Raw genomic sequence first — 1,080,339 nt, 5'->3', positions numbered from 1 at the left:
ATAATTAGTACATCAAATTGTCATATAACGCAATAAGTATATATACATAAGAAAGCACATTCATATGTTCTTGCTTTTGCTTCCAGGCCCATGTGGTGGGTCAGGATGACAGCATGCATTTAAGAAAGAGGAGAGGTTTAAATGCCCCAGTGGTACAGCCAGAATGTGAGAGGCTCCAGATGGAACCTGTTGGACAGCTGAAGTCTAAATGAAGAAGCCCTAATATAAAAGTAATAAAATATAAGCTAAATTGTGTATAGATCTAAAGGAAAAAGATCATAAACAAAGAAAAAAGAGAGTTATACACATATGTGTACGTATGTATATATGCACACATATAATACAGTGGGGATAGAAAGTTTGGGCACCCCAGGTAAAAATTTGTATCAATGTGCATAAAGAAGCCAAGGAAATATGGAAAAATCTCCAAAAGGCATCAAATTACAGATTAGACATTCTTATAATATGTCAACAAAAGTTAGATTTTATTTCCATCATTGACACTTTCAAAATTATAGAAAACAAAAAAAATGGCGTCTGCAAAAGTTTGGGCATCCTGCAGAATTTATAGCATGCACTGCAAGGCTGAGACCTGCCAGTGTCATGGATTGTTCTCAATCATCGTCTGGGAAAACCAGGTGATGTCAATCTCAAAGGTTTTAAATGCCCAGACTCGTCTGACCTTGCCCCAACAATCAGCACCATGGGATCTTCTAAGCAGTTGTCTAGAAAACTGAAACTGAAAATAGTTGACGCTCACAAAGCTGGAGAAGGCTATAAGAAGATAGCAAAGCGTTTTCAAATGTCAATATCCTCTGTTCGGAATGTAATTAAGAAATGGCAGTCATCAGGAACAGTGGAAGTTAAAGTAAGATCTGGAAGACCAAGAAAAATATCAGACAGAACAGCTCGCAGGATTGTGAGAAAAACAATTCAAAACCTACGTTTGACTGCATGATGACTCCAGAAAGATCTGGCAGACACTGGAGTTGTGGTACACTATTCCACTATAAAGAGATACTTGTACAAATATGGTCTTCATGGAAGAGTCATCAGAAGAAAACCTCTTCTACGTCCTCACCACAAAAATCAGCGTTTGAACTTTGCAAATGAACATATAGACAAGCCTGATGCATTTTGGAAACAAGTTCTGTGGACCAATGAGGTTGAAATTGAACTTTTGGGCCGGAATGAGCAAAAGGTACGTTTGGAGAAGAAGGGGCTCTGTTCAACTGTTAAGCATGGGGGTGGATCAATCATGCTTTGGGGTTGTATTGCAGCCTGTGGCACAGGGAACATCTCACGAGTAGAAGGAAAAATGGATTCAATAAAATTTCAGCAAATTTTGGATGGTAACTTGATGCCATCTTTGAAAAAGCTGAAGTTAAAGAGAGGATGGCTTCTACAAATGGATAATGAACCTAAACACACCTCGAAATCCACAGGGGATTACATTAAGAGGCGTAAACTGAAGGTTTTGCCATGGCCTTCACAATCTCCTGACCTCAACATAATTGAAAATCTATGGATAGACCTTAAAAGAGCAGTGCTTGACTGACAGACCAGAAATCTCAAAGAACTGGAAGACTTTTGTAAGGAAGAATGGGCAAAGATACCTCAAACAAGAATTGAAAGACTCTTGGCTGGCTACAAAAAGCGTTTACAAGCTGTGATACTTGCCAAAGTAGGCAGTACAAGATATTAACTCTGCAGGGTGCCCAAACTTTTGCAGACACCATTTTTTTGTTTTTCTGTTATTTTGAAAGTGTAAATGATGAAAATAAAATCAAACTTTTGTTGACATATTATAAGAATGTATAATCTGTAATTTGATGCCTTTTGGAGATTTTTCCATCTTTCCTTGGCTTCTTTATGCATATTAATACAAATTTTTACCTGGGGTGCCCAAACGTTCGATCCCCACTATATATAGTATAGATATCAAAATATAATAATGAAAAAATAAAAAATAGTATGCCAGAAAATGCCAAAAAGGGGAATATATCCTGGCAAGCAAAAGACATAGATAAATATATATATATATATATATATATATATATATATATAATGTATATTGATTTATGACAAGGGGGGCGGGGGTTATTGTTGGTAGCTAGAATTCAATATAGCACCAATTGCTAAAAGTAAGGAAATTTGTAGCACAATGTAAAAAAGTATATATAAAAAAAAATTGTGTAAAGGAGAAAAAAGAGGAAGGGGAAGAGGGGGGTGCAAAATATGTAAAAAATATAGAGATTCTTTCCAATTCAAGGTTAATAAACCTATTATAGGACAGTAGAGATAAGGAGATCAGTAGAGTAAATCAAATATGCCGTTTTACCTTTTGGCTGTTACAGACACCTTTCCAGCATGACCGCAGCTCACAAGAAGCAGTAAGCTAATGATAATTATGTGTATTTAAAGTGTTGTTTGAAAGGTAATAATGATATTCAGCTTATCTCCTTGATAATCGCTGACAATCAAGTCAGCTAGGCTCCGAGTAGGGCTTCCTGAGACGCAGGGGCTCGGCGCCACCCCTGCCATCCGCGCATGCATCAATGGAGGATGACGCGGTGGGGCGGCGACCAGCCTCTGCGTCCCACCGACAAGGAAGCTCTCCTGCCGCGCGTGTCACAGCGGAGAGAGGTAATGGAGCATGCGCAGGGTGCCGAAGCACTCAATGATGTTGTGAGATGCTCCTGTGCCAGGCTGGCCAAACAAGAGGAGCATCAGGAGCGAAACCATCACTAGGCTGAAATCCACTGGGGCAAGAACAATTTTAAAGTATAAAAGTATACAAAAAACGAAAGTTAATTAGGAATAATATACTGCATATGTGGTGTTATTCATAGCATGTATTATAATATGCATCCTGAACCATCACTATTAGGGAAATTACAGCTCAGCAATATGACAATATAAGGTGGGCGATAAGAAGTAGCAACATAAACAGACACTGAAATAATTGTATATATACTTGTTGTCTTATATGACACTTTGATGTACTAATTATCTATCTATTGTTAGGAAGAGGAAGAAGTTATTTACTTCGAAACGCGTTGGGTTCCTTTCTACCACAGTACTCATGTCATCTGCATATTCTGTATTGCTACCACTGTTTGCCTTTCTCTTTTAAAAACTATATATTTTGTTTAAAAAAATTACTTTTCTATTACTACTTTTGTAAATTCATTGGAGTGCCTGTAAAGTCCCACCAATAGGGGAACCCCTCTTTCTTGTTATAGTACATAGAAGCAAGATAAACAAGTGCAAATATATAGACATGGCATCAATTTAATTAAAGTAGTATTCTGCGGTCATCGAGAGTTCAGTCATAAAAAGTAAAAGAAAAATCACAAATTGCACGGTAAAGTATATGAAAGAACCCAACATTTATGTCGAACCTCATACACAATTCCCAGGAACATGCAATCATGTCATAAAAGGACTAAGTTAAAATTTTAAATTATAGCCTCAGAACTCTGAGGAACAAGCAAGTAACCATAGTGGGAAGAAAAATAAATGAGATAGCAAAGACAAAAAGAAAAGAAAAGGGAAGAGAAAAGGAATGAAAAAAAAGAGTACAGCCTGCTGTTGATACAGTATATAGTACTAGCAATCACCTGGGCAGTCCATGTCACCCCACGAGACTCCCCACCTCCCCCCAACTCTGTCCCTAATATCAGCAGATGGGTAGTTTTAACTAGCCCTGTAGGAGCCTATCTTTTTAACTGGTGAGGCACTAGACCTGGAGTGTCTAACCACAGTTACCACAAAGAATAAAATTTATTCGGAGAGCCTCTATGGAGGTAGGTATGTTTCTCACGAATTAGACACTGTTTACGCGATCCACCCACAATCTCAGTGTGGGTATCCGCGAAGACATCCACAATTGAGCAATCAGCTTGCGAGCAATAGGGAGTCAATCTCCAAGGCACCTAGTAAACATTTAGAAGGTTCTTTCAAAACTTTAAAATCAAATACCCGGGAGATCATCCCAGTAGCATGTAAGTTTTGGACATCTCCAAAGCATGTGAATAAGGTCGCCATGATCTTTCGCATCTTGGACATATAGGTGTGTCTCGCCTTCCTCATTTATATAACTGAACGGGGGTCCTATAGGCCCTGTGTAGTAGGTACATGTGGGATAGCTTGTGAGAAGAGAAAACAGATATGAATGGGATGGAAGAGAGAGACATTTCCCACGTCTCGTTATCAATGGCGCCAATATCACGTTCCTAACCCCGCCTACAAGGCAAGGATTCAGGGTCCTGAATGGCCTGGATGAGGAGGGCATAGATTCTAGCTATCATCCCCTTTTTATCTTTCCCTAGAAAGACATCCCTTATCAGGACATGGTCGGTCAGACACAAATGAGCACATCACGACTGTGTCTGAAGGGCATGTCGCAGTTGTAGGTATTGATAAAATTGGTTATGCGGCAAATTAAACTCAGACTGCAATTCTTGAAATGATTTAAGAGTTGTCCCTTTTTATAACTGAGAGAAAAAATGAATACACTGTTGTTTCCATTCAACTTGAATACCTCAGCATAGTTTGGGGTTACACCATAAGGGAGTCATAGAAAGAAACCCATTTATTCTCAGTAGTTGCTTTACATATTTCCATAGGGTATTGAGTAGGAACACCTTCGGGGACCTAGAATCCAAATGACAGAACCCTGCCTCCAAACTCATCAACGCAGGCTCTACATGACCAGGAGGAGTGAGGAGAGAGGAAACAGGGTCACAAGGATCCCAGGCACCCCACCCACCCATATGTTGAACCTGGGATGCTATATAATAGGATCTAGGGTGTGGAACTGACATGCCACCCTGATCCTTCCCATATTGGAGCGTAGACAGACTAATACGTGCAGATTTCTTTTGCCATATTAATTCTCAAAAATGGGAATCAATACGGGCAAGCCATCTCCTCGGAATCCACACTGGTGAATTGTGGAAGATATATAGAAGCTGAGACGCCCAGACCATTTTGATAAGGTTAATTCTACCAAACACTGATCGCGGCAGTTTTGACCATACAGTGCATTTATCACAAAATTTACGGAGGAACGGGGATTAAATTAAAATCCAGACAATTGGAAGGGTAAGAAGGGATTTATATACCTAGGTATTTAAAGGACGCGACTACCTGTATAGATTGAGCACAGAGAGGCAGGGGGTTGGGTAAAACATCTAATGGGAGAAGGACAGATTTGTTCCAATTAATGGAGAACCCAAATAGGGTACTAAATTTGCCAATAAGGGACATAACTGCCTCCAATATATTCGGTGTGTCCCCCAGATATAAAAGGGTATCGTCTGCATACAATGAGACAATGTCTGTGCACCTCCGCCTCTGGAAGCCAGTGATGATCGCAGAGGAGTGTAGCTTCGTGGCCAAGGGTTACATTGCAAGGGCAAACAGCAGGGGGGGATAAAGGGCACCCCTGCTGCGTGCCCATAAACAAGGGAAAAGATTCTGAGTTAACTGATGTTTAGAGATGAGGCAAAAAATGGAGGACCAGAAAGTTGTGAGAATTGTACCTTGTACCTTTGTATTTGTTTACCTGGCTTTGGTATAGTTACTACCAATGCCAATAGCATTTCGCTTGGGAAAGATGAAGCAGCACAGTTGTAGAGAGAACACAAGTGAGGTGAAAGTTTGTTTTGGAATTGTTTATAATATTTACCAGTAAGGCCATCAGGGCCATGGAATTTATTATTGGGCATCTCTGATATTACTTTAGAAATTTCTGCAACTGTAAATGGTGCATTCAGATGTGTCAAACATTAGGTTGTCAAGGTAGGAAGATTAATGTGGGAAAGGAACTCATCGTCTATTTAATTTGTAGTGGGTTGGTGTGTTTTGGCGTCATTTTTGATGTTGTAAAGATTACTATAATATAGGCTAAATGCATCAGCTATAGATTGGGGGTTTAAAAGTTTTGCCTTGGTGTGTGGGTGGTAAAAGAAGGCTATTTTGGATTTAGAGCGCCTGCCTTTAATGCGGAAAGCCATCACTTTCCCTGCTTTGCTATTAGTGGTATAGGTGGTGGCCTTAACCTTGCGTTGCATTTTTTCAAAGGATTATAAAAGGAGAGACCTAAGCTCTAGGTGTAGTGTGAATAATTTGTTTTTGAGGATCTGGGAAGGGTGTAGTTTGTTTTGGCATTCAACATCAGTAATGGCTTTTGACAGGGCTTCCAATTGCGGCGTCCTCTTTTTCTTAGACCTGGAACCCATTTGGATAAACAAACCTCCGATTACTGCTTTGTGCATGTTCCAGACTATTGCCTGGTCAGACACTGAGCCTGAATTAGTAGAAAATAATTCTTCTAAATGTTTTCCAAGTTCATTTGCATACAAGGGATTTTGTATCAGGAATGTATTGGCCCTCAGCAGGTAGGTGTGCGGGTGAGATATAGTATCAGCTAAGGGTAATGTTAAAGGCGCGTGGTCCGACCAAGTCGTAGTGTGGATGCATGAAGATTGTATTCTCTGAAGCAACCATTTATCTGTCAGGAAGAGGTCTATGCGAGAGTAAGTATTGTGGCGTGGAGACAGGTATGTGTAGTTCTTCTCGTCTGCATGATAACATCTCCACACATCATAGAGGTTGTTGTTGTGGATACATTTGTTCAAGGGAGATTCAAAACGTTTGGGGCTTGAAGTGGAGTCCCTATGGTGGTCACGGACCAGGTTGAAATCGCTGCATATAAGTAAGTGTCCTTTCTGTATTTGTTTAGCCTTTTTGAGAGTGGCATTGAAAAAGTGGATTTGCCGCTGGTTAGGGTCAATTATGTTTAGGATCGTATATTGGGTGTTTTTAAGGGTGCATATCAAGATGATGTAGCGACAGTTTGTGTCACAAATACTGCGCTGGAGGTGAAAAGTTACTGAATATTTAATGGCAATGAGTACTCCGCAATTTTTCTGTGGGCAGCAGAATATGAAAATGTAAGGGAAATGTTTATTTTGACATAGGGATTGTGCATTCCTAGCAAAATGTGTCTCTTGGATGCACAGAACATCACATTTGTGGTCCGAGGCAGTTTTCCAAAATGAGGCACGCTTGGCAGAATGGTTAAGGCCTCTGCCGTTAAAGGAAATTATTGCGATAGTCATTGTAGGAAAAATAAATGAGTGGTGTTGGCATGTAGTCACTACTCACTGCCAGAGGGAGGTTGAGGATGACCTGCGGTAGATCCGGAAGCGTGGAGGTGAGCAGTGTCTTACTCGGGTTTCACTGGAGCTGATGTGACAATCTGCGTTTAACTCGAACGTTGTACTAAGAAGTTTTAGGTAAAAGAGAAAAAAAAGTCAACAAGAGTGATGCAATTTTAAACAGACAATAAGTGATTTATGAACAATAAACAAGCAGCTTATAGAAATGGTTAAGTCCCGGTTCACACTTGTGCGATGCGGGAAGGCTGCGAATTTGCAGCCTGTTACCGCATCCCAAAAACGCACATCTGGCAGTTCACATTGCCATATGCGATACGCAGGGGGTGTCAATTAAATGTTAACGACACCCCCAGTTTGATCGCATATCGCAGTGCGATCTGACAGTTCGCACAGGATCGGATCGCACAAGTGTGAACCACTGTGCGATCTGATCCTGATGCGGCTGGAAAAAAGGGTCCTGTGCGTCTTTTGGCGGGTGCAGTGCGAATTTCAGCCATACAAAGTGTATGGCTGAATTCGCATCCGCACATCCGATCGCATGTAATGATGGAGCAGTGCGCTCCGAATTACATGCGATCGCCGCACTCGCAAAAGTGTGAACCGGCCCTAAAGCTGCTAAGTATTCCAGGGTTTAAACAGTTCACTCAGTAAAGAAGTAGATTTGGAAGTTGAAGACCAAACCGGAGAAAGATTTGAAGATCTGCATGTGCATTGTTGGACCTTTTACTTACATCTAGACCCTTAGTTGTTCTGAGGAGGTCTAAGACCTTGCCGATTGAGTCCAGGTTCCAGATATAATGCCCCAGGTTTGTAGAAGTTCCATGCCGCCTACTACAGAAAGGATGGGTCGTGCTTTTGTGAGTGATCAGTAAAGTGGCGGGGTAGCGCCATTTGTATGCGATGTGGTTGGTGAGGGCTTTAGTAATTTTATTTAGTTGTCTACGCGTTTGCAAGGTGTACTTTGATAGGTCTGCAAAGAACTGAACTTCTGCATAGGGTTGCGGTAGTGTGTTGAGTGCCCTTGCTTTGGCAAGCAGTTGTTCCTTGACTGGATAAAAATGAATGCGCATAAGCACATCTCTGGGAATCGCATCGGCTAAGTGTTGGGGTTTGGGGATCCTGTGGATGCAATCTATTGTCAGTTCCAATGGTGACAGATCTGGGAGTAAAATGGATATCATATCTCTAGCGTATTTCTGCAGGTCCTGAGAGGGGACCGACTCGGGCACCCCACGCAATTTTACATTATTGCATAGAGCAGGCCTCAAGGTCCTTTGTTTTCCTCATATGCATCCTTTACTGTAGTAGTGCAAACTTGCATTTTGTGTTCTATGTACTGCATTCTATCCCCCATAATTTGCATGTCAGAGGCAAATTTATGAACCAGTGATGAGAGGTTAGTTAGGAGGGAGGTTTGAAGTGACATGAGCATGTCCTTCATTGTGGTGTCCAGGACTGGTTGTCCTGAGGTGGGGAATGCAGCAATGGAGGACTGTAGTGAAGTATCTTAAAATACTGGAGTGGGAGTTTCACTCATCCCTATGTCAGATGTATGAGGAGAGTCCATTTTTATTTGTGCCTTGGCTGGGCTCCCTGAGATAGAGCTGAGATAGAGCTGTGAGCAGCTGAGTGGGGGGAAGAGAGAAGATCTGTCCAATTGTAGGTATCTGCTACATCGGTATCCGGCAGGTCTGTGTAAGCAGAGGCTGGCCGCGAGGTCTGAGCAGAGGCGCCATCTTGCCTCTTCCTGTTGGTCGGTGCCAGCTTCAGAAAGAAGCTGTGAGCTTCTGTGGCCGTCTATTGTATTTTCTTTTGCGGGACATAGTGCCCACGGTCTCCTGAGAGGTAGAGACACTGGTTGGTGGCTGTGGGAGGGCAAGGTTCCATGCTGTGTGATGCAGTATCTCCGGGTTGGTCCGCGGTGTTGTTTGCTTGTCGTTAATATGCTATGTATTTTTGCTCCCTTGTCAAATACTGTACTAGACTTTGGATTGTATTCAGTTATGCTGTATTGTTTGTCTGGAGAAAAGCACTTCTGTTTAATTAAAAAAAAAAAAAAACTTAATTAAACAAGCTGAAGTTAGAAGCTGATTGGCTACCATGCACAGCTACACCAGATTTTGCACTCTCCAGTTTTAGTAAATTAACCCTATTGCATAGCATGAGATACTGTAAAGCCAATATCCTATGGCTCCCTGGTGAGCCCACTAAAAAGATTACCAGCTTTTACAAACTGAGGGAGAAGCCAGAAGCGCATTCCTTACACCATCTAATTTGCAATGAGAAATAAATGCCACCATTATGCTCTGCTTTCCATCCTACTATACAGCCCCAAAGCTACCCTAAGTCATATTGCTCATGGATTGGGTGGGGGTTGTTTACAGCTAATTGTGGTAGGATGGTGTGCGCCTAATTGCTGATGCTCATTTACCTACACTCTCACTATTAATCCACTTTTTCTTCCCTTTGGATGGCATGTGGAGGGTGAAAATAGTATTATTTTTAAACTACACATACACCCATATTTTTAGTCCATTGTCTTGAGCCCCACCATTACACAGAGTCGTAACTACAACCTTCAGGGCCCAGGTGCAAGAAACCATGAAGGGCCCCCCTGACTCCATCCCCCTTGCCCTTTCTCATGTTCTGCAGCAGGCCACCTCCTGCTGTCTCGAGGCCCCCACATGGTGGTGGAACACCTGGGCCCAGTCGCAGGTGCGACCTTTGAGACCCTGGTATTTCTGCCACTGACCTTACTATTACTAGGGGGAATTTTGGAGGATGCAAGAGAGCACTCTGGAAGATATAAGGGGGAACACTGAAGGTACTAAAACAGTACCTCCAGAGTGCCCCCTTAAATCCACATGAGTGCCCCCTTGGGATCAGTGGCAGTAGTGGTGGTCATGGTGGGAGGGGGTGGGATTCGTGGTTGTTACGAACCTCAGCGTAAAAAGGAATGAAACCGCCGTTTAGTGGATGTACCACCTTTGCAGCATGTACGAATTACCCCTGTAGCACACCAGCATACGAATAATCATCAAAAGAGAGCCCCAAACAATCGAACGGCTTTCTGTATAATAAATTCCCCTCCAAAAACGAGACAAAGCTCCGAGTTGAGGATAAAACAGGAACTGTTTATTACATTCCAAGGCATACAGTTACACACAGCTAAGGGGCACTCCCCTTAGGGGCACTCCCCTATCTTGCAGGGGGGGGGGGGGAATGAGACAAGGACCAACCAATGAGAACTGAACATTTGTACATTTGAAACAGGCAGTCTTAATACACACCCCCTGCGGAGAGATGTCTAAAGATGTCTAAAGTCCAGCTCAGGCTATTGTCTGTATCATGAATCCACACACTTAGACACAGGAACAGGAGGAGGGGGGGGGATGGGCTGTAACATTACATTACATTAACTCAATGCCATGAGTCCTGCCATCTTCCTTTGTTCAGAGGATGAATAAAGAGGAAATAAAATGCAATAAAAGTGCAATGTCCCAAACTCATAGGAAAATGACACAAAGGGGTTTACAATCCAGGGACAGGGTGATCCGTCACACATAGTGACGGTTAGTACCGTCACATCTCTTCCCCCCAAAGGTAGACTAATTCCAGGTACCAGACCTCCAACTGGTCTGTGCCTGAATTAGTCGGGTAACAAGTCCCAAAGAGTCAATCCAGGGAGTTCCAAGTAAATCTGCCATGGCCCTCCCCTCCCAAACCAAAACCTATCCCATATGACCGCACTCCATCCAAACATTTAAGCATCTGGACCTCAGAATGTAAGTAGGTCTCCGTGATGTGGGCCCGGGATCTGGACCGGCAGGAACGCTGAGGTCAAGTGGCCTAGGTCGTTCCCCAGTAAGACATCGGTGGGGAGCTCCTGTATCAACCCCACATCAATCAGACCTGACCCAGCACCCCAATTCAAGTGGACCCTCGCAGTGGGTATCTGGTGCACCCCTCCCCCTGCTACCCGTACCACTACTGAACCTCCAGTTCGGGCGGCATCTGGGACTAAATGTCGCTTGACCAAAGTGAGAGTGGCTCCCGTTTCTCTGAGGCCTCGCACAGGCTTTTCATTTAACTGGACAGATTGGCAATGGTGCTGGCGGTTCTCTGTAGCGGCTTTCACTGGGTCAGCTTCGTGAAGGGTACCCAATTGCACCTCGGTGGGTTTGAATATTGGTATGACTGGGGGAGCCTCTGCGTGATAGTAGGGGACCGTTGTCTTTACTGAAGGGGGTGACCCTGGTCGGATCCATGCAGCTTGGTCCCTGCTCTGGGTACAGTCTCGTTGGTAGTGCCCAACCTGCTTGCACCTGTAGCACTGTACCCCACTGCGGGATTGGTATCTGCGTGCCTGCGAGTTGGAGGAGTCCCCCCTTCTCTGTGGTAGGGGTGGTCCAAGATTGGTAATCCGGGGCTTGAGCATTGGTCTGAGGCTAGGTTGTTGCTGCCTGTGGCCATGGTAGTAGTGGACGGCTTGGACCGGGTCTGCTTCATGGAGGACGCCCCAACATTCCTCCTGCTCAATGCAGTGAGCAGCAGGCTGGGAGTTGCATGGATTTCCGCCGGCTGGCCATCTCCATGACTGCGCCTGGTTGGCTGTGTTCAACGGGCACTCCGGCCTTTTGTGCCCAAGCTGTTTGCATCCAAAGCACCGGATGGGTTGCGAATAATCCCTGGAGTTAAAACGGGGTGGCTGGGCATAGCTGTTGGTTGCAGGCAAAGCCGGGGTGCGGTGTGCTGGAGCCTGGTAAATAGTAGTATTGGTGGGTGCTGCTTGTCGGTATTCCACCCTGGCAGGAGCTTTGGGCACATTATCATCCAGCTTACGAGCGTCTGTATATTCATCTGCCAATCGAGCGGCTTCCGGGAAAGTGGAGGGTTTACGGTCCCGGACCCATTCTCTGACCCCGGCAGGTAACTTGTTGAAGCAATATTCCAACATAAACACTTGTAAGATCTCCTCCCCAGATACAGCTTGGCATCCTGCCATCCAGTGGGTTGCTGCACGGTGTACTCTGCATGCCCACTCCATATAGGAGTCACTCGCTTGCTTGGGGGTCTCTCTGAACCTCCGCCGGTATACTTCTGGCGTTACTGCATACCTGGCCAACAGGGCATCTTTAACGGCCTGGTAATCTATAATTTCCTCCTCTGGGATGGCCCGAAAAGCATCGCTGGCCCGGTCGGACAATTTCCCAGAGAGGATGGTGACCCATTTGTCTGTGGGCACCCTGTGTAAGGTACACTGCCTTTCAAAGTCTGCCAAAAATCCATCAATCTCCCCCTCAGATTCCACAAAAGTTTTAAACGCAGCAAAAGGTGCCTTCTTTCTTCCCACATTATTATGGGGTGCCTCCGCTGCTGCAGCTCCTCTTCCTTGCAGTTGGGCTGTTACCGCTGCTTGCACTCGTTCCACAATGTCAGCTGCAGGGTTGGGGCCAAAATGTGCCAGCCTTATTTGCACTGCCCGGTTAAATTGTATTTCCTCGGGTGTTAAATCCAAGATGCCGGTCACATTAGCTCTCTCCCTTTCTTGTGCTGCATCCATCTCCAACAATTGAGTAATAATCTCTCGTTTCTTTAATTTACCTGCTGGTCGTCCTCTACGTTGCAATAACTTTTTGAGGGTAATCCGTTTCAGCTCCTCATACTGCATCGGTAGCTGTTCTGGGCGGTGGGACTCATCCCGTCGCTTGCCACCAATTGTTACGAACCTCAGCGTAAAAAGGAATGAAACCGCCGTTTAGTGGATGTACCACCTTTGCATCATGTACGAATTACCCCTGTAGCACACCAGCATACGAATAATCATCCAAAGAGAGCCCCAAACAATCGAACGGCTTTCTGTATAATAAATTCCCCTCCAAAAACGAGACAAAGCTCCGAGTTGAGGATAAAACAGGAACTGTTTATTACATTCCAAGACATACAGTTACACACAGCTAAGGGGCACTCCCCTTAGCATAGCAGGGGGGGGGGGATGAGACAAGGACCAACCAATGAGAACTGAACATTTGTACATTTGAAACAGGCAGTCTTAATACACACCCCCTGCGGAGAGATGTCTAAAGCCCAGCTCAGGCTATTGTCTGTATCATGAATCCACACACTTAGACACAGGAACAGGAGGAGGGGGGGGGATGGGCTGTAACATTACATTACATTAACTCAATGCCATGAGTCCTGCCATCTTCCTTTGTTCAGTGGATGAATAAAGAGGAAATAAAATGCAATAAAAGTGCAATGTCCCAAACTCATAGGAAAATGACACAAAGGGGTTTACAATCCAGGGACAGGGTGATCCGTCACACATAGTGACGGTTAGTACCGTCACAGTGGTGGTGAAGGGGGTGGGATACATAGTGGTGGTGGTGGTGAGGGGGGTAGGATCAGTGGCGGTGGTGGTGGTGAGGGGGGTAGGATCAGTGGCAGCAGTGGTGGTGAGGGGGGTGGGATCAGTGGCAACAGTGGTGGTGGTGAGTGGGGTGGGATCAGTGGCAGCGGTGGTGGTGAGGGGGTGGGATCTGTGACAGCGGTGGTGGTGGTGAGGGGGTGGGATCTGTGGCAGTGGTGGTGAGGGGGATGGGATCAGTGTCAGCCCTGGTGGGGAGGGGGAGGGCATCAGTGGCAGTGGTGGTGAGGGGGGGTGTCATCAGTGGCAGCGTTGGTGGTGGTGAGGGGGATGAGATCAGTGGCAGCAGTGGTGAGGGGGATGAGATCAGTAGCAGCGGTGGTGAGGGGAATGGGATCAGTGGCAGCGGTGGTGAGGGGGATGGGATCAGGGGCAGCACAGGTAGTGAAGAGTGGAATATGTGGCAGCAGTGGTAGTGGTGAGGGGGTGGGATCTGTGGCAGTGGTGATGGTGGAGGGGTTGAGACCAGTGGCAGCGGTGGTGGTGAGGGGGGGTTGGATCCGTGGCAGCGGTGGTGGTGAGGGGGGTTGGGATCCGTGGCAGCGGTGGTGGTGGTGAGGGGGATGGGATCAGTGGCAGTGGTGGTGGTGAGTGGGGTGTGATCAGTGGCAACAGTGGTGGTGGTGAGGGGGATGGGATCAGTGGCAGTGGTGGTGGTGAGTGGGGTGGGATCAGTGGCAGTGGTGGTGGTGAGGGGGTGGTTTCTGTGACAGCGGTGGTGGTGGTGGTGGTGGTGGTGAGGGGGTGGGATCTGTGGCAGTGGTGGTAGTGGTGGGATCTGTGGTGGTGGTGGTGGTGAGGGGGTGGGATCCGTGGCAGTGGTGATGGTGGGGGGTTGAGACCAGTGGCAGAGGTGGTGGTGAGGGGGGGTTGGATCCATGGCAGCGGTGGTGGTGAGGGGGGTTGGGATCCGTAGCAGCGGTGTTGGTGAGGGGGGTGGGATTTGTGGCAGCGGTGGTGGTGAAGGGGGTTGAATCCATGGCAGCGGTGGTGGTGAGGGGGGGTAGGATCTGTGGCAGCGGTGGTGCCATCCTCCCCCACCACCACTGCTGCCTCTTACTGATCGCACCCCGCCGCCACCACAGATCTCATCCCTTTACCCATCCCATCACCTTTGCTACCGAGGTGATGGGGGGGATAGGGATGAGATACGTGGTGGTGGGTGGGGGAGGTGGGACTGGTATGAGGCAGCGGTGGTGGAAGAGGGGATCACTTGCACTGACATCTTGCAATTATTTAACTTAGTCAGTCGCATGACTCGAGGGACGCCTCTGTGTCATGGGGTCGCCTTGCAGAAGGGAGAGATCCTCCCCTTCACTCTATTGGTTGTCAGATGCTCAGCTACATTTCTTCTCTCAGGAGAGGATAGGCGGGGCAAGTGTGACTACTGCGACCCTGGGAGTTCCACCACTGCTTACATCCTATCCCATATTCTGTTAACGGCAAATGCAAGAATAAGTCAAAGAGAGATCCTAACATAAACAGTCTCACCTCCAATAATAAAATAAAGGGAATAAAAAATAAAATAAGTCTTTCACTGTATAAAAAAAATGTATTGTACATGCAAAATCCCATGCCTGCCATGCCCCCTTCTTGTTTCCATGCACTGGAAATTATGTATGCGCCCACTTGGAAATAATATACAACCTACTTGGCAGGAGCAGATACTTGTAGACGTGGTTATGTTACTGGAGTTTGGAGAATAGGGCGCTCTGGATAACAAGGAGAGTTTAACAAACAGTACATGACTGTCTCTTAAAAGATGATTAATGCACCAAACCAGCACTTCAGAAGAGGGAAGCACACTCTAAGTGCAGTAAGCAAACAATTTAATGACAAGGAAGGGTTAAAAACACTTACAAGACACTAGTGAAAAACAGGCATATTAATGAATCCATAATGTCCAGCGAGATGCCTCCATGGAGTAAAGACAGCTGCAGGTGGAAATTGCAGCTGACCAGCAATGGGAAACACTGTGTCTCTGATCCAGGAAGGAGAGCTGTGCTGGTTTCAAGAAGGAGCGACTGGGCCTGCTCCGAAACTAGATGCCCCCTCCACTCTAATGCCACTTCCGGTTGCCTGTGTTCCATGCTGGCCTTGACAGCATGGCTCTCATTCTTCCACCCACCGTTTGGCTGGAATTTCCACTTGCGGCTGTCTTTACTCCCTGGAGGCATCCTGCTGGATGTTATGGATTCATTGATATGCCTGTTTTTAACTTCCATCTTGTGAGGGTTTTTAACCCTTCCTTGTCATTAAAGTGTTTTTTTTTTTTTACTAACAGCGGGGGCGTGTCCAGATGTAGAGCGAGCTAGATGTGCCTTTCAGGAGCTCCGGTGAATCCTGTGCCATCCTTTGCTTTCATCCTGTTCCCAGCGGTGATTTTCACTTACCTGCAGTGTGCTGCCTTCCCGGTCTACCTGGGGAGTAATTGGTAATGCCTTCAAAGTCGAAATCCTCCGCGGTGGCACTGATAAAGAAACCGGATCCCCCGCAGGCCTCGTGTCCCGACGCCATCTTGGAATGGCTCCGCATGCTGCTTGATACAATGGAGATGTTTGCGGCTCCGTCTGTCTCCTCATCACCGGCTCCAGCGGCGCAGGCCAGCGACACTGCGACGATCCTCACGGCCATCGAACATAGTAAGACCTCCCTTTTGGCTCACATAGATCACCTTGCTGAAGAATGTAATTTCATCCGGGCTGACCTTGATAAGATTAGGGGCAGGCTGGCCGAGACTGAGACCAGGATCTCGGCCACGGAGGATACATCTACCCAGCATGAACAATCACTGCATTTCCTGCAGCCGACTGTTGCCATGCTGCTGGCAAAGGCAGATGACGCTGACAACCGCCCGAGGAGGAATAATGTTCGGGTGCTGGGACTGCCAGAGGGGGCTGAGGGGGATCGCCTTGCGGAAATTGCTGAGACCTTTTTCAAGTCCCTGCTAGCCATTACCCTACCTATGTGGTGGAAATGGCCCACCAGGTCCCCACAGGTTGGGGAGTACCCGGCGCTCCTCCCAGGCCGTTCCTAGTGAGGTTTCTCAATTACAGGGACCGGGACCCTATCCTAAGTGAGGCCAGGAAACATCCCACTCTCCCTTTTGAAAACTCTGTGGTTTACCTATACCCGGAGCTGCAGAGGAAGAGGAGAACATTTACAGATGTCTGCCGCAGACTCCGAGAGCGAGAAATCAAATACTCCATGCTTTATCCCAGCCGTCTCAGAGTGCAGCACCAGGGCTCTGTGAAGTTCTTTGATACCCCTGAGGATGCGGATGCTTTGATCATGGCATGGCCCTAATACTTTGTGGCTGAGTGTTCCTGCAATGATGTTGGATCTCCTTCCAGATTGGGTTACATTGGTGCCCTCTGCCCAGTCTCCCTCCCCCCCCCCCTGGATTTTTGGGGACGGGTGTTGCTGTCGGTCCGCTCACTAGTGTTGTGCCCACCGGGCTGTTTACTGGATGGGGAGGCTGTGCTGTATCCTTTCCCCCTGGAGCTGGACGCTGGAACCTTTCTTCTGTCACGCATTTCTCCCCCCCCCCCCCTTCAGGATTTTCTTCACGCTTTCTTTTCCCTTCCTACGTTTTGTTTGCATACCACCGCCAGAATACCATCTGATTCATCGGAGCCCTTGAGGATCACCCCCCTTCTTGGGTTGTTTTTGGGTTTTTGGGTTGCTGCTGAGTTGAGTCCACTGCCCAGATACGGACGCACCTCGGGGCTCCCCTGAGAACTCTGTAGTTCAGTTTACTACTGTTGCCTTGTTTGGGGTCTAAACTGTCTAGCTAGTTGTTGGGGTAATGCTAGTCAGTCGGGAGTTTACTGTTGTGCACGTCCCTGTGACGGGTTTTTTCTTTTTTTTGTTTTTTAGTCTGCTCAGTCCCTGTTTTTTTCGACTTCTACTTCCATTGGTTGGTCGTGGGACCTCCGGGGGGTGCAATCCCACTCGTCTGAATGGGTAATTCTTCTGTGCTCTCTTTTTTATCCTGTTATGTTATTGTATAGGTTGCTGGTGTATAATGGGTTCTAAAATTAAACTTATTTTGTGGAATGTGCAGGGGTTAAATGACAGAGTCAAACAGTCCTTGATGTTTACATATTTGACAGCACATAAGCCCACGGTTTTGTTCCTACAGGAAACTCATTTGACGGGTGCTAAGGTGCTGGCTCTCAAACGAGCCTGTGTGAAGCAAGGGTTTCATGCCACTTATTCCTCCTATTCCAGGGGGTGTCAATACTGCTCCACAAAGCTCTGTCGTATGTTGTGGAACAGGTTATTACTGATCCTGGGGGCAGATTTATTATCTTAATATTGCAGTTATATGCAACCCGCTGGGCCTTTGTCAATATCTATGCTCCTCCACCGTTTGACTCTGGCATTCTGTATACTGTTTTCCCCAAAATCGCCCCTCTCCAGGTGCAACATCTCCTGGTGGGCAGGGATTTCAACGCCATTCTGGACGGGACCTTGGATGCTTCCAACCCCTTGCAGGGGGCGCATCTGGATCTGGTCGCCTGGGCAGACACCTTTGGTCTCCATGAGCTTTGGCATTGGCGCAATCCCAGTGAAAGGGCTTTTTCTCATGTGTCATCCACTCATAAATCTGGGTCCCGTATTGATTTATTATTTGGCTCTGCCGGGGTTTTTCCCTTGGTGAGAGCGGCTTCCTATCTCCCGGCCGGTCTCTCGGACCACTCTCCATTGTAGGTTTGTGTGGCCTTGGAGGCTGGTCGCGAGCCAGGTTGCTGGCGGCTGGCAGCTCATTGGGTACATAATCCTAAGGTCCAGGAGCGGGTGTCACCCAAATTGTCAGAATATTGGACTATTAATGATCAGTCAGCCCTGGCTGATGTGGTGTGGGAGGCATGCAAGGCGGTTACGCGTGGTGAATATGTCTCCTCTATCAAGGCAGTTTGGGTGAAGATGGCTTCCCGCACGACTCAGCTGGGGCAAGAGGAGGTGGCAGCCGCGGCACATTTTGCTGCACAGCCTAGTGACACGTCCTATGCTGCCCTGGCATCTATAAGACGGGAGCTACGGTTACAATATACCTCCCTGGTGCACTTGGATCATGCGCAGTTCCGGGTGCGGCTGTTCGAAGCAGGGGATAAGAATGGCAAATTGCTGGCGAATTTGGTTGCGGACACACGGTCCCAGACGGTGATCCCTGAGATCAGGACACGGGAGGGGAACATGGTCACTGACCAGGCGGACATTTTGTCCGAGTTCCACTCCTTTTACAGTGCTCTTTATAGTGAGCCGGCTCCGGCACTCAGGGATTTCCGTCTGGACGACTTGGGGGAGTTAGATCTTCCTGTACTCTCGGAGGCAGCTCGTGCGGAGCTGGATCAGCCACTTCAATTGCAAGAGATTACAGCCGCCATCACTTCTTTCCCCTGTGGAAAATATCCAGGCCCGGACGGCTTGCCTGGAGATTGGTATAAGGTATATTCCGAGGTGTTGGTCCCCAGACTGCACCAGGTGTTCTGGAAAACAGGGAAAGTCGGGACTTTAAATGAGGTTACAAAAAACTTTTGTATCTCCATCCCTAAAATCATGTGAGACAAGGGGGGGGGGTTTTGGTGGGACTTTGAATGAGGCGTGTGATTGTCTGGCCATAAACTATACAAAAATGTGTTGTGAGGTATCTATGTGTGCATACCATCAAAACAAAAACATGAGTAATTACACATGTAACTTGATTTATTATGGATGCACATGTAGTAACAAAATGGGGACAATAGATGACATACAATGGTCCCAATAACAGAGCATATAAAAAGTACATATTCAAATGGAGTATAAAAACAACATGAAATGATTTGTAACAAAATAGTACATAGTCCACAGAGATTGCATCATGATTGCTCTACGCGTTTCGTGTTAAACAACACTTCCTCAGGAGCTGGTGCAAAATGATTAACTATAAAAAAGAAAATATCATGAAGTAATACATATAGTGGTATACATGTCCATTGAGAAGAGTATTAGTTATATAGGGTTGCTTACAATAAGATGAAGCTGTTGCCTCAAAGGACCCACCAGGGGAGGACCCCTGTGTACCATCTGACCCGGGAGCTGAGGGAGACATGTCAGGCAAGTGTGGGGGGCAACAATAGAAGTACAGTGACTGAATCTTGATAGTAGAGAGAATGGTAATTGTCTCAATAGACATTCGATATAATATCTAAAATTAAATTATATATATAATGTAGTATGAGCAGAGTAGTAATAGCAATCTATTGTCCCCATGTTGTTACTACATGTGCATCCATAATAAATCAAGTTACATGTGTAATTACTCATGTTTTTGTTTTGATGGTATGCACACATAGATACCTCACAACACATTTTTGTATAGTTTATGGCCAGACAATCACACGCCTCATTCAAAGTCCCACCAAAAACACCCCCCCTTGTCGCACCAGGTGTTCTCGGCGTGCCTGGAATCTGATCGGCTCCCGGACAGTATGTACCAGGCACATATAGTACTTTTGCCCAAACCGGGCAAAGATTTAACTTGCTGCTCGTCCTACCGGCCCATCTCCTTGTTGAATTATGACCTGAAGATACTTACCAAGGTGCTAGCCTCTAGGTTGATGAGGGTCCTGCCGATGCTGATACACACTGACCAGACAGGGTTTATGCCAGGCAAATCTACGGATATCAATATCCGAAGGGTTCTCACACATCTTCAGCTGCCCCAGATGGCGGGGGCGTCGAGGGTTTTGGCATTGTTCGACATTGAAAAGGTCTTTGACACGGTCCGATGGCGCTATCTTATGCAGGTCCTGGAGACCTTTGGTTTTGGCCCGGTATTCTGTCGCTGGATTGGCTTGTTATACTGTGTACCCATGGCTCGTATCAAATTAAGTGGGAAGCTCTCGCCTCCCTTCGCTATTCAGGGGGGGACGAGACAGGGTTGCCCACTGTCCCCGGCCCTTTTTGCCCTCGCAATGGAGCCATTGGCTGAGGCCTTGCGGAGGGCACGGGGATTTGTGGTGGCCCGTGGTAGAAAAATTGGCTCTGTATGCAGATGACCTCATTCTTTTCCTGGGGGATCCTGGACCTTCGCTCACTGAAGCTATATGCATTATGGCTTTATTTGCTGACATTTCTGGTCTGCGCACTAATTGGGATAAGTCCCTGGTCTTACCCATTGATGAGGGAGCTGCGGCCTCTTGGGACTCTGCGTCCCCGCTGTGGCTGACCTGCACTATCAAATATTTGGGTATTCACATTTCTTCTGACACCAGGGACTTTCTCAAACTCAATGTGCAGCCCAAAATACTGTGGTGTAAGCACCGCTTGAAGGCTTGGTCCCAGTTCCCCTTATCCCTTATTGGCAGGATTAATTTTCTGAAAATGAAAGTTCTTCCAGTCCTTCTTTATACTCTTCAGCATTCCCCTGTGTGGATCCCGAAGTCATACTTTGCCCAATTAGATTCCGTGGTTTCAACTTTCCTGTCCCTCCTCCTCCACTGTTTAGTAAACGGATACTCCATAGGCCCAAAACGCAGGGGGGGCTTGCCTGCCCGGACTTTTACTCTTACTACCTGGCAGCTATGCTAAGTCATGCTTTTGTCGGACGATACCAACCCCTCGGTTATCCTTGAGGCGGCACATGCCGGTTCCTATGAGACCCTTCGTAACGCCCTCTACCGGGGCCTGAGAGTTTCGTATCCCCCCTTGACTCCGGCTATGCGGGTGGTGGTGAGGGTATGGACGCAACTGGTGGTTGCACCTGAGCGGAGGCTGGCCCAGTGGTCCCCGGACATGCCGCTCTGGTTCAACCCCCACTTGGCGGAATTCCTGTCCATCCCAGACCCAGCCCTGTGGGCCGCTAAGGGTGTCAAAACTCTGGCGGACATCAGCGTTGGCAGTGCCCTGTCTACATTTGAGGACCTTAAGGCTAAATCTCAGCTTCCTAATTCCTTCTTTTTAAGGTTCCTCCAACTCCGCTACGCCTACCGCGTGCAGTTCGCCACTCCTGTGGCTAGCCTGGATCGCAGCAATTTTGAATCCCAACTATGGGATCCAGGTCTGCGCAAGCCACTCTCCACCATTTACAGGGCCTTATTGCCCTCTGTTCATGCTGGGCTGACAGGACTGCGGGCGGCGTGGGGTGCGGAGGAGGAGGGCTTGGATGATGAGGACTGGGAGGACATCTGGGACGATTCATTCCGGCCACTCATAGCGATCAGGGATGTGTTGATTCAATTTAAAATTCTGCACAGAATATATTATACTCCTCACAAGCTGCATCATATTTATCCTAGTGTCTCGGCTTCTTGTTGGAGATGTTCTTGTGCCTCTGCGGGCTTTTCTCACATTTTTTGGGAATGTCCGCAGATTGCTTCTTATTGGTCTATTGGTCGGAGGTGACTCAATTAATATCCTGTCTGACTTCTATTTCGATTCCTTTAACGGTGGGGGTCTGTCTCCTTGGCCTGGTAGACCAGTTGGCAATGGCCAGGGCGACATGTACTGTACCCTTATCGGTATCCTACTGTTCTATGCCAGGGAGGCAATAGTTCTTGAATGGAAATCTCATTACCCTCCAACCTTGGGCTTCTGGAAGGGGCTGGTTAATGTGGTAGTTCCACTGTACAAGGCGACATATATCTCCAGGAACTGCCCTAAGAAATATGAAAAAGTTTGGCAGGTCTGGGTTGCTTCCAGATCTACGGTAGATGAGCGGACCCCAGAGTCCGACACAGCCTGAGCTCATGGGGGTGGACCATGGGGAGAGAGGACGGAGATCAGTGTCTTTGACTTGGGCTTGTATTACTTTTTTTCATCAAATCAGTCTCTTAAGGATACTGAGCAGTTCAGTTGGGGAGGTTTAGGGCGGGTGTTTTTCTGTTTTTCTGTTTTTTCTTTTTATGTTTCTTGTCTGTTGGCCAGGCTATGCCCCCTAAGGCCTTGTTTTACTTGTACTAAACTTAAAAAAAAGAAATTAAAAAAAAAAAAAGTGTTTTTTTACTGCACTGAGAAGCGCCTTCTTCTCTGCTTTGTGGTTATGTTGCTATACAATGCTGTTTCTGATGCAAAAAGCACAAATAGAGCTTTATTTTGGTGGTATTTGATCACCTATTAAATTTTTATTTTTTACGCTATAAACAAAAAAAAGCAACAATTCTGAGAAAAAAATAAATATTTTTCACTTTCTGCTATATAACATTTCCAATAAAAAAACATTTAAAAATCCATTTTTTTCATCATTTTAGGCCAATATGTATTCTGCTACATATTTTTGGTAAAAAAAAAATCCAAACTAGGGGAAAGATTTATGTCATTTTATTTATTTATTTTTACTAGTAATGGTGGCGATCAGCGATTTTTTTCAAATTCAATGTTTATTGAGGAGAGAAAGGTATACAAATCAACAAAGGCAGTGAATTGAAATACAGCCGAACATCAAGAAAACAGCGTAACATGAGGCGTAAACAGTGGTGGGATTCAGCCGGTTCGCACCGGTTCCATAGAACCGGTTGCTAACTTTCTGCAAGTTCGCAGAACCGGCTGAATCCCTCTGCGCGTCTGAGGACGCGCAGGACAATTGAATGTCCCGCGCTCGGGCAGACGTGGCGCCACGGCCCGCCCATTCTGTGACAATAGCGAATGAGAATTCGCTATTGTCACATGATCCTCCTCCTGGCCAATCAGGTCTCGCGGGGGGGGGGGGGATCGCTGGCACTCTGCAATTGGGGGCAATGTTGTGGCTGGCGCTCTGCAATTGGGGGCAATGTTGTGGCTGGCGCTCTGCAATTGGGGGCAATGTTGTGGCTGGCACTCTGCAATTGGGGGCAATGTTGTGGCTGGCACTCTGCAATTGGGGGCAATGTTGTGGCTGGCGCTCTGCATTTGGGGGCAATGTTGTGGCTGGCACTCTGCAATTGGGGGCAATGTTGTGGCTGGCACTCTGCAATTGGGGGCAATGTTGTGGCTGGCACTCTGCAATTGGGGGCAATGTTGTGGCTGGCACTATGCAATTGGGGGCAATGTTGTGGCTGGCACTCTGCAATTGGGGGCAATGTTGTGGCTGGCAATCTGCAATTGGGGGCAATGCTGTGGCTGGCACTCTGCAATTGGGGGCAATGTTGTGGCTGGCACTCTGCAATCATTGGGGGCAATGCTGTGGCTGGCACTCTGCAATCATTGGGGGCAATGCTGTGGTCACTGTGCATTGAAAGGGGGGCACGCTGGTCTCTCTGCATTGAAAGGGGGGCACGCTGGTCACTGTGCATTGAAAGGGGGGCACGCAGCGCTGGTCACTGTGCATTGAAAGGGGGCACGCTGGTCTCTCTGCATTGAAAGGGGGGCACGCTGGTCACTGTGCATTGAAAGGGGGCACGCTGGTCTCTCTGCATTGAAAGGGGGGCACGCTGGTCACTGTGCATTAAAGGGGGCATGTACACTGGTCACTGTGCGTTGAAAGGGGGCACGCTGGTCACTGTGCGTTGAAAGGGGGCACGCTGGTCACTGTGCATTGAAAGGGGGCACGCTGGTCAATGTGCATTGAAAGGCGGCACGCTGGTCTCTCTGCATTGAAAGGGGGAACGCTGGTCACTGTGCATTGAAAGGGGGCACGCTGGTCACTGTGCATTGAAAGGGGGAACGCTGGTCACTGTGCATTGAAAGGGGGCACGCTGGTCATTCTGCTGGGAAAGTCGGAACTGGTTACTAAAATTTTTGAATCCCACCACTGGGCGTAAATCATATAAACATAGCCGTATGCGAGAAATGATAATACACAGTGCATCAGAGTATGTCTCAGGATGGCAGGCTCCCAGAGAGAACCACACCCCTACCGGCATCTGTCACATGGCCGGCATACAGGAGTGAGGAGGGCATCTCACGGGGTCGCCAATCCGATAAACCACAAAAAGGCATTAGTGTCATGTATACCTTACGGGAACGGGAGGAATTTTCAGAGAGAACAGGTATAGGAAGGATAGCTCAAAGATCAGGAAGTGCCACGTAGAAAGAAAGGGAAGATAGGGAGGGGAGGACAGGACAGGACAAACAAAACAAAAAACGAAGAAGGGGGTAGAAGGGACAGGGGGGGGATGGGGAGGGGGGGGATGAGGGGAGAAGGCCATCCAGTGTGAGCGAGTCAGCTATGCGACAAGGTCTTGGTATTCTGCGGTCGAACTGAACTCATGCCAGTAGAACCATCGCTTGAGGAACCCATCTCTAGTGCCCCGCTCGGCCGCCAGCAAGTCCTCCATCTCATTAAAAAACGCTACTTTGCGCAACCACATTGCCACAGTAGGAGGACGGGATTGCTTCCATAGGAGAGGAATACAGCTCTTGGCTGCTGTTAGCAGTAGCAGCAAGATCGACTTCCGATAGGACGCCCTCGGGAAGCTGTGATGATGCAGGAGGAAGAGGGCTGGTTGCAGGGTAAGGGTGTGATCTGTGAATTTTTGGATAATAAGGAGGACCTCTGACCAGAAAAAATGTAATTTTTTGCAAGACCAAAAAATGTGGTGAAGGGATCCCACCTCCTCGCCACATCGCCAGCAAAGATCCGAACAGGAGGGGAACATCCTGCGAAGTTTGACCGGGGTATAGTACCACCTAGTCAAGAGCTTATAACCCATCTCCTGGTATTTAGAGCACGTGGAGGTTTTGTAGGTGAAGAAGAGGATGCGCTCCACTTGATGATCCGAAAGGGAAACACCCAAATCTCGCTCCCAGAGAGATATATACGGTACGATAAAGCAGGGAGATAGCATGTCGCACTGGAGTATCCGATGCGCACAACTCCTCAAACAGCGTGAGGCGTCTGGAAAAAGAGGTCGCCGGTGGTAACGATTGTAGAAAATGGGCAAGTTGTACCTTCTGCCAGAATGACAGGACGGCAAACATGCTGCTCGACAACAGAGTCTGACGAGACATCCAACAGCCCCTGCTGATAAAATGTCTGGCCTGGTGTATACCCTTGGCCTTCAATGTAAGGAAGGCCGGGTCCTGTAGGCCAGGTGCAAAGTCCGGGTTCCCCACTATCGGGAACAGAGGTGAAGGCAAAGACGTGAGAAGGCCGTCTCTACACAGCCTGCGGACCAGTAACATAGCCCCAACAGTCGGGTGATCCAAGACTCCCCTTGGCAGGGGAGATGACCCCCACAGTAGAGATTCCGGGGGAGAGTCCCCACTAAGCTGTTCGATCCGCACCCATTGTTTCAATGGGCTATGCAGATGCCAATCCAGAATCCTGGCCAGGTGGCATGCAGCAGAGTACATGGTGGCATCTGGGAAGGTCATTCCTCCGCTAAGCTTGGGCATGCAAAGAAGTTTCAACGCCAAACGGGGGGGGGGGGCCTCGAATCCACAGGAATTTACGAAATGCTCCGTTCACCATACGGAGGAAGGTCAATGGGATAACTATCGGAAGGGCCTGAAGCACATAAAGCAAGCGGGGCATGACAGTCATTTTAATAATATTACAGCGCCCAAACCAGGAAAACATGCCTTTCTGCCATCCCTCCAGTTCCCTCCGGATGCGGGCAAGAAGAGGAGGAAAATTGCATTCAAAGATGCGTTTGGGGCAGCTGGGGAGGGATATGCCCAGGTATGTGATATGTGAGGAGTTCCACTTGAATGGAAAGTCACTTTTGAGAAGATGTGACATAGCGGGTGGCATCGCGACCGGGAGGGCCTCCGATTTTTGAAAGTTGATTTTGTACGAGGACAAGGCTTCGAATACTCTAAACTCCCGCATAAGATTCGGTAAGGAGATCAGCGGCTTAGTAAGGAAGAAGAGGAGATCATCCGCGTAGGCCGCCACCTTAGGAGCGAGCGACGTTGGAAGTGGTAGGCCCGTTACATCGGGACTAGCCCTGATGGAACGCAGAAAAGGCTCAAGGGTCAGCACAAAAATCAGGGGATAGAGAGGGCAACCCTGTCTCGTACCGTTCCTGATCTCTAACGGGTCAGAGAGGAAACCATTAACCTTGACACAAGCAGACGGTCGCGAATAAATGGCCCGGATCCATGCCATCATACGCTGTCCTAGGCCTATATGGTCCAGGGTTTCTAGGAAGCGCCAGTTCACTCGACGTCCGTCGAGAGAAGCAGCATAGGGGTCCCCCGTGAACAAGCCAGATGGAGAAGATCAATCGCCTTCGTGGTATTATCGCGGGCTTTCCGAGAGGGTATGAAACCCACCTGATCGTCATGTACTAACTGTGGGAGAAAGGGGGCCAAACGTGATGCTAAAATTTATGTAAAAAGCTTCAAATCTATATTAAGGAGCGAGATAGGACGGTAGTTCTGGCACAGAAGAGGGTCCTTGCCTTCCTTCGCTATCACTGTGATATGTGCCCGAAGAGAGTCCAGTGGAAAATCTGCACCCATACCCGCCGCATTATAGGCAGCCAGGAAGTGAGGGGAGAGGATATCCTCGAAGCACTTATAATAGGAAAGCGAATAGCCATCAGGACCCGGGGCTTTGCCCCTCTGAGTCCCTGCCAAGGCACAGGAAAGCTCGGCCGGCCGAAGCGGTTCGCCCAGTTGCTCCAAAGCATCCGATGGGAGACTCGGAAGGCCCGATGTACGTATATACTCCTGAATGCGTGTCCGAAGAGCACCCTGAGCAGAGCCTGAATAATCTGAGGATAGGTTGTACAGGGAGGAATAGTAACGGCGAAACACCTCCGCTATACGCTCCGTAGCCTGGACCTTTCGTTGGGAGGGGGAAAGCACAGCAGGGACAAATGTCTGCCCTCTCTGTTGACGGAGAGCGTGCGCCAAGATCTTGCCACATTTGTCCCCATGCTCGTAGAAGATACGTTTGCATTTAGTGAGGGAGGCTTTTGCTTTAAAGAGGGTCAGAGAGAGCAGTTGCTCATGGAGGACCGTCAGCTCCTGGAGGACGGCTCGAGCCAGAGACCTCTTATGAGCCGCTTCCAGCTTACCGATGCGTAAAAGAAGATCCTGCATTTGGTGGATCCTTTCTTTTTTACGGCGCGAGCCGATCTTAATCAGAATTCCCCGCATGTAGCTTTTATGGGCCTCCCACACCATCAAGGGGGGACTATCCGGGAGGGCGTTAGAGGCAAAGAACCGATATAGTTCTAAGCGTAATTCAGACAGGATGGAAGGGTCCTGCAAAAGACTGTCATTGAGCCGCCATTGCCATTGGTGCTGCTCGGGGGTCCTCAAGTCCAGCTCGAGGACCACCGGAGCGTGGTCCGAGACTGTGATGTTGCCTATGGAAGCCGACACCACCCTGCTCAGCAAGGCCTGAGGTAACATGAAATAGTCGATGCGTGAGTAGGAGTCATGAAAAATGAAATAGAAAGTGTAATCTCTGTCTGCCAGATGCAGGGCCCGCCACACATCCACTAGTCGAAAAGCATGAAAGGTTTTCTTAATGCGTCGCAACGCTGCATAGGAAATGTGGGAGGCACCTCGGGAGGCATCTAGGTCTGGATCCAGGGCTAGGTTAAAGTCGCCGCCCAGCAGGACCTGCCTCTCCATAAAGTCATGTAATTTAGAGGACATCAGTTCGAGGGACGACACTTGGTCAGAGTTAGGTAAGTATAAGTTCGCCATAGTGACAAGCACGGAGCCTAGACGGCCCTTGACAAAGAGAGCTCGACCCGTGTCATCGCTCCATGAGTCCAAAAAAGACCACGGAGTCCGGTTCCCAATCAATATACTGATGCCTCTGGACCTAGAGTCAGAGAAGCAACCATGATAAACCTTGGGGAATCGTCTATTACCCAGCTTAGGAATCTTGGTAGATTTGAAATGAGTTTCCTGCAGGAAGCCGACGTGGGCTCGAAGGCGATAGAGTTCGGTCAATATGATGGAGAGTTTTTCCGGGGTATTGAGCCCCTTGACATTCAGCGTGAGCAAGCGAATGGGGTCGGCTCGGGGGATGGCCATCTCTCCACAAGGATCGCGAGGACACAGACAGTCAACAATTAAAACACACAAAAAAAAAAAGGGGGGGGGAAGGGAGGGGGGGAGGGAAGAGTGGCGGGAAAAATAGAGAGGAAAAGCCGAAGCTAAGGAGCCAAAGGCAGTAGAATGGAGAAAACGTCAGCAGAAAGCGGAAAAGTAAGGGCAAGGGCGGGAACAGGAGGAAGTTCAGGAGGAAGAGCAGGAGTAGAGAGATCAGAGAGAGAAAATAGAGCAGGAAGGCACGAAGCCCATGCGAACAGAAAGAGAGGGGGGAGAACTACTGGGCGAGAGGCGCACAGGAGAACAAATCACTGTTCTCCTAGAGCCCCAGACCCACCACCATCAGGGTGGAGCGAAAGGAACTCCGCGGAAAACAAACCCTATGTGGGGTACGGGGAAGGTCACTACAGGTAGAGGAGGGTGACCGCTCTCCACCAAACCCACCACGGCCTACATAGAGCAAAGCATGTGACATATGAGCGTCTAACATCATGCGTAATCACTATACATCATAAAAGGGAGGGAGAAGCCAGAGGATGATATGGAGAGATCCAAGACATTCGACCCTTCCGGAAGAAATGTCCGACAGTCCCACCCCTACAGGGCCTCAGAGCCGTGCGCCCCAGGCGGCCTCCGGCCCCCAGGTACCCGGCCCCGAAGGACCCCCCTGGGGACCCAAATCAACCCAGTCCAGAGGAGGCCCCGACCCGGAAAGGATAAAAGGGGAATGGGGGGGAGGGGGGGCAGGTTGAGAGGGAAAGAAAGGAAATGAGGGACAGGAAGGGACAGGAAGGAAGGCCAAGGGGAGATAAAAGTGGGTGAAGGAGAGGGAAGGGAGAAAGGGAGGGGGGAGAGGGAGGGGGGAGAGGGGGGGAGGGAGGGGGGGAGAGGAAGGGGGGAAAGGGAGGGGTGAAAGGGAGGGGGGGGGAGAGGGAGGGGGGAAAGGGAGGGGGAGGAAGAGAGGAAAGAGGGGGGATGGAAAGGCAAAGGGAAAATGCACCCCTTAAAATGCAATACAGGTAATACATGCAGTAGGCATCTTAACATTGAAACTTTCTGCTGCAGTGCGATGCATGTGCGAGCAAAGCCCACGGCCCAACGAGGGGGAACCTCCGACATAAGTTCAGAAACTAAATGGAGGGCCGTGCCATGCCACCCACGCACCGCAATCAACACCAGTCACCCCAGTGGAAGCCACCAAGTGCAACACGTCCTGGGCAACCAGGCTGCGCCCACTTGCATCACCGAGGACGAGCCACACCCGACCACCCATGCAGGGATCAAGTTACCCCCCCCTCCCTCATATCCACCCCACGAGGGACCAGCCTTAGAAGCAGGAGGAGCCCCGCCAGGTGGGGAACAGCCCATACCCCCCACCACACGCCAAGAAAGAGAGAGACCCAGCATGAGCCAAGACAGAAAACCAGGGCGGAAGAGGTAGGGAGAGGCAAAAAGCAGGTAGTGGGAAATAAGACAGGAAAGGGCAGAGGCACAAGGCTTCCAGCGGAGCCCCCCCCCCCCCTCCCCTGCCACAGTAAAACAAAAGGCGGGCCCTTACCGCAGTACCCCGCAGCCGTCAGACCCACGGCCCGCAGGCCCCCACAACAGCTCTCAGATATACATTCTGTGAGGAGGTCGGCCCGCATGGGCTGACCCCCGTTATCGCCCGGGACAATCCCTGCAGAATAAGCAAGAGGCTAAGTCCATAGCAATGAGTAATGTAGGAAACACTGACTGGCACACGGGCAAGCATGTAGCAGGGGTAATACAGGCACAGTCCGATATAGCTATCCACGCTAAGGGAAAAAGGGGGGGGCATCTACTGGCAGTCCCTCACACTGCCCCAGAGCACCCCCCTCACAATCCACATGGTCGGGGGCCATAGCATTGGGGGGGACCCACAGGCAGGGGGCAAGACAGAAGCAGGCAGGAGCACTTGCAAGCAGGAGTCACACGCGAGCAATCCAGCAGGGCAGTCCATAAACAGTCAAATGCAGCATGGCAGCAAGTGTACCGGCTCCCAGGTGGGTGAGTAGAGCACGGGGGGGCATCACAGGGCAGTCATCAGAATCAGGGTGCGGGGTCAAGCAGCGAAGTCCGGGATAAGAGAGCCAAGTCAAAGCAGCCAGCAGGAAGCATCTGGGGCGGGAGAAGGAGAACAAGGGCAAGAGGTAGGGACGGGGCCATACTCACGGACCGCATCAACCGCAGGCTCAGGTCTCAGGAGCCGCGATCGCCGAACCCCGAAAGTCCTGTTGCGACCTCCGGTTCCGCTGGCGCTGGCGCTGTCTCTGAGGCAGAGCAGGGACGGAGCCCCTGGGACCTTGGCGGGGATCGCGGTCAGGGAGCAAGCCATCCAATCCGGGAGAGCAACCGGGGTCAGATCCAGGAACTCGAACAGGGCCGGAAAGTCAGAGTGTTTTCGCAGGGTGAAGGAGGATCCATTCTTACGCACTGTAAGTTGCAGGGGAAACCCCCAGCGATAGGTGATCTCCGGGGTTCGGAGCCGTTCCAGCAGGGGCTTCAACATAGCCCTGCTCTGTAAGGTTCCACGGGCCACATCAGGGAAAATGTGAACATTGGCGCCATCAAACTCCACAGGGCCCTTAGACCAGGCTTCCCGCAGAACCAGCTCCTTAGTGGTAAATCAGTGGAGACGGCATATCACGTCCCTAGGCCTGGCGGGGTCAGTCGATCGGGCGCCCAGGGCACAATGAATTCTGTCAAAGTCCAGGGTTACCGGCGGCTCTGGTGGCAGGATGCGAGAAAGGATAGCCCGCACTGTCTCCGCAAGGTCTTCGGTCCCCGTCGCCTCTGGGATACCCCGGAGCCGCAAGTTATTACGGAGGTTCCGGTTCTCCAGGTCCTCCATACGGAGCTGGTGAGCAGCAAGGGCCTCCCCGTGTGATGTCTGGGTCTGCTCCAGGGCCGTCACTCTGGACTGAAGATCGCTCACCGCCGATTCTCCCGCCGCCAGACGTCTGTCCAATTGGGCCACCTCGCTGCCCAGTTGTTGGAAATCCCGCCGATGCTGTTCCGCAACCTGGGCCACGATGGACTCCATGTCCGCTCTGGTGGGTAAGGCCCGGAGAAGAGTCCACAATTCAGTGTTGTCTCCAATCTGTACCGCCGACAGGGGCTGGGAAGCAGGCACCGGGGTAGAGGCGGCCATAGTACTGGGGGTGAGCAGAGGCGAGGAACTTTGTCCTGGGGAGGAGGCGGCCGCTGCTCCTAGGCCACCACGCGGCGTCAGCTGCAAGGCCCTCGGCGGAGGACTGGCAGAGTCCGGGAAAAAAGCACAGATGGGGGTAGCTGAAACAGTCCGTGAGGATGTGGTAGAAGCAGGCTTAGTCTTCCGCTTCTTATGGACGCTCATAGTAGCGATAGGCAGTAGCTAAAGGCCGAGAAGGGAGGCTGGAGAGCGGGAGCACCAAGAGAAAGCGTCCTCACACCGCCATGTCTAAGCCACGCCCCTGCGATCAGCGATTTTTAGCGAGACTGCAACATTGCAGCAGACAGGTTGGACACCTGACATTTTTGACACTTTTGGGGGGACCAGTGACAATACTACACAGGTTGAACTGGATGGACTATTGTCTTTATTCAACCTCGCCTACTATGTAACTATGTAACTATGTAACTACAATAATCAGTGCTAAATACATGCACTGTTACTGTACTAATGACACTGGCAGGGAAGGGGTTAACACCAAGGGCGATCAAAGGGTTAAACGTGTCCCTAAGGGGTGCTTTCTAACTGTGCCGGTGTAATGCTCCTGCGTTTTTATAGTAAGCTGGATTTGCAGCTGCAGAATCTCCACTCAGTAGTCATGTAGAGATGTGTTGAAACACCAGATCCAACTCTCCAGACTCATCACTGTGGGCCTGTCTGCTTCAACATACAGATATACACACACTCAATAAGATGTTCCTGGAGTGATGGGATGTATATGACAGTATGGAGGTGATGTGCTGAAGGGACAGGTGTGAGCAGTGACAGCAATGATAAGCACTTGATAGAAATGTTCAGGAGAGTAGTAGATGGTAATAGGTAGAATGCAGATAGGTTAGTGATCATGTATGGTAACAGGTGGTGAGGACAGCAGATGATATATACAGGATAGACTAACCCAGTGCAAGGATAGATGGTAGTAGACTCAAGAGCTAGCAATCTATGTAACAGTGCAGATGATAGAATTAGAATGCATAGATAGTAACAGTCCTTAATGTGCAGAGGTAGATAGTGTAAGTTAGTTATGGAGGAATCCCCTGTGGGGTACTTATCACTAGTAAGGTTAGTAAGTAGAGGGGTCTGGTAGTGAGGGAGTGATCCGGTAGCGAGATACGGGATCAGTAGCGAGGTTCCGGTCTGTTCCAGGTAAAGAGAATAGCTGGAGGCTCCGGCAGCATAAGACAAGGCTTGTGAGCATGCGGTAACATTGAACGAACAATGTGAGAGAGAAAGCCGGCGATTGAAATAGCCGCTCAGAGCGGCGCTTAGCGATGATGTCATTCGGCTTAAAGGTATATGCGTTCCACCTAACTAGAAAGGTGGGACGCAATATAAAAAGGAAAATGGGCAATAAGGGTACCAAAGGTACCAGAATCTTACAGTACCCCCCCTTAAGGCCGGCTCCGGAAGGCCTATAGTACTGGTTTCTCCGGGTATTTAGAGTGAAACCTTCGTATAAGCCTAGGTGCGTGAACATCAGAAGTATCCAACCAGGTGTCGTCTTGGGGTCCATAGTTCTTCCATCTTATGAGATATTGGAGTCTTCCTCTGTGGATACGAGAATCCAAAATCTCCTTAATCTCATATTCTTCTCCGCCTTCAACTTGTATTGGAGGTGGAGGCAAGATGGTAGGCCTTATTCCTTGGTTAGGAACATGTGGTTTCAGTAGCGACACATGAAAGATGGGATGTATTCTGAGATCTGCCGGTAAGGTGAGTTGCACTGCAGCTTTACCAATGAGTTTCTTAATTGGGAAGGGTCCCAGAAATAAAGGTCAAAGCTTTTTGCTAGGGATCTTTAACCTTAAATTTTTTGTCGATAGCCAAACGAGGTCCCCAATAGCATATTGCGGAGAAGGTCTTCTACGAAGGTCGTAGTACTTTTTTTGTTGACTATGAGCGTGTGAGATGGTGGTATTAAGTAAACCCAGATAGTCTTTTATTTGGGTAAGATAATCCGAGGCTACTGGGTTACTTGATGGTAGGATGCGTGGTGGAAGAAGTGTGGGATGAAACCTAGTTCAAGTAGAACGGACTTTGCTTAGTAGTACTGTGGGTTGCGTTGTTATAAGCAAATTCCGCCAGAGGGAGGAGGTCCACCCAATCATCCTGTAGGTATGATGTGTAGCAACGCAGATATTGTTCTATACACTGGTTGACTCTTTCAGTCTGTCCGTTGGTCTGAGGGTGGTAAGGAGAAGTGAGCTTTCGCTCAATCCGTAGTATTTGACATAGAGCTTGCCAAAACTTGGAGATAAACTGTGAACCACGGTCGGATAAAAGAGTCTTTGGAATTCCATGTAACTTGAACACATGTTTCATTAGTAGTTCCGCTGTTTGTTTAGATGAAGGTAGTCTGCGAATAGCAGTGAAATGTGCCATCTTTGTCAGATGGTCCACTGACACTAGAATGGTATTAAATCCTTTGGAAGGTGGTAGTTCTACTATAAAGTCTAAGGACACAACTTCCCATGGAACCTGGGGTATTGGTAGACTGCAGAGGAGACCAGATGGTTTTGTAGTGTCAATTTTGGACCTTGCACAGATGTCACATGAAGAAACAAATTTTTGTACAGACGTCTTCATATCAGGCCACCAAAACTGCCTGGTAAGCAAATTAAGGGTTTAAGTCATACCCATATGTCCTGCCATAGGCACATCATGTGATAATTCCAAGATCTTGGTGCGCATAGTAGGGGGTATGTAGAGTTTGTCGTTGTAATAGAGGAAGCCTTCTGCATCAGTACTTAGTTGTGGTGGAGGTGAATCCAAGCCTATACTGTGCAAAATCTCTTCCTTCAGGGAACGAACAACACCAATAATACGTTCATAGGGTATTATAGGAATAGAAGGGATTTCGGCGCAGTTATCTTCGGTTAATCGTGATAGCGCATCCGCTTTTTTATTTTTGTCTGCAGGCGTGTAGGTCACTAGGAAGTTGAATCTTAGGAAGAATAATGACCATCGTACCTGCCGGTGGGAAAGAGTTTTGTTAGTCTGGAGGTATTGAAGGTTTTTATGATCTGTATATATGAGTATTGGTAATCGGGTACCTTCAAGTAGATGTCGCCAATTCTCCAGTGCCAGTTTTATGGCAAGCAACTCCTTTTCACCCACTGGGTAATTCACCTCTGGGCTGCTTAGTGATTTAGAGAAGAAAGCAACTGGGTGGAGTGGTGAAGTATTTGTTGGTCGTTGGGAGAGAACTGCTCCTACTGCCATGTTTGACGCATCTACCTCCAGAATATATTGGAGGGATGGGTCTGGATGGCGTAGTATGGGAGCAGAAGTAAAGCTTGATTTTAACAAGCGGAAAGCACCATTTGCTTCTTCTGACCATTTGAATGGTTTCTTTATACTTGTAAGTTGTGTGAGAGGTCTCACAATAGCAGAGAAGTTCTTGATGAACTTCCTATAGAAGTTTGAAAATCCAAGGAATCGCTGTAATGCCTTACGAGTTGTTGGTATAGGCCAATCCAGAATACAGGATATCTTGCTCATATCCATCTTGATTCCGGTTTTGGATACGATGTATCCTAGGAATAATATTTCTTCTTTATGAAATAGGCATTTTTTTAATTTCACGTATAGATTGTGTGCGAGTAATCTGGATAACACAAGTCTTACATGTTTTATATGTTCAGACAAAGATCGAGAATAGATAAGTATATTGTCCAGATATACCACAACACAGACATCAAGTAAGTCTCTAAAGATGTCGTTTATGAACCGTTGAAAAGCTGCGGGAGCATTACACAACCCGAATGGCATCACAAGATATTCGAATAATCCGTATCTGGTTCTGAATGCTGTCTTCCACTCATCTCCGTCACGGATTCGGATTAGGTTGTATGCCCCTTTTAGGTCCTATTTAGAGAAGTAGGTAGCCCCACGCACTTGTTCAATGAGTTCAGGGATGAGCAGTAAAGGATAGCGATCCTTTATCGTAATGGTATTTAATTGCCTATAATCGATAATAGGCCTAAGACTTGAATCCTTATTGCGGACAAAGAAAAGTCCTGCAGCTGTGGAAGAAGTAGAGGGTCTGATGAACCCTTTTGTCAAATTCTCATCCAAGTATTCCTTGAGATGAGAGAGTTCATCCTGTGAAAGAGAATAAACATGACCGAAAGGCAATTTGCTGTTAGGGAGTAGATCAATTGTGCAATCATAATCCCTATGGGGAGGCAACACTTGAGCATTTTTCTCAAGGAAAACTTCGGACAGATCTTGATAGCATAGTGGTGCAATCTCATCTGACACCACAGACAGGATCTTTCCATACGATATGAGGTTACACGTAATCTCGCAATAGTGAGAAGGGAAAATTAGAGTCTGTGTTTTCCAATCTATGGTTGGTTGATGTGTGTGTAACCAGGGAAGTCCCAAAATAATGGGAAAATGGGGTGAAGATAGTACATCAAAAGTGGTAGTCTCCGTATGAGACTCGTTAGCAGTGACAAGGAGTGCTTGTGTCTGATTGGTGATTGGACCAGAAGATAACGGAATACCGTTAATGAAACTAACAGAGACAGGTTTAGGTTTTGAAATAATAGGTATTTTATTTAAAGTAACAAAACGTGTATCGATATAGTTCCCACAAGATCCTGTGTCGATCATAGCCTTGGTGGTAATCCTAGTCTGGTCCCACTGTAATGTTAAATGAACAAAGAGATAGGGATTAGAAAAGGAAGTCGTTAATCCCCCTAGCAAGACATGTGAACACTCACCCTCTTTTTTGCGGACAAGGGGACAGACGCTTATCAAATGATCCGGGGATGCGCAGTACATGCAGAGGTTTCTGGATCTTCTCCTGGCTCGTTCAGTAGTTGATAAAGGTGGGCGTATGGTTCCTACCTCCATAGGAGTAGGGTCAACGGCCGAAATCCGAGAAGGACTAGACAATGGTATTCCCATTTTCTCAGCCTTTCTTTCTCGCAGTCGCCTGTCAATGTTGATACTGAGTTGTATTAAGGCATCCAAAGTGCCAGGTAAATCCGCTCGGGCGAGCTCGTCTTTAACGGCTTCTGACAACCCGAGTCTGAACTGAGTTCGCAGAGATGTATCATTCCACCCTGAATCAAGGGTCCATCTTTTGAACTCTGCTACAAAGTCTTTAACAGGTCTCCTTCCTTGTTTTAAAGCCCTCAATTGGATATCAGCAGTACTCTGCCTATTAGGGTCTTCATATAAGCTAGCGAGTTCCGCTAGGAATAAAGGATAGGAGTTGAGAAGATGATCATCTTTCTCAAAGAGAGAGTCTGCCCAGGCTCGTGGATCACCCGTTAAGTATGAAATAACGGTACAAACTTTAATTTGATCAGTAGGGTAAGTACGAGGTTTTAGCAAAAAAAGCAATTGACATGCGTTTTTGAATTCACTAAATTTTTTCCGATCACCTGTAAACACTAGAGGAGGGTTTATTTTAGGTTCAGGGGGCTGAGCAGCAGTAAGCTGTGAGAGACGGGTTACCTGCTGTCTCAGAGTCTGGTTTTCATCGTTTACTTCAGTAAGAGCAAGTATTAATGCATTTACTTGTTGTGTTATTTGTGTTACTTGAGTGGGTAATTCTGCTGAATCCATTTTTTAGGTTCGTTCAATCTGTAACGCTCCTGCGTTTTTATAGTAAGCTGGATTTGCAGCTGCAGAATCTCCACTCAGTAGTCATGTAGAGATGTGTTGAAACACCAGATCCAACTCTCCAGACTCATCACTGTGGGCCTGTCTGCTTCAACATACAGATATACACACACTCAATAAGATGTTCCTGTAGTGATGGGATGTATATGACAGTATGGAGGTGATGTGCTGAAGGGACAGGTGTGAGCAGTGACAGCAATGATAAGCACTTGATAGAAATGTTCAGGAGAATAGTAGATGGTAATAGGTAGAATGCAGATAGGTTAGTGATCATGTATGGTAACAGGTGGTGAGGACAGCAGATGATATATACAGGATAGACTAACCCAGTGCAAGGATAGATGGTAGTAGACTCAAGAGCTAGCAATCTATGTAACAGTGCAGATGATAGAATTAGTATGCATAGATAGTAACAGTCCTTATTGTGCAGAGGTAGATAGTGTAAGTTAGTTATGGAGGAATCCCCTGTGGGGTACTTATCACTAGTAAGGTTAGTAAGTAGAGGGGTCCGGTAGTGAGGGAGTGATCCGGTAGCGAGATACAGGATCAGTAGCGAGGTTCCGGTCTGTTCCAGGTAAAGAGAATAGCTGAAGGCTCCGGCAGCATAAGACAAGGCTTGTGAGCATGCGGTAACATTGAACGAACAATGTGAGAGAGAAAGCCGGCGATTGAAATAGCCGCTCAGAGCGGCGCTCAGCGATGATGTCATCCGGCTTGAAGGTATATGCGTTCCACCTAACTAGAAAGGTGGGACGCAATATAAAAAGGAAAATGGGCAATAAGGGTACCAAAGGTACCAGAATCTTACAGCCGGGGGATGGACGTATGGAAGGAACACAGGGACCGGTGTTCCTAAATAGGAGGAACACAGGAGCCCTGTGTTCATTGCTGACAGAACAGCAATCTTCTGTGTTTACAATGGCAGACCGCCGTTCTTCCTCCACGGGGGGGCTCTGTGGGGGTCTCTGATGTAAGGGGGGCTCTGTGGGGGTCTCTGATGTAAGGGGGGACTCTGTGGGGGTCTCTGATGTAAGGGGGACTCTGTGGGGGGGTCTTTGATGTAAGGGGGGCTCTGTGGGGGTCCCTGATGTGGGGGGGCTCTGATGTAAGAGGGCGCTCTGTGGGGGGTCTCTGAGAGGGTCTCTTATGTAAGGGGGGCTCTGTGGGGGGTTTCTGATGTAAGGGGGGCTCTGTGGGAGGGCTCTGATGTAAGGGGGACTCTTTGGGGGTCTATGATGTAAGTGGGACTCTGTGAAGGTCTCTGATGTAAGGGGGGCTCTGTGGGGGGTCTCTGATGTAAGTGGGGCTCTGTGGGGGGGTCTCTGATGTAAGAGGGGGCTCTGTGGGGGGGCTCTGTGAGGGTCTCTGATGTAAGCAGGGGCTCTGTGGGGGGTCTCTGATGTAAGGGGGGGCTCTGTGAGGGGTCTTCGTGGGGGGGGTCTCTAATGTAAGGGGGGGCTAAGTTATTAGTGAACATAAAAAAGTTCCAAGAAAAGTCCAATGAAGTGCAAAAAGGTGCAAGAAAATGTGTAAAAAGGTGCAAATAAATATTTATGGTGACAAATCTTCAACGGAAGGTATGCGCCAAAAAAGCACCCTATGTGCTGCTTTCACCAATCACCCCAAACTGACTCACCAGACTTAAAGCCGATGTATTTTATGGAATCACGCTATGTTGATTCATTTTTTGCACATTGTAGAGGTTATGAATATTTAGTTGTTATTTATTTAGTAGTGGTATATGTGGTATATAATATGTATACTGTAGTAGCCATGCAGATTTAATTAATCATTTTGCACTGTGCACTTTTAACAACAGAAACAGATTTGGGTGACATATTTATATATCACTTTATGGTAAATACTATTTTTGCGCTGATTCTTTCCCTGTTTTTATCTTGCTGCTGCACCCACTTGCAGTCAGTTAGCAGCAATTATACTCTTAAATAGTTTTTCAATAGATACAGCCATGTTTAGGGGGGCGAGAGGTGAGGATGGTGGGGGGCACCACAGGATTAGCTCACACAGGGTGCCTGAACACCTAAGGCCGGCCCTGATGGTCAAGCAGGGGTAACGTGTTGGGTCAAGTCTAATCATTGAAGGACAGGCAGGTTGTTCTCCCATCACAGCCAGAAAACTGGACACACTGAGATAGATGTGCATCTATGCCTATCATGATCAGTTTGAAATAGGAAGGCAAGGGGACTGGAAGGATCACCAGGTATTTCACACAAAGGAAGTAATAGAAAGAGAGTAAAAACATTTTTAACACAAGTACATGGGACAACAGACACATCTCAAGAATATGAAATGTTGGGGTAACATAATCTTTGAGGCCCCATTGGTACCTGAGCATTTTGTAGTTTGAAGCTCAAAGCTCCAAAATACTTAACACATACAATTCCATGTAATTAAATGGTGGATGCTCACATATGCACATTCAGGTGCCTGTAGCCTAACTCCTGAAGCAACATGAGCTAATTTTCAGGCAAATTTGGGTGTTTTTATCCCCAAAGACTTCAATGGAAACTCCTGCAAGTGCTCAAATCGAGCATTTTTTCAGGCGTATTTTAGACGTTTAGCAAAGATAAAATGGGGCAGATTTATTGCTAAAGATGAGACATATTTCCACTCTAAACAGACTTATAATTAAGAAGTTTTCAGGGGTCATTCAGTCACAGTGTAACCATAGAGCAGGCAAAGGAGGAATCTTTGTATCAGATTGTAACCTTGTCTCACGATGCATCTCAACTGTTCCTGTTTAGCATTGCTTTGCTTTACATAGTTAGTTAGTGAGTTAGTCAGGTTGAAAAAAGACACAAGTCCATCTAGCTCAACCAATAAAACAAAAAAGAAAACCCAACCATACAAACCCATATACACAATCCTATACCCACAGTTAATCCAGAGGAAGGTGAAAAACCCCAGCAAAGCATGATCCAATTTGCTACAGCAGTGGTAAAAAATTCCTTCCCGATCCCCCGAGAGGCAATCTGATATTCCCTGGATAAACTTTACCTATAAATATTAGTACTCAGTTATATTATGTACACCTAGGAAAGAATCCAGGCCTTTTTTAAGGCAATCTACTGGGCTGGCCAGAACCACCTCTGGAGAGAGTCTATTCCACATTTTCACAGCTCTTACTGTGAAGAAACCTTTCCGTATTTGGAGATTAAATCTGTTTTCCTCTAGAGTGCCCTCTTGTCTTCTGTGATGACCCTAAAGTGAATAACTCAACACCAAGTTCACTATATGGACCTTTATGTATTTATACATATTGATCATATCCCCCTTTAATCTCCTCTTCTCAATAAAGAATAAATTCAGTTCCTCCAATCTTTTCTCATAGCTGAGCTCCTCCATGCCTCTTATCAGTTTGGTTGACCTTCTCTGAACTTTCTCCAGTTCTCTCATTTTCTAGAACTATTGCCCAAAACTGAACTGCATATTCCAGATGAGGTCTTACTAATGATTTGTACAGGTGCAAAATGATATCTCTCTCTCTGGAGTCCATGCCTCTCTTAATACAAGAAAGGACTTTGCTTGCTTTGGAAAATGCAGCTTGCAACAAAAGTGATAAATGTCCCTAACATATTGGCAAAAATCCCAGTACTTCCAGGAATGGAGTCTGCATGCACACCCCCAATGTAATTAGTTACCTTGCCCAGTAATATTGGAGTACTTATATGTTTTATACATTATTGCAATGGTATTACTCTATGGGATTTTACTCTACTACAGACATACAAGATCACAACTCTGCAGCAACTTACAGAAGAAGCCAAATGACACTGTTTTTGTTGTAAAAGGAAAACTGGAGCACTAAGAAGAAAATCACAGAAACAAATTATTAGGCATGATAGTGTCCTCAGTGGGCATTGAACTCGGCCCTGCAAGGCAACAGCTTAGCCTCTAAAGACTTGAGGTATTCTAAGAACACGTGCTTTAATATATATTACAAATGGGGAAAAAAAATAATAACATCTTTATAACTATGAGGGATATCTTTAGGGTTGATTTACTAAAGACAAGTAGACTGTTCATTTTGCAAGGGAATTTGCACTTTGCAAGTCAATTTGCCACAGACCTTATTTAATCAGGTGAGGCTCTGCTGACTTCCATCAACTGATCATGTGCAAGCAAAAATGCTGTTTTTTTTTTTACCACTTGCCGACCGCTCACATTGAGGGTACTGCGGCAAAGTGGCTCGTCATCGTCCAGCGACGTAGACCTACGCTGCTGGATCCTGCCCCCTCTCGGCGTCGCGCGCGCGCCACCAGGGGCTCGCTCCCACTGTATTCAGACACAGCGGGAGTCTGGCCAGGGGAGGAGAGGCGGTGATCACCACCGCTCTTCCCCGATCTTCGGGGATCGAGTGAGGAAATCCACCCACTTGTGTAAACAAAGCGGGCAGATCTCCTATGTGACAGACAGTGACAGATTACAGGATTCAGCATAGCTGAGCCTGCGATCTGTGTCACACAATCCCCCCCCCCACACACGTCAGTAAGCATGATGCATACATTTAACCCCTTGATCATCAATAAAGTTAACCCCTTCCCTGCCAGTGTCATTATTACAGTAACAGTGCATATTTATAGCACTGATTACTGTAGTAATGTCACTGGTACCCCCAAAAGTGTCAAAAATGTCAGTTAGGGGTCCGATCTGTCCGCCGCAATGTCGCAGGCCCGCAAATAAAATCACAGATCGCCGCCATTACTAGTAAAAAAAAATAAACAATAAAAATTACATAAATCTTTCCCGTAGTTAGTAAACGCGATAACTTTTGCGCAAACCAATCAAAATACACTTATTGTGATTTTTTTTACCAAAAATATGTAGCAGAAAACAAATTAGCCTAAAATGTTAAAAAAAAATTGTTTTTTACATTTTTTTTGGGAATGTTATATATCAGAATGTAAAAAATATTGTTTTTTTTTTTCAAAATTGTCGCTCTTTTAAAAAAAAAAATTAAAATCGCACAGGTGATCAAATACCACCAAGAGAAAGCTCTATTTGTGGGGAAAAAAAGGACATAAATTTAATTTGGGTACAGCGTCGCACGTTAAAATAGCGCGGTGCCGAATCGCAAAATATAGCCTGGTCAGCAATGGGGTAAAATCTTCTGGTCTTAACCTTCCTAGTGGTATTACAGAGTGTGGCTCGGGATTAAATTTCAGTGCCAAAAGCGGTAACCCTGAGCCACACTCGGGGTACCGCTCGGAAGATCGCTGGATCCTGGTAGAGGGGTTACTTACCTTGTCACTGGGATCCAGCGATGTATCCCGGTGGTGTGCAGCGGCGGATCTTCCTCCTGATGCTCTGTGTGCCCCGGCTTCCGTCTCCTGGGACGTGACGTTCCCAGGAGGGTGGAAACGGCGACAAATTCAAAAGTAAAACACACCAAACACACTGATACAATGCAAAATAAAATAAATCCACATTAGTTTGCCCCCCAGTGCAGTTTCCTGCAGTTTTACTGTACTTTTTATGTATATATATATGTATATATATATATATATATATATACATATATATATATACATACTGCATTCACTAAGCTCTGGGAAGGATTCCCTTGCAATCGGCCCATTTGCTTTTAGTAAATCAAGCTCTTAGTATCCACTGGGGAGTTACTTCTCATATGTTAGTTACAATTTGTCATAAAAGAGAATGGCATTTTCTCTAAATTTGAAAAGGATGAATGTTATGTGGGTCAGTTAGGATTCAGTTCTTACAGAGTTCATTATTGAGTTGGAAATAAATTGGAGAGGTTGGATAAGGTCATTTTTTTCCATGCATGTTACCACAGCACACTCTAGTGGAAAAATAGTAGAACTGCATGCCATTTTCTGAACAGAGGTACTGTTAAAAAGTTATGTTCTTCATGCCTCTCTGATATGCCAATGTGAAATTTATATTGTCTTCCTTTCTAGGCATAATACTGTATGCTGCCCTATCCTCATCCCAGTATACTGGTTCGCCTTAGCATCACACTAACAAAAACAGAAAGCATAGCCATCAGCCATGTAGGGCGAATAGATTCACTTTAATGCCTGGCCCTCCTCCAGCATAAACTCTCCTTCCATTTCTTTAACCATTGCTGGGAGCTAAAGCTAAACTCCAATTATTCATGTATTTATTTGTTGGCAGACAGCATCAGTCACATAATTTACCACCCTTAAAGCATATCCTACATTCTGCTGGCCACCGACCGAACTCCTAGTATTCTTTTCTCAGAATGCAAGGTGTTCTGTGAATGGGCAGGGGAGATCCTGTCATTCATCTGCCCTTCCTATATTCACAGAAAGTTTTGCATTCTGTAAAAAAGAATACTGCTGTAAATGGACAAGGAGACAAAAAGGGTGGTGAGGGGTGCTAACCATCACAGTGACCGCTGCTTCTCTTAAATCAGTATTAATCCCAAAAAAGTAAACATTTATTTTATTGCTGCTTACCATTTCTTAGATGTGATGGCTGCATTCATTTTCTTTTTTAAGTTATCTTGCTTCTATTTTCATCTGGTGAACCAGCCAGTAAGTCTGTTATTTTTTAAAAGAATAAGCTCTCTTGCAGATCTAGCAATTACCGGGTTTTTTTGTATTTACATTTTTTATTATTAAACTTCATCAAATAAACTTACAAAACATTTCAGAAAAGCATAACCATTTTTTTTAACAGATTTGCAAAATATTGCCTTATAGTAAATTTTTCCCCTTTTCTATCTTCCCTCTCCCTCTCCCCTCCTCCCTGTCTCTCTTCCATATCCATCCTTAACTTACTCTATTACCACCTCTGTTATTATTTCTTTCATAGTATTTAAGTATTAATTTCTACATATTTGCTTGATTTTTTTTTTTTTACATTTATTGGGGTTTCCTCCTGGCTACTACTAATATATTCCATATTAAAGACATAGTTTATCCTATAACACCATTCTTTTAACTCTGGGGCATCTGCTTGGCACCACTTCTTCGGTATTGTTCCCTTTACTGCATTTAGCAGGGTTGGGACCAGAGTTGTTTTATATTGTTTTAATGATATTGTCGTTTTATGAAATAGACAGACCCATGGGTCATTTGGGATCATTGTTTCAGTAATTTCACCAATAATTTGTCACACCTTTGTCCAAAATTCTCTGATTTTAGGGTATTCCCACAATATGTGGTACATCGTTCCAATACCTCCACATTCCCGCCAGCATTTGTCAGTTTTATCTGATTTATATTTGTGTACTAATTCCGGAGTGATGTACCATCTTAACAAACATTTAGAATTTAGTTCTATAGTTCCTACATCTATGGCTACATCAATGCTGTATCTTGGCCTAGGCCAACAAGCCCAGGCCTAGGGCGGCACTTTGCAGGGGGGCGTCAAAAAAGCTGCCCTTGCATGAAAAAAACAGCCTCCTTCTGGCTCCTGCATGAAAAGAGTCCCCACCACTTGCCAGTCTTATGGGCCGGACTGGGCTGGGTGGTAGGGCCTAGGAGGCAAATCGGTCTGGCGCCTGTCATGGTCTTACCTTCTTGCTGTTCTCCTTCGTTTGACATGTGCTGGCGGCCATCTTGGTTTCTGGGTTTCTTGTAGCCTCCCACCCTGCGGCTCCTCCTTCCCACTGGGAGGAGCTGGATGCCTAGCTCATATATATAGGAGGTCTGTGGCTTCAGTTCCTTGCTTGGTCCTCCTGTGTTCACATGCTTCTAAGACTGCTGCTGCTTCTGGTCCCTGATCCTGGCTTCGTCTGACTACCCTGCTGGTTCCTGATCCTGGCTTCGTCTGACTACCCTGCTGGTTCCTGATCCTGGCTTCGTCTGACTACCCTGCTGGTTCCTGATTCCGGCTTCGTCTGACTACCCTCCTGGTTCCTGACCTCTGGCTTCGCAAGGACTTTGCCTCGGTTTCGCCATCCGTTTGGACTTTTGCTTTACAGCTTGATTTTCAATAAAGCCTTCTTATTTTCACTTATCTGTTGTTGTACGTCTGGTTCATGGTTCCGTGACATTAGGACCAAGCCATGAATTCTGACGGTACAGGGCCATCCTCGCTACCCACGCTGGTTGCCAGACTTGATCAGCAGGATCACCTGTTGGGTCGGTTCGCCGTGGCGTTGCAAACCCTGCTTGAACGCACGGCTCATTTCGCTCCCGTTGCCGATGGGTCGGTTGTCACTCCTGGGCCCGCTCCTACTGCCGCTCCGGTTGTTGCGCCAGAGTCTACCCCGACACCTGTTGTTGCGCCTGCGGTGTTTCGGGGTATGACCGGTTCTGCCCCCCTTCCACAGCGCTTTGGGGGAGAGCCAACTCAGTGCCGAGGTTTCCTTAACCAGGTGGGCATTTATTTCGAGTTGCTGCCACATGCCTTTCCTACTGAGAGATCAAAGGTGGGCTTCTTAATTTCGCTGCTCTCGGACAAGGCCTTGGCCTGGGCCAGCCCTTTATGGGAGAACAACAATCCGGTGGTTGCCGAGTTTTCCGGTTTTGTTGCTTCTCTTCAGAGGGTATTCGATGTGCCGGCTCGTGCTGCCTCTGCTGCGAAGCTCCTTATGTCCATCAGACAGGGTTCACGATCCGTAGCTGAATACGCCATTGAGTTTCGTACCCTGGCAGCAGAGGTGGGCTGGAATAATGAGGCTCTGGTCGCTGCTTTCTCTCATGGTCTCTCGGATGCCTTGAAGGATGAGGTTGCAGCTAAGGACCTACCAGTGGAGCTCGAGTCTCTTATTTCTTTCTTGATTTTGATTGACACCAGACTCAGGAAGAGACCTTCCTTTAAGGAGAGTCTGCGGAGACCTCCTAACAGATTGGTGCCTACCTTTGCTGTCCCACCCGTGCCTCCCTCTCCTCCCACGCCTCCTGGGGATGACTTGGCTGGGGGTGAACCCATGCAGCTGGGCTTTGCTCGCCTGTCCGAGGGGGAGAGGGTACTCCGGAGACGCGAGGGTCGATGCATGTACTGTGGTCTCGGTGGGCATTTTCGGTTGGCATGTCCGAACCGTCCTGGAAACGCTCGCACCTGAGATCCTGTCGGGGGCAAGATCTTGGGTGGAGTCTCCTCGTCCCCGGTTTCCCGTGTTGACAAACCACTGATCACTGTTGTCCTCTCCTGGGTCGGGGGCTCAGTGACGACCCAGGCGTTGGTGGACTCTGGTGCTGGTGGTTTGTTCATTGATAGTGTGTTCGCTGCCGCCAATTCCATTCCTCTGCAGGCCCGAGGTTCTCCACTGGCTCTTGAGGCGATAGACGGCAGACCCCTTCTGCCGCCACACGTGACTCATGAGACCCTTCCAGTGGGGATAGCCATTGGTGCCGTTCACAGAGAGTCGGTCTGCTTCCAGGTTATTTCGTCTCCACACTACTCGGTGGTCTTGGGGTATCCCTGGCTCCAGAAGCATAATCCGACTTTCGATTGGAGATCGGCCGAGATCCTCTCGTGGTCACCGCAGTGTGGGGCTAGTTGCATCCATGGGCCTGTCAAGTTGCTGTGTACTTCCTCGGACTCTCTGTTGCCTCCTGAATACGAGGAGTACCGGGATGTATTCGATAAGGTGCGCGCGGTTGCCCTACCTCCGCACCGCCCATACGATTGTGCCTGAGGAGTTGCGCACTCGGTTGTTGCAAACCTACCATAACTCCAAGACCGCGGGGCATCCTGGAAAGAATCAGCTGTCCAGGGCTGTTTCACGTCTGTTCTGGTGGCCTTCCCTACGTTCCGACATCGCCGCATATGTAGCGGCATGCTCCTTTTGTGCCCAGTGTAAGTCCCCTCGGCACCTTCCGTTGGGCCTTCTGCAACCCATAGCCACCGGGGAGCGCCCATGGTCACACCTGGGGATGGATTTCATTGTGGACCTCCCTGCATCCCGAGGCCATACGGTCATTCTCATGATTGTGGATCGATTTTCCAAAATGTGCCACTGTGTTCCTCTCAAGAAGTTACCCTCTGCACAGGAGTTGGCCACGATTTTTGCCAGGGAGGTCTTCCGGTTGCACGGTCTGCCCAAGGAGATTGTGTCGGATCGGGGGAGTCAGTTTGTGTCCAGGTTCTGGCGCGCCTTTTGCTCCCAGTTGGGGATTCATCTCTCCTTCTCCTCGGCCTACCACCCTCAGTCCAATGGGGCCGCAGAACGATCCAATCAGGCCTTGGAGCAATTCCTTCATTGCTATGTCTCCGATCACCAAGACAATTGGGTTGACCTCCTGCCTTGGGCTGAGTTTGCCAGGAACACGGCGGTGAACTCTTCCTCTGGGACGTCTCCCTTCATGGCCAATTATGGGTTCCAACCTGCCGTGTTACCGGAGGTATTCTCTCCCCAGGATATTCCGGCTGTGGAGGATCACCTTTCCGTCCTACGTGCTTCTTGGGTACAGATCCAGAAGTCCCTTGAGGTCTCTGCGCAGCGCCAGAGACTCCAGGCTGATCGCAGACGAGCGCCTGCTCCTTCCTACCAGGCCAGAGACCGTGTATGGTTGTCCACCCGCAACCTCAACCTTCGAGTGCCCACTCCCAAGCTGGCGCCTCGCTTTGTTGGTCCCTTCCGAGTGCTTCGCAGGGTAAACCCGGTAGCCTATGCCCTTGCGCTTCCTCCTGGCATGCGGATCTCCAACGTGTTTCATGTCTCCCTGTTGAAGCCACTGGTGTGTAATCGTTTCACTTCCTCGGTTCCTCGGCCCCGTTCGGTCCAAGTGGGCAATCATGAGGAGTATGAGGTGAGCAATATCCTGGACTCACGCCTGGTCCGCGGTCGGGTGCAGTTTTTGGTTCATTGGCGTGGTTATGGTCCAGAGGAGCGTTCCTGGGTTCCCTCCGCAGATGTCCATGCTCCTGCCTTGCTCCGAGCCTTCCACGCACGCTTCCCTCAGAAACCGTTCTTTACCCCGCGGAGGAGGGGCCCTTGAGGGGGAGGTACTGTCATGGTCTTACCTTCTTGCTGTTCTCCTTCGTTTGACATGTGCTGGCGGCCATCTTGGTTTCTGGGTTTCTTGTAGCCTCCCACCCTGCGGCTCCTCCTTCCCACTGGGAGGAGCTGGATGCCTAGCTCATATATATAGGAGGTCTGTGGCTTCAGTTCCTTGCTTGGTCCTCCTGTGTTCACATGCTTCTAAGACTGCTGCTGCTTCTGGTCCCTGATCCTGGCTTCGTCTGACTACCCTGCTGGTTCCTGATCCTGGCTTCGTCTGACTACCCTGCTGGTTCCTGATCCTGGCTTCGTCTGACTACCCTGCTGGTTCCTGATTCCGGCTTCGTCTGACTACCCTCCTGGTTCCTGACCTCTGGCTTCGCAAGGACTTTGCCTCGGTTTCGCCATCCGTTTGGACTTTTGCTTTACAGCTTGATTTTCAATAAAGCCTTCTTATTTTCACTTATCTGTTGTTGTACGTCTGGTTCATGGTTCCGTGACAGCGCCCCCATAAAGCGGCCGCTCTGCTGCCATTATGATAATACTGGCCAGTGGCTGATAACTGGCAGCCGCACTTAATAAAACTGGGGCCCCAAATACTAGTAAGTGTGGCACTGGCAGCAGATCTTAGCAGCCTAATGCTCCGCCTACCCTCCTCTGCGGCATACCTGGCTTTTGTAGTCTTCGGCTGCTCTCTCCTTGCCTGTTAAGCTGGATCATATACTTTTTTTGCTCATGGTTTTTGCAACCTGCTGATTTGTCTTAGGTTTTTCTCTATAGGAACATCTTAATGCCAGTTTATCCTGTTTTATTTAGCAAAATGTATTGTAATTAAACACTATACACAGGTAAAAGATCTTTCAGTCTGTGTGTTGACATATTTTGGGGTAATTTTTGGCCTGATTGAGTCTCAATGCTTTGACTATTAAAGCGGTAGTATCCCGCTTTTGGACACTTTTACCTACAGGTAAGCCTATAATAAGGCTTACCTGTAGGTACAAATAATATCTCCTAAACCGGCACGGCATACTAGCCCATTATGCCTTTGTCTTGCAGGTTTTTTTTTTTTTATTTTTTTTTATAGGGTTTACAACCGCTTTAAACTGGTTTGTGAATGTCACATGACCACCTTCAAATGGAACTTTAGTTGGGCAGGTCCCCATCCCCAGTGTTCCTCCTGGGATAAGTGGCACTGACAGCCAAGAGTGGTACCTGTGTTGTCAGATCAGCATTGTATGTCCAATAATCCACAAATATGGATTTAGCCCAACCCTATCTGCTGGCCCAATGTTATGTCATTTATGGGTATTTTAGCAGGTGAATATGAGCACTTCCACCACATAAAAGTGCTTTTGTTATCTCTTAGCACTGGCATTTGTTCTGACATCAGTTCCAGATGTTTCAGTGATCATTTAGAATTCCTTGACAGGTGCACTTGACCTCCTTCTGACCTGCATTTACCTGTCCTTAAATGCAGGTTTTGCATTCCAATAGACTTGCATAGGTATTGAAAACCTACTTGAAGCAAGCAAAAGCCTCTCAACACAGCTTAGGGTCCATTCACACCAGTCACTGCGTTGGTGAAGCCTAAAGAGGAAGGGGTGTGGTTTGCAGATGACAGGGGGGGGTCTTAAACAGGAAGGGGTGTTGCCATGGCAGGAAGGGGTGGGTCATATTTAAATTAGGGGGTGCACGAGTTTAGTTGGGCCTAGGGCAGCACAAAAGCTAAATACACCACTGGGCTACATATCCAGCCGCCTTCAGTACTACATCTGATTCTTGTTTTGATAATTGTATCCCAATTTCTTTTTCCCATTTTGCCATGAATGGTGGTCTCTCCAGACAGTGGCACTCCGTCAACATCTTGTATACTTGAGATGTTCCATGTTTTAAAGTTGATGTATCACATAGTTTTTCAATAGTATTTAATGTTTTCTCTGATCTAATCGGCTGTGGTAATGAGTTCACAAAGTGGCTCAACTGGAGATATCTCCACTCATCCAATTTCATACCTTTATCATTCAACTTTAAATCTTGAAGTGTTTTAATACAACCCTTGTATATTATATATATATATATATATATATATATATATATATATATATATATATATATATATATATATAACTATATATTTTAATTGAGTGTTTACTATTCAGTTTCCAAATTTTCTTTCATTCCCTGGTGGAAAATATTTTGTGCCCATAAGTGATATCATTGGGGAGTTATATTCCCATTTTATTTGTTTATTAACCCCATCCTATATTTTATATACCACCCTTGTTTATTCATGTACCCCGCGTGATTCCCTATATTTTGGTGGGATCCATATTGTCTTGTGTAAGTGAGTGTTATTTTGTGCACATTCTGTTTTAACCCATCTTTTCCCTGTTATTACTTTTGTCCATTCAATCATTCGTGTGATAATTACTGCCCTATAATAACTCTCTATATCTGATGTCGCTAACCCTCCCCGTGTTTTTCTTCTTGTGAGAATCGCATATTGCACTCTGGGTTTTTTCCGTTGCCATATGTATTTTGTTATCATGGTTTTCATTGCTCTGAAAAAAGCTGGGGGAATGTCCACTGGTAATAAGGAGAACTTATACAAGATTTTGGGTAGCAAAAACATCTTGACGACATTTATTCTCCCGACCCAGGAGATTTGATTATTAGACCTCCTCCCTATGTCAGTTTTTATTTCATTTAATAGAGGTACAAAATTAGATTGATAGAGTTTTTCAATTTCTGCTGTTATATATATCCCTAGGTATTTTAATTTGGTTTTTGCCCAGGTGTATGGAAAATATGTTTCTAGGGCCTGTTCTTCTCTGATGTTTAAACTAATATTAAGGATTTCAGATTTTACTGGATTTATTTTAAAGTTGGATAATTTTCCATATTCTTTTAATTCTTTTTGGATATTTGGAAGGGTAATCCTAGGGCTCGTGATGTATAACAGTAGATCGTCTACAGCTGCAATTTTATGATCTTCTTGTTCAACCTTCACTCCACTTATATCTCCATTTTGTCTTATCTTTGCCATTGATGATTCTAAAGCTAAGATGAACGATAGGTTGAGAAAGGGGGCACCCTTGTCTCATCCCATTGCCCATCCTAAAGCTTTCTGATAGTCCCCCGTTTATCTTGAACTTTGCTGTCGGGTTTTTATATAGTACTTCTATCCATTGCCTCATCCTTAATCCAATCCCTACATTTAATTGTCTCCTTCATGAAGTCCCAGTCCACCCTGTCAAAGGCCTTTTCGCAATTGAGATAAAACAATTACAACTGACAGGAGTAATTACAATGATCAGCTTTTATTTATGTATGTAAAACCTTCATCCAAAAAGGATAAAAAAAATGTTGCAGTAATTACTTATAAACTGTGAGCTGGAGTTGGGCTTAAATATGTTAATGTACATAATGTGCTAGTGCATCTAACACTCCCCTCTCCCTTGAATGACAATGCTGCTCTCCGAAGGTGCCTCATGTGCCCCTTCATCCAGAGTGGTGGCACTCTAATACAGGAGATGTGTTACTGGTCAGAACACCAGGTAAAAACAGAGGGAAATAAAAACTAAAAAATAAAGCTAATGCAGCCACCAGTCAGCCACAATCTAATGATTGTAGGCTTCAATACAGCTGCAAGAAAAAGTATGTGAACCCTTTGGAATGATATGGATTTCTGCACAAATTGGTCATAAAATGTGATCTGATCATCATCTAAGTCACCACAATAGACAATCACAGTCTGCTTAAACTAATATCACACAAAGAATGAAACGTTGCCATGTTTTTATTGAACACACCATGTAAACATTCACAGTGCAGGTGGAAAAAGTATGTGAACCCTTGGATTTAATAACTGGTTGAACCTCCTTTGGCAGCAATAACTTCAACCAAACGTTTCCTGTAGTTGCAGATCAGATGTGCACAACGGTCAGGAGTAATTCTTGACCATTCCTCTTTACAGAACTGTTTCAGTTCAGCAATATTCTTGGGATGTCTGGTGTGAATCGCTTTCTTGATGTCATGCCACAGCATCTCAATCAGGTCGAGGTCAGGACTCTTCAGAAGGTGTATTTTCTTCTGTTTAAGCCATTCTGTTGTTGATTTACTTCTATGCTTTGGGTCATTGTCCTGTTGCAACATCCATCTTCTGTTGAGTTTCAGCTGGTAGACAGATGGCCTTAAGTTCTCCTGCAAAATGTCTTGATAAACTTGGGAATTAATTTTTCCTTCGATAAAAGCAATCCGTCCGGGCCCTGACGCAGCAAAGCAGCCCCAAACCATGATGCCCCCACCACCATACTTCACAGTTGGGATGAGGTTTTGATGTTGGTGTGCTCTGCCTCTTTTTTGCCACACATAGTGTTGTGTGTTTCTTCCAAACAACTCAACTTTGGTTTCCTCTGTCCACAGAATATTTTGCAAGTACTGCTGTGGAACATCCAGGTGCTCTTGTGCAAACTGTAAATTTGCAGCAATGTTTTGTTTGGACAGCAGTGGCTTTCTCTGTGGTATCCTCCCATGAAATCCATTCTTGTTTAGTGTTTTACATATTGTAGATTCGCTAACAGGGATGTTAGCCTTTGCCAGTGACTTTTGTAAGTCTTTAGCTGACACTCTAGGATTCTTCTTCACCTCATTGAGCAGTCTGCGCGGTGCTCTTGCAGTCATCTTTACAGGACGGCCACTCCTAGGGAGAGTAGCAGCAGTGCTGAACCTTCTCCATTCATAGACAATTTGTCTTACCATGGACTGATGAACAGCAAGGCTTTTGGAGATAATTGTATAACCCTTTCCAGCTTTATGCAAGTCAACAATTCTTAATCGTAGGTCTTCTGAGAGCTCTTTTGTGCGAGGCATCATTCACATCAGGCAATGCTTCTTGTGAAAAGCAAACCCAGAACTGGTGTGTGTTTTTTATAGGACAGAGCAGCTGTAACCAACACCTCCAATCTCATCTCATTGATTGGACTCCAGTTGGCTGACATCTCACTCCAATTACCTCTTGGAGATGTCATTAGTCTAGGGGTTCACATACTTTTTCCACCTGCACTGTGAATGTTTACATGGTGTGTTCAATAAAAACATGCCAACATTTCATTCTTTGTGTGTTATTAGTTTAACCACTTGCCGACCACCGCACGCCGATCTACGTCGGCGGTCAGCCCCTCACAGGCAAAGTGACGTAGGGCTACGTCACTAGCTTGTGAGGGTCTAGGGAGCGAGCGCGCGCCGCCGGAGGCGCGCTCCCGCGTGGTCAAGGACCCCCCCGCGCGTGTGACCGGCGGACCCGATGTCCGCCGGCCACTCTGCGATCGGCGGGGGAGAGGGAGAAAGTCAGGCAGCTTGTGTAAACAAGCTGCCTGTCATTCTCCCCTCTGTATGAGAGCTGATCATATGGATCTACTATGTAGATCCGTTGATCACTCTGCATACAGCTGAAGCCACAGCCAATCACAGTTAGAATCACGCCCCTAGGGACACACACAGCCCCTCCCTCTCAAATAAAGTTAGCCCCTTCACTACCAGTGTATTTTTACAGTAACAGTGCATATATATAGCACTGATTACTGTAGAAATGTCACTGGTAACCCCAAAAGTGTCAAAAATGTCAGTCAAGGGTCCGATCTGTCCGCCGCAATGTCGCAGTACAGCAAAAAAAATCGCAGATCGCCGCCATTACGCGTTAAAAAAAAAAACAACAAAAATGACAAAAATCTTTCCCTTAGTCAGTAAACGCAATAACTTTTGCGCAAACCAATCAAAATACGCTTTTTGCGATTTTTTTTTACCAAACATAGGTAGCATAAAACAAATTGGCCGAAAATGTTAAAAATTTTTGATTTTTACATTTTTTTGGGGGGGAATTTCATATAAAAAAAAGGGAAAAATATTGCTATTTTTGCAAAATTGACGCTCTTTTTTTGTTTATAGCGCGTGATCAAAAAATCGCACAGGTGATCAAATACCGCCAAAAGAAAGCTCTGTTTGTGGGAAAAAAAGGACGCCAAATTCGTTTAGGTACAGCGTCGCACGACCGCGCAATTGTCCGTTAAAGTCACGCAGTGCCGAATCGCAAAATAACCCCTGGTCGTTTAGCAGCCAAATCCTCCGGGGCTTAAGTGGTTAAGCAGACTGTGATTGTCTATTGTTGTTACTTAGATGATGATCAGATCACATTTTATGACCAATTTGTGCAGAAATTCACATCATTCCAAAGGGTTCACATACTTTTTCTTGCAGCTGTATATTACCTTTTTGTATTGGGGTTTAATAACGTTTTCTTTCCTACTATTCTGAAATATCACCATTGTGGGGAGTATCCAGTGTCACTGTAGGGAGGATTTTTACACTAACCAGCAGAACATGGGACATGCTTTATTAGAAGTAAATTATGTGACTGCTGCTCCATGTCAATTATAATAATAATTTTTTTCCTCGAGTTAAGCTTTAAAGTGTAACTTTACTTTTATCAGGAAAAAATAAATACCCCCCCAGGTAATCAATTTACATTGCAATGACTTTAACTAAATCATTTTTACTGTTTTCTATTCTGAAAAAAAAGCTTGCTTTCCCCAAGTCGTCACTAGACTGTTTCCTGAATAGGAGGGTCTGTGTGCAGTATAATCACTTGATTTACGCTCAGTATTTTCAATGATGAAAGCCAGTGTCTACATCCCTTTAGAACTGATTAGCCCTTAGGGAATATCTCACCAAAAACTAAACTAAACCTAACAAAAAATAAAATTCCTTTTGCAGTGGATGCCTAAAATGTTATTTGTATCTTAGTGTCAACATCTAAAAAAATCAGTGAGTCAAACACAGAAGCAGGAAATTTTAGAGACTTGGTGAATTACATTCTCCAGATTATCAAAGAAGAACAATAAATCTGAGAGCGTCAGTTATAACTGTTCTAAGATAGAAAGCCCTTGTCCAGTTTTCAATAGTCCAGCACAGTGTTTCTCAACCTTTTTTCAGTCAAGGCACCCTTTAAAAATTATGGACAGTCTTGAGGCACCCCAGTCTAAAATGTAAAAACTATTCAAATTGTTTTACATATTGCAGCAACATCCACATGTAGGGCACCCAACAATAGAGGTGATTTATGCTTCCAAAGCAAATACAGTTTTGCAAACAGGTACTGACTAGTATTCCAGTGTTTCTCTTCTCCCTCAGTTTTTCTCCATCATTCAGCTAATGTGACCCCAACGCTGATGGAGAGGGGCAGGGGAGGCCCAAACAAGGATGCTATGCAGGCAGGTTCTGCCTGTCTGCCTCCCGAACGATTGGTGGGTCCCGGCAGACATCGCGTCCACCGGACCTGCTGATTTGCTCCCGCTGTGTCCAATCACCCAGAAGTATCAGATCACCTACTATGCACATACAGAGCGGCCGCTATGCCACACTGTATGTGCATGGAGAGGTCGGCAAGCGGTTAAGTTTATTGAGAACTGAAATGGCAGGATCCACTACTGCAACAGAACATTTTAACTCAAATTATTTTACATTGAATACGTTTCAGCAAAAAGCTTGGGAGGATTGAATACCCTTTCAAGATTGTGCCAGCTTTCTCATTGTGCACAATGAGTGTGTCCACAATAGAGAATATTTGCTGTAAAGCCGTATTTTTTTTAACTCTTAAAATGCAGGAGAAGGAACATTCTCAATGCTCTCCACTACACATCAGCGTCCATAATACTTTCCTCCATCATTTCTTCAAGTAAAGTAAGTTAAACCTTTGAACTCTGACAAGGGTCAGGGGGAATAGAGGATATGTAGCATTTTTGGCCTCTGAAAACTGAAAGTTCTAGAAGTGCCAAGAGTTTTCCAAAGAGTTCAGTCTTAGTGGCAGAAAAATCTTTTTTTGTCATACAGGCCACACGGTGCATGCCTGAGAGGGAACTAGATAGAGGGAGCAGTGGCATAATAGGACATTGCCCCAGGACAAGAGAACAGAAAACTCTCTGAGTACTGGCTTGAGACTCCTGCAGTCTTCTGCAGAATGCAGGCTATTCATCCTTTTTGTCCCAGCTCCTATGTGCCTGTTATCCGCTATTATTAACTGAAGGGATCCCCAGTGCAGTTCTTACACAACAGAGGTTGACATGGATTATGTTTTGCATGTCCAGATACAGGAGCTGCTATTAACCAGGCACTGACCATGTACCTATGGCTGTGGCTGTGTAGATGATGGCAGCAGGAGTGTAATGGCAGAAATGCCTTAACTGGGAATGGCCTACTAATAGTCCAGGCTTTATCCCTCATGGTGGGCATACCGCTAAAGTGGTCTTCAAGGTATGGGAACTGTAGAAATAGACCACAGCGCTGCATCTGTATAGCATTGCACTGCATGTCAAAATTAGCTTCTAATACAGAGTGCAGTGCTGGAAGCAATCATAACAGACCAGCTCAACATAGAGGAGTACAGGTACGGTCCCCAAGGTTCAACCCAAGGGTAATCAATCCAGGAACTGCTGAATAGTCCAGGGCAGCAAGCAGTCAGATCTTGATTGCTGCTTCAGAAAAAAAACAATAGCTTAAGGTGATTGTATAGTCTTGTCTTTCTTTTTTTAAAACAAACATATTATACTTACCTGCTCTGTGCAGTTTGGTCCTCCTCTTCTCAGGTCCCTCTTCGCTGCTCCTAGCCACTCCCTCCTTTTGAGTGCCCCCACAGCATACAGCTTGCTATGGGGGCACCCGAGCCAAGCTGCAGCTCTGTGTGTCCATTCAGACACAAATTTGTGGTTTGGTCCCCATCCTCTCTCTCCTGATTGACTGACTTTGATTGACAGCCGCAGGAGCCAATGTCGTCATTGCTGTGTCTTAGCCAATCAGGAGGGAAAGATTGAAATTGTTGGCCTGAATGGCGAGCGTAATGTGACCGTACAGTGAGCATGGTGGTGGCAGCATCATGCTGTGGGGATGTTTTTCAGCAACAGGAACTAGGAGACTATTCAGGATCGAGGGAATGATAAATGCAGCAATGTACAGAGACATCCTTGAGGAAAACCCGCTCCAGAGCGCTCTGGACCTCAGACTGGACTGAAGGTTTATTTTCCAACAGGACAACGACCCTAGGGACATTGCCTAGATATCAAAGGAGTGGCTACGGAACAACTGTGTGAGTGTCCTTGAGTCGCCCAGCCAGAGCCCAGACTTGAACCCAACTGACCATCTCTGGAGAGATGTGAAAATAGCTGTGCACCGACGCTCCCCATCCAACCTGATGGAGCTTAAAAGGTCCTGCAAAGAAGAATGGGAGAAACTTCCTAAAAATAGATGTGCAAGCTTGTAGCATCATACTCAAAAATACTTGAGACTGTAATTGATGCTAAAGGTGCTTCAACAAAGTATGGAACAAAGGCTGTAAATACTTATGTACATATGATTTTTTTAATTTTTAATACATTTGCAAAGATTTCAAACAAACTTCTTTCAAGTTGTCACTATTGTGGATTGTTTGTAGAATTTTGAGGAAAATAATGAATTTAATCAATTTTGGCTGTAACATAACAAAATGTGGAAAAAGTGAAGCCCTGTGAATACTTTCCGGATGCCCTGTAAAAGTGAATAATATGCTGAAGATTGTTGGAAGGTTCAGTCATTAAAAAAGGTTGATATAGTGGGGACAGTGGTCATATTTTTCCAGTTTTCTAAGGGTTTTATAGTTTTTGTCTTTGCAACTTGAATGCCCTGATATAGCATTAAAGGAAACCTGTAATGAGAAAATACGCAGGCTGCTGAACTTTCTTGTTGCCTGGCTGTTATGCTAACCCCCTGGAATTTTTAGAGTTATTGACCTCGAACTGTTATGTTATAGATCACCTGACTTTTCTGTAAATACACTAGCTGCATGCTTATTCTATGTCATTCATATCATAGACAGCCAGGCAACTACCATTTTTAGAAGGAGGTCAGCAATAGCAGCCTCTATACATTTATCTGCATAGGTTTCCCTTCAAATATTACTAAATTGTAAAAATGTATCGTTATTCAAAATTATAATAGTTATGTTGATCATAGTTCAGCGGGCGCTTCTGAGGATGGAATGCTATGGCTGGCAATACATATGGCTGGCAGACATTTAAAGCTAAACTCCAACTTTCTTTTCACTAGACCTGAATAGACTGATCAGTCCCAGCATAGATCACACCTCTGTGCCATGTTGTCTGCAGATCCCCTGATATTGTGGGTTTAGTTGTGGCTTTGTACCATGTAGACTGAGGGCCTTCCAGCCACTTCCTGCTTCATCTCTAGCCTAGAACACACCCCTCTGTAGTCTTTGACTCTGCATATGATGTAACTTCCTTCACAGCTCTGATGTTGGGTGGGATGAAATACATCCTAATTAGCATTCAGTCCCGCCCAGTCACACCTACAGGTAGAGAGGAGGAGGCCTCCATAACAGCCTTGCTGTCGGGTCCTCTTAAGTAGACTGATTGCTGCCTCAGGTGATAGAAGTGACTTCAGGCCATCATCTACATAAACGTCTTTCTCAATGAACTGTCTTACATCTTGCCCATAGTCCTTTTCACCTTCTTGGGCAGAGAGCTCAAGTCCATAGATAGCAACAGCTAGGGATGGGCTGTTGCAAACAACGTGCACTTTCATGCAGTATTCTATAATGTCTTAAGTGGGGTCATTATCCCTAAATCAGAAGAATCTCAAAAAGTTCCTGTGTTCTTCTTTGACTTGAAAAGTGTGAAACATTTGTTGTATGTCAGCAACTATGGCAATGGCTTCCTAGCAGAATCTGATAAGAATTGCCAAGAAGTGTGTTGTTGAGATCTGGTTCTTTTGAAAGGACATCGTTGAGAGAGATTCCTTCGTACTTGGAGATGGAGTCAAATACTACTCCCATTTTCCCTGGCTTCTTGGGGTGGTAAAGAACAGGATAGATAGGTACCAGCACTCTACATTCTCTTTCAGGGGTGGGGCCACCTCTGCATGGCTGTCTTCAAACAACTTACTCATAAATGAGAAGAAATGCTCTTTCATTTCTGTTTTTCTTTGAAAATTGCATCTGAGAGAAGAAAAGTGTTTTAGATCCTGTAGTCTGTTAGGAAGACAGGGGTGCTACCCAGCTGTTAGCATAATTTTTGTAGAATCACTGTGTATTTATCTTCAAGAAGATATGATCTTCAATTGATAGGGAAATTGTGTGGTCATATTTTGTCGTTTGGAAAACTGAGCATCCCAACTGATCGTTGTCTTCTTCACAGGGAAAATTGCAAAATTGTAAAGGTTGGAATGTATGACACTAGCAGGTTTCTCTTTTATGAGGAATCTGTTGGGGCAAAGTTGGCCACATCCTAGGTCCAGCTTCTGAGTGTAAGGGGAGTTGTGGGGGCCATTGATTTGTTTTCTCACCTTGTGAACCCTGATATCTCTCCCAAGCAGGAGCACTATTTAAGCCTGGGGGTCAAGCATAGGGGGTGAGATGTGCTATGCTCTTCAGATGTCTGTGATGAAATGCCACTTCTGGAGTAGTGATCTCCCCTCTGTCAGTTGGGAACTGATTGCAATCCATTAAGGTTGGCAAAGGCAGGGATGTTTGGCCATCAAAAGATTTGATTTGGTAACCAATGGCCCTTCTCCCAGTTTCCTCACTAATGCCTGTACAAGTTTTTAGTGAACATAAAGAGCTGGCTCCCTTGATTTTAAAGGTGTTAAACAAGGCTGAGCTAGCAAGTGATCTGTTGCTTTGATCGTCCAAGATTGGTTACAGCTTTACTGCTTTTTGTCTGTGACCTATGGGGTAAACTATGACAAGACAAATCTTGGAGCAGGATTTGCCAATGAGACCTTCTCGGCAGACTTGGGTGCACTGGGGTGCCACTACAGAAGGTACTGTGGCTCGCTGCTCTTCAGCCTGGTTTGAGGGGGTAAGGGTCCTTGGCTCTGGCCCTGGATGTAGAGCCGTTATGTGCTCTGTGCTGTCACACTCTGTTTATGCCCACTTTGCAGTTCTTTGCAAGGTGTGAAGTTGATGCACTTGTAGCAAATTCCGTTATCTTTGAGGAAGGTTTTCCGATCTTAGAGAGTTTTTTCTCTGAAACCTCTGAACTTTAGGCGGGTGGGGCTTCTTGTGAAGGGGACATTCTCTGCTTGGGTTCTCTGTTGGTGATACGCTTTTTTTGTGTACTGCAACAGATATGTCTTTGAATTTGCGAGTTGAAGTAGGCTTACCTGTTCTAGGGTAAGCAGTGTCAGATGATGGAGAAGTCAAAACTGGATCATTTTTAGTCTGCTTGTTGGCGAACAAAGTCCACAAAGAAAGAGAATAGTGGGAAAGGCACGTCATGCTTTTGCTTTTAGTTGGAGCCTCGTGGAACCCACATTTCTTGAATGCTGTAAAGCAGTTTTTGCACTATGGGGTTAACACCACGAGCAGTATCTAAAAAGTAAGGCCTGGCAAATCTCCTTCTGCCTTGGCTACTTGGAGCTCAGTCACCAGGTCGCTTAACTCTCTCAGCTTCTAGAAGCCTTTGTGAGGAATCTTAGGGAAGTCCTCTATTCTTTTAAAAGTGAATTTTCTATGGCTTCTGGGGAACAGTAACACTCCTCAATTCTCTCCTTTATCATGCTCAGCCCTCTGCTTAGATAGTTAACATTGAAGTCTCTGATTCTTCTTGCAGGCTCTGCTGACTCATTACCCAGCCATTTGAAGAGATCATCCTCCTCACTTACAGATAGATCTAGATCTTTTATTGCATTTCTAAAGGACGATTGCCATGCTCTATAGCCTTCAGGTTGGTCGTTAAACCTTGGGAGTCCTTTTTTCAACAGCTCACGCCGTGCAAAGAACTTGAGGAAATTCAACATATCTTTGTCTTTGTATGAGTAGTCTGGAGGTGTTCTGTTGTGCGGGGGACGTGGGTAATTGTGTTCATCAGAAATGCAGTCGCTGTGATTTCTACCTTGCGACCCTTCCTTTCTGAAGTGGGTGACTGTATCATAGGGGTTTGATAGCTTGGATGCAGGTTGCATTGAAGGCTCACTGAGTATGGGATTATTTTCTTGTTTCATGTAGGGTGTGTGGACTGCAGGAGTCGACTCTGCTCTTGGAGCTGAATGCAGGCAGTCATCTGGCTTGGCATGTTGAAGCACATAATCTGTAGTACACCGTAAATTGTCATGATGATCAGCTTTAATCTCAAGTATGTTTCTCTCACTGGTGGGGTTGGCAAGTTCCTCTAAGGTCTCTGCCTCAGCTACTGCTGCCGCCGGTTCCTTCTGTGCAGCCAATTTCACTAACACAGCTTCTATGCATAGCTTTTCTAATTTCATTTGCATCTCTTTTTCAGCAAAGGCGGCCTTTACTTTTGCAGCTTCTGCTTTTGTGCGGGCAATAGCGAACATATCGCTGCCAGTGCTCAGTGACCTCTTTGAGCTCCTGGAGCTATTTAAGACTTGGAACCTCATCTCTAATGGCTCTGACTTTTTCTCTGACATGATGTCTTGCAATGTGAAAGCCTGGTAAAGGCTGCTGTTTCACTGCCCTTCTGTGTGCAAGCCTGTTTGGAGCTGCAGTTTTACTGTTTTTCCCTCACTACACGTGGCATAATTAGACAGCCAGCTAATTCTCCTCCCTTAACTCATTGAGGCAAGCGCTAGGTCTTTTTTTCCACTTTTATTGCAGGAAAGTTAGAGTAAAACTACAAACAAAACATTCAATCAGTATATACAATATACAACATATACAGTCCTGACAAACTAGTCTAACTAGGGAAAGGGGTTATAAACATACCGGCGATGTTTCCGTTAGGCTGACAATAGAATTGCAGCTGAGTAGATGTGGGGTCCTCTGGAAAAGATGCATCAATGGAGATGGAGAAAAACAAGATGGCTACTGGGGGCTTTCTCTCAGACCTCATAGTTTAGTCTACTAGAGTGATGGGAAGCTACAATTGCTTTCAAGCAACAATCCGTCTACCTACAGTAATTAATCTATAGAATTATAAGTATACTAAAGAGAGCCACTAGATGGCGATATTACAATTTACTTTACATACCATTAGCTAGCACATTGAACAATTAACAAAAGAACATAGGAAGAATTTGCTGAAAGGCATGATAGACACACTGCCCCACATGTTATACTTCTGCTCCTGGGGCTCATGCCTCTTCTGCCCAACCCTTCCCCTCCTTGTCCCAGGCCTGATTATATGATATACACCAGTTAAAAAAATTAAAGGAACACTTTGAAAACACATCAGATCTCAATGGGGAAAAATATAATGCTGTATATTTATACTGATATGGACTGGATAATTACATAGTTACATAGTTACATAGTAGGTGAGGTTGAATAAAGACAATAGTCCATCCAGTTCAACCTGTGTAGGTGTGTGTGGCTGTAATCATCTCACATACCCCTGAATGTTCTGATCCTTGAGATGCACGTCCAATAGTCTTTTGAAAGCCACCATACTACCCGCAGAAACCACCTCTTGTGGTAGAGAATTCCACAATCTTGTAGCCCTAACAGTAAAGAACCCCCAACGTTGCCTGAGGTTAAAACGCTTCTCCTCTAATCGCATTGTATGCCCTTGAGTCCTCATGCAATCCCTTCGACTGAACAGCTTTTTTTCTAAGCTGAGATCCCCATTGAGATATTTAAAAATTGCTATCATGTCCCCCCTCAGGCGTCTCTTCTCCAGGGAGAATAAATCAAGCGATTGCAGACGCTCTTCATAATCAAGGTCCTCCAATCCCCTAATTAGTTTAGTTGCCCTTCTCTGGACTTTCTCCAGCTCCAACACATCCCTTCTGAGGACTGGCGACCAGAACTGGACAGAATACTCCAGATGCGGTCGGACCAGAGTTTTATAGAGTGGAAGGATTATAGACTTATCTCTGGAATACATCCCTTTCTTTATGCATGCTAATATTCTGCTAGCTTTGGCAGCTTCCACTTGACATTGCATGCTGTTGCCTAGCCTATCATCAACCAAGACTCCCAGATCCTTCTCCATTTTTTATTCCCCCAAGGGTTCCCCTCCTAACGTGTATTGTGCTTTTATGTTTCTAGTCCCCAAGTGCAAAACCTTACACTTCTCTACGTTAAACCTCATTTGCCAAGTCGTTGCCCACTCCGTTATTTTGTCCAGGTCATCCTGTAGGATATCTGCTTCATGCTGTGCAGTTATTGCCCTGCCCAATTTTGTGTCATCTGCAAAAACTGCTATTGAACTACTGACCCCGACCTCAATGCTGTTTATGAATAAATTGAACAAGGTTGGTCCCAGGACTGAGCCTTGGGGGACCCCGCTTACTACCTCAGACCAGTCTGAGTATGCGCTGTTTATTCCCACCCTTTGGACACGCCCTTTTAGCCAGTTCCGTATCCAAAAGCAAACCCTGCTGTCGATACCTGCAGACCTTATTTTATAAATTAAGCGCTTATGGGGAACTGTATCAAACGCCTTAACGAAATCAAGGTACACCACATCCACTGGTCTGCCCCTATCTAGCTCACAGCTCACCTCCTCGTAGAATGCTAATAGATTGGTTTGACAAGAACGCCCAAATGTGTTAGGGCGTTAATGTGTTAGGAACGAAAGGATGCCACATCTTTAGATGGAAATTAAATGTATCAACCTACAGAGGGCTGAATTCAAAGACACCCCTAAATTCAAAGTGAAAAAATGATGCAGCAGGCTACTCTATTTTGCATAAATTTCATTTCAGCAACTCAAAATGGTAGTTTCTATGGCCCCCACGTGCTTGTATGCATGCCTGACAATGTCGGGGCATGCTCCTAATGAGACGCGGATGGTGTGCTGGGGTATTTCCTCCCAGATCTGGACCAGGGCATCACTGAGCTCCGAAACAGGTGCAACCTGGCAGCGTAGGATGGACCGAAACATAATGTCCCAGAGGTGTTCTATTGGATTTAGCTAAGGCGAGCGTGGGGGCCATTCATTGGTATCTATTTCTTCATCCTCGAGGAACTGGCTGCATGTTCTCGCCACATGAGGCTGGGCATTGTCGTACACCAGGAGGAACACAGGACCCACTGCACCAGCGTAGGGTCTGACAATGGGTTCAAGGATTTCATCTTTACCTAATGGCAGTCAGGGTGCCATTGCCTAGCTTGTAGAGGTCTGTGCGTCCCTCCCCAGACCATCACAGATCCACCTCCAAACTGGTAGTGCTGAATGATGTTACAGGTAGCATAACATTCTCCACGGCTTCTCCAGACCCTTTTCACATCTGTCACATAGTTACATAGTTACATAGTTAGTGAGGTTGAAAAAAGACACAAGTCCATCCAGTTCAACCCATGATGCGTGTGTGTTTGCTTTTAACCGTACATTGTATACCCCTGTATGTTGTGGTCTTTAAGGTGTACATCTAATAGTTTTTTGAAACTATCTATGCTCCCCGCTGATACGACTGCTTGTGGAAGAGAATTCCACATCCTTACCGCTCTTACAGTGAAGAACCCCTTACGCACTTTAAGGTTAAACCGCCTTTCCTCAAGTTTTAGTGAGTGGCCACGTGTCTTATTGTATCTCCTTTCTCTGAATAGTTTGTTCCTTATGCTAGGGTCGCCAGTACAGTATTTGTACATTGATATCATATCCCCCCTCAATCGTCTCTTCTCCAGAGAGAATAGGTTCAGTGCTTGTAGTCTTTCCTCATAGCCGATGTCCTCCATTCCCCTAATTATTTTTGTTGCCCTCCTCTGGACTTTCTCCAGTTCCAGCACATCCTTCCTGCGGACCGGTGCCCAGAACTGGACAGCATACTCCAGATGTGGCCGGACCAGAGTCTTGTAGAGCGGGAGAATAATCTCTTTATTTCTGGAGTGAATCCCCCTTTTTATACATCCCAGTATTCTGTTGGCTTTGCTTGCGGCGGCTTGGCATTGCATGCCACTGCCAAGCCTGTTGTCTACCAGTACCCCCAAGTCCTTTTCCATCCTAGACTCACCCAGAGGTTCACCCCCTAGTGAATAGCTTGCTTTCTGGTTTCTGGCACCCAAGTGCATTACTTTACATTTTTCTACATTAAACCTCATCTGCCATGTGGTTGCCCACCCCGTTATTTTGTTCAGGTCTGCTTGCAAGATTTCCACATCCTGCATAGAAGATATTGGCAAGCCAAGTTTAGTATCATCTGCAAATACTGAGATTGTACTAGATATCCCCTCCTCTAAATCATTTATGAATAAATTAAACAGGATTGGTCCCAGGACAGAACCCTGGGGGACCCCACTTTCCACACCCGCCCAATCCGAGTACTCCCCATTAATCACCACCCTCTGGACTCTCCCCTGGAGCCAGGTCTCTATCCAGGTACTCACCTTATGATCCATACCTACCTTCCTTAGTTTGTACAGTAAGCGTTTGTGAGGAACGGTGTCAAAGGCCTTTGCGAAGTCCAGATACACCACATCCACAGGCTTACCTTTATCTAGGTGGCAGCTCACTTCATCGTAGAAGGTTAACAGATTGGTTTGGCACGCACGATTTTTCATGAATCCATGCTGATTTCTACTTATAATACCATTTTCATTACTAAAGTCTTGTATGTGGTCCCTTATCATCCCCTCCAAAATTTTGCAGACTACTGATGTTAGGCTGACCGGCCTATAGTTACCCGGGATATATCTCGGCCCCTTTTTAAATATTGGTACCACGTTGGCTTTTTTCCAATCAGCTGGCACCATACCCGTCTGTAAACTATCCTTAAAGATCAAGAATAATGGTCTGGCAATCACCTGGCTGAGCTCATTAAGAACCCTCGGGTGCAAGCCATCCGGTCCCGGGGATTTATTTATGTTAAGTTTCTCTAGTTTAGCTCTAAGTCTATCCTCTGTTAGCCATGGCGGCACTTCCTGAGGTGTATTATTTAGTTCGGCCTTACAAGCGGGTTTCGTGTAGCCCCCCGATTCCTTTGTGAAGACTGAAGAAAAGAAATTATTTAACACTTCCGCCTTTTCTCTGTCCTCAGTGGCCATTTTTCCTTTATCATCTTTTATGGGGCCAATGTGCTCTGGCCTGGCTTTCTTACTGTTTATATACTTAAAGAACTTCTTGGGGTTCTTTTTGCTCTCCTCCGCTATATGTCTCTCGTGTTCTATTTTAGCCGCCCTGATTTCATCTTTACATTTCTTATTACACTCTTTGTAGTGCTTAAATGCTGCCAATGACCCCTCAGTCTTGTATTTTTTGAAGGCCTTTTCTTTAGCTCTAATATACATTTTAATGTTGGAGTTTAGCCACCCAGGGTTTAGTTTTGCTCTTTTAAATTTATTTCCCTGTGGAATGCACTGGTCAATCCCTTTGTTAAGTATGCTCTTGAAGCACTCCCATTTTTCCTCCGTGTTCTTTGTTCCCAGGGTTCTATCCCATTTGATATTTTCTAGCAGCGAGCGCAGTTTAGGGAAATTGGCTCTTGTGAAATTCAGCGTCCTTATATTACCCTTGTGTTTCCTATTACTGTAATTAATACTGAAACCAATTGACCTATGGTCACTGTTCCCTAAGTTGTCCCGTATTTCTATATCCGTGATCAGGTCTGTATTGTTGGTAATCAGTAGGTCAAGTACCGCATTGCTTCTTGTCGGTGCATTCACCATCTGACCCATGAAATTGTCCTGCAAAACATTTAGGAACTGCCGAGCCTTGGCTGAGTGTGCGGTTCCTTCTGCCCAGTCTATATCTGGATAATTAAAGTCCCCCATTATAATGACATTTCCCATCCTTGCTGCCAATCCTATCTGTAACATGAGGTCCGCCTCACCCTCCTCCCTCTGGTTGGGGGGCCTATAGCATACGCCCAATATTACCTTCCCCGCCGTGCCTTCCCTTTGAAGCTCTACCCATAGGGATTCTGCCTCGTCCATAGCTCCATTATTAATATCATCCCTCATATTTACCTGTATACTGTTCTTAATATACAAACATACCCCTCCCCCTTTTTTACTTTCTCTATCTCTGCGATAAAGGGAATACCCCTGAATGGACGCCATCCAGTCATGAGAGCTGTCAAACCAAGTCTCAGTTATCCCCACAAAATCTAAGTCCTCCTCAAATATCAGCAGCTCCAGCTCTCCCATCTTGTTGGCCAGGCTTCTGGCATTGGTATACAAACCTCGTAATTTTGATCGGTTATATTTATCCTCTTTTGATGTTTTTAGGCTGCTCTCTTGATTTTTCCCCGTACCCACCCTGGGTATAGGAGCTCCGCACACCCTATCGCTAATGCCCCCATTTCTGCCCTCTGAAACTTGCTTTCCACTGGGTAATTCTACATCTGTACCCTCCCCCCCATTCCCTAGTTTAAAAGCCCCTCTAACTTTTCGGCCATCCTCGCACCCAGTACGGCTGCACCCACCCCATTTAGGTGCAATCCGTCCCTACCAAAGAGCCGGTGACCGAGAAGTCGGCCCAGTTCTCCAGGAACCCGAAACCCTCCTTACTACACCAGCTCCTCAGCCACTCGTTAACTTCCCTAATCTCCCGCTGCCTCTCTGGTGTGGCTCGAGGTACAGGTAGTATTTCGGAAAATATTACCTTGGAGGTCCTAGTCCTCAACTTAGCGCCTAAGTCCCTGAAATCGTTTAGGACTCTCCGTCTTCCTCTGCCTATGTCATTGGTACCCACGTGTACCATGACAGCTGGGTCTTCCCCAGCCCCACCCAATAATCTGTCCACCCGATCCGCTATGTGCCGAACCCGAGCGCCCGGCAAACAACAGACTGTTCGGCGCACACGGTCTTGGTCACAGATTACACTGTCTGCCCTTCTAATAATTGAGTCCCCTACCACCAGCACCTGTCTTTCCTTTCCCTTTCTCCCAGCCTCACTGGAGGAGTTCTTCCCCTGGCAGCTAGGGGCGTCGCTCTGCTCCAGCAATGCTGGTCCCTGACTGGTTTCCCCAACATCACACAACGGGGCGTATCTATTGGGGTGCTCCAGCCCAGGATCAGCCTCCTTGCCTTTTTCCCTTCTACCCCTCCTAACTGTCACCCCTCTACTCTGCTCTGATGCCTGCACCTCCGATACTCCGCCCACCTCTGTGCAGACCCCTGCCTGCACCTGATTGGTACAATCCTGGCTCTCCTCCGGCATGGACATTCGTCTCAGTGTTGCCAGCTGCTTCCCTAGATTCAGGACCTGAGCTTCCAGGGAAGCAACGTGCTCACATTTTGCACATTTGTATTCGCCTTCGATCGCATGACCGAGGAACGCATACATATCACAAGATGTACACCGAGTCGCATCTCCACACCCGCCGGGCATTGTACCTACTATCTAATCTAATGGGGATTCAGTAATTTAAGCCTATCCTATGTGGCTATTTCCTGGCTTCCTAACGCTACCTTCTCACCCTCTGGTATTCCGCTCCACTCACTTGACACTCAGTTGCACAACACTCACAATCTCACAGCCAGGTCAGACGCACAACACTGAGTCGCACCGCCCGGTCAGACGCACAACCCTCAGTCGCACAGCCCGGTCAGACGCACAACACTAAGTCGCACAGCCCGGTCAGACGCACAACACTAAGTCGCACAGCCCGGTCAGACGCACAACACTAAGTCGCACAGCCCGGTCAGACGCACAACACCGAGTCGCACAGCCCGGTCAGATGCACAACACCGAGTCGCACAGCCCAGTCAGATGCACAACGCTGAGTCGCACAGCCCGGTCAGACGCACAACGCTGAGTCGCACAGCCTGGTCAGACGCACAACACTGAGTCGCACAGCCCGGTCAGACGCACCACGCTGAATCGCACAGCCCGGTCAGACGCACAATGCTGAGTCGCACAGCCCGGTCAGACGCACAACACTAAGTCGCACAGCCCGGTCAGACGCACAACACCGAGTCTCACAGCCCGGTCAGACGCACAACACTGAGTCGCACAGCCCGGTCAGACGCACAACCCCGATCGCACAGCCCGGTCAGACGCACAACCCCGAGTCGCACAGCCCGGTCAGACGCACAAACCCGAGTCGCACAGCCCGGTCAGACGGACAACGCTCAGGTAGTAACAGGTACTCCCAGATACTCAGGTACTCACAGATACTCAGGTACTCACAGGTACTCACAGATACTCAGGTACTCACAGATACTCCCAGATACTCAGGTACTCACAGGTACTCCCAGATACTCAGGTACTCAGATACTCACAGATACTCAGGTACTCACAGATACTCACAGATACTCAGGTACTCACAGATACTCACAGATACTCAGGTACTCACAGATACTCAGGTACTCACAGATACTCAGGTACTCACAGGTACTCACAGATTCTCAGGTACTCACAGGTACTCACAGATACTCAGGTACTCACAGATACTCACAGATACTCAGGTACTCACAGATATTCAGGTACTCACAGGTACTCAGGTACTCACAGATACTCCCAGATACTCAGGTACTCACAGATACTCCCAGATACTCAGGTACTCACAGGTACTCAGGTACTCACAGATACTCACGTACTCACAGGTACTCACAGGTACTCACAGATACTCGCAGATACTCAGGTAGTAACAGGTACTCACAGGTACTCAGGTACTACACTACACCCTCAGTCAGTGTACAATCTCAGTCACCAGTCTTACTTACCTAGTGTATGTCCCTTTAAGTCTGACTCTAGCAGTTCCTGGCTTTTTTTTTTTTTTTTCCCTCAGACGGTCAGTCTCCGCTCTGCACCCGCCTCCCTCTGTCACTTCCCGGTCAGCCTTTGCTCCGCTAGTCTCCTCTGCTCCCTCTCTGTCAGGGGGTGGGGGGGGGGGGTCCGCACCACTCGCCGCCCGCCGCAAAAAAAAAAAAAAAAAAAAAAGGGGGGGGGGGGTTTACTGTACCGCTCGCCACCCGCGATAAGAGAGGGGGGGGTCCCGACCCGCTTGCCGCTCGCTTCTGGGGGGGGGGGGTTCGAGCGCCGCTCCCCGCCGCTGCTCTCCTGGGGGGGGGGGGGTTACTCACACGCGGTCGGCCGGTCGGTCGGTCGGTCGGTCGGTCGGTCACGCACAACACACTCCTCTCTCCTGCACGCCCTGACAGCCTCTGATCCCGCGCTCTGCTCCTCTGCTCCACACATGTGCTAAGGGTGAACCTGCTCTCATCTGTGAAAAGCACAGGGTGACAGTGGCAGACCTGCCAATTCTGTTGTTCAATGGCAAATGCCACTTGAGCTCCACTGTGCCAGGCAGTGAGCACAGGGCCCACTAGAGCAGTGGTCCTCAACCCTGGTCCTCAGGGCCCACTAACAGGCCAGGTTTGCAAGATAACTGAAATACAACCCAGGTGATATAATTTGCTGCTCAGTGATTGCAGTATTCAAGTCTGCATCTCCCCAAGGTAATACTTAAAATCTGGCCTGTTAGTTGGCCCTGAGGACCGGAGTTGAGGATCACTGCACTAAAGGATGTCCGGCCCTCAGGTCACCCTCATGAAGTATTTTTCGTATTGTTTGGTCAGAGACATTCACACCAGTGGCTTGCTGGAGGTCTTTTTGTAGGGCTCTGGCAGTGCTCATCCTGTTCCTCCTTGCACAAAGGAGCAGATACCAGTCCTGCTGATGGGTTAAGGACCTTCTACAGCCCTGTCCAGCTCTCTTACAGTAACTGTCTGTCTCCTGGAATATCCTCCATGCTCTTGAGATTGTGCTGGGAGACACAGAAAACCTTCTGGCAATAACACATATTGAACTTGATAAACATAATAAGATAAATTGGACAAAGTGCAAACAAAGTGAACCCACAATTCATATGTGCTGAAAAAGTCCAAAGTAAATGTCCATCATAATATACAACAGCAACGTGAAAAATGAAAATAATATTCCTCGTGAAACTTCTGTTATAATTTAAAGGTGCTGGAAATGCAACTCAAACAGTGTGACATCCACGTGTAAAGATCCCCACCACCAGCAGGCTGATCTTACCAGATTTATAAATGTAAATATCGTGAATATTCCACACTACCAATATGTGCAAGTTTTCTCATGCACCCTGCGTGAAATCACACTCATGAGCCTCTTACCAGATGTAAGATAAGTTAGGCATTGGGAATACACTCTCCGCAATCCAGAGCGCAGCTGGTAGCTGAATATGGATATCTGGTTTCCACGGACAGAGTAATGTTCTCTCTTCTTATTGTCTCCGCAGACCGCAACTCAAGGCTCAGCACTGCTCCAATCCCCACCGCTCTGCTCGCTGCTTCTGCTTCTGCCGCTGCTCTCAGCGCAATACCATCCCTACAGTGAAACATGATGGTGGCAGCATCATGCTGTGGGGATGTTTTTCAGCGGCAGGAACTGGGAGACTAGTCAGGATTGAGGGAAAGATAAATGCAGCAATGTACAGAGACATCCTTGCTGAAAACCTGCTCCAGAGGGCTCTGGACCTCAGACTGGGCCAAAGGTTTATCATCCAACAGGAAAACGACCCTAAGCACACAGCCAAGATAACAAAGGCATGGCTACGGGACTACTCCGTGAATGTCCTTGAATGGCACAGCCAGAGCCCAAACTTGAACCCGATTTAAAATCTCTGGAGAGATCTGAAAATGGCTGTGCACCGATGCTCCCCATCCAACCTGGTGGAGCTTGAGAGGTCCTGCAAAGAAGAATGAGAGGAACTACCCAAAAATAGTTGTGCCAAGCTTGTAGCATCATACTCAAAAAGACTTTAGGCTGTAATTGGTGCCAAAGGTGCTTCAACAAAGCATTGAGTAAAGGCTGTGAATACCTATGTACACTGGACTTTTTTCATTTTTTATTTTTAATACATTTGTAAAGATTTCAAACAAACTTCTTTCACGTTGTCATTATGGGGTATTGCTTGTAGACTTTTGAGGAAAATAATTAATTTAATCCATTTTGGAATAGGGCTGCAACATAACAAAATGTGGAAAAAGTGAAGCGCTGTGAATACTTTCCGGATGCACTGTATAAGGCAATCTTTAGATGGACAAACAAAATAAGAGAGAAGGTAGAAACAGCAGAGACTGAGTATAATGAGTAAAGGTAATTTGGGAGAATGCAGTGTGTTTGATGACTGCACGTACACTTTAGAACAATCAAAGATTTGGGTGTGACTCCACACTTGTGCGATCACAGACATCGCATGTGATTCGCATTGCTGTCTGTGGGATGCAAATTCAGCCATACAAACTCTATGGCTGAATTCACATTGCATTCACACCAAAAAGGTGCAGGACCCTTTTTTTTGTCCGCACTGGAATCGGATCGTATGGGTGTTCAAACCTATGCGATCAGATTCTCGTACCATACAGTTCGCACTGCAATCTGCGAACCAATCTGGGGGTGTTAATGTAAAGTTAATGACACCCCGCAGATGTCAGTGTGAACCAGTGTGAGATTCAAGTGCAATGCAGGAATTGCCACTGAATTGCAGGGTTTCCGCATCACACCAGTTCACACCAGTGTGAACCGGGACTAAATTGAGTTTTATGTGTGTGTTGTGTGTGCAAACACTATATACACATTACAAATCATGCCTTTAACAAAGACAATATGCTGTTTTTTTTATTAAAAAGAATGAGATCAGTAGAAAAAAATTATCATGTGATCAGTCTTATATTTGTGTGCTATTTTTAGCATGTTTCCTGTCAAAGAAAAGGTTAAGTAAGGTTACACTTCCTGCTTGTTTCCAACCTGCTGTACAGCACTGCACTGTTCACTACAGAATTCCTATAGTCCCCGTTTCACCACCCACATGAAGGCCCAGAAACACCCACAGTAACCTTAGGACCCACCCACATGAACTCCCAGAACTGCTACATGTGAATACCATAGCCTGCCCTGAAACTACAGGGGCTAAAAGCATGATGGGACATGTAGTGTTAGGACTGGTAAAGGAAGGAAACAGGAAGCCAGAGAAATTTAAAGATTCCACCAGGAGGAGGAGTGACATCACAGACACACAAACTTGCATTCTTTTTTTTTCTTATAATTGTAGCAGGTTTTCCAGGCATTGGGCCTGATGTGGGTCTGCCATTGTTACCGGTGACACCTTCAAACCATTTAAGCTTAATACCCAAGTGTGAGATTGGAGACAATAACCATTCCGGCATCTTTGGTTTGTTTTGTTTATTTGATAATGGGGATGGGAAAAGGGAATGAGTGGGATACTCCTCTGGCTCAACTAGGTACAACAACTGGGACACTTGCTGAATGCCAACCAACATTTGATGGTGCTTGAAAAATACTGACTTGCTGAACTTTTGCTTGAACTTGACTTTTGACACTCTGGTTAGCTCAAAAAGTCATGTACTATACTGAGATTGACTCTTAACACTCTGGTTAGCTCAAAAGTCCTGTAAACACCTCCCCCAGCCTTTTACTGACTGAGGTATCTCTTTGCGACTGCTTGTGCTGCTGCAACTGTACACTGCACGCTGTACACTTTAACTCTTCAGGGCCCAACCACTGGCGCCCCCTTTACACTTCAGGGTCCTCTCACTAGGCACCCCCTCTGAACTTCAGAGTCCTCTCACTAGGCACCCCCTCTACACTTTAGGGTCCTCTCACTAGGCACCCCCTCTACACTCCATGGTCAACACTGGCACCCCCTCTTCAGCTAGCTGGCTCCTGGATCCTTTGGACCTTCACCGGAGTGGTCCCCTCTGCTAGGCAGACCCCCAGGGGCAGTTTACACTACTCACGAACTGGGAATGCTTTCCTGAAACTGGACCCCCTCTGCTCCGCTGGTCCTCGGCACACCGGATCCTCTCTGCAGCTCAGCTCCTTCCGTCCCCTCAGGCAAGCCGCACGGGACACCCGATCCTGCTGACAGGAGAAGAGACAGTCGTACTCTCCCTCCTGGGACTCTGCTTCCCGCCAAAGACGCTGCGTTATGCGCTCCCCTCAAACTTATACCCACTCCCAGAATCCTGTGCGGCAGAATCTGCCATTTTTGGGGTAGATACAGGCCTGAGTGTGCCATTGGCTGGGTTTCCTCCACTGCCCAATGAGAACCCTCTCATGGAGCACAGTGGGGAAACCCCAGTCTCAACAGCTACACCTGGGAGACATGACAGCCTAGCTGAAAATCATGGCTCTGCTGTTAGGCAGCTAAGGCCCACTATACTTTGCCTAGCACCTACCTTGTAGGGTGCTACATCCACCCCACGCCAAACTGGTCAGGTCCCCATGACTCCGAGGCAGCCACCTTCTATCAAAAACTCTGGCCAAAAATTCAGGAGTATCCCACAAACCTGGAAAGGGGGAAAAGGGAAAAAAACAAATGTACAAATAAGTTACGGTGGAAAAATATAGCTATACATACTCTGCTGTACAAATTTACAAACACTTTAAAGTGCATGGAAACAATGCACCCCCCCCCCCCCCCACCAAACTAACTCGCTTGGTGGGGATTCCAAAGCAAACAAATTCCCTAACTGACTGTCTCTAAGATGAGCCCACCTGTAGAGAACTGGAAGGAAAAGTTAGTCAACTGAATACATTATAGAAAATACAAGACTAACTGTCTAGACAGTTGAGTGGGAAGACCCTCCTTTTAGGGCGACCTTTCCACTCCCTTCCCTGACTACCTCTGCTGGCCAGTGTCTTGACTCGCCGGGTCCACACCTTGGCGGTGAGAAATCTGTACCCTAACACTGGCTAACTATGCAGAGTCTTTGGATAAAGTGACACACAGCGCCCTCTCGCTGCCTCTTAAAGTACTTCTTGAAGGAGACAGGGCAAGTCACTGTGCTGAGTGACCTGCAATCCTGCTGAGTCAGGGAAGTAGCAACAGGGGTCCTTCAGGGCACCCCCCACCAAAAGTTCCTGGATACACTTGAAGCTGTAGCAAATTGTATCTTCACTTTCACTTGAACTGAGGAAGGTTTCCTACACAGTTATTTGTAATCCACAAAGGTCCTGGCCCGGTGGCCCAAGGGATCTGCACTAAAACATGAACACTTTCAACAGAAACTGGTAAATTCAGCATTACATTTCTTTTCTCTCAGCAGTTCCTTGATCAGTTGTAATGGCCAGCCGGCCAGATATGCACAGTTTTGAAATTAACCACTTGCCCTTTTTTAGATATAATAGTCAGGGTGTGGAGCCCGGACATAAGTGCCTTGCTCATCCTTGACTGACCTGACCCATCTGGGCGACGGACCTCCACTCTGTCAATGTAAATGGAGCGCCCAAAGTTCCACTGAGCTTTTACAGCATTGAACCTCTCTTCTAACTTTTCTTCTGGTGAGTCTCTGTATGGTTTGGGAATAAACAAGAAATTCCATATGATCTCGGCACACCATAAATCCCTGTGTTTCTCTACAAGTAACATCACTTCTATGGTAGCATATGGGTAATCGTAACAAGTGCCACCTTTTTCTGTAGCCACCTCTGCATCCGGGACAGCCGGGGAAGAGTTCTCCTGTTACCCCTCCCAGGTGGAGAAAATGGGGTGTATCATATTTTCATACGCTGCATTTTGATCTCTCGCAATGTTTCCTGGAGGGGTGAGATCTGGGATCCTCTCAACATAAGCGTTGCAGAATCCCAACTTTTGTGCTAGATCCCTCCTCTCTATAGCTTCCTTGGCCTCCTTGTCAATAGTTAGTCACTGCCACTTCAGGACCTGGGGAGCTGCTCCCGGCTTCTGACCCCCAGTCCCACTCGGTTTCGTCAGCTGACCCCCAATCATCGATCCCCTCTTCTTAAGAACCATACTTATTTTGGAAGGATGGGGATCCGATCGGCGCAAGGCCTGCTTCTTCCTCACCACTAGTACTGGTGGGTGAGGCTTGGATTACTGCAGGCTTTACAGGCTGCTGAATACTAATAGGAGCGGATCCTGCCACTACTGCTGTGGTAGATGCATCCTCCGGCCACCGGTGCTGGCATGCATCCTCTCCCTAGGGAGCTCTGCGATTGAGTCCCCCTTACAACCAATGAAGGCCCACTGACTGCTGGCATGGCCTCCAGTTGCATCATCAATCGCAACATGCCCCGTCCGCCTCCGCGGAGGAACTTGGATTCAGTCCCGGTCACCTCCTGAATGAGGCCTGACTCCCAAGCAACATACAACTTTTTGGGTCGGCCCTCGCTCTTCTCTGCCAGGAGCAGCAGATAGCCACACTGCCCACACTAGACCCACGCATGCACCTTTAACGTTACAGTGGCACACTGAGGACATCCGCTCCTAGGAACTCCCGGCCACCTCCCGTGCACAGCGCGAGTCCGCCTTCAGATTTCCCAAAATTAATTTTAAAGTTGGATAAAAGGCAGAATTTTTGGATTTCCAACATCAGGGTGGGTAAGGATACCTAGGGGGTGGAAAGATAAAATAATAAATCGTCCACATAAGCAGAAAGCTTGTGTTCTGCAGAACCAATATGAACTCCTGAGACATCCGTATTTCTCCTGATTGTACGAAGAAAGGGTTCCAATACCAGTGCAAACAACAATGGGGAAAGGGGGCAACCCTACCTGGTTCCATTGCGTATATTAAAATAATCTGAAAGTGTGCCATTAACCTTAACTCTGGCTCTGGGGTTTGTATACAGCGCTGAAACCCAGCCTATCATACGGTCACCTAGGCCTAGTTTTCGTAATACTTCTGTCATAAAGACCGAATTCACCCGATGGAATGCCTTTTCGGCATCAATTGACAGGACCACCCGTGGAGTGCGATCAGGTCCATTTTGTGCCCAATGAAGGATGTGAAGGTCCCTGACAGTATCAGCTCTTGCCCCCAAACTGACCATGAATCCCGTCTGGTCGCGGTGGACCAGCCTCGCCACGTGGTCCTGTAATTTAAACATCTTAGCTAGAAGTTTAGTATCGGAATTTAGAAGGGAGATAGATCTATAGTTTGCGCCAAATTGGGGGTCCTTGCCAGGTTTCAGTTCAGTAGAAGCTTCGGGGGGAAGGGGGGGTAAAAGCAGTGATGGAGTTAAAGTAACTACAGAGGGGCGGCGCTAGGGTGGAGAAGAACTTTTTGTAATAAGCGTTTGTAAGGCCATCCGGCCCTGGACTTTTGCCTGGTGGCAGGGCATTAACTGCTGAACTCAATTCCTCAGTAGTAAATGGGCGTTCTAACTCTTCAACAGAAGGAGTCAGGGCAGACAAGGCAGATTCCTCCAGGTAAATCCGAATCTTATTTACCTGGTGCCCACTCTTACCGGTTGGAGAGGATGGGGGAATATTATGCAAGGACTTATAGAAGCGGTGGAACTCTGCAGCTATGGACTGAATATCCACTATCTGTTTGTTGTGGGTAGTCAGGGAGTGGACCTGACAGGAATCCTGCTGTTTCTTTTATTGTTTAGCTAACAACCTGTGGGTAGCCTCCTCACATACAGTGAACTGTGACAGGACAGTCTTGCTGGCTAAGAGAAGTGGGACTACAATTGTATTATACTCACTTTCTCATGCAGAAATGTCATGTTATATGCAGGTTTCAATGTTTGTGTTTTCCTGCTGTGTTGTAAAATCCTGTTGAGGCTGTTGCTGTTCTCTGAACTTGTCTCCAGCAGCCATCTTTGGGAAGCCTCTTGTTCTGATTGGGAACAAGTTCTCTTGAGATTTTGTCCATCATTTTTTGTTAGCTCTGAAATAAAATACAGAGCCCAGCCACCATTTTGAGGAGACATGTTTTGAATTAGCGAGGGACAGATACCCTGCTTGTGAGGGAAAGCTAGGCCTTACTCAGGGAGAGTGTTCCAGCCTACAGGGACAGAATAGGGATCCTCAGGATTCCTGCCTATCAGCACTGCTCTTGTGTTTGTGATAGAAGATCACCAGAGACAGTGTATCTTCCTGTTAAATCACCTCTGCTGCATCGGTTGAACCTGCTTATGGACACCAGCCTTTGGCAAGTAACCAATATGTGAAGTAAGAAGGAATGACCGCACTTCCGATAAAGTTCAAAAATGGAGTGCATTTATTCCACATCAAACAAATGGCAAAATATAATACATACACACACTGTGAGTGCAGGACAAAACGGTAGACGCGTTTCACGACTAGATGTGTCGCTTACTCATTAATGGGTAATGAGTAAGCGACACATCTAGTCGTGAAACGCGTCTACCGTTTTGTCCTGCACTCACAGTGTGTATGTATTATATTTTGCCATTCGTTTGATGTGGAATAAATACACTCCATTTTTGAACTTTATCGGAAGTGCGGTCATTCCTTCTTACTTCATGTGATTTTGGATTACGGATCCGACCGGCACCTGATCCCTGTCTCACCTGGAGCGGTCTCCCCAGTTTGGACTCTTTGTCTATTTCCAAGTAACCAATATGTGCCTTGTACACCAATGATCAGGGGCGGACTGATAACCCTCAGGGCCATGCGGGCAAAATAAATCAAGGGCCCCCTTCCAGGCCCCACCCATGTTCCGCGTCCAGCCACACCCTTGTCCCGCCTCCAGCCACACCCTGCCTCCAGCAACACCCTACACATTCTTTAGACACAAGGAACAAAAGTGCAATAATTTATAAACAAGTGCAATATAAATAACGAATGAAAAAACCAAACTGTACAAAATAAATCACAAACCAAGACATGTGCATTACCAATAATCAGACTTGTATAAAGTACTCAAAATTTCTACTTGAGTAAAAGTACAAGTACTCGATCAAAAAGTTACTTAAGTAGAAGTGGAAGTGCTCACAGAAAAAGTTACTTAAGTGGAAGTACAAAAGTATTCAACATTTTTTTTACTTAAGTATTGCAAGTAGTTTTTTTTCAAAAAAATTGCTACTTAAGTAGTAAAAGTAAAAAGTACCAGTAGTTTTGAAAAAAAATTCTACTCAAGTACTGAAAGTAGAAGTACTGTGTTATGTAGTTATTAAAGAAAGAAGTCAAAAGTTTGAACATAATATTTGTTTTTATTACTTCAAATGATTTATTCAAATGATTAACCTAAAGGACAATCACAATTCCTTAGGCTGTAACTTTTTATAAACAAAAACAGATAAAGTCCCTCCCTTCCCCTTTTAAAGCATCCCTCCTTCTCTTCCCTGCCTGTTTTTTTTTTCTCCACAGCTTATTGGTGCACAAAATCATATATAAACCAATGTGATATACAACAATATATTCCAATAATGAAATAAAGGAAGAGTGTATGAAATCTAAGTCAATAAAAAGTTCAAAATATTGTGAATCTTCAAATATATATATATCATATTCATATGTGACAAAAGATGAATATAATTTCATATCTGCTGTTAATGGGAAAGAAAGAAGTGAACCTCCCAACCAGGGCCGGCCTTAGGTGTTCAAGCGGCCTGTGCGAGCTGATCCTGTGGCGCCCCCACCAGCGCCCTGCACATTTTTTCTTGCACTTCATTTGACTTTTCTTTTTTATGATCACTACAAACTTGGCCCCCCTTACATTAGAGACCCCCCTTACATCAGAGACCCCCCAACGGAGCCCCCCTTACAACAGAAACCCCCCAACGGAGCCCCCTTACAACAGAGAGTTCAGAAACCCCCCATAGAGGCCCCACTTACATCAGAGACCCCCCACACAGATCACCCTTACAGCAGAGACCCCCCAGCCCACACAAAGAGCCCCCTTTACATCAGAGACCCCAACACAGAGCCCCCTTACATCAGAGACCATCCCCACACAAAGCCCCTTACTTTAGAGACCCCTCACACAAAGCCCCCCTTACATCAGAGACCCCAATACAGAACCCCCTTACATCAGAGACCATCCCCACAGAGCCACCCTTACATCAGAGCCCCCCATAGAGCCCCCCACAGAGCTCCCCTTACATCAGAGCCCCTCCACACAGAGCTCCCCTTACATCAGAGCCCCCCACATCAGAGCCCTCCCACACAGAGTCCCCCTTACATCAGAGACCCTCCACACAGAGCCCCCTTACAGAGACCCCCACACATCAGGGACCCCAACACAGAGCCCCCTTACATCAGAGACCATGCCCACACAAAGCCCCCTTACTTTAGAGACCCCTCACACAAAGCCCCCCTTACATCAGAGACCCCAATACAGAGCCCCCTTACATCAGAGACCATCCCCACAGAGCCACCCTTACATCAGAGCCCCCCATAGAGCCCCCCACAGAGCTCCCCTTACATCAGAGCCCCTCCACACAGAGCTCCCCTTACATCAGAGCCCCCCACATCAGAGCCCTCCCACACAGAGTCCCCCTTACATCAGAGACCCTCCACACAGAGCCCCCTTACAGAGACCCCCACACATCAGGGACCCCAACACAGAGCCCCCTTACATCAGAGACCATGCCCACACAAAGCCCCCTTACTTTAGAGACCCCTCACATAAAGCCCCCCTTACATCAGAGACCCCAATACAGAGCCCCCTTACATCAGAGACCATCCCCACAGAGCCACCCTTACATCAGAGCCCCCCACAGAGCTCCCCTTACATCAGAGCCCCCCACATCAGAGCTCTACCACACAGAGTCCCCCTTACATCAGAGACCCCCCACACAGAGCCCCCTTACATCAGAGACCCCCACACATCAGAGACCCCCACACAGAGCCTCCTTACATCAGAGACCCCCACACAGAGCCCCCTTACACCAGAGACCCCAGGCCCCCACACAGAGCCCCCTTACATCAAAGACCCCCCACACAGCGCCCCTTTACATCAGAGACCCCCCACACAAAGCCCCCTTTACATCAGAGACCCCCCACATCAGAGACCCACCACACAGAGCCCCCTTACATCAGAGACCCCCACACATCAGAGACCCCCCACACAAAGCCCCCTTTACATCAGAGACCCCCCACACAGAGCCCCCCTTACATCAGAGACCCCCCACACAGAGCCCCCTTACATCAGAGACCCCCCACACCAAAGACCCCCCCACACAAAGCCCCCTTTACATCCGAGACCCCCACACAGAGCCCCCCCTTACATTTGATGCAGGAGAGAGTTTACTTACCTTAGTATGGAGGCTTACCACGAGAAGGGGCGGGAGGAGGAGGAGGAGAAGGGGCGGGAGGAGGGGGAGCCGACGATCTCTCCTCTGGCGTCCCTGGCCTGGAGAGGAGGGGATCTGTCAGTGGCGGGCACTCAGCCCTGCAGCTATAGAAGACACAGGCACAGCCGCACAGTGGAAGGTAAGCGGCGGTCGTGGCCTGTGTTAACTCTCTCCATGCCGCGGTCGCCGCTTACCTCCCACTGTGCTGCCTGATCATGTACGAGCTGCGATGGCCGCACGGCGCCCCTTTTGCCCATGGCGCCCTGTGCGGCCGCACAGCTCGCACACCCCAAAGGCCGGCCCTGCTCCCAACCAAGGAGAGTCACAAGCGTACATAGACATTTTTTCTGGTAAGAGGCTGATTTTGTTTTTTTCACTGAAAGTTAAGAGCACAGGTTTTGCAATTTTGTTTCACTGGATCTATTTTGGATATTATTTTGCACTTACCTTCATCTGCCGGGTAAGGGGGAAATCCACAAGGTGGTGGGAGTCTGCACCTATTTGGAATAGGTCCTGTTTGATTCCTGCACCTTTGAAAATATATTCATCTTGTTTTGTCACATATTTCAAGATTCACAATATTTTGGACTTTCATTTCATACACTGTTCCATTATTGGAATATATTGTATATTGCTTTATATACGATTTAGTGCACCATATATTTAATTTATCACAGATTCATTTATTTTTGTCCTGGTTGCAGCTTTTTTACATATCAGCATCAGCAGCCAGCAGCGCACCCTTAATATTCACATTTATTTCTCCACAGCTTATTCCCTGCAGTGTGCATAAAGCAGTCATTTTTGGAAGTTACGCATTTTCTTTTCATCCTCAACTTGTTAGGGCAACTAAAAGATCTCAAAGGCCAGTAGGCCACATTCAAGTATTTCTTATGCAACAACAAAAGTGATTAGAGCAAAACATTGAGCTTAAACAAAAGCAGATCAAATATGCCCCTTTAAAGCATCCCTACCCTCTCTTCCCTGCTTGTGTTTTTTTTCTCCACAGCTTATTCCCTTCTTAAATATATTTATATGACTGCTTAATGCATACCAGTTTAAGTTAGAAATCTTTGGTTTATCCTCAAAAGTAGTTGGTTTTCAAAATTGGAACTAGTCAGTCTCGCTCTTCTAGGGCTAAACACTAATCCTGCAATACTAAAAAGCCTCTCGCAGGCTGCTGATGCTGGAAGAGGTGTGTTTAACTTAACAGACAACTTGCACACAGCTGGAAAAGACTTGAGCAAGTCCATGTTATCTGCTGAACATGACAAGTACGCATCTAGCTGTTTGGCACTGTCTTGTGCCTTCGAACCCTGCATGCCAGAAAAGAAGTCGTCTTCATCAGATGAGCTGGACCTGTTGACCTCTGTACAGTGCAACGAGGGGTCTTCAATACTTCGTTTGATATATTCCATTCCTGAAATATAAGAGTGTGTTAGCTTAGCTAGCTGTTCATTTTATTCAATTGTATATGGTAGAAAATTAGACTATTAGTCAAAATAATGAAATCAAAATGCTGACAACAAAGCATCTCAACTTGTCTGCATCAAGTGGTCTACTCTTCGCGCACTCCTCCTCATGAATGAGATGCATGGTTGGTTGTATGAAGTTAGGCCTAAGGGGTTTTGCAAGTAATTGCAGAGAAGTACTAAAGCAGAATACATGAAGGATCTTTGGTTATGGGGTTTCTTGCTTAAGTTTGATTTATATAGAATTATTGTGGAACTTATACAATAATAAGAGTTTCAACCCATGAAAGTAAACACAGATTTGACATGATGACATTGTCGGTAGATGATTTTAATGGAAATAATAGTGGCGACTTTATAATTCAAATAATTCCCTTAAACAAAAAGCCTTTTGCAGCATTTACAGCCTGGTGGCAGACCTTAGACAGGAAGGCTTGGCTGCCAGTGCCATGATACTGCTATGCTAAAGAGGAAGTCTCCCATACTACCACATCATTTCTCACTCTAACATCATAATGCCCTGGTATGTTTGCAATATCTTCTATGCAGGACAAGCTCATGTGTGTTTGTTTTCATATAAAAAAAAAAAAATTAAAAGTAATCCCGCAATATTTGAGCTGTACTGCTGTATGGTATGTGAATTTGTGATTGCACAAAAAATACACAATAATTCACCCATACTACACTATATATCTTACCCATTTTGATAGTCTCATCCTCCTGTGTCCAATTTGTCCTGAATTTTGGAAGCAGAATAGCAGCGGCCACCAGCTCTGGGTCTTCCATCATAGGGCCAAAGCGATTCTGAATGCCCACCTGCAAGGCATCCACAAGCGGCTTGCAATACTTCAGAGGCATCTTGATCCTGTTCAGCTTGATTTTCAGGAGCTTGACGGTTGGGAGCAGCCACCCCATCTGGACATTGGTTTCAGCTTGCAAAATGTTAGTTGCTTGGGCGACTGGAGACATGACAGCAGAATACTCAGACAAGAATGCGAGTTCAGCTGGATTAAACCTATGAAGAAGACAAGAACATATAAACAATAAGAAACAAAAAACAGCATTGCTACATGATTGGATGTGGTGATTATCATGCAATGAATTTGGTACATCGTTCAATGTTAACCATTCAATTAAATGTTGTACAAGTAGACAATATGGACCAGAATTGAGTTTGAACAGAAAGAGTACCATAAACCATTTTTAAACTTACATTGGAACCTTCAAATCTGTGCAGAAAACTCTCATTGTTGCCTCTCCCTTTTCTTTCACTATCCTGAGCAGTCTCTCCACAGCCATGAAGACAGAGTTCCACCTTATTGCATTTGGTCGCACGAGCTGGAGGGAGCAAGCATCTTCCACAATTTCAGCTGCTGTTGAGGATCTTGAACACTTATTCCAAAGTGCATTGCACTTGGCAAATGTTGAGTAGTATAATTTCTTGTACGCCTCATTGGACACTGCTTTGCTGGCATCGGCAGTGGCTATTAGGTTAAGAATGTGGCATGCACACCGCTGGTGCTTCGGGAGCTGGAACTCAAAACCATCATCCTCATCCAAAAGTGAAGATACATCGACAAACTCGACCTCCTCCTCCTCATCTTTGTCTGCTTCTTCCTCCTCCTCCTCCTCCACCTCAACTAGAGCACCAGCATTTCCATCTTCACCGAAGAGTTTGAAGGCTTTAATGAAGTTGGAGCCATTGTCCGTGGTTGTTCTGACTATCTTCCCTCGAATGTCATACTCAGCATGGATATCATTAAGTGCATTTGCCAGAAGGTCGAAAGTGTGAGAGCCTCTTAATCTTTTACAGGCCAGGGCCACTGAGCACCTTTTTAAACTTTCCGGGTCCAGCCAGTGAGCTGTGACCCCAATGAAACTACGCCGCCTGGCTGACCAGCAGTCAGTGGTTGTCGCGATGTGGTCAACAGTTTGCATGGCCTCAATAATCTTGATCTTCATCTGTTTGGCAGCATCATCAATCATAGATGTGAGTGTGATTCTTGTCATTATTTTGGTATTTGGTACCAGGTCTAACACAAAATCGCGGAAAGCTGCTTGCTCTACAATGTTGAAAGGCTGAAGTCCTCGGACAACATACTTCATGATTGCCTTGTCAATGGATCTCTGAGGCATTGTGCTCCAGCTACCCATTAATGTCGGCTGCTTGATGGAAGGGGAGGGAATCACAGTCTTCTTCTTTCGCTTTGCAGATGTGAGTTCCTCGTATCTATTCAAGTGGCAGTCATGCTTGCTCTGAAAAGAGACCAAAAAATATATTGTTTTACCTTCACAGAATTATAAAGTTTTACGTGACTGAGCAACATAGCTAGGTGAGTGTATAACCCACACTATTAATAAAAAGCAAAAATAATTCAATTAAAGTCAGTTATACTTATCCACCATAATTCTATATACAAAAAACTAAGCAAGAAACCCCCATAAGCAAAGATCCTTCATGGATTCTGCTTTAGTACTTCTCTGCATTCTTGCTGCAAAACCCTGTAGGCCTAACACTTGATACAACAAGCATGGTTCATGATGAGAAACATGAGTGCGCGAAGAAGACCACTTGAGATGCATGCAGAGCAGACAATTTGAGATGCTTTGTTTGTTGTCAGTCAGCACTCAGCACTTTGATTTCATCACCAAAAGTTTATTTTGACTAATAGTCTAATTTTCTACCATATAATTGAATAAAATGAACAGCTAGCCAACTTACTTTGCACTTTTTTTCCTGTTTTCACCTCACTCCAGTCTAAACTAGGCTAAAATATTTTTTAGGGAATTTTTCTACACATTGTCATATATAATTTTATATATAATTTTATAAATAACCTGAAATTACTGCAGTACACCAAGTTAAATCCTAGTACTAATTGGGGTGTCATAATGACAAATACCCAATAAAGAAGTACCTAGGTCCTAAAATCAATTGTAGAAAGGAAAAGGGAGGAGGAGGCATGAGGACTTTCTGGGTACACTAAGGCTACATTATGTTAAAAAATCATATAAGTTTATTTGGTCACTCTCACTCACAACAATATATTAAGAAAGTTCAGAAAGAGTAAGTAAGACACAAACAAGGTGTCTAAAAACAACACATATGAAGGAATACTCTCATGATACCACAAGGACACAGTGCCTAATGTGTAGATTTCTTGCCCAACATGTTTTGCGGTATCTTGTCCACTTCGTATAGGGGTCTTATGTTAACAGAGAGTTCCTAAACATCTAAAGAGAGAGCTAGTTGCATAATGCATTCAAATAAATCTATCAAAGAAATAGATAAGTTAGAGAAAAATAATATAACAACAATATATCAAAAAGCCACTCACCAAAAGAAGGTCAGGCATCAAGCATGCATAGCACTGCTATGCTTGACGCCTTTACATTACCTCTCTGACCTTCTTTTGGTCAGTGGCTTTTTGATTTGTTCTTATATTATTTTTCTAACTTATCTATTTCTTTGATAGATAGATTTATTTATAGCAGCAATAACATGACATCATTTATACATACATAGCTGGTGATGACATTCCTGCGAAGGAAGGTGGCCCCACGACGACGACTTAGCCAAGAAGATGGTCCAGGCCGGGAAGGAGGGGGAGGCAACCACCAAAACTGAGCGGAAACGCCTCCTAGACGGACATGGGAGTCCTATGTTGGAGTAAGAAATGGACAAATGGCAGTCAGAAAGTAACTAAGCATATTGGAAAAGTGTTACTAAATATGCATTTAATCGATTCAAAACATATATATTAAAATGTGCAGTGCTGCACAGTCTGCACTCTGCAGACATCAAACAATTGTAAAATTAAAAGGGAATAAGGGATATAAGGACCAGGACCAGGAGAGAGAGAACTTTCCTCCATATTGTAAAAATAAATAGAAAGATATGTTCATCATGATCATTATGTTTGCCTTGCATCCCTTGCTAAACAAAAGCAGGTGCAAGCAGAAAAATATATGTATATATATATTATTTTTACACACACAGTAAAAAAGTACTGTTATATAATAATATCAGCAGACAGTCCAGTCAGCAGCACTCAGTCAGACTCAGGCTCAGCACACTGCAGACAAAGACTCACCAGGGCAGGGAAGGAAGGAGGGATGGTAAAGAGAGCCAAAGAGAGGTGCCTCAAAAAAAAACTGGTCAATTAGAAAAGGAAGACCAGCAGCAGGTCACAAACAGAAAAACACACACTGTGGAAGCCACGGACGGCCCGGACGGGACCACATGGTCAGACTACCATGCTGAGCTCACTGCAAAGAAAAGAGAGTCATATAAAAGTTAATTAAATGAGCCACAAGAAAGAGAGTGCCTGACATCATGATAGATAGGATAGCAAGAGTGTGGACCCCGTCACCCCGAATGCATTTTTTACCAAGTAGTTTAACCTCCTCAGTCCCGTCCTGGGCCGTCCGTGGAGCCTGCTGTGCTAATGTCTGTGTAGTCGTGGCCGAGGCTGGCTGACAGGCATCTGCCGACATTTTATAGGACTCCGAGTCCTGTCCGGCCGCTCACGCCCATCGGCGTGTGACGCGGCCGGACCCGGACCCATAATGCGCATGCGCAGATGGCTAGCGCAGCTGACTGTCTGTACGACGGCAGGCGGGGAGGCAGATGATGGACATCTCCACACCCCCCGCCCAGCCAATCAGCACCCGGAAATTCGGAATGGAGAGCCATTCCGGCCGGGTTATTATGGTTATGGGCGCATCTGACCAGTCACACTCACCAGCGCTGCGTAACGTAACCATATAGCAGCCATGATGGAAAGGAGAAACAAGACACAAGACAGTACTTAACTTAATAACTAGTTACTTAACATATATTTTTCTGCTTGCACCTGTTTTGTTTAACAAGGGATGATCAACTGCAAATAGAGGCAAATGAATTGAATATGAATATATATCATGAACATATCTTTCTATTTTGGAGGAAAGTTCTCTTTCTCTCCTGGTCCTGGACTGGTCCTATGATCCCTTAACATTACAAGTTTGATACACTTTAATATAGGTGTTTTAATTATTAAATCATTAAATGCAACACATTTCCAATATTATGCTTTAGTTACTGTACCGTCCATTTCAGTCCAACATACATAGGACCATCAAGCTATAATGATGACAGTATAAATAAAATAAATGATGTTATGCTATGCTTTACTTTACATTACCAGGCTGAACGGCTCTGACCTTCTTTTTGGTCAGTGGCTTTTTTGATATATTGCTCTCTTATATTATTTTTCTAACTTATCTATATTCCTTTGATAGATCTTTGCTTTGAATGCAAGCTCTCTGTTTAGATGTTTAGGAAGGACGTAGGAGGAAAAAGTCTCTGTTAACATGATAAGACCCCTTGGCCCTTACGAAGCGGAAGCGGAGAAGATACCGCGAAACATGTTGGGCAATGCCAATGCCAATAGGCAGCAACAGGGCAAGAAATCTACACATAGGCACTCCACTGTGTGTCCCTTTGTGGTAGTCATGATGAAAGTATTCCATTCCTTCATTTATCTGTGTTGTTTTTAGACGCCTTGTTGTTTGTGTCTTTATATATGAACTTTTTTAATGTGACCAAAAAACTTGTATGATTTTTTTAACATAATGTAAGATTAAATCTTACTGGATGGGTCAAAAACACGATTCAACGCTGCGTCATAGCCTTTATGAAATTTATGACAGCTAGTTAACGCGTTAACGTTAAGCATGTCGCTAACTCGCTAATCGCTACGCTAAAGGGCTTACAGTTACAGCTGATAGCTCAAGCTGGTGTGATTTTGATATTTGTAAAAAATTGTAACTTACCTTGATATGTTTCTTCAAATTCGACGGTGAATATTTGAAGGCCAGTATTTCACAACCTTTCGGGCGGCAGAGTAAGCACCTCATTCTATATGACTTGTCTTTCACACCGACATATGAGAACATCGACTCTAAGTAGGGCCAGGGGTGGTCTCCTTCATGAGCTTCCTCACTCTCACAGCCAGGCAGATCACTTGAAGTTGAAGGGCCAGGGGTGGAAGGTGGTGTTTTTGGTTCGTCCATCTTTTCAGCTGAGGCAGAATGAGCATGCGCAGTCTAATCACGGAATCCGCGGATTGATTTGATTCGCTTGATGATTGATGATGATGTGCCAGGCCAGCTTCACAATCACAAACCTTAACCTACAACGCTTAAAAAGTGAAAAATGCATCAAAAACTACTAACAAAGTGGCTGTGCTAAAAATGCTAATAAAGTACCTGCAAATGCAATTATATAATAATAATATATATTCTTCTTGTATTCAAAATCAGATTAATCGTCCACAGTATCAAAAATAAAGTGACATGTCTGTGCTAAATGCAGTGCAAATTATTCCCACAATGTAAATTTAATTCATATAAAATATATTATATGACAATACCACAATAAAATAAGTTGTGATTGTGAATAAGTTAGGTGCAAGATTAAGTGTGTAAACTAAACTTTATAACGAAAAGTCCATAACTGAATTCCAGTGTGCAATCTAAGAAGTGCTTGTCACTTGCTGTCAGATGCTTCCACCTTTCTTCTGTGATCTGCTCAAGTAAAGTGGTGGACTGGATAGCCTCTCTCAGTCTCACCTTAGGAGCAGCACTGGCACTGCACTGGTTCAAAAACCTGTCTATATATATTATTTTCATTATAAGAACTTGTCAGAACATGCTTCCACCACCTGTCCTGAGTCCTGACTCCTTCACACTAGTGCTCATTTGCTTTGCTCAAGTCAAGTGCCTGTGCCACTGCCAGTGGCCACTGCAGTGCGGGCACAGCCGCACAGGCAGAGGCAGGCCGCAGGAAGCACAGGCACCAGTCCACCTCACCCACACACACAACAACACTTATGGTCCAGGTGAGTCCATGGACCATGGATGATCGGATAAATAATCATCATAGCCATCACCGTCATCTTGGTTCAAAAAAGCCACCCAGCCGCCCATGACCCGGGCCGGCCCAGGCCGTGCCCGTGTGTGTGTGTATATTACATAGTTACATAGTTACATAGTAGGTGAGGTTGAATAAAGACAATAGTCCATCCAGTTCAACCTGTGTAGGTGTGTGTGACTGTAATCATCTAACATAGCCCTCAATCTCCTGATCCTTGAGATGTAAGTCTAAGAGTCTTTTGAAAGTCACCATACTACCCGCAGAAACCACCTCTTGTGGTAGACAATTCCACAATCTTGTAGCCCTAACAGTAAAGAACCCCCCACGTTGCCTGAGGTTAAAACGCTTCTCCTCTAATCGCATTGTATGTCCTCGAGTCCTCATGCAATTCCTTCGAATGAACAGCTTTTCTTCTAAGCTGAGATCCCCATTAAGATATTTATAAATTGCTATCATGTCCCCTCTCAGACGTCTTTTCTCCAGGGAAAATAAATCGAGCGATTGCAGCCGCTCTTCATAGGTAAGGTCCTCCAACCCCCTAATCAGTTTAGTTGCCCTTCTCTGGACTTTCTCCAGCTCCAACACATCCCTCCTGAGGACTGGCGACCAGAACTGGACAGAATACTCCAGATGCGGTCGGACCAGAGTTTTATAAAGTGGAAGGATTATAGTCTTATCTCTGGAATACATCCCTTTCTTTATGCATGCTAATATTCTGTTGGCTTTGGAAGCTGCCGCTTGGCATTGCATGCTGTTGCCTAATCTATCATCAACTAAGACTCCCAGATCCTTCTCCATTTTTGATTCCCCCAAGGGTTCCCCTCCTAACGTGTATTGTGTTTTTATGTTTTTGGTCCCCAAGTGCAAAACCTTACACTTCTCCACATTAAACCTCATTTGCCATGTCGTTGCCCACTCGGTAATTTTGTCCAGGTCATTCTGTAGGATATCTGCTTCATGCTGTGCAGTTATTGCCCTGGCCAATTTTGTGTCATCTGCAAAAACTGATAACGAACTACTGATCCCGTCCTCAATGCTGTTTATGAATAAATTGAACAAGGTTGGTCCCAGGACTGAGCCCTGGGGCACCCCGCTTACTACCTCAGACCAGTCTGAGTATGCGCTGTTTATTACTACCCTTTGGACACGGCCTTTTAGCCAATTCCGTATCCAAGAGCAAACCCTGCTGTCGATACCTGCAGACCTTATTTTATAAATTAAGCGCTTGTGGGGAACTGTATCAAACGCCTTAGCGAAATCCAAGTACACCACATCCACTGGTCTCCCCCTATCTAGCTCACAGCTTACCTCCTCGTAGAATGCTAAGAGATTGGTTTGACAAGATCGCCCATTTGTAAACCCGTGCTGGTTACTACTGATGATGTTTTTGTCTTTAGCATACTCTACGATATAGTCCCTTATCATCCCCTCCAAAAGTTTACATATTATTGATGTCAGACTGACAGGCCTATAATTTCCCGGGATATGTCTCTGGCCCTTTTTGAATATCGGAATCACGTTAGCCTTCCTCCAATCCCCTGGTACATCTCCTGTCCTAATACTGTCAGCAAAGATCAGGAACAGTGGTCTAGATATAACCATACTGAGTTCCTTGAGCACTCTCGGATGTACGCCATCCGGGCCTGGTGATTTGTTTGTGTTAAGTTTATCCAGTCTTTCCCTGATTTCCCCCTCTGTTAGCCATAGTGGCAAGTCCTGTGTATTACTACTAACCATACAGTCATGGTCAGTGTACCCTTCCTTTTCCTGCGTAAAGACTGACGAGAAAAAAGAATTCAGCACGGTTGCTTTTTCAGTGTCCTCTGTAACCATCCTCCCATCATCGCTAATTATGTGTGCAATATGCTCTGCCCTAGTTTTTTTGCTGTTGATATATTTAAAGAATTTCTTTGGGTTTTTTTTACTATCCTCCGCTATTTGTCTCTCAAAGTTGATTTTAGCCATCTTGATTTCGTGTTTACACTTCTTATTTTCCTCCTTGTATTGCTGGAAGGCCGATACGGTGCCCTCTGATTTATATTTCTTGAAGGCCAATTTTTTTCCCCTAATAAGTTTTTTAACGCTACGGTTTAGCCAGCCAGGTTTGGCTTTGTCTCTTCTAAATTTATTCCCCATAGGAATGCACTGCAAGATGCCTTTGCTTAATATTGTTCTAAAGCATTCCCATTTTTCCTCTGTGGTCAGTGATCCCAGGGTTTGGTCCCAGTTTACCCTTTCCATCAATGAGTACAATTTTGGAAAGTCTGCCCTTCTGAAGTTTAGGGTTCTTATGTTCCCCACTTGCCTTTTTATATTGTTATTTATACTAAATGTGATCATCCTGTGATCGCTAGAGCCCAGGTTGTCCTGGACTCCTACCTCCGAGATTATGTCTGGGTCATTAGTGATCAATAGATCCAGGATAGCATTCTCTCTAGTAGGGGAATCCACCAACTGCGACATGTAGTTATCCTGTAAGGTTTCCGTGAATAGCCGGGCCTTATGCGAGTGTGCAGTCCCCTCTTCCCAGTCAATGTCGGGATAATTGAAGTCCCCCAATATGATGACTGATCCTAGTTTTGCCGCTTTACCTATTAGTGCTAAAAATTCCAGCTCTACCTCCTCCCCTTGGTTAGGTGGCCTATAGCAAACCCCCACAACTACTTTTCCCTTATCTTCTTCCCTATCGAGTTCAACCCACACAGATTCTAAATCCATGCTCATCCCATCCGTAATGTCACTCCTTTCTAGCACCTTTATATTGTTCTTGACATAGAGACATACCCCTCCCCCTCTTTTACCAACCCTGTCCTTCCGGTACACCGAATACCCTTGGATATTGGCCAGCCAGTCATGTGAGGGGTCGAACCAAGTCTCCGTTATTCCCACAAGGTCTATGTCCTCCTCATGTACTAACATGTCCAACTCATCCATCTTATTAGCTAGGCTCCTGGCATTAGCATATACCCCTCTTAGTTTTACGGAAGTTAAACGTGATTGGCGGTTTTGTTTATTTCTGTTTGGTCTGCTGTTCTCCCGCACAGACCCGCCAATTGATGTTGTTGACCTACTGTCGCTATTGACCCTACAACTGCCTTCAGTCCTCTGCTCCCTCCTGACTGATTCTATTTCTGAGCCCTCCCCCCCGTCTCCTAGTTTAAAAGCCCCTCCAACTCGGTGGCCATCTTTCTCCCCAAAAGAGCTGTACCGTCCCCATTAAGGTGCAGCCCATCCTTACTAAAGAGCCGGTAGCCGACTGAGAAGTCAGCCCAGTTCTCCAGGAACCCAAACCCCTCCTTCCTACACCAATTCCTCAGCCACTTGTTAACTTCCCTAAGCTCCTTCTGCCTCTCCTGTGTGGCTCGAGGTACAGGCAGTATTTCAGAGAAAACCACCTTGGAGGTCCTTTTCCTCAATCTATTACCTAAGTCCCTGAAATCGTTCTTAAGGATCCTCCACCTACCTTTAACTTTGTCATTAGTGCCCACATGCACCATGACCGCTGGGTCATCCCCAGCCCCGCCCAACAATCTGTCTGCCAGATCTGCGATGTGCCGAACTCGGGCGCCCGGTAAACAACAAACTGTTCGGTTCACGCGATCTTTTTTACAGATTTCCCTCTCTGTCCTCTTGATAATTGAGTCCCCAACTACCACAACCTTTCTAACCTTTCCTGAGTTACGGCCCCCCTTCTTCCTAATATAATATATATTTTTATATTGATTTGATTCTCAAATGGCACATTGCCATGGTGGCAGATGGCAAGGATTAGGCCCTCTCAGTCTCTCCACGGTCCACCTCACTCACCTCACCTCATAGAAGAAGAAGATGAGAGAGATGCCAAAGAAAATGCTCCGAGTCCTGCTCCCGCGTCACAACTCCTCTCAGACTCAGTAAGGGCCCTAAGGGGTGGAGTCTGAGTGACACATCACGTTTAGAGGCGGAGAGACCTCAAGCGGGAAGTGGCAGCACGGCTCCTCCAGTGCGGCTCCTCCAGTGCGGTCTCTTAACTTGATGATCATGATGACGACAGTGATTCCGCGGGCCGCGGCGCGAGCGAAGCTGTGGGATTGATTGAATTGAGTTGTGCTGCCTGCTACACGCTACTACCTACTACTACTACTACTAAATTGTAAGTCAGTATGTATATTTATTTCATTTTTATATATAAAAGCGGACCGGTATTGTTGAGCTGAGCACTACACTAGATCTCCTGGCTGTCACTTTGTCACATGTTGGGAAATCACAGTGGCTCGGCTCCAGAAATGGCGGGTGTCCCCGTCATCCTGCCAGGGCCGCCAAGAAGTTCATCACCTAAAGCAATCTTATCTTACACACTTCAACTTGTTGCACGCACCTGACCTGACCCTAAGTCACCTAACTTATTATTTCATAACTTATTTTATTGTGATTTTATTTTCATATTTTATTTTTATATGAATTGAATTTACTGTTACTACATTGTGGGAATAATTATTTTCAATGCATTTAGGCTTTAGCAATTAGCACTGTTGTTTTTTTGATACTGTGTGGACTCGAAGTGTGGGCAGGGCACACTGGGGGCAACGATGATATTATATCGATTGCACAGGCACTTTATACGCACAGCCAAGTTGTGTTTGTTAGTAGTTTGTTTCTTGATGCACTTTAAGCGCTGCCGCTGTAGCACCTTTGTTTGTTTCATATTTTCTTTTTATTGGAAAGATTTGGTATAGCAGCTTTTATTATACACTGCCTTTATTTTCGTATGTGCTGATTTACAAATGAATGACATTATACACATTTTTTGGAGCTTTATGCAACCTGCCATCTACTGTTCTGGCAGTGGTAATTTTTTTAAAAGTAACGAGTAACGATGCAGCACAAAAAAAAAATATCGGAGTAGAAGTATCGAAATCATCGGAAAAATGTAGTGAAGTAAAAGTAGAAGTAGGAGAAAAAAATTCTACTTTAGGAAAGTACAGATACCGCATTTCGGTACTTAAGTACAGTACTTAAGTAGTTCTACTTCGTTACTATACATCTCTGCCAATAATAAACAGACAAACCCAGTGCAATTCAAATCATAAACAGACCAGAGCATTACAATGGTAAATTGCCAGGTCTAGCTGGACTAGGGTTGCCACCTCATCCCTTTAATCCAGGACACATAGGAATTACACAGGTTCTGAGGCTTATAGAATGCACATAAGGCACCAAGTGAGTTTAATTACCACCTTAATCCGCCACAGAACCTGTTTAATTAATATGTGTCCTGGTTTAACCGCTTGCCGACTGCCCGCCAAAGATGTACTGTGGCAGGCAGCCACGCCCAGGCAAATCGCTCGCTCTGGGGAGTCTAAGGGGTGAGCACGCGTGCCGGCGGCACACTCCCGCCCCCACTCGGAAGCCAGCGCGTGTGTTAGGCAGCTCCGATTGCCGCCTGACAACCGCAATCTTTCCCCGCTGAGAGAAAAGGGCGGTCGCCTGTTGTAAACACAGCTGATCGTCCTTCTCCCTGCAATGATCACAGAGACCATGTTATCCTTCTATATAGGATCACAGGTCTCTGTGATCATTTCACAAGCCCCTCCCCTATACAGTTAGTATTAACCCCTTCCCTGCCAGTGTCATTATTACTGTAACAGGGCATATTTTTAGCACTGATTACTGTAGTAATGTCACTGGTCCCCCCCAAAGGTGTCAAAAATGTCAGTTAGGGGTCCGATTTGTCCGCCGCAATGTCGCAGTCCTGCAAAAAAATCACAGATCGCTGCCATTACTAGTAAAAAAAGAAAGCTCTATTTGTGGGGAAAAAAGGACGTAAATTTATTTTTGGTACAGCGTCGCACCACTGCGCAATTGTCAAGTAACGATTAAAGTAACGCAGTGCCGAATTGCAAAATAGGGCCTGGTCAGGAAGGGGGAAAAATATTCCGGGGCTGAAGTGGTTAAAGGGATGAGGTGGCAACCTTAAAGGGAGGGGGGTAATTAAATAGTGGCAATGGGGGTAAGGTGCAATAGTGAATTGTTAGGTCAGGGGGAGAATCACATTGTAGCAGTGGGGGGGGGGGGGTTCAGGCAGTGGAGAATTACCAGGTCTGGGGGGGTCAGGTCACATATGCAGTTTTCTGATGCAGTTTTCTGCAGACACCTATAAGTGGTATGACAGATGGTGTTGCATTTAAAGGGACTGGTGGAATAGGATGTTATGGATACACCAATATAAAGTCAGATAGTATCAGTGGAGGTTGGGAATTGGGTGGCAGTGAATTGGCAGGGAAAGGGGGGTTAAAGGTAGTAGTGAATGATCAGGTCTGAAGGGGATCACATATTGGGGGCGGGGTAGTAGTGAATGATCAGGAGGTCTAGGGGGGGGGGGGTCACAGTGTGGTGCTGAATTTGGGGGGAGATCATATATTGGTGGGGGGGGGGGGCAGTGCTGAATCGTCAGCCCAGAGTGTCAGTTATGAATTGTGTGGTAGGGAATGAGAGCGGTGGTGAATTTGGGGGAAATCACATATTGGTGAGGTGTCGGTAGTGAATTGAGTGGTGTACAGGGGAGGAGGGTGACACAGCAGTGGTGAATTTGGTGGGGAGATCACATATTAGAGTGGGGGGTGTCAATGGTGAATTGTGTGGTTTGGCAAGGGGGGCCCTACACCACCACTGTATTTATCATACCCCCCACACAATTCACTGCTGATCTCCTCACCAAATTCATCACTGCTGTGTCATTCCCCCCGAATGACACAGCAGTGGTGATTTTAGTGAGATCAGCGGTGAATTGTGTGTGGGGGGTGGTATGATACAGTAGTGGTGAATTTGGTGGGAAGATCACATGTTGGGGTGGGGGGGGGGGGGTGACAGTCGTGAAATGTGTGGGGTGGTGGGGGATGACACAGCAGTGGTGAATTTGGTGAGATCACATATTGGTGGAGGTGTCATTGGTGATGTGTGGTGTGGGGAGGGTTATGACACAGTGGTGGTGAATTTAGGAGAGATCACATATTGGTGGGGGTGTCAGTGGTGATGTTTAGTGTGGGGGGGGGGTTATGACACAGCGGTGGTGAATTTGGTGGGGAGATCACATATTGGTGGGGGTGTCAGTGGTGGTGTGGGGCTATAACAGCGGTGGTGACACCGCCCACACCACACAATTCACCACTGAACCCCCACCAATATGTGATCTCCCCCTGCTGTGTCATAACCCCCCCCCCTTCACCACACATCACCACTGACACCCCCACCAATATGTGATCTCTCCTAAATTCACCACCGCTGTGTCATAACCCCCCTCCCTCACATCACCACTGACACCCCCACCAATATGCGATCTCCCCCAAATTCACCACTGCTGTACCATGGTAAATTTGGGGGAGATCACATATTGGTGGGGGTGTCCGTGGATCTGGCATTTAGTTGGGCTTGCCTTGAACAAAACCTGTGCTGTACCATCATTCTTAGACCGTTATCTACTTAGAGAGATTACCTACCTGTGGACATTGTGACATCGACGTCAACGTGCCCGCGCTCACTGAGGACACTATGGAAACCCCAGCCGGCCTCTCCTCCCACGGAAGCAGCGCCAGCCGCAGGGCCCCTCCCCTCCTCCCACTTCCATAGCGCCGGATGCCGGGCCCCTCCCCTCCTCTCACTTCCATAGCGACAGCTGCCTGCAGGGCCCCTCCTCTCCTCAAACTTCCAGAGCGCTGACTGCTGGGCCCCGATAGCCCGATGTTGTCTCTGAGACAACATCGGGTGAATTAATGCTGTAGTGGGTGGCAGGTCCCCTTCCTGACCGGGCCCCCCTTGCCGGCCGTGCCCTCGGACCACACCCGAAGTGCCCGACCGCTCAGTCCACCCCTGCCAATGATGTTCCTGAAAAGAGGAATAATAACTACAGTTCCAGTTTACTAAGTTACATTCTGTATCTTTGGTGAAGGTACTGGTAATCTGTGCCTTATATGCTAACAAGAGAACGGTTTACTCCACTTTTTTAAATATAATTTTCCACTGCTGCTTATCCGGCAAATAAAGTTACTTCATTTACAGTACCACGCAGCTTGATTCCCTCTATAATACAGCCACACTAATTCCACCGCTTACAAACTGGCCGCATTTATTTCCCTGCTCATAGAAACGGTGGGCAAAATACTTGTGTTTATCTTTGGCCTTGTGGTCCAAACACTGGCAGAGGCTGAGTCGCAGCATCTCAAATTGTTGAGCATCAGCGGGGGTCAAAGCTCGCCTTGTGTTTGATCTCGAGAGCGTGTATTCTGTCTAGGAGATCAGTCAGTTCCCATTGCTTTTCCCTTTTGACACGGGAGCCATGAGCAATTAATTCCCCTCTGATTACTGCTTTAAGGGCCTCCCAGACCACCTGACTGAACCCCCCCCCCCCCAGGGGAATTGGTTTCAAAGTATGATGTCAATGTGCGGGAAAGGGTCTCTAAAATACATTTATTATCTAAAAGGGACTCATTCAGTCACCAGGTCCACTCTGTATGGTAAGCAGAAACTGGACGAAGAGTCTGAGTTATGGGAGAATGATCTAAGATGGTGATAGATTCAACTGATCCACTAATAATAAATCAAGGCGGGAGTATGTGTTATACGTTTTAGAGTAGTAGCTATAATCTTTATCTCTAGCATGTGACACACGCCAACAATCCACCAAATGAAGAGAGCGTAAAAGTTGTTTAACATGTTTGAGGGGTCTAAAAGACAGTGGAGTTTTACCTGATGAGGTGTCCAGGCAGGGGTCCTGTGACTGAAATCCCCTCCCAGAATCAAAAAACCTTCCCTAAAGCCCTCCAGCTTCAGTAGGGAGAGAGAGGAAGTCAACCATATGTGTATTAGAGGCATAAATGGTGGCAAACGTATATCTATGGCCATATATCGTGCCTTTAATAAAAAGAAAACGGCCCCGGGATCAGCTTGCAGGGAAGTGAGAGAGAACGAGCAGGATTTCCTAATGGCTATCATTATCTCCCTAGCTTTGGGGATTGGGGATGGAGCATGAAACCACTGAGCAAAAGAGGTGAGAGGCATACGAGGGGTGGACCCTGCCGTGAAATGCGTCTCCCAAAAAAAAACAACATCTGCAGCCAGGTGACGCATTTCATGCCAGAGAAGGCCCCTTTTGTGTGGTGAACAAAGACCTATCACATCGTAGGGCACAAATTTCAAAGTATCAACCATTGTATAAGTCTAGGTAGCACCAGTAATAGTATGAACCATAACCACATCTTCCACAAGGATAGGCAAGGGCCATCCTGGGAAGAGGCCCTTTGTTAGTTAAATCTAAGACCCTAAGTGCACCTTGAAGGAAGGGAGAAAAGTACAAGTAAGCAACAAACAATAAAAATTGGAAAAAAGGATAACACAACATCCCGTAACAAACGCATGCACCTGCTAAAGGTGGGAGGGATCCAGAGATGAGAGAAATTCCCCTGTCCGGGGCTCTCTGCCCATCTGCAACTTGGCAGAATATAGAGTCCCGTAGTGAGGGACCCACCTAATGGGGGGGGGGAGATGACTGGGGGCATACATGGAGTCCCCAGTGCTCCCCGGGGAAACAGGAAAAATAGCATAAAGGTGACATCAATCTAGCAGCCAGGAAATTGGTGGAAAGGAGGAAAAATAACAGTTATCCGTCATATGAGTCCACATGATGTAATAAGTAGTCCAGGTAGACAGCGAGGAGGCCAGGGCACTCAATGAGAAGAAAAAGGGAGAGAAAAATACTAATGAATAACAAGATCACGTTCAGAGAGTACACCTTGTACACATCTCAACCGTCAACTCAACTCATGTGACAGCACTGAAGAAATTACACTTTGCTACAATGTAAAGTAGTGAGTGTACAGCTTGTATAACAGTGTAAATTTGCTGTTCCCTCAATATACAGTGGGGATCGAAAGTTTGGGCACCCCAGGTAAAAATTTGTATTAATGCGCATAAAGAAGCCAAGGGAAGATGGAAAAATCTCCAAGAGGCATCAAATTACAGATTAGACATTCTTATAATATGTCAACAAAAGTTAGATTTTATTTCCATCATTGACACTTTCAAAATGACAGAAAACAAAAAATAGTGTCTGCAAATGTTTGGGCACCCTTCAGAATTTATAGCATGCACTGCCCCCTTTGCAAGGCTGAGACCTGCCAGTGTCATGGATTGTTCTAAATCATCATCTGGGAAGACCAGGTGATGTCAATCTCAAAGGTTTTAAATGCCCAGACTCATCTGACCTTGCCCCAACAATCAGCATCATGGGATCTTCTAAGCAGTTGTATAGAAAACTGAAACTGAAAATAGTTGACGCTCACAAAGCTGGAGAAGGCTATAAGACGATAGCAAAGTGTTTTCAGAAGTCAATATCCTATGTTTGGAATGTAATTAAGAAATGGCAGTCATCAGGAACAGTGGAAGTTAAAGCAAGATCTATATATGCCTGTTCAAATTTTGTAGTTAGGTCACTGGGTTTGTAATGTGAAACCCCCCCCCCCTATTCAGGTCCATTGGGTTACCCTTGCGTATTGATGGGTTGGTCAAAGACAACTGACGTCTCTTCAATTCTACAAGTACTCTCTTTAGAATTGAAAGGATAAATGGACTTTATGGTGAAAATACCCTTGGGTAATGAATAGGATGATTGTTCAACTAATTGCTCCTCAGATAAATCATCAGGTATCCAAGTCCAATCACCTGGTTGGTGAATCCAAATGTGTAATACCCCATCTCTAGCACAAGGCAGATAAGTGTTTCCTTGGGTAGGATGATGTCCTGATTTGAGGGGTGTATATGTAAATGAATATAGGGGACTGATGTGTGTTACCCAGAGGGGTGTGTGTAAATTTTCATTCCTTCCCCCTACATCCTCGGGGACAGGCATACTAACACTTCTGATCACTTCAGTTTTTGTCCTTTTCTTACATTTATGGGGAGTGGGAAATTATTGATGCACTTGGGAATGATAATTTCTCGGGCTACTTGGACCTCAATAGCGTAAGGCACCTGTTGTTGGAATTTATATCTTGATACCCTTTGGGGTCCCCCTTTAGTTGACTCCATAAACAGTTATTAATTAAGTCAATTTGATTGGCAAAATAATATAATAAGTTGTTGCCAATGTAAATTTGAGTTTGGAGATTATCCAAGACTATTAACACATGGGTGGTTGTCTTAATACCTATAGCGATTGAATTATAGTCCACAGAATGACCAATGGAATCTGAAATCCAAGGATGGAATCTGAAATCCAAGGACACTGAGGTGTGGAGAAATGGATAATTTCCATTTCATTTAAAAGTTTTATAAGCCCATGGCTAACAAAGCTATGCTCCTGTTTTAAATCAAGTTTGGCACATTTTGACCTATTAAGACCATTTATCTGGATAGGGATAAATAGATCACTGTTAACCCTTTCAACCCTCAATAATTGTGCATGACTTCCCCCTGTTCTAAGTTTATCCTTCTAATGAAAAGATATGGTAAGTATATAATCGTGGAGGGAGATATCTTTTATTTTATTTCGGGGAATTTTCAAAGTATGGTCATTGTTTCCCACTTCAAGACTATGATCGTCAGGTTGTATAACCGTGACATCGGGGAACTGACTATTCCTGAAATAGATTTCTAGGGAAACAGGCCTTTCTTTCACCGGGTGGCAGTGTTGCTGTGAATGGGGAGTTTTAAGCTTCTCATTTTTATTAGGGCTAGTAACTTGTGACCACATTACTTGGTTCACACAATCAACTATCATGTTGAGTCTTTTAAGTATACACTATAACCCAATTATCATGTGATGGTGTTTGACAGACTTCTGCACGGGTTCTTGCACAGATGTCTATTGAAATCCTCTTCCCAAAGCTGACAAAAGTAGTACAGAAACTACTTTTGGGAATCAGTGAGGTGCCGGCAATTAGCTCCGAGTTGACATGTCAAATTGCATGTCAAATCGGACCAACGCGAACATGGGCTCATGCTCTCCTTGCCCAGCCTATCTGCTTAGGTGGACGGCCATATCTTGGTAGGTTTACAGTTGTGCCATACTCTTTCCATTTTCGAATGATGGATTGAACAGTGATCCGTGAGATGTTCAAAGCTTGGGATATTTTTTTATAACCTAACCCTGCTTTAAACTCCTCCACAACATTATCCCTAACTTGTCTGGTGTGTTCCTTGGCCTTCATGATGCTGTTTGTTCACTAAAGTTCTCTAACAAACCTCTACCGCTTTACAACAAATGCACGCCACACTTTTCAGATATTTATTTGTAAAAAAATTTAAATACCATTTATCATTTTCCTTGCATTTCACAATTATGTGCTACTTTGTGTTGGCCTATCACGTAAAATCCCAATAAAAGTTATTTAGGTTTTTGGTTGTAACATGACAAAATGTGGAAAATTTCAAGGGGTATAAATACTTCTTCAAGGCACTGTATCTCCCATCAGATTTAGTCAGATGGGACAGGTTATTAAAAAATCGTGTCATTTGTTTGAACATTTTTTTGCCTGGGTTTCAACTTGTTCAATTTACTGGTCGAGGGAGTCTTGGTTATTGACTGTTTCTGTGGGTTCTGTTCCGTTCAGGATGGGACTGGTTAGAGTTATCGGAATCAGAACTACTGGTCCGGTCCTGACGCTGTGGCTTTACTCATTGAGAATCCTGTGTTTCCCTATGGTTTGGGGGAACCTGGGGAGCTGCACTCACCTTGTGTGTCCTTGTGTTTTCCTGATTTTGAGGGAACCTAGGACCATTGTGGTTCTCATTACAATTAGGGTTTCTACTGAAATTGGAGTTCCTATTAAAGTTGGGGAACCTACTTAAGTTAGGGTTTCTGTTAAAATTGGGGTGTTGATTCTGTCAGTATCCTGGGACCTCTGGGTATATTCCCTCTGGTCATTTATGTATATTTGACCCCTTTCCCTCCCACTACTGTAATTATGTGGCCCTCTGTCTGTCCCTCATCATGGGAGGTCTAATTGACCTATCTCAGACTACCTCTTGATTAGACCTCCTCTCCATCAGTAAACCAAGAGGTTGAGGGGGAACGGTAGTGGCTGCCACTATTTTAGGGATAGGCTTGGCTTCTCTTTTTACCCCGCTCTCACTAAATTGTTGGATTGAGAATAGGTGGTCACTCTGACTGGATACGTGCGGGACGCCGCGATTGGATCCCCAGCCACCATTTTCTATGTGCTTGCCTGTACTACACCATTGTGAGTAGTTCTTTTTAATAAACTTCATTTATGGTATTTATGGGATTACACTATGGTCTTCTGTACATTCTTTTTTATACATCCATCTGACCATCACGGAGCTACCTTGAGGAATTAACCATTCCACGGCGCTACCCATGGTTTCTTGAAGTTCCTGAGATCTATGCGATATGTTTCACTTGGCGAGGCTCTCTCATTAATTTGAGTAGCCACGGCGCTCTGGTAAGCTGATTCCTACACTAGTGCACTGTGGTGTCCCCACTCTACACATTCCCTGGGTGTCACAGGAAGGAAGGATTGATATCACCACCATTCCCTTGAATTTAGCCTTTTTGGACTTCTATTATTCTTTGGGACTTTAGTCACTTTTTACACATTTACCTCTTATTACTTTTTTTCATTCTGTTGGATGGAATTTTTTTGTCATCGCACTCATTATTATATTTAGCGCTGCATTTTTTTGTATTATTGTACCTTTGATCACTGTCTGTGGATCTTGTGCTAGCTGCTTTTTACTTATTTTCACTCATTTTCGTCATGTTTGTTATCAATTTTTAGCGCAGAAATACCCACCCCCCTTTTATTCCCACTCTCCTTTACTAGCCAAGCAAGGGAGCGTCCTTCTTTAAAATATTTTGCAAGTCCCAATTTTATATAGGCAGGTAATGCTTCATACAAAAAGGTCTTGAATTTGGACTGATCTGGATTTGGGATCCTTTTCAGCCAGAAAATAGCAACTTTTCAATACGGCTAGAAATTCTGAGGGACTTTGGTTATGAACGCATTGTAAATTACAGGCCACAGCCTTGGCAGAGGTAATGGTTCTTTAGGGTGCAAACTTCATGTGACACCTAAGTTTGACCTCTCTTCATGACTTACCATACAGAGCTGCAAAGAAAAAAAAAAAAACAGGCTATATTTATCTTCAAATAACAATGGTAAATCAATTTTTGTACGATCAACCTTTATTGTTCTTTGCGTTAGTGAATGCCATTACAAGTTAACAGACCCGGCCATCTTGAATAAACTGGTCCTCACTCAATATCTGGGCCTGCCTCTTTTCTTCTGTGACAAACACCTCTAAACTATTTTCTATATCTAATTTCTTACGGATATGTTTATCTACACCATATTCTGCAAATATTCGTAATGTTTCCTGCTGTCTTCCAGACTCCTCAAGGATTCTACAGCCTAAACGAATTCCCTTTCCTGGCTGTGTCTGGAAGAGGTAGACGCACTGTTACACTGCCATGTTAACACTCAATATATGTGTAAAAAAGTGTAGTGCGCTAAATCCAAATAATCTTGTTCAGGTGAATATAAACAAAACAATAGTAATCATAAAGTCCCAAAGTCCAAAGAAATAAAATCCTTCAGTCGACAATATGATAACGTGAGAGCAGATGTGAAATTCAAATGATATTCAATGATAGTGATGAAATCCCTCCACCTGGTGAATTTCCTCCTTACCCGGCGGACGATAGATAAGTGCAAAATATAATACTCCAAACTAACTCTTCATGTGACCACACCAAAATGACTGTGCTCTTCACCACTAGTGCAAGAACCAAAATAGCCCCTTACCAGAACGATATCTATAACACGCTCTGTGATATCCTTGGTGCTATTAATCTGCTTCTCTCCCTTCAAACAGGCACAGCAGGCTCTCCAAGGTTCATCAAAGGCTTAAATTGATCCTCTCCAGTAGAGACATGCAAAGCAATAATGGCTGATAGTGCATTACCCTTTATCAAAGTAAATGTTGCACTTACATGACAGCAGTAAATTTGCGCTTGGAAAGATTATGTAGAGCAGTGAGGAGATTCTAGGATACTCGTGTCTGGCTGCAGCGCGGACTCTGAGTGACGTAGTGACGGCACGCCTCCTTGCTGACGCGTTTCCTCCAATAGGACTTCTACAGAGATAGGAGGTGTTCGCGCGCCGTCACGTCCGCCCTTTTATGTTGAGAGGAAACCACTGCACTTCCGGTGTCTGCAAGAAAAAGTCTCGGAAGCTGCCTAATGGATCCTTCTTAGGAATGTGCAATTTCATTCAGATTTTATTGGATTATATATATAAAAACAAAGATATATTGCACAAGAGATCGGATTAATGCATGGATCTAATGTAATGGGGCTAAAAAATCCCAAATCTCTTTAATCCATGCCGATTCCGAACATGGTTTTTAAAAGTATAAAATATGGAATAAAAACATGAGGATATATGGAGGCATGCACATATTCCTCTTACGGAAGTATATGTAAAAGTCATCATTAAAAGTTTAAAAACTCTTTAAGAACGTTAATTAAAATGGGTTAAAAAAACTTCCTTGACCTTAAGTGCCACCGGAAGTAGTCATTTCCTGATATCCCATGTTGGTGCCACAAGGAGCACACATGGGATATGTTAGTTATGCATGAATATTATCCCATATACATGATTATCATACATCTCAATCACTCTAAAGGTCAATAGAATTTTATACAAATGCAAATAACATATTATATATACTCTCTCTAAAATGCAAGTTTTTTAAATAAATAAATCCAGGTGTTAGCTATTGTTGATGTGTGAATTAATGTCCCATTCTATGTTGTGGCCCTTGGGTCTAGAACATTTTATTCATAAATGCAGAAAGTTTCCCTTCTGGAAATGGACCTTTTAAGGTCACTTCCTCTCCAATGGGGATATGTTTTTCTATGGCAATAATTTTCAGTTTTTTTTTTATTTTTTTGATGGTATTGTGCGTAATGTTGGGACACGCTATGCCCTGGAAAACCTTTGTGGATATTTGTCAAGTGCTCTCCTATGCGTATGCATGCAGTACGTATAGTTCTTCCCACATACTGTAAATTGCATTCGCATTGTAGGAGGTATACCACACCTTTTGTGTGACATGAGATGAACTCTTTGATGGGGTATTCCTTCCCTGTTACAGTAGAGACAAATTTGTTCGTCCTAACAGTATTAGCTTCTTTGCATATTCAACATGTTTTGCATGGGTAAAAACCCTTCATGTCTGGGAAGATTCTTGTCATAGTTGGTTTCTCTACAGGATTTCTGGCTACTAAATCTTTAAGATTTGTCGCTTTCTTAACCACTTCCATACCGAGTCATGTAAAATGACGTCGGCAAAGTGGTTGTCTAGATCCGGGCCGCCGTCATATGACGTCGGCCCGTTCTAGCTGCTACTGCGCGCCCCCGGCGGCGCGCAGCGGCGCGATCAGGGATGAGGCTCGTCCCTCGGACATAGCCCATCACTGATCAAGGTAAACAGCCAATAGAAATTGGCTGTTTACCACGTGATCGGCTGTGTCAATCACAGCCGATCACATGAGCGGCTCCAGCACGAGCCGCTCGTTCTCTCTGCAATGCGCGCCCCCGGGGGCGCGCAGAGCAGCGATCGGGGACGAGGCTCGTCCCTCGGACAGAGTCGATCCCCGATCTAGGTAAAGAGCCAATGAAATTGGCTCTTTACCACGTGACCGGCTGTGTCCAATCACAGCCGGTCACAAATGTCAACAGAGAACACGGTAACTAGCTGTCACCGTGTTCTCCTCCTCACACACTGATCCTGTGTGAGGAGGAGATTGTGGTAACAGCTAGTTACCAACTACAGTGCACCCTAAACACTGATTGCCCCCCCCCAATAAAGAGCACCTGTCACTAGCCCATCAAAGTACCCGAGTACCTGTCATCAGGTACTCAGATGACAGGTACTCGGGTACTCTGATGGGCTGGTGACAGGTATTCGGGTACTCTGATGACAGGTACTCAGGTACTCTGATGACGGATACTCTGATGACAGGTACTCAGGTACTCTGATGACGGATACTCTGATGACAGGTACTCGGGTACTCTGATGGGTACTCAGGTACTCTGATGACGGGTACTCGGGTACTCTGATGACAGGTACTCGGGTACTCTGATGACAGGTATTCGGGTACTCTGATGACAGGTACTCGGGTACTCTGATGACGGGTACTCGGGTACTCTGATGACGGGTACTCGAGTACTCGGATGACGGGTACTCGGGTACTCTGATGACAGGTACTCGGGTACTCTGATGACAGGTACTCTGGTACTTTGAGTACCTGTCAACGGAGTACCCGTCATCAGAGTACCTGAGTACCTGTCACCTACCCATCAGAGTACCCGAGTACCTTCCACCTGCTCATCAGAGTACCTGACGCCTGAAGTACCCAAGTACTTGCCGCCTGCTCATCAGTACCCATCACTACTCATCAGTACTCATCAGTACCTATCACGTATCAGTACTGATCATCAGTACCCATCAGTACAGTATCACCTATCACCTATCAGTCAGTGAGTACTACTCATCAGTACCTATCACCTGCCTGTCACCTGCCCATCAGAGTACCCGAGTACCTGTCACCTGCCTATCGGAGTACCCGAGTACCTGCCACCTGCTCATCAGTACCAGAGTACCTGTCACCTGCCCAACAAAGTACCCGAGAACCTGTCACCCTTCATACAGCCACCATGTCCAAGTCCAAAAAGGTTTATATACGTCGTCCGTTTAAACCTAAATACCGGTGTTATGGCAGCAGATAGCTGCCATAACCCTGGTATTTTTTTAAACGGTGGACGGTTGGCTTTCCGATAAGGGTGGTCCCAGCGGCGGATTCGCCGTGGGATCACCCTTCGGGGTGGCGGAAGAGGCGCCCCCCCCCTCCCGACGCGTTCCGGTCCTTTTCCCCGCTTACCGGACCCGCCGGCAGCGGGGAAAACAATCCGGTCCCGAATCCTCACAGACAGGATGTCGAGTGAGGGCAAGCTTGCCCTCACTTGACTCTATGGTCTTGGAGGACCGGAGCTACGGAAAATGTTGTTGCCTAGCAACTGGTTTAAAGGTCCTTTTTTTTTTTTTTTCATTTTATATTATAATTATTTTATTTATTTTTTTTTTTCTATCTTTTAGTGTACTTGTGAGATCTGAGGACTTTTTGACCCCAGATCTCACAAAAAAGAGGTCCTGTCGTGCCTATTTCTATTAGGAGGAATATTTACATTTCTTTTAATAGAAATAAAAATGATCAATTTTTTTTTTTTTTAAACGGTGTAAAAATAAAAAATAATAAATAAAATAAATAGTAAAAAAAAAAAAAAAAAAAAAATTAAAGCGCCCTGTCCCCGTTAGCTCGCGCGCAGAAGCGAATGCATACAGAAACCCCGCCCACATATGTAAACGGTGTTCAAACCACACATGTGAGGTATCGCCTCGATCGTTAGAGCAAGGGGAATAATTTGAGCCCTAGACCTCCTCTGTAACTCAAAGATGGCAACCTGTAGAAATTTTTAAATTGTCGCCTATGGGGATTTTTAAGTACCAAAGTTTGTCACCATTCCGTGAGCGTGCGCAATTTTGAAACATGACATGTTGGGTATCTATTTACTCGGCGTATTATTATCTTTCACATTATGGAAAAAAATTGGGCTAACTTTACTGGTTTCTTATTTTTTAATTAAAAAAAGTGAATTTTTTCCAAAAAAATTGCGTTTGGAAGACCGCTACGCAAATACGGTGTGATAAAAAATATTGCAATAATCTCCATTTTATTCTCTAGGGTCTCTGCTAAAAAAAAATATATAATGTTTGGGGGTTCTAAGCAGTTTTCTAGCAAAACAACTGATTTTAGCTTGTAAACACCAAATGTCAAAAATAGGCCTAGGCAAGTGGCTAGGATGCATGATGATGCTCCTTGGATGTTCGGCCCCTCTATATGGCTAGGCTGTGAAAAAGTCTCACACATGTGGTATTGCCATACTCAGGAGGAGTGGCAGAATGTATTTTGGGGTGTCATTTTTGCTGTGTACATGCTATGTGTTAGGAATATCCTATAAATTGACAACTTTGTGTAAAAAAAAAAAGTTTTCATTTTTTTCCCACATTTTCCAAAAACCTGTGGAAAAAAATGATATGTTCAAACGACCCATAATGCCTCATAGAATATACGTTGGAGTGTTTGCTTTCCAAAATGGGGTCATTTTGTGGACTTTTCCATTGTATTGGTGCTCTAGGGCCTTGAAAAGTGTGATAGGTAGTAAGAAAGTTTTATGTGTATTTATGCTCCTAGAACGCCTGAATGTGCTTCTTGGACGTGGAGTCTCTTTTTGTGGCCAGGCTGTGTAAAAGTCTCACACATGTGGTATCGCCATACTCGGAAGGAGTAGCAGAATATATTTTTGGGTGTAATTTTTGCTGTGTACATGCTATGTGTTAGAAATAGCTTATAAATTGACAACTTTGTGGGAAAAAAAAGAAAATTGTGGGAAAAAATTACAACTTCAAAAAACTCACCATGCCTCTTACTAAATACCTTGGACTGTCTACTTTACAAAAAGGGGTCATTTGGTCGGTATTTGTACTGTCCTGACATTTCAGGGCCTCAAGAAAGGAGATAGGCAGTCAGTACATCTGGTGTGATCAATTTTCAGTAATTGGTACCATAGCTTCTAGACTCAATAACTTTCACACAGACTAAATAATATACACTAATTTGGGTTAATTTTACCAGAGACATGTAGCAGTATACATTTTGGCCCAAATGTATGAAGAAAAATTTATTTTTTGCAAAATTTCATAATTGAAACTAAAAAAAAGTGTTTTTTTTTCAAAATTTTTGCTCTTTTTTTGCATATATCACGAAAAAAAAAAACCCCAGTTGTGATCAAATACCACCAAAAGAAAGCTCTATTTGTGTGAAAAAAATGATAAAAATTTTGTTTGGTTATAGTGTAGCATGACTGAGCAATTGTCATTCAAAGTGTGAGAGTGCTGAAAGCTGAAAATTGGTCTGGGCAGGAAGGGTGTCTAACTGCTCTGTATGGAAGCGGTTAAAGATGATTTTGGGTTGATTTGGTAGTGCCGGCCCAAGGATTCTGTCTTTTTGTAATACTCCCCAGTATTTTCTGAAAATGTGATTTAACCATTTATAATTACTGGAGAATTTGGTGGTAAATGCATACTCAAAATGGGGTGATTTATCCTCAGCATTTGTCACTACGTCACTCGGAGTCCGTGCTGCAGCCGGACACGAGTATCCTAGAATCTCCTCACTGCTCTACATAATCTTTCCAAGCGCAAATTTACTGCTGTCATGTAAGTGCAACATTTACTTTAATAAAAGCTTTGATAAAAGGTAATGCACTATCAGCCATTATTGCTTTGCATGTCTCTACTGGAGAGGATCAATTTAAGCCTTTGATGAACCTTGGAGAGCCTGCTGTGCCTGTTTGAAGGGAGAGAAGCAGATTAACAGCACCAAGGATATCACAGAGCGTGTTATAGATATTGTTCTGGTAAGGGGCTATTTTGGTTCTTGCACTAGTGGTGAAGAGTACAGTCATTTTGTTGTGGTCACATGAAGAGTTCGCTTGGAGTATTATATTTTGCACTTATCTATCGTCCGCCGGGTAAGGAGGAAATTCACCAGGTGGAGGGATTTCATCACTATCATTGAATATCATTTGAATTTCACATCTGCTCTCACGTTATCATATTGTCGACTGAAGGATTTTATTTCTTTGGACTTTGGGACTTTAGGATTACTATTGTTTTGTTTATATTCACCTGAACAAGGTTATTTGGATTTAGCGCACTACACTTTTTTACACATTTATTATCATTTTCTGGTAGCAGCTTGATCACGGATCAGCGCACCTTTCTTTACACACATAACACTCAATATATATATATTTGACAATGTAAATGAAAATACAATCACCAGTATGTTTTGTATTATGGTAAGATTTTGTTATAGCTTGTTATAGCTTTTGTTACAGTTTGGAGTGCCTCAAAATAAAATGTTGTAATGGTGTTGTGTTACACGTGAAAAACAATTTAATGAATTCTAATCGACTGGCTTGTGAATTATAAATCATTCATAAAAGGGGCGGTGCCTGAATTATAAATGGAATTTAGATACAGTGCCTCTGGCCATTATGGCAAAAATAAAATAACTGAATAAACAATATTCATTTAGTTCAAACACTGGAGGAAATATACCACAATACAACATTCCTGAATTCTTTTAGCTAAGGTGATTTCTTACCAAGTATACAAATATCTCCAACTTTGATTAATGAATAAAGATAATTTATTTATATACAAGACACACATATATATATATATATATATATATATATATATATATATATATATATATATAATGTTACAAAATAAATTTACTGGTGATTTGTACTTCATACACATGATCGAAGAAAATGATTAATCAGATACAATTACGTTAAACGTCAAGCACAAGAGAAACATATGACCATAAAATGTGATAAGCCGTGATTTACCAAAGGATAGCAAAATACCCTAATTACTTTTGAAAGCAGTTTCCCACCGTCCACGGCCAAAGGAGGGGAGGATAGTACTTTATATAGTAATAACAATAACTTCAATTTAATTGTGTTCTTAAAGACAATATACTTGCAATGTATTTAACAGGATAACCAAAACAATAAACTACCATGAACACCAGTTATTATATTCTAGCAATATTTGGAATATAAAAAAGGTTGTAGTGATACTTTGCATACATCTCACCACTTCTCAGAGATAATGTTCTGATAAGATAAAATGGTGTCTACGAATAGTTGAGGAAAGGGAAAAGATAGTGCTGGACCCGTAGGTTTATTTTACTGTTACTGTTATCTTAAGGTATTAATATTGGTGTAAATGATCTGGTTCCTGGGCAGGCAGCTTCTACACCCCAGAGGATCTCCACAGTCTCCCTGGCTTGTAGTGTAATGTAAGAAGGGTTTAAATTTAAGCACCACTCCACTGCTAAAAGGTCCAGATACACCTTTATTCCAGTAAAGGTCAGGGGTACGGATCAAGAAATAGCCAATTTGTTTTGGGGATTTAGGTGCCCCATTCATCAGTGCTTGACTGGCAAGCAAGTGAACTGGACCTACAATGGTGTTTGTACAAGAAAGGAAGATAAACCCCTCTACATAGAAGGCTAAGGTGCCAATTAACTTGGGTCAAAACATATATTTAAAAGTATATAAATGTGTATTCATCAACAAAGATTAAAATGAACAATGTCGGTGGGGAGCCGCGACACAGACCGCTGCAAACTACAGGCTGAACCATTGAAGTTGGCAGCCAATTGGTGTCCCCTTATTTATAGGCTTTTCTTTTGTCTAAAAAAAAAACCTAGTGGGTCCAACCCAGATCAGAGGGATCCTTAAATGTGATTATTAAAAGCCATAAGTAGAAATATCCTAATTACTCCTCCTGCGTTTGAATACTGTACACCTATGTTCTAAAACAGCCGTCGATTTACATTTAAAGTGATATAGTCCCAGTTTTTGTACTCTATAGTCTGCAAAAAATATCTTTGGAGGTAGCATTTAACATATCCCCTGAAGAAAACATTTGGTGAAACATGTTGGGATTGCTACTCTGCGACAATATCGCAAAAAAATAATGTATATAGGAACTTTTTAACAATGTAGTTTGTTTGTTCATTTTAATCTTTGTCGATGAATAAAAATTTATATACTTTTAAATATAGGTTTTGATCCAAATTAATTGGCACCTTAAAAAATCCCTAGCCCTCCTATTTAGGGGGGTTTCTTTTCTTGCACTTCACAATTGGGATGCCTTTGAGCCATTCTCCAAGCATCATTTTCTCGTGTATACAATGGTGTTTATTCCAGTTTGAGTTGAAAGCACAGGCATTAGGCAGCAGCTTGTTTGGCAGCAAACCACGGCCTGTTCTTTCAACTCACACTGGCATAAATACCATTGTAGGTCCAGTTCACTACTCGATTGTTCACTTGCTTGCCAGTCAAACCCTGATGAAGGGGGACATGTAGACCCCCCAAAACAAATTGGCTTTTTCTTGGTCTGTACCCCTAACCTTTAATGGAATAAAGTTGTATCTGGACTGCTTAGCAGTGGAATGGCACTTGAATGTTAACCCTTCTTTTATTACACTACAAGATGCTAGCTACGTCTCAGACAGGCAAGTAGTAAGTGATATCAATGTGACGTCTCTCAGGTGTAGGGCATTGACAGCAAAGAGTGTTTCTTAGCTGTGAGCAGAAAGGTTTTTTTTTTTTCTTTCCTTCTGTCCTGTGTTTTTATACTGTGTGTCGTCATTGTCTATTCCATCTGTCCAGGTAAATATTGACTGTAATCTGATTGGACAGTCAAATTTATAAGTTTTACTAGTTGTTTCTTTACAAGGCCACCAGGGAGTATCCCAGTCTCAGGAATGACGATTTGACTTCCCTGCAAGAATCTGATTTATTTGAAATGTAATTTGCATCCTTATAAAGGAATATAGGTCATATTGGAGTTGATATGATGGCTGTCTTCTTTTATAATGTACCTGTTGCATTGCTGTTAATACCGGGAATCATCCTAATTACATGAGGATAGGACCTTTGTGGTTATCAACCATGATGCAGATGTCCTCTACATACCTCCCAACCATCCCTGATTTGCCACGACTGTCCCGTGATTTGATGTATGTCTCGGAGTCCCAGAATGGAGCCCAATACTCGGCTCCAGTGACTCGCCCAAGACAGGAGCACTAGCACAGTCACCTGTAACAACCTGCCCACAGCTAGTGCGGGTGTCTGGGATCCTGCATGCCGCACACAAAGTTTTGTATAACAGCCAGAATCTCTCCCCGCCGGCTGCCTCTAACTCAGAGCAGAGAGCACCAAACCTGCCCCCTCCTCCTGCTGTGATGTTTTCCAGTACACAGGAGTAGTAGGAGGAGGTGGGGACGAAGCACATCCCTCTGATCTGAGCAGCGCTGATCTCTGTAGCTGAGGTCTGTAATAAATATTCATATATACACTCAAATACTTATACATGAGGCTACCAATTGCATGCATGTGTGTTTGCAATTTGTGTATTGTATTTGTTTCAGAGCATAGTGCTAATCATACAGGAGTTCAAAGGATGCTAAACCAGAGCTATCAGATAGTAATGGGTAGATTACATTTACCAGCATTTCCCTGTTTGCTGATGGAAAATAAAAATACCTAAAACTTACTTTACTGCTTTTGGATTTTCTGCAGTTGAATTTTTGGATTAAGCAACCAATGTCATCTTGGATGTTGCTGCTTGCATTTAGTTGTTGTTTTGATGAAAGGAAAACATAATTGGCCCGTGGAAAGGTGTCACAAATACACACCTATCTTCACCATTTTATTATGGACTAAAAAAGAAAACTGGTGTCTGAAATTATGCTAGGCACCATATCCCCAAATGAAGCAAATGACTAAGGCGGTAGATATGACATTTTAAAGGTGCCACACACAAAATATAATATTAAAAATCAATTTTTATTACAATTATTAAAATATTTTGTCAGATAAAAATATTTGAAAATAATTTATTCATACAATACTGTTGCAATGTGTTCATCTCTACAGACTATGGCTTCTTCAGGAGATTTTGCTAGAGTATTGCATAACAGTTCACTACAAAAGAGCAATATATTAGTATACAAATACATCACCACAGAAAAAAGTGCCAATAAATCTACATTCAAACATTGAATCATGGTATATGTTGTTCAGCTAGATCTGGGTGATTTAAACCCATAATATAAATGAGCACACATATTTATGGGTAAACTGGGGGAGTCCCCCGACCTTATTGTTTAATAAATAGGTGTCCGTTAAGAATCCTTCATATATTGCACCGGTACATCAGTAACCGCAGAGGGAAAAAAGGAGCCCAAATGACAAACCCACTGCCCGAGGGGCATCCTAGGTTAATTGTAAAGAGATATACTTAAATGTGTCCCCCCAAATCACAAAAAGAGAAAGGAAGATCATACCTCTAATTGACACAAATTATTAAAAGATTCCAATAATATTTGAGTGAATTTCCAAAATATAAGTTTGAAATCAGACTTTTTCGATCCAAGAATGAGGTTAGGGGAAACCAACCAAAGATATTCCAGTGGTGCTAAAACGAATACAATGGTAAAGTATTAGGTACAATGTCCTTGGAACAAAAGGCATTCCTTATGAAATAAAAAAAAGAACAAACTAGGTCTCATCATTATACTGTATCATTATAGTGTACTTGGATGAGTCACCCACAGGCAGAGCTGCAGCATAAAGCTGCCATGTCCATGTCCAAATCAAAGCCATGATAAAGGCCCATGTGTCTTCTAATGGGGGTTTATATCTTTTTTTTTTCATATGAGGGACACATGGTCCCTGTTTCTGTGGAAGAAGGGTCTCTTAGTCTTTCCATTATAGAAAGCACCACAAGTACATTATTCCAAAAGATTGACAATCGGCAAAAAAATTAGGTCTAAATGTACAACCATTGGGTACGAGATTTTGTTACATTTTCATAATGAATCTACAAAAATTACATTTGTGACATGGGGGTGTACCAATTCTTTTTGATTTATTATGTAATAGCTATGGACCAATTGGTCCTGTAAAGACTGTGATTAGTAGTTTAAATACACCAATGGAGGTGTACAGAGCCGCGCTCATCTAAAGTGCACTAAGTGTGGCGTTTCAATATAGTGAACCATTAAAGGTAATACTGCATATAAATATTAAAATTATTAGTGCATAGCTATGACCCTTGACAACGACGGCTTGTGAAACCGGTCGGGACCTCGGAGTGCAATCACACTGCCATGTTATTTCTGGGACCAGACGAGACGCATTAAGATGTGGAAGCGCTACACGATATCCCCAGTATTTGTTTGATCCAATGCCTGTTTTTTCCTGCTAAATGTAAGTGTATCTACCTTATTTAAATAAATATTGCCTGTACGTACTTCACTATATTGGCCATTCCTTTACTTTATACTGCTGAGGAACGTGGGGCTGGCTAAGGATTCTGAAGTTGAATCATATATTGGCAATTGCAAGGTGGATCCTCCAGGAGGGCTCTAATCTACTCTGGAATATTGGCTTTTTGATGAATATTATTCTGCTCACACTGACCCCCTATAATTAAGGGGTTGGTGATTTCTGGTAAGCCTTTTCACACATTGGGTGTCCATGTGGTGAAGGGATTGAAGGGATTGAAGATCTGTTTGTGTGTGGAAGAATTTTCTGGAGACTGCACTGAAATTTGTTGGTGCATGGGACTTATTGTCAATAAATCTACGACAAAATAGTATTACTACTCAAAAAATCCTATAAATCATCACAAGAGAAGAGGTCACATTGCCTCTCCAGGTACAGGTTGGTATACGATGGGACACATCGAGTCCTTATTGCAACCTCCTGCACCTGGAGGTAGTGGAAACGGCCAAAAATGAGTTTGAAACAAAACTCTACAAACTGACGACTAATTAATTGTGGGGACTCGCAGAGAGATCTCTTTCAGAAATAAAGCTCTCAACAACTTCAATCCCCAAATCATGGGGAATTGAGTTGTAGAGAACAAACAAAGGATTGGGGGGAATACCCTAAACACACATTTCTTAGGTTGGTAATGCTATAAAGACAAATATACAAATTGAAGCATAGAGAATAGCGCACACATAAACAAAAATAATGTTGTATGTGTGCTCTATTCTCTATGGTTCAATCTGTATATTGGTCTTTATAGCAGCACCAACCTTAGAAATGTGTTTTTAGGGCGTTCCCCCAATCTTTTTTTACATATTAAGCTTTGACCAGACTTCTGGGGGGAACACCCCACACCAGTACTTCATTATCATTGTCCACCAGTATGTAGTTAAAGGAGGAGTCCCTTTATATTGCAGTTTTAGCAGAGGACTCTGCAGCTAGCAAACTTCTGCCATGTAAGGCGTGAGTTATGCCCCATGGTTTTGAGAAGTGGGATTTATCTCTTCTATGAATAGTGTAGGACCCACTGGAAATGGGGTACTTTGACGCAATGGTGGGCTTAAGCACAATATGGCCATATGGTGTGACTAAATCCCCATATTTACTTATTAAGAGCAGGTTTTCTAAGTAGCCTTGCAAGATTTGAAAGCAATCTTTTTTTTTGTGTATGTGTGCGCTATTCTCTGTGGTTCAATTTGAGTTGTAGAGAGTCTCCACATCAATGGCTACTAGTCATGCTTCACTGGGGACACATATACCATCCAAGGCTCTGAGTAAGTCAGCAGTATCCTGAATGTAAGAACTCAATGTATATACATGCAGACATAAGTAATCATATAGGAGTTCGCTTGCAGCCTCAGTAAGGCAGCCATTACCAGACAATACGGTGCCCGGTGGGGATGTTTTGCATTCTTATGAACTTTTGGCAGCGCATATAGTGTCGGAGTCCTAGGGGTCTTTACTGATGGGAATTCCCACATCTTATGATCAATTATACCCTTGTGATCCTTTATTTAATTCAAAACTATCTATGTTAAGCCTAAACTCAAAACATAGATTTAATTGTCCGTGAGCGGATGTGAGGAAAGATTAATTACTTGAAGTTTCTTTTGGTTAAAATTTTAGGGTTCGGCAGATCCCCATTGGACATTTTTTTGTGGGTCTAGTGTAGTTGGTGGCTAAAAAAATGGGTGCAGTACAAACGCCCCCCCCACAACGTTGCCTGATGTGTTAGGACCCACCTTCAATGAGGTGGGTATGTTAAGTGATTGTGATACATTAGATGATGAGATTACTCCATCAACAGTGGGGGGTCTGAAAGAGTGTATCAATGTGCTTTACTGAAATATTATATTTCATAATACATTTCAGCTCGTGCCCACTCTACAATGGAATGTGGCCACTTGCAATTATATTAAACACACCTCATTCATACACCCTGGACACTTGGCAGTTGGATTTTTGCATATAGACGACAAACATTGATAGGTGTTTACATATTAAACACCCTTCATTCATTCATTTGGACACTTAACAAGTTAGGCTTCGCATAGAGATTACAGACAACACCTGAACACAATTGACAATTGCTTACATTAACACATGAGACAGCTGAACACAGACGGAGCAGCTGTTCTGCAAACATAATTTCAGACACGAGACACCCCACATTGACAGAGATGTATGGGGAACACAAGGGCCTTTTTATGTATTGTTTTAGTGGAGATATGTTCTATTGTTAAGCTGACACATGAATTGTAACTAGTTCGAACTGGTTTTTGCCGCTCAAAATGTCTCAAATATGGAAGCCGAACTGAAATAAATCAGATGTATCTACGCTAAGCTTAAGTTGCTATGTGTGTTGCATCTCCTGGCCAGAGGGGGAACATTCACTATACAGGGGAAGTTAGCACTGAAGGGTCTTAAATCATCTTATACCTGCCTCCTGACGAGATTGAGCTAACAGTTTGGTGTCAGAAGTGGGATCTGCCATAACACAGTATTGGGTGAGTAATTATTTTTTTTATTATTATTATTGCCACCCTATACTGTCAGAGCAGATTAAATGGTACCCGGTTAGCGCTATTTTAGCGCCTCCCAGGAATCTGATATTCCTAAAGAAAACAGGGGTCTGATGCCCCAAAGATAATAAGGGGGTCTGATACCCCAGGGTCAGATGCCCGGTTACAAAGCAGTACTGTGTGTAATAGTGAATTTTCCCTCTAAACATTGTATATTTACTGTACAGACATTTAAGTGTATTTTTAGTCGTTATATATGATTGCATGCCATTGTATAGATGTATGTGGAGATTGTATGTGATATTAAGCTGAGCTTGAAGGTATAAACTTGCCCACCGAGGATAGTTAAAAGCAAACCATAAATTGGGTGTATATAAATCTGATTAAAAAGACGCAGGAAACCACATAAATTGGAAACTAGGTTTTCCAATAAAGTCTAAATACTGACCTCACCATCCCTATATATATATATAAACCTTCAAACTCAGCTAATCTCACTTTATATTCTGAGCTTAGAATAATGGGCAATTCTCAAGGTAAGGAGAATCCCAAGGGAAAAATGAAGTGTAAGTTTAGAAAATTGTATGAAAATTGTATCGTGTATGGGCAACCTTAGAGGTGTGTGAAATCCATGGATCGTTATGTTGTGTTAGTTTTAATAATGTTCTTAAAAGTGCTGCATCAGCAAAGCATTTGATAACACTGAATGAATACTGGTTGCATAATGATTTGTTTTGTGTTTATTACTTATGTTTTAAAGTGATGTGACTTTGCCACAAGTACAACTAAAAGGTAACAAATCTGTGCTATGCTGGTAATGGCAGCTTTTAGAAGCAAGAAAATATATTTGGTGTGTAAAGTGTGACCTTAAGGACTAAAATTGTATTTCTATCCTTAAAATCGTGAGCAATTTTGAACTTTATCATTGAGGTTTTTATCACTGACTTTTTAAAACAAAAAAATTTTGGAGTTTTTCAGCCTCCCTTCCTTGACACAAGTAATTGCAAGGCTTGGGAGTGTAAACAGTTGTATTGTCATACAAATTGACTGAGCTGAGTAAACTTGAAGAGGAAAGTACAAAAGAATCTGTTAAGTGTATATGCAGATGTGTATTAACTATCATTTTCGCTTTTGTAGAAAAAAACAGTTTTTGAAGAATGTTCCAAATGGGTGAAAAATGGTGACGTATAATTTCTTGTAGCCAAATGGGAAATTACTAATGTTTATTTTTGAGCTCCTCATTTTTTATCCATGGTGAACAATAATAATTTTTTATTTGAATTTATGGTATACCATAACAAAAAGAAAATATAGAAATCCACGTGGTAAAAATTAATTTGACGTCAACAATTTTTGGTATTAGAAAAGTGCACTGTTAGGAAAATGTTTGACATGCTTACTGTATGCTAAATTCCTCTAACCGTTGGTTTATTTTTAGGAGGAAAGTAAAATGTTTTGTTACTAAAATTTTTCTTGATGCTTATTTCTCAGATAAATTTGATTTGAGACTTTCAGAACGAAGGACGATCACAGCCTTTCAACGACAACTCACCAATGGGAGTATTGTTTCCAAATTGTTTTTTTTCTGATTGATTAGACTGTTTGTATGGGTGTTAGAAAGTTCTTATTGGGTGTCAGATATTTGATGTGTTCTAATTTGACACATATGAGCTCTGGCATTAATGAGGTTCTATGCCTTAGATAATTAAGCATCTCTTGTCTTGTAAAGTTTTTTTTATTATATTGTGAGATGGAAGAAAGGATGGAATTGGATAAATTGTTGCTCTATTATTACACCTATAGTGTGCTAAGAATTACAACAAAGTTATGTCAGTGTTACTACATTGTTTGTTAAGATTATTTTGGTATTGTTAAGATTTAAACTTTAAGACAAGGTAACCTCCTGTTGTGAATTCAATTAGTTGCATGGCCAGCCAAGCCATCTCTTTTCATTCTAAGGTGACTCATTGCCCCGGGCTTTGCATATAAATGGTCCTTGAAGTCAAACCCTGTGTCTCCAAGGCTGTTTGGTTTAAATTTCCTGTTTGGTGTCACTGGGCAACTATGCAATCCCTTATAAACTTATGTTTGCATGGGTACTCACTTCTAGCTGTTTTGTGTGTCTCTGTGTGTCCATGTACACAAGACAGCTTGAATTTTACTCCCTACTGTTTAGTGATCACAGCATCTTAGCCATGCAAGGGATTCTTAGTTGTCTATTGGCCTTTGGTTCTAGGTAGCTGCCTGCTTGGGTGAGTAAGAGGACTGCAAGTTAACCCATCTCCACCTTTGGAGAATACAAGGCAGTTCAACCCCTCCAAGGGCCCTCACCATTGTTGCATGTGTGGACATGCTGTGTTCTCCCAAGATAGTGCCATTAGGTATCCTTCCTGTCTTAGGGTTACCTGCCTTCCTGTAGGCCCTGAACCCCAGTGCTGCAAGTGGTTCTTACTAGCATTTATTTTGCTGTCTGCCTGTAAGACCAGAAGCCCAGTGCCACACTATACTCCTGCCATTATCCAAGTTCTTGTCTCTGTACTTACCTGCTATTTTTGCTGAAGTCAGAATGACTCCAGACCCAAGTGCCAAGCAATCTCCCTTTGAAATTTTGAGAGGGAGACCCCTTCCCAACCCCATGAATCCATTAATTATCATATCTAGAGATCTGCAGCAGATGCAAGAGGAATATGTGGCAGAATTAATTGAAAAATTAAACAGTGATTATGGTTATATTTCGCTCTCGTTTCCTTTGCCAACAGGTGCACCGACCCACCCATTCAAGCCTGGAGACAGAGTCCTGGTGAAGGCCCCCCCCATAAGCTGAAGTCGCTAGACCTCCTGCAACAGTTCAAGCAGTGACCAGAACAGCGGTATTGACAGACGACTCCCCGGTTTGGATCCACGCATCTCGACTGAAGGAAGCCCCACCTCTGGACCCCATGACTGCGGACCGGAGATTGTGACGAGCACCAGACGAATTCCAGTTGGATCCAGACAGACGCATTGGTACAATGTTAATGGACACCCCTACTCCTGGAAGACTTCTCATTCGTGCAGCAGGGGTACTCTTTGTAGCAAGCTTAACACTAGTAGCCACTGTCTGGTTACTTGCAACATGTGCTCACCACCCGGAGAACCTCTCCTCATTTTGCCCTTCCTCACCCCAGGAAAGGAGAGAGACACGAGACATTCATGTCTCCACTTTACAGTTGAAGTCAAGCCTATTGGACACAAAGGACATTGCTAACCCTGTTTAAAGTAATGTTGTAGCTGCCAGGGACTTGGTCTGACCGCTCAGATGATACGGGGGTCGAAAGGGAATTTTTTCCTCCCATTGAACGGGGGGTTTATTTTTGCCCTTTCCTGGCAAAGGCTTTAGGAGATGTTGAAGATTCACATGCTATAGTCAACAGGTAGTATGTGCTGCCATGGTCTATTTGTAATGACTTTATTGCCATAATATGGAGTTTAGATTTTCAGGCCATAGATTCTTGCAAGCTATGGCCCTTCCCATTGAGATGCAAATAAACCAGTCTGATTGGTTTAGGAGCAAAAGGAACAAGTCTGGTTTTAGATTTGATAGAATTTTAAGAAGTTATATCCCTATGTGCACACAACCAAGTCGCCAGCCTACATACACCTTAGCATATAATGTCACCTGTTTTGTGCAAGTCAGTTACCAATAATATGACATGCACTCATACAATAACACAACCCAGGTATGTCAAGAATGTCCAGCTATCATGTGGGACTCATAGTTGGACATAAATCCCAGGAGGGCACATAGTGCTATTCACAGACTCTAGGTGACCCCACCCTTATGAATAAGGTTGGGATCAAAGGTTGGGTTGAAAGAGTGTATCAATGTGCTTTACTGAAATATTATATTTCATAATACATTTCAGCTCATGCCCACTCTACAATGGAATGTGGCCACTTGCAATTATATTAAACACATCTCATTCATACACCCTGGACACTTGGCAGTTGGATTTTTCCATATAGACGACAAACATTGATAGGTGTTTACATATTAAACACCCTTCATTCATTCATTTGGACACTTAACAAGTTAGGCTTCGCATAGAGATTACAGACAACACCTGAACACAATTGACAATTGCTTACATTAACACATCAGACAGCTGAACACAGACGGAGTGGCTGTTCCACAAACATAATTTCAGACACGAGACACCCCACATTGACAGAGATGTATGGGGAACACAAGGGCCTTTTTATGTATTGTTTTAGTGGAGATATGTTCTATCAGAGTTATTTGGATTATTGGTAACAATGTTTCATACTCTATTGCAGTCCATTTATCTGAATATATCATACCCTTTGCAGTATGGTATATTATATGATTTTAGGATATGGCATTTTGTTTTCAACAGGTGGTAAATGACCAGCGACTTAATACTTAAATTATTTTAAGTCTTTTCTTATATCACCATGGTTTATAACAAGAAATATTTATACATTCTTTATCTTTGGTGGATCCTTTAGAATCTCCAGATCATAACAATAAATTAATCCAAATTTATTTTTGGTTAAATTCATTACTTTCGGATGCACACGACTCCAGTCAGTATCATCCAACCAGCTCATTCCATTTCTCTTTGTGAGCTGGACTAGCAGGGATTATTCAGAGTGCATAAGCAATCTCCCAAGATGAAGTAATGCATAATGATAAGTGAAAATGTAATAACATGCACCAAAAGCCACTTTGAAAAAAAAAAAAAAAAATAGGCATACATCACCATGAATACATCCAAAGAAAATATCTCAATTAAGTGCCATTTTAGCAATGAATTCCTATAGGACTAAAAAGATGTCAATACAATTGACAGACAGGGGTTGTAAGACAACAAATAGTTTAATAGCCATATAAACTTTTATTTAGGTTGTTTCCTTTAAGCCATCAGGTATGACATATAGAAGATTTGCCTTGAGGTCTACCAACCACGTAATGGGCCTCAAGCAAATGTAACACTTTAGGTTCTGTGACTGTGCGAGACCCTGCCACTGTTTAAATGATTGTAAAGCCAATACAGGGCATTATTATGAAAAAAGAAAACAGTTTTTACAGCTTTGTCTGGGTTTTGGTATTCAGAGATTGGGCTCCATAGTTTGGAGATTTCAAAGTGATTTGAGAGGGAAGAAATCGCTTAATCAGTGCCCAGGCTTTGCTGAAGACCAACAGAGTGTGTGTTCAGCAGCACACAGCCCTTATAATGAAGGCTTGAGAACAGTTAAGGGCTCTAGCCATAAGAGAGGTGTTATCCTGTCTAGACACAGAGGTGCCCTACTGAAAAGACTGCTCATCTGTTAGTAAATCTATTTGTTTTGTCATATTCATTATGTTTGAATTATTCGATTTCACAATTTGTTTGATATATTTGTTTTTGTACTTACGGAAGTTTTTTTCGGAAGATTGGCTATATTTGTTTTAATGTGGTAATTTGTTTTTGCTACACATTTATATGGTCTCAGCTGAACACTTTAATACATTATGTTACCATCCTCAAAACAGGCTACATATTTATTTAGCTAGGAGAACATACTTTGTATGATCATTATAAACGTGACCTTTGGTCATTGGGTCTATTGACTAACTCCTTTAACCTGTTGCCACCAACACCAAACATACCGTATGTGGTGTCGTAGAAGTGGGCCTTCTTCCAAAGCACCACATATAAGTGCACCAGCAATTGTACTAGAAGTGTGCCTCATAGCGCACTCCTAGCACAGAGACTTAAGTGACCCTAGACAGCTTCTGGTCTTGTCTTAATTATCGGGGGGGGGGGTGTCAGGATGACTGGCTCTGCATCATATGATCGCTGTGATAGGCTAGCATAGTAATCAGTCAGTAAAACCCGCCCCTACACTCCCTTTCACCTACACTCCCTTATGAAAAGAAGAAAAAATACAATAACTTCTGTGTGTAAAAAAATAAAAATAAAGAAAATAACAAGATCAAGGCAAGATCTAGGTTAATGTCAGGGTCAGGTAACAAAAGTCAGAGTAGGGGTCAAATTTTAAGGTCAGCATGATTTAGGCAGGATTAAAAAATGCACTATTGTTTATTATATACACATACACTATATTACCAAAAGTATTGGGATTTGTGAGATCAGGCACTGATGTGGACGAGAAGGCCTGGCTTGCAGTCACCGCTCCAAATCATCCCAAAGGTGTTCTGTCGGGTTGAGGGCTGGACTCTCTGCAGGCCAGTCAAGTTCCTCCACCCCAAACTCACTCATCCATGTCTTTATGGACCTTGTTTGTGCACTGGTGCGCAGTCATGTTGGAACAGGAAGGGGCCATCCCCAAACTTTTCCCAGAAAGTTGAGAGCATGAAATTGTCCAAAATGTCTTGGTATGCTGACGTCTTAAATGTTCTCTTCACTGGAACAATGGGGCCACACCAACCCCTGAAAAACAACCCCACACCATAATCCCCCTCTACAAAATTATTTGGACCAGTGCACAGCACAAGGTCCATAAAGTCATGGATGAGCGAGTTTGGGGTGGGGGAATTTGACTGTTCTGCACAACACCTGACCTCAACTCAATAGAAAACCTTTGGGATGAATTAGAGTGGAGACTGCAAGCCAGGCCTTCTCGTCCACATCAGCGCCTGACCTCACGAATGCGCTTCTGGGATAATGGTGACATTCCCATAGAAACACTCCTAAACCTTGTGGACAGCCTTCCCAGAAGAGTCGAAGCTGTTATAGCTTCAAAGGGTGGACCATATCAATATTGAACCCTATAGACTACGAAGGTGATGCAATTAAATTTCATGTGCCTGTAAAGGCAGGAGTCCCAATACTTTAAATTATATAGTGTATATGATATCGCCACAAATATCTGGAGTAGGATAACTGTTTTTTTTATGGTGGGTCATTGCAAGAAATATACAGCTAAAGTTTAAAAAAATATTTATTTTGATGTAAAAAAAAAAAAAAACAACAAGCAATATCCATTACCATTTATTACCAAACGAAGAACCAATTTATCCTAAAAAAAAACAAAAAAAAAAAAAAACAAGGTATAATTTATCCGGATACACTAAATAGTTGTGATGATGTATACAGTTTTACTAAGACGTGACAAAGTTGTAAAACTGCGTTTAGGCATTGAGACTTGTTGTAACTTAAACAGGCATTAAGGCGTTAACAAAATCCATATTTACATGGACTAGTCTACGCAATTGGGATACATTAGTTATACCAACTGTTAGCTCTGCCTTGCTGTACATGACTTCAGTTCAGTGTTGGGACCCATAATAGAGTAGTAGAATACAGTCCCTACAGGATGTCTCCAATTTACAAGCAGACCTTAATGCACTATTTGATTGGGCAACTATGTGGCAAATGAGGTTTAATCTTGACAAATTTAAAGTTTTGCATTTCAGAGCTAAAAACATGCAAACATTGTACATTCTAGATGGAGTACAACCAGGGAAGCCAATGGCAGAGAAGGAGCTAGGTGTTCTGGTAGATAATACAAAAGCAAGCTGCAGTTTCTAAGAAAGTAATTTCTTATATTAAAAGAAATTAAGAAAATGAGGACTGATTCTCCAAAAGATCAGTCCCCAAAGAAGAAGAGTGAATCGGTACTTTAAAGGTACTGTAAAACAAGGGTGATATACAACATATGTAAAAGATATATTCTTTATCAATAAAGTTTCACAAAAAATACATTAAAGCAATTTGTATATACATTGACAAATCACAAATATGCCCTCTTCTAGCATCCCCCACGAGGAGGGCATCAGGAAGGCCAGGGTGTTACTTATGGAACAGGACCAATCTATTAGGAAACTTAATGGCTTTTATTCTAAGACTATTGTGATTTATACTGACACAGAATCATTTCATGTTTACAGAGATGTACTATCTACAAGTACAGGGAGTGGCCATGGGCGCAGCATGTGCACCATCCTATGCGAATATGTATTTGGGTGGATGGGAGAGGTTTATTTTTTCTGATGATACCTTTGCACCTTACCTTCAATGTATACTGTCTTGGTACAGATACATTGATGACTTGCTATTAATATGGACCGGTCCAGAACAAAAATTGTTAGAGTTCATCCAACTAATAAATATCAATAACTTCAACATGCATTTCACTTTCCAATATAATCAAGATCAGATCTCTTTTTTAGATCTGCTGATCATAAAGGAATTAGATGGAACGATTACTACAGACTTGTATCGGAAACCCACAGCAGGGAATACTCTGCTGCATGCGACTAGTGCCCACCCAAAACCATTAATTTGAAGTATCCCATATGCACAATATCTGTGTCTTCGCAGAAATTGTTCTAGACGAAGTTTTTTTACAAAAAGGCGAGCTTGCTTCGTGAACGTCTCCTCCTGAGAGGATATTTGCAGACAACTCTAGGCCTTTAATCAAGCCTCAAAAAAAATAGGACCTCTTTACTCTATGACCCACCAAAACCGAAACAAGCAGGTACAGTTAAAGTCATTACACCCACCACCATCAACTCCACCATTTTCTTACCAGACACTGGCATCTTTTAACTGACCATCACATTATCAGCAAATATGTTAGAGATACTCCGGAATTAGTGTTTCATAGAGCTAGGTCTCTGCGAGACCATCTAACAAAGAGCCATTATACCACTGAAAGCAATAAAAAGCTTGATAAACGTGGTACTTTCCAATGCGGTCAATGCCCTCGCTGCCCCTGGGTCCTTGAGGGTACAACCTTTAAACTCCCTAATGGGGATCTTTTTTCATTACGTACATATGCCCAATTTGCTACCAAGGGTGTAATCTATATAATGATATGTGAATGCAAGGCATTCTACGTCGGCAAAACAATTTGTGAATTTCGCCAACGTATTGGCGATCACCTTTACTATTCTACTAGTGGCAACTGGCAAGTTCACTACAATTGGTCAACACATTGGGTTACATTATAGATTTAACTCTGAGGTAGCTACGTTTTTTGCTCTGGAGGTGGTCCCTCAGGACCCTAGGGGGGGCGATTGGCACAAGATCTTGCAACGAGAAAACCATGTGGATTGAAAAATTAAATGCTCCTGTTCCACCAGGACTCAATGAGGTTCTCACTTATAAGCCTTTTTTATAAACCCTAATATTTCTATTAAGTAAACAGCTTTCCCCCTCCCCCTCTTTTCCCCCCTCGCTCCCTTTTCTCCATGCTGTGCCTTAAGAACATCCCAGGTGCTATACTAGCTACATATCTGACCATACATTGTGTATTGGCTTTATTTTAGATATCAAATTTGCCATGTATGCATAGTTTAAACTGTATTGTGTTCTGCAAATGCAATTATAATTAGCAGGTTGTCTATATTAGTAGTGTATATGTTATTTATATAGAATGTATTTTGCTTTGAACTTTTTTCTTTTAAATGCTCTGTTTTACTATGTAAATCCTTCGTTGTCAGTGGGCATTAGAGATCACTGCATATCTACCTTTCAGGGCTACAGAGAACTCCACCCAATCTCTTCTCGGCAGCCACGTGACATGCCGGGTGGGTGTAGAGGTTCCTCTTCCCCGTTTACGTGTCCTGCGTTCCAGCTTTGACTGCGGAAAGTACGCATGCGTGAACCCAGCACACGTGCGATACGGCACTTCAGACCCAGCAGTTCTGGCGCGCCGTTGATGGCTGCCGCTTCCGCTGGTGTTGGGGACCATAAATAGCAGGTGATTAGCTTGCTGAGCTGTCTGCTAGACCCCAGGGTGAGATGGTCTTGTTATATTTGATTATGTAAGCAGCTCCAGTTTCCCAACCCATTATCTTCTCTGTCTATTTACCTTAGCAGTATATGTATGCACTCTCCCATTGAATGAACTTTTTTGCAATCTTTTTCCCTCTCTCCTTTTTTCTCCCCCTCCCTTTCTTCCCTCAACCCCCTCTCTTCCCCTCTCTATCTCCTTCCCTTCCCATGTTCTCCAAATTTATTTTCCTTTCTATACTATAGACTGATTCAGTTTTCTGCACCCCTGCAGTTGGATCATTGGAGCTATTCACGAATACTTCTGTGTATGTATATTATTTAACCTCTATGCATATATACTACGCATAGAGGTTAAATATAATATATATTAAATTGTATTTAATCTAATTCCCTGAGCTGGTCTCTTTGGAAAGTTTTTAAATCGCCCGCATACACTGCATATAAGAATACAGGCTGGTCCTGGCTGAAGGGTCATGCAGTGTTTACTTCCGCCCTTAGTTTTCATCACTTCCTGTTTCCGGCCAGAATCGTACTGATCAGTTGATTGACAACAGGAGGTGGGCGGAACTTATTGTTATAAAGACGGGTCCGCAGTATGGTACGTGACCCTCGCTGAAGAAGTCCCGCCTACTTTTACGGATGCAACGCGTACGGGGGACGTCACGTGACCCGCGGCCGTCTCTCACTCTTCCGGGTTGGTGGGTCTGATGCACGCCCGCTCGCAAACTCGGCAGATATGCGCTGTATTTTCTTCACAAATGTAAGTTGTTTATCATTATGGATTAAAAATTGCTTGACTGCATACAGAGAGCATTAGATCGTTCTTTCTTTTCTCCTACACATATTGGTAACATTGTTTGAGGAGCTGACAGTGCATCGGAGGTGCAATCATTGATACCACTAAAGGAAGAAAATGTGAGGATGCGCTTTTATTTTGAGATGACATGCTGGTTGACCCTGTAGGGTCTCTGTGTTAAGGTGAGCGGCAGTGTGAACAGGTGGTGGGTTTGCATGAGCACTCGTGGATACAAGCACCTTATGGAATTGCCATAGGACCACTTTACACTGGAGATTTTATCTGCTTATATGGACACCTAATAACATTGGGACTCCACATGATTTATTATATGATTTATGAATTTACCACTAGGATTGCGCTGCACTATTTTTCTATTATTTATTCAGAAGGTGTTTTGGAGATATTGCCCTTGAGAGCTTAGCTGCTGGTCCATTTAATAGTGGTGTGTATAAGAGTCCAGCGCTGAATATTTTTCTTTATTTTATAAGACTTGTTAGTAACAAAAGCTTTTAGCATAGACACACCCATGGGGGCTGTCCCACTGGTCAATACTCCCCCCTGCATTAAGCCATCTTAACTCAGTTTGGTAGCATAGCAGTAAGTGTACAAGATCCCCAAAAGAGGGGCGGGGGCGGCGACTGTCGGAGGACGTAAGAGAAAACTGAATTTTTGTAAAATCTTACCGTAAAATTCCTTTCTCTGTCCCAAAGCAGTGAAGACATGAGGGGTGGGAGACGCAACCGTAGAAAAGGCAACGCAGTACCCACATCAGAGAAAGGAACCTTACACACGCAGTAAGAGAACCTTCTGGGCAATGGAAAAGGGTCAACAGGAGCAACAGCCCAGGAAAGCAAATCACCCAGGGGATAAACAACCCCAACAGCCAGGGACCCACAAAAAACAAGGGTCCCCTATGGCACTGCCGCACTGAGAACTTTGCGGCCAAAGGAGGCATCAGCGATGCCAGAACATCCACCTTATAGAATTTGGAAAAGGTGTGCACCGACGACCAAGTCACAGCCTTGCACACCTGGGCCACCGAGGCTTGATGCCGGTAGGCCCAGGACATACTCAAAGACCTAGTAGAGTGCACCTTAACAGGGAAGGGTGGAACCCGTTCCTTCAAAGCATAGGCCTGTACAATGGTCTGTCTGATCCATTTGGCAATGGTCGCTGCAGACGCAGCCATGCCCTTCCGAGGTCCCTCAGGAAGAACAAAGAGGGAATCCAACTTCTGAAAGGATTTAGTGGACGACAGGTAAACCCTGATCGCCCTGACAACATCCAAGGAATGCAATGCAACCTCCTTAGGATTCTTCAGCTTTGCACAGAGCGAAGGTAAAACAATGTCCTCATTAAGGTGAAATTCAGAGACCACCTTAGGGAGAAAAGACGAATGAGGTCGCAAGACCACCTTATCCCTGTGAACCACCAGATAAGGAGAGCGGCAAGACAACGCCGCCAGCTCCGACACTCTGCGAGCCGAAGTGATCGCCACCAAAAAAGCAACCTTTTTAGACAGCAGAGGCAACATGATCTCCGGGATATTTTCAAAGGGAGCACGCTGCAACATGGACAGAACCAAGTTCAAGTCCCATGGCGGCGAAGGCTCCCTCCGAGGAGGGGCCAAATGTCGCACACCTTGAATGAAGGTGCGAATTAAGGAATGAGATGCCAGAGGGCGCTGAAAAAGAATAGCAAATGCAGATACCTGGCCCTTTACCGTGGCCAGCGCCAGGCGCTGGTCCACACCAGTCTGAAGGAAAGCCAACACTCTCTTCACCGAGTATGAGCGAGGAGAAAACCCCCTGGACTCACAACAGGCAAAATAAATGTTACCAGACGAGGCTTTCCTAGCCTTGATCAAAGTAGGAATGACCTCTGGGGAGAGACCCCTGTCTCTCAGGACCTGGCTTTCAACAGCCATACCGTTAAAGCCAGCGACTGTAAAGCAGGATGGAAGATCAGTCCCTGAGACAGTAGATCTTCCCGCAGCGGCAGCCGCCAAGGAGGCTCGACTGCTAGGTGAACGATGTCCGCGTACCAGGACCGGCGTGGCCAGTCCGGTGCCACCAGAATCACCAAGTTTGGTTCCGAGGCCAGCCTGCGAAGGAACCTGGACAACAACTGAATCGGAGGAAAGGCATACATCAGACAATACTGATGCCAAGGGGCCACCAACGCATCCGAGGCGTCCGCCCGAGGATCACGCGTTCTTGCCACGAACCTTTCCACCTTGTGATTTAGCCAAGACACGAACAGATCCACATATGGGGATCCCCACTTTGCACACAGCATTTGGAAGACCTCCGGGTGTAGGGACCATTCTCCCTGGTCCAGGGTCTGGCGGCTCAGATAGTCGGCCTGCCAATTCTCCACCCGGAATGTGAACTGCCGATATTGCCGGGACATGAGTCTCGGCCCAAGACAGAATGTCGGTCACCTCTCGGGGCCGCCCGGGCACTCCTGGTGCCCCCTTGGTGGTTGATGTAAGCCACCGCGGTAGCATTGTCCATCTGTACCCGAACAGGACGGCCCCGAAGTCGATCCGACCACTGGAGGAGACAAAGTTTGATCGCTCTTAATTCCAATATGTTGATTGTAAGGGAGGATTCCTCCACCGACCAAATGCCCTGGGCAGACAGGTTGCCCAGGACTCCACCCCAGCCTGACAGGCTGGCATCCGTGGTAATTACTGTCCACAGTAACGGACGGAAGGATCTTCCTTCCAACACAGCCGGGGACTGAAGCCACCACAGAAGATTCCTTCTGGTCTGGTGACTCAATGAGATCCTCAGATCCAAGTACTGAGGAAGTCTGTCCCACCTGGCCAGAATCTCCGCTTGAAGAGATCGAGTATGAAACTGAGCAAACGGGATCGCCTCGAAGGCAGATACCATTAACCCCAGGCACCGCATACAGGTCCTGAACGACGAGGACTGGTTGTCCCTGAGGGACCTGACCTCGTATTGAAGGGTCCGAAGCTTGTCCTCCGGCAGAAAAACCTTCGCTTGAGCGGAGTCCAGAATCATTCCCAGATAGGGAAGGCGAACCAAAGGAGACAACGTCGACTTCTGAACGTTGATGGTCCACCCGAACTCCTAAAGGGCGTCTGCACCGTAGTTGACAGATCACACGTCAGGCTCTGACTGGCACTCGATCTTAACAGGAGATCGTCCAGATATCCCAAGACCGCAATGCCCTGTGCCCTCAACAGGCCCAGAACAGGCGCCAGCACTTTGGTAAAGACCCTTGGAGCCAAAGCAAGACCGAAAGGTAACGCTACAAACTGATACTGAGGTACCTCTGATGACCCTCAAAAATGGGGATGTGCAGGTACGCATCCTTCAGGTCGATAGAGGCCAGGAATTCCACTGGATTCAGGGAGGCCACCACAGAGCGGAGGGATTCCATGCGGAACCTCCGAATGCGCACAAAGCGATTCAGAGCTTTTAGGTCCAGGATTGGACGCACCTTGCCCTCCTTTCTGGGTACAGTTAACAGATTGGAGTAAAACCCCCCCGAAACCTGTCCCGATGAGGCACCGGGACAATCACTCCCTGGGTCAGGAGATCTAAGCGCCCTGGGGTCAACTGAAGATTTGAGGGAAAAAATCTCTCCACTGGCCGTGAAAGGAATTCGATCTTGTATCCTGATCGAATGATTTCCTGAACCCACCTGTCTGGAATACGGAGCAGCCAAGGTTGGAGGAAACCGCGCAAAAGTTCCCCCCTCCCCTGAAACGGTTGAGGGCGTCCCTTCAGGCAGAGGCGGGCTGAGCCGTCGTGTAGGCATGCCCGGACTTTTGCTTACCCGCCCAGGGCTTCTTCTGGCCACCTTGGCCCTTGAAAGGTTTGCCCTTGAATTGTGACTTAAAGGCATGAAAGGACCCCTGAGTGGGTCTAAAGGCGGGACCCCGCTTGCTGCGAAAAGACTTGTTCTTCGGATTCTGGGGCAGCAAAGTATCCAAAGCCTCGCCAAAAAGGCGAGACCCAGCATAAGGAAAGTCAGCCACTGTTTTCCGTGATGTCTGGTCAGCCGACCAACTCTTCAGCCAGATCAGTCGACGGTTAACCACTTTACCGCTGAGTACCGTAGTACTACTGCGGCAAAGTGGCTCTTGTAGGTCTGACGACGTAGACCTACGTCGCCAGACTCCTCCCCTGTAGGAGGCGCGCTCCCGCTGTTTTCATTCACAGCGGGAGTCGGGCCAGGGGAGGAGCGGCGGCGATCACCGCTGCTCTGCCCCGATCGTCGGGGAATCCAGTTTGGAGATCCACCCGCCTGTGTAAACAGAACGGGCGGATCTCCTCAAGGACAGGGAGTGACAGATCGGACTGTTCAGCATAGCTGGACATCCGATCTGTCCCTGTCTCACACAGTCACCTCCCCCCCACACACGTCAGTAAGCACCAGGCATACATTAACCCCTCCCTCTCCAATAAAATTAACCCCTTCCCTGCCAGTGTCATTTTTACAGTAACAGTGCATATTTATAGCACTGATTACTGCAGTAATGTCACTGGTACCCCCAAAAGTGTCAAAAATGTCAGTCAAGGGTCCGATCTGTCCGTCGCAATGTCGCAGTCCCGCAAAAAAAAAAATCGCAGATCGCCGCCATTACTCGTTAAAAAAAAAACACCAAAAATGACATAAATCTTTCCCTTTGTTGGTAAACGCAATAACTTTTGCGCAAACCAATCAAAATACGCTTATTGCGATTTTTTTTTACCAAACATGGGTAGCAGAAAACAAATTGGCCAAAAATTTTAAAAAAAATAGTTTTTTTCCTCTTTTTTGGGGGGAATTTCATATAATAAAATGTTAAAAATATTATTTTTTCAAAATAAACGCTCTTTTTTTGTTTATAGCGCAAAAAGTAAAAATCGCACAGGTGATCAAATACCACCAAAAGAAAGCTCTGTTTGTGGGAAAAAAAGGACGTAAATTTCGTTTGGGTACGGCGTCGCATGACTGCGCAATTGTCAGTTAAAGTCGCACAGCGCCGAATCGCAAAAAGTGGCCCAGACGTAAGACAGCAAAATGCTCTAGTGGTAAAGTGGTTAAGCATCGCGACACTTGACAGGCGTGCGGCTAAAGGGGCCTCATTTAAGGCCGCATCGCACAAAAACATGACCCCTTGATGAATCTGGTCCACGAATTTCCAGCGTAGCAGGTGGGGCAGAATCAGACACGAGAGTGCGTCTAAGCACCTTAGTCCAGTCCGCCACCGCCTGAGCCACCATGACAGAAGCGAAAATAGGTTTGAGCATAGAGCCCGCCACCCTATAGGCATGACGGGCCAGAGACTCCAACCTCCTGTCCGTAGGACCCCGGAACACCGGGGTATTCTCAGTGGGAACCAGGGAAGCCTTGTTCAACACGGCCACAGTGTGATCCACCTGGGGGGCCACGCACCAGCACGCCTCCGTAGAAGGCGCAAAGAGGTACAGCAGTTTAAACCGACTAGGCACCGTGAAAAGGCGTTTTAAACTACGCCATTGTTCATTCACTGTGTGATGAAACTCAGCGGGGCAGGGAAAAACCTGCGCCAACTTGCAGGCCCTATGTGTCCCAAAAGAGGACACAATGGCCGGAGGAGTGGGCTCATCCTCCAAATGTAGTGTTTCTTTAACAGAAGAAATCAACTCATCCATGAGTGCGCGTTCTTCAGGCGACCCCCGGGGAGACACATCAACCCCCCCCCACCTCCGCCTCCCCCTCAGACCCCAGAGGGTCCAGGGACGAGTGAGACCCTGAAAAGGGCAATCCCGCCACAGCAGCCACATCACCATCTGAATCAAGAGGAGAGAGATAATCTGGGCCTTTTCCTAGCAGCACGTTCAGCCATCAGCACCTCCATTTTTGACACCAAAGACGCCACTACAGCGGGCAAATTAGGTATAACGGGGGGTTCCGCAGAACTGAGGTCCCCCACCAAGGCTGGAGGGGATTTGCTGTCCTGAGAATCCATTGCCAAAACAATGAGCAAAAAAGTACTGGCCCTTTAAAAGCGCTGCGGATAGAACAGAGAGATATGGAAGAGACAGTCTGCAGAGCCCCACAGAGTGTTACCACACCGATCGCTGCTCCAGAGGAAAAGGAAGTGAGGTCACCAGAAGCTGAACTATATGCTGCAAGGCCCAGGGAAAATGGCTGCCCATAGAAGTGAATGGAAGGCTTCGGCAAGATGGCCGCCGACATGTGCTCGGAACAATCATTCTGCCACACACAAGATGGCGCCGGTTGGCGCCAAAACACTACATAGCAAGCTATTGTGAAAGCCCATAGTGAAGCCAGACATGCTGCCCACATCCAAAATGGCGGACCGCGCGGTTTTCAGCCGCCTCACACAGTCTGCATCTCCCAAAACACCAGAAAGTGACACAGGAGAGGGGCCCCCACACCACACAGCGCCAGCAGTGAATTAAAGCGGACCCCCACAGGGATCGCATCAGGGAGCCCCACAAATGCACAGACATGAGGGGACACACAGCAACACAGGACTGCCACCCCAGACGGAGGCCCCACAAAGAAAGTACTTACCTGTACCGGATGGCGTGGGGTGCCTCTTTTAACGGAAAGCCTCTGTCCTCATATGACAGGGAATGCCGTCAGCCAAAAACGCAGGTCACTGCAGCACAGGACCGCAGATACGTCCAGTGAGGTAGCCACCTCACAGGCTGCATCCCTGCTGCGAGCACGGATGGGTCGTGCATAGCGCCAGGGCGAACCATAGCCGAACGCTTGATGGCAGGCTGGGGATCCATCTGACCCTCTGCCCTGGAGAGCCAGGGCGGCCAGTCCGATACCCAGCTCCGCATGATCCAACTTCATCCGAAGATCCACTAAAGCTGACAAAATAACAGCTAGTAAAGCAAAGAAAAAACTGACATTTTTCAAATAAAATCAAAAGAAAAGATTAGAAGGCTGAGACTGTAGCCCCAGCAAAGGGAAGCCTGACTACTCCTAACGCTAGGCAGAGACAACCTGAGTTGGGATGGCTAAATGCAGGGGGGGTATTGACCAGTGGGACAGCCCCCATGGGTGTGTCTATGCTAAAAGCTTTTGTTACTAACAAGTCTTATGCCTAGCTACTCCTGCGGAGCGGAAGTCAATACCCATTGGTGACAACTGTATGAGTGGGCGGCGACTGTCGGAGGACGTAAGAGAAATATATATTTTTATGACGACCTTGGCATTGATAATATCATAGCTATGGTGAGCTGTTATGTGTATTTTGTCATTACCTAGATAACCATCTTGTCCCCCATGTCCGCCAGGGAGAGTGTTACAGGTGGCGTGAGTCCTTCCTTCCCCTTTATGGTGGCTGGCCTCTGCCCTACTTGGTAAGCAGTGGGATCTCTCTTACCCCATTCCCCTATATATCTTATGAAAAACATACCTGTTGCTATGGCTTTTATGTCACTCTAATGATGAGCTAATATATCTCCTTATGATAGGTGTGTTTTGCCGAATTATGTTGACATCTTACTGTTACATTCTTTAGAATGACTACAATACTTTCCTCCTGAAGAAGCAGTACCCTAGCTGCGAAACATGTCGGGGAATGTTCATATCTTTCTTTTGAAGGTTTAATGTAAATATGCTTTTTTGCATGGAAACATATTTTAATATTTGTGATTTGTTAATGTATATACCCATTGCTTTGATGTAGTTTTTATGAAACTTTATTCATAAAGAATATATATTTTACATATGTTGTATATCACTCTTGTTTTACAGTACCTTTAAAGTCCCTCTTCTTCTTTGGGGACTGATCTATTGAGGAATCAGTCCTCATTTTCTTCATTTCAACAATTTAGGGATGTTGGTACTATCAGTTCTTTATTCTACTTAAAGAGGTTGTAAACCCACCTCACAAACTTTTACCTATAGGTAAGCCTATATTAAGGCTTACCTATCTATAGGTGCTCTAAATATCTCCCAAACTTGCACCGTTTAGGAGATATTAACAGTGCATACTGCCGATGACGTCATCGGCGCATGAGCTCTGAAGGAACGGCCACCCGTGCCGTTCCTTCAGAGCTCAGTGCCGTGAACGGCGGCTCCCGCGCGCAGTCGCGGGAGTGATGTAATCGCGCCTCCGGCCAATCAGATGGCCGGAGGACGCGAACCCGGAAGCAGGACGGCCGGACATGTCGGCCGTCCTGTCGCTGAGCGGGCGGCACGGCGGGGGCTTCGTTTTAAGGTAAGTACTTCATAATGAGCTAGTATGCGATGCATACTAGCTCATTATGCCTTTCTGTTTACAGGGCTTTTTTTTTCTCGTTTTTTTTTTGGGACTTTACTTCCTCTTGAATTGGCTCCCTCTCCTTTTTTTTATATTACAAGAGGTATAGGCTTCAGAGAGACAGACATATTTTGCCCCTGTACAGTTTTAGATACCAGTTCACAAAAAGGATACTGGGGAACTGGAGAAAGTGCAGAGAAAGACAACCAAACTAATCAGATCCATGGAGGACATCATACGAGTTTATTTTCTCTTAGGAAGAGACAGTTAGGGGGGGGGGTATATGTTTACCATGTATACATAAATAGTTGGTCCATAAAGTAAACTTAGTGAACAGTTATTCATTTTAATAACATAATCACAAAGGACAAGGGGTGCACTCTAGAGGAAATTAGATTTAACCTCCACATACGAAGGACTTCTTCACAGTTAGCGTTTTAAAAATGTGGAATGAGCTCAGTCAAGAACTAGTTCTGGCTGAAGCCAATTGGACCATGCTTTAGGGTTTTTTTTTCCTCCTTGATCAATTGTGGGTATAAGTTTCTGTACATGGGAGTTTTTCTATTTATATATTCTATTGATTTTTTTTTTCTATTGGCTGAAATAAAGTCCTTTTTGCACTCTATGAACTATGTACCCTAAATCGCAGATCTTAATACTACTGGACTGAAACCTAAAATTATATTTTAGCTTTCCCCCATCTAGCTTTCCGTTTACTAGTTGGATTGTTGATCACATTTTAATACATCTATTGTCTATACCAATCTGTACTGTGCCTTTTGTTTTTATCACAAAGTAACACTGGGGTTGATTTACCAAAGCTGGATTGTGCAAAATCCAGGGCAGCTGTGCATGATAGCCAATCAGCTTCTAACTTCAGTCTGTTCAAATAAGCTTTGACGAAAAAAAAATTGGAATCATCTCCATGCAAAGACTTTGGGAAAATGGGAATAACCACCTACCAAGAATTCCTGAAAAGAATGATTACTGTAACTGTAATTGTCATGCATCTGTATAGTGGGAGAGATTTTGTTTGTAGATTTTTTATGTATTTAAATCTGTGCAGGACTTGCTGCATAATCCTATTGTAAGTGCCTCCGAATGTACTATAAAAGACACATTTCTAAGACAGTTTGGCACGCCAGCCAGTAGGGTATATCCTATTCTCTGCTGAAGATTTATTTCTTACTGTAACATAGTCACATATTTCCTTATCCAATTTGTTCTCTCTGACAATCTTTTCTAGATAGGCAAGAGCAATGCAATTAAGATGACTATGTTACCAAAACTGCTTCACCTCTTTTGCACACATTCCACTCCACTTCCTAGACATAGCACTGACTCCTAGAACTAAGGTGTGGATTTTGTATGGAGCCATAAGTGACCCAGGCCTTCCATTCTTGGCTTAAAACTTTAAGGCAGTATAAATCACTCTGCTGCCAAGTTTTCACACCTTCCTTCAAGCAGATTTATGGGTAGAACTGGAATCTCAATAGTGCTCCCCAACAGTTATTTAAGCCTTGTCCAGGTTCCCATCCTATACTTTACCAAGTCCCTTTCTTTCCCAGACTGGTAAGCTCAGGTTATAGCATGAAATATTCTAGAAAATTAATTTCTCTGCATTTAATAATTCTTCCTTTGCTGCAGAACCCTTATTTTCCCTGGTGTGGATTCCTGGAATGTTCCACTGGTGGACCTCCCATAACTGCATTGTTGGGTATTTTTTTTAAGATAGTGGAACTATTTTTAGTTGGCTGAACATCAAAGATAAATTCAAAGCATCCAACATGGATTTTTTTTTCAGAGACTTTTGACATTGGTTCTCATTTCTCATAAGTTACACTTTCTGGATATCCAGCTGTCCGTCATACATTTCCGTTCATACCCCTATATCCCCTAAACTAATTTCTTTTAATTACTTGCCACTAATTCCTTATCTAATCCCTCAGGTCATGGTTTTTCCCATGTGGAAAAGGGATTTGAAGATCTCTAAGCCTAAAGAGGAATGGTTACAAATTTGGCCCACAGTGACTACTATTTTAATCAATATTACCTGCTTGGAGTCTGACTTTAAAGTTCTTGGTGGTTCATGGAACATCATCCTGTGTAATCAGTTATGTTGAAAAAGCTTCTGAGGCTGCAATACCGGTGGGGATGTTATGCATTTATGGTGGCTCTATTGCTTAATAGATTTTGGGCAAAAGGGCTATTACACAGCTTGTTTTGTATCCATGTCCCCAAGGACCTTTGGTTTGTGCTCCTCCAATTCCAATCTCTGTTCTCACAAAATTCCAGCATAAACTGATCACTTATATATTTTTAGCAGCTAAGCAAACCATAGCACATGCTTAGGAAAAGCAGTTTACTACTTGCAGAGGGGAGTTTGACACCTTTTTAATAGAGGACAATGGGTATACTCCATGGATGTTCACCCTTCAATTTTAGTGAACAACTTAAGGGCTGATACAACTGTGGTTGGGGTGATAAAAAGATGGCTGAGCCACCACCCTCCAACTGCTCCCCTTTAAGCTGAAAAAGGTAGGGGCCATGGGTGTACATATGCTGCAGTCACAATGCTTTTCTATGTGGCAGGAATTAAACCCCCTGTCATGTTAAGTGGGCACTACCGCCACCGAATGCGGCCCACATAAGTAAAGGGTCCTCCTGTGCTGCAACAGCATGCGATAAACATGGTTGTGGCACAGTACTTTAGCATTTAGGGGTTTAAAACAGGTGATGAGGCCCCCTCCATGGCTTGATATCAGGCCTGAGAAAGGGGCTAAAAGCCCGAAAATGTGTTGCCTGTGTTCTCTGAATCCCAGACTGCAGGCAGATCAGTATTCATTTCCTCTGAAGCTCCACAGCTCTGGTCCAGAGGGTCCTGAACATTGCGTCTCTAGCTTCTCACAATTACCAGCTTTTCCTGAAGCTGCACTCCTGTACTGTGTGTGGATCCTGGCTCTCCCCATCTGTATCTGTTATACTGTGGCACCCTGTGAGCTGGCAACTCTGCCCCTCTACCAGGCTGGAGTATTCTGTGTTTACATTAAGTGGAGGATTTCTTTATTTTTAGGCTCCTTTCACACACTTCGTCCGTTTTTCTCAGCGGGGGATCGAGCCGCCGATCCCCCGCTGAGCAGCAGGAGGACAGCTGTGTCTCTGTGCTGTGTGCGGAGACACAGCTGTCAGTTCCCCATGCATCTCTATGGGGGAAATCGGATGGGAACGGACCGTCGGTCCGTTCTCATCCGATCCGCTGGACGGATGGAAAATAGGGTTTCCATCCGTACAGATTTGACGGATCGGGTCGGATGTCAGCGGACATGTCTCCGCTGACATCCGATGCCCCATAGGAATGCATGGGGGGACCGTTCAGATCCGCCAAAAAAACGGACAGGCGGATCTGAACGGTCCGCCTGTGTGAAAGGGGCCTTAAGAAGTGTACAAAATTGCTGACATTGCTCCGCCTTTCTGTTTGTTTCCATTTTAAGGACTGGCAGATATCACATTGCCTGTCACTCTTAGTCAAATGTTTACCCCTTAGAGTCAGACTAGGAAGCAGGATCAAATGAGCGGAGTTGCCACAAAGCTATAAATGAAGTGGGGAAAACACTATAAGAAAATCGAACGATCATCCGATTTTCCTCGTTGTTTCACAGCAAATGGGGACCAATGAACGAAAATTCATACAAAAATTCTCGTACGACAAAGGCTTTTTTGTTGTTTATTATTTCTGGTCATGCAGTCTTGCTTTTCTGATTTTTCTTGTACAATAATCGTATGAAAAGGGTACACATTAAACAAAAATCGTTCATTTTTTCCCGTACAAGAAAAATTTTGGAGTTTGTCCCTTCGAGAATTTTAATATGAAAATTCAGAATCGGCTGTCGAAAGTTGTGTACACACTATATGAAAAGTCTTTGGATGAAAATGTTCGCCCGATTTTCTTATAGTGGGTACTAGCCTTTCCTCCTGTCTGGAATTTCAACAGAAACCACACTAGCATACACATAAAACATTGCTTTATTAACTGTTTTTGCAATCACATTGAAAGAACGCAAAGGATTTTTTTTGTCATGAGCAGTGGGTTGTGGTCCCATGTGTCTTAAAGCAAATGCTGAACTCTAAAGAAGAGTAAAACAATGGCAGACAAAACTAGTCCAAGCAACACAAATTGCATGCATATACAGTAACACTGAACAATTCCCATATATAATATTGCTGTAAGGAACGCCTAACATGGAAAATGTACAAAAAGGAGAAATAGGTCTTTGCATTAATGAAAAATACAATTTTTCTTTTCCGTCTACAAAGGAATTTCTAATACAAGAAAATAAATATTGCAACATAAGCCAAAAATAATTTATAATTGCTCTTTTCAATATATTTTCAATATTTCTCTTTATATTAACAAATGGCACATCAATTTTATTTTTTTCTTAAAAAACAAAGACAGGAGTGTTCCCCCTGTGACATTCATATAGTTTTCTGCATCTGATGTGGTTTCATACTGTTTCATTTGCTGAATGGAGAGACAAATAATAATCTACTTTAAAGAACAACCAGCAATACTGTGTAGAAGCAAGTTATGTTGTAAAAATGTTTCCCTTTACTTTACTCATGAAAGTCTGTAAAACTTTCCGACAAAACATTCAACGCTTTTATTTTTTTTGGTCTGGTTACAGTACATGTATAATGTGTTATGTATTTCATTATTATGTTCAAAACTAAAGCACTGAAATTGTAAAATTATTTATCTTTTTATTTTGTTTTAAACTGGACAATATTAAAAAAAAAAAATCTATGAGCAAGTGGGTTTATCAGGCTAACCTTAGCTACTTTGCCAATCAAGGACAGTTTTTTATGGTGCTAAATCTGACATCAGTGCCATGGGGCACGCTCTGAAAAAAAAATCTAATGGATCATTTAGATGTGCAAATGCACGTTTTCGGTTGCAATCAGCTTACGTTTGAGGATTAAGATGCTTTAGAGTTTCTTCTGAGCTGCTTTTGACCACCTCCTGAGTTGTTTTGATCTGCTTTTCTATTCTCATTGATTTGAATAGGAAGAAAAGCAGTACTCATTCAAACAGATGCCCAAGTACATTAACCCAAGTACACTAACCCTAAGATCAGTTGAAAAAAATATCAACTGATGTTAGGGTTGGTGCAACTGTGTATTTGTTTAAATCAGAACTACATTTATCTCCATACAAATCACATCAATCAGGTTGGCTTATTTAAAAAATGAATTTAAAACAAACTCATCAAAACCATTCTTTAGCATCAAGAAAGGGATTACAAACCCCCTCACTAGGTGGTACAAGACCTCTGTGGTCCTCCTCCGCAAGCTCCCACACGTCACTAATAAATGTTGGCGCTGCCTGGAATCTGAAGATACCTTACTGCATATCATCTGAGAATGCCCAAAAGCCAGAGAGTTTTAGGATGTGTTTGAACAAATTAATAAAACAATTATGGCATGTCTCTTGAGAGAAATCCAGTAGCATTTCTACTTCATGATACTCTCTTATCCAACCAAAAAATGTAAACAGTCCTTACTGAAGCATTTCCTTATCACAGCTAAAGCCTGCATTCTGGCACTATGGAGAAATATGTTCACCCCTACCAGGTCATATTGGCTTGCCAGAATTGCAGAAATCCACCAAATGGAAAATCTTAGTATGACTATAAAGGTTCAGGAGGAGAAGTATTGGTAGATTTGGAAACCATATTTCTTTTAAAAAGAGAAAACACCACTAGCCTCACAGTAGGTTTGACAATGCTCTTCTTTTGCTGGTCATGACATTGTAGCAATGTAAAGTGGGGAGGGGGTGGGGACTTCCTTCTCCTACCCAACTACTCTCACTTACTTTCTTCCCCCTTATCTTTACCATCCTCATTTTTTTTTTGCTCTCTCTTTATTCCTTTTTTCCTTACCACCCATTGGGTTTTCAGTTCCCTTGGTAAACTAAGGAAAAATATAAAAGAAGGTTCTGGGAAACAGTAGTCATTTGTAATGATAACTAGAATGCAACCACTGCAAACAGGAGTCAGATTTATGGTAACTTGTACCTATGTCTTATCAACTTTTATGGCTGTTACGCCGTGTCATTATTGTATTCATGATCTGTATCTTACAATGGGTACTTTATATTGATTAGTCCATCCCATATTTTTTTTATTACGGTTTCTCCAAAATAAACATAATTTGATAAAAGAAGCATTATTTTTTCCCTTTATAGTGGACCTATGCGCAAATGTTCACAGAAAGTTCTGTTAAGAGTTGAAATCATATGTGCTTCAACCTATGTCCCAAAACTGAATGGAGCATTGACCAGCATTTTTTTCATGCAAAATAACTCCCTCTGTTGATCCAATATTATGTAAAATTGGAGTTAGGGACTGACCACTAAGAAGAAAATCTCCATGAAAAAAAACAAAAAACAGATCATCACTGGGCCAGAAGCAAGTAAATATAAACTACTTTATGCAAATTGAGCTCACCCGTGTCCCTATTTGAAATCCTTGTCAATCTCTCCCTCTGGTTGTAAACATGTTGGGTCATTAACTACAGTGATGCCACACATTGCTTCCATTTACAGGAGTTACCAATTTTTTGGTTTCTTTTTTTTAATGCTTTGGTTTTTCCAATGCATGTGTGTGCATATGTGCATCCAGCTTAAAACCATGGACATTATTGATAGATCTTATCTTATAGCGAGTTGTTGAGAGACCTCATATGTGTAAATGTACTTCCTAGATGTTATTTCCAAATTATTTTATGTGTTTCTATGATGTATATTATCATTATTTTATAGATGGACTATAGGTGCATTAAATTGAAGACCGATATCTTGCATCCCAGTCTTGAAGAAGCAGTAGATACATGAAATGCACTGACTTTATAGGATGCAAAATAGTCCATACACATTGTGATATGCATTTTAATTAACATGTTTGTATTTGGGTCCTTTATTTATGGCCAGGTTTATTATTGGTTGTACAATAAATTTACCTCTTATAAGTATTTGGATTTTCCTGGCAACACACTTAAAGTCATATATTGTATCATTGATTATATGCTTGTTCATTCTTATAGGAAGATGTTCCTGGGAAATAAGATGTAATCACTTCTTATAGTATGAGATTCTACCAATATTGGAATATATGGTACCCTTTGAAAACATTTATGTATAACTTAAAGTTAAAACTCCCATAAGGTTTGTATTGCTGTCTGTGCCCTTGTTAGGGAGATTCTTCCTCTCTATTTGTCCTATTTACCACTATTACCAAAAGTGAATGTAAAAGAAAATCCCAAATTTTGGGTTGTCCCCAGAACAGGAATAATAGGGTTATCTTGCAATGAAGAAACTTGTTCTGGTAAACCTGGTAGAAAACCAGGGATTCCCTCACTTTAAAGGTATTTTATCTCACTTCCTGTCTGGCTATGGGACAGGAAGCAAAAGGAAGTCTCCCCAATGGGACACAGATGGCAAAAATAAACCTTACAGGGGGTTATAACCCTTCTTTCCTCTATACAAAAAAAAAATGCCATTAGTTCTACTTTAAGTAGATTGTTTTAAACAATTGCTAGATACATTCCTAAATAGATATCCTAAAATATAAGTGCATACTAATATTTATAGGTAATAACACCAGGTATGGTTGAACCAGGGAATAACCAAATGCCTTCTGGGGGATCAGGAAGAATTTTTACCCCCCAATCAGAGTAAATTTGATCATGCTTTATTGTTTTTCTTTGCCTTCCTCTGGATCAATGGTGGGTATAGAATGGCGCATATGGAGGTTTTCCTATTTTGTTTGTAACTTTTTTTTTATTAATAAAATATTTCACAAAATGTGTGAAATACATAAAATTTGCTCTGGTTTATTTATTATTTCAGTGTGGTTTTGTTTTTAGAATTATACCTACAGTATTTATAATGATGTGATGGTGCAGAAAGATACGTGAATTATAACATTTGTGTAGGTGGCAGCATTCTTTCACATAAAAAGTATTTTAAAGCACTGCTTTCCTCCAAAATGCTGTGCCATGTTAGACACTCATACAAACATCAACTTGTAAAAACTGTAAATGTGATACTTTTCATTTGCTAACTGAATACATTTTAGCAGAAAGTATTCAAGAACACTTTGTTCTTTTTTTTCTGGCCACATAGTTGTAACATTTCAGTTTTGGTTAGATAACTATGTGTTGAAAAGCCTATGAATGATTCAACCATCAAGCATCATTTCAGAATGTAAATATCAGTTTTCAGTGGACTTTAATCTCCAGAATGTTTTTTTTTCCCCTTTTGCTAACTTTGTAAGCACTACCATAATACGTTTTCCCTCCTAATACTCCTTTTTTTTTTTTTTTTTTTTACTTTGCCTAAAAATTACAGTCAGTTAGAAAATAAGTGTCTTGTCAATTTGTTGGGTTGAACGTTATTATATACCTAGAGAACAAAGCCTTTGTAATACATTGTTTAACAGGTGGGCACAAAGAAAGCTGGTTGTTCTTTAAAGCAAATTCTCAGTTTGTTTTTTGTACTGATCAGGCAAATAACACTAAAAGCAGGTTATGAAGCAATGGTTTGTGGGTAACTTTGTATCCATAGTTTAACTGAAGCACACAGAAGCGATAACAGTAAATGCAGCATATTACTTATTGGTATGAAACCAATGCTAGTAATTGTATCTAAATTCTACCAAGCATGTAAAGTTGAACTAGTCCTAACCTGTATTTAACATTTTTAACACAAAAACCCTTCATTGGCTCCACTATAGTAAACGTAGGAGCTCTGTAACCCAAACTGATTGGATTCTGCTAATTACGAACAGCAACCTGAAATATCTAGTTTGATTTGCCCACCGGCAATATAGCCAAATCCGAAACATGCTGTAACTGAGCAAGATTATTTCACATCGTGCAAAACACTCAACCCTATTTATCAAAGTGTTTGAAGAATTCTTTGTGTCAATCTCACATTCTGCACATGAAAATGGAAGAAAAAAAATCTCATTCTTTGTTATGGGCATGAGGTTTTTTTTTCTTCAGACACTTTAATAAATAACAAAGAGCATATTTATAGCATAATCCTCGATTTGTTTCTATTTTTGTGTAGTTGTATGAAACAAACTACTGGAGTGAAGCATAAAAAGATATAACAGTGACCCTTTAAGCTGCTGGTACGGCTGTTCCTGAAAGGCATTTTGACAAGATAATCTTTACTGATGATGTAAAGTGAATTGTAATGGAAAACAGAAGGGGCGCAGTCATTGCAGACTTTAAGCTGTGTATACAGACATTTTTTTTACTTTTACTGTAGGATGTTGTGAGCTCATATGATCCAAGTTTCAAACAACTGCAGTTTATGTTTTTTTTTTTTTTTTACCCCCAATAGTTTGCTTAAGTACGTATCTGAACTGTCTGTGACTTTTAGTCATATACAAGCATTCTTTGGCATCTGCTGAATGGTTTTTGTCTGACGTACAGTATTCTTGGAGTGTATTTTGCTTTGCTGGAAAAGCTTCAGGTTTGTAGGCCGCAGAAATGCCCCGTGTTTGTGTTTTTGCTTTTTTTTTTCAATTATTTGACCTGTGGTTTTCCCTGAGCTCACCCTGGGGTCACACAAACTGCAAAATATCAAATACATATTTAAAGAATGCTGTAAGATAAAGTGAAATGTTTTGACGCATGCACGATTTCACTGACAGAAGCACAAAGCATTTTTTTAAGGCTTAAAGGGACTCATATCACTGTGTGTTGGCTAATGTGCTGATCGTCTCAAATGTCAACAGTGCTCAGTTTCTGTTATGTCCCTGTAAAACAAAGAAAATAGTTTTTTTGTGCCATTATTGGCAACAGTAGGTTTTTGCTGCATCAAAGCATCATGGGCCTTCTGACAACTGAGTTCACCTATACATGTTAGCGAAGGCAAAAGGACTCCATTCTCATATGGAAGGATTTTAAACCATGTCACACACGCTAAATTAAACATTATTATTATTACGCTATAAATGAGTGATCATTTTTACATTTTCATCAAATTTTCAGAACACAAACTGGCTACACAAAAACCTTGACTTGAAATTTACAGATCTCTCAAAAAATTGAAGTGCAAACGAGGTAAAGACCTGAGACATGTACATCTATACAAATTTGAAGCCAACATAGGTACAACAAGAAACAATGGTTGAAGCTGGTAGTTGGTACTAGCCCTGTGAAATGAGTTAGGACACTTCACCTGTAATGACATGACCCTGAATGGACATCATTAGAAAGGGTTCTCAAAATTGGAAGCGCTGTATTAGCTCTCAGCTTCATTGTTTGGTACAAAGATGTTGTTGTATGTTAGCAAAAAGGGGTCCATTATCTCCTAAATAAATACAGCACACTGATAGTATTTTATTGAGTATGTGAACAGTGTGGAACATAACTTTAGCTACCCATATGTAGGATTATTGGCCAAACAACTTATTTTTCAATCTAATTTCATGAAAAACTGGCCACTGTTAAGGGGAGACCACAACTCCCCCACCTGATCAAAAAAATATATGTGATACGCATAGCACAGAAACTGCATCTGCACATATATAGGGTCATTGCACAACCTGTTCTGTTGCCTGGAATTAACAGATTGGGCCATATATGCATGGCCAAAAGCTTTGAAGATCAGGCCATCTGTCTCTCAGGTCTGGCTCAGTAGCTCAATCACTATGTGTATGGCCAGTCTCCTAGACTGATAGAAGGGCTTAGCTGTACCCGGAGTAGGAACTCTTATGTTCCTTGAAGTAACTAGGAAGCGCTGTTGACAGTCATTATTGTGGAAAAGATCAAGATGCCGCAGGTTATGTACAGTGCAATTCAAAGTCAGTATCCACCCTTATTAGGAGAGTTTCCGACAAAAATGTGTCATTGGAAATTTTGGAGGAACCTATTCTGTCCCACTGAAGTCAGCACATGGATTAGTTACCAGATCTTTGCATAATTTCCTTAGAGTACCAGTGCATTGTTATAAGCAGGTCACTAACAAGTGATCTGCAAAATGTTTAACTGTCTTTTTTTCCTGTTCTCTTGATATTAAATGCCATGCTATCTATGTGTGGTTGTCGTAATGATCCTCTTTAAACAAAAGACTGTGGATAATCCACAAAAGTGCATTTATATACACATTTTCCATTTGGAACCCCTGCACTAAAAAGATAATCCTGATATTTTTTGTTATCATCTCTGTTGACAAAACAGGATGAAAGCATTCTCTTGTATAACCAAACATGTTATGCCAGGAAATCGGTAATGTTGTCACTTTAGTTGAGATACATCTTTCATGATGCCAAATCGGCCATATTTTTAGGTGTATTGGTACTTGAACAATATAGATCACCAACAAGTGTTGGAGGCAGCCCATTCTCACAATATGGCATTTACAGTTGTAAATATCTTCATAGCGCTGTTACAAAGGAATGAAACACGCATTAGAAAATAATTGTAACTCAATCACGAGTGCTGATGGAACGGAAAATCCCTTATTATTGATGAATGGGTGGTTTAAAATGTCTTGTTACAAAAACAACTACCTAAGTTGTCCCCTCTTGGCTAAACCACAGGGGTGAAGCCTAGTTTATCCACCTGAGCAAGTAAATCCAACTAGCTTTTAATGGGTTTAACCATAATTGTTTTCCAATAGATGTTTGCACATTCCATTAACAGACGTAGCAGATGTATTGATAAGAAGAGCCTTGCTTGGCTCATAGTGCCACACACTTCTGCTATGTATACGTCTGCTTTTGGCCAACAAAAAAGTCCCGGACGGAAGAGAATGAGTTGGAGAAGAACAAAGATTAAACTTTTAAACAGCATGAGTTGCCTTTCCCTACTTATAAGTGCTTTCTTCAAATAAGCAATTATTTTGTGCTTTATTTTCCTTTTGCTTATTTTACTATGTATTTTTTCTTTTTTAATGAAGGGAGGACATTTCAATGTGTATTTTTATCACTGCTTTTACATAAAATAATGCCCATTTAACTTTATCCCATCATCCTTAACAGCTTTCTTTGGGGTAACAAGCACAAGTCCTTGATTTATGTGCTTGCATTAAATGGCATATGCATTGTGATCTACCATGAAACATTTACAGTAGAACCTGTGTCTGTGAGGCATAATGTGTAAATTGCAGAGAAAGACAACAGTGCTGAACCTGCATATGTGTTACATATATGTGACTATATGTAAGACATATTACAAATACATGTTACAGACTCTTCTGGAAAGAGTAGGTGTGTTGGAAATGGCAGTCATCTCTTGATTTAGGCATCATTGAGCTGTCCAGTTGATTTCCAGCTAGAAAATTAAGATGCCAAAATGCTCATTCGAACAATATCATCATTTGATGGGTCAAACTGGCTAAGTTGCATCCTTGCTTTACTTGACTCCTCATCTGAGTCGGTCATTTCAGCATCTGAAAAGTAGCCATCAGTTTCATTGTCTAAATGGGGGTTTTCTTTGGGCATTTCCTTAACTCGAAGTCCATTTGCCCTTTCTGGATCTATACACTTTGTCTCCAGATTTGCTTTTCCACCCTTTGGTAACTTAAACCTCACAACAGTTTTTGCACAACCCAACGACTCAGGCACTTTGACAAGAGAATCAGACTGGGGTTGTGTGTATTTCACTGTCATTTCACTGTTATTTATTTGACTCTGATCTGAGAAGCTATGTACACCATCAGACTTCAACACAGAGCCCTTTCTCAATGTCTTTTTCTCAACAGGGCCTTTGTGGTCCACTTGTACCTTGGCAGCTCCTTTGCCAGTTTTGTTTGATTTGGAGTTGTAGCCAGGAGGTATTTCAGTCTCATTTGATAAATAATTTGCATTATTCCATTGGGCTGAGTCATCCTGCGGATTCCTATGAACAGTTTCAGGACTGTTTCTTGGTAGTTTTTTCCTACCATTCATTCTTGTTTTGCTTTTAACCTTCTTTACAGTCTCAATCTGTTTGAAAGGAGATTTGAGCGAGTTATCCATCATGATGCTTAACAGCGTCTCTTCATCCTGTAACAGTTCTTCTGAGAGAAGACCAGAAGTGTCATTCTCTTTGTGACCATTGTTTAAGGCCCACTCGCTCATTGTCATGTTCTCAGTGGTGATCTGAACTGACTGAGCTAGCCAGCTGTTAAAAAATGTGCCATCTATAGGGAGTGTTGATGACAAACCTAGAAAGACACATAAACCACACATAAAAAAAATATTTTAAAATATTAAAATACAGTTTCACACAACAGTGCAAAATTCAGTGCTGAAAAACGGTCATGCGAGATATACTTGGCTGTTGACCTCATTCTAAAATGCTAATTGACTGGCAGTTATGCTGACCCACTAGCTTCTATGTCTTTTAAACCACTGATCTCAAACAAATACATAGAACAAGAAACTAGTCAAAAAGTCAAAACTCATTATCTGCACACATGTTCCAGGTAGGTCGCTCAAAGTATTCAAGCAGCAAGGTCAGCAAGACAGCATGGAAGCTAGCATGTTCAGACGCTCAGCAATGGCAGCGCCCATTTTTCTGTTATGACAGGTTTCGTTTAACCACCTCAATACCGGCACTTTCACCCCCTTCCCTTCACTTTCTTCACACAAATAGAGCTTTCTTTTGATGGTATTTAATCACGGCTGAGTTTTTTTTTTTTTTTCCTAAAAAAAAAATGGAAAAAGACCAAACATTTTGAAAAATAAAGTTTTTCTTAGTTTCTCTTAGAAAATGTTTTAAATAAGTAATTTTTCTCTTTCACTAATGAGGCTGCACTGATGGGGTGGCACTGATAAGGAAGCACTAATATGCAGCACTGATTGGCACAGACTGGTGTCACTGATAGGCACTGCATTGTAATCAGGACACTGATAATCAGTGCCCTGATTACCTATACACATCTCCCCTGTGAGGAGATGTCGCTGATCGGCTCTCCTCCCCTCACCCTCTGTCAGTGTGAGGCGAGGGGAGCCTATAAACGGCATCTCTTTGTTTACATGTGATCAGCTGTGGTTGAACACAGCCGATCACATGGGCAGAGAGCTGTGGCTCTTTACCAAGACTGAGGTTGTGCCGTGACCCAGGGACACAGCGCGCGCGATCACGGCTAAACTGGGCGCAGTCATATGACGTTTTCCCAGAACAAGAGCCGCCCACTCTGCCGTCATTTGTCTATACAGCAGGCGGTTAACCTCCTTAGCGGTATTCCAGAGTGTGGCTCGGGGTTAATATAGAGTACCAAAAGCGGTAACCCCGAGCCACACTCAGGATTACCCCACAATAAAGCTCACCTTCCCCTGCGATCCCCCTGCCGTCCTCCAGCCATTCTCCCACTGTGTGCTCGGCCGATGCCGGCACTTGTCTTCCGGTTCCCTTCCTTGGGAGCATCGCGACGCAGGGTGGTGGAACTGGCGGCAATTTAAAAAATGTAGCTAAAAAAAATGACATCATACAAAGTTGTTATCCTAACGGATTACACTGTATCATGCCATTTCACCACAGGATTTCACCTGCTGGCTTTTCCAGTGCCCTGCCTGTGCTTTTCCAGTTCTTTGTGCCTGAAAAATTTAAAATGACCATTGCATCCAAAAAGTGTTCTTTTTGCGCAAAAGGGCTTTTAGACTAACTGGAAAACAGCGACAGTTAAAGGAGTTACTTGAAGAAATGAGCGATAGCGATTAGTGGGAAAAATCTTTATCAGGTACGGAAAGTGACGACAGCGACGATTCTGATGTCTCTTTCTGGCACATAGCGCCCTTGGAAATTCTGAAGAATCATTTGGTATACTTCCCAATTTTTTTCTAGTTTTGGTGCAGGATGAGTAGTTTCATCAAATTCTTCATTATTTTCAAAGTGGAGATATTTCATTATGAGGGAAAATCAGTTAGTCTAAAAGCGCTTTTGCACAAAAAGAACGTTTTTTGGACATCATGGTCGTTCTCAAATTTCCAGGCACGAAGAACTGGAAAAGCACAGATAGGACACTGGAAAAGCCACCAGGTGAAATCCTGTGGTGAAATGGCATGACGCAGTGTAATCGGTTAGGATAACAACTTTGTATCATGTAATTTGGTTTATTTACATTTTTTAAATTGATGCCGGTTCCACCTCCCTGCATCGCAACGCTCACAGGGAAGGGAACTGGAAGGCAGGTGCCGGCATTGGCCGAGTACACAGCGGGAGGACAGCGTGAGGGTGACTGGAGGACGGTGGGTGATCGCAGGGGAAGGTGAGTTTTATTGTGTGGTAATCCTGAGTGTGGCTTGGGGTTAACGCTTTTGGTACTCTATATTAACCCCGAGCCACACTCGGGAATACCGCTAGTGAGGTTATTACAATTTATGATTTTGTGTTTCAAACTTTATCATAACCGGGATGTCTACTAGACTCTTGTTTGGACAGATTTAAGTAGCTTATTCCTAAGAATTACAGGCCTAAAATATAAAACAACATATTTCTATGCAAAACAATGTACCGCTTTTAGCACAAAAATTCTGACATAATCAGAACGCCAGGGAGGTTAAAGAGACTGTAACTTTGCCTATTCAGAATAGTCAGAGAAAAAGGGAATTCCCTTTAATTTTGCATAAGAAAATATACAGTGGGGAAAATAATTATTTGATCCCCTGCAGATTTTATAGGTTTGCTCACTTGCAAAGAAATGAAGGGTCTACAATTTCTATCATAGACGTATTTTAAATGATAAGAGACAGAATATCAACCAAAAATACAGAAAAAACATGTTCTAAATTGAGCTGCAGTTCAATCCATAAAATAAGTATTTGATCCCTAAGGAAAATATGACTTAGTACATGGTGAAAAAACCCTAGTTGGCAAACACAGATGTAAGACGTTTCTTGTAGTTGGTTACCAGGTTTGCACACATCTCAGGAGGGATTTTGGGCCACTCTTCTTTGCAGATCGTCTCTAAATACTTGGTTTCTTGGCTGTTGTTTGGCAACTCGAAGTTTCAGCTCCCTCCAAACATTTTCTTTAACAATAAGGTCTGGAGAGTGGCTCGACCACTCCATGACCTAATGTGCTTCTTGTGGAGCCACTCCTGTGTTTCCTTGGCGATATGTTTTAGGTCATTGTCATGCTGGAAGACGCATCCATAACCCATCTTCCGTGTTCTGGCTGAGGGAAGAAGGTACTCATCCAAGATTTTTAAATACATGGCCCCGTCCATTTGCCCCTCAATATGGAAAAGTTGGACTGTATCTTTAGCAGAGAAACAGCCCCAAAGTATAATGTTTTCACCCCGTGCTTGACTGTAGGGATGATGTTCTTAGGGTCATAGTCAGCATTTTTCTTCCTGCAAACACGGCGAGTCGAGTTAATGTGGTTGTAAAGTCAGAAGGTTGTTTATCTTAATGCATTCTATGCATTAAGATAAAAAGCAATATGTGTGCAGCAGTCCCCCTCATACTTACCTGAGCCCTCTCTCGATCCAGCAATGTCCACTAATACCTTGGTCCTCTGGGACTCTCCCTCCTGATTGGCTGAGACACGCCATTGGTGCTCGCTGTTGTCAATCAATGTTAGTTAGTAAGCCAATGAGAAAAAAGAGGGGAGGGGCCAAACCATGGCTCCATGTCTGAATGGATACACGGAGCTGCAGCTCGGCTCGGGTGCCCCCATAGCAAGCTGCTTGCTGTGGGGGCACTTGACAGGAGAAGGGGCCAGGAGCTTCAGGTAGGGACCCAAAAAAAGGGGGATCTGGGCTGCTCTGTGCAAAACCATCACAAAGAGCAGGTAAGTATGACATGTTTGTTATTTTAATAGGGAAAAAAAACACCAGACTTTACAATCACTTTAATGCCAAAGAGCTCAATTTTGGTCTCATCTAAACACAGCTCTTTCTTCCAATACTTCTCTGAATCACTTAGATGTTCATTGGCAAACTTCAGAAGGGCCTGTACATGCGCCTTCTTGAGGAGGGGGACCTTGCGGACGCTGCAGGATTTCAATCCCTGTCAGCGTATTGTGTTACCAATTTTTTGTTTGGTGACTGTGGTCCTAACTGCCTTGAGATCATTCAGAAGCTCCTTCCGTGTAGCTCTGGGCTGATCCCTCACTTTTCTCATTATCATCCTTACCCCATAAGGTGATATCTTGCATGGAGCTCCAGACTGAGGGTGATTGATGGTTAATTTGTATTTCTTCCATTTGCAAATAATTGCTCTAACAGTTGGTTCCTTCTCACCAAGCTTTTTGCTGATGGTCTTGTAGCCCATTCCAGCCTTGTGCAGGTCTACAATCTTGTCCCTGACATCCTTTGAAAGATCTATGGTCTTGCCCATGATAGTGAGATTTGAATGGAAGAAAGAGATCCTGTTGACAGGTGTCTTTTATACACATAACGAATTGTTGTTAAAAACACCTTCTTGAATTGACAGGGCTAATCTGTGTACCACTTGAGAACATACTGTAGCCAGGCTGTGGGAGCCATAATTATTGTTGGTTGGTAGATCAAATACTTATTTTACTCAATGAACTGCAACTCCATTTATAACATTTATATCATGGCTGTGGGGTTGCTTTGGATGTGGCATACTTGGTTTTTGCAAAAGCGTTTGACACAGTTCCCCACACACGGCTAATGTGTAAGGTAAAGTCTACAGGCTTGGAAAGATTGGTTTGTAATTGGATAGAAAACTGGCTAAAAGACAGAATTCAGAGAGTAGTGGTTAATGATTCTTACTCTGAATGGTCTAAAGTTATCAGTGGTGTACCCCAAGGTTCAGTGTTAGGACCCTTACTTTTTAATATCTTTATCAATGATATAGGGTCTGTGATTAAAAGTACCATTTCAGTCTTTGCAGATGACACCAAGCTTTGCAGTGGAATAACTTCTTTACAGGATGTCTCCAACTTACAATCTGACCTCAATGCACTGTTTCATTGGGCAACTATGTGGCAAATGAGGTTTAATGTTGATAAATGTAAAGTTATGCACTTGGGGGCTAAGAATATGCATGCATCATACATACTAGGTGGAGTAGAACTGGGGGAATTCATAGCGGAGAAGGATCTGGGTGTTCTGGTAGATCATAAGCTTAATAATAGCATGCAATGCCAAGCTGCTGTTTCCAAAGCAAGCAAAGTCCTTTCTTGTATTAACAGAGGCATGGACTCCAGAGTGAGATATAATTTTGCCCCTGTACAAATCATTAGTAAGACCTCATCTGGAATATGCAGTTCAGTTTTGGGCACCAGTTCTTAAAAAGGATATTGGGGAACTGGAGAAAGTGCAGAAAAGGGCAACCAAACTGATAAGAGGCATGGAGGACCTCAGCTATGAGAAAAGATTAGAGGAACTGAATTTATTCTCTCTTGAAAGAGGAGATTAAGGGGGGATATGATCAACATGTATAAATACATAAGGGGGGATATGATCAACATGTATAAATACATAAGGGGTCCATATAGTGAACTTGGGTTTGAGTTGTTCACTTTAAGGTCAACACAGAGGACAAGGGGGCACTCTTTACGTCTAGAGGAAAACAGATTTAGTCTCCAAATACGGAAAGGTTTCTTCACCATAAGAGCTGTGAAAATGTGGAATAGACTCCCTCCAGAGGTGGTTCTGGCTAGCTCACTAGATTGCTTTAAAAAAGGCCTGGATTCTTTCCTGGGTGTACATAATATAAATGGGTACTAACATTTTTTTTAGGTAAAGTTGATCCAGGGAATATCCGATTGCGTCTCGGGGGATCAGGAAGGAATTTTCTTCCCCTGCTGTAGCAAATTGGATTATGCTTTGCTGGGGTTTATTTTCACCTTCCTCTTGATCAACAGTGGGTATAGGTTTATGTATATGGGATTGTATGGTAGGGTTTGCAATACTGTTTTTTTTTTTTTTATGGTTGAACCGGATGGACTTGTCTCTTTTTTCAACCTGATTCAACCTGACTAACTATGTAACTATGTGTTTTTTCTGGATTTTTGGTCAAAAGTCTGTCAGCATCATTTAAAATACATCTTTGATAAAAGTTATAGACCCTTCATTTCTTTGTAAGTGGGCAAACCTACAAACGCTGCAGGAGATGATATAAATATTTTCTTCATTGTACAACTATAACATTTCCTTCTAGTTTCAATAACATTTTTTTTTATTTCACAAAACTATATTTACCCAGTTGTCCTAAAACAGAACCACTTCCTCTTCTTGTTCTTTCCTTTTTCTCCGGACTTCCCCTGAGACCATCTCTACTTTTTCTTTTGGGATCAGCTTTTTTCCCTTTTGTTTTCTTCTTTGCTTTTTCTGTTAAAATAGACGGTTAGTTTAAAAAAAAAAAAAAAAAAAATTACATGCACAATTATTCAATAACTGGCTAGCATATGCAAAATGCCACTAAGCATAGATAGGTTAAAAAGTAAATGTATAGATCCACTTTGCACTTTGAAAGCTAAATGCACTTTTTGCCTACCATAATGCAGCTGAAGATAGATCTGTTAGATAAAGAAGCTTGAAGTTGCCTAGAGCTGAAGGTCTATCCAACTTCGATCCCCACTGTATAGTTATCTGTATCACTTAAAGTGCAGGAGTTGCCTTTATCACTTGAAGTGCATTCCTGTTACTGGCTGGAAGCAATGTGTAAAAAATGTTACTTCCGGGTCCCCGTGTCACTTTCCCCAGTCAGTATAGTTGGGGAAGAAACTAATGCTGTACACTCTGCACTGAATTTGTTTCACTGGAGGACATGTGAGACACCAGGGATCTTTTAGAAAATCACTAAAAAATCATGTACACGTCAAGGGTGCCTACGCATGAACATGTCTATTGTGCTACACAGATTATATTATCACAGTGAATGCCGAAATGAGAGCAATAATTTTAGACCTATTATTCATGGTTAACTCTAACCTGATGACATGAAGGGGCATCTAAACGGCCACCGATGGAAAACACAGGGTACACACAAGTTTGCTGCAATGTCAGAGGTAGAGGTGCTGCAAAAGTATTAACGGTTTGACTCAACCCCTATGACTGTCACTTTTGCAAGACAACTTTGTTATTTTAAAGCGGTTGTATACTGCCAAAAAAAACAAAAAAAAACAAACCCTGCAAGACAAAGGCATATTGAGCTAGTATGCATCGCATACTAGCTCATTATGAAATACTTACATTTAAAACGAAGCCCGGACATGGACGCCCGGATACCGCTGTGGGAGCTGTCATGCTCCCTCTGCGTCTCTTCCGGGTTTGGCGGCTCCGGAGCTGTGAGTGGCCGGAGCCGCGATGACGGCAAGTAGCCGGCAAGGAACTCTAAAGGACCTTCAGAGCGCATTCGCCGGTAGTGTCAGCGGCTGCATGCAGGGCAAATATCTCCTAAACCGTGCAGGTTTAGGAAATATTAATTGTACCTACAGGTAAGCCTTATTATAGGCTTACCTGTAGGTAAAAGTAAAAGCATTGAGCATACTATTGCTTTAAAGGAGGCTGACAAATTATGGATTTGATGGCAGGATAAGCATGTAATAAAGGTGTGTTATGGGGAGGCAAAAACTGCTGTACTAATGCTATAGGTTGTATCATATATGTAATTTCACTTTGCCCATAGTTGCACTTTAACATTTTCAAGCTTCTTACCTTCCTGCTTGCAAATTTTTTCAGAACACACAAAGAGCTATACATGCATGCATACATTTTTTTTTTTTTTACATACTGTCACCTGTCAGTTTTCCTGATCACTGCCACACCAGTCATATGATGTAGCTGTACTGCACTGGTGACTGTATGTAAAAAAAGAAAAATTGTGTGAAATTTTAATTTATTTCCCAAAAAATTGTGACAAATAATTACAACTTCAAATAAACTTGCCATGCCTCTTAAAAAATACCTCAGATTGTCTACTTTCTAAAAAGGGGTAATTTGCTGGATAATTGTAATGTCATGGCCTCAAGAAATAAGTCAGCACATCAGGATTGATTGATTTTCAGATACTGTATGTATACCATAGTTTGTGGTCTTTATAACTTTTCTACAGACTAAATAATAAACACTGATTCGGGCTATTTTCACCAAAAAAAGTAGCAGTATACATTTTGGCCTAAATTTATGAAGATTGATTATTTATTTGCAAAATTACAGAGCAGAACAGAAGAAATACTATTTTTTTTTTTTTTTTAAATGTACGTGTTATTATTACATTAGGCAAAAAACGTAAAAAAAAAAAATGTGGTGATTAAATACCACCAAAAGAAAGCTCTATGTGAGAAAAAAAAGGGGGGAGGGAAGTGAAGGGCTATTTGGGCTATGGGTGCTATGTGTGCCACGTTAACCAGTTCCCTACCGGCGCAAAGTAATCTGACGCAGGCAGGAACACTCTGTCCCTCTGGGAGGGTGTCATATGATGTCTGCCAGTTCTTTGCCACCCCCGGGGGCGCGCAGCGCGGCGATTGGGGTTGAGGCATGTCACTCGGACACAGCCCATGTCTGATCAGTGTAAAGAGCCAATAAAATTTGGCTCTTTACCAAGTGACTGGCTGTATCCAATCACAGCCGGTCACATGAGAGGTTCTCTGTGCATGCCGCTCATGCGTGCCACCGAGGGGCGCGCAGCGATCGGGGACGAGGCTTGCCCCTTGGAGAAAGCCCATCCCTTATCAGGGTAAAGAGCCAATCAAATTAGCTCTTTACCACGTGACCGGCTGTGTCCAATCACAGCCAGTCACAGAATGAAAACAAGCCGCGGCAACTAGCTGTTAACGGGCTTTCCTCCTCACACACCGATCCTGTGTGAGGTGGAGATTGCGGATACAGCTTACAGTGCACATTTAAACACACTTATTGCCCACCAATAAAGAGAACCTGTCACCAGCCCATCAAAGTACCGGTCACCAGCCCATCAAAGTACCTGTCACCAGCCCATCAGAGTCCCAGAGTACCTGTCACAACCCCTCAGAGTCCCAGAGTACCTGTCACCAGCCCATCAGAGAACCCGAGTACCTGTCAGAGTACCCAAGTACCTGTCATCTGAGTACCCAAGTACCTATGATCAGAATTCCTGTCATCGTAGTACCCGAGTACTTGTCATCGAAGTACCTGAGTACTCGTCACCAGCCCATCAAGAGTACCCGAGTACCTGTCACCAGCCCATCAGAGTACCCGAGTACTCATCACCAGCCCATCAGAGTACCCAAGCACCTGTCACCAGCCCATCAGAGTACCCAAGAACCTGTCACCAGCCCATCAGAGTACCTGTGTATCTGTCATCAGAGTACCCAAGTACCTGTCACCAGCCAGAGTTCCGGCGTACCTGTCACCAGCCCATCAGAGTACCCGTCACCAGGGTACCAAAGTACCTGTCATCAGAGTACCAGAGTACCTGTCTCCAGATCAGAGTGCCCAAGTACCTATCTGCAGTCCATCAGAGTACCTGAGTACCTATATCAGAGTACCCGAGTACCTAACTCCAACCCATCAGAGTACCCAAGTACCTCTCTGCAGCTCATCAGAGTACCCGAGTACCTTTCTGAAGCCGATCAGTGTACCCAAGTACCTATCTGCAGCCCATGCCTCATAGATTATGTGTTGGGGTGTTTGCTTTTATAAATGGAGTCATTTTGTGGGTGTTTCCATTGTCCCGATGCTCCAGGGCCTTCAAAAGTCTGTTAGGTTGTAATGAAATTAGATGTGTAATTTATGCTCCTAGAATGCCTGAAGGTTCTACTTGGATGTCGGGCGTCTGTATGTGGCCAGGCTGTGTAAAAGTGTCACACGTGGTATCGCCATACTCCGGAGGAGTAGCAGAATGTATTTTGGAGTGTCATTTTTGCTATGTACATGCTATGTGTTAGAAATATCTTATGAATAGACAACTTTGTGTAAAAAAAAAAAAAGTTTTCATTTTCTTTTCACATTTTCAAAAAACTTGTGGAAAAAAAATGACATGTTCAAAAGACTCAATGTCTCATAGAATATACATTGAGGTGTTTGCTTTCCAAAATGGGGTCATTTTGTGGGTAATTCCATTGTTCTGGTGCACCAGGGCCTTCAAAATTGTGTTAGGTTGTTTGGAAATTAAATGTGTAATTTTTGCTCCTAAAACACCTGACGGTGCTCCTTGCATGTTGGACCTCTGTATGTGGCCAGGCTGTGTAACAGTCTCACACATGTGGCATTGCCATACTCAGGAGGAGTAGCAGAATGCATTTTGGGGTGTAAATGCAAGTTTGCATATACTGTGTGTGAGAAATAACTTGTTATTATAACAATTGTGTGTAAAAAAAAAAATGTATTTCTTAATTTTCCCAAGAATTGTGGGAAAAAATTACAACTTCAAAAACTCTTCATGCCTCTTACTAAATACCCTGGAATGGTTACTTTCCAAAAAGGGGTCATTTGGGGGGTATTTGTACTGTCCTGACATTTCAGGGCCCCAAGAAATGAGATTGGTACATCAGGTGTGATCAATTTTCAATGATTGGCACCATAGCTTGTAGACTCCATAACTTTCACACAGACTAAATAATATCCACTGATTTAGGTTATTTTTTACCAAAGATATGTAGAAGTATAAATTTTGGCCCAAATTTATTAAAAACAAATGACTTAGGGCTCTTTCACACGGTCCGCCTCCGTAGGCGGATCCGTGCTGCTCAGCGGGGATCGATCCGCGATCTCCGCTGAGCCGGCGGATGACAGCTCCGTCTCCGCTTGCAGTGCCGAGAGGGAGGTAGGTGTCACAGCCCCCGCTGCCCTCTATGGGGAATCGGATGAGAACGGACCGCCTGTCCGCTCCCATCCGATCCCCAGGACGGATGGAAAATAGGGTTTCCATCCGTCCGGATTTCACGGACAGGATCGGATGCGGATGGCAGCGGGTGTCAGCGGACATGTCACCGCTGACATCCGCTGCTCCATAGGGCTGAATGGGGTATCCGATCAGATCCGCCTAAAAAACTGACAGGCGGATCTGATCGGACCGCCGGTGTGAAAGAGCCCTTATTTGCAAAATTTTATAATAAAAACTAAAACAAAATGTTTTTTTTTTCCAAAAATGTTGCTCTTTTTTCATTTATATTGCAAAAAAATAAAAAGCCCAGGGGTGAATAAATATCACCAAAAGAAAGCTCTATTTGTGTGAAAAAAATAATTGGGTACAGCGTTACATGACTGAGTAATTATCATTGAAAGTGTAACAGCACTGAAATCTTAAAATTGGTCTGGGCAGGGGGTGAAAGTGACCTGTATTGAAGTGGTTAAGGGAGTCGGGGTCTCAATCTCCAGGTTGATCTCCCGATAGGGTTTTACCCTCATCTGAGTAAAAAAACATGTTCCAATATGACCAAGTTTTGGTATATTGTTCCCTTCTATTCTGTGCTGTTAGTACCAAGTCTTCCAAGGCGTTAATGTTCCTGACTCTGTTAAACCACATGGCAGTGGAGGGAGGGCTAGTACTCTTCCAGCAGAGACTGATACAGGTTTTGGCAGCAATAATCAGGAGGCGTAGACCTGATTTCGTGTATTGTTTAATTTGCATGCAGTGTAGCAAAAAGAAGGCAGGGTCCAGCACGATCGGGAAGTCAGTAAATTTCTGTGTGATCCGTCGTACCTCCGTCCAATATCTTTTGAGTTTGGGACAGCTCCAAAAAATATGGAGGATGGTTCCTCCAGCCGTGATCTGAAATTTCCAGAAAGTATTTGCAGAGGACCATCGGGGTGTAGTACGTGTGTCAGTAGCTTGTAATTTGTTTCTTGCATGCCAGTACAGATGGATGACTTTAGGGCGAGATGAGTAATATTTTGTCGTTGTGTGGTCATGAAGGTTCTAACAAGTCCCCTTTACCATTTAGTTACACCCGGCATCATAAAATTAACAGGTGGGGGCTGTGAGTAGAGCATACATTTTGGATAGTGTGCGAGGAAGGGGGTCACTGTCGGAGCAATATTCTTTGAATATCATCTGTGGACGGCAGGAAGGTGATGGAGGGCCTAAGGATTTAAGGTAATGTCGAAGTTGAAGCGCTTGCCATGAATTCAATGGATACTGTCCAAGTGGGTTAGTCAGAATAGGAATCAAAGGCCAAGATTTTGAGCCCAAGAAGTGGGAAGCTTGAAAGCAGTCCCACTCCAGAAGGTTACAAAATGCACCCGCTTCATTGCCAGGAGGGAAGTCAGGGTTCCCTAATAAAGGGAAACGTGGAGAGTAAAGGGAGGAAAATTCTGATTTTTGGCACATTTTGGAGCAGATATGGAGGGTAGGGCCTATGATAGGCTGTAACTTGAGGGAGGTTGCAAGGGTCCTAAAGCACCAGGGCACCCTAATCAAAGGTACAGGGCTACAATGTTGTTCAATTGACGTCCACAATTTAAGTTTCCCGTGTCTGCACCAGTCGACCAATCTTCCCAGATGGGTCGCTTGATAGTATTTGAGAGTATCTGGGATGGCTACGCCACCATGGCATTTGGGTAGCGTCGACTACAGAGTCTGGGGCGCTTATTGGCCCAAATATACTTGGTGAAGAGAGCGTTCGTTTGTCTGAAGAAGGTTGAGGGGATGGAGACAGGCAACGATTGAAAGAGATATAGGAACTTTGGAAGGATACTCATCTTAATGATGTTGCAGCGGCCAAACCAAGAATGCAGGCCCGATTTCCATTTGTCTAGGAGGGCATGGACTATGCTTAGTAGGGGCGGGAAGTTAAGATTAAAGACATCTGCTGGGTTTGGTGAAATGAGTGTTCCTAAGAATTTTAGTGCAGTGGATGTCCATTTAAAGTGGATATAAAGTTGGAGGGTCGAGCACAACAAGGGGGGAATGGCTACTCCCATGGCTTCCGATTTGGAAAATTTTATTTTTAGATTGGAAACAATACAGTATCAATCAAACTCTTTTACAAGGTTCGGTAAGGAGATATGTGGGTTTGTTATAGAAAAGAGTAGGTCGTCTGCGTATGCTGAGTATGTTCTCCTATGCGTAGGCCAGAAATATCTGGGTTTGAAAGTATGTTTAGGAAGGGCTCTAGGGATAAAGCAAATAACAGGGGTGACAGAGGGCAGCCCTGAGGCGTATCATTGGATATGGTACGCGTCCTAAAGGGGGGTTGGTCGATCGTTTGTGTTGTTGTTCAAGGTCCTGTATGTCAGATAGTAGCTTTGTTAGTTGAGCTTCTCTTTCTCTCTTGATGCTGGAACCATGTTTGATTAGTATGCCGCGGATAACCGCCTTGTGGGCCTCCCAGACAATTCCTGGGTTACTGTCAGGGGTGTTATTTGTATGAAAGTAGTCTTTAGGTTCTTTGGTGACATCTGCTAGAACCTCAGGAGTCTGTAACAAACTCTCTTTAAGGCGCCACCTCCACTGGGTCGAGCCTCCTAATGACAGGCGTAACGTGATCGGTGCATGGTCTGACCAAGTAATATTTCTGATAGAGACGTCTAGTATGGAAGAAAGGAGTCGGTGTGGGACCAAGAAGAGATCTATGCGGGAGTACAGCTGGTGTGGAGGCGAGAAAAAAGTATAGTCCCATTCTCTCACATGGAAGATGCAAGCATCGACCAGTTGAAACTCATGTAGCATTCAGAAGATGCATTTTCTGGTACCAAGAGGAACCGAGGAGGGCCCCAAAGAGGTCCAAGGTGGGTTCAAGAGATATGTTACATTCCAACCCAACCCCCCCCCCCCCCCGAGTATCAAACTGCCTTCTGAAAATTCCATGAGTTTTGGGAGTGTCTTACAAAGAAAGGAGTCTTGATGTGCATTTGGTGCATATATGGTAGCTAGCGTCACTTTAGTGCTGCCAAAGTTGCCCTTGAGGAATAGGTATCGGGCTCTTGGGTCTGAGCATTTGTCAAACAAGGACCAAGGTATCTTATTGGAGAGCAGTATAGAGACCCCTCTAGATTTAGCGTCCTGGTTGGAAGCATTGTATGCATATGGGAAGAATCTATTCTGGAGAACTATCCTGTTTTAAAGTGAGTTTCTTGAACAAATGCCATGTCAGTACGGAAGCGCCTAAGGTCATTAAGGAGCATCCTCCATTGCTCAGGGACATTAATACCTTTGGCATTCATGGAGGTGACATTTACCGCATTCATCTTGCCCTGTGGGAGAGATAAAGGGGAGGGAAAAAAAAAAAGGAGGGGGGGAGGGGGCAGGGGAGAGAAGGGGGTATAGAGAGGAAAAAGCAAGACAGAATGAGGTGTGAAAGGAAAAGGAATAGGATAGAGAAGGAAAAGTAGGAGTAGTCTAATAAACCAAAGCAAGGCACTCACTACTGAACCTACCAGGCTCAGGTGAGTGCAGGCCTATGAGGGTAAAAGGTTGGAGATAGCTCAAGAGCAGAGCTCCGTGCCAGAGCTCCTCAATAAAGACAGAAAAAGGCAGAACAAGCAGCAACAGGTATTTCAATATAACAAGAGCATGAGCATTAGCAACATATAAGATAGCAGAGCATCCATAGTATAATAAAACAAACACTACAAGAATGCCCGTGCCGACAAAACATGACATGGGGTTTCCCGTCCCCCAGATAATCCAGACGTAGGCCACTGAAATTTCCAGGGTCCCGTTAGCCGTCAGATCGGTCCCGACATCTGGAGCACCCGGGGCACATCAGAACCGGCCTTAGAAGAGGGTACAGTCACTGCCAGCTCACCAAATCTGCCACTGCGCAGCAACAGCCAGTCAGGAAGCGTGCCGTGGTGTCAGAGCCAATGAAGATCCAGCTCCCCATCTCCCCCCCAGGGGACCCCCCTCAGATAGGCGGACACCCCCCAACAACTCAGGAAAGACATCCATACATCCCCAGCCGGCCTCCCACCACCCCCAGTTGCCCCACCACCCAGCATGCACGCGGGGTACAACTGTGCAATGCGGGCACAGAGAGGGGAGAGCGGGGAAAAACTGGAGCCCCGTAGGGGACCTCGAGAGGATCAACACCTCAGCAGAGAAGAGCACGCCCCCTTGACCGCCGGGTCTGATGTCCCCATCCAGAGTGAGCTCCAGGAGTGGGAACTGTACAAATGGACAAAATCTCCTGTGCTCCACACAGATGTGGCCACGGTGGGTCTCTAGATCTCCAGGTGTAAGCACAGATTTGTCTGCCCTCCTGGGGTCAGGGGAAACCCCATAGGAAAACTGTGTAAAGAGCAAAAAGCCATTTCGAAGGTACTCCAGCGTGCTGGACACTGCCCTGATGACCTGGTCACTTTGGGTCCATTGTGGATTGATATGCTTTTTACATTTTTATGTTTGTGAGTATACTTCTTATTCATTTTAATAAACTCCATTTGGGTAATGCACAAGGTTAGTGAGAACTGTACAATCAGGTGTAAGACATGGTAATGGTAGGAAGGCAAGTGAGTTCAACATAACATCTAATCAATAAACATAACCTCAGATGTAAGTTAGAAAACATAGCTTCAAACACAGGAGGGCAACAAAATAATGCAACAAAGGGTCTGAGGTAAGTAATGTTCTTGAGGAACAAAAACCCTAGAAATCATGTAGGTGGATCACCTGTTCAGCTCCAGGGGAAGGTGTTCGCAGACTAACGGTGTCAGGTTACTGGTAGAAGCCGCATCCCGAAGTAGAAAAACTAAGGGGCAAAGCCCTTCTGTATATCCAAGACGATGTACCCGGTGGGTGGGTAAAGTCGACTGTGTGTTTGGGAACAACCAGGTTGGGTAGAGGTGTATACGGGAAGATAAGAGATCCCCAGGGTTTTGGTATGGTACAAAGAGATTGTCAGAAGGAGATCCTACACTAGGACTCAGGATCACCGAGGCAAGGAGGGTCGCTAGGCATTCAGCATCCTCTCAGAGTTCGGGGGCGGAAGTCCAGTGCCAGCCAGGTTGGTGGAAAATTGCCATGATGGTCTTCGCAGATGTTGTAGCCAGTTCGGCACAGGGACCGGTTTGGTGCCCAGAAAGGTGAAAAAAGCCAGGTAGATCATCCGGGGGGGGGGGGGGGGATTGTGAAGAATGTTGGGCTCTTTCGCACTATCAGGGAGATATGGAATCCCCCGCGATACAGTGCCTTGCAAAAGTATTCAGCCCCCTTGAACTTTGTGACCTTTTGCCACATTTCAGGCTTCAAACATAAAGATATAAAACTGTAATTTTTTGTGAAGAATCAACAAGTGGGACACAATCATGAAGTGGAACAAAATTTATTGGATATTTCAGACTTTGTTAACAAATAAAAATCTGAAAAATTGGGCGTGCAAAATTATTCAGCCACTTTACTTTCAGTGCAGCAAACTCTCTCCAGAAGTTAAGTGAGGATCTCTGAATGATCCAATGTTGACCTAAATGACTAATGATGATAAATAGAATCCACCTGTGTGTAATCAAGTCTCTGTATAAATGCACCTGCACTGTGATAGTCTCAGAGGTCCGTTTAAAGCGCAGAGAGCATCATGAAGAACAAGGAACACACCAGGCAGGTCCGAGATACTATTGTGGAGAAGTTTAAAGCCGGATTTGGATACAAAACGATTTACCAAGCTTTAAACATCCCAAGGAGCACTGTGCAAGCGATAATATTGAAATGGAAGGAGTATCAGACCACTGCCAATCTACGAAGACCTAGCCGTCCCTCTAAACTTTCAGCTCATACAAGGAGAAGACTGATCAGAGATGCAGCCAAGAGGCCCATGATCACTCTGGATGAACTGCAGAGATCTACAGCTGAGGTGGGAGACTCTGTCCATAGGACAACAATTAGTCGTATACTGCACAAATCTGCCCTTTATGGAAGAGTGGCAAGAAGAAAGCCATTTCTTAAAGATATCCATAAAAAGTGTCGTTTAAAGTTTGCCACAAGCCACCTGGGAGACACACCAAACATGTGGAAGAAGGTGCTCTGGTCAGATGAAACCAAAATCAAACTTTTTTGGCAACAATGCAAAACGTTGTTTGGCGTAAAAGCAACACAGCTCATCACCCTGAACACACCATACCCACTGTCAAACATGGTGGTGGCAGCATCATGGTTTGGGCGTGCTTTTATTCAGCAGGGACAGGGAAGATGGTTAAAATTGATGGGAAGATGGATGGAGCCAAATACAGGACCATTCTGGAAGAAAACCTGATGGAGTCTGCAAAAGACCTGAGACTGGGACGGAGATTTGTCTTTCAACAAGACAATGATCCAAAACATAAAGCAAAATCTACAATGGAATGGTTCACAAATAAACATATCCAGGTGTTAGAATGGTCAAGTCAAAGCCCAGACCTGAATCCAATCGAGAATCTGTGGAAAGAACTGAAAACTGCGGTTCACAAACGCTCTCCATCCAACCTCACTGAGCTCGAGCTGTTTTGCAAGGAGGAATGGGCAAATATTTCAGTCTCTCGATGTGCAAAACTGATAGAGACATACCCCAAGCGACTTACAGCTGTAATCGCAGCATAAGATGGCGCTACAAAGTATTAACTTAAGGGGGCTGAATAATTTTGCACGCCCAATTTTTCAGTTTTTTATTTGTTAAAGTTTGAAATATCCAATAAATTTCGTTCCACTTCATGATTGTGTCCCACTTGTTGATTCTTCACAAAAAATTACAGTTTTATATCTTTATGTTTGAAGCCTGAAATGTGGCAAAAGGTCGCAAAGTTCAAGGGGCCCGAATATTTTCGCAAGGCACTGTAGTTTGTTGCCGCTGCACGGGCGTGCGCAATTTTTAAAACATGTCATGTTTGGTGTCTATGTACTCCACATAAGATCATATTTTAAATTTTACCAAACAATTAGGAATTATGTAGTGTATTTCTGCATTAAATATAAAAAAAAGTGTTTTTTTTTTTACGCAAAAACTGCGTTTGGAAAATCTGTGCGCAAATACCTTGTGACAAAAAAAATTGCAACATCCACTATTTTGTTCTGTAGGGCCTCTGCTTTAAAAAATATATAATGTTTGGGGGTTCAAAGTATTTTCTTGTAAAAAAAATATATATTTTCATGTAAACAAAAAGTCTTGGTCTTCAAGTGGTTAGAAGAGTGGGTGATGTGTGGCTAAGATTGAGCATAAAATGCCAGGACTGTTCAAACACCCCCCAAATGACCCCTTTTTGGAAAGTAGACACCCAAAGTTATTTGCTGAGAGGCAAATTGAGTCCATGGAGTATTTTATATTTTGCCCTAAGTTTCAGGAAAAAGACAATTTGTTTTTTTTTTTTACACAAAGATCTCACTAAATGATATATTGCTCACGCATGCCATTGGGTATACGTGAAATGACACCCCAAAATACATTCTGCTGCTTCTCCTGAGTACAAGGATACCACATGTGTGAGACTTTTGGGGAGCCAACTGTGTACGGGGACCCAGAAAACCAATCCCCACCTTCAGGTTTTTCTAATGGCGTAAATTGTGTATTTTACCTCTGCACTACCTGTCACAGTTTCAGAGGCCCTGAGATTTCAAGATAGCACAAAACCCCCCAAATGACCCCATTTTGCAAAGTAGATACTCTAATGGCACTTTTCCACTGCAAGTACCGGCTAGTACCGGCTCGGCTCTACTCGGCCCTGCTTGGCCTGGTTTGCTTTTCCACTGCTGGTACCGCATGGTATAGGGTCGGAACGGTTCGGTACGGTACGGTATAGGTTTGCTTTTCCACTAAAGCAGTACTAAAGTTAAGTGGGTGGGATAACAACGGGGCGGGTGGGATTCTCTGACCAATCAGTGGCTAGTAGTGACTGCATGCAAAGGATTGTGGGATATGGTACCAGTTTGGTACCTGTTGGAACCACAATCGAGTAGGTACTGTTTTTTCAGGGCCGTACCGTACCGTACCGTTCGGTTCCATGCAGTGGAAAAGCAAACCTATACCGTACCGTACCGAACCGTTCCGACCCTATACCATGCGGTACCAGCAGTGGAAAAGCACAAAAGGGTGCCGAACCGGTACGGTTCCATGCAGTGGAAAAGCGCCATAAGCTATTTGCTGAGAGGCATGGTGAGTCCATGGAATATTTTATATTTTGCCACATGTTTCGGGAATATTATTATTTCTTTTTTTTGTTTGTTTTTTTTTTTTTACACAAAGTTGCCACTAAATGAAAAAAGAAACTAATATGCTCAGTTACACTCCTAAGTAGACAGTAGTACTGTGACATCCATCCCAATTAATGAAAAAGAAAGAACATGGAGACACCACCAAAAGGATGATGTTCCAAACAGAGCAGGGGAAGGGGGATATTGTGATGCTTGAGTCAAGAGAATGTGAAGCAAGAGATACTGTAATATAAATAAATATAACATTTTATTAATACATATCATATTAAAAAGATATTCATGGCAGAGAAAGCACAGAATCACAAAAAATATATTCACAAAGATAATACAAGAAATACAGAAAATACCAGTTAGTGAATAAACACTAATAGAGTAAGTCTAGAGAACCTTCAATATATCAGAAAGGATTTGACATATATGGTGGGTTCCACACATTGGGAGATATTGCTGGAAAAAACGAGAAGTAGGGTGACCAATGAACCTCAACGCGTTTCAACTTGATATAAGCCTTCTTCAGGGGATATATGTATTGGTCCACACTTCTTGGGGAGAAGAAATCTATATATATATATATATATATATATATATATATATATATATATATATATATATACGTTACAAAAAATAATACATCATTATACCAAGAAAGTACAGCATAAAAGAATATCTATCTGAAGAGGACTTTAAACAGGCAAGCAAGAAAACTTACATGCGTGTATAGCCCATCCACAGGTGGCTTAACACTGATGTATTGTGGTTATTAGCATGTATTCAATCCCCAGATAAAAAAGCCCAGGAGCAAGTCAGAGCGGAAGCCCCCTCTCTGAGGACCAAAAGGACAGGAGCCTCAATGGAGCATGGCACATCCAATCTAGGAAAAGAGGGAAGAAGGAGAAGAAAGACGAGAAAGAGGCAAGGAGAAGAAAAAAATATATATATGAAGGAATAAGAAAAAATATATATATGTATGAAAGAAAAAAAAAAAAAAAAGAAAAAATAGGGGAGACCGTATGAAAAATTCATATTCGGAAACCCCAATTAAGATCAAAACAATAAAAGCAAAAAAAGGGGGTTTAGTAAAAATTTAAAAACAGGGTAGATCAATATTATATCAAAAATTATATATGGTAGGGATATGTTAAAGAAAAAAACAAAAAAAAAAACCATATACAGTGGGTACGGAAAGTATTCAGACCCCCTTAAATTTTTCACTCTTTGTTATATTGCAGCCATTTTCTAAAATCATTTAAGTTCATTCTTCTTCCTCATGAATGTACACATAGCACCCCATACTGACAGAAAAACACAGAATTGTTGACATTGTTGCAGATTTATTAAAAAGAAAAACTGAAATATCACATGGTCCTAAGTATTCAGACCCTTTGCTGTGACACTCATATATTTAACTCAGGTGCTTTCCATTTCTTCTGATCATCCTTGAGATGGTTCTACACCTTCATTTGAGTTCAGCTGTGTTTGATTATACTGATTGGACTTGATTAGGAAAGCCACACACCTGTCTATATAAGACCTTCCAGATCACAATGCATGTCAGAGCAAATGAGAATCATGAGGTCAAAGGAACTGCCTGAAGAGCTCAGAGACAGAATTGTGGCAAGGCACAGATCTGGCCAAGGTTACAAAAAGATTTCTGCTGCACTTAAGGTTCCTAAGAGCACAGTGGCCTCCATAATCCTCAAATGGAAGACGTTTGGGACGACCAGAACCCTTCCTAGAGCTGGCCGTCCGGCCAAACTGAGCTATCGGGGGAGAAGAGCCTTGGTGAGAGAGGTAAAGAAGAACCCAAAGATCACTGTGGCTGAGCTCCAGAGATGCAGTCAGGAGATGGGAGAAAGTTGTAGAAAGTCAACCATCACTGCAGCCCTCCACCAGTCGGGGCTTTATGGCAGAGTGGCCCGACGGAAGCCTCTCCTCAGTGTAAGACATATGAAAGCCCGCATGGAGTTTGCTAAAAAAACACCTGAAGGACTCCAAGATGGTGAGAAATAAGATTCTCTGGTCTGATGAGACCAAAATAGAACTTTTTGGCCTTAATTCTAAGCGGTATGTGTGGAAAAAAAACAGGCACTGCTCATCACCTGTCAAATACAGTTCCAACAGTGAAGCATGGTGGTGGTAGCATCATGCTGTGGGGGTGTTTTTCAGCTGCAGGGACAGGACGACTGGTTGCAATCGAGGGAAAGATGAATGCGGCCAAGTACAGGGATATCCTGGACAAAAACCTTCTCCAGAGTGCTCTGGACCTCAGACTGGGCCGAAGGTTTACCTTCCAACAAGAAAATGACCCTAAGCACACAGCTAAAATAACGAAGGAGTGGCTTCACAACAACTCCGTGACTGTTCTTGAATGGCCCAGCCAGAGCCCTGACTTAAACCCAATTGAGCATCTCTGGAGAGACCTAAAAATGGCTGTCCACCAACGTTTACCATCCAACCTGACAGAACTGGAGAGGATCTGCAAGGAGGAATGGCAGAGGATCCCCAAATCCAGGTGTAAAAGACTTGTTGCATCTTTCCCAAAAAGACTCCTGGCTGTATTAGATCAAAAGGGGGCTTCTACTAAATACTGAGCAGAGGGTCTGAATACTTAGGACCATGTGATATTTCAGTTTTTCTTTTTTAATAAATCTGCAACAATGTCAACAATTCTGTGTTTTTCTGTCAGTATGGGGTGCTATGTGTACATTCATGAGGAAGAAGAATGAACCTAAATGATTTTAGCAAATGGCTGCAATATAACAAAGAGTGAAAAATGTAAGGGGGTCTGAATACTTTCCGTACCCACTGTATATATATGAATGTATATTATTGTCATTTACCAGGATCCTGTGTTCATCCTGGTTTGGGCTTTAAAAAAATAATGAAGATGGGGGTAAAACTTAAAAAGTTAAGTCAAGCAAACCCATAAATGTGGGTATGGCTGAGAAAAAAAAAAAGGGAAAAAGAAAGAGATAGCACAGGAATGGAAAGTCATTGTTAGAAAACCAAAAATTAGGCAAACCGAAAAAGTTGAAAAAAAGATAAAGAATAGAATACCCACTGACACAAAGAAAAAGACTCACCTCGTTAACCAGGTCAAAGTGTACCTCCCCACACAAGATGGGGAATGAGATAGTGAGACAAGTATGTCAGTATATAAAAGGATCAGCTCCGCCCCTCAGCTCCAAAATCTCCAATCCCCACTCACCCCAGAAGAGGATCAGCCTGATCCATATGCTCACTGATGAGGGTGGGTGGACCCAACCCCATCTGTCCCCCGCAGCCCGATTCTCCCACGAAAAGCCCCATTCAGATGCAGCGCCTTGGATGCCAGATGGAAAGGCAGAGTATGGGGAACTTCCTGCAGGAAGTCCCAGATCACAACATCAGGTCACATGACCAGAAGTCCATCAGCGGCCATCTTGAATGTGGGCAAAAAGTAGGGAAAACATGGGGACTGCGCTGACACATGTATCGGCCGAAGCCAGACAGTGATGAGCAAAACCCAAAGGGGAATGCAAACCATCAAGCCCCCAACCTCTTCCCTCTTTTCCTTGATTGGATGTGCCGTGCTCTGTTGAGGCTCCTGTCCATTTGGTCCCGCTCTGACTTGCTCCCGGGCTTTTTTATCTGTGGATTGAATACATGCTAATAACCACAATACATCAGTGTTAAGTCACCTGTGGATGGGCTATACACGCATGTAAGTTTTCTTGCTTGCCTGTTTAAAGTCCTCTTCAGATAGATATTCTTTTATGCTGTGCTTTCTTGGTATAATGATTTATTATTTTTTGTAACATATATATAGATTTCTTCTCCCCAAAGAAGTGTGGACCAATATATATACCCCCTGAAGAAGGCTTATATCAAGTTGAAATGCGTTTGGGGTTCATTGGTCACCCTACTTCTCCTTTTTTCCAGCAATATCTCCCAGCAATATCCCCCAATGTGTGGAACCCACCATATATGTCAAATCCTTTCTGATGTATTGAAGGTTCTCTAGACTTACTCACTCCATTAGTGTTTATTCACTAACTGGTATTTTCTGTATTTCTTGTATTATCTTTGTGAATATATTTTTTTTGTGATTCTGTGCTTTCTCTGCCATGAATATCCTTTTATTATGATATGTATTAATAAAATTTGATATTTTTTTATACAACAGTATCTCTTGCTTCACATTCCCTTGACTCAAACATCACAATATCCCCCTTCCCCCGCTCTGTTTGGAACGTCAACCTTTTGGTGGTGTCTCCATGTTCTTTCTTTGCCACTAAATGATATATTGCTCACACATGCCATGGGTATATGTGAAATGACACCCAATAAAACATTCTACTGCTTCTCCTGAGCACAGGGATACCCCATGTGTGGGACTTTTTGGCAGTCTAGCCACGTACAGGACCCCGAAAACCAATCCCCACCTTCAGGCTTTCTAAGGGCGTAAATTGTTGATTTCGCTCCTTACTACCTATCACAATTTGAAGGCCATGAAATGCCAAGATGGCACAAAACCCCCCCAAATGACCCCATTTTGCAAAGTAGGCACTCCAAGCTATTTGCTGAGAGGCATGGTGAGTATTTTGCAGCTCTCATTTTCTTTGGAAAATAAAGAAAATACAGGAAAATGCATTTTTTGTCCTCTTTTTTTCAATTTCCAAAACTTTGTGACAAAAAGTGAGATCTGCAAAACACTCAACATGCCTCTCTGCAAATAGCTTAGGGTGTCTACTTTCCGAAAAGGGGTTATTTGGGGGGGGGGGGGGGGGTTTGTGCTGTCTTGGCATTTCATGGCCTCCGAAACTGTGATAGGTAGTCAGGAGTGAAATCAACAATTTACGCCCTTGGAAAGCCTGAAAGTGGTGATTGATTTTCGGGGTCTTGTACTCGGCTAGACTGCAAAAAAGTCTCACACATGAGGTATCCCTGTACTCAGGAGAGGCAGCAGAATGTATTTTGGGGTGTCATTTCACATATACCCATGGCATGTGTGAGCAATATATCATTTAGTGACAACTTTGTGTAAAAAAACAAAAAAAATAAAAAAGAAATAATATATTTCCCGGAACTTGTGGCAAAATATAAAATATTCCATGGACTCACCATGCCTCTCAGCAAATAGCTTGGGGTGTCTACTTTGCAAAATGGGGTAATTTGGGGGGGGGGGGGGGTTTGTGCTATCTTGAAATTTTAGGGCCTCCGAAACTGTGAAGGCCATGAAATGCCAAGATGGCACAAAACCCCCCCAAATGACCCCATTTTGCAATGTAGGCACTCCAAGCTATTTGCTGAGAGGCATGGTGAGTATTTTGCAGCTCTCATTTTCTTTGGAAAATGAAGAAAATACAGGAAAATGCATTTTTTGTCCTCTTTTTTTCAATTTCCAAAACTTTGTGACAAAAAGTGAGATCTGCAAAACACTCAACATGCGTCTCTGCAAACAGCTTGGGGTGTATACTTTCCAAAATGGGGTCATTTGGGGGGGGGGGGGTTGTGGTATCTTGACATTTCAGGGCCTCCTAAACCGTTATAGGTAATGAGAAAATGCAATGAAAAATGTACGCCCTTTGAAATTCTGATGGTGGGGATTGGTTTCCAGGGTCCCGTACACAGCTAGGCTCCCAAAAAGTCTCACATATGTGGTATCCCTGTACTCAGGAGAAGCAGCAGAATATATTTTGGGGTATAATTACACATATACCCATTACAAGTGTGAGCAATATATCATTTCAATGACAACTTTGTGTAAAAAAAAAAGATGTTTTTTTTTTTTTTTAGTCATTTTTCAAACACATGACAAAAAAATGAAATATTTAATGAGCTCAACATGCCTCTCAGCACATTCCTTAGGATGTCTACTTTCCAAAAAGTGGTAATTTGGGGGGGGTGGGGGGTTTGTACTGCCCTGCCATTTTAGCACTTCATGAAATGAGATAGGCAGTCAGAAATTAAAGCTGCGTAAATTCCAGTATTTACACCATAGTTTGTAGACGCTATAACTTTTGCGCAAACCAATAAAAATACGGTCATTGAGATTTTTTTTGTCAAAGACATGTAGCTAAATACATTTTGGCCAAAATATATGACATAAATTGAGTATATTGGATATTTTTAAAAAGACAAAGTTGAAAATGTCATTTTTTCTCAAACTTTTCGCTATTTTTTTTATTAATATCGCAAAAAATAAAAAGCGCAGAGGTGATCAAATAGCACCAAAAGAAAACTCTGTTTGTGCGAAAAAAAGGAGGTAAATTTAGTTTGGGTACAGCATTGCATGACCACGCAATTATCAGTTAAAGTCGCGCAGTGCAGAGATGAAAAAAGTGGCCTGGACGTTAAGCAGGAAAATCCTCCGGTGTTAAAGTGGTTAATTTCACTTTTTGAATTAAATTACTGAAATAAATGAACTTATTGTTGATATTCTAATTTTATGGAATGCACCTGTATATGGGTATCACCGGAGGCCTACTTGTACTGCCTAATATTGATAGTTAACCTGCCTTGGCTACCTCCCAAGATTCAGGGTAAGGTTACTTGCCTTGTTACCAAACACACACTGATGTTATGGGACCGTCTGAAGTAAAATCGGTATTTAATCCTTCAAGACCCTTTATAATACAAACTAAACAGATGATGGATGCTGCACTTATGGCTTGTTTCAGGACATCTGGTGGAATTGTCCACCGTTCCTGCAAGGATCTGTTTAAAGCTTTACTAAATAAAAAAAAACCCTGAAACTTGAAGCCAGAAGGGTAAAAGCAAGGGTCTGGAAGTCAAGCAAGAAATTTCTCTGAATACATTTTTTGAGAAACGTACAGCTATACAGACGGAGACTATGAAAAAATGTTGAAAATTTTGCTAAACCTGGGTTAGGTCTTAACTCCCTTCTACTTTGTTTTAGGACTCATTGACAATCTGAAATTAGGACATCTGGGCTTTGACCTAAAAAAATATTTTGGTAGGCTCAGTTTGTCACTGTTACCTATCCCCCCTCCCTGTCTTACCCATCTCTTCCCCTCCTTTCCTCCCTCCCTCTTACCCATCTCTTCCCCTCCTTTCCTCCCTCCCTGTCTTACCACTCTCTTCCCCTCCTTTCCTCCCCCTCTCTATCCTTACCCTTCCCTTTCCTTTCCTTTCTCCCTCTCTGACACTACCCCTTCATACATTTCTCTCCTGCTGCTCTTTTTTGTTGACTTCTGGACACTCCCTTCACAGTTGATATCCACACTGGTCTGGTATTGTACTGTAGGGTACTAAAGCTTTCATTGACTTCAGAGCTCTGTATGATTCCTATACAGTTTCTTCTCATCCTGGGCTGGGACAAATTTGTCTTTTTGCTGACTATACATTTTCTGTTTTGAGCCTATTCTTTGTTACCTATAAGTTGTACCTGCTTTGGTTGCACAATATTCAACTGTCAACTGAATCTAACATATACTTGTACTACTATCCTTTTTAAAATATTAATAAAGTAATTAAAAAATATGCACGGATTCTGATTCTAGTTTTTTTAAATCTGCCTCATGAATTCTCTTTACATGGAGTCTATCATTACAAGAAGCATGCCACATTATTATTTTCAATAAAAAAACTGAATTTTTGTAAAATCTTACCGTAAAATTCCTTTCTCTGAGTCCTCCGACAGTCGCCGCCACTTCATAATCTTCACTAATGGGGTAATTGACCTTTTCTCCGCAGGAGTAGCTAGGCAACAAGATTTGTTAATATAAAAGCTTTTAGCATATCACACCCCTAGGGGGTGGTCCCCTCAGTCAATACCTCCCTGCTTCCTGCATTCTCAACTCAGTTTCAGTAGCATAGCAGTAGAATACATAAACAAACCCCAAAAGAGGGGCGGGGGCGGCGACTGTCGGAGGACTCAGAGAAAGGAATTTTACGGTAAGATTTTACAAAAATTCCGTTTTCTCTTACGTCCTCCGACAGTCGCCGCCACATCATAATCTTCACTAATGGGGACGTCCCAGAGCAGTGTAGACATGAGGGGTGGGAAAAACGCAGCCGCGCCTAAAGCAACGCAGTACCCACATCAGAGAAAGGAACCATACCAAAGTAAGAGAACCAACTGGGCAACAGGAAAAAACGTGCTCAACAGGAGCAACAACCCAGGAAAGAACAAGTAACCTAGGGTAAAAAACACCCCAACAGCCAAGGACCCAAACAAGGGACCCTAAGGCACTGCCACACTAAGAACTTTACGGCCAAAGGAAGCATCTGCCGATGCCTGAACATCCACTTTAAAACCAAGACCAAGTCGCCGCCTTACACACCTGGGCCACAGAAGCCTGATGACGATAGGCCCAAGACGTACTCAGAGACCTGGTAGAGTGCGCCTTCACAGGGAAAGGAGGAACCTTCCCCTTCAAAGCATAGGCTTGTACAATGGTCTGTCTGATCCACTTGGCGATGGTCGCAGACGACGCTGCCATGCCCTTCCGAGGACCCTCTGGAAGGACAAATAGAGAATCCGTCTTGCGAAAGGATTTCGTCGATGACAGGTAAACCCTGATCGCCCGAACAACATCCAAGGAATGCAAAGCCACCTCCTTTGGATGCAAAGCGAAGGCAAGACAATATCCTCAGTGAGGTGAAATTCCGAGATCCTCTTCGGAAGAAAAGAAGGGTTAGGTCGTAAGACTACCTTATCCAAGGGAATCACCTAGTAGGGAGAGCTGCAGGACAAGGCCGCCAGCTCCGACACCCTGCGAGCCGAAGTGATCGCTACCAAAAAGGCAACCTTCTTGGACAACAGAGACAACGAGATCTCCCTGATCTTTTCAAAGGAAGCATGCTGTAACACGGACAGAACAAGGTTCAAGTCCCATGGAGGTAAAGGATCCCTTCGAGGAGGGGCCAAGTGCCACACCCCTTGAACAAAGGTGCTAACCAAAGAATTAGACGCCACAGGGGGTTGAAAGAGAACGGCCAGCGCAGAAATCTGACCCTTAATCGTGGCCAACGCCAAACGCTGGTCCACGCCCGTTTGAAGGAAGGCCAACACTCTCGATTCCGAGTATGAGCGAGGGGAGTACCCCCTGGACTCACACCAGGCAAAATACGCCTTCCAAGTACGGTAGTAAATCTTCCCGAAGAGGCCTTCCTAGCCTTGATCAAAGTGGGAATGACCTCAGGGGAGAGACCTCTATCCTTCATTACCTGGCTTTCAACAGCCAGGCCGTTAAAGCCAGCGACTGTAAAGCAGGATGGAATATCGGTCCTTGAGACAGGAGATCTTCTCGAAGAGGTAGACGCCACGGAGCGTCGACCGCCAGATTCACGAGGTCTGCGTACCAAGACCGGCGAGGCCAGTCTGGCGCCACCAGAATCACCGTGTGCGGTTCCGAGGCCAACCTGCGAAGGAGCCTGCTGAATCGGTGGAAAGGCATACATCAGATGATACTGATGCCAGGGCGCCACTAACGCGTCCGAGGCGACTGCCTGAGGATCGCGCGTCCTTGCTACGAACCTTTCTACCTTGTTGTTTAGACGAGACGCGAACAGGTCCACATCTGGGGAATCCCACTTCGCGTAAAACATATGAAAGACATCCGGGTGAAGGGACCATTCTCCCTGGTCCAGGGCCTGGCGACTCAGATAATCCGCCTGCCAGTTCTCCACTCCCGGAATGTGAACTGCCGTTATCGCCGGGACGTGCGTCTCGGCCCAGGACAGAATGTCGGCTACTTCCCGAGCCGCTCGGGCACTCCTGGTGCCCCCTTGGTGGTTGATGTAGGCCACCGCTGTGGCATTGTCCGTCTGCACCCGAACCGGACGACCCTGAAGTCTGTCCGTTCAACGCAGAAGGCAAAGATTTATCGCTCGTAATTCCAGAATGTTGATCGGAAGGGAGGATTCCTCCTCCGACCAAGTTCCCTGGGCGGACAGAACGCCCAGAACACCACCCCAGCCCGACAGGCTGGCATCCGTGGTGATCACCGTCCACGACAAAGGACAAAAGGACTTGCCCCCCGACACCGCCAGGGGACTGGAGCCACCATAAAAGACCCCTTCGGGTGAGGCGGCTCAACGAAACCCGCAGCTCCAGAGATTGCGGACGCCCGTCCCACTTGGCCAGGACCTCCGCCTGAAGATCCCGCGTGTGAAACTGGGCGAAGGGAATCGCCTCGAAAGCCGAGACCATCAATCCCAGACACCTCATACACGTCCGGAGGGACGAGCACTGATTGTCCCTGAGGGACCTGACTTCGCTCTGAAGTGTCTGGAGCTTGTCTTCCGGTAGGAAGACCTTCGCTTGAACAGAGTCCAGGATCATCCCCAGGTAGGGAAGACGAACCGACGGACACAGCGTCGACTTCGGAAAATTTATCGTCCAACCGAACTCCTGCAGAATCTGCATCGTGATGGACAGGTCGTTCACCAGGCCCTGACTGGTCGAATCAGGCAGACCGAATCAAGATATCGTCCAGATACCCCAAGACAGAGATGCCCTGGGCTCTCAATAAAGCCAGGAGCGGCGCAAGCACCTTGGTGAAAACCCACGGAGCCGAAGCGAGACCAAAGGGTAACGCCACGAATTGGTAATGATCCACCGCAATGGCGAATCGAAGGAACCTCTGGTGACCCTCGAAAATGAGGATGTGAAGGTACGCATCCTTCAAGTCGATGGAGGCCATGAATTCCCCCGGAACCAGAGCAGCCACCACTGACCGTAGGGATTCCATGCGGAACTTGCGAACCCGCACAAAGTGGTTCAGAGCTTTTAAGTCCAGAATCGGACGTACCTTGCCCTCCTTTCTGGGCACAGTGAACAGATTGGAATAGAACCCCCGAAATCTGTCCCGATGAGGCACCGGAACCACCACTCCTTGGGCCCGCAGGTCCCGCACCGCCAGGTGCAGATCCTGCAAGCGCTCCGGAGATAGCTGAAGGTTTGAGGGGAAAAATCTGCCCGCCGGCCGAGAGAGAAACTCGATCTTGTAACCAGATCGAACGATTTCCTGAACCAACCTGTCCCGAATGCGGGCCAGCCAGGGTTGAAGAAAACCGAGCAAACGTCCCCCCACCCCAGAAACGGGTGAGGGCGCCCCTTCAAGCCGAATTGGAATGGGCAGCGGACCCGGACTGACCGGACTTCTGCTTACCTGCCCACGGCTTCTTCTGGGAGCCTTGGCCCTTGAAGGGCTTGCCCTTATAGTGCGACCGAAAGGCAAGAAAGGACCCCTGAGAGGGCCTGAACGAGGTATTCTTCTTACCGTGAACAAACTTATTCTTTTGAGTTTGGGGTAAGAGAGAGCTCTTACCCCCGGAAATTCCCTTTATCAGAGTATCCAAGGACTCGCCAAAAAGGCGAGATCCCGCATAAGGCAAATTAGCTAAAGTCTTGCGAGAAGATTGGTCAACCGACCAACATTTCAGCCATATCAGGCGACAGTTCAATACCGCCACACTTGAGAGGCGTGCAGCCAAAGGAACTAAATCCAAGTCCGCATCGCACAAATACATGACACCCTGATGAATTTGATCCACCATAGCCAACGTGGTCGGTGGGGCAGAGTCAGCCACCAGGGTGCGCCTGAGCACCTGTGTCCAATCCGCAACAGCTTGGGCTGCCATAATGGAAGCAAAATAGGTTTCAGCATAGAACCAGCAACCGTATAAGCATGATGGGCCAGAGACTCCAATCTCCTGTCCGTAGGGTCCCGGAACACCGGGGTATCCTCAGCAGGGATCGCAGTAGATTTATTCAAAAACCGCCACCACGTGATCCACCTGAGGCGGCACACACCAACGCTCATCCGCGGTGGGTGTAAAGGGATAACGCAGCTTGAACTTACTTGGCACAGTAAAGGGCTTCTTTAAATTGCGCCATTGCTCATCAACAGCGCGCTGAAATTCCGCAGAGCAAGGAAAAACCTGCGTTGTTTTGCGTTTTCTTTGCGTCCCATAAGAGGACATCAAAGCAGGAGGACATGGTTCATCCTGCAAATGCAGCGTCTCCTTGATAGAAGCAACCAGCTCATCCATGAGTGCAAGCTCTTCAGGCGAGTCAGGGGGAGAATTATCAACCCCTTCTACCTCAGCCTCCCCCTCAGACCCCCCAAGGTCTAGAGATAAGCGAGACCCTGAGAAGGGCACTCCAGCCATAGCAGCCCCATCGCCCTCTGAATCAGAGGAAATAGACAATCTGGGCCGTTTTGCGGATCGATCAGCCATTAGCATCTGCACCTGAGAAGCCAAATTTGCCACAATAGCAGCCAGATCAGCCCCCTCGGGGGATGCAGCAGCCCCTTGGCCCCCCACCAGGGTGGGAGGAAACTTGCAATCCTGAGAATCCATGCCCCAGCAATACTGACAAAAAGGAGAACTGCCCCTTTAAGACCGCGGCGAGCGTAGCCCACCGTACACTACTGTATGAACCGACCCCCACAGGGATAAAGACACTGGGCAAGGAATACAGGAAAAAGAAAGGCAAAAACCTGGAGAGACCACACAGTGCTGCTGCCACCGATCGCTGTTCCAGAGCGAAAGGAAGTGATGCAATGACTGACCGCCCTATGAAGCCTATGCAGGCTACACAAACATGGCCGCTCGGCTGAGGGATTCAGGCAATGAGAAAATGGCGCCGACATGTGGCTGTATGCGATCGCCGCTAAAATGGCGGCGTTTGGCGCCAAACACCGCGCCGTACCACACAGGGCCGGTCACCATAAATTGCCGCAAAAACATGGCGGACCGCAGTAGCGGTCGCCGCACAGCATGTCAAAGCCCAGTCTGTCCCATACTTTCACATAGCAGAGCGGGAGAGCCCCCCCCCCCGCAGCCCACAGAAAGGCAGCTATTCCACACAGGAATCTGACAGGGAGCTCAGCACATACACAGACATGCAGGGTCACACAGTCACAGACTGACACCCAAAACAGACAGGTCCCCACATAGAAGTGCACTTACCAGTCCGGATGGCGTGGGGAGCCTTCTCCAGCGACCAAACAGCTGCACTGAGGACAGGGAGTGTCGCAGCCGGGACGCGTGGAACTGCGGTGCGAAACCGCAAATGGCGTCCGGTGAGGTAGCCACCTCACAGGCAGCATCCCTGCAGCGAACAGGGATGGGTCGTTCAATATGCCAGGGAAATCTGAGCTGAACGCTCGATGGCAGGCTGGGAAGCCCCTGGCCCTGAGCCTTGGGATCCAGGGTGGCCAGTCCGAGACCCAGCTCTGCATAATCCTCTTCATCCGAAGAAACTAAACTAATGCTGAATAAAAGAACAGCTAAGTAAAAGAAAGAGAAAAAATACTCAAAATAAAATCAAAAAAGATAATAGAAGGCTGAGACTGAAAAGCCCCAGCATAGGATCAGCCTGCTACTCCTAAGCTAGGCATTAGAAACTGAGTTGAGAATGCAGGAAGCAGGGAGGTATTGACTGAGGGGACCACCCCCTAGGGGTGTGATATGCTAAAAGCTTTTATATTAACAAATCTTGTTGCCTAGCTACTCCTGCGGAGCAAAGGTCAATTACCCCATTAGTGAAGATTATGAAGTGGCGGCGACTGTCGGAGGACGTAAGAGAAAAAAAGTTCACATTTCCCAAGGATTTAAAATACTTCCTCAAATCTTAAAGCCTAGACCACATGGATGAGTTGGAAATGTTAGTACATGAGGATGTCATAGACCTTGTGGGAATAACGGAGACTTGGTTCGACCCCTCACATGACTGGCTGGCCAATATCCAAGGGTATTCGGTGTACCGGAAGGACAGGGTAGGAAAAAGAGGGGGAGGGGTATGTCTCTATGTCAAGAACAATGTAAAGGTGATAGAGCGGAGTGACATTACGGAAGGGATGAGTATGGAGTTAGAATCCGTGTGGGTAGAACTCCATAGGGAAGGAGAAAAGGGAAAAGTAATTGTGGGGGTTTGCTATAGGCCACCCAACCAAAGGGAGGAGGTAGAGCTGGAATTTTTAGCACTATTGGGTAAAGTGGCAAAACTGGGATCAGTCATCATATTGGGGGACTTCAATTATCCCGACATTGACTGGGAAGAGGGGACTGCACACTCACAAAAGGCCCGTCTAGTCACGGAAACCTTACAGGATAACTACATGTCACAGTTGGTGGATTCTCCTACTAGAGCAAACGCAGTGCTGGATCTATTGATCACTAATGACCCAGACCTAATCTCGGAGGTAGGAGTCCAGGACAACCTGGGCTCTAGCAATCACAGGATGATCACATTTAGAGTAAATAACAATATAACAAGGCAAGTGGGGAACATAACAACCCTAAACTTCAGAAGGGCAAACTTTCCAAAATTGTACTCATTGATGGAAAGGGTAAACTGGGACCAAACCCTGGGATCACTGACCACGGAGGAAAAATGGGAATGCTTTAGGAACATATTAAGCAAATGCATCTTGCAGTGCATTCCTATGGGAAATACATTTAGAAGAGACAAAGCCAAACCTGGCTGGCTAAACCGTAGCGTTAAAAAACGTATTAGGGGAAAAAAATGGCCTTCAAGAAATATAAATCAGAGGGCACAATATCGGCTTTCGAGCAATACAAGGAGGCAAATAAGAAAAGTAAACACAAAATCAAAATGGCTAAAATCAACTTTGAGAGACAAATAGCGGAGGATAGTAAAAAACCCAAAGAAATTCTTTAAATATATCAACAGCAAAAAAACTAGGGCAGAGCATATTGCACACATAATTAACGATCATGGGAGGATGTTTACAGAGGACACTGAAAAAGCAACTGTGCTGAATGCTTTTTTCTCGTCAGTCTTTACACAGGAAAAGGAGGGGTACACTGACCATGACTGTATGGTTAGTAGTAATACACAGGACTTGCCACTATGGCTAACAGAGGGTGAAATCAGGGAAAGGCTGGATAAACTTAACACAAACAAATCACCAGGCCCGGATGGCGTACATCCGAGAGTACTCAAGGAACTCAGTAAGGTTATATGTAGACCACTGTTCCTGATCTACAGTATTAGGACAGGAGATGTACCAGGGGATTGGAGGAAAGCTAATGTGATTCCGATATTCAAAAAGGGGCAGAGGCATATCCTGGGAAATTATAGGCCTGTCAGTTTGACATTGATAGTATGTAAACTTCTTGAGGGGATGATAAGGGACTATATCGTAGAGTTTGCTAAAGACAACAACATCATCAGCAGTAATCAGCACGGGTTTACAAATGGGCGTTCTTGTCAAACCAATCTCTTAGCATTCTACAAAGAGGTGAGCTGTGAGCTAGATAGGGGCAGAACAGTGGATGTGGTGTACCTGGATTTCGCTAAGGCGTTTGATACAGTTCCCCAGAAGCGCTTAATCTACAAAATAAGGTCTGCAGGTATCGACAGCAGGGTTTGCTCTTGGATACGGAACTGGCTAAAAGGGCGTGTCCAAAGGGTGGTAATAAACAGCGCATACTCAGCTTGGTCTGAGGTGGTAAGCGGTAGGGCTGGGGAATATAATCGAAAGATCGATGCTTCGCGATTTGACCCTTCGCGATTCTGCATCGATGCGGGCTGCCGGCATAATCGATTATACGAGGTGACGTCATCAGCCGCGGCCACGCCCTATCGCGCAAGGGAAAAAAAAATCACAAGATCGCAGGATCGGCAGCTGATTGGTGGGTTAGTGGCGGGAGCTTAATAAAAAGGCTCCGCCCCTCCCCTTCCGCCTCTTTGACCCGGGCCGAGGCGCAGCAAGACATCCCCCGCGTGTATCGGCGTCCCACCTGCGGCCTAGAAGCCAGCCAGCCAGCCTATCCAAGCCAGAAGAGACCACATACAGGAGCGAGGAGCCCCAAGTGCGTCCCCATCGCAGCCAGCCAGCGCCGCCAGCCTCACCTCACCGTAGCCGACAGGCCCTGGAGGCCCAGCCGCCACGCCACTGCCAGTGACGCCAGCCGCTCGCCACAGAGCCCAGAGAGCAGCACAGCACCTGTCCTCCTCTGCAATGCAGTGCACAACAACCCACACAGCAGGTATGTCCGAACAAATAATTGTGTTATCATTCATGGGGGTCTCTCGTCTGTATCTCTGGGGGATGTCTGTGATGGGGGGGGGCCTGGGACAGGGGACGGTCGGTCGGGGCCCGGGGGTACTGTTCTGCTGTGGCAGTCTGGCAGCCAGGGGGGTCAGTCAGTGGGGGCCTGGGGGTCTCTGTCAGTGTCAGTCAGCTATGGGGGTCTGGGCAAGGGGGGGACTCACTCTCACTCAAGTGTTTGTCAGTGCTGTGGGGGATTGGTGAAGGTGTGGGACTTCCAGGTCTCTGTCAGTGTGGGGGTCTGGGCAAGGGGGGGGACTCACTCACTCTCAGTGTTTGTCAGTGCTGTGGGGGATTGGGGAAGGTGTGGGACATCCACCCAGGTCTCTGTCAGTGTGTCAGGCTGCAGTCAGCTCAGCTGTGGGGGGAAGAGGGTCTCTGTCAGTGTCACAGGCAGCTGTGGGGTAAGGGGGGGCCCCAGGGGTTTTGGCTCAGTGCATGCAAGGAAGGGAGTCTGACAGACAGTCATATTTTATGAAAGATGTTGCTTGGTTGATTTGTTGCGGCTTAGTTTACAAGTTTTTTTTTTTATTTTTTTTTTTAAACACTGACAGAGTTTGGCAACTTACGTCATCCGTCTCCGTCACATACGTGGTAGTATAGTGGTAAATATGGCAGAAGGAGAAAAAGATTGAGAGATAAAAAATGCACCTAGCGTTTTAAGAGCAAACATCTGGGCACATTTCGGATTTTACGAACACACAGGGAAGCCTGAGTTGGACAAGACACACGCCGTATGTAAAGCCTGTCACACAAAAATTAAATACCTAGGGAATACTACGAACTTGAGAAACCATGTTAGCCGTTTTCACTCTGAGTTAGTAACACCTGTCGCCACCAGCAGTGCCACCACTGCCAAGGAAAGACTGCTAGACCCAGATCAGCCAAGAATTGATGCCATACTGTCAACTTATCCGCCCAACTCAGAAAAAGGGAAGAAACTAACCAAAGCTGTGGCAGCTTTCATTGCCAAGGACCTCTCAGTTGTGGACAACACCGGGTTTCGCTACCTTGTGAAGACGCTAGAGCCACGTTATAAGATCCCATCACGCAGGCACTTTACAGAAAACGTTATACCTGCACTCTACCACGACACCAAAGCTCAGGTACTTGCGTCAATGAACCAAGCCAGTCGAGTCGCAATAACGTGTGATTCATGGACGTCAGTCACAACGGAGTCCTATGTTACAATAACAGCACATTACGTTACTAAGGACTGGCAGGTCTTGTCACATGTGTTGCAAACAAGAGCCATTTATGAGTCTCACACAGGTGCTCATCTGGCAGAGCTACTGTCTCATGTTGTGGAAGAATGGCAGCTGTCTGATAAATCTGTAGTGCTTGTGACCGACAATGCGGCGAACATGATAGTTGCAGCTCAAGTTGGTAAATTTCCTCATGTTAAATGTTTTGCCCATACACTCAATCTTGCATGTCAGCGGGCACTGAAAGGGGCCACGCTCTCCAGGCTTCTTGCCAGAGTGCGACGAATATCCACATTCTTCCATCGCAGCACTAGAGCAAGCCACTGTCTAAAAGAGAAACAGAAATGTCTGGGCCTGAAGAATCATAAGCTAATAACTGATGTGCCAACAAGATGGAACAGCGCATATGACATGGTCGAGAGGTTCTTAGAACAACAACCTGCAGTTTGTGCCACCTTGCTGTCTCCAGAAGTCAGAAAAGGAGAGTCTGATCTCTGCACTCTCAATGAAACAGATGTGTCAAATGCAGAGGATGCTGTGAGTGCATTAAAGCCAATGAAGGATGCAACCTTGCTGATGTCAGAAGAGCGCAACCCAACAATGTCTCTCATTGCCCCTCTAAATGCACAACTGCTCCAGAGCATGACAGACACCATGGGAGACACAGCCATGACCCATGAGATCAAGAATGCAATCAAAACAGATCTCCTGAAGAGGTACAGCAGTGAGGCAGAGAAGAAGATCCTTCATAAAGCCTCTGCTCTGGATCCTTGCTTTAAAGGACTGCCTTTTATTCTCACAGAGGAGGAGAAATCGGAGATATACAAAGGAGTGACTGAGGAGGCTGCATCTTTGGAGGTAATTAGAATTTCATCATGTTTCCTGCCAGACAGCCAGAAGCTCAGCTACATTGTGTTGTGTAATAACATGCCCTGATTCACTGATGCGGTGTGGGAAGTGGAACTGTATGGTATGGATTACCGTGCAGTTTCCCACACCTCATCAATGAATCACACTCTTAGTCAGTTCAGCTCTTCTTATACTATTATCTTTTGTTCAAACACACAGGTTACATCTAATAGAAGGACAAATGTGGATGAAGTGCCTAGGGAAAAAGAAACAGAAACAACACCCATTGAGGACAGCCATTCTCCTCCCAAAAAAAAAGGCCACAACATCGCTGCTCATGACTTTGCTGGGGCAGTCTTTCACTAATGGTGCAATAGAACCTAAGACCCCCTATGCCAAGGCAGAAGACGAAATGGAAAAATATTGTAAAGCCCCACCTCTGCCTCTCACTGAGGACCCTTTAAAATGGTGGCGTGAGCATGAGGTCATATTCCCCCTCCTCTCTCAGCTGTCAAAGCAATACTTGTGTATCCCATCTACAAGTGTATCTGCAGAGTGGGTTTTCTCTACTGCAGGAGATGTTATAACAGCGAAAAGAAGCAGTCTTAAACCTGAGCATGTGGATCATCTAGTGTTCTTACAGAAAAACCTACATGTTCCCAAATGCTAAGCACTGAAATAATTTTAATTCATGTTTTTAATGAATTAGTAATTACTAATTCAGTCTGCCGCCAGTCACCAGTCAGTCACATCACCAGTCTTGTTTTATAGCTTTATAGCACTGATGGTTTGTTTTTGAAGATTGTCCTGTCCAATGTGTCCATTTCCAATCCATAATCCGTTCCGTTGCTTCACACTAAAAGTGTCTAGGCAAGTACTAGGGGTTCATTTAACCCTCAACCAAATAAATAATATTAAAGTGTATTTTCTTCTAGACAACTGACACCAAGCCAGCCACGGTGCAGCATTATAGGAAGGAAAATCATTGAGAGAAATAATTTGTACATTTGAAGCTTAACCTCGAGTAAATCTTATCTTATTGGATCACAAACACCAATTGTGGATTATTGTGTAATATACTATATTTGTGAGTTTGTGAATGTGACCCCCATAGGATTTCCTCAAGGTTAAGCTTCAGTTTACAATTTATTCTCTCAAGGATTTTCCTTCCTCTAATGGTGGCTTGTTGGCTAGCTTGGCTTCAGTTACAGATGTAATCGACATGGTAGAGTGCTGCTCAGTGCAGTGCAGGTAAAGTTTTCTTTCTGTAACGTGACTGACTGACTGACTGTCGTGACAACTCAAGAGCTTATAACGCAGCTCTAGCATTAACTCAACACACACACAGTGTGTGTGTGTGTTTAGTTGATGCTGAGGCTGCGTATAAGCTTTTGAGTTGTCACGAGTCACGACACACACACACACACTGTGTTTAGTTGACTGGCAATGGCAGGGGCAAACACAATCGCAGTGAACCTGGAACATTTTATATTTTTTTACAGCTTTTCTGGCACTAGAGAGATGGAGAATGGCTTGTTTTCAAAAATGGTCCATTCACATAAGTGAATTGATAATTATTTAAGCTTAAGCTTATATTTGTATAACTCCCCTCTAGCAGCCATCAACTCACTTCACTTGAGTTGACTGGCAGTTGCAGGGGGAAACAAACATCACGGTGAACATGGAAGTTATGCAGCAGTGCACTATTGCCAGGTTCACCTTTGATATTTGCTACTAGTCAGGAAGTGCTCTGTTTTGTAGAGGACAGGTTATGGCACACCTGGAATTTATTGCAATGCATATGCACATAAAAGGATTTATATATAATGTTTTGTGGGAATTTATGATGACCATTTTCACAAGAATATTAGCTTGGCTGGCTGGCTTCTTCTATCTTGGCTTGCCTTAAAGTACAACTATAGGCCAAACTTTATCCAAGTTTTGCCTTTAGTTGTACTTTAAATGGTGGTAGGCCTGGCTTATATTAATATTTTCTTTTATGAAGCAGTAAACTGCACTACTACAGTTTTTTTACTAATTTTACCGTTACTTCTAGTAAAATACTAGTGTTGTTGTCTGTCTCTGCTATGCTGTTTGCATTTTCAGACCTTCCTATATGTTTGCAGTGCAAGTGCACTAAAGTATGCAGGGCTTGCAGGCCATGACAGGGTCCAGGAAAGTGTCCTTTGAAGCAAATTAAAATAAAAAGGATTCTTTTATTTGTGACTGCTTGATTGTTTGTTTTTTTTTATAAAGTTTTGAAAACCATTGGGCAGTGGGCTGGGCATGGGCATTGGGCAGTAATCGTGATGCATCGTGATGCATCGCGGAATCGAATCGCGACCCTAATAATCGTAATCGCATCGAATTGTGAGGTAAGTGAAGATGCACAGCCCTAGTAAGCGGGGTCCCCCAAGGTTCAGTCCTGGGACCAACCTTGTTCAATTTATTCATAAACAGCATTGAGGACGGGATCAGTAGTTCGATATCAGTTTTTGCAGATGACACAAAATTGGGCAGGGCAATAACTGCACAGCATGAAGCAGATATCCTACAGAATGACCTGGACAAAATAACGGAGTGGGCAACGACATGGCAAATGAGGTTTAATGTGGAGAAGTGTAAGGTTTTGCACTTGGGGACTAAAAATATAAAAGCACAATACACGTTAGGAGGGGAACCCTTGGGGGAATCAAAAATGGAGAAAGATTGGAAGTCTTGGTTGATGATAGATTAGCATAGTAGGTTTTGAAGCCGCACACAGGTAGATGAAATAAAAGGTGTCTTTATTCTTCAAAAATCATCAAGGACAAACAGACAGTGCGGGAACAGATGAGTTCAAGGTAGACGCGTTTCACAGCACAAACGGCCGCTTACTCATTACCACGGAGTACCACCGTCTACCTTGGACTCATCTGTTCCCGCACTGTCTGTTTGTCCTTGATGATTTTTGAAGAAGACACCTTTTATTTCATCTATCTGTGTGCGGCTTCAAAACCTACTATGCATGTTTCCGGATGGTGGATCTAGCCAGCACCAGGTTGGGCTTGAACCTGAGCGGCTTCCCATTCCCCCTTTCTTCTACACTGATGATAGATTAGGCAATAGCATGCAATGTCAAGCGGCAGCTGCCAAAGCCAGCAGAATATTAGCATGCATAAAGAAAGGGATGTATTCCAGAGATAAGACTATAATCCTTCCACTTTATAAAACCCTGGTCCGACCGCATCTGGAGTATTCTGTCCAGTTCTGGTCGCCAGTCCTCAGGAGGGATGTGTTGGAGCTGGAGAGAGTCCAGAGAAGGGCAACTAAACTGAATAGGGGATTGGAGGACCTTAATTATGAAGAGCGTCTGCAATCGCTTGATTTAATCTCCCTGGAGAAGAGACGCCTGAGGGGGGACATGATAGCAATTTATAAAACATCTTGGCATAGAAAAACAGCTATTCAGTCGAAGGGATTGCATGAGGACTCAAGGGCATACAATGCGATTAGAGGAGAAGCGTTTTAACCTCAGGCAACGTGGGGGGTTCTTTACTGTTAGGGCTACAAGATTGTGGAATTCTCTACGACAAGAGGTGGTTTTTGCGGGAAGTATGGTGGCTTTCAAAAGACTCTTGGACGTACATCTCAAGGATCAGAACATTCAGGGCTATGTGAGATGATTACAGCCACACACACCTATACAGGTTGAACTGGATGGACTATAGTCTTTATTCAACCTCACCAACTATGTAACTATGTATATAACATGACCGCCAGCTACCAATCACAATAGACTGCAAAGCCTACTGTTTTTCTATCAGACAGACCCTGTCTGGCAGATTAGATATACAGTATCTGGGTTAGTTGGGCTGATAACAACAAGGCAGCAACACATCCTCATATGAACTAGAAATATATGTTTTTATATATATATACACATATATAAAATAATTCCTCTTTTCTTTATTCCTCCTCTGAATAGAACACCTTGAGTGGATTGGGGATACATAATATCTCTGTGACACATGGTCAGTGCTGACGGTTCATGGTTGGAATTTATGGGACAGGATGAATGAGGAAGTTGAAATATTTGTATAAAGAACCTCAGGGATTGTTAACACATTAATTGCACTTTCTTTATCGCTTAGATAAATTTCTCTAGTCTCCCACCACCCTCTAGCTGATTGCTGTAAAGAAAAAAAATCCCTATCTAATGTAAATGATATTTTTTACATGTGAAAAAAGGTATAGTGCGCTCAACACAATCATAAATATTAAACATATGACATCTGAGATGACCAAATATTATGGCGATCTTCATACAGTGTGAAAAACCATATGTGAAAATTCTTTATGCAAAAACATATAATTTTTAACAATCGTGAAAAAAAAAAGAGATTATATATATATATATATATATATATATATATATATAAGTCCTCCAATTGATCCAGATAATCTCAAATAGCCAAAGATAAATCTTGCTAATCTTAGACCGATATGTGAGGGTGAAATAAAAGAAATGGCCTCCTACCAGATAACACTAAACTGTGAGCCTTATTGGTGAATAGGCACTTTCCACACGTGAACAAATGAAATCAAGTGAGGTGACACCTTGGTGGTAGTGCAAACTTCTTACCAGAAGTATGTAGAGGGTAGGCATAAACAACAGTTTTTTATACGGATGCACCAGATAGAGGGTATCCAATGGCGGCTTCAATGCGTGGGCTGAGTGTTTCTCTACTCCACCATATCCAACTCACTGATGTGGCTGGCGATACTGTACTCTAATGTAGCTCCCCCATAACAAAAGATATAAAGTGCCAATAGTGCATTATCCTTTTAAAAAAACTTTATTAAAAAAGAAACACACTTATATGGCAAATGGAAGGAACTGGGCATAAACAATGGTTCCAAGTTTCCCGAACATGACCGCCTGCGGTCCCAGCTGAAGCCTGATAAGGAGAAACACGTCGGGGGGAGTAGCCACACCGTCATGCCACACCATGTGTTCCACACAGCAGGCGGTCACTTCTGGTAAGAAGTTTGCTCTACCACCGAGGTGTCACCTCACTTGATTTAATTTGTTCACATGTGGAAAGTGCCTATTCACCAATAAGGCTCACTGTTTAGTGTTATCTGGTAAGAGGCTATTTCTTTTATTTCACCCTCACATATCGGTCTAAGATTAGCAAGATTGAAGATCCACTATTGATGGAAGCTTGATCTTTGGCTATTTGAGATTATCTGGATCAATTGGAGGACTTTATACAGTGGGGATGGAAAGTTTGGGCACCCCAGGTAAAAATTTGTATTAATGTGCATAAAGAAGCCAAGGAAAGATGGAAAAATCTCCAAAAGGAATCAAATTACAGTTTAGACATTCTTATAATATGTCAACAAAAGTTAGATTTTATTTCCATCATTTACACTTTCAAAATAACAGAAAACAAAAAAATGCCGTCTGCAAAAGTTTGGGCACCCTGCAGAGTTAATATCTTGTACTGCCCCCTTTGGCAAGTATCACAGCTTGTAAACGCTTTTTGTAGCCAGCCAAGAGTCTTTCAATTCTTGTTTGAGGTATCTTTGCCCATTCTTCCATACAAAAGTCTTCCAGTTCTTTCAGATATCTGGGATGTCTGTCACACACTGCTCTTTTAAGGTCTATCCATAGATTTTTAATTATGTTGAGGTCAGGAGATTGTGAAGGCCATGGCAAAACCTTCAGTTTACGCCTCTTGATGTAATCCCCCGTGGATTTCGAGGTGTGTTTAGGATAATTATCCATTTGTAGAAGCCATCCTCTCTTTAACTTCAGCTTTTTCACAGATGGCATCAAGTTACCATCCAAAATTTGCTGAAATTTTATTTAATCCATTTTTCCTTCTACTCGTGAGATGTTCCCTGTGCCACTGGCTGCAATACAAACCCAAAGCATGATTGATCCACCCCCATGCTTAACAGTTGGACAGAGGTTCTTTTCATTAAATTCTGTGCCCCTTCTTCTCCAAACGTACCTTTGCTCATTCCGGCCTAAAGTTAAATTTTAACCTCATCGGTCCACAGAACTTGTTTCCAAAATGCATCAGGCTTGTCTATATGTTAATTTGCAAAGTTCAAACACTGATTTTTGTGGTGAGGACGTAGAAGAGGTTTTCTTCTGATGACTCTTCCATGTTTTTCTCACAATCCTGCGAGCTGTTCTGTCTGATATTTTTCTTGGTCTTCCAGATCTTGCTTTAACTTCCACTGTTCCCGTTGACTGCCATTTCTTAATTACATTCCAAACAGAGGATATTGACATCTGAAAACGCTTTGCTATCTTCTTATAGCCTTCTCCAGCTTTGTGAGCATCAACTATTTTCAGTTTCAGTTTTCTAGACAACTGCTTAGAAGATCCCACGATGCTGATTGTTGGGGCAAGGTCAGATGAGTCTGGGCATTTAAAAATTTGAGATTGGCATCACCTGGTCTTCCCAGACGATGATTGAGAACAATCCATGACACTGGCAGGTCTCAGCCTTGCAAAGGGGGCAGTGCATGCTATAAATTCTGCAGAGTGCCCAAACCTTTGCAGACGCCATTTTTTTTGTTTTCTGTAATTTTGAAAGTGTCAATGATGGAAATAAAATCTAACTTTTGTTGACATATTATAGGAATGTCTAATCTGTAATTTGATGCCTTTTGGAGATTTTTCCATCTTTCCTTGGCTTCTTTATGCACATTAATACAAATTTTTACCTGGGGTGCCCAAACTTTCGATCCACACCGTATATATATTTTTTCACGATTGTTATAAATTATATGTTTTTGCGTAAAGAATTTTCACATATGGTTTTTCACACTGTATGAAGATCACCATAATATTTGGGTCATCTCAGATGTCATATGTTTAATATTTATGATTGTGTTGAGCGCACTATACCTTTTTTCACATTTGTCCCCATTTCAGTGCTGCCGCATAATTGTATGGTTAGCGCACCCTATTTTCTTTCACAACTTTTTTACATACCTTAACCGGCAATCACACAATGCTGCAGGCTCAAGTCTTCTCTTCGGTTTACTTCCTAGGAGGGTCCTTCTTTGGATGTCCACGTCAGTGCCTAAATGACGTGGACACTTCCACTTGGATGTCCAGCGACGGGGTCCTCTGAGCATTAAGAAGAGAATGACATCCTCGCAGGAGACCAGCAATCTCAGGGGGGCATCACATTGTTCTATCAGTGGTTCCCCCATCTGGAACTACTGGCAGCAAGTGATTTGGAAGGGTTACTTAGCTGACTCTAGCTTCGTAAGGCAAAAGGAAAAAATGCTTTGTATCATGGGTTAGAGAGGAGTGAGAGGGATGGTAAAAAATGTTAAGCCGCAGTTGGACTTTAAAGAAGTATGTTTAGCTTTTGTATCAATTGGCAGTACTGATAATTACCTTTAAACAAAGATGAAAAAAAAACAATAAAGATCAGTCTTTGAAGATGTTCAAGACAAAGCGATGCCGTAAAGCCACCAAATATGTATGTATTTATGTATTGTACAGGATGCCAGGGATAGGTCCTGGACAACAGGTACATTTTCCCACTATTTGGGTTGTGGTCCCTTTAACCTTTTCACTGCAAGAGCCATTTTCTCACACATGCTCAAAAAACTGAATTTTTGTAAAATCTTACCTGTAAAATTCCTTTCTCTGAGTCCTCCGACAGTCGCCGCCTCCTCTAAGTCATCACTGTTGGGTATTGACTTCCCATCCGCAGGAGTAGCTAGGCATATAGACTTAGTCCAAAGACAAAAGACATTAGCATATACACACCCATGGGGGCTGTCCCATCTGGTCAATACCCCCCCTGCATCACCACTCCCAACTCAGTTTGGTAGCATAGCAGTAGGTAATAAGAACCCCAAAAGAGGGGCGGGGGCGGCGACTGTCGGAGGACTCAGAGAAAGGAATTTTACAGGTAAGATTTTACAAAAATTCAGTTTTCTCTTACGTCCTCTGACAGTCGCCGCCTCCTCTAAGTCATCCCTGTTGGGATGTCCCAAAGCAGTATAGACATGAGGGGTGGGAGACGCAACCGTAAAAAAGGCAACGCAATACCCACATCAAAGAAAGGAATCTTACATGCACCGTAAGAGAACCAACTGGGCAACAGGAAAAACAATGCTCAACAGGAGCAACAGCCCAGGAAAGCAAACACCAACAGCCAGGGACCCCGAAAAAAATTCAAGGGTCCTTCATGGCACTGCCGCACTGAGAACTTTGCGGCCAAAGGAAGCATCAGCTGATGCCAGAACATCTACTTTGTAGAATTTGGAAAAGGTGTGCATCGACGACCAAGTCGCAGCCTTGCACACCTGGGCCACCGAGGCCCGATGCCAATAGGCCCAGGACGCGCTCAAAGATCTGGTAGAGTGCGCCTTAACAGGGAAGGATGGAACCCGTTCCTTCAAGGCATAAGCCTGCTCAATGGTCTGTCTGATCCATTTGGCAATAGTTGCTGTAGACGCCGAGATCCCTCAGGAAGGACAAAGAGGGAATCCGTCTTCCGGAAGGATTCCGTAGACGACAGGTACACCCTGATCGCCCTCTGACAACATCCAAGGAATGCAAAGCAATCTCCTTTGGATGTTTTGGCTTCATACAAAGCGAAGGCAGGACAATGTCCTCATTAAGGTGGAGCTCAGTGATCACCTTGGGAAGAAAGGACGAGGGTGGTCGCAAAACCACCTTATCCTTGTGAATTATCAAGTAAGGGGAGCGGCAAGACCACGCCGCCAGCTCCGACACTCTGCGAGCCGAAGTGATCGCCACTAAAAAAGCAACCTTTTTCGACAGCAGAGGCAACGATATCTCCCTGATGTTTTCAAAGGGAGCACGCTGTAACACGGACAGAACCAAGTTCAAGTCCCATGGAGGTAAAGGCTCCTTCCTGGAAGGAGCCAAATGTCGCACACCTTGAATGAAGGTGCGAATCAAGGAATGAGACGCCACAGGGCGTTGGAAAAATACAGCCAGTGCAGACACCTGGCCCTTTATCGTGGCCAGCGCCAGGCGCTGGTCCACTCCAGACTGGAGGAAAACCAACACTCTCGACACCGAGTAAGAACAAGGTGAGAACCCCCTGGACTCACACCAGGCAAAATAAGCTTTCCAGGTACGGTAATAGATTTTACCAGAGGAGGTTTTCCTAGCCTTGATTAGAGTAGGGATAACCTCAGGGGAGAGACCCTTGTCCCTCAGGACCTGGGTCTCAACAGCCAGGCCGTTAAAGCCAGCGACTGTAAAGCAGGATGGAAGATCGGACCTTGAGACAGGAGATCTTCCCGCAGAGGCAGATGCCACGGAGGCGCCACTGCCAGGTGAACAACGTCGGCGTACCAGTACCGGCGTGGCCAGTCCGGAGCCACCAGAATCACCAGGTGCGGTTCCGAGACCAATCTGCGGAGGAACTGGGATAGTAACTGAATCGGAGGAAAGGCATACATCAGACGATACTGATGCCAAGGGGCTACCAACGCATCCGAGGCGTCCGCCAACGGAACGCACGTTCTTACCATGAACCTTTCCGCCTTTTGATTTAGCCGGGATGGGAACAGATCCACGTCCGGGGATCCCCACCTCGCGCACAGCATCTGAAAGACCTCCGGGTGTAGGGACCATTCCCCCTGGTCCAGGGTCTGGCGGCTCAGATAGTCGGCCTGCCAATTTTCCACACCCGGAATGTGAACTGCTGAGATCGCCGGGACATGAGTCTCGGCCCACAAAAGAATGTCGGTCACCTCCCAGGCCGCACGAGCACTCCTGGTGCCCCCTTGGTGGTTGATGTAAGCCACCGCGGTAGCATTGTCCGTCTGTACTCGGACAGGTAGGCCCTGCAGACGGTCCGACCACTGGAAGAGACAGAGTTTTATCGCTCGCAATTCCAGCACATTTATCGGGAGGGAGGACTCCTCCTCCGACCAAGTGCCCTGGACAGACAGGTTGCCCAGGACTCCACCCCAGCCTGACAGGCTGGCATCCGTGGTAATCACCGTCCATAGCAACGGACGGAAGGACTTGCCTTCCGCCACCGACGGGGACTGGAGCCACCACAGAAGAGCCAATCTGGTCTGACGACTCAAGGAGACACACAGATCCAGGGACTGAGGCAGTCTGTCCCACCTGGCCAGGATCTCCGTCTGGAGATCCCGCGTGTGAAACTGAGCAAAGGGTATCGCCTCGAAGGCCGATACCATCAACCCCAGGCCCCGCATACAGGTCCTGAGTGACAAGGACGGGTTGTCCCGGAGGGACCTGAGCTTGTCCCGCAAAGTCCGGAGCTTGTCCTCTGGCAAGAACACCTTTGCCTGAGCAGAGTACAGAATCATTCCCAGGTAGGGAAGACGAAGCGATGGAGACCACGTCGGTTTTTGAACGTTGATGGTCCATCCGAACTCCTGGAGCGTCTGCACCGTGGTGGACAGATCGCGCACAAGGTCCTGGCTGGCACGTGATCTCAGAAGTAGATCGTCCAGGTAACCCAAGACCGCAATGCCCTGGGCCCTCAGCAGGCCCAGAACCGGCGCCAACACTTTGGTAAACACCCTTGGTGCCGAAGCGAGACCGAAAGGTAACGCCACAAACTGGTAGTGGTCCTCTGCGATAGCAAACCGAAGGTACCGCTGATGACCCTCGTACGCATCTTTTAGATCTATCGAGGCCAGGAATTCCCTGGACTCAAGGAGGCCACCACCGAACGGAGAGACTCCATTCGGAACTTCCGAACACGCACAAAGCGGTTCAGCGATTTCAGGTCCAGAATAGGACGCACTTTGCCCTCCTTTCTGGGCACAGTGAACAGATTCGAATAAAACCCCCGAAACCTGTCCCGATGAGGCACCAGGACAATCACTCCCTGAGCAAGCAGGTCCTGCACCGCTCGATGCAAGTCCTGCAGATGCCCCGGAAGCAGATGAAGATTGGAGGGAAAGAATCTGCCCTCCGGTCGGGAAAGGAATTCGATCTTGTATCCCGATCGAACAAGTTCCAGAACCCACCTGTCCGATATCCGGAGCAGCCAAGGTTGGAGGAAACTGCGCAAACGTCCCCCCACCCCTGAAATGGGTGAGGGCGGCCCTTCAGGCAGAGGCGGATTGACCCGCCGCGCCGGCATCGCCGGACTTCTGCTTACCCGCCCAGGGCTTCTTCTGACTGCCCTGGGCCTTGAAAGGCACGAAAGGACCCCTGATTGGATCTAGGCGCAGAACCCGGTTTGCCCCGAAAAGACTTGTTCTTCGGGTTCTGGGGCAGCATAGTGCTCTTGCCCCCTGTGACGCCTTTCACCAGGGTGTCCAACGCATCGCCAAAAAGGCGAGAGCCAGCATAGGGAAAATCAGCAACTGTTTTCAGTGAGGACTGGTCAGCAGACCAGCTCTTCAGTCATATCAGTCGCCGGTTAAGCACCGCGACACTAGAAAGGCGAGCCACTAAGGGGGCCTCATTCAAGGCCACATCACACAGATACATGACACCTTGGTGGATCTGATCCACCATTTCCAGCCGGGCAGGCAGAACACCATCAGACACGAGATTGCACCTAAGCATCTTAGTCCAATCAGCCACCGCCTGAGCCACCAGAACGGACGTAAAAACGGGTTTGAGCAACGAACCCGCCACCGTATAGGAATGGCGAGCTAGAGACTCCAACCGCCGGTCCGTGGGATCCCGGAAAACCAGGGTATCCTCAGCAGGAACCAACGTAGCCTTGTTTAACACGGCCACAGTGTGATCTACCTGTAGAGGCACACACCATCGTGATTCTGTAGCCGACGCAAAAGGATAAAGCAATTTGAACCAACTAGGTACCAGGAATGGACGTTTTAACGTGCGCCACATTTCATTAACAGTGTAATGAAACTCAGCTGGGCAGGGGAAAACCTGCGCAGACTTGCGGGTCCTGTGCGTCTCAAAGGAGGACACAACGCCCGGAGGACAGGGCTCATCCTCTAAATGCAAGGTTTCCTTAACAGAAACAATCAACTCGTCCATGGTCGCCCGTTCTTCAGGTGACCCTGGGGAGGAGGTATCAACCCCCTCCATCTCAGCCTCCCCCTCAGACCCTGGGGGGTCCAGGGATGAGCGGGACCCTGAAAAAGGCACGCTCGCAGCAGCAGCCATATCCCCATCTGAGTCAGAAGAGAGAGACAATCTGGGCCTCTTTTTTGCAGCACGTTCAGACATCAGCATTTCCATATTAGACACCAAAGTCGCCACCACAGCAGCCAAATCGGGTCGCAGCGGGGCCAAAGGAGAACTGGGGACCCCCACTAAGGCCGGGGGGAACTTGCTTTCCTGAGAATCCCTTGCTCAAAGTTCACAGAAAAAAAAAGTGCAATAAATGTGTACTGCCCCTTTTAGATCGCTGCGGAATGTGCAGCCCACCGCTACAGCTACAGTGACAAAGACCCCCAAAAGGAGAAGAGAAAACTGAGCCAGAAGCGATAATACAGAGGAATATTGAGAGCTATAACCTGCAGAGCCCACAGAGTGTTGCCACCGATGTCCTGATGCATATGGAAAGGAAGTGCTGCTGAAGTAGGCTGAACTTAAAGACTTTCAGACTTAGGGAAAATGGCTGCCCCATAGGATTGCATTGGAGGCTTCACGAAAATGGCCGCCGAACATGCGGTCGGACCGATCGTTCTACACCCACAAAAATGGCGGCGGATGGCGCCAAAACAGCATGCAGTATCGCCCACAGAGAGGCTTACCATGCCTGCCCAAATCAAGGATGGCGGACCGCGCAAGTTCACTCCGCTGCGGTCGCCACACAACGTCTGCACCCCCAACAATGCACCGAAGTGACACAGGGAAGGGGACCCCCACACATACAGAAAACTGCACAAGCGATCCCCACAGGGACCGCATCAGGGAGTCAAACAGGCACAGACATGGGGGACACACAGCAACACAGACTGCCACCCCAGACAGGCCCCACACAGAAGTACTTACCTGTACCAGATGGCGTGGGAAGCCTCTATGCACGGAAAAACCGCTGTCCTCACCTGACAGGGAGTGCCGTGAGCCAGGGACATGACACTGCAGCACCGCAGATTTGTCCTGTGAGGTAGTCACCTCACGGCTGCATCCCTGCAGCAAACAGGGATGGGTCGTTGGTAATGCCAGGGCGAACCATAGCTGAACGCTCGATGGCGGGCTGGGGGTCCATCTGACCCTTCTGCCCTATAGAAACAGGGCGGTAAGTCCGAATCCCAGCACCGCATGATTCATCTTCATCCGAAGAGAAGACTAACACTAGAAGCTGACAAAATAAACAGCTAGTAAAGTAAGAAAAAACTGACATTTTCAAAGAAAATCAAATAAAAGGTTAGGAAGGCTGAGACTGAAGCCCCAGCACAGGGAAGCCTGACTACTCCTGACGCTAGGCAGATTAAAACTGAGTTGGGAGTGGTATTGACCAGATGGGACAGCCCCCATGGGTGTGTATATGCTAATGTTTTTTGTCTTTGGACTAAGTCTATATGCCTAGCTACTCCTGCGGATGGGAAGTCAATACCCAACAGTGATGACTTAGAGGAGGCGGCGACTGTCGGAGGACGCAAGAGAAAATAATTTTAGGCCAGAAGATTACATAAAACCCCCAAAACATGATATATTTTCTGAAAGCAGTCACCCTAAAAAATAAAATAGCAGTAGTTCCAATTTTTTATGTCACAATGATACCGCAAGTTTAGGGCTGCTAAACTGCGTGGAAGGGGAGTGGTGTGATACACGTTTTATCACATCACAGCGCTCCCTATTTGTTAGAACTTTAAAGTGTACATAGTGACACTTAATTCATGCCAACGCACAACAGCGCAACATGCTGTGCTTGTTGTATAAATCATGAGCTGGAAGAGCAAGGAATCCTTTGAAAGCTGTGATTGAACCAAGCGTCAGCCATTAGAGGTTTTCTACAGGAAGAGACCTTGATTCAAAGTATAACTAAAGGCAAAACTTTTTTCATAGTTCTGGATAGAGTGCAGAGGGATTAGAACACCTGTCAGATTTTACTGCCTGTGTCCCCAGTAAGGAGATACAACCTTTCCTATTTTTCCTGTTTACCATTATCATTGAACGTGAAAGTAAAAGAAAATCCCTAATTTTGGGTTGTCCCCTGAAAAGTATTAGAGGGAAATCTTCCAATAGGGAGACTAGTTCTGGTGAGCTGGGGGTCCCTAAGGAATTCCCTTGATTTGAAGGGATTTCTTCCCACTTCTTGTTTAGCTATGGGACAGGAAGTGTAGAGATATCTCCGCAATGGGGCATATGGCAAAAAAAATAAAATAAATTGATAGGGGTAATAACCCTCCCTTTACCCTATCCAGTTCTACTTTACATAAAGCATTCTTTCATGGGTTTCATGAGTAGACGAATAATACTTTAGATGCCTATTACAGGGTATAGGTAGCTCTGTTTGATTGCATATGTGTACATGTAGATAGATCAAGGTCTCTTCTATACATATTTGTTACCTAATTTGTCCTCTTTTCCTTTCTTTGGCAAAAATATTTATAATAATGTCTCAAGGGCCGGATAAAGGCAAGCAAAGAGCATCTGACCCCCGGACCTCAATTTAGAGACCACTGCACCAAACGGATGGGGAATGGATCCCTATCTGTTTGTTTTTAGCAGATCAGATGGGATGTCGGTGGGTGTAAACTGATATATGTCAGTGTACACTCGCAGCTCCATAGAGTATAGTGGATGGTCCGATCGGGTTCGCCTGCAAAACTGACAGGCAGACCCAATTGGTCTGCTCGTGTGAAAGGGGCCTAATATTTCTGCCATTGCACTCTATATGAAGATAAATAATTATGTATGGTGACAAAATAGACAACCAACAAGTGCTGGATACATATGAACTATCAAGCTCTAGAATCCCACATAATAAAAATGATTTAGACAGACTTAAATCTTTTCCAAGTCTATAGTTTATGGTCCCAGCATGAAAAGCTGATACATCCAATGCTTCCCTTGATATACTCAATTTGAGTACTAATAACTGCTGGCAATATGTGGCAGATAATAGAAAGAACATGCTCTACATGCATTCTGGAGCCAAATAGTTGACTTGTTTTGGCTCAAGTTTTTATTTCAGGGCAAGTAGCTGGCTTTATTTCAGATTTCTGTGAATATGTTTTCTTATTGCCAGTGAAACCAGAAACCATATTTAAGTTAATGGGAATTCATGTGAATAGTGCTTCAGGCTTCCTGGGGAAAAGGATGTCATCTTTACAGTGTGCTGATTTACAAAAATGATTGGAAGATGTATAAATTAGATTGGAATTCTAAACACTGAAAATGTTGTGACTTTGAAGAATAAAGTATAGCATATAAAAAGAGCATAAAAGAGCTTTGTACAAACTAGAAATACTGATTTTTTTTTCAATTTTAAGCAAACATTACAGTTATAGTATTTAGAAAGTTATAAAAATGAATTATACAAACAAATCCAACATTCACCAAAAATTCACTGCAGGTGAATCTTTCTGGTGCACGTGTTTTAAATGACAGTTCACCACATGTTACTGTTTACTGAATGTTTTCACTTCGTTATACTGCATCTAGGGGTGCTTGTAGATCAAAGACTTGGCAATAGAATTAATTGCCAAGCCACAGCTAACAAAGCTAGGAAAATACTGTCAGGCTTTTAAAAGGGCATACAAGAAATAAATCAATAATTCTACTTCATTACAAAACACTGTTTGACCTCATCTTGAATATGCAGTTTAGTTTTGGTCACCAATCCCCAGGAAAAACATTGTTGATTTAGAATGAGTTCAGTGAAGGGCAACAAAATGAATAAGGGGTAAAAGAATCTTAGCTATGAGGATCAATTCCACATATTACAGTTATTCACTCCGGACTTTGGAGAGGAGGCACTTAATTGGGGATAGGACTGCAATGTACAAATGTCAAAGGTGACTCCAGTAACTGTGATAAACTGTTTACTCTAAAAGTCCCTGAAGAAGACATGTGGCCATAATTTGAGGCTTGAAAGAAGGAGGTTTAACCTTAGATTTCAGAAAGGGTTCTTTACTGTTAGAGCAATTAAAATGTTAAAATCCCTCCCCCAGAAGGTGGCACTAGCTGAGAGTGCCGACAACTTCAAAAAACTTTGAGATGTCTTCCCCAGGAAGCAGATTATACGGGGCTATGGGATTTGTTTGTTTATTTTACTTTTCATTTCTTTGGTGATTAAATTGTATTGAACATCTTTAACCTCCCTGGCGGTATGATTATGTCAGGAATTATGTACCAAAAGCGGTACAATTTTTTGCATGGAAATTTGGCGTTATGTATTATAGGCCTACAATTCTTACTAATTACTGACTTAAACCTGACCAAAACAAGACTCTAGTAGACATCCCAGATGTGATAAATTTGAAACACAAACGCATGAATTATAATCTAATCAATAATATAATTTTATTATATAATATAATATATATTATATATATATATAGTAAAATTATATTATTGATTAGATTATAATTCATGCGTTATATATTATATATATTGTGTGTGTGTGTGTTTGTATATAATATAAATGTTATGTGTTTGTGTTTTGTGCAACATTTGAATTTCCCTCCCATGCACCATTGCTGCTGCAGGAAACGGAATCAGGAAGTCATCAGACCGACGGACGAGCGGCGGGGATCTCGGCTGGCGATCACAGCAATGGGAGATCATCGCTGGATCGCCAGGAGAAGGTAAGGAACCCCGCTGCAGGCTCTGCACATATACCCCGAGTGTGACTCTGGGATACCGCTCCTAGCATAAAAAATCCACCCCGAGTCATGCTCGGGGATACCGCTAAGGGAGTTAAAGGGGGTATACTTAGAGAGCACAGACCGTAGAACAACATAATCCCATCGTGTTACAACAATGAAATAGAAATGTTGCAATCCTACAAGACAGTGCTATGGGAATTGTTAGAAAATAAAAAAATCACACACACATAGGGGTTAATTTACTAAAACTGGAGTGTGCACAATCTGGTGCAGCTCTCCATGGCTCTGTCAAAGCTTAATTGAACAAGCTGAAGTTAGAAGCTGATTAGCTACCATGCACAGCTACACCTGATTTTGTACTCTCTGGTTTTAGTAAAGCCCCGTACACACGTACCGATCGTCGTCCGCAAGTATTCGGCCGCCGACCGATCGGCCGATTGTAGGCTTGTTAATACAATGCTTCCGACAGCCGACAGCGCATTTTCGGCCGAACAGAATCTGTCCTGCAGGCATTAAAATTTTTGTACGCCAACAACAGAACGGCCGATTGTGCGTCAGTCAGTACAGATTTCGGCCGACAGACAGCAGATTTGCAAGACTGGGCATGCTCAGAAAAGAAAAAAGACAATGAAAGTTAACCATCACATGACATCACTTCTGCAGTCGGCTGTTGTTGGCCGACAAAATTAGTGTGCAGTCTTTTGCAGTTTTCAAAAGACACGACAGCCCTGGACAAAAGACGGCCGATCGTTCGGCCGACGATCGGTACGTGTGTACGGGGCTTAAGGCTCCTTTCACACTATCCCTCCGTTGGAGGGATGCCGTTTTTCTCAGCGGGGGATCGAGCCGCCAATCCCCCGCTGAGCAGGAGGATGACAGCTGTGTCTCCGCGCTGTGTGCGGAGACACAGCTGTCAGTTCCCCATGCATCTCTATGGTGGAAATCGGATGGGAACGGACCGTCGGTCCGTTCTCATCCGATCCAATCCACTGGACGGATGGAAAATAGGGTTTCCATCCGTCCAGATTTGACGGATCAGATCGGGTCGGATGTCAGCGGACATGTCTCCGCTGCCCCATAGGAATGCATGGGGGGACCGTTCAGATCTGCCAAAAAACTAACAGGCGGATCTGAACGGTGCGCCTGTGTGAAAGGGGCCTAAATCCACCCCATAGGTTGAACTGGATAGACCCATGTCTTTTTCAACCTCAAACTATGTAAACCATGTGTGTCTTTTTGCTGAAGACATAAATTGTGTGTGATGGCGTTGATATTCCTAGAGGTGTCTGCAATACAGAATATGACAGGCATTGCTGGAAGATTGGCCAAAGCAGTGGAAACTTCAGCTTAATGTTCCCCAATGTTAAATGATGCACCTATGGAAAAAATAATCTTGAATAGGAGCACAATTTTGGGAATACCGTGTTGGCCAGAAGTACAGAGGAAAAAGATGTGGAAAGGCAGTGAGAAAAATGAAAATAATTCTAGGATGCATTACTAGAGGGATCACAGGCAGGATGAAGAAGGTCCTGATTGCCCTATATAGATATTTAGTTAGACCTAATTTAGAATACTATTTTCAGTTCTGGAGGCTTCAATTTAAAAAGAGATATTGATTAGATAGAAGTCCAAAGACGGGCAACAAGAATGGGGAAAGGTCTGGGGAATAGAACGTATCAAGAGAGTCTTGAGGAACTCAATATGTAGTCTGGTGGAAAGAAGGTAAGGAGGAAAGGGAGCACATGACTGAAACCTTCAAATTCATTAGGAGTGTGAAAAAGGTTCACTAGGGCAGCGTTTTCAATATGAAGCCAGGATCAAGAACAAGGGGATATGATATCAAACGAGCAGGAGGAAAGTTCAAAACTAATCTTTGAATGTATTTTTTTGGCAAAAAAGTAGTTAATGCTAGTTAACAAAAAAAATAAAAATAAATAAAAATGAAATAAGAAAAAAATTAGGCAGACTTGATGGACCACTTGGCTTTTTGTTCTGCCGTCACTTTTCTATGTTTTGTTTCTCTTCTAAATATGCCCTTTTCTGTCGGAGTTGGGGGAGTTTTGTTTTTTTTTTTAAAGAGGCAGTAAAGCCATATGCTCTGCAGTATGCTGTACAGAAAAACAACTAGACCAGGCATGTCCAACCTGCGGCCTGGGGGCCACATACGGCCCGGAACCTCAGGCAATGCGACCCACTGCCCCCTGACAATTTTTTTTTTGCTAGGGAGGAAGGAAGTCGGGTCGGGGGCATGGCCACAGCGGCTTCCAACAGTAGGCAGAGGCTGCCTCGAAGGGGAGGGGAGCATGTGCAGTGTTTCTGGCTCCTACCACCATGACCACTTCAAATCACTGAAGGGGTCATGGTGGTTACAGTGTTCCTTTAATATCTCTCAGAAGAAGTAAACCTCTGTATACTGAATCCATTTAATTTGATCATCCTCTAGTTGTGTTAAATTAGTACAGGGGGTGCGGCGGTGGGGGAAGGCGGCATTTTGTTACTTATATACCCTAACTATAGTATATATTTTATATGCGGCCCGAGAAAATTTCTCTACACTCAATGTGGCCCAGAGAAGCCAAAAGGTTGGACAACCATGAACTAGACTGTGTGAGCAGGAGTCTCTCTGCAGGGGTCCAACATATCCCCTGCTGAATCAAATCTACAGAGCTGCAATTATCAACACTTGCGCTTCCTGTTGATTAACCACTTGCCTACTGGGCACTTTTACCCCATTCCTGCCCAGGCTAATTTTGATCTTTCAGCGCTGTCACACTTTGAATGACAGTTGTGCGATCATGCAACACTGTACCCATATTCACACAAATAGAGCTTTCTTTAGGTAGTATTTAATCGCCACTGGATTTTTTATTTTTTGCTAAACAAACAAAAAAAGACTGAAAATTAAAAAAACAAACAAACAAACATTTTTCATAGTTTGTTATAAGATTTTGCAAACATAATTTTTATCCTTCACGGATATGCGCTCATGAGGCTACACTGATGGGCACAGGGAAGGCTACTGTTGGGACTGCACCGATAACCAGGATACTATCACATTATCAGTGTAGATGTCCGGTCATCGGCTCTCCTCACGCTATCAGTGCGAGGAAAGCAATGCAGATGTCCGGTCATCGGCTCTCCTCACGCTATCAGTGCGAGGAAAGCAATGCCGATGTGTTTACACCGTGACCATCTGTAAATGGATACAGCTGAACATGTGGAAAAGAGCTGGCTCTTTACCCCGATCTGTAATGAGCTGTGTCTCAAGGACACTGCGATCAGAGTGCGCATGGGCACGCCCAAGGAAGGATGTTACCAAGTGTGAGGGATTAGCTCGGTGGCGGGTGTGGATGACCCCTTGGGGGGGTTCGTTACACAAGGAGATAGCCGAGAAGTGGTTGCAAACAATAGTTTGGTTTATTCATGCAATTTTCTTCACCAGACTGCAAGCGTCAAAAACATCCAAAATAAAATAAAACACAAAATAAATCCTTGCCACTGTGGGCTGCTACCTTCTCACACACAGGAACCTACCTATGGAAGTCTGTCCCCAACCTACTGTTGGGCAGACTTGGCTGATCATACAGCAGACTATCAACAGTCCATTTATTATCTCTTCACATAGAGAATGTCCCTTTTCTCTTCACACAGCACATGTTCATTGGACTTTCCTTTCACATAGAAAACATCCATTGGTTTTACTCCTCACACTCTTCACATAGAAATAGTTCATTTTCTCACCTTGAGAAGTCTTCACACTTTTTACCCTCCCCAGCGCACATCGCTTCAGGAGGTCTTCCCCATGCTCACACAGCTTCAGGGGGCATTCCTTCTCCCATGCCCACACAGCGTCGGGAGGCACACATCTGACTGTCCTCCTCTCCCCAGCTCACACAGCGTCAGGAGGCAGCAATCAATAGAATTCCTTTGGACAAATTATAGAGGCCTTAACTTCCTCATTCCGAACAGCTGAAGGCCTTTCAACTTCCTTAAGCCGTCCTGGCTACCTTTTCAGCCGACACCCTATAGTAATTGGTGAACTGTCTAAACCAAGCAGAGATGTATCTCCTGTCTGTGACAACATCCACAGATTTACCTGACTTCCTGACACACAAGGCTCAGGTACCATCCTTTTAGTCTTCCACTTTCGGATGGATCTGATTGCCAATCCCTTTGGATCCAGAGATCTTAACCGGGATTGTAGCATAATGTTTTTTCTTCTTCTTTAAAAATATGGAGAGCTTCTCCAACCATGACCATCACCTCTAAGACACTGGCGAAAAAAACATAGGTACTTCCTGTATGGGAGGGGTTATATAGAGGGTGACTTCCTGTCTTTTTGGTTGCCAGTGTCTATTCACAAATAGGTGGCGTATAACCCAGATAGTAATTATTATCGCTGCTCTGTGTTTTGTGATCTAAATAATAAAGAAAACAACCCCATACCATAATCTCCCCTCTACCAAATGATTTGGACCAGTACACAAACCTCAACCCGATAGAACACCTTTAGGATGAATTGGGGTGGTGACTGTGAGCCAGGCCTTCTCATCCGCATCAGTGCCTGATCCCACAAATGCTCTTCTGGAAGAATGGTCAAACATTGACATAGAAACACTCCTAAACCTTGTGGAATGCCTTCCCAGAAGAGTTGAAGCTGTTATAGCTGCAAAGGGTGGGCCAACTCAGTATTGAACCCCACTGACAGTGACGCCATTAAAGTTCATGTGCGTGTAAAGGCAGGTGTCCCAATACTTTATGTATTATAGTGTTTGTTGAATCCCAGAATACATATCTTTGCATCCATAGACACAAAGGTTATGGCTCCGCCCCACCCTACCCAGCCCCACACTACCTCCTCACTGGCTGTGACGGACAGCAGCAGGAGCCAATGACTCTGAGCATATAACACTTCTTTCTTTCTATATTTTGGGGGGATGTATGCTTCAGCTGTCTCTTCCAGATGCATAAATATGCCCACAAACATAGGGTGCTCGAAAACATCAATGTGCACAAGGCTTAAACTAAAACTGAACTTAGGGAAAAGTGAAAACCCAGCAGGCCGTTTATTAACCCCCCCCCCCCACACTGCAAGGGTTACATTTGCATTCACATGTAGGGGACAGGAAAAAGCAGTTTTACTTACCTGAATCTCCTGAAAGCCCTTCCATGCTGCAAGACACAGATACTTCTCCCCTATCTCTAGCAGTCGAATGCCCTCTGACTTCATCAAAACCAATGCAAAGCCCTGCATTGGATGTGACGATGCCAAGGATTAAGCCACTGGTGGAGCAAAGGGAAGCACAATATTGCAGAAAAGTGGAGGATCAGATAAGTAGAACTGCTTTCTGTTATACTCTGCTCAGTGCACTTGGACCATGCTTACAGTATGCCTGTGATCTACCAAAATGTTTTAATTAATCTTTTGAATGGACAGTAGTGAACAGATATTTGATGGTATCTGTCAGAAAACTATTTAAATTATCCCCGGATACTTTTTTGACATTGGTGGTTTTACTAATAGCTATGTAACTCTGCTTACAATGCTCTCAGTATCATCTGAACACACATCCCAAACACTATATTGAACTTAGGATAACTTTTGGGATTGATTGCAAGGGAAAAAAAGTACTCCGTACCATGTGGTCACCTGATGTTTGACTCCTACCTATTTGCTGTTATGATACTAACTCTGCTCTGACTGACTGCTGCCTGTCTTAATGATTCTATTTGCCCACAACCACTACTTTAGTTTGCATCATTATTAAACTTTATTACATTTGACCTTAACCACTTTTTTTTTCATTTTGAATCACGTAAGACAGGATTATAACCACTGTCATGTATCTTTACCATCTGTGTCCCACTGGGGAGATTTACCTTTACTTTCTGTGTCATAGCCAAAACAGGAAGTGAGAGGAAATCATTTGGGGCCCCAGGTCACAAAAACTAGTGTTCCCACTGGAAAATTCACCCTCTATTACTTATGTGGGGACAACCCAAAATTTGGGATTTCTTTTACATTAACTTTCAACGATAATGGTAAATGAGTCAAATATGGTAAATCTCCCTAAAAGGGATACAGACAGCAATAAAAAACTTGACAGGTGTTACAATCCATCTCCACTCCACTATCCAAAAATGAAAAAAAAAAGTTTTGTCATTAGTTTTACTTTAACCTCTGCATGAGTCATGGATGGATGCATCCATGCATCCTTTAGGCTGGCTGTTGTGGGCTCTGCCAAGAAGTGCCCAGTCATCACCAAGGACTCCTGCAAAAACACCTTAGACCAGGCATGTCCAAAGTCTGGCCCGCGGGCCGCTTTAATGCCGCCCCACAGGTAATTTTGAAAAACCTTATGTTGTGGCCCCTGTGAATCCCCGAGCGCTGCACAGGACCCCTGGGATAATATGGCATGCACGTATGCCACATTAGTTCTTTAACCAATAATTTCTTACATCCTCTTATATATGCTACTGTTTTGAATGACTTATACTCAAAATGATGGTCCATCCCAGCTCGCTGCATCCAATTCCAGTTTTTCCTGTTACTTGTGAATACACTATTGGTAACACCCACCGTCCGCCCCCGCCAGGTTTATATCCCTTGCTTACTATGGCCTCGGACTTAGCCTGATTAGGGAGCACTAAATAACACAAATAAATCTGGCGCTAGTATGACAGGACCAGCGCCCTCTCCATGATAAATGGCATTACACCTGGGGGTCAAGTAGCAGCTGTGTGGGAACAAAACACACCAGGAGGGATGTCAAATGTATCAGCCACACAAGGGTTAACTACATATAAGCACTATATGAACCCACCACCTCTGATGATTACTGTTGGCAGCAATAATAGTCATGAATGATGCCAATGTAGTAAATAGAACATTGAAAAGCTGTCAGGACAACCATACGAGAAGCAGGCACTCCTCACACTCCTCTGGCTCCCCTGCATTCGGTCACCGCACTTGCTGCTCACCACCAGCGGCTCTATAGTGGTTCAAGCCTCATTTTGGTCCTCCTTCCTCCAGAGTCTGACGTCATGTCCGGGTCCCCTTCCTGGACAGCACTCATCATGGGTAATCGGAGCAGCCACAGACAGCGATCCTCCTCGCCTCTGATACCGGGCATTGTGTGACCCCTTTTCCACCCTTCCCTATCCAGGATTGAGGCATTCTGTTATTTCCTCACAGCCTGAGCAAGGCACAACTGTCCACATGGTCACCAAGCTGTGTGTTTTTAACCCCTTATTTTTGCTTCACCATTGCAGATCCAGCGGGTGTCATTGTACAATGTGTACTGCTGTTTCATACATACAGTGCCTTGCGAAAGTATTCGGCCCCCTTGAACTTTTCGACCTTTTGCCACATTTCAGGCTTCAAACATAAAGATATAAAAACTGTAATTTTTTTTGTGAAGAATCAACAACAAGTGGGACTACCTGCCCCGCGCTCGTATTAGAGTGAATAATTTTGTGTCGGAATCTTTCCCCATTTTTCGTGGTACCAGACAGGGCTGCCCCCTATCCCCATTATTATTTGCCCTTGCCATTGAGCCTCTGGCCGCACAGATCCGCCTTTGTGCGGGCATTGCGGGTTTTGTGATCAATGGCTTGGAGGAAAAGGTTTCTCTATACGCAGACGATATGTTGATATATCTAGCGGATCCCTATCAATCCCTCCCCATTTTACTGGCAGTTATTGAACGGTTTGGGCATTTTTCGGGCTTCTGGGTGAACTGGAATAAGTCTTCTCTGTTCCCCCTGGATCCCCAGGCCCTGCCCCCTTCTCTCGCCTCGTGTCCTCTTCAGGTGATGAATAGGTTTCGATATTTGGGGAATGAAATTCACATCCCCTTGTCTCGTTTCTTTCCGAACAATCTGGACCCCCTGATTACCCGCCTTAAGACCTCTCTGAAGCTGTGGTCTACGCTTCCACTTACAGTATTGGGTAGGATTAATATTTTTAAAATCATCTTCCTCCCACGCTTTTTGTATGTACTGAGTCACTCACCGATCTGTCCCCAAGCGTCACTTTCAGGACATTGACTCGCTCCTGACCACCTTTATCTGGGGGCGCCGGACGGCATGTGTAGCCAGAAATGCCTTACAATTACCGGTTTCCGCGGGAGGGGGGGGGCTTGTGGCGCCCAATCTTCGCCTTTATTATTTTGCCTCTCAGTTGGCCCATGCACACTGGTGGTTCCATCCGGAGGATAATAATGCTGCGGCAGCTTTGGAGGCGGCCATTCTTACCTCCTTTGAATCTTTGCAAAACTTAATACACCGTAGATCTACCATGGACAGGCCGAATACTACTATTGTTTGTCACCCTGCACATTTTTGCGGCTGCAACCCTGGATGGTTCCGACTCTCCAGGGGTGTATTCCCCTTTGGCACAATCTGGAACTGCGTGAATTTTTTCGGCGGGATGATGGTCTTTTCTGGGCCTGACTCGGAGTGAAATCTATTTCCCATTTGTATGTCCGGGGGGCCTTTCGATCCTTTGCGGACATGCAATCTTCCTTTAACTTGCCCTATACTGCTCACTATCGTTACTTGCAATTGAGACATACGGCGGCCGCGCAATTTGACCTCCGAGATGTCTCGCTGGAGCCGTCCCCTTTGGAGAATCTCCTTTCTGACTCCTCACACGAGAAGCTGGTCTCTACATACTATTCTAGGCTTTTACAGTCTAAATCTAAGCGCCTGGCTGTGGTTGAGTCTCAGTGGAGAGAAAATGTTCCGGACTTGTCGGAGGAGGTCTGGCAAGACGTCCTTCCTGAACAAATACCTGTCGTTATTTCCTCCAGGGATAGGGTTGCCACATTTCAGGCTTCAAACATAAAGATATAAAACTGTAATTTTTTGTAAAGAATCAACATCAAGTGGGACACAATCATGAAGTGGAACAAAATTTATTGGATATTTCAAATTTTGTTAGCAAATAAAAAACTGAAAGATTGGGCGTGCAAAATTATTCAGCCCCTTTACTTTCAGTGCAGCAAACTCTCTCCAGAAGTTCAGTGAGGATATCTGAATGATCCAATGTTGACCTAAATGACTAATGATGATAAATCCACCAGTGTGTAATCAAGTCTCCGTATAAATGCACCTGCACTGTGATAGTCTCAGAGGACCGTTTATAGCGCAGAGAGCATCATGAAGAACAAGGAACACACCAGGCAGGTCCGAGATACTGTTGTGGAGAAGTTTAAAGCCGGATTTGGATACAAAAAGATTTCCCAAGCTTTAAACATCCCAAGGAGCACTGTGCAAGCAATAATATTGAAATGGAAGGAGTATCAGACCACTGCAAATCTACGAAGACCTGGCCGTCCCTCTAAACTTTCAGCTCATACAAGGAGAAGACTGATCAGAGATGCAGCCAAGAGGCCCATGATCACTCTGGATGAACTGCAGAGATCTACAGCTGAGGTGGGAGACTCTGTCCATAGGACAACAATCAGTCGTATACTGCACAAATCTGGCCTTTATGGAAGAGTGGCAAGAAGAAAGCCATTTCTTAAAGATATCCATAAAAAGTGTAGTTTAAAGTTTGCCACAAGCCACCTGGGAGACACACCAAACATGTGGAAGAAGGTGCTCTGGTCAGATGAAACCAAAATTGAACTTTTTGGCAACAATGCAAAACGTTATGTTTGGCGTAAAAGCAACACAGCTCATCACCCTGAACACACCATCCCCACTGTCAAACATGGTGGTGGCAGCATCATGGTTTGGGCCTGCTTTTATTCAGCAGGGACAGGGAAGATGGTTAAAATTGATGGGAAGATGGATGGAACCAAATACAGGACCATTCTGGAAGAAAACCTGATGGAGTCTGCAAAAGACCGGAGACTGGGATGGAGATTTGTCTTCCAACAAGACAATGATCCAAAACATAAAGCAAAATCTACAATGGAATGGTTCACAAATAAACATATCCAGGTGTTAGAATGGCCAAGTCAAAGTCCAGACCTGAATCCAATCGAGAATCTGTGGAAAGAACTGAAAACTGCTGTTCACAAACGCTCTCCATGCAACCTCACTGAGCTCAAGCTGTTTTGCAAGGAGGAATGGGCAAAAATTTCAGTCTCTCGATGTGCAAAACTGATGGAGCCATAACCCAAGCGACTTACAGCTGTAATCTCAGCAAAAGGTGGCGCTACAATGTATTAACTTAAGGGGGCTGAATAAATTTGCACGCCCACTTTTTCAGTTTTTTATTTGTTAAAAAAGTTTGAAATATCCAATAAATTTCGTTCCACTTCATCACTGTGTCCCACTTCTTGATTCTTCACAAAAAAAGTAATTTTCTTAGAAAACATAGTTGTATCAGTTGAAAGTAAAATTCAGAACTGCTTCCAAACCAGACTGTCTGCTGAGGAAACCAAATATTTGACAATTACAGAATGCGCTCCAAACCCACAAACATTAAGCCTGAACAGAAAGTCACCCAGTCACATGAGCCCCTAGAAAAACTAAATTTATATTTGGACTTTCTACTTTTATTTTGCCATCCACTATGGGGAAAGAGAAATATTTAATTTGAGTAGTTGGCCGTGCAGTTTACTTTTTTTCCACCTTTGCTTTCTTCCTCCTATATTACCTGGATAAAAGCAGAACTTAATGCCTCAAATGTGGCCAAACAATGGATAGGATCCTGGCGCTAGAAATCATTTTGTAAGAAAATCAAAAGGATAATCTTTTTAAAAACGAAGGCGAAGAAGCAGCACAGAAACTCTCCAGACTGTAAACAACTTTTGCCAGCGTGCCAGATGTAGCTTTCAGGTAAATAAAAAACATAAACTTGGCGTATGATAGCCATAATTACCATTCAAACACGGAGGAGATACAGGAATGCAGAAATGTGAAATACAAAAAAACATGGAATTACATTTTTTTTTTTCTGAACAACCATGGCATTTTGTTTTTAATCCCTACCAAATTCTTAAAATGACAGATTATATGAACAGGTCTGTGATGATTCTCTTATTTAGCTAGCTTGGCCTGTGATGAATTACTCATGAGAAATCATAAATGAACAGAGACTGTACTAGTACTCCTTGCTGTATTGCCACAGGGAATAGAATGTTAACAGCACAATTTATATCACTACCTGCTCTATCCCCTGACCCAAGAAGACATGTATTCAACATAAAATGCTTCCACTGGTGATCTATTCAATATTAGTGAATAATGGGATTTTTGACTTTCCGTAAAATCCATTTCTTTAATATTCTCTGGCGGACACAGCTCCTAATATGCATAACCATTGGGTTATACTGCCCCCTACAGGAGTAGGACACTGGGCATAAAAGAATTCTGGCTACACCCATGGGCAGTCCCAGGAGCTATACTCCCTCTCTCTGCTATAGCCACTCAGTTTCTGTTACAAGCAGTGTCAGGAGAATTATAACTCCACAGAGGGGTGGGTGCTGTGTCCATCAATGATCAGAGAAACGGATTTTACGATAAGTCAAAAATTCAATTTTCTCTTTTGTTCATTGATGGATACAGCTCCTGATATTATTAACCATTGGGACGTCACAAAGCAGTGTAAAACATGAGGGGTGGGAACAGAAAAAAAAAATTCCCAAGGCTAAACATTAGTCAACCAGGCCACTTAATAAAACTTTGTAAAAGTGTGTCCTGACGACCAGGTGACCTTATGACGGAAAGCCCAGGAGGCACTAAGCGCCCTAGTAGAGTTGCGCCTTGACTGGGAAAGGAAGAACCTGACCCCTGATGCAATAAGCCTGAACCACCGTCTGTCTGATCCATCTGGAAATGGTTGCAGAGGAAACGGACAGAGATGTATAGTAACGAAGTAGAACTACTTAAGTACTGTACTTAAGTACCGAAATGCGGTATCTGTACTTTCCTAGAGTATAATTTTTTTCTCCTACTTCTACTTTTACTTCACTAAATTTTTTCGATGATTTCGATACTTCTAATCCGATATTTTTTTTTTGTGCTGCATCGTTACTCGTTACTTTTCTCTGCCTTTCCCTTTTTCTTTTTTGTTGGTTTCCCTCCTTACTGCTCTCTCCTACTCTTTCAATTATCCTCCCTATTCTGCCTTCCCCCCTCCACTCCCCTTTTCTATAGGAAGGCAAAGGTAAAGATACCCCTCTTTTTCATGGGTACCTGGTCTCTGGCCATTTGGGTAGCGTTGTTCCGCTCCAGGCTTCCGCTGGGCCGGCGTGGAGTGCTCCAACATGCGCCTCTCGGCGCTCTGACATGTGTGGCGGCCTTCGGCCACTCCGCTCCTCCCCTCCTTGTCTCCATTCGCTGACGTCTCAGCGCTGGGAGGCGGGGATTCCGGCAGCCGCGCAGTAGAGGCACGTGCGCATGCGCAGTGCGATCGAGGCACTGGCGGCCATCTTGGTTAAGGGAAACATGGGGGGGTCTCTGATGTAAGGGGGGGCTTTGTGTGGGCGGTCTCTGATGTAAGGGGGCTCTGTGCAGGGGAGGGCTGGCAGCCTTAGGTCTGGGGGGCAAGTCTAATCAAGTGGCCCATTGAACCATCGAATCAGCTTACCATCCATGCCCACCTGGTTTTGGACTTGCAGCTGTATACAGTGTCTGACCCCTACATTAATCCAGCCCTGAGTGAGGCCTTTTTACCAGTTTTTACCACTTTTCAGAGTGGCCCGGGGGGGGGGCAATTGCCACCCTGACCCCCTTGCCAGTCCTCCCCTGGCTCTGTGTGGGGGGTCTCTGATGTAAGGTGGGTCTCTGATGTAAGGGGGGCTCTGTGTGGGAGGGCTCTGATGTAAGGGGAGCTCTGTGTGGAGGGGCTCTGATGTAGGGGGAGCTCTGTGGGGGGCTCTATGGGGGGGGGGCTCTGATGTAAGGGGGGCTCTGTGGGGATGGTCTCTGATGTAAGGGGGCTCTGTGTTGGGGTCTCTGGATGTAAAGGGGGCTTTGTGTGGGGGGTCTCTGATGTAAGGGGGGCTCTGTGTGGGGGGGTCTCTGATGTAAAGGGGGCTTTGTGTGGGGGGTCTTTGATGTAAGGGGGCTCTGTGTGGGGGGTCGCTGATGTAAGGGGGCGCTGTGTGGGGGGTCTTTGATGTAAGGGGGTTCTGTGTGGGGGGTATCTGGTGTAAGGGGGCTCTGTGTGGGGGTCTCTGATGTAAGGGGTCTCTGTGTGGGGGGTCTCTGATGTGTGGGGGTCTCTGATGTAAGGGGGCTCTGTGTGGGGGGGGGGTCTCTGATGTAAGGGGGACTCTGTGTGGGAGGGCTCTGATGTGGGAGGCTCTGATGTAAGGGGAGCTCTGTGTGGAGGGGCTCTGATGTAAGGGGAGCTCTGTGGGGGGCTCTGATGTAAGGGGGGCTCTGTGGGGATGGGCTCTGATGTAAGGGGGCTCTGTGTTGGGGTCTCTGATGTAAGGGGGGCTTTGTGTGAAGGGTCTCTAAAGTAAGGGGGCTTTGTGTGGGGATGGTCTCTGATGTAAGGGGGCTCTGTGTTGGGGTCTCTGATGTAAGGGGGGCTTTGTGTGGGGGGCTCTGATGTAAGGGGGCTCTGTGGGGGGGTCTCTGATGTAAGGGGAGCTCTGTGTGGGGGGGGGGTCTCTGATGTAAAGGGGGCTCTGTATGGGGGTCTCTGATGTAAGGGGGGTCTTTGATGTAAGGGGGGCTCTGTGTGGGGGGGTCTCTGATGTAAAGGGGGCTCTTTGTGGGGGCTGGGGGGGGTCTCTGCTGTAAGGGTGCTCTGTGTGGGGGGTCTCTGATGTAAGTGGGGCCTCTGTGGGGGGTTTCTGTTGTAAGGGGGCTCCGTTGGGGGGTTTTTGTTGTAAGGGGGGCTCCGTTGGGGGTCTCTGATGTAAGGGGGGTCTCTAATGTAAGGGGGGCTAAGTTTGTAGTGATCACAAAAAAGAAAAGTCAAATGAAGTGCAAAAAAAGTGCAAGAAAAAATGTCCAGGGCGCTGGTGGGGGCGCCACCGGATCAGCTCGCACAGGGCGCTTGAACACCTAAGGCCGGCCCAGGTTGGGAGGTTCTTTCCCATTAACAGCAGATATGAAATTATATTCATCTTGTTTTGTCACATATATATATTTGAAGATTCACAATATTTTGAACTTTTTATTGACTTAGATTTCATACATTCTTCCTTTATTTAATTATTGGAATATATTGTTGTATATCACATTGGTTTATATATGATTTTGCGCACCAATAAGCTGTGGAGAAAAAAAAAAACAGGCAGGGAAGAGAAGGAGGGATGCTTTAAAAGGGGAAGGGAGGGACATACTTTATCTGTTTTTTGTTTACAAAAAGTTACAGCCTAAGGAATTGTGATTGTCCTTTAGGTTAATCATTTGAATAAATCATTTGAAATAATAAAAAACAATATGATGTTCAAACTATTGACTTCTTTCTTTAATAACTACATAACACAGTACTTCTACTTCTACTTTCAGTACTTGAGTAGAATTTTTTTTTCAAAACTACTGGTACTTTTTACTTTTAGTACTTAAGTAGCAATTTTTTTTGCAATACTTAAGTAAAAAAAATGTTGAATACTTTAGTATTTCCACTTAAGTAACTTTTTCTGCGAGCACTTCCACTTCTACTTAAGTCACTTTTTGATCGAGCACTTGTACTTTTACTCAAGTAGAAATTTTGAGTACTTTATACAAGTCTGGAAACGGACCACCCTTTTTGAGGTCCATCCATGAGCACAAAGAAAGAGTCTGACTACCTGAAAGACTTCGTAGCTGCCAGGTACACCCAAATTGCCCAGACAACATCCAAGGCATGGAAGGCAATTTCCTTGGGATGTTTGGCCTGGGACACAGGGAAGGCAACACAATGTCTTGGAAGGAATGATGGACAGGGGCGAAGAACCACCTTATTCCTGTAAATCATGAGGCAAGGTAAATGACAGGATAATGCCACCAGTTCCGACAACCTATGTGCAGAGGTGATAGCCACTAAAAAGGCCACCTTCTGGGACAGTGTAAGCAGGGGAATCTCCCGAATATTTTCAAAGGGAGGCTTCTGTAGAGCTGAAAGCACCAAATTAAGATCCCAAGGTGGAAATGGAGCCTGCACTGGAGGAACCAAATTTTCGGGCCACCCTTATGAAAAGTATGCACCAGGGAGAGTGTGGCCAAAGGTCATTGGAAGAAGATAGCCAAAGCCGACACCTGGCCCTTGATGGTACTCAAGGCCAATTTCTGTTCAACCCCATGTTGAAGGATGGTAAAGATACGAGCCACCAAGACAGAGCGTGGAAGATACCCAAGAGACTGACACCAAGCAATGTACGTCTTCCACGTACAATGGTAGATCTTCCAAGAGGTAGATTTCCTAGCTTTCAACAGTGTGGGAATCACAGACTCCAATAAACCCCTATCCTTCAGCACCTGACATTGAACAGCGCGTCTGTGGCGTCCACCAGAGGATCCCTTGAACAAGCCACAAACCTCTGCACCTTTCTGTTGAGCCAAGACGCAAACAGATCCAGTGGAGACAAAGCTGATGAAACACCTCCAGATGAAGGGACCACTCCCCTTGTCCAACGCCTGCCTTTTGAGATAATACACCTGCCAGTTTTCCACCCCGGGAATGTGTACGGCGGAGAGGGCTGGAATGAACCGTTTTGCCCACCTTAGAATGCCGGCTCCTCCAGAGCAGCATGGACACTACTTGTGCCCCCTTGGTGATTGACATAAGCCACGGCCGTTGCATTATCCGATTGAATGCGCCCTGGACCACCCTAAAGACGACCCGTCCAATGATCCAGAGACAGTCTGATTGCTCGGAATTCCAAGAAAATGATCGGGAGTCTGGACTCTTCCAGCGTCCAGATTCCCTGAGCAGAATGCTTGCCAAGGACGTCTCCCCAGCTGGACAGGCTGGTATCCATGGTGACCACTGTCCAATACAAGGGGAGGAAGGATTTTCTCAGCCAAAGCAACGGAGAACGAAGCCACCATATTCGGGACTCCTTCGTGCCCCGACTCAGCCGGATCTGATTGTCCAGAGACTGCGTCCAGAGAATTTACCTTTGCAGGGACCTCGTATGGAACTGTGCAAACTGAACCACTTCGAAAGTAGACACCATTAGGCCCAGCACCCACATGCAAGTCCAGAGGGATGACCATTTGTTGGACAGCAGGAGGCAAATTGCAGCCTGCAATTTCTGGAGTTTGCCCAGAGGAAGGAGGACTCTGGCTAAGGCTGAGTCCAGAGTCAGACCCAGATAGTCCAGCTTTGTGGACTGTACCAGAGAAGGCTTTTGAAAATTCAGAATCCAGCCGAACTTCCGCAGAGTTTGTATTGTGATCTCTAGGCTATCCACCAGAGCAGAGTGAGACTCCGCTCGCAGGAGGAAATCGTCCAAGTAGCCCAGTACTGCGATCCCCCATTGGCATAGCGAAGCTAGCACCGGGGGTTATCACTTTTCTGAAGACCCTAGGAGCAGATTTGACACCAAAGGGTAACGCCACAAACGGATAATGCTCCTCTCCCACAGCAAATCGGAGAAAACGCTGGTGACTGGCACATATTGGAATGTGAAGGTTAGCATTCTTGATATCCATAGAGGCGAGGAAATCCCCGACGCAGGGATGCCACCACCGTTCGAATTGACTCCATTCTTAACTTCTGTATCTGCACAAAGCAGTTTAGCGTCTTGAGGTCCAGGATTGGACGCACTTTGCGTTCCTTCCTGGAAACTGTGAACAGGTTTGAGTAAAAACCCCTTGAATGAACAGGTCTTGTACTGTCCCAAACAGGCCCTCTAAGCAGTCTGGGGACAGGCGCAAGTTGGAAAGAAAAACCTTGCCGGGGGATAAGAGCAAAACTCCATCTTGTAGCAGGACTGAATGACTTTGTGGACCCACTTGTCTTGCACCTGGGAAGTCTGTGGGTCTGGAAACCAGCAAAGACACCCCCCCACCCCCGATATGGGTGAGGGCACACCTTCATGCAGAATAAGGCTTGTCCACGGGTCTGTAGAAGCTCGATCTTGGCTTGACAGACCATGTTCATTTGGATCCTCCAGAAGAGGCCCTGAAAGGCTTCGAGCCCTTGTCAGTCGACCCTGAGGGACGAAAAAACTTCTTATGAGCTGAGAAGGAAGGCCCATGTCTACCATGAGGTTCCTTGTCCTTAGTAGCCTGCGGAAGAAAAGTACTCTTCCCCCCCTGTGAGACCTTTAATTATGTCATCCAGGGTAGCTCCAAACAGGCGATCTCCTTGAAAAGGAAGATCAGTCAAGGCCTTTTTTGAACTCTGATCCGCACACCAGCACGCCAAAAGACACGCCCAAGGACCACTGCCAAAACAGAGAGGCGAGCCATCAGGGGAGCCGCATCCAAAGAGACATCACAGATAAACTGCAGCCCCTGGAACAGCTGGTCTGCCAGCTTGGCAAAGGCAGGGGGAGCTGTTCCCCCTCTAGGTCATGGTATAGAAGCTTAGCCCACTCTGTCAGAGTTTGCGACACTTGGGCAATGGTGAATACCGGCCTCATTGCCGAACCAGCCAGAGTGTACATAGTGCAGGCCACAGCCTCCACCTTCCGGATCCTTAAAGGCCGGGGACTCTTCAACTGGAATCAGGGTTGCCTTGTTTAAAGGGTTCACCAGCGGTGGCCCAGTCCACTTCTTAAAGAGGAAGTAAACCCTCCTCTGCAACTTTTACCTATAGGTAAGCCTATGATAAGGCTTACCTATAGGTACTGTAAATATCTCCTAAACATGTACCGTTTAGGACATATTTACCTTACATGCAGCCAGTGACATCACTGGCGCATGCGCTCTGAAGGAACGGCCGCTGGTGCCGTTCCTTCAGAGCCCTGTGCCGTGACCGTCGGCTCCCGCGCACGTGAGTGACGTTACCGCGGCTCCGGCCAATCAGATGGCCAGATGCCGCGATCCCGGAAGACGGGCGACTGAACATGTCGCCCGTCATACAGGTAAGCAGGCGGCACGGCAGGGGCTCGCTCTAAGCTAAGTATTTCATAATGAGCTAGTATGCGATGCATACTAGCTCATTATGTGTTTCTCTTTCAGGTTGAAAAAAAAAAAATGCAATGGGTTTACAACCTCTTTAAGAAGGGACTCCTCATAGGGGTAACGCCTAGTAAAGCGCTTAGGGAACCCATGGGGATGCTTTACTACTCTTTAGCGACAATTCTGTCAAAATAGGCAGAGAAAGGAAACACCTTTGCCGCATTGGATGGCTTGCGAGTGCCAAAGGGCACCTGCGCCTCCATTGCAGCTTCAGCTGCGTCCTTCATTTTCAGGGCCTCACGCACAGATACAATCAGTGCCATCCACCAGCGCCTTTTCGTGCGCGGTTGCAGACGTATTGAAATCCTCCTCACTATCGGAGGATTCCAGGCACGCAGTTGCAGACCCAGCCGGATGACCCACGTCTGTGGCGGCCAAATCAGATTCAGGATCTGATAAGACAGACGAGGCAGGGGGCGCTTTTTGATGGACTGTCGCCCACAAGACACCTTGACCCGGGACATATGGGACTCCAGGACCGCTGTCAGTGCATGGATGGATGGTTGGGACCTGGAGGGCCACGCAGCCTCAGAGAGGGGATCAGGTGGGGAAATGTGATCCAAAGACTCCATGAGTCACCAGGGGGACCCCACAAAAAGTGTAAAACACTGCTAAGGGACAACCCCCCACCGCTCTGGCAGCACCACCTGGTCGCCAGGCACAAAGCACCAAGCAATCCTCAGCAGAGAGGGAGAGGACCCCACCAGACTCACCACCCAGAGAAACAGGCACCTGCAGCCACCAGGAGAATTCGCCCTACTCGTGTGGCGATCAGGAAATAAAAGGATCCAGGAGTAATCACCAGGGGATGAGGAGGGGCTCCCACTGCCGAAATCGCTGCCCACAGCGCTCCACTGTCATGGCCACCGCTATTTCAAATGGCAAACCACAACAAAATGGCTGCCGAATTACACAAACATGGTCGTCATGTATGGAAACACACAAGCTACAACAAAATGGCAGCCCTGCGTGGCACCATGAGGCTTACAGGGACCCAGGAGGGAGACCAGGTCTCAAGGACAGATCTAGGCAGGATGGGGGGCCCTGGGGGCCCTGGCAGAAGCCCCCACCAGGTACAACCCCCCCTGCACAGTCGATCGCCTGGCCGCGGGAGGCAAACTCCCCTAGCCCCCATCACCTGTTAGCACCCTGCTCCCATCCCAGGAAAGTGGTCAGAAATCCCAAACAGCCCCAGCGTGGAGGGGGGGGGGGCAGGATGAAGGACTTGGCAAGGGGAGTGCCTGTGGGAAGGAGGGGAACCTGGGGGGTCCGACCGTCCCAAGGAGGGGCCCACATCCACCCCAAAACCCTTCAGGGGGAGAGGGGGGGACAGCTACTTACCATACCAGGAACCAAGCAGGCACCGCTTGAGACAGAACCCCTCTCCATTGAAATGAGGGGGGCTTTCGGTCAGGAGGAACGCTGCGACTTGGGTCAAGACCCAGCTAATATGAGACCTCGGCCAGGCGTTTACCTCGCAGGCCAGCCCCCGTCCAGTAGGGCTATGTCGCGGCCGACCCAGCGTGGAGCTGAGGTCTGCGCGCGTTCGTTGGTCAGACTGGGATGATCACTGGATCTAGATTATCCAGCCCGTCGCCCAGTCCGGCAGTTGATTGTAGATCTCACAGCAAAAAATGCAGGAGGAAAAAAATGTTCTATCTAAAAAATGTTTCCAGGACCAAAGATCCCAGGAAGGAAATAGGTCCTTACTCCTGACTAGGCAGAAAAAAACTGAGCGGCTATAGCAGAGAGAGGGAGTATACCCCCTGGGACTGCCCATGGATGTAGCCAGAATTATTTTCTGCTTAGTGTCCTAATCCTGTAGGGGGCAGTATAACCCAATGGTTATGAATATCAGAAGCTGAGTTTTTTTGTTTTTTTTGTGTTTCTTATTTCTTTTTCACACTTTCAAATAAAAGGCTTTTCACCAACAGCATCTGACTCATAGTGTCAGAGTAAGGGAGAGTGGAGAATGACAGTGTTATAAAAACAGAAGTGCAATATACGGACGGTAATCGTCCCAGAAACAGGGAACTGTGACACACTGGACCCCTGCTGTGAGCCGCACCACACAGCAGTGTGAACCCAGTCTTAAAGAAGCAAGAAACAGCTAGCTGCTGCAGGAATAACCAGGAAAATCTGTGCCATTAATTATGAGTAGGGGACAACTCCTGACACTCATGATCAGTTTGAGTATAAGACAACCCCTGACATTCAGAATGAGTGGGGAACTGCCCAAGCAATTCATTATAGTTAGAGGACTCCCTGCATTTCAGCATCAGTTAAAGACAACTAATGCCATTCAGCATAAGTAGAAGACAACCCATGCCATTTAACATGAGTAGAAGACAACCCATGCCATTTAACATAAGAAGAAGAAAACCCATGCCATTCAGCATGAATAGACAACAACAAATGCCATTTAGCATGAATAGAAGACAACCCATGCCATTCAGCATGAATTGAAGACAACCAATGCCAGTCAGCATGAGTAGAAGACAATTCATGTCATTCAACATGAGTAAAAGACAACCCATGCCATTCAGCATGAGTATTAGACATTCCATACCATTCAGCATGAGTAGAAGTCATCCCATACCGTTCACCATGAGTAGAAGAAAACCCATGCCATTCAACATGAATAGAAAACAATGCATGCCATTTAGCATGGATAGAAGACAACCCATGCCATTCAGCATGATTAGTAGACAACCAATGCCATTCAGCATGATTAGAAGACAACCCATGCCATTCAGCGTTAGTATAAGAAAATCCATGCCCTTCAGGATGAATAAATGACAACCCCAGGAATTCAATATAAGTAAAGGATAGCCCCAGCAATTCATTATAGGGTAGAGGGATTCCTATTTTCTAAAATCGCCTTCAATGGTATCACATTCTGCTTTCTTTGTATCAAAGATCAAGCCAAAATCCAACACTTAATTGCTCATTACCATATATATATATCCAAACAGGAATGTGTTGGCTTTGCTGCACTATTGTTTTAGGAGCTAGAAATTAGGACATTTTACAGAATCTGGTGTGCTGGAAATCTGCTGAACATGATATATATATTTTTTATTGGAGATAATATATAATAATCAACTGTGTTGCACAGGAGCAGTAGAGATCTGAGCCAGATTTATGGCAATTATGCATATAATGCATATATATATATATATATATATATATATATATATATATATATATATATATAAAATGCACTCCCAATTTTTCAGTTTTTTATTTGTTAAAAAAGTTTAAAATATCCAACAAATTTCGTTCTACTTCATGATTGTGTTCCACTTGTTGTTGATTCTTCACAAAAAATTACAGTTTTATATCTTTATGTTTGAAGCCTGAAATGTGGCAAAAGGTCGCAAAGTTCAAGGGGGCCGAATACTTTCGCAAGGCACTGTATGTTGGGCTGAATCAGGATAATCATGTTCTTTAGCATTTTTTAAGAGTTTTGCAACCTACTTGGGAATACTATCGAATGACAAACATCAGACAAATGCAAATAGGGAGTATGAGAGCAATGAAACAAATTATAATACTTTAAGCAATATGCTGCACCTGCTCAAAAATACATTGTTTTAGGTACATTTTAAGTTCATATAAAGTTTACATTTATGTCTCCTTTTATGTGCAGTGTACTTTGGAAAAAACTAGTGGGAAAAAAAAGCATAAAAAGGGTGGCAAAATGTGCATTTCAAAAATGCATGAGGCACACTGCAAAAAAAATTAACAGCTACTTCAGGCACGTTTGTTGCAGATTCAAGTGGATAGGCTGGCCTATGCTGTCATGCGGACACATGAAAACACAAAAAAAAAAAAAAAGTGAAAAAAAAGGTGAAGTGTGAATGCAGCCTTGAGAACAGTCCAGGTTTCTGTTGTTTTGTAATCTCCCAACTTGTATTGATCAAAACACTGTCAGAACAGATCTTTCCAATTTACAACAAGTTGCACCACAAGCCTGTCCATTTTTCATGAAAGTTCCTACCTTCTCCTGCTACAACTCGGTGAGATCCAAAAAGAAATGTACCCATCTAAAAGTCATTGAAAAGTACAGTTACATTTTTGGGAACAGAAAAGCTAAATGTAGACTTTATTATTTCATAGATCCTTTGATAAAGATGAATATAAACTCTACATCAACTTTTCAAGCATAAATTGTTCCCAAATAGGCCAGCATTTTCTCAAGTTGAACTGGTATGCTGATCACATCAAGCTCTTATATTTGATTATATTTTGGCATTGATGTGCCATATTAGCTGTAAAAATATTTTTCTTCAAGTTATACGACATAATCAGAAATGCTCCCCTTGTAGTCCCTGGTCCTCTTAAGTTTTGTATTTTGGCAATAATAGGATATTTCAGGGACCTTAACACCTAAAAAAAACTAAAGCAACTTGAAAGTAGCAGAAACATATCACCAGCTCAGAGGACATCCCTTGGGGTGCTAGGGCCAGAGAAACAAAATCTAAAAAAAATCTGACCTGTAGTCTAAGTTCTTGATGCTGGTGGCTCATTCTGTCCCCTGATTTCTCTGGTGCCCCATAGGATTTCAATGACAGGTAAATAAGGGAACTGCCTTTATAAGTATACTGACTTTACCAGAAAACAGCAATGCATCTTTAATTAAGTGTATCAACATCAGCTCAAAAATACAAAATATAAATTACACTTTGACCCTGTTTTCTGAATTTTATTTCACTATTTCTTTAAAAGCATCAGAAAATATTTTCTCAGCACTGGAAATGAAGTATATAAGTAGAAGATTGCAGTGAAGGGAGCAAAAATAAAGCGGTTTTCCTAAAATGAATACATAAAAATGACGCTGTGATTTATGGCTCAGCTACATTACTGCAGGCAAACAGTAGAGCCTTTCAATGAGTTTATACATCTCTGAAAGTAAAATAAACAGAATATTTAAAAAACTTAATGTTTTTGGCTTCAGCTTCTTACCATGGTGAAGATCTTTTTCGACAAGCTTCATCTGCAGCTGGAAAATTTGCTCTTCAAGTTTGCATATGGAGTGTTTCATTCTTTCCCTCCTGGTAATCATGTAACATAGGTTTCTCACCTGTGAACAAACCAGCATTGTTATATGTGACATTCAAAATGATCTATTAAAATAACAGCATTGTCCTTACAGACACTATGGGGTTTATTTACTAAAACCGGACAGTGCAAAATCTGCTGCTGCTGTGCATAGTAACCAATCAGCTTCCACTTTTTTCTGTCAACGCTTAATTGAACAAGCTGAAGTTAGAAGCTGATTGGCTACCATGCACAGCTGCACCAGATTTTTCTATTCTTCAGGTTTAGTAAATAAACCGCTACATCTAAAAAACAAAAATAGTGATTCGCCCAAGTAAAAAGAACATGTACATTCATTTTGTACAAATTGGGCAAAACTGTTATTGGGCTATTTCCTGTGCTGGTCAACATTTTTTAATTGATTTTAAAAAAAGAAAGAACTGCATTTGGCTACTAGACTGCACTAAGTATCATAGGTAATTCCTATAACACATAGCACAATCTAGTACCAAAATACAAGGGAAGATGGAAAATACCACATTTGACCAGTGGATAGCGCTAAGTATCAAGGGACATTCACAGGTATTTTTCATTTTAAATCAATTTAAAACATTCAACCAGCACAGGAAATAGCCTCATAACATTAATTTTTCTTTTTTTTTGTCCTTTTTGCACAGAATTAACTTTTTTTTTTTTTTATAAATACACCCCTAAGCTATAAGTACTCTAGTAATAGTTAATTACTATTTTATCAAACATAGGTCAAAATGAGTCTCTTTACCAGTATAGCACTGGTAATAAATAATCCACAGGCAGAGTTAATTGGAATGTATTATTCACAAGCTTTGATCCTGAATATATTCTGAAAAGATGCAGTTTCTTTTCTGAGAGTATAGCAACACAGATATCTCGACTTTTGGTCCAGCATGGCTTTGAGAATACAGGCATTTCCATTTCTTTTTGAAGATTCTTTTTATTAAGTATTTGAATTAAAGATGCAAAACAAAGCCTATCGGGCATATCCAGGCTTATACGGTAAACACAGAAAACATTAAAAAGGAAAATAAAAAGCAATCCAAAAACAGTGCTTAGCACAGCTATTCATCTGGCAACCAAGGTGTCTTTTTGGATGCAGCCCTTTGGCATAGGCATAACCAAGGATGACATTGGCTAATTTGCTCTCACTCTTGCAGGTGCTCTCAATTGGTCAATAAAGTAATGGTAGGGAGGGAGAGTGCATTACGTTGAGGTATCCCCAGAAGGATTCAATGCTGATGAGTCAACCCAGATATTCCAAGTTTTGGCGAATTTCCCAGGGCATACCCTAGACTCATATATTTATACAGCAGTATTGCTGAATTGACCAGAGTCCAGTCCGGCGCCACCAGAATCACCAGTGTTTGTTCCGAGGCCAACCTGCGAAGGAACCTGGACAACAATTGAATCGGAGGAAAGGCATAGATCAGACGATACTGATGCCAAGGCACCACCAGCGCATCCGAGGCGTCTGCCAGAGGATCGCGCGTTCTTGCCACGAACCTTTCCACCTTGTGGTTTAGCCGAGACGCGAACAGATCCACATCCGGGGATCCCCACTTCGCACACAGCATTTTTAAATACCTCCGGGTGCAGGGACCATTCCCCCTGGTCCAGGGTCTGGCGGCTCAGATAATCGGCCTGCCAATTCTCCAGACCCAGAATGTGAACTGCCGATATCGCCGGGACATGAGTCTCGGCCCAAGACAGAACACTGGTCACTTCCTGGGCCGCCCGGGCACTTCTGGTGCCCCCTTGGTGGTTGATGTACGCCACCGCAGTGGCATTGTCCGTCTTCACCCGTACAGGACGGCCCTGAAGATGATCCAACCAGTGGAGCAGGCACAGCCTGATCGCTCTCAATTCCAATATGTTTATCGGAAGGGAGGATTCCTCCTCCGACCAAGTGCCCTGGGCAGATAGGTTGCCCAGGACGCCACCCCAGCCCGACAGGCTGGCATCCATTGTAGCCACCACAAGAGATCCATTCTGGTTTGGCGATTCAGAGACACTCTCAGGTCCAAGGACTGAGGTAGTCTGTCCCACCTGGCCAGGATCTCCGCTTGGAAAGATCGCGTGTGAAACTGTGCAAATGGTATCGCCTCGAAGGCCGATACCATCAACCCCAGGGACCGCATACAGGTCCTAAGTGACGAAGATTCGCTGTCCCTGAGGGACCTGACCTCGGACTGCAGGGTCCGGAGCTTGTCCTCCGGTAAGAACACCTTTGCTTGCGCAGAGTCCAGAACCATTCCCAAATACGGGAGACGAACCGAAGGGGACAAGGTCGACTTCTGAACGTTGATGGTCCAACCAAACTCCTGGAGCGTCTGGACCGTAGTGGACAGATCGCGCCACAGGCTCTGACTGGCACTCGATCTTAACAGGAGATCGTCCAGATAACCAAAGACCGCAATGCCCTGCGCCCGCAACAGGCCCAGAACAGGCGCCAACACTTTGGTAAAGACCCTTGGAGCCGAAGCGAGACCGAAAGGTAACGCCACAAACTGATAATGTTCCTCCGCGATAGCGAATCTGAGGGAAAGAATCTGTCCGCCGGTCGTGAAAGGAATTCGATCTTGTACCCTGATCAAATGATTTCCTGAACCCACCTGTCCGGAATCCGGAGCAGCCAAGGATGGAGGAAACCGCGCAAACGTCCCCCCACCCCTGAAATGGGTGAGGGCACCCCTTCAGGCAGAGGCGGACTGAGCCACCGCTCAGGCGTGGCCGGATTTAGGTTTGCCCGCCCAGGGATTTCTCTGGCCACTTTGGTCCTTGAAAGGTTTCCCCTTGTTCTGTGTCTTGAAGGCACGAAAGGACCCCTGATTCGGTTTAAAGGAAGGGCCCCGCTTACCGCGGAAAAACGTACCCTTAGGATTCTGGGGAAGCAGAGTGCTCTTGCCCCCAGTGACTCTTTTAACCAATTCATCCAGGGAATCCCCAAAAAGGCGAGACCCCGCATAGGGAATGTCAGCCGCCGTTTTTCTGGATTTTTGGTCAGCCGATCAGCTTTTCAACCAGAGCAGTCGATGGTTAATCACCGCGACACTGGACAGGCGCGCAGCTAACGGGGCCTCATTCAAGGCTGCATCGCACAAATACATGACCCCTTGATAAATCAGGTCCACCATCTCCAAGGTAGTAGGGGGGGGGGCAGAATCAGTCACGAGGGTGCGTTTGAGTACCTTGGTCCAATCCGCCACAGCCTGAGCCACCATGACAGAGGCAAAAATAGGTCTTAGCATGGAACCCGCCACCATGTAAGTATGGCGGGCAAGTGATTCCAGTCTCCTATCCGTAGGATCCCTAAATACCGGAGAATCTTCGGTGGGAACCAGAGTAGCCTTGTTCAATCTGGCTACAGTGTGATCCACTTGAGGAGCCACACACCAGCGCGAAACCGTAGTAGACGCAAAAGGGTAGAGAAGTTGAAACCTTTTTGGCACCGTTAAGGTGTGTTTCAAACTGCGCCATTGCTCATTCACTGTGTGATGAAACTCAGCGGGGCAAGGAAAAACCTGCGCCATCTTGCGGGTATTGTGTGTACAAAAGGAGGACACAATGCCCAGAGGATTGGGCTCATCCTCTAAATGTAGTGTTTCTTTAACGGAAAGAATCAGCGCATCCATAGCTGCACGTTCCTCGGGCGTCCCAGGGGGGGAATCATCCACCCCTGCAACCTCCGCCTCCCCCTCAGACTCTTGCGGGTCCTAAGAAAGAGCGAGACCCTGAAAGGGGCACGCTACCTACAGCAACCATATCACATTCAGAATCAGAAGAAAAATAAATCCTAGGCCTTTTTCTAGCAGCACGTTCAGTCATCAGCACATCCATTCTGGACACCAAAGTCGCCACTACAGCAGCCAAATTTGTCAGGGCAGAGGATTCAGAGGAACTTGAATCCCCCACCAAAGCTGGAGGGAATTTGCTGTCCTGGGATTCCATTGCAAAAAAAAGTTTTTTTTTTTGTAAGGTACTGGCCCGTTAAGCGCACCGCAGACCCCGGCAGCACACCGCTACAATGACTGTGGAACACACACCCCCCGCAGGGACAAACTGAAAGCCAGGAAGATTGCACAAGGGAAGAAAAGAAGGACAGCAGAACAGAGCCCCACAAGTGTGTTACTCCTGAGTGAAGGAAGGAAGTGATGTCACCGCCAGAGACTGAACTGAGGCTGCAGGCTAAGGAAAAAAGGTTGCCTATAGAGAGTAATGGGAGGCTTCGGTAAAATGGCCGCCGACATGTGCTCGGAACGATCGTTTGCCACACACAAGATGGCGCTGTAAGGCACCAAAATACACTACATACAATGCTGTATAAGCGCCCAGTGAAGCCAGACATGCTGCCCACACCTAAAATGGCGAACCGGCGGTTTTTAACCCCGCAGCGGTCGCCGCACGTGTCTGTACCTCCAAGCACCCTAAAGTGACACAAGAGAGGGATCCCCCAAAACCCCACAAAGCGCTGGCTGTGAGAGAAATAACCCCCACAGACATAGGGGACACACAGGACTGCCAGCCCCAGAAAGAGGCCCCACACAGAGTGTACTTACCTGTACCCGATGGCGTGGGGTGCCTATCAAACGGGAAACCACCCATCCTCAGATGGCAGGGGAGTGCCGTCAGCCAAAAACGCAGGACACCAGTAGTGCACGGATGTGTCCGGTGAGGTAGCCATCTCACAGGCTGCATCCCTGAGGACAGGGATGGGTCGTTTGCGAGGCCAGGGCGAACACATAGCCTGAACTGACTGAAAGATAATTATCAAACCACTCCTATTAGACCCACTCAGCACAGAGGCAGATAGGAACAAACAGGGATTTCTTCAGAAAAACAAAAGGTAGGAATCTTCAACAAAGTTTGTTAAAATCCTTGTAATGTACAAAGATCACCCAGAGGGCAATGTTTTTTTCTCAGTTACACTTTAAAATCTGGCCTGTTAGTCCTGAGGACAGAAGTTGAGAACCGCTGACATGCACTGTCTGAAAGTTACTTTGACCAAGGCGTTTTTTTGTTCTGCTCCTTCTAATTTTCCCATCACTGTGGTCGAACTTGACCTCACTAACGATTAAAAAATTGAACGAACGTTTGAAACCTTGGTTTTTGTATGGCCAGCACAAGTGACAGCAGGCGCTTTTATCAAGCCACCTGCCTACGACAAGGAAGTCTGTCATACATAATATATTAAAGTTCTGTCTGAAAAACGCACAGCAAAAAGCTCTGCAGAAACGGATCAAAAGCAAACTGCATAGGTGTGAACCGAGCCTTATGCTGGACCGTACACGCATCAATTTTTGGACAAGAATATTCATATGAAAAATCTTTCATTCGCTGAATGAAAGAATGTCGTTTTGAAATGTCTGAATGAAAACCACATAAACCAGTGGTTCTCAACCCACTAACAGGCCAGGTTTGCAGGATAACTGAAATACATCACAGGTGATATTGTTTGCCGCTCAGTGATTGTAGTATTCTAGTCTGCATCTCCCCAAGGTAATGCCTAAAATTTGGCCTGTCATTACATGAAAAATAAAAGGTTACAGTTGATTTTTTAAAATGGAGCTATATCTGAAGCACAGATGATGGTTAAAGTGTATGTACACCCTCACCTTGTAAAAAGAAACCCATTTATATTAAAATAGAAATGAAGGCAAAACATTTGTGTATAGGTAAAAAGATAAAATGTTTTTTCCTTTTCACATATTTTCTGTTCTCAGCTGGGGGAGGAGAAACAGCAGAACACCACACTTCCCAGTTAAAGGCTGTGCAAGGCGGGGGGGGGGGGGTGTTTCAGGACAATTGTGATCATTGGAGGAGAGCAGGTTTCCCAGCAGTTCCCATAATAGCTAGAGAACTGACCACAGTGTGTTCTCCTGCTTAGTGTGGTCAGTTTTTAATAGGAAAAGCAAAGGGAGTGGCAGGAACACCAGATATTTCACACAAAGGAAGCAATACGAAAATAACAAAGATACTTTTTCATACAAGGGCATGGTACAACAGGCACATATCAGAAATATGAACGGGTGGGGGTAACATATTCTTTAAACTTTCAGCCTACATTAATGTAGTCACTATGACTTTCTTCATTTATATAGATTTAGCTAATGCCGGAAGCCAGATGTACAAATGAATGCCAAGGTGAAATTGGAAGATTGTGTCCCATGAGTAAAATTAAATGGAAAAAGATTTCTCTACATAAAACATGATTTTGCGCTATGGCCCTTTTCAATATTTTGTAACCATACTTGTGTAGTCGAATGGTATGATAGATAATAGAGATTTGTAATACAACGTTCTAACCTCCATGCTATGAATATCACTATAGTGATTATTCTTATATAATATGCTTAAGATCATAGCACATTTACTTTCAGAAATCCATATACAGTGCCTTGCAAAAGTATTCACCCCCTTGGCATTTTTCGTGTTTTGCTGCCTCACAACCTGGAATTAACATGGATGGTTTGATGATTTGCATCAATGAATTTACAGAACATCCCCACAACTTTGAAGTTTTTTTTTGTATTGTATTGTGAAGCACACAACAAATAGGACAAAATAACAGAAAAAGTGAATGTGCATAACTATTCACCCCCCACCAAGTCAATACTTTGTAGAGCCACCTTTTGCGGCAATAACAGCTCCAAGTCGCTTTGGATAAGTCTCTATGAGCTTGCCACATCTTACCACTGGGATTTTTGCCCATTTCTCCTTGCAAAACTGCTCCAGCTCCTTCAAGTTGGATGGTTTGTGAAATCTTTAAGTCTGACTTTTCTATTGGATTGAGGTCTGGGCTTTGACTAGACCATTCCAACATATTTACATGTGTTTGGGGTCATTGTCCTGCTGGAAGGTGAACCTCCGTCCTAGCCTCAAATCACGCACAGAGTGGTACAGGTTTTGCTCAAGAATATCCCTGTATTTAGCACCATCCATCTTTCCCTCAACTCTGACCAGTTTCCCAGTCCCAGCTGCTGAAAAACATCCCCACAGCATGATTGCTGCCACCACCATGTTTCACAGTGGGGATTAAGTTCTTTGGGTGATGTGATGTGTTGGGTTTATGACAGACATAGCGTTTTCTTTGATGGCCGAAAAGTTAAATTTTAGTCTCATCAGACCAGAGCACCTTCCTTCATACATTTTGGGAGTCTCCCACATGCCTTTTCGCAAACTCAAAACGTGCCATTTTGTTTTTTGCTGAAAGCAATGGCTTTCTTCTGGCCATAAAGCCCAACTCTATTGAGCGTATGGCTTATTGTCCACCTATGTACAGATGCTCCAGTCTCTGCTGTGGATCTCTGCAGCTCCTCCAGGGTTACCTTAGGTCTCTGTCCTGCCTCTCTGATTAATGCCCTCCTTGCGTGGTCAGTGAGTTTTGGTGGGCGGCCGTCTCTTGGCAGGTATGCTGTTGGGCCATGTTCTTTCCATTTGGTTATGATAGATTTGATTGTGCTCCTGGGGATCATTAAAGATTTGGATATTTTTTTATAACCTAACCCTGACTTTTACTTCTCAACAACATTGTCCCTTACTTGTTTGTAGAGTTCCTTGGTCTCCATGGCAGTGTTTGGTTAGTGGCGCCTCTTGCTTAGGTGTTGCAGCCTCTGGGGCATTTCAAAAAAGGTGTGTATATGTAATGACAGATCATGTGACACTAAAGGCCCGTACACACGTACCGATCGTCGGCATACAAACGTCGGCGGACGAAAGATCTGCCGATTGTACGCGTGTTAGTATGGTGCCTCCGACAGATGTCTGCGCACAATCCGCGGACAAAAGTCTTTCTTGCAAACATGAAAATTTTTGTCTGCGGACACCAGAACGGACGATTGTTCGCCTGTCAGTACAGAATTCGGCCGACAGACCGCAGATTTGCAAGACTGGGCATGCTCAGAAAATTAAAAACACAGGGAAAGTTAACCATTACATGACATCACTTCTGCAGTCAGCTGAAGTCTGCAGACAAAATTCTTGTGCTGTCCTTGTGCTGTCTTTGCACTTTTCAACAGACACCGACATCCCGGGGAGAAAAGACGAACATTTGTATGACGACGATCTGCGTGTGTGTACGGGGCTTTAGATTGCACACACACAGGTGGACATTTCACTAATTATGTGACTTCTGAAGGTAATTGGTTGCACCACAGCTTTTTATGGGCTTCATAACAAAGGGGGTGAATACATACGCACATGCCAATTTTCTGTTTTCTATTTCTAAAAAATAATTTTATGTATAAATGTTTCTCATTTCACTTCCCCAACTTAGACTATTGTGTTCTGATCCATCATATAAAATTCAGATTAACAAAAAATTGAACTTAAGGCTGTAATGTAACAAAATAAGTAAAAAGTCAAATAGTGAATACTTTTGCAAGGCACTATATGTTGTTTATGCTCTTTGCTGTATATCTCTTAAAAAAATAAAAATAAACATTATATAACATTAAATGGAAAAAAAATCATCTTGTAAGGGTATTTGCAAGAATATTAGTAATACATTTTTGTTAGTGCCCCTAAGCCTAACAAAAATACAAATGGGCCAGGGCTGTATTTACTATAAGGCACTTGTTGGACTGTGCAATGAGCAGCAGGTTTAGAGCAGCAGCTTTAAAAGAAACAAGACCAATACTCAAAATGTGATCATTTGTAGACATTTGTCGCTATTATTCAGTAAGAGTACTGAGCTGCTGAGAGGAGCCAGAAGGCCAGTAACATAGTTAGTCTGCTTAAAAAAGTCCATCTAGTTCAACCAATAAAAGGGGGGAAACAACTATATCCTATATATATTGATCATATCCCCTCTTAATCTCCTCTAACGATCTGTACAGGAGCAAAATGATATCTCTCTCTGGAGTCCATACCTCTCTCTTCACCACTTCCTGCCCGCACTATAGCCAAAAGAGGGCTACAGTGTGGGCTTCTCCTGCCGGGAGGGCGTGCATGGATGTTCCCCCATGATCGCGCTGCCCGCTTGCCCCCTGTGGCACACTTTGTGAATGCCGAGTCCTTCGCACAGATCAGGGTAAAGGGCCAATCACAGCGGCCCTTCACCACGTGATCAGCTGTCAGCCAATGACAGCTGATCACAGGATGTAAACCAGGTTTTGAAACATTTTCTTTGAATCCAGGAGCCGGCTAAAAAAGTTAGGAGCCAGTTTTTCAAATCAGCTGCCCGGCACCGAGAAAAAAAGAAAGCAAGAAAAGGCATTTCGCCTGGTGGACTCCGTTATGCTCAGTGTGGATTAATCCGCCGATCCCGCCTTAGCAGGCGGATGACAGGTCTGTCTCTGCAAAGTCAGATCCCCGCTCTCCTCTATGGGAGATCAGATGTAAATGGACCACCTGTTCGTCTTCATCCGATGTTATCCTATCCGATCCTCCAGACGGATGGAAAATGGGGCTTCCATCCGTTTGAATTTCACGGACAGGATCGGATCGGATAGCAGCAGGTGTCAGCGGACATGTCACCGCTGACATCCGCTGCACCACAGAGGTGAATGGAGCATCCGATCAAGTCTGCCTGAAAAACTGACAGGCAGACCTAATCTGAAAGCCCATGTGAAAGGGCCCAAAGGGAAATAAAAGAGATAGAAATGGAAAGAGGAGAAAAATAGGAAAAAGTGAGGAGGAAAAGAGGAGAGGGAGGTAGAGAAGGGGAGATAGAGGGAGGGAGATAGAGTGAGAGAGAGGGAGATAGAGGGTGGGAGGGAGGGAGAAAGATAGAGGGTGGGAGGGAGCGAGATAGAGAGTGAGAGGGAGGGAGATAGAGGGAGGGTGGGAGGGAGATAGAGGGAGGGTGGGAGGGAGATAGAGGGAGGGTGGGAGGGAGATAGAGGGAGGGTGGGCGATAGAGGGAGGGTGGGCGATAGAGGGAGGGTGGGAGGGAGGGAGGGAGATAGAGGGAGGGTGGGAGGGAGATAGAGGGAGGGTGGGTGGGAGATAGAGGGAGGGTGGGAGGGAGGGTGAGAGGGAGGGAGGTAGATGGAGGGAGTGAAAGCCTCAGGCAGATGTGTATATGTACAGTGAGGTCCCCTCAGCTCTATGGTGTGTACAGAGGAATCCTCCAGAAGTGTGGCACTCTCCCACTTCCCCCTTCCTCACATACACCCAGAAAATGGCCTGCTCTGCTCCCTCTGTCCATCTGTCTATGAGGGGTGGGGGGTGGCGAGTCTCCCACACCTGGCCAATTAAAGGTAAACTGTGCCCCCCAACTATTTGTAGGTGGTGCCCTTCCCTCAGCCAGGGGAGGGTGGGCTTGGTCTGCACTTCCACCTCCCTCAGGGGCTAAGGAAGCAGTGACATGCAGGCAGGCTGAAGCAGTGAGATGAGGAGTGGCTGACATGAATGAAAGTCTGTGCAGAGCCCAGGCCCGACGCACCATTCCCCTGCCTCCCCACACCGCTCAGCCGCAGACCTGGCACTCTTTCCCGATGTCAGATAGATGTGTGCCGGGTAACCGCAATGAGGAGGCTAACAGTGGCAGAAGATGAGTAGTGCATCCTATGGATGTTCTGAAAATGGAGAAGTTGCAGTTGGTTCTGATTGGTCAGCGCCATCCATGTGACGGTGCTGACCAATTAGAATGCCTCTTGTCCATACACTGAGAAGTATGGATAGGGGATTTTAAATCTCTGGATCAGCAAGCGGCACCCCAATGCCTGACAGCAGACGGCTGAAATCCTAGGCGCCTGGACTCAGTTTCTAGTCACCAATGCGACCTGGCAACTGGGATTTGTCGAGCCCTGATGTAAACACAAGCCGGTTATCGTTTTTTCTTTCCTCACGCTGACAGCATGAGGAGAGCAGAACAGAGCTGGTACCCAGCTTGTGTTAGAGACATGTGCACAGATAATCAGGGTACCGATTATCAGTGATGTCTCAACAGTGCCCACCAGTGCTGCCAATCACTGTCAATCAGTGCATCCTCATCAGAGTCCCCTATCAGTGTCCATCACTGCTGCCTACCAGGGTCCAATAGTGCCACCTATCAGTGCAGCCTCCTCAATGCCCATCAGTGCCACCTCATCGGTGCAGCCTATCAGTGCCCATCAGTGTAACCTATCAGTGCAGCCTCATCAGCACACATTAGTGAAGGAGAAAAACTACCTGTTTGCAAAATTTATAACAAACTATGACAATTTTTTTTTCTTCCCAAAATGTTTGGTCTTTTTTCATTTGTTTAGCAAAAAATAAAAAATCTAGTGGTGATGAAATACCACCAAAAGAAAGTTCTATTTGTGTGAAAAAAATGTCGTATGGGTACAGTGTTGCATGACCGCGCAATTGTCATTCAAAGTGTGACAGCTCTTAAAGTTGAAAATTGGTCTGGGCAGGGTGGGGGTAAAAGTGCGCAGTAGGCAAGTGGTTAATAAAAGAAAGGACTTTGCTCACTTTAGAAACTGCAGCTTGGCACTTCATGCTATTATTAGGTTTATGATCTACCATAACACCCAGGATCCTTCTCCACCATTAGCAGAAACATAGGATCTCTGTCTTCTCTTGTCCCAGAACGGTGATCTGCCTTGTTTACATAGGCAGACCACCGTTCTGCCTCTGTCGGGAATGATCGGCCAGTCCTGGTGGACATCGGGTCCACCGAATCCGCTGATTGGTTCCTGTTGTGCCCAATCACAGTAGGAGCTGGTTGCCGGCATGCCTCCCACAAACCCAGAAGTCCCGAAGACGTACAGGTACGTGATTTCGCTTGTAGGAGCACCTGCCCCACAGTACATATATGTGGGGCGGTCGGCAAGTGGTTGAAGAGTTCCTAAACATTAAAAACAATGGCTTTGAAATGACAGCACTCAATTCTCTTTTTCTGGACCATATCAATTTTGAGGCATTGTGGATCATTTGGGGCTGTGTCAATAACATCCCCATTATAGACATGAGCTCCCCCATGCTCCTTTGTATACACAGAAGGTATTTAATTAATTTGCCTTCTCTTTGTCCCAAGTCATCTCATTCTAGATTATTTTGTAAAGGGCATACATGCGCAGACCTGACCATTTATCTATTATTATATTTAAAGCATTTTTGGGGGTTTGTCCTACTATCTTTTGCAATCTGTCATTCCTTTTGAATTTTTTTCAGACTTGATTTCCTTTTTACATATTCTGTTGTATTCTTTGTAACATTTAAACAATAATAGTGTTCCTTCATTTTTATATTTTTTTTAAAGCTCTTGTTGTTCCTTGTTGGCAATATTCCCTCCCAGTCTATGACTTAGAGAGCAGCCATTATGCTTGTAAAATTTGCTCTCTTAAAGTTAGGTGTTTTTATTTCCAGTATGTGGTTGTTGCTTACAGCTTACATTAAATGAAATCATGTTATGAACACTGCTGCCCAAATGTTCATTTATATGAACATTAGTAATAAGCTCTGCTTGGTTTGATATTACCAGGTCCAGCACAGCATCATTCCTAGTCGGGGCCTCTATGAACTGTACTATGAAATTGTCTTGCAAGTGCCAATGCTCCAGTCAATTTCGAGGTAGTTAAAATCCCCCATTATTATCACCATCCCAGCTCTTTCTACAGTTGTAGCATTATAGGTGGAACTGCACATGGATGTGCTTACTACACAGGTAATCATTGGAGTTTGTTATAGGCCACCCAGTGTTAATAAGGAGGAGGAGACTCTACTCCTTGCACGGATACAGTTGTGCTCATAAATTTACATACCCTGGCAGAATTTATGACTTCTTGGCCATTTTTCAGAGAATATGAATGAGAACACAAAAACGTTTCTTTCACTCATGGTTAGTATTTGGCTGAAGCCATTTATTATGAATCAACTGTGTTTACTCAGACAACAGAAACTACCCAAATGACCCTGACCAAAAGTTTACATATCCTGGTGATTTTGGCCTGATAAAATGCACACAAGTTGAAACAAAAGGGGTTTGAATGGCTTTTAAAGATAACCATCCTCACCTGTGATCTGTTTGCTTGTAATTAGTGTGTGTGTGTGTATAAAAAAGGTCAATGAGTTTCTGGACTCCTGACAGACCCTTGCATCTTTCATCCAGTGCTGCACTGATGTTTCTGGATTCTGAGTCATGGGGAAAGCAGAAGAATTGTCAAAGGATCTGCAGGAAAAGGTAGTTGAACTGTACAAAACAGGAAAGGGATATAAAAAGATATTCAATGAATTGAGAATGCCTATCAGCAGTGTTCAAACTCTAATCAAGAAGTGGAAAATGAGGGGTTCTGTTGAAACCAAACCACGGTCAGATAGACCAACTAAAATTTCAGACACAACTGCCAGGAAAATTTTTGAGATGCAAAGAAAAACCCACAAATAACTTCAAGTGAAATACAGGACTCTCTGAAAACATGTGGTGTGGCTGTTTCAAGATGCACTTGAAGAAATATGGGCTGCATGGTCGAGTCGCCAGAAGAAAGCCATTACTACGCAAATGCCACAAAGTTTCCCGCTTACAATAGGCCAAACAGCACAGAGACAAGCCTCAAACCTTCTGGCACAAAGTCATTTGGAGTGATCAAAATTGAGCTTTATGGCCACAACCATAAATGCTACATTTGGAGAGGAGTCAACAAGGCCTAGGATGAAAGGTACACCATTCCTACTGTGAAAACAAGGAGGTGGATCGCTGATGTTTTGGGGATGTGTGAGCTACAAAGGTACAGGACATTTGGTCAGAATTGATGCAAAGATGAATGCAGTATGTTATCAAAAAATACTGGAGGAAAATTTGCATTCATCAGCCTGAAAACTGAAAATGGGAAATACTTGGATATTTCAACATGACAATGATCCTAAACAAAAAGCCAAGTCGACCTGTCATGGCTACAGCAGAATAAAGTGAAGGTTCTTGAGTGGCCATCTCAGTCTTCTGACCTCAATATCATTGAGCCACTCTGGGGAGATCTTAAACGTGCAGTTCATGCAAGACAGCCCAAGAATTTACAGGAACTGAAGGCTTTTTACCAGGAAGAATGGGCAGCTTTACCATCTGAGAAGATAAAGAGCCTCATCCACAAATACCATACGCTGAGGAAGTCCCGCCCACGGACGATACGCGTGCGCAAGGGGGAGGAGATCGTGACGTCACTCGTAGCCCCTGTTAGCAGAGCGTTCCGCTCTGTCTGGAGATCAGCTGGATTGCTGTACTGCTCGTTTTTGCATTACCTTGAAGTAAGAGGCTGTCCATTTGTTTTATTAATAAATTGTGGTGTTTGAAACATATTGCACTATGGTCTGCCCCCTTTCTATTACATGGGGATCGTTGTGAACACCTTTACAAAAAGGAGAGATGCCCTCTGTGATTGCTGTCCTGGTCAGGATTTTCACATTGCTGGGAGTGTACTTTTAAGGCTGTCTTTTCACAGCCTACAGGTGAGAGGCTAGCACCTCTGGTGAAGGATTGCACTGAACAAGCACTTGTGTCCTGTTTACTGATCAGCACTGAGCACTTTCATTGGGATTTCTTATTGGACTGTTTTCTCCTCTTTTTTACAAGACTACTGCGTGCCATTCATAGACTTTTCATTTATCCATTGATGTTTTTATTGTCTTATTGTTTTAGCGCTGCACTTTTCACTATCAGTTTTACATTGGGTTTTACATATTTTTTACCTTGGTGTCAGCTGCTTTTATTTATTTCCAACCATTTATTTATTCATGCTTGCGCCGATATTCCTGTTTTTTCATTCACAAATACCATAAGACTTCAAGTTGTCATTGATGTTAAATGGGGCAATACACGGTATTAAAAACTGGGGTATGTAAACTTTTGATCCGGGTCATTGGGGTAGTTTCTGTTGTTAATATGATTTAACAAGAGTAAACACAGTTGATTGATAATAAATGGCTTCAGCCAAACACTAACCATGAGTGAAAGAAACATTTTTGTGTTATCATTCATATTCTCTGAAAAATGGCCAAGAAATCATAAATTCTGCCAGGGTATGTAAATTTATGAGCACAACTGTATCCGTGCAAGGGGTAGAGTCCCCTCCTCCTTATTAACACTGGGTGGCCTATAACAAACTCCAATGATTACCTGTGTAGTAAGCACATCCATGTGCAGTTCCACCTATAATGCTTCAGCCTCATCACACTCCCCATCAACAAGGTCCTCATTCACAGTCGCTGGAGATAACTTCTCACATATTGACAGACACCTCCACCCCTCTGTTTTACCGTCTTTGCAAAAGATAGCCAGGAATATTGGCGTAATTTCCGGTGTACCTTAACCATCTATGTCACTTCCTGTTTCTCGATGGAACGCACGCGAGACGGCGTTCCAGGAAGTGTATTGCCATTGATTGCTAATTTTTTCTACTCGTTTGTGAGTATTCTTGCCTGCTTTTTATTTATAAATGATTTATAGAGTACTTTATTATGATCTCTCTATTTTAATTGGGCTGAGCCCGTTAAGGAAGCATTATTCGTCACCTGGATGATACTTTCATCAGATACCCAGGACTCTGTACTCACCCCAAAATTGCTACATTCGACTCAACAGAGGGTCTTTATTTTTGGTGAGTAGGGGTGCACAAGGGGAGTGTGGCACCTTGGCACTGATGAGCACTTTTTTCAGCACAAAGATATTAAAGGAACAACAACACAGTTTGAGCACCTTTGAACTGGTTGTTGGACAATTTATGGGCTTTTTTATTGAGTTATTGATGAATTTTGAAACACTTTTTGCATTTTTGCATATTTATCGTACATTTTTAAACTGTAATTCTCATATGGATTGTATATGCATTTGGCACTTTATTTTTAGCACTTTGGTCTCTTTATATTTATTATTTACTTTATATATTTATGTACACATCTATGTAGCAAGCGCTTTTATTATTTATTTTAGTCTATATCCCCTTTGGGTGAACAGCAGCTGCTTTTTATTTTTTTCTTACACCATCCAAGCGCGGGTTTTTCAATACAATTCAGGAATATTAATAGCCCAGTCATGTGAAGAATAAAGCCAAGATTCAGCAATACCAATTAAATCATAGTTCTCTTCGTGCACCAAAACTTACAACTCACCTATTTTGCTTGGCAGAGGTCTGGCATTAGTGAACAAACACTTTAATTCCCTTTAGAGTTCAGTAAAGATAATATCACCTTGTCCTGTCTCTTTTTGGGTGGTATGTACAGTTCCAAAAAGTCCTACATACAGGGCTACATTCACACAGCCGTAAAAAAATGCACATAAAGTGTTTTTTTTTAAATTACGGATCTGAACACAGCTGCATTGTTTTCAATTGTGCCATTTACAAGTGCATAAACATATACTGCATTCTTATCTGTAATACAGAATCCAAAAATGTGTGTCTAAGACCATGTGCTTACACGTATAGCCACATGTATATGTATATCTTGTAAAAATGATATCATTATTCACGCTTTTCAAGGACAACATTGCTTCTAAGTGCTTTCCTTCTTGGAGCAACAGCAAAATTAGCATACTCCAAGTAATTATGTATATTAAATTTCACAAGCAAAAATACTGTGTGATATTGACACTCTGTTAAAAGGTATTGTGCATGTAAAAGAGCTGACCCCATGCAGAACATACTTAAAGTGGAAGTAAAGGCAAAACGTAAACTCTAAATCTACTCCCACCCACATTCTAAGCCTAAACCTAATCTATTTACCCATGTAAAATAAAAGATCACTATACTTACTGTTACATAATAGGTTTATGTGAAATCTCAATTAAAAGCTATAAATAATATTGTAATTAGAAATATATTTCAGTTAGAAGGAAATGCATGAAAAGCATGGAGTGTTGTGGTGGTGTTACTGTAATTAGTTCCACTTCAAAGGTTGGCCATTTGTTTACCCTGATCACTACATGGGTAGTAAACAGCTGCCATCCAATCAGGCTGTGCCCAATATATATTTGCTAGGTACAGTGACCAATTAGGGAGAGTTATATTAGCCACAGTACAGAAAGGAGAGGGGCTATAAGGCTCTGTCATCAAGCTATGTTCTTTTTTTGTCTGGGAACACACGGCAGGCACCATGTCCCGACCTGAAGTGGAAAGGTAAACTAACTCCATGCTTGTACATACATTGTATTGTAAATATGGTTGTTGTGGGTAATTTGTAAATATCATATAAGCCAGGGGACTTGTACTGTTAATGTGTTGTAAATACTGTTTAGTGTGTAATTTGTATATATTATGTAACCCTTTCAATAAATGTGTATTGCGGACTGAACTACCTCTTTTGTGTAAGATCTCTCAGGATCTAGATGTGTATATGTACATACTACTACAATGATTGGGGAGTATGCACATTTACACATAACCTAGGCAACATTTTCTATACTGAAGTTGCTCTGGTCCAGTCTCCAGTGGCACCTTCTGTTTGCAGGAGAAAGTGGACAACGGCTGGGAAATGCCTGTGAAGTCAAATCCCCTATAGCAGGGGTAATGAATTAAAATTCAAGGAGGTCCAGTCGCTAAAAACTGAATTTTTGTAAAATCTTACCTGTAAAATTCCTTTCTCTGAGTCCTCCGACAGTCGGCGCCTCTTCATATTCGTCACAATGGGGTTATGACCTTTGCTCCGTAGGAGTAGCTAGGCAACAGAATATGTCAATATTAAGGCTTTTAACATATCCCACCCCCAGGGGGTTGTCCCCTCAGTCAATAACCTCCTACTTCCTGTATCCATACCTCAGTTTCAGTGGAATAGCAGTAGAGTATACAACCAAACCCCAAAAGAGGGGCGGGGGCGGCGACTGTCGGAGGACTCAGAGAAAGGAATTTTACAGGTAAGATTTTACAAAAATTCTGTTTTCTCTTACGTCCTCCGACAGTCGCCGCCTCTTCATATTCGTCACAATGGGGACGTCCCAAAGCAGTGCAAACATGAGGGGTGGGAAACGCAGCCGCGCCGTAAGGCAACGCAGTCTCCACATCAGAAAAAGGAACCTTACCAAAGGAAGGAAGCCAGCTGGGAAGCATGAAAAAAACTTGCTCAACAGGAGCAACAACCCAGGAAAAAACAAATAACCTAGGGATAAAAACATCCCAACAGCCAAGTGTCCAAAAACAAAGGGCCCTAAGGAACCGCCGCACTAAGAACCTTGCGGCCAAAGGAAGCATCTGCCGATGCCTGAACATCCACCTTGTAGAATTTTGTGAAAGTGTGAACGGTCGACCAAGTCGCCGCCTTACACACCTGGGCCACAGAAGCCCCATGACAACAGGCCCAAGACGTACTCAGAGATCTGGTAGAGTGCGCCTTCACAGGCATAGGAGGAACTTTTCCCCTCAAAGCATATGCCTGCTCAATGGTCTGTCTGATCAATTTGGCGATGGTAGAAGCCGACGCCGCCATGCCCTTCCGAGGTCCCTCAGGAAGGACAAAGAGAGAATCCGTTTTGCGAAAGGATTTTGTCGAATTCAGGTAAACCCTGACTGCCCTGACAACATCCAAGGAATGCAAGGCCACCTCCTTCGGATGCTTAGGCTTCGCGCAAAGCGAAGGCAAGACAATGTCCTCATTGAGGTGAAATTCGGAAACCCTTTTGGGAAGAAAAGAAGGATTAGGACGCAAGACCGCCTTATCCAAGTGAAGAACCAGATATGGAGACCTGCAGGACAAAGCTGCCAGCTCCGAAACTCTGCGAGCCGAAGTGATCGCCACCAAAAAGGCAACCTTTTTGGACAACAAAGGCAACGAGATTTCCCTTATCTTTTCAAAGGGAGCATGTTGTAACACGATGTGAAAAAGTAAAGTGCGCTGGTCTGTGATATGCTGCTACCAGATAAAAAAATATGTGATAAAATAATTGATGGTGCGCTATATCAAAAATTATAAAGTGTGTATTCCAATCAATACAAACACAATTCCAAATATAAACAAAATATATATACAGAAATAGTGAAGAAAAGTCCCACGACACGACTGTGTCAATAGTGAGACCACCAACAGTGATAGTGACAAGTGACAGTGTCTGCTGTACAATACAAATCAAAATGTAAATAAACGGTGTATAAGTCCCAACACAATTGTATCAATGGTGAAACCACCAACAATGGTGAGGTGCTGACAGGTGATGGTTAATTCGCTTTGTGAATTGAAGTTCCCTCCACCTGCTGGAAAGCCTCCTTACCGGACGGAATAGGGTAAGTGCTTTTCTCTAGTGAAAATGAACAATCCTGGTGCCCAAACTGAACAAAGTGCTCCCCGCCGTGCATTCACAAGGGCCCGTCAGGCCTCTTACCAGATCAAATGGGTATATCAAGCACTGCACACTGCCCTCAGGTTCAACCGATATTGGTAGCCACAATGGATGTAGAAGTCCTATGTCACTCCACTGTTCACATTCGGGTAGGTTTCTGTGTTCAGATAGTACTCATGGCCACTTGTTATGGGTGATTATGAGGATCATTTCGCTCCAGCATTAACATGTAAAAGAATAACTGGGTGTACCATAATGGCACGAGTCCTTGGAGCGATGACCAATATCTGGAGGTACCAAGATGGCACAGGGTGCCTGGACCATGGACCAATACCTGGGTGTACCCTGTGCCATCTTGGTACCTCCAGATATTGGTCATCGCTCCAAGGACTCGTGCCATTATGGTACACCCAGTTATTCTTTTACATGTTAATGCTGGAGCGAAATGATCCTCATAATCACCCATAACAAGTGGCCATGAGTACTATCTGAACACAGAAACCTACCCGAATGTGAACAGTGGAGTGACATAGGACTTCTACATCCATTGTGGCTACCAATATCGGTTGAACCTGAGGGCAGTGTGCAGTGCTTGATATACCCATTTGATCTGGTAAGAGGCCTGACGGGCCCTTGTGAATGCACGGCGGGGAGCACTTTGTTCAGTTTGGGCACCAGGATTGTTCATTTTCACTAGAGAAAAGCACTTACCCTATTCCGTCCGGTAAGGAGGCTTTCCAGCAGGTGGAGGGAACTTCAATTCACAAAGCGAATTAACCATCACCTGTCAGCACCTCACCATTGTTGGTGGTTTCACCATTGATACAATTGTGTTGGGACTTATACACCGTTTATTTACATTTTGATTTGTATTGTACAGCAGACACTGTCACTTGTCACTATCACTGTTGGTGGTCTCACTATTGACACAGTCGTGTCGTGGGACTTTTCTTCACTATTTCTGTATATATATTTTGTTTATATTTGGAATTGTGTTTGTATTGATTGGAATACACACTTTATAATTTTTGATATAGCGCACCATCAATTATTTTATGTTGTAACACGGACAGGACAAGGTTCAAGTCCCATGGAAGCAAAGGCTCCCTCCGAGGAGGGACCAGGTGTCGCACCCCTTGAACAAAGGTGCTAACCAGAGAATTAGACGCCACCGGGCGTTGAAAAAGAACGGCCAGAGCAGAAATCTGACCCTTAATCGTGGCCAACGCTAAACGCTGGTCCACGCCCGTTTGAAGGAAGGCCAACACCCTCGAAACCGAATATGAGCGAGGGGAATACCCCCTGGACTCACACCAGGCAAAGTAGGCCTTCCAAGTGCGGTAGTATATCTTCCCCGAAGAGGCCTTTCGAGCATTGATCAAAGTATGAATGACCTCCGGGGAGAGACCCCTATCCTTCAGGACCTCGGTCTCAACAGCCAGGCCGTCAAAGCCAGCGACTGTAAAGCAGGATGGAAGATCGGTCCTTGAGACAGAAGATCTTCCCGAAGAGGCAAACGCCATGGATCGTCGACCGCCAGGTTCACGAGGCCTGCGTACCAGGACCGGCGAGGCCAGTCCGGTGCCACAAGAATCACTGTGTGCGGTTCCGAGGTCAACTTGCGAAGGAACCTGGACAGCAGCTGAATCGGTGGAAACGCATACATCAGACAATACTGATGCCACGGAGCCACCAACGCGTCTGCCCAAGGATCGCGCGTCCTTGCCACGAACCTTTCCACCTTGTTGTTCAGACGAGACGCGAACAGGTCCACATCCGGAAGACCCCACTTCGCGCACAACATCTGGAAAACATCCGGGTGGAGGGACCATTCCCCCTGGTCCAGGGACTGGCGACTCAGATAATCCGCCTGCCAGTTCTCCACCCCCGGAATGCACCCGAACCGGACGGCCCTGCAGCCTGTCCGTCCAACGTCGAAGGCAGAGATTTATCGTTCGCAATTCCAGAATGTTGATCGGAAGGGAGGATTCCGCCTCCGACCAAGTCCCCTGGGCGGACAGAACGCCCATAACACCACCCCAGCCCAACAGGCTGGCATCCGTGGTGACCACCGTCCATGAAAGAGGACGAAAAGATTTGCCCCCCGACACCGCCGGGGATCGGAGCCACCACAGAAGATCCCTTCTGGTGCGATGGCTCAATGCGATCTGGAGATCCAGAGAATGCGATCGCCTGTCCCACCTGGACAGGATCTCTGCTTGGAGACCCCACGTGTGGAACTGGGCGAAGGGAATCGCCTCGAAGGCCGAGACCATTAATCCCAGACATCGCATGCACGTCCGGAGGGACGAGCGCGGAACGTCCCTGAGGGACCTGACTTCTTCCTGAAGAGTCCTGAGTTTTTCTTCCGGCAGGAAGACCTTCGCCTGGAGTCCAGAACCATCCCCAGATAGGGAAGACGCACCGATGGACACAGCGTCGATTTTGGAAAGTTTATCGTCCACCCAAACTCCTGCAGAGTCTGCACAGTGACTGACAGGTCCGACACCAGACCCTGGTCGGTCGCCGACCGAACCAGGATGTCGTCCAGATACCCCAGGACAGAGATGCCCTGGGCTCTCAACAAAGCCAGAACCGGTGCAAGCACCTTGGTGAACACCCGTGGAGCCGAAGCGAGCCCAAAAGGCAGCGCCACGAATAGGTAATGGTCCTCCGCAATGGCGAATCGAAGGTACCTCTGGTGACCCTCGAAAATAGGGATGTGAAGATACGCATCCTTCAAGTCGATGGAGGCCATGAATTCCCCCGGAACCAGGGCAGCCACCACCGACTGCAGGGATTCCATGTGGAACTTGCGAACCCGCACAAAGCGGTTCAGAGCCTTTAAGTCCAGAATCGGACACACCTTGCCCTCCTTCCTGGGCACGGTGAACAGATTGGAGTAGAACCCCCGAAATCTGTCCCGATGAGGCACCGGAACCACCACTCCCTGAGCCCGCAGGTCCTGCACCGCCAGGTGCAGAGCCTGCAAACGCTCTGGAGACAGTTGAAGATTTGAGGGAAAAAATCTGCTCTCCGGCCAAGAGAGAAACTCGATCTTGTAGCCGGATCAAACGATTTCCTGAACCCACCTGTCCCGAACACGGGCCAGCCAGGGTTGAAGAAAACCGAGCAAGCGTCCCCCCACCCCAGAACCGGGTGAGGGCGCCCCTTCAGGCCGCACTGTTGTGGGCAGCGGATTCGGACTGGCCGGACTTCTGCTTACCTGTCCACGGTTTCTTCTGGGAGCCTTGGCCTTTGAACGGCTTGCCCTTATAGTGCGACTGAAAGGCACGAAAGGAACCCTGAGAGGGCCGAAAAGAAGCGTTCTTCTTACCGTGGGTCGCCTTAGCCTTGTGGAATTGGGGCAAGAGCGTGCTCTTACCACCCGTGATCCCTTTAATCAGTGTATCCAAGGAATCGCCAAAAAGGCGAGATCCGTTATAGGGCAGATTAGCTAAGGTCTTGCGCGAAGACTGGTCCACAGACCAACACTTCAGCCAAATTAGGCAGCGTGACAACACCGCCACACTGTGCACACGTGCAGCCAACGGAACTATGTCCAGGTCCGCATCACACAAATACATGACACCCTGATGGATTTGATCCACCATAGCCAACGTCTCTGGAGGGGCCGAGTCAGCCACCAGGACGCGTCTAAGCACCTGCGTCCAATTCGCGACAGCCTGAGCTGCCATAAGTGAGGCAAAAATAGCTTTGAGCATAGAACCGGTAACCGAATAAGTACAACGGGTAAGAGACTCCAGTCTCCTGTCCGTGGCATCCCGGAACACCGGCGTATCCTCAGCAGGAACCGCAGTAGGTTTATTCAAAACCGCCACCGCGTGATCCACCGGAGGTGGCACACACCAACGTTCATCAGTAGCGGGCGTGAAAGGATAACGCTTGAACCTACTTGGCACAGCAAAAGGTTTCTTTAGAGTGCGCCATTGTTTACCAACAGCGCGCTGAAAATCCTCAGTACAAGGAAAAACCTGCGAAGTTTTGCGCCTCCGCTGTGTCCCATAGGAAGCCAGAACGGCAGGTGGACACGGTTCATCCTATAAATGCAGCGTTTGTTTGATAGAAGCAATCAACTCATCCATGAGTGCAAGCTCTTCAGACGAGCCAGGGGGAGAATCATCAACCCCCTCAACCTCTGCGTCACCCTCCGACCCTGCAAAGTCCAGGGACGAACAGGACCCCGATAAGGGGACCCCAGCCATAGCAGCCCCATCACCTTCGCCCTCTGAATCAGAGGATATTGAGAGTCTGGGCCGTTTAGTGGATTGAGCAGCCACCAGCATTTGCACCTGAGCAGCAAGGTTAGCCACTACAGTAGCCAAATCACCCCCTGGGGGGGAAACAGCAGCCCCTTGGCCTCCCACCAAAGTGAGAGGAAATTTGCTTTCCTGAGAATCCATGCCCCCAAAAAAAAATTTTGCAGGAGAATAAAGTAACTTTCCCCCAAAAGCGCGGTCAGCGCAGCCCACCGCACTCACACACCGACCCCCACAGGGAAAGGCACAAAACTCAGGCAAGGATTCAGGATAGAGAGGATAAAAAACCTGCAGAGACCACCGCTGCTGCTGCTGCTGCCTCGATCGGTGCGCCCAGGAGAAGAGGAAGTGATGTAATACAGGGCGCTCTATTAGAGCCTATGGAGGTTACAAGAAAATGGCCGCCTGCAGTGCCAGCATGAGGCCGGAGCGATCGCCGCCAAAATGGCGGCGCTTGGCGCCGAAAACGCCGCTCCCGCCCCTTTATACAGTGAAACACCAGACACATGCAGTATAATGAAAAAACAATGGCGGACCGCCGCAGCGGTCGCCTCAAGTATGCACAAACATGATCCACATCATGCCCCGCAGCACACAGCCTGTCACACAGTAAAATAACAGCACACATCCTGGTACAGAGACAGTGCAATATAGCCCCCCTCCATGCATTCCACAGAGTGCAGCTAAAAACAGATAGGGAGTCCAACAGTGTGAACAGGGGCAGGGTTACACAGTCCCAGACTGACACCCCCCAAACAGACAGGTCCCCACACAGATACACTTACCTCCTAATATGGCGTGGGGAACCCGCACAAGCGATCAAGCCACTGCACATGGGACAGGGAGAGTCGCAGCCAGGACGCAGGAGAATTGCGGAGCGATACCGCAAGGCGTCCAGTGAGGTAGCCACCTCACCATAGCATCCCTGCAGCGAACAGGGATGGGTCGTTCATTGCGCCAGGAAGAATACCTGACTGAACGCTCGATGGCAGGCTGGGAAGCCACTGACCCACAACCTGCGATCAGGGGGGTCAGCCCGAGACCCAGCCCGCATGATCCTCTTCATCAGAAAAACTAACTAATGCTGACAAAAATAACAGCTAAGTAAAGCGAGAGAGAAAAACTCAAATAAAATCAAAAAAAGAGAAAAGGCTGAGACAAATTGCCCCAGCATAGAGACATCCAGCTACTCCTGATAAGCTAGGCATTGAAACTGAGGTATGGATACAGGAAGTAGGAAGTTATTGACTGAGGGGACCACCCCCGGGGGGTGGGATATGTTAAAAGCCTTAATATTTACATATTCTGTTGCCTAGCTACTCCTACGGAGCAAAGGTCATAACCCCATTGTGACGAATATGAAGAGGCGGCGACTGTCGGAGGACGTAAGAGAAATTTTCTTTGGGCCGAGGTCCGAATCTGAAGTTTGTGCTATGACTCAGAAAGATGGGCAAAACAAAACGTGTTCATCAGCGTTGCTCTTAACATAAAATATGCCCATTTGAGTGCCCCTTAACATAAAATGTGTACATCAGCGTGACCCTTAACATAAAATATGCCCATCAGCGTGCCCCTTAACATAAAATAAGGGGAACGCTGATGGGCACATTTTATTTTAGGGGGTACCCTAATGGGCACATTTTATGATGGTGGGATCGCTGATGGGCAAAACAAAACGCGTAAATCAGCATTGCTCTTAACATAAAATATGCCCATTAGAGTGCCCCTTAACATAAAAAATGCCCATCAGTGTGCCCCATAGCATAAATATGTCCATCAGAGTGCCCCTTAACATAAAATATGCCCATCAGTGTGTACTACAGCATAAATATGCACATCAGCATGCCCCTTAACATAAAATATGCCCATCAGCATGACTCTTAACATAAAATAAGGGGCAAGCTGATGGGCAGAACAAAATGTGCCCACCAGCGTGACCCTTAACATAAAATATGAAAAAAACAAACGGCGAAACGCGTTGACGCACTTCCGGTTGCGGACCAGACGGAACGTCACTTCCGGCCAGGAACTTCCTGTGTGTGGAACGCACGCCGAGAGCGGCGCCACACGAGTTCACTGTACATGTTTATTTACTATATTCGCTTGTGAGTATCCATTTGACCTTTTTTATGGAAATTAAATTGGTTTAAACATACTTCACCATGTATGGCCCTCTTTTCATTTAATGGTGGAAGCGGAAGCGGACCCATTTAATCCTAAAGGCTGCATAGGAGAAGTTTTGTTTCAAAAGATCCCGGGCCAGTGTGCAACATTAACCAAGGTCTTTTTATATCGGCAATCTGGTGAGTGGGGAACCGTGAGGGGCACCTTATCACTTTGCAAGCACTTTGAATACCTGGCACTTTGGCACCTTATTTGGATCACATTAAGGACTTTTTCTCATGCACTTAATATTTATTTGGACTTATTTATAATCACTTATGTGGATTTATGCACTCGATTATTTACTGTTTATTGCATATATGATCATTTTAGCACTCAGCACCTTATATTTATGATAATTTGATATATACTAAAATATTATTGGAGCTAGCGCTGCATAAATTTGTTTGCATCTTTAACATAAAATATGCCCATCAGCGTGCCCCTTAGCATAACATTTGCCCATCAGCGTGACCCTTAACATAAAATAAGGGGCACGCTGATGGGCATATTTTATATTAAGGGTCACGCTGATGGGCACATTTTATGTTAGGGGGCACCCTGATGGGCACATTTTATGATGGTGGGATCGCTGATGGGCAAAACAAAACGTGTAAATCAGCGTTGCTCTTAACATAAAATATGCCCATTAGAGTGCCCTTAACATAAAAAATGCCCATCAGTGTGCCCCATAGCATAAATATGTCCATCAGAGTGCCCCTTAACATAAAATATGCCCATCAGTGTGTACCACAGCTTAAATATGCACATCAGCATGCCCCTTAACATAAACTATGCCCATCAGAGTGCCTCTTAACATAAAATATTCCCATCAGCGTGACCATTAACATAAAATAAGGGGCAAGCTGATGGGCACATTTTATGTTAGGGGGAACTCTGATGGGCATATTTTATGTTAGGGGGCACGCTGATGGGCATATTTTTTTTGTTAGGGGGCACGCTGATGGGCATATTTTATGTTAGGGGGCACGCTGATGGGCACATTTTATGTTAGGGGGCACGCTAATGGGCACATTTTATGTTAGGGGGCACGCTGATGGGCACATTTTATGTTAGGGGTCACGCTGATGGGCACATTTTATGTTAGGGGGCACGCTGATGGGCACATTTTATGTTAGGGGTCACGCTGATGGGCACATTTTATGTTAGGGGGCACGCTGATGGGCACATTTTATGTTAGGGGGCACGGTGATGGGCAAAACAAAACGTGTAAATCAGCGTTGCGCTCAACATAAAATATGCCCTTTAGCGTGCCCCTTAACAGAAAATATGCCCATTAGCGTGCCCCTTAACATAAAATATGGCCATCAGAGTGCCCCTTAACATAAAATATGCCCATCAGAGTGCCCCTTAACATAAAATATGCCCATCAGCGTGTCCCTTAGCATAAAATAAGGGGCACGCTGATGGGTACATTTTATGTCAAGGGAGCACTCTGATGCGCACATTTTGTTTCTTTTATGGGGCACTCTAATGAGCACAACAAAATATGCCACTTGTCTGCACACTTGTTAAAGCTTGAGTTTTTTTTTTAAAATGCAGCTATTCTCCCCTAAAAATGTGCTCCACATACCTGGAGCCAGGAGCTGAGCCAAAAGCCGCGAACAGGGGGGCGGGGCGTGCACAGAGTGTCACTCCCTAGCTTGCTGCCCTGCTGAGAGGGAGCCGCAGTCAGGAGCAGGGGGCGGGGCGCGTGAGTGACGTCACGCCCCTACTCGCGGCCCGACAGGACACCGCAATGTCTATCAGTCAGGAGCAGGGGGCGGGGTGCGCGCGTGACGTCACGCCCCTACTCGCAGCTTGCGGCCCGACAGGACACCGGCTGCGAGACGAGTGAGCCGGGAGCCGCAGTGAGGAGGGTGCAGAATACAGGTAGCGGTCTGGGCGGAAGCATTGTGCGGGCCGCCAATGGACCACAGGTCGCCATTTAGTGACTGCTGCCCTATAGACTTACTATGAAGCTTCCGTTGTAAGCTGCCTCTTCTACACACTAAAGCCATTGCTGACAGCCTGAGACCAGACCGGAGTGGCTTCAGAATAGGTAAGTATAACAAAGTTTTCTTTACAGGGTTAGATAGATTAGGCTTAGGATAGGGGGTTAGGAGTAGGTGTAGAGTTAGTTGGGTTTTTGGTTCCACCTTAAAGCTTTGGTTTATCTTCTTGTAGTATGAAACAACCTAAATATGAAAACTTTTCAAAATGAATAGGATAATCATCAAAACAACTTGAGTATTTGTGCTGTGCTCTATATCTTAGACTTCATTGATTTATCACTATCCAATGAGGATGCCACCATGTTCATCCATAGGAAAACTGATATTGTCCCCCAACACCCATTCAGTTCACAGTAATCGTTTATGTTTGCTTTCCTGACGCCAGTAAATTCAATGTCTGAAAGCCACAGAGTAGCTGCTAAATGGGGCGAATAAATGGTGCCCTGAACCTGATTTGAAGCTAAGCTGCTGGGAGGAAATCTTAAATAACACATATTGACATTACACTAAATAAGTAGTTTGGAATGCCATTCTTTCTTCAGCTCATTTTCCCCATCAGATAATAAACCTTATATTTGCAACATTAGCTGACAGTCAAACCACTTAGCCGCAGTATTATTATTATTATTTTATTTTTTTTCCTATTTTTATGAGGCTGAGAGTACTCGGGCTGAAAATCTGAGGACTGTATTTTAATAGTGCAAAAGGAAGCATCATCCTGTATATTATATATATCCTGAGGTGTATTATATCGTGATATACATCATCGAATGATACATTGTGTGTGTGGACAAATTGGATGCCAGGCACATCTTTTACAAATAGGAAGCAGAATATTCAGTTTTCTGACTTTCCATTATACAAACAGAAATGACACCAAACCAGGCCAATGCAAAATCCTTTTCTTGTTTTTCACAACAGTCTGAAAATTAAAAGGTTTACATCAATGGGAATGGGTGTATATATGTGTAAAAAAAAGAAATTCAGGTTTGCTGCTTATTTAGGTTACTCTAAATCAGAATAATCTATTGTTTTCAAATGAGAAATTTGTAAAAATGTAACTTATTTTTCAGGCTCCATGCACATTAGCTTATTTTTTAGCTCGTAGCAGCTTTTTTTCTGCCCCTAGATGCAAATAGTGTTATCTTAGTTGTCGATACGCACTATTTTAGGCTAAAATTGTTTTTCAAGCTTTAGCTTTCAAGAGCAGAAATAAAAAAAAAACCTTTGAGCGATTTGCCGGTAGAGAAAAAAGCTGACAACTCCTAGAAGCTCCTAAACCGCTGCTAAGCACCAATTTGCAGCATTTTTTTTTTCTAGTCGCCAGTGGCCCACCGATGGGGTACAATGTACCCCATACTCATTCATAAGGGGGACTAGATCTGGGGGCCCCCTTGTTAAAGTGGGCTTCCAGATTCCGATAAGTCACCCCCCTCACCTCCACAACTGGGCCAGGGTTGTGGGGAAGAGGCTCTTGACCTCATCAACATGGGGGAAAGGTGCTTTGAGGAAGGAAGGTCTCGCTCACTCGTCCCCCCTTTCCTGTCCTGTCAGGCTACTTGCTCAGATAATGGTATGGTATAGATTTTGGCTTGGGGTTCCCCTTAAAATCCATATAAGATCCAAAGGGCCCGGTATGGATTGGTGGGAAAGCCATGCTGTTTTTGTTCTCAATGTTTTTATTGCCCTTCAGTTTTCTCTTACGTCCTCCGACAGTCGCCGCCCACTCATACAGTCTTCACCAATGGGGATGTCCCAAAGCAGTGTAGACATGAGGGGTGGGCAACGCAACCGTCAGAAAGGCAACGCAGTACCCACAACAGAGAAAGGAACCTTATGTGAACAGAAAGGTAACCCTCTGTGTAACAAAAAAGGCTCAACAGGAGCAACAACCCAGGAAAGCAAATAACCAAGGGGATGAACAACCCCAACAGCCAGGGACCCGAAATAAAACCAGGGTTCCCTTACGGTACAGCCGCACAGAGTACTTTGCGGCCAAAGGAGGCATCCGCCGATGCCAGAACATCAATTTTGTAAAATTTTGAAAAGGTGTGTACTGATGACCAAGTCGCAGCCTTACACACCTGGGCCACCGAAGCCTGATGTCGGAAAGCCCAGGACGCACTCACCGCTCTGGTAGAGTGCGCCTTGACAGGGAACGGAGGTACCCGTTCCTTCAACGAATAGGCCTGAACAATTGTCTGTCTGATCCATTTTGAAATGGTCGCCGCAGACGCAGCAATACCCTTCCGAGGTCCCTCAGGAAGGACAAAGAGAGAATCCGATTTCCGAAAGGATTCAGTCGACGACAGGTAAACCCTGATCGCCCTGACAACATCCAAGGAATGCCAAGCAACCTCCTTAGGATGCTTAGGCTTCACACAGAGCGAAGGCAAAACAATGTCCTCATTAAGGTGAAAATCAGAAACCACCTTTGGAAGAAAGGACGGGTTAGGTCGCAAGACCACCTTATCCCTATGAACCACCAGGTAAGGGGAGCGGCAAGACAAGGCCGCCAACTCCGACACTCTGCGAGCAGAAGTGATTGCCACAAGAAAGGCAACCTTTCTAGACAGCAGAGGTAACAAGATTTCCCTGATGTTTTCAAACGGGGAACGTTGCAATACAGACAGGACCAAGTTCAAGTCCCATGGAGGTAAGGGCTCCCTACGAGGAGGGGCCAAGTGACGCACACCTTGAATGAAGGTGCGAATCAAAGAATCAGACGCCACGGGGCGCTGGAAAAGGACTGCCAGTGCAGATACCTGGCCCTTAATCGTGGCCAACGCAAGGCGCTGGTCCACACCAGTCTGAAGGAAAGCCATCACTCTCGCCACCGAGTATGAACGAGGAGAGAAGCCCCTGGACTCACACCAGGCAAAATAAGCTTTCCATGTACAGTAATAAATCTTACCAGATGATGCTTTCCTATCCTTGCTTAAGGTAGGATTGACCTCTGAGGAGAGACCCCTGTCGCTTGTCCTCCGGCAGAAACACCTTCGCTTGAGCAGAGTCCAGAACCATTCCCAAATATGGGAGACAAACCGAAGGAGACAAGGTCGACTTCTGTACATTGATGGTCCATCCGAACTCCTGAAGCGTCTGCACCGTAATGGACAGATCGTGCAGCAGGCTTTGGCTGACACTCGATCTTAACAGGAGATCGTCCAGATATCCCAAGACCGCAATGCCCTGAGCCCGCAACAGGCCCAGAACTGGAGCCAGCACTTTGGTAAACACCCTTGGAGCCGAAGCGAGACCGAAAAGTAACGCCACAAACTGATAGTGTTCCTCCGCGATAGCGAATCGGAGGTACCTCTGATGACCCTAAAAAATGGGGAAGTGTAGATACGCATCCTTCAGGTCGATAGAGGCCAGGAACTCGCCTGGACTCAGGGAGGCAACAACCGAGCGGAGCGATTCCATGCGTACCATGCGCACTTCCGAACGCGTACAAAGCGGTTCAGAGCTTTTAAGTCCAGAATAGGACGCACCTTGCCCCCCTTTCTGGGCACGGTGAACAAATTCAAGTAAAACCCCCGAAATCTGTCCCGATGAGGCACTGGGACGACCACCCCCTGGGCGAGGAGATCTTGCACCGCCTGATGCGGGTCCTGTAACCGCCCTGTGGACAAATGAAGATTTGAGGGAAAGAATCTGTCCGCCGGCCACAAAAGAAATCGATCTTGTAACCCGATCGAATGATTTCCTGAACCCACATGTCCGGAATTCGGAGCAGCCAAGGTTGGAGGAAACCGCGCAAACGCCCCCCACCCCTGAAACGGGTGAGGGCACCCCATCAGGCAGAGGAGGACTGGGCCGCCGCACCAGCTTGGCCGGATTTTGGTTTGCCCGCCCAGGGCTTTCTCTGGCCACCCTGGCCCTTGAAGGGTTTCCCCTTGTTCTGTGCCTTGAAGGCACGAAAGGACCCCTGATTTGGTTTAAAGGAGGGGCCCCGCTTACCGCGGAAAAACTTGCCTTTAGAATTCTGGGGCAGCAGAGTGCTCTTGCCCCCAGTGACTCCTTTAACCAATTCATCCAGGGATTCCCCAAACAGGCGAGTCCCCGCATAGGGGATGTCAGCCACCGTTTTTCTCTAAGTCTGGTCAGCCGACCAGCTTTTCAACCATATCAGGCGACAGTTAATCACCGCGACACTGGACAGGCGTGCAGCTAATGGGGCCTCATTCAAGGCCACATCACACAAATACATGACTCCTTGATAGATCTGGTCCACCATCGCCACGGTAGTAGGAGGAGCGGAATCAGCCACGAGGGTGCGTTTTAGCACCTTGGTCCAGTCCCCCACAGCCTGACCCGCCATGACAGAGGCGAAAATAGGCTTTAGCAGAGAACCCGCCACCATGTAGGCACGGCGGGCAAGGGATTCCATTCTCCTATCCGTAGGATCCCTAAACACCAGAGAATCTTCGGTGGGTACCAGAGTGGCCTTGCTTAATCTGGCCACAGTGTGATCCACCAGAGGGGCCACACACCAGCGGGAATCCGTAGGAGACGCAAAGGGATAAAGGAGTTGAAACCTTTTTGGCACCACAAAGGTGCGCTTCAAATGACGCCATTGATCATTCACAGTAGCGTGAAACTCAGCGGGGCAAGGGAACATGTGCGCCGCCTTGCGGGTCCTGTGTGTATCAAAAGAGGACACAATGCCCGGAGGATTGGGATCATCCTCTAAATGTAGTGTTTCTTTAATGGCAAGAATTAGCGCATCCATAGCTGCGCAGTCCTCGGCCGTCCCAGGGAGGAATCATCCACCCCTGCAACCTCCGCCTCCCCCTCAGACTGAGAAGAGCAAGATCCTTCAAGGGGCACGCCACCTACGGCAACCATATCAGATTCAGAATCAGAAGACAAGGAAAAACTAGCCCTTTTCTGGCAGCACGTTCAGTCATCAGAATCTCCACTTTGGACACCAAAGTCGCCACTGCAGCAGACAAAGTAGACAGAGCAGAGGATTCAGAGGAACCTGAATCCCCCACCAGGGCTGTGGGAAATTTGCTGTCCTGAGATTCCATGTTAACATTTTTTTTTTTTTTTTTTTTTTTAAAGGTACTGGCCCTTTAAGCGCGCCGCGGACCACCGAAGCACACCGCTACAATGACTGTGAAAACAAAGACCCCTAATCAGGATAAACTGATAGCCAGAAGGATTGCACAAGTAAAAGGACAGCAGACAGACCAACACAAGTGTTACCACCGCAGCCGAACTCTCCTGAGTAAAAGGAGGAAGTGATGTCATCACAGGAGGCTGAACTGAGGCTTCAGGCTAAGGAAAAATGGTTGCCAATAGAAAGCAATGGGAGGCTTCGGTAAAATGGCCGCTGACATGTGCTCATAACGAACTATTTACCACACACAAGGCAAGGTGCCAAAAACACACCACATACATGCTGTATAAGCGCCCATAGTGAAGCCAGATATGGTGCCCACACCTAAAATGGCGGACCGGTGGTTTTTAACCCCGCAGCGGTCGCCTTACGTGTCTGTACCTCCAAAAGCACCCTAAAGTGACACAGGAGAGGGACCCCCAGAAACCCACACAGCGCACCGGCTGTGAGAGAAAACCCCCGCAGGGACCGGGATCAGGGAGCCCAAAAACGCACAGACATGAGGGGATAACACAGACACACAGGACTGCCAGCCCCAGACAGAGGCCCCACACAGAATGTACTTACCCGTACTCGATGGCGTGTGGTGCCTCACATTGCACGGGAAACTGCCCACCCTCAGATGGCAGGGGTGCCGTCAGCCAAAAAACGCAGGACGCTAACAGTACACGGAGAACCGTGGATGAGACATCCGAGTGAGGTAGCCACCTCACAGGCTGCCTCCTTGAGGACAGGGATGGGTCGTTTGCGAGGCCAGGGTGAACACATAGCCTGCTAAACGCTCGATGGCAGGCTGGGATTCCATCTGGCCCTCGGTCCTGGAGAACCAGGACGACCAGTCCGACTCCCAGCTCCGCAAACGCCGTCTTCATACGAAGATCCGACTAACGCTGACAAAATAAACAGCTAGTAATGCAAAGAAAAAAACATTTGCAGTAAATAAAATCATAAAATAGAAGAAGGTGGCTGAGACAGTAGCCCCAGCACAGGGAAGCCCATCTTACTCCTTAACTAGGCAGAAGACAAACTGGGTTGGGATGGCTGATTGCAGGGGGGTATTGGACCAGTGGGACAGCCCCCATAGGTGTGTCTATGTAAATGCTTTTTTTTTAACAAGTCTTATGCCTAGTTACTCCTGTGGAGATGAAGTCAATACCCCATTGGTGAAGACTGTATGAGTGGGCGGCGAATGTCGGAGGACGTAAGAGAAAAATTATTTTCAATATAAAAGTTGCTGCTTACACTGCCATGTGTATTCCCACACTCTTTAAAATGTTAGAAAAAGTGTAGCGTAACATAATAATAATTCTAATAACAGCAATGCATGCAAGGAGTTATGCGATAAAGTGCATAAAAACTGTCACAACATATATAAATCATAGGATGAGGGAAATTACATAAGATGCTATTAAACAAAAGAAAAATGTTCAATGATGCAGTCCCTTAAAGATGTGAACAACTAAATGCTGTGCTTTGTGTAGGATTCAAACATCCTTTATACTAATATATAATACATAAAGTTCAGAGGGTCTCACCACCATTCACACTCTGCTCTCACCTTACTGTTTGGACCTATTTGGTTAAAAATTGGTCAGATTCCCCTTTAAGGGGTTCACTCCAAGGAACCACTGCCCTCCCATGGTCCTCCGCAATGTTTCTTGGATAATAACTCTCCAACTCCACACCAACCTCCAGGACTCCTCCACTCATACAAGAAGGGCTTGGATAGTGTAATACTGTAAAAACACACTAAAGTATATTAAAAGCAGAAGAATATACAGTATTACATTCATAAGTATAGTGCACCACATTAGACCCTAGGGCAGGGACTAGATACCTTACACCCTAGGGCAGGGACTAGATAAATTCTAAATCCATTCTAGTTGTGAGTTGGGGGTCTGAGCCCTAATGGGGACACATCACTGATATCTGCAAATCGTTTTTAAAGTTATGCACTGCCGTCTGAGTGCACTTTACTTGTGAGTGTAATATATTATTTTGCTTTTAATAAAGTTTATACTGTTTTACAGTATTACACTATCCATGCCTTTATTTTTTTGAGTGGAGGAGTCCTGGAGGTTGGTGTGGAGTTGGAGAGTTATTATCCAAGAAACATTGCGGAGGACCGTGGGAGAGGAGTGGTGCCTTGGAGTAAATCCCTTGAAGTGGAATGCACACCTGACCTATTTTCAACCAAACAGTAAGATGAAAGCAGAGTGTGAATGGTGATGGGACCCTCCGCACTTTATAAATTTTAAAGGATGTCCGAAGACTGCACAAAGCACAGCATCTAGTTGTTCACACGTTTAAGGGAATGCATCACTGAATATTTTTTATTTTGTTTAATAGTAACTAGTATGTCATTTCACTCATCTTATGGTTTTGATGTTCATATGTTCTGACAGTTCATTTATATGCTGATCATCTATTAACCACTTCATGACCACCCGTCTTTATATTTTTAGCACTGATTACTGTAGTAATGTCACTGGTACCCCCAAAAGTGTCAAAAATGTCAGTTGGGGTCTGATCTGTCCGCCGCAATGTCGCAATCCCGCAAAAAAACGCAGATCGCCGCCATTACTAGCAAAAAAAAAATAAAATAAAAATAAAAATGACATAAATCTTTCCCGTATTTAGTAGACGCAATAACTGTTGCGCAAACCAATCAAAATATGCTTATTGCAATTTTTTTTACCAAAAATATGTAACAGAAAACAAATTGGCCTAAAATATTAAAAAATTTAGATTTTTAATTTTTTTTTTTTTAAGAATGTCATATAGCAGAATGTGAAAAATATTGTTTTTTGTTTTAAAATTGTCTGTATTTTTTTGTTTATAGCGCAAAAAAGAAAAATCACACAGGTGATCAAATACCGCTAAAAGAAAGCTCTATTTGTGGGGAAAAAACTGAATTTTTGTAAAAGTCGCCGCCTCTTCATATTCGTCACAATGGGGGTATTAGACTTTGCTCCGAAGGAGTAGCTAGGCAACAGAATATGTTAACATCAAAGCTTTTAACATATCCCACCCACAGGGGGTGGTCCCCTCAGTCAATACCCTCCTACTTCCTGCAACCATATCTCAGTTTCAGTGGAATAGCAGTAGAGTATACAACCAAACCCCAAAAGAGGGGCGGGGGCGGCGACTGTCGGAGGACTCAGAGAAAGGAATTTTACAGGTAAGATTTTACAAAAATTACGTTTTCTCTTACGTCCTCCGACAGTCGCCGCCTCTTCATATTCGTCACAATGGGGACGTCCCAAAGCAGTGCAAACATGAGGGGTGGGAAACGCAGCCGCGCCGTAAGGCAACGCAGTCTCCACATCAAAGAAAGGAACCTTACCAAAGGAAGGACACCAGCTGGGCAACATGAAAAAAACTTGCTCAACAGGAGCAACAACCCAGGAAAAACAAATAACCCAGGGATAAAAACGTATCCCAAACAGCCAGGGGTCCAAAATAAGGGACCCTAAGGAACTGCCGCACTAAGAACCTTGCGGCCAAAGGAAGCATCTGCCGATGCCTGAACATCTACTCTGTAGAATCTTGTGAAAGTGTGTACGGTCGACCAGGTCGCCGCCTTACACACCTGGGCCACAGAAGCCCCATGACGACAGGCCCAAGACGTACTCAGAGATCTGGTAGAGTGCGCCTTCACAGGCACAGGAGGAACTTTTCCCTGCAAAGCATATGCCTGTTCAATGGTCTGTCTGATCCATTTGGCGATGGTAGAAGCCGACGCCGCCATGCCCCTTCCGAGGACCTTCCGGAAGAACAAACAAAGAATCCGTCTTGCGAAAAGACTCAGTCGATTTAAGGTAAACCCTTATCGCCCGAACAACATCCAAAGAGTGCAACCTCACCTCCTTCGGAAGTGTAGGCTTCGCGCACAGCGAAGGTAAGACAATATCCTTATTGAGATGGAATTCCGAAACTCGCTTCGGAAGAAAAGAAGGATTAGGTCGCAAGACCACCTTATCCAAGTGAATGACCAGATACGGAGACTTGCAGGACAAAGCCGCCAGCTCCGACACTCTACGAGCCGAAGTGATCGCCACCAAAAAGGCGACCTTTTTGGACAACATAGACAACGAGATCTCCCTGATCTGTTCAAAAGGAGCACGTTGTAACACAGATAGAACGAGATTCAAGTCCCAAGGAGGCAGAGGTTCCCTCCTAGGAGGGACCAGATGCCGCACTCCTTGAACAAAAGTGCCAACCAAGGGGTTAGCAGCCACAGGACGTTGAAAAAGAACGGCCAGCGCAGACACCTGACCCTTGATCGTAGCCAGCGCCAAACGCTGGTCGACACCCGTTTGAAGGAAGGACAACACCCGAGAAACCGAGTACGTGCGAGGTGAAAACCCCCTGGACTCACACCAGGCAAAATAGGCCTTCCAAGTACGGTAATAGACCTTCCCTGAGGAAGGTTTCCTCGCGTTGATCAACGTGTGAATGACCTCAGGGGAGAGACCCCTATCCTTCAGGACCTCGGTCTCAACAGCCAGGCCGTCAAAGCCAGCGACTGTAAAGCAGGATGGAATATCGGCCCTTGAGACAGGAGATCGTCTCGAAGAGGAAGACGCCATGGGGCGTCGACCGCCAGATTCACGAGGTCTGCGTACCAGGACCGGCGAGGCCAGTCCGGTGCCACAAGAATCACGGTGCTGCGTTCCGAGTGCAACCTGCGAAGGAACCTAGACAGCAATTGAATCGGTGGAAACGCATACATCAGCTTGTACTGATGCCACGGGACCACAAACGCGTCCGACGCGTCTGCCCGAGGGTCGCGCGTCCTTGCCACGAACCTTCTCACCTTGTTGTTCAGACGAGACGCGAACAGGTCCACATCTGGCAGACCCCACTTCGCGCACAACATCTGGAAGACAGCCGGGTGGAGAGACCATTCCCCCTGATCCAGGGTCTGGCGACTCAGATAGTCCGCCTGCCAGTTCTCCACCCCCGGAATGTGAACTGCCGTTATCGCCGGGACATGAGTCTCGGCCCAAGACAGAATGTCGGCTACTTCCCGAGCCGCTCGGGCACTCCTGGTGCCCCCTTGGTGGTTGATGTAGGCCACCGCCGTGGCATTGTCCGTCTGCACCCGAACCGGACAGCCCTGCAGCCGGTCCGTCCAGCGGCGAAGGCAAAGATTTATCGCACGCAATTCCAGAATGTTGATCGGAAGGGAGGACTCCCCCTCCGACCAAGTTCCCTGGGCGGACAGAACGCCCAGAACACCACCCCAGCCCGACAGGCTGGCATCCGTGGTTATCACTGTCCATGAGATAGGACGAAAGGACTTGCCCCCCGACACCATCGGGGACTGGAGCCACCACAGAAGATCCCTTCTGGTATGAAGGCTCAACGAAATTAGAAGATCCAGAGATTGTGGTCGCCCGTCCCACCTGGACAGGATCTCCGCTTGGAGACCCCGCGTGTGAAACTGGGCGAAGGGAATCGCCTCGAAAGCCGAGACCATCAATCCCAGACACCGCATGCACGTCTGGAGGGACGAGCACGGACAGTCCCTGAGGGACCTGACTTCCTCCTGAAGAGTCCTGAGCTTGTCTTCCGACCGAGTCCAGGATCATTCCCAGGTAGGGAAGACGAACCGACGGACTCAGCGTCGACTTTGGAAAATTTATCGTCCAACCGAACTCCTGTAGAGTTTGCATCGTGACGGACAGGTCCTTCTCCAGACCCTGGCTGGACGCAGACCGAACCAGAATGTCGTCCAGATACCCCAGGACAGAGATGCCCTGAGCTCTCAACAAAGCCAGAACGGGTGCAAGCACCTTGGTGAAAACCCGTGGAGCCGAGACCAAAAGGCAACGCCACGAATTGGTAATGATCCTCCGCAATGGCGAATCGAAGGTACCTCTGGTGACCCTCGAAAATCGGGATGTGAAGGTACGCATCCTTCAGATCGATGGAGGCCATGAATTCCCCCGAAACCAGGGCAGCCACCACCGACCGCAGGGATTCCATGCGGAACTTGTGAACCCGCACAAAGCGGTTCAAAGCCTTCAAGTCCAGAATTGGACGAACCTTGCCCTCCTTTCTGGGCACGGTTAACAGATTGGAATAAAACCCCCGAAATCTGTCCCGATGAGGCACCGGAACCACCACTCCCTGAGCCCTCAGGTCCCGCACCGCCAAGTGCAGATCCCGCAAACGCTCCGGAGACAGTTGAAGATTTGAGGGAAAGAATCTGCTCTCCGGCCGAGAGAGAAACTCGATCTTGTAGCCAGATCGAACGATTTCCTGAACCCACCGGTCCCGCACGCGGGCCAGCCAGGGTTGAAGAAAACCGAGCAAGCGTCCCCCCACCCCAGAAATGGGTGAGGGCGCCCCTTCAGGCCGCACTGTTATGGGCAGCGGGTCCGGACTGACCGGACTTCTGTTTACCAGACCACGGCTTCTTTTGGGAGCCTTGACCCTTGAACAGTTTGCCCTTGTAGTGCGACCGAAAGGCACGAAAGGACCCCTGAGGAGGCCGAAAATTAGTATGCTTCTTACCAGGAGCCCCCTTAGCCTTGGGGAAGTGGGGCAAGAGAGTGCTCTTACCGCCCGTGATCCCCTTTATCAACGTATCCAAGGACTCCCCAAAAAGGCGAGATCCATCATAAGGCAGATTGGCTAAGGTCTTGCGCGAAGATTGGTCCACCGACCAACACTTCAACCAAACCAGGCGGCGAGACAACACCGCCACGCTTTGTACACGTGCAGCCAACGGCACTAAGTCCAAGTCCGCATCACACAGGTACATGACACCCTGATGGATTTGATCCACCATATCCAATGTCGCCGGCGAAGCTGAATCAGCCACTAGGACGCGCCTAAGCACCTGCGTCCAACTAGCGACAGCCTGGGCTGCCATAAGAGAGGCAAACAGAGCTTTAAGCATCGAACCCGTAACTGAATAAGTATGACGGGCAAGAGACTCCATTCTCCTATCCGTGGCATCTCGGAACACCGGGGTATCCTCTGCAGGAATCGCAGTGGATTTGTTCAAAACCGCAATTGCGTGATCCACCGGGGGTGGCACACACCACCGTTCATCAGTGGCAGGCGTGAAAGGATAACGCAGCCTGAACCTACTTGGCACAGCAAAAGGTTTGCGTAAATTGCGCCATTGTTCTTTAACAGCGTGCTGAAAATCATCAGTGCAGGGAAAGACCTGAGATGTCTTGCGTCTTTTCTGCGTCCCATAAGCCGCCAGGGCAGTGGGAGGACACAGTTCATCCTGCAAACGCAGTGTTTGTTTTATAGAAGCAACCAATTCATCCATGATTGCAAGCTCTTCAGGCGAGCCAGGGGGAGAATTATCAACCCCTTCAACCTCAGCCTCCACCTCGGACCCCACGAGATCCAGGGAGGAACGGGACCCTGATAAGGAGACCCCAGCCATAGCCGCCCCATCACCCTCACCCTCAGAATCAGAGGAAATAGAAACTCTGGGTCTTTTAGTGGATTGAGCAGCCACCAGCATCTGCACCTGAGCAGCAAGGTTAGCCACCACTTCGGCTAAATCCCCCCCTGGGGGGGAAACAGCAGTCCCCTGGCTTCCCACCAAGGTGGCAGGAAATTTGCCCTCCTGAGAATCCATTGCCCCAAAAATATGCCGGAGAATAAAGGGTTAACTGCCCCTTTAACAAGCGCGGCGAGCGCAGCCCACCGCACACACACACACAAGCACAATGAGACCCCCACAGGGATAAAACTGAACACAGGCAATGGATATAGGAAGAACAGAAGGATAAAACCTGAGGAGACCCCTGCTGCTGCTGCCTCCTCGATCGGTGCACCCAGGAAAGAGGAAGTGATGAAATCAGGGCGCTCTATTAAAGCCTATGGAAGGCTACAAGAAAATGGCCGCCCGCAGTGAAAACATGCGGCTGGAGCGAGCACAGGCAAAATGGCGCCGTTTGGCACAGAAACCGCCGCCCCCCCACTACTGTGATGCAGTATAACACCACCCATGTAAAAAAAAAACATGGCGGATCGCCGAAGCGATCGCTGTATTGTGCCCCAAACATGACAAAAACATGCCCCACAGCACACAGCCCTTCACACCTTACACAGGCTGACACAGACAGTGCCACACAGCCCCCCCCCCCCTGCAGCCCACAGCGTGCAGCCAGAGCGAAAGGGAGCCAAACAGTGTGAACAGAGACAGGTTACACAGTCCCAGACTGACACCCCCCCGACAGACAGGTCCCCACATAGATACACTTACCTCTTAATGGCGTGGGGAACCCGCACAGGCGAACAAGCCGCTGCACATGAGGCAGGGAGAGTCGCATCCAGGACGCACAAAATCGGGGTTAAGAAACCGCACAGCGTCCAGTGAGGTAGCCACCTCACCAATCATCCCTGCACCGAACAGGGATGGGTCGTTCACTGTGCCAGGAGCGTTACCTGGCTGAACGCTCGAAGGCAGGCTGGGAAGCCACTGACCCACGACCTGCGACCAGGGGGATCAGCCCGAGACCCAGCCCGCACGAATCCTCTTCATCAGAAGAACTAACTAATGCTGACAAAAAGAACAGCTAAGTAAAGAGAGAGAAAAAACTCAACCAAAAATCAAAAAGAAGAGAAAGGCTGAGGCAGAATGCCCCAGCATTGAGAGATACAGCTACTCCTGACAAGCTAGACATTGAAACTGAGATATGGTTGCAGGAAGTAGGAGGGTATTGACTGAGGGGACCACCCCCTGTGGGTGGGATATGTTAAAAGCTTTGATGTTAACATATTCTGTTGCCTAGCTACTCCTTCGGAGCAAACTCTAATACCCCCATTGTGACAAATAAGAAGAGGCGGCGACTGTCGGAGGACGTAAGAGAAAAAGACATCAATTTTATTTTGGGTACAGTGTCACACGACTGCGCAATTGTCTGTTAAAATAACGCAGTGCCGAATCGCAAAATAGGGCCTGGTCATTAAGGGGGCAAATCCTTCCGGTCTTAAAGTGGTTAAGAATTCTAGCAGTTTCTTTTTTTTTCTATAGTTATAGATTTGTCACGTTTCTATGCACTTTAACTCAGGAATCCTTTCATACGTTGTTGTTGATATTTGAATCATTATTGTGTTTTGCGTGACACTTTTTTATCTAACACATTCAGATGTGGTGATTGCGGAGGTCATAAAATCACATACTAGTACCTTCTCTTTTTTTTTCTCTTTCTGTTTTCTACATTGTTCACTTTACAATTACAATTTCCCAATTATGACTAGTATACTATCGTCCATTGCTCAGAGGTCCAGATTTCTTTGCGACAAACCATGCAATTTTGCACATTGCATATGACAAACATGAAACAAGACATTTTAGAAAAGGGATTGTAACATAACATAATTTGGTATCCTACAGTGACTCAATAAGTTGGTATGTTTTATTTGATCTAAGTAGATTGTAAAGCTGGCAATCACTGTAGGATACCAAACCATCTAATTTCTAAAAATACACCAGATCTTCTGTGAGCTCCAACAAACCAAATAAAAACAAGCTATATATTTTACACATTTTTACAGTCAGTCTCTTTTTTAATTGCCTTATTCCAGATTCCAAATACATATATTTGAAGGTTTATGCATCCATAACACTTGGCAGAGCTAATAAGACTGACCTGCACCGCCTGCATGCTTGTAGGCCTGTGTATGACTGGTAATACAAAATAGTCCTATCTGGGCTAGTATACCTCACCTTTTAGTCATTCTCCAACTATTTCAACCTGATCTCTCCAGCAACAATCTGTATGGCTGAATTTGCATCGCACAGACATCGCATGTGATTTTCAGAGCAGTGCGCTCTGAATCACATGCAATGTCTGTCATCGCTATAGTGTGAACCGGGACTTAATGCATTATTTTACTGGAGTTCTACTTTCATATTTACCTGATCAAAAATAAAGCCTTTATTACCAAATATTTATGGCTGCACATCCCTTTACCTTTGAGTCATTCACCAATTATTGTAACCTGATCTCTCCAGCAACTCAACATAAAACAGGTCACCCTCATTTAACCCAGAAGCCTGAGGACATCTAGTGACAGGAAATAAGTACTTAGGGGGACAACTCTGAATTAAAGGTGTGGATTGCAGCAAAAGTTGCTTTTTTTTATTTAGTCTTTAAATGCACTATATTACTGGACTTCTACTTTCATTTTTATATTTACCTGATCAAAAATAAAGCCTTTATTACCAAATATTTATGGCTGCACATCCCTTTGTTGTGAGTGAGCTACTTCTTTTTCAGAAGTTGATCTCATGAATTAAATCTCAGCCAGAGCCTGTTATAAATCAAAACCGGTAATTGCTGTAAATAGCAATTTATTTGTTTTGCTTTGGACAGGGTGGAGAGGGATTAGAACACCTATTATGGCAGTGCCCTCATTAGGGATATTCACCCTATTTGTCCTGTTTACCATTAGACCTGAAAGTGAAAGAAAAATGTAAAAGAAAATCCCAAAGTTAGGGTTATCACCAAAAAGGTAATAGAAGGAAAATCTTCAAATGGTTATGATGCCCCAAGAGATTCCCTTATTTTGCAGGGATTTCCTCGCACCTCCTGTTTTGGCTATGGGACAGGAAGTAAAGGTAAAGCTCTCCATTTGGACATAGATGCCAAAAATAAACCTTACAGGGGTTATAAACCTCCCTTACTCTAAACAACATTAACAACAAAAAAGTTTTGCCTATGCTAAATGCTAATTTGAAGAGTAAAATAATTACAAAAAAATTGACATTATGTGCAGTAGTAAACGTGGCTTTGTTTTGGTGCTTATCTTTTTTATTAAAAAACCTATAGGATATCTGTGTTAAACATATAAATTACAAATGAACAGCCACTTAAGCAATCTGTGACACTAGATGTAAAAATTGTGATAAATATATGAAGCAGTCATAAAAAATTGAACTCAATATTGTGAAAACAAAAAAATGAATCAATATAATGACATCAAACTTATTAGGTGAAACAGGTGTCTAAAGAAAGTATAGCAAATTTATAGTGTCCATTAGAGCCTATACACAAGGGCTAAGAAGGAAAAATACATGTGAAACAGGAAAGTCCAAAAGAAACAAATTGTCCATGATTCACGTGCTTCACCAGTGTCCCCACAATCACAATTTGTAGTGTTTCTACCACCAGCCAACACCAAGTATTAAAGCCTCTAACCGGATTCTGTGGACTATCATATAGTATGGTCAAATGCTCCTTATGAAGGCAAACTCCAAAGCTCCAAACGTGTTCCAGTAAGGGTTGATTAATCAGCAGGATGAAAAATAAAAAGCATATATGCCCATAACGCAACAAGTAAAACTTGCAATGGGAATCACACTAAGCAACTTAAAAACTTGCATATAGCAATAAAAATAGATACATTTGCTCTCCCAAAAAGAAGCAGGCTGTGTGGCTGCACTGGACTCTCCCGTTTGGTAAAAAATCTTGTGTGATGATGAAGCTGGGGGAATCCATAGTGGAGAAGGATCTGGGTGTTCTGGTAGATCCTAAGCTTAATAATAGCATGCAATGCCAAGCTGCAGTTTCCAAAGCAACAAAGTCCTTTCTTGTATTAACAGAGGCATAGACTCCAGAGAAAGAGATCATTTTGCCCCTGTACAAATCATTAGTAAGACCTCATCTGGAATATGCAGTTCAGTTTTGGGCACCAGTTCTGCAAAAAAATATCGGGGAACTGGAGAAAGTGCAGAGAAGGGCAACCAAACTGATAAGAGGCATGGAGGGGCTCAGCTATGAGGAAAGATTAGATAAGCTGAATTTATTCTCTCTTGAGAAGAGGAGATTAAGGGGGGATATGATCAACATGTATAAATACATAAGAGGTCCATATAGTGAACTTGGTGTTGAGTTATTCACTATAAGGTCATCACCGAGGAAAAGGGGGCACTCTTTACATCTAGAGGAAAACAGATTTTGTCTCCAAATACAGAAAAGTTTTTTCACCGTAAGAGCTGTAAAAATGTGGAATAAACTCCCTCCAGAGGTGCTTCTGGCCAGCTCAGTAGATTGCTTTAAAAAAGGCCTGGATTATTTCCTAAATGTACATAATATAACTGGATACTAACATTTATAGGTAAAGTTGATCCAGGGTATATCCGATTGTCTCTCGGGGGATCAGGAAGGCATTTTTTTCCCCTGCTGTAGCAAATTGGATCATGCTTTGCTGTTTTTTTTTTCACCTTCCTCTGGATCAAATGCAGGTATAGAATTGTGTATATGGGATTGCATGGTTGTATTTTTTTTTTTTTATTGGTTGAGCTAGATGGATGTGTCTTTTTTCAACCTGACTATGTACAGTGCCTTGCGAAAGTATTCGGCCCCCTTGAACTTTTCGACCTTTTGCCACATTTCAGGCTTCAAACATAAAGATATAAAACTGTAATTTTTTGTGAAGAATCAACAACAAGTGGGACACAATCATGAAGTGGAACGAAATTTATTGGATATTTCAAACTTTTTTAACAAATAAAAAACTGAAAAAATGGACGTGCAAAATTATTCATCCCCCTTAAGTTAATACTTTGTAGCGCCACCCTTTGCTGCGATTACAGCTGTAAGTCACTTGGGGTATGTTTCTATCGGTTTTGCACATTGAGAGACTGAAATATTTGCCCATTCCTCCTTGCAAAACAGCTCAAGCTCAGTGAGGTTGGATGGAGAGCGTTTGTGAACAGCAGTTTTCAGTTCTTTCCATAGATTCTTGATTGGATTCAGGTCTGGACTTTGACTTGGCTATTCTAACACCTGGATATGTTTATTTGTGAACCATTTCATTGTAGATTTTGCTTTATGTTTTGGATCATTGTCTTGTTGGAAGACAAATCTCCATCCCAGTCTCAGGTCTTTTGCACACTCCATCAGGTTTTCTTCCAGAATGGTCCTATATTTGGCTCCATCCATCTTCCCATCAATTTTAACCATCTTCCCTGTCCCTGCTGAAGAAAAGCAGGCCCAAACCATGATGCTGCCACCACCATGTTTGACAGTGAGGATGGTGTGTTCAGGGTGATGAGCTGTGTTGCTTTTACGCCAAACATAATGTTTTGCATTGTTGCCAAAAAGTTTGATTTTGGTTTCATCTGACCAGAGCACCTTCTTCCACATGTTTGGTATGTCTCCCAGGTGGCTTGTGGCAAACTTTAAACAACACTTTTTATGGATATCTTTAAGAAATGGCTTTCTTCTTGCCACTCTTCCATAAAGGCCAGATTTGTGCAGTATACGACTGATTGTTGTCCTATGGACAGAGTCTCCCACCTCAGCTGTAGATCTCTGCAGTTCATCCAGAGTGATCATGGGCCTCTTGGCTGCATCTCTGATCAGTCTTCTCCTTGTATGAGCTGAAAGTTTAGAGGAATGGCCAGGTCTTCGTAGATTTGCAGTGGTCTGATACTCCTTCCATTTCAATATTATCGCTTGCACAGTGCTCCTTGGGATGTTTAAAGCTTGGGAAATCTTTTTGTATCCAAATCCGGCTTTAAACTTCTCCACAACAGTATCTCGGACCTGCCTGGTGTGTTCCTTGTTCTTCATGATGCTCTCTGCGCTTTAAACGAACCTCTGAGACTATCACAGTGCAGGTGCATTTATACGGAGACTTGATTACACACAGGTGGATTCTATTTATCATCATTAGTCATTTAGGTCAACATTGGATCATTCAGAGATCCTCACTGAACTTCTGGAGAGAGTTTGCTGCACTGAAAATAAAGGGGCTGAATAATTTTGCATGCCCAATTTTTCAGTTTTTTGTTAACAAAGTTTGAAATATCCAATAATTTTCATTCCACTTCATGATTGTGTCCCACTTGTTGTTGATTCTTCACAAAAAATTACAGTTTTATATCTTTATGTTTGAAGCCTGAAATGTGGCAAAAGGTCGAAAAGTTCAAGGGGGCCAAATACTTTTGCAAGGCACTGTAACTATGTCATATTTATTCATTTTTATGATTTCACAATATTAAGTTCAATTTTGTTAGCGCTGCTTCATACACTAATTTTACTACCATACCTACCATAGTCTGCAGCTTTCTGCAGACTGAACCAGTGAATGAACCAGTATGTGCACACTGTTACATAATGGGTTTATTTGAAATTTCCATTAACAGCTGTAAATAATATTTTAATTACAAATATATTAGTATCAGTTAGAAGGAAATATATTTAAGACATTGAGTGTTGTGTTGGTGTTACTGTAATTAGTTCCACTTCAAAAGGTTGGCCTTTTGTTTCCCCTGATCACATCTCGCATATGAAGTAAACAGCAGCCTTTTTTAACTCATCCAATCAGGCTGTGCCCAAAATACATTTGTTTGGTACAGTGACCAATTAGGGAGAATTATATTAGCCACAGTACAGAAAGGAGAGGGGGATAGAATGTTGTCACCAAGCTATGAGCCTCTTACGTGTGTGTGTGTGTGTGTGGGGGGGGGGGGGGGGGGAACAGCAGTTACCATGCCCCGACCTGAAGTGGAAAGGTAAACTAACTCCATACTTGTACATTGTATTGCAATTATGGTTGTTGTGGGTAATTTGTAAATATCATGAAAGCCAGGGGACTTACACTGTACATTGTGTTTAAAAATACTGTCTTTTGTGTAATTTGTATATATTATGTAACCCTATTAATAAATGTGTATTGCAGATTGAACTACCTATTTTGTGTAAGAACGCTCAGATCTAGAGGTGTATATGTAAATACAACTAAAATGATTGAGGTGTATGCACTTAAACACATACAACTAGGCAACAGTACTGTGTAGGGGCAGACAATTATACAGTTAGGTCAAATTATAGTTGGACACAGACAGAATTTTCATTCTTTTGGCTCTGTATGTCACCAGAATAAAATTAAAACAAAACAATCCAAATGAATTTGAAGTGCAGATTTTCAGCTTTAATTGAAGGGGTTGACCATAAATATCAAGTACAAATCTTAGGAACTGCAACCATTTTTATGCACAGTCCCCCCATCTCCAGGGGCTCAAATGTAATTGGACAATTGAATGTAACCATAAATAAAATGTTCATTTTTAATAATTTGAGAATCATTTACTGGGAATGACTGCCTGAAGTCTGGAACCCTTGGACATTACCAAAGACTGGGTTTACTCCTTTATGATGCTTTGCCAGGCTCTAACTGCAGCTGCCTTCAGTTGGTTCTTTGTTTGAGAGTCCTTCTGCCTTTAGTTTTACCTTCAGCAAATGAAATGCATCTCAAATGGGTTGACTTTAGAGGATTGTCTCGGGCATTGCAGAATATTCCACTTCATTTCCTTCAAAAGCTCCTGGGATGCTTTTGCGGTGTGTTTTGGATCATTGTCCATCTGTACTGTGAAGCACCGTCCAATCAACTTTGCTGCATTTGGCTGAATCTGGGCTGACAGTATATCTCTAAACACTGCAGAATTTATCCGGCTGCTACTGTCTTCTGTCACATTATCAATAAACACCAATGTCCCAGTGCCACTGGAAGCCATGCATGCCCATGCCATGACACTGCCTCCACCATGTTTTACAGATGATATTGTGTGCTTTGGATCATGAGCTGTTCCAAGCCTTCTCCACTCTTTTTTCTTCCCGTCATTCTGGTACAGATTAATCTTAGTTTCATCCATCCAAAAATACTTTACCAGAACTGATCTGGCTTTTTTATATGTTTTTTGGCAAAGTCTAATCTGGCTTTTCTATTCTTCAGGCTTATGAATGGTTTGCACCTTGTGGAGAACCCTCTGTATATAAGTATATGATTTGCCTGGATAGCTTGTATCAAAGTCTAATAAGAGCTGCGAGGCTCCCGTATCATGGCGATGGCCATTTGGCAGTTACCAGGGGAACTGGGCTTTATAAAAACAGGAAGCATGATGCAGTCCACTAGCCTAAACATTTGAGAAAGCCCATTGGGCACTACGCGTGAGGTGGGTGGTGACATAATCATGCTGGGACTAGGTGGAGCTGTGTATGCAGAGGATTGTATTGGGAAATGCTTGTTTTTTACTTCTGAAATGTGAGTGGATTTTGATATGGAAATAAATTATTTTTATTAGCGATTTGCACAATGGGTCTTTCTCTTGCCTCCTATATGATTGACACCACGCTGAGAGGCAAAGATGTGGAGTGTACAGCCAGTGGGAGTGATGCCACTTATAACACTGCAAAGTGCATATAGACCTCCTTTAATTAGTGAGGTCCATTCAAGCAGGTGAGAAGACACCCATAGGTGGGGAGAAGGGCACTGTGGTGATCAGAGACAATTACTGAAGAGTTTCTAGTGTATGGGACTGCACCCCTTCTTTTCAAGGACATTGAATCATTTGTTAATGGATTGTATATATATGAAAAGATGGACTCACGTTATTAATTATACATAGATGATTTTTACACTGTTTTCAGATATTTATTTATGCACTATAATTTGAATGCACTTTATTGAAGGAGGGCGCTGCACTTTTTTGTGACTATATATATTTATTGCATTTTGTACAGGTGGTTGGATGCATAGTGGTGCTAGCTGCTTCCTACAGTATATAAAGTTGAGTAATAGGTGGTTAATACACAGGGATATCACGGAAATGATTTTCATATTTATAGAACCCTCTGTATTTGCTCTCATGAAGTCTTCTCTTGACTGTAGACTTTGACAATGATACGCCCACCTCCTGGAGAGTGTCCTTCACTTGTCTGGATATTATGAATGGGCTTTTCTTTACCATAGAGAGGATCCTGGGATCATCCACCACTGTTGCCATCCGTGGACATCCAGATCTTTTCATGTTGCTGAGCTCACCAGTACGTTCTTCTTTCCTCAGAATGTACCAAACTGTTAATTTGGCCACTCCTAATGTTGCTGATATCTCTCAGATGGATTTGTTTAGTTTTTGAAGCCTTACAATTACCTTTTTTACTAGCATGGACAGGTCCTTTGAGGCTCGGGTCACACTATTGCGATGCGGGAAGGCTGCGAATTCGCAGCCTTTTCCCGCATCGCACACGCACCCCCGGCAGTTCACACTGCCATATGCGATCCGCTGGGGGTGTCAATGTAATCTTAACGACACCCCCAGTTTGATCGCATATCGCAGTGCGATCGTGCAGTTCGCACAGGATGGGATCGCACAAGTGTGAACCGCTGTGCGATCCGATCCTGATGCGGCTGCAAAAATGCCTCCTGTGCGTGTTTGCACCGGGTGCGATGCGAATTTAGCCATACAAACTGTATGGCTAAACTCGCACCGCACAGCTGATCGCATGTAATGTCGGAGCAGTGCGCTCCGACATTACATGCGAACCCGGCACTCGCATCAGTGTGAACCGGGTCTGAACGCATGATGTAGGTTCACAGCAATAGATTCCAAATGCAAATACCACACTTAGAATAAACTCCAGACCTTTTACGTGCTTAATTGATGAAGAAATAACAAAGGAGTAGCTCACACCTAGCCAGAAAAAAAGCTTTTGATTCAATTGTCCAATTACTTTTTGAATTACAGCTCTTAAATGGCTATTCTTAGGAGCTGTAATTCCTAAACTCTTCATTGGATTTGGACGTACATACCCTAAAATTAAACCTGAGAATGTGCACTTTCAGCCCATATCCATTATATAACTATAGTTTGAATATGTTTTGGTGAATACCTGGAAAAAAAAACTAAAATTGTGCCTGTGTCCAAATATATATGGGTCTGTCTTTACTATCTAACACCACCATTACTGTCACCTTTACCACTGTGAAGAAGGTATACAAGATGAATCAGCAGTAAATGTGAAAAACACTTTTGATAGGAAAATGGGTAGAGTAAAGGCCCGTACACACGATACAAAAATCTGAAGGGAAATTTCGTCCGCCTAACGATCTGCCGATTTTCGGATTGTTAGTATAGTGCTTTCGACAGTCGATTACGGATTTTCGGATGACAAAAACTGGATGTGCAGGCTATAAAATTTTTATCGTACGTTAACACAACGTCCGATTTTTGCTTAATTAGTACAGTTTTCGTCTGAAAAAAATCTTAAGAGCAAGACTAGGCATGCTCAGAAACGAAAGAACACATACAAATCAATTCAACACATGACATCACTTCTGAAGTTGAATTCTGTCGTACGGGAAATTTCGTATGCAACATAAAACGGACGACAGATCGGTTGATAATCTGATCATGTGTACAGGGCTTTAGCCTCCACGCACACTGGCTTAAAAATTGCTGCTTCTACAGGAGTTTTGTTTTCTGCCTGTAGAAGCAACTCAACACAATCCTAGGTGTCCATGCACATTAGGACGATTACAGGCATATTTTAAGCTCAACATTTAGAGGCAGGAAAAAAAACTTTTCTGGTTTGCGTTTCTGATTGAAACTTTCTGGGCGAAAAAATCGCGAAACTCTCCTAAACTCTCTAAAATATGTACAAAAAAATGCTCTATATGAGCATTTTTTCTGCTAAGGGAACATACTTTTTTTAAGCCCAGTGTGCATGGAGCCTAACACTTTTCAGATCGAATCACAACTAAGGGCAAGTCTAAAAGATGCAGTAGTAGTTTAAACATAATGTCAAAATGGGTTTGTTTGAACAAATAATGAGAGACATGGCACTTATAGGAAAAATAAGCAGGCTGTGCAGAGTGTGTATGATCCTGCAATGTAGGGGAAGTCTGCTGTGTTGTAAAATAAGTATGTGCAATCCTAAAGCACAACTGAGCAAAATCAATTTAACAGCGTCCCAAAACAGTTAATTTCAAGGCATGCCATAAATGACAACTGTCATAGTTGCTTGTGCTTTCAACTGAACGGTCAAGCCATCAAATCGCTGGTGTTATAACTGATCACATGTGCAGCAGGAGAAAGTGCAGAGAAGGGTAACCAAACTGATAAGAGGAATGGAAGAGCTCAGCTATGAGGAAAGATTACAAGAACTGAATTTATTCTCTCGAGAAGAGTAGATTAAGGGAGGATATGATCAGCATGTACAAATACATAAGGAGTCCATACGTAACTATAATGAATACTGTAGATCAGCAGATTTAACATAGGCTAAAATGGTAGCTTCCTTGGCTGTCAAGGATGGGGGGGGGTTAGTTCTGCCTTAAACTATAGTTTCACTATCATCTGTCTACAGAACTTGAGGAACAGTTTACAAGGGTATTTTATTGTTGTAAAACAGCATTGAACAAAGATTGTGGAACATACCTCCGCATTTAAAGCCACACACTGTAGGTAACTCATTTACTTTAATCCACTCCCCATGGGTGTGGGAATGTCCCCTCCTGCCACTTCGAAAACTGGCCCAGCGGCTCATGAGCTGCTCGGAAAAGTCTCATGAGAAAGCGGAGCACCTGCTGAAGAAAATGGTACTGGGGTTATGGCTGATATCTTCAGCCATAATCCCGGTAAACCACTTGAAGCCTGCAACGTATATATACCTATTGCGGTCAGCAATTGGTTAACTTGACCAGATGTCAAAGTACCAATAAACTCAATAAATGAAAGTATGAGTTGAAGGCAAACCTTTTTTTTCGTTTTATAGTGAAGAGCATTTAGATACCTTTCAGATTATTATTGCTGTCTGATGGCTGTTCCTCCTCGTAGCCATTATCACTCAAAGTGTAGGGAAATCCCACATTTTGCATAGTCACCAGAGCAGGAATAGAGGAGGGATCTAACAATGGGGACACTAGTTCTAGTGACCCTGCTGACTACAAGTGATGTCCCTCATTTTGGAGGGATTTCCTCCTAATACCTGTTGAGGATAGTTGAGAGAAAGTGAAGGGAAGATCTTCCCAATGGCAACAAAAATCTGTAAGGCAGGGCTTGACAATCCCAGGTTCTAGGTTGCCATGGTGCCAGGAAATGTTGTCCTGGCACCTGGGCTATGGCTCAAATGTTCCACACACAACCCGGCTATGTTTTCTGGGCCCTGCTTATCCATCTGCAGTCGCAGGACCGGCATAGCGGGTGCTGCTGGGAAGAGGGGAGGGAGTGGAGCGCACATACATCTCCCCTTCTTGTTGTTGACCAGGAAGTGACATGTGACATCATTTGCAGGTCCCTGTTGACAGTCCGGGACCCCCTTGACGGCCATCAAGGCTGGGAAAGAATGAAATGCATTGTGATGGGCATTCCATTACAATTAGCTGAGCACAGGGGAGACATGCAGGGTCTTTTAGACCCTGCATGTCTCATTTAAAAGGATCTGTCAACAAAAAAAAACACCACATAGGGGACATTTTGTCTTCTATATGATGCAAAAAAGTTAAGTGAAAAAAAAAAAAAAAAAAAAAGGGATTTTTGTACTTACCGTAAAATCCATTTCTCTGAGTCCACCGACGGACGTAGCTGCTGCTTATTCATAGACTGTTGGGTAAGAAGCCCCTCCCACTAGGAGTGACCAGGCAGAGCAAAAGGCTTTGACACGCCCAGAAGGCTGTACCCCCAGGCTATTACCCTCGGCCTTACGGCTGCATTTCCAGTTTAGTTGCAAGCAGTGGAGAATAACCAAAAAACCCTCAGAAAAAACAGAGGGGTGGGAGCTACGTCCGTCGGTGGACTCAGAGAAATGGATTTTACGGTAAGTACAGAAATCCCATTTTCTCTTTCGTCCACCGACGGACGTAGCTGCTGCTTATTCATAGATGGTTGGGACATCCAAAAGCAGTAACCACTGAGGGGTGGGAAAGGAAAAAACAAACCCAAAGGAATGCAATAAAACATGGAGCCCAACAAGTAACAACTGCGGCTAAAAGTAACAAAACCACAAAGGAGGAGCGAAAAATAGATCGCTCCTTACACGGTGGCCTGCAACACCTTGCGGCCAAAGGATGCATCTGCAGATGCCAGCACATCCACTCTGTAAAACTTGGTGAATGTGTGTACTGACGACCAAGTGCACGCCTTACAAAGCTGCAGCACCAACGTTTGATGGCGGAAGGCCCAGGAGGCACTCAACGCCCGCGTAGAGTGAGCAGTGACAGGGAAAGGCGAAACCTTGCCCTTAAGAGAATAAGCCCGCACCACCATCTGCCTGATCCATCGAGAGATGGTTGCTGCAGATGCAGCCTGACCCTTTCGGGGTCCATCCACATTCACAAACAGAGACAGACGAAAGGACTCAGTAACCTCCAGATATACTCGTATCGCCCGAACCACATCCAAGTAATGCAAAGCAATTTCCTTGGGATGGGAAGGTTTCGGACAGAGTGACGGGAGCACCATGTCTTCATTCAGATGAAAATCAGAAACAACCTTAGGCAGGAACGATGGATTAGGTCGTAACACCACCGTATCTCTATGGATCACCAGATAAGGAGAACGGCAAGACAACGCCGCCAGTTCAGACACCCTACGATCACAGGTGACAGCCACCAGGAAGGCAACATTCTGCGACAAGTCAAGCAATGAAATGCGCCGAATGTTCTCAAAAGGAGGATGCTGAAGAACCGACAGAACCAAATTAAGGTCCCAAGGAGGCACCGGGGACCTCCTGGGGGGAGCCAAATGCTAAACCCCCTGAAGAAAAGTATGAATCAAAGAGTGAGTAGGCAACGGACGTTGGAACTACACAGCCAAGGCTGAGACCTGACACTTAAGCGTGCCCAAAGTCAAGCGTTGGTCAACCCCTTTCTGCAAAAAAAGCAAGGATCCTGCCAACACCAAAGGATCTGGGATGTAGGTGGGACGTCTCACACCAAGCAATGTACGCTTTCCACATACGGTGATAGATCTTCCGAGAAGTGGACTTCCTGGCCTTGAGTAAGGTAGGGATCACAAAGTCGGACAGACCCCTGTCCTTCAACACCTTGCGCTCAACAGCCAAGCCGTTAAAGCCAGCGACCGTAAAGCAGGATGGAAGATGGGACCCTGCGACAGAAGATCTTCCCGCAAAGGAAGTGCCCACGGACCTGCCACCCGTAGCTGAATCACGTCGGCTTACCAGGATCTCCAGGGCCAATCTGGTGCCACCAGAATCATCCCCTCCAGCTCGACCCTGCAGAGGAGACGAGGCAAGAGTTTCAGCAGAGGAAACGCATAAAAGGAGCCTAGCCACGAGGGAATCGACGACCTTGGTTAGAGGATCTCTGGACCGAGCCACAAACTTTGGAACTTTTCTGTTTTGCCTGGAGGCAAACAAATCCACATCCGGGGTTCCCCACCGGAGAAACAACTGGTGAAACACTGGCGGATGCAGAGACCACTCTGCCTGATCCAGGGTTTGACAACTCAGGTAATGCGCCTGCCAGTTGTCTACGCCTGGAATGTACACAGTGGATAGGGCTGGAACCTAAGACTTCGCCCAGCTCAGAATTTCGGATACCTCCAGAGCCGCCAGGGCACCCCCTTGATGATTGACATATGCCACGGCTGTGACATTGTCCGACTGGACCTGGACAGGACACCCCTGAAAAGCGTACGTCCAATGGAGCAGGCCCAACTTGATTGCTCTCAGCTCCAAAATGTTGATCGGAAGATTGGATTCCACCATCGTCCAGGTACCTTGAACGGTCAGTGTCCAGCACACCTCCCCAACCAGTCAGACAGACGTCTGTCGTCACTACCGTCCACAACACTGGAAGGAAGGATTTCCAGTGGAGAAAGTTCAGAGAGCTGAGCCACCAATGCAGGTCCCAGGAGCTCTAACTCAGGCGAATCAGGCTGTCCAGGGATGTGGGGTCCTTGTCCCATTTGACAAGGATCTCCTGTTGTAGAAGTCTCGTGTGGGCCTGAGCATAGGGCACAGCCTCGAAAGAGGACACTATCAGGCTCAGCACATGCATAGACTACCCAAGAGACACCAGATCGCAAGCCAACAGAGACAGAAGCACCTCATGCAACTTCTGCAACTTTGCCGAAGGGAGAAACACCTTCACCGCAGCCGAGTCCAGGATCATGCCCAGCTACTCCAGTCTGGTCGATGGAACCAGTGCAGGTTTCTGAAGGTTGAGATTCCAACTGAACTGCTGTAGAGATTGAATGGTCACCTCCAGATCCCGTTCCAATTGCACAGCAGAATCTGCTCGGAGCAGGAGATCGCCCAGATAACCCAGAATAGCTATGCCTCTCTGCCGAAGTAAAGCCAGTATAGGGGCTAACACCTTGTTAAAGACCCTGGGAGCAGAAGCAAGCCCAAACGGCAATGCTTCAAATTGAAAATGGTCCTGGCCCACGAGAAACAGAGAAACCATTGATGGGCCTGACAAATGGGAACATGGAGATAGGCATCCTTGATATCGATCGAAGCCAACAGGTTCCCCTGATGCAGGAACGCCACCACTGAACGCAGGGACTCCATGCGAAACCTCTGGACGCGCACAAAATGGTTGAACAGTTTGAGGTCCAGGATTGGACGCAATTTGCCTTCCTTCCGGGGAACGGTAAACAGGTTGGAATTAAAACCTTGAAAGCGTTCCTGATGAGGAACTGGGACAATCACACCTTGTGACAGCAAATCCCGAATTGCATCCTGCAACCCGGCAAGACGGTCTGACGACAGTTGAAGATTTGACGGAAAAAAATCTGTCTGGAGGACGGGAACAAAACTCTATCTTGTACCCGGACTGAATCACCTCGTGAACCCACCTGTCGTGCAACAAAGAGGTCCCGGGATCCGGAAAGAAACTGAGACGTCCCCTACCCCTAAAACGGCGATCACCCTGAAATGGGAGATCAGCCAACAGCCATATCACACGTCTGATAAGCACGCTAACCACCAATGCCCTGGCCGCAAGCGGGAGAACATCCAGGTTAGCATCGCATACGAATTGCAGAGTCTGTGATAATTGGTCAGTGAGTTCCAGCGTAGCCGACGGTAACCGAGTGACCGTCATCGCCTCTCTCAGGGCCTTCACCCATTCAAACATAGTCTGAGAAACCAGAGCAGGCCTAAGAATAGATCCCACCACCGTATACAGGTAGCGAGATAAGACCTCAATACGTCTATCAGCCGGATCAGACAGAGACGAGGATTCCGCCACTGGTAAAACTGTTGACTTATGAATACCACATATCTGGGGGTCCACCTGAGGAGGAACCGTCCATTTGCGTAAGATCCCTTCCTCAAACGGATAGCGTCTAGCAAATCATTTGGGAATCGCAGGCGTGCGATTAGGTCGCTGCCATTGCTCTTCCACCAAGGTGGATAAAACCTCTGGGCAGGGAAAAACCCTCGCCAATTTTTTGGCCCTGAGGGACCCAAAGGAAACCAAGACCCCTTGCGACTTAGAAATCGCATCCGTGAGTTTAAGGGTGTCCCTCACCGAGTATATTACAGCATCCACCATCGCCTTTTCCTGTGCTAAGGCCGATGTAGAAACATCCTCTTGCACGTCAGAAACATCTGAATGTGGAGACGCATCCTTCAGAAGAGGGTCTGCGTCGCCATTGACCATGTCAGCCTCAGAATCCGAGGCCTGAGAGGAGACAGGCGAGGAGCGAGGTTGTTTATAGGAAAATACTGCTGCAATGACCTTGTCCATTTTCCTTGACATTTCTTGCATGACAGATAATAAAGACACATCATGAGTATCAGATGCTGGCCACGGAAATTCATCAGGGGTCGCAGATAAACCTGAGGAGTCCATGTTATAAGGATGGCCCATGTGAACACTACATGGAGCAGATAGGGATACGTGGAAACGCTGGAACCTGCACCGCAAACGGTTAAGCAGGGGACACTTGCACCACAGGTTCCAGCAAGTACGCCACCCCCCCCGTGTACCGCGCCTTTAAGAGGTGACCGCTGCACACAGAAAAATACCAGGGAATACCTAAAGCCCCCACGAGGCTTGAAACCCCCCTGAAAATGCAGCAGTCACGTTGTGTTGTGACGCAACGCGTCGGGAGAAGCCGTTTGACGTCACTTCCGGTCTTTGGCTGAGACCGGAAGCTACTGCAATTCACCTCTATAACGCTGCCACGCTATTATGCTGCTATTTCTGTACTTAAATGTGAGTTTTTATTATGTTTTTTAATAAATCTGCTTAAAACTTACTACACTATGAAGTCCCTCCCTTTGTCCATGGTTTGAGCTTCAAGCCCTGCATAGGATACTATACCCATTGATGGTTGATGCTGGCTGTCTAAGGGATTAAGGAGCCTATCTTAGAAGTGACCCTCTTGGCTACTGGAAATCAGTTTCCCGCACATCCGACAACTCGTTTAGACACCAGCACTTTTTCTACTTTTATCTTCTCTTTTTGAGAACTTATGAACTTTCCTGATTAATATTTTTTAAACAAGGACTTTTTACCTTATCACCTGTCGTTTAACCCCCTATGTTGTTTTTTGGGGTATTTGTATATATTTTTTCACATTGCAATTTATACTGTGATTCATCACTTTTATGTTTCCCTGATCAGACCTTTTGATTTGATCAGTGTTTAGCACAGTGCACCTCTATTCACTGTCACTTTTATTTTTAGTGATTTATGCTGAATATTTAATATCTTTATTGTGGTCCATTTTTTTTGCACCTCTTAGTACAGTGCACTTCACCACGCCACTACCATTTTGATCTATTTATTGATTAATTTATTTAGGGTTGCCACTCTCTAGCTTTGATGTTTATTTTTCCTGGCTATTTCATGACTACTATGTGATTGATTAAGTGCTGATTTAATTTACGCTTTCTCAAAGGCCAGCAACTGCACCGCTAGTTACCACACCAGGAGCAGCATGTCTTCACAGCGCGACACTGTGAAAGGAAACACCCATCGCTTCCCCGCCCACCAGAGGCAGTAGCTTCCCGCGCTCTGCACGTCCCCGGAAATGGCCGCCGGCTCCAATGAAGGGAGACAACCCACAGGTTGCTGGGGCCTGTGAGAAGGGGGCCAAACCACAAGAAAATGGCGGCGCACGCCACTTAACATGCGGTAGAAGTGACATGCGGTGTTGTGCCTAATAAGGCCCGGGGGTCCTGGTGGAGGTCTTCCACGGTGAAGACCCCCCCGCAGCGGAAAAGTGCAACCACAACACCCCCCCCACGAGGACACCCCCCCCCCACCATCCGCTACCCTGCCCAGCACCCTCAGGTGCCACACATAGGGGACCCCCACTAAAAGTGTCCCGGGGCCACAATCCAGGGTAGGGGGAGGTCATGGCAGGAGGGGAAGGTCCCAGGCAACCCATCATAGAGAAGGTGGTGATATGCGGAGTGGGTACCTGAGAGACCTACTCACCTTGGAAGGTGCCCACATCCAACCCAGGCCCGCTAACCAGACAGGGGGACTGAACTTACCTGACCACACTGCTGAGGATGGGCATCCAACCTGACAGACTGCCTCCGCACCGCAGTGAGGGCGCTGTCAACCAAAGGGCATGCTCTGCGAAGTCACCGCAGGCCAGTCCCCGTTCACGGGACTATAGTCGCTATGGAGACCCAGCGCGGAGCTACAGTCTGCAAGCGCTCGCTGGCACAAACTGGGTTCCAGCAGGAACCGGAGTCAGCAACATCAAAAATTAAAGAGAAAAATCCAAGAGAAAAAAGGTTCCCTTTATGACGTTTAAAAAAGGAAGCTAGGACAAACGTCCCAGCAGGGAGCTGTTTGGCCACTCCTAAGACCAGGCAGCTAAAACTGGAAATGCAGCCGTGAGGCCGAGGGTAATAGCCTAGGGGTAGCGCCTTTCCCTGTCACTGCTCACTCTACGCAGGCGTTGAGTGCCTCCTGGGCCTTCCGCCATCAAGCATTTTGTAAGGCGGCCACTTGGTCGTCAGTACACACATTCACCAAGTTTTACAGAGTGGATGTGCTGGCGTCTGCAGATGCATCCTTTGGCTGCAAGGTGTTGCAGGCCGCTGTGTAAGGAGCGATTTATTTTTCGCTCCTCCTTTGTGGTTTTGTTACTTTTGAGCCGCAGTTGTTACTTGTTTGGCTCCATGTTTTATTGCATTCCTTTGGGTTTTTTTTTTCCTTTCCCACCCCTCAGTGGTTACTGCTTTTGGACGTCCCAACCATCTATGAATAAGCAGCAGCTACGTCCATCGGTGGACGAAAGAGAAAATGGGATTTTTGTACATACCGTAAAATCCATTTCTCTGAGTCCACCGACGGACATAGCTCCCACCCCTCTGTTTTTTCTGAGAGTTTTTCTCCACTGCTTGCAACTAAACTGGAAATGCAGCCGTAAGGCCGAGGGTAATAGCCTGGGTGTGTCAAAGCCTTTTGCTCTGCCTGGTCACTCCTAGAGGGAGGGCCTTTTTACCCAACGTCTATGAATAAGCAGCAGCTACGTCCGTCAGTGGACGAAAGAGAAAAAATGTTTTAATTGTAAAAAATTTAAATTACAACCAGGCACATAAAATCGCCCCCCCCCCAAAAAAAAATGAAGGCATCTACATATATGTAGGTAAAAATGTAAACATATGCAGTGGGGCGCCTACGCCTGAAAACGTTGATTGGGATACACGTTACATATTGCTGCACCCCGGAATGAGAGCAATTATTCTAACACCAGACCTCCTTCGTAATGTTAAACTGATGACCTATAGGGGGCTTTTAAAGCATCACCTATGGAAAATAAAAGGTATGAAGTTCGTCGCCATTTCACGGGCGCATGTAAATTAAGGGTTGATTTGTTCAGTTATCTATTTTTAACAAAACATTGGGTAATTGTGGGTTTGTGCCCTCTAAAATTAACTTTTAATGTGTTTTTTTAGTGAAAGTTTGTGTTTCCAACTTTTTGTGCAGCAGCAACCACAGCCTCCCAGACACTTTTCAGAGAGGTATACTGTTTTTATTCACCGTAAATCTCCCATTTAGGAAGGGCCCACAAGTTCTCAATAGGGTTAAGGTCAGGTGAGGAAGGGGGCCCATGTCATTATTCTTTCATCTTTAAGGCCTTTACTGGCTAGCCACATAGTGGAATACTTCCATGCATGCAATGGAGCATTGTCCTGCATAAATATCATGGTCTTCTTGAAAGATGCAGGCTTTTACCTGTGCCACTGCTTGAAGAAAGTGTCTTCTAATAACTGGCAGGAGGTTTGAGAGTTGATTTTGAGTCCATCTTCAACCCGAAAAGATCCAACACATCTTTAATAATACCAGCACCCCATGTCCAACGTGCCGGTGTCTGAGTTGAAGTGGAGCTCTGTGCCCGTTACTGGTCTGTCAAGAGTCACTCTAATCTCATTAGTCCATAAAACTTTTGAAAAATCAGTCTTCAGATATTTCTTTGCCCAGTCTTGACGTTTCAACTTTTGTGTCTTGTTCAGTGTTGGTCAGGTTTCAGACTTCCTTACCTTGGGCATATCTCTGAGCATTAAACACCTTGATCTTCTGGACACACCAGGTAGGTTGCAGTTCTGGAATATGATAGCACTGGAGGATAATGGGTTCCTGGTAGCTTCACGTTGATTCTTTTCAAATCTCAACACATTTCTTGCGACCCTGTTGACTGTTTGCAACAAAACGTTTGATGGTTCTGTGATCATGCCCCAATATCCAGTGCTGCATCCCACTGGAAGACTTTTTACAATTTTTGACTTTTCAGAGTCAGTTAAATCTCTTTTTCACCTATTTTGCATGAGGAAAAGAAGCTGCCTAATAACGATGCACACCTTAAAATAGGGTGTTGATCTTCATAGGCCACAATCTCCCTCATTACACAAATATACATCACCTGATATGCTTAAATCCAATAAGCATTCAAGTTTATATAGCTTGAAGTTGGACAATATGCATAAAAATGATGATTTGGTCAAAATACTCACTTGCCTAATATTTCTGCACACAGTATAGAACAGGGGGTTTCACTAACTATTACACCTTCCACCTCCCATCAATTCACCATCAGCATTAACACATTCTACAGTGGTTAAAAAAAGGTTATTGAGACACGTGGCTATATTTACTGGGGTGTGTTCCTGACACTGATTAGAATCAAAAAAGCTTCTTGGGTAAGCAGTAAAATGTCTTCAGTATTACACAACAAGTCTAGTCAAATGTGACTAATGGCTACTAGCTATTCTGTGACATATTATTCCCCAGATAGGACTGCAGTATACTGTAGAACAATTGCATTACAACAATGTTCTACATATCATTCCAAAATTCTCTGTATGTGTAGCTTCTCTTACCATGCTGAGCACACTGGTGAACTTGCTGATTGGCTGTATTAATTTGTCTATATTGTATATCCCTGATTTGGTTGGGTTTGAAGCTTCATTTATGGGATTCAAAGAATGCAAAATCTCCTTAAAAACATATTTATATATATATATTTTTTTAATTCTTACCTAGGTGGATGCAGCACTGGTCAGATTCTGCATCTGTCCCCTGTAGGCTCTAAGACTGAGAACTGACTGACCAAAGACTGCTGATCGCTTGGTTCTCAGTGCTCCATGAACAGAAAGCTGGTGGCCATCAGTCACTGGCTCTCAGCTCTTCCCCCTCCCCCAACGCTCACTGGAGCGCTGGGCTGTGGAGGAGATGGAAGCAGCTGGCTCAGGTTCTCAGCGGCCCCTGAGAGGCTGAGTAAGGGTGCCAATCCAGGCTCTTGGGTGGATCCTAACCAAATGGTCGCAATCTTTCCCCAGCCTGGACCGCCTCTGTGACATCAGCGGGCTGAATCCCGCTGTTGGCTGAAAACATGTCACAGGAGTGAATAACAAACTACACTCCTGGGATCCACATGAGAAGTACAGCCAAACGAGCTTTGGCTGTACTTCTCCTTTAAGTCCCTAAATAGAACAAGTGTTATTACTGGCATAACTAAGAAGCAAGAAAGCTTTCGAATTTACATATAATTCAACATGAAACAACTGTAAACCTCAAAAAGTAAGCTCTCTCATGTGCTAGTAAAGCTGATATCAGCGAAGGCGTTTTTACTAAGGCCTGGAGTTCTTCTTTACACCACATACTCTCCTTTTAGACATATCTGATTCCCTAAAGTCAGGCAATTTGAAAATAAACATTTTAGTTAGCAACTGTTGCCTCTCTTCCTCTGTTCTAATGTTTTAACACTTTCAAAATATAAAGTGTGCAGAGTTTTAAATTAAGCAGTACTTATAGTTTGCTCATTGCCATTAGATCGTTTTACAAAGATCTGTAAATGACTAGTGAACATTTGCACACACAACATTCTACCATGTCTACAGATAGAAGCAGAGGTATTCATGAGGAAACAAAGCCCTGATCCTGAGCTCACCTACTGAGATGGCCCCCTTCGCACAAAGAAACTGTGCCGAACAAGGAAAAGTAAGTTAGTAAAGAGAAAATGATCAGATGCAAAAGGCCTATAGGCAACACTGTGACTAGTCTTTTTCCCCTGCTTTCCTTTTATGTGCACAAATGTCACAGTTTAAAGAGGAAGTAAACCCTCCTCTGTAACTTTTATCCTATAGGTAAGCCTATGATAAGGCTTACCTATAGGTACTGTAAATATCTCCTAAACATGTACCGTTTAGGAGATATTTACCTTACATGCAGCCAGTGACGTCACTGGTGCATGCGCTCTGAAGGAACGGCCGCTGGTGCCGTTCCTTCAGAGTCCCGTGTCGTGACCGTCGGCTCCCACGCGTGCGCGGGAGTGACGTCACCGCGGCTCCGGGCAATCAGATGGCCGGATGCCACGATCCCGGAAGACGGGCGACTGAACATGTCGCCCGTCATTCAGGTGAGTGAGCGGCACGGCGGGGCTCGTTGTAAGGTAAGTATTTCATAATGAGCTAGTATGCGATGCATACTAGCACATTATGTGTTTGTCTTTCAGGTTGTAGAAAAAAAAAAAAGTAAAACGAGTTTACAACCTCTTTAAGGCAAAAAAACATGACAGCTATGTATACAAGTGAAATTGATCTTTAAATTGATGATCATAGGGGCTTACTTGTACAGAAGCATAACGTTTATTTCAGAAAGTCTTACTTTGCCATTTATCTGACATTCCCATCTCCTTTCCTTGTATATTTATGAGGCTGTAATCTACAAACATGTGAACTAGAAAAACTGCAAATTTAGCTTTTGAAAGTTTCACGCAAAATCAGCAGATGCAAGCTAAACTTCAGAACTCAGATTTTGAATATAAACTGGCACGTTCAAAATGGGCAAGTAAGACCAGAGAGAATACTTTCACACTGCAGAGCATGCTTTTTTTACACGGCAGCACTTAAAAAATCACATTATGCTTTTTTAAAAAACCCATAGTACATTTTAAATGTGTTGCCTGCAGAGCATAAAGGCGTGAATAACTGGTTGTTAAGCATGCCGCAGTGCAGGAATGTGAAAAGTATCATAGGCTTTACTTTAAGTGCCGGTTCACACTAGTGCGGGTGCGGAGATCGCATGTAATTCGGAGCGCACTGCTCCTTCATTACATGCGATCTCACGTGCGGTGCGAATTTCAGCCATACACTTTGTAAGGCTGAATTCGCAGCGCATCCGCAGCAAACTCGCACAGGAAGCATTTTTTCAGCCGCCTCAGAATCGGATCGCACAGTGGTTCACACTTGTGCGATCCGATTCTGTGCGAACTGTCAGATCGCACTGCGATCAAACTGGGGGTGTCGTTAACATTTAATTGACACCCCCCTGCGTATCGCATATGGCAGTGTGAACTGCCAGATGTGCGGGTGCGATGCGGGAACAGGCTGCATATTCGCAGCGTTCCCGCATCACACAAGTGTGAACCGAGCCTTAAGGTAAATCATTTTTGATGTGCTGTTGTCCCGCTGGAAAGGTGTATTTTTTAAATAATGTCCACAGAGCAAAACAACATGCCAAAAGGATGATCTAACATGATTTCTTGAAGCGGTAGTAAACCAGTTTAAAAAAAAAAACAAAAACAAAAAAACAGGTCCCCCCATAGGGTCATAATGTGCTAGTATGCACCTAAAAGAGGGATCCCTCCAGCGGCATCCTGTCACTTCTGATGGGAAATTCATTTTCACCTGGTCTTCCTTCCGAGATTGTGGACTTCAGCAGTTTGAATGGCCAAGCCCAGATGACATCACTCCCTTTGCAAGCATGCAGGAGTCACGGCCATGGCACAGTCCCTCGGCATGCCGTCCATTGAGGACACATTGCTCATGCGTCGGTGACGTCCCTGGCTGCTACACATGAAATTATTGCCTAAATGGTGCACATTTTGGAGATATTTACTGTACCTACAGGTAAGCCTTATTTTAGGCTTACCTGTACCTACAAAACAACAAAGGGAGTTTACTCCCACTCTAAAATACACTAAATGACTCCTTAACCACATTTGGGTGGCTTTCATATGACGTCCTTCAGAACCTGCCGCTCGTGCACACCCCTGGAGCTAATCACAGTGCAACTAGTAAGCGCCAGGTTATCGGCATTCCTCTACTCATGTTGACAGCCCGAGTAGAAAAGAGATGATAAGTGGCTTTTCTGACAGGGGGGATCTGCACTGATAATCCATGCAATGATTATCAGTGTAACTCCATCAACCAATGCCCACCAGTGCTGCCTTTTAATGCCCATCAGTGATGCCTGTCAGTGCCTCCTAATCAGTGCCAATCATTGCCCATAAAGGCTGCCCGTCAGGGCCGCCTATCAGTGCTGCATATTAGTGCCTCCTCATTAGTGCCTGTCAGTGCAACCTCATCGCGGCACATAAGTAATGGAGAAAAATTAATTATTTCCAATATTTTATAACAGATACAAAGACATTTTTTTTTTAAATCTAAATTTTTTTAAATGTATTTAGCAAAAACAAAAAAACAAAAAAAAACCTCAGTGTGATAAAAAACAACCCATAGAAAGCTCTCAAAAAATTATAAAAATTGTGTTTGGGTACAGCATTGTATGACCGTGCAATTTTAATTCAAAGCATGACAGCGCTGAAAACTGAAAGCTGACTTTGGGCTCTTTCACACGGCCGCTCCGTGTGTCCACAAATCATCCTATTTTTTTGCGGATGATTTGTGGACATAACGTAAGTCTATGGCATTGCGGATGTCAGCGGAATACCATCCGTTGACATCCAATTTTCTTCCTTTCAGTTCTGTTCCGTTTTTTGGAACGGAACAGAACCCTATTTTTTCATCCGTTCAAAAAACGGAAAGGAAGGAAAATCGGATGTCAGCGGTGTCACCCGCTGACATCCGCAATGCCCATGGACTTACATTATGTCCGCATATCATCCGCAAACGGATGGGATGATATGCGGACTTACGGAGCGGATGACACAAATGTCATCCGCTCCGTGAAAAAAAAAAAAAAAGTCCCGCAGCGGAGCTTTCACACGGAGCGGCCGTGTGAAAGAGCCCTTAGGCAGGAAGAAAGTGAAAGTGCCCTGCACTGAAGTGGTTAATGCATTCTCTGAAAAAATGTAAACAAACCTTTCAAATGTTGCCCCCCCCCTAATACTTACCACGATCCAGCGCTGTGCCCAAGAGTAGTGGCACCCTCCTCTCTCTCGCTCTGCTCACTAAACAAGAAGGCAGCAGCTGGAGCCGTTGGCTCCTGCTGCCGTCAATCAAATCCAGTGAGCGAGGGGCAGGGTCATGTCATGCTTTGTGTGTCTATAGACACACTGCACAACTCAAAAGTGTGCCTGCAGCATCTGTCCCCATAGCAAGCACTTGCTAAGGGGGCAGACACTGAAGAGGAGAAATGGACAGCACTGGCAGGGGACCCGAGAAGCGCTTTGGGGCAGCTTTGTGCAATACCATTTCATATAGAAGGTAAGTATAACATGTTTGTTATTTTAATTAAAAAAAGAAATCTAGCTTTAGTAACTGTGGCGGTCAGCCCCGGCTAGGCAAATTGACATATATATACGTCACTAGCCTGTCACCGGCTTGTGAGCCAATAGCGGGCGAGCGCGCGCCCGCTGGGGCGCGCGCCCACCCCGGCTCTTTCACTAAGGAGTCTGTGCATGTGACCGGCGGACCCGATGTCCGCCGGTCACACTGCGATCGTTGGTAGAGAGGGAGAAAGGCAGGCGACTAATGTAAACAAGCCGCCTGTCATTCTCCCCTGTGTAAAAATGGAGATCAGACGGTTCTACTATGTAGGACCGTTGATCTCTGTTTTTACAGTAGTAGCCACAGCCAATCACAGTTAGAAGCACGCCCCTAGGACACACTTAACCCCTCCCTCTCCAATACAGTTAACCCCTTCCCTGCCAGTGTCATTTTTACAGTAACAGTGCATATATATAGCACTGATTACTGCAGTAATATCACTGGTAACCCCAAAAGTGTCAAAAATGTCAGTCAAGGGTCCGATCTGTTCGGCGCAATGTCGCAGTCCCGCAAAAAAAAAATCGCAGATCGCCGCCATTACGCGTTAAAAAAAAAACACCAAAAATGACAAAAATCTTTCCCTTTGTTAGTAAACGCGATAACTTTTGCGCAAACCAAACAAAATACGCTTTTTGCAATTTTTTTTACCAAACATATGTAGCATAAAACACATTGGCCGAAAATGTTAAAAAATTTTGATTTTTTAATTTTTTTTGGGAATTTTTATATAAAAAAATGTGAAAAATATTGTTATTTTTGCAAAATTTACGCTCTTTTTTTGTTTATAGCGCATGATCAAAAAATCGCACAGGTGATCAAATACCACCAAAAGAAAGCTCTGTTTGTGGGAAAAAAAGGACGTCAAATTCGTTTAGGTACAGCGTCGCACGACCGCGCATTTGTCCGTTAAAGTCACGCAGTAAAAAAATCGTAAAAAAAAACCCCCTGGTCAGGAAGGGGGTAAAATCTTCCGGGGCTTAAGTGGTTAAAGGCAACCTTTAAAAATCAGACTGTTTAAACAGCAGATCTCAAATAAAATATGATGCACATGCACTACTGAGGACTGAATGGATGCCTCTGAATAGATGCACAATACAGGGCCCATTCCCTTCTTCGGAGATATGTAATGATCACAGGGATTTGTTTACATGTTAAAAAAAGTACATAATACATATTATTAAATCAATCACAGTTATTGGTAGTGCTTTTTTAAACTGGTTGAATCATCTGCAAAAACCAGCTCATGGGCACACCAAATGTGTAGTGCTACAGACTTACCCTTTCCAAATCCTGCCTTAAGTGTGTGAAGAGCTTTAGCCTTCGGTATAATATATCTTGCTCTTGCTGAGCCAAATCATCCACTTCATCTTTTTTGGGAGTTAGAAGAGGCTTGTTAAAGTTTGCCTTTCTCTTCAGTTTCCAGTACTGATAAATAAAGTCAATCGCATTCTTGTTCACGTTAATATTTTCTGCCACCTCATCTGGCTTAACAAGTTCGTAGAAATCCTCCTCCAACTGCTGTAGCTTTTGTTTCCTCAAAGTTACCTTTTCTAGGTCCAGCTTGGTTTGGTCAGTATCTGCCTGGGAGACAGATGATGAAGGTCTTTGGCTGCACTGATCCTCCGGTTTGGTGGCTCCACTGCTGTGCTCAAGACAGAAGGATTTAAATTTTACCTCATCATTTTCCGCCAAGGTAGTGTGCATTTCCAGGTTGTGATCAAAGGCGCAAGTAACATGGAAAGCGGTGACACAGGATGGCATAGAGCACTGCAAATAAAGCACAATTATATCAGTAGGACAAAAAAGCAATCTAAAGGTGAGCCATTACGTGAGTTCATTTTCTAATTAAATGCTAAGAATAACAGAAAATAAAACAACTAGACTGAACAGTATGTCGTAAGCCTTTTACACACAGGAATACTGACATAAATGAATGTTACATAAGTATTCATGTTATACAGTCTCAGTATTATGAAGCCTAATTACATCCATTGTATGAACATTTAGTAGGCCGGGCTCAGTGTCGGAGTAGATCGGGGAGGACTCAGTATAGTCGGAGGTCTGGGCGGTCAGTCGGAGGACACCAGGCAGAGAAAATAAATGGAGGAGTGAGGAGAAGGAGGATTCTATTTTCCTATCATCTTTAAATTATCTTTTGGTACCATACAAACAATTAACGAGGAATGAAGGAGTCTGATCCACCCATATAATAGGATCAAAGGCGCTTGAGTTCTGTGTGACCTAGTAATATCTGGTAAGAGGCATTGATTACACCCTTTACTCACTGGAGCACCTGATCCATAGGAAATTAACCCTTTGCATGAACTTTTTGGAGCACAGTTCACCATTGAAGCACTATTATATTTTTAAATATTGCTAATTTATTTACTCATGGAGTATTGTATTTATATTTATTATATTGGGACTTTTTGAAGATACAATAAGTGTAGCACTATTGTCAAGTACCTTAAGGAATTATATTTATTTATTTTTTGCACCGTCTAGCACCTTAAGGAACCATATCTATTATTTTATTGATTGCACTGTTTAATACTGAGAAAAGTATATATTTTCAACTAGCACTTTACTTCATAGTAAACATTCACAGTAATTTTGCGCACAAGAGCTAGCACTTTATTTTGAATACTCAAAGCATTATCTGCACACTAGAATCAGCACTTTATTTGCAATTACAAATATATCCAACCTAGTACAAATATTTTATCTATACCAGCGCCTTTTTTACCTTTTTACCTATAATAATTATTGTATTTATACAATTAAAATGGCAGCAGGTGAATTATAGATTTAACCAAAATAACCAAGCGCCCTTACGTTAATAACAAATCAGACTGAACAGTATGTCGTAAGCCTTTTACACACAGGAATACTGACATAAATTAATGTTACATAAGTATTCATGTTATACAGTCTCAGTATTATGAAGCTTAATTACATCCATTGTATGAACATTTAGGAGTGTAATTACAGGATGATCCCACAAATGAATGCTGCATGTGGGTGTTGTCCCCAAGTCTGATGAGCACTTGTAGCCTTATAGTCGCCGTGGCTTTTTGAGCTGTCTAGATGGGAGAAATAAATGACTAAAGTAATAAGAATAACTCATTAGACGCATTTATTGTATGTTTACCATCTCTTTTTTTGTACCAGGGCAGAAGATGTGATCTATTCAAATTATAGGGAAACTCAGCCAAACTGTTTTGGATGGAATGGGTACATGTTTTCACTGTTGCCTATCTCCCCTGGAGTCCAACCCCACTCCATATGTCCCAGTGATGGTGGTTACTGAGCCAGGAAGTAAGAGGGGTAAAGACAACAATAAAAGCATTTTTAGTTGAATGGGGGAAAATCTCTTTCAGGTTTTTTTTATTACTATCTGTATCCTCGTTGGGCAGATTTCCCACTTACAGTGTAAAGCAGTTCTAAAGACAGGAGGTTTTTTACCAAAATGCATTCTCTGAATTGAAGTAAAAACCTTCCATGACTTACCTGAACCCAATCTCAAACCAGCCCTGTGGCTGAAAGCAGCAACTCTGCTCGCTCTCTACTCACTGGACATTCAGGCAGCAGCAAAGCCATTGGCTCCTGCTGCTGTCAATCAAATCCAGTGAGGAGGGAGCAAGGGCGGGGCTGAGACAGAATATGTCTGTCCATAGACAGACATTGCTTGGCTCAGGAGCGCACCCACATGTCTGCCCTATGGTGGCAGAGTGTGAAAAGGAGGAGCGGACAGGGGCAACGGGGGATCCCAGAAGAGGTAGTCCGTGGCTGCTCTGTGCAATGCCATTGTAGTGCAAGTATATTGTGTAATGCAATGCAAGTATATTGTGTTTGTTATTTTAGTAAAAACAAAATTAGTCTTTAGTAACGCTTTAAGAAAACAGAAGGGTCGGCTTGATATTGCTTTTCAGATGCTTTTCAGATGACCAAAAGTATAGAAGTAAGGAAAGTGGCTAAGAATGCATTGCTTGCTGTTATATGCTTATCCCAACAAGTGCACATTTCAGTTTGAATTTCCTCATTTTACCTATCTGAATAACACAGTCCCTTTAACCACTTAAGCCCCAGAGGATTTGGCTGCTAAAAGACCAGACCCCTTTTTTCAACTTGGCACTTCGTGACTTTAACTGATAATTGCGCGGTCATGCAATGCTGTACCTAAACGAAATTTACGTCCTTTTTTTCCCCACAAACAGAGCTTTCTTTTGGTGGTATTTGATATTTTTTTTTTTTACACAAAGTTGTCATTGAAATGATATATTGCTCACACATGCCATGGGTATATGTGTAATTACACCCCAAAATATATTCTGCTGCTTCTCCTGAGTACAGGGATACCACATATGTGAGACTTTTTGGGAGCGTAGCTGTGTACGGGAGCCCGAAAACAAATCACCACCATCAGAATTTCAAAGGGCGTACATTTTTCATTGCATTTTCTCACTACCTATAACAGTTTAGGAGGCCCTGAAATGTCAAGATACCACAAAACCCCCCAAATTACCCCATTTTGGAAAGTAGACACCCCAAGCTGTTTGCTGAGAGGCATGGTGAGTCCATGGAATATTTTATATTTTGCCACAAGTTTCGGGAAAATTACAATTTTTTTTTTAATTTTTTTTTTTTACACAACGTTGTCACTAAAAGATAAATTTCTCACACATGACATGGGTATATGTGGAATGACACCCCAAAATACATTCTGCCGCTTCTCTTGAGTATGGGGATGCCCCATGTGTGAGACTCTTTGGGAGCCTAGCTGTGTACAGGACCGCGAAAACCAATCAACACTCTCAGGTTTTCTAATGGCGTAAATTGTTCATGTCACCTCTGCACTACCTGTCACAGTTTTGGAGGCCCTAAAATTCCAAGATAGCACAAAACCCCCCCAAATGACCCCATTTTGGAAAGTAGACACCTCAAGCTATTTGCTGAGAGGCATGGTGAGTCCATGGAATATTTTATATTTTGCCACAAGTTCCGGGAAATATATATATATATATATTTTTTTTTTTTACACAAAGTTGTCAGTAAATGATATATTGCTCACACATGCCATGGGTATATGTGAAATGACACCCCAAAATACATTCTGCTGCTTCTCCTGAGTACAGGGATACCCCATGTGTGAGACTTTTTGCCAGTCTAGCCGCGTACAGGACCCGGAAAACCAATCTGCACCTTCTGGCTTTCTAAGGGCGTAAATTGTTGATCTCACTCCTTACTACCTATCACACTTTTGAAGTCCATAAAAGGCCAAGATGGCACAAACCCCCCCCCCCCCAAATGACCCCATTTTGCAAAGTAGACACTCCAATCTATTTGCTGAGAGGCATGGTGAGTATTTTGCAGCTCTCATTTTTTTTTGGAAAATGAAGAAAAAACAGGAAAATGCATTTTTTTTCCTCTTTTTTCAATTTCCAAAACTTTGTGACAAAAAGTGAGATCTGCAAAACACTCAACATGCCTCTCTGCAAATAGCTCAGGGTGTCTACTTTCCAAAATGGGGTCATTTGGGGGGGGGTTTTGTGCTATCTTGGAATTTTAGGGCCTCCGAAACTGTGATAGGTAGTCAGGAGTGAAATCAACAATTTACGCCCTTGGAAAGCCTGAAAGTGGAGGTTTGTTTTCGGGGTCCTGTACTCGGCTAGACTGCAAAAAAGTCTCACACATGGGGTATCCCTGTACTCAGGAGAAGCAGCAGAATGTATTTTGGGGTGTTATTTCACATATACCCATGGCATGTGTGAGCAATATATCATTTACTGACAGCTTTGTGTAAAAAAAAAAATATATATATATATATTTCCCGAAACTTGTGGCAAAATATAAAATAGCAATAAAAAGAAAAGAGAAGGCGCCTGGCCCTTTAAATAAAAGATTGTTGAACCTGCTGCCCTTTTAATTGTAATAAAACAATAAATAGGTATATATCATAGGTAAAAAGGCGCTGGTAATCTTAATATATCACGTGTTATAAAAATTACATTACAGGGCCAGCACAGACTGGCTGAGGACGCTCGTTAAGCGAAATGCATTGTGGTCAATGCTAACCCGGAAGTAACACACAGAGGCATTCGGAACAGAGGCTGGGATACACATCCACCGCTGCAATACAAAGAAAGGGGGAAAGGAGATACAGGGTGCTGCAGATCCCCGGAGAATATCTTCCTAAGACCCAAAAAAACGATTTTGTACTGCCGAATTGCCCAGTGCCAGGAGGGCACAACAAATAGTAAGAGGCTAATTGTCACCTTATAGTGTATGTTTTTTGGAGAATAAAACAGTATTTCACTATTGGAGGCTATTTGTTCTTCTATATCTTTATGTGTATGGGGGGACTACATGGTCCAACTCGAGTAATATAGGAGCCAGAGATCCAAGCAATCGAGGAGAGGTCTGATCCACCCAATAAAGGGATCACAGGCGTTGGGGGTCCTTGTGACCTGCTGCTAGCTGGTAAGAGGCCACGGTTGTCACATCCCAGCACCTGGAGCACTGTGAATGGATTAATAAGAATTCACCAAGCACAATTTTGATTGCATGCTATTGCTTGGACTTTTAAACACTACTTGGAGCACATTTATATATTTATACTTTTTTATATATTCTTATGTGATTTTTTTATATATCCTTATGTGATTTTTGTATGGAATTCTTTATATATTTATTTATTGGTTCACTGATCCACACCTTTGTGGATTAATTTACTTTGAGAAGCACAAGCACTTCTTAATTGACGGTTGTCACATCCCAGCACCTGGAGCACTGTGAAGGGATTAATAAGAATCCACCAAGCACAATTTTGATTGCATGCTATTGCCTGGATTTTTAAACACTACTTGGAGCACATTTATATATTTATATTTTTATATATTCTTATGTGATTTTTGTATGGAATTCTTTATATATCTATTTATTGGTTCACTGATCCACACCTTTGTGGATTAATTTACTTTGAGAAGCACAAACACTTCTGAATTGAAATTGCACTGGTATGCACTTTTCTTTGCTAATTGCACTAATAGTAGATCATATATATATTTGTAGCAATTTTTAATCACATATATTACACTTTAAATCACCTATTAATTTTTATAACACGTGATATATTAAGATTACCAGCGCCTTTTTACCTATGATATATACAAAATATAAAATATTCCATGGACTCACCATGCCTCTCAGCAAACAGCTTGGGTGTCTACTTTCCAAAATGGGGTCATTTGGGGGGGGGGGGGGTTTTGTGCTATCTTGGAATTTTAGGGCCTCTGAAACTGTGATAGGTAGTCAGGAGTGAAATCAACAATTTACGCCTTTGGAAAGCCTGAAAGTGGGGACTGGTTTTCGGGGACCTGTACTCGGCTAGACTGCAAAAATGTTTCACACATGGGGTATCCCTGTACTCAGGAGAAGCAACAGAATGTATTTTGGGGTGTCATTTCACATATACCCATGGCATGGGTGAGCATTATATCATTTACTGACAACTTTGTGTAAAAAAAAAAAAAATAAAAATAAAAAAAAATTATTTTCCCGAAACTTGTGGCAAAATATAAACTATTCCATGGACTCACCATGCTTCTCAGCCAATAGCTTGGAGTGTCTACTTTGCAAAATGGGGTCATTTGGGGGGGGGGGGGGTTTGTGCTATCTTGAAATTTCAGGGCCTCTGAAACCGTGACGGGTAGTCAGGGGTAAAATCAGCAATTTACGCCATTAGAAAACCTGAAGATGTGGATTGGTTTTCGGGGGCACGTACACAGCTAGGCTGCCAAAAAGTCTCACACATGGGGTATCCCTGTACTCAGGAGAAGCAGCAGAATGTATTTTGGGGTGTCATTTTACATATACACATGGCATGTGTGAGCAATATATCATTTAGTGACAACTTTCTGTAAAAAAAAAAAAAAAAAAAAAAAGAAATAATAATTTTCCCGACACTTGTAGCAAAATATAAAATATTCCATGGACTCACCATGCCTCTCAGCAAATAGCTTTGGGTGTCTACTTTTCAAAAAGGGGTCATTTGGGGGGTGTTTGAACTGTCCCGGCATTTTATGCTCAATCTTATCCACACATCACCCACTCTTCTAACCACTTGAAAACCAAGCCTTTTCTGTGCCTTTTTGTTTACATGAAAAAATATTTTTTTTTTACTAGAAAATTACTTTGAACCCCCAAACATTATATATTTCTTTAAATCAGAGGCCCTATAGAATAAAATGGTGGATGTTGCAAATTTTTTTGTCACACGGTATTTGCGCACAGATTTTCCAAACGCAATGTTTGCGAAAAAAATACATTTTTTTTTAAATTTATTGCACAAATACACTATATAATTCCAATTTTTTTGGTAAAATTTAAAAGATGATCTTATGCCGAGTTCATAGACACCTGACATGACATGCTTTAAAAATTGCGCACACCTGCGCAGCGGCAAAAACGTACGTACATTTTTAAAAACCTTTAAAAGTCTCTACAGGTTACCACTTTAGACTTACAGAGGAGGTCTACTGCAAGAATTACTGCACTCGATCTGGCGATCGCGGCGATACCTCACATGCATGCTGAAATTGCGGTTTACATATGACACTAGACCAACGCTTGCGTTTGCCATTGCGCGCAAGCACGGGGGGAAAGGGGGGGGCTCGATTTTTTTTTTTTTTTTTTGCTTTTTTATGTTATTTTGACACCTTTCCTTTAATTTTTTTTTTTTTTAAATCATTTTTATTGCTATCACAGTGAATTTAGATATCCCCTATGATAGCAATCTGTAGTGACAGGTACTCTTTTTTTAAAAAATTGGGGTCTTTTATACTCTAGATCTCTCCTCTGACCTTAACGCTTCTGACCACGCCAAAATTGGTGTGATAAAATACTTTCCCAATGGCCCTGTTTATTTCTGGCGAAAAAGAAGTCATGAAATGCTCGTAGCCTCCGGCATCTTAGGCCATAGAGATGATTGGAGCCATTCTAATCTTCAATTAGCTCTATGGTTAGATAACTGAACCACCGGCTGCACTCTCGGGTTAACTGGTGGGACAGGAGAGCCCGAGAAAAACCACGGAAGGCTGCGGAAGGCGGCGGTGGGGGGGGGGGGAGGCCCCTCCCACTGCATGTAAAAGCAGTCTAGCGGCCAATTACCTGCTAGGATTGCTTTTACATGTAAGCCGACCGCTGGCTGTAAAAAACGATACCAAGATGATGCCTAAATCTGCAGGCATCATCCTGGTATAACCACTCAAAGTCCAGCAACGTACCAGTACATTGCTAGTCCTTGTTTGGCATATAGGTTTTTTTTTTTTTCATGCAGCCTGTGGGCTGAACGGAAAAAAAGAGAACCTATCAGAAATCAGCACAGGAATAATGCGTAGTATTACTCATCATTAACCGCCCAAACAACCACCCACTGAATTTAATGATGGGTATACACGACACTATCCACGTATACCAAAATAGGATTTTAACTGCAGTGCTGAAATCAGAAAAACACCACAGCTGCTATCAGCAAAGGTATCCATATATGCTGAGCGCAAACACTGTTAGTGTCAGAATATATAAAATCAATGCGTGGTAGCCGACGAGTACCTGCAAGAGAAACAGGTCACAAAAGAATGAAAAAACAAAGTACATTAAAAAAAAGTACATTAGGAAGAGTAGGACATATAAAATGACTGACACAACAAAAGTTTTTGGATTCTCATCATTAACCGCCCAAACAACCACCTACTGAATTTAATGATGGATATACAGGGCACTATCCACGTATACCAAAATAGGATTTTAACTGCAGTGCTGAAATCAGAAAATCACCACAGCTGCTATCAGCAAAGGTATCCATATATGCTGAGCGCAAACACTGTTTGTGTCAGAATATATAAAATCAATGCGTGGTAGCCGACGAGTACCTGCAAGAGAAACAGGTCACAAAAGAATGAAAAAACAAACAAAGGACATTTAAATGTACAGTAAGAAGAGTAGAAGGACATATAAAATTACTGACACAACAACAGTTTTTGGATCCTTTTATTTTTCTTTCTAACTGTTTCTTCATGTCTTGATATGGGACTGCGATCTTCTCTTCCAGCTTGGGTCTCTCAAAATGTCGATGGACATCCAACATCCTTCGAGACCCTGTGTTTGTGTGCCCTACACTGTGTCGTGCTGTACCCTACACTAATACTCCACTAGTGTATGGTAGCGCTCAAAACATTCCCCGATGCTGAGACCAGGTTGGTCAGGACATTTGGGACAATAATAACGGGTGTCACGCCTAAATCCGCGCCTGCTACAGACACGACATCTTCTTTGGGGCCATCTTTGGGTAGGGGTACTCGGGAGGACATAAGAAAAATGCCTCTCATGCAGCCGGCTCACTGCATCTGGAAGGGGAAGTTGGGCAGGCATGCCTCCTGGGTACAGGTAGGCAAGGATGATCTCTTCCTGGAATTCCCGGAAAGATCCAGTTCGTCCTGACGCCCTGTATAGGACAAAGGCGTTCAGCATCGCCAATTGGAAAAGGTAAACAGACACTTTTTTGTACCAGCGTCTGGCTTTACGGGCAACTAAATACGGCGCCAAAAGCTGGTCGTTAAGGTCCACCCCTCCCATGTTAAGGTTATATTCGTGGACACAGAGGGGTTTCTCCACAACGCCAGTTGCCGTAGTGATTTGGATTGTCGTGTCTGCGTGAAGGGAGGACAGAACATAAACATCCCGTGTATCCTTCCACTTCACCGCAAGCAATTTGTCCGTTTTCAAGCAGGCTCTCGCCCCCCGACTAAGACGGGAATCTACAAGCCGTTGGGGGAAGCCCCGGCGATTAGGTCGCACGGTGCCACATGCGCCAATTTGTAATTCGAGCAGGTGACTAAATAGTGGCACGCTTGTATAAAAGTTGTCCACGTACAAATGGTACCCCTTTCCGGATAAGGGTGACACCAAGTCCCAAACGATCTTACCGCTGCTCCCTATGTAGTCTGGGCAGTTGGGGGGCTCCACACAGCTATCTTTTCCCTCATAGACCCGGAAACTAACTGTATAGCCTATGGCCCTGTCACAGAGCTTGTACAGCTTGACCCCGTATCTGGCACGCTTGCTGGGGAGGTACTGTTTCATAGCAAGGCGGCCAGTAAATTTAATCAGGGACTCGTCAACGCAGACAACTTGTTCGGGGGTAAACAAGGCTGCAAACCGCTGATTAAAGTGGTCTATGAGGGGCCGAATTTTGTGGAGCCGATCGTATGCAGGGTCTCCCCGAGGACGACAGATTTCATTGTCGCTGAAATGCATAAATCGCAGAATTTGCTCATATCTCACCCTAGACATGGAGGCAGAGTACATGCGCATATGGTGAAGTGGGCTAGTGGACCAATATAGCCGCAATTCACTCTGTTTAGTTATGTGGAGGGAAAGGCCCAGAAAGATCTTAAATTCGAAAACCGTTATAGGTTTCCAGCCGAATGGTCTGGCAAGGGGCGAATTTGGGTTGGCGGCGATGAACTGTTGTGCATATAAATTTGATTGATCCACAATAGATCTGAAAAGATCTTCCGTGAAGAACAGCTCATAAAAGTTCAGGGGCGTAAAACCAGCTGTCTCCACGTGGATTCCAGGTTGGCCGGTGAATGGGGGAAGTACTGGCGCTGTAGAATCAGTGGGTTGCCAATTGGGATATGTCAGCGCATCAGGGAGGGCACTATGGGCTCTACGGGCCTGTCTTCGAATACGCGGTGGCTGCGGGCCACTACTTGTGCTAGCCACCGCACCAGCTTCAACTGCACTTAGGGGACTCGCCACGTCACCAGGTCTTACTGCAGTGCTGGTTGTACTAGGTCCAGGGTGTACTAGGCCGCTGGCGCTTGCCAGGTCGCCAGAAGGATGAGCGGCACTAGTACCCACACTCTGCTACATACGAGCACCCTGCGATTCCTGCATCTCAACAACTCCAGAATGGGGTCGGGTACGCCTGGGTCTAACAGGGACCCATCTGTCGTCGGAGCTATCTGTCAGGGAGCCGCTGCTGTCATTTGGTTCGTATACTGACCCTGATTCTGCCGGTGAGGCTTCCCCATCGCTCTCACCTGACATGGTCATTATACTGTAAATAGCTTCATCACTGTACGAACGTTTAGACATTTTGGTAACTAAATTTACCCGTACAGTGATGCGACTCACAGGTAATAAAAGCACCTGGTTGTCGAAGATTATTTCAAGCGCTACCAAAAAAAACTGCTAATGCTAGCAGGGATCAGGCCTGACTCTGCTAACACAGCGGTTTTGTGTCTTGTGTTTTTTTGTAAGTGACAGTAATCTATTGATTACTACACTTACCTGGGTGAAAGGGTTAAACGCAGGTGCTGGCAGGAATCAGTGCTGACCTTGCAAACACTGCGTTTTGGGAACCCTAAACTATGGGGGCGCTAGTATAGTTCTGATCAGATCAGATATTGATCTGTTCAAACACTATACTAGAAATGGAAGTGTATGTGCGTGTGTGTGTGCATGTGGTAATCAAGGGGTTATTTCTAAACTATGCGCTGGGGATCTGGGGGGGTGGCGGGGACCCTAAACCTCCTTTGGGAAAGAAACTAGCTAGCTAGCGCAACCTCAAGTCACAATGACACTAATACAAAATACAGTAAAAACAGTATATTATGTGTGTATTAGTGCTAATGTGACAGAGGGTGTAGGGGTTAACGGGATGTGATCAGGGGGGGATCAGGGGTTTAAATCTTTATTGGAAGGGGCTGGCGGGTATCCTACGGATAAAAGAAACGGTGGCAAGCGCTAAACCTGGTCACAAGTCACACTTATACGGGTATATAGAAAATGCTATATACTGTATACAGTGTGTGTTGTCGCAGGGGGTGTAGGGGTGATCAGGCGGGGGTCAGGGGGTTAAATCTTTATTGGGCGGGTGGGGGGGACCCTAAACCTCCTTGGGACAGAAACTTAGTCGCCTGCGCTAATTCTGATCACAATCACACTAATACAAAAATACAGTATATTACGTTTGTATTAGTGCTGATGTGACAGAGGGTGTAGGGGTTAACTAGCGGTGATCAGGGGGGGATCAGGTGGGATCAGGGGCTTAAATCTTTATTAGGGGGGGTGGCGGGTAATTCAAGTGGAAAAGGGGGGGTCGCAAGCGCTAGACCTGACCACAAATCACACTTATACGGGTATATAGCAAAATGCTATATACTGTATACGGTGTGTGTTATGGCAGGGGGTGTAGGGGTGATCAGGGGGGGGTCAGGTGGTTAAATCTTTATTGGGCGGGTGGCGGGGACCCTAAACCTTCTTGGGACAGAAACATAGTCGCCTGCGCTAATTCTGATCACAATGACACTAATACAAAAATACTGTACATTGCGTTTGTATTAGTGCTGATGTGACAGAGGGTGTAGGGGCAGAGGGTGTAGGGGTTAACGGCGGTGATCAGGGGGGGTTCAGGGGGGATCAGTGGGTTAAATCCAGGGGATTTGGGGGGGGTGGGGGGTAATTTGAGTGGAAAAGGGGGGGTCGCAAGTGCTACACCTGTTCACAAATCACACTTATACAGGTATATAGGTAAATGCTATATGCTGTATATAGTGTGTGTTGTGTCAGGTGCTGTAGGGGTTAATTGGGGAGGCGATCGGGGGTGAAATGTGCCTATCTAGCTGTGTGTGGTGTGCTTGGTGCAATTACTCACAGTAAGATGTGCTCTCCTCTCACGCTGGATCCAAAAAGACCGTTGTGAGGGGAGGGCACATCTCCTCTAAGCCTGTGTTTACATTTCACAGGCTTAGAGGGTGATCTGATTGGGCAGGACCGATCAACAGGTCCAGACCAAAAATGATTGGCCTGGACCTGATGACTGATCGGTTCTGAACCCAATCGAGTCATCCGCGGCGGCGGCGGGGCGCGGGAGCGCGCACAGGGCCGGCAAAAAGTGCTGACGTAGGCCTACGTCAGTTTGCCTGGCCGGGGCTGAGTGCCGACGTAGATCGTCGTGCGCCGGTCGTTAAGTGGTTAAAGGTCACACTTGCAGTTGCAGATGATTATCAGCCGGAGATTCACGATATGAGCCTAGGATTTAAGCTGAATGCTTTCTCAGTATCTGTGGACATAAGCAGCATTGGGAGTTTAAAGGGGACAGAGTAATGGATCAAGATTACACTTGAAGAATTATCTCTGGCCTCTCACCCTTGTATACCAGCCTGGTCTGAATGGATCCAAACAGGCAGAAGTGGTTTTAGATTATTTGCAATTTTATATTCACATTTAATAGGAAGGCCAGCCTTACAGCTTAGGCCCGATGGAGAGTACAGTGGGTACGGAAAGTATTTAGACCCCCCTTAAATTTTTCACTCTTTGTTATATTGCAGCCATTTGCTAAAATCATTTAAGTTCATTCTTCTTCCTCATGAATGTACACATAGCACCCCATACTGACAGAAAAACACAGAATTGTTGACATTGTTGCAGATTTATTAAAAAAGAAAAACTGAAATATCACATGGTCCTAAGTATTCAGACCCTTTGCTCAGTATTTAGTAGAAGCCCCCTTTTGATCTAATACAGCCAGGAGTCTTTTTGGGAAAGATGCAACAAGTCTTTCACACCTGGATTTGGGGATCCTCTGCCATTCCTCCTTCCTCTCCAGTTCTGTCAGGTTGGATGGTAAACGTTGGTGGACAGCCATTTTTAGGTCTCTCCAGAGATGCTCAATTGGGTTTAAGTCAGGGCTCTATTTTAGCTGTGTGCTTAGGGTCATTGTCTTGTTGGAAGGTAAACCTTCGGCCCAGTCTGAGGTCCAGAGCACTCTGGAGAAGGTTTTTGTCCAGGATATCCCTGTACTTGGCCTCATTCATCTTTCCCTCGATTGCAACCAGTCGTCCTGTCCCTGCAGCTGAAAAACACCCCCACAGCATGATGCTGCCACCACCATGCTTCACTGTTGGGACTGTATTGGACAGGCGATGAGCAGTGCCTGGTTTTCTCCACACATACCGCTTAGAATTAAGGCCAAAAAGTTTTATTTTGGTCTCATCAGACCAGAGAATCTTATTTCTCACCATCTTGGAGTCCTTCAGGTGTTTTTTAGCAAACTCCATGCAGGCTTTCATGTGTCTTACACTGAGGAGAGGCTTCCGTCGGGCCACTCTGCCATAAAGCCCCGACTGGTGGAGGGCTGCAGTGATGGTTGACTTTCTACAACTTTCTCCCATCTCCTGACTGCATCTCTGGAGCTCAGCCACAGTGATCTTTGTGTTCTTCTTTACCTCTCTCACCAAGGCTCTTCTCCCCCGATAGCTCAGTTTGGCCGGACGGCCAGCTCTAGGAAGGGTTCTGGTCATCCCAAACGTCTTCCATTTGAGGATTATGGAGGCCACTGTGCTCTTAGGAACCTTAAGTGCAGCAGAAATCTTTTTGTAACCTTGGCCAGATCTGTGCCTTGCCACAATTCTGTCTCTGAGCTCTTCAGGCAGTTCCTTTGACCTCATGATTCTCATTTGCTCTGACATGCATTGTGATCTGGAAGGTCTTATATAGACAGGTGTGTGGCTTTCCTAATCAAGTCCAATCAGTATAATCAAACACAGCTGGACTCAAATGAAGGTGTAGAACCATCTCAAGGATAATCAGAAGAAATGGAAAGCACCTGAGTTAAATATATGAGTGTCACAGCAAAGGGTCTGAATACTTAGGACCATGTGATATTTCAGTTTTTCTTTTTTAATAAATCTGCAACAATGTCAACAATTCTGTGTTTTTCTGTCAGTATGGGGTGCTATGTGTACATTCATGAGGAAGAAGAATGAACTTAAATGATTTTAGCAAATGGCTGCAATATAACAAAGAGTGAAAAATTTAAGGGGGTCTGAATACTTTCCGTACCCACTGTATATCCCCTTCCTTATGTATAACATATACATGACCATAATTGTTTCTGTGTGCATGGGTACTATGCCATAAACCATAATTGGAAAAATGTGTTAGCATACACACTCCAACAACAGGCGACCTTCTGCACAATACACTGGAATTCCCATTATTACAACAACACTGGATAAGGCAGTGACTACAGGCATTGAACAGCTAAAGTTGTTGGGTATCAGTCATAACATCTGACAGAGGCTGAGCTGTGGGTCTCATCATTGGAAGATGAATGGAACCAGGCCAATGTAGCCTTACAGCAGCAATTAAAGGTATGACAAGCTCTGTTGGATAAAGCTAGATGAAATAATCTTTGAATAATTGGTCTCCCAGAACTCGCAACAGGAAGCAGGAATTTACCCAGACCAGAGATTATCAAATATCTCAACTAAACATTTAAAAACAGATATTGTACATTGCAGGAATCTCATCTCTCTGGAGATTACTTTAGAAGCATGAAAAATCTTTGCTTGAAGAAGAGATAGGAGTAGAGATGTAGAGTACAAGTAGAGATGCGCTGAAACATCAGGCAAAAATGTTATTTTGCCAATAAGATAAAAAGGTGCCAATAATGGCATAGAAAACTCACGCCATTTTGCGGCGATGTTACCGTGATGTCGCCGTAATTTCCTGTGCTTATGGTTTGTTTTTCATAGGTCAGGTGACTCAAAAACCACATCAAAAACATAACATGGGTGCGTTACTAATGCACTTTTTGCTGCGTTTTTAATGAATTTAACAGGGAGGTGTGTTTTTGGTGCGCAACCGACCAGTGTAAAGACATACATAGAATATAAAGGGGTTCATTTTTCTTGAGCCTTTCTTGTGCTAAATGTGCCAATAATGGCCGACAATACATTCATATTTATTTAAATTCATGATATGAATTAAAAAGTAGAATATAATACAATATAAATATTTTTACAAACTGTCATTTTTGGCTTCGGTTTTCGGCCAAGTGCATCCTGCATTTTTGGTTTCGGCACCAAAATTTCAATTTGGTGCACCTCTTGCAGCAAGGCAGTGCCTATTTTTCAACACATAAATCTCTCCTATGAGCTTCAATCTGTTGAGTGAGACTTTGCGGGGTTACCATATATTTGCATATTGCATCTAGAAATCTGGGAATCACCTATATCTTTGCCCCAAATTCGCCTGGCTAATCTTTTTTTTTTTTTTTAAAGGGGGGGGGGGGGGCAATTTAAAAAAGGTTAAAACCATAGTGGGGATAGAACTTTTCAAAGGGGTAGAAATATAGCACAATCCACTTCAGATACTCTGCTCTCCCTTATGATCTCCACTCTTAACTTGGTGAATCTCTGGCGACTGACCAACCGGACAGAAAACGATTTCACATACTACTCCCCCCATGGCTCTTTTGCGAAATTAGACTAGCTTTTCTGCACCACATCTCTGAATTCCTATTATCATACATGACAGAGTCGAACATTCATGCAAACCACAGTCCAGTATCAGTCACCGTAATTTACAAACCCAGGGTAATGTCAGGCTTTGGAGATTCCCCTCTTTTATTTGGTGATTATTGGTGATTCAGCGCACTAGAATGCATGGTCTGAATGAATGATCATGGACTCCCATAAATATAATTCTAATCTCTTTTGGGAGGTGGGGAAGGCTTTCTTTAGAGGTATCATCATCTCCTACGTGGCCTCCTATAGGTAAAACTCATTAAAACATTTCGCAGCTAGCGAAAAATGAGATTTTTGACTTCCTGTAAAATCTATGTCTCTGTTGTTCATTGACGGACACAGCTCTTGAATTTCTTGACCATTGGGTTAATCATTGGGTAACCTGCAGGAGTAGGACACTAGGCAGAAAAAAGTCTGGCTATGCCTAAGGACAGTCCCAGGGGGTATACTTTCTCTCTCTGGTATAGGTATACAGTTTTGTTACAAGCAGTGTTAGAAGAATTACAACTCCACAGAGGGGTGGGTGCTGTGTCCCTCAATGAACATCAGAGAAATGGATTTTACGGTAAGTCAAAAATTCAATTTTCTCTTTCATTCATTGACGAACACAGGTCCTGATCTTCTTAACCATTAGGACGTCCCAAAGCAGTGTTAAACTTGAGGGGTGGGAACAGCGAACAAGAAATTCCCAAGGCTAACTATAGCCAACCAGGTAAACAGGAGCTCAACCAAAACAACTGGAAAAAACAGTACACCCTCAAAGAGGACCAGGTCCTCTAAACAGCAGCCTGCAAACCCTTGCGACCAAAGGAAGCATCCGCAGATGACAACACATCCACTTTATAGAACTTTGTGAAAGTATGTACTAGCAACAAGGTGGCCGCCTTGCAAACCTGCCTCACTGACGCCTGATGACGGAAGGCCCAGGAGGAATTGAGCACCCGAGTACAGTGCGCCTTGACAAGGAAAGGAGGAACCTGACCCTTGATGGAATATGCCTGAATCACCGTCTGTCGGATCCATCTGGAAATGGTTTTAGAGGAAGCGGACAACCCTTTCCGAGGCTCATATGCAAACACAAATAGTGATTCTGATTTCCTAAAAGACTCCATAGCGGCCAGGTACACCCGAATCGCCTGGACCACATCCAAGGCATACAAAGCAATTTCCTTTGGGTGTTTTGGCCTGGGACACAGGGAAGGCAACACATCTTCATTCAAATGAAAATCAGTGACAAACTGAGGAAGGAACGTCAGGCAGGGGCGAAGAACCACCAATTCCGACACCCTGCACACAGAGGTGAAAGCCACCAAAAAGGCCACCTACTGGGACAACGTAAGCAGGGAAATCTCCCGAAGATTCTGAAAAGGAGGCTTCTGGAGGACTGAGAGCCCCAAATTGAGGTCCTAATGTGGCAACAGAGAATGCACTGGAGTGCCTAACTCCCGTACGCACCAAGGAGTATGTGGCCAAGGGCAGTTAAAAGATGACCGCTAAGGCCGAAACCTGACCCTTGATAGTACTCAAGGCTAGTTTCTGCTCAACCCCCCTTGAAGGAAGGTCAAGATCCAAGCCACCGAAAAAAGAGCGAGGATGAACCCCAAGAAACTCACACCACGCAATGTACGTCTTCCATGTACGATGGTAGATCTTCCTAGAAATAGATTTTCTAGCTTTTAAGCGTTGGAATCACCGACTCCAGACAAACCTCTATCCATCAGAACATGGCATTCAACAGCCAAACCGTCAAAGCAGGATGGAAGATTGGGCCTTGGGACAGCAGATCCTCCCTGAGAGGAAGCTTCCAAGGAATGTCGGCGAACAGCCGCACCAGATCTGTGTACGAAGCCCGGCGAGGCCAGTCCGGGACCACTAAGATGACTGGAATCCCTTCTGCCTCGATCCTGCATAGAAGTCTTGGCAGAAGCTTGAGAGGAGGAAAGGCGTAAATCAGATGATGAGTAAAAAATAATGCAAAAAACACCAAAGCAATTGTGCACAGGATACAAGTGATAATAAATAGGTGATAAATATGTGAATTCATTATTGGTAAAATAAATATAAATCAATATCAACATAATTGCATTAAAATAACCATGTGTAAAATACAACTTAAAACATGCTGAGCAGCCTGTCTAAACAGCAAATATGCTTTAAGCTATTTGTATTAAGAAGGGAGACCGCGCTCAAACAATATATCAAATTAATTGTGAATAAAGTCCGTCTTTAGTTAAATATTAATAAATCCAATGTAAACAATAATTTCAGTATAAAAAAAAGGTTCCCTTGTGCCTAATTTCCACAAGTGATTATGATGGGTTAGCAAAGACACTGCTCATTCGTATTTGTGGGTATGTGCTCTCCTCCACCAGCACCACATGCACAGTCCACTTACCAGATAAACCTTGAGGTATAGCGATTGATTATAAGTCCCACAGTAGTCCACTCGATGTCAGCCATAAGCCAGTACCCAAATATATGTAGAGAAAGGATGAAGAGGCTTATAGTGCAGTAGGCTAAATAAACATTTTATTAAAAATATAGAGACTTCAAGTTCATATTAAAGAAGGCCAGCTGGAGTATTCACAATAGAGATCCGGAATGCTGTTCCACGTTCCAACAGCGATCCAAATGCCAGAAATGACATAGCCGCGTGCTCTAGACTTGACGCGTTTTGTAAAACGTCTGACGTCATCAGGAGTCACATGTGGAAATCCCCATATGAGCTTGAGGGTTTTTGGCTGGATTCTGAATTTTCAGAAGTCTGCTCTAGTTCCGTCCACAGAAACTGCAGGCTGTAATTCGTCTCCTGATTTGTCCAGCGGATGGTAATCCCTCCGGATTTGCTTGCGGGTGCTGGGCCTGATGGTGTCTACTTTTGAGGCGGTTCCATTTGCACAGTTCCATACAAGGTCTCTGCAAGGGAGATTCTGGCCAAATGGGACAAGAATTTGCAGTTTCTGGACAATCAGATCGGGCTGAGCCAGAGAACGAAAGAGTCCCTGCTATGATGGCTTCGTTCTTCGGCGCTTCAACTGGGCAAATCCTTCCTCCCCTTGTATTGGACAGTGGTCACCACGGATGCCAGCCTGTCTGGCTGGGGAGGCGTCCTCTGCAAGGTTTCTGCTCAAGGAGTCTGGACACTGGAAGAGTCCAGACTACCAATCAATGTCTTGATCAGACTGTGCCTGGAACATTGAACGGAGCATCTTTAGGGATGTCCAGGATTTCCAGGTTTTTCACTAGAGACTCCGCTTGCAAAGGGACCTTGTCCAAGTAGTCGAGGACCGTGATCCCCCATTAGCGTAACAATGATAGCGCCGGGGCCAACACTTTCATGAATACCCGAGGAGCAGAAGTGAGACCAAAGGGTAACGTCACAAACTATTAATGCACCTCTCCCATGGCAAAGAGGAGGAAGCGCTGGAAACTGACATATTGGAATGTGAAGGTAAGCGTTCTTGATGCCGTTGGAGACCAGAAAAATCCCCCAATGCAGGGAAGCCACCTCAATGCAAAAGGACTCCATTCTGAACTTCTGCAACAATACAAAGCAGTTCAGCGTCTTGAGGTCCAGAATTGGACGCAAAAACCCCTGAAAATGTTTCCGAAGTCGGAACTGGGACCATCACCCTTTAAAGTAAAAGGGCCTGTAAGCGGACCAGGGACAGTCGCATGTTGGAAGGAAGAACCTTACCGGAGGGTAAGAACGAAACTCGATTTTGTAGCTGTACCGAATGACATCGTGGACCCCCCTGACTTGTACCAGGGAAGTCCACGGGTCCTTGAACCAGCGAAGACGTCCCCCCCACCCCTGATACGGGTGAGGGTGCACCCTCATGCTGAAGGGGCCTTGTTTACGGGTCTGGAGAAGCCCGCTCTTAAATTGCCAGGCCAAGTTAGCTTGGATCCCCCAGAGGAGGCCCAAAAGGCTCAGATCCCTTGTCAGTCGACCCTGAGGGACAAAAAAAGTCTTATGAGCCGAGAAGGAGGGCCCACATCTGCGACGAGGGTCCTTGTCCTTAGTAGCCTGTGGAAGAAAGGTACTCAGGGTGGCACCAAACAGGCGATCTCCTTGAAAGGGAAGATCAGTCAAGGCTTTTTTAGAAGTCTGGTCCGCAGACCAGCATTTGAGCCAAAAGACACATTGAAGGACCACTGCCGAAACCGAGAGCAGAGCCACTAGGGGAGCCACATCCAAAGAGACATCACAGATAAACTGCAGCCCTTGGACTAGCTGGTCCGCCAGCTTGGCAAAGACAGGAGGGCGCTACTCTCCCTCCAGGTCATGTCACCGGTGGAACAGTCCACTTCTTAAGAAGGGACTCCTCATAAGGGTATCGCCTAGTAAAATCACTTAGGTACCCCAAGGGGACACTTTGGTCGTCCCCACTATTTAGTGACAATTCCGTCAAAATAGGAGGGGAAAGGGAACACCTTTTTCGCTCTGGATGGCTTGTGAATGCCAAAGAGAACCTGCGCCTCCACCGCAGCTTCAGCTGCATCCTCCATCTTTAAGGTCTCACACACAGCTAAATCAGTGCGTCCACCAGCGCCAAGTGGAGGAATCCTCCTCGCTATCTGAGGATTCAGGGTGCGTGGTTGCAGACCCAGCAGGGTGACCCATGTCTGCGGCGGCTGAATCATTCAGGATCTGAAGAGAAAGATGAGGCAGGGGAGTGGGGGTGCTTTTTGCCAGCCCGTCACCCAAAAGCCACCTCCACCTGGGACACCAAGAACTCCAGGACTGCCGTCAGTGCATCGATGGATGGATGGGACCCGGAGGGCACCGCAGCCTCAGAGAGGGAATCAGGTGGGAAGATGTGCTCCAAAGACTCCATTAATAACTAGGGGGACCCCACTAAAAATGTAAAGCACTGCTAAAGAACAACCCCCCATCGCTCTGGCAGCCCACCCAGTTGCCAGCCACAGAGCACCAATCAATCCTCAGTAGAGAGGAAGAGGACCCCACCAGACTCACCACCCCGCAGAAACCAGGCACCACAGCTACCGGGATGATCTGCACTCCACATGCGGCGATCAGGAAGTGAAAATGTCCAGGAGTCCGTACCAGGGGATGAAGAGGGGCTCCCACTGCCAAAATCGCTGCTCAGAGGGATCCACTGTCATAGCCGCTGCTATTTTCAATGGCAAACCACCGAAAAATGGCCGTTGAACTACACAAACATGGCTGTCATGCATTAAGCACACAGGCTACAAGAAAATGGTGGCACCACAAGGCTCCCAGGAGCCCCCACCAGGTACAGATCACCGACGGTGCACCGCTCAGCCCCCATCACCAGCACAGCACTCTGCCTCCAGATTAGGCGGTGAACCAGGTCAACCCACAGCCCCAGGGTCAGTGGAGGGGGGTGGATGGGGGAACGAGATGGACCGCAGGGACCACAAGACCAATGGGGGGTGCCTAATGGGAAGGAGGGGCCCATATCCACCCCAAAAACCTCCAGGGGGAGAGGGGGAACAGTTACTTACCACACAAGGAACCAGACGGGCACTGCTCTAGACAGACCCTGCTCTCTATCGAAATGGGGGGCTATCGACCCCAGGAGGAACGCTGCGACTCGGGCCGAGACCCGGTCATATGTGACCTCACAAGACGTTTAACTCGCAGGACAGCCCCCGTCCGGTGAGGCTATGTCGCAGCCAACCTAGCACAGAGCTGAGGTCTGCCTGCACTCAATGGCCAGACTGGGGTGACCACTGGATCTACATTATTCAGCCCGTCACCCAGTTCGGCAGTTGATTGTAGATCTCACAGGAAAAAATCCAGGAGAAAAAAAAATTCTACCTAAAAAGAAAAAATTGCCAGGACCAGAGATCCCAGCAAGAAACTAGGCCCTTACTCCTTACTAGGCAGAAAAAAACTGAGTACCTATAGCAGAGAGAGGGAGTATACCCCTGGGACTGCCCATAGGCGTAGCCAGACTTTTTTTCTGCCTAGTGTCCTACTGCTGTAGGGGCAGTATAAACCAATGGTTTTAGAAGATCAGTAGCTGTGTCCCTCAATGAACGAAAGAGAAATCTTTGTTTAGCTCAGAGCACCATTCTTCAGACCACCTCCATGGAACATAAAAAGGTGTGGCCGAAGGGCCAAACACCAATTTGATATGTGGGCAGACCAACTGGAGCACATTAAAAATTCCTATGCTGACCAAGAAATACAGCAAAAGGGCTGGAAAGCTTTAGGCTAAGCTGATGTGAAGATCCTATTTGAAATCATTGCTGCCCGCTTAGCGGGTATATTACCATCTCCTATTCACCCAGTACAGGTGGGTTTTGTCAAAGGCAGAACAGCGTCTTCCAACATCTGAAAAGTAATAACTGTGTTTTAACATGCTAGTATCACCTGTAGAGGATTTGGCTATTATCACACTAGATCAGCCTTTCTCAACCTTTTCAACACAGAGGAACCCTTGAAATAAATTTCTGGTCTCAGAGTACTCCTGCTAAAAATGAAAAATCTACAACTCATGATACATAAGAGTGACAGTCAGTGGGAAGAATGCTCCTTACTCTTATCATTGGGAAGAATTACCCCCTTACAGATAGCTAAAAGGAACAATGTTGTCATTGGAAACTTATCTGAGAGGCAGAAATTGCCCATTGTTTAAGGGGTGGGTGTCCATTTTTGAGAAACCCCGCACTAGATGCTGAAATAAACTTCAACAATGTCAGCTTAAAATGGCTTTTTCTAGAACTCCACAGACAGTGCTTTTCTGGACATTAACCACAATTTATTAGAAAAATTTCCTTGTCACCCACAGCAAAATATGTTGCTTCGGGTCATATTTTAGACACTATTAATTTATATAAAGGACCTAGACAGGACTGCCCCACTCTCCCTGCTCTTATTCCTTTCTGCCCAGGCCAATTTCCAACTTTCAGTGCTGTGAATGACAATAGCGTGGTCATGCTACACTGTACCCATATTCAATTTTTATAAATTTTTTCACACAAATAGAGCTTTCTTTTGGTGGGATTTAATCACTACTGGGTTTTTTTTTTTTTTTGCTAAACAAAATAACAGAAATTACAAAAAAAAACAAAAACAAAAAAAAAAAAAAAACAGTTTTCATAGTCTGTTATAACATTTTCAAACAGGTAATTTTTCTCCTTCACTTATGTGCGCTGATGAGGATGCACTGATGGGCACTGATAGGCTGCATGGATGAGGTGGCACTGGTGGGCCCTGATGAGGTGGCACTGATAGGTGGCACTGACAGGCAGCACTGAAGGGCACTAATAGGTGGGACTGATGGACACTAGTAGGTGACACTAATAGGTGGCACAGATGATGAGGCACTGATAGGTGGCACTGGTGGGCACTGCTTAGCAGTACTATATGCACTGGTAGAGGGCACTGGTGGGCACTGCTTAGCAGCAGTGGGTGTCCATGTGTGGGACCGATGACCCGTTTACACAAGCCGGTAATCAGCTTTTTTTTGTTTTCTCCTTACGCTGTCAGCTTGAGGATAACAAAGCTGATTACCAGCTTCTGTTTACATCCTGTGATCAGCTGTCATTGGCTGAAAGTTGATCATGTGGTAAGAGGCCAGGAGGGGACGCGCAGGCAACACATGCCCGGGAGGACATACATGGACTCCCTCCTGGCAATTTAGGCCTGCGCTGTAGCTGTCTTTTGGCTATAGTGAAGGTGGGAAGAGGTTAACCTTGTACTGGCACCTTTATCTGGATTCCTGAATACCACTGCCCTGTTTCATGGGATTAAGATAGGATGTAAGGAACTTCGTACAGCATTATGGCATTATTTGCAGACAATGCACCCTGTATTAGTATTCACCTCTGACCAACCCGGAAATGCAGGCACTAAAAGCAGATATTTAAAACCTTTTACCAATATTTAGGACTTTGCATAAATTTTAGAAAGCGCAAAGTGCTCCCCCTTGACGTCCACTCCACCTTTCCCCATAGCTAAACAGCACATCACATACTGTATCTGGGAATTAAAATTAGTAAAGATCCCTCATCCTTATATTTAAACTATCATCTGTTGACCACAAAAATAGTGGAGTTGATGGTTGAAGGCATAGATGGACCTTCACTATTACTATTTGTGAGATGTCATCTATTCCAAATGGTAAGTTTTATCTGTCTCTTATATCCCCTTCAGACTATTTAAATTTTAAATTAAACACAAATATATACAACGTTTAAAAGCTTTACTCTCCTTTCTATGGCGTAACAAAATATAGAATAGTCTTATCTAAACTATATCTCTTGAAGAGTGAAGGTTCGGGGGGGGGGGGGGGGGGGAGGGTTTGAGTTTACAACTTTGCTTGCCTTTTACATAATGGTCTGGACTGGATACTGCAAGCCTCATGTTTTACCAACTATGCCCTAGAATCAGAAATGGTTTATGCCTTTGACTTACCAGCTATATTACACAACAAAATTATGTAATTACCCAAAAATTTACAAAGCAATCTATTACTCTGTGACACCCTTATAGTGTGGAAGGAAATATGGAAAACGTTTGGTCTATCACTTTTATTTCCAGACATCTTCTTATTCGTGATAATCCTATGCTTCCTTAGAACATGGAATATGAGGCTGTCATGCTCAGGGGTCAGGTTTGGAGACCAATTGCTATAGTGGTAGAGAGGCTCCTACCGACCAGTTGGATAACTACACAAGGAGGTCACCCTGTCGGATAACATGTGCAAACCTAGGTCTAAGCACTAACCAGTATTTACCACAGCTCCTGACGGTAAAGGTCAGACCAGAAGGTGAGCAAGCCGGGGTCTAGTAGCAGTTATAGCAGGTAGAGATCAAGCAGAAGCGTAGTCCAGGAACAAGCCAGAGGTCAATAACAAATAGTTGCAGGTTGGGATTGAGCAGAAGCATAGTCGAGGAACAAGTCAAAAGTCGGTAACGAGTGCTAGTGGAGATGAGGACAGCTGCAGGTACACAGATATCAGCTGGAAACAGTACAATAACCTGGCAAACAGGAAGTGCAGAGACATGGCTTAAATCAGGAAGTTCATGCGACTCTTGCTCCATAGCTGATGGCACTTTTATCATATGGTGTGGGAATGCCCACCTGTCAGGGCATTCTGGTTGGAGGTGACTGCATTTATTAGCTCTATTTCCCTGATACCTAACATATGCAATCCTTTGAGATGCCTTCTAGGGTATATTGATGATGAATCCTTATCTAAAAATGTTCAGCTTTTTTGAGATTGGTGTTATATTATGCCAAGAAATCCATACTTATGCAGTGGAAATCCTCCACTCCTCCTACTGTAGCCTTTTGGCTGACATTGGTCAATCAGGCACTTCCACTATACAAAATGACGTATGAAGCTAAAGGCTGCCCTCGAAAATTCTATAAAGTTTGGGAGACTTGGGTTAACTCTGATCGCACTATATCTCCGAATACATAGACGGAGACGAGATACTATGAATAAAAGTGTGACATTCATTTTGCCATAATACTACGTTAATGGTAGATTACCTGTTCACAGTTTACATGACCCTTTTGCTGTTAAATGTGAATATTATGATGAATCCCTTTCGTTCACTATGTATTATATGCACTGACTGGACTATTCGTTGTTCTTTCTCTATGTGATACTTTTGATGATATGTTTTGTACTTCTTTGTATGTGTACAATAAAGTTAACCTTTAAAAAGAAGTTCATGCGAGGAGCAAAGAGCTCAAGGTTCACTAGAAACAAAAGACAAAAATTGTTCTAAGAGATCAGACAGGGAGCTGTCCAGCATCTCAGGTGACTCAGCAAGAAGAGCTACTGCTAGAGGCAGCAGATGATGTTGGGTTAGATCCCAGTCCCAACAGCATCTTTCTCTATCTGCTTATTCAAAGGCCATAAGAAAGTTCTCTTTGTTTTCCTTGGATCCTGGTAAATTGGAATCTTTCCAGGATATCTCTACTAACTATGATTTACCAAGGTACCGCCTATTTTACTACTTCCAAGTTGTGGACTATGTTAGGTTGTGCTGTCTGTTCAGGAATAAAACCTTCCAACGCTCTCTGATAGACTTTATACTACAAAATCGTGCTTATGCCAATTTCTAATATTTATCGGACCAGTTGGGTTTGAGGTTCCTCTAACTAATCTCAATGGATCCATCTGGGTTATGACAGGTCTGAGACGTGATCCTCAAAAAATTGCATCTCTCCAGCTGTCTCAACAATCACCAAAGTAAAAGGAAACCTAAAACATTAATATATAAATGTTATATACAAAATTCTGTTTCAACCAAACATTTCTTTCCCAGATGGCAAGCTTTTACTGTACGTAAATGTCTCTTTAGAATTCATAAATAAGCTCTCTGATGACAGCCTTCAAATTCACTGAGTGGTATCCAAAGCAAGCCTCAGCAATATCCTAAGCTGACTTTCCCCCTGCCATGACTTCAGGGAAGGAAATGCCTCCCTTCTGCACATAATGTGGACACATGCTACAATGCAGTCTTGGTTTCTCTCTTTGTTTATTCTTATAAGTTACTTTTTTATTTTGAGTGGACACAAGTCTTCTCCTTCATGTATTCCTAGACCCATTCCCAGCTTTTTTCCCCTTTTGCATTCTTCTGTACATTTCTTACCCAGCATATCCCAAATTCCCTAGTGACCATGGTTCCGATCTTTTTACGCTACATGGGATTTTACAAGGTCATACTATCTACTGTTACCATTGTTCTGGCTGAGAAAAAAGCACAAGTACATCTAGTTCAACCAATAGAAGAAAAAAAATGTATATATAGACACAAACATACATATATACACAAAATTATACCTACACTTGATTCAGAGGAAGGCAAAAAAACCCCCCCAAAAAGCATGATCCAATTTGCTCCAGCAGGGGAAACAAATCCTTCCTGATCCTCCAAGAGGCAATTGGATATTCTCTGGATCAACTTTACCTATAAATATTAGTATCCAGTTATATTACGTGTATCTAGGAAAGAATCCAGGCCTTTCTTTAACCACTTAAGCCCCGGAAGATTTTACCCCCTTCCTGACCAGGGCCTATTTTGCGATTCGGCACTGTGTGACTTTAACGGACAATTGCGCGGTCGTGCGACGATGTACCTAAACGAATTTGACGTCCTTTTTTTCCCACAAACAGAGCTTTCTTTTGGTGGTATTTGATCACCTGTGCGATTTTTTGATCATACGCTATAAACAAAAAAAGAACGTAAATTTTGCAAAAATAACGATATTTTTCAAATTTTTTTATATGAAATTCCCCAAAAAAAATGTAAAAATCAAAATTTTTTTAACATTTTTGGCCAATTTGTTTTATGCTACCTATGTTTGGTAAAAAAAAAAAAAAATCGCAAAAAGCGTATTTTGATTGGTTTGCGCAAAAGTTATTGCATTACTAAGGGAAAGATTTTTTATTTTTTTTAACGAGTAATGGCGGCGATCTGCGATTCTTTTTGCGGGACTGCGACATTGCGGCGGACAGCTCGGACCCTTGACTGACATTTTTGACATTTTTGGGGTTACCAGTGACTGCAGTAATCAGTGCTATACATATGCACTGTTACTGTAAAAATGACACTGGCAGTGAAGGAGTTAACTTTATTGGAGAGGGAGGGGTTAAGTGTGTCCCTAGGGGCGTGTTTCTAACTGTGATTGGCTGTGGCTACTAGTGTAAGAACAGAGATCAACGGTCCTACATAGTAGAACCGTGTGATCTCCATTCTTACACAGGGAAGAATGACAGGCGGCTTTGTTTACATTAGCCGCCTGCCTTTCTTCCGGTGTAACGGACATTGGGTCCGCTGGGCACACGCGCGGGGGGGGGGGGGGGGGGTCCGTGACCGCGCGGGACTGCGCCTCCAGCGGTGAGCGCTCACTCGCTCCCCAGAGCCTCACAGGCTAGCGACGTAGTCCTACGTCGCTTTGCCTGTGAGGGGCTGACCGCCGTAGTAAATAGTCGTGCGGCGGTCGGCAAGTGGTTAAACAATCTACTGAGCTGGCCAGGAGCTGGTGCCCAAAACCGAACTGCATATTCCAGATGAGGTCCTAAAAGATTTGTACAGTGGCAAAATGATCTCTCTCTCTGCAGTCCATGCCTCTCTTAATAAAAAAAAAAGGAGTTTGCTCGCTTTGGAAACTGCAGCTTGGAATTGTATGCTAATATTAAGCTTATTATCTACCAGAATACCCAGATCCTCCTTCACCATTAACTCCTTCAGCGGTTCTCCTCCTAGTACGTATGATTCAGGTTTCTAGCCCCTAAGTGCATAACTTTACATGTGTCAACATTAAACCTCATTTGGCACAAAGTTGCTCAAATAAAGAGTGCATTGAGGTTGGCTTGTAAGTTGGAGACATCCTGAAAGGAGGTTATTCCACTGCACCACTATATAGAGGACATGAAACAAATAAAGAATCTTAGGTAACAACGTAATTTAATTGCAGCGATACAGCCTAGAGACATAAACAGGTATCCAACATTGAGCGAACATTGATGGGTAATTAGCTTTATACAGAGGCAGGATAGCCTTTCAGTTTGACTCCCAAGTAGGGGAGATGGTGGAGCTCATTGGAACACAAAAAAACGCATTCAAAAAAGTTATAAATTGATTTGCATTTTATTAAGTGAAATAAGTTTTTGATCCTCTATCAATCAGCCAGATTTCTGGCTCCCAGGTGCCTTCTAGATAGGTAACGAGCTGAGATTAGGAGCACTCTCTTAGGCTCGGTTCACACTATTGCGATGCGGGAAGGCTGCGAATTCGCAGCCTGTTCCCGCATCGCACACGCACCCCCGGCAGTTCACACTGCCATATGCGATCCGCTGGGGGTGTCAATGTAATCTTAACGACACCCCCAGTTTGATCGCATATCGCAGTGCGATCGTGCAGTTCGCACAGGATCGGATCGCACAAGTGTGAACCGCTGTGCGATCCGATCCTGATGCGGCAGCAAAAATGCCTCCTGTGCGTCTTTGCTGCGGGTGCGGTGCGAATTTAGCCATACAAACTGTATGGCTAAACTCGCACCGCACAGCTGATCGCATGTCATGTCGGAGCAGTGCGCTCCGACATGACATGCGAACCCGGCACACGCAGAAGTGTGAACCGGCTCTTAAGGGGAGAGCTCCTAATGTCAGCTGGTTACCTGTATAAAAGACACCTGTCAACAGAAGCAACCATTTAGAAACTTGATGAGAGGGTGACAACAGTTGGTGCAATTATTTGCAAATGGAAGAAACACAAAATAACTGTCAATCTCCATTGGTCTGGGGGTCCATGCAAGATCTCACCTTGTGGAGTTTCAATGATCATGAGAACGGTGAGGAATCAGCCCAGAATTACACAGGAATATCTTGTCAACACTAATGACTTGCAGAGGATCTGCAAAGAGGAGTGGGACAAAATCCCTCCTCAGTTGTGTTCAAACCTGGCGGCCAACTACAAGAAACGTCTGACCTCTGAGCCTTCCAACAAGAGTTTTGCCACCAAGTACTAAGTCATGTTTTGACAAAGAGGTCAAATACTTCTTTCAGTTATTAAAATACAAATACATTTATAACTTTTTTGAAATGCGTTTTTCTGGATTTTGTTGCTTTTCTGTCTCTCACTGTTAAAATAAACCTACAATAAACCTACCATAAAAATTATAGACTGATCATTTCTTTGTCAGTAGGCAAAGGTACAAAATCAACAGGGTATCAAATACTTTTTCCTGTCACTGTATGTTGATTCATTCCCAAGCTTGAGATAGAAGCAAATCGATCCAGCATCCTAAACTGGTTAGGTAACATGGTGTGTGGGGACAAGACAAATAAAAGAACATCATCAGCAAAAAAAAAAAAAAAAATTTGTGATGGCAGGAAGCCACTTTGATGTCCTTTATATCAGGAATAGAGCGAATCAGAAGAGTATTTTATCTATGCTTGGGGGTTGGTATATAGGGAGGTTACCCACTCAATAAAGTTTGGGCAAAAGCCAATTTCTGTAAAACATACAGCAGGTATGGCCATGAGATAGTATCAAAATCGTTATCTATATCCAGCGATAATAAATGTAGGGGAATCTGTCGTCAAAATGCTAAGTGCTGGAGAAAGACCACTGATATTATCACTCACCTGGCGACAGGGTAACCAACCTAGTCCTTGTGTATTAGGAGACCTAAAGGTGGGCTACATTTGGATTTTTTATCTACAGATCTGCCTCACTACTGTTTTTTTGGGTCGTTTTTTTTTTTTTCAATTACAAAAACAAAGAAAAAAAAAAAGGAATCTACATTCTATATTGTTAAAAGTGATGTAGGCTTGTCAATTTTTCTATACACACATTCAGCCTAATGCTCCCACTCATAATGCAAATTATGAGTCGGCTGACTCATTAAAAACAATGCACTTCCAGTATTGTTTGAGTGTTGTTAAGCAGTCAGGCAGGCATTGTAGTACATATTGTACTCTGACAGTAATTCATAAATTTCTACATTTCTATTTAATACAAAGGAAGTACATGTAAAAATATGAAAGTCACATAAAAATTTGGTAAGGCTAGAACTACATCAGTCAGGAATAGCAAATGAAAGGAAGTCATTTGATACACCACACCCTTTAAAACCATACATAAAACAACCAGAAAATGTTCAGCCTGCCCAAAGTGATCAAGGGGAACTCAGAAAAAAGGTTGAATTTATTTTAAGATTCGATTAGCCAACAGATGAATTATTGTAGGATCTGTGGGTAACTTATACACAATTTATAGCAAGCACACTGGAAGAATTTTTTTTTTTTATCACTCACATTTTTTTTTTTTTTTTATATATAGAAATACCCCTAGAACAGTCAGGGCTAGTGCACTTAAGCAACAATAGCCTCTGAACTGTCCCCTGTTTAGCTTACCTGCAGGATGAAATACATACCTTGTAAATTTCTTGTCCAGCGCTGCCATCTGCGGTGTGAAGCAGCAGTGTCCCTCTTCCTGGATTTCGGAGTCCCAGAATGCCATGCCTCGTCCCTTCCGGTGCAGGCGCGTCATCCCACAGCTGGTTCTGCGCATGCCCAGAAGCTGTTCTCATTCAATAAGCAGGGAATGACGCATCTGAACCGGAAGTGATGAGGGACACCGGTGCAGGCGCATTGACTCCTGAGATTGAAGACACTCATCACCCAGGAGTCAATGCAAAGGAGGAAGTGACGTCGGTGGCCGCAGAAGGAGGAAGTGGCAGGAAGGTAAGTTAATTATCATTAAAAATAAGGTAAGTGACACAAAAAAAAATAATAATTATCCAATTCTTTATCAGGATGTTTTAATGTAATTGATGGTGTAAACTTCAAAATTAGGGTGGAACTCCGCTTTAAAGCAAGTGGACTGCAGGACCTATAATTTCTACATAGTTGTCTTTTTACACTGGTATCTTACATCTTAGGACACACTCATGTCACAAGCTGGCGGAGCACAACTACAATGTGAAAACAGATACCAACCATATCTCAGATATGATCTCAACTGAATCAACTCTACCCAAGAGACAGTATTTCAATTATTAAATGCAGCTCACATCTGTAAATGAAGTGCATGCTTCTGTTTTCATAATTCTAATTAAATCACCCAGAAAAGCAGATTTTGCTGCACTTTATATAATGACTGTGCAATTCAAACATCATATTGTTTCCAGAGACATCATGATGGATTTGACATTATAGTTTAAAAATGGTAGGTCAGCCAAAGGTTACACAAAGTACAGATGTACAAAATATCAGATTGCTTGCATACTGTGCCATGTTGTCCTCTGCACACATTAATTGGGTGGGTTACAGCACTTGGCTTCATAGTAAAGTAGCAATGTCTTAACAGCTGAAAGCAATAATGTGTGACACGGATTCTCATTCCAAAATATTAGAATGAAATAAATAAAAGTTTTCTTGCTTTAACTCTTGAAACAGCAAGTAACATAAAGGAGCCCTGAAGTGTAAAAAGAAAAAAAAAAGGCCAGGAATATGAACCCTCTGTGTATTGCACTGTTCGCAGTCGCTGCGGTATTATATATGCATTCAGCAGTATTAATCTTTTCCCTGGTCAATGAGGCTAGCAGGATGTTCACAGTTGTAAAATTAGTCAAGTCTTAACCCCATGACCCTCAGGTTCTAATGCCTCGTACACACGATCAGATACTCGTACGGAAAAAATTGCTTTCAAATTGATCGCACGATAATCAGATCATTAGTATACAGCTTTCGACAGCCGAACATGACATTTCGTCCAACAAAATCCGAAGGGACAAACACGAAAACCTTTGTCGTATGATAGGCTAGTGAACGACAATTGTTTAATCAGTACAGTATGCGTTCACTAAAAGTCGATAGACAAAGACCACACATGATCAGAAACATTATAATAACCCTAAAAAAGCCTGGCTGCCATTGTTTTTGTTTTGCACCATCCAATACGTAGGTACGCAACAGGAAGCTTTTCCAGAATCATACAAAAAAAAAAAAAAAATCATACGTTTAGTACGCATTGTTAAATTCGATACTAGTATCATGCAACAAAATGCGAATGATAAGTTGTCCGATTTCTGATCGTGTGTATGAGGCATTAGACTGGCAGCCCTGGCACAAGCTCAGGATCACTCGACGTTTTGGCAGCTGACAAGCAGTTACTACTATCCCCAGGAAATAAACAGGAAGCTTAACAATTTCAAATATTTTTAACTCAGAGCTCTGAACAAGGCCAGTCTTAACAACCAATTAGACTATCAGAATCGTGTGAAAGCATATTTAAAGTAATTTTGTCATACTTAACTGAACCCTGAGAAAGCATTTGTGGAATCTGTTCCGGCAGTGCCAAACAGAGCACAGAGAACCATATTGACAGTTTTGCCTTCCACCCAAAGCTTATACAAAGAATGCCACCCTTATCGGGCAGTTCACTCACAAGTATTCATTTGTATTCATCACCTTGCACAGAGAGTAAGAACCATTGACATTATTTCACCCATTGATAGAGTTTCTTTGCGCAACCGACAAAGTTTGTCGCAACAACCTGCCAATGTTTGGGGTAAAGGATACGCAAAATGCACTGAAGTTGAGCTCCTGGTAGCTAATGCAGCCCTGTATATTATAAAAAATCATTACATAGTTTGTGAGGTTGATAAAAGACATCAGTCCATCCATATGATGTGTGTGTGTGTTTGCTGTTAACCATACATTGTATACCCCTGTATGTTGTGGTCTTTAAGGTGCCCATCTAATAGGTTTTTGAAACTATCGATGTTCCCTGCTGATACGACTGCTTGTGGAAGCAAATTCCACATCCTTACTGCTCTGACAGTGAAGAACCCCTTACGTATTTTAATGTTAAACCGTTTTTACTCTAGTTTTAGTGAGTGGCCACGTGTCTTATTGTATTCCCTTTCTCTGAAAAGTTTGTTCCTTATGCCAGGGTCGCCAGTACAGTATTTGTACATTGATATCAGATTCCCCCCTCAAGCGTCTCTTCTCCAGAGAGAAGAAGTTCAATGCCTGTAGTCTTTCCTCATAGCTGATGTCCTCCATTCCCCTAATTATTTTTGTTGCCCTTCTCTGGACTCTCTTCAGTTCCAGCACATCCTTCCTGAGGACCGGTGCCCAGAACTGGACAGCGTACTCCAGATGTGGCCGGACCAGAGTCTTGTAGAGTGGGAGAATAATCTCCTTATTTCTGGAGTGAATCCCTTTTTTTATACATGCCAGTATTCTGTTGGCTTTGCTTGTAGCGGCTTGGCATTGCATGCCACTGTCAAGCCTGTTGTCCACTAGTACCCCCAGGTCCTTTTCCATCTTAGATTCACCCAGAAGTTTCCCCCTAGTGAGTAGCTTGCTTTCGTGTTGCTGACGCCCAAGTGCATTACTTTACATTTTTCAACATTAAACCTCATCTGCCATGTAGTTGCCCACCCCATTATTTTGTTCAGGTCCGCTTGTAAGGTTTCCACATTCTGCATAGAAGATATTGGCATACTTAGTTTAGTATCATGCGCAAATACTGAGATTGTGCTAGATATCCCCTCCTCTAGATCATTTATGAATAAATTAAACAGGATTGGTCCTAGGACAGAACCTTGGGGGACCCCACTTTCCACACCTGCCCAATCCGAGTACTCCCCATTAATCACCACCCTCTGGACTCCCCCCTGGAGCCAGTTTTCTATCCAGGTACTCACCCTATGGTCCATACCTATGTAGCTCAGTTTGTACAGTAAGCGTTTGTGGGGAACGGTGTCAAATGCCTTTGCAAAGTCCAGATACACCACATCCACAGGCATTCCTTTATCTAGTTGGCAGCTCACTTCATCGTAGAAGGTTAATAGATTGGTCTGGCAAGAACGATTTTTTCATGAATCCATGCAGATTACTACTAATAATACCGTTTTCATTACTAAAGTCTTGTATGTGGTCCCTTAACATCCCCTCCAAAATCTTGCAGACTTCTGATGTTAGGCTGACCGGCCTATAGTTACCCGGGATATATCTCGGCCCTTTTTTAAATATTGGTACCACGCTGGCTTTTTTCCAATCAGCTGGCACCATACCCTTCTGTAGACTATCCTTAAAGATCAAGAATAATGGTCTGGCATCACCTGGCTGAGCTCTTTAAGAACCCTCCGGTCCCGGTTACATTTATAATTTTTCAAATTCAGTGTAATTTGACCTGAATTTGATGTGATTTTGACGTAGACTCATGCAATCTTCTTGGGAAGATCTACTAAAGCCAAATAGACCAAGCAATTTGCAAGTGCAGTTGCACTCATTTTCCCCAGAGGTAAGTAAATGTGGTGAAGATGTTTGCTTTGTAAAGAATAGTCAATCAGATGCAAGGAAAAAAATAAAAAAATAAAAACAGCATTTTTGGCTTGCACATGACTTGATAGTAATGGAAACCAGCAGAGCTTCACCATATTCACTAAGCTTGGAGGAAAATTAGTGCAACATCACTTGCAAAGTGCAAAGCCTATTTGCCTTTAGTATATGAACCCCACTGTATAGTAGAACCTAGGCTGAGATAAGAAGGAACAGCACAACAAGTCCGTCAAGTGTGCTGAAGTGCTCATAAGGTAGCAAGGGACAGGCTAATAGGAAGAGAGAGCAGAGGGGCTGAAGGATGAGCTCATCACTCTGCCTGGCAGAGGGTCAAGACCTGTAAGTGTGATTCTACGAACCTTCCAGGATGGCAACACATGAGATGAGAGGCTCCACCCTACAGGAAACCCAACCAGTTCACAGCTGTTTAAAAGGCCCCACCCTTCTCCTTGTCCCTCAGTTGTAAAAAAAGTAATTCTCCCAACCGGTCCACAAAGGGTATAAATTTACTTAGGTACTCACCGCCTATTGTTTACATTCTTTTCCTCACCCTTTAACTGGGCAGGAAGTAGGCCTGCCGTCCTTGAGGGTTCGTAGAAACACAGTTACCGGTAAGTCTAACCATTGGTTTTCTACTCTGACCTTCCAGGACGGCAACACATGAGAGGATAATCAAGTAACCGCAGGCCTACCCTAGGGTGGAACCACTGCCTGTAGTACCTTTTGGCCAAATGCAAGGTCTTGCTGAAACAGCACCTCCACTCAGTGGTGCTTCAGGAAGGTGGCTTGGCTGGACCAGATGGCTGCACTGCGAATCTGTTCCCAGGACACTACCGCTTTCTCAGCCCAGGAGGTTGCCAGTGCTCTGGTTGAGTGCGCTTTCAGCTTTGCTTGTGCAGGAAACCCTGAGGATAAAAAAAATCCTGAGGATAATCCTATCTGGGAGGATCAACAAAAATGGTTCTTTAATAGAAAGACCTTGTAAGTCCCCTACTCTTCTAGCTGTTGTGACAGCTAATAGGAAGGCTAGTTTTAGGGCTAAAAACCTCTTCAATAGGTTCAAAAGGGTTTCTAGATAATGCCTCTAGAACCCTAGTCAGGTCCCAAGGTGGAAATCTATCTCTTGTGATGGGGGTAGCTCTATCCCTGGTCGTCAAAAATCTTTTAACTAAAGGTTCTTTCGCTAGTCTCGTGTCTAAAAAAACTGAGAGAGCTGCTATTTGTACCAGAAAAGTGTTGACCGCCACACCCTTCTCTACCCCACCTTGTAGGAAATCTAAGATTATGGGGACAGAAGTGGAAGAAATCTGCTTCTGCCTGTGCCAAGTACAAAATGTTTTCCAAACCTTAGAGTATATTTTCCTCGTTACTGGTTTCCTGCTCAGGAGGAGTTTATCACCCTGAGCAGCCTTTTATTCTAAAGATCTGGCGCTCACTAACCAGGCTGTCAACTGGAAGAACTCCGGCATGGGGTGCAATACTGAACCCTGAGAGAGTAGGTCTGGAAGGTTCGGAAGCTTCCAAGGAGGCGACACTGATAGCGCTTTCATGGTCGCAAACCACGCCCTCCTTGGCCACCATCCAATCCGAAGGAGGTCCAGGGAACGACTGAGTTTCTGTAAGACTCGAGGGATTACAGTTAGAGGGGGAAAGGCATAAGCTAACTCAAACTGCCATATCTGGACCCAAGCATCCAGGCCCTCCATCCCTCTTTCCCGTGAGAGGAAGAAGAAACTCCTTACCTTCTTGTTTTTAAGCTGGCAAATAGATTTATCTCTGGGCAGCCGAATTTCCAGACTAGCGTCTGAAAAACCTTTGGATTCAGCTCCCATTCTCCCTGTCTTATTGGTTGGCGGCTGAGGAAATCTGCTTCCCAGTTGCTCTCCTATTTTATGAGAAAAGCCGACAATGAAAACACCCTTCCTTCGGCCTAAGACCTCCTTGGCTAGCTCTAGGAGGGGTCTGGACCCGGTACCTCCTTGATGGTTTAGGTAAGCTACTGCCTTAACGTTGTCGAAGGAGACATGAATCTCCATGCCTGAAATGGAACTCTTGAAGACCTTTAGAGCTTCGCCCACTGCTCTGAGTTCTCGGAAATTAGAAAAAGCCTAGGCTACTTCCTTGTCCCAGGTGCCCCGGGCTTTGGCTTTCTCTAGATGAGCCCCCCCATTCCCAGGAGCTTGCGTCTGTGGTGACTTTCAGAGGGCTCCACTGACCCCAGGGTCTGCCCTTCTCCAAATTGATTGGTACGGACCACCACTTCAGGGGAGTTTTTACCTGAGGGGTAAGGATTACACTTTCGTCCGGGGACTTAACCTTTTTCTCCCAGGAGGAAAGGTGGAAGAATTGAAGGTCTCGAGTGTAGTTGTACCAAACAACTGCCGGGATGCTGGCTGACATGAGCCCCAGAACTCTCAGAATCTCTCTCCTGGACACGAGGGGGTTCGTATCAGCCTTCTTATCGATTGGACAACTTTCTCCACCTTTTCCCTTGAAAGGAAAGGTTTTTGTACTGTGAGTCTATCCAGTAAGCCAAATAGGTCCGAACTTGAGCCGGCTCCAGGGATGACTTTTCAATGCTGACCAACCAGCCTAGCGTCTGCAGGACTGTTATCACCTTATAGGTGTCTGATCTCACCTGGATTGCCGAAGGGCCAAAGATCAGTAGATCATCCAGGTAAGTAATTAAAGCTATTCCCTAGAGATGAAGACAGGCCACTGCCTCTCTCAGGATCTTTGCGAAAATTCTTGGACTGGCCGCTAGACCAAAGGGAAGTGCCCAGAACACCTGGTGTTCCGGAAGAATCAGAACATACAAGTAGGATTCTCTGAGATCCAGAGTAGCCATAAACACATCTTGTTTGCCTTCCCAAGCTTTAACCCAAATGGCCCTCCTAGCTGAATTAATAGGCGCGCCGGTTTTAACTGAGGCTTTAACCGACTCGAATGCAGTATTAGCTGGGTAGATGACAGCTTTCCCTATAACTGAAAGGGAATCTAGCACTTCCTGAGACTTCCATCCCTGGTAAAGGTGCTTAGTAAACTTTTCTATCCAGAAGTCTGCATTCCTGGCAATGCAGGTTGCATCCAGAGCTGGGGTCATAGTGGATGAATTGGCACTCCTCCTCGTTAAAGGGGAATCTCCTTTTCCATGCTTTTGGTCTGACCAATCTCCTTTCAGGAACATCCCATTCTTGAAGAATTAAATCATTCAAAGACGGGTGTACAGGAAATACTTTGGATTGGTTTTTAACCAACGCCCTATAAATCCTATCCTGTACGTAACTCTCCTTGGGAAGTTCCAGGACCTCTTCTGTAGTGTTTTTGAAAGGTTGATGGCTGCGCTGGACTGACCTACTCAATAGAGGGTCTGTGGGTGGGTGGTAGGTGAGAGAGGGCCACTCGGGAAAATTAACTCCCAATCAATCTGGCCCGACTGGATTAAAAAAGGCAGTGGACCCTTGTTAAGGGGTCTGGGCTGTTAGATATGTCCTAGTGGTCTTTTCCAAAGTTTCTAGTGGTAGTCGGTTAAAGGAGAGCCCAAAATCAACCAAAGGAATCCCACTTAGATCAAAAGATTGTTGTTTTATTGGTAGCAGAACATGTTAAAGCCAACGTGTTTAAGGGAAACAGAGAATCTGCCTTCTTCAGGGTGTAAATGTTGCCGTTCAGATCTGCAACCGACAGCATAACAATGATCATTGGCACCAGTGAAAATTACATACAGCTGGTGGGTGGGGTTTGGTTTGGATCTAACAGGGATATGTCTCTACTAACTTTGCACATCTAGACTTTGCAAAATTTGCTCACTCTTCTTTGCATAAATGCTCAAGTTCAGTTAAATTCGATGGTAACCGTTTGTGGACTGCAGTCTAAAAGTCATTCCACAGATTTTCAAAGAGGTTTGAGTCTGGGCTCTGACTAGGCCATGCAAGGACATTCACCCTTTTCTCCTTCAAACACTGTGTGGTAAATGTAAATGTGTGTTTTGAGTCATTGTCATGTTGGAAGGTAAACCTTCTTTCCATTGACAACTTTCTGGCAGAGGGCAGCATTTTTTCTTCTATCCTGACAAATGCTCCAGCCCCTGCTGCAAACAAACACCCTCATAACAGGAAATGACCACCTCCATGCTTTACTGTAGGAATAATGTTTTTTGGATAGTGAGCTGTATTAGATTTCCGCCAGTTTTGTGCTGATGACATATAGCTAAATTTTAGACTCATCTGACCAGAAAACATTTTTCCACGTGGCCTCAGAATCTTCAAGGAGCGTTTTAGCAAAGCTCAGTCATGATTGCATGTGACCTTTCTTGAGGAATGGCTTTTTTCTTGCAACTCTCCCATACAAGCCACATTTGGGGAGGATTTGTAATATTGTTGTCACGTCATAAATCCCTGCAATGACTTAAGAGTCTCTTGGTAGCCTCTCTGACCAGTATCCTCCTGGCTCTTTCATCCAGTTTGGAGCAACATCCTGATCCAGAGAGGGTTTGTTGTACCAAATACCTTCCACTGATTAATAATATACTTCACTATGCTTCTAAGCATTGATAAAGCCTTTGACATTTTTGTATCCATCTCCTGACTTGTGCCTGTTCACAACTTTATCCCAGAGAGTCCCTTTTGACAGTGCCTTGACACCAACATACATACACATAGTTTGCACTACTTGGGACTGAAATGCTCAAGGAAAGCTCTTTTCATGCTGAGCTAATCAAAATTACCACAGCTGAAAGTCAAATGGCTTTGCGTGCCATTGAGAAGGTGACACATGATTGAGTTTGCAAGTCATTTTTAGGAGGGAGTGATCCTTTTTCCGAGTGATTCTGTTTTTGAATTTGTTTTTTTATTTGTTTCCGATATGTTGTTTTTAAAAGTTGCACTGTGTAAATACAGCTGGATAAAACAAAAACTGTGTCCATCTTCATTTCAGGCTGCAAAGCAACCAAATGTTTGTATACCCACTGTTTGGAATGGTATGATCTTTCGCACATAACAAACTGCATGTGCTCTGTTTCTGGTAGCTAGGTGGCACTGATATGAAATAGCAATGACACACTCTATGAGGATTTTCCTCTCCTCATGCCTTGGCAGAAAAAAACCCTCGGTGTATGGGAGAAACCACCAGCAGAAAATAAATTAAATTTAAATTGATTGAAAAAAAAAAAAAAAGGAGAATGTAGAGATAAACAAAATATACATAAAAAAATTACCCAAACACTTAAACAAAATAGTATCAGATATAAATGCATAATTTAAAAGGTTGAATTTTGTGCTTCTTAAGTGGTATTTTGGGAAATGTACAAGAACAGCATGAATGGCTAAAAGTACATTAGGGATCGACGTCAACACTGAAGAAACCATCTGGCGCAGTTGTTACTAACAATGAACATTTACCCGTAATATACCAAAAAAGAAACCTTAAATTAAATAAAATATCTTTAAAAAGGCAAATGAAAAATCCTCAGCTACAAGATGCAATGTTTATTTTTTAAAGATTGATTCTGCATAGGGGTGTCATTGTTTCTAATTTTACATTTAATGGTATGATTTCACCTAAGAAGCCACATTTTTAATAGCTTAAAGGTAAACTTAGATGATATTTGGTCAATCTTTATTTTTTATGGTTCCATTTACATGTTGAAAATAAAAATCTGATACCATGTGCCACTATGACATTTAGAATGCAGAGCATGCTAAACTTATTAAAAAGTAAACCAAGCAAGACTTCTTTATTTACTGCTTTTTCTAACTAAAAAATCTATTTAAGTTTGTATGTGCTAGCAGATTCTTTCAGCTGTGGGGAATAGACCAAAACATCAAGAGATTACATAAGATATAGACTATTCACAGCATAGTTGTTAATCACACAGTAGCAAACATGTAGCTGCTAACTCTTAGAGCCGGTTCACACTAATCCCACTCAAAGTCGCCCCGACTTTGGGCGACTTTGAAGTCGCCCATGCAGCGCGACTTCATCACGGCTTGCAAACGACTTCTCATAATAGAAGTAATTGGAAGTCGCTCTGACTTCGCCAAAAAATAGTGCAGGAACCTTTTTCTAAGTCGGAGCAACTTGAGTCGCTCTGATTAGAGCGGTTCCATTGCACAGCATTGGGAGCTACTTGGTCGCCTGACAAGTCGGAGTAGTGTGAACCGGCTCTTACACACCGTCTGCTCATTGCAAATGGTCTTAGGGAACAATCAGAGAAAGTATCTATTTTATACTGTATATGCCTACATACTTAATAATTAGCACACAGGCTGATCAATTTTTGTACTCATATGAATGTTCTCTATTCCCTTTACTAAATACTAAAGTATATAAATCCCCAAATGGCTTCCCCCAAGCAGTATATCTGCTTCCCAGCAGTACTTCTATTAGAAAATATATGCTCCCTCAGAAATATAGCCCTCCCTCCAGTTGTTAATCTCCTCTCCAATGGTATATTTTCTCCCCAGTTCTTACTAATCAGTATACTTTTTTTCCCCAAGTATAATTTACCCTCTGAGTAACTTATCAACATTTGGCCTTGCAGTGTAGGTCCCACCTTCTGATTGACACCAGTATTAGCCAGAGGCCAAGACCTACAATACATTTGTTAACATAAGAGAGAGTGTACAGATCAGTGAATTGGAGGGGACAAATAAGGAGATCACACACCCCGCCAAACATGCCAATCAAAGTGTACCACCCAGCAATATTTTGCACCATCTACAAGTACTGTACTTCCCTTCAAATTAGGTATTTTTTTTCTGAGGCAAACCCCTGCCTATACCCAAACTGAACAGATGGCATTCATTTCTCTCAAAGTCTGTAAGATGTTAAAAGATTTGTAGTCCTTAGAGACTCTGCCATCCTAGAGATGAAAGACAAGTGTGAGGCTCTACCTTCAGGCCCTGTTCACATCTGAGGTCTCAAAACATCCAACAAGCAAAATCCCATTCATTTCATGGGCCCCTGTTAACATATAAGTGTTTTGTCGCCTGAAGCTGAAAAAAGTACATGAGCTTCTTTTTGGCAGATTACAGGTATTTTTGTTACATGCCTCCAAACACCTGCAAAAAAAACCCAAAAAACTAAAAAATGCCAGAAAAAAATGCCTGAAAACGATACGCTCAGGTGTGAATGGAGCCTGAAGGACAGGGATTTCCCAAAAAGTGGTAGGTGCTTGAGTGTCCACACTTTACCAGTTATATATGTTATAGTGCACACCAAGTGTGAGCTTAGCAGGAAAGAAAATAGCAATTGTAACAGTCAACATAACAGATTCATCTTAGTGTTTCAGGTTACCACTTTTCTTTATTAACCTCCCTGGCGGTATGATTATTTCAGATTTTAGGCGCTGAAAGCGGTACCATTATTTTGCATGTAATTCTTAAGGATAAGCAGCCCAATCTTTATAACATCTCGGGTATGATGAAGTTTGAAACACAAAACCATAAATTATAATATAATAAATAACTATAAATAATAACAAATAATAATATAATAATAATAATACTTTTTATTCAATAAATTTTAGTAAATAACATAATAAAAAACACTGACATTTTTTTTTGGCCAAACAAGGATGCAATATTAGTAGTCATATTGCTTCAGTAAACGTCCCGGGTGTGGAAAATTTTAAAACAGGGTACAGCACAAAGTCCAACATCACAATCAGGACAAAAGTAACGTGTTTCTTTACCGGTTTTTCTTCCAGTGTCGTCCCATTTAGAGCAGAAAACCACACACATCCTTGTGGGTGCAGGCTTCTTTTCTGCTGGTGGAATGTAGTCCATAAAGTGACGACCAGTCAGGCGTTCGGGGTTCACAACACCAGCAGCACGATGTCCGTATCTATTTACAGCCGTTGGTGTTTGGTGCCTGAGAAATATCAGTTCGCCATCTTTACAAACAAAGTCCACATGAACCACAGGCCTGTCACACTTTTTTTAGTAGAATGAATGCGTTCCACAAACACTGTTCAAGAAGATGCCTGAAGATTTTTTGTAATATTTTTTTGTTGTTTCCGCATTGCCAGAAAAAAAGTCATGGCCTGGTCAGCTCTGTCCACACCTCCCATGGTGTTATTGTTATCCATCACCTGTTGTGGTTTCATTACGTCTTTTCCACCTTTTGTGTGTACCATTAGAGTAGAGGTGATGTGAATGGTATTCATTAGGCACACATTTTTTGTTGCGCCATCTCAGTGCCATAATTTTGCCTTTCTGCCAAGGCAACTATTTCTCCTGACTTGAGCTTATTATTCCGCCCCAGACGTGATTGGAGGGGGTGGTACCTAGTCCTTTTTGGCGCCAGTTTATGGAATACGGGCTATTTATAGCCCAAATTGCATGACCCCCGCAGGCAGGCATTCGTAGCTTGGACAACCTGAAGGTATGATTCTTTCTCTGATACACTAACCCAGAAATGGAGAACTATGTTAGCATATAATTTTTTTTTTTGTAATTTTTTTGTATGCCTTCACTTTATAGGCTTGCTTCCTGCCTGGCATCCTTAGGGGTTAGCTGTTGGTATTAGCTACCCAGCCTAAACAGATTGCAATTACTACCTGCCTCATGCGTTGATTATGTGCCATTTTGAGTTAGCCCCTTCTTTCTGGAGTATTTTTTACCCAATAATGTTGGGTGCCACTTAGACACCAACAATCTAGTGATGTATATTCTCCCCCTCCCCCCCTTGTCCTCTCCATCTAGCTACAGTCTCCAGATATATATAGGATTCAACAGATATTGATATACCTACCTCACTGAGATGTCCCCACACACTCTGACCATATGTCGCCATTATAATATTTAAAGGTAGGTCTTGCATTGCATTTAAATAAGTAATATGTCTTATGACTAATGTATGTAACGACATATGTAATTTATCATATAATAAATCTCTTACCTTATATATATATATATATATATATATATATATCATTCATTTCAGTAGCCATTCAGGCCTGTTCCCAATGTGGACATGAATATGCACACAAGCATGCCTCTCTACTGAAACCCACAGATATTATCTTTGCCACCTTTGGTCATATACATGGTACTATGCTATTACTGGTCCTGGACAACTCTAACCATTCTTTATGCCTGCCTGCCATGTTTTGAATCGCATTGGGGCAGTATTAAGCCACACATGTAAAGTTTACTCTGAATATTTGAGATAACAATATATCATTATTAGCATATATATATGCATAGGAAAAATAGATACTTAATTTTGTTGTTGATATTTCTGTGTACTAATTATTACATGTCATTTGTAGAAATATCGGTCTGTTCTGGTCTCTCTGGCCCTGATGAAGCCTCGTGCGAAACGCGTCGGCTTGCTGGGGACCCTAAGACCATGCTCCATCTGAGACCTAATGTCAAGGAACTAATGGAAGTATTTCTACATTGCGATTCTATATGTTTGTATATTTTATGTTTCACATGGATGTACAATAAAGCTATATTTTAGATAATTTTGTGTTATATTTGATCCTCCTCCTCCCATTGGCCCGCAAGGCCCCATCTTTTCTTACACTGGTTTCATTAATAGTCCGGGGTATGGGCCCTCAACACGGTAATTTGTTGTTTTGAGCTTTTTATTGGCAAAGGTTGGCGGCATGTCACGCCGGTTAGCTCCAACGGTCCCATATGCATCCGTCTTGTTTTGAAGAAGGAACTCCTAGAGTTCTGGAGACATATAAAAATTGTATGTGGTTACACAGTACCCCTGATTAGGCAATGGCTCAATCAACGTAAGAACCGAAGCGGTTGCCATTCCATAACTGCTGTATCGTTGGTTGAATTTGGTTCCTTTCCCGGTGTATAGGACCGAATTCCATATGTAACCAGAGCTGGATTCACATAGCATGAATGATTTTATGCCAAAGTGTGCTCTCTTTGACGCTATATACTGTATCCAGCTGAGTCTTCCTTTGTAGGCCATTAGACTTTCGTCTATACAAATGTCTCTATCTGGTACATAGGACTGCTGGAAATTTTTTTGAATAATTTGATAAACGTCACACATCTTTTTGAGTTTTGAAGCTGGATGAGAAGTCTCATCAAATTCATCTTTATTTGCAAAGTGCAAATATTTCAAAATGAGCGAAAATTTGTATTCCGACATGACCGTGCCAAAAAAAGGAGTGGCCAGTAATTTGTTGGTGGTGCAATACCACTTCTGCAGGGGTTTCCCCACCACTCCCTGCAGAATAATTAGACCCAGAAACTTCCAGATGTCCGCTTTGGTCACTGGTTCCCAGATTCTGCTCCTTGAAAACCACCGATGTGCAGCAGCTTGTTCCTCCTGGTACAGATTCGTATCCACAACAATCTTTTCAATAACCTCATTGGTCAAAAAGAGTTGGAGGTATGCTAAGGGGTTGTCATCCTCAACATCCACTTTGATACCAGGTGCTCCAGTAAACGGGAACCTTGGGGGTGCTACGTGCAGTCAATGGAGCACCAAGTCCGCACATCGCTGGGCACAGTCGCAGGATCATCGCTGAAATCGCTTTCTGCGTCCGATGACGAACTTCCCCATGAATCCCTATCACTCCATACTGCAAGCGATTCTGTATCGATGTCGCTGTTTTCCAGCAGGTCATATACCCCTTTTGAAGTGGTGGCGCGCTTTTGAGGTGGTCGCTCTGCAGTTTTCAGACACAAAGTACAGGAAAAATGCAGGAAGGGTACTGGGGAAAGCACTGGGGGGCAAGCTAAGGTCAATTTATTTTATTTTAGTAATGTAATCAAATAGGATTACAATATATCAGTGTGTTTGTGTTTTAAACTTTAATTTGCCGCCAGTTCCACCCCCCTGCGGCGTGACGCTTGCATGAGACGGAAGCCGGGGCTCACAGCATCGGGCGGAAGATCCTGCTGCCGCATGCTGCAGACACACATCGTGGGATCCCGGGACAAGGTGTGTACCCTCTCTTTCAGGATCCAGCGATGCTCCCTGGCGGTACCCCGAGTGTGGCTCGGGGTTACCGCTAATGGCACTGAAATTTCCCCCCGAGCCACACTCGGGAATACCGACAGGGAGGTTAAGGCAATGTGTACAGCACAATTTCCATGCAAGAGTATTTTCGCTATGTACAAAAAATATACTGCAATTATCCAACTACCTGTATTTCTACACTACCTCAGTAAGCATCATGGCCCAGCTGCTATATGCACCGTACCGCACCCTACCACCCTTCAAAACAGGAAGTTCCTGATTAAAAATGGTCCATAATTTTTTCCCCAGCCAGGTTAAAAACCTGAAATGAAGTGGTAACCAGATTACTATAGTCTATTATCCACTTTACAAATTAAATATTCACATTGCAAACTGAACATATCCTTTTCAAATTAACAGTTGCTTCTCCTTTACTAAATCAACTGCTCTGTCTAAGGAGAAGGCAAGAGATACAGTAAAAATAAACCAGGTAATATTGCAGTCATCTTCCAAGACAGGCTGTGTGGCATGGGTGTATGAATTAAAAGTTTAACCAAAACAGTATTAGAAATCCCTTTCTCATGTACAGTATATTTGCAAATACGTTTTAGTAGCTATTATTGTGAGGAGTTTAGTTTCAAACCCTTTAACGTCACATATAAAAAAGTGTATCAAAATATATACTGACAGAAAATCCACACTATTCCATACAAAACAATCATGAAGATCACAAAAGTTAGATCTCATTGCAAACTTTCAGCAAAAAAAATAAAAAAAAATTTAAACTAGGTGATGGGGGGGGGGGGGGTACAGATGTAGAATTAGCCAGCGGGGAGCAAGATTCAGAGGGCACAAATGGGGACATTAGTGGTAGGGTGTTCAGAGTTCTAAATCCAAGGTGGGTATGGGGAAAAATCACAAGAGCAGCCTAAAAACAACATCAAATAAGGATACGGTATGCAACCGGTCAAAATTACGAGGTTTGTACACCAATGCCAGAAGCCTGGCCAACAAGATGGGAGAGCAGGAGCTGCTGATGTTTGAGGAGGACTTAGATTTTGTGGGGATAACAGAGACTTGGTTCGATAACTCTCATGATTGGATGGCGACCATTCAGGGGTATTCTCTTTATCGCAGAGATAGAGAAGGTAAAAAAGGGGGATGGGGTATGTCTGTATATTGAGAACAGCGTACAGGTAAATATGAGGGATGAAATTAATAATGGAGCTATGGACGAGGCAGAATCCCTATGGGTAGAACTTAAAAGGGAAGGCACTATAGGGAAGGTAATATTGGGCGTATGCTATAGGCCCCCCAAACAGCGGGGAGGGAGGAGGGGAGGCGGATCTCCTTTTACAAATAGGATTGGCAGCAAGGATGGGAAATGTCATTATAATGGGGGACTTTAATTATCCAGATATAGACTGGGCAGAAGGAACCGCGCATTCAGCCAAGGCTTGGCAGTTCCTAAATGTTTTGCAGGACAATTTTATGGGTCAGATGGTGAACGCACTGACAAGAAACAATGCGGTACTTGACCTACTGATTACTAACAATACAGACCTCTATCACGGATATAGAAATACGGGGCAACTTAGGAAACAGTGACCATAGGTCAATTAGTTTCAGCATTAATCATAATAATAGGAAACACAAGGGTAATATAAGGACACTAAATTTCAAGGAGCCAATTTCCCAAAAATGCGCTCTGTGCTAGAAAATATCAAATGGGATAGAACCCTGGGAACAAAGAAAAGGGAGGAAAAATGGGAGCGCTTCAAGAGCATACTAAACAAAGGGATTGGCCAGTGCATTCCAAAGGGAAATAAATTTAAAAGAGCAAAATTAAACCCTGGGTGGCTAAACTCCAACATAAAAATGCATATGAATACTAAAGAAAAGGCCTTCAAATACAAGGCTGAGGGGTCATTGGCAGCATTCAAGCTTTACAAAGAGTGTAATAAGAAATGTAAAGGTGAAATCAAGGCGGCTAAAATAGAACACAAGAGACATATAGCGGAAGTGAGTAAAAAGAGCCCCAAGAAATTCTTGAAGTATATAAACAGTAAGAAAGCGAGGCCAGAACACATTGGCCCCATAAAAGACGACGAAGGAAATCTGGCCACAGAGGACAGAGAGAAAGCGAAAGTGTTAAATAATTTCTTCTCTTCAGTCTTCACAAAAGAATCGGGAGGCTACACTAACCCAGCTTGTAATGCTAAACTAAATAATATACCTCAGGAAGTACCGCCATGGCTAACAGAAGATAGACTTAGAACTAAACTAGAGAAACTTAACATAAATAAATCACCGGGAAGGGATGGCTTGCACCCGAGGGTTCTTAAAGAGCTCAGCCAGGTGATTGCCAGACCATTATTTCTGATCTTTAAGGATAGTCTACAGACGGTTATGGTGCCAGCTGATTGGAAAAAAGTCAACGTGGTAAAAATGTTTAAAAAAGGGCCGAGATATATCCCAGGTAACTATAGGCCGGTCAGCCTATCAGTAGTCTGCAAGATTTTGGAGGGGATGTTAAGGGACCACATACAAGACTTTAGTAATGAAAATGGTATTATTAGCAGTAATCAGCATGGATAAAACCAAATTAATGCAGCGCTAGCAACAAATTACTACAAAAAATTACAAATTATTTAAATTGAAACCAATCTATATCATGTGAATACAATATGTAATAATAAAATATATTAATCACATTAAGGTGCATAAATTTCTATAGAAATATTTTAAAGTGCATATTTAAACTAGAATATAAACATTCAAAATGTGAGATTTAAAGTGCAAAAATGGTGGGATAAAGTCCTTATTGATGATCCAAAAAGGTGCCAAAGTGCCAAGTAAATAAAGGTGCTTGTGAGGTGAAGATGCCCTCTTGGTTCCCCACTCACCGGAATTAGATAGTATAAAAGCCCTTGGTTTTATTGCACATTTGCCCAGGATCAGGTATGGAATTCCTCCGATGTGTCCTCCGTATGGAAATCGTTCCCGATAACACCATTAAAAGAAAAGAGGGCCATACATCGTGAAGTACGTAGATATAATTTTATTCCCCAAAATACGATTGAATACTTACAAGATCAAAGGATAAAAATGGCATATAGCATACAAAGCAAGTGGCGCCGCTCTTGGTGTGCGTTCCACATACAGGAAGTTCCCGACCGGAAATGACGTTACGTCCGCAACCGGAAGTGCGTCAACGCATTTCGCCGTCACACACAGCGTCTTCAAAGGACCTTTGAAGACGCTGTGTGTGACGGCGAAATGCGTTGACGCACTTCCGGTTGCGGACGTAACGTCATTTCCGGTCGGGAACTTCCTGTATGTGGAACGCACGCCAAGAGCGGCGCCACTTGCTTTGTATGCTATATGCCATTTTTATCCTTTGATCTTGTAAGTATTCAATCGTATTTTGGGGAATAAAATTATATCTACGTACTTCACGATGTATGGCCCTCTTTTCTTTTAATGGTGTTATCGGGAACGATTTCCATACGGAGGACACATCGGAGGAATTCCATACCTGATCCTGGGCAAATGTGCAATAAAACCAAGGGCTTTTATACTATCTAATTCCGGTGAGTGGGGAACCAAGAGGGCATCTTCACCTCACAAGCACCTTTATTTACTTGGCACTTTGGCACCTTTTTGGATCATCAATAAGGACTTTATCCCACCATTTTTGCACTTTAAATCTCACATTTTGAATGTTTATATTCTAGTTTAAATATGCACTTTAAAATATTTCTATAGAAATTTATGCACCTTAATGTGATTAATATATTTTATTATTACATATTGTATTCACATGATATAGATTGGTTTCAATTTAAATAATTTGTAATTTTTTGTAGTAATTTGTTGCTAGCGCTGCATTAATTTGGTTTTATTCATTTATTCTAAGAATTTCTTAGTGTTGCAGCAGCTGCACACCTTCACAGTTTTTTCACAGAATAACATATCACTACTGTGTAGCGCGGGTTTAAATTTGTTTTTTCAGTAATCAGCATGGATTCATGAAAAATCGTTCTTGCCAAACCAATCTATTAACCTTCTATGATGAAGTGAGCGGCCACCTAGATAAAGGTAAACCTGTGGATGTGGTGTATGTGGACTTTGCAAAGGCCTTTGACACCGTTCCCCACAAACACTTACTGTACAAACTAAGGAATGTAGGTATGGACCATAGGGCGAGTACCTGGATAGAGAACTGGCTCCAGGGGAGAGTCCAGAGGGTGGTGATTAAGGGGGAGTATTTGGATTGGGCGGGTGTGGAAAGTGGGGTCCCCCAAGGTTCTGCCCTGGGACCAATTCTATTTAATTTATTCATAAATGATCTAGAGGAGGGGATATCTAGCACAATCTCAGTATTTGCGGATGATACTAAACTAAGCATGCCAATATCTTCTATGCAGGATGTGGAAACCTTACAAGTGGACCTGAACAAGATAATGGGGTGGGCAACTACATGGCAGATGAGGTTTAATGTTGAAAAATGTAAAGTAATGCACTTGGGCGTCAGCAACACGAAAGCAAGCTACTCACTAGGGGGAAACCTCTGGGTGAATCTAAGTTGGAAAAGGACCTGGGAGTACTAGTGGACAACAGGCTTGGCAGGGCATACAATGCCAAGCCGCTGCAAGCAAAGCCAACAGAATACTGGCATGTATAAAAAAGGGGATTCACTCCAGAAATAAAGAGATTATTCTCCCACTCTACAAGACTCTGGTCCGGCCACATCTGGAGTATGCTGTCCAGTTCTGGGCACCGGTCCTCAGGAAGGATGTGCTGAAACTGGAGAGAGTCCAGAGAAGGGCAACAAAAATAATTAGGGGAATGGAGAGCAATGTGTTTTTTGGTCCACTATCCCATGGACTTCATCAGCCACAATTTTGATTCCTTTTATCTTTTCTTTTCACTCATCCTAGGAATAAATTAAACACTTAGCCCTGGTTCACACAAGTGCGGCTTTGAAATCACACTACTTCAGCATAATTTCAAAACTGCAGATCAGTGCAATCTGCATCTCCGATTTCATTGTGGCTTGTGACATAATTTAACAGAATAGTTCATATTCCCATCAAACGCCTTCCTGGATATATTCACATCAGTTGTGGGTGCTGCAGCTGTCCCCAGCTGGACACTGGATCTATCACAGAAACATACATATTCGCCAGCACATCAAGGATCTTGCATAGCAGTCCGAAGAAATTTTTATTTCAAAAGGATCACATTAGGATAGGTGCAATGTTTCGGAGTCACATGGGACCCCTTCGTCAGGCATGTGATAAAGTGTTACCACTGAGCAGAGAATATATGTGAAAATACCACAATTCAAAACAATGGAAAATTATGACACCCCCCTCCTCTGACGTAATGTTCCCGCCTATGGACGTTTAAACTGTGATTATGTAATAGTCACATATGGGTAGAGCTGTGTGTTCATGGGGGCCCCCCAGTGGGTATAATGAAGTTCAGTACACATGTACATCACAAGGATGTACACCGATCAACTCTCACTGGCAGGGGGACACAGCATTCCCGCTGCCAGGGAAAGCGTTCTAGAGCCAATCAGGGCGTGCCACGTAGGCCGCTCATGCACTGCCTGAACACCTCACTGGACTCCATGGCCACCGCTGTCATGGCAACCATTAGGTCAGGTGTATAGATACGACAGACGCGCGCGGCTCCAGAAGGGGAAGGTGTAAAACACTTACAGTGTGAAGTAAAGAAAACAAAGAATAAAGAAAACAAAAGTTACCCAATGGAGGGGAAAGAAAAGGAAAGGGAGAACATGAACTCAGCAAAGTAAATAAAAATAAATATTTATTTCATTCCCATTTACGCTTTCTTCTTTTGTTTCCACTCATTCCCTAACTGATTTCATGTTCTCCCTTTCCTTTTCACCTTCAGGGGTTAGCTTCTACAGTATTTGTTCCCATTAGAAATTTTATTAACTGAATTTAAACAAAATGATGTACCAGATTATGTGCCCAATGTAGTATGTACAGTGAGGGAAATAATTATTTAATCCCCTGCAGATTTTGTAAGTTTTCCCACTTACAAAGAAATAAACGGGTCCATAATTGTTTCATAGGTGTATTTTAAATAATAGAGACAGAATATCAAACAAAAATCCATAAATAACACGATACCAATGTTATAAATTTAATTGCAGTCCAATGAGTAAAATAAGTATTTGATCCCCCTACCAACCAATAATAATTCAGCCTCCCACAGACTGGCTATTGTATGTGCTAATGTGGTACACAGGTTAGACCTGTAAATTCAAGAAGTTGCTCCTAACGACAACTTGGTTTGTGTATAAAAGACACCTGTCCACAGAATCTCTTTTTCCATTCAAACCTCCCTATCATGGGCAAGACCAAAGAGCTCTCAAAAGGATGTCGGGGACTGTAGACCTGCACAAGGCTGGAATGGGTTACGAGACCATCAGCAAGAAGCTTGGTGAGAAGGAGACAACTGTTGAGGTGATTACTCACAAATGGAATAAATGCAAAATAACCATCAATCGCCCTTGGTCTGAAGCTCCATGCAAGATTTCGCCTCATGGGAGAAGGATGATCATAAGAAAAGTGAGGGATCAGCCCAGAACTACATGGAAGGAGCTTGTGAATGATCTCAAGGCAGCTGGGACCACAGTCATCAAACAAACCATTGGTAACACAATACGCCACCATTGATTGAAATCTTGTTGCACCCACAAGGTCCCCCTCCTCAAAAGGGCACATGTTCAGGTCCTCTGAAGCTTGCCAATGAACATCTAAATAATTTAGAGAAGGATTGGGAGAAAGTGCTGTGGTCGTATGAGACCAAAATTGAGCTCTTTGGCATTAACTGGACTTGCTGTGTTTGTAGAAAGAAAAATGCTGACTATAACCCTAAGAACAAAATTCCTACAGTCAAGCATTGAGGTGGAAACATTATGCTTTGGGGCTATTTCTCTGCTAAAAGGTAAAGGTCGAATTTGCCGCATTGAGGGGAAAATGGACGGGGCCATCTATTTTAAAATCTTGGATGAGAACCTTCTTCCCTGTGTCGTGGATGGGCCTTCCAGCATGACAATGACCAAAAGCATACCACCAAGGCAACAAGGGAGTGGCTCAAAAAGAAGCACATTAAAGCAGAGTTCCACCCAAAACTGGAACTTCTGCTTTAAGGACTTCTCCTGGGCTTCTGTTTGTGAAACTGAGCTTTTTGGACAGGGGGGGGGGGGGGGGAAGTAGGTGCCCAATTTTGACAGGTACCTGCTCCCACTTCCATTCCGGCCACCTTAGGCGATTGCAAGAGGAAGTTCTCCTTCCCCAAGTCTAATGGGACACATGACAGATCCTAGAAGTCTTCAAAGTCACAAAGCACAGCGCTGCTTGTGCATGCGCAGTGGGCATCCTGCTGTAAAGCCCCAAGCTGTCACAGCCGCGTGACTACAGTAGAGATGCCGGCACTGCCAAGGGAGGACAGTGGGAGAACACGGCTGGGGTGATTACACCGCTGGATCGTTGGATGGGTGAGTGGCTGTTTATTAAAGTGTGCAGCTATACTTTTTGTAGCTGCTGACATTTAATAATAAAAAAAAAAAGGCTGGAATGCCAATTTAGGCCCCTTTCACACTTGTACAACTTGTCCTGCGACTTGGGACTGCAAAGTCGCATGACAAGTCATACCCCATGATTTATAATGAGTACCATTCATATTTGGCGACTTCAAAGTAGTCCCCACACTACTTTGGTCAAATTATCATGCAACTTAAGATCCATAGACTTCAAAATTACACAGGCATTGCTTCAAGTAGTGTCAAAGTCACGCGACTTTCAGGTTGCACAAGTGTGAAAGGGATCTAAAGACCTTAAACCTATAGAAAATTTATGGAGGTAGATGAAACTTTGAGTTGTCAATTGATGGTCAAGAAACCTTAAGGTTTTAGAGAAGATCTGTAAAGAAGAGTGAACCAAAATCCCTTGAGATGTGTGCAAACCTGGTAACCAACTACAAGGATTGCCAACAGGGATTTCTCCACCAAGTACTAAGTCATGTTTTGATTGGGGATCAAATACTTATTTTACTTACTGAACTACAACTCAATTTATAACATTTGTATCATGTGTTTTTTCAGGATTTTTGGTTGATATTCTGTCTCTATATTTTTAAAATACACGTACGATAAAAATTATAGACCCTTCATTTCTTTGTAAGTGGGCAAACTTACAAAATCTGCAGGTAATCAAAAATGTATTTTTCCCACTGTATATGGACAAAATGGTGTACTAGGTTATATGCCCAATGTATTGTATTGGCAAAACTAAATGTTAACTAAGAATCTAAAAAGGAGAACATCCTGTATTTGAGATTTTATAAATAAATAAAAATACCTTTGACTGATCACTATTTTAACAAAGTTTCCCACAAGGATTCACTGTGAAGGGCAAAAGATTTATGCAAGAAGGGGGGAATTTTGACAAGGCCCTTCTTCAAAACAAGGCAAGATGGCTCTATACCTTGGATACGTCGACCCCTAATAGGTTAAAAAGTTATTTGAAATTGCAAGTATTTTTATTAATAAACACTTTGCGCACAGCATCCATATAATGCATGCAATGAATTACAATTGAAAAAATATACCCTATCTCTTAATAAAAAAAAAATCCAAAATCCAGATAGTTTACGAAATAAGGCCTTTCGATGAGGATATTGTTAGACAAGATTTCAAAATACAACTCAATACAATTATTCATGCAATTGCATAAATATATTTATTAATCCTATTGTATCCAAAAAACAAAAGTTTATTACATGAACATCAAACAATACACACATTTAAAAGCATAAAAAAATCTTTCCCCTGCAGAGCTTACTCCCTATATTTGCCATCATCAATTTTTTAGACACATGATATTTCTGTCAATTAAAAAATGCCCCAATATAATATAATGTCTTCAAGTCCTACCCATGAGCTGTATTAACAACAGAGTACAGTAAAACTTTGGATTGCGAGCAAAATTCTTTCCGGAAACATGCTTGTAATCCAAAGCACTTTAATATCTAAGCAAATTTCCACATAAGAAATAATGGAAACTCAGATAATTCGCTCCACAACCATTTATTCATAAGTCCTTCAGTTTATAGTCAGTATAAAAAGATTATAGCAATGTGATAGGTTGTGTAGCCATAAAATGTCCATTTACAAATGGCAGCCTCCACAAGAGGAGTAGACGCAAAATCCAGCAGGAGCTACAGAATATAAAAGAGAAGAGAGGTGCCTCTTATTGCACCAATATGGTTACATTTAATGGAGGTTTAACATTAACAACCCATTCAGACTGCAGCGACACAACTTCCAGGGGCGACCCGTGAAGTCGCGGTGCACAGCGTGCACCGTGACCTCGGCGCGACTTGCACAGACTTCATATAATTGAAGTCAATGCAAGTCGCCTCCAGGTCGCCCCAAAGTAGTACAGGATCCTTTTTCTAAGTCGGAGCGACTTGTGTCGCTCCTATTAGAACGGGTCCTGTACTATTCAATGGCGAGCGACCGACGGCGACTTGTCAGGCGACCAAGTCGCCTGACAAGTCGTGCTAGTCTGAATGGACCCTTAAAAACTCACATGGTTGATGAATAAAAGAGGCACATCTAAGAATGCAGGTATCCGGGGTAAAGCTGACCAACCTCCCCACCACTGTCAGTCTGCAGTCGTGACCGGGAAGACTACCCTGCAGTAGAGTGATCTGAAAGCGAGGCTTTAAGTGCTCGTGGAACACTGCGGAAGGGATGACGTCGATGGTGGGGAGGAGGACGGTCTACGTGGACAGCTTTACCCCGGATGCCTGCATACTTAGGTGTCCGTTTTACTCATCAACCATGTGAGTGGCTAAATGTTGTACCTTTATTAAATGTAACCATATTGCTACACTTAAAGGCACCTCTCTTCTCTTTTATACTCAGTTGTGACATGACTCTACTCGTATATCAAGACATCGATTGTTTATAAAGTCAAAATTTAAAAAAAAACTGAATTTTTGTAAAATCTTACCTGTAAAATTCCTTTCTCTGAGTCCTCCGACAGTCGCCGCCTCTTCATATTCGTCACATATGGGGTATTAGACTTTGCTCCGAAGGAGTAGCTAGGCAACAGAATATGTTAACATTAAAGCTTTTAACATATCCCACCCTCAAGGGGTGGTCCCCTCAGTCAATACCCTCCTACTTCCTGCAACCATATCTCAGTTTTAGTGGAATAGCAGTAGAGTATACAACCAAACCCCAAAAGAGGGGCGGGGGCGGCGACTGTCGGAGGACTCAGAGAAAGGAATTTTACAGGTAAGATTTTACAAAAATTCCGTTTTCTCTTACGTCCTCCGACAGTCGCCGCCTCTTCATATTCGTCACATATGGGGACGTCCCAAAGCAGTGCAAACATGAGGGGTGGGAAACGCATCCGCGCCGAAAAGGCAACGCAGTCTCCGCATCAAAGAAAGGAACCTTACCAAAGGAAGGAAACCAGCTGGGCAACAGGAAAAACAAGTGCTCAACAGGAGCAACAACCCAGGAAAAGACAAATAACCAGGGGATAAAAAACTTATCCCAACCGCCAGTGGTCCCCACAAGGGACCCTAGGGCACTAAGAACCTTGCGGCCAAAGGAAGCATCCGCAGATGCCTGAACATCTACTTTGTAGAATTTTGTGAAAGTGTGCACGGTCGACCAAGTCGCCGCCTTACACACCTGGGCTACAGAAGCCCCATGACGACAGGCCCAAGACGTACTCAGAGATCTAGTAGAGTGCGCCTTCACAGGCACAGGGGGAACCTTTCCCTGTAAGGCATAGGCCTGTTCAATGGTCTGCCTGATCCATTTTGCGATGGTAGAGGCCGACGCCGCCATGCCCTTCCGAGGACCCTCTGGAAGAACAAACAAGGAATCCGTCTTTCGAAAAGACTCAGTCGATTTAAGGTAAACCCTTATCGCCCGAACAACATCCAGAGAATGTAATCTCACCTCCTTTGGATGTCTAGGCTTCGCGCACAGCGAAGGCAAGACAATATCCTCATTAAGATGGAATTCCGAAACTCGTTTCGGAAGAAAAGAAGGATTAGGTCGCAAGACCACCTTATCCAAATGAATAACCAGGTACGGAGATTTGCAGGACAAAGCTGCCAGCTCCGACACTCTGCGAGCCGAAGTGATCGCCACCAAAAAGGCGACCTTTTTGGACAACATAGACAACAAGATCTCCCTGATCTGTTCAAAAGGAGCACGTTGCAACACAGACAGAACGAGATTCAAGTCCCAAGGGGGCAAAGGATCCCTCCTAGGAGGAACCAGATGCCGCACACCCTGAACAAAAGTGCCAACCAAGGAGTTGGAAGCCACGGGACGTTGAAACAGAACGGCCAGCGCAGACACCTGACCCTTTATCGTAGCCAGCGCCAAACGCTGATCGACACCCGTTTGAAGGAAGGACAGCACTCGGGAAACCGAGTACGTGCGGGGTGAAAACCCCCTGGACTCACACCAGGCAAAATAGGCCTTCCAAGTACGGTAATAAACCTTCCCCGAGGAAGACTTCCTCGCGTTGATCTCAAAGTATGAACGACCTCCGGGGAGAGACCCTTCTCCTTCAGGACCTCGGTCTCAACAGCCAGGCCGTCAAAGCCAGCGACTGTAAAGCAGGATAGTATATCGGTCCTTGAGACAGGAGATCGTCTCGAAGAGGCAGACGCCACGGGGCGTCGACCGCCAGATTCACGAGGTCTGCGTACCAGGACCGGCGAGGCCAGTCCGGTGCCACAAGAATCACCGTGCTGCGTTCCGAGTGTAACCTGCGAAGGAACCTGGACAGCAACTGAATCGGTGGAAACGCGTACATCAGCCTGTACTGATGCCACGGGGCCACTAACGCGTCCGACGCGTCTGCCCGAGGGTCGCGTGTCCTTGCCACGAACCTTCTCACCTTGTTGTTGAGACGAGACGCGAACAGGTCCACATCTGGAAGACCCCACTTCGCGCACGACATCTGGAAGACAGCCGGGTGGAGAGACCATTCCCCCTGATCCAGGGTCTGGCGACTCAGATAGTCCGCCTGCCAGTTCTCCACCCCCGGAATGTGAACCGCCGTTATTGCCGGGACATGAGTCTCGGCCCAAGACAGAATGTCGGCCACTTCTCGAGCCGCTCGGGCACTCCTGGTGCCCCCTTGGTGGTTGATGTAGGCCACCGCCGTGGCATTGTCCGTCTGCACCCGAACCGGGCAGCCCTGCAGCCGGTCCGTCCAGCGATGAAGACAGAGATTTATCGCACGCAATTCCAGAATGTTGATCGGAAGGGAAGACTCCCCCTCCGACCAAGTTCCCTGGGCGGACAGAACGCCCAGAACACCACCCCAGCCCGACAGGCTGGCATCCGTGGTGATCACCGTCCACGAGATAGGACGAAACGACTTGCCCCCGGACACCATCGGGGACTGGAGCCACCACAGAAGGTCTCATCTGGTGCGATGACTCAACGAGATTTGAAGATCCAGAGATTGAGGTCGCCCGTCCCACATGGACAGGATCTCCGCTTGGAGACCCCGCGTGTGAAACTGGGCGAAGGGAATCGCCTCGAAGGCCGAGACCATCAATCCCAGACATTTCATGCACGTCCGCAGAGACGAGTGCGGAACGTCCCTGAGGGACCTGACTTCCTCCTGAAGAGTTCTGAGTTTGTCTTCCAGCAGGAAGACCTTCGCCTGCACCGAGTCCAGAATCATTCCCAGGTAGGGAAGACGAACCGACGGACTCAGTGTCGACTTTGGAAAATTTATCGTCCAACCAAACTCCTGCAGAGTTTGCATCGTGACAGACAGGTCCTTCTCCAGACCCTGGCTGGTCGCAGACCGAACCAGAATGTCGTCCAGATACCCCAGGACAGAAATGCCCTGGGCCCTCAATAATGCCAGAACCGGTGCAAGCACCTTGGTGAAGACCCGCGGAGCCGAGGCGAGACCAAAAGGCAACGCCACGAACTGGTAGTGATCCTCCGCAATGGCAAATCGAAGGAACCTCTGGTGACCCTCGAAAATGGGGATGTGAAGATACGTATCCTTCAAATCGATGGAGGCCATGAATTCCCCCGGAACCAGGGCAGCCACCACCGACCGCAGGGATTCCATGCGGAACTTGCGAACCCGCACAGAGCGGTTCAGAGCCTTCAAGTCCAGAATTGGACGAACCTTGCCCTCCTTTCTGGGCACGGTGAACAGATTGGAATAAAACCCCCGAAATCTGTCCCGATGAGGCACCGGAACTACCACTCCCTGAGCCCTCAGGTCCCGCACCGCCAGGTGCAGGTCCCGTAAACGCTCTGGAGACAGTTGAAGATTTGAGGGAAAAAATCTGCTCTCCGGCCGAGAGAGAAACTCGATCTTGTAACCAGATCGAACGATCTCCTGAACCCATCTGTCCCGCACGCGGGTCAACCAAGCCTGAAGAAAACCGAGCAAGCGTCCCCCCCACCGCAAAACTGGGTGAGGGCGCCCCTTCAGGCCGCACTGTTATGGGCTGCGGATCCGGATTGACCGGACTTCTGTTTTCCAGACCAGGGCTTCTTCTGAGAGCCTTGACCTTTGAACGGTTTGCCCTTGTAGTGCGACCGAAAGGCACGAAAGGACCCCTGAGGGGGCCGAAAATTAGCATGCTTCTTCCCAGAAGCCCCCTTAGCCTTGGGGAAATGGGGCAAGAGAGTGCTCTTACCTCCGGTGATCCCCTTAATCAACACATCCAAGGACTCCCCAAAAAGGCGAGACCCATCATAAGGCAGATTGGCTAAGGTCTTACGTGAAGACTGGTCCACCGACCAACATTTCAACCAAACCAGGCGGCGAGACAACACCGCCACGCTGTGCACACGTGCAGCCAACGGGACTAGGTCCAAGTCCGCATCACACAGATACATGACACCCTGGTGGATTTGATCCACCATATCCAGGGTTGCCGGCGAGGCCGAATCGGCCACTAGGACGCGCCTAAGCATCTGCGTCCAACTTGCGACCGCCTGGGCCGCCATGAGAGAGGCAAACAGAGCCTTAAGCATAGAACCCGTAACAGAATAAGTATGACTGGCAAGAGACTCCAATCTCCTATCCGTGGCATCACGGAACACAGGGGAATCCTCTGCAGGAATCGCAGTGGATTTGTTTAAAACCGCAATTGCGTGATCCACTGGGGGTGGCACACACCACCTTTTATCAGTGGAAGGCGAGAAAGGATAACGCAGCTTGAACCTACTTGGTACAGCAAAAGGTTTGCGTAGATTGCGCCATTGTTCCTTAACAGCGCGCTGAAAATCATCATTGCAGGGAAAAACCTGCGGCGTCCTGCGTTTTCTCTGCGTCCCATAAGCCGCCAAGGCAGCGGGGGGACACACTTCATCCTGCAAACGCAGCGTTTGTTTTATGGAAGCAATCAATTCATCCATGATTGCAAGCTCTTCAGGCGAGCCAGGGGGAGAATTATCAACCCCTTCAACTTCAGCCTCCACCTCGGACCCCACTAGATCCAGGGAGGAGCGGGACCCCGATAAGGAGGCCCCCGCCATAACAACCCCATCACCTTCACCCTCAGAATCAGAGGAAAGAGCAACTCTGGGTCTTTTAGTAGATTGAGCAGCCACCAGCATCTGCACCTGAGCAGCAAGGCCAGCCACAATAGTGGCTAAATCCCCCCCTGGGGAGGAAACAGCGGTCCCCTGGCTTTCCACCAAGGCGGTAGGAAATTTGCCCTCCTGAGAATCCATTGCCCCTATAACAAATGCCGGATAATAAAGGGTTAACTGCCCCTTTAACACGCGCGGCGAGCGCAGCCCACCGCACCACACACAAGCACAATGAGACCCCCACAGGGACAATAAAACTGACACAGGCAATGGATAGGAAGGATATAACCTGAGGAGACCCTCGCCGCTGCTGCTGCCTCGATCGGTGTTCCTGGAGAAGAGGAAGTGATGCTGCCAGGGCGCTCTATGAAAGCCTATGGGAGGCTACAAGAAAATGGCCGCCATGCATGTAGAACATGCGGCCGGAGCGAGTGTAGGCAAAATGGCGCCGTTTGGCGCCGAAACCGCCGCTCCACAGTACAGTAATGCACACATGTCTGTATATAAAAAAACATGTCAGATCGCCGCAGCGATCGCTGTATAATGCCCAAACATGCCACAAAACATGCCCCACAGCTTCTCACACTGACAAGGCTGACACACACAGTGTCACACAGCTCCCCCCCCCCCTTGCAGCCCACAGCATGCAGCCGAGAGATAGGGAGACAAACAGTGTGAATAGAGGCAGGTTACACAGTCCCAGACTGACACCCCCCCAGACAGACAGGTCCCCAAATAAATACACTTACCTCACAGTGGCGTGGGGGACCCGCACGGGCGAACAAGCCGCTGCACATGAGGCAGGGAGAGTCGCATACAAGACGCACAGAATGGGGGTTAAGAAACCGCACAGCGTCCAGTGAGGTAGCCACCTCACCAATCATCCCTGCACCGAACAGGGATGGGTCGTTCACTGTGCCAGGAGCGTTACCTGGCTGAACGCTCGATGGCAGGCTGGGAAGCCACTGACCCACGACCTGCGACCAGGGGGATCAGCCCGAGACCCAGCCCGCATGATCCTCTTCATCCGAAGAACTAACTAATGCTGACAAAAAGAACAGCTAAGTAAAGGTAGAGAGAAAACTCAAACAAAAAATCAAAAAAGAAGAAAGAGTCTGGGGCACAAAGCCCCAGCACAGAGAGAGCCAGCCACTCCTGACAAGCTAGACATTAAAACTGAGATATGGTTGCAGGAAGTAGGAGGGTATTGACTGAGGGGACCACCCCTTGAGGGTGGGATATGTTAAAAGCTTTAATGTTAACATTCTGTTGCCTAGCTACTCCTTCGGAGCAAAGTCTAATACCCCATATGTGACGAATATGAAGAGGCGGCGACTGTCGGAGGACGTAAGAGAAAATATGTTACTTGTCTTGCAAAACGCTCTCAAAATAAGTGTCATGGTCTTACCTTCTTGCTGTTCTCCTTCGTTTGACATGTGCTGGCGGCCATCTTGGTTTCTGGGTTTCTTGTAGCCTCCCACCCTGCGGCTCCTCCTTCCCACTGGGAGGAGCTGGATACCTAGCTCATATATATAGGAGGTCTGTGGCTTCAGTTCCCTGCTTGGTCCTCCTGTGTTCACATGCTACTAAGACTGCTGCTACTTCTGGTTCCTGTTCCTGGCTTCGTCTGACTACCCTGCTGGTTCCTGATCCTGGCTTCGTCTGACTACCCTGCTGGTTCCTGATCCTGGCTTCGTCTGACTACCCTGCTGGTTCCTGTCCCCTGGCTTCACAAAGACTCTGCATCGGTTTCGCCATCCGTTTGGACTTTTGCTTTATAGCTTGTTTTTCAATAAAGCTTTCTTATTTTCACTTATCTGTTGTTGTACGTCTGGTTCATGGTTCCGTGACATTAGGACCAAGCCATGAATTCTGACGGTACAGGGCCATCCTCGCTACCCACGCTGGTTGCCAGACTTGATCAGCAGGATCACCTGTTGGGTCGGTTCGCCGTGGCGTTGCAAACCCTGCTTGAACGCACGGTACCACAGGCCACGAATTCTGACGGTGCAGGGCCATCCTCACTACCCACGCTGGTTGCCAGACTTGATCAGCAGGATCACCTGTTGGGTCAGTTCGCCGTGGCGTTGCAAACCCTGCTTGAACGCACGGTTCATTTCGCTCCCGTTGCCGATGGGTCGGTTGTCGCTCCTGGGTCCGCTCCTACTGCCGCTCCGGTTGTTGCGCCAGAGTCTACCCCGACACCTGTTGTTGCGCCTGCGGTGTTTCGGGGTATGTCCGGTTCTGCCCCCCTTCCACAGCGCTTTGGGGGAGAGCCAACTCAGTGCCGAGGTTTCCTTAACCAGGTGGGCATTTATTTCGAGTTGCTGCCACATGCCTTTCCTACTGAGAGATCAAAGGTGGGCTTCTTAATCTCGCTGCTCTCGGACAAGGCCTTGGCCTGGGCCAGCCCTTTATGGGAGAACAACAATCCGGTGGTTGCCGAGTTTTCCGGTTTTGTTGCTTCTCTTCGGAGGGTATTCGATGTGCCGGCTCGTGCTGCCTCTGCTGCGAAGCTCCTTATGTCCATCAGACAGGGTTCACGATCCGTAGCTGAATACGCCATTGAGTTTCGTACCCTGGCAGCAGAGGTGGGCTGGAATAATGAGGCTTCTCTCATGGTCTCTCGGATGCCTTGAAGGATGAGGTTGCAGCTAAGGACCTACCAGTGGAGCTCGAGTCTCTTATTTCTTTCCTGATTTTGATTGACACCAGACTCAGGGAGAGACCTTCCTTTAAGGAGAGTCTGCGGAGGCCTCCTAACAGATTGGCGCCTACCTTTGTTGTCCCACCCGTGCCTCCCTCTCCTCCCACGCCTCCTGGGGATGACTTGTCTGGGGGTGAACCCATGCAGCTGGGGTTTGCTCGCCTGTCCGAGGGGGAGAGGGTACTCCGGAGACGCGAGGGCCGATGCATGTACTGTGGTCTCGGTGGGCATTTTCGGTTGGCATGTCCGAACCGTCCAGGGAAACGCTCGCACCTGAGATCCTGTCGGGGGCAGATCTTGGGTGGAGTCTCCTCGTCCCCGGTTTCCCGTGTTGACAAACCACTGATCACTGTTGTCCTTTCCTGGGTCGGGGGCTCGGTGACGACCCAGGCGTTGGTGGACTCTGGTGCTGGTGGTTTGTTCATTGATAGTGCGTTCGCTGCCGCCAATTCCATTCCTCTGCAGGCTCGAGGTTCTCCTCTGGCTCTTGAGGCGATAGACGGCAGACCCCTTCTGCCGCCACACGTGACTCATGAGACCCTTCCAGTGGGGTTAGCCATTGGTGCCGTCCACAGAGAGTCGGTCTGCTTCCAGGTTATTTCGTCTCCACACTACTCGGTGGTCTTGGGGTACCCCTGGCTCCAGGAGCATAATCCGATTTTCGATTGGAGATCGGCCGAGATCCTCTCGTGGTCACCGCAGTGTGGGGCTAGTTGCATCCATGGGCCTGTCAAGTTGCTGTGTACTTCCTCGGACTCTCTGTTGCCCCCTGTATACGAGGAGTACCGGGATGTATTCGATAAGGTGCGCGCGGTTGCCCTACCTCCGCACCGCCCATACGATTGTGCCATCGAGTTACAATCTGGTGCCGTTCCTCCTCGTGGCAAAGTCTATCCACTGTCGGTAGCGGAGAATGAGGCCATGGAGGAGTACGTGAGGGAGGCGCTTTCACGTGGACACATTCGCAAATCCTCGTCCCCGGCAGGGGCTGGATTTTTCTTTGTGAAAAAGAAGGGCGGTGAGTTGAGGCCTTGCATCGATTACAGGGGTCTCAATCGCATCACGATCAAGAACGCTTACCCGATACCCTTGATTTCCGAGCTGTTCGATCGCCTTAAAGGGGCCACGGTCTTTACCAAACTCGACCTGAGGGCGGCATATAACCTCGTAAGGATCAAGGCGGGCGATGAGTGGAAGACCGCGTTTAACACCAGGACCGGTCATTATGAATCCTTGGTTATGCCCTTTGGGCTGTGCAATGCGCCCGCAGTCTTTCAGGAATTCATCAACGATGTTTTCCGTGACCTGTTGCAGCAGTGTGTGGTGGTCTACCTGGATGACATCTTGGTATATTCTGAGTCCATGGAGACCCACATTCTGGATGTCAAACGAGTGTTGCAACGGTTACGAGAGAACAAGCTGTTCGGTAAGCTTGAGAAATGCGAATTTCACCGATCCCAGGTAACCTTCTTAGGTTACATCATTTCCGCTGAGGGGTTCTCCATGGATCCTGAGAAGGTTTCGGCTGTCTTACAGTGGCCCCAGCCCAGTGGTCTTCGCTCCCTGCAGCGCTTTTTGGGCTTCGCCAATTATTATCGGAAGTTCATCAGGGACTTTTCCATGCTAGCCAAGCCTCTCACGGATCTGACCAGGAAGGGCAGTAATTCCCAGGTCTGGCCGCCCGAGGCCATCCGAGCTTTTGAGGCTCTAAAGTCCGCCTTTGTGTCGGCTCCGATTCTGTCGCATCCCAACCCTGGGTTGCCCTTTGTCCACGAGGTGGACGCGTCTGAGACGGGAGTAGGCGCCCTTCTGTCTCAGCGTAGAACACCAGAGGGTCCTCTGCTTCCTTGTGGGTTTTACTCCCGGAAACTGTCTTCCGCGGAGTGCAACTACCAGATTGGTGACAGGGAGTTATTGGCCATCGTGCAGGCTCTCAAAGAATGGAGGCACTTGCTCGAGGGTTCGGTGGTTCCGGTCCTCATCCTGACGGACCACAAGAATCTGACCTACCTCTCTGAGGCCAAGAGATTGACACCACGTCAGGCCAGATGGGCTCTGTTCTTGTCACGTTTTAATTACGTGGTCTCCTACCTACCCGGTTCCAAGAACATCAGGGCTGATGCCTTATCACGGCAGTACTCCGACCTGTCCAGGGAGGAGTCGATTCCGACTTCGGTCATACCTCCGAATCAGATCCTGGCTGCCATTCGCACCAGCCCTACCTCTCCCCTGGGTGAGCAGATTTTGGCGGCTCAATCTGGTGCTCCCTCTGGGAGACCCAACGGCAGATGTTTTGTGCCTGAGGAGTTGCGCACTCGGTTGTTGCGAACCTACCATAACTCCAAGACCGCGGGGCATCCTGGAAAAAAATCAGCTGTCCTGGGCTGTTTCACGTCTGTTCTGGTGGCCTTCCCTACGTTCCGACATCGCCGCATATGTAGCGGCATGCTCCGTTTGTGCCCAGAGTAAGTCCCCTCGGCACCTTCCGTTGGGCCTTCTGCAACCCTTAGCCACCGGGGAGCGCCCATGGTCACACCTGGGAATGGATTTCATTGTGGACCTCCCTGCATCCCGAGGCCATACGGTCATTCTCATGATTGTGGATCGGTTTTCCAAAATGTGTCACTGTGTTCCTCTCAAGAAGTTACCCTCTGAACAGGAGTTGGCCACGATTTTTGCCAGGGAGGTCTTCCGGTTGCACGGTTTGCCCAAGGAGATTGTGTCGGATCGGGGGAGTCAGTTTGTGTCCAGGTTCTGGCGCGCCTTTTGCTCCCAGTTGGGGATTCATCTCTCCTTCTCCTCGGCCTACCACCCTCAGTCCAATGGGGCCGCAGAACGTTCCAATCAGGCCTTGGAGCAATTCCTTCGTTGCTATGTCTCCGATCACCAAGACAATTGGGTTGACCTCCTGCCTTGGGCTGAGTTTGCCAGGAACACGGCGGTGAACTCTTCCTCTGGGACGTCTCCCTTCATGGCCAACTATGGGTTCCAACCTGCCGTGTTACCGGAGGTATTCTCTCCCCAGGATATTCCGGCTGTGGAGGATCACCTTTCCGTCCTACGTGCTTCTTGGGTACAGATCCAGAAGTCCCTTGAGGTCTCTGCGCAGCGCCAGAGACTCCAGGCTGATCGCAGACGAGCGCCTGCTCCTTCCTACCAGGCCGGAGACCGTGTATGGTTGTCCACCCGCAACCTCAACCTTCGAGTGCCCACTCCCAAGCTGGCGCCTCGCTTTGTTGGTCCCTTCCGAGTGCTTCGCAGGGTAAACCCGGTAGCCTATGCCCTTGCGCTTCCTCCTGGCATGCGGATCTCCAACGTGTTTCATGTCTCCCTGTTGAAGCCTCTGGTGTGTAATCGTTTCACTTCCTCGGTTCCTCGGCCTCGTCCGGTCCGAGTGGGCAATCGTGAGGAGTATGAGGTGAGCAATATCCTGGACTCACGCCTGGTCCGCGGTCGGGTGCAGTTTTTGGTTCATTGGCGTGGTTATGGTCCAGAGGAGCGTTCCTGGGTTCCCTCCGCAGATGTCCATGCTCCTGCCTTGCTCCGAGCATTCCACGCACGCTTCCCTCAGAAACCGTTCTTTACTCCGCGGAGGAGGGGCCCTTGAGGGGGAGGTACTGTCATGGTCTTACCTTCTTGCTGTTCTCCTTCGTTTGACATGTGCTGGCGGCCATCTTGGTTTCTGGGTTTCTTGTAGCCTCCCACCCTGCGGCTCCTCCTTCCCACTGGGAGGAGCTGGATACCTAGCTCATATATATAGGAGGTCTGTGGCTTCAGTTCCCTGCTTGGTCCTCCTGTGTTCACATGCTACTAAGACTGCTGCTACTTCTGGTTCCTGTTCCTGGCTTCGTCTGACTACCCTGCTGGTTCCTGATCCTGGCTTCGTCTGACTACCCTGCTGGTTCCTGATCCTGGCTTCGTCTGACTACCCTGCTGGTTCCTGTCCCCTGGCTTCACAAAGACTCTGCATCGGTTTCGCCATCCGTTTGGACTTTTGCTTTATAGCTTGTTTTTCAATAAAGCTTTCTTATTTTCACTTATCTGTTGTTGTACGTCTGGTTCATGGTTCCGTGACAATAAGTTACTCTCAATCCAAGGTTTTACTGTATGTTTGTGTAAACTACATTGCAATACTATCCACAATATGGATATAGAGAAACTAATGGGGATCTATAGCTAATGATACTACTACCCTTTTTTTTAAATACAAATGCAACAGGTGCTTGCTGCAAAATGGCATTGTAAATTAATAGCCAGCAAATAAACGTTACATATGTCACTTTCCTTGTGAGATGCCAGAGCATTCAAGCTGCAACTCAAATGGGGTACCTCACTTAGAATATGGAGCTGGAGCTTGTACAAGAATAAGGCAAGATGGAGTTAAAGGGTTAAACAATTATTTAAAATAGCAAGTATTTTTAATTGGAAGTTTTAAATTTTTAAGGCCCCGTTCACATTGCCGCGATCCGACTTGGGGGGGCGACCTCGGAGCGGCCGCCATGGACTTCATAACATTGAAGTCTATGGCGGTCGCCTCCGGGTCGCCCCAAAGAAGCTCCGGACCCTTTTTCTAAGTCGGACCAGGTCGCCTCACAGGTCGCCTTAGTGTGAACGGGGACTAAGACTTGCTGTGCTGTATTTCCTTACAGGGGAGGCTTTTTCTGTCAATTCTTTATATCTCCTACTGTACAACTTATTGTCTGTGCAAAATGCGGTATAGAGATATTTTTTATGTATAGACCTTTGTTAGAAAGACTGTCAGGGGACTTATAGGTTATTTGAATCCTAAGAGGAGAGTAAAGAAAAGCTAAAGAAGTAGAATGATGGCCTCTCCCCCGGACTTATAGGTTATTTGAATCGTAAGAGGAGAGTAAAGTAAAGCTAAAAAAGTAGAATTGTGGCATCTCCCCCCCATTCCCATGATAAAATTCATGGGATAGTGGATAAAAAAATGATATTACAAGCTTCCAGACAGTGCAACTGACTAAGGAACATTATTGTCTAAACTGCACTGCATAACCAATCTGTCTTTCCTTAGTACCCAATTTTAAGTATGTTTGACAACAGCCCTACACTGCACAAGCATGAGCAGACCATCAATGTGATGATGATCCAGAAGAGTAGTAATAACCGAGACATTGAACCTACAGCTCTGCTTCAGTGTCGGCTCATGCCAGTGGGTATTTATGTGCAGGTGGTATTAAGTACATATTGGGTGGGAAATCCATCTGTGGAGGATACTTGTTTTACTAAAATTGTATTACTAATTGCATGCTGTCAGACGCCATATGGTTGATGAAGACGAATGATGGGTCATTACCTGAAGTGTGCTGTGAATGTTGGTCATTATTAGCACACTGCCTTGGGGATATCTCTGGAATTGGTACAGGAATACTTTGGAAGCAGTATACTGGAAATCAAGTTGCTAAGTAGCAATAACAACAAACCAGCGTTATATGCACAGCATTTAAAGGCTAACATGATACATAGCTGACTGTTATTTACGACTTCTAAAGACTGATTTGTTTGTATCTGTTCTGTGGTACACTGCAATGTTTTAACACATCCATGATAAAAGTGTAGAGTCATTTATCTTTTTCTTACAGAATATAGCAGTAAATCAATATCCTTGTGAACATATCCTGGAGTTTTGACAATGTAATGATGGTTTAGAAGGGTGGTGGTCTTAAATGTTTTTGTAGTGATAAAGCATTTCCTTTTTATGCTAAAGGTTTTCATGGATCCCTAATGTCCTTTAACTTTTTTTTCATTTATGCATACATTTCTGCTTAAAGGGGTAACTCCACTATCTATAGGGTATACAATTGCGACACAAATCATATTGTAATTGAATGTTAATAAAAATTACCTTTCCTTTTCAATTTGTGGCCGCTGTAATTTTAGAAAATGCAATGCAATATGGCTACCTGGAGATGCTCTGTACCCAGAATGTGTACTGACCACACCCCAGAAACATAATTTCCTGCTTGTGTGATTGGCTCACCAATTTTCCCAGAAGTCTGCCTAAGATACAACTCAGATTTCAGGCATCCCCTGCACCAAAAATATCTGGTGAGATACTCCCAATAGGAACACATTCCCTGTTATATTATTGTGCCCAAACACCTACTTTACATGGTTTGCTTTCACTGCCGCCAGGTCACACAGAGTCGCTTCTCCAAACGTCTGGGTAGGGAAGTACCCAGAGCCATCGGCTGCTGCTGACAGTTCCCAGAGCCATCAGCTCTGATCAGTTCCCACAGTGTCGGCACACTTTTCCCTTACCGGCTTTTGTCAGTGATTCTTTTGGGTGGGCTCCACTCTATATGAGAAACCCTGAAGATGGATTGAAGCATGCATTTCCTGGTCTGAACCCCCTTTGACTCCATCAAATCATATGCGAAAACTTAACAGCTTCATGAATGTATTCCGACAAGCTGATTCAATGCGCTAGCTGTCCTTTAATGACTAACATATTTGCTTTAGCTTCCATAGGTAAAGTAACGGTAAAGGTACACTTTACACGGACTGCAAATTGATCTCAGTAAATATAATTTTTAGTATTTTATCTGCATATGCAACTCTAACCCTACATCAAAGCGGAAGTGCAGCCTAATATCTTAAATTCTCCCCTGCAATCATTAATGTGAGCGGGGACACAGCCTTATGTGTCAAAATGAAAAAAATCCCAGTTTTTCTACCTGAATTCTGAATTTTCAGTGCTGTCACATGACTTCAATTCCTCTTCCTGCTGAGTTCAAGAACAGCAAGTGGATGTGGTTACTGAAAGCTAGTGACATCACTTCCAGGGAGGGGCACTGCTACTGTGTAGCCAGTGGGCATATACAGGATGGGAGGAGCTGATCATAGGTGCCCACCCAGTGTTTTCCCATCAGTAAGGATGCATTGTACATCCTAATCCATGAGAAAATGAAGAAATAATCCACACAGGACACAGGGGAGGGGAGGTGCACATATACAGTATAGCTGTGCTGGGTTAATGAAGACTAACATAGGAGTAGGAAGCTGGAAACGGGGGGGGGGGGGGATAACTGTAAGTGTAGCTGGAAGTGCTCTGGGGTCTCAGCTCACAGTCTGCAATGATCATAGTACAGGCAACCACAAATAATTGGAAGATATCGGTTCCAAGGACATCCACACTAATTCTACATCTCTCTGCATCTAGTGCGACTAATCAACGATACCAGTTCCCAGCTATGCAACTTTGAAAATCAGTGACTTTGAAAAGGTACCTGCACTACTTTAATGCAACTTTTGATGCAACTTTGATCCAGAGAGTGTAAAGTTGGATCAAAGTGGCAATTAAAGTCACACTCTAAATCGCAATAGTGGAAACATAGACTAAAGCTCTTTTTCTACTAGTGTGTCCAAAGTCACACGACAAGTCACAGCCTATTGATTTTAATGGCATCCATTTATAAATGATATAGGGTCTGGGATTAAAAGTAGCATTTTAGTCTGTGCAGATGACACCAAGCTTTGAAGTGGAAGAACTTCTTTACATGATGTCTCCAACTTACAAGCTGACCTCAATGCACTGTTTCATTGGGCAACTAATTGGCAAATGAGGTTTAATGTTGATAAATGTAAAGTTATGCACTTGGGGGCTAAGAATATGCATGCATCATACATACTAGGTGGAGTAGAACTGGGGGAATCCATAGCGGAGAAGGATCTGGGTGTTCTGGTAGATCATAAGCTAAATAATAGCATGCAATGCCAAGCTGCTGTTTCCAAAGGAAGCAAAGTCCTTTCTTGTATTAACAGAGGCATGGACTCCAGAGAGAGAGAGATATCATTTTGCCCCTGTACAAATCATTAGTAAGACCTCATCTGGAATATGCAGTTCAGTTTTGGGCACCAGTTCTTAAAAGGGATATCGGGGGAAACTGGAGAAAGTGCAGAGAAGGGCAACCAAACTGATAAGAGGCACGGAGGACCTCAGCTATGAAAAAAGATTAGAGGAACTGAATTTATTCTCTCTTGAGAAGAGGAGATTAAGGGGGGATATGATCAACATGTATAAATAAATAAGGGGTCCATATAGTGAACTTGGTGTTGAGTTGTTCACTTTAAGGTCAACACAGAGGACAAGGGGGCACTCTTTACATCTAGAGGAAAACCAATTTCGTCTCCAAATACGGAAAGGTTTCTTCACCATAAGAGCTGTGAAAATGTGGAATAGACTCCCTCCAGAGGTGGTTCTGGCTAGCTTACTAGATTGCTTTAAAAAAGGCCTGGATTCTTTCCTAGGTGTACATAATATAAGTGGGTACTAACATTTCTTTTAGGTAAAGTTGATCCAGGGAATATCTGATTGCCTCTCGGGGGATCAGGAAGGATTTTTTTCCCCTGCTGTAGCAAATTGGATCATGCTTTGCTGAGGTTTATTTTCACCTTCCTCTGGATCAACAGCGGGTATAGGATTGTGTATATGGGATTGTATGGTTGGGTTTTCAATACTGTTTTTTTTTTTTGGTTGAACCGGATGGACTTGTGTCTTTTTTCAACCTGACTAACTATGTAACTCATTCCCATCTATGTGACTTTGAAAATCAGCGACTTTAAAAAGGTACCTGCACTACTTTGATGCAATTTCTGATGCAATTTTGATCCAGAGAGTGTAAAGTTGGATCAAAGTTGCACAGTTGCACTCCAGCCTAGAGGCTACGTTTCCACCAGTGCGACTCTTAATATGTGCGATTTAGAGTGCGTCTGAGTGCAGCTTTGATCCAACTTTACACTCTCTGGATCAAAGTCGCAACAAAGTAGAGCAGGTACCTTTTCAAAGTCGCATAGATGGGAAAGTAGCGTGACAAGTCGCACTAAATTGCACAAAGTCGCATGACAAGTTTGTGTCCAAAGGCGCATGACAAGTCGCATGCCAAGTGTGTCCAAAGTCGCACTATTGTAAACGGAGCCTAAAACTCATTACTCACATGCAATGAGCAATAGAAATTGATCTGTATCCTTCAAAACCTTTAAAAAATGCTCCTTTTACCTTATCTCTTTCATATAGTGTGCCGGTCACTCTCCCTCTCTCAGGAAAAGCTGCTAGCCTAAACGAGGCTACGAAGACATGAGATCGAGGTGAAGGATAGGAGGGGTGGGGGTGGGGCGGGGCAGGTCTAGGCATGTCTGTCTAAGAAAGAAAGACAACCTTTTCAGGAAGTGAAAGACAGTTTAGCAAATTCAGATAAAGGGAGATAGTGTTGTTGGTGAAGAACAGGAAGAAGCTGATTGTCTAGTTTAGATAAGACTTTCTAAGCTGCACAAGCAGCTAGACAGAAAATTAATAATATCAAACAAAGATATTTAACATACTATTAATAGGAACAATTTCATTTTTGACTGGAGTTACCCTTTAATCCTTATACTGCTTAAATCAACAATAATGAACACAGATTCAGTGACCCCAAATTACCATCTGCAGTTTCCTGAAATTGACAACTATGATTTGATGGACTTTTATTTCAACTGTCTCAACAAGTGCCAAGTCCTTCTTCTTGACTTCCTGTAAGAATATGAATACAGTGTCAAAAGCTGGAGACTGCAGATGTTACCATTTATATTTAACCCATGGGACAAAATCCAGTCATTTGGGAGTTTACATAATTTTATTTGAATAGATGCTTCCAAGTATGAATGTTAGATTCACATTTTTTATGGCTTGATACGTCTCAATTACTGTAAGTGGATTTGTATATCAAGGGAGATATACAGGTGCTAACTGATAGGGACTGAGCTTGTTTTCATATTGTTTTAATTTTTGATCATTTAAATATAATTTTGAGCTATTTTGTTCTGTATGTACAGTACTTGGAATTCTACAGCTACCTCTATGGATTCACACACAAAATTGTATGCCTATTCTAAGCCCATATAAATGATTATAGCCAAGCCTTGTAGCCAAAAGCTTGTTTTGTATTTATCAGAAAGGAGTGCTTGTAACAATTAACTTTAAGTGAAAAATCATAGAAAAAGCAGTGTCATATCTTAGAGAAGTACAGTATAGTGCAATTAAGTGAAGATAAAAAGACATTCATGGTGGAAAGTAACCAACAAGTGTAAATTAAGCATCGAAAGTGTTCATGCAGTGCGGTGCTGGCACCAAGTATTGGCCTCCATTGAAAAAGATCCGAACAGGCAGAAAACGTTTTGGTTCATTTTAATAGGTTGAAAATATCCAAAAAAGGTAAGTAACAAAAGAAAAAAAAGAGAAAAATTACACAACGTGGTGGCTTCCTTTAGGGGAGGGTCAGGGGAGGTGGAGCCTGGATTTCAGTTTTAACCACTAGCTGTCTGCGACCATTTTAAAATTGTTCACATACATGGTAAAATCGGCATTGTTTGCTAGAAAATTACTTGGAACCCCTTACTCTATAGGGTTTCTCAAAACAGAGGCCCTGGAGAATAAAATGGTGGCTGTTGCAATATTCTTTTATATCACACAGTATTTGAGCAGCCATTTACCAAACTTACGTTTTCAGAAAAAAAAATACACTTTAAATGAATTTTAGTGCACACAAACACAATGTAATACCCAACTTTTAAGTAAACTATTTAAGATGACATTGCATCCAGTAAAAGGATACCAAACATGCCACAAATAAAATTGTGCATGCCTGTAAAATGTACCTAAAACCATCCATAGGTGACGCTTTAACCACTTGCCGACTGCCGCACGACTATATACGGCGACATCAGTCCCTCCTGGGCAAAGTGACGTACCAGTACGTCACTCGCTCACGAGCCAATAGGGGGCGAGCGCACGCCTAGGGGCACGCTCCCTCCCCCGCTCGTTCACTTGGATCCCCGCGCGAGTGACCGGCGGCTCCGATGTCCGCCGTCCACTCATGATCTCCCGCTGGAGAGGGAGAAAGGCAGGCGGCTGATGTAAACAAAGCCGCCTGTCATTCTCCCTGGTGTAACAGCAGAGATCATATGATCCTGCTATGTAGGATCATATGTCTTTGTGGTTACATCAAAAGCCACACCCCTTTACAGTCAGAATCACGCCCCTAGGGATACACTTAACCCCTTGATCACTAATAAAGTTAACCCCTTCCCTGCCAGTGTCATTTTTACAGTAACAGTGCATATGTATAGAACTGATTACTGTAGTAATGTCACTGGTACCCTCAAAAGTGTCAAAAACGTTAGTCAGGGGTCCGATCTGTCCGCCCAAATGTCGCAGTCCCGCAAAATAAATTGCAGATCGCCGCCATTACTAGTTAAAAAAAAAAACATTAAAAATGACATGAATCTTTCCCTTAGTTAGTAAACGCAATAATTTTTGCGCAAACCAATCAAAATACGCTTATTGCAATTTTTTTTACCAAAAATATGTAGCAGAAAACAAATTGGCCTAAAATGTTAAAACATTTTGATTTTTACATTTTTTTGGGAATTTCATATAAAAAAATGTGAAAATTATTGTTATTTTTTAAAAATTGACACTTTTTTTGTTTATAGCGCAAAAAAATAAAAATCGCACAGGTGATCAAATGCCACCAAAAGAAAGCCCTGTTTGTCGGAAAATAAGGATGTCAATTTAATTTGGGTACAGCGTCGCACGACCGCGCAATTGTCCGGTAAATTCATGCAGTGCCGAATCGCAAAATAGGCCCTGGTCTTTGAGCAGCCAAATCCTCCGGGGCTTAAGTGGTTAAAAGCCTTTACAGGGTATCAGCTTAGATTAACCATTATGAAAGCCCTAGAATTATTGCTCTGACTCAGATGTCCGAAGGTGATTCCTCACATTTGTGGTGCAAGTGCCAGGTACACTTGAAGCAATGTCAGGTACTGATGTCTCCCCTGCCCTCCAAAGCAACTGTGTCACTGGCACAACAATTCAAAACAGAAGTGACAGCAGTGAGTGACAGGGTAACCCACACTAAATCTAAGATGGAGGCGTTTGCCTCCAGGTTTAATAAAATGGTAGATTCTCACAATGAGAGGGAAGATGATTCTCACTGGATGAAAGCAAAGAGGACTCACCTGGAAGACAGATCCAGGTGAAACAATGTCAAAATAAGAGGAATCCCTGAATCAGTTAAACAATCGGAATTGCGCCAATATTTTTCTAATATCCTAAAGGAGGCACTCCCAGAGGCTCCCCTGGAGGAGCTCCTAGCGGACTGCATACATAGGTTACCAAAACCGAATACCTACCGCACCATATTGCTAGAGACACTATTGCAAGAATCCACTTTTACTATACAAAAGAAAAACGTATGCAAGTTACGAGATGCAGGGAGAATTTCCCTGAAAGCTTGCAGGACCTGTTGTTTTTTGCAGATCTGTACACTATGCGGCAAAGAAAACAACTAGCTACTATCACAAAGCTTCTGCACAACCACCGGATTCAATACCGCTGGTTATACCTGACCAAGCTCCTGAAAACAAGGGATAACAACAATCACCATCATATCTGTTCCAGACTTCATATGTCTCCTCCGTGAGTAGGGCATTCTAGACCCTCGAAGCCTAACTAGAGAAAGTTCACCAAGATCTACTAGAAGTCCCAGGGCAGAGTCAGATGGAGATGCTGGGTGACTCTGCAAAACAAACATACCTACCAGTTTCGACGGCTAAACAAGTTGTCAGCTAAGCAAGTTGCCAATTAAGCAAGTTGAAGTTTTTGCGTTTTTGACCCCTATTGATACGGTGGTGTTAAACTCCACACAGAATCCACAAGAATTTTCAATTTTTTTCAGTGTTTTCTGTTGTCCAAACACGACACTTACGTTTAGTGTGGGACTCTATTGACTTTTTTGTTTAATTTTTGCCTTAACATATATATTCCAGGTTTCTGCCTTGAGGTGCATCAAGACGCACGATTCTTCACCAAGAACTGGAAAGGAATGTTTGGAAGCTGCCATCTTTAGAGACACCCCCAGTGAAAGGTATGCAACTACTACCTTCCATTCACAACTAACGGTGGCCTAACCTATCATCCTCACTCTTTCGCTACACTGGCCCACAATGTAATTTAAGATCACTTCTCTTAAATTTAAGGGGCTAAATAGTCCAGCAAAAAGGCACATGACTTGGAAAGAAGCGAGTATATTGCACGGAGACATCTTATGCATTCATGAGACTCATTTCTCTTCCACAAAGCCACCTCCGTTTCTTCACTGCCACTTTCCCAACATTTTTTTAGCCAATGTACCTAAAAAGAAAGGAGGAGTAGCAATCGCAGTGAAAAACACAGTATCATTCAAACAACTGGAAATGATTTCGGATAAACTACAGATACATAATCTTGATCTGCGAAATCAAGTTCTAGTTATATATGACATTTTGGAATACTCTAATTCAGCTATATTTGATGCACATTTATTTAAAGAGGATACATAAACTTGATGAAAAGATGAGATGAAAACTGGTCAGGGAGGCTGCCAAGAGGCCAACAGCAACATTAAAGGAGCTGCAGGAATATCTGGCAAGTACTGGCTGTGTTGTACATGTGACAACAATCTCATGTATTCTTCATACTGTATGTCTTGGCTATGGGGTAGAGTGGCGAGGCAAAAGCCTTTTCTTACGAAGAAAAGCATCCATGCCCAGCTACATTTTGCAAAAACACATCTGAAGTCTCCCAAAAGCATGTGGTAAAATGTGTTATGGTCTGATGAAACGAAGGTTGAACTTTTTGGCTATAATTCCAAAAGATATGTTTGGCGCAAAAACAACAATGCACATCACCAAAAGAACACCATACCCACAATGAAGCATAATGGTGGCAGTATCATGCTTTGGGACTGTTTTTCCTCAGCTGGAACAGGGGCCTTAGTTAAGGTGGAGGGAATTATGAACAGTTCCAAATACCAGTCAATATTGGCACAAAACCTTTAGGCTTCTGCTAGGAGGTTGAAGATGAAGAGGAACTTCATCTTTCAGCATGACAACGACCCAAAGCATACACCCAAATCAAAGGAATGGCTTCACCAGAAGAAAATGTAAGTTTTGGAATGGCCCAGCCAGAGTCCAGACCTGAATCTGATTGAAAATCTGTGGGGTGAAGAGGGCTGTGCACATAAGATGCCCTCCCAATCTGACAGATTTGGAGTGTTTTTGCAAAGAAGAGTGGGCAAATATTGCAAAGTCAAGATGTGCCACGCTGATAGACTCAGAGTGGGATCCTTGTGAGCAGGGCCGGCGCTTCCAGTAAGCCTACCGGACACCAACTCAGACTCCTGAGTCCTGACAGAGCAGAGGCTGAGCGCGTTTCTTTGATCAGACAGTGACAGACAGGTCTGCGTCTGTCTCTCTCAGAGATTCTCTAGTACCGGAAGTGGTGATCGTCCCTCCCATCCATGCCATCCTAGAGACCAGTAAAGCCAGTCAGTCAGCTCTGCCTTATCCCCTCCCCTTTGTCCAGCGGCAGAGCACAGTCACGTGAATATCCAAGTACGGTAGTGGGCGCTCTGGGGGCGGTGCCTGGTGTGACAACTGGAGATTGCACTGGAGACATCGCTGAGGCAGGATTTTTGCCTGAGACTGAAAGAGGACAGAACTGTTGGATGCAGAGGCAGCAGAGCCTCAGTAGTGAGTGAAGAACAGTGACATTCTATAATTGTATAGTGTTAGTGTATATGACTTATGTGTAATGAGTAATGTCACCCCCCCTCCACCTCCCACCTCTACTGTCCACCTGGCTGCACCCCCCTTCACCTGGCTGCACCCCCCTCTCCTGTCCACCTGGCTGCACCACCCTTCACCTGGCTGCACCCCCCTCTCCTGTCCACCTGGCTGCACCCTTCCCTCTCCTGTCCACCTGGCTGCACCCCCCTCTCCTGTCCACCTGGCTGCACCCCCCTCTCCTGTCCACCTGGCTCCATCCTCCCCCAACCTGGCTGCACCCTTCCCTCTCCTGTCCACCTGGCTCCATCCTCCCCCCACCTGGCTGCACCCTTCCCTCTCCTGTCCACCTGGCTGCCCCCTTCCCTTTCCTGTCCACCTGGCTGCACCCCCCTCTCCTGTCCACCTGGCTGCACCCCCCTCTCCTGTCCACCTGGCTCCATCCTCCCCCCACCTGGCTGCACCCTTCCCTCTCCACCACGCTGCACTCTTCCCTCTCCTGTCCACCTGGCTTCACTCTTCCCTCTCCTGTCCACCTGGCTGCACCCTTCCCTCTCTTGTCCACCTGGCTCCATCCTCCCCCCACCTGGCGGCACCCTTCCCTCTCCTGTCCACCTGGCTGCACCCTTCCCTCTCCTGTCCACCTGGCTCCATCCTCCCCCCCCCACCTGGCTGCACCCTTCCCTCTCCTGTCCACCTGGCTGCACCCCCCTCTCCTGTCCACCTGGCTCCATCCTCCCCCCACCTGGCTGCACCCTTCCCTCTCCTGTCCACCTGGCTGCACCCTTCCCTCTCCTGTCCACCTGGCTGCAACCTTCCCTCTCCTGTCCACCTGGCTGCACCCCCCTCTCCTGTCCACCCCCACCCCACCTGGCTGCACCTCCCCTCTCCTGTCCACCTGGCTCCATCCTCCCCCCCACCTGGCTGCACCCTTCCCCCCTCCTGGCCACCTGGCTGCACCCTTCCCTCTCCAGTCCACCTGGCTGCACCCCCCTCTGCTGTCCACCTGGCTGCATCCCCTTCTCCAGTCCACCTGGCTGCACCCCCCCTCTACTGTCCACCTGGCTGCACCCCCCTTCTCCTGTCCACCTGGCTGCACCCCCCTTCTGCTGTCCACCTGGCTGCACCCCCCTTCTCCTGTCCACCTGGCTGCACCCCCCCCTCTCCTGTCCACCTGGATCCATCCTCCGCCCACCTGGCTGCACCCTTCCCTCTCCTGTCCACCTGTTTCTGTCCTCCCCCCACCTGCCCTGTACAGCTGGCACCATCCTGTTCCCACATGGCTGCACCCCCCCTCTTCTCCACCTGGCTGCACCCCCCCCTCTCCTATCTACCTGGCTGCACCCCCCTCTCATTTTGATATGAAATGGAAGGATGGCCGATCTTTATCGGGGACCCGATTTGCTCACTGGATTTTCACTTCTCGATCTCTCACTTACTGCTCTCATGATCTGCTCACGGGGCTGAACACAGAGGCTGCAAACACCTCCAACCTCCTGAGTGTGTGTCCCATTCTTCCTTCTACCTGCTTTTCTACACACATCTCCCACTACAATCATCTAAAACAAAACTATGTGATTGCCCTACACATGTTATGTATCACCGCGCACGCCCGAGTGAGAGCAATAATTCTAGCATCAGAACTACTGCATAACACTAATCTTTTGAAAGGTCGTCTATAAAAAAATATAGGGACCTGATGTTTTTCACCGTTTCATGGGTGCACACACGCAAAGCCCCTATAGGTCATCAGTTTAGTGTATTGCAGGAGTTCTGGCGCTAGAATTATTGAATTAATTTTGATTTTTGATTTTTTTTGGGGGGGGGGGGGGGCGCGCAAGTAGCTGATCTTGCCTAGGGCGCAAAATAGTCTAGCACCGGCCCTGCTTGTGAGCAGTCTTTTGATGCCAATGTGACCACTTTACACATCTATTTTTCTTGTGGCCCACTGTTCCACCCTTTGGGATATTCCCTGCTTACCCCGATTGTTGGGCTTTTTATTGGGGGGGCATGTCTAGGGGATTAATGCTATCACTCATGTTTTACATTGACACACTGATATACCGTGAGTATTGCAAGTTGTTAATTTGTATATGGAAGTTATATACCTGTGTATTCACTTCTGTAAAACACTAACATGTTACCATTATACTTTTAGAAAACCAGAATGTGCTCTGATCTTCCCCTGAAGAAGAGATGGTATCAAATTTTGAAACCTGTTAAGGTGTTTTCTGTGAACGGTGTTCCGGTCTTGCCTAATCTCATGAGACCGACCCCATGTTCCAGACCATGAGCATTTCTTGTTACGATCCATGGTATTGTGTATGTATATTGCTCCTTTGTTCCTAAACTTTATATCTAGTGATGCTATTCACCATTTTATTATGTTTTGAATAAAGTTTGTTGATTTTAAACACCTCTTACCTTTTTTGCATTACTGGTACCTGGTTGGCCATTGCTTTAAAAATCTCTGTGGAGCCCCCTCTTCTCTGGTTCATTGCACGGATTAGTTCACCTTTTAAAAAAAAATGATAAATGCACATCTTTTTGCAGGTAAAAAAATGTGCATTTATTTTTTATTTTTTACTATGGCCTCGTAGAGGCATGAAGATACACACTGACAGGAAGAACCAATGGACTACCACAGCGCTCAACAGTGTCCTGGTAGTTAATTAAGAACTACAAGCTGACAGTCGAAAAGGCTGCTGGTAGTTGTAGTTTCCCACAGAACTCTGTGAATGAGTGACACGGCCGAGTGAGGTCCCGCGTGGCCATTTTTTTTTTTTAAATAGTGACAAAGAATGGGGGGGGGGGAAGGTTTCCTGCTTGCTATCACAAAATGCAGTGATTGGGGAGATGCTGCAGTAGTGGGAACTAAAAGCGGGTGGAACATGTAAAATGTTCCCAAAGTTGAACTTATCCCCTAAAGTGGACCATTCAGGCTGTGTGAATAAATTCCTATAACTTATGCACCTTCATTATTAAAAACGCATTTCTTAAGCTTCAGTCCAGTGACTTTGCCCAGGAGTTAAGATCATCAGACTGCTGAATGTGGCATTTTCTCACTCTCCTCTCACTAAGTTATCAAACTACAATCATGTAACTTTACAGCCAGTCACAAGGTAAGAGGCAGCAGCAGGAGGCTGATCTGTGTCAGAAATTGTAAACACAGCCAAGAACTGCAAGGGCATCAGGATTTACAAGAGTGTGATCTCTAAGCTGGCATATCAGCTCAGGAGGTAGATGCCATCCTTGGATAATTAATGAACAATGGCTGTGTCCTCCTGAAAAGAAAAGCAGCCAAAGGCATTGGCAGAGAAAGTACTGTGAACTCTGCAAGAGGTAATAAATACTTCCAAGTGTTACAATTACACACTACCATTAAAAATATATCTGATGAAAAGTCTGTTTTACATTTAGTGGTATGCAATCTAATAAGTTGATTTTTGGCAGGGAATGTCTGGAGCTGCATATCATATTTCAGGTATTAATAAAAAAAAAGCCACACAATTGGGAGATGGGTCGATAGCTTAACGTATCTGGATACAACAGGAATCAGATACTTCTGTGTTGTAAAACAAACAGCGGAACCTCATTATCTATGAAAAGAAAGGGGGCAACAAGTGGACATCTATTGTTGCTGAGCACCTGTGAAGGAAAATGACATTCAATAGCCTGTATGACGCAGGTAGAGACAGCCAAAAGAATAAATGGTACATATGTATTTGAAGCTGGAATGGTTGGTTACTGACTTATCCCACCGTCTTCTATTGTTGCAGTGGAAAATGTTTTATCCTAATAACAGCCCTCTTAGGAATTCTTGTTAAAGACTCCCAGATGTCATGAAGGCCTACTCTTTGGCCTAAACAGAGATGGTAGAATGTTTGTTTGCAGAAATCATTTTATGTTTCACTTTTAGCAATTATCAATCCAGAAAAATCGTGTGGCTCCAATGCAGTCTGTGTTTTACTACTTAGTGACGTGTACGAACATTGTTTGGACATACAGGAGATATGCACAGCTGCAGCTGATTCTAGCTTAGTTCAGTGCTAGTCCATCGGGGCTGCTTCACAGGATATCATTAAAATTCTGTCTGAAAATCTGCCTGGCCCCATGGACAATTTAAAGTCAGAATCTGCTCACATATCCCAAAGCAGCTGATACACTAAAATAGAAGTCACTGAGTTCATTAAAATGACAATATGCTATATAAGCACGTCTTAGAGACAGTAATTCATTTTCTGTTGCGGATATGAAGTGCATGAAAATGTAAGGATATTAAAGTATAATATTCTTGGACCTGAACTATAAAAGTACTGTATATTGCCACATTCCTGCTCCAAGCTTTTTTTTTTTTCAACGGTTTGCTTAAAGTGTCATTAAAGGGGTTTTAAAGTCAGGAGTTTTTTTTTTTTTTATCCAAATACATTCTATGCATTAAGATTAAAAACCTTCTGTGTGTAGTAGCCCCCCTAATGCTTACCTGAGCCCCCTCTCAATCAAGTGATGTCCACGACTGTCTCAGCCACTCGGGACTCCCCTCCTTATGGCTAAGACACAGCAGCAGTGCCATTGGCTCCCGCTGCTGTCAATAAAAGTCAGTTGGCCAATCAGCACATGGGCGGGCGGGGCAAAACTGCAGCTCCGTGTCTTTAGGGATACTCGGTGGATACACGCCGCTGTGACTCGGTTCGGGTGCCCCCATAGCAAGCTGCTTGCTGTGCGGGCAACTCAAAAGTAGGGAGGGGACAGGAGAGCCTTAGAGCAGTGGTTCTCAACTCTGGCCCTCAGGACCCACTAACAGGCCAGATTTTAAGTATCACCTTGGGGAGATGTAGACTAGAATACTGCAATCACTGAGCAGCAAAATATATCACGTGTGATGTATTTCAGTTATCTTCCAAGCCTGGCCTGTTGATGAGTCCCGAGGCCCCGGAGTTGAGAATCACTGCCTTAGAGGAACCCGAGAAGAGGAGGATCCAGGTTGCTCTGTGCAAAATCAACTGCACAGAGCAGGTAAGTAAACAATGTTTGCTGTTTTTTTAAAAAAAACAAGACTTTACAATCACTTTAAATCCAAAACCAAAAAGGTTATATATTGCAGCTTACTAATCATTATATGTGGTGCCCACATTAGCCTTCTTTTTTAGGCTTTTTCTACCCTGGTGATCTGGACAGTAACATACCTCCTGTATTGCGAGTGCTCCCTCTGTGGATGTATGGGCACAGGAGGGCACCATTGGGCAGCAGCATTGTCAGTCTGGGGGGGGGGGGGGGTGTTAGCTGGACTAGAAGATTTAGTACAGATTTATATACATTGACAAATTGAAGCCAAACTCCAGTTAATGCTTTATAAGCAGTTACTGCAAATATTTATTTTTTATTAATATATAAAAGCTGACCACAGTAAGCATCCCTGCCAGAGTTCAATGTTTGTCTTATTTCTGTAACGGATACATTCTCCTAAAGAATTTCTGCTTTTGGAAAACAACAGACTCACTGGCTGGATCACCAGATGAAAATAGAAGAAAGCCTAAAAAAAAATGCATGCAGCCATCAAATCTAAGAAATGGTAATCTGCACTATATTTAATGTTTGATTTTAGGTCAAATACTGCTTGAAGGGCTGGTTCTCACCAGAATCCTGTGCGTTTCTCTGCAGTGCGATTTTGTAGCTCATTTAAATGGGCTACAATTTGCACTGGAAGACACAAAAATTAGTGCATGCGCTACTTTTTAAACATGTGCCGGTCCAAATTGCATGATATTGCAGTACCAGCAAACACACTGCGTTTCAGATTGCAAAGGCAGTGCATTTAGAACAGGGTGCAGGAACCATGCCCGGAATGCGTCTCTTCTGCACTGCGTTCTGCAGTGAACCGGGTGTAAAGGAACCTGCACTGCTACTGTTAACGTTTCCTTTAGCTGGCTGTCATACCGATTTAACAGGTTAGAATCACAATCACTGACTGGCAGCAAAAATTACTAAAGTTTCAGACAGTCAGGTAGCTAACACTTTCAAAAAGTTTCAATTGTCTATATGTTTCTTTCACAACAGGGAAAACTGGAAAATTGTATACTCAACAGTAATTTTACTTTCCTAGAACATAAGCATAGCAGCATATTTGAGGATAAACTCTGCCTACCTAAATCCCATAGGACAAACTTCCCTATAAGTTTAAGCCCCACTTGCAAACTAGTCCTAATACAAGCTTTAACCTCCTCCCACCCGGCCACTGCATATAAACGGCGGGGATGGAGCTTCCGCCTTCTGAGTGGATGTTCCTGAACGTCCTTCTGAAGGAGGGAGATAGCGTGGCCGCGTGCCCATGCAGCTGCACAATCCCGGTGTGCCTGTGTCCCCTGGACACAGCGCAACACCGCTTGACAGGAGGGCTGGGTGATTGGCCCTCCTAATCACATGACAGCTGTGTCCAATCACAGGGTTTTTTAAGTTGTTGACACTCTCAGCTTGTACCACTTCCTCGGGGAGGGAGTTCCACATTTATTTAATTGCTCTGACGGTAACACAACCCTTTTTAAAATCTAAGGTTAAACTTCCATTCTAACCCCAAATCCTGGCCCCTTGACCTCTTCAGGTACCCAAATCCTGGCCCCTTGACCTCTTCAGGTACCCTAGAGAAAACAGTTTATTACAGTTACGGAAGTTACCTTTGATTGATTTGTACATTGTAATCATATCCCCCTCCAAAGAACCGCTTTTTCAGAGGGAATAACTGTAGTCTATGCAATTGACCTCATAGCTGAGATCTTCCAACCTTTTTATTAAGGGCTCTTTCACACGGTCCGCTCCGTAGGCAGATCAGTGTTGCTCAGCGGGGATCGATCTGCGATCCCCGCTGAGCCGGGCGGGTGACAGCTCTGTCTCCGCTTGCAGAGCGGAGAGGGAGGTGTCTCAGCCCCCGCTGCCCTCTATGGGGGATCGGATGAGAGCGGACCGCTTGTCCACTCTCATCAGATCCGATCCGCTCCGATTACTGAACGGATGGAAAAATAGGGTTTCCATCCGTCCAGATTTCAAGCACAGGATCGGATGCGGATGGCAGCGGGTGTCAGCGGAGGTGTCTCTGCTGACACCCGCTGCCCCATAGAGCTGCATGGAGGATCTGATCAGATCCGCCTAAAAAACTGACAGGCGGATCTGATCGGACCACCCGTGTGAAAGAGCCCTAATTTTGTCCAACCAGTGATCCATCATCCCTTCCATTGGGTGGATGCCCATACAACATTTGGCACCTACACACCTTTTGGTCGCCCCCAGCACCGGCATTGATATGCCTGAGTCAGCCTGCCGAGGTTTGGGTGAGATCGAGGTTCATGTTTAAGCATGATGTTTATCTTTGATTACATCAAATTACAAAACATTAACCATTGATTGTCTGTCAGCCATATTTTAACCCTTTCCATTCTTGAATCCTTTGACTGAATTTTTTTTATCACAAATCCGTGGCAAAGATATTTTTAGGACTTTTCTGAGGTATGCCTTAAGTGGTTTGTAGCCATCACCCCCCAGCACTGGATTAAGAGGAATCTTTTTTCGTTTGTTATTAATTTTGTTGCCTTTCGCTTTAGTATTTTAATTTAACAATGACTTTCCTGCGGACTGGTGAACTGCATATTCAAGATGAGGCTAAATATATATTTTGTAAAAGGGTAGAATTATTGATCTCTCTCTTAACTGTATACCCTTTTTAATGCACAACAGCAGGGGTCTTCAAACTGTGGCCCTCCAGTTGTTCAGGAACTACAATTCCCATCATGCCTAGTCATGTCTGTGAATGTCAGAGTTTTAAAATGCCTCATGGGATGCGTAGTTCCACAACAGCTGGAGAGCCGTAGTTTGAAGATCATTGCACAACAGTATTTTGCTAGCTTTGCATGCTATTGATAAGTCTATTATCTGCCCTGGATAGTTTTCCATCCCTGATTCTCCCAGGGGAGCACATCCTAATGTGTAATTTGCATGTATTTTTTGGCACCCAAGTGCATAATTTACATTTCTCAATATTAAACTTCACCTACCAGGTAGCTGCCCATTCCCCTATTTTATCAAAGTCTTTTTTGTAATAGGGCTGTATGGTGCCAAAATTATTTCCTTGTATAATTTGGTCTAATCAGGTATTTGTTTTATGTTACAAAGGTCTAACAGAAAGGATCTAGTTTGCAGAAATTTTTCAGGTTAGACCTTTCATTCACTACCATATGGAGTGCTTCATGGGAGCTTCCAAATAGAGGCCCTGAAGGAATGAATCTTTCCTCTATTCCAGTGAGTCCTTTTGCCCAGAGTAACTCTAATGCTGACAGATGGTGACTAGACAGTGCCACCTATGATCCCAACTTCAATGTTTGCATCTTCTCCAGCTGCTGTTCAGATCATTTTCTGAGAAAGGGCTAGCTGGCTCTTCTTCAAAGTTCCAATTAACAGACTCCCGTGTTCCATGAATGTTAGTTGACACTAAGTGGTCAGTGGAATGTCATGCAGGTAATGGTAATCCTGCAACCCTTTTTAACAGAGCCATTAGTCCTAGGCATTCTGCATTTTGAATGTTCTTTGAGAATGTCCTTTTTTATGCTGACAGGCCGAACAGGAGAGGAAGGAATTGAAAATACATATCAAAGACAGAGAATCTGAGGAACCTCTAAAAATGCTTTTGGATGTGCAATCAGGCATGGGAGGGATTGACTGAAATCATCAGTCAAGAGCAAATCCATTTGAAATGACTGTACCATTCTATTGAGGGTCTTTACATGGAGGACTGGAGAAGAAGTTCCTGGTCTTTTTTCTTACCAAAAAAAGGGGAGAATACAAACCCTGGAAATGCCTCTCGGTGGGGTCTGGCAAAATAGAGCTTTGGCAGCTTGGTGGACACACAAAAGTAGGGAGGAGGGGACACAAACTCCTAAATGATCAGCGACTTCATTCTCAAGGATCTGGTAAATACTCTACCCAGACTTGTGTGAACTGCTGTAACAAGTCCGAGCAGACAAATCCTCAAAGTAGATTTTGAGCATTCAAAATGGAGGCTGCCTAGGACATTTTAAGGAACGATGGCTGCATGCCCCTCTCCAGTTATTCCTAGGCTTTCTTCCTTGTTTATACGACCTTGCTTCCCGAAGACTAATGTTGCCTGCAGGGTTTCTTGCTATGCGGGATAAGCTCTGATTTATCTCTAGTGACTTTTGACATGACTGAATGCATCTTACTTCAAATAGTGCAGACCCCTCACAAGGAATCTTACACTGAATATTCAACAATATGGGATCGGTTGATCGCAGCTTTAGCCAAAGCATCCTCCTAGCTGTGACTGAAAAGAGCATGACCCTTTGACAAATAACTGATGGCCACCTTTTCTAGGAAATTAGTCAACTTAATTTCATTTAGAACTTTAATAATAACTTTCTTATGCACACTGGCTTTCAGAGCTGCCTCAATACTCTCAGACCATACTAACAGCTATGGCGACCAAGGTCAGGGCTATTGCAGGCTTACACGCACTACCAACTGCTTTATAGATTTTTTTTTAGGTCCCAACCATTCTTCCTATTAAAGGAATATTTAAATGAGACAGCTTCATGTTTTGTAAGAGTAGCTTAGCATGCATGGTGTATAGCTGAAGCGCCCACCAGGTGCGCTAAGAAGAGAGACCATATTTTTCTTAGGTATAAGGAGCAGTTGTCAGTGAAGGTTTCTTGTTGTCCTACTGGGAAATACAGTTCCAAAAAATGTATTGTTTGTTGCTTGATCTCTGTGCATAGACTTAAAAGAAGGGAAGCCCCAAAACAATTGATGGAATGCACTACTGAACAGTAAGTAAAGCAAACACACATGAACAGCAAATATGGCTAAACCCGGGCACACATTAAATATTGCACACTGAAACAAGGACATTTTTCAATTAGTTACCTCCCATATTGCAAATAAATGTACTACAAAGATTTACCGTACTATGTAGAAAGCTAAATAATCAAAGATGTACAGTCAGAGGTCCAGCCTGAGCAGTGATCACCAAAGTTGTCCAAAAACATTCTGCATAGATTACACTCAATGTCCCCTTAGCCACAGGGATAATATTGTTCTGAACATTGGGAGAGTGTTTACTTCTTCAGAACTAAACCTAACTTTTGCTATGTAGCCCTCCCTAAAAGTCCACTTGAACTCTAAACGTAATCTTGCTCATGTCCTGATTTTTGTGCCTGGTTCTTGCTATGAAATGCCTTAGGGGGTTCTTTCACACAACTGGCAGTGTCTACTGCCCCCTGAAATGAGATCTGTCTGTAGCAGTTGCCAGGCATTTAGGAGGTGATCCTTCCACCTTTAAAATTAATGTTTTTTCTTTTTTTTTTTTTGTAATACTGCACCTTAACTGCAAGCAAATTGTTTGGCATGCAGTTTCAGTGCACTCCTATTGACCTAATGGTCACATTTGACAGCTGAGTAAAAAATTCCCTCAAAACAAAGAATTGTGGCATTGTGTGTAGAGCTCAATCCGGTTACGATAATAAAATTGAGCAAACAACAATTTAACACTCATGTACCAAGATTACCAAAACCGCAAGAACCTAAACCAATTACGTCTAATGAGTGAGAGTGATCACAATAAACTAAAACAGTTTAATAAAGCTAACTACAGTATCTTACAAAAGTGAGAACACCCCTCATATTTTTGTAAATATTTTATTATATCTTTTCATGTGACAAAACTAAAGAAATGACACTTTGCTACAATGTAAAGTAGTGAGTATACAGATTGTATAACAGTGTAAATTTGCTGTCCCCTCAAAATAACGCAACACACAGCCATTAATGTCTAAACTGCAGGCAACAAATGTGAGTACACCCCTAAGTGGAAATGTCCAAATTGGGCCCAAAGTGTCAAAATTTTGTGTGGCCACCATTATTTTCCAGCACTGCCTTAACCTACTTTGGCATGGAGTTCACCATAGCTTCACAGGTTGCCACTGGAGTCCTCTTCCACTCCTCCATGACGACATCACAAACCTGGTGGATGTTCGAGACTTTGCGCTCCTCCACCTTTCGCTTGAGGATGCCTCACAGATGCTCAATAGTATTCAAGTCTGGAGACATGCTTGGCCAGTCGATCACCTTTACCCCCAGCTTCTTTAGCAAGGCAGTGGTTGTCTTGGAGGTGTGTTTGAGGTCATTATTATGTTGGAATATTGCCCTGTGGCCCAGTCACCGAAGGAAGGGGATCATGCTCTGCTTCAGTATGTCACAGTACACGATGGCATTGATGGTTCCCTCAATAAACTGTAGTTTCCCTGTGCCGGACCATGACACTCCCATCACCATGCTTGACTGCAGGCAAGACACACTTTCGACCACACACGCTTGACACCATCTGAACCAAATAAGGTTATTTTGATCTCATCAGACTACAGGACATGGTTCCAGTAATTATTTTCCTTAGTCTGCTTGTCTTCAGCAAACTGTGGGCTTTTTTTTTTTTTTAATCATCTTTAGAAGAGGCTTACCGACAGCCATGCAGACCAATTTGATGCAGTGTATGGTCTGAGCACTGACAGGCTGACCCCCCCTCCCCCTTACCCCTTCGACCTCTGCAGCAATGCTGGCAGCACTCATACATCTATTTCCCAAAGACAACCTCTGGATATTACGCTGAGCACGTGCACTCAACTTCTTTGGTAGACCATGGCAAGGCCTGTTCTGAGTGCAACCTGTCCTGTTTAACTGCTGTATGGTCTTGGCCACCGTGTTGCAGGTCAGTTTCAGGGTCTTGCCAATCTTCTTATAGTCTAGGCCAGTGATGGAGTACCTTGGCACCCCAGATGTTTTGGAACTACATTTCCCATGATTCTCAACTACACTGCAGAGTGCATGAGCATCATGGAAAATGTAGTTCCAAAACCTCTGGGGTGCCAAGGTTCGCCATCACTGTTCTAGACCATCTTTATGTAGAGCAACAATTCTTTTTTCAGATCCTCAGGAAGTTTTTTGCCATAAGGTGCCATGTTGAACTTCCAGTGACCACTATGAGAGAGTGAGAGCAATAACACCAAATTTAACACACCTGCTCCCCATTCACACTTGAGACCTTGTAACACTAATGAGCCACATGACACTGGGGAGGCAAAATGGCTAATTTGGCCCAATTTGGACATGTTCACCTAGGGGTGTATTCACTTTTGTTGCCAGCGGTTTAGACATTAATGGCTGTGTGCGGAGTTATTTTGAGGGGACAGCAAATTTACACTGTTATACAAGCTGTACACTCACTACTTTACATTGTAGCAAAATATAATTTCTTCAGTGTTGTCACATGAAAAGATATAAAAAAATATTTACAAAAATGTGAGGGATGTACTCACTTTTGTAAGATACTGTATACTGGTTGTTGGTATAAGATTCCCATTTACATCCTCTCTTACATTGGTGGTCTGTGTAAAATTTCCAATTACACTGGCGGAGAGTGTAAGTTCACCAGTACATTGGTGCTGAGTGTAAATCCCCCCTTACTTTGGTGGCCAGCGTAGAAATACCACTTATATTGGTTGTTGATTTTAAACTGCCCATTACAGGATGGTCAGTATAAATTCCCCATTTACACTGGTGGTTAATGTAGGGGCTCCCTTACATTGGTGGTAAGTTTAGAATTGTCCTTTCATTGATGATAAGTGTAAATACCCCCCCCCCCCCTTACATTGTTGGTCAATGTAGAAATGCCCACTTACATTAGCGTTCAGTGTAGAAATGCCCCTTACGTTTGTGATCGGTGTAAATGCTCCTATAACAATTGTGATCAGTGTAAAGCCCCCTTACATTGGTGGTCAATGTAAATTCTCCATTACATTGATTTTCAGTGTAGAAATCACCTGCAACATTGGTGATCAGTGTAGAACCCCTAAATACATTCATGCAAAAGATTTCCAGCTTTGCTCTAGTTGATTTAGAATTCACCATAGTGTAAGGCCTCCTAACTATTTTACCACGACAGGTATTGCAGTACTCAGAAGTTAGGTCAGATTATGTGTTCTAAATAATTTAGGACTAATGTATTTGCAGTGCAGTTATTGTTTATCACTGTAGTCCCTGCAAGAACTGTTGGTTTGCAGCACTTTAAATAGATTGTACAGATTAAAGCTGACCATACCTTGTACAATTTTCTTATTCAATTTCCCTTAGATTTACCTTAACCTATGTAGTAGAAGGGCCAGCTGGATTGCATACAAATGGAAAGTGTTTAGGTGTGAACTCATTATATGGTTTTGGTAAATCTACAAAGAAAATTGTATAATGTATAGCCAGCCTAAGGCTATCCATACATGTGAATATTTCTTTTGCTCTGCCCAAAATGAGAGAAATCACTTGATTCCCCTATCCACACTAAATAGTGTGGATGGAGGAATGTCCTTTAGAGGCTATTGTATTTAGTCAGCTACAGCAGCCACAGATGTCTAAATACCAGAACAGGAACTGCATCTTATTGGATGATACATTTTATATGCTGCAATCACTGTTTAGTCGACAATTTTGAACCTGGCTCCCTCGATTTTAAAGCCAGCTTTCATTGAGCTGGATGGTGCCAACAGGGCCACCCGTGGTTTACATTTTGGCTGATTCGGCAGGAGCCATGTATGGCTTGGTAACTAAACAAATGCATAATTGGATTTTTGTAAGATCTTACCGTAAAATCCTTTTCTCTTAGCTCATTGACAGACGTAGTCCTCTTTGATTCACATCAATTGGGTTATGCTGCCTCCGCAGGAGTAGGACTAGGCAGAAAGAAAAACGTTCTGGCTCCACCCTAAGGGCAGTCCCAGAGGGTATATCCTCTTCCTGTCTGCTACAGGGAATCAGTTCTGTTATACAGCAGTGTCAGAGAATTTAACCCAACCCAACTCAATGATAGAGGGGCGGGTACTACGTCTGTCAATGAGCTAAGAGAAAAGTATTTTACGGTAAGATCTTACAAAAATCCAATTTTCTCTGTTGCTCATTGACAGACGTAGTCCTCTTTGATTCACATCAATTGGGACATCCAGAAGCAGTGCCACAAATGAGGGGTGGGATTGACAGAAATCAAAATCCAATCTAGAAGGCCCAACCGGAGCCAACCAGAAGTATCAAAGGACTCATCGAGCAAACAGATGAGACCTACCCAACAAACCCTCGAGGTAGACCAACAGTCTCCTCAAACAGCGGCCTGCAGGAACCTTGCGGCCAGAAGAGGCATCTGACGATGCCATCACATAAACCTTATACAATATTGTAAAGGAATGAACCGACGACCAAACAGTCGCCTTGAAAACCTGAACCACTGACGCCTGAAGGCGGAAGGTCCAGGAAACTCTAAGCGCCCGAGTAGAATGCGCCTTAACAGGGAACGGGGGATCCCGACTGTTATACCTGAAGGGTTTCACATGTACTGTCACTTTAAGGCTGGCTCCACCCAGGAGTGATGACAAGGGTCAAGGGGCAGAGTGGCCATTTTTAGACACATGTAGAGATGTATGATATGCAGAGCTGTCCTGTAATGCTGTACAGTGAGTCCTGAATAAACATCCGTTGTTCCAGACCAGAGTCCTGTGTCTCTCACAACACGGAGAATATAACAGTGGCGACGAGGATGGGATTTACAAGGTTACTATCCGTGTGAGAAAGGAAAGGAAGAAAAAAAACTCTGGATTGTCAGGAATACAAAACCCACAGAGCCCAGCAGGAAAATGTCATTGATCGGGACATTAAGTGAATTTGATGGCGAACAGACAACGTGGATTTCTTGGATTGAAAGATTAGAACAATATTTCTGTGCAAATGCCATCCCAGGCGACAGGCAAGTAGCAGTGTTTCTGACAGTGGTTGGTGCTAGGACATATGACACTCTTAGGGATCTCCTTTTCCCTGAAAAACCAGCAACTAAGACTTTGGCAGAGCTCCTGACACTGTTAGGGAATCACTTCCAGCCTAAACCACTAGAGATTGCAGAAAGATTCAGGTTCTATCAGCGGCAGCAGCAGCCAGGTGAAGATATTAAGGCTTATGTGCTCGCCCTTCGCAGACTAGCCTCAACCTGTTCTTTTGGGGAGTATTTACCAACTGCACTGAGGGATAAGTTTGTCATGGGACTGAATAGTGAGTCTAGCCTAAAGAGACTGTTAACAGAGAAAGACCTTACCCTTACAAAGGCAATTGAGATAGCTTCAGTGATGGAAATGGCTGTGAAAGATACAGAAGCTTTGAACCCCCAGAGCAGAAGGGAAGAGGTTAAAGAGGAAGTTTTCAGAACAGCAGTCAAGCAAACTGCAGCTAACTGTAAATATAGAACCTCACCAACCAGGACGTCAGCTTGCTACCGTTGTGGGAATACAGACCATGATCACAAAGTCTGCCGGTTTAAGGATCAGCTCTGTCATAATTGTGGAAAGGCAGGCCATCTGAAACGAGTCTGCCGTAGTAAGAAGGTGCGAAATAAACAACCTCTGATCCCAGGACAAAGGCATATATGGTGGGAAGATATACATCGTCATCTGAATCAGAGGATGAGGAAGTGCTCCACAGATTAGACATACATCATATGCATTCAGCACCCTCAGCAATGACTGTAGAGGTAACCGTGGAAGGAAAGAAACTCAAGATGGATGTAGACACAGGAGCAGCAGTTTCAGTTATCACCCAGAAACAATGGAGAAAACTTCTGATCCGAACAACTGTCCGTCCAACACCAATCAAACTGCAGACATATTCAAAGCAGATACTCCACCCACTGGGGTACGTGAAAGTACAGGTATCCTACAAGGGTCAGACAAAGAGAATGCCATTATATATCCTAGAACATGGGGGACCCCCTCTTTTTGGGAGAGACTGGATTGCTCACTTTGGCATGCCAGACATCGCCATTAACCCCTGCAACACCGTGACCATCCCATCAGGGGATGAAGAGGGATGGGTGAAGTCCCTGAAACAGCGATTCCCGCAAGTCTTTGATAACCATTTGGGAAAAATAAAGCATGACTGTGTGAGACTCAGGCTGAAACCCAATGCCCAGCCTAGGTTCTTCAAAGCTCGGACGGTACCTTTCGCACTCCGAGCAGGTGTGGAAGCTGAACTAAGCCGGCTGGAGGAACAAGGTGTCATCTCAAAGGTAGAGCACAGCGAGTGGGCATCACCAGTTGTACCAGTAAAGAAAGCGAATGGGGACTTACGCATTTGTGGCGATTTCCGCATGGCACTAAATTCTCAACTGGAGATAGACCAGTATCCCCTACCCAGAGTAGATGACATTTTTGCCTCTCTTGCAGGAGGTCAAAAGTTCACCAAGCTTGATCTCAGGCAAGCTTATTTACAGTTTGAGGTCCACCCTTCGTCCCGCAAGTTTCTAACAATCAACACTCACAAGGGACTGTATGAATACAATCGGATGGTGTTTGGGGTAGCCTCCGCCCCAGCCATTTGGCAACGCAAAATGGATGAGATTTTGGCGGACATTCCTTTCACACAGTGCCTGTTAGATGACATGCTCATCACGGGCCTGACGGACCAGGAACACAAGCGTAACGTGGAGCTTGTGTTGGCCAGACTCCAAGAGCAGGGTCTAAAAGTGAACTTAGCGAAATGCCAATTCATGGTACCTAAATTGGAGTTTTGTGGCCACCTTGTGGATGCAGAGGGTATACACACCACGGAAGCCAAAGTTGATGCTTTAGTAAAAGCTCCAGCCCCGACCAACGTCCAGCAGCTGCGATCATACCTGGGCTTGCTGAACTATTACCACAAATTCCTGCCGGATCTAGCACACACTTTGTTTCCATTAAACAAGCTTTTGGAGAAACACTCCAGATGGAACTGGTCGGCTGCATGCCAACGTGCTTTTGAAGTTTCTAAGCGAAAGCTGTTGGCGTCACGCATGCTCGTGCACTATGACCTCCAAAGGCCTCTCACCTTGGCTTGTGATGCCTCACCCTATGGTCTAGGGGCTGTACTATCTCACGTTTTACCAGATGGGTCAGAGAAACCTGTGGCATTCGCCTCCAGGTCCTTGACAAAAGCAGAAAGCAATTACTCTCACATTGACAAAGAGGCTCTGGCGCTCATATGGGCAATTAAGAAGTTTCATCTTTACCTGTATGGTAGGGAATTCACCATACTGACTGATCATAAACCACTCCTTCAGATCTTTAGCCCTGACAAAGGCATCTCCCAGACGACTGCAGCCCGTCTTCAACGCTATGCCCTATTCTTGGGAGCATATAGCTACAAAATCCAGTATCGCAGCCATGATGCCAACGCTAATGCAGACGCCATGTCCCGTCTGACAAGGACATTAACAGACTCTTCTCCACCTGTCAAGAGTTGTCGTTACACTAGCCTGTCCTTTCTGTCTTCCGGGGAAGTAGCAGCCCATACAGCCAAGGATACCTTCCTTAAGACAATACTCTCCTGGGTACGGTACGGTTGGCCTGCAACTGTCACACAGGATTATGAGCCTTACTTCCGTAGGCGTCTGGAATTAACTGTGTCTGGCAACTGTGTTTTATGGGGAGACCGAGTGATCGTTCCACAGACCCTCCGGAGACACATTCTGGAATTGCTACATACTGGTCATCCCGGGGGCACACGTATGAAACAAAAGGCCCGAGGCTATGTGTGGTGGCCAAACCTCGACTCCGATATCACGACATATGTGAATGCGTGTGCTGGATGTGCACAAACTGCGAGAGACCCTCCTCGAGGGTGCGTCCAGCCCTGGACTTGGCCCACGGTTCCCTGGTTTCGCCTACACTTGGACTTTGCAGGCCCGATCAGAGGACACACCTTTTTGATCATTATTGATGCCCATTCAAAGTGGCCTGAGGTCGTTCCTGTTACTCAGCCAACGACTAAGGCGACGATTTCCATACTGTTACATCTCGCTGCTACGTTTGGATACCCCAGAGAAATTGTCACAGACAACGGTGCACAATTCACAAGCCAGGAGTTTCAGGGTTTCCTGACTGCCCACAACATCAAACACAAGTTGACCGCACCTTACCACCCGGCTACAAATGGTCAAGCAGAAAGGTTTGTACAGACCTTCAAACGCTATTTCAAAGCTACTGTGGCTACAAGTAAACAACAGTCCCTGTCACCCCAGCAGCTGGACTCCTTCCTTTCTGCTTACAGAACCACACCACATGCAACCACTGGGAAAACTCCAGCTGAACTTCTTTTGGGTCGGCAGCCATGGACTGTTTTGGATATGCTCCGCCCTCAAACGGTCCAGGAACATGTACGGCAGTCCCAAGACAAGAGGGTCGAACACGACGAGATTCCCCGGTTTACAGCCCAGCAAAAAGGTATGGGCCCGATCTTATGGCGCTTCCAACACTCGTTGGCTTCCTGCTATCGTCGCAGAGACTTTGGGACCCAAAATGTATCGGGTCTGCCTGGAAGATGGTTCCATTTGCAGAAGGCATGTGGACCAATTGCGTTCTCGTTCTCAGCTGCCCGAATCCCTGACATCGGCTGCACCTCCAGTGTCTCAAGGATCTGCTCCTACCGGATCAGGAGGCATTGAGACTGATGCTTGGGGAGACTCTGAACTTTTGAACTCAGCTCCAACAGAGCCCTCCAGCCCTGGTCCAGAGGTCTGCTCACCCTCTGAGCTAGGGAATCCCCTCTTGGCCCCGCCGGTGTCCATTCCGGCCAGCCCTGCTTCCTCCAGCCCCGAGTCGCTGGGTGCCCGTCCTCAACGACACTGTCGCCCTCCTGACCGGTTTCAAATGCAAGACCGGTTACGAGACTTTCGACGGGCCCGCCGAAAGTGATCCGCTGCCATTTTCCCCCCGGAGCTTCCCTGGAAGTTGTTCTCACATCCGGACGTGGAAGAAACCATGTAAATCTCCTGAGTTGGAGGACTGTATTGGACAATTATGAGTTACTGTTTTATGCCTGTTCTCGTTTTGTTGTTTTTTTTTTGTTTTTTGTTTTTTTTTTTTTAGGTATGGATGGAAGGTGTTATACCTGAAGGGTTTCACATGTACTGTCACTTTAAGGCTGGCTCCACCCAGGAGTGATGACAAGGGTCAAGGGGCAGAGTGGCCATTTTTAGACACATGTAGAGATGTATGATATGCAGAGCTGTCCTGTAATGCTGTACAGTGAGTCCTGAATAAACATCCGTTGTTCCAGACCAGAGTCCTGTGTCTCTCACAACACGGAGAATATAACACCGACCCTTAGATAGAATAAGCCTATACCACCGTCTGTCTGATCCATCTAAAGATGGTCGCGGCAGAAACAGGCAACCCCTTCTTAGGGCCATCCGTGATCACAAACAGTGAATCCGTCTTACAAAATGAATCCGTAGTATTCAAATATATCCTGATCGCCCGAACTACATCCAAGGAATGCAACACAATTCTCGAGGATGATAGGGCTTAGGACATAGGAAAGACAATACAATGTCCTCATTCAAATGAAACTTTGAAACCACCTTAGGAAGGAAGGATGGATTCGGATGAAGAACAACCTTATCCCTATGAACCACCAGATCTGGGGAACAACAGGATAATGCAGCCAGTTCTGACACCCTGCGTGCAGAAGTGATAGCCACCAAGAAGGCCACCTTCTGGGATAAAGTAAGCAAGGGAATCTCCCTGATATTTTCAAAAGGAGGCTTCTGAAGAACCGACAGCACCAAATTAAGATCCCAGGATGGTAACGGCGCGCGCACTGGCGGAGCCAGGTGTCGCACCCCCTGGATGAAATTCCGCACCAAGGAATGAGTAGCCAAAACCTTCTGAAGAAGATAGCTAATGCTGAAAACAGACCCTTGATAACACTCAAGGCCAGCTTCTGTTCAACTCCCTGTTGCAGAAAGCCATATTCGGGCTACCTAATAAAGACGTGGAGGGAACCCAAGGGATTCACACCACACAATATAAGACTTCCATGTACGATGATACATCTTTCTGGAAGTCGCTTTCCTTGCTTTAACTAGAGTAGGAATAACTGAAGCTGACAATCCCTTGTCCTTCAGCACCTGGGTCTCAATAACCAGGCCGTTAAAGCCAGCGATCGTAAAGCAGGATGGAAGATCGGTCCCTGCGACAGCAGATCCTCCGTAAGAGGAAGTCGCCAAGAAACGTCTGTGACCAGCCTGACCAGGTCGGCGTACCAGGCCGACTAGGCCAGTCCTGATCTACCAGGATAATCGGAATTCCCTCCACCTCTATCCTGCGAAGAAGCTTCGGCAGTAACTTGAGAGGAGGGAAGTAGCTGATACTGCCCCCACGGGGCGATCAGCATGTCTGCGGTGTCTGCTAGAAGATCGTGGGAACAGACCACAAACCTCCGCACTTTCCTGTTGAGCTGAGATGCCAACAGCTCCCATTCGGAGTGCCCCAACGGAGGCACAGTTGGTGGAATATCCCTGGATGAAGAGATCATACCCCTTGATCCAGAATCTGACGGCTGAGATAATCTGCCTGCCAATTCATCCCCGGAATGAACACCGCAGAGAGAGCTGGAACATTAGTTCCGCCCTACGAAGAATGCTGGCCACTTCTATGGCCGCCAGGACACTCCTGGTGCCCCTTTGATGATTGACATAAGCCACTGCTGTGGCATTGTCCGACTGGATCTGAACCGGGCTGCCCTGGAGCTGCTCGGTCCAGTGAATCAGACAAAGTCTGATCGCTCTCAGTTTCAATACATTTTTTGGTAACCTAGACTCTTCCAGGGACCAAAACCCCTGAGCCGAGAATTTCTCCTCACCCGGATAGACTGGCATCCGTGGTGATAAGCGTCCAAATATTGGTAGGAATGACTTTCCCTGGCTGAGCATCGGAGACCGAAACCGCCAGACCAGGGACTCCCTGGTCCGCTCGCTCAGCCAGATCCGATTGTCCAGGGATTTCCTTGCTAGAGAACCCAAGGCTTGCTGAAGTATCAGCTCCCAAACCAAGCCTGCTAGAGTGTCAGCTCCTAAACCAAGGTTGCTAGAGTGTCAGCTCCCAAACCGAGGTTTGTTTAAAGTGTTAGCTCCCAAACCAAGCCTGCTGGAGTGTCAGCTCCCAAACCAGATCACACTATCACAGGGGATATGTGAACATGTCATAGGCTACAAGGGGGAACTTTAATGTCAGAAAGGATCCGACCATACACAGAGGGGCCCGTATCCCAAAGACCCCACAGGGGGGAAGGGGGAACATTTACTCACCATACCGGACTGACAGGCACCCTCTCTTCACAATACCCTCTCCACCGAAGTGGGGGGCTGTCGACCAATCCGGACGCCTTGACTCTCTGGTTTCTGGCGTCCAAGCGAGACGTTTAACTCGCAAGGTCAGTCCCTCCAATGGGACTCTGTCGCGGCCGACCCAGCGTGGAGCTATGGTCTGCACGCGCTCGTAGGCTGAACCGGGGTGACCACTGGATCTCAACATCCAGCCCGTCGCCCGGTCCCGCATACTTACTTGAATGTGTCGCGGCCGACCAAGCGTGATGCTATGGTCTGCGCGCGCTCGTAGGCCGGCTGGGGTGACCACTGGATCTCAACATCCAGCCCGTCGCCCAGATCCGGCGTAATTTGCTTGAAGATCTCACAGGAAAAAAACTGGAGAAACTACCTAAAAAAAAATCTTTTTTCTAAAAAATCTTGCCAGGACCAAAGATCCCAGCAAGGAACTTAGGTCCTTACTCCTGACTAGACAGAAAAAAACTGATTCCCTGTAGCAGACAGGAAGAGGATATACCCTCTGGGACTGCCCCTAGGGTGGAGCCAGAACGTTTTTCTTTCTGCCTAGTCCTACTCCTGCGGAGGCAGCATAACCCAATTGATGTGAATCAAAGAGGACTACGTCTGTCAATGAGCGACAGAGAAAAATCATTTTTAGTAACAAACAGTACCTTCTTGACTATATTTCTGGCCATATAATAACATTTTTTTAATTAATAAAGTATTTTATAATACATTGTTCAGGAGGTTAAGGATATGCCCCTTTTAAATGAATGTCCCACCCTTAATTAAAGTACTTTCCCCACCTACAGTGGCTTGCTGGACACACACACAAAAAAAAGGTGTCACTGAAAATATTTCTAAAATGTTTGGCAACTATGAAAGCACTGGGGCTAACTCTTGTGCCTATTTAGCTATATAATCTTATGTAGCTCTGCTGAACAAGACCGTGGAGGTAAAACTAAAAGAAAAAAAAGATTGTTGATGTAAAATCTATCTCACTGCATATCTAGTTATGTGCCCTAAACTGGGCTTTAAATGTAAAATTTTTGAGTAGATTCTGTCATGCTTACATTTTTTCCCCAGCTGGTTGTGAGAAATTGAGAATACAGTAATGCAGTGGTAATACCTGACACAGTTTAACATCATAGATTATATAACATCATGAATGTCTGAGTGCACTGTAGCTTTATAGACCAACATGACTTTTATTAGTTTCTGCAGCCTGGCAACTGTCTAATAAAAAGCAGAGGTTATTTAATATGGGTGTCTTGAAACTCCAGAAGCAGCAGTTTAAATGATCAGGGAAAAATTATATGCATTGGCACTTGAGATTTCCTTCGTTTATTGAAAGAGATTTGTTAATAACATTGTTAAAGCCCAAGTGTACTCTCACATCATCCTGAAAGGGAACGTGGCATACAGTAGGTTGTGATGTAATAGCCACTAATTAATTCTTCCTAGTACCCCGTCTTGAAGTAATAAAGATTTGTAGATTCATCTCAATTTCCTAAGAGTGCCTCTTCATTATCCTAGCCCTCAAAAATACATGAAGGGCTATACAGCTAAAGGCTCACTAGAAAGAAAGTAAAATCTTAAAGGGAATGTTTATTATCATATTGGGATAAGACACAGACCCAAGCTGAAAGATGAATCCAGATTTGTTTTGTCTCTAAACATGGTCAGTGTAGCTTTTGCTTGGTGGAGGGTAGATAATAAGAATAGTGCTTTACCTAGTTACCTAGTCATGGCCAAAAATATTGGCACCCCCACATTTCTGTCAGATAGTGCACCATTTCACCCAGAAAATTGTTGCAATTACAAATGTTTGGGCATTCTCATGTTTATTTCTTTTGTTTGTATTGGTATGATTTTAAAAAAATGTAGAAACAAAAAACCACATCTGACACATTTCACACAAATCTCCAAAAATGGACAGGACAAAACTATTGGCACCTTCTCAAAATTGTAAGAAATAATTGCATTCCAAGTTTGTGATACTCCTGTAGTTTTTAATCAAACTCACCCGTATCAATTACCGGTGCTGACAATAAAGAAATTACACCGGCAAAACGTTAAAATAGTGAAAAATTTACAACCTTTCTGTTGTGTGTCTGTGTGCCACACGGAGCATGGAGAAGAGAAGGGGCAGCAAAGAATTGTCTGAGGATTTGAGAACAAAAATAGTGGAAAAGCATGGACAATCTCAAGGTTACATGTCCATCTCCTGAGATCTTAATGTTCCTGTGTCCAATGTGTGCCACATTGTCAAAGTTTACAGCCCATGGCACTGCAGCTAATCATCCTGGAAGTGGACGGAAGAGAAAAACTGGTCAAACGAAGGATTGTTTGAATGGTGGATAAAGAACCTCAATCAAATTCCAGGCAAATTCAAGCTGACCTATAGACACAGGGTACAGCTGTGTTAGCTTGCACTATATATCGCCATCTGAATGGAAAGGGACGCTATGATAGGAGACCCAAGTGGCCCGCACTGCTGACATAGAAACATAAAAAAGACAGACTATAGTTTGCCAAACCTGAGGAGGCCAAAATTATTTTGAGAGAATGTGCTGTGGATAGACGAAACAAAATTACAGCTTTTTGGTAAAGCCCATCATTCTACTCTTTTCAGAAAAAGAAATGAGGCCATTAAAGAAAAAAACACAGTCCCTACAGTCAAACACGGTGGAGGTTCACTGATATTTTAGGATTGCTTTGCTGCTTCAGGCACTGGATGTCTTGATCGTGTGCCTGGCATTATGAAATCTGAAGACTACCAAAGAATTCTGGGATGCAATGTAGGGCCCAGTGTCAGAAAGTTGGGTCTCTGTCAGAGGTCATCGGTTTTACAGCAGGACAATGACCCTAAGCACATGTCAAAAAGCACCCAGAAATGGTTTAAGACAAAGCACTGGAGAGTACTGAACAGGCCAGCAATGAATCCAGATCTAAATCCTATAGAGCATCTGTGGAGAGATCTTAAAACAGAGGTTGGGAAAAGTAACCCTTTCAATCGGAGAGACCTGGAGCAGTTGGCAAAAGAGTGGTCCAAAATTCCAGGTGTAAGAAACTCATTGATGATTACAGTAAGCAATTGATTTCAGTTACTTTTTTTACAAGGGGTGTGCTACCAAATATAAAATTAAGGGTGCCAATAATTTTGTTCTGTTCATTTTTGGAGTTTTGCGTGGAATGTGTCAGATTTGGCTTTTTGTTTCTCCACTTTTTTGTGTCATACCAATACAAACAAAAGACATGAACATAAGAATGCCTATTTTTTAATCTCAGGCTTTTCAGCCTAGAGGTGAGATATAGGGATTTACAGTGGGTACGGAAAGTATTCAGACCCCCTTAAATTTTTCACTCTTTGTTATATTGCAGCCATTTGCTAAAATCATTTAGGTTCATTCTTCTTCCTCATGAACGTACACATAGCACCCCATACTGACAGAAAAACACAGAATTGTTGACATTGTTGCAGATTTATTAGAAAAGAAAAACTGAAATATCACATGGTCCTAAATATTCAGACCCTTTGCTGTGACACTCATATATTTAACTCAGGTGCTTTCCATTTCTTCTGATCATCCTTGAGATGGTTCTACACCTTCATTTGAGTCCAGCTGTGTTTGATTATACTGATTGGACTTGATTAGGAAAGCCACACACCTGTCTATATAAGACGTTCCAGATCACAATGCATGTCAGAGCAAATGAGAATCATGAGGTCAAAGGAACTGCCTGAAGAGCTCAGAGACAGAATTGTGGCAAGGCACAGATCTGGCCAAGGTTACAAAAAGATTTCTGCTGCACTTAAGGTTCCTAAGAGCACAGTGGCCTCCATAATCCTCAAATGGAAGACGTTTGGGACGACCAGAACCAGACCAGTCGGGACTTTATGGCAGAGTGGCCCGACGGAAGCCTCTCCTCAGTGTAAGACACATGAAAGCCCGCATGGAGTTTGCTAAAAAACACCTGAAGGACTCCAAGATGGTGAGAAATAAGATTATCTGGTCTGATGAGACCAAAATATAACTTTTTGGCCTTAATTCTAAGCGGTATGTGTGGAGAAAACCAGGCACTGCTCATCACCTGTCCAATACAGTCCCAACAGTGAAGCATGGTGGTGGCAGCATCATGCTGTGGGGGTGTTTTTCAGCTGCAGGGACAGGAGGACTGGTTGCAATCGAGGGAAAGATGAATGCTGCCAAGTACAGGGATATCCTGGACAAAAACCTTCTCCAGAGTGCTCTGGACCTCAGACTGGGCCGAAGGTTTACCTTCCAACAAGACAATGACCCTAAGCACAGAGCTAAAATAACGAAGGAGTGGCTTCACAACAACTCCGTGACTGTTCTTGAATGGCCCAGCCAGAGCCCTGACTTAAACCCAATTGAGCATCTCTGGAGAGACCTAAAAATGGCTGTCCACCAACGTTTACCATCCAACCTGACAGAACTAGAGAGGATCTGCAAGGAGGAATGGCAGAGGATCCCCAAATCCAGGTGTGAAAGACTTGTTGCATCTTTCCCAAAAAGACTCCTGGCTGTATTAGATCAAAAGGGACTAAATACTGAGCAAAGGGTCTGAATACTTAGGACCATGTGATATTTCAGTTTTTCTTTTTTAATAAATCTGCAACAATGTCAACAATTCTGTTTTTTCTGTCAGTATGGGGTGCTATGTGTACATTCATGAGGAAGAAGAATGAACTTAAATGATTTTAGCAAATGGCTGCAATATAACAAAGAGTGAAAAATTTAAGGGGGTCTGAATACTTTCCGTACCCACTGTATAGACCCCACATCTCCTCATAAAGAGGACCTGTCATGCTTTATTCCTAATACAAGTAATGTTTACATTCCTTGTAATAGTAATAAAAGTGATCAAAAAATAACGTAAAGGGAAACTGTAAAAAAAAGTAAAAGAAAGAAACAAAAAAAAAAAAAAGTGCCCTGTCCCCGCGTGCTCGCACGCAGAAGCGAACGCATATGTATGTCACGCCCGCATATGTAAACGGTGTTCAAGCCATATGTGTGGTATCGCCGCGAAACTTAGAGCAAGAGCAATAATTCCAGCCTAAGACCACCGCTGTAACTCTAAACAGGTAACTTGTAAAAAATGGTAAAGCGTCGCCTATGGAGATTTTTAAGTATCGAAGTTTGCACCATTCTATGAGTGTACACAATTTTAGAGCGTGACATGTTAGGTATCTATTTACTCAGTGTAACATCATCATTCACATTATAAGAAAAAAAAAAAATCAGGCTAACCTTAGCGTTTTGTTATTTTTTAATTCATAAAACACATTTTAAAAATTGCTGCGCAAATACCGAGTGACTTAAAAAGTTGCAATGACCACCATTTCATTCCCTAGGGTCTCTGCTAAAATAAACATATATAATGTTTGGGTATTCATAATTTTTTGCTAGAAAATTACTCCGATTTTTATATGTAGGAGAGGAGTGCCAGATTAGGCCCAGTATGGAAATGGTCAAAGAAATTCTACAGTAACAGCATGCACTCTGATTTTATCACATCAGAATTGTAATAGCAATGCAACAATTACTTACTATTGACAATCCAAAAGAAGCTTGCAAGAAAAAATATAAAAAATATGGGACTAGGAGTACAGTGCAAGACATGAGTAAGCATAGACAATGGGTTATATGCTACTACCTTAAGGTGATTGGAAACTGCAAAAGTTTTGCTGGGAAGGCCCTCCAATGCACCCTCATATAACCTCATCCACTCCAAGGGACTTAAGTTTTATAGAAAGCAATAGGGGGAAAACAGAACAGGGAACAGAGGGGAGGGACCGGTGTCCTGTACTGTACTCCAAGGTATGGAACAGCTAAGTCAAAATTCCTATTACTGTATCTTAAAAACACAGTACAGGACACAAGATGTGTAGTTCTAGACGATGGGACACCCCCAAGCAGTAAAACTGAGCAGTAGACAACAATATAGCAAACAATGGCAAGCAGGCCCACAGGGAAACAAGGGCAAACCGACCTGAAACTTTAGGATGACAGCTTGAACCTGTTCGCAGCAGTAGCTCATATTAGCAAAAGCCTGGAAATCCACCTAGAAAAACTTTGAAAAGGTAGTCTCAGGACCTCCTTACACAAGTAAGATAAGGAAAAGTTCTTTACAAGAAAGAGCCGCCAACTCAGATACAAGCCTGACAGGGGTTAAAGGCCACCCAAAAAAGCTACTTTACTGGTCAGATCCTGAAATGGGAAATCTCAGATAGGTTTAAGATCTCAGGGAGACATTGGAATTTTTATTGGGTGACAATAAAATAAACATGAGTCACGTCATGTATAAAGGTCTTACCAAGAGTGTGTGAAGCCAAACATTTATGGAACAGAACGGATAAGGCAGAAACCTTTCCCTTTAGAGTACTAAGATGCTAGTCTGGACCAGACTGCAGGAAGGCCAGAATGTAAGGAAGAAAATATTCACAACTCCTTTATACATTTAGATTGACTTCAATTGCTGTCCTTGCTAAGACACTTGGCCTTTCCTGACTTTAAATGTGTTACCTACAATGTGTTTGCGCCTTGTTCATGCATTGACATTTGGCTCTGGTTACTGGAGGATGATCTCATTGTTAGGACCAGATAATGCAGTACATAAATCCCAGGGGTCATCAGAGTACAATGCGTGCACAAAGTTTCCTTAAAATAGTAGCTGCTATACGCATACATAGATAGGGAACCTTGATGAATGTGGGTCATTACATAGACGACTGTTTATAAAAAGTACATCCAAAAAGCGCTACTCTCCAAAAACCTTATAAACCAGCTATGGATGCATACATAAATCATATAAACATAATAATATTGTAATATATATATTTATATATACATTATATATTGTAACATTTGGGGTTATTTTAGCTTAAATGTAGAGCTTACCAGTGAGCTGAGTCCAGTCCAGTGTTGCCTTTTAAGGGCTTGTTGGCCCACTTTTATTAAAGAAAAGGAAAACAGTCCATCCAGGATTTCCCACGCAGGGGTTTCAACTTTACACAGCAGTAAAGAAATAATAAGCGAATAATACCAAGCCACCTGGCTCTCTGGTCAGCACTGCTCCTCAGGCTTTGACCTCGGTCCTCTTGACCCTGTAACAGTGTCCCTGTATGGTACACACTCTGTACCCTTCCTGACACTCTCCTTTTACAGCTTCCTTGCTGCTCAGGCCCACAGGTTTTGGCCCTCCGTCTGCTCTGTCAGACTGCACTGTGCAGACCTGCACACTTCTCCCTTGCTTGCCAGGACTCCTTGGGAGGGTGGAGCCCAGAACCCTGGTCCTGTCTGTGTTAAAAGGCCCAGATCCACCTGCACAATCAGTGTGCTGGCTATTCCTAACACCTGGTCCCAGGATTGGAGATATCCTGGGCGACATACACCCTCACAGCTGACTGCACTGTCACATATCCTCCCCCCCTGTTTCGACCCCGGAGGGGGCGTAACACACCAGCCTACCTTCTTCCAATTGGCACCTCTGTACCAGCTATCATTTACAGGAGTCCACACCTGTCTGACCACACTTTTCCTAAAGGGGAACTCTACCCAATGCCTCCTTTGGCGTTTCTCACTATGCCCCACTGTCCCTCTGCTATGGGCTTTAATGAGACCTTCCCAACTCTTCTTCCGGGTGCACTTCCATAAGCATTTCCTCTTCTGAAATTTTAAAGGGGTCCCCCTGGCCTTTCCATCAACCCTTCTGCCTCCACGCTTCAGGTTTCCAGGTTTACATGTACCTTTGGGCACCACATTATCATGTACGACCAACACATTTTTCAGTTTATCAAGAACAGACATATTCAAACCAACATTACACCTCTCAATGTTGCAAATGTCCTGCACTCCCCAGTTTCCAGCATTTGTTAGGACAGCGTCTGCGCAGGGTACACACAGTGGAGGGTGGCTATCATCCATGGGAACCTCACAAGATGCCACCTCCCCTGGTGTCACCCACTCAGCAGGCAGCTGTCCTAACACAACTTGAACAGGCGAGCTCTCGTCTGATCCACATACAGCTTTCTCCACAATTCTTATCCAATTCCCTGTTTCAGGGACCCTATCTGGTCTGTCACATAAACCTTTTGTTGAACTGGTGTCCCCAGTCTCTCTAATCACATCCGTCTGAGCCCGGGACAGAACCTCTGCTGTTTCCTGGTCCACACTTGGCCCTTCCCGCTCATGGGATTTGCCCACTGGTGCAGTATACGTGCCCTTCACCGCCCACTGACCAGCACCACCTCGGACCATAGCAGCAGAAATGCTTTCCACCTGGCTGTTAGGAGGTGAAACCTTGGATGCATTTTTTTTTTCTCCAAAGTGTCTCCCATATACCAAACCTTCAGGAAATAATCCAGCAGCATACCCAGAGGCTACTTTTAATAAAAGTAGTAAATTTAGAAATAAACCACTTTTGTCTTGTCTTTCTTTGGGCTGTACACCCTGCCACTCGGTGCTCCACCTAGTGGTACTTCGCAGTACCAGACTGTCAGACTGTGGAGGAGACACCCCAGTATAGATAGGCTGTACATCCCAAAGTTCAAGCATCTCCTCTAACACTTTTGCTATGAACCAGACCCCTGATTCTAGACCCAAGTCCTTCCTGGGGTATTCCATGACACTGGGAATGCAGAGAGACTCCCTTGCTGAGACCTGAGAAGTCGTGAAGTTTAACAAAATCTCCTCCCCGCTGGAGGTTACCACACCCTGGTGCTCTTCCAGAGCGCTGCCAGGTGCTGGACTCATACCCAAGTTCTCAGGTTCATCATCATGGGACTGCTCTAGATCATCAGCAGTGACAACAACACTTCCGTGGGTAACGGATAAAGTCTCTGCTGTTTGCTTGCCCTTATCTGGTCCTTTCTCACGAGGGTTACCCCCTGCAGCAGCCACCGCATTCTCAGAAATATACACATCCTCCACATTGTCAAAAACTTCAAGAAACATTGTCCCACCGCTTGTTAGGACAGTGTCTGTGGAGGGACCGCATACAGGAAAGCAGTTACTCTCTTTGGGACCTTCCAATAGTTTCACATTGCTCCCTGTTGTCCAACACTCCATCAGCAACTGTTCTACCAAGAAACATTTTTCCACACCAGTCTCTCTAAGCACTTTGGTTACCGCTGGTATTTGCAACACATCTGACCTGTCCAACAGTGCTCCAGAGTGCCTCTCATACACAACCTCTTTATGAAACCATTCAGCACACTGTGAGAGAACTTTCCATAACACCAAACATTGCATTAAATGATTCCACCATTGGTTATCTCTGCACAGTATAGCCTGCAATATCCAGCGCCAATCAGCCATACCCCGTGGTACAAGCTTTCCAAACGCAGGAGAGGACGGCAAGATATACACCGGCTGTACACTCCATGATGCTAGCATTTCTTTTAGCATGTCTGTCACAAAATACACATCATTTTTCTTTGTATGCATTGTGGACAAAATTTCTGCTGTGCGTTCACACTTGTTCGGACCTTCAGTCATAAGAGGGTTAATTTCTGCAACAGCCAATGCACCTGTGAACACTGACTCTGCAGCCTCTCCATTTGTCACAGCAGCCATAGTGTCCACCTCACTATTATCGTCAGAAATTTCTTTCCACCATGCCAATATCCTTCTAGCCATACTATCCCAGTCTGCCTTGTTTGTGCACCAATCAGCAGCACTCCGCAGCACTGCTCCGTCTACCAAAGGAGACACAGGACAGAGTGGCTCAGCATTGGACACATTGCACCCATCACTTTGGTTTAAACCACACTGTGGCAATACTTTGTTAATCATAGCAGGTTTCAGTACCTCACTCTCATCACTGTGAGCAGATGGAGCTTCATTCAACACATCAACCTTTCCAATGACAGACTGCATTAACCCATTATCACCATGAGTATTTTCACATATTTTAGTTTTGGCATTTTTACTCTCAGTAAACAGCACATAATTATTTTCATCCCTGGTCTTCCTGCTACACAGCACACTGCCTAAAGACCAGTCCTTATCAGGCCTCAGTCTTGTTGCAAGTTCAGCATTAACCTGTGCTTCCCCATTATGCAGGGTACTACACAGGAGCAAGTCTCTCTTGGCAGCGGATCTCCCCACCGGACTTGCTACCACTTCACCGGGATATGACAAATATTCAGTCTCTTTCACACAAGAAACAGGAACAGTCTTACCAGTACAAGCGGGGTGTTTTGCACTTTGCATGCGTCGCTGCAGGAACCAATCCTCTGCGGCCCTTTTCCTGGTGAATTTTCCCATGCGGTCACAAGGTGAAACAACAGATGCTCTCCTAGGCATCACCGACTCTCGGACATTGTAGCCCTCTCCTTGGGAATGAACAGCTGCCTCTCCACTGGATCTCCACCATCCAGATGACACTTCATCCTTTGTTGCCATGGGAGACCGCACTCTCCCCACAGCACTTCTCCAGCATTCTCCCACTGGCTGTAATGGTTCCTCTTGAGCCCACAAGCCACGAGTCTCATCAGGATCACTCCCCCATCCACCATAGGTCTCACGATTGACCTTGACTTTGTTGTCACGAGCAACAACATTCAACTTTGCAGATACCCCCACATGGATATAGGGAGACATTGCAGCCTTTTTGGACTCTCCAACATCCACTGCAGACCAAACAGGTTTCCTGTTGCCAGTGGTAACAGCCGACACTTTTGCACAAACATCTTCACTGCAGCTTCTCCTTTTTGCAAACAGACTTTCCCTCTCTAGTGTGGCCATATGCATCTTGCACTCTGCTGGGGCTTGTTCGGTCGGTAACAACCCCTCCAGCCACAGAGTTCTGTCTCTCATTTCAGCAAGCCTCGCTTCCTTTTTTTGTTTTGACCGCCCCATCTCTGCAGTCAGGAAAACAGTTCCTTAGAGAAAATTTTTTAAGTGTACTGTCTCCTTAAGGCTGAGACCACACACAACTCTTGCTCACACAGCAATAGCAATATAGACAGTCTGGCAAAAGCTCACTGGTATATGCGAGGATCTTCAGGTATGCCCGCATCCGAGCACCACTTGTAATATTTGGGGTTATTTTAGCTTAAATGTAGAGCTTACCAGTGAGCTGAGTCCAGTCCAGTGTTGCCTTTTAAGGGCTTGTTGGCCCACTTTTATTAAAGAAAAGGAAAACAGTCCATCCAGGATTTCCCACGCAGGGGTTTCAACTTTACACAGCAGTAAAGAAATAATAAGCGAATAATACCAAGCCACCTGGCTCTCTGGTCAGCACTGCTCCTCAGGCTTTGACCTCGGTCCTCTTGACCCTGTAACAGTGTCCCTGTATGGTACACACTCTGTACCCTTCCTGACACTCTCCTTTTACAGCTTCCTTGCTGCTCAGGCCCACAGGTTTTGGCCCTCCGTCTGCTCTGTCAGACTGCACTGTGCAGACCTGCACACTTCTCCCTTGCTTGCCAGGACTCCTTGGGAGGGTGGAGCCCAGAACCCTGGTCCTGTCTGTGTTAAAAGGCCCAGATCCACCTGCACAATCAGTGTGCTGGCTATTCCTAACACCTGGTCCCAGGATTGGAGATATCCTGGGCGACATACACCCTCACAGCTGACTGCACTGTCACAATATATATATATATACGCAGTGCTTTGCGAAAGTATTCGGGCCCCCTTGAACTTTGCCACCTTTTGCCACATTTCAGGCTTCAAACAAAGATATAAAACTGTAATTTTTTGTGAAGAATCAACAAGTGGAACGAGATTTATTAGATATTTCAAACTTTTTTAACAAATAAAAAACTGAAAAATTGGGCGTGCAAAATTATTCAGCCCCCTTAAGTTAATACTTTGTAGCGCTACCTTTTGCTGCGATTAGAGCTGTAAGTCACTTGGGGTATGTCTCCATCGGTTTTGCACATCGACACATCGAAAGACTGAAATTTTTGCCCATTCCTCCTTGCAAAACAGCTCGAGCTCAGTGAGGTTGGATGGAGAGCGTTTGTGAACAGCAGTTTTCAGTTCTTTCCACAGATTCTCGATTGGATTCAGGTCTGGACTTTGACGTGGCCATTCTAACACCTGGATATGTTTATTTGTGAACAATTCCATTGTAGATGTTGCTTCATGTTTTGGATCATTGTCTTGTTGGAAGACAAATCTCCGTCCCAGTCTCAGGTCTTTTGCAGATTCCATCAGGTTTTCTTCCATAATGGTCCTGTATTTGGCTCCATCCTTCTTCCCATCAATTTTAACCATCTTCCCCCCTGCTGAAGAAAAGCAGGCCCAAACCATGATGCTACCACCACCATGTTTGACAGTGGGGATGGTGTGTTCAGGGTGATGAGCTGTGTTGCTTTTACGCCAAACATAACGTTTTGCATCGTTGCCAAAAAGTTTGATTTTGGTTTCATCTGACCAGAGCACCTTCTTCCACATGTTTGGTGTGTCTCCCAGGTAGCTTGTGGCAAACTTTAAACGACACTTTTTATGGATATCTTTAAGAAATGGCTTTCTTCTTGCCACTCTTCCATAAAGGCCAGATTTGTGCAGTATACGACTGATTGTTGTCCTATGGACAGAGTCTCCCCCACTTCAGCTGTAGATCTCTGCAGTTCATCCAGAGTGATCATGGGCCTCTTGGCTGCATCTCTGATCAATCTTCTCTTTGTATGAGCTGAAAGTTTAGAGGAACGGCCAGGTCTTCGTAGATTTGCAGTGGTCTGATACTCCTTCCATTTCAATATCATCGCTTGCACAGTGCTCCTTGGGATGTTTAAAGCTTGGGAAATCTTTTTGTATCCAAATCCAGCTTTAAACTTCTCCACAACAGTATCTCGGACCTGCCTGGTGTGTTCCTTGTTCTTCATGATGCTCTCTGCGCTTTAAACGGACCTCTGAGACTATCAAAGTGCAGGTGCATTTATACGGAGACTTGATTACACACAGGTGGATTCTATTTATCATCATTAGTCATTTAGGTCAACATTTGATCATTCAGAGATCCTCACTGAACTTCTGGAGAGAGTTTGCTGCACTGAGAGTAAAGGGGCTGAATAATTTTGCACGCACAATTTTTCAGTTTTTTATTTGTTAAAGTTTGAAATATCCAGTAAATTTCGTTCCACTTCATGATTGTGTCCCACTTGTTGTTGATTCTTCAGAAAAAATTACAGTTTTATATCTTTAGGTTTGAAGCCTGAAATGTGGCAAAAGGTCGCAAAGTTCAAGGGGGCCGAATACTTTCGCAAGGCACTGTGTGTATGTATATATATATATATATATATATATATTAAAGTGATCAATGTTCATGCATATTATCAATCAGTCCTAAAACTATTATTCTTAAAAACACAATCCGCCTTCTCCAATTTAACACCACATGCTCCAGTGCTATTAGTACTATGCACTCACCAAAAGTTATTGACCCCTTTTACACAATCAGTGGGTCTCTACAGGCATGGGTATAAACTTCCTCACAAGCAGCCATCCAGCCCCTCCAAGTTGTGCCCATTCACCTCTTATCCTCCATTCCTTCATGGGCCCCAAACAACTAAAACCATAAAGTAGTACTATAGTGCCGTAAGTCTTTATTAAAATGAATAAAACAAATCTCCCAAATATGCGCTTACATTTAAAATAAATTCTGTGCCGGCATTAAAAACATGTTCTAGGTCAGTTGTTCAGGAACTACAGTTCCAATCATGCCTAGTCATGTCAGAGTTTTACAATGCCTCATGGGATGTGTAGTTCCACAACAGCTGGAGGGCCGTAATTTGAGAATCCCTGTTCTAGGTTGTCCTCAATACAACTTCTGGTGTGCGCTCCACACTATTTATATCTACATGTTGGCTAAGTGGGTACACACTTTCCTATTTCACAAGATGGTTCCTAACCTATAGACTGCCGTTGGAGGTTGCTTCCTAATGCCAATCTCAGCTGCCACCTAATGTCGGTCTTGGTTGTGTTTAGAGGAGTGCCATATTTATAACATCTCTCCTGTCAGATAGAGTGAAGTTTGCAGGTGCTTTGAACTTAAGTAGCATGTTCCTGTTTGGATCTTTCTTTAATTATGAATTCATTTCTGGTAAGATTTTTTTTATTAACTTTTGTATGTCATATCTTCCATAGTACCATTTTTAATCTGCTGCACCATTAAGCCATGCAAGTGTTTTTGTCTAAACTGCATATCCACCATCTTTAAACTATACTATTAAAGCGACGTGTAAGTTGACACAACAAGTATAAGATGTTGCTTATATCAAAACATTGTGTTATGTATAAAGCATTGAATATTGTACTTTTTCTTTTGGGTAGGCTAATATTCTTTACTGTCAAGATAAGGAGGTCCTGAGGAAGCTGGTCGATGTGAAACGCATCGACCTTTGGGATCATATAGCAAAGATAATTTGTTACAGTTTATTGATATGGCAAACATCGCATATACGATTATTGCTCTATGGTCTTATGAACAATTTTAAGATTTTGTAATAAACATTTATATTTTATTAGTTCTGTGTGGTCGTTCCACTCTGTTATAAGCATTATTATTGTTTTGTTTTTGTAGATGATGGTTAACCACTTCTGGACCAGCTTTTTTCTGACACTTGTTGTTTACAAGTTAAAATCATTTTTTTTTTTTTGCTATAAAATTACTTAGAACCCCAAAACATATTATATATATATATACAGTGGGTACGGAAAGTATTCAGACCCCCTTACATTTTTCACTGTTATATTGCAGCCATTTGCTAAAATCATTTAAGTTCATTCTTCTTCCTCATGAATGTACACATAGCACCCCATACTGACAGAAAAACACAGAATTGTTGACATTGTTGCAGATTTATTAAAAAAGAAAAACTGAAATATCACATGGTCCTGAGTATTAAGACCCTTTGCTCAGTATTTAGTAGAAGCCCCCTTTTGATCTAATACAGCCAGGAGTCTTTTTGGGAAAGATGCAACAAGTCTTTCACACCTGGATTTGGGGATCCTCTGCCATTCCTCCTTGCAGATCCTCTTCAGTTCTGTCAGGTTGGATGGTAAACGTTGGTGGACAGCCATTTTTAGGTCTCTCCAGAGATGCTCAATTGGGTTTAAGTCAGGGCTCTGGCTGGGCCATTCAAGAACAGTCACGGAGTTGTTGTGAAGCCACTCCTTCGTTATTTTAGCTGTGTGCTTAGGGTCATTGTCTTGTCGGAAGGTAAACCTTCGGCCCAGTCTGAGGTCCAGAGCACTCTGGAGAAGGTTTTTGTCCAGGATATCCCTGTACTTGGCCGCATTCATCTTTCCCTCGATTGCAACCAGTCCTCCTGTCCCTGCAGCTGAAAAACACCCCCACAGCATGATGCTGCCACCACCATGCTTCACTGTTGGGACTGTATTGGACAGGTGATGAGCAGTGCCTGGTTTTCTCCACACATACCGCTTAGAATTAAGGCCAAAAAGTTCTATTTTGGTCTCATCAGACCAGAGAATCTTATTTCTCACCATCTTGGAGTCCTTCAGGTGTTTTTTTAGCAAACTCCATGCGGGCTTTCATGTGTCTTACACTGAGGAGAGGCTTCCGTCGGGCCACTCTGCCATAAAGCCCCGACTGGTGGAGGGCTGCAGTGATACTAAAATGCCATTGACACACCTAAAATTTGATACAATATGCTAACATATATAAAATATATACATCTGATACAATAAAAAATATATTTTAATAAATACAATCTGCGAGAAACTGATGTTATATATACAATTATAAAATATACAAATTAGTGCAACGCTAAATTCTCTAATCACAGATAAATGAATAGCTGAGACAAGGTTAATACAACACAAGTCCATGCAGGAGGGGCCCATGCAGATGGAAGTGTACTAAGTCTATGACCCAGACAGGAGTCTATAAAACTTGATGTGAGGACAAACGTGTTCAAATCTACCACCAAGCAGACTGGCCTCTCACCTTAACAATATACCCCTGAGCTAACAGTGGGTCATGTACGCTTAGAAGTTTCCACACCAGGAAAAGAGAAAACCCAGATGATTATAGATGGATGGCTTTCAATAGAATCCCTCAGATTCAGATACATGGAGGTTATTGACTCACCCCTCAGGAGAGCAGCTCAAACAAAACAATCAATGCAGCGCATAGTGAAGTATGTAAACACAAATTTATTAGATGAAAATAGTAGTGCCTCGTATCGTCCCAAGGGGAGGGACTTCCTCAGCGGAGTATGGAGGAACAGACGGCACCCGCAATTGAAGGACAACTCAAGCAGTGATAGGCTGAGATGTCTCTAAGCAACCATGGCATTAGGCCTGCACGATATTGAAGAAAAAATATATTGCAATATTTTTTTTTCAACTATATACATTGCGATATTGAGGGACCCATCAATCCAGGCTAAAGTCAACAAGGGATTGGGAAGGATGCTGGGAATGGAAATCATGAAGCATGCAGGCAGCCTTCTAAATTTTAATTGCAGATACAGGGCACTGGGCAGGTCAGGGTTAATAATGGTACTCTCAAATCAATTACTCAGTCTCAGTGACAGTGTGGAATCGATCAGATTATTCAGTCCTTCTCACAGTGGTGGTAGGAGGCTGGAGCGGTGGTCTAGGAGCCGGGAAAGGATCACAGCACAGCTGCATACACTTACTCGCTCGTGCACTGCAGCCCGCCCCACATTCACAGACTTCCGTTAGGCAAGGACTCGGAGGAGAACTCACACATCCATCCCACTGCAGGCTGCAGCCCGCCCCACACGTTCAGTGAGTCTCACTTTCCGCCCTAGTTTTCTCAATGGCACATTCAGGGAACCAATCACGCCGTGAGGAGCGGCACAGCGAACCAATCAGGTGTGCAGGCATGCGTGATTGGTTAGCTGTGCAGCTGCTCACGGCGTGATTGGTTCCCTGAATGTGCCATTGAGAAAACTAGGGTAGAGAGTGAGACTCACTGAACGTGTGGGGCGGGCTGCAGCCTGCAGTGGGATGGATGTGTGAGTTCTCCTCCGAGTCCCTGCCTAACGGAAGTCTGTGAGTCCTCCTCCAAGTCCCTTCCCCATGCTTTGCAAAATATCGTGACCTCGGCGATATGAATATCGCCTACGGCCGCAGAGCGATAGTCGATATCATATCGACAATCGTTCAGCCCTACATGGCATTATAAACACACTGATCCCCTGCACTGACCGGAAGGAGGAAAAGCAGATTGTCAGCGGTGACACAGGAGTCACTTAACTGCCTCTTGCCATAAGGAATTCCTCCTAAATCAAGACACTCTTTTCCCATATTAAAGGGATACATAATAAAATACAATTAAAATAGGAAATAAATAAGAAAGGGAGATCTATATAAATGTAAATATATAATATATAAATGTTAAAGATGAAGGAAATTGTATATAAAGGTAAACAGGAGACTACCTACTATGCCCTGAATAAGTCTAACTCAGATGAAACACATTCAATGTGATGATGGTTGCTGTGTATTGCATTTATGGTTCTTACAGTTGAATAACTGAGTCTTGGTGGCAGACCAGGTGCCTGGAATTAGGAATCTGTTGGAGCTTAGCAGTTGTACCCAGAGTTGTATAAAGTACTCAAAACCCATACTTGAGTAAAAGTACAAGTGCTCGATCAAAAAGTGACTTGAGTAGAAGTGGAAGTGTTCGATCAAAAAGTGACTTGAGTAGAAGTACTAAAGTATTCAACATTTTTTGTACTTAAGTATTGCAAGTAGTTTTTTTAAAAATGTTGCTACTCAAGTACTGAAAGTAAAAGTACCAGTAGTTTTTTTAAAAAAATGTGCTACTCAAGTACTGAAAGTAAAAGTACAAGTACTGTGTTATGTACTTATTAAAGAAAGAAGTCAAAAGTTTATTAAAGTTAAAATTATTAAAGATAAAGTTATTAAAGAAAGAATCAAAAGTCAAAAGTACACGACATTATACACATTTTTTTTGAGCTTCATGAAACCTGCCATCTACTGCTCTGGCAGTGGTAATTTTTATAATTGTAACGAGTAACTATGCAGCACAAAAAAAAATATCGGAGTAGAAGTATTGAAATCATCGAAAAAATGTAGTGCAATAAAAGTGGAAGTAGGAGAAAAAAATTCTACTCTAGGAAAGTACAGATACCACCTTTTGGTACTTAAGTACAGTAGTGAAGTAGTTCTACTTCGTTACTATACATCTCTGGTTGTACCTAAAACACTTGTTGACCTATATTAATTTACTAGATCACCAATGTCTAGTAAGCAAGTCTGCTATAGATAAAATTACACATAGAGCAACTTTAAGAACGGGGAAAAAAAAGCCAAAATTGTTAAAATGGATACAGTTTTCCTGAAAAGGAGTTGTTGTAATCTTGCTTTGCATTTCCTGTATCAGGTCCTTATAGTAGAGAATTACCACTTGCCCCACCCTATTAGATTGTCAGCTCTTATTAGCAGGGCCTCTTAACCCTCTTGTACCTGTACGGTCTCCCTTTATAAACTGTTGGCGCTATATAAATCTTGTATAATAATTCAGGAGACACGTTTGCTTTTGCACATACCATTTTTTCTGTAAAAAAGTATAATGAAGGAATTTCACAACCAGCAGACCTAAAGGACAAGGGTTGTAAAAAGCAGCTGTTGTGTTAAGTAGTGTTCTAGAACGTTATTTTGGGAATCAGATGTTACATTTTGCATTGGATATGAAGATGAAGTCACTGCTCTGTTATGCCTGTATCTTCAGCAAACTTTAAAAAACATTTTGCAGCTTGTGAGACACATTCAAATATATTGCCTCTTATCCACACTGCCTACCATTTAATTAACATTTATATTAGGGAAAATCTGTGTTTATCTATGTATATTTTATTCTGGGATTTAGGGTTACGTTAACACCATAAATACAAACTGTGCGCTGGCTGCATACCATTTGACAATAGATGTGATGTCAGTGCATTAATAATGTAACCTGCACATTGTGCTGTATCATTGTGTGCAATCCTAAGTCAATACAGTCTGCTTCTCAAAAGCATCTTGGGACTAAAGGGCACTCCAGACAGCAGTAATAATGCCTATTTATGAATGCTGCCATATATTCCTGAGGGAATAACTTATCCCAGCTAATTTAGTTACTCTTAATGAGTTCCCTACTGGATGAGAAAGCTACTTTTCAGATTCCATTCCCTTAGAACACATTATTCAGTTACTGCTGAGAACATCACAAATGAGTTCTTAATGTTCTACATTATCTCATTATTCTTAAAAATGTCCAAAAGTAAAGATTTGTGGAAACGAGGGTCAAACTCATCAATATAAACTAATCAGTTGTTCGATGTAATATTCATCTTAAAAGGATATAATAAAACAAACATAAAAAAAAAAAAACAGACTTGATAATTATGAGATTTGAATCTAGGTAAAGGGCAGAGGTCACAAACCTGTTATACTATACTGTAGTGACATTTCCATTTCTGACATGCTATGCTTCCACTACTTCCAACATTATCACCCCTCTCTTTACCTCTGACATCAAAAGTCAAGGCATATCACAAGAGACCCAGCTTGATGCTTGGTATAATGTTAGCCCGCGACTTTGTTGCTATAAACTAGATGGCTCTCATTCTCTTGTATGACAAACAGATGTCAATAAGCATGCACACAGCAAAATACACTTAAAAATAATACCATCCTTAACCGCTTACTACCCGCCCACCGTCAAACCGGTGCAGCTATTGTTCTGGGACGCCACCATATGACGGAGCACCAGAACGTCCTCTCTCGCTCTGCCGCGGGGACATGCAGTGTGGCGACCGTGGCCGCGCCGTTGCTAGGACATGGCGCAACCCCCATTTTGGTATGGAGTCAATGAAATTACTCTTTACCCATGTGATCGGCTGTGTCCAATCATAGCCAGTCACATGTAAATGAGGAAGTGCCGTTTATCGGCTCTCCTCGCCTCATACTGTCAAAGTCAAAGTAGCTCCTCCTCACAGGGGAGACCAGGACAGGTAATCAGGGTACTGATCATCAGTGCCCTGATTACAGAAAAGTGAAAACAGTGCCAATCAGTGTCCACCATAAGTGCCCCCCATCAGTGCCCACAATCAGTGCCCATAGTGCTGTCAGTCAGTGCTCATCTGTGCCTGCTCATCTGTGCTGCCCATCAGTGTCCATCAGTGCTCATCAGTGCCGCCCGTCAGTGCTGCTTCTAAGTGCCACCTATCAGTGCCCATCAGTGCGGCATATTAGTGCCACCTCATCAGTGCCCATAAGTGCCACCTCATCAGTGCAGCCTCATCAGCACACATCAGTGAAGGAGAAAAATTATTTATTTTCAAAATTTACTCAGAAAATAAGAAAAACTTTTTTTTTCTGTCTTTTTTTATTTTTTGTAAGAAATAAAAAACCTAGTGGTGATTAAATACAGCCAAAAGAAAGCTCTATTTGTGTGAAAAAAAAAATTATAAAAATGTTACCGTATTTTTCGCCGTATAAGACACACCCAATTTTAAAGGAGGAAAATCTAGAAAAAAAAGATTCTGAACCAAATACTGTAGTAAAATATTTTATATCAACTGTATAAAATTAACAGCAGTTTAAGAACAATTTTATGTCAACCATGTAACATATTAAGAACTATCTTTACTCTCATTAACAGTCAGTAAAGTCAGTAAACAGTGAAAGTAACAAAAATAAGGCTGTAATGTTTTTATTCAAACCCCAAGAATTCCTCTTCTTCGCTGCTATCAGAAATGATGAAGGAAAGATCCAAGCAGTCATTGTCATCACTTTCTTCCTCACTGGTGTCAAATAAGACTTCGTCTTCTGTTCCATCCATGGCATTACTAATGCCACACTTCTTGAAGGATTTTACAACAATGTCCTCCTTCACGGAGTCCCATGACCTTTTAACCCATTCACACACTTGTGTGATAGTGGGCCTCTTCATCTGCCCAGTAGACGTCAAATCATGGTTCCCAGCCGCCATCCAGGTGTTCCACTCCTCTCGCATCAGAACTTTGAACGGTTTGTTTATGGAGACGTCCAGAGGTTGCAGCTGGCTGGTAAGACCACCAGGAATCACAGCTATTTGGGTCTTAACTTCCTTAAAGTTCTTTTTAGTAGTTTCCGTAATGTGCGCTCTGAACTGGTCAAGCACCAACAAGGAAGATTTCTTCAGAAGCCCCCCAGGACGTTTGGACCACACTTTGTCAATCCACAGCCTCATGCCATTTTCGTCCATCCACCCTTTATCATGAACGTGCACGATGACTCCCCGTGGAATTGTTTCTTTTGGTTATGTTTTCCTTTTAAAGATCAACATCGGAGGCAGTTTGGTACCATCTGCACAGCAGGACAGCACAACCGTGTAGTGGGTTTTCTCATGCCCTGAGGTTTTTACGGTTATGGTTTTGGCTCCTTTTTTATCTACGGTTCTGTTAGATGGCACATCAAACATTAGTGGGACTTCGTCCATGTTCCCAATCTGGCTAATTTCAAAGTGATTCTTCTTCCTCGCATCAATAACAAACTTATGAAATGACAGAATCTTTGATTCATATTCCTTTGGCATTTTTTTGTGCAATTCTGGTTTTTGTGCGCATAGAAAGGCCAGATCTCTTCATGAATCTATAGCAGCACGATGGTGATCCGGTGAAATCCCGAAAGCCTTTCTCCACAGCAATGCGTTTGGCCTCAAAAATGATCATTTTAGTTGAGACAGAAAGTCCATTTTGCCAGTGACGTGTGATCCACTCATTCACTTCTACCTCTAACTCTGGCCACTTTGCAGTTGGTCCATGTAAGGTGTGCTTGCTTTTATCCAACTTTTGGAGCTGATCCTCCTGTTTCCTCCACTCTCTTATCATTTTCTCAGTTGGAGGTGGCCCGAAGTGTCTCTCTGCTGCTTGGTTCCCATGCTCCTTAGCAAATTTGATAACTTCCAGCTTGAAAGCAACTTTATATGCCAGTCTCTTCTGCTTAGACATCTTGAAAAGGAGGTAATGGTAATTTTCTGCAAGAAATCCAGAAATGAAAGAACTGCCAATATTACCAATACCGGTATGTTCTTCATTTCCCCTGCCCTTTTATATTTCGACTGGTGCTCTCTTATCCAGCCATATTTCATCTGGTGCTCTCTAACCCAATGACCAGCGTGCCCTCCATCAATGCAGTGACCAGCATGCCGTGCCCCCCATCAATGCAGTGACCAGCGTGCCATGTCCCCTTCAATGCAGTGACCAGCATGCCCCCCATCAATGTAGTGACCAGCATGCCCCCCCATCAATTGACAATGTAGTGACCAGCATCACCCATTCAGTGCCCTTAGATATTATGCCTAGGTACCTGGGATTGTGGGGGTCACCCATTCAGTGCCCTTTGGTATTATCACCTGGCCTTGGTACTTGAGGTTTGGGAATTGGGAGGTCACCCATTAGGTGCTGTTTGATCTTATCCCATAGCCTTTGTACCTGAGGTTTTGAGGTCACCAATTCAGTGCCCTGCCCTTTCCCTTTGATCCTATCTCCTAGCCTGGTAAATGAGGTTTTGGGGCCTTCCATATATCCTTTGGCTACATCTCCTGGACTTGGTACATGAATTATTGGGTCACCAATTCAGTCTATCTCCTGGATTTGACACCTAATGCAGGAAGCAGACACCAACATTTCCCACAGGCTGGGCACTGGTGAGTGTAGGGACCACAGTACCAAATAGGTACCCCTTTCATTGAAATTAGGGGGGGAGTTGCTCTACAGAACCATGAGCTGGGAAGTGTGGTGATTACGGTAATCAGAGTTCAATCATGCAGAGACCACCAGAGGCAGAGAGACTTACCTAAGGTAAGAAGAAGTGAAGAACACAGCCTGACACCGTGACATCCATCCCCGGCCCGCAGCTATGGACGTGAGCGGTGAGCACAGGCGAACCAATAACGTCGTGAGTAGCGGCATAGCGAACCAATCAGGTGTGCAGGCACGCCTGATTGGTTAGCTGTGCAGCGGCTCACGGCGCCACCCGCTGCTGCTGCTCACCGCACTCGGCTCAGACAGTCACAGTCTGAGTCAGGAGAACTAGTCGCTGCAGGCGCCCACTGGTTCAACTTCAGGGTAGCTAATGTTATTTATGACAGAGCGTGAGGCGCGAGCGGGGCCGGGGTGGCAAGGACTTCCTCTGGCTCCGCCACTGGCAGGCAAAATGTGTATTTGTCGTATAAGACCCACCAACTTTCCCCCCCCAGTTTTGGGGAAGAAAAAGTGCGTCTTATACTGCGAAAAATACGGTATATGGGTACAGTGTAGCATGACCTCGCAATTGTCATTCAAAATGTGACAGCGCTGAAAGCTGAAAATTGGCCTGGGCAGGAAGGGGGTGAAAGCGCACTGTACTGAAGTGGTTAAAGGACTAAAAAACCCTAAGATACAAATAACCTTTGGTGCATATAGAGAAATTGTGATTCCTTTCTTTACTTGCCTCAAATGTTTACTATGGTGGGATGTCCTTTTGATTCCAATCATGACATAAAACATAAATGTGAAATGAGGATTACATTGAGCTACACTGTTGGCAAGTTCAAAACACATTCCAAGTATTTCACCTCTTTCACATTACTGTTAGGACATGTCATATGCAGTAAAAGGATGGGTAAAAAGACAACATTTTCCTGTATATGTACTTTTCTCCTTTACAAGTGTGGATCATTCTTCTCCCCTAAACGCTTTGTGACTAGGGGGACATTATGTATGCTGGTGCAGCTAACAGAATAGTAGTGCATATAACATGCTGACAGCATCTGGTCATTTTCCCCAAATGTCTCCATATAAAATGTTTGATGTAAACGCAATAACGTAACCCTAAGTGTTTTCTGCAAATAATATGCACCCAGACCTGTTTTTGTTGCATTTACTCTCCAAGATTACATTGATGTGTAAAGATTTACCAACTGAAGCTCACAGACAGATGCAGTCCACCTTCAGCAGATTTGCAACAAAGTGTACTGAATGCATAGTGTGCTCTGCATAGAAACTAGTTAGCTTCCAGGTTTTTTCCGTCAAAGCTTAATTGAACAAGCTGAAGCCTGTACACACAATCCGAAAATCGGACGAGAGATTGTCTGTTTTTCTTTGCATGCTAGTTGCATATCAAAAATGAAGAGTTTACTAAAATTACAAAAATTCAACGGTGTATTGTATTTGTATTGTATTTTCGAATGACAACTGTACTGATTGAATGAAAATCGTACAATCTGGTTTCGTACAAGAAAGAGTTTCTTGCTTGTCCTATCGGATATCATCAAGTAAAATGCCGTGATTGGCTCTAGAAAGCTGTATTAACGATCAGATTATCATGCGATCGCTTCAAAAGCAATATTTTTTGTCCAATTTTTGGATCAGGTGTACAGGCCGTAAGAGACTGATTGGTTACCATGCACAGGTGCACCAGATTTTGCACTCTCCAGGTACTATAAATCAACCCCACTGTCTCGAACACACTCTTGCTAAACTGGCATTAGGTTTATCAGCAACACAGATTTAACCAGATGCTGTTATTTTCAGTCAAGAAAATTGTATCGTAAAACCATTCATCTAAAGTGGGGTACACACTATAAGAAAATCGGGCGAATGATCGTCCAATTTTCTTCATTGTTTTACAGTAAATCAGAACCAATGAACGAAAATTATTGTACGACGAAAGCTTTTTTTTTTTGTTTATGGTTTCTGATCATGCGCAGTCTTTCTTTTCTTTTCTGATTTTTCTTGTACAGAAATCATACGAAAACGGTACACATTCCTTCAACCGCCTAATGAGGTAGTCACCTATAATAGGTTCTCGCCCATACAGGAGGATGGGGAAGATGCTGCCCAGTATATCACTTCTCATCCCTCTGATAGGGATTATGTCTCTTCCCAACACTATGGTCGGCCTTACCATGATCAAAAAAGAGAGGTACTATGGCCCCAATATCCAAGGGGAAACAGTACCCCCAACTGGATAGGTTCGACCATTATGATAGACAGGGACCATCTAATAATTATTATAATAACCCTTTTCAGGGGGGTACCCCAAGGACCAAAAGATGGAAGAGAGGGACCAGAGGGGGAGGAGGGTCCGCAACAAAAAGAAGGCGGCATTGAAGGACAAGGGACTCTTTCATTTGATTTCCGCTTCTCTTTCAAATGAAGAGAAGTATGTCCTCAATCACGGACTCAAGTTTGCCCCCCCCCCCCCGCGCTCTCTTAATAAATTTAAAACATTTGTGGATCTGCAGAAGTATGTTAGGAAAATGAGCATAAAGAGACATCTTATAAGCAATCTCATTCAGCCCAGAGTGGAGTACACTATGGGAATTAAAAATACTCCCTTTTCAAACGCCTCACTCTTTAATCCTCCGGGCCCCTTGGCCCCTTCCCTTTCAGTCTTTCGAGACTTGGTGGCCAAGGATATAGAGCAATTACCTGTAAAAAAGATGTGTAAAAACCACATGTTAGAACAAGGGATGAAATCCCTTAAAGAAAATAAAAATATAATTGTGAGGCCTGCTGATAAAGGTGGGGGTATCGTTATTTTGGATACCTCCTCATACAAGAATGAGATGAACAGACTACTATCAGACCATGAAACATATACCCCTCTAGGCGGTAATCCCACCATAGCATATAAGAAAGATTTGGTCTCTTTGGTAGATGATGGGTTCCGACAGAAGCTTCTCACCAAAAAAGAGAAGGCTTTTTTGATTCCATCTGCTCCTAGGATACTCATCATCTACTATTTACCCAAAGTCCACAAGGACCCTGTGAACCCAACCGGGCGACCTATTATCAGCGGGATAAATTCCATCACCTCCCGGGTGGGGAAATATATTGATTTCTTTTTGCAGCCTCTGGTCAACAAGACACCATCCTTTTTGAGGGATTCAATGCAGGTGATCAACGAGCTCAGAGATGTTGAATGGAAAGACAGTTATGTCTTAGTCACTGCAGATGTATCATCTTTATATACAGTGATTTCCCATCAACACGGCAAAGAAGCAGTCGCATATTATTTGGGACAGAGTTCTCTGTTAAATCTCCAGAGCCAATTCATCCTTTCCCTTTTAGATTATGCCATGGCCCACAATTACTTCTGGTTTGGAGGTACTTACTACAGACAGAGTAAAGGTGTGGCCATGGGCGCAAAATTTGCGCCAAGCATGGCCAACTTGTTTATGGCCAAGTGGGAGGAGGATGTCATCGATAATGTGCCAAGGCCAGAGATAGTACTCTGGCCAAGGTATATAGATGACATCCTCCTCCTATGAGATGGCGATCTCGATGCATTGGAAAATGTTATGATCATGCTTAATGATAATGATAGAGGCATTAAGTTACAGCATGAGAAAAGCAAAACAGAAATCCATTTTTTGGACTTGAAGATCAGGGTGGTTGATGGTACTCTTGTGACTTCCACATTTTTTAAGGAGACTGACAGGAACGGATTTATTGATACAACTAGCTGCCACCATGTGTCGTGACTGAGATCCGTTCCTGTCAGTCAATTCCTCAAGTTGAAGAGGAACTGCACTAATAGAGCAGATTTTCTTCGTGAGGCCTCCTCTCTCAAAATGAAGTTTCTGGAAAAGGGGTACAGGGAGGAAGAGTTAGAATGCATTGATCCAGGCGGATCAGCGTAACAGAGAAGATCTTTTGCAACCGAGAGTATGGGAGAATGATGATTCTTTCCAACACGCATTTTTCTCCTCATACTCTATGCAACACTTCTCTGTTAAAAAAATCATACGGAAACATTGGCACGTTCTAAAAAACGATAATCTTTTGTGTCCTCTCCTTCCAGAGATTCCCACCGTCATTTTTAGGGGTGTACCTCCTTTGAGGTTACAAATTGCGCCCAACATAGTGGACCCTCCAAATACTGTTTCTTTTTTTCAGAATAGAGGGGGGGTTTCTTCCCTTGTAGGCGATGCACAATTTGCAAAATGAATAGTAAGAAAGAAGGGTGGAATCTTTCCACTCTAATGTTACCCAACAGGATTACAGCATAAAACCCTTAATTTCATGTACCACGATATATGTGGTCTATCTTATTCGTTGTCCTTGTGGCCTCGAATATGTGGGCCGCACTATTCATATGTTACATGTACGCTTGAAGGAACATGTCGCGAACATACTGAAGGGGTTTCCAAAACATAGTGTGTCACGGCACTATGACCTCTGCCACAAAAGGGACCCCACTGGCACCATTTTCCTGGGGATTGATAAATTCTCAGGAAATTGGAGGGGGATTAATAAGACCAGAGGGGTGTCCCAAATGGAAACAAGTTGGATATATCGGTTAAAATCATATGCCCCCTATGGGTTAAACAGAGTGGGACCTTAACTCCTTCATCAATAATTCATGAGCAATTCTGGGGATCCCCATTTTTTGCCTTTGTTTCAATCTGAGACTAATTTATTCGAAAAATATAGATCACCTGCTGTATTTGCATTTTTTAATTGTATTTGAAATATTGTATATGTATTTAATTGAATTTTATTGTAAATTTTGATGTTTTAATAATTGTACTATGTAAGGGTTTTTAGAAAGCTTGTCTGGAGTACCTTGGGCTTTTTCTGTATCAGACCAGAGGGTGGCGCTGTGATCTGTTGTCCCATAGACGGCAGTGTAAAAGACTTCCGGGATGCGATTTGGTTCATTCCCTATATGTTTTAGTTTAATTATGGCCCATTCAGGTCTAGGGTTTTGAATAACCTTTTATCATAGTTTTGCTCACGGTATCCGTGATTAAATTTCTGCGGGCAAATTGTCCAAACAGTACAATATGTTATTTTATTCGGTTGCCGATATCCGCTTCCGGGGGGTGACACGCACATTGGTCTACTTCCTGGATCCGGAGCGCAATCTTAGAACTCCGCCCGTCCGCTCCGTAGCATATAAATTAACAGTGCCTGCCGCTAAGCCACACCCCCTGACGATTTCAGACGTGTGATGAAACGCGTAGGAGGAGCTTGCGGCACATCGCTACGGACGACAGACTCGGCGGCCATCTTTTTGGTTTGGTACCGGCTTATATCTGCCTAAAGAGACTCCACATGACATGTTATATTGATCCGGGAGCTATGTAAGTTGCCATTTGGCTTTTATTAATAAAAATTGCTTGACAGTATCACGCTATGAGAGCTCTTTTCCCTCAAATGACTGGATAATTGCTGGGGATTTTGCTGGATCAATCGGTGGATAGCTGCTTAAGAGATCTTTCCTGATGTGCATCTGCTATCTGTCTCTCTGCAATCCATGATCCCTGTAAAAAGGATCATGGTGATCTGGTAAGAGGCTGAATTTTCCTCATGGTGGTGGCTGTCCTGCACTTGGCTCTCGATTGTCAAAGATTTGTATGTGTATACTATTGGGATATCAGCACTTTCTTTGAGGATTCTCTTTCTGGAATGAGCTATCTCTTTTTAACATTTGCACCAGATTATGGACTTATGAACTCTATTTCTTAAGATATTTTAGCGCTACACTTGTTATATTACACTCATGTTATATATTGGTTTTGATCTGTTTTACTAATTCAGGATCAGGTGTCAGCTGCTAGTATAACTGTTTCATATTGAATGAACATATGCATATATCTTCACAAGCGCAGCAATTTCTTTGCATATTAAACGAAAATCGTTCGTTTTATCCCATATAGGAAAAACTTTTGAGTTTGTCCCTTTGAGAATTTTCATCTGAAAATTCAGAACCGGCTGTCGAAAGTTGTGTACACACTATACGAAAATTATTTGGACGAAAATGTTCAACAGATTTTCTTATAGTGTGTACTAGCCCTAAGGCTACGTTTACATGTGGGCGTAGCGGATCGCGGGCAGAATCACCGCGATTCTGCCCGCAATCCGGAAATCATTGCAAATCGCGAGACGCCTGTGCGATGCCTGTGATTTGCAATGGCACCCCAAACGCTGTGCGATGTTGCCGCGATTTCAGCCTGCCGAATCACGTTAACATTGCGCAAACAGAATCACGGGAAGCATGACGCACAAAAGAAGCTCTTGTACCTTTTTTGGGCGTCATGTGTCCCGCGATTCTGTTTGCGCGATGTTACCGTGATTCGGCAGGCGGAAATCGTGGCAAAATCGCACAGCGTCTGGGGTGCCATTGCAAATCACGGGCATTGCACAGGCATCCCGACCGATTCTGCCCACGATCCGCTACGCCCACATGTGAACGTAGCCTAAGTTTATGCTGAGAGTGTGTTTAGGAGTGTCAATCTACCTGTGGTTTGGTTAATTGATAATTATGCTTTTATGTAACAGCTAATGAAAGGCTAACTCGACTCAGCTGGGAATATCCCTGAATACCATTTTACAACAGCAGATTGATTATAAGGCAGACAGAAGTGTGCAAGCACTTCACAGCAGCAAATATTGGGAAATTTAAATGTGTATCAATTGGACAAGAAATTTGACCCTCTACTCCTCACCAAAATAGCTTTGGCACACTTTGCCAAAACCTATGCAGTTCAATTACAACCAATGAGTTTTAAAACTATAAAGCAAAATAAAGGTGTTCAACTGTTTACAGCCATACAATGAAGACAGTTCTTATCAGACAATTTATTGAATTACACTCTCGTGTCTGACTGTACCTAAATGGCAAAACCTGACCATCTGGGTCCAAACTCAGACAATACTTCATTTTCAAGCCAAGTTATTGCTGGTGCTGAATTTGCCTGTTAAAGGCACACAATTACAATCAACCAATATATAACCATAGTTACATAGTTAGTGAGGTTGAAAAAAGACATCAGTCCATCCAGTTCAACCTATGATGTGTGTGTGTGTTTGCTTTTAACCGTACATCATATACCCCTGTATGTTGTGGTCTCTAAGGTTCCCATTTACTAGTTTTTTGAAACTATCAATGCTCCCTGCTGATACGACTGCTTGTGGAAGAGAATTCCACATCCTTACAGCTCTTACAGTGAAGAACCCCTTACGCACTTTAAGGTTAAACCGCCTTTCCTCTAGTTTTAGTGAGTGGCCACGTGTCTTATTGTATCTCCTTTCTCTGAATAGTTTGTTCCTTATGCTAGGGTCGCCAGTACAGTATTTGTACATTGATATCATATCCCCCCTCAATCGTCTCTTCTCCAGAGAGAATAGGTTCAGTGCTTGTAGCCTATCCTCATAGCTGATGTCCTCCATTCCCCTAATCATTTTTGTTGCCCTTCTCTGGACTTTCTCCAGTTCCAGCACATCCTTCCTGAGGACCGGTGCCCAGAACTGGACAGCATACTCCAGATGTGACCGTCTTGTAGAGCGGGAGAATAATCTATTTCTGGAGTGAATCCCCTTTTTTATACATCCCAGTATTCTGTTGGCTTTGCTTGCAGCGGCTTGGCATTGCATGCCACTGCCAAGCCTGTTGTCTACCAGTACCCCCAAGTCCTTTTCCATCCTAGACTCACCCAGAGGTTCCCCCCCTAGTGAGTAGCTTGCTTTCTGGTTTCTGGCCCCCAGGTGCATTACTTTACATTTTTCAACATTAAACCTCATCTGCCATGTAGTTGCCCACCCCGTTATTTTGTTCAGGTCCGCTTGCAAGGTTTCCACATCGTGCATAGAAGATATTGGCAAGCCATATATCCACATCTATATAATAATATAATATATTGCTCTGAGGTTGGATCATGAATGCAGGGCAAAATAAAAACATGTTTTATCCCTAAGTAGTGTGATTCAGGCAATATATACCGACAGATATGGATCAGAATGGGGATACATTCACCTTTATGCATTCACATACAGCTGCTGCTAAGTTAAGGGGCTTGCTCAAGGATGTTTTATTTCAGTCCGCAGACTGTTGAGTAGATTTTTTGATACTTCCCAATCTGCTGATTTAAATTAGATCTAGGAGTACATCTGCAAACTGAGTGAGCCTGAAAAAAACCAAGCAGCCGCCAGTGACTCATGTATGAATTAATCATGTGCTGCCATATCGCAAACTCCTGAAAAAAATGTTTATTCATTGTTTTGGTACTATCATTTTGCATTGAGATATGAAAATAGACCTATCACTGAGAAAAAAAAAAAAAGTATGTTATGGCACAATATAGGAGCTAACAAAATAACTAAAATCTACCTTGCTTGTTGAAGTAACAATTTCTCTTCTTTATCCAGTTGGTGCCATGTAAGCAAAACAAACCTCACTGGTTTTATGAATTACCTAAAATGAAGCGCTCTCTCAAAACTTAATATAAAACCATATCACAGGGATTCTATATAATCATATAATACTATGATAATATAATCAGTCATATAATACTATGATTAGAATTACAACCCAATTGTATATATATCAAATATATTTTATATGATTTGTAACAGCCCAATATAATTCTTTATTTTTTTCTTCAATATTTCATTATGCATTTTGAGGATGATGAGAACTAAATCCACAAAACGTAATGATGAATATTTAAAAGTTTGTGATAAAAATGTCTAAAGCTTCCACAGTTTAGGTCCTGTTAAAGTACTTAACCTCTTAGCGCCAGCGCCTCCCATCCCTTTAAGAGGTATATGATGCCATGAGGCGGGGAGTGGCTTAAGATAACAAGTCGGCCGTGATTGGCTGTCGCATGGTCCGAAAACTCCCATTTTTAAGGAGAAATTGGGAGTTTTCGGTTAGTCCACAGTAGCTGTGCTGGGAGCACGCAACACGAGCGCTCTCCGCACAGGTATACTGACAGCAATTCACGTAAACACGCGGCCGGCCGAGAGGCTGCATTTTGTGTACGGCTGGCACCAAGGGGTTAAAGTATTACTAAACCCAGGACCCTGCATTCACTATATCTGGTTTCCCAGAGTAAACAGGACATAGAAATGCAATTATTTCAGTAAATACAGTATAAACTGCTAAATACTTTTTCTTATCAGCAGCATAAAGCAGTCTTGTGACTTTTATCAGTGTCCAGCCGAGCACTGAGTAAAGCATGTAGGAGAAGTTTTCATTCTCCTCTGACTGTCCTATGAGGTTCCATGATCCCTTACCCTCTGTCTGGATAGTGTTGATTGGCCCATGCAGGTCACTTCCCAAAAACATAAAAAAATAAAAAAAAAACGCTCTAGCAATACACAACTGAGCATGTGCAGAGTAGGGGAGGATTAGAGAAGACAGGATCAAAGAGCCTTTTTACACAATGCGGTGGAATAACCCCTTAGGTTCCACAGTGAGTATAGCAAGCATGCTTTACTGCATTTACACACATTACTGTTGTGTGTTTAGTAACTTTAAAGTTAAAAGCGGAATGTCACTCTCTCAATCAGCACTATTTTTAATTCTTATGCTAGTAGCATCAGTAAATAGATAGGAATGTAGATCATATTTACTTATAACTTTTTTTTTTACATTTCTTCAGTTACTTCCTGGCTTTTGGGCCTAGGCAAATGATGTCATACATTCCAAGAGGGTTTTCTCAGCTAAGCATATCCTCCTGCCTGCATGCCTGAGCTAAGGACAAATGGATTTCAGGAAGTAAATGCTACATATATCATCTGCCTTTTACTCAAGATGGCAATTGCCAGAATTTCTGTTTTCCAAAGCTATTTCTCAGAAAAATAAAACATGGAAACATAAATGGATGGATGACTTTGGATGGATGGACTTTAATTAATTTCAGACCGCCCACCGCATATATCCTGAGGAAGGGCAGCCTGGCTGCTCAAAATCACGTAAAGGTACGTGATGAGTGCCCGTCTGCCCGCCTTCCCTGCAGTGATCTGATTCGGTTCATGTGGCCTGGACCAGGTGATCGGTTCTGACCAATTACAGAACCACCTGTGCCTGTATATTGTAAACACAGGCACAGTAAATTATGCCATCTCCTCTCCTGGGTCCCTTTTCAGTTCCAGCGTGAGAGGAGAAAGCATCACAGTGAGTACACAAGCACTACACTGACACTAGTACACATAGGCACATATTTAACCCCCTGTTCACCCCCTAGTTAACCCTTTCACTCCCTGTCACAGTGTCACTATATACAGTATACAGATAATTTACTGATCACTGTATTAGTGTCACTGGTGACGCCAGTTAGCGCCAGCGGAAGTTAGCGGTAGTTATCGTCAGTCCCAGATAGGTTTAGGGTACCCGCCATATATCCCCTAATAAAGGTTTAACCCCTTGATCAACCGCAATTAACCCCTTCCCTGCCCTGTCACAGTGTCACTATATACAGTATACCGATAGGTTACTGATCACTGTATTAGTGTCACGGGTGATGCTAGTTAGCGTCAATGTCAGTCTTAGTATAGCGTCAGGTTCCCACCACATATTTACTAATAAGGTTTTAACCCTTTGATAGCCCCCCCAGTTAACCCTTTCACTCCCTGTCACAGAGTCACTAGTAAAGTGTACAGATCTTTTCTTCTGATCACTGTATTAGTGTCACGGGTGTCACCAGTTAGCGTCAGTCTCAGCGTCAGTTAGGGTCAATCCCAGATAGCATCAGATTTTAACCCTTTGATTTAACCCAAACTATATACCTCCATTACTAGTATAGTGTCTGTACAAATCAATATCTGTGATCTGATCAGAACTATACTAGCATCCCTAATAGTTTAGTGTTCCCAAAAATGAGGCGTTAGCAGGATCAGCCCTGACACCTGCCAACACCTGCGTTTAGCCCCTTCATTCCGCCCCCGAAGTGCAATGTCAATAGATCACTGTTACTTTCAATACACAGCACACAAAACTGCAGCGTTAGAGTCAGGCCGGATCTCTGCTAGCACTAGCAGGTATTTTTTTTCGTAGCGGTTTAAACAGTCTTTGACAACCAGGTGCTTTTTTACCTGTGAGACACACTAGGTACTTGTAAATTTAGTGGCCATAATGTCAAACGAAAGACAGATGAGAGCGATGGGGAGTCCTCACTGTCAGAATCAGGCTCAGTATACGAATCTGTAGAGAGCAGCGGCACCCTGACAGATAGCTCTGATGACGGAGTAGAGGTCTCTGCTATGGACAGGTGTACCTGACCCCGTTCTTTATTTGCTGAGGTGCAGCAACCGCATGATTCTCATACGCAGCAGAGTGTCGGTACTAGTGTCACTCAACCTTCTGGTGAACTGGCAAGCACCAGCAGCCTAGTACACCCTGGTCGTAGACAAAATAACACTGCAGTATCACTTGGTGATGTGGTGAGTCCCATAAGTGCAGTTCAAGCTGGTGTGGTGGCTAGCAAAAGTAGTGTCCTGCAGCCACCAAGAATTCAAATGCAGGCCTGTAGAGCCCATAGTGCCCTTTCTGATACGCTTGCAAATTCTGATTGGCAGCCCAAAGATTCTGCAGCGACCATACTTCCCCCATTCAATGGCCATTAAATTCAGGTGGAAACAGACAATTTTACTCCTCTTGACTTTTTTGAGCTGTTTTTCACGGAAGATCTGTACAGATCTACTGTAGATCAAAGCAATTTGTATGCAAATCAATTTTTTTCAGCAAACCAACATTTGACCCTTGCCAGACAATTTGGCTGGAAGCCTTTAACGTTTCCTGAATTTAAAACCTTTCTGGGTCTATCCCTTAACATGGGCATTACTATAAAAAAGTGAGTTGAGGCCACATTGGTCCACTGACCCAATTTATCATATGCCTGTGTTCTCTGTTGCCATGGCCAGGGCTCAATACGAGCAAATATTGCAGTTCATGCTCTTTAGTGACAAAGAACTTGGTTGTCCTTGGGGTGACCCTGAATATGACCGGCTCCACAAAATTCGGCCCCTCGTAAACCACTTCAACCAAAAATTTGCAGCCTTGTTTATCCCCCAACAAGATTTCTGGATAAAAGAGTCCCTGATTACGTTTTCTGGCCGCCTTGCTTTCAAACAGTTTGTCCCCAGCAAGCGTGCCAGATATGAGGTCAAGACGTATAAGCTCTATGAGAGGGCAACAGGACATACATGTAGTTTTCTGGTTTACGAGGGAAAAGATAGCAATGTGAAGCTCCCCAACTGCCCAGACTACATAGGCAGGATTGTTTGGGACTAGGTGTCACCCCTATTCGAAAAGGGGTATCATTTATACGTGGGCAACTTCTATACAACTTCTATACAAGCGTGCCACTTTTTAGACACCTCTCTCAATTAGGAATTGGCGCATGTGGCACTGGCGATCTAATCACCGGGGCTTCCCACAACGGATTGTAAATGCCCTATTTGTCAGGGGGAGAGAGCCTGCTTGAGGTGCAATGAAGTGCTTGCAGTGAAGTGGAAGGACAAACTGAACATTTTCGTTCTGTCTTCCATTCACTCGGATACGGCAGTCCAAATTACAACGGTGACTGGTGTTGTTGAAAAGCCCGTCTGTGTCCACGACTACAACTGTAAAATGGGAGGGGTGGTCTTCAACGACCAGATGATGGGGCCGTACTTAGTTGCCCGTAAGGCAATACCTATTCCAATTGGCTCTTTTCAACACTTATGTACTATACAAAGTGTCTGGAAGAAGTGGATCCTTCCTAAAATTCCAGGAAGAGATTATCACAGCCCTCCTGTATCCAGCAGGTGCTGTGGCCCACTTTCCCAATCAAGATGCGGTAAGCCGGCTACATGAGAGACATTTTCTGGATGTCCTCCCTGGTACCCCTAACCAAAGAACACCCCAAAAAAGAACGTTTATAGTTACAATAAAAGGGTAATAAAAAAAAAGCCAAAAATTGTAGTTTTATTGTTCCTACTCTTTTACTGTATTTTATGCTATACTGTAATATTTTATTGCTGTTGTGTTTTATTGTTAACCATTGTTTGCTTTGCAGGTATGTCATTCTATTGTTTTACTGTACTGTTACAGTGTTTTATTGTTAACTATTGTTTGCTTTGCAGATACGTCATTCAGCTGCAGCACTGATTTGCTTATTTTGACAGCGACAGGGTTTGCTCTCACAATACCTAAAATCAGTGACTCCAGTGCTGTAGGAGGTGACTTCACCACCACAGTTAAAAAAAAGAGCATGTATGGCGAAGCATAGGGGAAGGGGTGGACAGAGGGGCAGATTGTCCCTATGCTTCGCCATAAATTTTTTACTCTTTTTTTTTTGGCACAGATTGCAATAAAAAAAAAAGTTGCTTTTTTGAGTTAATGTTTTATTGATACTGTATTTTATCGTTAACCAATATTTGCTTTGCAGGTACAACATTCAGCTGCAGCACTTTGTTTATTTTGACAGCAACAGGGTTTGCTCTCACGATACATAAATCTGTGACTCCAGCGCTGTAGGAGGTGATTTCACCACCGCAGTTTAAAAGAAAGCATATATGCCGAAGCATAGAGGATGGGGTGAACGCAGAGGGCGGACCTCCCCTATGCTTCGGCACATATTTTTATTTACTTTTCTTGACAGAGATTTCTTCATCCACATCAAATGCCAAGATAGCACAAACCCCCCCCCCCCCCCCCAAAATGACCCCTTTTCGGAAAGTAGATACACCAAGGTATTTGCTAAGAAGCATGGTGAGTATTTTACAGCTATCATTTGTTTTGGAAAATGAAGAAAGAAAAGGAAAATGTTTTTTTTTTTTTTCGTTTTTCAATTTTCAAAACTTTGTGACAAAAAGCGAGATCTGCAAAATACTCAACATGCCTCTCAGCAAATAGCTTGGAGTGTCTACTTTCCTTAAAGGGGTTCTGTGCTATCTTGGCATTTCCTGGCCTCCTAAACTGTGATCGGTAGTGAGAAGTGAAATCAACAATTTATGCCCTTAGAAAGCTTGAAGGCAGTGATTGGATTTCGGGGACCTGTAAGCAGCTAAACTGCCAAAAAGTCTCACATGTGGTATTCCTGTACTCAGGAGAAGCAGCAGAATGTATTTTGGGGTGTAATTGTGTAATTTCACATATACCTATGGCATGTGTGAGCAATTTATCATTTAGGTGACAACTGTGTAAAAAAAAAAAAAAAAACTTTTAGTCATTTTTTACTAAACTTGTGGCAAAATATAAAATATTCCATGAACTCAACATGCCTCTTAGCATATAGCTTGTGGTGTCTACTTTCCAAAATGGGGTAATTTGGGGGGTTTTGTGCTATCTTGACATTTCATGGCCTCTGAAACTGTGATAGGTAGTAAGGAAGTGAAATGAGAAATTTACGCCCTTTGAAATTCTGAAGGCGTTGATTGGTTTGGATCCTGTATATGGCTAGGCTCCCAAAAAGTCACAGACATGTGGTATCCCCATACTCAGGAGAAGCAGCAGAATGCATTTTGGGGTGTAATTTCACATATACCCATGGCATGTGTGAGCAATATAATTTCAGTGATAACTGTGTAAACAATGTTTTTTTTATTTTTTTAAATATTTAATGTACTCAACATGCCTCTCAGCAAATTCCTTGGGGTGTCTACTTTCCAAAAAGGGGAAATTTGGGGGTATTTTGTACTGACCTGACATTTTAGCACCTCAAGAAATTAGATAAGCAGTCAAGAATTTAAAGCTGCGTAAATTTAAGTAAATGTACCATGGTCTGTAGACGCTATAACTTTTGTGTAAACCAGTAAATATATGCTTTTTGAATTTTTTTTTAACAAAAGACATGTGGCTGAATACATTTTGGCCTAAATGTATGACAAAAATTAAAATTATTGGATTTTTTTTATAACAAAAAGTAGAAAATATATATTTTTTTAAAAACACTTTTGGTCTATTTTCATTTATATTGCAAAAAAAAGGACTCAAATTTCGTTTGAGTACAACTTTGCATGACCGCGCAATTACCAGTTAAAGCAGTGCAGTGCCAAATTGCGAAAAGTTCTCTGGTCAGGAAGGGGGTAAAACCTTCCGGAGCTGAGGTGGTTAAATATTAAAAATTAATTAAATGGTTATATCAAGCTTTAAAAATTAAAAACACATTTTAGGTCTATTAAACAAATAAATTCGGATATTAAATTTCAGTTTTCCACTAGTAACCCATCACAGAAGACTGACATGAGTTCAGTCAAAGTTGGCAGCAATTTCTGGCTTTTGCTAGAATCCAATAGAATGGTTCAGAAGAAATGAAAGAATTTAATTTAAGTAGCAGTAAGACATGTGCCTTGAGGAATTTCCAATTCACAGTAATTACAGCACATAACACCAGATAAGGGGGTATCTGTTTTTATAAAAGGAAAAAAAAATGTCTAAAGTTCAAAAAAGTCTTCTGTACTTTGAAAAGAATGCTTCCTTTTTAATTAAATGACTGATAGGAAGTTGGGCATGTGTAAATATTTTCAATAACCTCCAATTTACATTGAACTGTACCCATCTCACTGAACGAAGGCATGCATTGGCAGTTTATCTGCCAGCACTGCTATCTTCTCCCCAGTGTTTCCTAGGTCCCATTTAACTCATCTATTGGAACATGGCATCTGCTTTTGATGTAATTCCTGTGCATGTGTGTAGGAGTTACATTGTCTTCAAGAATCACCTGCATCCATAGGATTATACAGATTCTGGGAATGAGCCAGGCTGCACACATGCCACAGAAACTGAACACCACTAAAGATTGCTAGAAGAGAGGGCAAAAGGGGTTTTCCCCCTAGCAATGGAAAAAACCACACACACAAAGTGATGATGGACTTAAAGGCATGGGAAAGGGGTGTTACTGGCCCTGCAACGTGTAGCCACACCCCGCACTATCGTCTAAAGTCACCCGCTCGATACAGAACTGCTAGCCGTATTGCCATACTGCTGTGTGTTCCATGCTGCACCATATATCATACAGCTGCTTCCCAGTGCTGCTGCGCAATCTACAGCAGATTCCCTGGTCAACTCTAATTGGCTAGTTTCAGCTGCCTCTCTGGCAGACTTTGCTATTAGGCAGGCTCCACCATTTACACCTGTAAGGATCGATCTTAACAGATGCTTGTGGTGATGATAATATGCTATGGTTCTGGGCCATTTCTGATAGTTCTGGGCCACTTCTGAGAGCATTAGCTATTTTTAAGCTACAATTAGATGTAGGGCTTTTGTTTGCCTCATAACCACTTCACTCCCCATACAAGTGTACAGGAATGTAAAATCCACTGAAGTTCAAATGCAGCTGCACCTGCTAAAAATTCTGAATGATCTCAGAAGCATCTCAAACTGATGTTAAAGCATGTTACATTTGTCGGTCAAACTTTGTTGGCTTAGGCAGTATCTTTCTTCACATGTTTTAGAGAATTACCATAGTATTTCATGGGTTGGATATGGTATTTAATGGGTTGGATACCTTATCCCTTGCCTTCCAGTAAGCATACCTACAGTTCGATTGAAAGTCCTGTATATTCCAGAAAAACTTGATTGGTTCTGTTAGTACTGACTGGCATTCTTTCACCCATTTGAAAACGCCCACACTAAGGGTGAAACGCGTTGACATAACTTCCGGCGCACGAACCACGCATCGTCACTTCCGGTCCGGCTTCCTGGATTCCGTGGAACGCACGCCGCTGCGGTGTTCCGACCTGTATTCAATGTGATTTTAATACCTTTGTCTGTAAGTATAGCATGTAATTTTTGGGGAATAAATACCAGTATGTATTACACTATTGGCCCCTCTTTTTATTACATATCCTGGCTATACGATCATTGCCTTATCGGAGCGATCCCATCAAGGGCACTTGGAACCAATACTGGGGCCTATATATCTCAAGTCGCTATACTACTACACACGCTGATATATCTACATCGTGGTGAGTAGGGGACCTGTAGGGCCACTCACAAGAGCACCAATTTGTTTGGACGGCTTTGCACCCGAGCACCTTAATTATATTTTGCACCAGGAATAAGGATCCGCACTTAAGCACTTTAAGAGTCACTATATTTATCAAGAAGGACTTTTATAAGTTTAAAGGATAACTAAATATATTAATTTATTGCTTTTATTTGTATATTGGTATATTTATCTTATTTTCATGCTAGCGCTGTTTTAATTTGGTAACACATACTTTTTCCAATATTGTTTTGGATGCACAGCAGCTGCATAACACACTTCACATTTTTCTAACACTTTAGGTGTTGAGCGCTGTTATAATTTTGTTTCACATTCTTTCACCCATTCCTACTGTCCTACTGTGTAGGGGTTTATTGGAAGATGACATGAAGGTAAATTCAGGTGCACACACCAGTTGCATTTAAAATACACCCAATTGTGTTATATAATAGTGCAAATGTGTATTTAACTGCATTAATATCTTTAACATGTTTAACATAGAAATTAACCTTTAAATCTCAACACCCTCCTGATAGGGAAAGGTTAGAACTTCTGTTTGATTTTTAGTGATGTGCTCTATTTTTCCTCACTAGTTCAATTCCAGGGAGTTAGAGGGGAAAAGTAACAGAATACAAGACTCTAGTCTAGAGACAGCAACAAAAGCATTTCAGTAGTAAAGGGACCTCTTCTGTGGTCTTGAATGAATCAGAGTAGTTGTTGGATATCCTTCTCTAACACCCGGTCATATCTTCCTGACCCCATAATCTGCCCTGTCCTAGATAGGTGTTGGTAAGTGGGAGTCGGGGCTACAAAGCAATCTCATACAAAATTTCTAGTCACTACTGGCCCAAAAAAGCAACAAAATATTTTTACAAAATTGACACAGCCAAGCCAATATTTCTACATCCAGGGCCATAGAACCTAGAAAGAAGGAAGGAGGATGCAGCCTTTGCGGACCATTTTATTTAGTCTAAGGAAAAATGGTTCAAACTCTTGTCCTACAATGATCTAGTGCTTTAAATCTGTGCAAAAACTTACATCTGTTCTCTTTTATCTGTCAAAAAAGACAAGTCATCAGTCACCCACCTTTTTATGTTCTTTAAATATTTATTTGTGGACTTATTTGTATGTTTAGATAATGCTTATGTAATTCTTAGTGACAAGACTGGAGCAACTACCAGTAAAGTTTGAACAGTGACATACAGCCCCATATAATGATTGCGTTCTGTTATATTAATCTTCCTACTGTCATACTCTGTATAAAATTAGTCAGATATATAGCAATGTCTGAATCCTATTTACAGTACTTTACCAATAATTACAGATTATACCAATCACTACAAATGGTGTGTAACAGATGAGGAGCATATGTTAACAGTAACAAGGAAATGGATGACATACCTGAATACAAGTACCAGCGCATTCTTTGCACAGACTACATGACAAAGCCCATCTGCTTGGCGGGATGTGTGAAATCTTCGTAATAGGCTCCATCTTTTCTGGACATCCAATGCTTACCTGAATAAGGGCAAAGAATCGTTTATCACCTAAAGTAAACCTATCATTAAAACTTGCCCTACACATTCATTTAGTAATGCCAGCATTAACAAATCACATAATTATTTATAACAAAAAAAATATATTGTTTATTACAAAAAACAAAATCTTCTCTTAAAGAAGTCTTCTCATAAACCTAGTGTAAGTTCCTTCTCATCAGGCATTGCAGAGAGTTTTTTGTTTTTATTTGGACGGACAGAACCAATGAGCTTAGAGGATCAGCAAAGCAAAAATATCTGCTTTGCCTTTTTACCTATTGAATGCCTCAGTAAATATAAAAATACCTAGTGATTATAAACTGGCAGAGCAGGAGGTTGGGGTGTTCCTCCACTGATATATTCCTGTATATCCCTCCTGGTCCAAATGGCTTAGTTCTAAGAAACGTGGGCCTTAGTGTCTATTTGGGCCACACTGACATTTCTGTACAGCACAAGCCTAGAATTCAGGGATGTTACATATACATGAACATATCTTTTATATATTTATAGAATAAACTGAAGGGTAAATGTAAGCAGAGAATGAAAGTCTGCACACATTTAAAACTACTATCATTCCAGTAAACACACATGTTTTCTTACTTCAGGTATCCATAAGGCACAGCTGACATGGACCCACTTAGTCCCACTTCTTGTAGGCTTCAAAGCTCCACCTCTCTTTGGGCATAGTAAACATTTAGCTTGAGCTCCAAGGGCACAAGATCGACATAGCCAATTTCCAGTGGGAACTTTCAAGATTCCGTAACAAGCCTGAAGAATGAAAACAATAAATTATAAACACCGCAGTTATGACTAGAACTTAGCAAAATGAATCTAGGCAGCTAGGAAATAAGGTCATCTAACTGCTGTGATAGCCTCTAATTGGCTATTACAATGATCAGTTATTGCGAAGCCCGCCCCTATGTTTTCTGTCTCTGTGAATAGACAAGACAGATACATTGTATCTCTCTCTGTCTTTGCAGAGATAGAAAAAAAAAAGTGTGTGCAGAAAAAATAAATATTTTTTAAAAAACACCTAGATTTGGGTTTGAGCTACGTCAGCCCCAGGGTTTGTTTTTGGGTTAGGGTCAAAGATCAAGGTCAGTATTTTTTTGGATATGATTTTTTTTTTTGTTTTAATTAGTATCAATTAGTGTCAGGGCGTTTTATGCAGGGTTAAAAAAAAAAAAAAAAGAAGCTAATTGTGCTATTTTGGGCTGTACTACGGGTACAAACACCAACTAACCGAAACATATGTGGTATCGCTGCGATCGTCAGGAGAAGGAGAACATATTTTGAGCTGTTTTTTGGTGGTAGGTTATGGTGGTAGAAAGAAATATACAGTTACATTTTAAAAAAAAATGTTTGTTATTTTTACTATTTTGGGCCAGTTTTTCTTAAATTACAAAAAAAAAAAAATCAGGAGATATCAATTATCATTTACCACTAAATGAAAGCCCAACTTGTCCTAAAAAAAAAAAAAAAAAAGAAAACTAAGGTATAATCCACCTGGATGCACAAAGTAGTTGTGACGATATGTACAGGTTTACTAACAGATGTTAAAGTTGCAAAATTGGGTTTAGCCATTAAGTTTTGTTTTACCCTTAGGTGCGAAGGGGATAATATTGTAACAAGTATAATGAGTGCTAGCAAGGTTGAAGGTTTTGTGCAGTGCACAATGTGCCATATTTATACAGCAAAGGAGCACCAGCACTAGAATGAATACTGCTGCAACTAGAGATGTGCCGGTTTTCGGTAATTCGATATATCGCGGTATTGCATACCCATGGTATTGTTATTGTGGCATTTTTAAAATACCGTGTATTCTTCTCTGCTCTGCCTTCCAGACTATGTGCACATATGTCTATAAAAGCCATAATTTTTCCCTTGTAAAGAAGTAATAAAAAGGACGTTTAGGCTTAAATGTCATCATCTGCTGTACATCTCAAGCAGTAAGGCTTGAAAACTATTAATACAGCAAATGGCATTAACTGAAACCAGCAAGTTTTAAAATAAATTATTTACCAGTGCATTTTGTGTTGCCATTCATATTTAATGGCAAAGGCCATTTTCATCTCATTTTTATATTTTTGCGCATGATTTATTTGGTTTATTTATGCAATCATATTAGACCGCTGCTTTCATCAGGACAACACTAGCACCTGCCACTGCTTTTAAATCATTAATCACTTTAATGGGTAAGGCATTAATGATCCTTATAAGTTTGGAGGTTTTCAATTTGTGATATTGAACCTGGAATACATATGTACAACTATAGCCTAGGGAAGACCAGTGTCATCACTGATCTGATGAGCAAATTAAGGATAATTGAGGATTTTATTATGACTTCAAAACCAAGAATATCACACTCCAGCAGATAGTCACAGAACATATTTCACAAGGTGAACAGTCTATCCTCCCCTCACAATGCAAGATTTTCCCCGATTATGTAAAGAAGAGGTTAATTTCCCACATGTTTTGAAGTCTCAGTGTTGTAACAGGTTATAAGTATAGCACTAGCAATGCTATTCTCTATTGATGTTCCACTTCACAAGTCATGACAAAGGATTCTCAAATTAAAACATTTCTAAGTTAAAATGTTTGTTTTTGGGAGTGTAAAGAATAGATAGAGCACCTTTTTTTTTTTTTGCTGTCCAATTGGGGAGGATTCCCTTCACTTCATGTCATGGAGCTACAACCAAAATTAAAGGGAAAATCTCCCTAAAGTGGGGGATATTCCCTCTTTAAGTAGAAGCCCAATTGAATATTTTCACTCTACTGCTCTGGTGACAACGGATGTAACAGAAGACTGTTGAAGAAGAAGTGGTGGTCATAAAAAACAGATGCATGAGATCTAAAAGCCCAAAAAGCTTTCACTGACCGAGTGCGCCTTGACAGGGAAACTCGAAAAATCATCTATTTGAACCATTAAAAATGGTTACAGGGATCATTAGGAATAGAAAAAAAAGAGTCAGTCATTTCAATAGGATCAGTGCTTGAGAGTTGTAAACTTGTACAGCATGAAATCCATCAAGGCAGTGAAGGGAATGTTTCTTTTGATGTACTGGAATTAAACAGAAAAATGGGGATGCCCTGGTTCAGGTGGAAGGCTGAAACTATCTTATAAAGAAAATAGGCTTTAAGGCCTCAATACTACCTTACCAAAAAAAGGTTCCTTATAGGATAAGGCCGCCAGTTTAGACACACATCTTGCAGGGGTGATGTTAGGTACCTGTTAGGTAAAGTCCGAAGTGGAGCTTAAGTGCTGAGGATTCAGGCGAAAACGTAGTCAGAGATCAGGCCGGCAAAAGATCGGGCAAAGTGGTATCCAAACGTAATCCAAAGAATGGTCAGGCAGGCAGAAGTCATACACAAGCTGGCGGTGAAGTACAGATTAGGTAGGCTGAAGAGAGGTCAAGAATACAGGCAAAAGTTCATACACGATAGTCTGTAAAAGAGCAAACCGCACACTCAGGAAGATATTCCAAAACAAATGGGCATTGAGGAACAGGAAGTGCTGCTATTTAAGGGCTGGTTAAATTGTACATTGTTCACAGCTGGCAGCAGGTGGAGCTAGTGAGTCCAAAAGTAAAGCATCAGGCTGGAAAATCACTGCAAAAACTCCAGAGCTTCTTTGTGGCACAACAGATAAGGCTGCAAGCTACGAAACGGGGAACCTCCCGGTTCAAGGACACCCAGGTGCATGACAGGACCCCCTCTCCAATGGAAACCCTCCGGGGGCCTAGCGAGGCTTAGCAGGAAAAGAGGCATGGAAGTCTCTGATGAGAGCAGGGGCATGAAAATCTTAAGCTGGAACCCAGGAACGGTCTGAGATGGGGTATCCTTTCCAATGAACCAGATATTGTAGGCCACAACCCCGTCTTCTAGAATCCAGAATCTTAGAGACTTCAAACTCATGTTGTCCATCAACAAGAACAGGAGGAGGTTGATATCATCTGAGGATGATATCCCAGGACTGCGTAGAATGGTGTGGTATGTAGGGCACTGTGCCAACGAGAGTTAATGGCGAATTCAGCCAAGGGCAAATACTTAGACCAATTTGAGTGTAGCGAGTTGATGTAATGCCGAAGATAGGTTTTTAAGGGTCTGGTTCATGCGTTCGGTTTGACCATCTGTTTGCGGGTGATGTGAGGTCGAGAGAGAGAGAGCGTTACTCCCAGTTTCTTACAAAACGCTCTCCAGAATCGGGAAATGATCTGAGATCTGCGGTCTGAGACAATATTGGTAGATATACCATGATGTTTCACAATATGAGAAAGGAAGAGGGTAGACAGAGCTTCCGCTGTAGGTAATCCAGAGAGTGGTACAAAATGAGACATTTTTGAAAAGCGATCCACTATAACCCATATAGCAGTCATGCCATCAGATTTGGGTAACTCTGTAATGAAGTCCATAGTTAAATGGGTCCAAGGCTGGCGAGGTGCAGGAAGCGGTTGTAATAGCCCAGCAGGCAATGTGCAAGGTACTTTATTAGCAGCACAGGTTGGACAGACAGCCACATAGTCTGTAACATCTCTTTTCATATGAGGCCTCCAAACATGGCGCTGCAAGGTCTTGAGAGTGATTGTGACACCAGGATGACCAGATAACACTCCATCATGTGCCCAGAGGAGTGCAGGTTTCCTGAGGCTGGGGGGCTAAAAACAGGCGACCTGGTGGTACTTTCAGCCCTTGAGGAACAGGATTCGGGGTTTCCTGTAACTGTTGGGAAATAGCTGCAGAGATCTGTGAGACAATCTTGTGAGGTGGAATTATATATTGATCGGTAGGTTGATCTTCTTCAGAAGTAACAAACTGTCCGGAAAGAGCATCTGCCTTCCTGTTCTTATGCCCAGGGTCATAGGAAAGGACAAAATTAAAACGAGAGAAGAAGAGAGCCCATCGAGCTTGACGTGAATTCAAACGTTTAGCAGACTGAAGATACAGCAGGTTTTTATGGTCGGTCAGGATAGAAAAAGGCTTTAGAGCCCCTTCCAGAAGATGTCGCCATTCGGTTAATGCAAGTTTTATAGCCAGTAGTTCTCGATTCCCAACATCGTAATTCATCTCCGCAGGAGAAAACGTTTTAGAAAAAAACGCCACTGGATGAATCTTCCCGGTCTTAGGTTGTCTCTGGGACAGCACAGCACCTGCTCCTACCTCAGAGGCATCCACCTCAACTATGTACTGGAGATCAGGGTTTGGATGCTGAAGAATTGGAGCCTTGCTGAACATACCTTTTAAAAGCTGGAAAGCTGATTCTGCTTCTGAGGGCCACAGTTTGCAATTGGTGCCTTTCCTAGTCATAGCAGTAAGGGGGGCAGCTATGGAGGCAAAACCCTTGATGAAACGCCTGTAGTAATTTGCAAACCCCAGAAAGCTTTGGAGTCCCTTCAAAGTGGTCGGTTGGGGCCATTGCAAGACAGCAGAAAGTTTCTGTGGGTCCATTTGGAAACCGACACTATTGATGATGTATCAAAGAAAAGATATCTGGTTTTGATGAAAACTGCACTTCTCAATCTTTGCATAAAGGTGTTTTTCTCTCAGCCGCTGTAATACTTGCCTTACATGTGAGCAGTGCTCAAGGTGAGTCTTGGAAAAAATTAAGATATCATCCAGGTAGATTATCACAAAACTGTTGCTGAAGTCATGAATAATGTCATTCATGAAACGTTGGAAGACAGCAGGAGCGTTACAGAGTCCAAATGGCATAACTAGATACTCATAGTGTCCATTGCGGGTGTTGAAAGCGGTCTTCCACTCATCTCCCTCTCTAATTCGAACCAGATTATAAGCCTTGACATATTCCTCAATGGACTTTTGTTCAGGCAGAGACAGGGGAGAAGTCCTTCCTTTGGGAAGAGGTGCTCCAGGGATCAGATTAATCGCACAGCATAGAAAAAAAGCTATTCAGTCGAAAGGATTGCATGAGGACTCTGGGGCATACAATGCGATTGGAGGAGAAGCGTTTTAACCTCAGGCAATGTGGGGGGTTCTTTACTGTTAGGGCTACAAGATTGTGGAATTCTCTACCACAAGAGGTGGTTTCTGCGGGAAGTATGGTGGCTTTCAAAAGACTCTTAGACGTACATCTCAAGGAGAAAAACATTCAGGGGTATGAGAGTTGATTACGGCCACACACACCTACACAGGTTGAACTGGATGGACTATGGTCTTTATTCAACCTCACCTACTATGTAACTTAATTACAGCCTTTGGTATGTTGGGATTTGTCTCTAGCTTTTCATATCTAGACTTTGCAATATTATCCACCCCTTAGTAAAAGACACTTGACAGCCCACCTGGAGTTTGCCAAAAGGCACCTGAAGGACTCTCAGATCATGAAAAACAAAATTATTTGGTCTAATGAAACAAAGATTGAACCCTTTGGCCTGAATGGTTCGCGTCATGTCTAGAGGAAACCAGGCACTGCTCATAACTTGGTCAATACCATCACTTTAGTGAAGCATGGTGGTGGCAGCATCATGCTGTGGGGATGTTTTCAGCAGCAGGAACTGGGAGACTAGTCAGGATCAAGGGAAAGATGAAGGCAGCAACAAGGGAAAGATGAAGGCAGCAATGTACAGAGACATCCTTGATGAAAACCTGCTCCAGAATGCTCTGGACCTCAGACTGGGGGGGGGGGGGAGGTTCATCTTCCAACAGGACAACAACCCTAAGTAAACAGCTAAGATAACAAAGGAGTGGCTATATAACAACTGTGAATGTCCTTGAGTGGCCCAGCCAGAGTCCAGACTTGAACCTGACTAAATATCTCTGGAGAGATTTAAAAATACCTTTGCACGGACGCTCCCCAACCAACCCTATGGAGCTTGAGAGGTCCTGCAAAGTAGAATGAGAGAAACTGCCCAAAAATAGGTGTGCCAAGCTTGTAACATCATACTCAAAAAGAGTATATTGTAATTGGTGCCAAAGGTGCTTCAACAAAGTATTGAGCAAAGGCTGCAAATACTTTTGTACATTTTCTTTCCTTTTTTATTTTTAATAAATTAGCAAAGATTTCAAACAAACATCTTTCACGTTGTCATTATGGGGTAATGTTTGTAGAACTTTGAGGAAAATAATTAATTTAATTTATTTTGGAAAAAGGCTGCAACGTAATAAAATGCGGAAAAAGGGAATACTTTCCGGATGTACTGTATTGTTTGGTGTTGAGGCCAAATAATTCAATTTTAGTCATACCTTTTTCCATGTGGCCTTAGAATCTTCAAGGTGCATTGAAGGTGGTCAGATGATTTTAAAACCTAAATATTTGGCCTCACCACCAAACGATATGTCTGGCAGAAGTCCAATTCACCTCACCATCCAAATAACACTGTTCCCAGTAAAGCATGGCAGTGGTAATATCCTGTTATGGGCGGGGATGGGGGGGGGGGGGGGAGGTTTCTGCAGCATAGACTGGAGCACTTGTCAGGAAAGAAGGAAAATGGATGGGGTAAAATATCACGTTTTTGAGGAAAATCTGCTGCCCTCTGCCAGAAAAACTCTTAATGGGAAGAAGGTGTACCTTCCAACATGACAATGACCCACAGCCAGTGCTGTATCTTGGCCTAGGCCAACAAGGCCCAGGCCTAGGGTGGCACTTTGAAGGGGGCAGCAAAAAGCTGCCCCCCCCATACGAAAAAAAAAAACAGCCTCCTCCCAGCTTCCGCATGAAAAGGGTCCCTGCCGGCTTGCGCTACACTTTTAGTATAGTGCCAGTCCTATGGGGCAAATTTGGCCAGAGGGCAAGGTCCAGGAGGCACTGATGAGGTGGCACTGATAAGCTTCACTGATGGGGCTACACTGATAAGGCAGCACTGGTATGCTGCACTGATGGGCGCAAATAGGCTTTACTGATGGGCACTAGTATGTTGCTCTGATTTCCACTGATGAGGCGGCAATGGTGGGTACTGATAAACTGCACTGATGGGCACTAATTAGGCTACACTGATAAGTTTCACTGATGGGGCTGCACTGATATGTTCCACTAATGGGCACTGATAGGCTGCACTGATGGCCAGTGATGAGGCTGCACTGATGGCCACTGATGAGATGCACTAATGGGCACTGATAGGCTGCACTGGTGGGCACTGATGGGACTGTACTAATGGCTACTGATGAGGCTGCACGGATGGGAACTGATGAGGCTACACTGATGGGCATTGATAGACTGTGGTTGTGGTCTGTGGTTTACAGATGGCAGGGTGGGTCATAAACAGGAAGGGGTGTGGCCTTTACAGGAAGGGGTGGGTCATATTTAAATTAGGGGTGCCCAAGTTTAGTCAGGCCTAGGGCAGCACAAAACCTAAATACACCACTGCCCACAGCACACAGCAAAAATGACCACACAGTGGTTGAAAGAGAAAAAGGTGAATCTCCTTGCATGGCCCAGTCAGAGCCCAGACTTAAACTCCATTGGAAATCTGTGGAATGACTTGAAGACTGCAGTCCAAAAACGGTCACCATCAAATTTAACTGGAATTGAGCAGCTGTGCAAAGAGGAGTGAGCAAATATTGTAAATTAAAGATGTGCAAAGTTAGTAGAGTAATTTCCCAACAGATTAAAGGCTGTAATTTAAGCAAAACGTGTTTCAACAAAATACTGACATAAGGGGGTGATATTTTTTCCAACTCATTTATTCTTAAACTGTAAACTGTGTATGTCTTTATTTCAGGCTGCAAAGCAACAAAATGTGATTCTTAAATATACCCACTGTATGTAAACAAATAATGCATTCTGTACGCAGGCCAACTAATCAGCTTGCCAATTAATCGATTATGACAATAGTTGACACTTTTTTTCCAAATGGATTATGTTGATTAATTGTTTTAGCCCTATTAACCACTTGCCGACCGCATACTGTATATATAAGGCGGCAGAGTGGCTCTCACAGGCAAAACCACGTAGGGGTACGTCATTTGCCTGGGAGGAGCTAGGGGCGAGCGTGCGTCGCTGCCGGCGTGCTCCCACCCCCTAACATCAGCGGGGAAGCCAGCGCGTGTGTCAGGCGGGTCCGATTGCCGCCTGACACCCTCGATCTCTCCCCGCTGAGAGAAAAGGACGGTTGGCTGATGTAAACACAGCCGACCGTCCTCCTCCCTGCAATGATCACAGAGACCAAATGATCCTGCTATACAGGATCGCATGTCTCTGATCATTTCACAAGCCCAACCCCCCCACAGTTAGAATCACTCCCCTAGGGTCACATTTAACCCCTTGATCACAAACAGGGTTAACCCCTTTCCTGCCAGTGGCATTATTACAGTAACAGTGCATATTTTTAGAACTGATTACTGTAGTAATGTCACTGGTACCCCCAAAAGTGTAAAAAATGCCAGTTAGGGGTCCGATCTGTCCTCCGCAATGTCGCAGTCCTGAAAATATCGCAGATCGCCGCCATTACTAGTAAAAAAAAAAAAAAAAACAATAAAAATGACAAATATTTTCCGTAGTTAGTAGACGCGATAACTGTTGCGCAAACCAATTAAAATACACTTATTGTGATTTTTTTTACCAAAAATATGTAGCAGAAAACAAATTGGCCTAAAATGTTAAAACATTTTGATTTTGATTTTTTGGGAATGTTATATAGCAAAAAGTGAAAAATATTGTTTTTTTTTTTTTTTCAAAATTGTCACTCTTTTTTTGTTTATAGTGCAAAAAAATAAAAATCGCACAGGTGATCATATACCACCAAAAGAAAGCTCTATTTGTGGGGAAAAAAAGGACACCAATTTTATGTGGGTACAGCGTCGCACGACCACGCAATTGTCTGTTAAATTAAAGCAGTGCTGAATCCCAAAATAGGGCCTGGTCATTCAGGGGGAAAATCGTCCAGTCCAGAAGTGGTTAAGGACTCCAGCTAGTGGATGCAAAAAATGTATGTCAATGCTGATGTAAACTGATAAAAAAAACTGAAGTAAACTGCCAAAAAACTGATTTAGTTTTTTCTTTGAAAAAACATGACTAAACTTATGAAGCAGGCGAACCTCCCATGTTAAAGGAACCTAACTATGTATAGCCAATGTAAAGTGACACTGAATGATACTTTTATTTCTCTTTCGTTCAATGACGGATACAGCTTTTGATCCCCATAACTGCTAGGTTATACTGCCCCCTACCGGAGTAGGACACTAGGCAGAAAATAAGTCTGGCTACGCCCATGGGCAGTCCGAGGGGGTATAATCCCACTCTCTGCTATAGGCACTGAGTTTTTTTTCTGCTTAGTCAGGAGTAAGGACCTTGTTCCTTGCTGGGATCTCTGGTCCTGGCAAATTTTTTTGTTTTTAGATAGAAATTTTTTCTCCTTTTTTTTTTTCCTGTGAGATCTACAATCAACTGCTGGATTGGGCAACGGGCTGGATAATATAGATCCAGTGGTCACCCCAGTCTGGCCAGCGAGCGCGTGCAGACCTCAGCTCCGCGCTAGGTCAGCCGCGACATAGCCCCACTGGATAGGGGCTGGCCTGTGAGGTAAATGCCTCACGAGGTCGCATACGTCCGTGTCTCGGCCTGAGTCACAGCGTTCCTCCTGGTCGACAGCCCCCCCCATTTCTATGGAGAGGGGTTCTGTCTGGAGCTGGGCCCGCCTGGTTCCTGGTATGGTGAGTAGCTGTCCCCCCTCTCCCCCTAGAGGGTTCTGGGGTGGACGTGGGCCCCTCCTTGGGACGGTCGGACCCCCGGGTTCCCCCCTTTAACATCAGGCAGCCCCCTTTTTATCTGTCCCCCCATCCTATCCCCTCCCCCTCGACATAGGTTGTAGCTGTTTGGTTGGTCTGGTCCAGCTCCTGAGGTTGGGGCAGGGTGCTATTCTGGTGATGGGGGCAGGGGGGGTGCACCGCTGGCAAACGGATGATCGACTGTTCCTGCTTGGGTCTGTCATTGAGGCCTGGGTTCCCTCCTGGGTCCCTGTAAGCACTGTGGTGCCACGCGGGGGGCGCCATTTTGTTGTAGCCTGTGTGTTTCTATGCACGGTGGACAGGTTTGTGTAGTCCGGCGGCCATTTTGCTGTGGTTTGCCTTCATGACAGTGGAGCCCTGTGGGCGGCAATTTCGGCGGCAGGAGCCCCTCCACATCCCCTGGTACTAACTCCTGGATCCTTTCACTTCCTGATCACCACATGTGGAGTGCAGATTATCCTGGTGGCTGCAGGTGCCTGTATCTGCTTGGTGATTAGTCTGGTGGGGTTCTCTCGCTCTCTGCTGAGAATCGCTTGGTGCTACATTAATAGCCCTGTAATCTATTTTATTATGAAATTGTTGCTCATCATGTTTGTGCCTCCTTGTTACATTCACTGTGAGCTACTGAACTTCTCCTTTTATCCCTCACCTTCATTTGTTTAGAACGAGCAGTGAACGATTGTTGCAGTCATGCTCTTTGCAAACCGCAAATCCTATAGTCCATCTCAGGAATGAGCGAGAAAGGGTGGCTATGTTCTTCCATACAGTGGGACTATAAATAACAACCATAGCTACACTCTAACAGTAAGTAACCAGACAGCATATAAAAAAGGAATTTGGGAGGAGTTAAGAAGGTCCTCATTAGAAATGTTAAGAATACATAGTTAAATAGATAAAAAAAAAAAAAAAAACAACAGAATTTAGTGTCACTTTAAGACATATGCATTTGCTTTATTTTCTTTTATATGAAAAAAAGTAATATATCACTATCTGGAACTGGAACAGAATTAGAAACGTCAGTCAACATCATGGCACCATGTTCTATTAACCCAACTGGCTAGATTTACACAATGAAATATTACCCAGGAATCAGCCTAGCCACATTCACATATGTTGTGAATATACATGCAAGCGTAGCCAGGAGCTGGCTAGCATTGCCTGCCTTATCAGGAGACACTTTGTAGCATTTACTGTAGATGAGACTGTTTCTCTTTAACCACTTTACCACTAGAGGATTTTGCTGTCTTACGTCTGGGCCACTTTTTGCGATTCGGCGCTGTGCGACTTTAACTGACAATTGCGCGGTCGTGCGACGGCCATACCCAAACAAAATTTACGTCCTTTTTTTCCCAAACAGAGCTTTCTTTTGTGGTATTTGATCACCTGTGCGATTTTTACTTTTTGTGCTATAAACAAAAAAAGAGCGTAAATTTTGAAAAAACAACAATATTTTTCACATTTTTTTATATGAAATTCCCCCCAAAAAAATGTAAAAATCCAAATTTTTTTAAATTTTTGGCCAATTTGTTTTCTGCTACCTATGTTTGGTATAAAAAATTCACAATAAGCGTATTTTGATTGGTTTGCGCAAAAGTTATTGCGTTTACTAACAAAGGGAAAGATTTCTGTAATTTTTGGTGTTTTTTTTTTTACGCGTAATGGCGGCGATCTGCGATTTATTTTGCGGGACTGCGACATTGCGGCGGACAGATCGGACCCTTGACTGACATTTTTGACACTTTTGGGGGTACCAGACTAATTACTGCAGTAATTAGTGCTATATATATGCACTGTTACTGTAAAAATTACACTGGCAGGGAAGGGGTTAATTTTATTGGAGAGGGAGGGGTTAATGTATGCCTGGTGCTTACAGACGTGTGGGGGGGGGGGGGGAGGTGACTGTGTGACACAAGGACAGATCCAGGGTTCAGCTATGCTGAACCCTGCAATCTGACCCTGCCTGTCACTTGGGAGATCCGCCCGCTTGTGTTTACACAAGCAGGCGGATCTCCACACTAGATCCCCGATGATCGGGGAAGAGCAGAGGCGATCGCCGCTGCTCCTCCCCCGGCCCGACTCCCGCTGTGAATGAATACAGCGGGAGCGAGCCTCCGGGGGCGCGCGCGCGCCGCCGAGAAAGGGGAGTGTCTGACGACCTAGCACTACGTCGTCAGACGATAACGAGCCACTTTGCCGCAGTAGTACTACGGTACTCAGTGGTAAAGTGGTTAATGCTCAGCCTGGACTTTGTCATCACATCCTGCCAGCAGGGTGAAAAATACCAGAGAGTGAAACAAAGCATCTTGGGATTTGTAGTCCAAGGAACCAGGGTTTGCACTGTAATGTCTGTAATGTCAAGTCAGACTATAATGGACTACAAGTACCAGCCGGCTGGACAGGGAGAGGAGAAGGCTGAAGGAGGTAATCAAAAGCCTGGACTAGGCTAGGATTGCTCTTCTGGGAACATGGCCTGTATCTGCAAGCAAGTAACTCAGTTTAAGACTGTGGCCGAGTTGCAGCCTGTGCTACCGAGGGTGAATCATCACACAGTATACAGGAGCATCCCCCTTTAAGCTACTTCTGGTTGTCCAGCGGCAAGCCTGGAAGCTGCTCTCGTCCCATCCATGCCAGATCCTGCCAGGCAGCAACGCACCGCGACACAACTCGATTGCCATCGCTTGAGCAAGGCTCCACAGAAGCCTGTTGTAGAGTGTTCAAAACACTTCACATCAAAGAAAATCATTAGGACTGGTGAGCCGGCACTTGCCCTCTTATAACAAGGGACACTGCATGCAGACAATGTTGTCTTCCTCTTTGCCGAAACCTGAACAACACTGTGCTACACTTACTCTCTGCCAAGCAGCAACAGTGTTCATCCTGCTTCAGGACACCACAAGCACACTTTACATCACCCTGCTTGCAAGGACACATCAGCCTAATTTACTTCACTCTGCTTATCAGGATATCTTCAGTATACCACCAAAGAGCTAGCTGAAGACTTGTGGCCTTCTTCTTTGCTAAGGGGCTACAACTTATCCCCCCCCCCCACAGGATTAACACTTTCAGTGCCATAAAGACCCTACTTTCACCCAGGACTCTATTAAGTGAGCGGTTTAGGATTTAAAGGTTAAATTGAATTAAATACAGTGTTATACCCTTTTCTGGACCTGTGATATTGAGGTACTGGAGGGAGTGGTCTGACATAAAAAAACAGAATTTTTGTAAAATCTTACCTGTAAAATTCCTTTCTCTGAGTCCTCCGACAGTCGCCGCCTCTTCATATTCGTCACATATGGGGGTATTAGACTTTGCTCCGAAGGAGTAGCTAGGCAACAGAATATGTTAACATTAAAGCTTTTAACATATCCCACCCTCAAGGGGTGGTCCCCTCAGTCAATACCCTCCTACTTCCTGCAACCATATCTCAGTTTTAGTGGAATAGCAGTAGAGTATACAACCAAACCCCAAAAGAGGGGCGGGGGCGGCGACTGTCGGAGGACTCAGAGAAAGGAATTTTACAGGTAAGATTTTACAAAAATTCAGTTTTCTCTTACGTCCTCCGACAGTCGCCGCCTCTTCATATTCGTCACATATGGGGACGTCCCAAAGCAGTGCAAACATGAGGGGTGGGAAACGCATCCGCGCCGAAAAGGCAACGCAGTCTCCGCATCAAAGAAAGGAACCTTACCAAAGGAAGGAAACCAGCTGGGCAACAGGAAAAAACAAGTGCTCAACAGGAGCAACAACCCAGGAAAAGACAAATAACCATGGGATAAAAAACTTATCCCAACAGCCAGAGGTCCCCAACAAGGGACCCTAGGGAATTGCCGCACTAAGAACCTTGCGGCCAAAGGAAGCATCCGCCGATGCCTGAACATCTACTTTGTAGAATTTTGTGAAAGTGTGTACGGTCGACCAAGTCGCCGCCTTACACACCTGGGCTACAGAAGCCCCATGACGACAGGCCCAAGACGTACTCAGAGATCTAGTAGAGTGCGCCTTCACAGGCACAGGGGGAACCTTCCCCTGCAAGGCATAGGCCTGTTCAATGGTCTGCCTGATCCATTTGGCGATGGTAGAGGCCGACGCCGCCATGCCCTTCCGAGGACCCTCTGGAAGAACAAACAAGGAGTCCGTCTTTCGAAAAGACTCAGTCGATTTAAGGTAAACCCTTATCGCCCGCACAACATCCAGAGAGTGTAATCTCACCTCCTTTGGATGTTTAGGCTTCGCGCACAGCGAAGGCAAGACAATATCCTCATTAAGATGGAATTCCGAAACTCGCTTCGGAAGAAAAGAAGGATTAGGTCGCAAGACCACCTTATCCAAATGAACAACCAGATACGGAGACTTGTAGGACAAAGCTGCCAGCTCCGACACTCTGCGAGCCAAAGTGATCGCCACCAAAAAGGCGACCTTTTTGGACAGCATAGACAACGAGATCTCCCTGATCTGTTCAAAAGGAGCACGTTGCAACACAGACAGAACGAGATTCAAGTCCCAAGGGGGCAAAGGATCCCTCCTAGGAGGAACCAGATGCCGCACACCCTGAACAAAAGTGCCAACCAAGGAATTGGAAGCCACGGGACGTTGAAACAGAACGGCCAGCGCAGACACCTGACCCTTAATCGTAGCCAGCGCCAAACGCTGATCGACACCCGTTTGAAGGAAGGACAGCACTCGGGAAACCGAGTACGTGCGGGGTGAAAACCCCCTGGACTCACACCAGGCAAAATAGGCCTTCCAAGTACGGTAATAAACCTTCCCCGAGGAAGACTTCCTCGCGTTGATCAAAGTATGAACGACCTCTGGGGAGAGACCCTTCTCCTTCAGGACCTCGGTCTCAACAGCCAGGCCGTCAAAGCCAGAGACTGTAAAGCAGGATGGTATATCGGTCCTTGAGACAGGAGATCGTCTCGAAGAGGCAGACGCCATGGGGCGTCGACCGCCAGATTCACAAGGTCTGCGTACCAGGACCGGCGAGGCCAGTCCGGTGCCACAAGAATCACCGTGCTGCGTTCCGAGTGTAACCTGCGAAGGAACCTGGACAGCAACTGAATCGGTGGAAACGCGTACATCAGCCTGTACTGATGCCACGGGGCCACTAACGCGTCCGACGCGTCTGCCCGAGGGTCGCGCATCCTTGCCACGAACCTTCTCACCTTGTAGTTGAGACGAGACGCGAACAGGTCCACATCTGGAAGACCCCAATTCGCGCACAACATCTGGAAGACAGTCGGGTGGAGAGACCATTCCCCCTGATCCAGGGTCTGGCGACTCAGATAGTCCACCTGCCAGTACTCCACCCCCGGAATGTGAACCGCCGTTATCGCCGGGACATGAGTCTCGGCCCAAGACAGAATGTCGGCCACTTCTCGAGCCGCTCGGGCACTCCTGGTGCCCCCTTGGTGGTTGATGTAGGCCACCGCCGTGGCATTGTCCGTCTGCACCCGAACCGGGCAGCCCTGCAGCCGGTCCGTCCAGCGATGAAGACAGAGATTTATCGCACGCAATTCCAGAATGTTGATCGGAAGGGAAGACTCCCTCTCCGACCAAGTTCCCTGGGCGGACAGAACGCCCAGAACACCACCCCAGCCCGACAGGCTGGCATCCGTGGTGATCACCGTCCACGAGATAGGACGAAACGATTTGCCCCCGGACACCATCGGGGACTGGAGCCACCACAGAAGGTCTCTTCTGGTGCGATGACTCAACGAGATTTGAAGATCCAGAGATTGAGGTCGCCCGTCCCACATGGACAGGATCTCCGCTTGGAGACCCCGCGTGTAAAACTGGGCGAAGGGAATCGCCTCGAAGGCCGAGACCATCAATCCCAGACATCTCATGCACGTCCGCAGAGACGAGTGTGGAACGTCCCTGAGGGACCTGACTTCCTCCTGAAGAGTTCTGAGTTTGTCTTCCGGCAGGAAGACCTTCGCCTGCACCGAGTCCAGGATCATTCCCAGGTAGGGAAGACGAACCGACGGACTCAGTGTCGACTTTGGAAAATTTATCGTCCAACCAAACTCCTGCAGAGTTTGCATCGTGACAGACAGGTCCTTCTCCAGACCCTGGCTGGTCGCAGACCGAACCAGAATGTCGTCCAGATACCCCAGGACAGAAATGCCCTGGGCCCTCAATAATGCCAGAACCGGTGCAAGCACCTTGGTGAAGACCCGCGGAGCCGAGGCGAGACCAAAAGGCAACGCCACGAACTGGTAGTGATCCTCCGCAATGGCAAATCGAAGGTACCTCTGGTGACCCTTGAAAATGGGGATGTGAAGGTACGCATCCTTCAGATCGATGGAGGCCATGAATTCCCCTGGAACCAGGGCAGCCACCACCGACCGCAGGGATTCCATGCGGAACTTGCGAACCCGCACAGAGCGGTTCAGAGCCTTCAAGTCCAGAATTGGACGAACCTTGCCCTCCTTTCTGGGCACGGTGAACAGATTGGAATAAAACCCCCGAAATCTGTCCCGATGAGGCACCGGAACTACCACTCCCTGAGCCCTCAGGTCCCGCACCGCCAGGTGCAGGTCCCGTAAACGCTCTGGAGACAGTTGAAGATTTGAGGGAAAAAATCTGCTCTCCGGCCGAGAGAGAAACTCGATCTTGTAACCAGATCGAACGATCTCCTGAACCCATCTGTCCCGCACGCGGGCCAACCAGGGCTGAAGAAAACCGAGCAAGCGTCCCCCCACCCCAAAACTGGGTGAGGGCGCCCCTTCAGGCCGCACTGTTATGGGCTGCGGATCCGGATTGACCGGACTTCTGTTTACCAGACCAGGGCTTCTTCTGAGAGCCTTGACCTTTGAACGGTTTGCCCTTGTAGTGCGACCGAAAGGCACGAAAGGACCCCTGAGGGGGCCGAAAATTAGCATGCTTCTTCCCAGAAGCCCCCTTAGCCTTGGGGAAATGGGGCAAGAGAGTGCTCTTACCTCCGGTGATCCCCTTAATCAACACATCCAAGGACTCCCCAAAAAGGCGAGACCCATCATAAGGCAGATTGGCTAAGGTCTTACGTGAAGACTGGTCCACCGACCAACATTTCAACCAAACCAGGCGGCGAGACAACACCGCCACGCTGTGTACACGTGCAGCCAACGGGACTAAGTCCAAGTCCGCATCACACAGATACATGACACCCTGGTGGATTTGATCCACCATATCCAGGGTCGCCGGCGAGGCCGAATCGGCCACTAGGACGCGCCGAAGCATCTGCGTCCAACTTGCGACCGCCTGGGCCGCCATGAGAGAGGCAAACAGAGCCTTAAGCATAGAACCCGTAACAGAATAAGTATGACGGGCAAGAGACTCCAATCTCCTATCCGTGGCATCACGGAACACCGGGGAATCCTCTGCAGGAATCGCAGTGGATTTGTTTAAAACCGCAATTGCGTGATCCACTGGGGGTGGCACACACCACCTCTCATCAGTGGAAGGCGAGAAAGGATAACGCAGCTTGAACCTACTTGGTACAGCAAAAGGTTTGCGCAGATTGCGCCATTGTTCCTTAACAGCGCGCTGAAAATCATCATTGCAGGGAAAAACCTGCGGCGTCCTGCGTTTTCTCTGCGTCCCATAAGCCGCCAAGGCAGCGGGGGGGACACACTTCATCCTGCAAACGCAGCGTTTGTTTTATGGAAGCAATCAATTCATCCATGATTGCAAGCTCTTCAGGCGAGCCAGGGGGAGAATTATCAACTCCTTCAACTTCAGCCTCCACCTCGGACCCCACTAGATCCAGGGAGGAGCGGGACCCCGATAAGGAGGCCCCCGCCATAACAACCCCATCACCTTCACCCTCAGAATCAGAGGAAAGAGTAACTCTGGGTCTTTTAGTAGATTGAGCAGCCACCAGCATCTGCACCTGAGCAGCAAGGCCAGCCACAATAGTGGCCAAATCCCCCCCTGGGGGGGGGAAACAGCGGTCCCCTGGCTTTCCACCAAGGCGGTAGGAAATTTGCCCTCCTGAGAATCCATTGCCCCTACAACAATGCCGGATAATAAAGGGTTAACTGCCCCTTTAACACGCGCGGCGAGCGCAGCCCACCGCACCACAACACAAGCACAATGAGACCCCCACAGGGACAATAAAACTGACACAGGCAATGGATAGGGAGGATAAAACCTGAGGAGACCCTCGCCGCTGCTGCTGCCTTGATCGGTGTTCCTGGAGAAGAGGAAGTGATGCTGCCAGGGCGCTCTATGAAAGCCTATGGGAGGCTACAAGAAAATGGCCGCCATGCATGTAGAACATGCGGCCGGAGCGAGTGTAGGCAAAATGGCGCCGTTTGGCGCCGAAACCGCCGCTCCACAGTACAGTAATGCACACGTCTCCATATAAAAAAACGTCAGATCGCCGCAGCGATCGCTGTATAAAGCCCAAACATGCCACAAAACATGCCCCACAGCACACAGCTTCTCACACTGACAAGGCTGACACACACAGTGTCACACAGCTCCCCCCCCCCCCCCTTTGCAGCCCACAGCATGCAGCCGAGAGATAGGGAGACAAACAGTGTGAATAGAGGCAAGTTACACAGTCCCAGACTGACACCCCCCCCAGACAGACAGGTCCCCACATAAATACACTTACCTCACAGTGGCGTGGGGGACCCGCACTGGCGAACAAGCCGCTGCACATGAGGCAGGGAGAGTCGCATACAAGACGCACAGAATGGGGGTTAAGAAACCGCACAGCGTCCAGTGAGGTAGCCACCTCACCAATCATCCCTGCACTGAACAGGGATGGGTCGTTCACTGTGCCTGGAGCGTTACCTGGCTGAACGCTCGATGGCAGGCTGGGAAGCCACTGACCCACAACCTGCGACCAGGGGGATCAGCCCGAGACCCAGCCCGCATGATCCTCTTCATCCGAAGAACTAACTAATGCTGACAAAAAGAACAGCTAAGTAAAGGTAGAGAGAAAACTCAAACAAAAAATCAAAAAAGAAGAAAGAGTCTGGGGCACAAAGCCCCAGCACAGAGAGAGCCATCCACTCCTGACAAGCTAGACATTAAAACTGAGATATGGTTGCAGGAAGTAGGAGGGTATTGACTGAGGGGACCACCCCTTGAGGGTGGGATATGTTAAAAGCTTTAATGTTAACATATTCTGTTGCCTAGCTACTCCTTCGGAGCAAAGTCTAATACCCCCATATGTGACGAATATGAAGAGGCGGCGACTGTCGGAGGACGTAAGAGAAAAGGGTCATTCCCCTGTCCTTCTTCTGCCTGTATCCAAAGATCTCACCTTAAACAAAGTTCTGATCTTATGCAATTGTTCAGTGTATACTGCAATCTGTTTCTTTTTGACTGTTTTCTAGCATCAGTGTTATTTGTCATAGTAAGCTTTCAGCAAGTGACAAGTTTATGTTACTGAATCCTAATGCTTTTAATACCTCAGTAAACAAGATTCAAATGTTTCACTTGATTGTGTTTATGTCTCTAATTGTATTTGGTCACCACAGGAATGTCTGAACACAGGGTGCCAAAGGTGTCGGAGGCACGGGTGCCAAAGGTCGAAGCACGGTCTAGGCAACCAATAGGGTACAAATTCTTTAAGCGGCGTACAGTAAGCAGGTGTAGGGGCCCATGATGGCAGCTTTTCTTCACATCAGAACTTCTTTTCTTGTCATGCAAGTCTGTAGGAATGCAAAAGTACTAGAAGCAGGTTGATGCAGCTTAAAAGGTCAGGAGGTCAACTGCAAGTCGAATGCACCTGTCATTGAATTCTGAATGATCCCAGAACTTTCTCACACTGATCTCAAATACAGCTAAAAGAAAGCTGAATTTGCCCACCAACACAAGCCTAAAGCCTGCCAAAACAGGCCTTTAGGGAAGGTATTAGAAATTTAATGCAACTATAATCCATTGATTTAAAAGACAAATGTGTCTATGGTACAACTGTCCTTTAATAAATTCCACTCATCCCCTTAAGTAATGGCCATTTGGTCAAATACTACCCTCCCACCCTTATCCACACAGCCTTTTCAATAAAATCACGTCTGCCAGGTCCTCCTCACAATGTACACGCATGCTACGGCCCCAATCATTCCTATAGGTAAGCTGTACTCAAGGCTGCCTCCAGTAGTCCAGCAGAAGCAAAGTGTAGTTTTGCTTATAAGGTTGTGCAGCACCAGGCAGGGCTGCATTGAGGAGGAAGGTAAGCAATTGTGCAGGTGATCAAAAACAATTGTACCGAAGGTACACTGCACTGTAATTAAGAGAGAATTCACAGATTTACAGATTGACAAAGGTAGAATAGCAGCACTACATCAATTTCACATCTGGGTTTACACTTGTTAAAATTTTTACATCCATGCTAGTTTTAGAAAATATTGAGCTCAAGATAATTAAGAAGCAAGCAAACTAGATGGTAATTTGCTCAGCAGTGACAAAAAAGGTCATGAGCAGAACAAAAATGAATGTGGATAAATGGAAAAGTATGAATATTCACAGGCATATTCTTCATTACACCAAAGTCCTAAGCTGAACATTTTATTTAAATATATTATTAATAAACATGCAAAAGATTTAGCCACTGCTTCTAAACCTTCAAGCTACCTTACAATGGGTCTGACAGTAGCTGCAAATAGAGTTTTATCTGAAAGAATGCACAAGGGATGCTTAAAGAAAACTATACACAAATTTAAACCTAACGCTATGGTAAATCTCTTCCTTAATTAGACAAATAACTCTGGACAACAATATTTTTGCTTCCTGAAAAACATTTGATGATTATGACAGACCCCTCCAAACTGAACAAAAATATAATTTCAAAATGACTATAACATAGAAATCTTGAAAAGTATTAAATTAACTTTTAAAGTTGAACTGCATTAGTTCAAGAGGGCTAAACATGTTTTGCTGCTGATTTTAATGTGTACATCCAATGTGGCAATGTCCAGGTAAAACCATTTGCCATGTTTGTCACTAACTGTACCTAGATTTTCGGGAAAGAATTTAAAGTGTAAATGCAGAAAATGAATCTTCAGCTTCAGTGACACGCTGAACTTCATGGTCATGTACGCTGGAAGAAGTTTGTCAACCAGCTGAATGTAGTTTGAAGCTCTGTAGTTGCCAAAATTTTTTTTTAACATCCTTGAATGCTTTCCAGGAGATTTTCTCTGGTCCCATCAGCAGATCTTCGAACTGTGTGTCATTGATGATGTATCGGATCTGTGGACTAACATAAATACCTTCCTTAACCACTTCTGGACTGCCTGCCGCATATATACTGCGCCAGGGCGGTCTGGCTGGGCAAAATCATGTACATGTATGTAATTTTCTGCAGAAGATGTCAGTGCGCAGCCGGATCGTTTGGCGGGGTGACAGAACGGCAGTTTGCCTATGTAAACAAGGCAGACCGCCCTTCTGTCACAGAGGAAGAGAGAGATATTTTGTATCAGCTAAGGTGAAACACAGATATCTCTTTTCCTCTAGTGCATCCACTCGCCCCTACAGTTAGAAAGCACTCCCTAGGACCACACTTAACCCCTTGATCACCCCTTGTGTTAATCCCTTTCATGCCAGTGTAATTTATATAGTAACAGTGCATTTTATTTAGCACTGCAAAGGAGAGAGAAAAACGCCTCTAAGTGCAGTATTTTATTATGCAGACCAGCAACAAGTGAAGACTCACATAATGGCTGCTCAATATAGGCTCATCTGGGGGGTGCAAGCCCAATGGTGGATGTCCAGCACACATGGGCCTTGACAATCTGGAGATGTGGCAGTTGGGATGCCTGCGGAAGATGGGAGAGTGCCGGCTAGCCTGCACCTTCCGGGTACGACTCGTTTAGGACCAACTCGAGATGAAGCGTCGTTCAGCGCGTGACGTGACCAAAGGGCTGAGGAGAACCACAACGCATTTCCGAGCATGCGCGCTCCTTTGTCAAGTAATAAGGGAGCAATTAGGAGCTGGATATATAGGTATGGTCAGCAAGATAACGTGACATAGAACATTTACAGGGGCAATCCACATAAATTACCTCAAATGGTGCAAAGAATAGCAATAGAGGTAAAAATTACACTCCCTAAAAGGGAGTGTAAAATATGAGCAAAAGGGCCAAAAATCATAATTCATAAATACTGTAATGGTCCAGCACTCTGTATATGCACAAAACCAATTAGATTCTTAAATTTACTCCTAAACCTGGGTATATGTCAGTGACTATATACTACAGGTGAATTAAGCAGTAGGATAACATTATCCAAACTGGTAATATTGTTTAATCTAGGGGCAACTAGATAATTCATTCATAACCACGGAGACAGCTTACAGTGTGGCGTCTAGAGCTGGAATAGACTATATATATAAAATTTATATTAAACCTATATTAAACTGTCTGTGACAATAAATGAGTAACCTGAAAACAAAGAATCATGATTATAGGGCATAATTACACATCAGGTATTTTCTAGAGAATAGTGCTCATTTCTAGCTCTTCATTAAGGCCATTTGGTGCAAGAGAATCAAGAGTATAAATCCAAAATGTTTCACGCTGGCATAACCTGGAGAAGCGTTCTGCTTCAGATACATGTTTGGGAATGGCTTCTATAATCCAGACCCGCAAGCCTGTGGTGGAATTATTATGGTATTCTAAGAAATGCAGAGGCACGCTATGTTTGTCACTACAGATGAGCCTATATTGAGCAGCTATTATGTGAGTCTTCACTTGTTGCCTGTCTGGATAATAAAATACTGCACTTAGAGGCGCTTTTCTCTCTCCTTTCCTTGCTTTTATTTACAGAGTTGGCTTCACTGTTTAGAAGAGCTTTTCCTGCCCTTAGTGCTTATTGCGGATTGGACTTCAATGTTCACAGGTGTACTCACCGTTATTATGGACTTTAATCTATGGACTTTATGGACACTGTTCAACTAGTTTGTTGACACTATACCTTGTGCGCTAACTTTAAATCTTTCTTTTTTTTAGAACTGATCACTGTATTGGTGTAATTGGTCCCCAAAAAGTGTCAGTTAGTGTCGGATTTGTCTGCCGCAATCCCACTAAAAATCGCAGATCCCCGCCATTACTAGTAAAAACAAAAAAAAAAAAAGAAAAATGTCCATAAATCTATCCCATAGTTTGTAGACGTTATACTTTTGCGTAAACCAATCAATATACACTTATTAGAATTTTTTAACAAAAATACGTAGTAGAATACATAATGGCCTAAACCGATGAAAAAAATTTGATTTTTAAATTTTTTTTATTGGGTATGTTTTATAGCAGAAAGAAAAACTATTTTTAATTTTTTTCAAAATTGTGGTTCTTTTTTTGTTTATAGTGCAAAAAATAAAAACCGTAAAAGGTGATCAAATACCACAAAAAGAAAGCTCTATTTGTGGGGAAAAAAGGAGATCAAGTTTATTTGGGTGCAGCGTCGCACGACCACGCAATTGTCAGTTAAAACAACGCAGTAACGTATTGCAAAAAATGACCTGGCCATTAAGGGGGTAAAACCTTCCGGAGCTGAAGTGGTTAATCTTGACACCAGTTATTTTTGGAAACATCTGTCTCAAATATTGAAAACCTTCACCTCCATTGTTAATCACTTTCAGGAAATGTTTCATCAGTCCAAGTTTTATGTGAAGCAGAGGCAAACATATCTTTGTTGGGTCAAATGGTTTTTGTGTCACCTTTTTCTGTCCTGAAACCAAATTCTTTCAACGTGGCAATTTCTTTTTAATCGAACGTGACTCTCTTGCGTGAATGTCCTATTTGTATATGTAACAAAAGCACTTGCTATATCCAATATGCATTGCAAGCAGTAGGGCCACTACTTTTAGATCTCCACAGACATTCTAGTTGTACTTGGTGTGCTTTAGCAACAGTTCCATCTTTTGTATATTTTCTTCCTGTCTGCACCATAGCCAAAAGATATTGGAAATACATAAGATTTCTATAAAGTGGTTAGTGATAGGTTAAATACAAATTGCGTTCATGATTAGCAGTCAAAAAAAATCTATAAAATACAGCAAAAAGTGTTCAGGAAACAAAATCAATGGTGTCCAGTGTAATTTGAAACAAGCCAAAATATTGTTTATAAAAATGCTGAACCACTCCTCTTCTCCTGTGATGATCATGTGATCTAACTCTAGGAGGCTGGTAATATAAATTGCTAAGGGAGCAATTAGCCAGTCTGAACTCCTGTACTGCCCTTCAGCAGATTTTCCATCCCATACCATGTCAGAAGCTTAATATTGAAAAAACAATGAGGAAAGAATGGAGACATATAAAGTAAGCTAATTATATCTATGTGTTGTAGTCAGATGCTTCATCATGGATATTTAAAGACACAATGTAATTGCTTCTTTCAATCATTTTTATTAAGTGTCATTTTGATTTCACACACCACAATAGTAAATTCTTCCATATTACAGACCTATCTTATCTCCCCTATATCTCCCCTCCCCCTTACATTGGTTACCTTCTCCTATTGCGGTCCTACTCCCATTTTCTAAGTTTAACATTACCCAGTTTTTAATTATTCCCCTGTTCTTTCCATATTTCAATATACTCTCTGGTCTTTTTAAAATTAATCAATTTTACCCATTTATTGCTTCTTCCATACTACACAGGTGTTCCTTGTCATAAATATATTCAACTCTGCTGCACCACTCCCTTATGGTAGGGGCTTCTTTATTGAGACAATTTTTTGGCAAATTTGGAACTTTGGAGTTTCTATATTGCTTTAAAGGCCTATTTGTTCTATGGAATAAACAGGTCCAGGGGTCATCTGTGATATTCTCTCCTGTGATTTTATTAAATAATTGTTGTATTCTTAACCAAAATTCCCGAATCTTGGGACATTCCCACCAGACATGAGCAATTGTGCCCAACACTTGACAACCTCTCCAACACAGGTTTGACCTCTCTGGCTGACAGCTATGTGCTATATATCACCTTGAGAGGCATTTAGAATTCATCTCGATGGTGTTCACATCTCTAGCCATGCAGTATACAGCCTTCAGCACACCATTCACCTTGTGCTCACCAAACCTAACCCTATTTTTCTTTCCCAACTTTCTATAAATGGGAGTTTCCTTATACCCATCAGACAAATTAACATTTTGTATATTTGAGACAGACTATGACTTAATTTTGTTAATGGGTTACAAAGCCTTTCCACAAGATTCAATTCTTTTTCTGATCTGATGGGTTGAGGCAGAGACCCTACAAAGTGTTTCAATTGCCTATATCTCCACTGATTTCATATCAAACCTCCCCTATTATTGAGTTAGTGTAATGACCTAATCTTCCCGTTATGTGTTAATTCTTTAACTGCAAATTCCTTAACCAACCACCAAATTGTTTCTCTACTCCTGGTAAAAAATATTTTGTACCTTCTAGTGGTAATGGAGAGTTGTATTCCCACCCGGCCTGCCTATATATAGCATCCCATGTTTTAAATGTAACTCTCGTCATTTCGTGTATATCCTTGTGTATTTCCCCTATACTTTGGTGGAATCCAAATATTCTTGCCCAATTGGGTTTTACTTAATGCAATTTCCATCTCAACCCATCTTTTTCCTGTGTTTTTTTTTTTTCATTCTACCATTCGTGATATCACTGCTGCTGTGTAGTATCTTTTTATATACGGTGCCGCTAATCCCTCCTGCATCTTATCCCTGCTGAGAGCTGCATACTGCACCCTATGTTTTTTCCCCTGCAATATAAAATTTAACAACATTGTTTTAAAGAATGCTGGTGGAATAGCAATGGGTAACATTTGGAATCTGTATATTATTTTAGGCAAGATTATCATCTTAAATATATTTATTCTGCCTAGCCAAGAGATTGGGTGGCTCACTGTTTTCCTCATGTTTAACTTTATCTTGTCTAGCAAAGGTATGTAATTAGATTGATATAGGTTTTCGGGTAGTAGGGTTATATTTAGCCTCAAATTTTTTTAGTATTACCTTTACCCAGGTAAATGGAAATTCCCTTTGCAAGGCCTGCTCTTCTTTTTTACTCAGTCCGATGTTTAACATTTCAGATTTTACTGGATTTATCTTAAAATTCTATATTTCCCCATCTCTTCAATTTCTTGATGACATTTGGGAGAGTTACTCTGGGATTTCTGATATAAAATAAAACATCATCTGCGTATACTGCAATTTTACGTTCTTCCTGTCCAACCCGCACCCATTTTATATCTACATTGTTCCTTATGGATGCAGCAATAGTTCTAATGACAGGACGAACAACAGGGGAGAGAGAGGGCAACCCTGTCTTATCTTAAACTGTGTTGATAAATTACCAATTACTTTCACCGATGCAGATGGATATATATATATATATATATATATATATATATATATATATATATATATATATATATATATAGGGCTCCTATCCATTCAATCATCCTTGGTCTGATACCAAAGCCCTTTATTGTTTCGAACATAAATTCCCAATGTACCCTGTCAAAAGCTTTCTGAGCATCAATTGACAGTAGGAGAGTCGGGGTCTCTTGTTCCTTAAACTTATGTATTAACAGTTGAGTTCTTATCCCATTATCTTTACCCCTTCCGCCTGGGATGAATCCTGTCTGATTCACATGGATCCACTCTACCATCAAATCCTTCACTCGGGTTGCTAACATTTTTGCGTATAGTTTTATGTCTGTATTCAACAGTGATATTGGCCTATAACTAGAACACAAAGTTGTATCTTTCCCATCCCTAGGTATTACTGTTATATGGTCCTTCAATAATTCGGTTCTCGTCTCCCCCTTTTCACCTATGTTATTCATGTAAGAGCAGAGTTTCAGGACCAATACTTCCTTAAATCTCCTGTAATAGCGGGTCGTATACCTGTCCGGGCCAGGGCTTTTCCTAGCTGGGGAATTCTTTTAACGCTTCCCTAACTTCTTTTTGTGAGATCGGTGTCTTTAGGGCCAGTAGTTTTTCTGTTTCTATTTTAGATAGCTTTGAATCCTTTATATATTCTTGTGTCTTTTGTCTTCCAAGTTGTTCTCCCACTAATGTATCTTTTTGACAAACAGAGTATAAAGTTTGATCATTTTGAAAAGCACTAGCTATTTTTGTTGTTGAAATCACCTTTACTGTTTTCTCCTTTACTGTTTTTTTATTTTTTTCTAGTCCTGCCAGGTATTTTCCAGGTTTATTGCTCCATTTGTATCTTTCTTTAGCAACCCTATTAAAGCATCTCCTAGTCTTCTCCAACAATCCCTTCAATTCATCTTTCTAATATTAAAGCTTTTTGTATCCCCATATCTAAAGTTCTCTTTATGTATCTGTACCAGCTCCTTTATCTCTGATATTAGTCTATTTATATCAATAGTTCTTTCCTTTTTTTCCCTGGATCCTATTGAGATAAATATTCCTCTAATATATGCTTTACGGGCTTCCCAAGTTGTAACTAAGGATACATCCGGGGTCTCATCGAATGCACGGGGAATAGGAGTAATCCCGCTCTCTAGGGTGTTGAATTCTGTAATCGTCAACTAATTGACATTGGAAAAGCTTATTTTTTACCTAAGTTGAGAACCTCCCATCTCCCGCGCACTCTACATACAGTCCAGAGAAGGATCCATGCAGAAATTAAAATCTCTAGCCAATAAAAGGTCGCCCTTTATAAAAAGGGTCAATTTATCTAATACTTTCCTCAGGTACCCTTTTGAATTTTTATTTGGACAGTATATATTTGTCAGGGTACAATCCCCTTCCTTGTAGTTGTCCCTTTAGGAAGATGTATTGGCCCTCTGGGTCGACCAATCTGTCCTCCAGGGAGAACCTTATCTCTTTAGCCAGACCGATTGCCACCCCCTTTGCTCTCTTAATAGGCGAGTCTCCGTAATACAAGATCGGGTAATATTTTGAGTATATTTTCACATTTGTATCCTGTACAATATGAGTCTCCTGTAAGATGACCATTTTGGCTGAGCTCTTCTAAGATTTATTTATTTTAGTTGGCATATTTTATCCTCTGACGTTGTATGAAAGTATTTTCAAGCAATTCATTTAATCTCTATAACTCCTCTCAACTTCGCTGCTTGTTATCCACCGCATCTCCATTCGAACAGGTCAAATGGGGAAACAGGGGACCTACGTCTCCATATCTCCGCAAGGATCCATAACCAAATTTAATAGGGGTATCAACATCAGCAGGTAGGACCAAAAATTCTACAAATCTATATTTTCCCTTCCCCCTCCCGTTTATCCCTTCCCCCCACATCTCCTCCCCACCCCAACCACCCCTCCACCCTCCCTCTCTGTTCCCTTCTTGATGTTATTCTGACCACTAATGGTCCTATAGTAGAAGTTGTGAGATCTATCCATAACTTCTCCCACACTCTACTTATAGCTCAGGGTGATTCTCTGCTAACCCGCCCGCGAGGGAAAGAAAAAAGAAGAACCCCTCTCCTCCCTCCACTATGGGTGAGAGGATTCAGGGCCCATCTAAGCAGCCAAACGAAATCACATTACTATCTTCTAATTTCTCCTTCTTCCATCACTTCCCCCCCCCTGCCCCCCCAACACCACAGCCTATCCCCCCCAACCCACCCCAGCTCCCTTCACTCGATTCCAGGCAAATTCAGACCATCAGCTGCTCCAATTGGCCTTATTTCTCCATCATCATCTCTCCTGTGTCTCCCTGGCTGGCTAGACAGCAAGATCAATGATATTAGGGAAATTAAGGGTTGAGTGTTCTTATCTCATCCTCAAGGTGCACCAGATGGCTTTGCTGACTGCGTCAATTCCAGCTCCGCTCCGATGTCCAGCGGTGCCGGGGCAGCAAGAGACGACAGGGAAACTGACCACTCAAGCACAGTGCATGTGTACATGCATCCCTGTGTCCCGCAACGAATGCATACATTGATCCGATGCTCGAGACACTCAGCGCAGAGTAGCAGGAGGGACAGCTGGCCAGCTCCACCACAGGCACCGGGGAACTGCAACACACGAGCCCCGGGGAAGCCGCGAGCAGTGAACCGCGAGCCGAGTCAGTCAGTCTCAGAGCTTCACACGGCATGGAGCGTTTTGCGCCACAGAATTCCCTCACTCATGTCTGCGCCATACTGGCTCCTCCCCCTCAGGCATCCCCTGGTCAGGTTACTTCTAAGCTGTGATCTAAGTCTAGGAGGCTGTTCATATGAATTGCTAAGGTGGCAATTAGCCAGTCTGAACTCCAGGACTGCCCTTCAGCAGATATTTTCCCTTCCATGTCAGAAGCTTAATATTGAAAAAACAATGAGGAAAAAAGGGAGACAAATAAAGTAAGCTAATTATATCTATGTGTTGTAGTCAGATGCGTCATCATGGATATTCAAAGACACAATGTAATTGCTATGCATGAACAAAATACTTCACCTGGTGCACACAGACATTGCACTTATCACAGAAAACCATCTCATTCCCATCTTCTCCTTCTGGTGACCGGCAAACATCACAGACAACATCTTCATCATATTCAATCCCCAGTCCTTCCTCCTTTTCAATTGCAAGGTTCATGTTTTCATGGCAGAGCAACTCTAACTCTTCCAAAACCTTTTCTAAGGTGAGTTCTTCCAGAAGTGGCATGTCTGTGAATACAGAAGCAGTAGTCAATTTGTATCAATTTACTAAACCTGTTTTTTTTCCTTTAATCAGATGTCACACCTCACCATAAGTTCCCCACATCCCTCGTATTTTTCTGAAAACAGCAGACAGCATTGGGTGCCATAAGAGTATGACAATTTGCATCTTTAAAGCAAAGGCTTTTAAAAAATCAGCTTCTACCAAGCAACAGTATACATGCTTACCATGTACGTATCCACCTTGTTATTTGGCGTACTGGTCTACAGCATGCTGACTGAGGAAAAATGCTCCAGTGAAAAAAATAGCATCCAAGAGGCGCTGGGACTTTGATATGCTTTAAAGAGAAACTGCATTCTGCTCACATAATTTGTAATAAAAACATATTTGCCATTCTGAAGCTTCCCTCCAACCACTTTGCATATTATTTTATATATACTGTGCTTTTGTACTTGCCAAATATGCTGTAGAAATCTCCCTCCACTAAGTCTGGCTGCAGATATTTTAACGGTGGGCAGCTGAAGGTGCTGCCTGTTCACTTCATCACTGCTTCGTTACTGCTTGCCTGCCCATTTCTCCTCTCTCTCCTCTCTTGATGAAAACTTATGGATCTCTGCAGTCTCCTGTCATCTACGCCCTCATGCATCCCCCTTCAGCTCTGCAGCTCTCCTATGACTCATCCCTCCTCCCTTGCTGGCAAACCCTAATGAGAGTGAGAGAGAGCTGTGCATGATGCCATTAGCCTAAGCTAATTACCAGACAAGAAAGAGGAAGTGGGCTGTAGAAGGTATTTACTGGCAGAAAAAAAATGTTTTAGTATCTAAAGTTAAAATAAGGGCAGAACATGTAATAGATGGGAAAGATGAAAAAAATGACTGAAGGTCCACTTTAAACAAGGTAGTAAAAAGACAAAAAACACTTGAAGAGGTGGTGTAGTGGTTAGCACTTTCACCTAGCAGCAAGAGGGTCGCTGGTTTGAATCCCAACCACAACACTACCTGCCTGGAGTTTGCATGTTCTCCCTGATGCCTGCGTGGGTTTCCTCCGGGTACTCCGGTTTCCTCCCACACTCCAAAGACATGCTGGTAGGTTAATTGGATCCTGTATAAAATTGGCCTTACAATGTATGTATGAATGCGAGTTATGGACCTTAGATTGTAAGCTCCTTGAGGGCAGGGATTGATGTGAATGTGCAATGTATATGTAAAGCGCTGCGTAAATTGACAGCGCTATATAAGAACCTGAAATTAATAAAATGTCACTGGGCTCAAGTTAGGCCGCTCACAAAATACAAAGCTACCAGAAGGTACTCCAGCAGGTTACCAGAAAAGACATGCACATATGGAAAAAGCATCAGACGAAAAGACAAGAGTTTTTAAGTTCATTAATTGATATTGTGTCTTAAGCCTGAAATTAGCTTATTTTGACTGCTAATGCAGATACTGCTGGTCAGGAATCCTAATCCAACAATCAGCTTCCCTGTTCAAACAGGAAAGCCTTAATTTGAGTCCACTCCAGGTTCTCATTTTTAAATTAAACCCTGATGGAGTAGTTCTTTTGACCCCCAAAATGCGTTGGCTGTCTTTTAACACAATATCAATGAATTTGGACTCTTTTGGTCTCTTGCTCCTTCCATATATGCACGTCTTTTTATGTTAAAACACTGACAAAACACTGGCAAAATGAGGTAAACAGGCATTTCTTCTGGGACATTATTGTTTCCCTATCACGGTCTTCACTGCAGAACCTCCTTTATTTAAGGGATGTCTCTGAGCATGCATGTAAGATTTTAGAATAAGCATACTGTTAACAAAGCTGAATTTCACTATCCAGAAAAAAATACAGGTATATGAGCAGTCATGCTCACTGTTGGCTCTGACAGCCTGCTCTTCCTCTACTCTTCTCACCACGTATGGTGGTGGCAACAGCGCAAATCTGCTAAACTCCCATTGAACATATAAATATACGAATATATAGAATTCATATTGACAATAAACTGACTAATCAAACATTTTTCATGTAATGCTCTGATGATGAAATATAATATCTGACCATAGTTTACTGCACAACATTGTTTACTGCATTGCCTCGTTAAGTAAGGGAGTAAGAACAACCAGCACCTAAAAACATCAATATCTTTAAAAATAAGGAAAGAAAATTGGATGTAATATTTCCTGTCTTTCCTTAATATATTTCAAAATAATGATAAACAAAAAATAAACTGAAAAAAAAAAAAAAAAAAAAAAAAGATCCCCTCTTTGGGATGAATACAGTGGGTATAGAAAAGAATACAACCACCCCCCCAAACAGCACAGTTTATATATATATATATATAAATTAAAAAAAAAAAAAATATATATATATATATATATATATATATATATATATATATATATATATATAAAAACACCAACATGCTGGACAAAAATAAATCTAGACCCGAATCACTGAGTTGAAAAAAAAGATCACCCCCCTTGAGTCAGTATTTTGTTGAACCACCTTTTGCTTTAATTATAGCCTTTAGTCTGTTTGGATATGTCTCTACTAACTTTGCATGTCTAGATTTTGCAACATCAGCCCACTTTTCTTTGCAGAACTGCTCAAGCTCAGTTAATGGTGACCGTTTGTGTTTTGCAGTCTTCAAGTTATTCCACAGATTTTCAATGGGGTTTAAGTCTGGCTTCGAACTAGGCCATGTAAGGACAGTCGCCTTTTTCTCCTGTGTGGTCATTTTTGCTGTGTGATGTGGGTCATTGTCATGTTTGAAGGAAAACCCTTTTCTCTTTGACAACTTTCTGGCAGAGGGCAGCAAATTTTCCCCAGGAATTTGAGGGTATTCTGCCCCATCCATTTTTCTTTCTATCCTAACAAGTGCTCCCCTCCCTGCTTCAGAGAAACATCCCCATTACAAGGATATTACCACTTCCATTCTTTACTCTAAGAATGGTGTTATTTGGATGGTGAGCTATATTGGATTTCCTCCAGAGATATCATTTGGTTTTGAGGCCAAATAATTCAATTTTAGTCTCATATGACCATTACACCTTTTTCCACGTGGCCTCAGATTCTTCAAGGTGCGTTCTGGCAAAGTCATGATTGCATGTGGCCCTTTTTTTTTTTCTTGAAACCCTCCCATACAAGCCACATTTGTGGAGAATTTATGACATTGTTGACCACGCTTTGTCATAAATTTCTGCAACTGATTCAGAGTTGCTGTAGGCCTTTAGGAAGCCCCTCTGACCAGTTTTCTCCAGGCTCTTTCATTCAGTTTGAAGCAATGTCCTGATCCAGGGAGGGTCTGTGTTGTACCAAATACCTTCCACTTCCTAATAAGAGACTTCATTGTGCTTCTACAAAAGTGGAATATGGTGCAAGTTATCACTTTATGCAAAACAGTCCAATGGCTAAAGACATTAAGGGAAGTCCATCCAGAGAGGAGGGTAGGGCCAAGGGATAAGAATGTCAGCAGCTCAGGGCAAGCCTCTTGTGGGGAGGAGAAGCAATCTCTAAAGTGGATGCAAAGAGAAAAGGAACACAGAAGTACACCTAAGTGCAGACAGTTAATAGTTTAAGAACAAATATGTAAGAACAACTTACATTTATTTGGATAAAAACAGGCACATCAAAGTCTGTCTCCGGTGGAATGGGGATCTTCACCCGCACTATAGATGCCTATGCTGCCGCTCTTCTGGATCTGGAAGCTGGCTGTGTATGGAGGGAGCCAAGAGAGAGCGCTGCAGCACTCATAATGTACTGTTTCGAGTGTAATGACATTACCAGACGTGTCGTGATGCGTTTCTAAGCATTTGCAGAATGACCTGTCAGGCGGGCTCCTTTGTCAGCTTTTTTTTCATGCTGAGCTAATAAAAATGACCACAGCTGATCACAATTGAAAGTCAATCGGCTTTGTGTGCCATTGAGAAGATGATTAGCACAACTGATTAAGTTTACAAGTCACTTTTAGGAGGGGCTAATCCTTTTTCCAACTCAGTGATTCTGTTTTTGAATTTTCGGAATTCTTTTCGGACATGTTGGCGTTATATCTTTCACTTGGCTGTTATAAGTTGCATAAATACAGCTGGATAAAACAAACACTGTGTCTGTCTTTAATTCATGCTGAAAAGCAACACATTGTGATTATTTAAAAAGGGAAGGGGCATTCTTTTCTATACCCACTGTATCTATTGGCACCCAGAGTTAAACATTTTTTTTGTGCTCACTGGCCTTTCATATTTCCTAAATGCAGAAAAAAAACAAGGGTAAGTGTCATTCCTCCCGCACTTAACACAGTAATCTTGCAATGAGAAAAATATAGGGGTTGTCAATATTGACCCCGTTCTGAAAATGTTAGTTGCATGGCTAATATGCAGACCTTGTGGAGTCACTAACCCAGAACAAGTATGCAGATCAAGAGTTTTGACTTTGCTTTGCTGCATGTTTGTCTGTGGCAGTGGCTCAGTCTGTACTGAATATACAGTATAATGCAGCTCCTGATTGGCCCTCTGCCACAATTCCACACACACTTCCTGCTTGGGTGCAAGCTCAGACAATATTAGTATCAAAACCCAGACAGCCACACTCCAAATAAAATCCAACTTTATTGTACTGAACTTAAAGTGTTACTAAACCCACACCAGTAAAATCAGTCTATATATGCAGTAAAGCATGCTTGTTATACCTACTGTGGAATGGTCCTGAATACATCTCCCGACAGAACAGAGGCTAGGGGACAAGCTGCACATATGCTTAGTTGGGTGTGTATTGCTAGAGATTTTTTTTTCTTTTCTTCGGAGAGTGCATGTGATCAGCACATGGCCAATCAGCACTGTTGAGACAGGGGATCAGGGGTCTTGCAGCCTGATAGGACAGCCAGAGCAGAATGAAAACTCCTCCTACTAGCTTTAACCAGACACTGATAGTCTGGTTAACAAGTCACAAGACTGCACCAACTGCTGATGAAAAAAGGTATTTAGCAGTTTATATTTAGTAAAATAATTGCATTTCCATGTTCTGTGTACTATGGGAGAACAGATATAGTGAATGCAGGGTCCTGCGTTAAGTAACGCTTTAATACATGTAGCCGATCAAACCTGTGCTCAATGCCTGTTCCTGGGAACAGATGCAGAGAAAGCATTAGACCAGGTAAACTGTCAGGTTAGGTTTGCGGTCTTGCGTTATATTGGCCTTGGAGACAACATGCTTCTTTGGATTTCTAGTATATATACCTCACCGACAGCACAGGGATGAATGGGGTCGTATCGGAACCCTTTCCCATCACCAATGGGACCAAACTGGGGTGTCCCTTGTCAGCCCTCCTTTTTGCCCTCTCACTTGAACTTTTTCTCTGTAAGATTTGTCTAAACCCAGATATCATGGGCCATAGTGTTGGAAACTCCCAGATCTAGGTTTCGGCATATGCGAAGGATATGCTTTTCTCCTTGACCAACCCTCGTCTGTTTCTCTTCCTATACTTCTTTATGAAATTAAATGTGATGATGCTTTATCCCACCTAAAGATTATTTTAATAAATTGGAGGCAATGGGAGTAGCAGTGTCAACCTCCAGACTTCAGACCTTGGGACTAAGCTTTACATTTAAAGAGGAAGTAAACTCTTCCTTTTTTATTTTCTTTTTTTTTCCCCTGCAAAGAAAATGCATAATGTGCTAGTATGCACCGCATACTAGCACATTATGTGACATTTACTTGCAACGAAGCCCACGTTGTCCCCGCTGCCAGCCGCATTCATCTTTGCTTGCCTTCTTTCCGGGTCTGCGGACTCCGGCTGTATTACTGACCAAAGCTGCATGACGTCATTCGCGCGGGAGCCGCTGGTCACAACACAGGGCTCTGAAGAAATGGCACGGGCGGCATTTCTTCAGAGTGCATGCGCTGATGACGTCATCGGCTGCATGCAATGTAAATATCTCCTAAATGGTGCAAGTTTAGGAGATATTAACAGTATCTATAGGTAAGCCTTATTTAAAGGCTTACTTATAGGTAAAAGTCATAAAAGTGGGTTTACAATCACTTTAAATGGACTGAGGTGGTCCTGAAGTACCTAGGTACCAATGTTCCAATCAGTCTGTCCCATACCTTTGAAATTAATTTCCCACCACTTAAGTCCATAGCCTCTTAGAACCATGGCATCACAGTTTACATTTCTGGTTGGGACGCTGTAATATAATTAAAATGAGCATCCTGCCGAAACCTCTATATCAGTTTCCGGGTTTGCCTATTGTCATTCCCTCCTATTATTTAAAACAAGTACACTTTTTCCTCAACTACTTTATTTGGGCACATAAACGACCCTGACTTTGTCAGCATTTGTTGACTTAACTGAAACAACATGGGGGCTTGGTGGTGCCGGATCTTCATAAATACTACCAGGCAGCCCACTTAGGCAGACTAGTAGACTGGTGCAGTCATGTGGACACCAAGCTCTGGATGCAACTGCAACAGGTCCAAAGTTGCATACTGTTGCGCAGATCTCCTTGGTGTTATGGAGAGTTGCCTTCTTATCTCAAAGCCCATCCTTTAATAGGACCTACAATGCGCATTTGTTTTAAGCTTTTTTTTTGCCTCTGTATTGTCCTCTGTGGGCTCTCCATTTTTTTCCATCCTAGGTAACCCTCGTTTTACCCTGGGTCTTGAGGAAGGAACCTTTTGTTTGTTACTTGAATGGTGTCAATATCAAGCCTCTGACTTTCTGGTGGCAGATGCCTGACTCACCTTACAGGCCCTGATAGACACTGCAGACCCTTGTTATCTGGATTTTTGGAGAACAGCACAACTACATCTTTTTTTTACCTTGCAGTCGGACTCCACAAAATGATAGCTGCCGAATGACTTAATTAGAGGAATACTGTTCTGATCAAGGGGCATTACTCACACCACCAGAAGGCACCACTTGCACTTTCTTTAGAAATGGGAATCAGACCTGGGTAGAACATTTACAGTAGATCATCACACTAAAATCGTTCGGATCGCTTTAAAATCCTCACTCTGTTCGAGGGTCCAAGAAACTCATTTTACTCGGTTACCTTACTCGGTGGTATCATACCCCGTTGCCTCTTGCATAATTAATAATTTTCCGAACACATCTGACCGATGCTGTTCCCAATATTCTGCATCCACGTATGGGCGAAAAGCTCTTCAACCCACAGGATATAGCTGACGCTTTAACTCATACTATGGTACGTTATATAACCTAAGGGAAGACCCATCCATGGAACAACCTAATCCAAGCGTCATTGAAAAGTTTTAAGATGCAGTTTCCTTGCCTAAGCTATCTGGGGACCAACTTGCCTCTCTCAACTCCCCATTTTCTATTCCTGAAATTCAATCGGTTATCAGATCCCTACCTCACAACAAGACACCTGGCCCTGATGGCTTCTGCGGGGAATATTATAAGCAATTTAGTGACGTACCTGCACCCTTTTTGCTAGATGTTTTCAGTGCTGCGGTTGCCTCCTCTTCTTTCCCTCAAGAGAAGTTAAATGCTTTGGTTATCACTCTCCCGAAACCGGGGAAGTCCCCGGACGCCCGCAAAACTTCAGGCCGATATCTTTGCTCAATATCGACCTGAAGATTTATGCCAAATTATTGGCTATGCGTTTAGTGGATATCTTGCCTACGTTGCTTCATCCGGACCAGTCGGGTTTTACAAAAGGCAGGATGACCTCTGATGCAACCAGGCGGGTACTGAACATCATGCACCATGCAGCCCGGTCGATCCAACCTTCTCTGCTTCTGGCTTTAGATGCGGAGAAGGGGTTTGACCGAGTGCACTGGGGTTATCTGTCTGAGGTGCTTCGGAGGTTTTGGCTTCCAAGGTAGCATATTGTCTGCAATAATGGCCCTGTACTCCGGTCCCTCGGCTAGGGTGTATGTGGACGGCTTGCTCTCGCAACCATTCCAGATCACAAATGGCACCAGACAGGGGTGTCCTTCATCTCCGCTGATATTTAATCTAGTGGTGGAACCGTTAGCAGCATCCATCCGCATGCACCCGGCCATAACAGGGATAGAGGTGGATGACTATCAGCATGTTATTAGTCTGTTCGCTGATGACGCTATTTTGATGTTATCTCATGTGGCCTCCTCCCTGCCGGCTGTCTCCGAGTTGCTATCCGCATTTCAAGCTGTATCATATAAGGTGAATGCCACCAAGTCCTATATTTTGGATTTGGGAGTAGCGACTTCCACTAGAAGGTCGCTATCTAGTAGATTTCCCTTCAGTTGGCAAGATGAAGGCATTAGATATCTAGGTATTACGCTTACGCGGAATGCCCTGGGCTTATATAGAGCGAATTTTGCCCCGTCCCTACTTCTGCCCTGGCAGCAATATATAAAAATGAGTTCTCATGGCTGGATAGGCTGGCAGCTTTTAAAATGGTAGTCCTCCCGAAGCTGTTATACCTGTTCAGAACCCTCCCTATCCCTATTCCTGTCCAGTTCATCCGCAAAGCACAATCCATGGTTAACACATTCTTATGGAAAAAAAAAAGATCCAGGTGTGCTTTTACTAAACTAATCAAACACAGGAAAGCAGGTGGCCTGGGACACGTTGTTCTCCAGGACTATTATTTTGCCTCAATACTTGCACAGGTCAGGCATTGGTTTCTCCCACTGCAATCCCACCGATGGCCATCTTTGGAGGCAGCGGCGATTCCGGGTAGAGACTTATTGCCTCTCCTTGCGTCGCAGGCTATGCCAAGGGTAGTGCTGGGGACCATCCCCATCACGGTCAGGGCCACATTGGACACATGGAAACATGTACACCAACACCAGCAAAAGGGTCCTTTGAGTGATCTTCCCATACCTCTGGCAGTGTGTAATGTCCTTACTCCAGATTTATCCCTGCTTCACTGGAATTTAAGAATTCACTGGCTTCGACAAGTGTTCTCCAATGGTCGACTTAAATCCTTCGTCACCCTCCAAGCTGAATTTAAACTACCTGATGGGGAATTCTTTGCTTCTATGCGGTTAACTTCCCTCTTGCGACCCTTCACTCCTACGATATACAAAATCCCGTCCAAACTCTGGCATTACCTCCAAAGCTCGGGAGTGGTAAGGGGGGGGGGGGGGGTATCTCCCTTGCTTACTCGTTATTGGGAAGTAAATTTGATTTTGTCAAGTCCAGCGCCATGCACGCGTGGGAGGTGGACTTGGGGGCGATTTACTCTTTAGACCAGTGGGGAGAGGCAGCTTCTTCCATTTATAAATACACGAGAAATGCAAACCACTGGGAAATGATGTATAAAATTACCCATAGGTGGTATTTCACCCCTTTTAGGTTATCCACATTCTATCCTCGCACCTCTGGTTTATGTTGGAGAGGATGTGGCCGGGTGGGGACTCTGCACCACATCCTTTGGGTGTGCAGAGAGATCTCTCGCTACTGGCGTACATTATTTCATCTACTGAGTCAAATTCTGTCAACCCCTATGACCCCAGACCCAGGCTTGGCCTTGCTAAACCTGGGAATAGAAAAAAATCCCCCACCCGCTAAGAAACGTGGCGACTAACCTCCTTCTGGCAGCTAGGTTGTCGGTTATGAGGAAATGGAAATCCCCCCTCATCCCGACTATAGATGAAGTGATACTTCTGATGGGCCAATATTGTTCCTATGAGAGAATGTTTGCCTCGGTCGATAACAGATTGGAGGCAGCTGACGGGTTGTGGGCCCCATGGGTGGAATGGCTTTCAAGGTGAGGAAGCCTAGCTGAGATCATTTGACTGAAAATGTTGATATTGCTCCCCAGACTCGACCCTTCCCCAGTTTCCCTTTTGTCCCCAGTTTATGACTAAAGTAAGCTTACTGTTAGTTTCAACTACAGTATGGTGCTATATCTTCTTATACAATGTATGTACAACCCTGTTTATTAACAGTATCAGGTGCGGGTTAACGCCCCTATGTGTGGATGCCTGATGTCTGTATTTCAGTTTCTCTCGACTGTTGACTGTATTTGTACATGTGACTAACATGCTTTAATAAAAACCTATTGAAAGTAAAAAAAAAATTTTAAATAAAGTGCACCGTGCAAAGTAAACCAAAACACTGTGCAGATGATGATACCTTTGCAAAGTGCTGGGTGATAGTGCAACAAAAGAAATTTCTGTAACAGTGCTCAGTGTATTTCACAAACTTTATTTGTAAGTGTGCTTGTTAGTGTTGATAGTACAGAGAAATGAGGGTACTATCAATAATATTGTGATGTCCTTTGTCCAGAGCATTTAAAGTGCTATTGTGCTGAGTAAATAATTATACACATAGGTGATGAGAAATAAAGTATAAAACATAAGTAATGAGAAATAAAAAAGGTTAATAATAGTGGGGAGATTACTTCCAGTGCTCAGTGCCCAATTGTGAGTACCAGTTATTGCCGGTATGGAATGACCGGATTCGGTGAGGCTGTTGGTAGTGCCTATACCCGTGGCCCCCCACTAGGTACTGCATTCACCCCTCCGAATACACGCTCCAGATGATGTCTTTGTGATGAAACGCGTAGGGCGTAGCTTACAGCATCAACGTCACTTCCGGTTAGGGGAGCTCGGACCGTGGAACGCAGAAGTGTTCCAGCATTTCCCTGCTGAATAGCGTACATCCAATTGTGAGTTTACTGCTTTTCTTTTTTACTTTAACCTTGCATACTACACCATGGGGGATCCCCTGTTTGTTCTCCGAGCCCACCAGACCCCACGGACCTCCAGGGAAGGGACTCAAAGCCGATCCTGCCACGGACATCAGGGAACCCCAAGACGCGTGGGAACCAGCAACCCAGGATTATATATAAAGCCAGCACCCCTGTTGAAAGGGGAATTCGGAGGGGTGAGTGCAGTACCTAGTGGGGGGCCACGGGTATAGGCACTACCAACACCCTCACCGAATCCGGTCATTCCATACCAGCAATAACTGGTACTCATGATTGGGCACTGAGCACTGGGAGTAATCTCCCCACTATTATTAACCTTTTTTATTTCTCATTACTTATGTTGTTTATACTTTATTTCTCATCACCTATGTGTATAATTATTTACTCAGCACAATAGCACTTTAAATCCTCTGGACAGAGGACATCACAATATTATTGATAGTACCCTCATTTCTCTGTACTATCAACACTAACAAGCACATTTACGAATAAAGTTCATGAAATACACTGAGCACTGTTACAGAAATTTCTTTTGTTGAGCTAGCACTTTGCAAAGGTATCACCACCCGCACAGTATTTTGGTTTACTTTGCACGTTATTTAAAAAAAAAATGTTAACGCACTGTTGGAATATATAAGGAATAGGTGTATTGTTCATATATATATATATATATATATATATATATATATATATATATTTATTGAGTTTATTGATTAAGGTGGACCACTAAGTGTAGCCAACACTTTTCCACACATTGCAAAGCACGATATTTATTCACTTTTTCAGCAGGTAGCACCATATATCAACATCACTTTTATATATTAAAAAGTATATGTCCCAAGAAGGAAATATAGATAAAATAGCGAATGAAAAACAAAATAGGAGCTCATGGGAGACCAGCGACGGGGGGTTGTAAGGATACATAGCATAGATGTTCAGTAGGAATAAAGACCCTAGACCAGTCAAAAATAGATCCAGAGCAGGAAAGCGACGCTGAAAACAGATACTTGGAGGAACATAATTTAGAAACACAATTTCCTACTAAATCAGATATGGTGGATACGTTTGCCAAACTTGAACTCTCACTTAGAACAGATATGGCAACATTACACCAGGATCTAGGTCAAATATTGACACGAGTGGAAGTTACGGAAAGAGCCTTAGTACGCATACCCAAGTAATAAATGACCTAAAAGAATAAATGAGAAACTTACATAGGGAGAAAAGGAACATGTTATATCAATTGGAAGATCAGGAAAATCCTAACAGAAGGAAAAACTTGAGGATCCGGGGGGTTCCAGAAACAGTACGGGGAGAAGACTTAAATGGGATAATGAATAAAATATTTAATCCGATATTAGGAAAAGTGCCATCAGAAATCTTGAAGATAGAGTACATAGAAGACCGCAGAATATGGCAAAAGAAATCCCCAGAGATGTAATAGTGAGATTCCACGACTATGAATAAAAAGCGCAAAAAATAAGTTGAGAGGAACCTCACTGGTAATATTTGAAGGTGTCACCCTACAGATCTTCATTGACATAGCGCCGGAAACATTGGCAAGAAGAACTCTCAAACCATTATTAGAACAGATGTGGTTTGCAGGGCATTCAGTACAGCTGGTGTTTCCCTGCAAGTCTGATAGGATGAAAAGATGGCCATTCAGTTAATTTAAAATTCCTGGAGGAACTACAGGACTTTTGCAGAAAGTTAGGATTTACCTACATTAGATATTCCTGGATGGTCAGACTATGAAAAAGGAAAAAAGAGAGATTACACCTCTACATATAAAAAGCCAACTATACTGGACCATCTTCCTCCCGAGCCAGAATAGTCATAGGGACTCTAGAATCTGTATAAATGTTAAACAGGAATATTTCAATAGAGAAAGAGATTGGAAGTGGTAAAGAAAATAGGACAACAAATGTCTTAACATATAATGTACGAGGAATGAACTCTCCAGTGAAGAGATATAAGATATTAAAAGAAATAAAACAGCACATGGCAGGAGTCGTTTCTTTTTTTACAGGAGAGCCATATAACATAGGATATGAATACTAGAATATATTCTAAATACTACCCAACATGGTAATATGGAGACTCAAATATAAACGGAGCCAAGGGTGTGGCAATAGGATTCGCAAGAGAACTTTGTTTCTCACTTGAAGAGAGGATGGTAGACCCAAGGGACGATTTATCTTCCTGAGGGGAAAGTTACAAGAAATAGAATGTACTCTAGCCAATGTCTATGACCCGAATAAAAACCAGACTGAATTTTTAAAAATGATTTTAGGGAAATAAGAAGAGTTTAAGAAGGACTGAGTAATATTGGCCGGAGACTTGAATTTTTGTATAGACTCAGAGATGGACAGTGCTTCGCATGCATGGAGGAATGAAAGCTGTAAATTGAAAAGGGTAAAGAAGAGATTGTACCAGGCACAACTAGTGGACATCTGGAGAAATTCAACATCCAGACCTGAAAGATTATACGTTTTATAATGATTGATCATAGGTGGTTAGAGGCAGTTGCTGGGACGTCCATAGAAATAATCACGTTATCAGACCATGCCCCAGCAATAATGAAGCTGAGATTAGATGAAGCTCAGAACAAAACATGTAATTGGAGATTAAATGAGGGAATACTATATGATAAAACAGTAGAAGATAAAATAAAAAATTAGATACAGTTATATTTTGAGTGTAATGAAACCCCAGAGATGTCGGTGGTCACAATTTGGGAAACACACAAAGCGTATATCAGAGGTATCCTGATCTCTCTTGGAGCAAAAAAAAAAAAAAGAGAGAGTTAAAACGAAGATGATCTTAATAGCAGAGATATATGAATTAGAACAACAACATCAAAAAGGAATGAATAAAATAACTTATAGATCAGGAGAAAAGCCACCTTTTTAATAGAACCACCAAAGACAATTATTTATGGAGGAATAAACTGGGAAAACATTTAGCAGGAATATTAAAAAAAAGGAAAGCTAAAAACTTCATAGGTAAAATGAAAAATCATGAAGGGGAAATGGTATATTCAACTACTGAAATCCTGAAAGTATTCCATAGCTATTTATAGCTCTCTAGACTCAGTTAGAACGGAAGAATTGATTTCCAGTGCAAGTGAGCTATTTAAACACTGGTGATACGTGTATTAATATTTTATGCATATAAGTGACATATGCTATGAAAAAAATACCACAGCGAATTAATTTAATTCTCAAGTGCAAGATATCACTCAAACAACATATCAGTCCATATAGTGATATTCCAGAAAATAATTAAAAATATCCAGGTGTTCCAACGCGTGATCCTTGTGAGCTAGGTGAAAATGATTGAATGCTCACCAGAGGTAGGTGGGTCACACAGACCCAGCGGGCTTAGTAGTATTTATCCATAAGGATATGTATAGATATGACCACTCCTTCTCCTCTTTCCTTAGTGGGGTCTTTTGGATCACACACTTGGTACACTCTTACACCTTCAAGGGGCGATGAGAAATCTTCCTCAAGGTAGCTTTACGAGCCTTCAATAATGTAGGGATGACCGCCTGTGGAAGACCCCTACCCCTCAAGACCTGGCTTCCAACAGCCACGCCGTGAAAGCCAGAGACTGCAAAGCAGGAAAGAAGATCGTCCCTTGAGACAGAAAATCGTCAAGCAGCGGAAGCCGCCAGGGAGGCCCGATGACCATCTGAACGATGGCCGCATACCAGGACCGACGTGGCCAGTCTGGGCCCATCAGAAGGACCGACATCTGTACCAACGCCAACCTGCGGAGGAACCTGGACAACAGTCGAACCAGAGGGAAGGCATACAACAGCCGATATCGGTGCCAAAGGCACCCCTAACGCATTAGTGGTGTCCGTCAGAGGATTGCGAGGTCCGGCCACAAACTTCCCAACCCCATTGTCGCGATGGGGCGTGAACAGATCCACGTCCGGAGTCCCCCACCGGGCACACAGGAGGCGAAACACCTCCGGATGCAGGGACCAGACTCCCTGGTCCAAGGTCAGGCGACTCGGACAGTCAGCCTGCCAATCTTCCACACCCGGAATGGGAACAGCCGAAAGCACAGGAATGTGCATTTCGGCCCAAGACAGGAGCACAGCCACTTCCTCTTACTTTCCTCTTACTTACTCTTGGTGCCCCCTAGGTGATTGATATAAACCACAGCCGTAGCGTCGCCCGTCCGTACTGGAACTGGACACCCCTGAAGTTGAGATAACCAACAGAAAAAGACAAAGCCTGATTGCACGGAACTCCAAGACGTGTAACAGCAAAGAGGACCACACCGCCGACCACAACCCCCGGGCACAAGGCGTGCCCAGGACTTCTCCCCAGCCCGACAGGCATCTGTGGTGAACACCATCCACAACAGAGGCCGAAAGGACTGGCCCTGTGTCAGGGTAGGTGACCGGAGCCACCACAAAGAATCCGACCGCAGTCGGTGGAACAGAGAAACTACTTGTCCAATGACCGAGGCGTCCTGCCTCATCCGGCCACCTGGATGGCTGCGAAAGCTGAAACCATCATCAGATCCAGAGACCGCACATAGGCCCCGCAAGGAGGAGGGATCATCGTCCCTGAGGCATCTGATCTCGTCCCTCAGGAGCCGGGGTTAGCCCACCGCAAGAAAAAACTCACGCACGAGCGTCCAGGACCATCTCCAGGTAATGAAGACGACCTGAAGGAGTCAGTGCCGACCAATGAAAATGAACGTACCACCCGAACTCCCGGAGTGTCTGAAACCGACACGGTCAGAAAACTCGACAAAGATGCACACAAGCTCGACCTGAACAGGAGGTCGGCCAGATAAAAGAGCCCCTTAATCAACTCAGTCCGAGTGTTCCCAAAAGGACGACTCACCAACAAGGAACATCAGACACCGTCTGTCTGGAAGTGTGGTCAGCCGACCAGTTTTTGTGCCAAAAAAAGCAGCGAATTGCGACCCCGACCACAGACAACTGAGCGACCAACGGAGCCTCATCCGAGGCTGCGTCACACAGGTACATCCCCATTCTGGTAACCCAAACCACCAAGTCAAGGGCAGTCGGATAGGTCGACTCCACCACCAGGGTGCACCGAAGCACCTTGGCACATGCCGCGAGAGCCTGAGAGGCCAGCACCACGGCAAACAGGTGTGAACAGGAAAGTGTCTCAACGCGCCTATCAGCCAAATCTGTGAACTAACATTGAGGTGGATTTAGTCAGCCCAGAGACAATGCGGTCCATGTAAGGGGACACCGCCCAACGTCTGATCACGGCCTGCTAAAAAGGGATAACGGTGGGAAAAGACCCTCAGGCACCACCAGCATATTTGTAATGCGATGTCACCAGTCATGCACAAGTTTGCGAAAATTCACAGGGCAGGGAAACCTGACCCGACGTCCGGGCACTTCGGAACCCAAAAGCAGCCCTTGTACTTGATTGAGAGAACTCATCGTCAAGATGGAGAGTTTCCGTAATGGAGTTAATGAGGATAGCTTATGGGAGCGCGCCTCCGCGCTACCGGGGAGGAAGATTCTTCCACCCCCTCCTCCCCATAAGCGGAGGACATGGACCACACAGGAGGGACATCGTCCGTAGCAACCATTCAAGCTTGGAGTCCGAGGACTGGGAGGGCACAGGCCTTTAATTGTTTAAAAATGCATTTATTTATTTTTTTTAAAAAAGCACTCCACAGATCCACCATGGATGCAAAAACAAAAAAAGTGCAAGACCAGCAGAAAACGGAGACCAGGGAAGAGGCTTCAGGAATACCCGAAGCCCCTACCAGGCCTGCTGGGGAAATTTTTGGTCTGGGAGTCCAGAAAGCCAAGATAAAATAAATGGGACGCTGACCCTTTAACCACTTGCCGACTGCCTAACGTAGATCTACGTCGGCAGTCAGCCCCTCACAGGCAAAGCGATGTAGGTCTACGTCGCTAGCCTGTGAGGCTCTGAGGAGCGAGCGCGCGCCGCCGGAGGCGCGCTCCCGCTCGCTCACGGACCCCCCCGCGCGTGGGCACTTACGATCGTCCGTTAGAGCAGGAGAAAGCCAGGCGGCTAATGTAAACACAGCCGCCTGTCATTCTCCAATGTGTAAGAATGAAGATCATACGGTTCTACTATGTAGGACCGTTGATCTCTGTTCTTACACAAGTAGCCACATCCAATCACAGTTAGAAACACGCCCCTAGGGACACACTTAACCCCTCCCTCTCAAATAAAGTTAACCCCTTCCCTCCCAGTGTCATTTTTACAGTAACAGTGCATATGTATAGCACTGATTACTGTAGTAATGTCACTGGTAACCCCAAAAGTGTAAAAAATGTCAGTCAAGGGTCCGATATGTCCGCTGCAATGTCGCAGTCCCGCAAAAAAAAAAAATCGCAGATCGCTGCTATTACTCGTTAAAAAAAACAACAAAAATGATAAAAATCTTTCCCTTAGTTAGTAAACGCAATAACTTTTGCGCAAACCAATCAAAATTCGCTGTTTGCAATTTTTTTTACCAAACATATGTAGCATAAAACAAATTGGCCTAAAATGTTAAAAAATTTTGATTTTTACATTTTTTTGGGGAATTTCATATAAAAAAATATGAAACATATTCTTATTTTTGCAAAATTGACGCTCTTCTTTTGTTTATAGCGCATGTTTGTTTATAGCGCATGATCAAATACCACCAAAAGAAAGCTCTGTTTGTGGGAAATAAAGGATGTGAAATTTGTTTAGGTACAGCGTCACACGACCGCGCAACTGTCCATTAAAGCAAGGCAGTGCCGAATCGCGAAATAGGCCCTGGTCAGGAAGGGGGTAAAATCTTCCGGGGCTTGGTTAAATCGGCAGTTCCTGCGGAACCTCACCGCAGCCTGCATTGTTTGGCATTAGTAAAAATCCCTCCACAGTTTCATAAACTGTCACAGGCTGCTCTGAGGTAAAATGGAGGGAAAGAGAGGAAGTGACCTCACGCACTTAGAGGCCTAGCCCAGGAGCCACAATAAAATGGTGCCTAATGAATCTCTATGTAAAAAGTTACCAGCAAGATGGCAACTTGCCCTTACTAGGCATGTGCCCTTACCTAAGATGGCGTCCGATCCGCAGCAAGACAGTATACATGACATGGCTGTTGCCCACACACAGAGCCCAGTGACCTGCCCTCACCTAAAATGGCGGTCGCGCTAAAATGGCATCAAACTTAGCGCACACACGCCGTCTGGCCACCACAGGGGACCCTAGGGAGACCCACACTGCTATGGAGCCCCTCCCAAAACCCCCCAGGTACCACAAGTACCTGACACAGCACCCTCAGCAGGGCCAGGGAGGTGGGAAATAACACCAAGCCAGCCAGACGGGGGATCCCACAGAGACCACCAGCCCTGCCATCCCCTAAGTGTGGGCCCACAAACCCCCCAAAAGTCCCCAAGGATAAGGGGGTATCAGTACTCACCAGTCCAGGGAAGCAGGCACCGCTCTGATATGGGAGACCTCCCACCCTAAGTGGGGGTGTCATCAGCCACGGAGGGATGTTGGCAACACACGGGCCTTCCGGGTTAAGACACCCTCAGCAAAGACGCAGCTCCGCAGGCTTGTCCCCATTCCGAGGGGCACTGTCGATGTGAGGCCTGGGCGCACCAGTAACCTGCGATGCTCATTGGCAGGCTGGGACGCCATAAAGATCTATATTACCCAGTGCGAGGCCCAACTCTGCAGTCACTTGTAGTCCTCCAGGAAAAAGTCCCTGACTAACTAGTGACAGTGAGAGAAATAAAAACCTATTTTCAGAAGAAAAATACATATTGTCAGAAAAAAACAGAAAGAAAAACTGAGACACTAGGTCCTGGCTAGAAAAGCTAGCCTACTCCTAAGCTAGGCAGCATAAAACTGAGGACTAGTTGTGACTGGATCAGGGATAAGGGCTGGGGGCGGCCCCCTAGCAGTGTGTCTAAGTATAGAATAGTTTTGTATTAACATTTCTATCTGCCTAGCTTACTCCTGCAGAGGGCGCCATTACCGAATAGTGAAGGCTTATATGGATCGGCAGAGACTGTCAGAGGACGTAAGAGAAAGATATAACTTTGTGTTTGAGTTATAGAACTATCTCATTGTTAAATGTAGATACAAAGCTCTATGCGAAGGTCCTGGCCACAAAATTAAACAAACTAATGCCGGAATGGGTACATGCGGATCAGTCGGGTTTAATCCCAGGAAGGGAAGGGAAGGGAAGGATAATGGGATAAGAACCCTACTTTTATTACAAAGCCCTGTAAGAGAACAATCTGCAGACATACTACTGTCAATTGATGCTGAAAAGGCATTGACATAGTAGATTGGAGATTTATGATGAGTACGGTGGAAATACTTGGACTGGGAAATAGAATGATGCAGTGGAAAAAAACCCAACAGCTTCATTGAAAGTAAATGGATGCTTATCTGCCCCGTTCAAAATGTACAACGGAACAAGACAAGGATGTTTGCTCTCTCCTAGTTTGTTCATGCTGTCCCTGGAACTGTTATTGAAAATTATTCGAGACAGTATGGATATAGGGACCGAATATATATATGAAATGGAACAACAATGTAGCCAAGGAAAAGTTCAAAGAAAGAAAATCATAAAAATATGGAAAGGATGTTAAGAGTTCAAAGAACTATTGATAACGCCTAGTGGGAGGATGAAACGCGTCTAGATGAATACGAGCGTATTACGTCACATCCGCCGGGTGGAACGCACGCCACTCTCTGCAGCAAACACCGAACAGGAAGGAGCTGTAACTTGTGACTATACTCGTGATTTTAACTGAGTGGATATTTTTCTTTAATAAATGGTTTAAAAATGTATTTCACTATGGAGAGTCTTTCCTTTGTTTGTACTACCGAGGAGAAATGTGGTTCCTGCCCAGGTCTACTTTGGAGCATGGTTCACAGATATCAGCTCTAATTTAAAGTGTTGCGGTGCGTGGGGACACACGGGGAGCACGGATTGTGGAGCACGTTTTTTGGAGCACTCCAACTCCCCTTGATCAACATTACATTTGCACTTTATGAACTTATATTAATTGATTAGGATGACATTTTTTGTTTTTGCACACAGATGCACTGAGCCACTTGATTAATGCACTGAGCACTTTCATATATTTTAGTGATTTTGTGATTTAGCTCTGCAAATAGCGCTGACATTCACCCTTTTCTATTTGAAGGTATACTCACATTCTTTTGGATCAGCAGTAGTTTTTTGCACAGTTTGTAGCCCCAATTGAATTTAATATTTATTTATATATATTTACTTAGCACACAGCTGCACTATGTCACCTTTTATTTGCACTGCTCACTCTATATATTTTAGGCCACAGTGAATTGTTTACAAAGCAGCGCTGACATCCACGTTTTTTACAAAGAAACTAGCACATTTCAGGAGATATGGGAAGATAGAGATATCAGGAAGGGAAGGAGGTCCAGGCGAGAGGTGGAAAAGAAAGTAATAAGGATTTTATAAGGTGTAAGGGAAAGGGGGGGGGGGGGGGGGAGAAGAGGATTAGAAGGGAAGGTTACAGTGTTTTGCGCAAGTATTCGGCCCCCTTGAACTTTGCGAACTTTTGCCACATTTCAGGCTTCAAACAAAGATATAAAACTGTAATTTTTTTGTGAAGAATCAACAAGTGGGACACAATCATGAAGTGGAACAAAATTTATTGGATATTTCAAACTTTGTTAATAAAAAACTGAAAAATTGGGCGTGTAAAATTATTCAGCCCCCTTAAGTTAATACTTTGTAGCACCAACTTTTGCTGCGATTACAGCTGCAAGTCGCTTGGTGTATGTCTCTATCAGTTTTGCACATCGAGAGACTGAAATTTTTGCCCATTCCTTCTTGCAAAACAGCTCGAGCTCAGTGAGGTTGGATGGAGAGCGTTTGTGAACAGCAGTTTTCAGTTCTTTCCACAGATTCTCGATTGGATTTAGGTCTGGACTTTGACTTGGCCATTTTAACACCTGGATATGTTTATTTGTAAACCATTCCATTGAAGATTTTGCTTTATGTTTTGGATCATTGTCTTGTTGGAAGACAAATCTCCGTCCCAGTCTCAGGTCTTTTGCAGACTCCATCAGGTTTTCTTCCATTAATGGTCTTGTATTTGTCGCTTTCCATCTTCTCATCAATTTTACCCATCTTCCCTGTCCCTGCTGAAGAAAAGCAGGCCCAAACCATGATGCTGCCACCACTATGTTTCACAGTGGGGATGGTGTGTTCAGGGTGATGAGCTGTGTAGCTTTTACGCCAAACATAACATTTTGCATTGTTGCCAAAAAGTTTGATTTTGGTTTCATCTGACCAGAGCACCTTCTTCCACATGTTTGGTGTGTCTCCCAGGTGTGGCTTGTGGCAAACTTTAAACAACACTTTTTATGGATATCTTTAAGAAATGTCTTTCTACTTGCCACCCTTCCATAAAGGCCAGATTTGTGCAGTATACAACTGATTGTTGTCTTATGGACAGAGTCTCCCACCTCAGCTGTAGATCTCTGCAGTTCATCCAGAGTGATCATGGGCCTCTTGGCTCCATCTCTGATCAGTCTTCTCCTTGTATGAGCTGAAAGTTTAGAGGGACGGCCAGGTCTTCGTAGATTTGCAGTGGTCTGATACTCCTTCCATTTCAATAATATCGCTTGCACAGTTCTCCTTGGGATGTTTAAAGCTTGGGAAATCTTTTTGTATCCAAATACGGCTTTATACTTCTCCACAACAGTATCTCGGACCTGCCTGGTGTGTTCCTTGTTCTTCATGATGCTCTCTGCGCTTCTTCATGCTCTCTGCGCTTTAAACTGACCTCTGAGACTATCACAGTGCATGTGCATTTATACGGAGACTTGATTACACACAGGTGGATTCTATTTATCCTCATTAATCATTTAGGTCAACATTGGATCATTCAGAGATCCTCACTGAACTTCTGGAGAGAGTTTGCTGCACTGAATGTAAAGGGGCTGAATAATTTTGCACGCCCAATTTTTCAGTTTTTATTTGTTAACAAAGTTTGAAATATCCAATAAATTTCGTTCCACTTCATGATTGTGTCCCACTTGTTGTTGATTCTTCACAAAAAGATCACAGTTTTATATCTTTATGTTTGAAGCCTGAAATGTGGCAAAAGGTCGCAAAGTTCAAGGGGGCCGAATACATTCGCAAGACACTGTATATTAATATTTATACAGTATCTTACAAAAGTGAGTACACCCCTCACATTTTTGTAAATATTTTATTATATTTTTTCATGTGACAACACTGAAGAAAAGACACTTTGCTACAATGTAAAAGTAGTGGGTGTACAGCTTGTATATTTGTGTAAATTTGCTGTCACCTCAAAATAACTCAAAACACAGCTATTAATGTCTAAAACACTGGCAACAAAAGTGAGTACACTCCTAAGTGAAATTGTTCAAATTGGGCCCAATTAGTCTTTCTCCCTCCACGGTGTCATGTGACTCGTTAGTATTACAAGGTCTCAGGGGTGAATGGGGAGCAGGTGTGTTAAATTTGGTTTTATCGCTCTCGCTCCCTCATACTGGTCACTGGAAGTTCAACATGGCACCTCATGGCAAAAACTCTCTGAGGATCTGAAAAAAAAAATTGTTGCTCTACATAAAGATGGCATAGGCTATAAGAAGATCGCCAAGACCCTGAAACTGAGCTGCAGCACAGGGGCCAAGACCAAACAGCTGTTTAACAGGGCTCAGAACAGGCCTCACCATGGTTGACCAAAGAAGTTAAGTGCACGTGCTCAGCGTCATATCCAGAGGTTGTCTTTGGGAAACAGACGTATGAGTGCTGTCAGCATTGCTTCAGAGGTAAAAGGGGTGGAAGGTCAGTCTGTCAGTGCTCAGACCATACGCCGCACACTGCATAAAATTTGGTCTGCATTGCTGTCGTCCCAGAAGGAAGCCCCTTCTAAAGATGATGCACAAGAAAGCCCGCAACCAGTTTGCTGAAGACAAGTAGACTAATGACATAGATTACTAGAACCATATCCTGTGGTCTGTTGAGACCAAGATAAACTTATTTGGTTCAGATGGTGTCAATTGTGTGTCGCGGCAACCAGGTGAGGATTACAAAGACAAGTGTGTCTTGACTACAGTCAAGCATAGTGGTGGGAGTGTCATGGTCTGGGGCTGCATGAGTGCTGCTGGCACTGGGGAGCTACAGTTCATTGAGGGAACCATGAATGCCAACATGTACTGTGACACATTGAAGCAGAGCATGATCCCCTCCCTTTGGAAACTGAGCTGCAGGGCAGTATTTCAACATGATAATGGCCCCAAACATACCTCCAAGATGACCACTGCCTTGCTAAAGAAGCTGAGGGCAAAGGTGATGAACTGGCCAAGCATATCTCTAGACCTAAACCCTATTGAGCATTCTGTGGGGCATCCTCAAATGAAAGGTGGAGGAGCGCAAGGTCTCTAACATCCACCAATTCCGTGATGTCATCATGGAAGAGTTAAAGAGGACTCCAGTGGCAACCCGTGAAGCTCTGGTGAACTCCATGCCCAAGAGGGTTAAGGCAGTGCTAGAAAATAATGGTGGCCACACAAAATATTGACACTTTGGGCTCAATTTGGACATTTTAACTTAGGGGAGTACTCACTTTTGTTGCCAGCGGTTTAGACATTAATGGCTGTGTGTTGAGTTATTTTGAGGGGACAGCAAATTTACACTGTTATACAAGCTGTATACTCACTACTTTACATTGTAGCAAAGTGTAATTTCTTCAGTGTTGTCACATGAAAAGATATAATAAAATAAAATATTTACAATTAGGGCCTCCACCAGCCCTTTTTCCTGCGTGGCTGCGGATGAGGAGGATTGGTCCTCACTGTTAGAGCACTCAGCATGCATGGATGCAGGCCCAGTGGGCTGACCCTCATCCGCGGCGGACAAATCCACCCCAGACATTGAGGAGGCAGAGGATACAGGTAAAGGAGGTGGGCGCTTCTTGCTAGGCCTCCTTTGAAGGGCCATATCTACCTTGGGTACAAGTGACTGCAGGGCTGCCGTCATGGCCGTTAGGGCAGACTGAGACCCAGAGGGTCCCCCAGCTTCCAGGAGTGGGTCAGGTGGTGATAAACGTTCCAGAGGCTCCACTGTCAACAAGGGGTTATTCTGAGCCACGCTGTGCACAACAAAACATATTTTTTTTGCAAAAAAAGGGGAACCCCCCCCCCGCTGGAGCACCACAAGAATCAGTACACCCACGGCGCTGTATAGCAGAGAAAGGATCTAAAAACCTCCAGAGACTAACCACCCCAGAGCTGGAGATCGCCAAACAGCCTGCCGCACTGCAATGGAAGAGAAGGAAGTGCCGACACTGACACCAGAAGCCCCCGCAGCACATCACTGCACTCAGACTAAAAGAAAATGGCCGCCATTATTCTCTATGGGAAACGGCCGCTGGACTAAACAAACATAGCCGCCGAAGCTGGAAATGCAGCATCAGTGGCAAAATTGTGGCGCCACGCAGCTCTGCACAGGACCCGGGACTCCTGGAAAGAGGGACCCCCGCAGCACCAAGGTACGGGCACCCCCAAAAAGGGGGACTGACAGCAGCACCCAGCCACCACTCCCTGGCCCAACACCAGACTACCTCCCCTACCCAAATACACCCCTACCCCCCAAAAGTGGCTAAGGGGGGGAGTCGGGGCAGGTGGGGGCAACCTACGCAGGGGGAACCCCGCTGTAGAGATGGGGGAAAAATGTGAGGGGGAGGGAGGACACAGGAGGGGGCCTACCATCCCCAGGGAGGGCCCGCGACCACCCCAGCAATTCTGAAAGAAAGGAGGGGGCAAACTAATCACCACACCATGGCACCAGGCGGCGCTACTCCCAGCAGTCCACTGCACCATCTTAAAATGGGGGTGCGGCCTGAGGTATGCTGCGACTTTGATCGTGACTGCTGTCATGACCAGGGCTATGCGACCTCGCAAGGTGTTTCACTCGCCGGCCAGCCACCGTCCAGTGGGGCTATGTCGCAGCCAACCTAGTGCAGAACTAACAGTTGGGTTGAGCGTGCAGGCCAGACTGGGAAGACCATACGGATGTAGGATAAACAGTGCATTGCCCAGTTCGGCTGTTGATTGTAGTTCACACAGGAACAGGTTAAGTCTAGTTTACATAGGAACAAAAATAATAAAGAAAAACTAAACAAATTCCATATAAAAAGGAAAGAATGCCAGGACCACAGATCCCAGCAGAGAGCCAGGTCCCTACTCCTAACTAGGCAGAAAAAACTGAAGTCCTATAGCAGGAAGTGATGATATAGCTTCTGGGACTGCCTCAGGGGCGTAACCAAAAAAGGTTCTGCCTAGTTCTACTCCTGAAGAGAAAGCAGCATAAGCCCAATGGTCTAGAAAACATGGAGCTGTGTCCGTCAGTGAACAAAAGAGAAATATGGTTTAGGAGTCTTTTATAAACTCTGAAAGCTGTAAGTGGAAAAATAAAACAAATCTCCAGATTTTTTGAGAAATTTTTGCCTACATTCGAGTTTCACCATTTTGCAAAGAGCCGCAATTTTAAATAAGCAAACATTTATTATTTATTGACTGAATTACAAGTAAAGCGTTTATATTTAGTAGGAATGTAGCAGAAATTTTGTAAAATTTGCTGTGTTGGTATCTGCTAAAAATGATTTTAGTATACTTTTTGTGAAAATATTGTTTTAATAAACATTTGCGCAAATTTTGCGGGGCCTTAAAAATCAGTAGCACCTTCTTTTTATTCTACAGGTTTCAGAAAATATATGGTTGGGGGGAATCTTTTACAAATTCCTAAAGCTGTAAGGGAAAAATTAAAACCTTCAGATTTTTAGAGAAATTTGGATATTTACATTTTTGCGTACATTCGATTTTCAGCATTTTGTAAAAAGGCGCAATGTAAAAATTACAAATATTTGTTATTTATTACCTCCATACAGGTTAAGCCTTTAGATCTAGTATGGATTTAGCAGGAATCTTGTCAATTTAGCTGTGTTTTTATCTGCCAATAATGATTAAAAATCAGTAGCACTTTATGTTTATTCTACTGGTCCTGTGCTTTCAGAAAACATATCATTTGGGTGGGGGTATTTTACAAACTCTGAAAGCTATAAGGGAATAATAAAAAAGCAAAGGAAAAATTACAAAAACGGTCCGGCCAGCTGAGTTTACAAGTGGAGCACAAGGCCTGGCAACGAAAAGGTTAATCACGATTAAGTGCTAACACAGTGAGAAACACATGTACATTTAAAGCAAACTTTGATTAACAAACTCAAACCTTTTACCCTACTTCCATTACTCACTCCTTATAGGCTGTTAAGAGATTACATGCCCAAGACTTGAAATTATGATTATTTTGTGAAACACATTTAAAGCTTTACAGTATAAAAGAAAAAACACGAGGTAAGGCTTCTTGCAAAATCAGATGTTTACTTTTCCCACACTTAAAAAAATTTGTATTGAATACTGTTGGTTGCCGTAAGCAACACTCACCTCCTCCTTTCTGCTTGTTTTCATTAATCAGCCCCATTTTATCATTATAGAAGTTGGATAGATTCCCAGCATTAACATGTCCCCATGATATTTTTCAGCAGCTATATTTACATTCCACATTTTCTCCATGTAAATCATAGGTCTACAGAGAATTGCAGACTGCCGGAACTCCTCATACAGTTTTACAACTGACTGCATATGGGACAGTCACAAAATATTTCTGCCAGAGAGGGAGAAGAAAAAGCCTTTCAGCTCAACTAATGCGGATAATTAGGTATGACAGATTAAATGTTCAAGGAGGCAACTCCTGCAAGGGATGCTTTTACAAGAGGAATAATGGGCTTGTCAATAGGGATATTTTACTTTTTTTCGGTTTTGGGGCATAGAATTGACGGAAACATAACATTTTTCCTCTGCGATAGGTAGAGTCTTCGATACAATATTAAATAACACCACAAAGTATATATTAGGAATTTAGGAAAGATGGAGTGCACCGGTTACAGCACAGCTTAAAACAATATCAGTTATGGTTGTCCTGTCTAATTTTCAGGTTGCAAAAGGGACAGCTTTGCCACAGTTGAGATTGGCATGTCTAAAAAACCTTCCATATCCTAACAAGCTCAAACATCATAGCCACACAAAAGAAAATGAAATTGGAATAGCAATCTGCCATCCTACTCGACAATCATTCTGGATCTAGGAGTGGGGACCAAGATTCCATTAACACTAGTGTGACTTGAGTCACACAGGGTCGCATGACAATGGAAATCCCTTGTTTTCTATGGGGTCCATTCACATCAATGCAGCTCAGCATGGTCCAGTTTTTTGTACTACTTTGGTGTGATTTCAGCATGGCTTTGACCCCATAGACTATTCAAACCATGTCAAACTAGCATCTAAGTTGCACTACATAATCACAATGAAAGTCTGTTAAAAAATTGGATCACAGCAGTGTGAACCTAGCTTAAGTGTAAACTAACAGAATACTCTATTCCAGCAACATAAATGCACACACTGTGCAAAGAAAAGGACAATAACTCATTCATGTTGAACAGGGTGACAACATGCATCATGTTATTAAACAGTACATAGGAATGCATTGCTGACGGATTATTCTTCTTCCCAAATATCTTTCAAATCCTGAAATTAATTTGGTTGTCTGGCAAGAAGTGCATTTCTGAGACCTCCCCAAAATGGCTCAACAGTGTTAACATTAGGAAATTGTAAAGTCACTCCCTTCACTTTTTCTAGTGCAGCCCCTGAAGGGCTGACTTGGCATTATGTTTTGGATCATTGTCATGTTGGAAAGTCCAAGTGAGTCCCATCTGCAACTTCCATGCTGATTAATGAACTTTTCCTCGAATATTTTCTTATATCTTTTATTAATCTTGCCATTCATTTTCTGAGCTGCTGTATTTTCCCCTCCCACACCCCGAAAACAGCAAAGATTTTCCTCCATGTGTCATGATAGTGATATTTTACTTCTATATATAGGCCTTGTTAATTCCTCTTCAAATACAGCAGTTATGGTCAGGATAAAGATCAATTTTGGTCTTAATATTTCAAATGATTTTGTTCTAGTTGTGAGGCTTTTTTAGGCACTACTTTGCTGTCGAGAGTGAAAGTGAGAGTAAAATCCCCCCAATTGGGAGACTGCAACACAGACCTTGATAAAAATCTGACAGTTCTGTAATTTTCTCAATCGCTCCAAAATATATTTTGTAAAGTAATGCCATTTTAAACCACTTCTTGTCTGGCCACTGGACGTTTATTGGGAAGCGCACAAGTGCGTGATAAGAGGGGTTCTGATACAGTCGGGTGCACAGCGTAAAAGAGAGCGAGAGGCGAAAATGAAAGAATATCTAACTAAAATTGAACATCTGAGTAGACAGCATAGGAGAACGCTTGCGGAAGCTCACTTGATCCCTCTCATGCGGGTAAGAGAGGAATTGAATCAGATACTTTTCCAAAAGACAGTACGAAATATGTTATGGTTGAAAAGACACCTGTATGAATACGCAAATAAACCAGGGGCGATGCTGGCACGAGCATTGAGGGGCCCAAAAAGACGAACTCAAATTTTACGTCTTAGAAATACAAAAGATGGGGAGGTTCACACTTCAGCTGACATAGCAGAAGAGTTCTGCTCTTTCTATCGGTCACTATATAACCTACCGGAAATAGGGAGCAAGAAAAGTCCAGAAAAGGGGAAGCAGATAGAGGAGTATTTACGAGACTCGGGCATGCGTACACTTTCAGAGGACCAAGTACTGACTTTGGAAGGCGAGATACATCGGGCACGTACATCACGGAAGAAGATGGTTCTCTTCGCAGCAGATGCGGAAAAGGCCTTTGACAGGGTGGCGTGGGATTTTATCCGGGCCACCCTGTCATACATAGGCCTGGGACCACAAATGCTGCAATTTATACTGGCACTTTATACGGTCCCTACGGCTGCGGTTAGGGTAAATGAATGGAGGTCGAGTTACTTCCCTATCGCTAATGGCACACGGCAGGGGTGCCCTCTATCCCCGCTTATATTCGTGTTGTGTCTGGAACCCCTATTGTGCAGAATTCGGAGTTCTCCGGATATAGCGGGAATCCAAAGCGGGGGGGAACAACACAAGGTGGCCGCGTTTGCGGATGACCTGCTGTTTTTTGCTACTAACCCTTCTTTCTTTACCAAATATTCTAGACGCCCTGAAAACATACAGTGGGTTCTCTAATTATAAAATTAATGTAACTAAATCTGCGGCACTCAACATATCGTTATCTGACCAAGAAGAGAGAGCACTTCGAACAGCGTTCCCGTTTCAATGGGCCTCAGATACGCTGAAATACTTAGGGATACAGTTAACGGCAGATCCCGCGGATCTCTATAGAAAGAATTACCTTCCGCTTGTAGGAAAGATTAAAGCAGATCTTAGAATATGGCAGCTGTTGGCAGTGACGTGGTTTGGGCGCTGTAGCGTTATTAAAATGAATGTGTTACCCCGTATATTGTATTTAATGCAGACAATTCCAATAGCAGTTCCAAAAGAATTCTTTCAATCAATCAAGGGCATACTCCGCGCCTATATTTGGGCAAACAAATCCCCGAGAATTAAGATGCAGACGTTGGCCTTACCCAAAGTAAGAGGTGGGATGGGATTACCAGATATCCTGAGATATTACAGGGCGGTCCATATAGTAAGGGTGGTAGACTGGCACTGCAATAAACTTACCAAACGATAGGTGGATTTAGAGAATGAGGAATCAGGTCGGCTAACCCCCCCAGCCCCATGGTCGGTGTTCGAATCAAAAGACGCTATTCTCAAACATCCTACAGTGGGAGCGACTATAAAAGAAACTAAGAGAATTCAGTCGCATTGGAGGGTAGCCCCGGGTATATCTCCGATGACACCGATCTTGGGGAACCTGGATTTTCCCCCGGGGTGTATAAATGCCAGACTCCGTAGGTGGGCTCAGAATGGTAAAAGGCGCCTAGGTGATATATGGCAAAATGGGCCTATGCCCTCCCTAGAAGAACTTAGGACAGGTGCAGGAGAATCGCTAGATTATTTCAGCCTTTATCAGTTGTATAATTATATTAGATCAGTTCGGCAGAAAGGGTATGCACCACGAGAGCTAACAGATCTGGAAAATATGTGTAGAACAGATAAAGCAACAGACCATTTGATCTCAAGGTTCTATACACAATTGTCAGAAGAAGAGGGAGACCAACAATTGCCGTTTATCCAAAAATGGGAGCAGGAGTTAAACACCGTGTGGTCAAAAGAGCAGATAAATAAGATCCTGAGATTAGTTCACCAATCGTCACTAGATTGTAAGATCCAAGAGACAGGGTATAAAATTCTAATCAGATGGTATAGAGTCCCATCACTATTACACAGAATAAAAGAGGCGGTCTCAGGAAAATGCTGGCGGTGTGGATTGGAGGATGGAAATATGGTACATATTTTTTGGGGATGTAAAAGAGTGCAGCCATTTTGGAATAAGATAGCAGTGGCTATAAAACATATAGCCAACGTGGATATACTAGAGGACCCCACGTTGTGCTTGCTGCATTTGACAGGAAGCTCAGTGCGGAGCTACAGGAAGTCCCTGACTCTGCGTCTGTTAAATGCAGCAAGGGCATGCATACCTATTTTCTGGAAACAGACAGTGATCCCAACTTACGAGTTGTGGTGTGGGAAGGTCAACGAGATTTTTAAGATGGAAGAACTGTCCGCCATATTGGGAAAATCAGAGGATCAAGTTAAGTTGAGATGGAGACCCTGGGTGCAATACTTGGAAGCCAATTCTTCTTAAAGGGAGTTTAAGAGAGGGTCATCCTGGGCGGAGCCTGGTCCAGGCCGCGGGGGGACGGTCCCCATAGTCCTTCTGGCGTACGGTAATATAGTATGGAATACATCTTCATACGAAGAAATGTTGGGAATAAGTGTATAAAAGTATAAAAACTTTTTTTTTTTTTTTGTTTAATTGGGGGGAGGAGGGAGGGGGAGGTAAGGGGTGGGGTTTGGTCAGATCATGACAATGTTTGTTTGAAATGTATGTATATATATATAAAAAATCACCAATAAAGATATAAATTAAAAAAAAAAAAAGTAATGCCATTTTAAACCACTTCTTGTCTGGCCACTGGACGTTTATTGTCATGTGGGATAAGCATCATTGTGAGGGGACATACATCTCAGGGGTGCAATCTTTGATCGCAATGTCCAGAGGATCACAGGTTGGGATCTAGGGCCATTCATGACACCATTGGTTACTACTGTGATCTCTGTGATTTGCGAATAAGCATTTTTTTTTAACTTAGTTTTTATTTGTTTTCAAGTGAAGCAAAACGAAGTATGCTCATATAGATCTAATAAGAATAGTTCAGAAGTTGCAGGTAAAATCAGATACATTACCAGAGAGCAAGTATAATAGAAAAATCATTACCAAATATGCAGTAATAACATTGACACGTCAAGTTTAATTTAGTAGAGAGTAAAGAAAGTCAGATTTCTGCAGAGAGATCCAATGGCCCCAATTTTTAAGAAATTGTCGAGAGCTACCCATCTGAAATGCCTGATACCATTCATAATGAATAATGAGATTCAATTGAAGCTTCACATCTGATAGGTTGGGGATAGGGAACCTCTCTATTTCCTAAAGATCATTAATCTTACAGCGATCAAAATATGCATTACTACATGTTTGCTGACATGTACAGGGCCTCCTTTTCTGTTGGAGCCCTGTCACGGCTTGGCGTGCAATCGGTTCCCCTAATGTATCGCAACCCTTCTGGGTACTTGGGGCCGGGGTCCTGCTCGCCAACCTGAAGTCCCTTTTTTTAGCCTCCTGCAATGGATTTTCTTGGCTCCCGGAAGGACCGGGGGAGGTCTCACCGTTACCAATGACCTCCTTGTATTTTGCAATGTTATTGGGCCATACTTTTGGCTAATATTTTTCAATGGCATGTACCTCTACTTTTTTGTATCACAAAGTTGTTTCACATTGCTTATGTTATGCTGAGGATATATTACTCTGTATTGAGTTGTCAGTATTGACGGTTTGTAACTCTTTTATCATTTTCAATAAAAACATTTGAAAGCAAAAAAAAAAGTATGCATTACTAGAGATCTGAGGTCAGGTAGGAAATGATCTATGAGCAAAAGAAAGTGCAGCAGTCACAGAAAAAAATAATTATGAATATTAAATAAAAAATGAATCATATGAAAAATTGTGCAAAGTGATCAAATCAATCTCATAAAAATACAAAAATGACAATAATATATTAAATCATGAAGAGTCAAATCAATCCCATAAAAATACAAAAATGACAATAATAAATTAAATCATGAAGAGTCTATATAGACACGTGACAAAAGTGATGAAAAAAAAAAATCCAAAAAAGTTCAATATTGAAGTTCAAAAACAGAAAAAAAAGTGTAGGAAGCACTACCAGTCCCAGCATGCGTGAAGGATAGTCTCCAGAGGCAACTCCAACATGTGTAAAACACCACACCAAAAACTGACGGGGATGGCAGCTTACCAGAATCAAATGGCCCTCAACTAAATGGAAAAGCCAAAAGCGCTAGATAGATATCCCAGGCAAGTAGAAACATCAGCACTATTCAATCGACCAGATCTCCAAAGGGCATGAGGATTCTGATAGACGTGGACAGAGAAGAGTCATAGCGCAATACAGTAATGGAACAATGGATTTATTCTAAAAAGATTACACTTACAAACATCGTAGATAAAAAGCATGTATCCAGATATAAACCAAGCTGCAGCGTACAAAAGCAAAGGACCGGCTAGAGTAGCGTGGTGACGTCACGTCTGGTCCCACCCAACGCGTTTCATCATAGGCTTGACTTCAGGGGCGACGCCAATCGCCCCTGACGATGTCAATCCTATGACAAAACGCATTGGGTGGGACAAGGCGTGACGTCACCATGCTACTCCGGCCGGTCCTTTGTTTTTGTACAATGCAGCTTGGTTTATATCCGGACACACGCTTTTTATCTACGATGTTTGGGATATCAATCTAGCGCTTTTGGCTTTTCCATTAAGTTGGGGGCCATTTGATTCTGGTAAGCTGCCACCCCTTCACTGTTTGGTGTGGTGTTTTGCACATATTGGAGTTACCTCTGGAGATTATCCTTCATACAGGCTGGGACTGGTGGTGCTGCCTACATGTTTTTTTTCTGTTTTAAAACTTTTCAATATTGAACTTTTTTGGATTTTTTTCATCACTTCTGTCAAGTCTATATGGACTCTTCATGATTTAACTTATTGTCATTTTTGTATTTTTATGGGATTGATTTGATCACTTTGCACAATTTTTCATATATGATTCATTTTTTTATTCAATATTCATAATTCTTTTTTCAGTGAGCGCTGAACTTTCTTTTGTTTATTGTTTAGGGTTTTATCTATTGACCTGTGTGAGCTGCTACTATAATTATCATATTTTTCATTTTGTTTTTCATTTAATGAGCACAGATTTTTGAATTTTTTTAGGAAATCATCCTATGCCTATGCGGAGGAGGGCCAGTGCAGCATCTGGTTTTGTGAAGCAGCCAGTGGTATCAGAGATAAGTTTGAACACACTCCTCCAGTAGCTCTTTATATGGGGGCAATCCCAGAGATAATGGATTAAAGTGCCCACCTACAAACAGCTCCGCCAGCATAGGTTATCGAGGTTAGAGAACTTTGCTAGCCGGACAGGTGTTAAATACCACCAATGGTGGATCTTGTTGGCTATTTTCCAGTAATTAATGCATTTGGCTGTCCTAGTATTGTAATGAATTGCTTTCAACCATTGTGCATCTGAAAATTTGGACCCCAGGTCCTGCTCCTATTTAATCAAAGAGGGAGTTTTTATAAAATTGGATTTGGCTTTCAGAATATGATAAAAGGGGGAAATACCTTTCTTTCTGGGTAGAGGAGAGGACCAGAAGGACCAAGCCACACAAGGTACCTCAATACAATGAGTGAGATGTTTCCGTAGGTATAAGGCAATTTGTATGTGCAGATAGAGATCAAGGGGGAAGAAAGGATATTTGCTTTAAAGAACATTAACAGGAATAATTTTTTCTGTAATCATGTCTAGTACATGGGTTATACCCAGAGACAGCCACTATGGGGAATCAGGAAGCCACTATTGGGAATCAGGAAGTGAAAAATATCTAGTGGTATCAGAACTTTAGTTTTGGGGGGGGGGGGGGGGAGAGATTTAAGTGTTGAACCAAGGAAATATCGCCAAACGTATGATCTTACTGAAATGGTCGGGTGATTAACTGCTTTCCTGAATTTGAGAAATGATTGGGCTAGGAGAAAAGAGTTTAGGGCATGTTGTTCTATATCCCTCCATTTTTAGTCAGAAGAGGGGTGAACCAACATTTAAGTTGGTCCAGCAAAACTGTTACATTATAATCATGTAAATCCAGGAGTCCCATACCCCCAGCTATTTTGTGTTTAAGGAGTGTGGCAAAGGGACAGCTAGGTTTTTTCCGCCATAGGAAGGCATTTAAGTGTGCTTTAGAGCAGCAAAGAACTAGGTAGAGACCAGGATGGGTAGTACCAGAATTTTGAATGCCACCAACCTTCCAAATCATGTTGGGTAGAATTTGCTGACCCTATCCAGTTTAATTTTCACAATATGTGAGCAGTTGAGTATCATTAGCATGGAACAGATTGACTGTAGTAGATGTTAAGGCTATGCTTAAATAGGGCATATAAGATTCTGATCATTGGAAGGGAAAACATTTTGTAGTTGGGTTTTTTCATTTTTATTAAGGTTCATGCTATGCATTTGGATTCATTGATTTTATAGTAGTATATTGAGTTAAAGACCTTCAGAATATTGTAAACTTCAGGCGGGGAAGAAGTTGGATCCGTTAGCGATTTGGTAGTATCAGGTTTATGATCTTATGAGTGGCATCAGAGGCCCGGCTTTCTGTAGTAAAGCCGACTTGATCAGTGTCAATCATTTGCAGTAGGAGGGGCGTTAAACTGACAGTAATTAACTTGGCATACATTTTGACGTCTGTGTTGAGGAGGGAAATGGGTCGAAAGTTTAGGGACCGGCTCCTTCCCAGGCTTGAGTAGAGTCACAATTGTTGCATTTAGCATTTCGGCAGGAAGGGAGCTAGAGGACCCAGCAGCATTGAATGTTAATTGCAGGTGAGATAACAGTGGCTGAGAGAAAAGCTATATAGTACTCTGCTGAGAAGCCATCTGGACCAGGCACCTTATTGTTGGGAAGGGAGATAATTGCTAAATTTCTGTGTTGAGATCCTGCAGATGTGCTTCCGAGAGTGTTAGGAGATTTAAAAAATTTAGGAAGTTAAATATGAAATCATCTGTAGGTTGTGATGTGGGGGAAGTCACCCAAATTATATAAAGGTACAGTAGAAATTACTAAAGGCATTGGCAATATCTTGTGGATTATAGTTTCCTACCAGTAGTGGGATGTGTAGTGTAGGGGATTTTTTGTTTTGCCTCTCTCGGTTTTACTTGAAAAGCCAATAATTTGCCAGCCCCATTGCCATTGCCATGGACTTTATGTAAATGTTTGGCATGTTGGGCTAAAAGAAGGATTCTAAGGTCATTCCTGGCTTGAGATAGCTTACTGGTAGTAACAGTGTTGGGATTATTTTTATTTTCATCTTCCAGTTGGGCTATAGAAGCCAATAGGGTATTTAGCTGCTGTGTTCTCTGGTGTTTGGCTTGAGCCCCCAGTTTTAGTATTAGCCCTCTAAGGTATGCTTTGTGAGCAGTCCAGGTGGTAGTAGGGTCAACCATGGAATGACGTTAATTTAAAAAGATTACTGGACATGGTGTGTGATAATTTTCTGGTTAGTGGGGATAGACAGAGTCGGATTGTTGAGCCAAATGGGTATGCGCCTTCCGTAATTGTTCCCCCCCCCCACACACACATGGAGATGGGAGCAAGATTCAACCAAGTTATTGTATAAATGGTAGAGGATATATCCTGGAGAAGAGTCTTATCTGTTAACATTAGGTCGATTCTCGAGTACAAGCAGTGGGGTTTGGAGAAGAAAATGTAGTCTCTTTCCGTGGAGTGCTGACACCTGCATATGTTGAAAAGAGAGTTAGACCGGATAAAGGACAGCAAAGAGGATGATCATGATCATTGTGAACAAGGAAAAGAGGTGTCCGGAACCAAGTCCCTGCATAATATAAGACAACCTTGCAGATTTTTTTGGATTTTCTTCCAGACCTGATGAATAGAGGAAAGCTGCTTTGAAATTTGGTACATACAAATTAGCGATGGTGTACAGAATATTGTTGATTTGGCAAACAAGTATGGTGTATCTTCTCTTATCATCCGTGGTCACATCTATGGGTTTGAAAGCTACTATATCTTTAATGGTGATTGCCACTCCTCATTTTTTGTGAGGGGCGAGGGGCATTGGTCAATAAAATATGAGGACATTTCTGTGGCTGAATAGTGGAGCCTTGGCACAGAAGTGAGTCTCTTGTAGACATAGGACATCACTATGCAATCTGCAAGCTTCTGACCATAGCAAATAGTGTTTGTTGGGACTATTGAGCACTTTGGCATTGAAGGAGGAAATTGTAAAATACTTAATGTTCGTTAAGAGATGAAAGCGGGAAATGACTGAAAAGTTGGAATGGGCTGTCGGCCAGGAGGAAGGCTGTGACTCAGGCTGAGACCCAGTCGTATGCGACCTCGCAAGGCGTTTAACTCACAAGCCAGCCTCTGTCCAGTGGGGCTGACCTAGCATGGAGCGAAGATCGTTGGCCAAACTGGGGTGACCAATGGATCTAGATTATGCAGCCCGTTGCCCAGTTCGGCAGTTGATGTAGATCTCACAGGAAAAAAACAGGAGAAAATTTTCTATCTAAAAATAAAAAATTGCCAGGACCAGAGATCCCGGCAGGGAACTAGGTCCTTACTCCTGACTAAGCAGAAAAAAAACTGAGGGCCTATAGCAGAGAGAGGGAGTCTACCACCTGGGACTGCCTATAAGCATTACTTTTTTTCTGCCTAGTGTCCTACTCCTGCAGGGGCAGTATAACCCAATGGTTAAGAAGATCAGGAGCTGTGGCTTTTAATGAACGAATGAGAAAATCAACTTTCAGCATTTATTTTTTAACTAAATAATAACCACTACCAGCCTTTAGGACATATCTGTACAACATTGGGAGCAAGTGGCTATACCAGGATCATAGCTGCAGCTATGAACCAGGTATCAATTTTTATTGCTGGGGACTAGCTTTCATGTAGAAGTGATCAGAGTGGCTCAACTGATCACTTTTACAGGGCTTGGAAGCACCACCCCTCCCCCCTCCCGTACCGCCCACACCGCAGTTCCCAGGTTCTCCCATTCGACCAGGGAGCCCAAAACTGCTGCACGTGGTTGGGTTGGCTGAGCACAGAGGAGAAGAAGAAACATCTGCTCCTCCCTCCCCTCATCTGTGTAAAAAAAAATCCAGAAATGACAAGGATTTAGTCGCTTCTGATTTTCCTTCTTTGTTTAATTGCCGTTACCAGCCAGGCAAGCATCTGATTAAACTGATCTTGACTTGTTTAGATGCTTTGGAGAGCAGAGGAAGAATCCGGGGCCCTATAGAGACCCTCATCTTATAATAAAAGTACCTGTCATTGCTCCAATTATCACAAAGGAAGTTGTTCATCCCTTGTGATAACAATAAAGTTAAAAAAAAAGTCTAAACATATACATTTATACAAGGTTACTAATAAATCCAATCCCCCAGGCTGGACTTCACCAGAGGCTCAGACCTGTCAGTAACTCTCCAGCTGTATTTGATACCTAATTAACAAGGTATAAGACACTGCCCCTCCCTAAGGGCAGTGTCAGTTCATTGACTATGGTTTCCTGGTTTGGTTCCTGTTGTTTGAGTTCCTGCATTCCTGTTTGTTTCCGGCATCTGACCTTGGCTTTGTTTCTTGTTTATCCTGAATTCTGGCACCCTCTGACCTCTGGCTTCACCTGACGGTTTTCCTGCTCTTGTCCTTGCCTGTATTTCGACCTGGTTATCCTGAACAGCCCCCGTGCACAAATTGACAGGACAGGTGGCTTCTTATCTGGTCACCCTGGTCTGTGTTTGTTTGCAAGGGTGAGCATAAATCTCTGCCTGAAGGACTCCCAACAAAGGTAAGCCTTGACAGCATTAATATCTAAATGCAAAAACAAAAATTCCAAAAAAATAAAAAAAAATAAAAATTGGAAAGAATACAGGCAATACAAAAAAATGAAAAAGAACCCTCTCTTCCCTAAGTCCAATAAAAATCATCTTTATTGTATTGCTATTTAAAAACAACTTAACAAGATCGGAGGAGGAAACTGTATGGAGAACTATTCATAATAGTGAGTTATGTCCCACTTGTAGTTTAGGCCTTTGGGGATATATGTGTCCAATTTAAAGATCCAATATACCTCTCTTCTACATAGAAGGGAGAATCAGTCACTGCCACGGGTCAGACAATTGACCCTTTCGACAATCTTTAAATGGTGGCACATTCTGATGGTGACATTGGTTGAAATGCTTGAGAAGACGCCCAGTAGGAGGGGCAAAACGCGTCAAGCCGTTCCCCGTACGTCGGGCGACATTTCCGGTTCCGGTGGTTGGAAGGCAAGCGGCGAGAGCAGTGTCCACAACACGGAAGAAGAGCGATTGCATTACTTGGTTGGTTTCCACTTGCATTACAAACTTGGTTTGACGTAAGTGGAATATTTTTATTGAATAAAGTTTTATCTGATATACTACACTATGGAGGATCTTCTCTCTTCTATGGTAATTCCCATTGGGGAGCACTTAGAGTAAGATCAGAGAATCCAGAAGCCACGCTAGGAACATTGTGTCAGCCCACCCCGCATATATCCGGAGTCCATCTGCAGAGGAGCCCTGATCAGCTAGAGGGATAACTATCTACTGGTGCTCATATTATAACGATCCGGTGAGTGAGGGACCAAGAGGGGAGCACGCAGTGTTAAGCACCTGGCACAGAGCACTGTTTGTGTGTGCACAGAGACTTTGTGTGGAACTGTCGTCAGCAATTATTGGAAACAGTGAGCACCAAGCACTTTTGAACACATGGGATAAAATTCCTGTGGGACAATATTTATTTACGGTCATTATTATACTACATTGCTTTACATCACTTGGCATGTGATTTATATTATTGGCACTTACTGATTTATTAATATTATCAATTTTTGATAACAATATTTGATATTTACACAGAGAGTTGTTTACACTATCATATGATTGCACATTTTATTATTTATGATTATACATTTTATCATAATATTTAATTAGGTGAATGGAAATTCTCCTGTAAAAGCAGCACTTTGATTATTAACACTACCTATAGAGCACATGTTATGCATTTTATATGAGCAGCACTGATACATTTATATTTCATAAGTAGGTGAGAATCTTGCTCCCATGGAGGCTTCCTGTTTTTTTTAAATACCACTCTTCATAGAAGAAAAAGTAGATCCCCACACACCTGACACTTCTATTTCACTAAATGTGACAGCCAATGATGCATAAAAACTCCCCCACATGCTTGGGATCTCCATCTCAGTGACTAAGCTCAGAGGGGCAGAGCAAAAAGTATTGGGGGCATGGACTTTTCAGAGTCCAGGGTGAGGTTGCCACTTACTATTATACCTTGGGATGACATGAATGTGCGGTCACAGGGACATCTTTTTTCATACTGCACAAATATCTTGCAACACAAAAAATTGCAACAACCAGCATTTTATTCTCCAGAGCCTCCGCTTTCAGAAAATGTATAATGTTTGGTGGTTCTAAGTAATTTTCTATCAAAAAAAAAAAAAATGCACATTTTTACATATATGCGAAAAATGGCAAAATTGCCCTGGGCAGCCAGCGGTTAAGCTAGAATTCTTTCCAACAACTGCAGTTGCATGTACATTTTCTTTACTCTTATTTTAAATAATCAACCCCCAATAAAACAAAGTACTTCTGCTTCCAAAAAAGGTTTCCGGATTTTAACATAGCAGTAGGATATATGTTATAATTATGTCACGTGTCAGAATATACTCATAGATGTTGTTAGGGATTGGTTTCAATTTTTATGTCCATACATTTTGTATACTGGAATCTAGATTGATCCTATACTGTTCACTACAGCAACCAAGCATCAGTGTCATACTGGACCCTGAATGTGGCCACGGCTGCCATGCTTCCCAACCAGATCTAAATGTTTACCTGCAGTTGCCAACTCCAGACTCATACTGCACCCTCTGAGTTCATATACACGCTGTAGGGCCTTTCAGCTCTGCATGTGCGATACAGTGCTCCCAGATCTAGATAGTCACTGAGCAGTCACACATAGTGGTAAGTAGGCTGTATACTGAGTTCTCTGCTTTGATTTCTTAAGGCTTACAGCAAATCTAAGCCCAAAATTAAAAAAGTATATATTGCAGCTAACCAGTCTTGAGATTTGGTGGCTGATTTAGGTTTTCTATTTGTTGACCCAACCAGTATATAAAAAAAAAAAAAAAAAAAAAAAAGACTTTACAATCACTTTAATTCCGCTTAAAAGGAATTAAAAAAATACCAAATGTGTTATACTTACCTCCTCTATGCAGTTGGTTTTTGCACAGAACAGCCCGGATTCTCCTCTTCTCAGGTCCCTTTTCAGCTCTCCTGGCCCCTCCCTCCTGTTGAGTGCCCAGAAAGCAAGCAGCTTGCTATGGGGGCACTTGAGCCGAGTCACAGCTCCATGTGTCCATTCAGACACGGAGACCCGCCCCGGCACCCCCTCTGTCCTAAATGGCTGACTGATTTTGATTGCCTTAAATTAACGGTTTTGGGAAACAGTTAAATCAGTGGCTTTAGTTTTTCTTGGACAGAACAAGTTGTCCAGTAAAAGTGGCAGTTAGAGGGTTGGGGCAAAACATTTATTTTAAATCTTATTTTATTAAAAAATACAAGTGTACACAAGAAAAAGGGGAAACAGAAATTCTCTCCAGAACCATCTTACTTAATACCACTTAACATGATACCAATTATTTCATGTATGTCGGTATAACCTCGCGCTTATGGTATTGTGCAGATAAATAAATAAATAATTAGAAAAGTGTCTGTGCAATCACAAGCTGCTTGCTGCAAATTAAAGTGCTAGTGCTCTTTAAAATAATGTGAACCCAATGTTGCAGCGCTGCTTAAAACAAGAAATATAAATAGTGAAATAAATATGTAAACTTGTGCCAATGTGCAAACATGTGCAAAGTATACCGTGCAAATCTCGCATGATCACATAGTAAATACTTCAAATTCATACAAAAAATATCAAATTCATATAAATCATTTAGTCCATATAAAGTCCATCCAAGTGCAGATAAGGTGCTCCTGTGCTTACTGTGTACATGGATGGGGATGATCCCCCTGTGGTTTTCTACTTACCACAATACGCTCGGTATGAAGCATACAATGATGTCTTGCAGTATAGTCACAGTGTTCTTTGACAACCTGGAATCCTTGATTAAGTTGGTGAGATCCTCAATGGTGGTTCTATCCTTCCGTTCAATCCTTTACTTATACTTTAAGACTAGACAGGAAAGTTGTTGCTTGTAATTCTACTTTCAACGTTTTTAAAGCCTAGTTCTTTTTGTTGCAACCTCCTTCTTTCTCTCATGATATTCTTTCTCCAAGGTACACACAATACTCCATCTCACTGCTTCTTTATATCTGCGTGTTGCTTTCTGGCCAGAAAATTGTGCTACTCATATTACATTTCACTGTGTACGCCAGAGTGAGAACAATAAACATGGACCCAATATTCATGGTAAACTCTAAACTTTAAGCCTGTAGAGGCTTTTAAAGTATCGCTTATAAAAAATATAGGCTACTCAAGTTTGTCGCTGTTTCACGGGTGAAAGCAATTTTAGGGTTTTACATGTTAGGTATTTACTTGGCACAACCTCATTTTTTGTGTGCCCTAAAATTAACTTCAGTATATTTTTGGCTGAAACTTTATTTTCTAAACCGTTGTGCTAATATTCTGTGACATAAATTGGAACTACCACCATTTTATTCTCTAGGGTGTCTGCATTTAGAAAATATATGTTTTACATACTAGGTGGATTAGAACTGGGGGAATCCATAGCGGAGAAGGATCTGGGTGTTCTGGTAGATCATAAACTTAATAATAGCATGCAATTCCAAGCTGCTGTTTCCAAAGCCAGCAAAGTCCTTTCTTGTATTAACAGAGGGATGGACTCCAGAGAGAGAGATATCATTTTGCCTCTGTACAGATCATTAGTAAGACCTCATCTGGAATATGCAGTTCAGTTTTGGGCACCAGTTCTTAAAAAGGATATCGAGGAACTGGAGAAAGTGCCGAGAAGGGCAACCAAACTGATAAGAGGCACAGAGGACTTGAGAAGAGGAGATTAAGGGGGATATGATCAACATGTATAAATACATAAGGGGTCCATATAGTGAACTTGGTGTTGAGTTGTTCACTTTAAGATCAACACAGAGGACAAGGGGGCACTCTTTACGCCTAGAGGAAAACAGATTTCGTCCCCAAATACGGAAAGGTTTCTTCACTGTAAAAGCTGTAAAAATGTGGAATAGACTCCCTGCAGAGGTGGTTCTGGCTAGCTCACTAGATTACTTTAAAAAAGGCCTGGATTCTTTCCTAGGTGTACATAATATAAATGGGTACTAACATTTTTTTAGGTAAAGTTCATCCAGGGAATATCCAATTGCCTCTCTGTAACTATGTTTTGGGAGTTTGAAGTAATCTTCAAACCTAAAATGATTTTTTTAGATCCTTTTTGCAAAGGGGTTAATGCACAACAGTACTTTGCTAGCTTTGTTAGCTGCAACTTGGCTGTAACGAGACCAATGTCGCCACTGGGCATTGGAGAAGCCTTGTTGCTCGCCTCCTGCAATGTGACTATGGACCCTCTCATCAGCCCATGCTAAACATAAACCCCATGGCGATTTGACTGTGTTTGTGGCATCTGAGCGCTGTTTGGATATGTTGAGCGCTCAGATCCAGGCTATCTGGGGATGGGTTGAATGTGGGGGTTCTGTTCAGTAGACTGGGAGTTATGCATTTTTTGTGTCTTTTTGTGTTTCTTTAACCATGTGGCTAATGGAGTCTTGCCTCTATCCTGGAAGCTAAACCTTATTCCTGTAAACTGTAAGGCACAGGAAGTGCACTCCTAATATGGTCATTCCAGGAAGTTCAGTGTGGAGACAGGCTGTCTAAACAATGTTGCTTTTGGTCTGAGGTGGCTCTCCATTCACCTATTGTCGGGTGTGCTAATGAACTTGCCTGCTGTCTGCTAAGAGATGTATTGACACTCAGAGTAATGTGTATTGAGGGCTCGTTAGGGAACCATTGTTCTGTGTCTGGCTATTGTGTACATTGATTACCCCCTGGGGGCTTCTGTCTCCTTGCACATGGCAGTCCTTCTGGTCAAGCTATCTGACCAATCACTGCTGACTCATTTTCAATGCATGGCTGGAGAGGACCTTATGGGGAACTGCAGGTACTGTGCAATTGACCAATGGGAAAGTGGTTGTTGGGGGAAGGATGTTCCAAATTCTGTATAAAAGTGTGCTGTGTTCTTCTAATAAATGTTGTTCCTGTTTTACCCTCAACTCGGAGCTTTGTCTCGTTATTGGGGGGATTTATTGTATGCTGTTCCAGTTTGACTGCTAGGAGTGTAAACCCTTCATATGGTTTTTCCTATTCAGCTGTATGCAGCATTCATAAGGTTCCAGCTACACTGTTTGCATCATTCCTTGGTTTCCAGTTCGGGAGTTTGGTGTCCTGCAAGTAGCTGTGCCTGTAGCTCTGGAAGGGGAAGATCTCCTAAACAGTTTTAACCCTTTTGTGTCCGGGGTGCCGTAACATTGGCATTGCCTGCTGTTGCCAAGTCTGTGAACTACAAGTACTCACAGATCCTTTTCTACCACTAATTCTCCCAGGGAAGCCCCTCCTAATGTGCAATTTGCATGTTTATTTTTGCTGCTGAAGAGAAGGCTTTTAGGTTGATGGTGGAAATCCCTTTTTACTACCTTTTATATACTGTAGACTCCTTTGGTCTTGGCAAGGCTATTAGTGGCATGATAAGCTGCTGTAAATAGCTGATTGGTCAGTTTAGGTATTTGATCTGTCCTGAAGTGTGTCTCTTGGATTAGGACTATATTTGATACTATCTTCAATTGCTTGGGTGTAGGCCCTGACTGGGGTGTTCCACAACCACATTAGTGTGGTTGTGGGATGCATCTGATGTCTAAACTCCTATTTATAGTATAAAGTTCAGGAGACAGAGAGTAATAGGTGGAAAAAGGGGAAGTAAGGGGAAAAGAGGAAGGGGGTGTTGGGGTGATGGAGGATGAGGGGGTTTAGAAAAGGAGCAGGTGGGGAGAGTGGAAAACGTGAGTGTGTGTATTAGGGAAGGATCAGCAGGTATGAAGGGGGTTAAGGGAAGAAATAAGGAAGGGGGGGGGGGGTGAGGAATCTCCTTAGAATCAAAAGGACACTTGTGGAGTAGTAGAATGAAGTATTGTTTCTGAAGTGTACAAGGGTAGGGAAGTTGGGTTTTTCCCGGGGAGGCAAGGAGGGACCGGCTACCTTGCCTTAAATAGAAGTGGTGTCGTTCCGGGAGAGGTCAGCAATAAGGAATTTGTGAAGGTAGGGAATCTCAAGGTGAATAGAAACTTACTGCTGTGGGGTGGTGTAACCCAAGTAAATTCAAAGATGAAGGCTGAGGCCCGGTAGAGGTTGTGGAATGAAAAATTGCATAGAGACCTTGAGAGATCAATACTGGTCAAGAATTGTGAGGATGTTTAAGCATCTAAGACCTGCTGCAGGTCAGATGTTGTGATTAGTCTTCAGATTGTGAGCCGATAATCTCACACTAGATTGAAGGAGGAACTTTTGTGAATGATCTTGAATGATTTGCATATTTAAAGTTCATAGCATTATTTTAATTATAAAGGTATTAACCCACAACACTAATATATTTCCATATAAATTATAAAAGAGAAATGATAGCCTAATAAAGCAGATCTAGGACTGCAGCTTTTCTATACTAAAGTGATTATAAACGCCATTCTATGCATGCAATAAAAAAACCTTCTATGTGCAGCAGCCCTCCTCAGCCCCCCCTAATACTTACCTGACCCCATCTCTATCCATTGATTTCGCAGGAGAGACTCGGCTGTCAGGGACTCTCCTCCTCATTGGCTGAGACAGCAGTGCAGTGCCGTTGACTCCCACTGCTATCAATTAAAGTCAGTGAGCCAATGAGGAAAGAGAGGGGGCGGGGCTTAGCAGGGGCTCCATGTCTGAATGGACACATGAAGCTGCAGCTTGGCTCGGGTGCCCCCATAGCAAGCTGATTGCTGTGGGGGCGCTCGTCAGGAGGGAGGGGCCAGGAGCACCGGAAGAGAAACCCGAGAAGATCTGGACTACTCTAACCTGGGAGGATCTGGACTGCTCTATGCAAAACCACTGCACAGAGCAGGTGAGTATGACATGTTTGTTTTTTTTAAGAAAAAAAAAACAAGACTAATATCACTTTAGGACCCTGAGAGTCACCCGTTAGTTTGGTTCTTGAGCTTAATGGAATTATCTCTAAATGCAGATGTAAATGTGTAAATGTAACCCGTTGCTTTCACAATGAGATACTTCTTGGGTGGGAGAATTTACCTAGGGAAAGAGTAGTGTCCCTTGTTCTCATTTAAATTTTGTTGCAAGGAAACAACCCAAATTAACTGTAGCCTTGAGATAGGGCAAAGTAAATTATTTATTTTTTATTTTATGTATTTCAGGTTCTTATATAGCGCTGTCAATTTACGCAGCGCTTTACATATACATTGCACATTCATATCAGTCCCTGCCCTCAAGGAGCTTACAATCTAAGGTCAAACTCACATTCATGCATACATACATAGTAGGCCCAATTTTATACAGGATCCAATTAACCTACCTGTCTTTGGAGTGTGGGAGGAAACCGGAGTACCCGCAGGAAACCCACGCAGGCATCAGGGAGAACATGCAAACTCCAGGCAGGTAGTGTCGTGGTTGGGATTCGAACCAGTGACCCTCTTGCTGCTAGGTGAAAGTGCTAACCACTACACCACTGTGCCGCCCAATTCCATGCCTATCTCCCCAATCCTTTTTTCTTATAAGGGTTCAATAGGAGGTAGCGATTTCCATCTATAATGGATTCCCTGTGTCCGTAGTACATCTAGTAATGGTCAGAGGTCTTTACGATGTTGCAGAGTTATGTAAGATAAATATTCACGTCTGCAGACTCAAATGTGTATTCTGTTGCAGGCTTTTCTAAGTATCCTTGGTACGAAAGCTGGTGAGGCAACAGATTGTATCTCTTGGTGGATCAGTGTGTCTGCTTTTTGGGCGTAATGCATGGTGGATTCTTTCCATCTCAATGGGCTGTTTGGCAGGTCTGTTTATTAAATCGTTGAAGATGTCGGTCACTGTTTGATATGAACAGTTTCAATTGTTTCAGGGATACTGCGGACCTGCAGATTATTCCTGCATCCACGATTATCTAGGTCTTCTAAGTGTGCGAGTCTTGAGAGCAATGTATTTGTACTATCTGGGCCTCATGCTGTGTGGCGGGGTTTTCTACTTCCAGTATACGGTCCTGCAGTTCATGACGGAGATCAGCAATGGCTGAGGAAAAGGTTGCCGATAGTGTGTCTTTTATATCGGCAGCCACCACCTGTAAATCATGCAGGCTGAGTGAGGGGTGCTCGATCAGGGCTGCTGAGAGAGCAGATTCTCTTCTGGGGGTTGGTGACTGTTGGTTCGTCTGTTGTGCACCATTAGACTACAGCCTCATTGCTTGTGAGGCCTGCGAGGACGCCGCCATGCTTGCCTCCTGTGTCATAAAGATTTCCGGTATCTGGGGGGCTTAGCTGGGTGTCCGAGTGCAACAGGGATCAGGTTCAGGATGAGGATCGACTATGATTTGGCTTTCCCATGGCTTGGTGTATGTAGGTCTCGGTTAGGCAGTAGTTTAGTCCTCTGATGGCCAGAGATCCAGGTCTAAGCAACCATCTAGGTCCACAGCTAGGACACGCCCCCTATGTGACTTATGGTATATCCCTCTTCAGAAGTACAATGTCCTATAATCCACCCTTGCTCTGGTAACAGTGCTCCTAGCGCTCTCCAAACACCCCCCTTTCTAAAATAGAATATTAACACATTGCTACAGCAGTAAAACAAATCCTTATTGTGTTTTTTAACGTATCAATAGTAAAAAGGTTATAAAAGAACAGAGAGATCCCAAAATGGATGAACAAAGAAATTTGGTCACAACTGACAGGGAAAAGGCAGATGTATTATATTATTTTTTCTCAGTAATAGTATGTTTTACCAAAAATACCCGTCAATGACTAAAAACAAAGTACAAAAGAGACTAGATACATTTATTGTAAAAAAAATCCCAAGGTCCAGATGGCTTCCACCTATGAGTCCTTAAGGAATTTATATTAGCAGTTATAACCAAGCCACTATTTCTAAATTTTAGACACCTTACTGACTGTAACAGTACTAACTGACTGGCTTAGAGCAAACGTGGTAGAAATTTGGAAAAAATGATTGCGATGAATACCAGGAAACTACAGACCAGTAAGCCCCCTTATGTATTTATACATGTTGATCATATCCCCCCTAAATTTTGTTTAATATATTTGCAACATTGGAAACTACTTAATACCCTAAGTCACACTGGCTGTTTTTCGGTAGGTGAGAATTTAGAACTACTTTAACTCATGTTACAATTATCATTTACAGTGAATATTTTAAATAAAAATACTTTTCTTTTAAATACAGTGATAAGTCACATATATATATATATATATATATATATATATTTATTTATTTTTTTAAGCAGGCATGTTGAATGTAGACTCAGTACCAGTATAGATTAATGAGTACAGTGCACATAAATAGTAAAACCTTGATCTATACATACCCATCTTTTTGAACTCTTTGTTAACAAGTTCCAACCAGCATGTATCCACTTCATCCAGGTCATATCTGCAGGCTGCTTGCTGTGTGGTCTGTAAGCCCCCTAGACACTCTGAATCAGGAGAAGAGTTGTTTGTTGTCTGTAAATAATAATCATCTAGCTCTTCAAGCAACCTAGGGAAAAAGAAAGGAGAATCTAATGTTATAAGCTCCCATTATGGCAATACAATGCCCTCTAAGATCTACTGGTCTACTTATGGCAGTGAGAAAATTATATTGGAGCCCATTCATATTTTTGTGTTAATGTACATATTGCCAAACTCATTACAGCAACCCATGCTGTATGTGTTTGCGTGATTTTTTCAAAATTAAATTTTAATGCATTTTGGTGCGTTAGGCAGCCCAATAAAATTAACTGGCTGTCTTAACGCAAAGCATGTTACCATGTGTTATAACGTGTGTGCGCTAAATGGATTGCAATAATGTGCATGATCGTAAAGTGTTTTGACAAATTAAAATGGTTACTAAATTTACTGTGTAGAATGCATACAATGTAAAGCTAGTTACACCAATGGGCAGTGCAAAACACAATAAAATGCAACAAAAAGGGGGGCGTGTCTGACTGGCGGAGTAGATGGCCACATACACTATCAGTGATGTCGATGCAGCGAGGATGAACAAGCCACCCCAGCGCTTTAGGAACTTCTAACTGGCAGCTGCACTGTGAGGTAGGCAAAATGGTGCCAGCCCCAGCTCTGGTAGAGCAGTCCGTTCTCAGCCCAGCCACTACACTGCAGGTAGACATGCCACTAAACCAGCTCTGGTAGAGCAGCCCGTTCTCAGCCCAGCCACCACACTGCAGGTAGACATGCCACTAACAACCAGCTCTGGCAGAGCAGCCCGTTCTCAGCCCAGCTACCACACTGCAGGTAAACATGCCACTAACAACCATAAGCAGCTGATGAGTTCATAAAATTCTGAGGAATACCTGAATACATACTGCATAATGAACTCACCAACTTCATTCAACTCCTGAAGGACTCCAACTCCTTTAATCTGAAGGCCCTTATACCCCACTGGGTGAAAGTGAACTGTGTATTGACAGGGCACACCGCACACCCAAACCTAAATTTCTACCTGACACTGGGGTTGATTTACTAAAGGCAAATACACTGCGCATGCATCTAATTTTTCAAACAATGGCAGCAGCTCCCTGCCCTGTCCTCCCCGGAATGCTTGAAACTGAATGGAACTGACCGGGTTCCCTTTTCCTTAAGAGGGCCTCTCCCTACCATCACAACTTCCTTATTAGCGTGAGGCTTAGAGCTCAACCGTCTTGCTTTTTTTTTTTCCCACTTGTTCAGTGAACTGTTGGTTTGTTTTACCCCCACGACACCACAGCAGCTTAGGCTGCCCATGGTGCCTGCATTTTGACAGGAGTTTCTTATATAGGTTTCTTGGTTTTAATTTTCTAGTACCTTCTACCCACCCAGTCACTATCTATGATGTTGTGCCTACAATGAATGGACTTGATTTAATGACTGTGTTACCTGCAATGACCTCTGAATTTAGAGATTCTCCACTCATCTCGACAGATGTGAGCTGCCTTACTACTGATGCTGTACACAGTGCCACAGTACACAGAGCTCCCATCTCAAAGGTACTCCATCTCTTATCTTCCTAATTACGATTTATCTCTATACAGCACTGACCCAGCGAGTAATCTGTCTTTGTTTTGCCTCTAATGTTTAGGTCTTTGAACTCAAAAGGTCTTCACATGCCCTTCTAACGTGCAGCGTAGTTGATGGATGCTCGCTCCCTCAAGGTAAATATCATTTTTGCCCAGGAAACTCACTTTGCTGCCCACAAGTGTCCTTGATTGAACTTCCATCACTTTCCTTACCTGTATATGGCCAATGGCCCTAAAAATGCCCCTGGAGTTTTTATTGCTATAAGAGACTCTGTCACATTTTTTCACATTCCCACCATTCAGGATCAAGGCCGGTACATCATCCTTATCTGTGAACTAAACCAAGTAGTCTTCACACTGGTCAACCTTTCTGCTCCGAACCCCAAACAGTGGAAATTTCTTGCTCCATTACTGGATTTGCGGTGGTTATCGGAGGTAGTGCAAGGCACCGTTATCATTGACAGAGACTTTAATACAAACCTGAATCCCACTCTAGACTCCACTACTCCTGTCAGAAAACCTGGCCATTCCATTGTTCCCCTGCTCCAAAAATATGAGCTTTATGATGTTTGGCGCTGATTCAATGGCATTATGTACAATGATATTCCTGAAGTTAACAAATTCACTTTGTGGAATACTTATAAGGTGTATATGAGGGTGATATTATTTAAAAAGGCTTTGTATGTTACGAAACCGAGGACGAAGCAGATTGAAGACTTGCTTAGCTCTATAACTTTAAAAGAACAAGACAACAAAACCAATCCAGACCTCCGCCTTACACAAGATATCCTCCAGGATAGGCAAAAATTGATGTCCCTGCTCCTTTATAAATATGAAAACCATATTAAATACATTAAAGCCAACTGCTATGGCCTACATCAGGGGTCCTCATCCCACTGGCCACGCCATGGCCTGTCTGCAGCCGGATTGCAAAGGCTGCACTGTCAGATGTGTGGTGGGCGAGCAGAGAGATGGCATCTCTACTTGCTCGCCCTGCATCACTGCTCTTCAGCCCACACATCCGGGCCCCTACAATGTTGGGGGTGTGGAAGAGAGCAGAGAAATTACATCATCTCTCACCGCCCACCCCAAATCACTGCTCTCCTGCCCTCACTAGGAACCCACCACTGCCTGCCTCTGTGCTCTTTGGACCAGTGCTGCCACCAATGCAGTGACAATCTGCATCTGGTGGCAGGCAGTGTGGTAAGTGACAATATGCATCTGGTGGCAAGTGACAATTGGCATCTGGTGGCAGGTGGTGTGGCAAGTGACAAGCTGCATCTGGTGGCAGGCAACCTGGCAAGTGACAAGCTGCATCTGGTGGCAGGCGATCTGGCAAGTAACAAGCTGTATCTGGTGGCAGGTGACATGGCAAGTGACAAGCTGCATCTGAAGGCAGGTGAAGTGGCAAGACACAAACTGCATCTAGCGGCAGACGACGGTGGCAAGTGACACGCTCAGGGCTCCCACTGATTCTGCATTATGGCGAGTTGAACTATTTCACTTTATATTGTACATACAGTGGGTACGGAAAGTATTCAGACCCCCTTAAATTGTTCACTCTTTGTTATATTGCAGCCATTTGCTAAAATCATTTAGGTTCATTCTTCTTCCTCATGAATGTACACATAGCACCCCATACTGACAGAAAAACACAGAATTGTTGACATTGTTGCAGATTTATTAAAAAAGAAAAACTGAAATATCACATGGTCCTAAGTATTCAGACCCTTTGCTCAATATTTAGTAGAAGCCCCCTTTTGATCTAATACAGCCAGGAGTCTTTTTGGGAAAGATGCAACAAGTCTTTCACACCTGGATTTGGGGATCCTCTGCCATTCCTCCTTGCAGATCCTCTCCAGTTCTGTCAGGTTGGATGGTAAACGTTGGTGGACAGCCATTTTTAGGTCTCTCCAGAGATGCTCAATTGGGTTTAAGTCAGGGCTCTGGCTGGGCCATTCAAGAACAGTCACGGAGTTGTTGTGAAGCCACTCCTTCGTTATTTTAGCTGTGTGCTTAGGGTCATTGTCTTGTTGGAAGGTAAACCTTCGGCCCAGTCTGAGGTCCAGAGCACTCTGGAGAAGGTTTTTGTCCAGGATATCCCTGTACTTGGCCGCATTCATCTTTCCCTCGATTGCAACCAGTCCTCCTGTCCCTGCAGCTGAAAAACACCCCCACAGCATGATGCTGCCACCACCATGCTTCACTGTTGGGACTGTATTGGACAGGTGATGAGCAGTGCCTGGTTTTCTCCACACATACCGCTTAGAATTAAGGCCAAAAAGTTCTATTTTGGTCTCATCAGACCAGAGAATCTTATTTCTCACCATCTTGGAGTCCTTCAGGTGTTTTTTAGCAAACTCCATGCGGGCTTTCATGTGTCTTACACTGAGGAGAGGCTTCCGCCGGGCCACTCTGCCATAAAGCCCCGACTGGTGGAGGGCTGCAGTGATGGTTGACTTTCTACAACTTTCTCCCATCTCCTGACTGCATCTCTGGAGCTCAGCCACAGTGATCTTTGGGTTCTTCTTTACCTCTCTCACTAAGGCTCTTCTCCCCCGATAGCTCAGTTTGGCCGGACGGCCAGCTCTAGGAAGGGTTCTGGTCGTCCCAAACATCTTCCATTTGAGGATTATGGAGGCCACTGTGCTCTTAGGAACCTTAAGTGCAGCAGAAATCTTTTTGTAACCTTGGCCAGATCTGTGCCTTGCCACAATTCTGTCTCTGAGCTCTTCAGGCAGTTCCTTTGACCTCATGATTCTCATTTGCTCTGACATGCATTGTGATCTGGAAGGTCTTATATAGACAGGTGTGTGGCTTTCCTAATCAAGTCCAATCAGTATAATCAAACACAGCTGGACTCAAATGAAGGTGTAGAACCATCTCAAGGATGATCAGAAGAAATGGAAAGCACCTGAGTTAAATATATGAGTGTCACAGCAAAGGGTCTGAATACTTAGGACCATGTGCTATTTCAGTTTTTCTTTTTTAATAAATCTGCAACAATTCTGTGTTTTTCTGTCAGTATGGGGTGCTATGTGTACATTCATGAGGAAGAAGAATGAACCTAAATGATTTTAGCAAATGGCTGCAATATAACAAAGAGTGAAAAATTTAAGGGGGTCTGAATACTTTCCGTACCCACTGTATGTATTCACAGGCTTTGCTCAATACTTTGTTGAAGCACCTTTGGCACCAATTACAGCCTCAAGTGTTTTTGAGTATGATGATACAAGCTTAGAAAAAGTTCGCTATTGCTAGAAACATGGACTTTCCCGGCACAGCAATATGACACTCATGTCGTAAAAAAAATGTATTTTATTAGAAAATGGTTAAAAAAGATTTGAAAAAATATAACAGAATAGATGAAATTACAATCAAGACATTGTTAAAAATAGATCATACATGTAACATCACAGTCAAAGTGTGGGTAACCCTCAATCACCGCTAAGGTGTATAGATACCATAAAGACCTATTACTCGTACAGAGGTCATGATATATGCCGATATGTATCCGGTGGTGAGGGGACCACTGAAGAATTGATTTTCTCTACATGTTTCGCGTTTTTGTATAACGCTTCTTCAGGAGAATATAATGAAATAGAGTACCAACATAAGATCTTAAAGGAACAAGGGAACAGTGCATGAGTTACATATTCTTGATTTATATATCCTACAATGGGTTGAATATGTCTGAAAAAGACAAATATGTCTATATCAATTTATATCAACAAATATATTAAGAGGGTATGTAGAAGATTTCTTACCAATACGTGATGTGTAAACACCAATGACAACAGGTCCCAGTACGGAACTAATTTAAACAGTTTGCATTGCAGTGCAGAGTAGCCAGATGCCAAAGCTATAAGTAGATAGAGGTGGGAAGATACTTAAGGAAGGAACTGTTTTCCATATTGTTATAGTCTAAAGGTGCAAAAAATCTTTTGTATATAGTCAAGATGTGTCGAGTGACACTCAGACGAGCTATAAAACGCATCCCAGACAATTGTTGGTCTGGCTGATTGTATCCCATCTGGTACAACTTCTCCTATCAATGAGCATACTTCGGGTAAGAAATTGGAGACTTGCTCTCTGTTCCTCCTGTACCCCTATTTGACATTCATCTTTATTGTATCAATTTTATAGCTCCTCTGAGTGTCACTCGACACATCTTGACTATATACAAAAGATTTTTTGCACCTTTAGACTATAACAATATGGAAAACAGTTCCTTCCTTAAGTATCTTCCCACCTTTATCTACTTATAGCTCTGGCGTCTGGCTACTCTGCACTGCAATGCAAATCTAAATTAGTTCCGTACTGGGACCTGTTGTCATTGGTGTTTACACATCACGTATTGGTAAGAAATCTTCTACATACCCTCTTAATATATTTGTTGATATAAATGGATATAGATATATTTGTCTTTTTCATACATATTCAACCCATTGTAGGATATATAAATCAAGGATATATTGTGAGTAAGTCAAGCACTGTTCCCTTGTTCCTTTTAGATCTTATGTTGGTACTCTAGTTCATTATATTCTCCTGAAGAAGCGTTATACAAAAACGCGAAACATGTAGAGAAAATCAATTCTTCAGTGGTCCCCTCACCACCGGATACATATCGGCATATATCATGACCTCTGTACGAGTAATAGGTCTTTATGGTATCTATACACCTTAGCGGTGATTGAGGGTTACCCACACTTTATGACTGTGATGTTACATGTATGATCTATTTTTAACAATGTCTTGATTGTAATTTCATCTATTCTGTATATTTGTTTCAAATCTTTTTTAACCATTTTCTAATAAAATAAATATTTTTTTACGACATGAGTGTCATATTGCTGTGCCGGGAAAGTCCATGTTTCTAGCAATTTTTCAATTTTCTAGCAATAGCGAACTTTTTTGAAATTTAATAAATAGGACGTGGCACAATCTCCATAAATGGTGTCCGCAATGGCCATCTTGTGGTGACACTGTACTATCACATAGATGGTACAAGCTTGGCACACCTATTCTTGGGTTGTTTCTCCCATTCTTCTTTGCAGGACCCCTCAAGCTCTATCAGATTGGATTGGGAGCGTCGGTGCAAAGCCATTTTCAGATCGCTCCAGAGATGTGCAGTGGAGTTCAAGTCTAGGCTCTGGCTGGGCCACTCAAGGACATTCACAGAGTTGTCCCACAGCAACTGCGTTGTTATCTTGACTGTGTGCTTAGGGTCCTTGTCCTGTTGGAAGATGAACCTTTGCCCTAGTCTGAGGTCCACTGCGCTCTGGAGTCGGTTTTCATCAAGGATATCTCTATAAATTGCTGCATTCATCTTTCCCTCGATCCTGACTAGTCTCCCAGTTCCTGCCGCTGAAAAACATCCCCACAGCATGATGCTGCTGCCACTACCATGCTTCACTGTAGGGATAGTATTGGCCAGGTGATATGGGGTGCCTGGTTTCCTCCAGACATGATGTTTACCATTCAGGCCAACTTTGTTTCATCAGACCAGAGAATTTTGTTTCTCATGGTCTGAGAGTCTTTTTGGCAAACTCCAGACGGGCTATCGTGTGCCTTTTACTGAGGAGTGGCTTTCGTCTGGCCACATTGTCATCATGGGGTATTGTTTGTGGAATTTTGAGGAAAATAATTAATTTAATCAAGTTTCGAATAAGGTTGTAACAAAAGAAAATGTGGAAAAAAAGCATTTTCACTTTGTTGGCATATATATGCATACACATTTCAATGCTTATTAAGGTATGTTGTAGACTTTATTTGGTAGAGGGACACCGCCCATTAAATAGATAGTTATTATTATTATATATTTTTTTCATTATAAACTAGTCCATGTGCCCTTATATGTTTACATTATGGTGACTGGCCTGATTCATTCCTTCCCTCTCTTTCCACTCCTCCCTCCATCCTTTTCCCCCCTTTCCCCTCCCCTCTAGTGCCTTTTTCGTATTCCCTCTTTCCTTCCATCTGTGGCGAGTGCACCTTGTTTACCCACAACAAGGGCCTTGCAAGATTTCCTTTCTTTATGTTTATACTGACAATGCATAATATGGGTTACTTTGTTATACTGACTTTGTATTGTATGGTATATCTTGCTATCTATAGTACAATTTTGGTTTCTATACTACTTTAGATTTGTTTTAATAAAGAAATATTGACATTAGAATGCAACAAAAAAATCCAACTTAGTACAGATTGGTAGAAATGTAGTTCTGATTAGATGTTATTAGCACTGTATTTTTCAGTCTGCCACTTCTCCAGTATAGGCCTTATGTAATAAAATATTCTAAAAGGAAAAGTACACTTGCTATGGAATCTTCATACAATGTAGTAGTTCAGAAACTTATATCAACATATTTTGGATGGCCACTACAGTAACACTTTAGAAGAGTATAGTTCATCTTTGTTAAAGCAAGTATGGCCTCATTAAACCTTTAGTTGTTTATAAGGAACTCCTCCTGGTGTGGACTACTGTTCTTCGTGTAACCTCTAATTTAAGCATCCTGTTATCACCTAAATATAATCTATAGGAGGTTTTGTACATACTTTATTATGATCATAACTTAAACAAATTTGAAAACTAACTTTGAACTTTTTTTGTCATGTAAATATTAAACACTCCATATTGATACTGTATGTTTTTCTTTGGAGCTATCAGATAAAGCTCTAGTCTCCTTTTTTATGTGGGTAAATATTTCAGATTTCCTGAAAGAAGTCTGTTTTTTTTATCAACTCAATAACTTAAAGAGGAAGTAAACTTCCATCTTTAGTTTTACCTATGGGTAAGTCTGTATTGAGGTAGTGTAAATGTCTCCTCAACATGCACCAGTTAAGAGATTCATACCTCTTCCAATCTATACCTTGTATATTTTCCACGTCTGGTGGGAAATTGGGATTAGGCAGCAGCCATATTTAAGGTCCTGAGCGCGGAATTGAATACTTACTCATAGGACCTTTTTTTATCTCTTGTATCATTGGAGATGGTATGGGCTCTGTCCTTGCCAGCACCCCCAACAGTGTACTAAAGGAGAGGACCCAGCTGGCACCCCCAATGTGTTGCCTGGTCAGAGTGAAGCGGTCAGAATATGTAACAAACAACCCAGTATATGGAGAACAGTGGTAATATACAACATAGCTTATAAAGCGCAGTGGGCAGTGCTATGTTATGAAGGGCACTACCTCCAAAGTGCAGTGGTCTAGAGTATGTCCCCCCCTTAAAAGTAAGCTTTGACTAATGTGTGACCCCTTAAATGTTGATGAACAGTAGTGAGATCTTGTGTTTACCTCTTTTGGCACCATTCAGAGGTCCTGGAAGGCACCAGCGGCCTGGAAATTACCTAACAATGCCAGCAAAATAATCTTGCAAGCCCGTGGGACACCTGGCAGGAGACATGGCATAAGTGCTCCAGGTGCCTGGGTGTAGTGAAGCCAATAGGAGACACTCTCCTCTGTCATAACTTATGAATATCATAACTGTTCTTTGCCCTGATTCATACTAGTGAGCCATTAAAAATGTTATGCTATGCCAAAAAAACACTGCAACATAGTTAACATTGGAATTCACTTTAGAACGCATATTAGAGTCCCTTGTATCCACTGAAGTAAGAATCCGGGTTTCTTTACGTATACTTTCTAAAGCCTGTGCTTCAAAACCTCATCTAATTCACTGTTCTCTGCATTAGCAATTACATTCAAACATCCATCTTCAAAAAAAAAAACAAAAAAAAAAAAAAAACATACTAGCTGTTATATTTTTGTACCTACAGTGCCTTGCGAAAGTATTCGGCCCCCTTGAACTTTGCGATATTTTGCCACATTTCAGGCTTCAAACATAAAGATCTAAAACTGTAATTTTTTGTGAAGAATCAACAACAAGTGGGACACAATCATGAAGTGGAACAAAATTTATTGGATATTTCAAACTTTGTTAACAAATAAAAAACTGAAAAATTGGGCGTGCAAAATTATCCAGCCCCTTTATACTTTCAGTGCAGCAAACTCTCTCCAGAAGTTCAGTGAGGATCTCTGAATGATCCAATGTTGACCTAAATGACTAATGATGATAAATAGAATCCACCTATTACACAATCAAGTCTCCGTATAAATGCACCTGCACTGTGATAGTTTCAAAGGTCCGTTTAAAGCGCAGAGAGCATCATGAAGAACAAGGTCATGAAGAACAAGGAACACACCAGGCAGGTCCGAGATACTGTTGTGGAGAAGTTTAAAGCCGGATATGGATACAAAAAGATTTCCCAAGCTTTAAACATCCCAAGGAGCACTGTGCAAGCGATAATATGGAAATGGAAGGAGTATCAGACCACTGCAAATCTACGAAGACCTGGCCGCCCCTCTAAACTTTCAGCTCATACAAGGAGAAAACTGATCAGAGATGCAGCCAAGAGGCCCATGATTACTCTGGATGAACTGCAGAGATCTACAGCTGAGGTGGGAGACTCTGTCCATAGGACAACAATCAGTCGTATACTGCACAAATCCGGCCTTTATGGAAGAGTGGCAAGAAGAAAGCCATTTCTTAAAGATATCCATAAAATGTGTAGTTTAAAGTTTGCCACAAGCCACCTGGGAGAAACACCAAACATGTGGAAGAAGGTGCTCTGGTCAGATGAAACCAAAATCGAACTTTTTGTCAACAATGCAAAACGTTATGTTTGGCGTAAAAGCAACACAGCTCATCACCCTGAACACACCATCCCCACTGTCAAACATTGTGGTGGCAGCATCATGGTTTGGGCCTGCTTTTTTCAGCAGGGACAGGGAAGATGGTTAAAATTGATGGGAAGATGGATGGAGCCAAATACAGGACCATTTTGGAAGAAAACCTGATGGAGTCTGCAAAAGACCTGAGACTGGGACAGAGATTTGTCTTCCAACAAGACAATGATCCAAAACATAATGCAAAATCTACAATGGAATGATTCACAAAAACATATCCAGGTGTTAGAATGGCCAAGTCAAAGTCCAGACCTGAATCCAATCGAGAATCTGTGGAAAGAATGAAAACTGCTGTTTACAAATGCTCTCCATCCAACCTCACTGAGCTCGAGCTGTTTTGCAAGGAGGAATGGGCAAAAATTTCAGTCTCTTGATGTGCAAAACTGATAGAGACATACCCCAAGCGACTTACAGCTGTAATCGCATCAAAAGGTGGCGCTACAAAGTATTAACTTAAGGGGGCTAAATAATTTTGCACGCCCAATTTTTCAGTTTTTGATTTGTTAAAAAAGTTTGAAATATCCAATAAATTACGTTCCACTTCATGATTGTGTACCACTTGTTGATTCTTCACAAAAACTTACAGTTTTATATCTTTATGTTTGAAGCCTGAAAAGTGGCAAAAGGTTGCAAAGTTCAAGGGGGCCGAATACTTTCGCAAGGCACTGTAAGTAAGACATTTTTTATAGGAGGAACATCAAGGGGCCTGTAGTGGGTAAGTTTGGGAATAATTCCCATGAATATCAAGCAGTGATTCTCAGATTACAGACAAAAGGGAGTTACAAATCACAGGACCCTATAACAAAGCTTTTAATAGGCTCTTACAATACAATCTAATCCGAATCCGTGATGGAGATGAGTGGAAGACAGCATTCAGAACCAGATACGGATTGTTCGAATATCTTGTAATGCCATTTGGGCTATGTAACGCTCCCGCAGCCTTCCAACGATTCATAAACAATATCTTTAGAGACTTACTTGATGTCTGTGTTGTGGTATATCTGGACGATATACTTATTTATTCACAATCCTTGTCTGAACATATAAAACATGTAAGACTTGTGTTATCCAGATTACTCACACACAATCTATACGTGAAACTAAAAAAATGCTTATTTCCTAAAGAAGAAGTATTATTCCTAGGATACATCATATCCAAAACAGGAATCAAGATGGATATGAGTAAGATATCCTGTATTCAGGATTGGCCTATACCAACCACCCGCAAAGCACTACAGCGATTCCTTGGATTTTCAAACTTCTATAGGAAGTTCATCAAGAACTTCTCTGCCATTGTGAGACCTCTCACACAACTCACAAGTATTAAGAAACCATTTAAATGGTCAGATGAAGCAAATGAAGCTTTTCGCTTGTTAAAAACAAGCTTTACCTCTGCTCCCATACTACGCCATCCAGACCCATCCCTCCAATACATTCTGGAAGTAGATGCGTCAAATATGGCAGTAGGAGCAGTTCTCTCCCAACGACCAACGAATACTTCACCACTCCATCCAGTCGCCTTCTTCTCTAAATCTCTAAGCAGCCCAGAGGTGAATTACCCAGTGGGTGAAAAGGAACTGCTTGCTATAAAACTGGCTCTGGAGAATTGGCGACATCTACTAGAAGGCACCCGATTACCAATACTCATATATACAGATCATAAAAATCTTCAATATCTTCAGACTAACAAAACCCTCTCCCACCGGCAGGTACGATGGTCACTATTCTTCCTAAGATTTAACTTCGTAGTGACCTACACACCTGCAGACAAGAATAAAAAAGCGGATGCGCTATCACGATTAACTGAAGATAATTGCTCCGAAATCCCTTCCGTTCCTATAATACCCTACAAGCGTATTATTGGGGTTGTCCGTTCCTTGAAGGAAGAGATTCTGCACAGTATAGGTTTGGATTCACCTCCACCACAACTAAGTGCTGATGCAGAAGGCTTCCTCTACTACGACAAACTCTACATACCCCCTACTATGCGCACCAAGATCTTGGAATTCTCACATGATGTGCCTATGGCAGGACATATGGGTATGACAAAGACCCTTAATTTGCTTACCAGGCAGTTTTGGTGGCCTGATATGAAGACATCTATACAAAAATTTGTCTCTTCATGCAACGTCTGTGCCAGGTCCAAAATTGACACTACAAAACCATCCGGTCTACTATGCAGTCTACCAATACCCCAGATTCCATGGGAAGTTGTGTCCTTGGACTTTATAGTAGAACTACCACCTTCCAAAGGATTTAATACCATTTTAGTGTCAGTGGACCATCTGACAAAGATGGCACATTCTGTTGCTATTCGCAGACTACCTTCGTCCAAACAAACAGCGGAACTACTGATGAAACATGTCTTTAAGTTACATGGTATTCCAAAAACTCTTTTGTCTGACCGTGGATCACAATTCATCTCCATGTTTTGGCAAGAACTATGCCACATACTACGAATTGAGCGAAAGCTCACTTCTCCCTACCATCCGCAGACCAACGGACAGACTGAAAGAGTCAACCAGTGCATCGAGCAATATTTACGTTGCTATACATCATACCTACAGGATGATTGGGTGGATCTCCTCCCTCTGGCAGAATTTGCCTACAACAACGCAACCCACAGTACGACCAAACAGAGTCCGTTCTACTTGAACTATGGGTTTCATCCCACTATTCTTCCACCACGCATCCTTCCATCAAGTAACCCAGTAGCCTCAGACTATCTTACCCAAATAAAAGACTCTCTGGGTTTACTTAATACTACCATCTCACACGCTCATAGTCAACAAAAAAAGTACTATGACCTTCGTAGAAGACCTTCTCCTCAGTATGCTATTGGGGACCTCGTTTGGCTATCAACAAAAAACTTAAGATTAAAGATCCCTAGCAAAAAGCTTGGGCCTCTATTCTTGGGACCCTTCCCAATCAGGAAACTTATTGGAAAAGCTGCAGTACAGCTCACATTACCAACAGACCTCAAGATACATCCCATCTTCCATGTGTCGCTACTGAAGCCCCATGTTCCTGACCAAGGAATAAGGCCTACCATCCCACCTCCACCTCCTGTACAAGTTGAAGGCGGAGAAGAATATGAGATAAAGGAGATTCTGGATTCTCGTATCCACAGAAGAAGACTCCAATATCTAGTACGATGGAAGAACTATGGGCCCCAAGACGACACCTGGCTGGATACCTCTGATATACATGCCCCTAGGCTGATTCGCAATTTTCACGCGAAATACCCGGAAAAAACAGTTCAAGTGGCCTTCCGGAGCCGGCCTTAAGGGGGGGGTACTGTAATGTTCTGGTACCTCTGGTACCCTTATTCCACTTTCCAATTCAGTGTATGCGTCCCACCATTCTCTTCTGGTAGGTGCGCATACACCTTTAAGACCGATGCTGTCATCACTGAGCGCCGCAGAGCGGCTATTTCAACCGCCGGCGTTCTCACTCACATGTTCGTTCAACCGTCATGGTTGGATCGTCCCTGTCTGAAGTCGGCATACCAGATGTTACTCGCTCCTGTATCTCGCTACCTGAACTTGTTTCATATCTGATCCTGTGTCTCGCCACCCAATCACTCCTGGCATGCTGCTTTCACCCTTCACTCTTCAACCTGCCTTGAAGCTCATATGCTTACAAGCGTACCTCGCTGTCGGAACCTCGCTGCTGATCCCTGTATCCCGCTACCGGATCACTCGCTCATACCGAACCTCTCTACTACTGCTTGCTATTAGTGATAAGTACCCCGCAGCGGAATCCTCCATAACCTTCCTACTAAGCTTACACTATCTAGCTCTGCATATTAAGGACTGTAACTATCATCTGCACTGTTGTTTAGATTGCTAGCTCTTGAGCCTACTAACATCTATCCTTGCACTGGGTTAGTCTCTCCTGTATGTCATCTGCTGTCCTACCACCTACTACCATACATGATTGCTAACCTATCTGCATCCTATCTGTTACCATCTATACTCTCATGAACATTTCTCTCAAGTGCTGTTCACCTATTGTCACTGTTCATACCGGTCTCTTCAGCTCATCACCACTATACTGCTATATACATCTATCACTCCAGGAACATCTTATTGAGTGTGCATATTTGTATGCTGAATCAGACAGACCACAGTGATGAGTCTTGGGAGTTGGAATTGGTATTTCAACGTATCTCTACATGACTGCTGAGTGGAGTTTTTCTGCAGCTGCAAATCCATCTTGTTTCAGAAAACGCAGGAGCGTTACACTAAGAGGCTTTTCAGGAAGGCACTGTGAGAAGGGGGGACTGCTATGGCTGGCGGAGGGAATTGTGAGAGGAAGGACGACTAGAATATACTGAGAAGACATGGGAGTGCTATACTGTAGGGGGTTCCCAGAAGTAGGCACCTGCTGTCACTCCGTGCCATGCCCTGGATCCTAGGACACACAAAAGGGAGCTCCTTTAAGCCTACCACTTATCTCAGGGGCACAGGCCCATATTGCTATGACAGTAATTCTGCCAAGGATGGTGATTACAGTATCATTGAAAAATGGGCTACTGAGCAGGTAGTGATTAGGGTTGAGCGAACCCGGACTGTATTGTTCGTGTTCGTATCAGACTTTTGGGTATTCGGTAACTGGACCCGAACCCGGACATTTCACTGTATGTTCGGGTACTGTCCGTTGTTCGGTAACGTTATTTTATTTTAATGTTTTGGCGCGGTTTTAATGGCGCACTTTCAACAGGTGCAAGGCAGCCAATCAGCAAGCATTTAACTAGTGTGCCCTAGAAGCAATCAAGGCCATGTCTACTAATGGCATGGCTGTGATAGGCCAGTGCAGCATGTGACCCAGACTCTATAGAAGCTGGAGTCACACAGCGCCGCGCATCACTCTGCTAATACTACTGTAGGGAGAGGTTCCTGACTGCTGCTGCTGAGGGAGAGATAGGACTTTACTATAGGGCGAGGCTGGAGAGATTGTTTGTAGGGAAAGCATAGGAGCAACAATCTGCTTTATCATACAGCGATCTACATTGATTTGATTTTGTGGGGTGCAGTGAATGATTTTTTTGCCCGGGGGGAGAGAGGAGCTTACTGTAGGGCCAGGCTGGAGAGATTGCTTGTAGGGAAATCATAGATAGGAACAATCTGCTTTAATCAGACAGCGATCTACATTGATTGTATTGTGTGGGGGTGCAGTGAACGATCTTTATGCCCTGACCTGAGCCAAGTGAGGAGGAGAAGGGAGAAACAAAAAAAATGTATTAGTCTGTTAGGCGTGCGGTGCTGCACATTTCATACAACCTCAGTGCATATGTGTGTGCTTAATCTGCATTTAAAAAAGAAAAAACATCTTTTCCTTCATATTTAACTTTAAAGACTATATGTCAGACAGACATTGCTTTTCTAACCTGCTTTCAAAAAGCACAAATGTGAGGGGAAAAAAATAATTTTACAGTATTTAGGGTAAAAAAAATGTTTTCAGTTTTTCATTCATACATTACAGTGAGATACACCCACTGCATACTGTTGTATTGCGCCTTGCAATAAGAAAAAAAGTAGAGGACAAAAAAGGTTGATTGCAGCCCTGTCTGCATATGTTACAGTGAAATACACTGTCAGGTAAAATCCAACAGTTTGGCTAATCAGCACATTCGCGCATTGGCGCGAATACGCATGCGCGGCCAACTCCGGGCAAGATCAAGAACGTGAGTGCGCCAATGCTCACGCGTGCACGCAGGACGTGACGGCGCTTGGTGTCAAACGGCCTATTTAAGCTCAGCAATGACAGTCACTAGTTGCTGGATGATCTTCAGCTCCCCGTGTCCCTTGTGCCTTGTTTTGCCTGCTTATCTTGAAATTCCTGTTGCCAACCCGGATTGCTTGACCTCGACTCCTCTTGATACCTCTGGCTCCTGACCTTTTGGCTTGTCCCTGGACTCTCCTCTGCTTTCTCCAGTGTCTGACCTTGGCTTTTGGCTCCGCATTACCAGTCTCCTTTGGGCTATTCAGCTTACCTTGTTCCTGCAGCACACCTGCCTGGCTTGTCAAGTGTTCCAGAAACGCCTTGGACCTATCACCCATTGGCCGCAGCCACCATCTGGCCATCCCAGCCGGCAACCCGTGATACTTCGGGCACAGCACTCCCTGTCTCACCTCCAGGGGTGTTCTGCACCTAGCCGCAAGGGGAGCCCTCTCTACACTCCGGCTTCGGACCAGGTACGTGACATACACCCATTGCATACTGTTGTATTGTGCCGTGCAATAAAAAGAACATTTAGGGGCAAAAAAAGTTGATTGCGGCCCTGTCCGCGTATGTTACAGTGAGATACACCCATTGCGTACTGTTGAATTGCGCCTTGCAATAAGAAAAAACTATTTAGGGGACAAAAAAAGTTGATTGCGGCCCTGTTTGCATATGTTACAGTAAGATACACCCACGGCATACTGTTGAATTGCGCCTTGCAATAAAAAACCAATTTAGGGGACAAAAAAAGTTGATTGCGGCCCTGTCCGCACATGTTACAGTGAGATACACCCATTGCGTACTGTTGAATTGCGCCTTGCAATAAAAAAACTATTTAGGGGACAAAAAAAGTTGATTGCGGCCCTGTCCGCACATGTTACAGTGAGATACACCCATTGCGTACTGTTGAATTGCGCCTTGCAATAAAAAAACTATTTAGGGGACAAAAGAGTTTATTGCTGCCCTGTCCGCGTATGTTACAGTGAGATACACCCATTGCATCCTGTTGTATTGTGCCTTGCAATGAAAAAAAACTATTATATAGGGGACAGAAAGATATTAAATTGCGGCTTAGTCTGTATCTGTACATGTGAGATACACTCGTTGGATACTGTTGTTCTAGTCCGCTATTCAATAAACACCCATTTAGGGAAAAAAAATGGATTTTTGTAAAATCTTACCGTAAAATCCTTTTCTCTTAGCTCATTGACAGACGTAGTCCTCGGTGATACACCACCTTCGGGTTATGTTGCCTCCACAGGAGCAGGACTAGACAGGAAATTAAAAAGCTCTGGCCACACCCCAGGGGCAGTCCCAGAGGGTATATCCTCTCTCTCTCTGCCTCAGCAAATCAGTTATGTGAAAAAGCAGTCTTTAGAGATTTTAACCCAACTCAAAAAACAGAGGGGCGGGGACTACGTCTGTCAATGAGCTAAGAGAAAAGGATTTTACGGTAAGATTTTACAAAAATCCATTTTTCTCTAGCGCTCATTGACAGACGTAGTCCTCGGTGATACACCACCTTCGGGACGTCCCAGAGCAGTATCACAACTGAGGGGTGGGAAAATGGAAATCAAATCCCAATCTAGAAGGCCCAACCGGTGCCAACTAGAAGTTTACAATGCTCATCCTTAATGATGAGACTCAACAAAAAAAGAGAAAAAAATTTTTTTTTTTTTTTTCAAACAGAAAAAACCCTCGAGGTAGACCACCGGTCTCCTCAAATTGCGGCCTGCAAAACCTTGCGGCCAAATGAGGCATCCGCCGATGCCATCACATCAATTTTATAGAACTTTGTAAAGGTATGTACCGACGACCAGGTGGCCGCCTTACATACCTGGACCACTGACGCCTGATGGCGAAAGGCCCAGGAAGTACTGAGCGCTCGAGTGGAGTGCGCCCTAACAGGGAACGGAGGACTCTGACCCTTAATAGAATAAGCCTGTACCACCGTTTGTCTAATCCATTTGGCAATGGTCACGGCAGATGCAGGCAAACCCTTTCTGGGGCCATCCGTGATCACAAAAAGTGAATCCGTCTTACGGAATGATTCCGTAGCTTTCAGGTATACCCTGATTGCCCGAACCACATCTAAGGAATGCAACGCATGTTCCCGATGATGCTTGGGCTGAGGACACAAGGAAGGTAGTACAATATCTTCATTCAGATGAAAATCTGAAACCACCTTGGGAAGAAAAGATGGCTTAGGATGAAGTACTACCTTATCCCTATGAATCACTAGGTATGGTGACTGGCATGATAATGCAGCCAGTTCTGACACCCTGCGAGCAGAAGTAATAGCCACCAAGAAGGCCACCTTCTGGGATAAAGTAAGCAAGGGAATCTCCCTGATGTTTTCAAAGGGAGGTTTCTGTAGAACCGACAAAACCAAATTAAGATCCCAAGGCGGTAAGGGCGCGCGGACTGGAGGAGCCAGGTGCCGCACCCCCTGGATGAAATTCCGCACCAAGGATTTGGTAGCTAAAGGCTTCTGAAAGAAGATTGCTAATGCTGAAACTTGACCCTTGATGGTGCTCAAGGCTAGCTTCTGCTCAACCCCTAGTTGCAAAAAGGCCAATATTCGAGACACCGAATAGGTACGTGGAGGAAATCCTAAAGATTCGCACCACGCAATATAAGTTTTCCATGTGTGATAATAGACTTTGCTGGAAGTCGCTTTCCTTGCTTTAATAAGGGTAGGAATGACTGAAGCTGACAAACCTCTGTCCTTCAGTACTTGGGTCTCAATGGCCAGGCCATTAAACCCAGCGACTGTAAAGCATGATGGTAAATTGGTCCTTGAGACCACAGACACTCCCTGAGACGAAGTTCCCACGGAACGTGTACGACTAACATGTCCAAGTCGGCCAGGCCGGCTTGAGGAGGCCAGCCTAGAATTTCTAGGACCACTGGCGCTGATTGAATCTGAACCAGGCGTCCCTAGAGGTATCTGGCCCCGACCATCCGAGAAAGTCTGATCGTTTTCTGTTCCCACACATTATCAGATACCTGATAGTTATCAGGAAAGGTGATCTTTTCTGGTTGAACCTCAGGGACCGAAGTCACCCGACTAGAGGCTACTTGGCCTATCTGGTCAACCAGATCCGATTCCTGTGAGGTATCGGGACTAATCTTGAGAAAAGGTAAAGGAAAAGATCTATTCAGGGAACGGTAACTACCGCTTCCTGTAGTACTTAAATGTTGGAAGGGAAGAATCGCACCGGTAGTAGTGGTTGATGCTCGATCTAATGTCCTAAATACCGGTGAAAACGTCCCCCCACCCTGAAACCGGGTGGGGGCGCACCTTCAGGCTGTGTACTCCTTTGCTTCGGGTTTGGCTGGGTTGGTCCCCTTCTTGAACCCTCCTGGAGGAGTCTTGCCTTTCCCGCTAGTACCAGCCGGGCGCCCTTTATGGGCGGTAAAGAAAGGTCCTCGCTTATTGCGAGGTCCCTTAGCTTTAGCAGCCTGTGGCAAAAAAGTGCTCTTGCCCCCAGTGGCATCCTTAATGATTTCATCTAGGTTGGCCCCAAATAGACGATTCCCCTGAAAGGGGAGATTTGTCAAGGTCTTTTTGGAACCTAGGTCAGCTGACCAGCATTTTAACCACAGCACACGTCTGAGGATCACCGCTGTCTTAGATGCATGCCCTAATAAGGGAGTAGTGTCCAAGGCTGCGTCACAGATAAACTGTAGCCCTTGTATAATCTGTTCCATCAAATCAGATGTCTCCTGGGGAATATCTTTTCCCCTAAGTTCTTGGCGTACCATTTTCGCCCATTCCGTAAGTGTCTGGGAAACTAGACCAATAACAATTACTGGTCTAAAAGCTGACCCTATCAGAGAGAAGATGGTGCGGGACTCTGCTTCCATCTTTCGATCCACCGGATCCTTAAAGGACGAAGTGTCCTCCACTGGAATAACCGTGGCTTTATTCAGCCTGGAAATAGGCGGATCCACGACTGGTGGTACCGTCCATTTCTTAATGATGGATTCCTCAAACGGATAGCGTCTAGCAATACGCTTGGAAATAGTAAAGGTACGTTTAGAATGCTCCCATTCTCCTTTAATCTGATTACCGAAACATTTAGGTACAGGAAAAGCCTTCATCGTCTTGATGGGCTTATTAGTACCAAAAGGAATCTCTGTTTCAGTTGCCTCTGCCGGTAAAGCCTCAAGTTTTAAGGTTTCCTGCACTGCCACAACTAGTACGTCCACCAATGCTTCTTCCTGAATAATAGCAGGAGAAGAAGGGTCCTCCTCACTGTCTGAGGGGGCTTTACCTGGGATAACAGCCCTTGCAGAGGAACCTGCAATTGCCGTGACCACCTCTGAATCTGAGTCAGAGGTGTCAGATGGTATAGGGGTAGGCGGGGGTCGCTTCCTTGACCCCCGTCCCTGACAGGCCGCCTCCACCCGAGCCACCATAGACTCCAAAATTGCTGTAAATGACTCTATACTCTGTGCACCGGCGGGTCCCGTGGCCCCCTCGAGGGAAACAGGTGGGGGAATATGTGTGGCAGGGTCCATGATAATTCCAGTTACTTCCTGGATAATATAATTCAAAAATAAAACTTTTTTTTTTTTTTTTTCGACCCCCAGCGCCACAAAAGCCCCTTAGCGTTACCTGCTAGGGATCCCTATCGATCGAGAGAGAGAGAGAGATAGACCCCCGGGCTCACCACTTGATGCTCAGAGTTTAACTGCAACAGGTTACAGCGCTGTCTTGACAAACAGGAAGTCTTTTGGCTGGCTGCCCAGGAAAAAAGGAGGCGGCTCCGCCCCTCTGTACGCCTTCCGGCGCCTCCCCCAAGCTCCACGAGGTGTTAGGATCACCTCAAACATGGCCGCCCCCATGCTGGAGACACGAGGCTACGCCAAAATGGCGGCTCGTGCGATCCAGCAAAAAAAATGGCGGCGGCCCGTACTGAATAGCGGTGTGCTGCAGGGCACACAACACTCTCTCTGCATGGGGATATGGCGTGGTTGGCGGTACCGGCCCTGGCGGACCGCATGGCCGTTCGGGAGGCCTGCTAATAGCTGGAGATCTGATTAGGAAGGCAGTCTACATGTCCGTGGCTTCTGACTGGTAGGTAGCTTATTCTTAACCCATAAGATTCCCAGAATGCCACAGATTACATCTTTAAAACATGTATACAATTAGATTGTTAGCTCCCAAACCAAGCCTCCTGGCTTTTTGCACACATAAAATCACACTCAAAGTAGGAGGATCTGTGTCATGTTGTAGGATAGAAAGGGACTCTATCTTACCATACAGAGAGGGGCCCGCGTTCACCACAAAACCCGTCAGGGGGAAAGGGGAAACATACTACTCACCATACCGGAACCAGGCGGGCACCAACTCCTGACAGTACCCCTCTCCACCGGGGCGGGAGGGCTGTCGACCGATACGGACGCCGTGACTCATGGTCTTTGGCGTTTCAGCGAGACGTTTAACTCGCGTGGACAGTCCTTTAATGGGACTTTGTCGCGGCCGACCCAGCGCGGAGGTATGGCCTGCACGCGCTCGTAGGCTGAACTGGGGTGACCACCGGATCTCAACATCCAGCCCGTCGCCCAGTTCAGCTTTCTTGCTTGAAGATCTCACAGGAACACTGGAGAAAAAAAGCTGTCTAAAAAATCCTTTAAGAAAAAATTCTTGCCAGGACCTAAGATCCCAGCAAGGTATCTAGGTCCTTACTCCTAACTAGACAGAAAATAACTGATTTGCTGAGGCAGAGAGAGAGAGGATATACCCTCTGGGACTGCCCCTGGGGTGTGGCCAGAGCTTTTTAATTTCCTGTCTAGTCCTGCTCCTGTGGAGGCAACATAACCCGAAGGTGGTGTATCACCGAGGACTACGTCTGTCAATGAGCGCTAGAGAAATATTAAATTGCGGCCTAGTCTGTATCTGTACATGTGAGATACACCCGTTGTATACTGTTGTATTGCGCATTGCAATAAAAACCCATTTCGGGGAAGATCCAAAATTCGATAAATATGAGGAGAAGGTCAAATAAGGGACATGGCCTGGGTCGTGGTGTTACTGGTGAAGCTCCTGTTGCAAGGAGAGGACGTGGTCGATCTGTGCCAGCTACACCCACAGGTAAAACACCTTCCTCAGCTGCGAGCAGGCGACAGAACCTGCAGCAGTATTTGGCATGGCCTAATGTGCCTCTACAAATGTTGAGGCCAGAACAAGTACAGGCAATAGTAGATTCGGTTGCTGACGGTGTCTCCAGTTCCTTAACATTGTCTCCCACCCAGTCTTCTGCTGAAAGGTCAGAGTTGGCACCTGCAGCCAATGTCCATCAATCTGTCACCGCACCCCCTTGCAAATCAGCCAAGCAGTCTGAGCCCCAATTCATGCAGCAATCTCTTCTTCTTTTTGATGACTCTGTTACCATGGTTTCCAAGGGCCATCCACCTAGCCCTGCCCCAGAAGTGGTAGAGATTGAGTGCACCGATGCCCAACCACTTATGTTTCCAGATGAGTACATGGGAGGACCATCGCAGCACGTCTCGGATGATGATGAAACACAGGTGCCAACTGCTGCTGAATTCCGAATTGTGGAGACCGTCAAGGGTTGCAGGGGTGAAGGCTGGGTGGAAGACGATGTGGAGGACGATGAGGTCCTCGACCCCACATAGAATGAACGTCATGCAGGTGACCTGAGTAGTTTGGAGGAAGAGACGGTGGTCGCACAGAGCCACCAGCACAGCAGAATAGGGAGCAGGGTGCAAAAGCGGAGCGGCCGTGCCCTAGACACTACGCCTGCTACTGCCCAACGCAGCAAGGGAACGAGCACACCAAAGCCAGCTCAAAGGAGTTCCCTAGCGTGGCAGTTCTTCAGACAATGTGATGATGACAGGACATGAGTGGTTTGCACACTGTGCAATCAGAGCCTGAAGCGAGGCATAAACCTTCTCAACCTGAGCACAACCTAAATGACCAGGCATCTAAGTGCAAAGCACGAGCTGCAGTGGAGTGCAGTTTGGCGCATGTCCTTCCACCACCGAGGATTGCAGGGCACTTCAGTTTGCCTCCTGTTCAGTTTGTAACACCTTCACCACCAACTTCAGCACAGCCAGGGGTAAACGGCAGTAGGCAGTTTTGAACTTGCCTGTTTGGGTGAAAAACCACACACCGCGCATGAGTTGTGGAGGGGCATTGAACTGCAGACCGATGAGTGGTTGCTGCCAGTGAGCCTCAAGCCCGGCCTGGTGGTGTGCCATAATGGGCAAAATCTCATAGCAGCTCTGGGCCTAGCCGGTTTGACACACATCCCTTGCTTGGCGCATGTGTTGAATTTGGTGGTGCAGAGGTTCCTTAGAAATTACCGCGATATGTCAGAGCTGCTGTACAAAGTACGGACCGTCTGTGCGCACTTTCGGCATTCTCACCCTGCTGCTGCTCGCCTGTCACCACCTCATAGGTGACGTGCCCACAAGGTGGAACTCCACCTTGCAAATGCTGGCCAGACTGTGCGAGAAGCAGCAGGCCATAATGGAGTTTCAGCTGCAGCAGGCACGTGTGAGTCGCTCTGCGAAACAGCACCATTTCACCACAAATAACTGGGCCACCATGCGAGACCTGTGTGCCTTGTTGCCCAGTTTCGAGTACTCCACCAAGATGGCCAGTGCCGATGACGCCATTCTCAGCTTAACTATCCCACTTCTATGCCTTCTTGAAAAAACACTTCGGGCGATGATGGAACAGGATGTGGCACAGGATGAGGAGGATGAAGAGGTAACATTTCCAAGGCTTTCAGGGCAGTCATTCGCAAGTGGCTCCGAGGGTGGGTTCCTGCACACACAAACGCCAGGGACACAATTGTCCAGCAGGGGCACAGTTCTGGAGGATGACGAGGAGGAGATGGAGGAGGATATGGAACCATGTTCACAGCAGGGTGGCACCCAGGCCAGCTCATGGCAATCACTGGTGCGTGGCTGGGGGGATACGGAGGACACAGGGGATACACCTCCCACAGAGGACAGCTTTTCGTTGCCTCTGGGCAGCCTGGCACACATGAGCGATTACATGCTGCAGTGTCTCTGCAACGACCGCCGAGTTTCCCACATAGTAACTTGTGCTGATTACTGGGTGGCCATCCTGCTGGATCCCCATTACAAGGACAAAGTACCGTCCTTAATTCCCTCACTGGAGCGTGATCACAAGATGCGCGAGTACAAGCGCACGCTGGTAGACGCGCTGCTGGTGGCATTCCCACCTGACAGCGGGGGCACAGTGGAAGCACAAGGCCAAGGCAGGGGAGGAGGAGGAAGAGGTCGTCAACGCTGCCAGGGCACCGCCAGCACCTCAGAAGGCAGGGTTAGCATGGCCGAAATGTGGAAAAGCTTTGTCAGCACGCCACAACAAGCAGCAGCACCACCAGCTGATATGGAACGTCTTAGCAGGAGGCAGCATTTCACTAACATGGTGGAGCAGTATATGTGCACACGCCTAGACGTACTGAATGACGGGTCTGCCCCCTTCAACTTCTGGGTCTCCAAGTTGGGCACATGGCCTGAGCTTTCCCTTTACGCCTTGGAGGTGCTGGCCTGCCCTGCAGCCAGTGTATTATCTGAACGTGTATTTAGCACGGCTGGGGGCGTTATCACAGACAAGCGCAGCCGCCTGTTCAGAGCCAATGTGGACAAGCTCACGTTCATTAAAATGAACCAGGCATGGATCCCACAGGATTTCTCCGTACCTTGTGCAGAATAGTCATGTATACCGGCCTTACCCAGCCATTGCTGGATTTCATCTTTCTTACTCTTTTGGGGTGTATTTTTTTTTATTAAAAACCAAAACCAGCATTGGCTACCTCGTCCTCCTCCACTGCTGCCGCCGCTTCCACCTACACCGCCATATCCACCGCCATATCTTCCGCCACCTCAACCTCCTACTCCATATGGGCCTCATCCTCCTCCTACATCATTCAAGATGATGATTTTCTATTTTTATTTTTTTTTTATGTTCTTTTAAGTTATTTCCCTATACAAATTTGTTTGCAGAGCACTTGCCATGCTCTTAAGATGATTTTGCTGCCATTTGCAGCCCTCTAGCCCTTTCCATGTTTGTTTTAGAGGCATTTTAGTGCTCAAAAGTTCGGGTCTCCATTGACTTCAATGGGGTTCGGGATCGGGACAAAGTTCGGGTTAAGTCCGGGTCACGAACTCGGACTTTTTTTTCAAGTTCGGTCGAACCCGCCAAACCCGAGCATCCAGGTGTTCACTCAACTCTAGTAGTGATCCCTGAATTATCTCAATTTTTAATTTTCAATTTTAACAACAAATGTTCAATGATACCCTTTTACAATTCACCAAAACCATCAAAAATAGAAAAAAAAAAAAGTAAAATAAAAATAAATAAATCCTCCCTGACACAATACCATACACGTATGCGTTAAACAAAACTGAATGTAGTCTTTTTGGAGAACTGCACCCAAGATATTTACAAGCACAATAAAATAATGAAAAAACGACAGCAGGGTCATATCTTAATGGCTGAGAACACAGTGCCAAACTGTTACTTATTAAATATTAATCATTATACTAACAAGAGGGATAAAGTAAGCAAAGAAAAGTCATCTATTGTTAATAAATGTCTGTATGAAAATTCATTAATTCTTAATGGATGTCTGTTTATGATTCATCCAGTCATAGAAAGCAGGATTCTCCAGAGAACTATCATTTCTAGAATATCCATCATGATAAAAACACAACTAGTCTTGTTTTAATAAAAAACAAAAACCCATATTGTAACTTATGGCAAGTTAGAAGTAGTAAAATCATTTTACAGATATATTAGATATACACAAACACACACAAACACTTCTCAAAAAAATTAAAGGAAGACTTTAAAAACACATCAGATCTCAATGGGGAAAAATATCATGCTGGATATCTATACTGATATGGACTGAGCTAATGCGTTAGGAATAAAAGGATGCCACATCGTGTAATGGAAACGAAAATTATTAACCTACAGAGGGCTGAACTCAAAGACACCCCAAAAATCAAAGTGATAAAGTAATGCAGCAGGCTGGTCCATTTTGCTGAAATTTCATTGCAGCAACTCAAAATGGCACTCAATTTGTATGGCCCCCACGTATTGTATGCATGCCTGACAACATCGGGGCATGCTCCTAATGAGATGATGGATGATGTCCTGGGGTATTTCCTCCCATATCTGGACCAGGGCATACTGAGCTCCTAAACAGACTGAGGTGCAACCTGGCGGTGTCAGATGGACCAAAACATAATGTTTGGATGTTCTGATGGATTTAGGTCAGGCGAGCGTGGGGGCCGTTCAATGGTATCAATTCCTTCATTTTCTAGGAACTGGCTGCATACTCTCGCCACATAACGTCGGGCATTGTGCACCAGGAGGAACCCAGGACCCACTGCACCAGTGTAGGGTTTGACAGTGGGTCCAAGGATTCCATCCTGATTCCTAAAGGCAATCAGGGTGCAAATATCTAGCCTGTAGAGGTCTGTGGGTTCCTCCATAGATATACCTCGCCAGACCATCACTGACCCACCACCAAACCGGTCGTGCTGAAGGATGTTACCGGTAGCATAATGTTCTCCACGGCTTCTTCAGACCCTTTCACGTCTGTCACATGTGCTCAGGGTGAACGTGCTGTCATCTGTGAAAAGCACAGGGCGCCAGTGGCGGACCTTCCAATTCTGGTGTTTATTGGCAAATGCCAATCGAGTTCAAACAGACTAAGGACATGGATTACTGGAACCATGTCCTGTGGTTTGATGAGACCAAGATAAACTTAGTTGGTTCAGATAGTATCAAGCGTGTGTGGTGGAAACCAGGTGAGGCGTACAAAGACAAGTGTGTCTTGGCTACAGTCAAGCATGGTGGTTGGAGTGCCATGGTCTGGGGCTGCATGAGTGCTGCCGACATTGAGGGACCCGTGAATGCCAACATGTACTGTGACATACTGAAGCAGAGCATGATCCCCTTTCTTCGGAGACTGGGCAGCAGGGCAGATTTCCAACATAATAACGACCCCAAACACACCTCCAAGATGGCCACTGCCTTGCTAAAGAAGCTGAGGGTTAAAATGATGGACTAGCCAACCATGTCTCCAGACCTAAACCCTATTGAGCATCTGTGGGGCATCCTCAAATGGAAGGTGGAAGAGCGCAAGGCCTCTAACCTCCACCAGCTCCGTGATGTCGTCATGGAGGAGTGGAAGAGGACTCCAGTGGCAACCTGTGAAGCTCTGGTCAACTCCATGCCCAAGAGGGTTAAGGCAGTGCTAGAAAATAATGGTGGCAACACAAAATATTGACACTTTGGGCCCAATTTTGACAATTTTACTTAGGGGTGTACTCACTTTTGTTGCCAGAGGTTTAAACAAAAATTATTGTGTGTTAAGTTATTTTGAGGAGACAGAAAGTTTACACTTTTATACAAGCAGTACACTCACTACTTTACATTGTCGCAAAGTGTCATTCCTACAGTGTTGTCACATGAAAAGATATAATAAAATATTTACACAGACGTGAGGAGGGGTGTACTGACTTTTGTGAGATACTGTGTATATATATATATATATATACAGTGCCTTGCGAAAGTATTCGCCCCCCTTGAACTTTGCAACCTTTTGCCACATTTCAGGCTTCAAACGAAGATATAAAACTGTAATTTTTTGTGAAGAATCAACAAGTGGGACACAATCATGAAGTGGAACAAAATTGTTTGGATATTTCAAACTTTGTTAAGAAATAAAAAACTGAAAAATTGGGCGTGCAAAATTATTCAGCCCCTTTACTTTCAGTGCAGCAAACTCTCTCCAGAAGTTCAGTGAGGATCTCTGAATGATCCAATGTTGACCTAAATGACTAATGATAAATAGAATCCACCTGTGTGTAATCAAGTCTCCGTATGAATGCACCTGCACTGTGATAGTCTCAGAGGTCCGTTTAAAGCGCAGAGAGCATCATGAAGAACAAGGAACACATCAGGCAGGTCCGAGATACTGTTGTGGAGAAGTTTAAAGACGAATTTGGATACAAAAATATTTCCCAAGCTTTAAACATCCCAAGGAGCACTGTGCAAGCGATAATATTGAAATGGAAGGAGTGTCAGACCACTGCAAATCTACGAAGACCTGGCTGTCCCTCTAAACTTTCAGCTCATACAAGGAGAAGACTGATCAGAGATGCAGCCAAGAGGCCCATGATCAATCTAGATGAACTGCAGAGATCTACAGCTGAGGTGGGAGACTCTGTCCATAGGACAACAATCAGTCGTATACTGCACAAATCTGGCCTTTATGAACGAGTGGCAAGAAGAAAGCCATTTCTTAAAGATATCCATAAAAAGTGTCGTTTAAAGTTTGCCACAAGCCACCTGGGAGACACACCAAACATGTGGAAGAAGGTGCTCTGGTCAGATGAAACCAAAATCAAACTTTTTAGCAACAATGCAAAACGTTATGTTTGGCGTAAAAGCAACACAGCTCATCACCCTGAACACACCATCCCCACTGTCAAACATGGTGGTGGCAGCATCATGGTTTGGGCCTGCTTTTCTTCAGCAGGGACAGGGAAGATGGTTAAAATTGATGGGAAGGTGGATGGAGCCAAATACAGGACCATTCTGGAAGAAAACCTGATGGAGTCTGCAAAAGACCTGAGACTGGGACGGAGATTTGTCTTCCAACAAGACAATGATCCAAAACATAAAGCAAAACCTATAATGGAATGGTTCACAAATAAACATATCCAGGTGTTAGAATGGCCAAGTCAAAGTCCAGACCTGAATCCAATCGAGAATCTGTGGAAAGAACTGAAAACTGCTGTTCACAAACGCTCTCCATCCAACCTCACTGAGCTCGAGCTGTTTTGCAAGGAGGAATGGGCAAAAATTTCAGTCTCTCGATGTGCAAAACTGATAGAGACATACCCCAAGCGACTTACAGCTGTAATCGCAGGAAAAGGTGGCGCTGCAAAGTATTAACTTAAGGGAGCTGAATAATTTTGCAATTTTTCAGTTTTTATTTGTTAAAAAACGTTTGAAATATCCAATACATTTCGTTCCACTTCATGATTGTGTCCCACTTGTTGTTGATTCTTCACAAAAAATTACAGTTTTATATCTTTATGTTTGAAGCCTGAAATGTGGCAAAAATGTCGAAAAGTTCAAGGGGGCCGAAAGTACTTTCGCAAGGCACTGTATATGTATACATACAAACACACATATACACACACACAGTTGTGGTAAAAATAATAGCAGTCCAACATCACTAACCATATCAATCACTGTTTTTAGTAAAAATTATTTTTATACATTCCAAATAATTTACTAGTAGGTGTAATAGAAAACCAACAGACCCAACAGTCATGACATGCATGCTGCTGATTTTGTGTAACTGAATCATTAATTGAAAGGTGAGTGTTCAAAATAATAGCAGTGTGGAGTTCAATTAGTGAGGTCCTTCACAGTCTATGAAAAAACAGGTGTCAAACAGGTGGCCCTTATTTAGGGATGAAGGCAGCACATGCTGGGTACAGTGCATTTCTCTCTGAAAATCTGAGTAATATGGGTCGTTCCAGACATTGTTCAGAAGAACAGAGTACTTTTAGTAAAAAGCTGATTGGAGAGGGGAAAACATATTCGGGCCTCTTCCACACTGCAACTTGAAAAAACTCAGTACAGCTTTTTTTTTTCTTTTTACTGAGCTAAAATACAACCCATTATTGTAATGTGCCGTTGCACACAGGCGGCATAAACAAGTGCCGTGCATTCTTAAGTAAAAAAATAAATACATAGAAAAATCTGTTTTTTGGTCATTAATTTATGCCTCATGCATGCAAATATGCACTAATGCACACAAATGACCAATTACATATTGTGCAGAACAAGAACGCGAGAATAGGTTTTCACGCATTAAAAACGTGTGTGCAAAATTGTGCAAACACATATACGCGAAAATGCCCATAATTACGTGCAAATACAAACAAAAAAAAAATGTCTAAAAAAGTAGATGCTTAAATAAGAGTATCATGTGCAAGAGGCCGAAGAAGTACAAAAACTGATAGGCTGCTCAGTAAAAATGATCTCAAATGCATTAAATGCCAACCAAAACCAGAAAGACGAGGAAGAAAATGGAAAACTACCATTTGAATGGATCGTAGAAAAGCCAAAATGGCAAAGAGCCAATGATCAGCTCCAGGTTGATCAAAGAAGATCTAAAGTTACCTGTGAGTACTGTAACAAATAGAAAACACCTATGTAAGGCCAAGCTATCGGCAAGAAGCCCCCGTAAAGTCCCACTGTTAAAAAAAACGATGTGCTGAAGAGGATAAAATGTGCCAGTGAACACATCATAGTTACATAGTTAGTGAGGTTGAAAAAAGACATCAGTCCATCCAGTTCAACCTATGATGTGTGTGTGTTTGCTTTTAACCGTACATTGTGTACCCCTGTATGTTGTGGTCTCAAAGGTGCCCATCTAATAGTTTTTTGAAACTATCAATGCTCCCAGCTGATACGACTGCTTGTGGAAGAGAATTCCACATCCTTACCGCTCTTACAGTGAAGAATCTCTTACGCATTTTAAGGTTAAACAGCCTTTCCTCTAGTTTTAGTGAGTGGCCACGTGTCTTACTGTATCTCCTCTCTCTGAATAGTTTGTTCCTTATGCTCGGGTCACCAGTACAGTATTTGTACATTGATATCATATCCCCCCTCAATCGTCTCTTCTCCAGAGAGAATAAGTTCAGTGCTTGTAGTCTTTCCTCATAGCTGATGTCCTCCATTCCCCTAATTATTTTTGTTGCCCTTCTCTGGACTCTTTCCAATTCCAGCACATCCTTCCTGAGGACCGGTGCCCAGAACTGGACAGCATACTCCAAATGTGGCCGGACCAGAGTCTTGTAGAGCGGGAGAATAATCTCTATTTCTGGAGTGAAACCCCTTTTTTATACATCCCAGTATTCTGTTGGCTTTGCTTGCAGCGGCTTGGCATTGCATGCCACTGCCAAGCCTGTTGTCTACCAGTACCCCCAGGTCCCTTTCCATCCTAGACTCACCCAGAGGTTCCCCCCCTAGTGAGTAGCTTGCTTTCTGGTTACTGGCCCCCAAGTGCATTACTTTACATTTTTCAACATTAAACCTCATCTGCCATGCAGTTGCCCACCCCGTTATTTTGTTCAGGTCCACTTGTAAGGTTTCCACATCCTGCATAGAAGATATTGGCATGCTTAGTTTAGTATCATCCGCAAATACTGAGATTGTACTAGATATCCCCTCCTCTAGATCATTTATGAATAAATTAAACAGGATTGGTCCCAGGACAGAACCCTGGGGGACCCCACTTTCCACACCCGCCCAATCCGAGTACTCCCCATTAATCACCACCCTCTGGACTCTCCCCTGGAGCCAGTTCTCTATCCAGGTACTCACCCTATGGTCCATACCTACCTTCCTTAGTTTGTACAGTAAGCGTTTGTAGGGAATGGTGTCAAAGGCCTTTGCAAAGTCCAGATACACCACATCCACCGGCTTACCTTTATCTAGGTGGCAGCTCACTTCATCGTAGAAGGTTAATAGATTGGTTTGGCAAGAACGATTTTTCATGAATCCATGCTGATTACTACTAATAATACAGTTTTCATTACTAAAGTCTTGTATGTGGTCCCTTAACATCCCCTCCAAAATCTTGCAGACTACAGATGTTAGGCTGACCGGCCTATAGTTACCCGGGATACATCTCGGCCCCTTTTTAAATATTGGTACCACGTTGGCTTTTTTCCAATCAGCTGGCACCATAACCGTCTGTAAACTATCCTTAAAGATCAAGAATAATGGTCTGGCAATCACCTGGCTGAGCTCTTTAAGAACCCTCGGGTGCAAGCCATCCGGTCCCGGTGATTTATTTATGTTAAGTTTCTCTAGTTTCGTTTTAAGTCTATCTTCTGTTAGCCATGGCGGTATTTCCTGAGGTGTGTTGTTTAGTTCGGCCTTACAAGCTAGGTTTGTGTAGCCCCCCGAATCTTTTGTGAAGACTGAAGAGAAGAAATTATTTAACACTACCGCCTTTTCTCTGTCCTCAGTGGCCATATTTCCTTTTTCATCTTTTATGGGGCCAATGTGTTCTGGCCTCGCTTTCTTACTGTTTATATACTTAAAAAACTTCTTGGGGTTCTTTTTACTCTCTTCCGCTATATGTCTCTCGTGTTCTATTTTAGCCGCCCTGATTTCATCTTTACATTTCTTATTACACTCTTTGTAATGCTTAAATGCTGCCAATGACCCCTCAGTCTTGTATTTTTTGAAGGCCTTTTCTTTAGCACTAATATACCTTTTTATGTTGGAGCTTAGCCACCCAGGGTTTAGCTTTGCTCTTTTAAATTTGTTTCCCTTTGGAATACACTGGCCAATCCCCTTGTTAAGTATGCTCTTGAAGCACTCCCATTTTTCCTCCGTGTTCTTTGTTCCCAGGGTTCTATCCCAATTGATATTTTCTAGCAGTGAGCGCATTTTTGGGAAATTGGCTCTTTTGAAATTCAGCGTCTTAATATTACCCTTGTGCTTCCTATTACTGTAATTAATCCTGAATCTTATTGACCTATGGTCACTGTTTCCTAAGTTCTCCTGTATTTCTATATCCGTGAGCAGGTCTGCATTGTTAGTAATCAGTAGGTCAAGTACCGCATTGTTTCTTGACGGTGCATTCACCATCTGACCCATGAAATTGTCCTGCAGAACATTTAGGAACTGCCGAGCCTTGGCTGAGTATGCGGTTCCTTCTGCCCAGTCTATATCAGGATAATTAAAGTCCCCCATTATAATGTCATTTCCCATCCTTGCTGCCAATCCTATCTGTAAAATGAGGTCCACCTCCCCCTCCTCCCTCTGGTGGGGGGGCCTATAGCATACGCCCAATATTACCTTCCCCACCGTGCCTTCCCTTTGAAGCTCTACCCATAGGGATTCTGCCTCGTCCTTAGCTCCATTATTAATATCATCCCTCATATTTACCTGTATACTGTTCTTAATATACAGACATACCCCTCCCCCTTTTTTACCTTCTCTATCTCTGCGATAAAGGGAATACCCCTGAATGGTCGCCATCCAGTCATGAGAGCTGTCAAACCAAGTCTCAGTTATCCCCACAAAATCCAAGTCCTCCTCAAACATCAGCAGCTCCAGCTCTCCCATCTTGTTGGCCAGGCTTCTGGCATTGGTATACAAACCTCGTAATTTTGACCGGTTACAAATATGCTCATTTGATGTTTTTAGGCTGCTCTTGTGATTTTTCCCCATACCCACCCTGGGTATAGGAGCTCCAAACACCCTACCGCTAATGCCCCCATTTCTGCCCTCTGAATCTTGCTTTCCACTGGCTAATTCTACATCTGTACCCTCCCCCCCATTCCCTAGTTTAAAAGCCCCTCTAACTTTGTGGCCATCCTCGCACCCAGTACGGCTGCACCCACCTCATTTAGGTGCAATCCGTCCCTACCATAGAGCCGGTGGCCGACTGAGAAGTCGGCCCAGTTCTCCAGGAACCCGAAACCCTCCTTAATACACCAGCTCCTCAGCCACTCGTTAACTTCCCTAATCTCCTGCTGCCTCTCTGGTGTGGCTCGAGGTACAGGTAGTATTTCGGAAAATACTACCTTGGAGGTCCTTCTCCTCAACTTAGCGCCTAAGTCCCTGAAATCGTTTAGGACTCTCCATCTTCCTCTGCCTATGTCATTGGTACCCACGTGTACCATGACAGCTGGGTCTTCCCCAGCCCCACCCAATAATCTGTCCACCCGATTCGCAATGTGCCGACATCGACTGGCCTAAAGAGAAATGAGAAACATTTTGTGGACTGATTAAAGCAAGATTGTTCTTTCTGGGTCTAGGGGCTGCAGACGGTTTGTCAGCCTACCCCCCAAACACTGAATTCAAGCCATATTACAGCATGGTGGCGCAAGCAATATGGGGATGTTTCTCACACTATGGTGCTGGGCCTATTTATCGCATACCAGCGATCATGGATCAGTTTGAATATATCAAAATACTTGAAGAGGTCATGTTGCCTTATGCCCAAGAGGAAATACTCTTATAAATAGGATTTTTGTACTTACTGTAAAATCCATTTTCCGGACACATAGCTTCATTTTCAGAACCAGAGTGTTATATTGCCCCCTATAGGAGTAGGACACTAGGCAGAAAAAAGACTTGGCTACCCCTATGGACAGTCCTAGCTGGTATACATCTCCCTCTCTGCTATAGGTCTTCAGTTAAGGTACCAAGCATCAGTGTCAGAAGTATCAAAACTCCATAGAAGGGTGGGTGCTGTGTCTGTCAATGAAGAGAGAGATGGATTTTACGATAAGTACAAAATCCTATTTTCTCTTTTATTCATTGACAGACACAGCGCTCCATATTTAGAACCATAGGGACATCCCCAAGCAGTGTCAAACATGAGGGGTGGCACAACAAAATGCTAAACACAAGAAGCCAAGCAGGTAACAGGAGCTCACCAAAAAACAACAGGAGCCCAAACTGAACAATACACCCCAAAAAGGGAACAGACCCTCTAAACAGCAGCCTGCAAAACCTTGCGACCAAAGGAAACATCCGCAGATGCCAAAACATCCACTTTGTAGAATCTAGTGATAGTGTGCACCGACAGCCAAGCGGTCGCCTTGCGAAAGCGCGCCAGCGACGCCCGATGACGGAAGGCCCAAGAAGCACTAAACGCGATTATAGGAAAAGAAGGAACCTGACCCTTGATAGAATAGGCCTGAGTCACCGTTTCTCTCTGATCTATCTGAATATGTTTTTAAGGGTGTGATTCCTATGCTGTCCTGAGAGGTGTTATAAATTATTATATGCCTATCCTTGATGCTGCCGTACTGTTACTGTTGACCATACAGTTCCGACACCCTGCGAGCAGTGGTGATAGCCACCAAAAAAGCCACCTTCTCAGACCGTGTAAGCAGGGGAATATCCTGAATATTTCAAAGAGAGGCTTCTGGAGAACTGAGAGCACCAAGTTCAAATCCCATGGCAGTAGAGGAGACCGCACCATCAGAGTCAGGTGTCAAACCCCTTGAATGAAAGTGCGAGGACTGCTTGGCCAAGGGAAGCTGAAAGACGACCGCCAAGGCAGATACCTGTCCCTTGATAGTGCTCAAGGCCAACTTCTGCTAAACACCATATTGAAGAAAGGTCAAAACCTGAGGGTGAACACCGATCGACTCACACCACAAAATGTACGCTTGCCACATTCGATGGTAAATCTTCCTAGAGGTAGACTTCTTAGCCTTCAGCATTGTCAGAATCCCTGACCCAGGCAAACCTCTATCCTTCAGCACCTGGCTTTCAACAGCCAGGCTGTCAAAGCCAACGATTGTAAAGCAGGATGGAAGATCGGCCCTTTGGACAGTAGGTCCTCCCTGGGAGACCGTCTCCAAGGAACGTCGGCGACCAATCACCCCAGGTCGGTATACCAAGACCAGCGAGGCCAGTCCAGGGCCACCAGAATGACCGGAATCCCTTCAGCCTCGATTCTGCGCAGAAGCTTGAGAGGAGGTAAGAAGCTTGAGAGGAGGGAAAGTGTAGATCATACGATACTGGCCCCACGGGGCCACCAGAGTGTCTGTAGAGTCTGCAAGATAATCTTGTGACCGTTCCACAAACCTAGGTATCTTTCTGTTAAGCTAAGACGCCAACAGGTCCACCTCAGGGGTGCCCCACCACAGACATATTAGATGAAACATGTCTGGATGAAGGGATCACTCCCCTTAGTCCGCTGCCAATTTTCCACATCTGGAATGTGTACAGTGGGGTTCTGCCCACCAGAGAATACTGGCTACTTCCAGAGCCGTTACCACACTTTTTGTTCTGCCAGGTTGCCACTGCTGTGGCATTGTCCGACTGGATCCGTACCGGGAGCACCCGGAGCCGATCCGTCTAGTGATCCAGGCACAGCCTGATCGCCTTAAGTTCTAAGACATTAAACGGTATTCTGGATTCTTCCAGCATCCAACACCTGAAAGGAGATCAGCGCCTGGACACTTCACCACCTGGACAGACTGGCATCCATTGTGACCACTACCCAATACAAGGGGAGAAAAGATTTGCCTTGCCGAAGAGTCGGAGAGTGAAGCCACCAGATCAGGGAACCCCTGGTTTCCCGGCTTAGCCAAATCTGATTGTCCAGAGACTTTTGACATTTGTCCCATTTCACTAGGATGTCTCTCTGGAGGGACATCGTATGGAACTGTGCAAACTGAACCACCTCCTCATCAGGCCCAGCGCCCACATGCAAGTCCAGAGGGAAGACCACCTGCAGGAGAACAACAGATGAATCACAGCATGCAACTTCTGGAGTTTGTCCAGAGGAAGAACTACTCTGGCCAGTGCGGAATCCAGAGTCAGACCCAGATAATCCAATTTTTTTGGAGGCAATCAGGGCAGAGTTCTGGTAGTTTAGAAGCCAACTGGACCCCTTCAAGGTCTGTATAGTGATCTTCACGTCGACCATCAATGCAGATAAGGACTCTGCTCGCAAGAGGAGGTCGTCAAGGTAGCCCAGCACAGAAATCCCCCACTGACCAAGCAAAGGCAGAACCCAGGTCAACACCTTTGTGAAGACCCAAGGAGCAGAGACGATACCAAAGGGTAACGCCACAAGCTGATAGTGCTCCCCTCCCACAACAAAGCGAATGAAACGCTGGTGTCTTGCACATATTGGAATGTGCAAGTAAGCACCTTTGATGTCGATAGAGGCTAGAAAATCCCCCTGATGTAGGGATGCCACTATCATGCGAATGGACTCCATTGTTAATTTCTTTACCTGCAAAAAGCAATTCAGAGTCTTGAGGGCAAGAATTAGATGGACCTCGCCCTCCTTCTTTAGGACCGTAAACAGTTTGCATAAAAACCTTGAAACAGTTTATATACCGGAATCGGGACGATCACTTCCTAAAGCAACTGGTCCTGCACTGCTTCGAAGAGAGCTTGCAGTCGGACTACAGACAGACGCACGTTGGAAGGAAAGAACCTTTCCGAAGGGGAAGAACGAAACTCTTATGTAACCGGACAGAATTGCTTTGTGGACCCATTTGTCATTCACCAAGGAGGTCCACCTTTCTGTCAGCCAGGTCTTTATAGGCTGGTGATTCCATTACCGGAATCATGGTTGCTTTGTTTACCCTAGAGATAGGGGGGTCCACCACTGGTGGGACAGTCCACTTCTTTAGGAGTGACTCTTCAAAGGGTCACCTCATCACAAAGCATTTAGGAACCACAAAGGGGCGTTTTGGACGCTCCCAATCTTTGTAGACAAACTTGCCAAGATAGGAGGGATAAGGGAACACTTTTGCCGTGCAAAACGGCTTGCAAGTGCCAAAAAGGGACAGCCACCTCCGCAGCTGCCCCAGCTGCATTCTCCATCTACAAAGTCTCCCAGAAGTAATCAGTGTGTCAACCAGTGCCTTCAAGGACAGCCGCCAGTGCATCAATAGAGGGCTGGGACCCAGAGGGACTTGTTGCCTCCGAGAAGGGGTCAGGTGGGGAAACAAGACTCTGGTCCGGCCACATCTGGAGTATGCTGTCCAGTTCTGGGCACCGGTCCTCAGGAAGGATGTGCTGGAACTGGAGAAAGTCCACAAAAATAATTAGGGGAATGGAGGACATCAGCTATGAGGAAAGACTACAAGCACTGAACCTATTCTCTCTGGAGAAGAGACGATTGAGGGGGGATATGATATCAATGTACAAATACTGTACTGGCGACCCTAGCATAAGGAACAAACTATTCAGGGAAAGGAGATACAATAAGACACGTGGCCACTCACTAAAACTTGAGGAAAGGCGGTTTAACCTTAAAGTGCGTAAGGGGTTCTTCACTGTAAGAGCGGTAAGGATGTGGAATTCTCTTCCACAAGCAGTCGTATCAGCAGGGAGCATTGATAGTTTCAAAAAACTATTAGATGGACACCTTAAAGACCACAACATACAGGGGTATACAATGTACGGTTAAAACCAAACACACACACACACATCATAGGTTGAACTGGATGGACTGATGTCTTTTTTCAACCTCACTAACTATGTAACTATGTAACTATGTAACATGCTCCTGACACTCCATGAGTGAAAAATGGAGTCCTCCAGCAAAAAGTGTCTAGCACCACTAGGGGACTCACCCACCGAAGGCACCGCACCCGTATCACCACCGGGGCACCCGAAAGCAGAGCACCCCACAACCTGCAGCAGAGAAAGGAAGGTACCCCACCAGACTCACCACCGCACCGGAGGAGCACTGATCTTCACCAGAGATAGCCAAGAATCCACATGAGGTGTCTGGGGAAAAAGGATACCCAGGAATCAACACCAGGGGAAAAGGAGGAGCCCCCATAGTCATAATCGCCACCCCAGAGGTTCCTGTGCATGCCGGACCTACCAAAAATGGCCACTGGACTACTCAAACATGGCCACCGGACAGAAAACAACACAGGCCCTAAAGCACCAACCACTGCAAAATAACCACCATGCACGGTGCCCACGAGGCTCCCAGGGACCCAGAAGAGACCCCTGGAGCCCAGGCCACAAATCTACAGTGGGAGGGAGACCGGGCCGCAGGACCACAAACACTGTCAGCGCCCACCTATAAGGGAAGGCATGCTCCCCCGCTCCCCCTTAGTGTGCTTCACACCAGCCCACATCCACCTACCGAGCCACCGTGCTACCCCAGGGAGGGGTGTGTGTGTGTGTGGGAGGGAGGGTACAAAGATGGCCCACAGAGACCACACAAAACAGAGGGGGGCCAGGGGGAAGAAAAAAAATCCACAGGTCCAACTGTCCCAGGGGGTGCCCGCGTCCACCCCACACCGCATCCAGGGGGAGAGGGGGGACATCGTACGCATCATAACACGGAACCAGTTGGGCACCACTCCAGACAGAATCCCTCACCATCAAAATGGTGGGCTGTCTGCCAGGAGGAGTACTGCGACTCAGGTACTGCGACTCAGGCCAAGACCGGGTCATATGCGACTTCGCGAGGCGTTTAACCCCAGTCTAGTGAGGCTATGTTGCGAGCAAACTTAGTGTGGAGCTCTGGTCTGTGGGTGTTTGCTGGCCAGACTGGAGGGACCACTGGATCTAGCTATCCAGCCCGTCACCCAGCCCGGCAGTTGACTGTAGATCTCACAGGGAAAAAAAAACAGGAGAAAAAAGACAGTTAAAAGAAAAAAAATGCCAGAATCAAAGACCCAGGAAGAAGCTAGGTCCTTACTCCTAACTATGCAGGAAGAAACTGAAGGTCTGTCTGTAGCAGAGAGGGGGGATGTATAGAAGCTAGGACTGCCCATAGGCGTAGCCAAGTCTTTTTTTTCTGCCTAGTGTCCTACTCCTGAAGGGGGCAATACAACCATATGGACTGCTTGTTCATCAATGAACAAGAGAGAAATGGGTGTTTCAACTAGACAACAACCACAAACACACCAGTAAGCGAGCAGTATATCTTGGTTCCAGACCAAAAAGAGTAATATTATGGAGTGGCCAGCCCAATCCCTGGACCTGATACCAATAGAAAACTTGTGGGGTGACATAAAAAATGCCGTTTCTGAGGTAAAACCAAGAAATGCTGAGAAATTGTGGAATGTAGAGCAATCGTCCAGAAGTTGGTCGACTCCATGCAACACAGATGTGAAGCAGTTCTCTGAAACCGTGGTTATAAAAACAAATATTAATTCAGTAATTCACAGGAAAGCTAAATCTTCAAGTATATTTCAGTTTAATTTATACAGTAAATGTTTTAGTTTGTAAAGAAAAATGCAGACACTGCTATTTTTTTGGAAAAGCCAAATATTCCTTTTTCTTCTTTTTCCATACAGTAATAACAAATTTGAAACATTTTTCTTCATGTTTTAATTTGTGTAGTGTTCCTTATGCATTTGCGTGTATGGAAATAAAATATATTATAAGGATTTTGAGCTTTTTAAACACTATTTTGAACACAACTGTATATACAGTATCTAACAAAAGTGAGTACACCCCTCACATTTTTGTAAATATTTTATTATATTTTTTCATGTTACAATGTAAAGAAGTGAGTGTACAGCTTGTATAACAGTTTACATTTGCTGTTCCCTCAAAATAACTCAGCCAAAATACACAGCCATTAATGGCTAAACCGCTGACAACAAAAATGAGTACACCTCTAAGTCAAAATGTCCAAATTGGCCCAAAAGTGTCACAATATTGTGTGGCCACCATTATTTTACAGCACTGCCTAACCCTCTGTGGCATGGAGTTCACCAGAGCTTCACAGGTTGCCACTGGAGTCCTCTTCCACTCCTCCATAATGACATCACGGAGCTGGTGGATGTTCGAGATCTTGCGCTCCTCCACCTTTCGTTTGAGGATGCCCCACAGATGCTCAATAGGGTTTAGGTCTGGATACATGGTTGGCTAGTTTATCACCTTCACCCTCAGCTTCTTTAGCAAGGCAGTGGCCATCTTGGAGGTGTGTTTGGGGTCATTATGTTGGAATACTGCCCTGCTGCCCAGTCTCCAAAGGTAGAGGATCATGCTTTGTTTTAGTATGTCACAGTACGTTGGCATTCATAGTTCCCTCAATGAACTGTAGCTCCCCAGTACCGGCAACACTCATACAGCCCCACACCATGACGCTCTCACCAACATGCTCGACAGTAGGCAAAACACACTTGTCTTTGTACTCCTCACCTGGTCGCCTCCACACACACTTGACACCATCTGAACCAAATAGGTTTATCTTGGTCTCATTAGACCACAGGATATTGTTCCAGTAATCCATTTCCTTAGTCTGCTTGTAGCCAGCAAACGGTTTGTAGGCTTTCTTGTGTATCATCTTTAGAAGAGAATTCCTTCTGGGATGACAGCCACGCAGACCAATTTGATGCAGTGTGCAGTGTATGGTGTGAACACTAACAGGCTGACCCCCCCACCCCTTTAACCTCTGCAGCAATGCTGGCAGCACTCATATGTCTATTTCCAAAAGACAACCTCTGGATATGATGCTGAGCATGTGCATTCAACTTCTTTTTTCGACCATGGTGTGGGGTTCCTTAAGCAATGGGCAATTTCTGCCTCTCAGATAAAATCCCAATGACACCATTGTTCCTTTTAGCTATCTGTAAGGGGGTAATTCTTCCCAATGATGACAAGAGTAAAGCACATTCTTCCCACTGACTGTCACACTAATGTGTCATGAGATTTTAAATTTTTAGCAGGGGTTCCCCGAAACCAGAAATTTATTTCAAGGGTTCCTCTGTGTTGAAAAGCTTGGGAAAGGCTGCTCTAAATGCAGAGTAGTAGGTACTGGTTAGAAATCAGGTTAGAAACTATCCCATGCAGATCTGAGTCATTTGCAGTTTGCTCGAAAAAAGCCTCTCCAGGAGATGTCAGTGAGGGCTCTGAATCTGAGATGGTAACTGGGGTCTTAGGCACACGTTTGAGAAGGCCCAGAGTTAGACTCTGCCAAGGATATCAAAAGACTGCCCTGTTAATGGGTTACACACCAACAAAAAGCTCAAAGAGGACACAGAGAATGAAGAGGACAGATGGAAGTTCTCTGCCTCATCTGTAGAAGCTAATATTGACTACTCTGAGGACAACTCTATAATAATAGGAGTCCCAGAATCTAGGTTACAGGTGCTGGTTCCTTCCAGGAATACTGGAAGGAACCAGGTGACATCATGACTACAGCCTGCTGACCGCCTTCCATCTGCATTCCATCCCTAAGCCTCGTTGTGAGTCAATCCGACATTGCTCTGTGTTAGTGACGTCACATCCAGTGCTCTGCCCGAATACACCAGCTGCACCATCCAGTGGATTGGAGTCCTCTGCCCATCACTGACCCTTACAGGTTTAACTAGTGGTCTGTCCTCTCTTCCATTGGGTGGATGCCAATGCGACATCTGGCGCCCACACACCTTTTGGCCGCCTCCAGCACCGGCCCTGATATGCCTTTGTTAGCCTTCCGAGGTTTGGGTGAGATCGAGGTTTATAATCAAGCATGATGTTTAACAATGATTGTTTGTCAACTATATTTTAACCCTTTCCGTTCTTGGAATCCTTTGACTTTGATTTCACAATAAATCTTTTTATCACAAACCATGGCATAGAAATTTTAATGACGTTTCCAAGGTATGTCCCAAGTTGGTTTGTAGCCATTACCTCCCTGTGCAGGATTAAAAGAAATAATTTGCTGTTTGTTCTTTGCACACCACCATCCCTGGTGTTTTGGTTCCCCTCTAGCTGCAGAAGGCTAGAATTTATTACACAGACTGCCATATGTCGGTTCTCCAAACAGTGCCTGAACTTTTTAGGAATATAGCTGCTATGTACAGACTAGCTCAAGTAGAGATTTTGAAGTCTTGATTGCAGTTACTGAAGAAAAAAAGATCTAGAGTGTAATGAGCCATCTTGACTGAAGTCAATGGTGAACAATGAAAAGAATAAATAAGAATAAAAAGGCTAGCAAATTAATAACGTCATTATTTTTTTTAGCTGAGCTAAATAGAAGGCATCCAACCTCTTCAAAAAAAGGTATCCTCCTTAAGGAAACAGAATAGTTGAAGGCAGGGTTTTACAGGGGGCTCACTTTTTTTGTCTGACTGTGTCCCAACCTGTTGTAGACAGCAGTAAAATTCAAATGTTTATGAATTCCTGTGTCCCTCCTGTGTTCCTGTCTACAAAGATTCAGGACTCTGCCTTAATTTGTGTATGACGACAGCCTGAAGGAGGTACTAAGCAGGGGTCTCTATTTTTTATTTTTATTTTTTGTCTACTGCATGTAAAATGTAGTTACCTCCAGCAGCAAACTGGCAGAATCTACAAATGGGAAGTGTGAAATTAACTTCTATGGCAATAGCTTTGCTGCATGGATCTCAGATATCCCACTTTACATAAGAGATTACATAACTCTTACCAGCATGTCATTAGCAGGCTGGAACTTGGCAGTACATACACTCATCCAGCAGACTCAGTCAATAGGGAAGTCTTTAGCCTCCCTCTGTGGCATGACATTGAAGACTGATTCTTAGCTGGGCCCTAGAAACCTAGACTTGACCTCGGATCTTCAGTAACTGCTCTGTTTTGCAGGCACATTTTCAGCAGGCCTCGAGCACTCACCAACAAATGCCAGCAGAGTAATTTAAAAGTACAATGCAATACTGTTCACATCAAAACCTCTCAGCCTGACACTATTTGTTTCAAATCAAGCCAGATAATGAAAGTGAAATCCCTCACCCCCGCCTTTACAGCTTTAGGATACTTTCCCTTCTCTTGTCAACTTCCTAGCGCCTGTTCCAGCATCTCACCTCTGTATATCGCTGCATTTTTAGAAAGCATAGCAGGGAATTTAGCCAAAACAGTGCAGCTACATTATAAATCAAGTTTAACAATGCAGATAATTGCATTCTAATTTACATTCAAAGATTATAACAATTCCAGTGATTATGAACTCTGTCTGAACCAAGCTAAATCACGCTTTCCCAATTTTCTCACAAAATGCACATCAAATCAGGAGACCTAAAAGAAAATTTCTGTTTTCTATAAATGTTCAGTTAATCACTTCTTCATCACAGCTGTTCTGAACAGGACTATTGTCCCAACAATCCAGGAGAATTTAACCACTTCCCACAAACCAACGTACCTGTACGTCGGCTTGAAGAAGTGGTTTGTACCAGAGTGATGCCTGCAGCTAGAGGCATCACCCGGTACCGTTTTTTAGAGCGGGCGGTAGGCTTTCTAATGATAACAACTGATGCAGCTCAGCAGCTGCTTGCCCATTATCACAGGAGAGTGAAGGGCACGTTTGCCCCCCCCCCCCCCCCGCCGCTCTGCCCGCATCTGCCGTCCCACTGGGACACCCGAGAGATCAGCCAAAAAGTGACAGTATTCAAAAATGCAGATATTGGCATTTTGAATACTTTTAAATGCAGTGGAGGGGTTTGGGGTCTTTCAGATCCCTCCATAAAGAGTACCTGTAACTGCCTATTATTGTCATAAGGGATGTTTACATTCCTTGTCACAGCAATAAAAGTGATCAGATTTTTTTTTAAGGAACAGTAAAAAATAAATAATAAAAAAAATACAAATAAAGCACCCCCATCCCTGTGTGCTCGTACAGCAAATTTAACGCATACGTAAGTCACACCCGCAAATGTAAACTGTGCTCAAATCAAACATGTGGGGTATCACCACAATCGTTCGAGCGAGAGCAATAATTCAAGCAAAAGACCTCCTCCATTACTCTAAACTAGTAACCGTTAAAAAAATTTAAAACTTCGCCTACGGAGATTTTTAAGTTCCGTAGTTTGTCGCCATTTCACGAATGTACGCATTTTAAACCGTAACATGTTAGGTATCTATTTACTCAGCGTGACATCATCTTTAACAATATACAAAAAAACTGGGCTAACTTTACTGCTTTTTTTTTTAGTGAAATTAATGTTTTAAAAAAAAAAAAACTGCATTTGAAAGGCCGCTGCGCAAATACCGTGTGACAAAAAATACTGCAACGACCGCCATTTTTTTTTCCAGTCTTTGCTAAAAAAATATATATGTAATTTTTGGGGGTTCTAAGTAGTTTTCCTTGCAAAAAATACTGATTTTAACTTGTAAGCAACGTGTCAGAAATAGGCTTGTGGTCCTTAAGTGATTAAAGAAAACACCATGAAAAAAATACCATTCAAGGGATAAGTGTGCTATTGAAAAGAGCGGTGTTACACATAATTATGTTACCAAAAGTTGTATTTTGAGATTTAATATATCTCAGATATGATTTGGGTTAATAACAGTTCTTTGACCACGAGTGAAAGCTTTAAACGCAACAATAGAAATTTACTGGTAAATAGTAGGAAAGTCTAAGGCCCCTTTCACACAGGGTGGATCTGCTCGGTGGACTCCGCTAGCTCAGTGGAGATCGCTCCGTTAATCTCCGCTGAGCAGGGGGATAACAGGTCCGTCTCTGCTCACTGTGCAGAGACGGACCTGTTAGAGTCCCGCTCTCCTCTATGGGGAGATCAGATGAAAACAGACAACATGTCCGTTTTCATCGGATCCCATCGGATCCAACCCGCTGGACAAATGGGGAACGTATCGTAATCCGTCTATTTTAAGCGGATCTTGTCGGATCGGATGACAGACAGGTGTCAGCGGACGCCTCTCCACTGACATCTGCCTCTCCATAGAGGAGAATGGGTGACCTGATCAGGTCCGCCTGAAAAACGGACAAGCGGACCTGATCGGTCCGATTGTGTGAAAGGGGCCTAACAAAAACCAATCTATCTAGCTACACACAAGAAACATCATTAAGAGAGCTTCAAAATATTACTGAATACAAACAAGGAAAGAGAAAAGACATAGGACAAACATTTAGCTATATGTGCAAGAGGTATATTCCATATTTACTATGCAACTGCACGAGGGGCCATACAAGACTAGTAATTAGAATATTTCTCCTGGCAACTTCACCCATCCTGTATTACAGGGTCTTCAGAGAGGCTATAATACACACCCAACTCTAAATTAAATATATTCATAATTACAATATTTTTTACAGCTGTTAATAAGGATTACACATAAACTCCTTATAAGGCAACAGCTGGGTGATTCGCTTGGTACACATCATTTCCAACCTTCAAACTTAAAGCTGAAGTTTATCTAAAAAAACAAATACCTACAGCTTTAGTCACATCACTTACCTGTAATGAAGTATGTCCAACTTTGTACAGGCAACCATTGCAGTGCCAAATGTTCAAGATAAGGAAGAGGATTGGGCATCTCTGCAGTGAAGATTTCTTCAGGATCCAGGTGCCTGAACAACATGGGACATCCTTCATTACAGGTAAGCTCTAGGAATTTTTTCTAAGTTAAACTTCAGCTTAAACCACTTGCCAACCGCCCCATGTATAAGTACTGCGAGGCAGCAGCTTCTACAGGCGAAATCATGTACCTGTACGCGATCGCCTATTCTGGGTTTGTGGTTCGCATGCTCGCCCCTGGCGATCATCTCCCGCTGTGATTGGAGACAGCGGGAGTCAATAAACGGGTCCAGTGGACCCAATGTCTGCTGGGACCCGCAGATCGTTCCCGAGACAGGCAGAACTGTCTGTGTCAAGGGAAGACAGATATCCTGTGTTTCTGCTAAGCAGGAACATGGATCTCTGTCTTCCCACAGTACAAGCTACCCCCACAGTTAGAAAGCATTTCCTGGGGACACATTTAACCCTTTGTCCACCGCTGAACTACCTTCCCTGCCAGTGTCATTAGTACAGTGACAATGCATATATTTTTTAGCACTGATCACAGTATTGATGTCACTGGTCCCCAAAAAGTGTCATTTATTGTCCGATTTGTCCACTGCAATGTTGCAGTACCGCTATAGTTTGCTGATCGCGGTCATTACTAGTAAAAATTACTTTCATCCAAACCAATCAATATCTGTTTATACAGATTTTTTACCAAAAACATGCAGCAGAATACATTTTGGTCTAAACTGATGAAGAAATTGCATTTTTTTACATTTTTTGGGGGTTTGTTTTATAGCAGAAAGTCTTTTTTTGTTTATAGCCCAAAAAATAAAACCACGTAAGTGATCAAATACTACCAAAGGAAAGCTCAATTTGTGGGGAAAAAAGGACATAAATTGTATTTGGGTACAGCATCGCACGACTGCGCAATTGTCAGTTAAAGTAATGCAGTGCTGTATTGCAAAAAATGGCCTAGTCATTAAGGGGAGTAAACCTTCCGGAGCTGAAGCAGTTAAAGCAAATCTATGGTGTCAAAAATGTAAAAGATAAAATAATAGCGCAAGAAGCCTGCAAGTCCCACTTCCACCAGCTGCTGGCCAGATTGTTTTGTCTCATCTTTTAACCTCCCTGGTGGGAATCCCGAGTGGCTCGGGGTTAATTTTCAGTTCCAAAAGCATGTAACCACGAGCCATACTTGGGATTACCCTGTAGTGAAACTTACCATGTCCCTAGGATCCCCTGATGTCCTCCTGCTGTGTCCTCTGGCAAATGCTGGCATCCGTCTTCCGGGTTTTCTTCCCTGCAAGCACCGCAGCGCACGGGGCGGAACCCGGCGGGACATTTAAAAAAATAAACAGAACATGACACATACACATTGTAATCTGTTAGGATTACATTACTGTGTGAAACCATTTCACCTCAGTTTTGTCCCTAGTGCTTTGTCCAGTACCCTGTCTGCACTTTTACTGTTCTTTCTGCCTGGAAACTTGAGAACGTCCATGGCATCCAAGAAGCATTCCTTTAGGTCAAAAGTGGTTTTAGAACAGCTAGAAAACAGCCATAGTGAATTGGAATTACTTGAAGAATTGAGCGATAGTGATTAGTGGGGAAATTCGTCATAAGACACTGAAAGTGACGACAGCGACGATTCTGCGACTAAGCTCAATGATGTGCAAACTTGGTCCTCAATTGACTGCGGTACATATCAGGCAGCGCCCCCAAGATTCCCATTTACTGGAGCACCACCACTATGAAAGTAGACAATGAACACGACAACCCCTTGGCATACCTACAATTATTTCAGATCGATGAGGTTATTGAAAAAATAGTTACTGAGACAAACCGGTACAAAGAGCAACAATTAGCTACTCTGCATCAGAAGTTTTCAAGAAGCAGAAAGTGGGAACCAGTGACCAAAGAGGAAATTTGGAAATTTCTAGGCCTAATAATACTTCAGGGAGTGGTGGGGAAACCCCGACAGTGGTATTGGACAACTAATACATTACTTGCCACTACATTTTTTGGCACGGTCATGTCAGAGTACAGATTTTCTGATCATGAAATATTTACACTTCGAAAACAACTAAGAATTTGATGAAACTACTCACCCTGCACCAAAATTAAAAGATACTTTGGGAAGTATCTCAACTGATTTTAAAAAAAATTCCAACAGAGCTATATGCCAGAAAGAGATATCAGCATAGATGAAAGTCTAACGGCCTACAAGGGAAGACTCAGCTGTTTACAATACATTGAATCAAAGAGGGCACGATTTGGCATAAAATCCTACATGCTATCAAAATGTCAACTGGCTACATTTGGAAGTCAGTCATATACACTGGAAAAGGAACAAAATTCAATCCAAAATACAGCAACTATGGAATGGCAACATCTTCTGTTCTTTCACTCATTGAGCCATTGCTAGCCATCAGGGCTATTGCGTAACAACCAACAACTTTTATACGTCTCCTGAACTTTACGAGTTTCTTCTGCATAACAAAACAGTTGCCTATGGAACGGTTAGGGCTAACTGGCGCGACATACCGCCAATGTTTGGCAAAGGGAAGCTGAAGAAATGGTTGCCTGGTAGAAAGGCAAAATGATGGCACTGCGATGGCGTGACAAGAAAGATGTGTGCCTAATGAGTACAGTTCATAATACCTCCATTGTTATGGTACGCAACTACGCACAAAAGGTGGGAAAGAAATCATGAAGCCACAAGTAGTGATAGACTACAATAACACCATGGGAGGTGTTGACAGAGCAGACCAAGCAATGACATTCTACCCAGCAATGAGGAAACAGCAGAAAAAAGTACTAAAAGATGATCTTCAGACATCATCTTGAGAAATGCTTGTGGAATGCCTACACAAGCCTGTGATTCATGCTCACTTAATTTGGAAAGTTGCCAAACGTATCTTTGTGAACCACCAAACACCGTCAATGGCTGTGAATAGAGCTGGACGTCGTGCTGTTGGCGTTGTGAACCCGAAACCTGACTGGTCGTCACTTTATCGATTACATCACACCAACCGAGAAAAAGTCAGCACCTACAAGGGTCTGCGTGGTTTGTTGCCCGAAGCGAGATGACAGTGGAAGGAAAATCAGAAAGGAAAACAGGTTCCATTGTCCTGATTGTGACGTCAGACTTTGTACAGTCCCCATGTTTCAAAACTTTTCATACCCGGGATGTTTACTAAACCAATATGCAGTATCTAGTATCACAGTGATAAGTAATATTGTTTGGACAAATTTCAGTGTTTTTCGTTTGATTACATTATTGAATAATGTATTTCCCCCCCCCCCCCCCCGCGGTTTTAGCAAACCTATTCTACTACATGCCAGTTGCCATAAACTGTATCTGTTGTCTGGCCCACATGTGCAACATATCAATCATAATAAAGGATTTAATCTGAAAACTTTTTGATGTGGCAGTAGATTGAAAATCGCATATTTTCCTTCCAGGTAGGACATTGACCTGGCATACTGCACACTTTCGACATGGGAAAAAGCCATTCAGGTTTTGGAAAAAGGAAACACGATTAGGTTTATCCAAAACGTTAGGGGCAATTTGTAAGCGCAAGGGAGGAACACCCCTAAAGACGACAGGAGGGGCCTCAGGTAAGCGGGACCCAACACCACATCCTTCCTGAGGACACCCCAATGCCTCCTAAAGATGCGCTTAACATCCTGATATTGCCTCGAAAAAGTAGTAATGAAGAAAAAACTGAATTTTTGTAAAAAATTTTGTAGAATAGAATTATCCCTGTTCAAGAAGGCTTCAACTGCACCATAACCATGCTCATGGGAGATGATGGTATATAATGAATGGACGTCCGCTGTTGCCAAAAGATAGCTCTCTTTCCACTGTATACCATTCAAAAGATTTAATACTTGTGTGGAGTCCCTAAGATTGGAAGGGGTATTCCAAACCAGTGGCTGCAGGTACCCGTCATTATACTTCCCAATACGACTCGTAACGGAGTCGATCCCACTAATGATGGGTCTACCCGGTGGGTTGTTGGGATCCTTGTGTACTTTAGGGAGATAGTATATGACGGGTACCTGCGTAGCCACGGGAACCAAGAAGGACTTCTCCTTCTTGGTAAGTATGTGGTCATTGTAATCCTTATCAACCAGCAATGACAATTCATTTTTATACTTATGGGTGGGGTTCATAGGTAAAGAGCGATACGTATCGCTATCTAACAATAGTCTATGCATTTCAGTTGTATATGCTATTTTGTCAAGAACCACTATTCCCCCACTGTTGTCTGTTGGTCGGACGACAATGTCATCCCGTTTTTTAAGGGATTTTAAACCATCCACAAATCTGAACACCAAACGATGGTCCCTAATGGGATTAGACATAATATACCTTTAACAACAGCTAAAAACAATCTTTTTTACTTTTGAACAACAGCTAAAAACAATCTTTTTTACTTTTGGTCTGTGATGGATTTTAATATTTCAATATAGCATATTGTGCATACTATGGTGTTTAGAGAATGTTGATAATGATGATAATGAGTAAGCCTATTAGTGAACATTAAGCGAACAATGCCTTTCACCAAAATGGCATAAATTTCCACATGAGCAATTTTTCTTACATTAAAGTGCCCAAAATGTAAGTGTGAATGGGTCCAAATAAATACAAGGCTGGCCATACATGGTTTGAATATGCAATATATTTGATTATTATTAGAAAACAATCTGGAAACACAGGAAAAAATGATGATAAAGGCAGCGTTCTAATGGCAATGTATTGCAGCACTACAGAGAAAAAAAATTCATAATGTATGAGAAAATAAATCAGTCCTTTAATATGTATCTAAACTCAAGCTTCTTTTGCTTTAAGTGGTTCTAAAGCTAAAAAATGTTTTACCTTAATGCATTCCTTGCATTAATAAAAAGAAAATTTTGCCACTTGCTGTGCCCCTGCCGACTAAACACTTACCTAAGACCTATATTGAGCCAGCACTATGCCCAGCTGCAGTTTTTTCTCCCTGTCTCTCTCTTCTCACAGGATATTCATCAGCAGCAAGAGACATTGGCTCCTGCTGCTGTCAAATTCTGTGAGCAGAAAGTTAGGGATGGGGCTGAGCTAGGCTGTGTTTGCCTATAGATGGGGGCTTGCTATGGAGGCAAAGACAGAAGAGGAGCCACGATTGCCAATGGGGGACTCCAGAAGATGAGGTTTGGGGCTGCTCTGTAAAACACCACTGCACAGAGCAGGTAAGTATAACATATCTGTTGTAAATGCTTTAATTTCACCAGGAAATCCTGTGAATAAAACACTTCCTGTCCCTATGTGAGTGGCTACATCACTTCTCCATTGTACCTATGGAGGGAGCCCACCCTAGGCTGCTCTCTTGATATGGACTACAAACACATCTGTATCTTCATCTCCACTACATTGGCTGGCAGAAAAAATTGTTCACAGAAGATAGCTTGAAATAAAGTTATTCTTAGCTACAGCTCACAAGAAGTGAAAAAGTCAAATTTCTGGAAAGATCAACAGGTATTTTCTGCAGCCAACCAGTTCTATTCACTGTAAACTGCAAAATGTTGCATTTTTGTTCTTGGGTTTAGTTATCCTTTAAATGTGCATGCACTATATGAAGAAAGTGAATTCTCAGTGTCACTGAGCTTATCTACCATATGTGATAATTTTGCCAACAGATCCTATAATCATCTACAAAATGTGTGCCTCTATAGCTGTCCTTTGTTTTTCCTTCTCTTACTATGTCTTCTGCACTCTTTAAATACTCTTTGTATGAAGGAATATGTAGCACATCTGGATAGCGTATATAGTTTACATGTAACACAAAATCGCATTCTCTTAACTTTCCAGAGAAGCCTTTGTTTACTGAACAACATTTTATGAGTCAATGTACAGTATAAAAAAAAGGAGCAGGCTACGTTTTTACCATGAATGTTTGTCATCCATATTTTAGTTAAAACATTTTTCATAAATATTTATTACACGTGCATAAAAACTGACATTATAAGATATTATTCCTTCAAAAGATTATGAAGACACAGCTAAAGTTATTAATACTGATTTATTTACTTGAAAAGCTTCCCAAGTTCTGTATTTTATGCCTTTTGCGCATTTCTATGAGGCTGCTGCCAGTTCCCTCCCACGTGTTTTGGCTCTAGATGTTAAATGCCCTCACTACAGTTAAATCTGCCAACATCAATCTCTTCACACAAGTCCCCTCCACGCTATGCTGTTTTGTTTTTTTCACTCTTTGTTAGCTAAAAGAATTGCTCAGAACTATCACGTGCCTCGAATGCCATAAACAGGGAGCTACCAAGATGGCTGCTAAACATATGTCTTACACATAGCTGAAAGTAGAGTGATTCTGAAAGCAGGGTGAATAATATGTCAAGATCTGACAGTTAAGGCAATAATTGTTTTTGACGGCTATAAAAAAAAAAAAAAAAAAAGACGGAAATCAGTAAAAGGCTCATAATTCATAGGTATGAAAGCTAGTGGCTAAAAAATCTGGCCAGAGTGCTATTTGGCTGCATTTATCTGACAGGGGGTTGACAACTGTGCACATGAGGCTGCATAACATGGGGAATGAAATATGAGGAGAAATTCCTCTGTGCTTTTCATTATCTAAAACTGAGCACTTGAATGCTGCATACTTTTCCAAATCATTTATTTTAAGCAGAGGGATGTTATTTGTGGTCCAACCATCCTTTGCAAAATTTCCAATTGAAATCGCAAACCCAGACAACTGGGAATGTAAAAAAGTATAATAATAAATAAAAGGAGCCGAATACTGCAATACCCTTATGTGCATATTCAAACACAAAATGTCCTAATCATCTCTATTCGCTGTATCTAGAAATTATAATTCATTTAAAAAATACACCAAATGTTACAAACAACCATTGAAAATTGTACTATTTGTACAAAAATAAGCAAAATATGTGGGCAAAATATGTGGGCAAAATGCAGTGATGGTAGTAACTGCGTTTAAGTAAACGGCGTTACTTAACGCAGTTACTTTTGAGGGTAACGAGTAACCTATTTGATTACTCGTCCTAGCCCTGTAATGCCGTTGCCGTTACTTTCGGCTGCGTTACCGCAATTACATCTACCGCCACTAGATGGCAGTAGATGTAATTGTAATTCCCCCTCTACTCTAGGACTGCTGTCTGCGGTCAGAGCTGCAGACATTGAGGAGATCGGCGCCGGGGAGCAGCAGGGAAAGAAGATGGAGTGACAGGGATAAGTTTCTCACATGCCACTGATCCCAGCAGCCCATGGAGGAGATGGGGAGCAAAGTGCTGGGGAGGGATCAGACGTGATTGGCAGGAAGAGCTCTCCTCTGTTCCGGACACGCCCCTCCAGTCATCAGCATGCAATGACAGGGCTCCCATCTACCCTTTTCTGCATCGATGTGCTGTCTCCTCCCCCCCTGCAGATGCTGGTGAGTGGCTGTGTTTAGGCACATGTACTAAGTGAAACTTTATGTTACAGGTAGTGACTGGATTATAGTGCTTTGATATCTCACAATTAATGTATCCCCCCACCCCCAAGTCACTTTTCATATGTGTCTTATAGAATATGTCCAGTCATTGCTTTGTATCTGAGATCTTCAGGTTCCCATCTAATCTCCCTTCACTATGCTTGCTTCTATACCTATAATGTATGTGAGCCCCGATGCACAAATATTCCAGCAAGAATCCCTAATATCAGCTCGGGGTGACATCACTGTGATTGCCTCATGCCTGGTGGAGGGACTGTGGCTCTTAAAGATTGCTGCATTTTACCAATTTTCCATCCAGTTCTGTCACTCTGGATATCAGCTTTTGCTACTATTACTTTCTGCTGATTTATCACTTCTTTCTGCTGTCGGGGCCCAAAAAATAATAAAAAAATAAATGACACTGTTCACTGCCTATTGATATGGGATGGAGGGAACATGGGATGAAGGAGCAGTAGGACATGGGATGGAGGAGAAGGGAACATGGGATGGAGGAGGACATGGGTTGAAGAACACGGGATTGCAGAGGAGGGGGGCATGGGATGGAAGAGAAGGAGGACAGAGGACATGGGATGGCAGAGGAGGGGGGCATTGGATGGAAGAGAAGGAGGACAGAGGACATGGGATGGCAGAGGAGGGGGGCATTGGATGGAAGAGGAGGAGGACATGGTGAGGAGGAGGAGGGGGGCATTGGGATGAAGGAGGAGGTGACATGGGATGTAGGAGGAGGGGGCATGGGGTGGATGAGGGGACATGGGATGGAGGAGGACATGGGATGGAAGAGGAGGAGGACATGGGATCGGGGGATGAGATTGTAAGAAGAGGGCATGGGATGGGGAGATGGGACTGAAGGAAGAGGAGGAAGAGGACATGGGATGGAGGAGATGGGACTGGTGAAGGAAGAGGACATGTGATGGAGGAGGAGGAGAACATGGGATGGGGGAGGTGAGATTGTGAGAGGAGGAGATGAGATGGGGAGATGGGACTCAAGGAGGAGGGGGACATGGGAAGAATGAAGGGGAAATGGTATGGAACTCGGTGGGATTGTCAGTGAGCGGATTCGGTAGGACGGCCAGTAAACAGGCCCTAGGGAATGTTCATGGTCAGGCCTGAGGGGCCCAGACCTAAAGCTGTGTAAGGGGCCCCAAACTTTCTGATGGCTGCCCTGTCTGCGGTACTGGAGAGAGAGGAGGAAGAGACTCAGACTGTGAGAGAGAAGAGGCAAAAGGCAGAGAGAGCACAGCGCCCCAGGCCCAGGAGGAGGGCATGCGGCGACCCTCTGCCATTTTGCCAGCCTGGCTGGCCATATAGATAGAGAAAATGAGTATAAAAAAAATATAGTCAAAGACCAGGACTCCACCAGGGCAGCAGGAAGTCCACCACCAGTCCACCACCGCACCCAGCCAGCCCAGAAGAGAAGAGAGAGGCGCAGACAGACAGACCTGGAGGAGGACGGAGCCAGACGGACCCAGACCACAGTGTGCCAGTGCCTGGGCAGGCCACACCACCACAGCAGGTACCAAAAAACAAAAACCTCACGGTCACAGGCTCATTCACAGTCAGCAGTCAGGACTCAGACCCCCACCACCAGTGTGCCACACCGCCACCACCACCACCACCAGTGTGCCACACCGGCACCACCACCAGTGTGCCACACCGACACCACCACCAGTGTGACACACCGGCAACACCACCACCAGTGTGCCACACTACCACCACCATCAGTGTGCCACACCACCACCACCATTGTGCCACACTGCCATCACCACCGTGCCACACCGCCATCACCACCACCATTGTGCCACACCGCCACCACCAGTGTGCCACACCACTACCATCGTGTCACACCGCCACCACCAGTGTGCCACACCGCCACCACCCGTGTACCACACCACCAGCCAGCCACTCCAGGCAGCAGGTACCAAAAAACAAAAAAAAAATACAGTTACTCACAGTCAGGAGGACTCAGACCCCCACAGTGTGCCACGCCGCCACCACTATTAAAGATCTTATAGAACGTAATTGCATTATAAAATAGTAAAAAAAAAAAGTCACAGTTACTTTGCTGAGTAACTAATTACTTTTTCAATGTGGTAACTGAGTCAGTAACTCAATTACTTTTTGGGAGAAGTAATTTGTAACTGTAACTAATTACTTTTTTAAAGTAAGATGACCAACACTGGCAAAATGTGACAATGAATTAAAGTGTTTGTTCACCAATGCCAGAAGTCTGCCAAGCAAAATAGGTGAGTTGCACATTTTTGGTGCACAAAGAGAACAATGATTTCATTGATATTGCTGAATCTTGGCTTCATTCTTCGCATGACTGGGTTATTATTATTCCTGGCTATGCTCTCTTTTGGAAAGACAGGGTAAAACAGAGGGGCGGTGGTGTCCATCTCTATGTGAAAAGTGATCTCAAAGCGAGTGTGAAAGAGGACCTAGTTGATGAGAGAGTGAGGAAGCTGAAGCATTATGGGTGGAACTGCACATACAGGTGTTCGCACTGCAAAAGCAATCACTGGAGTTTGTTATAGACCTCCCAGTGTTAATGAGGAGCTGGAGACTCAGCTTCATGCACAAATGGAAAGGGCTGCTAGGACTGGGACAGTGATAATAATGGGATATTTTATCTACCTGGAGATTGTCTGGAGTAATGGCACTGCTGGAACAGTGAAAGGAAAAAAATGTATAAACCTATTACAAGACAGTTTTATGGTACAGTTCAAAGAGGCCGCGACTAGGACCTGGTAATCTCAAACAATGCAGAGGTTAGTATTATTGAAAATCTGGGTAGCAGTGACCATAACATGGTTTCATTTAAGGTTAGCTGTGTCAGCCCCCTCTCTCTCCCTGTCACCCCCTTTGCCTCTCTCCGTGTCAGCCCGCTCTCTCTCCCCGTCAACCCCTCTCTCTCCCTGTCACCCCCCCCCCCCCTTGTCTCTCTCTGTAAAACCCCCTCTTGGTGGTTGTTGTTAATATTTTTTTGTAACTTAATTCTGAATAAAACATTTAACAGTGTAATTTTATGTAATATTTTACGAGGCCGTGTTTAGAGGCGGAGCAGGGTAGGGTTTGGGTGGGGCAATAAGTAGCGAGTAACTCTTAAGGCCTGGCTAGTAGCTCAGGACTTTAAATTTTGAGCCCCGAACTTATAAATTATATAGGGTCTGGGATTAAAAGTACAATGTCAGGGTTTGCCGATGACACCAAGTTATGCAGTGGAATAACTTCCTTACAGGATGTCCCCAACTTACAAGTCGACCTCAGTGCACTGTATATATGGGCAACTGAGGTTTACTGTTGATAAATGTAAAGTTATGTACTTGGGGGCAAAGAATGTGCATGCATCATACATACTAGGGGGAGTTCAACTGGGGAAATCAATGGTCGAGAAGGATCTGGGTGTTTTAAAAGCAGCATGCAATGCCAAGCTGTGGTTTCCAAAGTGAACAAAGACTTTTCTTGTGTTAAGAGAGGTAAAGATTCCAGAGAAAGAGATTATTTTGCCCCTGTACAAATCATTAGTAAGACCTCATCTGGAATGTGCAATTCAGTTTTGGGCACCAGTTCACAAAAAGGATTTCGGGGAACTGGAGAAATTGCAGAGAAGAGCAACCAAACTGATAGGAGGCATGGAGGAGCTCAGTTACAAGGAAAGAGTAGAGGAACTAAATTTACTGTGTCTTGAGAAGAGGGGATTAGGGGGGAAATGATCAAGATGTATAAATACTGATTATAAGTGGTCCATATAGTGAACTTAGTGATGAGTTATTCATTTTAAGGCCATCACAGAGGTCAAGGGGGCACTTTACGTCTGGAGGAAAAGGGATTAATCAGTTTCTTTTATATGATATTGGTCAGACACCTTCTGTTTCTGTAGCCTCATAGCTGCAGTGTGACAACAGCTAATGGAGGCTTTACTCACATTTATATGCTCATTCAGTGCAGCTCTTGTGTGATTTTGACTTTGCCAATTCCACAGGTGGTGAGGATTTGATTAAACTGTCATTTGTAATAGATTGTTTCTGATCATATTTTCAATTGATATTTTCAGGTGATCTTGTGGGTTGCATTGCACAAAATTTTCATTTTAATTGATGATAATTTGCTTGTTTCACTCATACCTGGATCGATTACAAATCACTACAAGATCTAGTTATTTTTTCTTCTTTTGCCCAACATTCATCCACGTCTTCCTAAGATTTAAATTTCAATATTTACATTATCATTTATCACTCTGGGCTTCATCTATTTTTAGACAAACTTCACCAGTCAGACATGCATCAAATGAGATTTGCTAATGTGAAAATTGCATCAAAATGATTTGCAGACATTTGTTTCTCAATGGAAAAATTGCTTTACTGTACTTTTCAACCTATTTATCACTCAGAGAGTGTAGATTCAATTGGGATTTAATATTCGCTAGAAATTCGACTGGTTTGGACTGGTGAATTTTGACTTAAACTAAATTATGGCTTGTGAACTGGTAAATCTTGTCCATTTGACATGATGTAGTTAGGTGACCCTCCTCAATCTTCTTATCTCAGGTTTGTGTAGCTGTTTGTTTCTGTGCTAGCATTGGTGTTGATTGAAAATGGTCTTTCTCCTTCCCCCTATTGATACAACTTTAGCATTACCGCGATACCTCCTTTAGGGCAGGTCAGAGCAGTTCTCTATGCAAAAGGCAATGGCTCCTTTCAGTCAGTTACAGCACACATTTTCAGGATGAGCCAACCCAGTTTTTTTCCCACATATTGGGGCAGGTATTGAAAGCAGCATTACAACACTAATGTTTCTTAACCACTTGCCTTCTGTGCACTTAAACACCCTTCCCATCCAGACCCATTTTTAGCTTTCAGTGCTCTCACACTTTGACTGACAATTGCGCGGTCATGCTACACTGTACCCATATGAAATTTGTATCATTTTTTTCACACAAATAGAGCTTTCTTTTGGTGGTATTTAATCATCTCTGGGTTTTTTATTTTTTACAAAAAAAAAGAAAAAAGAGAAAATTTTGAAAAAAAAAAAGTTTTTCTTATTTTCTGCGAGTAAATTTTGAAAATAAATAAATTTTTCTCCTTCACTGATGTGTGCTGATGAGGCGGCACTGATGGGCACTGATAGGCTGCACTGATGGGCACTGATGAGGTGGCACTTATGGGCACTGATGAGGTGGCACTTATGGGCACTGATGAGGAGGTACTAATATGCCGCACTGATGAGCACTGATAGGCAGCACTGATAGGCGGCACTGATGAGCACTGATAGGCGGCACTGATGAGCACTGATAGGTGGCACTGCTGGGCACTGAGAGGTGGCACTGCTGGGCACTGAGAGGTGGCACTGCTGGGCACTGAGAGGTGGCACTGACGGGCGGCACTGATGGGCGGCACTGATGGGCACTGGCGGATGGCACTGATGGACACTGACGGGTGGCACTGATGAGCACTGATGGGCAGCACCATCAGTGCCCACAGTGCTGCCAGTCAGTGCTCATCAGTGCCTAGATGAGCAGGCACTGATGGGCACTGACTGGCAGCACTATGGGCACTGATTGTGGGCACTGATGGGGGGGGGCAATGTAGGCGGGCACTGTGGGCAATTTGTGTATTTGTTTTACCTCTTGTAATCAGGGCACTGGTGATCGGTGCCCTGATTACATTCTCCTGTGTCCCCGGCGCTGTGAGGCTCCCCCTCCTTCCTCACACTGCAGGCTCCGTGTGAGGAAGGAGCGCCGGCGATGAGAGATGATCTCATATGTTTACATATGAGATCATCTCTCATTGGACGGTCCGATCACGTGGTGAATGGCCGCTGTGATTGGCCATTCACCACGATCTGTGATCGGCCGTGTCCAAGGGACACGGCCGACACAGAATTTCCCCGATGCGCGCTCTCGGGAGCGCGCGGGGAGACTGCTTCTGGGAGGCCGTTTAAAAACGGCCTCCCGAAAATTTGAGTCCGTGCTGCAGCCGTATATAGGCTATAGCGCGGACCGGAAGCAGTTAAAGAGGATCTTCACCCATTTAAAAAAAAAAAAGTAAAAGCTAAAAACACTGTAGCTGCTAGATACCCATCAGTCCATGGTGTCTTCCCTAAGCTATTCAAAAAATGCTGCGCAATTAAGGAAGCAACCAATAAATTATATAAATAAATATATATCATACGACTGTGTATATCCAAAAGTGGCAAAAATATGAATACCATAAATAATGAATTATAACATAAACTAAAAAAAATAAATATGAAAATATCAAAAAAATGTGCAAATATCCAAGGTGTGCAAATAAATCACAATTTATATATAATATTCAGAAGTCTGTACTGTGCAATCAAGTCCCAGTATATGAAGTGTTACCACTAAATTTAAATTCTCCGAAAGTGCTGATAGTGCTGTAAACATGCAAAAAGTGAAGTCACACTAAAGTGACAAACTGCTTCTAAGGTGTCACAGTGAAGATCTCTCCCAAAAGAACTGTGCACCCCCTTGTGAGTGGGCGCTCACCTTAATACATGTGACCCCACAATTAAGCTCGTTCTTGCAGCGCTTAGTGCCTCCCTGGGCTGGAATTAAGATCTGTTCAATCCCCCCCAGGTGGAGATCCTCTATGGAATCTCTCTCCCTCTGGTGCAGAGTTGGTACTGTATAAAGATAAAAGGCTAAATAGTGCTGAAATCCTTTTAAAATGTTATTGAATACAGAACAACATAGTACTACTCATATTTATACGGTGCTTTAGTGCACCAATCTGTGTAGAACGATAATAAGCAGACAAATATCGTAGTGGTGTGGTGAGAAACACACAGCCTGGAGTGTGCTGCATAAGCCGGCAGACGCTCTCTTGCTCAATCCCGGTATGATATATATTTATACAATTTATTGGTTGTTTCATTAATTGCGCAGCATTTTTTGGGTAGATTGTGAATGCACTCATGAGATAGTGGAGTGCTTGCAGCAATTAACTTCACTAAAATCTGGTTGCTCGGGGGATTCTTTTCATTGTCTTCCCTGAGCTGATTTTTCTCACTGCTTAAGGTCCCTGACTTCGTAATTTTGGATTTGGGAGCTGGTTGTGACTTCCTAAGGAATCAGCTCCCCACTGCACATGCGTGAGATAATGTGTGCAGTGAGACAGGTATTGCAGCTCCCTGGTATGTGTAACGAGTTTCAGGAGGTAGCAGATGGGGAGGAGGGTGTTATGTCTCAGGGACAGAATTGAGCAAGTAGGGATAGATACCGGTCACAAAAGGGTGGGGTGGGGAGAAGATTGAGCCCAGGTTCACACTGAGGCCATTTTTAATTTGTGCTGAGCACGATTTTAAGCCGGAATTTCAGTCTGACTTCGGGGGCGATTTCATAGACACCCATCCGTACGGGTTCCTGCACAGATGTCTATGAAAATTGCTCCCCCTCCCCAAATGTAGTACAGAAACTACTTTTGGGAATTGGTGCAGCACCGCAAAGTCGGCGTCGCACTGATTTGTATGGTGCCATTGCCAGCAATTTGAAATGCGATTTGACGTGTCAAATCGGACCAATGTGAACGTGGGCTGAGTGATACTTTCACTTTTGAGTGAAGGTCCACTTTAATCAATTTACCCACATCTGATGGGAAGTGGTTTGCTAACAAACAAGCCTTATACTGTCTGACTCAGATGTCCTAACTACTGGGTGCAGCTGACTGTACCCATATACCAATTGTACCTTCACTTCAGAGGGGCGAATGTATAGAAATTGCAAACACTTCCACTCACTAAACACTGAAGTCATGTGTGATGCACTTATGCATATTCACAATGTCAGCTCTGACTTTCCTGAGGGTTGCCACGATGCATCAATTTTGAGGAGATTTTGTGGTTTGGCCTAGAAGTAAGGTTTTTTTGTGGCAAAGCTGGCACTATGACTTTCAAGCTCCTAAAACTCACTAATGTTATCAAAAATTGGTCAAACACATAGCATACCCAAACCAAAGCCAAAGAGGTCCACAATTTCACAAATGGCCTACTTTTCTTTTAGTAACCTGGCCATTGTGACTTTTCATTTAGTAACCTGGCCATTGTGACTTTTCATTTAGTAACCTGGCCATTGTGAGAAGACAACCAACTCTTGGCCAAGGTCATTCAAATACCTGTGTGTCACTTATCATACTCCAAGCGAAGCAACCAATACTCAGATACTGCAACAGAGGTAGACTGCTAAAAAATTTTTGCCACAACAAACACAGAATGATGTTTGGTTTCACTCTCTCAAATAAACAGAATGTACATATTGAGAAAACCAACTGGGGCTGTTACTTCTGCATATTTTCTTATTTTTTTTGGAATTTTTACAACACAAGTATCTAAAATACTACATTTACAATGCAGTTTCCCTTCGCAGAAAGCTGAGTGGTGGTTTAACCCTACTCGTTAAAAAGTATGACATGATATTTTTAACATAAGTGACTTAAAGTATATCTAAAACCTCCCCAAAAATTTAAAATATTGCAGCTTACCAGACATTAGATGTACTGACTGCATTGCTTTTTCTTTTGGCTAAGAAGCTTTTTGGCTTCCTGTGAAGTGAAAAGGAAGCTCAAATGGTGGGATTTTTGACTTACCGTAAAATCCATTTCTCTGATGTGCATTAACACAGCTCCTGATATTCATAACCATTGGGTTATACTGCCCCCTACAGAAGTAGGACACGAGGCAGAAAAGAATTCTGGCTACGCCCATGGGCAGTCTAAGGGGGTGTACTCCCTCTCTCTGCTATAGCCACTCATTTACTTACAAGCAATGCAAGGACAATGATAACTCCACAGAGGGGTAGGTGCAGGGTCCGTCAAAGAACATCAGAGAAATGGATATTACGGTAAGTCAAAAATCCCATTTTCTCTTTCGTTCTGATGGACACAACTCCTGATATTCATAACCATTGGGACGTCCTAAAGCAGTGTTAAACATAAGGGGTGGGAACAACAAAAAATTCCCAAGGCTAAACATTAGCCAACCAGGCAACAGGAGCTCAACCAAACAACTGGAGCCCACCTGAAAAAAAACAAGTCTCGGTAAAGTCTGCGCTGTCTCGGTAAGATAATATTCTTTCTTTATGCCCAATGCTGCTCGTATATTGACTGAAACCTTGGACAGTATGGTAAATATATTTCTTTGGGGGGAATACTGTGCTTCAGGGATATAGTGTGTAATCAGTGCAGTCACACACTCTAAATTAATGTTGGTGTACACGCAAAGTTAATTAATTAATTCAAAAAGAAAGAAAGAAAGAACGAACGAACAAGTAAGATTGTCTAGGATCATTTGAATTGTAATAAATGTATTGCGATTATTATCAGGTTCCAAAATACAGGACCGTTGCAATAAACTGTTGAGTTAAAGCACACACAAGTTACTTACGTACCTTTGGGGCTTCAGTTATTATATTTAAGGACTGGTATTCCAATCTGCCAACCACAAGCAGTTCTTTGTGTTCATCTGTTAACCAAATATGACAGTCAAGTTACCCCCTCATGCCTACATGTAAATAGAGAGGACCCTGGAGGCAGATTCAGTCCTCATGCTGCATTCCCAGCAAAGGTAAAATATATATGGAGAAACCAGCCAATCCCTTGTATGACCGCACAAGGTGCTTTCTCCTCCTGTCAGTGTGTCAACTGACAGTACATATGAATGCAGCAGAGTGTAATTGGCGCCTAATGCTGATTCCACTCTGAATGCTGCTGTACAATGGCTTATGGGAAGCTTTTTCTTATCTGATCTGTTGGAGTTTTGCTTTAAAGAGAAAGTATAACCGTCAGTATTTTAGTTAAGGCAGACTAAATAATGACAGACCCAGGCCTTTCACTTAATCAGAATTTCCTCTCTAAAACATTAAATGTTTAGGTGCATGCCATAAATATCTATCTATTTATGACATAACGACTCATTAATAGGAGCTTCACTTAACAGCCAAGCTAAAAATAATCAACATGAGCAGAGTGGACATGGGGGCATTTTGGAGACTCTAGTTATGAAATCTTGCCGGTAGTGCGGTTTTGGAAAAGAAACCACCACTGTGTGCCCTGTCTGGGTGGACATGGCTTTAAGGCTCACAGCAAAATCCTATTTGATTGTATTAGGGTTTCTAAAGCAAATACGAAGTGTTGTTGTGTTGATATAAGTAACATGCTTGCACCACTAATATTCTCAAATTTAAAAAATCCTCAGCTCTCTCAAATCTGTTGTATAATTTTTTCAGGGATTACTGAAGTGTTTAGTTTTTCTGTTTCTTGGAAGATGAAAGACGAAGAAATTCAAATTAAAAACAGATGCTAAGTAAGGACACAGTATGGATAATGCTTAAACTATTTAAGGAATACTTGTCATTATAATGTATACATTCAACAATGTATTACCATCAGCGAGCAACAGATAGTTTTCAGTCGGCTATTAAAGTAAATCCATTAGTCAGCAAAACATTTTGAAAGCAAACATATATAAATCTGCCTCCTGTTTATGTACAGAGCTGATAAAACTAGTAATTACATGTAATCAAAGACTATATTTATTATAAACTGAATTTGGAAGACAAAGGCAATGTTCTTTGAGGAATAATGCACAAGTTCCCATTTGTGGAAAATGGTATCTTTGAAAAGAAAAGTAAAGCAAATGCAGCATGGAAGTTAGTAAGTACGATGTAGGGGGGAAGCACTCTAGCCACAAGTCTAGGGCTCAAAATAGTTTTTTAAAGAGAATGTATTGTGTATTTTTGTTTTACATATCTTTTTAGACATAGTTTTTAAAAACTGTTATTTTCATGTGACCTTCATTCTACTTTTTAAAATAAAACTTTAAAGTGCGGTGCTTTAAACTTCTATCAAAATAATATAAAAAATATGCAAATGTAAACACAAAAAAATAAAAAAACAAAAAGAAACGTGCAGTAATCATATGTAAAGTGAAAATAGAATGCAAAACAAAGTGAGTGGTCCGCGCACCTAGGACATCGGGAGGGATCACTATTTCACCATCTCATTAAAACACAGGAGCATCGATCGGGCTCCCTATCTGACTTGAAGAGGTCATACAGGATAGGAGGCTGCAGATACCTTCAGAACCGTTTGCCAGCATGTGAGTGCATGTCATTTTACCACCTATACTTTTTAATAAACTGTATCACGCTAGGTCAGATGTGCGCCTGTCTTCTTTTGTTTTGTTTAGTCTATTGCCCGCCACCCAGTGGAGCCAACTGGAGCTGTCCTGTTATATTACAGACTGTGATTAAGGAAGGAACATTCACAAGCTAGCCTTGGACTTCTGTGATCTGTGCACTAATGGTGAAATTTATTTTTTCTCTTGTTAGAATAATTGAATACCCTGGCCAGTGGAATGAGTTTAGCGTAGCCTGTAAACGCGCATAGATATGTAAAAAAACAAGCATTTTCTTGTTCTTGATTTTTCTGACAGCAATCATATATAGATAAAGTGAAAATGGAATGCAAAACAAACTCCATATATAGACCATTATATTAAATGTCCATACATAGACTACATAAGATTGTCTATGCATAGACCAACTCGAGGTGCCGCAATCCCCTAAAAGTGCATGCGTTCAAAAAGCCTTACTGTAAATGTAGAGAATGGGAGGTTAGCCACATGAAGCAGGTAGATTAGGTACTACAATGGCTCTCTCTACCCTGAGAAAGCTTGCTGGAAAAAGGTATCAGCCACATAGGTAACACACCATTTTTGCATGACTCAACCGGCTCAAAGATTCGCACTGCGGGAAGAAGTAGTAAAGCACTGCCATTATGTCACACTGCAAAGCATGCAAAACAGAAAGTAAACCCTGCATATGTAATAAGAAATTATGGATGCTCGATACATACTGTATGCAAAACAATTTTTATTTTAAAGCAGATAAGTCAATAGGTGAATTAATTTATCAACCACGTAATTACATTTTTTACAGTAGCCTAAATCTGGCCCATATATGGGATTAAAATTCGGCAATTCAGCAGGGACCGGCCCAGTTTCGATCCATAAATGGGCACCCTGATTGTACAGAAGTTGACACTTTGCACAATGTCAATCGAAAGACCATTCGTTATTGAAATTTTGAGCTATTGAGAAGTTTAAACCACACTGGAGAGGGAGCAACACGTTTAGAGAATTAAGCAGAAGTGAATTGAGATGGATTTTTGAACTAAACTCTTTTCACCCTTAAGGAATGCATATTTATTTTATCTCTCATTATTGATACATTTTGGTTTTATTTTTAATCTAGGTTTCCTTGAGTTTCTTCTACTTTAGTTGGTCAATTGCAACCACTATGCATTTTCTGTTTTTCATTTTTTTAAACATTTTTTTCTCACTAGATGCTATTTTTTGTCATATAGTGAATATTTAAGATATGGTTGTTCCTGGTTCCCCTCACTAGATGTCACTATGTAGTTTTAACTGTTCTTTCATTTTTCATGTTATGCCACCATCAGGTGGAGCTATTCTAGTGGGATGTATAGCTATCAGTTTATGTTCACATTGTGGTGCCTGCTAAATATTTTTTTTCTTTGGCCCTTTACACTTGTAGCAACTTGATATTTACATTTCTATTTCAATGGTCCATTAGGTCCACTACTGGTGCAGAGCCGTTGTTTTTTAAACTTTATTTTCAAACTTTGTTTTATGACATTTCTGTTGTACTTAGTTGTTTCGTATTGTGTACTATTTCAAAGAGTCTGTCTGGGCAGTGACTGTACCCAGTTTCTGGATGGTTTTATTATTGACGTCCTAGAGATTGTTATGATAATCAAGCTCTACTGAACTGATGATTCATCCATCACCTTGGCAACCCATAAACACGTATGGGCTTCAAAAGCTCGACGTTCGTCACTCGCCTCCTATTTCTGAAGAAGTCATCTGACCAGCGATAACACGTTGGGTCGAGCCAGTGACATCAGTTCCAGTGACTCGTTACTCGAAAGTGCAGTGAGGAGGCGACCTATCAAGCTTGATCTGTTGATATGTGATGTTTCATTTGTTTTAATGTGAGCAGATATCTTTACTTTTAAACAAACATGGATGGTTTTTAGTAATATTGGGATATGAATAGCTCTTTATGTCCTGAGTAAAATGCAAAACAGGAGCATAAGATTGTGATAACACCCGCAGAGGGACTAGTGGAGATAACTGTGGACCTAGCCACACGAATAGCACTGAATGGAAGTGATCAGGAGCTGAGGACCAATACCTTCTACAGTAGCTCACAAAAGTGAGTACACCCCTAACATTTTTGTAAATATTTTATTATATCTTTTCATGTGACAACACTGAAGAAATTACACTTTGCTACAATGTAAAGTAGTGAGTGTACAGCTTGTATAACAGTGTAAATTTACTTTCCCTCCAAAATAACTCAACACACAGCTATTAATGTCTAAACCGCTGGCAAGAAAAGTGACTACACCCCTAACTGAAAAAGTCCAAATTAGCCATTTCCCCTCCCCGATGTCATGTGACTCGTTAGTGTTACAAGGTCTCAGGTGTGAATGGGGAGCAGGTGTGTTAAATTTGGTTTTATAGCTCTCACTTTCTCATACTGGTCACTGGAAGTTCAACATAGCACCTCATGGCAAAGAACTCTCTGAGGATCTGAAAAAAAGATTTGTTGCTCTACATAAAGATGGCCTAGGCTATAAGAAGATTGCCAAGACCCTGAAACTGAGCTGCAGCACGGTGGCCAAGACCATACAGCGGTTGAAAAGGACAGGGTCCACTCAGAGCAGACCTCGCCATGGTCAACCAAAGAGGTTGAGTGCACATGCTCAGCGTCATATCCAGAGGTTGTCTTTGGGAAATAGACGTATGAGTGCTGCCAGCATCGCTGCAGAGGTTGAAGGGATGGAGGGTCAACCTGTTAGTGCTCAGACCATACGCCGCACACTACATCAAAATGGTCTGCATGGCTGTCGTCCCGTAAGGAGCCTCTTCTAAAGATAATGCGCAAGAAAGCCCACAGTTTGCTGAAGACAAGCAGACTAAGGACATGGATTACTGGAACCATGTCTTGTGGTCTGATGAGACTAACAAACGAATTTAGTTCAGATGGTGTCAAGCATGTCTAGTGGCAACCAGGTGAGGAGTACAAAGACAAGTTTGTCTTGCCTACAGTCAAGCATTGTGGTGGGAGTGTCATGGTCTGGGGCTGCATGAGTGCTGCCACCACTGGTGAGCTACAGTTCATTTGGGGAACCATGAATACCAATTTGTACTGTGCCATACTGAAGCAGAGCATGATCCCCTCCCTTTGGAGACTGGGCCGCAGGGCAGTATTACAACATGAAAACTACCCCAAACACACCTCCAAGATGATCACTGCCTTGCTAAAGAAGCTGAGGGTAAAGGTGATGGACTGACCAAGCATGTCTCCACACCTTAACCCTATTGAGCATCTGTGGGGCATCCTCAAACGGAAGGTGGAGGAGCGCAAGTTCTCTAACATCCACGAGCTCCGTGATGTCGTCATGGAGGAGTGGAAGAGGACTCCAGTGGTAACCTGTGAAGCTTTACTGAACTCCATGCCCATGAGGGTTAGGGCAGTGCTGGAAAATAATCGTGGCCACAAAAAAAATTGTAGAATGGGGATGGGATGTGCAACACAAAAAAATAGTATTTAAACATTAAAAATATAGAATGATTTCTTTGAGGTAAATGGTGTGTCACTTGGTGTAGAAAAAAGTGCACACGTGCAAAAAAACAGGCTTGACTGTGATCTTCAGTAACACATATGGCAATGATCCATCAAAAACAAATATTTCTTAATATGTGCTATCAAGTGTCCCTTCACCAGTGTAGACAACTGGCACCACTGTGCTCTCTAGCAGCTCACCTCAAATACACTTGGATTAGGCACATAATGATGTTAAATCCATAAAATTGGTCATACTGGTATTCCACCACAAAATGTCCTCCATACGTCTGTCTCCATAATGTATTATGTCCGCCCTAACCCTGACTGGTAATTTCAGGAGTCCTAAAAATCACTAATCCCCGTGTTTTTATGTAGAGGGATGAAAGGAAACTCTCATGGTGTAGTAAAATCAATCATTTAATAGAACAAAAGCATACAAAACTCACAATCGGGGATAAATAAGTACAGCGATGGCTCAGGTTAATCTCCCATGATAGTAGCAGCGTCACTTACGGTATTCTCTGTCCACGCACTACGTGTTAAATCAAGAATAACGTGACTTCTTCAGGGGATCACGTGTGCACCTTTTTCTACACCAAGTGACACACCATCTACCTTTAAGAAATTATTCTATGTTTTTAATGTTTAATTACTGTTTTTTTTTTTTGTGTTGCACATCCCATCCCCATTCTACATTTTGCACTATTGCACTATGCACTTTTAAGATTATCTATAGGTTTGCACTTTATGTTAATATTATGAAATTTGATGCCAATTTGTCACTGCTATATAAATTTTTTTAAGGTCACATATTTAAGCAGCCATTTAAGGGTAGCTCTACACTTATTGTTCTATGAGTTTATACCCTAAGCGCCGAGAATAAGCATTTGAGTGTTAGCAGCAATCCTATATTAATCAGATCTCATCCTATTCTTTTGATTTTTAACCTCTGCATATACTGATAGCGCAAGAGTTTTCTATATTTAGCCACAAAAAATATTGACACTTTGGGCCTAATTTGGACTTTTTCACTTAGGGGTGTACTCACTTTTGTTGCCAGCGGTATAATGGCTGTGTGTTGAGTTATTTTGAGGAGACAGCAAATTTACACTGTTATACAAGCTGTTCATTCACTATTTTACATTGTAGCAAAGTGTCATTTCTTCAGTGTTGTAGCATGAACAGATATAATAAAATATTTACAAAAATGTGAGGGGTGTACTCACTTTTGTGAGCTACTGTACCTACAAGAGCGCAGTTTGACCTTATGGTCATTCCCTGAGGTGAGCGGCCATTTCACCTGAAGATGGCTGGTGCAGGCTATATATTCATCTTCATAAGAGTTTGTTTTGTGTTTTGGGCACTTCAATCTTGTAACGGCTGGTTTATTTTAAATGGAGAACCTGCATGCATAAAGTGGATATTCACAATTGTTTTGAACCCTTTGAACACATTTTTTGAACTTTTAGAAATTTTCAGTGCACTTCTGATTGGACATTTTCGTATATTTTTTGTTGTGTGAATATTTCATTGGTACAAGTTTACATTTTTATGTAATAAAATGTAAAGGGATTTGAACAAGCTCACAATTTATACAATTACTATACCCTATCACTATTTAATGGGTGCAGCTGTTCCATTGGTCAATTATTTATATTAATATTTATCACTACTATTATATGTTTTTTTGGACATAGCAGCGCATAAGAATCCCAACACAGAGTGGATGGGGGAAATGAATATTTTTCTTTTTTTTTCCCTTCAATCCACTGGTTGATTGGAAAAAATTATAGGTTTATAGGCTGCCTAAGCATGGCCTCTCAGGAGTAAAACATTGCAGGAATGTCTGCTGCTAGACTACAAGTTAGAGCTCTAATTATTTCCCAGTTATAAATGTTTCTTATTGGACAGCCAGCTGCAACAGGTGATGCTTTGATAAGCTTCTAGTTGGCAAGACCTCTAATACAGTGTTCTGGTGCATGAAACAAGCAAAGAATTATTTTTATCTCAGCACAAAAGAGCAAAAGATGGATGTGCTGTGCAGGTATCAAAGTGTGTGAACTTCTAATGTGACTCTTTGCTTCTGATGAACACAGAGAAACTTAATTCTCCTCAAGTAATAAAGCAAAGCTGGCTACTTCCGTTAATTCCTTTACCCATCAAAGCTCTTCTATACTTCTCAAACTTAATAAATCACATTCTGTAGTTAAAAAAGAGATTTAATATAGTTTTGCTATTTTAGCTGGTAATGGACTATACAGTATTCAGAAATTCACAGAGGTATTACTGAAAAAACTCACTAAAAGAATTTGTAAGTATGCAAAGTATGATAGGATTTGCTAGATGCATACATGGAACTAAGCAAGGTACAAGTGCTCTAGCAAATTTACTGTATAGTGAATGACATAAAAAATGTCCTGCACCGAGTTTCTACTACCACTGCATAAAAGGGAATGTATAGTGGTTTTGTATATAATGTCTTTATTAAAGCTAATTTAAAGTCTGTTTACTAAACTCAGTAGCTCAAGCTAATTACACACACATAAGTCAATGATTCATTTTCAAAGCAGGCACCCTCTGCAGGAGCAGGCTGGGCAGTGAAAAGACTTAGCAAAAGCTTTACACAAAGACACACCTCTAGGGGGCAGTCCCTCAGACATTACTCTTAGACCCTTAGTGCTGCTCTTCAGTATCGTAGCAAGCAGTAAAGGAAGATCATCAAACCCAAAATAGAGGGGCAGGGGCTGCGACTGTCAGAGGACTGAGAGAAAAGAGTTTTACGTTAAGTTCTTACAAAAACTCTATTTTCTCTTATGTCCTTTGACAGTCGCAGCCTGTTCAGTGTTCCTTCACCATTGGGATGTCCCAAAGCAGTGCAGGTGTGAGGGGTGAGAAAGACTCAACCAAAGAAACGGCAACGTGTCAACAAGGCCAGAAAAAAAAAAAAGCTGAGCCAAAAACAAGGCAACAGAAGCTCAACAGGAGCCAACCCAGAACAAAATGCACCCCAAGAAGAGACAGAACACCACATCTCTTCAACAAAACCGCCATGCTCAAAACTTTGCGGCCAGAGGAAGCATCCGAGGATGCCATCACCTCAATCTTGTAGAATTTTGTGAAAGTGTGCACAGACGACCAGGTTGCCGCTTTGCACATCTGAGCCACAGAAGCCTGATGGCAAAAATCCCAAGAGGCACTCATGGCACTAGTAGAGTGTGTCCTCACCGGGAAATGAGGCACCTGACCCTTTAGTGAATAGGCCTGAACAATAGTCTGTCTGATCCATTTGGAAATGGTTGCAGCGGAGGCAGCCGAACCCTTCCGAGGTCCCTCAGGAAGGACAAACAGGGAATCAGACTTCCGAAAAGACTCTGTGGCCAACAGGTAAACCCTGATCGCCCGGACCACATCCAATGAATGCAAGACAAATTCCTTGGAATGCTTGGACTTTGCGCAAAGCGAAGGCCACACAATATCCTCGTTGAGGTGAAATTCGGACACCACCTTGGGGAGAAAAGACCGATTAGGTCGCAAGTCCACTTTATCCCGATAAACCACCAGATAAGGCTAACGGCAAAAAAGAGTCGCCAGTTCAGACACACTGCGAGCAGAAGTGATAGCCACCAGAAAGGCCACTTTCTGAGACAACACAGGCAGAGCGATTTCTCTAATGTTCTCAAAGGGGGGCCGTTGCAAAACGGACAAGACCAAATTCAGGTCCCACAGAGGCAAAGGAGCCCTCCGCGGTGGAGCCAGATGATGCACCCCTTGAATAAAGGTGCGAATCAGGGAGTTAGTCGCTAAGGGACGCTCAAAGAAAATAGCCAAGGCTGAAAACTGACCTTTGATCATGCCCAGCGCCAAACGCTGATCCACACCATCCCGCAGGAAGGCCTAAACCCTTGCCACCGAAAAGGAGCGAGGATGAAACCCTTGCGACTCACACCAGGCAATATACGCCTTCCAGGTACAATGGTAAATCTTCCTGGAGGTAGTTTTCTGAGCCTTTAGCATGGTAGGAATGACAGAATCCGAGAGACCTCTGTCTCTCAACACAGAAGTCCCAGCTGGGAGACCTAGACCTACTCCTGAAGCTAGGCAGCAAGAAACTGAAGAGCAGCACTAAGTGGCTAAGGGTAATGTCTGAGGGACTGCCCCCTAGAGGTGTGTCTTTGTGTAAAGCTTATGCCAAGTCTTTTCACTGCCTAGCCTGCTCCTGCTCCTAGCCTGCTCCTGCAGAGGGCACCATTACCCAATGGTGAAGGAACTGTCAGAGGACGTAAGAGAAATCCCAATCTCGATTCAACCCCTCTCCCCCCCCCCCCCCCCCACGATCTTAACACAGCATTTCCTCGATTCATACAGAGTAGAGCTGCATGATTGTGGCTAAAATGGGAATCATGATTTTTTTCTTAGAATAAAGATCACGATTATCTCACAATTCTCAGCGCAATATCTTTTACATTATACAAAAAAATTGGGCTAACTTTACCGTTTAGTTTCTTTCAAATTCATTAAAGTGTTTTTTTCCCCCAAAAACTGTGTTGGAAAGATTTCTGTGCAAATACAGTGTGACATAAAAAAGTGCCACGATCGCCATTTTATTCTCTAGAGTCTCTGCTAAAAAAAAAAAAATATATATATATATATATACACACACATACATATATATATATATATATATATATATATATATATATATATATATACAGTGGGGATCGAAAGTTTGGGCACCCCAGGTAAAAATTTGTATTAATGTGCATAAAGAAGCCAAGGAAAGATGGAAAAATCTCCAAAAGGCATCAAATTACAGATTAGACATTCTTATAATATGTCAACAAAAGTTAGATTTTATTTCCATCATTTACACTTTCAAAATTACGGAAAACAAAAAAATGGCGTCTGCAAAAGTTTGGGCACCCTGCAGAATTTATAGCATGCACTGCCCCCTTTGCAAGGCTGAGACCTGCCAGTGTCATGGATTGTTCTCAATCATCATCTGGGAAGACCAGGTGATGTCAATCTCAAAGGTTTTAAATGCCCAGCCTCATCTGACCTTGCCCCAACAATCAGCACCATGGGGATCTTCTAAGCAGTTGTCTAGAAAACTGAAACTGAAAATAGTTGAAGCTCACAAAGCTGGAGAAGGCTATAAGAAGATAGCAAAGCGTTTTCAGATGTCAATATCCTCTGCACAGCTATAATGCATATGTGCCTCCCTCCACCCCGTGTCTTGTGTGAATTATTTCTTCATCTTCTCATGGATTAGGATGTACAATGCATCCTTACTGATGAGAGAACACTGGGCGGGAACCTATGATCAGCTCCTCCCATTCTGTATACACCCACTGGCCAAACAGGAACAGTGCCCCTCCCTGGAAGTGATGTCACTAGCTTTCAGTAACCGCACCCACTTGCTTCTCTTGGACACAGCAGGAAGAGGAACTGAAGTCATGTGACAGCACTGAATACTGCAAAATAAAGGTAAAAAATTGGGATTTTTTCATTTTGACACATAGGGCTGAACTCAGCTCATATTAATGATTGCAGGAGACAATTTAAGGTATTAGGCTGTACTTTCACTTTCAAGACCTAGGCCTATTTCTGACACTTGTTGCTTACAAGTTAAAATCAGTATTTTTTTGCTAGAAAAGTACTTGGAACCCCCAAACATTACATATATACTTTTTAGCAGAGACCCTAGAGAAAAAAATGGCGATCGTTGCAATATTTTATGTCACACTATATTTTCACAGTGGTCTTTCAAATGCATTTTTTGGGGGACAAAAATGCATTTCCATGTTCTATGTACTGTGGGAGATCAAATTTAGTGAATGCAGGTTCTCAGTTTAATAAAACTTTAAGTGTAGAAATATACCTGCCTCATCCTCACCAAAAGCCCTCGCCCATCCTGTGCCAGAATTTGGGCAGAGATATCCTTCTCAGTGTGCCATAAACAAGCATTTGTGAAAAGCCAAAGCCAAAATTAAACAGTATGTTTACCCCTGAGTTTTTATTAGCCATTTTCTATTCAAGGTCCCAAGCATTGCTCTTTCAACAGTCACTACCAGGGCTGCTGATAGAAATCACGGGGCCCCGTACAGCCTACCTGGCAGGCCCCCCCTCGAATATATCAAAACAACATTTTCATGGAAAAAATATACTAAAACCGTTCTAAGAGGACACAAAGATAACAAAAGAAGCTGTGTGAATTAGCTCTTTAATAGTTTTTTACATTTTTGAAAAAACATTTTATAATTTAATTTTTTTACGGGGCACAGGGAAGCCAGCAGTTTCCCCTGGGGCCCAGTGTCTGTCTTCCCCTACAGCAGCTGAAAGCAGGTGAGAGGGAGAGAAATCAGTTTTCAGCTGCTGCAGAGAGCCGCACAGGGCATCCTGTAATTGCCCCTCTATCAGACTGCACTGATTCCCTCTGCTGTTCGAACCCCCGTGTGCCCAGGCCCCTACAGGAGGACTGGTCCCCCCCCATCAGTGGCTATGGTCACTACAAAGCAAAACCAGGAAGTTTCACTCCTGCTGTGTTCTCTGCAAGAAAAAGTTAAAGCGGAGTTCCACCCTGGATTTTTTTTTTTTTTTTTAATACCCCCGGGACAGTCAGGGCTAGTACATTCCACAATGGCTAGCCTCTGATCTGTCCCAGGTTGCACTTACCTGTTAGGACAAATACTTACCTTGCAAACGTCTTGTCCAGCGCTGCCATCTCAGATGTGGGCAGCTTGAAGCCAGCGAGATCCTCTTCGGCGTCTTCTTCCGCCTTCTTTGGTCCCACGATGCTCTGCGCCGGCCCCGACGTCACTTCCGGGTCGCGCGCGTCATCCCTCTACAGCTTCTGGGCATGCCCAGAAGCTGTTTAGAAGGGGATGACGCGCGCGACCCGGAACTGACGTCGGGGCCGGTGCAGGCGCAATGATTCCTGGGAGCTATGACGTCCAGCTCCCAGGAATCATTGCAGAGCCAGGAAGTGACGACGGGCCGCGGCCGAGGAAGGAGGAAGAAGGAAGTAAGGTAAGTATTTTTTCTTCGCTACGAGGTAAGTAAAAAAAAAAAAAATATGCGATTATCCATTTCTTTTTCAGGTGCCCCGGAGCGAGAAGATGGAGGTAAGTATAAAAATAGGGTGGAACTCCACTTTAAACTGTCTGTCAGTGAAATCCTGAAAGGTGAGCAACTCAACAAGTTTACTGGTCTATCTGTTAAGGTGGGCCACTGGTGTAACAACGGTGGGAACAAACCACCAATTTACAAATACCGAAACACTTGCAGAGATTCACCTGCCTCTGCAGGAAGGATAGCACATCGGTAAGCATTAAGTGCGGCACAGGTAGTGTCCCAAAATAGCATTTTTTTTTAATTATAATTTTTTATTTAGAAAAGAAGGAAACAATGAATAGAAACGGATAGAAATAAGAGAACCAACATTACAAAGCAAGGGACGGTGCCCCCGTGTGGAGAACAATACATTGTCAGCGTTGTTAAAAAGGGTAATACAAAGCATTCGAGATCACATGGAAACGTGGGGAGAAGAAGGAATACAATAACCCGTAAGGGGAGAGCACCAGGATTCAGCTCAAACCTGAGTGATAGAGATCCCAATCAGCCCAAACCGCATTAAATTTAGTCACTTCATCATGGACCATTGCAGTAAGGTGTTCCATCCCCCGGACCTCCGATACCAATCGCAGTAGAAGGGTTTTTTCAGGAGGGCTTCTTTGGAGCCAATGGAGCGGAATAACCCGCCTGGCAGCTAGTAGTATAAAGGAACCCAGTTTATTTGTCAATTTGGGAATACCGGGGAATGGAAGGCCCAATAGGTAGTGCAACGGGTCCAGTGGCAAATGCAAACTAGTAACACTGGAGAGTAGTGACATGACCATGTTCCAGAAGGGTTGAATGTCAGTACAATGCCAAAAAATGTGAAACAAAGTGCCAACCTCAACCCCACATCGCCAGCACAAAGCAGAGCTGGCAGGGTTAATTTTGTGAAGGCGAGCTGGGGTTCGATACCAAAAAAGAATGATTTTTAAGGTAGTCTCTCTCTGCACCACGCATCTAGATGCCTTAAAGGCAAAAGTCCAGATCTTACTCCATAGAGAGAGAGATATAGGACGTTGCAAGATCTTGGGTTATTTTTGCATATATGGATGATAGTCTTCGGTCAGGGGGATAGCATCATGTAGAATGTTATATATGGAGGACACTAAAAAGACAGAGGGGGCGCCAGAGATATAAAAAAGTTGCGTACCTGAAGATAGAAATAAAAGGTTTGTTTGGGGAGTGCAAATTTAGTTTGCAGCGTCTCAAAAGAGAAGAGGGTGCAAGATACCGGATGGACTAGGTTGCGGAGTTGGAAGAGAGGGGCATGACCATACTCTACCAATCTGGAGACCATCCGGCAACAAGGGGTTAAACAGGACACTGGTTAGAGGAGGACATGGCGAAGAGAGAGAAAACCTGTGGAGACACCTGCGCCAGACCTCCATGGTAATTCTCATGGGAGCCAGACACATCTCCCTCAACACTCCGTCCGTGTGTAAAATGGGCGACCAGAGGAGGGAGAAGGGATGGACCGGGAAGATCGCACCCCGCTCTATCTCAGACCACCGGTTGGGAGCCACCAAGGATGACCAGGAGGCCGCCACACGGAGGTGAGAGGCATAATAGTACTTAATAACGTCTGGGGCTCAAAGACCCCCCCCTCCTCCTCGGAGAAAACACTACATTGGCAGCAAATTTGTGAGTTCCGTCTTTCCAAATAAAATTAAGAAAAGACCTCTGCAGAGCTTTAAGTTGGGTCAGGGGGATTGCTACCGGGAGGGTGTCAAACAAATAAAGCAATTTAGGCAAGATGGACATTCTCAATACATTTATGCGTCCCAAGAGGGACCATGGGAATCCCAGCCACTGTCAGAGAGACTTAGAAATGTCACCAAAGGGAGCATAGTTAGCATTATACATCATAAAATGGGGAGGGGTTATGTGGACCCCTAAATACTTAAGGGCTGTAGGGCACCATCTATAGGGCTACGAACCCTGAAGTTGGGACAGCAGATCCGGGGGGATATGTAGAGGCATGGCTTCAGTTTTAGAGGCGTTAATCTTATAGCCCGAGATAGCACTAAAGGAGGACAACACTGAATGCAAGGATACCAGAGGATTGGTCAGGGTCAATAGAATGTCGTCTGCAAACAAGGAAAGCTTATATTCTCTGTGTCGCATCAGGACCCCAGTGATATCTGGGTGGGAGTGTATAGCCCCAGCCAAAGGTTCCAGACACAAAATAAAGAGTAAAGGGGAGAGAGGACACCCTTGGCGAGTGCCGTTGGACATGGAGAACCGAGGCGACACAAAGGCAGAGGACAGACGGACTTGCGCCGTGACCGGAGCATAAAGAGCCTCAATGGCTCGGTAGAAGGGGCCCTTCAGACCGTACCTTTGTAGAGTGGAAAAAGGTAGGGCCAGCTGAGACGGTCAAAGGCCTTTTGGGCATCCAAGCTGAGAACTACCGCCGGACAGGGGAATCGATCAAGAGGGTCATCAGGTCCACCGTGCGCCTAGTATTGTCAGCTGCATGACGAGATTGTACAAAACCCACCTGATCCCGATCTACTAGTTTAGGGATAATATTAGCCAATCTATTAGCCAGGATTTTAGTGAAAGTTTTATAATCAGAGTTTAATAGTGCTATTGGTCTGTAATTATCAGGGAGGGAAGCATCCTTCCCCGGTTTGGGGATGACCGAGATATAGGAGTGAGTAAAGTGGTGGTGGGGGATCTTGCTTTCCAACAAAGAGGCGTAAAGCTCAAGGAGATGCGGAGCAATGGTGGGCAAAAAGGATTTATAATAGAGATAAGGCAAACCATCCGGGCCCAGAGCCTTATGCGAAGGCAAATTCCTTACCGTAGCGGCAAGTTTGTGGAAGGAAATGTCCGCGTTCAGTTTCAGGAGATCGGCAGCTGAAAGCTTGGGGAGGGACAAATCCCGGAAGAAAGCTTCGAAATTATCTTGGGTAAAATTGAAACGATGCTCGGGGGTGAGGCAATTATACAATTTGCTATAAAAACTACCAAACTCATCAGCCATGGTATAAGGACAGTGAGTGGGGGTACAGTCAGATCGAATCAAGAGATCCGGGATCGAGTGGAAGGGCCGGGGACGGAGCTGGACGGAGGTTTGTTAGAATATTTGTAAAAACGCTGGCGGGACAAGGACAAGGACTTGGACAGCTCTAGGGACTTAAGTCTATCCCGGAGATCCACTACCCTGCGGAGGTTGGACACAGTGGAGGAGCGCACAAGCCGGATATTCCGCCGCCCGAAGGTCGGCCAGGAGAGAGGATCGCAGGCCCTCCGTCTGTTTCTTCAGACGGGAGCCTTCCACTATACATAAGCCCTGGAAAAAAGCCTTGTTAGACTCCCACAATGTGGACACCTCATCTACAGAACTCTCATTTAGATAAAAAAAAACCTGCAGATTCCGGGTCAGTCTGTCCCGGATCTCCTGAGATTGGAGAAGGCGATCATTCAAAATCCAATGACAAGCTTTAGGAGGCCAGGAGGTCAAGGAAACCTCCATTGTGATTGGGGGGTGGTCCGACCAGGTGATGGGAAGAATGTCAGAGGTAACTAGACAAGGTATAAGGGGAGCGGAGATGAAAAAATTATCCAACCTAGAGTGCATTTTGTGGGCTGCCGAATAGAAAGAAAACTGCTTGTGAGTAGGATGCTTGATACGCCAAGAATCAAACAGCCTGTGTGAGCGTACACACTTGCAGAATGCCTTAGCCTGGGACTGAAGCCGTCGGGAAGGCGTGTCGTTGTGCAATGACTGGCGGTCTCTATGTGGTGACATGATGAGATTAAAATCACCACCCACCACCGTGAACGGTTGCCACAGGTGGGAAGTGGATTGAAAAACGTCATCAAGGAACCCCAATTGACCTGAGTTAGGGGCATAAATGTTGAGTATCGTAAAAGAGGTGGACAGATAATCACAGACCAATGCCACAAATCTCCCCCGAGGATCTATCATGGAATCTTTAACCCGAATAGGGCATGTTTTTTAAATCAGGGCTGCCACCCCCCCCCCCCCCTTGCCAGATGGGTCGGAAGCCATGAAAGCAGTGGGGAAATACCTTGAGGCAAATTTAAATGAACCATCTGAATGAAAAGGAGTCTCTGGAACCAAAATTACATCTGCACCAGAAGTGCGAAACTCCTTAAGTGCCAACCAGCGTTTCTGTACAGAGTTTAGACCCTTGACATTATACAAGAGAATTCTCAGAGCCATGGGAAGAGGGGATCTAAACAGCGGACAGAAGCGTTAAACAATACAATAAGTGCAGCTTGCTCACTCAGAACATACAAAAAGCATACAGTTTCCAATACAATCTGTGTCACGGCCGCAGATGCGGCACAGATCCACAATGGAATAATGGCAGGGCAAGACTAAACCCAAAAAGGTCTTGCAAAAAAAAAAGAAAAGAAATAAAGAAAAAAAAAAAAAGGAAAAGTAGTAACAGGACTAAACAAGTCCAGAAAACAGTCAAAAGGAACTTCTGTACCAAACCTGAGAGATCTCAGGAAACCAGAACCAAAGTCCTGGTACTTGTGGGGCAACACGGGAGCCTTCAGATGACAAACTCCTACAAGGATGAAAGAGGTGAGTCCCGCCAGCTCTTCAGAGGAACAAAAAAGAAACATTGAACTTAATGACCGAGACACAGCTATTGAAAAAAGAAAAAATATGAATAGCCATAAAACACAGCTAACCTATAACCCCATGGGCGGGGAAAGGGTAACCACCCCATCAGGGTGGAAAAAAGGGTCACGAAGTAGCCGCAGAGGCCACAGGCCTAGGTAAGTGCCACATCAGGACCAATAGGCGTTGTTTAAGTCAGAGGCTTGAGGTGACGAGGACGGAGGGGGGGTCGCAACATTCCTTCTCTGTGGGGTCTTGGCAGGGGTCCACAAGCGTCCAGGGGAGGATGGAATAGGACGAGTCGAACCGGGCTGCGGCACAAGATCCTCTGCGGGCATAGGTGGAAGGCCCAACTTGCGGACAAAGGCCTCCGCTTCATGCAGATCACGCATTTGGTGTTGGGTGCCATCCTTGGTGACCACCAGACGGAAAGGGAAGCCCAAGTAATAGGGGGACACAATGCTTCTGCAGGAAAGTGGTCACTGGTCGCAGGTTCCTCCGTTTGTTCAGGGTGGTTTGAGAGAGGTCATTGAATATTTGGATCTTGGCCCCCTTATAATCCACCTGTGACTTGTTGCGGGTAGCCAATGTTAGGGCCTCCTTACTGTCATAGTAATGAAAGCAGACTATAACATCATGAGGTCTGGCGCCAGCAGGGGGCTTTGGGCCCAGTGATCTGTGAGCACGGTCCTGCCGCCAATCTATGTCAACTATATTGGGGGCTAGGGTATTGAACAGTCCCAATAAAAAGGAGCGCAGATTGTTATCCCCCACAGTCTCAGGGATCCCCCTGAAATGTAGATTTTGGCGCCTTTCACGATTTTCCAAGTCTTCCTGCTGTAGTTGGAGTTGAGAAATGGAGTGTTTCAAAGTAAAATTTTCGTCCTCCAAAACTTGTACATACTGCACCAACTCGTCAAACTTGTTTTCTAGGGTGTCCGTACGTTCCCCAATGTGTGCTATCTCCCCCCTAAGTTCCAAGGAGAGTTTGCCCACCTCCGCAGCCATGGTCCGGGTCATCTGCTGTAAAAACGCCTGCAGTTTCTCATCCAGGATGGCCGGGGTTAATGTAGAGACAGTGGGTGTTGATGATGAAGCCCCTTAAAGCTGTGAGGGGACGGGGGGATCAGCAGGAGGATCCAGACCGAACGAAGGGTCCAGTGCAGCAAACGGATCTGGCTGTGAAATTGAGGCAGGGGATTGTGGCCTAGTGAGAAACCTCTCTATGGTGGCCTGTGTACGCGGCTCTAATGGTGCCGTATAACCCTGTATCTGTTGTCCTATTTTTCCCATGGGGACCGGGAGGGTCTCAGGGTGTGATGCAGCTTACCCCTGTAAGTTTTGTGGCTGATAATTGCCGAGTAGGGGCAGCGAAGAGCCAGCGGGGACTAGAGCTCTCTCACTACACGTCCGCCATCGTCAGAAGCCACGCATGCGCCCCAAAATAGCATTTTGTAGCCCCTGGGATACTATACTCTAGACCCAAGCATTTAGGATTTCACAGGACAAGATGGCCAAAAAGGACACTAGGCATTCTCCTGTTTGGACGCCCCTTCATTGTAAAGAGCATTGTTCCCAGACTTGTAAGGCTTGGTCTTCCATAGCTTTTGACAGAAGTGTGCTACAGGCTGAAAGCCCAAAGCTTTAAGAGGTCGAAAGAAACTCTTCCAAGACACAAGAGCAGAAGGCCTACTTGCAGAAGCATGAGCTTTCATTTTTTTGGGGGAGGAGAGTACTCTTATCCCCAATGATCTCTTTGATGTACTTGTCTAAGAAGGCATTACCATTAAAAGGGCAACTTCTTGAGGAACTCTGACCGGCATTTAAACAAGAGGATACTCCATTGTGAATGGAAATAAAGCTTATCCCGGCTAGTTGATAAAGCAAATCCAAATGGTTCATTTGTTTAGATAGAAGAACATATATCCATTGACGCCAACAAAACCCTGCAGTGGAGGGCAACCATGGACGATAAACCCCGTAGGGATACGACTACCTGGCGTTTTGTGCACCGGACTACTTATGCCATCCATTGATTTACAATAGGGGAAGCTGTTTGACTGAGGCTTGGATGTCAATTCCCTGTCCTCTTTGTGGATTACTGCGTACTTGCTGCTGGCCCCAGTCCGGTCCAGTGCTTACCCATTTGGAGGCATTTGGCAGTTTCTGACCCATGCCGGTTTAACGTCCATGGTTGCCCTCCACTGCAGGGTTTTGTTGGCGTCAATGGATATATGTTCTTCTATCTAAACAAATGAACCATTAAAAAGGTCACATACACTGTTGGTCCCCAAAGAAGCCAATTCTTTCAGCGAAACATGTAGGACCCTGGTGACCCTTTCTTCTGTATTTTTTGGTTCATTTTTGTACCTTCTGTCTAAATTGATGTATATGTTGCATCGGTGATTTTATACCATGTCTTGTTGTTATTAATAAAATGTAATATTTTATCTATTGTTGGTCCATATTCAATCCTTACATCCACCATATATCTTTGCCTTAAAGACCCATCTTCTTGGCGGGGTAGTGCCCGGACATTTCTTCTGTAGCCTTTGGCTTGGTGAAAGGTGGGATTACTCCCCTACCCAATTTTCTTTACTTGCACCCAGGGATGTGGCAATGATAGGTGGTTCTCTGTGAACCAGTGTATCCTATTTCTCTGTAAGGGTATATGAACCGTTGCCGAGTATTCCATTGAATTTCATACCCTGGCAGCAGAGGTGGATTGGAATAATGAGGCTCTGGTGGTCTTCTCTCATGGTATCTCCGATGCATTGAAGGACGAGATTGTCACCAAGGATCTCCCTGACAAGTTCAAGGCTCTAATATCCTTCCTGATTTTGTTCGATACCAGGCTCAAGGAGAGGCCATCATTCAAGAAGCGCCTGCGGAGGCCTCCTACCAGATTGGCTATTATGTTTTCTTTCCAACCCATTCCTCCCTCACCTCCCATGTCTCCTGGGGATGGTGAGTCTGGCTGTGAACCCAAGCAGATGCAGCTGGGGTTAATTTGCCTTTCCAAGGCTGAGTGGGCCTTTAGGAGGAGGGAGGGCCAGTGCCTGCCTTGCGGTCTTGGTGGGCATTTCCTAAAATCTTGTCTGACCCATCCTGGAAACGCTCGCACCTAAAGTCCTGTTTGGGGCAGATCTTAGGTGGAATTTCCTCGTTCCCGATTTCCTGTAAAGATAAACCACTAATCACAGTTGTCCTCTCGTGGGCAGCAGGTTCGGTGGTAATTTAGGTGTTGGTAGACTCCGATGCTGGCGGTTATTTTATTGACAGTATGTTTGCTACTGCGAATTCCATACCCTTGCAGCCTCGTGTTTCCCCACTAGTTATTGAGGCGATTGATGGCATACCCTTGCAACTGGCACAGGTTACCCACGAGACTGTTCCGGTTGATATGGCGATACGGGCTGTTCACAGGGAGTCTACTTGTTTCCAGGTTATTTCATCCCAACACTACTCTGTTGTTTTGGGGTACCTTTGGCTTCAAAAACACAATCCGACCTTTTATTGGCAGTCTGTTGAGATCTTCTCTTGGTCTCCACAGCATGGTGCTGTTTGTATCCATGAGCCTGTTAAGGTACTTTGTACCTCCTGGGATTCAGTGTTGCCTACTGAGTATCAAGATGTACTTGACAAGGAGCGCGCTGGTACTCTTCCTCCTCATTGTTCGTACGACTGTGCCCCTAGACTTGCAACCTGTTGCTATTCCCCCTTGTGGCAGGGTTTATCCTCTCTCGGTTGCGGAGAACAAGGCCATGGAGGAGTACATTGTGGATGGGTTTGCCCCGGGGGCACATTCGCAAGTCCACTTCTCCAGCGGGTGCTGTTTTTTTTCTTCATAAAGAATAAGGGGGGTTTATTGAGACCTTGCATTGATCATAGGGGCCTCAATCGCATCAAAGTCAAAAATGCATTCCCCATTCCATTGATTACTGAATTGTTCGAACGCCTCAAGGAAGCAACAGTCTTTACTAAGTTTGACCTAAGGGAATGCATATAACCTCGTAAGGATCAAGGAGGGCAAAGAGTGGAAGACCGCAGTTAATACCAGAACCGGTCATTACGAATCTCTGGTTATGCCCTTTGGCTTGTCTATTTCGCCTGCTATCTTCCAGAAGTTCATCAATGATGTCTTTCATGATATGTTGCAGCAATGCGTGGTAGTCTATTTGGACGACATCTTGATTTACTCGGACTCCATTGAATCACACTACCTGGATGTAAGACGGGTGCTGCAACGGTTATGCGAGAGTGGGCTTTTCTAAGCTTGAAAAATGTGAATTCCACCTGTCTCAGGTTACCTTCTTGGGCTACATCATTTCTGATGAAGGGTTTTCCATGGACCCTCAGAAGGTTTTGGCTGTTCTACAATGGCCACGCCCCAGTGGTCTACGTTCCATTCCTTGGGTTTGCCAACTACTATCAGAAATTTATCAGGAACTTTTCCTATTTGGCCAAACCTATCTCCGATCTGACCAAGAAGGGCAGCGATTCCCACATTTGGACGCCTGCTGCCATCCAAGCTTTCGAGGCCCTCAAGTTTGCTTTCACTTCTCATTCTCACCTATCATAAGAATCTGACCTATCTCTTGGAGGCCAAGAGGCCCACACCCTGTCAGGCCAGATGGGCCCTATTCTTGTCATGTTTTGTACCTGAGGGGTTACGCATCAGACTGTTGTGCATGTACCACAATTCCAAGACTGACGATCATCCTGGTAGAAATCAGATGTCCTGGGCTATTTCCCCAGTTCTGGTTGCCATCTCTCTACACTGATGTTGCTGCGTATGTGGCTGCTTGTTCAGGCTGTTCCCAGAACAAATCTCCTCGGCACCTTCCCTTGGGCCTACTGTATCCCATTCCCAATGTCCCTGGTCTCACCTGGCCATGGATTTTATTGTGGAACTTCCCGCATCTCGAGGTTACACGGTTATCCTCATGACTGTCGACCAGTTCTCCAAAATGTGCCACTGTGTTCCCTTTAAGCGGCTGGCTACTGCTCAGGAGCTTGCCTCGGTGTTTGCCAGGGAGGTCTTCCATTTACACGGGTTGCCTAAGGAGATTGTTTTGGACCGTGGGAGCCAGTTTATCTCCAGGTTCTGGTGCGCCTTTTTCTCCCAGTTGGGTATTTGACTCTCCTTCTCCTCTGCCTACCATCCGCAGTCCCATGGTGAGCGCTCCAACCAAGCTCTGGCGCAATTTATCCGCTGCTATATCTCTGACTATGAGGACAATTGGGATGATCTGCTACCCTGGCGGAGTTTGCCAGGAACTCTATCAACTTGTCTTCAAGAATGTCTCCATTCATGGCCAATTATGGGTTCCAACCCGCTGTGTTGCTCGAGTAGTTCTTGCCACAGGACATTCCGGCTGTGGAGGATCACCTTTGTGCCCTCCTTTCCTCTTGGGTGCAGATTCAAGAGTCTTTTTGGGTCTCTGCACAGCACCAGAAGCTCGAGGCAGACTGGAGACGTTTATCTGCTCCTTCTTACCAGGTCAGGGAGAGGGTGTGGTTGTCGACCCATAACCTCCACCTCAGGGTGCCCACTCCAAAACCAACTGTTTTGTTGGGTCTTTTTGCATCTTCTGTAAGCTGAACCTGGTGGCCTATGCCCTTGGTCTTCCCCCTGGCATGCGTATCTCCAAAGTTTTTCACGTGCCACTTCTGAAGTCCCTGGTTAGCAATTGCTACACTTCTTCACTTCCTCGCCCTATTCCTGTGGGCAATCTTGAGAGGTATGAGGTTAGCAGTATCTTGGATACTAGTCTGTTCTGAGGTCAAGTTCAATACCTGCTGCACTGGAAGGGTTATGGTCCTGAGGAGCGCTCCTGGGTTCCCTCCCCTGATGTTCATGCTCTCACCCTTCTACGCGCTTTCCATGCTCACTTTCCTCAGAAACCGTTTTTTGCTCCCCGGAGGAGGGGCCATTGAGGGGAGGGTACTGTCAAGGTCTTACCTTGCCCTCCTGTTGGCAGCCATCTTGCACATATGCAAACTGCTGCCTCTTATAAACTCTGATTGCATCATCACTTGCCTGCTGCCTGGGTGTTGCTGAGTGATGATGCTACACACCTGACTATATCTATCATTTGGTGGGTTGCAGTTCTTGCCCTTGCGTTTGTGCCCCCAGGTGCATCTCTGCTAGCAGCCTTCTGTTTTCCGTGTTCCTCCATTTATCACCTGGCCTGGCTGACGACTCTCCTGGCTCTCGCCCCCTGCATCGGCAGAAGACCCCGCATCGGTTGACTTTCCGTTCCTGCACTCGACCCAGGCTTGGATGACTACCCACTTCTGGACTTGACCCCAGCTTGTGTCTGCTCTCACTTCCTCACTTTTGCTGTGCATTGTTGTTTGTGGTTTATTTTACCTGCATTATAGTGTGGTCTGGTCTCTGGCCCCCCTACAATAATGTACGATGAAGAAATAATATTAGCAGAACCACTTGAAGATAAAGTTGTTTATATTGGGTTATTATATCTAAAGCATCTGTGTTTTGCCTTCAATAATTGTAATGCATTGCGTTGTGAAACAAGTTGCCAACTTAAAAGTTTCTACTGCCAATTGTATGATTAAAATTACTGATGGTTAACATCTTTAGCAGCATATTGCTAATCTATGGCAAATGTGTCGAAAGTAAAACCAACATCTACAGTAGAAACAGCAGATAAATGGCATAAAACTCTACTGAAACTCGAGACGGTATTATGCTACACTGTATTGTATTCAGGGTTAGTGGAGAATGCAAGAGATTCCCCTGGTAGAAATAAACATTTGCCATCAGGTTCCAGTTAAATATAGTTTTACTTTACTAAAATGTATGTAATTTCATAATATTCAAGAATCTAAGCACCAAAAACAGACTTCAGTTACTTTACATACTGCAACATTTAGAAAAAAACAAAACAAATGTACAGCCCACCCTTACCAGCTTCTTTTCTCTATATATTATATGTTTGTGTTTGCAAGAAACACACCTGCATTTCACCCAATTCATGCTCGCTCACTTGACTCCTATAGCTGTCAGCCGGGCAGAGGAGAAAGCCGAGGAGTCGCGTGAGTGTCGGGAGACACTCTGAGATGAGGTGGTATCTGCATTTTTTTTATATAGCACAGGCACAGGGACACATAGCATTATATAACAGAGGGGATGACATATCCATAGTATAGTGGGTTAACAACCACTTTAAATGACACTCTATGATCAACAGTGTAAAAAGTTAATGAATTCAAGGCCTACCAGTCAAGATGCTTTGTTTCTCATTTTGATTAATACAACCTGGTGTCCTCAACCCACTGTCTGATTTCCTAAAATAATGACCCCAGTCTTTAAAAAGCATTGCCTACAGTGAGATTAAAGCGGATCTTTACCCTTAAATTAAAAGTCCCTTTTGTCCACTCCTCCTTCACTTCACTTCCTGAATATAAGTTTTTTTTTTTTTTTTGGTTACCCTTTTTTTCTGAAAAGGGTTCAGTCCTGCCTCCATTTCATTTGGCTAGACAAATTACGTGCATTATGTCTGTTTTGCCTCCCGGGATATATAGGTCACCTAGGAGGCCTTAGTCATTCATTCACAGAGAAGAAGGGGAAGGCCTTGTAACATGTCATCAAGAGGCTCACCTGTTGACCTTGGCTGAGTATGTGAACTGTTGAGAACCTGAAACTACACTGAACGAAGAGTGTGTCCCCTACGCACCATAGGCCATAGATATTAAAATATGACTTTTATTATTTCCTATAAAACAATGTTTGGACTGTATATATATGTAAAAGGGAGGGTGAGTTTATTGGTTGGCCAATAATGTACTGATGATTACACACAGAAATAAATGATCAAGGTAAAAGAGAAAATAATGAGCAAAGAGGAGACATCTAGTCTCTTTTATGGAGTCTCATATTATGCCTTTCTAAATAAAATGGTCTGTAAATAAAAGTTACGTTTTAATACCTATGACTTATGGTGTGTAGGGAATGCACCCTTCCTTCAGTGTAGTTTCAGTTTCTTGCCAGTCTGGTATTTTTTGCTACATTTCAGGTATTAGTCTGTGTTGATTGTAACTGTGGAGAACCTACCAAAAGGTAAGCAGGGCCTAAAAATCCATTTAAAGGACAAATGCAATGATGCGTGTTGGCAACGCATGCTGATCCATGTCTTTCATGTCTTGTGGAAGCTATATATTAAACAGCTGGTAGTTTACTATTGCTATATAGTACATAGCCAGTGCTTTAAACATGCACATGTGAACATGCATTTACATTAACTTCTACGTACAGTACTTCTGTAGGTCCATGCATGTGCACTGACACATGCAACACAGAGATGTGAATGTGCACCTAATAATGCAATGTGGCTGCTATCTATTATAATGTGTATAATTATAAAACATTGGTGTGAGCCGGCCCTTACTCCTTAGGTATAGACATTCCACAGCACTGAACAAAAGGCAAAAAAAGATACATCAATATCCATAGGCTTTTTGAAAGCACTGCTGGATCAAGGGACCTTAAAGAAATTGGATCAAAACGTATTTAATGGTCTTTTGGACTAAAGGTTTCCACATAGAAACACCAGTTTATTTTACAAATCTACTTTTTAAATAGAGCTATTTTTAACAGTGATTTTCTGCTTTGTACACAAAAATATTAAATTTTCTGCTTTAAGTAGTATTAATGTGTCATTAAGCCCAGACTATGAACGCTCATTACATGCTACAGTATATAACAGTATTCATACTCACAAAGCCACAAAAGTATTTGTTTAGTGTAGAGTGATATATACCTGGTTGACCCTGCCTTCAGCTATCCCTCCCATCTTCTCTGTGACCTTTCTGCAGCCTGAGACCATGTTGACCAGCTCATGTCCTCTACAGAGCATGCTTAATTTCAGTTCCCTTCTAAGCTCTTCAATTCCTCCTTTTTCTTATCTCTGCAGCTCCCCTGATTATAGAGTCACACATGTGATCATATACATAGTGGTAAATGATAGGGTTGCACCGATACCAGTTTTTTGCATACATGAATGGGCTCAAATCACACTGCAAAGAATTGAATGAAATTTAAATAGGAATACAAGTTGATTCCTGTCTGAATCGTATGCGGTTTCAAGCACCGCTCCTGTGTGAAACCAGACTGAACTCTCTATGACTAGCCTGGGTTCACACAGGAGCAATGGTGCAAACTGCATGTTTGTGTTTATAATTTAACCACTTGCCTACTTTGCACTTAAACCCCCTTCCCATCCAGACCAATTTTTAGCTTTCAGTGCTCTCACACTTTGAATGACAATTGCGCGGTCAGGCAACACTCAACCCATTTAAATTTTTCGTCCTTTTTTTCATAGAAATAGAGCTTTCTTTTGATGGTATTTATTCACCGCTGGGCTTTTTATTTTGTGCGCTATAAATGAAAAAAGACCGCAAATTTAAAAAAAAAACTTTTTTTTTTTAGTTTCGGTTATAAAATTTTGCAAATTAGTAATTTTTCTTCATAAATTTTGGCCAAAATGTATACTTCTACATATCTTTGGTAAAAATAACCCAAATAAGTGTACATTATTTGGTCTGCGTGAAAGTTAGAGAGTCTAAAAGTTATGGTGCTAATCATTGAAAATTGATCACACCTAATGTACTGACAGCCTATCTCACTTCTTGAGACCCTAACAAGCCAGGAAAGTACAAATGACCCCTTTTTGGAAAGTAGACATTCCAAGGTATTTAATAAGAGGCATGGTGAGTTTTTTGAAGTTGTCATTTTTTCCCACAATTCTTTGCAAAATTAATTTTTTTTTTTTTTTTTACAAAATTGTCATATTCAACAGGTTATTTCTCTCACATGGCATATGCATACTTACAACTACACCCCAAAACACATTCTGCTACTCCTCCTGAGTATGGCGATACCACATGTGTGAGACTTTTTTACAGCCTGGCCACATACAGAGGTCCAACATTGAAGTAGCACCTCCAGGCGTTCTCGGAGCATAAAATACACTTTTCATTTCTCAACCACCTATTACACTTTTGAAGGCCCTGGAGCACCAGCACAATGGAAAAGCCCACTAAATGACCCCATTTTGGAAAGCAAACACCCCAACGTATAATCTATGAGGCATAATGAGTCTTTTGAACATGTCATTTTTTTCCGGAATCTTTCGGAAAATGTGGAAAAAAAATGAAAACGCATTTTTTTTACACAAAGTTGTCAATTTATAAGATATTTCCAACACATAGCATGTACATAGCAAAAATGACACCCCAAAATACATTCTGCTACTCCTCCTGAGTATGGCGATACCACATGTGAGACTTTTACGCAGTCAGGTCACATACAGAGGCCCAACATGCAAAGACACATAGCATGCACATACCATGAATTACCATGAATTACACCCCACAATACATTCTGCTGAGCAAAGGGTAAACAAAAGCTTACCTGTAGTTTTAGAAGCGCAGTTGTCCACAGGAGTTGAGTCCAGGCAGCAGGCAGGGACTTGGTCAGCAACAGTGCATGCAATTCTCCAGGCAAGGATACCAGTCCAGTGTCAGTGCATGCGGCAGGCAGAGGCATGATGGCAGTAAGTCCTGCAGGCAGAAGTAGGGCCTCTGTCGGGATAGAATGGGGACAGGGGTAGAGGCTTCTCCCACCCAAATCGCTTTGAAGCCTCCGGGATCCAGACCCTAATCTGAGAAGAAGAAAAACAAAAAAAATAGTTTTCTTCATCCAGAAAAACATTTCTGGTCCCCTCACATATGCGAGACCCCTGTGGTATGAATCCCACTACTTCCAGAGGCAGGCAAAAATCGTGGTCAAACAGTCCAGGGTCAGTTCCAGAGCAGGCAGAGGTAGGTACAAAATCGGCAGGCAAAGGCGTGGTCAAATAACAGTCCAGGGTCAGTTCCAGATCAGGCAGAGGTATGAACAGAATCAGCAGGCAGAAGCATGGTAAAAAAACAGGCCAGGGTCAGTTCCGGAGCAGGCAGACATAGGTACAAAATCAGCAGGCAAAGGCGTCGTTGTATAACAGTCCAGGGTCATTTCAGGAGCATACAGTGGCATAAGGGGTGAAAGCGGAGGACTACGTTTACCATACTAATAATTTAGACAAGTATGGTAACGGCGGAAACAGTCGTCTACACAGAGGCCTGGTTGGGAAGGACACTGGGGACAATAATAGCGGGTGTCTTTTCGAATTCCTGCCTTGGTACACACCCTACATTTTTTCTGCCGTTTTTGGTCTCTTTGTGTGGGAGGGATTTTACTTGGAAAATGGCGTTCAGACAGTCTGCTTATTACGTCAAATCTAATGTTTTCTGGTGGGCCGTTTGGAAATATGAGGGTTGTGAAGATTTCCTCCAGGTAATAAAGGAAGGGTTGGGGGCTTTCGGTGGATTTGCGGTATAAAATGTAGGAATTGTATATGGCCAAATGAAAAATATAAATTGCTACTTTTTTGTACCAATGATAGGTACGTCTTGTGGGTAGATAGGGTTCCATCATTTGGTCGTTGAAATCCACTCCCCCCATGAATAAGTTGTACTCATGTACACATGTTGGCTTTCGGACTGGGCCATTCCTTCGTCGGGATTCCACATAGTTGTCATTGTGGATCGAAGACAACATGTACACGTCTCTTCTGTCCCTCCACTTCACAGCCAGAACTTCCTCATTTCTCAGACTCGCCGTCTCCCCTCTTCTCAGCTTGGTGTTTACTAGCCTTTGAGGAAAGCCTTTCCGGTTTTTTCGGACCGTGCCACATGCAGGAGTCTTCTTTCTGTGAAGGTTTCGGAACAGGGGCAAACTGGTGTAGAAATTGTCTACGTACAGGTGGTAGCCTTTTTCAAGGAGGGGGTAAATGAGGTCCCAAACGACTTTCCCGCTTGATCCCATGTAGTCCGGACATTCAGGGGGATGCAGCTGGGTGTCCTTCCCTTCGTACACCCTGAAGGCATAGGTGTACCCTGTGGCTCGGTCACATAGTTTGTAAAGCTTCACCCCATAGCGGGCCCGTTTGCTGGGAATGAATTGTTTGATGCCCAGCCTGCCGGTAAATTTAACAAGGGACTCATCCACACATATATTTTGGTCTGTGGTAAATAATTGAGGGAATATTTCTGAAAAATAATTTAGAAGTGGCCGAATTTTGAACAGCTTTTCAAATGCTGGGGAATTTCGGGGAGGGCACTGGGTATTGTCGTTGAAATGGAGGAACCTCATGATCATCAGATACCTGGCCCTGGGCATTACTGCAGAGTAGATGGGCATATGGTAGATTGGTTTGGTTGACCAATATGCTTGCAGTTCGTTTTTTTATTGAGTCCCATGTTGAGGGTGAGGCCTAAAAATATCTTGAACTCCTCCACCGTTAGGTCTCTCCACTCAAAGGGACGGGAATAAAAAGATGTGGGGTTACTCTGGATAAATTGATGTGCATACAGGTTGCACTGGGCCACAATGGACGTCAGCAGGTCCTCCGTAAAAATTAAACGGAAGTAGTCAATTGGGGCAAAGTTCTCAGTGTTGACCTGGACTCCTGGCTGGGCAGTGAAAGGGGGGATGATGGCTTCTCCTGAGTTGGGAGGAAGCCACAGGGGGTTCAGAAGGGCATAGGGAAGGCTGGCGTTGGTCCTAACCCTTTGGGGGCGAGGTGACACCCCACTTGAGCTTGGCCTTTCTTGCCGAGGCACTGTGGTGCTGGTGGATGGCACTGCGGAGCTGGTGGATGGCACTGCGGAGCTGGTGGATGGCACCGCGAAGCTGGTGGATGGCACCGCGAAGCTGGTGGATGGCACTGCCTCCTCCTCACCAGAACGCCTTCGTTTTGGCAGGCGGGCAGTATTCCTCCTCGTCGGAGTCGGTCTGCGTCCCGCTGCTAATGACCGGCTCGTAATTTACTTCGGAGTCAGACTCTGACTCCGAAGATTCCGAAGCAGAAAGCTCCCTGTCCATGTCCTCACTGATTATATTGAAGGCCTCCTCGGCTGAGAAAAAATTTTTTGCCATCGTTGGTGACACTGATGGGCACGGTGACACTGATGGGCACGGTTAAACTGGCTCACTGATGGGCACACTGATGGGCTCTGTGGGCACACTGATGAGCACACTTATGAGCACTGATGAGCACTGATGAGCGCTGTGGGCACACTGAGCACTGGGCACACTGATGAGCACTGGGCGGCACTGATGAGCACTGGGCGGCACTGATGAGCACTGGGCGGGCACTGATGGGCACACTGGTGGGCACTGGGCGGCACTGATGAGCACTGGGCGGCACTGATGAGCACTGGGCGGCACTGATGGGCACACTGGTGGGCACTGGGCACACTTATGAGCACTGGGCGGCACTGATGAGCACTGGGCGGCACTGATGAGCACTGGGCGGCACTGATGGGCACACTGGTGGGCACTGGGCACACTTATGAGCACTGGGCGGCACTGATGAGCACTGGACGGCACTGATGAGCACTGGGTGGCACTGATGAGCACTGGACGGCACTGATGAGCACTGGGCGGCACTGATGAGCACTGGGCGGGCACTGATGGGCACACTGGTGGGCACTGGGCAGCACTGATGAGCACTGGGTGGCAGTGATGAGCACTGGGCGGCACTGATGAGCACTGGGCGGCACTGATGGGCACAGGTGGGCACTGGTGGGCACTGATGAGACTGGGCACACTGATGGCACACTGGTGGGCACACTGGTGGGCACTGGTGGGCACTTTTTCACACTTACGATCTCTCCTCTCCTCACACTGCAGTCTGTGTGTGAGGAGGGAGAGCTGGCAATGAGTGATGATCTCAAATGTTTACACTTGAGATCATCTCTCATTGGATGCCTCGATCGTGACGAATGGCCGCTGTGATTGGCCATTCGTCACGATCTGTGATTGGCTGTGTCCAAGGGACACGGCCAACACAGATTATCCCCGGTGCGCGCTCGCGGGAGCGCGCGGGGAGTCTGTTACTACCGAGGCAATGACAGATGATCTCATATGTTTACATATGAGATCATCTCTCATTGGATGCCTCGATCGTGACGAATGGCCGCTGTGATTGGCCATTCGTCTCGATCTGTGATTGGCTGTGTCCAAGGGACACGGCCAATACAGCTTCTGCCCGATGCGCGCTCGCGGGAGCGCGCGGCGGGCGTGTTTATGGGAGGCCGTTTAAAAACGGCCTCCCGAAAATTCAAGTCCGCGCTGCAGCGGACTTTTTTTTTTGTTTTTTTAGTCATGTGACTGGCACAGCACCAATCAGGGCTAGCCAAACAAAGACTAACACTGTAGAGAGCATATATCAGCAGAATAGACTAGACTAGACTAGGCAATAGCATGCAATGTCAAGCGGCAGCTGCCAAAGCCGGCAGAGTATTAGCATGCATTAAAAAAAGGGATGTATTCCAGAGATACTGGTAAAAGAAAACTGGTCTAGCACTTGCAATTGTGTACATCTCCATCCCTAAAATTTTTGTAAAGACAAGAGAACGGTTGCCCAGGCGGGACTTTATATGAGGTTGCCACAATAGTCATGAAGAGTCAAAAAGTAAAATTTATTAGTAGAGTAAAAGCATACAATTGATATAAATGTATAGCCATAAGCATAGTTACAAAACATGTACAGCATGTAGAAAACAATTGACAAAATAGCAGCAAATTGCGCATGATGACAGCATTGCAGCATCCGTGTAGCATAGTATTGGGTATATCTGTATTGAAAACTCTACGCGTTTCGTGGGTCTAATATGCCCACTCATCAGGAGTATATAAGTAGATCTGTCTAAAAGTAAATAATAAAAAATAAAATATCAATATTTGCTGTGCGTTTATAATGGCCAAAAACTGTGAAGTTTCAACAAATGTATGACCCAAGTGGGGAAACAACACTTACATTGGGCCAAATCAGATTGAGAAATGCTGCCATGAGGTGGGGTGCCAACGTCTGATCCGGGAGCTGAAGAGACAAGAGTACCCACAAGAAAATGGGGAGCCGAGCAAGGAAACATAAGTGATGGAAAATGTGATATGACACTGGCTGAAAATGCAAAAAATAATATATCAAAGTATTAGAATATGGGCTGTATCACATAGTGAAACATAAAAGTATTCAATGTACAAGGTATGTTCCAGCAGAAACAGTGTCAACATTAGAGAAGGAAAAAAAAAAAAACTAAAGAAAGCACCGAAGAAAAACGCAGATCCCCAGAAAAAGTGCTGATCACAGTGTAACCAATGACCAGGAATAGTGATAAGAAAGCTGTGATGAATAAAATAGAGTGAGGAAGATGAGCTCATATGGTTACATAACACTGGTTGAGTAAACATAAATAGTGAAGCATAGTATCTCAGGATATTGAAAGTACAAAAAAGTATCAATATAATAAATAAAGATGATACAAATAAAAACATATAGTAAAATTGAGACAGGTGTAGGAACCATAGAGTAATGAGCTCACAGGGTGGTGCCTGTTCTAATGACAGCAATGCTGGGAGTAGTGAAAGACTGAAAGAGTGAAGTGTCTGAAAGAATGGGAGGTGGAGATGGTGAAGGAAGTGGTGGGAATTAGACAAGGTGTGTAATTATGTCCACATAGTAAACCCATTGGAGAGAGAAAATATAGGATATCAGTGCATGAAAGGACAGAAGTGCATAAAAGTTGAGTTCCTCACCCGAATATCCACATAGGTTGCACGTAGATCTTGTCCCTAGCGCCATGTGTATGGTAGGACAAACCAAACTTGTTCGTCAACATAGAAAAAGCCAGCACAAGCTGGCAACCATGACCATAGATGTTACAACCATAACCAGCACATGTAGACGCTGCAATTGCAGCGGTGCATGTGGCCAGCAGGAACATGACGCCGATATATAGGTGGCTCCACCCTAGAGGGGAGGAGACAGCAGGGGAGGAAAACCTTCCCCATAATATATCGCAGCTCCCGGAGCAGATCTGCACCTACCACCAGGGGGAAGCGCATAAGCCATTAAAATGCAGGTGCCAAAGTGTACCTGCAAAAACGCATGGTAAAATAAATAATTAATGCAATGCGTACAATGCTTACATGAATTCATGCTGTAATGTTACATCGGTTAGACTAAAGCAATGCGAGACCAAAGGCGGGCAATGGGTGTCTTCCACCCGGGAAATACTGGTAAAAGAAAACTGGTCTAGCACTTGCAATTGTGTACATCTCCATCCCTAAAATTTTTGTAAAGACAAGAGAACGGTCGCCCAGGCGGGACTTTATATGAGGTTGCCACAATAGTCATGAAGAGTCAAAAAGTAAAATTGTAAAATTCCAGAGATAAGACTATAATCCTTCCACTTTATAAAACTCTGGTCCGACCGCATCTGGAGTATTCTGTCCAGTTCTGGTCACCAGTCCTCAGAAGGGATGTTTTGGAGCTGGAGAGATTACAGAGAAGGGCAACTAAACTAATTAGGGGATTGGAGGACCTTAATTATGAAGAGCGTCTGCAATAGCTTGATTTATTCTCCCTGTGAGCCCTTTATTCCCCATACATACCCGTGGAAAGCATACCTAAAGGGAAGTGTGACTGGACTCGGGCAGGCTACAGGACAGCACTCGATCCTAACTGGACCATCCAGGGAGACCAAAGGGGACCCAGAGATTACCAGAGGGAATAGTATACCTAAGGCCCGTTACCCCTGTAGGGGTGATTAATTCTGGTGGGTGCGGAGAGCACGGAGTGATCACCTGTGTTTGGCACCCTTAAAGCAATACATTGAAGCACCTGCACTGAAGTCACTTTTTTGGGAAATATTTCGTTTTATACTGAAGTTTTTTATGGACTATTTATTATTACCATAATTGTGGGAAAGATTGATTTTTGATACATCTGATAGAAATCAAGTGGACTATTTATGGACTACTTCTTTATTATATTTATTTGAGATTCTGGTGGATAATAATTGCTGCTACTTCTTTCTGTGGTTTTCTGCTGCTTGCACATTTTTTTACATATCTCTTGGATCATTTGTAGGTTGGTTTTATATATAGTGCCCTGCTGGTTTATATTGTTTATTGTATAATTCATATCATTTTATTCAGCTATATCTAGGGATTGGTATAGCCGCTCACATAATATTTTTTATCACTAATTTTTTATCACGTAATTTGCTATCACAAATTTTGTATCACTTATTTTTTTATCTTCAAAACACGCCACTCCAGATTTTATATCACTTTTTATCACTCATTTGTGACACTTTATACTGTTTATTTCCGAGGACATTTATGGATTGTTATATATAAAGCTCCTCTGATCTTGTATCATACATTTTAGGATTGTCTTTATTCAGCCATATTAAGGAATAGGACCCTTATGGAATTCTTATACTAATTTTTTTAGTATTATCATCATACACACTCCACAATATCTGTCACTTATCACTTTAACACGCTACGGCTTGTTTATTTTGTGTTTATTAATTTTATGTTATTAAGATTTTTGGAATACCATTCACAATATATGTTATTATTATAGTCACCTTTATTAGTTTTCATACCACTTTATTTATTTCAACAATAAGGAGATACACATTGTATATTTATTGCACTGTGGCACTTTTGAGGAATTTTATCAATTAATAAGAGCACATAGGCAGCGCCATACACCTTTTTTAAGTTTTCCAAAAATATGTAATGCATGGCTGTATGTTATATATTAAAGGCCTCGGGATAGTACTCCTGAATGCTGTACTCTGTACAATGGATTTTGCAATACATACTCCTGAACCCTGCATTCTGTATGCTGGTCTACATATTACATATGCTTTACAATGGCACTCTGTGATACCCTCTATGTTACATATTCCTGACCCCTGAACTCTATACGCAGAGCTATATGCTGTATATTCCTGAGCACAAGGGATGCTTCACATTGAATGCAAGTACTATCCTTTTGCTGATTTTTTTTTCTGGGCCCTGTGTGATACATACTGCTCACAACTGCACAATACACACTCCTGAGCCCTGTGTGTTACGAAGTCCTGACTCCTGTTTTTTGTGTGTTACACATGCCTGAACCATGAGCCTTGTGTGATATACAGTTCTAAGCCTTAACTAATTACAGTTATTTGGTGCCGCAGTACTTCTCTCCTCTAAATAAGGTGTGGCTGGAGGCAGGGTTTGGGCATGATTGAAGGCGGGGTTTGGGCATGGTTGGGGGCAGGGAGTTGGGCAGGGAGGGTTCCTGCACCTTTTCTCTGAGAAAAAAACCCTGTCTAGCACTATGTTGCCCTAGTTGTTTTTGGGAGGGAGGATGAGAGAGAGAGAGAGAGAGAGAGAGAGAAGAGTTCCAAGAACCCACTAATCTGACTTTTTTTTTCTTCCTCTTTTCCTTTCTCTCTGAGACTTCTTATATTCATGTATGGTGGTTGCCATAGTGCTCATGTCCTCAAATGTCTTTTTCTTTGTCCTTAACAAAAAAATTTTAATAAAATTATTATTTGAGAAAAAAAAAAAAGAATTAACAACCTCCATTTGGTTAAAGTTTTGGTTCATAGTGATGAGTGGGTAGCTTAAAGTGGATGTAAACCCTCACATATACCCAGTAAAGTGAATAGCATCAGGTGATACAGAGATGAAACAAATCCTACTCAAGTTTTACTTGATTAACGGCAGTCTTCTCTTCCCTAAAACCCTCTAAAGTGAAAAAATCCTTATGCATCTGTGAATAGTACACGAAGGAAGTAGAAAACTGCAGTTAACAGCTCTGAGACAAAGTGTGAGAGTGGATCGGAGGAAAGGCACTAACCTGCCCCCCCAGCGGAGGAACAAAGGAACATGCAGAGCTGTATTCTGAATAGACAAGCTCTGTGCTTATCTCCCTGCCGGCACAAATTGTTAGCTCGTGTCATCTTGTGTCGGAAAACCGCTCATGCTGATAACAGAGGAACAAAGCACCAGCGAGAAACTACATTTGGAGCTTTGGAGAGAGATAAGTAAACAATACAGATATACATGCTTAGCTCAAATTCCGTGACTGGGGTTTTCAATCAATTTAAGCCTGGTGCAGCATAGATAGTAGTCCGTTCTATTGTGCTTTCCAGTTTTTGCTCTATGGTCTCCATCAATGGAAAGTGACTTGTATGGCTATATCACTAGCAATACTGCTGTACATCAGATGAAGCAACGCATGTGCAGTTCTGAGGCTGCAGGTAACATAGCACATGGGGTCCCTAGTATGTAATACATGACTGATTATAGAAGAACTTTATTTCATTAGAAACTTATACATTGCAAACCAGTCATTTTATTAATTTTGCATCATTTGAAAATGACATGGTGTAAGCTTTATTTTCCCTTTTAAATGTATAATGTAACGATTGTGAAACTTATATTTATATCAGCATATTTAGAACTAACAAGCCTGAATAACAGGAATGTCTATAAATACAAAACCTTAAGGGCAAATAGATCATTTTTATCGTAAGCAGGCAAAAATCAGTATGGTTTGTTTAGGTTTAGTATGAAACTTTTTTTTTAATAATATTTACCACACACACCTGCGTGTTCTGTATAAGAGCTGGTTCACACTACCACTACCAGAAAGTCGCCCCGTGACTTGAAGAGACTTGTTTAGAGACTTGGAAGAGACTTGGAAGAGACTTGGAAGAGACTTGGAAGAGACTTGGAAGAGACTTGTGTACTACTTTGAAGAGACAGGCGACTTTGTCTGTGGGGAATGCCTGTCTAATCTCTTTCTTCTTCCTGGAAAGTCTGATAACAAGTCGTGTCAATTAAGATAAGGAGGCAACTCTCATTGAAGTATATGGGACAGTCGGATCACAGGTCGCTTCAAAGTAGTACAGGACCCTTTTCTGAAGTCGGAGCGACTTCAGTAGTGCCAATTAAGACGGCACTGATTGATTAACATTGCTTTTGTTATGTCAAGCTACCTGGGGCAACACAAGTTGCCTCACAAGTCGCGCTAGTGTGAATGGGCTCTTACTGGATCAGCTAATTGTTGTATCTGTAATCTGGAACAAATGTCTGGTAACAGGAATTGAAATGAGTGAATTACTTGTTTAAAACAAGAAGACATATGTCACTCTTCCAGTAATAGGGAGTACACAGATGATTAGCATGCCATAAATCCAAAGGATAAACCACATACAGGAGCAGCACAATGAGTTCTTTGTGGTTGTAGGCAATGAAAAGCTATGCTTGGCTTGTGTATTTAGAAATGTATCTCAGAATATAGAATATAAAGGTTGTATTGTGAAGGGAGAAATTCTTATACAGCATCTCAAGGTTTGATCACTGAAAAAAGATAAAAACACAAGGGTTTTGTATTTTTTGGTTCAAATAATTGGTATTTATGTGGCTGCCTTAAAAGTAGTAAGTACACCACTTTATCCTGGTTACCTTCTGAAATTTTCCTTAGGCCTCATGCACAATGGATGTTTTTGTAACATTTATAGACTCCTTTTTATCAGACAGCAGCATTTTGACCAAAAAAATGCTTGACACTTGTAAACTTGTGTGTAGTATTATATATATATATATATATATATATATATAGCACCCTACAAGGTAGGTGCTAGGCAAAGTATAGTGGGCCTTAGCTGCCTAACAGCAGGGGCGTGATTTTCAGCTGGGCTGTCATGTCTCCCAGGTGTAGCTGTTGAGACTGAGGAGTCTCCCCACTGTGCTCCATGAGAGGGTTCTCATTGGGCAGTGGAAGAAACCTAGCCAATGGCACACTCAGGCCTGTATCAACCCCAGAAAGGCAGGTTCTGCCACACAGGATTCTCCGAGTGGGTATAAGTTTGAGGGGAGCGCATGACGCAGCTTCTTTGGCAGGAAGCAGAGTCCCAGGAGGGAGAGTATGTATGTCTCTCCTCCTGTCAGCAGGATCGGGTGTCCTGGGCGGCTTGCCTGAGGGGACGGAGTGAGCTGAGCTGTAGAGAGGATCTGGTGTGCCGAGGACCAGCGGAGCAGAGGGGGTCCAGTTTCAGGAAAGCATTCCCAGTTTGTTAGTACTGTAAACTGCCCCTAGGGGTCTGCATAGCAGAGGGAATCACCCTGGTGAAGGTCCAAGGGATCCAGGTGCCAGCTAGCTGAAGAGGGGGTGCCAGTGTTGACCCTGAAGTGTAGAGGGGGTGCCTAGTGAGAGGACCCTGAAGTGTAGAGGGGGTGCCTAGTGAGAGGACCCTGAAGTTCAGAGGGGAGTGCCTAGTGAGAGGACCCTGAAGTGTAAAGGGGGCGCCAGAGGTTGGGCCCTGAAGAGTTAAAGTGTACAGCGTGCAGTGTACAGTGTTGAGAGTTGCAGCAAGCACAAGCAGTCACAAAGAGCTACCTCAGTCAGTAAAGGGCTGGGGGGAGCTGTTTACAGGCCTTTTGAGTTAAACAGAGTGTCCAGAGTCAAGTCTCAGTACAGTCCAGGACTTTTTGAGCTAAACAGAGTGTCAAAAGTCAAGTTCAAGCACAGTTCAGCAAGTCAGTATTTCTTAAGCGCCAGCAAGCGTTGGTCGGCATTCAGCTGGCATCAAGCGATAACAGGCATTTTTCTGCAAAGTGTCCCAGTTGTACCTAGTTGAGTCAGAGGAGTATCCCACTCATTCCCTTCTCCCATCCCCATCCCGGGAATGGTCATTGACTCCAATCTCACACTTGGGTATTAAGCTTAAATGGGCTGAAGGTGTCACAGATAACAATGGCAGACCCACATCAGGCCCAATGCCTGGAAAACCTTCTACACATTATATATATATACACAAGATAGATAGATAGATAGATAGATAGATAGATAGATAGATAGATAGATAGATAGATAGATAGATAGATAGATAGATAGATAGATAGATAGATAGATAGATAGATAGATAGATAGATAGATAGAGTTAGACAAGTTGAAAAAAGACAAAAAAAAGTCCATTTGGCTCAACCAATAAAAAACAAAAAACAGTGAAGAAAACCCAACCATACAATCCCACATATACATGCCTATACCCGCAGTTGATCCAGTGGAAGGCGAAAAACCCCAGTAAAACATGATCCAATTTGCTACAGCAGGGGAGACCATTACTTCCTGATCCCCTGAGAGGCAATCAGATATTTCCTGGATCAACTTTTACCTATAAATATTAGTACCCAGTTAGTATATATACAGCCAGGAAAGAATCCAGGCTTTTTTTTTTTTAAAGCAATATAGTGAGCTAGCCAGGACCACCCCTGGAGAGAGTCTATTCCACATGTTCACAGCTCTTACTGTGAAGAAACCTTTCCGTATTTGGAAACAAATTATCTTTTCCTCTAGACGGAAGGAGTGCCCTCTTGTCCTCTGTGATGACCTTAAAGTGAATAACTCAACACCAAGTTCACTATATGGACCCCTTATGAACTGACCTTTTTACTATTAATATATTTAAAGACTTTTTTAGGGTATGTTCTACTATCTTTTGCAATCTGTCATTCATTTTGAATTTTTGTGTCCTTGATTTCCTTTTTACATATTCTGTTATATTCTTTGTAACAATTAAACAATGATAGTGTTCCTTCATTTTTATATTTTTCAAAAGCTCTTTTCTTATTATTTATAGCTTTTTTTAACTTTGGCCGTGAGCTACATAGGTTTTATTTTTAGCCTGAATATACTTTGCAGCGAGTTTGCATAGTCTTTTTGAAGAATTCCCATTTCCGTTCTGTGTTCATCAATGCCAATTCTCCCTCCCAGTCTAAGTCTTGGAGAGCAGCCCTCATCCTTAGAAAATTTGCTCTCTGTAAAGTTATTTTTTTTTTTTATTTCCTGTATGCGTATGTTACTTACAGCTAACATTAAATGACATCATATTATGGTCACTGCTACCCAGATATTCTTTTATATGAACATTAGTAATAAGCTCTGCATGGTTGGGGCCTCAATAAACTGTACCATAAACATTTCTTGCAATAGGTTTATACATTTTTGCCCTTTAACTGTTCCAGCAGTGCCATTACTCCAGTCAATGTCTGAGTAGTTAAAAACACCCACTATTTCCCTTTCTATCTGCACAATAATATTGGGAGGTCTATAATAAACTCCAATGATAATCTTTGTATTACGCACACGCATGTACATTTCCACCCATACTGCTGCAGAGTCATCACACTCACACACTCCATCAACTAGGTCCTCTTTCACACTCACTTTGAGATTACTTCTCACATACAGACACCACCACCCCTCCGTTTTACCCTGTCTTTCCGAAAGAGAGCATAGCCAGAAAGGCTCGCTCCCGCTGTATTCAGTCACAGCGGGAGTCGGGCCAGGGGAGGAGCGCGGTGATCACCGCCGCTCTTCCCCGATCATCGGGGAATCGAGTCTGCAGATCCACCCGGTTGTGTAAACAAAGCGGCGGATCTCCTAAGTGACAGGCAGGGTCAGATTGCAGGGTTCAGCATAGCTGAACCTGCGATCTGTCCCTGTGTCACTCAGTCACCTCCCCCCACACGTCAGTAAGCACCAGGCATACATTAACCCCTCCCTCTCCAATAAAATTAACCCCTTCCCTGCCAATGTCATTTTTACAGTAACAGGGCATTTGTATAGCACTGATTACTGTAGTAATGTCACTGGTATCCCCAAAAGTGTCAAAAATGTCAGTCAAGGGTCCGATCTGTCTGCCGCAATGTCGCAGTCCCGCAAAAAAAATAGCAGATCGCCGCCATTATTTGTTAAAAAAAAAAACACCAAAAATGACAGAAATCTTTCCCTTAGTTAGTAAACGCAATAACTTTTGCGCAAACCAATCAAAATATGCTTATTGCGATTTTTTTTTACCAAAAATATGTAGCAGAAAACAAATTGGCCTAAAATGATAAAAAATTTGGATTTTACATTTTTTTGGGGGGTGGGTTTTATATAAAAAATGTGAAAAATATTGTTATTTTTTCAAAATTGACGCTCTTTTTTTGTTTATAGCGCAAAAAGTAAAAATCGCACAGGTGATCAAATACCACCAAAAGAAAGCTCTGTTTGTGGGGAAAAAAGGACATAAATTTCGTTTGGGTACGGCGTTGCATGACCGCGCAATTGTCAGTTAAATTCGCACAGTGCCGAATCTCAAAAAATGGCCCAGACGTAAGACAGCAAAATTCTCCGGTGGTAAAGTGGTTAATCGATTCAAGCATTCTCTAATTCTAAAATTATATCTCCTGCTACTGTTCTCAAGGTTGTACATTTTTAAAAACGCAGGCTCCAGCTGAGCGTTTAGATCTTGTATGCGATCTGAATTTTGATTGGTTTTGGTTACTGTGTGGTCTAGTTTCAGTTCAATGTCTTTTATGTGGGATCCAATATTTTGTAAGTCTGCTTTAATGTCCCCTGTGATTTTAGATGCAGTATTAGAAAGGCCTCTTTCCAGCAACTCAGCAAACCTATTAAATATTGTGGAGACCTGATCATAACTGCCAGGAGAAAGGCCTGCAGCTTGTGCTAAGCAGTGTATGTGGCCAGATCCAGCCTCCATGGGAGAGCATGGGATGTTTTCCAGCATGTGGCTGAGAAGTGACTCGGTGGAGGCTGGGGATATGGGGATCACATAGGGGTTACTTACAGAGGCACCGGACAGTGGACTCAGCATCGGGGAGGATGGCAGTTGCAGCTGCGGAGGAGCTAGTGCAGGAGACTGTGTCGTCCGCCATCTTGGGATTCTCTGCCCTGCACGCGCTGCAAAATAGATAGGTCCCTTCCTGCCGTCCCCACAGACATAGAGGGTGTCAATGGGGGCTCCCCTAGCTCCAGCTGCCATAGACGCTGTGAAAGCGGGGTTGTCACAGCCACAGTAGGCTGAAGCTTGCCAGGGAGGGACATAGCTCCTGATTTAGGCGTCCATATCAGGAGCCGCCAAGCAAGCGCCTCCGCCCCATTAAAACCTAAATCACCCTCCCCCCTCAATCCTAGTTTAAATACTTCTCCAGCCTTCCCATAAACCTCTCCCCCAGCACAAAAGACCCCCTTCCATTTAGGTGCAAACTATCTGTAGCATATAGGTTGCACCCCACTGAAAAGTGAGCCCAGTGCTCAAAAAACCCAAATCCCTCCGTCTTACACCAGGTCTTTAGCCATGCATTCAGCTCTCTAATTTCCCCCTGTCATTCCTGTGTTGCGCATGGCGCAAGCATTAAAATATTTTATATATATATATATATATATATATATGATTTCTCTATTGGTTGAATTAGATGGACTTGTGTCTTTTTTTAGCCAGACTAACTATCTAACTATGAATATGCCTGGGATGAATCGTAGATATTTACTACAAACCCCCCCCCCCCCCATCTTTCTCTCATCTTTTCATCTCCTATCTTGTGTTTCTACCTCTGTTATTCTCTTTATATAAGATATGGCTATAGGACTCCAGTTACAGTGGATATTTATTTTTGGCTTAAGTCACGTTCTGGCATTGGATCAACTGATTACTCTGATTGTATTCGAGTCAATTTACGTACTCTTGATTACTATTCTATGGTGTTTATAATCTGAACTGCTTATGATATATTACTCCACTGCTGAATTGTTCCTTTCACATGTACCAATTTCTGCTGTAACTCATTGTACATGTATCGTTCTCGAAAATCTTTGAAAAAATATAGAGTTTAAAAAAAAAAAAAAGACAGCCAATAAAAGGGAAAACAAACTGCCCAACCAATGTTTTTCTGAACTGACATGTCATTTGAAAAGCATGTCAATAATTACTTTTAGGTCAGAAATGGGACTGTAACTAAATCATCACAGAGTTCTCAATTACAAAACCAAGACATTTTTATTACAGAGTTAAAAAATACAAAGTTCTAACCATATTGTAACGATCAGCCAGTAAGGGCAATAAATTATCGTATAACAGTTCATAAACAATATTGTGGACAAATATTGTGGTGTCTTAAAGCACAACTCCACCTTTGCTAAGGAAAAAAATCCCCTCTGGTTGATCTATGTACAATGCAAGAATTTTAGCAACCTTTGTTGCAGATTCCTACCTTTAGGTATTCTGAAGAAATCACTGTTTGTTCCTCTGTGTCCATGTGTAGAAGGGAGTCTAATGGGAGTGGTTTCACAATTATCAATCAGCTGTGCAGCTGCAGAGAACTAATGAGGAAATCTGCTGGGCCTGCATCCCTTTAGACATGTTCCTTTTGGGAGTATCTCACGTCTCATGTCTGAAATCTGACTTGTAGCTTAGGCAGACTTCTGGGAAAATTAGTGAGCCAATCACACAAGCAGGAAATTATGTTTCTAGGGTGTGGTCAGTACACATTCTGTGTACAGAACAACTCCAGGTAGCCATATTGCGTTGCATTTTCAGAAAATTAAAGCAGCTGCAGATTGACAGGAAAAATATTCAATTACAAAATGACTTGTGTCGCAATTATTTATGCTATATTATTTATTTATTTTTATTTGCAATTTTTTTCCCAAAGAAAGATCAATGCATTTTACAATCACATTGCTTCCTTTAGGATCCATACCAACGTCTATATTTGAGGTCATAGATGATACGTTCTAAAGAAAAAGAATATCACAAGAATTCCTCTTTTAGTGTTATATAGGTTTAAAGCTTTTTGAATTATGTATCAGGCTATTTACCAGTATTTAAAAGATTCCATCAGGTCAATAAAGGCTAGCTTTTGCATCAGTGAGTTTTTTGGCCAATTTAAGAATGATGCAACTATCCTGACTTACAGTAATTAGAGATGCTTTTTCAGGAGTAGTTTCACTCTCCATTTGTCATAGCACTGTTAGAATTAAGCATTGATTTGTAGGAATTTATAACATGATTTGATGGAATGGTTTATACAAGCAGTCAGTAGTAACCTGGGATTACCCAGTCTGTCTTGCTTTTAAAGGATTGCTGTCAGTTTGTTAAAAGTCTATTAAATTCAGCCTTTAACCACTTAAGCCCCGGAAGATTTTACCCCCTTCCTGACCAGGGGGTTTTTTGCGATTTTTTACTGCGTGACTTTAACGGACAATTGCGCGGTCGTGCGACGCTGTACCTAAACGAATTTGACGTCCTTTTTTTCCCACAAACAGAGCTTTCTTTTGGTGGTATTTGATCACCTGTGCGATTTTTTGATCATGCGCTATAAACAAAAAAAGAGCGTCAATTTTGCAAAAATAACAATATTTTTCACATTCTTTTATATGAAATTCCCCCCAAAAAAATGTAAAAATCAAAAATTTTTAACATTTTCGGCCAATTTGTTTTATGCTACCTATGTTTGGTAAAAAAAAATCGCAAAAAGCGTATTTTGATTGGTTTGCGCAAAAGTTATCGCGTTTACTAACAAAGGGAAAGATTTGTCATTTTTGGTGTTTTTTTTTTAACGCGTAATGGCGGCGTTCTGCGATTTTTTTTTCGGTACTGCGACATTGTGGCGGACAGATCGGACCCTTGACTGACATTTTTGACACTTTTGGGGGTACCAGTGACATTACTGCAGTAATCAGTGCTATTCATATGCACTGTTACTGCAAAAATGACACTGTCAGGGAAGGGGTTAACTTTATTGGACAGGGAGGGGTTAAGTGTGTCCTAGGGGCGTGATTCTAACTGTGCAGGGACATTGCTATTGGTGTAAAAACAAAGATCAACGGTTCTACATAGTAGAACCATCTGATCTTCATTTTTACACAGGGAGAACTGACAGGCGGCTTGTTTACATAAGCCGCTCTGTCTTTCTCCCTTCACAGGAGCGATCGTAGTGTGACTGGCGGACATCGAGTCCGCCGGTCACACGCACTGACACGCCCGCAATTGGCTCGCAAGTCAGTGACAAGCGAATGACGTACCGATACGTCACTCTGCCTGGCTGGGGCTGACCGCCGCAGTATATAGTCGTGCGGCAGTCGGCAACCGGTTAAATTAAGCTTAAATGTGGACAAGTGTTCTAATACCACAGTTGTGGAAAGAAATGATAGCAGTGAAGAATAGAACAGGATTTAATTTTAAAAAATTATCAAATTCTTTCTAGGGAAACCGAGTAATCAATTCAACATTGGTGCAAGTGCACAATAGAACAGAGCTTACAAAATCTGGGTATGAATTTTATTTTATTTTTTCTTAAGGACGTTTTAGTATATTTTATCAGAGCAAAACGTTGTCTATTGTATAATTTACCAAAAAATAGTATTTAATGTAACTGATATTGTTATGTGCTTGCTTTTTTATAGTTTAATATTAATATATTTCCTATATAGGTCCATCTAAAAGTTACATCTGTATTGTAGATTACGGAATATAATAAGCATTCCTAATAAAATGCCTAAAAATTGCCCAAAATTGTATACAAACTAGTGGGGAGATCAAGCCTGCCTTTTAGTTCCACAAAGCCACAGGTTTTTATTGTGCACTAGTGCAACCTTATAGCCACAGCCACCCTAATAACCAGTGATGACATCAGTGTTGATAAGAAGGGTGATAATCAAGTGCACAGCATCCTTGTTTGACCCTCCCCTGCCCCTCTCCATCAACACTAGAGTCACATTAGCTGAGTGATGGAAAGAAACTGAGGGAGAAGAGAAACACTGGAATACTAGTCAGTACTAGTGTGCAAAAGTGAATTATCACGTCTAATATTGGGTGTCCTATGTGTGTCGAGGCTGCCACATTATGTAAAACTTTTAGAATGATTTACATTTTTAGAAAGGGGTGCCTTGAGACTGTCCATAATTTTAAAGGGAGCCTTGAGATTGTCCATTTGTTTAAAGGGTGCCTTGATTGAAATAAGGTTGAGAAACACTGTACTACACTATATGGTATTTTATTTTTTAAACTGACGTCACCGAAGAAGACGCTCCGGCTCCAGCTGCCCACACCTGAGATGGCAGCGCTGGACAAGACATTTTCAAGGTAAGTATTTCTTCTAAAAGGTAAGTGAAACAGGGGACAGTTCAGAGGCTATCGTTGCTTAAATGCATTAGCCCTGACTGTCCCGGGGGTATTATTAGGTAAAAATGGATTTTTGTAAAATCTTACCGTAAAATCCTTTTCTCTTAGCTCATTGACAGACGTAGTCCTCGGTGATACACCACCTTCGGGTTATGTTGCCTCCACAGGAGCAGGACTAGACAGGAAATTAAAAAGCTCTGGCCACACCCTAGGGGCAGTCCCAGAGGGTATATCCTCTCTCTCTCTGCCTCAGCAAATCAGTTATGTGAAAAAGCAGTCTTTAGAGATTTTAACCCAACCCAACTCAAAACTACGTCTGTCAATGAGCTAAGAGAAAAGGATTTTACGGTAAGATTTTACAAAAATCCATTTTTCTCTAGCGCTCATTGACAGACGTAGTCCTCGGTGATACACCACCTTCGGGACGTCCCAGAGCAGTATCACAAATGAGGGGTGGGGAAATGAAATCAAATCCCAATCTAGAAGGCCCAACCGGTGCCAACTAAAAGTTTACAATGCTCATCCTTAATGATGAGACTCAACAAAAAAGAGAAAAATTTTTTTTTTTTTTTTTTCAAACAGAAAAAAACCCTCGAGGTAGACCACCGGTCTCCTCAAATTGCGGCCTGCAAAACCTTGCGGCCAAATGAGGCATCCGCCGATGCCGTCACATCAATTTTATAGAATTTTGTAAAGGTATGTACCGACGACCAGGTGGCCGCCTTACATACCTGGACCACTGACGCCTGATGGCGAAAGGCCCAGGAAGTACTGAGCGCTCGAGTGGAGTGCGCCCTAACAGGGAACGGAGGACTCTGACCCTTAATAGAATAAGCCTGTACCACCGTTTGTCTAATCCATTTGGCAATGGTCGCGGCAGATGCAGGCAAACCCTTTCTTGGGCCATCCGTGATCACAAAAAGTGAATCCGTCTTACGGAATGATTCCGTAGCTTTCAGGTATACCCTGATTGCCCGAACCACATCTAAGGAATGCAACGCATATTCCCGATGATGCTTGGGCTGAGGACACAAGGAAGGTAGTACAATATCTTCATTCAGATGAAAATCTGAAACCACCTTAGGAAGAAAAGATGGCTTAGAATGAAGTACTACCTTATCCCTATGAATCACTAGGTATGGGGACTGGCATGATAATGCAGCCAGTTCTGACACCCTGCAAGCAGAAGTAATAGCCACCAAGAAGGCCACCTTCTGGGATAAAGTAAGCAAGGGAATCTCCCTGATGTTTTCAAAGGGAGGTTTCTGTAGAACCGACAAAACAAAATTAAGATCCCAGGGCGGTAAGGGCGCGCGGACTGGAGGAGCCAGGTGCCGCACCCCCTGGTGAAATTCCGCACCAAGGACTTGGTAGCTAAAGGTTTCTGAAAGAAGATTGCTAATGCTGAAACTTGACCCTTGATGGTGCTCAAGGCTAGCTTCTGCTCAACCCCTTGTTGCAAAAAGGCCAATATTCGAGTCACCGAATAGGTACGTGGAGGAAATCCTAAAGATTCGCACCACGCAATATAAGTCTTCCATGTGTGATAATAGACCTTGCTGGAAGTCGCTTTCCTTGCTTTAATAAGGGTAGGAATGACTGAAGTAGACAAACCTCTGTCCTTCAGTACTTGGGTCTCAATGGCCAGGCCATTAAACCCAGCGACTGTAAAGCATGATGGTAAATTGGTCCTTGAGACCACAGACACTCCCTGAGACGAAGTTCCCACGGAACGTCTGCGACTAGCATGTCCAAGTCGGCCAGGCCGGCTTGAGGAGGCCAGCCTAGAATTTCTAGGACCACTGGCGCTGATAGAATCTGAACCAGGCGTCCCTAGAGGTATCTGGCCCCGACCATCCGAGAAAGTCTGGTCGTTTTCTGTTCCCACACATTTATCAGATACCTGATTGTTATCAGGAAGGGTGATCTTTTCTGGTTGAACCTCAGGGACCGAAGTCACCCGACTAGAGGCTACTTGGCCTATCTGGTCAACCAGATCCGATTCCTGTGAGGTATAGGGACTAATCTTAGGAAAAGGTAAAGGAAAAGATCTATTCAGGGAACGGTAACTACCGCTTCCTGTAGTACTTAAATGTTGGAAGGGAAGAATCGCACCGGTAGTAGTGGTTGAAGCTCGATCTAATGTCCTGAATACCGGTGAAAACGTCCCCCCACCCTGAAACCGGGTGGGGGCGCACCTTCAGGCTGTGTACTCCTTTGCTTCGGGTTTGGCTGGGTTGGTCCTCTGCTTGTCCGACCAGCCCTTCTTGAACCCTCCTGGAGGAGTCTTGCCTTTCCCGCTAGTACCAGCCGGGCGCCCTTTATGGGCGGTAAAGAAAGGTCCTCGCTTGTTGCGAGGTCCCTTAGCTTTAGCAGCATGTGGCAAAAAAGTGCTCTTGCCCCCAGTGGCATCCTTAATGATTTCATCTAGGTTGGCCCCAAATAGACGATTCCCCTGAAAAGGGAGATTTGTCAAGGTCTTTTTGGAACCTAGGTCAGCTGACCAGCATTTTAACCACAGCACACGTCTGAGGATCACCGCTGACATAGATGCATGCCCTAATAAGGGAGTAGTGTCCAAGGCTGCGTCACAGATAAACTGTAGCCCTTGTATAATCTGTTCCATCAAATCAGATGTCTCCTGGGGAATATCTTTTCCCCTAAGGTCTTGGCGTACCATTTTCGCCTATTCCGTAAGTGTCTGGGAAACTAGACCAATAACAATTACTGGTCTAAATGCTGACCCTATCAGAGAGAAGATGGTGCGGGACTCTGCTTCCATCTTTCGATCCACCGGATCCTTAAAGGACGAAGTGTCCTCCACTGGGATAACCGTGGCTTTATTCAGCCTGGAAATAGGTGGATCCACCACTGGTGGTACCGTCCATTTCTTAATGATGGATTCCTCAAACGGATAGCGTCTAGCAATACGCTTGGAAATAGTAAAGGTACGTTTAGAATGCTCCCATTCTCCTTTAATCTGATTACCGAAACATTTGGGTACAGGAAAAACCTTCACCGTTTTGATGGGCTTATTAGTACCAAAAGGAATCTCTGTTTCAGTTGCCTCTGCCGGTAAAGCCTCAAGTTTTAAGGTTTCCTGCACTGCCACAACTAGTGCGTCCACCAATGCTTCTTCCTGAATTATAGCAGGAGAAGAAGCGTCCTCCTCACTGTCTGAGGGGGCTTTACCTGGGATAACAGCCCTTGCAGAGGAACCTGCAACTGCAGTGACCATCTCTGAATCAGAGTCAGAGGTGTCAGATAGTATAGGGGTAGGCGGGGGTCGCTTCCTTGACCCCCGTCCCTGACAGGCCGCCTCCACCCGAGCCACCATAGACTCCAAAATTGCTGTAAATGACTCTACACTCTGTGCACCGGCGGGTCCCGTGGCCCCCTCGAGGGAAACAGGTGGGGGAATATGTGTGGCAGGGTCCATGATAATTCCAGTCACTTCCTGGATAATATAATTCAAAAATAAAAAACTTTTTTTTTTTTTTTTTTCAGACCCCCAGCGCCACAAAAAGCCCCTTAGTGTTACCTGCTAGGGATCCCTATCGATCGAGAGAGGGAGAGAGATAGACCCCCAGGCTCACCACTTGATGCTCAGAGTTTAACTGCAACAGGTTACAGCGCTGTCTTGACAAACAGGAAGTCTTTTGGCTGGCTGCCCAGGAAGAAAGGAGGCGGCTCCGCCCCTCTGCACGCCTTCCGGGGCCTCCCCTAGCTCCACGAGGTGTTTGGATCACCTCAAACATGGCCGCCCCCATGCTGGAGACACGAGGCTACGCCAAAATGGCGGCTCGTGCGATCCAGCAAAAAAAATGGCGGCGGCCTGTACTGAATAGCGGTGTGCTGCAGGGCACACAACACTCTCTCTGCATGGGGATTTGGCGTGGTTGGCGGTACCGGCCCTGGCGGACCGCATGGCCATTCGGGAGGCCTGCTAATAGCTGGAGATCTGATTAGGAAGGCAGTCTACATGTTCGTGGCTTCTGACTGGTAGGTAGCTTATTCTTATCACCGTAAGATTCCCAGAATGCCACAGATTATAATCTTTTTACAATTAGATTGTTAGCTCCCAAACCAAGCCTCCTGGCTTTTTGCACATAAAATCACACTCAAAGTAGGAGGATCTGTGTCATTTATAGGATAGAGAGGGACTCTATCTTACCATACAGAGAGGGGCCCGCGTTCACCACAAGACCCATCAGGGGAAAAGGGGGAACATACTACTCACCATACCGGAACCAGGCGGGCACCAACTCCTGACAGTACCCCTCTCCACCGGGGCGGGAGGGCTGTCGACCGATATGGACGCCGTGACTCATGGTCTTTGGCGTTTCAGCGAGACGTTTAACTCGCGGGGTCAGTCCTTTAATGGGACTTTGTCGCGGCCGACCCAGCGCGGAGCTATGGCCTGCACGCGCTCGTAGGCTGAACTGGGGTGACCACCGGATCTCAACATCCAGCCCGTCGCCCAGTTCAGCTTTCTTGCTTGAAGATCTCACAGAAACACTGGAGAAAAAAAGCTGTCTAAAAAATCCTTTAAGAAAAAAATCTTGCCAGGACCTAAGATCCCAGCAAGGTATCTAGGTCCTTACTCCTAACTAGACAGAAAATAACTGATTTGCTGAGGCAGAGAGAGAGAGGATATACCCTCTGGGACTGCCCCTAGGGTGTGGCCAGAGCTTTTTAATTTCCTGTCTAGTCCTGCTCCTGTGGAGGCAACATAACCCGAAGGTGGTGTATCACCGAGGACTACGTCTGTCAATGAGCGCTAGAGAAAAAACATTTTTCAAGGTAGAACTCCTCTTTAACTGCCAGTGAAAAAACATGCAGTGTAAAAAGGAGCATTACCCATCAAAAGCTTACAAGACATCTCAGTGCTACTTCTAAAACATCGCAGGGATAAGCAAACTGTGGCCCTCCAGCTGTTTCAAAACGACAAGTCCCATCATGCCTCTGCCTCTGGGTGTGATGCTTATGGCTGTCAGAGTCTTGCTATGCCTCATGGGACTTGTAGTTCTGCAACATCTGGAGGGCCACAGTTTGCATACCCCTGATCTAGAGCAAAATCACAGGCACATATTTTAGTTTCCATTAGCAATGTGAAATGGATGGTTTCGGAATGTTATAATAGGTAGTTTCAGCCAAACCCATCTGATGTAAATAATGTGGCTAAAACTGACACCATAAAATGTCAATTCACAGCAATCACACAAAATATAAATAAAATTGGTGTTTATTTGCTTGAGAACAAAATGAACAGAGCTCTAAAACTGAAAAGACTTGAAAACTTAATGATATACTTTATCTCCACAGGCTATTATGTTTGAAAACTAGCTTTCTTTAGGTAAAAATGGACACTAACTGACAATATGTCTACAAAATCTGACTAAATGTATGACCAAGAACAGTAATTTTTATAGCTTACCTCAAAACATTTAATCAAAGACAAACTGGTACAATTAATTCCATCTGCTCTACCATCAAGACATTTTTGTGGCATATGTTCAGTCACAGTACTGAATGTATAATGTTTTTATAGATTATATTTATTAACTTCAGGACTAAAACTAAAATGTAACGAAAAGTTAATTGTTTTGTGAGTTTTGCATGTGTACAGTATTTTATATTTAGTGCCGGTTCACATTTGTGCGATGCGGGAACGCTGCGAATATGCATCGTGATCCTGCATCGCATCCGCACCTCTGGCAGTTCACACTGCCATATGCGATACGCAGGGGGTGTCAATTAAAAGTTAACGACATCCCCAGTTGCGATCGCAGTGCGATCTGCAAGTTCGCAAAGAATCGGATCGCACTAGTGTGAACCGTGACGGTGGCGGGTATCAGATCCCTGCCCTTCTCACTAACTCGTGACCAAGGCAATCTCACACCCTGCCGTCACTTGCGTAACAATGCCACTCTCAGCTGCACCTGGGACATAGATTTTCCAGCTTGCGGGACCACAATCTAGATGCCAGCAGGCTGAGAGCGATTGTCACCGGGCTGATTAAGCAATTAACCCTTTCACTGCCACCACCGCTACGTTAGGATGAGCCCAGCGGACACTCGTAATTTTAAAAATACCAATTATGACTTTAGAATAATCATCTGTAACACGCGCTGTCACCACAGACAGGAATGTTCAGAGGATTTATTCTATACAGTAGCACTCTTCAAGAGACAGGTTCGTTGTTAGTTTGCATTAAGAGCTTAGGGACAAGATTAACACTTTTCAAAATAAAGTTTAATAATAAAAAGGTTAAAATTGGTGCAAATAAAATATTTATACAAAAAGGTGTTTCAAAGAAATAGCGACATAATTCAGCAATTTAGAAAATTAAGATAGAATTGAGGAATAAGAATACTTGCATTCAATGTCCTGAGTATTAGCAGAGTTTCAGAAGCTGAGCCACTGTGATCGGTTCTCAAACTTGATAGATGTTCCTTTCTTGATGTTACCATGTTAACTCTCTAACCCCATCTGCTTCTCTCTTTTTCTCTAAGACTGCAGGGGGTGTTAACAGAGGTCCCTGACCAATAAACACAGTGGCCATGGGCGGCCCCTAAGGTTTAGGACCATCCCAAGGAACCTCCCGGATAGACAGATTTATACCATAATTCATCTCTTCCAATATCTACCAGTTGCCTTCTTGAAACTGATAGATTATTGTGCAGCATTGAATTTCATATCCATAGACACCAAACACAGGCCATCTCACAGTAACCTCTGACCCGCAAGGCATCTGACAGCTAGCTTCTATTCTATATGTGATAGGGTAGTCATGCCTTGTCTTAATTCGATCAGTATGACATTTCTCATCCAAATACATACTTATTATTAATGTGTCATGTTCCTGTCTGCATTTATGAATTGGGTATTGATTGTTAGATGTTCTAATGAACAGCTTGGCTGTTGTGGCATTTACGACACAGCCTGGTCAGCCTTAATGGATTTGCTCAGATTTACGACCGGCCTGTTCTGGAAGAAACAACATCTGTTAGGATTTCTGTCTGTGCTGAGATAAGGTTTCTTTGAAGGGCCGTTTCTTTGAAGTGGAAGCCCTCTGCATTCCAGGAATTAATTATCTCGAGGAGGGGGCTGTGTGAGTGAGTGTCTTTGTAAACTGACATGGCTGCTTTGACAAAATGGTTGCTGGTGACAGCTTTCGTATATCCAGCGCAGGATATCATTACACCTCCCCCCTCAGGCGGTTGCATAAGAGGGAACTGCAATTTCCCTCCTGACGCAACCAACTGTTGCAGGCTCAATTTGTCACCCCACAGGTCCACCTCGCTACAGCGTTCACCTGTGTGCGGTCTGGTCCAATAGTATTGCTGGAGAACCAGGTTCCCTCTGAGGAGTGGGTTGTTCTTCCTAGCAATGCAGTTTGGCAGAAAACGTGGTTTGTGATGGGCGAGCTTCCGTGGTGCCCACACGATCACAAGACACCTCTGCTCAAGGATGTCATATGCCAACTCCCTAAAAGGTGCCTTCCTGCATAGGTAGAGGATGAGATTTTTCTCTCCTTTCGCACCCCTCTGGCCCAGGGCTGCATCTGGCCCAAAAATAGTGGCATAGGGGTGTGTCGGGACTGGGCAGTTAAATCCCGGGGCCCATGTCCCAGGTACACTGGCCAGTACCTCCGTCAGGGCAGAACGGTCCTTCTGACCCACTGGCGTCAAGGATGCCATTTTAGTCAGGGTACCGTTGGATTGGTCAGACACAGGTTCAGCTGAGCCACTACAGTCGCACTCCAGCATCTGCCTGTAGCCAGCTGTACCCAGGAATGACGTAACTAAAGTTTTGGTTTGAGGAGTAGGTCAGGTCCTGGTAGCCTCAGTTCCAGATCTCTGGGTGCCTACTCCTCCCTGCTGTTCCCAGTACCAAACCGCTGACATGTCCACCTGACAGTTACTGTGCAGAACCATCAAACTAGGCCGTGCCAGATTGTTTGGGACTGCTGACAGGAGCAATGGGTGTTCCACCTAGACAGGGCCAAACACTACCAGGCCCCTAGTACAAGGTTCAACCCCTCCCCGTAGATCACACGTGACCCTTAGGGAGGTGTCTGATGCATTCTCAACCCCATCTAGCATTGTCGTAGATGCAGTCAAGTCACATGGGGTGGTGAAGGCTGGCTTGTCCTGAGCCTTCCAGGTTAGAGGTTTTGGTCCACGCCCCCTGCTCAGGTTCAGGATGGTTAGACAGCGGGCACCAGCCAGCTGCTTTGACACCTCATGGTTCCTGGGTACGGGGTAGGCCACAATCGCAGGGCTGATGTTCAGCCTGTTAAAGGCTCCACAAAGCCTTCTCTCTGTCTCCTTTTCCCCATTGGCCTGTGCCTCCTGTGAGACAGGGGAGGTCGCAGGTATTAGGGGAGCCGACACCCAGGCGCCCACCTCGTGGACGCCATGGTGTGCCCTCCCAGGGTCTCCAATATCTCTGACGCGGCATGCTGTAAGCACTGCCAGCAGCATAGATACCTGGAGGGAGAAGGGTGGTTTCAGCTGAAGGCCCAAGCACACTCCCTGAGTGTCAGCTACCGCTAACAGGACACCTGTCTGTCCCAATTAAGGTGTACTACTTCTGCCCATGGCATGTGCTGTGCTAGGATGCTGTGTAAGAATCAGGTTAAGCCACAGACTAAATCCAGGCCTGGTCCTCCTGATCTCACAGGGACCCTTACAGACCATATCAAGTGACACCTTCAATACATTCCTTTGAGGTTGACTGGACACAATGAGCAGCTGTTTAACCCCTTCAGTCTCCAGGCCTCCTGCCTGTTGGCCTGTCATACATATCTGCTCACTGTCCCAGTCAAACTGTTGTTTACTCTCCTCAGCAGGGGGGCGATCAGCTACACTCCTCAGCTGCTCTAGTGTTTGGTCTATCGGCAGTGCTGGCTTAAAGGTTGGAACAACAAGTCCCAGCCAGCAGTCCTCTGGCAAACATGGACAGCTGCTAAGGCTCAACAGAAGTGGAGTCCACTGGGTCAGAACAAGGAGAGGGCACAGAGACCTCCTCCTGCTGTTCTGTGACCAGGGCCTGCATCTCAGCTGACTTTGCAGCACTGCGAGTGACCACCAATATTGGCAAAACATCATCATCAGCATCATTATCATCATCATCCTCATCATTAGCATCATCATCATCATCATCATCTTTACTCTTTGTAGCATTATTAAAGCATACCCCTGGTAACTTCACAGGCAAGGGGGCCTTCTCTCCTTCAGAAGATGGAGGACCTGGTAATTCATCTCTACCCTTCCCCTCCCCCTCCCTCTGTCCATCCATAGGTTGTCCAGACATTAACCCAACATCTGCACACAGTACCTTGTTAAGTCCAGAGAGTTCCGTGGAGGCATCAAGGGTGCTCTTAGCAGGGGTAGTAAGAAACAAGGGTACCTATATCGGCACCCAACAAAACAAAACTCGTCTGAGACTCCCACCTCTCTCATCCCACTTCCAGCACCCCAATCAATGAAATGAATCAATGAAAACATCAATGAAAACAATCAATGAAAACATAGGCACGGGGTACTCGTGAGCGGGTCCCCCCGACTCCAGTGAGGGTAAAATACTTTCCAGGGATGATGTCCCTTCTTCTTATCACTTCTGGTCTGATCAAGGTGACTTCAGCTCCTGTGTCCCGGAAACCAGTTACGATCCGGTTGCCCACGGTGACTGGCTGCAAGTTGGCGGGGGTCACCCGGGATTTCCTGCGGACAAACAGCACCGAGGAAGAGTTGCTGGCCGGCTGACCAGGTGACGTCATCTTCTTCTGCTCAGGACACTGGGTCCTGAGATGTCCAGCTTTCCCACAGGTGTAGCATCTGCGGGTGTCAGTTGCAGTGGAGGTGACACCAGAGACTGCAGGTGCTGGTAGCTGGGGAACTTGACTCATAGGTGCAGGAGGTGTTGCCATGTGTTATTTCCCTCCTTTTGCGCCATACAGAGGAGCCTTGTGATGGTCAGATACCCGAGTGTGGATGTAGGTATCTGCCAGTTCTGCTGCTTCTTGGGCAGAGTTTGGCTTCCGTTCCAACACAAACTGTCTGACGTCTGTAGGACAGATGTGCAAGAGTTGATCTCCAATCATAAGATCCTCCAGGGACTCAAAAGAAATGGCTTTCAAGCCTTTAGTCCACTGCCGGAATGTGGTGCGTAAGCGACTTACCACATCCATATATGAGTCTCCAGGCCCCTTTTGCAGGGACCTAAATCGCTTCCGGTACACTTCCGGGGTCAACTGGTATTTTTGGATGATCGCAGCCTTTATGGCCTCATAATCGTCGTCCTGCTCTGCTGGCAATTCGACATAGGCATCCAGGGCCTTGCCTTGCAGCCCTGGCGTCAGGTACCGGGCCCACTGTGCTTGGGGCAGATGGTACTGATGGCAAGTCTTTTCAAATGACAGTAGATACACATCAATGTCACTGTCCTTTTCCATAACTGGAAATTTGGCTGCCTGGCTCACAAGCAGAGAGGTGTCCCTGTGCTCTAGGGATGCGAGGTTCTGAGCCTGTCGCTGCGGCTGGAGCTTAGCCATCTCCAGGTTGTGCCGATGTTCAGCCTCCCTCTGCGCATCCTCTCTCTCAGCCCGGCATTCCGCAGCCTCTCTCTCAGCCCGGCGTTCCTCTCTCTCAGCCTCGCGTTCCGCAGCCCCTCTCTCTCTCTCTCTCTCTCAGCCTGGCGTTCTAGAAACTGCATGTACGCCATAAGATCCACCTCCTTGATATGTTGTAGTGTTTCCTGCATTTGAGGAGAGTCTATGCTTGTTGCAGGCAATCTGGGGCTGGTCTGCTCATGCTGTGGCTTGGGGGTGACTTCCAGTGATACTCCAGTGTCAGTCTCTGCTGGCCCATCCTGCGAGGCCATTTCTGAATCACTGGGCTCTGAAGTAACGGCAACCCTGGCTTCTGGTTCCGCCAGATTCTGGCTTTCCTGGATATTATGCTCCTGCAGGGCATGAATCATTCCTGCACGATTTCTGCCACTGACGTCAAGTCCTCTAAATGTGCACTCTGCACTCAGTTTACTTTTGCTCATTTTCTTATATTCTAAAAAAATAGGCATGTTTGCAAGCAGAAAAGATAGAACAGAAAGCAGAGATAGGAAAGAGCTGTAGAAAGTAGAGGTTGCTGTAGGTCTCTTTTTAAAAAAAATAAATAAAAAATATGCACCGGCTTGTCTATAAGGACTGTTTTCCACAAACGTTACAATCCTTCAGTGCAGAGCTAATTCCAAACAGTGCACTGAATGCTCTTAATGCAAGACTATCTCACGTATGATGCCAGCCAATATGTGACAGTGGTGGCAGTGAAAGGGTTAATTGGTTAATTAGCCCGGTGACAATCGCTCTCAGCCTGCTGGCATCTAGATTGTGGTCCCACAAGCTGGAAAATATATGTGCCGGGTACAGCTGAGAGTGGCATTGTTAAGCACGTGATGGCAGGGTGTGAGATTGGCTGGTCCTTGGTCACGAGTTAGTGAGAAGGGCAGGGATCTGATACCGGCCACCGTCACTTATTGGTGGCAGCGGTGGGATATATACCCAGCGCATGATATCATTACATGAACCACTATGCGATCTGATTCTGCTGCGGATAAAAAAAGCCTCATGTGCGAGTTTAGTGCGGATGCGGTGCGAATTCAGCCATACAAAGTGTATGGCTGAAATTTGTACCGCACATGAGATCACATGTAATTTAGGAGCAGTGCACTCCGAATTACATGCAATCTCCGTAAACGCACTAATGTGAACCGGGGCTTACTGTCTCCACCCAGCAAGACTTGGTTCTTTTTAAAATGTTTACAAAGCTAACCTCAACTGCTTTGCTAAAAAAAAAGAAAAATAACTTTTAAATAGACCTGAAATTAAGCATTGCCGGCCGAGCCCCTGCATTGATTGGGGCCGCTGCAGGCTGCACTGCCCTGCCCCTGGCCCCCGCTGCGCTCCAGTCCAGAGTGTCTGTCTCTTCTACGTCAGCCGCTGTGAGCGGCATAATGTCCCGGGGCGGCTGCTCCTGCGCATCAACTGAGCTGACTCTCTGTGGCTGCAGACTGCCACCAATGCCGATGATCCCTCCCACTGTCCCACACAGACGAGACGTCACGTGCCACTCCAGCAGCATCATGTGATCGCAGGTGAGCCTGAGGGGTCTGCACTGGGAGGAGGGGCTTACTAAGTGATCTGTACTAGGTGGGAGGGCTTACTGAGGGGTCTGCACTGGGAGGGGGGCTTACTAAGTGATCTGTACTAGGTGGGAGGGCTTACTGAGGGGTCTGCACTGGGAGGAGGGCTTACTAAGTGGTCTGTACTAGGTGGGAGGGCTTACTGAGGGGTCTGCACTGGGAGGGGGGCTTACTAAGTGGTCTGTACTAGGTGGGAGGGCTTACTGAGGGGTCTGCACTGGGTAGGAGGGCTTACTGAGGGGTCTGTACTGGGAGGGGGCTTACTGAGGGGTCTGTACTAGGTGGGAGGGCTTACTGAGGGGTCTGTACTGGGAGGAGGGGTCTGTACTTTTTGTTATTCAAAGGATTAATTAGCTAATCAAAAAAAGAACACTCAATTAAGCCAAAAAAATGAAATAAAAATAATCGCTAGATTAGTCGACAGACAAAATAATCGTTAGTTGCAGCTCTAATACAGAGTGCTATGAAGATTCACAAAGCAAGAGGGCACAATTCACTAAAGCTTATCACATGCGTTGTCGGTCATGTGATTACTTAATGCATGCAATAACTATCACTTGCATGCAGTATTTAACAGAAAAGCCAAAAACAGTCAGTAAATAACGCATAAAAGGCATCAAAGTCAATTTACTAAAGGAAATAAATAAATAAATGCAGTAATTAAGTACTGCTCCAAGCTTGCGATTACTATGCGGTAACTAGGTCAATGATCAGAGCCCCCAGTGATTGTTTTCAAAAAGGCTTATATGCAAGTAATTGGCCATAAAAGGGGTACGGGGTCTGGGTACTGCCCTGGGGGGCAGGTATCAATGCAAAACTATTTTTTTTTTAGGAGCAGTGATTTTAATGATGCTTAAAGTGCAACACTGAAAATGAAAAATGTATTTAAATATAGTGCCTGGGGGGTCCCCTTAGTCTGTAAAGTGGCGTATCTGCAGCATATATAGAACATGCTACAGCAAAACTGACATTTATAAAGAAAAAAAAAGACTCAAATCACATTTAAATTGACTCACGGTTACAATTGCCGGGACCCAGCTATTGAAAAAATAAAGTAAATAAATTAAAAATAAACAGTCCCTCCTCCCCTTCATGTCCCCTCCATGTCGGATATGGATTTTAGGAGGAACCCAATGCCATAATAAAGAAAATAAATGGGGTGGGTGGGGTCCCCCTAAAATCCATACAGACACTTATCCACCGAGCATGCAGCCTGGAAGGTCAGGAAAGGGGGGGGGAACAAGCGAGCCCCCCTTCCTGAACCATATGTCCTCAAGAGACCATATGCCCTCAAGAGACCCCCCCTGCCCCAAAGCACTTTGTCTCCATAATATAGGAGACAAGGGTCTCTTCCCGACAACCTTGGGCTGTGGTTGTCGGGGTCTGTAGGCGGGGGGCTTATCTGGATCTGGAAGCTCCCTTAAACAAGATCCCGCCCCCTCCCCAATGTGAATGGGTATAGGGTACATAGTACCCCTACCCATTCACCAAAAAAGCAGGGCTATCTGGCAACCTCACACGGTGGCCCTGCCCCCTTGGAATGTCACAGACTGGTGTATGCTGGGCCGGTGATGTCACAAGAGGACCTTGTATGAAATACTCAAATGCAGTAACATATCGCTTAGTGAATTGTGCGCAGAGTGAAAAAGTAAATAGGTATTAGTGGACTGTCTCTTTAGAACACCCAGAATGCTCAGCAAGGGCTCTTTCACGCGGGCGTTCCGATCAGATCCGCCTGTCAGTTTTTTAGGCAGATCTGACTGGATGCCCCATTCAGCCCTATGGAGCAGCGGATGTCAGCGGTGACATGTCCACTGACCCCCGCTGCCATCCGCATCCGATGTTGTCCGTGAAATCCGGATGGATGGAAACCCTATTTTCCTCCGTCCTGGGGATCGGATGAGAGCGGACAAGCGGTCCGCTCTCATCCGATTCCCCATAGAGAGCAGCGGGGCTCTTACACCTCCCTCTCCACACTGTGTGCGGAGACGGAGCTGTCATCCGCCGGCTCAGCGGGGATCGGCGGATCGATCCCCGCTGAGCAGAGCACAGTCTGCAACGGAATGCGGACCGTGTGAAAGAGCCCCAAAGCAAGTGTCACCATTTAAATATAAATATATAATAGTTCTGTTCAAAAACTTTTGAAAAAAAACAAATAAAATTCAGAAATAACTTTCTATTTTGTTGTGATCTATCACAACATTCAGCAATATATAAAAAAAGGTACTATTTATCATGAAAAATAAGTCCCTGAGCTTCATGCGGATAATGGTGCCTAAGATAAGAGGTAAAATTTGGCAAAAACTGCCATCTGTCTTACTGCAAGCAAGAAGAAGCATTTCTTCAGTTTCCTGTTCCCCAGTTATCACACAAACTAACTTTGTAACAAATTACAAGGTGAGAGGCAGTAGCAGGAGTCAAATATGTCAACGACAATTTGTATACGCAGTCAAGAACATGGAAACCACTGTACAGACTCTGGACTGGCATCAAAAACCTGGAAGTAAATCCTGGCTCTGGACGATGCCAGAATAGAGCTGGCAGCTGGCCATGTCAGGAGAAAGGAAGATGAAGGCATTGCCAGGGAGGTTATGGAAAGCTCTTTGAAATACCTGAAAGTGTAAAACATACACATTACTATTGCTGTGTGAACATAACATAATTCTATCTGATGCTAGGTTCACTTAAAAAGTAACTAAACATACAAACTGGATTATATAAGTTCCAAAAAATAAAGCAGAACTTTAAAACCCCTTTAACCACTTGCCTACTGGGCACTTTTACCCCATTCCTGCCTAGGTCAATTTTCAGCTTTCATCGACATTGACAATTGTGCGGTCATGCAACACTATACCCATATGAAATTTGTATCATTTTTTTCACACAATAAAGCTTTCTTTTGGTGGTATTTCATCACCGCTGGAATTTTCATTTTCTTCTAAATACAGAAAATTTTGAAAAAATTAAATAAGTTTTTCATAGGTTGTCATAAAATTTTGCAAACAGGTAATTTTTCCCCTGATGTGCGCTGATGAGGCTGCACTGATGGGCACTTGTTAGGCGGCACTGGTGAGGAGGCACTAATAGGCGGCACTGATAGGCTGGCAGATTACGCCTCTGATGATGTCAATCTATGACGATATGCGTAAGGGGGAGACCTACGTCAGACGTTCGCACGCTCGATAGCCGCAGGATTGAATGCTGTATACATGCCTTTTATATCGCTTCACATTGTAAGTACATTTTTATCAATGAACACACTTTTATTTTGGAACGTACTGCACCATTTTAGTCTTCTTCATTCTGAGGTGCCATTATTCCAGGAGAGAAGAGAGATCTTGTTTAGAACCACCATATTTACATCAACTGTTTGCATCTTATTGAATTCTGCCATTTTTGACCACTCTATAAATTTGCAGGTCGGTTTTATCTGGTAAGCAGTTTTCATACACCACGTGGTAATTGATTAAGCATTTTCCACCTATTCACTGGTGTTGGATGACCTTCTCTACTTAACCTCTACTAGAGACTTTTATGGACTGCGATTAACAATTTTTTGCGCCGCCTTCTGTTTATATATTCATGTATGTTGTGTAATCTTACCTATAGTGCTGGCTGCATTTTTTTTGGGTTTATGTATTGTGTTTCTAAGCGCAGATATTTTCTTTTATTTAATTATGCCTCAACATCTACCTAGAACAATAATTGTGTGAACAGAAACCCAGGTAGCAGCTTTGGTAAAAGTGCTACCTTGCTCTTACGCCAGCTGACTTAATTGATAGGTAGCCAAATCCACTTGGAGAAGGTGGAAAGAAACGCAGGTTGTGCCCTGCCAAAGCTTTCAGGAATGTCAAAGAGAGTCAGTTTAAGAAACTGGAAATTGTGCTCAGTTCCAAATATCTCTGGGGTTAAGCAATACATGGATACTATCCTATTTTACGAACAAATAATGGCCTTAAAGGAAGGAACCCATGCTAAGTTCCACAATAGGTGGTTTCCATGACAACACTATAAATGACAGATATAGTCATTTTCTGAATCCTTTCCTGGTAGAAACTGGTTCTAATGGTGCACCTAGTTAGCAAACCTTTTATTGACACCAATCATATATTTTTTTTTTTTTTTGTGGTGTACTCCACTTATATTACACTATAGTTAAACACACTATAAATTTAAAGTTAAATTGGGAAGAGACAGCTATTATACTGGTTTTACAAATGCTCAATATTCATACTGTACACATATCATATTGTTACCAATTGTTTCCCTAATGTATTTGTTTAATTTTACTTTCGTACTTTTGCTGTGCGATTCTGTATTTTAACTTCAATAAAAATCTATTTGTCAGTCAGTTTGTCGAAAAGCTGAACCTGGGAGGTATACTCAGAAAGCACTTACCACATCCAGACAGTAGAGTAAGAACTCTTCAGGATGGTGAGAAGCAGAACATAGAGAAGGTAGAACAATGGCTTGGTTGAGGTTGAAGAGAGAGCCAACTTTAGGTAGAAGTGAGGCTTTTGGCCTCAAATCAACCTTGTCCCTATGCAGTATATGCAGTGTAAGCAAGGGTTCTTTATAGAATAAGGCTAATTAAGAAACAAGTTGGACAACAGAAAAAGCAACCTTGCGAGTGACAGTGACCGGAGAAAACTCCCGATAGGCTATAGATCGGACAGAACCAGGGTGAGATCCCAAGAGGTCACAGGGGAATGTACAGAGGGAACAATTAGAACAATGTACAAAGGCTTTTACTATGGAGTGAAAAGCAAGAAATCTTTAAGAGAGAATCACCAGGGCCTAGGTCTAACACCTGATGTTACTCAAGTGCATATGTTAATCAAACTAGAGGAAAGCCAGGATTCATCCCATAGAGTATTTCCAGGAATGTAAATGTCCTTTATGTAATGAGAAATATGCATTTGAAGTGCAATAATTCATCTGTATGTAAAGGGGGTTGGTGAAATTCTCGCGCTGTCTCTCTGGTTATTTAAATTCTCGCCTTTAATGCTGCAGGTACTGTAATTGGTAACCTACACAATACAGATACTTTTGGTTGGGGGGGGAGTACCGCGCTTTAAAGTGCTTGATGTGACATTAATTAAATCATATATATGTGAAAAAGTACCTTAGTGCTTCTCCATATAATATTCACAAAATATGTCTCACAATGTACAAAATTATTCAATCAAATAATATAATTCATAAATAATTAGGTGGAATAATCTACTAAATAAAATTAATAATTCTTAAAATAACAATCCATATATAATATAAAGTGATACAAAATATATATAAAAATTCTTAGTACGTGTCCATTTAATAAAATTATTTTAGTGCTCTTAAATAGGTGGTATCAATATAAAGTGCTGAAGTGTCCTTTAAATAAATATATAAATATGTGGTGAACAGCAAAAACTTCTTCTCCAAGTTTCACATGCAGGTGCTCTTTTGTGCGGTGCCCACTAGGTGTCCTAAGCGCTCACCTCAATGCTCTTTATATAAAGCCTTAAGTTGTATGCCTCAGCGTACTGCTCCTTTCTCCTTATTGGCGTACGGGTACCTTAGTAAAATATCGATTTTTCCTCCCTTATATATGCAGCAATATACCAGGGATACTTGCGAACCTTTATGCCTCCAAAAAAAAACAAAGCGGCCAAAATAGTGAAGTACGTTCCTTATATTTTATTAAATAAAGCAGAGTAACACTCACATTGTATTCCGTCTTGTTCAGAGCATAACAAACAATCTTTGCCGATACGTCACTTCCGGTTGGCTATCCTACGCGTTACGCTGCGCGCCCACGCAGCTTCTTCCAGGGATAATTCATCTACCCAGTCTTCAACAGTATAGGAATAAGTAAAACATAAATTAACCTTTCCTTCAGAACCTGGTTTAAATACCCATGTAGTAAAGCCAGCGACTGTAAAGCATGGTGGTAAATCGACCCCTAGGACAGAAGATTCAGACAATCAGTAAGGGTCCACAGAGAGTACCTCAGAAGTCTGATGAGGTACTTGTATAACGTCTGCCTAGTCCGGTTCAGTGTAATAATAATAATCACTGGAATGCTCTCTATCTCAAACCTGCAGAGTAGACAAGGAAGAAGTCACAGGGGGGGGGGGGGATCAATCGGGAAGAACTGAACCCACTAAATCGCTAAGGTGTTCAATGCAAGGGCCAGGAGCTGGAAAATAACATTTTCAGTTTGTTGTAGAGGTCCTGAAACACCTCTGGGTGAAGAGAGCACTCCAGACTTGATGACTGAGCAAGTCTGTGTGGTAATTTTTCATGCCTAGAATGTGCATGGAGGAGAGGGCTGGTATGTGTAGTTCTGCCCAAGCCAGAATTTAACCTGCCTCTCTTGGAGCTGTGAGACTTCTGATATCCCCTTCCCAATGGTTATTGTAAGTCATCACCATGGCATTGTCTGACTGAATCCTGATTGGGTCCTGTGTTTGACTTGCCCAGTATTAAAGGGATAACCAACATACTCAGAACTAATCAGCATGGAAACTTCCTGGAACGTAGAACCAGAAGTGACATCACAATGGGAGGCCATGGTTACAGGGCCATCCCCCATTGTGGCATCACTTCAGGTTCTGCGTTCCACAGTGGTTCCATAGAATTCCGGGATCGGTAGATGATCGGCTGCACAGCTCGCCACACTACACTGGCTGTAGCTGAGGTTAATAGGTAACAAACCATGGATGATAGTAAGGAAAGCTACAACAAAAGAGCATACACTTGTAAGCAATGAGTTTAGGAGACGTAGGATCCTTTCGGTTTCCAGCCCTCTCGGAAAGGCATGTTCGAATGTGGACATTGTTCCGTCTGCAAACATGTGGACAAAATAAAATAACTTGAGGATTCATCAGGAAAAAACACGTACTACATTAACTCTTTTCCTAATTGCTCATCCTCATGGATAATTTACAGAATTGTATGCCCTTGCGACAAAGTGTATATAGGAAAAAACAAAAAGGAAGTTTAGAAGAAGAATAGGCGAACATTTCACCAGCATCATTGCTAAAGACAATCAATCACCAGTAGCCATTCATTATGAACAATATCACAACTTACTATTAAAAGGCACAAAATGTGCAGCTATGCATCAGCTGTCATTGTCAGAGAAAAGAGGAGACAAGGACAAAGTATATATGTTATATGGTAAACATAGGTGCAGCGCTAATCAAAAAACATAAATTGAATCAATGTCCACATCCAAGAGAAGAAACCAAAAGAGTGTCCACTTGTTGTAGGAATCCTCTATAAGTGATAAAAGGACCGTCACCAGCACCCAATTACAAAGCCTCTTACCGAACCGAATTGACCCTCACTACAAAGGTCGATATAGGCAGCAAATCCTATGTGGAGCCTGCATATAACAGGTCATTGTAGCTGAAGGACTCCTGACAGCATTTGCTACACTTGCAGAGCAGAGCCGATCCATGCGGCTTGGAGCCTGAACAGCCCGAATTGCAAGATAATCACATACAGCCTATATTGCTGACAGAGTGGACTATACACAGAGGAGCTTCCTTGTTTGGTCTGGAGTTGGTGAGACCTGATGTATGCTTATGAAATAAATGCAGCTGATCAGTGGGCTACTTCACAGTACACTCAATACCTCACAGCAGATCCATCCATCTGTGGAGAAAAGGGATCTCCCCTCCCTGGATTCGATCGAGCAGAGAGGACAGGGACTGCAGCTTGGGAGCTATCAGAAGTCCTAATATGGTTTGTGTTCAGACACAAATTAGTCTCATCACTGCTACATCTTCACTCATAGAACTGTACATAAAGTGGGGATTTGCATCAGGCCATTTCCCTAGTATAGCAGGTGGCCACACATTGTATAGCAGAGCCGATCCATGCGACTTGGAGTGGATCACACACAAAGGAGCTTGCTGGTTTGGTCTGGAGGCGGTGAGACCAGATGTATGCAATTTAATTACATGCAGCCTGTCAGTGAGCTACTCTACAGCTAACTCATTTCCCCACAGCAGATCCATCCATCTGTGGTGACAGAGGGATTTTCCCTCCCCAGATTGGACCTAGCAGAGAGGACAGGGATTGGAGCTTTGGGAGTTATCAGAGATGCCAACACTGTTTTTGCTTACAGACATGGATTAGTCCTATCCCTGCAACACCATCACTTATCATAGAACTGAATACACAGAGGGAATCTGCACCAGTTTATCTATTTAGTGAAACAGGTAGCTTGGCACTAATTGTCGATATATATGCGGATCTGGATAATTTTTGCAAAAATTACCCTTTTTATCATAAGTCTGCTAATTTATTCATTTTTAGCTTGGCCAGGTTTTTGGGCAACATTGCCCTCCTTATTACAGTGTTTTTTAATGGAGGATTCCACTGGCCGGTGGAGGGGAGGAGTGGATTTGTGAAGGGAGTTTAGGTGATAGGGCACCATTTGGGACATTGGAGTGGGGGGGGGGGGGCGGCATTGGAGTGGGAGGATGGACATTGGAGTGGGGGGGGGGGGGCAGGGGTGTTGCTTGGGTGGAATGGGGGGGGCGTGTAGACAGGGGGCTGGTTGGGGTTTGGGATCCTCCTCTCTGGGGTGACTGATTTATCTGGTATATGTTTTTTTTGCACATTTGATGTCCAATAAAAATATTTAATACCACAAATAGTAGCCTTTGAGATGCTTTATCCTGGTGGGGTTTCTTTCTATTGCACTCCTCAGGTTGACTGACTCCTGTAGCAGCTTGATGCTTACTGATAAGTGCACTGTATACTATGAAATGTAAGTTACCACTTGGTTTTACTATTAAAGGTTACATTTAATACTGCATTTAGTTGGTGCCCCCTTGTGTCTTTTAATTTGTTTTCTTTGAGATCCATTCCCGTCTCTTTGCAGGAGCTGCCCACTATATGTGTATATTTGGCTGTGCATATGGACTTCCTATAAACTCTTCCATGGACTTACTGGATCCTTAGTTACATAGTTGGTAAGGTGAATAAAGACAATAGTCCATCCAGTTCAACCTGTGTGGGTGTGTGTTCATGTAGATAATCAAGAGTCTTTAAAACTATCAATACATCCTGCTGACACCACTGATTGTGGAATAGAGTTCCACATCCTTACTGCCCTGACAGTAACCCCCCCCCCCCCCCCACGCAGCTGAAGGTTAAACCGCCTCTCCTCCAATCTCATTGTGTGGCCCCTTGTCCTCTTACACTCCCTGAGACTGAATAGTTATCTACCTACACTGGGATCACCATTGAGCAATTTGTTTATTGCTATCATATGCCCCACTCAAGTGTATCTTCTCCAGGGAGAATACATTTAGCACATGCAATTGTTCCTCATAATTGAGGTACTCCAGTCCCCTTATACATTCTGTTGCCCTTCTCTGAACTTTCTCCAGTTCCAGCACATCCTTTCTGAGGATTGGTGACCAGAACTGGTCGCAATACTCCAGATGTGGCCAAACCAGAGTTTTATAAAGTGGTAAAATTGCCATTGTTTTATCTCTGGAGTAAATGCCTTTTTTAATGCATGCTAATATTGTGCTGGCTTTGCTTGCTGCAGCTTAACATTGCATGCTATTGCTCTATCTGACTTCTACTAGGACCTCAGATCCTTCTCCATCCTGGAATCCACCAGAGCTTCTCCCCCTAGTGAGTAACTTACTTTTATATTTTTAACCCCCAAGTGCATTACTTTACATTTTTTAATGTTAAACCTCATTTGCCATCTAGTTGCCCACTCCGTTAATTTATTTAGGTCCTCTTTTAAGGTTTCTATATCCTGCTGTGAGGTTATTACCCTACTCATTTTTATGTCATCAGCAAACAATGAGATTTGTCTATTTATCCTATCCTCTATATCATTTATGAATAAATTAAACAGAATTGGTCCCAGGACAGAGCCTTGGGGTACCCCACTTACCACTCTAGACCATTCTGAGTACACGTCATTTAACACCATCCTGTGGATGCATCCTTGTAGCCAGTTTTTTTTATCTAAGAACAAACCCTATGGTCCATAACTACAGACCTCATTTTGTAGATTAAAGCGTAAAAAAAGAAAAATATCCTTTTCCTTTAACCAGTTGCCCCCGCCCACCATCATATGACGTCGGCCCATTCAAGCAGGGCATGCGTGTGATCGGGTGCACTCAGTCCTGCACTGTCGGTGGCGGCGTGTCCCTGAGATACAGCTCGTCACTGACAGGGGGTAAACAGCCAATGAGCGTGACTGTTCACCACATGATTGGCTGTAATCCGATCACATAGCTCTCTGTGTAGACCATGCATGTGCGTGTTCGGGAGCAAGCTGTGCAGTCATGTCTGTGGGGACGTGTCCCACGAACACAGCTCGTCACCGACAATGGTAAACAGCCAATGACAATGGCTGTTTACCACGTTATCGGCCATGATCCATTTACAACCGATCACAAATGTAAACACAGAGCGGTAACTGACTGTTACCAGCTCTTCTCTCCCCACACACCGTTTCCAGTGTGAGGAAAGAAGAGCCAGGAGCAGTGAGTTACCGATCTGTGTGTCAGTTTACTCTGCACTAAACAAAAATAAAGAGAACCTGTCCCCATCAGATGTGTACAGTCTTCAGCCCCCCCCATTGCACCTGTCACCCAACAGTCACCACATCAGTGCCCATAAAGTGCAACTGTCACCTATAAGAGACTGGCATCAGTATCATCAGTGGTGCACCTGTCACCCATCAGTGACCATCGCCCGTCACCTATCATCCATCGGGCCCGTCGCCTGTCACCTCTCCCATCAGTGACCGTCACCTGTCACCTATCAGTCACCATCACCTGCCACCCATCAGTGACCGTCAGCAGTCATATGTCCCCCATCGCACAACCCATCACCAGAGTACCGTCACGCAGCCACCATCATGTCCAAAAAAGTGTACAGCAGTAAGGAGGCATTTCAGATCCTCTCCATGAGTGATTAGAGCAGCGGGGAGTTCTCATGTGATGCCAATTCCGATTCTGATCCCAATTCAGAAATTGAACCAATTGATAGCAGTGGATCGGCGATCAGAGGAAGAATTGGTCCCACCTAAAAGGGTACGGTGTTCTGGAAACCAGACAGCCGCCAGCAATAGACCCCAGGATCAAATGCCCAGGCCCAGTAACAGCACTGCAACCAGTGACACACCCCAGGATCAAATGCCCAGCACCAGCACTGCAGTATCACCCTCAAGTACCAGTGCAGGAATTTCAAATACTCCAACTACCAGCACTGAAGTGTCAGATCCCCCAAGAGTCATGGCCACTCCCAGATGCTCTTGCCAACCCAACATGGCTGCCTTCCAACTCGGGATCAGCATGCATTCACCCTTTCACTGCACAGCCAGGTGTGCAGGCCAATCCTGAGAATTTCTCAGAAATTTATATTCTTTATCTATTTTTGCCCAACACTTTGTTGCAATTTATTGTGGACCAGACCAATATCTATGCCCATCAGTATATTGCAAACAACCCCCAATCATCCTATGCCCGTCTGTTTGAGTGGAGAGATTTACCTTTGGAGGAGTATATGAAGGAAGAGATCCCCAGCTCCAGTCCCAAGTGCCCGGCCTACATTGGCACAATCGGAAAAATTGTATGGGCCCTGGCATACCCACTGCTGAACAAAGATTATCACATGTACCTGGATAACTACTATACCAGCCTGCCCCTTTTCAAACACCTATACCTGGCAAAAACCCTGGCGCGCAGAACCACCAGAAAAAACAGGAAGGGCTTTCCACAATCTGTGGTCAACAAAACAATGCGAAGGGGGGGGGGGGGCAGCTTTCAGAAGCAACAAAGTGCTGGCCTTGAGGTGGAAGGATAGCAGGAATGTATATATGATGTCCACCATCCATAATGACACCACAGTTGAGGTACAAAGACGAGGACCTATTTAAAAGCCAACATGCGTCCAAGAATTGAATCTTTACATGGGGGGGGGGGGGGGTGGATTTAAATAACCAAATGCTTCAGCCCTATTTGGCAACAAGGAGGTCCTGCTTCTGGCACAAGAAAGTAGCAATTTATTTAATTCATTTTGGGTTATTTCACCATGTGGAGTCCATTCTCCGTTCTTGTCCCTGCATGACACATACGGTTTGGAGTAGCAGCCAAGGAGACAGGAAGACTGGTTTGGGAATACCTCTCCCTGGTACAAGCCTAATTTGATCGTATTGCTATATAGCAAGTGAAATCAACTACATCTGGTAAGTTGGCAATCTGTATACTTCTCTGGCCTTAGGGGTAATATATGACCTGCTTTATACCATCTCCTTTTCTGAAATTCATGGATCACCTTTAATTTTTTCTATGGATTAATAGGACTGTCATTAGTGCACTGTTGTTTACACATATTTTTTTCATTTTGTTCTTTTTTTGTTGATTGGGTATATGGATATGCATGAGGAATATTTGTTTCCTTGAGGAATTGTAATTTATGAATAGATATTCACTGTATTATTTGTGTGTAAGGTTATATCAGTCTTGCATACACTGTCATTCAGTTTAATATTATGGTGCAAGTGCTGTCGGTAGCATGAAATAGGCATGCTATTCCTATCATCATTTTAGTTGTCTCAGCAGCTGCCCCTTAACACATATAAATATTTAAAATGTATAATTTTTTTCTCACATATTTTTCACGTTGATCATTTTTTGGACGCGAGTGCTTTACTTTCATTCACTTTACATAAATGCCCCCTTCCTAACATTTTCTTATTCCGATCACAGCCCTCCCCCCAACCTTTAGAATCCTACCTTACAGCAAGCAAAGGGCAGGAGGTGCGGCATGGCTGGATGGAAGGCAGGAGCTGCAAAGCTTTTCATGTTAACAGGAAGGTGATTTAGTGTTAGGACCACAGCAAATCACCGGCGTTTACTTGAAAAATCATGCAGCTCCTGCCACCCATCCAGCCATGCTGCTCCCCTGCCCTTTGCTTGCTGCAAGGACAAAACCTGTGACTGCAGTGAGGGAACGAGGACATCATCCAGGAGGAACACCCAGGCTGCAAGGTGGCGCAGCACGGTTTGGATAGGACTTTCACTGCAATTTCAATTTCCTGTAGGAAAAGAGGCAGGTCAAGTTCTGCTCCAAGCTATGGGAGGCAGTTGCGGGAGGGCGATTTGGATAAGATAGGTAACAAGGCCTCCTACAGAGTATTAAACTCATGTATATAGGTCAAGTAAAAAGTGATGAAGCCATCCAGAATGTCTTGTTGAAGGATCTTCTCAATTTTTTTAAAACTATAATAATATGAAAGGTTTTGACCAGAAAGAGAAATTTCATGAAACTGATGCAACGTAGATAGATTAGAAAAAAATGGTTAAGAAACTAGCCTGATACAGCTTCCCTCTAGTAAAAACACTGGAACATGTGGAAGCTTCGGGAAGGTGCAGATTCTCAGCAAATTTAGTCTCCTAAATTTTAGAGCTCTTATTTGCAAAACAGATCAAGTGGGTGCAAAAGTCACGGGGGTGGCTTTTCATTTGACAGGACCAAGTAAGATGATTTTGTGTCTAAACATTCAAAATGTATCTCTACTTGAGTCTCCATTTATTAAACAAATATCTTGCTCAAATACTTTGCTTTTAATAGATAGATGTTTTTTATCCAAGTAAAGATGTTTATCATTGCATGGTATTAAACAGAATCTGATTACATTTTTGTCTGCCCAATGTTTCTGGAATCAGGATGAGGTCATAGTCTATTCTCTGAAAGTCAGTCATCAGTGTTGTGTTCAGGCAATCCATGTTCCTAAGGCTGTATGCTTTGTGGTGCATTACTACACGAAAGTTAATGTGCATTATATTGCTGCACAAATGTTACAGGCATTATGCCACTCATTAACTACATTGCGGTAAGGAAGCCCCTGTGGGATAGGCTGTAAAAGTGAAGATAAATATGACCACCTGAACTGAAAAAGGGAAGTACATTCGGTATCCCTTGCACCAAAAGGGAGGACAAAAGGAGATGGAAAGGTTAAGGGTTCTGTGGGCCACCGTGTGGCTGCTGGGCGTAAGAGGCAGGAGGCTACACTAGGTTGTGGGTCTCAAGCTCCTGAATGAGGCCCTTGGGCGCTCGACAACCCAGGGTAAAAATCCAGTAGCTTTCACGCCTATATAGCCTCTGATGTCGTCTGCCATTGTTCAATCCCAAAAATATTGGGCATGGTTTCAATCCCAAAAACTTTAATTCCTGAATAGTCGATATCATGTACTTCTTTGAAGTGATGGGGCACAGAGTAATTATCTAGATCGTGATGAATATTACCCTTATGTTCCCCAATAGGGACCCTCAAAGATCTGGATGTGTGACCCACATACAGTAGGCCCCAAGGACAGAGAAGACCATACACCACATAAGAGGTACCACACTTCATGAATTGTTTGATGGAAAAGACCCACCTATTCCATCCGTGCTGGTAATGTGACGTTTAGGATGCCACATAAGACTACATGTCCCACAGTTATAGATCCCACACTTATAGCTCACTTTCTGATCAAATAGGGAAAACCACATGGTCTGATTGCGGTCAGAGGATCTCTTCACTCTCTACACTCTGCTAGGGTCCACTAAGCTTCTCAGATCCCGTGGCTTCCTGATGATTTATCTGGCATGACATCTCTTAGAACAGGGTCATTGCTGAGAATATTCCAATTTTTCTTAAGAATATGTTGGATATCCCAAGCTTTGCTATTATATTGGGTGCTAAACCATACAGGTAATTTCCCCTCGTTCCTCCAAACTCGATTTTCAGCGGAGATAGTGGGGCCACCATTGTTATTGTATCCTGTGTAGAGTACTAAATATTTGTTATAGGCTTCCTCAATGTGGCTGTCATAGTACCCTTTGTCTGATGCAGATGACATCAGAGGCTATATAGGCGTGAAAGCTACTAGATTTTCACCCTGGGTTGTCTAGCGCCCAAGGGCTCCAATGAGGAGCTTGAGACCCACAACCTAGTGTAGCCTCCCACCTCCTACGCCCAGCAGCCCCATGGTGGCCCACAGAACCCTTTACCTTTCCAGCTCCTTTTGTCCTTTTTGGTGCAAGGGATACCGAGCATACTACCCCCTTCCCTTTTTCAGTTCAGGTGGTCATATTTATCTTTGTTCACTTTTATGCCATACAGCCCATCCCACAGGGGCCATGGCCAAAGTCCTATAAATATGCTTTAGTACATTTAGATTAGACATTTTAAGTCTTCCTATATTGTGTCACATTGACGTTTGTTTTGTAAGGACCTCTTGCAATCCACCCCACCTTTTCCTTTTTTTTTTTTTTCTTCTTTAATTTTACTGGTTATATGTATACAGTGCCTTGCGAAAGTATTCAGCCCCCTTGAACTTTGCGACCTTTTGCCACATTTCAGGCTTCAAACATAAAAATATAAAACTGTAATTTTTTGTGAAGAATCAACAACAAGTGGGACACAATCATTAAGTGGAACGAAATTTATTGGATATTTCAAACTTTGTTAAACAAAAAACTAAAAAAATTGGGCGTGCAAAATGATTCAGCCCCTTTACTTTCAGTGCAGCAAACTCTCTCCAAAATTTCAGTGAGGATCTCTGAATGATCCAATGTTGACCTAAATGACTAATGATGATAAATATAATCCACCTGTGGGTAATCAAGTCTCCGTATAAATGCACCTGCACTGTGATAGTCTCAGAGGTCCGTTTAAAGCGCAGAGAGCATCATGAAGAACAAGGAACACACCAGGCAGGTCTGAGATACTGTTGTGGAGAAGTTTAAAGCAGGATTTGGATACAAAAATATTTCCCAAGCTTTAAACATCCCAAGGAGCACTGTGCAAGCGATAATATTGAAATGGGAGTATCAGACCACTGCAAATCTACGAAGACCTGGCCGTCCCTCTAAACTTTCAGCTCATACAAGGAGAAGACTGATCAGAGATGCAGCCAAGAGGCCCATGAACGCTCTGGATGAACTGCAGAGATCTACAGCTCAGGTGGGAGACTCTGTCCATAGGACAACAATCAGTCGTATACTGCACAAATCTGGCCTTTATGGAAGAGTGGCAAGAAGAAAGCCATTTCTTAAAGATATCCATAAAAAGTGTTGTTTAAAGTTTGCCACAAGCCACCTGGGAGACAAACCAAACATGTGGAAGAAGGTGCTCTGGTCAGATGAAACCAAAATCAAACTTTTTGGCAACAATGCAAAACGTTATGTTTGGCGTAAAAGCAACACAGCTCATCACCCTGAACACACCATCCCCACTGTCAAACATGGTGGTGGCAGCATCATGGTTTGTGCCTGCTTTTCTTCAGCAGGCACAGGGAAGGTGGTTAAAATTGATGGGAAGATGGATGCAGCCAAATACAGGACCATTCTGGAAGAAAACCTGATGGAGTCTGCAAAAGACCTGAGACTGGGACGGAGGTTTGTCTTCCAACAAGGCAATGATCCAAAACATAAAGCAAAATCTACAAAGGAATGGTTCACAAATAAACATATCCAGGTGTTAGAATGGCCAAGTCAAAGTCCAGACCTGAATCCAATCGAGAATCTGTGGAAAGAACTGAAAACTGCTGTTCACAAATGCTCTCCATCCAACCTCACTGAGCTCGAACTGTTTTGCAAGGAGGAATGGGCAATAATACATTTTGTTCCACTTCATGATTGTGTCCCACTTGTTGATTCTTCACAAAAAATACAGTTTTATATCTTTATGTTTCAAATCTGTAAAGAAAAGCGCACGCAACCTCGGGCAATAACGCTTTAATAAAGGACAACAACACAGTACATTGGAATTGCACTCACACTTTTCCTATAAGACAATCGCTTTACAGCATTCCAACAGGAGCTACTCGCTCCTCCCGTCCCTCCAGATGGTGACTCTGCGGTCTCCTCATTCGCGGCTGCCGCCGCTGTTTCCCCGCTCTCCTTCACTTCCTGTGTTGCCTGGTCACCGGATGCCGGTTCTAGTGCGCCTGCGCACTATACCAACGTAATCTACGGCGCCTCAGGAGAGCCTCAGCCAAAGCCGGAGCCACAAGTTGTACGGAGCTGCGAGGTGGGAGATTCAAGACACGGGTGCACTGCCTCTGCTGTTACTACGGACAACGCGTTTCGGAGGCGGAGCCTCCTTCCTCAGGGACCTGAGGAAGGAGGCTCCGCCTCCGAAACGCGTTGTCCGTAGTAACAGCAGAGGCAGTGCACCCGTGTCTTGAATCTCCCACCTCGCAGCTCCGTACAACTTGTGGCTCCGGCTTTGGCTGAGGCTCTCCTGAGGCGCCGTAGATTACGTTGGTATAGTGCGCAGGCGCACTAGAACCGGCATCCGGTGACCAGGCAACACAGGAAGTGAAGGAGATCGGGGAAACAGTGGCGGCAGCCGCGAATGAGGAGACCGCAGAGTCACCATCTGGAGGGACGGGAGGAGCGAGTAGCTCCTGTTGGAATGCTGTAAAGCGATTGTCTTATAGGAAAAGTGTGAGTGCAATTTCAATGTACTGTGTTGTTGTCCTTTATTAAAGCGTTATTGCCCGAGGTTGCGTGCGCTTTTCTTTACAGATTTGAATTGTTTTGATCCGCCCCCCCCCCCCCCCCCCCAGTGGAGTGAGAGAGGAGCAGCAGCAACCAGGACATTTCAGCTATAAAACATACTAACAAAGGAGGTGAATACATGGACAGCGCCATGGGCTGGTGAAGTACTCCTCTTTGTACTTGTTGTATATCAGCATGTGCAGGATCTGTCCTTCTTGATTGATATCTTTATGTTTGAAGCCTGAAATGTGGCAAAAGGTCGCAAAGTTCAAGGGGGCCGAATACTTTCGCAAGGCACTGTATAATATATAGCCTATCCACATCACATTTTATTTTTTATATTTATTTTTCATATAATTGGGGTTCCCTGAGACCACAGTGTTGTAGTGAAGGGCGGTGTTAGGGTGGTTAGTCAGTTTCCATGCAATCTGTGTCTCCTGCCTCGGTTTTCAGTGACGCAGGGGTTGGCTGGCTCCTTCCACCTGGCGGGTGCTCGCATGGCTGTTCTGCCCTCTCCCTGTCCTCTGTTTCACTAGATGGAGGCTTGCTGGCCCCTCCCACCTGGCGGTGTTTGTATGGTTTTCTCGCCTCTCCATGCCATGATGTGCACGCTCTGGCCCCCTCAGGTCAACTGGCCGACGGGTATGAGATGCAGGATTAATGGGTGCCATGCCCGCATCATCTAGAGCAGTGATGGCGAACCTTGGCACCCCAGGTGTTTTGGAACTACATTTCCCATAATGATCATGCACTCTGCAGTGCAGTTGAGTATCATGGGAAATGTAGTTCCAAAACATCTGGGGTGCCAAGGTTAGCCATCACTGAAAATATAATTAGCTCACCCCCTTTTGTGAGAATGCTGCTGATATGTGTAGATATTTATTTGTTTATTTATATATATATATATATATATATATATTATTTTTATTTTTTCTCTTTCTCTCTCTCCCTCTATTCCAGACAGACACACTTCTCTTAAGATACAGTATTGATGATGGTACCCATTTTTGAAACATGACAGAAATTATTGTACTTATAACCTTTATATGTTGTCTTAATTTAAAATAAATGCACTTGTATTTTTTCAATTATAGATGGAGATTGATTTATAACATACTTGCGTCTCTGAATACAGCCCTGAAGAAGTGGATCATTTATTAAATTTAGAACTTATCAGGATACAAATGATTCATGAAATATATTTTATTGTTTTGATATTTTGATGTGAAACTAATTGAATTAAATTAATTAAATGAATTAAACTTGTGTTGTAATAAATTCATTTTTTACACATATGTGTATGTAGGTGTTTTACCTGATGGTCATCTTTGAATACCCCGGACCTTTTTATTATTATTACTAATCCAGTTCATACACTACTACCTGTAAATAGATCTTTGTGGATGTGTGCAGCTCTCAATGGAAAGTAACCATGTCGGTACTCCTAAACTGTATGTTAGGAGTATCTTTCCTAATAAAATCTACTGAAAATATTTGTCCAAATACATTTGAGTGAAGAGATCTTCCACCAATCCTTCAGTGCATAGAAATCACCAGGTGCCACCACCTTTCACATATTAAACACTCGCCAGACCACAAACTGTAACGACTACAGCAAGCACAGGATGTTTCACAAACACAAATCTTCCCAGGATACATGCGCATCAATTACAGAATAACTTCCTTTTAGCAGCAGCAGTTCAGTTTCAACTATAATAAATAAAGCTCACCTAGGAGCCAATAAGGACTCGTGAAAGCATAGTATATTTCATATTTAAATTATTAAATATATGATAAAAATCAGCCAGATAAAATATTAAAAAGAACGCAAGGAGCTGTTATCTTTTAAACGCCATGGCCTACTCGAGTATTGTTGCTGACCATGTCCATCCCTTTATGACTACAGTGTACCCATCTTCCAAAGGCCACTTCCAGCAGGATAATGAACCATGTCACAAAACTCAAATCATCTCAAACTGGTTTCTTGAACATGACAATGAGTTCACTGTACTCAAATGGCCTTCACAGTCACCAGATCTTAATCCAATAGAGCACATTTGGGATGCGGTGGAGCAGGAGATTTGCATCATGGATGTGCAGCCGAAAAATCTGCAGCAACTGCGTGATGCGATCATGTCAATATGGAAGTCTCTGAGGAATGTTTCCAACACTTTGTTGAATCTATGCCATTAAGAATTAGGGCAGTTCTGAAGGCAAAATGGGGTCCAACCCGGTACTAGCAAGGTGTACCTAATAGGGGTAGGTGAGTGTATAACAGAACACATTTAATGGCAAATGTAACAGACCAAAAATAAGCAAATAGGAGAAGTTCACTTTTAGGGTTTACATACATTTTAATTTTGATTCTGCAAAATCCTCCTTTGTTCGCTTGATACGGCTAGTGAGGTGTGGATTTCCATTGGGTGTAGCCCATTTGACTTTGCCCTTTTAAAAACGTAGATCATAATACTAAAATTATATAAACATATACCGGTAAATAATAAACATGAAAAAATGGAAAAAAAAGTGAAAACATGAAAAATAGTGCTTGCTTCGGCAGCACATGTACTAAAATTAGAACGATACAGAGAAGATTAGCATGACCCCTGCGCAAGGATGACCCGCAGATTTGTGAAGCATTCCATATTTAAAAAAAAAAAAAAAAACATACAAACAAACATGAAAAATAGAAGATCCTAAAAAAGGAGTCCTTTATAAAGATTCTACAACAAAGTCCAGTAGGTTTCTAAATAATAGACTTATGCCTCGTACACACGATCAGATAATCGGACGACTTATCGTTCTCATTTTGTTGCATGATACTAGTATCGAATTCAACAATGCGTACTAAACGTGTGATTTTTTTTCGTACGGTTCTGAAAAAGCTTCCTGGTTGCGTAACTATGTATCGGATGGTGAAAAACAACAACAATGGCAGCTACACTTTTTCTCAGGTTATTTTCATGTTTCTGATCATGTGCGGCCTTTCTCTATCTTTTTTAGTGGATGCATACTATACTGATTAAACGATTGTCGTTCGCTAGGCCATCGTACGACAAAAAAGTTTTTGTGTTTGTCCTTTCGGATTTGTTGGGCGAAATGTCGTGATCGGCTGTCGAAAGCGGTGTAGTAACGAGCAGATTATTGTGCGATAAATTCAAAAGCGATTTTTTTTCGTACTTATCACCATGCTTCTATATAGGCAATCTTAAACATGATACAACTAGTGCTCCACCGCCAGTGATGCTCCAAATGCATTCACCAGAGCCTTAAGACCCCTGGGCCAATAGAGCCTTGTTATTTGGCCAATGAGACCAGATGGAAGATTCAGTAGATGTATTCTCCCATCAATGGATAAACACCAATAAACCAAAAAGGAAAGTAACAGGATGATTGTCCAACAATTTTCCTATCTAAAAACTTCTCAAACAATGAATGCGCTTACATGTGAGAGTGCCCAGACTGGCACCAGCTCGACTAGCATGCCTGCACTCAAATTGTGCCCAAAAATCTGCCAGGTGGAGCGGCGGTGCATTTGAACAACCTGGTGGATCTTTGGGCACAATTTCAGTGCAGACATGCTAGTCGAGCTGGTGCCCGTTTGGGCACACTGACATATACTTTCCTTTTTGGTGATTGGGGTTTATTCATTGATGGAAAGGTACATCTACAGGAGGAAGAAATGCTGACTGCATGAGAGGGAGTGAATCTTCATTCAGTCTCATTGGCCAAATAACAAGGCTTTATTGGCCCCGGGGGCCACAGGGCTCTAGTGAGTGCATTTGTAGCATCACTGGCGGTGAAGAACTAGTTGTGTCACATTTAGGATCGCCTACATACAGTTGTGCTCATAAGCTTACATACCCTGGCAGAATTTGTGATTTCTTGGCAATTTTCCAGAGAATATGAATGATAACACAAAAACTTTTATTTCACTCATGGTTAGTGTTTGGCTGAAGCCATTATCAATCAACCGTGTTTACTCAGACAACAGAAACTACCCAAATGACCGTGATCAAAAGTTTACATATCCTGGTGATTTTGGCCTGATAAAATGCACACAAGTTGACACAAAGGGGTTTGAATGGCTATTAAAAATAACCATCCTCACCTGTGATCTGTTTGCTTGTAATTAGTGTGTGTGTATAAAAGGTCAATGAGTTTCTGGACTCCTGACAGACCCTTGCATCTTTCATCCAGTGCTGCACTGACGTTTCTGGATTCTGAGTCATGGGGAAAGCAAAAGAATTGTCAAAGGATCTGCGGAAAAAGGTAGTTGAACTGTATAAAACAGGAAAGGGATTTAAAAAAATATCCAAGGAATTGAGAATGCCAATCAGCAGTGTTTAAATCAAGAAGTGGAAAATGAGGGGTTCTGTTGAAACCAAACCACGGTCAGGTAGACCAACTAAAATTTCATCCACAACTGCCAGGAAAACTGTTCGGGATGCAAAGAAATACCCACAAATAACTTCAGGTGAAATACAGGACTCTCTGAAAACATGTGGTGTGGCTGCTTCAAGATGCACAATAAGGAGGCACCTGAAGAAAGTCATTACTACACAAATGCCACAAAGTATCCTGCCTACAATACGCCAAACAGCACAGAGACAAGCCTCAAACCTTCTGGCACAAAGTCATTTGGAGCGATGAGACCAAAATTGAGCTTTTTGGCCACAACCATAAACACTACATTTGGAGAGGAGTCAACAATGCCTATGATGAAAGGTACACCATTCCTACTGTGAAACACGGAGATGGATCGCTGATGTTTTGGGGATGTGTGAGCTACAAAAGGTACAGGACATTTGGTCAGAATTTATGGCAAGATGAAGGAAAATTTGCATTCACATCAGCCTGTAAGCTGCGCATGGGACGTACTTGGACATTCCAACTTGACAATGATCCTAAACACAAGGCCAAGTCGACCTGTCATTGGCTACAGCAGAATAAAGTGAAGGTTCTGGGGTGGCCATCTCAGTCTCCTGACCTCAATATCATTGAGCCACTCTGGGGAGATCTCAAAAGTGCAGTTCATGCAAGATAGCTCAAGAATTTACAGGAACTGAAGGCTTTTTGCCAGGAAGAATGGGCAGCTTTACCATCTAAAAAGATAAAGAGCCTCATCCACAAATACCACAAAAGACTTTGAGCTGTCATTGATGTTAAAGGGGGCAATACATGGTATTAAGAACTGGGGTATGCAAACTTTTGATCAGGGTCATTTGGGTAGTTTCTGTTGTCATTATGATTTAAGAGTAATCACAGTTGATTGATAATAAATGGCTTCAGCCAAACACTAACCATGAGAGAAAACTGAATTTTTGTAAAATCTTACCGTAAGTCGCCACCCACTCACAAGTCTTCACCAATGGGTATTGACCTTTGCTCCGCAGGAGTAGCTAGGCAACAAGAATTGTTAATAACAAAAGCTTTTAGCATAGACACACCCCTAGGGGCTGTCCCCTCAGTCAATACCTCCCTGCACCAGCATTCCCAACTCAGTTTGGTAGCATAGCAGTAAGAGTACACAAAAACCCCAAAAGAGGGGCGGGGGGGCGGCGACTGTCGGAGGACTCAGAGAAAGGAATTTTACGGTAAGATTTTATAAAAATTCAGTTTTCTCTTACGTCCTCCGACAGTCGCCGCCCACTCACAAGTCTTCACCAATGGGATGTCCCAAAGCAGTGTAGACATGAGGGGTGGGAGACGCAACCGTAGAAAAGGCAACGCAGTACCCACATCAGAGAAAGGAACCTTACCATAGTAAGAGAACCAACTGGGTAACAGGAAAACGCGCTCAACAAGAGCAACAACCCAGAAAAACAAGTAACCCAGGAGTAAAACACCCCAATAACCAAGGGCCCAAAAAAACAAGGGTCCCTAAGAAATTGCCGCACTGAGAACTTTACGGCCGAAGGAGGCATCGGCCGATGCCTGAACATCCACCTTATAAAATTTTGAGAAGGTGTGAACGGACGACCAAGTCGCCGCCTTACACACCTGGGCCGGAGAAGCCTGATGACGGTAAGCCCAAGACGTACTCAAAGATCTGGTAGAGTGCGCCTTCACAGGGAAGGGAGGACCCTTCCCCTTCAAGGCATAGGCTTGCTCAATGGTCTGTCTGATCCATTTGGCAATGGTCGCAGCCGACGCCGCCATGCCCTTCCGAGGTCCCTCAGGAAGGACAAAGAGGGAATCCGACTTGCGAAAGGATTTAGTGGACGACAGGTAAACCCTGATAGCCCGAACAACATCCAAAGAATGCAAGGCAACCTCCTTCGGATGCTTAGGCTTCGCGCAGAGCGAAGGCAAGACAATGTCTTCATTTAAGGTGAAACTCCGAGATCCTTTTTGGAAGAAAGGATGGGTTAGGTCGCAAGACCACCTTATCCTTGTGAATCACCAGGTAGGGAGAGCTGCAGGACAAAGCCGCCAGCTCCGACACCCTGCGAGCCGAAGTGATCGCCACCAAAAAGGCAACCTTTTTGGACAACAGAGACAACGAGATCTCCCTGATCTTTTCAAAGGGAGCCTGTTGTAACACGGACAGAACTAAGTTCAAGTCCCATGGAGGCAAAGGTTCCCTCCTAGGAGGGGCCAAATGTTGCACCCCCTGAACAAAGGTGCTAATCAATGAATTAGACGCCACAGGGCGTTGAAAGAGAACGGCCAGCGCAGAAACCTGACCCTTAATCGTGGCCAGCGCCAAACGCTGGTCCACTCCAGTTTGGAGGAAAGCCAACACTCTCGACACCGAGTATGAGCGAGGGGAATACCCCCTGGACTCACACCAGGCAAAGTATGCTTTCCAAGCACGGTAGTAAATTTTCCCTGAAGAGGCTTTTCTAGCCTTGATCAAAGTGGGAACGACCTCAGGGGAGAGACCCCTATCCTTCAGGACCTGGCTTTCAACAGCCAGGCCGTTAAAGCCAGCGACTGTAAAGCAGGATGGAATATCGGCCCTTGAGACAGAAGGTCTTCCCGAAGCGGCAGGCGCCACGGAGCGTTGACTGCCAGATTTACGAGGTCTGCGTACCAAGACCGGCGAGGCCAGTCCGGTGCCACCAGAATCACCGCATTCTGTTCCGAGGCTAATCTGCGAAGCAGCCTGGACAGTAGTTGAATCGGGGGAAAGGCATACATCAGACGATACTGATGCCAGGGCGCCACTAACGCGTCCGAGGCGTCCGCCCGAGGATCGCGCATTCTTGCCACGAACCTTTCCACCTTGTTGTTTTGACGAGACGCGAACAGGTCCACATCTGGAGAACCCCACTTCGCGCAAAACATCTGGAAGACATCTGGGTGAAGGGACCATTCTCCCTGGTCCAGGGTCTGGCGACTCAGATAGTCCGCCTGCCAGGTCTCCACCCCTGGTATGTGAACTGCCGTTATCGCCGGGACGTGCGTCTCAGCCCAAGACAGAATGTCGGCCACTTCCCGAGCCGCCCGGGCACTCCTGGTGCCCCCTTGATGGTTGATATAGGCCACCGCGGTGGCATTGTCCATCTGAACCCGAACTGGACGGCCCCGAAGCCGGTCCGTCCATCGCAGAAGGCAAAGCTTTATCGCCCTCAATTCCAGAATGTTGATCGGAAGGGAGGACTCCTCCTCCGACCAAGTTCCCTGGGCGGACAAAACGCCCAGAACACCACCCAAGCCCGACAGGCTGGCATCCGTGGTGATCACCGTCCACAATAATGGACGAAAAGACTTGCCCCCCGACACCGCCGGGGACTGGAGCCACCACAGAAGATCCCTTCTGGTGCTTTGGCTCAACGAGATCCGCAGATCCAGGGATTGCGGCCGCCCGTCCCATTTGGCAAGAATCTCCGCTTGGAGACCCCGCGTGTGAAACTGGGCAAAGGGGATCGCCTCGAAAGCCGAGACCATTAAACCTAGACATCTCATGTCCGGAGAGACGAGTGCCGGTTGTCCCTGAGGGACCTGACCTCGTCCTGAAGTGTCCGAAGCTTGTCTTCCGGTAGGAAGACCTTCGCTTGGACAGAGTCCAGAATCATTCCCAGGTAGGGAAGATGAACCGAAGGACACAGAGTCGACTTCGGAATGTTTATGGTCCGACCGAACTCCTGTAGTGTCCGCATCGTGGCGGACAGGTCGGTCACCAGGCTCTGACTGACGTTTGACCTTATCAGGATATCGTCCAGATACCCCAAGACAGCAATGCCCTGTGCTCGTAACAGGGCCAGAACCGGCGCCAGCACCTTGGTAAAAACCTGCGGAGCCGAAGCGAGACCGAAAGGTAACGCCACGAATTGGTAGTGATCCTCCGCAATGGCGAATCGAAGGTACCTCTGGTGACCCTCGAAAATGGGGATGTGTAGGTACGCATCCTTCAGATCGATGGAGGCCATGAATTCCCCCGGACTCAGGGCAGCCACCACTGAGCGCAGGGATTCCATGCGGAACTTGCGAACCCGCACAAAGCGGTTTAGAGCTTTCAAGTCCAGAATCGGACGCACCTTGCCCTCCTTTCTGGGCACAGTGAACAGATTGGAGTAAAACCCCCGAAATCTGTCCCGATGAGGCACTGGAACAACCACCCCTTGGGCCCGCAGGTCCCGCACCGCCAGGTGCAGATCCTGCAAGCGCTCCGGAGACAGCTGAAGATTTGAGGGAAAAAATCTGCCCGCCGGCCGAGAGAAATTCGATCTTGTAACCAGATCGAACGATTTCCTGAACCCATCTGTCCCGAATGTGGGTCAGCCAAGGTTGTAGGAAACCGCGCAGATGTCCCCCCACCCCAGAAATGGGTGAGGGCGCCCCTTCAGGAGGAATTGGTATGGGAAGTCGAACCGGACTGGCCGGACTTCTGCTTACCTGCCCACGGCTTCTTCTGGGAGCCTTGGCCTTTGAAGGGCTTGCCCTTGGATTGCGACCTAAAGGCACGAAAGGACCCCTGAGAGGGCCTAAACGAGGAATTCCGTTTACCACGGAAGGACTTATGCTTGTGAGACTGGGGTAAGAGAGTACTCTTGCCCCCCGTAACCCCTTTAAGCAGAGTATCCAAAGCCTCGCCAAAAAGGCGAGATCCCGCGTAGGGAAAATCCGCCAGCGTCTTGCGAGAAGATTGGTCGACCGACCAACTTTTCAGCCATATCAGACGACGGTTCAGTATCGCCACGCTGGACAGGCGTGCAGCCAAGGGAGCTAAATTCAAGTCCGCATCACACAAGTACATGACACCCTGATGGATCTGATCCACCATAGCCAACGTGGTAGGCGGAGCTGAATCAGCCACCAGGGTGCGCCTAAGCATCTTCGTCCAATCTGCAACAGCCTGTGCCGCCATAATGGAAGCAAAAATAGGCTTCAGCATAGAACCAGCAACCATATAGGCATGACGGGCAAGAGACTCCAGCCTCCTGTCCGTAGGGTCCCGGAAAACCGGGGTATCCTCAGAAGGAACCGCAGTAGCCTTGTTCAAAAAGGCCACCGCGTGATCCACCTGAGGCGCCACACACCAACGCTCGTCGGTGGAGGGCGCAAACGGATAAAGCAGTTTAAACTTACTTGGCACAGGGCTTCTTTAAATAGCGCCACTGCTCATTAACAGTATGATGAAATTCCGCAGGGCAGGGAAAAACCTGCGCTGATTTTCGAGTTCTCTGCGTTCCAAAAGAGGACACCCTAGCAGGAGGAGTAGGCTCATCCTCTAAGTGCAAGGTATCTTTAATGGAGGCAATCAGCTCATTCATGAGTGCAAGCTCCTCAGGCGAGCCAGGGGGAGAAACATCAACCCCCTCCACCTCTGCCTCCCCCTCGGACCCCATAAGGTCCAAAGATGAGCGGGACCCCGAGAAGGGTACGCCAGCCCTTTTTGCGGATCGATCAGCCATCAGCATCTGCACCTGAGAAACCAAGGACGCCACCACCGCGGCCAGATCAGCCCCCTCGGGGGGTGCAGCAGCCCCCTGGTCCCCCACCAGGGCGGGGGGAAACTTGCTATCCTGAGAATCCATGCCCCAGCAATGAAAAGGAAAAAAAGGTACTGGCCCTTTAACACCACGGCGAGCGCAGCCCACCGTACACTGCTGTATGCACCGATCCCGCAGGAATAGAGAACACTGAGCAAGGAAAGACAGGACAAAGAAGGTAAAAACCTGGAGAGAGCACAACAGGCTGCTGCCATCGATCGCTGTTCCCAGAGAAAGAGGAAGTGATGCAATAGCTGGCTGACTGATATAGCCTATGAGGCTCCGCAAACATGGCCGCTCGGCTGAGGGATGAGGCTACAGGAAAATGGCGCCGACATGTGCTCGAACGAGCGCGGCCCGCCAAAATGGCGGCGAATGGCGCCAAAACACGGCGCTGTACAGGGACAGGGCCGGCCACAGCATATATGCAAAAAAATTGGCGGATCGCAGCAGCGGCCGCCGCACAACACGTCTGTACCTAAATCTGCACCCAGAGCATAACTCACAGCAGAGCAGGATGGCCCCCCCTCGCAGCCCACAGGCAATGCAGCCATACAGGGATCTGACAGGGAGCCCGCATTTACACAGACATGGGGGGTTCTACACAGCCACAGACTGACACCCACACAGAAGGTCCCCACACAGAAGGTGCTTACCGTACCAGATGGCGTGGGGAGCCGTCTCCAGCGACAAACCGCTATCAAGGCAGACAGGGAGTGCCGCAGCCAAGACGCTTGTGGACTGCAGCCATAGACCGCAGCATGGCGTCCAGTGAGGTAGCCACCTCACAGGCAGCATCCCTGCAGCGAACAGGGATGGGTCGTTCAATGTGCCAGGGCAAACCTAAGCTGAACGCTCGATGGCAGGCTGGGGATCCATCTGGCACTCAGCCCTGAGATCCAGGGCGGCCAGTCCGAGACCCAGCTCCGCATGAACATCTTCATCCGAAGAACCCTAAACTAAAGCTGACAAAATAACAGCTAGTAAAGAAAAGAAAAATACTTGAAATAAAATCAAAAAGGGTAGAAGGCTGAGACTGAAGCCCCAGCACAGGAAAGCCTGCTACTCCTAAGCTAGGCAAGATCAAACTGAGTTGGGAATGCTGGTGCAGGGAGGTATTGACTGAGGGGACAGCCCCTAGGGGTGTGTCTATGCTAAAAGCTTTTGTTATTAACAATTCTTGTTGCCTAGCTACTCCTGCGGAGCAAAGGTCAATACCCATTGGTGAAGACTTGTGAGTGGGCGACGACTGTCGGAGGACGTAAGAGAAAGAAAAGTTTTTGTGTTTTCATTCATATTCTCTGAAAAAATGGCCAAGAAATCATAAATTCTGCCATGGTATGTAAACTTATGAGCACAACAGCACGATGGAAGGAACAAAGTCTATTTGGAAAAACACTGAACTTTGTTGTAGAATCTTAATGAAGAACTCCTTTTTAGAATCTTATATTTTTCATGTTTTAATTTTTCACATTTTACCTATTTATTTATTTTTTTTTCGTTTTTTCATATGATTATTATTTATATGTTTATATAATTTTGTTAAGAAATATTGGTGTGTTTGCCTTAACACGCATTATGTGGTCACAAACCAATAGTTACCATAGGGTTTGAAATAATTGCAACACCACATGTATTTTAAAACACAGGTCGTTGTTTACACTTGAGGAGGCTAGCGCCTACTTTACTTTAGGTTTTGTTATATAAGGCCCCTTGCAGACTGCAGCTTAAAAATGCACAGTACAGCTTTTTTTTTTTTTTTAAGAGTTAAAATACAGCCCATTCATTCTAATGTACCTTTGCACACAGGCGCGTGCGCGTAAATGAGCGCCGCGTATTCTTCAGTAAGAACAAAATAGAAAAATGTGCATTTTTCGACAGTAATTTACGCCTAATGTGCTCATTTGCGCGCAAATGCGATCAAATGAACGCACACGATCATACTGTTGATCTGAAAAACAAATTAGCATATTGTGCGAACGCATATGCATGCATATCAAGAAGACAAAAATTATGTCTGAAAAAGGAGATGCTCAAACAGGAGTATTGTGTGCAAGAGGCCTTAGTGTGTTCCACACTTAAAGTGGTTGTAAACCCACTTTAAAGCCTTTTGCCTATAGGTAAGCCTATATTAAGGTTTACCTATAGGTGCTATAAATATATGTACAGTTTAGGAGATATTTACAGTGCATGCAGCTGATGACGTCATCGGCGCATGCGCTCTGAAGGAACGGCCACCCCTGTCGTTCCTTCAGAACCCTGTGCCGTGAACGGCGGCTTCCGCGCATGCGCGGAAGTGATGTAATTGCGCCTCCGGGCAATCAGATGGCCGGAGGACGCGAACAAGGAAGCAGGACAGCCGGACATGCTGGCTGTCCTGTCGCTGAGCGGGCGGCACTGCGGGGGCTTCGTTTTAAGGTAAGTATTTAATAATGAGCTAGTATGTGATGCATACTAGCTCATTATGCCTTTGTCTTTACAGTTTTTTTTTTTTTTCTCATTTATATTATGAGGGTTTACTTCCTCTTTAAAGGGGCAGCTGTCACACCTGTATGTTTTCACATCATATTCTTATTTTTAGGTTGCAGTCATTTATACCATTGTAGATTTTAAGGTAATTTAACTACTGCTCATTGGCATACGGATTTTTTTTTTGAGCAAGTCAAAACTTAAAACAAAACTGTGCACACCTTACCCTTCCAATGAAACTCAAATCTAGCAAATGTCTGTTTAGTCACTATGCGCTACACTCAGGGAAGGCAGAGTATAAATGTTGGGTGCTATGCATTTTCCTAGAGTCCAATGTACAAATTATTTCTAGTGCAGCCTGGTAATAGAGCTAAGCACATAGGGGTGCTTTTAGAGACATTTAGGATCAAATAACGGGTTCCCTTGTTTTTAGAACCCCAACCACTGAAGATCTCCTTTCCTGTTCTCACCACAGCTCCATTCCACCAATATTCTTACCAGCTAAGCTCTGTGTCAGAAATAAAACGTATGTAACTTTTTCTTCTTCCTAGGCTGCATTTACACCTGATCATTCATGAAGCATGCAGAAAACGTGTTACACCTGCAGTGCCATTCATGTTTAGTGGCACCTCAAAAGCAGCAAGCAGTCATGTCTTTTTGTGTCAAAGCACGCAAGTAAGAAAACGTGCAAAGCTCACGCCCAGAAAGGTACATGAGCATTGAAATTAATGGGCTGCCCTATGCGTGTAGTGCAAAAACTTGCATTTATAAAATGCTGGATGTGAACTTATCCTTAGACAGGTGACAGTATTAGGGCCTTGCAATTAGCCACCTAAAGTGGAGTTCGGGCCTCAAATACCCTTTTTAACTAAAAATACCCCTATAATACTAATCCATCGCCCTTTACAGAACCGCTATTCTCATACTTACAAGGTGTACGGTATTGGATTTTAGTCAAAATCTTACTTTTAAAAACTCTGTCTGGGCGCGGCCATCTTAGACGTGGGCATCTGAAGTCGCAGTGTAATCTGCTGTATCCTTCCTCAATCCAGGGAGTGTTCTGGGAGTTCTTCCTCCTGATGACAAACCGCTCCCAGGATGCAATGCAAAGGCAGAAGTGATGTCGGTGGCCGTGACCAGAGAGGGGGGAGAAGGAGGAAGTACAATCAAAAATGCCCTGAAAATAAGGTAAGGGACCCCGAAAAAAAATTTAAATGCCCAATTGTTGATCAGCAAAGCGAGCACTCCAGGAATCCGTAAAGTTGCAAAATAGGCCGGAACTCCACTTTAAGCCCATTTACTGCATCCTAGGTGGCAACATGGCCCTGCATACCCAGAAGCACCAAGTATTTACTTAGGACAAAGTAAGGAACTGGCAGGGGAGTGTAGCAAAGGTATCAGTGGGTAAGTTTTTATTCAAGAGAACCTATACCTTTTGTAAAGATAAAGCTATAATAAACCTCAAAGCAAACGTTTATTATATTGAAGCTTACAATTTCTTAGATGTAGTGGCTACATTATGTTTCTTTTTAGGCTTTCTTTCTTCTGTTATCATCTGGTGATCTGACTAGCAAGTCTGTTTAAAAAAAAAAAAAAAAAAACTCTATTGCAGACTGTACCAGTTAGGGAGTAGACAAAATCATTGAAACCACTGACAGGGGTGCTTACAGTGGTCAGCTTTTATCTATTTATATAAAACCCTTATTCCAAAAGGGGAAAAAAAATGTTTGCAGTGACTGCTTTTAAAGTGTTAACTGGGGTCTGGCTTCGATTAGTTTGTGTATCTAAATATGTTATTACACTTAATACTCCCCTCCCCAGAGAGACAATGCTGCTGTTAAAATGTGTCCCCTGTGCCCATTCATCCAGAGTAAAGACACTAATACAGGGAGATGTGTTACTGGTCAGATCACCAACAAAATATAGCCACTGCATCCAATGATTGGTAAGCTGCAATAGAATACATTTTTTGGTTTACATTGCTTAAAACTGTTACTTTACGGTTCACACAGAGCTGTGTATTTTCTCTAGGTTTCAGGTTTATTACTAATATTTTACATTGACTTATTTTTTTACTTCTGTTTTCAAAGTCTTCTGACCTTATAAAGGGAGAAGATTACAAAAAAAAGTCATATGGGTCATAAAACAGGCCCATGAAGGAGTGATGTGTTATTATCGCAGGAGATAAAAAGCCATGGACATATCAGACACCTAGAAACACTGTTCATAATTCTCATGGTGTTGGTCAATAAACAATGAGTAATCACACCATGAAATTGGTTTCCCTGGGAAATGATGTGTAAAGCACACACACATTATTTACTAAAAGCTGTAGATTGCTGCAATTATAGATTTTTCTACTGTGAGCACATTGACCTATATATTGCAATGCCATTTTGTTTTTTACTGTTTATTAATAACGCAAAGTAGACTCTAGAGGCAGAGAAGGAAAATAATAGCAACAATGTAAACAATAACAAAAGCACACACATGTAAATTTAAGGATATTAAAAAATAAACTTATTCACATGTAATTTAATGAAAAAATTATCATTTTTGAATACAACAGAAACTCCCAGTTTCAACAGTATACTCTTGCATTAAAACAAATTTGCAACAAACCAGGAAAAAAATGGATTTTTGTAAAATCTTACCGTAAAATCCTTTTCTCTTAGCTCATTGACAGACATAGTCCTCGGTGATTCAACACCCTCGGGTTATGCTGCTCTCCACAGGAGTAGGACTAGACAGGAAAGAAAATGCTCTGGCCACACCCTAGGGGCAGTCCCCAAGGATATATCCTCTCTTTCTCTGCTACAGCAAATCAGTTATGTCACAAAGCAGTGTCTAGAGAATTTAACCCAACCCAACTCCAAAACAGAGGGGCGGGTACTACGTCTGTCAATGAGCTAAGAGAAAAGGATTTTACGGTAAGATTTTACAAAAATCCATTTTTCTCTATCGCTCATTGACAGACGTAGTCCTCGGTGATTCAACACCCTCGGGACGTCCCAAAGCAGTACCACAAATGAGGGGTGGGAAATTGGAAATCAAATCCAATCTAGAAGGCCCAACCGGTGCCAACTAGAAGTTTACAATGCTCATCCTCAGTTATGAGACTCAACAGAAATTTTTCAACAGAAAAAAACCCTCGAGATAGACCACAGGTCTCCTCAAATTGCGGCCTGCAAAACCTTGCGGCAAAATGAGGCATCCGCCGATGCCATCACATCAATCTTATAAAATTTTGTAAAGGTATGTACCGACGACTAGGTGGCCGCCTTACATACCTGGACCACTGACGCCTGATGGCGGAAGGCCCAGGAAGTACTGAGCGCTCGAGTGGAGTGCGCCCTAACAGGGAACGGAGGACTCCGACCCTTAATAGCATAAGCCTGTACCACCGTCTGTCTAATCCATTTGGAGATAGTCGCGGCAGATGCAGGCAACCCCTTTCTGGGGCCATCCGGGATCACAAAAAGTGAATCCGTCTTACGGAACGATTCCGTAGCCTTCAGGTAAACCCTGATTGCCCGAACCACATCCAAGGAATGCAACGCATGTTCCCGATGATGCTTGGGCTGAGGACACAAGGAAGGTAGTACGATATCTTCATTCAGATGAAAATCTGAAACCACCTTTGGAAGAAAGGATGGCTTAGGATGAAGCACTACCTTATACCTATGAATCACTAAGTATGGGGACTGGCATGATAATGCAGCCAGTTCTGACACCCTGCGTGCAGAAGTGATAGCCACCAAGAAGGCCACCTTCTGGGATAAAGTAAGCAAGGGAATCTCCCTGATGTTTTCAAAGGGAGGTTTCTGTAGAACCGACAAAACCAAATTAAGATCCCAGGGCGGTAAGGGCGCGCGGACTGGTGGAGTCAGGTGCCGCACCCCCTGGATGAAATTCCGCACCAAGGACTTGGTAGCTAAAGGTTTCTGAAAGAAGATTGCTAATGCTGAAACTTGACCTTTGATGGTGCTCAAGGCTAGTTTCTGCTCAACCCCTTTCTGCAGAAAGGCCAATATTCGGGTCACCGAATAGGTACGTGGAGGAATCCCTAAAGATTCGCACCACGCGATATAAGTCTTCCATGTGCGATAATAGACCTTGCTGGAAGTCGCTTTCCTTGCTTTAATAAGGGTAGGAATAACTGAAGTTGACAACCCTCTGTCCTTCAGTACCTGGGTCTCAATGGCCAGGCCATTAAAACCAGCAACTGTAAAGCATGATGGAAGATTGGTCCTTGAGACCGGAGACACTCCCTGAGACGAAGTTCCCAAGGAACGTCCCCGACTAGTATATCCAAGCCGGCCAGACCGGCTAGACGAGGCCAGCCTAGAATTTCTAGGACCACTGGCGCTGACTGGATCTGAACCAGGCGGCCCTAGAGCTATCTGGCCCCGACCATCCGACAAAGTCTGCACGTTCTCTGTTCCCACACATTTATCAGACACCTGATTCCTATCAGGAACGGTGATCTCTCCTGGTTGAACCTCCGGGACCGAAGTCACCTGGCTAAAGGCTTCTTGGTCTGTCTGTTCAACCAGATCCGATTCTTGTGGGGAACTGAGACTAATCTTTGGAAAAGGTAAAGGAAAAGATCTGTTCAGGGAACGGTAACTGCCACTCCCTGTAGTACTTAAATGTTGGAAGGGAAGAATCGCACCGGTAGCAGTGATCGATGCTCGATCTAATGCCCTGAATACCGGTGAAGACGTCCCCCCACCCTCAAACCGGGTGGGGGCGCACCTTCAGGCTGTGTAATCCTTTGCTTCGGGTTTGGCTGAGTCGGTCTTTTGTTTGTCCGACCAGCCCTTCTTGAACACTCCTGGAGGAGCCTTGCCTTTCCCGCTTGTTCCAGCCGGGCGTACGAACCCTTTATGGGCGGTAAAGAAAGGTCCTCGCTTGTTACGAGGTCCCTTAGCTTTAGCAGCCTGTGGCAAGAAAGTGCTCTTGCCCCCAGTGGCCTCCTTAATGATCTCATCTAGGGTGGCCCCAAATAGGCGATTCCCCTGAAAGGGGAGATTCGTCAAGGTCTTTTTGGAACCTAGGTCCGCTGACCAGCATTTTAACCACAGCACACGTCTGAGTATTACCGCTGACATAGATGCATGCCCTAATAGGGGGGTAGCATCCAAGGCTGCATCACAGACAAACTGTAGCCCTTGTATAATCTGTTCCATCAATTCAGATGTTCCCTGGGGGATATCTTTACCCTTCAGGTCCTGGCGCACCAATCTCGCCCATTCCGTAAGTGTCTGGGAAACCAGACCAATGACAATTACTGGTCTAAATGCTGACCCTATCAGGGAAAAAATAGTGCGGGACTCCGCTTCCACCTTCCGATCCACCGGATCCTTAAAGGACGAAGTGTCCTCTACTGGAATAACCGTGGCTTTATTCAGTCTGGAAATAGGTGGGTCCACCACTGGTGGTACCGTCCATTTCTTAATGAGGGATTCCTCAAACGGATAGCGTCTGGCAATACGTTTGGAAATAGTAAAGGTGCGCTTAGAATGCTCCCATTCTTCTTTAATTTTATTACCAAAACACTTGGGTACAGGAAAAACCTTCACCGTTTTGGTGGGTTTGTTAGTACCAAAGGGAATCTCTGTTTCAGTTGCCTCTGCCGGTGAAACCTCAAGTCTAAAGGTTTCCCGAACCGCCACAACTAGTGCGTCCACCAATGCTTCTTCCCGAATTATGGCGGAAGTATGAACGTCCTCCTCACTGTCTGAAGGAACTTTACCTGAGACAACAGCCCTTGCAGAGGGACCTGCAGCTGCAATGACCATCTCAGACTCTGAGTCTGAAGTGTCAGATGATATAGGGGTAGGCGGGGGTCGCTTTCTTGACCCCTGTTCCTGACCGGCCGCCTCCACCCGAGCCACCATAGACTCCAAAACTGCTGTAAAGGCATCCATACTCTGTGCACCGGCGGATTCCGTGGCCCCCTCGAGGGAAACAGGTGGGGGTACTTGTGTGGCAGGGTCCATGATAATTCCAGTAAATACCCGGAAAATTCAATCCAAAAATAAATAAAACTTTTTTTTTTTTCTTAGACCCCCAGCGCCACAAAGCCCCTCAGTGTTACCTGCTAGGGATCATTATCGAGCGAGAGAGAGAGAGAGAGAGAGAGATAGACCCCCAGGCTCACCACTTGATGCTCAGAGTTCACTGCAACTAGTCTCAGCACTGTCTCAAACAAACAAGAAGTCTCTTGGCTGGCTGCCCGGGAAGAAAGGAGGCGGCTCCGCCCCTCTGCACGCCTTCCGGCGCCTCCCCTAGCTCCACGAGGTGTTTGGGTCACCTCAAACATGGCCGCCCCCATGCTGAAGACACGAGGCTACGCCAAAATGGCGGCCTCGTGCGATCTACGGCGGTCTGTTACCGAATAGCGGCGTGACTGCAGAGTATCTTGGCATCGCAAAATCTTTCTCTCATGGAGATCAGCTTGACCGGCGGTACCGAACCCTGGCGGACCGCGTGGCCGTCGGGAGGCATGCTTTAGCTGGAGGAATGACCTGGAAAGCCGCATACATGTCCTGTGGCTTCTGACAGGTAGGATACTTTCTATTATCACAGTACGATTCCAGTACTGCCACAGATTACAATCATTTAAACATACTTGTAATTAGATTGTCAGCTCCCAAACCAAGCCTTCTGGCTTTTTGTACACAAAAATCACACTCAATATAGGGGGATCTGTGCCATGTTATAGGATAGAGGGGAACCCATTCTTACCATTACAGAGAGGGGCCCGCGTTCACCACAGGACCCGTCAGGGGAAATGGGGGAACATACTACTCACCGTACCGGAACCAGGCGGGAGCCAACTCCTGACAGTACCCCTCTCCACCGAAGTTGGAGGGCTGTCGACCAATACGGATGCCGTGACTCATGGTCTTTGGCGTTTCAGCGTGACGTCTAACTCGCAGGGTCAGTCCCCGTCCAGTGGAACTATGTCGCGGCCGACCCATCGCGGAGCTATGGCCTGCACGCGCTCGTAGGCTGAACTGGGGTGACCACTGGATCTCAACATCCTGCCCGTCGCCCAGTTCAGCTTTCTTGCTTGAAGATCTCACAGGAACACTGGAGAAAAAAAGCTGTCTAAAAATCTTTTTAAGAAAAAAATCCTGCCAGGACCGAAGATCCCAGCAAGGTATCTAGGTCCTTACTCCTGACTAGACTGAAAAAAAAACTGATTTGCTGTAGCAGAGAGAGAGAATATACCCTTGGGGACTGCCCCTAGGGTGTGACCAGAGCATTTTCTTTCCTGTTTAGTCCTACTCCTGTGGAGAGCAGCATAACCCGAGGGTGGTGAATCACGAGGACTACGTCTGTCAATGAGCGATAGAGAAAAAAAGGTGCTTCTGAAATATTAAAATGTAGATAGAGTTGCATCTACCCAGAGTTAACACAGATGATTTAGTCATATTAAATAGCCCTATAACATCTGAAGACATTTCAAGGAGCTATACCAAGTGGTTCTCCTATTCTTATTATAGGAATTTTCTTAGCACTCTGCTCCCTCACTTGCTTTGCCTCTATAATTACCATAAGATGACTGGGCGTATAAGACGACCCCCCTTATTTTCAAGTTAAAACATAGGTTTTGGGCTATACTCGCCGTATAAGACTACCCCCCTTCCGAAGCAAGGCAACACCATTGAAACACGTCAGATTTCTCATAGATCTCCAAGGTACCAAAGTACTGTAATACATGTAATCTCTCATAATATCTCCAAGGTACCCTAAGTATTACCAGTAGATGTAATCTCAAGACGCTGGCTGTGCTGGTATCCTGTACCGATATACGTATGTACCGTAGCTTCGGCTACATACAGTGTACTGCGCTGAGCCAATCACAGTGAGTGATGTATTCTATTATTGAATGCAAAGCCTGCTCGGTTTGGCAGAGTCAGAGAGGCGGGCTGATGTTACTCTGCCAATCCAAGCAGGCTTTGCATTCAATAATAGAATACATCGCTCTCCCTGATTGGCTCAGCACAGTACACTGTATGTAGCCGAAGCTACGGTACATACAGTATACCGGTACAGGATTCCCACACAGCTAGCGTCTTGAGAGATTACATCTACCGGTAATACTTATACTTAGGTTGCCTTGGAGATATTATACTCGGCGTATAAGACGACCCCCCATTTTTGGGGGATTTTTTTGAGGTTCAAAAGTAGTCTTATACGCCAGAAAATACAGTATTTTCTAAAAGGTGTAATTCCTCACACACAGTATTTGCTTCATTCTTATACTCAGTATCTCTAAACTTTGGAAAACCCCACTCCCCAATTATAGACCAATAGCACTTCTTAGCTCAGATTACAGAATATTGAATATTAACCTGCAGGCTGTCCAAACTTCCCCCTAGGCTATTTAGAATCAAATAGGCTTTACTGATTGTTACCAAGCTAAAAACAATAGAACAACAGTCCTCATTGACCTGAACAACTATACTGATGAATTGGTGTTGCTTAGGTTCGGTTCACACTGCTGCGACTTGGGATACGACTTGTGAGACTCCAAGTCGCATGACATTATTATTATTATACAGGATTTATATAGCGCCAACAGTTTACGCAGCGCTTTACAATAAAAAGGGGGACAGCACAATTTAAATTACAGTTCAATACAAAAGGAATAGGAGGGTCCTGCTCATGCGGCTTACAATCTAAAGGGAGGGGGAGGCGGTACAAAAGGTAGTGACTACGGGGGATGATCTGATGGAGGGGACCTAAGTACAGATCTTAGGTGGAGGGAGGTGGGGTAGGCTTCCCTGAATAAGTGTGTTGTCAAGGATCGCCTAAAGGTAGACAGAGTAGGAGCTGACCGGACATACTGGGGCAAGGAATTCCAGAGGATGGGTGAGGCTCAGGAGTAGTCCTGGAGGCGAGCGTGGGAGGAGGTAACAAGGGATCTAGAGAACAGGAGGTCCTGGGAGGAACTGAGAGGACGATTTGGGCGATATCTGCAGATTAGGTTGGTGATGTAGCTAGGGGTGATGCTGTGAATGGCCTTGTATATTGTGCTTAGTATTTAGAATTGTATACGATGGGGTAGGGGAAGCCAGGAAAGAGATTGGCAGAGAGGGGAAGCAGTCACAGATCAGCTAGTCAGGTGTATTAATCTGGTAGCAGCATTCATGATAGACTGAAGGGGGGATAGCTGTGTAAAGGTAACCCAGTGAGGAGGGAGTTTAAGTAGTTAAGGCGGTGAAATAACCAAGGAGTGAAAAAATTGTTTTGTGGTGTCGTTAGTTAGGAAGGGCGAATTCTGGAGATGTTATGGAGGTTAAGGCGGCACGATTTGATACATAGAATTAACACTATACAGTGTTGATCTCCTCTGAGAAAAGGGGGGATTTTTAAGGCAATAATGCATGGAAAAACAATATAAATAAAATATAGAAAATTTATTGATTAAAAACAGCATTTCATATCATAAATACATAGATATAACAATTTCCCTGGCCGAATGTGGAAAACCACAGCAGGCCATGGATCACAAAAACATGTGACATATATCTGACTGTACAAAAATGGAAATCACAATTGTGGAAATGTGTAAAAAAGCAGGGGATATAGTACCTCTCCTACACCAGTTGGGGGCCCGAGTATGCTGCCTGGTGGGGTGGAGATTTTCTCTGCCGCGGCATGCAGCGCTCTATCTTGTGTCGGTGGTGATTGAGTCCTCTGTTTTCATTCCCCTCGGTTACCGGATGTTGACGATCGCGTCACTTCCGGTGCGCCGGACATGTCATTTCCGGTCCAGACGCGGGAACGCAGCCACTTTTGGGTGGCGCAAACCCGCGGGAATGTAAGGAGGGCGTGTCCACGCCTCTCTTATAGAGGACGCTAAGGCTCACCACGGCGCCTTACTCCTTTGCTCCTCCACGCTGTAGGAGGTAGCCAGCCATCTGGGAGCTATCGATTTTGGTACATCTACTACCCATTAGCTTTTCTGCAATTCCAGTGGGACTTTATCCCTTATAGGATTTATAGGATTTCGACCTACATCAGCCTTCTTTTTGGATGCCTGTAAGTAATAATTGGGTGACGTTTTCTCCTCATGGGGGTTCACTCTACTTTTGGCTAGGCAATAGGGTCTATTGGCTTGATTATGCCCCCATTTGTGTCCCCACCTCTCACTGGAATTCCTTGCATTTTTTGCAGTTTGGCTAATTAAGCTATAGGCATTATATTATTTTATGTTTTTACCATAGATATACCATATATATATATATATAATTTTTCAAAAAAATCTTTTTCAATTTTTCCGCTCCCAACAATATAATATACATACCTTTTATTGTTTTTAGGCACCACGTGTTAAGGGGTACCTTTTTGTTGATACATACCCCGTGAGTCTACTGGAGGGACATATGATGGGTGCCAGACCTCATGCCCAGGACTATTTGTGATTTGTGAGCTATTCGGGTTTTTCTTTTCCTTTTGGAACAACAGCGGTAGTTCATTATTATTGTTTCGTTGAAGCTTGGATCCTTTCAGCAAGGACAACATTATGTTGCCATGAGGAGGCAATGGTGGGTATTTACATATATATATATTTACACATTGCTCTCACTTTTGTTCATTCATTACATCTGTGACCTTGGATTCAGGTGCGGGTTGGGTTACGTTATTCATGCCTCTAATGTATTAATTTTTTTTTTTTGTGTTTGTTTGTGGGTTCTTTTCTTTAGGTAAGAAAAATAAAGGGATTGGTATATATTATCCCTGATGAAGACTGGAACTAAAAGTTCGTTAAATCTTTCGTAACGCGTTGGATTGATGCTCTCCTTCACCTAGGGTTGCACCCTGGTGTAGGAGAGGTACTATATCCCCTGCTTTCTTACACATTTCCACAATTGTGATTTCCATTTCTGTACAGTCAGATATATGTCACATGTTTTTGTGATCCATGGCCTGCTGTGGTTTTCCACATTCGGCCAGGGAAATTGTTATATCTATGTATTTATGATATGAAATGCTGTTTTTAATCAATAAATTTTCTATATTTTATTTATATTGTTTTTCCATGCATTATTGCCTTAAAAATCCCCCCTTTTCTCAGAGGAGATCAACACTGTATAGTGTTAATTTTATGTATGGAATTTTTGGGATGATGGCAATTTGAGGCACCAATCATCTGGAATCAATTTTTAAGGCGGCACGATTTAGCCAGTGATTGGATGTGGGGGTTGAAGGAAAGGTCAGTCTAGGATTTTACCCAGCACCCTGGCATGTGTGAAAGGACCAATGGTTGTGCCATTGATCTCAATAGCAAAGTCGTGTGGAGGGAATCGGGGAGGAGGAAATATTACAAGCTCAGCCGGCCTGAAGAAGGAGCGGAGCTCCGCAACGCGTCGCCGTTCTATCTCCCTGGTGTCTCGGAAGTGACGTCACGGCAATCCGACCGGCGGGTCCACGCTGCATCACCATCGCTGAGGATCAGCACGTCCCCTGCCTCGCAACAGGAGATCGCCGCTTACCCTCTACAGCATCAGCGCTACAGCCTGACCGGACAGCCCACCCTGGATGTGACTTCAGAGACCCCTCACTGCTTTTAAAGATGCCTGCTTTTATACATCCTTTGTGAGTAAGATTCTTCTTGTGTGTCCAATAAATTGCCTATATTGCTACACTTAGATCGGCGCTTGGCCCTCTCTCTCTCTCTTTGGATTTATACAGGGTTGCTTCACCCTCTACAAGCCGGCAGCCAGCAGAGTGTACAAGCAATCTCACTGGACTTTTTCCATTTGCCCACATCATAGACTATTGCAGCAACCCGCTCAGTCCGTTTGCGCCAATCTCTCCCCCCCTCTCTCTATTAGAAAGATTGACTTTGAGGAAGTGGTGTGACATCCATACTGATGTGTCACTCGGTAAGTTTTTGATGCTTGAGAAGATTGAGGCGGTGAGTTGAGGAGTTGAGAGATAGATCTGAGTGTCGTCAGCATAAAGGTGGTAACGGAAGCCTTGGGAGGTTATTAACTAGCCCAGGGAACAGGTATAGAGAGAAAATAGGAGGAGCCCTAGCACAGAGCCTTGGGGTACCCCAACAGAAAGAGGAAGGGGAGCGGAGGAGATGTTGTTGTAGAGTCTTGGAGGCAAAAGGAGTGGAGTTTATTTAGGAGGAGTGGGTGGTCAACTGTGTCAAAGACCGCAGAAAGGTCTAAGAGTAGGAGTATGGAGTACTGGCTATTGGTTTTAGCAGTTAGTAGGTCATTGGTGAGTTTTAGTTGGGCAGTTTCTGTTGAATGTTGTGGACGAAAGCCAGACTGTAGGGGATCAAGAAGGTTGTTGTCAGTGAGGCAGCAACTCATATGGTTGTGCACAAGGCGCTCAAGAAGCTTGGAGGCAAATGGGAGCCAGGGAAATTGGTCCTAAGTTTTCCAGACAGGTGGGTCTAGTAAGGGTTTTTTAAGTATGGGGTAACCAGTGCATCTTTGAGCGGTGAGGGAAAGGTGCCGCAAGAGAGGGAGAGGTTGAAGATGTGGGTTAGGAGAGTTAAGGATAGAGCAGGAGGGTGTTCGCAGTAGTTGCGAGGGGACAGGGTCCAAGGGACAGGTAGTGAGGTGGGCTGTGGAAAGGAGTTTGGCAACTTCATCAGTGCTAACAGGGTTGAAAAAGGAAAGTGTTGAGTCTGGATTCGGACATGAGGTGTTGGTTGGTGGAGGAAGATGGACGCTGGATATCTCTTCATGAATTGTATTGATTTTGTTTTTGAAGTGATTGGCAATCTCCTGGGCAGTAAGCAAGTTGATGGGTGGGAGCAGTGGGGGGTGGAGTAAAGATTTAAGGGTAGAGAAGAATTTGATGAGAGTGGTGTAGTAGGTCTGTTTAGCGGAGTGGAGGCAGGAGTTGTATTTGAGAAGAGAAGATTTGTAAAGGGTGAAGTCTTGTGGGGATTTCGTTTTTCGCCACACTTGCTCAAGAGCAGTGTTTCTTCTGGGAGACTTCTGGTGTCATCTGTTTGCCAGGGTTGTAGTCGGCAAGGCCTGGTTCTACATGTAGAAAGATTGTGTAGAGTATGTTGTTGTAGACAGATGTGGCCAGGACTGGGCAGGATAGGGGTGCACCTTGTCATAAAGGCAATCAGTAGCAGAATGGAGAATGGAAGGGTTGAGGTAGCGCAGGTTCCTTCGGGTAAATGTTTGCAGGTTGGTGGCATGGTGGGTAGAAGACAGGGAGAGTGTGAAACGTATAAGGTTGTGATTGGACAGAGGAAAGGGGGTGTTAGAGGGGAGTGCACAGGTGGGAGAATACAAGGTCAAGAGCATTGCCATTGGAGTGGGTGGTGGTTTGGGTCCATTGTGTTAGGTTAAAAGAGAAGGTTAAATTGAGTAGTTTGCATTGACTGGAATATTAAAGTCACTGAGAATGATGGCAGGTGCTTCTGAGGAGAGAAAGTAGAGTAGCCATGCGGAGAAGTCATCAAGGAACCGTGATACTGTGTCGGGGGGCGGTAAATTACTGCAATCCCAAGACAAACTGGGGAAAAAGGCGAATGCAGTGCACTTCAAAAGAGCAGAGGGAAAGAGAGGGAGGTGTAGGAAGAACCTAGAAGGAGCTTTGTGCAGAGAGGAGAAGTCCAACCAACTAAGCCTCCTATTTGTCCGCTGGATCTAGGCGAGTGAGTCCAGAGGAGGCCACCATGGGAGAAGGCAGCTGGAGAGGCAGTGTCGGATTCCAGGTTTCAGTGATAGCAAGTAGATTCAGAGATTTGGAGAGAAAAAGGTCATTGACAGAGACACATTTTTTAGAGACTGAGGGGGCATTCCAGAGGGCACACAAAAGGAGGGGGCTGACTCTTGGAATCAAGGGAATTGAGATAAGAGAGTGGGAGTAATGGCTACTTTTAGGGACGGTAGACTACAAATTCTGGGGGTAAGAGTTGGCTGTGGGGAGGGCCAGGGTTTGGGGCGATATCCCCAGAAGTTAGGAGTAGTAGGAGGGTGAGGGCTGTAAGGTGGGAGTGGGATTTATATGAGGGCGGGTGCTGCAGTGAAGTGGAAGAGGTGGCATTGTGTGGGCTCCAAATAAGCAGGAGGTGATAAGTACAGTAATTTTGAGAGGGCAAAAGCGAGGGGGATATGTACAGATGTGGGGTGGAGAAGGGGGGGGGGGGGGGTAAGGAGATTACAGTTTGAGGAGAGTGGATGTTATTGCAAAGAAGAAGAGTAGTATGAGGATGTTGGAGGGTAGTGAGAGGGGGGAAAAGAAGGTAGAGGGAAAGAGAAAAGATGAAGGGTGTTTTAAAGAGAACTTGGCATCGATAACTAATGTTATTACTTGCCTTTAAGGTAGTGCCTTATTTAAAGTGCCAGGCACTTAACGCCAGGCACTTCACGTTAAACTGAATTTATCCTGGGATGGGGTTGGGGGAGGTTATTCAATTAAGAGATAATAAAAAAGGCACATGGTGAAAGTGTGGGGGGGGGGGGGGGGGGTTTGCCCTAAACAAACTACTAAGCAAGAGGGAGACAGCAGATAAGACTATGTGTTTCATCTTGGCCAAAGCACCATAATAAAAAGCGTAACAGACAAGTATAAACAGCAGTTTTAAAGTCTTAGCGAAGCAGTAGTTAATATTGATCATGGAATATAGCCCAGTGTTTCAGAGAAGAGTTTAGGCAGTGGTTGCCGATGGTTACAGCAGGCAGCACTGGATTGCAGACAGAGTGGCTTTTGTGTTGCAGGGAAAAGTGTAAGCAGTTACCTGAAAGAGTAGAGCAGAGAGGACCTAGAAAAAGAATGATGATGATGGGGGGTGTCGCCATGTTAGAAGTGTAGCCGTATTGAAAGTGCCAGGCACTTACCGCTGAATGGCACTTTACCCAAGTAGTGGCAAGCCTGTCCCTCGCAAACCGTTCCGAGAGTGTGACTAAAATTGACTAAAAGTTTGTATACAAAATAAAATTGACTAGCATGTGAAATCCCATGTTAGTCAATGAGAGCAATCTTAATTAGCACTACTGAAGTAGCTCCGAATTTAGAAAAAGTTCCTGTACTACTTCAAGGTGACTTCTATCTGACTTGTGCCCATAGACTTTAATGAAAGTTGCCTCCAAGTCGGATCCACAACTAGATTGATGTGATTTGGATCTGAGATTACAGGAAGATTACCCAGGCATTTCTGAAAGTCGCTTCTAAAGTCACATCAAATTAGTAGTTGCCAGCAAGTCGCCTGGCAAAGTCGCACTGTAAGTCGAGCGACTTTCTGGTTATAGCAGTGTGAACCAAGCCTTAAGGCAGACCATGCATGAGTCAGTTCTACCTATTGTTTGAAGAACAACCAAAAAACAACTATTTGGCAGCTCCAAGTTCTGCATTCATTTTCTCAAATATGTTTCCATTAACTTTGAACCCCAGGAAACACAGGCCGCTCTAATTAGGTTAACAACAGTTTCCAAGGTTGCTGGTGCTGACTTTTCCTGTTGCACCTTCCCTGTCTCTACACTAATTTGATAGTTATTGGACAATAGCAACACAAGGAATGTGGGTCATGGTAGCTGCATACGGTTTCCTAACCAGATCACCCTGCTTTTCTCAGAAAGCATATGCAATCATATGCAGGTCCATCTACGTTGTGTCTTAAAAATAGTTTTGGCAAAGTAATTTATTTTTTTCTTAATAAAAAAAAAAAAAAGATAGTTACACGAGTCATTCTCTTCATATCTGTGGTTAAACACAAGTCTCCCAATTGGTAGTTTCTCTGTGCTTAGTAAAAACAAGAAAATAAAAAAACCTTTACTTGCTGTCATGCAATGATAACCATGACATACTAACTAGGACTTCCAACCCAATAGGAGTGTACACAAACGTCATGTGCACTATATTTCTTTAAAGTGACACCAATTGTTATCATTAGTCTTTAGAAATAATCCATATACCGTACATCTTTTTTCATGAAAATGTTCTTACTATATTTTTCTGCGTCCTTGTAACTTTCTCTGAGCTCCAGAATCTTGCCCTTCCCTTCACCTCACCATTTGTTTGGAACCATCCCATAAACCCTTCTCCATCCCAGGAACGAGCATTAGAGGGGATGTGGAGGATGTTGAACAGAAAGTGCTTTTTTGTGTTAATAATATGTACTTAAATAGATTTTTTTAAACCAGATTTTAATATCACTTTAATGTTTAAAAATGGGTATAGTGAAAATTGTGAACAGATCTAGTTTTCCTCAGTGTTGGCGAGGGAGCATATGCCCCCCCCCCCAATCTTCTTAATCTGCCCCCACACTGCAATTTTATGAGTAAAATCTTACTCGCTTGGAGTCAGCAGACTCTAGGCAGAAATAGAAAGTGATATCTATTGATTTATACCAGGAGTCTTCAAGCTACGGTCTGCTGCAAGATTTTATCTGAACAGCAGCTGGGGTCAGAGGCCTCTCATAGATATTCAGGTCAGCCTACAGTCACCATATCTCCCTTTCACAACCAATTGACCCCCTCCCACATTGTACCATTGTTGGACCGCCCCCGCTTTCTTACAACCACTCACGCGATTGCCATAGCTTTCACAAAATGGTGGCACTTCCCCAGTCCAGACTTGCTCCTCCTGATGCTACAGCCACACTTCCAGGCTCTTTCAGACTGCCAGCCATACTGTAAGACCCCATTCAGACTAGCGCGACTTGTCAGGCAACTTAGCCTGACAAGTCGCGCTCGGTCGCTCACCATTGATTAGCACAGGACCCGTTCTAATAGGAGCGACACAAGTCGCTCCGACTTAGAAAAAGGTTCCTGTACTACTTTGGGGCGACCTGGGAGCGACTTGCATAGACTTCCATTATGTGAAGTCTCTGCAAGTCGCGCCGAAGTCGCGGTGCACACAGGTCACCCCTCGAAGTCGGATTGCGCCAGTCTGAATGGGCTATTAGGGTGTAAGGTAAGGGGTGCTCTGATGGAGACTCTGATCTTAAGGAGGACTCTGATCGAGACCACGATGTAAGGGGAGAACTTGATCTTTGATGGGGACCCTGATGTAAGGGGGACTCTGATGAGCTCAGGTTTATTCGGAATTTCTTTGCTTTGTTTTAATAAAATTCTCTCTCTGTTCTAAATCATATCATGCTGATTATAAAAAAGCTCCAAGTAAAACTTAATTGTTCATTTAAATTTTATTGCTTCATTTTTAAAACTGTTTTTTTTTTTTTTTTTTTCAGTTTACGAATATTATAAAAATTACAATGTTACCATTGAACAGCAAAGTTTAGAGACCCCTGATCTATAGTACAAACAATTTTTAAACTCCACACAGGAAGGCTCGCAAGGGTTCAACAACTGCACATCTGCAGCTTGCCCAAGCGTTGGCTACACACTATTACATTATGTAAGATGGCATAGCTGAGATTTGATGAGAAGGATTCTAGCATTGCAGTGTCAGAACCCTTTTTTTTTTTTTTTTTAACATTGAAAGAACAACCTTGTCAGAACCAAAATTTTAATTTTGTGGTTTTTCAGCTTCCCCACATTTTTTCCAATTCACAAAATTGTAGACAGGTTTTTAAATTCAAGATAATTTCATTGCAATTTCATTGCAAGTGAGTATAATTGAACGACAATATTTTTGTTTGACTGTCAGAAAATAAAGCAAAGTTGACAAGGATCACATTTCAAAAACACTTGGTATGTAAATTATAAGCACTTAAAAGGCACTGCATAGTCACAGGCCCCAATTCTTTCTTCTTTACTTCTATATGTAACTAGAAGCAGAGGGGATCTAATGCATTCAGCACAAATATTCTTGGTGCCAAGGAATACTGTAAAGCAAATGGGATGGCCAAAAAATGGTGTGCAGCCATTCCATTTGCTTTACAGTATTCCTTGGTCGAGACGGGCTAGCATCATTTCTTGGGTCTGCATATTAGGCGTTGGGTACCTACCTGGAGCAGTGAATCTACGTATTATTTTTTGGTACAGACTTGTTTGCTGCATTTTATCATGCAAACGATTTTTATACCATGTGATAATTTTCATTGTAATAATGTTAGGTTTTAAGTAAGCTACACTTTTGCTACAAAACCCAAAGCTATGGGGCTAGGGAACTAAATGTTTAAAGTAGTTATACACCCTCAATGGTTTTTAGGTTATCACATTAAAGAGGTTGTAAACCCATATTACTTTTTTTTTTTTTTTGCAACCTGTAAGAGAAACACATAATGAGCTAGTATGCAATGCATACTAGCTCATTATGAAATACTTACCTTAGAACGAGCACCCGTCGTGCCGCCCGCTCACCTGTATGACGGGCAACATGTCCAGTCGCCCGTCTTCCGGGATCGCGGCATACGGCCATCTGATTGGCCGGAGCCGCTGTGACGTCACTCCTGTGCACGCACGCGGGAGCCGACAGTAACGGCACGGGGCTCTGAAGGAACGGCGCCAGCGGCCGTTCCTTCAGAGCGCATGCACCAGTGACGTCACTGGCTGCATGTAAGGTAAATATCTCCTAAACGGTACATGTTTAGGAGATATTTGCACTACCTATAAGGTAAGCCTGATCATAGGCTTACCTATAGGTACAAGTGTCAGAGGAGGGTTTACTTCCTCTTTAAAGCGTAACTAAAGGCAAAATGTTAAAACCCCCGTCACTTTCTTTTTTTTGCCATCTGTGTCCCATTCAGGAGATTTCCCCTCACTTCCTGTTTGAAGCCAAAACAAGAAGTGAGAGTAAATCCGTCCAAAGTGAGAGAATCCCAGTGTGTCACCAAAACTAGTGTTCCTTTTTGAAGATTTCCCCTCGATTACTGTCTTGGGGTCAACCCAAAATTTGGTATTTTCTTTTACTTTCACTTTCAATAATAACAGTAAACAGGACAAATAGAGAGGCTGAATCTCCCTAAAGAGGGCACTGACAGCAATAAAAACCTGGCAGGTGTTCTAATCCCTCTACACAAAAAAACACACACACACACACACACACGTGTTGCCTTTAGTTATATTTAAGGCACAAAAAAAAAAAAAAAAAAAAAAAACAAACATTCTCCAGTAAACTACTGTATTTGATACAATTCTGGCCCAGGCCTTACAACTTTCAATGCCTCTGACTGTTACTCTTTCAGTACTGCTTTCCTGAACTTCTGGTCTTTACAGGAAAAAGGTAAACAGAAATCAGTGAAGCCTCCAGCGAGTCCATTAACTTGGAGAAGGGAGTGGAGAGGAGGAAGAGGGAGGAGCAGAGGAGTGTCTTGCCATCCTAGGCTAAAAAACGGTAACTTTCTATTTATGCACACATTGTAAAGAGACACAACGCTAGTCCCTGCATGTAAAGGTGGCTCCAAAAGGATGCTGTAAGAGACGGGAGCCACCATGAAACAGGAAACCTTTGGCAGACTCATGGCACCAGCTTAAAATGGAACATAGGTAAGGATCAAAATAGAAAAAAGCTGCTTAAAGTGCTTCAAAAGCTGAAGGTTTAAATATCACTTTAACAATTGTTTAATAAAACTCTAAGCTGAGAGGTTAGATTTAGAAGTGAGGCTAGTCTGTGTCTAGTATGTTTCAGGCCAGTGGCCAGAGGCTTTTTTACAATGATAAGAGCTTGCACCATCCTTTTTGGACTTAACAGTGGTAAGCAGCATGTGCAACTTACAGGAAAGCTTAGCGGGACTGTGCGATCAGTAACCTGTGCAACAGAGGCAGTTTTTGATGATGAAATCTCAGTTTTTGTCCCCATCACTATTGCTTTGCCTACATGATTATACTTTAATCACACCGGAGACAACACTTACAAACCTATTAAAACTAGTGTCTAAAGCAACGTAAAAGACTATTGTTTCTGAGAGGATAAAACTGTGATTTAAGCTTTCTCTGTTTTATGGTCCTGTATCAGGGCCTGAAGTTTGAAGGTTACAAAATGTCTTGGGTAGGACAAAACCTGCAATCCTGTGTCTGGATTTTGTTGGACACCTGAAGCCTGAGTACAACGGTATGCAGGGTTGTTGGTCGTTCTAAATCTGCCATTTGCTGACAGAGCCCTGTCAGGAGAGCTGTGTGTTCCTGCCGGAGACTGCATTCCTTGTTAGGGGAAATGTCTTGCCCAAGGAATGAGAAAGTCAAGACTAATGCTGGCCATACACGCAAAGAATTTCGGCCGAAAATGGGAAAATGGTAGTTTTAGGAAAGATCATTCGAAAATCGGGCCGTTAGTGAACACAAGTTTACCGACGATTTTGATCGTGTGCCCGGCTAATATCGATGGATACATAGCGAAAACTTTTATCGTTTCTACAAAAGTTGTTGTGTATGGTAAAATTGAAACGAAAATAATATTCTGACTGGTATTGTACATGTTATCGAACGATCATTATGATCATGAAAACGATTATGTAAAAGAGTTTATTCTGTAAGTTAGTGGCCAATTCGCTTTCGACTGACGAATAATCGTTCAGTCTGCAAACGGCCGAAATTCTGTGCGTGCATGGCCAGCATAAGCTATGAGAGAACCCTATTTAGAGATCAGGAGTGTGCCTGTGCAAATGAGGCGGAGTGAGCCTGAAGAGCCAATGGTCTGATGACACCAGAGATAAGATTTGCGGTGCTGCTGACAAGAGGGTCAGGTGGCTTTATGTTTTCATTGAATGTGTTTTTGCTGAAGCTGGAAAACCTCCTGCCTGGGTATGTTTCTTGGAACTTTGCCTAATAAAAGTGGGCTTTCGTGCCCTTAAACTGAAGTTCGGACAGATATGTCTCACTAAAAACGAATCTACTTCATGACGATGCCCAAATAACGCTCTACAGTCAAAAAGGCTGAAAGACATGGTTTACACTGAGGCTGGAAGAGTTTTTTACGTCAAATGCTTACAAATAGAAATTTCAGTTTTAAGCTGGTAACTTGTTAAATGAGCATTTACAGTAACTGAGTAGAGAAGAGAAAACATTTTCTTTTTTTTTTTTTGTGGTGAGATTAGTCATTGTGCTGCAGTTAGCAGTGGGACTTTTTCCACCTACAGAGTTCACTCTCCAAGCCACCTGGTCTTTCTTCCCCAGATAACACACGCACACTATTAACAATGGTTCAGTACCAGCATCTCCTCTGCACGCCAGGTCTATCAAAGTCCACACTGCAGATTTTATCTCTCAAGCTGTCAGTTGACAATGTTCCCAGGCTGCACTAATGAAAGCTTGATATTAATTATAATTTTGCAGTGTCAATTTTGTCTTCTGTTTATTGACTTTTCCATTTTCTGCTTGTTAATTCCCTCAACAGACTTACGTTATGTTCTTTTTAACTTATGATTTTATTTTTTTTTAACAAGCAGGAATAGGGAAGTGAAAGCAAACATATGATTAAAATCCACAATTAAAGATTAGCTGCATGATGGGAAAAATTGGATTTTTGACTTACCGTAAAATCCATTTCTCTGATGTTCATTAACGGACACAGCTCCTGCTATTCATACCCATTGAGATATACTGCCCCCTACAGGAGTAGGACACTAAGCAGAAAAGATATCTGGCTACACCCATGGGTAATCCCAGGGGGTATGCTACCTCTCTCTGCTAAAGCCACTCAGTTTTGTTACAAGCTGTGTCAGGAGGATCATAACTCCACAGAGGGGTGGGTGCTGTGTTCATCAATGAACATCAGAGAAATGGATTTTACGCTAAGTCAAAAATCACATTTTCTCTTTCGCTCATTGACGGACACAGCTCCCGGTATTCAAAAACATTGGGACGTCCCAAAGCAGTGTTAAACATGAGGGATAGGAAAAACAAAAAAATTCCCAAGGCTAAACGTCCGGCAACCAGGCAAAGGGAGCTCATGTGACAAAAACAGTACACCCTCAAAGAGGATCAGGTCCTTTTAAACAGCAGCCTGCAAAACCTTGCAGCCAAAGGAAGCATCCACAGATGCCAACACATCCACTTGTGTGCACAGACTAGGTGCCTGCCTTGCAAACCTGCGTCACTGATGCTTGATGACGGAAGGCCCAGGAGGCACTAAGCACCCTAGTAGAGTGCGCCTCGAAAGGGAAAGGAGGAACCTGACCCTTGAAGGAATGGGCCTGAACCACCGTCTGTCTGATCCATCTGGAAATGGTTGCAGAGGAAGCAGAAAACCCTTTTCAAAGTCCGTCTGTAAGCAAAAATACAGAGTCGGACTTCCTGAAAGACTCCGTAGCTGCAAGATACACCCTAATTGCCCAGACCACATCCAAAGAATGCAAGGCAATTTACTTCGGATGTTTTGGCCTGGGACACGGGGAAGGCAAGGCAACACAATGCAACACAATGTCTTCATTCAAATGAAAATCAGAGACAACCTTTGGAAGTAACGACGGACAGGGGCGAAGCATCAACTTATCCCTGTGAATCACCAGGTAAGGTAAACGACAGGATAACGCCGCCAGTTCCGACACCCTGTGCGCAATAGCCACCAAAAAGGCCACCTTCTGGGACAGCGTAAGCAGGGGAATCTTCTGAATATTTTCAAAGCAAGGCTCCTGTAGAGCTGAAAGCACCAAATTGAGATCCCAAGGCGGCAACAGAGGCCGCACTGGAGGGACCAAATGTTGGATTCCCTGAAAAAAAGGTACGCACCAGGGAGTGTGTGGCCAAAGGTCGTTGGAAGAAGATCGCCAAAGCCGACACTTGGCCCATGATGGTACTTAAGGCCAACTTCTGTTCCACCCCCCATTGAAGGAAGGTTAAGATCCGAGTCATTGAGAAGGAGCGAGGATGAACTCCAAGCAACTCACACCACCCAATGTACATCTTCCACGTACGATGGCAGATCTTCCTAGAAGTAGATTTTCTAGCTTTCAACAGTGTAGGAATCACTGATTCAGATAAACCCCTATCCTTCAGCACCTGGCGTTCAACAGCCAAGCCGTCAAAGCCAGCGAATATAAAGCAGGATGGAAGATCGGTCTTTGGGGCAGCGTGACAAACACTGCTAAGAGACAGCCCCTATTGTGCTAACAGTACCATCGGGTCAACAGGTACAAAGCACTAAGTGATCCTCAGCAGAAAGGGAGAGGACTCCACTAGACTCACCACCCGCAGGAACAAGCGCCTGCAGTCACCAGGATAATGCACTACACATGCGGCGATAAGGAAGTTAAATGATCCAGAAGCACCAGGGGATGAGAAGGGGCTCCCACCGCTGAAATTGCCACCCAAATGGCTCCACTGTCATGGCCGCCGCTATTTTGAATGGCAAACCACAACAAAATGGTCGCCGGACTACACAAACATGGCCGCTGTGTATAAAAATACACAGGCTACAAAAAAAAAGGCGGAACCACGAGGCATACAGGGACCCAGGAGGGAGACCAGGCCTCAAGGACAGAATCAAGCAGGATGGGGGGCTCTTGCAGGAGCCCCGATCAAGGCATTTAAATCGCAGGGCAGCCTCCGTCCAGTGGGGCTATGTCGCGGCCAACCCAGTGTGGAGCTGAGGTCTGCACACTTTCGCTGGCCAGACTGGGGTGACCACTGGATCTAGATTACGCAGCCCGTCGCCCAGTCCGGCAGTTGATTGTAGATCTCACTGCAAAAATCCAGGAGGAAACATTTCTATCTAAAAATAATTTTTTTTTACCAGAACCAAAGATCCCAGCAAGGAACTAGGTTCTTACTCCTGACTAGACAGAAAAAAACTGAGTGGCTATAGCAGACAGAAGGAGAATACTACAATATCTCTCCTGCGCTCAAGTGGTATGCAGGAAGGTGAATCTTCTAGGCGGTTTTATGACACAAATGAAGTGGTCTTGCTGCCCCCCTCAGGACCAAGGGTATCCAAAAGGCACTACAAGAAAACAAGAAGAGAAGGGCGCACCGACCATGTGCATTACCACTTAAAAGTTTATTAAAATCAAAGCAGGGTAGCGTACAATATACTCATATAGGAAATGGGCACCGCTCGCTTCCAGGACACTTCTCTACTGCTGGATAGCGTGATGGCATCCTCAAAACCTGATGTGGCTTACGCGTTTCGAGGGAGGACCATATTCCTCAGAGCCAAAATCGCCTCTGACCCACCATGCACTCCTAGGAAGTTATGTAGCCAGTGGGCACCAACCACACCACCCCACCCCCACCCTGGGAGGGGCAAAAGGTCATGGACAGGTGTAGGAGAAAACAAACTGGGGTGCGTGTCCCAATGGTCAGGTGCATGCAATAGATGATGTTCATAATATGGCAGTAGCACTGAGTGCAAACAACCAAGGATAGCATGATTGTGGTAATGGCCCAAAAAGTCTTGTATGGATGCTTGTGATATAGGAGAAATAAATATATGTATACATAAATAATAAACAAATACATAGATGATGACAGATGATAGTTAATGCTGAAGCATTATACTCGAAAGTATCATTAGGAAACAATGATCAGTGGAGGTTAATAGATCAGTATATGATCATATGAATACCATGATTGGTAACAGACAATTTACATAGTTACATAGTAGGTGAGGTTGAATAAAGACAATAGTCCATCTAGTTCAACCTGTGTAGGTGTGTGTGGCTGTAATCATCTCACATACCCCTGAATGTTCTGATCCTTGAGATGTAAGTCTAAGAGTCTTTTGAAAGCCACCATACTACCCGCAGAAACCACCTCTTGCGGTAGAGAATTCCACAATCTTGTAGCCCTAACAGTAAAGAACCCCCCACGTTGCCTGAGGTTAAAACGCTTCTCCTCTAATCGCATTGTATGCCCTCGAGTCCTCATGCAATCCCTTCGAATGAACAGCTTTTTTTCTAAGCTGGGATCCCCATTAAGATATTTATAAATTGCTATCATGTCCCCCCTCAGACGTCTCTTCTCCAGGGAGAATAAATCGAGCGATTGTAGACGCTCTTCATAGTCAAGGTCCTCCAATCCCCTAATTAGTTTAGTTGCCCTTCTCTGGACTCTCTCCAGCTCCAACACATCCCTCCTGAGGACTGGCGACCAGAACTGGACGGAATACTCCAGATGCGGTCGGACCAGAGTTTTATAAAGTGGAAGGATTATAGTCTTATCTCTGGAATGCATCCCTTTCTTTATGCATGCTAATGTTCTGCTGGCTTTGGCAGCTGCCGCTTGACATTGCAGGCTGTTGCCTAATCTATCATCAACCAAGACTCCCAGATCCGTCTCCATTTTTGATTCCCCCAAGGGTTCCCCTCCTAACGTGTATTGTGTTTTTATGTTTTTAGTCCCCAAGTGCAAAACCTTACACTTCTCCAAGTTAAACCTCATTTGCCATGTCGTTGCCCACTCTGTAATTTTGTCCAGGTCATTCTGTAGGATATTTGCTTCATGTTGTGAAGTTATTGCCCTGGCCAATTTTGTGTCATCTGCAAAAACTGATATCGAACTACTGATCCCGACCTCAATGTTGTTTATGAATAAATTGAACAAGGTTGGTCCCAAGACTGAGCCTTGGGGGACCCCGCTTACCACCTCAGACCAGTCTGAGTATGCGCTGTTTATTACTACCCTTTGGACACGCCTTTTAAGCCAGTTACGTATCCAAGAGCAAACCCTGCTATCGATACCTGCAGACCTTATTTTATAAATTAAGCGCTTGTGGGGAACTGTATCAAACGCCTTAGCGAAATGCAAGTACACCACATCCACTGGTCTCCCCCTATCAAGCTCACAGCTCACCTCCTCGTAGAATGTTAAGAGATTGGTTTGACAAGAACGCCCATTTGTAAACCCGTGCTGATTACTGCTGATGATGTTGTTGTCTTTAGCAAACTCTACGATATAGTCCCTTATCATCCCCTCCAGAAGTTTACATACTACTGATGTCAAACTGACAGGCCTATAATTTTCCGGGATATGCCTCTGGCCCTTTTTGAATAATGGAATCACGTTAGCTTTCTTCCAATCCCCTGGTACATCTCCTGTCCTAATACTGTCAGCAAAGATCAGGAACAGTGGTCTCGATATAACTTTACTGAGTTCCTTGAGTACTCTCGGATGTACGCCATCCGGGCCTGGTGATTTGTTTGTGTTAAGTTTATCCAGCCTTTCCCTGATTTCACCCTCTGTTAGCCATAGTGGCAAGTCCTGTGTATTACTACTAGCCATACAGTCATGGTCCGTGTACCCCTCCGCAATTCTGCTAAAAAACGATATTTAAAACAAGGGTAAAACACATGCATAATCAGACATCAGTAATCAGTAGATGGTTTTACAAACTCATTCCCCAGAAAGCTAAACAGCGGAAGAATAGTGATGATGAACCTGCGCTGAGCTTTGCAGTATGAATGCTGCATGCTCACATCCAAATGTGTGCACGGTGCATCAGTGCACCACAGAAGCCCATAGGAAAAGGTACTCACAAGGGAGCCTTGGATGCTGCTGGGTGAGGATTTCCCTGACATCAGTGGGTACTTGCGAATCAAGGAGCGGATTCAGGTGGGTCCAGTGTTGTTACCAGCATTCCAAGCCGTATATTGTGGGCCTGGAACACACACACTTCTGGGTGGACAGGGCCTGCGTTCCATGGCCTCAAAGGTTACTTCCAGGTGTACATAGATGTCACTTCCGGTTCCACCCCCCAGGCTCCTGTGCTGGAAAGGGAGTCACCCACAGCCGCAGACCACTCCTCCCTGCTTGTGCTGGCTCACGCCCACTCCCACTGCCAAGACTGGGCAGAGGGGACAAGCAGCCAGGCTAAGTAAGGCACATGAGAGGATGGGTAGGGAATGGGGACACAAGCAGATGTTGGCAAAAATAAAAAGGCCAGGTGAATCGGCGCTATTTTCTAAAAAAAAAAAAAGTTCCATTGGTTCCGAATCGCATACTACATATCCGGTATGTGCAATAAAAATATAAATATATATGGGGGTGAAGATGATCAGTATAACGGTATAGGCAATCACTAATGCATCAATCTGGTAAGTAATAAATTATGAATAATGAATCGCATAATACACAGTGAAAATATGTAAAAAACAAAATGTAAAAAATGAAAATCTGAAGTGCACTGTGTAAAAAAGATATCGATAAAGATAATGGAACAAGGATGTGGAACACAGGTCTTGAACACAGGAGGGCAATTGCATGAATCGTATGGTAATGATATCATACTCAGTAATAATACTCAGTAATAGCCTATTCCCCGCACTCTCCCATCCTGTAAGCAATGTTAATGTGACAAGATGTTAGAAGAGTGGGGGAGAACGCATGTAGGTGACTGCATAAATCGTGGCACAAGGAAAGGCACAAGGGAACGCACAAGAAAATGCGCAGGGCCAGACATAACGGGCACTGAGGGGACAGGGAATATGCACTGTCAGCGCAGTGGGGCATGCAGAGTGCCGTCACCCAATGACCAAATATGGAATGGACAGGAGTATCAGACCACTGCAAATCTACGAAGACCTGGCCATCCCTCTAAACTTTCAGCTCATACAAGGAGAAGACTGATCAGAGATGCAGCCAAGAGGCCCATGATCACTATCATAATCAGTCGTATACTGCACAAATCTGGCCTTTATGGAAGAGTGGCAAGAAGAAAGCCATTTCTTAAAGATATCCATAAAAAGTGCTGTTTAAAGTTTGCCCCAAGCCACCTGGGAGACACACCAAACATGTGGAAGAAGGTGCTCTGGTCAGATGAAACCAAAATCAAACTTTTTGGCAACAATGCAAAATGTTATGTTTGGCGTAAAAGCAACACAGCTCATCCCCCTGAACACACCATCCTCACTGTCAAACATGGTGGTGGCAGCATCATGGTTTGGGCCTGCTTTTCTTCAGCAGGGACAAGGAAGATGGTTAAAATTGATGGGAAGATGGATGGAGCCAAATACAGGACCATTCTGGAAGAAAACCTGATGGAGTCTGCAAAAGACCTGAGACTGGGACGGAGATTTGCCTTCCAACAAGACAATGATCCAAAACATAAAGCAAAATCTACAATGGAATGGTTCACAAATAAACATATCCAGGTGTTAGAATGGCCAAGTCAAAGTCCAGACCTGAATCCAATTGAGAATCTGTGGAAAGAACTGAAAACTGCTGTTCACAAACGCTCTCCATCCAACCTCACTGAGCTCCAGCTGTTTTGCAAGAAGGAATGGGCAAAAATTTCAGTCTCTCAATGTGCAAAACTGATAGAGACATACCCCAAGCGACTTACAGCTGTAATCACAGCAAAAGGTGGTGCTACAAAGTATTAACTTAAGGGGGCTGAATAATTTTGCACGCCCAATTTTTCAGTTTTTTATTTGTTAAAAAAGTTTTAAATATCCAATAAATTTCATTCCACTACATGATTGTGTCCGACTTGTTGATTCTTCACAAAAAATGACAGTTTTATATCTTTATGTTTGAAGCCTGAAATGTGGCAAAAGGTCGCAAAGTTCAAGGGGGCCTAATACTTTCGCAAGGCACTATACATATATATATATATATATATATATATATATATATATATATATATATATATATGTGTGTGAATACAACCCACACATTTTGGTAAATATTTTATTATATCTTTTTATGTAAAGTAGTGAGTGTACAGCTTGTATAAGTGTAAATTTTCTGCCCCCCTCAAAATAACAACACACAGCCATTAATGTCTATACTGCTGTTAACAAAAGTGAGTACACCCCTAAGTCAAAAGGTCCAAATTGGGCCCAGAGTGTCAATAGTTTGTGTGGTCACCATTATTTTCCAGCACTGCCTTAACCCTCTTGGGCATGGAGTGCACCAGAGCTTCACAGGTTGCCACTGAAGTCCTCTTCCACCCCTCCAGCACAACATCACGGAGCAAGGTTATTTAGTGTTGTCACATGAAAACATATAATAAAATATTTACAAAAATGTGAGGGGTGATACTGTATTTATGGATTATAACATAGTCTACGATCTTATGTTGCTGATCAGACATTTTTCTTTGTTAACATACAACTGTATTTCCCCAACTATTGCTTATTATGCAAATTTCCTAGAAACATGTCATATATCAGTGTTCCTAGCTTTTCTATATATTGACTGTATATCTGTTCCCTTGCACACTAGCCCTAAAGAGGGGTGAGGAAATTCCTCCAAAATGTAATGGCTCTATTAGTTACTTTTTTATCTTCAATAAACTGCTGAAATAAATCATCAAGTTTGACAATATTTTGTTACCAGGCACTCCTTTGTACTCACCCAAATGTGTCTCCTGCTGAAACATCTCTGCCATCATATCAGTAGGGTATCAGCCCGAAGACCTAAACTGAGTCTGCTGCCACTGCCCACCATTGGGAAATCACCCACCAGAAAGGATGTCAACTATATCCCCTAAAAAGGGGTCTACAAACAACCAAATTTTGGGTACACAATTCCAGTGCAGTCATCTACTCACACCAGTGCTATGGCCTGACTGTCGATTACTCAATCACCCAATGCTGCATTTTGAGAGGGATGTGAACCTCCCTATAACTTGACCTATTTCCTTGATCCTGTGGCAGGGAGGAGGAAATTTTTACTTTAATTGGCCTTAAAGATTTTTTGAACATGACAGTAATCCTAATACTGGAAAATGATAGACTGTCTATCATAATTGCCATTTGCACTATCTACAAAAAGAACCTGTCACAGATGAAATATGAGAGTTTCCACAGCAGACATGATTTTGGAAATGTATAAAAAAGAGTTGTTACTCTGATCCTTGCTTTACTGCTTGCTCATTCACTGACCTGAAAGAACATGCATATCAGCTGTCACTTCTAATATTCACCAACTTCTCTGTGTCAGGGACTTACTAAATAGTAAAGCAAAAATAAGAAAGGCAGCCCCAGAACATGCTCTCTCAAAAACAAATCAGCAATGACAAGTTCCCTTTAAGAGTTGGCACAGCCAGAACAGAAATTAGATTTGTGTTTTGTTATGCTCGAACTCCTAAAGGATGAGCTCACTTATGGAGCCCCAAATAACACAACGACTAAGCAAGTAGGTAAGTCAGGCCTGCATTGTCTACCTTTAACTGAGATATGTGTTTAGGATGAAATTGTGGTTTAAAGTAAGAGGAATATTAAAGCAGTATTAAACCCAAAAAGGCATTATGTCGCAGCTTACCCATTCTTAGATGAAGTGGCTGCATTCATTTTCATTATTTAAAAAAAAAATAAAATGTACCTTTATTTTCACCTGACAATTTGGACAGTGTCTCTAATTTTTCAACTTCCTTTAACACGACAAGCTGTTATGATCATGGGGATCATTAAAAAAATCATATATTAACTCACGCTATGTGAATAGAGGAATAATCAAAACATTATTTATATATATGTGAAGCTGCTGTTCACCAAGTGAGAAACTCAGAAAATTTACGATCAATATATCACAGGGCTTGCTCAAACACCATAAGGTTTAAGAATAACATAACATATGTGATAATAGCGTTACTCATATAAAGTATTTCAAGATTAAATTTAAAGTGCTCATGTGCTCCAAACTCCAAAAGAACAAAGTGCTGAAGTTCTTCATGTAAACATGCCACGAAGTGTGCCACACTCCCCTCTTGTATCCCCACTCACCAGAAAAAATGGACCCACAGCTTTTCAGTCTGGGGGGTCAACCAAGCTTGTGTCTGGTGAGATGGAATCTAGCTCACTTAACAATAGAATCAAGTCCCAACAACTGTAAATCTTGGGGTAGCATTAGTGACCTTCAGACTCAATGAGATAGATGGTACTCATAGTGAAGTACAGTAAAAAAGTGTTTTTATTGCGCAGCATAAAAGTTACTTACAGGATTTGCATATAATACAGGCAGAGAAACAATAATAGAGGTTCTTTAGGGTTCGCCGCATTGGCGTGCTTTCCATAATGACGCCCCTAGGGAGGGGCAAAATTTCCAGTTTTCATGCAACCACTGACGTCACATCCTTTTCTCTGTGGAAAAGAACCAGCAGTAGATCAGAACCGGGAAGAGCACCAGCCAAAGATGTCAACAACCGCCAGGAGTTGACATCTTTGGCTGGTGCTCTTCCCAGTTCCAATCTTTGGCTGGTGCTCTTCCCGGTTCTGATCTACTGCTTAAGTGGAAGTATTGCAATGGTCAGCTTTTATTTTTGTAAAACTTTTATCCCAAAAGGAAAAACTGTTGCTGTAACTGCTTGAAAAGTGTTAGCTGTTCAGCTTTAATTTGCTAGTCATGTCCAACTAAATCTGCCTTCTCCCCAGATTGACAATGCTGTTGTTCAATGGTGGAGACAGGAAGTGTGTCACTAACCAGGTCACCAGATAAAAATTGAAGAAAAGCCCGACAAAGAAAAGAATGCAGCCACCACATTTAAGAACTGGTAAGCTGCAATATGATACAATTTATTTTTTGGGTTTAATACCACTAAGATTTCCACTGCTAACCTCTCATGAAGTTGCTACTTTCCTGGCTGTTATGCTAACCCTCCACCATAGCTTCTCTTGCTTTTTTTTTTTTTTTTTTCACAATGAATTTTTATTGAATTTTTGAAGAACAAGAACAAAGATAAAGGAGGGTTACTCACGCAGGAGCACAAAAGTAAATAAAGTCTTTAACAGACAGTGTTTGAAGACGCTAGCATTCCGTATCATTGGTACATTAGATGAAAAGCATGAGTGACCTGAGCGTCAGCATAACATGTATACTGATTCAAATTACATAACCAGGACATTAAAAGAACAAGAGAACAAAACAGAGTCATGAGTGCATGGCCTAGAGTAGGGCAAAATTCAGTTATTCCATAAACCATGGTGTCTAAACCAGTTGCGCCAGATCTCGTTAACCCTGCAGTATTTCCCCATAGACGAGGCAAATGCTATCTAATAATTAGCTTGGGTGTGGATCAATTGAAGGAGTTCCGCCACACGTGGAGGAGAGGGGTCCCTCCAATTGCGTGTTATAGCTAGTCTAGTCCTCAGCAAAACATGAGTGATCGGAATTCTAATGTTATGTTTGATACCGTGAAGATCCAACGAAAACAATGCTGTTCTGGGAGTGAGGGGAATAGGAGCATTAAATATAGTCAGGATTAAGTTGTGGATTGCTATCCATGTTGGACGAATTTCTGGACATTGCCACAATATGTGAAAAAGGGTTCCCACCTCTCCACATCCTCGCCAGCAAAGCGGCAAGCAGGTGGATGAGATCTTTAAGAGCCTGTGTGGGGTTAGGTACGATCTAAGTAAAATCTTTTGTGATGACTCCCATAATGTAATACATCTAGTGGCTAAATAGTTGAATTTTATTACCGTGTGCCACACCTCCTCGATAAAGGACACCCCCATGTCCTTCTCCAATGCCAGGATGGAAGATGATTTTACAAAGGAGGTTTTATCCCCTAATAAATTGTAGAAGAGAGATATGCCCTTAATTTTAGAGGTAGGTGATGTGAAATATTGCTTCACCTGCCAAGGTAATTGAATGTTTAAAGAGCTGGAAGAGAGTAATAAATGACGTATCCGAAGATACGTATAGTATTCACTTGCTGGTAGATCATACTCTATTTGTAGAGAATGGAAGGTTTTGATCGTTGGGCCTATCATCAAGCCATCAACGGTTAGTACACCCCTGAAAATCCAGGTGTGTATAGGCAGATCATGTATAAGATGAGCCATGCCCCTTAACGGAAAGTGTAGTGTAGATACGGGAAGGGAGGTGTCTATAGATGTTAAGAAGACCCGCCAGCTTTCCTGGGTAGCCAGTATAGTTGGGGAGAAGGGTCCCCCCTTTAGGGCTGTACACTTGGAGGCCATAAGGAAGGTCGGGAGATCTGAAACATCTAGCTGCAGCTTTTTTTTTTTTTGCAAACCCATTACAGGTTAGTGACTCAGAAAGCCCCAAATAATAAAGAATTTATATCAGCCAGTCAACTAGCATTTTCAGAAGGAGGTCCAGCAAGGACTGCTTCCGTAATTATCCCAAAAGGTTTACTTTAAGTAAATCCATACAGGATTCTGCAATTTTTCAAATAAACCTCAGTGTCCTCTGCAGATAAAGTGCCTGTGAGAAAGTATTTTTGCCTGTTATATTAAATAATGAGTGGAAATAAAAAGCAGAGGCTGCTTATAAATTCACAATGAATCACGTTATGTGCTTCTTTATGAGGCTGTGCAGACCTGTCCTGCAGATTCCTTTGTCATCACACTGCAGATATCTATCGGAGTTCTTGCCAGCTGCAGAGGATCAGTGTACTGGGATTTGCATTGCACACTGTGTCAGCAGATGTCTTTTCTACTTGCCCTTCATGGAAAGAAGGGAAAAACAACAATCTTTCAGCAGATATCTGTAAATGACAGCATATCTGTTTCCATCATTTTAAAGGCTCAGCAAACATTATGAGATAAGACAATTAATTCCATATGCCTGTGAGCTAGCATCTAGCCATGAGGGGGAAATCAAGAAGTCGTTTTTTTGTGTGTATTTATTTAGTCTTTCAAAGCAAAGCTTAAAAAATCTTTACTGCTCATAAAGGCAATAGGAAAACAAATGAATTAAGCCATATGTAGTTCCTACAAAACAGTGCCATTAAAGAGGATGCATAAACCAAAATCAGTATTTCATAACGTATTAACGTAATAACTGAGTATGTAGTAGAGAGGGAAAGGAATTTTAAAGAAATATATGGAAGCATTATGTGCCAGAACAAATAGAAATATGTTTTTTAACCAATTTTAATTATTCAGCTTCATTTACTTTGGTATTATTTTGTAGCTGAAATATTTTAGGCTGGGTTCACACAGTTGCCCTCCTACTCAAGGGCACCCCAAAAAACCTCGGCAACAAACATGCATAGCAACTCAGCATTTTCCAAGGTAATCCACTACCATACATCGTGGTGCACTGTGTTATAAAAAAAAAAAATATATAGCACAAAAACTTTTTTTTGGAGTGTTAAGTGTTACTCGTCTTTAATGGTTTAATGCAACTCTTCAAATAATTGAATAGACACACATAATAACAGTAGAAATTAATTATTTTACCATGCATTACTTAATTGCATTACTTGCCATGCATGCAGGTTGCCAAGTTACTGTCAAGAGGGGCAGCAGGGTAAGCTAAGGCTACTAAGAGAAGGACTTTAGCTGTTAAAGAGGAAGTAAACCCTCCTCTGACACTTGTACCTATAGGTAAGCCTATAATAAGGCTTACCTATAGGTACTGTAAATATCTCCTAAACATGTACCGTTTAGGAGATATTTACCTTAGATGCATCCAGTGACGTCACTGGCGCATGCGCTCTGAAGGAACGGCCGCTGGTGCTGTTCCTTCAGAACTCCGTGCCGTGACCGTCGGCTCCCGCACGCGTGCGCGGGAGTGACGTCACCGCGGCTCCGGCCAATCAGATGGTCGGATGCCGCGATCCCGGAAGACGGGCGACTGGACATGTCGCCCGTCATCCAGCTAAGCGGGCGGCACGGTGGGGGCGCGTTCTAAGGTAAGTATTTCATAATGAGCTAGTATGCAATGCATACTAGCTCATTATGTGTTTCTCTTGCAGGGTAAAAAGAAAAAAAAAAAAAAGGGTTTACAACCTCTTTAAGTTTTAGGATACTTTTGTACAAGTATCCTGTAGTTTACTTCCCTCCTGAGCACATCCTATAGTGGTAATCTTACCTGTTCACACTTCTTTGAGATCAACACTGTGCGGCCCATGGGGAGCTACACAACCTGAGCTTAAAACTGTGTGGACAATCCTTTGTTTCTTTTGCACATGTGCTATCCCCTAAATGTAATAAAGATATTGGTGGGATACAGTGCAGCACTCATCCTCAGAGGGGCCACTGTGAATGACTCAGGTTCTGCCAGAAGCACAGTTCCATGCATATCAACAATACAGGCTCAGTCTAGAGAATGTCTTTTTAGAATTGTTGAGTGACTTAAAACAGAAGAGGGGTCCAGGATACTCCAAAACGATCAATATGATGACAAACTTCTAGTACAAATCCTTATAGCTGCAGACACACGTCCAATAATCAGGTCTTGCTCACAATATCATAGGAGCTGTCTGCCACCCAGCTTAAACAGGTATATCCTCAGTAAAAGACAAAGGATCCTGCTCCACACCAGGACTTGCAGAACAGTGACCTGCAGCAAAAATCCTATAAGAAATATTCTCCTCCTGGGTTGATACTCAGGGATACATCTATCCAAAAGGACTCCATTATCTTTATAGTGACCACCTCCTCCTAGGTTGATACTCAGGGGTACCAGGCATCCTGGGGAGCAGACAGGTCTGGTGTGTTGGAGATAAAGGTCCGAGGGACTCTTTGGTTTCCATGGCCTTATAGACCTTTTGGTCTAAGAAGGACAAAGTGGAGGAGATAACATCTTCAGTTTTACCTACAAGCGCCTATTATTTGCAGTTCGGTAAGGGGCCATCTTTTTTGGGTGTTTTCACTTGGCGATTGGTAGCACCTGAGATTGCTGTGTTTCAGTCCATATTTGATATACCTGCACCTTATTTTCCGTCGGTAAGGAGGAATTTCACCTGGTGGTGGGTTTCACATTTGAATTGAAGAAGCATCGTTTTTCATTATATTCACAATTTGATTCTCCATGCCGGAACACACATGAATATTCATTTATGGACTTTTTATTTCATCCATAATATTCTTTATATGTTTGTACCATTTACATATATTTTATGCTGAGACACTCATGAATATTTATTTATGGATCTTTGTTTTCATTTATAATATTCCTTATATGTTTGTGTTATTCACATAATTTCAACTACCTCTGAGTAGTTACACTTAGATTTAAATTTGTTTTAGCGCACCCTCACTTTACACACTCAGGGATACATCTATCCAAAAGGACTCCTTTATCTTTATAGCGACCACCTCCTCCTAGGTTGATACTCAGGGGTACCAGTGGGATTACTATGTATATGGCTCAAGGGGACATCTATCCAATGGCTCTCAAAAAATGCAGGAGAAATAACTCATGGTGCAGTATATTTTATTATGTAATAGCAGAGATAAAAAGAAAACACTCACATTTGAAAGTGCCTCAAATGGCACTTGCTGAAAGCATAGACTTAACGCAGGTAAAGCAGGAGCCGCTGAGCTGAGTTCCGCTTGTGTTCCACGATACGAACGGCTGTAAACCGGAAGTGACGTCTGGACCCTCAATGCATTTCGCCCGGATATGGCGTCATCAGGAGGTGGTCACTATAAAGCTAAAGGAGTCCTTTTGGATAGATGCATCCCTGAGTATCAACCCAGGAGGAGGTGGTCGCTATAAAGATAAAGGAGCTCTACAAGCACTGTAGGTCCCAGAGGCCTGAGTGCTTCTGGTAAGTGGCTACAACCTACTGGGTGAAGGATCAGACAGCTTGACGTGCCACTGAACCCCAAGGGAAGAAGGACAGCACAAAATTTGATGTCACCACACTGATAGATTATGGACACTATTTGTTTATTTATGTTCTTGCCTTAATCAACAAAATATTAATTATTTATGTGGCATCCACTTTCTGGTTGTTCTGATTAAGAACATACCCTTTTAATGTCGCACTGAGCACTTTAGGTCACAGTCCCATTTTTGTATACCCAGTGCACATACTTCACATTTAGCACTAGTATTATTCATTAGTCATCGCCACGTTTTGTATGTTTGAAACTAATTTTATACTCTGGTTTATTCTTTATAGTGCACTATTTATATTAGCACATACTGTTAAACAGCACGTTTGGTCATCAGCACTGGTCATCCTTTTATATATTTCATTTCCAGTTTTTGCTTGTTTCACTTTGACCCATATATTGCTTCACTTGAAGCAATGGGTGGAATTTTACAGTTATAATTGCCATTAGTGCTGATCTTGTTTTTTATTGCATTTGTTTGGTATTTGTATATGCTCATAGTATAGTAGCAGTGCCTCACTACACCTTCCATATCTGGTAATATTGACTTGTTGTTTAGGGCAATAGCTCTTGCCACATCATTTTAAACATATGGAAGTTCAATTTTACAGTTGACACTTTATGGGAAATATGTGCAATTTGACATTTACTATAGAATAACGTTTATCTCCTCCTTAAGTAATAATAATGGTTGAAATCAAAAGTTTTCACCTCAAAAGATAATTCCAACTTCATGTAACTTCCTAGATAATGTTAAAAAATATAATTAAAGTAGAGGTAAACTAATAAAATTACACATATTTTGGTAAAGCATCGCATATCATAAGCAATAGCAATTTATTATCATTATTCTGTTTTATTACGATACTTTTAACCACAGTGGACCATGCCTGTGTAAAAGTGCACTGAAAAGGCAACTTGCATTATCCATCATAAGCCTTTTTGAAAGAGTAACAACACAGGAGAACAACTGGGAGAGAGGGACAGAATGTTGTCACTTTATAACAGGAAGTTCTGCACTAGGACTTCCAGGGCCAGATCACCTGTTAATTTAATAAAAAAAAAAGCATACCTAAAAATATTTAAAAAACTTTTTTAAACTACTAGTTAATGTGCTGAAGGTTATATGAGATTTTAGTTAATGGTTTTACCTGCTTTAATCTAAGAATATTCTATGTGCCACTTTTACTTATTTTGCAGCCTTGTATGACCAACGTCAAGGAACTGTAAAACCAGACAATATGGTCACATAACTTAGAAGTGGGCACGTAAACTTACAAGACAGATTAACTTCAGAAATTGTTTTCTGTATGAACAAAAAAACTTAGGGCTCATTCACATGGCGAATTTATGGCTTATGCTGCCGAGAATCAGTGATTCTCCGTGGCAAGTATGCACACAGTGTGTGTGATCAGTAGTATGTATAAATCCATGACAGGCTGACACAGCTGTTCCCATGTAACTGCCCATCCTAGTGAGTGGGGACAGATGAGCATCTCAGTTTGTAGTGCAATAATCACATTATTTAAGTTCACAGAGAACAGATTTCAGGATAGAACACAGCCATGCATCCTTACTGTACAATAATCAACCCTTGTATAACAGAGTGGAAAAAAAGTTATTGTGCCCAACCATGCAAGTAATTTCAACAATTTTTGTAAAACTTTCTTTCTTTATCCACAAATGCCAAGCCACCTGGCAGCCGTCTGCCCCCAATGATGGCAAATTCATAATAAAAGACGACGGATCTGCCACTTAACGTGGAAAATAGAATCAAACGTATAATTTCAAGGCATGCACACAATTTTTTGCCAGTTTATATTTTTTTCCAATATGAATAACTCACAGACATGAACCCTGGAAATTGTGGCTTTGACCTAAAACCACCCTAATCATAGGCAAATCCATCCAATAACACTCAAAGTACCACCCACCTTCTATAAAACGTCCACCGAAGAACGTTTCGTAAAGCAACTTATCGCAGTGCCGTAGCAAAAATCATGTGTTTTTGTCTGACCAAGGCAGCATTACAGCTTGATGACTAATAATGCTAAGAAGCTGCTTTACTAATATACAATAATTTAAAAAAAGTCAGAATACCATCATGTACATGGTATTTAGGTTGTGTTATGGAGAAGTAATTGCAAGAGGTACAATTGGGTGCAAAAGCTACTACCAATCAAGAATGGATAAGCCTTATTGTAGTATTTTAGCAAATTGAATCATGTATAAATCCCTTAAAGATCTTGAAAAATATGCACATGGTTTTAAGCTTGTGTATACAAAAATGAGAGGAGAGCCAAATGAATAGTCAATATAACAAACATATGCATTCCTACAGAACTTCAAATCCTACTCTATGCACTTGTCATCTACCTGTATGAACTCCAATCCACTTGTAAATAAATAAACCTATAGAAGCAAGATGTAGTTGATTAAGCAGATAAGTTTGCTTACCTTACTTGTGGCTGAGGTACTGCACCTATATTTGCAGGAACCTGCACCCCTTTCTCCCAATCTTGCCTCCATGGATCGGCCAGTATGTAAAAGTCATCCGGGCCAAACTGATGGGAGTCTGGTACTTTCATAGCCGTTATCAAATCCGTTCGATAAACCTGAAATAAATGTAAGAAAAATGATCATGCTCCATTATGCAAGTCAGTTACATTTCCATTTACAACTTCAACAGTGTCCTAGCAAAAAGGCTATTTTGCCTAATTAATTATGCTGCATTAGTATAAACTATATCACAATAACAGAGAATATTAAATCATTTCAAGTTTTTTATCAAGAGGAGCATAAATATCAAAGCAATTACAAAAGAGAATTAGAAAAAAAAATCCACTAGGCTAGGTTCACACCAAACTGCTACGGTGCAGTGCTAAAGCATGCACTTTTTCTGCGAGCTAATATTTTCTACGCTAGGCAGCCTATTCAAAATGAATGGGTTGGCATGCACTGCAGCAGCCCAGAAATCGTACCTACACCTGTTTTGGCAGTGCACTGCACATCAGTGAGTTGCCTAGCGTTGTGCTGTCATGTAGTGTACCTCCGCAAGGTGCATTGAGGGTGCCTTAAATAGCACCGCATCTCACTATAGCAAGTAGCATATGGTGCCATGCATTGTGGTAATGCACATGGAGACTGTGCATTTCTACAATGCAATGTGTACAGGGGCCTTAAAATGTTTCAAAATTGCAAATTGAAACATGTGGTGGACCAAACTCTATTCAGGTGGCCTAAATATTAGTATAGCTTAGGACACCATTGCTCAAGACAGTAATGCTACAGTGTAGAGCATTATGCTTCTTCAATGAAATTCACACTAAGGCGACCTGTGAGGCGACCTGGTCGCCTCACAGGTCGCCGCAGGTCGCCTCATTCCCGTAGGGAAGCTGTGGACCCGTTCTAATAGGAGCGACACAAGTCGCTCCGACTTAGAAAAAGGGTCCGGAGCTTCTTTGGGGCGACCAGGAGGCGACCGCCATAGACTTCAATGTTATGAAGTCCGTGGCGGCTGCTCCGAGGTCGCGGCGCGCTGCTCGCACCGCGACCTCGGAGGTCGCCCCGGGAAGCAGCGTCGCGTGTATGTGAACCGGCGCATAAGGAAGGAGTTCTCAAAACAAGTTTATATATTTTGAAACAAAAGAGGACAAGGACATCTTTGCAGAGACAATGTCACTTTGCCCTGCATGCGCAAAGTTACAGTGTTTGTGTTTCTTTAAGTAAACCAGAAAGTATTTTTTTTAACTAAAGTTTTTCCTATTTTTTTGGATTTTGCAAAAAAATAAATAAATAAATACATATGTAAATTTAAAACATCTTCATTTAACTTGTAACTAGCTTCGCCATGCTCTGTACCAAAAACATAATTTTTGTGTTAGGATACACATGACAAATCACAGCATAAAATAACACTTTATAGTCATATTTGTCGTTTTTAAAATTTTACAGATCAAAGTGAAAAAAAAACCCTATTTTGTTTTACTTTTGAAAATCAAGAAAATGAAACAACTATTGGAAGATAAATCCACCAAACAAAACCTTTGATTGTCCCAAAAGTCAGCCTAAGTAAAGGTAATAGGCCCATAGCTACAATGTGAAAATTGCACAGATGTTTAACACGTTGATATAAAAAGAAAAACATTCCTGGAGACAAAAATTTAGATAAAAGTATTTTTCATACTTACACAATAAAAAAATTCAAACGGAACAACACTTGGTTTTTATTGGTTGAAAATGGGTTGAACGTTTTTTTTTTAACCTAACTAAATAACTTTGTAACCAGAGTGACACAGTTATGGCATTGCTTGAAATATAGTAACCCACGTAACAACTATTTGACATACTGTGGAGGTGATGTAATCCTAAACAAATGATAGACTTTATAAGTGGACTAATAACAAACTATATTTTCTATACTGTGAAAATATAAATACTTGTGCTATGTGCTAAGATTTGTGTATCAAACCACTTAAGCCCCAGGCCTATTTCTGACACTTGTTGTTTACAAGTTAAAATCATTTTTTTTGCTGGAAAACTACTTAGAACCCCCAAACATTATATATATTTTTTTTAGCAGAGACCCTAGAGAATAAAAAGGAGATTGTTGCAATAATTTTTATCACACCCTATTTGCGCAGCAGTCTTCCAAATGCAATTGTTTTGGAAAAAAAATTCACTTTTTTGCATTGAAAAATTAAGAAAACAGTTCAGTCAGCCCAATTTTTTTCTATAATGTGAAAGATAATGTTACGCCTGAGTAAATAGATACTGATGCTTCATGCTTCAAAATTGCACACACTCGTGGAATGGCGTCAAACATTGGTACTTAAAAATCCCCATAGGCGACAATTTAAACATTTCTACAGGTTAGCAGCTTTGAGTTACAGAGAGAGGTCTAGGGCTCAAATTATTGCTCTTGCTCGAACAATCGCGGCAATACCTCACGTGTGTGGTTTAAACACCGTTTACATATGTGGGCGGGGCTTGCGTATGCGTTCGCTTCTGCGCGCGAGCTAACGGGGACAGGGCGCTTTAATTTTTTTACATCAAAGTACCAACGTAAATCGACGGTGAGCGGTCGGTAAGTGGCTAATATCCTGCAGCTGCTGCTTCACTTGTACCAAAATCGTCATTTTTTTCACATAGCGTAGCATACAGTGTAAACCATATTCACTAATAAACCAATATAGTAAAAAAATTGGGCATGTTTAAAAAGGGGGGTACGGGGGGCGGAGCCGGCAGCCGGAGTGGATGGACGCCTAAACCTTCTGCTCCGCACACCAGGTCCCATAGAGCAACTTGCAGCGGCTTTTTGAGCAGGGTTTACCGGCCACAACTCACTCTCACCTCCCGCGGAACACCACGGCAGCGGCGGGGAAGCGAAAGGACCGGGAGAAACTGAAGAAACTGTTAGATTTCTTCACCCCAGCTCCGGGCCGCGCCAGGCAAGATGGCGCCGCCGCACGGAACCGCAGCAGATCGCCTTGAGGCAAAGGACAAGCCCATCCATCCGCATCTGACTGGGACAGGGGTGAGTCGGCTGATCGCCAACCTTTAAATCGTCTTCCCCCACCGCCAGCCCAGCTAAGCAAAAAATGAGGCTCTCCGGACCTCAGGCCTCAGACCTCATGGACACTCTGGCTGGAGAAGAGGCAGAGGAAATTAATGAATGCGGCCTTAAGCTGGATGCCTTCCCCACAACATGAAGGATCTAATACAGACACTGAGGGGGGCACTCCAAAAGGACATGCAGTCCTTCATGATGTCCACCAACAGGAAGCTCTCAGATATGGGGGAGAGGGTAGACTTTGTAGAGACTAAGATGGACGAATTCACAGGGGCCCATAATGAGCTAGTAGATGTACACTTTGAATTGGAGGAGGAATTGAAACAGCTTAAGTTAAAGGTGGCAGATATCGAAGATAGGTCCCGCAGAAACAACATAAAATTCAGGGGAATATCTGAGTCAGTGAAACCAGCTGAACTCACACCGTTCCTGGAGCAACTAATTCTCAAGACTTTACCAGGCCTCACAGAGGCGGATGTGATTATAGACAGGGCACACAGGCTGCCCAAGCCGGCTCATATACCTGAATCTGTGCCTAGAGATGTGATAGCAAGAATTCACTTCTTCCACATCAAGGATCAGCTAATGAGATTCTCCAGACAGAATGCTTCTCTCCCGGATCCATATGGGGGGATTGCACTCTACGCTGACCTTTCTCAAGCTACGTTAGCAGCCCGCCATAATCTAGTTCCTATCACAAAAATCTTGAGGAACCACAAGATCCTTTACAAGTGGGGGTTCCCTGCAAAACTGACGGTGACCATGAATAATGCGATATATCTTGGGCCGAGATATATCCCGGGTAACTATAGGCCGGTCAGCCTCACATCAGTAGTCTGCAAAATTTTGGAGGGGATGATAAGGGACCACATACAAGACTTTAGTAATGAAAACGGTATTATAAGTAGTAATCAGCATGGATTCATGAAAAATCGTTCATGCCAAACCAATCTATTAACCTTCTACGATGAAGTGAGCTGCCACTTAGATAAAGGTAAGCCTGTGGATGTGGTGTATCTGGACTTTGCAAAGGCCTTTGACACCGTTCCCCACAAACGCTTACTGTACAAACTAAGGAAGGTAGGTATGGACCATAAGGTGAGTACCTGGATAGAGAACTGGCTCCAGGGGAGAGTACAGAGGGTGGTGATTAATGGGGAGTACTCGGATTGGGCGGGTGTGGAAAGTGGGGTCCCCCAGGGTTCTGTCCTGGGACCAATCCTGTTTAATTTATTCATAAATGATCTAGAGGAGGGGATATCTAGTACAATCTCAGTATTTGCAGATGATACTAAATTAGGCATGCCAATATCTTCTATGCAGGATGTGGAAATCTTGCAAGCAGACCTGAACAAAATAACGGGGTGGGCAACTACATGGCAGATGAGATTTAATGTAGAAAAATGTAAAGTAATGCACTTGGGGGCCAGAAACCAGAAAGCAAGCTACTCACTAGGGGGGGAACCTCTGGGTGAGTCTAGGATGGAAAGGGACCTGGGGGTACTGGTAGACAACAGGCTTGGAAGTGGCATGCAATGCCAAGCCGCTGCAAGCAAAGCCAACAGAATACTGGGTTGTATAAAAAAGGGGATTCACTCCAGAAATAAAGAGATTATTCTTCCACTCTACAAGACTCTGGTCCGGCCACATCTGGAGTATGCTGTCCAGTTCTGGGCACCGGTCCTCAGGAAGGATGTGCTGGAACTGGAGAAAGTCCAGAGAAGGGCAACAAAAATAATTAGGGGAATGGAGGACATCGGCTATGAGGAAAGACTACAAGCACTGAACCTATTCTCTCTGGAGAAGAGACGCTTGAGGGGGGATATGATATCAATATACAAATACTGTACTGGCGACCCGAGCATAAGGAACAAACTATTTAGAGTAAGGGAATACAATAAGACACGTGGCCACTCACTAAAACTAGAGGAAAGGCGGTTTAACCTTAAAGTGCGAAAGGGGTTCTTCACTGTAAGAGCGGTAAGGATGTGGAATTCTCTTCCGCAAGCAGTCGTATCAGCGGGGAGCATTGATAGTTTCAAAAAACTATTGGATGGACACCTTAAAGACCACAACATACAGGGGTATACAATGTACGGTTAAAAGCAAACACACACACATAGGTTGAACTGGATGGACTTGTGTCTTTTTTCAGCCTCACTAACTATGTAACTATGTAACTATGTAACACGTGATACAATCCATGGCCAGGGGGCTAGATCTCCTTCGCCAATGGGGGCTTATTCCCAGAGATGAGAACCTTCAACCGCAGGCATCGGGGACCCGAGGGCGATCTAGCGCAAGCAAACCCACCTGAAAAGTGCGGGCGGTTCCAATAAGGTTGTCAATATCTAAGTTGGATCTGCCAAAATGAGTTGTTATACACTGGTTGGCTGCTACCCGTGGACCTGGGTACGGCTCATGTTTCTTCACCCCAGCTTTGAGTGCGAGATTTCTTGCACCCCAAAAGTTTTGCACAGTTACGTTTTATCAACAGAACTACCAGCAAACACACCAGCTATGTCGGCCGCTGGTTTCGGCCTGTTTTTGCCTTCTTCCCCTAACTTCTTCTTGTTTTTCCCTTCCTGCATTCCCTGTACCTGCCACTGGAGGGAGCCAACGCTCTTTGAATAGCTGTCATGTCTATTAGGATGATGTCCTTCAATGTCAGAGGCCTGAACCACCCAGCAAAACGGAGAAATCTCTGGAAGACTGCAATGGACAATGCGTGTGATATCGTTTGTGTTCAAGAGACACATTTTTGCAAGGACCAAACCCCCAGATGCTCTCACCCCAAGTATCCGTATGTATTTACGTCTTGTGCTCCAGCTAAGCGTAATGGAACATTAATTGCTATACGGGACACGGTTTCTTTTAAGCTATTAGAGGAACAGCATGATGATTTGGGCAGATACGTTCTGTTGATAGCGGAGATAAATGGGTCAATATATATATTGCTGAACATCTACACACCCAACAAGAAACCAGTTAAATTCCTTAAGAAAATGATTCGTATGGCAAATAGTGCTAAGCGGGGATCTCTGATCATATGCGGGGACTTTAATGCTGTTATGTGTTCAGATATCGATTGCACCTCGGGGGGGCGGAGACGCAGGCCGAATATAGGACCCTTCTGCTATGGAGAGGGCCTGTATGACCCCTGGAGATGTCTCCACTCAACCGAACGAGATTATTCCCATTTTTCGGCTGTACATCAGAAGTACTCTAGAATAGACCTTTTCCTGACGGATAAATATACTCTCCAAAATGTTTCTAAGGCATGTATCCAATCCATTACGTGGTCGGATCATGCGCCCGTAACCCTGGATTTAATTTCACAGCCTAATACTGTACATAGGCCTCTATGGCGCAATAATACCCATGTGCTCTCCCACCCGCAGTATAGCAATGACCTGCAGAAAAAGGTGGAGGAAAATTTTGAACTTAATGCAAATGGCCAATGTTCACCTGCCACGGTCTGGTGTGCACACAAGGCTGTGGCGAGGGGACTTCTCATCCAACAGGCAGCTCAGCTTAAGAGGGATAAAACCCATCGGATTCGTGACCTGCAAACTGCAATCACGGATCTGGAGAAAAAACATAAAACGACTCAGTTGGGGAATAATGAGGTGCTCACTAAATTGACAGCGTTGAGGTTAGAGCTTAGAAACACTCTAACGGCAGACTACGACTTTCACTTTAAAAGGTTGAAGGTCTCATGGTATTCTCATAGCAACAAAGCAGGGAAGCTGTTGGCTTCTCAACTAAAACACAGAAGACTTAAGGCCCGTATAACTCAGCTGAAGCACCACCAGACACAACAACTAGCCTCTAATCCCACAGATATTGCGGCAGTCTTTAGGGATTACTATGAATCCCTGTATAACCTAGCAGATTCTGAGCCTGCATCGATGCCTCCTGGGGCAGAGATTCAGCAATTTTTGAGTACCCTCCACCTACCTAGCCTGGACCCACCCACACTTGCCAGTTTGAACTCCCCTATATCACAGGAGGAAATAGTAGCAGTAATAAAATTGCTCCCACTCCACAAGTCACCGGGAATAGATGGGTTTTCTGCTGAGTACTATAAAACCTTCCCACAGAGTCTAGCTCCACACCTAGCCAAGGTTTTTAATGCAGCTTTCACTTCAGGCACCTTCCCTAGGGAAATGCTTGAGGCTGTGATTGTTACCCTCCCAAAACCGGGGAAATCGCCAGATGCTCCCCAAAACTTCAGACCAATTTCGCTCCTAAATGTGGACGTTAAGATATACGCAAAGGTAATAGCTAACAGGTTGCTTCATGTCACCCCGATGTTAATAGGCTTAGACCAGGTGGGCTTTGTCAAAGGTAGGCAGGCGCCGGACGGTACGCGGCGTATGATCAATCTGTTGTCCCATTTGCAGATTCATCGGACGCCGTCGGTGCTTTTAGCGCTTGACGCTGAAAAAGCGTTTGACAGAGTCCACTGGGGTTTTTTGTCAGCTACGCTAGAGAAATTCGGGTTCAGGGGTTGTATCCAAACGGCTAGTATGGCTCTATATTCAGCGCCCACGGCAAGGGTATATAATGATGGCCTGTTATCCCAAAGTTTTAAATTGTCCAATGGGACCCGTCAGGGGTGCCCGCTCTCCCCCGTTTTATTTTCGCTGGTCATTGAGCCACTAGCGGAGGCTATCAGGGTGAACTCGGAGGTGACGGGCGTACAAATAGGGACCACCCAACATAAACTAGGACTGTTCGCAGACGACATCATACTCACGTTAACCAACCCTGAGTCATCCCTGACAGCAGTTCAAACAATATTGGATGCCTTTGGTAAGGTATCACTCTAAAGTAAACAAGACCAAATGCTCTGCCCTGCCCGTATGTATACCCAAAAGAAGGTTGGTAGCTCTTAGAAAGTTATTTGCATGTGACTGGGATAGCCCCTCAATTACTTACCTTGGTATTCAGCTACCCTCTCAAGTGGAAGACCTATATAAGTGCAATTTCCTGCCGCTACTGTCCCAAATGGAGACGGAATTCCAGCAGATTGGAAAGGTTCATTTATCATGGTTGGGTAGGATAGCAGCTTACAAGATGCAGATCCTCCCTAAACTACTCTATTTTTTCAGGACTCTCCCTATCCCTATCCCTATCCCCCTAATGTTCTTTGATAAGCTAGACTCTAAGGTTAGGCATTTCATTTGGGGTGGGAAGAGACCTAGGATTGCTATTTCTAAATTGTATGCAGATAAATATGTGGGGGGCACAAGCTTACCAGACGCCCAGGCTTATTACTATGCAGTATTGCTTAACCACTCACAATTTTGGTTTTCGGGACAGGAAGACAACTGGTGGAATCAAATCGAGCGACAGGTGATGATGGGACATGATCTGCCGGCATCGGCAAATCTACATACCCAACAATTGCGGCCTCTGTTCTGGCCTGGCAGAGATTTTTGAAGATTGACTTTGGTGACATGAGGGTTAAAAGACTCCCCATCCCCTTAGCAGCCTTCCCACATTTGATTGCAGGACTGTCAATATCTCGGTGGAAGAAGCAAGGGGTAAATTTTGCTATTCCCCACAATCTTCTTCCCGATGTACTGGAGGCATTTACGCTGCACCGCATAAATTCCCTACTTAAATGCACGCCCCTCCCTGATTTTCATATACCCCTCCATATCTGGAAATTCCTTATGGGATCTTTGGCTACGGAGAGTAAGGGCATTTCACTTTTTTATAGCCTCTTCCATCAAAGGTCTCTAGTGCGCAAATCCCCTCCTATGTTGAAATGGGAAAAAATACTGGAACAAACTTTCCACGTATCTCAATGGTCGGCGGCCATGAAAATTAATGCTAAAGCCTCGGCCTGTGTAGATCACTGGGACAACTCGCAAAAAATCTTGCATAACTATTACATGACCCCCTCTAGATTGCATGCGGTAGACCCTCAGATTTCACCTATGTGTTGGAGGGAGTGTCACAATAGAGGTAACCTGTTTCATACACTGTGGGACTGTCCTAAGATTCGTCCACTATGGCGACAGGTCTCCTCGCTTCTCTCGCTCATATGTGGACGTCAATGTACCATTAATCCAGCGATGGCAATGTTGAGTATAGGAGTTGCTGACCTCCCTTCTCAGAGCAAGATAGTAGTGGCACACATTTTGTTTGCCACTAGAATAGCATTGGCTGCTCATTGGAGGTCCCTTGAATCTCCGACTGTCTTGGAAATCAGGAGGAGAGTCAACTCGCAATGCGAAATGGAAAGGATGCTGGCATACAAAGAAAAGAGGGCAGACAAGTTTCATAAGAATTGGGACTCTTGGTTGAAGGCTTCTAATGACAAAATATAAGTGCTAGAGGATAGCTTCCCCAAATTCTCAGGTCCTCTGACACTTGAGGGACGCATCTAGGACTAAGGTACAGGTTATCTCTCCTTTGGCAGGCTCCCAACCCCAGTTGCAAATTTTCCCTAACTCCTTCTTTATTTTCGCTCTCCAACATGGTATAGCCTATGTTAGTACTTGGTTCAAGTTGGGCTATGGAGGATCCCCGTGTACAGACAGGCAAGTGGGAGGTGGTTGCTCTCAACTTTTGAAGCTGGCTAGCCACAGAGTAGTCCGGTTGGGACAGGGAGGCAGGTAGTGGCGCATCTGCTTCCTTTTTCAGCGGCTTAAGGAGGTACCTAATCACAGTGTGTTCCCCTTTGGGGGTGATGGGTATCTCTGTGGAGATCATTCCTCTCCTGACAGGATCTCCCGTTGGTAATGTTTGGGCTACATGTTTGCTAAAGGTGTTAGTAGGTGGCGAGGCGACTGCCCTCAAGGTAGAGGTATAAAACACAGGGGGATTTTCTACTGTTTTGCTCTTATGGAACCACGTACGAGAATGTATTTGAATAACTTTTCCTTTGTAACCTGATATACTTGATGTATGAAAATGTTGGAACGTATTCTTTGTACATGTTTATTTTTCTTCAATAAAAAAAATTATTGGTTAAAAAGGGGGGTACGGCATTCAACCAAACCACATACATAAATAAATAAATGGTGCACTAATATAGGTGATCAGTGCAACAAAACATCAAATACAGATTATACTTAGAATGGTGTTCATTTAAAACCAAACAAGTGATAAATCATGCAAAAGGTGAAAAGGTGCATAAATAGGGCTTATTAAAGTCTCTAGTGCAAAAGGACCAGCAAGAGATATCTCAATCTCAAGGCAGCTGGTGAGTATCCTGAAGCTTCATAGAAGAAATGAACTTCACCTTCACTCTTTCACCCAGTGAGTGCAAGATTGACTGCTTACCGGAAATAGCGGCCCCCTTAATTATAGGGGGTCACATGAGCGGTGTTCTCTTTATATTGGTCAAATTGAGACGGTGAAATATCCTTCCATATATGTTATACACAATAGATAAATAGGGTCACTCTCCCTTAGGAAGTTATATAATATATCAGTTTTATATCATTGGGACCAAAAATATGTGGAGAGAAGAAAGAGGGCTCTCATGGCGTAGTATCACACAGTGAACAATTTATTGATTAAAAGTTGCACTTACTACAGTCATGTATGTAAATGCCATTCACAAGATTGCGGTTTTCAGGGTTTTTCCCTTACCCTGAAAGGGAACGCAGAAGCGGTGTTCCCTTACCCTGAAAACCGCGATCTCCTTGTGAATGGCTTTTACATACATGACTACTAGGGGCGGGCGGGCGAGCGGCCGCTAATAGCTGTAACTAAGTGACCGCTTCACTTCCCTATCAGGCGGGTAGGGTCAGAGATCAGTATCTCCTCTGACAGGAAAGTGAAGCGCTCACATAGTTATAGCTATTAGCGGCCGCTCGCCCGCCCGCCCGCCCGGTGTGTTAGTTCATTCATGCACATCGTAGTAGTAGTGACATCACCGGGAGGCGGTCTTTTGAAAGGAAGGACACAGGAGGAGCTGAGTGAGAGTAAGGAGATTGGGAGGGACGCTGAGGTGGGGGGGGAGGGACGCTGAGGCAGTGGGAGGACGCTGAGGCAGAGGGGGGGAGCGGAGACGAGCTTACCAATGGTATTAGTATTATGCAGCATGAGGGGGTTAAGGTATTGCCGCTGCTGGTCACTGATGCATTAGTGACCAACCAGTGGCAGTTAATTAACCCCTTTGTGCTGCATTAGTGCAACCAGTGTCAGTGCAACCAGTGTTAATTAACACTGATACTGGTTGCACTAATGCAGCGCAAAGGGGTTAATTAACTGCCACTGGTCGGTCACTAATGCATCAGTGACCAGCAGTGGCAATACATTAACCCCCTCATGCTGCATAATACAAATACCATTGGTAATTAAATTAACCACTTGCCAACCCGTACAGTACATATACTGTGACAGGGTGGCAGCGACAGGAGTCAGTCTCTGCCTGTTTTTGGTGTATGCACCTGTTCTATCTATTTTAAAATCACTTGGGGGAAAAAGTCATTTTCGGTTTCGATTTCGGTTTTCGGCCAAGGGCATCCTGCATTTCCGGTTTCGGCCCAGAATTTTCATTTCGATGCATCCCTAATATGTAATATACAGTATTGAGAGCTTCTCTCTCAATCCTGCGCTTCCTGAGACACGTGATCTTATCCAACGCTTGTTTTTTATGTGTACTTATCCATTAGCTCCCAGATCATAAAGGGCATATAATCTGATTCAGGAGACGAGAGGGTTTAGTTTTACGCCACACAGTCGTTGGGAAAAAGACTTAGGCCAACACTACTCCACCAAAAAATGGTCAATGGCCATTACTTCCATATATAGAGCCACCTGTTGTACCTTACTTTGGGAATTAACACAGAAGTTGATACAACGCAGATTTGTTACCCCTCAATTTAAAAACCCCTCCTCTCTAGAATGCTAGAGATGGTGTGGTGCGACAGGCTCACTTTTTCACATCCTTTGGGATTGTCCCTGCTTGACAATTTTTGGAATGATATGTTACTCCTGATTTCTCAAATTACACACAATCCTATCTCTCCTTCCCCAGACCTAGCTCTATTGAGCCTATCTATCGAGTCATTTCCTAGACAGTACCAAAAAATTGTAAGCCACATACTATTGCCCGCAAGATTACCAAACTTTGGAAAACTACTACTTCTCCAGAGTTACTAGATGTTACCAGGATGGTTCAAACACACTATTCATATGAACTGATCTTATCATTAGATCGGCATTCATACCTTAATATGTTGCAAACTTGGAATCCCTGGTCTTACTGGTATAGCCAATATGTTAAATAAAAATACACCTATTGCAAAAAAAGCACTGCATCTTCCTCCTAGTTCCTCTTCCCCTCTACTCCTCTTCCTTTATTACCAAGACGTCCAATCTGTTGACTCTATACAGGTAGAAGTGTACCCTAACGGTGTTCAATTGATGCAAGTATAAGTATGCAAATTTGTTCATCCAGAATTTTGTAACCTGTGAATCCATGATCACTTCCAGCTTTATTACAGTTATTCTAATATTTAGTTGCTTGATCGTGTCATATGTCAGTCTGTTTAACCTACTCATTTTTGTTAAAAAAACTAAATAAAATCTATTGCAATGAAAAATATCCCAAGCTTTGAACAGCTAGTGGAGCACTGTTCAATCCACCACCTGAAAATGGAAAGAGTATGGCACAACTTCAAACCTACCAAGACATGGCCATTCACCTAAACTGACAGGCTGGGCAAGGAGAGCATTAATCAGAGAAGCAGCTAAGAGGCCCATGGTAACTCTGAAGGAGCTGCAGGGATCCACAGCTCAGGTGGAAGGATCTGTCCCCTGGACAACTATTAGTCGTGTACTTTACAAATCTGACGTTTATGGAAGGGTGGCAAGGAAAAAGCCATTGTTGAAAGAAAGCCATAAGAAGTCCCGTTTGCAGTTAGCGAGAAGCCATGTGGGGGACACAGCAAACGTAAAAGAAGCTGCTAAGGTCAGATGAGGCCAAAATTTTACTTTTTGGCCTAAAAGCAAAAGGCCATGTGCAGCAGAAAACTAACACTGCACATCACCATGAACACACCGTCCCCACCGTGAAACATGGTGGTGGCAGCATCATGTTGAGGGGATGCGTTTCTTCAGCAGGGACAGGGAAGCTTGTCAGGTAAGAGGAAGTTGGATGGAGACAAATACAATCTTAGAAGAAAACCCGTTAAGAGTCTGCAAAACACTTGACTGGGGCCGAGGTTCACCTTCAAGCAGGACAACGACCCTAAACATACACCGAAAGCTACAATGGAATGGTTTAGATCAAAGCATATTTAGGTGTTAGAATAGCCGAGTCAAAATCCAGACCTAAATCAAATTGAGAATCTGTGGCCAGACTAGAAAATTGCGGTTCACAGACACTCTCCATCAAATCTAACAGAGCTTGAGCTATTTTGCAATAAAGAATGGGCAAAAATTTCACTCTCTAGATGTGCAAAGCTTGTAGAGATATACCCAAAAAGACTTGCAGCTGTAATTGCAGCGAAAGGTAGTATTACAAAGTATTAACTAAGGGAAGCTGAATACAAATGCATGCCACACTTTTAGATATTTATTTGTAAAAAAATTTGAAAACCATTTATCATTTTCCTTTCACTACCCAATTATTTGTGCCACTTTGTGTTAGTCTATCACATAAAAGTCCAACGAAATACATTTACGTTTTTGGTTGCAACATGACAAAATTGTAAATACATTGGTTAAAACTTTTACTACCAGACCAAAATATGTCAGGCTCCATTTACACCTAAGCGTATGGTATTCAAGCATTTTTTGGGCGTTTTTTTCAGGCGTTTTTTGCAGGTGTTTGGAGGCAGGCATTGACATCTAACAAAAGCACTTGTAATCTGCCACAAAAGAAGCTCATGTACTTTTTAGAGCTTCAGGTGTTTTGCTGCAGGAGACAAAACGCTCATATGTGGACAGGGGCCATTGAAATGAATGGGATTTTGCTTGTTGGGCGTTTTGAGACTTCAGAGATGAGCGTTTCACGAGCTGAACACGCTCAGGTGTGAACAGGGCCTTAGGCCTGAAAACACCAAAACATTCTAAAGTAGATTTAAGATGCGAAAAAAAACCTGCCAACCATATTTGCTGCAAAGACTTCAACAAATGTTTTTACAGATTTATACCTAATTGCATTAGGAAAACACTACCTAGACTAGTCCTGGCCACTTTCAGCTTTGTGCATTTCTGGATGAACTTAAAAAACAAGGGGGGGTTCCATAGAACCTGTACTTCCTTAAATGTGTATTGTTCAGAAAGCTCTGTGTCATCTAATCTCCCTCATGTACACATTATTGTTGCAATATGTCTGCCCTAACCCTCCCCTTTATAAACAGTGCATTGCGAAAGTATTCAGCCCCCTTGAACTTTTCGACCTTTTGCCACATTTCAGGCTTCAAACATAAAGAGCTGAACACGCTCAGGTGTGAACAGGGCCTTAGGCCTGAAAACACCAAAACATTCTAAAGTAGAGACCCATGAAAATAAAATGGTAGCTGTTCCAATTTTTATGTCACACAAGAGTAAAATAGAGCACACAAACATAACACATTACCCATTTTTTGAAAAACAGATGCTGTTAATAGATACCCAACATGTCCAGCCCTAAAACTGCATGCTTCTGTGACAACTTTGTTACCCTAAATTTTCCATAAGAGAGGATTTAAAAGGCCCTTACAGCTCATCAATTTAGAGTTAACCAGGAGAAATGTGTCTATAATTATTGAACCAACCCTGGTGTGCATGTGGATATGTAACACATGTAGTGCACAATATTTTTGTACATATACGCCGATATTTGAGTGTATGCGGAGGAACTCAACTTTTTTTTATTGGGGGGAGGGGGGGTTAAGTGCTCGGGTATAACTTTTTTTTTTTAATACACTTTTTCATTACACTTAACCTCATTAATTTTATCACATAGGGGACAAAGTCCAATATATGTACCTATTTTGACTTTCACTTTATTGAGACATCAGAGGTCTTTTAGACAGACAGTCTATCAGAAAATTTCTAATTACCCAAAACATAGACAAAGTCCATAGATATTAGGTGGATGTGATGTTTACCTAGATGACCAATCTATTGTTGACTGATGCATCCAAGAAATGTACATTTGTGTGCTATGAGTATATATATCTAAATCCAGAAACTGCTGTCACCAACTGCTGTTCAAGGCCATTGTTAAGTAGAATTAGAGATGGAGGTTGTTGGTGAAGCTTCACAGATTCTCACAAAACAATTCCCAGAGACAAGCAAAAAAAAATAAAAAAAAACACTTTCCAATCACTCTCCACCCAAAAATCTATAAATTATTTTTGAAAGTGTTGTTTCTTTGTATGTAACATGAAGTTTACTGAATGTTGCCCGATAGGATGAAAACGGAAATGATGATGCAATCAAACAAATCTTTTTGTGCCAAGGTTTTTCAAAAGGGAACTGTTTTTGCAAAAGGATTACACTGTCATTTTAGGAAAAAGATGCTCTTCCTTTACAAATAAAACCAAATTATTTATCTACATCACTCCTCTGAGGATTCTCTGACTGAGCCATGGCCAGAGCTCAGCATCTGACTGTTCAGTCTCTATGAATCTCTGATAAGTCTTTCTAAGCACTATAAAAACTTTCTTAATGAATGTCCAGGTAACTGCTAAAGACAAGGCTCCTTCTTTGTCCCACATGTGTTAGTAATGGTATGTGAAGTAAATGTGTTGTAAGCCCTAATCTCACCAGAGCTCAAGCTACAGAGGAAACAATTACATGCATGGCACTACTTCATTACACCTGCTGATAAATGGTACAGCTGGTGAAATGCACTTGTTTGCCAACTGCCATCTATTAGGGCTGGAAATGAGGGATCCATATGTTTGCACACAACTTGCAAAGAATAATTCCAAGAACAGTTACTCTAGTACTGGAGCCAAGAGCATTCACGAAAAAGGTCAAGCAGGCAGTGGTGGGGTGAATCACAAGCTCAAGCAGCAGCTTGAGAATTTAATGTCATCATCATGCCAACATTAATTCAGCCATGTAAAGTGACCTAATGATTAGGAGGAGACACAAAGAGAGCCAACAACTCCGCAGTGAACATGTCCAGTATAAAAGTAGTCCGTGGCATAAATTGGGGCAGATTTAAGATACGAAAAAAAACCTGCCAACCATATTTGCTGCAAAGACTTCAACAAATGTTTTTACAGATTTATACCTAATTGCATTAGGAAAACACTACCTAGACCCGTCCTGGCCACTGGCTTCAATACTTTCTTTCAGCTTTGTGCATTTCTGGATGAACTTAAAAAACAAGGGGGGGGTTCCATAGAGCCTGTACTTCCTTAGATGTGTATTGTTCAGAAAGCTCTGTCTCATCTAATCTCCCTCCTGTACACATTATTGTTGCAATATGTCTGCCCTAACTCTCCCCTTTATAAACAGTGCATTGCGAAAATATTCGGCCCCCTTGAACTTTTCGACCTTTTGCCACATTTCAGGCTTCAAACAAAGATATAAAACTGTAATTTTTTGTGAAGAATCAACAATAAGTGGGACACAATCATGAAGTGGAACGAAATTTATTGGATATTTCAAACTTTTTTAAAAAATACAAAATTGAAAATTTGGGCGTGCAAAATTATTCAGCCCCCTTAAGTTAATACTTTGTAGCGCCACCTTTTGCTGCGATTACAGCTGTAAGTCGCTTGGGGTATGTCTCTATCAGTTTTGCACATCAAGAGACTGAAATTTTTGCCCATTCCTCCTTGCAAAACAGCTGGAGATCAGTGAGGTTGGATGGAGAGCGTTTTGTGAACAGCAGTTTTCAGTTCTTTCCACAGATTCTCGATTGGATTCAGGTCTGGACTTTGACTTGGCCATTCTAACACCTGGATATGTTTATTTGTGAACCATTCCATTGTAAATTTTGCTTTAAAGCTTGGGAAATCTTTTTGTATCCAAATCCAGCTTTAAACTTCTCCACAACAGTATCTCGGACCTGCCTGTTGTGTTCCTTGTTCTTCATGATGCTCTCTGCACTTTAAACGGACCTCTGAGACTATCACAGTGCAAGTGCATTTATACGGAGACTTGATTACACACAGGTGGATTCTATTTATCATCATTAGTCATTTAGGTCAACATTGGATTAGTCAGAGATCCTCACTGAACTTCTGGAGAGAGTTTGCTGCACTGAAAGTAAAGGGGCTGAATAATTTTGCACGCCTAATTTTTCAGTTTTTTATTTGTTAACAAAGTTTGAAGTATCCAATAAATTTCGTTCCACTTCATGATTGTGTCCCACTTGTTGTTGATTCCTCACAAAAAATTAAATTTTTATATCTTTATGTTTGAAGCCTGAAATGTGGCAAAATGTCACAAAGTTCAAGGGGGCCGAATACTTTCGCAAGGCACTGTATATAAAGGAAAATGCATTGACAGCAATAAGAATTATAAAAGTAAACAAAATAAACACTGCGCTCATGAGGAAAGCTGCTAGCACTTGGAAAAACAGTACACTTTTCCAAAATAAATATCAACAACTTTTTATTATTGGTTCGTAATTCTAATACTTCTCAATACCCCTGAAATGCATTTATCAACTCTGTGTGCACCTCCAATCATAAATATAATTCCTATTGCTATCAACACAGAATAGTGCAGCGCTAATCACAGAAAATTTAATATAAAAAATGTAGCCACAAAGGAAGTCCAAATATAGCACATAAAAAGAAAAGAGAAGGCGCCTGGCCCTTTAAATAAAAGATTGTTGAACCTGCTGCCCTTTTAATTGTAATAAAACAATAAATAGGTATATATCATAGGTAAAAAGGCGCTGGTAATCTTAATATATCACGTGTTATAAAAATTAATAAGTGATTTAAAGTGTAATATATGTGATTAAAAATTGCTACAAATATATATATGATCTACTATTGATGCAATTAGCAAAGAAAAGTGCATACCAGTGCAATTTCAATTCAGAAGTGTTTGTGCTTCTCAAAGTAAATTAATCCACAAAGGTGTGGATCAGTGAACCAATAAATAGATAGATAAAGAATTCCATACAAAAATCACATAAGAATATATAAAAATATAAATATATAAATGTGCTCCAAGTAGTGTTTAAAAGTCCAGGCAATAGCATGCAATCAAAATTGTGCTTGGTGGATTCTTATTAATCCCTTCACAGTGCTCCAGGTGCTGGGATGTGACAACCGTCAATTAAGAAGTGCTTGTGCTTCTCAAAGTAAATTAATCCACAAAGGTGTGGATCAGTGAACCAATAAATAAATATATAAAGAATTCCATACAAAAATCACATAAGGATATATAAAAAAATCACACAAGAATATATAAAAAAGTATAAATATATAAATGTGCTCCAAGTAGTGTTTAAAAGTCCAAGCAATAGCATGCAATCAAAATTGTGCTTGGTGAATTCTTATTAATCCATTCACAGTGCTAGAGGTGCTGGGATGTGACAACTGTGGCCTCTTACCAGCTAGCAGCAGGTCACAAGGACCCCCAACGCCTGTGATCCCTTTATTGGGTGGATCAAACCTCTCCTCGATTGCTTGGATCTCTGGCTCCTATATTACTCGAGTTGGACCATGTAGTCCCCCCATACACATAAAGATATAGAAGAACAAATAGCCTCCAATAGTGAAATACTGTTTTATTCTCCAAAAAACATACACTATAAGGTGACAATTAGCCTCTTACTATTTGTTGTGCCCTCCTGGCACTGGGCAATTCGGCAGTACAAAATCGTTTTTTTGGGTCTTAGGAAGATATTCTCCGGGGATCTGCAGCACCCTGTATCTCCTTTCCCCCTTCTTTGTATTGCGGCGGTGGATGTGTATCCCAGCCTCTGTTCCGAATGCCTCTGTGTGTTACTTCCGGGTTAGCATTGACCACAATGCATTTCGCTTAACGAGCGTCCTCAGACAGTCGATCTTATGTCGCAAAGATGGAGCCCCTCTGAAGATGACTGTAGGGCGCTCCAGTAACACTGGTCCCAATACCGTGTCATTTTTAAAGATATTCCAATGTTTCCCTATGATCTTTTTCACAGAAAAGAATTGGATTGGAGTACTTACTGAACATAGAATAACTATACTTGTCCACTACAAGTGCATCAAGTGAAGTTTTGCATAACAGGGCCTGTCTGTCCATACCAGCTACTTGATCAATAATGTTATTGATCTCAGATTCCATATAGCCTTTTTCCAAAAATCTGGCTTTTAAAATGTTAGCCTGTAGGTGAAAATTTTCCATATTAGTGCAGTTACGCCTAATCCTTTGGAATTGGCCCTTAGGTACCCCATCTAGCCAGGGTCTGTACTTTTAAAAAAAAGGAGGAGAGGTAATGAGTCTCTCCCCTTTTACTCTGATGTTCAGATCTAGAAAATGCAGCTCAGTGTCGCTTATCTCATATTGCAAATGAATCCCCCTAGTATTTTGATTTCATTTCTCAAAGAAAGCACTCAGGGAGTCCGAGTCCCCCGTATGACAAAAACATTGTCAATATATCGTTTCCAGAGGTGTAGTTGCTCAGGGGGCCGCTTCCAGATGGTATCCTTCTCCCAGTGTGCCATAAATAGATTAGCCAAACTGCGAGCGAACTTAGCCCCCTTGGCAACTCCACAATTCTGTAAATAGAAACTACCCCCGAACGACAAATTATTATGACTGGTGGCGAAGGTGAGTAGTGCAATCAAAAAATCCTTCTGGAGTAACGGAAGGGACTCATCTAGATCTAGAAAATATTGTACTGCCTCAAGACCATGCTGGTGCGAAATGATAGTATACAGGGAGGCCACGTCCTTTGTGGCCAACAAGTAACCATCCTTCCACACAAAATCACGTAGCAGGGTGAGCACCTGAGTTGTGTCTCTGAGGAAGGATGTAGTGTGAACCACAAAAGGTTGCAGAAATTCATCCACATACTTTCCTATCCTTGACGTAAGAGGACTCTATCCCACTTATAATAGGTCGCCCTGGTGGTTTAGATTGATGCTTATGAATCTTGGGAAGTAATAGAGGACAGGGACTCTAGGGGACACAGGGATTCGATAAGCTCTTTCTTTTTTATTTAGAATGGCAACCCTAAACCCTTTATCAATACGTTTTTTTTCAATTCTATCCTGTATTTAACTGTGGGATTAGATGCCAGTGGGACATAAGTTAAGCGATCCGAGAGAAGTCTATTCATCTCATTTACATAATCACTTTTATCAAGAAGAACAATACCTCCCCCTTGTCAGCGGGGCGGATTACCAAATCTCTAAGCTCACAAATTCATTTGAGACCCAACTGCAAAGTTGGATCGTCTTGGATTTCAAAATATTCAAATGTTCCTTCCTTAAAAACTTGTAAGGAAGGGGCCATAGTACCTGGGGGATTAAATAAGGAGGCATTAGGTAAGCCAGTGTGTTTATACTTGGGAATTGAGTCGTTCTGTGCAGAAGATTGAATAGGATTAGTGAGGAAATACCTCTTGATATTCATTTTGCGAATGAACTTATGAACATCTATATACGTCTCAAACTTGTTCAGTTGACAGGGAAGTGCAAATTTTAATCCTTTGCTCAGAACCCTCTCCTCCTCTGTAGTCAGAGTCACCAAGCTTAGATTAAAAATACCACTGTCTCTAGTGTCTCCTTTTCTTTGGGCTGAGCATCCTCCCCCTCTGGTGCCTCTTTTCCTTCGAACCCCATCTTTAGCCGGGTATCCCCCATGGGAAAAAAACATGGTTGTTCCCTTCCCCTGGTGTTCTGGGGGGGGGGGGGTGTAAAAAACATCATTCCTGTTTTGAGAAGAATGATTCAAGCCATTTGGATGTCTAGTAATCACCCGCTCAACTTCAAATGAGTCGTTTCTCTGGTTAAAAAGAGGGGCAAACCTTTTCTGTAACTGAATATCCCCATTTCTGGGGGTGTACCCACCATAGTTAGTGCCACTATAACCATAATTGCCACGATTTGGTAGTCCCTGGTGTGGATATCCATTGCTAACATTCCATGGATGGTCAGCCCGATATCAATTACCAGAGGCATTTTGAGGTCCTGTAGGTGCGAATTCCGTCCAGGATGCTTTTTACGTGGTATGCGCCGACGCTGTTACAATGGGGCATAACCATTCTGTCTGCTTACTGGTGGATTAAAAGTTGAAATGGAGGGTATAGCCTGATTTTCAGGTCCCATGAGTAAGGGCACCTGTACATTGCTCTCCTCTTTTTTAATCTGCCATTTGAAAACAATTTCTCTTACATCCTCTGACAGTCGCCGCCCACTCATACAGTCTTCACTACTGGGTATTGGTCTTATCCACAGGAGTAAGCTAGGCAGAAGATTTTGTTAGAAACATTCACAAAAACTTTGCATAAACAACCCTACAGGGGGCTGTCCCTCTGGTCCAATACCCCCCTGCTAGCAGCATTCCCAATTCAGTTTGTTGTTTGCCTAGTTAGGATTAGGCAGGCTTCCCTTGGCTGGGGCTGCAGTCTCAGCCTTTTCTTCTTCTTAATTTTTATTTCTGCAAAGTGATTTTTCTTTACATTTATAGCTTTTTATTTGTTCCTGCGCTTAGTTAGTCAAGACTTATGAAGACTACAGCGTTTGCGGAGCTGGGAATCGCACTGGTTGTCCTAGAGCCTTACGGAACTCCAGCCTGCCATCGAACGTTAGCAGGCTATGCGTACGCCCAGACCTCGCAAACGACCTGTCCCTGTCTTCAGGGACAAAGCTTGCGAAGTGGTTATTTGCTGGGACGTCTCAACTGTGGTATGCCGCGTGTTGCTAGCGTCCTGTTCAGCTGACGGCACCCCCACCCAGAGTGGGAGGCTTCCTGTCACAGAGCAGTACCCAAGTTTTCGCTGGACCGGTGAGTACCATGCTACACCTCTGTCTATGGCATTTTCTGTCGGGGGGAGTATGTGGGGCCTCTGTTATGGGGATGGCAGTCTATGTGGAGTCTGTGATATCCCCCTCATGTCTGTCAGTATGTTTCCCGTGTGTCCATTCATGGTCCCTGCAGGGGCGCTATAGCGGTTCTGCTGCGGGGGGGGGGGGGGGTTGCGGGGGTCCCTGAGTCCATTGTGATGCTTGTGCAACATTTTGGGGGTACAGACATGTTTGTGGGGGGCAGTATTGGTGTAAAACCGCGGGGCTGCCATTTCAGGTGTGGGCAGGCTGTTTGGCCTCATTGCGAGGGCAGCAGCCATTTTCTGTAATGCCTTGGCACCCTTTTGGGCGCCATCTTTAGTGTGGGCAATATGTTTCCTCATGTGCTCGGCGGCCATTTTCTCGGAGCCTCCCCCATAGACTTACATTGGCAACCATGTTCTTGTGGCTCAGACCTTTGTTCAGCCTCTAGTGGCGTGACATCATTTCCTCTTTCCAAGTACAAAGATCGAGCTGGCAGCGTGGGTACAGTATAGACACACTTCTGGGGGCTTTTTTGCTATTTTTTCTGGTTTATATCTCTGCTGGCAGTTATCTTTCAGTGCTTAGTAGCACAGGCTAGTCACTCATTGCGGTACATTGCAGTGGGAACCGCCGCTATCGCCGATTTAAAGGGCCAGTGCCATTTAATCTCTACGTGTTTCTGATGGAGTTCCAGGATAGCAAATTCCCCCCAGCTCTGGTGGAGGGTTCAGGTAATCCTGAATCCTCTGCAATAGTCTCACTTACTGCTGCACTTACGACTTTAGCGTCCAAAGTGGATCTGTTGATGTCTGAGCGGGCTTCTAAGAAAAGGCCCAGGCTTTCTCAATCTTCTGATTCAGAGCTAGATTTGGTTGCACCCTTGTGGCTGATTCCGGCCCTCCTGCTACTCTGGAGATGGTGGACCAAATTATTCATATCTGTGTGACGCGGCCTTGGATGAGGCCCCTTTAGTCTCACGCTTATTTGCAGTCGCAGTGACGATACATTGCATCGTGTGGTTGAAAAGCTGGTCAGCCTACCAGTCTTCCAAGAAGACGGTGTCTGACATCTCTTATGCAGGGAATCACCTTTTTGGGGACTCCCTGGACGAATTGGTGAAGGGGGTCACTGGGGGTAAAAGCACACTGCTGCCCCAGGTGTCCAGGGGCAAGTCTTTCCGTGGTAAGCGGGGCCCTTCCTTTAGACCTAACCAGGGGTCCTTTCGTGCCTTCAAGGCACAAGACAAGGGCAAATCCTTCAAGGCCTCTGGTGGCCAGAAGAAGCCTTGGGCAGGCAAGTCAAAAGCCGCCCACACTGGCACGGCGGCCCAGTCCGCCTCGACCTGAAGGGGTGCCCTCCCCCATTTAAGGGGCGAGGGGACGTCTGTGCTGTTTTCCCGAACCTTGGCTGGCCAAGATTCAGGATGGATGGGTTCAGGAACTCATTCGTTCAGTCCAACGGGCGGTTCGGGATCTCCTCGCCCAGGATGGTCCTGGTGCCACAACGGGACAAGTTTCGGGGTTTTTACTCGAATCGGTTCACGGTGCCAAGAAAGGAGGGCAAGGTGCGTCCAATTCTGGACATAACGTTTCTGAACCGCTTTGTGCGGGTTCAAAAGTTCTGCATGGAATCCCTCAGATCGGTGGTGGCCTCCCTGAGTCCAGGAGATTTCCTGGCTCCAATCGACCTCAAGGATGCGTATTTACACATTCCAATCTATGTATGTCATCAGAGGTACCTCCGATTCGCAATCGCGGAGGAGCACTATCAGTTTGTGGCGTTGCCTTTCGGTCTCGCTTCGGCTCCAAGGGTGTTTACCAAAGTGTTGGCTCCTGTCCTGGCCCTGTTGCGGGTGCAGGGGATTGCAATCCTTGGGTATCTGGACGATCTCCTGTTAAGGTCGAGTTCCAGTGCCACTCTGTTGCTCCAGGAGTTTGGGTGGACCATCGATTTTCAGAAATCGACATTGTCTCCTTCTGTTCGCCTCCCTTACCTGGGGATGGTTCTGGACTCCGCCCAGGCAAAAGTCTTCCTGCCGGAGGACAAACTCCGGACTCTGCAGAACGAGGTCAGGTCCCTCAGGGACAACGAGTCCTCATCGCTCAGGACCTGCATGCGGTCCCTGGGATTGATGGTGTCAGCCTTCGAGGCGATACCATTTGCACAGTTCCACACACGATGCAAGCGGAGATTCTGGCCAGGTTGGACAGACGTCCTCGTTCCTTGGAAAGGAGGATCTCTTTGAGCCACCAAGTCAGAATGGATCTTCTGTGGTGGCTCCTGTCTCCGGCTCTGACGGAAGTGAAATCCTTCAGGCCGTTGTTCTGGATGGTGGTCACCACGGACGCCAGCCTGTCGGGCTGGGGTGGCGTTTTGGGCAATTTGTCTGCCCAGGGCAATTGGTCGGAGGAGGAATCCTCCCTACCGATAAATGTCTTGGAACTGCGAGCGATCAGACTAGGTTTGCTCCGTTGGTCGGATCATCTTCGGGCCGCCCTGTGCGTGTGCAGACGGACAACGCAACTGCGGTGGCTTACATAAATCACCAAGGGGGCACCAGGAGTGTCCGGGCAGGTCAAGGAAGTGGCCGAGATTCTGTCCTGGGCCGAGACACAGGTCTCAGCGATTTCGGCAGTTCACATTTCAGGTGTGGAGAACTGGCAGGCCGACTATCTGAGCTGTCAGACCCTGGACCACACAGCATGTTTCCGATGCTGTGTGCGCGATGGGGATCCCCAGACATGGATCTGTTCGCGTCTCGTCTAAACAACAAGGTGGGAAGTTTCGTGGCAAGACCACGCGACCCTCTGGCAGACGCCCCGGACGTGTTGGTAGTGCCTTGGAATCGGTATCGCCAGATTTATGCCTTCCCCCCGATTCAGTTGTTGTCTAGGTTCCTTCGCAGGTTGGTCTCGGAACCGAGGTTGGTGATTCTAGTGGCCCCGGACTGGCTGCGCCTGTCTTGGTACGTGGACATCATGCAACTGGTCGTCAAGCCTCCCTGGCGGCTCCCGTTACTTGACGATCTGCTGTCTCAGGGGCCGATCTTCCACCCTGCTTTACAGTCGCTGGCTTTAACGGCATGGCTGTTGAAAGCCAGGTCTTGAGAGATTGGGGTCGCTCGTCGGCGGTCATTCCTACCCTACTCAAGGCTAGGAAGGCCTCGTCCGGTAAGATTTATTATCGTACCGGGAAGGCTTATTTCGCCTGATGTGAATCGCAGGGTTTCCATCCTCGCTCCTTTTCGGTGGCGAGGGTGTTAGCCTGGGGTGGACCAGCGTCTTGCGCTGACACTATTAAGGGTCAGTTATCTGCGCTGGCCATTCTTTTCCAGTGCCCATTGGTGTCAAATTCCTTGATCCGCAGCTTTATTCAAGGGGTGCGTCATCTGGCTCCTCCTAGGAGGGCACCCTTGCCTACTTGGGACTTGAATTAGGTTCTGTCCGTTTTACAACGTCCTCCATTTGAGAACATCCGGGAGATTCCTCTGCCTGCGCTGTCACGGAAGGTCGCCTTTCTGGTGGCGATCACATCTGCTCGCAGAGTGTCGGATTTGGCGGCCCTGTCATACCGCTCCCCCTACCTGGTTGGTCATAGGAATAAGGTGGTCTTGCGACCTCATCAATCTTTCCATCCAAAGGTGGTGTCCGATTTTCATCTCAACGAGGACATGGTCTTGCCTTCGCTGTGTGCGAATCCTAAGCATCCTACAGAGTTTGCCTTGCATTCCTTGGATGTAGTCCGGGTGATCAGGGTGTACCTGTTGTCTACTGAATCCTTCAGAAAGTCGGATTCTCTTTTTGTCCTTCCTGAGGGACCTCGGAAGGGTATGGCTGCGTCTGCGGCAACCATTTCTAAGTCGATCAGACAGACGATTGTACAGGCTTATTCGCTTAGGGAACGGGTTCTGCCCTTCCCTGTCACGGCGCACTCTACCAGAGCGGTGAGTGCATCTTAGGCCTTCCGCCATCAAGCGTCGGTGTCCCAGGTGTGCAAAGCGGCGACCTGGTCGTCCGTGCACACCTTTACAAAATGTTTAGACGGTTACGTTTCCCACCCCTCACATCTACACTGCTTTGGGACATCCCAGTAGTGAAGACTGTATATGTGGGCGACGACTGTCAGAGGACGTAAGAGAAAATAGAATTTTTGTAAGAACTTACCATGAAATTCTTTTCTCTGAGTCCTCTGACAGTCGCCGCACCCCACCCCTCTTTTGGGGTTCATGGACTATCTACTGCTTGCTACCAAAACTGAATTGGGAATGCTGCTAGCAGGGGGGTATTGGACCAGAGGGACAGCCCCCTGTAGGTGTGTCTATGCAAAGTTTTTGTGAATGTTTCTAACAAAATCTTCTGCCTAGCTTACTCCTGTGGATAAGACCAATACCCAGTAGTGAAGACTGTATGAGTGGGCGGAGACTGTCAGAGGACTCAGAGAAAAGAATTTTACGGTAAGTTCTATTATTAGATGAGTAATCAGCAACATCCCGTTAGTATTTTTTTCTTTTTCTTAGACCTTTGATCGGTCTCCTCTTTCTCCAAATACGGTCTTAGTTGGTCAGATTTAGTCTTGTACAAATCCTGATCTTTCAAAGGGCCCAGTTTATCCTTAATAATTGAGATTTGGCATCTCAACTTATTTTTCTTCCTAGTGAGCAGCAATTGGAGGAACCTGACACCTGCCTCATTGAAGTAGGCATACTCACCCTTTTAAGGGTTCACCTCCCATCTCAAACTGCGGGGCACTATTTTCATGGAAACATACTGATCTAGGTATGCCACATTCCAGCGGCTGCATCCCAATATTTATAATACCCACACCGATACAATCAGTGTATCTACCAGTGCCTTTGCATGTGCACCTGCAATAAAAGAGGAATCACCCTTACCGTCCGAGCACCCAAAGAGTGTGGACACAGACCCAGCAGAGTAGCTATATATTAAGCTCACGCTGAGAACATAACCAGCTTGGAAGACTGCTGACCACAGTCCCGCAAGGAAATGCCGGCCAAAGCTCCAAAAAAGGACCACTTATTAGACCCGAAAAAAAAAAAAAAAACAAGAAAGTCGCCCTCCATAGAGGGCATAATAGGACATAGCCCCCTTGGGGGGCCACCGTGATGCAGACGCGCGGGCAGAGTACCCTCATCCACACAATAATGGCTGCTACACTTTGCTAAAAAATGAAGCGCCCCCACGGTGCCCCCGGATCAATGGAGGCGCCAGGCTGACCATATAGCCCCCACCTTGAGGGGGGGGGAGCGAATGACAATCAGCAGCTCTATTAACCTGGTCAGCAGCTCGGACAGCTTGGCCAGCAGCTCAGACAGCCAGCCGTGAGTAGGCCGCAGACGCGGCCTAAATTTGGGGCCCGATTCGGCCGCGTGAGTAGCGTGCCAGCCGGCAGCTTTATTAGCTTGATCAGCAGTTCTGACAGCTAGGTTAGGAGCTTGGACAGCTCGGTCATGCACTCAGACAGCTTGGTCAGTTGCTTGGACAGCTAGTTCCGTCAGCCGCGAGTAGGCCTCAATTTTTGGCCTGATCCGGCCGCGTGAGAAGCTCATCCATTGGCAGTACCATCCGCTATATCAGGGCTCGGGCAGCATGAGTAAGAGCTCGGACAACTGGGCCAGCAGCTCGGACAGCTTAGTCAGTCACTTGGACAGCTTGGCCAGTCACTAGGACAGCCGTGAGTAGGCAAAAAGTTTTCAGGCCAATCTGGCCGTGTGAGGCGCGGCCCCACGGATGATGAAACATCTGCTCCCCCCCAGCCCAATAATCGCCCCAAAAGAGGTTCCCTGCCCCTGTCACTAACCCCATGGGACCAGGTCAGCGACAACCATATTCACCCCCCCCCCTTCTGGAGCGTGTGACAAAGCCAGCTCCTACCTCACCCAGGAGTGGGAGGGTGGGTTGGGGCCAAAAGACCAACCATGACTGTTTAGAGGAGCTTGGGGCTTTGAAGGTCCGACCATCCCAGGGAGGGGCACACGTCCACCCCGAGGAACAACAAAGGGAGAGGGGGGACACTACTCCCCACACCTTTGAACTGGGCGGGCCCACTCCAGGCAGATCACCTTCCCATCTTGGAATGGGGGGGCTGCGAGCCAGAGGTACGCTGCGAGTCGCGGCCAGGTCGTGTGCATCCTGCTGTTTCACTCGCCGGCCAGCCCCGTCCAGTGGGGCTATATCGCAGCTGACCTAGCTACAGTCTTCACGCGCTCGCTGGCCAAACTGGGGGGACCGTAAGGATCTAGGATATCCAGTGCGTCACCCAGTCCGGCAGTTGATTGTAGTTCTCACTGGAACAGACTTGATTATAGAAAGAAAACAACAAAAAGGAAAAAAGTTCAGTTTAAAAAGGAAAAAATGCTAGGACCAAAGATCCCAGCAGGGAGCTAGGTCCTTACTCCTGACTAAGCAGAAAAAAAACTGAGATCCTAGAGCAGGAAGTGGGAGTACACCACCTCGGACTGCCCTATAGTCCTAGTTAAGCTTTGTTAACCCTTTTCCGCCTAGTGTCCTACACAATGGCGGCTGGTGCTCAAAATTTTTTTTTTGGGGGGGGGGGGGGGCGCAAACAGAAAAATGTAATAGGCATTGCTTTGCAGCAAAAAACGTGGTAAAAAATTGCGTGACTTTGAGGTCACAAAAGTGTGAAAGGGGCCTTCAGTAATCAAGGTATAGTTTGCCCCCTTCAATGCAGAGTGACCAGTGTTCCCCCTTTAATACAGAGTGACCAGTGTGCCCCATTCAATGCAGAGTGACCAGTGACCAGTGTGCCCCCTTCAATGCAGAGTGACCAGTGACCAGTGTGCCCCCTTCAATGCAGAGTGACCAGTGACCAGGGTGCCCCGATCAATGCAGAGTGACCAGTTATCAGTGTGCCCCCATCAATCCAGAGTGACCAGTGATCTGTGTGCCCCCATCAATGCAGAGTGATCAGTGTGCCCCTATCAATGCAGAGTGACCATCGTGCCCCCTTCAATGCAGAGTGACCATCGTGCCCCCTTCAATGCAGAGAGACCATCGTGCCCCCTTAAATGCAGAGTGACCAGCGTGCCCCCTTCAATGCAGAGTGACCAGCGTGCCCCCTTCAATGCAGAGTGACCAGCGTGCCCCCTTCAATGCAGAGTGACCAGCGTTCCCCCCTTCAATGCAGAGTGACCAGCGTGCCCCCCTCAATGCAGAGTGACCAGCGTGCCCCCTTCAATGCAGAGTGACCAGCGTGCCCCCTTCAATGCAGAGTGACCAGCGTGCCCCCTTCAATGCAGAGAGACCATCGTGCCCCCTTCAATGCAGAGTGACAGGTGCACTTACCTGATGTGCAGAGGTGGCTTCTCCTCAGTCCCCCGCGTCTCCTCGAGTCCTTCCTACTCCTCCTCCTTGGCTAATGGCATGGGTTCGCCTTTCGGCCAATCCTGATTGGCCAGGAGGAGGATCCGTGTGACAATAGCGAATTTTCATTCGCTATTGTCACACAAATGGGTGGGCTAGGGCGCAGTGCTCTGTGCCCCGGACCCACCCTTTTCTGAAGCCTATTAGAGCCTCTGGCTCTAATCAGGTGCTCCAGAAAAAAAAACCCATTGAACTTCATGCGTCCGGCGCCTCGCATGTAGATTAGGGGGCCGGACGCATGGATGGGGGGGCGGCGCCCCTGCGACCCAACGCACCAGCCGCCACTGGTCTTACATCTAGGAAGAGCAGCATAACCCATCTGTCAAAGAAGATATGAAGCTGTGTCCCATCAATGAACAAAAGAGAAATTTATGTTCATCCTTTTACATCCGTTTTTCTATATAGATGCATTGATGTCTGTTTTTCACCCACCACTGTGTGAAAAGGGCCGAAGTTTGTCTTGATATACGCGAAGTGACAGATGCAAAAGAGAAACAAAATGCACAGAATGTGTGGAACTATCTACCTCCCGATACCTGCTGAATTAGAGTAATGCTGGCCATAAACTAGCCGAAAAATCGTTAGAAAATCTTTAATTTGGTCTGTTTGTTCCTTTTTTGTTCAGTTAATGGGCACAAATAGAAAATCAGTTTTAACTTTTCAGAGCTGAAAAATCAAAAGGAACAGTTTGGAATATTCTACCGAACGATAAATTGAAAGGTTAATGTGTTTCTCGCCCGAATTGTTTGCACTAGGCACATGTAACAAAATGAATGAAAAACTTATTAATTTATGTCCATTGAACAATTTATCGATCAAAATTCGGTCATTACATCATGGCACAATTTTCTGCTCTCACGGCCGAGTGTTCGTTTTTTGAAAATTAGTTTGAACGATTTTTCGTATGGCCAGCATAAGTGGCTTACACCAAGGCCGAAATAGTATTTTGTTTAAACAAAACCTATAATCAAAAAATCTTTTCTCTCTTTAAACACAGGTTAAAAAAAAATAAAAAAAGCCATTACACAAAAAAAAAAAAATGTTACTCCAATATGGGATGTAATGCTGAAGCTACAGTTTGAATCTGAGACTTGTGAGAAATAAAATACTAAGCCCAATTCCTGGTCCTTACCGCACATTATAGAGAGACACATTTGATAAAAAAAAAAAAAAAAAAAGGTTTCAAAATTTCAATCTGGACATTGTATATAAAAAGAACACTATCGGCAGACAGGAAATCTTGCATCAGCTAATCCACTTAAGGTTTAATCGACATGCTTTTCACTACTGAATTTCAAAAGATTGGGCCTGAAAAAACTACTCAATTATCCTACTGAAACTCTTCTGAATTATTTATGAATGCTGAATAAATGTTAAATTGGACACTGATGAACAAGAGGCTGGGGAGAATGGAGTAAATTTGGGCAAAAAAGGGAAAATCAACATTTCTTTTTTTTACTACAACTGTTTACTATTTCTTGGGTTCTGCAGAAATGTACACATTGTCTATAAAAACTCGGTTGCTTAGCAACGCAGCTTTTTATGGTTTTGCATGGGTGATGTTAATTGCTATAACAAACAATGTGAGCAACTGTTTAGGAAGCTCAAACACAAAATGTAATAAGCAGCACTGGTGTTCATGATAATTAAATGATTGCAACTGCTCAAAAAGTGGGACAGAGAATTTTTAAGAGCGGTTTGTTAAACAAGGTAAAGAGAAAGAGTCACAATTTACCATGAAAAATGGAAGGCACTAAAGAAGTAATAACTGCAATAAATTACACAAAAGATAGGTAAAAACAGAAATGTATACCATATCACGTAGAAGACTGATATCTTCATAAAAAAAAAAAAAAAAAAAATGAATAGGCATCACGGACTTCTGCAATGTGCAGTCAAATAACTGTCCCTTCATCCTATGGAACAAGATTTCCACCCTGAGTTAGTTTGCTTTGCGTTTAGTGCTTTTGTACAGGAATGGGCAGTTTTAGCACAAAAAAAAATGTAACCTCAAAACACTAAAGTTAGAAAAAAGTAGGGATGCACCGAATGTTCGGCAACCGAACATTATTCGGCAGAAATAGCAAAAAAAGCACTTTCGGTGTTCGGCCGAATAAGTAAAAAGGCCGAATAAATTTGTGCCGAACAATGACGTTTTTAATGACGCGGATGGTGGGTCGGTAAGCCCAGATTGCGGGTCCCCGACCGGCGACCCGCCATCCCCGAGCATCACTGTAAATATAGCTGGAGGCACTACAGGAAGCAGAGCGGATGCTTCCTGTATAGCCGCTTAGCGCTGGGGTCTGTCACAGGCGGAGTGATACCAAATGTACTCCGCCTCCGCCTGTGACAGGGCACAGGAGCCATACAGCAAACATCGACTATGCAGATGGGAGGGAGGTAAGGAGAGACATGAGAGGACAGACACGTGAGGACAAGAGAGAGAGACACGAGAGGACAAGAGAGAGAGAGACACGAGAGGACAAGAGAGAGAGTGAGAGGACAAGAGAGACATGAGAGGACAAGAGAGAGAGAGAGACATGAGAGGACAAGAGAGAGAGGACAACAGAGAGAGAGAGAGGACAAGAGAGAGAGAGAGAGACATGAGAGGACAAGAGAGAGAGAGAGAGAGAGAGGACAAGAGAGAGACATGAGAGGACAAGAGAGAGAGAGACATGAGAGGACAAGAGAGAGAGAGTGAGAGGACAAGAGAGAGAGACACGAGAGGACAAGAGAGAGAGACACGAGAGGACAAGAGAGAGAGACACGAGAGGACAAGAGAGAGAGAGTGAGAGGACAAGAAAGAGATGTGAGAGGACAAGAGAGAGAGAGGACGAGAGAGAGAGAGAGGACAAGAGAGAGAGAGAGAGAGACATGAGAGGACAAGAGAGAGAGAGTGAGAGGACAAGAGAGAGAGAGTGAGAGGACAAGAGAGAGAGACATGAGAGGACAAGAGAGAGAGACATGAGAGGACAAGAGAGAGAGACATGAGAGGACAAGAGAGAGAGAGAGAGGATTTATTTATCTGAAAAGCAACACAAAATAGTAAAAAGCAAATTTTTACCATTTAATTATTGTAATGGTGAAAAAATTGGCAAAATAAATGGAAAAAATGCGAAACACCGCGTTCGGTATTCGGCCTTCGGCCAAGCATTTCATTATTATTTGGCTTCGGCTTCGGCCAAGAATTTCATTTCGGTGCATCCCTAAAAAAAAGTTATCGTGGTTTGGAAACCTGATAAGTATCCAAGTGCCAAACTCTTCACTTACAGTATTAGTAAAGTAATTCACAGCAATCTTTTATACCAGTGCTTCTTTCATATTCATGAGACACTTTAGTCCAAACATTTAAAAAAGTTTGTCTACAAAAATGGCCGCTGCCTAGCTGTAAAATCTTTTCTTTTATATAGCTCTAGTTCTGGTTTCCATCATACTCTCCTCTACAATATGCATGTCTTAGCCAAAAAGACTGAGGATTCCAGTCTTTGATCTTCCACTTCTTTGGAAGTCTCATCTCCCATATATTTATCAAGCAAGCACTGCAGACCTAGAGACTCCAGAAGGGAACCAGTGAAAATCAAGGGATGCTGTAGATCCTGCACGCTATTATTGGTAAATACGGTAATCACCCCTAGGCATAGAGTTTAAAGGAGTGTTCCTTGTCTAAAGGTAAGTGGGAATGGCAGAAACAGCATCTCTTTAAAGCCCAATTGGAGGAAGCCTCAGGCCTGTTTTTATACTGGCGATAAAGGTGTGCACTTCCGCACATACCTGTACTCTGCTTGTTTTGCATACTAGAAATAAAACACTTACCAGCAACCCTCTTCGAATACTGGACAAATTCAAAAACTGTCTACCTGCGCTTTACGCCAACATAGTACAGGCTGATCCTGCCTCTATTGTAAACTTTTTAGCTACTCTTCCTCTGCCAAAATTCTCTCAGGCACATATGAATCTCATGGATCGTGATATTGTTTTCGAAGTCTTGCTACATGGCTCTTTACTATATAAAGTTGGCAACTGTCCTTGCCCCCCCATCTTACTGCTAAATATAACTCAGTTAAAGGAGGGGCTGCTTTTTCATCTTCTATGCTGGCAGCTGATATTGTTATGATCCCCATACTTGGGGCAACTACCAACCTATTTTCATTAATAATATTGACATGAACATTTTTACTAAAATCCTGACCAATGGGTCTAACTCTTTTCTGCTTTGCCTTATTAAGAAACACCAAGTGGGATTCATTCAAAAAAGTCAAGCAGTTGATGGCATCCGCCGGGTAATCCAAATGACTCCTGTCGCTCGCACCCGTAATATCAAAATAATGCTTGTCTCTTGACATCTTCAAGGTCTTAAATTCCTTACCAAAGAGGAGGAACCCCCAATGGGACTTTAGAGGTCTTCAAAAGTAATCCACTGGTATTTAAGCAATGAGAAGAGTATATTTGTATAAAAAGTATAATTTTATTTACAAAAAAATTTGTATCGACAAAAAAAAAAAATATACAATACATACATAGACATCAAATTAGGTGGCTAGCCCTAAAATGACAACATCATGTGATAACCAGGTACAATGTAACAGTAGACATGAGTAAACCGTATGTTTATTACACCCAACGCGTTTCAGGAAAGTTATCCGTCTTCAGGGGTGTTGTACAGACATTTGTGAAATACAGAGTACCTATGACAATGATGAGTCAGTTACTTAAAGCCATAAACTTAAATCAAATGTAGACTGTCCAGTCTCTGCAGGATAGGAAGATGGCCAAACATGATCCCAGGCAAAACTCCAAGGGGAGGAGAACATACACGGAGAATCAGCGAGACCACCGCTGAGAAGCGGAAACAACCAGGGCCAAGGATATTGCTGCTATAGATAATGAAACGGATAGTAAATCAAGCCAAACGGGGAGAGCACACATGCCAACTCTCCCAGGACACAGGTCAAACCGAAGTTTCTTCCGGTCTCGGTTTGACCTGTGTCCCAGGAGAGGTGTCATGTGTGCTCTCCCTGTATCGGTACAAAATTTTTTGTAAATAAAATTATACTTTTTATACAAATATACTCTTCTCATTGCTTAAATAGCAGTGGATTACTTTTGAAAACCTCTAAAGTCCCATTGGGGGGGTTCCTCCTCTTTGTTCCATTTTTTCGGGATGTGGTCTCACCATTAAACTCCTTATTCCTCCAACCAGCCCCTTATCTATTCAATTCCTTACCATGGTCATATTTTAAAGCTGTCCTTCGCCATTACAGCTTTGGCCCATTTTTCTTACAGTGAATGACAGCCTTATATAGCTCACCACAAGCTAAAAGTTAAATATTATGGGTTTGAGTCTCCACCTTTTCCTATGCCGCAGGGGACGCGGCAGGGTTGCCCTCTGTCCCCACTTTTGTTTGTGCTACCTATGGAACCTCTGGTGGAGCCATGTAGGAGTATTGCTCATATCAAAGGTCTGGACTTGGTGGGTTCTGTCCAAAAAATATCTTTTTTCACAGACGACATCTTTTTGACCCTTACCTCTCCTCGTCTTACTCTTCTGAGCTTAATGCAGCTACTGAACTTCTTTGCCTCGTTCTCTGGGTTGCGTGTTAACCCCACAAAATCGGCAGCAATGCCAGTGACCCTGTGTGATCGGATGCAGGACATGTTGTAGCAATCCTTTCCCTTTCAGTGGACCACAACGTTACACTATCTTGACATTAAACTGATTAGCTTAGAAGGGCTTTACCAGGCCTGTTACCCAGTGTTATTCAAGCAGGTTTCTATGCTTTTAACCTGAAGTCATGTCCTGGTTTGGTAGAATTAACCATTTACCCACTGGGTACTTAAACCCCCTTCCTAACCAGACCAATTTTCAGCTTTCAGTGCTCTCACATTTTGAATGACAATTACTCAGTCATTCAACACTGTACCCATATGAATTTTTTGTCATTTTTTTCACACAAATAGAGCTTTCTTTTGGTGGCATTTAATCATCACTGGGTTCTTTTATTTTTTTGTGCTATAAATGAAAAAAAGACCACATTTAAGAAAAAAAAAAAAAAAACAGCATTTTCTTTGTTTTGGTTTTAAACTTTTGCAGAATTAGTAATCCTTCTTCATAAATTTTGGCCAAAAGTTATACTGCTACATATCTTTGGTAAAAATAACCCAAATAAGTACCGTATTTATCGGCGTATAACACGCACTTTTTCCTCCTAAAAATGGAGGGCAAACCAGTGCGTGTTATACGCCAATATAGTAAAAAAAATAATTGATCTAATTTCTTGAGACACTAACAAGCCAGGAAAGTACAAACACACTCCCGACCCCAAATGACCCATTTTTGGAAAGTATTTAGTAAGAGGCATGGTGAGTTTATTTGAAGTTGTAATTTTTTTCCACAATTCTTTGCAAAATGTTTTTTTTTTTCCCCCCACAAAAAAAATTGCTGTGTACAGCATGCAAGGAGAGGAGAGAACTGAACTGGATGTGCACCAGTTTGCTGACAACTAATCACTCTGTCATTGGACGGGAGCGATCACGTGGTAAAGGGCCACTGTCATTGACCCTTTACCAAGATCCACGATGAGGGAAGCGTGATTCTAGGAGGAAGAGATTTTACGCCCTCCCAGAATAAGCCGATCGCGCTGTAGTCATCGTTCACTATATGATATATATATCCCTGCAATCTACTTGTTGGGTATTGCTTACCAATTAATATCTCTGCACATGTGCTGATTTGTCATGTATTCTGAGTTTACTGTACTATGCCATTTTTTCAATAAAAAACAATTTCTGGTTGTTAAACAAAAAGAAAAAAAAGAGCAAACCTGGGTTTGGGTGCTGGGGGTTGGAGCATTCCCCCTGTCAGAACACGATAGCCCAGCCAGGATATTGCTGCACTAACATTGGATAAGTATGACGATCTGTGCTTTTTTTTCCCCGTTCAGCCCACTGTGTACCCAGCTTCTTCTGGGCATACTTGGGCAGGCTTGAAAGTGTACCTATACCTGAAGCTATGTGAACAGTCTTGCCAGTAAATATTAATAAAAAGTAATAGAAGAGCTAAAATATTTACCTTCCCTGGAGAACATTTATCAAGGTTTCCACATCTAAAAGACACTTGTTCCTGTGATCCATGCTAAAAGGGAGGATCAGAATTCAGATTGGCTGATTTGTCCCTTTAGAGCAGGGGTGCGTAACCTTTTTGGATATTTAGAACATCATTCGGGGGGCGTTCAAAATGATCAACTTAAAAATTAGCCTGTTATATTTGGTCAAATATTTAATTAACTAACCCCTATTGTGATGGCTGGAACTGCTTCTCTTGGGTGAGGTGTGTGATGTTAGCTAGTATTGATTATGTTGCTACTCGCAACTGGTTTTCCAGGTTTGCGTCGGTCAGTCTGGAGCACAGTCGACTCGTTGTGGTAGTAAGTCTTGAAAAAAAACTGCTGGCGGGTACTGCTGTGGGTACTGCTGGCTCAGGCTGGTACTGTGCTAAGTTGTGGGTACTGCTGGCTGGTACTGTTGGCTCAGGCTGGTACTACTGTCTGGTACTGCTGTGGGTACTGTTGGCTCAGGCTTGTACAGCTGGCTGGTACTGTGCTGTCGGTACTTCTAGCTGGTACTGTGGGTACTGCAGGCTGGTACTGCTGTCTGGTACTGTGCTGTGCTGCTGGTACTGTGCTGTGGGTACTGCTGGCTGGTACTGCTGGCTCAGGCTTGTACTGCTGGTTGGTACTGCTGTGGGTACTGCTGGCTCAGGTTGGTACACTGCTGGCTGGTACTGCTGTGGGTATTGCTGGCAGGAAATGCTGGCTAGAGACTCAGGAGAGGCGCCGCGCTGGGGGATGATTGCTCCTGTATCTCGGTCAGTCTCCTCACAAGCGGAGTGCATTTGATATCACTCCGCCTGTGACTCACTCATAAAACATAGGCTCGGTTCTGACAGCTCAGCTGAGTCAGGCAAAGACTCAGCGGCACGGGGGCCGGACCCAATGATTTTGTGGGCTGTATGTTCCCCGCCCCTGCTTTAGAGGATGACCAAAGCCATTTATTTTGTAAAATGTAAACAATTTCAGCCATTCAATTACTGTTTTATAGTGATCCCATTAAACCTTTGAGTGCTTCATTGCATATGGAATGAGGTCAGAGTTTCCCTATAAAGGTAATAAACCTAAAATATATAGAGCTCTGAACCTGGTTCACCAAAAAAGCTCATTAGGGAAAAAAAAATAACAAAACCTCACCTTGTGCAACAGTTCTTTCTCAATTTGTATTACATTTTTACAATTCTTATTAATGGCTATAAATTAGCTTAACGGCTTTATAATCCTGAGCAACATCCTTTGTGACTAATCCCTACTACAATTTTACGTTGCCTGTAATTACTTCCAAAGTATTAATATTTCCTGGCACAACCTATTGTACATTACATTTTCATTACAGTGGGCCTGTTGCTGTTGTTTTAAAGGAATAAAGTTTAAAGTGGTTCTAAAAGCAAAAGTTTTTTTTGTATTTTAATGCATTCTATGCATCAAGATAAAAAACATTCTGTGTGTATAAGTCCCCCACATACTTACCCAAGCCAAATCTCCATCTAGCGATGTTGCACAAGAGCCTCAGCTGTCTGGGACTCTCCCTCCTCATCGGCTGAGACATCAGTGAGCATCATTGGCTCCCGCTGCTATCAATCAACGTCAGTGAGCCAATGAGGGGAGAGAGGGGGGTGCGCCGAGCCGGGGCTCTGTTTCTGAATGGACACACAGAGAAGCGGCTCGGCTAGGGTGCCCCCATAGCAAGTTGCTTGCTGTGGGGGCACTCGGCAGAAGGGAAAGCTAGGAGCACCGAAGAGGGACCCAAAAAGAGTAGGATCTGGACTGCTCTGTGCATAACCACTGCACAGAGCAGGTAAGTATAACATTTTTTTTTTTTTAAAAGAAGAAAAACTATTTACCGACCACCCACCGTCGATTTACGGCGGTCCTTTGACACTAAATAGATAGCTGCCATAACCCTGGTATTTTGTTAAATGGCGGGCGATTGGCTTTCAGATAAGGGTGGTCCCAGCAGCAGATTCGCAGTGGGATCACCCTTACAGTGCGGCGGAATAGGTGACCCCCCCCCTCACCCCTCCCGCCGCGTCCCAGCCGTTTTCCCAGCTTACCGAACCCGCCGGCAGCGGTCCCGGATCCTCTGAGACAGGAAGTCGAGTGAGGGCAAGATGGCCCTCACTCTATGGTCTTGGAGGACCAGAGCAATGTCAAACGCTGTTGCCTAGCAACCGGTTTAAAGGGCTGATTTTTTTTCAACTTTTTTTTATTTTTTAGTATAGTTGTGAGGTCTGAGGTCTTTTTGACCCCAGATCTCACAGTAAAGAGGACCGGTCATGCCTATTTCTTTTATAAGGGATGTTTAAATTCCTTGTAATAGGAATAAAAATGATCACATTTTTTTTTTAAATAAAAAAATAATAAATATAATAAATAGGAAAAAAAAAAAAAACTTAAAGAGCCCTGTCCACGTTAGCTCGCGCACAGAAGTGAACGCATACAGAAGTCCCGCCCACATATGTAAACGGTGTTCAAACAACACATGTGAGGTGTTGCTGCGATCATTAGAGCGAGAGCAATAATTTGAGCCCTAGACCTCATCTGTAACTATAAGCTGGTAACCTGTAGAAATTTTGAAAATGTCGCCTATGGGGATTTTTAGTACCAAAGTTTGTCGCCATTCCGCGAGCATGCGCAATTTTGAAGCATGACATGTTGGGTATCTATTTACTCGGCGTAACATTATCTTTCACATTATGGAGAAAAATTGGGCTAACTTTACTGTTTTATTATTTTTTTAATTTAAAAAAACATGCGTTTGGAAGACCGCTGCACAAATACTGTGTGATAAAAAATAATGCAACGATCTCCATTTTATTCTCTAGGGTCTCTGCTAAAATATATATATATATATATATATATATATATAATGTTGGGGGGTTCTAAGTAGTTTTCTAGCAAAAAAAAAAACAGATTTTAGCTTGTAAACACCAAGTGTCAAAAATAGGCCCAGTCTTAAAGTGGTTGTTAATATCACTTTAAAGTGGTAATAAACTGAAAAGGATACATTATTTGGCAGCTTATAAATTCTGAGGTGTGATTTCTTTTATGGGCTTTGTTTTCTTTATTTTCACCGGGTGATCTAGCTAGTAAGTCTGTTGTATTTGAACTGAACAAGCTGTCCTGCAGATGGTGCCGTAACTACTTGTGTAACTGCAGTGTGAGCTGGAGTTTGGCTTCAATTTGTTAGTGTACCTAAAGCAGCCGATTTGAACGAAAATAAATTACTAGTTTCCCCTATCCACACATTCGAGGTGGATGGGAGAACACCCTCGCTGTGTGCCATGGTTTTCTGACAGCGGGGAGACTTCCCTACCATCAGAGTACACAGATCAATTTGCTAAAGACTAATCAAAGAAAGAGTTTTTTGGTAACAGAAGAAGGACATTGTTCTGTAAACTATAGACGGTATTTCAAGAACCTTCTAACTGTAAAACATGGTGTTTGAAATGTTGTGGTTCAGGGTTGCTTTAGACCTGGGCAGTTTGCAGTCATCAAATCAACTATACATTCTGTATAATATCAAAGTGTCCTTGATGAGAATATGAGCCCATCCGTCCAAAAGCTGAAGCTGAACCGGAAACTGGTTGATTATACATAATCAGTCTAAAGCACACTAGCAAATCCACTAGTAAATGGCTCAAAAATAAGTGAATAAATAAATTAAAAATTAAAAAATAGAGGATTATGGTAAAGCACTGATGCGATTCCCACTGAATTTTTGTAGAGGGATATTCAAACAGGTAATTCACTCAAAAATGTTTTAACTGAAGGAATTTTCCATGGAGAAGTGGTCAAAAATTGTAATGTCTAAGACAAAAGAAGTTACATAGTTGTTGAGGTTGAATAAAGACAACAGTCCATCCAGTTCAACCTGTGGACGCAATCATGGTTGGTTACAGAGGACACTGAAAAAGCAACCGCGCTGAACAGTTTTTTCTCGTCAGTCTTTACACCGGAAAAGGAGGGGTACACTGACCACGACTATATGGCTAGTAGTAATACACAGGACTTGCCGCTATGGCTAATAGAGGGTGAAATCAGGGAAAGCCTGGATAAAATTAACACAAATAAATCACCAGGCCCGGATGGCGTACATCCGAGAGTACTCAAAGAACTTAGTAAGATTATATCTAGGCCACTGTTCCTGATCTTTGCTGACAGTATTATGACAGGAAATGTACCAGGGGATTGGAGGAAAGCTAACGTGGTACCGATATTCAAAAAAGGGCAGAGCCATGTCCCAGGAAATTATAGGCCTGTCAGTCTGACATCGATAGTATGTAAACTTCTGGAGGGGATGATAAGGGTCTATATCGTAGAGTTTGCTAAAGACAACAACATCATCAGCAGTAATCAGCACGGGTTTACAAAAGGGCATTCTTGTCAAACCAATCTCTTAACATTCTACGAGGAGGTGAGCTGTGAGCTAGATAGGGGTAGACCAGTGTATGTGGTGTACCTGGATTTCGCTAAGGCGCTTGATACAGTTCCCCACAAGCGCTTAATTTATAAAATAAGGTCTGCAGGCATCGACCGCAGGGTTTGCTCTTGGATACGGAACTGGCTAAAAGGGCGTGTCCAAAGGGTGGTAATAAACAGCGTATACTCAGACTGGTCTGAGGTGGTAAGTGGGGTCCCCCCAAGGCTCAGTCCTGGGACCAACCTTGTTCAATTTATTCATAAACAGCATTATGGACGGGATCAGTAGTTCTATATCAGTTTTTGCAGATGACACAAAATTGGGCAGGGCAATAACTGCACAGCATGAAGCAGATAACCTACAGAATGACCTGGACAAAATCACAGAGTGGGCAACGACATGGCAAATGAGGTTTAATGTGGAGAAGTGTAAAGTTTTGCACTTGGGGACTAAAAACATAAAAGCACAATACACTTTAGGGGGGGAACCTTTGGGGGAATCAAAAATGGAGAAAGATATGAGAGTCCTGGTAGAGGATAGACTAGGTAATAGCATGCAATGTCAAGCGGCAGCTGCCAAAGCCGGCAGAATATTAGCATGCATAAAGAAAGGGATGTATTCCAGAGATAAGACTATAATCCTTCCACTTTATAAAACTCTGGTCTGACCACATCTGGAGTATTCTGTCCAGTTCTGGTCACCAGTCCTCAGGAGGGATGTGTTGGAGCTGGAGAGAGTCCAGAGAAGGGCAACTAAACTAATAAGGGATTGGAGGACCTTAATTATGAAGAGCGTCTGCAATCGCTTGATTTATTCTCCCTGGAGAAGAGACGCCTGAGAGGGGACATGATAGCAATTTATAAATATCTCAATGGTGATCTCAGCATAGAAAAAAAGCTATTCAGTTGAAAGGATTGCATGAGAACTCAAGGGCATACAATGCAATTAGAGGAGAAGCATTTTAACCTCTGGCAACGTGGGGGGTTCTTTACTGTTAGGGCTACAAGATTGTGGAATTCTCTAACACAAGAGGGGGTTTCTGCAGGAAGTATGGTGGCTTTCAAAAGAATCTTAGACGTACATCTCAAGGAGAAGAACATTCAGGGGTATGAGAGATGATTACAGCCACACACACCTACACAGGTTGACCTGGATGGACTATTGTCTTTATTCAACCTCACCTACTATGTAACTATCTCACATACCCCTGAATGTTATGATCCTTGAGATGTATGTCCAAGAGTTTTTTAAAAGTAGCCATACTCCCTGCAGTTACTACCACTTGTGGTCGAGAATTCCACAGTCTTGTAGCCCTTTCTGTAAAAAAACCCCTGCGTAGCCTGAGGTTAAATCTCTTCTCCTCTATAAATGGTATGGCCACGTGTCCTCATGCATTCATTGTGACTGAACAGTTTTGTTTCTATGCTGAGATTACCGTTGAGCTCCAACACATCCCTTTTGAGGTCTGGCGACCAGAACTGGACAGAATACTCCAGATGCGGTCAGACCAGAGTTTTATAAAGTGGCAGGATTATAGATTTATCTCTGGAATACATCCCCTTCCTTATGCAAGCTAATATTCTGCCGGCTTTGGCAGCTGCAGCTTGACATTGCATGCTATTACTAAGTCTATCTTCCACAAAGACTCCCAGATCTTTCTCCATTTTTGGTCCTCCCCCCCCAAAGTGTATTGGGCCTTTATGTTTTTAGTCCCCAAGTGCAATACCTTACACTTCTCCACATTAAACCTCATTTGCCATGTCGTTGCCCACTCTGTTATTTTGTTCAGGACATTCTGTGAGTTTTCTGCCTCACGATGTGAAGTTATTGCCCTACTTAATATTGTGTCATCTGCAAAAACTGATATCGAGCTACTGATCCCGTCTTCAATGCTATTTATGAATAAATTGAACAAAATTGGTCCCAGGACTGGGCCTTGGGGGACCCCACTTACCACCCCAAACCAGTCTGAGTATGCATTTTTTATTACCACCCTTTGGACACGCCCCTTTAAACAATTTTGTATCCAAAACTAAACCTTGTGGTCGATGCCTGCAGACCTTATTTTATAAATTAAGCGTTTGTGGGGAACTGTATCAAACACCTTAGCAAAATCCAGGTACACCACATCCACCGGTCTCCCCCTATCTAGCTTACAGCTCACCTCCTCGTAGAATGTTAACAGATTGGTTTGACAAGAACGCCCTTTTGCAAACCCGTGCTGATTATTACTGAGGATGTTGTTCTCTTTAGCAAACTCTTGGATATAGTCCCTTATCATCCCCTCCAGAAGTTTACATACTATTGACCTCAGAAGTTCTTTCTGCCAAAGGAGACAATACCATGTTTGTGATGCCAAAGATGATTTTTTTCCACAGTACACCAAACACATTTATTGAACATTTACTGAAGAGATGATTGAAAAGGCAATTTTTTCTTGTGTTCTTATTCAAGTATATCACCTTCATCAGTAGGCACTGTCTGAACGACGATCTAATGATTGCATGTTCAAATATGTTGAAAAAGTCAAGACTTTTCATGGGGTGTACTACATTTTCGTATGACTATACATGCATGCACGGGTATTACATCTCTCAATTAGGCTTGTGACGGTATCAGATTTTCATGCTGCGATTAATTGATTAAGGTTTTGCCACGGTATACAGTATTATCACGGTATTCTATTATTAAATTTAAATTATTAAATTTCCACCTCACTTCAATTTCATTGCTGAATTTAGGGGCTTTGGTTCACTTATGCACATTATTATATAGTCAGTCAGTACAGACTCTGTGAACCAGGCCTAAAATAGGTCATCAAGCAGTGTCTGGCCTAACTGGTGATAACTGGTCCTGGCGCTTGGCTCCGATCCGATGGCCTGGTCATTAAGAGGGCAAATCCTTGTGGTCAAGAAGTGGTTAAACCTGAAGGAGGTGTTGTTTATAAATTACTTTACTATTGCTTTAGGCCTGGTTCACATGTATGCGGGTTGGTGGTTCACATGTATGCGGGTTGGCGGTTCACATGTATGCGGGTTGGCGGCCCACATTTGCACAGACATAGCAGCCCATTGATTTGAATGGGCTGCTATGCCCTCATTTTCCGCAGAAAAAAGGTGCATGCAGCATTTTTTTAAAATTCAGTGGCCTTGAAATCCATCCTGCTTTTGCACCATGCGACTAACCTGCAGTTCCTGCTCTGGCAAGCTTTCTGCATTTTTTGTATATGTGGGCACGGCATTTAAAAACAGTTTGCGTGTGCAGCAACGGCAGGTAAGTCGCATGGTGCAAAAGAAGGATGGATTTCATGGCCACTGCATTTTTTTAAATTCTGCATGCACCTTTTTTCAGCTGAAAACGCAGGCATAGCAGCTCAAGCCCATTCACATCAATGGGCTGCTATGCCTGTGCAAATGTGGGCCCCCAACCCGCATACATGTGAACAAGGGCTAAAGCAATAGTAAAGTCATTAATTGGTTAAACCTGCAGGAGGACCGGTGTTTTTATCTATTAATGACTTTACTATTGCTTTAGGCCTGGTTCACATGTATGCGGGTTGGGGGCCCACATTTGCACAGGCATAGCAGCCCATTGATGTGAATGGGCTTCAGCTGCTATGCCTGCGTTTTCAGCTGAAAAAAGGTGCATGCAGAATTTAAAAAAATGCAGTGGCCATGAAATCCATCCTTCTTTTGCACCATGCGACTTACCTGCCGTTGCTGCACACGCAAACTGTTTTTAAATGCCGTGCCCACGTATACAAAAAATGCAGAAAGCTTGCCAGAGCAGGAACTGCAGGTTAGTCGCATGGTGCAAAAGCAGGATGGATTTCAAGGCCACTGAATTTTAAAAAAATGCTGCATGCACCTTTTTTCTGCAGAAAATGAGGGCATAGCAGCCCGTTCAAATCAATGGGCTGCTATGCCTGTGCAAATGTGGGCCGCCAACCCGCATACATGTGAACCGCCAACCCGCATACATGTAAACCACCAACCCGCATACATGTGAACCAGGCCTAAAGCAATAGGAAAGTAATTTATAAACAACACCTCCTTCAGGTTTAACCACTTCTTGACCACAAGGATTTGCCCTCTTAATGACCAGGCCATCGGATCGGAGCCGAGCGCCAGGACCAGTTATCACCAGTTAGGCCAGACACTGCTTGATGACCTATTTTAGGCCTGGTTCACAGAGTCTGTACTGACTGACTATATAATAATGTGCATAAGTGAACCAAAGCCCCTAAATTCAGCAATGAAATTGAAGTGAGGTGGAAATTTAATAATTTAAATTTAATAATAGAATACCGTGATAATACCGTATACCGTGGCAAAACCTTAATCAATTAATCGCAGCATGAAAATCTGATACCGTCACAAGCCTACTTGCAAGCAACAAGTGTCAGAAAAAGGTCCAGTCTTTAAGAGGTTAAACTTCCTTTCTCCCTGGCAGAGGGAAGGAAAAGATACAATGTAATCATTTTTGTTTATAGTTACTGGGAGACTTAATGCTGAAAGGCGTTAGCTGTGTGAGTGAATGAGTCATCCAGCTCACTGAAATGTATCAATTCACAAGTCAGACCCAGGAGCAGAGAAACTCGGTATTTTAAAAATGCCACAATAACAATACCGTGATATATCGAATTACCGAAAACCGGCATATGTCTACTCTCAATACCACATTGTACTGCTCTGCCAACCTAGCAGTATACATTTTGCATGTAGTCATGCCTTGAACCACAACACCGCTGTCCTGAGAAACAAGACACAAGAGAAAAAAGGTGCCTTTTCAACTGCAGTACTTCTGCTGCTGCTACCCAGTGCTTGCTTTTACAAGAGAGCGATGTAAAAAACTCACCAAAAACCTTTGCCGTTCATGAAAGCCATTTAACTTAATTGACATATCCACGGTCTACATAAAAGTAGCAATTTCCATCAGATTTTGAGACTGGAATTTGCAGGGATTTTAGGATCCAAAATCCAATTTCTTCTTAGGGCCCACATTTCGGTTTCATAGTTACATAGTTAATGAGGTTAAAAAAAGAAACCAGTCCATCCAGTTCAACCTATGATGAGTTTGTGAAAACTCATCTGTTGTGTGGAACCTCTGTCTGTTAACCGATTTATTTTTTTTCTTCTATTGGTTGAACTAGTTCGACTTGAGCTTTTTTACAACCAGACTAACTGTGTAACTATGATCATTCTAGTGGAACATCCATCATCTGGACAGACTACCATAACCTGGTATTATCTACAAACCTAGTGCCACTGTACAAAACTGCTAGGCAGCCTAATTTTCTCTCATACTCTTACCCAAGTGTCCCTACATACTGCGGTCTACACATATTAGACTAAAAACGCATCAGCAAAATATACATATAATTGTGGATGCTTACTTTATAGGCCACAGGAAACTGTGGTGAGTACAGCAGTCCAAGATAAGCTGAAAAAAGCAGGGTATTCTCTATTGTAAGCGTGAAATTATCAATAATTACTGCATTTGTCTCAGCCTCTTCCTAGATATCATTCATTTTACTGTGCCTAAATTATGGTGGAGTGGTTTTGATAGACCAAATGTTCTTTATTTTCAGGTTAAAATAGTTGATAGCTTGTAAAATATAAAAGAAAATAATGATTTCTAGCAAATGTCACTTTATAAATATGCTAACTCAGTTACTATGGAAAACACATGGCTATGAAAACACCAAGCAGCTAATGTATAATCACAGGAATTCTGGCCAGTTTGGGTTTGCAGGGAGGCACTTTTTGCAGTGAACAATGGCAGAGGATTGGACAGTGTTAACACAGAGCAGATGTCATTCTTATTAAAACATTGCATCACTGTACCTTGGTCAGACAGCAGAAATTTATTGTGGTCTGATTTATACTTCAAACGTTGCCAAAAAATAAGAAAAACAACTTTTTCAAACTTTTTCATTTGATGGTGTGATTGTACTATTGGGCTCATTAAATAAAGGAAAGAAAGAAATACAATTCCTAATGTTCTCCAAAATACAGAGTAGGACTTTGGACCCAATTAGATAGTAAAACCATACTGTATGCAATATGGAATGCATTTATCTATAATATGGTGGGCCATTTGACCAAAACCTGCATGGTTAAAGGGTTAGTTAACCTTTACCAAAAAAAACTGCCTATGAAGGTAAGGGGTGTCTGTAGATAAAAACAAACTGTGGAAATTTGACTAAAGTTGAATAATGCCCCTGCTATAGGTGTAGGCCATTTACGTACCTCGTACCTCCACATCTGACCTGAAAACTCCTAGGATGTTGCTAGGACATTGCTAAGCGAGGCCCAGCTATTACTGTGCACCTTCACCATCACAGAAGTCAGTTCTCAAACTCTGAGCTCAGAGCCACTGCATCAAGGGAGAGAAAACGCATGTGAGGGGGTTTGCATTAAAAAAAACGTTTGCTCCTGTGATGGTGAAGGTGAACAGTAATAGCTAGGCATTCTAGCAACGTCCTAGGAGTTTTCAGGTCAAGCTTGTCAGGAAGGGGGTAAAACCTTCCGGGGCTTAAGTGGTTAAACTGTCCAAGAAAAACTATACACAGGAGTGGGACGTTGTTTGTAATAGATTAAGAGAACGTAAATATAATGAGAGAAAAACAGATAGCTGATGAGAAGGACCATGACATACTGATAAATTATTTTTCCATTAACCAAACCGAAAGGCAGCACCGTTGTAAGAAAAGTGAAAGGTGTACATTTTGAAACAACATATTCGACACAATACGATCAGGTAGTAAATATTATAAAAAACGTTGCCTTCCCATATCATATGCAGATAAAACATTGTATGAAATTCTTCAACAGGGCTGCTTTTTCTCATGCTAGAAGGCAGCCACATTTAGGTGCTATGCTGTCTCCATCTGTATTTCGTTCCCACAGCCCCCAAGTCTTAAATTCATGGCTGGGAGCAACAGGATCGTATCCATGTGGATTTACTACATGCAAGCAGTGCATTAGATATAGGAAGAGCAGGAGAGTCACTTCCTCCACAGGAAGATCGTATGTACTTAGAAATTATGTGAACGGCAATTCTAAGATGGTTATCTATGTTATTGAATGCACTGCAGTATATGTTGTTTGCAGTATGTAATTTGAGAATAAGAATATCCGAACATGTTAATGGTACAACCAATGTAAATGCCAAAAACATTTCTAATGTCTCCAAACATTTTAGGGAGATACATGCAGGGAATCTTAAATCTTTTTCTTTCTGTGGTTTGGAACAGGTTAAAAAAACAGCCAGAGGAGGTGACACGTACCGCATCTTAATCGCGTCTTAATACTAGAGCACCAAGTGGAATGAACAGTAGATTGGATATTAACCATTTTTTTAAATGATCTCATGATTAAGATGAGTCTATGGTTAACAATTTCTCTGCATTCACAATGTGTATTTTTTGCTTTTCTTTTTCTTTCTCTCCTCAAACTGGCTTCAACATCCGACTTGTGTGTTTTTCAATTATCTTAATATACCATCAAGAATACACCGCTCTTATTCAACAAGGCTGTTTTGTACCTATACAAGTCTGGTTTTATTATATTTTTGTATGCTGAGTAAGGCTACAGCCGAAACGCGTCAGCATTTTACCATGTTGTACATTGCGTTCATGCTGGAATAAATCGCATCAAAGGAAAGCATTAGTGTGCCAGCTTCTCTTATTACTTAAAATAAAAAACGTGATGCGCCAGACGTGCACAAAATTATTCCTGAAGTGACTGTATAATTAATAAAAGTCCACATAAACAATTCAATAAATGATATCGTGCTCAAAATCAATTATTAATGTGTTAAAGTGTCCAAGTAGAAGCCTCGATCCCGTGAGAGATAGTAAAAACACCAGTGTGTTGAATCCCTCCACCAGAAAGATTGGCCTCTCACCTCAATATGGGACCCACGATACAGACATGTAATCTTCGGTGTCACTGGCTAGTGTATTCTTATGGGGCAATCCCAATCACACATATATTTATATCTGAATTTATTCATTTTATCTGGTTTTAAACATTTTAAACATCTATAGCAATGTTTGATTTAATTGTAATTTTATGTGTAATAACGTATTTATGTAGATTAATATGTTTTAAATAGTGATACCCGAGTGATGGCGGCGCAGGCACGCGATCTCCGCGGTCTCTAGGTGTAGATGCATATAAACAGATTTGGATTGCCCCATAAGAATACACTAGCCAGTGACACCGAAGATTACATGTCTGTATCGTTGGTTCCGGTGTCCTACGTATTGCTAGTAGTAGTAGGAGGGGCGAATGATCGCTGGCCAATCCACCTCTAGGAATGCTGATATTAGGTGAGGCTTGACACGCAAATCCCACCCCTACCGAGGAAGTCAACAGAGCCGTACGCTCTGACGTAACGCGTATAGGGGGGCGGAGCTTGCGTGTGACGCCGGTCGTCTCTCGGGTGGAACTAGACACTGATTGCCATACCAGCAGGCACGGCTGAGTGCCCGTACAATGTGAGTTGCTTTCTTATTTCCAATAAAGCTTACACACTTATAAGCAGAGAGCACTAGATTTTTGCCTTTGTTTCTTACTGCATGTCCCGGCGACCACCGGAGGTGAAAGGCTGGAGAGTCATCCCAGGAGTCCATTATCCTCATATAGGCTAATGCTGGCCCGTTTGGGTCCCATATTGAGGTGAGAGGCCAATCTTTCTGGTGGAGGGATTCAACACACTGGTGTTTTTACTATCTCTCACGGGATCGAGGCTTCTACTTGGACACTTTAACACATTAATAATTGATTTTGAGCACGATATCATTTATTGAATTGTTTATTTGGACTTTTATTAATTATACAGTCACTTCAGGAATAATTTTGTGCACGTCTGGCGCATCACGTTTTTTATTTTATGTGACTTTGATTGTGAGGTGTGGACACGATTAGTGTATGCTGCCGGCCATTTTTCATGCACATTTATTGCTTATGTACAATTTTTATGCACATTTATTCTCACGCACAGTGATTTAATAATTTTGCTTGCACTTTATGTACATCACATACTAGGCTTTGCGCTGATAGTTTATTGTTTATATTTTCTTATTACTTGTCCAAGAAAAACTACCCGAGTTGCCTGTAACAATCAACAGTTTTTATTATTCTAGCACACTGTATAAAATGTATTTTATTTATAACTTATTTCAGGTACTTCTATAGCGCTGTCAATTTACACAGCGCTTTACATATACATTGCACATTAACATCAGTCCCTGCCCTCAAGGAGCTTACAATCTAAGGTCCCTAACTCACATTCATACATACAGTAAATGGCCTGAAGGAGCCCCTGCATGTTTTCCAATCCAAATAGATTTCTAGTTGGTTCTATCTCATCAGGTTCTTCTGAGTCCCTGTCCGCTTCACCGTCTGAGCTGGTTTGGGAGTCTGAGCGGTTTTCTTCTGCTGATAATCTAGTTCTTTTCCTAGGCTGGGCTGAAGGGAGGTTTTGGGATGAGGGTACTAGACCCGAAGGTCCTGCCCTGGATAGGGAGCTTTCCTGTGAAGAGGTACCCTCCACTAAAGAAGGTTCCCTTGGCTCTGAGGTTCCTGGAGTTCCTAATGAAGAGCGTACTGACTGAATTGTAGTCAGCATTTCTTCTTGTACCGACTTTAAGAAGTCTTTCATTAAGCCAGAGGTTTCTTTTCCCGCTAATTTGTAAATACATTTATAGCAGAATAGCTTGGTGTGGGAACTAGATAATCTATCACCACAATTACCACACTTCTTAGAGGCAACAGAGCCTGATAAGGCTGGGGTAGTAGTAGAGGTCTCTTGTGAACCGCTCTGGGACTCTGGAAGAAAGGATACAAAATAAAATTAAGTATCAATCTTCCCAATTTCCATATATAGAGACCATAGAAAGGACACCAAGTAAGTCTGACTAAGGTCCGGGAGAAGGGATTTTCCAGGGATTTTCTATGTCAATACCTGCAGTCTTAGAAAACAAGCATGTAAGGATTTGCTCCAGCACTTACCCGGTTCCGACCTGGGTTTGGCTGCCGACACCTGGACCAGCCCCTCCTCCTTTCCCGGAGGGTGAGTTGTGGAGGGCTTCATCTCCCTTGCAGGTGTCTGGGCTCCTGTAGCTTAAGAGTCTGTTTTACCGCTAAGAAACGGTTTCCGGCGTCTCCTCCACACACTTCCTCTTCCACATCCGTGCGGTAGCGTCCTGACGTTGCGCCCGAAGTTCCGGTCTGAGGACGAGGCTTGAGACGCCCGTCCGGCGGGCTTTTCAAAATTTTCCTGTGGAGGAGAGCTGCTGGCGCCAGAGACAAGCCTAGAGGGACACACCAGGTGACCAATGACTTGCAAGCATGGGGGCGACCTGTGAGAAGCCTGAGGAGGCGGCAGGTAGAGCTCAGCTCTCACAGCAATTTGCTGAACCTGGCTCACAGGGGGACCATCTGACTTCCAAAGTCTGCAGGTCAGTGAAAACAACAAACGTTTCGCTGTAGGAAGAAACACAATCTAAACAGAGGGGCAGAGGGAAGGGTGGGGCCTTTTAACAAACTGTGATTGATTGTGTTTCCGGTAGGAGGAGCCTATCATCTCTCATGTTGGGCCATCCTGGAAGGCGAGGAGAGAAATAATCTTCCCATTGACAACTTTCTGGCAGAGGGAAGCAGATTTTCATCAAGAATTTGATGGTATTTTACCCAATCCATTTTTCCTTTTATTCTGACAAGTGCTTTAGTTCCTGCTGTAGAGAAACACCTTCATAACAGGATATTACCACCACCATGCTTTACTGTAGGAATGGTATTATTTGGCTGGTGAGCTGTATTGGATTTTCGCCAGACATATCACTTGGTGTTGAGGCCAAATAATTAAATGTTAGTCTCATCTAACCATAACACATTTTTCCATGTCGTCTCAGAATCTTCAAGCTGTGTTTAAAGTGGTCAGATGAGACTAAAATTGATTTGGCCTCAACACCAAATTATATATCTGGCGGAAATCCAATGCAACTCACCAACTGAACTTGAGCAGTTTTACAAAGAAGAGTGGGCAAATATTTCAAAGTCTAGATGTGTAAAGTTAGTAGAGACATATCGCAACAGACTAAAGGCTGTAATTAAAGCAAAAGGTGTATCGAAAAAATACTGACATAAGGGGGAATGACCCTTTTTCCAACTCTGTGAGTCTTTTTTTTTTTTTTACAAGTCTTTTTTTTTTTTACATGTTGGTGTTCTATCTTTCACTTGGAGGTTATAAGTTGCACTAGCATAGGCGCAGCCCATTACATTAGGGTGTGCACCCTAAACACACATGTATGTGTGTGTAGATATATACTGTATATATATATATATATATATATATATATATATGTATATCTACACACATATACACACATATACACACACACACATACATATATATTATGCAAACCCAATTCCAAAAAGTTGGGACACTATACAAATTGTGAATAAAAACAGAATGCAATGATGTTGAAGTTTCAAATTTCAATATTTTATTCAGAATGCAACATACATGACATATCAAATGTTTAAAGTGAGAAAATGTATAATTTTTAAGGGAAAAATAACGGAATTTTTGTAAAATCTTACCTGTAAAATTCCTTTCTCTGAGTCCTCCGACAGTCGCCGCCATCTTCATATTCGTCACAATGGGGGTATTAGACTTTGCTCCGCAGGAGTAGCTAGGCAACAGAATATGTCAATATTAAAGCTTTTAACATATCCCCACCCTAGGGGGTGGTCCCCTCAGTCTATACCCTCCTGCTTCCTGTTTCCTGCTTCAGTTTCAGTGGAATAGCAGTAGAGTACCTAAACCCCAAAAGAGGGGCGGGGGCGGCGACTGTCGGAGGACTCAGAGAAAGGAATTTTACAGGTAAGATTTTACAAAAATTCCGTTTTCTCTTACGTCCTCCGACAGTCGCCGCCATCTTCATATTCGTCACAATGGGGACGTCCCAAAGCAGTGCAAACATGAGGGGTGGGAATCGCAGCCGCGCCTAAAGGCAACGCAGTCTCCACATCAAGAAAGTAACCTTACCAAAGGAAGGAAACCAGCTGGGCAACACGAGAAAAAATTTGCTCAACGGGAGCAATAACCCAGGAAAAAAACAAATAACCCAGGGATACAAAGAAATCCCAAACAGCCCAAAGGACCAAAACCAGGGACCCTAAGGGACCGCCGCACTAAGAACCTTGCGGCCAAAGGAAGCATCTGCCGATGCTTGAACATCCACTCTGTGGAACAGAGTGAAGGTGTGCACGATCGACCAAGTCGCCGCCCTACACACCTGGGCCACAGAAGCCCCATGACGACAGGCCCAAGACGTACTCAGAGATCTGGTAGAGTGCGCCCTCACAGGCATAAGGGAAACTTTTCCCCGCAAAGCATAGGCCTGTTCAACAGCCTGTCTGAACCAATTGGCGACGGCAGAAGCCGACGCCGCCACGCCCTTCCGAGGACCCCCGGAAGGACAAACAAAGAATCCGACTTGTGAAAAGATTCAGACGATATTAGGTAAACCCTAATCGCCATGAACAGCATCCAAGGAGTGCAACACCACCTCCTCCGAATGTTTAGACTTCGCGCAAGGCGAAGGCAAGACAATGTCCTCATTGAGGTGAAATTCCGAAACCCTCTTCGGAAAAAAAGAAGGGTTAGGTCGCAAGACCACCTTAACCAAGTGATTGACCAGATACGGACAATGGCAGGACAGGCTGCCAGCTCCGACACTCTGCAAGACCGAATTGATCGCCACCAAAAAAAGGTGACCTTCTAGGACAACATAGACAACGAGATCTACCCGATACGTTCAAAAAAGAACCATGTTGTAACACGGACAGAACAAGATTCCAGTCCCAAGGAGGCAGAGGCACCCTCCTAGGAGGGACCAGATGCCCCCGAACAAAAGTGCCAATCAAGGAGATGCCATAAGACGTTGAAAAAAGAACGGCCATCGCAGACACCTGACCCTTGATCATAGCCAGCGCCAAACGCTGTCAACACCCTTTCGAAGGAAGGACAACACCCCAGACACCGACCACGGGCGAGGTGAAGACCCCCTGAACTCACACCAGGCAAAATAGGCCTCCGAAATACGGTAAAAGACCTACCCCGAGGAAAAAATTCCTCGCGTCGATCAAAGTGAGAATGACCTCAGGGGAGAGACCCCTATCCCTCAGGGCCTCGGTTTCAACAGCCAGGCCGGAAAAGCCAGCGACTGCAAGGCAGGATGAAATATCAGCCCTTGAGACCGGAGACCTTCCCGAAGAGGTAGACGCCACGGGGCGTCGACCGCCAAATGCACGAGGTCTGCGTACCAGGACCGGCGAGGCCAGTCCGGTGTCACAAGAATCACCGTGTTTTGGTTCCGAGACCAACCTGCGAAGGAACCCGGGCAGCAATTGAAACGGTGAAAACGCATACATCAGTCGGTACTGATGCCACGGAGCTACCAACGCGTCTGACGCGTCTGCCCGAGGATCGCGTGGCCTTGCCACGAACCTGTACACCTTGCTGTACAGACGAGACGCGAACAGGTCCACCTCCGGAAGACCCCACGTCGTGCACAACATCTGGAGAACACCCGGACGGAGGGGCCATTCCCCCTGGTCCAGGGACTGGCGGCATCAGATAATCCGCCCGCCAGTTCTCCAACCCCTGGAATGTGAACCGCCGATATCGCCGGGACATGCGTCTCGGCCCAAGACAGAATGTCGGCCACTTCCCGAACCACCCGGGCCCTCTTGGTGTCCCCTTGGCGAATGACGTAAGCCACCGCCGTGGCAATGTCCGTCTGCACCCGAACCGGACAGCCCTGCAGCCTGTCCGGCCAACGTTGAAGGCAGAGAATCATCGCACGCAATTCCAGAATGCTGACCGGAAGGGAGGATTCCCCCTCCGACCAAGTTCCCTGGGCGGACAGAACGCCCAGATCACCACCCCAGCCTGACAGGCTGGCATCCGTGGTGACCACCGTCCATGAGAGAGGACGAAAAGACTTGCCCCCTGACACCGGCGGGGACAGGAGCCACCACAGAAGAACCCTTCTGGTGCGATGGCCCAACGAAATCCGGATCCAGAGATCGCGGTCGCCCGTCCCACCTGGACAGGATCTCTGCTTGGAGACCCCGCGTGTGAAACTGGGCGAAGGGAATCGCCTCGAAAGCCGAGACCATCAATCCCAGACATCTCATGCACGTCCGAGTGGACGAGGACGGAGCGTCCCTGAGGGACCTGACTTCCTTCCTGAAGAGTCCTGAGTTTGTCATCCGGTAGGAAGACCTTCGCCTGGACAGAGTCCAGAACCATTCCCAGGTAAGGGAGACGAACCGATGGGCACAGTGCTGACTTTGGAAAAGTTATCGTCCAACCAAACTCCTGCAGAGACTGCATCGTAACGGACAGAGCCTTCTCCAGACCCTGGCTGTTCGCAGACCGAACCAGAATATCGTCCAGATACCCTAGGACAGAGACGCCCTGGGCTCTCAACAAAGCCAAAACCGGTGCCCGCACCTTGGTGAACACCCGTGGAGCCGAGGCGAGACCAAAGGGCAACGCCACATATTGGTAGTGATCCTCCGCTATGGCGAATCGAAGGTACCGCTGGTGACCCTCGAAATTCGGGATGTGAAGATACGCATCCTTCAAGTCGATGGAAGCCATGAACTCCCCCGGAACCAGGGCAGCCACCACCGACCGCAGAGATTCCATGCGGAACTTGCGCACCCGCACAAAGCGGTTCAGCGCCTTTAAGTCCAGAATCGGACGTAATTGCCCTCCTTCCCGGGCACGGTGAACAGATTGGAATAGAACCCCGAAACCTGTCCCGATGAGGCACCGGGACCACCACTCCCTGAGCCCTCAGGTCCTGCACCGCTAGATGCAGATCCCGCAAACGCTCCGGGGACAGTAGAAGATTTGAGGGAAAAAATCTGCGCTCCGGCCTATAGAGAAACTCGATCTCGTAGCCAGATCGAACAATTTCCTGAACCCACCTGTCCCGAACCCGGGACAGCCATGGCTGAAGGAAACCGAGCAAGCGTCCCCCCACCCCAGAGTCGGGTGAGGGTGCCCCTTCAGGCCGCACTGTTGTGGGCCGCTGAACCGGACTGGCCGGACTTTTGTTTACCAGTCCACGGCTTCTTACCAGGAGCCGTCTTAGCCTTGTGGGATTAGGGTAAGAGCGTGCTCTTACCACCCGTGATCCTCCTAATTAACGTATCTAGGGACTCACCAAAAAAGGCGAGAACCATCATAGGGCAGATTAGCCAAGGTCTTACGCGAAGATTGGTCCACCGACCAACACTTCAACCAAACCAAAACGGCGAGACAATACCGCCACACCATGTACACGTGCAGCCAACGGAACCATATCCAGGTCCGCATCACACAAATACATGACACCCTGGTGGATTTTATCCACCATATCCAAAGTCGCCTGGAGGGCAGAATCAGCCACCAGGACGCGATTAAGCACCTGCGTCCAGCTCGCGACAGCCTGGGCCGCCATAAGTGAAGCAAATAAAGCTTCCAGCATAGAACCCATAATAGAATAGGCATGACGGGCAAGGTTTGTCCGTTTGTCCGTGGCATCCCGGAACACCGGGATATCCTCAGCAGGAATTGCAGTGGGCTTATTCAGAACCGCTATCGCGTGATCCACCGGAGGTGGGACACACCAACGCCCATCAGTAGCGGGCGTAAAAGGATAGCGCAGCTTAAACCTACTTGGTATAGCAAAAGGCTTGCGTATATTACGCCAATGTTCCTTTACAGCGCATTGAAAATCATCAGTGCAGGGAAATACCTGCGATGTTTTGCGTCTTTTCTGCGTCCCATAAGCCGCCAAGGCAGCAGGAGGACAAGGTTCATCCTGTAAACGCAGTGTTTGCTTGATAGAAGCAACCAATTCATCCATGAGTGCAAGCTCTTCAGACGAGCCAGGGGGAGAAATATCAACCCCCTCAACCTCAGCCTCCATTTCTGACCCTACAAGGTCCAGGGAGGAACGGGACCCCAACAAGGAGACCCCAGCAACAGCAGCCCCATCACCAACACCCTCTGAATCAGAGGAAATTGAAAACTCTGGGCCTTTTTGAGGATTGAGCAGCCATCAGCAATTGCACCTGAGTCGCAAGGCTAGCCACAATCGCAGCCAAATCCCCCCCCGAGGGGGAAAACCGCAGTCCCCTGGCTTCCCACCAATGTGACAGGAAATTTGCTTTCCTGAGAATCCATGCCCCAAAATGAGTAAAATAAAATGGGTGACCGCCCCTTTAAATAAGGCGCTGCGAACGTAGCCCACCGCCACACAAGCACACCCACACCAGGGACCCCCACAGGGAGAAGTTATACTCAGGCAAGGATACAGAGAATAGAGGGAAAAAACCTGGAGAGACCGCTGCTGCTGCTGGCCAGATCGGTGCTCCTGTAGAAAAGGAATTGCTGATATTCAGGGCGCTCCATTAAAGCCTATGGGAGGCTACAAGAAAATGGCTGCCATGCATGTGTACCATGCGGCCGGAGCGAGTACAGCCAAAATGGCGCCGTTTGGCGCCGAAACCGCCGCTCCCCCACCTCATGAAGGTGGAATAAAAATACACCACATAGTTATAAAGAACATGGTGGACCGCCACAGCGGCGCTGTAATGTGCCCCAAACATGATAGCATCAAGTTCCACAGCACACAGCCGTTCACACACTCAGACTGACACAGAAGTGCAGCACAGCCCCCCCTCCTTGCAGCCCACAGCATGCAGTGTGAGAGATAGGGAAACATCAATAGTGTGAACACAGGGCAAGGTAACACAGTCCCAGACTGACACCCCCCAGACAGACAGGTCCCCACATGAATACACTTACCTCTTACATGGCGTGGGGGACCCGCACAGGCGAACAAGCCGCTGTACATGAGACAGGGAGAGTCGCATCCAGGACGCAGCAGAAGGTGGGTTGAGAAACCGCACAGCGTCCAGTGAGGTAGCCACCTCACCCTAGCATCCCTGCACGGAACAGGGATGGGTCGTTCAGAAAACTCAGGAGCGGTACCTGACTGAACGCTCGATGGCGGGCTGAGAAGCCACTGACCCACAACCTGCGACCAGGGGAGTCAGCCCGAGACGCAGCCCGCATTATCCTCTTCATCCGAAGATCTAACTATTGCTGGTAAAAATAACAGCTAAATAAAGAAAGAGAAAAAACTCAAATAAAATCAAAAAAGAGAAAAGGCTGAGACAAAATGCCCCAGCATAGAGACATCCAGCTACTCCTGACAAGCTAGACATTGAAACTGAAGCAGGAAACAGGAAGCAGGAGGGTATAGACTGAGAGGACCACCCCCTGGGGTGGGGATATGTTAAAAGCTTTAATATTGACATATTCTGTTGCCTAGCTACTCCTGCGGAGCAAAGTCTAATACCCCCATTGTGACGAATATGAAGATGGCGGCGACTGTCGGAGGACGTAAGAGAAAAGTTGATTTTAAATTTCATGGCATCAACACATCTCAAGAAAGTTGGGACAAGGCCATGTTTACCACTGTGTGGCATCCCCTCTCCTCTTTAGAACAGTCTGCAAACGTCTGGGGGCTGAGGAGACAAGTTGCTCAAATTTAGGAATAGGAATGTTGTCACATTCTTGTCTAATACAAGCTTCTAGTTGCTCAACTGTCTTAGGCTACATGTATACGGGACGTTTTAAAAAGTCCCTTGAATGCTGGAATATAAAGGACGTTTAAAACGTCCATTGTGTCGTGCTTGCACGCGGCGTTTGGATGCGTTTAGTGGGCGTTTGCGCTCAGAAGCATTACTAGAGGATAATAAATCATTCCCCTTTAAAATGGAAAAACGCAAGCGCTAAACGCAGGTGATCGCGTTTGGTCGCGTGTTTGCGTTTGAAACGCCGGTAAACACACGTTCTGAACATCCTGAACGCAAATAATTGCTTTCCAAAAAATGACACTGAACTCAACTGCCTGTAAATGACTGTAAACGACCCAGTGTACATGGACAGATAAGATAACAGAGGTGGGTTCAGGGGCTTCTGAAAAAGACGCCCAACTGCTACTAAACGGCCGTTTACAAGTTGCAGTGTACATGGACCCTTAGGTCTTCTTTACTGCATCTTCCTCTTTATGATGCGCCAAATGTTTTCTATGGGTGAAAGATCTGGACTGCAGGCTTGCCATTTCAGTACCCGAATCCTTCTTCTACACAGCAATGATGTTGTAATTGATGCAGTATGTGGTCTGGCATTGTCATGTTGGAAAATACAAGGTCTTCCCTGAAAGAGACGACGTCTGGATGGGAGCATATGTTGTTCTAGAACTTGGATATACCTTTCAGCATTGATGGTGCCTTTCCAGATGTGTAAACTGCCCATGCCACACGCACTCATGCAACCCCATACCATCAGAGATATAGGCTTCTGAACTGAGAGCTGGTAACAACTTAGGTTGTCCTTGTCCTCTTTAGTCCGGATGACATGGTGTCCCAGTTTTCCAAAAAGAACTTCAAATTTTGATTCGTCTGACCACAGAACAGTTTTCCACTTTTCCACAGTCCATTTTAAATGAGCCTTGGCCAAGAGAAAATGCCTGCGATTCTGATCATCAGGGGCCATGCCCGGGCTGTTCAGCCACACACCCCATACCTTAGAAAATTTCTGAGGCACCCCCCTATGCTGGTAGATAACCTTCTCCATACGTAAAGTAGAAGCCATCTGTTCCAGCCACATCCTATATGTAGGTGGCTCCTGCGCTATCCAGTGTCTCAGGATCAGTAAACGGGCCTGAAAAAGTGCCCGAATAGCTGCCTCTCGCAGAAACTTATCTTCCACTACCGCTTCCAGTATCCCCAAAATGCACTGTCTGGGATCCCTAGGGATATCCACCCCCAGAGTTCCATTAATGGCAGATAGCACCGTGGACCAGTATCTGTGCAGCTTTGGACATCTCCACATCAAGTGAACCAAGTCCCCCACCTCTCTCATGCCTGCGATTCTGGATCATGTTTAGATATGTCTTCTTTTTTGGCCTATAGTGTTTTAGCCAGCAACGGCGAATGGCACAGTGGATTGTGTTCACTGACAAAGTTTTCTGGAAGTGTTCCTGAGCCCATGTTGTGATTTCCATTACAGTAGCATTCCTGTATGTGATGCAGTGCCGTCTAAGGGCCCGAAGATCACATCCAGTATAGTTTTACGGCCTTGACCCTTACGCAAAGAGATTTTTCCAGATTCTCTGAATCTTTGGATGATATTATGCACTGTAGATGATGATAACTTCAAACGCTTTGCAATTTTTCTCTGAGAAACTCCTTTCTGATATTGCTCCACTATTTTTCGCAGAAGCATTGGGGAAATTGGTGATTCTCTGCCCATCTTGACTTCTGAGAGACACTGTGACACTGTGACTCTGAGAGGCTCTTTTTATACCCGATCATGTTGCCAATTGACCTAATAAGTTGCAAATTGGTCCTCCAGCTGTTCCTTATATGTACATTTAACTTTTCCAGCCTCTTATTGCTATTTGTCCCAACTGTTTTGGAATGTGCAGCTCTCATGAAATCCAAAATGAGCCAATATTTGGCATGACATTTCAAAATGTCTCACTTTCAACATTTGATATGTTATCTATATTATATTGTTATATTGTGAATAAAATATTAGTTTATGAGATTTGTAAATTAGTCCATTCCTTTTTTACTCACAATTTGTACAGTGTTCCAACTTTTTTGGAATTGGGTTTGTATATATATATATATATATATATATATATATATATATATATATATATATAAATAAATAAATAACATATACACACACACTTTTAAGCCCCGTTCACACTGGGGCGACGCTACTTGCCGGGGCGGCCTCATAGGTCGCGGCGCGCTGCTCGCACCGCGACCTCGGAGCGGCCGGCACAGACTTCATAACATTGAAGTCTATGCAGGTTGCTCCGGGTCGCCCCAAAGAAGCTCCGGACCCTTTTTCTAAGTCGGAGCGACTTGTGTCGCTCCTATTAGAACGGGTCCGCAGCTACGTCGACCTGTCAGGCGACCAGGTTGCCTGACAGGTCGCCCCAGTGTGAACGGGGACTTAGAAATGAATATAAAATAAACAAACATTTTAAAATGTATTAAAACATGTTTTAATAAACGTGTCAATGTAAAAAAAAAAAAAAAAAAAGAAATTTGATTTGGTTTTAATTTATTAAAACAAACTGTTCACACCCTGCTGTTGAGTTGTGCTTTTACTGCCCCTCAACCACTACCATATTTGAAGAGGCAGCAGCTGGGTATGTTCACCTGCCGCAGCTGCAATTATACCGCCTTTTGCTTTTAGCAGGTGTAGCACACACTGATTGTGACCCATTCAAGTGAAAGGTGGAACTCTGCAAGCGGCTCACAACTGGGTGCAGCATGGAGTTCAAGGGGTTAAAGCAGGTTGTGTGGTGCTTATAGGTCTCCTTACCACCTCTCAAATGCTCCCTGCATGTGTGGGAGTAAGGTCATTGTGGCTCCAAACCACTCATACAGCTGGAGCCCGTGAACCCAGAAGGAAGGCTGGGGGAGGAGGAAAGCCCTGTTAGGGTGCTCTGTTCGAAGGCACATATTTCATAATGTGCTAGTGTGCAATGCATACTAGCACATTATGCAATTGCTTAAAGTGGAAAGGTTTTTTGTTTTTTTAACTACCGCAGTTTGCAACCGCTTTAAATTGGTACAAGTGCACAGTTTTGTTTTTTTTTTTGTTCAGATTGCTAGCTGACAGGTTCTTGCATCTACACAAGCGATGTGGCTGCTGGAATCCCCTTTGCTGAGACATTGTATTCTGACACCATCAGAATTATACACTATTAGTGCTGCATCTGATTTGCTGCAAGCTGCCGATTGAACAAGCTTTTAAACAGTCCTGTTAAGAGAAGCTGATCAGCTTCTGTCTTACAGGGAGGGCTACACATAGATTGAAATTTAGCCGGTCACTGCTGAACTGAACAAATCTCATTTTGTGTGTACCCAGCTTTACCTTATTCCATTCTGCACCAGGCTCCCTCCACTGCTGTGACTTGTCCCCTTCAGCTCCTATGTAAATTACTGGCTGTGTTCATAGCCTGTAGCCATAGTTCAGCCTCCCCATCATACCATACAGGGTTAATGTCCCTGTATGGTATGTGATGTCAAGGCTTTGAGTGAAGGAAAAGACCTCAGAAGAGCTCAGAATAAGGTAGGTGAAAGTGGATATTTCCCCCCTTTCCCCCTCTACAAAGATGGAGTTGGACTTTTACTGTCCTGGAGTTGGGCTGAATTATGGAATTCCATTCCTTGCTGTTATGCTAACAACATTTTGATAAGTTAAGAATTACTGGGACTTCTGAGGTGCTACATAGATGTATTTTACATATATACTATATCTTATTAGAAAATATTATTTTTTTTAATAATATATAATGTGTATGTTGAATACATCTATATAGCACCTCAGAAGTCCCAGTAATTCTTAACTTATCAAAATGTTGTTAGCATAACAGCAAGGAATGGAATTCCATAATTCAGCCCAACTCCAGTCCTAGTTATGCCCCGTACACACGTGCAGATTATCTGAAGACTTTTGTCTGCAGATTTACCTTTTCTATGTAGTGCAAGGGCCTGCTGGATTGCATACAAATTGAAAGTGTTTAGGTTTGACCTCATATTATATGGTTTTGGTAAGTCTACAGACAAAAGTCTTCAGATAATCTGAACGTGTGTACGGGGCATAACTCCTATACTATTCAAGAGAGTTACTTTCTCTTTCAGTAAACATGCCCTGCAGATTGTAAACATCCCTTGTGACAGTAATAGGCAGTGATAGGTACTCTTTATGGAGGGATCTGGGGTCTATAGGACCCCAAACCACTCCTCTACACTTAAAAGCATTTTAAAAAATCTGGCGCTTTCAACATTATGACATCGCTTTCGGGTTACTACATCCTAATTACCACATTACCCAATCAGACCTGATTTGTTTGGATCTCCAGCCAGCAGGCAGATGTGCCAGCTGGTCGCTCGGACCTCCTGGTAGAATGGAAGACCCAGGCGGAGTGGCGGGAGGGGGATGGCATGTCCCCTCCCGCTGCTTGTAATAACAGCCGAGCGGCTGCTTAGCCGCATCAGCTGCTATTACAAGAAAAACGACCGTCCGATCTAAAAACGGTACCAGGGTGATGCCTGTAGCTGCAGGAATCACTCTGGAATAAACACTTTAAGCAATATCGGTCATATCTGCAAGTTTGTGACCAATACTTTAAAAAAAATGTGAATATCGGGCCCCACCGATAATCGGTTGATCCCTAATACAAACTACTGATTACTATTTTGAGTTGCTGCAATTAAATTTCAGCAAAATTGACTAGCCTGCTGCATCATTTTTTCACTTTGATTTTTGGGGTGGCTTTGAATTCAGCCCTCTGTAGGTTAAGAATTTTAATTTCCATCAAACGATGTGGCATCCTTTCATTCCTAACACATTACGCAGTCCACATCAGTATATTTATTCAGCATGAAATTTTTCCCCATTCAGATCTCACATGTTTTCAAGTCTTCATTTAATTTTTTTGAGCAGTGTTTTTTAAGCTTGAAGGTCATACATTTGTTTGTATAGAGCTTACTTGTCTTTTCACCACTGCTGTTTTAATACAGCTCCCTAAGGTTCCTTCAAAAATCATCTTCCCACAAACCCTTTTGTTTTTTGTTTGAATATGGAAAGAGCAGCAGAATAGGGGATAAACGTTTATATCTTAGGTTTACATTAAGCACTTATATGTACAGTATCTCACAAAAGTGAGTACACCCCTCACATTTTTGTAAATATTTTATACCTTTTCATATGACAACACTGAAGAAATTACACTTTGCTACAAGGTAAAGTAGTGAGTGCACAGCTTGTATAACAGTGTAAATTTGCTGTTCCCTCAAAATACCTCAACACACAGCCATTAATGTGTAAACCACTGGCAACAAAAGTGAGTACACCCATAAGTTAAAATGTCCAAATTGGGCCCAAAGTGTCAATATTTTGTGTGGCCACCATTATTTTCCAGCTCTGCCTTAACCCTCTTGGGCATGGAGTTCACAGGTTGACACTGGAGTCCTCTTCCACTCCTCCATGATGACATCACAGAGCTGGTGATGTTAGTGACCTTGCGCTCCCTCACCTTCCATCTGAGGATGCCCCACAAATGCTCAATAGGGTTTAGGTCTGGAGACATGCTTGGCCAGTCCATCACCTTTACCCTCAGCTTCTTTAGCAAGGCAGTGGTCGTCTTGGAGATGTGTTTGGGGTCGTTATGTTGGAATACTGCCCTGTGGCCCAGTCTCCGAAGGAAGAGGATCATGCTCTGTTACAGTATGTCACAGTACATGTTGGCATTCATGGTTCCCTCAATGAACCGTAGCTTCCCAGTGTCAGCAGCACTCATGCAGCCTCAGACCAGGACGCTCCCACCACCATGCTTGACTGTAAGCAAGACACGCTTGTCTTTGTACTCCCCACCTGGCTGCTGCCATACACGAACCAAATAAGTTTATCTTGGTCTCATCAGACCATAGGACATAGTTCCAGTAATCCATGTCCTTATTCTGTTTGTCTTCAGCAAACTGCAGGCTTTCTTGTGCATCAACGTTAGAAAAGGCTTTCTTCTGGGATGACAGCTATGCAGACCAATTTGCAGCGTATGGTCTGAGCACGGACAGGCTGACCCCCCACCCCTTTAACCTCTGCAGCAATGCCGCCAGCACTCATACGTCTATTTCCCAAAGACAACCTTAACTACTTTGGTCGACCATGGCGAGGCCTATTCAGAGTGGAACCTGTCCTGTTAAACTGCTGTATGGTCTTGGCCACCATGCTGCAGCTCAGTTTCAGGGTCTTGGCAATCTTCTTATAGCCTAGGCCAGTGATGGCAAACCTTGACACCCCAGATGTTTTGAAACTACATTTCCCATGATGCTCATGCACTCTGCAGTGTAGTTGAGCATCATGGGAAATGTAGTTCCAAAACATCTGGGGTGCCAAGGTTTGCCATCACTGGCCTAGGCCATCTTTGAGGATCTGAATAAAAGAATTGTTGATCTACATCAGGGCTCGACAATCCCCGGGCGCCAGGTCGCATTTGCGACTAGATTTAGCGACCTGGCGCCTGGGGGTGCCCTGCAGAAGGTGTCCTGTCATTTTTGCCCGGACTTCTGCGCACGGAGTGCACGGACTTCCGGGCCGTCCGAAAATTGAGGCCCCGGCTTTTCGGCCTACTTGAAATGACAGGCTTCCAATGGGGAACTGGCGCCCTCTTGTGGAGGCCGGGAGTAATGACTGTTGTAATGACTGTTTCCACTGCCTTTTTGTTCTCAATTCATTACCATCTCCCTGTCCAGTTAGTTACCTTTGACAGGGAGTGTGGTTATTATTATTTATTTAATTTATTTTTTAAATGTAAAAAAAAAAAAAAAAAATAATATTTTCTTCTTTTTTTTTAATTATTAAAAAAAAATATATTATATATATATATATATATATATATATATATATATATATATATATATATATATATATATATATATATATATACACACATATATATATATATATATATACACACATACACACACACTTTTTTTTTCCTCATCGCCATGCCACAGCCGAAGGCCCCTTTCACAAGGGCTGTCTGATCAGGTCCGCCTGTCAGTTTTTCAGGCAGACCTGATCGGACCCTTGATTCTCCTCTATGAAGCAGTAATCTGCCGCCATCTGATCCTGTCCACCAAAAGCAGACGGATGGTGGTTCTATTTTCTATCCATCCCGTGGATCGGATCAGATGGCATCGGATGGAAAGAGACAGACAGTCTGTTTTCATCAAATTGTGCTATAGAAGAGAGTGGGGTTCTAGTCGTAGTTATGTGTAAATTTAGTATCCGTTTTATTAAATAAAGCTTGGTTGTTAGTTTAAAAAAAAAAAACTGGCTCCTAACTTTTTTAGCTGGCTCCTAGATTTAAGGAAAATTTGTCAAGCCCTGATCTACATAGAGAGTTCTTTGCCATGGAGGTACCAGTGTTGAACTTCCAGTGACCAGTATGAGAAAGTGAGTGCGATCACACCAAATTTAACACACCTGCTCTCCATTCACACCTGAGACCGTGTAACACTCACGAGTCACATGACAAAGGGGAGGGAAAATGGCTAATTGGGTCCAATTTGGACTTTTTCACTTAGGGTGTACTCACTTTGTCGCAAGGGAATATCCCAAAGCTCCCACAGGAAGACTTCTAAAGAAACGACCACACCAAATTCAAATCCCTTGGTGGCAGCAGGGAGTGTGCAGGGGACACCCCATGTTAAAAATCACTGAAGGAAGGTATGAACCCAAGAATACATGGCCAAGGGTAAGCTAAAAAAAAAAAAAAAAAAGAAGCCAGAGCAGAGACTTGACTCTTATTCGTGCTCAACGCAAGCTTTTGATCCACAACGCACCACACCTGAGCCACCGAGAAAGAGCAAAGATGAAACCCCAAGGCTGAGCACTAAATGACAAAGGTTCTCCCGGGAGCGATGATATATGTTCCAGGAGGTAGACTTACAAACCATTAACACAGTTGGAACATAAAGCCAGACAACCCCCAGTCCTTCAAAATCTGGCATGTAATAGCCAAGCCGACAAAGCCAGCAAGAAAAGCAGGGGAGACACCAGCCCCTGAGATAGACGGTCCATCTGAAGAGTCAGCCTCCAGGGAGAGTTAGTCATCACCACACCACAGATGGCAAGGTCAGTCCAGATCCCCCAGAAGAACTGGGATTCAGTCAGGCTCTATCCTTTGTAATAAACAAGGAATCAGACGGAGGGGTTAAAGATGTAGAAGAGATTGTATACTGATCTCCCACCACCCCTAGTGCAACTGTTATGTCCGCCAGAAGATTCAACGATCTTGCAATGAACCTGGAATCTTCCAGTCAAGGCTGGACGCCAGAAGATTCCCATGCAGAAACCCCAAGGTGCAGGGACCACTTGACCTGACCTAGCATCTGACAACTGAGATAATCTGCTTGTTGGTTTTCGACCCCTGAAATATGTACGGTGGGCAGAGCCAGAACAAACCTTTCCACCCATCTCAGGATACGAGAAGCCTCCAGTGACGCCGCTGTACTTCTTGTGCCCCTAAGATTGACACATGCCCCTGCAGCAGCGTTGCGTGACTGGATCGTGATCAGCAGGCCCTGTAGGCAATCCATCCCATGTGTCAGCGAAAACCCTTTCTCCCAACACTCCAGAACATTGATGGGCAGTTGAGTTTCCACAGGAGTCTCGATAGGCTGACATCCGCCAGTCCAATAAAAGGAAAGGCAGAGCTTTTCGTTATGTAGTGCCAAAGACAGCAGTCACCCGAGAAGAGAGACCCTCTTCGACCGCTCAAGGTAAAAATCAAATGTCCAAGGAAGCGGATAATATGGTCCATTTGGATAGGATTTCCTACTGCAGTGTTTGCACATGAAACTGGGCATACAGAACTATTTGAAGGTAGCCCCCATCAGGCCAACAACCTGCCTGCAAAAACACAGGGGTGGCTGCTTGAAAATTAAAAAAAAAAACTGTGAAACTGCTGAACAGAGTTCCTGCAGTAGTATGTCTGACGGTATAGACACAATAGCCTGCTCTGTAACGAAGATCAGCCCCCGGTACTCCAAGCGCTTGGAGGAGGTCAACACAGACTTCCAGAGGGTCGGGAAGCACCCAAAGTCCTGTAAGGAACGCATGACAACCTCCCCACTGTGCAGCAGGAATGAGCAGGACTCCACACGCAGAAGAAAACTGTCAAGGCAGCCGATCACAGCAATCCCTCATTGTTTAAGCAAGGCCAGGACCAGGACCAAGACCTGGGTAAACACCCAGGGAGCAGAGGTCAAACCAAAAAGGCAGTGATACAACTTGGTAATGCGTGTCCCCCAAGAGCAAATTGTAGAAAATGCCGACGTCCCTGGCAGATGGGGATGTGTCGGGAACCTTCCTTGGTGTTTATAGACACCAGAAAATCCACGAGGTAAAGGGAGGCCACCACTGAGCAGATGGATTCTCGATTGAAAATGTAAACCCACACAAAAGGCAGCCATGTCCAGAATCAGGCGAACCCACTCCATCTTAGGAACAGAGCAGACTGGAGTAAAAACCCCCAGACACTGAAACCATCACTCCTAGAAGGAGCAGAACCTGCACGGGGCCTCCAGCCAAAGCTGCAGATTGGAAGAAAAAAAAACATCCGATAAAAAGGAATAAAATTCCATTTTGTAGCCTCTCAGATGAATAAGAAGAAAATTCTACTCTGTACTCTGTACTCTCATCATAGACAGCACCGCAGAGAATCTACCTCTGGAAGGGCAGAGATACCAGGCCTCGCAGGGGACTGGTTAGCAGCCCTCACTCGAGCCACAATACTGACCAAGGAACCACCGCAAAAGTGGAGAACTTGGGAAGGCGGGAAGCAGCAGCAACGGATTTACCACATATGAACCATACACCTGATCCACATGTCCAGTATTCCAGCTGGGTCCAGCTGGCTACTGCAGCAGCCCGGCCCATGTGGCAAGTGTCAGGGACACCAGGTACATGGCCAACACAGGCAAAAAACCTGCCCAACGGTCCACCTCTTAAAAGGACGGGGGGGGGGGGGGCAACACCACTGGAGATGAGAACCCCTTCATCAGAAGGCCAGTGGAAAGGGAAATGCACCCTAATCCCCTGGAGACTAAAGTGACTGATTTGGATGTCCCCAGGGTCTGTAGCCAAGGTCACAAGGCATGCATGGCAGGCAAAACCCCCAACAGTGCTATCCTGCAGGGCTCGCTGAGATATCCCCGTAGGACCATCCTCAGCACAGAGGGGGAAGAATGACGGCACCAATGCGGAGGGTGAATGCTCCACAACAGAGGGGCCATGAGGTCAGGGTGGGGAGGGAAGGGATAGAGGAGTTGGAGACCCCATCTGCCCCCACTGACAACGATGCTAAAAAACTGAGATGCAGTCTTCCAATTGAGGCCACCACTAGACGCCAAGCACAGAAAAGGGGCGGATGCAAAAACCTGGGCGTAGCCATCAGTCCACCCAGGGTCTGCCCCCCACCTAACAATGCTGCAATTAGCGACGCCACTATCAAGGCAGCAGAGGGCGCTAATAAGCAAGATGGTGGGCGTCCGCACAGTAGGCCGCAAAGCCGCGGCCTAAATTTTCGGCCAGCAAGAACTTGTGGCAAACTACCACCCGCCGATGGCTGTAGGAAGATCCCCAAGCTTTAGACTGCAGCCCCCCCAAGTGCCAGCTGGAAAACCAGGCAGTCACCAAGGGCACCGGAGAACCCACCTCACACACTCCCCCCCACGGCTCCAGGGCAAGCATTGCCACTGCCATAACTGCAGACCGTCAGGGCACAGTGCGTCCAACAAAGAACCCAGGTAGGATACCACTCCCCCAACAGGCAAATCCCATGGCCCAAGGGAAGAGGGAAAGGGGTTGGGTGATAAGGGAGACCACCACCAGGTTTGGGGAGGGAGAACCCCCTAGGGACCGACCACCCCAGGGAGTACCTGCACTCCACACAGTGTCCAAAAAAGGAAGGAAGGGAGCATCTACATTCCAATCCAGCTGGAGTGTGCCAGTATGGCTTCCATGACAGATCCTCATCTCCACCGAAATTAGGGGGTTGTTGGCCTGGGTAACACTGACACACGGACTATAGTTGCCCAGTTACGTGTCCCCGCAAGACATTTAACTGGCTGGCTGCCCTGGTCCATAGGGCATCGCCGAATCCGACCAAACGCAGAGCTAGAGGTCTGTGCACGTGCGCTGGTCAGACTGAGGTGACCACTGGATCTTTATTATACAGGCTCGACACCCAGCCCAACTGTTGATCAAAGATCTCTACAGAAAAAGCACAATTCCAGAAAGAATAAAAAGGAAAAATCGAAAAGTCATGGGAACACAAGTCCCAGTAAAAAAATCACATCTATACTCCTGAAGACACTAGGCAGAAGGACTGGAGGCCTATAGCTGACAGGAGGTTTTTTGCCCAGAGGGGACTGCCAATAGGAGGTGCCAAGTTTTTTCTGCCTAGTGTCCTACTTCTATAGGTGGGGCTATAAAACCCTGCTTGTTCACGGATAAAGAAGAAGCAGCTGTATCCATCAATGAACGTAAGAGTAACCACAGTAGTTGTATGTTGCCCTCTTTTACTTTTAAAATAAAAAAATATATATTAAAAAAAAAAAATGAATTACTCAGATAGGTACATTATCTATATATCAGTGATCATTACCTTGTGATCTGACCTACGTTTTCTGCTCGTCAGCTTATTGTTCGTGTATTTTATGTGTGGCCCAAAACAATTCCTCTTCTTCCGATGTGGCCCAGGAAGGTCAAAAGATTGAACACTCCTAGTTTCAATTGTTTAACAACCCCCCAAAACATTTATGAATATTGAAGGTTTTATCAAAGGTTCATGGCATCATTACTGAAAGTCTTTTTACATAACAGGCGCATAGGCATTGTTTTGTTGGCAAACCAAGCTGTAAATTCAAATGATATATATTTTGTGCATATTGTCAGCACTAACTCTTCGTATCAGCAGTTGCACTTATCGTTGGTAAAATGCTAACATTTTTAGTAAATTTCCAGCAATCCGTTATTTGGCACCAGTCTTATCACTATGGGGGTAATCACTAGTTCCCAGAAGGGGGAGGGTGGAAGGTCACAGACACACAAAGCAAAGAAAGTAAAAAAGGCCAGTGACAACACACAGCTAATGGATCAAAACTCAGGCTTTTCTTGCTGGGGTTTAAAATCTAGCTCGGGTAACATAGTTCCATCACTAGCCACCTCAATTTCAGAACAAGGGACTACTGCATTATAGTGGAGTGCTACAGAGACTTTAAAAGATTGACCTTCCATCATTTATTGACCACCTACTAATCCTAAGCCATTTTATCCGCCCATAGTCCCATCCACTCTTGGGGATTAATACTGACCACATTTAGAACTGTACTGAACTTAGTACTGCAATGGTAACACAGATCAGTGCGATCGGGACCTCCAATTTCATTGCAGCTTGTGAATTCATTTAACAGAATGCAATGGAAGTCACAATGAAATCACAAAAAAGTAGTGCAGGAACCTTTTTCTGAGTTGCAACAATTTGAACTGTTCCATTGCTGGTGATGGGGTGCGACTTGTTATGCAATTCTGAACTATCAAATCGCATTGGAAATCGCACTGGTGTAAAGCAGGGCTTAAAGAATAATTCCAGAGAAATTAAATGCATTCAGCATATAATGGTAGCCATACATTTGAAGAAGAGAGCAAGTCCCTGAAAACAAGTCATGTACATCCCCTCTCTTGACATTCACTAGGAATTTTGACAGCTGTCATCCTCGTGTGCAGCCTAGAACACTGCTGCTATTATCCATACTTTGAGCTTGCTGAATCCCTGTCATCCTCTGTCTGTTTACCCAGTGATGCCTACAGCCTCATACTGATTACAGCTGCTTGGTCTTAGGTTTTCCCTATCCGTGCTGTTTCATGCTAACTTCTATGTAAGTGTGCTGCTTATTTTAATAAAGTGTTTTTTATTTGATACTGGTACACTGTAGTGTACCTTTAAAAAATGACATCAAGGTTAAAAATCACTATAATCTAAGCTCTTCCTGAAATTCTACCTTCCACATGTTGATCAATGTTTTGCTCTGTTCCTGGCCTAAAAAAAGAATGTTATTTTCTTCCTTCCAAGTTTGTGTCAGGGAGCATGTGACAATCTAACCCAGACAATAATGCCAACAAGGTAGAAGGTGGCTGAGCTGGAGAAAAACCTCCAGAGACACTCTGCTACTGGATTCCCAGGTTATAATAACAGAAGATAATAGGTGATTAAACCCACCAGCCACCTACTAAAATCAAAAGGGTAACATTCCCTTTAAAGCCATTTTATTTATATTTTTATTTAGAATTGTCTATAGTCTATATAGACACAGTACAAAAATTGGCCAGGTTTATAATATATTTATTTAAAGTGGAAAGCCCAGCATTTTCCTCAACAAATATTACTACAAACTGCCCACGCAAAGTGGCTTTAATCCTCCTACATGCTTCATTTACTGTAAGGAAAGGAAAAACAAAAACATGCTTGGAGACGTTCAGCGCCAACTACAGAACATTACATAAAATAAGACACTGTAGTGACAATGTGCTGGACTCTTTAGAGAAAAATAACTTGTTATTTGATTGCCAGCAGGAATAAATAATCCTTAATGACTATTTAAATTGTGTTATTTGTTACAAATAAACGCAGGGCTGCATTAGTCATCAAAGTGCAGCTGTGTTAACGGGCTATCTAGGATCAGGCAGCATGAATATTTCATGATAAATATGTAGTGGAATCTTTAACCAGTTGCCAACCGCCCGTCACAGATATGCTGTGGCAAGGTGGCTCGATTGCGCGAACCATACGTCGGTTGCGCGCGGGGCTGGGGCTGGGGGGGGGGGGCGTGTGCGTGCCCCCCCGCGATGTTCTGATTTGATTCAAAACTGATCAGTCATCAGGTCCAGGCCATTGATTTTGGCCTGGACCTGATGATCGGATTTGGCCAATTGCAGAATGTCCTGTACCTGTGTAATGTACATACAGGCACAGGAAATGATGCAATCTCCTTTCCTGGAGTCCTCTTCAGTTCCAGCATGAGAAAAGAGAACATCTACTGTGAGTACAGAAGCACTACACTGACACCAGTATACATAGGCATACATTTACCCCCTGATCCCCCCCCCCAGTTAATCCTTTCACTTTCCGTCACAGTGCACACTATATACAGTATACGGATACATTTACTGATCACTGTATTAGTGTCACTTGTGACTTTAGTTAGTGTGAGAGACAGTTAGTGGTAGTCCCAGAAAGGATTAGGGTACCTGCCATATATCCCCTAATAAAAACTGAACCCCCTAATCGCCCCGTTAACCCTTTCACTCCCTGTCACAGTGTACACTATTTACAGTATTCAGATAAATTTACTGATCACTATTAGTGTAACTTGTGACTTTAGTTAGTGTGAGAGATAGTGGTAGTCAGAGGGAGTCCCAGATAGACAGTGGTAGTTAGGTTTAGGGTACCCGCCATATATCCCCTGACTACCACTGTCTATCTGAGACTCCCTCTAACTACCACTGTCTCTCACACTAACTAAAGTCACAAGGGACACTAATACTGTGATCAGTAAATTTATCTGTATGCTGTATATAGTGTACACTGTGACAGGGAGTGAAAGGGTTAATGGGGGTGATCAGGGGGTTACCGCATGGAAACGTATCACTATTTCAAAGTTTAAAACCTTTCTGGGCTTATCCCTCCTCATGGGTATTACTAAAAAGTGTGAGTTTTAGTCACATTGGTCCACTGACCCAATTCACCATATGCCTGTGTTTTCTACTGCCATGGGCAGGACTAGATACGAGCAAATCTTGCAGTTCATGCACTTCAGGGACAATGAACGCTGTCGTCCTCGGGGTGACCCTGGATATGACCGACTCCACAAAATTGGGCACCTCGTAAACCACTTCAATCAGAAGTTTGTAGCCTTGCATACTCCCCAACAAGCTTTTAGCGTTGATGAGTCCCTGATTACGTTTTCTGGCCGCCTTGCTTTCAGTTTCTCCCCAACAAGCGTGCCAGATATAGGGTCAAGATGTATAAGCTCTGTGACAGGGCAACAGGCTATACATGTAGTTTGTGTTTACAAGGGAAAAGATAGCAATGTGGAGCCCCTCAACTGTCCAGACTACATGGGGAGCAGTGGCAAGATTATTTGGGACTTGGTGTCACCCTTATTCAGAAAGGGGTAACATTTATACGTGGACAATTATTACACAAGCGTGCCAATTTTTAGTCACCTTTTTGATTTTAGAATTGCCGCATGTGGCACCGTGGGACCTAATCGCTTCCCCTAATGGCTTGTAGATTCCCGACTTAGACGGGGGGGGGGGAGCCTGCTTTAAGTGTTATTGCTTGCAGTGAAGTGGAGGGACACACGGAATGTTTTCGTTCTGTCCTTCATTCACGCAGATATGACAGTCCCAATTGCAACGGCGACTGGTGTTGTTGAGAAGCCCCTCTAAGTCCACGAATACAACCTTAACATGGGAGGGGTGGACTTCAACGACCAGATGATGGCGCCATACTTTATTGCCCGTAAGGCCAGACGCTGGTACAAAAAAGTGTCTGTATACTTATTCCAATTGGCTCTGCTGAACGCTTATGTGCGATACAAAGCGTCAGGAAGAAGGGGATCCTTCTTAAAATTCCAGAAAGATCACCACAGACCTTCTGTATCCAAAAGGTGCTGTTGCCCAAATTCACAATCAAGATGCAGTGAGCCCACTATTTTTGTCCCTCCTGTCCTGGCCAACCTGGTCTCTGTATTGGGGACTGTTTCCGTCATTACCACACACTAGTAGAGTATTAGTATAGGGTACAGCACGGCACAGTCTAGGGCACACTTTTTCACACAATGTCTCAAAAGATGTTGGCTATCGCATTTTGAGAGACCCTATCCTGGAACAGTTTTTTTACAGTTACAAAACAAGAGTAAAAAAGTAAAACAAAAAGTTGTTTTATTGAGTTAATTTTCTGTTCGTACTCTACTTTTCTACTTTTACTGTACTTTATAATATACTGTAATGTTTTTTTGTTACTGTGTTTTATCATTAACCATTGTTTGCTTTGCAGGTACGCCCATTAGCTGCAGCACTGATTTGTTTATTCTGACAGCAACAGCGTTTGCTCTCACCATATACGTAATTATTGCAGTGCTGTAGGAGGTGATTTCACCACCGCAGGTAAAAAAAGGAGCATATATGGCGAAGCATAGGGGATGGGGTGGACACAGAGGGTGGATCTCCCCTATGCTTCGCCATTTATTTTTAACACTTTTCTTGGCAGAGATTTCTTCATCCACATTGATCAATGCAAATGGAGGAATCTGCTATGTTCTTTGCTGCAGGGAAAAAAAGAACATTGCACGTATGCCCATCATTAGAAGTGGGTGAATGCTGGGAGGTCTAATGGTGGGCATACCACACACTTTCTGGTATCGTTTTTTTACAGCCAGCGGTCAGCTTTTATGTAAAAGCAAACCTAGCAGGTAGACTGCTTTTACAAGCAGTGGAAGGGGACTCCCCCCTCCCGCCGCCTTACACGGTTTTCTCTGGCTCTCCTGTCCCACCAGGTAACCTGAGACTGCAGCCGGTGGTTCTGTCAGCTGACAGAGTTGATTGGAGGCCAGAATGGCTCCAATCATCTCTATGGCCTAAGATACAGGAAACTACGAGCATTTCATGACTTTCTTTTCGCCAAATTTAGAGTACCTGTCACTACTTATTGCTATCATATTTAAATTCCCTGTGATAACAATAAAAATAAAATAAAATAAAAAACAATTAAAGGGAAGGTGTCAAATTAAAATAAAAAAGCAAAATAAATAAAAAAATAAAAACAATTCAAGCATCCCTGTCCCTCTGCGTTTGCACGCAAAGGCGAGCACAAGCATTGGTCTGGTGTCATATGTATACAGCAATTGCAGCATGCATGTGAGGTATCGCTGCGAACGTCAGATCGAGGGCAGTAATTCTTGCAGTAGACCTGCTCTGTAAATCTAAAGTGGTAACCTGTAAAGGCTTTTAGAAATGTACGTAGTTTGATGCCACTACACAGGCATGCACAATTTTAAAACATGTCAAGTTTGGTATCTATGTACTCAGCATAAGATCATCTTTTATATTTTACCAAACAATTGGGTAATATATAGTGTATTTGTGCATTAAATTTAAAAAGTGTTTTTCCCCCAAAAAACTACATTTGGAAAATCTTTGCGCAAATACCGTGTGACAAAAAAAATTGCAACACCCCCCCATTCTGTTCTGTAGAGCCTCTGCTTTAAAAATATATATATAATGTTTGGGGGTTCAAAGTAATTTTCTAGTAAAACAAAATTATAATTTTTTCAAGTAAACAAAAAAGGCTTGGTCTTCAAGTGATTAGAGGAGTGGGTAATGTGTGGCATAAGCTTCCAATATTGGGCATAAAATGCCAGGACAGTTCAAACACCCTCCAAATGGCCTCCTTTTTGGAAAGTAGACACCCCAAGCTATTTGCTGAGAGGCATGTTGAGTCCATGGAATATTTTTTATTTTGCCACAAGTTACGGGAAAATACATTTTTTTTTTAACATAAGGTTGTCACTAAATTATATATTGCTACACATGCCATGGGTATATGTGGAATCCCCAAAAAACATTCTGCTGCTTCTCCTGAGTAAAGGGATACCACATGTGTGAGACTTTTTGGGAGCCTAGCTGTGTACGGGACCCCAAAATCCAATCATCACCTTCAGGTTTTCTAAGGGCATAAATTGCTTATTTTACTTCCTTACTACCTATCACAGTTTCGGAGACCCTGAAATGTCAAGATAGCACAAAACTCCCCCCCCAAATACCCTCATTTTGGAAAGTAGACACTCCAAGCTATTTGCTGAGACCCATGTTGAGTCCATGGAATATTTTAGATTTTGCCACAAGTATCGGGAAAATTGCAAAAAAAATTTTTTTTTTTTTTCTTCACGCAAAGTTGTCAATTAAATGATATTTTGCTCAAACATGCAATGGCTATATGTGAAATTACACCACAAAATACATTCTGCTGCTTCTCCCGAGTATGGGGATACCACATGTGTGAGACTTTTTTGGCAGTCTAGCCGCGTACAGGACCCCGAAAATCAATCACCGCCTTCAGGCTTTCTAAGGGCGTAAATTGTTGATTTCACTCCTCACTACCTATCACAGTTTCGGAGGCCATGAAATGCCAAGATAGCACAAACCCCCCCCCCCCCCCCCAATTATCCCTTTTTGGAAAGTAGACACCCCAAGGTATTTGCTAAGAGGCATAGTGAGTATTTTGCAGCTCTCAAATGTTTTGGAAAATAAAGAAAGAAAAAGGTAAATTTTTGGGGGGGTTTGTGCTATCTTGGCATTTCATGGCCTCTGAAACTGTAATAGGTAGTGAGGATTGAAACCAACAATTTACGCCCTTCCAAAGCCTGAAGGCAGTGATTGGTTTTCGGGGGCCTGTACGCGGGTAGTCTGCAAAAAAGTCTTACACATGGGGTATCCCCATACTCAGGAAAAGAAGCAGAATGTATTCTGGGGTGTCAATTCACATATAACCATGGAATGTGTGAGCAATTCCATGTACAACTTTGTGTAAAAAAAAAAAAAAAAATTCTAATTTTCAAGATACTTGTGGCAAAATATAAAACATTCCATGGAGTCAACATGCCTCTCAGTAAATTATGTAGGGTGTCTAAGGGTTATTTGGGGAGGGGGGGGGGGGGTTGTGCTATTTTGGTATTTCATGGCCTCCGAAACTGTGATAGGTAGTGAAGAGTGACAACAATTAATGCCTTTATGGCGATTTTCCACTGCATGGAACCGTACCGGTTCGGCACCCTTTTGTGCTTTTCCACTGCTGGTACCGCATGGTATAGGGTCGGAACGGTTCGGTACGGTACGGTATAGGTTTGCTTTTCCACTGCATGGAACCGAACGGTATGGTACAGTACGGCCCTGAAAAACAGTACCTACTCGATTGTGTTTCCAACAGGTACCAAACTGGTACCATATCCCACAATCCTTTGCATGCAGTCACTACTAGCCACTGATTGGTCAGAGAATCCCACCCACCCCGTTGTTATCCCACCCACTTAACTTTAGTACTGCTTTAGTGGAAAAGCAAACCTATACCGTACCGTACCGAACCGTTCCGACCCTATACCATGCGGTACCAGCAGTGGAAAAGCAAACCAGGCCAAGCAGGGCCGAGTAGAGCCGAGCCGGTACTAGCCGGTACTTGCAGTGGAAAAGTGCCATTAGAAAGCCTAAAGACAGTTATTGGTTTTTGGGGTCCTGTACGTGGCTAGACTGTCACAAAGTCTAACACATGGGGTATCCCTGTACTCAGGAGAAGCAGCAGAATGTATTTGGGGGTGTAATTCCTCATATACCCATGGTATGTGTGAGCAATAATCAGATTTTTGTAAGATCTTACCGTAAAATCCTTTTCTCTTAGCTCATTGACAGACGTAGTCTTCTTGATTCACAAGAACTGGGTTATGTTGTCTCCGCAGGAGTAGGACTAGGCAGAAAAGAAAAAACGTTCCGGCTCCACCCCAGGGGCAGTCCCAGAGGGCACATCCTCCCTCTCTCCGCTACAAGGCATCAGTTCTGTCACAAAGCAGCAACAGAGAATTTAACCCAACCCAACTCAATGATAGAGGGGCGGGTACTACATCTGTCAATGAGCTAAGAGAAAAGGATTTTACGGTAAGATCTTACAAAAATCCGATTTTCTCTGTCGCTCATTGACAGACGTAGTCTTCTTGATTCACAAGAACTGGGACATCCAGAAGCAGTGCCACAAATGAGGGGTGGGATTGACAGAAATCAAAATCCAATCTAGAAGGCCCAACCGGAGCCAACCAGAAGTATCAAAGGACTCATCGAGTAAACAGATGAGACCTACCCCACAAATCCTCGAGGTAGACCAACAGTCTCCTCAAACACTGGCCTGCAGGAACCTTGCGGCCAGAAGAGGCATCTGACGATGCCCTCACATAAACCTTATACAATCTTGTAAAGGTATGAACCGACGACTAGGTAGTCGCCTTGAAAACCTGAACCACTGACGCCTGATGGCGGAAGGTCCAGGAAACACTAAGCGCCCGAGTAGAATTCGCCTTAACAGGGAACGGGGGATCCCGACCCTTAGATAGAATAAGCCTATACCACCGTCTGTCTGATCCATCTAAAGATGGTCGCGGCAGAAACAGGCAACCCCTTCTTAGGGCCATCCGTGATCACAAACAGTGAATCCGTCTTACAAAATGAATCCGTAGTATTCAAATATATCCTAATCGCCTGAACTACATCCAAGGAATGCAACACAATTCTCGAGGATGATAGGGCTTAGGACATAGGAAAGACAATACAATGTCCTCATTCAAATGAAACTTTGAAACCACCCTAGGAAGGAAGGATGGATTCGGATGAAGAACAACCTTATCCCTATGAACCACCAGATCTGGGGAACAACAGGATAATGCAGCCAGTTCTGACACCCTGCGTGCAGAAGTGATAGCCACCAAGAAGGCCACCTTCTGGGATAAAGTAAGCAAGGGAATCTCCCTGATATTTTCAAAGGGAGGTGTCTGAAGAACCGACAGCACCAAATTAAGATCCCAGGATGGTAACGGCGCGTGCACTGGCGGAGCCAGGTGTCGCACCCCCTGGATGAAATTCCTCACCAAGGAATGAGTAGCCAAAGGCTTCTGAAAGAAGATAGCAAATGCTGAAACCAGACCCTTGATAACACTCAAGGCCAGCTTCTGCTCAACTCCCTGTTGCAGAAAAGCCAATATTCGGGCTACCGAATAAAGATGTAGATGGAACCCAAGGGATTCACACCACACAATATAAGACTTCCATGTACGATGATAATCTTTCTGGAAGTCGCTTTCCTTGTTTTAACTAGAGTAGGAATAACTAAAGCTGACAATCCCTTGTCCTTCAGCACCTGGGTCTCAATAACCAGGCCGTTTAAAACCAGCGATCGTAAAGCAGGATGGAAGATCGGTCCCTGAGACAGTAGATCCTCCCTGAGAGGAAGTCTCCACGGGACGTCCGCCACCAGTCTGACCAAGTCGGCGTATCAAGCTCGACGAGGCCAGTCCGGAGCTACCAGGATTACTGGAATTCCTTCCTCCTCTATCCTGCGAAGAAGTCTTGGCAGTAACCCAAGAGGAGGGAAGGCATACATTAGCTGGTATTGCCCCCACGGGGCGACCAGCGTGTCTGCGGTCTCTGCTAGAGGATCGCGGGAGCGAGCCACGAATCTCTGTACTTTTCTGTTGAATCGTGATGCCAACAGATCCACATCCGGGGTGCCCCAATGTAGGCACAACTGGTGGAAAACTTCTGGATGGAGGGACCATTCCCCCTGATCCGGAGTCTGACGGCTGAGATAATCTGCCTGCCAATTTTCCACCCCCGGAATGAACACCGCAGAGATAGCTGGAACAAATCGTTCCGCCCAGCGAAGAATGCAAGCCACTTCTTTGGCCGCTCGGACACTCTTGGTGCCCCCCTGGTGATTGACATAAGCCACGGCCGTGGCGTTGTCCAACTGGATCCGAACCGGGCTGCCCTGGAGCTGCTCGGTCCAGTGAATCAGACAAAAGTCTGATCGCTCTCAGTTCCAACACATTTATCGGTAACCTGGATTCTTCCGGGGACCAAAGTCCCTGAACGGATAACAGACCGAGAATTCCTCCCCATCCGGATAGGCTGGCATCCGTGGTCACTATCGTCCAATATATTGACAGAAATGACTTTTCCTGGCTGAGTATCGGAGACTGAAGCCACCAGACCAGAGACTCTCTGGTCTGTTTGCTCAATCGGATCCGATAGTCCAGAGATTCCGGATTCCGATTCCATCTGAGAAGAATCTCTTGCTGAAGAATTCGGGTATGGGACTGGGCAAATGGGACTGCTTCGAAGGAAGCCACCATCAACCCCAGAACCCTCATGCAAGTCCGAAGGGAAGACCAGCTGTTGGATAGTAACAACTGGACTGCTGATTGAATCTTCCGGAGTTTCCCTACCGGAAGGAAAACTCTTGTCCTGAACGTGTCTAGAATTAGACCCAGATATTCGAGCCTCTGGGTGGGAACCAGAAATGACTTTTGCTGGTTCACCAGCCACCCGAATTCCTGTAAAGAAATTATAGTAATTTCTAGGTTTTGTAGCAGGGTCTGAGGAGACTCTGCATGAAGCAGGAGATCGTCTAGGTAACCTAGAATCGATATGCCTCTTTGGCGCAGTAGTGCCAACATTGGGGCCAACACTTTCGTGAAGACCCGAGGAGCCGTGGCGAGACCGAAAGGTAACGCCACAAACTGATAGTGGTTCTCTTCTACGGAAAAACGTAGAAATCGCTGATGTCCTGCGAAAATGGGAATGTGCAGATAGGCGTCCTTGATGTCTATGGACGCTAGGACATCCCCTGAATGCAGGAAGGCTGCTACTGTGCGAATGGATTCCATCTTGAATTTTCTTATGTTGAGAAAAGGAATTGAGTGCCCTTAAGTCCAGAATTGGACGCACTTTGCCCTCTTTCCTGGGTATTGTAAATAGGTTTGAATAAAACCCCTGAAAGCGTTCTGTCCAAGGAACGTGGACTACCACTCCTTGTTGTAGTAAATCCGTGACTGCTCTCCGCAGATCTTCTAAACGATCCGGGGATAGTCGGATATTGGAAGGGAAGAATCGCGCCGGTGGGAGAGATCGAAACTCGATCTTGTACCCTGACCTTATGACTTCGCAAACCCACTTGTCCGGGATTCTGGAAAGCCATGGATCCGGGAACCGGCGAAGACGTCCCCCCACCCCAATTATGGGTGGGGGCGCACCTTCAGGCTTTGGACGACTTATCTTCAGGTCTGGAGGGGGCGGGCTTTTGCTTGCCCGACCAACGTCCCCTGAAGCCTCCTGAAGGAGCTTTGGAGGACTTAATTTTTTTCACCCGCGGGACGAAAAAACTTTTTGTGAGCAGAGAAAGAAGGCCCTCGTCTTTGACGAGTTCCTTTACCCTTAGCATTTTGCGGTAAAAAGGTGCTCTTTCCACCCGGGAGATCCTTAATGATCTCATCTAAGTTGGCTCCAAATAAACGCTCTCCTAAAAAGGGGATATTAGCCAATGCTTTTTTGGAACCTTGGTCGGCTAACCAACCTTTTAGCCACAGTGTACGCCTGAGAACCACTGCTGAAACTGATGCTCGCGCCAATAATGGAGTGGCGTCTAACGCTGCATCACACACAAACTGTAACCCCTGTATCATCTGTTCCAACAAATCCGATACCGCCTGGGGGACCTCTTCCAAGTCCCGGCGTAACCATTTGGTCCATTCGGTTACAGTCTGCGAAACCAGCCCAATAGCAATTATTGGTCTGAAAGCTGATCCAATCAAGGAAAACATGGTGCGAGACATAGCTTCTATCTTGCGATCAACCGGATCTTTAAAAGACGGAGCGTCTTCTAATGGAATAACCGTGGCTTTATTCAATCTAGCAATTGGTGAATCCACCACAGGTGGTTCTGTCCATTTTTTAATGAGGGTTTCCTCAAACGGATAACGCCTGTTAATGCGTTTAGAAATAGCAGAAGTGCATTTTGGCAGACTCCATTCTTCTTTGATTGGATTGCCAAAACATTTGGGCAATGGAAAAACCTTCGCCACTTTGATGCGTTTTTTAGTCCCAAAAGGAATTTCAGTTTCAGCTATTTCCGATGGAGTACCCTGTAATCTTAAGGTTTCTTGAACAGATACAATGAGTGCGTTTACCAACGCTTCCTCTCGGGCTATGGCTGATGCCGAAACATCCTCCTCACTGTCTGAAGAGACAGTACCCGAGACACCAATCCCAGATGAGGTACCTGCAACTGCAGAAATAGGCTCAGATTCTGAATCCGAAGTTTCAGATTTTAATATGGGGTAAGGCGGGGGCTTGCGCCCTGTCCCTGACAAGCCACTTCCACCCGGGACACAAAAGTTTCCATAATAGCTGACAATGATTCAATTGTCAGTGGGGTGCTGGAGGATCCTGCAGACTCCTCGAAGGGATCTGGTGGAGATACATGAGTGGCAGGGTCCATGTTAATCCAGGACACTTTGCCAGTAAAAAAGAAAAAACATCTTTTTTTTTTTTTTTTTTTAAATAAAAAATACCTCTTTTTTTTTTTTTTATGTGTATTCCCCTAGCGCAATAGCGCCCCTCAGAGTACCTGCTTCTTGATCCCCACAGAGAGAGAGAGGGACCCTCAAGGCTCACCACCCGATGCAGAGAAGTTTCCAACCAACTGCAGTCAGCGTTTGTCTTTACAGACTGGAAAGAGCTGTGTTTGTTTTCTCGGGTAGAAAGGAAGTGGCTCCGCCCCCTGTGTACGCCTTCCGGCGTTCCCAGCTCTCCACGAGGTTAGCTGGGCTATTCAAACATGGCCGCCCCCATACAGGAGACAATAGACTCCAAAAACATGGCGGCTGGCGTGACCTGAGGACATTCATGCACCTGGTCTACAGCAAAATGGCGGCGGATTGCCGAAATATCGTTTTTCCCAGCACATCCACCTGCATATCTGCTAAATGGCGGTTTATCGATCTGCAGGAGGTCCACTACAATTAAGGTAGGATTATACCTCCTATGTCTGCTGTAATACTACAGTCTGCTGGGTAGAGTGTTAGCTCTCAAACCAAGTCCACTTCCCACCAAACACATGCTGTATTTACAAGGGGGACTTTTAGTGTAAGACAGATACTGACCATGTATGGAGGGGACCATAATTCATACTGCCTCATAACGAGGAAAAAAAGGGAACGTTTACTCACCATACCGAACCGACAGGCACCCTCTCTTCACAATACCCTCTCCACCCGGGGTGGGGGGTTGTGGACCACTCCGGACGCCTCGACTCTCTGGTTCCTGGCGTCCAAGCAAGACTTTTAACTCGCAAGGTCAGTCCCTCCAATGGGACTCCGTCGCGGCCGACCCAGCGCGGAGCTCTGGTCTGCACGCGCTCGTAGGCAGAAACCGGGGTGACCACTGGATCTCAACATCCAGCCCGTCGCCCGGCCCCGCATACTTACTTGAATGTGTCGCGGCCGACCAAGCGCAATGCAATGGTCTGCGCGCGCTCGTAGGCCGGCTGGGGTGACCACTGGTGTCGCCCAGTCCGGCGTATTTGCTTGAAGATCTCACAGGAAAAAACACTGGAGAAAAAACTACCTAAAAAATATTTTTTCTAAAAAAAAATCTTGCCAGGACCAGAGATCCCAGCAAGGAACTTAGGTCCTTACTCCTGACTAGACAGAAAAAAACTGATGCCTTGTAGCGGAGAGAGGGAGGATGTGCCCTCTGGGACTGCCCCTGGGGTGGAGCCGGAACGTTTTTTCTTTTCTGCCTAGTCCTACTCCTGCGGAGACAACATAACCCAGTTCTTGTGAATCAAGAAGACTACGTCTGTCAATGAGCCGAGTGAAACTGTGATAGGTAGTGAAGAGTGACAACAATTAATGCCTTTATGGCGCTTTTCCACTGCATGGAACCGTACCGGTTCGGCACCCTTTTGTGCTTTTCCACTGCTGGTACCGCATGGTATAGGGTCGGAACGGTTCGGTACGGTACGGTATAGGTTTGCTTTTCCACTGCATGGAACCGAACGGTACGGTGCGGCCCTGAAAAACAGTACCTACTCGATTGTGGTTCCAACAGGTACCAAACTGGTACCATATCCCACAATCCTTTGCATGCAGTCACTACTAGCCACTGATTGGTCAGAGAATCCCACCCACCCCGTTGTTATCCCACCCACTTAACTTTAGTACTGCTTTAGTGGAAAAGCAAACCTATACCGTACCGTACCGAACCGTTCCGACCCTATACCATGCGGTACCAGCAGTGGAAAAGCAAACCAGGCCAAGCAGGGCCGAGTAGAGCCGAGCCGGTACTAGCCGGTACTTGCAGTGGAAAAGTGCCATTAGAAAGCCTAAAGGCAGTTATTGGTTTTTGGGGTCCTGTACGTGGTTAGACTGTCACAAAGTCTAACACATGGGGTATCCCTGTACTCAGGAGAAGCAGCAGAATGTATTTGGGGGTGTAATTCCTCATATACCCATGGTATGTGTGAGCAATATATAATTTCAATGACAACTTTGTGTAAAACATTTTTTTTTTTGTCATGTTTCAAACACCTGTGACAAAAAAAAAAATAATATTCAATGGGCTCAAAATGCCTCTCAGGTAATTCTTTGGGGTGTCTTTTTTCCAAAAAGGGGTAATTGGGGGGGGGTTATACTGCCCTGCCATTTTAACACTTTGAGAAATGAGGTAGGCAGTCAGAAAGTAAAAGCTGCGTAAATTCCAATATATACACCATAGTTTGTAGACGCTATAACTTTTGCGCAAACCAATAAATATACGCTTATTGAGATTTTTTTTTTTTTTATCAAAGACATGTAGCTAAACACATTTTGGTCTAAATGTATGACAACAATTGAGTTTATTGGATATTTTATATATAAAAAAAAAAAAAAAAAGTAGAAAACTTCATTTTTTTCTCAATATTTTCGTTCTTTTTTAGTTTATATTGCAAAAAATAAAAACCGCAGAGGTGATTAAATACCACCAAATGAAAGCTCTATTTGTGGGAAAAAAAGGAGGCAAATTTAGTTTGGGTACAGCATTGCACGACAAATGTCAGTTAAAACACTGCAGTGCCAAATTGCAAAAAATGACCTGCTCATTAGGGGGTAAATCCTTCCGGTCCAGAAGTGGTTAAAATGTGAGTAACAAAAAACAACAAACCTCTGATGGCTTCTTCTCCTTCTGCCTGGCACAGGTGGCTTTTGTGGTTGGTATTTTGGAACACCTTGACCATGAAGTTGTGTGACCTGCAGTAAATACATAATAGATATGGGAGGTAAGGAAATAAACACATAACAGCAAACCTCAGTGCATGTAATCCTCAACACTGAATTGGTCCTATTTGCTCGCTATTGGTCTGTTAAATTTACTATTGAAAAGGTTTTGTTCTATTTGACAAGTGCAAAAAACATACCTGTTGATCATGTCAAAGTATTAAGAACTTGGGTATGTAAACTTTTGATCAGGGTCATTTGGGTAGTTTCTGTTGTCATTGTGATTTAAAAAGAGTAAACGCAGTTGATTGATAATAAATGGTTTCAGCCAAACACTAACCATGAGTGAAAGAAAAGTTTTTGTGTTATCATTCATATTCTCTGAAAAATGTCCAAGAAATCATAAATTCTGACAGGGTATGTAAACTTATGAGCACAACTGTGTGTGCATATATATTATATCCCCCCGGGTTACGCTGGTCTTCACCACTACCCACCTTCCAGCACCACCCCATTTAAAAGAATAAATCCCCCAGCAGCATTACGTAATGAGACAGGGTGCAATAAGAAACGCACAACATTGTATACTGTGGTGGTTTGGAACAAGAAATGTACAGCATGCATATGGAATGAAGTGGTATCAGCGCTGTGTCTTGGCCTAGGCTGACAAGGCCCAGGCCTAGGGTGGCACTTTGTGCATGAAAAAAGGTCTCCTCCTGAGTCCCGGCTCCGCCTCCCACATTAAAACAGTTCCCGACGGCCGGTGGCTTTCCGTAACGCCAGTGTTATGGGGCATAATTGGCAGGGACTAGTGGCCAGATCAGCCGAACTTAATGCAACTGGCGGAGGCAGAGCCTAATGCTCCACCTACCCTCCTCTGTGGCATCCTAACCTACTCCTGCCTCGGGTGTCGTAGGAGAGAGGAGGACGAGGGGAACCCCCAGGCCTGAAACTTCCCATGAAGCAGTAATTCTCATTGTGCAGCTAGCATGGTGTTCTCTTCCTGGGTCTCTGTGGTGTCCAGAACTCAGAACGATGATAAAGGTGAATGCCATGCTGTAGCTGTGTTTATTGTACAGTTCAGGGATTGAGGAAAGTTTTTCTGTCCTAAGGAAATGGGTATCAGTGCCTCCACCCATGCTAGACTAGTCCCACCTGCAGGGCAAAGCAACGCCTGTCATTTGGTGAGAAATGCTGTGACAGCTCTTGGTACATATAGCACCTTGCTTTACATTTCCATTACTCCTTATACATGGGATGTGAGCTTAGCTACAGATCCACCATTTATCATTTTCCATGGTCTATTTCCCATATTTAGTCATTGCCGAGATGTTCTGCAGTGACTTTACTATGAAGAACATTAACATTGATTAAATGATGTGAAAGTTAAATCGCAAACTGCAATTTAAGCAGCGCAAATGCCTCAAGTTAAATAACTCTACAAAAGTACACTTGTGCAATAGTGGATCTCAGTAAATATATAAAAATATATAAATAAATATATAAAAATGGTGAAGTTGATCACTCCTATAATAAATAAGTAAATAATAACTACATTTAGTGAGTTTGAATTTCTTCTATTTTTGGTGGTGTTTGGAGGGTGCCACCATTACTATCTCTCGGTCTAATTTTCATCTGCACGATAGAGAAGCTTAATCACACGGCTGAAATCCCTACTGGAATTCACTTTGCACGTGGGTTATTTTTTTCTGGATTATTCTACTTTTCCAGGACCATTATTAAATATTTATCACGTTTTTCTGCACTATAGCACTTTATATTGCAAGCACTTGTTATTGATTTTTAATGGATTGAGTTTATGGTCTATTTATTCACAACCTAATTCAGTTTGTACCCACAACTTTAAGCTTATTTATTATAGGAGTGATCAACTTCACTATATATATATATATATATATATATATATATATATATATATATATATATATATATATATATATATATATATATATTTTTTTTTTTTTTTTTTTTTTTTTTAGATATTTACTGAGATCCACTATTGCACGAGTGCACTTTTGTAGAGTTATTTAATTTGAGGAATTTGCGCTGCTTAAATTGCAGTCTGTGATTTAACTTTCACATGGTCTACTACCCACAGGGTCTTGAAACAGCAGCAATTCCCCTCTTAATTTGGGTATTTTGGGTTCTTTTGTTTTGGCGCAAATGTTTCTTTTTATTTTAACATTGATTAAATGCAATTGGAGACCCTTATTGGGGCAGTATGAGGCTGCATTGATGGGCAATGGTGAGGGTTTATTGATGGGCACTGATCAGGCTGCATTGATGGAAACTGGTGAGGCTGCATTGATGGGTACTGATCAGGATGTGTTGATGGGCACTGATAGGCTGCACTGATGGGCACTGATGAGGCTGCACTAATGGGGCGGAACTTATTGGCACTGATAATGCTGCACTGATGGGCACTAATAGGCTGCACTGATAGGCTGCATTGATGGGCACTGATAAGCTTAATTAATGGGCACTGTTGAGGCACAGATGACAGGGCGTGTCTTAAACGGGAAGGGGTGTGGCCTTGACAGGAAGGGGTGGATCATATTTAAATTAGGGGTGCACGAGTTTAGTCAGGCCTAGGGCAGCACAAAACCTAAATACACCATTGGGCGGTATGCATTAGGGAATGTACAGCATGGCATATGGGATAAAGAGGTGTAAAACAGGGAACATACAGCATGGCATATTGAATAAAGGCGGTGTGAAAAAAGGAACAAACAGCATAGGATATGGTGTGTACTAGCAGAAATATTTTAGTGCCTTAACAGAATGATCCAGGCCCATTCAGACCTCCAACAGCGCAGACCCACCACTGATCGCAGTCATAGTTTAGCCTGTCGGTCTCCAGGTGAGAAGAGTTATTTCCCCCTTTAGCAAGGCTGTACCCCATTCAGACCGCATGTCAGTGGTGACCTTCAGTAACTGCAGTGATAGACAACTCAGCTGCTGATGTTTGAGGAGGACTTAGATTTTGTGGGGATAACTAAGACTTGGTTTGACAGCTCTCATGACTGGATGGCCACCATTCAGGGGTATTCCCTTTATCGCAGGGATAGAGAGGCTAAAAAAGGGGGAGGGGTATGTCTGTATATTAAGAACAGTATACAGGTAAATATGAGGGATGATATTAATAATGGAGCTATGGACGAGGCAGAATCCCTATGGGTAGAGCTTCAAAGGGAAGGCACGGTGGGGAAGGTAATATTGGGCGTATGCTATAGGCCCCCCAACCAGAGGGAGGAGGGTGAGGGGGACCTCATGTTACAGATAGGATTGGCAGCAAGGATGGGAAATGTCATTATAATGGGGGACTTTAATTATCCAGATATAGACTGGGCAGAAGGAACCGCACACTCAGCCAAGGCTCGGCAGTTCCTAAATGTTTTGCAGGACAATTTCATGGGTCAGATGGTGAATGCACCGACAAGAAACAATGCCGTACTTGACCTACTGATTACCAACAATACAGACCTGCTCACGGATATAGAAATACAGGACAACTTAGGGAACAGTGACCATAGGTCAATTGGTTTCAGTATTAATTACAGTAATAGGAAACACAAGGGTAATATAAGGACACTGAATTTCAAAAGAGCCAATTTCCCTAAACTGCGCTCGCTGCTAGAAAATATCAAATGGGATAGAACCCTGGGAACAAAGAACACGGAGGAAAAATGGGAGTGCTTCAAGAGCATACTTAACAAGGGGGTGGGCCAGTGCATTCCACAGGGAAATAAATTTAAAAGAGCAAAACTAAACCCTGGGTGGCTAAACTCCAACATAAAAATGTATATTAGAGCTAAAGAAAAGGCCTTCAAAAAATACAAGACTGAGGGGTCATTGGCAGCATTTAAGCACTACAAAGAGTGTAATAAGAAATGTAAAGACGAAATCAGGGCGGCTAAAATAGAACACGAGAGACATATAGCGGAGGAGAGTAAAAAGAACCCCAAGAAGTTCTTTAAGTATATAAACAGTAGGAAAGCGAGGCCAGAGCACATTGGCCCCATAAAAGATGATAAAGGAAAAATGGCCACAGAGGACAGAGAAAAGGCGGAAGTGTTAAATAATTTCTTTTCTTCAGTCTTCACAAAGGAATCGGGGGGCTACACGAACCTTGCTTGTAAGGCCGAACTAAATAATACACCTCAGGAAGTGCCGCCATGGCTAACAGAGGATAGACTTAGAGCTAAACTAGAGAAACTTAACATAAATAAATCCCCGGGACCGGATGGCTTGCACCCGAGGGTTCTTAATGAGCTCAGCCAGGTGATTGCCAGACCATTATTCTTGATCTTTAAGGATAGTTTACAGACGGGTATGGTGCCAGCTGATTGGAAAAAAGCCAACGTGGTACCAATATTTAAAAAGGGGCCGAGATATATCCCGGGTAACTATAGGCCGGTCAGCCTAACATCAGTAGTCTGCAAAATTTTGGAGGGGATGATAAGGGACCACATACAAGACTTTAGTAATGAAAACGGTATTATAAGTAGTAATCAGCATGGATTCATGAAAAATCGTTCGTGCCAAACCAATCTATTAACCTTCTATGATGAAGTGAGCTGCCACCTAGATAAAGGTAAGCCTGTGGATGTGGTGTATCTGGACTTTGCAAAGGCCTTTGACACCGTTCCCCACAAACGCTTACTGTACAAACTAAGGAAGGTAGGTATGGACCATAAGGTGAGTACCTGGATAGTGAACTGGCTCCAGGGGAGAGTACAGAGGGTGGTGATTAATAGGGAGTACTCGGATTGGGCGGGTGTGGAAAGTGGGGTCCCCCAGGGTTCTGTCCTGGGACCAATCCTGTTTAATTTATTCATAAATGATCTAGAGGAGGGGATATCTTGTACAATCTCAGTATTTGCAGATGATACTAAATTAGGCTTGCCAATATCTTCTATGCAGGATGTGGAAACCTTGCAAGCGGACCTGAACAAAATCACGGGGTGGGCAACTACATGGCAGATGAGATTTAATGTTGAAAAATGTAAAGTAATGCACTTGGGGGCCAGAAACCAGAAAGCAAGCTACTCACTAGGGAGGGAACCTCTGGGTGAGTCTAGGATGGAAAAGGACTTGGGGGTACTGGTAGACAACAGGCTTGGCAGTGGCATGCAATGCCAAGCCGCTGCAAGCAAAGCCAACAGAATACTGGGTTGTATAAAAAAGGGGATTCACTCCAGAAATAAAGAGATTATTCTCCCACTCTACAAGACTCTGGTCCGGCCACATCTTGAGTATGCTGTCCAGTTCTGGGCACCGGTCCTCAGGAAGGATGTGCTGGAACTGGAGAGAGTCCAGAGAAGGGCAACAAAAATAATCAGGGGAATAGAGGATATCAGCTATGAGGAAAGACTACAAGCACTGAACTTATTCTCTCTGGAGAAGAGACGATTGAGGGGGGATATGATATCAATGTACAAATACTGTACTGGCGACCCGAGCATAAGGAACAAACTATTCAGAGAGAGGAGATACAATAAGACACGTGGCCACTCACTAAAACTTGAGGAAAGGCGGTTTAACCTTAAAGTGCGTAAGGGGTTCTTCACTGTAAGAGCGGTAAGGATGCGGAATTCTCTTCCACAAGCAGTCGTATCAGCAGGGAGCATTGATAGTTTCAAAAAACTATTAGATGGACACCTTAAAGACCACAAAATACAGGGGTATACAATGTACGGTTAAAAGCAAACACACACACACATCATAGGTTAAACTGGATGGACTGATGTCTTTTTTCAACCTCACTAACTATGTAACTATGTAGCTAATCACTGCTGTAACTTGTAAACAAACAGCCAGAACATAGGAACACCTACACTACTCAGTACCTCCGCAGGGCTGTGCATCAGTCAGAGCTCAGCAAAAGTAGTGGGTACACAACTTCCTCCGTCCCAGGTCTTTGTTTACATTTGTGAAAACAGCGATCGGCTGCGCAGTCTGTAACCGTAAATGTCCACTGACAGGGGCACAGTTTAAAGGGGTGCAAACACCACCAGGCATAGGTCCTGGGTGGGGGGGGGGCTGATATTGGTGGTGCAAACACCACCAATATCAGCCCCCCCCCCACCCAGGACCTATGCCTGTCAGAGGAGTCAGTACTGCTAGCGCATTTCTACTGAAAAAAGGCCTGTGTTTAAACACACACACACACACACCCCAGAAAATTTGTGTCCAGACCTGTGCATCTGTCCCTATACAGATCTAAACACCTGCATGTCCATGGAGATTTGTACAGCCACTGCATAGGGGGAGGGGCGCTTTATTATACAGAGTCAAATCTCCTAAGTGTAGGAAATAGTTACAGATAGTAAAAGTATCTAAAGCCAAAACTTTTTGTTGGACAGAGTGGTGAAGTATTAGAACCCATCAGGATTATACTGTATCACTGTTTGTGTCCCTAAGGCCCGGTTCACATTGGTGCGACATGGGATCCGACTTACATAGTTAGTCAGGTTGAAAAAAGACACAAGTCCATCTGGTTCAACCAAAAAAAAAAAAAAAAAAAAAAACAAAGTATTGAAAACCGAACCATACAATCCCATATACACAATCTTATACCTGCAGTTGATGCAGAGGAAGGCAAAAAAAAAACCCAGCAAAGCATGATCCAATTTGCTACAGCAGGGGAAAAAAAATTCCTACCTGAACCCCCGAGAGGCATATTCCCTGGATCAACTTTACCTAAAAAAAATTTAGTGCCCACTTATATTAAGTACACCAAGGAAAGAATCCAGGACTTTTTTAAAGCAATCTAGTGAGCTAGCCAGAACCACCTCTGGAGGGAGTCTATTCCACATTTTCATTTTCACAGCTCTTATGGTGAAGAAACCTTTCCGTATATAAGAGTGCCCCCTTGTCCTCTGTGTTGAGTGACCGGTCAGTGCGCATGCGCCGCCACCGCTCGGGAAAGCCTGTACACGTTCGGCTATTCCTGAGCAGACGACGCCTGTGCAGTGACGTGTTGGCGCCGGACAGCGCCATTTTTAAATGTAAGGCGGAAAGGTAAGTGAGACTCCTCCGCAGCCCCTGCATCTCCTCAGGAAATGCAGTGCTGCGGGCATGGTACAGGAGATTTTCCTATACCATGCCCACAGCACTGCATCTCCTGTACCATCTATGTCATGCCTGTACCATCTGTGCCATGCCTGTACCATCTCCTGAACCATCTCCTGTACCATGCCCACAGCGCTGCATCTCCTGTACCATCTATGTCATGCCTGTACCATCTGTGCCATGCCTGTACCATCTCCTGAACCATCTCCTGTACCATGCCCACAGCCCTGCATCTCCTGTACCAAGTCTGCAGCCCCTGCACCATGCCCGCAGCCCCTGTTTTGGGTCTCGTGGTGGTCTAGTTGGGTCCAGTAGCTGTTGCATTTCCCACCCTAGGCTTATGCTCGAGTCAAAAAGTTTTCCCAGTTTTTTGTGGTAAAATTAGGTGCCTCGGCTTATATTTGGGTCGGCTTATACTAGAGTATATACGGTATATGAAAAAGCAAGAAGTATATACATGACTTTGTTGCTTGAAAAAACTGTACTAAACTCATCAGGATAACCAGAGCCAGGATTTTGCAGGTAGATTTCCCTTCAAAATCTCCAAATCGTTGCAGTGTGATTTGAGCATGTCTATTAAGGTTCTCTACCTAAGGCATGGTATAGCTACAAGAAATTAGTCACATTAAACTGAACTTGACTGTTGTGCTGTAGGGGTTTTGCTCCTATTCCAAGCAGCCTCTTCTTCAAAATTAGTGAATGTGATAAACTACTAGCGGTTATCAAAATGTGCACTAAAAAATTAGTTTGGGATTCTCAAGTGGATTTATACTTCAATATCAGTTCGTAGTAGTTCAGTACTGCAGAAAAAGAATATGTCTTACTGTCAGTGGTGTCTGAGTCATCGCTGCTTACTGAACATTTCCTTCGTTTTTCCTCCATCTGCAGAGAAAAAGGCAACAAATTATTTTTATAGAGCTAAAACTTTTCCAACAGCATAAAAATTAAACAATGAGACACAACATCAAAAACACCTTATGTCTATTCTACATTGAGCCTACATGTATCTGGTTGTCTATGTCTGCTGTGGTTTAAAATAACTATAACTAGTATGAACACTGTGATGTCTTAAACACAAAAATATATTCTCAGGATTAAAGCCACCCATAGGCTTTAGGAGGCATTTTGTCATGCAGGCAGAGTATGAAGTGAAAGAGGTGTATCAGGTGCGCTAAACTGATTCAGTGATGTGTCTTATTATATGGTGAAAATATATATAAGGACACATCAATAATTAAGATAATATCTCAAAACACAATGGTGGTCAAACAATACATAAATAAAAATATGTAAATCAGAGAGGACAAAATCCTCTAAAACAATATTGCAAAGTTCCAGTTTCAAATCTATGTGCTCAACAAAAAGACCAAAAAGCACAATCAATGGTAAAACATAATAGTGAGTCCTTGAATAAATAAAGTCTTTTCAATTCCACCATGCATGTGATATATCTCCAAGGTGCAAAACTTCAAACATAATGGGTGAGTACAGCGAAGACCTCCACCATGAGTGAATGAGCCCCTTACCAGATGCAATAATGCAGGCAGAGTATAACCGTGAGGGGGGAAAACAAATCTTCATGGTGTTTAATAGGGCTGCACGATATTGGGGAAAAAAAGTACATTGCGATATTTGGTTTTCAACTATATATATTGCGATATTTCTCTGGGTGGAATGCAGAAGACACTGACAGTGTGGATTAGGCAGAGTCGGGACTCTCAGTGGTGGTAGGAGAACACCGCCCGACATGACATCTGTTGTGTCGATATCGGTTTCCCCAAAGAAACGAGTTTCCCCTTGCTTTCGGCTGTGATCGGAACTCCGCCCCTCCAGCCCGATGCAATCCAGCCCTCCCAGCTCTGCCTCTAGTCTCCAGCCGACCATTACTCCACCCTGCTCTGCCCATTGTCTCTCCATTGAATCTATTTACAAAACATTACAGCCTGATCCCGCCCCCGTGCGTGCCCCCGATGCAGACAGGGGAGACAATGGGCGGAGCAGGGTGGAGTAATGGTCGGCTGGATACTAGAGGCAGAGCTGGGAGGGCTGGATTGCATCGGGCTGGAGGGGCAGAGTTCAGATCACAGCCGAAAGCAAAACGGATGTGTCGGCTGCCGGCACTGCGAGTCCTCCTCCTCCCCCCCGAGTCCCGACTTCTCCCTGCCTCCCTGCCTAATGCTAAATATTGTGTCTTCGGCGATATAAATATCGCCCACGCCCGCAGAACGATAGTCGATATCACATCGACTATCGTTCAGCCCTAGTGTTTAATGCATTTGTAAGAAAGTAAATCTCACAATCCTTTGTGAAGCGAGAGAACACAATGGGGAGAGAAGAGCAGGAGAGCATGTTGGTGGACCACATCAATTTGTGTGACGGGTTTTCTAATCATTTCTACTTCCACATGACAAGCGGGCAGGCACCAAGTAGCACAAGTTTGTCATCTGAGTTGAACAAAAGTGGCCTAGATCAGACAATCCTTGCCTCTTCCTTATGGGTATCTTTAAGTGGATGTTCACCCATGAAAAGCACTTTCTTTCCTCTGCCTCCCCCCCCCCCCCAATCTTACACAATTGTGTGTGCATACACAGTAAGATAATGATGCAGAAGTGGTGGGGGAGAACGTTGACTGCAAGTAAGGCAATGCATGGACTAGTAAGTATGTTTTATTTTCTTTCATACACGGACAGTTATTTGGGTTTTGAAATTTGATTTTTAGCTAGGTAGGGTGAAGTTCATTGAGCTGCTTGACTGCTGAGAAGCATAGGCTCATTTATGAGCAGCTAATAAACCAATACCCTGCCCCCCAAAAAGACACAGAAGCTGATTAAGTTGGAAATAGGGCAAGGCCACAGCTTTATTGAACTTTGCAAAAGTACAGTAACAACTTTCCAAATGTACCAAACAACAGTGCCAGTCACGGTTATACTGTGAGCACCCAACAATGCCAGTCACAGTTCTACCGTGAGTACCCATAAAACATAAACTTATAGTCTAAGAGGCCTGTCCTTACCATCAGTGCCAGACAGACATTAGACTGACCCCAGAATTTAACTTGAGGGCACAGCCCATAAAGCAACATCAATTGCTGGCAAGGTCGAAACCGCCAATAAAGCGGTGACAAAACATCACAACAGGCGGGGGGGGGGCAACTCCGTCACCTCAGGTCTTTGTAGCCAATCCCAAGGGAGCTACTTTACTTCTCTTTTAGGTTCACACCCACAGTGACGCCATGCTTCCAGCAGTCAAGGCTCCCTTTCCCTAAAGGAGGTTCAAGGGGCCTTCATTGTAATTTTTACCCCCGGGGGATGGACATTTTAATAAAAATAAAAACTGCCCAGGGCTGGGCTTTAAAGGAGACCTGTCACCAAATTCTCAGTTTGCCTTATTTCCTCCTTTTACACAATGGCATAATTGCCATATTACCTTCTTTTATTTGCAGCACCATTCTGCTTTCTTATTTCTCACCTAGCTAGAGTGACTTAGCTAACATCAGCGTGCAACCTCCCAGGTTATCATGTCACACATCCCAGAAGTCTACAGGGCTGTATATGCTTAAAGCGGAGTTCCGCCTCCCCCCTTAAAAAAATTAAAAAAGTCAGCAGCTACAAATACTGTAGCTGCTGACTTTTAAATGGTAGAACTTACCTGTCCAGGGAGCCCGCGATTTCGGCACCCAAAGCCGATTTATGTATCGGCTCTCGGATGCCGCCGCCGCCGCCGCCATCAAGGGTAAGGGAACCCGGCAGTGAAGCCTTTCAGCTTCACTGCTGGTTCCCTACTGCGCATGAGCAAATTTGGCCCAGCAGCGGAGGAAAAAGGAGGGGGCCGAACTTCCGAGGGACAGCTTTGTGGCACTGTCTCCCAGGAAGTGGGGAAGGGTACCTGTCAAAAACGGGTACCTGTTCCCTGCTCCCCCCAGAAAGGTGCCAAATGGTGCACCAGTGGGGGGGAGGAAGCAGATCTTTTGAGTGGAACTCCGCTTTAAGTGTTGCGACAGTTCATGTTTGCATAAAACTCATGAACCTCTATTACGCTTACTGTCTGGGCCTAGGGCCTTCCCGGGTGGTGAAGAGGATAAGCTGCATTTTGGTTCCTCTGTGGCAGTGGGAGATTTAATTTGTTCTTTCCCTACTGAGGAGATCCTAAAGTGCTACTAAACCCAGGACCCTACATCTATTATATCTGGTCTCCCACAGTACACAGAACATGAAAATGCAATAGCTTTAGTAAATATAAACTACAAAATACCCTTTATCATCAGCAGTTAGATCAGTGTCTGGTTAAAGCTTGTAGGAGGAGTTTTCATTATCCCCTAAATATCCTATGAGGCTGCAGGACACCTGACCCTCTGTCTGGACAGAGCTGATTGGCCCTGTGCTGATCACATGCACTCTTGTAAAAAAAAAAAAAAAAACTCTCTAGAAATAAACACCAAACTGAGCATTTGCAGCTTGCCCCTAAGGAGATCCTGACAGTAACAGCACTTACATTTCTCTAACACTAGAAGTTTCTTTTTTTCACTAACCCCGTAGGCAGAATGAAAGAAAAAAAAAAAAAAAGAAGATTTACGTACTAAGACAAGTGGCGTTAGTGCGGCAATTTCCCCCACTGTGCCATTGTATCCTTATCCCGGTACCCCCACCAGAAAACACTAAATCGGTGCTCACAGCCATTGGCTCCCAGCACTGATGAGATGCTGGTTTTCCAGCACGCCGGTTCGACAATAGCTGGTTGTGAGTCCAGCGTATGTAAGACAGACAGCTGTACACACATCCAAAAGTAAGCCAATTCCTGCCTAACCGACCAATTTCGGATGATTTTTGGCCAGTGTGTACAAAGCTCAAGTCATTGTCTCACAATATAGGCTACATTCTTACTGATGTCATGCAATTTGAATGAGTTTTCTTGTGTGATTTCAAGGATCACGTCCAACGCAACTTGATGCAGGTTCAGCTGTGATTCCAATGCGTTTTATATCTGAACTGAATATATTCTCGCTTTCGAAACACTGCACAAAAAATTGCACAAAATCACACTGCAATCGTATTATCTTTGAACACGTGTTTTGCATGCAGCTTCCAGTCAACTAAATAAAGCACAAAATCGCACAACGCTCCAAATACGCACAGGACACATATCGCATTGTATAACACATCACATTCTGACTGCATATATGTGAGCATCCTTCAAAGAAAGTCATGTTATTTAACTTGTCATGTGATTCCATGCATTTTAGAATGCACCCAAAATCGCATCGGTGTAAACCAATTATAGTGAATAGAGCCACACTGCAATGGCACACAATGCAGATCACTCTTCAGTGTGCAAAGCAGGGAGGGTGGGATTTGAGGGGCGGGACTCTCCCTATTCAAACTGGTTGGCATATTTAACTGGGCAGATCTGAATTCTAATTGGGATCCATTATATCCTGCCCAGCAGCAGCACAGCTAGCTATCAGAACAGGCTGTATATGAAGGTGTTTCCCATTTGATTTTGAATAATGCTGTGATCTGTGAGGAGGGACTTGGAAAATGTAAACTCTTCCTGTAGGTGTGACTGGGTGGGATTGTATGCAAAGTAGGATATATTCTATTCCACCCACCATCAAAGCTGTAAAGGAAGTTACATCATTTGCGAGTTTGAAAGACTACAGAAGGGTGTGTTTTTTTAAATTTCCCACTAATACCAACATAATTGTGAGAGGCCCCTAGGACCCATGCAGAGGACATACCACCTACCTTAGGGTCCCACCAATTGGATAGACCTAGAGGCAGGAGGAGACCCATTGATCACCAGGAAAAGTGTTACATAAATGCTGCTACCTTATAGCAGTACGGTGAGAGGCTTGAGAGCACTGAGGCGTCACATTTTTGGAAGAATTCGCCGGTCATCACTATCTGTGGTGAAGGGTCGCACTTTAAAAATAAAACAATAGCCAGCACTGGTTTTACGAACTGACTTGATATTATTCATTGGTTGGATTTATGTCACTGGAGAAGTATTATTTTTTTTATTGCAGTAATGAAGTCACATTCACACTGATGTATACATCTGCTGGCACTATATTAGTGGAATTTTATGCACCTTTCCAGTATTTTGGTTTGTGCACTATTAGTATCGTCTAGCACAAGTTTTAACAGTTGTTTTCAGCGCTAGTATCAATTGTTATATGTATATATTGTTCAATATCAATAGCAGTATTGATTTATATTACCAGTGCAGCACCAACACTTTATCATTTACCTTATTTGTTAGCCACGGAGTAGCTAAGCGGTTCTTGCTGCAGTTAATCACTTTGATAAACCTACAGTGGTAGTGCGGGAGCACATATCCTATAGTTTTCTCATATTGTATATAGATGAGTTACACATAGAGTGATGTATTTAAAGCATTTCTTTCTTTTAATTTTGATAATTATGGCTTACAGCTCGTGAAAACACAAAATTCAGTATCTCAGAAAATTAGTATACATAAGACCAATAAAAAAATTGGGATTTTTGACTTACCGTAAACTCCATTTCTCTGATGTTCATTGATGTACACAGCTCCTGGTTCTTCTTAACCACTGGGTTATACTGCCCCCTACAGGAGTAGAACACTAGGCAGGAAAAAGCTTGACCACGCCTATGGGCAGTCCCAGGGGGGATACACCCACACTCAGCTATAGGCACTCAGTTTTGTTACAAGCAGTGTCAGAAGAAAGCCAACGCCACAGAGGGGTGGGTGCTGCGTCAATGAACATCAGAGAAATGGATTTTACGGTAAGTCAAAAATCCTATTTTCTCATTGGTTCTTTGACGGACACAGTTCCTGATTCTTCTTAACCGTTGGGATGTCCCAAAGCAGTGTTAAAACATGAGGGGTTGGAAAAGCGCAGAAAAAAAATTCCCAAGGCTAACCATAGACAACCAGGTAACATGTAGCTCAACCATAACAACTGGAGCTCACCTGAAAAAAAACCACACACCCTCAAAGAGGGCAAGGGTTCTCTAAACAGCAGCCTTCAAAACCTTGCAGCCAAAAGAACCATCCGCAGATGCCAACACATCCCCTTTATAAAACTTTGTAAAAATGTGCATAGGCGACCAGATGGTCGCCACGAAGGCACTAAGTGCTCGAGTAGAGTGTGCCTTAACAGAGAAAGGAGTAACCTGACCCCTAGTCGAATAGGCCTGAATCACTGTCTGTCTCATCCATCTGGAAATGGTTGCAGCAGAAGCAGCCAACCATTTTCGAGGTCCAACCGTGAGTACAAATAGAGAGTCTGACTTCCTAAAAGACTCCGTAGCTGCCAGGTACACCCTGATTGCCCGAACCACATCCAGGGAATGCAGAGTTATTTCCTTAGGATGTTTAGGCCTGGGACATAGGGAAGGCAAAACAATGTCTTCATTCAAATGAAAATCAGAGATGACCTTTGGAAGGAACAATTGACAGGGACGAAGAATCCCCTTGGCTCTGTAAACCGACAGATAAGGAGAACGACCAGACAACGTCGCCAGCTCCAACACCCTGCACGCAGAAGTAATAGCCACCAAAAAGGCCACCTTCTGGGACAAAGTAAGCAGGGGAACCTCCCGATATTTTTCGAAGGGAGATTCTTGGGTAACTGACAACACCAATTTGGGGACCCATGGTGGTAATGGAGACCGCACTGGAGGAACCAAGTGTCAAGCTCCCTGGATAAAAGGTACGCACCAAGGAATGTGTGGCCAATGGACGTTGAAATAAAACCGCCAAGGCCGAAACCTGGCCCTTGATAGTACTCAAAGCCAGGCGTTGCTTAACCCCCAGTTGGAGGAAAGCCAAGAGCCGAGCCACCGAAAAAGGTGCGAGGGAGAACTTGAAAAGACTGACACCACGAAACGTAAAAGACTCACACCACGAAACGTACGTATTGCAAGTACAATGGTAGATTTATGTGCAGGGACCAATAACTAAAGCTCTGCTTTAACCATAAATTCTATCCATGCAATGTATTTCTGTTTAGAATCACATTTTAAAATTTTCTGAAACAAAATTTAATTTTGGTTCCCAGACTATGGTATACTGACACAGGGCCCCAATATGATTGAGTGCCTTTGATGTAATGCTTGCATTTTCTACACGTTTATTTTGCACCAGACTAGTGGAAAAGGAGTTGAAAAACATGTCCTTTGGCTACAACATCACCCAGCAAAATTGTAAAGGGCACACGTTTCTTGGCAGTGTGTCTGGTGAGCCTATATGCCTGTGTGCAGTAAGCATTGCTGGTACATTTTTTTGTAGATGAAAACAGCAAGTTCACATCCTTGTAGTTCAAGGACAATACCAACCTGGCTCACAGTCTTCCCTGCAGCAAGCTTGAGGACAAACATGCCTAATGGATTTACTTTGTCAGGCATACATGTGTTTAGAAGATGTACTTACTTGATGTGGTTATATAGTATGCATTGTATTAGAGCATACCTGCAGGATTCACACTCTTACAGTCTGGAATCCCAGGACAGGTATCTGTTACTAAAATCAAGGGGGAAATCCTGCGCTAAATAACAAATAGAGATGACAAACTGATCGTATATAATGACATGAACAGGCTAGCAGCTAGAACACTGGACTTATAGAAATCCCACTCAAATATATATCAAAATAGTGCAGCGCTAGGAACATTGAAATAAATCATACATAAAAAGGCTAAAAACTGTATAGTATGGTTAATCACTCAACCAAACCCAAGTGTGCATAGAAACATGAGTCCATTATATTAAAAAAGACAATCAACTTGCAAGGATGGTAGAGAGTCCAATGCAGAGTAGAAATCCCAAGGTGCGGAGAGCAGAGTTGGAAAGACACCCAAATGTGTGAATAAGGTGGCTGCTTACCGCAACTAGTGGGCCTCCAAATTAATGGATAAGCCACTTAGGCGTGAAGTGTTAGCCCTAATGGGATGGACTTTCTCCTCCACTTCAGTGGACCAGGATCAATTCCGTGTGTTCCTATACCCCGCTCAGTCACAAGGCAGATATGACTCCAATATGTATGGCAGTATGCAAGGAATGAAGGAAATCATAGCGTAATCCCGTAATACAATTAAATTGGTTTTATTAAAGTTCTACTTACATTATGGCAGACATGTATGTGCAGACAATATACAATAGCGGCGTCCCGCTAGGATAAAACACGAGCCGGCGTCTTGGGGGCGTGACAGGCGCGATGTCCGGAACCTCCCGACCGGTTTCGTCAGAGTGACGTCGTCAGGGGCGTGGTTACCGGACATCGCGGTCACGCCTGGTAAATACCCCATATGCTCATCACTTCCGGATAATCCTCCAATTAAAGAAGAAGGGCGGAAGTGACGCATCCGCTGTTTGGCCGTTGAGGGCGGAAATGATTAATATGTGAAAACGATCTAGATGTTCACAAGGGACAGGGTTGGAACACTCTGTCCTCTTTCGTTCTAACATTAATATAATAGAATATTAAATGAGCCACTATGTTAATTATACAAACAGCGGCCCAAAAACAAAAACAAGCAGTATAGAAAAAACGGCAATATAGAGAGAATAGCCACCAATTGTGCATAGCGCCACCTTGTGGCCAAAAATTATATTGCGGCCAAAAAAAGATCCCTAATTGAGATAAAAAAGAGGAACGAGGGCCAAAAAGTGGATTGCAACACCTTTCCCTTTAACAGATGACCTCTTACTCATAGCCTTACATGTATCATAATACTCATAACAATAAAAAGTTATTAAAAACAGTGAAAAAGGCCATTAATTAAAAATACATTTAGCAGATAGTGATATATGGCTAAAAATACATATAAAACCAGAAAATATCAAAATAAAGCTTGAAAAATAGTGCAATTCCTAGAACTGCAAAAATTAAGATAAATGGGACTTGATGACATATCTATCCATTTCCCGCATCAACCTCATTAGCTGTTATTGATGAAACAGTTAATGTCCCATTCGACGTTAAGGCCAAAGGGGACATAGGATTTTAAAATGTAAATCCATCGTGTTTCAGCACGGGATAATTCCCTTTTGGCATTAGCTCCTCGCCAATTTGGAGCAAATTGATCAAATGCCACAAACAGCGTGTTGCGGGGGTCTTTATGTCGACAGAAGTCGAAATGTTTCGACACACTGTGGCCAGGAAAACCTTTGCGGATATTGGCCACATGTTCTCCCATGCGTATTTGCATGGTCCGCAGAGTTCGTCCAATGTACTGCTTCCCACATTTACATTGGAGTAGATAAACTACATTTTGTGTTGAACAAGTGATGAAGGAATTAATCGGGTATTCTCTCCCAGTGACCTGAGACCTAATTTTCTCTATCCTCCTACCCTTGAACGCATTTAGAGCACAGATATTGCATCTCTTGCAGGGATAGAACCCTTTAAGTTCTGGGAAAAACCTGGGTTTCTGTGGTTTCTCGATAACATTATGGGCCACCTGGTGTGGTAGCGATGGGGCACCTCTAAAAATAACATTAGGCCGGTCTGGGAGAACTGGACCCAGTACTCTGTCATTTTTAATGACGGACCAATGTTTTTGCATAATTTTTTTGACCTCATAATGTTGGGTACTGAACGAGGTGACAAAACAGTTTTTAAACGGTTGATTGTCATTGGTTCTTGTGCGAGGGGCTAATAAATTCGACCTATCCATATCAGCCACCTCCCTGATGGTCTTATCTAAGGAGTCGGCATGATATCCCCTATCCAAAAACTTGCTTTTGAGCTGTGAGGCTTGTGAAAGGAAGCTGTCAAGGTGGGTACAATTACGCCGTAGCCTCATAAATTGTCCTTTGGGGACGGCTTGTAACCACGATTTATGGTGACAGCTATCCACTGGGATAAAGCGGCGGTATTGTCGTTCTGGACAAGGATGACTATGTCCTTGAGATGAACAACATTTTGAGCGATAGGGACACTTACCAGATTCTTAATAGGAATCCTACAGTAAAATACAAAAAAGAACTTCAGATTCTAGTAAATCAAGCCTTTGATAAAGGCATTCTTAAAGAAAAGGAAAAATTGTTTCTTGTCCCTCTGGCTCCCCGTTTGCCAGTTATGTACTTTCTCCCTAAAGTACACAAAAATCCCATTAAACCCCCCGGTCGTCCCATCATTAGTGGGATAGACTCCTTATGCTCTCGCATTGGGAGGTATGTTGATGCCTTTCTCCAACCACTGGTATCACAAATGCCTTCCTATCTCAAGGACACGACACATGTCCTCAACATCATTAAGGACGTCACATGGAAGGAAGGTATGATCGTGGCCACGGCTGACGTCATGTCCCTGTACACGATCATCCCACATCAATTGGGATATGAGGCGGTACAATATTATCTGAATACCCTCAGTGGGTTAGATAAAGAGCAGATTGAGTTCATCTTGGAGATTTTGAGTTTTGCAATGACGCACAATTTTTTTTGGTTTAATGACACCTATTTTTTACAGTGCCGCGGTGTGGCTATGGGGGCAAAATTTGCCCCCAGCCTGGCCAATTTATTTATGGCCAGGTGGGAGGAGGATGTCGTCTATAAGGACCGACCACCCCAGCTGGTGCTGTGGAGGAGGTACATAGACGACATCCTCCTCCTATGGGATGGTGATCAGTGTTCCCTTGATCTATTCATGTCTACACTAAATGAGAACGACAGAGGTATAAAACTGGATTGTACCAGTAGCACTACCAATATCAGTTTCTTGGACTTGAGTTTGTCTGTGGAAGAGGACAGGTTGGTTACTTCCACCTTCTTTAAACAGACCGACCGAAACAGCTTTATCCCAGTGGATAGCTGTCACCATAAATCGTGGTTACAAGCCGTCCCCAAAGGACAATTTATGAGGCTATGGCGTAATTGTACCCACCTTGACAGCTTCCTTTCACAAGCCTCACAGCTCAAAAGCAAGTTTTTGGATAGGGGATATCATGCCGACTCCTTAGATAAGACCATCAGGGAGGTGGCTGATATGGATAGGTCGAATTTATTAGCCCCTCGCACAAGAACCAATGACAATCAACCGTTTAAAAACTGTTTTGTCACCTCGTTCAGTACCCAACATTATGAGGTCAAAAAAATTATGCAAAAACATTGGTCCGTCATTAAAAATGACAGAGTACTGGGTCCAGTTCTCCCAGACCGGCCTAATGTTATTTTTAGAGGTGCCCCATCGCTACGACACCAGGTGGCCCATAATGTTATCGAGAAACCACAGAAACCCAGGTTTTTCCCAGAACTTAAAGGGTTCTATCCCTGCAAGAGATGCAATATCTGTGCTCTAAATGCGTTCAAGGGTAGGAGGATAGAGAAAATTAGGTCTCAGGTCACTGGGAGAGAATACCCGATTAATTCCTTCATCACTTGTTCAACACAAAATGTAGTTTATCTACTCCAATGTAAATGTGGGAAGCAGTACATTGGACGAACTCTGCGGACCATGCAAATACGCATGGGAGAACATGTGGCCAATATCCGCAAAGGTTTTCCTGGCCACAGTGTGTCGAAACATTTCGACTTCTGTCGACATAAAGACCCCCGCAACACGCTGTTTGTTGCATTTGATCAATTTGCTCCAAATTGGCGAGGAGCTAATGCCAAAAGGGAATTATCCCGTGCTGAAACACGATGGATTTACATTTTAAAATCCTATGTCCCCTTTGGCCTTAACGTCGAATGGGACATTAACTGTTTCATCAATAACAGCTAATGAGGTTGATGCGGGAAATGGATAGATATGTCATCAAGTCCCATTTATCTTAATTTTTGCAGTTCTAGGAATTGCACTATTTTTCAAGCTTTATTTTGATATTTTCTGGTTTTATATGTATTTTTAGCCATATATCACTATCTGCTAAATGTATTTTTAATTAATGGCCTTTTTCACTGTTTTTAATAACTTTTTATTGTTATGAGTATTATGATACATGTAAGGCTATGAGTAAGAGGTCATCTGTTAAAGGGAAAGGTGTTGCAATCCACTTTTTGGCCCTCGTTCCTCTTTTTTATCTCAATTAGGGATCTTTTTTTGGCCGCAATATAATTTTTGGCCACAAGATGGCGCTATGCACAATTGGTGGCTATTCTCTCTATATTGCCGTTTTTTCTATACTGCTTGTTTTTGTTTTTGGGCCGCTGTTTGTATAATTAACATAGTGGCTCATTTAATATTCTATTATATTAATGTTAGAACGAAAGAGGACAGAGTGTTCCAACCCTGTCCCTTGTGAACATCTAGATCGTTTTCACATATTAATCATTTCCGCCCTCAACGGCCAAACAGCGGATGCGTTACTTCCGCCCTTCTTCTTTAATTGGAGGATTATCCGGAAGTGATGAGCATATGGGGTATTTACCAGGCGTGACCGCGATGTCCGGTAACCACGCCCCTGACGACGTCACTCTGACGAAACCGGTCGGGAGGTTCCGGACATCGCGCCTGTCACGCCCCCAAGACGCCGGCTCGTGTTTTATCCTAGCGGGACGCCGCTATTGTATATTGTCTGCACATACATGTCTGCCATAATGTAAGTAGAACTTTAATAAAACCAATTTAATTGTATTACGGGATTACGCTATGATTTCCTTCATTCCTTGCATACTGCCATACATATTGGAGTCATATCTGCCTTGTGACTGAGCGGGGTATAGGAACACACGGAATTGATCCTGGTCCACTGAAGTGGAGGAGAAAGTCCATCCCATTAGGGCTAACACTTCACGCCTAAGTGGCTTATCCATTAATTTGGAGGCCCACTAGTTGCGGTAAGCAGCCACCTTATTCACACATTTGGGTGTCTTTCCAGGTATCTGTTACTCACTTGAAGCAAAAGTGTTTACATGTATGTCCTGAAACAGAATACTCTTGGGGCTTGTTCACACATGTGGTACCCCTCTGAAGAGTGACCCATGGTGGATTGCTTTCCAGAGGGTGTTTGGGCCCAGAAGTATAGGGGGGATACCCTATGCAGTGCTACAATGCAAAGCACTGTGGCACGTGTATACCCCCGTGCAGCTGCCTTTACAGCTTGGGATAAGAAAAATGTAAATTAGGGCTTAGAGAATAATTACATTTTTCATATGTTGTCTGAGGTTAACAATAAAAGTCGCTTCAAAGTGGCAGATATAGTTCCACCACTACAGATACAAAAAAAAAAAAAAAAAGTGTGAGGTGTTTGAATTCCTTGTATGTGCTTGATTGCTGTTTGATCAGCCTGGTGGAATGCCAGATCAGCTAAGAATATGTTCATTGGTATCTTTCAGCTACCTATATTCATGGCCAAAAATATTGGCACCCCTGCATTTCTGTCAGATAATGCACCACTTCGGCCAGAAAATTGGTGCAATTATAAATGTTTAGGCATTCTCATGTTAGTTTTTTTGTTTATATTGGTAAGACACAAAAAAGTGGAGAAACGAAAAAGCCAAATCTGACACATTCCACGCAAAACTTCAAAAATGGACTGAACAAAATATTGGCACCCTCAATTTAATATTTGGTAGCACACCCCCTTGGAAAAAATAACTGAAATCAATTGATTCCTGTAATCATCAAAGAGTTTCTTACTCAACTTAAATTTTGGACTACTCTTCTTTCGCCAACTGCTCCAGGTCTCTCAGATTGGAAGGGTTCCTTTTCCCAACTGCTGTTTTGAGATCTCGCCACAGGTGCTCTATGGGATTTAGATCTGGACTCATTGCTGGCCAGTTCAGTACTCTCCAAGTCTGAAGGTCAGCTTGAATTTGTCTGGAAGTTGATCGAGGTTCTTTATCCACCATTCAAACAATCCTTTGCTGCAATCTTTGATAATTTTTCTCTTTCGTCCACGTCCAGGGAGATTGGCTGCAGTGCCTTGGATTGTAAACTTTTTGATATTATTGTGCACAGTCGAAACAGGAACATTGGGTGCTGGTTCAAACCTATGCATTTTTTAGTGCGTTCCTTTTTCAGTTTTGTAGAAACACACTACAGTCCATTTAAACATGGTTTCCTATGGCTCTTGTTCACATCCATGCATTTTATGGAAAGTGCCAGGAACCAGCAGGTTGTGTTTTTGGTTCTATAGACTTCAATGGATCAAAAACATGTACTGAAAAATGCAAAATGCACTTGGAATATGCAACCTGCATGAATGTGAAACAGGCCTAAGATCTCTGAAGATGGACTTGTAACCTTGAGATTGTCCATGCTTTTACACAATTTTAGTTCTCAAATCCTCAGACAATTCTTTGCTCCTCTTTCTCTTCTCCATGCTCAAAGACGCACAACAGAAAGGTTGAGTCAATCTTTCACCATTTTAACTGGTTGCCGGTGCAATTTCTATATTGTCAGCACATGTTAACTGATATAGGTGAGTTTAATTAGAAACTACAGGAGCATCACAAACTTGGAATGCAATTATTTCTTACAATTTGGTGCAAATAATTTTTTCTAGTACATTTTCGGAGTTTTGCCTGGAATGTGTCAAGATTTGGCTTTTTAATTCTCCACTTTTTTGTGTCATACCAATACAAACAAAAGAAAAAACGTGAGAATGTCTAAACATTTAGAACTGCAACAATTTTCTGTGTAAAATGGTGCATTATTCGACAGAAATGCAGGGGTGCCAATATTTTTGGCCAGGACTATATATACAGTAGTCATATGCAGGTTGCGAAAAGTTGGCTCCTAGTTGGGTGAGATTATTACAGGCCTGATTAAGGCCCCATGCCCACCATGCACATGATCACTAATGAGTCTAATGTCGCGTATTGGACACGCGTTTAGGTGTGCGAGTATTTTTTTCTGCCTTTTCCAGGCTCTCAAATTTGTGCCACTGATGACAACTGTCATTCGGACAAAAGTAAAAAAGTTGATCTAAGCTAATTTTGTAGAACATGTAAATGTTGGAGAAGAGGTCTGTAGGTCTGGGGAATATCGTAAACACATGGCATTGGATTGGGCTGGCAGCATGAGGAGCAAGCAGAAAATCATGATCAGAACAGGTCGGAGACAGACATATATTATTCACTTCCATATTGCTGAACGCCATATGATGCCTGGGCATCATTGTAGCTACAGGCATCATTAATATACTTTTTTTTTCTGCCAGCGGTTCCCTGCACAGTAAAAAAAAAATGCTTGATTGTCTTTACAGGTGTCCCGCCCCCGCCGCCCTTGGATGCTTCTACCTGCTCACCCATGTGATCGGCAAACTGGAGAAGGAATCCGCCGGCGGCAGAACTTTACCATAGAGCTGCGTGAAGACCAGATGGTCCCCAGTCATCTCTAGGAATCTAGGAGGATGGGCATGCCATTATAAAAGTCACATCTGGCCCCAGCAGTTGTAAACACTGCTGTGTATTGGGCTGGAAAGCCTGAGATCTTATTTTTTTATTTTTATTTCAGGCTTTTCAGCCTAGAGGAGAGATGTAGGTTCTTATAGACCCCAGATCTCTCTATAAAGAGGAGCTGTCTCATGCCCTATTCCTATTAGAAGGGATGTTTACATTCCTTGTAATAGGAATAAAAGTGATAAAAAAATAAATAAATAAAACAAAATGTAACGTGTAAAAAAAAATAAATGTATTAAAATAAAAAATTATAGTGCGCCTGCCACGCAGAAGCAAATGCGTAGGTTGCGTCTGTATATGTAAACGACGTTCAAACCACCCATGTGAGGTATTGCCGTGAAGGTTAGAGCGAGAGCAATAATTATAGCACAAGACCTTTTCTGTAACTCTAAAGTGGTAACCTGTAAACAATTTTAAAGCATAGCCTATGAAGATTTTTTAAGTACAGAGATTTGGTGCCAATCTAAGAGTGTGAGCAATTTTAAAGCGTGACATTAGGTATTCAATTACTTAGTGAAAAAAAAATTGGGCTAACTTTACTGTTTTTTTTTTTTCAATTCATGAAAGTGTTTAAAAAATTGCTGCGCAAATACCGTGTGACATAAAGAATTGCAATGACCACAATTTTATTCCGTAGGGTCTCTGATAAAAAAAATAAATCTAATGTTTTGGGATTCTGAGTAATTTTCTAGCAAAACAATCATGATTTTTTTACATGTTGGAGAGGAATGCCGGAATTCATCCGGTATGGAAGCGTTGAAAACAAGGAGACTGAACCGGGAATATAAACGGAGATCATAGCTCAATACAACAAAGCAAAGCACCATAGGGAACTTCAGGTAAGGTTTTCTCTAGATTAAGGCCCCTTTCACACATGCTGTCCATTTGTCCGTTTTTCATCCATCCGTTGACGGATGAAAAACGGACATCAATGTATCTCTATGTAAAAACGGATGACAACGGATGATCATCAGTTAACATCCGTTTTCATCTGCTTCCGTCAATGTCAGTTTTTTTGAACGGATGAACGCCCTATTTTTCATCCGTCAAAAAAACGGATCGGACGAAAAACGGATGACAACGGATGAAAGCGGATGATAACGGATGAAATACAGATAACAACTGACAAAAAACAGATGAAAAATGGATAACTGGCGAAAAATGGATGACAACTGACGAAAAACGGATGAAAAATGAATGAAAAACAGATGGAAAACTGATACATTTTGACGTGACTGAACTGATGAACTGAACGGACCGTATGTGTGAAAGGGGCCTTAGTTTGCATCATACATTTTGAAGTAACACACACAAACTAAAAAAGTATTTTCCCTTTTTTCCCTTCCTAATTTTTTTTATTTTGTGCATATTTGTCACACTTAAATGCTTCACATCATCAAACAAATTTGAATACTACACAAAGATAACCCGAGTAATTACTAAATGCAGTTTTTAAATGATAATTTAATATGAGGGAAAAAAAGCAGTCCAAACTGGTCCTATGTAATAAAGTAATTGCCCCCTAAACCTAATAACTGGTTGGGTCACCCTTGGTGACAAATACAATCAAGCGTTTGTGATAACTGGTAAGAAGTCTTGCACATTGCTGTGGAAAAATATGGTCCACTTTTTTGCAGAATTGTTTTAATTCAGCCACACTGGAGAGTTTTTGAACATACCACAGCAACTTAATTGGATTTTAAGTCTGGACTTTGACTAGGCCCCTCCAAAACCAATTTAGTTTTTTTTTTTTTTAACCATAAATAAGTATAATGTATTAATTAATTTTTTTAAAACGAGACTTTACAATCACTTTAAGAGTTAAGTTGACTGCACATGTGGAAGCCGTGCATAGTGCCCGGCAGGGTTCACTCCGCTAATGGGGGTAGTAGTGAAAAAACGCTGGACAGGGGGCTGTGGACATTAGCTCAGCGTGTCCCTCCAAAATGCAAGTTACTGTGAAGGTGTGTACTGTCATGAAAAGCAGAGTTAACTGGAGAACAGTTGCATTGTTCGTGCATATGGTGTTATTTCAGGTCCGCCTTAAGGCTGAGAAGTGCCTCATGGCAGCTTTGGCGTGGTGGCAAGGTATTGAGAAAACTATATAAAGTAAAAAGTACCCCATGTGGGCAGTGAAGTGACCCTATACAAAGTGTCTAACATAGCCCAAAAGAACCCACACAGGGGTTAGGCCTCACATGTGTCCCAGTACTTGGCACCCAACAAGTTAATGGGGAACACGGAGGATGTGACTAACAAACACGCACAGCTACCCCTGGAGGCCCAGGCTAACTGCCTCCCTCCTGTCTACATGCATAATAACGCATAAACTCAGGTTTTGAGGCTCCCAAGAAACTTGCAGGGGTATATAAAAGAACTTGCACGCTCCTTTATTTGTGTGTTTTACAACTATGGAACCAATTTAGCAGATTTAGGGAAATTAGCCTACTACTTACCCTATCCTCTCTTCCATCCCAGTGAATCCATTTCAGAGCATTCTAAATGTGTTTTCCAGAGACCGGAGGAGAAGATTTAAAGTCTTTCCTGGGCCCAATCAGCAGTTTTGATAATAAAACTAACTATCTGGAGTTTGCAGTTTTTATTTGGCTTTAATGTGACACATTTTGTAGGCTTGTACTTTTAGATTTCTACACAAAAATAAAAGTGGCTATCTGTATAGTGGACATTGCAATCAATGGGGCAATATATTAGGCTACTTGCAGAACTATACACACAGCACAGCAAGACTTTTTAGCCATAGTGGATTCATTTGCTTTGCGCCTGCATACTGCCAGTTTGCAATGTGCTAGTGATCTGCTAAAACCTTTTTAACTGGATATAGCTTTTTCTTGAATAAATGATGTTGAAGAGTGAACTTTCTTCCATACTGTGCATATTGCAAGCTTAATAGGTTTTATTCTATGGTACAATTAATTTCAGTGTAGCTCTACTGGCAGAGACCGTAACTCCTCACAAGCCAAGCTTGTCTTTTCAGTCAATGTTTGGGAGGAAAAAAACAAAAAAAAATCAAAAAAGAACCCGTTAGCAATTTAAAGTGTTTCACATGTCTAGCACCTATTCTTCATAGATTAGACACTATAATTAAGTAGTACATTCACAAAACGTGTTAGGGGGTGCCTTGCAGAGCTCTGATGTCTTGCTGCATGTATTCATCGTTATTGAGAATAAATTACTGAGGTTCAGACTAATGGTGCTGTGTTATTTTCTTTCCTGGTTCACACTGGATGACTGCCTTCACCTATTTTCCTTCTGTGTGGCTCCACATTTCTGCATTAAGCAACAGAAATCATCAGCCAAAATATATTTTCCATGTATTCCTTTGTAGAATCCACTAGAGGGCAAAGATACAGCATTTCTGTAACCTATTCCAGGGAATTCTTCATAGTGATGTTTAATACACTTTTGGCATTTTAAATATTAATGAACTATAAAGTCTGCTGATTTTATAACATTAAAGGAAAACTGTAAAATTTTCAGTATAGCAGTTGAAAAAACTTTCTATGTATAGTTTGTAAATAAATATATAGATCCGCACAAGAGGTGGCTATATATGCTAATTGTAATTTAGCTCCGGTTATCTCAGCACTGGTGAAAAACTAATATAATATATAGCTAACTATTAGAAAGAGCAGCAGATACAAAAACACATTATATTATATATATATATATATATATTATATATACACACACACAGTGGTGATCGAAAGTTTGTGCACCCCAGGTAAAAATTTGTATTAATATGCATAAAGAAGCCAAGGAAAGATGGAAAAATCTCCAAAAGGCATCAAATTACAGATTAGACATTCTTATATTATGTCAACAAAAGTTAGATTTTATTACCATCATTTACACTTTCGAAATAACAGAAAACAAAAAAATGGTGTCTACAAAAGTTTGGGCACCCTGCAGAGTTAATATATTGTACTGCCTCCTTTGGCAAGTATCTCAGCTTGTAAACGCTTTTTGTAGCCAGCCAAGAGTCTTTCAATTCTTGTTTGAGGTATCTTTGCCCATTCTTTCTTACAAAAGTCTTCCAGTTCTTTGAGATTTCTGGGCTGTCTGTGACGCACTGCTCTTTTAAGGTCTATCCATAGATTTTCAATTATGTTGAGGTTAGGAGATTGTGAAGGTCATGGCAAAACCTTCAGTTTACGCCTCTTGATGTAATCCCCCGTGAATTTCGAGGTGCGTTTATGATCATTATCCATTTGTAGAAGCCATCCTCTCTTTAACTTCAGCTTTTTCACAGATGGCATCAAGTTACCTTCCAAAATTTGCTGAAATTTTATTGAATCCATTTTTCCTTCTACTCGTGAGATGTTCCCTGTGCCATTGGCTGCAATACAACCCCAAAGCATGATTGATCCACCCCCATGCTTAACAGTTGGACAGAGGTTCTTTTCTTTAAATTCTGTGCCCCTTCTTCTCCAAATGTACCTTTGCTCATTCCGGCCAAAAAATTCAATTTTAACCTCACCGGTCCACAGAACTTGTTTCCAAAATACATCAGGCTTGTCTATATGTTCCACAGAACTTGTTTCCAGAATGCATCAGGCTTGTCTATATGTTCCACAGAACTTGCTTCCAAAATGCATCAGGCTTGTCTATATGTTCATTTGCAAAGTTCAAACGCTGATTTTTGTGGTGAGGATGTAGAAGAGGTTTTCTTCTGATGACTCTTCCATGAAGACCATATTTGTACATATTTGTATCTCTTTATAGTGGAATAGTGTACCACAACTCCAGTGTCTGCCAGATCTTTCTGGAGGGATCGTGCAGTCAAATGTGGGTTTTGAATTGTTTTTCTCACAATCCTGCGAGCTGTTCTGTCTGATATTTTTCTTGGTCTTCCAGATCTTGCTTTAACTTCCACTGTTCCTGATGACTGCCATTTCTTAATTACATTCCGAACAGAGGATATTGACATCTGAAAATGCTTTGCTATCTTCTTATAGCCTTCTCCAGCTTTGTGAGCGTCAACTTTTTTCAGTTTCAGTTTTCTAGACAACTGCTTAGAAGATCCCATGGTGCTGATTGTTGGGGCAAGGTCAGATGAGTCTGGGCATTTAACCCAGACGATGATTGAGAACAATCCATGACACTGGCAGGTCTCAGCCTTGCAAAGGGGGCAGTGCATGCTATAAATTCTGCAGGGTGCCCAAACTTTTGCAGACGCCATTTTTTTTGTTTTATGGAATTTTGAAAGTGTCAATGATGGAAATAAAAATCTAACCTTTGTTGACATATTATAAGAATGTCTAATCTGTAATTTAATGCCTTTTGGAGATTTTTCCATCTTTCCTTGGCTTCTGTATGCACATTAATACAAATTTTTACCTGGGGTGCCCAAACTTTCGATCACCACTGTGTATATATATATATATATATATATATATATATATATATATTTTTTTTTTTTTTTTTTTTTTGAGCCAGATGGACCTGTGTCTTTTTTCAACCTGACTAACTATATTATATACCTTCAATAATGTTATTATAATACAGAGGGTATATTATTCTATAAAGAACAAAAAAAAACAAAAAGAACAAAACACACCTTAAAGCTTAAGTCCTCCTTGCCCACGCGCCCCCCACCCCCTTAATTCAGGTAATTAAACAAGCTTTAAGGCTCGGTTCACACTGATGCGATGCGGGAAGGCTGCGAATTCGCAGCCTGTTCCCGCATCGCACACGCACCCCCGGCAGTTCACACTGCCATATGCGATCCGCTGGGGGTGTCAATGTAATCTTAACGACAACCCCAGTTTGATCGCATATCGCAGTGCGATCGTGCAGTTCGCACAGGATTGGATCGCACAAGTGTGAACAGCTGTGCGATCCGATCCTGATGCGGCAGCAAAAATGCCTCCTGTGCGTGTTTGCTGCGGGTGCGATGCGAATTTAGCCATACAAACTGTATGGCTAAACTCGCACCGCACAGCTGATCGCATGTCATGTCGGAGCAGTGCGCTCCGACATGACATGCGAACCCCGCACACGCAGTAGTGTGAACCGGGGCTAAGCTGGCAACAAACTATACGAAAAATCAGATCTCAATTTAGAAAAAAACTAAAGGATTTTCAGAAGGGCTAAATATATTACCAACATGTAGCGACCAAATTTTGAAAGATAAACATTGAGGCTGGGTTCACACTATTGCGAGATGGATGTGGCTTTTCCCCGCATCCAATTCGCATGTCAGGAGATTGTGACTGGCTCTCTATGGAGCCGGTTCACATATCTCCAGTATGAATTGCACAGGAGTCCTGTGCGTCTTCAGGTCTGTTTCAGGTCTGAATTTAGCCACAAATACGGACTGAAATCGGATCTGAAACAGTGAACAGGGACGCACCGGACCCCTGCTGTGAGCAGCTCCATGCGGCAGTTTGTATCCAGCCTCAATGGACATAAATTAACTGGTTTATCATTCTATTTGGTCACATTAGAAGAGAAATTACAAAATAAAATTAATTTCTCTACGTCCTCAATGTGTATGCCCACTTGGTGTACCCTACGTGCTTTGTGGACAGATTGTTCTGTACCTCTTCGTCATCATCGCTTCATTAGCATCCCCGTAGTTTTCCATCCAGTATGGATCATGTAGATGAGAGAACCATTGCCATAGTAATGCTTGGTATCATGGCAATACAACAGGCACAGGAGAAGAAAACTAGAAGACAACAACAATGGAACAAGCAATGGCTGAGAACACAAATTTGTTTACTTCCAGGTAAAGTTTTCTTGCACCTGAGTAAAAAAAATAAAACGATTTTTCACATGTGAGAAAGCCACTAACCTTACAAATTTCGTTCATTCAATAAAAAGATTTCAAAATTTGTAAACGAATTTTCGGGGCTGAAAATTTGAAACCGATTATTGTTCGTCATCCACCAACCATAAGAAAATCGGGCAAACGTTTGAAACAATAGAATTCCCTCCGATTTTGCATATAGTGTTCGGCCAGTATTACAATGATTATGTGTTATATTACAGTGCCTTGCAAAATTATTCAGGGAATACTTGATAGAAGACAGTCTCAAATGATTGTGTCCCACTTGTTGAGTCTTCACAAAAAATTACAGTTTTATATCTTTATGTTTGAAGCCTGAAATGTGGCGAAAGGTCGCAAAGTTCAAGGGGGCCGAATACTTTTGCAAGGCACTGTAAGTGTTGTAGTGGGTAAGTGGCTATTTTGTCAATTGTCCAAACTTTTTATACAGCATGTCTGAACTTTCTGCAAACATGTTTATACAAATAGAATTTATAAAAAAGTATTATAGGCATGTCACAGACTGGATAATGCATGTTGGTGGTGCCAGAAATGGTGTTATTTCCGGTCAACTGGACTGAAAGCAAAAAACAATATAATCTTCTGTAAACTACTAAACTCCACATTCCCCATATAATGGAAATGAACAAAGGCAGCCATTTTCCATGTACAATGGGTGATAACCATGGCTCCTTTCATAGATACCAGGAACGAGAAGTGTGTTATTTGCAGGATTATAAAAGAAAAATAAAGCAAAAAAATTCTCCTAAAGTGTAACTAAACCCACAACAGTAAAATCAGAAATATGCAGAAAAGGATGCTTGCTGTACTCACTGTGGAACCTAAGTGGTTAATCCTCTGCATTGTGTAAAAAGGCTGTTTGAGACTGTCTTCTATGTTCCTCTCCATCTTCCACTATCTCCAATATATCTCCTGATATTTACAGAGCTAGGGGGACAAGCTGCAGATGCTCAGTTTAGTGTGTATTGCTAGAGAGTTATTTTTTTGTTTTCTTGTGAGAGTGCATGTGATCAGCACAGGGCCAATCAGCATTGTCCAGACAGAGGGTCAGGGGTCCAGCATTCTCATAGAAAAATCGCGGAAGAATGGAAACTCCTCCTACAAGTTTTAACCAGGCACTGATAGAAGTCACTAAATGAAGTCACTAAAGAAGTCACTAAAGCTCTAAATGCCGATGAGAAAAGGTATTTCGCAGTTTATAGTTACTAAAATATTTCCATTTCCATGTTCTGTGTACTGTGAGTGACCAGATATGGTAAATGCAGGGTCCTGGGTTTAGTAACACTTTAATCAACATTGACGTTTTTTTTAAAACTTATACTAACAGCGTTAGTTAATAGATATAAAACTATGTTATATTTACTTGTTTTAAACTTTTTTTTTTTTTTTTTTAATTACTTCTTGGTTTTCAGGCTTAAACCCTATAAAAAAAAAAAAAAACCTGCAAGACAAAGGCATAATGAGCTAGTATGCATCGCATACTAGCCCATTATGTGTAACTTACCTTAAAACGAAGCCCCGACACGGACCCCCGGACATCGCTGCGGGCGCTGCCATGATCCCTCGTCGTCTCTTCCGGGTTCGGCGGCTCCGGCGCGCTGATTGGCCGGAAGAGACGGCTCCGGCACGATGATTGGCCAGAGCCGCGATGACGTCACTCCCGCGCATGCGCGCGGGAGTGATTTTTCCGGCAAGCTCCCGGCAACTTAATTGAAGGTCCCCCCGGACCTTCAGAGCGCATGCGCCGCTCGCGCGAGCGGCTGCATGCACTGTAAATATCTCCTAAACCGTGCCGGTTTAGGAGATATTATTTGTACCTACAGGTAGGCCTTATTATAGGCTTACCTGTAGGTAAAAGTGTCAAAAAGCACTATACTACCGCTTTAACTAACTGATGTCCCAGGAGTCTACAAGTCTACAAGAGGGTTTTTTTTCAGCTAAGCACACTATCCGATCTGCTTGCCTGCGCTAAGGGCAGATAGATTCCAGGAATTAAATGCTACAAGAATCATGTGCCATTACTTAAGATTAGTGATGGGTCGAACACCCCCCTGTTTGGTTTGCACCAGAACATCTCGAACAGGGAAAAAAGTTCTATCGAACATGCAAACTTCATTAAGGTCTATAGTACACGAACATGAAAAATCAAAAGTCCTCATTTTAAAGGCTTACATGCAAGTTATTGCCATACAAAGTGTATTGAAACCCAGGTACTGCCCTGGGGGACATGTATCGATGCTATAGTTTTTACCGGAGCAGTGATTTTATTATGATTCAAGTGAAACAATGAAAAATTCCTTTAAAATCATGCCTGCAAAGTGGCACATTTGTACGATGTATGTAGCCAGCTGCAGCAATACTGACATTTCTAAAGTAAAAAAACGTCATTTAAACTTGTAATGTGTTGTCGGCTACCAGCAATACAGATAAAAAAAAAAAAAACATGTAGGGTCCCCCCCCCAATACCAGGCCCTTCTGGCCCGGTATAGATTTTAGGGGAAACCCCATGCCAAGATTAAAAAAAAAAAAAAGCTTGGGGTCTTGCCTATAAAACAGCTGTCAAAGCTGAAGCATGGCATAAGGCGGGTAGCCTCAGAAGAGGCGAGGCGTTTTTGAAAATTTTTTCTATTTTTCGAGTTGGCCTTTGGCCAATCATGGCTCTGACAGGACATAGTGCTGTGATTGGCCAAAGCATGCACGTCAAGTGCATGCTTTGGCCAATCACAAGCACTTAATGCACTGCAATCACGCAGTGCATTATGGGGCGCTCTTGCGAACTTGCCGCCGAGCGTCCCGGGTGATCGTGTGTTTGGCGAACACGCGATGTTCAAGTTGAATTTACGCTCGACTCGAACATCAAGCCCATCTCGACTCAAGATGCCCAAAAATACTAGGGATTGTTTTAAAAGATTTCTCAGCAAAATAAACCATGGGGGCTTGGATGGATGAGTTTGCTTTGAAAAGTAAAAATAAATGAAATAGCTGAGCTCAACTTTCTCAGTGAAGTGATGAGAGATCTCCCTGTTAAAGTATTGAAGAGCTATTAAAGTTGTTGTATAGGCGCAAGGTGTTTTACCTTCATGCATTTTATGCATGAAGGTAAAAAATCTGTGTGCAGTGGTGCCCTCAGCCCCTCCTAAAACTTACCTGAGCCCCATCTTGCTCCAGGGATATGCACAAGAGCCTAGGCTCTCCGGGGTCTCTCCCTCCTCATTGGCTGAGATAGAAGTGGTAGTCACTGGCTCATGCTACGGTCAATCCCAGCCAGTGAGCCATTGAGGAAGGAGCAGGGGCAGAGCTGAGCCATGCTTCGTGTGTGAATGGACACGCCAGTGAGGGGGCCCAAGAAGAGAAGGATAGGGGCTTCGCTGTGCAAAACTATGGCACAGAGCAGGTACGTTTGACATGTTTGTTTTTTAACAAATACTGTAAATTAATAAATAATGACCCTTTAATACAGGGCTCGACAAACCCCAGGCACCAGGTCACATTGGCGACTAGAATTAGCGACCTGGCATCTGGGGTCACTGCAGGAAATGTCCTGTCCCTTTGCGCGCGCCCAATACCTCCCCCCCCCCCCCCGCCGCGGGCAAGTGCGCGGACTACTGCGCCGTCCGATAATTGAGGCCGCGGCTTTTCGGCCTTCTTCAGTGAGACGCTTCCAATGGGGAACTGGCGCCCTCTTGTGGTGGCCGGGAGTTTGAAAACTGTCACTGATGGCGCTTTTTCCCCTGCCTGTTCTCAATGCCCGCCCATCTCCTTCCCAAGAGGAGAAGAGACAGAAGCTTTTGCAGGCTTCATCTGGCGCCCTTTGCTCAAAAAGTAAGTAGAAAGGGAGTGTGGTTATTTATTTATTTTTTTACATTATTTTTAAAAAAATTTAATATTTTTCATCATCTCCCTGCCCAGCCATGCCACAGCCACACAGCCCAACGCCCCTTTCACACAGGCTGTCTGATCAGGTCCGCCTGTCAGTTTGTCAGGCAGACCTGATCAGACCCTTCAGTCTCCTCTATGGAGTGGCATCCCGCCGCCATCCGATCATGTTCGCCAAAAACAGATGGATGGTGGTTCTACAGTTGTGTTCAAAATTATTCAACCCCCAATGCTGTAAAGGGTTTCAGGGAATTTAGTGTACATTTGTAATTGTATTCAGAATGAAATCCTACAAGGACTTCTTAAAGAACCATATGCAACTAAAATTACATCAATTGGTTTTGTAATACAGTAGTAAATGTTTCTTTTGTGAATTCTTCATTGACACAATTATTCAACCCCTTAAAGATTACCACTCTGAAGAACAGAGGTTCATTGAAGTGTTTTCAATCAGGTATTGAAAACACCTGTGGATGTCAGGGAGCAGAAATAAAGCCTAATAAGCACCAATTAGGCAGCTTTAAAATGACTGTGATACTCAGCTCCTTCTAGACATTTACTGGTGTGGTTACAAACATGGTGAAGTCAAGAGAATGGTCCAGGAAGACAAGAGAAGAGGTGATTACTCTTCACAGGAAGGGCAATGGCTATAAGAAGATTGCAAAGATGTTAAACATACCAAGAGACACCATAGGAAGCATCATTCACAAATTCAAGGCAAAGGGCACTGTTGAAACGCTACCTGGTCGTGGCAGAAAGAAGATGCTGACTTTGACTGCTGTGCGCTACCTGAGGCGTAGAGTGGAGAAAAGTCCCCGTGTGACTGCTGAGGAACTGAGAAAAGATTTGTCAGATGTGGGTACTGACGTTTCTGCTCAGACAATACGGCGCACACTGCGTAATGAAGGCCTCCATGCCAGAACTCCCAGGCGCACCCCCTTGATGTCTCCAAAGAATAGGAAGAGTCGACTGCAGTATGCCAAAAGTCATGTGGACAAACCACAGAAGTTTTGGGATAGTGTTCTGTGGACTGATGAAACAAAATTAGAACTGTTTGGGCCCATGATTCAACGCTATGTTTGCAGGAGGAAGAACAAGGCCTATGAAGAAAAGAACACCTTGCCTACTGTGAAGCATGGCGGGGGGGTCAAACATGCTATGGGGCTGTTTTGCTTCTACAGGTACAGGGAAGCTTCAGCGTGTGTTAGGTACCATGAATTCTCTTCAGTACCAGGAGATATTGGATGACAATGTGATGCAGTCCGTCACAAACCTGAGGCTTGGGAGACGTTGGACCTTTCAACAGGACAATGATCCCAAGCATACCTCCAAGTCCACTAGAGCATGAGTGCAGATTAAAGGCTGGAACATTTTGGAGTGGCCATCACATTCACCAGACTTAAATCCGATTGAGAACCTCTGGTGGGACTTAAAGAAAGCAGTTGCAGTGCACAAGCCTAAGAATGTGACTGAACTGGAGGCTTTTGCCCATGACGAATGGGCGAAGATACCCGTAGATCGCTGCAAGACACTTGTGTCAAGCTATGCTTCACGTTTAAAAGCTGTTATAACTGTAAAAGGATGTTGTACTAAGTACTAAGATTGAATGTCACTTGGGGGTTGAATAAAACTGATAATGATGTGAGCACAGAAAAGACATTTGTGGTTATTTCATTATAAATGTTATGTTATATTTGTCTGACCTACACGTGCCTCTTTGATTTAATTGTAAGCAGGATGACTGAATGATCAAAATCAATGTCAAACTGGCCAAAACAATTAATTTCAGTGGGGGTTGAATAATTTTGAACACAACTGTATTTTCCATCCGTCCGGTGAATCGGATTGGATGGCATCAGATGGAAACGGACAGACGGTCCGTTTCTATCTGATTGCTCCATAGAGTAGAATGGGCTGTGTCTGCATAGCAGAGTGGACAGGACCTGTCATCTGCCTGCTCAGCGGGGATCAGCAGAGAGATCCCCGCTGAGTAAGCGGATTCTGCTTAGCGGAGGCACCCGTGTAAAAGGGGCATAAGGTGGCATATGTTACTCTTGGTCACTGGATCGCCTATCGCCCCCACCTTGCTGCACTGTACTTTGTCCTTGTTCATTGAAAATAAAGCTTTGTTTAAAAAAAAAAAAAAAAAATTGGCTCCTAACTTTTTTAGCTGGCTCCTAGATTTCAAGCAAATTTGTCAAGCCCTGCTTTAATATCACTTTAAGACCTTGTGCCTAGAAATTGAACGTTGACCCACTTCCCAATAAAAAGTTTTTTTTTCAGACTAGAATTCTATTTTTAAAACCGCATTTTTTTTTAAATAAAATCTTTAAAAACACATTGATATACTAACTTTTATTTAAACTGATCACTTTCACATTACAGTTTATATCTGTTAACAGTAACAGATTTCCTTGAATGTCTAAAAGCATAGAACATAGAGAATGGCATTTCATTAATAATAAAACAAAATGGACAACGACAATAATTTATCTAGGGACAATAAAAAAACCAATTTGTTCAGGGAGAAAACTCTGAGAATATAAACACTCAAGAGCCAATTTATTAGCATCTGATGCCACAGTATCCTACTATTAAATAGCTGGATGTAAATGACAGCCAGTTAACAGTGTATTATTGACATTCCTTTAAACTCTGACTTAGACGTACTCAACACAGCCTGAAGGGAAGAACAGACGGGAATGAAACATTGAGAATGAGCCGACACAGCTATAGAGAAGAGAAGAGCAAACTCCCAGAAAGATGAGATTAAGATATTTTCTATAGAGGAAGGATGTAATGAATGTGTGAGAAATACTAATAGACTTGTAGTAGTTTTTCTCTCGTTTCCATGACCTGTAAAGGAAGGGAATAAAAAATGCTGACGTTTTCTTGGCATAAACAAGGAACAGTCATGAGTTTATTGGTTGAGCCGGATGGACTTGTGTCTTTTTTTAACCTCACTATGTAACTATGAGGATATCCAGTCATAAGGATAGGAGGGGATAAAAAAAAATGGGGTTTTATAAAACATAGGAGGATGGACAGGCTAAGTAGGCCAACTACTGTCAAGTCAGTGTTAAAGGGAATATGTCTTGCCAAGACTGATGTGCTGCTGCTATGGGCTGTCAGCCAGAGGTTATTTTCTTTGGCTCTTGCCAATGGATGACTCTTCCTTTACGAGTGATGACTGTATCATACAGTGGCCACACTTCATATGGAAAAACTGAAGGCAGAACAAAGGGTCAGGCAAAAGTGGTGTTTTATACCGATTTCTCTATAAATAGAACCAGGGATTAAAAAAAAAAAAAAAAAATTCACCAGCTACTGAGGAACTATAACTCCCAGCATGGCCTATTAATTGATGGCATGGCCTGTTAATCGATGACAACAGGGAGATTTTACTCTCTTAGGGCTCTTTCACACAGGCGGACTGTTCAGATTCGCCTGTCCGTTTTTTTGGCGGATCTGAACGGTCCCCCCATGCATCTCTATGGGGCATCGGATGTCAGCGGAGACATGTCGGCTGACACCCGATCCGATCCGTCAAATCTGGACGGATGGAAACCCTATTTTCCATCCGTCCAGCGGATCGGATTAGAACAGACCGACGGTCCGTTCCCATCCGATTCCCCCAAAGAGAGCTATGGGGCTGTGACAGCTGTTCTCCGCACACAGCGCGGAGAACAGCTGTCATTCTCCTGCTCAGTGGGGGATCGGCGGCTCGATCCCCCGCTGAGAAAAGCGGAGTCCGTTTGACGTACACACTGTGTGAAAGGAGCCTAATAGTTTACCTTTTACATTTAAAATATCAACACTTTCAGCAGACCTATCCTTATTAGGTGATAAGCCATCTAATTTATTTTATGTGTGAAAAACATGTGCACCAAATCCATACGTGACACCAAAATAATTTAAAAACATAAAATAATACGCTTCAAATTCATAAAAGAAAAAAAAAAACTTTGATGTAAAAATGATCAAATCTCGCACAGTGCCCAGTGCTTCAATAAAATTGAGAATCCTAATTTGCAGAAATCAAATCTTGTTCCAAAGTGCACACACCTCTGTGAATTCCCCATTATCCACTCTAATAACTCACCAGAAGTAATGACCAGATAGGTCTTCTCTCACTCAAAGCACAATAATCCATAGGATAGGCTCTCCTCCAGAATAAATTAAATCCTATCCTGTTCCAGGACACATTAAATCCCAGGAAAATGGCAGTGGAAAGCAAAGAACAAATGCTCCATCCATAGTGTTTTCATTAGTTAAAAGCAATACATCAGACTTGCATGAATCAAGTATCTCCTGACATTAAAAAAAAGAATGCACATATCTTTAAGCCCTGCTAGCTCCAGCCGCTGTGGCTGCAAGCGAGCACCGCTGTACAAGATGACATCACGTCCCCAGGGTGGATGTCACTTTGACGAAATGCATAGGTTGGGGCTTATTGGATGTAACGTTACCCTGTACATCAGTGCTCGCTTACAGTCAGGGTGGGCAGAGCGTAAAGATACATGCTACTGTCCTGTGGAGTATTGCGTTTTGAGTGAGATAATACTTATCTGCTCATTGCCCCTGGTGACTTATTAGAGTGGATTGTGGATGACTGACAGGGGTGCGTGCACTTTGAAACAAAACCGATTTCTGAAAGTGAAGATTCTACATTTTCTTGAAATACAGAACACTTTAAATGTTTATACACTGAACAAAATTCCTAACGCAACACTTTTGTTTTTGCCCCTTTTTTAACTCAAAGATCTGACACTTTTTCTATGTACACAAAAGGCAGATTTCTCTCAACTATTGTTCACAATTCTGTCTAAGGCCCCTTTCACACAGGCGGACCGTTCAGTACCTGTCACATGCCTATTGCTGTCACAGGGATGCTTTTAATCCCTGTGACAGCAATAAAGTGCTTTAACCACTTAAGCCCCGGAGGATTTGGCTGCTAAACGACCAGAGGGCATTTTGCGATTCGGCACTGCGTGACTTTAACGGACAATTGCGCGGTCGTGCGACGCTGTACCGAAACGAATTTGGCGTCCTTTTTTTCCCACAAACAGAGCTTTCTTTTGGTGGTATTTGATCACCTGTGCGATTTTTTGATCACGCGCTATAAACAAAAAAAAGAGCGTAAATTTTGCAAAAATAGCAATATTTTTCCCTTTTTTTTATATGAAATTCCCCCAAAAAAAAATGTAAAAATCAAAATTTTTTAATATTTTCGGCCAATTTGTTTTATGCTACCTATGTTTGGTAAAAAAAAATCGCAAAAAGCGTATTTTGATTGGTTTGCGCAAAAGTTATTGCGTTTACTAACAAAGGGAAAGATTTTTGTCATTTTTGTTGTTTTTTTTTTTAACGCGTAATGGCGGCGATCTGCGATTTTTTTTGTGGTACTGCGACATTGCGGCGGACAGATCGGACCCTTGACTGACATTTTTGACACTTTTGGGGTTACCAGTGACATTTCTACAGTAATCAGTGCTATACATATGCACTGTTACTGTAAAAATGCACTGGTAGTGAAGGGGTTAACTTTATTTGAGAGGGAGGGGCTGTGTGTGTCCCTAGGGGCGTGATTCTAACTGTGATTGGCTGTGGCTTCAACTGTATGAGGAGTGATCAATGGATCTACATAGTAGATCCATGTGATCAGCTCTCATACAGAGAGGAGAATGACAGGCAGCTTGTTTACACAAGCTGCCTGACTATCTCCCTCTCCCCCGCCGATCGCAGAGTGGCCGGCGGCGATCGGGTCCGCCGGTCACGCGCGCGGGGGGGTCCGTGACCACGCGGGAGCGGGAGCGCGCCTCCGGCGGCGCGCGCTCGCTCCCTAAACCCTCACAGGCGAGCGACGTAGACCTACGTCACTTTGCCTGTGAGGGGCTGACCGCCCACGTAGATAGTCGTGCGGCGGTCGGCAAGTGGTTAAAGAAATATAAAAAAAGCAACAGTGTAAAAATAAAAAAGAGTGTGCTAGCGCGCAAAGGGAAACACGTGTGTCGGTCCTGAGTGCACGCAAACCACAATCGTCCCAAACGTGAGGTATCACCGCGATCGTCAGATCATGGGCAGTACCTCTAGCACTAGACCTCCTCTGTACATTTAAAGTAGTAACCTGTAAATGCTTTTAAAGCATTGCCTATGGATAGTAACATTTGTATTGTTTGTCGCCGTTGTGCGCAATTTTACAACGTGGCACGTTTGGCAACTATTTACTCAGTGTGACATCTTTTATGTTTGACCAAAAAAATTGGGTTAATTATTATGTTTTTTTGTATTAAAATTGCAAAAACACACAAATGTTCTTCTTTAGGGCCTCTGCTAAAAAAAAATATTTAACTCTCTAGCCAAAAAAAAAAATGGGGATTATGGACTTAACCACTTAAGCCCCGGAGGATTTTCCTGCTCAAAGACCAGGGCCTATTTTGCGATTCGGCACTGCGTGAATTTAACGGACAATTGCGATGTCGTGCAACGCTGTACCCACATCAAATTGACGTCCTTTTTTTCCCACAAACAGATCTTTCTTTTGATGGTATTTGATCACCAGTGCGATTTTTATTTTTTGCGCTATAAACAAAAGAAGAGCGTCAATTTTGAAAAAATAACAATATTTTTCACATTTTTTATACAAAATTCCCAAAAAAAAATTAAAATGTAAAAATCAAAATTTTTTAACATTTTAGGCCAATTTGTTTTCTGCTACATATTATTGGTTAAAAAAAAAAAAAAAAAAAAAAAAAAAAAAAAAAATCGCAAAAAGCGTATTTTGATTGGTTTGCGCAAAAGTTATTGCGTTTACTAAGGGAAAGATTTTTGTCATTTTTATTGTTTTTTAAGTAATAATGGTGGCGATCTGCGATTTGTTTTGCGGGACTGCGACATTGCGGCAGACAGATCGGACCCCTGACTAACATATTTAGCACTTTTGGGGGTACCAGTGACATTACTACAGTAATCAGTGCTATACATATGCACTGTTACTGTAAAAATGACACTGGCAGGGAAGGGGTTAACTTTATTAGTGATCAAGGGGTTAAGTGTGTCCCTAGGGGCGTGATTCTAACTGTAAAGGGGCGTGGCTTGTGATGTAACCACAGAGACATACGATCCTACATAGCAGGATCTATGATCTCTGCAGTTACACCAGGGAGAATGACAGGCGGCTTTGTTTACATCAGCCGCTTGCCTTTCTCCCTCTCCAGCGAGGATCGCGAGGGGCCGGCGGACATCGGAGCCGCCGGTCACATGTGCGGGGATGGCCATGAACAAGCGGGGCGGGAGCACTCGCCCCCCTGCAGGCTCCTGGGCAAGCAACGTAGTACCACGTCGCTTTGCCCAGGAGGGGCTGACTGCCGCAGTAAATATACTGTGGGCGGTCGGCAAGTGGTTAAAATTTCTCTGATTTTCACTGGCAGACACAGCTCCTGATCTTCTTAACCACTGGGATATACTGCCATCTACAGGAGTAGGCCATTAGGCAGAAAAACAGTCTGACTATGCCTATGGGCAGGCCAAGGGGGTATACTCTGTCTCTCTGCTATAGGTTCTCAGTTTTTTTACAAGCAGTGTCAGAAGAATTATAACTCCACAGGGGGGTGGGTGCTGTGTCCGTCAATGAACATCAGAGAAATGGATATTACGGTAAGTCAAAAATCCCATTTTCTCTTTCGTTCATTGACGGACACAGCTCCTGATCTTCTTAAGGGACGTCCCAAAGCAGTGTTAAACATGAGGGGTGGGAACAGCGAAAAAGAAATTCCCAAGGCTAACTATAGTCAACCAGGTAAACAGGAGCTCAATTAAAACCACTGGAGCTCAACTGAAAAAAACAATACACTCTCAAAGAACACCAGGTCCTCTAAACAGCAGCCTGCAAAACCTTGCGGCCAAAAGAAGCATCAGCAGATGCCAACACATTCACTTTATAAAACTTTTTGAAAAAGTGTGCACCAATGACCTGGTGGCTGCCTTGCAAACCTGCGTCACTGATGCCTGGTGATGGAAGGCCCAGGAGGCACTGAGCACCTGAGTAGAGTGCACTCTGACAGGGAAAGGAGGAACCTGACCCTTGATGTAATATGCCTGAATCCCCGTCTGTCTGATTCATCTGCAAATGGTCGCAGAGGAAGCGGACAACCCTTTCCAAGGACCATCCGAAAGCACAAATACTGAGTCTGATTTCCTAAAAGACTCCGTAGCTGCCAGGTACACCCTAATTGCCCAGACCACATCCAAGGCATGCAAAGCAATTTCCTTTAGATGTTTTGGCATGGGACACAGTGAAGGCAACACAATATCTTCATTCAAATGAAAATCAGATACAACCCGAGGAAGGAACGATGGACAGGGGCGAAGAACCACCTTATCACTGTGAATCATCAAATAAGGTGAACGACTAGGTAACGCCACCAATTCCGACACCCTGCGTGTAGCCCCCAAAATGGCAACCTTCTGGAACAGCATAAGCAGGGGAATCTCCTGAAGATTCTCAAAAGGAGGCTTCTGGGAGGACTGAGAGCACCAAATTGAGATCCCAAGGCAGCAACAGAGACTACACTGGAGGGGTCAAGTGCCTAACTCCCTGAAGAAAAGTACTCACCAAGGAGTATGTGGCCAAGGGCAGTTGAAAAAAGACCGCTAAAGGCCGACAAATGACTCTTAATACTCAAGGCCAGTTTCTCTTCAACCCCCCTGGTTGAAGGAAGGTCAAGATCCAAGCCACCGGAGAAAAAAAGAGCGAGGATGAACCCCAAAAGACTCACCACGTAATGTACGTCTTCCACATACGATAGTAGATCTTCCTAGAAGTAGATTTCCTAGCTTTTAACAGCATTGGAATCACAGACTCAGACAAACCTCTATCCATCAGCACTTGGTGTTCAACAGCCAAGCCATCAAAGCCAGCGACTGTAAAGCAGGATGGAAGATTGGTCCTCGGTACAGTAGATCCTCACTGAGAGGAAGCTTTCAAGGACCGTCGGCGACCAGCCGCACCGTATCGGCGTACCAAGCCCGATGAAGGCCAGTCCGGGGCCACTAAGATGCCGGAAATCGCTTCTGCCTCGCCCGTGCGTATAAATCTTCCTAGAAGCTTGGGAGGAGGGTAGGCGTAAATCAGACGATACTGACCCCATGGGGCCACCAGCGAATCCGTGGCATCCGCCAGAGGATGCCGTGACTGAGGCACCAACCTCTGCACCTTTCTGTTGAGCCGGGACACCAACAGATCCACCTAGGGGTTGCCCCACCGGAGACACAACTGATGAAACACCTCCAAATGAAGGGGCCACTACCCATGGTCCAACACCTGCCGACTGATGTAATCCACCTGTCAGTTTTCCACCCTGGGAATGTGTACAGCGGAGAGGGCTGGAACGAAAACGCTCTGCCCACCTTAGAATGCCGGCTACCTCCAGAGCAGCCAGGACACTTCTTGTGCCCCTTGGGGATTGACATAAGCCACAGCCGTGGCATTGTCCGATTGAATGGGCACTGGACATCCCTGAAGACGATCTGTCCAATGTTCTAGGCACAGTCTGATCGCTCGGATTACCAAGACATTGATTGGTAGTCTGGACTCTTCCAGTGTCCAGACCCCCTAAGCAGAAATTTTGCGGAGGTTGCCTTCCCAGCCAGACAGACTGGCATTCGTGGTGACCACTGTCCAATACAAGGGGAGGAGGGATTTGTCCAGCCAAAGCGCCGAACGAAGCCACGGTATCAGGAACTCTTTCATTTCCTTGCTCAGATTGTCCAGAGACTGCGGATTCTTGTCCCATTTGGCCAGAATCTCCAGTTTATCCAGAAGAAGGGGCACTCTGGCTAAGGCTGAGTCCAGAGTCAGACCTGGATAGTCCAGCCTTGTGGACGGAACCAGAGCAGACTTCTGAAAATTCAGAATCCAGCCAAACACCCCCAAGCTCATATGGTGATTTCCAGGTTTTACACCAGAGCAGTAGGAGACTCGGCTCGCAGAAGAAGGTCGTTCAATTAGCCCAGTACCACAATCCCCCATTGGCTAACAATGCTAGCACCAGGGCCAACAGTTTCGTGAAGATCCGAGGAGCAGAAGCAAGACGAAAGAGTAATGCCACAAACGGATAATGCTCCTCTCCCATGGCAAAACGGAGGAATCCTTGGAGACCAACACATATTGGAATGTAAAGGTAAGCGTCATTGATGTCGATGAAGGCAATAACAATTCCCCCTGATGCAGGGAAGCCACCATCGTGCGAACGGACTCCCATTCTGAAATTCTGCACCCGCACAAAGCAGTACAGCGCCTTGAGGTCCAGAATTGGACGCACCTTGCTTTCCTTCCCGGGGACTATAAACAAGTTTGAGTAAAACCCCTGAAAATGTTCCGAAATTGGAACCAGGACCATCACCCTTTAGAGAAAAGGTCTTGCACGGCCCAAAAAGAGCCTGTAAATGGGTCGGAACAGTCACAAGTTGGAAGGAAGAACCTTACCGGAGGTCTTGTAGCCGAACCGAATGACCTTGTGTACCCACCTGACTTATACCAGGGTAGTCCACGGATCAAGGAACCAGTGAAGACGTACCCCCACCCCAGATACAGGTGAGGGCGCACCATGCTGAAGGGGCCTTGTCCGCGGGTCTGGAGAAGCCCGCTCTTGACTTGCCAGACCAATTTACAAATACAAAAACATGGTCGCCGTGCATTAAAGCACACAGGCTTCAAGAAAATGGCGGCACCACCAGGCTCCTAGGGACCCAGATGGGATCCCTGGGCCTCAGAAAATGGCACAGGCAGGAAAAGGGGGCCCTGACAGGAGCCCCCACCAGGTACAGCCCCCCCCCCCCACAGCCGATTGCCGGTAGCATACCCCCTGCCCCCATCGTCAGCACAGCACCCTGGCAGCATCATGGTTTGGGCCTGCTTTTCTTCAGCAGGGACAGGGAAGATGGTTAAAATTGATGGGAAGATGGATGGAGCCAAATACAGGACCATTCTGGAAGAAAACCTGATGGAGTCTGCAAAAGACCTGAGACTGGGACGGAGATTTGTCTTCCAACAAGACAATGATCCAAAACCTAAAGCAAAATCTACAATGGAATAGTTCACAAATAAACATATCCAGGTGTTAGAATGGCCAAGTCAAAGTCCAGACCTGAATCCAATCGAGAATTTGTCGAAAGAACTGAAAACTGCTGTTCACAAACGCTCTCCATCCAACCTCACTGAGCTCGAGCTGTTTTGCAAGGAGGAATGTGCAAAAATTTCAGTCTCTCGATGTGCAGCTGTAATCGCAGCAAAAGGTGGCGCTACAAAGTATTAATTTAAGGGGGCTGAATAATTTTGCACGCCCAATTTTTCAGTTTTTTATTTATTAACAAAGTTTGAAATATTTGTTCCACTTCATGATTGTGTCCCACTTGTTGTTGATTCTTCACAAAAAATTACAGTTTTATATCCTTATGTTTGAAGCCTGAAATGTGGAAAAAGGTCGCAAAGTTCAAGGGGGCTGAATACTTTCGCAAGGCACTGTAACAGGAACCAAACGGGCACCACTCCAGATAAAACCGCTTTATTGAAATGGGGGGCTGTCAGCCAGGAGGAACGCTGCAACTCAGGCCGGAACCCGGTCATATGCGACCTCACGAGGCATTTAACTTGAGGGCCAGCCCCTGTCCAGTGGGGCTACATCGTGGTCGACCTAGTGCAGCGCGCTCGCTGGCCAGACTGGGGTGACCACTGGATCTAAATTATCCAGCCTATCGCCCAGTCCAGCAGTTGATTGTAAAAAATCCAGGAGAAAAAAATTCTACCTAAAAATAAAAAATTGCCAGGACCAGAGATAAGGAACTCCTTACTAGGCAGAAAAAAAACTGAGTACCTATAGCAGAGAGGGAATACCCCCTGGGACTACCCATAGGCATTGCCAGACTTTTTTCTGCCTAGTATCCTACTCCTGTAGGGGGCAGTATACGAAAGAGAAAACTGGTTTTACATGTAAACAAAAGGTGCCAGAAAATGCCTGGTCTTCAACTGGCTAATTAAACAAGCAAACAAGGTTAGAAGCTGAATGGTTTCTTTGCAGAAGTTAGCCTGATTTGGCACTCTCCAGCTTTAGAAATAAACCCCAATCTGTGCATCAAGGCAGGGCACCAATGTTGTGCTGTCCCTTTAGACAAAGAGTGCTCTGGTGATCCTTTGTCTTATACTGAATGTTTATTTGTAAATTGAAGACTGAATGCATATAGTAGAAAAAGGGAAACTAAAAAATGTTTAACTTAAAAAGTAAAGAAATAAAGTCTCAGCGCCAAAAAAATTATTTCACAAAATCAAGCTTGATGTTATTCAAGCAGCAAACGTTGTAACAATGTTCTTGAACTTTATTAAAGGATTTATCTTTTTTTACTACAGCTAGTACTCGCTAGCTACTCTTGGAGCAGGAACATTTATCTCCCCAGAATTCTTTTAAGTATGTTGCAGTTGTTATTTAATTTAGCAGCTAGCAGTACTTGTAGAATACAAAAGTATTACAACCAATGACTCAAATATTGCCAATGAACTACTTTAATGCTGATCTCTGAGCACAGCTCCCAAGGTTTTACCAGGGTTGTATCGATCTGGATGCACTGCTTTTGTAGTACTGACAGACAGTGAAGATTTGACTGAAGGCTCCAAAGACAAATATTAAAGTAGTTCAAAGTAATTTCTCCATAAGGCTCCGTTCACATGTGGGCGTAGCGGATCGTGGGCAGAATCACTGCGATCCGGAAATCATTGCAAATCGCGGGACGCCCGTGTGATGCCCGTGATTCTGTCTGCGATCCGGAAATAATTGAAAATCGCGGGACGCCTGTGTGATGCCCGTGATTTGCAATGGCACCCCAAAGGCTGTGCGATGTTGCCGCGATTTCCGCCTGCCGAATCGCGGTAACATCGCGCAAACAGAATCGCGGGACACATGATGCCCAAAAAAGGTACAAGAGCTTCTTTTGTGTGTCATGTGTCCGGCAATTCCGTTTGCGCGATGTTACCGCGATTTCGGCAGGCGGAAATCGCGGCAACATCGCACAGCGTTTGGGGTGCCATTGCAAATCACTGCATCACACAGGCGTCCCACGATTTGCAATGATTTCCGGATCGCGGGCAGAATCACAGTGATTCTACCCGTGATCCGCTACGTCCACATGTGAACGGAGCCTTATGGAGCCTTCAGTCAAATCTTCACTGTCTGTCAGTACTACAAAAGATCAATCTCTGCCTGGTAAATCTGTGCATTGTATGGGTATATAGGCAGTGACAGAGGAGTAAGCACCAGCCCTGTCACAACCCACAGCGGTGACCACATACCCTATGAATCATGGGATGTTTCGATTATTCTACAGCCCCAAGATCGGCAGAAAAAAAAAAATGAAGTTTGGCCCTCCTCAAATTATAAGAACTTGGCTGCAAGGACTTTAGTGACATCACAAGATGTTATAGCTAAATATATATAATGCTATACTATTTAAGTCGTGTATTTAAAGACATTTGCAGTTGGATTTTACAATTATCATAGAAGTATATTGTGAATAAGTTTATCCTGAGGCTGAGCATTAAATTATATATATATATTTTTTTTTTTTTGTTTTGTTTTTTTTACACAAAATGTGTTTCAGCTCTCAAACATCCACTTTTAAAGTGAAAATATAACTTTTCAATGAACTGACCCTTTCATAATTTTACTAAAAAATCAAAAGATGACATCATCTGCTTAGCAGACACACAAGGTTCTCAACCTGAAATTTTCACAACACCATCCACATACAAAAACAGGCATTAATTATTAAGGACTTGCTGTAAAATATTCAGCAATTTCTTTTCTCTAAAGCTGCCCCAGTTATACTTTCTATTCTAAGTCTATTTGATGCAGTGCTCAATGGGAAGAGACAATAGAAAAGTATGTATTTCGAAAGAGGACAGGCCAATTCCATTCTTTCCATGGATCAAAACAATGTTAGTTTAACCACTTCTGGACCAGAAGGTTTTACCCTCTTAAGGAACAGGCCATTTTTTGCAATACAGCACTGCGTTATTTTAACTGACAATTGCGCGGTCGTGCTGTACCCAAATAAAATTGATGTCCTTTTTTTCCTACAAATAGAGCTTTCTTTTGGTGGTATTTGATCACCTCAGCAGTTTTTTTTTTTTTTTTTTTTTGGGCTTTAAACAAAAATAGCGACAATTCTGAAAAAAAAAAAAAAATGTGTCGTACATCACGGGACAGAGTCATATTCATTACCATATGGGTTATACGCCACCTATGGGTGAATGGACACTGGCAACCAATCAGACAGGAAGTCATCCTATATAACCCCTCCTACACAGGAAGTACCTACGTTTTTTCGCCAGTGTCCTAAAGGTCACCGTGGAGAAGCTATCCACTTTTTTTTATGTTTTTTAAAATAAAGATTATGCTACAATCCCTGATCAAAGCTCCCTGAATCTAAGGGGCTAGCAATCAGATCCATACAAAAGAGAGTCAAAGACCAAAAGGATGGTACCTGAGCCTCAGGAAAGGAGATAAGAGGTTTTGCCTGTAATGTTGTCCTTTTTAGGCACTGGACCCTGGGATCCGGACTCTTGGTAAAACCAACCCCAAAGGCACTCCGGCCGGGTGCTCTACGGGTCCAAAGGAGTGGCCCCTCAAAAACAAGGGGACCCAGTCCTTGAAGGTCGGCAAGTGACAGAAACTCACCGTGATGGGTGAAGATTGGATTCTTGTTACAAAACAGAATCCTGCGGAGGAACTGGTAAGTCCACTTAAAAATATTTTTACAAAATTTTTTAATGCACTATTCCATTTAAAAGATAACAGATACTGTGTGCCACATTAGTTACAAGAGACAATAGGTATATTAGTTGTATCAAGCCACCTTGTTTGCTTAAACATATTTTGCTCTACCTGTGCAAAACAGTAGGTGTATCAGCTATGTTAACCACTTTACCACCTGAGGATTTTGCGGTCTTACATCCAGGCCACTTTTTGCGATTCGGCACTGTGCAAATTTAACTGACAATTGCGCAGTCATGCAACGCCGTACCCAAACAAAATTTACGTTCTTTTTTTCCCACAAACAAAGCTTTCTTTTGGTGGTATTTTATCACCTCTGCACTTTTTATTTTTTGCGATATTAATAAAAAAATGCAAAAATTTTGAAAAAATACCAATATTTTTCTACTTTGACAGTTAAAAAATATCCAATTTATTCAATTTTTGTAATATATTTAGTCCAAAATGTATTTAGCTACATGTCTTTGACAAAAAAATTGTCAATGAGCGTATTTTTAACTGCTTTAAGACCGGAAGATTTTACCCCCTTCCTGACCAGGCCATATTTTGCGATTCGGCACTGCGTTATTTTAACGGACAATTGCGCGGTCATGAAATGCTGTACCTAAATTAAATGTATGTCCTTTTTTTCCCCACAAATAGAGCTTTCTTTTGGTGGTATTTGATCACCTGTGCGATTTTTACTTTTTGCGCTATATACAAAAAAAGAGCGACAATTTTGAAAAAATAACAATATTGTTCACATTTTTTTTATGTGAAATTCCCCAAAAAAAAAAAATGTAAAAATCAAAATTGTTTTACTTTTTTTTGCCAATTTGTTTTCTGCTACATATTTTTGGTAAAAAAAATTGCAATAAGCGTATTTTGATTGGTTTGCGCAAAAGTTATCGCAGCTACTAACTACAGGAAATTTATGTCATTTTTATTGTTTTTTTTTTTTTTTTAACTAGTAACGGCGGCGATCTGCGATTTTTTTTTTGCGGAACTGCGACTTTGTGGCAGACAGATCGGACCCTTGACTGACATTTTTGACACTTTTGGGGGGTACCAGTTACATTACTACAGTAATCAGTGCTATAAATATGCTCTGTTACTGTAAAAATGACACTGGCAGGGAAGGGGTTAATTTTTATTGGTGATCAAGGGGTTAATGTATGCCTGGTGCTTACTGACGTGTGTGGGGGGGAGGGGACTGTGTGACACAGGGACAGATCGCAGGTTCAGCTATGCTGAATCCTGCAATCTGACCCTGCCTGTCACTTAGGAGATCCGCCCGCTTTGTTTACACAAGCGGGCGGATCTCCACACTCGATCCCCGACCATCGGGGAAGAGCAGCCGTGATCACCACCGCTCCTGCCCGACTCCCGCTGTGACTGAATACAGCGGGAAGGAGCCTCCGGCAGCACGCGCGCGCCGCCCACAAGGGTAGGTCTACGTCGCTGGATGGAATCTAACCACTTTGCCGCAGTAGCACCAATGTGAGCGGTCGGCAAGTGGTTAAAGCACACTCTGTTTAAACAGATTGTTTTCACCCTGTGCTGATCACCTGTAAAGTGTATCAGCTGTGACCAAATGCACTTACAGATTTTCACCTTGGCGCAAAAGCGCCCGCGCATTTGGTTTCTCTGAAAGTTTCGGCAATGCAACGGCTTCAGTGGCGTGTCTGTGGTGAAGGAACATCCGTGCGCAAATTAGCCATTTAAGCACAAGCATACGCATGAAGCCAGGAGGGGCGTGCATGTGGGTGTCACGTAGCACGCCGCACATGCGCAGTACAGGCGCAAAACGGCATGATTTCTTAAGGAAGGGTTTCCGCGCAAGCCTCTGTCAGAGGCTGGAGGGGACACAGAGCAGCAGCTGGGTTGCGTTAGTCACTGTCAGTGCATGTTTACAGGCACGGTCTGGTTCTGTTACTTTGGGATAATCAGTGCTGTGTGTGATAAGCTGTATAGCTTGGCACAAGCCTTAAGTACACAAAAGTTAGTACCTTAGGTTTGTCTTGCCTAAGAGCAATGTCCTCCCGCAGGAGGAGTGGGGGGGGGGGGGCATAGATGGAAGGGGCACCGTGGTGCCTCGACAGGACTTGAAAATCCTAGTTGTGCTTCCTCTGTGTTTACCTCCCCTGGAGGGCCAGAGGCGACTAGCCAATCTGAGCCATTACGGTTGTCAGGCATAATAGCTGCATCTAGTGCTTCTGCTGCAGCATACATCACCAAGGACGATTTGGCATCGGCATTGGCCGGCCTTGAGAATAAGATTGATCGCATGATTGCAGCATCGCAAGGAGGGAGGAAACGTCATAGATCCCCTTCACCTGAGCCACCCCCTGAGTCAGTTCAGGATTGGGCAGATGAGGAAGAAGAACCTATAAATGATCCTGTAGCTCAAGCTGAAATTTCCACTTCTGGGGAGTCAGGACCTGAGGAGTCATACTCGGCTTTTCAATTCCAGAGATTGTTGATTCAGTCTCTCACTGAAATGGTCCAGTTTGGATATAGATTATCTCCCTTAGAGAGGTCTGAAGTCTTTTTCTCTCTCTCTAGGCTCATTGCGCCCTCCTCATAGTCCTCAGGCTTTTCCCTTACATCTTGGAGGAGGTAATGTATGCTGATTGGGATCATTCCGATACAATTTTTGTTCCTCCCCAAAGGTTTTCACTATTGTATCCTATGGAGGAAAAATTCATGAGAAAATGGAATATACCTTCTGTGGATGCTGCCATTTCTTTTGTTAACAAAAGTTTAACTTGTCCTGTGGATAATATCCAGGTTTTTAAAGATCCAGCTGATAAGAAGTTGATATCCTTGCTAAAGGCCTCTTTTGCTGTTGCAGGGTCTGCGTCTGCGATACAACCAACAATAGCAGCAATAGGAGTTTGTCTTTAAAAGACCATATTAAGCGAGTTTCCAGGACGGTTACTTCTCAAGGAGAGTCTGTGGAAGATTTGACATCTACCTCCCACTTTTTATGCGTTTCAGTGGATGATCTTAAAGACTCCATACAACAAATGTCACGGTTTGCACTTTTAACAGTTCATATGCACAGAATCCTAAGGCTAAAAAGCTGGTCTGCGGAACTACCATGTAAAAAAGTTGCTGGCTGGCTTTCCCTTTCATGGAGAATGCCTATTTAGTGATGATCTAGATAAATATATCCAAAAGACTTCAGGGGGGAAGAGTGGGTTTCTACCTGTTAAGAGGAAAAGCAAACATCCTTCATTTAAGATTTCCAGCACTCAGACTCCCAGTGCTTCTAATCCCAGGCAGTTGCAACGTCCTCAGCCATCTGGATCTAGAGCAGAGCCTTCAGGGCAAGGGCAGAAGAAACCCTGAGCCCAGAGATCTACCAAGTCCACCTCTAAGCCTACCTTGTGAAGGGGCGACCCCATTCAATCGGGTGGGGGGGGAAGGCTGCTATGATTCTCAAAGGTCTGGGTAGAAATAATTCAGGACAACTGGGTTATTTCCACTGTTGCATTGATACAAACTGGAATTTCAAGTGTTCCCGCATCCTCGGTTTGTAAAATCAAACATACCGGAAGATCCTCTGAAAAGATGATCTCTTTTTCAGGGCTCTGGACCATTTCAAGTCTCAAAGAGTGATTACAGAGGTTCTGGAGGACGAACAATTTAGGAGTTTTTACTTAAACCTTTTCGTAGTCCCCAAGCCAAAACAGTGACCTGAGACCTATTTTGGATCTCAAAGCTCTGAACCAGTATTTAAACATTCGTACTTTCCGAATGGCGCCAGTTCGCTCAGTCATGGCCTCCCTGCAGGGAGAATAATTGAAAGCGTCCATAGACATCAAGGATGCACACCTTCACATGCCTATTTTTCAGGTCCATCAAAGGTTTTTACGCTTGGCAGTAGAAAACCATTATTTTCAGTTTGTGGCCTTGCCCTTTGGGTTGGCCATGGGTCCAGGAGTGTTCAAAAAGATCCTAGCTCCAGTATTGGCTGCTCTAAGGTCTCAAGGGATATCAGTGTTAGATAACTAGATGATCTATTACTAATAGATTAATAATAGTAAATTAGTGCAGCGCTAAAACTAAAATGAATAAATTGAATAGGAAATATACCGTAGTCCATGCAAAGGAGGAAGGGCCCCGTGTGGATAAAGATGCACTCAGAGCCAATGCTGTGGTCTTGAAACTACAAATCCACCACCAGATAGAATGGCCTCTCACCTCAAAGCACTGACCACAAAGGGTCAAAAACACCAGGACAGATTCCACTTGCAACTGAACACTGACGATAACACCTTTGGCAGAATGGATGGATGGGATGATCCCAGCTGCTCCAAATACCTCCAGGGGATACCGATCAGACAATCCAAAAGCTTGCTCTCTTAGTGGTGTGACTCAAAGAAAGGCAAGGGATCGCACATAGTGAAGTATGTCTAACATAGCATAACAAGAGCCGTGACATCACCCGCCGTCTCACGGAGCCGCTCGAGGAAGTGTATGACTGTTACATTCAGCAAGAGAGGATGTGATGAGGAACACAAGATCCCAGTGTGTTCATCACTGACAGTACAGAGGTCTGTTGTGTTTACATCAGCAGTCCGCTGTTCTGTTTCCATGGGGTGCCCGGCGGATGCTCTGATTGGCTCCCCTTGTGGCCAGCAGCGCGCCCCCTCTAGCTGTCTCACTAAGCGATGTACAGGTAACAGAGCTGACCTGCCGCAGTAAAAGTACGGCAGCTGGTCGGCAAGTTGTTAATACAACTTTAAGAAGTTAGTGTACTGGGACCAGAGCTACAAGTCCTACAGTAATTCTCTAATAATCCAGAATATGATCTTAAAGTAATTGTAAAGCCAATTTATTTATTTTTTTTTTAAATAACAAAACATGTTATACTTACCTCCTCTGTGCAGTTGGTTCTGCACAGGGCAGCCCGAATCCTCCTCTTCTTGGGTCCCGCTTTGCTGTTCCTAGCCCATCCCTCCTGTTAAGTGGCCCCACAGCAAGCAGCTTGCTATGGGGGCACCCGAGCCGATCTGCAGCTCTTTGTGAAATTTGTCCAGAGGAAGGACCACCCTGGTCAGAATTAAAATCAGATCTAGGTAAATCAGTTCCCTGGACAGGAATAGGGGGACCTTATGTAGTTCAGACATCACCTGAACCTTTGCAGGAATTAAGTCGGCACATGGAGTCTCAGGACCTAAAAAAGCCTGAAAAGGACAAGCTTTGTCCCCCTTTCTGGGTATTCCAAAAGAAACATTTTGCGGATCTCCTTGATGCTCTAAGAAGTCCACGGGGCTGAAAAACAGCGAAGATGTACCCCCACCCCAATAATGGGTGAGGGCAGACCTTCATGCTGAAGGAGTCTTGTCTGCTGGTCCGGGGAAGCTAGCTCTAGGCTTACCCGACCAAGGTTGCTTGGAACCTCCCGTGGAAGATTTAAAAGATCTATTTCCATTATTATTATTATGGGCTGAGAAGGAGGGCCCCAGTCCACAGCAAGGCTCCTTCCCTTTCCTTGACTGTGGCAGGAAGGTGCTCTCCCCCCCCCCCCCATGATACCCTTAATGATGTCATCCAGGGTAGCCCCAAACAAGCGACCACCTTGAAAGAGCAGATCAATGAGAACTTTCTTAGAGGCTTGGTCTGCGGACCAATTCTTAAGCCACAGCATGCGCCTGACCACAACTGCTGAAACAGACAGTTTGGACAGCACAGGATCTGTATCCAAAGCTGCATCACAAATAAACTGCAGTCCATGGACCAACTGGTCCACTAAATGAACATACACAGCGGGGACCTGCTCACCCCCCCAGGCAGGCGCAAAGGCTTGGCCTATTCAGTTAGACTCTGAGACACAAGGGCTGAGGCCAAGACTTGCCGCAATGCTGAATCAGCCATAGTAAACATGCTGCATGCCAGCGCCTCCGTTTTCTTGTTAGCCGGGTCTTTAAAGGACGGGGATTCCTCTACTGGTATCATGGTTGCTTTATTTGACCAGAGAGTTCACCGTTGGTGGACTAGCCCACTTTTTTCAAAGTGACTCCTCAAAAAGGTAACGTACAGCAAAATGTTTGGGGACCACAAAGGGTCATTTTGGTTGTTCCTTACAGGAAAACCTGTCAAAATAAGTACGAGGCGACTTATGCGTACCAAACGACACAGCCACGTCTGTGACTACATCAGCCGCATCCTCCATTTTTAAAGTCTCACGTAATGCAGTGATAAGTGCATCTACACCAGTGCGTCTTTCATTCGCTGCTGCGTCCACGGAGGAATCCTCTTCACTATCGGATGGATCTGGGGGATGTAATATTAAGTCATCCTGGAAGGGCTACATCCACGGTGGCATCAGGCTCAGAATCAGATGAGACAGACTGAGTGGGGGACGCTTCCTCCTGAGTCTTTGCCCACATGCCACTTACACCCAGGACATTAAGGACTGCAAGACCACCGTCAGTGGAACCATGGAAAGCTAGGGTTCTGAGGGACCAGAGGAGCTCTGGCATCCCCGCGAGGCTTCAGTTGTCTCCAGCATCTCCCAAACCAAGGGAAAATGGCCCCAGTGACATCATCCGGCTACTTAAACATGGTCACCAACCAGAGACCAGCCAGACTAAGGAAAAATGGCCACCATCAGCCACAAACACTGAAGCATGCTGGCAGGATCTTTGGTGTGGTGAATGCTGCACCCTCTGCAAGGGGACCCCCCCCCCCCCTGAAGGTAGGACACACGTTTAGGGGAGACTCAGCTTTGCACCAGTCTTGTGTTTCTGAAAAAATTAAAGAAAAAAAAAAAGGAGTGTGGTAGATGTTCTTTTACAATGATAAATAATATATCTATGGCATAGTATTTAAACTATATAACATGAACACCTTAATTAACGATTTCTGAACTTTTATGTAAAGAAAAAATATGCATTTCTGCCACTAGGGGGCACTGCAGGGGAAATGCTCCAGTTTAGTTTTCTTGTGGGCTCCATCTTGAACCTCGTACAGTTGGGTGATTGTTTGGATACAGTAGATGATAGTTTCTGTCCTCGCAAGCCTTAATTTACAGGTAAGAGTAAAAATTTGTATAACAAACTGTATAATCTTTAAATTATTCTTATTAATGATAATAATGTATACCTGTAGTCAGGTCGGTAAATGGTTTTCCTCTGCTCAGTAAAATGGCGAGACCAACATCTAGAGTTTGGAAACATTTCTGCTGAGAGCAAAGCTGCAATTTGCAAATATTGTGAGGAGAAATATTCTTTTAATTTACACTGCATTTCACGTTCCTAGTGCAACAAAATAACTTTCAATTTGTAAAACTACTCTATACTGAATTTGTTTTCAAATTTTTTAAGAAATTTTCATTTTTTATTGAGAAAAAAAAAACAACACGGAAAAATGGCTTGAAAAATTTCTGGGCATTTTACATCTCTAATCCTATTTTTCTTCTTTTACAAAAAAAAAAATATCTTTACAACTTACTGATCACGAAAATGTACCGTACACCATAGATATAATCATTTTAGTGGGGTTCCCTTGGATCTGAAACTTTTTTCAAGGGTTCCTCCATAGTAAAAAGTTTGGGAAAAGCTGGCCTAGTGTATCTCAGCTGTTCGCCAATTCTTACTAGCAGAAAATATGCAGGTATACATTTACGTATGCAAATAATGATCATCAAAAAGATTCATACTGATTCAGGAGTACCTCAAATGCTGCTGGAGGGATTAATATAAAAAGGTAGATGATACTCACTGAGAGCCAATTGGCACTGATGTCAAATAACCCCACATTTGTTAACTTAATGTAACTCGGTAAAGTACATGAAGGCAATCATTTTAGATCATTTCCCATGCACGGATGTAAACCCTACTTAATGCTGCACAGAGATTGTGCTTTACGGTTTCTTTTAGAGGAGCAGTTTTCTTAGGCTGACTGGAAAATACACGATCGTACAGCCTCGGGCATTAAAAAGAAAGGTTCAAATGAACAATTGTGATATTTGCTGAGCTGTCCAGTGCTGATCCTGCATTTTTTTTTCTTTTTAAACTAAAGTCAACCACATGAGAAATAATAGGATTCTGTATGTCTTAAAAGGTCTACAGATCTGCAAGGCCCCTTAAAGTGGAGTTCCACCCTAAATTTATACTTACCTCCATCTTCTCGCTCCGGGTCACCTGAAAAACAAATGGATAATCGTAATTTTTTTTTTTTTTTTTACTTACCTCGTATAGAAGAAAATATACTTACCTTACTTCCTTCTTCCTCCCCTCGGCGGCCAAGGCCCGTCGTCACTTCCTGGCTTTGCAATGATTCCTGGGAGCTGAACGCCATCGCTCCCAGGAATCAATGCGCCTGCACCGGCCCCGACGTCAGTTCCGGTGCGCACGCGTCATTCCCTTCTAAACAGCTTCTGGGCATGCCCAGAAGCTGTGGAGGGATGACGCGCGCGCACCGGAAGTGACGGCGGGGCCGGTGCAGTGCATCGTGGGACCGAAGACGACGGAAGAGGACGCAGAAGAGGATCGCGCTGGCTTCAAGCTGCCCACACCTGAGATGGCAGCGGTGGACAATACTTTTTCAAGGTAAGTATTTCTCCTAAAAGGTAAGTGCAACCCGGGACAGATCAGAGGCTAGCCATTGTGGAATGTACTAGCCCTGACTGTCCCCGGCGTTTTTTTATTAAAAAAAAGTATTCCCAGGGTGGAACTCCGCTTTAAGCTGCAAAGGAAGCGACAAATAGCACATCTCACAGGGCGTGAGGAGCGTTGCCTGGCATGACTTGGAACACCTTTGCAACATGTTCAAAACACCTAATGCTATAGGTATTTTATTGTGTGGTAAAGACTGCGTTAGAATTCAGTATCTATGTGAAAGAGCCCTAAAAAATGTCCACTCTATTAGAATACCCCGAAGGTACTCGTGGAGGGATCTGGGGGTCTAAAAGACCCCAAACCCCTCCTCTGCACTTAAAAGCATTCAAAACGCCAAGTTTGGCTGTTTTGAATGCTGTAATTTTTTTTAATCTTGCGCCAGACAGTACCTGGAAGTGATGTCACTCATGACATCACTTCCGGGTTTTGGCGTGGAGACCCGATCAGAGCCGAATGCAGCTTTGATAGGGTCTTCGACAGCCGTGCCGGCTGGTTTCCCGGGCGAGCCGTGGAAGGTGGCGGGCGGGGGGGTCACATCCCTTCCCGCTTCTTGAAATGACAGCCGAGCACTTCTCAGCCGCATCGGTTGTCATTACAAGACAGCCAACCGTCGGCTATGGACGCCGGTACCAGGATGATGCCTTTAGCTGGAGGCATCACTCTGGTACAAGCCCTCTTCCTAAATATAGGCAATATCGGTAACCACCGGGGCCGATTCCGATAGATCAGGAAAAGTGCATATCGGCCCTCCATATACCAGCTTTGCCAATAATCAGTCGGTGGATCCCTCTCTACAAATGGAAGACATGCCAGACCAAATTATAGCAGTCTAAATTCCTTTTTTTTTTAGTTTGAACTAAAAATCAGCCAACATGTTTAATGGATCAGAGAGAACTTCCACTTCATCAGGGCTTCAGTAAAAATAAGAACCTTCAATGGACTTAAAATAGAGCTTTCCTGTTTAAATCTGTGCAGGAAAGGTAATTGCTGGATCAGGAGAATTACTGGCCAGCAGTATCTCCATGAGCAATCAAGAAAAGGGTAAAGGCAAATCCTTCTCTAGGCTATACTATATCTCAACTGACTTCTGTGTTCCTCAATGAATGAGAAAGAAAATAGGTTTCCAATATATTAATCATTCCAAAAATCAGATGTTTTTGACTCAATGCATAACGATGCACTATGGTGTGTCGCCGTTCATTGCAGGTCGCTGCAGCTCATGTGCTTGGGCACCACAATGCATGTAATGTGCGTTACCGTGCACCCTCACAAAGCATAGATGTAAATCAGACCTTAATGTAAACAATACTATGTTTGCTTGTGTATGAAAAACAGCTTTTTGTACAGTGTGTAATGGGGGGGCAGTCTTTTTAACCCTTTGACTGCCAGGCCCTATTCTCCACTTTTAAACTTACCTGGCCAGGCCATTTTTGCAATTTTTCCATTGCTTTTTTATTTTTACCTTACAGCTTTCAGATTTTGTTAAAGACCCTCCAAACTATATATTTTCTGAAAGCACATGACCAGTAAAATACAAATAAAGCACTACTGATTTTTAGGGCACAATGATATTTGAGCAAATGTTTATCAAAACAATATTTTTGCTAAAAATATACTAAAATCATTATTAGCAGATAAAAACACAGCACATTTTACAAAATTCCTGCTATATCTAAAAACAAACCTGTATTGAGTTAATAACCACTATTTGTAGATTTTAGATTGCGCCTTTTTGCAAAATGGTGAAAATCAAACATAAGCAAGAATGAAAATATCCAAATTTCTCAAAAAATCTGGAGGTTTTCATTGTTTGCGTACAGCAACAGGAACCTGGGGCTAGGTAATGAAAATTTAAGCATTTACATACATGGAAATTGTTTGGTAACACAAATTGCTAATCAGCCAATCACATGGCAGCAACGCAATGTATTTAGGCATCTAGACATGGCCAAGACGACTTGCTGAATGCTGAAACCGAGCATCAGAATGGGGAAGAAGGGTGAAGGTGACTTTGAACGTGGCATGGATGTTGGTGATGATCTACTGAGATTTTTACACACAACCATCTCTGGTGTTTACAGAGAATGGTCCGAAAAAGAGAAAATATCCAGTAACTAGCAGTTATGTGTACAAAAATGCCTTGTTGAGGTCAGAGGAGAATGGGCAGTCAAGTTTGAGATGATAGAAAGGCAACAGTAACTCAAAAAAACACACTCATTACAACCAAGATATGCTGAATGCCATCTCTCAAAGCACAACACATCAAGCCTTGAAGCAAATGGGCTACAGCAGCAGAAGACCACACCGGCTGCCACTCCTGTCAGCTAAGAACAGAAAACTGAAGCTATAATTCGCACAGGCTCACCAAAAAAGAAGATTGAAAAAAACGTTGCCTGGTCTGATAAGTCTTGGTTTCAACTGCGACATTCAGATGGTAAAGTCAGAATTTGTCGTAAACAACATGAAAGCATGGATCCATCCTGCCTTGTATCAATGGTTCAGGGTGGTGGTGGTGGTATAATGGTGTGGGGAATATTTTCTTGGCACACTTTTGGCCCCTTAGTACTAACTGAACTTCGTTTAAATGCCACGGTCTACCAGGGTATGGTTGCAGACCATGGCCATCCCTTTATGACTACAGTGTACTCATCTTCTGATGGCTACTTCCAGCAGGATAATGCACCATGTCACAAAGCTCAAATCATCTCACCACTGGTTTCTTGAACATGACAATGAGTTCACTGTACTCCACTGGCCTCCACAGTCACCAGATCTCAATCCAATAGAGCACCTTTTGGAATGCGGTGGAATGGGAGATTCGCATTACGGATGTGCAGTTGACATATCTGCAGCAATTGCGTGATGCAATCATGTCAATATGAACCATAATCTCTGAGGAATGTTTCCAACACCTTGTTAAATCTATGTCCTGAATAAAGGCAGTTTTAAAGGCAAAAGGGGGTCCAACCTGGCACTAGCGAGGTGTAGCTAATAAAGTGGCTGGTGAGTGTATATTTGGCAAAAAAAAAACACATTAGGTAAACCTTAAAATGGAGTAGGTAAACATTAAAATGGAGTAATCGGTTTGATTTTTTTCCTTCAACGCGCTGGCTGAACGGAAAATAACTACCCATCTACGACCAGCTTAAGCCTGCAAGTTTGTACCATAGTACGGACCACTATACCATTTGGACCATATTAGCTTCAGGCACTAAGGAATAATTAACCTCAAGGTTCAAAGCAGAAGCACTGCAGTCCTTTAAGGGTAGATTCACACCAGGTGCGGTAGGACTGCATTAGGTGACCATTCCAGCTCATTCCCACTGCAAGACAAGGTAAAATGCATTGCCTGCTTCCGGGTTGGTTCACAGTACTTTTTTACAGCACAGTGCAGCACAGGGTGAGGCAATCCACTGCCTCACACCATGTGGTGGCCATTAGAACCTAATGAGATATCACTGTGTGACATTTCAATAAAAGCGGTCATCCCTCTGCACAACATTAGGCCCCCTTCTCTTAGCAGCTCAACTCACCCTGGTTCCCTCCCCCCTCAGGATTTCTTTCTTGTTACAAATACCATATTTATCGGCATATAACACACACTTTTTCCTCCTAAAAATGGAGGACAAAACAGCAGCGCATGTTATACGCCCATATATTGGAAAAAAAAAGAAAAAGGCCAGGCAGCGCTGAGAGGCAGAGGGGGTCGGACCGGGCAGAAGGAGGAGTGGTTGCTGTCATAGGAAGTCCCGCCTCCTATTATAGACAGCACAGTGACCCAATGCCGGGATGTGTGAGATGTCTATCATAGGCGCCGAGACTTCAGATGACAGCGGCCTCTCTGTGCAATGGCGCTTGCGAGGTAGCAATACTGGACACGGCGCTGGCGAGGCTGCATTGCCGGACGCGGCGCTGACGAGGCAGCCTCGCCGGACGAGGCCCTGGCGAGGCTGCATTGCTGGGCGCTGCACCGGCGACGCTGCATTGCTGGGCGCTGCGCTGGCGACGCTGCATTGCTTGGCGCTGCGCTGGCGAGGCTGCATTGCTGGGCGCTGCGCCGGCGAGGCTGCATTGCTGGATGCTGCGCCGGCGAGGCTGCATTGCTGGGCGCTGCGCTGGCGAGGCTGCATTGCTGGGCGCTGCGCTGGCGAGGCTGCATTGCTGGGCGCTGCACTGGCGAGGCTGCATTGCTGGGCGCTGCGCTGGCGAGGCTGCATTGCTGGACGCTGCGCTGGCGAGGCTGCATTGCTGGACGCTGCGCTGGCGAGGCTGCATTCATGGGCACTGGTCAGGCTGCATTTGATTAACAAAAAAAAGTTCAAAGCTGTTTATTTCAAATTTAAGCTTTTTTCCTAAACTTTCCCTCCTAAAAATAAGGTGTGTTATACACCAATAAAATATGGTATGTAAATGCTTAAATTTTCATTACCTAGCCCCAGGTTCACTGTAAGTGCCCCATCAGACAGACAGATGACATGGGTGATACAGCCACGTAGGACTATAAAAAGCCATGAAGGTTTATGTACTCTTCAGGATGATTTCCATAAAACATCCTTAGAGTAAATACCAAAACAATGCCTTTGCGTGTATGTGAAACAGTATACGTATGTATGCAATTACACACACACATACACTTTCAATCTAACAACAACCGAAAACTGGCATGTAGTTTAGTTTTCATCCCGCAGGAATTTTAATAAGAGGAATTCTCTGCAATTACTCAGACGTGTGAGCCTCCTTCTCTCACTGTCTCTGCCCCAGAGCGAAACTCATTCCTAGAAGGAATTGATTAACTGTACAAGTAACAGTGTGCTTATTCCAGCCCTTTCTTTGAAAGTTCCTTGGCAGTGTGCGCTTGTGTACAATGTGGCACATACTCCGCACTAGGATCGGCATTCAACTATTTACCACAAATGCATAAAAGAAACAGAAGTATATAGTCACCTGGCACGTTTATACAGAAACCCTGTCACTAATATAAAAAGTCATTTTCACTTATACTACTCTGAACAAAATAAAACACACAACATTTTTGTTTTTGCCTCCATTTTTCATGAGCTGAACTCAAAGATCTAAGACTTTTTCTATGTACACAAAAGACCTATTTCTCTCAAATATTGTTCACAAATCTGTCTATGGCCTCTTTCACACGGCCGCTCCATATGTCCGTAAATCACCCTATCCGTTTGCGGATGATATACGGACATAATGTATGTCAATTGGATTTAGGGTGACCACGTGTCCCGGATCGCCCGGGACAATCCCGTTTTTGGGGTGTCTGTCCCGGGTCCCGGTCACCCTCATTACGGGACAATGCAGTGTCCCGGAATGTCCGCCGAACTGACTGTCTGTGTATCATGTCCGAGTCAGTCCGCGGCTGGATGAGGGAGGATGGCTCGTCATGGCTGGGCTGGGCTGTGTGTACCATTAGAGGGCGGGCTGCCTGCAATTCGAGCCAATAGGAGAGCAGTGAGCAGAGGTGGACGGTGACGTCAGTCGGCTCTGCATGTGTGCTGCGAGTTCCCAGGGCTCCAGCCGCTCTCCTTCTGCTCGCCGTATCTGCTCATTGCTGGAATGCCTGCCGCCTCTGTGCGCATAACTTTCTTATCAGCTGAAGTATAACGGTAAATCAAAGGCGCTGCTTTCCAGGGTGACATCCGCCTGTAAATATGTATGAGGTAAATCACACTTCTTGGATGCGATGTCTGCATTTATAAGGGACGCATGGCAAAAAGATTTGTTAACAAGAACCTCTGTAGTGACCCGCTTGTACAATTTTTAAGCCCCAAGAGTTCCTGTGCAATCATTGCTGCCATGTTGGATGACCTCCAATGGCTACTTACGATAGGAAGTGATAGAAAAACCTCCAGTGGGGACACAACTGTTTTTTTTTTTTTTTCTTCTTCTAGTAAAATGTTTATTTTAACCATCTGTGCATTTTTGTCATGGTGACAACGGGTCCCCTCAATTCTGGTCCTGCTGTCCAAGTCACAATAGAAATTTGACAGGAATATTTACCTTAAACTTTTCCAAATCTGGCCTAGGCCGAGGCCCCACTGTGTCCTGGGATGTCCACGCCTCAATCATCCCAGGAGACAAAAGAGGACTTAGTTAAAGCAGGTGCACATTGTAAACAACCTGTTTTAACTAATTGGCAAAAAAAAAGTATAAAAAAATCATCTTTTCTTTTTTGGGCGGGGGTGTTGTCGGGGGGAGGGGGGGGGTGTCCCTGAATGGCAGTCTGGAAAAGTGGTCACCCTAATTGGATTGCGGATGTCAGCAGATGACACCGCTGACATCCGATTTGCGTCCTTTCAGTTCTGTTCCGTTTTTTGGAACGGAACAGAACCCTATTTTTCTTCCGTTTAAAAAATGGAAAGGACGCAAAATCGCATGTCAGCGGTGTCATCCGCAATCACATAGACATACATTATGTCCGTATATCATCCGCAAACGGATGGGATGATATGCGGACATACAGACCGAATGACAAAAGTGTCATCCGTGTCTGTAAAAAAAAAAAAAAAAAAGTGCCGGAACGGATCGCAATACGGTCCGCTCCGTGTGAAAGAGGCCTAAATCTGTGTTAAGCTGGCCATACACTAGCCAAAAATCGTTCAAACTCATTTTCGATAAATGAAAAATTGGCTGTGAGAGCAGATGATCGTGCCATCATGTAATGACTGAATTTGGAAAGATAAATTGTTCAATGGACATAAATGAATCCGTTTTTCGTTCAGTTTGTCACATGTGCCTAGAGCAAACAGTTCAGGTGAGAAACACATTAACCTTTCAATTTATCGTTCGTTCGGCAGAATTTTCCAAACTGTTCCTATAATTTTTCAGCTCTGAAAAGTTAAAACTAATTTCTATTTGTGCCCATTAACTGGACGAAAAACAAACGAAGGGACCAAATGACAGATTTGCGAACGATTTTTCAGCTAGTGTATGGCCAGCATTATGGAGCACTTTGCCGATACAATCCACCCACCTCACAGATGTGGCATATTAAGATGCTGATCAGACAGCATGATTATTGCACAAGTGTGCCTTAGGCTGGCCACAATAAAAGGCCACTCTAAAATGTGCAGTTTTGCTGTATTGGGGGGTCCAAAAACCAGTCAGTATCTGGTGTGACCACCATTTGCCTCACACAGTGCAACATATCTCCTTCACAGAGTTGATCAGGTTGTTGATTGTAGCCTGTGGAATGTTGGTCCACTCCTCTTCAATGGCTGTGTAAAGTTGCTGGATATTGGCAGGACCTGGAACACACGCTGTCGTATACGCAGATCCAGAGCATCCCAAACATGCTCAATGGGTGACATGTCCGGTGAGTATTATAGCCAGCCTAAGGCACACCTGTGCAATAATCATGCTGTCTAATCAGCATCTTCATATGCCACACCTGTGAGGTGGATGGATTATTTCGGCAAAGGAGAAGTGCTCACTAACAAAGATTTAGACAGATTTGTGAACAATATTTGAGAGAAATAGGCCTTTTGTGTACATAGAAAAAAGGTCTTAGATCTTTGAGTTCAGCTCATGAAAAGTGGGGGCAAAAACAAAACACAGTATATGTACTTGCGGCGGTCAGCCCCTCACAGGCAGAGTGACGTATCGGTACGTCACTAGCCTGTGAGGCTCTGGGGAGCGAGCGCGCGCCGCCGGCGGCGCGCTACCGTTCCCGCGCGGTCACGGACCCCCCCTCGCGTGTGACCGGCGGACCAGATGTCCGCCGGTCACTCATCGATCGTCGGGGGAGAAGGAGAAAGGCAGGCGGCTAGTGTAAACAAACCGCCTGTCATTCTCCCCTGTGTAGAAACAATGATCATACGGTTCTACTATGTAGGACCGTTGATCATTGTTCCTACAGCTCAAGCCACAGCCAATCACAGTTAGAATCACGCCCCTAGGGACACACACAGCCCCTCCCTCTCAAATAAAGTTAACCCCTTCACTGCCAGTGTAATTTTACAGCAACAGTGCATATGTATAGCACTGATTACTGTAGAAATGTCACTGGTAACCTCAAAAGTGTCAAAAATGTCAGTCAAGGGTCCGATCTGTCCGCCCCAATGTCGCAGTACCGCAAAAAAAAAAAAAAAAAAACGCACATCGCCGCCATTACGAGTTAAAAAAAAAACAACAAAAATGACAAAAATCTTTCCCTTTGTTAGTAAACGCGATAACTTTTGCGCAAACCAATAAAAATATGCTTTTTGCGATTTTTTTACCAAACATATGTAGCATAAAACAAACTGGCCAAAAATTTTAAAAAATTTTGATTTTTACATTTTTTTTTGGGGAATTTCATATAAAAAAAAATGTGAAAAATATTGTTATTTTTGCAAAATTGACACTCTTTTTTTGTTTATAGTGCATGATCAAAAAAATCGCACAGGTGATCAAATACCACCAAAAGAAAGCTCTGTTTGTGGGAAAAAAAGGACGTCAAATTTGTTTAGGTACAGCGTCGCACGACCGCGCCATTGTCCGTTAAAGTCACGCAGTGCCGAATTGCAAAATACCCCCTGGTCTTTCAGCAGCCAAATCCTCCGGGGCTTAAGTGGTTAACTTTTACCTACAGGTAAGCCTATAATAAGGGTTACCTGTAGGTAAACTTAATATCTCCTAAACCTGCACGGTTTAGGAGATATTCACCCTGCATGCAGCCGCTGACACCAGCGGCACATGTGCTCTGAAGATCTGGCGCATCTTGCCGGACCTTCGGAATTCCTTGCTGGAAAGTTAACTCCCGCGCGCATATGCCGACATCAATCGAGGCTCCGGCCACTCACATCGCTGGAGCCGCCAAACTCAGAAGAGACGCCGAGGGAACATGTTGGCTCCCTCAGCGGTGCCGGGCGACCGTGTGGGAGCTTCGTTCTAAGGTAAGTATTTCATAATGTGCTAGTATGCGATGCATTTTATGCATTATGCCATTGTCCTGCAGGGTTTTTTTTCTTTTAACACAGGGGATACAACCGCTTTAACCACTTACCGCAAAGTGACAAATGGGTATGTCGGCAGACTTTGTGGTGTTATACCGGGGTGATGCCTCTAGCTAGAGGCATCACCTAGCTACTGTTGTTTAGAGCCGGCGGTCGGCTTTCGGCTCGGGAACCGCTCGGTCGTTACCCCGGCGAGCGGGAGGGGACGCCCCTCCCACCGCCTTCCACGGCTTTGCCCGGGTCTCCCGTCCCACCGGGAGACCCGAGCACCCAGCCGGCATATCTGCCGGCTGGATGGAGTCCCGATCTAAGCCGGGTTACCCTGCTGCTAAAGGCGGCAAATTCAAAAAAAAAAGCGTATTCAAAAATGCCGTTTGCGGCGTTTTGAATACATGGAAGTGTAGTGGAGGGGTCTATGGTCTTTTAGACCCTCGATCCCTCCATAAAGAGTACCCGTCACTGCATATTACTGTCACAAGGGATGTTTACATTGCTTGTGACAGCAATAAGAGTGATCAGATTTTTATTTTTTTTTTTAAAAAAACCTGTCAAAGAACCTGTCAAATTTTTAAAAAAAATAAATAATTAGGAAAGAAAAAAAAAATTTTAGCCGTCGCCGTTAGCTCGCGCACGAAAGAAAACGCATATGGAAGTCGAGCCGCGAATGAAATCACTGTTCAAACCACACATGTGAGGTATAGCCCGCGATTGCAAGAGAGTGAGTAATAATTTTAAAAAAAGAGCTACACTCTAACTCTAAACTGGTAACCGTTAAACATTTTTAAATCGTCGCCTATTGAGATTTCTATTGACCATAGTTTGTCGCCATCCCACGGGTGTGCGCAATTTTAAACTGTAACATGTTAGGTATTTATTTACTCGGCGTGACATCATCTTTCACAATATCCCAAAAAAATGGGCTAACTTTACTGTTTAGTTTAGTTCACAAAGGAATCGGGGGGCTACACGAACCTTGCTTGTAAGGCCGAACTAAATAATACACCTCAGGAAGTGCCGCCATGGCTAACAGAGGATAGACTTAGAGCTAAACTAGAGAAACTTAACATAAATAAATCCCCGGGACCGGATGGCTTGCACCCGAGGGTTCTTAATGAGCTCAGCCAGGTGATTGCCAGACCATTATTCTTGATCTTTAAGGATAGTTTACAGACGGGTATGGTGCCAGCTGATTGGAAAAAAGCCAACGTGGTACCAATATTTAAAAAGGGGCCGAGATATATCCCGGGTAACTATAGGCCGGTCAGCCTAACATCAGTAGTCTGCAAAATTTTGGAGGGGATGCTGAGGGACCACATACAAGACTTTAGTAATGAAAACGGTATTCTAAGTAGTAATCAGCATGGATTCATGAAAAATCGTTCGTGCCAAACCAATCTATTAACCTTCTACGATGAAGTGAGCTGCCACCTAGATAAAGGTAAGCCTGTGGATGTGGTGTATCTGGACTTTGCAAAGGCCTTTGACACCGTTCCCCACAAACGCTTACTGTACAAACTAAGGAAGGTAGGTATGGACCATAAGGTGAGTACCTGGATAGAGAACTGGCTCCAGGGGAGAGTACAGAGGGTGGTGATTAATGGGGAGTACTCGGATTGGGCGGGTGTGGAATGTGGGGTCCCCCAGGGTTCTGTCCTGGGACCAATCCTGTTTAATTTATTCATAAATGATCTAGAGGAGGGGATATCTAGTACAATGTCAGTATTTGCAGATGATACTAAATTAGGCTTGCCAATATCTTCTATGCAGGATGTGGAAACCTTGCAAGTGGACCTGAACAAAATAACGGGGTGGGCAACTACATGGCAGATGAGATTTAATGTTGAAAAATGTAAAGTAATGCACTTGGGGGCCAGAAACCACAAAGCAAGCTACTCACTAGGGGGGGAACCTCTGGGTGAGTCTAGGATGGAAAAGGACTTGGGGGTACTGGTAGACAACAGGCTTGGCAGTGGCATGCAATGCCAAGCCGCCGCAAGCAAAGCCAACAGAATACTGGGTTGTATAAAAAAGGGGATTCACTCCAGAAATAAAGAGATTATTCTCCCACTCTACAAGACTCTGGTCCGGCCACATCTGGAGTATGCTGTCCAGTTCTGGGCACCGGTCCTCAGTAAGGATGTGCTGGAACTGGAGAAAGTCCAGAGAAGGGCAACAAAAATAATTAGGGGAATGGAGGTCATCAGCTATGAGGAAAGACTACAAGCACTGAACCTATTCTCTCTGGAGAAGAGACGATTGAGGGGGGATATGATATCAATGTACAAATACTGTACTGGCGACCCAAGCATAAGGAACAAACTATTCAGAGAGAGGAGATACAATAAGCCACGTGGCCACTCACTAAAACTTGAGGAAAGGCGGTTTAACCTTAAAGTGCGTAAGGGGTTCTTCACTGTAAGAGCGGTAAGGATGTGGAATTCTCTTCCACAAGCAGTCGTATCAGCAGGGAGCATTGATAGTTTCAAAAAACTATTAGATGGACACCTTAAAGACCACAACATACAGGAGTATACAATGTATGGTTAAAAGCAAACACACACACACACATCATAGGTTGAACTGGATGGACTGATGTCTTTTTTCAACCTCACTAACTATGTAACTATGTAAGTGAAATGTTGATTTTTCGTAATTTTTTTTAAAAAATGGTGTTTTAAAGACCGCTGCGCAAATACCGCGTGACAAAAAATATTGCAATGACCGCCATTTTATTCTCCAGAGTCTTTGCTAAATATATATATAATGTTTGGGGGTTCTAAGTAGTTTTCTAGGAAAAAATACTGATTTTAACTTGTAAACAAAAAGTGTCAGAAATAGGCCTGGGGCTTAAGTGGTTAATGAACAGGTACACTTTTGCTTGTTCTTCATTAAAATGTATCCAATGACAACACTTTTTTTGGTAAGTGGCAGTCAGTGTAGAAGTGCATGGATGCATTGAGGAACATTTTTCTTCTCTAAGTTCCTAAAATAAAAACCTCACTGCAGCATGTTTTTCTCATAATATTTGTTTAGGATAATATGTGCAAGTTTGAGGAATTCAGGATATAGTTAATAAAACATGTTTACCACTAAATAAACTTTAGTAACCTTTACGCAGTGCATGAGAATGACGTACTGTCTGTTGTATTAAAAGACCACTCACACCTTCGTACATCATGTGCTTATATTCCAGCATTAAACAAGAAGCACATGTTACACACATTCAATGATGCCATGTGTATAGAACTCTTTGCCATAAAACAGCTCTAGCAGTGTGGGAGGGACTGTACACAACTGATTTTCTAACCTGTGACCCAGCCAGGACAAATTGACAAGGTGACAACATAGAACTATATCACAGTAAAACATAGAATTGGCTAGATTTCTTACAATGATATGTAGTGTAAACCAAAACACATCGCATTTCAACACAAAAATAGACTGTTCTGGGCTTGCATTCTGTAGACCTGCTAGCACCAGGTCCTTTAGCAACATTTTAGGGGGAGGGGGTCAGATTCCCTATATAAGGAAAAAGGATTGACACAAATGTGATGCTGCACACCACTGATTCATATATTTCAAAACAACTTTATTAGTCCAACAAAATTAGAGACACTCCTCCAGCTTATGCATTTCACCCCCCGATGGGCTCTTTGGTTGGGCAACCTGGAGTATGAGGCTTCACATTTGTTGCATTGGAAATGGTCAGTGAAGGGAAGGTAGTTATGCATCCATGGCTGAGGTGGACATAGCACAGGACCTTGGGTCTCCTTCACAATGGCAGAGTCAAACCTGCATTTAGAAGACCGTTCTAAATGCAAGTAATGATTCAACTGTGTCATCTAAGAAAATAAAATTCAGTGCGATCATGATCCAATTAGAAACTGTAAATCCATGTAAACTTGACTAAATGTGGCTAAACCAAGGAACATTTAAAAAGCTAGGAAAAGGTGATCTGGGGGCAGCATAAAATTTGTTTATAAAAAGATACTTCTGTGTTTAAATCGCAGGAGTGGTAGTGTGAACGAGGCCTTAGAGCTATCAAGATATCGGTAATCTGTGCACTTAAAATACTTTGGACAAAAAGCAGTTTTGTGTCAGTGCCCAATTGCATCTGTTTATTTCTGACCAATACCTTACATTGATGGGCACTGAAAGCCAGTAAAGGCATTGCTTTGCTTACTTTCAAGCATCTTCAGTACACTTGTCATTTATGCAACTTGACTGAGGACAATATCATAGGCATTAAAGTAATTGTAAAGTCTCGTTTTTTTTTTTTTTTTTAAATGCTAAACATGTTATTACTTACCTCCTCTGTGCAGTTGTTTTGCACAGAGTAGCCCAGATCCTCCTCTTCTTGGGACCATCTTCGGTGCTCCTGGCCCCTCCCTTCTGTTGAGTGCCCCCACAGCAAGCAGCTTGCTATGGGGGCACCCAAGCCAAGCTGCAGCTTAGTGTATTCATTCAGATACAGAAAAACCTCCCGAATATTTTCAAAGGGAGGCACCACATTAAGATCCCAGGGTGGCAACAGAGCCTGCACTAAAGGAACCAAATGTCCGACACCCTGAAGAAAGGTATGCACTAGGGAGTACGCGGCCAAAGGTCGTTGGAAAAAGACAGCCAAAACCGATACCTGGCCCTTGATGGTATTCCAGGCCAATTTCTGTTCAACCCTCCCGTTGAAGGAAGGTTAAGATCCGAGCCACCGAGAAGGAGTGAGGATGAACCTCCAAGGAGACTCGTACAATGGTAGATCTTCTTAGAAGTAGATTTCCTAGCTTTCAACAGCGTAGGAATCAACGACTCAGACAAACCTCCATCCTTCAGCACCTGGCGTTCAACAGCCAAGCTGTCAAAGCCAGCGACTGTAAAGCAGGTTCGAAGATCAGTCCTTGGGACAGCAGATTCTCCCTGAGAGGAAGTCCCCATGGAGCATCAGTAACCAGCAGTACCCGATCTGCGTACCAAGACCGGCGAGATCAGTTTGGACAGAATCCCTTCTGCTTTGATCCTGCGCAGGAGTCCTGGCAGAAATTAGAGAGGGCTGTAATGAACTGGTCAGCCCACCTTAGAATGCCAGCTACTTACCGAGCTGCCAGGACACTACTTGTGCCCCCTTTGTGATTGACAGACTACGGCTGTGGCATTGTCCAAAATAATTTGTACTGGACACCCCTGAAGACGTATTGTCCAATGAGCCAAACAAAGGCTGATCGCTCAAATTTCCAGAACATTAAATCAGCAGTCTGGACTCTGCCAGGGAGTCCAGACCCCGTGAAAACATCTGTGCCGAGGATGCCTCCCCACCCAGATAGGCTGGCATCCATGGCGACAACCGTCAGACAGGGAAAATCCTTTCTCCCCCTGTACTTAAGTGCCAGAGAACGAGGCCTCTTTAGCAGAGATCTTGTGTGGAACTGTGCAAAGAGACCACCTCGAGGGTGGATACCATTAGGCCCAGCACCCGCATGCAAGCCCAGAGGGATGGCCGTCTGCTGAACAACAGAAGCTGAATTGCCTCCTGCAATGTGTGGAGTATTTCCAGAGGAAGAAACATGCTGGCTGAGGTCGAATCCAGAGTCAGACCCAGATAGTGCAGTTTTAGTGTACAGAACCAAAGCAGACTCCCGAAGGTTCAGAATTCAACCGAACTCGTTTAGGGTTCGCAGCACAATCTCCAGTTGTCCATCAGAGCAGTCGGAGACTCCGCTCACAGGAGATCATCCAGGTACCCCAGTACCGTGCTCCCCCACTGACTCAAACAATGCCAGCACCGGGGCCAAACACTTTTGTGAAGACCTGAGGAGTGGAGGCAAGACCAATGGTAATAGTAAATACCGGTCTAAGTGCCGAACCAGCCACAGCAAACATATGGCGTGCCAGAGCCTCCGCCCTCCTATCAGCTGGATATTTATAGGCAGAGATCCCAGCAAGGAACTAGGTCCTTACTCCTGACTAGACAAAAAAAATCTGACTGCTTATAGCTGAGAGTGGATGTATACCCCCTGGGACTGCCCATAGATGTAGTCAAGCTTTTTTCTGCCTAGTGTCCTACTCCTGTAGGGGGCAGTATAACCCAATGGTTAAGAAGAATCAGGAGCTATGTCCCTCAATGAACGAAAGAGAAATTGCTAATTCACAAAAAATGGTAATAATCCACAACGTGAAGTGCTATGTGCAATACTCAGAAGTACTTATAAGGGCAATACCAGACTTAATATGTTTAAATTGTGCTCTTAACAAAAACAGTTGATTAAACATGTGTTCCAAAGTCCACATAAAAAATGCTCCAACAGTTCATATAATCTCTTTGCATAAAGTTGATATGTGGTTCCAGATTCCTCACATGTGAAAAGGAAGAGTAAGTGTCCTTGTGCAAAATAAAAAAAAATCAAAAGGCTTGTGCATCACCACCATGCTCCAACACCAAAAGAATTGGTCACTTACCAGATAAATGTATCCCACACAGGAGATCAAATACCCATAATAAACAGGATCACATCTAAGGGTTGATTATCAGACGGCCTCAGACGGTTAGGATGGATCCAAGCTTTCGTCACTCACAGCGTGTTATGATAAAAGCAATGGAGAGGGCTTTTTACATATAAATCACCATTTGTTAAAAACAAAAATGCACTTACAAAGCAGTTGCTTGTATAAGGCAGACAAACATCAGTAGTGCACTACTGCCTGCAGAACGGTCCGTGTGGGTTGCGTCACACTACTGGCTCCTACCCTACAGTGCATTTTTGTTTTCAGTAAATGGTGATTTATATGTTAATGCGCTATGAGCCCTCTCCTTTGCTTTTATCATAACAGGCTGAGTGACGTGAGGCAAAGAGTTTCTTCCAGTGTCTTGTAATCACTAGCCTTGCGGCTAACTGAATATGTGTGTAACTGCACGGGTGAAGGTATCAATTCCTAGTTCAGCAAGTTTTTACATACACACTTTCTGAGATAACACAGGAAGCGTACTGAAGATACAGGACTGCTCTGAATTTCTGACATAGTCAACGGTTATTTTGTTTGCATTTATCTAAAATAAATTTCAACAGTGTATTTAAATACCAACTGAAAGAAAATAAAATGAAGTAGGGATCGACCAATTATCGGCAAAGCTGATATAATGAGGGCCGATCTGCACTTTCCCCGATTTGTCATCGGGGGTCCCCAAGGTGACCGATATTGCCAATATTTTGGGAAATCGCTTGTACCGGAGTGATGCCTGCAGCTAGAGGCATCACCCCGGTTCCAGCGTCCATAGCCGACGGCTGGCTGTTTTGTAATGACAACCGATGCAGCTGAGAAGCCGCTCGGCTGTCATTACAAGGAGTGGGAGGGGACGCCCCCCTCCTGCCGCCTTCCGCGGCTCGCCCGGGTCTCCCGTCCCACTGGGATGTCTCCATGCAAAAACCCGGAAGTGATGTCATGACATCACTTCCGGGTACTGGCGCCAGATTTAAAAAATTACAGCATTCAAAACAGCCAAACTTGGCGTTTTGAATGCTTTTAAGTGCAGAGGAGGGGTCTAGGGTCTTTTAGACCCCCAGATCCCTCCACAAGAGTACTGGTCAAAGAAAAAAACAATTTTTTTTTTAAATGTACGAAAATATCGGCCAATATCGGCTGATACCGATATGCATTGACCAAAATATCGGTAACGGCAACGAAAAACCAATATCGGTCAATCACTAAAATGAAGTTCATCATTAGGGTTTACACACTTTACATACACGTGCATTCCCCAGAGGATCCCTAATTTGTTTGTACCCCACAAATAGAGTAATACTTGAATATAGAAATATGCTTGAATCATGCAATTCTTTTTTTCCTGTTCAGAATCCATTATTTTCACGAACAGTCATGCAAGTGTATTGTTGCCAACTTCATTTATCTCGAACCTCAAGTCTTTCAGCAGAAAAAGAAAAAAAACTGTAAATATTAGATCTGGCCAAACTAGGTCATAAGTGTTTATCTACAGAAGGTCCCTATTGAATAATATTGTACAACACAATCAATGGAAAAAAAAAAATCAATCCAGTATCTGTGATTCATCTCGAAATACACAAGGCTGTAATCTAACACCATATTTTAATGAAAAGCGTTGACTACATGTCCATTTTAGACTACAGGGTGAATTTTTAAGAAGACGTGTCAACAAGGGTGTAACCAGCTGACTAGGAAATACTTAATACTTGCGATTTATTTCTGCAGGCTAAACAGTACTATTACAATAAAAGTACTTAAACCTCTGAAACGGCAATTTCTCTGGAAAGTCTGGGCACTCATTTCTCTTTGATTAACATCCTAGTTTCCAAGAAGCAAAAGCAGAAAAAAAGCTACATAAACGCAACTGAGTAAACAGTCAGACCTTGTACAAGTTTGAAAAGACACTGCTTGCCATCTGAACTAGGTGTCGTTTAGGCTTAAGCTTATGTTAACAAGTCAATAGGAAACTTTTTAACCACTCGCGGACCAGCCGCCTAACTTTTACTGCGGGAGGTCGGCTCTGTCCCGCAAAACGAAGTACCTGTACTTCGGTTCCTGAGACAGCTAGTGGGGGTGGAGGGGGGGGGGGGGGTATCTGTACAATCTAACATGGTTCTACAAAGATTCACAAAAGTTATGATTATAAAAGCAGATGTTGAAAAATGTGAGCAGCTGTTACATTGCTGGAATTTGAAAGAAAAAATATTTTAAAAAAAGAATCCACTGAACTATGCATATGTAAAGAGTTTATTGTAAGAAAAATGAGAACGGAAGCCCCACACCACTTCAGAAAGGTTGAATTACAACTTCATTACCCCCTCCAAGTCAGGGGGACAATTCTAAAAGTATCCATACTTTTCGGGAGTCTGTTGGCAGTCAAACCAGCTGCTGACAAGGCCTGATGAAGGGGGGGGGGGGGCGCGCTTTTGGACCCCCAAAATGTGTTAAATACTTTTTGGATTGTCCTCCTAACTTATTGGAAAAAGGTTGTATCTGGACCTCGTATTAGTGGTGTAGCATTTCAATTTACATTTTTTGTAATAAGAAGACTACAAGCCAAGGAGACTGGAGATCCTCTGCAGAAGGCGCTGCGCTCCGGCATGATCCGATCTGTCACCCGCTGTCACCCCCAGGCATGGTCGACGACAGATCACTGTATCGACCCACTGCCAGTACCATGTGATGGATGTGACTAATCACAGCAGAGAACATGACAATTGTAAACAATAAATGGCTTCCTTTTCTGCCATTCATTGTAGTATTGTAATTGGTAGCATTGTATTGTTCTGATCTACGTAAAAAAAAAAAAAAAAATGGATTTTTGTAAGATCTTACCGTAAAATCCTTTTCTCTTAGCTCATTGACAGACGTAGTCCTCTTTGATTAATATCAAATTGGGTTATACTGCCCTCTACAGGAGTAGGACACTAGGCAGAAGAAAAAGTTCTGGCCCCACCTTAGGGGCAGTCCCAGAGGGTATATCCTCTTCCTCTCTGCTACAGGAAATCAGTTATGTCACAAAGCAGTGTCAGAGAATTTAACCCAACCCAACTCAAAAGTAGAGGGGCGGGTACTACGTCTGTCAATGAGCTAAGAGTAAAGGATTTTACGGTAAGATCTTACAAAAATTAATTTTTCTCTGTCGCTCATTGACAGACGTAGTCCTCTTTGATTAATATCAAATTGGGACGTCCCAAAGCAGTGCCACAAATGAGGGGTGGGAACAGAAATCAAAATCCAGAAGGCCCAACCGGAGCCAACCAGAAGCATCAAGGGACTCATCGAGCAAAAAGATGAGACCTACCCAACAAACCCTCGAGGTAGACCAACAGTCTCCTCAAACAGCGGGCCTGCAGGAACCTTGCGGCCAAAAGAGGCATCTGACGATGCCATCACGTCAACCTTGTACAACTTTGTAAAGGTATGAACCAAAGCCCAAGCAGTCGCCTTAAACCCTGAACCACTGACGCCTGATGGCGGAAGGCCCAGGAAGCACCAGCGCCCAAGTAGAGTGCGCCTTAACAGGGAACGGGGGATCCCGACCCTTAGATAGAATAAGCCTATACCACCGTCTGTCTGATCCATCTAGAGATGGTCGCGGCAGAAACAGGCAACCCCTTCTTAGGGCCATCCGTGATCACAAACCATGAATCCGTCTTACGAAATTAATCCGTAGTATTCAAATATACCCTGATCGCCCGAACTACATCCAAGGAATGCAACGCGAATTCTCGAGGATGACTGGGCTTAGGACACAGGGAAGACAATACAATGTCCTCATTCAAATGAAACTCTGAAACCACCTTAGGAAGGAAGGATGGATTCGGGCGAAGAACACCCTTATCCCTATGAACCACCAGATATGGGGAACAACAGGATAATGCAGCCAGTTCTGACACCCTGCGTGCAGAAGTGATAGGCACCAAGAAGGCCACCTTCTGGGATAAAAGTAAGCAAGGGAATCTCCCTGATATTTTCAAAGGGAGGTTTCTGAAGAACCGACAGCACCAAATTAAGATCCCAGGACGGTAAGGGTGCTCACACTGGTGGAGCCAGGTGTCGCACCCCCTGGATGAAATTCCGCACCAAGGAATGAATAGCCAAAAAGCTTCTGAAAGAAGATTGCTAATGCTGAAACCTGACCCTTGATAGCACTCAAGGCCAGCTTCTGCTCAACCCCCTGTTGCAGAAAAGCCAAGATTCGGTTCACCGAATAAGAACGTGGAGGAAACCCAAGAGATTCACACCACGCGATATAAGACTTCCATGTGCGATGATCGATCTTTCTGGAAGTCGCTTTTCTCGCTTTAATTAGAGTAGGAATAACTGAAGTTGACAACCCCTTGTCCTTTCCTTCAGCACCTGGGTCTCAATAGCCAGGCCGTTAGAGCCAGTGATCGTAGAGCAGGATGGAAGATCGGTCCCTGCGACAGCAGATCCTCCCTGAGAGGAAGTCGCCAAGGCACGTCTGCGACCAGCCTGACCAGGTCGGCGTACCAGGCACGACTAGGCCAGTCCGGAGCTACCAGGATAACTGGGATTCCCTCCACCTCTATCCTGCGAAGAAGCTTCAGCAGCAACTTGAGAGGAGGGAAGGCATACAGTAGCTGATACTGCCCCCACGGGGCGATCAGCGCGTCTGCGGCGTCTGCTAGAGGATCGCGGGAGCGAGTCACAAGACCTCTGCACTTTCCTGTTGAGCCGAGATGCCAACAGATCCACATCCGGGGTGTCCCACCGAAGGCACAATTGGTGGAATACTTCTGGATGAAGGGACCATTCCCCTTGATCCAGAGTCTGACGGCTGAGATAATCTGCCTGCCAATTTTCCACCCCCGGAATGAACACCGCGGAGAGAGCGGGAACAAATCGTTCCGCCCAACGAAGAATACTGGCCACTTCTATGGCCGCCAGGACACTCTTGGTGCCCCCTTGATGATTGACATAAGCCACTGCTGTGGCATTGTCCGACTGGATCCGAACCGGGCTGCCCTGGAGCTGCTCGGTCCAGTGAATCAAACAAAGTTTGATCGCTCTCAGTTCTAATACATTTATCGGTAACCTGGACTCTTCCAGGGACCAAAGCCCCTGCGCAAATAATTTGCCGAGAATTCCTCCCCACCCGGATAGACTGGCATCCGTGGTGACAATCGTCCAGTATATTGGAAGAAATGACTTCCCCTGGCTGAGCATCGGAGACCGAAGCCACCAGACCAGAGACTCCCTGGTCCGCTCGCTCAGTCGGATCCGATTGTCTAGGGAATCTGGATTCCGATTCCATTTGAGAAGAATCTCTTTTTGAAGGATTCGGGTATGGGACTGGGCAAATGGTACTGCTTCGAAGGAAGCCACCATCAAACCCAGGACCCTCATGCAAGTCCGAAGAGAAGGCCAGTTGTCGGATAGTAACAACTGAATTGTCGATTGAATCTTCCGGAGTTTCCCCGCCGGAAGAAATACTTTAGCCCTGGATGTGTCTAAAATTAGACCCAGATATTCCAGCCTCCTGGTGGGAACCAGAGATGACTTCTGCAGGTTCACCAGCCACCCGAACTCTTGCCAAGAGATCATGGTGATCTCCAAGTTTAAAACAGAGTCTGCGGAGACTCCGCACGGAGCAGAAGATCGTCTAGGTAACCTAGAATCGCTATGCCTCATTGTCGCAACAGCGGCAAAACTGGGGTCAACACCTTTGTGAAGACCCGGGGAGCCGAGGCGAGACCAAAGGGTAACGCCACAAACTGATAATGGTTCTACTCTACGGAAAAACGCAGGAAACGCTGATGTCCTGCGTAAATGGGAATGTGAAGATAGACATCCTTGATGTCTATGGACGCTAGAAAATTCCCCTGATGCAGGGAGGCCGCTACTGTGCGAATGGACTCCATCTTGAATTTTTGTACCTTGACAAAAAGATTGAGTGCTCTTAAGTCCAGAATTGGACGCACCTCTCTTTTCTGGGTATTGTGAAAAGGTTTGAATAAAACCCTTGAAAACGCTCTGTCCAAGGAACGTGGATCACCACTCCTTGTTGCATTAAATCCGTGACCGCCCCCCGCAAAGCCTCTAGGCGATCCGGGGATAGTCGGATATTGGAAGGGAAGAATCGCACCGGTGAGAGTGATTGAAACTCGATCTTGTAACCTGACCGTATGACTTCGCAAACCCACTTGTCCGGGATTCTGGAAAGCCATGGATCCGGAAACCGGCTAAGACGTCCCCCCACCCCAGGTATGGGTGGGGGCGCACCTTCAGGCTTTAGTAGTCTTATCTTCAGGTCTGGCAGAGCCGGACTTTTGTTTGCCCGACCAGCGCCCCTTGAAACCTCCTGAAGGAGTTTTGGAGGGCTTTTCTTTATCGCCCGCGGAGCGAAAAAATTTCTTATGAGCGGAAAAGGAAGGCCCCCGTCTCTGACGAGGTCCTTTACCCTTAGTACTTTGTGGCAAAAAAATGCTCTTGCCTCCAGTGAGATCCTTGATAATCTTATCTAAGTTGGCCCCAAAGGGGCGCTCCCCCTGAAAGGGGAGATTAGCCAAAGCTTTTTTGGAACCTTGGTCCGCCGACCAACACTTTAGCCACAGTGTACGCCTGAGGACCACTGCTGAAATTGAAGCCCGCCCCAACAATGGAGTGGCGTCTAGAGCAGCGTCACAGACAAACTGTAGCTCTTGTATCATCTGCTCCAGCAGATCTGATACCGCCTGGGGGATGCTTCTCCCCTCTAAGTCCCGGCGTAACCACTTGGTCTATTCTGTCAATGTTTGTGAAACCAAACAAATTGCAATCACTGGTCTAAAAGCTGACCCAATCAGGGAAAAGATGGCGCGAAACATCGCTTCCACCTTACGATCCACTGGATCCTTAAAGGACGGGGCGTCCTCCAATGGGATAACCGTAGCTTTGTTCAATCTGGAAATTGGTGAATCCACCACAGGTGGTACTGTCCATTTCTTGGAGGGATTTCTCGAACGGATAACGCCTAATAATGCGTTTGGAAATAGCAGGGGTTCGTTTAGGATGACCCCATTCTTCCTTAATTACATTACCAAAACAATTGGGCAAGGGAATACTCGCCATTTTGGTCCGTTTATTAGTACCAAAAGGGATCTCAGTCTCAGCTACTTCCGACGGTGTAACCTGAAGTCTTAAGGTTTCCCGGACAGATACAATTAGTGCGTTCACCAACGCTTCCTCTTGGGCTATGGTGGATGCCGAAACATCCTCCTCACTGTCTGAGGAGACAGTACCCGAGACACCAGCCCCAGATGAGGGACCTGCACCTGCAGTGACAGGCTCAGACTCTGAATCTGAAGTTTCAGATGAAATAGGGGTAGGCGGGGGTCGCTTTCTTGCACCCTGTCCCTGACAGGTCACTTCCACCCGGGATACAAAAGACTCCAAAACCGCTGATAATACATCAATAGTAAGTGGGGAACTGGAGGGTCCTGCAGCCACCTCGAGGGGATCAGGTGGAGATACATGTGTGGCAGGGTCCATGTTTTTTTATCTGTAATCCCCCAGCGCAATAGCGCCCCTCAGCGTACCTGCTTTGGACCCCCACAGAGAGAGAGAGAGCCCAAGGGCTCACCACCTGATGCAGAGAATTTTCTACCAAACTGCTGTCAGCGTTGTCCTATGCAGACTAGGAAGTCCTGTGATAGCTTTCCCGGGTAAAGGAAGTGGCTCCGCCCCTTTACACGCCTTCCGGCGCTCCCAGCTACTCCTCGAGGTAGCTGGGTACATCAAACATGGCCGCCCCCATGCAGGAGATACCAGGCTACGGCAAAATGGCGGCCTGCGTGACCTGCGGGGCGGCCTCTGTAGACAATGCAGTCTGTGGCGTGCGGTCTACAGCAAGATGGCGGCGGACTGCCGATCTTTGTGTGGCTCCTCCGGAGGATTAGCGGCGGCCTGCGGACGGCTTATGAAAGGCTGGCGGCGGCCTGTGGAAGGATGGCGATAGCCTCTGCATCCCTCTGTATAAGGTAGGTGCTTGCCCCTTTCCTAAATGCCAGTATTCTATGTTTCAAATAGTCAGCCGAACCAAGCCTGCTGGAGTGTCAGCTCCCAAACCAAGCCTGCTGGAGTGTCAGCTCCCAAACCAAGGCTGCTGGAACGTCAGCTCCCAAACCAAGCCTGCTGGAACGTCAGTTCCCAAACCAAGCCTGCTGGAACGTCAGCTCCCAAACCAAGCCTGCTGGAGTGTCAGCTCCCAAACCAAGGCTGCTGGAACGTCAGCTCCCAAACCAAGGCTGCTGGAACGTCAGCTCCCAAACCAAGTCACACTATCACAGGAAGATTTGTTAACATGTCATAGGATAGAGGGGGAACCTTAATATCAAAAAAAGGTCCGACCATCCACAGAGGGGCCCGTATCCCAAAAACCCGACAGGGGGGAAGGGGGAACATCTACTCACCATACCGGAACTGACGGGCACCCCCTCTTAACAGAACCCCTCTCCACCGAGGTGGGGGGCTGTCGACCAATATGGACGCCGTGACTCTGCTGGTCATTGGCGTCCAGGCGAGACGTTTAACTCGCAGGGTCAGTCCCCGTCCAGTGGGACTATGTCGCGGCCGACCCAGCGCGGAGCTATGGCCTGCACGCGCTCGTAGGCCGGCTGGGGTGACCACTGGATCTCAACATCCAGCCCGTCGCCCAGATCCGGCGTGATTTGCTTGAAGATCTCACAGGAAAACTGGAGAAAAAAAGCTACCTAAAAAAGAAAAAATTTTCTAAAAGAAATCTTGCCAGGACCAAAGATCCCAGCAAGGAACTTAGGTCCTTACTCCTGACTAGACAGAAAAAAACTGATTTCCTGTAGCAGAGAGGAAGAGGATATACCCTCTGGGACTGCCCCTAAGGTGGGGCCTGAACGTTTTCTTCTGCCTAGTGTCCTACTCCTGTAGAGGGCAGTATAACCCAATTTGATATTAATCAAAGAGGACTACGTCTGTCAATGAGCGACAGAGAAAATATATATATACATATACACATACACACAGTATACATACATATATATATATATATATATATATTTTTTTTTAACATACTGCCACACCACTTAGGTGACACTGTACTGCACTGGTGACAGTATGTTATATATAAAACAATATTTAAGATTTCTTCATTTTCAAAAAAATTTGTGACAAAAAATTAGAACGTTAAAAAAAGTGGCATTCCTCTTACTAGATACCTTGAACAAAAGGGGTCATTTGAGGGATATTTGTACTGCCCTGGCATTTTCGGGTGTCAAGAAGGAGATGAGGACTGATCAATTTTTAGAGATAACATATATATATATACATACATACAAACCCGATTCCAAAAAAGTTGGGACACTGTACAAATTGTAAATAAAAACAGAATGCAATGATGTGGAAGTTTCAAATTTCAATATTTTATTCAGAATACAACATAGATGACATATCAAATGTTTAAACTGAGAAAATGTATCATTTTAAGGGAAAAATAACCTGATTTTAAATTTCATGGCATCAACACATCTCAAAAAAGTTGAGACAAGGCCATGTTTACCACTGTGTGGCATCCCCTCTTCTTTTTAGAACAGTCTGAAAATGTCTGAGGACTGAGGAGACAAGTTGCTCAAGTTTGGGAATAGGAATGTTGTCCCATTCTTGTCTAATACACGCTTCTTGTTGCTCAACTGTCTTAGGTCTTCTTTGTCGCATCTTCCTCTTTATGATGCGCCAAATGTTTTCTATGGGTGAAAGATCTGGACTGCAGGCTGGCCATTTCAGTACCTGGATCCTTTTTCGACACAGCCATGTTGTAATTGATGCAGTATGTGGTCTGGCATTGTCATGTTGGAAAATGCAAGGTCTTCTCTGAAAGAGACGACGTCTGCATGGGAGCATATGTTGTTCTAGAACTTGGATATACCTTTCAGCATTTATGATGTCTTTCCAGATGTATAAGCTGCCCATGCCACAAGCACTCATGCAAGCCCATACCATCAGAGATGCCGGCTTCTGAACCGAGCGCTAACAACTTGGGTTGTCCTTGTCCTCTTTAGTCCAGATGACATGGTGTCCCAGTTTTCCAAAAAGAACTTCAAATTTTGATTAGTCTGACCACAGAACAGTTTTCCACTTTGCCACAGTCCATTTTAAATGAGCCTTGGCCCAGAGAAAACGCCTGCGCTTCTGGATAATGTTTAGATATGGATTCTTTTTTGGCCTATAGAGTTTTAGCCGGCAACGGCTAATGGCACGGTGGATTGTGTTCACCGACAATGTTTTCTGGAAGTATTCCTGAGCCCATGTTGTGATTTCCATTACAGTGGCATTCCTGTATGTGATGCAGTGCCGTCTAAGGGCCCGAAGATCACAGGCATCCAATATGGTTTTCCGGCCTTGACCCTAACACACAGAGATTGTTCCAGATTCTCTGAATCTTTGGATGATATTATGCACTGTAGATGATGATAATTTCAAACTCTTTGCAATTTTTCTCTGAGAAACTCCTTTCTGATATTGCTCCACTATTTTCCCCGCAGCATTGGGGGGAATTGGCGATCCTCTGCCCATCTTGACTTCTGAGAGACACTGCCACTCTGAGAGGCTCTTTTTATACCCAATCATGTTGCTAATTGACCTAATAAGTTGCAAATTGGTCCTCCAGCTGTTCCTTTTATGTACATTTAACTTTTCCAGCCTCTTATTGCTACCTGTCCCAACTTTTTTGGAATGTGCAGCTCTCATGAAATCCAAAATGAGCCAAAATTTGGCATGACATTTCAAAATGTCTCACTTTCAACATTTGATATGTTATCTATATTATATTGTGAATAAAATATAAGTTTATGAGATTTGTAAATTAGTTCATTCCTTTTTTACTCACAATTTGTACAGTGTCCCAACTTTTTTGGAATTGGGTTTGTATATACATACATACACACACATATACACACTATAGTTTGTGGACTCGAAAACTTAAAGGGATTGCTAACCCACACTGGTAAGTTTATACAATTCCTTTTTTCCTAATGCTAGGTGCTCCTGTCCCTGTGGTTTATTTAAAAAATGCAGTTTCTTCCGGTTTTTAAAGAGCCGATGAGCCGTCACGTGACCTGCTGCCTCTCTCCTCTCCCCGCCTGACAGCTGCAGCAGGCAGGGCCGAGATTCCCCCGCTGACGTCAGTCAGGAGGGGAGGAGGAGAGAAGTAGACAGCCGGCCAGTCACAAGACGGCTGAGTGGTACTCTAAAAACAGGTAGAAAATGCATCTTTTTTAATAATACATAGTGACAAGAGCACCTACCATTGGGGGGGGGGGGGGGGGGCAGGAGAATTACATAAGATATTAAAAGGTTTTTCAGCAGCAGCAGAAGGGGAGGGGGTGGGCACCTGACACAGGAGCCGAAAGAAGGGAGGGGAGGGAGGAGGAGGACAGAGGGAGACAGAGGACGAAAGGAGAGCTGTGGCTGACGGAGGAATGTAAACTGACCACAGTGTTAGGGCTCAGCAGCCATTATACACCGTGGTCAGTGTATTTAGGTGATACAGGGGGCCAAATTACACAGCACAAGCACTATGCTGTATAACATGCTTTAAAAGGAACAGGATCTTTACTTTTATTTTTTTCAGTAACAAACGCTTTAAACTTTAGTCCTACAGACTAAATATACAGTGATTTGGGTTATTTTCACCAAAGAAATGTAGCAGAATACATGTTGACATAAAGTTATAAAGAACGATTATTTATTTGCAAAATTGTATAGCAGAAATGAAGAAAACACTTTTTAAAAAAAAATGTTAGCCATTTTTTTGTTTATTTAGCAAAAAATAAAAACCCCAGTGGTGAATAAATACAAACAAAACAAAGGTCTATTTGTGTGAAAAAAAGAAGAAAAAAAAAAAGGATAAAAATGTAATTTGGGTACAGTATTGCATGACTACGCAACAGTCATTTAAAGTGTGACAGCACTGAAAGCTGAAAATTGGCCTGGGCAGGAAGGGGGTAAAAGTGCCCGGTATTGAAGTGGTTTAACATGTCCCCGTGCAAAACAACTTCAGTTGCAAGAGGTTTGCATATTTCCTTGAATGAATTGCCAGTTTTGAAATTCGGCTACATAATTTCAAAAGGAACCAAATCAGGGCTTTAATTAGGGCAGTCTATATACTTCCATTTCTGGGCTATTCCATTATGAGGTTAAAAGACTGATTTCTGTCTTACCTTAAATTTTTGGACAGATGGCCTCATATTTTCACATTCTCATTAAGCCCAACCCCTGAAGCAGCAAAGCATCCTGAAACCCTCACCCTAACATTTCCACCACCATGCTTCACAGTTATAGTATACTATAATATAGGATGATGGTTTCAAAAAAAATTGTTGGTCTTTTAAATCGCTTTCCAGACTCATAGGCATCCACATCTTTCTTTCTGTGGGTCTCCGAGAGCTCTGTTGATCTTGGCATAAGGATACCACATGCCAGTAACAAAGAGAACACCAGTTATCTGAGGTTTAAATTAAACTGATTCCACCGGCACAATCACTAAGGAGGTTTTTCAGAAATTAGTAAGAGGGGGTTGGGGTGCCAGAAGATCAGCTTTAATATTCTAATGATTACTATAACAGTTTCACAATCCTGTAAAATACCAGGGAAGAGAAAACTTTCCAAATCTTTTTAACATATATTCATGGAAGCACAGAACAACTTGCTTGCACAAACGTGTCTTTTAACTTTAATAACAGGTTCCATGTGGAGACACGACGACATGTAGACAAATTTTCTCATGTGGGAACAACAGGGTTGAATGAATTACCATAGTATTTTTAAAATATAAGGTACAATGGTGCAACATTCCCTTAAGGTTTTCAATGGCAGTGGCTGGAGGTTAACGTGGAATTCCATCTAAACATAACCCCCCCCCCCTCCCCCCTTATATGTACAGTATAGTAAAATTGTTATATTATGCATTGTTGGAATTGCTGAATGTCTGATTAGAAACAACCGTCTAGACAGTCAGCAATCTTCCTCTCATTCCTTGACAATGGTACGGCTGCTCACTGGCACTCCCTTGTACAGTGGTCGGTGCCTGTGCAAGCAGAACCACTCCACTCTGCTTACCCTCATCCCCTCCCCATCCATGATGTCACTGACTGGAATGTAAAGGAAAAAGGGGGGAAAATAGGTTTCAAGGCCCCCCCCCCCTTTTCCTCATGGGATTGTGGAGGCAGCAGTTTCAAGCTCCTCAGGGAGTTATGTGAGGTACTAAACATCCGATTGGCCAGTGGAGTCAGGTGACACCATGAATGTTCCAGAGTCTGGGAAAGGTGAGCAGGAATTGGTTCCTTGGGTCACCTGACCCCTGTAATTTTCTGTAATCTCTGGGGTTCCTTATAAAAAGGAGTTTTGGGATCAGAATTTTGCCAGTCAAGAGAAGGATTTAACCATGACAGCTTCCCGCCCCCCCCCCCCCCCCCATCCCATCCCATGTCGCGGCTTGTTATGTAGTGGGACCCTATCCATAAAAAAAAAAGAAAAAAGGATAGGGGATAATTGATAACCTTGGTTTAAAGGAAAGGATGTTAGGCTCGAGCCGTAATGGCTGGGCCGTATGTGAAGTTTCCATATTAGTGATATAAATTGATATTCAGTAAGATTTTTCAAATGATTTATTTGTAAAGTTAGTTAAAACCAATAATAAAGCCACGGCCATGATTTATCCAAAAAAGAAGTAGCAGTGTGGTTTATTTAATTCTTCAGTAGCTTGCCTCCTACAATACCCATGCAGATTCTCCCACCCCTCGGCTACAGAAGAGAAGGTACATCACTTTGGAAAGTGAATCCCTGGGCTCATGTAGACATGCATATTAGCTGCCCATACACTTAAATGGAAGGCATCCTGGCCATGTGACAGCAAGGGAATATAAACAAAATAAGGTGCAAGCAGGGTTGTGCAAATCATATTGTCCATCACAATAATATAATAGTTCATCCCAAATGTCTCCAAAAAGAGAACCTGTAACAGTTTATTGTTATCACAAGGTAGGTTTACATTTATTTTCATAGCAATAAAAGGGATTAAAAAAAAAAAAAAAAAAATTATAGGGATAGTGTAAAACTAAAAATCTTAATAAAATCAATTTTAAAAAAAGCATTTAAAAAGGGCCCATGTCCTCCTGGGCTCACGCACAGAGGTGAACGCATATGTAGGTCGCACACGCATACGAAAAGCAGTGTTTGTACCACACATGTGCGGTATCACTGCAAAAGTTATACCGAGAGGAATAATTCTAGTGCTAGACCTCTTCTGGAACTCTAAACTGGTAAAGAAAATGTTAGTGTCGTCTATAGAGATTTTTAAGTATTATAGTTTTTCATTATTCCAAGGCGGACGTGTTGGGTATCCATTTACACTTTTGATGGACTTTGATATTTTGTTTGTAGAACTTTATTATTATTTTATTTGTTTGCTACACATTATATACCAAGGGTGGATTTGATTTACATCATTAGTAAAAAGACTTGATTTAAATCAACTAGATTTAAATCATCATTTTTACAGAGCAACTGTCATCTCTTCCTCTGACCCGCTGTTTACTCACCGACAGTCCCATTCACTTTAACCACTTATGGACCGGAAGGTTTTATTCCCTTAATGACCAGGCCATTTTTTGGGATACGGCACTACGTTACTTTAACTGACATCTGCGCAGTCATGCGACGCTGTACCAAGATAAAATTGATCCCCTTTTTTTTTCTCACAAACAGAACTTTCTTTTGCTGGTATTTGATTACCTCTGCGGTTTTTAATTTTTGGGCTATAAACAAAAAAAGAGCGACAATTCTGAAAAAAAAAAAAAACAATAGGTTTTACTTTCTGCTATAAAACATTCCCAATAAAAAAAGTTCATCAATTTAGGCCAATATGTAATCTGCCACATATTTTTGGTAAAAAAAAAAAAATCACAATAAGAGTATATTGATTGGTTGATTGAAGAAAAAGTTATCGCGTCTACAATCTAGGGGATAGATTTATGTCATTTTTATTTATTACATTTTTTTTTTTTACTAGTAATGGTGGCCAACAGCAATTCTTAGCGGGACTGACATTGCGGCGGACAGATCGGATACCTGACACTTTTGAGGTGACCAGTGACACTAATACAGTAATCAGTGCTAAAAATATGCACTGTTACTGTACTAATGACACTGGCAGGGAATGGGGTTAACACCAGGGGCGATCAAAGGGTTATGTGTGCTCCTAGAGGGTGCTTTCTAACTGTATGGGGGTTGTACTCATTGGATGAACACAGAGACCTGTGTTCCTAAATAGGAGTAACACAGGGATGATCCCTGTGTTCATCTCTGACAGGACAACGGTCTGCCCTGTTTAAATCGGCAGACCCCCGTTCTGTCTCAATTGGGAGTGATGACGGGTGGCCGTTGGACCTGCTGATTGGCTCCCTCTCTGGCCAATCTGTGCGTGTGCGCCCCCACTATTTGTTACACGAATTGACATACACGTACTTTGTTTCGCATAATAGAGCCAACCTGCTGCAGTAAGACTACTACAAGTGGTTAATGGGATGGCTGGTAATGCGGCAGTGACACAACAAGGTGAGGGATGTGGCGGCAGCTGGTGAGTGGATGCCTGCCAACAGGCGCTGCCATGATGGATCTGAAATGACAGGTGCTCTTTAAATGTAAGGACTCATTCTTGCTAGTAGTTAGTGTAAAACTGTATGAATGCATCAATGCAGTACATGTTATTTCAGCTTGTAGAACTTGGATTCATTGAAGGAGTTTACCAAAAATGTAAATATAGCAGAATATAAAGCCTCATGCTACATAACCAATTTTTTTCTTTTTTTTCGTTTTCACCCTGAAAGAGAAACACATAAATGAGCTAGTATGCATCGCATACTAGCTCATTATGCAATACTTACCTTAGAACGAGCCCTCGCCGTGCCGTCCGCTCCGCCGTGCCGACCTCTATGATGAGCGACATGTTCAGTTGCCAGTCTTCCGGGATCGCGGCATCCGGCCATCTGATTGGCCGGAGGCGTGGTGACGTCACTCCCGCGCGGGAGCAAACGGTCACGGCACGGGTCTCTGAAGAAACGGCACCAGCGTCCGTTCCTTCAGAGCGCATGCGCCAGTGACGTCACTGGCTGCATGTAAGGTAAATATCTCCTAAACGGTACATGTTTAGGAGATATTTACAGTACCTATAGGTAAGCCTTATCATAGGCTTACCTATAGGTACAACTTGCAGAGGAGGGTTTACTTCCTCTTTAAATTGAAAACTAGGTTTAGATAAAATGCTTTTAGAGTAAAAATCTATTAAAATAAATTTGATGAAAATCAAAAAAATCTGATTTAAAAAAAAAAAAAAAAAAAAAGAGATTTTTAGTCACCCTGTTATATACTGAATTTTACATTTCCCAGAGCGCAACACAAAAATATTATTTATCTGTGAATAGTGAGTGCCGCAGTCAGGTTTTTTTTTTTTTTTACTTTGTCACCTTTACTTAATTTGATTGATTCATTTGACAAGTGTGGGTTAAAGCGGAGTTCCACCCAAATTTGGAACTTCCGCTCATTTGCTTCCTCCCCCCCCCCCCCCTCCGATGCCACATTTGGCACCTTTTTTGACAGGTACACTTCCCCACTTTGGGGAACGGCGTCGCGGCGAAGGGAGTTCCCCTCCTCCTACCCCCTGCTGCCGATCCAATCAGAATGCGCAGCGTGCTTCGCCCATGCACAGTAGGGACCCGCCCGTGACGCCGCAAGGCTTCACTGCAGGGTTCCCTGACCGGCAATGGCGGCGGGAGCACCCGACAGCCGATGGAAACTCCGCTTTAAGCACACGATTTGGTCATATCTATTCTGGCTAACCTGTGTTAGAAGGATGTAAAAGGATGTAAAAATTTACCTATTTTCAGGCTGCTCTGGTCTGGTCACATAATGCAGCTCTGGTGTCAGCCAGAGTGGCTTCAGGGAACAGGAGGGAGCGCTGAAAACAGATGGGCCATTAAAGCCCATGGGTGATGTCATGCTTTACCAACTACTGTCAGAGAGCGCCCTCCTCTCCCCTGCTGCTGGCTGACACAGGAGTGATCACATGACCAGACTGGAGCGAGCTGGAAATGAGTAAATATATACCGTATATACTCGAGTATAAGCCGAGTTGTTCAGCACATTTTTTTTGTGCTGAAAACGCCCCCCTCGGCTTATACTCGAGTCAAGGAAAAAAAGTCCGCTCCGACGGGCTTAAGCTTTAAAAATGGCGTCGCCCGTCGCATACGTCACCGCGCACGCGCCGCCGCCGCTCGGGAGAGGCCGGAAATAGCCGAAGTTATACGAGCGGTGGCGACGCGTGCGCAATGACGTGTCGGCCCTGGGCGGCGCCATTTTTAAAATGAAGGCGCCTCTGGAACAGGTAAGTGAAACATCTTCACTACCTGCCATTATGCAGGGCTGCGGGCACACTACAAGGGATGCAGTGCTGCGGGCACGGTCCACCTGTACCATGCCCACAGCACTGCATTTCCTGTAGTATGCCCACAACCCCGGATCCTCTTGTACCATGCCAGTACCCTGCATTCTCCTGTACTATGCCAGTACCCTGCATTCTCCTGCACCATGCCAGTACCCTGCATTCTCCTGCACCATGCCAGTACCCTGCATGCTCCTGTACCATGCCAGTACCCTGCATGCTCCTGTACCATGCCAGTACCCTGCATTCTCCTGTACCATGCCAGTATCCTGCATTCTCCTGCACCATGCCAGTACCCTGCATTCTCCTGCACCATGCCAGTACCCTGCATTCTCCTGCACCATGCCAGTACCCTGCATTCTCCTGCACCATGCCAGTACCCTGCATTCTCCTGCACCATGCCAGTACCCTGCATTCTCCTGCACCATGCCAGTACCCTGCATTCTCCTGCACCATGCCAGTCACCCTGCATTCTCCTGTACCATGCCCGCCGCCCTGCATTCTCACCCTAGGCTTATACTCGAGTCGATGATTTTTCCCATCTTTTTGTGCTTAAAGTAGGGGCCTCGGCTTATACTCGGGTCGGCTTATACTCGAGTATATACGGTACATCTTTTTTTTCACAGATTACCAAGCATAGGTTTTAGGAAGGGGAGGGGACAATTTTAAGAGTAGTTGGGGTTAAAGCTGGAATTCCACTTTAATTTTTTTATTTTTTTTTTCCCCCATAGTGTTTCTTTTTTTGCTGACATTGACCATTACAAATTTCTGTAAATTCAAGCAAACTAGCACAATCGTTCCTAGTCTGAGATCCATTTGAGAAAGGGGTTTCTACTCCGAAACGTTGCGAGTGAGTGAGTGTTCGCATGTCAGTTGAAGGTTTTTTCTGGTACCAATCTATGGGTATTGAATAACTGCTGTACTTTAAGCCTGGATCTCCACCCTGTTCCTACGAAAACATATACGATGTTTGTAGCTGCGAGTTTGCCTTTGTCTAGATAGAGGAATTGTAAAAAGATTTTGTGCATATACTCTGATGTACGGTTATGAATTTATATGACGCTTTCTTTCATAAATATATGAAAATCAAATAAAAAAGTTAGCGGTTTGGAGTGCTGCCTAATATTTATAGCATGATGGAAAGGAGACCCACGCCTAATGTCCAAGCTGAAGCAAGCCACTAGGAGCATGGGTGAGTGATGGTAAGATGGAGGCGATCCATCTTTGCAGAGCCCACACAAGCTGTGAAGTCCCATTCTTTTTCTATTTACCAATTTCAGTTAACATAATAGGGTTTTTATAGGGCTGCAACGAACGATTATTTTAATAATCGATTAGTTGGCCAATTATTTTTTTGATTAATCGATTAATCAGATAAAATCATAAAAAAACTCAATATGCCATTTTTTTCATTTATTTAAAATAATAATGAACAAACAGAGTGTTACACACAAACTGCAGAAACAAAAACGTAAACTTAAGTCCCCGTTCACACTGGGGCGACCTGTGAGGCGACCTGGTCGCCTCACAGGTCGCCTTCCATAGGGAAGCTGCGGACCCGTTCTAATAGGAGCGACACAAGTCGCTCCGACTTAGAAAAAGGGTCCGGAGCTTCTTTGGGGCGACCCGGAGCAATGTTATGAAGTCCGTGCCGGCCGCTCCGAGGTCGCGGCACGCTGCTCGCACCGCGACCTCGGAGGTCGCCTGGGGAAGTCGGATCTCCCCAGTGTGAACGGGGCCTTACAATTAACATTACACAACTGTGCAAATTTTTAGAAAGCAGTACAAAAACAAACATTCTGAAAAAAAGGTGGACTTGGACTATAACTGTTCCAGAAACTTTGCATTGGAATGTACAAATGTCAACATGTCCACGTGCTCAGGGCAGAGGCTGGCTCTCTTTTTAGAAACGATGTTGCCTGCAGCAGAAAAGAGGCGCTCTGATGGAGTGGAGGTGTATGGGATGCACAAGAAGGATTTTGCTAGTTTTGCCAAGGTAGGATATTTCTCTTGGTTACCCTTCCACCAATTCAAAGGGTTTCCCTCCTTGGCAAGTGGCTTCTCTGCAAAATAAGCCTGAAAAAAAAAATTTTCCAATAAAACCCCAGGACAGTCAGGGCTAGTACATTCCACAATGGATAGAATCTGTACTGTCCCGGGTCGCACTTACCTTTTAAAAGAAATACTTACCTTGAAAATTTCTTCTCCAGCGCTGCCATCTCGGATGTGGGCAGCTGAAGCCAGCGCGATCCTCTTCTGCGTCCTCTTCTCCCAGAATGCGCCTGCACCGGCCCCGCTCGTCACTTCCGGTGCGGGCGCGTCATCCCTCCACAGCTTCTTGGCATGCCCAGAAGCTGTTTAGCAGGGAATGAGGCGCCGCCCCGGAAGTGACGAGCGGGGTTGGTGCAGGCGCATTGATTCCTGGGAGCGATGACGTTCAGGTCCCAGGAATCAATGCAAAGAGGAAGTGACGGCGCGGGCCGTGGCCACAGAGGGAGGAAGTGGAAGAAAGGGGAGTATATTTTTCTTCAATAACAAGGTAAGTAAACAAAAAAAAAAATCGTTACTATCCATTTCTTTTTCAGGTGACCTAGAGCAAGCAGATGGCCCAAAATAGATTATGTAGATTTTGTGGCCGGAACTCCGCTTTAAATTAAAATGCTCCAATGCCTTAGAAGACTTGGGTCGCACACTTTTTTCTGCAGTCATTGTGTCAGCACCCTCAGTCATTTTTATAATGGGTTTTTTTCTTTTGCAGCTAGAAGTTAAAAAAAAGTGCGGAGACGGAGTGCAATTTAGTTATTATGTAAAGTTTATAAAAAAAAATATTCTTCAATATCTATATGCACTGCAGTGTTAAGTTGATGAATAACCCCCCCCCCCCCGCAACGCCAGTGATGGGTCACTGTTTCCGCACAGCAACACCAGTGATGGGGCACTGTTTACCCACAGCAAGACCAGTGATGGGGCACTGTCCCCCCCCCCCGGCAACACCAGTGATGGGGCACTGTTTAACCCCCCCGGCAACACCAGTGATGGGGCACCGTTTACCCCCCCTCCCGGCAACACCAGTGATGGGGCACTGTTTACCCCCCCGGCAACACCAGTGATGGGGCACTGTTTACCCCCCCTCCCCCCGGCAACACCAGTGATGGGGCACTGTTTGGGAATAAAATCAAGTAACACTTGCAGGGCACATAATGCTCCCAGTACTTTTATACCAAAACTTTTTTTTTTTTTTAAACCACTTACCGCAAAGTGACGTAGCCCTACGTCGGCAAACTTTGCAGTGTTATACCGGGATGATGCCTCTAGCTAGAGACACCATCCCGGTGGTTTACAGCCAACGGTCGGCTTTCCGTCAGTAACGACCCATGCGGCTCAATCGTTACCCGGGTGAGCGGGAGGGGACGTCCCCACGTCCCCACCCCCCCCGCCACCTTTCGTGACTTTCAACGGGCCTCCCGTCCCACCGGGAAACCCGAGCACCCAGCCGGCGCATCCGCCGGCTGGATGGAGTCCCGATCAAAGCCGGAGACGGCTTTGATCGGGTCTCCGATGACGTAACCCGGAGGCGGCGTCCATGACGTCACTTCCGGGCTACTCTGCTGCAAAAGGCAGCAGATTTAAAAAAACGGCTGTATGCAAAAACTCCGTTTTCTGCGTTTTGCATACATGAAAGTGTAGTGGAGGGGTCTAGGGTCTTTTAGACCCTGGATCCCTCCATAAAGAGTACCTGTCACTGCATATTGGTGTCACAAGGGATGTTTACATTGCTTGTGACAGCAATAAAAGTAATCAGAATTTTTTTTTAAAAAAAAACCTGTAATAAAGTTAAAAAAAAAAATAAAATAGTAAAAAAAAAAAAAAATTTAGCCGCCCCGTCACCGTTAGCTCGCGCACGAAAAAAAATGTATACGGAAGTCGAGCCGCGAATGAAATCGCTGTTCAAACCACACATGAGGTTAAAAAAATTTAAAGCGTCGTCTATTGAGATCTCTATTGACCGTAGTTTGTCGCCATCCCAGGGGGGGTAGGGCAATTTTAAACCGTAACATGTTGGGTATCTATTTACTCGGCATGACATCATCTTTCACAATATATAAAATAAATGGGCTAACTTTACTGTTTAGTTTTTTTTAAATGCAGTGAAATGTGATTTTTCAAAATTTTTCCAAAAAAATGGCGTTTTGAAGACCGCTGCGCAAATACCGCGTGACAAAAAATATTGCAATGATCGACATTTTATTCTCCAGAGTCTTTGCTAAAAAAATATATATAATGTTTGGGGGTTCTAAGTAGTTTTCTAGGAAAAAATACTGATTTTAACTTGTAAACAAAAAGTGTCCGAAATAGGGCTGGGGCTAAAGTGGTTAATTAAGCTGCTTTATACTGTAAATAATATAATAAACGCTTATCTAGATAAAAGAGTTTATATTCCTTGTAAAGTGCAATATTATAATAGAAAAATAAGTGAATAAAAACGTCCGTGTCAGCCAGAGATATGAAATAGGGAGCATAGAAAGACCCACTATATGTGCTATATGTGCGTTTTTAATCGCTTATTTTTCTATTATAACATTGCACTTTATAAGGAATATTAACTCTTTTATCTGGATAAGCATTTATTCTATTTTTTGGCGGGCTGCATTGCATGGACACTGTAGCGCTGTAAGCTTGGCACTCACATGCTGCTGCTTCTCTCCTCTCTTGATCTGACTGACTCCCTTACTGACGTCAACAAGAAGGTGGAGAGGAAAGGAGGAGGGAGGGGGGCAGTCACGTAAGCGCCGAGCTCTGAGAGACAGTGAGTGCAGTCGGCGGCTTCACAGAGGAGACAGGCAGGGAAAGTCCAGAACGCAGCGCAACTAATCGACAGAGCAACTAATCGATAATGACAATCGTTGACAACGATTGTAATTATCGATTTCGTCGATTAGTTGTTTCAGCCCTAGTTTTTTTTTTTACTTTTACAGTATAACATTAACATCTTTAGATGTTGAAACCCTGAGCTTTACTTAAGGCCAATGGAAAGGGGAGATTTCTGCAGATGGGACTGAAGAAAGGGGGAATGCTTGGCCAAATAGGATGCAATAGACCAGGGGGTCTTCAAACTATGGCTCTCGAATTGTTCAGGAACTACAATTCCCATCATGTCTAGTCATGTCTCTAAATGTCAGAGTTTTACAATGCCTCATGGGATGTGTAGTTCCGCAACAGCTGGAGGGCCGTAGTTTGAGGATCCCTGCAATAGACAGAAAAAGAAGATATATCTCTCTCTCAAAGGATTGGAGGCGTGAAAGACTATGCTAATTTTCTATAAAAATAAAAAGTCTAACCCAAGCCCAGTTTTGGATAGAGTGAGTAGTCAGTCCCGGTTCACACTGGTGTGATACAGGAAACTCTACAATTCAGTGCCGGTTCTCGCATCGCATCTGAATCGTACACTGACATCTGCAAACCGCTGGGGGTGTTAATGTGAAGTTAATGACACCCCTAGATCGGTTCGCAAATCGCAGTGCGAACTGTCAAATGGTACAGTAACTGCATTGTAGAAGTGTGAACACCCATGCGATCGGATTCCGGAGCGGACCAAAAAAAGGGGTCCTGCGCCATTTTGGTGCAAATGCGATGCAAATTTCAGGCAGTTTGTATGGCTAAATTTGCATCGCACAGACATTGCATGTGATCTGCACAGCAATGCAGTGTGAATCACATTTAATGTCTGATCGCACGAACCCAGCCTCAACGTGTATGCCAGATTTTTATTTCTGTTTACAACAGAGGGGAAATATTTCCTTCACTCATACTTGTGATAGCTATGAAAAGAAAAAATAGGGGTGAGGGCATCAGGACAAAAAGTCTCAGAAGAAATAAAAAAACACTGTCAGAAATTCCACCCCTTCACTTATAAAATACATTTTTTTCTGTGTCCTTTTAGTAGAGATTTGTCCTGACAAGAAGTAAAAATGTCCTCAATAGGGACAAGGACAGCAATAAAAACCTACTTCTAGGGTTGGGCTTGAAGTTGAAAGTTTTTTCCTCTTTCTGATCTCAGAAAGTATGCATAATAGCCGCAATAGGCCGGCCAATGAATTGTGCAGAAGCTATATGCATTATTAGGTACCATTTAGGGCTTTTGTTTAAAATGTCACTTCTGAGAAACTGAGAACTGTAAATAAACCGTTACGTTAGATCTTCTTTAGACCCGATTGCCCCACAACAGCCTCCTCAGCAAACATTTAGATCATTTAATTCACTTTCACATGGCACCAACATTATCCAAAAATAGCATCATTATAGAAAAAAAATCATCTTCAAAAGGAAAACAAACATTCAGGCTGTGTACATGGCTCCTTTTCAGGCCTGCAAAGTTTCCTGACAATTACAGATATCAGCTATTTCCAGGAAGGACTGTAACCCAATCCTAGCTAGCATTTATGATTTCATGTCCTTTCAGAGACTTGTAGAGCGTGTATTGCTGTAGGGGAGTCTATAGTGCCAGCAAGTAAAGTCAATTGTATGAGAAGCTACTTAATCAATCACAGCTTTGGTCTGCTAGAACAGCATATGTAAACAAGCAGAGAAATAGAAAAAAACTGTGGTGACAGCTTCTCAATTTCTATATACTAGCCACCCAGTATGGGTCTACAATCCATGAAGAGAGGGAGAGAAATGAGCTTTGCACCAGTGGCAGCTGGTGCTCCATGGGCCGTGGGGGGTGGTAGGCGGATCATATCATAAAGCCCCCCCCCCCACAGGACCACACCAGCTCACATACCACCCCCCCCATCTCACTTAAATTAAAGTGCTAAAGATGCCCTGGAACACTCCTGCCTAGCCCCATTAGAAGCCTCCCATCAGCTTCATCTCTGGAGGTGGCTTCCCCTGGCAGCAAAGGCGGCAGCTTCACTGGCATCTCCTCCCTCCTCCTCCTCTTCATTGGCCAATAGCATGGCCTCTCCTTTTGGCCAATTGGGAAACGGGTCTCATGACCAGTTTCCTGATTGGCCAGGAGGAGGATCCTTGTGACAATAGCGATTGTCACACAAATTTGTTTTAGCCTGTGAGAACCTCAGGCTCTAATCACATGGTTAAAAAAATAAAAAAAATCCCCATTGAACTCCATGCGTCCGGCGCCCCGCATGTAGATTAGGGGGCTGGACGCATGGAGGGGGGGCGGCGCCATAGCTGAACCTGCGATCTGTCAGACAATCCCCTCCCCCCGCACACGTCAGTAAGCATGAGGCATACATTTAACCCCTTGATCACCAGTAAAGTTAACCCCTTCCCTGCCAGTGTCATTATTACAGTAACAGTGCATATTTATAGCACTGATTACTGTAGTAATGTAAATGATTAAAAAAAACTGCGCTAACCTCTGGTGATAGAGGGCTAAAAAACCCTACTGCATAATGTACTATGACCAAAAAAACTGTGTTACGGTATTTCTACCTTATACCTATATAAATCATATATATATTAAATAATAAAGGTGTCACAAACAAACAACACTTGCTGATAAGACTTATAAATATGAAGCAGCAAAAATGTCACCATCAGTGTTTAAAGTGCAAAAATACATCAACAATATTATCCAAGTGAATGGATGGCATCCATAAAGTGCAATACAAGTGCTGGCAATTATTCATATACTATACCATAAAAATTATAAATAGCATCCATAAAGTGCAATAAATACAAAGTAAAAAAAGGGGAAATGGGTATATAGTCCATGATAAAAAATGTGCTGCAGGAAAGAAAGTGCAAGTAGTGCAATACAGTCCTTTTAGTGCAAGTTTTCACTGGTTCCCCCCAAAAGTGTCAAAAATGTCAGTTAGGGGTCTGATCTGTTCGCCGAAATGTCGCAGTCCCGCAAAAAAAAAAAAAAAAATTGCAGATCGCCGCCATTACTAATAAAAAAAATAAACAATAAAAATGACAAATCTTTCCCGTAGTTAGTAAACGCGATAACTTTTGCACAAACCAATCAAAATACGATTATGTGATTTTTTTTCTTTAACCAAAAATATGTAGCAGAAAACAAATTGGCCTAAAATGTCAAAAAAATTTGATTTTTAAATTTTTTGGGGGGAATGTTATATATCAGAATGTAAAAACGGAATTTTTGTAAAATCTTACCTGTAAAATTCCTTTCTCTGAGTCCTCCGACAGTCGCCGCCTCTTCATATTCGTCACATATGGGGTATTAGACTTTGCTCCGAAGGAGTAGCTAGGCAACAGAATATGTTAACAATAAAGCTTTAACATATCCCACCCTCAAGGGGTGGTCCCCTCAGTCAATACCCTCCTACTTCCTGCAACCATATCTCAGTTTTAGTGGAATAGCAGTAGAGTACACAATCAAACCCCAAAAGAGGGGCGGGGGCGGCGACTGTCGGAGGACTCAGAGAAAGGAATTTTACAGGTAAGATTTTACAAAAATTCCGTTTTCTCTTACGTCCTCCGACAGTCGCCGCCTCTTCATATTCGTCACATATGGGGACGTCCCAAAGCAGTGCAAACATGAGGGGTGGGAAACGCATTCGCGCCGAAAGGCAACGCAGTCTCCGCATCAAAGAAGGAACCTTACCAAAGGAAGGAACCAGCTGGGCAACAGCAAAAAACAAGTGCTCAACAGGAGCAACAACCCAGGAAAAGACAAAAAAAACAGGGGATACAAAACTTATCCCAACAGCCAGGAGTCCCCAACAAGGGACCCTAGGGAACAGCCGCACTAAGAACCTTGCGGCCAAAGGAAGCATCCGCCGATGCCTGAACATCTACTTTGTAGAATTTTGTGAAAGTGTGCACGGTCGACCAAGTCGCCGCCTTACACACCTGGGCTACAGAAGCCCCATGACGACAGGCCCAAGACGTACTCAGAGATCTAGTCGAGTGCGCCGTCACAGGCACAGGGGGAACCTTCCCCTGCAAGGCATAGGCCTGTTCAATGGTCTGCCTGATCCATTTGGCGATGGTAGAGGCCGAAGCCGCCATGCCCTTCCGAGGACCCTCTGGAAGAACAAACAAGGAGTCCGTCTTTCGAAAAGACTCAGTCGACTTAAGGTAAACCCTTATCGCCCGAACAACATCCAGAGAGTGCAATCTCACCTCCTTCGGATGTTTAGGCTTCGTGCACAACGAAGGCAAGACAATATCCTCATTAAGATGGAAGTCCGAAACTCGTTTCGGAAGAAAAGAAGGATTAGGTCGCAAGACCACCTTATCCAAATGAATAACCAGGTACGGAGATTTGCAGGACAAAGCCGCCAGCTCCGACACTCTGCGAGCCGAAGTGATCGCCACCAAAAAGGCGACCTTTTTGGACAACATAGACAACGAGATCTCCCTGATCTGTTCAAAAGGAGCACGTTGTAACACAGATAGAACGAGATTCAAGTCCCAAGGGGGCAGAGGATCCCGCCTCGGGGGAACCAGATGCCGCACACCCTGAATAAAGGTGCCAACCAATGGGTTGGAAGCCACGGGACGTTGAAACAGAACGGCCAGAGCAGACACCTGACCCTTTATCGTAGCCAGCGCCAAACGCTGATCAACACCCGTTTGAAGGAAAGACAGCACACGGGACACCGAGCACGTGCGGGGTGAAAACCCCCTGGACTCACACCAGGCAAAATAGGCCTTCCAAGTACGGTAATAAACCTTCCCCGAGGAAGAATTCCTCGCATTGATTAAGGTATGGAGACAGTTGAAGATTTGAGGGAAAAAATCTGCTCTCCGGCCGAGAGAGAAACTCGATCTTGTAACCAGATCGAACGATTTCCAGAACCCATCTGTCCCGCACACGGGCCAACCAGGGCTGAAGAAAACCGAGCAAGCGTCCCCCCACCCCAAAACTGGGTGAGGGCGCCCCTTCAGGCCGAACTGTTATGGGCTGCAGGTCCGGATTGGCCGGACTTCTGTTTACCAGACCAGGGCTTCTTCTGAGAGCCTTGACCTTTGAACGGTTTGCCCTTGTAGTGCGGCCGAAAGGCACGAAAGGACCCCTGAGGGGGCCGAAAATTAGCATGCTTCTTCCCAGAAGCCCCCTTAGCCTTGGGGAAATGGGGCAAGAGAGTGCTCTTACCCCCGGTGATCCCCTTAATCAACACATCCAAGGACTCCCCAAAAAGGCGAGACCCATCATAAGGCAGATTGGCTAAGGTCTTACGTGAAGATTGGTCCACCGACCAACATTTCAACCAGACCAGGCGGCGAGACAACACCGCCACGCTGTGCACACGTGCAGCCAACGGAATCAGGTCCAGGTCCGCATCACACAGATACATGACACCCTGGTGGATCTGATCCACCATATCCAGGGTCGCCGGCGAGGCCGAGTCGGCCACTAGGACGCGCCTAAGCATCTGCGTCCAACTTGCGATCGCCTGGGCCGCCATGAGAGAAGCAAACAGAGCCTTAAGCATAGAACCCGTAACAGAATAAGTATGACGGGCAAGAGACTCCAATCTCCTATCCGTGGCATCACGGAAAACAGGGGAACCCTCTGCAGGAATCGCAGTGGCTTTGTTCAAAACCGCAATTGCATGATCCACTGGTGGAGGCACACACCACCTTTCAGCAGTGGCAGGCGAAAAAGGATAACGCAGCTTGAATTTACTCGGTACCGCAAAAGGCTTGCGCAGATCGCGCCATTGATCCTTAACAGCGCGCTGAAAATCAGCATTGCAGGGAAAAACCTGCGGCGTCCTGCGTTTCCTCTGCGTCCCATAAGCCGCCAAGGCAGCGGGGGGACACACTTCGTCCTGCAAACGCAGCGTTTGCTTAATGGAAGCAATCAACTCATCCATGATTGCAAGCTCTTCAGGCGAGCCAGGGGGAGAATTATCAACCCCCTCAACTTCAGCCTCCACCTCAGACCCCACTAGATCAAGAGAGGAGCGGGACCCCGATAAGGAGGCCCCTGCCAGAACAGCCCCATCACCTTCACCCTCAGAATCAGAGGAAAGAGCAACTCTGGGCCTTTTAGTAGATTGAGCAGCCACCAGCATTTGCACCTGAGCAGCAAGGCCAGCCACAATAGTGGCTAAATCCCCCCCTGGGGGGGAAACAGCGGTCCCCTGGCTTTCCACCAATACTGTAGGAAATTTGCCCTCCTGAGAATCCATTGCCCCTGTAATGCCAGACAACCAAGGGTTAACTGCCCCTTTTAAGCAAGCGTGGCAAGCGCAGCCCACCGCACCACACTCAAGCACAATGAGACCCCCACAGGGAATATGCAAACTGAACACAGGCAATGGATAGCAAGAACAGAAGGATAAAACCTGAGGAGACCCTCGCCGCTGCTGCTGCCTCGATCGGTGTTCCAGGAAAGAGGAAGTGATGCTGCCAGGACGCTTCTATGTAAGCCTATGGAGGCTACAAGAAAATGGCCGCCATGCATGTAAACCATGCGGCCGGAGCGGGTGTAGGCAAAATGGCGTCGTTTGGCGCCGAAACCGCCGCTCCACAGTGCATTAAAACACACATTACATTCCAATATCAGAATACATGTCAGATCGCCGCAGCGATCGCCGTATAGTGCCCAAACATGCCAAAAAAACATGCCCCACAGCACACAGCTTCTCACACTGACCAGTCTGACACACACAGTGTCATACAGCTTCCCCCCCCCCCCCCTTGCAGCCCACAGCATGCAGCCGAGAGATAGGGAGACAAGCAGTGTGAATAGAGGCAGGTTACACAGTCCCAGACTGACACCCCCCCAGACAGACAGGTCCCCACATAGATACACTTACCTCACATGGCGTGGGGGACCCGCACAGGCGAACAAGCCGCTGCACATGAGGCAGGGAGAGTCGCAATTCAAGACGCACAAAATGGGGGTTAAGAAACCGCACAGCGTCCAGTGAGGTAGCCACCTCACCAATCATCCCTGCACCGAACAGGGATGGGTCGTTCACTATGCCAGGAGCGTTACCTGGCTCAACGCTCGATGGCAGACTGGGAAGCCACTGACCCACGACCTGCGACCAGGGGGGTCAGCCCGAGACCCAGTCCGCATGATCCTCTTCGTCCGAAGAACTAACTAACGCTGACAAAATAACAGCTGATTAAAGGTAGAGAGAAAAACTCAAACAAAATATTAAAAAGAAGAAAGAGTCTGGGACAGAAAGTCCCAGCACAGAGAGAGCCAGCCACTCCTGACAAGCTAGACATTAAAACTGAGATATGGTTGCAGGAAGTAGGAGGGTATTGACTGAGGGGACCACCCCTTGAGGGTGGGATATGTTAAAGCTTTATTGTTAACATATTCTGTTGCCTAGCTACTCCTTCGGAGCAAAGTCTAATACCCCATATGTGACGAATATGAAGAGGCGGCGACTGTCGGAGGACGTAAGAGAAATGTCAATTTTTTCGCAAAATTTTCGCTTTTTTATTAATATCGCAAAAAATAAAAAGCGCAGAGGTGATCAAATACCACCAAAAGGAAGCTCTATTTGTGGGAAAAAAAGGACGTAAATTCCGTTTGGGTACAGGGTTGCATGACTGCGCAATTGTCAGTTAAAATCGCGCAGTGCCAAGTTGCAAAAAGTGGTCTGGAAGTAAAGCAGGAAAATCCTCCGGTGGTAAAGTGGTTAATATGCATTGATGTCTTTATATATTTATATTTTTTGTTTCAAGATTTTAATCAATTAAATAAAAATTTAATTTTAATGTTCATTTGTAAACATTGAGATATTGGCACCTCAAAAAACCCAGCTCCTGGGGCGAGAGATTTTTTGTGTCCTATGTCTAACTAATGGAATGCTGTGCTGGTGAGCTTTCCTCTGAAACCCCCTCTCTTGTACCCCAGTTAAAAATAAGTTTTGGGTTATATATATATATATATATATATATATATATATATATATATATAAAAATAAAAATCACTATGCGAACATCATTTGCAAAAGCTCCATTAATCTTCACTGTAATTTTCCTAACTGGTTTATTTCCTAGGATCATTAGCACCATCTTGTGTCAATAATGCAGTATTTTTCCTGATTGACTTTTTCTTAGGAAAAAATTATGCATTGTTGCCACACGATGGCACTGACAGTCCTTGGAAAACCTGGAGTTAGACTTATTGATAACTCTGTTTCCAGGAGTCTTCCAGGACAGCCCATGAGAGAAGCACCTCCTCCAATAGGAACAGGAAACACATCACCCATGCACTATTAAAAAGCAGTCCCTCTGCTGAAACCTTAAAGCATATACAAACATAAAATCAACCAATAACACAAGGGAAGGAACCTGGCTGTCCTGGAAGACTCCTGAAAACATAGTTACTGGTAAGTCCAACGCCGGTTTTCCCCAGTCGTCTTCCAGGACAACCCATGAGAGGATTAGCAAGAACTTACTATATTACGGAGGGTCATTAAAAGTCCAAGGACTTTTTCCATCCTTGGAATTACCATATTTATCATCAATACGGTGGACCCAGTTATCTGAAATTCCCAATGGAGACTAGCCCCAACAGACATTACAGTACATGGAATGACTAGGTCTAAATTATGGTGGAGATCTAAAAAAAAAAACACCATCCTATATAGAATATAAACATACGGATCTGCTACAAAGGCCTACATCTAGTAACTTTCCCCCACCTACATGCTTGTATATGAACATGACAAAGCCCTGTGCCTTGAGACATACATTATCCCTTCAGGGACCCATGTTATTCCCACTATGCAAGAACAACATGTATGCAACATCTTTGGTATAAGGAGACAGTACTGATACCCCAAGCAATGTGCTGCCCCAAGCTACTGTGCACCCACTGCTACCTGAAAAGACTAAGCCAGTAGGGGGGTTAGCCTACAATGCCAACATGACTACCATACTTCTGGAATATGATGGGATGCCAACAAGCCCCAAATGCACCCTCTTATTGCTAATTGGAGCACATACACGTGTTAAGTCACACCTGCAACCACTACCACCTCACTTATTGCAATCATTGATGAAGATGAGGGGGCGCTGCTGCTGACTGAATTAGTCAGAGCCTTGTGTAAAACGGAAAAGAAGGCATGCGACCAAGTTGCTGCCCTTATGTTCTGCCTTTGCCAGCCACAGCTTTTAGCACCACTTGCATACTTGGAAAGCATGCAGGGCTCAGATGGCATGGTTGGATCTGAACCCATTACCCCAGCACCGCCAGGCAGAAGCGCCAACCACCAAGCCACTGTGGTGCCCATGCAAAATATGGTTATACCCCTGTATCAACATTTCTTGTAGCACAAGAATGCACACACACTACATAAATGCAGAAATATAAACTATTATATCATCTACACATGAAGCCATGGAAGCGGTATAACATTTTGATATAGGATAGACGTCACCCCAAAATGCATAAGTACAACGCTTGACCTACAAAATGGACTTAGGGTTGCAAATGTAAATTTGTTGCAACACTCCACACTAAGCGAAGCAAAGACAAGACATTCCATAAAATGTCTTAAAACATTGGAGAAACAGAGTCTCTACCCATGTGCAAGAAGCTATGTAGAGGGAACCACTGTGGTACAAGATAGATACTCCTAGTGCTCATAAGTAAAGTGCATGTAGAAAGATGTAGTGTTGATGGTTCTAGCACTACACTAGTGCTGCAGAGCAAGTCCAGGACATTCTCTATATGTTCTAAATAGATGACACATTCACTACAAGGAAGTCATGAAGAGGTCTAAAACTGTGATCTAAGATGGATAACACCAAAATAGCACAAGAACCACACATGGCCTGTTGGTCCTAGTGTTAAAACACGAATTGGCAACCAGAGATGTATAGTAACGAAGTAGAACTACTTAAGTACTGTACTTAAGTACCGAAATGCGGTATCTGTACTTTCCTAGAGTAGAATTTTTTTCTCCTACTTCTACTTTTACTTCACTACATTTTTTTGATGATTTCGATACTTCTACTCAAGTATTTTTTTTTTGTGCTGCATAGTTACTCGTTACTTTTAAAAAAATTACCACTGCCAGAACAGTAGATGGCAGGTTGCATAAAGTTCAAAAAAATGTGTATAATGTCATTTGTAAATCAGCGCATACGAAAATAAAGGCTGTGTATAATAAAAGCTGCTATACCAAATCTTTCCAATAAAAAGCTTAAAGTGCATCAAGAAACTACTAACAAACACAACTTGGCTGTGCGAATAAAGTGCCTGTGCAATCGATATATCATCGTTGCCCCCAGTGCCCTGCCCACACTCCACACAGTATCAAAAATAAAGTGACATGAATGTGCTAAAGCCTAAATGCAGTGAAAATAATTATTCCCACAATGTAACAGTAAATTCAATTCATATAAAATAAGACAATAAATCACAATAAAATAAGTTATGAAATAAGTTAGGTCAGGTGCGTGCAACAAGTTGAAGTGTGTAAACCTATCTATAACGAAAAGTCCATAAATGAAATAAATGAAAGTGCAAATCTAAAGTGTCACTTCACTTGTCAGATGCTTCCAGCTCCTTCAGTGCTCGAGTGACCGACCAACACACTTAATGGTGGTGGCACTGGTGGATAGCGTCTGGGTGGCACTGTGGCACTGGCACTGACTGCACTGGTTCAAAAAGCCATATATATTTAATTATTTCAATTCTCAATCTCATAGGTCCTCTCCTCATAATATATTAATAACTTAAGATTAGGTGATGAACTTCTTGGCGGCCCTGGCAGGATGACGGGGACACCCGCCACTTCTGGAGTCGAGCCGCTGTGATTCCCCAACATGTGACAAAGTGACAGCCAGGAGATCTAGTGGCTAGTAGTGCTCAACATTACCGCTTTTATATATAAAAATGAAATAAAATATACTGACTCACAATTTAGTAGTAGGTAGCGTGTAGCAGTAGGCAGCACAACTCAATTCAATCAATCCCACAGCCTCGTTGCGCCGCGGCCCGTGGAATCACTGTCATGATCATCAAGTTAAGACCGCACAGGAGGAGCCATGCTGCCGTCTTCCCGCTCGAGGTCTCTGCCTCTAAACGTGTTGTGTGTCACTCAGACTCCACCCCTTAGGGCACTTACTGAGAGGAATTGTGACGCGGGCGGCGGGACGCGGGAGCAGGACTCGGAGCATTTTCTTCGTTATCTCATCTTCTTCTCTATGAGGTGAGTGAGGTGGACCGTGGAGAGGGCCTAATCCTTGCCATGGCAAATGTGCCATTTGAGAATCAAATAATCAATATAAAATATTAATATATTATATACACACGGGTCATGGGTGGCTTTTTTGAACCAAGAAGAGTGAGACTGACGGCTATGATGATTATCCGACCATCCATGGTCCATGGACCATAAGTGTTGTGTTGTGGTGGTGCCTGTGCTTCCTGCGGCCTGCCTCTGCCTGTGCGGCTGTGCCTGCACTGCAGTGGCCACTGGCAGTGGCACTTGACTTGAGCAAAGCAAATGAGCACTACTAGTGTGAAGGACAGGTGGTGGAAGCATGTTCTGACAAGTTCTTATAATGAAAATAATATAGACAGCTTTTTGAACCAGTGCAGTGCCAGTGCTACTAAGGTGAGAGGCAGAGAGAGAGGCTATCCAGTCCACCACTTTACTTGAGCAGATCACAGAAGAAAGGTGGAAGCATCTGACAGCAAGTGACAGCACTTCTTAGATTGCACACTGAAATTCAGTTATGGACTTTTCCTTATAAAGTTTAGTTTACACTCTTAAACTTGCACCTAACTTATTCACAATCACAACTTATTTTATTGTGGTATTGTCATATATATTTTGCATGAATTAAATTTACATTGTGGGAATAATTTGCACTGCATTTAGCACAGACATGTCACTTTATTTTTGATACTGTGGGCGATGATTTTGAATACAAGAAGAATATATATATAATTGCAGGCACTTTATTAGCATTTTTAGCACAACCACTTTGTTAGTAGTTTTTGATGCATTTTTCACTTTAAGCGTTGTAGGTTTGATGAAGCTGGCCTGGCACATCATCATCAATTGAGCAAATCAAATCAAACCGCGATTAAGAAGACTGACCATGCTCCTGTTCTGCCTTTTGATCAGCTGAAAAGATGGACGAACCAAAAACACCACCTTCCACCCCTGGCCCTTCAACTTCAAGTGATCTGCCTGGCTGTGAGAGTGAGGAAGCTCAGGAAGGAGACCACCCCTGGCTTTAAAAGGTGGATGCTTTAAAAGGGGAAGGGAGGGACATACTTTATCTGTTTTTTGTTTACAAAAAGTTACAGCCTAAGGAATTGTGATTGTCCTTTAGGTTAATCATTTGAATAAATCATTTGAAATAATAAAAAACAATATGATGTTCAAACTTTTGACTTCTTTCTTTAATAACTACATAACACAGTACTTGTACTTCTACTTTCAGTACTTGAGTAGAAATTTTTTTTCAAAACTACTGGTACTTTTTACTTTTAGTACTTAAGTAGCAAATTTTTTCAAAAAACTACTTGCAATACTTAAGTAAAAAAAATGTTGAATACTTTAGTACTTCTACTTAAGTAACTTTTTCTGCGAGCACTTCCACTTCTACTCAAGTCACTTTTTGATCGAGCACTTGTACTTTTACTCAAGTAGAAATTTTGAGTACTTTATACAAGTCTGTTGGCAACAGAACTCTGCAAAACAAGTGTTAGGCTGTATAAGACATTATGTCTAACTGCCTGCAACACTAGACCAAACCAAGTGCTGACATGTAGTATGAGACATGACATAAATGTATTATAGCTATGCAAATATATCAGAATGCATATACATGCATACACACACATATAAACATTAAGGGTTACTCGCCACCAGTTGCCCCACCCAACTCCTGCCCTGCCCCTAAACACGCCCTCATAAATGATCTCATAAAATTACACTGTTAGATGTTTTTGCATTAATGCAGAAGTTACAAAAATAGATATTAAAAACAACGTTTTCAGTGCCCATCAGTGCAGCCTCAATGCAACCTATCAGTGCCCATCAATGCAGCATCATCAATAAAGCTTATCAGTGCGGCCTCAACAGTGCCCATCAGTGAAACCTCAACAGTACCCATCAGTGCAAAAAAAAACCCTAAAAAATATATCAGAACAATGGGGAAGCAACATTGACAGCTGGGTTTTGTGTAGACTTTCTTTCTACTTTATTGATTAGAAAGTAAAGCATATTATTTTTGTATATTGTGATATGTCAGGAATTTATTCATGGAGACATATACAGTTACTAAAAGGTTCACTTCAATGTAAGAATACAGCGTTTATTGTTGCCTTATGGAATATTGCAAAATTGTAGAAAGGATTCTGGTTGGTGTCAATTTACATCCCAGTGCAGCTTGGAATAGACTTTGTTTGGTGATAGGAGTCTAGCTTGGTTACCTTATTTTGGTTGTCAGTGGAAAAGTGCCTGGCATTCGATGTAGTGGTGTTCCGTGAGAATTACCTACCCCATGAGAAAAACCTACCCTCGTCACTTCCTGCCAGGAACAGCTGAGCAGCGCAGCAGTGCGCATGCTCACAGCCCCGGATACGTAATGGAGAAGCTGAGGATCAGACTAGTGCGCATGCGCACTAGTATGAAATGATCGCGGTGTCCGTGAAAAAAACCTACCCACACGGCGGTTACATTAAAACAGCTGTGCTGCAATATGAGTCATCTCCGCTCCTGTCCGTGTCACTTCCCTGATCATGGCTAGTAAATATAAAAGCGGCTCTCGGCTCCGTGATTTATCTTTTCACACACCCGCCGCCGCTTTTATATTTACTAGCCCAGATCAGTGAAGTGACAGGGACAGGAGCGGAGATTATTCATATTGCAGCACAACTGTTTTAATGTAACCGCCGCGTTACACACACTGCCGTGCACCGGAAGTGACGAGGGTAGGTTTTTCTCACGGGTAGGTAATTCTCACGGAACACCGGTCCCATATATTGGTGACCAAGGGAGAAGGACCCTTTATATTAACACCTTCCCCGTCTTTGATGGCCGGGTGGGCTTTTCGTCCTTCTGGCGCTGACTCTCCGAGGAGCTGTCACGGGGAAGAGAGAGAGAGTAAGAGGAAAGCTGGTCGATAATGACAGAGTGCGGAGCACGGATCATCCCGCTGTAACAACTTTAATTGTAATTGCCGGGCGCTCACCGACACACACAGTCCCGCCTCCTAGCCCGGCTTCTTTGGTAGACGTCACACGTCCTGGTTGGCCAGGTGTTCTGTCCATCAAATGAGCCGGGCTAGGAGAAGGGACTGTGTGTGTGTTGGCGAGCACCCGGCATTTACAATTAAAGCTGTTACAGCAGGATGATCCACCGCTCTGTCATTATTGCTCAGCTTTCCTCTTACTCTCTCTTCCCCTGACCAGCCCCACGCTCGCCCTACATAATTTTCCACCCGCAAAATGCGAGCAGGCGAGTGGAAAATTTGAGGGCTGCTCTAGAGTAAGGTGACCAGATTTTTAAAATTAAATCCTGTGACATTTTTTTTTTATTGGCAAATGGCACAGGACTGCATAATACACAGAGCAGTGAGTACAGGACTACATAATACACAGAGCGCTGGACTCAGGACTACATAATACACAGAGAGCTGGGCACAGGACTACATAACATACAGGAGGGTGTTCGGCATAGAGTGCAGGGTTCAGAGGATTGCTATGCACAGAGGACACTTCTGCCCCCACATCTATAGCTCACCTCTGCACCCTTCTTTCACAGATTACCTCTGCAGCCACCTCTTACCCCTTCCCCCACAACAGCTAAACTCTCCATCTCTCCATGCAGCTGCATGAGCTCTGACCCCTGCTCCCCCGCTGCCCTCACCTGTGTACAAACAGACCCCATCCCCCCCATCTGCTCACCTCTGGGTCTCAGCCCTCCACACAGTCAATTTTTGGCTCTGCCTCTCCTCCACTGAACAGCAGCAGGAGCGGCAGTGAGATTGTCCAGCAGAGGGCGTCAGCATCCAAGCCACCAGGCTGTTTCTCAGCCAGCATGGGATGCCCTGTCCACATTAATCTGGCCCTGAATCCGGGGACAAAACTGGGGACAGACTTGGACCGGGGACAGTGTTCTCAATCCAGGGACTGTCCCCAGTAACCGAGGATGTCTGGTCACCCAACTCTAGAGGTTACAGGGGGTAGTAAGCAGGGGTGAAATACAGCAGCAAGATGTATAAATAAAACCTGGCCTGAATAACTTAAGGTCATAATGTGGCTCCACATACAAAACTGGTGGCACAAAAAAGGTTACCACACATCAGGCCCAAGATGCAAACACAACATAAAACCTTAGGCCCAAAAGACAGACTTGTGCTAAGGCATTTACACTGAGACAGACCTCTATCACAGAGAATGTGTATGGCACATAACCAATGAGGCCTGTTTGGTCAAATCCCAAGGAAGTGAAGGCATAGTACACCAGGTGAAGTCATTCATCAAAAGCTCTGGAGTTTACACTTCCTTCTTCCCAGCTCTGCACTAGTGGGAATGGAAGACTGTGTAAGGCAAGCAGAGATTAAACGTCTGCCAGCTAAATTGTTAACTCACTGCAGATTGCACCTAGAGTTGCCACCACATCCCTTTAAACCAGGGCACATATTAATTACATGGGTTCTGGGGCTAATCGAATGTACATAATGCACTGAGTTTAATTACCCCCTTATCAGCCTCAGAACCTTTGTAATTAATGGGTATCCTGGTTTAAAGGGTGTGAGGTGGCAACCCTAATTGCACCGAGTGAAGGAGGGCAAGCCAAACACCTGTGAGGCAGCCACAACCAGGTAACAGAAAGAAAGGCAACTCCAAATGCAAACCAAGTAGCAAAAAACAGTTACTACACAACACACCCAAGATGCAAAGTATAACATAAAACCTTAGGCCTAAAAGACAAACTTTTGCTAAGGCTATAGATTCACCATGCGGCTGACCTCTCCACTAAGGCTTGTATAGTCAGACCCCAAGTGAGTGAGGACAAAGTATACAAGGTAACCCGTCCTCCATCAAGAGCTTAGGAGCTTACACTTCATCCTCTTAGCTCTGCTCTAGTGGGAAAGGAAAGCTCTGAAACAGGTGGAGCAAAACTTATTACTACAGACTAGGGATCGACCGATATCAGTTTTTCGTTGCCGAGATATTTTGGCCATTGCATATTTTGTACATTCTATGTCAGGGTCCGAGACTAGTCTTTTCCTCCTCCAACCTTTAGGTGGTGATGCTCATGTAAGAGTAAAATGATGTCACATAGCATAATTCCGTTTACAAATGTTATTAAGTATGTCACTCACATATGTACAAATTAAAGCTATAAGCAATTCCACATTAGCAGCTTTGCTGGCAGATCGGTATCTCTCACCCGCTCCATCTCCCACCCACCCGATACCGATCAGTCTCTCACCCGCTTGCCATAAGTGACAACCGGGTGATACCGTTCCGTCCGGCATACGATCTCGGAAGTCACGTGCTTGATCATGCCCAGCGTGACCATGTGACCTCCGAGATCGTCATGCCGGACGGAGCGGTATCATCCGGGTGTCACTTAAGGCAAGTGGGTGAGAGACGGATCGGTATCAAGTGGGTGATGGAGCAGGGGAGAGACAGAGCAGTATTAAGTGGATGCCGAACGGAGCGATATCACCCGGTTATCACTTACGGCAAGTGGGTGAGAGATACCGATCTGCCAGCAGATCTGCTAATGTGGAATTGCTTATATCTTTAATTTTGTACATATGTGAGTGGCATATTCAATAACATTTGTAAACGGAATTATGCTATGTGACATCATTTTACTCTTACATGAGCAATATTTGGAATATCGGCAATATCAGCCAGTTCTGGGGCCGATACAGATATATTGGGCAAAAGTAAATATCGGCCCTCCCGATAATCAGTCAATCTCTACTACAGACCCCTGTGAAGTAGAACACAAAACCTTAGGTTCAAAAGACAGGTTTGCGCTAAGGCTGTAAATTTACCACGAGACAGACCTCTCCACTGAGGCTTGTATAGTCAGATCCCAAGTGAGTGAGGACAAAGAATACCACGTAACCAGTCCATCATCACGAGTTTAGGAGTTTATACTTCATCCTTCCCAGCTTTGCTCTAGTGGGAATAGAACGTTTCTGTGAGGCAAGTGGAGATTAATCTTCTGTCAGCTGAATTTAACAGACTGCACTGTGTGTACGGAAGTAAACCAAACACCTGTGAGACAGCCATACCCAGGTAACAGATAATGGAAACAATTCGGGGTAATTAATGTGCTCTGAGAGTCTAGAGTAGATTGGAAAAAAAAACCTTCCTCGCTCTTATGCCTCTCGTACACACGGTCAGATAATTGGACGACTTATGGTTTGCATTTTGTTGCGTGATACTAATATCGAATTCAACAATGCGTACTAAACATATGATTTTTTTTTCGTATGATTCTGGAAACGCTTCCTGTTTGCGTAGCTACGTATGGGAACTGATGTCATATACGCGTGACCCCTTTATCATGATTGCTGTATTTTTAAAGTACCGAAAGTTGAGAGACATTGTGATAGCCTGCAAACCATTTTTTGGTCGTATGTTTCACGGTTCGAATATTGTTTACCCTTCTGGGTTATTTTCGTGTTTCCGATCATGCGTAGTCTTTGTCTATCGATTTTTATCAAATGCATACTGTACCGATAGAATGGGAATTGGTCGCCTGACAAGTCGCGGTGGGTCGCCTGCCATAGATTAGCACAGGACCCGTTCTAATAGGAGCGACACAAGTCGCTCCGACATAGAAAAAGGGTCCTGTACTACTTTGGGGCGACCTGGAGGCGACCTGCATTGAGTTCAATGATATGAAGTCCGTGCATGTCGCGCCAAGGTCGCGGTGCACTCTGTGCACTGTGACTTCACAGGTCGCCCCAGCAAGTAGCGTCGTCCCTGTGTGAACGGGGTCTTAATGTCAAGTCTACTAGACAGCCCTAAAAAAAGGACATCCACATCTTCCAGGGACAATAACCGCTGAAGATTTACTCTACTTTGTTCCCTTACTGCCAGGGAATTTAACAACTATACTCTCAAAATTAATCCTCATCCTCTCCCCTTAAAGAAAAGAAAGGGGTCCTTTTGCTAGACCTACTACATGAATCCAGCTGAGGAGGAGTAGTGGGGCCAGTAAATTCCCCCCACCTTCTGAGGATCCCCTACAGCCCACAGCATAGGAATAGGATGTCTTGGCACTGGTCAGGTTCATCAACCTCCCTGGTAAATAGGGAGAGCCCAACAGTGCCATGTCACATTAACCCTAACTCAAGGGGCCCCAAGTAACAAATTACAGGCTAGGTGAAAATCTAGGAACAGACAAAAGTGAAAGTAAGTAGGTACAGCAACCTCCATCTTACCTGTGTCCTGCTGGTGCCAAGGGGGCCTACATCCGCCTGAGCTGTAGTCTACATAGAATCCAAAAATGCAGTATTAGTTCCTCGACCTGTAGCTTCCTGACAGCCTGTGCTTGAAGGAAACCCTATTAAAAAGGCAACAGCCAGCCCTTCCCCTGCGCCAAAAAAGAAGCGTGGAACTGCCCATGCATCATCCAGCCAGACAGGAACACAGACAGGCCACAACCCAATGTAGCTACTGCGCAAACCCACACCAAAAAATGTCCTATAATGCAGATAGCACACGCACCCAAACACCTGGACTGGGAACCTATGCTGCTCGTGCCAGTTCCCCTCAATGGGGTAGGCCGCTTCCAGTCATGGCCTTTGCCAGGCACTGAAGGAAAAATGGAACAAAGCTACCACCTTCCTGTCTGAAGAGTTGTGTTGGATGATCATCTTGCAGAAAATCCTACTAGCTGCTCCCAGTGGAACCAGGTAGGTAAAGATGTGGTTGGAACAAAAAGATACTCAGAGAACAGAGGCCTCGCTCACCCAGGTTCCAGGTCATACATTTCCTCTGTCTGGAGGAAACACAAAAAACTGACAAGTTCAGCAAAGGGATTGCCCTTTAAAGTGCATTGGTGATGTGTTCCCTGTTGGAAGAGGTGCTTCTCTCATGGTCTGTCCTGGAAGACGACTGGGGAAATAAACCTTTAAGGAAAAGTTGTAAAGATTCAGAGAGCCTGTGCGAAGGATTGATATACAGCTATTTATACATTTCTAGCAGAATTATACTAACACGTTTTCTTCTCTTAAGAGCCATTCTTTCTGGACTTTGGTCCATACAGTAGTGTTAATGAAAGGAGGGGGTTAAGCTGCTGTTTAAATGGGAGTGGCAAGAAGTTGGAGCTTCTCCATTTTACCATAAGGAGTCATCCTAATTGGGAATTTTCAGTTAATATAAAATTCCCTTTAGAATGTCCATATATCCTAAATTACAGTAACACAAGCACACAGTATTTACACGTATAACAACATGGGACTGGAAAAAAAAAAAGAAAAAAAAAAATGGGGATTTTTTCAACGTACATCCAAGATAATGAATGGCATTTCCTAACAGAAGAAAACACTACCAAACATTGTCATCACAGTGAAAGAATAACTGCACTACCCAGTGGCCAAAGCACAGTATCACCACGACCAGTGTTCCTATGTGTAGCAAAGGGGCCAGCTAAAGGATCCTTTAAAGCAGTTTGATTTCTTTCTTACTATTTACACTAAATTCACTTTTACAGCTTACAATACTACTATTTATTAAGAATGGAAAAACAAACAATTAGGGCTCATGGACATAGGGTATCGGTTTAGTGCTTCTGAATGCCAAAAAAGCTGCTTAAAAAAAGTTGTAAAAACCACGGATTTACGCATGTCAAGTGTTTGAGCATTGCTGGATTCCATTGGCCAAAATAATAATTTATTCTGGCGATTGGAATGTATGAACGCTCAAACAAACGCGTACACACCTTTAGACGCGTGCACACCTTTAGGCGCATCTAGCATTTTTTCTGCGTAAAGCACCATCCCTGTTGAAATAATTGGTCTTAAATAAATTTTTATATTCCAGTAAAATTTATTTACAATAAGTCTTTCTGGATTTTTTTTCACCAATGACAAAAATTTGGGGAAAAAAGTAGCAATGCAGATTTATAAATAGGCAGATCATTTGGAATGGATAAGGCCTCTACAAAAAAAAGGTGTCAAGTGTGTGTGGCGGCAACCAGGTTTGGAGCACAAAGACAAGTGTGTGTCAAGCATGGTGGTGGGAGTGCCATGGTCTGGGGCTGCATGAGTGCTGTCGGCACTGGGGTGCTAGTTTATTGAGGGAACCATGAATGCAAACGTACTGTGACATACTGAAGCAGAGCATGATCCCCTCCCTTCGGAGACTGGGCCGCAGGGCAGTATTCCAACATAACAACTAGGGATGCACCGAATGTTCGGCGGCCGAACATTATTCGGCCGAAAATAGAAAAAAATAGCACTTTCGGTGTTCGGCCGAATAAGTAAAAAGGCCGAATAAATTTGTGCCGAACAATGTCAGCGGCGGTCACTAAATGGCGGCCCGCGCGATGCTTCCGCCCGGACCGCGAGCCCGCTACCTAGGAGTCCTTCAGTCCCCTTCCTCATTGCGGCTCCCGGCTCCCTGCTCACACGCCGCCGGTGTCCTGTCCGGCCGCGAGTAGGGGGTGTGACGTCACACGCGCGCGTCCCGCCCCCTGCTCCTGACTGCGGCTCCTTCACACTAGGTCCAGCGAGCGTGACACTATGTGCACGCCCCGCCCCCCTGTTCGCGGCTTTTGGCTCCGACCTGGCTGCAGTTCAGGTATGTGGAGCACATTTGGGGGAGAATACGGTAGCTGCACAAGCATTAGTGTGCAGACTGGCATATTTTGCCATTTGTTGCCACTTGCCATGCTCATTAGAGTGCCCTATAAAGTGCCCCTTAAAAAGAAAAAAAATGTGCCCAACAGAGTGCTCCCTTGACATAAAATGTGGCCATCAGCGTGCCCCTTATTTTATGCTAAGGGACATGCTGATGAGCATATTTTATGTTAAGGGGCACGCTAATGGGCATATTTTATGTTAAGAGCAACGCTGATTTAAATGTTTTGTTTTGCCCATCAGAGTGCCCCCTAACATAAAATTAGGGATGCACCGAAATGAAATTCTTGGCCGAAGCCGAATAATAATGAAATGCTTGGCCGAAGGCCGAATACCGAACGCTGTGTTTCGCATTTTTTCCATTTATTTTGCCAATTTTTAGGGGGTACGCTGATGGGCACATTTTATGTTAGGGGGCACGCTGATGGGCAAAACAAAACATTTAAATCAGCGTTGCTCTTAACATAAAATATGCCCATTAGCGTGCCCCTTAAAATAAAATATGCCCATCAGAGTGCCCCTTAACATAAAATATGCTCATCAGAGTGCCCTTTAACATAAAATATGCTCATCAGCATGTCCCTTAGCATAAAATAAGGGGCACGCTGATGGCCACATTTTATGTCAAGGGAGCACTCTGTTGGGCACATTTTTTTTCTTTTTTTTTTTTTTAAGGGGCACTTTATAGGGCACTCTAATGTAATGAGCATGGCAAGTGGCAACAACATATGGCAGTCTGCACACTAATGCTTGTGCAGCTGCCAGCTACCGTATTCTCCCCCAAATGTGCTCAGCTCCACATCACATACCTGAACTGCAGCCAGAGCCAAAAGCCGCGAACAGGGGGGCGGGGCGTGGACCTAGTGTGAAGGAGCCGCAGTCAGGAGCAGGGGGCGGGACGCGCGCGTGACGTCACACCCCCTACTCGCGGCCGGACAGGACACCGGCGGCGTGTGAGAAGGGAGCCGCGAGCCGCAATGAGGAAGGTGAGCGGTCAGGGCGGAAGCTGACATTGTTCGGCTCAAAATTATTCGGCCTTTTGACTTATTCAGCCGAAAGTGCTATTTTCTCTATTTTCGGCCGAATAATGTTCGGCCGCCGAATATTCGGTGCATCCCTACATAAAATGTGCCCATCAGCGTGCCCCCTAGCATAAAATGTGCCCATCAGCATGCCCCCTAAAAATTTGCAAAATAAATGGAAAAATGCAAAACACCGCGTTCGGTATTCGGCCAAGCATTTCATTAGTATTCGGCTTCGGCTTCCGGCAAGAATTTCATTTCGGTGCATCCCAAACAACAACCCCAAACACACCTCCAAGATGACCACTGCCTTGCTAAAGAAGCGTTAGGATAAAGGTGATGGACTGGCCAAGCATGTCTCCATTGCCTCTAAAGCAATTTTCCATCTCTCAAGAACTCTCAATCCCCTGTATCAGCATACACAATGAAATACACTGTGTGCAATCTATTATGTTTCTGGCACTGTGCCCGGTTCTATAAGATGTCTCCACCGATACATAAAACTGCCAAGAGAATCTGTAAAAATAAAAGTAACACAAACGTATAATTGTAATGCCTAGTACACACAGTGATAATATCGGACCAAAAAAAAAAAAAAAAAAACATTCGGAGCGATAATCTTTTCGTTCTAGTACACAGCTGTCGAGAGCCGATCCCAACCATTTAGGCAAATATATCCAAAGGAACAAGCATGAGATTTTTTCTTATAAGATAACAGAACAAACTATTTTCATGTAAATAGTAGAGTATTTTTAAGAAAAAAAAAAAAAAAAAAAAAAAAGAACGCCCATGAACCACACATGCTTCGAAACAAAAGAACACAATAGAATACAATACATCACTTCTGAAGTTTGTAACTTTAGTAAACTGTTTTTTCGAAACGGGACTAGCATGCAAAAATAAAATGGACATCATTCATGTGATAGGCCCATTCTATAAGTACCTACACCTGTTATTAGTTATCTGCAAGAACACTCAATCCTAACACCAGGGAGCAGTGCTAAGCAAATACCAATTTCAGGAAATGAAGTCAAACTTGGGTCAGACCTCCCATTTCTTCCTTTTTCCCCAGTGGAGCCACCCATCAACAGTAACATGAAGTAAGAAAGAGGGGTGTGCCCAATTTAAATTTTAGCTCCTAAGTTCACATTACTTTGTTTAAATGCTAAATTGACCTCTTGAATAAAATGGACAATTCAGTTAAAGGGTCCTAATAGGTTGAAAAATCATTAAAGTGGCTGTAAAGTCACGAATTACAAATCCTTGAATCCCCTCGGTTACAAAAAAAGATATACTGTGCTGTATCTGTGTTTTTTAAAAATTATGCAGCGAAATACCTTATTTCAGAGTGCCATTATGCACCAACGTGACCCCCTGGAGCTCTCCTTCCCCAATCTGAGGACTACAGTGGGAGGGGCTGAGATTCCCCATTGAGGTCAGCCGGGTGGAGAGCAGCAGGAGGTCAGGTGAGCGCACAGTAGTGCTCTAAAATAGAAAATATTCCGCTGCATAATTTTTAAAACACAGATATTGCACAGTATATCTTTCTGTAACAGAGGAGCTTTCAAGATTTGGGATTAGGGATTTTACATCCATAGCAGCGGGAGGGGAGGGGCAGGAAGGAGATGGCTCACACACAGACTCCTGAGCTGACAGGCCGGGAGGGAGGGGGAGAGACTGCAGGCTGATGGAGGCATGTAAACTGATCAAGGTATCATGGATCAGCAGTCATGATTACCCTGGTCAGCACACTAAGGGGGACACAGGAAAAGGCAGGATCAACCAGGTTGATGTTAAAGCATAGAGGGGGACAAATTATACTGCACAAGCACTATGCTGTACGGTGGATATAAAAAGTCTACATACCCCTGTTAAAATGTTAGGTTTTTGTGATGTAAAAACATGAGACAAAGATAAATCATTTCAGAACTTTTTCCACCTTTACTGTGACCTATTAACTGTACAAGTCAGCTGAAAAATAAAATGAATTATTTTTTTTTTTTTTGGGGGGGGGGGGTGGGGGAGTAACAATAAAAAACTAAAAAAATGTGGTTGCATAAGTGTGCACGACCTCTTATAACTGGAGATGTAGCTGTGTTCAGAATTAAGCAATCCTATTCAAACTCATGTTACATAGGAGTCAGTACACACCAGTCATCATTTTCATTCGATCTGATGCTGCATCTGTCCCCCGCCAACTCTAAGACTGAGAACTGAGTGATCAAACATTGCTGATCACTCAACACAAGGTTTTCATCCTTCAGCAAGCAGGTAACTGTCGCTCACCGGCTCTCTGCTCTGCCCTCCAGTGCTCACTGAAGCACTGGGCTGTAGAAGAAGCGGGAGGCTCAGGCTCTGAGCAGTTCGCTGAAAGGCTAATCCATTTGCCACTCCAGGCATCTTTACAGTTGACAGTGTACTTTAGCCTGCTGTCTGCTAAAAACAGGTCACAGAACAAACTGCAGTCTTTTGATCCCAGGGAGAAGTATAGCCAAAATAGCTATGGCTATACTTCTCCTTTAGAGCCAGTTCACACTATATGCAGTGCAGTTTTTCTGCATCAAAATGCTCCCAGGAATCATTGCAAAGCCAGGAAGTGACGAATCGCCGTGGCCGCCGAGGGGAGGAAGAGGAAGTAAGGTGAGTATATTTTCTTCTAAACCAGGTAAGTAAAAAAAAAAAAAATATAGCGATTATCCATTTGTTTTTCAGGTGACCCCGGGCATGAAGATGGAGGTAAGTTATTTTAGGGTGGAACTCCGCTTTAATTACCTATCATGGCTACAGTTATTTCTACCTCTGTGCACTCATCTGGTAAATTAAGCTTGATTTGCACCAATATGCATAAGATGGAACTGAACTCTGGAAGAAGTGCCTAAAAAAGGTAGAAAGAGGAAAAAGAACTCGCCACCAGTATTGCATGAGATGTCACCGCAGCCAATCTTTCTCCAATACCTACTTACTAAGCCTTGTTCTGGTCTATGTGAAGGTGACCATTATGCTAGAGGCAGAAATTTGTATTCCCATGTCAGACTTCTAGCAGGAAAAGCGAGGAGCTCTGTAGTGGCATCACCAAGTTTCACTCCAAATCTCCTGAGGCAGCAGAGCCTAAGGCTGGTCATGCACGGTTTGTTTTTTGTGGGTTTAGCCAGCAGGCTGAATGAAATAAAAAAAATGAAAAATGTATTCCTCCTTTTACAAAAACAAGGTGGACAGAAAATGATCAAATATTTGTGAACAGGCATGCGCATGTGTGATGTCATCTCAGCCTTCCTAATCAAACCGTCGAAGATAGGAACCCGGAAAAAGACCGCCTAAAGAGGTCAGTGGCTGGTGAGGGTGCACATGGACACTATCGCTGGAGTGGAGGGGAGTATAGTTCTGCTTTAAATAATATAATATAGGAAAATGTAGAATCCGCGCACACTAATAAAAAAAGCAGCTAGCAATGATAAAGTCAACACCCATCTATAAAAAGTATATATATAAAATTGCAGCGCTGTTAATAAAAGTCTTAGCTGGGTACTCACACCCTAATTCAAGGGAAGTCCACACATAGTCCAAGGTATATACGACTGACCAAATAGAGTCCACAGAAATAATTCCGTTGTCAACATGTGAATTAACCACTTGCTGACTGCTCACAGTATATTTACTGCGGCAGTCAGCCCCTCACAGGCAGAGCGACGTAGTACTAAGTCGCTAGCCTGTGAATTTCTAGGGAGCGAGCACGTGCCACCGGAGGCGCGCTCCCGCGTGGTCACGGACCCCCCGCGCGTGTGACCGGCGGACCCGATGTCCGCCGGTCACTCGGCGATCGTCGGTGCAGAGGGAGAAAGGCAGGCGGCTGATGTAAACAAGCCGCCTGTCATTCTCCCCTGTGTAGGAATAGTGATTATACGGTTCTATTATGTAGGACCGTTGATCTCTGTTCCTACACCTCAAACCACAGCCAATCACAGTTAGAATCACGCCCCTAGGGACACACATAACCCCTCCCTCTCAAAAAAAAGTTAACCCCTTCACTGCCAGTGTAACTTTACAGTAACAGTGCATATGTATAGCACTGATTACTGTAGAAATGTCACTGGTAGCCCCAAAAGTGTCGAAAATGTCAGTCAAGGGTCCGATCTGTCCGTCCCAATGTCGCAGTACCGCAAAAAAAAAAAAACGCAGATCGCCGCCATTACGCATTAAAAAAAAAAAAACAACAAAAATGACAAAAATCTTTCCCTTTGTTAGTAAACGCGATAACTTTTGCGCAAACCAATCAAAATACGCTTTTTGCGATTTTTATTACCAAACATATGTAGCATAAAACAAATTGGCCGAAAATGTTAAACAATGTTGATTTTTAAATTTTTTTGGGGGGGGGGAATTTCATATAAAAAAAAATGTGAAAAATATTGTTATTTTTGCAAAATTGTCGCTCTTTTTTTGTTTATAGCGCATGAACAAAAAAAATAGCACAGGTGATCAAATACCACCAAAAGAAAGCTCTGTTTGTGGGAAAAAAAGGATGTCAAATTTGTTTAGGTACAGCGTCCTAGGCCCTGGACAGGAAGGGGGTAAAATCTTCCGGGGCTTAAGTGGTTAAAATCCACAATAGTGTGATAATGCGATGAGCAGATATAATGAACAGGGGACCGTGTCACACCAGTGATGGAAGTCCTAGAGTAACACCACGTGCATAGCTCCTTCTTCTCCACATGCAGTGCAAACTCGCCAGATTAAAATCGAAAAAGCATATCCAGTATATCATAATCCCCGTCATCATGGCTCCATCTCTGACACTCCACACGAATATTTACATGTGTATTCAATAGAGGAGACACCAGTATTAACATAAAAGCAAATCCCATTTATTGGTTAAAATAAAATTACAATAAAAACATGGTAACTCACATGCGTCAAGCCGCTGCAAACATCACAGCGGCGCAACCAGGAATAGCCCCCACACGCAACGCGTTTCCAACAAATGCCCCTAATGATCAACACTTGTTGGAAACGCGTTGGGTGTGGTGGCTATTCCTGGTTGCGCCGCTGTAATGTTTGCAGCGGCGTGACGCATGTGAGTTACCATGTTTTTTGCAATTTTATTTTAACCAATAAATGGGATTTGCTTTTATGTGAATACTGGTGTCTCCTCTATTGAATACACGTGTGAATATTCGAGTGAAGTGTCAGAGATGGAGTCATGATGACAGGGATTATGATATACTGGATATGCCTTTTTGGATTTTAATCTAGTGAGTTTGCACTACATGTGGGGAAGAAGGAGCTATGCACGTGGTGTTACTCTAGGACAGGGGTCCTCACACTTTTTAAACAGGGGGCCAGTTCACGGTCCCTCAGACACTGTTGGGGGTCGGACTATAGTTTGAAAAAAAATATGAACTAATTCAATGCAGAGAGACCAGCGTGCCGTGCCCCCTTTCAATGCAGAGAGACCATCGTGCCCCCTTTCAATGCAGAGAGACCATTGTGCCCCCTTCAATGCAGAGAGACCAGCGTGCCATGCCCCCTTTAAATTCAGAGAGACCAGGGTGCCCCCTTTCAATGCAGAGAGACCAGCGTGCCCCCTTTCAATGAAGAGAGACCAGCGTGCCCCCTTTCAATGAAGAGAGACCAGCGTGCCCCCTTTCAATGCAGAGAGACCATTGTGCCCCCTTCAATGCAGAGAGACCAGCGTGCCATGCCCCCTTTAAATGCAGAGAGACCAGCGTGCCCCCTTTCAATGCAGAGAGACCAGCGTGCCCCCTTTCAATGAAGAGAGACCAGCATGTCCCCTTTCAATGCAGAGAGACCAGCATGCCCCCTTTTAATGCAGAGACCAGCCCCTTTCAATGCAGAGAGACCATCATGCCCCCGTTCAATGCAGAGAGACCAGCGTGCCCCCTTTCAATGCAGAGAGACCAGCGTGTCCCCTTCAATGCAGAGACCAGCCCCTTTCAATGCAGAGAGACCATCATGCCCCCGTTCAATGCAGAGAGACCAGCGTGTCCCCTTCAATGCAGAGAGACCAGCGTGCCCCCTTTCAATGCAGAGAGACCAGCGTGCCCCCTTTCAATGCAGAGAGACTAGCGTGTCCCCTTCAATGCAGAGAGACCAGCGTGCCCCCTTTCAATGCAGAGAGATCAGCGTGCCCCCTTTCAATGCAGAGAGACCAGTGTACCCCCTCTCAATGCAGAGAGATCAGCGTGCCCCCTTTCAATGCAGAGAGACCAGCGTGCCCCCTTTCAATGCAGAGAGACCAGCGTGCCCCCTCTCAATGCAGAGAGATCAGCGTGCCCCCTTTCAATGCAGAGAGACCAGCGTGCCCCCTCTCAATGCAGAGAGATCAGCGTGCCCCCTCTCAATGCAGAGAGATCAGCGTGCCCCCTTTCAATGCAGAGAGACCATTGTGCCCCCTTCAATGCAGAGACCAGCGTGCCATGCCCCCTTTAAATTCAGAGAGACCAGGGTGCCCCCTTTCAATGCAGAGAGACCAGCGTGCCCCCTCTCAATGAAGAGAGACCAGCGTGCCCCCTTTCAATGCAGAGAGACCAGCGTGCCCCCTTTCAATGCAGAGAGACCAGCGTGCCCCCTTTCAATGCAGAGAGACCAGCGTGCCCCCTCTCAATGCAGAGAGATCAGCGTGCCGCCTTTCAATGCAGAGAGACCAGCGTGCCGCCTTTCAATGCAGAGACACCAGCGTGCCCCCTTTCAATGCAGAGACACCAGCGTGCCCCCTTTCAATGCAGAGAGACCGGCGTGCCGTGCCCCCATTCAATGCAGAGAGACCATCGTGCCCCCGCTTCCTGATTGGCCAGGAGGATCATCTGTGTGACAATAGCGAATTTTCATTCGCTATTGTCACACAAATGGGTGGGCTAGGGCGCAGTGCTCTGCTCCCCGGGTTCACCCTTTTCTGAAGCCTATTAGAGCCTCTGGTATGTATAGAGCCTATACATCCCGGCCGGCGGGCCGTAGTTTGAGGACCCCTGCTCTAGGACTTCCATCACTGGTGTGACACGGTCCCCTGTTCATTATATCTGCTCATCGCATTATCACACTATTGTGGATTTTGTTTTGTTTTTTATTCACATGTTGACACCGGAATTATTTCTGTGGACTCTATTTGTTCAGTCATATATACCTTGGACTATGTGCGGACTTCCCCTAAATTGGGGTGCGAGTACTGCCCAGCTAAGACTTTTATCAAGAGCGCTGCAATTTTATATATATCTGCTTTAAATAATCAACTTCTATTAAAGAAACATGGAAGGCCACACACTGATCAAAATGTAATGTATCCGGTCTCTGCTGGACCGGCCGAATTTCAATCAGTGCAAGACCAATTTTAGATTCACACTGCATATACAGTGCTATGAGGCTGTAGGCCTAGGCATCCTTGCATAGCAGAAATTTCACTGCAATTTTCAGGAGGAATTCCAGGTGAAAAATGTACATTTTTTAGGGAGCAGGCATGTTTTAGGATGTTCTCAACAACAATGGGTGACAATTTCTACTTTTTGTGTTCAGCATCAGAAATGTGTACACAGTAAATGTTTTAACATTTGTAATAATTTGCCAGCAGTTGGCAAATATGTTTTTGCCAACACAGCAAAAAAAAAAAAATAATAATCAACTCTAAAAACAGTGGTCACTATCTGTTGGGAAACTTTCACATTTTACTTAATTTTACTTGTCTATTGAGAAATTAGAAAACTGGAAACAGCTTTGTCTAGCTGAACACTATGGCCCGTTCACACTGCTCCCACACGAAACTGGAGTAGTTTAGTGTGCTAGCAGCTGGCAGTTTAACCTCTTGCTGACTGCCCACCGCAATATTACTGCGGCAGGGCGGCTCGGCTGCACAAAATCACGTAGTACTACGTGATTTTGTGCATGAGGGGTCAGCAGCAAGCGTTTAGACACAGCGGGAGGCAGGCCGCAGGAGGAGCAGCGGCGACTGCCGCTGGCCTCCTGTGATCGTCAGATAAACTGACAGAAGACCCGCCTGCTTATGTAGACAAAGCCGGCGAGCCTTCTGTCAGACAGGCAGGGAGAGATCAGGAGTTTCAGCTAAGCTGAAAACCCGATCTCGCTGTGCCTGCCACAGAACCATTCCCTCACACAGTTAGTAAGCATATTTAGGTACACCTTAACCCTTTAATCACCCCCAGTGTTGACCCCTTCCTTGCCAGTGTCATTTATACAGTAACAGTGAATATTTAGCACTGATTACTGTATTAATGTCACTGGTCCCCAAAAAGTGTAAAAAATGTCAGGTAGGGGCCTGATCTGTCCTCCACAATGTCGCAGTCCCACTAAAAAACATTGATCGCCGCCATTACTAATAAAAAACAAAAAAATAAATAAAAATTCCAAAAATCTATCCTGTAGTTTATAAACGTTATAACTTTTGCACAAACCAATTATAATACGCATTTTGGGATTTTTTTTTACCAAAAATATGTATCAGTATACAAATTGGCCTAAACTGATAAAAAAAATATTAATTTTTTTTTTATTTTTATTGGGAATGTTTTATAGCAGAAAGTAAAAAAATATGGTGATGTTTTTTGTTTAGAACGCAAAATCTAAAAACCACCAAAAGAAAGCTCTATATGTGGGAAAAAAAGGATATCAATTGTATTTGGGTACAGTGTCTCACGTCCACGCAAATTTTTCGTTAAAGTAAGAGTGCTGAATCACAAAAAATGGCCTGGTCATTAAGGGGGTAAAACCTTCCGGAGCTGAAGTGGTTAAGCTGCAGTAAGGGGGTGGTATGAAGCGCATTTAAGTTCCCTTATTATTCTGTTTCTTTTGTCAACTTTATTTGAAGTGCACAAAGTTACATTTCATTCATGTCACTACACAGCAGTGCAGTATGTTGTGTAAAAATGCTGCATGTCTGCAATTTAGCGCAGCTCACTGCAATGCCCTCGGACTGCATTGCAGTGCAAATGGGGCACATAGAAAACTATTTGACTGGCATTCTTCTAAAGTGGGAAAAACGGCATTCACCAGACTATGTGTGAACAGGCACTTTAAGATAACTGCAGACAACCCCAATGCAACATGAATGCTTGTACATTTGGGCACGGTGAAGACTTCAAACACCTGTTGAAGAAAAGCAAGACAAAATAAAACAAGACATAGTTACTTCATTTTATAAAAGTTGATTTGTGTTTACGGTCATCCAACAAAATATCAAATCTGGCAGAGAGGCCAAGTATTACTTTAAATAAGAACTTCGTCCATAAGATATATCGAATTTTCCCAGCTCATTGGTGATGCATTTACCTATTACATCATTGCACCAGACAGCTTTCCAGGATATTAACTTCATCCTATATGTTATGTGTCTGCCAAAAGACATCTCAAGGTGCTTGCTCATACCTTTGTTTCTTTCCAAGAGCTCTTCTAGATTCACTTGGAAGTCCTAAAGCTGGATATCTGCTTAAAGAAAATCTTAACTTTCTGCTGAAGCAAAAAGCTAGGGAATGCATCCCTGCTTCCCAAAATTCACGACACACATTTCTATAAAAAGGTACTGACAGACAGAGAGGCACTTTGAATTGTGCGAAAGAGGAAAATGTCATAGCTCTCAAGTTAAGCTATAAATCAAGATTTGCATACAGCATATGTCCAAGTTTCAGGTCCCACCGGGGCAATCAATGTATAAAGCAGGGGAAGGAATCGGCTTAAAGGGTCGATCCACTCAAAAGTGATGTTAGTTATGGTAGGTTGGGTTCTCTATATATATATATATATATATATATATATATACATACACACATACATACACAAATACATACATACATACACACACACATTTGTTTTTTGGGATACTCCAACAGCAGGATCTCTGCCAAATTTCCCATACTTTATGCCTATAATTTAGCCCCTTATGGTCTGCCTTTACTTGTACTCATCTATAAAAAATAATACATCCAACAGATATGCCTGTAAATATTCCTTAATAGCCACCTTACGTATATTAATTCAGGAACTCAAAAACACAGACATCTCATCAATACAATGCCCAAGTGTTATACAAGTGTTTTAAAATGGCAGAACGCTATTGCTTGTGTCAAAAAATGTAAGTCAATCAAAGTCAGTGAGCCAATGAGGAACGAGAAGGGGTGGGTCCGAGCCACGGCTTTGTGTCTGTATGGACACAGAGCAGCGACACGGGTGCCCCCATAGCAAGCTGCTTGCTGTGGGGGCACTCGGCAGGAGGAAAGGGCCAGGAGCACTGGGGAGGGACTCGAGAAGAGGAGAATCTGGGTTGCTCTGTACAAATACTGCACAAAGCAGGCAAGTATAACATTGATTTTTTTCTACATATTTACCTGTAAAATCCATGGGGCAGTAGGCAGGATTTCCTTAACTTATCACTAAAACTATTTAAATGAATGACACCATCAGACTCTTTAAAGTTTGGAATAAAAGAGGCCGCGGCCGTTTATTATTTAACACATTAAAGATCAATAAATCTTTTAAACTTTAATAAACATCAGGATAAAACAACCCGGTCACCACGACCCAGGTTGCCATTAGCAGAAATAAATACATCAAAAATTCATCCAACTCTTACATATTAAACACAAACGTCCCCCTTCGCAATGAGCAAAGGTGACCCTAAAATAATAAACTGACCGCGACAAACAAGGGGGAGGGGTGGGAGGGGAACCGCTGGGCTGTCTTCTCTCTTCTTTCTTGACAGGCGAAGTGACGTCTCGTCCGTGAGGGGACCCCTTAAATGGGTCAGTTGAAAGCCCTGAGCCAATCACAAACCTGCATCTCCGGCGGGAAAAACAGGCTAAAACAGGTAAGGGGCTTATTCTCCCTAGAGTGCTAGCTGACAGGCTCAGAATCTGCCTAACAACTAAAATCTGCCTATTTGCTTGCCTATACTGACCTTACCTGCCACTGCCCCATAAATAAAAGGAGCTACTCAGCCCCTTTTCTCTTTATTTCTTGGGAGTACATCAAGGGACACAGAGCAGGTTATAATCCTTACCATCTGGGTTTTGTGCAACCTATAGGTAAAAATGGACACTGGCCAATCAAACAGAAAGTCCTTCCTTATATAACCCCTCCTCTACAGGAAGTACCATAGTTTTGTAGCAAGCAATGAAGATCCCAAAAAAGAGGGGAGGGACCTCTGTGTCTTGTGATGTACTCCAATAAATTGATTTTTATAAGTGTGTATGTATGTAAAAAAAAAAAAAAAAAGCCAAATTTTCTTTATCTGACATCATGGGACACAGAGCAGGTTATAATTATTACTATCTGGGAGGTCCCAAAGCAATACATCTGAGGGGAGGGAGACACCATCACAAACTGCCACCTGAAACGGACCTTTTCCACCGCCAGTAACATACTGCAGCCAAATGCAGTATCCCCGTGGCTCTGACATCCAACCCTGTGAATGTAGGAACCAAAACACCATGTAGCGGCCTTGTAAACCTGAGCCACTGACGCCTGATGGCAAATAGCCCAAGATGCCCCCACCTACCTAGTAGAGAGCGCTCTCACTAGAAAGGGTGGACCCTTGCCTTTTCAAACCATAAGCTTGAATGACTAACTAGTGGATCCAATGAGAAATAGTTTACCTGGATGCCGCCTGCCCTTCCTTGGCTTTCCTGGCAGCACAAACCAGGAGATTACTGACCTGTGCCGACAACTCAAGAAAATACTGACCGACAAACTACATTCAGAGTATACAACGATCTTTCCCCTGCCAACTGTGGCCTAGGAAAAAGAAAAAAAAGCCAATACACTGTCCTGATTCAAGTGAAAACTAGAAACCACTCTAGGCAAGAAAGATTGATGAGGATGCAACATCACCTTATGATGCAAGACTAAAAGCAGCTCCTTACATGAAAGAGCCGCCAGCTCTGACACGCTTCTTCCCAAAACCATAGTAACCAAAAAAGCCACCTTCCAAGTCAAAGGACTAATGGAGTTTCTCTAATTGGTTCAAAAGGTGGCTTTTGCAAGGACAGCCAAGATCAAGTTTAAGTCACAAGGACACAAAAGTGGCCTGACAGGCGGGACGGTCTGCACTACACCCTGCATGAAGTACAAAATCAAGGAGTGAGAGACAACGGTCTATGGAACAAAATGCATAGAGACAAAATCTGACCCTTACCTATCTCCCGCCCACTGTATAGACAAATGAGGACAAGATCCTCTCTCGTTCTGGGACGAAATCTTATGACGTTGACAATCAAGGGAGCGCTGTGTCCCTTCGACACGCCGCAACTCCGATCTTGGTAAAGAGCCAATGGCGCGGCTCTTTACCCATGTGATCGGCTGTGTCCAATCAGTAGATGCCAATGTGTGCCCATCAGTAATGCCAATTTGTGCCCTTTAATCACAGCATCTCACAAAAGTGAGTATATCCCTCACATTTTTGTAAATATTTTATTATATCTTTTCATGTGACAACACTGAAGAAATTACACTTTGCTACAATGTAAATTAGTGAGTGTACAGCTTGTATAACAATGTAAATTTGCTGTCCCGTCAAAGTAACTCAACACACAGCCATTAATGTCTAAACCACTGGCAACAAAAGTGAGTACACCCCTAAGTGAAAATGTCAAAAATTTGGCCCAATTAGCCATTTTCGCTCCCCAGAGTCATGCGACTCATTACAAGGTCTCAGGTGTGAATAGGGAGCAGGTGTGGTAAATTTGGTGTTATCGCTCTCACTCTCTCATACTGGTAAGTGGAAGTTCAACATTGCACCTCATGGCAAAGAACTCTCTGAGGATATGAAAAAAAGAATTGTTGCTCTACATAAAGATGACCTAGGCTGTAAGAAGATTGCCAAGACCCTGAAACTGAACTGCAGCACGGTGGCCAAGACCATAAAGCGGTTTAACAGGACAGGTTCCACTCAGAACAGGCCTTCCCATGGTCCCCCAAAGAAGTGCACATGCTCAGCGTCAAATCCCGAGGTTGTCTTTGGGAAATAGACATACGAGTGCTGCCAGCTGCAGGGGTTGAAGGGGTGGGGGGTCAGCCTGTCAGTGCTCAGACCATACGCCGCACACTGCATCAAATTGGTCTGCATGGCTGTCGTCCCAGAAGGAAGCCACTTCTAAAGATGATGCACAAGAAAGCCTGCAAACAGTTTGCTGAAGACAATCAGACTAAGGACATGGATTACTGGAACAATGTCCTGTGGTCTGAGGCGATCAAGATAAACTTATTTAGTTCAGATGGTGTCAAGAGCGTGTCGCAGCAACCAGGTGAGGAGTACAAAGACAAGTTTGTCCTGCCTACAGTCAAGCATGGTGGTGGGAGTGTCATAGTCTGGGGCTGTAGGAGTGCTGCCAACACTGGGAAGCTACAATTCATTGAGGGAACCATGAATGCCAACAAGTACTGTGACATACTGAAGCAGAGCATGATCCCCTCCCTTCGGATACTGGGCCCCAGGGCAGTATTCAACATAACGACCCCAAATACATCTCCAAGACAACCACTGCCTTGCTAAAGAAGCTGAGGGTAAAGGTGATGGACTGGCCAAGCATGTTTGCAGACCTAAACCCTACTGAGCAACTCTGGGGCATCCTCAAACTGAAGGTATAGGAGCGCAAGGTCTCCAACATCCACCAGCTCCGTGATGTCTTCATGGAGGAGGACTCCAGTGGCAACCTGTGAAGCTCTGGGGAACTCCATCCTCAAATGCTCAAGAGGGTTAGTGCAGTGCTGGAAAATAATAGTAGCCACACAAAATATTCACACTTTGGGCCCAATTTGGACATTTTCACTTAGAGGTGTACTCCCTTTTGTTGCCAGTGGTTTAGACATTAATGGCTGTGTGTTGAGTTATTTTGAGGGGACAGTAAATTTACACTGTTATACAAGCTGTACACTCACTACTTTACATTGTAGCAAAGTGTAATTTCTTCAGTGTTGCCACATGAAAAGATATAATAAAATATTTACAAAAATGTGAGGGGTGTACTCACTTTTGTGAGATGCTGTAAGTATGCAGACACACAGGTATACAGGTATGCAGTTATACAAGTATGTATTTTTGCCATTCATGCACATAGTCAGTTCCATGCAAGTACAGGCGGTCCCCAGGTTACAAACAAGATGGGGTCTGTAGGTTTATTCTGAAGTTGAATTTGTTTGGAAGTGTAGCTCCAGCCAAAAATAATAATGTATATGTTTTTTTGGACAGCATAGGGAAGGGTTAACACCCCTGTAGCATTTGTTTTGCTGTCTGTGCCCCTGTTCAGACGATTTCACCTCACTTTCTGTCCCCATGACAATTGGATTTTGAACATTTTGGGTTGTTGTGGAAACAAGGATTGGTGATACTTCAGTGGAGACACCTTTTTCCCCATGAGAACTCTTACAGGAGTGAATTTCACTTCCTAGGGGTAGATTTCCCCTCTCTTCCTGTTGTCTCTTTCTCTGTAAGTAGGAGTCGTTTGTAAGTCGGATGTTTGTAACCCGGGGACCGCCTGTAATCAGTTAAATGCAAAAACCTATGCAAGTATGCAGTTCAATGCAAAAAATGCAGTAAGTATACAGTTTAATTCAAGTATGCAGGTCAATGCAGGTACGCAGTAAGTAAGCAAGGGCTTAACAAATTTACTTTAAATCTAGGAGCCAGCTAAAAAAGTTAGGAGCCAGGTTTTTTTTTCCCTTAACAAAGCTTTATTTTCAGCAACAAAACCTTTTGAAGCCCTGATGTGCGTAATTACAGATGAACGGCACAGGTTTACACAGGTGTCAGTTGGTGAAAAAGCAAAAAAAAAAAAAAACTTTAGCTCTGCTGCTTTCATCGCTGTGGCACTTTGAATGACAACTGCATGCAACACTGTACCTATATAAGAAACTTATCGTTTTTTGAGACACTGATGGGCACTGATAGACTGCACTGATGTTCCTTGATGAGGTGGCACTGATTGACACAGATAGGTGGCTCACCTAGCTGACATTGTGCAGGAGCCAACGCAGTTTCACACCACTCCCCCCCCCCACAGAGTTTCTCCACCCCCCCTCACCTTGTGCAGCTGGATCCCTTCAGCAAAGCAGACTCACTCGCTCCCCCAACTCGCAGTCCCCACTGGATCTGTTCTTCAGTAAGGCAGCAAGCAGGCTGAATCCACAGCTAGGTCCCGGCTCCCATCTTCTGTGATCAGCGGCATTAACAGTAAGAGCTGAATTCCCGGCGGGGGTCCAGATCCCAGGTTCCCTCCTGTGATCCGTGGCATACTGTCACACCGAGCAGCCGGGCTAGGCTGAATCCCCAGCCAGGTCTGGATCCCGGCTGCCTCGTGTGATCAGCGGCAATGTGGTTTGTCACACCAAGCAGCCAGTGGTGTTCAAATTTGGCGGCTCCCTGTGAATGCAGCTGCCAGCAACCTGCCATACCAGCTAGGCTGACAAAAGCGCAGGTGTCAGAATGCAATTTCCAGTCGCCATGGCGACCTGGCGCCTAGGATTTGTCGAGACCTGAAGTATACAGTTCAATACAAGTAGGTATATAGTTCAATGCAAGCAAGTATGCAGTTCAATGCAAGTATGTAAGTATGCAGTTCAATGCAAGTATGCAGTCTATGCAATAAGCAGGTAAGTTGCCCTACGCATGTAGGTATGCAGTTTACAATTTTACAGGTACGCATGCAATAATGTCATAATATGCTGCACTTGACCCCATACTACTTCTGCAAGACTAGCCAAGCACATGTGCACCCAACGCAGCCTCTATGCTGCTTCATTGCAACCTAAATGTAAGCTCCTGCAGATCAAATGCACGCTATTCTGGAGACTCAACTCCTTTAAGTGCATTGTTACCCTGCAGGGGTGTATCGCCCAAACAAGCCGCTGAGTTAGGCAGCAAGTACACAAGTATGGCTTGATGTATATTATGCACCAATACAGTATATAATAGTGTCCTGTCTGGTCACCCAGCTCTCCCTTAGGTAGTGCTCTGTGTGTCTCACTGATTCTTCAGACCACATGTGATTTCAAACATAAAAAATGGCTGCCCTTCTACTTCATGCCTCCACAGCACAAGAGTAGTCTATACCAAGAGGCTGGAGGATAAACCTGAGACACACACAGAGTATGACCCGCCCAGAACAAACAGCCCCCAGTGACCACTGGGAGAACGACCAGACAGTTAGATTCTCTTTTTTTTATTTTTCTGTACTGCAAATGCTTACCATTCCTGCTGCATGACTCAAACAGGAGTCCAACCTTCACCCATCACGGCGAGCTCTGTCATAAAAGACCTTTAAGGACTCGGCCCCTCCTAAACTGGGGTTCACTCCCCTGGACCTGTATAGCACCCTGCTGGAAAGCACCTTGGTCAGAACAAACACTGCACAGAGTTCCATTACACAGGGTCCATCGCTGTAAGGCTGCATTACAGGCAAACCTTGATGATTCTTCTCTCCTATCCAACAAGGCTTGGGTGCCATCCATTTTGGCTGACAGCTTTTCGCATGGATCCAATTGAAGTCCATGATTCTCAGTAGAACCATTCTGGACGCCCAAGTATGTTCCAAGAGCACATGCAGCACAGCATAGCCAACACTTTACAGACATTGGTGAAAAAACGGAGGTACTTCCTCTATAGGAGGGGGTTATATAGGGGAGGACTTCATGTTTGATCTGCCAGTGTCCATTCACCTATAGGGGGCACATAACCCAGATAGTAATGATTATAACCTGTTCTGTGTCCTGTGATGTACGATAAAGAAAACAAGACTAATATCACTTTAATTATCAGTTTTGAGTGGACAACCCTTTTAAGAGTCTGTTGAGAGCAGGGTTCTTCAGAGACTCTGGAAGATATCGGTGCTTTTTTCTGCCAGGAGAACAAATGGAAGGGGGCAACATTTGAGGTTATGGAGCTTGAGCTGTCCGATAGTGAGCAGGCAGCTGTGCAGCAGTGGCTCTCGACATCCTCGTTCTGACATAGCTGCTAGCTGCCCAATGCCAAGTAAATTTCCCCTAGCCCAGGATGAGGTGGTGCAAGGAGTGGGGCCATAAGCCCTGTCTGGGTAAAAGAAGAGAACCCTTGTGTGTGTGCCTTTTATAATACACCATTATCGTGCCTAGACCTGTGCGGTCAATGAGGGTATAAATTAAAACTGCCAATGCAAAGTAAAATTCACTAGGAAACTAAAGTTCCTAAAACTCTGGCCACAACGTCAAGAGTAGAAAAGGCCTTGCCGGCTGGGCAATTTATTTGTAGTGATCCTCTAGTTGTTTTATTGCTAAAGAATTATTTTCTATGGGATCAGTAACTCTTTAATTGTACAATAATTTGTAGCTCAGTCACTAAGAAACTGAGTTCTAGCAGTGTTTTATGCCTGCGACCATCCCTCTTCATTACCCTCTATGACTTTGCTACAAATCGCTGAAAGAAAATGATTGGTAGCAGCAGAGCACACCAACCTACTGATGTAGCACTAGTTTAACCTGTAGCAGTGACAAATTAGCAGCAATTATAGCAAAAAAAATCGTTAGCTACAAGTCGCTGTTAATCAGCATTAGCAATTTGTAGAATTAATCAAACACAGCTATAGAATTTATTTGCAGCATTACTTTTTTCTATGTAAGACCCCATTCACACTTGTGAATTGGGCCGTTTGTGATTACCCACTGGAGACTCAGTAGGAATCCATGAAAATGGGTGCAGGCAAGAAGCTCCACTGGAAGCAATTGCCTGACAGCCCTCATAGCTATTTGCGGCTATTTGCATGTAATTGCTTATGCAACAATTAACTGCAAATGATCTGCCCTGCGTGCAGACTGCGCCCAGGGCTGATCATTTGCAGGTAATGCATCTTTCTACACAGGCAATAGCTGCACCAAGAGAAGAAGCTAAAAGTTTTTCTGATCCCTGGTGCAATCTGCTGTTCACCTCTATGGTGAGCACAGGCATATACAGTATTATAGCAAACGTCAGCATTTCGCTTCAGTAGACACAAACCGAACAGAAGTGTGCCCTTATCTTTCATCAACGTGTGTCAAAATAAATAAAGATTGATTCTGATTGGAGGAGGTGCAGATTGGCGGTGCAGTGACCACCTCCACAAACAGAGAATGCCGGTTCACACTGAGGCGACAACTTCGGGGGGCGACCTGTGAAGTCGCGTGCACCGCTGTGCACCGCGACTTCGGCGCGACTTGCAGGGACTTCACATAGTGGAAGTCTATGCAAGTCGCTCCGAGGTCGCCCCAAAGAAGTACAGGACCCTTTTTCTAAGTCGGAGCGACTTGTGTCGCTCCTATTAGAACGGGTCCTATACTACTCAATGGACCACAACCGACCGCGACTTGTCAGGCTGACAAGTCGCCTGACAAGTTGCGGCAGTGTGAATGGGCTCTAAGTGTAATGTAATTGGCAGCAACCCCCTGTGGTAACTATGTAATAAAAATCATATCTAAATTCTGATAAAGAACATCTGAGTAGTTTATAGAAACCAATCATTGTCTCCTTTTATGTTCTAATGTATATAATAAGAAGGGAAACTGAATATTGACTATTTTTAGACATGTTATATCATAAAGCCCTGAGGATGTATAGGCGTACAGTCACAAAAGAAGAAACAGGGGAAGTTACGAAAGAAGTCAGGGAGGTTAAATGTTTCACAAAAGCGAGTATCTATATTAATATGCGAGCAGATGATCAAATTCAGAAGCCTAGTAATGCTGAAAGACAAGGAGAAAGAGGAAGTGGTCAGAACTCAGCTAGGGAGGATCTGTCCCATACACTACAAAATAAGCAAAATAACACCACTTTACTCCTACTTACTTTTTCAAATATAAATATAGAACATTAATTCAAGAACACAGCACCCACTCATAAATACATAGACTTGTGGAAACACCTACATAACAAAATCTAAATCATTCCCATGCCAGTAACCGTCACATGAGCTATGAACAGTAAAAAAAAAAACAAAAAAAAAAAAGAAAAACAAAAACAAAAGTACGTTAGCATACAGTAATTTTGTATATATATGTGTATATAATATATACACACACACACACACACACACACATACATACACACACACATATATATATACACACACACACACACACACACACACATACACAGTACATACATTATATATACACACACACATACACAGTACATACATTATATTATATACACACACATACATACACAGTACATACATTATATATACACACACACATACATTATATATACACACACACACATACACATATATATATACATATATACATATACACACACACACACACACACACACATATACTAACTCACACAGTTGTACAAACCATGTGGAGCACAGAAACCAGAAGTTAAAAAAATATATATATTTCTACTGTAAAGCTGAATGCAAGATATATAAAACACTATTTAAAGCAAAATATTACCCATGACAACTTGATTGACACAGCTCCAGAATCTTCTTGACTATTGGGTTATGCTGCCCCCTACAGAAGTAGGACACTAGGCAGGAAAAAGCTTTACCACGCTTTACCCAGGGGATATACTCCCACTTACTGCTATAGGCACTCAGTTTTGTTGCAAGCAGTGTCAGAAGAAAAATAACCCAACTCAATAGAGGGGTGGGTGCTGTGTCCATCAATGAACATCAGAGAAAATGAATTTACGGCAAGACAAAAACCCAATCGTCTCTTTCGTTTATTGACGGACACAGCTCCAGAATCTTCTTGACCATTGAGACAACCCAAAGCAGTGCCAAAAAGAGGGGGGGGGGGGGGAAACATAGCAGAAAAATTCCCTAAGTCTAAACCTAGCCAACCAGGTAACATGGAGCTCATCCAGGAACAACTGGAGCTTACTTGAAAACAATACACCCTCAAAAGAGGACCAAGTGCTCTCAAACAGTAGCCTGCAAAACCTTACGGCCAAAAGCAGCATCTGCAGATGTCAAAGAAATAGCCTAGGCTATATACAGCGCTTGCTAATAACCTATTACAATAGAAGTGTATGAATAAAGGGTTAAGTGAATAAATAATAGATAATAAACAATAAATAAATAAATATGGAATAAATAAATATGGAAACTTCAGTGAATATAAAAATATAATGAATAATAAATAAATAATAAATAGAGGTAGCAAATATTGGTGCGCAATTATTAATAGTGGGAAATTAAGTCCAACAAAATTGCAAATATGAAAGTCATTTCCAGAATATAAATTAAATCAAGTGCAGGTGCTTTGTGCTCAATATTCAAGTTTGTGACTTTCGTGGCATGGGTCCCTTTTTCCAGTGGCATATGGAAATAGTGGGTCTTATGTGCCGTACAGCACTAAGACCAGATACGCTTGGAGGCCTTCCAAGCCAATAATAGGGGGTCCCCTGTGCCGCTCCTAGTGGGGTGTAGGTTAGATCCCTCCTCACCTGGTTTCACTCCTCAGGGTGTGGGGTCAGGGTTATGCAAAGAAATAATATGCTCCAGATGGTGTAATACGTTTTTAAAAGTTTATTTTCCACATGGGGTATACATTCAATAAGATGGCTCCAAGATTCCAGACAACCGCTTACTAGCAGAGTGGCGAGCGGAGTGTTCCGGCTTGCGTTCCACTGTGCGGTATGTCCCGCCGTGTATTCCAAGATCTGCCACGTTTCGTCACTTCCTGTGACATTATCAAAGGTTTGATTTGATGCCACTGGAAAAAAGGAACCCACGCCAGGAAAGTCATGAACTTTTGAATATTGAGCACAAAGCACCTGCACTTGATTCAATTTATATTCTGGAAGAGACATGTCATATTTGCAATTTGGTTGGACTTTTTTTGCCACAATATTTGCTACCACTATTTGTTTATTTATTATATTTTTATATTCACTGAAGTTTCCATATTTATTTATTCCATATTTATTATCTATTATTTATTTACTTAACCTATATTCATACACTTATATTGTAATAGGTTATTAGCAAGCGCTGTATATAGCCTAGGCTATTTTTTTGACATTCATCATTATCCTACAGCTGCTGCTATTACATATTTAATTTTAAAATGTGAAATTTGAGCACATTATCTTCCTAGGCGCAGGGAGCACTATATCCCAGTGTCATCTTCTGCAGATGCCAACACATCTAAATTGTAAAATTTTGTGTGGCTGCCTTGCAAACCTGCATCTTTGACGCCTGATGGCGGAAGGCCCAGGAGGCACTAAGTGTAGAATGCACCTTAAAAAAGGAAAGGAGAAACCTGACCCTTGATTGAATGGGCCTGCACTACCATCTGTCTGATCCATCTGGAAATGGTCACAGCAGACGAGGCCAACCCCTTGCGAGGTCCATCCTTAAGGACAAAAAACGAGTCCGATTTCATAAATTACTCGGTTGCCGCCAGGTACATCCAGAGAAGGCAAGGCAATCTCCTTAGGATAGGCTTAGAACACAGGGAAGACAACACAATGTCTTCATTCAGATGGAAACCAGCAACAACTTTAGGAAGGAATGACTGACATAGGCGAAGCACCACTTTATCTCTGTGAACCACCAAATAAATGTAAGCAGGGGAATCTCGCAAATATTTTCAAAAGGCAGTTTCTGAAGAACCGACAGCACCAAATTAAAGGTTCCATGGAGGCAACGGAGATAGCACAGGTGGAGCCAAGTGGCGAACCCCCTGACCAAAGGTGTGTACCAAGGAATGCATATCCAAGGAACGTTGAATTAAAATCGGGCCGAAATCTGGCTCTTGAGGGTAATCAAGGCCAGGCGCTGTTCCACACCTCTTTTGAGGAATTCCAAAATTCGAGCCACCAAAAATGAAAGGGGAGAAACCCCCACAAATTCACACCACGCAATGTACGACTTACAGACGCGATGGTAAATCTTCCTAGAGGTGGATTTCTTAGCTTTTAACAGACAACCCCCTATCCATCAGCACCTGGCTTTCAACAGCTAAGCCGTTAAAGCCAGCGACAGTAAAGCAGGATGGAAGATCGGCCCTTGGGCCAACAGGTCTTCCCTGAGAGAAAGTCGCCAAGGGACATCAGCGACCAGTCGTACCAGGTTGGCATACCAAGACCGGCGAGGCCAGTCTGGGGCCACAAAGATGACCAGAATGATGAAACACCTCTGGATGAAGTGACCATTCTCCTTGGTCCAAGGCCTGTCAACTGTGGTAATCCGCCTGCCAACTTTCCACCCCTGGAATATGCACAGCCGAGAGAGCTGGAAGGAAACGTTCCACCCACCTTAGAATGCCGGCTACTTGCCAAACCACTAGGACACTTTTTATGCCCCCTTGATGATTGACATATGTCACAGCCATGGCATTGTCCGATTAAATCCATACCGGACACCCCTGAAGACAAACCATCCAATGGGCCAGACAGTCTGATCACCCGAAGTTCCAGTACGTTAATTGGTAGCCTGGACTCCTCTAGAGTCCAAATCCCCTGAGCACAGTCCGTGCCCAAAACACCTCCCCACCCGTAAAGGCTGGCCTCCGTGGTAATCACCGTCCAGTACAGGGGAAGGAAGGATTTTCCCTGTCGGAGAGCGAAGCTACCAAATCAGGGACACACTAGTACTGCAGCTCAACAGGATCAGATTGTCCAGAAACTGTGGATTCTTGTCCCACTTGGCAAGAATCTCCCTTTGCAGAGGTCTCGTATGGAACTGTGCACAGGGAACCGCCTCAAAAAAAAAAGGTAGAAACCATCAGGCCAAGCACCCGCATACAAGTCTGGAGAGACGACTGCTGGACAACAGAAATGGAATGGCATCCTGCAGCTTCTGGAACTTGTCTAGCGGGAGAGACACCCTGGCTGAGTCCAGAGTCAGACCCAGATAGTACAACTTGGTGGACGGAACCAGAGCAGAGTCCACCCGAACTCCTGCAGAGTCCGTACAGTGATGTCCAGATTATCCTGTAGAGCAGTCTGAGACTCTGCTCATAGAAGAAGATCATCCAGGTACTCCAGCACTGCAATCCCATAGTTACATAGTTACATAGTTAGGGAGGTTGAAAAAAGACATCAGTCCATCCAGTTCAACCTATGATGCGTGTGTGTGTTTGCTTTTAACCGTACATTGTATACCCCTGTATGTTGTGGTCTTTAAGGTGTCCATCTAATAGTTTTTTGAAACTATCAATGCTCCCTGCTGATACGACTGCTTGTGGAAGAGAATTCCACATCCTTACCACTCTTACAGTGAAGAACCCCTTACGCACTTTAAGGTTAAACCGCCTTTCCTCTAGTTTTAGTGAGTGGCCACGTGTCTTATTGTATCTCCTTTCTCTGAATAGTTTGTTCCTAATCCCCTGCTGTCGTAACAATGCTAACACCGGAGCTAACACTTTTGTGAACACCCAAGGAGCTGAGACGAGACCAAAGGGTAACGTCACAAATTGATAATGCTCCTCGCCCATGGCAAAGCGAAGAAAACGCTGATGCCCGACATATATTGGGATAAGAAGGTAAGCATCCTTGATATCAATAGTGGCCAGAAGATCTCCTTGGTGAAGGGATGCCACAACCGTGCGCATGGATTCCATCTGAAATTTTTGTACCTGCACAAAGCGGTTCAAAGCCTTGAGGTCCAGGATTGGACAAACTTGGCCTTCCTTCCTGGAAACAGTAGATAGGTTTGTGTAAAACCCCTGAAAACATTCAGATTCTGGAACCGGTACAATGACCCCTTGTAAGAGCAGATCTTGCACTACCCCGAGGAGACCTTGCAGGCGATCTGGGGACAAACACAGGTTGAAAGGGGAGAATCTCACTGGAGGCCAAGACCAAAACTCGATCTTGTAACCGGACCCACCTATCTTGAATCAAGGAGGTCCACAGGTCCAGAAAGAAGTGAAAAAGTCTCCCCACCCCAGATACGTGTAAAGGCACCCCTTCAGGCAGAAGAGGGCTTGTCTGCGGGTCTGGAGGTACCCGCCCTTGGCTGACCAGACCACAGCCTCTTTGAACCTCCTGAGGGGGTTCAAACTGGTTTAGATAATCGCTTGTCCTGAGAAGAAAGGGCAAAGTTTGCGATGAGTTAGGGCATTACAGGGGGGGGGGGGGGGGGAGTACTCTTCTCCCGCAGGCTAAGAGAGGGCAGATGCTTCAGCCACCCTCACTGGGGCCTTCCCACATAACTCCTCACCAGTAGGCCGCAAAGCCGTCGCCTCAACTTTGGGCCGGATCAGGCCGCGTGAGGTGTGGACCTGCGGATGCCAAACCATCCGCTCCCCCAGCCCAACAACTGCAGCAGGGAGCCCAGAGGACATACCTGCCCTAGTCACCAACCCCCAGGGTAGCAGGGAACCCTGCTCAACCACCAGTTGTGCACCAGGAAAAAACAGGTAAGCAGCAACTGCAACAAGCCCCCCTTAAGAGCACGTGGCGAAAGCCAGCTCATAACCTCACCCGGAGCGGGGGCTGAAGATCCACAGTGACTGCCGAGATTTTAGAGGGGCTGGGAGGAGGGAGGGGAACTCGAGCATCCCAGGGAGGGGCCCAAGTCCACCCCAAAATCCTCCAGGGGTAAAGGGGGGATAGCTACTTACCATACCAGGGACAGGGTGGGCACCACTCCTGACAGACCACCGCTCCATCGGAATGTGGGTGTCAGCCAGGAGGAATGCTGCAACTCAGGGCAAGGCCAGGTCGTATAGGCCCTTGCAAGATTTTTAACACGTTGAATTCTCTCAATACAAATAAACGCAATATCCACCTTTCCTTTTCTGTGAGTTTGGATGAAATACATTTTTTGGATCTGACGATTTCGGTAAAAGGAGGACAATTGTACCAAACATACTTCAAAACGACTGATAAGAATAGTTATATACCTAAAACAAGTTGCCATCATCCTAGATGGTTAAATAGTATCCCTAAAGGACAGTTTATGAGGATTAAACATAATTGTTCATCTAATGTAGACTACTATGAACAAGCTAATATCCTCATGGATGTTTTTTAGAAAAAGGGTATAACCATGAAGTGCTTGAAACAACTATTGGAGAGGTAGGTAGGTTGGATGGAAAGAGAAAAACTTTTAAAAACAAAAGTGGTGGAGGATAACAATAAAAATAAAGTGGTGTGTCCATTTATTACTAACTTTTCAACACAGCACTTTCAGGTGAAAGGAATCATCCAACAGGGATGGGCAATCCTGAAATCAGATTAGGTCCTGGGGAAGTTGCTTCCTGATAGACCAAAAATAATTTTCAGGAGAACTCTGAATCTGAGGGACAAACTGGCCCACAATGTTATAGATCCCCCTCAAAAAACTCTCCTTTTTTAAAGAACGAAAAGGTTTTTAACCCTGTAATTATTGCATAATCTGAAACTAGACTCAATAAGATTACGCAATTTTCTTCCAACAGTACAGGTAGGACGTATGGCAGAGAATCATTTATTACATGTGAAACAAGATTTGTAATTTATCTACTTGAATGTGGGTGTCAGAAACAATATGTTTGGCGTACATCAAAGAGACTTAGAGATCGCTTGAGAGAGCATGTATATAAAATCAAAAAAGGTTATCAAAAAGCATACAGTAGTTTGTCCTTACATTTTAGAAAACATCATAATCGTGACCCACACAGTTTAAAATTTACAGCAATCAGTAAATTGGACCCCCATTGGAGAGGGAGTAATACGATTAGAGAAATCTCGAAACAAGAAATGTTATGGTTATATGAATTAAAATATAACTCCCCCTATATTCATAATATTGAATGGGATATTAACTGTTTTATAGATAATTGTCAAGTCTCTTTGTATTTATACATTTTTTATTTATATATTTTAGTGGTGTGCCTTTTAAGAGTCGGTTCACATTAAGGCGACACGACTCCTTACTACTTCGGGGGCGTCTCGTGCATTACCATGCACCACGACTTCGGAGCGACTTGCAGGGACTTCACATAATGGAAGTCTATGCAAGTCGCTCCGAGGTCGCCCCGAAGTAGTACAGGACCCTTTTTCTAAGTCAGAGCGACTTGTGTCGCTGCCATTAGAACGTGTCCTGTAGCGGTCAATGGACCGCGAGGGAGCGCGACTTGTCAGGCTGACAAGTCGCGCTAGTGTGGACCGGCTCTAAATGGTTTGAGTTATCATTGTTGTTATATAGATATCAGATCAGTGTAAGCGATATGTACTTCCTGAGCCCGGCACTGAAATCATATGCTCTAACCCAGTGTTTCTCAACCTTTTTTCAGTCGGGGCGCCCTTGAAAAGTATTTTCAGTCTTGAGGCACCCCTGCCCAAGGTTTGATTCATGTTAATGTGTATCGCAGAACACGTGCAGAATCGTGCTCGTTCCTGACACACAGACAAATTCTTAATGGCACCCCACACTTTGCCAAACATGGGGTGCTTTGGGTGCTGCACAAGTTTAAAAAAAGTGTCAGGGACTTCTTTCCCTGCATTTCTGATGGTAGGGAAGCCTATTGAAGCCCTACACAGCACACATACAAAACACAGGGCTTGTTCACATGTCAGGTTGGAGGGGCAGTAATATCACATGGTTGAGCTGTCTTTACTACCCTCAGCTGCTCCCCCTTTAGCTGCAGAGGCAGCATCTGGGGATGTACACATGTGGTGGCTGCAGCTGGGAGGTATACGCAGGGTGAATGGGGCTGCACTGCAACCACCCTGCAACTGTGTGCATGGTTGCGGTGTGGTGGTGCTGCATTTCCGGGCTTAAAACAGGAGGTGAGAAGCAATTGCCTCTTTACCGCCTGCCAAATGCCTCTGAAAAGTGATCTAAACAAGGATTGATTTTCAAAGGAGCAGCCGCCCTTTGCTACTATCAGAAACAAGCCCTAAAAAGCAGTTCTGACAGTACAGGAATGGGGGGGGTCAGGATTAAAAAAGTAACATACATGCATATACACACACACACATACATACACACATATATATATATATATATATATATTGTGACAGGAAGTCAGGTAAATCTGTGGATGTAGTCACAGACAGGACATACATTTCCACCTGGTTTAGAAAATTCACCAATTACTATAGGGTGTCGGCTGCAAAGGCAGCAGGAAGGTGTAAAGAAGTTGAAAGGCCTTCAGCTGTTCGGAATGAGGAAGTTAAGGCCTCTATAATTTGTCCAAAGGAAGTCTAAGGATTGCTGCCTCCTGACGCTGTGTGCGCTGGGGAGAGGAGGACAGTCAGATGTGTGCCTCCCGACGCTGTGTGGGCATGGGAGAAGGGATGCCCCCTGAAGCTGTGTGAGCATGGGGAAGACCTCCTGAAGCGATGTGCGCTGAGGAGGGTAACAAGTGTGAAGTGTGTGTGTGAAGTGTTGATGTACACACAAACATACATACACACACATGTACGCGCACACACACACACACACACACACACACACACACACAGAAAAATGTACAAACACACAAGCATACACACATGTATAGATGCACACATACAGACACATGCACACACATAAAAATGCACACACATGCATAAACATGTATACATGAACACACACAGACACATGCACACATATAAACACATGTACAAACACACACACCCATACACATGTATACATGCACACATACAAACACATACACACACAAACACATGTACAAATACAAACACATGTATACATGCACACATACAGACAAATACAGACACATGCACACATATAGACACATACAAACACACAGACACACACACACATGTGTACATACACACACACACACACACACAAACTACAAAAGTTCTAGTACAATAATACAGTAATTCTAGTACAATACCTTTCCTCACACAGCCAGGTAGTGCACTGTAGGGGGAAGCAGAGCACAGCACACTCCCCCCTCCCTTTACTTTCACTTTCCTGAGGCTGACGGAGCTCCCCAACAGTGCCGATGTACAGTTCAGCAGGGGATTGGGAGATTGGGCTCATCTGACAGCCCTTCTCTTCCATGATCCCACGGCACACCTGAGGACCTCTGGCGGCACACTAGTGTACCGGGGCACACCGGATGAGAAAGGCTGCTCTAACCAATGTATAGGATTTCCTATGTTGTAGTATGGAAGATAGCCGATAACCGGATGTGACACAGGTTGCCCTGTGTCTTGGAATGTTTGCACCATTTTGTCATAGAGCGCTGTTATGTAGAGAACTGGAAGTGACATATCAGGCTATGAGAAAATGGCATGAAGGGGGGATATATGACGTTCCGCTCACGCCGTAGGTATTCTTATAAATACGGAGCCAATCAAATCAATCACTAGAGGTCCCAGAAAAGCACTGGCTTGAAACGCGTTGGGCAGAGCCACACGCTGACGTTACCACGCCGCGATCGCCACTGGGAGTGGCAGTTTTAGATGTGAGTGGCTACGATTGTTTTAATGGTTATCAACTTTGGGATTTAAATAAATTAATTTCCTTTACAATACACTGATCTGTCAACTCTGGGAGAGGAATGAGGAATGACTGTGGAATTTTCCTTAGGATTGGGATGGATTATTTCGCTGATTGACGGTGTGATACTTATGCCTGCCTCTCCATGTGGAAATCCGTGGGTGGAAAACATTATTGGAGATTGTTGAGTGATTCAAATTTAAGATCTGGTGAGTTTGCACTGCATGTGGGGTGAAGGAGTTGAGCACTATATAATTTTTATGTTTCTATCATGGGTGCACCTCCCAGTTTGTGTCGCAATGAAGTTTGAACGTACTACACCATGATACATCCAACATTGTTTTACATGTTTCCCCACGGATCTACTATTGAGGAACTTCTATGAACTGTGAGATACCTTGAACGTCAGGTTTTACAGGTATTGACTTGGATCCATATCTTTAGGACAATATTTATGGACCTTTTTCTTGATAAATGAATTTATTAATTTTGGGACTCACTTTTATATGAGCGCTGCAAATTTTTTATGTGAACAAATAGAACAGCCCCCATCCAGTGGGGCTATGTTGCAGCCAAGCTAGCGCATGGCTGAGGCTTGCGTGCGTTCACTGGCCAGACTGGGGGGGACCCTCTGGATCTAGATTATCCAGTCTGTCGCCCAGTTTGGCAGTTAATAGGAAAAAATTTAATTAAAAGGAAAAAAATGGCAGGACCAGAGATCCCAGCAAGGAACTAGGTACTTACTCCTGACTAGGCAGAAAAAAACTGGATACCTATAGCGGAGAGTGGGAGTATACCCCCTGGGACTGCCCCATAGGCGTAGCAAGTTTTTTCCTGCCTAGTATCCTACTTCTGTGGGGGAGCAGCATAAACCCAACTGTTAAGATAAGGAGCTGTGTCCGTCAATGAATGAAAGAGAATAATGTTGTTTAGCAAGAAATATACAGTAAATTACACACTAATAATTATGCTACCAAAATCCGGGTGTACAGCATTGCCCCGGTTTCTTTTTGCTGAAAGATGCCATTTTGATAAAAGCCCAGAGCCCCTGAGCAGCAGTATATTTTTAGGCTGTCAGCAGATCAGCCTCTAGGCCAAAAATGGAAAGCAACTGAGCATGTGCAGAGCAGGGTAAGGCAGTAGATTACTGAATTTTAAATAGTATAGGCACCTATTTTTAATAAATTACAGCCAGCATAAAGTGATCTAGCAGGACTTAATTTTCTGACTAAAGTTCCACTTTAATCCAGTTATATAAAATTTAAAGCCTCAGCCTCACTTTTTCTGTTGCAATGCTCGGTGGAAACCTGTGTTGCTCTATGTGCCTCTATTTTTTCATTAAAGGGAACTTCCTGTCTGCAAAGGCCCAACCTCCCACAAGACCCCATGACTGTCTTAGACAAGCCCCCTGGGGATGTTAATCACGGCTGCCGTTTCCTAGGGGATGTACACAAGTTCCACAAAGCCAGATTCATCTGGATTAGGAAGGGTTAGCGTCAAAGCTTGCCCACTCCCTGTGCACATTGAATCATGGGATTCAGGAAATCCTTTGAAGCAGTTTGTATGTTGAGCCTAACAAATAGAAAGAAAGAGTGCCAAACAAACTGGTGAAACCAATTTATTTAGAACACATTTGTTAATAGTATTGCAGAAAGTCCAAAAAAAAACATGTCTGTAGTGCATCAAATCCAAAAGGCGGCAAATTACATGTGCATGCCCCCCCCTCTGTGATTACAAGGCTGCATACCAGAAAAACATGACCCCCTATCCAGAATAGTTATACGAGTTGTTGTATCAACTACACCAGAGATTCCACAGAACTCCTCCAGGTACCTCAGACCAATAGATCCAGCAGCCCTTTAGAGAACTCTGCTCTCCATACTTGGAGTGGTACCAAAAGCACAACTTGGTAATACAGGTGCATTTAAAAAAAAAAATAGAATATCATCAAAAAGTTATTTCAGTAATTCAATTCAAAAAGTGAAACTCATAGTTTATATAAATATGTCCCACACAACAGAGTGATAGATTTCAAGCATTTTTTATTTTTTTTCATTTTGAGGATTATGGGTTACAGCTACTAAAAACCCAAAATTCTGTATCTCAGAAAATTAGATATGTTGGCTGACTGAAAAGTATGTCCATGTACAGTATAGTATGCACACGATACTTGGTCGGGGCTCCTTTTGCATGATTTACTGCATCAATGCAGTGTGCCATGGAGGCCATCAGCCTGTGGCACTGCTGAAGGGTTATGGAAGCCCAGGTTGCTTTAATAGCGGCCTTTAGCTCATCTGCGTTGTTGGGTCTGGTGTCTCTCATCTTCCTCTTGACAATACCCCACAGATTCTCTATGGGGTTTAGGTTAGGCGAGTTTGCTGGCCAATAAAGCACAGTGATACCATGATCATTTACCAGGTATGGGTACATTTGTCAGTGCGGGCAGGTGCCAAGTCCTGCTGGAAAATGAAAGCTGCATCTTCATAAAGCTAGTCAGCAAAGGGAAGCATGAAGCACTATAAGATTTCTTGGTAGAGGGCTGTGCTGACTTTGGACTTCATAAAACACAGTGGACAAATGCCAGCAGGTGACATGGCTCCCCAAATCATCACTGATTGTGGAAACTTCACACTGGACGGACCTCATGCAACTTGGATTCTGTGCCTCGCCACTCTTCCTCCAGACTCTGGGACATTTGTTTTCAAATGAACTGCAAAGTTTTCGTTACAAAAATAAATTGTGAAATCCAGCAGGACTTTGCACCTGCCCACACTGCCGAAAGTACCAATACCTGGTTTAAAGATCATGGTATCACTGTGCTTGATTGGCCAGCAAACTCGCCTGACCCAAAACCCATAGAGAATCTGAGTGGTATTGTCAAGAAGAGGAGAGAGACCAGACCCAACAATACAAATGAGCTAAAGGCCGCTATCAAAAGCAACCTATGCTTCAATAACACCTCAGCAGTGCCACAGGCTGATGGCCTCCATGTCACACCGCACTGAAGCAGTAATAGTGCTGATAAAAATCAAAACAGTTTTAACATTTAACCCTTTGATGGGGTGTAAGGGGACGGTCATTCTTGGTATCAAAAAAGTGAACACTGTCTATTGCTGGCTGTAAAGAACAATACTAAGGTCATGGCTACAGCTGCACCAAGTTAACCCCTTGCCCATGTTTTTATATGTATGGTGGTCACCAAGTGGTTCAAGAGCAGTTGACCAATAGCACTTGAAGAGAAAACATTGACAAACACCTGCATTTTCACCACATCCCCCAAGCTAAAATTCTAAATTTCCTTGCAAAGCCAACAGCCTATTTGCCTTAAGTAAATAAGCCCTTATGTGTCTACTAAGGAACTCTGTTGCCTCCATAGCCAGGCAATGCTCAGTGGAGGTGTAGAAAGTAGGGAGCACACAATGAAGCCCCATTTTCATACATATGTGTAGGATATCTAAATGTTTTAAAACTTGGTGCATGTGGATTGCCTGCAAACATATTAAGATTCTGATAAATCACTGTGTCCTACCAATTCCAGGAACAGTCTGAGTACATACTGATTATGTAATAGCAAACACTCGGATTATATCATTGAACAAAAATCAAGATTTGCACTCCTTCACTTGAAGTGCACAATGTTATGTAAGAACTTTTCATTGTACAACTGCACAACACCATGATGGTGATAGTACATGGTCTTTGGATTTCTTCCAAAGCATAAGCCATTCTAAGAAAGACATACAGTATAAAGTAATCAGAGGCTATGATTTTGGAAAAACATTGTATGTTGTGTTTTCCTGGAAAGTCTTAAAAGTAAACCTTTCATGAATCTATATTTCAAACTGCACAGATGATTTTAAAAATGTCTAAGCACAGGCTGCATTCACTAAAATGTCAAAGCGATTAACAGATCCAGAAATACAGGTAGCGGAATTTATATGCTATTCTCAACTTTTCCTGTAAGGACCATTACACTCCATACACAATGAAAATAGCATTAGTAGTAACCTACATCGATTTATGAATAAACATTTTTGCCAGACCAACCCTTTAAAGAGGAAGTAAAGTCCAAAAAAAAATCCGAGAAAAAAAAAGCCCTGTAAAGAGAAAGGCATAATGAGCTAGTATGCATCGCATACTAGCTCATTATGTAGTACTTACCTTAAAACGAAGCCCCCGCCGTGCCGCCACCTCAGCGACAGGACGGCGACATGTCCTGCCATCCCGCTTCCGGGTTCGCGTCCTCCGGCCATCTGATTGGCCGGAGGCGCGATTACATCACTCCCGCGCATGCACGCGGGAGCCGCCGTTCACGGCACTGAGCTCTGAAGGAACGGCACGGGTGGCCGTTCCCTCAGAGCGCCTGCGCCGATGACGTCATCGGCAGTTTGCGCTGTAAATATCTCCTAAACGGTGCAAGTTTGGGAGATATTTATAGCACCTATAGGTAAGCCTTAATATAGGCTTACCTATAGGTAAAAGTTATACAAGAGGGTTTACAACCTCTTTAACATTCTATGAGGAGGTAAGTTGTAATTTGGATAGGGGAAAGCCTGTGGATATAGCGTACCTAGATTTTGCTAAGGTATTTAATGCAATACCCCATGGACACTTAATTTACAATTTAAAGAGGTTGTAAACTCGGCTAAATTTTTTTTTTTTTTTTTACACCCTGAAAGATAAACACATAATGAGCTAGTATGCATCGCATAGAACGAGAATAGAATGAGCATAGAATGCTAGAACGCATAGAATGAGCATAGAACCTTAGAACGCGCCCCCGTCGTGCCGTCCGCTCACCTCTATGACGGGCGACATGTCCAGTCGCCGTCTTCCGGGATCGCGGCATCCGATTGGCCGGAGCCGCAGTGACGTCACTCCCGCGCACGCACGCGGGAGCCGACAGTCATGGCACGGGTCTATGAAGAAACGGCACCATCGGCCGTTCCTTCAGAGCGCATGCGCCAGTGACGTCACTGGCGGCATGTAAGGTAAATATCTCCTAAACGGTACATGTTTAGGAGATATTTACAGTACCTATAGGTAAGCCTTAATATAGGCTTACCTATAGGTACAACTTCCTGAGGAGGTTTTACTTCCTCTTTAATTGATGTCCTTGGGCACTGATGACATGGTATGCACCTGGATAGAAAACTGGTTGCAGGAGTGGGTCCAGAGTGTGATGGCATATTTTCTAAATGGTTTGTAGTTGTAAGCAGGGTACCCCAGGGTTCGGCCCAGGGGTCAATACGGTTTACTATGTTCATTTGTAAAATGCAGAGGTTGGAATTAGTTGTTTAATATCTGTTTGCTGATGAAAGAAAGCTATACAGGGCAATACCTTCAAAAACAGGATATAACAACTTTACAAGAATACCTAGATAAAATAGAAGGGTGGGCAGCTAAATGGCAAATGATGTTTAATATTGAAAACTGTAAAGCACTTGGGAGCTAAAAATATGAATTCAAGATACTTGTTAAGGGGAGAACCTCTGGAGAAATTGAAAAGATATGGAAAAGGATCTAGGGGTCCCGCTTGATCATAGACAAGACTGGCATGCAATGCCAAGCTACAGCAAGCAGGGTTAACAGACTACTAGCATACATTAAAAGGGTATTTACTCAAGAGATAAAAACATTTTACCATTTTAGGCCACCTCCTGAGTACATGGTTCAGTTTTGGTCACCAATCCTCAGGAAGAATGTGCCTGAACTGGAAAAAGGCAAAAACTCAGTTATGAGAATCGACTACAAACATTAAACTTAGCATTGGAAGGAAACTTTAATCTTAGGTGTCTAAAGAAGACATCTTCTGTGTTTAGCTGTTCTAAGTGCGAGTGTGGATGAAGCCATGTAAACTTAGCTGGCTATGGGTTCTATTCACAGAACCAGATTGTATGCGGTATGTAGATGTAGAGACACATTTTCCCTAAACACCACTAGAAATACTGAAACTGTCCGCAAAATGCTGAAAATGCTTAGTAAATACCGCATGAACAGGTGATAAAGTTATTTCACAGAAGGAAACAATGCAGTAATTAAGTAGTGGTCGAGGCATGTGGTATTTAAAGAATGTGTACTGGTTGTTAAGGAGCGAGCGGCAAATGATGTCCATACCAACCAGTAACGGTCATAGTTGTTAAGGAGCAGGTGGCTGCTGCGTCCTTAACAACTGATGGATCATCAGCTGTCAGCAGGGTCCCCCACGATGAAGGCTCACACTGAATAACAGCTGTGCCGCCTCCTTCCGGTAAATAAACTCAGGGCCAGGGCCACCCAGTGACGTCACTAGTTTACCAGCCCCCTTGTGATGTCCCCGATCCATGTCATCAGATGGCCCCTCCCCTTAGTTTATTTAGCACCCGAGCGGTTATTCCTCGGGAGCAGAGTTTGTTTTGTTTTTTTTTTGGCATGGTAATTGACGTTGGATCTACACAGGCGCAATTTTTTTTTTTTTTTTTTACCAAAAGACTTGTCAAAAACTGCCTCCTGTGTATTTACATTATACTTTTTTTGGTGAATAAGTAGGGGGAGGCGGGGAGCCTTGTTAAAGGGGGCTTCCCGGATTCTGATAAGCCCCCCACCCGCAGACCCCCACAACCACCGGCTGGGGCTACATGCTTAGATAAGGGTCTGGTGTGGATTTTGGGAGGGGGAACGCCATTTTTTTAAAAAAAACTTGGCATGGTGGTTCCCCTCAAAATTCATACCAGACCCGAAGGATTGGATTGGGGGAGCCCCATTTTTTTTTTTTTTTTTTGATTCTTTAATGCTAGTAAATATTTTTGTTACATTCAGCTGTCAGCGGGGAACCTCGCTGACAGCTAATGTCTCATCAGTTGTTAGAGGACGCGACGGCTGCCCACTCCTTAACAACCATGACAGTTACTGATTGTTAAGGATGCCGGCCACCACCCGCTGCTTAATAACACAGTACTACTGGTAATAAATACGTCTGCTACCGCCAGGCGTCAAATTGTCATATGTTTTCACTACTAAAATACTGCATAACTTCATAAAATAACTCATGCGGTATTTTAGTGAATGCCAAAAAACTTTTTTGAAACCAATGCTATACAGTGCCTTACAAATGTATTCACCCCCCTTGGCATTTTTCGTGGTTTGTTGCCTTACAACCTGAAATTAACATGGATTGCTTGAGGATTTGCATCATTTAGTTTACAGAACATGCCCACAACTTTGAAGATTTTTTTTTTTCATTGTGAAGCAAACAACACATAGGACAGAATACCAGAAAAAAACAACGTGCATAACTATTCACCCCCCTAAAGTCAATACTTTGTAGAGACACTTTTTGCGGCAATCACAGCTCCAAGTCGCTTTGGATAAGTCTCTATGAGCTTGCCACATCTTACCACTGTGATTTTTGCCCATTCCTCACAAAACTGCTCCAGCTCCTTCAAGTTGGATGGTTTGCGCTTGTGAACAGCAATCTTTAGGTCTGACCACAGATTTTCTATTGGATTGAGGTCTGGGCTTTTACTAGGCCATTCCAACACATTTACATGTTTCCCCTTAAACCACTCAAGTGTTGCTTTAGCAGTGTGTTTGGGGTCATTGTCCTACTGGAAGGTCAACCTACGTCCTAGCCTCAAATCACGCACAGAGTGGTACAGGTTTTGCTCAAGACTATCCCTTCATTTAGCACCATCCATCTTCCCCTCAACTCTGACCAGTTTCCCAGTGGCGGCTGCTGAAACACATCCCCACAGCATGATGCTGCTACCACTGTGGGGATGGTGTTCTTTGGGTGATGTGATGTGTTGGGTTTATGCCAGACATAGCGTTTTCTTTGATGGCCAGAAAAGTTCAATTGTAGTCTCATCAGACCAGAGTCTCTTCCTTCAAACATTTTGGGAGTCTCCCACATTTTTCTCCTTTTCCCAAACTCAAAACGTGCCATTTTGTTTTTTGCTGAAAGTAATGGCTTTCTTCTGGCCACTCTGCCATAAAGCCCAACTCTATGGAGCGTACGGCTTATTGTCGTCCTATATTCAGACACTCCAGTCTCTGCTGTGGAACGCCGCAGCTACTCCAGGGTTACCTTAGGTGTCTGTGCTGCCTCTCCGAATAATGCCCTCCTTGCCTGGTCCATGAGTTTTGGTGGGCGGCGGTCTCTTGGCAGGATTGCTGTTGTGCCATGTTCTTTCCATTTGGTTATGATAGACTTGATGGTGCTCCTGGGGAACATCAACGATTTGGATATTTTTTTTATAACCTAACCCTGGCTTGTGCTTAACAACATTGTCCCTTACTTGTTTGGGGAGTTCCTTGGTCTTTATGGCAGTGTTTGGTTAGTGGTGCCTCTTGCTTATGGGCCATACACACTATACAATTGTCTTTAGATTTTTTTTCCTTTAGATTTACCAAAACCATATAATAGGAGGTCAAATCTAACCTCTTTCAATTTGTATGCAATCAGGCAGGCCCTTGCACTACATAGTTCAAGGTAAATCTAACAACAAAATTTGTATAGTGTGTATCCAGCTTTAGGTGTTGCAGCCTCTGGGGCCTTTCAAAAAAGGTGTGTATATGTATTTTGACAGATCATGTGACACTTAGATTGCACACAGGTGGAAATCATTTCACTTATGTGACTTCTGAAGGTAATTGGTTGCACCAGAGCTTTTTATGGGCTTCATAACAAAAGGGGGTGAATACATACGCACATGCCAATTTTCTGTTTTCTATTTCTAAAAAATAGTTTTATGTATATATTTTTCTCATTTCACTTCGCCAACTTAGACTATTGTGTTCTAATCCATCACATAAAATTCAGATTAACAAAACATTGAACTTAAGGCTGTAATGTAACAAAATAGGTAAAAAGGTCAAGGGGGTGATTACTTTTGCAAGGCACTGTATATTACCGGAAAATTTTAAAGAAAAAAAATACCACTTTGTGAATGGAGCCCTATGGAGTACGCATCGCTCCTGGTGTTTTAGTGCACCTCTGAGGTACATGTGCAGCTTGCCATAAAAGGCAGCAGCGCTGGATGCTACACCTGTTATTTTCAGGTTCCCTAAAATGATGAGAAAAACACACGGCACCTAGATGTCCTCAGGTGCAAGGGGACTTATGTATTTGTTTATCATAATCACAGTTTAAATGCTCAACTTTTATACAAGTCTACTTTAACCTCCCTGGCGGTATGATTCTTTTGGATTTTAGGTGCTGAAAGCGGTACCATTATTTTGCATGTAATTCTTGTGAATGAGCAGCCCAAACCAACTGTATACATTTAGTATATATATTATATATATATGTATGTATACATATATTATGTGTGTGTGTGTGTATATATATATATATATATATATATATATATGTATATGTATACAGTTGGTTTGGGCTGCTCATTCACAAGAATTACGTATTATATATATATATATATATGTGTGTGTGTGTGTGTGTGTGTGTGTGTGTGTGTGTGTGTGTGTGTGTGTGTGTGTGTGTGTGTGTGTGTGTGTGTGTGTGTGTGTGTGTGTGTGTGTGTGTGTGTGTATATATATATATATATATAAAAAGTACAGTAAAACTGCAGGAAAGGGCACTGGGGGGCAATGTAATGTGAATTTTCTTTATTTTGAATGGTATCAGTGTGTTTGGTGTGTTTTACATTTGAATTTGCCGCCGGTTCCACCCCCCGGCGGACGTCACGTCGCCAGAGACAGAAGCCGGGGCTCACAGACGATCGGGAGGAAGCTCCGCCGCCGCATACCGCCCGCATTCTTCGCTGGATCCCGGAGAAAAGGTAAGTAAAACCTCTACCAGGATCCAGCGATCTTCCTAGCGCTACCGCTTTTGGCTCTAAAATCTAACCCCGAGTCACACTCGGGAATACCGCTAGGAAGGTTAAGGAACTGCTAAATGTGAAGATCATCAGTGGAGAAGGCTCATTTATATCTTTTCTGCCACTAGCTAGAATGGTGTTTTTTTTTTTGCCGAAGCCCCTGAACTCAACTCAGTAAAAGCCTATGTATCCATGTATACATAAGCTTTTATAAGAGTTTTAGAGCAGTAGAGTTTAGGAGAAGTTCAAGCGTCTCTCTTGAATGCATTTTTCTGCTGCCAGGAGAGTTACATTTAGGGGTGGCCAGTGCACATGTAGCCTTAGAACGGTTGGCATTTTGACTGCCCAATTTGGCAAATGTGACCATCACAGTAGATGACCAGGTCTCAGATGTCCCCATCTGTAGGTAAATTGGACCATTAAAGTGGTTGTAAAGTCAGAAGGTTTTTTTTTTTTTTCTTAATGCATTGTAAGCATTAGGATAAAAAGCCATCTGTGTGTAGCATCCCCCTCGGGCGCCCTAATACTTACCTGAGCCCCCCTCTCTATCCAGCGATTTCCACAAGTGCCTCAGCTGTCCGGGATTGTCTCCCAATTGGCTGAGACACAGCAGCGGCACCATTGCCTCCCGCTGCTATTAAACTCAGTTAGCAAAGAAAGAGGTGGCGGGGCTGAACGACAGCTCAGTGTCTGTTGGCTGTGGGGTAAGGCAACAGGAGGGAGGAGCCAGGAAAGCCAGAGAGTATCCGGGCTGCCCTGTGCAAAACCACTGCACAGAGGAGGTAAATAATATAGGTTTGTTATTTTAAGAAGAAAAAAAAAAAAAAGACTTTACAACCACTTTTTTTTTTTTAATCAAACAAACATTTATGGAGTCATGTCAGTACAGAAAAAAGGAGCAGAAGCAGTGTACAACAATAAAATCGAGAAAAACAAGCCAAACATATAAAAGGGAAAAGTCTAAATGGGTATGGGGCATAAAACAGGTAGGTGTATATAGGGGCAGACATCAATAATCCACTTATGTGCAGTATGCACACTTGTATAAAGTACTCGAAACCCATACTTGAGTAAAAGTACAAGTGCTCGATCAAAAAGTGACTTGAGTAGAAGTACTAAAGTATTCAACATTTTTTGTACTTAACCACTTGCCGACCGCTCACATTGAGCCTACTGCAGCAAAGTGGTTCGTTATCAACCAGCGACGTAGACCTACGTCACTGGACTCCTCCCCTTGTGGTATTCAGTCACAGTGGGAGGCGGGCCAGGGGAGGAGCGGCGGTGATCACCGCCACTCTTCCCTGATCGTCGGGGATCGAGTGTGGAGATCCGCCCGCTTGTGTAAACAAAGCGGGCGGATCTCCTAAGTGACAGGCAGGGACAGATTGCAGGATTCAGCATAGCTGAACCTGCGATCTGTGCCTGTGTCATACAGTCCCCTCCCCTCACACACGTTAGTAAGCACCAGGCATGCATTAACCCTTTGATCACCAATAAAGGTTAACCGCTTCCCTGCCAGTGTCATTTTTACAGTAACAGTGCATATTTATAGATGTCGACATGTATATATACACATGTCGCTTGGTCCATAGCTGCACCGGCTTTAGATATACATGTTCAGGGTTTGCTCCCCCAATTTTTTGCCTGTTTATTATATATTCGGTCTGACCAGACTTCTGAGGTTGAGAACCCCACCCCCCACACACACCTGTACTCAATCAGTGTCCACCATCAAGTGGATATAGGAGGAGTCCCTTGTAGTGCATTAGCACATCTCTCCCAGCAAGGAGTGTTGTCTCCAAGGGTTAGAGAGGCTGGATTCACCCCATTTTTATGGATAGTGTAGGACCCACTGATAATGGGGTACTTTGACGTAGTGGTGGGCTTGAGCACGATATGGCCATATGGTGGGACTAAATCCCCATTTTTATTTATGGATTGTCTCCATATTTGATAGTCATTTCTTTTGCATGTGTGCGCTATTCTTTTTTACTATTTATACATACAGTAGCATTTATTTTCATATATGCTGATTTACACATGACATACACATTTTTTTTAACTTCATTGAACTTCATGAAACCTGCAATCTACTGTTCTGGCAGTGGTAATTTTTATAATTGTAACGAGCATCTATGCAGCACAAAAAAAAAATATATATATATATCGGAGTAGAAGTATTGAAATCATCGAAAAAATGTAGTGAAGTAAAAGTGGAAGTAGGAGAAAAAAATTATACTCTAGGAAAGTACAGATACCGCCTTTCGGTACTTAAGTACAGTAGTGAAGTAGTTCTACTTAGTTACTATACATCTCCGGCAGTATGCATGGAAGAAAGCGCAAAATAAAGACTAGCAAAACTGCCAGTACATCATTGCAGTTAGGACATAACCGTAACCGAGGCTTCAAGCGATCTATTCCATATTTTGTTATACCTCTTCGGACAACCCCTGTTGATGTAGATTACTTTTTTGTAGGGGAGAGTTTTATTAATGTCTGCCATCCAGGCAGCCAGAGTAGGAGGGGATGGGTGAATCCAGGTACGTGCTATTAGTTTCCTAGCACTGAACAGGGATTCGTGAAGAAAGCTGGTCGTGTACTTGTCCATGTCCTTATCTGGGAATATCCCTAGGAGGCATATCTTAGGTTCCAGGGACACCGGGGAGCCCATCTGGTCATGGAGGAACTGAACCACCTGTGTCCAAAAGCCCCGAACACGGGGACAATGCCAGAGAAGGTGTCCGAAGGTGCCAGGGGATATTAGACATTTGGGGCAGGTAGGATCATGAGAGGGATCAAACCTGGCCATTTTAACTGGGGAAAGGTATGCTCTATGGGTGATATAGACCTGAGTGAGCCTATCGGAGAGTTCCGGTGATACCAGTGTGCATGTTTCCAGAGCATCACTCCAGTCAACGTCATCCAACTTCCCAGCATCCTCCACCCAGGAGGTCCTAATATCATATGCTAGGCTTGGCACAGATCTAGTTATCAGCATATCATACAACATGGAAATAAGTTTTGTTGGTCATGCCCCCTAAACACATCCAAAATATCAATGGAGGACAGCACAGGAAAGTGATTGCCAAATTGTGTGCGAAGTGCGTGTATGACCGGAAAGTAACGGAAAAGCATGTGATTGGGGAGATTTCATTTTTCCTTGAGTTAGGTAAACAATTTAATATTGCCATCAAGCATTAAATGGGAAAGCAAGTATATTCCATTAGCCATCCATATCCCTGGATCAGGGAGATAAAGAAGCTCAGGTAAGCGTCTGTTACACCAGAGGGGGGGTCATAGCATGTATTTCAGGACCGCCAGTTCTAGAAACTGCCAGGTCCCAAACTCTCCTCTGATGGAACGAGAGGCTACAGAGATCAGAAAATAACTTGGAAGTTGAAGGGCTGTCAGCAGGGAGGGGCCGGAGTCGGCTAAATAAATGATAATATCGTCAGCATAGAGTCCTATCTTTTCTACATGGTTCACACAGCATAGTCTATGTATATCAGGGTGATTCCTTATCGCCAAGGGCTCCACCGCAAGGGCAGACAAAAAGGGGTAAAATTGGGCATCCCTGCCGCGCCCCCCGTGTAAGGGGGCAACGGCCGGGAGGTCCAGCCATTGGCCACCACCCGAGCCCGGGGCTGGTGATAGAGGATTGTGAGCCATTTAATGAAATTAGGCCCAAAGTCAAACCTACGGAGGCACTGCCAAAGATATTGCCATTCCATGTAATCAAAAGCCGTGGCAGCGTCCAACATCACAATCACCCTAGATCCTATATGGTCATGGGAAGCCTGGATGTTCGTAAATAGCCGTCTCGTATTAAATGCAGTGTTTTTAGTGGGCATGAAACCATTTTGATCAGGATGTAGAATGGATAGAATCACCTTTTTAAGTCGCTAAGCTAGAATTTTGGCTAGTATCTTGATGTCGCTTTGGAGCAGTGATATGGGCCTGTAAGATTCAGGATAGTGGGGATCTTTCCCAGGTTTGGGTATTATTACTATCAGGGCCTCACTCATGCATTCTGGTAGAGTACCCGCTTCAAACAGAGTTTTGTACACCTCCAACAGTCTGGGTGCAAGGGTATCAGAGAACTGGGAAAAGAACTCCATGGGCAGCCCATAGGAGTCTGGAGCCTTAGCCCTAGCAAAGTGGGAGATTGCAAATACGACATTGTCAATGGATATAGGAGCCTCTAGCATAGCAACCTGTTCAGAAGTCAACGTGGGGAAAGTGACAGAGTCCTGCAGTCGCGAAAGATCACGGGGGGAAAAAAAATGTACCTTGGAGGTGTAAATCCCACTGAAGAAACAGGCAAATTCCTCCGCAACAGCCGCTGGATCTGTAGGGTCACCCGACAGACTGGTGAAGCGTGATAACCACTGGGGGTCTAGCATCTAGGTGTGCCAAGTGGGCCAGAAGCTTACCCGGTTTTTTGCAGAGTTCAAAGGCCCGTTGTTTGAACAACATTTTATGATTGGCTTTCTCGCGACAATCTGTACAACCGCTTTGGTCTGGAGTTTTATTTGCGCCAACAGGTCTGGGGAAGGAGAATGCATGTATCGGCCCTCCAAGTCAGCTAACTGTGATTCCGCCTGCTGATAATCCGTGACGCCCTTTTGAATCTAGAAATGCATTCTGTCAGAAGTAGACGCACACGTTTCTTAAAAGCTTCCAAAACAAGTAACGGTGAGGCAGATGCAGTATTGACAGTAAAGTAGAAATCCCATTCCCTATCCAGGAGTTTGAGATCCGGCACAACAGAAGGCCAAAAGGGGTTCAGGCGCTAGTGCTGAATCAGGGGATCCGTAAATGGGGGCGTGATCGGAAAGCAAACGGGGGCCCCGCTGCCTGCAATCTAGGGGATGTAGTCTGGGAGATCCAAATGGAGTCAATTCTGGACATAGGGGAATGAGTGGTGGAAAAACAGGAATAGGCTCGAATTGTGGGGTGAAGATGTCTCCATGAGTCAAGGAGTTAGTAGAGCTAAATCTCGTTTCATGATCGGTAGCTTCTACTGCTGAGGGAGGACCTAGTCTGTCTAAGCGTGAATTAGATACCATGTTAAAGTCGCCCAACCAGAGCACAGGGATCGCAGGAAATTTGGGACATAAGTGTCAGACCCTCACTGAGAATAGAGGCATTGTAATGGGGGGTACATACCATGCTAGCAACAGTATTCCATTACCACAAATTCTACCATAAACAAAGACATACCTGCCCTGGGGATCAGTCACCACCTCCTGTATTTCAAAGGACACAGATTTAGAAATAAGCAACTTAACACCCCTGAAGTAGGGAGAGTAGGTTGCATGAATGGACCATCCCACCCATGGGTGTCGCAACGCGCCCCTCAGGGAGCCCTCAACATGAGTCTCCACCAGAGCAATGATATCAGCTTGTTGCTCTTTTAGATAGGAAAATATGACTAAGTTTGATTTTATCGTGTAGTCCATGCACATTCCAAGTAAGAATTTTTAACTGCGCCATAGTGAGAATGAAATTATATGGCTTGACAGGAGGAGTTCAGGGTTCCCCAGAGCAGACACTGCCCCCACTAGCACAGAAACACACAAAGTACACAGTGTTATTGGCAGTCTGAGGCGACATCTGCCCTTCTATATACCCAAGTAGTAAGTAGATTGTACAAGACCCAAATAAAACAACCCTCCCAGACCTTACAACCACTTTAAATAAAACCAGAAAAAAAGTGAAATACTAAGGCTTCTGAAAATGCTAGTTGCCCAAATGCCTCTGACTTAATTATTTTGAGACACTGGCTTAGAACAAGCATGCATGATCTTTATATTCAGAGTAAATTTTGCAGCCTAGATACTTTCTCACAATGGATTTTCTATAGAGGGAAGATGTACATATCAGAACAATACACACTCATAGCATTTTTTTGCATGCAGATAGCCAAAGAACTTTCAAGTTGGGAGGTTAAAAGGGAATTTCCAAATAAACCACGATAACAGCCATACAATTTGCCAGTAACTGAGTTGCCCTGAGGTTATCTGCTGTAGTTATCCACATTTCATGGAAATTCCTATTTTAAAATTAAACCAGAATTACAGTTACTAAATAATGGCCTTCCTGTGTCTGTGGGCTTCCTAGAGGCGGCCACTGCTGACTGATGGATCTGAGTATGTTGGTTGTTTTGATGATCCGTTGGCTTTAGTATCTTACAGATATAGAACAAGTACACAAATAGGTATCCCTGGCTTCACTTAGGCTCCATTCACACCTATACAGGTATGACAGTGCGCACACATTGTCGCATTGAGTTTAGGGCAGCCCATTAAGAATTAATGACATCGCCACACACCTGCAAAAGATATACGTGTTTTTTTCCTATGCATTGTAGGAATGGGCTAGATTTCGTCTCATCATACAAATGTGAGTCTAGCTTAAAAATGAACTTTCCACATAAATATAGAGAAAGGCCAGCTAAACTCAAACCTTAGCAACGCTCAGTCCCTTTTAATGCAGAAAAAGCCAAAAATGAACTTTGCCCATGAGACTTTTGTGAGTGATGCTAAAGAAAATCCAACAGCATATTAAATACCCAGTGCAGCCAGCGTGGGAGAGAACAGGCAGAGAGGAAGCGTGGAGTGTGGAGTCTGTCTATGCTGTGGAGGGAGGCGTCAGTGCAGCGAGCCAGCAGCTGAACCGAGGAGGAGAAATGAAAGCAAGAAACAATTGGAAGGACCGAGATTGGGTAAGGAGGGACCCAACCTGCATCCCACCAGGATTATCCATAAAAGGGGATTCCCAATTGGGCCTGGACGGCCTCCAAGCGCTGTAGGTCCTATGTGCTGTATAGTATAATAATTCCGGTAAGTCATTCAATTTTACCACAAGCCACTGGAAAAGAGGAATCCACATCACGAAAGTCAGGAACCTCTGTTTATTGAGCATGAAGCACTTTGCACTTGATCACCACTTGAAAAGGCTTTATTTATTGAATTATTTATTTTCATTATCCACATTTATTGATCACCACTTGAAAACACTTATTTATTTTTTGGGACGACACTAACTTTACCATTTTTCCTGTGTTCAATTGATTTGTATTTTTACTATATACTGCACAGATAGTTTTCAATATTGTTCACATACATTTAGACAATTGATTTATTGAGACAAGCGCTGTATATAGCCTAGGCTATTTTCTTGTCACATATTAAATACCCACCTTATATTTACGTCTGTACTTTGACATTAGATACCAGATAGCTGCCATAACCCCGGTCATTTTTTTTAAACGGAAGGCAGTCCGCTTTAACATGAGTGGTCCCTGCGGCGGATCACTCATGCTAAAGCGGCGGCGGGAGAGGTGCCTCCCCACCTCCGCTTCTCTGTCATTTTCCCCACTTACCGGACCAGTCGGTAGTGGGGAAAATTTTCCGGTTCGCTGTCCCCTCAGGGAGGAAGTCGAGTGAGGGCAAGATGGCCCTCACTTGACTCTATGGCCTTGGAGGACCAGAGCGACCTCATATGTCGCTTCCTAGCACCAGATTTAAAGAGCCCATTATTGGTGTAGTAAGATTAAAATACTCCAATTTTATTAAAAATATATTAAGAGATCCAGCAGACACTGTAGTATATATTATCTGGTACCCTTGCAAATTGTCCTTGGTCTCCCTGGCACCTTGCGGTGAGCCGTGTAGCATGTTTACCATTTAGATCAGTTGTGTCTATAGCACTGACCAAGCACAGCACTTTCTATTATTCTTTGGATGTGAATACTTTTTAAGCATTTTCACTGATGTTGAATTAACTAATTAATTAAATTTATTCCCATTATTTACAGTACATTTGCACAGCAATTTTTGCACTTATTGTTATATTCACAGTAGGTAGGAGGATTTAGCGCTGCTTACACTTGTTCATTTACAGATACTCACCTCTAGCGGTTTTTGAGGCAGCAGCTTATCCCACATATTAGGCCAACCCAGGTTTTTTAACCCCGTGGCGCAAGTGGCTTTTTCTAGTCATTATTTCCTTCATATTCATCTAGTGATCCAGCAAGTAAAATAATTTGTCTTATGGTGTCTCCACTCTTGACAGAGAGGTAATGAAGACACCTTTGGACAGCAGCATTGTCCATACGGAGAGAGGGTAGTGTTACATACACTAGCAGATTTGACTTGATTAACGAACTAAAGCGGAGCTTCAACACTTCTTAACCTCTATCAGTGGTAAATGGTTTATCTCAACCCTCTAGTTGCCACTTTTGCTAGACCCCAAATATGTTGAAGTTTAATCTGTAAAATAACAGACTAACTGGCTGGATCACCAGGTGAAAATAAAAAGGAAAAATAAAACTACATACATAGTTACATAGTAGGCGAGGTTGAATAAAGACAACAATCCATCCAGTTAAACCCGCGTAGGTGTGTATGGCTGCAATCATCTCACATAGCCCTGAATGTTCTGATCCCCGAGATGTACATCTAATAGTCTTTTGAAAGCCACCATACTTCCCGCAGAAACCACCTCTTGTGGTAGAGAATTACACAATCTTGTAGCCCTAACAGTAAAGAACCCCCCACGTTGCCTGAGGTTAAAACGCTTCTCCTCTAATCGCATTGTATGCCCTCGAGTCCTCATGCAATCCCTTCGACTGAACAGCTTTTTTTCTAAACTGAGATCCCCATTGAGGTATTTAAAAATTGCTATCATGTCCCCCCTCAGGCGTCTCTGCTCCAGGGAGAATAAATCAAGCGATTGCAGACGCTCTTCATAATTAAGGTCCTCCAATCCCCTAATTAGTTTAGTTGCCCTTCTCTGGACTCTCTCCAGCTCCAACACATCCCTCCTGAGGACTGGCGACCAGAACTGGACAGAATACTCCAGATGCAGTCGGACCAGAGTTTTATAAAGTGGAAGGAGTATAGTCTTATCTCTGGAATACATCCCTTTCTTTATGCATGCTAATATTCTGCTGGCTTTGGCAGCTGCCGCTTGACATTGCATGCTATTGCCTAGTCTATCATCAACCAAGACTCCCAGATCTTTCTCCATTTTTGATGCCCCCAAGGGTTCCCCTCCTAATGTGCATTGTGCTTTTATGTTTCTAGTCCCCAAGTGCAAAAACCTTACACTTCTCCACGTTAAACCTCATTTGCCAAGTCGTTGCCCACTCCGTTATTTTGTCCAGGTCATCCTGTAGGATATCTGCTTCATGCTGTGCAGTTATTGCCCTGGCCAATTTTGTGTCATCTGCAAAAACTGATATCGAACTACTGATCCCGTCCTCAATGCTGTTTATGAATAAATTGAACAAGGTTGGTCCCAGGACTGAGCCTTGGGGGACCCCACTTACTACCTCAGACCAGTCCGAGTATGCGCTGTTTATTACCACCCTTTGGACACACCCTTTTAGCCAGTTCCGTATCCAAGAGCAAACCCTGCTGTCGATACCTGCAGACCTTATTTTATAAATTAAGCGCTTGTGGGGAACTGTATCAAACGCCTTAGCGAAATCTAAGTACACCACATCCACTGGTCTGCCCCTATCTAGCTCACAGCTCACCTCCTCGTAAAATGTTAAGAGATTGTTTTGACAGGAACGCCCATTTGTAAACCCGTGCTGGTTACTGCTGATGATGCATTCCCATTTTTCCTCTGTGGCCAGTGATCCCAAGGTTTGGTCCCAGTTTACCCTTTCCATCAGTGAGTACAATTTTGGAAAGTTTGCCCTTCTGAAGTTTAGGGTTCTTATGTTCCCCACTTGCCTTGCTATATTGTTTTCATCCTGTGATCGCTAGAGCCCAGGTAGTCCTGGACTCCTACCTCCGAGATTAGGATTTGGGTCATTAGTGATCAATAGATCCAGGATTGCGTTTTCCCTAGTCGGAGAGTCCACCAACTGTGACATGTAATTATCCTGTAAGGTTTCCGTGAATAGACGGGCCTTATGTGAGTGCGTAGTCCCCTCTACCCAGTCAATGTCGGGATAATTGAAGTCCCCCAATATGATGACTGATCCTAGTTTTGCCACTTTACCCAATAGTGCTAAAAGTTCTAGCTCTACCTCCTCCCCTTGTTTAGGCGGCCTATAGCAAACCCCCACAATTACTTTTCCCTTTTCTCCTTCCCTATGGAGTTCTACCCACACGGATTCTAACTCCATACTCATCCCTTCAGTAATGTCACTCCTCTCCATCACCCTTACATTGTTCTTGACGTAGAGACATACCCCTCCACCTCTTTTTCCTACCCTGTCCTTCCGGTACACTGAATACCCTTGGATATTTGCCAGCCAGTCATGTGAGGGGTCGAACCAAGTCTCGGTTATTCCCACAAGGTCTATGTCCTCCTCATGTACTAACATTTCCAACTCATTTTATTAGCTAGGCTCCTGGCATTAGCATATACCCCTCTTAGTTTTACGGAAGTTAAACGTGATTGGTGGTTATGTTTATTCCTGTTTGGTCTGAGGTTTTCCCGCACAGACCTACCTATTGACGTTATGTCCCTACTGTCGCTGCTGACTCTAATACTACCTTCTGTCCTTTGCTCCCTCCCTCCTGACTCTACTTCTGAGCCCTCCCCACCCCCCGTCTCCTAGTTTGGACTAATGAGTCTAATTCATCTAGGAATTGGTAAGCTTCAATATGAGGCACACTAGCGTCAAAAACCAAGCACACAGGTCTGCAAAGCAAACATTTTTAAACAAATCAGAAATCAAACAATAGTTTTCTAGGTACAAACCCGATTCCAAAAAAGTTGTGATACTGTACAAATTGTGAATAAAAACAGAATGCCATGATGTGGAAGTTTCAAATTTCAATATTTTATTCAGAATACAACATAGATGACATATCAGATGCTTAAACTGAGAAAATGTATAATTTTAAAGGGAAACATATGTTGATTTTAAATTTCATGGCATCAACACATCTCAAAAAAGTTGGGACAAGGCCATGTTTACCACTGTGTGGAATCCCCTCTTCTTTTTTATAACAGTCTGCAAATGTCTGGGGACTGAGGAGACAAGTTGCTCAAGTTTAGGAATAGAAATGTTGTCCCATTCTTCTCAAATACAGGCTTTTAGTTGCTCAACTGTCTTAGGTCTTCTTTGTCGCATCTTCCTCTTTATGATGCGCCAAATGTTTTCTATGGGTGAAAGATCTGGACTGCAGGCTTGCCATTTCAGTACCCTGATCCTTCTACGCAGCCATGATGTTGTAATTGATGCAGTATGTGGTCTGGCATTGTGATTTTGGAAAATGCAAGGTCTTCCCTGAAAGAGACAACGTCTGGATGGGAGCATATGTTGTTCTAGAACTTGGATAGACCTTTCAGCATTGATGGTGCCTTTCCAGATGTGTAAGCTAGTTTGTAGAGGAAAAAGTGACCACACTCCGAGGTTGAAATCAAAAAGGGAGTGATTTATTCTACATCAAACAAACATCAAAGAATCAAACTGTAAAACATGGGACAAAAAAGGTAGACGCGTTTGTTTGATGTAGAATAAATCACTCCCTTTTTGATTTCAACCTTGGAGTGCGGTCACTTTTTCCTCTACAAACTAGTTACTGGATGACGGATCCGACCAGCACCTGATACTGCCTCACCTGGAGCGGTCACACCCAAGCTTGGATCCCAAACAGATGTGTAAGCTGCCCATGCCACAGGCACTCATGCAACCCCATACCATCAGAGATGCAGGCTTCTGAACTGAGCGCTGATAACAACTTGGGTTGTCCTTGTCCTCTTTAGTCCGGATGACATGGCGTCCCAGTTTTCCAAAAAGAACTTCAAATTTGTATTCGTCTGACCACAGAACAGTTTTCCACTTTGCCACAGTCCATTTTAAATGAACCTTGGCCCAGAGAAAACGCCTGCACTTCTGAATCATGTTTAAATATGGCTTCTTTTTTGGCCTATAGAGTTTTAGCCGGCAATGGCGAATAGCACGGTGGATTGTGTTCACCGACAAAGGTTTTCTGGAAGTATTCCTGAGCCCATGTTGTGATTTCCATTACAGTAGCATTCCTATATGTGATGCAGTGCCGTCTAAGGGCCCGAAGTCACCGCCATCCAGTATGGTTTTCCGGCCTTGACCCTTACGCACAGAGATTGTTCCAGATTCAAACTCTTTGCAATTTTTCTCTTAGAAACTCCTTTCTGATATTGCTCCACTATTTTTCACTGCAGCATTGGGGGAATTGGTGATCCTCTGCCCATCTTGACTTCTGAGAGACACTGCCACTCTGAGAGGCTCTTTTTATACCCAATCATGTTGCCAATTGACCTAATAAGTTGCAAATTGGTCCTCCAGCTGTTCCTTACATGTACATTTAACTTTTTCGGCCTCTTATTTCTACCTGTCCCAACTTTTTTGGAATGTGTAGCTCTCATGAAATCCACAATGCCAATATTTGGCATGACATTTCAAAATGTCTCACTTTCAACATTTGATATGTTATCTATATTATATTGTGAGTAAAATTTACATTTATGAGATTTGTAAATTAGGCTCCATGTACACGGGACGTTAGAAAAAGCGTCCTACAAAGCTATTTCTGACACCGGGAAAAAGCAGCTGTTAAAACGTGCTTTCAGTAGCTTTTTCCATTTGCGTTATTGCACGTTTGGCCACATTGCTTTTAGCAGCATTTTTCTGCCTCCATTCAAAATCAATGGTTCCCTATGGGAGCCTATTGATTTGAATGGAAGTCGCACCGCAAGTTGGATCCGACTTGCGGCGCGACCTGCACTGTGAGAATCTTGAACTCCACGCCATAAATGGGAAAAAAACTGCGTGGGGGTCCCCCCCAGGTTCCAAACCAGGCCCTTCGGGTCCGGTATGGAATTTGAGGGTAGGGGTTCCCCCCAAAATCCATACCAGACCCTTATCCGAGCATGCAGCCCGGCAGGCCAGGAAAGGGGAGGGGACGAGCGAGCGGCCCCACCGCCCCTTTACCACACCAGGCCACATGCCCTCAACAGGACAGCAAAAGAGCAGAAGACACCGGAGAGGAGAACACAAGAAGAGCGGACAGCAGAAGACCCCGGAGAGGAGAACACAAGAAGAGCGGACAGCAAAAGAGCAGAAGACCCCGGAGAGGAGAACACAAGAAGAGACGGATGAAGATTTTTAATAAACTTTCCAAAACGTCTCCTGTCGTTATTTCCATACACTGCCTTTTATGTGGTGAATGAGTAGGGGTACAGTGTACCCCATACCCATTCACATAGGGAGGGGGTCCGGGATCTGGGGGGCCCCCTTGTTAGATTCCGATGAGCCCCCTGCCCGCAGACCCCCACAACCACCGGCCAGGGTTGTGGGGATGAGGCCCTTGTCCTCATCAACATGGGGGCAAGGTGCTTTGAGGTGGGGGGTGCAGAGCTCCCCCTGCCCCAAAGCACTAACAACCCCCCCATGTTGAGGGCATGTGGCCTGGTGTGGTCCAGGGGGGGTGGGTCCCCTCCGGGGTGGGTCCCCTCCCCTTTCCTGGCCTGCCGGGCTGCATGCTCGGATAAGGGTCTGGTATGGATTTTGGGGGGAATTTTTGGTGTGGAGTTCCCCCTCAAGATTCTCACAGTGCAGGTCCGACTTGCGGTGCGACTTCCATTCAAATCAATAGGCTCCCATAGGGAACCATTGATTTTGAATGGAAGAAAAAAAAAAAACTTATAACGTCGCTGAACGAAAATTCATCACGTTCAGTCACGTTCATGCGTTTTAAAACGCCGGGAAACACACGTTCGAACGCAAATAATTGCGTTCTAAAAAAAGTCCCTGAACGCAACTGCCTGCAAATGACTGTAAACGACCATGTGTACATGGACAGATAAGATAACATGGAGCTGCGTTCAGGGGCTTCTGAAAAAAACGCCCAACTGCTCCTAAATGGCCATTTCCAGCTTCCCGTGTACATGGACCCTTAGTCCATTCTTTTTTTTACTCACAATTTGTACAGTGTCCCAGCTTTTTTGGAATCCGGTTTGTACATTTGTACACTTGATGTTCAAAACCATTTAAAAAAATTATATTTAAATTACCAAGTCAAGAAAAACTGAATTTTTGTAAAATCTTACCTGTAAAATTCCTTTCTCTGAGTCCTCCGACAGTCGCCGCCTCTTCATATTCGTCACAATGGGGTATTAGACTTTGCTCCGTAGGAGTAGCTAGGCAACAGAATATGTCAATAATAAAGCTTTTAACATATCCCACCCCCAGGGGGTGGTCCCCTCAGTCTATACCCTCCTGCTTCCTGTTCCATACCTCAGTTTCAGTAGAATAGCAGTAGAGTACATACACAAAACCCCAAAAGAGGGGCGGGGGCGGCGACTGTCGGAGGACTCAGAGAAAGGAATTTTACAGGTAAGATTTTACAAAAATTCAGTTTTCTCTTACGTCCTCCGACAGTCGCCGCCTCTTCATATTCGTCACAATGGGGGACGTCCCAAAGCAGTGCAAACATGAGGGGTGGGAAATGCAGCTGCGCCTAAGGCAACGCCGTCTCCACAGCAGAGAAAGTAACCTTACCAAAGGAAGGAAACCAACTGGGCAACATGAAAAAAAGCTTGCTCACCAGGAGCAACAACCCAGGAAGAACAAATAACCTAGGGATAAAAACATCCCAAACAGCCAAGGGCCCAGAAAAACAAGGGACCTTAAGGTACTGCCGCACTAAGAACCTTGCGGCCAAAGGAAGCATCTGCCGATGCCTGAACATCCACTTTGTAGAGTACTTAGAGAAGGTGTGAATGGACGACCAAGTCGCCGCCTTACACACCTGGGCCACAGAGGCCCGATGATGACAGGCCCAAGACGTACTCAGGGATCTAGTAGAGTGCGCCTTCACAGGCATAGGAGGAACTTTTCCCTTCAAAGCATATGCCTGCTCAATGGTCTGTCTGATCCATTTGGCGATGGTAGAAGCCGACGCCGCCATGCCCTTCCGAGGCCCCTCAGGAAGGACAAAAAGAGAATCCGTCTTGCGAAAGGATTTTGTCGAATCCAGGTAAACCCTGATCGCCCTGACAACATCCAAGGAATGAAAGGACACCTCCTTCGGATGCTTAGGCTTCACGCAAAGCGAAGGCAAGACAATGTCCTCATTGAGGTGAAATTCCGAAACCCTTTTTGGAAGAAAAGAAGAAGGATTAGGTCGCAAGACCACCTTATCCAAGTGAAGTACCAGATACGGAGACCTGCACGACAAAGCTGCCAGCTCCGAAACTCTGCAAGCCGAAGTGATCGCCACCAAAAAGGCGACCTTTTTGGACAACAGAGGCAACGAGATCTCCCTGATCTTTTCAAAGGGAGCATGTTGCAGCACGGACAGAACAAGGTTCAAGTCCCATGGAGGCAAAGGCTCCCTCCGAGGAGGGACCAGGTGCCGCACCCCTTGAACAAAAGGTGCTAACCAGAGAATTAGACGCCACAGGGCGCTGAAAAAGAAAGGCCAGAGCAGAAATCTGACCCTTAATCGTGGCCAACGCCAAACGCTGGTCCACGCCCGTTTGAAGGAAAGCCAACACCCTCGAAACCGAATATGAGCGAGGGGAATACCCCCTGGACTCACACCAGGCAAAGTAGGCCTTCCAAGTACGGTAGTATATCTTCCCCGAAGAGGCCTTTCTAGCATTGATCAAAGTATGAATGACCTCCGGAGAGAGACCCCTATCCTTCAGGACCTCGGTCTCAACAGCCAGGCCGTCAAAGCCAGCGACTGTAAAGCAGGATGGAATATCGGTCCTTGAGACAGAAGATCTTCCCAAAGAGGCAGACGCCATGGAACGTCGACCGCCAGATTCACGAGGTCTGCGTACCAAGACCGGCGGGGCCAGTCTGGCGCCACCAGAATCACCGTTCTCGGTTCCGAGGACAACCTGCGAAGGAACCGGGACAGCAACTGAATTGGTGGGAATGCATACATCAGACGATACTGATGCCACTGAGCCACTAACGCGTCTGACGCGTCTGCCCGAGGATCGCGCGTTCTTGCCACGAACCTTCCCACCTTGTTGTTCAGACGAGACGCGAACAGGTCCACATCCAGAAGACCCCACTTTGCGCACAACATCTGGAAGACCTCCGGGTGGAGCGACCATTCCCCCTGGTCCAGAGTCTGGTGGCTTAGATAATCCGCCTGCCAGTTCTCCACCCCCGGAATGTGAACTGCCGTTATCGCCGGGACGTGCGTCTCGGCCCAAGACAGAATATCGGCCACTTCCCGAGCCGCTCGGGCACTCCTGGTGCCCCCCTGGTGGTTGATGTAGGCCACCGCTGTGGCATTGTCCGTCTGAACCCGAACCGGACAGCCCTGTAGCTTGTCCGTCCAACGTTGAAGGCAAAGATTTATCGCCCGCAATTCCAGAATGTTGATCGGGAGGGAGGATTCCTCCTCCGACCAAGTACCCTGGGCGGAAAGAACGCCCAGAACACCACCCCAGCCCGACAGGCTGGCATCCGTGGTGATCACCGTCCACGAAAACGGACGAAAGGACTTGCCTCCCGACACCGCCGGGGACTGCAGCCACCATAGAAGATTCCTTCTCGTGCAAAGACTCAACGAGATCTGAAGATCCAGAGATTGTGGTCGCCCGTCCCACCTGGACAGGATCTCCGCCTGGAGATCCCTCATGTGAAACTGGGCGAAGGGAATCGCCTCGAAAGCCGAGACCATCAAACCCAAACACCTCATGCCCGTCCGGAGGGATGAGCACGGAACGTCCCGAAGGGACCTGACTTCGTCCTGAAGCGTTTTGAGCTTGTCTTCCGGTAGGAAGACTTTTGCCTGAACCGAATCCAGAATCATACCCAGATAGGGAAGACGAACCGACGGCACAGAGTCGATTTTGGGAAGTTTATCGTCCAACCAAACTCCTGCAGAGTTTGCATCGTGACGGACAGGTCCTGCACCAGACCCTGACTGGTCGCAGACCGAACCAGAATGTCGTCCAGATACCCCAGGATTGAGATACCCTGGGCTCTCAATAAGGCCAGAACGGGTGCAAGCACCTTGGTGAAAACCCGCGGAGCCGAAGCGAGACCGAAGGGTAACGCCACGAATTGATAATGATCCTCCGCAATGGCAAATCGAAGGTACCTTTGGTGACCCTCGAAAATGGGGATGTGTAGGTACGCATCCTTCAAAATCGATGGAGGCCATGAATTCTCCCGGAACTAGAGCAGCCACCACCGAGCGCAGGGATTCCATGCGGAACTTGCGAACCCACACAAAGCGGTTCAGAGCTTTTAAGTCCAGAATCGGACGCACCTTGCCCTCCTTTCTGGGCACAGTGAACAGATTTGAATAAAACCCCCGAAATCTGTCCCGATGAGGCACCGGAACCACCACTCCCTGAGCCCGCAGGTCCTGCACCGCCAGATGCAGATCCTGCAAACGCTCCGGAGACAGTTGAAGGTTTGAGGGAAAAAACCTGTTTACCGGCCGAGAGAGAAACTCGATCTTGTACCCAGACCGAACGATCTCCTGAACCCACCTGTCCCGAACGCGGGCCAGCCAGGGTTGAAGAAAACCGAGCAAACGTCCCCCCACCCCAGAACTGGGTGAGGGCGTCCCTTCAGGCTGCGTTGTTATGGGCAGCGGATCTGGACTGGCCGGACTTCTGCTTACCTGCCCACGGTTTCTTTTGGGAACCATGACCCTTGAAGGGTTTTCCCTTATAGTGCGACCGAAAGGCACGAAAGGACCCCTGATGGGGCCTAAATGAAGCGTGCTTCTTACCTTGAGCGCCCTTAGCCTTGTGAGATTGGGGCAAGAGCGTGCTCTTACCCCCAGAGATCCCCTTAATCAGCGTATCCAGTGAGTCGCCAAAAAGGCGAGATCCCGAATAGGGCAAATTAGCCAAGGTCTTGCGAGAGGATTGGTCCACAGACCAACATTTTAGCCAAATCAAACGGCGTGTCAACACCGCCACGCTGTGCACACGTGCAGCCAAAGGAATAACATCCAATTCCGCATCACACAAATACATGACACCCTGATGGAACTGATCCACCATAGCCAACGTCGCCGGCGGGGCAGAATCAGCCACCAGGACGCGCCTGAGTACTTGCGTCCAATCCGCAATAGCCTAAGCTGCCATAAGAGAAGCAAAAATCGCTTTAAGCATGGAACCGGTAACCGAGTAAGTATGACGGGCGAGAGACTCCAGTCTCCTGTCCGTAGATTCCCGGAACACCGGGGTATCCTCTGCCGGAATCGCAGTGGATTTATTCAAAACCGCCACCGCGTGATCCACCGGAGGTGGGACACACCAACCGTTCATCAGTGGCGGGAGTGAAGGGATAACGCAGCTTGAACCTACTAGGCACAGCAAAAGGCTTTTTAAGATTGCGCCATTGTTCACTAACAGCGCGCTGAAAATCCTCAGTGCAAGGAAAAACCTGCGATGTTTTGCGCCTCCGCTGAGTCCCATAAGAAGCCAGAACGGCAGGTGGACATGGTTCATCCTGTAAATGCAGCGTTTGTTTGATAGAAGCAACCAATTCATCCATGATTGCAAGCTCTTCAGACGAGCCAGGGGGAGAATCATCAACCCCCTCAACCTCTGCATCCCCCTCCGACCCCGCAAAGTCCAGGGACGAACGGGACCCCTATAAGGGGACCCCAGCCATAGCAGCCCCATCACCTTCGCCCTCTGAATCAGAGGAGATTGAAACTCTGGGCCTTTTAGTGGATTGAGCAGCCACCAGCATCTGCACCTGAGCAGCCAGGTTAGCCACAACAGTGGCCAAATCGCCCCCCTCAGGGGAAACAGCAGCAGCCCCTTGTCCACCCAGTAAAGTGGGAGGAAATTTGCTTTCCTGAGAATCCATGCCCCCAGAAGTGTGCAGGAGAAAAAAGGGTAACTGTCCCTTTAAAAGCGCGGCTAGCGCAGCCCACCGCACACACACACCAGCACAACGTGACCCCCACAGGGAAAACTACAAACTTAGGCAAGGAACACAGGACTCAGGAGGATAAAAACCTGGAGAGAACTCTGCTGCTGCTGTATCGATCGGTGTGCCCAGGGAAAAGGAAGTGATGCAACAGAAGCCGCTCCTATAAAGCCTATGGAAGGCTACAAAAAAATGGCCGCCGGGGGAGGAGGGAAATGCAGTGCTACATGAGGCCGGAGCGATCGCCGCCAAAATGGCGGCTCTTGGCGCCAAAAACGCCGCTCCCCGCAATAGGAGAAGCCCTCACATGCCTGCAGTTAACATTAAAATGGCGGACCGCAGCAGCGGCAGCCGCATGTTGCACAAAACATGATCCACAGCATGTCCTACAACATATAGCATGTCACACAGAGAAATCACACAGTTATGCACACAGAACAGTGTATCACAGCCCCCCTCTATGCAGCCCACAGCAGCATCCAGACAGGGAGTCCCACAGTGTGAAACAGACATGCAGGGTTACACAGTCCCAGACTGACACCCACTAAACAGACAGGTCCCCACACAGAGTACACTTACCTTCTGATTGGCGTGGGGAACCCGCACAAGCGATCAAGCCACTGCACATGTGACAGGGAGAGTCGCAGCCAGGACGCAGGAGGACTGCGGTGCGAAACCGCATGGCGTCCAGTGAGGTAGCCACCTCACCATAGCATCCATGCAGCGAACAGGGATGGGTCGTTCATATGTGCCAGGAAAAATACCTGACTGAACGCTCGATGGCAGGCTGGGAAGCCACTGGCCCACGACCTGCGACCAGGGGGGCCAGCCCGAGACCCAGCCCGCATGATCCTCTTCATCAGAAGAACTAACTAATGCTGACAAAAGTAACAGCTAAGTAAAGAAAGAGAAAAAAACTCAAATAAAAATCAAAAAAGAAGATAAAGGCTGAGACAAAATGCCCCAGCACAGAAACAGCCAGCCTACTCCTGAAAGCTAGACATTGAAACTGAGGTATGGAACAGGAAGCAGGAGGGTATAGACTGAGGGGACCACCCCCTGGGGGTGGGATATGTTAAAAGCTTTAATATTGACATATTCTGTTGCCTAGCTACTCCTACGGAGCAAAGTCTACGCGCCGGTTCACACTGGCGCGACGCTACTTTCAGGGGCGACCTCCGAGATCGCAGTGCGAGCAGCGCGCCGCGACCTCGGAACGGCCGCCACAGACTTCATAACATTGAAGTCTATGGCGGTCACCTCCTGGTCACCCCAAAGAAGCTCCGGACCCTTTTTCTAGGTCAGAGCGACTTGTGTCGCTCCTATTAGAACGGGTCCGTAGCTTCCCTATGGGAGGCGACCTGCGGCGACCTGTGAGGCGACCAGGTCGCCTCACAGGTCGCCCTAGTGTGAACCGGGGCTAATACCCCATTGTGACGAATATGAAGAGGCGGCGACTGTCGGAGGACGTAAGAGAAAATGTGTTTACACTCTGTTGAGTGTTGGAAGCTTTTATTAGATGTAAACACAGGAGATGTTTACATGTGTTTATCTGCAGTATAGTTACCAGCAAAATAAAAACCAAATTATTTTTTTTGCTCTCTGGACCCATAAAATTGATTTGTCAGAAGGAGTGCATCCATGTAGGATCGAGGTGAAGTGAGCTTGTTAATTGGTGCCCAGGTACAACGGGCTAAGGCAGCAGTCCCCAATCTTTGACACCCATGACCAGTTTGTGGTAGCCAATTTATCCAGGGACTGAGGGGAGGGGGGATGGGTGGCGACAGGATTTTCAAAGACTTGGTCCTCAGCTCCTCTTCACACCACAACCTCCCATTACAGCACAGTCCCCCCTTTATACCAGTGTCCACAGTCCCCCTATACATCACAATTCCCCCTTTGAAGCAGTCCCACAGTGTCCTTGATTCCCCTTGACACCACAACCCCTTTTCATAACAGCGCCCCTTTACAGCGCAGTCTATAATGTAAAGGGGGACTGTGATCTAAAGGGGACTGCACTGTAAATGGGCACAGTGATATAAAGGGGACTGCACTGTAAAGAGGCCCTTTACAGTGTAGACCCCTTTATATTACAGTACCCATAGCAATCACAGTTCCCCTTCCTTTTTCCTCTAACATTACAGTGCCCCCTTTCAGTCTCTGCCTCTGCCTCCCCTGCACAGTTCAACCTTTGACAGGGCAGAGGCAGGATTCAGCCTGTATGTCCTCTTCAGGGTCTCGCCTCGCCGACTGTCATCTCCTCAGCGGTGCAGGGGGCGGGAGGAGCTGCAGATCTGGACAGAGGGCAGAAGCTGCCCAACTTACATTAACAGGCAAGTGATTAAGTACTTGTTAATATGAAGACTCCTGCTCTATGTGCAGATCTCTAGCTCCTCCGAAGCACGGAGAGAAAATGGCCACACAGCAGGAGGTGAGGAGCAACCGCAGTCTGTGATGGTCTTGTCCGAACCACGATTGCCGCTCACCTCCTGCTGCGCAACCCAGTTATCAACAGGCCAGAGATGTCATGCCATGGTGCAGCCAATCCCGATTTGTGAGACACACATCATCTTTACTTGGATCGAATGAAGAAACAGCAGGCTTGGTTTGAAGATGTACAAAGCACTAACTCCTGATTGGGAAAACCTCAGTGCAAAGAACAAGGAAACTAGAGGGTCTGTGTCAGCGGGCTTTTGGCTAAGTCCATGACATCTGGTTGAGATGCTTCTGAGAACATTCAGAATTCACTGACCTGCATCCAACCTGTAGTTGACCTAATATTGTCCTGTATTTAACCTTTGAGGGTGTTTTGCAATCCTTGAAAGTTGTATGGAAATATAAAACCTGTCTAATGTGAACAAGTCAATTGACACAGGCCCTAAAGTGGATGGAAACAGCAACAGTAAAGATTTGCTACCCTAAAGAGAATATCTAAAAACGTTAACTGCAGCAGTACCTTTAAAAAAATTACCTTTTTGCCATAAATTCCTCTAGAAAAATAGCAGTGAGCTTCCTGAAGTGTGACTGTGCTTAGGCACTCCTGTGCCTTAAGCCTCATAGCTGGGGACCATCAACCATCTTACCCAAGAGATTACCTTTTTCACCTTTTCCCTTGGAAGGAAAAGACTTTGTACCCATGAGTCTATCCAGGTACCCTAAATAGGTCTGAACCTGGGCCGGCTCCAGGGATTACTTTTCCATGCTGACTAACCAGCCTAGCGTCTATAGGACTGTTAACACCTTCTGGGTGTTTTATCTCACCTGGTCTGCCGACGGACCAAAGATCAGTAGATCGTCCAGGTAAGGAATCAAGGCTATTCCCTGGAGATGAAGATAGGCCACCGATTCTGCCAGGATCTTGGTAAAAATTATTGGACTGGCTGCTAGACCAAAGGGGAGTGCACTAAATTGCCAATGTGCAATCCCCTCTTTGGTAACCACCACAAATCTCATGAAGGCCTGTTGTTCCGGAAGAATTGGAACATGTAGGTAGGCATCCCTGATATCCAGAGTAGTCATAAACACATTTTTCAAAAGGTTTTTGTGAATTGTATAACTACCTTCCATTGAAAACCTCTTGTACTCTAGGAACTTGTTTAAGTTACTGAGGTTTATGATAAGGCGGTATTTCCCCAAGGGTTTGGGTACCATTAACATGTGGGAATAAAGCCTTGGTAAAGCTGACTTTCTACCACGGGAACTATCACTAGTTGTTCCGCTAGTTATTGAATCCCATTCAAAAGGGCTCTCCTCTTTAGTACATCCTTTGGAGGATGTGTCAAAGTCACTTCCAGTGGGGGGTATGGACCAAAATTCTAGGCAGTAGCCTTCCTGAATGCAATGAGAAATGTATGGACTGACTGAAATTTCCTCCCATTGGGAAATCAAATGAGACAGCCTGCCCCCCTCCCACTTTGACTCTGGCGTCACTTAGCATCTTTTGTGCTTGAGCCTGGGGTGGGGGGGGGCTGGGAAACAAATTACTTCTTTGCCTACCTCTACCAAAGCCCTACTTCTTATTGGGTTCTTTTTTGGCTCTTTGTGGACTTTGCCCCGGGGGGACCATGAAAAAATGTCCTATATCTCTCCCTTTTGGGCTTGCTAGGAAATGTCTTTCCCTTCTCAGAGGACATGGGCAAAACTTTATCCAGGTGTGGGCCAAACAAGGACCCTTCAAAAGGTTGACCACACAGCTTTACTTTTGAAGTAAAGTCGCCTTCCCAAGCTTTTACTCAAATGGCTCTCCTAGCTGAATTAATGAGAGCACCGGTCTTAGCTGAGGATATCACTGGGGCCGTAGTGGATGAGTTGGCATCCCAGGCTTTCTTCAGCAGAGATTCTGACCCATGGCATCTCTGATATTTCCTGTATCCTCAAAAGGAGAGGTCAGACCTCAGTCACCCAAGACAGGGAGGCTCCCAATTTTCTGCACCTCCTCCTCAAATGGGAATCGCCTTTCCACACCTTTGGTCTGACCAAACTCCGTTCAGGAACCTCCCATTATTGAATACTCAAATCTTTCAAAGACTGGTGAACAGGAAATACTTTGGACTGGTTTTTAACCAATCCCTTATACATCTTATCCTGCATTGAGGTATCCTTAGGGAGTTCTGGGATTTCTTCCATAGCATAAATAGCTTGAAGGAGTCCTCCAGATTTTACAGACTAAAAGATTTCTGTTTAACTTTTTCTACTCTGCCTCACTATCTGGGTCCACATCAACCTCCTCCCCAGAGCTAAGCTCAGACTTTGCGTGACTTTCTGCCTCTCCTAAGTCCTCCTCTTCCCTAGCTTGAGCGGAGAGGGGGCTGAGAACCAGGCAGAAAGGCAATCGGCCCTGCCTTGGAAAGTAAACTTTCCTGAGAAGAAGGGCCCTCTTTACGGGTTAGCTCATCCGGGTCTGCTACCTGGGCTGAAGCTACAGAGGTGCAAAAGGACTGCATAGTGGCTAGCATTTCCTCCTTAACAGATTTAAGGAAATCCTTCATTAACCCTGAGGCCTCTTTACCAGCCAGTTTGTTAATACACCTATAAAACAAAGGGGCTTGGTGTGAGATCTGGGCAATCTCTCCCCACAATTACCATACTTCTTAGAGCTAGTGCTAGCAGATACAGGGGTTGGTTTATCAGAGGCCTCCTGGATTCAACCTGGGGATTCTGCAAGAGAAGTTAAAATACATCACTCTTCCTGCCCGGCAATAAATTGGCCACAGGCCCCCAAGGGGGAGAGCATGGGAACTACCAGGGACTAAGCCTGACACTGGTATTACCCCACATTAAGGAAAGAGAACTTACCGGGTCCTGATTCGCTCTTGCCTGCAGCCACCTGCGCCATCTTTCCCTCCTCCTTCTCCAAGAGGTGGGTTGCAGCGGGCTTCACACTTCTGGCAGCTTTCTGGCTGTTAGCTAGAGATTCTGCCGCCTTACCACCGCCACGCAGGTCCAGCATCTCCTCTGCGCTTGACTCCCTCTTTAGGGTGGCACTGCGCATGCTCCACCTCTACCTTGCACAAAAACCGAAAGTTCCGGTTTCAAAACGAGGCTTGGATCACGCCTTGTCCTCCCTAGGCCGCCAGTATGTCCTGCGGCTAAACTTCCTGGCGTGGTGCCTGCCTGCAGGGGAGGACAGGAGAATATCCCTGCTGTAGAGGGGGCAACAGGCGGAGGGACCAGCACAGTTGTGACCGACTGTCTGTGTCACCGAGGCGACCTGTAAGAAGCCAAGAAAAGGCGTGCAGGAATAGCGCAGCCCTCACCGGCACTCCTGAACCTGCCTCACAGGGGGACCATCCGACTCAAAGTCTTCAGGTCAGAGAAAAAAAAACAAATGTTTCACTGTAGGACAAACACAATGAGTACTGATGGACAAGAGGAAGGGTGGGACCTTTTAACAACTGTGAACTAATTGTGTTTCCTGTAGAGTGGAGCCTCTAATCTTTCTAATGTGTTGCCGTCCTGGAGGGTGAGAGGAGAAAACTTCTTAGGAGCCGAAAAGGAAGGCCCACGTCTACAACGAGGTTCCTTGCGCTCAGTAGCCTGCTGAAGAAAGGTACTCTTTCCCCCTGTGAGACCGTTTAGGTCATCCAGGGTAGCTCCAAACAGGTGATCTCCTTGAAAAGGGAAGATCAGTCAAGGCCTTTTTAGAAGTCTGGTCCGCAGACCAGCATCTGAGCCAAAAGACATGCCGAAGGACCACTGCCAAAACAGAGAGCCGAGCACTAGGGGAGCCACAACCAAAGAGGCATCACAGATAAACTGCAGCCCCTGGACCAGCTGGTCTGCCAGCTCAACAAAGGCAGAGGGGGAGCTGTTCTCCCTCCAGGTCATGGCATAAAAGCTTAGCCCACTCTGTCAGAGTTTGACACCAGGGAAATGGTGAATACCAGCCTCAGTGCCAAACCAGCCAGAGTGTACATATTGCGGGCCACAGCCTCCACCTTCCTGTCAGCTAGATTCTTAAAGGCTGGAGACTCTTCCAACTCTTCAACCGGAATCATGGTTGCCTTGTTCAAACTGGAAACCGGAGGGTCCACCACTGATGGAACAGTCCACTTCTTAAGAAGGGACTCCTCATAGGGGTAAACGGCTAGTAAGGCGATTAGGGACCCTACAGGGATGCTTTGATCGTCACTCTTTAGTGACAATTTAGTCAAAATAGGCGGGGTAAGGAAACACCTTTGCAGCTCTGGATGGCTTGTGAGTGCTAAAGGGAACCTGCGCCTATCGGAGGATTCTGGGTGCGTGGTTGCAGACCCAGCAGGGTGACCCAAGTCCACGGCGGCCAAAAAAGATTCAGGATCTGATGAGACAGATGAAGCAGGGGAAGGCGGGGGGCACTGTTTTCTAGCCCGTCACCCAAAGACCACCTCCACCCAGGACACAAAGGACTCCAGGACTGCCGTCAGTGTATCAATGGATGGTTGGGACCCAGAGGGCCCGGCAGTCTCAGAGAGGGGATCAGGTGGAGAGATGTGCTCAAAGACTCCATGAGTCACCAGGGGGACCCCACAAAAAGTGTAAAACACTGCAAGAGACAAACCCCACCGCGCTGACAGCACCACCCGGTTGCCAGGCACAAGCACCAAGCGATCCTCAGCAGAGAGGGAGAGAACCCCACCAGACTCACCACTCAACAGAGACAGGCACCTGCAGCAACCAGTATATTCTGCACTCTACGATGGCCGTTCAGGAAGTGAAAGGATCCAGGAGTTAGCACCAGGGGCTCCCACCGCCAAAATCGCTGCCCACTGTAATGGCGGCCACTATTTTCAATGGCAAACCACTGCAAAATGGCCGCTGGACTACACAAACATGGCCGCCGTGTCTAGAAACAAACAGGCTACAACAAAATGGCGGCACCATGAGGCTTACTGGGACCCAGGCCTCAAGGACGACCCAGACAGGACAGGGGGCCCCGGCAGGAGCCCCCACCAAGTACAACCCCCCGCACAGTCGATCATCCGGTCGCCAGCGGCACACCCCCGGCCCCTCATCACCAGCATAGCGCCCTGTCCCCACCCGAGGAGGCGGACCAGACCACCCAAACAGCTCCAACATATGTGGAGGGGGGGGATGGGGGACAGATGACAGGGGGGTTCCTGACAGGAAGGAGGGGAACCCGAGGGTCCGATTATTCCAAGGAGGGCCCACGTCTATCCCAAAACCCTCCAGGGGGGGGTCAGCTACTCACCATACCAGGAACCAGGCGGGCACCGCTCCAGACAAAACCCCTCTCCATCGAAATTGGGGGGCTGTTGGCCAGGAGGAATGCTGCAACTCGGGCCGAGGCCCGGTCGTATGCAACCACTCAAGGCATTTAACTTGTTGGTCCAGCCCCTGTCCAATGTGGTTATGTCCCCGCCAACCTAGCATGGCGCTGAGGTCTGCACGTGCTCGCTGGCCAGACTGGGGTGACCACTGGATCTAAATTATCCAGCCCATCGCTCAGTCCGGCAGTTAATTTTAGATGTCACAGGAAAGATCCAGGAGAAAAAAAAAAAAAATTTCCAGGACCAAAGATCCCAGCAAGGAACTAGGTCTTTACGCCTGACTAGGCAGAAAAAAACTGAGTGCCTCTAGCAGAGAGGGAGTATAACCCTTGGGACTGCCCATGGGCATAGCTAGACTTTTTTTCTGCCTAGTGTCCTACTCCTGTAGGGGGCAGTATAACCCAACGGTTATGAAGATCTGAAGCTGTGTCCGTCGATGAATGAAAGAGAAAGTAATTTTTCCTCTTTCACTGATGGGGCAGCACTAATCAGGGCACTGATTATCAATGCCCTAATAGTATAAATGCCGCATCAGAATTTCCGATTACTGGCTCTCCTCATGAAGTAAAAGGCGCATGAGGAAAGGACTGCTGATAGCCGGCAAGTTTGTTTACAAGTGATCAGCTGTGATTTCACACAGCTGATCACGTGGTAAAGGGCTGCTCTGATTGACCCTTTACAAGGGTCTGTGATCAGCCGAGTTTGAAGGACACATTGATAACAGAACACACCAGATGCGTACAGTTCTTGGAGAACATCCATGAACACCCTTCCAGAATTGGACGACTGTGCTGTAGCCTTCTTTTAGCTAAAGCGTGGCCGTGAACTGGTTAAACTAGGCTAATCACTTTTCAAGGGAATTTTCCCCAGAGTTTAGTAAATGAGGTGAATATCTGCTGACTTCCATCATTTTGGGAAAAAAATTGGCTAAACACCTCCGCCCGGTCCAATAGATTTATTGAAACAATGTATAAAACGGCCACCAGGACAAAGGTTGACACGTTTCACACTAACAACGTGCTTCTTCAAAATCTTGACTTCCATCATCCAATTATGTGCAAGCAAAAATATTAGGGATGCACCGATCCGACTTTTTTGGACCCGATACCGATATCTGGCGTTGTGAAATCGCCGATAACGGAACCGATCTGGAGCTACACACAAAGCAAGCGGCTGCAGTACAGAGCAAAGCCGCTGCTTCATGTGTATGGCTCCTCCAGTCACAGGCGGAGTGCATCTGATATCACTCCGCCTGAGAGCTGGACCTATGCAGGAAGTAGCGGCTCCCATCCCATACTACTACTGCACCTAGTAAGGGATGGCGGAGTCGTTACTAAGCAAAAAATGGATCGGCCAATGTTACCAATCCATCTAAAAATGGCCATATCTGCACCGATATCCTTTCTGATTATTGGATCGGTGCATCCCTAAAAAATATTTTTTTTTTTTTTGTTTTTTTCCTTGCATGCCATCAGTGGTATTGCAAAGTGAATTTTTACTGCAATTACTAAGCAAAGTGTAAATTCCCTTTCAAAAGTAAACAGATCATTTGTCGTTTATAAATTAGCCCCATTGAGATGGTATAAGCAACACGAGTTCTGTTGAATACAGGCACATACTCTTTGGCAGTAACTTTTCTTCTATATTTTATTCTTACTTCAGGTTTACTTTTCAAAGCAAAAATTAAAGAGACGACTTGTTACTTTGGGCAATTCAGACACATTTCTCCAGTCTTTACACAAAACCCCCTTTCTGTTTCCAGTTGTATAGCCATTGCTGAAGAAAGCCAGGTAATCTACATTCAGTAGGTCAGTTTGTGGGTGCTTCTCCAATAATTTCAGAACTATACCAAATCACAGGCTGCACAGCAGCTCCATTCAAGGAAAGCAATATACTAGAACTACAAATGAAATCAAAAGTCAATAGTACAACCCTAACAGAAAAGCCTTCAAAATATAAAAATCCCATCTTGGCACTGAATGCCCCAATTACTTTTCTGTGAATGAATGAAAGTTTGCTAACTGGCACTCTTGCATGACATAGGCAATAACTTTTTTGGAAGTCAAATACAAGACTGCAAAAGTTTACAACTGCACATCTAAACGTGGTTCTAAAGTCAAGACATTTTTTGCCTTACTGCATTCCCTGCATTAAAGTAAAAAATGTCCCACGGCTTGTTCCCCCCACCAAACACTTACCGGAGTCCCCGAAACGCTGCTTTCTGTTTTTCTTCTCACAGGACACACAGGCAGCAGTGGGAGCCATTGGCTCCTGCTGCTGTCAGTCAATCCTGTGAGAAGGGAGCAGGGGGGCACAGCCGAGTCGTGCTGTGTGTCTCTATGGACACGCACAGCATGGCTCAGGAGCACCTCTGTAGGTGTGCCCCCATAGAACACAGCTTGCTATGGGATCACTTGCAAAAGAAATTAAATTAAGAGGACAGCGCCGGTGGGGACTGTTAAAGAAGAGGTAAGGGACCGCTGTGTACAAAAATAGTGAACAGAGCAGGGGGGTATAAATCCATTTTTATTTTAGGAAAAGAAACTTGGCCTTCAGAACCACTTTAAAGTAGATCTAAAAACAAAACTTTTTTTCATTTTAGGTAGTGGCAACCATCACATTTTTACTGTTGTTCAAGTAGCCGCTAGGCCTCATTTACACTTTAGGTTGGGGGGGCAGTAAAAACACATGGGTCATCAGGCTCCCCCCAACAAGTGCAGCAGGCATGAATATGAGTTGTAGGGTAGGCAGAACCTAATGGGGAACTCAGACTAGTTTCCCAACAGGTTCGCTTTGCCTGTGATTGAAAGCAGATGACATAGGCGGAAGGGGAATTAGTCTTTCAGTTCACCATCAGGCTTTGCCCACCCCTAGTACAAAAGTTCTTGGCCATGCACCTTCAGGCTTTGACACATGCAGTAACCTGGGAGAGAGAGCACTGAGGAAGAAGGGACACCAACCTCAGTGTTGGCATTAGCAGAAGTGGGCACAAGCAACGACACTTTGGGTGGTTTGACCTAAAGTGTGTCTACAAAAATGCACACAGATAGCAAAGTAAACTTTAAAAAAATAAATAAAAAAAACGCATTTTGGCTATAGATATACTATAAGAATATAGCTTGGACAATAGTCAGGGTAACCATTTTTACACACAATTTTGAACATTTAGGAAAACTGAAACGAAAAACAGTGTTAAATAATCGTCATTATACAAACAAAGCATTTGTTCTACTTTCCTAAATACACCAGAAGTTTAAAAAATAAAAAACAAATAGAATCCCATTTCAATCAACATATTAATGCTTACGTTATATGCCCTAACTAAAATAATATATAAATATAAAGTGCAAAAAGGAATAGAGATACATAACTAAAGTGACACATGCAAATTGTCTAGTACATAAATATCATATAATAGAAAACACCAAAAAAGGTTCATGTATCTCTTATGAATAGAAGTGTATCTCCTGCAGCCTATTGACTGCCACTTCAATTTCCGTCCACCAAAATGGGACTTGTGCAATAAAATAAAGTAACTATTTCCAAAACGTTTATCTGAATAATATGAGTCAGTGATGGTCACCCACTTCTTAACCACAACTTCGGTGCACCACTACACCAGTGAGCAAACATGTTGTTTACCAGTACATTTGGCTCCACAAACAAAGCTCAAACATCCTCAATCCTCCAGCAGCACCACCTCACTCAAACTCGCTCCTGATGGTAACAGATTGTGCCACAAATATCAGGCCTGCGAGGGTCCTTTCACACGAACGATCTGATCAGATCCGCCTGTAAGTTTTTTAGGCGGATCTGATCGGATCCTCCATGCATCCCTATGGGGCAGCGGATGTCAGCGGAGACATGTCTGCTGACACCCGCTGCCATCCGCATCCGATCCTGTCCGTGAAATCCAGACAGATGAAATCCCTATTTTCCATCCATCCAAGGGATCGGAATCGGATGAGAGCGGACAGGCAGTCCACTCTCATCCAATTCCCCATAGAGAGCAGCGGGGCTCTGACACCTCCCTCTCAGCACACAGAGCAGAGAGGTAGATGTCATCTGCCTCAGGTGGGATCAGTGTATCGATCCCCCGCTGAGCAGCACGGAGTCCGTCGACACAACGGACCGCGTGAAAGGAGCCAAAAGCTGGATAAACACTACTCAATTTCCTTTAGATTTTTACCTTTACCAAAACCATATAATATGAGGTCAAACCTAAACACTTTCAATTTGTATGCAATCAGGCAGGCCCTTGCACTACATAGTTGAAGGTAAATCTAATGGAAATCTATCAACAAAAGTTGTATAGTGTGTATCCAGCTTAACACCACCCAAATTCTCAAGCTGCAGATAAAACAGAGGCTAATGGCAGCTCTTTCCTGTTCTCCCCCTATGAAACAGAGCAACTTTAATCAACATGCCCCCACAGATTTCTTACTGCATAAAAAGTACTACTCCTCAAATCATGCAGGATTAGTCACCATTAATGTGCAAAAAGCAAATGTAGTAACCCATAGCAACCAAGCAGAAGCAGTTTTTATTCTTCTGTATGAAGGGTACTGCTCATCTTCATCAGTCATGGTGTGGTCTAGCTGTACAAGGATTTATTCCCTGTGTACACCGTGAAAAACAAGCATCTCCATTGTGCCCCTGAAGTGGCAGATGTTTGCGCACAGACATACCGATAAGGGTGAAGATCCACTTTAAGACCCGGTTAACACTAGCGCGACTGGTCAGCCTGACAAGTCGCGCTCCCTCGTGGTCCATTGACTGCTACAGGACCCGTTCTAATAGGAGCGACACAAGTCGCTCCAACTTATAAAAAGGGTCCTGTACTATTTCGGGGCGACCTCGGAGCGACTTGCATAGACTTCCATTATGTGAAGTCCATGCAAGTCGCTCTGAAGTCGTGGTGCATGGCAATGCACAAGTCGCCCCCGAAGTAGTACGGAGTCGTGTCGCCTCAGTGTGAACCGGCTCTAATGGTGTGAATACACGATTAGAATATCGCCCGATCATTCGACCACCGACTTTTGAAAAAGTATTTGTCGGTCGAAAACGTTGCCAACATACACGGCCCGAATATCGCCCGACCGGTGCCCGCCGATCATCGAAACCGTTGCCAACATTAACGATGCTTCCGGGTCAACAAACATTTCCGGGAAAATATTTTCGGGCATGCGTGATGAGGTTAAACTGAACGACCTCAAGACCAACGTATAGAATATCGTTCTTTCGCAAACGAGATGACAGAATTTTTTCAGGGTTTTTCAAACGGTATTTTTTGTTCACAATATCGATATCGCTCATTGATGGCTGGACATTAAGGAGTAGAATATCGGCCGATCGCTCGCTGAACGGAAATTTTCGTCCGATATTCTTATCATGTATTCCGGCCATAAGTCTAATCATAATACATAACAATAATAATCATCTTTTTAGTATGCGGAGGGTATTGGATTTAGGCTTGCGTTGAGGTTAAAGCCTATGATTACCAGCAAATCAATATCAAAACCAATTATAAAAATAACTGTAACCAAAAAACAATAAAATGGTCACAAACACAACCCATTTTCCCAAGAACGTGGATTCCTGAACATCAAAACTTAATTGGAAAGACGTAAACAAAGTCCAGACTTAAAGTAGTTGGAAACACTGCTCATTTATAAACAGTTGTGAAATGACTACAATACAAGTGTGATGTGTGTCTGCTGACAGCCAAATCCAATTTGTCACAATAACTGTCATTTACCATGACTTAATTCAATTGCTCTTCCTTAGAGAGTGTCTGACAACTGTGTACAAGAGTAATAAACACTTCCCCTTCACACACCTTCCCCCTTCTAGCCAATGGCTGACATGCGTTTCCTCCACCAATGACAGCACAGATCCTCCAGTGCCCCAGCTACAGTTGGCTTCTCATTGCACTGTGTAAGGGCCAAGAAAGTGCAATCATCTGCTACCCAAGAAGGGGAATGCCATGATTTACAAGCGTGCAAATTGGGGATTGTTATCAGACAAAGAGCAGTGTTAAAAGGGCCCTGGGCCCATGTGTATGGATGTAGGTGCTGGATAAATCAGATAACAGAAGACCCAGGGGAAGTCAGCTTGCATCTATGGACCACCTGCCCCACAGCTGTTTCAGATCCTCTTATAGAGCATCAATATTGCAGACTTCACACTGATAAATAATTCAAAGCTGACAATGGCTACTCTTCCAAGCACGTTTTAAAAGTGCAAACTCAATCCCAAAACAAGTGTAATTATAGGGGTAGGAAAAATAAAACTCATACTACTGATGACAATTCAAGACTATTGATGGCAGATCAGGGCTACTAACACTAGTACAAAACTACTGATTCCAAATCAAAGACTATACAGGGTATAAAAGGATATTATATACAGAGAAAAAAACTTGAGGAAATCTACTACGACTCTGGAGTATCTGTTCATGACAGCCAATCAGCTTCTAGCTTTCATTTTCATAGCTTAGCTGCAGCTAGAAGCTGATTAGTTACTATGCACGGCGGCTCCAGTTTTAGTCATGAAATAATTCTTCATTAATAATATATAAACCAGCATCTACCAATAAAACCCCTTCCTCTCCCCTGTAAACAGGCTGTGTAGATGGGGCCTGTAGTGCAGGAAGAAGCTGTGATCGCATGTTGTGCCTTGTGAGTGTTTCTACAAAGATCATCTTGTAGAAAACGCCCCCAGAGGTGTCCGATGGGAACCGTGAGTTTCAGAAGGTAAACAACAGCCACGCCCCCTACAGTCCTTTCCTTCAACGTGCAGTACATTTCCATTGCACTCAGTGACATGACGGCACATCTCGCCCCATCCACAGTGCGATCTCAGGCATAGCATCACGCCCCCCCCCCCCCCAACAATCTTATGTGACAGCTCCATACCTATACGCCAACCCGATCACCCACCATCTACGATCAGAGGCTGTAATCCCCAGATCAGAAAGGCTGGTAGAACATCAACAACATGGACCCATGCCTTCCTCTCCCCTCCTGCAGCGTGCCAACCAAGTGGCACCAGCAGTCGCCCTGGGAGGTGACCGATCGGGCTGGCCCGGTGCCGCAGTCATTAGTAAAAGGCAGATTTTAGGGGCAGGTTGATGGAAAAGTTGTTGTTTCTGGCTCTTCCCCTCCCTCTTACTCTTTAAACATGACTGCCCAACATGCGCAATGCCCGCCGCCTGCGCTGCACCTTCCCATCCACCCACCCCCCCCCCACCATGGCACAGCCTTTACCTTGCCGCCTGTCGGGTTGTCCTCGGAGTGGAATGAGCTCAGGTTAGGAGAGGAGGAGGAGGGGTGGATCCCACGACAAACAGCACAGCGTCCACAAAGTCCAGCAGCGGCTCATCGCACACCAACTAAGTGCTTCTATGTCCTCCGCACACACCATCCATCCATCCGTCCGTCCGGGGGGCAATGGCTGCAGATCGCTCACTCCATAGTCCTGCAATCTATGCTGCCGCCTGGGCTCAGCTAAAAGGGGGTGGGTGCTTTACTTTGCACTCAATCCTATGGCAGGCTCATGCTGGAGGGCTGTGGGGTGGTTTTCTCTCCTCTGATCTCCAGGTAGGGAGGGGGTGTAACCCATGGAAGTCCCTTCACTTGGAGGGGGTCCTTCTTTCCTTGGGACCCGGATCAGGTAGATTTCGCAATGTCCCCCCACCTCTTTCTTCTTCCTCCAGACTTTTTTTTAGCAGTGCCCTATGGGGCCAGCCCTCCCCATGCTCGGCGATCGTCCATCTTCTGTCACTTTATGCGATCAATACTTATGTACCTTTCACTTTGGCTCCCCCTTCCTCTATCTTGTCCTTCTAGAACTATTCCTCCCCCCACCTAGATTTTTTTCACATACAAGCTGCAGTTTAGGGGCTCACAATGATTAGTGACGTACTTCGGATCTGGATTTCTCCTGCGTCAAAAAAGAGGTTCGTGAACAGAAGAGATGGATTTGGGTTGGCGAGGGGGGAGGGGCCGCTCCATCTACGCCCCTTGCAAGTGCAAAGGAAGTCAGCCTGGACTCGGCTCCAGTACAGTGTAGAGCGGGCTAGAGGCTGACAGCAAGCTTATCTTACCGATCCCAGCATGGCACCTTACTGCCCACGAAGATCGGACATTTACTATACTATTCATGACATTGTAGTGGTAACATGATCACATCCAAAAGCCCATATCTGTCACATGGAATCCCCCTTATACAAGGGGCTAAATGGCCACTTCTGATTGGCTGCTCCAGAACATAGCACAACATTACAAGAACTGCCTTATAGTGACCAAACCTACTTTACACTGTGACTGTACAATCTGATTGTAATGCAACAAAAATCTGTAATATGAAAACAAATATAAATGTCTCTTAATTGACAGACAGCTCTTGGGTTATGCTGCCCCTTACAGGAGTTCCTAGGACACAAGGCAGAAAAAACATCTGGCTACACCCATGGGCAGTCCCAGAGGTACTTGCTATAGTCACTTTGCATAGTCAGGAGTAAGGACCTGGTTCCTTGCTGGGATCTTTGGTCCTGGTAACATTTTTTAGATAGTAATTTTTTTTTCCTTCTGGATTTTTTCTGTGAGATTTACTTTTAACTGCCGGACTGGGTAACGGGCTGGACAATCTACATCCAGTGGTCACTCTAGTCTGGCCAGCGTGCGCAGGCCTCAGCTAGGTCGGCCGCGGGGTAGCCCCACTGGAGGGGGGCTGGCCCCTGTCAAGTTAAATGTCTCACAAGGTCACATACGACCTGGCCTTGGCTTGAGTCACAATGTTCCTCCTGGCTGACAGCCCCCCATTTCGATGGAGAGGAGGATCTGTCAGGAGTGGTGCCCACCTGGTTACTGGTATGGTGCGTAGCTGTCCCCCCTCTACCCCTGGAGGGTTTTGGGATGGAAGTGGGCCCTCTCTTTGGGACGGTCGGATGCCCCGGATTCCCCTCCTTCACAAAGGCACCCCCCCTTCCCAAGTTTCTCATCCTGCCCCCCCCCCCCCCATATGCAGGTGATGTATTTTTTTTGGGTGGTCTGACCACTTTCCTGGGGTTGGGGCAGGGTGCTAACTGGCGATGGGTGCGCCGCCAGTGCCGGACGATCGACTGGTGGGGGCTCCTGCCAGGGCCCCCGTCCTGCCTGGATCTGTCCTGAGACCTGGTCTCCCGATTTCTGGGTCCCTGTAGACCTCGTGGCTCAGGGCAGAGCCGCCATTTTGTTGTAGCCTTGTGAATTCCTATACACGACAGCCATGTTTGTGTAGTCTGGCGGCCATTTTCTTGTGGTTTGCATTGCAAAAAGTGGCGCCCATGACAGTGGAGCCCTGTGGGCGTCGATTTCAGCTGTGGGAGCCCCTCCTTATCCCCTGGTGCTGACCCCTGCATCATTTAGCTTCCTGATCACTGCATGTGTAGTGCAGATTCTCCTGGTGATTGCAGGTGCCTGTGTCGATGGTTGGTGAGTTTGGTGGGGTCCTCTCCCTTTATGCTGAGGTGCGCTCTCTGCCTTGTGCTTGGCGACCTGGTTGTGTTGCCAGCGTGGTGGGGGTTGTCCCTTAGCAGTGTGTTACACTTTTTTGTGGGGCCCCCCTGGTGACTCATGGAGTCTTTGGAGCACATTTCCCCACCTGATCCCCTCTCTGAGGCTACGGGACCCTCAGGGTCCTAACCATCCATCCATGCACTGAAGGCGGTCCTGGAGTACCTTGTGTGCCAGTTGGAGGTGGCTTGTGGGCAACGGGCTAGCAAAAAGTGCCCCCTGCCTTTCCGTCTCATCAGATTCGGAATCTGATTTAGCTTCCGCGGATGTGGGTCACCCTGCTGATTTTGCGACTAGAATCCCCTGATAGTGAGGACGATTCCTCCTCGCCTGCGATCGCGCATGAAAAAGGCGCTGGTAGATGCACTAATTGTATCTGCGCGTAAGACCCTAAAGATGGGAATACCCAGCTGAAGGTGCGACTAGGGCGCAGGTACCCTTTGGCACTCACAAGCTATCCAAAGCGGCAAAGGTGTTTCCTTTCCCCGCCTATTTTAACAGAATTGTTGATAAAGAGTGGGGACGACTAAAGCGTCCCCATGGGGTTCCTAAGCGCTTTACTAGGCGTTACCCCTATGAGGAGTCCCTACTTAAGAAGTGGACTGTTCCACCAGTGGTGGGCCCTCCGGTTTCCAGATTAAACAAGGCAACCATGATTCCAGTGGAAGAGTCTCCGGCCTGTAAGGATCCAGCTGACCGGAAGGCGGAGACTGTGGCTGCATTATGTACACCTTAGCTGGTTCCGCAATGAGGCCGGTATTTAAGATTGCCCTAGTGTCGCAAATTCTGACCAAGTGGGCTAAGCTCCTACGCCTTGACCTGGAGGGAGAACAGCTCCCTCCTGCCTTTGCTGAGCTGGCAGACCAGCTGGTTCAGGGGCTGCAGTTTATCTGTGATGTCTCTTTGGACACGGTTCCTTCTGCATGCAGGTGCGCCCTTACCCGTATCGGGGGTGGGGGGATGTCTTCGCTGGTTTCGGACCCATGAACTTCCCTGGTGCAAGACAAGTCATTCGGTATGGCTACTAGAGTTTCACTCTTGTCCCCCGGCATGTTTTTTTCCTTCTAACCTGCGGCTGTCCCCAGACCAGTTACAGGGTCGGTAGGGGGCGGTACAAGACCTTTTACTTCAAAGGGTGATTGTCTCGGTTCTGATTTAGGAATGTTTTCAGCGTTTCTACTCAAACCTGTTCACAGTCCCCAGGAAGGAAGGCAAAGTGTTTCCAATCCTGGACCTCAAGGCGCTAAACTGCTTTGTGTGGGTACAGAAGTTCAGAATGGAGTCCATTCAAACGGTGGTGGCATCCCTGCATCAGGGGGATTTTCTCGCCTCTATAGATTTCAAGGATGCCTATCTTCACATTCCAATATGTGCCAGTCACCAGCGTTTTCTCCGCTTTGCTTTGAGAGAGGAGCATTATCAGTTCGTTGCATTACCCTTTGGTCTCGCCTCTGCTCTTTGGGTCTTCACAAGGGTGTTGGTTTTGGTGCTAGACTTGCTACGCCAACGGGGATCGTGATACTGGGCTACTTGGACAATCTCCTTCTGTGAGCAGAGTCTGCCTCTGCTCTGGTGGAGAACTTGGAGACCACAATACGAAGCTACACTTTTTGGGCCAGACTTTGGACTCAACCATAGCCAGAGTGCTCCTTCCTCTGGACAAACTCCAGAAATTGCAGGCTGCAATTTGTCTCCTGCTGTCCAACAAATGGTCATCCCTCCGGATTTGCATGTGGGTGCTGGGCCTGATGGTATCTATCTTCGAGGTGGTTCCGTTTTGCACAGTTCCATACGATGTCCCTGCAATCAGATCCGGCTGAGTCGGGATACAAAGGAGTCCCTGATATAGTGGCTTCGCTCTCCAGCGCTTCAGCTGGGAAAATCCATTCTCCCCTTGTATTGGACAGTGGTCTCCTCGGATGGCACCTGTTCAGCTGGGGAGGCCTTCTCAGCAAGCATTCTACTCAGGGGATCTGGACAAGTCCAGATGCTGGAAGAGTCCAGACTACTGATCAATGTCCTGGAACTTCGAACAATCAGACTGTGTCTGGATTATTGAAAGGATCGTCTTCAGGGATGCCCAGTGCACATTCAATAGGACAATGCCACAGCTGCGGCTTATGTCAATCACCAAGGGGGCATAAGAAGTGTCCTGGCGGCTCTGGAGGTAGCGGGCATTCTAAGGTAGGCAGAATGGTTCGTTCCAGGCCTCTCCGCCATACACATTCTCTAGGTAGAAAATTGCCAGGCAGATTACCTCAGCCGACATGCATTGGACCAAGGGGAGTGGTCCCTTCATCCAGAGGTATTTCACCTACTGTGTCTCCGATGGGGCACCCCTGAGGTGCATCTGTTGTCATCCCAGATCAACAGAAAGGTGCAGAGGTTTGTGGCTCGGTCAAGGGATCCTCTGACAGACACGCCAGTGGCCCAGTGGGGTTAGTATTGTCTGATCTACGCCTTCCCTCCTCTCAAGCTTCTGCCCGGACTCCTACGCAGGATCGAGGCAGAAGGGATTCTGGTCATCCTAGTGGCACCGAACTGGCCTTGCCCTGCCTGGTACACCGATCTAGTGTGGCTGGTTGCTGACATTCCTTGAAAGCTTCCTCTCAGGGAGGATCTGCTGTCCCAAGGACCAATCTTCCATCCTGCTTTACATGCGCTGGCTTTGACGGCTTGGTTCCTCCAGTGCGGGCTCCGTTGTCACTTGGTGCTTTCAGCTCTACAGAAGCCTCCCTTTGAAAATATTCGAAAGATTCCCCAGCTTACGCTGTCCCAGAAGGTGGCCTTTTTGGTGGCTATTACATCTGCGCGCAGGGTGTCGGAACTGGCAGTGTTATCCTGACGCTCCCCTTATTTGGTGATTTACAAGGATAAGGTGGTGCTTTGCCCCTGTCCGTCATTCTTTCCTAAGGTGGTTTTTGACTTTAATTTGAATGAAGACATTGTGTTGCCTTCTCTGTGTGCGGGCAATTCGGTTGTACCTGGCAGCTACGGAGTCTTTTAGGAAGTCAGACTCTCTATTTGTGCTCACGGATGGACCTCGCAAAGGGTTGTCCGCTTCTTCTGCGACCATATAAAAATGGATCAGACCGACAATGGTTCAGTCCCATTCCATTAAGGGTCAGGTTCCTCCTTTCCCTGTCAAGGCACACTCTACTGGGGCGATTAGTGCCCCCTGGGCCTTCCGTCATCAGGCGTCAGTGACGCAGGTTTGCAAGGCGGTCATCTGGTCGTCGGTGCACACTTTTACAGTTTTTATAAAGTGGATGTGTTAGCATCTGTGAATACTTTGGCCGCAGGGTTTTGCAGGCTGCTGTTAGAGGACCTGATCCTCCTTGAGGGTGTATTGTTTTTTTTTTCTGGTGGGCTCCAGTTGTTTTGGTTGAGCCCCTGTTGCCTGGTTGGCTACTGTTTAGCCTTGGGAATATTTTGCTATTTCCCACCCCTCATGTTTGACACTGCTTTGGGACGTCCCAATGGTCAAGAATGACAGGAGCTGTGTCCGTCAATGAACAAAAGAGAAAATGGGATTTTTGACTTACCGTAAAATCCATTTCTCTAATTATCATTGACGGACACAGCACCCCCCTCATGTGGAGTTATAATTCTCCTGACACTGCTTGTAAAAAAAACATAGTGATTATAGCAGGAAGAGGGAGTATACCCCCTGCCCATGGGTGTAGCCAGAAGTTTTTTCTGCCTAGTGTCCCAACTCCTGTAGGCGGCAGCATAACCCAATGCTCAAGAATTACAGGAGCTGTGTCAGTCAATGAACATCAGAGAAATTAATTTTTTGGTAAGTCAAAAATCCCATTATCCCATTTAATTAGTATTTAAAGGAGACGTTTGGCATACATAGAAAAGAACCAACTCATTTCAATGCTGCAGCATAAGTCTGATGCTGCAGCTGTCTAACATCATCAAAATACCCAAAAACTGATTGATGACATAACTGCTGATTCTCAGGCTTCTAAAAGCAGAGAGCAGTGACTGTCAGTCACCACTCACTGAAATACCAAGCTGGAGAGGGGGCAGGTCAGCTGTGCAGAGGCGGAGCCAGTGGTCAAAAAGGTTGATTCCAACAATATGGTTGGGATTAGAGATGGGCTCAGGCGTGTTCACATCCTAGTCCCAACCCACCTGAGCAATCCCGCCAGGAAGCCATCACTGCACACCACCAATCATAGGCAGTGAGGCATTTCCTGGCCCGCAGTTGCACATACACACGCTGCTCATGATTGGCAGTGTTCAGTGACGGTTTCCTGGCGTGATTGCTCTGGTGGGTTGGGTCTAGAATCTGAACATGCCTGAGCCCACCCCTAGTTAGGATCTTTTCAGAGCCTTGAGTTGCTCTGTGACATCAGACAACAGCAGACTTCAAAGTGGTTGTAAACCCCCTGTAATGTTTGTACCTATAGGTAAGTCTATAATAAGGCTTACATATAGGTACTGTGAATATGTCCAAAAACTTGCACCGTTTAGGAGATATTTACACTGCATGCAGCCAATGAAGTCACCAGCGCTTGCGCTCTGAAGGAATGAGCGCCCATGCCATTTCTTCAGAGCTCTGTGCCGTTACCGGTGGCTCCCGCGCACGTGCGCGGGAGTGATGTTACGCGGCTCTGGCCAGAAGCACAGCCAGTCCGCAGACACGAAAGGAAGATGGATGTGGGGACGGCACAGACTTCGTTTGCAGGTGTTACATAATGTGCTAGTATGCTTTGCATACTATTACATTATGCATTTACTTTGCAGGTAAACAAACAGAACAGTTTCCCTGCATCCATTTCGCATGACAGGAGAGTGTGAGCTGCTCTCAATGGAGTTGGTTCACACATCTCCGTGGGTGGCTGCGGAGCGCATTGTAGAAGGGTCCTGTGCGTCTTTGGCTCAGTTTCAGGTCCAAATTCAGGCAAAAAAAAATCAGACCAGAAACGGTGAAGGAGGGGTGCACTGGACCCCTAGTGTGAACCCAGCTGAAGGCTCTGCGTTCAGCATGTAGGTGCCCTTCTCATTTCAATGGGTTTCCCTACCCACATGAACACAGGAAAAGAATTCCCCGACCCCCCCCCTTTTTTTTTTTATACTGAATCACAGTTTCTGAAAGGGGGGGGGGGTTATAATGGCATCCCCATATGTTTGCTAAAGTGCAGAGCGTTTCTCAGCTGTAGATGTGTCAGGCATTGCATTAGAAACTGCAATGTTCATATCTTGTAGCCATGTACTGTACAGTATGGCTGAGCTCAATGCTCTGCGGATATGTACCTGCCTTGAGGGAAAGCTTCCAGCTAATGCACATCGCCCCTTCAGCTTCTCATTACAGGAGAACACCACAGGCCGCAATTCGTTTGAAGTAACCCACAGCAACCGTGTTTACCCTGTACTGGAAGCTGATTGGCTGCGGTGACTTTTTCTTTGTAGAACGTTCCAGTAGGTGCCATGGCCACCGAGCTATCGGTATATGTATATGCCTCGTGCGGTCTCCCCCCAGCACACAGCAGCTTTCAGTTCCACGCCCTGTGAGGGATTCAGTCACCTCCAGTCCTGTAAAATGACATAACTTGCAGGTGTTTCCTCCCTCCCGGGAAGTGCAGAGTTAAGCTGTGAGGAGATGGCGGGGGTCACAGTGAGCTCAGCTCACACGCAGTAAGAATTAAAAGACGGAGGGACTCGCACTGGGAGCGTCTCGTGCACACACTGTGGGCGGGGTCATGTTTACATGTACTTGCGGCTCCAGATTATTCCACCACATCGATGCTTTTTAGCTGCGTGTTATGAGGCTGAAGAGTTGTGTGTCGGCTGCGCTACACACACACACCTCCCCCTCCCTCCACATTTCCCGCCTCGTTGCTTGGCCGAACGGCCCGCCCTCAGATAGCAAAGACATTACGGATGCAGCTGCCTCCCAAGCAGATAGCAGCTGACCACGCCCCTCCAACATGACAGCACACTGGCGTTTGCCATTCTTTCAATGGGGCTGCTAAACATGGCGCCCGCGTGACGTCAGCGGTCCCCGCCCAGACAGGGTTTCAGGAACTGTGCTCTATTTCGAACGAAGCAAAGCGGGAAAGGCTTGGCTGAGGTGCGTTATTGACGGGTGTTGTCACAGCGCGTGACACTGGGAGAGCGGCAAGAAATGTTAGAACTGCTCCTTTTATGGCGACCCCTGCTGTTTCTGAAGGACAGTGGGAAAGTACTGGTTCTTGTTGTTTTTAAACAGCATGTAAATGTTTTTACATTGGCAATGGAAGCCATATTGTAAACCGTATAAGGCCTCCTAAACACAGGCAGCTTGGCTCCTACAATGTGAAAACGACACTTCTGGGTGCCCAGACGGGACAGCTGCACCATACACAGCCCACTGGCAGAAGTCTGGTAAGATAGGCTGAACTGTTCAGTGGCTGGCAGGACTTGGGTTCAGGGAAACATTCCACACACACTGACTGTCTGCATTTGTGGCATATGGCCCTGCTTTTTGATAAGAGTTCACCTGTGCCTTCACTGGAACCCAAAAAACACCAGGAGTCCAATTTATTACAATCTGGAGTAGCTGTGCATCATACCCATATTTTATATTTAATTTTCAAAATGTAACCTCTTGCCAGCCTGCTTGCATTAGATGTACTGTGAGCAGGCAGCAGCCGAGCATCACAATGTATCAGTATATCGCAGTGCGCTTCCTGGGTTAGAGACACACCTGCACGCACCCCGTACTGTGATTGGACACTGCACGTGTTTGTCAGCAGACGTCAGCCAATGATTTAAGGCTGAAACCTGCTGATCGAGAAACCCACAAAACTCTGTACAGGCACAGACACTGATCTGTGTTTCTTATTAGTAAAAGAAAACTGGTCTAGCACTTGCAATTGTGTACATCTCCATCCCTAAAATTTTGTAAAGACAAGAGAACGGTCGCCCAGGCGGGACTTTATATGAGGTTGCCACAATAGTCATGAAGAGTCAAAAAGTAAAATTTATTGGTAGAGTAAAAGCATACAATCGATATAAATGTATAGCCATAAGTATAGTTACAAAACATGTACAGCATGTAGAAAACAATTGACAAAATAGCAGCAAATTGCGCATGATGACCGCATTGCAGCATCCGTGTAGCATAGTATTGGGTATATCTGTATTGAAAACTCTACGCGTTTCGTGGGTCTAATGTGCCCACTCATCAGGAGTATATAAGTAGATCTGTCTAAAAGTAAATAATAAAAAATAAAATATCAATATTTGCTGTGCGTTTATATTGGCCAACAACTGTGAAGTTTCAACAAATGTATGACCCAAGTGGGGAAACACTTACATTGGGCCAAATCAGATTGAGAAATGCTGCCATGAGGTGGGGTGCCAACCTCTGATCCGGGAGCTGAAGAGACAAGAGTACCCACAAGAAAATGGGGAGCCGGGCAAGGAAACATGAGTGATGGAAAATGTGATGACACTGGCTGAAAAATGCAAGAAATAGTATATCAAAGTATTAGAATATGGGCTGTATCACATAGTGAAACATAAAAGTATTCAATGTACAAGGTATGTTCCAGCAGAAACAGTGTCAACATTAGAGAAGGAAAAAAAAAAAAAAAACGAAAGAAAACACCGAAGAAAAATGCAGATCCCCAGAAAAAGTGCTGATCAGAGTGTAACCAATGACCAGGAATAGTGATGAGAAAGCTGTGATGAATAAAATAAAGTGAGGAAGATGAGCTCATATGGTTACATAACACTGGTTGAGTAAACATAAATAGTGAAGCATAGTATCTCAGGATATTGAAAGTACAAAAAAGTATCAATATAATAAATAAAGATGATACAAATAAAAACATATAGTAAAATTGAGACAGGTGTAGGAACCATAGAGTAATGAGCTCACAGGGTGGTGCCTGTTCTAATGACAGCAATGCTGGGAGTAGTGAAAGACTGAAAGAGTGAAGTGTCTGAAAGAATGGGAGGTGGAGATGGTGAAGGAAGTGGTGGGAATTAGACAAGGTGTGTAATTATGTCCACATAGTAAACCCATTGGAGAGAGAAAATATAGGATATCAGTGCATGAAAGGACAGAAGTGCATAAAAGTTGAGTTCCTCACCCGAATATCCACATAGGTTGCACGTAGATCTTGTCCCTAGCGCCATGTGTATGGTAGGACAAACCGAACTTGTTCGTCAACATGGAAAAAGCCAGCAAAAGCTGGCAACCATGACCATAGATGTTACAACCATAACTAGCACATGTAGACGCTGCAATTGCAGCGGTGCATGTGACCAGCAGGAACATGACGCCGATATATAGGTGGCTCCACCCTAGAGGGGAGGAGACAGCAGGGGAGGAAACCCTCCCCATAATATATCGCAGCTCCCGGAGCAGATCTGCACCTACCACCAGGGGGAAGCGCATAAGCCATTAAAATGCAGGTGCCGAAGTGTACCTGCAAAAACGCATGGTAAAATAAATAATTAATGCAATGTGTACAATGCTTACATGAATTGATGCTGTAATGTTACATCGGTTAGACTAAAGCAATGCGAGACCAAAGGCGGGCAATGGGTGTCTTCCACCCGGGAAATACTGGTAAAAGAAAACTGGTCTAGCACTTGCAATTGTGTACATCTCCATCCCTAAAATTTTGTAAAGACAAGAGAACGGTCGCCCAGGCGGGACTTTATATGAGGTTGCCACAATAGTCATGAAGAGTCAAAAAGTAAAATTTATTGGTAGAGTAAAAGCATACAATCTAGGGTGGAGCCACCTATATATCGGCGTCATGTTCCTGCTGGTCACATGCACCGCTGCAATTGCAGCGTCTACATGTGCTAGTTATGGTTGTAACATCTATGGTCATGGTTGCCAGCTTTTGCTGGCTTTTTCCATGTTGACGAACAAGTTCGGTTTGTCCTACCATACACATGGCGCTAGGGACAAGATCTACGTGCAACCTATGTGGATATTCGGGTGAGGAACTCAACTTTTATGCACTTCTGTCCTTTCATGCACTGATATCCTATATTTTCTCTCTCCAATGGGTTTACTATGTGGACATAATTACACACCTTGTCTAATTCCCACCACTTCCTTCACCATCTCCACCTCCCATTCTTTTAGACACTTCACTCTTTCAGTCTCTCACTATTCCCAGCATTGCTGTCCTTAGAACAGGCACCACCCTGCGAGCTCATTACTCTATGGTTCCTACACCTGTCTCAATTTTACTATATATTTTTATTTGTATCATCTTTATTTATTATATTGATACTTTTTTGTACTTTCAATATCCTGAGATACTATGCTTACTCAACCAGTGTTATGTAACCATATGAGCTCATCTTCCTCACTTTATTTTATTCATCACAGCTTTCTCATCACTATTCCTGGTCATTGGTTACACTGTGATCAGCACTTTTTCTGGGGATCTGCATTTTTCTTCGGTGTTTTCTTTCGTTTTTTTTTTTTTTTTTTCCTTCTCTAATGTTGACACTGTTTCTGCTGGAACATACCTTGTACATTGAATACTTTCATGTTTCACTATGTGATACAGCCCATATTCTAATACTTTGATATACTATTTCTTGCATTTTTCAGCCAGTGTCATATCACATTTTCCATCACTCATGTTTCCTTGCCCGGCTCCCCATTTTCTTGTGGGTACTCTTGTCTCTTCAGCTCCCAGATCAGACGTTGGCACCCCACCTCATGGCAGCATTTCTCAATCTGATTTGGCCCAATGTAAGTGTTGTTTCCCCACTTGGGTCATACATTTGTTGAAACTTCACAGTTGTTGGCCAATATAAACGCACAGCAAATATTGATATTTTATATTTTTTATTATTTACTTTTAGACAGATCTACTTATATACTCCTGATGAGTGGGCACATTAGACCCACGAAACGCGTAGAGTTATCAATACAGATATACCCAATACTATGCTACACGGATGCTGCAATGCTGTCATCATGCGCAATTTGCTGCTATTTTGTCAATTGTTTTCTACATGCTGTACATGTTTTGTAACTATACTTATGGCTATACATTTATATCGATTGTATGCTTTTACTCTACCAATAAATTTTACTTTTTGACTCTTCATGACTATTGTGGCAACCTCATATAAAGTCCCGCCTGGGCGACCGTTCTCTTGTCTTTACTTATTAGTAAAAGCAGCACACATTACACTTGTTAGGGCTCTTTCACATGGTCCGCCTCCATAGGCGGATCCATGCTGCTCAGCGGGGATCGATCCCCGCTGAGCCGGCGGATGACAGCTCCATCTCCGCTTGCAGTGCGGAGAGGGAGGTGTCACAGCCCCCGCTGCTCTCTATGGGGGATCGGATGAGAGCGGACCGCCTGTCTGCTCTCATCCGATCACCAGGACGGATGGAAAATAGGGTTTCCATCCGTCCGGATTTCACGGATCGGATGCGGGTGTCAGTGGAGGTGTCTCCGCTGACATCCACTGCTCCATAGGGCTGAATGGGCATCCGATCAGATCCGCCTAAAAACCTCACAGGCGGATCTGATCGGAACGCTCGTGTGAAAGAGCCCTTAAGCACACAGTTTACTAACTCCCTTCCTAGCCAGTGCCATTAGTACAATGTTCAGAAATATCACTGTACTGGTGTCACTAGCGGTGTCAATTAGCGCTAGATTGTCCGCCACACTATCACAGTCACACTATATGTCACTGATCACCACCATTACCAATATAGTATCTGTGTGGATCACTATCTTGATCACGATCAGAACTATACTAGTGTCCCCAAAATAGCAGTTTGGTTTTTACCAAGGACCTGTAGCAGAATATTTTTTGGTAGGGTATCCAGACATCCCGGGTTTTGTCCCCTGTGTAGCGAATCAGGGCACCCCTGACCGGATACCTCCGTCGACAGATGCTCCTAGTGCTTCCCGAGGGGCTCCAAGCACCCCACCAGACACCGTAACCACTTCAGACCCCACGAACCGCCGCAGCTTGGTTAGGGTCTTGCAGTCTCCTACCCACTCTGGACCTCCGACAAGGCTCCAGGTTCCTGTGGGTGAACCTCCTTTCCCCAGAGAGTGCAGCAGAACAAGCTCTTACAGGAGCTCAGTGATTTTCTAAGGGAGTATGGGGGACCATAGCAATCCCTTGCAGCAGATTCCCCCAATAAGAGACAAAACTCTAGATTGAGGGTGAAGAACTCAAAACAACTTTATTGAACAAGACTTATATACAGAATTTGGAACATCCCGCCCCCAACAACCGCTTTCTTATTGGTCAATTGTAAAGTACCTATGGTCTTCTTCAGGTCCTCCTTAGCCATGCATATGATGACTTGAAAATGAGTCAGCAGGGATTGGTCAGATAGCTTTACCAGAAGCACTGCCATGTGCAATGAGACAGAAGCCCCCAGGGGGCAATCAATGTACACAACAGCCAGACACAGAACAATGGGAGGTCATTAGCACTAACAATGAGACAGGGCAATCCACATTCCCAATACACAAACAAAAGGAAAACCTTGCTGACATTGAAAGATATGTAATAAACACAGCATTTAGGAATTACAGATTTCATGGCAAATGGGAATAAATCTTAATATTTCTATATGGAGATATTGCTGGCAAATATGAAGCAATCCAAACCATTACTTATCTGTCTTTAAATTCCAGTGATCGTGAATACCGTCACACCCTGATTCAGGGGCGGTGCCAGCCAGGAGCTTGGGCGTCAACCACCCTCACAAATTCTTTAAGCACCCCCACATAGCACCCCCAAAATTCACATACCAGTTCTTGTATGTGTCAGTGTTTTTACAATTATATTCTACCTGTTAATCCTGTACTGATGCAAGGAAGCTGGGGACTCTTTTTTCCTTTGGAGGGATACAGCAGCTTCTGCCGCATAAGCCGATGATCTTTAACTAGACCCGGTGTCCTGCAAAAATCTCCAACTTGCCGAGATCTCCAACCCACACCACTCCCGGTCGGAGATCTCGGCAAGTTTCCGCTACTGCGCATGCGCAAACGTCAATGCATGTTCACAGAGAACTCTAGTGCCGTGCATGAGAGTTGGAATTCTCAGCATCTTTCAATTCAATACTACTGCGCATGCGCCCACGGACAGTGCCTGACAGATTGCGCTTTTGGCAAATAAAAACCCATACAAAGTGCTATCCCCCCACAGTAACTTGAACAATTGTTAGCGTCCCTATGTGCTGTTTGAATGGGCAGAGACACAGGTAGGAGTTATCAGAGCTAAGCCTGAAAGGGAATGCTGGGATTTATAGTTCCTCAAAAAAAAAACAATTGTGAAGCTGAGCCTGAAAGTACATTCTGGGATTAATAGTTCCTCTCCAAAAAAAAAATTGTGAACAACGCAGAGACACAGGCATGGACACATGCTTCTACTCACTCTAATGGCAACAGTCTTGACCTCATGTTCTCCTACCTATGCACCCCTCACAACATCTCCAACATTCCATTCCCTCTCTCTGATCACCACCTCATTAGTTTCAGTCTCTCCTTGTCCTCCTCCTTACCTTCCAACTACCGAACAATTACCCGTAGAAACCTTCGCCATCTGAACCCTTCACTTCTTTTTTCTGCTACAGATGGTCTCTTCAACACAATCTCATCCCTCTCCTGCCCCAACATGGCCAATTCTGTCTACAACAGTTCACTGTCCTCTACCCTGGATGCTTTGGCCCCCCTCACTACACACAGAATCAGGCCCGACCGCTTCAACCCTGGCAGACAGACAATACCAGAAGCCTCAAAAAACGTAGTCGCGCTCTTGAGCGTCTGTGGCGTAAGACTAAGTCACAGCAAGATTTCAGTCAATATAAATCTGCCCTCCAAAAATACAGTTCCTGCCTCCACACTGCCAAACAGACCTACTTTATCACTCTCATTAACACCCTCTCACACAGTCCCCGTCAACTCTTTTCGACCTTCAGCGCTCTACTTCGTCCTCCATTGCCTCCACCCACTAACTTACTCACTGCCCAAGAGATTGCCAATCACTTCAAAAATAAGATTGATACAATTCGTGAAGAGATCTTTACACTAAAGATATCTCCCTTACCTTACACACCTTGTCCTCGTGCACAATCAATACTTCCCTTGTTTAACCCAACTACTGTAGAGGAAGTTTCTAAAATTTTTTCTAATGCCCACCTAACTTCCTGCCCCCTGGACCCTGTTCCTTCTCAAATACTACGGTCACCCTCTGACTATCCTACACTCTTTAACTCATACTTCAACTTCTCCCTCTCCACTGGCATCTTCCCCAGCTCTCTAAAACATGCGCTAGTAACTCCCATACCAAAGAAAGCCTCACTGGACCCCTCCAATCTTAATAACTTAAGACCCATCTCCTTACTCCCTTTTGCTTCCAAACTCCTTGAATGTTTAGTCTACAACCGCCTGAGCAAGCACCTCATTGAGAATAACCTCCTTGATCCCCTTCAGTCTGGATTTCGCCGGCAACACTCACTTAAATTTCCACTTACTCCTCTGCAATTCCTCTTACTGTTGGGGTCCCCCAAGGTTCTGTCCTTGGACCGCTACTATTCTAAATCTATACCTCCTCCCGGGGTCAGCTAATAGCCTCCCATGGCTTCCACTACCATTTCTATGCTGATGACACCCAAATCTACCTCTCTACTCCTCAGCTCACCCCATCAGTCTCCTCCCGCATCACTGATCTACTAACAGACATATCAGCCTGGATGTCTCACCACTTCCTTAAACTGATTCTATCTAAAACCGAGCTCATAATATTTCCTCCTCTACGTGCCCCTTCCCCGGAATTCTCTGTCAAGATCAATGGAACAACTATTAGTCCTTCCACACATGCCAGGGTGCTAGGGGTAACCCTGGACTCTGCACTGTCCTTTCAGGCTCACATCCAATCCCTGTCCAAATCATGCCGCCTTAACCTCCGCAACATCGCTAGAATACGGCCCTTTTTAACCAATGACACCACCAAGCTTTTAATTCACGCCCTGGTTATCTCTCGCCTCAACTATTGCACCTCCCTCCTCATTGGATTACCCTTACATAGATTATCCCCCCTTCAATCCATAATGAATGCTGCTGCAAGACTTATCCACCTTACCAACCGTTCCGTGTCCTCCACCCCTCTCTGCCAATCCATTCATTGGCTTCCACTCACCCAACGAATAAAATTCAAAGTGCTAACAATAGTTTACAAAGCCATCCACAACTCTTCCCCCAGCTACATCACTAACCTGATCTCAAAATATCAACCTAGCCGCTCTCTTCGGTCCTCCCAAGACCTCCTGCTCTCTAGCTCCCTTGTCACCTCTTCCCATGCTCGCCTCCAGGATTTCTCCAGAGCTTCTCCCATTCTTTGGAACTCTCTACCCCAATCTGTCCGACTGTCCCCTAATCTATCCATTTTTTAGGCGATCCCTGAAAACCCTTCTCTTTAAAGAAGCCTACCCGGCTACTAACTAATAACGCTGTTTCACTTGTTCCATCAGCTCATCCCCCACAGCTATTGCCTTTTGTATCAATTGACCCTCCCTTTTAGATTGTAAGCTCTAACGAGCAGGGCCCTCTGATTCCTTTTGTTCCAAATTGTAGTGTAACTGTAATGTCTGCCCTCATTTTGTTAAGCGCTGCGCAAACTGTTGGCGCTATAAAAATCCTGTATAATAATAAAAAAAAATGTAGCTGAGCCTGGAAGGACATGCTAGGATTTATAGTTCTTCTACAAACAATTGTGAAGCTGAGCCTGAAAGTACATGCTGGGATTTATAGTTCCTCTAAAAAAAAAAACACAATTGTGACGGCGGGGACACAGGCTGCATGATGGGGGACACAGGCTGAATGACGGCGGGGACACAGGATGCGTGATGGGGGACAGGCTGGATGATGGCAGGGATACAATCTGCGTGATGGGGGACACAGGCTGGATGATAGCGGGGACACAGGCTGCGTGATGGGGGACACAGGTTGGATGATGGCGGGGACACAGGCTGCGTGATGGGGGACAGACTGGATGACAGTGGGGACATGGGCTGCATGATGGGGGACAGGCTGGATGACGGCAGGGAACATGGGCTGCATGATGGGGGACAGGCTGGATGATGGCGGGGACACAGGCTGAATGATGGCTGGGAACACAGGCTGCGTGATAGGGGACAAGCTGGATGACGGCGGAGACACAGGCTGCGTGATGGGGGACGCAGGCTGGATGACAGCTGGGACAAAGGCTGGACGACGATGAGGGACACAGACCGCATGACGGCGGGGGACATGGGCCGCATGATGGTGGGGGGCACTGGCCGCATGAGGGCGGGGGGCACAGGCTGCATGACAGCGGGGAGCACAGGCTGAATGGCAGCTGTAATGATATCCTGCACTGGATACGGAAGCTGTCGCAAGCCACCATTTTGTTTAAAGCAGCCATGACAGGTAGACCAGAGACCACTCACTCACACAGCCCCTTCTTACCCTCAATTAACTTAGGAATGCAGGAAGTTTGGGGTTCAAACAAGCCAACTCAGGCCAGGTCGTAAAGCCATAACCGAGCAAAGGAAGATAATGGCTAAAGGGTCGTAAACAGAGCCATTCAAGAGCTCTGTTAAGTGAACACATTTACACACAAATTCATAACTTTAAACACAAACAAGATATGTCCCTAGAAAGTATATATTTGGATAAGAAATAAATTACTGAACGGAACGAGATCATGCATGACCACCCTGTCACATATAGAGTAGGAGATAGCAATAAGATATTTCCTTGTGTGATAATATATTCATGTTTAGTATCTTTTGAAACCAAATCACATGCTGAATGATAAACTAGCAGGTTAAAGAATGTAGCCATTACATATTTTGAGATATGAATTATGTTATAAATCCGTCTATACGGGAGGTTCCTTGGTATTGTCTAGACCTTAGGGCCGCCCATGGCCACTGTGTTTATTGGTCAGGGACCTCTGGTAACACCCCCTACGGTCTCAGAGAAAAAGAGAGAGGCAGATAGGGGTAGAGAGTTCTCACGTACCATCAAAGATGAAACATTTATCAAGTTGGAGAACCGATCACACATGCTCAGCTTCTGAACATTGATAACCAGAGGACATTGAATGCAAGTATTCTTCTTTCTAAATCCTACCTTATTTTTTTAAATTGCTGAATTGTGTCTCTATTTCTTTGAAACACTTTTTTCTGTAAATATTTTATTTGCACCAATTTTAACCTTTTTATTATTAAACCTTATTTTGAAAAGTGTTAATCTTGTCCCTAAGATCTTAATGCAAACAAACAACGAACTTGTCTCTGGAAGAGTGCTACTGTATAGAATAAATCCTCTGAACATTCCTGTCTGCGGTGACAGTGTGTGTTACAGACGATTATTCTAAAATCATAATTAGTATTTCTAAAGTTAAGAGCTTCCTCCGGCTCTGAAAATAAATAAATAAAAGGAGGTGGTGGCAGTGAAAGGGTTAATTGCTTAATTAGCCCAGTGACCATCGCTCTCAGCCTGCTGGCATCTAGATTGTGGTCCCGCAAGCTGGAAAATCTTTATGCCGGGTGCTGCTGAGAGTGGCATTATTACGCAAGTGACGGCAGGGTGTGAGATTGCCTGGTCCTTGGTCACGAGTTGGTGAGAAGGGCAGGGATCTGATACCTGCCACCATCACAGCGGCGAGGGACACGCTGATGTTGCACAGATGAGGCACAAATGAGCACTGATGAGGCACAGGTGGGCATAAATGAGACAGAGATGGGCAAGGATGAGGCACAGATGGGCATGGATGAGGCAGGGGTGTTGCTGATCGGTGTGTGTACTGTGTGCGAGGAGAGAGCTGAACTGGACATGCAGCGGTTTGTTGACAAATGATCGGTCCGTCAATGGATGAAGAGATCATGTGGTAAAGGGCCCCTGTCGTTGGCCCTTTACAACAATCTGCGGGAAGCGCGATTCTGGGAGGATGTCCCTGTACGCCCTCCCAGAATAAGCTGACCGCTCTGTAGCCCTCATTGGGCAAGTAGTTAATCCCCATAGTCTTAGCTATCCGATAGTACCCGTGAAGTGGGGCTTTGCATTACCTATGTTCCGCAGTATTTGGCCAAAGATGATTACCATACCAGTCCCTGTGAAAATTAGGCATTGCCCCCAAAAAGTTTGTGTGGCTACTGGAGGTCCTCTACTATGTTTGCCAAGTATGGTGCCCTGAACCCCCATGGCCCTACATTTATAGTAGCTTGGCCTGCTTTGTTAATCTATGGCAGGCTCATAGTCTGGTGTAGTATCTGTGTGGATCACTATCTTGATCGCAATCAGAACTAGTGTCCCCAAAATAGCAGTTTGGTTTTTACCACGGACCTGTAGCAGAATATTTTTTGGTAGGGTATCCAGACGTCCCCTGTTTTGTCTCCTGATTCAAGGGTGGCGACAGCTAGGAGCTTGGGGGTGCTCAAGCACCCTCACAAATTCTTAAAGCACCCCCAAAATTCACATACCAGTTCTTGTATGTGTCAGTGTTTTTACAATTTTATTCTACCTGTTAATCCTGTACTGATGCAAGGAAGCTGGGGACTTTTTTTCCTTTGGAGGGATACAGCAGCTTCTACCGCATAAGCCGATGATCTTTAACTAGACCCAGTGTCCTGCCAAAATTTCTAACTTGCCGAGATCTCCAACCCACACCACTTCTGGTCAGAGATCTCGGCAAGTTGCCGCTACTGTGCATGCATGAACGTCAATGCACGTTCACAGAGAACTCCAACGCCGTGCATGAGAGTTGTAATTCTCAGCTGGACAATTCAATACTAATGCGCATTCGCCCATGGACAGTGCCTGACAGTTGGCGTTTTTGGCAAATAAAAGCCCATGCACAGTGCTATCCCCCCCCACAGTAACTTGTACAATTGTAAGTGTCCCTATGTGCTGTTTGAATGGGCAGAGACACAGCCAGGAGTTAGCAGAGCTAAGCCTGAAAGGGAATGCTGGGATTTATAGTTCCTCAAAAAAAAATTGTGAAGCTGAGCCTGAAAGTACATGCTGGGATTCATAGTTCCTCTCTAAAAAGAAAATAATTGTGAACAGCGCAGAGACACAGGCAGGATGTAGCTGAGCCTGAAAGGACATGCTGGGATTTATAGTTCTTCTACAAAAGAAACACAATTGTGAAGCTGAGCTTGAAAGTACAGGCTGGGATTTATAGTTCCTCTTAAAAAAAAAAAAACAATTGTGAACAGCGCAGAGACACAGGCAGAATGTAGCTCAGCCTGAAAGGACATGCTGGGATTTATAGTCCTTCTACAAAAGAAACACAATTGTGAAGCTGAGCCTGAAAGTACAGGCTGGGATTTATAGTTCCTCTTAAAAAAAAATTGTGAACAGCGCAGGGACACAGGCTGGATGACGGCGGAGACACAGGCTGCGTGATGGGGGACAGGCTGGATGACGGCGAGGACACAGGCTGCGTAATGGGGGACACAGGCTGTGTGATGGGGGACACAGGTTGCATGATGGGGGACAGGCTGGATGATGGCAGGAAAACAGGCTGCGTGATGTGGGACATAGGCTGGATGATGGCGGGGACACAGGCTGCATGACGGCGGGGACACAGGCTGCATGACGACGGGGACACCGGCTGCATGATGGAGGACACAGGCTGGATGACGAAGGGGACACAGGCTGCATGATGGGGGAGACACGACAGGCTTCATGATGGCGGGGGACATGGACCGCATGGTGGGGGGGGGGACTCAGGCTGCATGACAGTGGGGCACACAGGCTGCATGACGGCGGGGGACACAGGCTGCATGATGAGAGACACAATGATGTTGCACAGATGAGGCACAAATGAGCACCGATGAGGCACAGGTGGGCATGGATGAGGCAGGGGTGGTGCTGATCGGTGTGTACGGCGTGCGAGGAGAGAGCTGAACTGGACATGCAGTGGTTTGTTGACAAATGATCGGTCAGTCATTGGATGAAGCAGTCACGTGGTAAAGGGCCTCTGTCATTGGCCCTTTACCACAATCTGCGGGAAGCGCGATTCTGGGAGGACACTCAGGGACCTGTCCCAGAATAAGCTGAACGTGCTGTAGCCGTCACTGGGCAAGTAGTTAATCCCCATAGTCTTAGCTATCCGATAGTACCCGTGTAGCGGAGCTTTGCATGATTTGCATATTTGGCACAGAAGTAGGGGAGGCCTTCCTTTACCACCCCAAACATTTTGGGGTTTGTTAGCCCAAAGTTTCCTGGTCAATTTTTTCTAGGGCCCCTTGAGAGTATGTGGGTGGGGGTCGTACGGCACAGCAGGGATTGCTAGATACCGCAGGAATCCCTTGACTATTTTGCAGTGGTCAGCTAAAGTCTACCCCAATGCAGGTCCCTGTGAAAATTAAGCATTGGCCCTAAACAAATGCATGTGGCTCCTGGGGATCATATAGTGACCCTGGGCACCGTGGTTCGGCTACCACAGGGCCCTACATTTAGGCTAGCCTGGCCTGCTATGTTAATCTATTTGACAGCCGCGAACAGGAATCTGAGGGGCCACAGATCAGGCCCCGAATGAGACCAGGGTCCCAAATTTGGCACAGAGGTAGGGAAGGTCTTCCTATACCACCCTACAATTTCGGGGTCGCTAACCTGAATTTTTTTATGGTCAACGTTTTAGGGGGCCACTTGGGAGTGGGTGGCCCTTGGGTGCTACTTCAGAGGGGGGATTGGTAAGTACTGCAGGAATATCTGGACTCTTAGCTATTTAACAGTATTTGCAGAGCGGGGCTCTGCAGTTCCTGTGTCCTGCGGGGGTCGGGCAAATTCCACCCCCATGCAGGTCCCCATGAAAATTAAGCATTGGCCCCAAAAAACTTTTGTGGCCCCTGGGAGTCCTCTAGTTACCCTGTAACTAATTTGGTGCCCCTGGGCAACATCGTTCCACTACCACAGGGCCCAGGCCTAGCCTATGCCAATATATGGCATGGTAGGGAATTTTGAGGGGCCTCAAATTCCCCACCACGACTGAGCCATAGATTAACATAGCGGGCCAATCTACCATAAATTTAGTGCCCTGTGATATCCAAATCACAGGGGTTACGGGCACCAAACTTGGTACAGGGATACTAGATGACCCCAAGGGAGCCACACATATTTTTTTGTGGCCGATCCCTTATTTTTACGAGAACTGGCATGGGGGTTCGAATTTGCACAGATACTTTGGAACATAGGTAACAGTGAGCCCTGCTTCGGAGGTACCATTGGCAAGCTAAGAATATGGAGATTAATATGGTCCCCAGCAGTCCCTGCTCCACTGTACTGCCCGAGGGCCACACACTCCCAAGGGGCCCAAGAAAATTTCAGGCTAGCTACTCCAATATTTTAAGAGTGCTAAAGGAAGATCTCCCCTACCTCTGTACCAAATATGGGCCCCTGGCCTTGTTTGATGCCTGAGCTGGGGCCCTGCAACTGTGCCCACTCGAAGATTGCCATACAGCACCAAGCTGACCTAAATTATGGGCCTGGTGGTACATGAACCCTGGCGGCTAGGGACCTCAAACTTGGCTCAGAGATACTAAAGCAGTGCTGGCGAACCTTGGTACCCCAGATGTTTTGGAACTACATTTCCCATGATGCCCATGCACTCTGCAGTGTAGTTGAGCATCATGGGAAATGTAGTTCCAAAACATCTGGGGTGCCAAGTTTCCCCATCACAGTACTATAGGATACCCAGGGGCCACATGCATTTTTTGGGGCCGATGCCTAATAGTTACAGGGACCTGCATAGGGGTTGATTTGGCTAACCACTATGGAATACAGGAACTGCAGTGCCCCACTCTGCAGGTACTATTGAATAGCTAAGAGTCCAGGGAATCCTGCGGTATCCAGCACTCCCCCGCTCCACAGTACGGGCAGAAGGCCACTAACTCTCAAGCGGCCCTGGAAATAGTTGATCAGGAAATTTTGGGCTAGCGACTCCAAAATTTTTGGTAAAGGAAGACCTCCCCTACCTCCGTGCCAAATATAACCCCCCCCCGACTCATTTGTGGCTTGAGCTGCAGTCCCTCAATGGTCCAGACTACGATTGTGCAAAGGTTTAACATAACGGGTCAAGCTACTATAAATTTAGGGCGCTACAGTACCCAAACCACGGGGGTTAAGGGCACCATACTTGGCAAACTAATACTAGAGGACTTCTAGGAGCCACACACATTTTTTGTGGCCAATGCCAAATTTTTACATGGGCTGGCATGGGGATCGACTTTGGCCAAATACTGCAGAACATAGGTAATGCAAAGCCCCACTTCACAGATAGCTAAGACTATGGGAATTAATATGGTACCCAGCAATCCCCACTTTGTGGTACTGACTGGCGGCCATATGCTCCTAAGTGACCCCATAAACATTTGACAAAGACATTTTGGGATAATGACCCCAACATTTTTGGGATGGTAATGTTAAACTTCCCCTACCTCCGTGCCAAATTTGGAAACCCCGGACATGTTTGAGGCACGAGCTGTGGCCCTGCAACTGTGCCCACTCCAAGCTTGCCATACTGCACCAGGCTGGCCTAACCCCGGGGGCTGGGGGCATCACATTTGGCACAGGGATACTAGAGGCCTCCAGAGGTAGACCTCCCCTATCTCTGTGCCAAATTTGGGACGCTGTACTCATTTTGGGCCCTACAGTGACTGCACCTATAGTAACATGATGGGCCCCCACTCCTCTAACTGCTTATTCTTCCCCCCACTGACAGACCCCCCATCTTCATGCTACAGCCACTGACCATTTGGCATGCAAGGGGTGTGTCCCCCGCCGTCATTCAGCCTGTTTCACCCGCCGTCATTCAGCCTGTGTCCCAGCAGTCATTCAGCCTGTGTCCCCGGCCGTCATGCAGCCTGTGTCCAGGCCATCATGAAGCCTGTGTTCCCCATCATGCAGCCTGTGTCCCCCCGCCATCATCCAGCCTGTGTCCCCCATCACGCAGCCTGTGTCCCCCCACCGTCATCCAGCCTGTGTCCCCCCATCACGCAGCCTGTGTCCCCCGCCATCATCCAGCCTGTCCCCATCACGCATTCCTGTGTCCCCCGCCGTCATCCAGCCTGTCCCCATCATGCAGCCTGTGTTCCCCGCTGTCATCCAGCCTGTGTCCCCCATCACGCAACCTGTGTCCCCACCATCACACAGCCGTGTCCCCGCCGTCATCCAGACTGTCCCCCATCACGCAGCCTGTGTCCCCCATCACGCAGCCTGTGTTCCCTGCCTTCATCCAGCCTGTGTCCCTGCCATCATCCAGCCTGTGTCCCCGCCATCATCCAGCCTATCCCCCATCACGCAGCCTGTGTCCCCGCCGTCATCCAGCCTGTGTCCTCCATCATGCAGCCTGTGTCCCTGCACTATTCACAATTGTGTTTTGTTTGTTTTTTTGAGAGGAACTATAATTCCCAGCATGTACTTTCAGGCTCAGCTACATCCTGTCTGTATCTCTGCGCTGTTCACAATTGAGTTTTTTGTTTTTTTGGAGAAGAACTATAAATCCCAGCATGTACTTTCAAGCTCAGCTTCACAATTTTTCCTTTTTTTTTTTTTGAGGAACTATAAATCCTATCATTCCATTTCAGGCATAGCTCTGCTAACTCCTTGCTGTGTCTCTGCCCATTCAAACAGCGCATAGTGACATTCACAATTGTACAAGTTACTGTGGGGGGGATAGCATTCAGCATGGGTTTTATTTGCCAAAAGCTCAGACTGTCAGGGACTGTCCGCGGGCGCATGCGCAGTAGTATTGAATTGTCCTGCCGAAAATACCAACTCTCATGCACGGCGTTGGAGTTCTCTGTGAACATGCATTGACGTTCGCGCATGCGCAGTAGCGGCAACTTGCTGAGATCTCCGACTGGAAGTGACGTGGGTTGGAGATCTCGGCAAGTTGGAAATTTCGGCAGGACACCGGAAGGCAGATTTCAGAGGCGGATTGATATATAGCCTCTTTGCTGCCTTCTCTGAACCCGCCCCCTTCCCCCAGCCCGCCTTTTTTGAGTTATGAGATGCACAGAGGAGAGGACATGGCTGCAGAGATTCTCCAGCTCCAGGGTGCAGTGAGTGCGTTATCCCTACCCTTGGTATAAAGTAAGAGAGGAACAGCTTCTGTCAGCATGAAGAGCACATGCTCGTTTCTGCAGTGTGGCATAGTAGAAGTTAATAGGGCAGCTCCAGAGAACAAGATCATCCAGGCTGTATTCTGACACCAGCAAGACTTTTAGTAAGGCTCCTCCCTGGGGCGGACAGAGCACACACATCCTGCATTACTTTCTGCCAGCACAAAGCTCATGGCTCTTACAGAGACTCTGACAGGGAGAAAAGAATGCTGGATCTCTGTGTGTTCTGTCTGTCCTCCTCTTTGACCTAAACATTACTGGCGGTGTCACAATACAAGATAATTCAATTGAAAAAAGGATTTTGTCCTCTGGTGTTATATAATGCTGTTTCCCACTCTTTAGAAACAAGCCAGATCTCTTGCAGACAGGTGGCTGAGTCCATTTTGTGTAATTGCAGTTCAATTTCCTCCATCTAGGCAGCCCAGGTACAGTGTGCAGCCTGTCATTGACATAAATTATTGTATGCTGCTGTATATGCACAGTAGTGCAATCATAAATATAAATACAGTAGCATAAAACCATTCATGTCAATGACAGGCTGTACGCTGCACCTGTGCTTGCTGGATGGAGGAAATTCAACTGCAATTACACTAAATGGGCTCAGCCAACTGTGTGCAAGAGACACGAATCTCAATAAAAGTAACGTTAACTTTCCCTTTGTACTATCTCTCCATCTTCATGTCATCCAATCTTTTCAAGAGAGACAGCCAATTCACAACTGTGCACTCTATGTAGAACACTGAACTCTGCACCCTGTACATAGCATCCTTCTGAGCTCTGCATCTTGTACGTAGTACACTCCTGAGCCCTGCACCCTGTACATAGCACATTCCTGAGCCCTGCACCCTGTACATAGCACACTCTTGAGCCCTGCACCCTGTACATAGCACACTCCTGAGCCTTGCACCCTGTACATAGCACACTCCTGAGCCTTGCACCCTGTACATAGCACACTCCTGAGCCCTGCACTCTGTACTTTGCATCCCCCTGAGCCCTGCACTCTGTACTTGACATCCCCCTGAACCCTGCACATAGCGTCCCCCTGAACCCTGCGCATAGCTTCCCCCTGAACCCTGCACGTAGCATCCTCTGAACCCTCCTGCACGTAGTACCAGCATACAGGGGCAGTGGTTACCAGTATACAGAGGACCTAACAAATCCAGAAAAACAACTACCATGCAACTAAAAAAAAATCTCAAAAGCAAAAGGAGACTCTTGTTAGCGGGTTCCCTCGTCTAACTCGAATAAATAAAGACCAAAAGATGCAAAAATGCAGTGCTACCCTACACTTCATCTATAAAATTGTACAAAAAGATTTCTAAGTGCAATGGTAAAACCTAAATGAATATCCAGTGCAAATCAACCAATGTATTGCAATATAATAGTGATGGTGTCACCCCCTCTGCAAAAGGTAAGAAATACTGCAGAACTGCAATGTGCAAATAGTGGTGAAACCCCCCTACATATAATAATAAAATGTAAAATATGTACATCGATTGTACATTTTATTATGATTATATTTAGGGGGGTTCACCACTTTTTGCACATTGCAGCTCTGCAATATTTTTTACCTTGCATTTCCTACCTTTTGCAGAGAGGGTGACACCATCACTACTATGTTCTAATACACTGGTTGATTTGCATTGCTGCTATTATTATTGTATGTAGGGGATTTAACCATTATTTGCACATTGAAGCTCTGCAATTTTTCAAAATATTTTTCCAGAGGGGGGTGACACCATCACTACTGTACTACTGCAATTCATTGGTTGATTTGCACTGAATATTATTTTACAGGTTTTACCGTTGCACTTATAAGACCATTTGTAGAATTGTATAAAGGAAGTGTAGCGTTGTGCTGCATTTTTTGTCTTTTATTGTTATACAGAGGCCAGGACATACTGATCACCATTGTACGCCATGAAGAAATCTCCACTGACTTAACACGCCCACTTGCTGGCCACACCCACATTTTGGCTACACCCACAGGCGTGCGATAGCGTGCGCTGCATTAGCCCCCTACTTTTAGCTCAAGGACCACCATAGCACCCCCCATAAAATTGTCTGGAGCCGCCCCTGCCCAGGTTGGATTTGAATTTTGCCGCCCCATCCCTCCCTTAAAGTTTTTTTTCTCTATTACTCTCTAAACATTTGGTAGTCATATCCCAAAAATTCTTAGAAGAATCTTTTATTTATCTCATGGACAAAATGTGAGAAATAACATGTGTGTGTATATATATGTATGTATGTATATATATATATATATATATATATATATATATATATATATATATATATATATATATATATATATATGTATGTATGTATATATATATATATATATATATATATATATATATATATATATACACATACATACAGTGGTGATCGAAAGTTTGGGCACCCCAGGTAAAAATTTGTATTAATGTGCATAAAGAAGCCAAGGAAAGATGGAAAAATCTCCAAAAGGCATCAAATTACAGATTAGACATTCTTATAATTGTCAACAAAAGTTAGATTTTATTTCCATCACTGGCACTTTCAGAATTACAGAAAACAAAAAAATGGCGTCTGCAAAAGTTTGGGCACCCTGCAGAATTTATAGCATGCACTGCCCCCTTTGCAAGGCTGAGACCTGCCAGTGTCAGGGATTGTTCTCAATTATCGTCTGGGAAGACCAGATGATGTCAATCTCAAAGGTTTTAAATGCCCAGACTCATCTGACCTTGCCCCAACAATCAGCACCATGGGATGTTCTAAGCAGTTGTCTAGAAAACTGAAACTGAAAATAGTTGATGCTCACAAAGCTGGAGAAGGCTATAAGAAGATAGCAAAGCGTTTTCAGATGTCAATATCTTCTGTTCGGAATGTAATTAAGAAATAGCAGTCATCAGGAACAGTGGAAGTTAAAGCAAGATCTGGAAGACCAAGAAAAATATCAGACAGAACAGCTCACAGGATTGTGAGAAAAACAATTCAAAACCCACATTTGACTGCACGATCCCTCCAGAAAGATCTGGCAGACACTGGAGTTGTGGTACACTATTCCACTATAAAGAGATACTTGTACAAATATGGTCTTCATGGAAGAGTCATCAGAAGAAAACCTCTTCTACGTCCTCACCACAAAAATCAGCGTTTAAACTTTGCAAATGAACATATAGACAAACCTGATGCATTTTGGAAACAAATTCTGTGGTTAAAATTGAACTCTTTGGCCGGAATGAGCAAAGGTACGTTTGGAGAAGTAGGGGCACAGAATTTAATGAAAAGAACCTCTGTCCAACTGTTAAGCATGGGGGTGGATCAATCATGCTTTGGGGTTGTATTGCAGCCAGTGGCACAGGGAACATCTCACGAGTAGAAGGAAAAATGGATTCAATAAAATTTCAGCAAATTTTGGATGGTAACTTGATGCCATCTGTGAAAAAGCTAAAGTTAAAGAGAGGATGGCTTCTACAAATGGATAATGATCCTAAACACACCTCGAAATGCACGGGGGATTACATCAAGAGGCGTAAACTGAAGGTTTTGCCATGGCCTTCACAATCTCCTGACCTCAACATAATTGAAAAACTTTGGATAGACCTTAAAAGAGCAGTGCGTAACAGACAGCCCAGAAATCTCAAAGAACTGGAAGACTTTTGTAAGGAAGATGGGCAAAGATACCTCAAACAAGAATTGAGAGACTCTTAGCTGGCTACAAAAAGTGTTTACAAGCTGTGATACTTGCCAAAGGTGGCAGTACAAGATATTCACACGCCTACTTGAGAGAGGCTATACAAAATCTTGCCTCAAACGGGCATTCAACAGAGTAAGAACTCTAAACCGACAGGACCTACTATACAAACCCCCAAATCAACAACACCAACTAAATGCAGATGAGACAAGAGTAATCCTTACTTTTTCCAACCAACACCAACAAGTAAGAAGGATACTGGAGAAAAACTGGTCCATATTAACAGATGATGACCTGCTCAAAACTTTGGTGCCATCCAAACCACTTATAACCTACAGAAAGGCAGGTTCCATTCACAATTCACTCGTACATAGTGAATTCAAAGACTGTTACCATAAAGATCCTTGTAAACAAAAAGGAACTTACCCTTGTGGAAGCTGCATGCAGTGTCAAGTAATTCCTAGAAGTGTCTCAAAAATTCTCCCCAATGGGGAAATTTTTGAGCCTAGGCACTTTGCAAACTGCCGAACAAGAGGAGTGGTGTATATGATGAACTGCCAATGTGGAGCCTTTTATATAGGCAAAACACGGCAAGAGTTTGGCCGCCGTGTCAATAAACATGTCCAAACCATGTCTTTGGGCAATTTTCATCTCCCTCTAGGGAGACACATGACCCAAACGCATGGCAACAAAATGCCAAAAATCACCTTTTTTGCATTAGACAGAGTCCATATCCCCCCCAGGGGGGGAGATTGGAATAAAATCTTATTGCAGCGAGAAATGCGGTGGATCCAACGCCTGCACGCTACTTCTTTTCCTGGACTTAATGAAAATGAGAGTTATCGTGCATTTCTGGAGGGTTTCTCATCGGGCAAATGGACTAACCCAAAACTCCCAAACCCCCTCCCCTTATAACCTTATCATCATTTTCATCCTACCATGTTTTATTGTTCATTATTATGTTCTCAATTTCTCTCCCGCATCTCACATATTGCGGGGTACTTAGACCCCCGTTTCCCCATCTTTAGGTCAAAATCCATCCCCAGATTGCTCCGCACCAGAATTTTTTTCTCCCCCTTGTTCTCCAGTGCCTGATTGCTTTATTACTATTTAGGAGGTACTCTCCTTCATACTTTATTCACATTGTTTTACTGACCTTTATTCAAGAATTAATAATTAATGAGCTTTTTTTCATATACTGAATATATTCATTTATTGTAATTGTGTCCAGTATTCCAGGGATTCTCAGACCTGTCACTGTGGGGGGAGGATCATGTGCCCGACAGCCCACCCGGACCTTGTACCCGGCACGGCAAGCCCTCCTCTTTTTGGGGGGCTTTACCTGGAACCAGCGTGAGACCTGAGGCTCTTGCAGCCAGCCAGCAGCACGCTGGGACGGACTGGTTCCATTCTCCGTGTCGGCGGCTTCCAAGTATGCTTAGCCGCGTCACGATACTGACAGGCTGCGCGCGCAGCCTGTTGACACGCACGTACTACGTGCGGCCTCAGCTCGTGACGCTCTACATCGGCGTCGCCCAGTGCGGTACCGCGCATGCGTGACCCGCATATAAGGACGCCGGGGATCCACAGGATCTCACTCCGCTCCATCCAGCGAGGAGTGAAGATCCAGGAGCCGGCGGTCTACACCTCCCAGTCACTTCAAACCTCCTCCATCCCATGGAACCTCCAGCCCTTTACTAAGTAAGTCATGGCTCAGCGCCACCTGCTGTCCAAATTTCAACATACATGTATACTATTTTTACATTGATATTTTCCCTACTTGGCAGATACAATTCTACGGACATTGCATCCCGGGAAAAAGGGAAAAAGGGTTTTTTCTTTGACTCCAGAAATTCAGCATTTTTGGGGATCTTTCCAAAAAACCTCCAAGTAAGCAACTTTCAATTTTGCTTCAGTATTATTTTGAGAGAAATTGCTACTCTGTGCAAATAAATAAAACATAAAAAACCAAAACCCCAACAAACCCCCCCCCCCTTTATTGGCTACAGGTTCACAACCCAGGGACCATTGGAGGACCTTCAGTGCCTTTTTCAGCTAATAAATGTGAGTTTTCCCCCCTTGCATACATCTTTTTTTACTATCCACATGCCTCACTTCCTATGCATAAAACTCTGTCCATCCTCCAGGAAAACCAGGTGTTTGTGGCACACATAGGAGTCTGGCTTTCTACATACCACAGGCTTTTATCTATCTCCAAGAGAATTTTTTTCATAACCTGAGGTAATTCAAACTCCCTTATTCAGCCCCAACGGGACATCAGGTAATACCTACCCGTGTTAAATATTTTGTATTTATTTAGACCCAACAGGCCCAAGGATCCAGTCACAAGCCTGGGGGGCTTTTGGACCTGAGAACCCTCCCGCTGTTTTATGGGCATAGTTATTCCTGGAATCTAGGTACACAAATAAAAAACGATGTTATATTGTTACTTTTTGCTTTTTGATATGACCTTGCACATCAAGTCACTAATTTTTTCTGTATTTCTTCACTTTTTCACTTTATAGAATATGGTGGTGTTTGTTTTCCTTGATAAAGGCTCTTAGTGCCGAAACGCGTCAGAACCCCTGTTCTACAACCGGGAATCACCACTTCAATCTTTAATAAGTAAAATGGTTCATAATTGTCTGTAAACCTGCTACATGAATTATTCATATGTTCTTTTAGTTTTTGTTTTTTCTGCACCTTGCGATATCTATGTGTAAATCTTTTAATAAAATTGACTTAGTTTACCTTTGCCTACAAAATCCCACCTTTCTTCTTTTTGGCCTGAGGAACCAAACCTCCCTTTCCGCAGTACAAGATATTAACTCTGCAGGGTGCCCAAACTTTTGCAGACGCCATTTTTTTTGTTTTCTGTTATTTTGAAAGTGTAAATGATGGAAACAAAATCTAACTTTTGTTGACATATTATAAAAATGTCTAATCTGTAATTTGATGCCTTTTGGAGATTTTTCCATCTTTCCTTGGCTTCTTTATGCACATAAATACAAATTTTTACCTGGGGTGCCCAAACTTTCGATCACCACTGTGTGTGTATATATATATCATACAATCATTCCATAAACACACACCCCATACACTGCATATATAATTTGAGAAAAATATGCTTCTAAAATAGTTTACCATTTGCCAAAAAAGTGCACTACTCCCAGGAATGGGTAACTGACAAGCAACTAAACTGACAGAGTCTAATCCACCTGGTCAAACAAAATACCTGCTTCTGCAAGGTTAACTGCCTCAAAAGCTTGAAATAATGCTGGTCAAACCTGCCTCATGTATAAGCTAGGTACTATTTTACTCAATCTGCCTGCCAAAGCTCAAAAACACCCTCCCCACAAACCATGCTGTACCCAAAATAATAATTGTGCTCCCAAAAACTCTAAGTTTCGCTTAATTGATAAGCTTCATCAGGAGTGAAAATTAAATGCACTATATAAATGTGACTGTAAATAAAGAAAGAAAATGGAGGGGACCAAGCAATCCCCACATGGTTAGAGTCAAAATGGTAGCAAACCCTTTCTTCCCTCTATTTATAATGTTTCCTATGTGATTACTGCAATCGTGTAATGGCGCAAATTTGCATCATAACGTAATATGACGTCACAACGCTACTGCGGGTTTGTGTCATGACAAAAAATCACGTCCAAGGGCGTGGTTTGAGCATGGCCGCGTGAAGACGCTTCCTTTCAGAGCTCCCGGCCAGAGGCTCCCTTTCAGCTTACCGCAACAGCGATTCCTGCATTGCCTGCCGCCGTTACCGGATCCGCGATCCCCCCGGCATCAGGAGTGCACAGCGGGGGTGTTTTGCGGTATGGATCGCTTTCTTCGGCCGCTCCAGCCCGCGGCCTCCACCCCAGATGCGGTCAAGATGGCGCCGGCGCGCTCTGCTCCCTTACCACAGCCACGGAGTGCTGTCATGGCGGACCAAAGGGACACACAGGGTGACGACCATCAACTGCCCCCTTTCTCTCCGCCGAGTGACATGTCTCCCTGCCTGCCGAGATCACTCTCCCTGGGCTTAGATGAAGAGGAGATCGCGAGGGGGATGGATCTCTCTGGCTCCCCGGCCGAGTTCTCCTATACAGGACACACTCAGACCTCTCTTCCTGCCAGCTTGGTCCAGGTGCCTGCTTCACACCACACAGTGAGTAACCTTGAGACTGCAGTTCACACCAATGTGCCCCTTTCCGCCCCACAGTCAGAACAGGCCATCTGGGCATTCTTGCAGCAGCTCCCCACAAGAGCAGACTTTGAGTCCCTGGCTAACAGGGTCGAGACAGCTTTGAGGGGTGAGGTGATGAACCTTAAACAGGAGGTCACAGATCTGGATGCTAAGGTTACTGCTGTGACACAGGAGTGTGGGACCACATCCCAAGCTGTCCAAGCTTTGCAATCCTCCCATACAGATCTGGCTGATCAGGTTACCAACTTGCACTTACTTCTCGACGACCTGGAGAACCGTAGCCGGCGACAGAACATCAGACTTAGGGGGATCCCAGAGTCATTTGAACAAGGGGCGCTTCGAGCTACAGTGACTTCCATCTTCAACAGGTATTTGGATCGTCCCCCTGAGACGAACATTGTCATTGACAGAGTTCACAGGACTCTGGGTCCTCAATCCACAACTTCGGATAGACCCAGAGATGTGCTGTGCCGCCTACATTCTTATAATCTTAAAGAGGAAATCCTTCAGAGGGCCTGGCAGGTGGGCATTTTGGAGTTTGATGGGGCCGCGGTCCACCTGCTGCCTGACGTGTCCCGCAAAACACTGCAAATGCGCAGATCCCTTAAACCCTTGCTGGAGCGGTTGGGGGCACAGGGTCTCACCTACAAATGGGGACACCCCTTTCATGTCATTGTGAAAAATGGCAACAGATCCTTCTACCTGCGTCACCCTTCTGGCCTTCCTGACCTTTTTCAGTTCGCTGCAATGGAACCCATGCAGGTGCCGAACTGGCTTACATCAGCGGGCACCCCGGAGCCGCGCACCATTGCTTCCAGAGGGGACCCTCCTGAAGATCGCTACAACCGCCGCCCACGGAGGGGCAGGCGCCGAGGCTCCAGACGGCCCACACCGTGAAGAGTTCCTGGTTACTCACATGGGGTCTGCAAGTTCCTGTTCGCTCGCTTTTTCTGAGCGACTCCCATGAGTTCTTGGGAAATGACTGTCCGTACCCGCCACTGTTAGATGTTACAATTGACTGATCTCTCCACCCGCTTTTTTCTTTTTGTACATTTGACTGATCTCTCCACCCACATTTTTTTTTTTTTTTTGCCAAAAGTTGCCCACAGCCGGCTCGGGTCTCGGGGCTGGCTACACATTACTTTACTTTATATGAGGTTCTTTTTTCCCTTGTTTTGGAGGCCTCACTTGACTTTTTTTTTTTTTTTTCTCAGTATTGTTAGTGGGTGGGGATAGGGTGTGGCTCGGCCGGTTCCGGGGATGAGTCTTAGTGGGGACGGGCGATTGGAGATGACCGGGCCCCCCGGCTCTGGCCGAGCTCCTCTGGTGGGATTTGTGCTATGGGTGGGGGACTTCGTTTTCTCCTTCAGGACTGTAGCTTTATTTGCTGTTCTCCAGGTTCTTTTGTCCCTGTGTTGTTTTTCTACTGTGACTTTTTTTTTTTTTTTCCACTGTCCTGTATAAGACTTGGTCCTTCCGATGTCTGTTGGGTGGCATGTCCATTGGTTATTTTTGCTGTTTTACTTTTTCTTTTATTTTTTTTTTTTTTTATTATGGTGGGGGAGCCACATGGCCGGGGCTCTGAGCATACCCGTGCTTTGCCACTTCCCTCTCTAGGCCGCCTCTACCCTGGTGGTAGACGAATATCTCGATAGAGATTTCTTGATAGTTTGAGTATTTTTTTTTTTTCTTCCCGTTTCTTCTCTTTCTTTTCTTGCTCCTTTGCACTTTTTCTCAGCCTAGCCCCCCTCAGTCTTTTCCTCTACTCCCCTTCTTTGTGTTTTTTTTTTTTTTTGTTTTTTTTTTTTTTCTTTCTCCTCCCTCCTCGTTACCCCCCTTCCCCCACGCTGTCTTGGACTGGTTCTTGTCCTCAGTTGTGTTGGAGATCATGGCCTTGAAAGTTCTTTCTTGGAACGTAAAGGGCTTGAACTCGCCTGAAAAGCGAACGAGTTGCCTTTCGGAACTCTGGCGTCAGAGGGCGCAGGTCGTCTTCTTACAGGAGACTCATTTTCGGAGCGACAAAATACCAAAACTTTGCAACAAACGGTTTCCAACGGTCTACCATGGTTCTTCAGCGTCCTCTAAATCCAAAGGGACCAGTATCCTCTTAGCGGGCTCTCTCCCCTGGCAATTCCAGGACGTGCTGTCCGATCCGGAAGGGCGTTTCCTTTTGCTTAAAGGCTCGATCTATGATCATAAGGTCACACTAGCTACTGTTTACCTACCCAATAGTAGCCAACTTCCTGCCCTGGAAAAGTTCCTTGCCACTTTAGATTCCTTCCTCGAGGGTACTTTGATCTTGGGAGGGGACTTCAACTTTTGCCTGGATCCACGGGTGGACTCCTCTGGGGGTACCTCCTCTATGTCGAGCGGCGTGAGACGCCGCTTACACGAATTATTGCACTCCCATCGTTTAGTGGATATCTGGAGGATCTTTCACCCCCGGGAGAGGGATTACACCTTTTATTCCGCGGTACACGACTCTTATACCCGGATCGACTTTTTCTTGCTTCAACATTCGTCCATTCCGTTGACTTCCAAAGCTGAGATTGGGCATATCGCCTTGTCGGACCATGCCCCCACGGTGTTGGAACTCAACATCCAAAACTCCCATCCAACTACTCCTTCTTGGAGGCTGAATGAAGCGCTCTTGCAGGACCCCGCCATAGTCACGGATGTCCTTGCAGAACTACAGGCGTTTTTTGCTGCCAACATGGACTCGGTAGACAATCCCCTTTCAGTTTGGGCGTCTCATAAGTGCGTTATTAGGGGAATCTTGATTAAGCACGGCCACATTGTAAAAAAAAAGAGAATGGAGACTCTCTCTGGGCTCCTGTCACGCCTTCGGCGGTTGGAGAGTAGCCATAAAGCGGGTTCGGATACGGCCACGGCCGTGGAGTTGTTGGAGGTTCGAGAAGCTATACGGGAACACTCCCTCTACGAGGCAAAACATGTCTTGGTGAAGGTTCGACGGTCTTTTTATGAATACGGGGACAAGTGCAGCCGCTTGCTCGCTAACGCCCTGAGAGCGGGGAGGTCCTCTACCTTCGTGTCTGCCTTGTCTACTCCGACGGGCACGAGGATTCATTCCACCCCGGACCTGGCGAAGGCCTTCCGCGATTTTTATTCTTCGCTATATAACATTGATAGAGTGCCGGCCTCGCCCTTGGAGCCTCAGATCCCTCCAAGTCTGGCCTCCTACCTTCGCGAGGCTAACCTCCCAACCCTCACCGCTGAGGAAGTGGAGGACCTCTCTCAGCCCATTTCGGTGGCAGAGTTTGGGGCGGCAATTGCGTAAACTTCTCTACGCAAAGCACCTGGCCCTGATGGTTTCTCGGGAACGTATTATAAGACCTTCCAGGATGTTCTCGTGCCACATTTCGTTAAAGCTTTCAATGCCATTACGGACGACAAACAGGTACCGTCGGATATGCTGAGAGCCAGCATAACGGTCCTCCCCAAACCAGGCAAGGACCCCCTTTTGTGTGGGAGTTATAGGCCGATCTCCCTGCTCAATTGCGACGTCAAGCTTTTCTCTAAGATCCTGGCAACTAGACTGGCTCCGTTGATGCCGCGTCTTGTCTCTTTGGACTAGGTTGGCTTTATTCAGACACGTGAGGCTAGGGACAATACTGTTCGTTCCCTTAACATTATAGAGAGAGCACAGAGGCTTCGCACACCGCTATTGCTCCTGTCTACAGATGCCGAAAAGGCGTTTGACCGGGTGAACTGGTCTTTTCTTCATGCCACGCTGCAACATGTGCACCTGCCGCCCCCGATGCTGTCCTGGGTAGCTTCGCTATACTCTTCCCCCACTGCGACGGTCCGCGTCAACGGGTTTAGCTCGGACCCCTTTCCTATAGCCAACGGCACCCGACAGGGATGTCCCCTGTCTCCGTTGCTATTTGTTCTGACATTGGAACCGTTCCTCCAACACGTCCGGGATAATCCCTCGATCCAGGGTGTACGTACAACTGACTGCCATCATAAAGTGGCTGCTTACGCAGACGACTTACTTTTTTATATCACCAAACCTCTCATATCCCTTCCTTCTTTACTTGCTGAGTTGAGCCGCTACTCTTCACTATCCAATTTCAAGATCAACCTCCAGAAATCGGAGGCCTTGAACGTTTCGATTCCCACGGCGACTATTTCGGCCCTGCGCCCACACTTCCCGTTCCGATGGGCCACGCGTTACATTCAGTACCTAGGCACGAAGATCTCTGCAAACTTGTCTGAGGTCTTCTCCTTGAACTTTCAGCCCTTCCTAGGCACTCTGTCCGGAGACTTACAGAAATGGGACTCGCTGGCATTGTCATGGTTTGGTCGTTGTAATGTTTTGAAAATGAATGCGATGCCCCGGTTGCTTTACCTCTTGCAGGCACTGCCGATAAGACTGCCTCGTATCTTTTTACACTCGGTCCGCTCAGCGTTTATCAAATTTGTTTGGCATGGTCGGCATCCCCGTCTTGGAGTCGACGTGTTGGTACGTTCCAAGGACAGGGGGGGTATAGGCTTTCCGGACCCTGCCTTATACTGTACTGCTGCCCACATGACGAGGGTCCTGGACTGGTGCAGACACAAGTCCCTTAAGCTTTGGGTCCAGTTGGAACAGGAGGCATGTGATGCACCGCTCGCGGGATTGCCCTGGACAGGGCGTCATCACTTGGCCACCGTCTCGGAGCACCCCTTGATAGGTGCCACCCTGGCCGAGTTGGACAGATTCTACCGCATGGCCTCCTTGGAGGGCCATCCTTCTCCTATGTCTCCTATTATTGGACATCTGGGCTTCCAGCCCGGGCTTGCGGATGCGCATTTTAGTCTTTTATCTGCCACTGGGTTGGTTCGCGCTTCCCAACTACTGAGTCCCGGGGGGTGGCGCGTAGATCGTATTCTGCCTCCTGGCCAACCCCCCTCTTTCCTTAACCAATGGCGCTCTCATCAACTTTCGCATTTCCTGCACTCACAGCCACATTACTTGTCTTTCCAGCGTGATCTACACGCCTTTGAAGAGCTGTGCCTGGGGGAGGGACCGATCCGTGGATCCCTTTCCAACTCCTATAGGCTCCTTTTGGAGCTTAGGACGGGATCTGAGCCCCCTTTTCTTGCTAAATGGGAAAGGGAGCTTGGAGCTACTTTCTCTGTCCCTCAGCGGGAGCGCATATTGTATTTTGCGCACAAGTCCGCACTCAGCGGCCGATATCAGGAAACTACATATAAATTGATGACCAGATGGTACAGAACGCCATCGATGTTGGCCAAATACTTTCCTCAACAGAGTGACCGTTGCTGGAGGTGCCATTCCTCCGAGGGCACTCTCTTGCACATTTTTTGGGATTGTCCCGTCCTTGCCTCCTTTTGGGACCCAGTACTGCAATTCATTCAGAAATTCACGGATGTGGCTTTGCAGGGGGATCCTAAGGCAGTGCTGCTTAACCTCACGCCTATGTCTAAGAAGAGATACAGCAAATCCCTACTCAAATACCTCTTAAGCGCTGCGCGAGCCTGCATTCCAGCTATGTGGAAACAGCAATCTGCCCCCACGGTTTCGCAATGGCTTGCCAGGGTGAGCGAACTCGAGCATATGGAGGAACTTACGTCCGAACTCCGAGGGACGAGAGAGGCGCACAGGACTAGGTGGATACATTGGAACCTATTTCGAGTCTCCGAGGAGTACCTGCCATACTCTGACCCACTGTAGGGGGTTGGTGCCGCTTGAGATGTAGCAACTTTTGCAGCCCTTTTTGGGCGCCCTTCTGGCCAGTCCGATCCCTTCGAAAATTCCCGTCCGGGTTGGCGTGGGGGATTTGCACCCTTTTTTTTTTTTTTTTCTTTCTCTCTTCCCCCCTTGCCTTTCCCTCTGTTTAATCCTTCTTTCTATCTTTCCTACAACGTTCTTTCTTTTTTTCACTCTGGTAACCTTAAAGTGAAAAAAGGTAAAAAATTTCAGGATGCACACAGGCTCGGGCGCCTGCCCACCTGGAGTACGGTTTCTTGTTCTCCTTCACTTGCTGGTTTGCTGGTTTGACTTTAGAGGCGTCATTCCCGGGGTAAGTTTGCCTCCCCGACAGCCGGCTCGGGTCTCGGGGCTGGCTATCTTCTATGTAGCGATCTTCAGGAGGGTCCCCTCTGGAAGCAATGGTGCGCGGCTCCGGGGTGCCCGCTGATGTAAGCCAGTTCGGCACCTGCATGGGTTCCATTGCAGCGAACTGAAAAAGGTCAGGAAGGCCAGAAGGGTGACGCAGGTAGAAGGATCTGTTGCCATTTTTCACAATGACATGAAAGGGGTGTCCCCATTTGTAGGTGAGACCCTGTGCCCCCAACCGCTCCAGCAAGGGTTTAAGGGATCTGCGCATTTGCAGTGTTTTGCGGGACACGTCAGGCAGCAGGTGGACCGCGGCCCCATCAAACTCCAAAATGCCCACCTGCCAGGCCCTCTGAAGGATTTCCTCTTTAAGATTATAAGAATGTAGGCGGCACAGCACATCTCTGGGTCTATCCGAAGTTGTGGATTGAGGACCCAAACTTACCCCGACATTGGAACCGTTCCTCCAACACGTCCGGGATAATCCCTCGATCCAGGGTGTACGTACAACTGACTGCCATCATAAAGTGGCTGCTTACGCAGACGACTTACTTTTTTATATCACCAAACCTCTCATATCCCTTCCTTCTTTACTTGCTGAGTTGAGCCGCTACTCTTCACTATCCAATTTCAAGATCAACCTCCAGAAATCGGAGGCCTTGAACGTTTCGATTCCCACGGCGACTATTTCGGCCCTGCGCCCACACTTCCCGTTCCGATGGGCCACGCGTTACATTCAGTACCTAGGCACGAAGATCTCTGCAAACTTGTCTGAGGTCTTCTCCTTGAACTTTCAGCCCTTCCTAGGCACTCTGTCCGGAGACTTACAGAAATGGGACTCGCTGGCATTGTCATGGTTTGGTCGTTGTAATGTTTTGAAAATGAATGCGATGCCCCGGTTGCTTTACCTCTTGCAGGCACTGCCGATAAGACTGCCTCGTATCTTTTTACACTCGGTCCGCTCAGCGTTTATCAAATTTGTTTGGCATGGTCGGCATCCCCGTCTTGGAGTCGACGTGTTGGTACGTTCCAAGGACAGGGGGGGTATAGGCTTTCCGGACCCTGCCTTATACTGTACTGCTGCCCACATGACGAGGGTCCTGGACTGGTGCAGACACAAGTCCCTTAAGCTTTGGGTCCAGTTGGAACAGGAGGCATGTGATGCACCGCTCGCGGGATTGCCCTGGACAGGGCGTCATCACTTGGCCACCGTCTCGGAGCACCCCTTGATAGGTGCCACCCTGGCCGAGTTGGACAGATTCTACCGCATGGCCTCCTTGGAGGGCCATCCTTCTCCTATGTCTCCTATTATTGGACATCTGGGCTTCCAGCCCGGGCTTGCGGATGCGCATTTTAGTCTTTTATCTGCCACTGGGTTGGTTCGCGCTTCCCAACTACTGAGTCCCGGGGGGTGGCGCGTAGATCGTATTCTGCCTCCTGGCCAACCCCCCTCTTTCCTTAACCAATGGCGCTCTCATCAACTTTCGCATTTCCTGCACTCACAGCCACATTACTTGTCTTTCCAGCGTGATCTACACGCCTTTGAAGAGCTGTGCCTGGGGGAGGGACCGATCCGTGGATCCCTTTCCAACTCCTATAGGCTCCTTTTGGAGCTTAGGACGGGATCTGAGCCCCCTTTTCTTGCTAAATGGGAAAGGGAGCTTGGAGCTACTTTCTCTGTCCCTCAGCGGGAGCGCATATTGTATTTTGCGCACAAGTCCGCACTCAGCGGCCGATATCAGGAAACTACATATAAATTGATGACCAGATGGTACAGAACGCCATCGATGTTGGCCAAATACTTTCCTCAACAGAGTGACCGTTGCTGGAGGTGCCATTCCTCCGAGGGCACTCTCTTGCACATTTTTTGGGATTGTCCCGTCCTTGCCTCCTTTTGGGACCCAGTACTGCAATTCATTCAGAAATTCACGGATGTGGCTTTGCAGGGGGATCCTAAGGCAGTGCTGCTTAACCTCACGCCTATATCTAAGAAGAGATACAGCAAATCCCTACTCAAATACCTCTTAAGCGCTGCGCGAGCCTGCATTCCAGCTATGTGGAAACAGCAATCTGCCCCCACGGTTTCGCAATGGCTTGCCAGGGTGAGCGAACTCGAGCATATGGAGGAACTTACGTCCGAACTCCGAGGGACGAGAGAGGCGCACAGGACTAGGTGGATACATTGGAACCTATTTCGAGTCTCCGAGGAGTACCTGCCATACTCTGACCCACTGTAGGGGGTTGGTGCCGCTTGAGATGTAGCAACTTTTGCAGCCCTTTTTGGGCGCCCTTCTGGCCAGTCCGATCCCTTCGAAAATTCCCGTCCGGGTTGGCGTGGGGGATTTGCACCCTTTTTTTTTTTTTTTCTTTCTCTCTTCCCCCCTTGCCTTTCCCTCTGTTTAATCCTTCTTTCTATCTTTCCTACAACGTTCTTTCTTTTTTTCACTCTGGTAACCTTAAAGTGAAAAAAGGTAAAAAATTTCAGGATGCACACAGGCTCGGGCGCCTGCCCACCTGGAGTACGGTTTCTTGTTCTCCTTCACTTGCTGGTTTGCTGGTTTGACTTTAGAGGCGTCATTCCCGGGGTAAGTTTGCCTCCCTTACACGGAGGACCTGGGAATGGCGCGTTCTCTGCGTAAATGTAATTTAAAGTAGCGGATCACCTTTTTATATTTTCTCATACTGTCCGCTTTTGGTTCTCCGCACTTTTGTGTTGTAATGACAAACCTGTTGTTTCATGAATCTACATATTTGCCTGTTGCCTGTATTGTATTCTTTAAATAAAAAATTTGAAAAAAAAAAAAAAAATCACGTCCAGATGCAATTTTGGTGGAAAATATCACCATCTTGTTGGGAAAAACCAGAGGACAGTCTCCCAATTTGGACAAATGACAATAAGTCAACGTAATTCTTGAGAGATTTTTGAAGGAAAACTTTATAATCCTTCATATATTTCTCTAAAGCCTTCTTTGTGTTGTCTTCTACAACCATTTCTTACAGTCAAGAATTGCCCTTATATAATATATTTATTTTAAAGGGGAACTCAGAGCGAGTGCGCACGTGCTGCATGGTGCCTTGATTCGCTCCAGCCAAACCAATGATTTTTGGCCTGGACCTGCTGATCGGTTCTGGCGAATCAGCAAACAGCATGTGCCTGTGTTTACAAAAGGGAGTACACCCCTAAGTGAAAATGTCAAAATTGGGCCCAAAGTGTCAATATTATATAAGGCCACCATTGAGCTCCACAGGTTTCCACTGGAGTCCTCTTCCACTCCTCCATGACGACATCACGGAGCTGGTGGATGTTAGAGACCTTGCGCTCCTCCACCTTCCGTTTTAGGATGTCCCATAGATGCTCAATAGGGTTTAGGTCTGGAGACATGCTTCCATGACCTTAACCCTCAGCTTCTTTAGCAAGGCAATTGTGCAAAAAAGGGGGGTCTAGCGACAGCTGACCTGAAATGCGGACTTTAGGGGCACATCATTGGATAAACAGTACACTGAATAAAAAAATGATCATTTTATTGATTCATTCTTAAAACAATGGTATAAACAAACACCAAAAGGTTAAAAACCAAGGGGATAATACCCTCAATAAAGATTCATAGTATACACAACATGGAGTGAAGCCATTGTCAATATACAATACATGTTATGATATGGAGTTGTTCAACAGAAGACTAGTCTGGATAAAGGTCAACACGTTTCGCAGCAAGCTTCATCAGGACCACAGACGGATACACATCTTCTTAACCACTTGCCGACCGCCGCAAGTACATATACTGCGGCAGTCAGCCCCATCCAGGCAAAGGGACGTACCGGTACGTCACTAGCCGTCACTCGCTTGTGAGTTAATAGGCTCGTTCCCTAAAAAGTCAGTGCGTGTGACCGGCGGACCCGATGTCCGCCGGTCACTCGCGATCGTTCGCCGGGAAGGGAGAAAGGCAGGCGGCTAATGTAAACAAGCCACCTGTCATTCTCCCCTGTGTAAAAATGGAGATCAGACGGTTCTACTATGTAGGACCGTTAATCTCTGTTTTTACACTAGTAGCCATGTCCAATCACAGTTAGAAACACGCCCCTAGGACACACTTAACCCCTCCCTCTCCAATACAGTTAACCCCTTCCCTGCCAGTGTCATTTTTGCAGTAACAGTGCATATGTATAGCACTGATTACTGCAGTAATGTCACTGGTAACCCCAAAAGTGTCAAAAATGTCAGTCAAGGGTCCGATCTGTCCGCCGCAATGTCGCAGTCCCGCAAAAAAAATGGCAGATCGCCGCCATTACTCGTTAAAAAAAAACAACAAAAATTACAAAAATCTTTCCCTTTGTTAGTAAACGCGAAAACTTTTGCGCAAACCAATCAAAATACGCTTTTTGCGATTTTTTTTTTTTTACCAAACATATGTAGCATAAAACAAATTGTCCGAAAATGTTAAAAAATTTTGATTTTTACATTTTTTGGGGGGAATTTCATATAAAAAAATGTGAAAAATATTGTTATTTTTGCAAAATTGACGCTCTTTTTTTGTTTATAGCGCATAATCAAAAGATTGCACAGGTGATCAAATACCACCAAAAGAAAGCTCTGTTTGTGGGAAAAAAAGGACGTCAAATTTGTTTAGGTACAGCGTCGCACGACCGCGCAATTGTCCGTTAAAGTCACGCAGTGCCGAATCGCAAAATACCCCCTGGTCAGGAAGGGGGTAAAATCTTCCGGGGCTTAAGTGGTTAATAAGAAAAACATAACCGTAATTAGTAACATACACTTAACATAGTGAAAGGGCTTAATGAGGAATACAACATTGTATAGTAATTGTAGTCATTCAAATAGACCAACCTCTTTGTGTGCAATATTGCATATGGCTCACGACAGGTATAGAGGGCAGTAATAGGACCCCCGCACACCAATATAGGATACTAGGTAATAAGATAATGTACTGTATATGAGACAGGTGGACAGAAAACTAAATAACATAAAGTCCATATGAAAAAGAACGATTACCTAAAAATCTGAATATAGGATAAGGGACGGCATAAGCCTATGTGTGCGAAGAAGACACTCTGTAATCAGCAAATATAAAATAATAGATAATCTGAAACCCAAAAAATGGCCTAATAAAGAAGCATAATATTATTGATGTACCTGGTGGCATATTTACCTTATAATGGAGTAAAAAGTCATAAGGGCCAATAGAAAAGGAGGAGGAGGAAAGACTGGCGTTAACATCCAGCAGGGATTAGAGTCCAATGTAATTTAGGTAAAGAAACCATGAGCAGCTTGTATATCTGTAAAAATTATATATATCAGAAATTCAGCTATAGTATTATACTATAGGCATAATCTATGGAAGATTTATATTGGGTGAATATGAACATGTTGACTTACCCACTGCATGCAACAACCAAACAAAGGGTCGCTCAATGGTGTAAAGGTGTGGGGTTAGCCAATGTGGAGGTACCCCAGAAAAAGAGGTCATATACATGAAGGGTGAAATCACACTCTAAGATATCAATCATCGTCCATGGATGTAGAAGGTACAATAGGCCCCAGGCTATACAAACATAAGCAAAAGGACATATGATGGGGGATAATTATAAAATTAATGATAAATGCTGCTGAAGATAACCTCCAGGGGTACAGAATGAGGGTAACAAATAACGTACCTGTGCGCACATAAGAAGCCAGCTACACGTCCCGCTGTAGGTTGTGGTGTGCGGGCGCCCTAAATACTGGCAAACACACGCCCGCTAATCGGCGCGGGTATGCCGTGTCGAGCCGCGACGTCAGAAAGCTGCGCCACGTCGGGTCGGCGTGTGCGTTCCAAGTTGGAACGCACATAAGCCAGAAGTGCGGTCGCCCACCGGAAGTGACTAGCGCTCGCCAGGCACCAAAAGAGGGTGGATCATCTCGTTCAAGTCCACCTCTTGAAAGTGGGCGGACCGCGGGATCAGGGTAACGTGCGGGGAACGAAAAGCCTGTTGGAAGAAACACATGCAAATGTACAAGAGGGGTCCAAAGAATGAATAAAACAAATACTAAACACAAACAAATATATAGTAGAAGTTATACATTACACTGTTACAATTAGCATCAAGAGTAACATTGAGCATGGCGGAACTAAATATCTAATATAATATATTTCTTCCTGGTAAGGAAATCATGGGCTACTTTCAATATATGAGGATTTGGGGAAAGGGACATGTATCAAATAAGGCGTGGAAGTATCCAAAAAAAGGTCATATTAGTATATGGACGAAAAATAGATTGTGCGATACTTGAATATATAACTATCCATCATTCCGCACCAATCATTACTGGTGTACATGGAATGATATAGGAGCGAGAAGTAAAGAAAAAGCCATGGACCAGCACAAGAGAGCAAGGAGGGTGAATATATTAGAGAAGGGAGTCATAACTAGTATACAATGATCCTTAAAGGAATGGTTTTAAACTGAGAGCCTCATTGAGGCCAGGGCTGGAAGTGGCCTGAAGGAAATATATCTAACGTGCCTCACGTTGGAGTATGATTTTGTCAAATTCACCACCCCTGGGGTTTTCTAGGATTCTCTCAAGTTCTCTCAAATTTCACTACCTTGGTATTATTTTTCTGGTAGAGGCCTAAATGTCTGCCAATGGGGGTTGACAGCAAATTGTTTTTGCCATAACCAATATGGTCTTTAATTCTATGCCAGAATTGGCACTTTGTCTTGCCTATATAGTAGGCCCCATATTCACAGAACATGATATACACAATACCAATGGTCTGGCAGTCTACATAGTGCTTGATAGAATGCAGATGGCCATTGGGTAAGTATAGCGATTGGTTAACGAATATCCAGTCGCAAAACTTACAGGTGCCACATCGTCATGTGCCCGCTGTATCCTTATCCTGTATATGTCTATTGTCATCAAAGTGGCTTCTAGTGATCCTATCCCTGATCGATTTAGGTCTTTTAAATGTGATTTCTGGATAATCTTTTATATATTTACTTAGGATTTTGTCGTTTTTCAAGAGATACCAATGTTGCTGTAAAATATTGCGAACAATGTGGTGTTGTCTGTGGTAGGGAGTAATTAGTTGCACACTATCTGTGGCATTTTTTTGACGTTTGCCAAAAAGGATGTCTTCCCTAGTGTATTGAGAGGCCCTATTGAATGCTTTGCGCAAGGTAGTTCTTGTATATCCTCACACACAAAAAAAGTTGCCGTGTAGATTAGGCCCTTACCCCTAATGTGGATACCAGAAAAAAATGAAATAGAAAAAGATGGGGCTTTACGGGCCAGTGGGAGTAGAAGGATCAGACACAAAACCAATTTATAAAACCATATACCATTTTATTAATTTAGAAGAAAAAAACATGGGCAACCATGCACATGTTCACAAGGACAAACTAACATGAAAGAAAATTGTTATAAAATCAATCGATATGAGTCATTAACAATATAGAAATACATCCCGTGAGGGAAAAGAACCAAAAGCCTGTGTAGGATGGAAGGTAGGTCTCAGAATGGAATGCGGTCAATGTAGGTCCTCAGTGTTGTGGAAATTTTGATTTTAGTTTAAATAGTCATTATGTCTCCCAGTGTCGGTTTTACCGATAATCGATATTCACAGTGAATGTTGCTTTAACTGTCATTGAAAGACTTGTTAGTGATAAGATGACAGCCATTTCTGCTCATCTCTGCACATGGCTGTGTTTCTACATAAGCCCTGCCCATTGTACTTTCTGTGATTGGTGGTTGTGAAGCCACTCCCTGTAACTTCCTTTTGCTCACTTGATGTAAATAAACCTGCTCTGCCCTGCCCTCACACAGAACATCAGAACACAGAGGATGACACATACTCACACTCACACACACACACACACACACACACACACAGCAGCTCACACATCATTCAGCCATGAAGAGACACATAAACTCTCACACACAAACACTAGCTTTTACACAGATGCACACACATACATATCCAATGGAGAGAGACCTGGAAGATGGCATCGAAATGACCCAGTGCGTTTGTTCCTTTCTTTATCGCCGAATGCTTGGTAAATCCTTATGCAAAAGAGCGGCGCATTTGTACTTTTCAGTACAAGCCCTATTTAATTTCCACGACAGTAATGGCGAGCTTGGTAGGCCTAACCGTTCCTAGCGTTCTCAGCGGACAAACAGGAGGGAAGTGAGTCCAGTTTTGTTACAACAAAGGCGCCGTGTGGTAAGACATTTCATTTCAGTTTTTGAAAATTTGTTGTTCTAAACCAAGGCTTACTTTCTTTGTCCGCTATGGAAGCTAGAAACAAAGCTTAGCAAAAGAACCTTTTCATTTGCAGCGTTCGCTCTTTTGTGTAACAATGGGGTTATTTCTATTAATATTTGTGGCTAGGGATCAGGTCTGTTACGTTCTCAGTTAATACATCCTGGGGTTGTGATATATGTGTTAAATATTGCCTTGTAACATCTGTTGTAATATCAGCTTTGTTCGATGAGATAACAATATATTATCGATCGATTTTGGTTTGGGTGGCAGATTGGTTGGTGTGTGTGCTGGATTGGTTTTTGGCGGGAACTCGTTTATTAGTGAAACAGGGTTTTTGCTTTGGACTCTGATGTTTGAATTGAGCATATAGCAGACAGTTTTGGACTGAGTTTCTGTTTTTAAGTAGCAGATTGTATTGTGCAGCCCCAAAACCAGCATTTCCACCAGGATAGCTACTGTCTCTGAAATACAGCTGATCCTGTAAAAACCTGTTTTTCTTGTCTTTTGTATATATTTTTGTTGTTGTGTACGAAGAAGCACATGGTTGCTCAAACTCTTTGTTTTGTGCAACTCTTTTGTGTGGGCCATGTGCTCAGATGGCAGCCATTTTGTAACATGTGGTTATGATGTCATTTCCTTTGTGTGGACCATGTGCTTGGCAGCCATTTTGTTAAATGGAGTTGAGACCCATGTGGCTGAAATGCTATTTTGAACTTTAAAACATTTTTCTCTTTTTTGGTAGTTTTAAATGGCAACTTTGTGATGTTATTTTTGCACTGTATTTCAGTTTAAAAGTAATGTTTTTTTCATTTTGATTGAAATCTGGCATCTAGGAAGATTTTCTTACAGGATCATTGCAGTGTTTTTATAGCTAGCTTTGTTCATCTTTTTGTTCATATTTAGCACAGATATATACATATCCAACCCATCAGTTTTTGTTTTTGTCTCTTTTTTTAGGGGTAACTATTTTTTTGTTTTGTAAGTTTTTGGTTAAGCTGTTTTTGTGGTGTATTTTGTCTCATTTTTGTTGTAACTAAGTTTTTTCCAATGATAAGAGTACATTGTGGAGTGACTGCAGTTTTCAGGGTTGTTTTGTACTGAGCGGTGGTTTCTCACAGAGGTAGTTTTCGGTACTGCAGGTTGGATTTTAGGTAGAGAAGTTATATCTTCCAGTGTGCAATCAGTAACCGGCATCTTAATTTAAATTTTTAATGCAACATCAAGGAATAGACTGAAGCCAAGGTTTGTATAGGGAGGACTTTCATTGTACTTTCGGGGGTTGTTTGGCTGCACGGGTTAGGTGGAAACGAACGTGTGTACTTTGAGCCGTCTACGTGAAACGGGTGATTGCGACACGCTTGTTTCAGCCTTCAACGTGTGAGGAGTAGATACCGAAACCCGCCCCACATTAGGCCGTGTAAGATAATCGGAAGTTGGGGTACGTGTGGGGGTTGATGAGCTGTATAGCCGTACTAAGCCACGGGGTTGAAGTCTTCTAGCTGACCGGCACGTGAGTCCGGAAGCAGGCCAACACTGTCAAAGTTGGCACCTAGCAGTGTTGCTCCTAAACCAGGTGCAAAGGAAGCGATTTGAATCGTCATGGTTAATGGTTTATCCATGCAATGGGGGGTAACACAGGTCCCCCAGGCTAGCCAAACAGTTTCGCGGTACATGAAGTCTGAGTTTGGGGCTCGGGCCATGAGACCCCTCAGGAAGGGGAATAACCAAGGGAAACAGTTGGTATATCCCTTTTGGAAAGTGTTTTTTTTATGTCTGGAGATGGGAGGAGTTCATTATTGAATTCAGAACTAGGCTCCAGGCAACGGAGATGCTAAGTGTAGCGCAATTGTGGCTTCAGAGATCTATTATGGTCAATCAGCAAGGCGTGCATGAGGCGGGTTCAGTCCGGAAGAACCGCATTATGTACACTTGGCCTGATGAGATAGCCGAGTCCAGCGATCTGGTGAGAGAAGTGGAGGAAGCTCTTCCTGGGCTAACTTTACAGAGACGAGCCAGATCCGCTGACACTGAACCTGTCTCTGCACTTTAATCTCAGTTTTCTTCAGTTCACGGTGCAGACTTTGGTACTGGTAATGCCCTCCCACCTCACAGTGTCTCTATCTCTCAACAGCCTGTCATAACAGCTGAACCCTGTCCTTCTAACTCCGTGGCAAACTAGAAGTTCTTTTAACAGGTCTGCTATGGATGTGGAAAGTCAGGGTACATCAGGCATAATTGTCCTACCAACCCGGCTGGTCCGTGGGGTAAGTGGCAATCTATTCCGGAGGATCCGGAAAATTCAAAGGTAGGTATGGTCAGAAACGACTATGACTTATCATAGGGCGTTGATAAACCGGTGTCAGCTCACATCCTAGAGGAACTAAAATAGCCCCTCCCTTGCCTCGCTGACACCGATGCAGCCAACACGGTTTTAAGATCTCAAAAACCTAGAGGCAAGGTTCCCCTTCCAGGGAAGACAACTCCCACTGTAGGTCTCACAGGCCAGACAGTGTCAGTGACTGAACCTCTCTATTGCAGGCTAGGCCAGCTTTGCAAGGAGAAGCTTGTTTTTTTTAGGTCATTGCATTTCTCTGGGTACCCAACATCTAACCACTCAGAGAATACAGACATTGAAGGACCCCCAAAGTCCTCGTAACCTTAAACGATGCACTATTTTGGAACCCTGCGTCTCTTCTTCCTGTTAAGGATGAAGAGAAGGGGGGAGAAGGCCGTGCAGAAAAATGGTAATTTTCAAAACTTTATCTCGCTTTCTTTCTCTTTTTCTCTCTTTCTCTCTCTCTCTCTCTCTCTCTCATTAATTTCCAACTTTAGTAGGGACAACATGATTGTCTTTCTTTCATGGGGTGGCAATCAGTGGCTGTCAGTCCGGTGAAGGAGACCCCCATTCCAGTTGCTAACCTTTTTGTCGATGGTTCCAGGTACTACACCCCACATGGTAAGACATAGAGATCAGGGGATCAATTTCTATACAGATTCGAGATACGCTTTTTGGACTGGCACATGATTGTAGTCCTGTCTGGAAGGTAAGAGGGTTCTTGACTAGTTTGGGGAGGTCGTGAAACGTGCGGGGTTAATAGAGCTGTTCATTGCCTTTTGCTTGCCACACGTGATAACCATTCTGAAGGTGAAGGCTCATACTACTGAGACGACTATGGAAGCCAATAGAAATGCCTTGGCAGATAGAGCTGCTAACGAAGGTGCTCTGAGCCCGGTGACAGAGACCCTAATGCTAGCCATCCCCTCTGATGTGTTAAGAAGCTGCAGTCCCAGGCGGAAGTGCAGGAAAAGAGGAGATGGATGGTTTTGGGGGCTACACAGGGTCCAGATGACATCTGGGGTCTTGATGGTAAATGGTGTTTACCCAGATCCCTTTTTCCAATGATGGCCCACTCGGCTCATTACCCGGGCACCAGTCAAAGATGGTTATGTGTGCATAGGTGAAGGAGCATTGGATTAGCCCTGGCTTTACTACCGCAGCTGAAAACGGTAGCGGTACCGAGAAGGCACCCACCCAAACCGGAATATCCCTTTTAGCGCATTCAGATAGACTATATCACTTTGCCGGGAAACGAGCGTGTCTTGGTCTGTCCGGATATGTTTTCTGGGTGTCCAGAGGCTTGGCCCGTGCACAATGCCATTGCCACTGCCACCACGAAAAAGATCCTGTCTGAGATAGTTTGTCGCAAGGGGTCTGCCTGGAACGATCGAGTCAGATCGCGGATCACACTTCCCTGGTCAGATCTTTTTAGAGGTATGTACGGCTCTTCAGGGATTAGCGGTAAGGTTGAACGGCTGAATAGAAAGAGCCACGGCTCAAATGTTTTCTCATTGCTCTTTACCCCAACAGGAATGTCCCATGGGTTATCACCCTACAAAGTTTTGTTTGGGAGTCAACCAGAGACTGGATTGTGCTTTCCTCAGCAGCTGTCATTTTTACATTCTCAGCTGACGGGGTGGGTGCAGTCCTGGCAACGGGAGCTCCAAAAGGTCCATCATAGGGTTCGGGAGTCTCTCCCGGACCCTGACACGATAACCGGTGTACATTCTGTCCAACCAGGTGACTGAGTAAACGTCAAGGGATGGGATTGGAGTGGAGGAATTACCAGGTTCAGCTGACAACGCCGACTTCCTTGAGGTTCTGGATCCATGCCAACCACTGCAAAAAGCTGCTCAACTCCATCCAAGAATGATAATGAGGAGTATAGTTTTTATTTACATATTTAGCAAGTGTGTTTTAGCAAGGGTAATGCATTTTCAGCTGGCCAAGACGGCAAACCGGTCTAATGGCTGGGTGTGCTCCAAACCCCCACCTAGCTATTACACCCCAGCAATGGCAGACGTTCGTATCATCATGAAGACAACCAAGAGACACTTGCCCACAGAATTTAATGACACATTCCTAGAGGGTAACATCAGTTATAGTTTTAATGTTGGCTCTGGCTCCTGTTCTTTTCTGGTCAATACAATTTGGGTATTGGGACAATCAGGTAGTCCACGGCTGGGCTTTAACTTTAGTTTTGGCACCGGAACTAGATTTGTAGGATCTACAACCTGTAAGACAGGTATAGCAGTCATCTCCCCAATGAAACTCCGGGTGTTTTTACTGTAGGAGAAAATGGTACTAGATTTTCTGTTAGCTTCCAAGGGGGGTTTCTGTAGGGAAAGACTGCTGTTCCGGTATAGCAAACACCAGTGATAAGGTCCAAGCCCATATGGATAAGGTAACTTCATTGCAAGGCAGAGCCAGAGCTATAGCTAACGAGGGTTGGAATCCTTTTAATGCTTTGGGAGGTTCTGGGGATATTTTTGTTCTCCATTGGATCTTGGTTGAAGGAAATAGAAGTATATATACTTATGTTGTTCTTATTTCTATTCCTCCTATATCGTCCTGTTTTCTGGTCAACCGAGTCACCAAAGATCGAGCAGATGACCCCGTCCTGATTGCTGAGATGAGACGCCCCAAGATTCCGCCCCTGCATCCGACGCCAAGGACTCCAGCCTGACCGCTGGTCAACGCATCCCATCATCTCATGCCCTCCCTCTGAAGTCCTCTCCCGAAGAACGGAACCCAAGTGTCGTTTCCTTTCAATGGATTGTTTTTACCCGTTATCTTTTTCTTTTTATAAACTTTTTGAAATGGATTGTTTTTATCATGGGATTTTTTTTATCGTGAGAAGAACTGTTCTGTTTTTTTGGAAGAAGAAGAAGATTCATCAAGGGACACATGGGAGCATATGACAAAGAGGAGGAGTTGTTGTGGAAATTTTTATTTTAGTTTAAATAGTCATTATGTCTCCCAGTGTCGGTTTTACGGATAATCGATATTCACAGTGATTGTTGCTTTAACTGTCATTGAAAGACTTGTTAGTGATAAGATGGCAGCCATTTCTGCTCATCTCTGCACATGGCTGTGTTTCTACATAAGCCCTGCCTATTGTACTTTCTGTGATTGGTGGTTGTGAAGCCACTCCCTGTAACTTCCTTTTGCTCACTTGATGTAAATAAACCTGCTCTGCCCTGCCCTCACACAGAACATCAGAACACAGAGGACGACACACACTCACACACACACACACACTCACACACACACACACAGACACAGCAGCTCACACATCATTCAGCCATGAAGAGACACATAAACTCTCACACACAAACACTAGCTCTTACACAGATGCACACACATACATATCCAATGGAGAGAGACCTGGCAGATGGCATCGAAATGACCCAGTGCGTTTGTTCCTTTCTTTATCGCCGAATGCTTGGTAAATCCTTATGCAAAAGAGCGGCGCATTTGTACTTTTCAGTACAAGCCCTATTTAATTTCCACGACACCAGCAAGCCGACGCGTTTCACTCAAGGCTTCCTCAGGGCCTGAGAGACCATGACAGACCGGTATTTCCTTGTTTGTAATGACTCAGGAGGTGACAGGTTGTAGCGACACATAGACTGGTAAATATCACTGCTTCAGTATTCAAATACAGCCTCCATGTTGTGTACCTACATTCATATATTTGTCTAGGTTTAAGTATCCAGCAAGAGTAATACTTTTTATATATTAGGACGTTAGCTTATTAGAGCTTGATTGCCAAAATTCCCTGATATATTCGGATATTTTCGAGGGTATAGGTGACCAGCACTAAAAAGCTGCACTTCATGTATCCACCTATAGTTTCCTCTTCTCTTGGATAAGCCCAGTGGAATAATAGTTTGGTATACCCTTAGCGATATACGGTGATTATAGCCTATTTATGGTGCAAGGGTGGCTTCAGGCAGGAAGAAGTACACATCACAGCATCTTATTTCAGACAGATAAAGAGGACAATGTGTCCTGGACTCCACAGGTCCTCTATGCGGGAAACGCCAGCAAGCCTCAGGCAGTTTTGATTACAATACGATCATTACGACTAAGTGAAGATAACGCCTGTCTTTGTTCATGAGTAAGGTTACTGGAACTATTCTTGTGTATCTGTATAGACTCGATTTGTTTTGATACTTGAGTAATAAAAGCTGCGATATTAGGATTAGTTCGTAGGGAGGGAAATTTATCCAATTTTTTTCTTCATTGTATGGGTTGGACCCACATCCACAGATTGTGTGGTTGGGGGAACAGCCATGTCTGTAATAGTTTGCGTGGCATTATCAAAGGCCTCATTCCCATCTAACAGATCCATGAGGTCTTTGAGTGCTCGGAAATCCTGAACCTTAAAATCTTTCCATTGTTCTCTAAGTACGCTGTCCTGCTTCTTCCTTTTTCTCTCATCATCAAAAAGGTATTTGAACGTTAACTTCCTCCCAACAAAAATTGAGATTCTTTATAATGTCAAAATGATCCATCTCTTGTGTCGGGCAGAAGGTAATCCCGAGAGCAAGGACATTTCTCTCTGTGTCTGTGAGATTGTATGACGACAAATTAATGACATCTAATTGTGTGGTTGTTGGGTCAATTTGATTACAAATGGGTCCAGAGTGCCCTTGGTTGGTAGGGTGTCTTTTATTGGTTTGACCAACAAATGGTTGTCTGTTAGGTCTAAAAAACCATCATCGTCCTCTTCAATGTGGTCAGTGGATATATTGGTGTGTGTTTAAGTTGTGCAAGTAGTAGTTTTAGGGCGAACAGTACCATCACCGTGACGAGTGTGCATAGAAGCCAGAGGTGTTTGTGTAATAGAAGGTGTGTGGGTAGCTTTGGTGATCCTAGATTCATTTAGATTCATTTTCTATGACACGTTTCTTGCCCCCACCACCCTGTGCCTGTGTATCATCACCTGATTTAAATCTCTATAGAAAAAGGACTATCTCTGTGAATTTATAACAAATAAAAGCACCACGTCCCTAGTAGATATTGTAATATGAAAGATTTTCTTGGGGGTGCCACAAGGGGGACTTTTCAATTGGGGTGCTTAGATATCTAAGCACCCCAATTGAAAAGTCCCCCTTGTGGCACCCCCAAGAAAATCTTTCATATTACAGGATTTAAATCTCTTGCGTGACTGTCGATGTCTTCAGTGGCTCGAGTGCGTATTCTGTGAGGAGTGAGAAAAGTTAGAAGTGTTAGATGAATCAGATTCCAAACTTTCATTATCATATGTGACATTTGTCATATTTTGTTTGTAAAAACGGGGGGGGGGGGGGGCGTCTCGGCCCCGCAGATGGCCATTTATACGCTGTGTTATTGTTAAACGCTCAAAATACTTGATGTGCCAATGCAAGTTGGAATTTTTGACCAAATATTTCTTAAGTTTTTGAAAAAAACCTTCCATATCAACAGAGCCTCCCTTGTCATCCTTGACACTCTTTTGAATTTTCAACATCAGTCCCTCCCATGATGTGCCCAAATATTCCGCCATATTTAGATTAGTATAAATATTCAAAAAATTAAATGGGGTATAAACTATCTTATTCCCTGTGTTGCTAATACATCAGGGAAATGTTGGGAGCTCAAAAACGAAAACGGGTGGGTAACACCCCAACAATTAGGAGAAAAGGGGAAGAGCTAGCCCAGGCGTGCCATAATCCAAGGGAAAGTGTGCAAAAAAGGGGGGTCTAGCGACAGCTGACCTGAGGTGCAGACTTTAGGGGCACATCATTGGATAGACAGTACACTGAATAAAAAAATTATAATTTTATTGATTCATTCTTAAAACAACGGTATAAACAAACACCAAAAGGTTAAAAACTGAGGGGATAATGTCCTCAATAAAGATTCATAGTATACACAACATGGAGTGAAGCCATTGTCAATATACAATACATGTTATGATATGGAGTTGTTCAACAGAAGACTAGTCTGGATAAAGGTCAACGCGTTTCCCGGCAAGCTTCATCAGGACCACAGATGGATACACATCTTCTTAACCACTTGCCGATCGCCATCAGTATATTTACTGCGGCAGTCAGCCACTCCTGGGCAAATCGATGTAGTACTACATCGCTCGCTCAGGAGCCTGTAGGGGGTGAGCGCGCACCGCTGGGGGCGCGCTCCCACCCCCGTTTGTTCACAGGCATCCCCCCGCGCATGTGACCAGCAGCTCCGATTACCGCCGGCCACTCGCGATCCCACTCAGGAGAGGGAGAAAGGCAGAAAGCTGATGTAAACACAGTCGTCTGTCATTCTCCCTGATGTAAGTGCAGAGACTATACGATCCTGCTATGTAGGATCGTATGTCTCTGTGGTTACATCACTAGCCACGCCCCCCACAGTTAGAAACACGCCCCTAGGTATACATTTAACCCACTGATCACCAATAAAGTTAACCCCTTCCCTGCTAGTGTCATTTTGACAGTAACAGTGCATATTGATAGCACTGATTACTGTAGTAATGTCTCTGGTACCCCCAAAAGTGTCAAAAATGTCAGTCAAGGGTCTGATCTGTCCGCCGCAATGTCGCAGTCCCGCAAAAAAATCGCAGATCCCCGCCATTACTATTTAAAAAAAAAAACAATAAAAATTACATAAAGCTTTCCCGTAGTTAGTAAACGCAATAACTTTTATGCAAACCAATAAAAATACGCTTATTGTGATTTTTTTTTTTACCAAAAATATGTAGCAGAAAACAAATTGGCCTAAAATGTTAAAAAATTTTGATTTTTACATTTTTTTGGGGCATTTCATATAAAAAAAATGAAAAATATTGTTATTTTTTCAAAATTGTCGCTCTTTTTTTGTTTATAACACAAAAAATAAAAAATTGCACAGGTGATCAAATACCACCAAAAGAAAGCTCTGTTTGTGGGGAAAAAAAGGGCGTCAATTTAGTTTAGGTACAGCGTCGCATGACTGCGCAATTGTCCGTTAAATTCATGCAGTGCCGAATCGCAAAATAGGGCCTGGTATTTGAGCAGCCAAATCCTCCGGGGCTTAAGTGGTTAATAAGAAAAACATAACAGTAATTAGTAACATACACTTAACATAGTGAAAGGGCTTAATGAGGAACACAACATTGTATAGTAATTGTAGTCGGGTGCAAAATTGCTTATGGCTCACGACAGGTATAGATGGCAGTAATAGGACCCCCGCACACCAATATAGGATACTAGGTAATAAGATAATGTATATGAGACAGGTGGACAGAAAACCAAATAACATAAAGTCCATATGAAAAAGTATAATGATTACCTAAAAATCTGAATATAGAATAAGGGACGGCAACGGCATAAGCATATGTGTGCGAAGAAGACACTCTGTAATCACCAAATAAAAAAATAATAGATAATCTGAAACCCAAAAAATGGCCTAATAAAGAAACATAATATTATTGAAATGCCTGGTGGCATATTTACCTTTATAATGGAGTAAAAGGTCATAAGGGCCAATCGAAAAGGAGGAGGAGGAAAGACTGGAGTTAACATCCAGCAGGGATTAGAGTCCAATGTAATTTAGGTAAAGAAACCATGAGCAGCTTGTATATCTGTAAAAATTATATATATCAGATATGCATCTATAGTATTATACTATAGGCATAATCTATGGAAGATTTATATTGGGTGAATATGAACATGTTGACTTACCTACTGCATGCAACAACCAAACAAAGGGTCGCTCAATGGTGTAAAGGTTTGGGGTTAGCCAATGTGGAGATACCCCAGAAAAAGAGGTTGTATACATGAAGGCCGAAAGCACACTCTAAGATATCAATCACCGTCCATGGATGTAGAGGGTACAATAGGGCCCAGCCTATACAAACATAAGCAAAAGGACACATGATGGGGGATAAGTATAAAATTAATGATAAATGCTGCTGAAGAGAACCTCCAGGGGTACAGAGTGAGGGTAACAAATAACGTACCTGTGCGCACATAAGAAGCGAGCTACACATCCCGCTGTAGGGTGTGGTGTGCGGGCGCCCTAAATACTGGCAAACACACCGCCCGCTAATCGGCGCGAGTATGCCGCGTCGAGCCGTGACGTCAGAAAGCTGCGCCACGTCGGGTCGGCGTGTGCGTTCCAAGTTGGAACGCAGGTAAGCCGGAAGTGCGGTCGCCCTACGGAAGTGACGAGCGCTCGCCAGGAACCAAAAAAGGGTGGATCATCGTATTCAAGTCCACCTCTTGAAAGTGGGCGGACTGTGGGATCAGGGTAACGTGCGGGGAACGAAAAGCCTGTTTGCAGAAACACATGCAAATGCACAAGAGGGGTCCAAAGAATGAATAAAACAAATACTAAACACAAACAAATATATAGTAGAAGTTATACATTACACTGTTACAATAAGCAATATGAGTAACATTGAGCATGGCGGAACTAAATATCTAATTTAATATATTTCTTCCCGGTAAGGAAATCATGGACTACTTTCAATATATGAGGTATTGGGGAAAGGGACATGTATCAAATAAGGCGTGGAAGTATCCAAAAAAAGGTCATATTAGGATATGGACAAAAAAGAGATTGTGGGATACTTGAATATATAGCTATCCATCATTCCGCACCAACCATTATTGGTGTATATGGAATGATAGAGGAGAGAAAAGTAAAGAAAAAGCCACGGACCAGCACAAGAGAGCAAGGAGGGTGAATATATTAGAGAAGGGAGTCATAACTTGTATACAATGATCCTTAAAGGAACGGTTTGAAACGGAGAACCTCATTGAGGCCAGGGCTGGAAGTGCCTGAATGGCATGTATCCAACATGCCTCACGTTAGAGTATGATTTTGTCAAATTCACCACCCCTGGGGTTTTCTAGGATTCTCTCAAGGGCCGCAAATTTCACTACCTTGGTATTATTTTTGTGGTAGAGGCCTAAATGTCTGCCAATGGCAGTCGACAGCAAATTGTTTTTGCCATAACCAATATGGTCTTTAATTCTATGCCAGAATTGGCGCTTTGTCTTGCCTATATAGTAGGCCCCACATTCACAGAACATGATATACACAATACCAATGGTCTGGCAGTCTACATAGTGCTTGATAGAATGCAGATGGCCAGTGGGTAAGTATAGCGATTGGTTAACGAATATCCAGTCGCAAAACTTACAGGTGCCACATCGCCATGTGCCCGCTGTATCCTTATCCTGTATATGTCTATTGTCATCAAAGTGGCTTCTAGTGATCCTATCCCTGATCGATTTAGGTCTTTTAAATGTGATTTCTGGATAATCTTTTATATATTTACTTAGGATTTTGTCGTTTTTCAAGAGATACCAATGTTGTTGTAAAATATTGCGAACGATGTGGTGTTGTCTGTGGTAGGGAGTAATTAGTCGCACACTATCTGTGGGATTTTTTTTGGCTTGACCTTCCATAGGTGTCGCCATCAGCTACTTCTTCCACATCCTCTACCCAATCCTGAACTGATTCAGGGGGTGGCTCAGGTGAGGGGATCTATCACGTTTTCTCTCTCCCTGTGATTCTGCAATCATGCCCGCAATCCTATCCTCAAGGCTGGCTAATGCCTTTGGCTCTTCAGGAGGAGTAGACACAGTGGAAACAAGGCTAGGACCTTCAAGGCCTGACGGTGGCATCACAATGCCTCTTGCAACTCTGCCCCCCCCCCCCCAGCCCTTTATAGCAAGACAAACATGAGGTACTAACTTAAGTGTACAAAAGGCTTGTGCCAAGCTTATACAGCTTATCACACACAGCACTGATTATCCCAAGATACAGGATCTGTTTGTGCCAGTAACATAAACCCACAGTGACTTAGCTGCTGCCCCCTTCAGCCTCTGACAGAGGCTAGCAAGTTGGAAACAGTGCTTTCTAAATTGTGCCCATTTATGCTGTATAGGGCAAGTGCATAGTGGTACGTGGCATCCACGCGCGCCCTCTTCATTCATTTAAACACGCCCTCCATGCGGCGTACGCCTGTTTTAAAAATCAAAGATCCTCGTGCACGCACGCAAATGTGCCTTTGCCACAGACACGCTATCAAGGCAGGAGACGAACATGCGGGCGCTTATGCGTCAAGGCGATAACAGAAACCACATGGGGTGAGAGTAGCTTAGGCTGAATCTGGTTTGTCACAGCTGATACCCTTCAGGTGATCAGCCCAGGCAAAAAAACTGTGTGATAACAATAGGCAAAGAAATAATGTTTTAAACAAACTTTTCATCAATCCCACAACTGCACAATCTCATATAAACACAATAGCACATTTAATCCCTAAGGAAAAAACAGGAGTTTTTCAACAAGATGTATTTTTGCATTGCTTAACCACTACCTGACCGTCATATAGTAAAATGACGGCTGCAAAGTGCATGTCCCATCCTGGCCGGGCGTCATATGATGTCCAGCAGGATAGGGCGCACAGAGCAGCGATCGGTGGTGCGGTGTGTCACTCTGCTGACACACAGCATCTCCGATCCCGGTAAAGAGCCTATGACGTAGGCTCTTTACCATGTGATCACAGCTGTGTCCAATCACAGCTGGTCACATAGTAAAGAGGAAGTGCCGTTGCTCGGCTTTCCTCAGTTCTCCCCTGACAGGCGCGAATAGAGGAGAGCCAATTGGCGGCTCTCCTGACGGGGGGGGGGGGTCTGTGCTGGTAATCAGGGCATTGATTACCAGTGCAGACCCTTGGGGGAAGCCACTAGAGCCACCAAGGATGCCCACCCATGGCCACCAGGGATGCCAATCAGTGCTCAGGGAGCCTGTTAGTGTGCTCCTCATCAGTGCTGCCCATAATTGCCATCTATCAGTGCCACCCACCAGTGCCCATCTTTGCCATCTATCAGTGCCACCTATCATTGCCCATCAGTGCCGCCTATCAGTGCCCATCAATGCTGCATGTCAGTGCCCATCAATGCTGCATGTCAGTGCCACCTATCAGTAGCCATCAGTGCTGCATATTAGTGTCTCATCATCAGTGCCACCCCATCGGTGCCTCCTCATCAGTGCCTGCCAGTGCGGCCTCATCAGTGCAGGAAAAAACGTATTTATTTACAAAATTGTATAACATAAACAAAAAATAATAATTTTTTCCAACTTTTCTGTGTTTTTTTATTTGTTTAGCAAAAAAGAAAAAACATTGCGGTGATCAAATACCACCAAAAGAAAGCTCTATTTGTGGGCAAAAAAATTGCATAAATTTGGTTTAGGTATAGTGTTGCATGACCGCGCAATTGTCATTCTAAATGCAACAGTGCTAAAAGCTGAAAATTGGCCTGGGCAGGAAGGGGGTGTAACTGCCCTGTATAGAAGTGGTTAACATCCACAGTCTCATGCACACATTGGTTTGTCACAGCTGATACCTCTCAGATTATGAGCACAGGGTGAAAACAGTGTGTCAGAAAACAAGCACAGAAATAATGCTTAACAGGATGTATTTTGCCTAGGCTTAACATCCATAGTCTCATGCAGAGACTGACATGGCACTCGGCCTCTGTTATCTTTTTAAAGGGAACAGTGCATAAAATATTTACAATGAATAAAAGATAGGGTGTTGGCGCTGCCTATTTAAAAAACAATAAAAACGTACAAACTGTAAATACTATAAAGTGACAGTGACAAATAATTTAGCGTAAATATTGCATGCTAAAACATAACTCAATACAAATGAGTGCTAATCAAAATAAAGGTGCTTAGCAGATAAAGTGCTTATCAAATAAAGTGTTGTAGTGCACGTGCAAAGAATTCCCAACTGTATCATACAGTATATGGAAAGTGCTGTAAAGAGCTGGGGAAAGAACTAGTATGCAAAGGATAAATATACAAATACAAGAAAAATGTAATAAAATGAAAACACAATCAGAATAGTGTTGGTGTACAAATAGAATATACTAAAAGGAAACACAATCCAAATAGTGCTGGTGTGCAACCAATCTGTGAATAGTCCCAACACAATCCAAATAGTGCTGGTGTGCAACCAATCTGTGAATAGTCCCAATGATGGAATTTCTGTAGTCCAGTGACTGAGTATATTGTGCAGGAAAAAAATATATATATGAGTGGTAGGTGACAATCACTGTATTCAAAAGGGTGACCCCGTGCCGTGTGGTAGGGTGCTGCGTGGTCCTTTCTGGTGAAAAGGCTCACTTACCAGAAGCACCCACCCCACACAGGGGTATAAGGCGGGTGTATAAGAATCAAGGGTCTCGGTGTCTCCCCTCCTCCTGGGTCGATGGGTCCCTGAAGTGGTCCATGAGGTCCTAACTGGAGGTATCCCTGGGGTATTAGTGGATCCTACTATTCTCCTATAGGCTGGGGATGATCCGAGAGGTCCGCCAGATATAGCTCATAGCCGTATACCAAGGGATGATAGATAGACAAGGCAGATAGCGTAATACTGTCTAGGAGGTTTATTCAATATAAAACAGAGAGGTACTCACAATCAGAAATAAGTAAACAAGCACAGGTACGAGTGTGGAGCGCGATGTGGTCCAAGCCTCGTTCTCTATGTGCGGGAACCGGAAGTGACGCGACACGCCGTACGCAATTCGTAATCAATACGTCCTCAGCGGCGTCCTACATTTTTCTTGTATTTGTATATTTATCCTTTGCATACTAGTTCTTTCCCCAGCTCTTTACAGCACTTTCCATATACTGTATGATACAGTTGGGAATTCTTTGCACGTGCACTACAACACTTTATTTGATAAGCACTTTATCTGCTAAGCACCTTTATTTTGATTAGCACTCATTTGTATTGAGTTATGTTTTAGCATGCAATATTTACGCTAAATTATTTGTCACTGTCACTTTATAGTATTTACAGTTTGTACGTTTTTATTGTTTTTTAAATAGGCAGCGCCAACACCCTATCTTTTATTCATTTTATATTTAGTCCCCGGACTAATATTCAGGGAGGCTGCAGCCTACACTCACACACACTATCTATATATTATATTTACTCCACACACTTGTCACTGGGATATATTTTCTTTGCACAATTTTTTGGGCATATCCTATTAGAGTCCTCTTGCGCGGAGTTTATACATCTCATAAAATATTTACAATCTTCCATTATGCCAGCGATTTTTACCTTCAAGGTTTGCTGTATGTGTAAATATCTTAAATTGGACTCACCAGTCCTGCCCAGGATTCTGATTTGAAACAGAAATCCAATCTTCACCCATCACGGCGAGCTTTGTCTTGGCGACTTTCAAGGACTGGGTCCCCTTGTTTTAGAGGGGCCACAGCCTTGGACCTGTAGGGCACGGAGCGCCTTTGTGGTTTGGTATTCCAAGGGTCCGAATCCCAGGGTCCAGCGCCTAAAAAGGACAGCATTACAGGCAAAACCTCGTATCTGCTTCCGGATGCTCAGGTACCATCTTTTTAGTCCATAGACTGTTTTAGATGGATCTGATAGATAACCTCTTAGTTTCAGTAATCTTTGATCGGGGTATGTAGCATATCTTCTTTTTCTATCGTCCATTAAAAGACGCAGCCTCATCTTCATGAGCTGTGTGGGTTATGCTGCCACCTGCAGGAGTAGTCTAGGCAGTACGTTAGTACAAAGTTTTTACATATACACATGCCCACAGGACTGTCCCTCCAGACATAACCCTCACAGACACAGCCCAGCACATCAGTTTGTTTCTGCCTAGAGAAGGAGTAGGACCTAGGTTTCCTGCTGGGACTCCGGTCTCAGTTTTTTTATTATTTTCAGAATATTTTCTTTTATTTCTCTTTACTCACTTGCTAGCTAGTGTTTAGGGAAGAATTTCCTGGTGATCTACAAGCAACGATGCCGGCTGGGGCTTCACACTGGATAATCTAGATCCTTATGGTCCCTTGCCTTCGAGTGTAAGCAGGTTATAGTCCCGCCCTAGGCCTCGCCGCAATGGTGCCCCTTTCTGGATGGGGATGAGCCTGTGAGCAGATGCCTTGCCGGGACGCGACGACCTGGAACGCCCTGAGTCGCAGCGTACCCCTCGGCTGGCAGCACCCCCACTTCGAATGGGAGGCAGTCTGCCCAGAGCAGTGCCCACCGGTCCATGATATGGTGAGTAAATGTACCCCTCTTGCCCCCGCTGGCCTTGGGGGGAAGTGGGCCCTCTCCTGGGGATATGTTATAATGTCATCCATGTTCCTGCAAGGGGCCATGTGTTTGGTGCCCTGGTGGGGGGGGGGGTGGCATGGTACCTTGGGCTTGCTGGTTCCTGTTGTAGATCCTGAGGCCTTCATAGTGTCGGTCCCTGGCCGCATGGCTCGCTGTGGGTGCCGCCAGGGCCGCCATCAGGGGGGGACAGCCGATACAAATGTAAGGGGCCCAGAGTCCCGAGGGGCCCGGCCAGGCCAGGAGAAGGCAGGAGCGGGTGAAGGTGAGCCGCGTTGTGCATTACAGAAACAAACTCGGCAACTTCTGCTGCTCTGTCTTATTGAGCTCAGAAATCAAGCTCATTACTGCCACATCTGGCTACTATCTGCATGTGCACCCCTCGTGTGTGCTGCTTGTACTGGGTTATGTGCTGTGATCGGCTGCAGCTCCTCTGTGTCTCAGCAATGTGTCAGCTTTGTGGAAACAAGAGCTGGGAGTAGGTAGGAAGACCTCATTTACAAGTAGGGGGCAATGAAGGAAAGGGATGGGGCTGTGTGTGTACAAGGAGGGGCCAGAGCTTTGTGTGTTTACAGTTTTGTGTGTGTGTGTGTGTGTGTGTGGGGGGGGGGGGGAGGTCCTGATATATATATATACAGGTGTGTGGGGGGTGCTGACATATATACAGGTGTGTGGGGGGTGCTGATATATATACAGGTGTGTGTGGGGGGGGGGGTGCTGACATATATACAGGTGGGAGGGGGTGCTGACATATATACAGGTGTGTGTGGGGGGGGGGGGTGCTGACATATATAATCCTCCTTTTGAGTCCATAGATCCATCTCCCTCCTCTCCTCTCTCTCTTTTTTCCCCCAGGGAGTCTTTCCTTGCATCATTATGAGGGACAGATGAAGAGTTTCTATTAGAATAGGGGCTGTCAAGTAGATATAGAATAGAATAGTAAATTAAAATGGATCCTATGTGGATACCACAATGGAGTAATAATTTTGTATATGTAAAGTGACTAACACATATATGTATTTTGTGCTATATATAATAGATGACTTGTGAGGCGACACTGCTGTAGCATATGCTGTTATGGAACGATCAAAATAACCACCTGATATTGCACTGCCTGGGATTATTATATACCCCGATATGCCAATTATATATATATGTGGCCTTGCACTATTGGACCGATGGTCGGTCTTCTGCAGGTTTCCAGGAGGTAGGATTATTGCCAAGGTATTTCACTATCATCCCACTAGATGGAGCTTGAGCAACAAATAACGCAGCCCTTAATATAACTTTCATCCAATCAGATGCTGGATTCCGGCATCCGGGCGGGTCCAGAGTCGGTCAACACTTCCTGTAAGATAACGGCCTCACTTCCGGCGCGACCGGAAGTGATGTAGATACGCGGCGCCATCGCCGACCCAGTCCTAAGCAGAGGAGAGCATGTCCTCACTTCCGGAGCGACCGGAAGTGACGCGGTCAGGCAGCGTTACTGCCGACCGCAATTAGGGAGTAAGCAGTTCCACATGAACTGCCCCAAATTAAGCGCCAATGCGCACCAATGAGGGCGTTTTTTCCCCCCCTATATATAGGATTAACAATGTGGAGGCAAATAGGCAGGCTGCTAGTGAACCAGACATAGAGGTAAGTAATGCTAACCCTGTAAAGGAAGTATGGATAGGTGCTTGTAGGACTGCATTCTCTGTAATATAGACTGGAGGGCTTATAGATCTGATATTAACTCCTATAATTATCTCTTTCAGGGCTTATACAGCCCAGGACCATAGTGTCCGTATAGCTGAAATTTATGCATGTCTCCCTTTCCTGCCTGGAGTCTACCTTAGACTGAGGAAAGGTATGTATACGTTTATGTAGCTTCCTTTCTAGCATAATAAGCCTCCCCCCACTAATCATGTTATATGGCACTGTGGCCTTAAATATTAACAATTCTCTATATGCACAATCCCGGTCCTCCTTCTAAGTCAGTTGTGTCGCCATCAAGGACCCTTAAACTGGGGAAATATATACTATATCTTTGAACTACAGAAAGAAAGGTGCTGCCTGTCCTATTCAAGCCATGTAACACAATACTAGGTGGGTGTGAACACTTTGGCTTTACTATTATATATATTTTTGAGACTACCATCAAATCAGTAGTCTATCCATCTAACTGTCTCCATTCAACCAATAGCTATCCTCATTAGCCCTCTTCCCTCTTCCACTGTATAAGAATAACCCATGCTCTCATGTTCATAGATCTATTATATCTAGGAGTGAATATATATATAAGGGCGAAGATATCAAGGAGAGGACCTTCACCTTGTGAGTTGGGACTCACCCCAAAAAAGTCCACAGGGGGGATAGCCAAAAAAGGTTGGTTATGAGATCATTAACACATATGAAAATCGAAATTATACGGTAGACACATATATATATCTATTGGCATTTTTGATTTACAGCCCTGCCCCTGGCAACACAATCTGGGACGTAATACATTGGATCCTATGCAAGAAACACATTCTTGATGTCTGTTATGATAAATATGGAAGCAATATAGCTCCAAGCAGCATTAGTATCGCTACAGCTTTGTCGCCTAGCGCAAGTCACTATCAAGAAGGGTCAGTACAGAAACTAAAACCAAATATACCTATGAAATAATTGAAATATAATGTTATTATGTATGATATATCATAAAATTTATGACTGACTGGCATTCATTTGATTATGCTTTTATGTTGTTCATAGAAAACATCGGTCTGTTATGGTCTCTCAGGCCCTGAGGAAGCCTTGAGCGAAACGCGTCGGCTTGCTGGGGACCTACCGTGACCGAATCCAGCTTGAGACCCAATTTCCATCCTATACAGATTTTGGTTACAACCCCTTATGGGGATATGTTTCTCTATAAGTAGTGACGTTAATTGTTTGATTTTATTATTGTATGTTTTGTCAGTCCTTTGTTATCACATATGCATGGTAGTCCATGCTGAGTTTTATTGTTCTTTATACAAATAAAATGTAATTTTGGTTTTACAAACGGTTCTTTGTCTGATCCTTCTACTCCCACTGGCCCGCAAAGCCCCATCTTTCTCTATCATTTTGTTTCATATATACAGGTGTGTGTGGGGGGGGGGGGGTGCTGACATATATACAGGTGTGTGTGTGTGTGGGGGGGGGGGTGCTGACATATATACAGGTGTGTGTGTGGGGGGGGGGGTGCTGACATATATACAGGTGTGTGTGGGGGGGGGGTGCTGACATATATACAGGTGTGAGGGGGGCTGACACACATACAGGTGTGGGGGGGCTGATACATATACAGGTGTGAGGGGGGCTGACACGCATACAGGTGTGAGGGGGTCTGATACATATACAGGTGTGAGGGGGGCTGACACGTATACAGGTGTGAGGGGGGGCTGAGTGAGTACAGGTGAGGTGGCTGATGTGTGGATTTGGTGGGATGGCCCATGGGCAGGCCCTTGGTGGTCCGGCTCAGAGGGGCCCAGGCCTAAAGCTGTGTAAGGGGCCCAAAAATTTCTGACGGCTGCCCTGGGTGCCGCCATCTTAAGTGTGGGCAATGTAGTTTTTTTCCCCATAGACTTGTATGGGGCAGCCATTTTCCCTGAGCTTTCTATTGCAACTGTATGGGCAACCATGTTTGTGTAGCCTTTGTGCTGCACTGAGCAGCGTGACCTTTCATTTAGGCAAGATCACTTCCTGTGCTCTGTTTCCTGCTGCTGGCTGAGGTAATTTCCTGTCTCTTTCTACATGCTGCTGGAACGATCAGGAGGACGTTTTCTCTGAGGTGGTACAGTACTGGAGTCCCTGCGGATGTATCCCTGCACGCTCTGCTATTAGTTTAGTTAAAAGGGGATCTCTGCAGACCGCTGCGATCGGTGGCGGGAACCGTGATCGGTGCTTCTTAACCACTTAAGCCCCGGAAGATTTTACCCCCATTCCGACCAGGGGGTTTTTTGCGATTCGGCACTGCGTGACTTTAACGGACAATGGCGCGGTCGTGCGACGCTGTACCTAAACAAATTTGAAGTCCTTTTTTCCCCACAAACAGAGCTTTATTTTGGTGGTATTTGATCACCTGTGCGATTTTTTGATCATGCGCTATAAACAAAAAAAGAGCGCCAATTTTGCAAAAATAACAATATTTTTCAAATTTTTTTATATGAAATCCCCCCCCCAAAAAAAATGTAAAAATCAAAATGTTTTAACATTTTCGGCCAATTTGTTTAACATTGACATTTCTACAGTAATCAGTGCTATACATATGCACTGTTTCTGTAAAATTACACTGGCAGTGAAGGGGTTAACTTTTTTTGAGAGGGAGGGGTTATGTGTGCCCCTAGGGGCGTGATTCTAACTGTGATTGGCTGTCGCTTGAGGTGTAGGAACAGTGATCAACGGTCCTACATAGTAGAACCGTATGATCACTATTTCTACACAGGGGAGAATGACAGGCGGCTTGTTTACATCAGCCGCCTGCCTTTCTCCCTCTGCACCGACGATCGGCGAGTGACCGGCGGACATCGGGTCCGCCAGTAACATGGGCGGGGGGGACCGTGACCGCGCGGGAGCGTGCCTCCGGGGGCGCGCGCTCGCTCCCTAGACCCTTACAGGCTAGCGACGTAGTACTACGTCGCTCTGCCTGTGAGGGGCTGACCGCCGCAGTAAATAGTCGTGCGGCGGTCGGCAAGCGGTTAAAGTGACAGTACTCTGTTTTTTGCAATTTGCAATATGGAGTCCCAAACTGTGAATTCACCTTCAGACCCGTTCTGTGTGACTCCCGGACAGTCCAGATCGCAGCCGCTGGCCGCAATTTCAGCAGCTCTGGAAAGCCTGGCGACAAAAGTTGATTTAGTAATGAAAAAGGTTGATTGATGAAAACGGCCGCTGCCTTATGGATCTGGTGGACAGGCGGGTGGAATCCCTTTCCCACCATCGTCATGTGTTAGCGGGTTCCATTTTGAAACCTGTGTTTGTGTCTGTTTTAGTCTCACAGATGGTGACGGAGTGGATTAGGGGTTTGCGGGAGTCTTTGGACCCCAAGACTGTTCCTCCAGAACAACTGGCACTGTTGGACTAGGTGATCCAGGCTCTGGTGTTCCTGTGTGATGCGTATATGGATGCGGCTCCCCTGGTGGCCAGGGTTTTGGCCGTGGGCATTGCCTTGAGACACATGGTTTGGCTGAAGAGTTGGTCGGCTGACCAAGCTTCTAAAAAAGCCCTAGCTGACCTCCCCTTTCTGGGAGAGCGTTTGTTTGGCAACTCATTGGATGAGTTGATCAAGGGCTTCACTGGCGGGAAGAGTACTCTTCTTCCTCAATCCTAAGTACTAAGCGGGGTCCCTCTTTTTCTGCTCACAAGTGTTTTTTTTTGTCCCTCCGGGGCGCAAGAAAAAGGTAAGCCGATCAGAACTTCTGGAGGGGCTAAAAAGCATTGGGCCAAGCCCAAGGCCGGTCAGTCCGTTACTGCTGACAAGTCCTCTTCAGCATGAAGGGGCGCCCTCCAACCGGCTCAGGGGTGGGGGCACGTCTGTGCTTCTTCCAGGAACACTGGACTTCCTTCATTCAGGACGATTGGGTTCGCAAACTGATTTGTTGCGGGTACAAGATCGAATTCTGGTCCCTGCCAGGGGACAGGTTTTTTTCAGTCAAATCTTCAGCTTTCTTCAGAGCGTTTGAAGGATCTGCGGGAAGCTGTGCAAGATCTCCTGTATAAAGGGGTTATAGAGCCGGTTCCTCAGCAGGAACGCTCTCAAGGTTTCTATTCAAACCTGTTCACGGTGCCCAGAAAGGAGGGCAAGGTGCGCACACTTCTGGACCTCAAGCCTCTGAACCGCTTGTGCAGGAGTTTTGAATGGAGTCCATTCGGTTGATGGTGGCATCATTGAATCAGGGGTATTTTCTGGCCTCCATCGATCTCAAAGATTGGGGCAAGCCCAAGGCCGGTCAGTCCGGTACTGCTGACAAGTCCTCTTCAGCATGAAGGGGCATCCTCAACCGGCTCAGGGGTGGGGGCACGTCTGTGCTTCTTCCAGGAACACTGGACTTCCTTCATTCAGGACGATTTGGTTCGCAAACTGATTTGTTCCGGGTACAAGATCCAATTCTGGTCCTTGCCAGGGGACAGGTTTTTTTCAGTCAAATCTTCACCTGTCTTCAGAGCGTTTGAAGGATCTGCGGGAGGCTGTGCAAGATCTCCTGTATAAAGGAGTTATAGAGCCGGTTCCTCAGCAGGAACACTCTCAAGGTTTCTATTCAAACCTGTTCACGGTTCCCAGAAAGGAGGGCAAGGTGCGCACACTTCTGGACCTCAAGGCTCTGAACCGCTTGTGCAGGAGTTTTGAATTGAGTCCATTCGGTCGATGGTGGCATCATTGAATAAGGGGTATTTTCTGGACTCCATCGATCTCAAAGATGCGTATCTCCACGTCCCCATTTTCGAGGGGCACCAGCGATTCCTCCGCTTTGCGGTGGCAGAGGAGCAATTTCAATTTGTGGCGTTACCCTTTGGTCTCGCCTCGGCTCCCAGAGTTTTTACCAAGGTCCTGGCCCCTGTGCTGTCCTTGTTACGTCAGCAAGGTATCCTAATCGTGGGATATCTGGACGATCTCCTGTTGCGAGCAGTCTCCCACTCATATCTGCTGGGCACCGTCTCTATCACGATTCAGACCCTTCAGGAATTCGGGTGGACGATCAATTTAAAAATATCTGCTCTGACGCCATCAGTGCGGGTCACTTATCTGGGGCTGACCCTCAACTCTGCTCTGGCAAGGGTCTTTCTCCCCCTGGACAAACTTCAGAAGCTGCAAAAAGCAGTCAGATTGCTGATGGAGACCGATCAGTCCTTGCGGGCTTGCATGAGGGGCCTGGGTCTGATGGTTTTGACCTTCAAAGCAGTCCCGTTTGCTCAGTCTCACTCGAGACCTTTGCAAAAGGAGATTCTGATGAAATGGAACAGAGATCCTTGGTCATTGGACCAGAAGATTCGCTTGAGCCATCTTACCAAGTTGGCTCTTGGTGGCTCCGGTTACCTGCCCTTGGCCAGGGCAAGTCCCTCCTGATGATGTTTTGGACAGTGGTCACCACGGATGCCAGCCTGTCAGATTGGAGTGGAGTCCTGGGGAAGCTCTGTGCCCAGGGGATTTGGGCGTCGGAAGTGTCTTCCTTGCCGATCAATAATCTGGAGCTTAGAGCGATCAAGCTCTGCCTGCTTCAATGGACGAGTCGGCTACGTGGCTCTCCGGTTCAGATACAGTCGGACAATGCCACGGCCGTGGCTTACATTAATCATCAAGGGGGCACCAAGAGTGTCCTGGCGGCCAAGGAGGTGGCCGAGATTCTGGTTTAGGCGGAACAAAATGTTCCGGCTCTTTCCGCTGTCCACATTCCGGGTGTGGAGAATTGGCAAGCGGATTATCTGAGTCGTCAAGTGTTGGATTAAGGGGAATGGTCCCTTCATCCGGAGGTGTTTCATCTCCTGTGTGCCCGGTGGGGGACTCCAGAGGTGGATCGATTTGTGTCTCGCCTCAACAGGAAAGTTCAGCGGTTTGTGACCAGGTCTCGGGATCCTCTTGCCGACACCACAGACGCTCTGGTGGCTTCTTGGAGCCAGTATCGCCTGATTTATGCCTTCCCCCCCGCTCATACTCCTGCCGAGGTTTCTTCGTCGGGTGGCGATGGAAGGCATTCCAGTCATTCTGGTGGCACCAGACTGGCCTCGGCGGTCTTAGTACGCAGACCTAGTAAATATGGTCCTAGACCTTCCATGGAGACTTCCTCTGTGGGAAGATCTATTATCTCAAGGACCGATATTCCATCCTGCTTTATGGTCGCTGGCTTTAACGGCTTGGCTGTTGAAAGCAAGGTGTTGAGGGATAGGGGCCTTTCTGACTCGGTGATTCCTACCCTTTTGTGGCCAGGAAGTCGACTTCCAGGAAGATCTATCATCGCATGTGGAAATCGTACATTTCATGGTGTGAATCGCTGCAGCTGCACCCTCGCTTGTTTTCTATAGCTAGGGTTTTGGACTTTTTACAAAAAGGGGTTAAGCAGCGCTTGGTGTTGGGTACAAATCAAGGGCCAGGTGTCGGCCTTGGCTATTTACTTCTAACATCCGTTGGCTACTAATAGCTTGATTCGCACTTTCATCCAGGGGGTGCAATATCTGACTCCTCCGAGGAGATCCCCATTACCGCCTTGGGACCTCAATCTGGTTTTGTCTGTTCTTCAAAAGCCTCCCTTTTAGAATATTAGAGAGATTTCTCTGCTTTCCTTGTCACAGAAGGTTGCCTTCCTAGTGGCTATCACTTTTGCTCACAGAATCTCTGAGTTGGCGGCGCTATCCTGTCGTTCACCTTATTTGGTGGTCCACAGGGATAAAGTGGTCTTCTGGCCAAAACCGTCTTTTCTCCCTAAGGTTGTGTCGGATTTTCATCTTAATGAAGACATTGTGTTGCCTTCCTTATGTCTTAAGCCTAAACATCCCAAGGAAAATTCCCTTGCACTCTCTGGAGGTGGTTCGGGCGATAAGGGTTTATCTGATGGTTACTGAGTCCATTGGAAAATCGGACTCTCCCTTTGTCCTTACGGATGGTCCTCGCAAAGCTTTGGCTGCGTCCACTGCGACCATTTTGAGATGGATCAGGCAGGCGGTTGTTCAGGCTTATTTACTCAAGGGTCAGGTTCCTCCTTTCCCTGTGAAGGCTCATTCTACTAGAGCGCTGAGTGCTTCTTGGGCTTTTTGCCATCAGGCCTCAAGTTTGTAAAGGCAGGGACACGGGTGGCTTTGTTGGCTTCTTCGGATGCCTCTTTTGGCCACAAGGTTTTGCAGGCTGCTGTTTCATAAGAGAATGTTTTTTTGTTTTTTTTTATTCTCTTAGGGGTCTTTTACCTGTGTGAGCTCATGTTGTATTGGTTGAGCTTCATGTTACCTAGTTGGCTAGGTTTAGCCTTTGGACTTTGTTACTTTCTGGTTGCGTTTTTCCCTCCCCTCATGCCTATACTGCTTTGAGATGTCACACACAGCTCATGAAGATGAGGCAGTGTCTGTCAATGGACGATAGAAAAAATAAGAATTTTATAAGATCTTACCGTAAAATCTTTTTCTCTGATGTCCATTGACAGACGCAGCACCCACCCCTCTGATGAGGATGTTTTTTTTGTCTTCACTGCTTGCAACTAAACTGATGTGCTGGGCTGTGTCTGTGAGGGTTATTTCTGGAGGGACAGCCCCATGGGCGTGTATATGTAAAAGCTTTGTACCAATGTACTGCCTAGACTACTCCTGCAGGTGGCAGCATAACCCACACAGCTCATGATGATGAGGCTGCGTCTGTCAATGGACATCAGAGAAAAAGATTTTACGGTAAGATCTTACAAAAATCTTATTTTCTTCTTTGAAGAGAAATGTGGAGAGTCTCTCCACAGTGACCATCACCTTAAGACACTGGCGAAAAAACTGAGGTACTTCCTGTGTGGAAGGGGTTATATAGGGGGGATGCTTTCTGATTGGTTGCTAGTGTCCTTCACCTGTAGGTGGCTATATAACCTATATGTTATGATTTATGGCTCTGTGTCCCGTGTTGTATGAAAATAAATAACATTTTCCATGGGCTCAACATGCCTCTCAGCAAATTCCTTGGGATGTCTACTTTCCAAAAAGGGATAATTTGGGGGTTGTTTTACTGCCCTGACATTTTAGCATCTCAAGGATTGTAATAGGCAGTCTTTAAAGTAAAAGGTTTGTAAATTCCACTATATATACAGTACCATAGTTTGTAGACGCTATAAGTTTGCGCAAATCAATCAATATACACTTATTAGGATTTCTTTAACTAAAGACCTGTAGCAGAATACATATTGGTCTAAATTTAACTTAAAATTTGAGTTTATTGGATAATTTTTATAACAAAAAGTAGAAAATATGGGTTTTTTTTTTTTTTTTTTATTCTATCACAAAAAATATAAAAAATGCAGTGATGATCAAATACCACCAAAAGAAAGCTCTATTTGTGTGAAAAAAAAATACATTTAATTTGGGTAAAGCATTGCATGACCGCGTAATTATCAGTTAAATTAGCACAGTGCGGAATAGCAAAAAAAGGCCTGGTCAGGAAGGGGGTAAAACCTTCTGGAGGTCAAGTGGTTAATTTACATTGTCCTTTTTATTTCTGTATTTGGATGATGACATTAATTATTTTAATTAAAAAAAAAAAAAATTTAAGCAGGAGGAGATTCTAGTCCTTTGCTGCTGGTCACATGTTCAAAATGCAAAAAAAAAAGCAGCCTTTGAAATACAGAGTAAAATAAATAAACCAATATGGTGGTTTTCTCTAAAATACTGCCTGTACCTCGAGCCACACAAGAGAGGCAGAAGGAGATTAGGGAACTTAACAAGTGGCTGAGGAATTGGTGTAGGAAGGAGGGGTTTGGGATCCTGGAGAACTGGGCTGACTTCTCAGTCGGCTACCGGCTCTTTAGTAAGGATGGGCTGCACCTTAATGGGGACGGTACAGCTCTTTTGGGGAGAAAGATGGCCACCAAGTTGGAGGGGCTTTTAAACTAGGAGACGGGGGGGGGGCTCAGAATTAGAGTCAGGAGGGAGGGAGCAAAGGACTGAAGGCAGTTGTAGAGTCAGCAGCGACAGTAGTTCCATAACGTCAATTGGTAGGTCTGTGCGGCAAAAACCTCAGACCAAACAGGAATAAACATAATCACCAATCACGATTAACTTCCGTAAAACTAAGAGGGGTATATGCTAATGCCAGGAGCCTAGCTAATAAAATGGATGAGTTGGAAATTTTAGTGCATGAGGATGACATAGACCTTGTGGGAATAACGGAGACTTGGTTCGACCCCTCACATGACTGGCTGGCCAATATCCAAGAGTATTCGGTGTACCGGAAGGACAGGGTAGGAAAAAGAGGGGGAGGGGTATGTCTCTATGTCAAGAACAATGTAAGGGTGATAGAGAGGAGTGACATTACGGAAGGGATGAGTATGGATTTAGAATCTGTGTGGGTAGAACTCCATAGGGAAGGAGAAAAGGGAAAAGTAATTGTGGGGGTTTGCTATAGGCCACCTAACCAAGGGGAAGAGGTAGAGCTGGAATTATTAGCATTATTGGGTAAAGTGGCAAAACTGGGATCAGTCATCATATTGGGGGACTTCAATTATCCCGACATTGACTGGGAAGAGGGGACTGCACACTCACAGAAGGCCCGTCTATTCACAGAAACCTTACAGGATAATTACATGTCACAGTTGGTGGATTCTCCGACTAGAGAAAACGCAGTCCTGGATCTATTGATCACTAATGACCCAGACCTAATCTCGGAGGTAGGCGTCCAGGACTACCTGGGCTCTAGCGATCACAGGATGATCACATTTAGTGTAAATAACAATATAACAAGGCAAGTGGGGAACATAAGAACCCTAAACTTCAGAAGGGCAAACTTTCCAAAATTGTACTCATTGATGGAAAGGGTAAAATGGGACCAAACCCTGGGATCACTGACCACAGAGGAAAAATGGGAATGCTTTAGGAACATATTAAGCAAATGCATCTTGCAATGCATTCCTATGGGAAATAAATTTAGAAGAGACAAAGCCAAACCTGGCTGGCTAAACCGTAGCGTTAATAAACTTATTAGGGGAAAAAAATTGGCCTTCAAGAAATATAAATCAGAGGGCACAGGATCGGCTTTCGAGCAATACAAGGAGGCAAATAAGAAAAGTAAACACGAAATCAAGATGGTGTGATATTTGGGGGTGATAGCTCCAAGGGATCACGTGCACAAGCCAGGTAAACTTAAACAAGACGTGGTTTATTTTCTTCCACAACAGAAATAAAGCTTCCAGCAGCAAACAGCTCAGAAAACAGGTATAACTTAAAAGTCCACTTAACTCCAGCATAAATGGTAAATGATAATACGATACCGGCTTTTGGCAGGGGCTTGTACCCCAAGTATGCAGTCCCAAGCGGCCGCCTGTCTCCAGCCACCATGCAGCAAACAAACACACTTGTTTGTAGCAGTTCAGTCTCCCAGGTGTATCTCCAGCTCCTACTCTCCCACCCCCACTGACACTACTTCCTGTCTTTAAGAGCTGGTCACTCTGGGAGAGGGCTTAACCCTTGCCTTCCTGTGATCCCATACTTCCCTTAAAGGGACCACAGCCCAAATATTGGTGCAATGTAACATCCATCCAGGACCCAACCTCTATGACCTCCACATATCCCCCCCCCCCCCCTCTGCCTCAACGCGGAGTTGTTGGAGGCACCATTAGACACCATACAATGGACTCGGGAGAGAGCATCGGCATTCTGATGCTGTCTCCCGGGCCGATGCTCTACCATAAAGTTGAATTCCTGGAGGGACAGGAACCACCTCGTCACCCTGGCATTGGTCTGCTTGTTTTGTCGCATCCAGGTCAATGGGGCATGGTTGGACACCAGGCGAAACTTCCTACCCAACAGGAAGTAGCGCAGAGAGTCTAGTGCCCACTTGATGGCGAGACACTCCCGCTCCACCACAGCATAGTTTCTCTCTATCAGTTTCCTACTGAGAAAAACTACAGGGTGCTCTTCCCCATTGACCACTTGCGACAAGACAGCACCCAGTCCAGCATTCGAGGCATCCGTCTGTACTACAAACTCCCTGGAAAAATCCGGCGCTACTAGCACTGGATGCTCACACAATGCTGTTTTAAGCTTCTGAAAAGCTTCCTCGGCCTCTGCATTCCACGTTATCATCATGGACTTCCTCCCTTTCGTTAAGTCCGTCAATGGGGCCGCAGTAGTAGCAAAGTTGGGGACGAACCTTCGATAGTAACTGACTATGCCCAGAAAGGCCCTGACCTGTTTTTTTGTTAGGGGGCGGGGCCAGTTCTGGATGGCTTCTACCTTATTCATCTGAGGCTTTACTAGTCCCCTACCCACAATGTACCCCAGGTACTTCGCTTCCTCCATCCCAACAGCTGACTTCTCTGGATTTACAGTAAACCCTGCTCTTTTCAAAGAGTCTAGGACAGCCTGGACCCGAGATAGATGGGACTCCCAATCAGTGCTGAAAATGACGATGTCATCCAGATATACCGAAGCGTATCATCCATGGGGCCGTAATGTTTTGTCCATAGACCTTTGAAACGTGGCTGGGGCGGAGTGTAAACCAAACGGCATTCTTTTATATTGCCAGTGGCCTTCTGGAGTGGAAAAAGCTGTTTTTTCCCTGGCAACCTTGGTGAGGGGAATCTGCCAATACCCTTTTGTGAGGTCTAGTGTGGTAATATACCGGGCGGGACCCAACCTCTCAATCAATTTGTCTATCCGGGGCATCGGATATGCGTCAAATTTTGAGACTTCATTAAGTTTTCTAAATTCATTGCAAAATCGCAGAGTGCCGTTGGGTTTTGGTACCAGAACGATAGGACTTGACCATTCACTCTGCGATTCTTCAATGATGTTGTGACGAGACCCTTGCTCGCTCTGTCCGCTCTCCCGACACTCCTCTGTTTCTAGTCAGTCAGCTTGCAGATCGCATCGTCTGATGGTTCGGTCAACCAAGGATCCGGGATCCGAACTACAGCTATGTGCCGTTCGGAATCCATTAGAACAGACACCAAGCAGGCTGTATGTAAGTTCAAACAGGAAGACGTTTATTGCAAGAACACAGCACACTTTTATACAGAAAGTGGAACATCCATGCAAATGAGGACTTGAAAATGAGTCAACAGGGATTGGTCAGATAGCTTTGACCAATGCAAGGAGACAGAAGCCCCAGGGGGCAATCAATGTACACAATAGTCAGACACAGAACAATGGTTCCCTAACGAGCCCTGAATACACATTCCTCTGAGTGTCAATACCTCCCTTAGACAACAGGTGAGGTCATTAGCACACCTGACAATAGCCACCTCAGGCAGTAAGCAACATTTTCATAACTTCTAAAATATGCATCACATTCAAATAAAACTTACATTTTTAGAATCAGCATACTTCAAATGCAAACAAAACCAAAAATCATAGAAATCCCTCCAGGGGTTAAAAGGTTAGACGGAAGTCCTTTTCTGACCGACCGTCTCTTCAGAACTTCCTGGGATGACCATATTAGGAGTGGGCTTCCTGCTCAGAAACCTCATGGCAAAGGGAACAAAAGTCTTCATGTTATAAGGGCGACATTATTCCTGAATATTACTGTCCCATTTGTAGTAGTCCAAACCATATTTTTGGTGTTCACCACCCTCCTGGTCACCCTGCATCCATAACAGATGCAGGGTGATTTAAACATAAGAGAGCCCCATAAGGCTGGGCATGGTGCCCCCCAACCTCTCTAAAGGAATTTGGGGTCCACAACCCCCATGCCCAAAGTGACTCCCGTCACATTTCTCCCCTTTCAGCAGGAGACTAACACAGAAGGAGACCCTAACCGGGTTTACTTTGAAGTTAGTCCATAGTTCCAGTCCTCCAATGTCTGCACCCACAAAGTACCCCAAACAAATTGTCCTGGACAGAACATCACTCACCCAGCCAACCTCTGTCACTCTTGTAGAACATCCCCGCTGCTGTGGATAAGTGTGGACTGGCCCTTCTCCTGGGAGTCCTTTCAGCCGCTGGAGAGAAGACAGGGTAGTGGGGCTCACTTCCTCATGCTTTTGGGGATCTGGGCCGACTGCCCAGCATCCCTGGGGTGTACAGGTGGAGATTGTAGCTTTTGCGGGTGCTGGGCAGAAGTTGGTAGCACTCTGCCCTGTTGCCAGCTCTTCTGCTGGGTTGGCAAATTCTACCCTCAGAACCTGGTTGGGGGTCTGCTGTAGAGAGGAGGGATCGCCTACCTCCTCCTCCTGGTATTCCTGCGGGGCAGGTTGGGGATCTGGACCGGCCGCCCAGCATCCCTGTAGGTCTGGTGCAGAGACTGCGGTCCCATCTGCACCATTGGGATCGGGTCTGTTGTCTCCCTGGGGTGTACAAGTGAAGACTGTAGCTGGGCAGAGGTCGGTAACACTCTGCTCTGTTGCCAGCTCTTCTGCTGGGTTGGGATTGGCGAATACTACCCCCAAGACCTGGTTGGGGTTCTGCTGTAGAGAGGAGGGATCGCCTACCTCCTCCTGGTATTCCTGCGGGGCAGGTTGGGGATCTGGACCGGCCCTCCAGCATCCCTGTAGGTCTGGTGCAGAGACTGCGGTCCCATCTGCACCATTGGGATCAGGGCTGTTGTCTACCTGTGGTTGGGGAGAACGATTAGTTGTCTCCTCTCCCTGGAAGGTACACTGCTGCCTGGAAGGAAGGACGACACCTTCAGCTCCCTGTAACTCCTGCTGTAGCTGGGGACCTGGGCCGGCTGCCCAGCCTCCCTGTAGGGCCGGTAGAAAGACCTCGGTCCCATCTCCACCTGCCATCGGTGGGTCTTCACAGTACCACCAGTCTGTACTGTCTCTCCAACTGAAGGGTTGTGGGTCTGGATCTGCCACCCAGGACTCCGGTTCTGCTTGCAGGGTAGATTGGGGTGGAACGGAGCAGAGCAGGCGTTGGTAGTCCTGCTCCAGTTCCCACTCCATTCTGACCAGATTAATCAGGTCTGACCCCAGGTCATTCGTTTTGGGGAGACCCAGTAGGGCTTCCCTGGTGTCCTGGATTTCCCAGCGCCGAAACTCTGCTGGACATCCAAAGTCCCTCTCCTCAAAGGCCCGGGCATACTATAGTCCTCACCTTCCGGCATATTGTCATCCGCCATCCAGTGGTTGTAGCTGGTGGCGTACCACTTTAGTGCCCGGTAAACTTCATCCAGCCACATCTCCTTCCAAATCAGGTTCCTTAGCTCCGTCACCCCCTCATCCCGGGGTTGCTGTCCTAGGAAAGGTAACCGCAGGGCAACGTATACCTGGAACCGCTGTTCTTCGCTGGGAAGGTTCTCTCTCCGCCTCCACTGCACATCCTCTAAAGCCTCATACCAAATTTCCTTTCAAGTGAAATCTCTCCAGTCCAGTATGGCTTCCTCTGATCCAGGCTCATGCTGTTGGACCAAGTGTTGCTGCAACCTCCAGTGAAACTCCTCCTCATATGGGGACGCTGCATCTTTAGGCGTTTTCTCCGATTGCTGTATTTCTGCCATTCTCTGCTCATGCTGCCGCTCTCGTTCTCTCTCTTGTCGCTCATCCTGCAGCTGGATGTCTCTAATGGCATTCTGTATGGCAGTCTCTGATGGGTTAGCACCATATAATGCCAACCGCTCTCGAACTCGTTGCTGAAACAAGTCTTCAACTCACTGGGGTCCTGCATCACCACCCCTCTGATCCATCTCGGCTAGCTCACTGATCAGGCTGGCCTTGTTCTTTGTCCCACTGCTCCCTCTGCGGCTCTCAAGTAAATCTTTCAGCGTGGCTCTCTTGCATGCTGCATAGCTGGTCATTGACTGTGGTGGTTTGGAGTGTCCCGGTAACTGGAGAGCAAATCCCACAGCTGCCAACCAATGTGACGAGACCCTTGCTTGCTCTGTCCGCTCTCCCGACACTCCTCTGTTTCTAGTCAGTCAGCTTGCAGATCGCATCGTCTGATGGTTCGGTCAACGAAGGACCCGGGATCCGAACTACAGCTATGTGCCGTTCGGAATCCATTAGAACAAACACCAAGCAGGCTGTATGTAAGTTCAAACAGGAAGACGTTTATTGCAAGAACACAGCACACTTTTATACAGAAAGTGGAACATCCATGCAAATGAGGACTTGAAAATTAGTCAACAGGGATTGGTCAGATAGCTTTGACCAATGCAAGGAGACAGAATCCCCAGGGGGCAATCAATGTACACAATAGTCAGACACAGAACAATGGTTCCCTAACAAGCCCTGAATACACATTCCTTTGAGTGTCAATACCTCCCTTAGCAGACAACAGGTGAGGTCATTAGCACACCTGACAATAGCCACCTCAGGCAGTAAGCAACATTTTCATAACTTCTAAAATATGCATCACATTCAAATAAAACTTACATTTTCAGAATCAGCATACTTCAAATGCAAACATAACCAAAAATCATAGAAATCCCTCCAGGGGTTAAAAAGTTAGACAGAAGTCCTTTTCTGACCGACCGTCTCTTCAGAACTTCCTGGGATGACCATATTAGGAGTGGGCTTCCTGTTTAGAAACCTCATGGCAAAGGGAACAAAAGTCTTCATGTTACAAGAGCGACATTATTCCTGAATATTACTGTCCCATTTGTAGAAGTCCAAACCATATTTTCGGTGTTCACCACCCTCCTGGTCACCCTGCATCCATAACAGATGCAGGGTGATTTAAACATAAGAGAGCCCCATAAGGCTGGGCATGGTGCCCCCCAACCTCTCTAAAGGAATTTGGGGTCCACAACCCCCATGCCCAAAGTGACTCCCGTCACAGATGTCAAGTTCCAACATTCTTTTTACCTCTTCAGACACCGCTTTCCTATATGCTTCTGGGATGCGATAGGGCTTTAAGCGGATTTTTACATTGGGCTCTGTAACAATGTCATGCTCAATTATGTTGGTTAAACCTGGCAATCCTGAAAACTTCTCTTTATTTCTCTGCAGGAACTCTCTCACTTGTTGGCTTTGGGACTTAGTCAGAGTGGCAGCAACATGCACTAGCTCAACTCCTGCAGGGTCCTCTACAGTGACCCCTACCACAGCGGATACCTGATCTCGGTCTCTCCAGGGTTTTAGCAAATTCACGTGGTAGATTTGGTAGGGTTTCCTCTTCCCAGGTTGGTGTACCCTATAATTCACATCACCAACTTTTTCCACCACCTCAAATGGACCCTGCCACCTGGCCAAGAATTTTCTTTCTACTGTGGGTATTAACACCACTACCCGATCTCCTACCTGGAACTGTCTTATCCTGGCGGACCGGTTATACACCCTCCTCTGGGCATCCTGTGCCTTTTGGAGTTGTTCCCTTACCAACGGCATTACTTTTGCCACCCTCTCTCTCATTTGGGAAATATGCTCCACCACAGTTTTGTGTGGCGAGGACTCACTTTCCCACGTTTCCTTCACCATATCCAGCAATCCGCAGGGTCTTCGTCCATACATTAGTTCAAAGGGCGAAAAACCCGTGGAGGTCTGCGGAACCTCCCAGATGGCAAATAACAAGGCAGGGAGCAACATGTCCAATATTTGCCATCCCTCTGGACCACTCTTTTTTAGCATGGATTTTAAGGTCTTATTAAACCTCTCAACAAGGCCATCTGTCTGCGGGTGATAGACGGACGTTCGCAACTGTTTGATCTGGAAAAGTTTGCAGAGGTCCGCCATCACCTTTGACATAAACGGGGTACCCTGATCCGTCAGGATCTCTTTGGGCAGCCCAGTGCGTGAAAACATATGAAACAACTCTCGGGCAATAGCCTTAGAGGTTGTTTTCCGTAATGGGACTGCCTCCGGATACCTGGTTACGTAGTCTAATACTACTAATATATATTGGTGTCCCCTCGCGGATTTTACTAAAGGCCCCACCAGGTCCTTAGTAATCCACTCAAACGGCACCTCAATTATAGGCAAGGGAACTAAGGGGTTCCTATAGTGTGACACTGGGGCTGTTAACTGACACGTGGGGCAGGAAGCACAGTACCTCTTTACCTCCGCCTTCACGCCTGGCCAGTAAAACCGGTCAGTTATTCTGGCCTCTGTTTTCTCCGCCCCCAAGTGTCCACCTAATGCATCATTGTGAGCTAAATCGAGGAGCCTTCGCCGATACGACTGGGGAACCAGCAACTGTTCAATAATTTCCCCTCGGCTTTCAGTCACCAATAAACGCAAAGTGCGGAAACTTTTGTTCTGCCCCTGGTATTTGTGGGACTCCATTCACCACTGAAATCTGTTCTCGGCATTGACTAAAGAGGGATCCTGTAACTGGGTGGAGCTAAATGCCCCCTTGGATATGTCCAGGTCTGGGTGCACTGGTCTGGGGGAAACCTCCCCGTCAGTCTCCCCAAGGAGAATCAGCAGTGGGGAGAGTTCCTCCTCATCTTCCCCAACATGACCTGTAACAGAGAGTCTCCCCCCCCCCCCCCTCAGGGGTCAACTCAGGTTTGAGACCTGAAACATGAACGTCATCAGTCATATCAACATTTTCTATTATACCACTGCCACCCTTAGGTGTTTCAAAGCTAACGGGGTGTGTTGTGGGCAGTTCTGGACCGGACCCCTGAGACTTTAGCCCTTCAGGCCCCACTGTCTCTAGTTCTCTGGGCCGTCCAGGTAGTCCACTCTGCACCTGGTTCCATAGTTCGAAGAATAGTGGACAATCCCGCCCCACTATGATATAGTGGATTAAGCTGTTTACCACCCCTACTTCCTGTGTCACTGAGGTGCAACCATAAGAAACAGTCACAGATACCAAGGGGTACTCCCTGGTATTCCCATGGATACATACTACCCGAAAAGTCTTACTCACAGGGCCGAGTCTCCCGATCACTCTAGCGTGGACCAGTGTCACCATACTCCCGGAGTCCAGTAATGCCTTGGCAGGAAGGTGGTTCACCCAAATCTCGCATTCAAACTGTCCTGCTGTTAGATCGAGATGGTTGGTACATGCTAGTTGGGCATAGAAGGAGACTCTCCTGCCCACCCCACATTCCATGGGCTCCTCCTGAAGCAGGCACTGCGCCCAGGTATGGCCCCAGGATCGACAACGCCAACACTGTATGTCTCCCATTCGGTTGCCAGGGGACGATCTCCGTGGATCTGGCGAAACTGAGGCAGGGATGCATATTCCCGGGTCTGGTAGGGCTCCCCTCCTGGATACTGCAGCTGGTCATCCTGCCCTTGATGTGGGTTCCCGTCGTTTGGCAGGTCCGAGCAGATCCTCCACCACGGTATACCTTTAACCAACTCCACCAACCGGTCAACTGTTGCAGGGTCTCCATGGCTTACCCAGCGTTGAAGGTCATCCGGCAGAGACCGCAGGTACCTGTCCATCACCACCCATTTCAGCATTTGTGGGCCAGACAACGTTTCTGGCTGCAGCCATTTTTTGACCAGCTGCACCAGTTCATGCATCTGAGACCTCGGTGGGCGGTCAGGTTGGTACCTCCAGCGGTGCATCCTTTGGGCCCTAACGGCTGTAGTCACCCCTAGGCGGGCCAGGATCTCAGCCTTCAGCCGCTCATAGTCTTTTTTTTTTTTAATCAGATTATTTTTATTGAAAGTTTTTTCACACACAACACAAAAACAAAACCACAAAAAGAGAGAAAAACTGGCGATTACGCATCAACAGTAATTAACAGTCGCCGTAGTATCATGATGGAAAATAGTGCGAACAGTATAATAAGCCATAAACGAATAGTGAATGTTACAAAAACATACCCAATGGATATCTCTTGGTAATATTAGCGTAACACAGTATGCATGAAATCATGCAGTAACCTAATTAGATAGATTGACACCATCGCCAACAAAAAACAAAACAGGTGAATTCCATTGAACTGCCCACATGAATTATGCTAACATCAATGTCCTGTCGTTAACCACCCGCAGAAGGTACGGATCAACGGGTACAATCCCCCTCCTGTCCGCCTGTGTATAGGGTTAGAGCACATAGCCACACTACGCTGAGGAGATTACCCCACCCATCAGCCTGTTGGAGACCAGGTGAAGAGGAGCCAGACCCGGTACATCAAGCCAGGGACCCCAAATGCGGTCAAATTTGTGTGCATTCCCTCTGTGTTTGTACATAAGATGTTCCCTATTCAGGAGCGCCTTCACTTCCTCTATCCATTCAGCATGAGTAGGTGCAAGGGCGGAAATCCACCTCCGTGCTATCATCTTCCTGGCAAGAAAAAGAACCCTGAGGACCGCAGTGTGTACCTCTGGGGGGTAGAGTTCGTCATCCAGCCAGCCCAATATACACAGTTTTGGTTCCACAGCGAGAGACAACTTCCAAATATCATTGATTGAGCGCAGAACTGCATGCCAGTAGCGATGCAACTTCGGGCACCTCCAAAGCATGTGTAGCAGGTCGCCCATGTGCACCTTACACCAAGGGCAAAGGGGGAATCCCTCCTCTGCCAGCGATGCAAGCGTTGCGGAGTTCTGTACGAGCGGTGCAAAATAAAAAGTTGCGTAAGTTTGTGCGAAGAAGACAAAGAGACCTTAGGTATATTGTCAAGTATGCCAGTCCACTCCTCTGAGGGGATGGGACCCAGATCCTCAGCCCAGTCCTCCCGGAACTTAAATGTCATAGCCCTAGAGATTTGTTCCATAAAGGCTGTGTATAACGAAGAGATTTGCCCCTTTTTAACAGTAGTGCTCACCAAATTAATAAGTATAACAGGATTACATAAACCCCAAGGAGAGACTTTAGTTTGAGAGGCAAGGGTGTGTCTGAGCTGCAGATATTGAAAAAAGAGGAAGTTGGGGAGGCCAAACTCATCACGGATAGTCTGGAAATCTTTAAGCACATCTCCTCTGTATAGCTGTGAGATAAACCTTACTCCATAACTGTCCCACCGCAGAGAGCCCAGCAGTTTATCCAATTCGGGATAATTGACATTGTTAAGAATGCGAGAGTACCTTGAGAAGCCATTGTAAGCAAAATGCTTTTTAGCCCTCTGCCAAATCCTATCAAGAAGCACCAGGGTGGGACAGCCAGGAGAGCCCCGCAGGATGCCAGCCTCCAGTGACTCCACCAGCGCCCCACCTGCCAGATGTGCCCTGACGACCCGCTGGACAGGATCAGAGTCACTGTCCAGCGACCAACCCGTCATGTGCTGTAGCTGGGATGACAGGAAATAATAGTAGGGGTTTGGAACAGCCAATCCGCCACTATCCTTAGCCTCCTGAAGCGTCTCTAAACGAATTCTAGGTGACTGCTTCCTCCAAATGAGCGCACGGTAGACCGTGTTAAATTGTTTGAAGACACAGGTGCGTTGTGCAAGGCATACAGCAGCTGGGGATTCCAAATCATCTTGATCAGATTGCATCTGCCAACTACCGACAGAGGCAACCGGATCCAGCTGGCTAACTTCTCACGGAACTTATGCAGGAGAGGGAGAACATTAAGCTTAACATACTGTCTCTGATCAGGGTGGATCACCACCCCCAAATAGCGGAACCGGTCCACCACCATGATCTGCGACGCAGCAGGAGGCAAAACGACCTCAAGGGGGTCCAGCAGCAGCAAGACGGATTTGTCCCAGTTTATCTAAAAACCCGAGAAGGATCCGAATCTGCCAATCAGCTGCATCAGCGCGACCAGCGAACCCGATGTGTCTCCTAAAAATAATAGCGCGTCATCAGCATATAGCGCAATTTTGTCCTCCCCCGCCCCCCTGCGAAAACCAATAATAGCTGGGTCAGCCCTAATAGCTGCCGCCAGGGGCTCCACCGCCAGGGCAAACAGCAGGGGTGACAGCGGACATCCCTGCCTAGTGCCCCTGTGCAACGGAAATGACTGAGAAAGTGAATTGTTAACCTGGATACAGGCCACAGGCGCCCTATACAGTAATTTAAGCCAGTTAATGAAGGAGGGACCGAAACCAAAGCTTCCAAGGGCCGCCCATAGGTACTGCCATTCCACGCTATCAAAAGCTTTAGCAACGTCGAGTGATAGTAGTGCTCTATGACCACAGTTATCAGGAGGCAATTGCATATTCAGATACAATCTACGGATATTGGTAGCTGTGGACCTACCAGGAATAAACCCAGACTGGTCCCCATGAACCAAGTGAGCGATAACCTTGGACAAGCGGTTGGCCAATACTTTAGCTAATAGTTTCAAGTCAGTGGGCAATAAAGATATTGGACGATAAGATTCAGGACGAAGCGGATCCTTCCCGGGTTTTAAAAGGACCACCACCACAGCGTCATACATAGATCGTGGGAGCTCCCCTCCCTCAAAAGAGGCTTGAATAACATTAAGCAGCTTGGGCAACAAAACCCCACCAAAGGCCTTATACAGCCCAATAGGGAGCCCATCCGTCCCCGGTGCTTTAGAGTTAGGGAATGATGCCAATGCCTCCTGGAGTTCCTCCAACTTAATGGGGGAGTCCAGCATGATTCGGTCTCTGGAGGAGACCTGTGGTAACTGAAGTTCCCCTAGAAAGGTCTGTAGGTCCTCCGGATCATAGTCCACCGTGGAGGAGTACAGATCCTCAAAAAAGCAACGGAATCCCTGCAATATTTCAGCTGTGTCTTCAACCACTTGATCTGAAGGGAGTACCAGCTTATGAATAATGGATGGAGGGCGTTGAGCCCGAGAGATAACAGCAAGCATGTGACCGGTTTTCTCCCCCTCCTCAAAATGAGCCTGAGATGTGAAGAAACGCTTATGGTCCGCCTGCTGTTGCTGTACAGAACGGTAGAAGCGCTGCGCTTCCAACAAGCGGCCCTCGGTGTCAGACGTGGGGGAGTGCAAGTAATCGCGTTCAGCGTGAAGCACCGCCTCACCGGCATCTTGCGCCCAACGCCTGCTCTTAGATTTAATAGTAGACACCTCTCTAATGCACAGATCACGTAAGAACGCCTTCATAGTATCCCACACAATACCAGGAGTGTCTGTTGTCAGTAAAAAAGTGTTCCAGTTGGGTACTGAGGGAGGCAGGGTCGGGGAACAGCTGTAGCCAAAACGGGTTCAGCTTCCAATGCACAGGCAGCCTGGGTCCAGGAAACCGAAGGCGGACCATGACCGGGGAATGATCGGAGAGACCCCTAGCTAAATACTCAACTGCGGGCGTAAGAACGTGAACTAGATCCGAACCAAAGGCTAGATCAATGCGAGATAAAGTGGAATGGGACAAGGAATGGCAGGAGAATCCAGCCTCTAGGGGATGCTTACTGCGCCAGAGATCCACAAGACCCAACTCCCCCATAAATCTGGCAAAGGGAGTGGGTGTCCTGGATCCTCCAGGGCAAAAACGTTTATACAAATCTAAGGTCGGGTCAAGGATATTATTAAAATCACCCAACACCAGTACTGGAACCTGAGGGTGCTTCCCTATAAACCGAGACAGACACTCTAGCACCTCAAAAGAGAACGGGGGAGGAAGATAAACATTTGCAATAAGACATTTAAAGACATTCCAAATACCCACTAGAAAAATAAATCTGCCCTGAGAGTCTATCACAGAGTCCAACAGTTCAAATTTTACCGAGGCAGAAATCAAAACAGAAACCCCCCTTGAATATTGTCTGTGAAAAGAATGAAATTGGACTGGAAACTTCCGAGGGCGGAGACACCCAGTCGTGTCCTGAGTAAGGTGGGTTTCCTGCAGGCAGACCAGAGCAGGACCATGGTGCGACAACAGAGTCAGCACAGCCGTGCGTTTACGGGGGTCCCCCAGACCTCTCACATTCCATGAGAGCATAGATTCCTTGGTGTCAGCCATGGGGAGAGTTCAGCATAGGATAGGGACAGGGGAAGTCCCCGACAGGTATTCGTGCCAGTTCCCAGCAGGGGAACGCGTCCTGGAGCAGCAGGCAAGAGGACCAACGGACATAAGCAGCAGCACCAGAGCGGTAAGGCACAGCAGGAGCAGGCAGAGCATCATAGGGGAATTCACCAAAAAGTAAACCAGAAAAGAAAAAAAGATTCACAACAAAAAAAAACGGTAACAACAAAATCTGATGGAAAGCAGCCGACAGAGCCACTTCCATTCATGCCCCGCAGGGAACAGTCTGTAGGCCCCAATGGGGCAGAGGGGTAGGAGAAGAGGGCCCGAACTCGGACAAAGTCAGAAACCCGGCACTTCCCTTCCACGGGCTTCAAAAAAGAAGAGAACAGTAGAGCCATAGAATTTCAAACAGAACTCTGCGCCATGGCTCCAAACAGGGGACTAATAAACCCGGCTAAGCAAAACTCCTCAACTTGCTTGAAGATAGTATTATTCCACAGCGGCTCTAAGGTGCCGCTCCTGGCGATCCAGCCAGTTAGTTGCCAAGGCAGGGTTCTCGAAGAAGTGCACTGTGCCATTCGCGACCACTCGTAGTTTAGCCGGATACATCATGGAGTAGACCAAAGGGATGGCACGCAGTCGTTTCTTCACGTCAGTAAATCGCGCCCTCTGCTTTTGCAGGGCAGCAGAAAAGTCAGGGTAGATAGAGATCTTAGCACCCTGTATTTCCATACGAGGTTGCTGGCGGGCCAATTTCAGAATAATGTCCCTGTCCTTGTAGTGCAGAAGCTTCAGTAGAAATGGACGGTCAGGGCCCCCAGGCGGGGGAGCCCTGAAAGGCACCCTGTGTGCCCGCTCCACTGAAAAGAATGGTGAAAGGTTGTCCTTCCCAAAAGTGGAGATCCGCCACTGTTCAATGAATTCCACAGGCGCTTTACCCTCCGATATTTCGGGGATGCCCAATAAGCGCAGATTGCTGCGGCGTAATCGGTTCTCCATATCCTCCAGTCTGTGCATCCCCTCAGCAACCCCTGAGGAATTTATACGCACATCTTGCAGATTGGGGGGTAAATCATCTTCTACAGCACTCACTTGTCCCTCCAGGGCCTTGGTACGTTCCCACATTTTCTGCATTTCCTGATGGATGTGCAGCAGGCCTTCTTTCATGCTTTTCACCTCAATGGACAGTTCGGAGAGGGATGCACCATACGTGTGCACTGCTGTTAAAACATCTTGTATGGTGGGGAGAGGCTGCTCAGCATCCCCCAGGGAACCAGGCCTGTCAGCAGGGGCGGGAGGAGTACTCACTGCGGTCCCCTGGGAAGACCCAGCCGGGTGATCGTGGCATGGAGACATCGCTGCCGAGGGAGGAGACGGAGGAGTCCGGGGAGCCGCTGAGGAGGCCGTCGGAGAGGTGTGTGAGTGGTGCTTCGTGGGATCGCAGGCGAATTTCCCCAGTTTAGAGATCGATGTAGGCTGTTTCTCACGGCCCGCGCGCTGAGGTAGCGGGACGCCACCATCTTGGGCCTGCTTTTGGGCAGAAGCGCTGTCCTCCTTCTTAGACATAGCAGTTCTGGGCGGCCGGGCGTCCGGAGCGGTCACTGGGGTGATGCAGGCACGGGAGCGGAGCAGTCGAGCAATTGTAGCGGGAAATTGGGTCCAAACTGCAGGATAATTATGATCAGGATCACGGAGCCAGCTCAAGACACGTCTGCTCACATGAACGGTTCAGCCACGCCCCCCCCCGCTCATAGTCTTTGATGTGTTCCGTTGGAAGATCAAAGTAAGCCTTTTGCGGGTCACTGGTAAGGAAGGGGGCGATGATGCCAGCCCATTGGTCACGGGGCCATCCCTCTCGCTCCGCTATCCTTTCAAAGGTAAACGGAAAGGCATCTACATCATCATTTGGAGTCAGTTTCTGTAAAACATGGCTGGCTCTCCCGGCTATTTGGTTGCCAGGGCCAACAGCTACTTGCTCTCGTCCTTGAGCTAGCTGTTGTACTGCCTCCTTTAAGACCGCCACCTGCGTTTGTGTAGCCTCCTGCTGGGCTGTAAGATGGGTGACCAGCAAGCGGGTAGTCTCCTGCTGAGCTGCTATAGCCTCCTCATGGCGACGGTTCGGTTCTATGGAGGCTTGCTGCTGGGACACAGTGGCTTGCATTAGCGCCTTGACAACCTCCTCCATGTCTTTTCCTGCTGTATGCAAAGACTTCACCCAAGACATGCAAATGGGTACACTGTCTCTTTAATGTCAGTTTGCAAATTGGCTTTTTCGGTTTAAATGCACTGCCCGCATCCGAAACACCAGTTGTGATATTTGGGGGTGATAGCTCCAAGGGATCACGTACACAAGCCAGGTAAACTTAAAGAAGACGTGGTTTATTTTCTTCCACAAAATAAATAAAGCTTCCAGCAGCAAACAGTTCAGAAAACAGGTATAACTTAAAAGTCCACTTAACTCCAGCATAAATGGTAAATGATAATACGATACCAGCTTTTGGCAGGGGCTTGTACCCCAAGTATGCAGTCCCAAGCGGCCGCCTGTCTCCAGCCACCATGCAGCAAACAAACACACTTGTTTGTAGCAGTTCAGTCTCCCAGGTGTATCTCCAGCTCCTACTCTCCCACCCCCACTGACACTACTTCCTGTCTTTAAGAGCTGGTCACTCTGGGAGAGGGCTTAACCCTTGCCTTCCTGTGATCCCATACTTCCCTTAAAGGGACCACAGCCCAAATATTGGTGCAATGTAACATCCATCCAGGACCCAACCTCTATGACCTTCACAATGGCTAAAATCAACTTTAAGAGACAAATAGCGGAGGATATTAAAAAAAAAACAAAGAAATTCTTTAAATATATCCACAGAAAAAAAAACGAAGCAACCGTGCTGAATGCTTTTTTCTCGTCAGTCTTTACACAGGAAACGGAGGGGTACACTGACCATGACTGTATGGTTAGTAGTAATACACAGGACTTGCCACTATGGCTAACAGAGGGTGAAATCAGGGAAAGGCTGGATAAACTTAACACAAACAAATCACCAGGTCCGGATGGCGTACATCCGAGAGTGCTCAAGGAACTCAGTAAGGTTATATCTAGACCACTGTTCCTGATCTTTGCTGACAGTATTAGGACAGGAGATGTACCAGGGGATTGGAGGAAAGCTAATGTGATTCCAATATTCAAAAAGGGGCAGAGGCATATCCCGGGAAATTATAGGCCTGTCAGTTTGACATTGATAGTATGTAAACTTCTGGAGGGGATGATAAGGGACTATATCGTAGAGTTTGCTAAAGACAACAACATCATCAGCAGTAATCAGCACGGGTTTACAAATGGGCGTACTTGTCAAACCAATCTCTTAACATTCTACGAGGAGGTGAGCTGTGAGCTAGATAGGGGCAGACCAGTGGATGTGGTGTACTTGGATTTCGCTAAGGCGTTTGATACAGTTCCCCACAAGCGCTTAATTTATAAAATAAGGTCTGCAGGTATCGACAGCAGGGTTTGCTCTTGGATACGGAACTGGCTAAAAGGGCGTGTCCAAAGGGTGGTAATAAACCGCATACTCAGACTGGTCTGAGGTGGTAAGCAGGGTCCCCCAAGGCTCAGTCCTGGGACCAACCTTGTTCAATTTATTCATAAACAGCATTGAGGTCGGGATCAGTAGTTCGATATCAGTTTTTGCAGATGACACAAAATTGGGCAGGGCAATAACTGCACAGCATGAAGCAGATATCCCACAGAATGACCTGGACAAGATAACGGTGTGGGCAACGACATGGCAAATGAGGTTTAATGTGGAGAAGTGTAAGGTTTTGCACTTGGGGACTAAAAACATAAAAGCACAATACACGTTAGGAGGGGAACCCTTGGGGGAATCAAAAATGGAGAAAGATCTGGGAGTCTTGGTTGATGATAGATTAGGCAATAGCATGCAATGTCAAGCGGCAGCTGCCAAAGCCAGCAGAATAGTAGCTTGCATAAAGAAAGGGATGTATTCCAGAGATAAGACTATAATCCTTCCACTTTATAAAACTCTGGTCCGACCGCATCTGGAGTATTCTGTCCAGTTCTGGTCGCCAGTCCTCAGGAGGGCTTTAACTACAAGCTGATTGGTTGCCATGCGCAGCTTCTCAGATTTTCAATTTTTTCCATTTTTCCCCAGGTTTTTGGGTTGTGTGAGCCAAGCCGCCCACATGCATGAGCCCTTAAATATGCAGCTTAAGCTGTTTTCATTTTGCCCTTCTTGGTTCCTACCTCTCCTCTCATTAATGTGCTAATAGAAGTTTCCAATAAAACACGATCATGGCTCAAGAGCAGGGGTGACACAAGGTTAGGGTACCACTGCTATACCCAGGAGCGATGCTGCACACCTGTGCTTACTAAATCACTTTCTCCTCTACTTTCCACAGTACACAAAGGGGTCACAGTGTAGGCAGGTACAGTTAGCCTTCCCACCAGTATGTGGCCTTGTGCTACTATTGCATGGGAAGGGGAGTCTTGTAAGAGGATTTTTCCCTTAGGGGGTCATACACACGGGCCGAATATCGGGCAGTATTGGATAATTCAAAAGAAACCAGACGATATTCGGCCCGTGTGTACAGCAGCCGATCCCACAGAAGCCAGTCGAATGGCCGGCTTCTGCCAAAGGTCTTCCGATTGGCATCTGATCAGCGCTCTTAGCCAGTGTTCGGCCCAAACTCATGCTTGGGCCGAAAAAGGTCTGCCGATCAGCATCTGATCAGCGCTCTCAGCCAGTGTTCGGCCCAACACCAACTATGTTTTCTACAAACAGTAGTTTGGAAAGACCTCCGCTCTGAAGTGGTCCAGGCTAACTTTAAAGACTGCAAATAATCTTCCTATTCCAATAGAAGTGTTCACTTGGATGCCCATCAAAGTATTCAACCAGACAGCAGAACGCATTGGAGTGGTGGTAACCCATGGGTCAGCCTTAATAGATGTCTCGGTGGTGTTTGGCATAAATGTCCTATGGAAATTAGAGTTCACTAGACTACCTAAGAATGCCACAAAGCTGCCAGTAGTCCCCTCCCCTCCTGGAAGCAACTTCAGCTTCACAATATAATTAGTGTTTATCAGGCTTAGTCCTGGGAAGAATGCCAGCAGCTGAAGAAAGTGAGGGTGGTCAAGCTGCCATCAAGGCACAGAATGCAGCTAAATCCAAGGGAAGAAATTGTCTGTTCTCTCTCTGGGGACTCAGAAGAGGCTGTAAGGAGCCACTGTTATGGCTGAACTCAAACAAGACTTGAAGGTGAAAGGGGGGTGGCTAGTGTCCTGGACTTTGTATAAAGTTTATTGGGGCGAGGTACAAGTCCAGGGGGTTAATTTTGTCACTTCCCCCATCTCGTTGCAGACCAAGAGGATATACAGCACCAGCATGTGTTGTAGCAGCTGACTTTACATCCTGTTGAATCATCCTATTAATACTTGGGACACAGTCCCAATTTGAGAATGATACCCAGCACCCCACCGACCAGAAGTCAAGGACTTACTTCACAATATGCTCCAAAGCAGAGTCTTCAGATAGAGAGAGACTGAGTCCATGAGCTGTCATCTGTTATACTTGTTTGAAAAAAAAAGACAGAATTCTGCTTTTCTGTGAGGACTATCTTAAACTAAATGCTTGCACCCATCAGGATGCTTACCAATTCTCACGAGTAGAAAAATATTTAACGGCCTTGCCTGTTCTCCACCTTAGACTTGGTCGGTGGCTACTGGCCAGTACCAGTAAAAATGGAGAATTGAGTGAAAACAACCTTTATTACTTCTTTGGGGGTTGTACAAATTGAATCAAATGCCTGACCAATGCAAAAAGTATGTTCCAAAGATTGAGGAAGAGATGTTTTAGTGATCTCAGCTTTAACACTGTTCTTATATAACTGTCAAATGTCATTATTTTCTCTAAGAGCTTTAAAGAAGAAGTATAGCCAAAGATTTATTTTGCTAAACTTCTCCTATTGATTACAGGAGTGCAGTTCGTTCTGCACTCCTGTGACCCATTTTCAGCCAACAGTGGGTTGGGCTGAAGCCCGCTGTGGGCTGATGTCACAGAGCCGGTCCAGGTTCTGAAAAAATCCTGACCACATGGTTGGGATCCACCCAGAACCCTGGACTGGGACCCATCTCAGCCTCTCCACCACCTCCACAGCCCAGCGCTCTAGTGAGTGTGGGGAGGGGCAGAGCAGAGAGCTGGAGACTGACCGTCTCTGCAAGGAGATATAGACCAGTGCCTAGAGAAATCTGAAGTCACCCCCCTTGAGGTAAAATCAGCTCAGGGAGAGGTTGCAGTGGCAATAGAGCAGAGACAGGAGTATCAACCAGTGGATGAAATACATTCCCTAGATGAGTAGGCCACCCTGCAGCAACATCCTGACATCACACAAAGGGACTCCAGGGACTAACGGCACACTTACAGAGAGCAAGGAAAGCTTTCTGCTGAAGTTATTACTCTGACAGTGGCACCACCTGGAGTTTTAAAGTGGACTCTTATATCAGAGGGCCCGCATTCTGACGGAACAATGAGATATCTTCTTGACAGGCAACATGAATCGGGTGCAGTCACTGACAATCTCGGTGACGTGGCCCAGTTTTTTTCATCCAGGGTGCTATGGTAGCCTGGGGCGTCTTCTGGGTTCTTCAGGGGTGCCTTGACAAAAATGCCTAAACATTGCCCAAAATTGTCAATAAGCCAGTGATTGGAACAAGCTAGCCTTTTGTTACACAAAGTCACAGATTTTTACTGTGCAGCATTACATCCTTGGGCAAAGTGTGGGTCAGTCACTTGCATCCCAACAACCAATGACATCATTGGCTAATAAGGAGGACATCAGGTGCCTTTACAGCATCCTTGTTTGGCCCTCTCTGTCAGCCCTTGGGTCACGTTAGCAGAGAGAGGGACACAAACTGAAGGGGAAGAGAAATACTAGACTAGTAGTCGGTACTAGTTTGCAAAAGTGGAGGAATAAATCGCCTCTAGTTTTGGATGGCCCACTTGTGTAAATGCTGCTGCGATATGTAAAACTAATAGTTTTGTTTCTTATATTTTAGAATGGGGTGCCTCGAGATTGTGCATCATTTTAAAGGGCGCCTTGACTGAAAAAAGGTTAAGAAACAATGCAGTGGCCTGAGGTATTCTAAAGGGTGTCTGTAACACTCTTTATGAATTCTCCCCAAAGTTCTCACAAGATCTAGGTAGTCGTTTTTGGAATGCATTACTGCATCACAGAGAGACCCCTTGAGTATGAACAGGCGGGAACCTGTTTTGGTAGGGACATACTTTCTTTACCCCTTTAGCTGAGAAATGGGTTAGGGTTCTGTGGATGCAGGAGAGGCATAGTGTATATCCTCATCAGAAAAGCATGGAGTGGCTAACAGTTGTATTCCCAGGATAGCTTCCAGTAATTAAAAGAGGCGTTCATATACTGTAAATGAAGCCAGATATTTTGGAGCTTTTAGGGTAAGTTCACCTTTTTTCACCAAGATGAAAAGGTGAACTAACTCACAACACCCTCCCTACCCGATGCCCCTGCTGCACCTAGCTGCTGTGATGTGCATGCCGGCCAGTGTAACAGTCCATACACCTGAAAATTGCAATGCACTGTTCTAGGATCTGCAAGCATCAAAATGCTCGCAAAGGCGAGTGTTCGTTGGTCAACAGAGCAACGTGACTGCCCTGACCACAAAGATTCCCTTCTTTCTTCCAGGACAAGTCCCAAAAGAAAAACGCTCAGAGGAGGTTCTCATTGGTCAGTGTGGTCACATGGTGCAGTGCAGGCAGTCCTTTTACATCTGATCACTTCTTCATGCTGAGAAAAGCTGAGAAAAACGTAGAATTTAATAAAAACAAATTACCCCCCCAAAATTTTGAAAGGCCCCCAGCTCCATTTAGATACACATATGAACAGAAATGTGCACTTTTGGGAATGAACAAAAATGTATGAATATGAGGATTGTGCCACGCATATTAATTATTGCTTCACATGCTTTTACAGCGTTGATTATGGACAATTATTGGTAGTGCAGTTTTGTGCCATTTCACAGGCCTCACCCTTATGTTTTACCTAATAATTGGGGATTATTTTGTTTGCACTTAAATTGAGTGCAATTTTTTACTGAAAATATAGATTTGATATGCAATAACACTATAATCGCTTGTCATAAAAAATTGCAACTGCCAGCATCTTGGCGAATGACACTCTGAATCTATGGAAGTGCGAGGATAGGTCCACCATGTAAATGTATATCAGTCTGCCGGGGCCCCATTATTCGCTGTCCGAGATATGTTTGTGATGTGCAATTATTATTGTTTTGATAAGTACTGTATCTGCCCTTTAGCTGGAATAATGGCTGGTAGCTTTCTGTTATGCTCGATCTGCATGATTGAAATACTTATGCTATTTCCTTGCAGATATAGTCTCACTGGAACAGTAACATAATCACTATCAACTATGGTTTTTATGAACTATATTATATAGGATTTACTCTAACAGGTTATGACAGGAGTGCATGCACATGTATTAGCGGGGCAGCGTTCATGAGATACACGCTAGTTCCATTGTATAGTGTTTGGCGGGCATTTTACTACGCTTGGGTCTAGCTAAAGTGCACAGTTCCTCGTGCCCCCAACAGTGGGAACTCATGCACACTGCTCAGCTCGTTCATGAAATACACTCCCCCTTCATGTGTGTGATTGGTTGTTACTTTGTGTAGAGCTTATGTTATGTGATTGTACACCAGAGGCTGATTGTTTGTGTTGTATAGCCGTCACCTCCCACTGTAAACCACTGTTTTCCGGCCATAAATAAACGAGAGCCCTGTGTCAGAGCAGGACTTTTTTTTTTCTATTGGCAACGATCGTGGCGTGTATTATATCCTCAATTGTGCTTTTAAGCACAGAGAAGTTCTCCGCGCACCACAGTTTTATTGGTAGTGAATTTCTATGCGCCAAGCCCCATTGATTTACACCACAGTTAATGGCGAGCCAGGCAGTTCTAACCGAAGGTTTCTAACTTCACAGCGAAAAAAGAGAAGGGAGTGAGTTGGGTCTGGCGCAACAAAAGGCAAGATGCACTTCATTTCAGTTTTTTTATTTTTTTGTTGCTTTAGACCAGGCATGTCCAACATGCGGCCCAGAACCCCAGGCAATGTGGCCCACTGCCCCCTGACAATTTTTATTTTGCTGGGGAGGAAGAAGTAGGGTTGGGGGCATGGCCACAGTGGCTTCCAACTAAGGGTAGGCAGAGGCTGCCTCGGAGGGGGGGGTGGGATGTGAGCATGTGCAGTGCTTCTGACTCCTACCACCATGACCACTTCAAATCACTGAAGTGGTCATGGTGGTAAAGTGTTCCTTTAATATCTCTCAGAAGAAGTAAACCTCCGTATACTGATTCCATTTCATTTGATCATCCTCTAGTTGTGTTAAATTAGTGCGGGGGGTGCGGCCGCGCGGGAAGTGCGCAATGGCATTTTATTACTTATATACCTTAACTATAGTATATATTTTATATGCGGCCCGAGAAAATTTCTCTACACTCAATGTGGCCCAGAGAAGCCAAAAGGTTGGACACCCATGCTATAGACCAAAGCTTTCTTTCTTTGTCCGCTGGGGAAGTTAAAAACCCAGCTTAACAAAAGGACCTTATTTTTGCAGCTTTCTCTCTTTTGTATAATGAAGGGTAGTTTGTATTAATATTTGTGGCTGGGGTTAGGTCTATTAATTAGGGAAGCAACCTATACTGAAGTCCTCTATAGGTTCCTAGTTAATACAACTTAAAGGGGTTTTATATGGGGTTGTGGAATGTGTAAACTTTTCCCTTTCAGCATCTTTGTTGTAGTATCAGTTTCGGTGTGTATAGTGAGGTTCAATAGGATAGCAATAGATTATCAGTCGGTGTTGGTTCTGGCGGCGGATACCACGATTAGTATAGCAATCGGCTTGTGTATGTGCTGAAATTGTTTTTTGGTGGCGGACTCTGTTTCTAGACATAGTGTTAGTAGTCGGTAAGAGGTTTTGTGCTTTTTTCACTGTAATTCAGCTCCGGTCCTGTCCTGTCTGAAGTTTGAGTTGAGCATAGTTATCTTTAGAGTCTCCTTTAAGTGGTGGATTGAGCTGCGCAACTGAAAGTCAGTATTCAATGAGGATAGATATTGTTTACATTGTATTTCAAACCCATTTGATCATAAGTTCTGTTTTTTTTTTTTGTTTTAGTATCATCTTTTTGTTCTTACACCAAGATTCACGTGTTTGCTCTACCTTTTTGTTTTTGCCTATTTGTATTGTGGCTGGTGGTTCTCAGTGTCACCGTTTTGTTCCAACCCCGTATTTAGCCGCCATCTTGTCTGGGCATTGAGCCCCACGTGCTTGTAACACCATTTCCTTTGTGTGGCCTCCATTTTGGGTTCTCCTGAGTCTTGACACCCCCATTTTGTCTGGGGGTGTTGAAACTCATGTGGCTGAGCTACCATTTTAACTTTAGTCACACCACCATTTTTGTATTCCTTCTTAGTTTTTGCATTAATAACCATTTTAAATTTTTGTTTAAAGGGCCAACTTGTTAACCCGTAACACGTAAAGAACTATTACGTGATTTTGAGTTTACCTGAATTTCAGTTTTAAGTTGGGGTTTCATTTTTTATTGAAATCCAGCATTTAGGAATGTTCTACATCCAGCAACTTCCCTATGCGATGCTCTACCCTGCAAAGCTGCGTGTCATTGCTAATGGGCAGGCACGGTTCTTTGACTCAGCTAAGGATGCGGCTGCATGGCTGGATCGCAGTGGGCAAGCCCTTCGTCATCGCATGAACAACGAGAAAGGGGATTGATAGTGGAAAGATCTTTTCAATCTGGGTTGATTTGTCACCCATTCACGTTGAGCTCTAACAGGTTCTATATGTTTCACTTGTTCGTCTAAGTTACCGTTCTGCTGGGAGACTTGACATGGTACACTGAACTGCGAGCTACAACATGATTTACCACTTTGTGCTTTACCACACCGAAATGAGGGAGGGAGGTTTGTTGTACTTCCTTCTGTCAGACTCTGTGTTGGCATATCTGATCCTGTTGATGGCCAAAAGTTTTGTTCTGAGGTGTTGACATTTCTGCCTGTTACATGGAGGACCTTGCCCGGTCTGTGGGCAAACCTGCACTTACCAACTTACTGATGATGGCACCGTTGTGCCGAGTTGTTTGCAGTTACTGACTGCAGCTCTATTCAAGCAAGAGAGAAGATGGAGGAATATTCCTACAAGTTTGCCATACCGTTGGCCTTCGGGCTATAATGACCTTTCTGTGTAACTTTCTACAAATATTGCAGGCATCTGGGCCATAGACCATACGTGGTGGCCTTTGATTACTTATAACTGTTTAAAATTGTTGAGGTCCCTGTAGTCTTGTGGAATATTAGAGGCCTATGCTCCCCTCTTAAGCGTATGATGATATTTACATGTTTAAAAAAATTCCAACCTGCTATTTTATGCTTCCAGGAGACTCCTTTAACTGCAGAGACTAGAAATTGTCTTAAATACTCGTGGGTGGGCAGAGCTTACCACTCCACTCATACCTCCTTTTCCAGGGGAGTGAGTGTTTTGGTACATGGCTCGATTGACTTCCAGGAGTATGATGTTAATATAGATTCTGAGGGAAGATTTGTCTTTATACACTATATACACTATATTGGGTCACTTCATTGTATTCTGGCTTGTGTCTACATCTCTCCTCCATTCACGATGGTGGGGCTCCGACTCCTGCTATCTTACTTGGGGGGAAGTCGGACCTACCGTTTGATTGTGGGAGAATTTAACTGTTGGCTGAGCCCCTCTATGGACAGACACCCAGTTTTGCGGACTTCTGCTGCATCAAGGGGGTCTCCCTTACTCAAATTACTGAATGAGGTGGGGTGGGCGGATTTCTGGATACACAGATACCCCACGAACAGGCAATTCTCATGCTTTTCTAAAAATTTCAAATTCAATTTAAAAAAATTCAATGCCTTCTGGCTGAATTTATTTTCATTGCATGAGGAGATGGAGCGGAGCATACAGGAGTTTAACGGCTAGGATCCTGCAGAGGCTGCACTAGCTCAGTGGAATGTATTTAAAGCATATTTAAGGGGACTCCTTATTGTAGAAATTACAAAGGTTAAATGACACTCATCCAGGCTGAGGGAGGACTTGGACAAGGGTTCACGAATTGGAGATGCGGTATGTAAGGGATTCCACCAACCAGGCCAGGGAGGAATGGCAGTCAGATCAATCTGTTTATGAGAGACTGTTGTCCTTGGTGGAGAAGAAGAGATTATTTTCCAGACTGGCATTCTTTGAGGAGGGGGAAAGCACGGGCAGACTTTTATCTAGAATTGCCAATTTCCTGCCGTGCTCCCCTGCGATAGGTACCATAAAAACTCCGGAAGGGACATTGGTACACTCCCCTGACCTAATCCTGCAGGCATTAGAACTTTTTTATGAGAAACTATACCTTCCTACGACTGTGTATACTCCGGAGGATCTGGACAATTACTTGAATAGTATTAAATTCCCACAACTTACAGTAGACCAGAGTGAAGCCCTTGACTCACTACTCACTATTGAGGAGCTACATACAGCTGTTAGCTCTTTTCCTAACTGTAAGGCCCCCGGGGAAGATGGATTACCTATAGAGATAAGCAGTACGCTGATATACTTCTTCCACAATTATTAAGGGTGTTCAATGCCGCCAGGGAGCAGCAGACCTTGCCGTTATCTATGTCTAAGGCCAATATTGTTTTAATCCTAAAACCTTGCAAGGATTCTACAGATCGGGGGTTCTTATAGGCCGATTTCATTGATGCAGAATGACAAGAAACTTTTAGCCAAAGTATTGGCACTTAGACTTAACAAAGTTATTATGTCTATTGTTAACCCAGACCAGGCTGGATTTATGCCAAATAACTCAAATGGTAGTGATTATAATAAAGTGCAATATGCTACAATATATTGCTACTGAATCCTCATACTACCTCAAATGTATGTCAAATAAAAATAAATATTAAGCGCATGTCGAATTCGTCTCGCGGCTTGGAGTGTTGCAGCCGAACACGAATGATCCCCATATACAAGAGAGAGAGAGACACATGGATCATATATTTTTAATCACACTGGAAACCTTAATGTCAGGATGACACTTGTGAAATGCAATTTTTATTGAATAAAAATCATATGTTTTATGGAATCATGCTATGTAGATTAATTTTCCTCCTCACATATGATACACCCTGCCTGACATATGAGATTGCCTGTCTGTGGATGATTGTTCAAAGTGGATTATAAAACTACATGCTGGATATACTCTATAAGAAAAGGCTTAGTAGCTGGTTTATAATTTAACCAGCCACTCCATCTGGTGAGTCAGTTTGGGGTGATTGGTGGAAGCAGCACAGAGCGTGTTTCTTGGTACACATCATTTTTGGAAGATTGGCTGACAGAGATATTTATTTTTCTGCATGACGTTGCACTTTATTGAACTTTTGTTGGGACTTTTTTAATCGCATCTGGTTTTATTTTTTATTTTATTTATTTTTTGTCCATGAATTTGTATTTTATTATCTTTTTTACATGTATGAATTGTTGATAGTTTGCCACATATATGAATTACTGATGGTTTACACAGATTGCACAAATACTTTTAATATTAATATTTATTTTTATTCAACATACATTTTGAAGTAGTATGCGGATTCAGTAGCAATATATTGTAGCACATTGCATATAATCACTAACATGTGAGTAATTTGATATTTTCATAGCATGCACCATTAGAAGGGTTTTTTTTTTGCACTGATGTTTTTTCATTTTCACTCATTGACATTTTTGCAGCCTATCAGCAGCATTTATACCTTCAAGCATACTATCAGCACAGCCATAGTTCTTCCTGGCGCCAGATCAAAAAACATTTACATTTTATGCCAAATAAGTCCACCGCGGTAAACTTTAGGAGACTCTTTCTTAATATGGAGTCCCCGGCTGACAATATGGGACAGAGAGCTCTGCTTACACTTGATGCTATGAATGCCTTTGATAGCATAGAGTGGAGGTATCTCTGGGGGGTGCTCCAACAATTAGGATTTGGTGAAAATTACATCACCTGGGTGATATTACCGCCCCCAGGCAGCCATACAGGCATCTGGCAGACTATCTCATACATTTACTTGGGAAGGGGCACAAGACAAGGGTGCCCTTTGTCGCCCCTGCTCTTTGCATTAGCCATAGAGTATATGGCAATAAAAATCAGAG

General features: G+C 44.6%; 1 protein-coding gene across 1 annotated transcript; it reads right to left on the bottom strand.

Moving 5' to 3' along the window:
• Nucleotides 1–148,068: 148,068 nt before the first annotated feature.
• JADE2 (jade family PHD finger 2) lies at nt 148,069–977,710 on the bottom strand. Its single transcript, XM_082255681.1, has 12 exons — nt 977,582–977,710; nt 796,141–796,198; nt 788,169–788,254; nt 702,652–702,809; nt 512,979–513,148; nt 465,099–465,310; nt 435,668–435,835; nt 434,934–435,050; nt 294,767–295,255; nt 226,887–227,004; nt 156,205–156,333; nt 148,069–150,249 (listed from the first exon to the last, which is right to left on the bottom strand). Exons 2-12 carry the CDS (start codon nt 796,196–796,198, stop codon nt 149,384–149,386), a joined length of 2,571 nt encoding a protein of 856 aa, XP_082111807.1. The 5' UTR covers nt 977,582–977,710; the 3' UTR covers nt 148,069–149,383.
• Nucleotides 977,711–1,080,339: the final 102,629 nt, after the last annotated feature.

This window comes from Pelophylax lessonae (assembly GCF_965119305.1).
Source record: "Pelophylax lessonae genome assembly, chromosome: 4".
Classification (NCBI taxonomy): Eukaryota; Metazoa; Chordata; class Amphibia; order Anura; family Ranidae; genus Pelophylax; species Pelophylax lessonae.
Note: the sequence above shows the minus strand (reverse complement) of the source record. Positions and strands in the feature narration are given on the sequence as shown.

What these genes read in the sequence shown, in the direction of transcription:
- JADE2 (XM_082255681.1), bottom strand. Translation starts at nt 796,198, where the DNA reads ATGGAGGAAAAACGAAGGAAATGTTCAGTAAGCAGCGATGACTCAGAC. An exon ending in GTACCTCAGCCACAAGTAAG is followed by an intron (nt 513,149 to 702,651) that starts GTAAGCAAACTT and finishes CTTTTTCCCTAG; the next exon opens with GTTGCTTGAAGAGCTAGATG. An exon ending in GTGCCTTATGGATACCTGAA is followed by an intron (nt 435,051 to 435,667) that starts GTAAGAAAACAT and finishes GCCCTTATTCAG; the next exon opens with GTAAGCATTGGATGTCCAGA.